The sequence below is a fragment of the Coccinella septempunctata genome, chromosome 5 (assembly GCF_907165205.1).
Source record: "Coccinella septempunctata chromosome 5, icCocSept1.1, whole genome shotgun sequence".
In the NCBI taxonomy this organism is placed as follows: Eukaryota; Metazoa; Arthropoda; class Insecta; order Coleoptera; family Coccinellidae; genus Coccinella; species Coccinella septempunctata.
Genome location: NC_058193.1, coordinates 28,123,880 through 29,260,182, shown reverse-complemented (window position 1 = coordinate 29,260,182; position 1,136,303 = coordinate 28,123,880). Strand labels below are relative to the sequence as shown.

Genomic DNA, 1,136,303 nt, shown 5'->3' with positions numbered 1-1,136,303 from the left:
AGTCAAGGTTTATTTATTGGGCAATAATGAACCAAAATAGATCCAGTCCTAAAATTTGCATAATTGATTATTGGAAATTGTTTATGTGCTGCTAAAATTTAATTATAATATTATTTTCGAACACTAAACCATTGAATTTCGAAGGAAGCAAGCACAATATTGAGTCCAAATCCAGAATAAAAAATCGTTTTGATCGTTTGAGAAAATACTACCTAATATTCTTTCAGCACCATGGAAATAAGACATGTTTGTTGTCTTCAAATAAAAATTCAATGATCGAATAAACATATAGATACTAGTGAATGATTGAAATTCCTCCAGAAATTAAGAGATATTGATTCTATTAACAACAAGTTTACACTGGTATAATCAAACGAGAAAAAAGCGTAATTCATTATTCATTTTGAAAACTGAAATACATAAGTAAAATATTTGTAATTAATGAATTTATGCATGGCTATTTCATGCCAATATACATAAAAAAAATTGTATATCCAAAAATATTAGGAAATTGCATTTCACTTCCAAGAAAAGTGAAATTTCTCTCAAAAATACATCCGTATTCACATTTTGATTTAATTGATTAAATTGCATAAAACAGTTGATGACCTTACCTATATAAAAGAGATGAAATCAAAATTGATAGAGTACAAAAACAGTCCACGAATACACAACAACCTTTTCAGAGTCTGTTCAAATTAACACTGCAGAAAATCATCCCTAACCCCCATTTATACCTTGGACTCTCATCAAACCGAAAATTTCAGATATGGCAAAATACATTGGAAATCCCAGGCAGGGTAAATTCAGAACGGAAATTGTAGCATTAGTGCCCCAACCGACAACGATTTTCAGAAACCAAGTTCGTGATACATATTGCAGATACCTCCGATTTTAAATTCAGATACGAGATCTGCACAAAAGAAATGTCGGAAATAACGGTCATTTGCACCACCTGTCAATAATATTGCTTGCAGATTGTGGCAAAGAGCGCTTGATTTTCGGAAACCAAAATTATTTCGTGAGACACATTGCTTAAAGCTGTGATTGTAAATTCCGATAGGAGATCTGCACAAAAGAGACGAATATTTGGGTATTGCCTTCATTTGCACCAGCTGCTATCAAAAATATTGCTTACAGGTGGTTGAACTGCCCAGATACAATATTTCTTGGAGGCATTTTTCAATGCCAAAATTCGCACCTGCTCCAAATCCAAGGTGATCTTTCGATATGAAAATCGAGAGAACACAATGACATCTACACATTTCGGAAAAGAATTAGGTATTTATGAATTACCATTGATTCCACAACTTTCAATACCTACGAAGGTTGAATTCAGAAACTATACAGGGTGACTCTTTGACTCGTACGAATATTTCAACAATAGATTCTTGAGGTCAAAAGAAACACTTTTCTCCTAGAATCTACTGTTAAAATATTTGTACGAGTCAAAGACTCACCCTGTATAGAGCTCTACCAGGTATTCCTGAAAACAAATCGTAAACAGGGAGAAATAGTTATTTGGCTTATTCCATGACTATAATTCATATCAAACTTTTGAAACTTCATTTACTTTTTCAATACAAATAACAGAAACCTTAAAATCAAAGGGACTAATCTGATTTATTTATTTATACAAAAAAAAACAAATCTAGTGTTTCAAAATAGACACTGGTTCTCAATTATGGGTTATGTTAAAGTTTCAAGATCACTTCACTCTTCTACAAAGCTTCTACGGTTTTCGTGTCAAGCTCAAGCAGCTTATAGATATTTGAATTATTGGCTACGTTGTATGGTTCACGAACGAATTTTAATAATATATTAAGAGTGAACAAACCTGTAAAGCCTCTAGAAAATATTGAACCTTATCAAGAATTCGATTATGAGGAACAATTCTTGCAGTTAATGTTGTTGTTATTCTTCATCCTTTGATTACAAGCCTACAGTGATACGAAATATTGATAAAACACATTCACATATACATTCTCATGGAAATATTCGAGCGGACTGTTTAATGTGGTCCACCTGTATAGGTAAACATTGAGAGTACCTATATTCATTACATAGGTAACTGAAACATAGTTCCTTTTTCAATACTAACAAATTCGTGAGAATTTTGTTTTCAATTTCAAAGTTCTGGAGCTAATGATATAAAGGGAATTTTCATGAGACGAATGGATTTCCTCAGGTATAGTTCATCCTATATCAGTGAGTATTCAACCCCAATAGTCAACGATCCTATTTAACTTTTTCGTAAGAATCATTAACTTTCAACCCCTCAACGATAGAACTCTAAAACGAGCCCTTTCAAACTCTTTCACAAGCATCTGGTGCATTACCAAGAATCATAAAATATAATAAACAAATTGTGTTCATGAGAACGAAGATAAAACTGGATAAACCAATGGAAAAAGTCGGTAGAGCTCATGAAATACTTTTATGAATCGGTAACATAAAAGGTACGTGTTATCAAGAAACGACAATGGACTTCTAGGATTTCCAGAACTTTGGCAATTTGTGCCTATTGCAGGTAAGTTCCAATGAATGATATCTTCATGCAAGGAGTATTGCCATTACTCACTTTATGAACGACAATAATGGTTGGCAAAGGGAATATTGCACTCAGTATATTGAAACTCCGGTCATCCACAGCAAAATCTTTAGGGGGAATATTCTTTTAAATGAATATCTTGATGATGATGAAAATCAAGGTGTCGTTTTACAGAAAATGAGACAGAGAACTGTTTGAAAGTTGCGAAACGGGACAGCTGGTTGTTTTTAGGGGTGAAAAATAATTTTTAGGATTTTCGTATCAAAAAAATTTATGGATCCCCTCTTGTGGTTGTGGATCTCAAAAATGAAATATCTTGAGATGAGCTCAAAACATTTTTGAAGTCTCTCATTCTATGATTTGCTTTGTATACTTATAACCATGAAACAAAAAATATTTAATTTCAGTTAGATACGGATGTTCATAATGAAAAGAAATAATTATACGATTTTCACTAAAATGAGTTTTTAAACCACCACAGGTGTAATTTATTGTTTTAAGTTCAATTATGAATTTTCATCAAGTATCGTCCACATCAATTTAATATGAAAAGAAACGTGTAAACGACAAGTATTTCGCATATTATGTCTATATGAATAACCGGAATATTAAACTTGCGGAAAAACTGCATATATCTGGTGGAAAATACGAGTACTAAATAATTTATTAGTTCCCTCTTGAAAGATATCAATACGAAGTCATATAAGCGTACTGAGCATGGAGTTTACATTCTGATAAGGGGATAATATAGTTGCATCATCGAATTTCCAAAAACTCATAAAATTTCCACGAATTGTGGAGATTCAGTTCAAAATGAAATCTGATAAAAGGATTGGAGGAATACAATGAAAGTGTTTGGGTCCAGATACGTCGTATAACTCACAGAAAGATCAAAAGTTCTATCCAAATTAATACTAAAACCGCCCTTCATGAAAACTCGACTTTCCTTCTAATTTGAAAGATTAATCTAGCATCTAGCCTTGCCATACTGGGTAATTTGCCATTTAAGCCATTTTTTCACAAAGTATCTTTACAACCTCCACCTAACTAATGTATTATATTTGATGTGACTTATCGGTAGATACATACTATTATACAGGGTGGACAAGATTCGTTGTCTACTGAGGGGATCTAGAGAACTATAGCAGCTGGAACTGCTAGAAGAAAACGGATGGTACATTCTCAAACTCTTCCTTCCTGACAAATCCAAATCTAAAAACATAACCGGCCTATCAATTCTAGATTTTGAGTTATAAACAAAAATTGAAATTTTGACGATTTCGTAAGATTCTCATAACTTTTTTGTCTCTGAAGTTACAGATCTGAAACTTGAACCTTCTTAGGCACTTTTAACGCAGAATCTACTGAAAAAAGGTTTTTTTCCAATTCAAAAATAATAAATTCAATAAAAGTTTGCATTCGAAATAAGAACGAAAGTTCGCCTAATGATTCGAAATGATTCTACGTAAAAAAGAGTTTGTAGAAGGTTCAAGTTTAGGATCCGTAACTTCAAAGACAAAAAAGTTATGAGAACTTTTGGAAATGGTCAAAATCTCTTTTTTTTTCGCTAATAACTAAAAAACGGAAAATCGTAGGAGGCTACGGTTTTCACCATTCTTTGTTTCTTTGAAAAAAGCTAGGAAATGTGTCATCCGCTTTCTTCTATCTGCTATAGTTCTCGAGATCCCCTCAGTAGACAACGAATTTTGCCCACCCTGTACACTCTAGTCAGGAGGTGGGAAAGTATTATTTTGCAACCACAATTCTAGAAAGATAATTAATAAGCATATTTTAAAAAATACCGACCCAGAGTTGAATCGAAATCCATCTGAGTTACATGCTGCTGATTGAGGACCGAAATGAAGACATCAAAACGTTGTTTTACATCCAAATACTAACTTTTAACAATTTACGTAATTGTTAAACATATTTTTCTGAAAGATAAGCAGCGTTGGGCTAGTTCAGTACTTGGATGGATGATCGCTCTATTTATGAATTTGAAGAATCGCGTAAATACTTCTAACTTCACGAGTTTTGTTCTCATTTTTCAATTTTTTTCGCAATACTCAACCTTCAAAATAGGTACCTACTCTCTGATATGAAATTTGGTACAAAGTCGAGTGACTTTTTGTGATTAATTTCATCAGGTTAGCTTTACTAGGTACATTTTTAGATAAAGCCTGAACGATGGTTGGATAGATTCGAAATGCTCATTGTTTAATCTTCGTATTTTTTTCCGTTGTCAATTCATTTTTGGCAACAATGAAACGAAACGTAGCAAATTTAACACAAAGAGTTATAAACAAAATGTAGCACTTAGGTGTATTATCTATCAATCTACAATAAGCCGAATACGTTGGAATTTCATAATAATCAATGATCCTATTACAGAATTACCAAAAAATATTTACGTAATACATGTATGTATATACAAAATTATCAAAAATACACATACCGACTAATACTATATTTATCCCTATTCGTCGAACTGCAGTGATATAAATCACTGTTCCACTTAATCAGAGATGGCACATTATCAACTGATTAACAGAAGAAAAATCCCTGTTTTCTAGGAAAGCGCGATACGCAAAAAATCCACAAACTTCGATACGAACGCTCAGAGTTGGATATTTTATTCGCTTAACTCCGTACAAAATCCCATACGATAGGATTTCAACAGCGGAATGAACTGAACACTCCAGCGAAGAACGTCGAAAACATAGGGTTTCCCTAATATTAAATTTCTTAGATACCGCTGTTGAAGGCGACAGACTACAAAGCCGGGTTTATACCGTTCAGAATTGGATTAATCGGTTAAACGATCGTGTGTTTTTCAATTCATCCTGTACGAAGGTTTTTCAGAGAGCGAATGTTAGATAAATACTTCGGAGGAACCTTTGGTTTTCCTAGTAAGCAAAAAAATGGCATTTCCACCAACACAATGCAGATTTTCACATGCCGTTATGAAGGGAAAGGAAAATCAGAAGTATACTACTACTTATTTATACGCTCTGAATAATGAAAAAATTATATACAATATACAAGGTGATTCGAAACGAATCCAGAAATTGGAGATACACTACACTTAACCCTTAATAACCTGAGTTATAATCACTATTCTAATTGAATAAATATTCTTTATAGAGTGTACAAAACAAAAACAACTCAATTTCTGTTTGAAAATTGTATAGTTTTTGTTTGAGAAAAATGGTGTTACATATATGTAACGCTAATAGCTACAGTTACTGAGAAATAAAATAAATTTGCCAGTGAAATTTGCGTTACATATGTGTAACACTAGGTTATTATGGGTTAATTATGTGATCAAGTAATCAAGTCAGATTTGCCTTGTAAAAATGTTGCCTGTTCACGAAATACATAGATACAAGGGGTAGGTTTTTTCCAGAATAAAAAAGTTTGATGTAGTGATGATAATAATAAAAACATCAAATAATATCATTTGGGAGAAGCTTAATGGTTATAAAAACAAATGCCATGTCGACCAACAAGTATTTCAAGAGGTGGATACCCAAAAGATGGGTTGTCTTCATTTTTATCGAGACATTTTGGGCGTAAACTTAGGGTTTTTTTCATGCCTGCAATGCTTCCAAAAAAAGGTAACTCACTGGGGTATCCATCAGATGAAAAAGTTCAGGACATGCCATTTGAAAAAATTGATTTATAGACAAATAGGTCATTTTCGACAAATTGCAGAAGAGTAGAAAACTCGAAAAATATTCGGCAATTCAATAATGAAATCATACATTTATCTCGAACGGTTCTAAAGATATTATCTCTAGTTGAAGTTAAAACCCTCACAACCATGAAAGTTTTCGAAAAAAGTGGCCTAAATCAAAAAGACACAGATACCTAAATGATAACAATTGGGGTATTTCGAAATCAGAATTTCATGTAGACTCGGAATATGATATGAAAATTGAGGCTATTCTCCTTTGAAAAAGCAGGAGGAGATAGCTTTTAACCGTTTTCTCAGCACCCTATAAAGTCCACAATATGATTTTAGCTTGAGTCAATTCCGCAAAACTTTAAATCTCTCATTTCTGAGAGTAATCGACCGGTCAAGAACTATTGACTCACCCTGTGGAACTGAAGAGCAAGCTGTATACGACGTAATGACTCTGATAGGGGGGCACCATATAGATCTTATCGCAGCAGTGAAATGCAACTTCCCTTGAAATCTACAATCCGAAAATTCCAAGTTTCTATCTCTTTTCTTTCGGAAGTTAGAGAATGATTTGACCGTCAATGACTTAAAACCAATCGTTTGAGCCCTGATTCGACTAAAACTCGAGAGTTACAGATCAGGCAAGATAAAAACGAAAGAAAATAATTTGAGTCTGACTAATAGGTAGTACATCATTTTGAAAATGCACAGATTGCAAAAACCTGCTTGCAGTTGAATACGAAGTTTGAGGGCTTATTCTGAGTCACCCTGTATATATGAGGATTTTCAAGACCAATCACCTTTACCGCAAACTGTGATGAAATCGTATGGATCATGCGGAGGTCTCGAGCAAGATACTGGGAATTTTCTGACCTGCATTGTGATATTCCAAAAATTAATAGCACACCGGAATCCCCACCTAGAAATACGCAGGTTGATGGTCCTGAAATTCGATAATGATTAATTGCAAGAGGTGAAACCATCTGGCAAAAAATTATTCGCGTTTGAAAAAGAAATAAGTCGCAAGACTACTTCAACAATCGAGGAATTTATAATGAGGAATGATTATATGTTCGTCACTATATAATTTGTTAACGAGTGATTTTTGATGAATTAATGACTCACTTTGAGATATATGTCTTATGTTGGTGTATGTGGTATTTAAATATTGAAATGATTTTCTGAATTGAATATATTATATTCGGATAAAAGGTCTATCTCAAGGAATTATAGCCCACATATAATATTCTTATATAGATTCTACATATCAAAACTCTCAGGAGACACGGAAAGCTTCAAGAATTCCAACAGAATTCTGCATAAAATTGATTGAAGTTTCCGAAAAAACATGAAGATGAATGTTCCACTTTTTTTTAAGACATACTTTAATCTATTCTCTCGATGATTTGACTATCTATTTTGATTTGTGTTTCATTAATGCATTCACGCACTAGTAAAGGCAGACTTTTCAGTTAAAAATATAAAAAGCTTACATCATACATGAGTGTGAAAGAGTCAGGTTTACTAATTTTGGACCTTTAGATTTCTTTAGGTTTTGATTCAGATGAAAATGAATAATTAGTTATTTTCGTAATCGTAACTTATGTGGTTTTCAAGAAAAAAATTATACGCCCATATAAGACTCATTGTATACAATGAGTCTTTGAATAGTCTGAATTCGTTATATTATGAAAAAATGATTTTTTGTGAAAATTTAAAAAAGTACCTCCATATATCGAGAGATCAGGTATAGTTTATCAAAATCAGTTGAACATCTTGTGGAAATTATTGAATTAACTTCTGAATAAGACGAATGTATCTTTGAAAGCATTTTGGAAAAAAGGATACTGAACCACTTAAATGTTTATAGGCATATACCTATTTGGGATTAAAAACCTAATATATGTCGAATAATGCCCTTTTATTTCAAATTTTCTGAAGGACTCATCTCATCCTCATTTTGTTATAACAATAATATTCTTCAAAAATTCTCGCATGTGAAATGACAATTGCTCTTTTTCTACCCAGACATTAAAACACGACAGGCTGACTAAATAACAGATAAACAGTTGCTTTTCCTTTGCAAAATCCTCAATGAAAATAATTCATGCGAAAGGGTTTAATCAATTCGAACTAATAAAGAATACATTTCTTGAATTCAACAGCGAAATTCAAATTCAATTGAACTCATTTCATCTGGGTTCGGATTGAATATTCATATATACAAAATGGCGAATGCCTCAGAAAATAAAAATGTGCTTTTAAAGGTGTAGAACAAAAAAAATGCTCCATTGAAAAATTTTCGGTAACAATTCATCTTCTTAATCTTGAATGCCGAATTACTTCGTGTGAACATGAAGAATGGCAATGAAAGCTTATATCTACCTACTTAATTCTTTCGATCTCATTTAAGAATTACAGTTTTTATGTTGGTAAATGTATGCGTAGTAATGGAAAGTAGTAAGGAAAAGGTTTTTCTAATCGAAATATCGCAAAGAATTATTTGTTGTTTATATTATTCAAATATCTGCTGCACTCAATATTTACAAAAATACCCAAAAGTTGTGGGGTATTCCAATTCACTGTACTTGAGTACTTGGCGCTTGTTCCTAAGAACGGAACCTATATCCATGTGTTAAGTCGTCTCACAGTAAATAAAATTCCGATGTATCTCAAACTTGTCTTTTTTTTTATAGTCACTTCACATTGACATTCAATTACAACTATTGTCATCAAGGGACCTACTATTATTTTTCAAACAAATTTCTAAGGGTGTGATAAATATATAAATTCAACAAAACATAACATTTCTCCCCGCCGTGGCAGAAGTATCATCTTTGTCCACTATCTTCGATATCCAATCTACATAACTTGGCAACAAGTCGTTTATAAGAACCATTCGCTGTTTTCACTTGAACGACTCTAATTTTTCCATCGGGGATGGGAAAAATCTTTTCAATTAATCCGAGTTTCCGGGATTTTCTAGGATCATCTATAAACGTTTGCAGAGGTTGTCCTCTTCTTGCTATCATTCGTCTCACTGCCATTAGCGTTGACTCCGTTGATAACGAGTGTGCTACTTCAAGATGTACAGCTCTTATCGATAAACAGGTGAAAATAACTCCCCATCTTTTCTCGCGTCGACGTCCAATTGTTACATACAGGGGTCCGAAATAATCAATTCCTGTGTATGTGAATGCATGAGCTGGTGGAGTCAATCTGAATGTCGGAAGTGGGCCCATTTGTGGAATTGCAGGTTTAGCTTTTAAAATTCGGCATTTTTTACATTCTGCAAATGTGGTCTTCACGGCTGATCTACCATCAATAATCCAAAATTTTTGTCTAGCAGTATTCAATACAGTTTCGATACCTTGATGAGCACATTGTTCATGGTAATGATGCAGTAGTAATTTAGTCAACCTATGTTTAGATGGCAATATTATGGGTCTTCTGGTTGTCATTTCCATTTGTGTGGCCAAGTCAGTCCGTCCACTCACTACCAAAACTCCATTTTTATCCATGACCGGTGAAAGTTGTTTTAGTCTACTCTGATTCTTCAAGCACATGCATTTCTTTAAGAAAGAGATTTCTTCTGGAAAAGTTTCCAGTTGACATTGCTTGATTAATCTGATTTCAGCTTCTTCAAGGTCTGAAGTGGTAATTTCTGCTATAATTTGACCATTTTTGGAACGAAGTTTTGAAATCAACAATTTAGCGACTACCAGCACCCAGGCCGTGGCTCTAATCAACCTCATCCATTTGGAAAAACGGTTTATATCCGGTAAACAGGAATCATTTTCTAGAATAGTGGCCAAAAATTCTATCGGTTGAATATCTTTTTCATCTTCAGAATTTTTCGAAATTCCCCCACAGTCGGTTTTCTTGATCGGCCATGTCATTTCATCGTGGAGTTGTAGAAATTTTGGTCCATTATGCCAACGATTGAAACCCAAATTATTTCCATCATCAAAATAGGTTCTTGTGGCATTGTCGGCAGCATTTGACTTGGATGGAACCCAATGCCAATCAGAACTGTCTGTTGACTCTTGAATTTCACCTACGCGATGAGATTCAAATTGTCCCAGTTTACTACCATCGTTTTTGATCCAGTGAAGTACTGTTGTTGAATCAGTCCATAGGTACGTTTTGTCAATTTTGATTTCTAACGTTTTGATCAGCATTTTCTTGAGTCTTGATCCCATTAAAGCGGCTTGAAGTTCGAGTCTCGGAATTGAAATCGGTTTGTTCGGTGCCACCCTAGCTCTAGCAAAAATTAAAGCTACATCGATTGATGTCTTGGCGATCATTCGTAGGTAAGCTACAGAAGCGTAAGCCCTTTTGCTCGCATCACAGAATATATGTAACTCTACTCTTTCAGCCTTAGGAATACTCGTTGAATAGCACCTAGGTATAGAAATATTTGTAATTTTTTGAAGATCCAAAAGCCATAATTTCCATGTCTTATATTGTTCATGTTCGACTGAATCATCCCAACCAATTCCGGATTTCCATATATCTTGAATGAGGATTCTTCCTCGTACTGTCAAATTAGCAATAAGTCCTAATGGGTCGAAAATGGACATCACTATTTTCAGAATTTGTCTTTTCGTTGTGCCATTTCTGGTTTCGACCTCAAAAATGTTGGATTTCAGTTTAAAACAGAAGCTATCTAGTTTTGAATCCCAGGAAAGTCCTAAAATTCGTTGTATCGACCTATCAGAGTCCAAATCAAGATCTTTGCATATAAAATCTTCTTGTGTAGAAAGAGCATCCATAACATCTTTAGAGTTTGATGTCCAGTCAACTAATTCAAATCCACCCAAATTTTGAATACGTTTCACTTCAAAAATCTTTTCTAAGGCTTCGTCTACAGTGTCGGTGCAGTCTAAATAATCATCGACATAGTGTTTCATCTCAATAGCGTCCAAAATATCTTGTCTTTGGGTTAGTTGTCGGGCATTCAAATTCTTAACGAATTGTGCGCAAGTCGGAGAACAGGTGCACCAAATGTCATGACCTGCATTTCGTAAACATCGTGTGGTTTTTCGGTATTTCCTTCTCTCCAGAGAAATCTTTGGGAGCATTGATCCGAAGTAATGATCTTGACTTGATGGAACATCTCACGAACATCACTGCAGAAGGCGATCTTTCGTTGTCTAAACTTTATCAATACTTCCACCAATGGTTGTAAGAGGTCTGGTCCAGCAAGTAAATTTTCATTTAGGGAAGTTCCACACGACTTTGAAGCAGCATCGAAAACAAGTCGTAGCTTGGCTGGTTTATTCGGATTTATTACTCCAAAATGAGGTAAGTACCAGCAACGAGGACCTTCTTCAGATGCTTCTTCAGCTGACAGCTTCCTGGCATATCCTTTCCTTAAGTAACTTTCAATTTTCTCACAGTATCTTCTCTTGAAATTTTCATCTTTGTGCATTTGTTTTTCCACACACATAAGTCTTCGAACGGCTACATTTTTACTTTCAGGCAAGTGAATATCGTTCTCCCTCCAGAGCAGTCCTATTTCAAATCGGTCACCGATTCGTTTTGCAGTTTTTTGCATTATATCAAGCGCCCTGCTGTCTTTTTTGTTGGATTTTATAGCTACTTGAACTCCAAAGGCTTCAGTACTAAAAGAGTGTTTCACCATCTTGTGGAGCTCGTCGTCAGCAACAGTTTCACAATGACAAATATGAAAGGAATGAAAAATTCTCTTATTGCCATGATGATTGTCCACATCACCGTGTAAAATCCAACCGAGATTGGTTTTTGTTGCAAGTGGAGAATTTTCTGGACCCTGAATAACTCTTCTGGCCACTGTGAGTCGGATGTTATCTTGGCCTAAAAGAATCATCGGACGTCCTTGAATTTCATTGAAAGGAATGCCCTGTAAGTGAGGATATTTCTTCCAGTCTGTTTCCTTAATGACTTGAACAGGTAAAGATAGATTTTCCACAGATCTCACATTTTTCATAGTGAATCTCTTGGCATTTTCATGGATTCCCGATATATCAAGGTCTAGGCGATGAGAATCTTCGTAGCACGATGTCATATTATTCGTCCATTGTATACAAAGAGATTCCACATTCCCTTCTATTTCCAGGTGGTCAACAATGGATTTGTCTATGAGAGTCACAGTCGAAGCTTCATCACAGAGTGCAATGGTTTCCAGAAAATCATTTTTTCCATACAATCTCACCTTGATCATCCGCAAAAGAATATTTGCCGCACCTTGTCCCACAGCAAGAACGTTTTCCTTTCTAAGATCTTCCGTCTGGGTAGACTGTGTGTAGTCGAAATTTTGTTGTGATTGATCTTTATGAAGGAGCTTATGATGAGATCGTTTGCAGTTATTGATACCACATTGACGTTTGGATCTGCATTTCATTGTCTGGTGATTGTTTTTCAGGCATGAGAAACATAATTTTCTTCTGGTCACAGTCTCCCATCTGGTCTCAACATCGTCTTGATTTATTTTTGAACAATCTTGGATATAATGTCCTTTTTCTCGACAATACGTACACAATTTATCAGTTTTTTTGCTATCAGCTGTCGTCAGAGTAGTCTCATATCGTTTTGTCGAAGAATATACGAATGGCTTCGATCTAGGCTCCGTTTTATTCATTGTTGAAGAACTCGGTCTACTCACGTAACATGCTGCTGCTGCTATGTCTGAAATCCAATCTGAGAGATCACTGAGGTCAACAGTACCATGTTTCTTCATAACTTCCTCCCCCCAGCGAAGTTTAATCATATCTGGAAGCTTTTGTACGATGTCTCGAACCAATGTAGGATTCTGAAGATGTTCGTTATAACCCAAGGATTTGATTGTTGCGACTAAACAAGATATATGATTTGAAAATTTGATCAAACTCTCTATATTATGTTCTCTGATCGGTGTCACAGCTTTAACCTTTGATATAAGTCCATCGATTATCAGATCAGGACGTCCGAACCTCATTTCTAATATCTTCAGCACTGAATCAACGTTATCAGGTGAAATCATCATGCCCGATACGGCTAGTTTGGCCTCACCTTTTAAACATTTTTGCAATTTTATCATCATTTCCTCAGAAGAATATTCACACAATGAGGCAATTTTTCTGAATTGTGTGATGAATACTGGCCACTCTTCAGGGTTACCGTCAAAGTGAAGAATGTCTTTCTCTACAACTTGGCGTGCAATAAATCGATCTCGTCTTGGAGCACTACCTACTGATTTCACCGCTTCACTTATGGTATGGCATAATCGTTCGATGGCGGATGGTTCTGGAGAACGCACGGGTCTCTTATCTGGTATTGTCAGTCTTGGAGCTTCCTCTACTACATCCATTTTCCGTCTGGGAGTATTGTCTGGAACATTTTGTCTTTGACTTCTTGAACTATGCAATGATCTACCCGAAGATCTTTCCATGTCATCTGAAACCTGGGTCTCAAACACTTTCTGCTCTAGCTCTAACAATTGTAATTTATCTTCTAGTTTCTTCATTTCTATGGCTTGTTTGATTTTTGCAACTTCAACAGCATGCTTTCGTCTTTGTAATTCAACACTACTTGAGTTCGATTGTCTAGAACATACTGAACGAACAGATGCAGTCTCTTGTTTGTCGTCCGCAGATAGAAGAACTTTTCGACGAATCGAGTGATTTTTGGTTGTGTTGTCCTCTTCATCTACTTCTAGAACTGCATCTTTTCCTTCCATTTGATTCAGTTTTGAATGACTTTCTTCTGAAATCTTTGACATTCCACTGACGGACTTCCTTTTTGACGAACCAAATTCTGGTGGCCATAGGTAACAATCGGCAAGTCTTGTGTTGATACCTGCATTACGTCTTGTTGTATTATTTTCTTCCGAATTTCTGTCCATAACTGTCTTTGGATCTATATCTATCCAAGAACTAATTCAAACGTCTCGAAGGACCAATGTTAAGTCGTCTCACAGTAAATAAAATTCCGATGTATCTCAAACTTGTCTTTTTTTTTATAGTCACTTCACATTGACATTCAATTACAACTATTGTCATCAAGGGACCTACTATTATTTTTCAAACAAATTTCTAAGGGTGTGATAAATATATAAATTCAACAAAACATAACACCATGGGCGCCCGCAGAAATTTTTCTCAGGGGGGACAAAATATCATCTACGATTAGTTTTACTGAAAGAAAAATTTCTCTAACGGTGTCTATCAGAATCTCAGGGGGAGCCGTGGCCCCCCCTGGCCCCCCCCTGCGGGCGCCCATGCCTATATCGTCTCATAATGTTTTAATTTTGAGACAAAAATGTTCTCCATCAATTGACCTGAAATAATTGTTATCATATTTAGAATATACATCAACGAATTAGGTACATGCCGAGTTATATATAATGAAATTCTCGAACATTGAATTCATCGTATGAGATATACAGGCTGTTGACTGTTCCTAATCTCAAATCAAAGGTAGAAATATACAATAACCTTCCTTCTTCTCAAAAAAATAGATGAAGACAAGTTCGAAATCAATTCAACGAGAGAATGGACTTTCAATAACACACATTTTTATACGATGTAAAAACGTCTAAATTGTTTAATTATCCATGACCAAAAGTGGTGGGAAATCCACAACCAATGTCGACGAATCATATCCCCCATACCTTCCAAGAACGAATTATCTTGGCAAATCCAAATAACCACTCTTTTAGACCGTTTTAGGTAGAATTTGTAACACCTGAATAAAGGTAGACATGTACCCGAATCATCCGTGGGAAACATCACGTTTAGAGGAAGGAGCATTGCCTTCGTGTTCGAATAATTTAGCAGAAACCGCAAGATAAATAAAGCAATCGAAAGAAGAATTTCCTGATTCTTTTCACAAAGATCGATATCCACACCTGTTGAAATATTTATCATCAAAACAGAATTCATCGACATATTATGTATTGTACAATTTTTTTAAATTAAAAAGAAGAAGTTCGAGTCATTTTCTTGAATCCGCACGATTTAATAAAACATAAGGGAATCCCTATCAAGAAATTATGGATAGGGGATATGGATATCAGCATAATTCCTCCATAGCTGAGAGAATTGGCAACTACGGTGACGTAGCCGAGGCCAGCAAACAGGTGAGTATTTAATTTCATGAAGGTATGTGAGGTCGACGAAAAAATGTGGTATGCACCACGGCAAAAACAGTCTATTGTCTCGCCTGCTTGCTTCAATTTGCAGGTTTAACTATATTTTAGAGTTTTTCCGCCCTTGGTACATAAATATAATTATTAGTTTAGATAAACAAAAATATGGGGCATACGCGCGTTATGTGTATTTGAAAGAAATATCTTTGAAACGAAAACAAAACAAAGTATAAATACTTTGTTCCATACTTCATCCATATAGGTATAAAAATCCAGTTAGCGTGTACGCAACTGTTGCGATACTTGCCAGAAAAATCTCTTTCTAGCACCAATGCGGAAAAGTGATACTTTCAAAACTAAAACGCGTGCAGGAAGATGGTGAGAATTTGAAAATTGATTGTGAGAACTTTTCAGAGCAGTTTTATTTCGATCTGGAGATTTTTGAACATTTTTTAAATTATCTGTTGAATTCAATACCTCTGAATCTTCCATCAAATTCAAGATAGATCCAGAAGGTTTTGTGAGTATTATTTTCACTGACCTCTTCGATGTTTTCGCTTCAGATTTTGAAGCATTTATTGGCCGATTATGTTTTCTTCCCTCATATTTTCTGAGTTTCTTCAAATCTGAAAAACACCTTATGAAGATTCAGAAGAATTTATTGTCATATGCACCAATAACTTTTCAGCACTTATAGGGCTATTTTTACTTGAATGGAAATTCAGAGTTTGTTGAGAGTTTTGAGACAATGAAAATGATGTTTTTCTTTCACTTATGACCCTCCTCTGTTTTCAAATTTTTTGTGATACCAACTTTGTCGTTTTTGACTTTTTCAGATCAAACTCATATTAAACAGTTTAATTGTTCAATAAACTCAATCGATATCACGATTACATACCTTTTATAAAAAGTTTAAGTTGTTTTGAATCTATATTTTTATAACCCAAAGCATTGAGAATACTGAGAACTTCTTTTGGATCAATTTTTTGGGACATTCCCAATGCAGAAAGATCAATTTTGATTTTCAATAGCTATAATAGATGAAACCTCTACAATATTTCTTCAGTTCAAATTCAACATGACAAACTTCATGACGACATAATTATGATACTCTGGAAAGTCAAGGTGTCGAATGAAATTGGGTTGAATTTTTAGACAATTTTGGGGAAGCAGTAGATTCAACTACTTATGCAGGATCAATGTTAATTGAGTAATTTAGTTAGCATCTAGTAAATGAAACAAATTTCTAACATAATTCTTTATTAAACAATCAACAAAACCTTATGCTAGCTTACTATTCACAAAAAATAAACCTCACATTTCTTGATTCTGAGATCAATCGTCAAATTATTTTTATATCAGATGGTACCATCTCCTAAACTCCAAATTTAGGCAGATATCGAAAACTCAAAACACCATATTCCTAAACAAACAAAAATAAATTTGTTGGATGATCTTAAAACGTAGTTAACTTGAAAACTTTGAAAATTGAGCAAGAGGAATTGGCGAAAATTATTTCCTGGCCTGAAATCAAAAATAATTGAAAAAAATTAAAATGCTATTTTTCGTATTTATATATTTTCAATTTATGGGTAAAACAATATCATACTTCTTCCTCAAAGGTTTCTTTAATCTTACCGGAGGTCCACAGCTGATTTTTTCTCTAAAGCACCATCGGAATCTTTGCTCTCTCGAGATATCTTCACCAGGGATTCTATTTATCTTCCACTGTCTCTGATAGTACTTATACAAATTAACAGGATCACATTTTGGGAAGGGTGGTTTACAATCTATGTTGCATTTAATTACTGAAAGAATTCAATATGGAAAAATGATATTTCAACCACAAACATTGCATCAGAGTTGAAGAGAAAAATGACAATTTCTCAATTGTTTATTTTTCCCAGATTCTCTTTTTCATAAAAATACATTCTAATAATTACCAATTATAAGAAGCTTAAAAAAAATCACTAACCTGCACTCCTAGGTTTCATAGAACCAGGACAATAGCAAGGATGTGTGAAATCATGGGTATAGTTCCTAGAAATAGTAGCTTTTTGGTTTTTCTTTCCAGTGGGACAATAACTTGAATAATAAGTTCTGTTATCACTATTAGGATAACTAGTAGTTGTATTGGTTTCATTTTTATTTTCTAGAGTAGAGCAAATTAGTTTCTTTCCTTTCTTATTTTTATTGTCCTTTATACATGAACTAGAAACTTGGGACTGTGCATCTATAGGGCATGTGCATGCTGAACCCACAGATTTCGACCTAGGAGCTTCAGGGCATCCAATTCCAGTAAAAAAATGAACTGGACATGCCACTGTGACTGTTGACTTACTGCTAGATTCTAAGGAGGTACTTCGTTTCTTTTTCTTCTTCACTAAGGAAGCTTGAGATGGATCTGTACCTGGACGTCTTACTGGATTATTGACCTTAGTAATGCATAATTCTACTGCAGTTGAGGACTGAGAAGTTGGTACTTTTATTTTTTTCACTTCAGAGAAATCAGTGTTTTCTTTTTCATTCAAATCCCTCACAATGTTCACTCTAATAATGTTACCTTCATTAGATTTGCGCTCCTCATATTTCATCAGTTTTTTGAGATCTATAAATAGCTATAATATTATAATGTTCATAAAATAACACAAATGGTACCTTTAGTAAACGCTTGTAATTGAGTTGCATCAATATTTTTGTATCCCAATTGGTTCAAACAGGATAGTACCTCACGAGGATCAATTTTAGATGACATAACTTAATTTATACTACACAAGCATTATTGAAATGATAATGAAAGGATAATTTAACTTTTAGCCTTATTTTTCAAATTTTGAGATGATAATTAAGAACTACTACGAAAAATCCGTTAATTCAAATTAGAAACGTCATACTTATAGACCTATTAGCATTGAATCTACGGTCAAATATAAATTTTAAATTTTTTTTAAATCTCATAGGAAATCATAACTTAATTGAAATCAATTCTCTTGATGAGGTTCGGTAGGAATTATTCTTGCTATAATATTTTACCTCCTCAGATCACTCTGAAATTGTTATGTATCCAGTTGGTAGTTCCATAGTTTTGTATTTTTGAACATGAGCAACTGACATTGATCAAACTTTGATGACTGAGTCATTGTTTTTAAAATATGTTGTTGATTAATCAAATGGGTGTGTTTTATATTCAATTGTATTTGAAAAGTAAAGAAATGCCCCATTCAAAATAATTGAGAAGGAATGATAAATCAGTGATTTTATAAGTTGTCCTTCAATCTGTCTGCCTTCACCTTAAAATGAGTATACTCTTATTTATTCTTCTGATTTTTTTCGAATACTCCCATGGAATTGAGAAAGGCACCTACATTGGTTGTTATAAATATGATGGAAGTCAAAATGTCATCTCAACTGTTCCAAATGTTCAAGACTGTGTCGAAAAATGTTACAAAAAGTCTTTCAAATATGCTGTTCTATCTAATAACATCAATTCATGCTTCTGCAGTAACTTCTTAGGAGATTCAGGCAATTCCAATGGACAAGAAAAATGTAATGAATACTCCGTTTATTCCTCAGAAGATTTGATTCCTGGTCCACCAAAAAATTTTATGGTGAAGTCTGTAACAGAAGTAGGAGTTGAAATATCTTGGGAAAAACCTGAAGGTTATGTTGAAATAACAAAGTATGAGATTACAGCGGGTGTACTACATACGTTCTCACAATATCCAATTCAAAATGCTACATGGGTGTATTCTAATACAACATTTCAAACAACATTGAGTCTACAATCAGCTTCAAGCTTTAATATAACTATTCAAGGAAGATCTGAAAATGGACTCGGCTTACCAGCAAGTAAAGTGGTGGAGACCCTGATTGGAGAGCCTGATAATAAACCTTATCCTCCTAAAATCTTATCTAGAAGTGGAAGTCAAATGCTTATTAAAATTTATCCAGTTATAAATAACAATGGTCCTATTAACTATTACCAAGTTATAGTATTGGATGAAACAGCTAAAGAAATTTTCCAACCAGAATACCTTAAAAACTACTATGAATCATTAGAGAAAGGTTTGAATTACTATATAGCAGCTGAACTGACACCAGAAGGAATAAATAAAAACTTCACAATTGGGGATAATCAACATTATGGTCCCTACCACAATGTGGAATTACTTTCAAGTCTAAGGTATAATATCATTGTAGGTATTGTGAGTACTTATAACAACATAACTAAAGTGTCTTATAGTGATCCAAGTAAGATTGATCAAAGCAGCTTTGAACATAATAATACTGAAAATAACAGTTCAGGTGCTTCAACATTATTGATTGTTGCAATTGTTATTCTTAGTTTTATACTCATTGTCATTATTCTTGGATTTATGATCTTGAGAAATCGTGTTCTAAGTAGACATCGACACAATAGGCTTTCTGAACAAGAATTAACATTACAAGGTCCTATGATTAGCATAGAAAATTCTGCATATCTTCCAGAAGATGAGCAAATTCTTGTGAATCACTACAAGAATTTGAGGAGAAATGTGAAAATATTCAATTTAAAGGATGAACTATCAGTAGATGCACATTCTATCATTGGGAAAGGTAGATTTGGAACAATATGTAATGCTAGTCTTAATGAGAATAATCATAGTACTTCCCTAGTAGCATATACAATTGCTGATAAAACTTTAGCTCCTGAAGAGAAGAAACAAATGTTAAAAAGTCTGGACATGCTGATAAAATGTAACAAACACATCAATTTAATTGAACTTGTGGGTACCAGTGAATCTTCCCATATGCTGTATGTTCTCTTAAAAGTATTTCCTATGAATCTGAAACAATTTTTAATTAACAGTAGAACAATGCTTCAAAATAAGTTTTCCAAAGTTTCTGAATCTCAAGTTTTAGATATTATTATTCAGATATCACAAGGTTTGCTGGAATTAGAAAAGTGCAAAATAATACACACCAAACTTTGTGCTAGAAATATAATGCTAAGTGACGACTTGGTTCCAAAAATTTTTGGCTTTGGTTTAGCTGATTATGTTATTGATCAAGAGCTAGACTGCACCAGATGGACTGCTGTTGAGGTTCTGAAAGGACAAGATTTCACTTCCAGAAGTCCTATATGGTCTTTTGGTGTTTTATTGTGGGAAATTTGTTCTGTGGGTGGTACTCCATTCAGTCATATATCAAACATTGCAGAACTCACAGATAAAGTGTCCCGAGGCACTAGGTTACCACAGTTGAAATATTTCAGTGATGAAGTCTACCAAATTATGTTGAACTGCTGGCAAATCGATATGGGTGAAAGGCCTAGTTGCGAAAGCCTCTGTATTAGTACAGAAGGCCTCAATGAGAACTTGATTATACCATTTATTTCATTCCAATTGTATCAAACATTCGAATATGAACAGTACAAACCTGAATTAGAATTTAAGCCTTTTCCTGTTTAATGGATTTCTGTTGTACATAGTTTTTATGTACTTAAGTAATAAATACGTCCATTTTTGTATACACTTTTATTTGTAATTATTTTATGATAATTTATTGTGACTTATAGCAGCTTTCAGAAAATATATATTTTTTTAGGTTATTGCTCTTTTTTGAACATTTACTGGGAATTCTCGAAGTGAATTTTCAAACATCGCTCAAATATTTTTCAAACAAGTATTCTAAAATGTTTATTCATCCTCAACATTAGGTTCCAGCAGTAAACGTCTTTTTAGACACCACCGGTACAGGACGGAAACATTTTTCATCAGCCCCTGTACAATATTTCGATGGACTCGCCATCTAAGTTTGGATAATGAAAAGTCAATCCACGGCGCATAGTTTACGCTCTGTTTCCGATAGCGATAAAATTTAGTTGAGTATAATATTGATAGAGGACGCCACCCGTTTTCCAGAGAGAAAGTTTGTCAAGTATAATCTATGGTTTCTTGTTACTCTTTAGTTGAGGAGAGCACGTGTTATTTTCGTTCAAAAATAGAACAAGTTTTATATTGCTGACCTAAAGTAAGATATAAATCTTTTTTGTGTGTAAATTAAGTAATCCATTCGTACTGCACGTGAACCCTTTACTTAATTGATTCCTCACTCCCCTTTTCAGAAAGTAACCAAGATGCCAAGAGAAATAACAGAGATCAAGGAGTTCCTCCTAACAGCTAGGAGAAAAGACGCTAAAAGTGTTAAGATAAAGAAAAATGTCTTGAACACAAAGTTTAAGGTGAGATGCAGCCGATTTCTGTACACCCTGGTGATTACAGATAAGGAAAAAGCAGAAAAATTGAAGCAGTCCCTCCCACCAGGACTCCAAGTTAAAGAAGTAAAGTGAATTAGTTATAAATACTTACTGAGGTAAATAAAATGTTTACAAAAGCATTTGTTTTATTTTTACTCTAATGCATTCTCTTACTCTTGTTTTTGCGAATTAATTTGGATAGATAGTAGCTTAGCCTTTTGCATATTTCTGGGTCCGTATATATGCAACATTTTTAAAAAGTCTACACTGTTAAACTTTGGAGTCTCTAAGTAGTGAGGACGATGTGTGAATGAAGTTACTCTTCATCAAAATTCTTAATGTATCTACCAGTATGACAAGCTAGTTATTGAAAATAGATTCCTTTCATTTCAACCCGACAAGGCAGTCTACAACATAACACATAACAAGTTTCAAAACTTTATTATCTAACAATTCATTATTTATAGAAATGTTATCAATTACTATAACTATCCTATTCGAATTAACAATCTATTGAAGTCAATGTATTTTCCATATTATGAATGCATCGAAATATAAGAAATAAACTCTTCAATAGTTGAGGGATAAATGTAATGGCTTTTGCTCAAATCTTTGGCAGCTCTTCCTTAAACTAATGTTTGATTGAATGTTGACTAGAATAATCTCATATTAAGAATTAGCATGAACTGTCTTTCAAGAAACTACTTGTGAATCGTGAGTGCAGAGCACTTTTTGAGATATGTGATGTGCTGCATATCTATCACAAATCACAAAAGCTCATTCAAATGTCTAGAAACTTTTCATTGTACAATCAATTAAAATGTACAACAAATATTCCAACATCGAATTTGAAATACAATATAACTCAGCAGTCGATAAAAAACCTACACTAATTGGCTTATAACAATTTCTGAAAGATTCTCAAAAAGTTGGAATTGAGCTAATATCGGAATTCTTATACAACTAATTCACCTCAAAAAACTATTTTTTGATATTCTAAGAGCCATTTCAGAACTGAAAAATGGTTAAAAAAATATTGATCGTACTAAGGGATACACAAATCAACACTTCTTCATTATGAATTGATTGGTGATTGCAAACAGAGGGTAGAAATCCTACAGAGATGGTTTCAAACAATTAAAGTATTCATAAAACATGTAATTTCCTAAGATAAGTAGGTATCCAAAATTTATAGTATAAAACTCATCAAAGAACTAATGAATTGTTCCTAAAAATTTTGAATCTCAACTCAGTTTTATGCTTACAAAATGAGCAATAACATTCCTGGACTAATTGGTGATAACAACAATCCATGCACCTCCACTTCGAACTCTAAGAATACCAAAAAAAATCTGATTTCATGTAGAAGAATAAAAAATACAAACTTAGAAAAAATTCTTGCAATAAATGAAAATCAAGGGCTTGTTACCAATTTCAGGAGAAAAGATGGGAGGCCATTCACTATGCATCTATGAGATTATTTGGAATCTACGCTTTGGAACTAGAATAAGACTGTTAATTCATCCCTAATAAAATATTTATTAGTGTTCCTTAAAAAATTTGTTGTGTATCATAGAAAATGGTCCCGAATTCATACATACATACAGACGATAAAGCACACACTGGATACATGTTTTTTTTGAATTCCATAAACACATATCAATTTACTTGGAATTAAATTTTTTTTAAGTTATGGCAATTGCGAAAGGAAGTATGGTTTGAGGTATATATAACTTTTTCTGCAGTCAACAGAACCACGATAGTAAAAGTTGTAACAAAATGTGAAAATAAATAATAACACAAAAATTATTTTTCAAGAAAATGTCTCCTCGAAGAAAATTTCTCAATTGAAAGACTTCACTACAATGTAGCATTTAAATCATTTTAAATATATGTACAATTATCGTTATGCAATTTAAATAAATATAAATAAATAACTTATACCATAAACACAGGCAGACTGATGCCAAAAGCAGTTTACAGCCTATTTATTGGGGAAATCTGGCCAATAGTTAAAATGATAACGACGGGTCAAACCTTCGAAAAGACGATCAAGCCAATTTGGCAGACCATCAAGCAGATTTCCTTCTAAAAGCACCTCCTCATCTGATTCAGAGCTGGAGTCGAAACCAATGAAGGCCCCACTTTCAGGATCTCCATGGCTACGAGGTGTCGACTTCGTGGACTTCAAATGTCCCTGAAAATATAAATGGTGATGACCATCAGATTGACAGCGTCTTTGTGCTTCAACTATGTTGGGAAAATTCTCACCTTTTTACCATTCCTTTCAGAATGTTTAGCATGGAACATACAGAAATATTTCCGATGGCCATTCAGAGCCAGCACCGTACCCACACAATTTCTGGGATTGATTGCCAGTTCAGAGTCTTCGGGCAGAGCCAACTGCAGCAGCTCTTTATACCAACTGAGACCCCTCTCAATGTACATGTAAGCGAACATCAATGACTTATTCCTGCAAATTTAAAACGTACCTCATAAGATTGAATAACTTCATTTATAATGTTGAATTCTATGTGAGAAAACGAGCAAACAAGAAAGATTCATTTGATAGGCAAACTCACTTTCTGTATGGCCACATAGCTTTGTGAAAAGGTGGTATCAATTGTTGTCGGGACTGCATATCTAAAATGAGGAGAATTGTTCGGCAACCTGGTTTGAGGAGACGAAGAAGGCCATTATATTTTTCAGCTCGCAACTCATGGAGCTTAAGCTCAGGCTGGTAATTCGACAGTTCATTATTATTATTTCCTGAGTTAGCATTACGCTTTTTCACATCTTCTTCCTCCAAGCGACTGTAAGAATTCAATAAATAGGAGAACGTGAGACATTCAGTGAAGATTCAGCAGTTTTACTTACACCAAATATGCCATAAGGTATCCCACCAATAGTATAAATAATACCGTTCCTATTACAGAAACTATAGGTAATATTTGTTCTTTTCCAATCCCATCGTAAAGAGAATCAATAAAAGCTATAACTCTTGTGAAAATTCGGCCCCATATGCCCTTCGCATGTTCATCAAATAATGCCTGTAAAGTGAACCAAAATGTTATTTCAACTTTCTCTGTACTTTACAAAACACAGCTGAATGAATTACCTTGATAAATCCTTCATAACTCAAAGCTTCGTTTGCTTTGAGTAACCGAGTAATTGAAGATTCTAACTTATGGAAACTATCATTAAAATCGTAGTTTGATTCCCATTTGTCATTCAGCCATTCATATTTCACATGAGAAACGTCCCTTCTCCATAAAATTACTATTCTTAGCATTGGTTCAACAAGTGATCCCTCTGAAAATAAACAATAAACTATAGTTCTAAGCACAGACAATAAGAGTATTAAATCTTTTTTATTTCAATTCAATTGATATTAAAACTTTACTTTCATTATTTACCTGGTATCAATGAGTTCACAAACTCCATCTGCTTTCCGTGATAAATATAAGCAAATCTAACTTTATCCAGTCCATAGGGAGAATTCTGAGCGAAGGTTCTCAAAGCTTCACGATGGGGATTATGTTTACTAGATTCCTCAGTTACCAAAATAACACATAGCTTTTTCCGCGGCCTATGCCATTCGCATGGACAGAGTCCCTCAAAAACCTCCTGTAACATGTATTCAATAGTAAATACGTCCTTGTATTTTAAGAGTCATATCTCTCATGTTACCTGTGATGACAATCTTGGAAGGGTTAAATACTGATTTGAAGAGATAATGTGATGGAGGGTAGAGGTAGGTATGTCTTTCATACTGACACTTGTCATTGGTCGAGAAGTATTTTCATTGAACAAAAGTACAGTGTCCATGTCATAAGGTACTTGGAATTTGGAACGGATTTCATCAGAATCTGCAAACCTGTAATTGCATTCAGTTAAAATTATACCATGATCAAAAAAACAACAATTATATTTACCCAAAAGAAACTCTATATCTGAAATGGTAGGCAGTCACTAAATATCTTAACCTCATACTTCCTCTAGGCTCAAAAATCAACCCCCTCACTTTGTTATCCTCCCATCCACTCAAAAATTCTTCTAAATCATCCTCCTTGATTTTAGGCACTAACTTATAAGGCATTTTTTGTCTGATAAACTCTTCAAGAGATACCAAAATCAAATTGATTGAATTGAACAAAAAGGAGTGAACTTACCAATAAGTCTACTCAGACTAATGACGCTATCTTTAAACACATATGAATTTCCATCTAGCAGCAACACTAAGCAAGGAAGGGTGTGAATACTAAGCTTCCTAGCTAGATTTAATTCACGTGCTGAATGGACAGTTACAAAATTGATTCCCAATGGCTCTAAATGATCAATCAACTTTCTGCAGTGTGGAACTGCCTGAAGGCATGGGAAGCACCAATCGGTATAAAAAAATATTAAATATGGGGTAATGGAACTTTTTGGTACTATCTGTTTTTCATACTGCCTGTAATGAATTTAGAATAATACATAATTCACATGTTAACAGACCTGAAATGGAATCAACTTCCTTACCTTGAATTGATAGACAACTTGTGAAAGAATGTAATATCATTTTCTTGATTGCTGAAATGGTTGTGATGGCTGAACATTTCTTCAAATGGATCACCAGGGTAAGGAGATCGTTCAGGTCGGGTATGAAAGTCATCTTCAGTTATTCCTTTTAGATCAAATCTTTTTCGTCTTTCTGGATCTGACAGCAATTCATAAGCTTGTTTTATCTGAACAAACTTTTCACTTGCTGATGGATCATTAGACTTATCTGGATGCCTAAGCAGAAAGGAAATTTAAAATAATATTTAACCTTCAAATTATCAAATCTTGTAGAGCTCCATATTTTGGCTAATATTGAATGCATGTTTTGGTCTGGATAGAAAGACCTTCATTTTCAGCCTAAAAATAGATTTCTTTTTGGGAAAGTGAATACAGTTACTCACCAAGACTTAACTAATTGTAAATAGGCTCTTCTTATATCTTGAGAAGAAGCTTTTCTGTGTATTCCTAAGATTTTGTATGGGTCCTGTAGTTCGCCCAAATAACTCCTGACTAAACAGAGAATTATTATACAACTTTGGAAAAACCAAAATTGGGGAACCCATTTCATTGTCACTTTGTATCAGACATATAATTTTATTATTGGGAATTAAACATTAGGACAATTATTATTGATTGATTTTCTTCCAGCGAACTACTTTGCTGCGCTAATGAGCTGCCGGAACTGTCAGTTGTCACATCATTTCCCTTTCCTTGACACCTTCCTTGAAAAGAGGAAAACCCTATTTTTCCTTTAAAAGCCTACATAAAAAATGCATGTGGAGGACATGACTAAGAATGAAAAATTAACGAACTAATAGATTTTGAATACATTTCTGATCTTTGAAAAACAGATAGTATTACCTTATCCATTAGGATTTAATCCTTTTACGCTTATTTACTATTTTACTATTCAGGAGTAACAAGTGAATCAAAAAGTTTCATATCATAACTTGAATAATGAATAATAAAAAAATAAAACCAATTCTTAATTTATAATCCAAAAAAAAACATCAAATCACAGATATGTGTCGTTTCTGTGATGTTTTCACTCTTCACCTGTCAAAAACCAAAACAGTAGTTTCTGTTGATATATTTCTCCAAATTTTTCGGAAAATACTTTCGATATGAATGCTGCTATTAATTTAGGCGTGGAAGACATGACTGCGACAGTTGTGCGCTACGGATTATATTTAGGAGCTATTTTTCAAATATTCTGTCTTTTGGCTTGCGTTTTCATGCCCGATTCTCCTGATGATTCCTGGCTTAATAAGGTGAGTTACGGAAGTTGAAAAAACATTCAATGATTCTGGACCTTGCTGTTTTCAACTTACCTAATTCGAAAGAAATTTGTGGAATAACCATGTTTTTTTCGAATTTTCAGGGAGATTCTGATGACGAAAGCTCAGAGCAAGAGACTCCCCTGAATAGTCCCAGAAGACCCATTCACAGAACGCGAAAGCAGGAAAAGAAAAAAAGGCGTTGAATGAAAACTCAATCAATGAAAATGCAATTTTTTTGATTTTATGAACGTTTCATTTGTTGAGTTTGAGATTTTTTCCTGAGATTTCTAACAATTAAGTAGAAAACCGTTTTGGAAAATGCTTATATTTGGTTCTCTTTATTTGAGAATATTATTTGGTTATAACATTTCATTATTGTTTGAGAAGGCTGTGGTTGTAATGATTTGTTATAAGTAAAGCAATGTGGAATTCTTAAGCATCAAATAAAAATGAAACTTTGGCAACTTACAAAGGTTCTTTGAAAATAAAATCACATGAACATATCCTTACCTTAGATTAGAAATTAAGCAGAAAAATCAAAGAATCCACTAAGTTGAGAATTTTTTAAAATTTACAGCAGTCAACCAAGATGCCATCTAGTGGTTTTCCTTGAAAGTTTTCAACAGTTTCCTATTTCGTTCAATCTCGACAGACATAACCTGACACGAGGAGTGTCGCCGACCGAATGTCATAATGGCTAATTTTTTCCATCAAAATTTTTGAACAAACTGGGCAATACTACAATTCAAAGCTCGTTTAATATATTAGAGCATAATTAAGATATTTGGAACTCGGACGGCGTTTGAGGTGAATACTATTATCACTTGTCATTGGAAGTAAAGGGTTAATTTGAATTGTATTTTTAGTTGGTGGGGTTTACATAATTTTCACAAAATGGGCATTCCAATATATGTTGAAGATGAGATCGGCAAGAAATGGGATAGATGTATAACAGATGGTTTACTTAAATTTTGTGAGTAGTTTATTTGTTATAGGCTCACTATGTTATGTCATCGATAGGTTAATTTGTTCTTATTTCACCTGTCTTTTCTAGTCATTAGTCATTCATCTTAAATATTAATTAATAACAACCGAGATAACAACACTGATTCAGAGCCCATTACCTTAATTTAACAATTTATTTTTCAGCGTCTGGCTTGCTAATAGGTGGGTTGTTCTCAGTACTCTTTTTTAAAAAGAAAAGGTGGCCACTTCTTATGGGTTCTGGATTTGGTGTTGGAATGGCTTACTCAAACTGTGAGAAAGATCTAAATGCCACTGTAACAGCCGCTGAGAAATGTCTATAGACCATTAAGTGTAGTGAAAAAGTAGTAAATAATTTATCATAAATTATTTAAATCCACCTGTAGCAGTGGTTTTGTTGAGTTCAGATAATAAACACTCTTTTTATCTATATTTTAATTTATGTGCAAGTACTATGTACTATGTAATATTTTATCATATTCATAAAATATTGGACTAACTTGTTCAAATACAGAAATTTTGTTTTCACTCTATTTCATATTGTTTGTTTGTATATATGTGAAAAAATATCGAAGGATCCTCCTTTTCATGAACATAGAATTTATGAAAAGTTGAAATATTTTAATTTTCAAAATCTGACAACTCTAGTTTTATAAAAGCTGAAGTTCAATATACAATTTCTCTGTTGGAAAAAAAATAGTGAACTTTTTCTAGTATGACAAAATTCAGAGAAGTTCTGGGAAATGCAAAAGTTTTTTATAGAATTTATCCATCTGAAAATCCAGACTGGGGGAATTTCAGATTTTTGGGCGATGGAAAAACAATTCAGTTGCACGTTATCAATTCAAGAATTAACGAAGCTGCAGGAGAAAAAATATTCAAGCAATTTGAAACTGATGGTTATTTCTATAACGTACCCCAAGGAACTATCTATTCTGTTGTTATGGAGGGAGTAATTGAAAGGTAGAAAGTGATTTAAACTTTTCGAAAAATCATTTCAAAGTCACTTTTCATTTAGTGTATTTCAAGGACAAAATGCAATAATAGCTGTATTCGGACAAACAGGTAGTGGGAAGAGTTTGACTATTGGTGGCTTTCACTACTTCTATAAGGTATTAAATTTTTTTACGTACATCATCGGACGTACTTATATAAATACCAGCAACTGATGTATGTACTGTGAGGCAATGAAGTTTTACTGATAAATTATTTCAGGATAGAGGGTTAATTCCCAGAATTATAGAGAATATTTTCAGTCTGAAAGAAAAACTTCCCAAAAATCTTGAAATGTTGATTCACATATCGTACATAGAAGTACTTTCCTCTTTTCAATGTCGTGACCTTTTGAAACCCTACCCATCCCCAATAGACAAAATTGATATCCATAAGGGTGTATGCAAGGTGGAAGTTAACAGTGATTTGCAAACGCTTCAATATGTTTACATGGGTATTCACAATGAAAATTAATTAGAGCAACATATTAGAATGGTATTTTCAGCTGAAGGAAGAAAAGAATATACCCCTGATACAAATCACCCTTCTCATGTTGGCAGTTCCATACTCACTTTTCAGTTTACAATAAGAGATTTCAATTTCACCGAACCTCATGAATTCATTTCTAAGGTAAAGTATATGTACCTAAAATTTTTGGTAATAATATCGGGCAAGTTTTTGCCTCAAAATTTTTCAATATTTTTCTTGCATAAAAGCCATCAAAGTTTCCAAAACATCAGGAATGTTTCCATTCATCATGCCATTCTGATCAATCAATCCAATATCTTTTTTGGTAGCTGCATATTATAGATTTAGCAGGTAATGATAATTTCGGAGATAGATCTTCAACATTCAAGAAGTACTGGCAAGTTGGATCTGCAAACTGCACTAAAAGTTTCATGGAGCATTTCATGTTGCTTTTATGTGGTAATGATCCAGTATTAGCTCGAGTGAAAAAAAGGACCAACGTTGTCTCTCAATACTTGGGTGAAACATTCAATAGAGGTAGTATTATAAGGTGAGAAGGATTTTCATTTATCCACATCAAAATATTCAGATGAAATGAAAAAAAATGCCACTGAATAAGTTTTGTAAAGACATTAAGATAATCAAATAGAAATTAATCTATTAACTCATATAGATTTATTGGTCATTTGAAGACTTCAAAAGATGACCACAACATTGCATTGTCTCTACTGAAATTTGGACAACTATTTAAAACAATGGGATCAGAATGCACTAGAGTAGTTTTGAAAGATAATGTTATGATGAAGATTGCCACAATGGAGGTAGGAATGAGAAATAAATGATTCTTTAGCTGATTTAAATTTTTTATTTTAGATATTTTTCTATATTAATATTGGAAGGATTTAGATATACATTTAAAATATGTACATTGAAATTGCATAAGCTTTCATATTGCAACATAGATCTTTTATAATTTTATATATGATATGGAGCAGGTGTAGGAACACTCATTAATGGGGAATTCAAATCGATATCCATTTCTTGCAGGGGAGGCTCTTCTGTAGTGGTTATCTTTTCTTTCAGTAACTTGAAAAGTGTGTGGACCTTCTCACTATGCTGATGTGTTGGTTGTAATGCTTTCAATAGTGTATCCAATCTGTTTATTGGTAACTTTTGATGGATATACCACAGTAATTTCAACACATGTCTATTCACATTGTCTTTAGATAAACCAGCAAAGAAGAATTCATCGAAAAGTGCAGTGCAAAAATCTTCTGCTTGGAACTCTTCCATGTTATGTATCAACAGGGACACCAAAGAATGCAAAAATGGATCATCGAAAGCTTTATCATCTTTACAGTTTGCTAATACTTGTAAAATTCTGAGTAAAGCAACCCTATCCTTACTTTTTGCCACATGGAGTGTGTAATACATTGCAAGTATACTTGCCACAGAACTGTCTTGCAGATATGCTTCTACAGCATCAGGAAGGGGACCAGCATGTTCAATAACAGTAATAGCAGCTTCACGTTCATCTGGCGGTAACTTACTGGATAAATTTCTGACTTGATCGTCAACCATTAATGACATCAATGCAGGGACAAATTTGGTGACAATTTGTGAATCAAGTTTTGGCTCCTTGAATTCTTGTGAATCTATCATTTGCCAAGCACTCAAACCAAGTGATAACATTCTGAGGATTAAAATTAAAACAGGGTTATCCCTAGGTAATCCTTCCACATGTATCAAGTGTTGAAAAATTTTGACAGCAGTAGTTGCCAAGAAATTCACCGCATAAGGATCACATAACGTCATTGACAAATCACCCAAAACTTGTTCCTGACCCCTTTTAACATTGTCCATGAATCCTTGAAGTTCTTTAGAACGTTTTGTGTCTATAGCTTTTTCACGAACACATGCATCTAAACACCAGGTGAATTTATGACATGGGTCCACCTTCACGATTTCTTGAATATCCATATCATGCAAGGCCATCAGCAATTCGGCTCGTAAGGTACAATAATGTACATTTCTTGTCCTAAGAAATAATGTTCTGAGAAACTGCAGGACCATATCATACAGCTTAACACTGTTTCCAATCATATGAGCTAGTTTTTGCACAACTTCTCCCTGACGTCGATTTTTTGGGGTTGGTCCAAAAAATTGTACACTGGTGTTAGAATGATCAAATAAAATGTTTTCTTTTTCACTGATATATTGGCTAAATAGTGGAGACACTTCATCTCCAAACAATGATTGATTGTCCTTCCAAATCTGTCGTTTTACTTCAGTATCAGCATCATTATATAAATCCCTGTCTCTAACCAAAACTTTCAAATACTGGTCTTCAATTTGCGGAGTATTTTTCAAAATGGCCATCACTATCGGTCTGAGGGCTTTGACTTTTATCACAGGGAAGGTTTTCACTAGAAGTTCTTTCAATTTTTGATCCCTTTTATCTCCTTCTGTTTTACCAATTTCATTTATATGTGATACCATCTTCTCCCTCAGTTCTTCCACAACAGACATGTGAAAGTCTAATCTTCTTACTCCGTGAAGATCAAGTAAGGGTAACATAGGCCTTAAAGATGGTAATAATATTCCATTTGTTACTTGAAACTGCTCAATGGCTTTCAAAGGATCTGTGCAGTTGGTCAAGGCATGTTTCAGATAATTAGGGCCGTTTATTCCAACTGATTCTAGTACGAATTCTTGTTTACTTGAAGACATTTTCGATCGCGTTCAAGAATTTTCACGAATAAGACACTTTTGGATATTATTACTGGAATAAGTTAACCATCAGGGGCTTGACACTTCCTTACCCCCACCCCAAATACGGTTTTTAGTTATGCAATCAATCGCTATGTGGCACTGCATACAAAAATATATATCATATTCTCCACAGATTACTGTATTCTGACATATTGGATTTGTGAACGCCAACATGTCAATGTCAATATGCTTTAATGCAAATTCTTGTTTACAAACGAGATCTTATACGAGAGTAAATTAAAAATACCCATTTATTGAACTCGACAGTTTTATCAGGAAATCAATTTTCTTGTAAGAAATATTTGATTCAAAGAACCACGTAATTATAACATTAATCGTTTATACTTAAACCAATCCAACCAAACCCTTTAAAAATTGAGTTAATGGAAATGAAAGTCAAACTGTGTAGTCAGTTATTAAGCCACTCCGTGGGGTCAATGATGAAGCTCATTTCTCAATGGGGTAAGTATTTTTTGAAACATAATAATACCAAAATTTACTATTTTCCTTTTTAGAAATCAAGCATCCGCTTCAGCTTCACAGAGAGGCTATCGACACTGCTGACGTTATAACTATTCTTGGATGAGTTATTTGATTCGTTGAATGTATCCAGAGCTTGGACATCCACTGCAAAACTCTTAAAGAAGACGGTTAGTATTCAAACAGAACACAATGTTGTTTGGGAGCAGGCGATACAAATTTTCAACAGTATTTCATTTTATTGCCCTCGAAAGAAAAGATCCATTGTGGTGCCCACTTTGAAGAATATAGTGACAACATTGAACGCATTCCTTTACCTTACTCAAAAACTGTTCAATGATTATCACTTTAAATATATTCTCACTGGGGCTTTCAATCAAGATTGTTTAGTAAACTTTTTTGGGTACATTAGAGCACATGGAGTAAGGAATACTAACCCAAATGTTGAACACTTTATTTCATCATTCAAAACTTTAGTTATTAATAATTTCATGTCGGTGCATTCCTGGTGATCTAACCGTGAGGAAGATAAAACAGGGAGTCGTTGTTTAGAGACTTTGAAATCTTTCCTGCAGGAAAATATAAAATCCACATAGGTCTTTGGGCAACTATTTTTTTTTTTCGAATTATTCATGCATTCTAAGCTTTGGCATGCTGTTTTTGATTTCTATTGCCGACTCCCAACAAACATTGTGTCCTTTTTGGATAATGTTGAAGATTTCTGAACATATAATAATTTCAACCTCATTTCCTATGAACAATATTATTACTGATGAGGATAAATTCAGATGCATACCACCCGACGATATGAATATCGACAAGTGTTACGATCTGAATTGAGCTAGCCAGCTTGTTGATATTCATATCGTCAGGTGGTATGCATCTGAATTTATCCTCATTATTTTATTCATTGCCTCCCTGTTTAGGCGTGATCATTCTTTATTAATATTATTACTGTTTATTATAATTATTGTCTTACGAAGATATGTGACCCTATTGACATTTCACCTCTGCTCATATATTCATTGCCATAATTATAGCTTATGTATTTCCATATTTTTTTTTCCTGTGCTGGGTATATCAATATATGTATATTTTTCATGACAAGTTTTATTTCTCCTTAAAATTCGCCCTAATAATCCATATTATACTATCGACGTCTAAAATACCAGTGAATGGGCTAATTTAAATTTCGCGCCATGCGATTGCAGTTTCCAGTTATACCGACATTTCTCCCGGTTAGTTGGGTGGCAGCCGCATGGGGGCGCTGAGGGCGGGATAAACTGTATTTTGCATCGTAGAACGTGAGTGTCAGATCTATTCTACTCTGTAATCTGTGGTTAACCATTTTCTCTAAATCCTAGCAAACTGGAAATATTTGTATTGATATTTAGTAAATAAAACCAAAGATTCCTCTTTGACCAAACATAACCTCAAAAGCGGATTGCCATCCATAGAAACGATTTTTCTTCAATAAGTTGCGAATACGAAAGATAACGCCAGGAATCTCAGAGGCGTACCATATGAATTTCCATAAGTTGCTTCAGTTTGTTTTCCTTTCCATGCTACCGTGTTTTTGATTTTTCCAATTGTTTCAAGGAAAAACTGAACAATCTGAATAAAGAAAAAATGATAATGCAAATGCTGCAGAATCAAGAACCCAAAAGCGTGTGCCCTCAAGAATTTGAATATATGAAAAGAATGGTTGGAGATTTTGTTCACAACCAAATTGATGGGGTAAGGCACAATAACTATTATTCTTCTGATTTAATGTTGAAACTGTCCTTGAACAGAGCCATCTCCTGAAAATGGGAGATATTTTCACCATATTGAAAATTATGAAAGAAAACATTATAGCTCATGAGGAAAACGAAATGATAAACAAGTCTGATATTGTAGAAAACGTTGAGACAAAAGTAGGAAAATTGGAAAATGGGAGCAGTCTGCAGGTAAGAATCACGGCATTGTAGAAGGATAACATGCTATGATTACTCAGTGATTATGCCGATTATATTATACTGAATAAGTCTTTCAACAGGCAGCTCCATTCAAATCATCTGAAATAGGACCGAGAGCGTCAAGTATGTCTCAACAATTGAGTGGGAGAGAATCTTTGAAAGGAGTAAATATGAAAAAAACTCCATCTCAGAGTAGATCAAAGAAACAATCAATGGGTATATTTCAAATTTCTCATTATTCGAAACAATTTGAACATCAATATGAAAGATGAGAAAACTAAGGCTTTTTTTGTTCGAAAACCTAAAAAGATCCTTCTAGCTTAACAACTTTATCGACAAGTGTCGAAATTCAGAACCAAAATGTGAAATAAATAAGTCAAAAATTTTTTTAAATGATGTTGAAATTTTATTACGTAGATTGTGGCTAAAATTCTTCACATTCGTTTGTTTTCGCGAAAAGATGCCAAACTGGACTGCTTCGACTATCAAAATCAATTCTCTTCAAATATAATCGACTAATATTGAGGCAATCATAATTTGCAGAAAATGACAATAGGTCTATTACTACAAAGAAGGGAAAAATAAGTACCGGCAGTCTGAACGGCATGAAACGTTCATCAACTATAGGCAAGAAAAAAGGTGGAGGTGCTGCAGAATCCTCAGGTTCAACGGAAAAAACCTCTAAAAAGGCAGAAGCCCAACAAAATAATTCTTTGCTGAGCGCAATCTATTTGGTTCTTCCAGAGGTTATCCCTGAGCAAAAGGAGGCACTGAAAGAATACGTTAATAGCCCCAAAACTAATTATAAAACATTGTTAGAAACCTTCAGAAAATATGATACTGAAGCAAAGGAAATATATCAAAATTACTTGAAAGAACTCAAGAAACTAGACTCATATTTCGAGATACTCGATCTCAGAAAAAACGAGGTGGTTCAAGTAAGTTATTGAATTGTTAGTAATCAATTCCCTGTTTAGAAAGTTATGGATAGCGTGGATTGAAACTCCACCATTTTTTCTTTCTTTGGTATTTGTAATGTGTGTTTGTAATTTGTGAAGCAAAAAACAGAACATTTTATCTCTTTCGTGATAAACAATTATTTTGGGCATGCATGGTCATTATTTTAAAAATTCAAATTATAAATTTTGCCAATAATCATATTTATTGTCTCAAAATCTTTTAACTATCTTTTCAAAACGAAGACCAAATTGGTGACGCAGTTCTCCAGAAAACAAGAAAAAGACTCTCGGGGCAATGTTATAAAATCAGAGTTGGAAGAAAGATGCAGTGAGAACTTAAGGAAAGCCGAAAGGGATGTCGCTATTCAACAAGAGGTGGTTTTAAATTTTCAAGCTGATTTCAAAATTGCCGTTTCGATGACTCATCAAATCAAGAATGACATCAAAGAAGAATTTGAAGCTTTTTGCAAAGAAAAATATGTTACGCCTGTTCAAAATTTAGAGGATCTAAGCGAATTTGTGAGTAATCATTACCCATTATACCTGACAGCTGCATATTTGCACAGTATATGACCATTTATTAACTCAAAGATTAAAATCGGTGTATTAACACTCCCAGGACAATTCCTGAACCCGCCACTGGTTGATTTAGCCATTGAAGAACTACATACAAAATACTCTTTTTCAAATCTGCGGCTTGAGATTTGTGTTATTTCATCAATTACCCATATTATTATCACCAAAAAAATGTGCCTCAGGGAATTATAACGATTATTTGTATTTAAGGCACATCGCGATCTTCGATCTTCATTGTTAATAAGACATCTTCAAATGCTGAGAGACTTCCGAGTGTATCAGAAAATAGAAATCAATGAATTATAACGAAAATTTAAATTATTCAAAAATTATAGATTATATTAAAATTTAAATTGATAAAATTAGAATGACAGAATTCCATTTTAATCGAGAAATCGTATCTAATATAAATTATTGTGAGATTTCATACTGAAAATTAATCTATATTGATTAATTTATTGTTTTTACCAATAAGGCTCTGGAAAATGAAATAAACATTGAAGAATTGATGGAGCAAGTCGAGGATGGTGATGTTAAAGAAGGATTTTCTCAGGAACAAGTGTACGAAGAAATTTATAAGAATTTGAAAGAAATCATGTACAGTGAAGCTAGAAAGAAGGCAAAATATTTGAAAAAGTCAATCAAGTGGTTAGACAACACTCGTTTCTTTGAAAAATTATAAAATATTTTTATCAAAATAAAAATTTCCATAATTCTTTGGTTTGAGCATCCTATCAAGTGCAATTTAATCCGAACTCAAAAAACTGAGCAATAACCACTTTGTAGTTTCTGTAAATTGTTATGGCAGTTGTTATTTAATTGAAAAAAGTTCATACCTATGTAGGTTCATAGAACATAGTAAATTTCAAATTTGGCGCCATCAAACTCAACAAAATCGCGCAGAAGGAAGTCAAAGTCATCCATTTTCTTTCCTACCGCACCGGCTAAAGATAAGCACATGTTCTCTTAGTTCGTGTGTGTTTCTAATTGACTTAAAACACTAAAGTTCGGAGTAAGTTAAGTTTTCTCGAATTAATCAGTAAACAAACATGAATACCGACAAGTTAAAAAATAAACCATCTCAAGTAAGAATTGGAGGTAAAGGTACACCAAGACGTAAGAAGAAGGTTGTCCGTCCCAATCAGGCTACAGACGATAAAAAATTACAATCATCCCTCAAGAAGCTATCAGTAAACACTATACCTGGAATCGAAGAGGTGAATATGATCAAAGAAGATGGAACAGTCATTCACTTCAACAACCCCAAAGTCCAAGCTTCTTTAGCTGCCAATACATTTGCCATAACTGGACATGGTGAAAACAAACAAATTACTGAAATGCTCCCAGGTATTCTTAGTCAGTTGGGCCCTGAAAGGTTCAACCAGCTCAAAAGATTAGCAACCTCTGGTGCTGCTGCTAACGTAGGAAAGATATCCCCTGAGGAAGAGGAAGATGTGCCAGACCTAGTAGAGAACTTCGATGAAGCATCTAAAGCTGAAGTGGCCAAGAAAGAAGTAGAAGAAAAGCCAAAAGAAAACTAGTCAACTTGTTTTATTACGTGGATAAGTTTTCTTTGTCTTCAATAAAACTTTGAAGATCCTTTCGCGAAATATTAATATTAACATTAATGTGTTTTACCGCGATTTAACTGATATACAGATGGAACCCCTTTTGTTATTAAAATTAGGACTGTATAGTGTATTTCTAAGGAAATATAACATTTATTCTTCATATGACTTTAATTGGTGCTTCCTGAAAGAGACTTGCTTTATCTCCACTACTTTTGGCAAAGCAATAAGAAATAATCATTTAAAAATTAATTTCACTTATTGGGATCGTGAAATAATTCAATTTTTAATTATTCTGTACAAGTCATATTTATGTTGAGGATTTTTTGTTCTCTAATTTGAATGGGAAATTAATAGTTTTTGTTTGCAAATGTTCAAGTGAAGGTCTTTCTCCATAAAATTGAATTGGTTGATACTCGATAGGTCCTGATATACTTATGGTAGATATATTCTAAAAATTTGTTCTTGCATTAATATTTTGAATGAATATATATTCTTGTAAGATGTAAAAAAATTGTTAAAATGTACTTGAACTTGGTCTAGTATTTCAAATAATAGTAGAAGAAACATTTTATAAGTAATGCCATAAAACTCAGTTTTCAAAAGAGTATCCTATCTGATCAACAGATTATCTTTGATCAGAATTGATTTCTGGGCATTGAAATCTCAAATGAAACAACTCTCAACATTCAACAGAGTTTAATTGTGCTCAGCTTCTGCCAAAAATATAAAATTCTTTCTTAAATGCGAAATACCCCTATTAAAGATTAAACAACATTATCACTTATAAACTATCCAAATTTCATTCTTATTCATTTTTATCGAGTTCTGTAATAGTAACTGAAGGATTGTCCCTTGCCACGCTATAATTCAACCATGTGGCGAGTCCCAGCCAAGCAACGTAAGGAATGAAGAGATAACCTGCCAAAGGTTTGATTTGGTAGAACATGTATCCTGTTGCAATAGCCGTAGCCGTTATGAGATTTATTTCATATAAGGCCTGAAAATCAATAGACAATATAGTATTGTTTCATAATTTTTTCCTAGATTTTGCTAATAAATTCAGACTACCAAACCAAGAAATGTGAAACACTTTCTGAATTGTCATGAATTAAATCCATTACCAAACATTAAAACTCTGCATTATACACTTCAGAGTAGTCTTAATGATCATCCTTAACGAATAACAATTTTCACCGATCAGATGGGGGCAAGTTAAAATTCTAGACTACTTTATTCTCGCCTTTCTATCATTTGGTAGAAAAATGTATGCTGTGTCTGAATGTGTGTACTACAAGGTATATTGGTTTTATCTTGAGACATTTCCACATATGAAATCATTATTGCGCTTTGGTTATTTAATATTAAGAAGCATTAATTAAACCAAGCATACCAATTTGAGCTGCTTAGCTCCAAAGAAAATGGGCGTCCAAGCCCAATTTGCTATGAGATTAGTTCCATACAGTATTAAAGGTAATTTTGCAGCACCTGGAATATTTGATAACAAAATTATTTGTTCAGTTTTTAAATGAATATATATATCATACTTACCTTCAAAACCACCTCCCTCTTTGTAGACGAGATAGGAAGCATATCCTATCCCTGAATATAAGGATGTCCATATAGGTCCAAAAGCCCAATTTGGAGGTCTCATTTCTGGTTTTTTAAGATTTTCATACCATGGCCTTATATTCCTTCTTGTTATGTATCCACCAGCAAAACCTCCCAAATTTGGGAGAAGAATCGCTCCAAATAAAGGCAAGTTGGAGGAAATAGACATGTTAAGCAAATATGTTCCAGTAGGTAGGTATGTTACTCAATACAATACAAAATATTCTGCTTTTAGATATGCAATGTTATCGCTGTTAGTAGATGATTCGGTATCAAAAATCGCGATTATCTATCAAACCGTTATTTTCATTATTTACAATTCGTCATCAATATTTTAGGGTATGCAAATCGACCATGATAAGTCATTTTCAACATTTAGGTTAATTTATCAGACGAGGAAGTTTTAGATCGAGTTTCAAATGTTGGGAACGTTGAATTAAAATTAAGTTTCTTCCAAACTATTTTTCAACCTACTTTTTTTGTGGTTAATATCAAACATTGAAATTTGGGATAGATTTCTGGTTTCAATGAACCTGTTTCATCAAGGGGTTTTGTAACAGACAACAAATGATGTTCAAGGAGGCAATAGAAAACAAGATATGTATTTACAACTCGAATATGATATTTAACAAATATTTGAGTATAAACAAGTAACAGTGGGATCGTAGATATCTACGAGTGGGATTCACTGGTGCCTTTTTCCTCTATTACTTGGTTTATTGCTTCGCTTAGTTCTGAATTTTGTTCTGATAGTTTTTCCTTCATTTACTTCACCAGCACCCCCTTGAAACTGCCTGAAATCAACTGATGAGTAATCAAAAGGTTCTATTTGTCTGTTGCATCTTTTATTCTGAGAAGTGTTATTTTTTTGAGGCGTACTGAATCTACTCTTTTTGGAATCAGAACTTGTCCCTTCTCCAGATTTCCTTTTATTACCCCTGTCCCTTGCCCAGTCAGGCGTACCATTATCTTTCCTCTGGAAAGTTTGTTTATTAAGTCTTTTTTTTTGTTTTTTACTCTTCTTCGGAGCTCCAGTATTTTCTGATTTAACCGGCGTGGGGCTTAAGAATTTTTGCTCTAAACCTTCGTTATCCGATACCTCTTCCTCACTTTCCTCTCTTCGTCTTTTTCTGCTTCCTCCAGTTTCTGCGAGACTTTCCACTCTTTCGGTTATCATAGAAGATGCTTTTTGATATAATCGTTCTTCAAGTCTTTTTTCTGTTTCTACATCTTCCTTTGTTTTATGCGAGAGCAAACTGAAGTGATTACTGAGCAGAGATAATCTTTCTTCCTCTGTTTTATTGTCTTCGGTGAGAAGATCCAAGTTTTCATATATTTTCTCAACATCCTCTTCAATTTCAATAATTTCAGGGATATTAGGCTTTGTATCAACTGTGTTCATTTCATTTTCCTCATTTTTCAGTTCTGCTGCTCTCTGTTTTTCCTCCTCTTCTAAGAATACTTTCACACAGCTGTATCTTTCAAATGGAATCAAGCTTCTATACTTCCTAGGTGGTTTTTCAATTGAGTAATTTCCTTCTTTGACTATAGAAAATATGGGCTCAGATTTCTCCAGGGATTCTTCATTATCGAGTATATTTGCTATATTATACTCTTCATCTTCTAGTAAAACAGGAATGCTTTCCACAGTGCATTTCTTAGATGAATCAAATGGAGAAAAGAATGGATTATCTAAATCAAATTTCTGTTTCTCTATCATTGTACCTCTTGCTCTTGTATCTTCTAATAATATAGGTTGATCAACAGAAATATCTCTTGCTTTAAGTATGTACTGATGAAGTTCTGACAAGTTCGATCTCACTAACGGAGGTACAGGATTGCAACAAGCTAAAATACCTTGTATTTCTCTTGGTAATGTTTCAGCTATTTGAAGTAACATATGATTAGGTAAAACATAACCCAAGCTTTCATCTTCCTTCCTAGCAATCTGATCTCTCCAATTATACAGCTCTTTGAGAGCATACATTTGTCTTTTATCAAACATTCTTTTACATGATCCATAAAAATCTAGATAACTATTTTCTGTGCATCTTGGTTTAAAGTACCTTTTTTTGCAAGTTTCTAAACTTCTATCGTAAACAATACACAAAAGTTTATTATTATTACCTGACTTTTTAAAAAGTTCAATTTTCATTACTTTATATATATAAATGAGATAGTGTGTGTCATCTCTTGCATATCTTTTTAAAGCTTCTGGTAGTGGTCGCATTCTCCAATCTGCCATTTGAAAGTGTTTATTGGGGGTGAAGTTACAGAATCTTTCTAGCAGATAAGCAAGGGAAAGACTTGAATAGCCCAATACTTTTGAGGCTTGATAAGTATCAAACATGTTTACTATGTAGAGGGATAAATCTCTTTGTAACCACAAAATATCCGAATCAGCACCATGAAATATTTTTAGGATACTGGGTTTAGTGAAAATTTCATTGAGAATATATAACTTGTTGCGTAAGATCAATGTATCAATTATGTAGTCTGTATCACCTGTAGAGATTTGCATTAAACATGTTATACCCATAAAGGTCCTGTATGAGTGATGTTCCAAATCAATAGCAATCATTTTATACTTTCTTAAATCTTCCAGGAGTTCATTGAGCTTTTCCTCTGTATCTACTTCAACAAAATTTGTTTCTTCTAATGGTTTAGGAAATACAGGTTCTTCTTCATCTACTGCAAGTTGTTCTTCAGGTACACAAAATTTTTCCAGTTCCACTTCATATGGATGTGAGAATTCTTCTCCTGCCTCTGTTTCTTCTAAAAATATAGCCAAAGGTTTGAGGGAGTTTGGCTTCTCTTTAATTCTAGGCTCCCAAGGATAATCATTACTATTATCAATTTTGTCAGTGAAAGATTCTTGTGGCTTTTTGATATCTTTCCCACTTAGTAGTTTCAATACAGAGCTCGGATTATCAACATGATTTGTAGCAGCCAAATTCGCTGAAAACTTTGGATTGTTCACTCTATTCCATGATCCGTTAATTGATATGGTAGATTTTTCAGCCTTCGTTGTATCAATGGCGAATTTTTTGATACCATTCATTTCATCGATACAGTCAGCTACTCTTTCCAAAATTGTGTCATTAGTTTCAACTAGAAGATCTGCCCTAAAATCTAAGCTGCTAGTTTTGAAGTTTCCTTTTACTCCATAAGTTTTGAGAATGCAATTCATCATTGTTAAAAGGCGGTTTGATTCAGCAGTCATGATGTTCTTGAATGGTTTTTGCAATTCAAAAAAGTCGAAATCACTCAATGGAAGTTCATTGGCACTTTTTATTGATTCCTTGATAATATTAAATCCTTCCTTGGTAAAATTTTCCATATTTGAAAAGCTAGGTACACCAAGCACTTCACCATCCTTCACACTGTCTTCTATGTTTGAGTCGGTATCTTTCACATCCATTTTGATTTCGAATCAATAGATTAGAGGATATATTGATATATAATTTTCTTTAAAAAATTTTTAAAAACACATTCTTGGACAGTTCTTGAATACTTAACCTCAAAATCACAGAAGCCTCATGTCGTGACAGCTGACAGAAAATTTTGTCTTTTTCTTTCTCTTCGGACCTCCTGTGGGTCAAAGAATCAGAGTTACTCTTTGCAAAGAATTAATTACCAAATTTGCAGGACAGATGGCGCACAAGTGACTTTATCTAACATAACATGTTTGATGAAGTCACTGTTTGAAGAAGTTCTAGCTAAAGGAATGTCAATTTTTTAACTATTCAAGCAAAGATTATAGAGTTATCTCTATAATCTTTGTATTCAAGGGTTAACGAAAATATCTCTTTGGTTAAAGGTCACATTTGGATTTGTTGCCTATGTTTATGCCTGCTCGTTAAAAAATACTCTGTACATATTTTTCCTTGATAAGCCTTGTTTCGCAGAAAAAATAGTAGAGCTCAAAGATTAGAGAGAATCTCTAATCTTCAGATGAGCTTACTCAATTGAACTCCATGAGTACTCGATTATTCGATTAGACATCGAGTCGGTATTTTCTGAAACGAAAAGTAGGTATACCTAAATTTAAATCGATGCAATGGCCTCCCATTGAAACGTTGCAAACAGGGGGGCGTGTGATTTGTTGTGTAAATTGTGCTAATAGTGCGGAAGCTCTACCTTTTCGCACACTCAGGAAGTCAACCCAATGCAAATTTATATGACCGTTTCACCACCCTTATTACGGCGTTTAATGGCGCTAAATGTCACACATTCATTAGATGTTCAATTCAACGAATAATTTCGTGAAAAATTAAATGAATGGAAATTTTTTGGAAGTTAGATTTTTTCGGTGAGGAAATAGTTCTTTGTGCAACCAGTTGAGATAACCATTATTTTTCGCTTCGCTTGTTGCGCAAAAGAACCCGAAGTACGAAAAATAGTGTCTCACAACGTGTTTCACACAATATTTTTTCTAACTTTGAATAGGATGTGAATTCAAAAAGTAGCAAAAACGTCTATACAAGTGATAGCTATGGAAATAGAGAAATTTTTCACTTAACAAACACATATTTTTCTTCAAAAACACAAGTAAAGGTTCATTTCTTTTGTGTTTCCATACAAATGCATCCTAAAAATAAAAAATGTTAGAAGAAATTATGTGTTAAGTGCCCTTTCGAACTTGTCATATCAGGGTGAATCCCAGGGGACAATCTACGAGAGATTTTCCCCCATCTCCACCATTCAGCATCGAAGGACGGGAAATTCTATCTAACACCATTTAACGTAACACTTAGAGAAGGCAAGTAGATCATTTTTCCTTGCGTTTTCTAGGCCATACTGGTTTATTTTACTCACGTTTCTCTCCGAGATTCTAGACTCTCACTCTTGGGAATTTCCATTTCTTTTGTCGGATAAATCCGGGAGTTTGACATGTTAGGGTTTATATGAAAGTGTATTGTCTCAAATATCCAATAACGAATTGGGGTTTTTTAGATGTTTCGGACCCTATATCGCCGATTTTTTTTTATCGGAAAATGAATTGAAAATCTTTGGAAGTAATCTCTGTCCAGCTTCTTACTCAGAAGTTTTCCTTGAGTTGTTTATAGTTCATTCAATCTCAGTAAATGAATAATGATGAAATGATTGAGTGTTGTGAATTCCAAGAATAAAATACAAGACTTATGAGAGCTTGATTCACGAAATTCATGATTAATTTCACCTCAATAATATTTAGGAGTTTGCTGGTACAAAGAAGCACACCCATCAAATTTTGTATAGGTAAGATATAGCATTTCCACAGAATACGGAAAGGGTATTTTCTATTGCATGATTTCTGTTCAATTATAAAGATTTTCAATAATAAAAGTTTTGAATCTCTTGTAACTGTATTTTCCACTGTGTCGCTTTTAGTGCAGGTCTGCATTACACCCAGTACGTAATTCTTTCAGTAATAACAAAATATGTGCATTGCGATTTTCAGGCCTTCAGCTGTGGAATATGCGAATTCCTTCACCAGGCGCATTCGCCATTTTGTATATGTGTAATGATATGAACTTTTTGAATTGAGCACGAAAAAAATCTTCGTTTCAAATTCTTCTCTAGGAAGCTCTGCAAACGCACGAAAGTAGGCACATTACTCTCAGAATAATCGAAATAATTCAAGTATTACCTTTTAAAATAAAATAAAACGAAAAGAAAACTCCATAGCTAAGATATTTTACATGCTGAAGTGCGTCTCCAACACTGTGAAAGCCTTTCTTCACCCACCTTCTAGCTTCGGGCTCATTTTAAGTTCCAAATTACATTATAACTTCGTGTTTTGATTCTTGGAATTTGCATCAACAGCGGAAATTTGTAAACCGTCTGTTCAACTATGTAGAGAGGAGGTACTGAAAGTTTTATGGAAAAAACGAAATGACACACCGCCGGCTTTAACTAATCCTTTTTTGTGGCAGGCCTCTCCTCTCGGAATGCAACTTCCAAACAAGATTCAGTTCCCCCCTGTTTCAGGAATGGAAGTTTGATATAAATACGCTCCTCCTGAAGTTCGTCTTCATATCCGAGATTGGATTTTGTCTCTTTGTTAGAATTTCTTATTTTTTGTTGATGAATTATATTAGGGAGCTTGGGAGGTGGCTTCCTTTGGAACCAATTCTATAGGGAATTAAATAGGTACATTCACATTGAATTACATTTATTTCCATCCTTCTTGTTGTTTCAGTGAATTACTTGCTGTAAAGTATCTTTCTCGTTTTTTCCTATTTTCTGATGAATATATCTATGGGACATGATTCCCCAACATAAGGGTACTGTACAGTTTCTCGAACAACTGAAGAATCATCATTTGGAAGACCGAACCTTGTCTAAAGATCCTCCTGGTCAAAAACAAGATTACTGAAGGGATTTCTAACGACAAGAGTGATCCTTGACCAAATCCAACAGAAAACAGAAGAGTTATGACGCAGAGATGATATTCTTCACAGTGCAAATGAAGAACAAGTTATGTACCTAAGATTAATAATTTTTTCTTTAGTATCATCAAGTATTCGAATCAGTTTGTTGAAGGCTGTATTATTTACTTCTTGTTTTTCGTTTTCTGCTCTGGTTTTTTGTTTCAGATATATTTTCGAGATAGAAAGGGAAGAAAGAAATTTTCAATTGTAATGATATTAAATTTGTTTATAAATATAATGTGCTCATATCCCTATTGAGACAGGGTTGTATAAATGAACAGATTGCTACTTCCACCTTTGCAAAATTTGGGAGTTTATCTGGACAATTATACAGGGTGAGTCTTTGACTCCTACAAATATTTCATCATTAGATACTTGAGGTCGAAAGAAACACTTTTTTCCTTTACCTTTTTTTTCGAATCGGCTCAGTTTGAAAGATACAGGCTGTAAAAAAACATAAAAAAATATTATTTTTAGTTCTACCTCACAAACGGTTTTATCGAACGAAATAAATTTCGGAATATGGTTTGTCATTGATTCGATGATTATCTTTCGAACACAAGATATCAACCATATTTTCTCATTTTGACCATTACGTACCATAAAAATACCTAAAATTCAAAAAACCCAACTCTTGAAACTATAAGTTGGATGGTATCTAATGAATATTCGAACACTTTGTAAAATAGAAGTATTCCTCATATTTTCTCATATAATGCGCCGTTTTCGAGTAATTTGATGTTCAAAAATTGAAAAGTAGATGTATGTGAAATTTGAAAAATTTTGGCTGAGTACAATTTTGTTCGAAAGATCCAAAGAAGTATAATGTCAGAGATTTAGCTAGTAATTCTGAAGGTAATTTTGTTTTTCCAGTGGTGGCACAGCTCATTATGAAAACTTAAAATGGCTATATCTTTTTATCAGGGTGGAATCGGAGAAAATGGTATAGGAAAAAGTGTTTTTTTTGACCTCAAGAATCTACTGTTAAAATATTTGAACGAGTCAAAGACTCTCCCTGTATATATATAAAGTTCTTATTTTCATGAATCTCCATCCAAACTATTTTGAGGATTAAAGAAATGTTAACACAATAACCAGAAAAAAGAACCTTTCTTTTATACATATCATACATTGAGAATAAAAGAAAAAACTCCTCTTTATTTTTGAATAAAATTAAGAAATGCTCTTCCTAACGTAGTAAAAGAAATGAAGGATTTAAAAGTTTTCAAGACAACTCTGTATGAGTTTGATATAAGGTTTGGACCATATTCATTGTAGGAATTTTTTCTTTTTGTAAGTGGACTCTGCTTGACGAATTTTAAATTTTTTGTAATTGTACAATAAAAAAATTGATAAAGATCAAAAATATTATCTTCCTACAAGATTTTTTTTGATCAGATACCGGAGTATGTTAAGTTGATATTCTTGTTTCTTTCAGAAACAACTAGTACTAGTGAAGCTAGTACTTCAACCGATCCCCATGAGCTAGTCCGAAGCATTCTACACTTCGAGGCATATTTTCGATCAAATTTATGAAATTTTCGGACAAATTGGTCCAAATATCCAATAAAGCCTTAGAAAGCTGCTCCAAATTGTTGATCGGTTGTTCTAAGAGGGGGATATGTTTAGACATCTCTGTCCAGACATGCTCGATGCAATTCATGTCTGGAGATCGAGCTGGCCAATACATGTATTGGCCAGCTCACAGATTACAGATCTCTGTAATCTGTGGGCCAGCTCCTCTAGTAGCATGAGCTTCCAGCCTTTCAAACCTGGCGAGTATGGTGAGGACTGGCATATTGTTGAACTTAGATTTTATTGAGTTTTGATTCAAGATGGATAGATAGTAGATTGCTTTTGGATAGAGTTTTGTAGAATATCAGAGTTAAATAGACGCTTCACAATTTTAAAAAGTTTTATTATTAATAGAAAGAAGCAAAATGTAGATTACAAAACAGGTATTATAGTCGATGAAAGTGAAATTTTTGCCGATATTGGTTAAGTTATCTGTCGGTGTCTTACAGTCTGCTTAGAAATTAGAACTTCTGTTGCAATCCTCAGCGATCTATTGACCCAGGATTATTTTTGCTCCAATTCGTTATTTCCCCCATCGATCATTGAAAATTCCCCTTGGAAAAAACTGTCAATTTTCTCCAGCCTACCCAGAAACACCCCATCGCAATAAATCATAATTTTTCCAATTCAAAAACCACAAAGAGGCACTTCAACACACACGAAAGCATATTTATTCCCTACGAACATCCGAAGCTCGCAGTGTCTCCAGACGCTACATCCAGATCCAATTGACCCAGTCGGCTGACTGAATAAGGAGTTCCCCCAGGAAACATGGTCGGAGTGAACGCTTTCCGAATATAATGGATTGAACACCCTCGGCTGTCAGAAATGCACAGTGGTAGGAAAATCTAGAGACATTAGTTTCCGCTCCTTTTGTTGCTAATTCATTGATCAAGTTCGCGTGAACATGGGCTCATTTCGAATTCAAACCGCCCCTACGCTTCCGTTACCCTCGTAGAAACGTTTCATTTTGGGAACATGCAACATGCCCTGTTCAATAATCGACACTTTAGCGGAAATGTTGCTAATGAAAGTGTTACGGAGGATTCTAGATTAGAAGACTCGATTTCTTGCGGCGCAATCTTCATTATATGGGTAGATATGAGGCTACTTTTCAATGGAGAATGGAATAAAAGTGGAACTGATAATTAATTATTTTGTGTTGTTTTCTATAAAAAAATAATTTTCCTTTGTAATACTTAGTTTTCAGGATTGAATACTAACATTTCAGAGGATTCGCACTAATAGAATTCAGAAAATTTGTGAATTTCATAGTTCTGTCCACCTTTAATACAGAGTATGACCTCCACGTGCATCAATGACTTTCTTTTACCCTCCCAGATACCTTAGTTAATGGGAGATTTGGAGCTGGAGTGCGAGCTGTAGATGACACAGTGATGAGAACTGGGAATAGCTCTGATGGGATATACTTTAAGGTCGTAAATAACTGTAAAACCCTTTTTAAACTATACATTGAACATTCTTTTCTGCATGCTTTCTACCAAATTATCGAGCAAATTCTGCTAAATTTGTTGTCAAAGTGAATGTTTTGTGAATAATAATGAAGGATCTCAGGGTTTGAGGTTTAGGGCTATGGTCTGTGGGCATAATAAAGGGCTATTTGTAATTGGTACCAAGCGTGTTTTGTAAAATGTAAGTCGAGGCATCTTCGAGGTTATACTAGATGTAGAATGCCCTACTTTTACCAGAAGTAATCACCTGGAAGGATGCACAGGGTGTCCGCGAGAAAAAGACCCTGCGATTCTATAAGAGCCACTGAAAAAATTTGTTCTGCATAAATCAGTCTTCAATAATTCGCTAATACAATATGACTCATTTGTGCATAGAGCGGCAATACAAAGTTATCTGTTTCTTAATGGAAAACCTTATATTTTATTCGATATTTGAACTTAAGAAGACGAAATCAAATACAGGGTGTCCCAAAACTAGTGAATCAAACGTCACACAACGATAGAGAAGACCGAATACTATTGAATGACACCAATATTAGTTCAGAGAAAATGTACCGTTTCCAAAATAATCATAATTTTATGAAAATACCTAAAGTTGCCGATTTCAGAACTGTTTTTTCAATCACAGGGCCAGTTTGTGACAAAGGATAGCGATTTTAAATCATATTAATCCTGTATATACAGGGTGAGTCTCTGGCTCCTACAAATATTTAAACAGTAGATTCTTGAGGTCGAAAGAAACACTTTTTGCTATAACATTTTTTCCGATTCGGCCCTGATAAAAAGATATAGCCATTTTAAGTTTTCATAATGAACTGTGCCACCCCTTGAAAATAACCTTGCTAAATCTGTGACACTACACATCTTTGGATCTTTCAAACATAGTTGTTTTCAGCCAAGGTACTCAATTTTTCAAATTTCACAGATACTTTTCAATTTTTGAACATCAAATTACTCGAAAACGGCGAAAATATGAAGAATACTTTTATTTTAAAAAACGTTCTGATATTCATCAGATAAGGTTCAACTTAGAACTAGAATTTCTGGTGTTTTTATGATATCTACGTACTGGTCGTAATGAGAAAACGTGAAATAAATGAGAAATTATATTTCGAAATTCATTTCATTCGATAAAACTGTTTGTGAGAACTAAAAATAACATTTTTTTATGGTTTTTCAACATCCTGTATCTTTTAAACCGAGCCGATTCGCAAAAAATGGTATGGGAAAAAAGCGTTTCTCTTGACCTCAAGAATCTACTGTTAAAACATTTGTATGAGTCAAAGACTCACCCTACATAATTTTATGGGTCTCTGATTTATTGATAATTTTCAGCAAAAATGGTCCATTACCATTATTCGAAATACTGTGTGTGGGTTATCTTTCTAGCTATCGAATTGGAGTTTTTGTCAAAAAAAAAAATAGGAATTCGGGATTCAAAGAGCATTGAAATGATGCCATTTCATTGGGGTGTCCGATTTGAATAAAATGGGAAAATGATGCATTTTTAAAATGTGGCAACACTTTTTTTGATTTCACAGAAATGATCTGTTTATAAAAAGAGCTCAAAGTTAGATATCCCTTTTTTTGGCTAAAACTCCAAATTTTGATGGCCTGTAGGCCTGTTATATCTAACGTTGATGTAATATTTCTTATCGAATATAAGTGATAAAAGTACGATAGGGATACGTTTCTTATTAATGGTTATAGTAACGAGTTGAAGCATAAAAGTATACCTTGATTATGAGTGAGATCAACGTATGGTTGAACTTAGGTAACGATATTTAACGTCCTAACCATATTTAAACATATACATATAACACAAGTGTACCTATGTGTTTATTGGGTCCTTAGTATTATTTCGAGAATTTTTCACTCGACACATAACGTACTGTATTTTCTTTCGGCTCAAAACCTTTTGTACCAGTCGTTATATCCATCCACCTGAAGAAAAATCGATGTAAACGCCCATAATCCAAAATTCGATTTCCAGGACGAATAATGGGATTTCACGGCCAGTGGCAATTCAAAAGAGCAGGGCCCCATAGAATTTGTTAAAATCGATGATTCAATTTGATTACAGTGGATCCAGTTTGATTATAGTAATTGTTCCACGGGGACTATTGAGCTGATTGGTAGAAATTAGTTTTCAGCCCTCTGACTGTTGGAAAGTGCCAATCGTAGAGGCGCGAGAAGTAATTATAACATCGATTGAACAACAATCGACTGATCTGTGTTAATACCTACCGAAGTTCGAAAACAAATCAGCAGGAGATGGATACTCGCTGCTGGAGTGATAAGAAGGTATTGGAATTCTTCTAATTTTAGAACACCCACCCACCAGAAGTCAAACGTGGTCGATTCGTTTACAAGCCAACCTTCTTCTTTACACTGCTGGTTCTCTATAGTCCTCAGGGATTCTTCCTGTTATAAGACGTTCAATCCGAAGCCACCAATTTCCTTTTGCTCCATATTTTAAGGGAGAAAACGCAGTTGAAAATGAAAAGTATTGCTTGGGAAAAACAGAAATATTTCCTTAATATTTAAGCCCTCATTATCATCAAATCGTTAACCTCGTATTCATATGCTGATAGCATATCCTTTGAGCCATATACTCGTAGCTATAACTTAGTTGAAGTACGAGGATATATTGAAAAATTCTTAGCCTACTATAGAACCAAACAAAATTTCAATGTCGAAATATTTTATTTTATTACTCAACATATTCTCCTCTCAATTGGATACATTCATTAAAATGAACCTGCAACGTCTCTAGACCTTTCAAAAAAAAATGTTTCTTCTTGCTCTGCAAACCAAACCTCCACAGCTTTTATTACCTCCTCGTTGGAAGAAAATTTACGACCTTTTAAACTTTTTTCAGTTGAGGAAAGAGATGATAGTCGGATGGAGCCAAATCTGGTGAATAAGGGGATTGTTCTAGTAATTCAAACCCTGAATCACGAATTTTTTGCATAACAACATGAGATTTGTCTGCAGGGACGTTGTCCTACAAAAACAAAACACTTTTGGATAGCTTTCACCGTCTTTTCTCTTTAATTTTTTCTCCTAGAGTGGTCAGTAATGTCGAATAGTAATCTCCGGTTATTGTTCCACCCTTATCCAAAAAATCAATTATGATTAGTCCACTGCAATCCCAAAAAACCGAAGCAAGAACTTTTCCAGCAGATTTTGGACACGAAGCTTCTTAGGTCTTGGAGAACCAGAGTGTCGCAATTCCATCGATTGTTGCTGTGTTTCTGGATCGTAGAAATGTACCCAAGTCTCATCCATAGTAATAATTCGGTTTAAGAAGTCTACATCGTTTTCAAATCGAGCACAGATCGAACGCGATACTTCTATCCTTGCACGCTTTTGGTCCACATTCAAACATTTGGGGATCCATTTTGCAGCAATTTTTCGTATTTATCTTCGTAAATCTGCTTACCTCTTAATCCTTTTAAATACAGGTAATTGATGATGGCTCGATACTCCAATTTTTTGATTTTCACAATTTCGGTGCAAATATTCCTTCTTTTAATTTATTGCGTAACTCTGGTTTACTTTTTTGACCTCCAACTTCACACTGACACTTCTAATGAGTTATTGTTCGTTGATATGGTAACGCAATATTTTTTTTATGCATGGAACTGGTCTAGGCTAACTAGATATCAATGCATCCTCGTATTGGATTCTTCTAATTTTAGAACACCTACTCACCATAAGTCAAAAGTGGTCGATTCATTTACATTAAGGCCAATCTTCTTCATTCCCTATAATCCTTAGGGATTCTTCCTGTTATAAGACGTTCAATCCGAAGCCATCTATTTCCTTTTGCTCCATATTTTAAGACGGAAAACGCAGTTGAAAATGACTGCGAAATGAAAAAAAGTATTGCTTGGGAAAAAATCGAAATATTTCCTGAATCTTTTAGCGAAGCGTTATCCTCGTATTCATATGTTGGTAGCTGTATCCTTTTAGCCATATCCTCGTAGCTATAACCTAGTTGAAGTACCTATTCTAGTAGCCGAAACCTAAGGCATATACTGGTAGCCATAGCGTTCGTAGCTGTAGAAGTATCCTTCGTACTCGTAGCAGTTCATAGTTTCAGTTGCGCTCATCAACATTGTAACCTTATCAGACTCTTCAGCAATTTTAGGAATCAAGGCGTGAAATGAAACTAAGCTGAATATTCTCCCATTCAATTCTCCCTTTTCAAGAACTCACGGAAAACGATGTTTCAACATTTCTGATCGGATCTAAAATTCAATTCAAATGAACACCTTTTCCACAATGTCGAAGTGATCATGCTTTGAAATGCGAATCTGATTTCAAAGCCGATTAGTTATTGCTGCAAGGTTCTTCAATTATGCCCAGGACTCTTTATACCAATTGAGATTCATTCCAGCATAGGAATTTAATAATCTTGTTGCATCGCCCATCATGAAAAGATGGAGGAGTAACTCCAAAACATCGAAGGCAGTTTTCTCATGTTGAACGATGATCATTTTCTGACCGTTGGTGACAGCATTTTAATCATGAAGAAATTTGTTTAACATGTAATGCTTTCAAAACTAAATAGTATAAAAACTAGTACCTACCAAAAATTATAACCGCATTTGACAATTTTCTTTGGGTATTACTTTATTATTGACTCCCCTGCCTCTGAGTTTTTTCGAGATAGGTAGGTATAAAACTTTTTGAAAGCATCAATGGGTATGTTATATTTAACCTGAAAAACAAAAAGCAAAAACTATTCGCATATCTAAATGTTTCTAGAAATATGTGGAATATAGAAAATGATAACAAAAATAAAAGGATTATATAAGTATCAGAATGGAACGTATTTTTTTGTTGAGTTGAGTCATATTTGAATAAAATAATATTCAATTTTTTTTTATCTCGATGCTGAAGATTCAAAGCTTTATCACACAAATTATTTGATTAATCATATCAATGTACAAAAATGCTTTTCCATTTTAATATCGGAACCAATCATTTAAAAATTTCATTGAAAAAATAGTTCATATGGAAGTGTGGATAAAAAACATTCTGTTTGGTGACACAATATGACAGTATAGTTTTCAGCAGAAAGCTTAACCTTGCTCAAGAATTTCTAGATTGTCCCTGGAAGGTTGATTGCAATATTTTGTTGTGTTAAACTTCACATTGTTTCATAACAGTTCTTAGTACAACATTCCTAAGTCTACACATGTCATGTTCGAAAATTTTCTTGAAATTACCCAGGATAAATTATGAAATTTTTTTAGATTCTCATATAAATTTCAGGCTTTTCACTTGGCATTCCATTTTTAAGCATATTTCAATGAGTTGAATCATGTAATTTTGTTTTTCGAAGATTTGTGCGTAGGATATGGAAAAGCATTGAGGATAAAACCACAGTTAAATACCCAAAGATAGAACTGTACCAGAGTACCAGTTTTATGATTGAAAAAAAAAACAATTCAAAGAGTATCGATAGAAACATTTTTATATCCGGAAATGAATTTTCTCATCTTCTGCGGATTATATATCCAGGAATTATTCTTGGGATGTTTTTTTTAGACCGATTCGGGTTTTTTACGATGCTTTTGTATAATACGCAATATAAACGCTGGATTTCCTCGTTCGAAATCGCCCTTCTTTGAGGTTCTTTTCAACCATTAAATAAATTTGATTCAACAAACGCTTTGAAGGAGGACAACATGCATGGCTTTACGTCCGATTTGCTGGGTATAGGATTCTGTTCAGAATTCAAACCACTTCGGATATTTCGTTTTTATGCTGAGGGCTATCGGTTTCACTAGTACATTGGAATGATCTCCTTTTTATCATTGGAATGGGGACATAGTCCACTGAACATCTTTCTGAAATCAGAGAATATGTGTATGAGTTCTAAGTTATTTCTCGATCTTTGGAATTAATAAAGATAAAAGTAAGAAAATGTTAATGAGGCCTAATAAAATGTCATCTGTCATTTGGGTTTTAAATGAGGAATTAAGAAGGTGGCCATCCTTCATAATTTTCAATTAGAATTATGAATTAAAAGTTGCACGGATTCTTAAATAGGGTGTCTGTAAACAAATGCGAAGGACTTAGGGAGATGATTCCTCGATTGAATAAGCAGGGGTAGTTCCAATAAACTTTTTTCGAAATCGACCTCCTTTCCAAGGTACGCCTTTTGGAGGCGATGACGAGTTGACAGTTTTTAATTTTTTTTCACGGGTTCTAAAAAATACTGAGTCATAAAACTATACATAATATGAAGCACTAAGTAGATGTTACACACACAATTTTTTTAGATTTCATAACTTTATTATTAGGGGTTGAAAATAACAACCCCTTATGATTTTCCTTCGAAAATTGTTTTCGTGTGAAAGATTTTCGAAAAATAAAATTCTCTTATGGTTTCCCATTCAATTCTGGAGAAAAAATTTCGATACAGTAGATACTTTTCTCGAAATAAATAAAAACATACAAGCAGAATAAGGTCTTCTAGGCAGAGTTGATGCATGTATTTTAGAGGGAGGTAGTCATTCTATGAAACACTTATACGATGAAATGGAATAATGAACAGTGATCAGAACTTCTCGTAAGTTTCTATTTTTTCCGAGAAAAGTATCGACTGTATCGAAATTTTGCAGGAGACTTTTTTTCTTCACAATTGAAGGGGAAACCATAAGAGTATTTTATTTTTCGAAAATCTATCCCACGAAAACAATTTTTGAAGGAAAACCATAAGGGGTTGTTATTTTCAATCCGTAATAATAAAGTTATGAAATCTAAAAAAATTGTGTGAGTAACATCTACTTAGTGCTTCATATTATGTATAGTTTTACGACTCACTGATTTTCAGAACCCGTAAAAAAAATTAAAAACTGTCAACTCGTCATCGCCTTCTGAAGCCTGTATCTTCGAAAGGAGGTCGATTTCGAAAAAAATTTATAGGAACTACCCCCGCTTATTTTCATCGAGGAATCATCTCCCTAAGTCCTTCGCATTTGTTTACAGACACCCTGTATAAGCCATTTACACTGCTAAATAATCCGATCTTCAATCAATTTCAGGAATATTGTCTTCAAGATGTTTATTTTGATCACATACCTCAGTATGTTCAGTTGATATTCTTGTTTTTTCAGAAAAGAATGAGAGAATTAACATTTTCATAGAAAATTAAATTTCAATTGAAAATTTGAAATCGAATCTTGTGTATTTGATTCGAACTGGCCAGAAGTTTTCATATAGGTATACTTTCTTTCATTTCGAAAAGAACATTAAGCATGATGCTCTTGTAATGAATGTTTCTGTTATTCCTCAAGTCCAAATTTTTTACAGAGATTTTATCGTCCAATCTTTTTTTCTGTACTATTTGTAGTAAGTAAAAATGAAGATGTTTTCTATTGTATTCTATTCTACCAACATAAGGTGCACGATTATGGTCTTTATATTGAGAATGCTGTAGCTGCTGCTATAAAATATCGTCTCTCCCTGACTCTTCCTGTATATTCACGAAGTGCCTAGTTATGAGCACCTGAAATCAGTCCAGTTAGTGGCTGTTGAATTTCCGCATGTTTTCCCTGTCGACTAACTAAATGTGCAAACCTAGAATTTCGAACCTTGAATGGCAAATAAATTACCGTTGTTGGTTGAGGTATACACATGAGTCACAACCCTAATGAGGGCAAATAAGCGAAGTTAATTCCACAAAGTTACGTCCTGTTTTCTATTCGCGATGTGCGCGGAACTCAAAGTAACCCAAACAAATGATAGTGGAGTTAAATTTTGCCTACCCAGATTTAATTAACACTGCGTAGACGTACTGCAGGAGCTGAAACAATACGATGAGGCTAACGAAATGGCAGGATGAAAATTGTTTCGATTGATATACAGCATTTTGAACCAGTGGATGGATTTCCTGTTGGATACCTGGAAATTTTAGAAAAACAAGGGTAATACCTGAGCTCCGACCAAATTTTCATAGGACATGAATCAATAAATGCTGACATGTTGAGTTTTCAGGACAAGATCCAGAGACGCCTCTTTTTTATGATATTTGTCTCAACCCATTTCAACCCCCTGTCAGGGATTGGTATCCCCCTCTACCCTTCTTCTAAATTATTCCTCGATTCAAATCTGACGAATTTCCAGTTGGAGACATACAATCTGTTCATGTTAACCGCATTCAAACCCCATGATGGAACCGAGGGATATATTCCACCCACTCTGGAATATTTTCTGCAATTCTGACGAAATTATGAGTACCCTCGTCTGCGTAAAATAATGAAGAACCCTTGTATTTTCCTTCGAATCGAACCCCCTCTTCCTCTCTAGAAAGAGAAAAGATAATTCTGGCCCTCATCACTGATAAGCATTGAGACGGGGAACAATGGAGCGGTTTTGGCAATTCTCTTGATAGCAAGCATAATCCTAGTCTTCCGCCATTTGAGTGAAAGTAGAGGCGAAGGCTTTTTGTTCAGGTTTTTCTTAGTTCGGATAAACGTCCCCGGGATGGGGCAAAAATATAAGGTGAGTCTGCATGTGCGGTATCTCTCGAGCAACAATTCACGGTTAATTGCATTGTTGGCTCCCTGTGTCTGAAAATATCCTTGTCCTCGAAAGGGAAACCAGATATTGACGTAGTTTTTGCCTTTCTCGAATACATTTTTTAAAACAAATCTCCCCATGATGATAAACCATTGATAAATATTCTAAGGTTCGATTAGGAATCTCATTCTTCATTCATCTCTTAGTTACGTAGTTCTACTCAAGTTTATGGATAACGAGAAGGGCGCCTGTGGGACTGAAACCACTATATCATTATTATTTCTCTACCGAATGAAGCATCATTCTTGCTCAGGAGTTAGGGTTAGAGGGGAAATTCATCATCTCGATCCTGTCACTGGAGGAAGTCTTGCGTATTTGATCATAGATTGTGCTTGTTCTGTCGATAGATAATTTGAGGTCATGTGTATAGGACCAATAGGACGATAACTTCTCTGTGTGAGTGTTAGCATGTGTGTGAGTGTATGTATGTGTGAGTGTATGTGTGTGTGGGTGATATCATGTGTGTGTGTGTGTGTGTGAGTGATAGCATGTGTGTGTGTGTGTGTGTGTGTGTGTGTGTGTGTGTGTATGTGTGTTTGTGTGTGTATGTTTGTGTGTATTTGATAACCGATTGTGCTTGTTCTGTCCATAGATAATTGGAGGTCATGTGTATAGGACCAATAGGACGATAACTTATCTGCTTGTGTGTGTGAGTGTTAGGATGTGTAAGTGTGTGTGAGTGATAGTGTGTGTGTGTGTGTGTGTGAGTGTTAGGATGTGTATGTGTGTGTGAGTGATAGTGTGTGTGAGTGATAGTGTGTGTGTGTGAATGATAGTGTGTGTGTGTGAGTGTTTGATGTGTGTATGTGTGTGAGTGATAGTGTGTGTGTGTGTGAGTGATAGTGTGTGTGTGTGTGAGTGATAGCATGTGTGTGTATGTGTGTGTATGTGTGTGTATGTGTGTGTATGTGTGTGTGTGTGTGTGTGTGTGTATGTGTGTGTATGTGTGTGTGTGTGTGTGTGTGTGTGTGTGTGTGTGTGTGTGTGTGTGTGTGTGTGTGTGTGTGTGTGTGTGTGTGTGTGTGTGTGTGTGTGCGTATTTGAGCACCGATTGTGCTTGTTCTGTCCATAGATAATTGGAAGTCATGTATATAGGACCAATAGGACGATAACTTCTCTGCTTGTGTGTGAGTGTGAGTGATAGTATGTGTGTGTTTGTGTGTGTGTGTGTGTGTGTGTGTGTGTGTGTGAGTGATAGGGTGTATGAAGTGTCAAACATAATATTTAAGTGTGAAAGTCTTGATGTATGTGTGTTGTGTTTGTGAGGGTATATGTGTGGTGTGAATGTGGGTATATGTGTGGTGTGAGTGAGGGTATATGTGTGGTGTCAGTGTGGGTATATGTGTGGTGTGACTGTGGGTATATGTGTTTGTTTACGCTAGCCTCTCGAATTTGGCAATACTATAGACCCAAGAACTTGTTGTATCGGATCTAGTGCCTGGCAATTAAGCAATCTGTTATTTGTACGTCTATCTATATGTGAAATATCCCCAGTTCTTCTTTCATTGTTTACTTTGTAGGTGTAAAATACTAATAAGTACAAGGTACTATTCATATTTCTCAGTTTTTGGTCATTGTGAATCCTGTTTTAAACTGATAGGCGTACTCTGGCGGAAAATGAACGAAAATGCGACATTTTTCAAATAGGTTACTCGATTTCTATTCAGTTTTCACTGGAATGAAAGATGATCGTCCACCAGAAAAAAGAGAGCGATTTTAGAGATTTTTTTCGATTTCATAATGAAATTTGTTCTTAACCTCTATAATTTACTCACTTTATGTGAGAAAAAAAACCTCTGAGGATTTACAGTGAATTGTTCTGTATTTACGTATCTCAAGTTCTTAGATGTGATCATGAAAAGTCAACGAATTTAATAAAATTATAATACATATTACTTTTAGCGTTCCGGACTGTTCACATATATTGAGAGTTGTAGTTGATGTATCGTTAAATTACTAAAGGGTCTTTATGGATGATTGAAACATTGTAGCTGGTTTCGAAATATGTATTTCCTGTTTGTCCTTTTTGAAGGTGTTTGAAATAATTATGATTTTACAATGATTTATGAAATTCCTGTATACGCACAATATTCTTTATGAATATAACCGACCTAGATTGTGGGTAGGCTGAATAAATACTAATCATTTTAGCTCGGCTGAAGCAAATATTACCGTTCCCCGGGAAAAATTATAAAAAAAAAACCGTAAAAGTGATTACGATCGCACTAATTCCTACCGAAAAAGCCTGTTAGAGGCCATAAATATTCAAAAACGCGCGGGGTAAGCCTCTCGTTATGTTTTTATTCGAACAGATATGGGTATTCCCATAGTTTTATGCTATGATTATTCTAGTTGCAACCGAGATAATTCACTATCGATCGAAAAAGGGTGGGGATTTGAATTTGGTATTTCATAGAATTATTTTACATTCGTTTTTAAGATGAAAAAATTTCTCTATATACTTAACAAATGGTATTTCACAGGTATATGCCTTCAAAACGAAAAATTTCTTTGATATAAAAGAGTTCTTTTAGTTCTTTTGAGAGTTGCGTAAATTTTGCTATGATCTCAAACTCAAAGGTGTCTACAAACTTAAATACAGGCATCCATTTATATTTGAATGCCTACAGCAAAATAACTTGTCACTCTTTATAGCAGTATACTATGAAAGCAAGAAATTGAAGTCCAAGTAGCAGTGTATATTTTTTGTATGGAACACAGTCGAAATGAAATAACACCAATCGAATGATTGGTATTCCACTTATTCCAGAGGAAATTTTAGCTTGAAAACAATCAAATCCAACCTTGAATCAATTATTAACGCTTCCTCTGCAGAGTTCCCAATTCAATAGGTCACAATTAGTGCACAATTAAATTACCATCAAGTCAAACTGTGGAGTGGCAAATAAGTTGTCGATTCCAGTGAATACGTTGCCCGGTAAACAGAATAACTCATTGTTTAATTCACCTTTTGATCGTTCCTATTCTCTGTGAAAAAAAGCTTATCTGACGCTTTCTGAACGTTTGGAATCGAGCTCAAAAAAGAGTATAGATACATCTTCTTCCGGCAATTAGAAAGCCTATATTTTGACCTCGATCGACTCCTTTTGAAGATAGAAAGATGAGGAATGGAATGTATAGATGTTTCCAATACAGGGGTGTTCTAAAAGCTCGATGACAAACTTTGACAGAGGGTAGATGTGCTTCTTTTGACCATTTTTTTTTTATGAACATAGGTCCTATTCGTTTTCGTTCAGGAGTGTTTTGATTGAGTAGGCCAACAGAAAATATCATATCATTTGACACTTACTTCACTGAGGATGGTATCAACAATAACCATGAACATGTATGGGCTTTGCAGAATCTATATGCCATTAGACAGAGACGACGTCAGCAACGTTTCAGTGTAACTGCCAATTCACAATGATGTTAATGGTAATGGTAATGTTAAAAGTGAGCTACGATGTTAACGCTTAAATAATAATAAATTTACGAAATATTTATCATTATCTTTAACATTACGCTTTACATTGATATTGATGTGAACAGTATCGTAGTAGCTCTATTATTTATTATTATTTAAGCGTTTACATTGTAGCTCACCGTTAACATTACCATAACCATTAACATCATTGTGAATTGGCAGTAAACGTTAAGGGTGGGATTTTCAACAACAATTTGATGACAGTTCATGTTATAAATGATCGTTTAAATGCAGATTTGTATCATTTTTTTTTTTGGTACACAACCTTTTTAACTTCATTGATGACTTGCATTCAAGCCAAATGTGGACATTTTGAAAAATTTTTATAGTCTCAAAATTTCCATTGAACACAAAATTTTTTATTTTTCAAATGCTTGTATCTTGTAAACAAACGAATCTGATATCAAGGAAGTTCATAGGAAAAAAAATGTTCAGAATAAGCACAGCTACCATCTGTCAAAGTTTGTCATAGAGCTTGTAGAACACCCTGTGTAAGTGAAGCCCGAATATAACACATACGGACAGAACTTTCATTATGATTTGAATCACATTGAGAAATGGATCAGAACAGTGTTAAGTTGAATATTTGGAAGGGATTGAAATGTAGAATTTACAGGATTTCTTCAAACCCCATGTTTTCGTCTTCTTAAATATTTTGAACTGCATTGTGAGGAATCAAATTTTGTGTTGTTTTCTACTCATGAATTAAATGAAATTCGTCTTAAATATTTTCTTAGCCTTCTGGTTTTTCCTTCTGACTTTTTTCCCAAAGCCCACATCATTCCAACATGCGAATAGACATAAACTGAATGGAATTCACAAAACTGGAGCAAATCGATAACTGAGTAATATTCGACTGTTGTACGACTATGAGTCTGTAGCAATAATTTTTAACGGCTATTTTCTATATCCAGAACATACGAAGGAGTGATAAATTTCAATGGACAATTTTTGTCAATTTCAAGGGGATTTAAGCGATAAAGGAGGATTTATAGTAATTGAAATTATGTATTTGAGAGGTGCTTCGGAATCTCATGAAAGCGGATGTTGGAGATACTCTTCAATACTTCAATATTGGCTTGATGCCTGACCCCATCTTACCTCAATATTCCTGTTTCGAATTCTTGTCATCGTCTTTCGATAGTTAAGCAGAAAGATCAAATATTTTTGAATTAAATTTCTTCCTCAATAATTGTAAATTCGGTAGGTATTCACACAAACGTTCGTTGATACCGAGGTTGATACTGAAGCTTCGAATTGCCAGTTTCATTCTGTTTCTGCCCTTGAATTGTTGAGAGAAACTAGACTATTCCTCTATTTAGGAAGGATATTATAGGTTAGGATCATCGATTATGTTAACTAACACTCCCAACTTGATAACATCACAGGTGTTATGTTAAGTTATGATGAAGTTCTCAGATGGTACATCGAGCATATAAAGAATGAACACGTAATTGAAGAAAGGTGCCACAAAAATATATATTTTCAGAAGAACTGGGCGTTTTCCTTCTTCAAAAAAAAAAACTGTTGCTGATATTGCGTAATAGAGTGTATAGGTTTTGGCGAGAAATATCTTTTCTCCCTCTGTGTCCTCACTGATGCGAGACATGAAATAAACATGAACCATATTTCAGCAATTTCAGGCCTACGTAGGCTCGGAGTTTGGCACACGTACCATCCTTCAAGTTCACTTACTATTATTAAGCCCCACAAATGACAGGATCTGGACATTAGTATGTGGAAAACGTGGGCGCTACACGTTCAAGTGTCTGTCATCCGAGATTTGCCTGTTCGAATTTCGGGATTTTCATGTCAAGGCGTCCCATATCAGAGCTAGGTGTGGATGTTCGGGGATTGCAACAACGTGTCATTAGGAATGATAAATCCACATGATATTTCCTATTGGTATAATGCCATTTTGTTTGTTTTCATTGAGGATATACAAGAATATATTGAAAAATTCTGAGCTTACTATAGAACCAAACAAAATTTCAATGTCAAAATATTTTATTACCTACTCAACATATTCTCCTCTTAATTGGATACATTTATTACAGCGAACCTGCAACCCTAAAGACCCTTAAAGAAAAAAGTTTCTTCTTGCTTTGCAAACCAGACCTCCACAGCTTTTATTACCTCCTCGTGGAAAGAAAATTCACGACCTTTTAAACTTTTTTTCAGTTGAGGAAAGAGATGATAGTCGGATGCAGCCGAATCTGGTGAATAAGGGGGCGTTCCGGTAATTCAAACCCTAAATCACGAGTTTCTGCGTTGTCCTGCAAGAACAAAACACCTTTGGACAGCTTTCCACGTCTTTTCTCTTCAATTTTTTCCCGTAGAGTGGTCAGTAATGTCGAATAGTTATCTCCGGTTATTGTTCTACCCTTATCCAAAAAATCAATCATGATTACTCCATGGCAATTCAAAAAAACTGAAGCAAAAACTTTTCCAGCAGATTTTTGGACACGAAACTTCTTAGGTATTGGAAAACCAGAGTGTCGCCATTCCATCGATTGTTGCTTTGTTTCTGGATCGTAGAAATGTACCCAAGTCTCATCCATAGTAACAATTCGGTTTAAGAAGTCTACATCGTTTTCAAATCGAGCACAGATCGAACGCGATGCTTATACCCTTGCACGCTTTTGGTCAACATTCAAACATTTTGCAGCAATTTTTCTCATGTCCAAATTGACATGAACTATATGATGAACGTGTTCGTATGAAATATTCAGTGTTTCAGATATCCGTTTTAGCCCCATTCGACGGTCTGATAAAACCATGTCATGAACTGCATCGTTATTTTCGTGGACTGACACAGAAACTGGCCTTCCCGATCGGTCATCATCTTCAATGGAAAATTTACCTCTTTTGAAGCTTGCAGTCCAATTTTTCACGGTCGCATACGAAGGACATTGATCACCAAGGGTATTAAGCATATCTTCGTAAATCTGCTTGCCTCTTAACCCTTTTAAATACAGGTACTTGATGATACTCCAATTTTCGATTTTCACAATTTCGGTGGACATATTCTTTCTTTCAATTCATTGCGTAATTCTGGTTAACTTTTTTGACCCAAAACTTCATAGTGACACTTCTAATGAGTTTGCTATGGTAACGCAATAATTTTTTCATGCACGGAACTGGACTAGGCTAACTAGATATTAATGCATCCTCCTACACTACTTTTGGTTATTATTTGCAATAATAAATAGGAATTAATATTATTTGAACAATGTCGATGAGTCGTGATGATACGTGTATGGATAGAAGTAAGCAGATGGACGCATGACTTATGGACGGTTGACGTATAGACTCATGACGTATGGACGAATGAAATATGGACCTGTGTCGAGTTTAGCTATTTTTTTTTTACAAAATGAACACAGTAGGTAACTTACGTTTTTTTTTCTGCAAAAAGCGGTTATTTTCAAAGGCCGCATTGCCAGAAAATTGAAATAAATCTTTGACTTAATCAGGATGATGCTCGAAAACCTATATCTCATCTTTTCAAGCAAAGTTCCCCGACATGACCAAGACGAGTGTTGATATCAACGTTGTTTAGTTTATGGCGGAATATTTAGCAACCTGCCCTTATTATCCTGAATAAATCTCAATGCATTCATGCCACGATTGCTTTCAGGCAGTTTGTTGACATGTGCACAGGTTCAACTTGTTATCATGTTGGTACGTGTCGCCATTCTCTATATGTGTACGGTTAAACGAAAAATGACATACTGAATCAACATTCATATTGACTGGGACCCAGGATTCAATTCCAATTCCCATTCATCCATTGCAAGGGAGTTTCATTAATCCTCTGGAGCTGATGTTACTATTCGGTTATGGGGTTAATGTCGAAGATACGGGTATGCACGATGGTGGGTGAAAAACGAAACAGGGTTATTTAGAGAATCTAGCCCATCTCCAGATTCTATATTTTGACGAGGGTTGCTTTGTACTTCGATCTTAAGATCTATTATGCCAGTAAAAGTACTCCCAACACTTGAAACCTTGCATTTGTGACATATAGGATATGACTCCCAAAATAGGAATGCCAGATTTCTAGAGCCGCGTATAATTTGTAGCGAATTTAAAACAAGTATTGCCAGGATTGTTATTCTAACGTGTGGCTAATATTGTTATTACATAGTCGTAAGATATGACACTTAGCCGACAGTATATGAGGAATTGAAAGATATTAATTAATTTCACAATTTTCTTGCCGGCCTTAGACTATATTATTCACTGTCTTTAGACTATACAGGGTGAATGTTTGACTCGTACAAATATTTTACCAGTAGATTCTTGAGTTAAAAAGAAAAACTTCTTTTTATACCATTATTTCCGATTCGACCCTGATAAAAAGATATAGCCATTTTAAGTTTTCATGATGAGCTATGCAACCCCTGGAGAAACAAAAGTCCCTTCAGGATAACAAGCTGAATCTATGACACTATAAATCTGTGAATCAAATTATTTTACAAAACTTTCAAATATTCACTAGATAGCGACCAACTTAGTTTTAAGAGTTGGGTTTTTTGAATTTATGGTATTTTTATGGTACGTAATAGTCGTAATGAGAAGAATGGAAGACTGGGTGATATCCTGTGTTCGAAAAAAATTCATCGAATGAATGAAAAACCATATTGAGAAATTCATTTCCGACTATAGTTTTTGATATAGAACTAAAAATGATTTTTTTTGTGGTTTTTCAAAGGCCTGTATTTTTTGAAGTGAGCCGATGCGGAAAAAGGAAAAAGTCTTTCTTTTGACCTCAAGAATCTACCGATAAAATATTTGTACGAGTCAAAAACTCACCCTGTATACTTCAACCCATTCACGCCCCCTCAGCCACCCGCAAAGCTCGCTTATTTTCTCTGGATCTTCTACTGCACACTTCAAAGTTTCAAACCTATTCAGATTGAAAAATGTTAGCATTTTCATATTTTTTTGAAAACACCTTGTGCTACCGAAAATGAGAGTAGGCAGAACGTTTCTTGCGTTGTTTTTCATCAGTGAATAGGTCTCCATGCTACGTTTGGACTATGGGTGACTGGACTTATAGGAATTTCATTTCAGTTTCAGAATACAAAACGAGTAATTTTCTTCACTTGATATTTTTGCTGTGCAGGGTGGGCAAAACTCGTTGTCTACTGGAGGAATCTTGTGAACTTAAGCAGCTAGAAGAAAACGGAGGTTCTTCTTTCTTCAGTAATTCAAATCTAAAATCAGAACCGACTTACCAGTTCTAGACTATGAGTTTCGACAAAAACTCTTACTTATTGTCTTTATTCAATATTAATAATATTAAACAGAAAGCAGAAAAAAGTACATATTTTTTCCAATGAAATATTTAGTTGACTTACATATGATAAATTTTTTCATTCAGCAGAAAATTTGCTGTTTTAGAGTTTTATCCTCCAGGCTGATATCTGTTTGAAGGCTTTCTGGTGGACTTACCAGTATTTTGGTTCTGTCGATATTGAGTCTAAGGCCTAAAGCTTCGTAGGTAAATATGTTTATAGGTGTCCAACATTATCTGTAGATCCTCTGAGCTGCTAGAGATAAGTGCCATTCGTCTGCATATTGAAGTCCCTTGATGAACTTTGAACGAGTTTTTGCTCCGAGCCAATTTCTCAATTTTTTTTCATAATTCAGAATCTAGAAATGATAGGTCGATTCTGTTCTCAGACTTGGATAAGCTCTTATAGTTCTCGAGATCCTTTCAGTAGATAACGAATTTTGCCCACCCTGTACATTTCTGTGAAAATGCCGGATGCTTGCTCAAGATTCCTGGCTTCTGAATTAACACCAAATGGAGTAAATGAAGGAAAATCATAAGATCGAATAACTGACAGGGCAATTCAAAACTGGACGCAGGCCCCCTAATTTCCTTCGACATCAAAGAAACGCGGAGCCCGAAGAACGTAATCGTGTGAGAAAATCTGATATAGTTAGCCCGAAGTGTCCGTGCTAATGGCTTTCTTTGAAGGCTCGCCCAAATTGAGTCTTGGGACTTTTCAAATAAACGCGGTTTTTCGTGCGATATCAGGTTTTTTAATGAATCACCACCGTCTCTGACCCTTTTCCCTATTCATTCACCACGATTTGCAGAATTTAATTTCAATTTCGGGTCCTGCCGCGTCGGGGCTCCGAGGAAATAAAAAAAATTATCTCGGATCCTTTGACGCCTGCAATCAACCCCTGAGGTCTCCTGAATATTCGAAATAAACGGTAATGAAGCGGATACATAATTCGGAACGAATATTTCAGCATAATCTTCTCGTAGGTTGATTCACGAATCTCCTATTTGTGTGGAAAATTTAGGGAAAAAAACTCAGACGGGAAAACAAAATTTCCCGACCGAATGAATATCTGTATCAGATAATATATAAATTGCGAGTCCTAAAGTAACAATGTACTCAAAGAATAATTGAGACAGATCATCAATTCAGTTTGGTTTAACACTAATTATGGCTTTCGAAAAAAAAGATTCATTTTTGAAAGTGAATATTTTTTACAGAAAGAAGAACTCATGCATCAATATTAATAAGGTCATCAAAAGTCACCTATACAGAGTGTGTGTTTGACTCGTACAAATATTTTAACAGTAGATTCTTGAGGTCAAAAGAAACACTTTTTTCAAGTACCATTTTTTGACACTCCTGAAAAAACCAAATTACCTTCAGAATAATCAGCTAAATCTGTGACACTACACTTCTGTGGATCGTTCAAACAGAGCTGTATTGAGCTAAGGTACCCAATTTTTCAAATTTCACAGATACTTTTTGAACATCAAATTACTCGAAAGCAGCGCATTAGATATACGAAAAAATATGAAGATTACTTTTATTTCACAAAATGTTCAAATATTCATTAGAAAGCGTCCAACTTAGTTTAGAGAGTTGGGTTCTTCGAATTTTTGGTATTTTTATGGTATGTAATGGTCATAATCAGAAAACTGGAAGACGTGGGTGATATCTTGTGTTCGAAAAAAAAAGGCACCAAATGAATGAAAAATTGTATTCCGAAATTCAATTCATTCCATAAAACCGTTTGTGAGATAGGACTAAATATAATTTTTTTTATGGTTTTTCAACAGCCTGTATCTTTGAAAACGAACCGATTCGGAAAAAATGGTAAGGGAAAAAAGTGTTTCCTTTGATGTAAAGAATCTACTATATGCTATAAGTACTAAAAAAACAAATGCTGACAATGAAGCGTACATAATTGTGAATGCATCTCTTCTTTGTGAAGCCTTTATCCAGAATCTTAAAAATATTATGAATGGGTTGTGATCGGGGTTTTCAAAAATGTCAATATTGAAATGGATCAAAAAACACATTGTATTATTCAACATGTTGTGAAAACACTAAAAACACAAAACAAACAACCATAACTCCGATAAGAAGGATAAGTAGATCCATATATATCATTTTTATTTTACGATCTCCATTCATTTGAATATTTTCTGCGAATATCCATATCAACATATGGATGAGTAACCAAAAAGAAAATTCATTAGTGGTTCATTCACCTCATGAAAAACAATAATTGATTGAAATCTTTTTTCAATCAATGTATGGAATACTGAATTATGTTTTCCTTCTCAATCGATCAAATTCTGTACCTACCTTCGAAATTTCCTTTTAGCTATGCAGATTGCATGACCCATATAGCTCAACATTCATCGATTTGGTAATTTGTGTGATTTCAGGTCAGTGAGTAATCAGTAGAACCTGGATTACCTATCGGAATAATCATTTCATTGACTTTCTCATTACATATATCTGTAATGTCATATCAGTCCAAGACGAGCTATTTACATTCCCCAAATGAAGAAAATTATTTTATTGTTGACTTGAAATTATTGGTTATGGGATTCATTGGGTTAGTTCCATCATTTACATGTACAGTGTTTCGACAAACAATAGCCAGACGTCTATTACTAGAAACTAAAAATCACCCTTCGAGCTTATGACTGTGTTTCACTCAGAGTAGTTACTTTTATTACGAGGATGCATTGATATAACATGATTTTATCAAACCGTCGAATTGGGCTAAAACGGATATCTGAAGCACTGAATATTTTATACGAACGCGTTCATCATATACTTCATATATCCCCAAATGTTTGAATGTTGACCAAAAGCGTGCAAGGGTAGAAGCATCGCGTTCGATCTGTGATTTGAAAACGATGTAGACTTCTTAAACCGAATTGTTACTATGTATGAGACTTGGGTACATTTCTACGATCCAGAAACAAAGCAGCAATCGATGGAATGGCGACACTCTGGTTTTCCAAGACCTAAGAAGTTTCGTGTCCAAAAATCTGATGGAAAAGTTCTTGCTTCAGTTTTTTGGGATTGTCATGATTGATATTTTGGGTAAGGGTAGAACAATAACCGGAGATTACTATTCGACATTACACGGAAAGCTATCCAAACGTGTTTTGTTTTTGCAGGACAACGCCCCTGCACACAAATCTCATGTTGCCTTGCAAAAAATTCGTGATTTAAAGTTTGAATTACTAGAACACCCCCCTTATTCACTAGATTTGGCTCGATCCGACTATCACCTGTTTCCTCAACTGAAAAAAAGTTTAAGAGGTCGTAAATTTTCTTCCAACGGGGAGGTAATAAGAGCTGTGGAGGTCTGGTTTGCAGAGCAAGAAGAAAAATTTTTTTGAAAGGTCTAGAGACGTTGCAGGTTCGCTGTAAGGAATGTATCCAAATAAAAGGAGAATATGTTGAGTAATAAAATATTTTGACACTGAAATTTTGTTTGGTTCTATAGTAGGCTAAGCATTTTTCAATATATCCTCGTATATTATTTTATATTTGTTTCATACAATTCATCAACGTTTGCAATAGAAATGAATTGTAATTCATAAAAATACTAGTTATTTCCGAAATTTCACTGAGCAATTCCGAACGATAAATGGTCTTCTGATCTATGCTGAACTGATTTACACTTTTCAATGTGAAAACCGTTGAATTCTATGACGAATTCACCTTGAAAAGCTCTATCAAAACATTCATTCATACATATGGACCACATAACTGATCCTGGAATAGCACCTTTCAGATTTGTCTCAAGTCCAATGCCAATATCACATCAGTGTTAAAACTGACCCTTCAGAAAAAATAAAAAATCCATTTGGCCGAAAAAGCATAGGAGCCAAAAATAATATTATCAATTTATAAATTGTCCATCATCGAACAACGTAAATAACTGGAAGGTAAGTCTGTTCTATATTTACATTTCCACACATAAACCATCAGTAAGTAGATGATATAGAACAAACGTTTCATGTCGCAGGCACAATGTTATTTTCTATAATTAGTGATTATTGTTTGACCTATTCATCAACAGCTTTCATCAACGGATAAATGAAATCATTATTCCCATGGAATCGAATGCTGCCAGATGGCCTAGCAGATTGTTCCCTCAAATAAGAACCGAATTGAATAAAAAAGTTTTAAATTTTTCAACACATATAGGTACGATAAATTTTGAATTCAAGGATGGTTTCTATGTGAAAATCATTTTATAAATAACAGCAATTTTTCTTTACCCTCAGGAGCTCAATGCTTGAATTTCAAGCACTTCATTTGACAGGATATTTTGTTATAGATTATCTTCTTTGATTCAAGACCTAGAATAATGGGTCCTTTCTAGTGGGACTTCCAAAAAACTTTTTTCATTCGCTATCATTTGAACACATGTTCAAGGAATTATTTCAGGTAGCAAACTTATAAAAATCAAACGTACTAAAACAGAAAAATCTAAGAGATTTTTTGTTTTAGAAGCTATATAGTATTCGAACTCTATCCTCAAATAAAAATCACCCTACGCCTTAAATGAATCTACAAACAATAAATGTATCGCAAACACTTCGAATCATTGTTGTTCGATTTGACCGATGATTGTGAAAATGAGAATTTTAATTGTGCAAATATTTTTCCGAAGTAGGTAGAGGTTCTTTCCTGCTAATGGATGATGAAAGTCGAATAGGCGTATTGGAATCCGAGTATATCATACTCGTGTGTATTTGCACGGTACGCCTGAAGGTACGAATCGATTATTTAGTTCTAAAATTAAAAAAAATACCGTTCGGAATAAATCAACAAGTTGGAGCATTGGACCTCTTCATTTAACAAGGTTTGAGTGGTTTTTGGAGGTAAACAAAAACGCAGTGAACTGTATCGATTGAAGGATAATTTGGGAGGTGTTTGTGTTTGTATTCTTCCTGAAACTTTTTATGAGTTTGTTTCCCAATATATGAAACACAAGGAACAATAATGAACATTTTTTTATGAAATCGAAAAATCGTAAGTTGTTATTGTATTATCTGACAGAAACCTTTTTTTGAAACAATCTTGCCTAACAATTGCGTTGTTTCAATACCTACTATTTTTTGGGAAAAATTGTTCCTAGAAAAATCCAGACAAAAATACGAAATTATGTTTTCTTTTATTATAAATTTTGTTTTTGTTCTGGAAGGTTTTAATGGAAAATACGGGTTGATTATAGTTATACTTTGTGAATATAAGTATCTGAGTGTTATTGCTATTCGAAACTTCATTCACAAGTGTCATCTGTCAAATTTCATCCTTCTAAGTTTCTCTGTAGCGAAAATTTATTTGTAACTTGGGGAACATTTTGAAAGATAAATGAATTTCTCTCCAATTTTAGCTGAAAATTTATCCTTCAAAATCTTCTGCATTAATTCATAAACACTCCTTACACTTCTCGAATTAATATTATTTGTAACTTTTGACCAATGACTCGAAAACATCTGAAGGATTTTTATGGTACAAGTAAACAAATAAGGTTCTTTTTGTTTTTTGTGGGAAGGTATCATGTACCAGAAAAATCATTAAATCAATGAAACCATTGACAGAATGAATGGGAAGTAGGTAATCCTGTGGGAGGAATGGACAAGGTCAAGTCTGACACTGAAAAACTACTGATGAAGTACTGATGAGTCAATCCCAAACCCAAATTTTAACCATAATCATCATCTCCAATCCTTCAAGTTATATTCATCATTTTTTAGGTTTATTGAGTGAACGAGAAAGGTCAGCAGGTGAACAACTTTAGTGTTCTATAATGATAATCTCTTGTTGGGAGTGTGTGAGAATCAGGAATAGTTCAAAATTAAATATTCAGCGATGGAATCGACCTTCTCACGAACCATTTTGTGATTTACTCTGTTCCAGGAGACCCGCTGAATATTCTACCTATAAAAACGTTATAACATCGGGAATTTTAACATTCAGCTTCGGGTTGACAATTTCTTTGAGCCATTGACAGCAGGTAGACGTACTCTTGATCTAAAGTAAACGCTGAATATTCAAGATTTTGAATTCGATCGAAGTTATGAATAAATTGATCGAGATGAAAGGTCTCTGGCATATATTCGATCTTAGGATTCCCACAATGGTTGAGAGCCTTTTAACATTTTTTTTTACCTAGGTCCTAGAGGGATCGGCAATAGATTGAATATTTTCTTGTTATAGCTTGAAAATACATGCCTGAATTCTTGAATTGGAAGGGTATTTTAATATATGGCTTATCATATACTATTCAGAATCTTTTGGGGTACCTAACTAATTTTCTAGAAGAATTAAATCTTAAATCCCTAATTTATTAGGGATTCATATTTAATGAATGGTGAAACCATTTCATCAAAGGAAAATTTGGAAAATTTTATTTCAACTGAACTTTTCACTATGTTTTTATTAGATATGTGTTGAGATGTAAACAAAGCCTTAAACTATCATTTCTACTAAGATTGCAGATAGCATTTTGACTCATTCATTCCAGTTCATTTGTGAGTTTATTTTTCTCTTATTAGAATTGTATTTTCATTATTCCATTTGAACTGTACAAAACAAGTTTTATTCTGTTATTATACAGGGTGTTCCTAAATTGAACGTACAAACGAAAAGGGGAGATTCCTTAAGTGAGTTTAAGAAAAAAAAGTCCCATGAACATGGGGTCGCAAACGTTTCGTTTTCGAGATACAGAGTGTTGAAGTTTGAATTTTTTTCTTGTTATGATTTTTATTTTTAGTTTTACGTTTCTTGTTGTAATACATTTTTTGTGTTGATTATACGAGTTTATCGAATCTTTATGAATCATCGCTACAGATCAGGAAAATTTCCATAAAAACTGACACTGAATTCATTCACCACAGCTTACAAAGTGGCCTTCCCATTATAATTTGGATTTTCACGAGGATTTCGAGAGAATCGTTCAAAATTTCTTTTCTCGAAATCGTGGGTAGATACGACAAAACTACAAGAGACCGAAAAGTTTAGTATAAGAACAAAGCTTCTTTTTACATTTTTTCAAATTAACAGTTGCTCACCAAAAAAAAGTTCTGAAGAAAAACAGGTGGCAGTGTTCCAGAAAAAATATCATCCTGTAGATCTTCTATCGAAATTGCCATGTCACGTGGTGAGAACTCTAAAATGTAATATCTATGCCAAATTTCAGTTGAATATCTTGTGAAGTGTAGATACTATGAGAAAAAAACTTGAAAAAAATTCAAACTTCAACACTCTGTATCTCGAAAACGAAACGTTTGCGACCCCATGTTTATGGGACTTTTTTTTCTTAAACTCACTTAAGGAATCTCCCCTTTTTGTTTGTACGTTCAATTTAGGAACACCCTGTATACTGAAATATTTCATAGTTGAAAGGTTTTCACAAGAGAAAAAACTTTGATAAATCGCCAATACTGTTTTCCATGTCTAGACAAAATAAAATCATTGTACCAACCTTTTGTCCATCAAACCCAATGGTTGATTATCAATTAAATAGATACAAAAAAAGAGTATTTTCATTTTTTGAAATATTCATAATAAAAAATAAGGTACTCCATGCGATATTTCACCAGGAATTTCAATAATTTGAAAAAATGATAAAAAAAATCAAAATTAGAATTTTTTAACGAATGGAAAAAAGGTGAGTATATAGTGAACACTTAGAAACAAATAAATTTGAGTCCAGCAAACGTCATTTGAACTGATATAAGTATGTACCTGAATGGTTTTTAGTAACAGTTATAGTCATAGTAAAATTCTCTACAAGATACTGAATATACCACCTTCGACAAAATTTTATTTTAGACAAAAACCCCCAAATTCTTCAGTCTAGGCTGATACCTAAGTTGAGTATAAACCGTGTTAAGTAAGTAAGTAGTAAGTATTTTCTGTGTTATAATCGAATCATAAAAATTTTCCTTTTATGATCAGCATAAATAGAAAATGAATTATAATCATCCTGAATTATTGTTTTTATTTATGTCCAGGAAATGATGCTCGGAAATGACGTTTCAATTCACAGGCGACAAATTTCAGACCAAATAGTTTATAGAGGAATGATATTTACAGTAAGTGTTTATCTTTTTCATCACCGAATGAATTATTCAAATTCGGCATCAATTTATGTAATCAATTAGAGTTACAGCGAACGATAATTGAGCATCTGATGGACTGACAGCTAAGGACAGAGGAAAACAACATCACAATTAATAATAAAATGTCGTGTAATGCAGGCTGATGTTATGCGAAAAGCGTTCAAATTGGAAAACTAACATATTTATTTGACCAACGATCTCTGAAACAATCGGAATGAAGTCAATGGTCCGTAAACATTATATAATCAATGATATTAGGACTTTTACACCCAGAATACATGACATGTGTTTCATCGAAAATGAAACTTTTGTATGGCTACCATTTACTTGAAATTTGACTACATAGTATAGATGTGTAATCTGAACAAATTGATAATATGTTCTCCTTGGAGTACCTTCTCCATGTAATTTTCTTCTCTCCATCAAATGCTTCTATTTCTTTCACCAAAACGAATACAACGAAAGAAATTGTCCCAAAATAATCATGACTCAGCCTCTAAAAACACCCTTTATAACGATATCGGAAATATAGAAGTGTAATGAAAAAATGTATTTAACAACATACATTTATGCACGAGATTTCAATCTTGTGCCATTCACCGTTTAGAAGTTATGCGGAGAATTTTTTTTTATTTTATCAACTTTGGAAGGATATACATATCTCTCTTAATATGAATTTTGGGCTATGCGTTTATTTACCAAACTATGCTTATTTTTCAATGTACAGGGTGGGGAAAATTCGTTGTCTACTGAGGGGATCTCGAGAACTATAGCATCTAGAAGAAAACGGATGACACATTTTAGAGCTCTTTTTTTGTGACTAATCCAAATCTGAAAACAGAATCGACCATCATTTTTAGATTTCGAGTTATAAACAAAAAATTGAGATTTTGACGATTCCGAAAAGTTCTCATAACTTTTTTGTCTTTGAAGTTACAGATCTGAAACTTAAACCTTTCTAGGCACTTTCATACGTAGAATCTACTGACGAAAGATTTTTTTCCAATTCAAAAATAACAAACTCAATAAAAGTTTGCATTTAAAAAAATGAAAGTTGACCTACCGATTCGAAATGAAAAAAAAAATTTTGAGCTCATCAGTGGATTCTACGTAAAAAAGTGCTTGTAGAAACTTCAAGTGTCAGATTTGTATATTCAAGGACAAAAAAGTTATGAGAACTTTACGAAATTGTCAAACTCAAAAACGAAGTATCGTAGGAGGCTACGGTTTTCACCATTCTTTGTTTCTCCGAAAATGAGCTCAGAAATGTATCATCCGTTTTCTTCTAGCTGCTATAGTTCTCGAGATCCTCTCAGTAGACAACGAATTTTGCCCACCCTGTACTATCACCCCCAGAAATCTTGGTACCGGTAGACTTGGGACAGTCCTGTAACTTGGAACAATTACCCTCATTGCAGATTTATTTGTTTCTTACCATTTATGAGTGAAGGGACAAACTTATAAGATTGTTTAGCGTCTTTTCGGTTAGTTTAACAATTAATTCCTGTTGAGTTTACCGTGACCAGAGCGTTTGAATTGACAGGTAAAATTAACGAATTCAGCAGAGTAAAAGCGCGTTTTTTATGGCCCTCTTATACTTTCTAGTGTCCTGTACATGTGTTTCACTTTATGCATAGGTAATTTTTTTTTTTCTGTATACGTGAGATATTGGTATATTAGATATGTCATGAAACAAGGTTTTTTACAAAGCAAACGGCAACTCGGATCACATTCATTTATTTTGTTGTTTCGTAGAGTGACTTGGGACAATGCCGAATAGATACAAGCGGCGCATTGCCAGCAGGAAATATGCCGATTTTTCGCAGGATATTATTATTTACGTTATTTCTACAAAGAAATCATCAAAGAATGAAAGAAATCAAAGTTTCCTTGTTTTGTTTAGTTTTTTTACATTTGAGTTGTAATATATTTACTTTCGCTGTAATTGGGGTTTATCATTAAATTTCCTTACCGAATTTCAACTATATAATCACGAATTCTACTTTTTCAAAACTATATACCGTCCCAATTCACCTATTTCATTTGAGAGTTGAGAAATCAATGGATTTTAACTTGTGTCCCAAGCCTCCCAACTCGGTGGGTGACTTGGGATAAGTATATTTTGTTTTTTTTAAATTTATATCCGAATTCTGAAGCATGGTATATATCCTAATCAATAGTCTGGGTCATTTAGCATATTTCAACCTCTTTTTCACATGAAAATAGTTAACGGTTTTTAAAATATGAAGTTGAATTTCAAAATCGTCCCAAGTCACCCGAATCTACGGTACACATTTTTGTGCCAGCCTGTAGAAGGGGCACGATCATTTCGATTAGGATCGTAATGAATGATAATGTTGTCGGCCGTAGTTTGTTTTCAGGAATTTTGCGCGAATCTTTCGGCCATTATAGTTGGAGAGATTTTTATAGAGTTGGTTAATCTCGGTGTTGTAGACTTGTAGACACATTAATCTGACAATAATCAGGAGGGGTTTTCTTAATCTGACACTTTGAAGATGATAAAAATGCTTTTTTTCGAATATTTTCCTGTCTGTACCTCTAATCGTTTTTGTATTCATTATAAAAGTTGTAGATAATAAAATTCTACACAGCTTTTGTCTGAAGCAATTTTACATACTCTAACAGTTCTCAAGTTAGAGTGCGATAAGGGCGAGGAGCTTAGCCACACATGCGAACGGGCAAGGTCAATGTAGAATCAAAGTCTAATTTACATTCATCCAATTGTCAAAATGACAAGGTATTTCTATGATGACAATGTCGAAATTAGTCACGAAAATTTTAGTGTTGTCTCTGACTGAACCTTAGAATGTACTATTTTCCAACGAGTGAATTTTCGTTTCAGCATGTATCGCTGAACAACTCGCATTAATCGCCATATATCTCAAAAACGTTTGAGCGTAGAAAAAATTGCTCAAAACAAAATTTGTAGAAAATGTTATGCTCTACAACTTTTATATTTGAAGCCCAGGGGAGAAGATAATTCAAAAAAACTGATTTTTGTGACCTTTATTGCCAATTTTTATTGTTTCGGCTTGCTAAAACTGTCAGATTATATTTTTTCCGTTATTCTTGAATCATTAGCTTCAAAATAAGAAAAAACGCCACTGCGCTCGAGAATGTACACGTGACGCTTTTTTTTCTGCAACTTTGGAGCCCTCCCACACATATTCGACACGCTCAAATTGTCAGATTAAGAGAATATATACTTTTAAACATGTAATTAACCACATATATCCTAATATGACACGCTCGAGTATGTACAATGATCGTTTTTTTTTTTTAATATTCTGACAGGCTGTCCTAGACAATTCCCCCTACATACAGGTCTAATTTTTGGTAGAGGTACTCTACAGGGTCCAAGGTATGTCCCCTTATATTAATCTGACACGCTCGAGTAAATCCTGAATTTCCCTCTTCGGCTCCCCAACTATTGGAGTTTTAATATTGTGAGGGTTTCGTTAAATGCTTATTAATTTTTGATGCTGATAATCAATTTTTATTTCTTTTCGATTTTTAGTAGTGAGGTTTGCTGATTTTCTGCTGATCCAGAAAATTATGCGAATCTGCGGGTTTAAGCTACGTAGTTCGTTATAATTCTGGCCCTAGGACCAGAACTGCGATCTCAGCGACGAAAATTCGCGGAAAAACGTCGCATCCTCCGCGGGAAAAATTAGTGCCCCTCCGGGCGATGTCCCGAAAATTGAATCGTAACAGCGTGTTGCATTTTTCATAATCCCCCCGTCTACCGTCAAAAATTTAATACGGGCAAAGGGCACCCGAGCAATAATTCCGATATTTTACCTAGAATCCGCCGAATTCCGGGCCAAAATTCGCGCAGGACGGATCGGAACGGAGCCTCGCAGTGGATGCATGAGCAGTCGACTGCTTGTTGCCGACGCGGTCTCATGACAAACCAGCAGACACAAACTTGACCGCGGATAATCGCGAAGTGTCAAAGGATACTCGTATCTCCGACACGCTGGTGCCAAGGAGCCCCGGAAAGGGTCGAAACTCAGGTGTTCGACCGAAGCCAGGTAACCCGAAATGGGGGAGTAAGGGAGAGGATAATACGGGAAAAGTTTTTCAGTGAGTTCCAGGAGCTATAGGTCGAACAAAGGGAAATTTCGGTTCATGTTGTGTTTCTAGTGACAATAGCCGAGTAATTTGTGGGTTCTGACTGAGTTAACACGAATGTGAGTTCCCAAATTGAATTTTTGATAACGATTTTCTTGTTGAAAAGTTTTCCTGGTTTAGCGCTTCAAAATCCTGGGAAATTCCGTGAGCAACTCTCGAGAACACTTATCATAAAAAGACCCCAATTGATTATGTGAATCTCGATATGAGAGTGATAAATATTTTCAGAATTTCTAGGAAACAAGAAATGAGAAACTGAAAGAGGAAAATATTGCAAAAGTTTTTCAGTGAGTTCCTGGATAGATAAAACAAAGGGACCATTAATTTTATTTCATGTTTCTACTGATAATTGTTGCTCAGAAAGATTTATGGATGTTAACTGAGTCAAGACAAAAGTTTATTTTATCCTTAAATCGATTTCTTCGTCCAGAAATTCCATAAAACTCCGACGATAATTTCAAGTATAACTTTCCCAAAGGAATTGGGAGGACCATTGATTGCTGGTGCTGAATTATTGCTTATTTTTGAATTCCTTCCAAATGCGGTTTCAGTGGGAGGGTAATGGGGACTCCACTGGAAACGCCACTGCTGCAAGCTTGATGAAATTTCGATATTTATTACTAGAAGAGTTGCTGTTTTAGAATATGTATCACATTTAGATCTACGACAATTTTTTTGGGAGATACTCGTGTTGAAAGTTCGAAAAATCCCGAAAAATATGAGGTCAGTTGAAAATTCGTCAAGCACCGAGCTCGATGACATTAATGGATTTATTACTAGAAGAGTTGCTCTTTGACAACTGAAATATTTTTTCGAATATCGAAAAATGATTTTGTATTTTCCCCTTCAAAAAAAAAATAAGTTTCAAATTAGTTTTCCTTCAAACATATAGCTTATATTACAATGAATATAAAAATATACTTATTTTATATCAACAAACACCTTACAGATTTTCAAATATAAATTTTTTTCATAATTTGAACCTGTCATGAGCAGTATCTGGAAATAGAAAAATTACAAGTTGAGAAAATTCAAATATTGAAACAGTACGACTTAAAATCTCGCTGAAAATATACAGGGTGTCTGTGAACAAATGCGAAGGGCTCGGGGAGATGATTCCTCGATGAAAATAAGCAGGAGTATTTCCTATAAATTTTTTTTGGAAATCAACTTCTCTTCCAAGATACAGCCTTTGGAAGGCGATGGCGAGTTGACAGTTTTTAATTTTTTTAACGGATTCTAAAAAACACTGAGCCCTAAAACTATACATAATATGAAGCACTAAGTAGATGTTACTCACTCAATTTTTTAAGATCTCATAAATTTATTATTTGGGATTGAAAATAACAACCCCTTTTGATTTTTCTTCAAAAATTGTTTTCGTGGGAGAGATTTTCGAAAAATAAAATTCTCTTATGGTTTCCCACCCAATTCTGGAGAAAAAAAGTCTCTTGCAAAATTTCGATACAGTCGATACTTTTCTCGGAATAAATCAAAACCTACAAGCAGTTCTGATCACTCTTCGAAAAAAAATTATGGGAACTACCCCTGCTTATTTTCATCGAGGAATCATCTCCTTAAGTCCTCCGCATTTGTTTAAAGACACCCTGTACATACCTGGGTGTCCCAAAATTCTTCGAAAATAAAATATTCAATTATGCTGAGATTGAAGTAGCGAAATATTTATTGTCAGGATATTACATAGGTATTTGTTAGGGGCGTTTTATATAGGGGGTAAATGACACTTCTCAATGTAGGTTTTTAATATCGAATGTTTTCTAGCAATCGATTTGTTTGAAATTCTGATGGGAATTTTGAGTGCATAATTTATGCTCATACACATGCATGGAAATTTGATGGGAAATTTTCATATCAGGAAATTATAAGGGCGTCTCAAGCAATAACTTCCTCAAATATTGATTAAGTACTTGAACGAATCATTGAATTTTAAATGTAAATTATTTAGTAGCAATCGAGTTTTTATGGGTGCAACTAGAAATGCACAGGAAATTATGAATAATAACGTTTTACGGCGTCTCAACCTACAACCTCATTTGAATTTCGTGTATCATTCTTGGCTCTGCTGTGATATAATATTTCCCTCTCGAATAATTTCGTTGATATTTTAATGAATCGAACTCTCTATGACGCATAAAATTTTGGAAATTTTTTTCTGGGAATAAATAAAAACTTACAAGCAGTTCTGATCACTGTTCATTTTCCATTTCATCGTATGAAATCCCGCTAAAATACATGCATCAACTCTCTGCCTCATAGACCAATACTGCTTGTAAGTTTTTATTTATTCCGAGGAAAGTATCGACTGTATCGAAATTTTGCAGGAGAGTTTTTTCTCCAGAATTGAATGTGAAACCATACGAGAATTTTATTTTTCGAATATCCATCCCACGAAAACAATTTTTGAAGGAAAATCATAAGGGGTTGTTATTTTCAACCCCTAAAAATAAAGTTATGAAATCTAAAAAAATTGTGTGAGTAACATCTACTTAGTGCTTCTTATTATGTATAGTTTTATGACTCAGTGTAAAAAAAATAAAAACTGTCAACTCGCCATTGCCTTCCAAAGGCTGTATCTTGGAAGTGAGGTCGATTTCGAAAAAAATTTATAGGAACTACCCCTGCTTATTTTCATCGAAGAATCATCTCCATAAGTCTTTCGCATTTGTTTACAGACACCCTATATAAAGTGAGTAAAAATTTTAATTGATATGAATGTCAGCCGGTGCTACCCTAGTTACCGTGTATCTCAGGGAAGATGTCCAAAATGAAGAATAATTCTGATTACTGAGCATATCCGGTCTCGTACTGACTTACAAACATCGCATATGAATTGATACGAAACGATTTCTTGTCTAACACAACCCAACGTTTCACGATACAGCGAATTTCGATTTTCCTTCAACGGATTTCTGACCCCAACTTCTGGACCTAATCTTATCTCATATAGTGCAGTTCTCAGACCCTAGTCCAGTTCACGTATTCCTATGAATGAATTATTCATGGAATAAACGATGCGAAAAAAGAGAGGAATAGGTTAAATCAGAGATGTCTTTTAGAGGACCCAGACCTATTATCAATAAAATATGATGTTTTTGGAGTCTGAAAGGGGTTGACAGAGTTGGTTATCAATGTTCCTAGAACGCAATAAAAATCTTTTAAATTTTGTATAAGGCTGACTATTGTAATTTCGATCAATATTTATTAGAAGTTCGAACACCCATGGTATACAGGGTGATTCAAAACTCGAGGCGAAAAATTAAGGGACATATAGGGACTGATATTCTTGATTGCACGTAAAAAAATTTTTTGCCCGATGAGGCTTCGTTTCCGAGTTTTTGCACAATAATGTTTCTGTATGCAACCAATTAAATTTCATAAATTACCACCGCATGTTGGATGAAATGTTGTCCCCTGGTTAAACCAAAATTTCAATGGTGGATGGATTGGTCGGCGTGGTCAGGTGCTATGGCCAGCGAGATCACCTGATTCGAATCCTTTGGATTATTTTGTATGGGGACATTTGAAACAACAAGTTTACGCAGTGGAAATTAATGATAAAGGACAATTAATGGAATGAATTATTAATGCAGTCGAATCCACTCAAAATAGGCAAAACATGCAATTGCCCTTATTCTGCGTGCCAAGCATGTCTCCATGCTAATGGAGGCATTTTTGAACATTTTATTTAATTTTTTCTGTATTTTTATCAGCTATTAAAGTTTAAAATTGATGACATGCAGAAATTTTGAACACTCATATCTCGGAAACAAGACAACATCCAAAAAATTTTTTTTACTTTTTTTTTTATCAAGAATAGCACCCTGTATACGTTCCTCAATTTTTCGCCTCGAGTTCTGAATTACCCTGTATAGGTTGAGGGGTTCTTTTTTCAATATTCGTTTGAATTCGAGAAATGAGATAATTGTTTATCAATTCTGAACGAACAACATAAAGGCTATTTCACCAGCGGTTGGCCATAGCCTAATGGAGAATGAGGGTCATCTAGGCTTTTCAGAAAAGTTTCTTTTTTTGTCCCCATGGGTCATTAGATTCGGAGATACAGGGTGATTTATGGATTGCCGTTTAAATTTTCGATATCCATAAATCACCCTGTAGCTTAAAAACTAATGGCCCAAATTTAAAAAAAAGCAAATTTTTTGAAAGGCCTTGATGAACTGCATTCAATACTACAGTCTATGGCCAACCACTCGTGAAACATCCTGTATAACCAGATTTTTTCAAAATGAAATTTTATTCCATTCAGAATTAAAATGTTCACGATTTCACGCATTAGTTGAAGTCTAGAAACTCCCTAATTTATTCAAGGAATTAGATTGAAGTATTAATTCGCCTATTCCAAATATGTTCCAATATTGAAATTTAATACTTCAGTTCAGACTACTAGCAACTGGGAACAGAATTCCCGGGAGATCCTCCACTTTATTGACACCTGTTTCATTTCGATGTGACACGCTGTATATCCAGGAATACGGTTACCTTCTTCACAGATGCTTGACCTGTGTATTATCAAACAATAACAGTTCATAACACAACTCCAATGAATCGGTTCATTACGTCCCAGAGATGACGTCAATAGGGAAAATGTTCCACGCAAACCAATCACTATTCTTCCCCAAGGTCCTTTTCAATTTGCTGGTGTTGGTAATTAGTTAGTTTCGGTTAAATCCTGTTCAACTCTATCTATTCGCGTGCTACATGGAAATCAGTTCGAAACCCCAACCGAGTGAATCGTTTAAATTGGATAAGAAAACTGTGTAGGAAAGATGAAAACAGGGTGTACCTAACTTCGAGGGTGTATTTTGACTCTAGAACGAAGGTGACTTGTATAACAAATAAGGTATAGTCATCACCGAGGTCATCACCATGACTAGCACCAGGTATACCATTGGAGAATCATCAAATCAAAAGATGAAGTGTTGACAAACAATAAAAAAAATGAATTTTTCCTCATTGAATAAATAGTGCTTTCACACTATTCAATTTCTCAATACTTTATTCAGTTAGTCTGAATGAATTTTCACACCGTAAAGAATTTCTTTCATTTAAGCGGCATATTATGTTCTTCACTAATAAACGCCCTGTATATGGATAAATATTTCCTCTCGTTTCTCTTTTACGGCCTTCTCTATTAATAGTCGAAGAAGAATGCAATAATAAACTCCTATTCGATTCTATTGTTTGGTCATTGACGTTAAGCTATTGAATTGAATTCAATTTACTTTCTGAATCTTTCCATATCGTTGCCTTTCATTTGCATGGTTTGATTCTTGAGTGTTCAATCACCGAAAATTGAAGAATTTGCTGTGGTCAATTTTTTTCTGACCTGCGTTCCATTAGTTCGACTTATATATGTATACCAAAAGTGCTATGCCAATGAATTATAGTGATGTATTTCTGGGAATACCTTCCACATGAACTAAAGAATATGAAGTATCCTTCTAACCCTTAAATTTAAGAATCAAAATAAACCAGCTTGCAAAAGAAGTATAATCTGTTTGTTAAGGAATATACAGGTGAATAATGCATGAAAGAAATGAATAATACAACACTCCTTCATATTCATCGAAAATTTGGATAATCATATGGGTGATTGCAAGCTACTATTCTAGGAAATGAATTAGCGAATATCTAGGTTTGGGAAAGACTGCGACATAAGAAGTCGTATTGAGCTTAGAAGCTTAGAAGTGCAAACAAAAAAGTTTCAGAAACAATTGTAGGACATCGATGTTAGCCATCGATCAGGATATTAAGAAAAATCTATTTCACTGAACTCAAGAATCAAATGGTCAACTATTTAAACGGATTAACAAAAATAAAGCCACAAAAATTCCTATTCCTCCGATGAGTCAGACGAAGAAGATGAAACCATGTATACAAATATGTACCTTAACATTTGCCACTCAACAACATAAAACTTCATCTTGTACTAACAGCTCGGAAGTTGAAAGCCATATCTATCTAGGTTTATCTATAGCTCGGATACAAAATCCTATCCACATGTGGAAAAAAAAGAGATCATTTTTCTCTAACCCCCGGTCTCATAAAGCTGATCGCGGAATCAACGCTTGATTGAACGATAAACGTCAATTTGTTTTCAATCGCTATTTCAGTCGAGAGCATTCAGAATATAATTATGATCTTCATACATCCATTCAATGATTCTTGATTCCTACTTCTTCAATATATTCAGAAATGAGTATCAGTGATTTCGTTTTGGAAATCGAGTGATGGTCGAATTGTTGATCGGACAATCAAACATTTGTGAAACCCGCAGTACCTAAGTATGCAATAAAATACTTACCGATTGCTGTAAGTGTCAGCATTCTTCCCTTGTTGTCAGGACAACATTGTTATAAAAATTGAAAATTCAAATTGGTTTTCATTTTTTTCCAGAAAAAACATAGATGATGAGGTACATTGATGTATGTTTTTATACTTAGATGTTTAAGTAACGGTACTATTATACTGATCAAAATCTAATCCTAATCTAATAATATATGTCTTGGAAATAGATCTGTCGGGGGCTCACAGAAACAAATCGTCAATTAGTATTCATCATTTACTTAGTGTCCAAAGGTTCATTTATCCCCTGACCTTTACACTGATAAAGTTCAAAACTGGATCAATGATTCAAACGACATGAGCCATGATTGGAAGCACAAGACGTTTTTGAATATTTAATAAACCGTGGGACAATCGAAGATTGTGATTTTTCAAGGTCGGTCAGAGGGACTCTCGGCATGGATCACTCAATAAAACATGGGTCAATTACAACTGTCCAATTAACAATCTGGAACCCGATTTCAGAAGGAATCGATAATGTGATGTATGAACCTCTATTTTTAGATTCTATATCGTGGGTGTTAATTCAACTTGGTACGTAAATAACGGAAGTTCATGGTGCTTGTAAGAGTGCTAACTACCATGGAACTTCGTTCAAAATAATTGAGTATCCAACGGAATTTTTTCGAAATTTGTTTTTGTGATGTACGCATCTCGCTGATAAATAAAACCGGATTCATTTGATGTAGTCGACTATTTTCAATTAAACTAGTTGGGGAGCCCAAGAGGACCCAAGAGGACCTTGGACCCTGTTGAGTACCTCTACCAAAAATTAGACCTGTATATAGGGGTAATTGTCTAGGACAGCCCTTCAGAATAAAAAACGATCATAGTAGATACATACTCGAGCGTGTCAGATTAAGATATAAGTGGTTAATTTGGTTAATTACATGTTTTGAATTAATCTGAGAATTTCAGCTTGACGAAAATGTGTGGGAGGGCGCCAAACTTGCAAAAACAAACGTCACGTGTACATTCTCGAGCGTGGTGGCTTTTTCCTTAAATTGAAGCTAATGATCCAAGAATTAAGGCAAAAATATAATCTGGAAGTTTCAGCCAGCCGAAACAATAAAAATTGGCCTTAAATGTCAGAAAATCAGTTTTTTTAAATTATTTCCTCTCCTGGGCTTCAGATTGTTTTCGCATTCATTATAAGAGTTGTAGAGCATAACAATTTCTACCAATTTTGCCTTTTTTGATATATATGCCTGGGATTCTACATTGACCTTGGCTTTTCGCATGTGAGGCTAAGCTCCTCGCCCTTATCATCCTCTAGCTCTAAAACGGTTAAGGGTATGAAAAATTGCTTCAGACAAAAGTTGTATAGAATTTTATTATCTACAACATTCATAATGAATACAGAAACGATAAGAGGTACAGGAAGGGAGATATTTGAAAAAAATGTCTATTCATCATCTTCAAACTGTCAGATTAAGAAAATACCCCCTGATTAATGTCAGATTAATGAGTCCACACGTCTGCAACATCGAGATTAACTATCTTTATTCTTATCATTTTCAACTCTTCCGTACGGCCAGCCCCACCACGCAAACTGGCAGATTAAAATGAATTTATTATCAGAGACACGTAAGCCATATACAATATCTGAATCTGACACGAGTATTTACACCTGACGATTTTTTTTCACGTCTTTGTAAACCTGCGGGCGCTTTCCCCATCGCTGAAAGTGCATACCTACATCATAGAACTTTGTTTTTTTTGTACCATCTAATCTTCAAAATCCACTAGGTCTCCACGACGCTCTAGTAAATCCCGATTTAGCATCGTCGGCTCCCCAACTATACGGAGCGACCCTTCATACCTCACTGCTCAAAAATTGAAGTAGATGTTCAAGAGTGAACTTACTTTTCGCACTTGAATCAAATTTTTAGTATTGCTGTATATACCGTGTGGGGAGGTGTATTACACACATAAAATATGGTCATCATGACACTTAATGGCATACCAAACACCAATATTTTTTTGGTCTGTTTATGTGGTGAGGGCTATTGCAAATCTGGTTACGTTGCATCAATTATTGATTAATTGTCATGAAGGTGTATGAGCAAAAGCTACGGCTGTCGCACAAGATCGGTTAATACGATTACCTCCACGACGAAATCCCTTCATCACCTAATCCCGAATTAACTGTTCATTCCGGTTAGCTGCCGGTAGAATAATTTCTGGCCAAACCGTCCAGAACAGGTTGCGTAGCTTCAATTCAGTGGCAAGAAGATCATTAAGCTCTTGCGATTAAGTAGAGAGCAAGGGCGTGTGAGATATCGTTGGGCTCTGTAATATGAGAACCGACAACTCTTATTTCCAAATCAGGATCCAAATTATCATTTGTCCTGTCGTTTTTTCCCTTTGTTCCTGAATATTTCTGCTCTTGTATATTCTTCGTTTTTCTATCATGTTTGATACCCATGTCCCCTGTTGTTCAATCTTGCTCTTCGGTATTCATTTTAGATCCTATTCCTTCTTTTTTCAATCAAGTTGAAGATTTTTTGTTGGAGCAACCATTTTTGCATCACAAGAATCAAAATATGATAATTTTCCGGAACAAAATATCCGGTAAATCTTTTCTTCAGATAACAAACATTCCCGATAGGTAGGATCACCGGTAGTGGATTGTTATCGTATCATGGCTAGGTTTATGAGCTACAAGGTAAACAAATATTGATAAAATGCAGGAAATGAAACTTGGAGATAAGACTCGTAGGCGGACTATATTTATATCTAGCGTCGAGTAATCACTCCCGACGATTGAAGTCTGCGTTGAAAGGGCAGATTCGATTATTTTTTCCTTCATGTATGTGCCCGAAGGCGCGCTCGGATTAAACTGCGATGGGGTCGCAAACTTTCGAAACGCTCCAAATGCTCCGTTCTCGAGAACTGGAGGTAATGCATATCGTTCCAGCTTGTGCTGAAATATTTATGGGATGAAAATTGCTACTCCAATGTGCGTCATTGCCACTCTGTAATGTTTGGTGGGGTGTACTTTAGCAGCTAACGAAGTTTCAGTTTTCCATGATGATTCCTTCGAAGTTGGCAGGGGTTCTTCGTACTGATGTGGAGTTGGTCAGGTTTTTTTGACTTCTGGAGTTGTGAAGATCCTGGTTTCTTCGAAAAATATTAAATGATTCAAGAGGGGTCTACACTGTTTCAGGTGTAGAGAAAATGCAATATCTTACGTCAGAAACCACTTATTTATATGGGGTTTTCATTATAATTCAATTCAATCAGTTGGTCACCTCGTAAAGTCAGAAATTAGTTTATTTGTCAAACGAAAACAAATATTCATTCATGTTATTAACTTTCCGAGGTGCAATTATCCCTTCTATGAATTTTCACAAGAAAAAATTTCTCGAAAAGTCTCTCCATTGGCTACAATTCGTATCCTGGTGAAATTGAAAAAAGACGTTCGTTAAGTGCTGCCTTCTTTTCAACGAAAGTGGAAACTATTGTAATATTCGTATCTTCTACTTATCGTTCAAGTGTTCCGGCAACACCATAAATTCTGTTAGTCTTTCCCCCTTTACGCCTTATACGGATGGCGAGAAAGTCCCATGGTGTGAACTCCTCTTAAGCTAATCGTTGATGGCTTGGCTTTCGGAAAAAGCAAAACATCTTCCAAATACATATGTCCAAAAATACAGATCAGATCAAATTGGAAACCATTATTTCGTTCTAAAAAACATTTTTAGTACAGTTTTTTCAGGCGCGACCAGTGCGCTATATAGTTGGGGAGCCCACGATGCTAAATCAGTATTTACTCGAGTATCGTGGACACCTAGTCGAATTTGAAGATTGGATGATAGAAAGAAGAAAAAGTTTCTTTGATGTATGCACTTTCAGAGGTGGGGAAAGCGTCCGAAAGTTTTCAAAGATGTAAAAAAAAATCGTCGTGTGTACATACTCGAGCGTGTCAGGTTGAGATACTCTCTGACAAAATTCGAACGTGTCAGGATATGTTGATTGAACCCAGAGGAAGTTGCTTTTCAAGAGACGTGATCAAAGGTCACAGCGGTCCTTTGAAAATGCAAAAAAAACGTTACTTGTACATACTCGAGCGTGTCAGATTTTCATACAGATGGTTAATCTCGGTGTTGCAGACGTGTTGATCCATTATTCTGACACTAATCAGTGGGGGTTTTCTTAATATGACAGTTTGAAGATGATAACAAGTCATTTTTGGTAAATATCTCCCTTTCTGTACCTCTAATCGTTTCTAAATTCATTATGGAAGTTGTAGATAATAAAATTCTATACAACTTTTGCCTTAAGCAATTTTTCATACCCTCAACCGTTTTCGAGCTAGAAGGTGATAACAGCGAGGAGCTTAGCCACACATGCGAAAAGCCAAGGTCAATGTACATTCATCGCCGTATATCTCATAAACGATTGAATGTAGAAAAAATTGCTTCAGACGGAATCTGTTGAAAATTGTATGCCTTAGAACCTTTATAATGAAATCGAAAATTTTTGAAGCCCAAAAGTGGAGATGATTCAAAAAAACTTATTGATGTCTTTTATGGCAAATTTAATTCAGCAAGCTGAAACCGACAGATCATATTTTATCCGTTATTCTTGAATCATGAGCTTTAAAATGAGAAAAAGGCCACCGCGCTCGAGAATGTACAAGTGTTTTTTCTGTAAGTTTAGCTTCCACCCACACTTTTACGCTGAAATAGTCAGATTAGGAGAATGTATATTTCATATTCATATTCAATATATGATTAACTACATATTCTTACAGGCTGTCCTAGTCAATTCCACCTATATACAGACCATTGAATAGAGATACTCTACAGGGTCTAAGGTATCTCCCCTTATATTAATCTGACACGCTTGAGTAAATCTCAAATTTCCCTTCTGGGCTCCCAACTACTATCGTGGCACACACAGCTCATAGAGCTATACGTCTTCCTCAACTCCCATTTTCTTGAGAAAGGATAAAATGTCAGCGGCGAAGTGATACCTGAGCAGCTCTAGACTCAGATTGAGAGGACCAAGGACTAAGGATTCCTGACTCCACAGATTACACAGATTATTACTATATGTCTGACTCTATCTGCCGCCCGACAGTCACAAAGGATAACCATAATAATTCGGATGAGCGTCCAGAGCGTTTCGTTGGCGATGCCAAGTTTGTGTGGGTGTGTAATGATTCTACAGTATCTGGTAAAGACAGCTATGATAGGTTAGTTCTAGAGAATGCTAGTAAATTCTTGATGTGTTTTATGGAAGGTCTAGAAATTGTCCTATGTGAGTAGAGCCGATTGGGTTGGCTGCGTCAATACTCAAGGACCCTTGGTTTCATCCAACTGTCATTATGATCCTTTCCGATGATTTTCCGATGGCTGGTTCCAGACAAGAAAGTGCTGCATTCGCGTCTTCTCTGGCTAGGACATCTTATATCTCGGATATTATACCCTGATATTCAAAATCAGTTGCAGTCTGTTGCACCCAATGCGAGAGGATAGATCTGCAGTTGTGTAGTTTTGAGTAATTGTATTTGTTCGCTGTGAGGCATCTCATGACAGCTTGACTATCCGTCAGGTTTTTATATCAACCTTCCAGCCACTATTCAGATGGTTAGTTGCGAAAATCCCCACTTGAGCTGTTGTCTCTAGCCTGCCCTGTCTGACAAATAGCTCAGTCAATGGCCTGCGACCCTTAAATTCCTGCTCTGGAGCCGTGTTTGGTTATGGAGCTGTATCCCCATCTTGTTGAAGGATCATCCAATGTTCATCCTTAGTTATTATCCAGCTCCTCTACGATTAACTGAGGTAAATCCTATTCAAAAATTTTAATGCGAGAAAAACGCAAGAAATTTTTCCCCTTTTGAATAATAAATCAACGGATACAAGTGTTTTTCCTACTTCAATTATAAAGCCAATAAATCGGCCTGTGAAATTTGATTTGAGCCACCCTGTACAATGATGTGTCGTTCTATTATTGGTCGTTTGACATTAGAGTTCATTGTGATTTCGTGATCATTGCGCAACTAATACTTAATCGATAGGTGAGAAGCTCGACAATAACCATACTAGTAGAGCTGTTCGCAGTCTGAGTATAACCAAGTGTCTCTATTCCAAATTCAATAGCGATTCCGCCATCAGAAATTAATCCTCGGAAATTTCGCAATTAGTCTTCGCCAGTAATTACCATCTTCCTCCTCGAGCAATTTTTTACCCCTTATAATAATAAAGTACGATTAGAAGGATCGTTACCCTTAGAAGTTAATAATACCTGCAGATGACATCCCTCCCCCAGAACCAACTTTGTGAAATATTAATCTCGCTTTGACGAAACGTATTCGCTAAGAAAACGGAAGATTGCGAATGACGAATGAAATATTACTGCTTTGATGGAGTCATGAATTCAGCTCGTAATTTGGGTTGTTTGTCCTGATGGTAGACTTTGTGTTCTTTGTGCGAAAACGTCCATATTTGAAGAATGAAAAAAAAATGTCATTATTCAACAATTGGAAGGGTTTAGATATACACAGTAGGTACCTATAGGTTTCTTGAGTTTCTCCTGCCGAAAAAAACCAGGCATCTTTTGCGACTACACACCACTTTCAAGGAATGATGGTAGGTTTACTCCATTCACTTTTATTTTAGCACTCGGTTGGCCATGGAAATTTGACACATTTCACTCTGTATAGTACGAAAATGTGGGGTTATGACGCTTGTCAAAACATTTTTGGGTTTTGAATCAACCCTATGTTGCCCGTTCTAGGTAAAAGTTTCTGTTATTACGTATTTTATCACAATGCCGAATCTCTTCGGAAAATATGTGACGAACATAATTGAAGTTTATACAAACTGATTGAAGGCATACCAAATCAAGTTATTTGCATGGAAAATACAAGAGATCAGTATAATATCATAATATGCACTAGCTTGAGGAGAGTTAATGTTCGTTATCTTCTTTGGCTAAAGTTTGAATACGTTACATCAGTTGTAGATTTCAAAAATATCAATACTGTGGTTGGGAATGGGTATCTCTCGAAGGAATTAACAGATAATTACAAGAATGTTAAATTTTTCAACAAAAAAAATCATCTTGCATCAATCTAAGTGAAAGGAATTAAAGGAAGTTTCAAGAAGTTAAGATGAACTTCACCGTTGAACAGAAATTTCACATGAATAAACAATTAACAGGAGAACTGGCGCGTATTTGTGGCAGTTCATCTCAATACATTGATATAATAAGAATAATAATTAGGTATATGTATAATGGTACCTTAAGATATTTACAATGTATAGGACAAGTCAAATGAAAAATAGAAAAATCAATTTTCGGGAACTTATTCGACGATGAAATTCATCTAAAATCCTGTAGTAAACTTTTCGCATTAATTCACTCAAACATAAAATTCTCAAATGCCACCACTTTTTTGGGTCTCCCAATAGAAGGAAATTCTTAGTCATCCTCTTCATTCACAATCTTTCTGATTGTGAAAATATTCAGCTGAAATATACGTCGTTTAGATTCAGAAGACCTATATAAATTCTCTTACATTGAATATGTTCGCTACCGTCTGACTTATTGTGAATTTTAGAATATCAGGGTATAACTATAATGAGCGGACCTGCATTCTAAATAGCACTTCCTGAAACCCTTCTCGTTTTTCAATCACTTTCGGCATTTTCGTAATAAAAATTGATATTAGTTGTGGCAACGGCGTTATGACATTAACGACATTTCATGAGTGCCAACCTTACTCCGTTCTAGTTACAAAAACTTGAGAAAATTATTGCATGATCAACCGACTACTAAAATAAATGTGAATGGAGTATATATGGTCTATGACATAATGAATGTGTCATGTTGACAGTCCAAATGACGTGTAATTCTTTGCGCTTCTATTGATTTACCATGTATATTATCAGAAAGTTGAACTTTCGTGGATCTTCATTCTTTGTGAGTTCACTACAGTTGTATTGCTCCTATACTGGATATGCTATTCACAAGGTTACCTGATTGTTTCAACAAATTGAGTTCTTAATTGAATGAGAGCGCCGCAGCTATAAAGATACATGATGAAACCGAGCAATTCGACAAATGAGTTCCATTAAAATGTTTGAAGAGGTTCAATGTAGCTCATTCATCTGAAGATATCCCAAGTTGCAGCAATTATCACCAGTATTCCCGGGAAATCCCGGGTTAAATCAGAATATAAATTTCACGTGAATTTGAAGCTGGGAAAAGCATATAAGTGTTAAATATAACGTTAAGGCGATTATTGAAAGCAGGGAAGTTAGCATCTCTCCTCATACTCTGACCTTTGGGAGCTAAAGAATGAATTATTGACGATAACCCTCGATCTTATTGAAAAAAGTTTGATCACGTTGAATAATGAATGAATCTGTTCCTACTTGATGAAAATCCATAAACAGGAATGCGGTTGTACATTTAAGGCATATTAACTGAAACAGTTCGAAAGGATTAATAGCAGCAACAAAACAAAATGGAGCTTTGGAGGAGAATAATAAGAGGAAGCGACAATTGAAGAATTTTTCTGGGAAAACCGGAAACTGGAATAAGAAAAATAATCAGAAGTCGTCTCTACGAGGATGTATTGATATCTAGTTAGCCTAGACCAGTTCCATGCATAAAAAAAATATTGCGTTACCATAGCGAAGAACAATGACTAATTAGAAGTGTAGTGTGAAGTTTGAGGTAAAAAAAAGTAAACCAAAGTTAAGCAATAAATTAAAAGAAAGAAGATATCCATCGAAATTGTGAAAATCGTAAAATTAGAGTATCGAGCCATCATCAAGTACCTGTATTTAAAAGGGTTAAGAGGTAAGCAGATTTACGAAGATATGCTTGATACTCTTGGTGATCAATGTCCTTCGTATGCGACCGTGAAAAATTGGACTGGAGGCTTCAAAAGAGGTAAATTTTCCATTGAAGATGATGACCGATCGGGAAGGCCAGTTTCTGGGTCAGTCCCCGAAAATATCGATGCTGTTCATGAAATGATTTTATCAGACCTTCGAATTGGGCTGAAACGGATATCTGAAGCACTGAATATTTCATACGAACGCGTTCATCATATAGTTCATGTCAATTTGGACATGAGAAATGCTGCAAAATGGTCAATGGATTCCCAAATGTTTGAATGTTGACAAAAAGCGTGCAAGGGTAGAAGTATCGCGTTCGATCTGTGCTCGATTTGAAAACGATGTAGACTTCTTAAACCGAATTATTACTATGGATGAGACTTGGGTAATTTCTACGATCCAGAAACAAAGCAACAATCGACGGAATGGCAACACTCTGGTTCTACAAGACCCAAGAAGTTTCGTGTCCAAAAATGTGCTGGAAAAGTTCTTGCTTCAGTTTTATGAGATTGCCATGGAGTAATCATTATTGATTTTTTGGATAAGGGTAGAAAAATAACCAGAGATTACTATTCGACATTACTGACCACTCTACGGAAACAAATTGAAGAGAAAAGTCACGGAAAGCTATCCAAAGGTATTTTGTGTTAGCAGGACAACACCCCTGCACACAAATCTCATGTTGCCATTCAAAAAATTCGTGATTTGGGGTTTGAATTACTAGAACATCCCCCTTATTCACCAGATTTGGCTCATCTCTTATCAAACTGAAAAAAAGTTTGAAAGGTCGTAAATTTTTTCCATTGAGGAGGTAATAAAAGCTGTAGAAGTCTGGTTCGCACAGCAAGAAAAAACATTTTTTTTGAAAGGTCCAGAGACGTTGCAAAATCGCTGTAATAAATGTATCCAATTAAGTGGAGAATTATGTTGAGTAATAAAATATTTTGATATTGAAATTTTGTTTGGTTCTATAGTAGGCTAAGAATTTTTCAATATATCCTGGTACACCATTTAATTGCGAAAATCAGTGGAATCTACAGAGCTCGATAGTTTTCAGAAACCATATTTTATATGCCTCTAGGATACCTTCTATGATTTCGAATTAGTCACAAAATACAGTAACCAAATACAATCGAAGGATCGGTAAGACAAGTTTCGAAAATTCTTTAGTTTTCGAAGACCAATATTTCGGAAATAAAATCAATTTCATTCTGCTGGGATTCTCGAGACTCAATACTCATCAAGAGGAGTTGATACCACCGGACATTTTCGAATTTTTCGAATATTCAGTAGGTTCCACTTTCGTCGAAAAGATGGCGGCACTTAACGAACGTCTTTTTTGAATTTCTTCAGGTTATGAATTTAAGCCAATAGCGAGACTTTTCGAGAAATGTTTTCATGTGGAAATTCAAAGAAGAGATATTTTCACCTCGGAAAGTTAAAAACATGAATGAATCTTACTTTCCTAGCTGACGAACTGACGAACCCCATATAAATTAGTGGTTTCTGACGTAAGACATTCATTTTCTCATTTTGAACTAACCACTAAAACGGTGTAGACCCCTCTTAATCTCGCACTTTTCCAGTTTAATCACCCTCCTGACCGTAAAAAGGCATCCAAATGAATTCTTGAGAGCCATAACGGCCTAAATTCTGAAGCCTTTTATTTACCACTCTGGAAAAACCAGTAGCCAACAATTTCAATTGGGGCTCTGGCCTTCGGAAGTGGAAGGATGAAACATCGAGAATAGCAAGCCACACAGCGACTACAATCGAAAAACCGATTCGTTCTCAATTTCCTTCAAAAGCCGCAGCACTCTCACCTAACGCAATAACCTCAGTTGATTGGTCTGACTAATCCGATTACGTCGTGAAAATCAAAGTTCTTTTCGCAGATAATTCAGCGGAATGCAGGAGACAGGACCTTTCTTTATCTTCGAGAGTATCCTCTTATAGCGTTGCCATGATTAGAGGAATTTTTTCGCGGGACTGATTCAGATCCAGGCGGAAATGAGGTTCTTCTGATCGAGAATTCGTTCCGGATTTAAATTCTTTCTGCAGGGGCTGTGGGGGTTCTTTGAAAACGGGGAGAAGACGAGGCACAAAAATTTCGCGTTGAATATTTTCAGGAATAGCCATACCTACAAAATAATTCCACGATGAATACCTATCTTTCTGAACCATCTCATCGTTCGCTCAAGCTTCACTTTTACATGTAGGTCTGCAAAAAAAAGAAGTTGTGTACAGAGTGTACCAAATTCCATGTTCACTGTATGCATCTCGAGTACTATATAACGATCAGAAAAAAATTCAAGAATCCTTGTTCTCTCTTTTCGAAATAATATATAAGATATCTTGAAACGTTCTTAAGTTACAGAGCGTTTCTGAAAAATGACTGTTACAAATATTTCGCCGTCTCTATAATTGCTGACATGAGTATTCCTGTAAGAGGTATTGGAATAAGATTCAGATTTGATGGAGGCCTTCTTAACCTGAAGTGCCTCAGAGCAAAAACCCGTACAAAGTTTATCACGGAACTACAATATGCAGCCGACTGCGCACTTATCGCTAGCAGCCCAGAGGATCTACAGATAATGCTGGTCACCTATAAACATATATACGAAGCTTTAGGCCTTAGATTTAATATCGACAAAACCAAAATCCTGGTAAGTCCGCCAGAAGGCCTTCAAATACATGTCAGCCTGGAGAATGAAACTCTAGAACAGGTCGAGCAGTTCAAATACTTGGGAAGCTTCATAAATACTAGGGCTAACCTAGACACGGAAATACACAACCGTTACAATTCGGCATCGCAGGCATTCTGGAAGCTGAAGATCCGAGTGTTTCAAAATCACGACCTTAATCTGAATACCAAGACAGCTGTTTACAAAGCAGTCGTCCTCCCAACGCTTCTTTACGTAAGCGAAAGCTGGACGCCCTACCGGCGACGTATTAAACAGCTTGAACAAACGCAACAATGTCATCTAAGACAGATAATAGACCTGTTTTGGTTCGCTTTTAGGATGGTTCCAGGACGGTTCAAAACAGTCGCACATTTATTTATTCAGCGTAAGCTCGCGCGTAGCATGCGTGTAGCTTGCCATAGCATTGCTGCCCCACTACTTTGAACCGATTCGGAACCGCCTCAAGTGCGAACCAAAACAAAGCTAATGCACATCAGTTTCGAATGCAGAGGTCTTGCAACGCGCGAGTTGTACAACAATTGAGACTCAAGTAACGAGGGCCCGACTCAGATGGAGCGGCCACATTCTGAGGATGCAAGACACAAGACTCCCCAAAATAGCTCTGTATGGCGAATTGACAGAGGGAGCCCGGAGACCAGGAGGCCAGTATAAGCGGTTTAAGGATATACTGCATCAATCCCTAAAATCACAGTTGTAATGGAGACTCGAGAAGAATACAGCGGCGGCCAGATCTGGTTGGTGACTATACATGCCCGGAGTGTGGAAGGATCTGTAGGTCACGGTTGGGTCTCTTCAGTCACAGGAGGGCACACAGTCGCAATCAGCCCTAAGAAATTATAAGTCTGTTCTTTTTTTTTGTAGATTTGTAGATTTATTCCCGGTAACGGGATACAGCAATGAATGAATGAATGCTATGGATATCTGGTTTTATGTTCGAGATATCAAAAAATTCTAAAACGTGCTCGGAAACTTCTGGCGTTATGGCACAGCCATAACGAGAGCTGTCGTCCACCTCAGAGACATCCTTCGCGTATATTACATGTAGTTTCTTGTTGGAATCACTTGATCCTCGATGGCAAGGATGAAGCCCGGTGCCTCGGGAAACAACTTTCCAGTAGTCGCCGATATGTCGACGTAGTCAGTGCTGACCTTGTTCTGGTATCTTCTTTGCAAAGGTTTGCCAATCAGCTCATCATTTTAATTTCTGCAGAATGTTCGACGACTGTTAAGTGATCTTGTTGCAGATTTAACGAAGAACAACTATCAGCATCATAAAGACTACTCGATGAAGTTTTGATAAAGTAGCCTTGTACATCAAATATTCTTCTTCAATTTCCTGAGACATATGGTTGGACAAATCAACAAATCCTCGATCCCCAGTAGGACTGCTAAATTGATGGTGGTCCAAGAGATAATACCGAATGAGTAGCTCAGCCTTGAGCTTTGATAAGATTCTTGGTGTTCTTGGTGGATAAATTTTCATAATTCTTCTTAATCTTCGAGTGAACTCCTTCGTCAATTCTCTCTTCATCTGGCTCTGGTTGATCCGTCTCTCCTGTTTGATCCCGAGATACTTGTATCTCCTTCCTTTAATTCTTAAATTTCTGCACCTTTTCTGAGTTTGAATGAACCATGTTCATTTTTGCCGCTTGTTGTATAGAGAAGACGACATTTTTTCCGTGTGAACTTCATTTCTACATATCTTCGTAGTGAGTAGAATTCAATCTTTGAGACAAAGGATTCAGGGCCTTGCAGTACCATAGTGGGCTGAGTTTGTCTGCTTGGAAAATTCCAGAAAATTGGGATAGGCTGTGATTGAGCCATCTGGTTCTTTTATTTATAGACTGGTGCACCAGGTTGATCAGGCGACAGGATCTCACAAACAGTGAGATCTACCTTGTAAATCTTCAAGATCATTAAGAGCCATTTGTGGAGCATGGAATGAACAGGCTACTTTTTCGTTCAGGGTACCAATTAGGGTGACATATTTTCCTCTTCCCAGACAGATATAAAAAATCAAAACTAATACCTACTCAATTGCACCTTGATGTTTGCATTAAGACTTCCAATATATCTGTGTACGTATACTGAAAGCTGTATCTGCAGCGATAAAAAAAAATGAACAAATAGCTGAAAAAAGGCAAGCACACGCTGAAAGGTTTTCCCGGAAGTTCGATCCGTAACTATGCCACGTATCCAACCCTAATGGGTTTCCCAAGTTTCCAATTTTTCGTCCACTTTGCGCCTTTGAACGTTTTGTTAGCCTGAAATAACCCACGCCACTGTCAGCAATACCTGCCTATTGAATGATAGCGTAAAATTTCCTCTAAGATAAATAGTTAATGTGTTTGGACACTTTAATTGATTGGGTGACCTTGTCGGTTCAATTTATTATTTAGTCACTTCCAGAAGGGGATTCTTAATGCATCCTCTACCGCTCTATTATGTGGCGAGAATAATACATTACTCGAAGGATATGTTCGAAGGAAAATACATACGGTTACTAGGTATTGATTTTCGAGTGTGGGTATTTCGAAGTTCACTGAACAGTTGACCATTGTTAATTTTTGTTTGTTTTTTGAATAGCTTGAATGGGACAAAATGAACAAAAAAGGGATTTCTCATTTTTGATGATAAGCTGTTCAACTACCAGTATGACAAAAATAGAAGCTTGATTTGAAGGAAAACCAGTGAATTTTCAACGGTTATTTCGGAAAATGTTCGAAAAGGGAACCATTCTAATCTTTTATTGATCTTTATTCGATGCTTCAGATTACTTGATCCACAAATAGAATAAAAATTATCTAGAAAACGAAAAAATTTCTTCTTCTCTCTTTCAAGGAAACTCATATAAGTTTCTCTGTTCTATTTATCTTTCTTGGGCTTAGTTTCCATTCTGTCTTCCTAATTCTTGATCGCTCAATTGCTATAGCTAAGAAATAATATATTCACCAAAAACGATTGAAATACCTTAGCTAATTCTGAGTGTCTTTATTTTAATGTGCCTTGAAAGTTTGAAAATCATAGGTATAAAAGTGAAATTTCAAAGTTTGATGGGGTACCACTTCCTATATATTATAATAAGCATCGAAATGGATATTGAAAAAATTTTACCTTCCACTAAATAATGGAAACAATATTTCACCATATTACATAGGGGTCATAAATCAATAATGATTTATGGCCAACATCCATCTATTCATTACGTGATTGGAAGCAGATAGTGATCGTTCAAATCTGCATTTATATGAGAAAATAATAAAATTCCACGAAATGCATCATAAAGAGAAAACATCCAAAATTTTTTCCCAGGTAACGTATGAAGTTTGGTTCTGCAGAGACTTTTTTTTGATTTTTCGAGTTCCAAGAAAATTGAGATAAAATTGGCATAAAATGACTTCGAACACTTTCAGAATTAAATCAACAGTTTTTTCAAAATATGCGAATAAAGTCGAGAAAATTTAATAATGAATTTTTTCGTCAGTCCCCATTTTTTGAATAAATTATAATTCTACTCATTATTCTCCATGAAAAAGAATGAAGTTTCGATTATAAATTTCTATGAACAACAATTAGAAATATAAATGAACATTTATTGGTACTTTCTTCATTAATTGTTCAAACTGGCCATCAATATCAACTCGACCATTGCTCCAATCTAAAATGAACACTCTGGGTGGACCTTTACAGAGTTTCTGGAGTTTTGTTTGCCTTATAAAGCACCATTTATGATCACAAAATTCTTTAAATTCACCACTTAGACTAAGGGTTGAATAATATGAAAAAGTTTCTAGACATTTTAAATAATATTCATTCTATTATTTAGTATTTTCGATGATACTTCAATATAGTATCAATCACTCCTCAAGTATAAGTCATTGACTTCAAAATATGTAAAAAGGTAAGAATTCGAATTCATCATGTCATTACTATAAAAGATAAGGTTGATAAAACCTTAAACCAATAAACAAATTATCCCTAGCAACATTAGTTATACATTTCTACAACAAGTTAGGGTTGCAATTTGAAAAAATCAACCCCCAAAAGAGAGTTATGAATCTTCAGCATAACTGTTTACTCACTCTGTATTATCTATAGTACAACTGAGTATTCTAATAAGTATAGATTTTATAATTTCGTTGAGTATACCTACTACTTTGATGAATCGCAGCAATTCAATTCCTAATCAGCTCGTCTGAAATTGCATTCGGTGAGATGAAATTGGATGCTCCAGCCTGGTCATCATTAAATCTTCGAAATGGAATCTAATTTCATTCCTGATGAAGAAGTGATGTTGTACGCCGATACATTTGGGTACATTGCAAAATGCACCTAGCCTAGAGTCTCTGGGGAGAGGTCGTAAAAGTAATAATACGTCTGATCCATCCTCACCATCCCATTTTATTGCCGTCGAGAGCACAAGCTCCACCGTCCCACTTTGAACCGTGGAATGAACATTTCACGACTGATTCCGAAATGACATGAAAGATAGAAACTTTTTTGTTTGACGAGCTTCATGCTAAAAATTGACGCTTTTTTCCGTTCTGTATTGTTGCAAACTTTAGAGGGGAAATGAAATTTTTCTGCCAGACAGACAGCCTTCCAACTATTTCCAGTTCCAGACAGCTGAAAACTTTATTGTCATCCAAGAAGATGAGAACGAACACAGATGAAAGATACTGAAGGCGATATATTAGAGGATTGCTGTGGGTTTTAGAGAAAAACTTTCGGCGCGTCCGACGATGATTTTGTTATTGTCGTGATTGACAGTCGGGCAGTTTTGTTTTCTGTCCGCGAGGCGTGGCCACCAACTGGGACAAAATCCGCCTGACAAACCCGAGTCAGGCAACCTAACATGTTCACGATGTAAAACACTCTGTGATGAATTGAATTTGATGTTGATTTATCTTTATTGGAATACGATTACTTAATAACATTCATATTCTAAAACTATATTCTAATTAGTAATGAATCAATTATTTGAATAAAGAATCCACCCAATAATTCCTCAGTTACTTTCTAAGGATTGATTCAAACATTCAAACTTATTTGAAACTCGACGATGTTTGTCTTCAATTAAGGATAATATATCTTATTTCATAGAACTGCCATTGGATTACCCTAATATTTGGGTTTTACCATATGCATCGTTCCGAAATTCGAAAACTCATTATTTCAATGCCCTTTCTGCTCCGAACATATCCCTCATAAACTCAGAGATAACTGCTTGAAAACTTGAATGCTCAGATTAATTAGGTTTTCTGGATATCACCCCTTGCTTGAATTTGTGGTGAATGAAGTTAGACATAAACCGTATATGTGTACCTATTCATGTCTGGTTTGAATTTATGAGTGAACTCCCATCATTTGCAGATCTAAATATTTACCCCAAACGGCTTTGAAAACTAACGAGTATTATCTAATACTCTCGTATGCCTTAGTCAGATTGGTAGGTATGCAAACTACTGAAAAACTATTCATTTAAACAGTTCCAGTTTCTAATGGTTTAAATTAAAGGGGTTATAAAAACAAAGACCTCAAAAATATTGTTACAGCGAGAGACAAAAACTTATCTCAGTGATAGCACTGTAATTAAGTTCACTTTTCTCTACTTTCTAACCTCACTTATGGAACTACCTCATGTTTCTTCTGAAAAATATTCAGTTTATATCTAATCCATTCCGATGAACTTATATAGTAATGGCCTCTTTCTCCTTCCTCTTTCGAAGTTTATTAGTTAAACACAAAAGAACTCCTGGGTTTAACTACATAGTTCCTATTACATGTGATTTATTGCTTGACATAAAAACTTTTAATGAAGATAAACAGTGGGATGTTTCGTCTCATTGCAAATATTGGGAAGATGTAGTGTTTTATTTTTCATCTCTCGAATTTGAGTTCATAACAAATATGACACTCATATTCAGTGCTGCAGAATGAAATGCAGTTGAGTAAATCCTATCAAGTTAACGATTAGGAGTCCTTTATTACTTATTCTTTATGTTGGTTGTTTGCCTCTGAAACTCCAGTAGTTATGATTGTATTTCATCAAGAACGCCTGCAAATTAATGGACTATAATCTCATAAAAATGCTATGATTCAGCAACGAGGCGACAAACGAATTTAAGTTTTCCCTTCCTAAACGAAGAAATTTCCTTATTTCAATATCCAAATACTTGGCAAATACCCCAGTTTCACGCAGGGGAGATAAAGTTTTAATTCTTGCGTAACAAACTTTCAATTTCAATCTTATGGGAATCCCTGTGATTACAATTTTAAGTTGGGGATACTGTGGGTACGGAATAATAAGGTTTAGATATTATTTAAAAAAAAATTCATGTATGGATGGATATAGGAAATTTTATGCAGCTATAGGAATTTTATGTAGCTTTAATCATCAGAGAAAATAAATTGAGATAAAAGATTAAAGGTATCGGAGAGAGGAGATAGTAGCGATAATTTTGAAGGAAAGATCACATGAATTTGAAACCTCCTTCGACGGTTAGAATTTTCATAAAAATTCGAAGTAAGATGTTCAGCAATCGCAAGTCAAATATAGCTATCATATCAAAGAGTGAATCTTTCCCAAACAATAATGATTGCAGATTTGTTGAGATCAACTTCTTTGGAGATTTTCTCACCTCATTCTTCAAGCATTCTCAGGGTGGATGAAATCATCATCATTACCCAATGAGTATTGCCAAGTCTATTGCTAGCTTCTAACAATAATTCTTGGAGAATTTTCCTCTGGAGATTTTTTTTCTGGAAACACAGTGTAAACAATCTGTTGTTTTGAATCTGATCTAACATTCTTTGAACGCTTATAGGCATGTACGATTTGATGAAAATATATCTGTATAACGGTATGTATTCAATCTGATTACTTTTTGTGCGAAATATACGTATATGTAAGTTGTAATATACCCATGATATCTTTCCGTGCTTTCTAAGTATTACCTCAGGGAAGCCATTTCAGTCTAATATACTCTCGTTTCCAACCATTCCAACAGCACTAAGCTTTTTCGCAACATTAAACCTGCTGTTATACTTTTAATCTACCGGGAAATTCGTGCCTATGAAAATTTCAAGTCTAACTTTAATCAGCTCAAGAATAATGAACGACTCTGGCAACTTCCAACTCAAACGACCGAATTTGGAGAGGGACTCCCTCTCTTTGAGTAATCATAATGAGTGAGGAACACCGGTATTATAAGTTTGGGTTATGATATCTCAACGGAGTGTTTCAGGTTGAAGAAGTATTAAGAACGAACAAGTTATGTACTATTGTAGATTAAATATATTCATGTGTTGAATTTTGAAACAGTTTCTGGGAAATTATATAAACGATGGCTAAATGATTAGGATCTGCTAATAATACTATATCTACTCATATAGGTAGTCTTGTTACTTCGAGCTAACTTAGGGCTTGAAAACTTAGGATCGCCATAACCATCATGCTGGATATTTCAAGCGGGTGGATATCAATTTATGGCATCAAAATGTTGCTGCTTGAGAGTTATTGATAGAGGTATCTTTGGGTGGTTACTTCGCAGTTGGCGTCAGTGGCAGGAAGGCAGAAATATGTATAAGGGTGAGTCTTCGACTTTTACAAATATTTTAACAGTAGATTCTTGAGGTCAAAAGGAATTTTTTTTCCATCGACCACATTTTGAATTGAATGTGAATTTTTGATTGCAAAAATTTTCTATCGATACCTAGTCAACCATATAAATTTTCTATGTTCATATCGGAATGTTGATTTTTATGCGGCTGATCGAACAATTCGAGAAGTCCATAGAGTGCATATTCGAGTTGTGACATTTTGAGTAAATCACATTGATATCATTCCCTATAATATCTGTTAAAGAAGCTGTGGAGCTGGTGAAAGTTGGAGTTGTAGTACATAGATATATTGATTACTCTCTAACCATTTTAATTTTTCTGCAACCTCCACAATTCATCTCTTCTCAGTTCACCCGCTAGGTACTACGAAAATCAATGCGACATACAAATAAAATAATTATTTGGGAAGCTGCTGAATACTTCTATGTTCGATTACCCATGACAATAATGCATTAATAGGAAATTAACCAATAAAAGTGTTCATTAACAGCTAATTTCATGTACGTTAAACAGTGCTATTATTAAGAGGTCGCCTGAAAAGGTTTTTAAAAATCTATGAAAAAATTTTATCACACAAACGGTTTTATCGAAGGAAATGAATTTCGGAATATAGTTTTTCATTTATTTGATCAATCTTTTTCGAACACAAGATATCATCCATGTCTTCCAGTTTTCTCATTATGACCATTACGTGCAATAAAATACCAAAAATTCAAAGAAACTCTTGAAACAAAGTTGGACGGTATCTAATGAATATTTGAACGTTTTGTAAAATAAAAGTAATTTCCATATGTTTTCGTATAATGCGCCGTTTCCGAGTAATTTGATTTTCAAAAATTGAAAAGTATCTGCGAAATTTGGAAATTTGGCTACTTTGGCTGAATACAACTCTGTTTGAAAGATTCATAGATGTGTATTGTCACAGATTCAGCTAGTTATTCTGAAGGTAATTTTGTTGTTATCAGGGTCGAATCGGAAAAAATTGTATAGAAAAAAATTATTTCTTTTGACCACAAGTATCTACTGTTAAAATATTTGTACGAGTCAAAGACCAAAGAAGAAATTTTCAGGCTAGATTGATAAGATATCGAAGAACCGATTGAAAAAGGATTTTGCTCATTCGGAATAAGATCATACCTCAAAAGGCGTATAACATGTGGGGACATTGTTCACATTTCTATTTTCCTGTTCTTTCGGGGTTGTTCAGATGTCTGTTTTCATCACTTTTCACGCCAAAACGGACGAAAAGTTCTGCTGCGGATCAAAGTAGATTCGAGACAGGCTTCATGATCGGCATTGTTCGGAAGTTTTCCACGTCAATCCCAACCAATTCCCTTAAAAACGTCTATGTGTAGGGTGGTTAAAATGCTATTTAGGGGATTTTGGCGAAAACTGGCTTTCCTTTTATGGAATCACTATTATTTTAAATTGATCTGAAATATAAATTTTTATTCTGTCTAGGTTATTGGAAATTGACTTTTTGATCTTTGATGTATAGCCGAGGTTTGAATTGATTATTAACTAAACGATCAGTTATACGGATAGCTTCTTCTATACATGATTTTTCGCAGATTCGAAAATTTGCGTACTCTTTTTTTTTAGTTGCAAAAAAACGGTTGTGAAATTCTATTGCTGTGAGAAAAGTAGTGTTTTTCACTCACAAATTGTTCATTTCCCAATCTTATGACTCTCAGTCCCATTTCGAAACGAACAGAATTATTAAGGATTATATTCTGTCCCATTTTGAGCAGCAATATTAGATTGCCAGTGTTTCCAATACGCTGAAAGGCTTTTCTCCGTGAGTTTGTGAAGAATGGAGAAAAATTGCCTTGGTCTGACTTACGAATAAACACAAACTTTTGCAATCGAAAGTGAATTTCTTCTCCATCCGCTTATGAAGTTTGTTTGTTTCGAATTTTAAATTTGAGTGGGACGGTGAAGCAAAAAGGAAGAATATGAGGACAGGAAAGGCCGTAAGCTAAAGGGAAGATGAACCAACGTCAAGTGAAATAGACTTTATGAAACCTGTGTAAATATTTATCAGCGGGATATAATTATAGAACGGAGTATTAAATGCTGCCAGGTTGGGATTAATTAAACTTGATAGATTCATATTTTTGAGGAAATTGTTCACGACTTGAACGGTTAAACTGGATTGGATTAGCGGAAGTTCAATTATTTTCAGTTCGCTCTGGGCGATCATAATGAAAACATTTGTTAGATGCCAAGCACAACATCTACAAAAATTCGTACATTGAAGGGAAAAATTGAAAAAACTCTTGAAAGGTTTGGAAATCATTAGATATCAAATTGAATGAAGATATCTTCAAACTCACTCAGATTGACCTCAATATCTTCCCAGCAATTCATTTATTTTGAGAATTTCAATAATCTTTTACATTCCACTTAATTCTGTCTTATTTGCTGAAGCCAACAGAAAAGGAAATCATTTAAAAGTACAGAAAAAATGGCATATGAAAAGGAAAATATTTATAATTCATAAAATCTGGCAATATTTTCTAGATTATGCAGACGAAAACTACTATTGTTACCGGCTGCTTAATTGTTTTAAAGTTGAAAACAATCTCTAGATAGGGATGAGAAGAGTTAATTGCTTGTTGTTACTATATTTTTGTTTTGTTCGTTTAATCACATAACTGCGCAAACCTGGAGAAGCTATTGTGATTAAATAACTTATCCTGGTGATGAAAATCATGAAATGTATTTTCTGATTCAATTATGGATCCTCATCAAGTGAAAATAACTGTGTTTGGACAAAAAACCCATTAAGAGTTCCAAGAAGATTCTATTCGTTGTCCAAATAAATTACACTGCGCAAAAAAATTAACGCACATTCTGAAAATCTCAATTTTAATGAAAGTTAACTCTACATTGACTTTATAACTTATTTTTTATGTTCTCTCGGGAAAGTTTTGAACGAAACAAGACACATTACATGGAAGAAAAATTCAGGATTTCACCGAACCTGATGTTAAAGAAGAGAAATGAACAATTTTCAAAATACTGAAATGCCGATAAGTGATTTAATACTTGGTATTTCCACCCCTTGCGTTAATTACAGCTCGGCAACGACTTTTCATACTCAAAATGAGTGATCTTAAAATGTTCTGATCTAATCCTTCCCAGATTTCTCCGAGTTGGATTCCCAAGTCATTAAGAGTAGCTGGATGATTTTCAGAACTTCTCAGCCTTCTATTGAGGTTGTCCAAACCTGCTCAATCGGATTGAGATCTGGGCTTCTTGCTGGCCATTCCATTAGAGAGACTTCAACCTCTTCATGGTACTCCTGAACGATGATGCGCGCACGATGGGGTCTGAATTAGAAGGAGGCGAGCGGTTGCAAACCGTTGTCTCAACGAAGAAACTCTCAAGTAACGTTCTTGAATGGCAGTTGTTACCCGTTGTCTACCCTGTCCTGGTCTTCAGACATTCTTACCTGTCTCCTTGAATCGCTGCAACATTCTGGATACACTTGTATGGGAAACTCCAAACCTTTCTGCAATTTTTGTGTATGTCCACCCTTCTTCTCGCAAAACTACCGCTTGGGCACATTCCTCTTAGGTCAAATTGCGTGTTTCGCGTTGCATAGCGATCGAGTGTAGAAAATCAAACGAAAGAAAAACTATTGATCACTAGAATTGATCGAGAACAACTGATTTTAGAATGGAGCCAATATATTCAAAATCTGATAATATCATCTTTTTTTATTCCTGCTGGGAAAAAACATCTGTATTGAAGAAAACCGTTGAAAGTGGATAACATATGCATGCATAATGCTGATAAAAATAATTATCATTGAGAACACCTTCAGTTGTAGAATAAATTTGAGATTTCCATAATGTGCGTTAATTTTTTTGCGCAGTGTATTATGGATCGAGTAAAAATTACTTTGTTTGGAGAAAAAACCCAGAGTTTCAAAGAGATTCTATTCGTAGTCCAAATAAATTAGTTTGTAACATTTGAATTTATCGAACCTACACATGGTTTGGGAAGCAAGCAACCCTTCTAGCAACCCATTCAGCTGAAAACTGAATAAAGAATAATATGTTGTTCATTGCCAGTGAAAACAAATCTCTAACGTTTGGCCAGGCTAAACGTATTTCCCGGAGAATACAAAGAACTATTTCATTTTGCAGCATTTTACGTACTCTTTTGGAATACATTATGTAGTTATATGCATGAAACAAGCCCTGCTCGTAGATATTCAGAGGAAAAATGTGGAATTCGAGAAGCTGCATTCGTTTTCTTCCTTGGATAACCGCGGCATTCACAACATGGAGCCTTTGAAATTAAAGTTCATGATATGCTCGGAATGCAACTACGAGTTGCATACCAGCAAGATCGTGAATTTTATGCTTCCTGATCTTACAACATGCCATACACTTAGATGAAAAAATCATTTTGGTGGTATAGCGGTATTTCTTGTTATGTTTTAGTATGTTGGAATCACTTACACAAGTTGTAGGTACACACTTACAACTGGTATTAAGAGGAAGTGACATTTCTATTTTCCTTTTTGAAAGCACACAACTATCTACGAGGATGTATTGATATCTAGTTAGCCTAGACCATTTCCATGCATAAAAAAAATATTGCGTTACCATAGCAACGAACAATAACTCATTAGAAGTGTCAGTGTCAAAAAAGTGAACCAGAGTTACGCAATAAATCAGAAGAAAGAAGATGTCCACCGAAATTGTGGAAATCGAAAAATTGGAGTATCGAGCTATCATCAAGTATCTGTATTTAAAAAAGTTAAGAGGTAAGCAGATTCAATCAATGTCCTTCATGTGCGAACGTGAAAAATTGGACTGCAAGCTTCAAAAGAGGTAAATTTTCCATTGAAGATGATGACTGCTTGGGAAGGCCAGTTTGTGTATCAGTCCCCGAATATATCGATGCAGTTCATGACATGATTTTATCAGACCGTCGAATTGGGCTAAAACGGATATCTGAAGCACTGAATATTTCATACGAACGCGTTCATCATGTAGTTCACGTCAATTTGGACATGAGAAAATTGCTGCAAAATGGATCCCCCAATGTTTTAATGTTGACCAAAAGCATGCAAGGGTAGAAGCATCGCGTTCGATCTGTGCTCGATTTGAAAACGATGTAGACTTCTTAAATCCGAAATGTTACTATGGATAAGACTTGGGTACATTTCAACGATCCAGAAGCAAAGCAACAATCGATTTGGCGACACTCTGTGTCCAAAAATCTGCAGGAAAAGTTGTTGCTTCAATTTTTTGGGATTGCCATGGAGTAATCATGATTGATTTTTTGGATAAGGGTAGAACAATAACTGGAGATTACTATTCGACATTATTGACCACTCTACGGGAAGAAATTAAAGAGAAAAGACGCGGAAAGCTATCCAAAGGTGTTTTGTTTTTGCAGAACAACTCCCCTGCACACAAATCTCATGTTGCCATGCAAAAAATTCGTGATTTGGGGTTTGAATTACTAGAACACTCCCCTTATTAACCAGATTTGGCTCCATCCGACTATCATCTCTCCTAAACCGAAAAAAAGTTTAAGGTCTAAAGCTGAATGAGTTCCGCTTGGAAACAGATCCGTAGGTACTCCAAATTTAATAGAATTGAAGGGATGATAATTTCGTCAAATTACTCCATTATCGACTAAACCATTTCAGAGATGTGACAGACGTGTGGATGCTAGGAAACTTTCCATTTATGAAATGACTCCAATCTCTCATGGAATTATCTCCCCATAAAACTTTCCCAAAAATATTCAATCCACTCAACCAACACTCTCCTATAAAAACAGATACTGGAGTTCATCCGAGAGTTTGTCCACTATCCTAGAAAAATAGAGAATTCGGTAATACATTAACGGATCAGCATCACACCTCTTGGCACAAATCTTCACCCGAAGTAATACCGTAACTCCTAGAGCTTTCCGACCGGAAGAATTTGGGTCCATTATCGATTGTTGTCTGTCAACATTGGGAACTCGATATGGTTCTGGACGGTTTCCGGATTCTGTTTACATAAATTCGGGTTCGACCGCCTCCAGGTTGGCGAGGGTCGGTATGGAGTCCGGGACGTGGATAAATGATCCTTCGAGGCGGATTGTCACGTCCTGGAATTTTTTGTTCGGAGCTGAAAACAGTTTTCAATGGAAAGTTCTGATGAAAAAAGGGTATTCATTACTTGTCCTTTATTAGGGGGGATTTATAACCGTGTAGCCAAGTAGCCATTTTGAATTGGGTTCGCGTAGGAATCCTGGAAATTAAGAGGAATGTTTCGAACGTTTCTGAATGGGGACGCTCCATACCCGGCGAATGTGAATGGATTAATTTCCTAGTTTCTGAAATGTACGCCATTAAACGCTCATGTATGTATTATATCTGCATGTGTATATTATTCATGTATTTCATGTTCCTGATTCGAGAAGTTTTTTTTTTCCATTCACATCGCTACATACACAGCGGGTTAATATGAAGATGAAGTAACAGAGAAGGCAGGGTTCATCCAAAGCCATCTATTGAAAAGAAGGAGCTTTCCAAGATTCGATAGTGTGGCATTCAGAAGGATAGTCCAATAACAATTAAAAAATGAAAAAAATTTTGAATTTGAGTATTGAGGGGGCGAACTTTTGTGAACTTCAACATCTTGTTGGTCCAATTCATAAGAGTAACCACCCCTAGGACAATTTGAATTGATGATGCGTCGTTCGACTTATTCTGGCTTTTCAAATTGTAGAAGTGGTTGTTGCTCCTCGGTAGGTCGAACCATCAAGATTGTGGATGTCAATTACATTCGTCGCTTAGATTCTAAAAATGTTGTCAGTTCATTTCTGTGATATTTGTTCTATTCTTCAATTATTGAGCATGCATCATTTTGAATGTTTTGAATGCCAAACTCTGTAAACAGGTTGAGTCTTGACTCGTACAAATATTTCAACAGTAGATTCTTGAGGTCAAAAGAAACACTTTTTTGTTTACCATTTTTTCCGAATCGGCTAGTTTTGAGAGATACAGGTTGTTGAAAAACAATAAGAAATGTTTAAGTTTTATCTCACTAACGGTTTTATCGAATGAAATGAATTTCGCAATATAGTTTTTCTTTCCGTTGATGAACCTTTTCCCAACACAAGATATTACCCACGTTTTGTAATATAAAAGTATTGGGAATTCCAAACTGGTGTTAATTTTTTAAATAAAAAGTTAATGCCCTTTGGGTTTTTTACATCGAGGAACGGTGAACATTCTGGTGTTTCAATAAGAGTTTTCATAAAAATTATAGACTTATCTGTTGAAAATGTCTTAATTTATCTCAGTGAAGTTGTCATAATTTGCATCCTTCGAGCAAATTTTCGATTACGACTTTCTTGTGAAGATGTCAGTTTTCCTATTTTCCACGATGAAATGAATGTTCAGTAAATGTTTAAGGACATATGTATCTCGTCCTTATAGTACCGTAAAGTTTTTGCACATTTCAAATTGGTTACGAAAAATAGAAGGTGAATTATCTAACCTGGATATATAACCTCTAAATGAAAGGATTTACACAAAAAACAAATCTGTTTCCCCCAGAGAGGACTTTTTCCACCTAGTAAGTTGATAAACATATGAATTTCGATAATATTCACACAAAATTCATTCAGAAAATCATTTCTCATTTTCAGTTCAACTTGGACAAGTTGCAGCATCAATGTTGCAATTTTAGCCATTCTATATAATGAAGAAGGCAAGCTATAAAATAGTTGTGGCTCCCAATATATTTAATTTCCTTCTATTATGATCGTGTTAGGAGCCAAGAAGTTCGGAATCAAAAAATATACTCTCTCTTTTATCAGCTAATTCAGAACATACATAGTCGGAATTTTTTTCATAAATACTTGCACTTCATGACATTTACCTATAGATCTAAGATTGATAATAATTGAATCCAGTTTCGACAGCGAATCTTCAAAATTGCGAAAAAACAACTATAAACTGAAAAAATGGATTCATTTGAAGAAAATCTGCAAATCCCCTTTAAAATGACTGCATTAACTTTTTACTTCGAACTCTCATCACCATGTCTCTGCAGTCTACATTTGAATTCCCAATTCTTCCTATTTTCTGGTAGGTATAATGCACCGTTTTCGGGTAATTTGATATTCAAAAATAAAAAATTTCTGCTATTTGGAAAATTGGGTACTTTGGCTAAATGCAACTCTTTAGCTGATTATTTTGTTTTTCCAGGAGTGGCATAGTTCATCATGAAAACTTTAAATGGCTATAACTTCTTATCAGGGCCGAATGGAAAAAATTATATAGGAAAAAGTGTTTTTTTTGAACTCAAAAATCTACTATTGAAATATTTGTACGAGTCAATAATGACTCCACCTTGTATCTCATAGACTGAATTTGATATGTTTAGGCTCCGACTTCCGGATACTTGAAGTGAATTGAAATTTAACAGAAAGATCAAATAATGAGGTTTTCACTTCCTGAATAGAGATATTGAGGAGTCGGGAAGAAAAAACTTGAAAACATTACTCTTTCGGATCTGAAATATGAAGAAAAATATTGCCAAGCCTCGAAATTTTTCAGGGTACCTATTTCAGATATCTATTATGCAAGCACTAAAGGATTCGCTCATGGAACTTCCATTCCATTTTTACCTATCTATCCCCTTCTTTTCCGACCGGAAGTAACCGAAAATAGGTATCCAGTTCCTCATCGATATCTGCATAGAAAGCGGGCCCGATTTCATAGTAACCTATCCGCCCCACACCACAAAAGAAATTTATATCCCGAGATTTTTCAGCATCTCAGATTGATTTTTCATCATCCCGACGTAAAAAAAAACCCAACACCGAATATACTTTTTCCATAACCGATAAAATGTTTGATGGAAGGCAGTCACTAAAACTTATAATAGGTATTTTATGTTTCTTATGCCTATAAATCGATTCAACTTGTTTCATGAAGAATCTAATGATGGATACACTGGCCTGTTTTGACCTTCATATTCTTTGAAGCGATACCAATGTACAGGGCTGCGATAAAAGTGTGGACGAAGTAAATATCATCTAAACGAAAATGGCGATAATTATAAAACTTTGCAGGCAAAACTTTGACCAAAAACGCATCTGAACTTATATTTCTTGTTGCTTCTCCATATTTGACTGGTGTTTACGCAACCAACGAGAGTGAAAATTTCGTAGTCAGATTGTTTTCTCATACTGAGTTGAAAATTTTGTAACATCTTGATCCTGAACAACATTAACAAATATACAGGGTGTTCCTAAATTGAACGTACAAACGAAAAGGGGAGATTCCTTAAGTGAGTTTAAGAAAAAAAAGTCCCATTAACATGGGGTCGCAAACGTTTCGTTTTCGAGATACAGAGTGTTGAAGTTTGAATTTTATTCAAGTTTTTTTCTCATAGTATCTACACTTCATAAGATATTCAACTGAAATTTGGCATAGATATTACATTTCAGAGTTCTCACCACGTGACATGGCAATTTCGATAGAAGATCTACAGGGTGATATTTTTTCTGGAACACTGCCACCTGTTCTTCTGCAGAACTTTTTTTTGGTGAGCAATTGTTAATTTGAAAAAATGTAAAAAGAAGCTTTGTTCTTATACTAAACTTTTCGGTCTCTTGTAGTTTTGTCGTATCTACCAACGATTTCGAGAAAAAAAATTTTGAACGATTCTCTCGAAATTCTCGTAACTATGATAGGAAGGCCAGTTTGTAATCTGTGGTGAATGTAGTTAGACTACTATTTTCATTACGATTTTTATGACTGTCACAACAATATTTGATCAGAAATTAGAACCTCTAAACAAAAAAGTATAAGAACAAAGCTTCTTTTTACATTTTTTCAAATTAACAGTTGCTCACCAAAAAAAAGTTCTGCAGAAGAACAGGTGTCAGTGTTCCAGAAAAAATATCACCCTGTAGATCTTCTATCGAAATTGCCATGTCACGTGGTGAGAACTCTAAAATGTAAGATCTATGCCACATTTCAGTTGAATATCTTGTGAAGTGTAGATACTATGAGAAAAAAACTTGAAAAAAATTCAAACTTCAACACTCTGTATCTCGAAAACGAAACGTTTGCGACCCCATGTTTATGGGACTTTTTTTTCTTAAACTCACTTAAGGAATCTCCCCTTTTCGTTTGTAAGTTCAATTTAGGAACACCCTGTATAAAAAACCATCGTCTACACTGTCTACAGGGTGAGTCTTTGATTCGTACAAATAATTTAACAGTAGATTCTTGAGGTCAAAAGAAACACTTTTTTCCTTACCATTTTTTTTGGAATCGGGTCGGTTTGAAAGATACAGGCTGTTGAAAAACTATAAAAAATGGTATTTTTAGTTCTATCTCACAGACGGTCTTATCGAATGAAATGAATTTCGGAATATAGCTTTTCATTTATTTGATGAATCTTTTTCGACTACAAGATATCACCCACGTCTTCCAGTTTTCTCATTATGACCATTACGTACCATAAAAATACCAAATCTTTAAAGAACCCAAATCTTGAAACTAAGTTGGACGATATCCAATGAATCCTTGAACGTTTTGTAAAATCAAAGTATTCTTCAAAATTTCTAGCATGATGATAGTTTTTGAGTGATTTGATGTTCAAAAATTGAAAAGAAGGTATCTGCGAAATTTAAAAAATTGTGTACTTTGGCTGAATACAACTCTCTTTCAAAGATTCACAGATGTGTAGTGTCCCAGATTTAGCTAGTTATTCTGAAAGTAATTTTATTTTTCCAGGGGTGGCACAGCTCATTATGAAAACTTGAAATGGCCATATCTTTTCATTAAGTTCGAATGTTAAAAGAAAAAATTGTTTTTTTTTTACCTCAAGTACCTACTGTTGAGATATTTGCTCGAGTCACAGACTGACCCTGTATATAAAAAACAATTTGTATCAAAGTTCATCTTCTTAGAATAATCTTTTTAGTAACTGAATTTGGAAATGGCAGTTTTAATGTGCGTTTCTCTATCCAAGGAGGTAGATTTTGAGCTTTTGTAGCTCTGTTGCCTATTGCACCTAGCTTCTTTGCAACTTTTCACTTTGCACTCTTCAAATATTATATTGCACGAGTAATATTTAGTATTGAAGAGAGTCAGGAGAAAACTGAAAAAAATATGTAGTTTTCAAGTCGAATTGAAAGGTTGCAGAGTAGTAAGGCCCCTGGTCTTAGAAAAAAGTGATGATCGAAAATTTGTTGGAAAAATTGTCCGCTGCTTCGAATTCTCGCAAAATAATTGATATTTCCGATGACACAAACAGAAAAATCATTTTTTCGGTAGAACGCCCTGTGGAATGAATTGATGTCCAAGTCCATAAATATTGCATCCATCCACAGGTGCCCCATTCAATTGATCATTTTTGTCCTAGCTTCGATGTCCGGGGGAATGAGTTGATTTATGACGAGCAATTTGAAAAATGGGAAAATCGAGAAGCTGGCCAATAAATCGAATTGACGTTCAAGCAATCCGAACGGTCGTTCATTGCTATATACAAAAAATGACCTGAAGTCGGCAAGTTTCGATTGAATTCGTGATATATGAAAATTGAAAATTCCCAGTCTCGCACTGTTCTCTTGCTTCGTTTAGGTCCTAAGCGATTTTCCTCGGAGAAAAGGTTGAATGGAGAAAAATGACTTATTTATAAAGGGTGTTTCAAATTACGCTGTTTTTTTTTTTAATAAATAAAACACATAATTCGTAATCGTTTTCTAAAATTGTTTATTGGTAATTGAAGTATCAGTTATGACATTTATGTACGAAAAATAATACCTGCCAGATAGCCTCCTCTTCCAGCTCTACAGACGTCTACTCTTTTGTTTAAATTTTCAATAAAATTTTGACATAATTAAGGCTCTAACTCACTTATGACACGAATAATTTCATTCTTTTGTTCAGGAATCGATTGTGGATTATTCTTATAGACCTGGCTTCTCACATAACCCCCAAAGAAAAAAGTCCAACGGTGTCAAATCACATGACGTTTCTGGTGTTCAAACCAAATGTCCTCTTTATCTATATTCTGGCCACAAAAATTCGATTATCACCTAACCGGTCTCTTGAAATTTGTTAATAATTCGACCAACAGTGCTTTCAGATGGACGATAATGTAAACCATAAAATTCACGTAACTTTCTTAAAACACTCTTCACAGAACGCTGATTTTCATGAAATAATTTAACAATTTGAACGCGTTGTTGTATCGTGTACGAAGCCATTTTTATAAATGTCGTACATCGTACTTTTTAAATGTCAAAATACCCAGACGAATTCGGTGCGCCATCTATATTTTATTTATTCTTAAAAAAAAACGCGCAATTTGAAACACCCTTTATGACTGAATTTTCGTTCTATCTTTGGGATCTTGGGGTACTGAAGTGTAATTAGATGAATCCAGGGACAACATCGACCAAATACCGCATACTTACTTTCGCCTCTGAGCGTTGGTAATCTTGAATCAACTACCTGTCTGCGAAGCCAAATATTTATCCTTGGGTTTACACAATATCCGAGTGATTGTTTACATCGATATTGTTTATGGTTTTAATACACCTCCAACTACATACCCGGTATGATAAAATATCAAATATTTCGAGGATGCCATTTTTCCAGATTGCTTTAAGCATCTGCATATTTCAGTAGATGTTTGGATGTTAGTAACAGACGCGTTTGCTGTGGATGTTTGCTTTGATGATGCATTTCAACGATCAGTGTAGATGTAGATGATGTAAAATATAAACTATGGCATCAAATTGAGATTTCAGAAACCAACACTGAGCTCCTCCTAATAATAATACATAATAATTATTATTTAATCATTGAATTAGTTTGGGAGATGGTGTAGTATTCATGTTTGTGTATACATACAAATCAGCTTATAAAATCAATTATATTCGGCTCTGTTACAGTAATAATAAATGAGGAATAAAATGGAAAGGTTCAGCTTTTAACCTCAATATTATAAATCGATAATTAATGGTAGTTTAACCATTGATATTGAAAAAATAAAATTTATGGATGAAACTAGACATCTATTTACAAGTTTGACTACTATATTTATTTTTTTCTCTCATTTCTCAAGGTATAGAATGATTTCCCCATTGCTTGGTTATTCTAACACCAATTCTCAAGACTGTGTTCTTCAACAGGTATGAATTATTATCAACAACTATGCAATAATGAGTTCATAAAAAAATCAAGTGAAAGCATATCATTTATTTATAAATAAATAAAAATAAATAAAAATAAATAAATAAATAAATAAAATAACAAGGTATATGAAACTCTCTCTTTTCTAACCAATACCCGTATTTCGTACAATATCACAATATCATCTTCAGATGGGTGAAGGTGTAGTGGTATCTACATCATCACTCAACTTCAACAGTGCCTAATGACCTAACCAAATATTCTAATCATGATGATAAATGAACAACAAAAACATTTAAATATATAAAGCACAAGTCAACACAATTGTTTGTTAACTATGATATCATATATCAGCAGAGTGATCGGTTATAGCCTAAATGTCAGATGCCTGCTGTGGAAGAAAAACAATAATATAAACCTACAAACAATTCTATATTATATTTTTAAAATGAAATGGATGCTTCAAGTCATATTTCACACTAATACCTACCCTGTAGTCGGTAATCCACGATGTCGGGAAAAATTGAAATATTTTTATGTTCGTCACTTCCGGTTATACCGTAGCTATCAACTTCGTTTTTCCGAATGACTTAATTAATATTTCAAATCTCTTCAGAGTTAATCGAGCTGATTTTCTTTTCGATATGATCGGCATAGCTAATTGCCCTTTAACGTTAGAATGAAGATGGAATGTTGTTCGTTTGTCATTCTGATGTAGACTGAAAAATTGTACAGGGTATTCAGAAAAACATGCCGAATTTCGATACCAGTATTTCAACGAAAAGAGCACAGTTTTTCTTCATTTCTTCATCTTAAAAAACTGGCTACATCTATATGCGACCAATCGAAACTTCTAAAGCTAGACCCACTCTTTCGGAAAATTCATAAAATACTGTCCTGCTTTCGAATACACACGTCAGAGTCCCATGAGCAAACACCTGGCAATTCGGGAAGCGTTTGTCGATTTATCGTAGCTTTACGAAAGCGTGGAGGCAGAATTGTTAGCAAATTTCCTGTCGAATTGACTGGGATCCCTATGAAATTCAATTATCCGTAAAGCCTACTCCTGGCATCCCTACAAAAATATGCCCAAAAACCTCTATACTATTTATTTCTCACATTTTTGGGAAGTTTTCAATTCGACCAGGGAATAAGGGATATCGTTTCTCATGCTGCCTGGTTTGTTTTTTCAATCAAATGTAACAGATCGATTTCCAATAAAAGAATGAATCGGATTGGATGTATTGGAGGATTCCTATTGAAGTTTTCCGTTGAACATTTAATTTAGTTTCCGTTTGTACAGGTAATGCTAATTTGTGATCTTTAATATGCTCCTTTGAACCCTTGGACTGAGCAATTGTGTAGATCTTTTTGTTCATATGTTATAATATGCAATTCAATTAATTTTTGACATGATATAAAGAGTAATGGAATGTACAGCTTAAAACATTTTCTCCAAGGAATAATATTAAAAATATTAATGGATATACAATGTCATAATGCGTGGCATATCAACTTTAGAATTGGGGGGTAAAATTCTGGTTACTTTCACCATCTTGCAAATAGATTCAATCTCTGGAGGGTAGAGACAGTTCTACCCTAGGGAAGACTAGTTATACCTACCATAAATTGAATAGGAAAAATGTTTAGAGTGCTTGTTTTGTTTGTTTTTTCGTTCAAAGTATTCTGTGAAACATTGTTAAAAAAATTAGATAGAGTATCACTATTCTGTATAATAAGAATTTGGATGTCATACTCGAAAAAATTCAACATTTCATTATTGGGGATAATAAGCCATGAAATTCTGTTATTATGAATGCATATGTATGGTATGAAATTCAATGAGCATGCTATTGTTTTGGGTACGCTGAAATACACATTTTCCATTCGAACACTACCTGCTTTTCATGATATTAGTTCAATACCTATTCAAACTTCAGTTATGAACGTAATTCAATGAAAATATTTATGTGATATTGTATAATGTCGGCGGAAATAGATATCGTTTATATTTTCAATTCAGAGGTCCGAACCGTTTTGAACACCTACTGGATAGACCACATTACAAAAAAGTAGGATTTTCAGGAAAAAATATTATCCACCTTGAAATATCACAGTTAAAAATTACAAAAATAATAATAAAAAAAAATGAACAATATACAAATACATATACATACAAACCAGAACCCTTTTGGTTCTTTTCCAATAATGGTAAGAACTTATAAGTTGGATTGAGTTAAATTAGTGGAAAACGTTGGAAAATAAATGAACCATTGCACCATCTTGCCTTAAAGCCCATTTTTAGATATGAGAATAGAATGGCAAAACACTGATGACGTCACAGTGATTAATTATTACTCAGAATCGTTCCCTATTCTCTCTATACGTCAAATATTAGTTACCTACTCCTGTTTTGCTAATCATCATAATCAATCAAAAATTTTGTTATCTATGGACCTACTCGAAATGTTATTCAATTGTCGAAGTGATAAGTTTATTTATAACATGCTTTCCACGTATCCAACAAAAGTGACATTCCAATATGTATGTATCGCGAAATATTTCAAGAGCTGTTTATTTTGTGGAAAAATATGCAATATTTCAGAGGAATCGAATTCCACTCAATTTTGGATAAAATCCGTTTTACCTATGTGAATTGAGTTATTGGTATATGTTTACGATTCCCGGTAAATTTTTCAGATTTTAATTGAAAACATTGAATCATCGAATTTTATTTCGATGATTTTCAAGCAAGATGTTTCGGCATCAAATAGAAATATTGAAGATTAAATAATTTATTTTTTCGAAGGGCATCTGATGATGAAGGCTTTATGAAGAAGATCTAAGGTGATTCAGGCTTATCCATTCATTCTGATTCACCCGGTATATTGAGATTTCTCGGAGCGCGAACTGTGAAATGCATTCATATTATTAATTCGACAATGTTTTAGAAGGATTAGGAGTACCTATATGAACTTTAAAACCTGTTATTACTATCTATTTGGACTTACGATAATTTACTCGTACAATAGAACCTAATGGATTATACATGTGTAGATACATCATATTGAACATCCTGATTACATATCCTGATAGGTTTCCGATGTAAGTAAAACATTGCGATATTATCTCACAACTTGTTGATTTCAGATTATAAGATTTCCCTTTTATCAGTATGGGAGTCTGTGTAATATTTTAAATTATTTATCGAGAAATTTCCTCGAAATTTTTTCTATGATTCTATTCATCTTGTAAAATTGCAATATGTTTTCATACGTATCTCATCAACGAACAGGTCGATTTTGAAGTGTTTCAAATATTGATTGATGTAGTTTTGATAGGGTGTGTGATCATTCATGAGGTTTGGACGTCTTCGATGCATATGTGAGTGGTGCCTTTATTTAATGCTGATTCCAATGTTTGAAGGTTCTGAAGATTCGAAATAAAATCGCGAAGCTCTGTACTGCGAATTATTTGAATAATAATGTTTCATCAAAAATTGTGAACTATTACAAAATATGCTCTAGGTACAATTCTATTAGATATATTATTTCACCGTTTATAATTCAAGTTTTAAAACACATGTCACCTGTCACTCATGGGTGTGGCTTGCACGCCACAACAATGAACTTGTGGAGTTGAAAAATGATCAGAAGATTCTATAGTATTCACGTCTAAGTTCGAAAATTTTAAGATTTCGTATTTCACTCGGGAAAACCTGTGTACACAGGGTATTTCATTGGTAAATGAACATACGGTAACCTGAGGTAGAGCTACCCTAGGCGAGTGCTTCATGTATTCACCTAAAATTTCAATTTCTCATAACTTTTGAACCAACCAGTATAGTCGGTTGATATTTGGAATATATGATTTACAGATCTTCGAATGATTTGTAGCAAAGAAAACTCACTTCGCTTTCCCTGGAGTTTCCTTTGAGCAAAATGACGTGCGGGACAATGAAATCTACTGAATCTCATTGAAAATTTTCTGCTCTTTTCAAATATCTCCATCAAATCCGAAAATTTTGATATACAGGGTGTGGAATCCCAGCTTGGAAGATGTCCCATATTTTTCAATAACGTACCTGGAATTTTTTGGAAATTTGAATGTGAATCTGTCCACCTGCGCAATTGAATTATTATATATATTCCAAATATCAACCGACTATACAGGTTGGTTCAAAAGTTATGAGAAATTGAAATTTCAGGTCAATACAAGAAGCACCCTGTATCTCGGTTATGGAATTGATTAGACCTATCATATATGGTTTTTTTTGGACTCGCCTAGGGTAGCTTTAGCTCAAGTTACTGTATGTTAATTTACCAATGAAACACCCTGTATAAGTGATCTCATTAAAGGGAAATATGTCGAATGTGATCGATATCATTTTATTACCCTCATACACTAGTTCAAATACATAATATTGTTATTTTGAACATCATAATTCAATTTCGATATTATGAAGTATGCCTATATTTTATGACTGATTGGGATCACCACATACCCTATGAATTTTAATATGAACGAGTGGGTCGATAATGCGAAACCAAGGGTTTAATTGCACTGTTATTGAAATGTAGCATATACAACGAGATTTAACACAATAAAATGTAGTTGTGGGTATTGCGTAGCAGTGAGTAGTTTTCGTCCTTTAAATTTTGTTCACGTGAAAACGAAATTTATATTGAATTACAAAAACTGAAGAACGAGTTGAACAAGAAAATCGAACACCATAAAAATTGATTTACTGATTTAGTCAATTGCCCTAGTTTTCTATCCAGGTTTAGAGAGCTAATTTCTAGGAACAAGCCCAAAAAAGTTCGTCCTTCCTATATATATCTACAGGAGCAATAATCTAGACTTTCAGTAAGTCGTTGGATGATCATCGGTGATAGATCATCGTTAGTAGATCATAGTTTTACGATCATCGTTGATCGATCATCGACAGACGAACATCGTTGAATAAGGATCATCGTTAGTCAATCATCGTTGTGGGTTCGACAATCATCGTTGAACCATTATCGTTAGATGATTATCATTAGACGATTATCGTTAGACGTTTCCGTTAGACGACTATCGTTAGACGATCATCGATGATGATTATCAGTAGCCGATGATCTAAGGATCATCGACTACTAAGGTAGTCGATCATATATCGTTGGCTGATAATCGTAGAGCGATTATCGCTGGATATCATCGTTGAAATATCATCGGTGATGGATCATGGATAATCGTTAGCGATCATCGCTGATCGATCACCGACAGACGAACATCGTTGAATGAGGATCATCGTTAGTTAATCATCGTTGGTTAATCAATGATGATCAACTGTGGGTTTGACAATTATCGTTAGACGGTTATCGTTAGTCGATTATCGTTAGACGATTATCGTTAGACGATTATCGTTAGACGATTATCGTTAGACGATTATCGTTAGACGATTATCGTTAGATGATTATCGTTAGACGATTTTCGTTAGACGATTATCGTTAGAAGATTATTGTTAGACGATTAACGTTAGACGATTTTCGTTAGACGATTATCGTTAGATGATTATTTATCGTTAGATCATCATCTGATGATTATCATTAGTCGAAGCTACTTAGTCGATCATATATTGTTGGACGATCATTGTTGAACCATCATCGGTGGTGGATCATGATAGACCACCGTTGATTGATCATCGATAGACGAACATCGTTGGTCGACGATTGTTGGTAGATCAGAATTGGAGGATAATCATGACAGTCGTCTCGAGAGAAACTATCTAGCTTCCTCTGACTTGTCTCCACTCGTCTAGATGCTGATTCTCGCAGCCCGATCGCTGACCACTTTCAATACCCTCCAATCATAGTCCGTTACCCTCTGACTCTGCCCGAACGAACCGAATTCGTCGTGCATGTAACATGAAACGAGCACCAACAAAAAAACCACTGATTGCATGTTAAATTCACATGCATATATTTGAAAAGGCAGCAGAAATTCGAACCCTATTGCTGAATATTCCCAGCTGTTGCAACTCGATTGGAATCTAATCGACCGGGATATGGAATTAGCATGACTGAAACGGATGTCTTGTCGTCGCTCATTTATTCCCTTCTTCCGTGTTGTGCACCACAATTTATAGACGGGGTCGAAGGTGCACTCAACCCAAGAGGTTGGCCACTACCCTTCGTGATGGTATTACACAGTGCAATACCCTGATTGCCTGTTGAATCATGATCCCAATTTCTCAAAAATAATAAACGAAATAGGTTCAAATACATCACACCTGCTGATATAAAATCAACAAATGTTAACATCTGAATCGGACAAGGAAAACACCATCACTGAAAGTATTAACAGAAACAGAGAGTAACTGCCAATTCACAATGATGTTAATGGTTATGGCAATGTTGACGGTGAGCTACAATATAAATGCTTAAATAATAATAAATAATAGAGCTACTACGATACTGTTCACATCAATGTTAATTTCAAGCGTAATGTTAATGATAATGATAAATATTTCTTGAATTTATTATTATTTGAGCGTTAACATCGTAGCTCACTTTTAACATTACCATTACCATTAACATCATTGTGAATTGGCAGTTAGGAATGTTGAATGTTGATGGTCTCCGTTTTCTGTCAGATGGCGCTAGGGCGTATTGCTTTACTGTACCGACTACTGACATCGAATAAATCGGCAATGAATTCGTCGGAGTAAGGATTGTGTTACTTAAGCGAGGTCAAATACGACCGAAATCATATTACTGTCATAATTCGAATGTTTTCAGCGCTGTCTCTTCTGCTTGTATTATCGTGAATTTCTTTGTGCGAAACTCCCATAAAAGACAAGCAATAATTCTAGAAAACTGGATTCGGAGATATACGTACAAAATACTTGATTTCTTGTAAAAACATCTTCATTGCACAGAAACGCTAAAGCTAATTCCCATAATTGGGATGAAGTCATAATTAAGTCAATCCACCAGTTTCCGATACTCCTGAGAAAGTCATCGATAGAAACTTCGGTAAGTTAGGGTAAACTCAGCTTCACCCACTATCGCAAACAAAGCTCAGCTGGGCAAACAGATTTCAGTTTACCAGGAGTTGGTAAATTAATATTGCAGGATGCCCATTAGCAACACCACAAGCTTGTGCGTATTGTAGAGTACAATATTTCTGCTCGTGAATAAATAATCTCCACTTCTAGTGGTATGTTCGGTGTAGGCTGCATTAGACTCCTAGATTTATCCCGTTTTATTTCTAGAGCCTATACATCCCACTGATGGAAATTAGGGATAGACAGAGCTTGTTGGAATTACCAGATCTATTGTGTTTCACGGATGATACATGTTCTTGAAGGATTAGCTTCAGTTATTCATTGAATATCTTATTCAGCTTGCTCTTGGATCTGGATATATTCACAGGATCAACCTTTTTCCTTGTCACAAAAATGTTTCCTCTCCTGTGGACAATTATCCACTAGATTTATTTATTCAGGTTCAAAAAAAACGTATACTAGACTAGGCGAGGAAGTTTATGAACTTGCCAGAAATTCAATCTGATGTTGTATAACCAATACTGTTATAACTGTAGCGTAGCGTAGCGAACGAAAAGTGTTTCAGGACGAAAACTGTATGAGGACGAAAAAACTTGCCTTCAAAAATAGTCGAATTCTCGTTCGTTTCTAAAATGTCTTTGTTTGTTTAGGTCGACGAAAAAATAATTTATGTGTCAGATTTTTTTGGGGCCCAATGTCATCCAAACTAGCCTGATCTTCCCTACCCTAATCATACCTTTTTTTTTGTGCCCAAGAGGTAGGGGGAAAGACTATGGCCCCTAATCAAACCTAACCAAGTCTAACCTAACCCAATAAAAACTTACCATATCTAATTTAACCTAACCTAACCTTGTGTAACCTATCCTAGTCTAGACGTTGCTCACTACCCAAGTGATTTATTGAAAGAATATGTATCATGTATGTGTAAATTCTTTTTCAACACCCAAATGATCTAATTCTCACGATTGGTGAAAATATTTTGGCACTCGAGAGGGAAAAGTTCAAACAGTAGCAACCTCAACCATCCATCTCCCCCCTAGAGTTCCAAAACAAAGTGAAAATGAAATTATGGTCCTTCTCCGTTTTCCAGTTCAAGGTGGCACCGATTATTCACTTAAGCAGCTATTAGTGTGTACGTAAATAGGGACACGTCCAGTAGGATTTTCCTGGTAATTTATACCGTAACTAAAAGTATTTACAGAATTTGTTAGTCGGACTAGAACGTGAAATAGGGTCCCAATTAGTCAGGATTGCTAACTGGGGTGGTAGACACGCGAATGGTGAAAATTAAAGGTTCGAAATGAAGGGGTAAAAGAGTAACGTCAATTTGGGTATAGTTAACGAACTAGCAAGAATTTTTCGATAGTGAATTTCCCCGAATTTTAGCTCTATTGAAAAGACATGGACTGTTGACCATGAAATTTAATTTTCCTTATAACAATGGCAACATTGGACAGTTTGAATTAAAGAAGTAAAATTTTGTGGAGGGATGCAGTATTCTTTGATCAATGATCTGATAAAGAAGTTCAAGAAACCATACTTAAATACACTGCTCAAGAGATTGAGTAAAGATTCGAGAGAAAAGTTACACTCTTATCAAATTTTCATTATTGCTTCAAATACCATGTGGACAGCTGTATCGGTATGTTTGCATATTACACCCACAAAATATGGCCCTCATGACCCTTAATGCCTTATGTAGAGTTCTGGTTCTGGTCAAACAATCTAGAATAGTTGCAAAATTCTTCAATTTTAGTACAAGAAGGCCTCTAGATCAACGGTATAATGAACATTTTATATCACCAACAACTTTTTTCGGTGGTGGCTCAGTGTGCGATAGAAGATACTCCTCAAACTAACAACATGCAATTATATTCTTGATGATCTATCGGATCTTATGGTTTGAGCATGCTGATACGATTTAGTGTTCAGAATTTTTTTTTTTTTTTAATGCACCATTGTTAATATGGCCCTATTTCATTTTTCACTGAAACGATCAACGCAGGTTGATTTTAGATACACGGATCAATAGGATTATGGAATATTAGGTACCATTTTATCAACGCTTCGAAGAGATATATATTCACTTTATAATAAGTTGAGAAGATTGAAGGAGTTGCATGCTGAAAACTTTCATCTCGACACGAGGGAAGCTGAAACTTCTTCAATATCAAGTTACTAGAGCCTCGGATAGAAAAATAACCAGGTGGTGCAGAATTTCCTCACTTCCGGAATACATAAGTAATTGATATTTTCTCCAGAATTGGATGCACCTACTCGTTATATGTATAATGATTGAACCTGTATTGATTTCAAAAACATTCCAAACGTTTCATAATTATTCTTTCGTCGTAGTATTAAAATTGTTTCAATTTTGGGCAGATTATAGTAAGTAAATTTCTTTCAATTGGCCTGAAAAAACTCACCTATGAGACATAATATGTCTTCAGGGAAACCATTAATTTTCTCTTTATGGAAATTTTCAATCTGTATCTATAATAAGAAGCATACAGTTGAAGGTCATAATTCTCAATCACTCATTCTACTAGTAGGTATACCTTTTGTAGTCATAAAAGGTTTTTTCATATGATTAATCGATTCTGTGGAAACTGTAGTCTTTTATCTTCGTATTGCTTGTTAGATAATTCTAAAAATACTTGTTTGTACATAAGTGAGATATTGAATATATTTTAAAAATTGCTCGAGCTTCATTAATTCTCTACGAGGATGTATTGATATCTAGTTAGCCTAAACCAGTTCCATGCATAAAAATTATTGCGTTACCATAGCAACGAACAATAACTCATTAGAAGTGTCAGTGTGAAGTTTGAGGTCAAAAAAGTAAACCAGAGTTCTGCAATAAATTAAAAGAAAGATGATGTCCACCGAAATTGTGAGAATCTAAAAATTGGAGTACCGAGCCATCATCAAGTACCTGTATTTAAGGGTTAAGGGGTAAGCAGATTTACGAAGATATGCTTAATACCCTTGGTGATCAATGTCCTTCGTATGCGATCGTGAAAAATTGGACTGCAAGCTTCAAAAGAGGTAAATTTTCCATTGAAGATGATGACCGATCAGGAAGGCCAGTTTCTGTGTCAGTCCTCGAAAATATCGATGCAGTTCATACATGATTTTATCAGACCGTCGAAATGGGCTAAAACGAATATCTGAAGCACTGAATATTGCTGCAAAATGGATCCTCAAATGTTTGCATGTTGATCAAAAGCGTGCATCGCATCGCATCGCGTTCGATCTGTGCACGATTTGATGATGTAGACTTCTTAAACCGAATTGTTACTATGGATGAAACTTGGGTACATTTTGACGATCTAGAAACAAAACAATAATCGATGGAATGGCGACACTCTGGTTCTCCAAGACCTAAGAAGTTTCGTGTCCAAAAATCTGCTTCAGTTTTTAGGGATTGCCATGGAGTAATCATGATTGATTTTTTGGATAAGGGTAGAATAACCAAAGATTACTATTTGACATTACTGACCACTCTACGGGAAAAAATTGAAGAGAAAAGACGAGGAAAGCTATCCAAAGGTGTTTTGTTTTTGCAGGACAACGCCCCTACACACAAATCTCATGTTGACATGCAAAAAATTCGTGAATTAGGGTTTGAATTACTAGAACACCCCCCTTATTCACCAGATTTGGCTCCATCCGACTATCATCTCTTTCCTCAACTGAAAAAAAGTTTAAAAGGTCGTAAATTTTTTTCCAACGAATAGGCAATGAAAGCTGTGGAGGTCTGGTTAGCAGAGCAAGAAGAAAATTATTTTTTGAAAGGTCTAGAGACGTTGCAGGTTCGCTGTAATAAATGTATCCAATCAAGAGGAGAATTTGTTGAATAATAAATTATTTTGAAATTGAAATATTGTTTGGTTCTATAGTAGGCTAAGAATTTTTCAATATATCCTCGTATATAACGTATCGTTTCCTAAAGATATGTTCAGATTATAACTACTTCGAGTTTTCTCTTAAAAATTTCTTACACCTTAAGCTCAAGCCGTTAATTGTATAATATAAAATATCGACCATGCTCTTAGGATGTAAACTATTATGGTACTCATAATTTGTTTAAAACTATGAATAGAAGGGAATCAAAATTGTTACAAAGGTAGCTGTGATCTAAAATATGAATATCGTTTTTCATCCTAAACGACTTTTGTCCATATATATGCTAGCTTTCAACTCAAGGATGGTTTTTGGGCATCTTTCATAAACATTTGTAGTATCCTTGACCTTTTAACTATCCAAATCAAACTCATTGAAGTGGTGGCATCATTAAAAACCTTTGCAGTTGAAACAGGGGTCGAGAAATCACACCCCATTGCGTGGCAGGACAAATTTGCGTTCTATTTTCGGATTTTATATATGGCAATGAGAATCTACGACTGTTTCTTTCAGCACGATATTCTATAGTTCTCTCGGTGTCGCGTGATGTTAACGTGAGGATATAATATCTATTTTTATATGAAAACACAGGGAATTTTTAGCACTCTATATAGGTCATCTCGAAAAATAATCCTGGAGATTTTCTACACTAAAAATCTGTGAAGGTCCTTGAGGGTGATTAGGGGACAGAGTGAATATCCTTGGGCTATATATTGTGGAATTTCAGTCAGGAAAAGGGAAATGAATATCTCTGTATTTCAAGCGAAAAATAAGTAATAATTGTTTGGTATATCCTTTGAATCACAGAGTGAAGTTATCAAATAGTACAAACCATGTGTTGGTGGAAATTTCCTCGTAGAAATCGTGTTTAATTCTCGATTCAATTCTGGATTTTCACCATATCGTCCATATCAAATAAAATTGAATAAAAACATGCAAGTTTGTCTTACTTTCTACGTACACAATGGGTATAGTAATGATAATGAGAGTAATATTTGATCATTATGGGAAAGCCTAATATTCTTATTTATTTCGCTCCAAAAATGTCTCCACGGAAACATTTTCAGCTCGGTTAACAGATATTGATTTTCATTCTTCATCAAATCGGACGCTTCACCCTTGGGGTGAAATTTTCTGCCATCAAACGTCTTAAATTGGAAATTTCACCAGGAAGCAGGCTTCCACTGTAATATTCCAGTGGTTAAAATGAAAGGTTTCTTTGTTCTCTGCTGAAGCTGAAGGCTTTGAGGAAAATGACACGACTATATTATACAGGGTGTTTCTAAATGAGGGGGAAAGATTTTAGGGGGTGATTGTCGAATAGCTGCTAGATCCTCTTTAATTTAGGCCAAGGAATCATCTCCTAAAAACATGATGATAAAATAAGTATTTCGGAATATAGATTTTATACTTGATAAATACTTATTATTTCGAAGCCAAACAATTTTGTAATGAGAATATTTTTTACAGATTCCAACGAAGGCTATTGTCCTGAAGGTATGTACAATGTTCTAAAATCATTATAATTTATGGTTCATCGTCCATACTTATGTTCAAATGTTATATGATTAGTATGTACCAACACTCGATTACATTCAGTGCACTGTAGCGTAATTACAAAATTTTCAATCAGTCAAATAGATTGTTTCACTCACTCTAACTAATTCCCATTTTCGAAATATTCAAAGCTACGGTGTCAGGATCAAAAAGTAACATACACGAATCCATCAATTATAAACCCCCTTTGAACTCCTAGCATTGATATATACCAAATCAATCACAAACGTTTGGACTCCATTATTGTCTGATTAAAATTCAATCAGCTTTGAATCCTTTAGAATTCGCTGGTTGTTTGAGCTGATAAAGACAGACTTGAATGATCATCGAACTGACCTGAATATTTTGTACGTTGGAATGCCAACAAACTGTTTGAGATGCTTACAGAGGGGAAATTCAGAACTTCAGTCCGCCAGAGTTTCCTTCCTAACAGAGTATTCGATATAGCTGAAAATTATTGTCTCTTGACGAGGTGGTTGCAACTGCCGATGGATGGACCAATTTTTTTGAAGTTTATGCCTGAACAGACAAGTTCCTATGAATAGATAGCTATTTTTTGTACCTTCCAAATGAGATATCTTTTGGCATAATGTTCCATTCAAAATTTTTGGTCTTACAGAATGTCACTGTAATAACCAAATATTATAGCGTAGAAAGATGAGAAACGAAGCGACTAATGTGATGTGAGCGCCACCTGTGTTTCAAATTTCTATCTTAGACCCTAAGACTTGTTAAAATATTAATTTCATGGAAATTTGCTGAAAAATATGAAATTTTGTAAGATTTCAGATGGCCATTTTGATCAAAGGAGTTTTGCATGTTTCTCGTACTGCCTTTTGTTTATCTAGTTCCTTCCAGTTGCGAATTATTGAATTTTGTTGTATAATTTCTTGGTGAAAACCTCAAAATATCGTTCGAAAATTATGGTATCGTGAAGAACAGTGGATTAAATAAAATAGCGAAAAATAAAATAATAAAATAGAAAAATAGTGAAATTAAGACGAATAAAATTGTCAGGTCGTAAAGAAAATGAATTTTCAGCAAACACTACTTACACCATATGCAGTGAACATATCACTGCAAGTCAATTGAAGACTGTTCGTCCAAGTAAATTGATGTATGTAGAAAGCATCTCTTGCATGAAGGGCCCATTTAGGAGAAATGATGACCTTTATACGTCCATTTTCGCAATTGCTACTACATATTTCAAAATATTCAGAAATGCAAAGGTCTTGATTTTGTTTTGGGAATCAATTGACTGTCAAATTTTTGATTGGACAGCAAAGTTTCATGAAACCTGCTGTGAGTGTTTCAGTAATGAAAAATTTGCCTAAGGTTCTCACAATTGTTCTCACCCACAAATATCGCCAACCGCAACTCCATATTTAAGTTTCTACCCTTATAATTCAAACCTGGAAACGAGAGCAATTCCGTGTTGTTTCCAAGCCGAAAATTTCGCACAAATATAAGGTGAATAATATTCCGCCAACTTTTATGGAGCATAAGCGAAATGTTTTGTCCATTGCTTCCGCACAAATTTGCATTCCCCGAGTCGCTCGGTTCATACAAATAACATGTATGGAATTTGAAACTTCCCCTTAGCTAAGTGGCGGTGGACCACAATGCATAAATTCGGTTTACTAGCGTCGTTCTTAGATATATGGAACATAGGGTCGATATTTCGTAGCTCTCAAATGACGGCGGAAATTCTTCAGAATGTGAGACTAGACTAGCGAGACACTTGAAGGATCAAAAAGGAATGTATAAATGTTACGATAGATTCGAAATATTTGTTTCGCTCTGTATAGCGAACTTTTGTTTTGGTTTTTGAGATTAATAAGGATCTTTTTAATTGTGTGGGGGTTTTTCAACCAGTCAGCTAAAGTTATGACCTAAATATCTTACATTCATCCTGGTTTGTTCATATAGGTAGGTAGGTATAGTAGTTTCCATGCTCATACTTTATTGTAAACTAGCTGACCCGGCAAACCTAGTTTTGCCATTTAAATTATTTCTAGGGTAGATAATAATGACTAACTCATCGTGATTGCTCGATTGGTCGTAAGAAAAAGGAATGCCTTTTTTTCTGTTCTGTACAATTTTTTTTGGGAATATTTTGTTATATAAACCTTGCCCTAACAATAATAAACACAACAAAAAAAGAATTGTCCAATTTGGTGCGATCGTTTGAACAATAAAGCATTTTGAAGTAAACCATAGATCCTCTTTTATTAATATAGATAGTTTTATCATATACTTTGATTATAGGTGGAATCAATGTCTGGTTGAATTTAGGTTACGAAGAACACATTTCGAAATTAAACGGGTACTTTCATTCAATTTTCCATGCCACATTTAAAAAATCATAATATACCTACGTGTAGATATGTGTTTATTGGGTTCAAACTGAAAAAAAGCAAAAAGATGAAGTATTGAAAGCTGAAGCCATAAAAATTTATATTTCAATAGCTCTTCGAATACTTAGAAGTTTAAAAACAAACTTAAGGATTTGTTAATGTAAACAAATAGTCAGAATAAGACATGGAGAACAGTTTGACTCGACAGACACAATTCAAACGTTTCAAGGGGATAACATTAATCAAGGATCTCGAACAAATGATAAATGGTTTTTCTCACCAACAAATTTTTTTTACTCTCAAACTGCATCTTCCATGGCTCTCCATTTTATTCGGTAATTTATACAGGGTGGCCATTTGAAAACGAAACAGACGAGATTACAGACGAAATAAATTTTTTCGATAGAAATGCTCGGACAGGTCGATTTCTGTTTCGAGGGAGACAACTTAAGATGTAGGTTACGGACGCATAGCGCTTCAACCCTTGCTACTACAACCCTCACCCCCAATTTTTGAATAGGGAAGATGGGGTGAGTGATACCTCATTTGAAAGGTATTTTTATACTGATTTCAGCACAGTAATTGTTTTTTCATTTTATGCATTAGTTCTCGAAATATTCTTAACTAAGTATTTGAAAATGAAGTGGTGTTTTCATGGCACTTGTAGTGTTTTTTTTGTGAAAAATCGACATTTTGAGCTTCAAAACAACCATGACTGTGGCTTCCTTCCCCCAATCCACTGACATAGAAATCTTTAATCAAGATGTCGAACAAACAAAGCGTATTGCGAAGGAGCTCAATCTTGCTGAAACTCAATCTAAATTATCTTCGATATAATTTGCAGTATTTCCAATAACATGCGGTAACACTTGATCGATAGAAATCTCCAAAAAGTCCAAATACGTACATATCTCTAATCAGATTACCAGGTAAGAAAATCAAATCATTAATGATGCCATAGAAATATTCCAGTTCCAATTCGTGAAACGATTTCCGACTTAATTATGAAGTTTTTTCTCAGTTGGCTTCAATAATGTTTTCATTTTGTTGATTATTGAATTCATATCTTTTTCAAAAAAATGAGAATCGATAATTTTTTATTTATTACGAACAGATCATTAAGTTGGCTTACTGGTTCTTTGACATGTGAATTATTTTTAGTTTTGAAACGAGAGTTTCAGCAAGATTGAGCTCCTTCGCAATACGCTTTGTTTGTTCGACATCTTGATTGAAGATTTTCGGGAAGGCTTTTGTTGTGGATAGAGTCATATTTATCGGATAGAAGTCAGTTTGTTGTTGTTGACGGTGTCCCGTCCACGGTCCGAAATGTAACATCGGGCGTGGTTCAGGGATCGCACATTGGTCCGGTTCTTTTCAATGTGTACATTGATGATGTAGTAAGTTGTTTTTTGAATGTAAGCTTTGAAATTTATGCGGACGATCTGAAAATGTATAGATCCATCAGAAGCTTGGATGACGTGGTTGGATTTCAGGAGGACCTTGATAGGTTCTCTGCCTTCTGCTCTGAACGATATTTATCATTGAGCGTAGATAAGTGCAAGCACATTAGGTTCACTAAAAATTTTCAAATAATAGAATTTCCTCTATTCATCGAGGGGGTAATGATACAGGAGGTTCAGTGTGTTAAGGATCTTGGCGTGTTTCTTGATTCAAAACTATCTTTTGAAATTCAGGTCGAAAACGTAGTTTCCAAGAGTTTTAAGATGCTTGGTTTTATTCTGAGGATATCTAAACTATTCAAAAATAAGGAATCTGTCAAAACCTTATACTTCAGCTTTGTACGTAGTAACTTAGAATATGTAACACCGATCTGGAGTCCTTTTTATTACAAATACATAGATAAGTTAGAAAGAGTCCAAAGAAAGTTCACCAAGGTCTTGCAATATCGTTTTGACCGTGGACAGGTAGACCGCCCCTATGATTCTAGGCTGAAATTATATAATATAATGAGCCTTGAGAATAGAAGGGTTTTTTATGACCAAATTTTTCTTTATAGAATTGTGAATAATTACTTTAGTTTTCCATTAATAGAATATGTTCATTTCAATACTCGTTTTTTTGGTGGTCGCAGAAGAGATTTATTTTTTGTACCTCAGGCAAGAACATATTTTAACTCGACCTGTTTGAGGATAAGTCGTTTTTATAATTGGCATATAGGTAGTATTGACCTTTTCAATTTGTCAATATCCGAATTTAAAAAAAAATTACTGACGTATCTGTCTCAAAATTATAATAAATAGTTTAGTTTTAGAACTTTGAAAACTCATTTTGTTTGTTTTTTTTGGTCACGATGTAATGAGATATTGTTTTTTTTTAATTGTAGTGAATCCCCATAATTGGGTTAATCCTGTCGGGGTTCCTGTTTATGTAAATAAATAAATAAATAAATAAATAAATAAATAAATTTCTATGTCAGTGGATTGGAGGAAGGAAGCCACAGTCATGGTTGTTTTGAAGCTCAAAATGTCGATTTTTCACAAAAAACACTACGAGTGCCATGAAAACACCACTTCATTTTTAAATACTTAGTTAAGAATATTTCGAGAACTAATGCATGAAATGAAAAAACAATTACTGTGTTGAAATCAGTATAAAAATACCTTTCAAATGAGGTATCACGTATCACTCACCCCATCTTCCCTATTCAAAAATTGGGGGTGAGGGTTGTAGTAGCAAGGGTTGAAGCGCTATGCGTCCGTAACCTACATCTTAAGTTGTCCCCCTCGAAACAGAAATCGACCTGTCCGAGCATTTCTATCGAAAAAATTTATTTCGTCTGTAATCTCGTCTGTTTCGTTTTCAAATGGCCACCCTGTATATGATTCAAGACCTGAGCTGAAGAACAGCGAAATATATGAATCGAAATTTACAGTAATTCTTTCCCCAGTTCGAATAGAACATTCAATTGGGAATAAGGCTGTGAATTTACGGGAAAGATACAGCGGAAATACATCAACTCGATGTTCCAAATTCGTCCTGGTAAATATAAAATAGATGAAGGCTTCTCGATATTTCATAGCTTCCAAATCCTGGCAATTTTTCAGATATGATATTTGTGGGACTGTGAAAGGATCAAATCGGAAGATATAAATATTACAAAAGATGCGAAATGTTCCCTTCATAGGGTATTGAATTTTTCGAGTATATCAAGGATACCTTCCAAGGTTTCTAGCGGCTTATTATGTCAGAAATTACGGATTCAACTTCAACATATCACAGGACTGCGTTTCAATCGGAAGAGATTATTTCTATATTGGGGTATTGGGAATCACTGCATTATGTTACTGAATAGAAGAGTGCAGTTTTCACTCAGAGGAAATGTTTGGTACCTAAGGCAAAATAAAATCAACAATTGCTTGTTTTCCATTTCATGATAAATCAATTCAACGAAGGTTAAAGGTTTTTCAATTCTTCAAAATGTTTGCGGAGTCATTTTCTTTGATGAAACTTTTAATGAGCTCACTCACACAAACATTATAAGTAATTCCATGAAAGAATTGCTATCCGAGAACAAAAAACAAGTCGAGGCCATATAAATTTAGAACTATAGGCTTATGGAGACTTCCATAGCCTGCATAAAGCGCTTGGCTACTGGTCGTCAATAATATGAAAATTAAATCAAAGCGGAGTGGTGGAAATAGACCAATGAAAGCCAGCTAGGTTAAGGGGGAGTAATACCTCAAGAATCTTCATTCAAAAACGGCATTCACTAGTTCCTAATTTACGCTTTCAATTTCTTACATGAAGCCTTGATTTTTTTTAATTGAATTTACAGGACGTCTTGATGTTACCCAGGCTTTTTTGTTTCCAATTTAGTTGTTTTTTATGAGAAAAAAAAACTTGAACTTTAGTGTCAATACATCTTGAGTTCACAATCATTTTTCAACGGTTTTTCGACATATTTCGATTAAAATGAAAACGGGGTGACATCACATCGGCGATTCAAATTCCTCATATATTGCAAAGATTTTCATAGCGATATATGGCAAAATTAAGCTGCAATTCGGGAATAACTGAAAATTATTCAATATTACCTCCCACGTGGCAAACTTTGAATAAACTTAGTAGTTATTGCTTCCTCCACGTGATTTAATATACATGATTCTATTGGGATTCCAACGAAAACATCTTCTGGGAAAAATTGGTTTCCATCGCAATTCAAGACGACAATTGAATCGTCTTGACGTCAAACCGGGCCTATCAAACCTAATCCAGATTAATCCGATCATTCTACTTTTCCAACAAAGATGATGGATGAATATTCCATTCCCATCAGTCTTCAATATGCTCTCCCCCCACCCCAAGGCTCTGGAATGATTTATCGTCACCCTCATTTTCGAATTCCGCTCATAATAATGGATCCACCTCCACTTGTATTCCCACACATACGGAATATCGTTAGAGGTGAATCCGATGATTCGACAAAACGGCATGATCTGTCTTCATCAGCGCAATCACCAGCAATTTTTGTAGGAATCGTCAGATTGGGACGCGTCAGCAACGATTGAATTTTAATGAGGAAATGATGGGGTCCAAACGTTGCCGAGCAGATCGATAGGGAGGGTTCAAAGAGGGATTAATAAGTTGGGGATTTATATGTGTACGTTAGTTTTTGATCCTGACATTGAAGCTTGGGATTTTATAGGTATATATATACCCTATCCCCCTTTAATCTTTTCATACTCATGATGATGACATTTAAGGGGGGAATTGAAGGTATGTTGGCTCATCACTTAGTCGTAACAGGTTACGTCATTGTCATTGATGATATTACCCAAGATAATAGGGTAGAAAGATAGGAAACGCCCTCATATCTCTACTACTAAAAACCGATCACATTTTGGCCAGTGTTTGCCACATTCGACAATGAGATGGAGTTGTGAAAACGTTCTGTCAATGTCAATACAGTTTTCTGTTTTATAATTGAAGGGCGCCAAATTCGAATTCTATTCCTTGTATTCAATTTCAACATCGACTTTGTTGAGACCAGAAATCAAACATCCTGAGTGACAAAACAAAAGTATGATTTTTTTGTGATCAGGATGTTAATTTTTCATCTGTCATTGTTTGGAATCAATTGAATCGTCAAGACTGAAAGGTTGCATCGAGCTAGATGAAAGCTCGAGATTTATTAGTAGAAAAGTAGCTCTTCTAGAATATGTATCAAATTTAGATCTACGATGATTTTTCTGGTAGATCCGCGTGTCAAAAGTTGACCGTCGAGAACTTCGAAAAAAGATGGGGTCAGTTAAAATAACGTCAATACCGAAAGGTTGCACCAAGCTCAATGAAATTTCGAGCTTTGTTACAAGAAGAGTTGCACTTTGAGAACTTGAGAGAAATATTTTTTCGAATACAGGAAAATGATTTCATTTCTTCTTCAAATAAGAATAAGTTTCAAAGTAGTTTCCTTTTCAAACATACAGCTTAGGTAACAATTATAAAGATATACCTATTTTATATCAACAAACACATCACAGAATTTCAAAAATATAAAATAAGCCCCTCCTCTCTCCAAAATCACAAATATCTTGTAGAATAACTATTTGGATCAAATTAGACAATATTGACATGGTTGATATTTATGTCCTACTGAATCTGTACATAAACACACCTAAGCTTATACAGTGCTTTCAGTAGTACCTAATACTGCTGAAATTTGAATTAACTAAAATACATAATTCATGTCAAAATAAACAAAGGGTTTCTCACTCGATCAATCTGTTGAAAAATCAAAAGGTGCAAGTGATACCTGAAATATTCTAGTCCATTTTTACTCCATAGTTGCTGATGCAAGTTATTTTCGATATTCCTCAAGGACTTGAATTGAGTAAGGGTAAAAGTTTCATAGAAAAGGATAGGTTTGTTCGAAAAATCCCGCAACCAATAAAATTTTTCGTTAAACGCAGGGAAACGGAAAATATGCACGGAAATCTGGATGAAATAAATTTCAAAAGACGCGTTCCATTCAGATCGTGTCTGTGATCCAATCATGCGGTTAACGCCATTGGGAAGTAACCAGATGATGATATCCGTTGGAAAACGAGATGTCTGTTAATGCTGGTGTTTATCTGATCGAAAGTGCTTAGAATTTATGGTTTTATCCAACATTGTTTTCGACTCAAGACATTTCCTTCGATTTTCTCACATGAGGATTACCTCCTGCTTCCCTCTTATTCTAATTTTGGTATTGTTAGGCAAAGGAGGATTCTCACTATACCTTCCATATCCTCCACATATATTTTCCATATACTTTCTGTCAAATTTTTATGTATTTACACTTTGCATTCCGTTTCCTTTCCATAACCATACATTCAGTCGTCGAGTAGATAAATAAGATACTGTCCGAGCGTGAATTGTGTTGCCTGACTCCCGTTCATCAGGCGTTTTTTGACCCAGTTGCGAGCGACACTTACGAGCAGGAAAAAAAAACTCTTCCTGTCAATCAACAATCATCGTCGGACGTGCTGGAATCTTTCTCTACAAAAACCCAAAGACATCTTATAATAATCTCTATATTAAGTGAACTAAATTGATATTGAGCAACCAATTAGATACCACAATATGTTCAGTTGATATTTTTGTTTTTTGAAATGGGTGAAGGGTTTCATAGAAAAAGAATATTTTTGATAAACAGAAAAAAACATTACACGAAGAAAAATTTGAAAGTCTCGGTGGATCTAGTGCTTGGTTGGTCCCCAGGTCGTCTCAAAAAATTCTACTCTTCGAGGAATACTTCCGATGAGACATGGAAGTTAAAAGATGAAAGGGAGCTACAATTGATTTCAAAGAATGACTACATTCTCAGTATTCAGAATCTTATTAGGAATAATTAAGGTTAAAATTAATTTTGACTTATATTGGCATCGTTTTCCATCACTGTGTATACTTCGCAGAGGGCAAAATATGTACTAACATCTAACGGAAAAAACTAGGACGTTGAAAAGCCTAGACCGTCAGTCTTCCATCATTCAATATGGAATAAGGCCGGCTTTCTGGAAAGAGTATATCACGTTTCGTGGAAACCGAACTCTCTGGAAACACCATCCATTTCCAGATGTTTTATTTACAACCCTCAAATGACGGTCTTGAAGTGCCCGTCGTCAAAATGTGGAACCTTAAAAAAATAAAACATGGAGAATGGCGCACACGATCCTTTTCATCTTGAATATTACGAAGAGAATATTCACATATTTTGGGGATATCTCTTAAATATTTATTGTTGCTGAGCGATTCAAGAAGGAAACCTCAGGCAGAACATTTCTACACCAAACAATTTCCCGGAAAAGAAAATAACAGAAACAATATGAATAAAAATATTTTTTCACGTTTTCTTTATAAAGGATCAGTTTTATGTATGGATTTGCATGAATCATCAATAAGAAACTTCTGCAAAGCTTTTGTCAAACGCATTGAAATGGACTCATTCTTCAAACGGTTACTGGGGATGGGAAATGAGTTACATACGACAATACTCTTCGAAAATGATAATGGTCAAAGCGCGGTAAAAATGATCATGGTCAAAGCGCGCAAAACATGGACTATGGTCAAAAACAAAATTAGTATCTCTACTGTCAACAGTTGGACCGTTTGAAGCTAGCGATTGACCAGAAATGATCAGAACAGCCAACAAAAGAGGTGGTTTGTTCCATCAGGACAACGCCACAGACTTCTATCATGATTCGCCAGAAACTCAGTAACTTTAAATGCATAGGTACACCATATAGTACGGATCTGGTATCAAGCGATTACCATCATTTTCTTCCTGAGTGTAAGGAAATTTGCATCAAGAGAAGAATTTGAAAATCGTGTAGTAAAGCTGTTATAAGAACCAAGACTCTTATGAGAGCGGCATTATGAAGATACCTTTAACATGAACCTTTAACAAATTATAGAACGAAACGGTGTACTAAGGATGAAAAACTTTCTATGATAGCCGAAGCGCAGCCGAAGATAGCAAGCAGGCGAGACAATATAGACCATTTTTTTTTGCCCATTTGGATATTATATTTTTTCGTCGATCTCACGACATACTTTAATGAAAGTAAGTAGTTTGATGGCCTCATCTATGTCGCCATAATTGCCAATTCCCTGAGCTCTGGAGAAGTGTTACTGATATCCATATCGCTATCACTATCCATTCTTGATTATACTGAACTAAGATTCAAATCACGTACGTAATACCTAGTGGATTTCATAAAGAATTAATTTGACAACATCAAATGACAGGCACTTATGTTAGTGTCAAATTCCGTATTCACAAAATATATTCAATCGCTCCTGGATCTGATATTGCTTAGTGACGAATAGCCGGACGAAAAGTGTTTGCGGTCGACAAGTGCCTTCGACTTTTTGTTCGGAAATTAGTACGTAAAATGTCATTTTTTGTTCAGGTAGAAGAAAAAACAACGGTTTTCTCTCTTTCTGGATTTCCCTCTTTTTTGAATCAACCTGTATGTCATGAATAAGCTCTGGTTTCAACAGAGCTATTACCTATTTTTGAACTGAAAACAAACAATTAAATATTCAGCAACCTGCTTTTCTCTTCTCTGCTCAAGTCGAGTGTTATTTCGAGGTTCATATTTCTTTTTCCCAATCAGGTAATCTGAGAGATGAATAAACCTTCGTACATCTCACTGCTTCTGTATTCCCGAGTGAAGATCTTCATTGCAACTAGACATATTCAGTAATTTCCACTGGATCCAAGGATTCCAAGGTGTTACTGCACGCACTGAACAAATGTTTGGATTTCAACGTTAGCATAATCAGGTCCCTAATAGGATATAATATACTCCCATGGATTAGAGGTGGGTAGTAAACATGAGGGCGGCTTGTGAAACTGACAGGATGATATTCACCTGTGAAGTCCTTGGTTAACGGACCTGTGTGAATAATTGATTTGTAATTAATGTCAATCAGACTGATTAATATGAACTCTTGCTGTGGATAATCATTACTGATAGATAATAGAAGACAGAAACTCATGGGAATCTGAGTTGCTGTCATCGATGGTGTACTAGAATATCTCGCTGAATGAACATTTCAGTGAAATGAGCTGTGCTAGAGGATTAACCTTCTGGAAACTGGGAGTGGAAAGTTTTCCTTTTAGTTTCGTAGTACTCAGAAGAAAAAATTGAATCAATAATTTTTCAACCAATAACTTGAAATAAATATTCACTTAACCACGAGACTGAAATAAAGACTATGGTAAGATTTGGTTTTCAACGTGTTTTAGCTTCTTAATTTTGAGTTATTGGTTCAACAACAATTAATTTTATTTTTTTTTTCAAGAAACTTCTTTGTTTTCTCTGATAACCACAAAAAAACAAAGAATATGGTCCATTTTCCCTGAGTTTCCACGCTTGGTATATATATTTCCATTTGAAAAATGGAAGTCGGATGGGGATGCGGCTGAAGAGTTAAAGAAAACTAATCAATTTTTTTGCCAGAAAGTGAGGGTGATTGAAAAATCAATTGAGGAGTTTCAGCCTCTTTATTTTGAGATATTGATTGGAAAAAGATCAATTTTATTCACCCCGGGTTTCATAAGGCTTGATCGGGGAATCAACGCTTGATCGACGAATAGACGTCAATTTGTTTTCAATCCATAATTCAGTCATGATCATTCAGAATATCATTATCCCATCAAATTATGATGTTCATACTTCCATTCTACTATTCTCAATTGCTACTTCTTCAATATATTCAGAAATGAAAAGGTTTCAATGATTCTGTTTTAGAAATCGAGTAACTATCAAATCGTTGATCGGGCGATCAAAGTTTTATGAAACCCGCTGTCAGACTTATACGCAACCATGTATAAATTATTTGAAACAATTTTAATTTCAATGGTTTGTACTTCAAGTAAGAAAAAAATATTAATCTACTAATTGTATAATTTCTTTTTGTGCAAAAACATTAAGAGACAGTGTGGCTGAAAGTTCTCTTTCAAACATTGTGACTGAACAGCGTATCTGCTAAGTCATAAGTCTATTGTGAGGCGTATACCATTTCGTAGCAATACGATACAAAATATACGGCGCACACTTTTGTGGTACATATAACCTCCATTTTATGACTCTCAGCATGTCGACAGGGAGATTGAAGATAATTGAATATGAGAATGTTCTTCAGCTATCACCCAGACCATAAATTTTTATATGATTCTACATTGTCGCCGAATAAAATTTATGGTGGAATTTGCTACATACTGAATAGAAAGATTTCGAGGAGGAGGATTCACGACACTCCTGAAAGCTTCTTCATCGAACTATTGAATTTCATTTCCGTTTACGTTTGAAAGCTTGATTTATTATGCTACCTTATGTACTATATCAGGAACTATCTTTATAACAGGAAGAGTATGACTGGGACTTGATGAATTTTACAAATTAAAGTCTACCCTGTAAATTATAATTATTAATTTTCATTTAAAAACTCACATCTCGCCTTTTTTGCCATGCAGTATACAGGGTGTCTGTAAACAAATGCGAAGGACTTAGGGAAATGATTCCTCGATGGAAATAAGGAGGGGCTGCTCTTATAATTTTTTTTCGGAATCGACCTCCCTTCCAAGATAAATCCTTAGGAAGGCGATGACGAGTTAACAGTTTTAATTTTTTTTTACGGGTTCTACAAAACACTATAGTCATAAAACTATACATAATATGAAGGACTAAGTAGATGTTACTCACCCAATTTTTTTAAATTTCAAAAGTTTATTATTAGGATTCGAAAATAACAACCCCTTATAATTTTTCTTAAAATATTGTTTTCGTGCGATAGATTTTCGAAAAAAAAAATTTTCTTATGGTTTCCCATTCAATTCTAGAGAAGAAAAGTCTACTGAAAAATTTCGATGCAGTCGATACTCTTCTCGGAATAAATTAAAACTTACAAGCAGTATACGAAGGTCTATGTGGCAGAGAGTGGATGCACGTATTTTAGCAGGAGGTAGTCATTCAATATCTTATACGATGAAATGATGAACAGAGATCAGAACTGCTTGTAAGTTTTTATTTATTCCGAGAAAAATATCGACTGTATCGAAATTTTGCAGAAGACTTTTTTCTCCAGAATTGACTGGGAAATGATAAAAAAAAATTATTTTTCGGAAATCTATTCCAGGAAAACAATTTTTGAAGGAAAATCATAAAGGGTTGTTATTTTCAACCCCTAATATTAAGTTATGAAATCTAAAAAAATTGTGTGAGTGATATCTGTTTAGTGCTTCATATTATGTATAGTTTAATGACTCAGTGTTTTTTAGAACCCGTAAAGAAAATATAAAAAACTGTGAACTAGTCATCGCCTTCCAAAGGCTGTATCTTGGAAGTTAGGTCACCGATTTCGAAAAAAATTTGTAGAACTACCCCTGCTTATTTTCATCTAGGAATCATCTCCCTAAGTCCTTCGCTTTTATTTAAGGATACCCTGTATAAATATACGTCGATATCGTCAAAATTTGAATTTTCTTCATCATTTTGTTAAGTATGCTCACCGTCTAAATAACATTCTAATAACTTCCAAAATATCGAGTGCACCTGCTGAGCAATTCGCAACGGAATAATTAATCTCGAAGTGAATATGGTTGAATTAATTTTCGGTAGGTGAAGGCGCGAGACTGAACGTTAAATTCATGAGTCGCCGACCAATTTCAGAATTTAATAATACTTGCTTGGAACATACCGATATCATAGAGGCTGGCTTTGACAAAGAAAATGGAACTCGTTGTTCAGTCGAATAAACTGATGAAAATCAGGCGGCGCAATATGAAATAACCATTTGTGACTGTCCTTTCGATATTATTCTGATTGACTGTACCTACCTAAAACCTGCCCCTCTGAATTTTTCGAACCAGAATTGAGATCCCGATTTTTCCTTATTTCTTTTCTTTGATCGATCAGTTTAGATCTTCTTAAGTTAGCTAGATGACTAGCTAAACGCTGAAATATTGCTTCTATATTTATTTCACTTTCTGCTAATTTGCCTTTGTTTATGAATTCACACAAAAACTTCAATTCTTTCTGAAATTCTTGACGATAAAACGGCTGAATGAACGAAGCTGAAATTACTGCAAAACCTTTTCGTTTCCACACACACACAAAGAGTTCGTATAAATGCGTTCATTTAACAACTTAATTAGTCTTTTACGAAGTCAGCGCTTGAAAAGTCACCTAATTAAGTATGAGTCTCCATTGTTTTCGATTCATCAGTTGGCGTCAAATGAACTGCTAGGTACATTCGCTGTTCAGTCTGGATGGCTTTTTACCAGAGAATCCACATGGTGAAAATAACAACTCTTTCTACTCATAGCACGACACAGAGAACTTAAATATTTACTGGAAAAGTGAAAACGCCTTAACTGGAGGCAATGAATAAAATAATAAGAATAAATTCAGATGCATACCCTCTTTATAAATATGAACAAGTAACGATCAATTTGTCATCGTCAGGGCCACTAAGGGAGAGCGTCCCATCGAAGAAGAGTAGATACAGACCATGGCTTCGGTCTAATTTAACCTCGCCAGAGCAACGTTACACCTGATTACATTGGAAAAATTTCGTTTATACTTATTTCTTGAGAATAAAAAAGGTTTTGTGGCCAATGTCCATCTATTTCATCGAATTCGGCTCACCCTGTACATAAAATCAGTTTTTTTGAGGTTTCTGAAAAGTTTTCAAAACATTAACAGTGTCTTTGAATTGAGTTCATTCAACATTGATAGTATGTATTCAATCTCAGAATTTCATGACTAGGGAGAGTCCGGAAGACTTGCTCAGGTAGGAGACTTGAACCACCTCAAATATTTCAATTCAAATTTCTCGCTACCGGTATCGCAAATAGCTTGCGACATACTCGTAACAAGGCACAGCTAGTGGCGGCTCCATTTTGGCCGCCATCAGAACAGTTCGGGAGTGAGAGGGTTGAACGTGATTTTGTTGTTAGGAAGTAAGAAATTGAATAATTTTTGTTTGTTACACTGTCTGAAAAGTTTAATAGGTGCGTGATGCTTTATTGCTTTCATTGCTACATATTGTTCTACAAACGATGAGCCTTTTAAATAATGGTTGTAAAAGTTTCAAGAAAACATATGTTTATTTATTTATTTATTTATTTAATGCTTACAAGGAATACAAACAGGCTTAGCCCACAGAACAGTATTCACCTATTAAAAACTACAAATACATCGCTTAAAACTATCACAAGTAAAAGGAACAATAGAGTTGTTTTTGCTTTATGAAAGAGTATTCCTGAGACTATGTTGATAGGCTAAAAGAGAGTGCGTAAGACTCCAGTCCAAGTTTTCCGCACTGAGCTCAGATAATAGTTTGCCTCAAAAAAAAAAGAAAACTGAATAATAGAAATGAATATTAAAAATATACAAAGGTTCAAAAAAGTAAAAATACATCTCGGAAATAAGAGAGAGTGACTCTGAAATAGACAATATGTATCATACGCTGATACATCTGATGATGAAAACCTCGACATATAGACAATGCTTGGTCATTATGCAGACGACTGTTCACTTATCGCTAGCAGCTCAGAGGAGCTACAGATAATGTTGGACACCTATAAACATATATACGAAGCTTTAGGCCTTAGACTCAATATCGACAAAACCAAAATCCTGGTTAGTCCGCCAGAAAGTCTTTAAACAGATATCAGCCTGGAGAATGAAACTCTAGAACAGGTCGAGCAGTTCAAATACTTGGGAAGCTTCATAAATACCAAGACAGCTGTTTACAAGGCAGTAGTCCTCCCAACGCTTCTTTACGGAAGCGAAAGCTGGACGCCCTACAGGCGACATATTAAACAGCTTGAACAAACGCAACAACGTCATCTAAGACAGATAATGCACATCAGATGGTTCCACAAAGTTTCGAATGCAGAAGTCTTGCAACGCGCGAGTTGTACAACAGTTGAGACTCTGGTAACGAGAGCCCGACTCAGATGGAGCGGCCACATTCTGAGGATGCAAGACACAAGACTCCCCAAAATAGCTCTATATGGCGAATTCACTGAGGGAGCCTGGAAACCAGGAGGCCAGTATAAGCGGTTTAAGGATATACTGCACCAATCCCTAAAATCAGTTAATGCCAATCATAACTGGGAACAACTAGCGTTAGATAGGTCACAGTGGAGGTCTTTGGTACACAGTTATAATGGAGACTCGAGAAGGATACAGCGGCGGCCAGATCTGGTTGGTGACTATCCATGCCCGGAGTGTGGTAGGATCTTTAGGTCACGGTTGGGTCTCTTCAGTCACAGTAGGACACACAATCGCAATTAGCCCTGAAAAATTATAAGTCTGTTCGCGGCCTTTTTGTTTTTTCTGTTTCCTTTTTTTGGTCTTTTTGTAGATTCATTCCCGGTAACGGTATCGTAATAAACAGGATACGGCAATGAATGAATGAACTTGGTCATTGGAAATTGTTTTCTTTCAATGTTTTTCCTGAAAAACAAAGTTATGGCCAAGTATCTCTTGCCAACTGTTCGACTCTCCCATGGGCAAGGAAGACATGAGCCATTGAGCCAATTTTCCGTTCCTAAAAAAAAGAATTGCTGTACTCGAAATGTTCATCTCACCATCACTCTACTATTATCTATCTTTACCCATTTGAGCATTATATCTTCACGATACCATTTACATATACAACTTAAGTGGCTTTAGAGTGAAAAGGGGTCCAACTCTCCCGGACTCCCCATACTTGGCAGGTATTTTTTCAAGTAGGATTCTCATCCTATGCTATCTTCCCAAACGCTCACTCGTTGAAATGATTCTTAGAATAGAAAATATTATGGTCATAGATATGTTCTTGATTGCGGTATTAAATACAGGTTAGGTTAGATGTGAGGAATGTGAATATACGCAAATTTCATGGTGATATCTTCGTTTCCACGGTTTTTTATTGAATATAATAATAGTCGTGAAGAAGGTCCAAGCAGGTTATGAGTGTTTGAACCTGCTCTGTAATAACCTGATTCTTCTTGTCGTTTTCTTGCTATGATTGAAACAATCGATGTCACACGAACGGATTGTCATCTCCACCAGGCACAACCGCAAAATGATGGATGGCGTTTGGGAATACGGAACGAACCTTGTATGGTATATAGGGCCATTAATTACATCTTTGTGTGCTGGGCTTACAGAGAGTAAAGGAAAATTCTGAAAGTGAGCACCTTATCGACTTACGTAGGTCGGTCGAAGCGAACATGATTCTGTTTAATTAGATTACTCGATTCAGTTGGGAAGGATCACATTTTATTGGGAAAATCGTTGTTCCAGCTACAGGATGTTTTAAAAGGTTATAGAATGGGATGGTTTATATTTTAAGGACGTTCGTGAATTTTTGGTGGCTTGCACTTGGAAGTCGTCTTATGAATTTGTTTCTGTATCCAACTTTCGTTCTGATACTAGTCAAGATTAGAAAGGCCCATTTGTACATACATGTATTCACCATTTACACAAATGAAACAGAAAATGGAATTTCTAGAAAAAAAAGCTTGAAAAAGCGTGGGAGCTTGGTTTCAGTATAACATCTTTAGTATAACCTGTCACGTATCTATCTCTGAATGAATAATTGAAGGTAAAACTGATATTGAACAAGAGATGATCTGAAAGTCTATTATGATCATTCTTTGAGAAACATAATTTTTGAAATGTAGTTCCTTCCATCTATAAAATAGAAAGGCCAAGCTAAGAAAAAACTCAATCAATCGTACTGTTTTACCTCCAACACTGCCATTAGGTTCTGTGGACCTCAATAAAAGTACAGGAGATCTCTATCTTAGAGACAAGCTTTCTTTTCAAGCCCTATATGTAGGGGGTTTTCTCTAAGCAGGAGCTTCTCAAAAAAAGCTGATGTATGCGATCAAGTTAAGCATCGGTCAGCGAAAGGGGGTACCATACAATTTGGCAAGAGCTTATGGAGAAGACTCCAGTTGAAAAACCCTTTCTGTTACTCGTGGAAGTTGATGGAAATTTCCATCTACCTAAAAAGAGGATACCCAACGAAAAAATGAAGATCAGCATCCATCCACCAAATTGACGAACTTTTCCACTCAAACAGAGATTCTCCCTGCAAAATGTTTTCATTAAGTACCGATCTATGGTTTTATGAAAAATCTCCGTTCGAATTACCAGAAATAAAACTGGATAATCATCAGAAATATGCTAACTTTGAAATTTCGATCATTCCGGGATCTGGGAAGAGAAAGAAAAATACTCACTATAATAGATTCCATATAGAACGAACGGACCATTAAAATTCACGATTCCCTCGGTCTGCCGTTTTCAAGTGCTGAAACTTTCGATAACAACCAAGAATAAAAATAGGAGAAATTCATGTTTGCGGAAACTAGTGCCATCATATCAGAGCGATGATGGTATTCCTTCTCTTAGAAACTTTTCATGCTTAGAAAGGAAATATAGAATTTCTTCAGCAACTGAAATGTGACTTTCAATAGGGGCATTTATGAAGGCAGAAATTCTATTCATCGAAAAAATTTTTAATCTACATAAAGCTAACAAATACAATTCGGATATCAATCAATCAGATCAAGATCAAGGTCCATTTACAAGTCCTGCATTTTATCTTCCTCTATTTTTACGTTTCTTTGCCCGAAAATATGAACACGATGTCATCTAGATGGTACAATAAATGGAGAGTGGCAGCCTGAATATTCTTGCTTTGCTCGAAATTATACTTCGATGGAAGCAGCTGATGAGCTGGAAGCATATTTCACAATTTTACAGTTCGTGAAGAAATTATTTTTGGTTAACATTTATTTCAGTTGTTCATTGAACAGTATCGACACTGATAATATCTATAAGAGAGGCACTAATGCTAAAAATAAAAATGCAACCATGATGTTCCGAAAATGTTTTCGGAGACAGTAGAGCTGTTTTAATCTATTCGTGTAGATCTCCAGGTTGCAGTATATTGTATAACTTTATAAGCAATTTATAATCTACCTTTTTGTTTTAGTTTTTCATTTGGAAAATGCTGGACTGTTAAAAATTTGTTCTTTAATTTCAGGAATCTTATCTATTATCTGTTATTTTCCAGTTCGTTTTACACCTTTATGTTTTCTTTAATTTTGACGATTATTCTATTGGGGTACATTTTATATAGTATATCGAATGACAACAAATCTCAGTCTGAAGAAATTTTATACAAAGCCTTATAGTCTTCTTCAAAAGTGCAGCATGTGGTAAATAATACTGCATTTACAATGAATGATTCACATTTTATTCTATATTATATTATGTTAGGTTTCTTATATTTATTTGAGGACACTTTCTTGAAACTATTCCTATTGAAAGTAACCTGATACTTATGCTAATTATATTGTCCAAATTCACCATAATCTTTAGTTAGTTGAATAATTTTAAGTGGACAAAACGATGAAAAATGGTGTCAAAATAGTTGGAAGTCGTTTAGCTTCAACATAAAAACTATCTCGCCGGATTCAGGAAAAATATGGAATAATTTATTGAGCAATAACTGAAATTTGATTACTACCTAATTTTCAGCCAGATTTTCGAATAATACTACTCAGTTATCATTGCATTAGACTATAAGTCCTGCATTGACCTTCATAGATTCATATCCGGTGGAGAAAAACTTTCATTTCATAAGAAAAACATCGTATGAAAAATTCAACTACCTTTCTCTAGCCTAGCAAACCCTTCACCGATGCTAATAAATCTGCTAATGGAGTAGCTGCAAATTTTTCATCTCTTAATTTACGAGTCGCCGGTTCTTGCAAAGGGATGCGAATTCGACTTGAAAACAAACTCTTCTACTGCTATCGAGTAACTCAATACCTCAGCATTCAGGTACACCAATCCCTCTGAAACTTCTGGAGCTGGGTAACTTACTCTTTGAAGCATTCGAATTGCTACATTAACTTCTGCAGAGTTGAGGTGGGCATTACAAATTACAACGTTATGTTATTGCTCGTCGGTTTGAAGGAAAAATTTCGTATTGGGCGTTCATTCAAGACATGAAAAGAGCGATGAACGCTTTGGGAAGGAAATGGTGGAAGAAATTCAATAGGTGGATACAAAAAACTTTCTAATACAAATAATTTCAGTAATTATTCGAGTCTCTAGAAGGAGCATGTAATTCTACAAAGTGTTTCTTCATTTTATCTTTCTTATCATTAAAACAAGATAAAAAATTCAGCCAAATATTACCTCGAGTATGTGTTTTGCCGAAAAATGCCTAGACTGCTCATTTTTTTGTCTCCAATCTTAAAAGAAAATAGGGTTTGATTGATCTTGAAGGTTTTGAAATAATTCTATTCAGGAATAAGCTGAAAATTGCATTGACCAATCGATTTTCTGAAAATAAGAAAAGCTTCAGTATCAAGATTCATGAAGGAATTATGTCCAGATTAGTGGGGTGGATGATATTTAAATAAACCCTAACTGAATTAAATGAAAAATAAAACTTATGGAACAGATCTTTGGGAATAATGGTGCTCTCTGCATCGAAAATATAAAACATTTTCCCTGAGAATTGTTCCACGTTTACCCCTCAAAATTATACCACTTTATAAATGGAAATGCGGAGATAATGCGCTGTAATTTATTACGCACTAGAATTGTAGGGGCATAAAGAAGACCTGGAGAATCTTGCAGTATTTATATTGTCCCTGAGGAGAATGAACTTCTTCGTCAAAGTGCAAAATATAAAACTCCATTTTTTTTTTCATTCATCCTTCGTTCTATTCTTTTCCTTTGGGTTCATTTGGTCAGGGCGTTAGAAATTTGTTCATCTCGTAATGGAAATCGTTTCTTATACTTTTGGAGAATGAAACATATGGAAACGACACCCTGTATTGCAGAGTGGACGAATATGACCATTTTCTTATGATATTCCTTTGTATATTCATTCAATTACTGTCAATTGATATCTCATTTGATAATTTCACAAATTCGAAATAGAAATTATAATTTTACTTCGACTGGGTAAGAGTTTCTTCAAAAATTAGCTCCTGAAATGAAAATAGAACTGTTTTACGGCGTGCGAAACAAAATTGATACTCGTGAAATTCGCTCTCGATTCACCGTGAAAAGAACAAGATTATAAAATCGGAGTTCGAGGTCTATTCCACCTCGTCAGAAATAGAAATGGTCTCCTGAAACGTTCTGTAACAGTTTGCGAGACTTTCAAGAGGTTCTGAGTTTGACAGGTACGAATAATGCCGGTTGATTGCTGCGAAAAATTGAATAGAAGGATTGAGCACGAGCCGCAAGCTGGAAATTTGCGATAGATTCACTGGAAATTGATAACAGACAACGGATCCAACCGGGAAAAGTCTTCCTTGGGGTGAATGTGAATAGACAGGTGACGTTCCTGATAGAAAACGTGTTGCAATCGTATATTTAACTCGTCGCACACAACCTGTGGGAACATCTGTTCCGCATCAGCTCTGAAGTATGATAATTTAGGGAGGGAAACGAAAAAATTCCAGGGAAATTCTAGGGTTCTGTTGGAAATATGGAAAGTAGGGAGAACATTAATTGGTGAAGAGAAATTGATGGGAAGCAAATTGGTAATTTATTCCATTTATTTGAAGTTTCTATTTTTTAGTAGTTTGAGTTATCACCTTCTTAAAGACCTCCGAATACTAACAGATATTGTATACAGGGTGTCCCAGAACTCAACGTCAAGCCGAAACGGGGTGACAGGATTGATTGTAACGATCATAAGAAAAATCAGAAAAAAAATCTATCCCATGCAGTTTGAAAATTGTGGGCATGTAAAAAAAAACTAAAAATTTGGTCGAAGTGTAACCATTTTTCGGTTATTGTGGTTAATTTTTATCATTTTTGTTCATTTAAGCTTTGAAACCGTAACCCTAAATAACATTTCTAGAATCACAGTCAAAAATAATGACACAATTGCCCCAAGTTTCTCAGAATTAATCCTATTTGTTGAACTATGAATTTAAAATTTTCAAAATTTGTCGACTTTGATAGGCCCTCCTTTGAAAAAAATGTACTAGAGTGCCTTGGCAAATGCCATTAAAAGTTGGCGCATTTAATCAGGATTGTAAAATGGTACAATACTTGTTAGTTTCATACTAAAAGAAAAGAAGAAAAAAATAAAAACCTCAAGTAACCCGATTTTTGCTAACCCATTCTACTCAGTCAAAATGTTTTTTATTCGCACAAGTTCTTGGTAGGTTCTTAATTTTACGGCAAAATGATGAGAGAGATGGATAGTGGACATGTTTGCCATGAGCGAGCGAGTCTGATTGTGACGCCACTTTTACCAAAGTCAACAAAAGTAAGTTAAATTAATAAAATAATGAAAAATCTTGAAATTGTTTAGTTTAGGTTTACTGGAATAAAAGTCAGTTAGGGAAAGAACATTTTTTATTACAACAAATGTTCAAATTGTTTACCATCTGCCTCAATACACGCCCTACATCTTCTTAAAAAAGATCTACTTATTAGCCGAGCATATCCGTCACTCTCTGTCTCGCTCGCTCTTAGCACTATCCATCTCTCTCATCATTTTGCCGTAAAATTAAGAACCTGCCAAGAACTTGTGTGAATAAAAAACATTTTGACTGAGTAGAATGGGTTAGCAAAAATCGGTTCACTTGAGGTTTTTATTTTTTTCTTCTTTTTTTTTAGTATGAAACTAACAAGTATTGTACCATTTGACAATCCTTATTAAATGCGCCAACTTTTAATGGCATTTGTCAAGGCACTCTAGTACATTTTTTTTAAGGAGGGCCTATCAAAGTCGACAAATTTAGAAAATTTCAAATTCATAGTTTAACAAATAATATTAATTCTGAGAAACTTGGGGCAATTGTGTCATTATTTTTGACTGTGATTCTAGAAATATTATTTAGGGTTTCGGTTCCAAAGCTTAAATGAACAAAAATAATAAAAATTAACCACAATAACCGAAGAACTTCGCACTTCGACCAAATTTTATGTTCTTTTTTAAATGCCCATAATTTTCAAACTGCATGGGATAGATTTTTTTTCTGATTTTTCTTATGATGGTTACAATCAATCCTGTCACCCCGTTTCGGCTCGACGTTGAGTTCTGGGACAGCCTGTATATGTAGTAGGAATTGAACAACTTGTCTTGTTCTACTCGTATTGCTTTTTTCTCCTTACTTACTCATAGTATGCATTGTATATGGAATTCTATCCATCTGATTTTAGAGTGAAGCACATATAAATGGGGAAGATTAGGATAACAATTTTCGTGCTGTATCCGGGAAACCTCTTGTCCGAGTGGAAACCGAGATTTCCTAGGATACTGATTCATTAATGGGAACATCAAAGGATTGTTCGTTAGGGTGTGAAATGAGTCGTTAATTGATATGCCAGACTGCTGTTGTTCACTTGGGTGGGTTCGTCTGCAATTTGAGAGAAATTATATCGGATTTGTGGTATTCATCTGATAAATGGATCGTTTTGGGACCGAGTAAATTTCCCTAATCGAAAAAGTAAACTTTCCGTCTGAGTTTAATGAATATAATTATGGCGTCCTCGGAGACAAACTAATCACTTTTTGTTCTATTGTTTTGGTAAACAGAACGAGTCTGAGATATCCCAACAGAAGACTCCTGATGCCAATTTATTAGAAATTTTTTTCGTCTTCCAATTTTTTGAATTGAGCTTTGTTATCGTTTCAAGATAAATATGTTGGAAAGACTGCTTGATACAGAATCCTAAAAACAACATTTCTAAAATGCTCGAGAATATTGAACAAAACTCCAACATGTTCAATATTAAAATGAAAAATGCTAAAACGAATTGCAAAAATTTCATTTGTATTCAGTGAGCTTCTACAATACTGAAGCATTCTTTCTCCTTTTTTCGTTCGAAGAAATGCATTCTTAGGTAAAAATTTTGTGGCTGAGAATAATTTGTTCAATGATATGTTTTTTATCTTTTTCGTACTACAGAGTGTCCCGAAATGAATGCACACAAATTTGGCCACAGATTCTCGATAAAAAATTAGGAGATTTTTTTTTATTTCTGGCCTTATCGAAATTACAGCTTTGCAAAGTCGTCAATAAAATTTAGAGAAAGAACATCCCATATTCTGTGCACATTCCCAAAATAAACTCTTAAAACTACTCCATAATATAAGAAGCTTTTCTCAATATTCAGGGTGTCTTTAAACAAATGCGAAGAACCTATGAAGATGAATCCTCGATAAAAATAAGCAGGGGTAGTTTCTATCAATTTTTTTCGAAATCGACCTACCTTCCAAGATACAGCCTTTGGAAGGCGATGACGAGTTGACAGTTTTTAATTTTTTTTACGGGTTCTTAAAAACACTGAGTCATAAAACTATACATACTATGAAGCATTAAGCAGTTGTTACTCACAAAATTCTTTTTAGATTTCATAACTTCATTATTAGGGGTTGAAAATAACAACTCCTTATAATTTTCCTTCAAAAATTGTTTTCGTGCTATAAATTTTCGAAAAATAAAATTCTCTTATGGTTTTCCATTCAATTCTGGAGAAAAAAAGTCAATTGCAAAATTTTGATACAGTCGATACTTTTCTCGGAATAAATAACAACTTACAAGCAGTATACGAAGGTCTATGAGGTAGAGAGTTGGTGCATGTATTTTAGAGGAAGGTAGTCATTCTATGGGACACTTACACGATGAAATGGAATGAACAGTGATCAGAACTGCTTGTAAGTTTTTATTTATTCCGAGAAAAGTATCGACTGTATCGAAATTTTGCAAGAGATTTTTTTTCTCCAGAATTGAGTGGGAAACCATAAGACAATTTTATTTTTCGAAAATCACTCCCACGAAAACAATTTTTTGAGGAAAATCATAAGGGGTTGTTATTTTCAACCCCTAATAATAAAGTTATGAGATCTAAAAAAAATGTTTGAGTAACATCTACTTAGTGTTATATAGTTATATAATAATTGATATACAGGATGTTCCAAAATTAGAGTTAAAACCCCGAAGAGGGCTGATTCCTACCAGAGTTCCGAAATATCATCTACAACTTACTTATTGTAGGATGGGAACGAAGAGAAGTATTTCGAGGGAAGACGATTTGAAAATGGAAGACGACAGGTTCAGAAATTTTAATAATAATCCTCATCAAGAAACCTGTCCGCTGTCTTCATGCACAGCCCCGAAAGAGGATTGCGAAAGAAGTGTCAAAATACTGACGTACATGTGGGGGGATTTCGAATTTCCTAATGAATTGTTAGTGTTCATTCATGAGCAACATCCTTGCCCTCTCCTCCGGGGGAAAACAACGAAACATTAGAGACGCACTTAAACCTCCCCGTTACAGATTTTGAAAGGGGATTTCTGAAACAAAGCACAAGCCGCTTACAGTAACTTCCGTCCCCAAATATTTGCAGAAGGTCTTGTTAATCTCGTTGCGTTGCAATCAACATGATTTTTGTTTCATGCGGTTTGTCCCCAAAACCTCCATCAGGGGATACACCACGAAAATTACTTTGGGGATGAACAGGGAGGAGATTCGTCTATAAGAGCCCTTCTGGGGTTGTTTTCAAATGGTTTTTCTTTGACGGCACGAGGTGACTGAATTGAATAAAAGATAAACAATTCACTGAACCATGGCTTCGTTTAATTAAAATATGGGATGCTAATATTTGAATGTCCAGGAAATGTAAATAGGGTGATAGATTAACCAAGTCTTAGTGACTTAGGGCCCAAAAAGCTTCATTTCCCTTATAGTTTATTCACTGACAATATATGGTATAATTTGGTTGGTTGCGATACTATTATTTTTTTTTTCTTCAAGTGACATCTGTGTTTCTTCTGATAAGCACTCGGATTTCTGAAACTTAATAACAGAAACCTTTTCATTTCTGAATATATTTTAGAAGTAGCAATAAAGAATCATTGAATGGATGTATATGGATCATAATTTGATGCAAGAATGATATTCAGAATGCTCATGACTGAATTATCGATTGAAAACAAATTGATGGTTATCGGTCAATCAAGTCTTGATTCCCCGATCAAGCTCTGTGAAACCGGGGGTAAAGGACATAGAAAGGACTTGAGGGTAATTAAATATTAATTGAAGAGCATCAGCGTTTTTGAGTTATTGGTTGAAAAAATATTAATTTTTTTCCAGACTAATGCCCTCCCCATATACAGGGTGTATTTGAAGGTGAGGCTTTTTTTCAACAGAAGGTAGAACTGGTAAAAATGAAGCGTTTCACCAAAAATCAACTATACAAAACTTTCAAAATGACAAAGTTGAAAAAAAAAATTGAAAATGATTACTGAAATAGATACTAATACTACCCTAGACCGTTTGTAAGACCGCAAAGCAGTGGGGAAAAACTTATCTCCTGATTCGACCATGTGCTTTCGTTTAGGATATTGGCTGGTTCGATATTTCCGTGGTAATGAAAATGGAAACTTAGGATTGCCGAATTGTTCTCATTATTTTTAAGTAACTTACACGATTTTATGAAATGGCTCATTTCGATACCAACCGACAGAAGAGACTTAGGACACAAGTGTAAAAAATAGAATAATACTTCAAAATCTCACCAATAAAATTCGTCTGCATTATTCACGAATTTTTTCACAATGGGCATCATAATCTTCTTGTTGAAACATTCCAACAATCGTCTTAAAAATGGGATGAAATGAGGAAACATTATAGCACTTTTTCAACAAAACTAACATAAGCACTTTCAAGAGAATGCCTCGATTTTCTACAATTGTTTTCATCCTGAATTGCACAATACAACAATTATGATTTTCTCAAAAGTGACCTGATGCATCTAATCCGATGAACTTTGTACTGAACCATTCATTGTCCAGCGATATGTTTATGTTTTCTTTCGTTCTTGCGATTCCGGGGTCACCTTCCACAGTCCCTTACTTGAAATTCCATGAAATTTTGTCAAACTTCTAGGGGTTGTATCTCAGCAATCTTGGATATTTTATATGGACAATTTTTGGTTGAGCGTCTTGTTTTGATGAGTTCTACCTTGTGTCAAAAAAGCCTCACCTTTGAAAACACCCTGTATATCGACTGGCGTAATAAGAAGTGGCAAAAAGTGGCTATCATGTCAATTCAGAACAGAAATATCGATTAAAATTTCCCGAAACCCTTGATATAAACTGATTAACCTGAAATCAGTGAGCAAACACGTTCCGAGTGAAAAGTACCAAAGGATTTAAGCGTTAATATAGATTATGGCCCATATTCCCGAAAATCTCCCTCCTATTCCATTTGAATTGAATTTACTCTGAAGTTAGTATTATACAGCCACCTACAATACCCTAAATCTCCATCCACGAATCGGGCGTTTTGTTTGCTCTGATATGTTTGAACATTTAATTAATGTTTCCGCAACAGGAACCAAAGCTAATGAATGTTATGTCCCTCCATTGATACGAAATGATGTATATTGTCATTTGATGCTGTTCTTCCTGTTTACACCCATGTCTCTCATAAATTGGATTTCTAATAGACAGACCACATGATATTCCATGGAGGCATGATCTTAGGTATGCCTGTGGACTCTGGCAGTTAAGGGTCTAAGTTCCGTCTGCATAAGAACATAATTCGCCTTCAGCGTCCTTGTTTTTAGGCTTCTTCAGAAAGGCAGAAAGAACCTAACCAAGAATCTTTTGGTTGTCATGACCCTTCTGGTTTTATTCGGAAGTGGCTGATCCAGGTTGCGGCAGAGATGAGTGATGAGTTTTAGGGTCGTTGCTGGGCTGTGGTAGATGTGGAAGGGCTCTTAGTATTCCTTAGGGTCTTCTTATTATATTATGCTATTGCCTTCTCAATTTTATCAAGAGTTGGGGAGCCGACGATGCTAAATCGGGATTTACTCGAGCGTCGTGGAGACCTAGTGGATTTTGAAGATAAGATGGTAGAAAGAAAAAAAGGTTCTATGATGTATGCACTTTCAGCGGTGGGGAAAGCGTCTGCAGAGTCTCAAAGATGTAAAAAAAATCATCAGTTGTACATACTCGAGCGTGTCAGATTAAGATACTGTTTATGCCCTACGTGTCTCTGATAATGAATTCATGCTTATCTGACAGTTGCGCGGTGGGACTGGCCGTACGGAAGAGTTGAAAATGGTAAAAAAAAAATTTCCAGCGTGTCAGATTTTTGGAGGATATCTTAATTGGACCCAAAGGAAGCTACTTTTCAAGGGACTGACAATTTGGACGTGACGCAAGGTCACAGCGGTCCTTTGAAAATAAAAAAAAAATCGTTACTTGTACATATTCGAGCGTGTCAGATTTTCATACAGATGGTTAATCTCGGTGTTGTAAACGTGTTGACCCATTAATCTGATACTAATCACGGGGGTTTTCTTAATCTGACACTTCAAAGATGATGAAAATTCTTTTTTTGCGAATGTTTCCTTTCCTGTACTTCTAATCGTTTTTGTATTCATTACAAAAGTTGTAGATAATGAAATTCCACACAACTTTTGTCTGAAGCAGTTTCACAGACTCATAACCTTTCTCGAGTTAGAGGGCGATAAGTGCGAGAAGCTTAGCCACACATGCGAAAGGGCAAGGTCAATGTAGAATCCCAGTCTAATCTACATTCATCCAATTGTCAAAATGACAAGGTATTTTTATGATGACAATTTCGAAAGTAGTCAGGAAAATTTTAGTGTTGTCTGTGACTGAACCTTAGAATGTACTATTTTCCAACGAGTGAATTTTCGCTTCAGCATGTATCGCTAAACACCTCGCACCAATCGCCATATATCTCATAAACGTTTGAACGTAGAAAAAATTGCTTGGAACAAAGTTTGTAGAAAATGTTATGCTCTACAACTTTTGTAATGAATGCGAAAAAGATTTGAAGCCCAGGGAAGGAGATAATTCAAAAAAATTGATTTTTGTGACCTTTAAGGCCAATTTTTATGGTTTCGGCGTGCTAAAACTGTCAGATTATATTTTTTCCGTTATTCTTGAATCATTAGCTTCGAAATAAGATAAAACGCCAATGCGCTCGAGAATGTACACGTGACGTTTTTTTTTGCAACTTGGGCGCCCTCCCACGCATTTTCGACACGCTTATATTGTCAGATTAAGAGAATATATACTTTTGATCATGTAATTAACCACATTTATCTCAATCTGACACGCTCGAGTATGTACAATGATCGTTTTTTTTTATTACTCTGACAGGCTGTCCTAGATAATTTCCCCTATATACAGGTCTAATTTTTGGTAGAGGTACTCTACAGGGTCCAAGGTATGTCTCCTTATGATGACACGCTCGAGTAAATCCCGAATTTCCCTCTTCGGCTCCCCAACTACAATGGAAGAATGAGAAAAAGTATTATTTTTGACAATCCATATCTCAGGATGGAAAATTTTAGTGATTTCAAGCTAGGAAGCATATATTTTCACCTCAAGGAAAAAAGAACAAAATGAAATTACCAGTCCACCCAACATTTGGAACGATTCTACGAATGCATTTTCTGAGTTGAATTCATTCCCTGTGTCATATTTCTCCGATTTAACGAGGGTCACACTCCATCTACAGAAAAATAATAGCCTTTTTCCAAGAAAACCGCCCCACTTGTTAAAATGCTTCCATCCCCCAACGTCAGCCATTAAAAACTCGATAATTTAATATCGGACATTTCGCTGCACGCAAAATTCTCGTTTTCCAATGGAACTATATCCGTTCCCCCAATTCGCTAAGAGGAAAATGACTATGAGAAATTTTCATGCTCTCCGTAAAAATCCTCCATATTTAATTCACGGACTGCAACGCTCAAACTATCGCGTTGTTTCAGCTCTGTACAAATGGGAAGTCATTCCATTCCGACGCCGGGTATCTAGGTTTATTGCGAGAGGTCGCTGAAATAATGAAAACTCTGGAAAGTGGAGGGAAAAATATGATTAGCTGGGTGGAGGATATAAGAGCTTGGAAGGTTGATGAAAATTTTATCCTTATGATTTTCAATCTCCCAGTTTTTCCCATGAAATGAAAACCGATTCCGAAATGATCTCACTAGTCCCACGGAGTAGATGACTACTTTCTTATCGTTCTGACATAATGGTCTTCAAGAGAGTTTTTAAATCTGATAAGGGAAGTTATGTGGAAAAATTCTGAGAGTGTTGAAATAGAGTTAGTTGCACTAGCTGAATACTTTATTTTTTACAGTGTAGCAATAAAAATTTGGAATTCACGTCAGTGCGTTTCTGATTTTTCTCTTAAATATACAGAAGGTGAAAACTCTGGATATCTAAATCTTGAAGATCAAACTAAGGACATTTTCGAATTATTGATGAACTCTGGAAGGGCATTATTCAGAGGAAGAATTCGTGAAGAAGTTGGTTGAGGTCAGGGATATATCAATTTGAAGGTCATTTAACTAATATTGTCATTGTAATATATTCTTACGTTTCCAAGAACGTGTCCCTTTGTTCTGAGACCCACGCAAGAGTTCATAGGTCAGAAGCTAATGTTATACGTATTTTTACTATGGTAATGGTACACTGAGTTATAAAACTATACATAATATGAAGCACTAAGTAGATGTTACTCACACAATTTTTTTAGATCTCATAACTTCATTATTAGGGGTTGAAATTAACAACTCCTTATGTTTTTCCTTGGAAAATTGTTTTCGTGGGATAGGAAAATGAAATTCTCTTATGGTTTCCCATTCAATTCTAGAGAAAAAAAATCTCTTGCAAATAAATAAAAACTTACGAGCCCTTCTGATTACTGTTCATTCCGTTTCATCGTATAAGTGTTCCATAGAATGACTACCTCCCGCTAAAATACATGCATAAACTCTCTGCCTCATAGTCCTTCGTATACTGCTTCTAAGTTTTTATTCATTCCGAGAAAAGTATCGACTGTATCGAAATTTTGCAAGAGACTTTTTTCTCCAGAATTGAATGAGAAACCATAAGAGAATTTTATTTTTCGAAAATCTATCCCACGAAAACAATTTTTTAGGGAAAATCATAAGGGGTTGTTATTTCCAACCCCTAATAATGAAGTTATAAAGTTTAAAAAAATTGTGTGAGTTACATCTACCAAGTGCCTCATATTATGTATAGTTTTATGACTCATTGTTTTTTAGAACCCGTAAAAAAAAATAAAAACTGTCAACTCGTCATCGCCTTCCAAAAGCTGTATCTTGGAAGAGAGGTCGATTTCGAAAAAAACTTATAGGAACTACCCCAGCTTATTTTCATCGAGGAATCATCTCCATGAGTCCTTCGCATTTGTTTCCAGACACCCATGTAATCTAAACACCCACAAACACCTTTCGGTGTTTGGGGAATTTTAATATTAATAAATTACGAGAAGTATCAATAAAAAATCAATGTTTATCATAGTTGATGAAACGATTGAGCATATTTCTCATAATAATAATAATACGAGTAGGTACACAATCATCCATGTTGAGTATTCCACATTGTTGAAGCTAAAATTCCTCAAATAATCTATTCAAATTCTTCTGGGACTATAAAGTGGTGCCAAAATTTGAAGAATGATGTTCAATATGTGTTAACTGTGGAGGACGTGTGAAACCGTGCCATATATTTTTTAAGGTTCTTCCAGAAATTGACTGCGAAACTTTCTACTCTAATAACTGAAAGTCCCTGGCTTAATTCGAAGTAGTGGCAGCTCGTGATAGCGCACATAAAGAACTTTCAGCTCCTGCTCTAACTGAAATTGCTGGAAAATTACCTGAGAAAATGTTCCAGAGATGAGCGTGAAAATCATGTTAACTTTCAGTTCGGTATACCGAGTCCTCGAAACTCATTAGGACTTATTAGTTTCATGTAAAACTATTAACAAATAAGCTGTGGGTTCTTATGTTATAATATAGTGGAACTCTCCTAAACAGCGGAGTTGCATCATTTGCCTATATGTCCATAATTCTTTTTGATTTCGTTCATAACCATATGATGAGGAATAACCAACAAAATATTTTTGGTTATTTAAATCTGTGGCCAGAATGTGGTACGAAAAGTAGGTTAAATTATTTGAAAATAGAGAAACAATAATTTAGCAAAATAAAAACTAGTCATGAACGAAAAGGTCTGCAGTTCACATTCTAATTAACACTAAAATTCTGCTTCATTCAACTGACTTAGTTGTAAAGTGTATTCATTAACTTAGCCTCCTCTGATGAGCCTCCACAACAATGATTTATATGTATTACAGGAATGAGCAGAGCCTACAGTATCCAAATCTTGAATTGAAAAGCATTCCTCTGGTGAGGTTGAATCTATCTTCAACCCATAACGTCAAGGGGTCACTATGTACACCTTCGTTCCTTAATTGGTTTCGAAACATGGGGAGCGTATCAAATTCTACATCTGGAAACATGAATTAGGTCAGATATCAAGGACGATATTGCAACCGCATATCTGATCTGAACTTGCAACTGCGTTTATTCCAGTTTCTCGGTACACGAACATCCAGCATCAGATATGACCCTCATATGAATAATAAACGGAAATCTGCGTTTCTCAACAATTGTAATGAATTATATCAGATCTGCAATTCTGGCTGTCCCATGATCTCATGCATGGATTATGGTAGGGGCTAATGGGGCCATTACTATCGTCTATGGAATGTTTCATTTTCGGGAATTATTAATATACGAGGATATATTGAAAAATTCTTAGCCTACTATAAAACCAAACAAAATTTCACTGTCAAAATATTTTATTACTCAACATATTCTCCTCTTATATTATTGGATAAATTTATTACAGCAAACCTGCAACGACTCTAGGACTTCCAAAAAACATGCTTCTTCTTGCTGTGCAAACCAGACCTCCACAGCTTTTATTACCTCCTCGTGGAAAGAGAATTTACGACCTTTCAAACTTGTTTTCAGTTGGGGAAAGAGATGATAGTTGGATGGAGCCAAATCTCACCAGATAAGGGTGGTGTTCTAGTAATTCAAACACTAAATCACAAATTTTTGCATGGCAACATGAGATTTACGTGCAAAACACTTTTGGATAAATTTCCGCGTCTTTTCTCTTTAATTTTTTCCCATAGAGTGATCAGTAATGTCGAATATTAATTTCCGGTTATTGTTCTACCCTTAGCCAAATAATGAATCTTGATTACTCCATAGAAATCCCAAAAAACTGAAGTAAGAACTTTTCCATCAGATTTTTGGACACGAAACTTCTTAGATCTTGGAGAACCAGAGTGTCGCCATTCCATCGGTTGTTGCTTTGTTTCTGGATCGTAAAAATGTCTCATCCATAGTAACAATTAGGTTTAAGAAGTCTACATCGGTTTCAAATCGAGCACAGATCGAACGCGATGCTTCTACCCTTGAACGCTTTTGTTCAACATTCAAACATTTGGGGATCCATTTTGCAGCAATTTTTCTGATGTCCAAACTGACGTGAACTATATGGTGAAAGCGTTCGTATGAAATATTCAGTGCTTCAGATATCCGTTTTAGCCCAATTCGACGGTCTGATAAAATCATGTCATGAACTGCATCGATATTTTCGAGGACTGACACAGAAACTGGCCTTTTCGATCGGTCATCATCTTCAATGAAAAATTTACCTCTTTTTTAAGCTTGCAGTCCAATTTTTCACGGTCGCATACGGAGGACATTGATCACCAAGGGTATTAAGCATATCTTAGTAAATCTGCTTACCTCTTAACCTTTTTAAATACCGGTACTTGATGATGTCTCGATGCTCCAATTTTTCGATCTTCACAATTTCGGTGGACGTCATCTTTCTTTCAATTTATAAACTAACTATATAACAAACAACCTTGTCTTTGGCCAGCAGCCACCAGGGTAGGCCTGCTCTTTTCCCTATTAAGAATACCTCTCTTTCGAGACCCCCAAGGAAAGGCCGTTACAACCCCCCTCCCTTAAAGGAACCTCATTTCCAATTTTGGCGATATTAGGGTAACATCCTTAGCTCCTCCATATACAGCGAGGTGAACAATCCCTTGTAAAGAGAGGCAAATACAAGGCCCAAGGCCTACTTTCAGTAATCTGAATTGACTGTGTGAACTTGCAAGGCTCCCTGCTGTGAAGCTTAATCAAGGTTTGGTCCTGAAGAAGCTACAAATTAAAGCTTAGTTCTCAAAGCACTCTTCTACAGTGCTCAGTATAGCTTTGATATAGACTGCCAAGAAAAGTGTTGAATTTGGAAGTCTTTCACAAATAATGTCCAAAGCTCAACTTTAAATTTGCCATCTTGATATGTAACTACTGACTGAAAAACAATTCTTGGTCAGGAATACGCTCAGAAAGTTAAAAATACCCACCTCGTATTCCCCAATTGAAACCGGGAGATCTGAAGCATATCCAATTCTTCATCAAGCTCAGAAATTAGGTCGGACAGCCCAACCCTATCGCAACCACACATCCTATCCGGAATTGCAACTGTGCTTATCCCGTTTTCTCGGTTCCAAACATTCGGCACCAGATATAACCCCCGTCTGAGTAATAAACCGAAGCTTCTGTTTAAATTCATGCCTAACGAATTTCATAAACGACAGTAGTCCGACTACGTCGAAATGACTAGGAATATTGGAGTCCCAGCGAGCTGCACTAAAGCCCGGTATCTTTTTTGATGTTACGGAAGATGAAACGAAAGATATGTTGACTTTGGGAGCTTGTTCTTTATTCCGGGCTGCATTTGATGAACGCCTTCACAGGGACGAGGAGAGTTTTATTTGGAAGTGCGCAATCTTCGTTATAAAAGAGGGTCCATATTGGATTGCGAGTCCGGTAAACAGGATGCCTTTTAAATTAGTGTCGGATAGCGGCTGTTCTTCAGGAAATTTGAAGAGGCTACCGTAATATAGGATGGAAGTTTCCACGTTCCACGTTCATCGTTTCACGACGTAAATAAAACTTTATCTACTCCTATTAATTTATATATTCATTATTCAGATGCTTTTGAGCAATTAATAGTATTTGTAAACAAACAACGTGAGTTATAATAACTCACTACTATAACTCACTATAATAAATCAGAAAGCAAGCCGGTTGGCCGAAAGGGAACAGTCCATTATTGATATTGAGGGGAGGAATGTCACTTGAATAATTTTGACGTTTTCAAATTAAGTTGATAACTAATTATTGTGAATATTTTGCTCGAAAGAATTAATTCAGATAAGGAAGATGAAGTATTATGTACACCTCCAGAAGTAAGACGAGCTGCTAATATTACCATACAGAATTTATCGCCCGAAAATTTAAACTAAAATTTTTATAGTACTGTTGTAGGTCACTATTGAGACTTGTCAATAAAGTTCTTTCTCTGTACTTGTATCTTAGTATTTATTGTTAAAGTCGTAGATAAAGTATAGTATTCAACTTGCGGTAATGGTCATAACTCACTTGATGAATTACAGCACTCGCCTACGGCTCGCGCTGCAAACTTCATCTGCGTGAGTTATGACCTACATTACCGCTCGTTAAATAATATACTATTAACTGTGTTCTAATAAATTGTCGATATTATGCTGGAATATTTATGTTCAAATTTGAGTCATTAGGTAAACGTTCCTTTATAGTTCAACGATGAAGGATTTAGATTCTTCTGAGAATACTTAGGGTGTATCAAATGGCACTCAGTTTGGTTGAGAGATTCGTGTATGGAGAGGCCTAAAAAACTTTCAGATTTCTGAAGTTGATGTTTGATGGTCTCGAAGCCTGCATGTGTGCTGTCTTGAATAGAATTCCTTTCGTCTTCGTTCTTCTCAGCTTTCATTTGTAGGTTAGCATTGCCTTTGAACCATTCACTGTCCTGTCACTTGTTGTTACCGAGTTTGTTCTTTCTGGGAAAGTCTCTGCTTTTATGGTCAAATTAGTTCCATCTGCGTAAAATATCACCTAAATATGAGGTTTAAAGTCAGTATAATGGACAGATTAGCAAGATGATAAATACTATGGGATCCAGTAAACATCCTTGTAGAATTTCTAGTTTAGTAGCTGCTTAGAATTAAACAAGTTCAGTTCTGTTCCTTTTATACCATATTGCTTTAGTTCTTCATGATGAGACTTTGGCAAATGCTTATAAATTCTTTCGATAGGTTCATCATCAAGATAATCATTATCTTTGAGTTTTCCAATTCATTCAAGACCTCTGTGATGAACGCAAGTGCAGTGTGACTTCTTTTCCACATACTCTTGTATAAAGTAATAGTATCTTCGAGAAGTTGGTCTATAGATCTCTGGTTTACTCAATTCAACTCTCTTGTATACTAACTGACAAAGAAACTGCAACATCCAGAAGGAGCTGTTTAAATTTCAGTTTTTTTTTTAGTAAAACAGATAGTATAGCAAGGAGTAAATTATTAAAATTTGGAGAAAAAAAAGGAAGATTTATAATTTTTGCATTAAATTTGTTAATATAATGTGTTTGTCCAACGCGGTTATTTATATACCCCTCAATACGTCTCCTTTTTGCATTGATGCAAGAAGATGGTCTATTTCGTCTTGAGGGACACTATCCCAAGCTACCTGTACTTCATGTGTCAGAACCACCAAAGTCCGTGGGGGCTGGGATAAATTTCCAAGCCTTCTACCCATGATGTCTCAAACAGGCTCTATGGGCGAAAGATCGGGGGATCTAGGCGGCTATGACAAAAGATTCACATAGATCGCTTCAAAAAAGTTTAAACTAACCCTGGCAACATGAGGTGGAGCATTATCTTGCTGAAATATTGTATTCTCAAGCGGGTTAAGGTAGGGAAGAACATATGGCTCCACTATTTCTTGAAGGTAACGCAGCGCTGTCATGATACCTCGTAAAAAACTAAAAGTGACCTCGGGCATTCTGGAAGCTAAAGGATAGAGTGTTTCAAAATCACGACCTCAATCAGAAGACCAAGACAGCTGTTTACAAGGCAGTGGTCCTCCCAACGCTTCTTTACGGAAGCGAAAGCTGGACGCCCTACAGGCGACATATTAAACAGCTTGAACAAACGCAACAACGTTGCGTCATCTAAGACAGATAATGCACATCAGATGGTTCCACAAAGTTTCGAATGCAGAAGTCGTGCAGCGCGCGAGTTGTACAACAATTGAGACTCAAGTAACGAGGGCCCGACTCAGATGGAGCGGCCACATTCTGAGGATGCAAGACACAAGACTCCCCAAAATAGCTCTATACGGCGAATTCACTGAGGGAGCCCGGAAACCAGGAGGCCAGTATAAGCGGTTTAAGGCTCCACTACATCAATCCCTAAAATCAATTAATGCCAATCATAAGTGGAAACAACTAGCGTTAGACAGGTCACAGTGGAGGTCTTCGGTACACAGTTATAATGGAGACTTGAGAAGGATACAGCGGCGCCAGATCTGGTTGGTGACTATCCATGACCTGAAAAGATTATAAGTCTGTTCGCACCTCCTTGTTTTTTTTTCTTTCGTCTTTTTGTAGATTCATTCCCGGCAACGGGATATAGCAATGAATGAATGAATGAAAAGTGACCTACTTCCATATGCAATAGCACCCCATAACATTACACCTACTGTCCAGTGTACATGACGCTCAACATCAAAATGAGGTTCACGTCTTACTCCTTGACGTCTTCTTAGCCTTCTTCGGCCATCATGTGCACCCAAGGAGAATCGAGATGAGAGACCTGATGCCATTCCATATTCCAATGTTTTCGTTCTCTGCACCACTGTAATCGTTGCCGTCTTTCCTGAACGGTAAGAGGTAACACAATATGAGGTCGATAAAGCAAAAGACTAGCGTTAGACAGATCACACTGGAGGACTTTGGTCCACAGCTATAATGGAGACTCGAGAGGAATACACCGGCGGCCAGATCTGGTTGGTCACCATCCATGCCCAGAGTGTGGAAGGATCTGTAGGTCAGGGTTGGGTCTCTTCAGTCACAAGAGGGCACACAGTTCCAAGTAGCCCTAAGAAATTATAAGTTTGATCGCACCGATAGTCCGGTTTATCAGTCTTTTTGTAGATTTATTCTCGGTAACGAGATTCAGCAATGAATGAGTGAATCTTGTTTACTTCGGTCTGCTACTAGGCATTCTGCACTACTCGAGAAAGGGGCACATAACAAAAACGAAGAAGAGTGAGGAATAATTTAGAGATGCTCCCTATATCTGAATAATTTTTCGAGGCACGAACATCTATGGTGCGGTTCATTCACCAGGAAAGTCAAGAAATTCGTAATTGAATCAAACGGCTCCTTTACACGCCAACTATTCCACGGTTACTACAAAAAGTAACGATTTCCACAATTCGAAACACGACCGGCATACTGAGCGATGCTGTTCGAAACAAGTCCAAACAGCTAATTATTTCCTTCTGTTCGCCATCCCCCCTCCATCCATCCATCCAGCGTCGTCGTAGCGAAATGGCTGTCGCAGTTTTCGCTAATCGTTATGAGGATAATAATTAATTTGCTAACTAACTTCACCGGAATAATGGAATGCCTGAATGGAAATCGTTCTGTTCGTAATTTAAACTTATGCCGAAGTTTGACTGCAAGAGCCGGGTAAAGGAAACGGGAATGAGATCAAAACAGGTATGAAATTCGACAACAAAGGAACTTTTACTCCGAGTTTGTTTTGTGTCGTGAATTAAATTTCGATACCTATCCGCTTGCAGCGTCAGAAGAAAATGCATTACAAGGAAAAATTAGAATTTGCTCTTGTTGTGGGGATTGTCTTCTCTTTGAAAGTGGAGAGGTGTACTTTTTTTCAGATATTCTCAAGTATCCCTGGAAAGGATTTTTCATCTAGTCTTGGAAAGTATCTTAGGTTCTGAGAAGATGGATGCCTCGACAAACAGGGTGTTTTAAAGGTGACTCCTTTTCGACTGAAGTTAGAACTTAGCCATATGCCACCAGAAATCAGAGATTTAAAATATTCAAAAGTCGGATCTATCTTCTCCTCCAATTCTGATATCGCTAGCAGCTCGGAAGATCTACAGATAATGTTGGACACCTATAAACATATATACGAAGCTTTAGGCCTTAGACTCAATATCGACAAAACCAAAATCCTGATAAGTCCGCCAGAAAGCCTTCAAACAGATATCAGCCTGGAGAATGAAACTCTAGAACAGGTCGTGCAGTTCAAATACTTGGGAAGCTTCATAAATACTAGGGCTAACCTTGACACGGAAATACACAACCGTATCAATTCGGCATCACGGGCATTCTGGAAGCTAAAGGATAGAGTGTTTCAAAATCACGACCTCAATCTGAAGACCAAGACAGCTGTTTACAAAGCAGTGGTCCTCCCAACGCTTCTTTACGGAAGCGAAAGCTGGACGCCCTACAGGCGATATATTAAACAGCTTGAACAAACGCAACAACGTCATCTAAGACAGATAATGCACATCAGATGGTTCCACAAAGTTTCGAATGCAACGCGCGAGTTGTACAACAATTGAGACTCAAGTAACGAGGGCCCCACTCAGATGGAGCGGCCACATTCTGAGGATGCAAGTTACAAGACTCCCCAAAATAGTTCTATATGGCGAATTCACTGAGGGAGCCCGGAAACCAGGAGGCCAGTATAAGCGGTTTAAGGATACACTACATCAATCCCTAAAATCAGTTAATGCCAATCATAACTGGGAACAACTAGCGTTAGACAGGTCACAGTGGAGGTCTTTAGTACACAGTTATAATGCAGACTCGAGAAGGATACAGCAGCGGCCAGATCTGGTTGGTGACTATCCATGCCCGGAGTGTGGTAGGATATGTAGGTCACGGTTGGGTCTCTACAGTCACAGGAGAGCACACAGTCGCAATTAGCCCTGAAAAATTATATATATTTTTTTTGCCTTTCTTTTTCTTTTCTTTTTGTTTTTTTCCCCTTTTTGCGTCTTTTTGTAGATTCATTCCCGGCAACGGGATACAGCAATGAATGAATGAATGAATGCGTAACACGCAGCCTTGTTATATTCCAGAGTTGGTTAAGAAATGGTCGGTTGTAGAGCCATTATACTGTATTCTAGCGGTGTTGTTGGGGGCTTTTACACACTGCTAAGAATTTTTCGGGTACTCCAAGACGTCCCATGATTTTCCATAGCGCTCTCCGATTCACCGAGTCGAAGGCCTTACTTAAAGCCATATAGGCTGTATAGATCCTTGATTGTTGTTGACGGGCCTTCGTTTGTAGCTGTGGCAGTGTAAAAATTACCTTGATTGGGTCGAAAGCCGCACTGGGAATTTTTCCGGCTACACTTAGCAACGATATGCCCCTGTAATTGTTGCAATTGGATGTATCGCTTTTGTTCTTATAAAGGTTGATAACTAAAGCGTCTCTGAAGTCTTGTGGCACATCTCCTTGTTCCCAGATCATGCGTATAATAGTGTTAAGAGACTATTGAGAATGTCTTAATCCACGGCTTTGAAAATCTTCGCTGGAACGCCCTTTAGACCTGATGACTTATTATTTTTCATATTTTTTATCGCACCTATGATTTCCGACATTGAGATTTCGTCATCAAGTGATGTCATCGGACTATAAGCGGAGAGCCGGTCTAAAATGGATAAATCCGAGTCGTTATTTTGATTCAACACCTGAAAGTAATGCTCCTTCCATCTTTCGAGAATTTTTCTATCATCAGATAGAGTAACTTCATGAGCATCTCTTATAGGGAAGTTAGCTTTTCTGCTTGGGCCATAAACATTTCTAATAGCTTCGAAAAATCGCCTGTTGTCATGGTTATCGCCGTAATCTTGTATTTCCCTAGCATTTTCTCTCCACCAGCTATCCTTGATTTTTCTTATTTCTTGATGGACCTCGCGTTTTATGTAAGCAAGAAAGCTTCAATTCGGCTGCAGTACACGAAATGGGCAGCATGGAAATGCTCGAATAAAGTGCATGCTTTTAAAAAAGTTAGTGAGAAAATCCTGCTAAATTTTTTGCCAACGTTGTGGCAAAAGATGTCGATGTTCTTGTGGCGTTAAGGGCTTTTCATAATTGGTCCCAATCGAGTTGAAGGGGATTTAGGTCAGGGGAAGCAATGCTTGATGTGGAATACTCTGGTTCTCTCCAGGAGTAATCACTAGAGGATATTTCTATTACATAGAACAACTGTATACCTGACTTTTTAGATGACTTATTTGATCGATATTTCTTTATTGGAATGTAATAATAATTTGTTCATGTCTTAACTCTTAAATATCTGTATCTGAGATAATAATTGTTATTTATATACAAAGGACAACGAAATGTCTAATTTAGTCGAGCCTGCAAATTGAGTGTTTCGTCGACCTACACCTTATGGAAGTAAGTTCTCACCTGTTTGCTGTGAATTCAATGTGGCCATAGTTATCCAATCGCTACCACTATCCATTCTTGGAAAGTTACTAGCTCCCCTATTTTGGAATTTGCTCTGTCTTCTGATGAACGAAGAGTAAGGGAGTGTAGCTAAATCAGTTTCGGTTCAGAATTCGAAAATTACAGACATTTGGGCAAAACGCTCTGGTTCCTAGGAATTGGGGAGCGAAAACGAATCCATCCAAGCCGACATTTCTATCAGATGTTGACGAGACTTATAACATTTGTCTCGTTTTGTGCCCCCGAAAAAACCAATCGCTACGACTCGGCTGGAACATCTCCATGTCCGATCAATCTATTCCGCCTGCCTACAGAATCATCTTGAGCGTGAGATGTATTCATGTCGCATAAAAATCCGGAAAAGATCCTCTGGGAACGACGAATAAAATTGCACGGTATTGGCGAATTTTGTCAACGTTTGCTTCCACGTTTTTATGGAGAAGAATGGAAACGATATTGGAAGTAGATTCTGAGGCAGCCCGGCACTGCAGAGCTGAATATGTGTTTTCCATATCACAAGAAGTTCAGCTGAAATCTGATATGTCGTTAGTTTTCCATTCAACACTGATTTCTGGATGAGCCTTTGTTGTGAGTTTCCACAGGGAACTGGCAATATTTCATGCTCGATGGACTCAGAAAAATAGACAATCTGAATACTCTGAATTAGGTACATCTTATTCACTATGATGAGCTTTTAACTACAATACGTGTTTCGCCATCCTGATAGCGTCTTCAGGTGAGTGAAGTTTATTATTAGGATTTGTAACGGTCATAACCCCAATATACTTTCGGTTGGAAATTTGTAGAACTGAAATGATGTATTTACAGGAAACGTAAATATGTTTATATACTCCATTCAAATTTATTTTAGCAGTCGGTTGGCCATGAAATAATTTTCTCAAGTTTTTGTAACTAGAACGGAGAAAGGTTGGCACTCATGAAATGTCGTTAATGTCATAACGCCGTTGCCACAACTAATATAAATTTTTATTAGGAAAATGCCGAAAGTGATTAAAAAAAGAGACAGGGTTTCAGGAAACGCTATTTAGAATTCAAGTCCGCTCATTCAAATAATTATACCCTGACATTCTAAAATCCACAATACCTCAGACAGTAGGGAACATATTCAATGTAAGAGAATTTATATAATGTTTCATCTGAATCTAAACGACTTATATTTTAGCTGAATATTTCCACAATCAGAAAGATTGTGAATGAAGAGATTGACAAAGAATTTCCTCCTATTGGGGGACCCAAAAAAGTGGTGGCATTTGTGAATTTTATGTTTGAGTGAATTATTATTATTATTATTATTATTAATTCCCAAAAAGTGTAGGGGTTATACCCATAAACTCAAAAATACAAAATAAAATGGAATGCTCCAATACATAAATTAGAAGAGACAATAACTCGCACGTATGTTCACAGTCACTTGAAAAATCACTTGAAAAGTCAATTCTGCTTCTGAATGAACAGATCGAGTCGGTTTTTGAACGTATTCACCGAGTTGGCACCAACCACACTATGTGAAAAACGATTCCATCCATCGAAAACTCTATTGGAGAGAAACACTTGACGCTGTGTAGTCCTAAAATTCTCCTTGGCCAGTTTGAAGGCATGGCCACGGAGTTGTGTGCTACTTCTTCTATAGATGTGATCGAGATTCACGCCAAAAAGCCCATGCAATGCTCGATACGTCACAATAAGATCTCCTCTATCTCGTCGATCTCCAAAGGTTTGGAGATTCATCAGTCTCAAACGAGCGTGATAGTCTGGCCTTATCTTCCCAAAAGGAATCCTTGTGTTCCAACGCTGCACAGACTCGAGAAGAAGTTGATCGCTTTTAAGAGAAGGACACCACACTGGTCCAGCATACTCCATCAAAGGGCGCACATAGCTGCAATAAAGTGTCCTACAAGTTTCCAAGCTGAAGCCCCTAAAAGATCTCTGAATCATGTAGGTCATCTGTCTGGCTTTTGCAAATGTGAAAAGTTTACTACAGGATTTTCGAGTAATGTCATCGTAGAATAAGTTCCCGGAAAATGATTTTTCATTTGACTTATCCTATACATTGTAAATGTCTTAAGGTACCAATAAATATCTAATTATTATTATTATTCTATCAATGCATTAAGATGAACAGCCACAAATACGCGACAGTTGTCCTGTGAATTGTTTATTCATGTGAAATGTTTGTTCAAAGGTGAAGTTAATCTTGACTTAGAACTTCCTTTGATTCCTTTTACTTATAATGATGCAAGATGATTTTTGTTGAAGAATTTAACATACTTGTAATTATCTGTTAATTCCTTCGGGAGATACCCATTCCCAACCGCTGCATCATATGCATTCCATCTGCGGGTTGATATTTTTGAAATCTACAACTGATGTAACGTATTCAAACTTTAGCCAAAGAAGATAACGAATATTAACTCTCCTCAAGCTAGTGCATATTATGATATTTTACTGATCTCTTGTATTTTCCAAGCAAATAACTGGATTTGGTATGCCTTCAATCAGTTTGTATGAACTTCAATTATGTTCGTCACATATTTTACGAAGAGATTCGACGTTGTGATAAAATACGTAATAACAGAAACTTTTACGTAAATCGGGCAACATAGCGTTGATTCAAAACCCAAAAATGTTTTGACAAGCGTCACACCCCACATTTTCGTACTATACAGAGTGGAATGTGTCAAATTTCCATGGCCCACCGAGTGCTGAAATAAAAGTGAATGGAGTAAAGATGGTATTTCTGGATGATCAAAAACAAAAACATACAGTTCATGTGCAATATGCTGACGTATTGAGACGTATACCGTAGATTCGGGTGACTTGGGACGATAGTTGAATTCAACTTGTCATATTTTCAAAGCGGTGACCTATTTTCTTCTGAAAAAGTGGTTCGAATATGCTTAATGACTCAGACTATTGATTAGATTATACACCATGCCTCAGAATTCGGATATACATTTTGAAAAAAATAAAATATACTTGTCTCAAATCCCCCACTGAGTTGGGAGGCTTGGGACACAAGTTAAAATCCATTGATTTTAACTATCAAATGAGATAGGTGACTTGGGACGGTGTATAGTTTAGAAAAATTAAAATTTGTGATTATATAGTTGAAATTCGGTAAGGAAATTAAATGATAAACTCCTATTACAGCGAAAGTAAATATATTGCAACTCAAATAAAAAAAAATAAACAAAACAAGGGAACTCTGATTTCTTTCATTCTTTGGCGAGTTCTTTGTGGAAATAACGTAAATAAAAATATCCTGCGAAAAATCGGCATATTTACTGCTGCCAATGCGCTCCTTGTATCTATTCGGCATTGTTCCAAGTCACCCTATGAAACAACAAAACAAATGAATGAGATCCATGTTGCCGTTTGTTTTGTAAACAACTATCCGAAACGACGCTTCACAATCTTATAAGTTTGTCCCTTCACGCATAAATGGTAAGAAACAAAGAATTCTGCTAGGGGCGGAAATTGTCCCAAGTTACAGGACTGTCCCAAGTCACCCGAATCTACAAGTAGAAGATTGAATGTAATCAGAAAACCTACTCATTGTTTATGAGAACTCAAAAGATGAAACAAAAAATAACCCAAAAAGTAGATACTCCAAAGAATGAAAAGCATCAGAAATATCAAGCTGATCGTTAAAACGGTAGTAGAACAATGCCCTCAATTCTGAAATTCATGAAAAGTCCTCTTCCAGCAATGGACCAACTTTAATCAGTATTCACCTTATCATTTTATGGACGAAAAAATTTGAATATGCTTTGCATTAAATCGTACCGTACCCACTAAATTATGAACCCAAATTGAATAATAAATAATGTAGACCGTAACAATCTGGGAAAGGAATATTTCAGACCACAATCTGAATGCAATTTCAGTTTCATGATGATAATTTCTCGTCGAATCATGTTGTTACCTCGTTTCCTAAAATTGCTTCAATAATCTGTGTTCCAATTATGTTTTCATAATTACTGATTCTCGGAGAAGTTCTTCTGGTCGTGACAATTCTCCACATGGATGGAAACATAGCGTTCCTTCGAGGCGGGGGTTAATAGAAAATTTTGTTGGATAGATTCACATCACAAATATTTTGATTTTTACCCGCGTGTATTGTATGTCACCGTTCAAGAATAATAAGTTAGAGGTCAGCCCTATATTTTAATCCTCATTATTCAAAAAACAAAAACAATTTTGTTCCCTTTATATCGACCAGATAATCAAGACACTGTAAGAACGTTTGTTTCAAGAATTTCTCAAAAATTTTGGGCATTTTCAAAAATAAAAAACAAAAAAGAATGTAAAACTGAACGATATCCATGCATATATGAACAGAAATTCCCAAAATAAGCGTCCTTTTTATAAACTCTCGATTGTTTGGTCCATATATCATTTGATTAATAATAAACATCTAATGTTAGATGTTAGATATAGAGTCATTCGGGGTAACTGAGCGCAGTGGGTAGGTGTGCGCAGTGCGTATATCTCGACTAGGCAATGTATGAAAGAGGGGTTCATTTGGGTGAGGCAAGGGCGCAGAATCCCCAAATTAGTTTTTCATAGGAGTGCGCCGTGCGACGTTTCGTTAACGTTTTATTTGCAATCAATGAAATTCACTAGTTTTCTTGTTAATTTTCAGCATCTCTGCAAATTCTGCCTGGTCCAAGTTCCGAGTCCGACAGTGTTAAACAATATTTTATTCGATCATGGGCATATTAATCTAAATATATCATAAAAAATTTTAGGTTCTCTTAGCTGCTCAACTCTATAAGAAAGTCAATTCAAATTTTGGCTTACTGGGGAAAGTGTGCGCGGGTAAGTGTGCGCATAGATTCATTATATGGGCATTAGTTCAGTGAGGAATAAATTATGACATTGTTGATTTTCTTGGTTAAGACTCGATCAATATTGTCCTATTTGTTCAAAAAAATGAAGAGTCACCAACAGGGGAATGTATCAAGTGTTGTGTTCACCAGGAATTGTGGCACGAACAATAATGCAGTGCTTATAAAAAGGCGCTTCTGTATTGACAATAAACAGCATTTCTCTAATATAGTAACATTTTGATGACATTATTTTGTAATTTGTTCTAATTGTGTGGTTCACTAAGCACTGCGTTCACTTACCCCGTAAGGGTACGCACACTTACCCGCAATACGAGGCATGTGAACGCACTCCGACTTCCACCATTAAATTTCTTTTTGCGGAAAGAAAACGTTTTTGATTTGTTGGCTTTCTGATGTGTTTTTATAGATTAGAAAATTCTCTATCTCATGAATATGTTTTAATTTTCCTAGCTTCAACATTTGAAACAGGGTATGGCTTGAAAGGTAAAAGTGCGCACAGTTGCCCCGAATGACTCTAATGATGGAGATAATAATAAGATATTACGACCATAAACCCACCAGCTGAATATAGTATATCTTTCCTCTGGTAATGGAGTCTGAATCTCTCCTCAACTTCAAACCAAGACTAACATTTCCAACATAACCAACATAAGTTTGAATGATTACTATTTATAGATATCAGATGTTGCAAATTGGCGAATGAACCGGTTATGGTGCACACAATCATAACTTCCAGTATCAATAACGTCGAGTATTCCTCTCAAGCCGTAAATTGAAATATTTCTGTCTATAATTTGAAATGAGGAATGTTTAGCGAAGTCTGCTGTGCTTTGCTTACTAGAGCTAAACTTGAATATTGGCTGACAATCACACTATTAATGATGTTTATAATATTCGTCAAAGGTTGGATCATTAGTTGCAAATGTTTAATTACTCAGAGCAAACACATTCTAAAATTCATTCTAACATTTATTGATATTGAGCCGGAAACAATTCAGTAAAGAGCAACACAGAGTTCTGCGATGTGAAAATGATTCATGAATTACTTGTATTTTTAATTGATTATTGTGAATTTTGCGGTATTAGAGGAAATAAAGCAACTCTATATATTATATATAGATAGAAAACTTCAATGCTTGTTTTTAATTTGAGTTGTAATATCTTGAAGGAACGAATTTCCAATACAGAACATTGAACATTTTACGGAATGATTAGCTTAAGACTCACCTCCAGATGTTCTTTCATGAAGGTATGAATACGGAGAAACTTTTACTCGCCCAATCTCATAAAAGCAGAATTTCTGAAAGAGACCCTCTAAATCCCTATAATAAAATGTCCGAATCTCCAATGCTCAAGAATGAAACGGAAATGGAAATTTCATTACACACCATTCGTACATCAGCGAAAACCAAAAAAGTTCGAGTGGCATCATTCGCAGATATGCTACAAATGTACCAGCAGTTGGCCGCTCTCTACCAAAATAAACACTCGATTTCCGAAATGCAATGTTATGGTTGTAACGCTGAGTATTCATACCTATTGGATTTTCGAATACCGAACAGGATCTGCGAATAGGGAGACCGTAGGAACTCCCGTGTTTTTTCATAACATCCCCATGAGTGACTTTGATTAAAACTTTTCATTTGGAAAGTTGGGGTTATGCGTTTTCTAGATGGCATGGAATATTTTAATTTGCTTGCGAGGACCAAAAACTTTTCCATATGGTGGACGTGGATAAATTGGGCAGAATTTTAATATGAAGTTCAGACTTCACATCACATGTGATGATAAAACATTTTGTCAGTGATATATTGTAATTAGCAGTATCTAGGGTTGGGATAAAGTATAGAACCAAGTGAATATACTTAAACAAAAAGGACGCATAAAGGGAGATTCTCATTATACCTTTCATATCCTTTCACATCCTCTGCTTTTAGTTTAATGTGAATTAATAGAAGTATACACACTATACCTGCCATTTTGGACGTCCAGGTATAGTCTTCTATCTCACATTCATATGATCGTATGACATCAAAACTGAACGACGCAATACTATACATTTGGGGCTGTTTCGTTGCACTGCGATCTTTTCATCTATTGTGTCTGCAGCTCTCCCTCCAGTTCTAGAGTTTTAATGAATTCCAGGATCTGAGATGACCTCAAAGAGGTTGCTTCCCCACCTCTACAAGGTTTTTTCGAAGTAGTTTCTGCGTTGGCTAGCAGTGGCGAGCCATTTCATCACCAGGTGATCTGAAGTCTCCTTTTCCTCCCCAAAGAATCAGCACTCGTCATTTTCTGCTAGATCTATCCTCATCAAGTGCTCCCTGAGGATAAGGAGTCCATTGAGGAGGTATAGCATATCCTTCCTCAGATCCAGATACTTTTTATTCTCGAAAAAACCTTTTTGAATGTCCCAACTCAGAAAGATTCCGACACAGAGTTTCTCTTTCCTTCTCCTGAAACTCCTCTCTGTATGTACATTCAACATAGCACATAAAGGTTCTGGGCCCATGAATGGAACTTGTGCTTTCCTGGCAAGTGTATTGGCCTCTTCCTTCGATTGCCCAGTACCCAGGGACCCAAACTAAGCAGATCTTGTTATTCTTACCTAATTCGTTGTGTTTTTTGGACAATCCCATACCCTGTGATTTTCTTTGAGTAGATGTTCAGCCACAACGACCAGTGGGCCTGAGTGAGGCCCTGCTGCACTGAATCCTAAATCGAATTTTCTTCTAACTATTAGTACCTACTATGTCGTCAGCATAACCTATAGAGTCATTCGGGGCAACTGTGCGCACTTTTGCCTTTCAAGCCATACCCTGTTTCAAATGTTGAAGCTAGGAAAATTAAAACATATTCATAAGATAGAGAATTTTCTAATCTATAAAAAAAACATCAAAAAGCAAACAAACAAAAACGTTTTCTTTCCGCAAAAAAGAATTTAATAGAGAAAGTCGGAGTGCGTTCACTTGCCCCGTATTGCGGGTAAGTGTGCGCACCCTTACGGGGTAAGTGAACGCAGTGCTTTGTGAACCACACAATCAAAACAAATTACAAAATAATGTCATCAAAATGTTACAATATTAGAGAAATGCTATTTATTGTCAATACAGGAGCGCCTTTTTACAAGCAGTGCATTATTGTTCGTGCCACAATTCTTGGTGAACACAACACTTGATACATTCCCCTGTTGGTGGCTCTTCATATTTTTTTGAACAAATAGGACAATATTGATCGAGTCTTAACCAAGAAAATCAACAATGTCATAAATTATTCCTTACTGAACTAATGCCCTTATAATGAATCTATGCGCACACTTACCCGCGCACACTTCCCCAGTAAGCCAAAATTTGAATTGACGTTCTTATAGAGTTAAGCAGCTAAGAGAACCTAAAATTTTTTATTATATATTTAGATTAATATGCCCATGATCGAATAAAATATTGTTTAACACTGAGGGACTCGGACCTTGGACATGGCAGAATTTGCAGAGATGCTAAAAATTAGCAAGAAAACTAGTGAATTTGATTGATTGCAAATAAAAAGTTATGGAAACGTGGCACGGCGCACTCCTATGAAAAACTAATATGGCGATTCTGCGCCCTTGCTTCACCCAAATGAACCCCTCTTTCATACATTGCATAGTCAAGATATACGCACTGCGCACACTTACCCACTGCGCTCAGTTACCCCGAATGACTCTACATTCGAAGCTAAGCTCTGTAAGTATGTGGACTCTCTCATTCACTACTAGACTCCCCATAGAAGCTGAGATAATTACCACCTTGAGATCTTCCGTGAGTGGTTTTACAGGACGTGATTTAGCTGTCAACCTGTGTTTCAGCTATTCTCGCTTTCAACATTTTCTACATACATTTTATAATGGTTTTTTGAAAGCCTTTTCAATCGACACGTGTGCTGTGTTGTATAGGAAGGCACACTTTGTTATTCAGAATACTCTGGATGACTTCAGACAGCTGATACAGAGCAGTCTTTATTGATCTGCCCAACCTGTAAGTAAGTATTCTTATATTTGTGGTTTTTCTCCAGAATATGCGTTCTTGTGTATCTAGTTATCCAGTACTTTCCACGCCGTTTTCAGTAAAAACGATGTTGAGCAGATGGGTCTGAAAGATCGGGTATTTGGTAGGCAGGTTCCTTTAGCCTTTCTCCATAATCTAGGTATATGACCAAGTGCTCAACGCTTCTTGTGATCTTCTGAAACTGGGGAAGAATCTACCCCAGTCTTTTCTTCAGGAGTACTGAGAATAACACATCTACTCTTGATGATTTTCACGGTTCAAAAGTGTTCATTGCCCATTCCATCCATTTTGCCTTGTAAATATTCGTTGAGCAATATCCAATGTACAGATGAGTAAGAATATTCAGAAATGATCGGGATTCGCTCAAATGATACCAATTTTTTTCTGTAACTGTTTCAAGAAGCCCTTCAATCGGATATTATTCTAACATAGCTTCTCTTTTCCAGTTTCAGCTTTCTCGACGCCTCAGCAATAAGAAAACCCCAATCATCCGAAACAAATCCATGTTCAACCGATAGAAAAGCAATAGCGTGAAGGAGGTAAAGGTGAGTAAGATCAGAAAAAACGTGACCACGTCCAATATTCACGCTCCGCTCCGCGACACGCTTCGATGGAAATCAATCTTCACGCGAATGAACTCCAGGCCACTTCTGAGGGCCCATCCTTCAGCACGCCCCTGTGAAACGATATGTCAGAAAGCAATAAGGCGAAATTCATGGAATATTCAATATTGAATAACAGGCGGCGGGCCCCCTTTTAGTTAATTCGAGGTGACGTGAAACGTAGGTCGAATATTCCGCAGAAGATGGCCCATTTTACGTATTGGCGAATTGGGGGCGTCATATACTTACCTTTATTGTGGAATCGAATTCAATTCGAAACCATCCGGACAGTTGGTGTTTCTAGCTGATAAGACAAAATCGTTACCGAATTCATTCGCTGAAATCCAATTTCGTTTTCACAAAGGTCGCGAGGTGTAGCCTCGACTTCCATTCGAGATAATGGAAAAAAATGAGCTTCAAAAGTTGAGGATACTGATGTCTTCCAAAGATGCATATTTTCTGTAATTCTGTATCATCTTAATTTTTTTTTTCTCCATAACACAGATTTCAGAAACCCTTCTTATTAATAGGGTAGTCTTTTTTTACAGAATTTCTGGGGTATACAGGGTGTCTACTTTTAAAGTGGCCAAACTTCAACGGAGTGATTTGCAACAAAAAATTCCATATAACATATAATCTAAATATGATAAAATTAAGTTAGTTTTTTTTATTATTTTGATTCAAGATAAACTGATAACTTCCATGAGAATTACATTAAGATTCAATCATGAAGAGCTTCCAAATAGAGCAAAATCAGGTTCGGAATTTTCGACCTTTTTCGTTGTTATCTTGTTAGCCACGATATTATGACAGAGGATAAGCAGCTAGCACAAAAGTTGATGTGTCATTCAAAAGTACACTAAATGAGATATGTTTTACTGAAAAGAAAACATGGCATAATTATTAATTTTTCATCGATAAAACCATTGATAAAATTTGACTAATTTTGTTCACTTCAGACTCGTGATATTCATCTTCTTGCCACTCCCGCAATAGGAGTTGTTTCTGCACACAGACTCTCTTATCTTGTAGCAAATTTATTGCCCTTTCCAAATATGTGTTCAAATTTTATGAGGCTGCAAGGAAAACTGAAAAATGATCGAGTTCATGAAAAAACTTGAAATACGTGAAATCAAGAAATGTTAAATTGAAGAATAACCGTCGACATTTCGACCATGTGTTATATGACATTTTTTGTTGCGAATCACTCGTATGATCTCCCCTCGAAGTTTGGCCACTTTAATTGTAGACACCCTGTATACACGGTGAGTCTTTGACTCGTACAAATATTTTACCAGTGCATTCTTGAGATCAAAAGAAACACTTTTTTTTATACCATTTTTTCCACATCGGCTCAGTTTAAAATATACAGACTGTTGAAAAACCATGAAAGAATGTTATTTTCAGTTCTATCACCCAAACAGTTTTATCGAATGAAATGAATTTCGGAATATAGTTATTCCTTTATTTGATTAATCTTTCCCGAACTCAAGACGTCTTCCAGTTTTCTCATTATGACCATGACCGGCCATGACGTACTATAAAAATAACAAAAATTCAGAGAACCCAACTCTTGAAACTAAGTTTAACTCTATCTTATGAATATTAGAATATTTGAACGTTTTGTAAAATAAAAGTGTTTTTTATATCTCCTCGTATAATGCGCTGTTTTCCAGTAATTTGGTGTTCAAAAATTGAAGAGTATCTGTGAAATTTGAAGAATTGGGTACTTTGGCTGAATACTACTCTATTTAAAAGATCCACTGAGGTGTAGTGTCACAGATTTAGCTAGTTATTCTGAGGGTAATTTTGTTTTTCTAGGGACGGCACAGCTTATTTTTGAAATTTAAATGGCTTTATCTTTTTATCAAGGCCGAATCAGAAAAAATGGTATCTATAGGAAAAAGGTGTTTCTTTTGACCTCAATAATCTACTGTTGAAATATTTGTACGAGTCAAAGACCCAATTTTCATTTTCATTTCAGCTTTGAAAAATGTTCGCTATGTGAACGAAACGTTGGTATGATGAGAGGAGTAACGAATAAAAATTGTCCACCAATTACCTGAAAGGTGTTGTCACTTATTCTGAAACATCCTTAATACAGTGTGGAAAAGCCAAAAGGAATGAATTCATTATCTTGGTTACTCTGCATATTTATGAAAAATCTCGAAATACGTCAAATTTTAATTTTAATTTATCATTCTCTTTCGTGAAAATGCGAACACTACTCTCAACCCCTTTCGAAAGACAGGTACAACCCCCCAAGTTTTAAAATAGGAAGTATGGGCTCGTCATTCTCTATTCATGTTATCATTTTCATATTTGTTACAGAAATCAGAATTTAAAAAAGTAAAATCAAATGATTAGCGAATCAAAAACTGAAATGTTATACCAAATTTAGCAAAAAATTATGAATATTAATTGAATAGATGATTGATTGAATAGCATAAAAATGATTTCAAACGGAGTATCACGAGCCAAACTTCCCTTAAAAAATTGAGGGTTGTACCTGAATTTTGAAAGGGGTTGTAGATAGAGTTCGCATTTTTACGAAAAAAAAAATGATACGTAAAAATTCGAGCTCGACGTTTAGGATATTCACAGTAACCGAGATAATGAATTTATTCCATTCGGCTCTGGTTCTTTGTGAAAAATTCGGATCATTCTTTATTTCAACACCAGCTGAATACGCAATAACTTTCACTAAAAGTTAAGGGAGCAGAAGATATCAGATAAACGGATTAATACCCCTCCCTTAATACCCTGCCTAACCTTCCTATTGTTTTTATTCGAGGTAATCCCTTCAAAATATGCTGCTCCAGCGCGAAAAAACTTCTAATGAAAAAGACATTTATATCATTCTCCACCCGCTTATAAGCTCGATGGCGGGATACCTGTTGCCCAGGGGCGTATTTCGCCCAGAGAACGGTTGTTAAAGTGACGTAATTAATTTTCAAGCCACATTATAAGTGAGGCTGATTCTTTATATTGATTCTTGAAGGGGAGGATGAAGCAAGAAGGAGAAATGGGAAAAGGTTATCAACAACTGGCCCTTCTACGATGTGAAGCCATTTGAAGTCAATAATAGTTTCAGGTGATCACAGCAAATGAAATTGAAAATTACGTAGGCTTTTATCCTTGTCCAGGAAATTATTTCGCTTTCTTCTTCCCTTTTTTCGCAGAGAAAAATCTACTGTTACCAACTCACAATTCCCATTTTTCCCAATCATGAATTTTTGGGGATGTTACCCCTTTCTCAATGACCAATGCGCTTCTAGCATTTATTAAACTATAGACCAACAAAGAACTCAAAACGATGTCTTGTTCGCAATATATTGTATTATTTTTTTATTTATACAATGTTGTTAAGTGTCCATAACGTCCATACATCTCGAAGCGTTTCTAAGTTATTCTATACCCTTGCAAGGGTTGGCGTGCCTCAATACATATACTTCATTCACTTTTATTTTAGCAGTCGGTTGGCCATGGAAATTTGACACATTTCACTCTGTATAGTACGTAAATGTGGGGTTATGAAGCTTGTCAAAATATTTTTGGGTTTTAAATCAACGCTATGTTGCCCGTTCTACGTAAAAGTTTCTGTTATTACGTATTTCATCACAATGTCGAATCTCTTCGGAAAATATGTGACGAACATAATTGAAGTTTATACAAACTGATTGAAGGCATACCAAATCCAGTTATTTGCATGGAAAATACAAGAGATCGGTATAATATCATAATATGCACCAGCTTGAGGAGAGTTAATGTTCGTTATCTTCTTTGGCTTACATCATTTGTAGATTTCAAAAATATTAACCCGAAGATGAAATGCATATGATGCAGTGGTTGGGAATGGGTATCTCCCGAAGGAATTAACAGATAATTATAAGAATGTTGAATTCTTCAACAAAAATCATCTTGCATCAATATAAGTAAAAGGAATTGAAGGAAGTTTCAAGTTAAGATGAACTTCACCTTTGAACAAAAATTTCACATGAATAAACAAATAACAGGGCAACTTGCGCATATTTGTGGCTATTCATCTTAATACATTGATATAATAATAATAATTAGGTATTTATTGGTACCTTAAGACATTTACAATATATAGGACAAGTCAAATGAAAAATAAAAATAGTTATTTTCCTATCAAGTGCGGAAAGTGATACTTGCCCGCACGAAACTGCCGTTGCCCGAACGATGCGAAGCAGAGTTCGGGTAAGCAGTTGAGTGCGGGCAAGACACTTTCCGCAAGAGTTAGGAACAATATTTTTTCTACGAGCGCTTGAAATATATAAATATATCAATTGCACGATACAGATCATACCTCATTTGATGAATTCATATAAAATGACAGACGTAATTCTGCATGTCGTTACCATGGGTTACTCATCGTTGACGTTCGGTGCATAGAAACATGATAGAATTTAATTTATTCTATAAGATTTGCGTGCGGGAAAAACCCCTGCTAATCCATTCCCGCACGCAAATGCGTGCGGGAAAGAAATAGCAGGCGTTTTTCCCGCACGTTTTGGAAAAGTGACTCTTTGCAATTTGAAATGCGTGCGGGAAAAAGGTTGAACGCGCACGCTTGTAGAAAAAATCTATTTTCGGGAACTTATTTTACGATGACATTCATCGAAAATCCTGTACTAATCTTTTCGCATTAATTCACTCAAACATAAAATTCTCAAATGCCACCACTTTTTTGGGTCTCCTAATAGAAGGGAATTCTTTGTCAAGATCTTCATTCACAATCTTGCTGATTGTGGAAATATTCAGCTGAAATATAAGTCGTTTAGATTCAGATGAAACATTATATTTATAAATTCTCTTACATTGAATATGTTCGCTACCGTCTGACGTATTGTGGCTTTTAGAATATCAGGGTATAAATATTTGAATGAGCGGACCTGAATTCTAAATAGCAGTTCCTGAAACCCTGTATCTTTTTTCAATCACTTTCGGCATTTTCGTAATAAAAATTGATATAGTTGTGGCAACGGCGTTATGACATTAACGATATTTCATGAGTGCCTACCTAACTTCGTTCTAGTTACAAAAACTTGAGAAAATTATTTCATGGCCAACCGACTGCTAAAATAAATTTGAATGAATGAAGTATACAAATCAACGTTCTAATCATACGTCATCTAAGATTTCAGAACTCCTTAGAAAAATTCTGTTCAATGAAGGAGCTGATGTTGATTAGCTGGTCCCTTTGCTGGAATAATTCATGGTAATTTTATTTTTTTTATAAATTTTTAAAGGTATTGCCTAAGACAAGATAAGATAATATGAATTTTCAACGGAAATATGAGCAAAATATCCTTTAGTCTAGTTCTATTATTCGTCATAAGTCTGACAATCTTTATTAAAACCATTCTTCCCCATGAAAGTTTAATAAAAAACCCACATGAACAAATTTTATTATAGAATATTGTCATCACCCCGGCTTCACGAAGCTTGATCGGAGAATCAACGCTTTATTGCCGGATTAACGTCACTTTGTTTTCATTTAGAATATCATTTGGCATCAAATTATGATCGATATCCCTCCATTCAATGATTGCCAATTGCTACTTCTTCAATATATTTAGAAGTGAAAAGGCTTCAGTGATTTAGTTTAGGAAATCGAGTGACCGTCAAATCGTTGATCGGGCAATCAAAGTTCTGTGAAACGCACTGTGACTGTTATAAATTGCAGGCATGATACATCGTTGTTCGCCAGCTAATTTACATTTTATGTAGGTTTCCTTAAAATGTAGAAAAATGATATGTTGCCTCCACTTCTTCATTTCACTGTGCAAATTTGTTAGCAATTATTTTGAAGATATTTATATAATTGATATTTTTTCAACTCCTCATATTCTACATATAAATGAAATGTTAGAACCTCCGAACAGGCCAAGAATCGATTCCAAAAATAAGGACCTTTCGGGCATCTGAGGCAATCAACCAGCTTGGTAATCGAATTGATATTTGAGTTTCAACCGAGGCTGACGGGTTCAAACAAACCGGATAAAATACGACGGCTCTAGAACCGAAAACGATGAGGTCCTTTCTAATTCACGTTCGAACGAATTAACGACGTTGTTAAACTCTCGATTATTCAGGATAAAATTGGGATGTAAGGGTTGAACTTCACCTAATGAAGCTCCACCACGATAAATAGCTGTTTCAAGTTTCGAACTACTTGAAACTTGACGAAAGGTGTTTGAAGTTGGTTCTTCAAGATAGATAGGGTTTCACTCAGGAAGCTATTCTGATCGAGGAAATATCGAGTTTTTCAACTTCCTGACTTATTACACTTTAAATTTACTAAAATTGTCTTGTCCGCCAATAGAAGAAGAAAGTTTGAACGAAAATCTTGTATGACTTCATTCTTTCTTCGGAAATTTGGCTTATTTTATGAAACATTCATTTAAATTGTTCACGTGTCGTTATTGTAGAACATTTCTCGGGTTTTTTCATCAACTAAAATTACTCAACATTTCAGCAAGCATACCCCAGCTTTTTTCAGTGAAGTGAATATGTTTAAAACTTCAAACTAAAACTCAATTTGTACGGATTCGAAACAACAAGGTCTTGGAAAATCAGTGGAAATATTAAGAGAAAATCGAAACGCAATAGAAACGAAAAATATGGCATCAAAAGCCTTATGCTTCATTATAGTTGCCTGCAAAATGTAATCAATATTATCATTTCGTTTTGAAGATATTTACTTTGTTCAGGGGATATTCACGGGTTTAGGACTGAATAATAACAACTTTCTTAAAACAAAGTCGACGTTTCGTCGATATATTTCGACTTTCTCAAGACTTTGAGTAAAGGTAGTTCACTTCTAATTCCTGCACATACTATGATTTTTATGTATATTTTAAACAACTAACAAAACTAGGTAAGATGCAGCTTTAATAATTTGTTTGTGTTCTTGTTTCTATTATTCCTGTCTCAATTTTTAGTCTTGAGAAAGTCGAAATATATCGACGAAACGTCGACTTTGTTTTAAGAAAGTTGTTATTATTCAGTCCTAAACCCGTGAATATCCCCTGAACATTATAATGGAAGGACGTGAAATACGAGTTGAAAGATATTTACTTTGTTACAAGTTCCATTATAAACACTTTATACCTACAAGTCCAATATCGACAAAACCAAAATCCTGGTAAGTCCGCCAGAAAGCATTCAAACACATATCAGCCTGGAGAATGAAACTCTAGAACAGGTCGAGCAGTTCAAATACTCGGGAAGCTTCATAAATACTAGGGCTAACCTAGACACGAAAATACACAACCGTATCAATTCGGCATCACGGGCATTCTGGAAGCTAAAGCTCAGAGTGATTCAAAATCACGACCTCAATCTGAAGACCAAGACAAAGCAGTCGTCCTCCCAACGCTACTTTACGGAAGCGAAAGCTGGACGCCCTACAGGCGACATATTAAACAGCTTGAACAAACGCAACAACGTCATCTAAGACAGATAATGCACATCAGATGGTTCCACAAAGTTTCGAATGCAGAAGTCTTGCAACGCGCGAGTTGTACAACAATTGAGACTCAAGTAACGAGGGCCCGACTCAGGTAGAGGGGCCACATTCTGAGGATGCAAGACACAAGACTCCCCAAAATAGCTCTGTATGGCGAATTCACAGAGGGAGCCCAAAAACCAGGAGGCCAGTATAAGCGGTTTAATGATATACTACATCAATCCCTGAAATCCGTTAATGACAATCATAACTGGGAACAACTGGCGTTGGACAGGTCACAGTGGAGGTCTTTGGTATACAGTTATAATGGAGACTCGAGAAGGATACAGCGGCGGCCAGATCTGGTTGGTGACTATCCATGCCCTGAGTGTGGAAGGATCTACAGGTCACAGTTGGGTCTCTTCAGTCACAGGAGGGCAGACAGTCGCAATTAGCCCTAAGAAATTATAAGTCTGTTCGCACCTTTTTTTTTGTCTTTTTTTGTCTTTTTGTAGATTTATTCCCGGTAACGGGATACAGCAATGAATGAATGGACATGTCCTGTTGTAGTTTGTTTTGAATTCGTAATTATTCAACTCAGATTCACCAGAACAGATAGCATTATCGAGCTTGTTAACCCCTTCAATATTATTCAAGAATATCTCGTCTCTGTTATACGCGAATTATGTCTCAAACCGAAAAATCCTTTCAAAGCACATCTGAACCATAAAAATCTTCCCGATTAAATCCGCCAGACAGTAAAATTCAGATGAAATTGCAATCCTCAGATGCCAGCCCATAAAATTGCATCCTTGGTGGTCTGGAATTATTCCTCATTTTAATGAAATTTGACTCAATGTCAGCACACAAAATATGGGCGCGTTTATGTCCTGAAATCTGCGAGGTTCTTCGCTGAAGACTCCACACAATGGAGTTAGGGTCTGTAAAAAAAACATCAGTTATCCGTCAGAGATTTTTCCATCACGAGACAAATTTTAAATGCAAAAGTCTGCATATTTACAACCATTTTTACTGTACAACGGATGGTATAAAAAGTTTTGTCATCCGTATCGGGAATAATGAAAATTGAAGAAGCTATAAAGAAAAATTTAACCTGAAGCTTCTTTTTTTAATTTATTTCCTTTTATGTTGACATCGTAACTTTTCATTGCTATATTAAATGGAATACATATTGGTTTTTGAGGAACTATTTGAATTAGAGGGTTTTATATGAAGGATGAATGGCCACTTATATTGAATCACTCCGATAAATATTTATGTCTATAATAAAGAATTTGAAAAACCATACACGGAGAGCAAATGATACAAAGAGGAGAAAGTTTGATGAAGTTCGTCAAAAGTCATTTAGCTTTATCAGATTTATCAAAAGTGGATTCGTACATTTGAATTGGATAGAATATTTCAGTTTCATATTCACAATCATTTAGAGAAATTTCCTCACATAGGAAAGAAACCGGCATTCCTGATATGCATACATATATTTGGGATAATCTGTTTAGTTTTACTTTTCAACCCTTTCAAATATCGTACTTGACTATGGCTTCGATTGACACAATTTCGATGGACCTTCAGTTTTAAAATTTTGTATCACAACTCTGTTTTTGCTTTCCGAGGTGAAACTCTACTAACCCAGTAAGTAATGTTTTTCTTATTACACTCATCTTATGTGGATGAGCGCGATACTCAAAACACAGGTTGATTCATAAAAAATTACTCACTCATAAATTCATATTTCATTGCACATTCGATTCAATTACTCTAGTGGAATATAAACGAGACAATATTTTCAATAAATAATCCAATTAAAATAGTGTTTCAACTTCCTATTCCACATAACTCCGGAACAACACATACAAATATGAATCTATTTGCGAATGAATTCGAACTATGTGAACAAATCAATGCTCCCATGAAAAGGGTGAGAATCCATTTAAATGCATTTTATTCTTTCAGCAAATTTCCCGCTGATTCAATTTATTTCTGATGTGAAGTTCAATTTGCATAAAAATACAACGGCAGTTTGTATTATACGCGTTGGAAAATTAATAAGGGAACTAAAGCAATTAATTTATTCCGAATGTAATGTAATCACAATTGAATATCAGAGTCAACCTTGTTTTGTCTAAGGATTCTAGAAATACAACAATTGATTGAAAGGTGTGGATCTTTCGAAACTGTTTGAGCGAAGACAAACTCAGAAATCATCCTATAGAATATATATTTGGCAAAACAACTCATTGTCTACTTAAGATTTTCTAAACATACGGTTTCACCCCAAACTGTTACTTTTTGCATGATATGACTGTTTTCCAGTAAATTGTCAGCGTGCATGTGAATAGTTCTTTCATATAATTTTGTTTTTTTGAGTAGCCATTGCTTAGAGGTCGCGGCTCCATGAAGATGGTACCTGAAAAGCAATTTTTTCCTGAGAAAAGTATGCAAGCATGAGAAAGTAAAAACTTTCTCTATACTTGCTTCCAAAGAGTAATTGTTTTATGCAAAAAGGCATTCACGAACAAAATCTTCAAAACAGAAATTATTTTGCCATGGTGAAAAATGTTCGACTACCTACCCTTATTCCTTCCTGTGAAATGCCAACCCTACACCCTTTCCGCTCGATCTGAAGTTCGCAGGGAATCCAATCCTGCATACCGCACACCTTGAGCAAATTTCCTGGACTAACATTGTTGTAATTATTCAATGATCCCTCAGCTCTGTAACAATTTCCGTTCCAATTTGGGACTGGCGTATCAACGGTTAACTTTGGGCTAAATTTTCTAGACATCCGCGTCTCGGGGGGTTGTTAATGAAATAAAAATTAGTTCTGTTAACGTTTAACCTCGAACCCTTGCCCGTCATCCTACTTTCACGAAGTTCCGGTGGTGTTTGGGGTGGGCGGTAAACTTCTTGAAATAATGAAAAGTTATTGTTCAATTGGAAATTTTCATTTTCGTCGTTTGTAATTGCTTCTTTTTTGAATGATGAAGATTAGGATGATGCCTTTCTAATTATAACTTTCCATCAATGCTGTATTCATTTCAAAATGAGATGAATTTTATCGAAATCATATACAGGTTGAGTCTTCGACTAGCACAAATATTTCAACAGTAGATTCTTCAGGTCAGAAGAAAAACTTTTTTCGATACAATTAAAAAGATACAGGCTGTTGAAAAACCATAAAAAAATTTTATTTTAAGTTCTATGTTCTATCTCTCAAATGGTTTTAACGAATGAAATTAATTTCGGAATGTACTTCTTCATTTATTTCATTAATCTTTCTCGAACACAAGATATTACTCACGCCTTCTAGTTTTCTCATTATGATCATTACGTACCATAAAAATACCAAAAATTTAATGAACCCAACTCTTGAAACTAAGTTTGGCGCTATCTCATTTGAACGTTTGTAAAATCAATGTATTCTTCATATTTTCTCGTATAATGCGCCGTTTTCGGGTAATTTGATGTTCAAAAATTAAAATCAAGTATCTGTGAAATTTGAAAAATCGATAACTTTAGCTCAATACTACTCTGTTAAAAAAATTCACAGATGTGTATATTGTCACAAATTCAGCTAGTTAATATGAAGGTAATTTTGTTTTTCCAGAGTTGAAAAGTTAAAATGTTCTTTTTCTCAGGGCCGTATCAGAAGAAATGGTAAAGGAAAAAGGTGCTCCTTTTAACCTCAAGAATCTACTGTTGAAATAATCTGCTCCACAAGAGTTAGGGATATCATATTCAATCGTTTTTAAAAGTATGTAATCTTCGAAAAAGTCGCTGTAAAATCATTTAAAACTCAATAACAACTTGAATCGATACATTAAAAATCAGTATGAGACATTTCGTCAATCTGGTCGTCTTTTTTTCTGTTTGGTTCTTTGCATATGCTTCATGAATGTTCTCATTTTGAAATGAAGTCAGTTTATCAACGGCTTCGATTTGAAACGAGTTTTCTGAAAATGCCAAGACGTAAATTAACAAACGCTGAGGCTAATAGGGCTATCGGAATGCTACAGTGTAGCCTAACTCAGGTTGTTGTAGCGGAAAGGCTCCAAGTCAGCCAAAGTGTGATATCTCGACTTTGGAATAGGTTCAGGGAGACAGATTCCGTGTTGAAAAGACAAAGGCTTGGTGGGCGACGAAAAACAATACCTGCTCAGGATCGTTTCGTCGCCGTTTCGGCGAGAAGAAACTCTACATCTACGTGTAGAATGCTAAGGAATACTCTTTTAAATACAGATGGGGACCAAGTTTCCATCGAAACCATCAGTCGACGTTTGAGAGAAGTGAGTCTAGGTTCTAGACTCTAGACGTCCATTAAGAGGAGTTCCGTTGACACGTGACCATAAGCGTCAAATACTGGAATGGGCAAGGCAACATATCAATTGGAACGATCAATGGCGTAGTGTCCTTTTCACTGATGAATCCAGATATGGACGATTTTCAGATTCTCGAAGAATAAGGGTATGGACAATCCCACGCATACCCCATAATCGTCGCTATATCCAAGAAGTCCATCCATTCCGAGGGGGTAGTGTTATGGTATGGGCCGGGATATATGTTTCATTGGTCGCACAGATCTACACATTTGTCCTGGGAATATGACCGCGTTACACTATAGGGAGCATGTCATTGACAATGTTGTGCCAAATTTTCACGCTGCTATTGGTGAAACTTTTCAATTTCTAGACCGCTGGACCGCACTGTGCAGCAACAGTTGAGAATGCGCGCGAGGAGCTTGGTATTCCACATTTACCAATACCTCCGCACTCACCAGATTTGAATTGCATAGAACATGCATGGGATATGCTCCAAAGAAGATAAGATTATCATCAACCTAGCCCAGAATCCTTAAATGATCTAAGAGAGCTTCTGCCCCGTTTATGGATTCAAATTCCTCAACAAATGTTCAACAACCTCGTGTGTAGTATGCAAGGAAGATGTCAAGCTGTTATTGATGCCCGTGGAGGCTATACATTGTATTGATAGTCTTAAAATGCTTGAATTCTCTGGGAATAAAATTTCGTTATTTTACTCGATTTTTCTTAACAACCCTGTATACGCTGCGGACCTACAGGCGAAATGAAATTGCAACTTGACATCATATTAATATGAATTTTCATCACAAAAATCTTATTTTAACTATATTTTTTTGCAATTTAAGTCAATATCCCTAACTCATGTGTAGCAGTTCATTTGTACAAGTTGAAGATTTCTTTTTACTATGGTGTTTTTAGGCAAATCGGTCCAAAAAATTGCATCTCCTGGCCTGCTAGTGTAATCTAATCTAGCTCTGTCGATCATATCGATTGGATGATCAAGCTCGTCGAAATTGATGATTCCAAAAACTGTTTGCTGGATGCTGATAATCACCTCGCATCTCATCCTTCACATATGATCAAATTCATTCCTCTCCAATATGCGATGCAGGAAAAAATCACAGAAGCATGCCACGCGTGAATTTACACACTTGAAACTCCGACAACTTCATGCAAATTCGGTCAATAGCAGAACGTGCGGTACGAGAAGATACCTACAAATTCCAGAGGCGCCAGCGTTACACATAACTCGAAAACTTTATGCCATTTCCTTCGGCCGGGATTTCCGGGTATCTGGGACGAATTGAAAGGAAGTTCTACTACATATTCATCTTGTTGGCAACAAGTTTCCGGGGTTCAATTAGGTGACTCCCGAACAAGTGAAAACATTCTTGTCAGGCACTTGAGAGAGGCGATGTTTACGTAGGGACATGGGACATTTCGCCAGTGTTTTCCGCTGATATGGAAATGAAACGGATTGTATGTAATTATGCGTCCCTGGAATTGAAAGTGGTCACGCCTGCCAATTTTAAGGGCGCTGCATGCGTCGAGTTTTCCTGGATAAGGGTGTGAGGGTATAACCAGTGGTATGGAAATCACAACGACAACGAACAAACTTGGCATAAATATGCGTATGTTAGGGGATTGCAATAAGATGAAAGGAAAATTATACAGGGTGAGTCTTTGACTCGTACAAATATTTCAACAGTAGATTCTTGAGGTCAAGAGAAACACTTTTTTCCTTTACCATTTTCTTCGAATCGGCTCGGTTTAAAAGATACAGGCTGTTGAAAAACCCTTACCCAAAAAATCAATCATGATTCTCCATGGCAATCCCAAAACTGAAGCAAGAACTTTTCCAGCAAATTTTTGAACACTAAAATTCTTAGGTCTTGAAGAACCAGAGTGTCGCCATTCCATCGATTGTTGCTTTGTTTCTGGATCGTAGAAATGTAACCAAGTCTCATCCATAGTAACAATTCGGTTCAAGAAGTATACATCGTTTTCAAATCGAGCACAGATCGAACGCGATGCTTCTACCCTTGCACGCTTTTGGTCAACATTCAAACATGTGGGGATCCATTTTTTTTCATGTCCAAATTGACATGAACTATAAGATGAACGCGTTCTTATGAAAGTGCTTCAGATATCCGTTTTAGCCCAATTCGACGGTCTGATACAATCATGTCATGAACTGCATCGATATTTTCGGGGACTGACACAGAAACTGGCCTACCCGAGTGGTCATCATCTTCAATGGGAAATTTACCTCTTTTGAAGCTTGTAGTCCACTTTTTCACGGTCGCATACGAAGGACATTGATCACCAAGGGTATTAAGCATATCTTCGTAAATCTGCTTACCTCTTAACCCTTTCAAGTACTTGATGATGGCTCGATACTCCAATTTTTCGATTTTCACAATTTCGGTGGACATCTTCTTTCTTTTAATTCATTGCGAAACTGAGGTTTACTTTTTTGAACTCAAACTTCACACTGACACTTCTAATGAGTTATCTTTCGTTGCTATAGTAACGCAATATTTTTTTTTATGCATGGAACTAGTCTAGTCTAACTAGATATCAATACATCCTCCTATATATAACATTGACATAGAGTTGACCTAACTCTATAATCTTTGGTCTGAAACTTATACATTGGCTTGAATTTGTCGCATTTTTGATTTATTGCTTAATTCGTTGCTAGAGTTCTTTGAGGCTACTCACAGGAGTATTTGAGATATATGTTCTCAAGTATCTCCAAAAGTATATTATTCAAATCAGGCCATGTTGCTGGTCATAAAACAGGTCCACATGTACGTATTCGTGTATCATATTCAAGTGAAGCTTGAATTAGCTGAAGATGCATTTTGATCCTTGCAAGAATGTCACTTACACTATTACAGTTTTTTATCTAATGAAAATCATTAAGTAATGACAAGCATCTCCTCGGTGAAATGTTGGTATCAGCTCGGACATAGGTGGAAATAAACATTTTTTGTGGGGGGGGGAACTCTTTAGTGAGGTTTGAGGTGACCGCCGCCGAGGTAAAGATGTTGGGTGGAGAGGATGTACAAAAATTCTATAAATGGCGAAAAACAACGAAAATGCTCCATAACAGCCGTTTTTTAATTCTATTTTCCTATTTTTCTTTTTTTCTGGGGGGCACCATGGACATCTGGGGGGGGGCATGGCTCCCCTGCCCTCCCTATTTCCGCCTATGAGCTCAGAGAGACGAAGATTGATATTATGTCTTTTGAATCCATGTAATTGTATGAAAAAAGCTTAAACTGTCATCTCTACTAGAGGTAATGGTAATATATTCTTCATCTATACTATAATTTTGTAACTTTTCAGAGCTTTGATGAGACCGCTATTTCACTCTGCCGAAAATCTAGTTTTAACCCACTCTTCATCAGTTCTAATATGCCTATATACGGCATAAGAATTACTTCAATCATAATATATTAATGGAGTTTTCGGGAATTCATAATACAGGTTCAATATTCACCGAATTAAATTCATGTGATGCATCGAATTTGCCAAGCGTTAAATGACATACAAAATCTAATAAATGATGTGACCGGTGAACTACTGATGTAGAAAATGGGATGGTGATGAATAGCTAATTCATTGAATTCAAGTGTACCTTCTGCAATCCACTCTAGCAAATGATGTCGACGCAACTATTACGCTGATGCAAAACCAGTTTTTGATGTTTACAATAGACTCAATAGAGCATTTGAGGTATCGATGGGAATAAAAAATTTACATGCTGTAGAAATATACCTAATACATAGAATAATACAAGAATTGAATGGATCGTGATGTTAGATTGATCTATTGATTATTGGTTTCGAAAGCTAAAATTAGAAGGCGTTTTGTGGGATGGCCGAAAAATATATATGATTTATACCTTTTTTGCCTTCTCTCATGCTGCTAACAAAAAGTTTTTAGGCAACAGTAGTTTCTATAAAGAACAAGAAATGAGTGATTGAATAGTCACATTTTAGGAAAAAAATTTCACTAACTGGCCAATATAGGCAGATTTCAATAACTCCTTTTTCACCTCATTAGTAGCAATTATTATTGTTATCATAAATCAACGAGTCGATCCTAAAATAATGATGAAACATGATTTCGAATCGAATTCTCCCTCAATAAAGTTTTAATTGGCGTTTCTCTCCCTGATATCGATCAAAGGAAAATCTATTTCAGCGGTGCTTTCGCCTAATGTACAAATAACTCTTCGAAATTTTCAACAGGTGCTACAATTCTTCGAACAACCCTGTTAGCGATTGGTCGAACTTAGCTTTTGGCTTTTCCAGATGAGAGCACTCCAACAAAAACTTTTTTATTTCGTTCTCAAGCCGTGCTGCTCTGATAGAAGTTTGTATTGCTTTATAGTAAAAAGACTGATTCGATGTAAAACTTCTAGAACTTCTGCGACCTATTTTCGTCCATATATTCGTGAAGGGAAATCGGCACAGATAAATCAGTTGGCATTTATGAATTTCTCATTGATGAGAAGACACTACCATGATTTTTTTTTCATTCGTCGAGTGCACTATTTGCGAAAAAAATTCAATTGAAGATTATAAAATGAAAACAGATGTTGGTGGATGAAAAAACATAGAAATACAACTTTCTTCATGAATTAAATACCAAAAATAACGACTATGTCTTCATTCCATCCATTTTCAAAAACGCCAATAAATAAATTCCGCATGAATTGAGTTCCATGGGTATACAAAGTCTCTTATTTGCTCTTTCGATCGTCAGAGAGAAAAATGGAAAGAGTATTTCGAATAAGCATACTACGAAACTTTTATAACTTTATATACCTACAACGCTGTTCCATTCAAATTTATGTACATGACGCGAACTTTTCTTTTTGCCATTTAACTTTCCATTTGATATGTGATATATCTCCTGTTCTAATACAAATTTACTCAGGCGGCTTCCGTTTTTTCCTGCATAAAAACAGGATGTAGAAAGCGTACTTTTCACATCGAATTCTTATTTTCGCTCATCTGGACATATCCTTTGTTCGTAAAAAATCTTGATAGCAGAACTGCTATCCAAAAGATGGAGAGGTATTCGTAACTGTTGCGATAAAACTTTATTTTTTTGGGATCAAGTGATTTCAGGTTTAGATTACCAAAATTTCAGGAACTCAAAATGGTCAATTTTGTATTTGGAAGATTATCAATAATTCTGAAGAAGTTCCAAATGGTCTTCACGCATGAGGAAAAACTAACTCTTTTGGTGGGAATATTTTGGAAAACCACAGCAGTGGAGTAGTAAGCGTCTTCCTCTGTAAAAAATAAAAACTTTATAATCAGAAAGCTTCCATAATTTGAATTTTTTGACCTAGTGGATTTTGAAGATTAGATGGTAGAAAGAAAAAAAGGTTCTATGATGTATGTACTTTCAGCAGTGGGGAAAGCGTCTGCAGGGTCTCAAAGATGTAAAAAAAAAGTCGTCAGGTGTACACACTCGAGCGTGTCAGATTGAGATACTGTTTATGCTCTACGTGTCTCTGATAATGAATTCATGCTTATCTGACAGTTTGCGCGGTGGGACTGGTCGTAAGAGTTGAAAATGGTAAAAAAAAATTTCCCGCGTGTCAGATTTTTGGAGGATATGTTAATTGGACCCAAAGGAAGCTACTTTTCAAGGGACTGACAATTTGGACGTGACGCAAGGTCACAGCGGTCCTTTGAAAATGTAAAAAAAAATCGTAACTTGTACATGCTCGAGCGTGTCAGATTTTCATACAGATGGTTAATCTGGGTGATGTAGACGTGTTGACCCATTAATCTGACACTAATCAGGGGGGGTTTTCTCAATCTTACACTTTGAAGATGATACAAATCCCTTTTTTTCGATTTTTTCCCTCCCTGTACCCTTTATCGTTTTTGTATTCATCACGAAAGTTGTAGATAATAAAATTTTACACAACTTTTGTGTGAAGCAATTTTACATACTCTTAACCATTCTCGAGTTAGAGGGCGATAAGGGCGAGAAGCTTAGCCACACATAGGAAAGGGCAAGGTCAATGTAGAGTCCCAGTCTAATCTACAATTGTCAAAATGACAAGATATTTCTATGATGACAATTTCGAAATTAGTCACGAAAATTTTAATGTTGTCTGTACCTGAACCTTAGAAGTACTATTTTCCAACGAGTGAGTTTCCGCTTCAGCATGTATCGCTAAACACCTCGCATTAATCGCCATATATCTCAAAAACGTTTGAACGTAGAAAAAATTGCTTGGGACAATATTTGTTGAAAATGTACGAAGGCGTAGAAGGGCCACATAATATTTTAAAAATATTTTTCCTTAAATTCCGACTTTGAAGTCGGAATTTAGTTAAATTCCGAGTTCAAAGTCGAAATTTAACAAAATTCCGAGTTCAAAGTCGAAATTTAACAAAATTCCGAGTTCAAAGTCGGAATTTAACTAAATTTAGTAATATTTATTTAGTATTTATTTAGTAAAATTCCGACTTTGAAGTCGGAATTTTATTTACTTCGAAACTGATACAGGCTCGATGCACAGGGTGTTGTTCTACGACGACATAGATTATTTCTCCATATGTATGTACTGAGGGGGGGCCTGGGAGCTCGATGTTATTTTATGGTTACTATTTCAGTACTGGGGAGGGGGGAGGTTGTGCCCAACCTTACCTCTACCTGTCTACGACCATAATTTCATAATTATTCAAAAACATGGACCTAATGACAATTTTCTCCAATAAAATACATCAAGTTCAATATTTATTAAAGAACAACGCGTGTTTATTTTGTGATATCTGAATCCTCTCGTGAATATCTCAGCATATTTGGAAATGAACCAATTCATCATAGAGCTGCCTATATGAGGTTTTCTCACCGTTGTAATGACCTCTTCATGTAAGAAACATCAAAGCACACCGGGTGTATACCTCGGGGTGTACTGATTTCTTGTCCATTGAGCCTCACGAGTATATATGAGAAGGAAATTTATTCATAAAATATCCGGAATATACCTAAAAACCAGTTATGTCTAAAAAAATTTTCATGTCATGTCATGTCATGTCTGTAAAAGGTTGTCATATCATTGTTATGACCTCTCATAGAAGAATACTCAAATAATAATGTACACCCTGTGTAGGTACATAATTATTCATTCATCATAAATGTGGGAACACCTTGTTATATGAATTTGACTATTTGTAGAAACGCAAACTGTAATTCAGGAACAAATCTACGTCATCGTAGAACACCCTGTATGAAGTGAATAAAATTCCGAGTTTGAAGTCGGAATTTAGTAAATTCCGACTTTGAACTCGGAATTTAACAAAATTCCGACTTTGAACTCGGAATTTAACTAAACTCCGACTTCAAAGTCGGAATTTAAGGAAAAATATTTTTAAAATATTATGTGGCCCTTCTACGCCTTCGTAAAAATGTTATGCTCTACAACTTTTATAATGAATGCGAAAAAGATTTGAAGCCCAGGACAGGAGATAATTCAAAAAAACTGATTTTTGTGACCTTTACGGCCAATTTTTATTGTTTCGGCTTGCTAAAACTGTCAGATTATATTTTTTTCGTTATTCTTGAATCATTAGCTTCAAAATGAGTAAACCGCAACCGCGCCATCCCACACATTTTCGACACTATTAAATTGTCAGATTAAGAGAATGTATACTTTTCAACATGTAATTAACCACATATATCTTAATCTGACACGCTCGAGTATGTACAATGATCGTTTTTTTTACTATTCTGACAGGCTGTCGTAGACAATTCCCCCTATATGCAGGTCTAATTTTTAGTAGAGGTACTCTACAGGGTCCAAGGTATGTCCCCTTATATTAATCTGACACGCTCGAGTAAATCACGAATTTCCCTCTTCAGCTTCCCAACTATTCTATCTACTGCATAGGTGCTAGTCTATGCCTTTCTGTTGAGTGAAACGAACTTCGGTTGATTTCACAGGCGGAAAATAATGCCGAACAAATAGGTGCGCTTCCAACGTCTTCTGATTCATGACCCCTGTCGCTGCTTCTGAAGCTGATCTCCGTAACTTATCCCCACTTATCCCAAGAGCATATTTTCGGGTAAATAAGCCCCAACAACAGCCTGAGTACAAGATTGGATTCGATCTTCGCGGGGCTTAAGCGTCCATGCCAGTGGAAATGTATCGGGATGAAGAAGACCTTAGATTTGACATATTTCATTTTCATAAAAATTCCCTATCGCCTTAAGCCACCCCGACATCAGGCTACACAGATAACGTCTCCTCGAGGGTATAACCGAATGAAAATACTACCGAATATGGAGTTCCCCCATACAAGGAACAATCTGCTTTTTGTATTGAGTTTCCGCAACGTTTACTGACAATCTCGGGGGAGAGACAAGGTCGATCAGTTTCCGATGATTTCAGTTCTGTGTTTCACGGTTCCGTTGTTCTTCGTATTCGGCAGGGGTAAGATATACATCTATATGAGCTACTGGTCAAATAATGATTTTTCAGAAGACCCCGACATCAATTTTTCAGCACAGTTCTGGACGTTCTCAGCAAAAGTAGCTTACATTCGAAATCATTGAAGTTACGAAAGAAATTTCCAAATAAAATTTGTTTTATACTGAGTGAGTCTTTGACTCGTACAAGTATATAAAGAGTAGATTCTTGAGGTAAAAAGAACTTCTTTTTTCCTTTACCATTTCTTTCGAATCGGCTCGGTTTAAGAGATACAGGCTGTTGAAAACCATGAAAAATGGTATTTTTAGTTCTATCCCACAAACGGTTTCCTCGAATGAAATGAATTCCATTCCATTTATTTGATGAATCTTTTTCGAACACAAGATATCACTCACTTCTTCCAGTTTTCTCATTTTGACCAAAAAAGATACAAAAAATTCGAAGAACTCAACTTTAGAAACTGAGTTGGATGCTATCTAATAATTATTTGAACGTTTTGTAAAATAAAAGTATATACAGGGTGTTCCTAAATTGAACGTACAAACGAAAAAAGAAAGATTCCTTAAGTGAGTTTAAGGAAAAAATTCCCATAAACATGGAAATTTCGTTTTCGAGATACAGAGTGTTGAAGTTTGAATTTTTTTCAAGTTTTTTTCTCATGGTATCTACACTTCACAAGATATTCAACTGAAATTTGGCATAGATATTACATTTTAGAGTTCTCACCACGTGACATGGCAATTTCGATAGAAGATCTACACTGCCACCTGTTCTTCTGCAGAACTTTTTTTTGGTGAGCAACTGTTGATTTGAAAAAATGTAAAAAGAAGCTTTGTTCTTATACTAAACTTTTTGGTCTCTTGTAGTTTTGTCGTATCTACCAACGATTTCGAGAAAAAAAAATTTGAACGATTCTCTCGAAATTCTCGTAACTATGATAGGAAGGCCAGTTTGTAATCTGTGGTAGATACGACAAAACTACAAGAGACCGAAAAGTTTAGTATAAGAACAAAGCTTCTTTTTACATTTTCTCAAATTAACAGTTGCTCACCAAAAAAAAATTCAAACTTCAACACTCTGTATCTCGAAAACGAAACGTTTGCGACCCCATGTTTATGGAACTTTTTTTTCTTAAACTCACTTAAGGAATCTCCCCTTTTCATTTGTACGTTCAATTTAGGAACACCCTGTATACAAGGTGTCTGTCAACAAATGCGAAGAACTCAGGGAGATGATTCCTCGATGAAAATATGCAGGGATAGTTCCTATAAATTTTTTTCGAAATAGACCTGCCTTCCAAGATACAGCCTTTGGAAGGCGATGGCGAGTTAACAGTTTTTATTTTTTTTACGGGTTCTGAAAAACACTGAGTTATAAACTATACGTAATATGAAGCACTATGTAGATGTTACGAACACAAAGTTTTTTAGATCTCATAACCTTATTATTAGAGGTTGAAAATAACAACCCCTTATGATTTTCCTTGAAAAATTGGTTTCGTGGGATAGATTTTCGAAAAATTAAATTCTCTTATGGTTTCCTATTCAATTCTGGAGAAAAAAAGTCTCTCGCATAATTTCGATACAGTCGATATTTTTCTCGGAATATATTGAAATTTACAAGCAGTTCTTATCACTGTTCATTCCATTTTATCGTATGTGATCCATAGAATGACTAGCTCCCGCTAAAATACATGCATCAACTCTCTGCCTCATGGACCTTCGTATACTGCTTGTAAGTTTTCATTTATTCTGAGAAAAGTATCGACTATATCGATTTTTTGGAAAAGACTTTTTTTCTCCAGAAGGGAATGGGAAACCATAAGAGAATTTTATTTTTCGAAAATCTATACCACGAAAACAATTTTTGAAGGAAAATCATAAGGGGTTATTTTCAACCCCTAATAATAAAGTTATGAAATCTAAAAAAAAAGTGTGAGTAAAATCTACTTAGTGCTTCATATTAAGTATAGTTGTCAACTAGTCATTGCCTTTCAAGGGCTGTATTTTGGAAGGGTGGTCGATTTCGAAAAAACTTCATAGGAACTACCCCTGCTTATTTTCATCGAGGAATCATCTCCCTAAGTCCTTCGCATTTGTTTACAGACACCCTGTATATTTTCTCTTGTAATGCGCCGTTTTCAAGTAATTTGATGTTCAAAAATATAAAATATCTGTGATTTCGGAAAATTGGATACTTTGGGTGAATGCAACTATGTTTAAAAGATCCGCAGATGTGTAGTGTCATAGATTTAGCTTGTTATTCTGAAGGGAATTTTCTCGAGGGAATGCCACTCGAGGGGTGGCATATAGCTCATTATGAAAACTTAAAATGGCTATATCTTTTTATCAGACACGAATCAGAAAAAATGGTACAAGAAAAAGTATTTCTTTTAACCTCAGGAATCTTGAAATATTCGTGCGATTCTGTAATGGGTTTTGTTTTGGGGTTAATTCTGTAGATATTTTAAACAGAGTTGCATTCTACAATTTCAAAATTGGCCATCCCTGCGATGTAACAATCATTTATAAAGACCCTGTATTTTGAGACCCCTTGTATTCGATCTATTTGGAGTGGATATAATAGGTCCAATATGGCTGAAACAAACCAATTAGTCCAGTACTATTTGTCTTCGTTTTATGTACTCAGGACCGATTGGTTACCATAACTACATTCTCAATTGATTATTCACAGCTGTTGGAACGGTCTAATTTCCTTCCAATTGAGTCCTTTATGAAGGACTCTGTCTATCTAATCTAGTTACCAATCACTGGACCTCAGGACATAAGCGTTATCACAACATAACGTACCGAAATGCAATTGTCATGAGAAATCTCTATCAATATTAGCTCTTGAGAACCTGAGAGCTCCCTTATCCTATTAAGTGATTTCTGGGCGGTCTGATCCCACAATGGAGGGATTGAGGAGTTCATTCTTCTCTGCCGGGAATTTTTTATGGTTTCTGGGAACGCAGAAAGAGGAAATACGAGAATTGATTCTGATACGACTCTCATTCGACGGGAACTATACATTGTGAAAAATGACTTGGGGGAATAGATGGCCAACTACGTATTGAATATAAAAATCGCAAATTGAGAAAGCGATATGTTTTTTCTCGGTCCAAGCTTGTGAGGAATACAAGAAGTTACCTACAAAGGTGTAGACGGCCACGGAATTATAATATTGAATTGATGTGGATGTGGCCCATACTCAAAGAAAACCCATCCATCCAATTAAAGTAAAAAACTGAATACCTTCAATGATTTTTACTAACATGAGTCATTAGCATCTTCAGGCGGGTGAAGAAAAAAGTAAAATTATTTGGTACCGAACAAAAAGATATACTTATAAACAAGCAATTAACTCTACCTCTGCTCATGAAATTTCTGTGCATTTAATTAATGAAATAATTCCTTGGGAATTAGAATCTGGAGGAAGATGATAGTTTTGCCTTTACAGAATATATTTTTCATTTTGAATGAACAGTCAGCCTTCTCAGTTAGTTTGCCGAGTTTGCTTCGATTTTAGCCTTCTCTTTCTGACAGATATGCTATCAATCTTCACCAGATTGAAGGTTTTCTATAAAAGGCTGTGCCCACTATCTGGAAACAGCAGGAATTCGACTTAGGTGAAAGTCTAATATTCTGAACAGTCTATCACCAGTTTCAGTATTATACAACGTTTCCGGACACCCTGTATGCATAGAATGTATGTTCGAATCGATCTTTAACAAGAAAAGTAAGATTTTGACTCAAATCATAAAGGCTCATTCGACAGGGATCACCTTTTTTTTTGTCAACAATTTCAGCTGGTGATGTTTTGAAGCTTTCTTCAAATTTTCAGTCCATCTGATGTTTCAAAGAAGTGATATCTATTCAGCGCCGATGTGGAGATCAAGGAAATTCGACAGGGGTTGTAGTTTGCGTGAAGGGTGTTCGTTCAGAGAAACTGCAGATCATCTTAACCGAAAGCAATCCAGAATCATGCGCTGATGACGCTAATATCTGACATGGACCACTAATTAGTAATCGATAAATTATTATACGGGGTGGGGCACCAAAGCCGTGCACCGGATTTTCCGGTTTCAAAACAAATATCTGCTTTTTAATGCCCAAATTTCACCCCTATCGGGCGGAAGTATGGGTTTTGAGAAGGGCCGGCAGTTATTGCAATACCCTACTCAATATCTGTCATCGAGCACTGCTCCATAATTTGGCATTGAATTTTCCATCGAAAACGGAATAGCTGCTGAAATAATAAAAGAAACACAATGGCTAAAATGACTAGGTGTTTCTTCTTTATAATACAATTTTCATTATCCAGTGATTCAGTCTAAGTAGCACAAATATTAGATTTTTGATTATCTCATAAAAAGTGTGGTATCACAAAAATCCAGACTTGAGTGACCACACAATATTCCTAACCTTTCAAACTAAGCTATGAAATGCAAGTACCTATACTCCATTCACATTTATTTTAGCAGTCGGTTGGCCATGAAATAATTTTCTCAAGTTTTTGTAACTAGAACGGAGTAGGGTTGGTACTTTGGTACTCATGAAATGTCGTTAATGTCATAATGCCGTTGCCACAACTAAAATCAATTTTTATTACGAAAATGCCGAAAGTGATTGAAAAAAAGAGACAGGGTTTCAGGAAGTGCTATTTAGAATTCAAGTCCGCTCATTAAAATACTTATACCCTGATATTCTAAAATCCACAATACGTCAGACGGTAGCGACATATTAAATGTAAGAGAATTTATATAATGTTTCATCTGAATCTAAACGACTTATATTTCAGCTGAATATTTCCACAATCAGAAAGATTGTGAATGAAGAGGATGACAAAGAATTTCCTTCTATTGGGAGACCCAAAAAAGTGGTGGCATTTGAGAATTTTATGTTTGAATGAATTAATGCGGAAAGTTTACTACAGGATTTTCGATGAATGTTATCGTAGAATAAGTTCCCGAAAATTGATTTTTCTATTTTTCATTTGACTTGTCTTATACATTGTGAATATCTTAAGGTTCCAATAAATGCATAATTATTATTATTATATCAATGTATCAACAGCCACAAATACGCGCCAGTTCTGTCCTGTTAATTGTTTATTCATGTGAAATTTTCCTTCAAAGTTGAAGTTCATCTTGACTTGAAACTTCCTTTAATTCCTTTCACTTATATTGATGCAAGATGATTTTTGTTGAAGAATTTAACATTCTTGTATTTATCTGGTAATTCCTTCGGGAGATACCCATTCCCAACCACTGCATTATATGCATTTCATCTTCGGATTCATATTTTTGAAATCTACAACTGAAATAACGTATTCAAACTTTAGCCAAAGAAGATAACGAACATTAACTCTCCTCAAGCTAGTACATATTATGATATTATACTGATCTCTTGTATTTTCCATGCAAATAACTGGATTTGGTATGCCTTCAATCAGTTTGAATAAACTTCAATTATGCTATATTTCAATATCGACTTCGCTACTTAACAAACTTTAGTATCGGGAGAATGAAGTCAACTATGGGTCTTCTCAGTATTATTCTTTATTGCTTCAATTATGTTCGTCACATATTTTCCGAAGAGATTCGACATTTTGATACATTACGTAATAACAGAAACTTTTACGTAGAACGGGCAACATAGCTTTAGGGATTTAAAACCCAAAAATGATTTGACAAGCTTCATAACACCACATTTTCGTACTAAACAGAGTGAAATGTGTCAAATTTCCATGGCCAACCGAGTGCTTAAATAAAAGTGAATGGAGTAGGTATATATAAGTAATTGCATTTCATTATTATTCATGACGACTGCAATCGTGTTGTTGGTAGGCTATCATTGAGATATTTCCTGATCCCTCTGTCTACATATTAGAGAAATTTTCAGAATGAAGAGAAAAAATTTTACTGTGTTTTAAATTATTGTGTTCAAGAAGTTTCCTCTCGAATAAACTCCCACAAATCGATAAACGTCGAATTTATATAATAGGTATGCAAGTAACAACAAAAATAAAACCCCAACCACAAATCACCCCTTGTATTGTTTGCAACGTGGAATTATATGGTATTGTGTGGGGAAAATTTGTAACGCATAAATAACACCTCTGATACAAATCTGAAAATCGTTATTAATGCGTTGCGAATTCAGAGGTTGAACTAATCTTCCTAATTTTCGTGATCTAAAAGCTTTGCCGTCGACCTCGAAAACGCCGCATTAAGCTCAGATTCATGTTTAATAGAGCAGAGCCTGAGCAAGCGACATCTTGTCTTTCTCTAATCGAAAACTGCTTTTATATAAAGGGTTTTCCGTTGGAATGCTCATATGTAGAAATCAAGTAGTGAGGGATATTCATTTTTATGATTGTACGAGGATGTATTGATGCGTTACCATAGTGTGAAGTTTGAGGTCAAAAAAGTAAACCATAGTTACGCAATGAATTATAAGAAAAAAGAACCACCGAAATTGTGAAAATCGAAAAATTGGAGTATCGAGCCATCATCAAGTACTTGTATTTTGAAGGGGTTAAGAAGTAATCAGATTTTTATATGCTTGATATCCTTGGTGATCAATGTCCTTCGTATGCGACCGTGAAAAATTGGACTGAAAGCTTCAAAAGAGGTAAATTTTCCATTGAAGATTATGACCGATCGGGAAGGCCAGTGTCTGTGTCAGTCCCCGAAAATATCGATGCAGTTCATGACATGATTGTATCAGACCGTCGAATTGGGCTAAAACGGATATCTGAAGCACTCAATATTTCATAAGAACGCGTTCATCATATAGTTCACGTCAATTTGAACATGAGAAAAATTGCTGCAAAATGGATCCCTAATCGCGTGTTGGATCTGTGCTCGATTTGAAAACGATGTTGACTTCTTAAACTGAATTGTTACTATGGATGAGACTTGGGTACATTTCTACGATCCAGAAAAAAAGCAACAACCGATTGAATGGCGACACTCTAGTTCTCTAAGGCCTAAGAAGTGTCGTGTCAAAAAATCTGCTAGAAAAGTTCTTACTTCAGTTTTTTGGGATTGATTGATTTTTTGAATAAAGGTAGAACAATAACTATTCGACATTACTGACTACTCTACGGGAAAAAAAGGAAGAGAAAAGACGCGGAAGGCTATCCAAAGGTGTTTTGTTTTTGCAGGACAACGCCCCTGCATACAAATCTCATGTTGCCATGCAAAAAATGCGTGATTTAGGGTTTGAATTACTAGAACACCCCCTTTTTCATCAGATTTGGCTCCATCCGACTATCATCTCTTTCTTCAACTGAAAAAAAGTTTAAAAAATGTTGTAAATTTTCTTCCAACGAGGAGGTAATAAAAGATGTGGAGTTCTGATTTGCAGAGTAAGAAGAAATTATTTTTTTTAAGTCTAGAAACGTTGCAGGTTCGCTGCAATAAATATATCCAATTGAGAGGAGAATATGCTGAGTAATAAAATATTTTGACATTGAAATTTTATTTGGTTCTATAGTAGGCTAAGAATTTTTCAATATATCCTCGTATATGGATTAATGTAGAGTCTCTGCATAGAATGTGATATGGGTAAAATGGTCTTCGAGGCTCTGTAGGGCCGCTGGTATTCTTTGATTTTCAGATAACTGGAATCATTAATTATTATTAGAATATAGAATCAAAATTTTAATCTAAATTGCGCTTTCATTTTGTAGGATATTTTCCTTCTATGATCACTAAATTTTCAACATGAAATACTGAAATTGTTTTTACACGTTAGTTATTACTGAGACCAAAATTGTAAAACTACTTTACCTCACCGAAGACGTTAAATTGAAATCTTGTCTGAATGTCAAGGCACTCCATATAAGTTGAAAAAATTCGAATTAAGTTCTAACATTCCTACATAAGTTCTGGAATGAATATGAATTCTTTATTAGAGCACATAAACCTCAACATTTCTTCAAATAACCTTTTTCCCTGTTTCTATTATTCAGCGAACGCGGCTTTCACACAACGTGTTCCAATTCAGAGAAATGAACGTAGAAAGTGCTAATGATAGTTTGATTCGAATTCGATAACAGTCCGTCTAGACGTTGAAAAAATATTGAATTTTCTCGTCACAAAAAAGGATCAATTATATTGTTGGAATCGCATCGATGTAGCTATAAATATCGGGAAGATTAGAGTCGAGAATGTTCAATGAAATCAATTAGTGGGTACCTACATAAAGAATTATGCTTTCGAAGCAGAAAATATTCAGCTATTCACACTGAAATACAAGATTCGTTCATTTTCCTTATTTACGAAAATGAATACCTAATTAATGATCTTATATTCTTGAAAAAACAAGAAAAAGTGTATTAGAAAGTATATTGAAAATTGAAAGAGTTGTACCTGAATCTGTAAAATCAAAACGAGGAATTGAAATTTCTACTACCCCACAAGTGTGCAATAAATTGGACAATTTGTTTGAATCGTTACTCAAGCAGTTCTCTGTCCAAAGGGATGATACTCTGCATATAACTTCTTTCATACAATGAGATAACTATCCTCCAATCCTCGGGGAGGATGATAATTGTATAATTTGAATTACTAAGTAAATATCCAATCCTATCGCGATTCAATATCGAAATAGGTTCGAGCTGTGCCAAGCATTATTGGTATTGAAGATCATATATGAACAATAGAACTAGGTAATAAGCAGGAAGCCAGGGTGGAATCTCCCCCATATGACAGGCCCAACCGGCTATATATTTAATCCAACTGTCAAGTCTCAGGTGGAGCAGACATTAAATCCAAGAGTGACATCGGCTTTGTGGAAATCAAGCTACCAAGCTACCACCAACCAATTTGTGAGTGGGATATCGCATGTATAACCGCTGCATAAATTCAAGATCTCCCAAGGGAGCGGTGCAGAAGTCAGGAGTAATCAAAGACGTAGGTTCGTGTTTGAATTCGTCCGTGAAGTGAGAAAATGATATTCCCCCTAACCGGAGGGTGTTAGAACAGAGGATGTAGGTTCTAACTGTGTTTACTCCAATTAAGTGTTGCTCTTACTGGTCTGAATTGCCCGAGAACAAACGCCCGATTGTGATTTTGCGTAGCAGGCAAATTGGATGATCGAAATTTGAACGTATAGGTATATCTCATCGTCTGAGATGTATCAGGTTTGCAGTAATTTATCGATTGGTCTAGTCCACATAGATAATGAAGGAAGATAGGACGCTGGTGGGCGGACTTAGTTTGATGGAAATTACACTGCCCTTTTCTTAGGACAGCTTGTTCATTCAACTCATTCGTAAAGTTACACGTAATTGGAAATTATCGGGAGATTGGGTCTAAACAAGCCGATCATTGCTCAACTTGGTAGTATAGTGCCTAGTATGTTTACAATCGATGTTTAATAGCGTAAACCATCTGTGGATGGATGTTCTTCACATCGTGGTTTCAGCCTTCGATCCAGAACCATACAATATGTAACTATCTCAATGAAGTGTGAACAAAATATCACCTAGTGATATGATTATCATTCAGCTTAAGTGAACAAATCTTTTTCATCTTCCTTGTGGAGTCTGTGTAGACAAGTTCAGCAGCAAACGTCTTTCAGGCAAAAATATTTGCAAGAGAAATGTGGCAACTACCCTTAAATTCTACAATCTACAATCGATGAGTCAATGTATGAAGAAACATATGAATGTTTTTTACATCGATGTTTCAAGGTTAATCCCCGATTTCACAAAGCTTGATCGGAGAATCAACGCTTAATTGGCGAATAAACGTCAATTTGTTTTCAATCGACAATTCATGCATTTAGAATATCATTCTCGCATCAAATTGTGATCTATGTATATATACGTCTATTCAATGATTCTCAATTCCTACTTCTTCAAAATGAAAAAGTTACATTGAATTCGTTTCGGAAATCGAGTGACTGTCATATCGTTGATCGAGCAATCAAAGTTTTGTGAAACTCGAAGTTAGTCAGAGATTTCTGTGGCAACATATGTGACAGCAAAATATTATCAAGAGGTGTCTCAATGAAAGTTCGAAACAAAACTTCAAAAATAAACAAATCTTCTTCTTGTTTTGGAAGGCCAGTCATGAACCCATTGAGACAGACAGTCATCATCATCATCATCATCATTGCTGTATCCCGTTACCGAGATTAAACCTACAAAAAGAATGAAAAAAAATCGGTGTTATCAAATCCTAGTTTCTTAGGGCTACTTGCGACTGTGTGTCTTCCTGTGACTGAAGAGACCCAGCCGTGATCTACAGATCCTTTCACACTCCGGGCATGGATAGTCACCAACCAGATCTGGCCGCCGCTGTATTCTTCCCGAGTCCCCATTATAACTGTGGATCAAAGACCTCCACTGTGATCTATCTAACGCTAGTTGTTCCCAGTTATGATTGGCATTAACCGATTTTAGGGATTGATGTAGTATATCCTCAAACCGCTTACACTGGCTTCCTGGTTTCCGAGCTCCCTCTGTGAATTCGCCGTAAAGAGCTATTTTGGAAAGTCTTGTGTCTTGCATCCTCAGAATGTGGCTGCTCCATCTGAGTCGGGCTCTCGTTACTTGAGTCTCAATTGTTGTACAACTCGCGCGCTGCAAGACTTCTGCGTTTGAAACTTTGTGGGACCATCTGGTGTGGATTATTTGTCTTAGATGACGTTGTTGCGTTTGTTCATGCTGTTTAATATGTCTCCTGTATGATGTCCAGCTTTCGCTTCCTTAAAGAAGTGTTGGGATGACCGATAGAAAAATCAGGCCTCCCTCAACTCCTACAGAGATCTGAACAGGCTTCTGCGTGCTGGATGATATTATTTTAACACAATTTCGTAGTTTTTCACTCTGTTCAGTCGTTCAGTCTCAGTCTCGGGTTGCTAAAGCTCATTTTCTGTCCTTGTGACAGAAGATATATCGGCTAAATACGATAAGTATTGCTTTAAGTCATAATTTTAGAGTTGATGTGAAGTATTCTTGCATATATAAATTGAAAATTCAAGCGAAATAACATGTTTTAGAACTGATTGACGTTATGATACCTCTTACTTTGTGTAATTAGTTGCAAAAAGTAAAATATTATGCACTTGGGACGAAAATTGGACTTTACAATTAGTGACAAAAAAATTCCATTTATTTAACTGTTATAACACATAATAAGAACATAAATTATGAATTAATTATTATAAATATTGATAACACAATTATTGCAATTGCACTGACTGTTAGTTGGCAAGTGGCACATACTGTATAAGATGTTTCACCAAGTATATCTTGAGCACTACGTAATTTATTCCCAATAGAAATCTCACCTAACCACCGTGCTATAGCTATTATCTTTTAGACTCAAACAAAAACAATTTTTGAAAGGTTTACATAGAAATTGGACCTTAAACGTAGACGGAAAATGATGCTGTCATTCGAAGAAATAATCCAGTCTTGACTTCCTAGTCCGAATGATAAAATGCAAACGTATTCAAAATGGGTTTCTTCAGTATACTAATTCCTTCCTTATTTCCAGTTACAACGCTGTGAGGATCCCGTTATCAAGCAGCTTCTGGAGAAAGGATCGCCAGGAATTTAATATCGACCTATGGAGAGATGGGATCAATGCTACAGCTAATTTCTTTTCCGGAAGGATGACTTCCGAGTGCAAGAAACGCGAAGCCATCAAGCTGGCTCCTACCTTAAAGATCGGGGAAGTATGTTCAAATTGAAATAAATGAAACCAACAAATTGCACTAGAGACTGAACCGAAATTGAAAAGGGAGAAATTCTGAAATGAAATCTCATTTGAATCTGAGAATGAAGGAACGAAGGAGATATTCGTCGTGAAGACGTCTTACCATCCCAGGAGGTACCAATTACGCATGTGCACATGAATGATATGGTCGCAACTTTTCGTATGGCTGCCAACAATCTGAACGAATCAGTGGTCAATATCTCTGTGTATGGATTTGTTGATGAAGGCTCCGGGTATACCCAAACTGAGACGATTCTGATCACGGTGATCATGAGTATAATAATGATCGGGACTATTGTCGGGAACATACTTGTTTGCGTGGCTGTGTGTCTTGTGAGAAAACTGCGACGTCCTTGCAACTACCTCCTAGTCAGTTTGGCTGTCAGTGACTTATGCGTCGCCATCTTGGTCATGCCGATGGCCATGATCTACGAGATCAAGGGGAAATGGTTGTTCGGTGAGATCGTGTGCAATCTATGGGTCAGTTTCGACGTGTTGAGTTGTACGGCCTCGATTCTTAACTTGTGTATGATAAGTGTGGATAGATATTATGCAATAACGAAACCTCTGGAATACGGCGTGAAACGGACGCCCAGAAGGATGATACTCTGGGTTATATTAGTGTGGTTCTTCGCCGCTTGTATATCCCTGCCACCCCTTCTAATAATCGGTAACGAACACACTGAAACAGATGAAGACGGACATCAGAACAATTTAGTGTGTTTGGTATCGCAAGACGTAGGGTATCAAATTTATGCCACGCTGTGTAGCTTTTATATACCTCTAACTGTGATGATGCTTGTTTACTATAAGATATTTCGAGCTGCCAGGAAGATTGTGATGGAGGAGAAGAGGGCCCAGAGCCATCTGGAGACCCATTGCTACTTCGAAGTCAATGTGAAGAATGGGGGAGGGCCACCAGAGCACCGAATTTCTAGTCAGAGCCCCTCTCCAGCCAACGCGATCAAAGTTAATCACAGATCTAGTACCGCCAGCACCAATACAGTGGTGAGTTCAAAATTCAGTTTTTGTAGGACCAAACAAAATAGCCTTATATTCATGTCATGAAGAATTTCAAACAATTATTTTAAAGTAGGTATAATTGAAAGTAATTGAAAGCTCTCAACATAAACTGCTCCACAAGAGTTAGGGATATCGTATTCAATCGTTTTTAAAGGTATGTAATCTTCGAGAAAATCGCTGTAAAATCATATAAAACTCAATAACAACTTGAATCGATCCAATAAAAATCAGAATGAGACATTTCGTCAATCTGGTCGCCTTTTTTCTAAAGTTTGGTTCTTTGCATATTCTTCATGAATGTTCTTATTTTGAAATGAAGTCAGTTTATCAACGGCTTCGATTTGAAACGAGATTTCGGAAAATGCCGTATGTAAATAAACAAACGCTGAGGCTAATAGGGCAACTCAGGTTGTTGTAGCGGAAAGGCTCCAAGTCAGCCAAAGTGTGATATCTCGACTTTGAAATCAAGGCTTGGTGGGCGACGAAAAACAACACCTGCTCAGGATCGTTTCATCACCGTTTCGGCGAGAAGAAACCCTACATCTACGTGTAGAATGCTACGAAATACTCTTCAAAATGCAGATGGGGTCCAAGTTTCCATTGATATAATCAGACGACGTATGAGAGAGGTGAATCTAGGTTCTAGACGTCCATTAAGAGGAGTTCCATTAACACGTGACCATAAGCGTCAAAGACTAGAATGGGCAAGGCAACATATCAATTGGAACGATGGCGTAGTGTTCTTTTCACTGATGAATCCAGTTATGAACGATTTTTAGATTGCCGAAGAATAAGGGTATGGACAATCACACGCATACCCCGTAATCGTTGCTATGTCCAAGTCCAAGTCCATCCATTCCGAGGGGGTAGTGTTATGGTATGGGCCGGGATATGTTTCAACGGTCGCACAGATCTACACATTTGTCCTGGGAATATGACCGCCTTACACTATAGGGAGCATGACATTGACAATGTTGTGCCAAATTTTCACGCTGCTATCGGTGAAACTTTTCAATTTCTAGACGATAACGCTAGACCGCACCGTGCAGCCATAGTTGAGAATGCACACGAGGAGCTTTGTATTCCACATTTACCAATTCCTCCGCACTCACCAGATTTGAATTGCATAGAACATGCATGGGGTATGCTCCAAAGAAGATCAGATAATCATCAACCTACCCCAGAATCCTTAAATGATCTGAGAGATGACTTGTGAATGAACATGAAACTTATTCATCAAATAAACAACCATTTCGCACAAAACCTTATTATTTTGATAAAGAATGATCACGCCTATTAACAGGGAGGCAATGAATACAATAAGAAGGATAAATTCAGATGCATACCACCCGACGATATGAATATCAACAAGTGTTACGATCTGAATTGAACTAGCCAATTTGCCATCGTCAAGGCCCCAAATGAAGTACGCTCCACCGAAGAAAAGCAGATGCTGACCATGGTTTCAGCCTCATTTGGCCTCATCAGAGCAACATAGCATTTTTCCACGGTGGAGAACGTTTGGAATTGATGGAACTTTATTCAATATTGGCATGTTCTACTGGGTATTATTTACCCAGAGCGCCACCCAATATGAAACGGTGTCCGATTCAATCCCATCCAGATAGAAACTAAGACGAAGACAATAGCATATGTCCCATATTTTCCCTAATTCAGTACGCCGATTCGCTTTGCGAACAACAGACGTATGACGAATCGAGAAGTCTGGGACGCGTTCAGATCACGGCAGAAATGATGCCAGCGGCATAATAATAAAGAATGATCACGCCTATTAAGGTACTGAATAGGGAAAATATGGGACATATGCTATTGTCTTCGTCTTGGTTTCTATCTGGAGGGGATTGAATCGGACACCGTTTCATATTGGGTTCACCACCGTGGATAAATGCTATGTTGCTCTGATGAGGCCAAATGAGGCTGAAACCATGGTCAGCATCTGCTTTTCTTCGGTGGAGCGTACTCCATTTGGGGCCTTGACGATGGCAAATTGGCTAGTTCAATTCAGATCGTAACACTTGTTGATATTCATATCGTCGGGTGGTATGCATCTGAATTTATCCTTTTTATTATTTTGAATTATCTTCTTTCCAACTTTACCAGTTTCTGTGCTACGCCACTGCTAGCGATACCGTATCTGTCAGTTTAGCTTATCATCTCCATCTACGTCATAACCTTTCCGACGAATTGCTGATTTGCACCTCCTTTCCATTTCTTAGTGGCTTCATCACAAAAATGAATTTTGCTCGAAATTTAATCACAAACTGTGATATATCCAGTCATGATCATGAGGAGCCTTCCACACTCCAGAAGTTTTGCCCTATCTGGAACGGAAAAACTCCATAACTGCTAATTCAATTAGTGGAGAAAATATAAGGAGGTTTTATGACATTATAAGACATTTGTGTTGCCCCGACTAAATGAGCTGGCAGGTAGTTCCTTTATTAAATAGTTATGTGAGGGAGTGCCTAGATTGTTAGTGGCGGATAAAGTACAAACTGGGAAATAAACCCTCCCTGGAAATTATATCACGCTAATGCATAAACTGTCACGTTTGAGGCTTCATTTCAAGAAGAATGACAAGGAAGATTTTCAGAAATACTATATGAATTGTTTTTTTGTATTTGAAAATATTCAAATTTATGTAAGTAATGTTAGATCTGGTTGTGACTTGAGCATCTACAAGATATGGAGATACAGATAAGTAGAAGAAGAAATACTCAAAAATGTTCTACCTTTGTCAGTATACAGGGTGAGTCTTTGACTCGTACAAATATTTTAACAGCATATCCTTGAAGTCAAAAGAAACACTTTTTTCCTATACCATTTTTGCCTATTCGGCCCTGATAAAAAGATAAAGCCATTTTAAATTTTCATAATGAGCTATGCCACATCTTGTGTTCGAAAAAGATTCATCAAATAAATGAAAAACTATATCCGAAATTCATTTCATTCGATAAAACTCTTCATGTTTCTTTCGATCTCAAGAATCTACTCTTGAAATATTCCTACGAGTCAAAGACTCACCCTGTATATGAAATATAAAAGTAATTGCATTGAGAATAATTAATACTAAAGAAACTTCGAAAAGGGAAAATGCAATAATTGAAAATTGTGTTTGGAAGAAAAAATTAAATAGCGAGAGATAGGAATTTATTATACGTATTCTTCCTTTATGAATATCAACATGTAATTTTTTCATATCAATTATTAATTCATCTGAGAAGCTCCTTTATGAGAGTTTCAAATTGGATATTCCTCGATTTTTTGAAAACTTAAGAGTCATATAAATTCTTTAGTTCATTTTGAAGGAAAATGCATTCAATGATGCATAAAATCGCTAAAATTACGGTGAACAAAAAGTAAACTTGCGATAGTTCATTTAACGTATCACATATCATGTGATAATATTTTTTGTCGACCTATCTTAATAGCATCTCAAAGATGAGACTCATTAAAAAGGCATTTTTATCTATCTTTTTCTGACCGAAAATTCCCAAACCTCCACAAAGGCTTGTGATTTTTGTAAATGATACAGATTATAGATTAAAATGATGAATAAATTGATTAGAGGTGAGGGGAAAATTGTCCTCCACTAAAGTAATAATTGAAGGGAATGTACTCACTGGCAAAGATACGTTAAGGAATCGTTTAATTTTCCATCATATTTCTCCTTAAAAATCCAATATTTCCATTTTATTCTCGCTTTTACTTTACTGACGATTAACATCCCATTAGATCAGCCAACGAATGTAAGCAAACCGAAGTGAATTTAGATGTTTACCCAATTTAATATGCTCTGCTGTTTTATAGACTACTTATCCTTAACAAGCAATATCCAACTTTTATTGTTATTTACATTTCAAATGCTTCCATTTTTATGGATATTTTGATTACAAACGATTACATTCGTAAACTGAATGTTATTAATGAAGGCGACAATCGACAGATTTAATAAAAATCATCGTTTTCTATTATTCCCTTCGAAGTGAAGCAGCATTTTCTACTTTGTCTTCATTTAATATTATCCCGCCATCAATGCTTTTAATCTTGATGGCTGCACTGTATACAAGCAATAATAAACAGTTTCACATTAAAGCTCAGAAGTAAATACACATGAAACTGGTAGATATGCCCAAAAAAAATACAGAGTAACTCAAAGAGCTATTAATCACATAAATACCTTTACTTCACGCCAGTGATTTTTTTCTCCCATTTCATCAAAGGACCCCGCACACTTACTTAGGAAAAGCGGGTCCAGTGAATTTTCCCCATTTTTACATATTATATTTATATCAACCTTAAGAACAATATATCAGATTTTCACGAAGGTCTTACATCCGGTTTGTTCTATAGGGCGTTCCAAAATTGCAGGTACGGAAAAATGAATCTTTGAATTTTGATGATGATTCTTCTAATTTTCGGAATTTCATCATGATGCCTTGGGTTCTGAATAACAAGATATCACAGATATCCAAAAACCGCCCACCACGTTAATTTTCGTTATACAGGCTGTTCCATGAAGCTGTATAAGTAACTGAAGGTAACTTTGTTAGTGACTTTGGGACCACCCTGAGTTTTTCAAAAATATGATACCATCATGTATGTCCACCTTTGTAGAAAGTTTCATTAATGTACAAAGAACAGTTGCAAAATTATTCAGGTTTAAATACGGATTTCATACAATTTTTCTTTAAAACTCATCTGTAGTTGAGATTACTATGTCAATTATTTGATTTTTTATGAATTCTGTAGGCTACTTAAACGTTTGGTTAGCTTTCCTTCTGATAAGTAGTTTTCAGTAAGATTATTTTTAAAATCGTTGCGACCATTATTGGTATAAAGTTATAGAAAGTTAATATGAAAAGACAGCAACGAATGCGCGAAATAGATATGCATGTTTCCTATGTGATCAAGAGTTTCCATTAAATAACCTCAGACGAATAGATAGAGAAGATGATGTCGATAAAAGAAATCTGGCTGTTTTGAAGCGTGAAGTAGGGCATACTGGGTAGGGTTGATACGTTTTTTGGAATTTTTATTTTGGAGACTGAATTATATGAAGAAACAGGACTTTTTTTATATTATATAATTCTTCAATTAATCGTTCAACAAAATAAATATAGAAGTCCCAAAACATTAACATCTTATTCTGTACAGAACGTTGAACACAAAAACATGCAAACTGTCTCAAGCCTCCCCACATATGGGAGGATTGATACGATGTACTGGGAGGCATGAGACACCAATTGAAAATATAAGTCCCATTGGCATCACTTGCAAATGCCGAATAAAACTGTAAATTGAGTAGTTTTATACCTATTTCCCAGTGAAATGTTTGTTTATGCCGAAGAATTAATGCATGACCATAAAACCCTTAGGTAACTTGAGTGAAAACTTACAATTTCTCACCTCGAAACACTCTTTGTTGAATATTTCACAAACAAACTACTGTTAGCCTTACAGATTAACGTCACGCAATGCCCTCTGCCAAAGAATAGTGTTCACTAGTATAATACTTTTGAAAACGGCTACATATCGCGGATATAAGCCTGTATCAAGCCTCCCCATGTATCAATGCTCCCTAGTCTCCCCTATTAGAATTACCGGTAGTTGAAGTAACCCAATTAACGAGATTGTGCATTAATTGTTTGAGAGAGATAACTGAAGAAATCAACGACATAAATGATGATTCTACTGTACCAGTTAAATTAATAAAAAATTTGCGTCAAACTCCACGTCATGCGTGCTTCATTTGCAATGAATACAGTGGTGATCTTTGCAGGTTAACACTGAAGTGCAGAATGAAAATTTTCATAGGACATGACATATATATTAGTGAGAATGCTAGAATGTGCAGACACCACATGAATGAGGATCTTTTATACCTCGTCCTCTCCTTGTTGGTTTATACGATACACCAAGAAAAACATTAAAATGAACGGAATTCAAATCTCTACATTTCTACAAAAAAATGCGCGAATGCCATGGAGAAGCCTTTAAATGGAGGTATCATGACGAGAAGGGTTTTACTGATGAGGAATTCAAAGCCCTTTGTCCAATTACAAAAGACGAATTTCTTGATTTGTTTAGACAGTGTTTGCCAGTTCCCGAAGATGAAACTAAATCAAGGCACATTTCTAAGAATTCCTTGACATCAATCTCAACTACAGATAAGTTTTAAAGAAAAATTGTATGAAATCCGAATTTAAACGTGAATAATTTTGCCACTGTGCTTTGTACATTAATGAAACTTTCTACAGAGGTGGACATACATTATGGTATCATATTTTGAAAAACTCAGGGTGGTCCCAAAGTCAAGTTACATTCAGTTACTTATACAGCTTCATGGAACAGCCTGTATAACGAAACTTAACGTAATGGGCGGTGTTTGGACATCTGTGATATCTTGTTATTCAGAACCCAAGGCATCATGATGAAATTCCGAGAATTAGAAGAATTATCATCAAAATTTAAAGATTCATTTTTCCGTAGCTGCAATTTTGGAGAGCCCTATAGAACAAACCGGATGTAAGACCTTCGTGAAAATCTGATATATTGTTCTTAAGGTTGATATAAATATAATATGTAAAAATGGGGAAAATTCACTGGACCCGCTTTTCTAACTAAGTGTGCGGGTTCCTTTCTGAATATTTCAATGAATAATTTACTGTCATTTTGATTCGACACAAAAAATCTTCAGGGATAATTCCGAACGAGATCCTCGTCCTGTGAACTTGGTTCAGTCTCTTAATATAAGTTTCTGGAATAACGACAAGATTACCAAACTTCTGAAATTGAAAAGCTTCTTTCCATCTTTCCTTAATTAACTGCCCTTGTTAGATGAAATGGTCCCTAATTTCTTTTCAGAAAGAAACCAGAATTAATTTGGGGTTGAAAGAATCCAAGATACATTTAAATTAATTCATATCGAATTCATCCTTTATCTGTATTGAATGGTTCGTTATTACTCGAGTAACGCGTAAGTAGAATATCAACATAATCAAGGTTGTCCAGCAGTTGTCACTCTCAGCTTTTACAACCATAAGAAAACATTTTGCAATACGTTATATTCCTGTAAAATTTCAGCTATAGGTTGTTCAAGGAGCTTCTGTGTTACCAGAAGATCATCATTTTTTCAGGAAAATTAATTTCAAGATGTTCATTTCGATGACAACCCAGAGTATGTTCAGTTGATGTTCTTGTTAGTTTTCTGAAAAGAATTACGAGTTTAATGGAATAAATTTAATTGAGAAAATGATGAAAGATATAATTCTAGGTTTGAATAACAGAGAAAAATGGTTAATGAAGAAAAATTCATCTCATTTGAAAGTCTCAGTGAAGCTAGTAGGTACTTGGTTAGTACGAACTCGTCTCAGGCATTCCTTTTTGAGTCTTTGGGAACAAATTGATGCAAATATCGTCTAAAGCTGCTCCAGATTGTTAATCAGTTGTTCTAGACTGGACACATCTTTGCCCAAACATGCTTGATCAAATTCATGTCTGGAGAGTGAGCTGGCCAGCTTTTCCTTCCTTCCAGCGCTTCATTAACCAGGCAACTACGTTGAGGACAGTCATTATCGTCAATTAAAATGAAATTTCCACTACAGGTGAAGAAATATTTCCACCTGAAGATAAATAACACAAACAAATCTATTCTTATTCCAGTAAAATTGAGAACGGATCCTTCCAGAATTTCGTATTCAATGCAAACCTTGAAGTTGCCTTCGAAATCACAAACTGATCCTGCCAGATTAGCGTACATGCATGAGGAATAATAAGTAATGGTGCTTAGTACAAAATTCTCGCCACATAAGCATCAGCAACATAGTTCTGCTCTCGAATATGCATATCCTGTTACGAACCTGGTGTTTCATAACAATACATCAACCAAGGAATTCACCCTATGTTCTATGTGATGAAGGGTATTCCAATAACAGAGCGACTGAGTGTTCAAAAAAAAACATTTTTTTTAGTGAAAGAGTCAATTTAGGCATTTGTGGTTCATGGACGTTTTGTAAAACCTTTGATTTTGTCAGAAAAAATTCATTATCTGACTAAGGAGTTATCGGAACTCAATTGTCTTAATCAATTCATTCACTAAGAAATAAGAACCCTTTTTTTCCTCAAATTTAATTTTTCCGGATTTACAAACAAGTACGTTTTCTAAGTTCTGTTCTGGCTTGCCTTGGCATGATTAACTACTGATTAAGTAGAGAGCCATTCGATAAGCTCGTGACTATAACAGAAACTAATTATGTTGCTGTATTACATAAATTTTCTCCGTTAGGTCTAGTGGTTTCATTTTTATGTATTTTTCCTTGATTTGCAACCAAGTAATGCTTGGTTATTTTCGAATAAAAACGTAGGTAGATATTGTATGGAGCATGACCTATCGATCATAATCACATTTCCCTCGAAATATTTTTATTCTTTTGTTGGTCGATAAAAAGTTCACTACTGAAAATCAAGAACGAAATGGTCCAAACAGACATCGCCTAATCTCATAGTACGAAGAACCCATCGAGAAGAGATATCAAGAATGATGTGACAGGAATGCCCCTCAAATTATGTTCTGAGTGAACTGAGTGCTGAAGAAAATTTGAAGGGAGCAGGTTGAATATTTCATTGGGCCACGATGAACTCGAGGACTCATTGAGAACGCAGTCTGCTACTGAATTAATATTTAATGTTGAATAGACTCGAGCAACGAACTATACAGAATCGAGAAATAGGTTTCAACAATCAGAGCAGGATCTGATGGAGATCCGAGGACGTAGAACGTTCATTTCGTATTGTTTGAGAGATTAAGTGAACCAATTTGTAATTTAGCCAACTCCTTTAGAATGATGGAGTTTGTATATTAGGGACTGAACTTGCTTCGCGCTCTAAAAAATTTAATTGCTCGCTCATCAGAATGAAGTCAACGTTCGTTTATCACTTTCCTACCAAATAACGTTGTAGTGCCTATATAATTCAGGTCTGTTAAGATTATTAGTTTCTTGCTACTCAAAAACAAGTATATTGCAATAGCAACAGTTATGGTAAAATGCTAATTCACAACATTTTTTAAATTTTTGTTGAGAACAATAATTAATACTGATGATGTGTCAGTCCCCGAAAATATCGATGCAGAGTTCATGACATGCTTTTATCAGACCGTCGAATTGGGCTAAAACGGATATCTGAAGCACTGAATATTTCATACGAACGCGATCATCATATATTTCACGTCAATTTGGACATGAGAGAAATTACTGCTAAATGGATGCCCAATGTTTGAATGTGCAAAGCGTGCAAGGGTAGAAGCATCGCGTTCGATCTGTGCTCGATTTGAAAACGATGTAGACTCCTTAAACCGAATTGTTACTATGGATGAGATTTGGGTACATTTCTACTATCCAGGAACAAAGCACCAATCGATGGAATGGTGACACTCTGGTTCTCCAAGATCTAAGAAGTTTCGTGTCCAAAATCTGCTAGAAAAGTTCTTGCTTCAGTTTTTTGGGATTGCCATGAAGTAATCATGATTGATTTTTTGGATAAGGGTAAAACAATAACCGGAGATTACTATTCAACATTACTGACCACTCTACGGAAAAAAATTGAAGAGAAAAGACGCGGAAAGCTATCCAAAGGTTTCGTTTTTACAGGATCACGCCCCCGCACACAAATCTCATGTTTCCATGCAAAAAATTCGTGATTTAGGGTTTGAATTACTAGAACACCCCCCTTATTCACCAGATTTGGCTCCATCTGACTATCATCTCATTCCTCAACTGAAAAAAAAGTTTAAAAGATCATAAATTATCTTCTAACGAGGAGGTAATAAAAGCTCTGGTTTGCAGAGCAAGAAGAAAATTTTATTTTGAAAGGTCTAGAGACGTAGCAGGTTCGCTGTAATAAATGTATCTAATTAAAAGTAGAGTATGTTGAGTAATGAAATATTTCGACATAGAAATTTTGTTTGGTTCTATAGCAGGCTAAGAATTTTTCAATATATTCTTGTATGTAGGCAAGTCAAAGGTTCACTCTCTGATCAAAACAAAATATTCATCCATTCATTATGAAATACACAGAATTGAAAAGAAGCTGGTTTCATTTTATAAATGTTACTATATTCTAGGGTTAGGTATATGAAAAAGGTCATATATTATTTATTTCATTTCTTAAATATGGCAATTAAATTTCCTCTCACCCTCTCAGGTTGAAGTTGCAAAATGGCGCATACGCCGGTTATAAATCTCACAAGAAATAGATTGATCCTGCGCATAGGTTATTTCTAAACTGATTTAACAATTGGTTCGAAAACTTTCTGATCGAAATCGAATGCCCGTCAACAAAAGAACATGTCTGAAATGAATAAATTATGGATGACTGTTGTTGTGTGATCAATCTAGTTTTTCTATTCTCGAATTATCGTACCCATTCCTATGCGATCCGTTGAAATCGTCCATCCTTCACAGATTTGTTGTTTTCCATCCCCGATATCAGTTGAACTCCACCATCAAAAAAAAGATAAATTGCCAGTCAGAAAGCAGCGAGAACAAATAACGAGGAGTTATCGTTGCAATCAGGGATTCATCAATGTCTGTGAGAAGGCGATAGAAGTTTGCGCTTCGCTTACAAGATAAAGTGTGCAAATGCCAATTCCACACGTCTGTTTACATCATCGCAAAAAAAATATATTCGAGCTTTGGTTGTAGGGCAGATGCTATCATCTGTATTATTCGGATAATCCTCCCCTTCAGGTTCTGATAGGGAGTTTTTCCATTGCCTCCCGTCAAGAATCTGCTAACGGTTTTCCAATGTTTTTTTATATCATAAAGTGTTGGATTCTGAAGGGAATTGAATGTTTCACCGTTACATCAATGTTGAAGGCCACTTCATTCATAGTAATTAGATTGTCTTTTGCCGCAGCTGTATCGAAATGCATTGTACGAGGATATGTTGAAAAATTTTTCTTAGCCTACTATAGAACGAAACAAAATTTCAATGTCAAAATATTTTATGACTCAACATATTGTCCTCTTAATTGGATACATTTATTACAGCGAACCTGCAACGTCTTTAGACCTTTCAAAAAAAATGTTTCTTCTTGCTCTGCAAACCAGAACTACACAGCTTTTATTACCTCCTCGTTGGAAAAAAATTTACGATCTTTCAAACTTTTTTTTCAGTTGAGGAAAGAGATGATAGTCGGATGGAGCCAAATCTGGTGAATAAGGGGGGTGTTCTAGTGATTCAAACACTAAATCTCGAATTTTTTGCAAGGGCCTTGTCCTGCAAAAACAAATCACCTTTGGATAGCTTTCCGTCTTTTCTCTTTAATTTTTTTTCATAGAGTAGTCAGTAATGTCGAATATCGATTGAAATTTATTCTGGGAGGCTACTGCATCTCTTCATAAACTTTTAGGGTTTTCACTCCCAATCTCTGAAAACCCTAAAAAGTTTATGAAGAAATGTCGAATAGTAATCTCCAGTTATTGTTCTACCCTTATCCAAAAAATCAATCATGATTACTCCTCCATGGCAATCCCAAAAAACTGAAGCAAGAACTTTTCCAGCAGATTTTTGGACACGAAACTTCTTGGTCTTGGAGAACCAGAGTGTCACCATTCCATCGATTGCTGCTTTTTTTCTGGATCGTAGAAATGTACCCAAGTCTCATCCATAGTAACAATTCGGTTTAAGAAGTCAACCTCGTTTTCAAATCGAGCACAGATCGAACGCGATGCTTCTAGCCTTGCACGCTTTTTGTCAACAATCAAACATTTGGGGATCCATTTTGCAGCAATTTTTTTTCTGTAGAAATTGACGTGAACTATATGATGAACGCGTCCGTATGAAATATTCAGTGCTTCAGATATCCGACGGTCTGATAAAATCATGTCATGAACTGCATCGATATTTTCGGGAACTGACACAGAAACTGGCTTTCCCGATCGGTCATCATCTTCAATGGAAAATTTACCTCTTTTGAAGCTTGCAGTCCAATTTTGCACGGTTGCATACGAAGGACATTGATCACCAAGGGTATTGAGCATATCTTCGTAAATCTGCTTACCTCATCATACTTTATGTTGGCTCGATACTCCAATTTTTCGATTTTCACAATTTCGGTGGACATCTTCTTTCTTATTTTAATTTATTGCGTAACTCAGATTCACTTTTGTGACCTCGAACTTTGAACTGACACTTCTAATGAGTTATTGTTCGTTGCTATGGCAACTGTTTTAGGCTAACTAGATATAAATACATACAATATCAATAACAATATCAATACAATTTATTCGCGATCATATCTCATACCAGAATGTTGATTTATACGTTTAGTTATTTGGTTTATCAGCAAAGTCTATCGATTTGTCCTCATCAGGGCCGTCGCTAGCCCGTCTTACTTCTTACGCAAACCCTGTGGAATGCAAAAATTAGATTGTGAAATCCAGTTTTCCTGGTTGAAGAAATTCAATGTATACTATAAAAAAGTATAAAAACAAGTGGAAACGAATCAGTATAAAAACAAACACAAAAATTCAGAATTGGAATTTTTTCATCATAACTTCTTTTAATTTTATTATTTGTCGATAGCCTTAAAAAAATTCTATGGATATATCAATGAAATTCATTGTAATTTCTGCAAATCATCAGCTTTTTTTCTCTTGTTACAGTGTAGCCTGGATAAAACAGCACTAGGTCGATGCTTCAAGTCTCGCCCCAGCAACGAGTCGCAATGCCCCATGCTCACGGCCAAGCTGCCCATCAAAACGCCCACCAAACCATCCAAACAACCCAGAACCAGTTTGCTCACATCAATCAGAACGTCGCCGAGCACGAACTCACACCAGAAGAAGCTCAGATTTCAGCTGGCAAAAGAGCGCAAAGCGAGCACAACGCTAGGTATAATAATGAGTGCGTTCACTTTCTGTTGGCTGCCGTTTTTTGTTTTGGCACTAGTGCGGCCCTTCCTGGAAACAACCAATACCCTAAAGACTGTAGGTAGTGTTTTCCTCTGGCTGGGCTATTCGAACAGCCTGTTCAATCCTGTCATATACGCAACTCTCAACCGGGACTTCCGTAAACCGTTCCAGGCCATCCTGTACTTCAGGTGCGGAAGTTTGAACAATATGATGAGGGAAGAGTTTTACCACAGCCAATACGGAGACCCAGATCAACACCCAACTAGGTGTCATATTGACTACGACGAAGGGGTGGAGTATATTGAGGCTGAAGGTGAAGAAATCAAAGCCCCAGAAGTGAATACAGCTCACGAGTCCTTCCTATGATTTCCCACATTAAATGAAGCCGTAGATGACTCGTCCGCATACTCCGTTTATGCGTAACCCTCTCGATGTTCCTTGGCATCGATTTGATCAGGATATGTTGTTCGATCTTGTCAAACGATGCACTGCTCGCGGCATGACTGACATGGAATTGGTCTTTTTGTACTTCTCATGACTCGTCTTTATGTGTTTAGGATTCTTCTGTCGATGCAATAAACTATGATATTTCAATACCTGACATTCTAAATGACATTTATATTTTTCCATTCTCAAATGCTGTACTTCCACTTGATTGTAGATGGATAAAGCAGTAAATACAAACTGAAAGATTAAATTATGTCTTGTTTGAATTCCCTAAGAGTGAAATTGTGAAAGTATCTCCAACTTCGGAATTATCACTTCCTCCTTTCATTCAAATCCTTATTAATCATTATTTTCTTCCTTGAGAAATATTTCCAGTAAAAGGAATTCTGTGGAGGCTCAAATCAGACAAAGAAAGGATCTGTTCTTTGGCAACGAGATTAATATAGCAATGAAAGATTTTCATATTTCCTGAAAAATTAACCAAACCGAAGTAAAAATCAATCGGTTCTCAAAATTTCAAAAATCTTTTTTTATCAAACTTGAACTTCTTTCGATCAAACTAGTTTCAATAATTAAAAGAATTCATCACACTACGCAAGTCTTATCTCTACTGTCCTACTGTCCTACCCTTAATCTGGTAAATGTAGAGTTACTGCCGCAACATCCTATACTTGTCAAAGGTAGAAGACCAGAAAATAAGTGTTTTTGGCCCGAAATTTTTTTTACTCTTATTGAACATTTCTGGGACGCAGTTTTAACTAGGTTTTATATAGATTTTCAATAGTTTCCTAAGACATACTCCCAAAAAAAAAATTTGGATGCTGACGACAATGTTTTTCCTACCTAACTCCTGAAATGGGTACAATGGTAATATATTCAACTGTTGGGCATTCTTTGAGAATACCAAGACCACCTATTTGCCCACGATTCTCGAATTTTTTGGTTCATCTAGGGCTGTGTTACACTTTTCTGGACTATTTTTTGTTTCCAGTTTCTTTGGGATGATACGTAACGAAACTTTATTCAACTTTTTCTCCAGAACAGTTACTCCTCTGATACCCAAAAATCAACCGCTTTCGAGTAACTCAAGTCTAGAAATATACAGGTATAGAACAATTTAGAGGGGGACTACAAGGATATCGAAAACAGTTGGAAAAACAGGGTGGCTTGAATTACAAAAAAATGCGTTTTTTATGGATGAGTGTGGGTGTAAACAGTTCCCAAATATCTGATGGTTCCTGATGAGATATCTCGAAAAAACTGAAAATCAAGATTTTTTTTTTCTTTACAACTCATTTGTTTTTGGAAATAACTACACGAAATTCGGTTTGCAGTCATAATCCTATAGAGCGATTATACTGGTGTACTATTTTTTCAAATTCAAGCCACACTGTATTTTTAACGGTTTTCAATATTCCTATAGTCCGCCTCTGAATAGTTCTAACCCTGTATATGTTTGTTTTCCGAGAGTGCTACTTCAGCAAGGTGAAACAAAATTGTCTGCTAGGTGGTACTAAATGGTGCTTAGGGTGACCGAGACTCAATATTTTTTTGTGTAGCAGGAGGAAAATCTTCAAAAAGTAGAACCACACCTCTTCTGTAGGGGATTCTTACTCTCCTGAGCTCGAGATCCACTAAAAACCCTTAACCGCTCCTTGATTGATACCGAGGGCTTTTGCCTATAAACCGTTTATCTCTTAATCGGTTTTCCTTTTGCACACTATCGTGCTATTGGATAACACTTAATAAAAATACCTAGTGGCAGATGAATGGAATCATTTATTAATAATCAGTTTGTTTTCCACATAACTTTCGAAAGGTGTGTCCAAATGAATTCAAATTCTGTATAAGATTTGAGGGTTAAGGTTAGCTATGGAAAGTTGGGATATCTCTATCGAACAAATCGAAGATTTGTAGTACCGCTCGGACATTCTTTTGTATATCGATTTTCTGAATCTTTTTAGGGTTTTCACTCCCAATCTCTGAAATATTGTTCCAATATCTGGAAAAGTATCAATTAAAAAATTGAAATAACCGTTTTGTTACAGAAATTGGGAGTGAAGAACCCTAAAAAGTTTCAGAAAATCCTTTTCTATGTTCGTCATCCCTAGAAATATTTGTGGACATTTCCGATTCATCTTGTCTATAACATATATCCGAAAATACTCGTGATCCTTCAATCTGAAATCTCTGAAGGATAAAACAAAGCAGGCAAAAGCATACACTCCCTACATAAATACAAATCTGGGGGCTTCCGAATTTCGATACATAGCATCATTCATCATCCCCCATGCACTCGACCGAACAGAGTGACGAGCACCATCCTGAAAGGGTATAAATACAAAGCCACACATGTTTCGAATAAATCGTAACAGGTGAAAAATGAGAGTGAGCTGGGACGTTTCCGTCGAATATACCGATAGCGAAATGAAAAAGATGGCGCGAAAAGTTCGCGTGATGTGTAAGGGGAGACATTATTCAGTGTCTCCGGGAAAGACCATTCTTCTGATTCGCGAAACGTAGGGAAGTCAATTCCATCTCCATTGATGTTAACGAAGAGTCTGTTTCCACAAACGCGTCGCTCTGAATGAATGAAAAATCTACGTCTGGAGGGAAAGGTTCTTGTGTTGAATGAAAAATGGTTTTTCGATAATGAGACTCTGGGAGATTATTTTTCTATTATATAGGGTGGAATTGAAAGGAAATTCCCCGAATTTTGGGAAGTTTCCTATAGTGGGGGAATTTCGCTCCAGCACAAAAACGTCCGTTATTTCCAATTGGAGAAAGCATCGGTGAAAACGGTTTATCAAAACTTGGCCGTTTGTTTGTTTGTTATTCTGAAGGTTCGAATATTGCCTGAACTCTCCCTTGGTTGTTCAGTTAGTAGAGCAGCTTGTGGACCGCATTTGTGAATTGGAATCTTATTTCGTTTGTTTGGATGGAAAAGAAAATGAGTAAAAAGTCTCTTACGTTCACTTGGAAAATTTATTAATATTGAATGAGTGCTGGGATTAAATGTCTAAAAGGGACATTGACTGATCAGATAGTTACACACAAGAATCATGGCTTCAATAATATGTTCGAGTATAAGATAGCCAAACATGTCTCAATATACCATAAGAAACTGATATTCTATAGTAGGTATGGTATAGTATAGTAGTATAGTGACACTACTCAGGGGGGTTTTCTAAATATTAAGTTTGTGTCTCCGTTCCTATATGGCTTAGCGTTTCTGTAGTCATTATTAGAGTTGTAGATAATGAAATTTTCGACATGTAGTTAACCACACATATGTTAATCTGACAGTTTTAGCAAGACGAAACAATAAAAATTGGCCATAAAGGTCACAAAAATCAGTTTTTTTGAATTATCTCCTTCCCTGGGCTTCAACTCTTTTTCGCATTCATTATAAAAGTTGTAGAGCATAACATTTTCTTCAAATTTTGTCCCAAGCAATTTTTTCTACGTTCAAACGTTTTTGAGATATATGGCGATTAATGCGAGGTGTTTAGCGATACATGCTGACGCGAAAATTCACGCGTTGGAGAATAATACATTCTAAGGTTCAGTCACAGACAACACTTAAATTTTCGTGACTAATTTCGAAATTGTCATCATAGAAATACCTTGTCATTTTGGCAATTAAAGATTAGACTGGGATTCTACATTGACCTTGCCCTTTCGCATGTGTGGCTAAGTTTCTCGTCCTCCAACTCGAGAACGGTTAAGAGTATGTAAAATTGCTTCAGACAAAAGTTGTGTAGAATTTTATTATCTACAACTTTCATGATGAATACAAAAACGATTAGAGGTACAGGGAGGGAAATATTCGAAAAAAAGAGATTTTTATCATATTCAAAGTGTCAGATTAAGAAAACCCCCCCTGTCAACACGTCTACAACACCCAGATTAACCATCTGTATGAAAATCTGACACGCTCGAGTATGTACAAGTAACGATTTTTTTATTAAAGGACCGCTGTGACCTTGCGTCACGTCCAAATTGTTAGTCCCTTGAAAAGTAGCTTCCTTTGGGTCCAATTAACATATCCTCCAAAAATCTGACACGCTCGAAATTTTTTTCTAACTATTTTCAACTCTTCCGTATCGCCAGTCCCACCGCGCAAACTGTCAGATAAGCATGATCGTACCAACTAGTACGATATCGATTTAACGCTCTGCTAACTACACTTTGAGAAACCCAGAGACGGTTAGCAACTTCATTGATGGTTAATTTCTAGAATACTAAAAATTCAACAGAAGAGGAAAGAATTGGAGAAAGATCTCCGAAACTGAGTAATACTCCTACGTGTGAAAAACTGATAAAAACAGGTCTCACCTGACGTCTCCTATTTTTCGTGAAAAGTAATAGAAAGGAGACCTAAATCGGATGAGTTCAACTCGTCCTTGGCCTTTTTTATGAGAAAAACGTTTTTGTCCGTCGAACGAAATAAAAAGCCTTCGGAAACCCTTTCATCTCGCAAACGTGAAGGAGTCACCGATAACATCGTACCAATCCTTCTGCGAACCAGTCCAGGATGATGCATTTTTCACATGACACCAGCGAAATAAAATAAAAGGACAAACTTGTTGTCATCTTCCCCTTTTCAACTTCTCGAGTACACCGTGAAATGTTTGAGTCTGCAAGAGACTTCCTCTGCCATCGAGTGAAACTTCGTTCTCGGAACTTGATAATGACATTGACCCTCGTATTTCCGATGAGGTTATAGCTCATTCTGAATAACCTTTTGGGAGGCGTCCAAATGCCATTAGATCCTTCTCGGGCCTTATCGTATATTTCGTCTGGTAGAAAAGGATGTGAATGGAATTGAATTATTTCACAGTTTGCGCCCCTCGCAAGATTTATATGTTTGTTTAACTGGCGGATTATTTTCCTCTTTGGGACGGACGTTTTTGGAATATTCAAACGGGAAGGAGGTCTTTAATCTCGCAGAAATGAAAAGTTGACCTTTGCTCGAAGAACCAGCGTTCTCCCCTCTTCATTTTACTGGTCGATATAAGACACTATACAGAAAGTAGCTTCTGAACTCAGAACTGAAACGCGTCTGGTTTTATTGGCATATATGTATATGAATGGTTCAGTACCAAGTTCAACGGATTAGATGCATCAGGTCACTTTTGAGATAATCATAATTGTTGTATCGTGAAAGGGTGAAAATCGATGCTTATGTTAGTTATGTTGGAGAAGTGCTATGATGTATCCCTATTTCAACCCATTTTTACGACGATTGTTGGAATGCTCGAACAAAAACATTTTGATGCCCATTGTGAACAAATTCGTGAATAATTTAGACGAATTTTATTGGTGAGATTTCGAAGTATTATTCTATTTTTCACACTTGTGTCCTAAGTCTCTTCTGTCAGTTGGTATCGAAATGAGCCATTTCATAAAATCGTGTAAGTTACTAAAAATAATGAGAACAATTCCGCAATTCTAAGTTTCCCTTTTCATTACCAAGTAAATATCAAACGAGCCAATATTCTAAACGAAACCACATGGTCGAATCAGGAGATGAGTTTTTTCCCACTGCTTTGCGATAATTCAGCTAACAAACGGTCTGGGATCATATTAGGATCTATTTCAGTAATCATTTTCAATTTTTTTTAACTTTGTCATTCTGAAAGTTTTGTATAGGTGATTCTTGGTGAAACGCTTCATTTTGACCAGTTCTACCTTCTGTTGAAACCCCCCCCCTTCAAATACACCCTGTATAATGGAGAACCAAATATTTGGTTCAGTCAAACACGAAGAAGAAAAATGCACCATGTTCTATAAAAATATTTCAATCCTCCAATCATTCCATCACAGTATCTGGATATTCTGTCGAACCAAGTCTTTCCATATGGATCTTAGGAGCCGAAGGTGTCTGGTAATACGTTTTAGCATTACCATGCTGCCTACACTGCAAAATCAGCAAACTAGAAGGAGGACTAAAATGATTTTCAGTCTGGCCACATGTCCAACACAAATCTTCTCTCTGCATATAGGGTTTTGGCACAAAATCCTATTCTTCGCCTTCTAGTTTCCAAATAGAAAAGGGTACATCAGTTGATGCATAATCAAACACTACAGCCACTAGAATACAGCAGAAGAGTTGCATATTTGTATACTGCACAAAATTCAAGACCAATCTTCATCAAGTGTTTTACGTTGCCACCGTGTAAGCTTTCATCTGCCCTCTATTCGAAGTTCATCATCGCTCAAGACAATCATGAAGTTGAGCAATTCAAGAAACCGCGTACATAATTCTTCTAATCGTCTTCTCTACTAGTTAACAGAAGTGGAACCAATCAAAATACGTATCAGGAAGCTGCACGAAAGATTCCGGAAAAGTCTAGAAGATGAAGCAGATGTTCTTGTACCATTTCCTAGTGATCCAGTAAATCATTTACACAGAATATTTCTAACCTGTTTCCAGGTTATCACCTGCTGGACATAAGCCTTTCTATGAGCTCGGAAAAGACCAATATAAGGCGATCCAACAATGGAAGTTGAACAACAGAATAACTCACAGGAGAAACACTCCTGGACTTACTCAGTTAAAGAAATTAGTGATGATTTCACCGACCTACACCAGAAAGCTGCTGAAGCTGTCACGAGTTGAGCTGGGGTGCTGATGAGACTGCTGGTAGAGTACTCGGTACAAATATCATTTGTACCGTATGGGAAAGTCATCAGCAGATGAGATTTGCAAGCTCTGTGGATCAGAAGCAGAAACATCTGAACATATGGTATGCAAGTGTCCAGAGCTGGCTGGCCTAAGAAACATTCATATGGGGAAACTGGTCCTAGATATGGTAACGGCATAGGCCCCTAAGGATGTTGTCGGTTTTATCTACACCATTAACGAAGGAGGTCGTCAATGGTGTAGATCCAGATGAATGAGTAGGATAGAGAACAAAAAGTCTACAAGGTATCAGTTCCTGGAAGGCTTACCGAGCCATAACGGCTTCGGTTCAAATAATAGTAATTATAATAATATACTGAAGAACGATTTCCTTCAATATTTATTTTCTTAATGCAAGGAGTTTGTAATCGGTGAGGAACTCTTTACACGTCATATTCTGATCTCTCCAACTTGAAATTTCCATTACATCAAAGTCAATATCACCACTTTTGGAAGCACTTCTCATTATGAATCCCAATATCTCCGTTTTTCGGCTTTGTGTATCCCCCTTTTATACCTTTCGCCTTATCTTCATTTTCACCGCCTCCCATCTATTTCGGTGGCGGAGTTATTCACCTCCTGTGTCGATGCGATACTGGGAGATCCCTCCCTTAAATGAGATTTTTCCTCAAACTCTGCAGTTTATAATTGGGGAATCTTTATTGAACCAATTTTGATTTCTTATTTTCAATAAAGACCCCGCATAGCAGGGGCGCTAAGAATACTCGAGAAATTTCAATTTTATACAACTCATGTTCAGATTTCTTATTGGATTGCATCTTCAACGATTTGTCGTGGGGTGGACGGAGAGAATGAAGAAAAACTTATTAAATTTAATGTTCTCATTCAGAATAATGCTGGGAATTAGGTCTCTGGCATGTGGTATCGAAAAAATTAGGTAACGACTATGTTCTGCAGAATGAGAAGAATATAAATATGTAGGTACTATAATAAACCTCTGCCTACAACCGGAGCAACATAACTTCAACAGATCCTGAGAGGACTCTGTTGGAGAGACTAAGTAATGGGAGGAATAGGGGAAGCAGTTGGAATCAAAGTATGTAATTCAACATTTTCAGTATAATTTCAGGTTTTTGTACAACAGCAGTTCATAATTGTATTATCAGCAATCAATTGCTGAAGGACCTCGGTCTTATAGCTGTTGAAAGATTTCTTAAAATAAATAACATCCTAATAATAATAACCAGAGGATTCAAACAACAAGCAAGAGTGAACTCAAATCATGGTTATATTGTGCCTTTAAAGGAGAATGTATCTATGAAAAATAATTCTTATTGATATTTCAAACATTCATCATCCTAAATTAAGGCCAAAAAAATTATCTTCGTTTGAACTTTTTCTACCGCTAATCCAGATAACCTCTTGCTTAAACAGCAAACGTTGCTGGCAGTAAAACAACCTGCTTACTCGAGTTGCAAATTGCAGAAATAACCCCAGATTCTAGCATCAAATTCATTGGATACAATGGCTACTTATTGTTAGTTTCTCTCAGCGAGTAACTCGTAATGTTAATTTCCAACAGAAACATGTTTTATTGTGGTCGTTTCTTTACGGATATAAAGACAAACAGAAGACCCGATGGGTGCTTAAGCTTAAGACTGCAGAAGGTCCTGAATCTAACCGTATATAACAATGAGGAAGCCCTAGGGGTTTGTAGATTGAGGTTCTCCCCATACACTCCCTTATACGTACCGAGATACAATGAAATTGAAATGTAGAAGGCATTCAGGGCTTCCCAGAGATTACAAGCAAGGAAGGCCTATTGTTACTGCCGAGGAAAATTATATAATATTTGGAAACGGAATGCGAGTACTGTTTTCTTTTCAATGGTCGATTCAGAGGGTTAAAAATACATAAGTTTGGATACTTTTATTCGGTTCACAAAAGTCTCATTTGATGAGAGCTGAATCATGCTATTTCATTCGTACCAGTATCACTCTCCAGCGACTGAATTCATATGAAAAGCCGATATTGGAAATTCTCCTTGTTAGGGTTACATATTCAGCTCTAACAATCGTTTCGTATTTCGAATTTTGTTCCGTGTTATGATGGATTGTAATGAATGCAGTATTTACTGAAAAACACCGATATTCAAGACATACAGAGTCCTCCAAAATTGGATAAACAATTTATTCTGTAGCTCAGAAAGGGTAACAGATATCAAATTGCGGTTTTCACTTTTCTACTTTTTGGCTACCTATGCTTCACACACAAGACTCTACAGTGTGAGTCTTTGACTCGTACAAATATTTTAACAGTAGATCCTTGAGTACAGAAACACTTTTTTCCTATACCATTTTTTCCGAATCGGCTCGGTTTTGAAGATTTTAAAGATACAGGCTGTTGAAAAACTATGGAAAAATATTATTTTCAGTTTCGGAATATAGTTTTTCATTTGTTTGATGAATCTTTTTCGAACACAAGATATCAACCACGTCTCCCAGTTTTTTCGATATGACCATTATACACCAAAAATACCAAAAACTCAAAGAATCCAACTCTTGAAACTAATTTGTATGCTGCCTGATGAATAATTGAACGTTTTGTAAAATAAAAGTATTCTCCATATTTTCTCGTATAATACGCCGTTTTCGAGTAATTTAATGTTCAAGAATGAAAAATATCTGTGGAATTCCAAAAAATGGGTACTTTGACCGAATGCATCTCTTTTCAAAAGATCCACAGATGTGTAGTGTCACAGATCTACCTAGTTATTCTGTAGGTTATTTTGTTTTTCCAGGGGTGGCACAGCTCATTATGAAAACTTAAAAGGGCTATATCTTTTTATCAGAGCCGAATCGGTAAAAATGGTATAGGAAAAAGTTTCTTTAGATCTCAAGAATCTACTGTGAAAAAACATAGTTGTATACGAATCAAACACACCATATATAGAAACCCCTCGAATATGTACAGGATGTACAAAATTCTCCAGTGTGGGGATCTCGGAAACTAGCAGAACCCTTTTCCAAAGAAACAAAGAATAGTAAAAACCATTGCCTCTCACGATCCTTCGTTTTTGAGATAGATATAAGTGGAAATTGAAATTTTGACTATTTCGGAAAGATCACATAACTTTTTTCTGCACGTGGCAAAAATTGTGTATAATTGAGTCAATCAATATCATCAAGTCCGCTCTGATTTCATAGATTATAGCGAGGTGAGCATAGATATGCCCAATAACTGCCAAATTGTTAGTTAATCTCTTCATTCTCTCTTCACTTATTGGAAAACTTTGAAAAATTGCGAATAATTATGAAAACTGAATTTTTTTTCAATTCAAGGATGATAAGCTCGATAACACTTTGCACAAGAAAAATACTACTAACAAATAATTAGAAATAAAAATGAGGAGATGCATAGAAGGCAAATTTCTAACTTCAAAGACAAAAAAGTTAGGTGAACTTTTCGAAATGGTCAGAAGCTCAATTTTTGCCAACAACTCAGAAATAAGGCATCATACAGGGTGCGAATTTGACCATTCTCTGTTTCTGGCAAATGTGTCATCTGTTTTGCTCTAGCTCTTCTAGTTTCCAAGATCCCTTCACTGGACATCGAATTTGGCACACCCTGTACATCACATCTATTGGTGTTGTATAGATTTCAATCCCTGCCTCTCCTCCGAAATTTTTTATTGCCTGCGAACCAAAAATCCCTCTTCATCCGAAAACCTTTATCCATTCATCCGTAATCTGAATACCGTGTTCTGGACGCATCACCCATAGCCGAAAACCGATGTATACAGGCAACAAAGGCAAACAGCACGATATGGTGGGTGTCATTAATCACAACGGTGACTAGCATTCTTGCCAGAACGTTCAGGGGGTCAAGAAACCACGGTTGCGGTAGTAACGAATGTACTTATGATTGATATTTTCCAGACTTCCTTCGTCTGAAAGCTATTGTGCCTCGGCTGTTCGTTAATCTGTTGTTGCGGCTTGAATAAAAGAGAGAGTATTCTGATGGAAATTGGAAAAGTTTTCGAGGAATAGAGTTAAATGCCCTCCGTGATGAAAGGCTGAAGAATACTAAGCTTTTGAGTACTCATCCGGGAATTAGGTTTCAGATTTTTCATCCGGTTATACGTTGAAGGAATAATTTAATTTGGAAAAGAATGATACTTTGTGAATCAGGGATTTTTTAGCTTTTTTTTCTCACGAATTCAGTATAAATTGACTTCCTCCATTTTCGCCACTTTTATCGGTTTACAAAAGAGACACACGAGGTGCTCACTTGTCTTTGTATTACTATTCTGTTCAAAAATTGAACCAAACCTAGAGATAATGTTGGACACTTATAAACATACATACGAAGCTTTGGGCCTTAGACTCAATATTGACAAAACCAAAATCCTGGTTAGTCCGCCAGAGAGCCTTCAAACAGATATCAGCCTGGAGGATGAACTCTAGAACAGGTCGAGCAGTTCAAATATTTGGGAAGCTTGTTAAACACTAAGGCTAACCTAGACACGGAAATACACAACCGTATCAATTCGGCATCACGGGCATTTTGAAAGCTACAGAGTATTTCAAAATCACGACCTCAATCTGAAGACCAAGACAGCTGTTTACAAAACAGTGGTCCTCCCAACTCTTCTTTACGGAAGCGAAAGCTGGACACCCTACAGGGAACATACTAAACAGATTGAACAAACGCAACAACGTCATCTAAGACAAATAATGCACATCAGATGGTTTCACAAAGCTTCAATTGCAGAAGTCTTGCAGCGCGCGAGTTGTACAACAATTGAGACTCAAGTAACGAGAGCCCGACTCAGATGGAGCGGCCACATTCTGAGGATGCAAGACACAAGACTTCCCAAAATAGCTCTGTATGGCGAATTCACAGAGGGAGCTCGGAAACCAGTAGGCCAGTATAAGCGGTTTAAGGATATACTGGGAACATATTTGCGTTAGACAGATCACAGTGGAGGTCTTTGGTCCACAGTTACAATGGAGACTCGAGAAGAATACAGCGGCGACCAGATCTGGTTGGTGACTATCCATCCCCGGAGTGTGGAAGGATCTGTAGATCGCGGCTGGGTCTCTTCAGTCACTGGAGGGCACACAATTTTTTTTTTAGTTTCTCGGAAAAAATTAATTTCCTCTTCTAAAATCGAAACTGTAGAATGGAAACATGATGAACCATCACTATGCCAAAAATCTTCAAAATCAATGAGGGCTCAATTAACTGTATATGTATTATTCAGTCATCATCTAGGAATGACCGCCACACTTGGGTGAAATAGGTTGAATGATAGGATATGTCTACAATGTGTCGCAAGCATAGATCCAGTAATTTCTTTGCCTGGGAAATTACCGACTCATCCCCATTTTATCTGGAACTAAGGGCCAAAATTTCCGATTTTTTATGGACCATAATTTGAAAACTAATCCTTTTAGCAAAATTCTATTCGTATATTCGTAATCTACGCCCTCGATTTAGTAAATACACCAATATTGGTGGAAATCGCAGAGATCGAAAATTTTTCAAATTTTCCAAACTGTATGGATTTTTTGAAACATATTTTTGGTCTCCGATCAAAACCAAATTCGTACTGTACACTAATACGAGGGCGTAGAACACGAATATGCAAAGAGATATTTTTTTTAAATTAAGTTTTCAAGTTATGGTCGATGGAAAATCGGAAATTTTGGAACTTCGCGGAAAAAATTATAAAATCTTAACTGTTAGCGGTAGATGGATGAAGTGTGGTTTTTTCCTTTCTCTTTCTTTTCTTTTTGTTTTTTCCCTTTTTTCGTCTTTTTGTAGATTCATTCCCGGCAACGGGATACAGCAATGAATGAATGAATCTATCACAAAAGAATCAGCATATGACTAGTGCTTTTTTTCTGGCTGCTACACCTCCTCAAAGTTGACCAATTTCTTCGAAATTTTGCACTAAAAGTGATTTATTTCTCAAAATACTGATCCTACAAAAAATCATCAATTGCATATTCGTGATCTACAACCTCGAATTAATAAGGAAAATGACCCGGGTCGATATATGATATATATGCTGAAAAAATTTTCGTTCGTAAAGCGCGGGTAAAAACGATAGGTGAGCGACGTTTGCAAACGACATTCTTGTAAAAACAAACTTTTTTATTTTTCGAACGATTTCAACCCTAGTCATTTTTTCTACTAATTCGTGGTCGAAGATTACGAATAAGCAATTAGATTTTTCCTAAGATGAGTACTTTGGGAAAAAAATAACTTTTAATGAAACAATGGGAAAAAAATAAGAGTGATTTTTTTCCTAAAGTACTCATTTTAGGAAAAATCTAATTGCATATTCGTAATCAACGACCTCGAATTAGTGAAAAAAATAACTCGGTTGAAATCGCGATGACGAATATGCAATTATATGTTTCCTAAGAACCTTAGAGGTCAGAAAAAATCGTAGATCCGGGCCTGCAGTCGCAAGTAGCCCTAAGAAAGCAGAGTTTGATAGCACCGATTTTTTTTTCAATCTTTTTGTAGGCTTATTCTCGGTAACGGGATACAGCAATGAATGAATGAATGGAGTATTGAAGGGAAAGAAAATGATGGACCCAGAAAAGAGCTGCATGACATTTCTTGGTCTGGTTTTCTCAGGTAAAATGTCACTTCCTGTAAGATATACGACCTATTTTCTAGGAGCTTGGTAGAATCGGTAATTCTTCGATTAGAAAATCAGTTCTGCTTTTAAGTTTCGTTACCATCGTGACAAAAATGTAACGGCTCCAACCTATTATATATATATTCCAACTTTATTGCATTAATAACGAATAAAATGGGATCAGAATTTATTCAGTTTTCCAGTTGTAATTCACTGGGTTCAGGTTTCCAGATATATTGTAAATTTTGCAATTCAAATCGTTGAGTATCATTCACCTAACTATTCCTTTTGTTGAGAACGTGTATTGTGAATTGGAGTTGCATGACTAACAACCGCATTGATAATGGTAGGAATGGAAGAAACAAAACAAGGGCACAGAAGTGGCTGGCTGGTACCCACACATTGATGGATTAATCGTGGAATCCAGAAAATATATTAATGCAGCCATGCGGTAATCGAAAATGGACGTTTTAGGTCGAATGGAAATGCAGAATGGAGCGAATTGTTCTGTGAGTGATAACAGTGTTCTAATTATGCAATACGCATAACTCGGACAATTTTTGATACAGGAATATTGGATGGCCTACTATTATAGTTTCCCATTTATTACGAGATTACTATTCAAGTAGCACGGAATGATACTAACTAGATATCAATGCATCCTCTATACATAGTATATACCAAATCTGTAGGTATATTTAAAAAAAATTTTCCCTACAACGAGTGTATTGATGGCCGTCATTAAAGGGTGATATATTTAATTGTGGAGATTGCAACGTTTTCTTTACGTCATTTAATTCTACTTTCATGAGAAACAACCGATCCACAAAGTACCCTTGAGGCCGTATGGGAAAATTTCAAAGTTTATCGAAGAAGGGAGGGAAAGTGTCTAGAACTCGTAACTCGATTACGAAATTTAAGATTTTCATGAAGAATTTCGGCGTTCGAAGGCAATCGAGTCCTCCCAATGGTGTTGTGTGAGGTCAACTTCAGGCTGGAGCACCACTTACTTGGGGCATTTTTTGTTAACTCTTCCATTTCTCGAACTTACCTGCCGAGTTCACTAAAATGAGTTATCGAACAACCGGTCCTCTTTGAAGTGGCAAGGGTCTATCGACTTCGACGTCCGCCAACACCAAATGAACAGGGTTTCTTCGGAAATCGACGACGTTTCGCTTTAGATTGAAGGAACATTCTGCCGAATAGAAACTGAGGTCTCTGATATATCCAATATCGTCAATATTGGGGATATCGCAAGGCGTAAATACAGGGAGCAGAGTGAATTCAATTATTTAATTAAATTTTGTCGAAAGTTTTCGAATTTGCTTGTTGTAACTCTTCTCCTCTCTTTCCAACAGATGTTGATAGATATACGAGGATGTATTGATATCTAGTTAGCCTAGACGAGTTCCATGCATAAAAAAAAATTGCGTTACCATAGCAACGAACAATAACTCGTTAGAAGTGTCAGTGTGAAGTTTGAGGTCAAAAAAGTATCGAGCCATCATCAAGTAGCTTGTATTTAAAAGGGTTCAGAATTAAGCAGATTTACGAAGATATGTTTAATACCCTTGGTGATCAATGTCCTTCGTATGCGACCGTGAAAAATTGGACTGCAAGCTTCAAAGAGTTCAAAGAAGGTAAATTTTCCATTGAAGATGATGACTGATCGGGAAGGTCAGTTTCTGTGTCAGTCCCCGAAAATATCGATGCAGTTCATGACATGATTTTATCAGACCGACGAATTGGGCTAAAACGGATATGAATATTTTATAAGAACGCGTCCATCATATAGTTCACGTCAATGAGAAAAATTACTGCAAAATGGATCCCCAAATGTTTGGATGTTGACCAAAAGCGTGCAAGGGTAGAAGCATCGCGTTCGATCTGTGTTCGATTTGAAAACGATGTAGACTTCTTAAACCAAATGGTTACTATGTATGAGACTTGGGTACATTTCTACGATCCAGAAACGAAGCAACAATCGATGGAATGGCGACACTCTGCTTCTCCAAGACCTAAGAAGTTCCGTGTCCAAAAATCTGCTGGAAAAGTTCTGGCTTCAGTTTTTTGGGATTGCTATGGAGTAATCATGATCGAGTTTTTGGATAAGGGTAAAACAATAACCGGAGGTTACTATTCGACATTACTGACCACTCTACGGGAAAAAATTAAAGAGAAAAGACGCCAAAGGTGTTTAGTTTTTTCAGGACAACGCCCCTGCACACAAATCTCATGTTGCCATGCAAGAAATTCGTGATTTAGGGTTTGAATTACTAGAACACCACCCTTATTCACCAGATTTGGCTCCTTCTGACTATATACTGTTTCCTCAACTGAAAAAAAATTCGTAAATTTTCTTCCAACGAGGAGCTAATAAAAGCTGTGGATGTCTGGTTTGCAGAGAAAGAAGAAACATTTTTTTTGAAATGTCTAGAGACGTTGCAGGTTCGATGTAATAAATGTATTCAATTAAGAGGATTAGAGGAAAATATGTTGAGTAATAAAATATTTTGACATTGAAATTTTGTTTTGTTCTGTAGGAGGCTAAGAATTTTTCAATATATCCTCGTACAGGATGAGTCTTTGACTCGTACAAATATTTTAACAGTAGATTTCTGAAGTCGAAAGAAAAACTCTTTTTCCCATTTCTTCCGAATCGGCTCGGTTTAAAAGATAAACGATTTTGAAAAAGTATTAAAAAATTTTATTTTTATTTTTATCCCACAAACGGTTCTATCGAATGAAATGAATTTCAGAATATAGTTTTTCATTTATTCAATTAATCTTCCAGTTTTTTCACTATAACCATTACGTACCATAAAAATAACAAAAATTCGAAGCATCCAACTCTTGAAACTAAGTTGGATAAAATGAATTGCAATTGCAACTTTAATTTTTTTCGTACAGAATCTTCATTTTCTTTAGCCTACTACAAAAGACGAATACTCGTACAGAATTAGCATTAACCTCAATCCCTGGTCTATTCGAATTGTTTTCTTCCAGATGTTATTCTTAATAATATGCATAATTTTAATAATAGTGATTTATCATCAGTACTTTTTTGGATTCAACAAGGTGAATGCCACAAAATTGCGGTCAAAAGATCCCAATCCAAATAAATATTATTTTCGGACAAATTTCCGACTGGACTGTCTTATGTTTGTATATTTATTTTCTCCAACTATCTGGAATGGATGATCCTCTGACTCTCAACGTGATTCCGATGAACAATGAGGAAATTCGAGGATAATTATGGTTCGATACACCCCCGTGCTGGGGTAGATTAATCGCATATCGAATATCAACCACCTGACCTTGCTCCGGAAGATATTGATATCGCAGAGGTGTTCCAAAACTTCGCTAATAATCCGGCGAGTTGTATGGAAGATTCTTGGCCATATTCTTGGTATATGAGACCTAATGCCGAACTTAACAATAGATCGAGAATATCGAAGTAATGAGGGAATAAGTCGATAGCATTTGAGGTGGGATCTACTCTCCACAAAGTCGATTTAATTGTTTTGTTGATTTGGTTGGAGTTTCTGATTATATTCCTGAAAGGATGAAGGTGATCACTTATAGTTGGCCAAACTTTCAAAGAAAAAACGTCGAGCGCGGTGGCTCTTTTTCAGCCATTGTTTTATCCATGAGAACAAAAAGATGCCACACTATCTATGGAAGAACTACTATACTCCATTCACTTTTATTTTAGCACTCGGTTGGCCATGGAAATTTGACACATTTCACTCTGTATAGTACGAAAATGTGGGGTTATGACGCTTGTCAAAACATTTTTGGATTTTAAATCAACACTATGTTGCCTGTTCTATGTGAAAGTTTCTGTTATTACGTATTTTAACACAATGTCGAATCTCTTCGGAAAATATGTGACGAACATAATTGAAGTTTATACAAAGTGATTGAAGGCATACCAAATCTAGTTATTTGCATGGAAAATACAAGAGATCAGTATAATATCATAATATGCACTAGCTTGAGGAGAGTTAATGTTCGTTATCTTCTTTGGCTAAAGTTTGAATACGTTACATCAGTTAGATTTCAAAAATATTAACCCGAAGATGAAATGCATATGGTGTGGTTGGGAATGGGCATCTCTCGAAGGAATTAGCAGATAATTACAAGAATGTTAAATTATTCAACAAAAATCATCTTGCATCAATATAAGTAGAAGGAAGTAAGTTTCAAGTCAAGATGAACTTCACCTTTGAACAAAAATTTCACATGAATAAACAATTAACAGGGCAACTGGCGCGTATTTATGGCTGTTCATCTTAAAACATTGATATAATAATAATTAGGTATTTATTGGTACCTTGAGACATTTATAATGAATAGGACAAGTCAAATGAATACTAGAAAAATCAATTTTCGGGAACTTATTCTACGATGACATTCATCGAAAATCCTGTAGTAAACTTTTCGCATTAATTTACTCAAACATAAAATTCTCAAATGCCACCACTTTTTAAGTCTGCCAATAGAATGAAATTCTTTGTCATCCTCTTCATTCACAATCTTTTCGATTGTGGAAATATTCAGCTGAATTATAAGTCGTTAAGATTTAGATGAAACATTATATAAATTCTCTTACATTGAATATTTTCGCTACCGTCTGACGTATTGTGGATTTTAGAATATCAGGGTGTTAATGTTTGTTGTTAATAAACTCTATTATTATTATTATTAACTATTTGAATGAGCGAACCTAAATTCTAAATAGCACTTCTTGAAACCCTGTCTCTTTTTCTCAAACACTTTCGGCATTTTCGTAAAAAAAATTGATATTAGTTGTAACAACGGCGTTATGAAATTAACGACATTTCATGAGTGCCAACCTTGCTCGGTTCTAGTTACAAAAACTTGAGAAAATTATTTCTTGGCCAACCGACTGCTAAAATGAATTTGAATGGAGTATATATATGAAGAACTCATTTCTGAACACTCTAATGATCGTCATGTCCTAAAGAACAAACTAAGTTTCCAGATTACAGACAGGAGAAGGTGTAAGATTAAGAAGAGTCCCAAAGTGATTCTATTATTCGTTGAAGTAGCGCCGCCAAATTCATCAAACTACCTTAATTTCCAGAGTAGAAGCTCTTCGATTTTCAATTACTTCAAGTCGAAGGCCTCACAGCTATCAAGGAACAATCCTATGTGGCATTTCTTCCTTTTCGCATTGTTCCTATACATCGTCTTCGCGATCTCTCTCAATATAATGCGATAAAGTTTCTCATTCTGATAATTTCTCCAACAGTTCCAATGGGAATTCCTTCCTTTGAGCAAATGTCATACTACCCCTTCACGAAGTAATTGAATAATCTTTCAACCTTATTCGTGATTATCGGGGATTAGTCGCTTTGTTATGAGATTCATGCCGATTGTCAAAATGAGACATTCGCTTCAACAAATTATTCTTGATTTCCGTCCTCCGAACATGAGTTATCTACTTTAATCGGTCTCTTTGATGTTTATTGTCATCCGAAAGTGGATTTCTCTAGTTTATGCGTTCTATAGGCATTTGAATTACACGAAGCATCCAGTTGAGATTGCTATTTCGGATGCTTAAACAGAAAATTAGAATTCAAAAAGTTTATAATTATCTCATCGCTTTAATAAAAAAACCCATCCATGACCAAACCATCGTCAGCAACTAAAGCCGGGTCCAGACTATGTAACAAAACATTTTATCAACAAAGTTATACAACAAATGTGTTATACAACTTTGTTATATGACTTGTTATAAAATAGCAGAGACATCCAGACTATGTAACAAAATAAAACTAAACAAAAGTGCTCATCTGGAAGCAGTGGCATCTGTTCTGTAGTATTGAAAATGTCTTCAAACGTAGAGGATGTCATTGTGGCAGCAGCAGCTTGCGTGATTTTATGTAGACGAGTGAAATCTCATCGTTGAGAGCTAGAGGAACATTATAGTGGAACAATTCTTTTGAAGGATCTAGCAATGGATAGACTCATTGACAGGGGACATTAAATGCGATGGTAGTTTTAACAATTTCCTAAGGATGACAAGTTCTGATTTCGAATACCTGATAAATCATAAATCAAACCGGCCATAAAATAGGCAAAGAAGACAAGACATTTCGAGATGCAATACCAGTAAAAGAAAGATTGGCGCTGGAGTAAATGTTTAATATTATAACACAAGTGTGGACAAGTTGCGGCGTGTTCTATAACAAAGTTATATTACTTTCTTTGATCTTTACCGACACCCAACGGATAACATAAAATTTGCTATATAGCAAGAAAAATGTTGTATAACATTGTGTTATTTAACTTTTTCACTTGAATTTCTCTAACAAGTTATATAACTTTGCTATATAACCTGTTTTGTTACATAGTCTGGACCCGGCTTAATGTTCATTTCAACTGTTCGAGCATTTTTCTACAAAAAAATAAATAACAAAGATATGATTTTGTTGTATAACTTTTGGTCCCTCTAAATATTCTCTCGTCGTTCATCGATCAATAGATCAGTGGGATTATTTTCTTCATTGGCGAATTTTTAACTGAACCCATCATTTTCGGGATTTTTTGTCAATTTTCCCAGAAAAATCATGGTAGATCTAAATGTGATACATGCATTTTCCATTGACAGTGTCTAACACTGTACGGTATGTTCAGCAGCATTCATATTTCAGACGATTATAGTAAATTGGAGGATACCCCCATTCTCTCTTATAATCCAATTTGATATTTTTCGCACAATTTCCTTGTGGAATTCGACATCCAACGGAGGAAACTGGAAAATGATAGGAAAATTTACTCAGCCATTCTTCAATCCATTGAAAAAGCATAAAATCAATATTTCAAGAAGACCGTGGGCAGAAAGCATAATAAATATTTTTCCTCCGAGCCATACCGAAACGTTCATTGAAACTTTCCCGCACTCCATTCCATCCTTCTATTCATTCAGGAAACAACATCCTCCGGATCCAACAGCTCCAAAATTAATGCGACTGAATAGTACACCAGCACAGAGCAACATATAGGACTCCTAAACTTTATAGATGGGGCGTTTTTAGTCCTTGCTCCGAATTCCAGCAACAACACTATACTCGGGAAACTTCGTTTATGGGATTCATAATTGATATAAATGGATCGAACTACCAGAAACTTTCTCTATCCGGAATTTATACCACCAGCTTGGCTGGCGGACTCGTAGTTATGGACTCTTGGGGAAAATTTTCGGAAATTCGAAATATTGATAAGAATGAATGCTTTCGGGAAACGATGCAGCAGAAGGGTAAGATTGAAGGATGTGCTATTTTATAGGGAATTCTGATGATGCAGCTGATTTATATCAGGCTGACATCAGGAGAAACTTTTGATGTAATTCACTTCGATATAATCGTAAGAGCTTCCCTTCGTTCTCTAGGTTGGGACATTACAATGTTATGCTCTATTAACGTCTTCGGCCACTGATTGAACTTTGACAAAAAGCTTTCCGATCAATAAAACTTTCGTGTGTTTGTTCTCAGGAACAGCAGCGGTATCGTAAGATAAGGCAACTGTGATATTTTAATTCCGAGGTAAAAATTTCGTAACAGTAATTTGAAATCACTTGATTTTAACTAGAAGAAGTTATTTTATCACTACATGAATTTAATGCAGTTAGTCTGGATAGGATTGCAGATATGGGGAAAACGTTTTTGAAATTTATCTATACCGGTAGATTCGGGTGACTTGGGACAGTCCTGTAACTTGGGACAATTATCCCCCTTGCAGATTTTTTTGTTTCTTATTATTTGGGAGTGAAGGGACAAACTTATAAGATTGTGTAGCGTCTTTTCGGTCAGTTTAACAGTTAATTTCTGTTAAGTTTTCCGTGACCAGAGCGTTTGAATTGACAGGAAAAATTAACGAATTTAGGAGAATAAAAGCGCGTTTTTTTATGGCCTTTATACTTTCTAGTGTCCTGTACATGTGTTTCACTTTGTGCATAAGTAATTTTTTTTCTGGATACGTGGGATATTAGATATGTCATGAAACAAGGTTGTTTACAAATCAAACGGCAACACGGATCTCATTCATTTATTCTGTTGTTTCATAGGGTGCCTTGGGACAATGTCGAATAGATACAAGCGGCTCATTGGCAGCAGGAAATATGCCAATTTTTCGCAGGATAGTATTATTTACGTTATTTCCACAAAGAAATCACTAAAGAATGAAAGAAATCGAAGTTCTGTTTAGTTTTTTACATTTGAGTTGCAATATATTTACTTTCGCTGTAATGGGGGTTTATCATTCAATTTCCTTACCGAATTTCAACTCTATAATCACAAATTCTAATTTTTCAAAACTGTACACCTTCCCAAGTCATCTATTTCATTTGAGAGTTGAGAAATTAATAGATTTTAACTTGTGTCCCAAGTCTCCCAAATCGGTGGATGACTTAAGACAAGTATATTTTATTTTTTTCAAAATTATATCCGAATTCTGAAGCATGTTAAAAATCCTAATCAATAGTCTGAGTCATTAAGCATATTCGAAACTCTTTTTCAGATAAAAATAGGTCACCGCTTTAAAAATATGACAAGTTGAATTCAACAGTACGGGCCAAAAAATTAATCAAATCCCAATGTCTTCAAAATTTTATAGGCCAAGAGGTAGGCTGAAATATTCAACACAGGGTCGTATTTAAGAAGGTTTGTAGATACAGAGCTACCCTCCAACCTTCACAAAAGCTCATCATAACAAACTTCCCTATTATACATAAAAAATTGTGAAATTTGAAATGAAAATTGAATTCGACCAACTATTTTCCTACAAAATAGTGAATACCGAAAACATTAATTCCGTGCGCTACTTTTATCATTCTATATATTCATGTTTTGTAGAAAATACCTCGTATTCATAGGAAACATTGGCCACAATTGAGAATTTCCACGACGTACATCATTAATCATTCTATAGAAAAGTCACCATCAATATGCAGCACTTCTCCAACTCCAATGTTTTCAACATTACTCACCCAAATATACGTGGAGTTCTGAATACCAAGTTGCAAGTCTCATTTCAACAGAGGTGATCATTCTTCTGCTCTCCGGAACTCTTGGAAATAATCCCACTTCGAAATGCTTAAAAGTTTGCGGGATAGTGCCGTTAAATAAGGTGCTGCATGACTTTCTTTCCAGACAAACTGATAGATTTCATATTTGGGTCGTTTTTGGGCACCACAATTTAGGAAAAATAGATAGATATACAGGATGTTTCCTAATTGGGGGTGATTTTTGGGCCCATTTTGGGAAGAAAGCTTCATATGAACGTCCTAAACGTCTTACTTTTTGAGATACAGGATGGTATTATTTAGACATTCAGTGGCACGCCACTGACTGTATTCAACTATGAGCAAATTTGATCTCTTGAAATGTTTTAGTCCGAATCACGGGTTTCACCTAAAAAATAAAATTTACTTATGTCCCTGCATGATGATATTGTCCTCGTTTTGTCATATGTATGTATATTGTTATGATCATGCAGAGAAACGGTTTTTATTTTTTTAAGCGGAAACCGTGAATCGGATTGAAAAAAATCAAGTGATCAATTTTGGTAATAAATGATTGGGAATTTCATAAATAATTTTTATTTCATTAAAAATCTGTAGCGTACCATCAATGTCTGCCAAAATAGTTAGGTCAAATTACGTACGAACGCCACTGGTGGAAATTAAGAAAAAAGTGATACATTAAAATATGCCTCTTGATTCATAGTATACATGTATGACAAATTTCATAGAAATATTTGAAGTGGTATTGTAGACATTGATAATAAATGATTCATTTTTGAAAACTTTGCCACCCTGTATCTCAAAAGATAAGACGTTTAGGACATATGTTCACATGAAGTTTTTTTCTTAAAATGTGCCCAAAAATCGCCCCCATAAATATTGGCATTCAATTAGAAAACACACCCTGTATGCCGTAGACCTATTAAACTGTATAATTTATCATAACGGTATAAAGCTAGACTATTTCTTCGTTTGTTTCGAAAAATCTTACATGGTTGAGTCTTGTTCATCAGTCTATGCATGTAGCTCTAGATTTAGTGTTCAAAGTTTCCTCGAGAACATGCAACTCGCATATGAATTCCTCATAAACTTCGTAACATATGTTGTTTCTCATACAGCTTATTCAGTCCTGTTTTCATTAGCAAGTGAAATATATTGCATATTACCTTCTCAGCTGGCGAGAACCTCCCAGTATGCACATTTTCCGAACAAGAACGAAAAACTTCTACATTAACGCCAGCAACCTGAAATTTGCATCGCAAATCTCAGTTTCGTCTGGGAATATTGAAACACGACATTTACTTTGGTGATGAATATGTGAAATTTGCATTTACAACATCCATTAAAATTTGGTAATGGAAACTTATTCAAATTTCATATCCATCAGACCGCCATGTCTTCTGTTGGATTAGGTGTTAATTGAAATGTTTCTTTATGCATTAAACTGTAGTTTTAAAGGTGGTGGTGTTAGTTTTGAGGAAAAATCCTACGTTGCTATAATCATTTGAGGGTTCTGTTGTAGAAATTTAAAGCTGGTGAAAACTCTTCTAACTTGAAATGGGAACCCTTGCTATTTCTCAAATTTAATCGTGGTTGAGGAGATATAAGGCTAATAAAATTGTCATATACTTTTCCTCACGAATCATTATTGGGACATAGTTTACATAAAAAAATACCTTAATTTTTGCCGAAGAATAAGCTTCAAAAACCTTCTTTTTTGCACAATTGTTCTAGCAATCAATGACTTCCACAAGTTGTTACACTCTTTCCATAAACGTTCAGTTTTTCTAGATTCCTTCAGATACCTCCTTCTTACATTACATCCCAGCCAAGCCTTCATTTGGGGTTAGCAGGAGTCGATACTAACCCGAATTCTAGTGGAAAACGAGACACTTGTACGCCAACGATCTTTATGCCTTTTAAACATCAGGTTGCCTCCTATATCGTGCGTTTAAAGGGGAAATGAGGTCCTGAAGATAAGAACGGGTTGGTGTTCGGGAACGTACGCTAGTTTGGCATCACCTTTGTTGATGGCACTTGCCTAGAATTTCATTAGTGACTTACAGCTCGCGTGCATGTTGAATCTACTCTCTTAGGAGGAAGTAAACGGTGTCTTGGATTCACGATGGGTTCGTTCATAGCAGACACAGAAATTATACCATATTGGAAGAGTAACTTAATTAGAATTAAGGAGCCATTTTGTTCTCTGATTACCGTTGAATCATATACTTTTTTATTTTTGGGACAGAAATAACATGCTTCGATTTTTAAAGGGGGTATAAGAGTTTAGGAGAGTCTAACCTTTTTTTTTCGACCTTTTTTTATTGGTATCCTCAAAAAAAGTTTTTGGACGCCCATCTATATGAAACAGTAGAGAATGATTGTTAAAAATCCGCAAATGTAAATTGAATCCAACAAATATAACAGGAGATATTGCAGATAGAAATCAGAGTTGTCACCAAAATACGTGTAGAATGTGACTCCAATCAACTTGATAATAATTCAAGAAAAAAAATTAGCAGAAAATCTCGGAGTTTCCCTCCACGTTATCACCTTAATCACCAAGCTCGCCTAATATATACAACCACCCCGAGACTAATATCTAATTAAAAAAAATGGCATTGCAACCTTCTCTCACTTATTTTCGCTCAAGCCTTCGAGCTTCTACAAGACCTCATCAGAAAATTCATCGTCCCCTCCGATTAGCTGAGCCCTCGGCCAATTAATCATAAATTGACAATCAGAGAGCTTTTTCAAGGAAGAGAGACTGGAACTTTCGCTGTGCAAGACGTCAATTCTCACGTCTTTGCTTGATTGATGACGAATAAAGTCCCAGAGATGAATTGGCCAGGCTGGTGTTCTGTGATCGATTGATGTAGAATTTGTCGACACGGTTGGGAGTTTTTGCAGAACTCTTTTAAGACTGTTGACATCTTGGTAGGCCGAACGCTAGGTTCTATCATTGAAGTTATTCAATACTCAGTCTTAGTGTACACTGCACAAAAATTGAAGTGGATAATTCACGTACATGTAAAGATGTACAAGGCGATTCATTGGTAAATGGTCGAAAGCTAAGGGTAGATTGGGGACACTGAGGTAAGTCAGAATAACCTATACAGGGTGAGTCTATGACTCATACAAATATGTTAAAGGTAGATTCTTGTTTGGAATCAATAAATATCAATGAAAAACGCTGTTAGATGTGCTATATTTTCATTTTCAATTTATAAACATTTACAAAAATTTGAAATTATGGACAACGAATAGAGCTTTGACTAGGACAACTCTTGTGATCTGCTACACGTCAAAGATGTTATTTCTTCGTAATACACAGTAAGTCACATATTATTTACAGAATTTTCGGAACCACAATTCAAAAACCTTACAGAGGTATAATACAAGACCTGTATGTTAGCCCGTCAGTATAGTTTCTTTATAATTTCATAATGATATGGTTTCCTTACAATATACAAATTGATTAATGAATGAACAAAACACTCACAGCAGGTTTCATAAAACTTTGACTTTCCAAACAACAATTTGAAAGAATCTTGATACCCAAATCGAAATCAATAAAACCTTTGCATTTCTGAATATGTATATTGAAGGATTAGCAATTGAGAATCTTTGAATGGACGTATTAAAGTCATAATTTCCCCCAAATAGGCACTTCATGTAAGGGATGCTTCGAAGATACAACAATTTAAGTGGATGAACAGTTCTCAATGCAGTTAAATGTTCATTGCACATGGTGTAGTAAGTAGTGTTTGCAGGCCTTTATGCACTGAAAATTTCATCCACTTCGCAGCACTGAAAATGAAAATCAATGAATGACCGAGTCACATGTTACCAGTTTTAATACCTACATTCCCATTTTTTTATTTGATCCACAGTTCTTCACGAAACAATAATTTTCCAACGATATTTTGTGGTTTTCACCAAAAAATTAGACACAATTTTCAATACTCACCAACTTGAACGAGCTGCACGAGAATCAAAAGATTCAAAACCTCTTTGATCAAAGTAGCCATCTGAAATCTCACAAAATTTCATATGTTTCTGCAAATCCCTCGAATTAATATTTTAACTAGTCTTAGGGCCTTAACACCACTTTTGAAACACAGATGGCACTTACATCACTTTAGTCGCTTTGTTTCCTATCTTTCTACTCTATAATCTTTGCACTTATTTGATGAAACTTTTTCGAAAACCAGATATCACCCATGTCTTCCAGTTTTCTCATTAAGACTATTAAATACCATAAAAATACCAAACATCAATTCAAAGAAAGTTCAACGCTATGTAATGAATATTTGAACGTTTTGTTAAATGAAAGTGTTCCTCATATTTTCTCGTATAAAGCGCTGTTTTCGAGTAATTCGATGTTCAAAAATAAAAAAATGTCTGTGATATTCGGAAAATTGGGTACTTTGGCTGAATGCAACTCTGTTTAAAAAATCCATCGATGAGTAGTGTCATAGATTCAGCTTGTAATTCTGAAAGAAATTCTGTTTCTCTAAGGGTGGCACAGCTCATTCTGAAAACTTAAAATGGCTATATATTTTTATCAGGGCTTAATCAGAAAAAATGGTATAAGAATAAAGTGTTTCTTTCAACATTAAGAATCAACTGTTGAAATATTTGTACGAGTCATAGACTCACCCTGTATTCATGGCCCTTTATTTACTTGCGACATACCCTATATATTTCGAGGCAAAATATTCGAACATTCCACATATTTCTTGATTTATATTATTAAAGATTTTTTGTTTTATAGAACGCTTAGAAAATAGTAAAACCCTTATATTATATTGGAGAATTTTACTAACATGGAAATCTTCCATGGAGAAATAATGAGCGTGGGTTGAATCGAGGGAAAAGAAGCAAATTCACCCTTCAATATTCAATCCTTTTTCCATTCAGAATTGGGGTAACAGATATATTCCATATTCAAAATAATGATCTTTTAGGTAAGACCTCGGAAAATAAAGGGAAAAAACTGGGGATAGCAGGGAAAAATTCTCGTCACGTATCTGGATATAATCTCGGGCAACATGGAACACAGCCTGGTCTGTTGAAGATATATTCCCCACACAATAGCAGATATTCAATACGGAATTTGAATGGGGAAACAGACTCAGCATGAAAATATGGAAGGATTATAATTAATTCGATGCACAAGAAAAAGTAGAAGGGTTTCTCCCCCAGAATAATCAATGTCGCTCTAGAGCCTTGGAGGGATTTGGATTGTTGATTGTCAGACAGGGAGTTGCACCCACAATATGGCAGCTTATATGGATGATAATTATTATCCAGTGAATATGTCTACCTACTGAGTATTTTTTGTTTTCATTTCTTTTTATGTAACTCCCTCAAGCTTGTCCTGAAAGGGGGTTAGTTTTTTGGAAAACAATAGCTATCTGCACTTCTTCTCTTCATCCATGAATACCTTCCTGGTAGGTATCCTGAATATTCATTGAAAATAGGAGGATAGAACAATTGAATTTTATCATAAATAATGTTTTTGTATGCTATAAGACCAAAAAAAGGATGCATTCGTATTAAAAAAAAGAAAAGTTGTAAAAAAAATTAAAGAAAATTAATATACGAGGATATTTCGAAAAATTCTCAACCTATTATAGAACCAAACAAAATTTCAATGTCAAAATATTTTATTACTTACCTAATATATTCTCCTCTTAATTGGATACATTTATTAGAGCGAACCGGCAACGTCTCTAGACCTTTCAAAAAAAATTTTATTCTTGCTCTGCAAACCAGACCTCCACAGCTTTTATTACCTCCTCATTGGAAGAAAATTCACGACCTTTTAAACTTTTTTTCAGTTGAGGAAAGAGATGATAGTCGGATGGAGTCAAATCTGGTGAATAAAGGGGTGTTCTAGTAATTCAAACCTTAAATTGCGAATTTTTTGCTTGGCAACTTGAGATTTGTTTGCAGGGGTGTTGTCCTGCAAAAACAAATCACTTTTTAGGATAGCTTTCCTCGTCTCTTCTCTTCAATTTTTTCCCGTAGAGTGGTCAGTAATGTCGAATAGTAATCTTTGGTTATTGTTCTACCCTTATCCAAAAATTCAATCATGATAACTTCATGATCCCAAAAAACTGAAGCAAGAACTTTTCCAGCAGATTTTTGGACACGAAACTTCTTAGGTTTTGGAGAACCAGAGTGTCGACATTCCATCGATTGTTGCTTTGTTTCTGGATCCTAGAAATGTACCCAAGTCTCATCATAGTAACAGTTCGGTTTAAGAAGTCTACATCGTTTTCAAATCGAGCACAGATCGAACGCGATGCTTCTACCCTTGCTCGCTTTTGGTCAACATTCAAACATTTGGGGATCCATTTTGCAGCAATTCTTCTCATGTCCACATTGACGTGAACTATATGATGAACGCGTTCGTATGAAATATTCAGTGCTTCAGATATCCGTTTCAACCCAATTCGACGGTCTGATATAATCATGTCATGAACTGCATCGATATTTTCGGGGACTGACACAGAAACTGGCCTTCCCGATCGGTCATCATCTTCAATGAAAAATTTACCTTTGTTGAAGTTTGCAGTCCAATTTTTCACGGTCGCATACGAAGGATATTGATGAGGAAGGGTATTGAGCATATCTTCGTAAATCTGCTTACCTCTTAACCCTTTTAAATACAGGTACTTGATGATGGCTCGATACTCCAATTTTTCGATTTCCTCAATTTCGGTGGACATCTTCTTTCTTTTAATTTATTGCGTAACTCTGGTTTACTATTTTGATTTTTTTATATTTTCAAGACAAATGAAGATATCGTGAAACGGTTTCCACTAATAGACTTTCCATAAAAATGAAGCCCAGGACACTTCTCAACGTTTATACCTATCTAGTCTAGAAATACCTACCAGAAACATCCAAAATCAAGCAATTTGGGATACCCTGTACAAGCGATATACAACGGTCTTGGATGGTGCTTGATGTATCATTCTTGAGTTAGACGATGTCGCAAGTGGTGATAAATCAGATCTCAAAATTTCTTGAGATTTAGCTCGATTTCTGGTAGCATAAATAAAATCAATAACTTTCGAAAAGCGTGGGATATTCATAAAATGAAACTTCTGAAAGCTCTTATCCCCTCGGACCTAATTCAATTAGGAAAAACTTCCCGAGCGCCTAAATAATAAATTATCCCCGAATCAATCTTTCACCCGTGGAATAATGCAACTCAGCTCTCAATTCGATTGAATTCGATCAAAAGTGATTACAGAGAAAGCTTCAGAATTCAGATGCTATAAGGAGATCTGAAAGCCTGATGCCATAGCGATTTCTAGAGAATCAAATAGTAGTGGTGCACTTATATGCAAATTCAGAAAAATTTTAGTCTTTGTTCCTATTTTGGCCAAAGTTGAAGGGTTATTCATGATTGATGAAAAATAATAAAAGATGCTCCAGCATATTTGATTCAAGTTAGAGAAATTAGACATGTGTGTGCAAGGATATTTTTCAGGTTAGACTAAAAATCATGTAATTCAGTTCTTATTTCAAATATGAAAATTTGCATCAAGTTTCGACCAGCTTTTTTTCTTATTTTGAAGCTAATGATTCGAGAATAACGAAAAAAATAAAATCTGACAGTTTCACCAAGCCGCAACAGTGAAAATTGGTCATGAAGGTCACAAAAATGAGTTTTTTTGAATTAGCTCCTCTCCTGTAGTTGTAGAGCATAATATTTCCTTCAAATTTCGTCCGAAGCAATTTTTTCTACGTCTAAACGTTTTTGAGATACATGCCGATGAATGTACATCAGACTGGGGTTCTACATTAACCTTGCCCTTTCGTACGTATGGCTAAGCTCCTCACCCTAACCCTATAACTCAAAAACGGTTGAGAGTATGTAAAATTGCTTCAGATGAAAGTTGTATATAATCTTATTATCCACAACTTTCATGATGGATACGAAACTAATTAGAAGTAAAAGAAGGGAGATATTTTAACAAATGCTTTGTTATCATCTTCAAACTGTCAATCTCTTAAAAACTAGCTTCCTTTGAGACCAATTAACATATCCTCTGAGAATCTGACATGTTCGAAAAGCTTTCTAATTTTAGCATTTTCAACTCTTACATACGGCCAGCCCCACTGCGCAAACTGTCAGATTAACATGAATTTGTTATCAGAGACACGTAGGACATAATATATATAGTATGAACTCGAGTATGAACACATGACAATTTTTTTACATCTTTGAAAACCTACAGACGCTTTCCTCACTGCTGAAAGCGCTTACATCATAGAACCTTTTTTGCTTTCCACCATCTAATCTTCAAAATCCACGACGCTCGAGTAAATCCTGATTTAGCATCGTGAGCTGCCAACTATAAGGACATCTCCAGTTTGTCCATTTTCTCGAAGCCCATACTGTATATCAGTAACGGGAGTTTAATGTATTCGGTATAACTCAATTTCAATACTATTGTCGAGATGAAAATTCAATTGAAGTTTCATGCAAATGGTTACGACAAACAACAATCGCCCCCATAAAAAGATGTAACTTGCTAGCTGAAGAGGCGAGCTGCGCACAAGTTTCAAGACTTTATCAATGAAGTTCTCGAAGTGCCTGTTTAATCTGTACTCAAACTGGAACTCCTGACAAACCTATTTCTCCTCGCTTCTTTTCGCATTATTCATGAAAAACTCCGCAAAGTATGTTCCGGATGTTACAACGTCGAATTAAATGCGAAAAGAGCAAAGTTTGAAATCCATAACTGGAAGAATAGGTTCACTTAAGTATGTTCATCGTTTATTCCAGCAGAACATGAGATGTTTGTGCCAAATGGAATAAATTCATTATCTCGGTTACTCTAAATTCTACGGGAAAATTCGAACCCTACCTGCAATCCCCTTCGAAAGACACAGGGTCAACTCCAAATTTTTCAAATAGGAAGTATGGGCTTGTGATACGTAGTTTGAAAGGTGGACTTAAGAAGATGATTCCTCGATGCAAATAAGCAGTGGTAGTTCCTATAATTTTTTTTTTAAATCGACCTCCCTTCCAAGATACAGCCTTTGGAAGGCGATGACGAGTTGACAGTTTTTGATTTTTTTTACGGGTTCTAAAAAATACTGAGTCATAAAAGTAAACATAATATGAAGCACTAAGTAGATGTTACTCACACAATTTTTTTAGATTTCTAGACTTTATTATTAGGGGTTGAAAATAACAACCCCTTATGATTTTCCTTCAAAAATTGTTTTCGTGGGATAGATTTTCGAAAAATAAAATTCTCTCATGGTTTCCCATTCAATTCTGAAGAAAAAAATTTGTTGCAAAATTTCGATACAGTCGATACTTTTCTCGGAATAAATAAAACTTACAAGCAGTATACGAAGGTCTATGAGGTAGAGAGTTGATGCATGTATTTTAGCGGGACGTAGCCATTCTATGGAACACTTATACGATGAAATGGAATGAACAGAACTGCTTGTAAGTTTTTATTCATTCCGAGAAAAGTATCGACTGTATCAAAATTTTGCAAGAGACTTTTTTCCCCAGAATTGAATGGGAAACCATAAGAGAATTTTATTTTTCGAAAATCAATCCCACGAAAACAATTTTTGAAGGAAAACCAAAAGGTGTTGTTATTTTCAACCACTAATAATAAAGTTATGAGATCTAAAAAATTGTGTAAGTAACATTTACTTAGTGCTTCATATTATGTATAGTTTTATGACTCAATGTTTTTTAGAATCCGTAAAAAAAATCAAAAACTGTCAACTCGTCATCGCTTTCCAAAGGCTGTATCTTGGTCGATTTCGAAGAAAATTTATAGGAACTACCCCTGCTTATTTTCATCGAGGAATCATCTCCCCAAGTCCTCCGCATTTATTTACAGACACCCTGTATAAGAGTTAGATGTTAAATACTGGCTCGTATGGTATTATTAAACAAATGTGAGTAATTTATCATTTTATTTCTACTATTTTTATAGTAGTAACGACTAGTATTTTTTATTTTCTTAATAAAAATATTTTATCCCCATTTTATTCGTCCATGAAAACTTCTCATTCGCGCCAATGTTTCTGATGCTAATAAAGCTTCCTCTCAAAAAGATTTCTCCGAGGGATTAATTTTTCCTCTGTTCCTAAAATTACCCGGTCCATACCTCCGGGCAATTGGAACGCTTTGGCGAGCGGTTTAATTTGAAACTTTCGAGCATGGATCTGGAACTTCGTTCCACTACAGAATGGGATGCAACAATTGCGAATATTCGTATATCTTTTTTGTTCCGATCCCTCTTTTTATTTGGCAGGATGTGCAAGATTCATGGCTCCCTTTTTCGCAGAAATTGGACTTATGCGGTCGAAAACCACGTGGAAGGTTTTCAGTTATCGTGCGGTTTTTGACAAAAAATTTAACTAGGTAACAGAACGGGTGTTCTGTTTTCTATATAACCCAGTATCTACGAGGATTTATTGAAAAATTCTTAGGCTACTATAGAACCAAACAAAATTTCGATGTCAAAATATTTCATTACTCAACATATTCTCCTCTTAATTGGATACATTTATTATAACTTTTTTTCAGTTGAGGAAAGAGATGATAGTAGGGTGGAGCCAAATCTGGTAAATAAGGGGGGTGTTCTAGTAATTCAATCCATAACATGTCCAAATTGACGTGAACTATATGATGAACGCGTTCGTATGAAATATTCAGTGCTTCAGATATGCGTTTTAGCCCAATTCGACGGTCTGATAAAATCATGTCATGAACTGCATCGATATTTTCAGGGATTGACACAGAAACTGGCCTTTCCCGATCGGTCATCGTCTTCAATGGAAATTTTACCTCTTTTTAAGCTTACAGTCCAATTTTTCACGGTCGCATACGAAGGACATTGATCACCAAGGGTATTAAGCATATCTTCGTAAATCTGCTTACCTCTTAATCCTTTTTGAATACAGGTACTTGATGATGGCTCGATACTCCAATTTTTCGATTTTTGCAATTTCGGTGGACATCTTCTTTCTTTTAATTTATTGCGCAACTCTGGTTTACTTTTTTGACCTCAAACTTCATACTGACATTTCTAATGAGTTATTGCTCTTTGCTATGGTAACGCAATATTTTTTTTATGCATGGAACTGCTCATCTAGGCTAACTATATATCAATATATAATAAATCGTAAGTAATGATCTGAAACAGAAAAGATGTGTTACTTTGATTGTGTTTAATACACTCTTTTATAATTCTATACTTATTTTCTAGTTTTTTAACATTTTTTTTTCATGATTTCAAAGAGAAGACTTTTGATAAGAATGGTCCGGGAAAGTTGAACCCCTTTTCACTCTGAAGCCACTTAAGTTGTATCTGTAAATGGCAGGAACTCATTTTTTGCGTGAAGATATCATGCCCAAATAGGTAACGATAGATAATAGTAGAGTGATGGTGAGATGAACATTTTGAGTACAGCAATTATTTTTTTAGGAACCGAAAATTTGCTCATGTTTCCCTAACCCAGGTGGCGAGAGACTTGACCATAAATTTGTTTATCAGGAAAACATTGAAAGAAAACAATTTCCAATGCCCAACGATTGTCTATGTCAAGGTTTTCATCATCAGATATATCAACGTACGAAATACATATTTTCTAGTTCAGAGTCACTCTCACTTATTTCCAAGATGTTTTGTACTTTTTTGAACCTTTGCATATTTTTTTATTCAATTTTTTTTGAAGTAAACTATTATCTAAGCTCAGTGCGGGAAACTTGGACTACTGATTATGTCTCCCGACCATAGCATGGGTCAAGTCTCTCGCACTCCCTTTGAGTCTATTCAACAGATGTTTTCTTGAAACTTTTACAACTATTATTGAAAAGGCTCATCGTTCGCAAAACAATATTAATCAATGAAAGCAATAAAACTAAATAAAACCGCGCACCTATTAAACTTTTCAGACAGTGTAACAAACAAAAATAATTCAATTTCTTACTTCCTAACAACAAAATCAGGTTCAACCCTCTCACTCCCGAACTGTTCTGATGGCGGCCAAAATGGAGCCGTCACTATAGTTATGCCTTGTTACGATTATGTCGCAAACTATTTACGATACCGGTAGCGCGAAATTTGAATTGAAATATTTGAGGTGGTTCAAGTCTCCTACCTAAGAAAGTCTCCCGGACTCCCCTACATGAAATTATGCAAATATTTGTGTAATTTTGCTCAACCGCTTCTATTCACCTCAAGGAGAAAGAACTGACGGTCCCCTTATAAAAAAACATAGGTTTCTCGACAAGCAAACATGATCCTCATCATTAGATCACTTCTGTTAATCAGATACTATCAGGGTCCTATTTAATCAAGCAACATTCTTTATCTCGAATGTTCGAATCTTATAATGGAGTGGTTTCTTGTCAGATATCCCGAGTTTTATATGTACTGACTGGGATAATCAGTGATTTAACTACCGGACAATCGTTTGGAAGACAGGGGGCGGTTTTCCCTGTGGGCATCTAATAAATGAGGTTAATTCAACTGAGAACTCTGCCACAACGGGAGTGCGTCCCCATGTCATGAAATCGTGGTCTAACCAGAATTGCAGTTCATTTATCAGATAGAGCACTATCGTGTTATTTCGTTTCATTTCAATGAAATCGAAGTCCTTGTGAATAAATGAGCTCAATTCTTCACTTCGAGAAATTCGTTTGGGTATTATACAGGGTGTGAATGTATTGTTGAAAAAAAATCTAAGGGGTGCACCTAAATACAATTGTTAATTTTCTCCTTAGAAACCTGAAAACTGACAGCAATGAATTTGAGCATTCTATGGAAGGGAGGATGCAATCCTGTTGATAAATTGTTTTTCTTCGCAGAAACCGTTAGTTTAACAAGAAATTTGTAACTCTATTTGCAGGTACCATTAGAGAGCTGTATATAAGCAGGGGTGCTCAAAAAAATTTTTACGAAAGACCCACACCATTTTTTATTGTACGTTTACGATTTGAGCTGAATTGTAGAATAGTTATTGTTTTTTTTTAATTATACCTTAATCAGGATGAAAACGAAGTTCATTGCAGTAAGGCACAGTCAAATCTTGTCGAGAAAATGCTGATACGAATAAATCGCAATGATTTCCATGAAAAAATCAAGTATCTCGAAATTACATCTATCAAAAACCCTCGCAATCTGAGAATTTTTGGCGGTTCGTAAATTACAACAATCATTATAATCCCCAGAAGCAATATTTCACCCATTCTTCCCTGGGGATCCAACAACCCTCATTCGAGTTTTTGTCATCAGATATTCCTTTGAAGATTTCGTCAATGCTCTCGCTGGATCAAGGATCCAAGAAAACGTCTTTTTATGTGGGATATTACAGCCGTTCCTTTTTTAGTGCTTTCCGAGGCAATGGACAGTAATTCGAAGGTAAGGTGAGCCTTGTAGGTCCCCTCGTAAAAATGAGTATTCGCAATACTCTAACGTTCCTTCTTTATGGTGATTGCTGGGCATTAAGGACAAAGTCTCATATTTTAATATCGAAAATGCTCTTGCCTGACGACTGATTTCGAGCCATAGCGTGATAACTCCAGGAAAAGGATAAATTCAGTTAATAATCCCGGCGGGCTCCTATTTTACGATCGAAATTCCCATTCTTGAGCCGCCATAAATCTGGGTTGAGTCGAGGAAAAATGGATTGTATGCCATATTAATCGAATTAACATGGGCGCGAACTGTGAGTTCGAAATGTCCTGGGCTACCCCTAGAGTCGAGCTTTATATTTTGTTTTCTTCGTGAATCAACGAACGAGATGTTGTTTTGAAAGATTTTACATTTAATATTTCATTTCAATTATGGCTATTGCTCACTCAGATGAACAAACTGAATTTATGATGAAAACAGTATCAAAATATAAATCTATGTTTTTATTTTGAACGTTTAAAGTTCATTCTTTAGTGTTCCAATTAGGTACAAACCTAGAGAAAGTGGTCCGAAGAGACCGAATCTGAGCCCTGCAGTTTTTATGCGTCCCCAATATATTTCCACTAAAGCATGCGCAACAGTTATGAATTCCATACTGGAACACTTCTATTAGGCTCTCAAACATTTTCGTGTACATGCGCGCAGCCTCGATTGTATCTCTGTAGAAACAGGTGGCGATAAGTTTATATGTGTACCTATTACCTTTTTTTATATACCATAGAAAAACCTCTGAGCTTGCAGTATGTCATTTATTGGATATTTATTCGTAAGATCCTAAGATTTAGTAAAGAAAAACGAAAGGGGGGCCTATATTGGGACCACTTCCTCTATACACGGTGTCCTAAAATCAATGCAAAAAAATTTGGTTACCGATTCCCTAAACGAAATTAGGTGACTATTTTTTTTAATGTTGTCAGATAGCCACCTGAATTTTGGCTCCAAAAATAGTCTTTTCTTTTTATCTCAAAAACCAGTCATAAGAAAGTTTCTGAATTTGGTACAAAGAAGTTTAATAATATGCGAATTCTCATAATATTACCTATTTTGGCGATGAACCATGAACCCCTTAAGACTCTTCCTAAAGCCCACAATGTTTTTGGAAGTACTGAGCATTAACTGTCTTTTCTCTTGTAGGTGGCTGACTGTCAATCAAGTTTTTGGATTTTTCTCAAAAATCTGGCGTTTCATGAAAGAATCAAGAATATCGAGATGCGAAATTCAATTTTTCTTTACTAAATCACTGGTAGGGCTTAACTCAATCTATGAAGAACTTTGTATTCAGTACTGTTGACACAATATACATTTCGAACCCTCTTTAACACATGACAAAATCTTCATTTCCTAGGAGTCATAGCCTTTAATGGTGCATATATCACACCCAGTTATTATTATCCTATCCAGTCACCCAATGGAATATCGGTTTTATAAAATACAGAATATTATTTGTATATTCATCTTTCCAAATTTCCCTGCTAATTGTCCTTCTGCTGATAATCAGAAGCCGAAACACAAAATTAGATTTCGCTCTAAACTTCGAATGTATTTTTGCGGGGACTATGAAGCTTTTGGTGAATTGAAAATTAATATTTTATATTGAAATGGGTTGACAGCTGAGGGTAAATGACCGTAACAACAACAACTTTGCGATTGTCCAGTTTTCTAATCAATCATTTTCTTTGTTGATCAAATAGTCAAATGTAAATTGAGTTCGAGTTGCGTAATCACCTCACAAATTGCATTTTGAAGTAATTGAAAGGACATTCTAGCCTTCCATATAAAGCAATCAGGCCCTAGCGCATTCGCCAGTTTGTATATGTTCGGAGAGAAAAAATGGTCCCCGGGTGAACTATTAGAAATTAACATCCGTTTTATGTTTATGACGATTGCTTTTATGCAAGGTGATTTACGAAGACCGTCCACTAGAATTCCTGGGAGAACTAGCATCAATATTGAGCTTAAAATTCTTACCTACTAATAAATTAAAATATTCTCATAGACATTTAGTACTTGTTGTATAGCTATAATGATAGTTGATATAAAACTTTCTATTGTATGTTTGTGTCAAGGCATAACATGCTTTGAATACAACTCCTTGTTGCTGCAGACAATCTGACAATTTTTTTTATTTTGATTTGCAGTATCTGCCTACCGAATGTGAGAATATTTCAACGATTTCGAAAATAATGACTCTTTTAGTCATTATATTCACACATCGAGTTTTTGGAACAATCCCATCAGAATTAATTTGTTTTACAAGATCAAGACACAGTATGATCGTCTCTGAGAGGATAAAATAATTCAGACTTTTCCAATTTCACGTTACCGCGACCATTCGATAAAATTCTCAATTAATTCTCTTTTAAACTCCCACAAAATTGCTTCAGGAACAAAATTGAATGCGAACGTTGCACTCTGCCTAAATTAAACGCCTAAAAAATCGAGCATGATGCAAATGAAAGCATCTGTTGAAGATCGATTAAAAAAACGAGTAGATCGGAGAGCAAAACTTGTGTACAAAACGTTCAGTCTATCTCTCTCTTGAATAAAACCTTGGCGAAATTGAATAAAAAAAAAGTATTCGATGGATGCATTAAACTGTCGACACCTGTGCTGGAAAGAGCCATTACGACCCTCCCTCGTCGTACAGAATGGGGTAAAAGCTTGCATTAATAGCTACGTAATCCACCTCATCGTATTCCACTCAAATTACTTATTGATCTTCACACTAATCTTTTTTTTTCCTCGAAATTCACCCTGGGAACTTCTGGCATCAAAAAAGATTTTTAAAATATTTAGAATTTCATATTATGTGATGCGGCAGGTGTCCAAACCAAAGAAGGGCTGCTCTAATAGTATAATCACCTAATTTATTGTCTCAACTTTTATTTGGTGAAAGAAGTTCAAGCGTCCAAGCTGCTTTTCAAGTTTTTGAACACTGGTATCACATTCCCTTTTCATATACCTCTACTTGAGGTCATAGTTCGAAAGCTAGGTTGATGACTTTGGGAATAAACCCTCATCGAAATTCTCCAAGCCCAACTTTACGGATCTGAAGGATTTCCGTTGAAATCAATTGAGTAACTTCCTATAAAAGGATGCTCTTCTCCAGATGTCAGTCTACGCTGCTGAAGACAACGACTAATTTCCAAATGGCCTTCAAGGAAATGAGAAAATTTGGTCGATGTTTTCCGCGACCCTAATGAATGATTAATTCGGCTTTTATGAGAAACTCGGGAAAACTTATTTAGTTAATGAATTTGTGGAAATAAGCGGAAAATTTTGTGTAATTACGGTGTTTTATTTTTTCTACAAAAGAGGGGGAGGAGAATAATTGTTGAATAATTTTCATCGTCAGTGACCCAGATTAAAATGGCCTACTGGAATACACTGTTTATTTGCTTATGCCTACAGCACATTAATTTAAAGTTCGCCATCAATATCATTACTGAGAGTCTTATCAAAAAATTATCGGAATATCGCAGTTATTCAAAATATTCTCATACTGGAGATTTTAATAAGGTCTACGATTTTATACGTTTATGAAATTTCATTTATAAAGAGTCATCAGTGTGTACTTTGTATCCCTATAACTACAGGAATATTACTATCTAATCTACTAAAACTAGTAGATAAGCCTCTCTGTTATTCCAAAAATGGTGAAAGACGAACGTTAATAAACTAATAAAATTTGATAACCATTGACAGAGATGAGATTGGTTTGTATTCTCTTTGGATAAATAAATAAAAATTCTGTACCTTGAAAGCGACATCGTAGTGTAACGTTTTCTTCGCTTTATTAAAACGTCCAACTGATTAACAATTATTTATTTACACTTAATACACTTATAACTCACTGACTAACTATGACACAACCATTTATTTCCACTAGTATTTATTTCCACTAGTCACTCGCACTGTGAACTATATCTGTACTTGTACTTACTTACCTGCTCCTCCGCTGGGCTTATATAGGCGCCGGAAACATTCAGGTACCTTCGCGAACCTTTCGCGATTCTTCCAGAAGGAAGCGACCGCCCTGGTTCTCGAAAGGTCCGACCGCAAGGGCAGGACTGGTTACAGTAGGATGTCGTATACACGTGTACCATATCTCTTACTGCCTTTTAGAATTTACTGGGTTATTCTTATCCTCAACAGGATCGATCGTTTTCCAACGATAGATCCATTATTACCCTCTATTATTCATATGTATACAGTAAATTGAACTTTGCTTCGGTTGTATGGAATCCCTTTTATAAAACCTACATAGAGCGACTTGAAAAAGTCCAAAAGAAATTTCTCCGCAGTATGGCGTTTAGGTGTGGTTTACGTTTGAATAGGGGTGATCCTGGAAATTATGATGTAAGGTTGAGACATTTCAATATGATAAGTTTGGAAAACCGCCGAAAGATGAGTGATGTATTATTTGCTCATAAGTTGCTTAGTAATCGGTTGGAATCGCCGGGGCTTATCTCGCAGTTTTGCTTTCATGCTCCATTAAGGAGGTTAAGACAGTTGGACACCTTCGTCCTGCCCTTGAGGAGTACTAACAACGCCAAAAATTCCCCTATTGTAAGGGTACTTGAGCGGTGCAACCATTTCAAAACTATGATTGATATCTTTCATCACGATGAAAATAAAGTAAAGAAATATTTAAGATGTTACTTCTTGAGATTTTCAAATGATTTGGGGGGTGAGGTTATGTAGTTGACAATGCAGTATATTTGTTTGTTACATCTTTTTATAATATTCAATTCATACTAGTTTAGTTTGATTAATTTTTATGTGCCTCTGTAATAGATTAATTTATTTGTGAACATTTTTTTGGGTATTTGTTTACCTGTGTTTGTTCCTCTGTTGAATAAATAAATAAATAAATAAATAAACAGGGGAAATACGAAAAAACACTTTCCCTTTCAATCGAATCCCCTGCAGTCAGATGCTTTTGTATAATATGATTATTGAATTTCATAAACAAAAAAGCAGTCTCCTACAGAGGTAGATATAGGTAGTATACTTAAGTCGAACAAAGCTGCTTGGCCTTCAGAAAACTTCTTTATTTGAATTTAGCCACTACTTCTTAATCAGTGAGTCGAACCCTATCATCTAAGACTATTTCTGGCTCACACTTTAAAAATAAAAGATATTTGTGAGAAACGACAAAGCTTTCGTTTCTAGGAAGAATAACAGGGCACACATAAAACAAATGCCAACAATCCCCTGTTTCGTAAAGCAATCCTGGATATGCTCCCCATCTTATTTTATCAAATTGATTCAATATTTCTTCCTTTCATTGATTTCAAATTATTGTGAATCCGCAAATAAGTCGTACAATTCCCGTTAGATGACGCGTATGTTCCACATAACGAAAAAGATGAACTCTTTATCTCTGATCTTTGCTTCTCTATGGAAGACGAATGACATAACTAATCATCACTAAAAGTAAGGTTAATAAACTGTCAAATATTGACCATTTTCAAAACTGTTACATAAGTTTCTTTGATTTTAGCCCATACAATTACCCTGAAACATGGTCAAAGCATCGGATACTGGAGGCGTACAGCCCATGACCATTCAAGGTCGGCTGATTAGAGAACGAGAACGTTTAGTAGGAATGACTGATGAGGAAAGGGCATTCCGAGCCAAGTTTGTCAAGGCCCAAATATTGTCACCTAATGAACCTCGAGTAGTACCTGAATTATACAAAGAGTACAACAACCCTATAAGAAGATTTTACAAATATCCTTTGAATCAATTTCAGAAATTCCTTGAACCTAAAGTTGGTCCAGTTCTATCATTGAATATTCGATATTTCACTGGAAAGGCCCTCCTTGGATTAGCTATAGTTTATTATTCAGCTTATTATTTCAAATATAACGGTCACGATTGGACAAGAAAAGGAGGTTGGAAAGTTACAGAATCGAAACAAGCTGTTTTACCTGGAGAGCCAGGATATCCCAAATTGTCTGATAAAACGAAGCCTTCCGACTTTGCTACTAAAGGTTTCGAAAAAGTCACACTGAATTTGTGAACAAAGCAGTCAAACTAGTGTAAAGAATTCGATCAATTACAATCGATAGTAAAGTAAAAAGTGGAGTTTATTTACCCTTTTGTTCTATTTCAAAAACTGTTTCAATCCAATGAATTGTATTTCTATATAATTTCTTATTTACCCATTATGAAATGAATGCTTTATTTAATCTGCCTCTAACTTTTACATCAAGGGAAGACTAAATATCTTGTCACGTGGGGTGTATTGATATTTGAGAATAAAACCAGAGTATAAAAGGAATAACAATTTATTTGCCAATGAACAGAAACATTAAATAAAATTTTGAATTAGAATATGAATATTTGATTAATTTTTATAAGGATACTGAAAAAAAATTATTTTCACCACATAGATATTTTATACATATAAACATATCCACAATATTTGTACCTAACTGAGACTTTATAACAATGAATTTCAAAAATTTATGACAAAATATTTGAGTTTTCTGGCTGATGCATGCCAACCTATACTGCTTTTAAACTATGAACATAAACAATAGGACATAACTCAAATTTTTGTGGCATTTATCTTTGTAAATTCACACTTTTCCATAAAGAACATTCTTAAATAAACATATTTCAGAGAAATAACACGTCTTTCAAGGTATGTCATAAGTAGATGTTACAGGAGTTATTTCATTTAAAAAAAATTGTCAAATATGCTACAACTGCCTGGTCTCATTTTGAAATAATGACTTTGCCTTGATCTTCATGTCCTTGATACTTTGGTTTTCCATGTGTGAAGGGCAAATATCTATACTTTATCATGTGCTGAAAGGAAATTATTTAATTATAAATAAATTTCACTCTTGAATTTTCTGACAAATACTTCTTCTCCTTTAAAAAACTTCAAAGAATCTAGATATTATAGCTACTCACCTTTATCTGTCTCTTCATAGTAATACAAAACAGGGTGATGAAGTACATAACCAAAATTGGCCAAAATACAGGAATGTTGAAACATTCAAAAAAGGTGCAAATAAATCCTATTACTGTACTTCTTGTTACAGAGTACCAGAATTTAAACTCTGGTAATCTTCTTATGAACGGTCGAAATTCTTCATTTGCTCTAGTTGGTAATTCTGGACCATTATCTTCAGCTGAAATGTAAGAAAAAATCATTCTCACCTGCTTTGGAAATTTAAAAATAGTCATCAATTTTAACAATTCTTAAAATCAAGTCGTGTAACCTGTTTTTCATAAGTAGCTCCAAAATGATATATTACAACAATTTTGTAGTTTTTCTTTCATTGAAGTTCACAGAAGTGCTAATATTATTGATTATTCACTCACCATCAAAGTCCATGGCAGGATCTATTTTTGGGGTTAAAAATGCTATGAATAAATTCAAATGATAGATTCCAAGGGCATATGTTACAATATACCATCCCTGAAAATTATAAATTCTCATCAACATGTAGAACCAGCTTGTACAGAATATTTCACATGCAATAAACAAACATAATTTGAATTACAAACAATATATTGAGACAGTGTTTTCAGAAAACATTATAAAAAAAGAAAGAATTAGTATCTAAGATAAGATTGATTTAATTTAGGTTTTCAAAACTTGCTTTTTGATCTTTTTCCACTTTCACAAAACATCTAAATACTCACTTTATTGAGCACAATAAAAAAACTGGAAGTGGTGGAAAGGAAAGAACAATTATTTTATGTTCTAATTGTAATATTAACCCTTTAAATCCAATTATATATGAATGCCTGGTATAGAATCTATGATTAACTGAATTATTTTCTTTCCCTTTAGGAAATGCAATATATAAACAATGGGGAATCACATATATACTCAAAATATTCAATGATATAAAAAATTTTTTAAATGCAAAGTAGAAGCCCCTTTTCAGAAAAAGTTGAGCAAATGTTCCTCAATGTTCATACATAAAAAGCACCCTTCACATAGATAATCCCAGATTTTAAGAAAAAAATATACCTGGGCAAATATAATTCTAGCCAAGAATCCCAGGATAAGAAAAAATGCAGCCAACCATCGGCACTTTTGCCAGGGTACTGTCCTGTCCACCACTCCTTGGTACCACTACAACATATAAGGATATAAGTATACCTGTTTTGCAAATATCCGCAGACCAAACAGGATTAGAAGGAAGCAAGTACTTCCCCACCTTAATCTAGCATGGGGTGTCCAGGAGTCCAAGGTAGATTGATAGATCTGAGTCAATAAAACCAAACACTAAATACTATGCATAGACAAACACAAAAACTAATAAATTTCTTAATTAACCTGAGTTACTGTCATTGGGTATCTGCTTCAATTTGGTAGGTATATAACGTTGGAATTCATGTTAATATTTTTTTATTTTTACCTGAGACAACCGAGTCCATGCTTGTGAAATTGCCCCTTTACTTTTGGTTCCCTGGCTTAACAAATCTTCATCCATTGTTGATTCAATTACAAATTACAACCTAAAACTCATGATAAAATTCATAACCCTACAGAATAAGAATTACAGAAAAGGAGTTTATTCTGAGCCTCACCTTTGGTGTATAATTTCCTAAAACTATACAAAATATAGTATAAAATGAGTTTTTCCGATTGATTTAGCTCTCAGTCATTTTGGACACGTATTTCCATACTTCAATTTATTTCAACAAACTAGTTAAACATGTCGTTAACCAAGTCCAAAAAGTCCAAAAAAGGTTGAGTCACTTCAGAAATGGCAGTTGATATTTCAGGGGTAGTTTGAATTCCAACGATTTTTATGGGATTTAGGATTGTTTAACTAAGCTATTTCTTGTTACTTATGATATCCCTCATATTAATTTTATAATTTTTCGAAATATATTGAAATTATTTTATGTTTGAAGGAAGGTTACGCACAGATATTTGTAAATTATTTCTATGAATTTCAGACATTTTCTATGACATATAAAGCATTCGGATATCGATAAAATAAAATAAACTGTTTTTCTTGAAGATAATTGTTGACAGTGAAAAATATTTACTATTGATTATTGCTTATTAGAATAGTCAAAATGGAAAATATACCAAGAACCCATGAAGGTAATTGAAGACTTAAATCTGAAGTTGGCACTTCTACTCATTATATTTTTCCAGATATTGAAGCCCAAATACGGGAGATTCAGTCGAAAAAGAAAGAAATACCAGTAGAAGATCCGGACAAGGGTGCAAAACTTGGAGAGAGTGGATACTTCGATAGTGAAATATATGATAATGGCATGGGCAAAGGAAAATATGAGGGCTATGTCACTAGTATCGCTGCTAATGATGAAGTTGATGATGACGAGGAGGACGTTGGATTTTCGCAAAAAAGAACTGGACTGGGCGCTCCAGCCGCTCTCCTCAATGATGTTGCTAGGGTAGGTATAATTCGACTTCCTAAAAGCTGTCTCTATTTCGCAATTACTTTTAGAGTGAAAAGGATTATGACCCCTTCGCTGATCGTCGCAGGCCTACAATTGCAGACAGGGAAGATGAATATAGACAAAAAAGAAGAAAAATGATCATTTCTCCTGAACGTGTAGACCCTTTTGCTGATGGTGAGTTGATCATGTTTTGAAAAATTCAGATATGCACCTTACTCTATATATATAATATATATTTGGTTGGAGGTTGAAGATGTCTTTATTAGTTGACAGTAAGAACTGTCCTCTTGGATTCTTGTGAAGCATGGAATAAATGGGTTCTTTACAAAAGCATCATATTTCTCAATGATACAAGATTTATTCTGAATATTTTACCGACTGAATAAAAATTTTGAACTTCTTTATTTCGATGAATGTTGAGAGAAGGAAATTCCTAAAAATAATCTTGCATGCAAAATATTAATTTCAAGCTTCTTTACACACTTAAAGAGCAATATATTGTGGATAAGTTGTGACATCTGTGGCAAGAACTTGCATTTGTATCACTACTGAATTCATATTCAGTTGGAATCATATTCAATGTTCTGCTTATGTTGAACTAACAATTGCAGACTCAAAGAAATTATCATAACTTAAATTTTCCTAATTGCTGAAGTGTCTCAGTTCAGAATCAGGGGAACTCATTCACCTGTTTTTTAGTTTAAAAATGCTGCTTCAAAAACTATCATTCCTCCTTTACAAGAAATCCATGAGAATATTCGATTTTCAATCTTCAACATGAATTTTTTTATTGGGGTATAAAAAGATTATGAACGAAATCACTTGAGTGAATGCTGTACGAATGAGGTTTTGTTTTGAAAAAAGTAGCATAAACTAAAAAAGTACAAAACCACACTAATGAAAGTAATTTTCTTCTGGATGGATAATGTCCTACAGGTCATCTTATTCAAGAAGTTTGTTGACTACTTAAAGACAACGGAACAACTCGTATTGAGTAAAAAGGTGATAAATTCAGCTCAGTGCGAAAGTGTGTGTGAGTTGCATAGAAAATTATTAATTACCCCAGGCTATTTCTAGGTTCGATTCACCAGTTGTTTTTTGAAGGAACTGCCAATATCGTTGGACCTTACCACGTACGTATCATGATTTGCCTGTCTTATTCAGTTGAGCTATTATAGAAGAGTCCGTTACGCTCAGCAGATCAGAACTATACTATTTTCATATTGTGAATATTCCATTTTAGGGAAATGGAATACCAAAAATTAATATCGTTGGAAAATATTTTCTACTATATTGCAGAAGAAATAGTTCAGGTTCTTAGGACCAGTTAACTTCTGATAAATTCAGTTGATTAGACATAGATCTTTGACTGATTAGATTCAGTGCGATTCCTGATTTCAATATCAGATTTTCTAGCTTTTCACCTTGATATATTGATTTGCCCATTGAATAAGACATTCAGATCAAGAAAATGTAAATCCAAGGGTACATACAACTCTTCACCCATCTGGTGAAGTATCGATTTTTGAAATAAAAGTGCTTCCTTTTACTAATATGCGTTTTTCAACGCATCTTATGTTTACAGGAGGAAAGACGCCAGACCTGAATGCTCGTGGATACTCTCAGATTATGAAAGAGCAGATTCTTAAGGGAGAAGAAAATGAAGTGAGTAATCGGAATCTTCCAAGATCATGTAAATTCTTCAGTTCATACACTTTCAATGTTTATATTTTTCAGATAAGAAAGAAAATTCTAGACAAAGCTAAAGACGGTTCACTGAAGGTAATCAACGGAGAATCGAAAGCGCCTAAAAAGAGGGGACGCTGGGATCAAACCATAGATGAAGTCTTCGTACCAAGCAAGAAGAAAATACTATCTGTTTCTACACCAAGTGGAGAGGCTGCAACACCTGTTTGGGGGGATGCAGATGTGAGTACAGTTGAATATTATCATCTAGAATACTACGAATGATGTTCGGTGCTGCTCCGCGGTCCTCTTGTAGACTTCTTTTTGTTGAGAAGGGTATCCTCACCTTGGCCTCCATTTTCATTTTGAAATGTCTCATATACATAAAGGAGAATGAGAGTTGTATTAACAAACTTTCTAGTTTTCACTCTCATAACACTAGAAACAAGGAAATAATATCCTATCCGAAACACAAAACTTCTAAGTTTGAGACGTCCCCGATGTATCAAAGTATTAAGCTCTTCAATCATCTTCCACTTAGTGTACAAACCTTAACTCTTAGTAAATATAAGAAAGTTGTCAAGACATTGTTATTAAAAAAAGGGTATTACACGATAAATGAGTACATGTATGATAGTTTAGAAAATTCATTGTAAAATTGATTATTTCATCTATGACGTGTCCTATACATAAAATTGTTATGTCTGGAAGGATCAATAAATTATACTATACTATACTATACTATACTGAAACGTCGGCATTTCAACAAGATAGTTTTTCCAAATTGAGACCTTTACCTGTTGACTATAAAGTGCAGAATATAAAGCAATATTTTCTTTCCAGAAAACGCCAGCAGATCATCGTTGGGATGAAACCCCTGGTCACAAAGGAAGTGAAACCCCCGGAGCTACCCCTGGACAGTCGACAAGACAGTGGGACGCCACGCCTGGAGCCGCTACACCTGGTCGCGAGACGCCAGGACACGATAAAAGCGTATCGAGGAGAAATCGTTGGGACGAGACCCCCAAAACTGAGAGAGAAACACCCGGGCATTCAAGCGGTTGGGCTGAGACTCCCAGAACTGATAGAACTGGGGCTGACCTGATCCAAGATACGCCAACCCCTGGGGCTTCGAAAAGAAGGTACAGGGATTTTTACCGTTATTTTGGGTTCGATAATGTTGTTGTTTTTATGAAATTACAGATCTCGATGGGACGAAACTCCTTCTGCGGCTACACCATCTCAAACGATGACCCCCGGTGCTATGACTCCTCAGACTCCACATGGAACACCTGGACATGCGACTCCTTTACTGACACCCGGAGGTTCGACACCGGTAGGTGTTAAGGCCATGGCTATGGCTACGCCCACTCCTGGACATTTGGCATCAATGACACCGGAGCAGCTTCAGGCGTACAGGTGGGAAAGGGAGATAGATGAAAGAAACAGACCTTATACAGACGATGAGTTGGATTCCATGTTCCCACCAGGTCAGTACATTATTAATTTCTTGCATTTTCACAATGGGGTAGTTTTCCTTAGCTCGCCTAGTGTTAGAGTTTGACAGGGGGCCCTTATTCTGCAGAGAAACCCAAACTGGTCATCAAAAATTAAGGATATTGGATTCATTATTGTTTTCTATTTCGATTTTTGCTTATAACGTAAGGGCCTCTGGAGGCCAGGGACCCTAAGGACCTCGGATTGAATGGCGGTAGCTGCACTGCTACATTTTTTCAATCCAAAATTTTTGTTTAGGTTATAAAATCCTACCACCTCCTGCTGGTTACATCCCAATCAGAACACCTGCTCGTAAGCTGACGGCCACCCCCACTCCATTGATCGGAGGTACCCCAACTGGTTTCTTCATACAACAGGAAGACAGAAGCGCAAAATATTTGGATAATCAACCGAAAGGTCAAAATCTGCCATTTATGAAACCGGAAGACGCGCAATACTTCGACAAGCTCCTGGTGGATGTGGATGAAGATGCCCTCAGTCCGGAAGAGCAGAAAGAAAGGAAAATTATGAAGTTGTTGCTCAAAATCAAGAACGGTGAGTTTTTATTTGAAGTTAATACGAGTTGATGAATGCTATTATTGTCCTAATTTTCAAGTGTTTTCAATGGGTCTTGAATTTCTTTAGGTACTCCACCAATGAGGAAAGCTGCCCTGAGACAGATCACGGATAAAGCGCGAGAATTCGGAGCAGGTCCATTGTTCAACCAGATTTTACCGCTTCTGATGAGTCCTACGCTTGAGGACCAAGAGCGTCATTTATTAGTGAAAGTCATCGACAGGATATTGTACAAACTCGATGATTTGGTTCGTCCTTACGTACACAAGATCCTAGTCGTTATCGAACCCCTGCTTATCGATGAAGATTACTATGCCAGAGTGGAAGGCAGAGAAATCATTTCCAACTTGGCCAAAGCTGCAGGTCTGGCCACCATGATTTCGACCATGAGACCGGATATTGACAACATTGATGAATACGTGAGGAACACCACCGCCAGGGCTTTTGCTGTCGTAGCTTCTGCTCTTGGTTAGTAGCTTTACAATGAGCCTTTTTCGAAAATTGCTAATTTTATTGACTTCTAGGTATCCCGTCTCTTTTGCCATTCTTGAAAGCTGTGTGCAGATCTAAAAAATCATGGCAAGCTAGGCACACCGGTATAAAAATCGTCCAACAAATCGCCATTTTGATGGGTTGCGCTATTTTACCCCATTTGAAATCGTTGGTGGAGATCATCGAGCACGGTCTGGTAGACGAACAGCAAAAAGTAAGAACCATCACCGCGTTAGGTATAGCTGCGTTAGCTGAAGCTGCAACTCCTTACGGTAAGTGTTCAGTATAATAACCTCAACCAAATGCAAAATTGTTCTTTGCAGAGGTCTCAATTTGAGAAAAATATCCTATTGAAATTTTTGGTTATGTTCAAAAATGCCTTAAAGATGTTCTATTTTTTAGTCGTTATTGATTGTTTTCTGTTTTTATATTGTATTGTTTCAGAGCACTGAAGAAGGTATTAGATATACCGAAACGTCGGTATTTCGATGAGATATTTTTCATAAATTGTTACCTCTACCTATTAACTGCAAAGTACTATCAATTCAAGAGTTTTCAAACATCCAAACTGTTAGATAAGTGAATTATAATTTTTTTTACAGGTATCGAAAGTTTCGACTCTGTACTGAAACCGTTGTGGAGAGGTATAAGAACTCACAGGGGAAAAGGTCTTGCCGCTTTCTTGAAGGCCATTGGATACTTGATCCCCCTTATGGACGCCGAATACGCTAACTACTATACCAGAGAAGTGATGCTGATCCTGATTCGTGAGTTTCAGTCTCCGGACGAAGAAATGAAGAAGATCGTATTGAAGGTAGTCAAGCAGTGTTGCTCGACAGATGGTGTGGAATCTCAGTACATAAAAGACGAGATCCTGCCTCAATTCTTCAAACACTTTTGGAATCACAGGATGGCTTTGGATCGAAGAAATTACAGACAATTGGTTGATACTACGGTTGAAATTGCGAACAAAGTAGGAGCTTCCGAAATAATCAACCGTATCGTGGACGATCTCAAAGACGAAAACGAACAGTACAGAAAAATGGTAATGGAGAGCATCGAGAAGATAATGGGAAATCTTGGGGCAGCAGACATAGATTCGCGTTTGGAAGAACAGCTTATCGATGGCATCCTCTATGCCTTCCAAGAACAAACTACCGAAGATGTAGTAATGTTAAATGGCTTCGGAACGATCGTGAATCAACTAGGAAAGAGAGTCAAGCCTTACTTACCCCAAATATGTGGTACCATTCTCTGGAGGTTAAATAACAAATCGGCTAAAGTTCGTCAACAGGCTGCCGATCTTATATCTCGAATCGCCGTCGTGATGAAAACATGTCAGGAGGAAAAATTGATGGGACATTTGGGTGTCGTACTTTATGAATGTTTGGGAGAAGAGTACCCCGAGGTGTTGGGTTCAATTTTGGGAGCATTGAAGGCCATCGTCAACGTGATCGGTATGACGAAAATGACCCCGCCTATAAAAGATTTACTGCCGCGTCTCACGCCGATCTTGAAGAATCGTCACGAGAAAGTCCAGGAAAATTGCATCGATTTAGTTGGTAGAATTGCCGACAGAGGTCCAGAATACGTTTCAGCCAGGGAGTGGATGAGAATTTGTTTCGAACTGTTGGAACTGCTGAAAGCACACAAGAAAGCAATCCGTCGAGCTACTGTTAATACGTTTGGATACATTGCCAAAGCCATAGGTCCCCATGATGTCTTAGCGACTTTGTTGAATAACTTGAAAGTTCAAGAGAGACAGAACAGAGTTTGTACAACAGTAGCTATCGCTATAGTTGCTGAAACTTGTTCTCCCTTCACTGTTTTGCCGGCACTTATGAATGAATATCGAGTACCGGAACTTAATGTACAGAACGGTGTTCTGAAATCACTTTCTTTCCTTTTCGAATATATAGGAGAGATGGGTAAAGATTATATTTACGCTGTGGCGCCCCTCCTGGAAGATGCGTTGATGGACAGAGATTTAGTACACAGGCAAACAGCTTGTGCAGCCATTAAGCATATGGCGTTGGGAGTGTACGGTTTCGGTTGTGAGGACGCCTTGATTCATTTGCTGAACTACGTCTGGCCTAATATTTTTGAAACTTCTCCTCATCTTGTACAAGCCTTCATGGACGCCATAGAAGGAATGCGAGTTGCTTTGGGACCCATTAAAATCCTTCAGTACACATTGCAGGTGAGAATATGACTATTTTTTATTTAAAAACGAACCAGTAACGAAAGAAATGGCAGGAAAATCATTCTCCATATTCTCTGGCACGATCCGTTATGAACTTTGGACCTTGTATATCGAAATGAGTTGTGAAATTTAGAAATTTTGAGATAATTTCGCTCCGATTACTCAAGTCAATAAGGTCCATTATCCTAAATCGCGATTGACCAATCAGAGACCATGATTTGGGGTTACAGTTACTTTTGCGTTTGTATTGAAGTGGTTAGAAATTAATGGATCTGAGATGATAGTTTTAATGAGATTCTTCCCAACATTTTCTCTGGATTACTCAATTATTAAATTTTTTCAGGGACTATTCCATCCTGCGAGAAAGGTGAGGGATGTTTATTGGAAAATATACAATTCTCTCTATATTGGTGGTCAAGATTCATTAGTAGCAGGTTACCCAAGAATAATGAATGATCCTAAAAACCAGTACATACGTTATGAATTAGATTATGTTCTGTAAATTAATTATTTTTTGTTTTATATTTTTTTTTTCTATCAAATTAAAAATTGATAAGAATTTATTGTACATCGATTACTCTTGTCAGCTTATCAGGAAATATAGGAGAGTAGATCTGCTAAATTCAGTTAGAAATGAAAAATTTTTGGTAGGTGACTTGATGTGCTCAACTTGTCGATTATATGTATACAAGAATGATATATTCCAAAATCATGACTACAATTTTGAAGTTGGTAGTTGAGATTAATTGTAAAAATTAAAGAGGTTTTATTTTCATTCATTTTCATCTTTGTTTGTAATATAGGAATCTGTCAAATATACCTAATATTGCAAAGTGTAATCTATTCTTCAACTTTTTCACCCAATTCGTCACAATTTCTTATTTTCAAATCAAATTGAAAACACAAGGCTGTTCAAAACTTTCAAAAAGCTGAATTATTTCAAACCTCAATATGAAGAGGTCTGGCCAAGTGTTTGAATTGTACTCAATTTTTTTACCATTTTTGATTGAGTTGCCTTCAGCATACATGGGGTTTAATTTCTTTCATCGTTAATTATCTCTTATTAATCTGGTAAAATAATAGGAAAAACTGAGGAAATACAAAAAGAAACCAAAGAGGTATGTTTGAACGAATGTATTTATCTGTGCAAGAATATCTGGTAACTTATTTGCTGAAATCAGTAAAACTTTCCTTAGTGGTAAAATTTCCGCGTCGTTACTTTTCCATTTTCCTCCTACAGCAATATCACAATCTTTAGCTACATCATATTCGAAACTACATTCAGCATTTGTTGAAAATATCATCTCCTCGTCATTGGCAAATGATGATTCACCTGAAAAATATGTTGAATAAAATCAATTTCTCAAATGTGTATCAAAGAGTACCTACCTTTTTCTTTTTTATATTTATAAGTTTTACATATCATTATAAACTTCTGGAAATCATATTCTGGGTTCTTTTTCTTTTTTCTATTTATCTCGTCTTGCACTGAAGAAAGCATGGGTACAGCGATGGCTGCTGGAATATTCAGGAATCTTTCATTGATCAAGAGTCCTACCTTTTCATTTCTGTTCAAGACTTCATTGAATATGTTCAGTGTCTCCTTGTCTGCATGCTTTTCAGCCTGTTTTCTCAAATAATCAATGACTTGGACAACACATGGGGTTTCCTACAAATTCATACATCAACAATTCAAATCTCTCAAACGTAAACCATTAATACTCACTCGATAAGCAGATAAATTCAATACTGTTGTTAAACCATACACATCATCATTAATGTCATCATCGGATTCTTCCTCATCTTCATCTTCTGGAGCTTGTTTGAGCACAGAGCCAACGCCTTGTTGATTAATTAATAAATCCGTTAATTGTGATATATCAACAGGGGCCCTAAGAAAAGATTGTAGTAGAAGTTGTCTTATTCCGTGAAAATCGAAATCCTCTAAGTTCCTTCCTTCAAATGTTGCATTCACTTCTTGATTTGCGTCCTCCATTGATTGATCACTGTCTTCACTGCCACTATGGTCACTTTCAGCATTTTCGTTCAGTTTGGCTTTTTTATTTTTCCCCATTTCGTACAGTAATTGTTTTAAATCGTTAAAAAATATAAGATTGTCAAACAAACATAACCCAACAAATATTGAAATTTTGCGAAATTCTGTGATTGAAACCTACCGCATGGGCGGTATCCACAGAGTGATCCTTCTTTTTTTTCCCAATTCCGAAGAAAATCTTTGGCCTAGCCCATTGGACATGACCTCCAGTAGTCAATTTGTAGGCATTGAACTCTATGGGAACCCATAGAGTTCAATGTTTGTAGGCATGTCTATGCTCAAAACCCTGGCACATAGCAGAAGAAGAAAATTCAAAACATAACCAAAGGTAAGTTGACATAACCTACAATACCAACGAATGAAGTTTTGGGCCTTTTGAGGAAATATCTGGAGGCTAGAAGGTATTAAAAAATGAATATTTTTGGACAAGTATCTAGACTCTTCCCTACTCCGTTGACAACACTTCAAGGTAATTTGAATACCTAGTAATTTGGAGTGTTTTTTAATCAAGAATTTCAGTGGCCATCAGGAATGCTTCGAAAAAAACTGGTGGTAGTACTAGAAATTCTAGCCCAAAGGTAAGGCCTAAACATAGGGGATGGAAAAGACAAGATGGACATGAGGTACAAGCAGGAGCTATATTGGTACTGCAGAGAAACCTTCGATTTCATCCTGGTTTGAATGTGAGCATTTTCAATATTCCCTTACGGTCTGTTTCATGTCGTTTTCTTTGATAGGTTGGTTTAGGTAGAAATGGAACTCTGTTCGCTATTACACCTGGTAAAGTCATGGTTACATGTGAGAAAGTAAACTTGAATTGGGACCATACATGGGTTCAACGTTGCCATGGGTTCAGGAAAGGTGTTGATTTCTACAAAAAATATTTCAATGTGGTGCCTAAAGAACAGCACAACAACTTCAAATTGATTGAACAAGTGTGATTGCAAATTGTGAAATAGAAAAAAATGTATAGTGAAAACTGTTAGGTTCTAAATGAAATGCAGCTTATTGAATGTGATTTGCATTCAGAAAGTGCACTATAATATATTATTATAGGATTAAAGTATTCATTATTCCAAATAATTAAATGAGACAGCATATAAAAATGATATTCTTGACATTGTGAAGTAGAATTTCTGCAATGAAGCTTATTGCTGATATTGTCAAGCCTATAAAGAGTAAGAGGAATACATATTTTGCTAGATCCATGCTGATAGGTGCTGGTTCATATACATCCACATCAGAATCTTCATCAGGATATAAATATCCATCTATAAGTCCCTTGAAAAGAAACCTTCGTTTGAAAAGGACTATGAATCCACCCTCGACCAGTTGTTTAATTTTTTTATCTATTATTGAAAATAATGGTGATCCAGCTGTGACATGAAAAGCTTGAAAGCATGGCATAAGGCTATGCTTCATTAGATGTAGATATGGTCTTCCTCCGCCTAAAAATAAATTTTTTATTTTATTTCTTAAAATTTAGGTAAATATATCGAATTCACTGACCATCTGCCCTATTCTTAATGTGTCTGGCATAGAATTTTGCTATATCATATTCTAGCATGATTGCCATTTTAAAAGTTGTGGGCTTTGGCATTTCCAAAAGCATTAATTCTCCCAGATTTTCATCCATGGGCACTTTCACCATTCCTGAAGTTGAAAACAAATCGGGAAATCGCAAATTGCAAAACTCCAGTAATAATATACATTGACGAAATAACAAAAATTCAGGTAATTTTTTCTTTTCCCATTCAAGTGGAGAATAGATCATTGTCTATTATTTATTTGAATGAGAAATGATCTGCTCTGGATTGAGCAATAATTAAAGATATTTTCTGAACATTACTGATGCATAGTGCAGTCCTTTTCTATTTCAGAAACTGAGCAATTATGGTACAGTCATCTGTTCCATCATGTCAAAACATCCTGAGATGATAAACCCTCATACATACATACCTTCAATGATATTCATGTACTTGGATCCTTCATACTTTTCTGCGATCTCATCGACATAAGAATTGAGTCCAAATATGATAAAGTCGAGTTTTTCCTTTCTGTATATATCCTCTAATGAGTCTAGTTCATTCTCATACAAATCTGTAGAGAGCATGCTTGTTATTTTCGCTTGGGCCATTATGGAGGCTAAAAAGCACCATATTATCCAAGCTAACAGAAGCAGTTCTTCTAGATTCGTCCCGAGAAAGCCATAGCTTGAGCACGTGAACATAATCCTTAACAGCTGCCTTGCTGTTCCGAAGATTCGAGTTGATCCTTTATACTTTCGGAAGAGCATAACAATAACTGATAAAACTGGAACAATGATGGCTAATGAAAATCACCTCTTGTACTGGAGGTATCGAACTGATCTATATATTTGATAATAATCTTTGTAGAAGATAGAAGTGGAAAATGTTATGCTCTAAATTGTGTGTATACATTATATATAACACATATGTATATATTTCAAAATTGAGGACCACTATATTAACATACCTACCAACTAACAGTGTGAAATGGAGGTACCATATAGGCTGCGTTACATAATCATATACCTCTTCAGGCTTCGTTATCTTCCTACACTTTGGCAGAAGTAGAGCAATCGCATTCTCAGTATGTGGATAAGTCACCTCAATAACACCGTCATTTTCCAGAATTCTCTGAGATTTGGTCAACATTGTTATATTCCACCTTTTCAAAATATCCCGCTGAATTTCGGATTTATTTTCCATGTCCAAATTGGTAAACCAAGGGTTTCCTGTCGGATCAGATATCGTGTCATCTATATCTATTACGCGAAAATCGGCGTTTAGATTTTCGAATATTGTCTTAATTATGTCGTAGTCTTTCCCTTCATACTTCTCCGTTTTACCCTCATAATCCTTCACTTTCCGTATTTTCGTGTGGTCATTGAATGTAAATAAAACGTTTATTTGATTCTGATTCAGATCTCCGGTTTTTTCGATTAGTCTTGTGCTGGAATAATCCGCGCTTTCGATTTTTTCGTAAAAGTTTTTAAAACCATTATATGTTAAGAGGTAGACGTGGCTTCCGTAGAAGGAAGTTGCAAACACCTTGTAGTAGTCGTATAGCCAAAGGAGTTGCAGATTTTTCTTGAGAAATATTTCGTCAAAATTGTCGATGAAAAGCAAATAGATTGTGGAACGGTTGTCGATTATTCGTTTTTGAAATACGTGGATACTCACATTTTCGGCTTCATTTGATGATGTGATAATGATATAGCATGGAGTCTTGCTAATCTGAAAATATTAAAGCCATAAGAACATAATTCCCAGTTTTTGAGAGCTAAAAGGCTTTTGCCTTGAACCCCTTAATAATCGAAATAATGATCTGACTATAAAATCCAGCTTTATTAACGACAAATATTTTACGTTAGTACCTATATGCCGAACAAACAAAACAAATCCTGTTCTATAATTCGTTTAGCTAATGTAGTTATTTTACAAATGTCTGAAATGCGGTGTTAGAATTTAAAAATCCCATCAGTTATACTCACGAAGGTAAGTAAGTACAAAAGAATGTGTATTAGGTAATCTAAATAAGAAAGATTAATCTTATTCTTCATAAATATATTACTATTTTTTCGATTAGGAAGCCAAACTCACATCATTGGAATTTTCGTCAAATAAGTAAATTCCATTTGTTGAAGACTTTCCGATGACGAAAAAAAATAAATTCAGTGCGTCATCTTTCGACGAGCCATAATTCAAAATTGTTATGCCAGTGTTGTCTCCCTCGTGCTGCTTCACGATATCGAATGTTAGTTCATTAATCGTTTCCTGCAATGGACTCACTAGGAGACTAATCAGTTTTCCCTGTTTTATAGACAGAAAAAGTAACAGTAAATTCGTACAAACGAAGAAATTTCTAGACATGGTTGTGGATTATCAGCTCAACACAATTCTTCCCAATCACTCTGATGTTATTTCTATATAAGTCTTGAAAAATGTGCGATATTTAAGGATACTTGGGGACGATAAATGAAGGTCATTTTCGGAAATTATTATGGAACATGGAACGATAATTTCATGTATTGTACTACTAGCAGTTCTTTAGATTCCTTTGTTTATTAAATTAGAATATTTTTACTACTACAATTTTTCATTTTTCAAAGTGGATGAAATATTAGAAGTAATAAATTGCTATAATTTGATATACTAACTTTCAATATAATCCATTAGCATCTGCACCGCATTGGGATTTCTTACCAAATTGCACCCTTTTCCATAAACAGGTAGTTTCATTGTAAAATTTTATAATTTTTTCACTCTTGAGCCCATAAAAATATTAATTATATTGAATATTAGCACAAATAATTACTCAATCGATTTCAGCAGAATGGGGGACTTACAGTTTATGAACTTTGCTGAAATTGATGTTTTTGCGGAAACTTATCACACAAAAATATCGAATTGTTCTTTTATGGAGAGTAAAGACCCTCCTCTTCATAAATAACAAGTGATTAAAGCATGTTTGATGGACAATCAGTGCATAATAAATCATTAATCACAAGTTATTCATGGTCACAACATTCAAAGACACTTACCAAAAAAATAAGAAAGAAGATATTAATAACATTGTTTATTCTCCCAGAATATACACATGCTGTCCTATATGATATAGTAAAAATTGATTAGATAAAAACCAATAGTAAAAGCTGATTTGATCCTAGAATAATTTTTATTTACATGCCTATTATTTTATAAGACAATTTTGGTTTGCAGTATACATTGAACAATGAGACTGACTTAAAAGAATAACCTGTAAGATGGAAGCTAGGACCCATCTTACTAACATATTATAATTAGAGAAAATTATAAGGTAATATAATAACAGTTTGCGACAAAGTAAACCAAAAGAATACAAGTTTATAATTTCTCATCATCTTACAACTCAGCTTCATTCTTCTTGCTCTTCTTTTTCTTCTTTTTGACAGGTTGTTCTTCATCTATTGTAGTTTCTGCTTCTATAACACTGCTTTCATCTAAATTTTCAGCACCCTTCTTCTTCTTCTTTTTCTTAGGAGGTTCTTCAGATCCATTCAAAGCATCATCATTCTGACTAATATCCATACTTTCATCAACATGCTTCTTCTTCTTTTTTTTAGGACTTTCTTCTGAACCATTCAAACCATCTTCAATCTGACTAGTTTCCATACTTTCATCAACATGCTTCCTCTTCTTCTTTTTCTTCTTCTTGGATCCATCATCAGCAATTCCATTATTGATTTCAGAAGTATCAGCTGTACCGTTGAATGTGCTTTCAGCCTCTTCCTTCATTGATTTGCTGAGGGTCACTTGTTCTTCAATGGCTTCTTGCATAACCTCAATATTTTTCTTGGGTATATCACCAGTCTCGTAAAATTTGAGTCTATCTTCCACCTGTTGCTTCAGCTTTTCGCCGAATACACTGGAGGGTTCATCAGAGAAGCAATCAATTCGGGATGCTATGGCACATTTATTTGCCAAATATCTTGAAATACGTCCTTTGTTTTTGGTACCAGCACGACCAATAAATGATGAGTGGAAAAGGAGTCCATACTTGGGAGTATTACCTGTAAAAGAAACGATAAATCAATTAAATATTCTATGAAGTATGAATTTGTAGTACACATAAATATATCAATTAAAAAAACTCACTTCTTGTTTTCAAGGCTCTGAATAAAGCCTTCTCAGCACCCAATATTTGGACTGTTGAAGCCGGACATTTGGCCAGTTTAGTCAATGATCCAGCATGGGATATCAGCCTAGCTCCTACTTGATCACCAATCAAAGCTGCTAAATTGGGGGCGACATCACTCATCCTAGATCTCAAGTATTGTGATAATTCTTGGCGAAGATTAGTTGAGGAAATAACTCTATCAGCCAACATTTCAATTTGACTCAGATCCACTGGACTTATATCCATACCCATACTTGATCTTGAGGCATCCAAGATAGCTTGAGCTTTACCCGAATCCATGGTAATCTTTTCAAGTTCTTCCAGTGAGTCATCTGTTAATTCTTTACGATTTTTGATGAATTTTATTAATCGCGCAAACATGAAATTTTCAGGAACAATTTTGATGAGCTCTGGAAAATTGTACGAAAACCATTCCCTGAGTCTCATTGTCATTGTATTGATGCTCTTGTCATATTGATCCAATAAAGCAATTGACTGAATAATCATGTTATCTACCCTGTGGACATTGAACTTTATTCTTCCTCTGGAGTAAGCATGTCCTAAACCCAATTGAGCTACCCCAGAACTTTTAAGAGTCAATTCTTTAATGAAATGGTGGAAGTGAAAACGAACTCCTGCAAAGAGATAAAGAAAATGTTACTGGCTAACAAGGATACCTTAGTGAAAGGGTTAATGTTACTCTTATCAGAATTCTGAAACTTTATTAGTTCATGGTTAGATTTGTTTGGAAAATATTACAAATTAAACGTTGAAAGTTGAGTTTTTTTAGGTTAGGAAGCTTAGCTAAAAAAATTTTTTCATTCCACTATGAATTAGAGTCAATTACTAAGTTCAAAAAATGCACTCAGTCGCTTTTCTCTACTTCTATCATTCTTCTGATCGAATCTTTCACAGTCCACTCAATTAAAAGAAAGATGAGATTAGAGAAAGGTGAGTGTATTTTGCCAACTTATTTAGGTAAGATAAGTTGACGATATAATAATGAAACACTAGTCATGAACTCACCTCTGAGTACTTCAGGCACTGCTCCAGCATGATCACAATCAATATCGAGAACTTCTGTGATAGCAGCACCAAGCTTAGGATCATTAACTCCTAGTTTCACTTTCTTCCTTTTTGCGGGAAGAGTTATATCTAAAAATTGTTTCAAATCTTCTGGTACGATTCCTTCAGATATAGCGTTGACATTTTCCAAAGCAGCAACTGCCGTTTTGAAAGGGGAAAAACTTTCGAGTTGAACAATACTATTGAATTTGCTCACGTCATAAACAGATGCCTCAAGTTGAGGCAACAAAACACCAATTTCTTCGAATTCCTTCACTTTGAAGACTGCGTACCCCGCAGCATGCTCAAACAACACGTAAAGTTTAGACTGAAAATATTCGAAGATGTTATATTGCACCAAAATTTTATGGAAAATAAACTTACCATTTTGTTCCGACTTCAATTACTGGAAATGATTCAAAGCTAAATTCATACAGAACATCAAATTTTCAACACTTATGATCACTAACAATCAATGCCAAGCTAACAAGGTTCAAAAATAACCTAAGTTTTCTAGAGCACATGTTGACTTAATGCGCAACCATAAAGAGTTCTTCTTATTCTTCTTCCTTCATTGTGCTTGGCAGCGGGCTATCTACACAGAGTTTATAGAATAAGCTTTTACCTTTTTCTTTATTTATGTATTAGAAATTCCAAACGAGCGATCCGCCACCTAGTGGCAAAATTTATAAGCACCATGGGTAGGTGGATTTGCTTCAAGATCCTACACTTGCGTATTTGCGAGAATTTAATACTCAAGTATTAAATGCAACTTTCAAAAGTTGTACAAAATGAGCATTCAAAATGATATTGTTCGGAGGTGGACATAAAAAATATTTAGAAATATTAAGACTATTCTCAAAATATTTGGTCAATGCCATTATTATCTCTACTAACACTGGTTTAATAGGAATATCGAGTCAGTATGAAAAAAGGGGTATTTGTTTAGTTCCCATGACTTATTGAGAAAAAAATGATGGTTGATGATCGAAATAAGTATTTAGATCCGAAAGCCACCTTTTTCCATACTGGTAACTTCCTCATAAGTTTGGTTCTGTGTGAACTTTTGGGAAATTTCTAGGAAGTACAAACCCAAAATATGCACTTACGGTTGGTTGGAAATTAACGAAAACCAGCATAAAGGATGCACATCGCAGACAGCTAACTGTGCCACCAAACCGCTTGTGACCGAATTTTCGCTGTGGGCATCGATTTCCTGAACTCATGTCGCTCTCAATAACAAATTCGAAACAACTATGTAAATATCAATAAGTTCCTTTTTATTATGCGGATCACTTTCCTCTGTTAACAGTAAATGGTGAAGCAGCATCGGTAATACCGACAGAACCAGAAGAAATTATCAGTATGAAGCAATGATCCACTGAATGATGTAAAATCGAGTATCTAGTAGTATAAACATTTTTATTCGGGGTATTTTTTTAATTGTTGAGGAAACGTCTTCACCGTGTAACGTTCTTGAATTCATTCTCTTTGATTTATTGATCTTCATTTTGATTTCTCCAGCTTTCTACTCATCTGCTTTATCTGTTTGAGTTTCATCGATTTGTATTTTATTCCTCTAAATATCGGGAAGTGTTTGGTTGTGCGAAATGAATTTCGGTTCAACTTTATTTTTAGTTTTTATTGGTAAGTGTCTTAGGGTTTTCTACATTGCTCTTTTTTTATTTAAATAACAGCAATAATAATGATCTAGTTCAAGTCGATCGGGAACATTTCCCTAATCATTAATGTTCACTGGATTCTGGGTGATCAATCTGCCAATTAGATATTGAATTGGACGTGTTGCATGATGAAAACCCATAATCTCAAAGTTTTACCTTACTCACCTACCTGAAGATGTTGTTGTGGTAGCGAAAGACGTGTGGTGGTTTAAAAATTCATTTTTGTGAAAATCTTATTTTAGCTGCCTTCACGAATTTTGTTTTATCATTTTACAAGAAACCTTTCAAATAGAGCACGATTACGTTTTGGAAATTCACGTCATTCACGATAAGCCTAGAATTTCATTCCAATATGAAATGCTTTTTGAAAACAATCGACATTTTTGTTTTCTTTTTCAATATCATCGTTTAAGTTTGGTTTAAAAGTTGACCTCAACAATCCTTCTCCAAATAGGTATTTGAAATGTGCATCTTATTCCACAAAGTTTTGATGCTGGAGTCCTGAAAATCGAAATGCTCATTGCTATGGTGATATTTCACCGAACATTTTATACCGTTTGAGTCTAGCTTCCGTAAGTTACAAGTTAAAAAATGTCAAAGGTATATATATTCTAGCAACCTGAACAAAAGATAACGATAACGCTGTATATTGCTGGCAGATTCGATTCCTAATCCGGTGTGATTTTTTCATTTCGATTTGAGAAGTTGATGAACTATAAGAACAATTTGCAGTCTTTTTAAAGGACCAAGTACATACTGTTGTTTTGACGAACAACCCAACAATGCAATTAAATATTTTCAGGTTGTCCCTTTCTTGGCATTTCTCTGATAAATTCCCAGTTCACCTTACCAAATCAACCGATAAAGGATGCTCTATATCTGCACAACACTTCAATATCCAATTTGACCCTCAAAGATTGCAGTTTCAGACCATCAAATAATCCTAATGTTTGTCCAGACCAAGATATTCGTTTCATTCTTTATACTCCTGGTGGTAAGAGAGAGATTTTCGATTATAGTCAGCACGATTGGTTGAGACAGAGTGGATGGGATCCAGATAAAGAGAATATAATACTAGTTCATGGATATGCAGGTGGAGATGATACTTTGCCTATGGTGGTACTAAGAGATGGTACGTATATCTGCTATGAAAGTAGATCGAACATTATGAAATTCCAAACACTATATTGTCTTGATTATGGATTTATTGAATTTTTTCAAAGTGGAATAGTGATAAAGAAATTAAATCTTTTGCTAGTATTTTTCAAATAGGCATCTAAAACACCATATATATCATCCAAGTTTCCAAACAAAATCGTCTTTTCAATGCACATTTTTTTAATGATAATCAAAGCCTGAATGAAAATTTATCGTGGAAAATAAAATGGGCTGTCGATTTCACCCCTCTGTAGCTATGGGCGATGAGTAAGAAAATGGATTCTAGGTGCATCTGTCTTTGAAAAATACCACTGTGAAATTTCATTTGTTTACGTATATCCCACTTTGAAAAATTGTCGTCATCTTTGAAGCAACTTTGAAGACGTAAGATGTGGAACGCTCAAATTGTGTTTCACATCAGAACTTTTTTTTTAAATCTATTTTGCCCTTGTTCAATCCTACAGATCTGGATAAGAATGATTCTTTGAGTATTTCTACGATATGAAAATTGTTCTGGAGATTCCTTTCTAAGGAATTCGAAGCCAAAAGATCAATGATGTTTTTTGATTGTGAATTCAGTAGAAAAATTCTTTAATCATGGATTATTTTTCAAGCTTATATTAGAAACGGATCTTACAACGTATGGTTCGTGGATTGGGGAGTTTTATGCCAACCACCCTGCTATAGAGCTGGGGTTCATAATACCAAAGCTGTTGCTATGTGTATAGGCCATTTGTTCACTCAACTCAGGAAAGATGGCTTGGACACTGATAAAGTTACTTGTGTGGGACACTCGTTAGGTGAGTTTTGGATTATTATCACCATTTCCAATGTATGTACTGAAGTGAGCACTAAGAAATTATATCAGGCTTTGGAATCGAAGAAACCAATATAAAAAATTGGAAATGATAAACTTTCGTCTAAAATTTTCAGATTTTTTTGCAAACAAAAATTAACTATGTACTTTGTTTTTCAGGTGCTCATGTTTGCGGCCAAATCTTCAAATTCGTTGTGTTCAGGGTACACAGGATTGTGGGTTTGGATCCTGCAAGACCACTGATAACTAACAGTATCAAATTGAACAGTGGAAGTGCTGGTGCTGTTCATGTCTTACATACAAACGCAGGCCACTACGGAGAGGGTGGAAGAGCAGGTCATGTGGACTTCTGCATCAACGGGGGAAAGGTTCAACCGTTCTGTGAAAATGTTCCAAGTAAGTTCGAATAATGGAGAGTTTACCTTAAGTACTTAACGTATCCAATGTTTGCAGTTGACGATCAGCTCTGCAGTCACGTCTGGGCAGTTTGCTATATGGCCGAGAGTATTTTCCCGCATTTGGCTAAAAAAGCTGAGCCCTGTTCAAGAAGGTGTCCTTCAGGGCCCCGTCCTGGTCACCGCATTGGAATACCGATTTACATGGGACAGCAGACACCCTTATCGTGAGTTGTTTTGTGTTGCAAGATTGAGGGGATGAACGTCATGACTATTATTCTTACTATTTTAGCTCATCTGGTTCGTACTGCATCAGAGATGAACGTCCACCATTTTGTCCAACGGAAGCTGGAGGATTTGGAGACCCTAGATGCTGTTTGAAAGCACCTGACTATAAACCACCTTCTACAACACCTATGAATGATGTAGATAGCATTCAAAATAAAATAAATTATTGAACTTTGTTTTTCATTTTCAAACCCTTTTTCTATGTTTTTCCTTGAAAGGAGGACCCAGTTAATCAGCTCATTATTCAATAATAGTTAGAGGAATATTCGAGAGCACCTTTTGCGACTTAATTTAACAGGAGTTTAGAATTATCGGGCAACAGGGCTGGTCACTGGGGCTAAACATCAACCCAATCAAGACCACAGTAAACTTCCAGCCAAGAAATCCCTCTTCCTTAATGGAGATATCATAGGAGTGGAAGTCTGGAGTAATCCTCGATGGGCAACTAGCATATTGATGCTACTACCTACTCTTTAGCAAGAGTAGGTAATTATCAGTTGCCCTTCGAACCTCCCAACAATTTTTTCTGGTATCGATTAAAGATAGTTCAAAGATATCGGTCATTGAAAACATACATATAATGTATGTTGAACGAAAAAATAGTTAATGCAATATTTAAATCATCCTTTCTGCAAACAATCATTATCTTTTAAATTCTTCACGAACTAAGTCGAATCAATTAAATTAATTATTCATAATTCCATTCATATTAACCTATGACATAGTACACACTGCAATCCTTGCGAAATGTTTTGAGGAATCGAACAGATGTATATGGTTCTGTACTTGACACAGAAATCGCGTTTATAATGGGAGTTTTGTTAACCAATATTGAAGGTGCTAATTACTAACATTCAATTTGATCCTGTATCCCAAGGATGATTATTCATTGCAGTTTGAATATCATACAGTTATGAGTTGTTTTCTTGGATGAGCTATATGTTTTTAATCAAATTATAAATGGTCGGCTTGGAAAATTTCGGGCGTTTTTTGAGACACACTGATTTTCCATCATCACTTCGTCTTCCATGTTAACTGAAATAAATTATGCATACCTATACGATTCCAAGGACCAACTAGTAAAGACAAAATTATTGTTATGAGGAAAATAATGACTGTTATTCATTTTATGAGGTCTGAAATGGGATATGAATAAAAAACAGCGTATAAAGAGATTAAATGGAGAAAGAATAATCGTCAGTATAACTACGCCTGAACCATAGGTTGAAGATAGGATCTGCCGATTTGTTTCGATTTCGATAGGGGTAAGTAGCAGAAATTCATTTTTGTTTAATTTTTTTAGTAAATGCTCATAATTTCTTCATAGGTGAATTCTCAAGTCAACTGATCTTTATAGACAGATCAGTAGAAGACGTGGTTGATCTAAACAGCTTACTGGATTTATGAATGAATATGAATTGTCCGAAGAATGTTTATCATTATACAGGGACTTTAAAAATGATTGTAACATCGTAGTTAGCTTTGATTTTTTCTTATTCCGTTGAGAATTATAATGAAACTTCGAAATTAACTGCCATTCTTATTACAGTATCCCAAATTTTCATTGAAATATCCTGAATCTTCTGTTTCCAAAACCGCGAAAATGATTGAAATCTGAAATATTTCGACCACTGCGATGTTACAAAAGACTAATGAAATTGAAATTTTTGGTCTTTTTATCAAGTGAATCCCAGAGATATGTCAAATAAAGAAATGTCATGCAGGCTGACAATTTATTTTTAATGTGCATATACATGCTGATGCTGATCAGAAATGACATAAATTATATAAATTATTGATTCATTATTTCCTTCAAACTGAGCGACTAAAAAATAAAATAAGTGGGTACAGTAATTCGCATATCAATAATTGTTATGGTATAAAAAAGGTTTTTCATTTTCAATGGTATAGTTTGTCTAACGAAAAAAGTTTCTTCCAAACCAAAGGGGTGGCTTTTTCTACCCCTTGCAATTGTTGGGAAACAGGGAGTTTAGAATGTCTGTGTCGGCTCAATTTCATGGTTGTTGAGAAAATATTGAAAATTGCTTTGCTATGCTGAAAAAACTCTATGAAAGATCCGCACCATGTTTTAAGAAGGAATAATCCCTTCAAGTTAAGCGCAATTATTCATTTACACCATGTATATCAACTGAGGAGATATCCAGCTTGAAATATATATTTTCTATACACAGGGTGTTTCACCATAAATACAGTCCAGTTTCGGAGCTTAACTGAGATACTGGGTGTTAAGGTAATTTCTCAGCAATGTTTTGTTGAGTTTTTGTTGAGAAATTATGGTTTCTGGTCATATATCAGTAGTCGAATCACCAAAATTGTTTATCCCTATGAACTTTAATAACGCTTATAGTTTTATAGGTTCTGTGCAATTAGTTTTTGATCTGGATATCGATATTCGCAATGGAATTATAAAATGTCGATGCTAGGTACCGTCTACTAATTTCACGCCTTTATCTTCTGGAGAATCAGAGAGAATATTTGAAGGAAAAAAAAATTCAAAAGTTGTTTTGTTGTCCGATACAGTACCCAATTTTTATGTATACTGCTACAGTAGATCAAAATGTTTTGACACGAAGTGAGCACACATCTATTATATCAATCAATATTATGCATAGTGGTTCAGTACATGAACGATTATCATGAAAATAGTATTTATGTGCAGGTCTCCTCTGAGTTGATACTGTAAATTAGTTAACAGTTCTACATCCTTCTTGCAATGTACATCAGAATATCGTTTTTAAAAACCCTAATCTCCATATTGGTGGTGATGCAGTTGAAAAATCGTTCGAACAATGCAAACCAATGACAACACCTTGATCTTACAAACACATATGATCAATAATTCAAAAGGAGGTAGGTGCTTCGCACTATTTAATAATTTTATTTCTCATTCATTCTTTGCCTTGTCACTATTTAGTCTTATGTAACCAATACGATTTGTAAAATTACACAATATTCGGACGAGACTTCAATGGTCGACAATTACTACAATTTCGTCCTTTGAATACTTATTCAAAAGTTGCCTAAAATCGCTTTCTATTGATACGTATCGTATTGGCCTGTCTGAATTATTGTTTTCATTCCCCGCTGAATTCTCTAGCGTGGAAAGTCTAAACCCGGTAAAATTTTTTTTCGGTCGCATCTATGGCTTTCGTTCCGACTTATCCTTTCTTCAAAAGCTACTTAATTATGTGTGATCCGTTATAATTGTTGTTCTACGAACAGGTTCACGGTTTTCCTCTGTCGTTCCGAACAGGATGAGATCCAAATATTGGACATTATTGAGTCGGCGGTGATTTTTAGTGATCATTATGTGCGAGCGAATCATATTTCTTTTATTGGGTGAGTACACTTTTTACACTGACGCTCTTGCTTTATTCTCTTCTCTTCGCAGCACATACACTGCAAGTCTTGGAATAAATTCAGTAAATAAAAGACAGTTTTTTGTTATAAATATGCTCGGATAGGTCCATTAGTATTTTAAATTTCGCTCTTTTGATGTTTCCCAAATTTGAGATATGTCATCAATAATTTTTCTAAGGACGATCCTAAATCTTCTTAAGAGTATAGTCTTCAAAGGCATATCAAGTTACAAGTGCTTGCCAAATATCAAATTCTTATATTATTTGTCGTTCAAAAGGTATTTAAAAAATAAGCTAATTCGAAAACGAAGGGATCTAATTCAATTAAATAATTTAGACAGCTGAGAAATGGAATATCTAGAGGTATTTGCTTACCATTTTTCCAAACAAAAAAATGTAACAAGTAAGAAAAGTGACATCGTACAAAACTAAACTGAAACATACAATATGGATATGAATATTTAGAATTCTTGGAGGAAGTACTAGATCCGAGTGTGGCTGTTGTATTTCCTGATAAAACCGATGACTTATAGGGATATTAGATCAGATCTTAATTATAATGGGGACATCTGGTTTCAACAAGAAAGAGCCTCCCCATTTTGCCACACCTATCCGTGCATCTCTCCATGACGATAGATTGGTACAGGAAAACCTTTTGAATAGCCTCCTAGAACTACAGATTTAACACCTATGGATAATTTCTTATGGTGGCATATGAAAAGCTTTGAAAGTTCTTGAGGACAAACCGGGAAACATTAAGCAGTTAAAGGAACTTGTTAGACAGAAGTGAAGGCTAAGTAATAATTAGAAATGTCCAAAACAAGTTTCGATTCCGTTTAGGAGGATATTGCCAGTTAGTTGAGGGACAACTTTTGAGCATTTCTAGAAGAAACATATTTGAGTTGAAATCAGATACCTAGATCAGTTGTTAATATTTCTTCATCTCTCAACTGAATAAAAATTTCATACGCATGTGTTACTTAAGATACACTACAGGAATAGCCATAAAATATTAGGATTTCCATTCAAAAAAATTATGAAAAAAGTCATATCTCAAACTCAGAAATCAATAAAAACATTTGAAGAAGATTTTTCGGGGATTATATCAAAAGGGAATAAATAAAAGAGAGGTTTGAAATAATCACATGTAAAATACAAAAACTGCAATAATTCCTATTTTTTTGACAGTGGCGAACTCCATCATTGACGTAACCTCATTGGATATAACCTTTGGTGATTGCCCACTTATTTTCAAGGAACCCTGCAGTTCCAAGTACATAAAGTTCATACTTTCTCACACAGTAAATGGTGAAATTCATCGACAGTTATTGGATAATTTTCATCCAAAATTGCCCGATGATTTCAGAGAGGGGGATGATGTCAAAATTGTCATACATGGGTATGGAGGGTTATCTGTGGACACAGGTACAACGAATGTTACAGCAGCCTACGAAAGGAAGAAATATAACATCATAACAGGTAAAATTTCACATGTATTATTACAACAACAAATTATTTAACACTGTCGCCCTAGAAGTACCTACCTTCTTTTGGTTCGGGAATTACGCAAAATTACGAGTTTGGATAGGTAATGATGATTTATAGTATCAGTACACTCAAAATTAGCATTAATTTCATTTCTTCTTATTCCCATACTTAAGGTTTAAAATATTCCTATGAAATTTGTAGTATTTCAATGATAAAGTTTTTAAGCTGTTCACAAATTATCTTTATTTCTTGTTTCTCATTGGAAATTTTAAGGAAAATCCACACTTTGAGTTTGGTTTTCCTGGCATTCAAAAACAGCGTTCCATGATGATTTATTTGATGTTTAGCAAAAAATTAATGAACAATAAAGCCCGAAACTACATGCACTTTGATTTTTTTTCAAAGAATACATCCAGCTGACTGTTATATAGAATCCAGGATAAAATAACAAGGGGGGTTTTAAATTTTGTTGCATGATCGAACAAGGGCAAGACCAATATAATTTTTTTTCAGTGGATTGGGGAGCCCTGACACATCTCCCATGCTACCCAACAGCCTTCTTGAATACCTGGCATGTAGCACAGTGCACTTCTATACTTATAGTTGGTCTGCTATCCAATGGAATACAGCTGAAAAAAATTCACGTCGTTGGTTTCAGTTTGGGAGCACACATAGCTGGATTTACAGGGACGCAGCTAAAAGAAACGGCAGGATTAAAACTGACCAGGATAACAGGTAACTACGCAACTAAGCCAATAGGTGAGATATTCCATAGTAATATCAATTGAATTGTTTTCCAAGGATTGGATCCTGCTTTACCATTTTTCGCTACTTTGGATAACCATTGGAAGTTGGACCCAGGAGATGCAGATTTTGTAGATGTTATCCACACCAGTGCCTTGACTTTTGGTAAATTTGAAGCGAGTGGACACGTTGATTTTTATGTGAATGGTGGTTCTCTGCAACCGTTTTGCAAGACAAGGCCATGTAAGTTTATCTTGTACACCAGAAATTGTTATTTTGAAAGAAAAGCAACAAAAGTATATGTTCTTCTTTGTATTTCAATATTATTAGGCGTATCCATTGTTTCTGATAGATTAACTCAATTTATTAATTTTTGCAGATCCTCCTTTGTGCAGCCATATTTTAGCTGGATTATACTTCGCAGAATCGATCATGGACGAGAAAAAGTTTATTGGAACCAAGTGTGATTATCTAACACCGAATTTTATTTTAGGAATCTGTTCGTCGAACAAAACAGCAGTTATGGGTGAACATGTAAACAGGAAGTGAGTACCTAGTTGCAAAATTCAACGGAATAATTAAACGAAAAATTGTGTTGGTTGATTTCCCACTGAAATGCTGTATGATGGATATTCTGGATTTTAGCAAAAGCCTATACGGAATAAAACCCCATTATGAAAATATTTAATACAAGCTGACCCAGCAGAGGTTGTCCTGCCTTAGATCTGTCTCATTTACAATCAGTCAATGGAAGTAAATGAGAGATACAAAAATAAGTAGGAATGTTATGAGCAGACTCAAAATGATAACCATATTGAACTTTGAGAATCGATTCAGATCAATTGCTCATTTGTCAACTGTCAACAGTAACAGTCAGCAAATTTCAATCACTTTTCCGTGGAGGGTAGACTACCCAGCATACTTTCGTTCGCGAAATCGAAATTTCATTTGGTTTTTTTGATTTGCCTAGCCAATATTTCCTAATTTTTCTTCCGTTATAACCTTTCACGAAGTATGAGGAAGGTTTAAAATGAAATTGAATAAAATCGCTTTAGCCGTTTTTACGTGCTGTGATGACAACGCAAAATAGGGATCTATTTTTATTCATAAAGATGAATTTTCAAAATTCGCCAGCTTTGTGAACACCAAAGATATGAATTTTATACGTTGTTTATTGTTATATGAATTGTGGATAATTTATGTATTTTTTTCTTGTCAAATATGATGTTTATATTTGGTTATTTTTCAGTTCTAGGGGCATTTATTACGTGGAAACAGCAGAGCAGCCCCCTTTCGCTTTGGGTGATATAGATTATACTTATTTATTTTATAAATAAAACTATTTACAAAAAAATTTCTATTATTGACAATTTTTTACATAAGTACTCGATGAAGATGGACATCAATCAGTGTGAAACATGTTGTAAATGAATGATATTCCTGTTATTCGAAACAATAAGGACTCCTACACCACATTTTATTGAATTCCCCCATCCTACATCGACCTTCCTAAAACATTTATATTTACTGATAGAGTTCTATAGAGGGAAATTTGTAGATCATCTTCATACATGTTCAAAAAGTTAAACATTGTTTGGTAATCAAATTCTAGCTACCTTGTTGTTAATTCTTTGTTCCATAAAAAAGTGAAGGTTACAATATAAACATGCGGAAGGGGAAACAATAGAGCTTAAGGTCTGATATAGATCCTAACAAAATGAAGATAGAATTATTAACTTCGAAACGATTCAAATCAAATGATGAAACTTCTTCACTTCATCTCTAAACAGAATCATGATGCACTGCTAGAAGTTGGGAAATCAACCATAAAATCTTTCTAATAACCTGATTAGGGGCAAAATACGGCTTCCTATAAAAAACGTACCCTGCTCGTAATTTCCTTGGAAGAATATGTTCCTGCCACTTGACTTATTTTATAATAACTACATATTGTCGGCAGTAAGCGCTTACCATTAATCCATCAAAGAACTGCGCACGTGCACGCAAGTTTGGTTTATGGCAGTTATCTAAACGACATGCGTCAACAGAAATTAATTGGATGTGAAATACGAATCAGGAAACAGTGTTTGTTGATGTTTTGTATGTTCAGTAGTAAAAACAGAAACGACTTTTTTCTTCACTGATCTCTCATCAACATATAATTAGGAGGAAAAGGTTCGGCTTTCTAGTCAAGTGGTATAAAACGTGCCGAAAGATATGTTCCTGCCACTTTCAATTTATCTTTTATTAGTGTCTACAGTGTAAGCACCCATCGTAAATAATTCCAAGAAATATTTGCACGTGCACATAGATTTGGTTTATGAATATCATTTAATGGACATGAAATTAGTTCTACGTGAAATACGTGTTGTACCTATTGAATGTTTCATTGGAGAAAAATGATCAAAAGAGTAATAAACATCTGAGTGATTTTTTTTTTTTCAATCCTATACTTATCTCTCTTTCACATAACTAGGACTAAAAAAAATTTGGTTTCGGAGTCAAGTAGTACAAAACGGTGATACCCACGGTCCATGCTATCAAAAGACATTCTCCTGCCACTTTATTCAATTTATTACTGGTAGTAATTGTCGGCAATAGGTGCCTAGCGTGAATACGAATAGGAAATGTGTACACATTCTAAAGGACATGCGTAGACAGAAATTCCTTCGATGTGAAATACTTACGACGCAATGTTTTTGTTGTACCATTAGTAAAGGTTTTGTCACTATTCAACCAATTACGATCAACTCTGGGTAATGACTCTGAATAAAGACGATTATTTAGATGCGTATGAACCTATTAAGCATTTTTTCAAGTGGCTGAAAATTATTCGATTTTTCCTTTGTTACTGTGTTGTCGTATCTGGACAGATAACGAGTTGAAAATAATGCAAAGTTGATCGATGTTTTTATTTTGTTGAGAGGTTTGAGTACCTGTTTATTAAAAAAGATGGATCAATGATTGATAAGTGGACAAATAAACAACAACATGCTTTTTATGAAATTAATAGTGAAAAAAGTTTCACTTTTCAAATCTTTTGTTAAATTTTTTAACCTGTCCTCATGCGTAGCAAAAAATTAGCTAAAATTAGTAGAGAAGAACTATTTCTGCAAAAAGTCATTATAGGAAAAGGTTTTGCACCATTTCAGAACAAACATAGTCCGGAAGAATTCAAATTTAATAAGGGTTCTTTCAAAATAATTGTTTTACTGGCTTCGATTCACTGAATTCATTGCAAGTTATAGGGACTCGCACTGTACAGTGCATCCCATTTTGGGTGAGACAGCTAGGTTTCTCGCTTGAAATTTGATAGACCTCCTGTCCTACTTTTTTGTGAAACTCAAGTTGTCCTAATCAGATTTTACATAACTGCTTCCGTTTATGAGATACAGGGCGATTTTGGAAATTGATACTTTTCGGGCCCTTCCTTTATCTCCGAAGTTATTAGAAATAATGCTGAGCTAAAAACTACGTCTGATACAGAATTCTGCGTAGAATCCAGGGGCGTAGTCAATATTTTTTTCGAAGTATGATTCTGAAGATACGACACAAACCTATATTTTGTTCAATGTAACACACTGTATTTTATTACTTCGTTGAATTCGTTATTTTTTTCCCTTCAAAATGATGTATAATATTGTATGGGTAGGATGTTCTAAAAACACTAAAATATCACATATTTCCAATAACTTCGGAGATAAAGGAAGGGTACGAAAAGTATCAATTTCCAAAATCGCCCTGTATCTCATAAACGGAAACAGTTATGCAAAATCTGATTAGGCCAACTTGGGTTTCACAAAAAAGTAGGACAGGACTGTGGAAACCTGGCTGTCTCACCCAAAATGGGATGCACTGTACAGTTGGAAGTAATGTTCATAAAATCAGAAATAGTGAACCCAGTTGTCTCAACACCGGAAGCACTTGACGACTTCGTACGTGGAAATTGCTCAGTGGGTCATCTTCGAGGCCAATGTCAGCGTAGTTACGAGATCAAGATCTCAATGAATTTTCGACATGCCAGGTGAAATGGTAGTGCTTCAAACGGCTTCAGCTCGTTTTACAGGTTCCTTCATATTCATTTAAAATGCAGCAAGTGTTGTAACAGGTATCATCATTATTCCTTCACCATTTACGTCTTTACAGTTAAAATTGATACAGGTCCTATATAAATATACTACAAGACACATTTGAGGGCGAAGGATAGCTCTCAAATCTGGGATATACCATTTTTGTATAGTGTGCACAAGATTTATCGCATCTATGGAGAGAAATTTTCTAGAAAGGTCTGGTTAGTTTACTGCTGACAGACTGTACAGTTTTTCAATTCAATAGAAAGTATGGCAATAAAAGTCTAATGTAAAGGCATTAGACTTTATTAGGAACTATAAAATTTGAATTAATTGAAGAACGATGAAATTCAAACTCAATAGGGAAATGATATATCCCATAAAAAAATCACACTCATATATTAATATTAAAAACATTAAATAACATCTGAATAAATGAAAATAAAATCATAGATGCCCACAAATTTTGAGTGTGAACTAAGGATTGAGTACCTACAATCGAGAAGCCCGGTATACTACCTCTAAATTAGTATTGTGGTGAAATTGTGAATTGTTTTTATGATTTATTATAGTTTTTCCACTCCTGACCTCGAACAGTTTGTGTGATGCAGTGATTTAGCGATCAGAATACAAATGGGGGTTAAAAAAATTCTCATTTCCATTGAGAAAGTGGAAATTGTAAAATATTTTGACGATTTCGGAAATTATAAACTTCCGCCTTGAATTTCCAGCTTTTTTGTCAGCCACAAAAAGTCTAATCGCGGTTAAATCGAAGCTTTTCGAATGTTGCGCAGTGTATGTTAATTTATCCTATCAAGCGGTAACTTTCTTCCTCATCTAGTCTGGTTTATCAGATTCAAACGAAATATTTCGAGTTGATAATCGAGAAAATCAGCTTGATCCATAGATACTATTTCCAAGTTGATAAAACTTACCCCGTTGCATACACCAGTATAAATATACGGAAATTGCATGAGCGGCATTAGAATCTTCTATAAGTGGTTCATTACGTGAAAACACTGACAATATTCGCCTCAAAAATGTGCATTCAGTATTCAGTCCATCATCAATGAAGGATGATCCACTTAGCAACTTTGTCAATTGAGCCGTAGATTTTATTTTGACAGTGACTATGTGATGTGAATTGTGGGAAAATGGATAAAATCGTAACAGTTTTTGTTATTCTGTTGTGGCAGTGTAAGTGGAAACATTTCAGTCGTTGGGTAAACATATTTCATTCTTTCCAACCAATTCGTTTCCTTATATTTCTGTTTTTGGAATGTTTGAAGTCCCATCACAGCCCACCTCACGTCTGTGTTGTCTTCTCTTTTGATTTACAACTGAATTAGAGCATTTTTACCTAGAAGACAGAATGACAATAACTAAGAATTGCAATAACTGAATAACTAAAGTTTGATTGATATAGGTAAAATAGGTAATTCATTGAGATTTTATGAATGATTTTTTTGTAGCATCAACGAATGAATTATTTGTTTCCATATACCATCATTTCAAATTAAACTTCTAACGATGCATTTTCATTCAATTAAAATAGTATTTTCGTCCTAGTTACTAAATCGTTGTTTTGAAGTAATTCGTTACATGAATTCCCAGTTCATTTAATCTAATACCAACACCACATTGAAAATTATTGAATATTCAGATAAAAACGTGAATTAAGATGCCAAGATCAAGGTCACTTCAAACATACTTCAATTCGTATTCAACAGTAGTGAAAATCTTTTCTAATCTTCAAATTACTAATTTTTCCATTGCGATCGAAGTTTTGGTCTTCAATATCGGTGTTCCATGAAAAGTCGTCACTCCCTATACTGATAACTTATGAAAAATAATGAACCCACTATGATGACTGACCATTGTTCTTATAAAGCGACGCGGCAATATTAAAATAATCGAATATTTCAAAGCGTAATCCATCTATGAGGTCCTTGAAACCAATTTATTAGATAATTAATTGACTATAGTACAATTGTGATGGAAACAAGAGACACGTGGTGTGTGTTTTCAAAAGATACAAAGATCTTTACAGGGACATGATGCTCTTCCAAGAAAAGTGTAGGAATAGGTTGGTAATAGACTCGGATAAAACAATTGTTCTCAGTTCCTGATGTAATTCTATATTAATCAACTCTATTTCAACGTAATAGTGAATGAGCTCAAAGCAAATTAATCGCATGCTCCATTTATTCTTTAAGTCCGATTTATGGAGAGAAAGTTAGTTAAATATCGTTTTGTCCAAACTGGTTACATCATGAATTTTCTCCGGCTGGGCTTCCAATTTTTCTCTTTCTTTGTGAGTATGTATCTCTCAAATTTCATTAGAATCATTAGTAACACCATCATTGCTTCGTGTTTTCAGTATTTATATGTGCATGAATATCAATGTTATTAAGTTATGAAAATCAATTAACACATTTTTTTTCCATCAGTTGTGGATTGTCAAACACCAACCATTAGTATAAATGTGCCTAATTACATGGTTCCATTACCAGAAGGAATGAACAGTCTGAGGAATGAAGGATTAGTAGTAGGAAATTGTAAAATAGTCATCAATGAGTAAGTATAACTATTGGTGTTGAATCCTCAAAGACTTTATTCACTATTTTGTGGAAAAATTCCCGAACAGTTCAGGTTTGTCATGAAGTGAAGGGTTTGTCACATATACCTTCTATGAGGGGTGAAATGTAGTTGAGTTTTTTAAAGTACAACCCTAACTTTGTTTACCAGAAATATACAGGGTGTCTGTGAACAAATGCGAAGGACTTAAGGGGATGATTCCTCGATGAAAATAGTCAGGGGTAGTTCTTATGATTTTTTTTCGAAATCGACCTCCCTTTCAAGATACAGCCTCTGGAAGTCGATGACGAGTTGACAGTTTTTAATTTTTTTTACGGATTCTAAAAACACTGAGTCATAAAACTATACATAATATGAAGCACACAAGTTTTTTAGATCTCAATGAAAATAACAACCCCTTATGATTTTCCTTCGAAAATTATTTCGTGGGATAGATTTTTCGAAAAATAAAATTCTCTTATGGTTTTCCATTCAATTCTGGAGAAAAAAAGTCTCTTGCAAAATTTCGATACAGTCGATACTTTTCTCGGAATAAATAAAACTTACAAGCAGTATACGAAGGTATATGAGGCGGAGAGTTCATGCATGTATTTTAGTGGGAGGTAGTCATTCTATGGAACACTTATGTATACGATAAAATGGAATGAACAGAACTGCTTGTAAGTTTTTATTTATTCCGAGAAAAGTATCCACTGTATCGAAATTTTGCAAGAGACTTTTTTCCCCAGAATTGAATGGGAAACCATAAGAGAATTTTATTTTTCGAAAATCTATCCCACGAAATAATTTTTGAAGGAAAATCATAAGGGGTGGTTATTTCCAACCCCTAACAATAAAGTTATGAGATCTAAAAAACTTTTGTGAGTAACATCTACTTAGTGCCTCATATTATGTATAGTTTTATGACTCAGTTCTTTTTAGAATCCGTAAAAAAAAATAAAAAACTGTCAACTCGTCATTGCCTTCCAAAGGCTGTATCTTGGAAGGGAGGTCTATTTCGAAAAAAATTTATAGGAACTATCCCTGCATATTTTCATCGAGGAATCATCTCCCTGAGTTCTTCGCATTTGTTTACAGACTCCCTGTAAAGACCTTTTATTGCTGAAGATGATCTAATCTTTGATGGGGTTATTTTCATCCACCCTTTCTTTTCATACAGATGAACTGGATCTCATTTGGAGCTTAATCCTTTTTCATACCATTTTCCATCAATTTTACTTTATGCGGGTGAATAATGTGACTTGCTTTTTTCAAGCCTTTGCCCTGACCCAGACATAAAATTCTTCCTCTACACCAAGAGTCATCCAGACGTGCCTGAACCAGTTAGAATAGGCTCCGATCCACATGTTTCAAACTTATCTTTGACATCGTTCGATCCTAAGAAGCCTGTGAAAATAATCATACATGGGTACAATTCCGATATGTTTTTGGCTGTTTTGGTGGAAGTTAAGAACCGTGAGTACTCTTTTTTCCCTGAACCACATTCTATAGGATAAAGCATACAAACTCCATTACTGGATTATGAGTTTTGAACCAAATTCTGCTGATGCTGAGGTTTCTTAGCTCCTATAAATTGCTCTGAAGAGTTTCTCTCGTAAACTGTTTGAAGCAGCAAGCAATGGTTTGAAAAACGGCTTCAGAGCACAGTTTTTTCGAGTATTAGAGAAAATGCCTAGAAGTTGCTCTGTCCTTGATTTATTCGGAAATGTGAAGGCATCCGTTAGTAAATAATATTTTTTTCAGAGTACTTGAAAACCAATGATGTCAACGTGTTTGCTGTAGATTGGTCTCCTCTTGGTCAGTCTCCATGCTACATAGCTGCTTTGTGGAATTTGAAACATGTGGGAGTATGTACTAGCCATTTAGTGGAAAGAATAAGAGAATTGGGTACTGAAGACATCCATGTTATTGGCTTCAGTTTAGGTAAGTTCAGTAATGAATATTACTGTTCCCAGAGAAGTCGAAACATCCAAGAGCAACTGTAGACTGGTTTCGGGATCATTTTCCCTCGTTAGAACAGAATAGTACTGAATCTTCCGAACGGAGGATGGAAGTCTTAAGCGATCTCGGGGCGTCGTTTTGAGATATCTCATCACGATGCGCCACCTGTCACGCAAAGACTGAACCAAACTTCACTTTCTCTGCAGACTCCTATAATTCAGTAATTTAAGATTATTTCCAAATTGATTATGATTGCATCTGCCTTTTCATCTTGAGTGTTCTTCGTTTTTCCTTCATTTGACAGTATATGTTCTGTTAGTGAAGAAGGATTCTTCTCTTTCTCTAAATCTTGATGGAGTCGAATTTCATCTCCACAGATATCAACCATGTGTAGGACGTTCCAAATGGACTTAAAACTTGAATGATCTTATTTCTCACTCTTACAGGAGCTCACGTCCCTTCTCACGTGGCGAACGCTCTCCTGCCTTACAAGTTACCAAGGGTAACGGGCTTGGACCCAGCTGGACCAGGATTCATAACTGCCAGCAAGGAGAATAAGCTGGACAAGGAAGATGGAAAGTTTGTGGACGTGATCCACACCAACTGTTTCATGCAGGGTCTTGTGGAGGAGCTGGGACATGTTGATTTCTACTTGAATGGTGGAATTGTTCAGCCTGGGTGTTGGGCAGAATCCAGTAAGCACGAATTCTTTCGATATTATGAATATTTTATTTCCAAATTCATATATTTGTTTATGAATACTCCATTCACTTTCATTATGGTACTCGGTTGGCCATGGAAATTTGCACTTTTCACTCCGTATAATACGAAAATGTGGGGTTATGACGCTTGTCAAAACATTTTTGGGTTTTAAATCAACGCTATGTTGCCCGTTCTACGTGAAAGTTTCTGTTATTACGTATTTTATCACAATGTCGAATCTCTTCGGAAAATATGTGACGAACATAATTGAAGTTTATACAAACTGATTGAAGGCATACCAAATCCAGATATTTGCATGGAAAATACAAGAGATCAGTATAATATCATTATATGCACTAGCTCGAGGAGAGTTAATGTTCGTTACCTTCTTTGGCTTAAGTTTGAATACGTTACATCGGTGTAGATTTCAAAAATATCAACCCGAAGATGAAATGCATATGATGCAGTGGTTGGGAATGAGTATCTCCCGAAGGAATTAACAGATAATTACAAGAATGTTAAATTCTTCAACAAAAATCATCTTGCATCAATATAAGTAAAAGGAATTAATGGAAGTTTCAAGTCAAGATGAACTTCACCTTTGAACAATAATTTCACATGAATAAACAATTAACAGGACAACTGGCGCGTATTTGTGGCTGTTCATCTTAATACATTGATATAATAATAATAATACTTAGGTATTTATTATGGTACCTTAAAATATTTAGAATGTATAGGACAAGTCAAATGAAAAATAGAAAAATCAATTTTCGTGAACTTATTCTACGATGACATTCATCGAAAATCCTATAGTAAACTTTCCGCATTAATTCACTCAAATACAAATTTCCTAAATGCCACCACTTTTTTGGGTCTTCCAATAGAAGGAAATTCTTTTTCATCCCCTACATTCACAATCTTTCTGATTGTGGAAATATTCAGCTGAAATATAAGTCGTTCAGATTCAGATGAAACATTATATAAATATAACTATTTGAATGAGCGGACCTGAATTCTAAAAAGCACTTCCTGAAACCCTGCCTCTTTTTTTTCAATCACTTTCGGCATTTTCGTAATAAAAATTGATATTAGTTGTGGCAACGGCGTTATGACATTAACGACATTTCATGAGTGCCAACCTTACTCCGATCTAGTTACAAAGACTTGAGAAAATTATTTCATGGCCAACCGACTGCTAAAAAAATGTGAATGGAGTTATACATGCTTTAGAAATTTGCGATGAGATCAGAATGAGTAAGGTGGTACATTGTGTTTCAAAATTGATATCAGACATTTTTCAGAAGTGATTTTGGGGGGGGGGTCATAATTTTATATTGGAAATTCTGTAAAGTCTGTATTTCAGATGTTGGAAGGGAAATCCCAGAATAATTTTGTAAGAAACATAACTTGCAGCCCTTTGAAGTCATTTTTTTTCCAGGATTTTTCGCCTGCAACCACCACCGAGCCCCTTTATACTTCGCTGAATCCATAAATACCCAACTCGGATTCTGGGGATGGCCATGCCCCTCCTATTTTCAATACATCATCGGTAACTGTCCACCCAAAGATCCTCAGATAATCATGGGAGAACACATCGCCAGAAATTCAACCGGAGTCCATCTGGTCATAACCGAGTCGGTTTCACCATTCGCTATAGGAAAGTATACAGGTCCAGCCATCGAAATATACCTCAGGTCCAATAGGCAACGAATGGACGTTTTGAAGAAATACAAGAGAACGATCGAGGATTTCCTCTACGAGGAAACTTTTGCAGATATTGTGTACAACAGAACGTATTTGAAGGAACAATTGTATGACAAATTGGCTGAAGAAATCGTGCCGGAAGTTTTTTCGGTTTAAACATTTAGCGGATAAAACTTCATGACAGAGTGCGACTGAGTGAATGTGATAAGTGATATCTAACTATTCATCTGAATAAGGACCAATTATTCTATATTTATCATGAATAAGCTATAGCTTATTAGTTTTAAGAATAAATGATCTAGATCGTTTTATTGCTATTGATAAGCTCATTCCAATTTCCACCACAAACGAGAAGCGTTCAGCGCAAAATGTTTCCTGGAAGATTCAAGCAAGCAAAGTTCACCATTGTAAAGTTGATTTTATAGCGTCATTTTGTTAAAATTACTCAATAAAATAGCATCACTTGAACTAAATATGATTATTCCTTTCGTTCATACGTTGGATTTCTTGGATGGTTGAGGATATCTTGAATGAGATGAAAAGTGACGCTGTTGGGGTGGATGAAGTATCACTGCGGATGATTCAATTGTGTAGACCATTTATTATTTATTATTATTTTCTTAATCTCTGGAAGATTGCCCTTGGAAAGCCAATTCAGAAAGTTAAGAACCCCTCGTCGTTTTCTGATCTCAGAATTATAAGTATATTGCCATTCTTGTCGAAGATTCTAGAGAAAATACTTCATAATCAGATCATCAATTATCTGAGATCAAACAATTTACTGCCAGATAAACAGTGTGGATTCAGAAAAAAACTATAGCACTGCGACGGCACTTGCGACTGTGACCAGTGATATCATAGAGGCTTATGATGCAGGATTGGCCACTATTCTCATATATTGCTTGATTATTCGAAGGCCTTCGATACCATTAATCATGAAATGTTGATTGCTAAAATGAAATATTATGGTTTTGACTTTTCTTCACTGCAATTGATAAGATCCTACTTAAGTGATAGAATTCAGTATATATCCGTCAATAATGTGTTATCGTCTCCGATTGAGATTCTTGCTGGTGTACTCCAAGGTTCTGTACTAGGGCCATTGCTATTTATTATTTATACAGCTGATATAATAACGTCTATAACACATTGTAAATTGCTAGGGTACGCAGATGATTTTCAACTATATTATCATTTTCCCAAGGAATCTTATGAGGAGGCATCTCGTACTATAAACAATGTCTTAAAACTTGTTCATGAGTTGTCGATTGATCATAACTTGGTCATTAATCCTGAGAAGTCGAAGGAAATGTGTTTTGCCAGCAAAAATTCTGCTACTTTCTTAAAATCTAATATGACCATCAAACTGAATAATGTTAGCCTAGTATTCACAGATGTTGCTAGAGATTTGGATTTGGATACTGATTTTCGCTTCTCCGAACATCTAAAAACATTGATTTCAAGGGCATATTCCAACCTGAGACTTATTTCCCCCAACCGGCATATACTTGATGTGAAGACCAAGAAAACTCTTTGCGAATTTCTTGTCTTATACCAATTTACATATTGTGATTTCATCTATGGGCCGTATTTGACTAAGATTAATCAGGAAAGGATTCAGAAAGTGCAGGAAGCATGTTATAGGTTCGTACATGGTACATTCCTGTCACTTATAAGATCAGGGAGGATGGGGTCCCCTTTATGGAGTCGAGGAGAAATTATCATTTGGGTTCTTTCATGCATAAACTTTTCAATGCTGATGCTCCACCATTCTTTAAAAAGAAATTCGTTCGACATAGTAACATTACTCGAGACTTACAAGATAGATTCGTGCTTCCAAGGCATAGAACAGCCTTATTGGTTGTTTCATTCTTCGATCCATCAAATTTTATAATTCCCTTCCAAGTGACCTCAAGTTGTTGAACGTATGTGGGCAGTAATGTTTGTGATCCCAATATTTAGAAGCTATATGCTACATGTTGTGAGATTCGGGTGCTAATCGGGTATATTTCATTTGATGTGCTGACTTGGTGTCATTTTAGATACATTGTTTTATATTAGCTCATTGCTGGTCAGTGGGAGTTTGAATAGCAGTATGTTAGACTTCGCCTTTGCTGACTTGGTCATGAGAGTATGTTTTTTTTTGTACAGGTTTCTATATAATAAAGAAGTCATTTATTTTATTTATTTTATTTATTTCCTTTTATATTTGGTATAAATAACAAATTGTTGGTATTTTCGTGATCGTCTTTTATTTAATAGTACTTACACGATATATACTGTTTGCCATCGTGAGGACCGAATTGATCACGAAATTATACTCATTTCATTTCATTACTGTCATTCCCATCTCTGTTGAACACGAAACACAATGATAAAATGGTCCGTGTCATTCAATTTTTTCACATTTTAGTCGTGTTTTGGATTATGAAGACTGTATCTGAAACACAAAAATGAGACTGTTTTTCGCGATTAGCCAAATATTCATGGTAGCTTTAGGTACTCACCCAGTTGAACTGAACCCAGAAACTGATGGAACTGAAGGCTTAACATTCAACCCAAATGATGTTTCCCGGACTCTTGAAGTAGGAGGTAAGGTCCACTTTAGTTTGGTTAAAGAAGGAGGGTTGTGAAAAAACCAGGTAAGTTTTTAGTATCAAGATATTTGGCACTGAATAGTGGTTTCATAGGGAGGCAACGAAAAACGACCCTAAAATTTTCTACCTAAAACGGGATATATTACTTGCCGTTTTAACACACGTTACTTAAACCTCGTTGGGAGGGGATGAATAAGTATAATCCCATATCAAGTAGGGGTAGTTGATTTTTGTATTTGTATTTTTATTCGTACCATGAAATCCCAACGAAATAACATCACTCAAATTTCGGTAAGGATACAATTCCCTTTTATCATCATAAGCCATTATAATTTTGACAATTTCCAACTTGAAAACCGTTCCAGAAACTATGTTGAAATATGTATAATTCAACGACAATTACAGAATTTAATAATTCAGGTGAAAAATTGTCGTTCTTGCATATATGTATGTGAAAATTGTATCCAAGATATTTGAAATTAATAATTTATGAGGCACTGCTTTCTTCTGATAAAGGAACAATATTTATATCTGACCGAAAATGGCTTAGTGGATTAGTTCAATTAGGAGAGACATTAGTGGAAATGGAAACCATTTTGGTTGCATTAATTTTCCAAGTATTTTTTGGTCGAGGTGAGTTGATGATCTTAATAAGGTTTGATGTTTTCATTTGAATGGCTGAAGAGTTGACACAGCAAAATTCTGATATACATATATACGGAACAGAATACACGGAAATCAAGGTTCTCTTCGAGATTTGAAAATATTATAAATTCTCCAAAAAATTTATTCAATTTAAAGAAATATAAAACGAGTTAAAAAAAAACAACTTTAGAGAGATTAAAATTATAATTATAGTACATCTGATCAGTCTATTCGAGTCAAGCTGAATATTTTTTAATAACATTCGATCTCAATTAATTGTTCGGGAAAAAAGAAAGATTTATTATTTTTAACTTGAAGAATGACCTCCTTTCTAATTGAAAACAGTGGAAAATTATTTTTTCCAAATATAATTAAATCTCTACTTATAGTAGAGCTTCTAATTCTCTGAAAGCTCCGTCAGTTATCTTAACTATCTCAATAATATCTTAAGTGATATGATGATTTTTTATATTCAACTTTGGGGAGACTTGGATCAAAAACATGAAAAATTAACGTCTGTTATATTTAATATTCGATATCTTTATTCTAATTCTTCCCCAACTTCCCCTACTGTAGCTTCATAACAGTCGAGAGATACTTTGTTTCATCCATTGATTCATATTAGCAATAAATCATACATTGAGATCTTGATTATCTTCAATGGAGATAACTCAATGATCTGTCTCCAATGTGACACTTTTCTGTTGCTCACAATGGTTATCCCTGTTGTTTTTGAGTAGTTGAAGTGCTTCCTCTGCAGGTTTTTCCGCATCATTATTCGATCTTAGCAAAATTTTCCAACGGTTACGTATCCTTTCCACTACATTCCCTCCTGAGTCACATTCACCACAACCTGTAAAAAAATGTCATCACAATGTCGAAAACAACAACAATAACTTCCTTCAATATGTAATAAAATTTAGTCTCATTTCGGTTGATTTTCCTTGGCATCGAAAACCGCATGATGATAATAATTTGGTATAGGATAAATGAGTGATTTACTATTTACTACAATGTTGAGCACTCAGCAAGGAAATAGATAATGAAATCATGCACTTGCTGATATCATATAACCTTCATTAGACGAAAATCAAGAGATGAAAAAACCTATTTTATTTGGGAATTAATTTTTTTTTGATCATTCCTGGTACAGTACGATTAAAACAGTATAACGCAAAAACATCGTTTCTTCAAATTAACCTCAATTCAGTTTTTGAATGGATGCATAAGATATCAAAATCGATATTTGTAGACTTTCTAACGAGTATATAACGAAAAAAATTCAACCAACGCTCAAAGCACTCAGAAGTTATATTGTACCAAGGAATATGTTTCATAAATAAATGGATTTAAGTTAGAGAAAAATATTCTTTCAGGAGAAAGTGCAGAAATTGAGGAACAATCTCTATTTCCATATCTGAATATGTCATCGATAACAATGATTGACGATGAGGGTCGCCCCGTGATTGGATATTTTACAAAGCCTCCTGAGGGGGGTAGATCAGCTGCAGATCTAGAGAGGAAAATGAGTGGCATTAGGTATATTTTATATACAAGGTGAGTGGGTAAATTTTAAATTACAAATGTTTCTTCAAGTATGATTTTTAAAGAAAAGGTATCTATTCATGGTTGCGATTCCTTGTCAAAAAATTGTTTCGGTCTTTTATATAAAATTTCTTTTTTTGAGCAGACCCTGATTATGTGCAGCCTCTAAAAATTGTACCTGGGCTGTATCTAAGCAGGCACTGTTCGAATAAAAATTTATGTGAAAGATCCACACTATTTTTGACAAGGAATTAATCCCTTAATGTTTTCGCAACTATTCATTTACACCCTGTATGAAACTTTCTACTTTTTAGGCATGTGAATCCTTTTATCATCGGCAATACGTAGTTATGATGATGATTTTTCTCTTCAGGAAAGACCCAAAAGGTGTCACCGTTAAAGATGCAGATGAATTGAAAAAAACATCCTTCGATCCTAAAAAAAATGTCAAGCTGATAACCCACGGATGGTTGTCCAGTGGATCTGAAAAGACCTGCATCGAAATAAAGGACGGTTATTTGGAGAACTGGGATGTTAATGTCATCATTATGGACTGGAGTCAAATAACAAAGAATTGGTATTACGTGAACCCTATGTTTTCCGTTCCTAAGGTGGCACATCATTACGCCATTTTGATCAATGACATCATCAACAATATGACCGTAGACCCGAGAAATATTCACCTGATTGGACACAGCCTGGGGGCCCAAGTCTCTGGTTTGGTATGGAAGGATATGGAAGGAAAAAAGCCAGGAAGGGTTACTGGTAAGGAGGTTCAGAATTTTTTTTGGTGCTTTCGAATGCTCAGGTTGGGCTAAATCCGGTATTCATGTGTGGGAAAATTCACACTTCAAAACGTGTACAAAATATCAGGTTCAAATGAGTCGTCTGTCTATAAACAAACTTCAAACAAGTATGGGCAGTGTGATGGCCATTCAATATTCGTGAGCTCACAGATCAATTCTAAGAGGAATGGATTGGTAGAATGGCCACCACGTTCAGCAGACTTGACACCGGGACACTATTCTACGCTTATTTTAATCAATGAGAGATAACGCATATAACAGGGAGGCAATGAATAAAATATTAAGAATTTATTCAGACCACACCTCCCACTGATATGAATATTATGAATATAAACAGTTGTTACGATCTGAATCGAACTAATCATTTAAGTCAGTTGACTTAAATAAATTGCTTATTCTATAAAGATACTCACAGAATCGGACGATCAGTTTGACGAGGTAAAATGACAGTAGTATGACCACTATCAGAAATATGCATGGTGGTAGAACTATGAGAGGTAAGACATCCAGTAGCATATATTGATACCATGGAATGTCCAAAGATGACACTCGTAAATGTGGCGCTCCCCGAAATTTAATAACATATTCCGTCCAAAATATTAATGTTTCTCTGGGACTTCTAGGTTTCAAATTCATAATGTACGACCTCCATTCTGCATTCTGTTTGTACCTACGAAAATATTCAGTAGTTTTTGTTACGTGTATTATATATAAATTTTGTTTACCTTGGTATCTCCAGTAACTCTTTTATTGCTAGGGTAAGAGTGGATTCTGAAATTTCAAGAAAATCGATCGATTTTGCATAGCCACCTCGTTCAGCTCTTGCAGAATTTAAGAACTGGTCTGCTTTAATCGGGATGGTTAGCATGGGTATGCCACTATTCAAAGATTCCATCATACTGAAGAGACCCCCATGTGTAATGAACATTTTTACATTTTTATGTCCTGAAATGAGAAGGATGTGAGATCACCGGTTGAGATAAAACTTTTCAAAAAATTCGATAGACTTGACTAATTGCATCAGAATTTTCATACCAACTGCTCCAATGAAAAAAAAAATCGGTACGACATAGGTTACGCAAATCTCCTTTTTTCTTAGAAACTGAAATCCAATTTCTTAAACTTTTTCTGTAATTATACCTTTCGATAGTTTTTAAAATTGATCTTGAATAATTTTTTCGTTCTTTCTTTAATTTTTCCAGCAATTATTTTTATGTAACACATTTGACAATATATTTATTATTCAACACACCTTAACCAAAAGTAATGGTCTTAAATTTATAATGAATATGGACTTCTCCAGCGAAGGTGGACATGAGAAAGTACAATAGAGTAGTACATATGTAACTTTAACTTAATTGTAATCAATTTTATTTAACTCTTGTTGGATCCTTTCTGAAAGTCAGAATACTATGAGCAATCAAAAATTTTTTCAAAATAGGAGAAACAAACTTCATTATCAAGATAATCAGATATCTTAGAGAGTTACGTCATTATCTGGAGCATTATCATTTGAAATGAAATTGAACCTAGTCAACTCACTCTGTGTTGAAAACCCTATAGTGAAAATCGTCAAAGAGTTATTATACCTACGCAGTATATCCTGTTGAGGAAACCATTTCCTCGTTATAACATTTTTGAGATTTCTAGGCAAGCTCTCATTCTCCCATTTCCACAAAACAGTTTCTTTTAGTTTCGAAAATACCTCCATGAATGCATTCAACTGCTCTTCTGGCATATCCTTGCTTCTGACTGAAGTACCCATGCTGAAATATATAACCCCATTTGTCGAATTGTCCAGTACTTCCTGAAGGTCTTGTGGTAGGGCTTTTGGAGGATTTATATGGAACCCTCCGATGTCTATCATACTGGGAACTTTGGGGATGGAATTATGAAAACTCAGATCAGCATTGAGGAAAGTCAAGGATATATTGTACATAAAATCCTCCAGTCTAGGAGCTGCTGGAAAGTTGTCTTCCAGAATCTGCTGTTGGGCTGGAATCCTCTGATAATGAAACAAAACTTCTTGCAGCAAATAGATCAATGTATTCTGCATCCGTTGCCAATAAGTCATCTTATCGAAAGGGAGCAATATATCAGGGATATAGGCAGGAAAAGTGGGATTGCCGACGTATCTGTTAGTCCACTGACTAGCGTCAATTGTGCTGAAACCTATCAGGGGAGCTTTGAAGTGCGTGCCCAGGTAGAACAGTGCCTCGCAGGCAAACTGTTCCACGATTACCAAGTCGAATGTTCGATTTCCATTGATGAGTTCTTGAAATTTCGGATGCGACATGAATTTAGTCAAAAAAGGAGCGGAAAGCTTGTTCGCTATCAAGGCTAGGAGGAATGGGTTCTGTCGCTTTTTGAACAAACTTGCGGATCGACCTGAAAGGAATTGGTATTCATTTATTATATCCGATTGTGAACCTTGGGAAACATGCATATTAAGAAATCTTAACAAGCTCCTTGAAGCTTCTTACAGTTGACGATTCAGTTCAGATGAAGGCATGAAATTGATTTGGTTATCTAATAAGTTTATTAATTATTAACGAGATCGAAAGTTTCGGCAAAGCCAATAAACTCAGATATTGAATATTGAAGAAGCCATGCATTAACAATTCACCTATAGATGAACATTACAGAAGAAAAAATGCAAAAAAGAGATGAAAAAGAAAAAAATACAAAGAATAAAATCACGAGTGACACTATTGCACGTCAGTTACAACAGTTGTGAAGAATAACAAGAAGTAGTTCCAACACAGAACCTTGAGGAACTTCACGCAAACTCCACTTATTTAGTTAATTATGGATTTGCGCCAAATATCGTCCATTCAGTTCGATATTTTCTCTATAACGGTCTCTCCCGACAACTCTTGAAATAAAATTGAATATTTGAAAACATATGCACACAACATGTATAACTATAAATAATTTTCAAATTTTGAACTTATTGGCTTATCTACCAACAAAATTCTGAGGGACACTTTTTCCTAAATGACATTGTAAAAAATTTTAGACTCGAAGCTTTTTATGGATGACACAATGAAGATATGTGCAGATTATGAGGTTTCCGTGAAAATCATCAAAATTTTAGATATCGTAAATGGGTATTTAGATTAGTTTAATAACTCTTGCTATACTTCGTGATTTTTTTCATCACAATTTTCGAGTGCCTTTTATTCAGTTTTTTTTTTGTGAGAATAAGTACACATTTGAAGTTTGAATACATCATATTTTCGAAGTGATTCTCGTGAAATTTCAAGCACCTATGAAGACTTTTATTTACTGTCGACGATATTGAAAAAGAGGTTTTATCTTTGGGGTTAAAGCACAATTTTTTCAGGAAAAAAGTATAAAAATTTTATGGCTGAATTCAATTTTTTCATATTCTGAAAAACTGATTGATAAAGTATGGAATAGTATACTTTCTTATAGTTTCATTTTGCGCGGATTCCAATACAAGTGAATTGTATTTGTTGAGAAAAATGTTAGAGTTAGAAAGATATTTTTGTCTTTGTATGAAAAAACTTGAGCTATTTCAAGGGTTTTAATTATGTATCTTCTTACTGGAAGATTGGTTTTTCGTTCATCATTCATCGTTTCATATATGAAACGTAAAATGGCTTTGAAGTTTGTATTTATATTCTACAGAGTTAGAAAGAGTGATAATGGAATAAACTAATCAAGAAAAAACTGTAGAATTTTTTTTCTTTAATGAAAAACAATATTCGTAACAGCGAATCACATTTCGGAATTATTTCTTTAATTATTCATTGATAAATATATGAACACGAAATTCAAATGGGATTAATTGCGAACAACTAATTATTTTTAATTATGAGTTAATGACCTCAATCTTCTGTTCAAATGAAACTATACATACAGGACGTCCAGTAATCCGTGCAAAACTATTGATAGATCCTGTCAGTACAAATATGAGGATTCTACCCTAGTAAATATAGTAATAAGTCTCACGTTTCTGGTATGATGAGCATTTTTTGAATTTCTGAACAATGGCTTTACCTCGATCTTTTGAGTGCTAAGTGTCATGTCTACAAATTAATATAAATTAAAATGACTTTACTACTGAATATTATACTGATACTGAAATTGATACAATTGGGGTTAATATTTGATTTCTACAAATTTTTTATTAACAATTTTGACATCATGACTGTCTTGAGAAGTATAATCATATGTAGGAGAAAATTAATATTTTGGCTAGACTCTTGAACGTTCATGACCTGGTCTTTCACTAATTTCCAATATTGTACAAGGTTTACCTGACACTCAATATTCAGAAATTGATTGAACCTAAAAACTTTCCCTACCAACCATACTTCTGACCTAGAAATACAAGTTTTTGTCAGTAACTGAGCCACTGAATAATATCATTAGCATGCCAACGATAATATGTCCTTATCGTTTTTTTAACGGCAAAAATGCTGTTCAATTGAGGTAATCGAAGATCTTAAGTCATTTAAAATATGTTTTCATTTTCTAATGAAAGAGAAAGTATGACCGGTTTGGTTGTAGTATCCATTTGGATATTGGTAAACTTTGAATTTAATCAGGGTCTAACACACAGAATTAGCCAACTACCCTTAGATTTGCCGCCCCATCTACGAATTGCATTTCATTGAAGAATTCAAAAAAATTCTCACGAAAGTTTCCAGGTTTAAGCTCTTGTGCACTTATTTTGTAAGTAGGAAAGCTTCTGGTTGAGGTACAAGTTTCCTGGCATCGAAAATTCATATTTCCTGATATGATTATACTCAAACGCACTGGATTATCAGCAACCGGTTAAAATTAAAACATTCATTAAGCGTCACTATGTAAACAAATGGCTGAATGGTCATTCGAAATGGGAAATGTTATCTTCAGTAGGAGACTAATCAAAATGAGTTAACGAGTTCAAGGGCAGGCTCTGATTCTGATATACATTGGTATAGTACACTTTCTTCTTCAATTTTTTAGTATTGAGTAGATGTTATACAACACAGAATTCTAAGTGAAGATTTGATATGGATACATTTCAATTCATGGCTATGTATTATGGTTAGCTGTATAACTTACTCCAAGATTTGTTGAAAAGTCCGTCCAAATAAATTTCCTCATAGTTTTCCGAACTTGCTTCTCTTGAAAATGGACTTACAACTGTTACATTATGTCCTCTCTCAGCCAGTACACTCATCAGCGTACTCCCAGCTATAAAATGGCTGAATCCAGGGGAATAAAACACCCCTAAAATTCTGGCACTGTTAACGATTCCGAAAAACACGCACAACGCCAAACTTCGATGTACGTATAACATATCCACTTCGTACTGTCCACTAAATTCGAACTATGAGAAAACAGAACCGTATTCGATTGTGGTATCGTAACAGTTGGAATGATTTTTCCTCTTTTCCTCAACGATAAGAGGATGGGTGGTTATCGACGCATATTTTCAGTTGACCATTTTTGCATTCCTCGGAAAAAATGAGTAATGGCGGTGGAGATTTCTCATCCTGTTTATTGTCATTTGTACGTCAGTAATTATTATTCGAGCAATATCATGTAAATAAGGACTCGAGCTATGTGAGTACACAAGTTTCCGTCCTTTATATTCAGAATATATATGGGTTGGACGAGTTCGATGATCCTTATGATCAAAACATTTTCGATGAGGTAATCCTCCTGTAGCCAAAGGTTTCCTTGCTGATTGTTCGTTTTGGAAGGGGAAGGGGTAATGACGTGAATCCATAACGGACTGATTTGTTACTTGTTTTGGATAGATCAGAGTGTACCTTTTAAGTCGTCCACATCCATAATACTGTTTCAAAGGACAGACAACCCAAACTAAATCGAATGCATAAGTAATGATGAACGTGAGGTAAATTCAACATTCTCCTATATCTCCTTGTATACAGGGTCCTGCAATAGTGCGCTAAGCTTCCATAGCTGCCGAACCAGACGTTTTAGAAATTTAGTTGAAAAGCATTAACTTTGTACTTTCAATTCTGCATCTCAGGAAATCATTTTCTAATATACAGGGTTTTCCCAAATAAAATTATTCAACAAATGAGTGAATTTTCAAAAGGAACACCCCTTATATTTTTGCATATTTTCAATGCTCTTCAATACCTCTACCAATATGCAAAATATTAGGGATATTTTTCCAACGGTACGGATCTTATTCAGAAAAAACTGCAAAATTTCGACGAAACAGTAGTTCGGTAAAAGCCCTTTACTGATTTCCAAAAGCGATAGAAACATGAATTCGATCAGGATTTCTTTTAACTCAAGAATAGTCTAGTCATCGTTCCTAAACGATCAACCTCTCTTATACAGGGTGATCAAAATGAATGACCAATTTTTGAAAAACTTTTAAACCCTTCCAAATCATAATCCTTGAAGTTCAACATGAAAATGATTATGTATGTCCGAATAAGTAACACATACATAGTTAACATAGGTATTATTGGTAACTTGTGTATTCTAACGATTACAGAGTTTTATCGGCATCCAAAAAAATTTTGATATTATGTGGATTTGGAAAATGTGCCATAATTTTTGAAAATATCTTAAAACTTTCACTGGGAATACGACACGACACGAAATAGAAATAGACAAAATCAAGCAATTTGGAATAACCTGTACATAATATATTAATACTTTTTTCATTCAACTTTTGCATAGATAAGTATAATAAAATTGTATATTCAGAGGAGTTAATGATAATAAGCCAGAAATAGTGCCTAGAATATACGATCTTTCTGCCTATTCAACTTTATGATCCTTAAAAATTACCTTGAGGTAATGCTAATTGCATTCATTTACCATTGCATCGCAGTTACATAATATACAAATATTATATTTTTCTCTCGTTACGCAATGAATCAATATTACACTGCGCAAAAAAATTAACGCACATTCTGAAAATCTCAATTTTAATGAAAGTTAACTCTACATTGACTTTATAACTTATTCTCTCGGGAAGGTTTTGAACGAAACAAGAAAAAATGGAAGAAAAATTCAGGATTTCACCGAATCTTATGTGAAAGAAGAGAAATGAACAATTTTCAAAATATTGAAACGCTGATAAGTGATTTCATACTTGGTATTTCCACCCCTTGCGTTAATTACAGCTCGGCAACGACGGTTCATACTCACAATGAGTGATCTTGAAATGTTCTAATCTAATCCTTCCCAGATTCCTCTGAGTTGGATTCCTAAGTCATTAAGAGTAGCTGGATGATTTTCTGAACTTCTCAGCCTTCTATTGAGGTTTTCCCAAACCTCAATCGGATTGAGATCTGAACTTCTTGCTGGCCATTCCATTCGAGAGACTTCAACCTCTTCAAGGTACTCCTGAACGATGCGCGCACGATGGGGTCTGGCATTATCGTCCATAAAAATGAAATTTTCAAAAATGTATGGGGAAAATGGCACTACATGCTCTTCAAGAATGTTCCTTATATACTTATCAGCATTCATAGCTCCGTTATCAACGACCACTAGGTCTGTGCGAGCAGTCAAAGATATTCCACCCCATACCATAATCGATTCTCCCCCGAAACCAGTAGTATTCAGGAAATTGCACTGAGCATATCTTTCATGTCGACGTCTGTATACAAGGGAACGTCGATCACAATGGTAGAGGCAGAATCTAGACTCATCTGTGGAGAGAACTCTTTCCCAATCGGCCTCTTCCCAATGGATATGCTCTCTCGCAAAATCTAAACGCGCCCTTCGATGGGCTGGGGTAAGAGCTGGGCCTCTTGCCGCGACACGAGGCCTTAAATTATATTCTCTGAGGCGATTTCTTATTGTCTGAGTGCAAATTTGCACCTCATGAGTTTGCTCAAGCTGAATTTGAAGGAGGCGAGCGGTTGCAAACCGTTGTCTCAACGAAGAAACTTTCAAGTAACGTTCTTGAATGGCAGTTGTTACCCGTGGTCTACCCTGTCCTGGTTTTCGGACATTCATACCTGTCTCCCTGAATCGCTGCAACATTCTGGACACACTTGTATGGGAAACTCCAAACCTTTCTGCAATTCTTGTGTATGTCCACCCTTCTTCTCGCAAAATTACCGCTTGGGCACATTCCTCTTGGGTCAAATTGCGTGTTTCGCGTTGCATAGCGATCGAGTGTAGAAAATCAAACGAAAGAAAAACTATTGATCACTAGAATTTTGATCGAGAACAACTGATTTTGGAATGGAGCCAATACATTCAAAATCTGATAATATCATCTATTTTTATTCTTGCTGGGAATAAACATCTGTATTGAAGAAAACCGCTGAAAGTGGATAACATATGCATGCATAATTCTGATAAAAATAATTATCATTGAGAACACCTTCAGTTGTAGAATAAATTTGAGATTTCCATAATGTGCGTTAATTTTTTTGCGCAGTGTATTTTCACACTTTGTTGTAGGACTGGATCCGGCCTCTCCAGGATTTGACCGCTTCAAATTGTTAAACGATAGAATTTCCAACGAAAGTGCACACTTTGTCGATGTTATACACACATGCGGAGGTATCCTCGGCATTTTGAACCCCCTGGGACATGCAGATTTTTATCCCAACGGTGGTACAGCAGCACAGCCCGGATGCACTGATGTAGGTATTTGTTGGCCGCCTTCTTGAGAGCCCTAAAACTTCAATATCCGACATAATACAAAATTTGAAGAAAAACTGAGTAAAATAGATATTTCATATTTCTAAAAATCACTTGATGTTTTCATTTGTATCGTGTATCTTCATTGTAATTTTGTTATTTGTTTTTATGATTCAGTCTGAACTTTGTAGATCCTCAAAATCGCATCATGCAGCCATGGTAGGAGTTGGAATTTTTTTGCAGAAAGTGTACGCTATCCACAGAGGATCTTCCGTGCAACAAAATGTGATAGTTGGGAAGAATTTATTACTAATAAATGCTATGAAAATGAAAAGATAATAATGGGGGAAAAAGCGCCACCAACAGCACGAGGAAAATACTTTCTCATGACCAAACCAGCAAGTCCTTTCTCGCTTTTTGTGGAGGAATGAATTAATAGATGAAGAACTATTCATATCCATGTTTTCAGTATTGATTTCTACACGTTATTGTCCATTTTGTTACAGAGCACCCTATTGGTTATATAAATAAATATGAATCATTCAATAAATAGAATGGTGTTTGAGTTAAAAATATCTTTTTCAGTAATAGCAGATGTATATAGTGTGATACCGTTACCAAATAAGTGTGTGTGTTTAGGGGATGATTCCTTGGCGAAAATTGAAGAGTGTATTTCACCACAGACAGAGAGTCTGAAAATTGTATCATTACCGGTAGATTCGGGTGATTTGGGACAGTCCTGTATCTTGGGACAATTACCCCCCTTGCAGAATTCTTGTTTCTTACCATTTATGAGTGCAGGGACAAACTAATAAGATTGTGTAGCGTTTTTGCGGTTAGTTTAACAATTAATTCCTGTTGAGTTTGCCGTGACCAGAGCATTTGAATTGACAGGAAAAATGAACGAATTCAGGAGAATAAAGCGCGTTTTTTTTATGACCCTTATACTTTCTAATGTCCTGTACACGTGTTTCACTTTGTGCATGTGTAATTTTTTTGCTGGATACGTGGGATATTGGAATATTAGATATGTCATGAAACAAGGTTGTTTACAAATCAAACGGCGACACGGATCTCATTCATTTATTTTGTTGTTTCATGGGGTGACTTGGAACAATGCCGAATAGATACAAGCGGAACATTGGAAGAAGCAGGAAATATGCCGATTTTCCGCAGGATATTATTATTTACGTTATTTCCACAAAGAATTCACCAAAGAATGAAAGAAATCAAAGTTTCCTTGTTTTGTTTAGTTTTTTACATTTGAGTTGCAGATAGGGGCTTATCATTTAATTTCCTTACCGAATTTCAACTATATAATCACAAATTCAAATTTTTCAAAACTATACACCGTCCCCTATTTCATTTAAGAATTGAAAAATCAATTTTAACTTGTGTCCCAAGCCTCCCAATCGGTGGGTGACTTGGGACAAGTATATTTTATTTTTTTCAAAATTTTATCTGAATTCTGAAGCATGGTATATATCCTAATCAATAGTCTGAGTCATTAAGCATATTTGAACCTCTTTTTCAGATAAAAATAAGTCACCGTTTCGAAAATATGACAAGTTGAATCAAACAATCGTCCCAAGTCACCCGAATCTACGGTATTGGAAAATATACCCCCAAAATCTTTGGAATCTTTGAATGCTTATCTTCTGTAATACTTGTCAGTGGCAGAAAGTACACTAGTCTGTATTTTATCGGCAGAAGAATTGTATATTTCAAATGAATGGATTAGGAATAACAGTCTCTTTGCTTTTAGTCTTGGTGCTATTGCCTATTTTCCAAACTGTAGATAACATTCAAACTTGTTACGTATATAACTTAATTGTTCAGTAAAACAAATACTCAAAAACCGAATAGGAACAATTCCAGATATATCACCCGCTGTCATGTAGACATTGATAAATGTTGAATTTCCTTTCGAGCGAACCAAGAAAATATGAATATCGATGTGAAAATCCGAATAGAATGATCAGAAATAAACTGTTATCGTCATTCTTAATTTTCTTCATCGGTTCTCAGATGTGCGGTGAAACATCCGGTGAGTTTTGGGCGAAAGTATTCATCCGCAATCTGAAGAGAAATTTTCAATTTGAAGGGCAAACAGTGAAGGTACTGCAGCTGTCTAGAACTCTGACGAATCTGATTTCCTCGATTTCTGTTTATGACACCATAAATGATAGCGAGCCAGCAAAATCGGGAAATTCTTCGGATGGCATAGTTATAAAGAAAATTGAAGAGAAAGTGCGTTTTCAACTATTCAATGAGTAAGTACAAAGTTCAAGATCTCTTTGGCTACAAGCACAGTTGAAAAAAGGGAATGATTACATTTGAATCTGTCGAGTGCACTTGGGCAGGATTATGCGAATCTACGTTGCCATGGAGCATATTGATTTTGGCGAGAATTGGAAAAACGGTTCTTGAGTTATCAAAATTTTCCAAAAAAAAAAGTTATGGTTACGCTACAGTTTGTAATTTCGAATCTATCGATATGGAATTTTGCGCGTTGGTTCTTATCTGAATCGCGACAGATCGTATTGAGTTTGGTAAGAATCGATCAAGCTGAAGCTGTTCCTGAGTTTTTTGAAATTAAGTGGAATTTCGACTCCCGTTTTGGAATATTTTTCTCGTCAGCTATGGGGATTTTCAAAACGAATTTAATTATAGAGTAAGATAGAGGAAATGTTCTTTATTGAAGAAAGCGTGATGAAGCCACAAGCTTTATGTAAAACGATTTTTTGGGTGTTTATCCTCAATCAAAAACTCTACATTTCTCAAGAAGATTTCTTCATTTCCGAAGATGCTCAAATTGGTAGATTTCCTTCATTCAGATCAAACTACTGATGTCAATTTTTGGTAACTAGAGTTGGTACCTACTTATGGCATCTATACTCCATTCACATTTATTTTAGCAGTCATGAAAAGTCGTTAATGTCACAACGCCCTTGCCACAACTAATATCAATTTTTATTAAGAAAATGCCGAAAGTGATTGAAAAAAGAGACAGGGTTTCAGGAAGTGCTATTTAGAATTCAGGTCCGCTCATTCAAATAGTTATACCCTGATATTCTAAAATCCACAATACGTCAGACAGTAGCGAACATATTCAATGTAAGAGAATTTATATACCTAATATTTCATCTGAATCTGAACGACTTATATTACAGATGAATATTTCCACAATCAGAAAGATTGTGAATGAAGGGGATGAAAAAGAATTTCCTTCTATTGGGAGATCCAAAAAAGTGGTGACATTTGAGAATTTTATGTTTGAGTGAATTAATGCGAAAAGTTTACTACAGGATTTTCGATGAATGTCAACGTAGAATAAGTTTCCGTAAATTGATTTTTCTATTTTTCATTTGATGACTTATCCTATACATTGTAAATGTCTTAAGGTACCACTAAATACCTAATTATTAATATTATATCAATGTATTAAGATGAACAGCAACAAGTGCGAGCTAGTTGTCCTGTTGATTGTTTATTCATGTGAAATTTTTGTTCAAAGGTGAAGTTCATCTTGACTTGAAACTTCCTTTAATTCCTTTGACTTATATTGATGCAAGATGATTTTTGTTGAAGAATGAAATATTCTTGTAATTATCTGTTAATTCTTTCGGGAGATACCCATATTCCCAACCACTGCATCATATGCATTTCATTTACTGGTTAATATTTTTGAAATCTACAACCGATGTAACGTATTCAAACTTTAGCCAAAGAATATAACGACCATTAACTCTCCTCAAGCTAGTGGATATTATGATATTATACTGATCTCTTGTATTTTTCACGCAAATAACTGGATTTGTTATGATTTCAATTAGTTTGTATAAACTTCAATTATGTTCGTCACATATTTTCTGAAGAGATCCGACATTGGGATAAAATACGAAATAACAGAAACTTTTACGTAGAACGGGCAACATAGCGTTGATTCAAAACCCAAAAATGTTTTGACAAGCGTCATAACCCCACATTTTCGTACTATACAGAGTGAAATGTGTCAAATTTCCATGGCCAACCGAGTGCTAAAATAAAAGTGAACGGAGGATACATGGTAGATTTAAATGAATTGAAGCATCTTCGAGCATTGTTGTTATAGTGGTATTGATTGATTTGAATAATATCACTTCACGTTTGTCCAATAGATTAGTCCCCAATGGAGTTTACATCAGGAACGCCAGAGAAACAAACTCCACAAACTTCCTTGACGATGCTCCGATAAAATTCATAACCCATGGTTGGTTATCAGGAGGAAACGCTGATATGTGTCAAACCATAAAGGACCAATACTTGAGCACTGCAAAAGTCAACGTTGTCATCGTTCATTGGGACTACATCGCTTTGAGTTACTTGTATATTTTTGTGGTTCGGAAATTGAAACTGGTAGCTGCGTATTATGCTGATTTTCTGGAGAGACTGATTGAACTGAAACTTCTAGATCCTGAACAAATTCACTTGATAGGGCACAGCCTTGGGCCCCATTTGTCAGGCCAGGTTGGAAAGAGATTACTGTCTAAAAACATGAAGATTGGGAGGATAACTGGTGAGTTATGATATGACTAAATTGATGGTTGATAACCCTAGCTGACAAGACCAAAAACATTTTTATTTCATTTCATTTCATTTGCTATATCTCGTTGCCGGGAATGAGTCTACAAAGAGACGAAAAAAGGAGATGCGAACAGACTTATAATTTTTCAGGGCTAATTTCGAAGTGAATCTGCTTTTGGTTTCAAAGACAATACGTTGATACGTGTAAAAAACCTAGGATTAACGTGAGAAGGTATATACGGGGATGTATTGATATCTAGTCAGCCTAGACCAGTTCCATACATAAAAAAAATATTGCGTTATCATAGCAACGAACAATAACTCATTAGAAGTGTCAGTGTGAAGTTTGAGGTCAAAAAAGTAAACCAGAGTTATGAAATAAATTAAAATAAAGAAGATGTCCACCGAATTCGTGGAAATCGAAAAATTGGAGTATCGAGCCATCATCAAGTACCTGTATTTGAAAGGGTTAAGAGGTAAGCAGATTTACGAAGATATGCTTAACACCCTTGATGATCAATGTCTTTCGTATGCGACCGTGAAAAATGCGACTGCAAGCTTCAAGAGAGGTAAATTTTCCATTGAAGATGATGACCGATCGGGAAGGCCAGTTTCTGTGTCAGTACCCGAAAATATCGATGCAGTTCATGACATGATTTTACCAGACCGTCGAATTGGGCTACAACGGATATTTGAAGCACTGAATATTTCATACGAACGCGTTCAACTTATAGTTCAAGTCAATTTGGACATGAGAAAAATTGCTGCAAAATGGATCCCCAAATGTTTGAATGTTGACAAAAAGCGTGCAAGGGTAGAAGAGGAGGTATTAAAAGCTGTGGAGGTCTGGTTTGCAGAGCAAGAAGAAACATTATTTTTGGAAAGGTCTAGGGACGTTGCAGGCTCGTTGTAATAAATGTATCCAATTAAGAGGAGAATATATTGAGTAATAAAATATTTTGACATTGAAATTTTGTTTGGTTCTATAGTAAGCTAAGAATTTTTCAATATATCCTCGTAGTTGTGAGGTACATAATCGATTTTCTACTTATCCCAATAGAATTCTGGATACAGCAAATTCGCTTGATTTTTCCAGAGCTCTTAATGGATATTCTCAAAATTTTGACAATGATAAAAAAACTGATATAATATAGAGATACATGAACATGATGGTTTATTCTTCTAAACAAATGGTATTGAAAAATGAAATATCATCTTTTTTCAACCACTTTGTGTTTTATGAGCATGCATACTGATGTGAAATGATTCCAGGATTGGACCCAGCTTTTCCTGGATATCAGAAGGCTTTTGGCTTCGAAAAATTGTCCAGAGAAGATGCTACATTTGTAGATGTTATCCATACGTGTGGTGGAGCACTAGGAATCTTGAATCCTATCGGGCACGTAGATTTTTATCCAAACGGTGGGTCCTATCCAATGCCAGGATGTCATGGCTTCTGGGTAAGTTTCCAAATGGCATATTCCACCTGATTTTTTGAAAAAACCTCTCATTTTTTCCTGTACGTTGGTTATTAAGATTTCTTATGGTATTTTCGCAGTCACAAAAACAATGTAGCCACAGCAGGAGTTGGCAATATTTCGCCGAAAGCATCATCCACCCATTCATTGCAGTTAAATGCGAATCTTTCGGTTCTTTTCGTGATGGAAAATGTTTAAAGGAGTTCGTTGCACTTGAGAGGAATATTTCGACGCGAGCTAGGGGTTCGTACTATTTCAGCACCAGTGATGCTTTTCCGTATACCCTTGGAACTAATGGAACTGTGTACATCCCTTCCGTAGAGGATGATGAAATATCAGTGGGAAGAGAAAAGTCAACGGAGAAAATGTTTTCTTTTGAGCAACAATGTGATTGGAAACATGCGAGAAACAATAAAAATTTCTAAATGGTTTCGAATTTCTTAATTCCTAGTTGAATCTTTATCCGTTTAACTCTCCTCAAAAATATACAGGGCGTAAATGAATAGTTCAGAAAAAACTTCAGACGCGATTTCTTGTCGAAAAATAGTGTGGACCATAATTTTTTTTATGCCCCCTGCTTAGGGACAGCTCCAGGATGGAAATTGAGGAATCATTATGAATGTTTCTCTTAGAAAACAGAAAACTTACAGAAATTGAATTGAGCAGACGATATATGGGAATATGGCAATAAGGACGCAAATTTTGGGAAGGAAGAATTTGGCTCTTTCTAAGAAATGTTTTTTGCAAAAACGATCATCTTAAACCTGAATACGAGGAGTACAATAGATCAATGGGGTGCAAAAAAAAAGAAAACGACCAGTCGAAAAACAGGTCGCTCAAGTCGTGTTAAAAATTCTGAGCAGGCGATTTCATCACCTCCTCATCTCTAACTTACTATATCCTGAAACCTATTCGTTTAATTTTTTTGGGCTCATGTACAATTTTGCCAGGGATGATAGAGTCTTCGGGAAATTAAATCAAAAGCATCCGTAAGGATGGTGCCAGGTTCTTTCTATCATCAGTGAACTCATCCAAGGAATGCATGTTAGTCATTCAATCTATTCATGTGGAACATGAAGATATGCGAATTCGAAATTATTCCATTCCCTGATACACCTATTGAATAATTGAACAAATATACTGCTCCAACAAAATTAAAACACTGTTCGAAAGTTTTAATTTTTTCACAAATTTTTTGAATATGACTTTCAATGTTTACTCACTCATAAAATTCATTATTTTGACCGCCTGTGCATAAATTTCAGGAGAGACTATTTTTAGGATTCGTAGTACAAAATCAGTTCCATCGAAAAATTTAAATGATTTTTGATATTTCACTTTTCATTTTCGAGTTGACTTCGCAGAGCTCTCTAGAGTGCAATTTTCCATTGAATCATCAATTGTTTGATTTTCTAGAATTTTCAAAACAATTTCTATGCTTTCCATATCCTAAAACAGTATAAGAACATCCTGATAATCAGACAAAGTAGCAGATAGTTCATTTTAGGGGGGTGTAACCACTTGCTCATTTTTGACCAAAAAATCGAGATTTTCGAAATCGAGTTTTTGTGCTAGGGTCAAAGCCTAGGCAAAGCTGGTTATATAACCGGAAATCCCAATTGGATCAGACGAATATAACAGGAGATATCGCAGATTGAAAATTGCAATTTTTGAAAAAATGCCATTTCCGAGATGAAAATATAAACGAAGGGAGATAGGCTTCTGAAAATGCTCACAATAGATTCAGCGTCTTCGAAAACCTATATTTTCATACCAAAATTTCAAATATCTGGCCCTGTTTGGGAAAAAATAATTTTTTTGTTTTACCACTTTTCATTTTCGAGTTGACTTCGAAGAGCTCTCTGGAGTGAAATTCTCCATTGAATCATCAACTGGTTGGTTTTATAGAATCTTCAAAACAAATTCCATGCACTCCATATCCTAAGACAATATAAAAACATCAAAATTTTCAGACAGAGTAGCAAATAGGTCATTTTAGGGGGGGTCTAACCCCTTGCTCATTTTTGACCCAAAAAATCGAAATTTTCGAAATCGAGTTTTTGTGCTAGGGTGGAAGCCTAGGCAACGCTGATTACAAAACCGGAAATCCCAATTCGATCAGACGAATATAACAGGAGATATCGCAGATTGAAAATTGCAATTTTTGAAAAAATGCCATTTCTAGGATGAAAATCTAAACGAAGTGAGATAGGCTTCTGAAAATGCTCGCAATAGATTCAGCATGTTCGAAAACCTATATTTCCATACCAAAATTTCAAATATCTGGCCCTGTTTAGGAGAAAATAATCTTTTTTGTTTTACCACTTTTCATTTTCGAGTTGACTTCGAAGAGCTCTCTGGAGTGCAATTCTCCATTGAATCATCAACTGGTTGGTTTTATAGAATCTTCAAAACAAATTCCATGCACTCCATATCCTAAGACAATATAAGAACATCAAAATTTTCAGACAGAGTAGCTTATAGGTCATTTTAGGGGGGTCTAACCCCTTGCTCATTTTTGACCCAAAAAATCGAAATTTTCGAAATCGAGTTTTTATGCTAGGGTGAAAGCCTAGGCAACGCTGATTATAAAACCGGAAATCCCAATTCGATCAGACGAATATAACAGGAGATATCGCAGATTTAAAATTGCAATTTTTGAAAAAATGCCATTTCTGAGATGAAAATCTAAACGAAGAAAGATAGGCTTCTGAAAATGCTCGCAATAGATTCAGCGTGTTCGAAAACCTATATTTCCATAACAAAATTTCAAATATCTGGCCCTGTTTAGGAAAAAATAATTTTTTTTGTTTTACCACTTTTCATTTTCGAGTTGACTTCGAAGAGCTCTCTGGATTGCAATTCTCCATTGAATCATCAACTGGTTGGTTTTATAGAATCTTCAAAACAAATTCCATGCACTCCATATCCTAAGACAATATAAGAACATCAAAATTTTCAGACAGAGTAGCTTATAGGTCATTTTAGGGGGGTCTAACCCCTTGCTCATTTTTGACCCAAAAAAATCGAAATTTTCGGGATCGAGTTTTTGTGCTAGGGTGGAAACCTAGGCAACGCTGATTAAAACACCGGAAATCTCAATTCGATCAGACGAATATATCAGGAGATATCGCAGATTGAAAATTGCAATTTTTGAAAAAATGCCATTTCTAGGATGAAAATCTAAACGAAGGGAGATAGGCTTCTGAAAATGCTCGCAATAGATGCAGCGTGTTCGAAAACCTATATTTCCATACCAAAATTTCAAATATCTGGCCCTGTTTAGGAGAAAATAATTTTTTTTTTTTACCACTTTTCATTTTCGAGTTGATTTCGAAGAGCTCTCTGGAGTGCAATTCTCCATTGAATCATCAACTGGTTGGTTTTATAGAATCTTCAAAACAAATTCCATGCACTCCATATCCTAAGACAATATAAGAACATCAAAATTTTCAGACAAAGTAGCAAATAGGTCATTTTAGGGGGGTCTAACCCCTTGCTCATTTTTGACCCAAAAAATCGAAATTTTCGAAATCGAGTTTTTGTGCTAGGGTGGAAGCCTAGGCAACGCTGATTATAAAACCGGAAATCCCAATTCGATCAGACGAATATAACAGGAGATATCGCAGATTGAAAATTGCAATTTTTGAAAAAATGCCATTTCTAGGATGAAAATCTAAACGAAGTGAGATAGGCTTCTGAAAATGCTCGCAATAGGTTTAGCATGTTCGAAAACCTATATTTCCCTACCAAAATTTCAAATATCTGGCCCTGTTAAGAAGAAAATAATTTTTTTTGTTTTACCACTTTTCATTTTCGAGTTGACTTCGAAGAGCTCTCTGGAGTGCAATTCTCCATTGAATCATCAACTGGTTGGTTTTATAGAATCTTCAAAACAAATTCCATGCACTCCATATCCTAAGACAATATAAGAACATCAAAATTTTCAGACAGAGTAGCTTATAGGTCATTTTAGGGGGGTCTAACCCCTTGCTCATTTTTGACCCAAAAAATCGAAATTTTCGGGATCGAGTTTTTGTGCTAGGGTGGAAACCTAGGCAACGCTGATTAAAAAACCGGAAATCTCAATTCGATCAGACGAATATATCAGGAGATATCGCAGATTGAAAATTGCAATTTTTGAAAAAATGCCATTTCTAAGATGAAAATCTAAACGAAGGGAGATAGGCTTCTGAAAATGCTCGCAATAGATTCAGCGTGTTCGAATACCTATATTTCCATACTAAAATTTCAAATATCTGGCCCTGTTTAGGAGAAAATAATTTTTCTTGTTTTACCACTTTTCATTTTCGAGTTGACTTCGAAGAGCTCTCTGGAGTGCAATTCTCTATTGAATCATCAACTGGTTGGTTTTATAGAATCTTCAAAACAAAATCTATGCACTCCATATCCTGAGACAATATAAGAACATCCTAATTTTCAGACAGAGTAGCAAATAGGTCATTTTAGGGGGGTCTAACCCCTTGCTCATTTTTGACCCAAAAAATCGAAATTTTCGAAATCGAGTTTTTGTGCTAGGGTGGAAGCCTAGGCAACGCTGATTATAAAACCGGAAATCCCAATTCGATCAGACGAATATAACAGGAGATATCGCAGATTGAAAATTGCAATTTTTGAAAAAATGCCATTTCTAAGATGAAAATCTAAACGAAGGGAGATAGGCTTCTGAAAATGCTCGCAATAGATTCAGCGTGTTCGAAAACCTATATTTCCCTACCAAAATTTCAAATATCTGGCCCTGTTTAGGAGAAAATAATTTTTTTTGTTTTACCACTTTTCATTTTCGAGTTGACTTCGAAAAGCTCTCTGGAGTGCAATTCTCCATTGAATCATCAACTGGTTGGTTTTATAGAATCTTCAAAACAAATTCCATGCACTCCATATTCTAAGACAATATAAGAACATCAAAATTTTCAGACAGTGTAGCTTATAGGTCATTTTAGGGGGGTCTAACCCCTTGCTCATTTTTGACCCAAAAAATCGAAATTTTCGGGATCGAGTTTTTGTGCTAGGGTGGAAACCTAGGCAACGCTGATTAAAAAACCGGAAATCTCAATTCGATCAGACGAATATATCAGGAGATATCGCAGATTGAAAATTGCAATTTTTGAAAAAATGCCATTTCTAAGATGAAAATCTAAACGAAGGGAGATAGGCTTCTGAAAATGCTCGCAATAGATTCAGCGTGTTCGAAAACCTATGTTTCCATACTAAAATTTCAAATATCTGGCCCTGTTTAGGAGAAAATAATTTTTCTTGTTTTACCACTTTTCATTTTCGAGTTGACTTCGAAGAGCTCTCTGGAGTGCAATTCTCCATTGAATCATCAACTGGTTGGTTTTATAGAATCTTCAAAACAAATTCTATGCACTCCATATCCTGAGACAATATAAGAACATCCTAATTTTCAGATAGAGTAGCTTATAGGTCATTTTAGGGGGGTCTAACCCCTGGCTCATTTTTGACCCAAAAAATCGAAATTTTCGAAATCGAGTTTTTGTGCTAGGGTGGAAACCTAGGCAACGCTGATTATAAAACCGGAAATCCCAATTCGATCAGACGAATATAACAGGAGATATCGCAGATTGAAAATTGCAATTTTTGAAAAAATGCCATTTCTAGGATGAAAATCTAAACGAAGTGAGATAGGCTTCTGAAAATGCTCGCAATAGGTTCAGCATGTTCGAAAACCTATATTTCCCTACCAAAATTTCAAATATCTGGCCCTGTTTAGGAGAAAATGATTTTTTTTGTTTTACCACTTTTCATTTTCGAGTTGACTTCGAAGAGCTCTCTGGAGTGCAATTCTCCATTGAATCATCAACTGGTTGGTTTTATAGAATCTTCAAAACAAATTCCATGCACTCCATATCCTAAGACAATATAAGAACATCAAAATTTTCAGACAGAGTAGCTTATAGGTCATTTTAGGGGGGTCTAACCCCTTGCTCATTTTTGACCCAAAAAATCGAAATTTTCGGAATCGAGTTTTTGTGCTAGGGTGGAAACCTAGGCAACGCTGATTGAAAAACCGGAAATCTCAATTCGATCAGACGAATATATCAGGAGATATCGCAGATTGAAAATTGCAATTTTTGAAAAAATGCCATTTCTAAGATGAAAATCTAAACGAAGGGAGATAGGCTTCTGAAAATGCTCGCAATAGATTCAGCGTGTTCGAAAACCTATATTTCCATACTAAAATTTCAAATATCTGGCCCTGTTTAGGAGAAAATAATTTTTCTTGTTTTACCACTTTTCATTTTCGAGTTGACTTCGAAGAGCTCTCTGGAGTGCAATTCTCCATTGAATCATCAACTGGTTGGTTTTATAGAATCTTCAAAACAAATTCTATGCACTCCATATCCTGAGACAATATAAGAACATCCTAATTTTCAGACAGAGTAGCAAATAGGTCATTTTAGGGGGGTCTAACCCCTTGCTCATTTTTGACCCAAAAAATCGAAATTTTCGAAATCGAGTTTTTGTGCTAGGGTGGAAGCCTAGGCAACGCTGATTATAAAACCGGAAATCCCAATTCGATCAGACGAATATAACAGGAGATATCGCAGATTGAAAATTGCAATTTTTGAAAAAATGCCATTTCTAAGATGAAAATCTAAACGAAGGGAGATAGGCTTCTGAAAATGCTCGCAATAGATTCAGCGTGTTCGAAAACCTATATTTCCCTACCAAAATTTCAAATATCTGGCCCTGTTTAGGAGAAAATAATTTTTTTTGTTTTACCACTTTTCATTTTCGAGTTGACTTCGAAAAGCTCTCTGGAGTGCAATTCTCCATTGAATCATCAACTGGTTGGTTTTATAGAATCTTCAAAACAAATTCCATGCACTCCATATCCTAAGACAATATAAGAACATCAAAATTTTCAGACAGTGTAGCTTATAGGTCATTTTAGGGGGGTCAACCCCTTGCTCATTTTTGACCCAAAAAATCGAAATTTTCGGGATCGAGTTTTTGTGCTAGGGTGGAAACCTAGGCAACGCTGATTAAAAAACCGGAAATCTCAATTCGATCAGACGAATATATCAGGAGATATCGCAGATTGAAAATTGCAATTTTTGAAAAAATGCCATTTCTAAGATGAAAATCTAAACGAAGGGAGATAGGCTTCTGAAAATGCTCGCAATAGATTCAGCGTGTTCGAAAACCTATATTTCCATACTAAAATTTCAAATATCTGGCCCTGTTTAGGAGAAAATAATTTTTCTTGTTTTACCACTTTTCATTTTCGAGTTGACTTCGAAGAGCTCTCTGGAGTGCAATTCTCCATTGAATCATCAACTGGTTGGTTTTATAGAATCTTCAAAACAAATTCTATGCACTCCATATCCTGAGACAATATAAGAACATCCTAATTTTCAGATAGAGTAGCTTATAGGTCATTTTAGGGGGGTCTAACCCCTTGCTCATTTTTGACCCAAAAAATCGAAATTTTCGAAATCGAGTTTTTGTGCTAGGGTGGAAACCTAGGCAACGCTGATTATAAAACCGGAAATCCCAATTCGATCAGACGAATATAACAGGAGATATCGCAGATTGAAAATTGCAATTTTTGAAAAAATGCCATTTCTAGGATGAAAATCTAAACGAAGTGAGATAGGCTTCTGAAAATGCTCGCAATAGGTTCAGCATGTTCGAAAACCTATATTTCCCTACCAAAATTTCAAATATCTGGCCCTGTTTAGGAGAAAATGATTTTTTTTGTTTTACCACTTTTCATTTTCGAGTTGACTTCGAAGAGCTCTCTGGAGTGCAATTCTCCATTGAATCATCAACTGGTTGGTTTTATAGAATCTTCAAAACAAATTCCATGCACTCCATATCCTAAGACAATATAAGAACATCAAAATTTTCAGACAGAGTAGCTTATAGGTCATTTTAGGGGGGTCTAACCCCTTGCTCATTTTTGACCCAAAAAATCGAAATTTTCGGAATCGAGTTTTTGTGCTAGGGTGGAAACCTAGGCAACGCTGATTGAAAAACCGGAAATCTCAATTCGATCAGACGAATATATCAGGAGATATCGCAGATTGAAAATTGCAATTTTTGAAAAAATGCCATTTCTAAGATGAAAATCTAAACGAAGGGAGATAGGCTTCTGAAAATGCTCGCAATAGATTCAGCGTGTTCGAAAACCTATATTTCCATACTAAAATTTCAAATATCTGGCCCTGTTTAGGAGAAAATAATTTTTCTTGTTTTACCACTTTTCATTTTCGAGTTGACTTCGAAGAGCTCTCTGGAGTGCAATTCTCCATTGAATCATCAACTGGTTGGTTTTATAGAATCTTCAAAACAAATTCTATGCACTCCATATCCTGAGACAATATAAGAACATCCTAATTTTCAGATAGAGTAGCAAATAGGTCATTTTAGGGGGGTCTAACCCCTTGCTCATTTTTGACCCAAAAAATCGAAATTTTCGAAATCGAGTTTTTGTGCTAGGGTGGAAGCCTAGGCAACGCTGATTATAAAACCGGAAATCCCAATTCGTTCAGACGAATATAACAGGAGATATCGCAGATTGAAAATTGCAATTTTTGAAAAAATGCCATTTCTAAGATGAAAATCTAAACGAAGGGAGATAGGCTTCTGAAAATGCTCGCAACAGCGTGTTCGAAAACCTATATTTCCATACGAAAATTTCAAATATCTGGCCCAGATTTCAGATTTTGGATCAAAGTTGAATGTAAGGAGATAAACCAAGACAAGAACTTGCCTGAAACTGAAAAAGTTATAAAACGTATAGCAAAAACCATTAAGATATTATGTATAAGAGACAAAACATTTGATTTATTATAAATGAACATTTGGTGGACAAAAATCGACCAATTTGAAACGGACACAAAGTTTCGGAACTTTAACTTTGTGGAGTAGTATATTCACGTGGTAATATTCGTGTTCATTCTCCTCAGATGCACTCCGTTATCGAAACGTTTTGATTCAAATATAGCTCTTGCAATTTTGCTAACAATTTATCTTCCCAACACCGTTCAAGACCAATCATTTATACAAATCTAATTAGAATATTTCGATATCTGTATGGGTATTTTGTGAAAAAAATAATTTCCGATCATGTGTTCATCTTGTGATGATCACGATGATGAACAATTAACTTATTTCCCTAATCAGCCGGAAGAATTTCCACTAGCAGGAGACTCCAAAATTTGTTATTGTGGATGAATAATCACAAGATTCTCATAATTGGGAATCTGATCTTTAGTTTGATATTATTCTTTTCCTATCTAATGTAACGTTTGAGTCGCAGTTTTGCACTCAATTGTGGAAGAGCTCTAGTGATATCATGAATACAAGTGAGTTCAGAAAAAATACTATAAACAGTACACCTTGCCAATCATTATTTCTTGTTTGAAATTTACAGTTTTTTCAATTCAAGGTTATAAATAATTAGGTATTCTTTATATTTGAGGATTCAAAAAAAAATGTAGGCAATTTGATATAACTCTTGGTTCTCAAGAGCTCAAACTACTTCTGTAAACATACTAACTTGATGATGATAAGTTCTCAAATACTCAAGATTTTCTCTAAAACGGCGCATCCGATAGAAAAGAGGAATAAGTAACTTTTTGGGTGTAGACTGCGGGTTTTTTGAAATTCGTAAAAATTATCGATGGGTCATAATTTTCAGATTATACCAAGGAAGTTATTCAGGCAGCACCCCCTATCAATTTTTCCTTGGCCAACATTTCGAAGTCTGACGTTTCTTTCAACCTTCATCAAGACAACAACATCGTTGGAATACCAGTAAATGAGCAAAATATTGCAAGTTCCATTCATAAACCCGAACTACCTGCTATAGTTTTGATTCACGGGTGGTCGCAGTACATCACCAATCCTTGGTACGAGAATTTTATTAGGAAATACTTTGAATTGGAAGCGTGCAATGTAATTTGTGTGTATTGGTCTCCTGCTTCATCTAAAAGTTTCCTAGTTTCCTCTGCTAACACCAAATCGGTAGGAAAATATGTTGCTGATTTTTTGGTGGCTTCTACTATACCAACTGGAAATATACATATCATAAGTGAGTATATTATTCCAATTTTATATTCATAGAGATTTTAGGTTTTATTTTAATATCAATTTTCTTACACTGCTACCAGTGCTACCAGTTTTTTGAAGGTCAACTTTCGACCTTCGTATATCCCAGAAAAATTATCGCAGATCTAAATCTGATACATATTCTGAAAGAGCAGCTTACATTTCATAGAGCTCGGTGCTAGGTGCTACCGTTTGGTCTTAATAAATTTCAAATGAAAAAAAAATTTTTTTTTCATCTTTTTCCATTTTGTTTTGCAGGTCATTCGCTGGGAGCTCATGTGGCAGGCTTTGCAGGAAAAATGTTGATCAAGCAGGGCAAAGGCCGATTTAGGAGGATAACAGGCCTGGATCCAGCAGCCCCTACAATAGATAACAAATTCGTCTCAGAAGCTTTCAGGCTATCATCAGGGGATGCTGATTTTGTTGACGTGTACCACACAGATGCTGGGTTTTTCGGATTCACGAAACCCATTGGTCATGTCGATTTTTATCCGAATTATGGAAGGGAACAACCTGGATGTCCCATCCACAAAATCGATGGTAACCTCATTTTCTCATATTCTAGAATATTTTTGAAACTTCTGAAAAGAGGATGTTAGTCATCTGGCTTTTATCATTATTATGTTGTTTTCAGTCTTTGAAATTAAAAAATAATCGTAACTGATACATAAAGATGCTGACGAAACACGTGATTCCAATGGTAAATTTTTTTAGCAAAAACAAGAAAGGTCACTCAAAAGGTTCTTGTGCAGCATTGTTTTCATTCACTTAAACCGAATTTGCCATTCAACAGTTTCTAACGGTATATTTAACCCTTGAATTTTATGAGATGAAGGATGAAAATTAACGTCTATAATATTTTTCATCCGAAGTTTTAAAAGCGAATAAGAAATTTTTAAATAAAATATAAAGCAAATGAACAATTCAAATTCATCACCTTGAGTTTTGATATCCTTGGGCTGATAGTCTGACCCTAGGTATATACATGGTGTAAGTGAATAGTTGCGAGAATATTTAAGGGTTGACTTCTTGTCAGAAAATAGTGTGATTGTTTCATATAACCTCTGCTTAGGTACTGTTTTGGAGAATTTTAATGGACTGTAAATATGAGCGAAGAAAAAAAAGGTGGAAACTGCTGGATTTCAACTTACCAAATCCTAAACCTTTGACTTTGTTAAGTCGGTGTACCCTTCGTAAACCACATGATAAAGGTTGGGCTGCAGGGTAAAAATAGATTGAAAGGCTTCACCAAGCATCCTCTACTCCATTTTGGTTCTTGTCTTCCACACAAAAACAGAAGAGACTAGCGGCACTAGTTTTGATATAGCGGGTGTTTCTATTCTAATATTAGCGGAAATTTTTTGAATTTAGCGGAATTTCAAGAACAGGTTCAGAACACAACGCAGTCTTGTGAAGATGATATCGACAGATGTTCATTTTATGTAATGACTCAGAGGAAAAATGAGAAAATAAGCGTAGACAGGTACATTTCCTGAAGGTTGCTCCTGTAACGCAATTTTTAATTTTATTCTCAGAAACCAAAAAACTGACAGAAATAAAAGCGAACAGACTTTCTAAGAGAGCCAGGAGTCAATAAAGAATAAATGTTTTATGGCGTTCTGCTTGTCACCAAATTGGTCTATCAAGTTTCATATTCTTGATCTTCACAGAATCTGCTCATCACTTACGTGCCATAAGCTATTTCGAAGAAACCATAAACTGTCCAGATTATAAGGCCTATCCAGCCAACATAAGTCTGAATGGATACGAGTACCAGCTAGATGTGAATTTTCAGGGAGAAAGAGTGGTGATTGGTGAACACGTCTCGTCAAAAACAAGAGGAATTTTTTACTTCAAAACAAACGATAAATCACCATTCCTCATAAAGAATTAATGGATTGATCTCCATCCGAGCCATTCCGAATTTATTTAAGGTCACAAAAGATTATGTATGTTGACATTGTTAGCCAAATGAAAATGTATTTGGCAAAAATATATTATGTGTAATTTGAGACGATTATTTAAAATGCGAAAATATACGGTATAATGATGATTATAGTAATTTTATTTTATAATTTCCAATAGAGTTTGGGATTTATCTGTCTGGATCATGATATAGGACATTAGATCCAATGATTTAACAGAGACACGATTTGATCGTTGGTTTTTATAGAAGAATATGAGAGAATATTCGAATTTTTGCATAATTTTATCCAGCTTCATCGCAGGTAAGGCCCTTTTTTCAAAATATCTACAACAATTACAGGTATATTTCAGAAATGGTCAATTTATTTCCAAAAAATTTGTACTTAGAGTAAGTCCACTCTATTCCAGAAAACATCAAAATAATGTAATTTAGAATAGTCAATTTATTCAATTCAGAAATGGCCATTTGAGATGACATTTATTTCAGAAAGAGTCAATTCCAATTCAAATAATGAAATTTTTCAAATAATATCCATAGTTTTTTTTTAAATAAATGTGACTAATCAATGAATTACAATTATATTGACCTTTTCTTCAATAAATGTGATCAAGCTGAATTTCAAATGATCATTTTTTAAATTATATTGACTTATCCGAATTTCAATCTATTATTTTTGAATAACACTTGGAAATAGCGTAGAATATTTTTAATGGAGAAAGTACTTTGTGAATTTCTCATGATATCAAATCATTCACTATTTTTTACTAGAGAGGTTTTTTTGAATAATTCATTAATTTCAGTTATTGATTCAGTAAGTGTGTGTTTAGTGTAGTCAGACATTTTTCTCAATAGTGTTGAGAAAATAGGTATGGAATGGACAGAAATATTATGGAATGAATGTTATCACAGTTTGAATAGTTTTACATATTTGTAGTTTATTTAACAATCCATATAATTGCAATTAATTGTTCTCCATTTGTTTTTTATTCTTATTCGAAAAAAAATTTTCACAAATTAAAATTGAAAGACAAAATAGAATCAGTATAAGCACCGAACTGTCTTATGCCTTATGCTCTTTGCACCACCGTTCAAATAGTTGCCACGTTGCCAGAACTATCGATTGAAATCAGGCAGTTTGATTTGATTGAAAGTTGGAAGGGAACTCTATTCAAAGAATTAATTATTAAATATTTCAAATTAAAAAGTGTCCTTACCTATAGTATCTCAATTTTTTTTAAATCTTTTTATAATCAGTTGTCGTTTATACCCAAGACGTTTACAATATGAGTGGAGTACAATTAATCCAATTACTTGGGGAGGTCATACAAGTTAGGGAAGGAGATGTAAGAGACGCAGATGTAAGCTTTTATTTATCAACAAGAAAAAACTCGAAAGCACCAAAACTGATCGAGAGGGAAAACAATAAGGAAATAGACGTGAGAAAACCCACGAAATTCATCATACATGGGTGGATCGAAAATTACAAAGTTGGTTGGTATGAAGATATGAAAAATGAATTATTGAAATACGAAGATGTCAACGTCATATATGTGGATTGGGAAAGAGTCGCGAAATCTTATTACATTTCATCTGCGAAAAATACGAAGTTAGTAGGTGAGTAAAGACATAAAACATATACTGCATTCACTTTTATTTTAGCACTCGGTTGGCCATGGAAATTTGACACATTTCACTCTGTATAGTACGAAAATGTGGGGTTTTGACGCTTGTCAAAACATTTTTGGGTTTTAAATCAACGCTATGTTGCCCGCTTTACTTAAAAGTTTCTGTTATTACGTATTTTATCGCAATGTTGAATCTCTTCGGACGAACATAATTGAAGTTTATACAAACTGATTGAAAGCATACCAAATCCAGTTCTTTATATGGAAAATACAAGAGATCAGTATAATATCATAATATGCACTAGCTTGAGGAGAGTTAATGTTCGTTATCTTCTTTGGCTAAAGTTTGAATACGTTAAATCAGTTGTAGATTTCAAAAATATTAACCCGAAGATGAAATGCATATGATGCAGTGGTTGGGAATGGGTACCTTCCGAAGGAATTAACAGATAATTACTAGAATGTTAAATTCTTCAACAAAAATCATCTTGCATCAATATCGGTAAAAGGAATTAAAGGAAGTTTCAAGTCAAGATGAACTTCACCTTTGAACAAAAATTTCACATGAATGAACAATTAACAGGACAACTGGCGCGTATTTGTGGCTGTTCATCTTAATATATTGATATAATAATAATAATTAGGTATTTATTGGTACCTTAAGACATTTACAATGTATAGGACAAGTCAAATGAAAAATAGAAAAATCAATTTTCGGGAACTTATTCTACGATGACATTCATCGAAAGTCCTGTAGTAAACTTTTCGCATTAATCCACTCAAACATAAAATTCTCAAATGCTATCACTTTTTTGGGTCTCCCAATAGAAGAAAATTCTTTGTCATCCTCTTCATTCACAATCTTTCTGATTGTGAAAATATTCAGCTGAAATATAAGTCGTTTGGATTCAGATGAAACATTATATAAATTTTTTTATATTGAATATGTTCGCTACCGTCTGACGTATTGTGGATTTTAGAATATCAGGGTATAACTATTTGAATGAGCGGACCTGAATTCTAAATAGCACTTCCTGAATCCATGTCCATCACTATCGGCATTTTCGAAATAAAAATTGATATTAGTTGTGGCAACGGCGTTATGACATTTACGACATTTCATGAGTGCTGACCTTACTCCGTTTTAGTTACAAAAACTTGAAAAAATTATTTCATGGCCAACCGACTGCTAAAATAAATGTGAATGAAGTATAGAGTCGTAGATTTTATTATAGTGGAAATACAATTGCAGGAGATCTCATCGGCCGTTTCACGGTGGAAAATAGATTTCCACCAGAGAATGTCCATCTCATCGGCCATTCTCTGGGATCACATGTAGCAGGATTCGCCTCTAAATATTTCAAAAGGTCTACAGGTTCGCGGATCAAAAGAATTAGTGCGTTAGATGCTGCAGGTCCATACTTCAGACTTCCCGATATCAGTGAGAACGAAAAACTGAGCAGAGATGATGCAGAAATTGTGGATGCAATGCACACCGATGCCAGGTTCTTAGGAATGGAAAGTCCTGTTGGAACTCTAGATATTTACGTTAATGGCGGAAGTAGGAGACAACCAGGTTGTAACGATGGAGGTTTGAGTTTGGAACTGCACGAGGTACTGAAAAACAGTAAGTTGAATCGTTGAAGTTCTATTTTGAGATTTTTCTTCTACTCGAACTCCTGTTGTTCAGCTGTTATTAGCTGTGTTTCAAGCTATATCTTCCTTTGGTGCAAGCATTTCATGAATACAGGAGTAAAATTGCATGAGACAAAAACTGGTCCTAAAACATTGAATTTTTTAAGAACTATAGGCCGTACTGAGCCCAGGGGATGTGAATAATAGGAACTATTCTCATTTTTTGTTGGTTAAATTGAAAAGATTATAATTTTTCGATATTTCAATAGTCACTTATTATACAGGGTGTCTGTAAACAATTGCGAAGGACATAGGGAGATGATTTCTTGATGAAAATAGGCAAGGGTTGTCCTATAAATTTTTATCGAAATCGACCTCCCCTCCAAGATACAGATTTTGGAGGGCGATGACGAGTTGACACTTTTAAAATTTTTTTTTACGGGTTTTAAAAAACACTGAGTCATAAAGCTATACATAATATGAGGCACTAAATAGATGTTACTCAAACATTTTTTTTAGATTTCTTAATTTGATTATTAGAGATTGACAATAACAACATGTATTTTAGCGGGAGGTAGTCTTTTTATGAAACACTTATACGTTGAAATGGAATGAATAGTGATCAGAACTACTTGTAAGTTTTTATTTATTCCGAGAAAAGTATCTACTGCATCGAAATTTGGCAAGTGAATTTTTTTTCTCTAGAATTGAATGGGAAACCATAAGAGAATTTTATTTTTCGAAAATCTATGCCACGAAAACAATTTTTGAAAGAAAATCATAAGGGGTTGTTATTTTCAACCCCTAATAATGAAGTTATGAGATCTGAAAAATTTGTGTGAGTAACATCTACTTAGTGCATCATATTATGTATAGTCTTATGACTCATTGTTTTAAACCGTAAAAAAAAATAAGAACTGTCTCTCTAACTCCTTCGCATTTGTTTGCAGACACCCTGTATAAAGTGTTAGCCTTGTTTGTGGCGTACTATACTACGATTATCAAAATATTATGAGAATATTTCAAAATGTGCCACTATTTTCATAATTTTTCATACCGTTTTTCTTGAAAATTTGGGTTTTGAGACCAGAGGAATCTTTTTTTTTTGAAAAACACTCCAATGTGCTACATACTGCTAAATACTTCACTGCACTTGCCCATTGATGGTTTTCATGAAGGAAAACGTTCTTCTATGACTTGGACTTGAGCGTTTTATTAATTATTGTTCAAATGATTAGTTTTACACATTAGGGAGGTATCATAGTTTCAACTTTTGACTAAAGTTATTCCGCAAATGGAATTTAGCTCAATATTTTCTTTCAGATCTATGCAGTCATGCGAGAAGTCATCAATATTTCATCCAGTCAATAAACAATGCTGACATAGTCTGTAAAAAATGCAGTTCTTATGAGGGCCTCAAGAATAACGATTGTAGTGAAAGTGATGTATATAGGATAGTCCATCAGAATATTACCAGCGATATGAAAGGGATATGTGCTGCATTTACTAGTACTTCACCTCCATACTTCGTTTGAGGGACTCACAGGGAGAAAAATGGAAAAAAACATTCTGAACAAAAATATATTCACCATCAAGTGAATTCAGTCTATAATTGTTAATCTACAAAGTTATTGTTTTCCTATTAAAATGTACAAAATCTCGATATCAATATTAAATTTGAGAAATCTACTTGTATAATAAACTTGCTTTTCAGAATGATTATCAACAATAAAGAATGATCATTTACATCAACCTCTCATTTTCCCTGCATCCATATATAATTTCTTTGGGAACGGCATGAAAACGGAAGAGCAGCTGATTAAATTCAGCCATCTTTCCAAAAATTTGCCCCAATAGTTTCTCTTCAATCGAGTTATTCGACTGGAGAATCAAAATACTGCATTTCACGAAACCGAGTTTCTTCTCATGTCTGCCCTGAAGGACCCACATTATTCGCTATAATAACTTCGTTATCACTATCTTCTTCATCTTCATTCTCGCTCGTATGTTCTTTGACTTCGTCTATGTGACCAACGAGAGCCCTGTACCTCTTGGCGATCGCTTCCCAATCGGTGACATGTTCTATTCGGGTTGTGGTGACGTTAAGACTCAACTGAGAGCCGAATGGACTCATATGAGCAACAGAGAGGGCCACAGATTCCTTAGGAGCAACTTGACCCTTCTTGACTTTGGACAGCCATTTGGCACCGGCTTTGGAACGGGGACTCATGTGTTGAGGTTTCTTGAACGAATCCATCAAGTGTACGAGACTTTGCCGCTTCTGTCTTCTCACTAAAACAAGAAAATTATGCATGTATCTTTTCTACAGAAGACAACAGGTCTTTCAGCAGTACAACGTTTAGAGTAAGATGCGCCTCTTTCTCTAAAATTGCTTATCCACAAGAGAGAACCAGTTTATTTGGCAGATATGGATTCAATTGTTCGAATTCCATACTTTAATTATTGAATTCTTTTTGCTCTGTACGAATTGAAGAAAATAAAAAGAAATAAAAAATTATAAAAATGAAAAAAATAAAGAAAAAATAATAAAAAAAAATAATTATTTTTCAAACCAGCGCTCAAAGTGAATAATTTTCTGAGACATTTATCGAAGAAAAGAACTCAAAAGTTTGGGAAGAGAACCATGGGTTGATCGTATATGTGATGCTTACTTCGCTGCTTGCATATATCCACTAGGTAGAACAGCCATGTAGTGATGAGATTTATAGGACTAGGAGCAGTGGTAGTTCTGTGCATTGAACGGATCAATTTGCTCAGTCCAAATTTCCATTCAATATCGGATTGAGCCTATAAATATTCAGTAGGTTGAGTAATTAATCATAAATCATTTATCATCAAATAACACAATACCTGACAATCAAGGACATTGGTTCATAGGCTGATGAAGAGATCCGTGTCAGAAGCAATTGTTCTGTATAATTAATAAAAAGGTATAGTTCAACAATCTGTCATCTTCCGATTTTCTACTAAATCCTCCAATAAGGAATTTTGCATTTTCTTTGAAAGACGGATTTAAACAATCTACTTTTGATTTCTACATGAAAACCAGAAAAAAATTGACGATTTCTGTCTGTGAGGAAATTTTAGATTACTGATTTGAATTCAGCGTTATCAGGTATTTTTTTTTTCATCAGCCTGTGAATAGCCAGGAACAAATCTACTGCAACAATTCAAATAACATTTCCTGGATGCATGCAATTATTTTTAACCATTCATTGTGCTAAAGTGTGCTTATATTGTTTCCATTTGTATCAGGAATTGTAATGTTTAATAGTGTTCAAGAGTCAATTGTCATGTAAAGAAAATTGAATTTTGGAGAACAATGTCAAACCTTCACACAAGTGTTAAGACATTTTTCCACCTAGGGTATTAATTGGAAAACATGAATAAATTGTGTGAAACTTTTATGAAGGTGGAGATGTTTGCTTTCGTTTGAAATGAAAACCAATTGTGATGACTTAACTAATCTAAAATTACCCTTCTATCAATTCTCTTCAACTGTCCTGAAACTTGGAAACGAAAATATATAAAAGAAACATTTTTGAGGAGGAGAGAAAAAGGACTCCATAAGATCATCAAGATACCTGAATAATAAAAAAAGGTTCATATTTCGTTGCAATACCTAGTACTTCACGTGGTATAATTATCTATCCGCATTATTGCTATTTTATTTTCACTTTGAAAGGTGAAATATGAAGGTTGTTCAGTTAACCAGAGGCTCTTTGTTGTGATTTTCTATCGTTTGCATTTATATATAAATAAATAAATCCTTCCTATAATTTCTAGGGTTTGGGATATTGTGCGAAGGTGTAAAATGATGTTGCTTTTTGTGTAAAACATTAATAATATATTTTTCGTGTCCTTCTGTGAATTCATTGAATCTAGGAAAGTGAAGATGTCTAGTATTCACATTATTAGAGTCGAAATTAAAATGACAAATCGAATTCTCAATGAGATGTGCAAAAATTTCAAATACATCTGTGGAAAAAGAACTAGGAGATATTGCTGAGATAAAAAAAAATTGCCTAACGTTTATCTAACACGAAATATTTAAATGGATTTATTTTTCGGGTGATTTTATGTGTACTCATTGCTGTGACTATACTGTACTGTACTTTCATCAAAATTATTTATTATCAATAAGGATTCAACTGTTCTTGCAATATGTTGACTATTTAAGGTTGCTTGAAAAAAAATTATATGAAATTTGAGTTTTCAAGAATCCTTTTCTAATGCGATTGCCTAAATCACAGACTCATATACCCTAGATTGATACGCTTGATTCTATCCTTATTTACCTGAATCCTCTGGTAAGTATCGGACATCATAGCGATCAGTAGATTAATCAGGACTACCACTGATACCAACATGTAGATCCCAAATACAATTTTGAAAAGGTTATCTGTCCACAGTGGTCTGAACGGAGGTAAGTTAGGTGGTGCCCTTCTTATTAATTCGTCGTAGGTCGTTTGGCCGAAGACAGCAAAAAATAAACGCTCGAAGACGATGAGTGGGTTCATTATCACTGAGAATGTCAAATTGAAGATCAAGTAGTTCATTTAGAGATTTTTCGAAGAAGGCATCGTTTTTTTACGAATATTTCGCATAAATGCCAAGTCACTTTGAAATGAGTTGAGAACACCCAGTATAGTTGGAATATATTGACTCTTTTTATTATAATCGTTCATTGGGTAAGATGAGTGAATTGCAATTATATCAGTGTGTTAATTTTATTGTTATCAGGAAATTTTCTGTCAAATCATGAGAGGAATTCGAACTAATGTATCACTTTCCACACTTGTTAGAACAATAACTATTTCAGATTTTTTTTTGGGATCATACTTATCTCAGCGTAAAAAGTATAATCAACAAAACCTTTGAAATGTTCCAACTATTGCTGTGTATTTTCATCATCTCATCCTAATGTTTCTCAGTATATTCATAGGAAGTTTTCTATGTTTTGAGTGGAAATCCATATCTGCATGGAATTTTGAAAAGACAGAGCGGAAAGTTAATTTTGACTCATTTCAACGGGTTGTAGACATTCAAAAATATTTAACACACTTCAGTTGAAAATCATCAAAGAGTCGACAGTTAATATATATTATGAATTTCAAGAAATAAACGGAGTATTCGTTGAAAAACCGAATCACAAAGTTTATTAACAACTTTAAGAGAAAAAGGAACGAAGTTCAATAAAATCTTTTCTTGGCATTCCAAAATAAATAAACGAAAAACGCTGTATTGAAAATTAAAAAAGTTCTTGTTGGGCATATATTGTAACCTTCGTTCCTTGGTAATAAAACAAAATTCCTTGTAAAAGAATTTGAGAACATGGTTCTCAATAGTAAAAACGAGGGGTGAACCGGTCGTGAATTGTGGTGTACAAATTGCAGGAATTGTCATGAATTGAATTGAATTGCCAAGAATTGTTGAGAATTGTCATGAATTGCCAGGAATTGTGGTGAATTGTCAAGAATTGTTGTGAATTGCCAAGAATTGTGTGAATTGTCAGTAATTGTTGAGAATTGTCGTGAATTGTGGAGAATGGACTATTTTTTTGAATTTCAAAATCTAAGAATTTATATAACTCAAATACATATATGGAAATTTATTTTTTTAGAATTTTAACACATTGCATTCGGTCGGAAATTGTGATTTCAGAAGAGCTCTCTTATAGAACATGGATATGTTCTAAGGTATAGAATTCAGAAATTTTTTTTTGTAATATGTGGATATTTCGGTGGATATGGAATTCTATATTTTCTTGATCAGTTTCACTGGTGTCGAATTGACAAAAATTACTAGACTGTAGTAAGGGCATTCTACGTTACACGCTTTTACACAATCGAATGTTTATTAAGTTTCGAAGGGTGTATATCTGAATTTTGAAGCGAATCTCTTACGTGTTGGATAACTAATGGAAATGGGTTTCCATAAATAATTTGAATTCGATTTTGGAGTTTTAGGAAACTTGCCCATCGTCGTAAATTATAAAGAATTGTTCTGAACTATTAATTTCCGTGAATTGTTCGAAAATTCTCATGAATTGTCTGGAATTGTTATGAACTGCAATGCATTTTCTAATTGTTGGGCGATTCGCTGTCTTGCAATTCACAGGTGTCCAACCTGTCCAACTACACATGTATATGGACATGTATATAGTCATATTCATGTAGACATGTATATAGTCGCATGCCGGCGCAATAGTGCAAACTCCGAGTTTAATTTCTGTATTCTGTGATTTGAATTGAAGTGATATAAGATTGAGCAGGTAAGAATTATACAACATCATTTTTTCATTATTTCTTATTGATACACAATAATTTCCTACGGGTGTGAAGCCAGTTTTCTTTCATCCACAGTTACAATCTGTCAACGCCGCGCTCTAAGGATAACTGTATTGTTCAGTATACAATTCTTACAGTTCTGAAATAGTTATTTTCCTATCAAGTGCGGAAAGTGATACTTGCCCGCACGAAACTGCCGTTGCCCGAACGATGCGAAGCAGAGTTCGGGTAAGCAGTTGAGTGCGGGCAAGACACTTTCCGCAAGAGTTAGGAACAATATTTTTTCTACAAGCGCTTGAAATATAGAAATGTATCCATTTCACGAAACAGATCATATCTCATTTGATTAATTCATATATAATGACAGACGTAATTCTGCATGTCATTACTATGGGTTTCTCATCGTTGACGTTCTGTGCATAGAAACATGATAGAATTTAATTTACTCTATAATATTTGCGTGCGGGAAAAACCCCTGCTAATCCATTCCCGCACGCAAATGCGTGCGGGAAAGAAATAGCAGGCGTTTTTCCCGCACCTTTCGGGAAAGTGACTCTTTGCAACTCGGAATGCGTGCGGGAAAAGGGTTGAACGCGCACGCTTGTAGAAAAAAGATATTAATGCTCGTTTTAGGATTTGAGATTCTCTTGGAAAAAAAATGAGATATGGTGCAATCGGATATTATTCATACCTTGATTTATACCAATGAAAATCATCAAAGCTCATTGTCAGCCCGTACGGGGGGCCTGGAGGGATTCAAAGTTAAAAATTTCAAATTTTCTCGAGGCATGTGCATTCTTGAGAATAGAGTAAATTGGTTCGATATAACATTTTACATCATGAACAGTCATCAAAACACATTGTTAACCTGTACAAGGTCTATTCACCAACAATATTGGTGAATATTGGTCCCGATCTCTTTGCGTTCAATAGCAGGTACCTGAAACGATTCCTTTGGTTGAAACCGTTTTATTACTCTGTTGGGAATAACCCATTAAAATCATTGTTAAGAACGGCGTTCTTTCTTCAATGCATATCATATATTTTTGGTTATTCCAACCTCATTTTTAACACTTGTATAATTTCTGAGAAGATGTTAATTCGAAATGTCGGTCTATATCGGTATATCGATTGCAATAATGTCAATTATATATTCACAGCTTCTTCCCTTTCAACCTGACAAAGATCATTCGGAGGTTCATCTAAGACTTGGAGACTCGCTTGGAGATGTCTCTCCAAGTCTAAAATAAAAATTATTTGAAACATTTGTCTAATGTTTGTAATCAATAGAGCTTTAGTAATGTAATAATAAAGGTTCGCGTTGAATGAATTCCTAGATATGTAAGTACACACTAAGGATCACCGAATTGGGCAATTCGGAGAGTGAGATATTTTTAGTTGATTAATCAGTGAAGATGAATTAATAATATTAATAATTGTTTTCAGCACTCAAAAAGTAGACATAGATATTTCAGCACGTGTGTCGAATCTCTTGATGGTTATTCTGTAAGCTCTTTGTTATTCCATATAATTTGAACGAACAACTTTCATGAGAACACAATCTTGATTTCAACGCACCATGTTTCTGAAACCTGGTAAGTTGTGTTATTATTTTTTAGTACTTCACATACTTTCATAAAATTCCATAAAATAACTCGACATGTTGATGTATGATTTAAAATTAATAGCTTGCACAGTAACCATTTTTTTCAACTACTCGATCAATTTGCGTTTGATAGAAGGTACTGATTCAAAAGATTCCACCTAGAAGTATTTCTTCGCTTCATAAAATTTTATAACTTAATTTGGAAAAACCTACAAAAATTGTCGTTACGAACGGGTACGCTCTGTTGTATTCAATATTAGGGTTGCCCATTTTGACCGAAAAGATTTTATGCACAGAATAACTCTAGAGCCATTTCCTGACGGAATTTTAAAAAATTGACCTGAATGTATTTTTTCGGATCATACAATTTTATACCTCAATTTGGAAAAATCCAAAATTGTCGTTATGGAAGGGAATGCTCTTATCCTATATTAGGTCGTTTTCACAACATTTTATTCAGTTGAATTTCAAAGTTGTTTGAATCAGCCTATATAACTATATAACTATGTTGATGAGGGGAGGTTAATAGTACATCAAACAATGAAGTATAGGATATCCATGGATAGAAGCAATTTCTGTAAGCTAGCCTCAGTTAGCCTTAACTACTATCTAGCTATATCTATAACACATATTAATGAGTGGTTTCAGACCTCTCATAGTGTGATGTGAAGAAAATTCCCAAAATATATATATTCAAAAAAAAATACATAACTATGAATTGTATTGAATTGTCATGAATTGTATTGAATTGTCATGAATTGTATTGAATTGTCATGAATTGTATTGAATTGTCATGAATTGTATTGAATTGCCATGAATTGTATTGAATTGTCCGTGAATTGCCATGAATTTTCTTGAATTGTGTGAATTGTTGAATTGTCTGAATTGTTTTATATGCTATTTTAGGAATTGCGTGAATTGTCTGAATTGTGGTGTACAACATTTTCATGACCGGTTCACCCCTCGAGTAAAAATAAGGCCCCAATGATAGAGACCACAATGAATGATGGTTCAAAATTGGATATTTATTGATGGAAAATAAGACAAACAGTTAATTTTTGTGAGATCCTTGAGAATTCTTTCAGGAGTATGATAGTTTTAACAATAAGCCATATTGAGTCGTAAATATCATGGATATCTCTATATATCCATATGAACGTTTGTGGTCAACTAATTTTTATGAAATATATTGAATTTCAAAAAGTTTTCTCCCTTCGAGAAACTATTTTCTCAGCCAATTCTCAGAAAATTTCATTTCTGATAAAAATTGCCCTTATTTATCAGAAAAGTTCACTGTATCAAAAACATCTTTTGAACTCAAAACAATATATTGATTCGAATTCACAGAAAGCTGTACAACAACTTCATTATTGTTTCTCCTAGATTTAGCCCCACAGGATCTTTCATATACTCGTACACCTGAAAGGCCTTATTCAATGCTTAATTGAGTATAAATGGTTCATTTTTTATCTCAAAACTGAAATGATCACGAGGGTAAAAGTTTCCTTGACAAGCTGAAAAAGATACCATCCTTATTGAAATGAGTCAAAATATTCATCAATAACAGATAAAAAACAAGAAAAACATCAAAATAATACAGGGTGGGACTCGCCCATTTCTCTAACGAAGTTTCGCCAATTTCATCTAGAACTAAATTCGTCGAATGGTCCTTTTGCGTATTTCAATAAAAAATTTCTCAATTACCGGTCCTTCGGTCCTACCCTGCATGAAACACGTATAGAAAGACGTTATCCACAGACACACATAAGCTAAACATCAGTATGCCAACAAGGACATTTCACAAGTCACAAGAAACACAGAAAAAAACGGACAATACGTTCAACACGTCAGACTCACTGCCTGCATCTCCACCCTCTGTGGTGGGTCTTTTTTTACGCAGGGCACCTTTGCTCCTCAGAAAAGTCCTTGGAGTGGTGAAATTGATCCACTCAGTATCAGACGGGGACCCCATAACTGCTTCGAATCAAATGGAATGCATATAAAGTTTTCTGTAGCCGTCATGTATTCAATATATACTGGTGGTTAAGTTTAAATAATATCTGTCTTGGTAAATAGGAATTTGGATTACCAAATTCCAACCAATTCCGAACCATTCGAGAACCGTTCGTGAACCGTTACCCACACAAACAAACTAGTATAGAATCTTCAAGTCTTTCACTGATAGTTTACGATAAAATCCTAACTGCATCGTATATTTTATTTGCGAAGATTGAGAGAAGTGGATTGGGAACGTAACAAATTTTGTTCCAATTTTCAATTGTTGCAATTCGATAAAATCAAGTCCTGTGTGCATTTTTTGACACAATTACTAATTAGGTATCCTCGAATCATTATGCTCCATATTGAGGTTTCACACATTTACTAATTATTTTTGGAAGCCACACGCACAACAAATGCTTCTTTAGTGATCATCATCTGCCAAAAGCTGTGGTGCTTTGTTGGGTTTTGAAAGCCTACGTTGTTTCTAATCTATGTTTTGCACAATTCCAGCCCAAGAGAACTGGTGCAACGCGGTAGCTTCAGCGTGAAGACATACAACAATCTAACATCTTGACCTTTGGACACTCTTGTGATATTGAGGAATTGATTCGCTAATGAAAATGTTCAACAACTCGGTACATCGGTGGTTTATGAGCAATTATTATTCAAATAATTTCGAATTTTCCTGAAACTTCTCGATATTTCTTCGGAATTGCCAGTTGAGGAACATCATCGAAATTTACTGGATATTTTGCACGCAATTTCTGAGAGTTATCGACCAATCGAACACTGTTGTCTCGCCCTGTATAATTTAATTCTGGACGCATTTTTTAAAAAGTTTCGCTGAATCATGTCCATGACTGAGTGAATACCATAGGAGCATACCATACTTATACAGGGTCTTCGACTCGTACAAATATTTCAGTAGTAGGTAGATTCTTGAGGTCAAAAGAAACATTTTTTTCAAATCGGCTTGTTGGAAAGATACAGGCTGTTGTAAAACCATAAAAAAATGCTTTATCGAATGAAATTAATTTCGGAATATAGTTTTACATTTATTTGATGAATCTTTATCGAACACAAGATATCACCAACATCTTCCAGTTTTCTCATTATGACCATTACTCTGTTTTAAAGATCCGCACAGATGTGTAGTGTCGTAGATTAAGCTCTTTATTCTGAAGGAAATTTTGTTTTTCCAGGGGTGGCATAGCTCATTATGAAAACTCAAAATGGCTATGTATATCTTTTTATCAGGGCCAAATCGGAAAAAATGGTAAAGTACGGGGATATATTGAGAAATTCTTGATTCTTAGCCTACTATAGAACCAAAGAAAATTTCAATGTCAAAATATTATATTATTCAACAAATTCTCCTCTTAATTGGATACATTTATTACAGCGAAGCTGCAACGTCTCTAGATCTTTCAAAAAAAATGTTTCTTCTTGCTCTGGAAACCAGACCTCCACAGCTTTTATTACCTTCTCGTTGGAAAAAAATTTACGACCTTTTAAACTTTTTTTCAGTTGAGGAAAGAGATGATAGTCGGATGGAGCTAAATCTGGTGAATAGTAGGGGTGTTCTAGTAATTCAAACCCTAAATCACGAATATTTTGCAAGGCAACATGAGATTTGTGTGCAGGGGCGTTGTCCTGCAAAAACAAAACACCTTTGGATAGCTTTCCGCGTCTCTTCTCTTTAATTTTCCCGTAGGGTGGTCAGTAATGTCGAATAGTAATCTCCAGTTATTGTTCGACCCTTATCCAAAAAATCAATCATGATTACTCCATGACAATCCCAAAAAACTGAAGCAAGAACTCTTCCAGCAGATTTATGGACACGAAAATTCTTAGGTCTTGGAGAACCAGAGTGTCGCCATTCCATCGATTATTGCTTTGTTTCTGGATCGTAGAAATGTACCCAAGTCTTATCCATAGTAACAGTTCGGTCTAAGAAGTCTACATCGTTTTCAAATCGAGCACAGATCGAACGCGATGCTTCTAACCTTGCACGCTTATGGTCATAGCTTTTGAAGCTTGCAGTCAAATTTTTCACGGTCGCATACGAAGGACATTGATCACCAAGGGTATCAAGCATATCTTCGTGAATGTGCTCACCTCTTCACCCTTTTAAATACAGGTACTTGATGATGGCTCGAGACCCCAATTTTTCGATTGTCACAATTTCGGTGGACATCTTCTTTCTTTTAATTCATTGCGTAACTCTGGTTTACTTTTTTGACCTCAAACTTCATACTGACACTTCTAATGAGTTATTGTTCGTTGCTATGGCAGTTTATGCTTGGAACTGGTCTAGGCTAACTAGATATCAATACATCCTCGTAAAAAAGTGTTTCCTTTGATCTCAAGAATCTAATGTTAAAATATTTGTACGAATCAAGCACTCAACCTGTATAATAAGTAATATTTGTACGAATGTGAGCCAAAAAAGTTCAAGTATACTAGAGCGATGTTAAAACCGAAGAAATAAAGAACTGTTTCAACATTGAAGCCTCAATATTTCAATTCCGCGAGTGTCCCTGAGGTCATTCTTATTACTTTACCTGTATTCGTTGGTAAGTATCGGTCATCATGGCAATGAGGAGTTTGATCAGAACAACTACAGATACCAGCATATAAGCTCCAAATACCGCCTTGAACAGAAACTCGGTCCAATACGGTTGATTGTTATGATTCGTGTAAAAATCGTAACCAGCGATTTTCAAGTCCTCGATACGGGCTTGGCCGAAAATAGCAAAGCACAAATGTTCGAACGATTTGATCGGGTTCTTTTGGACTGGAATCAGAAATAAGCGAGAATTACCTGGATGCGCTGATAGGTATCGGACATCATGGCAATAAGGAGATTGATCAGTACGACCACCGACACCAACATGTAGATCCCGAATACGATTTTGAAGAGATTGTCGGTCCATAGGGGTCGCAGGGGAGGCTGTGCGTTCGGTCTTCCCCTGACGATCAGTTCGTCGTATTGGGTTTGGCCGAACACCGCAAAAAAAAGCTTCTCGAACACAAGCAGGGGGTTTATTATCACTGGGGAGATTAAGGATTATTATGACCTTTTCCGAAGGGCTGTAACTTTTATCGTTTTATCGTCTTTATGATGAGCAAAAGATGATTTCTTTGAGGTTCTCATAAATAAACTAAGCCGGGAAAATGGAGTACACCATACTCCTCCAAATGCCAACCGGTTACGTCGGAAATACAGGGTGTATTTGAAGGTGAGGCTTTTTTTAAACAGAAGGTAGAACTGGTCAAAATGAAGCGTTTCACCAAAAATCATCTATACATAACTTTCAAAATGACAAAATTGAAAAAAAATTGTAATGATAGTTTTAGTGTCTGGAAATATAATGTAAGGAAGGTTTAAGTGGCATGCAGACAGGAATTGTATTCTGAAAAAAGTACCACCCAGAGCTGTAGTACCACCCGGGTAGCTCAGTTGGGAGAGTACCTGACCGGTGATCGGGGGGTCGTGGGTTCGAATCCTGCTCTGGGTGGTACTTTTTTCAGAATTCAATTCCTGTCTGCATGCCGCTAAAACCTTCCTTACATTGAAAAAAAAATTGAAAGTGATTACTGAAATAGATCCTTATATGACCCTGGATCGTTTGTTAGCAAAGCATAGAAAAAACTTATCTCCTGATTTGACCATGTGGTTTCGTTTAGGATATGATATTGGCTCGTTCGATATTCACGTGGTAATGAAAATGGAAAGTTAGAATTGCCGAATTGTTCTCATTATTTTTTAGTAACACGATTTTATGAAATGGCTCATTTCGATACCAACTGACAAAGGAGACTTAGGACATAAGGGTAAAAAATATAATAATACTTCAAAATCCCACCAATAAAATTCGTCGAAATTATTCACGAATTTTTCCACAATGGGCATTACAATCTTCTTGTTTGATCATTCCAACAATCGTCGTAAAAATGGGATGAAATAGGGAAACATCTTAGCACTTTTTCAACATAACTAACATCAGCACTTTCAAGAAACTGCCTCGATTTTGTGAATTTTTTCTTCACCCTAAATTGCACGATACAACAATAAATTATGATTCTCTCAAAAGTGACCTGATGCATCTAATCCGATGAACTTGGTACTGAACCATTCATTGTCCAACCATATGTTTATGTTTTGTTTCGTTTTTACGATGCCGGAGTCACCTTCCACAGCCCCGTACTTGAAATTCAATGAAATTTTGTCGAACTTCTAGGGGTTTTATTTCAGTCATCTTGGATATTTTATATAGACAATTTTTGATTAAACGATTTATTCTGATGAGTTTTACCTTCCTTAAAAAAAATCCTCGCCTCTAAAAATACCCTGTATATCAAAACTGGAGACAACAAATCCATATTCCATAAAGTTGTCATTCATTAGTCATGAATATGCGTAGGTAATCCCAGAGAAGTCGAAATATCTAAACGCAACTGTAGACCGGTTTCGAGATCTTGATGGGGTCTTGAACGAAACCGGGGTGTCGTTTTGAGAAATTAATACAATTCTCACCACAGTGCGCCACCTATCCCGCAAAGACTGAACCAAAACCTCTCACCCTGCAGACATCTACACCAATTAAGATTTAAGTGCATTCAACGAATGTCGACACTTGAATAATTTTTTATTTCCTACGCTTCTTCATGACTAGCTAGCATTATTGAAATGAAAACTGAATTGTTGTCTCCAGTTTTAATAAACTAAACAGCAAGTGGAGTGAGAAAGCTGAAAAAGTGTGAATTTTTGGTGGAATTATTGCCTAATTGATACTTCATTCAACTCATAATCGATTCTGAAATAATTCTGAATGAATGACACCAAATATTTCCAGAATCTTCCGCACTGACATTAGATACAAGGGAGAATAATCAACTGGTGATATTTCATTATCGTTATAAACTGAGAGCGAAAAAACAAACATTTTTTCTCTAATAAGTTGGTCAAGTCTGCGATGTCCTCCATAATTATACATACAACAATCTATCATAAGGAATAAATAACCTAAAATAAATTTGCATTAAAAAATGCACACCTGACATGATAACATCCGGATATCCAAAAATTCATAATAAGCACCATCATACTCACCATCACTGAATAAAATTAGCTTTCTCGGTCTGGCCAGGCTCCTCACTTGGTTCGGACTCAAATTATAAAACGACTGATTTAAGGCCACGAACTGCATCGAGAACCCGAAAACGAAAATTGCCAGAACGGCCAGAAATCTGGCCAAGTCCTTCATCAAATTTCCAATAATGATGGCCCAGGGTCCAAAGAGATGATGAAACGATAAAAAATCTAGAATCTGCACGCACGCCAGTACGAATGAAAGGGCGAAAAGCTGGTTCCTGCAGTACATAAGGGTAGGCCAGTTGGCTTTTTCTACGAAGAGGATGCCAATTACATGAGTTGCGACACCGAATATACTCAAAAGGAGTACAGATAGCTTGATCCAACCCAATCCAGATTTGTCACTGGGGTTGGTTAATTCGAATAAGAGAAGGCCACTAAGCCAAACAAGTAGAATCCACTCGTACCAATAAGGTATCAAATTATTTCGTACAACTGGATAGGGTGGGAGGATAGCAACTATCAGAAGAAGAAACATGAGATAAATATGCGAAGTTAGGTACGACATGAACTTAATGATTGGTACTTTATTATATTTGTGACCTAGAGGAAGAGTGAAAGCTATCCACACTGGTGGGCAGAAAATAAAAACCACGAAGAGTAATAGAGTTCTCCAGGCCCTCCAGTTCAGTGCTCCTCTCCAGAGTTCCTGTAAGTGAAAAATTATAAGTTTTCCCCACCACTTTTTAAATATTAATAGGTTTCCACTCGATGTTAATACACACATGGTCTCTTTACCTGAAGATATCGCTGCACCACTGTATGAGCAATAACTTCCTTCTGCTCGTTTTCAATGAGAACATCAAGAAATTCAACGTTTCTCCTATCAGTTGAAGTTAATATTTTTCCAGCCGAATCAGCACCTGCTGCAAGAGCTAGGAGCTCTGTAGCCATATATTCGCAGAATTTTCCGGCAGCAATGAGATCCTTAGCTCTCTCTTTCTCTTTGTTGGACAGAACGATCAGGATATTGGACAATTTCGCAGCTGTGTCCACTGGTGCTGGCGAAACAAGAATAAATTCTTCAATCGGTTTATTGTTATGATTCTTCGAGCACACCATGAGGTTATACACGAATTTCTTATCGTCCATTAGCACATACGTATCATGTTCTTTAGTCATGAGGTACTCTAGGACGCTATGGTGGCCCTCGGAAGCGGCGAACCATATAGGAACGGCACCTTGGTTAGTTTCAGATTTTGGGGATGCTCCTGACTCAACTAGGAGCACGACAACATCAGTACATCCTGCCTTCGAGGCACAATGTAAGGGGGTCCATCCATTCTTGTCTGCTGCGTCAATTTCTGCACCTTGACCTGTTGAAGCATTGAAATTAAAGTTGTGAATTTATTCTGTTATTCTGTTATACGATCTAGTTGGACAACTCACCGAGTAAAACCTCTACCATCTGATAATGTCCTTGGGTAGCAGCGATATGAAGCCCTGTTTTTCCATGCCTATCCACGCTCTGGAGCAATTCAGCAGATCTACTCAACAACAGACCGACAACAGTCACATGTCCCCCATAACAAGCGAGATGCATTGGGTTGTAACCCTAAAAACTTTCTTCAGTTATTCGAGGAAAATAATCTACTTGATCTCTTACATTCTCTCGACTTGAGGCATCGACTTGTACTCCAGCAGAATTCAGTAACAGTCTCACAACGTTTTCATTTCCCGAGAAAGCGGCTAAGTGTAGAGGAGTCATTCCCGACTCATTTCCAAGGATAGGAACCAAAGAAGCCCCACTTGGAACTTCAGACTTGACAGTACCAGGTACGTGTGTGAGGAGTTCTCTAACCGTATCAGCTTGGCCGAAATAGGCAGCGACATGTAAAGGAGTTACCCCCAATTTTTTACTAGTAAGCTTCAGAGTATTGGATGAACGTAACACTTCCAACACTTGCCCGTGGCCATTTCTAGCAGCCAGATGAGCAGCGGTGAATCCAGCTTTATTCTCGTCATTTACTGACGCATTCGCTCTCACTAAAGCTTTCACAACTTCAGCATGACCACCTTCTGCAGCTATTTGGAGGGGTGTTGCGTCAGTCAGTTTATTCCTCGCATTAATAACTCCCTGCCTGTCGAATTTCATGAGTTCTTCTATCACAGTCACACTACCCTGAGCAGCAGCAATATGCGCGCAAGTATTGCCATCTCTTGTCATTGCCATAACCAAGCTTGGATGCTGCTGAAGAAATAATTTAGCAACTTCTGAATGATTATTACGACACGCCGTATGTATTGGTTTCTGTCCTTGTTCATCTGTAGCGTCAATATCCGCGCCTAGTTCTAACAAAAGCTTGCAGACTTCTATTTGACCAGCTGCTGCAGCTAAATGAAGGGGGGTTTGTTTCTTCAACGTTAAAATATCAATAACAGCGTGATGATCTTTGATGAGGAACTTCACGAGGTGTACATGGCCGTTCATAGCTGCCAGATGGAGGGCAGTACGACCATTTCGTGATTTGGAGTTTATGAAAGCCTTATGAGTTAGTAATGAGTCACAGATTGGGAGAAAACCACGTTCAGCTGCTAAATGCAGAGCGGATCTACCTTCGATGTCGAAAACATCAACTCTGGCGTGGTTTGCTAACAGGTTATTGACCATATGATCATGGCCTTTGTGGGAAGCGATAAGCAAAGGTGTCCAGCCACTGTTATTCTGTTTGTTTAAAGCTTTCTGGATATCGGTATTGGACATATGACCAATTATCTCCATAAGTACGTTGTTGTTGCCAGCTATTGCAACGTAATGGAAAGAAGTCTCTTGGTGGGGAGTCTCAAGGTTTACATCTGCACCACTTTCCAACAGGGCTTTGCATGTTAGTCTGTCAGTATCGGGAATTTCAACCTCTTCGGAATTAACGGTCGATACATAATGAAGGGCGCTTTCGAATTTTTCGTTTACTTCGTTCACGTAATTTGTTGCAGCATCATCGTCCTTGCTGTCTTTGACATATTGTATCAAATGCTCGACCACATCTGAACGACAACCTCTAGACGCAAGGTGAAGTGGGGTCTCTCCTAGCTGAAAGAAACGATTGGCTCCAATCAAAAGGAAAATTATCCGCGAGTGCTTGATACCTTGTTTTTGAACTGAGGGTCTCCACCGTCTTCGAGTAGCAGCAGTAAAGTTTGTAAGTTTCCGTATTGCGCTGCAACATGAACCGGTGTTTGACCGTCATCGGTCACGAGGTTGGGACCTGCTCCAGATTTGAGGAGCATAAGAGCACATCTCTCGCCGTCTTTCACTCGAGCAGCTATGTGAAGAGCAGTTTCTCTGAGTTTTCCCCCTAAAATTTCAATTAACCGCAGGTGATTCAGAGATGGAGAATTTATAAGGGGTTAAACATGTTTTATAGCTACGAACCTCGTATGTGAACATCAGCACCATATCCTAATAGAGTTTCTACGACTATGGGTTTACACGACTCAACAGCTATGTGAAGTGCTGTATAATTTTCCTAAAAAATAATTTTGTCATTTACCAAAGGTTAGTCCAAAGTTCCCATCAAAATTACCTTAGTGGTAACGTCAACCTTTTCTCCTTTCTGTAGGAGTGTGTTTATTATTCCTACATGTCCATACCTGGCAGCAGTATGAATACTTCTTGCACCATCCTGAAAACCCATGCAATCTCAAGCCTATATTAATTTAATGAAATTTACTTTTCTGAAAAAGTTTCGATCCATTGTACCAAGTGTTTGAAATGGTATAATCATTGCTTGGGACAAACTACTCCAAGACCATATGCAAACAGAAGGAATGAAGGTGTCACCAATGATCTTTATCAATATTAGGAATTGTTTATTTTCTTTGAAGAAGACGTAAAAAGACAATTCTTCATTCAAGCAACCTTAATGACTGCACGTCAAAACGAAATGAGATCTTCAGATAGTCTACTGACCTCTATCTCATTCTCATTCATTTTCCCCTTCATTTGAAATGCACAAGTCCGCCATAACCTTGCTGAAACTAATTTGCCCTGCTCCGGCTTATCATGCGATAAGAATGTAAATGTTGGTTAGTAACAGCTTCGAAATGGTAATTCAATGTGATTATTTTCAGGATGGAACTCGGGAAATAGTGTAGGTGTGTTAATTCCATTTTCTCAGAAAAAAGGAGACGACGGGCGTCCGGAATATTGCTAGTACCTTATTTGCATTTAGCTGGAAGAAAATGGAATGTCTGCGAGACGAATATCTTGTCTAATTTCCATATTTTTTCGTCGAATACGTGAGCGAAGGGGCGATAAGTAGACGGTTTCTTGAAGTGGATTCACTATACCCATGAAGTGATTTATTGCTGTCGTAATCTTGTTAATCTGCTTATTCTTTTTCTGCACTTACCTTATTTGGCATGTGAAGAAAAACACCTTTCTTGAAAAGCATCATAGCGCAGTCTGCATGCCCGTTCAAGGACGCAATATGCATCAGCGTAGATCCATCTTTGGTTCTCTCCAAAATACTCGCTTTGAATTTGTCAGCTAAAAGCTCTATGATGTTGGCGTGACCATATTCGGCAGCCAAATGCATAGGGGTCCTGTCTAGGTTATCTGCAATGCTTGCTGAAGCTCTCACTCCGTAGAAATACTTGACCATTGTCTCGTCACCTTCTGCTGCTGCAATATGCAGAGGAGTCTGCCCCTCGCCGTTTCTTATATCGACTGAGGTACCGTAATCGACCAAAATACGAACCTGTGAATGGCAGTTTAAGAGATTACTGTTCAGTTCCAAAGGCAATTCATCAACAAAGGCTCACCATATCGATGTCCTTCTTTCTGACTGCCAGATGGAGGGCAGTGTCTCCATTGGCAGATGTAGCCTTCAGTTGGTCCGAGGTTTGGGCACTGAGCAGTTCACGGCACATTGACTGATTTCCGGCTTCAACTGCTAATAAAAGTGGAATTTTTCCTTTCTGAAAATGGGTCTTTCTTTAATGAAAAACAATTGATTTACTTGTGGTATTAGGGAAACTGCTTTGAAAGCAATGGAAGAAATACTTCTCTGGACATATAAATATAGATAGATTTCCATATGATGGAGAAAGAGATTTACACTTCTTTGATGGTTCATTCTTAATTGTGCTAGAATAAGAGATAAAGTTTCCTGGCCAGTTGTTATACAATATAGCAAATGAAAATACCGAATTGAAATTTTGTGTTTCTATGGGCATTTACAAAAAAATTATGGGTGCATAAAGTATGGGTCCCAGAAGTCTAAAAAATAACTACACATATCAACCTGAATGCTCCCAAAGAATTCGAACCAAACTAGCGGAAAAATACCTATCCATCAAACCCTAAAAGGATATTTTCATAACAGTATTCGCTCCCCTATATCGGGTCGATACGAAACTAGGAAGAATGTAAATCTAAGATAAAAAAAACATCCAGGTGGAACCTCCCTACCAAAATCGAACGTACCATTAGCAAATTATTTTCATCATTTGCATCAGAATTTGTGGTCATTGTGGGTGGGGTGCATTTTGAGTTGCGTGTGTAAATACTTGGAGACTGGTACCGAACATCCCTGTTCAGGACATCAAGTAATAAAAAAATAGGGAACAAATCGAACTGAATGACTCCAATCGGACTTCTGTCTGGGTCCATATATTTCATCGGATTTGGAATAAATGTTTTCTGGAGAAAGAGAATCATAATTTTTTCGATCTTTTTCTTACCTGCAGTAAACTACTGTTTTTCAATCAAGACTAGAATAATGTTTCATTTCATTATATTCGATATTTTTATTCGTTTCAATATTTCTAGTCGAAGTGAAAGCAGATGGACGACCTAAATTGAAAAGACGCCTAAAATGTACAGGCTGGGCAAAATTCGTTGTCTACTGAGAGGATCTCAAGAACTATAACAGCTAGAAGAAAACGGATGACACATTCTCTAGCTCTTCTTTCATGACTTATCCGAATATGAAAACAGAATCGGCCTATCATTCCTAGATTTCCAGTTTAAAAAAAAAAATCAGATTTTGACGATTCAGAAAAGTTCTCATAACTTTTTTGTCTTTGAAGTTACAGATCTGAAACTCGAACCTTCTTAGGCACTTTCATACGTAGAATTTACTGAAAAAAGATTCCTTTCCAATTCAAAAATGAGAAATTCAATAAAAGTTTGCATTTAAAAAAAGGAAAGTTCACCTAATGGTTCGAAATGAAAAATTATTTTGTGCTTGTGAGTGAATGCTACGTAAAAAAGTGCCAGTAGAGGTTCAAGTTTCAAATTTGTAGCTTCAAAGGCAAAAAAGTAATGAGAACTTTACGGTATTGTCAAACTCAAAAACGAAGCATCGTAGAAGGCTGCGGTTTTCAGCATTCTCTGTTTCTCCGAAAAAGAGCTCGGAAATGTGCCATCCGTTTTCTTCTAGCTACTAGAGATCCTCTCAGTAGACAACGAATTTTGCCCACCCTGTACTAATGCCACACGAACCACAACGCTTGGTGGATGAAGTAGGCGAAGTGAAATCCTCATCAGAACACGTGTTCCTATATACAAAATGGACAGTTCCAGTGATTCTGAAGAAATCAATTTTATAACACTATTTTCTTCCAAAATATTGCAGATTTTTTTTTTCGAAACTGAATTATTTCCACGTGATTTAACGCATTGAAGAAGCAAAATATTTTTTTTCTAAGTGTAAAAATACCAGCACAACATACTTCTATACAGGGTGTTCCCAAATTGGAGGTACAAACGAGGAGTGGAGATTTCTTAATTAATTAATTAATTGATTTTAAGAAAAAAAGTTGCATACACATGAGAAGTTCTCGAATTCGGTAGAAGATACGACAAAACTACAAGAGACCATAAAGTTTAGTACAACAACAAATGGTTCTTTTTACATTTTTTCAAATTAACAGTGGCTCACCAAAAAAAGTTCTGGAGAGTGGACAGTGTTCTAGAAAAAACACCACCCTGCTGATAAGCTATCGAAATTGGCATGTCACATGATGTCAACTATCAATTATAACATTTAGGCCAAATTTCAGTTGAATTTCTCATGAAGTGTAGATACTGTAAGAGAAAAACTTTAACATCCTGTATCTCGAAAACGAATGGTTTGCGGTCACATGTTTAATAGACATTTTTTCTTCTCTTTTCGTTTGTACGAACACCCTGTATATACCTATTTATATGCCCACGTTCAATTTGTTTCCAAATCATTTTGTTTTTTCCATATCAATCTCGACTCACCGCGTCAGGTTTCAATCTTATATCCTTTCCAGCAGCTGCCAAAAGAGCCCTCAAAATAGCTGTGGCAGTCCCAGTTTGCCTGGATGCAACCAAATGAACAGCAGTCTGATTCCGACTCTGTGGGAAAAAATTGTGAAAGATGAGTGTGTTGCTTTCATGCTAACGCTGTGCATGCATGCCAAAGTTTAAAACTCACGGAAAGCGTGGGCATCAATTCTGTTCAACTAATAGTTTGTTCCAGAGTAAGAAATCAGAATATATGATGGAAACTTCATTATTGAGATTTATGGGTGATAAAAAAAATGTTGGGATCGAATGAAGAATTGTGATTTTTGAAATATTTCTGCAGAATTATGATTCCATAATTCCACACATAATAAATGAAAATTTGAATTGGTGTTTTTATTTTTCTTTTCTCATTTTCCTGGTTATACGTTCAAACTGTCATACTCGCTTTTGGTCATTCATGTCATGAAAAACTTTTGAAAAATTGAGAAAATCAATTCCAAGTGGTTCCTGAATATTTTTATTTCAATTTATTATAATCCCAAATAGGGAAATTTGAATAGATCATGATTGTAATTACTATTTCAAGTTTTCATTTTCAAAACGATTGTTTTATGATTTAAAATTCTTCTTTTCTCCAATTTGAAGGAGATTCATTTTGGAATCTAACCAAATTTGCCAATTAAATATAACATCATTATTTTGCGATTTGCTTCAATTCTAATTCACTGCTAATTTTCGAAGATATTTAGTCATGCGAATCGGAGAGAATGTCATGATGTTTTCATTTATTTCCATCGGAAATTGCAGTCCATTCTCAGGACAATGTGAACTTGAACACTGAAATGAGTATAAAGCAGGCGATAATGTAATAAAATGAAGGAAATTAAGCACCAGGACTCATTGCAGATAAATTGGGAAAATATTTCACTTTATCGAGAAGTTTCGGAGTTCGCTGAAATATTTCACTGTTGGTTGTTGTTTTAAAAACCTCTTTCACACAATACAATTTCATGAAGTTTCTTACGGTGATTAGGTACAGAGAACATGTAACTGCTGTTTGAAATTTTGTAAGGTGTTGTTAATTTAAAATAGGTCTACCATCATACTTGTAATATAAGCTATATATTCGGAAGAAAACTACTTCGAAAAATATTATTATTTGAAGAGGAAAATAAAATCATTTTTCTATATTCGAAAAAATATTTCTCTCAAGTTCTCAAGAAAAGCGGCATAATTTTAGTGAGACATCCTTCTGTTATTGTTGTACTTTTTGTCAGATAGGTATTGAAAGAGAAAATTCAAAAAAATTTTCAAGAACAACTGAAAACTACTCACTTACCCCTCCTGTGGAATATGGATCCACACCTTTTTTGGTTAGAAGAAGTTTTACCACATCTTCACGAGAATGCATGGATGCTACATGAAGAACATTATAATTATCCTGAAATAGAAAGTTATTTTCAAAGTCAATAATTTCGAAATATATCAAGAATAAATGAAATAAGAATGTAGAAGAAGTTTTCTGGAGATTACCATATATATTTCTATATTTTATACGGCTCTATTACATGAAAAAACCGTTGAAGATTACGTTTGACCCATAATGTTGGACACCTATAAATATATATACGAAGCTTAAGGCCTTAGACTCAATATCGACAAAACCAAAATCATGGTGAGTCCGCCAGAAAGTCTTCAAACAGATATCAGTCTGAAGAACGATACTCTAGAACAGGTCGAGCAGTTCAAATACTTGGCAGGCTTCATGAATACTAGGGCTAACCCAGACACGGAATACACGACCTCAATCTGAAGACCAAGACAGCTGTTTACAAAGTAGTAGTCCTCCCAACGCTTCTTTACGGAAGCGAAAGCTGGACGCCCTATAGGCGACATATTAAACAGCTTGAACAAACGCAACAACGTCATCTCAGACAAATAATGCACATCAGACGGTTCCACAAAGTTTCGAACGCAGAAAGTCTTGCAACGCGCGAGTTGTACAACAGTTGAGACTCAAGTAACGAGGGCCCGACTCAGATGGAGCGGCCACATCCTGAGGGTGCAAGACACAAGACTCCCCAAAATAGCTCTGTACGGCAAATTCACAAAGGGAGCCCGGAAACCAGGAGGCCAGAATTAGCGCTTTAAGAATATACTACATCAATCCCTAAAATCAGTTAATGCCAATCATAACTGGGAACAACTAGCGTTAGACAGGTCACAGTGGAGGTCTTTGGTACCCAGTTAAAATGAAAACTCGAGAAGGATACAGAGGCGGCCAGATCTGGTTGGTGACTATCCATGCCCGGAGTGTGGAAGCAAAAAGTACCTATCAACAAAAAGTATCAAACAGTTGATACTCTTTGGTGGAAGGATCTGTAGGTCACGGTTGGGTCTCTTTAGTCACAGGAGGGCACACAGTCGCAATTATCCCCAAGAAGTTATAAGTCTGTTCGCACCGTTTTTTTTCTTTTTTTTTGTAGATTTATTCCCGATAACGGGATACAGCAATGAATGAATTGAAAAAATCACCATCTTCTTCGATCAAAAGGATAGAATCAATGTATTCATGAGTTTTTTTATCGTTTTCTTGACACCAAGGGACATATTATTTTTTCAACTCAATTCGTTTTTGACACGAAATTCTCTTCCAGTGAAGTACATAGTGAGTTTTGTACTTGTGTAATTCTGCATATAAAAAAAATAATCATTGTATTCTGAAAAATATACAACTCGACAATAAAGACGTCAGTGAATTGCTGAATACGCAAATAAGCGATCTACATAATTATACTTAGTTTATTCAACATATTACCCCATAAAAAGGATAGGATGCATTAAAGGCAAATACGATTTATATTCGAGATAAAAGAGAACTATGGTGGACATGAGGAGCCGTTGGAGAAAATTTTTCATTCCTGTAATCACTGTAATTTCCTGCATATGGGATATTCGAGGCTCGTTTCTAGATTTTATCGTGAAGAATCGCCTTTTCATCATGAAATTGCGAATATGCCTCGAATAGAGTTGGTTCGAAGGGGAGTTGGAAAATTAGAATAAATAGTATAATGGTCAACAATTCCATTCCATAACGGCTTAGGGTACACACCAACTACCGCATTTTTATGATCATTTCAACCGTTACGTGAATGTAGAAACTGGAGGATTATCGGAGATCGAAATCCTCAGCACCAATGTCAAGTCGGTGATGTAATAATCATAAACACGCCAATCTTGGAAAGATCCTTTAGCCGACAGTGGTTATTTCTGCATGACCTCACGGTATATTGAAGGTTTTTCCTTTTTCTCCATTTTTTCCCAAAGATACTCTGTCTGTTAAACTGACAGAAAACAGGCAAAGCTCATTTGCTCGATCATGACCAGGAAAAAAAAAACTCATTTACACTTCATGGAGGAAAGGTTAGTTTATTCCGAATGATTTTATTTTATTTTATTGCTCGGCACTTTTATCATCTCATTTACGATATTTTTCTTTTCATACTTATTTTTAACTCAAACATCTTGGAAAAGATGTTCTCCCCTTGAGTAGTTTCATATTTGAAATTGGCAAAATTTTTGGTCGCCACACATGGGAAAGGCCAAGTTCAAACCCAGTCTAATGTAATGTACAGGGTGGGCAAATTTCGATGTTTTAGCACTACAGCTTTTAAACCAGTGGAGATGGACAAAATCTGATACCCCATTCTCGTTCTCTTTTTCTGAGAAACTAACAAGAGTAGTAGTCATTTTTGGCCACCTTCTTTTGTTTTCGAGTTATAAGCGAAAATTGGAAAAATAGCGATTTCGAAATAAATTTATTTCTCCGCTAATATTGATGATAGAGCTCTGGATTTGAAACATTATAAAGGCACTTTTTTAAGGAAAATCCAGTGGCGTGCTTGCCTTTTTAGCAGGATTTTTAATAACGAAGCTATGACCCAAAGTTGGGTTTTTTTAAATGGGAACACTAGATTTCTGTGCAATTTTTTGAATGCTTAATTTTTACTGATTTCAAAAATATATAACATCATATGGTTTGTATTAATATAAATAATAAAAAATGGTCAAAAACCCTTTTTCTCAATATTTCTATGGTTTCAACTTTTGATGAGAATAGAAAAATGTAGCATCTTATCATTACCACAGTCTCCTTCTATTAGTCCTTTCATTTCTATGCTTCTTACTCAATTTCTCCAAGATTCTAATTTTGTGAAAATTGGTAAAAAGTATAGAAAGAATGACATTGCATGAAGGAGACTGCTCTTGTTATAGGAAGCTCTATTTTTCTGTGCTCGTCAAAAGTTGAAACCATAGAAATATCGAGAAAAAAAGGTTTTTGACCATTTTCTATTGTTTATATTGATACAAATAATATGATGTTATAAATATATTTTTGAAATCATTAAGAATTAAGCTTTCAGAAAATTGCACAGAAATCTGGTGTTCCCATTTAAAAAAACCTAACTTTGGGTCATAGCTTCGTTATTAAAAATCCTGCTAAAGAGGCAAGCACGCCACTGGATTCTCCTTAAAAAAGTGCCTGTATAATGTTTCAAATCCAGAGCTCTATCATCAATATTAGCGGAGAAATAAATTTATTTCGAAATCGCTATTTTTCCAATTTTCGCTTATAACTCGAAAACAAAAGAAGGTGGACAAAAATGACAACTACTCTTGTTAGTTGCTCAGAAAAAAAATACCGAGAATGGGGTATCAGATTTTGTCTATCCCCACTGGTTTAAAAGCTGTAGTGCTAAAACATCGAAATTTGCCCACCCTGTACATTCATCGTCATATATCTCAAAAACGTTCAAACTTAAAAAAAATTGCTTCGGATAAAATTTGTAGAAAATGTTATTCTCTACAACTTTTTCAACGAATGCGAAAACAATTTGAAGCCCAGGAGAGGAGATAATTAAAAAAAAAACAATTTTTGTGACCTTTGTGGCCAATTTCTATTGTTTCGGCTCGCTGAAACTGTCAGATTATATTTTTTCCGTTATCCTTGAATCATCAGCTTCAAATTAAGAAAAAAAGCCACCGCGCCCGAGAATGTACATGTGACTTTTTTTTGCAACTTTGGCGCCCTCACACACATTTTCGTTAAGTTAAATTATCAGATTAAGAGAATATATACTTTTCCACATGTGTCCTAGACAATTCCCCCTTTATACAGGTCTAATTTTTGGTAGAGGTACTCTACAGGGTCAAAAGTATATCCCCTTGTATTAATCTGACACGCTCGACTAACTACCGAATTTCCCTCTTGGGCTCCCCAACTATAGTAACAAGAATGAATAGTGCAGAATGACAAGTTCAAATTCGCGTTTTCATACCAAATAAAATTCACAATACTCGACGATGTTCTCCCATAAAATAAGAATAATTTCATTCTAGCTATTTATGATCAATATTTATGTATTTTCAAGACCCCTACTTCCGTCTCATTTCCATAAAATATCCATTCCCAAGAAGAATACCTTCCGATAACCGAAATAGGTAGGATGTATACAATAACCTTATGTTCAAAGATATTTATGATCAACTAGATTTATGCGAAATGGCAACCCAAAATGCTCGGCGGAGTTGGATAAATTGGACACAATAGGTGAAGGATTGTTTGCGTGACGCATTGTCCTAGATTTCCTGGAGAAATCTTGAACGTTCCTCAATGTAACACCCCATTGGGTGTGTTTGATGAAGCATCACGATTGTAAATTACAATATTTGATGTTGAAATTGCACTCTGGTGTGATTGAAAATTAAGTTTTCATGCCTCTACTATGATTAATATCATTAGGCTCTGCTCACCCTGGTAGTCTGTACCCTCGTGTTTATGATCGCATTAAAGTTATTAGGGGTGAAATGGGTTAGGAGATGGTAAAATGATGGGAATCAGATACTGTAGCTGCTTAAGGAGTAGTTTAACAAGTTTACCCTAAAACAGGATAATAAATAAAAAATCCTACAGTTCATCCTGATGAACCACCAAAAGTTCTTATAACTGAAATAGGAGGTCTTCTTGAAAATTCCGAGGCAGATCTTTATACAGAGTGGGACATCGAAAACATCTGTAGGTCGGCAGAGCCGAATTACATAAAAATTCAATAATTAATTCTATGGTTTCGAAGATTATCGTTGACTTTCATACACCAGACATCAAAATATCACTCTTTGTTTCTTTTATTAACAATAAAGGTAAAAATGGTTGATTCATTGGCAGAAAGAATAGAAATAATTTCTTTGTTTTCCAAAAATAACCAGTAGAGGAATCATATAGCTGATTTATCATCGAAATTACAGAATGAACGAGTGAAAATTCTATTGATTTATAAAGCATGCATGGAAAACCATCGTTGTTTAAAATTCAAATGTGAATATTTCGAAAATGAATGGAATGAATGAAAAAAATTGAAAATGTTGAACTCAGAAACAGAAAGGCCTTTCAAATGAGGTATATTATTGATCCCATCTTCCCTATTCAAAATATAGGGGTTGGGGTTGTAACACTAAGGGTTGAAGCGATAAGGTTCGGAATTTGATCTTATAAGTTGTCCCCTTGCGTTTTTATACAGGGTGTCGCAAAACTAGTTAATCAAACGTCACACCACGATAGAGTAGATCAAATACTATCGAATGACACCAACATTAGTTGAGCGAAAATGTACCGTTTCTGAAAAAGCCTAACCTAAAGTTGCCGATTTTCGAACTATTTTTTCAATCACAAGGCCAATTTGTGATTAATGATAGCGTTTTTCTCCCATATTATCACCCCTATAGAGGAGGTTTATTCTGAGTAATAAAAATCATGTAGGTAGAGAAAAAAATTGTTTCAATTTACATTTACTTAGGTTATCGATTAACTACTTAAAATAATTTCAATTAGGGGAGATAAAACAATAATCTTAGTTCAATACAATTTAAAATCGATATCCTTTTTCACAAACTGGCCCTGTGATTAAGAAAAATAGTTCGAAAATCGGCAACTTTAGGTATTTTAATAAAATTCTGATTATTTTGGAAACGGTACATTTTCGTTGAATTAATGTTGGTGTCATTCGATAATATTTCTATCGTGGTGTGACGTTTGATTCACTACTTTTGGGACACCCTGTATAATTCGGTTTTGCTGATTTACATAGCCACTGTCACCATCAGGATCTACCTGACTGCAGAGAGAATGAAAATTGTCATGAGAAAATTAAAAGATTAGATTGAAAGCGAATTGATGATAATTAAATGACGTCCTTCCTAGGCACAAAGTACTAATGATCACTTCTGGAAGAGCTGCTATACCTCTTCATATAGAAACTGGATATTGATGAATAACTTTTAATATTCTTATTTTAATATTATTCCGACGAAACTTCAACAACAGTAGAAGCCTTCGTGAAAAATAGTATATGTATGTCAATAAAAAGGGGTTGCTATAAAAACTGCCAATAAAAGCCCAACTCACGTTATTCCTTGCAGAGACATCGGATCCTAATTCGATCATCCTGTCGACAAGGGAGGTCCTATTGTCTTTCACGGCATACATCAAAGGTGTCATACCCGTTACCTGGAAACAAATTATTTCAGTGTTTGCTCAATATCCTCAGAAGCGTTTTGTCATATTATTGTCGAATTTAGTCCATCCAATTTAATTTGATAGCGTTAACAGTGGATTTCTAAATAATAACTGTGTTCGCATAATTTTGTATATCATCCATCTCATAAAAGAGTAACACAACTCAGAGTTGTCCCTCTGATCACTGATCAGGACAAATCCATTCCGCAACCATTCTGAGAATCTACGATTCTTTGAAAGACTTCCATACTTATAATAATTGCTTCTAACAGTGTTTTCTTGAATGGTATCGTTTTCTTCTTCAAATTTCGTAAATATGTTTTCTTGGGGATTATATATTAACTTTCTTTCTTTTACAATAAGAAGATCAGGGACAAATAGATCGTTGAATTCAGTAAATGAAGAAAAATCTTAAAATTATCTTTTCGTATTCCTCTTTTTGGCAAATCGATATTATTGTAGGCTTTTTTTCTCCTTATCTACAACATTATACAGGGTAAGTCTTTGACTCGTCCAAATTTATGGAATGAAATGAATTTCGGAATAGTTTCTATTGATCTCAAGAGTCAACTGTTGAAATATGTTTACGAGTCAAAGACTCACTCTGTGTGAGTCCTTATGCAAGGTCTGAGATATGACTTTGTTACTGGATGTAATAGACAATATTCCTACATTTAACTTCTTTTTATTGGTGAATTAAACTCGAAATATATAATCCAGAGAAAGTTCTTCGTTTCCACTACAGGTGAAAACTATAATTGCTCAAATAAAATTACAATTCTTCCATTTAATTTCAGATTCATTATCAAGCTGAATTATCCCAGTTCCTTACCATTTCTTATAAGTGGGGTTACAGTATACATAACGTTTAATAGACTTTTATTGCACCCCATATAACATGTTCAAGAATGGTCGCTCGTTTGGCTTATTTATGGCAATTGATTTAATTGATCTTATTTCACGATTCATGCTGCTATAAAATGAAACGGCGCACTATTCGAATATAATAAATGGAAATGGACTTCAATACAGTTGTGTAGAATTAAGTAAAGTAGAGAAGAGTAGAGAGAGAGGACTAGAGTAAAGTAGAATAGAGTATAGCAGAGTATAGTAAAGTAGTGTAGAATAGAAGAGTGAAGTAGAGTAGATTAAGGTGGAGATATTTATTAGGATACCAAATTGAGAACTCACCAGATCGATAACTCCAGAAAGTGGTACCGTATTCACTTCTTCACCAGCATTCGCTATGGCCTTTTCCATAGATTTGAGCACTTGCTCCACCGGTCCCCATTCTCCTTTCTGGCACAGATTGAGAACTTTCTGGGCAGCATCTCGTATGCTTGCTCCAGCACTTTGAGGTTTTGGAGCTGGTACATCGTCTGCTTCGACAGGAGAGCTGCTGATAACGTCATCCTTTTCTTTTTCCTTCGGATCCTTGTTACTACCTGAAAGGGAGTAAATGGTTTAACTTACTTCCATCAGAGGCGTGTTGCATTCATTTATTATATATTGACCAAATTAGATTCTCTCGAGATATTCTGAGGGAGGGTATAGTTTTATTCCTTACTTTATCCACACACTGTATAGTTCTAGTGAGGAAGCAAATCTTTATAAAATAAGGGAAACTCGATATCAACTTAAAAATATCGTAAAATAATTTCCTCAACGCTATTAAATGCTCATTAGTCGAATCCAGTTTTCTCTGTATATTCAGGACCTACGAATATTCTGAGAAAAAAAAAACGGTAGCAAATAAAATACAACTTGTTGATGACTGCAAATTGCCTAGTGGTTCTTATACAGTGTGAGTCACTATAACTACCATAGACATATTAATGTCTATAGAAGTAATAAGTCTATCTTCTTTTGTTTTCGAGTTATAAGTGAAAGCCCATTTTTTGGCTCTTCGTACTGGTGCCTTTATTTCGTAAAGTATCAGTGATATCGAAAAACAAATGTTCCATTCTACAAACACTTTTTCATGTAGAATGCATTTGCGTAGTCGAAGATTTTTTTCAGTGGGCCACTTCAGCGATATAGTGGTAACTTTCATTTTTTTAAATATAAACTCTATGTTATTTTTATATATATTTCAGTCCCATATTTTTTTCTGATTCAGAATATACCGGGTGGCCCACCCCAGACGCGGCGCTCATTTTGAGGGAGTAAATGAAGATATTTTGAAAATATTTTCTTGTGGTATGTGTAGGATGTCCCAAAGCACAATCTGAAATTATTGTCATATATACAGGGTGTTCGAAAACAAAGATATAGACCAAAGTTACCCTTTTTCAACACCCTATATTCGACCTCAAAATGGAATGGCAAGCACAAGTTATGATGAGTTTCTTCAGATTACTTCATAGCTCAGAAGCACCATTTACGACTTAATGGCAAAAATCGAAAATATGGAGTTTTTTAAAAGCCAATTAATGAAGAAACTAGTTACGCCAGCGATACAGACAGAATTTTTTCGAGTAGATAAGTTGGCTACTCTTACATATAAAAGAAAATTTCAACTGTGGAATATACAGAGTGATCATAATTCATTGTCAAATATCAACTACAAATAATCTTATTTCAAATGGCACACCCGTTATTTTTATATCTCGTTGAACGTAAAAATTAATTTAGAAATTATTTTCATAAAATTTTCCTACAACTAAACCTGATAGTTTCTGAGCAATTTTCCATTCAAAGCTAGTAAGCCATATTCGCCATTATCTCGTAAATGGTCATTCTGAGGTATAAAGTGATCTGAAGAAAATCATCATAATTTGAGCTTGCCATTCCATTTTTGAGGTCGAATATAAAAGTGTAACTTTGGTCTATATTCTGACCCTGTATATATGACAATAATTTTAAATTGTGCTTTTGAACACCCTACACACATCACTAGAAAAGATTTTCAAAATATCTTTGTTCTTCCAATAAAAAGCTCAAAAACTGGTTCGGTCAAGTTGGCAGGTCATTTTCATTGATAATATATAATGAACTTTATTCTCTTATGCTCTGTCAGGTTATGAGAGATTTTGGAGATCACTTTCATTCAATGAGGAAATTATGAGAATTTCCATGACTTCTTCATATTTACCAATTAACCTCAACTAGTAGTGGCACAGCCTTATTTGTGAAGATTTTTGAAGAGGCTGTGGTACTGGTTTTCAAATTATCTACTAGTTGAAAAGGTTTCGGAACATATTCAGTTGAATCCAGGTTTATAAAATTTCCTGAAAGTGATTCATTCCTTATTGGAAAATTTTTCATCAAATATCCGGAATGAAATAAGTGATCTTCAAAGTCTCTCATGTTAGTAATAATATTAAGGTTTATTCTTTGAAATCAACAAGGTTGTTACAGTTTTAATACTGAATAATAAACCTGAGAAAATTCACTGTGTCATTTAATAACCTGACACAATTAGGAGCATAAGGTTCATTATTTATCATATCATCAATGAAATGACCTGCCAACTAGACCAATCTAGTTTTTGAGTTTTTTGTTCTTGGAAGAACAATCAGAGACAAGACGTGTATGTTATATATTCTGAATCAGAAAAAAATATGGGACTGGAATATGTAAAAATAACGCAGAGTTTATATTCGAAAAAATAAAAGTTATCACTATATCACTGAAGTGGCAGACTGAAAAAAATCTTTGACTACGGCCAAGGGCGGATCCAGGATTTTTTTCTGGGGGCGGCACAACGGGCAGATAAGCAAAAAAATCAACAGTAAATGTGAGAAATGAACTTCAAGTTAATTTTTAAGAGTTCAACTATGTATAGAAAGATCCGTCCGTCTGGGGGGGGGCCCGTGACCCCCCCCCCCTAAATCCACCCTTGACTACGGCACTGAATTTTACATGAAAAAGTGTCTGTAGAATGAAACATTTGTTTTTAGATATCGCTGATACTTTACGAAATGGAGGCACCAGTACGAAGAGCCGAAAAATGAGTTTTCACTTATAACTTAAAAACAAAAGAAGATAGAGGGATGCGATTTTGGCCATTAACAATCTTTTGAAAATCGAGGTCGGAAACGTGCCATCCATGTTTCCCTAGCTCTTGCGGTTACAGAGCTGCCATTCAAACAAATCGAATTTGCCCACTCTGTACAGGATGGGCAAAATTGGTGATACCTGAATTACATCTTTTTCAACCCAATGATATAGAGGAAAATGCATGGCACATTACGGTCGTCTTTTTTCGAGAAAATAATGCCATCAACTGCGTCACTCTATCTTCTTTTGTTTTCGAGTCATAGGTCAAAATTAAAATTTCAACTTTGGTCATTATCATCCTTGCTCAAACGAGCTAGGATGTTGAAATGAAAACATTATAAAGACACTTTGATGATAGCAATCCAGTGGCGTACTATGATTTTTTACAACAGGTATATTTGCTGAGCTTTGACATAGAGATGTATTTTTCTTATGAAAACAGTTGTTTAAAATGACTTAGAAAGACTAAAGGCTATGTATGATATAATTCTGAAACGGTAACAAAATTGCGATTCTTTCAAGTCATTTTAAACTACTGTCATAAGAAGAACACAACTTTATGTTATAGCTCAGCAAATAAACCTGTAGAAAAAAATCAGAGTACGCCACTGGATTGCTATCAAAAAAGTGTCTGTATAATGTCTTCATTTTCCTAGCACAAACAGAAACGGAGATAATGGCCAAAGTTGAAATCGCCCAAATTTAAATTTAGGCTTATAACTCAAAAACAAAAGAAAATAGAGGAATGCAGTTGATGGCATTATAAGTTTCTCAAAAAAAGACGACATTAATTGTACATTCATTTTCCTCTCGTTGGGTTAAAAAATTGTAGTTCAGGTAGCACCAATTTTGCCCACCCTGTACACTGAACGAACTGATTGAGAATAAAATTCGGTTAAAACTTCAATGTTTGAACTAGGAAAAAAATTGAATTTTTGATATCTTTGGGGGGCTGCAGCCTCAAAGCTCCCACACATTTTCATACCTGTGTCATTGGAGTCCTTCTTATCATTGCCTAGTTTAGGAGGTCCTTTCCCTCCCTTTTTACCCGTAGACATAATTCAAGTTATTTCATCTACCATTTGATCGAGATGCCGAATATAAAAACGCGAAGCGGTCCAGAACACGCGCGTTCTGAAATCTCCGACCCTTTAAACATCTACCACTACACTCAAGTTCATCGCGGATGGAAACCGCTCAAAAAGGTACAGGATACAGTCCACGAGGTCGGTCTGAGACTTCAGCGCACAAACTCGGCTTTCAGACTGACTATTTCAGCGAATCTCCGCCGTTTCAGGAATTCAGAGTTACCGGAGAGTTACCATAGAACCGATCCACCCCCCAGGTCGTCGATTTGCCTAGAAGAAGCTGAAATTCCCCGTGTGACAAACGGCCCCAGGAGACGCACGCGAATACATAATCTCGTTCGATGGTTGAATCAATTTCCCCATTTAACATGCCGATTTTTTATGTCAGTGCCCGTTCGAACCTCAGCGAAAGGTTGTTAAAATCGTCGTTCCACTTCTGTGGGATTTTTTTCGCGATGAGAAACGTAGATTGCGGATTTTGCTTCGGTTTGACGGTGGATTTTACGAGCCGAATCGAATAGTTGGAAAACTATTTTTCGAGTTAATCTAGATGTTCGCTAGTGGAGAAATGTAGAGTCATTCGGAGCAACTGTGCGCACTTTTGCCTTTCAAGCCATATCCTGTTCCAAATGTTGAAGCTAGGAAAATTAACACATATTCATAAGATAGAGAATTTTCTAAAATATGAAAAAACATCATAAAGCCAACTAACAAAAACGTTTTCTTTCCGCAAAAAAGAATTTGATAGAGAAAGTCGGAGTGCGTTCACATGCCCCGTATTGGGGGTAAGTGTGCGCACCCTCACGGGGTAAGTGAACGCAGTGCTTAGTGAACCACACAATCAAAACAAATTTCAAAATAATGTCATAAAAATGTTACAATATTAGAGAAATGCTGTTTATTGTCAATACAGAAGCGCCTTTTTACAAGCAGTGCATTATTGTTCGTGCCACAATTCTTGGTGAACATAACACTTGATACATTCCCCTGTTGGTGGCTCTTCATATTTTTCTGAACAAATAGGACAATATTGATCGAGTCTTCACCAAGAAAATCAACAATGTCATAATTTATTCCTCACTGAACTAATGCCCATATAATGAATCTATGCGCACACTTTTCCCAGTAAGCCAAAATTTGAATTGACGTTCTTATAGAGTTGAGCAGCTAAGAGAACATAAAATTTTTTATTATATATTTAGATTAATATGCCCATGATCTAATAAAATATTGTTTAACACTGAGGGACTCGAAACTTGGACCTGGCAGAATGTGTAGAGATGCTAAAAATTAACAAGAAAACTAGTGAATTTGATTGATTGCAAATAGAAAGTTAAAGAAACGTGGCACGGCGCACTCCTATGAAAAACTAATATGGCGATTCTGCGCCCTTGCTTCACCGAAATGAACCCCTCTTTCATACATTGCATAGTCGAGATATACGCACTGCGCACACTTACCCACTGCGCTCAGTTACCCCGAATGACTCTATAGTTGTAATAGGATTCGAATATTTCAGTTTACTCTTCCTAAACAGAAATCGTTTTAATGGATCACTAGTAAGCCCGTAGATCTACCTATATTGGTAGATTCACCTTTTCGGGCAGATACGCCTCGGCTGTGCCTCGGGCTTGCGGCCCTCCTGGTTCCCCTCGGATGTGGCTCGCGACTTCAGCCCTCGTTTTCAAGTAAATATAGATGTTCGCTAGTGAAAAAATTTTATCGTTGTAATATGATTCAAATATTTCAGTTTATTCTTCCTGAACATACAGGGTGACAATTTGGAAACTTGCCAGTCCGATTATGTCACATCAAGGATGATTTCAGAAAAAATGCCGGACCAGGTCAATTTGTATTCGTAATGGGACATATTTTGAGCATATTTGCAAGCCGAAATCTCCCCAACCCTAGGTGTAGGAGCTATCACCCCTAAATTCTCAATAGGGAATAGGAGGTGAGCTATACCTCAATTGAAAGATCACTTGACCCTCTACATGAATACTATGGTTTGCAAATTTTTATTGAGTTCTTGAAGTAGTTACAGGGGTTGACAATTTGAAAATTTGCCAGGCCAATTATGTCTCGACAAGGATGTTTTCAAAGAAAATGACGGAACAGGTCAATTTTTATTCGGAGGGGGCGGACATGTTTCTAGCAGTATTGTAAGCCAAAATCTCCTCAATCTTAGATGTAGGGGTTCTCACCCCTAAATTCTTAATAGGGAATAGAGGGTGAGCTATACCTCGATTGGAGGACAACTATAGTATTATGTAGAGGGACATATTGTCTTCCAATTGAGGTTTAGCTCACCCTCTATTCCCTATGAAGAATTTAGGGGGGATAGCCCCTACAACAAGGTTTGAGGAGATTTCGGCTTACACTTTTGCTCAAAATATTTTCCCTCCCTTTAAAAATTCACCTGTTTCGGGTTTTTCTTTGAAAACATCCTTGTCGCAACATAATTGGCATGGCAAGTTTTCAAATTGTCACCTCCTGTAACTCCTTAAGGAATCAATAAAAATTTGCAAACCATAGTATTCATGTAGAAGGACAAGTGATCTTGCAATTGCGGTTAATCTCACCCCTTATTCCCTATTAAGAATTTAGGGGTGATAGCCCCTATACCTAGGGTTGAAAAGATTTCGGCTCACAATTCTGCTCAAAATATGCCCCCCTCCGAATAAAAATTGACCTGTTCTGGCATCTTCTCTGAAAACATCCTTGTCGCGACATAATTGACCTGGCAAGGTCTTAAATTGTCACCCTGTATATCGTTCTAATGAATCGTGAGATCATGAGGAGAACCCTTTTGAAATGTTCACAGTTATCGATAAACGAATTATATTTTGATATCACTTGGTCTTCGTTTTATTTTTATTTTCACAAATCCAAATTTTGAAAAATAAAAATATCAATAATTTCAGCGAGCCAGAGGCGTATGTAGGAAAGGGGGGCATCAGAGGCCTAGCTCGCACAGACACAATTGCATCCTCACAAATCATCGTTTCAGATTTTGCATCAAAACTCTCATTAACAAATTAGTGCGAAGTGAGTTTATGCTCTGGCAAAAATGGTGGAAACAGAAAAAACTTGTTTTTCAAAAAAAGGCAGAGTTTTTTATAAAAATGTGACAAAAGTTCATTACGCTTTCTCAAGTACAAGCCTACCGTTGAAAGGACTATCTCTAGCTAAAGACTTATCTGAGGAAGAACACATATTAATGGCCTCGCTATACTTTCTATTCACACAGAGGGAGTTCTTGAAAAATTTGCTAGTGTACCGAGAAGCATAACACATTTCATAAAGGTTGGCATACTTCTTCTGAGCTTCTGTAAAACGAGTTGGTCACCAGAGATCAAAATACACATAAATAGAAACTCTTTTGGAGTTTTCAATTGCATTTCCCATGAATGAAAAAAATGTAATTGAAATTTGCGAGTAGTCAAAAGAAATGGTTGCTGGAAATGATAGGAGTTTATTTGGTCAATCCCCATGAATTTTCATGGTAAAGACTCGGAAAGTAGAATAGGGTGATTGGTTATAAATGGCTTCTTACCAATTTTATAAACGGGTATTTAATTCTAGTTTCATGATATCTACAATCTCCTGAAAATTTTTATTTTTTTTTCATCTGGCATTTGGCATACATCTAGGCCTGACGTAAAAAAAGATATATGAATAAGAAATATTGGCTCTAAAGGTTGTTTATCGCTTATGTTGAATTTATGAATGCTTCCTTCCAGTTCTAAAATGGCGATAATTTTACGTACTAATTCCCGAACGAAAAGTGGACTATTTTTGATGGCCAGTATTTTTCGTCCGCATCAGATACTTTTCGTTCTAAAACACTTTGCATCTGCTATGTTGAATAATCACTCGTATATAATACGCTACATAGTTCATACATATATCAGGCCGTTGAATTTGTGACAGATCATTTCGAGGCATAAGTTTTATATTCAACTGGAACATTATTTAATTATAACACTACAGGAAAAATATATTTTGATGAACAGCAGCAGAAGAATGTTACTTATCCCTAATTAGAATTGAGGAATACATTGCCTGAAAATTTCAAGAATAAATCAAGGCACTCAATCAACAATTAGAACATTTCTGATTGATACAGCTCGATATAGAGTAGGTGATTTCTTAGATGGGAGAAATTGAGAAGATTTATGTTGATTTATAGCATAGCATTGACACCATCTACACAAAGTATGGTACTTTGATCCAGTAAATTCAATCCATCTGTCTATATCGTTAAAATGGCAAAAATTGCAAATGTTGCGCTGAAAACCAAGTTCAAGAATCACCAGGTGGTCAAAAACTAGATCAGATTACCTCCAGGTGATCTCCAACATTTTGTAAAAAATGTTCTATAGGCTCTTATTCGAGTTGGCCTGCGATGTACTTCATTCTCTATATACATTCCTAAATATTTCTGTATTGGATCTTGATTTCGAAGAATGACTGTACGCGGAAAGTTGAAGGCCTCAACCTTATCGCCGAAATGTAATTTTGGGTCACTACCTATTCATTTTCCAGTGCATAATCAACCATCGCCTTGGATGCTATTAAGGTAGGTATTCAATCAAGAGTGACTTGATGTAAATAAAGGCGCCGATTTTAGTAAGCGGGGAGACTGCGTGTCCGAACACAGCACGCCACATCCGTTTTGGCACATCCGGTCGCGTATCACGGCCCCGGCCGTCCTGATTTAGTTTGTTACCTGGAAACCTACTAATTCAGCAGAGGAGACGACACAGAGCTTTTCGATTGCGATTCGGATAAAGAAATTTCCAATGCATAGGGCCGATAAGAGGATAGAATACATTAATGAGATAAAATCTCAAATAAATGGTTTTATCAAAATTTCACCCCCTGAAAAATGTCTTCTGTATCATTTCAAGGTCAAGAAAGCTGACCATACGTGCTCAAATATCATCCTGACTGCTCCTACACAACTCTTTTTTGATTTTGGCTTGATGTCATCTCAAAAATTATTGTAGTTGGATGATAGGTTGAAATAGTTCCTCATACGCTAAATTAGACAATTTATGTTCAATCGAATATAAACTTATGAAACACTCCAAGACAGTAGACAGGAAATGAAGAAGGGTATTGGGGTTAAAACTCTGGACCTGAACCATTTCATGGGATTGACAAAACTGGAACTGCAATTCTAGAAGTAGAAGAAATTTTTCCAGTTTTAGGTATGGCATGCAGAAAACAATCAATTGAGGGGTTCAGAGCTGAAGTGAACCAAGTCCATTCAGCCTAGTTTTGAGATGAATGGCTTCTTCAGATTTTAAAAGGTTAGAATGTAAGCGTATGCTTACATAAGTATAATAATAAGTAAAGAAGTCACTTTTGAATTAATTGGTGATCAACAACTTCTAAACCATTCATCTCAAAACTAGGCTGAATGGACTTGGTTCACTTCAGCTCTGAACCCTTCAATTATTGAATTAACTTAAACCCATGGATATCTTGATATACATAGTCACCTAATCGATTCGAAATAAGTAGGTCTTGTCATTATATATCATATCATTATCAAATAATGTTCCCATCTCAGCCATTCTTTTTGCCTAAGAACCTTTGTCATTAAAACCCTCGTTTGATTTCGTCTCCCCTGTACCTACAGTCTACACAAAACAAATTTCAGCTCTGAAAATTCTACAGAATATTTCAGCTGATATGAATTCATGAATAATTTTCGATGGAGTTTTAATTTTTCTCTAGTTCAACTAAACTGAATAAATATGTCATTCAATATGAGTATTAATTCAGTGTAAATGTAACATTTTGAAAAGCTCCAAGCTCCAATATCATGGACCTGCAACAACAATGGTTAACGATGATAACTCATATGCTCGTATGTATAGAAGAAGTTTCAGCCTTCATGGCTGCTACAAGTCGGGAATTGGAAATCGAAGAAAAAGACCTCGACAGATTCAATAAATTTCGCAATGTTCTCAACAAACTAAGATGCCAAATATCTTCACTAGGTCATAATTTTTTGAGGAAAGCATGTTATGCATCCACGGAAACGAATAAAGAAAAGGGAAGATGGAATAAGATTAGGGCACAAGCAAATCATCCTGTTATAAAAGGATGTATTTGTAGCACCTTCAGAAGAAGAAAAATTGTGAAGAAACGAAAAATTGCAATTTGCTCAACTTTGAGAAGATCTGCTTTTAAGAGTCTCAGATGTTCCCCTCAAAGACAGGGTAATTTTGGTAGAAACAATTCGGGATTGAAAGGTGCGTATTTAACTTATGCATCTTATTGAATATGTAGGTATCGAGATGTAAATACTTTAGAAGATGCACATTTGAATCTCATTTGGGAAAAAAATTAATTTTATGGTTTAGGGACTCGCTTATTGACATTTGTTAGACTTCTTTCTGGAGCTTTCCAGTATGCTGTAAGACTCCTCCTGTGTCACAGTTCGTTACACTATTTCAAATATTATATTATTCTTCAACAAAAACGTTATTTCTTCGTTCATGGAAACATATAACATGGTCTGTCCAGAATTTTTCTGTCTACAGTATCTTTTTTGACCGCACTTCAATAACAAACGTTTGAAACCAAGCTGTGGCCAATGACGATAATCATCCGAACATCATTAAAGATCCAAGAGGCTTAAAACTTGCAGACAATGGTTTTGGATACGAACTATTTCACGCCATGCATAGGCACAGGAATAGAATAGCACAAGTAGGCAACAAAATATTGTTGAAACATATATACTGTTGATTTCCTTCTGAATTTCAGATTATTGAGAAAACCGAAGAAAAACAAACTTTCGAAGAGTTACTCAACATGTCAATATGCACCGCTTTGAAGCTTAAAGATAGAGGGCTAGATCAGAATGATATAGCATGTGTTTGTCTCTCTAATGGAAAATATACCTCTGTGCCATATCTAGCAGGACTTTTTCTGGGTTTTACAATGAGCGCCATCGATGTCACTTTCAACGTAAAAGATATTGCATTTTTCCTTAAACTGGCAAAGCCCTCTATCATATTCGTTGACACAGAAAAACTGGCGGATATCGAAGAAGCACTTCTGGAAGTAGGAAAATCTATAAAAATAATAGTTGTTGGTGACAGTATTGAAGGTTTGGAGAATATCCAAGATTATTTGGTCAGTTCTATTGATGAGAGTCGAAAATTCACGCCTTATCAAGTCAAATCGATGAGGGAAAACTGTGCGATATTTTTCAGTAGTGGCACATCTGGTTACCCCAAAGCTATATGCTTGAGTCATTTCAATTTATTGTACCAAATCGTGTATGCTTCGTAAGTAGTAAAGAATATCTTTATTAATTGGCTACCCCAATGATATTTTTCCCCTCATCTCTCTCTGTCTTCAAATATTTGGTATTTTTAGGGTTACTTGCAATTTGAACGATGTGCTATTGTCCTATACATCTTTCTATTGGATATCAGGAGTTATACTTCTAGGGTATTGTATATTAACCGGAAGTCCAAGGATTCTACCAATGCCTTTCGATGTTTCTAGATTTTACAAACTCCTGGATAAACACAAAGTAAGTTAATTCATTTATCTGCTGGGAGGACTCTTTCTATTTCTATTTCAAGGTTTTTGTTGTCGAGTATTTCACTAGAAAGTAATTTATATATCAATTTTTTCCATATTTCATAACCTTCGATCAGAATTCATCCGTATATGAATAATTCCTCAAGTTGAGGTTCATTTTCAGGTGCAGATAGCCTTTCTTGGCCCCCACGAATGTATAGCTCTAATCAAATCAAATAAACCAGAAAAAATAGTAACCTCCTCCTTAAAATGGATAGTTGCTGGAGGTGCGGCATTGAAAGAAGATGCAGTCTCGTCCTTGAAATGTTCATTTCAGAGCTGTAATGTAATTCAGAGCTATGGTCAGACTGAAACTGCTGGACCTATGTTCAGATGGGACATAACAAAACCAGAAGATTTTGAATTATGTATTGCGAAGCCTGCATCTATAGGAAGGCCTTGCGGTGGTATTTGGTATAAGGTATGCCCGATACTATATATTGGGTGTCCCAACAAGTGACAAGATTGCTTTTCCCAAAAGAGTTTCCACCCACTCACAATTATTGACGCAGCAAAATATGTTCCTATAGACCCAATCATTGTTTCCAGGTAACTGATGAGAATACTGGCAGTATTCTTGGTCCGTATAAGACAGGAGAGATTTGTATCAAATCGGACACCCTTATAATGAATGGTTACTACAGAAGGGATGCTTCTGAATGTTTTGATTCGAATGGTTGGCTCAAAACAGGAGACCTGGGATATTACGATGAATATCATTGTTTTTACATTATGGATAGAATAAAGGAGCTCATCAAATACAAAGGATGGCATGTACCACCACTTATTTTGGAGAATTTGCTCTTGAAACATCCTGTGGTTGCAAATGCAGTTGTGATCGGTAGGTGTATTTCTGTTTTCATGCAGTGATATTGTTTTTTCTTCCATTCATAGAAATAATAATTGATGGGAAAGTCTTGTGAATATAAAAGAACATTCCAGGTATACCTCATCCAGAAGATGGTGAGCATCCAACGGGTTTCATCATTTTAGAGCATGGAGTAGATCCGGCTAGTGTGAATTTGCAAGATATTTCTGAGTTTGTTAATCGACAAGTTGATGAAAAGAAACATTTGAGAGGTGGAGTCGTGATAGTGGAGTCATTTCCACTGACAGTAACTGGAAAAGTTAATAGGAGGATTCTTAGAGACTCATTGTTACGAATGAATGTGATTCAGAAAACTAAATAAATTTCTGATATGAATTTTTTCGTTTATTTATTGTTGATATGCGAGTATTCATCAATTAGCATACCTATCTATGGGTTGAATGTTTTATACTTCGTTTATGTATAGGTAGATACATTATACAGGGTGTCCCGGTACTAGGTGATCTTTCTCAGGTTGTTATAGGGTATATAAAAGCGAGCCAGGACTGCTTAATTTTTTTTTCAAAAACTGAATTTTATGAGTACTATTTGGAAGTACACATATTCTCAGGATGAAGTCGCAGGAAAAAATTGATCATTCCTGACTTGTCCTTATATATGTACTTTATTCACACCTGAGAAAGAGTCACATAGTCACTGGTATTGACCAGTGGTCAAATTTTGATGTGAAATGTTATTCGAAGAAAACTAGAATAGCAGTTTTTAGAAAAATATTGAACTCAAACTTTTCAGTTTTTAACGAATTTGAAAGATAGCCAAAAGCATAATTCTAATGAAAACTCATCTCCTTCATTGATCAATTTAAAAAAATCCCTGGATACAGTCGTTTTGTCAAATTTCAGATGACAAAATTATACCATAATGAATCTTATCATCTTAAAATTCTCTGTATAAATGAATTTTTCCAAAGAAAGCGATGATACATCTTCACAAAATATTCCATTCCCAGTATCCAATGAATCCAGAAAATGGCTGATCATGATGAAATACATGCTAGACTGCGCCGAAAAATCTATGGAATTTCTGGACCAAGTGAAAGCAGACCTAGACTTCAACGATGAAGATTTGGAGAGATTCACTGTACTATGTATAGCTCTAGAACAAGCCCGCCATCAGATGGCTTTGCTAGGGAAGAAATTTTTCGAAGATTCATCAACGACAGATTTTCTCGATGATTTTTCGGTTTTCAGTGAAACCAAAGAGATGAAAAGAACGAAAAAGAGCGGGTTCACGCAAACTGGTCATGAAGATGAAGTCTATCCGACTGAAACAGATACAACTAAGGATAAAACTACGAAAAAAGAACCCACCAAAAAAGATGCTTGTTTATGTAGTGTTTTTAAACCCAGTGTGGTCAGGAAAAGCAATAGAAGGAAGATCGTAGTATGTTCACAACTTGGAAGGTCTTCATTAGCCAATGAAAAATGCAACCAAGGTGGATCGCCAAGTTCAAGACCCATTAGACCTGAAGGTGGGTTTTCTCTTATGAATATTAGAAGTAGGGGAAGTGTTGTTTTCAGAATAGTCTGAATGTGTGGAAACCTACACATTCTTCGATTCCTATTTTACTGCTACTGGCAGTAAACAAATTGAAAATAGCTGTGTGGTACTCGACCAACATCAACAACTCATAAACTTAGGAGGCTTAGGAAGCAGAAGGAAAAATCAACTTCCTTTGCAATTTCAGATTTTCCAAATAATGATGATAATCCGTTTATCATAAAGGATCCAGGAGGTATGGCAATGCCAGAAACTGCTTTCGGATACGAATTATTCTATGCAATGCATAGACAAAGAAATAAAGTTGCACAGGTGAGTTATTTTTCCATTTTACTCTTCTGGAAAAACGCGGTAGGTACTAGGGCTGTGTCGATCACGATCGATCGAATCGTTTGGATTCGATCGTAACCCGTGCGGGAGTGATCGAGTCACCGATCTCGAAATGACCCAATCATTTCGATCATTCGGTCATATTCGAGTTCGACCCGCCTTCGCCTTCTGGACACGAGCATTACTACAGAATTCGACTGACTGAAGTGACTATTTTCTCAATAGATTGTTTATTTGACAAAAGATGGCAACTTTCAGTTTCCCCCTATAGATGGATTGGTTGTTTTGGCATTGGTTGTAGGGTGTATCGCGTATCGCTGGTTGTCTATTCAATAATAGGTATTGTAGCCTGATCGAGACGAGATCGAAAGATCGAATGAGAGGCGCGATGGAAAAGATCGAAATGATCGAATGATTGAATTGTATCTTAAAGAACCCATAAGGATCGATTGTGAATTATGGAGTTGGAAGCGATAGATTAATTGAACAAGTACATATAAAAGCTAGGAAATTTATCATTAAGCGGAATTGAAGAGAAATTAAATTCTACCAATTCAATGATAACAAAAACTTCTTGATTTAGGACGACGCAATTTTTGGGCACATTCAGGCTGAAAATGCTGGACCATTTAATTACGATCTTCTACCACAAAAATACATCTTTAATTAGAAGAATTCATTTCCTGAGTCGATCTTTAAACTTGAAACTCAATAAAATTTTAACAGGCTCGAAAGTCGGTGAATGAGTCAATGCGATATAACAAAATCGGGTTTTATGATCGAATGATCGAAATGATCAAATTAGGTGTATGATAATTGATAAAACATCAATTGTAAATACATTTCATATATAAAAAACCCGTTAAAATCATTTCTGACCACAATCTAGAACCCACTCTTTTCATTTCTGAGCCCGATCACATTTTAACAGGCTTGATACTCGATAAATGAGTTAATTTAGCATATTCGGGTTCTGTGATCGAAGTGATCGAAATGATCGAATCTTTTGACCCGATCCCTGAGCCGGTGGGTCGCGATCGACCCGGGTTACGAAAATACCCTGATCGACACAGCCCTAGTAGGTACCAAAAAGACGGTGAATTTTTATTTTGCGTCATAATACACTTTCTTTAATCGTTAACCGCAGAGATTTATTATCTCTTATTATTCTGGTAAATTCATCATTAGTTAGACTGAAAGTTTAGTGTCCTGAAAGAAGGACGAGTTGACGAGTACTATTAATCATGAACTGCAGAACTTATATTCCATGCCAGATGGAATATCTGAGATATAACAAACAGATGTGACATCTGGCGGAGAAATGTCTACCTTTCATACCAATAGTTAGAGTTCAATGCAAATGCATGCAGTTCACTTCTCAATTTAGATTTCCTACTAGTCCATTTTTATTATTAGTTCTTGATACCTTAACGCACCTTAAATACTTATTTGAACTTTGAGGAATATTTGGCAATTTCAATAAGTATCGGTCAACTTGTGAATTGTGTTAAAGAATTTATTTTTCCAGTATACATAATAATCATTCATCAATGTCTGCTGTTTTAAAATAGTCCTCAAAATTATTTTTGCAGATAGTGGAAGCAACTGGCGACATTCAAACTTTCGATGAACTACTCAGGGATTCAATAAGTACAGCCCTGAATTTGAAGAAGAAGGGACTAGACGAGGACAGCGTGATAACCCTTTGTGTAACGAACAACAAATACTCTTGCCTGACCTATTTAGGGGGTCTTTTTCTGGGTTGTAAGATGAATGCTGTGGATATGTCGTTTGCCAAGGAAGATCTTGTTTATCTGTTGAGGCTAGCCTCACCGGATTTCCTATTCGTTCAGAAGGAAAAAGTTGAAGGGATAGTAGAGGCTCTACAAGAACTAGAGATGAAAGTACCGATAGTGGTGGTAGGTGGCGAGGTTGAGGGGCACGAGCCTTTTCAGGAATATTTGATAGCTTCCAATGAGGACATAAAGAAATTCCGGCCTTACAAAGCCGATTCAATGAGGAGGAATTGCATCATTCTATTCAGCAGTGGAACTTCTGGTCTTCCTAAGGCTATTTGTCTGAGTCATTACAATCTCATGGGACAGGTTTATTTTTCAACGTAAGCTGGATATGAACTCTCTTCTTTGTTCGTACTCCTCATATTATCTTGTATACAGGGTGTTCCTAAATTGAACGTACCAACGAAAAGGGGAGATTCCTTAAGTGAGTTTGAGAAAAAAAAGTCCCATAAACATGGGGTCGCAAACGTTTCGTTTTCGAGATACAGAGTGTTGAAATTTGAATTCAAGTTTTTCTCATAGTATCTACTCTTCACAAGATATTCAACCGAAATTTGGCATAGATATTACATTTTAGAGTTCTCACCACGTGACATGGCAATTTCGATAGAAGATCTACAGGGTGATATTTTTTCTGGAACACTGCCATCTGTTCTTCTGCAGAACTTTTTTTTGGTGCGAGCAACTGTTAATTTGAAAGAATGTAAAAAGAAGCTTTGTTCTTATACTAAACTTTTCGTTCTCTTGTAATTTTGTCGTATCTACCAACTATTTCGAGAAAGAAAATTTTGAACGATTCTCTCGAAATCTCGTAACTGTGATAGGAAGGCCAGTTTGTAATTTGTGGTGAATGAATCGTTCAAATTTTTTTTTTCTCGAAATCGTTGGTAGATACGACAAAACTACAAGAGATCGAAAAGTTTAGTATAAGAACAAAGCTTCTTTTTAAATTTTTTTCGAATTAACAGTTGCTCACCAAAAAAAAGTTCTGCAGAAGAAGAGGTGGCAGTGTTCCAGAAGAAATATCACCCGGTAGATCTTCTATCGAAATTGTCACGTGGTGAGAACTCTAAAATGTAATATCTATGCCAAATTTCAGTTGAATATCTTGTGAAGTGTAGATACTATGAGAAAAAAACTTGAAAAAAATTCAAACTTCAACCCTCTGTATCTCGAAAACGAAACGTTTGCGACCCCATGTTTATGGGACTTTTTTTTCTTAAACTCACTTAAGGAATCTCCCCTTTTCGTTTGTACGTTCAATTTAGGAACACCCTGTAGAATATGTATATAATTTTATCAAAATCACCATTTGTACTGACAAAACAGCAGTTCTACGTCTTTGTTGTGAAAAGCTGAATTGAAGTTTGTAAATCCCATTTGATTTTTTCTACCCTTTGCAATTGAAGGGGAACACCACTAAACGTTTTCTTTTCACTCCTTAATTTTTTTCGCAACAATTCATTTTGACCCAGTGGACATCATATGGAAAATCGAATCTGGACTGATTCGTGATAATTTTTCGTTTCATATTTCAGAATCACTGATAATCTGCAGAAAATGTTTATGAGTTACACTTCTTATTATTGGATATCTGCAGTTATATTGCTCGCCTACACTATCCTAGCTGGAGTAACAAGGGTAGTACCACTACCTTTCGAACCGATCAGGTTTTATCAACTCATAGACAAATACAAGGTATGTCAAATATGAGCTACAATCTGAATCTTGCACCAACAGAATGATAAAGCTACTTTAGACATGATTTTCCATAGTTTTCACATTTTGTCCAAGTAGAAGTGTGAAATGTACTAAATTTAAGATCTTTCTGTATTATACATATACCCATCCCTTTACTTTTATTTTAGCACTCGGTTGGCCATGGAAATTTGATACATTTCACTCTGTATAGTACGAAAATGTGGGGTTATGAAGCTTGTCAAAACATTTTTGGGTTTTATATCAACGCTATGTTGCCTGTTCTATGTAAAAGTTTCTGTTATTACGTATTTTATCACAATGTTGAATCTCTTGGGAAAATATGTGACGAACATAATTGAAGTTTATACAAACTGATTGAAGGCACACCAAATCCAGTTATTTGCATGGAAAATACAAGAGATCAGTATAATATCATTATATGCACTAGCTTGAGGAGAGTTTATCTTCGTTATCTTCTTTGGCTAAAATTTAAATACGTTAAATCAGTTGTAGATTTCAAAAATATTAATTCGAAGATGAAATGCATATGATGCAGTGGTTGGGAATGGGTACCTCCCGAAGGAATTAACAGATAATTACAAGAATGTTAAATTCTTCAACAAAAATCATATTGCATCAATATAAGTAAAAGGAATTAAAGGAAGTTTCAAGTCAAGATGAACTTCACCTTTGAACAAAAATTTCACAAGAATAAACAATTAACAGGACAACTGGAGCTTATTTGTGGCTGTTCATCTTAATACATTGATATAATAATAATAGTTAGGTATTTATTGGCACCTTAAGACATTTACAATATATAGGACAAGTCAAATGAAACATAGAAAAATCAATTTTCGGGAACTTATTCTACGATGACATTCATCGAAAATCCTGTAGTAAACTTTTCGCATTAATTCACTCAAACATAAAATTCTCAAATGCCATCACTTTTTTGGGTCTCCCAATAGAAGGAAATTCTTTGTCATCCTCTTCATTCACAATCTTTCTGATTGTGGAAATATTCAGCTGAAATATAAGTCGTTTAGTTTCAAATGAAACATTATATACATTCCCTTACATTGAATATGTTCGCTACCGTCTGAAATATTGTGGATTTTAGAATATCAGGGTATAACTATTTGAATGAGCGGACCTGAATTCTTAATAGCACTCCCTGAAACCCTGTCTCTTTTTTCAATCACTTTCGGTATTTTCGTAATAAAAATTGATATACCTAATAAGTTGTGACTAAGATGTTTTTAGACATCTTAGTTGTGGCAACGGCGTTATGACATCAACGACATTTCATGAGTGCCAACCTTACTCCGTTCTAGGAACAAACACTTGAGAAAATTATTTCATGGCCAACCGACTGATAAAATAAATGTGAATGGAATATATCATTAATTTATTTCGCACTGTCTCATAGATCGAATCGGTTTTCTTGGGGCCCTACGAATGCATCAGACTAATCAGGACACCGAAGCCTCCAGATGTGGATACCTCAAGTTTGCAAGTTTGCTGTACGGGAGGAGCTTCCTTGAAAGAAATTGTGTTTTTTGCCTTGCGAAAAGTTTTTCCAGGTTGCTTGGTATTTCAGACTTACGGACAAACAGAGACGGGTGGCGTTTTGGTGAAATGGACCACGAAAAATCCAGAAGACTTGGCGTTGCTCACTACAAAGCCGACTTCTTCTGGAAGGCCCTTTGGAGGGTATTGGTATAAGGTTAGTCTGGAATTGATCTAAGCGATAACGGGTGCCAAGTTCAATCAACTCAAGAGACATGTCAGCTTTCAGCTATTGCTAAATTATTACTTGAATCTTGTGGAGCAATATATTTTTTATCGCAAAACTATTGTATTGAAAAAAAAGAGGTGCAGTGATATGAAGTTCTTTAAGTGCAATTAAAAGGTAGAAAGTTTGCGATCTTCTATGATTCTAGATTATTTCCTGATATCTGAAATGATATGAAATGAAATAGCGAACTCTGTCGAAAATTTCTCTTTTTCGCAGATAGTTGACGAAGATACGAATCAAATAGTCGGTCCTTACAAAGCTGGAGAACTTTGTATCAAATCAGATACCATGATGATGAATGGTTATTACAGAAGGGACTCTTCCGAGTGTTTCGACAGGTCAGGGTGGCTCAAAACTGGCGACATGGCTTACTTTGACGAGTATCACTGTCTTTTCATTGTGGATAGGTTGAAAGAGGTGATCAAATTCAGAATATGGCAGGTGCCTCCAATCATATTGGAGAATATTCTGATGTCACATCCAGTGGTTGCCAGAGCAGTTGTCGTGGGTGAGTTGAATAGAACATGTGTTGAAAAAGATTGCAGTATATGATCCTCTATAACATATGCTGAAGCCAGTGGTTTTCATGTTATGTCATTCATTTTATTCTGTTTTCCATAATGTAGTTTTTCTTTACCATGCCGGGTATATGCCATCGACGAATATTCTTCTAAATGAACGCCCTTTGACAGATATATATTTCAGGGATTCCTGACGCAACAGATGGTGAGCATCCAATGGGCCTCATACTTTTGAAGGAAGATGTGGATCCAAACACCGTAAACTTGGAAGAAATAGTTCAGTTCGTGAACCGTCAAGTAGAGGACGAAAGAAAACACTTGAGAGCTGGAGTGAAAATAATACACTCCATACCACTGACCGCTACTGGAAAAGTCAGACGCAGATCTCTTAGGGACAATGTTTTACATGGCGATATTTTGTAGAATATCTGTTTAGCATCACATTAATCTCTCAGTTCTTTAATGGAAATCATGATTATATAGATTCAGACATTCAATGCAATAAAAATAAAATGAGAAATTCCTATCCACTATGAGAATGGCAGATATGCCATCAAAAAATAATTGACGTTGTTCTGAAGAATTTGCGCATTTGGAATTGTCGACGAGATCAACAAAGTAACTTGATGTTTGGCTTGGCTTGCTCAGATTGCCAACCAGGAACTATATATGTGGATGTCAGTGTCGTGTGTTCTTTCAGTACGTAATCATTTTTAATTTTTTCACTTTGTTGTTTTGAATGTTTTGTATAAACGATTTTTGATGAAGCGCTTTATTTTGACCAGTTCTTCCTTCTTTAAAAGAAAGCCTCACCTTTAATTACTCCCTGTATATTTGGTCAAGGCATCACATTCTTCATTTTTGCTTAAGCATCGGTAAAAACATTTTTGCCAAATCAACTCTTCATGGCAAAAGGACATTTAAAATAAATAATAACACTGGCGTCACCATCTGACACCGTATTGGAAATATTCATTTCAAGAACGGATAGAAGCATTTACAGAAGCTTTTGTTCTGAATGAAAATCATTGCACGATATTTCGAGGAAGTTTTCGATGTGCTGAAAATTGAAACTGCCATATTTGAAGTAATTCATTGTCGGTATAGAGATGTCGCTATCTTGCGTATATGTGTGTAAAAAATATTCAAGGTGAAAGAACATGTTATACGTTGGCTTCAAACCAGACAAGAGTGATACCATCTGTATATTTCTATGCACATTCGATAAAATGTACCTAAAAAGTTTTGTCAAAGTTCGAATGACAATTTTTCGATTAACTCGAAATTTGCAGTGCAGTAAATGAATAGAAGCGAAGAAAGCGACGAAACAACAACAGAAAATAGCCCATTCCCGATATCCACTGAATCGAAACAATGGCTCCTCATGATGAAGCATATGCTGGACTGCGCTGAAAAATCTATGACATTTTTGGATCACGTCAAGGCAGAACTTGATTTCAATGATGAGGATTTGGAAAGATTCAGCTTATTGGGCACTGCCCTTGGTCAGGCACGCCATCAGATGGCCTTGTTGGGAAAAAAATTTTTTGAAGACCTATCCACTATAGATTTTCTGGATAACATTTCGATTTTCAGCGAACCAGAAAAAATTGAAAGGACTACAAGGAGCGGATTTACACAAACTGGTTACCAAGATCAATATTCTTCAATTGAAATAGAGAAGAAAAATACTGACAAAATAGTAGAAAAAAGAAAACCCACAAAAAAGGATGCTTGTCTTTGTAGTGTATTCAAACAGAGAATAATAAAAAAAGGTAATAGAAACAAACTGGTCGTTTGTTCACCACTACGGATATCTTCATTGCTTAATGAAAAATGCCTGAAAGATGGATCGATATCCAAGAAGACTGTTTTGAGACCAGAAGGTAGGTTTTTGATCAACACAACGTATCTGATGAGAATTTGTATTATTAAATATATAAACAGGGTGAGTCTTTGACTCGTATAAATAGTACATTCTTGAGGTCGAAAGAAACACTTTTTTCCTATTTCATTTTTTCCGTATCGGCTCTGTTTAAAAGATACAGGCTGTTGAAAACCCATAAACTTATACACTTTTGCACTTTCCGTAACTATTCTGATTTTCTGGTATTCTATTAGATTCACAAGTAATTCTCATCCATAGCCTGATATTCATATCTCATTTATTGATGTATATCAATAATAATAACAGTAAACTTTTCAATTCTGAACCAAATTGTTATCTCTCAGGCAGTTTTGATTGTTCTTCAATGCACCATAGAACTAGAGCATCATACATGAGAATGAGAGAAGAGAAAATAATTTGAATTGGCGTTCCAGATCTTCCACACGATGACAACCATCCTTACATCATCAAAGATGAGGGAGGGGTAACACTTCCAGAAAATGGTTTTGGATACGAACTGTTTTACGCGATGCATAGGCACAGAAACAAAATTGCACAAGTAAGATTATGTGTATATTCAAAAAATCATTACCCAAAGAGAGTGGAATTCATTCAACACAAAAATTACCTGAAAAAATATAAGGCGCTTCAAAATTTCAACAGATTGTATCTATCAAATTCGTTAAGGAAGACTGTAGGATATTCAATTATGATATTTACAACACCCAGTATGACAACAACAATTTATCAGTATAGATGTGTCTGGAGGTTGTAGGTAATTGAGCAAACTTTGAGGAAAATTCAAGTGTAGAAATATGGGGAAAATTAATAATCTGTTAATTCACTAACACTGGGTGTTTTGTTTTTTTTTCACTAAGTAGGTATTTGAAAATATATTGTCATTATCATTCTGTATATACATATATTGTAATAAAAATTAATTGCGAATAACTTTCGAGGCTTATTTGCAATAAGAAGATGGTTACTTTCAATCTAAATGCGAAATCATAACCAAGACAAGAATGCAAGGCAATATAAACAGGATTCTCAATGAACGAGCGTACCCATTCACTATTCACTTATTACAATTTTTTTAGATCGACGAAGCTTCCGATTATAGTCAACCCTTCAGTGAATTACTCAGGGATGTAATAGCAACAGCCCTGAATTTGCGGAAAAAAGGAATGGATGAAGACAGCTTAATAACACTTTGCGTGGCCAACACTAGGTATTCTTGCATACCCTACATGGCCGGTCTATTCCTAGGCTGCGTGATGAACGCAATTGATATAACTTTCAACCAAGCAGACATTGCCTTTTTATTAAAACTTGCCCCACCGGACATCTTGTTCGTTCAAAAGGAGAAGGTTGAATTGATAGAGGCAGCTCTGAAAGAAATCGAAATAGAAGTCCCTATGGTAGTGGTCGGAGGTGAGGTCTTAGGTCACGAACCATTTCAGGAATATCTGATATCGTCCAATGAGGAAATTAAAAAGTTCAAGCCGTACAGGACAGATTCCATGAGGAGGAACTGCATCATCCTTTTCAGCAGTGGAACGTCAGGTCTTCCGAAGGGTATTTGCTTGAGCCACATCACTCTTCTGGGACAAGTGTTCTTCGCTACGTGAGTAAGATGTATGCAACGATAGGTAATATACTGTGTGGAATTAGAAAAGATTAATTTCTCGTATGATACAAATTTGCTGCAGAAAACCTAGTTCTCCGAAACATTGGAGAGTTTTCCAAAAGAAAAAGAGTTCATTTGGAACCTGCTGCACCAAACTACTCTGCAACATTTCACTTTGCAGTTTCTGATTCTCAAGTGAAGTACATTGCACCATAAATGATCCAAATGGAAGGAAAAAATGAAAACTGAAAAGCAATTTTACTTATAAACCCTCTAAATTCCAGATCAATTCAAATTTGACAAAATGCAGAGTAAAAACCCCAGGCAGCAAGCGTATGTCTAAATGACGTTATAAAGACGTTCTTCACGCGACTGCGGCCGAAACGTAGACGAAGAATAAAAAAGGAGAGTAAAATCTAGCCTTTCGTCTGACATGACCTTCAAGGTACGTCATTATGATGTACGCTTGCTGCCTGGGACTGTAGAAAGTTGCAAAGTAGTTCGGTGCAATAGACCCCTAGTCAAATTATCTGAAATGTCTCAACCAAATTGTTTACAAGAAAAGGGTCTGAAGAGATAGAAAACACTGACGCATTTTTCAATTTATTCAAACACTAGGCAGAAGACTTTATATTTCTAGGACTTGCCATTCCAATTTCTTCCTGACAACCAGACTCTTGTCTGTGATGGCGTATTTTGTGTTTCTCAAATAACTTGATATGCTCGAAAATGGTTGGAGATCAAAAAGAATAATGATTAATAAATTAGATTGAAAAGCACAATGCTTATTGGTACTGTTGGGCGGGAATTATTGTAATTTGTATTTATTGATGATTTTTCTCCCCAGAATGACTGACAACATTCAGCGATCATTCTTGAGTTACACGTCCTTCTACTGGATTTCTGCTGTTATATTCCTGGGATATTGCACCTTGGCTGGAGTTACGAGAATAGTGCCAGAACCGTTCCAGGTTCTGAAATTTTATAATCTCCTCGATAAATACAGAGTTAGTGATTTTTCTTTCTGTCCTCGATGGTCCTTCATCTATCTTTTTACAGATAGAATCTGCCTTTCTTGGTCCTCACGAATGCGTAACGGTGATGATGACGCCGATACCTTCTGACTTGGACACTTCCAGTCTGAAATTTTTGTGCACCGGTGGCGCCGCTTTGAGGGAGATGGTATTCTTGGCCTTGAGGAAGGTGTTCCCTGACTGTTTGGTGTTTCAGTTTTACGGACAAACCGAGACTGCTGGACTCCTCGTCAAATGGTCAACGAGAAATCCCGAAGATGTGGCCCTGATCACCGCTAAGCCAACATCTTGCGGTAGACCTTTTGGTGGATTCTGGTACAAGGTGAGCCTGAGGAATTGAGAAATGCTCCAAATCTTACAGATTGACTACTGCAACTACACTGCGCAAAAAAATTAACGCACATTATGGAAACCTCAAATTTATTCTACAACTGAAGGTGTTCTCGATGATAATTATTTTCATCAGAATTATGCATGCATATGTTATCCACTTTCAACGGTTTTCTTCAATACAGATGTTTTTTCCCAGCAGGAATAAAAATAGATGATATGATCAGATTTTGAATGTATTGGCTCCACTTTAAAATCAGTTGTTCTCGATCAATTCTAGTGATCAATAGTTTTTCTTTCGTTTGATTTTCTACACTCGATCGCTATGCAACGCGAAACACGCAATTTGACCCAAGAGGAATGTGCCCAAGCGGTAGTTTTGCGAGAAGAAGGGTGGACATACACAAGAATTGCAGAAAGGTTTGGAGTTTCCCATACAAGTGTGTCCAGAATGTTGCAGCGATTCAGGGAGACAGGTATGAATGTCCGAAGACCAGGACAAGGTAGACCACGGGTAACAACTGCCATTCAAGAACGTTACTCGAGAGTTTCTTCGTTGAGACAACGGTTTGCAACCGCTCGCCTCCTTCAAATTCAGCTTGAGCAAACTCATGAGGTGCAAATTAGCACTCAAACAATAAGAAATCGCCTCAGAGAATATGATTTAAGGCCTCGTGTCGCGGCAAGAGGCCCAGCTCTTACCCCAGCCCATCGAAGGGCGCGTTTGGATTTTGCGAGAGAGCATATCCATTGGGAAGAGGCCGATTGGGAAAGAGTTCTCTTCACAGATGAGTCTATATTCTGCCTCTACCATTGTGATCGACATTCCCTTGTATACCGACGTCCACATGAAAGATATGCTCAGTGCAATTTCCTGAATACTACTGGTTTCGGGGGAGGATCGATGATGGTATGGGGTGGAATATCTTTGACTGCTCGCACAGACCTAGTGGTCATTGATAATGGAGCTATGAATGCTGATAAGTATATAAGGAATTTCTTGAAGAGAATGTAGTGCCATTTGCCCTCGCATTTGCCCAATACATTGGTGAAAATTTCATTTTTATGGACGATAATGCCAGACCCCATCGTGCGCGCATCGTTCAGGAGTAGGTACCTTTAAGAGGATGAAGTCTTTCGAATGGAATGGCCAGCAAGAAGTCTAGATCTCAATCCGATTGAGCAGGTTTAGGACAACTTCAATAGAAGGCTGAGAAGTTCAGAAAATCATCCAGCTACTCTTAATGACTTAGAAATCCAACTCGGAGAAATCTGGGAAGGATTAGATCGGAACATTTTAATATCACTCATTTTGAGTATGAACCGTTGTTGCCGAGCTGTAATTAACGCAAGGGGTGGAAATACTAAGTATTAAATCACTTATCACCATTTCAGTATTTTGAAAATTGTTCATTTCTCTTCTTTCACATAAGATTCGGTGAAATCCTGAATTTTTCTCCCATTTAATGTGTCTTGTCTCTTTCAAAGCCTTCCCGAGAGAACATAAAAAATAAGTTATAAAGTCAAATTCATTAAAATTGAGATTTTCAGAATGTGCGTTAATTTTTTTGCGCAGTGTATTTGCACTATAATTCTGTCAGCTCTTCATTAACTTTCTTGTGGTAATATTTCACGCAATACTTTTCGCAGATTGTTGACGAAAAAACCGATAAAATTGTGGGTCCTTATAAAACAGGAGAACTTTGTGTGAAGTCGGATACGTTGATGATGAACGGCTATTACAGAAGAGATTCTTCAGAATGTTTTGACCGATGCGGTTGGCTTAAAACTGGGGACTTGGCCTACTACGATGAATATCACTGTATCTACCTGAAGGACAGAGTCAAAGAACTCATCAAATTCAGGGGTTGGCATGTGCAGCCAGCAGCACTGGAGCAAATTTTGATGACACATCCAGTGGTCGCCAAAGCTATTGTCATAGGTAATATAACATGTAAACAAGCAGAAGTTGGTTTCTTCGATGAGTCTCCATGCATTTCGTTTGGCAATAAATATTTGTTTGTCTGAATATTTCCTCAGGAATTCCCCACCCTGACGATGGTGAACATCCAATGGGACTCATCACTCTGAAGGACGGAATAAATCCAGAGGATGTCGACTTAAAACAGATAGCCGACTACGTGAATCGTCAAACGGATGAACGGAAACATTTGAGAGCTGGAGTGAGAATAATAGATACAATTCCAGTCACATCTACTGGAAAGGTCAGAAGAAGGACACTGAGGGATAACGTTTTACATGGATATTCGATATCAAACTAGTTATTTCTGATGCCCTATGTGACAAAAATAATAAATCTTATTAGATACTTGGATCAGTAGTTGAATAAAACAGATCATCAAGACGCAATAAATCCTACAGAATGCGATGTTGTGAGCAAGAATCCACCTCCTTGTTCCTCTGCCAGTCTTCGATTGCCCTACCAATAAACTTGACAACAATAATAAAACACATTTATGGTATAAGAATATTTATTTTCAGATAATACTTCAATATCCGTAGAATAACAGTGGAACCTAACATGTGAAAAATGGAAGTTTGGTATTGAAGAAAGGGTACGTACTAATATTATGATCTAGCCGGCTTGGTTTTCGTATTGAACATTGTCCTCGTCTTCATTTTCTTCTTCGTTCTCAGTGGTAGTATCTTTCACCTCATCCATGTGCCCAATCAGTGCCCTGTACCTCTTTGCGATAACTTCCCAATCAACAACATTCTCAATCCTTGTGGTTGTTAAACTGAAGCTCAACTGGGATCCGATACTAGCCCTACCAACTGATACTGTCAGAGATCTCTTAGGAGCTACCTGGGCCTTATTGATTTTGGACAGCCATTTCTGACCAGCTTTAGATCTTGGACTCAGTTTTGGTTCTGGGCGCTTGAAACTTTGAACCAAATGGACCATAGTTTGTTTCTTCTTCTTTTTGACTGAAATTCGAAAATTTTCAGTCAGTTTGTGTTTAATGGCCGTTTGCACCGTTTCTCTAAACAACGATTATATTCTTAAACAACGTTTAATTCCTTAACCGGGTTGCACCGTTCCTAAACGTTGATTATAAGGCCCTCAAACGTTGTTTAAACTAATCGCAGAAATTTGCTCGATTAAAGCTCGATTAAAACGTTGATTGAAGTAATACTTCAAATTCGATTGACAACTGTGTTTTCTATTTGTGTCGATATAAAATTCGATTTAATAATGGATGATTTGGAAGATGAGATATTACTTGATGATGATCTTGATGCACTTGGCAATATCGAATTTGAATTCCCCAGATGTTTTCCCCGTAGAAGAAATTATTTCGAAAGAATGGACCTCACTTTTTTCAGAAGATTTCGTTTAACGAAAGAAACCGTGTTATTTTTTTTGCCATATATGGAGAATGATTTGGAATTTCCCAGATGTTTTCCCTGTAGAAGAAATTATTTCGAAAGAATGGACCTCACTTTTTTCAAAAGATTTCGTTTAACGAAAGAAACCGTGTTATTTTTTTTGCCATATATGGAGAATGATTTGGAATTTCCCAGATGTTTTCCCTGTAGAAGAAATTATTTCGAAGGAATGGAGCCCAATTTTTTCAGAAGATTTCGTTTAACGAAAGAAACCGTGTTTTTTTCGTGTTTTGCCATATATGGAGAATGATTTGGAATTTAATAATTAGTTATATTATAGAAATATAGATATTTCAGGAATAATAGTGTGGCAACAATAAATCAATTGATAGCTACATTGAGGTTTTATGCTAGTGCTGGTTACTTGGCTTCTGTTGCCAATTTCATAAATGTAGATGTATCGACAGCATCAAGAATTATTGCTAAATTTTCATTAGCAATTGGTAAATTATATTCCGAATTCATTAAAATGCCAAAGATGAGGAAATAGTGCAAATCCAACAGTCCTTTCACAAGAAGGCTTCTTTTCCTAGACTAATAGAATGTGTGCATGCTACTCAGAGTACTCATGTTCGCACTTCAAATTCGAAGCACAACACCGAAACTCCAAAAGAAATGTTCGAATTTTCCACCTTGACAACAGAACTTTAGTCACAAAACCTTGAATTCTTTTTCTTTTTAATTTATCTTCTATGATGTGCTTGGCTGAAATTTTGAATTTTCTATGCTGTAAGTGGTGTTGCCAAACCTATCGATGATTAAAGTAAACAGCGATTATGATTCCACGGTGCAAACCGACAACCGCTAAGCAACGTTTAAATATTAAACATCGATTAGTTTAACCATGGTTACCAGCGAAACGGTGCAAACGGGCATAAGTCTTCCAATATTCACTCACTTTTCGCTTTGCACATATCCACTAAGTAGAATAACCAAGTTGTTATCAGGTTTATTGGACTTGGAGCAGTTGTGGTCCTATGCATTGATCTAATCAACTTACTCAATCCAAATTTCCATTCAATATCGGATTGTGCCTAAAACGTGAGATCTATGAATATCTGAGCATGGAAAGTTTTCAAATTACACCTGAAAATGAACTTCAACGTGATTCCATTCATGAAAACAATTCTAAAACCTGATGGTCTCGAAAACAGTTCATTTTCAAGATCAAAATTCAAAAGTTCTTGCAAAACACTAGCAAAACTTCGACACAAACACGAAAAAAGTCAAAATTCAAACCATGCTGAGCAAAAAATCTCAAAGTTCGTGAAAAAATTGTAAAAAATGGTCCTCTTCAAAAAGGATAGAGGAATGGTTTCAAGGTTCAATGAAAAAAATCGCATACGCAAGGCGGGGTAAGCTCTAGGTGGGATCTTCTAGTTGCCATAAGCTTGCTTCTATCTATTTTGAACCATCCAGTCCAAAGGAACGTGAGCGTATCAGCAATAGCTCAGTGCGTCAATAACCCTGGGATATATGCGTTGAACAAGCTTCATATATCTGCTCTTGATTTGAATTTATAGCAGTACCTGAAGATATCCATGAAAAATCAACAGTTTAGTAACTAAAAAACCCTTTGGCATATGTGAAAGTTGTCACAAGAAGGTTTGAGATCAATGATTCGAAAGTCGACATATGTTTATGTATATCCAGAATCGTTAAGGACAAAGACTATCAAAAAAACTCTGGATAGTTTGGAAAGTTCCAAACTGAGGATACTAAGCAGGATGACTGCAAAACTGCGTTATTTTACAGGATTTTTCCAGAAATGATAGCTGTGGATGTTGGTAGGAAAAACATCACAAATCTCTTTGTCTGTGCAAATCCAGTCATGTTCCTTCTGAGGAGTGTTCTATTGTTCACCTCCCATTGTTGGACAGCCTTATATTGGTCTTTCCCAAGCCTGCAAAAGGGTTCCGGTCTAGCAGATATTCATAACATTGATGCCTTTTTCTCAGGTTCATTGATTTTTTTTTAATTTCCCCATTTCCCACTACCTCTGCCGTGGCACCCAAAAAGAGTAACCTCTTTTCCTATAGCCAGGTGCTGAATGGTTCAGATATTCCCATGTCAGCAGCAAAACCTGACTGTGTGGTTCAGCCAGTTTCTGAGCTTTAAGAAACCATTTCTGAATCTGCTTGTACTTCAAAATTCAGGATTTCACCGAATCTTATGTGAAAAAAGAGAAATGAACAATTTTCAAAATACTGAAATGCTGATAAGTGATTTAATAATTGGTATTTCCACCCCTTTTGTTAATTACAGCTCGGCAACGACAGTTCATACTCAAAATGAATGATCTTAAAATGTTCTGATCTAATCCTTCCCAGATTTCTCCGAGTTGGATTCCTAGGTCATTAAGAGGTTGTCCCAAACCTGCTCAATCGGATTGAGATCTGGACTTCTTGCTGGCCATTCCATTCGAGAGACTTCAACCTCTTCAAGGTACTCCTGAACGGTGCGCGCACGATGGGGTGTGGCATTATCGTCCATAAAAATAAAATTTTCACCAATGTATGGGGCAAATGGCATTACATGCTCTTCAAGAATGTTCCTTATATACTTATCAGCATTCATAGCTCCATTATCAACGACCACTAGGTATGTGCGAGCAGTCAAAGATATTCCACCCCATACCATAATCGATCCTCCTCCGAAACCAGTAGTATTCAGGAAATTGCACTGAGCATATCTTTCATGTGGACGTCTGTATACAAGGGAACGTCGATCACAATGGTAGAGGCAGAATCTAGACTCATCTGGAAAGAGAACTCCTTCCCAATCGGCCTCTTCCCAATGGATATGCTCTCTCGCAAAATCCAAACGCGCCCTTCGATGGGCTGGGGTAAGAGCTGGGCCTCTTGCCGCGACACGAGGCCTTAAATCATATTTTCTGAGGCGATTTCTTATTGTCTGAGTGCTAATTTGCACCTCATGAGTTTGCTCAAGCTGAATTTGAAGGAGGCGAGCGGTTGCAAACCGTTGTCTCAACGAAGAAACTCTCAAGTAACGTTCTTGAATGGCAGTTGTTACCCGTGGTCTACCCTGTCCTGGTCTTCGGACATTCATACCTGTCTCCCTGAATCGCTGCAACATTCTGGACACACTTGTATGGGAAACTCCAAACCTTTCTGCAATTCTTGTGTATGTCCACCCTTTTTCTCGCAAAACTACCGCTTGGGCACATTCCTCTTGGGTCAAATTGCGTGTTTCGCGTTGCATAGCGATCGAGTGTAGAAAATCAAACGACAGTAAAACTATTGATCACTAGAATTGATCGAGAACAACTGATTTTAGAATGGAGCCAATACATTCAAAATCTGATAATATCATCTTTTTTTATTCCTGCTGGAAAAAAACATCTGTATTGAAGAAAACCGTTGAAAGTGGATAACATATGCATGCATAATTCTGATAAAAATAATTATCATTGAGAACACCTTCAGTTGTAGAATAAATTTGAGATTTCCATAATGTGCGTTAATTTTTTTGCGCAGTGTATTTCCATTCATTGGTCAAATTCACCTTCTGACGCCAAATATCAACCCTCGTAATCATAGTCTGTTTCCTTCGACTGACAACTAGATGTACATAAATTAAAAAAATAGCTAAATGAAACATTGAAGCTCAATGGTCAGATAAATTCAGGATGTTCCATTCCTTTCATCCCAGGGCTAAGACGCTCAAAAACATGTTACCTGGATACGTTGATATGTATCAGTCATCATAGCTATTAGAAGATTAATCAGAACAACTACCGAAACCAACATATAGATACCAAAAACACACTTGAACAGATTCTCTGCCCATATCGGTTGGAAGTTGTGGTTCGCTGCTGTGAAACTGTCGATTTTAAGGTGTGTTATGCTAGTCTGCCCAAAAACGGCGAAAAACAGCTTTTCGAAAGCGGAAACTGGGTTCTTTTGGACTGGAATGACAGAATCGAATTAATTACCTGAATTCGCTGATACGTATCGGACATCATAGCAATGAGAAGATTGATCAAGACGACAACTGACACCAACATATAAATCCCAAACACAATTTTGAATAGATTTTCTGTCCATTCTGGTCGAGGTGGGGAAGTTCTCGATCTCACGATCACGTCTTCCCACGTTGTCTGTCCGAATACGGCGAAAAATAATCTTTCGAAGGCCAGAAGAGGACTCATTACCACTGGACACAGTTTCGAAAATAATCAATTAATCAATCGTGATTTGTATATCGGAAAAAATTTCAGTGGAATCGTTCGCATTGCATCAGCGAAATTGAATACGGACGTGGGAGCCATAGTAGTCTACTTATTTTAACAATGGCATGACGTCATGGGTGGCAGTTCAATATTGAAAAATGTATCTGCCTTAAAAATTTGCACGAAAGTGAGTTTTCTAACGCTAGTGTTGTGACTACTTTGATTTCCAATTCCAAGCGATCTCTGACGTCATGCCATTGCTAAAATGAATAGACTATTTATCAACACGTGCTACAGAGAATAACGTTGATCTTTTGCTTGATCCATGAGCTTGAGCAATTTACAAAGCAAAAGTTACTTCACTCGAAATGAGCGCAAACGTTTGATTATTATTATATAGATTTCAAATTAAGCATGTGGTCCAGACCATGATAGGTAATATATTCCTTGAATGATGTGCTAAAACATTTCTGAAAGTTTTTCATTGGTGGGAATGAATTAATAATTTCTAGAAAAATTGTATAATTTTTTGAGATATTCGGTGTATCAAGGCCAATATTATTTTAGAGAAGTTAAATTCCCAATGCTGCTCACCTTCATCGAAATAATGAATCTTCTTCTTCCTACTCAGTCTCACGATTTCTTCTTCTGTTAGCTTCTCTTGGAACTTCTGATTCAAGGCCACGAACTGCATCGAAAAACCAAAGACAAAAATTGCCAGCACCGCCAAGAACCTGGCCAAGTCCTTCATCAAGTTTCCTATGATTATAGCCCAAGGGCCGAAGAGGTGATGGAAGGAAAGGAAGTCCAGAATTTGAACGCAAGCAGCGACGAAAGACAGTGCGAATAGTTGGTTTCTACAGTACATAAGGGTAGGCCAATGGGCCTTCTGAACAAAAAGTATCCCGAAAAGATGTACAGCCACCGCGAAAATACTCAAGAGTAACACAGATAATTTTATCCAGCCCAAACCAGATTTATCGCTTGGGTTGGTCAATTCGAATAGAAGAAGGCCACTGAGCCAAATGAGGAGTATCCATTCGTACCAGTACGGTAGCAAATTATTCCTCACGATAGGATAGGGGGGTATTATAGCTACGAGAAGTAAAAATACTAGAAGATATACATGGGACGTTAAATAGGACATGAATTTTATTATTGGAACTTTGTAGTACTTATGACCTAAGGGTAGAGTGAAAGCAATCCATACAGGTGGGCAGATTATGAAGAGAAGAAACAGTAGGAGAGTCCTCCATGCCGCCCAATTATGGCCTCCTTTCCAGAGTTCCTAAAAAACAAATTCTCTCAAAGTTAAATCACTTGTAACTCATGAAGCAGCTGTCAACAGTTCTACACTCAACCAATTGGATGAATTACCTGCAAGTACCTTTGGACTACAGTATGTGCTATCACTTCTTTTTGCTCATTTTCAATCAGTACATCCAGAAATTCTACACTCCTTCTATCTACAGACGTCAAAATCTTTCCAGCTGAGTCTGCCCCTGCAGCAAGTGCTAGCAATTCCGTGGCCATATACTCACAATATTTCCCGGCAGCAATTAGGTCTTTAGCTCTCTCTTTCTCTTTGTTTGACAACACAATCAAAATATTCGACAGTTTGGCCGCCGTATCAACTGGTGCTGGTGACACCAAAACAAATTCTTCTAAAGGTTTGTTGTCGTGATTCTTCGAGCAAACCATAAGATTATACACAAATCTTCTATCTTCCATAAGATCATAGGTATCGTGTTCTTTCGTCATTAGATATTCTAGAACATCGTGATGTCCTTCCGAAGCGGCAAACCAGATTGGAACCGCCCCTAGATGAGTTTCGGATTTTGGAGATGCTCCAGACTCTGTGAGCAGTTTGACTACATCGAAACAACCAGCTTTGGAAGCGCAATGAAGTGGAGTCCATCCGTTTTTATCTGGTGCGTTTATTTCAGCACCCTGACCTACGAAAACCAATTGAGTTAAATATTTCTTGTGAAGCTACAAATGACTAATTACCAAGCAACACTTCGACCATTTGATAATGCCCTTGAGTGGCAGCGATATGTAAACCAGTTTTTCCATGCTTATCCTGACTTTGTAGCAAATCTGCTTGTCTACTTAAAAGAAGTCCAACCACAGTAACATGCCCTCCAAAACAAGCTAAATGCATTGGGTTGTATCCCTACAACAGTTTCAATAAAATAGAAGAATGTTTTTCTTCTTATCTGTGTCGAATGAGGGTATTTTAATCTAATTACTCACATTTTCTTGTGTGGCAGCTTCTACTTGAACCCCTGCGGAGTTGAGCAAAAGTCTAACAACGTTCTCATTCCCAGAAAAAGAGGCAAAATGTAATGGTGTCATCCCAGATTCATTTCCAAGAATTGGTACTAATGAAGCTCCACTTGGAGGTTCTGATTTCACAGTTCCAGGGCTGTGGGACAACAATTCTCTCACAGTATCCGCTTGACCATAATATGCAGCAACGTGCAAAGGTGTCACGCCCAGTTTCTTGCTCACTATTCGGAGAGTGTTCGAAGGTCTGAACACCTCTAGAACACTCATATGGCCATTTTGAGCTGCTAGATGAACAGCGGTGAATCCTGCCTTATTTTCATCTGTAATGTTAGCACCAGCTCTGACCAAAGCTTTCACTACTTCAGCATGTCCCCCTTCTGCGGCAATCTGTAAGGGTGTGGCGTCAGTCATCTTGTTCCTCGAATTGATAACACCTTGTTTGTCGAACTTCATGAGTTCCTCTATCACCGTAACGCTTCCTTGAGAAGCTGCGATATGAGCACACGTGTTTCCATCCTTTGTCATCGCCATCACCAAACTAGGATGTTCCTGAAGGAATAACTTTGCCACCTCAGAGTGATTATTACTACAAGCTGCATGGATAGGTTTTTGTCCTTGTTCATCTGTGGCATCGATGTCAGCTCCCAGTTCTAACAACAATTTACACACTTCAATCTGCCCTGCTGCCGCAGCTAAGTGAAGGGGTGTTTGCTTCTTCAGCGTCAATATGTCAACAACAGCATTATGTTCTTTTATCAGAAAACGAACAAGGTTGATGAAGCCGTATTTCGCAGCTAAATGCAAAGCGGTTTGTCCGTTTCTTGATTTCGAATTTATGAATGCTTTGTGGTCTAGGAGAGACCCACAAACTTGAAGATAGCCATGCTCTGCCGCAAGATGAAGAGCTGATCTTCCGTCACTATCAAAAACATCAACTCTTGCGGAGTTTGTGAGTAAATTATTGACCATCTTAGTGTGTCCCTTGTTAGACGCTATCATAAGAGGTGTCCATCCATTGGAGTTCTGTCTATTCAAAGCTTTCTGGGCGTCCTGCGGATCCATGTGAGATATCATCTCCATAAGGACGGTGTTATTCCCAACTGTGGCAACGTAATGGAATGCAGAATCATGTTGCTTGGTTTGAAGTTTGACGTCTGCTCCGTTTTCAAGTAAAAGTTTGACTACCTCTTTATCCGCATTTGGAGTTGGGACTTTTTCACTAGATACTGAACAAACACAGTGTAGGGCAGCCTCATCGTTCTCGTTTGTAGCATTGACGTAGTGAGTGGCCTTATCTTCGCCCTTCTTATCTTTCACATATTTTATCAACTGCTTTACGACCTCAGGTTGACATGCTTTTGACGCAAGGTGGAGAGGTGTTTCTCCATGCTGTATTGAAGGAGAGCAAATTCATTAAAGTTTCATGGAATCGCTAGTTTATTTCACCTTATTCTTGAATTCTGGATCTCCACCGTCTTCGAGAAGTAGGAGAAGGGTTTGTAGGTTACCGTATTTTGCTGCTATATGCACCGGAGTCTGACCGTCATCATCGAGCAAATTGGGACCAGCTCCTGATTTGAGTAACATTAAGGCACATCGTTCACCGTCCTTCACTCTGGCTGCGATGTGGAGTGCTGTTTCTTTCAGCTTTCCTCCTGTAAGGTTGACAGGTTTCAAAAGTTGGTTTTGAAATTTTCTGTATCATTTACCTCGTATATGAACATCTGCCCCATATCCCAAAAGGGTTTCCACTACGATAGGCTTGCATGACTCCACTGCAATATGAAGAGCAGTAAAATTTTCCTGAAAATGATTAACTTCAATCACTTTCTTATTGTTCATTCGATTGACGGAAAATTCTTGATACGATCAAATCAGTAGCATTGGCAGTTAACTATCATAATTATATTCTACTTACGTTCGTTGTTACGTCTACTTTTTCTCCTCTCTGCAAGAGGGTGTTAATGATACCAACATGACCATATCTTGCAGCCGTGTGAATACTTCTTGCTCCATCCTGAAAAATACACAGCTTTATTTTAGTGTATAGAGTATTCTCTTGAATACCAATAACCAATACCAAACGAATGTTTGTTTAAGAAGGGTATTTAGGTACTAAGTTTTCATTTATTAATGAACCATAAGTAATGTTTGAATAGAACTGAATTTAAATAACTATCATTCATCAAAATGCTGCAGGTCTGAAATCTCTTCTTGAGTATTGTCTTCCTATTCCAGATAACAATAAATATTGTCAAATTATTTTGGAATCTTCTTCAATAAAGAGTATGGAAAAGTGGAATTGAAAAATTGAAATAGAAATTTCAGTAAAATATAAGTAGGTGGCTGTTTTGGTTGGTCAAATGTGAGAAAAATGTAATTTGAGTAACTAGTACCTATATGTATATTTCTGCTATAGTGAAACAGTAACTAATTGAATAAACAAACCTTGTTCGGCATATGTACGTAGACTCCTTTTTTGAAAAGCATCATAGCACAATCAGCATGTCCATTGAGAGAAGCAATGTGCATCAAAGTTGATCCATCTTTGGTTCTCTCCAATATACTTGCTTTGAACTTATCACAGAGTAGCTCTATTATATTCGCATGACCATTCTCCGCTGCAAGATGCATAGGAGTCCGGTCCTGATTGTCTGATATGTGAGCAGAGGCGCGGACACCATAAAAATACTTTACAAGGATCTCATCACCTTCTGCTGCTGCTATATGAAGAGGTGTTTGTCCCTCTATATTCTGAATATCTACAGGTGTCCCATAATCTACCAAAATTCTAACCTGAAAATCCATTCAGACTTCAGTCATCAGAATTGTGCAGAAAAAAACAATAAACTCCCCATAATCATTTGTTACAACACAAAAAACCTCACCATGTCTATATCTTTTTTTCGCACAGCAATATGTAGAGCAGCATCCCCACTTAGCGAAACAGCTTTGAGTTGTTCCAGAGGCATGACATGAAGCAGTTCTCTCACCATCGATTGGTTTCCTGCTGCCACTGCTAGATGAAGAGGTATCTTACCTTTCTGTGGAAGGAATTCATAAAATTCAAAGTCTAACAGAAAAAAACTGAGGAGTCTTAAATCTTCGGTAGTTATGTGTGGATCCTTAAATTCTCACAAATTCTACCTCGATCTATAAAGTACGTTTTGAGTAGGCAAGGAAATATCATAATCATTATAACTTGACATACAACGCAATCGATTTTTCAAAAACTCATTTGGCACATCAATTTTTTTGTATGTTTTTTAGGATTACTCTTCATTGATCAACTCTGAATTATTGGGCTACTGGGCTACGAAATTCACCAAAATTGAAGGCCCTTAAGCTTATCAAAATTAACAGTATGTCTTGTTGTTGTTACGACACTCCATATATCATTTAATTACGCAACATCATGAGTGGAGCTCTGTAGAATAATGCTAATGCATGAAGGTATATGAATTCTTCGCTGAATGAAGAATTGTTCGAAGAAAAATTGATTCAAACTCTCATGAGCACATGAGTGAAACCAAAATTATTCGTATATCGATTTAAAGTAAAACATCCAAAGTTTGTCCTTATGGCTTCGATCAGCTTTATAGTTTCGCACTCTAATGTAGAACAAATTATGGCCCTCTTATCTTGAGATCAGTTTTTATGGTCATGCGAAATTTCCATTCCTCTGAAAAAATCATTTCAAGGGAAAACATCCCTCACATACCTACCCAGCGCAACCCTTCATTGTATGTGCTTGGATTAAATCAGCTAGAACAACCATTGAAAATTTTTATTACATCAATTCAACTCACGTCTACGGGAGGGTAGGTACCTATGTGTTAATTGTGATTTATTTTCTGTTCAATTTAAATGAACTTTTTTGCAACAATGTGAGCTAGACCTTTCAAAATTTATGACTGAGATCGTCTAATAAAGGCAAATTTATGGATATTTTAAGGACAATTTTTTTAGTTCGAAATAGCCAAACTAACGCTAGCAGGTTGATGTGTTGTTTTATGGACGACTCACTGCAGGAAAAACACCTAGTTTAAATACGTCTGCTTTCTGGAAAAAAAATTTATACCACATAAAATTGCTATTCAGAAGTTTTTCTCGACGTAGAAGGTTGAAGACCATTTCCAGCAAAACTCGTTACTTTACAATCATTTTTCGACGATTACCATCTTCTAAATATAAATTTATCGCCATTGATTTCATATCAAAGTGTATAAATTAACATGCAAGCTCAAATTTACTATTCCACTGTTCCACTATTCCATAATGTTAATCCTCAGAAGAAATGAAATTCGACTTACGAACTAATTTGAAGCAAAAAACGTCCAAATCACCCTTTCATGGAAACGATGATTTGTATAAGCAGAACACGAGCAGTGTGACGCAATGTAATTGTCCAGTTTAGCCAATTCAGTTCCTCGAACACGGTGAGAATTTTCTTTCGACCAAATCACAAGGGTATCAATCATAATTTTGCTATACATACCCCGTCAGGTTTCAAACGAATTTCTTTTCCAGCAGCGTTGAGCAAAACCCTCAATAATGCAGTAGCTGTCCCCGTTTGTCTCGAGGCCACCATATGGACTGCAGTTTGGTTTTTCGTCTAAAAATTTTCAATATTATACGAGTTTTCAACGAGATCATTGTGAATACTCACCCCACCTGTAGAATATGGATCGCATCCTTTTTTACCCAGAAGGAGTTTGACAATATCCTCTCTTGAATGCATGGCCGCCAAATGTAAGACGTTGAAGTTCTCCTACAATGGTTTTAAGGGCAGTTATGTGCATTTTATTGAAAATCCTATCAATAGTGTAGTATGACTGCAACACGGTATTATCTAGGCTAGAGTTATTCATTTATCGAAGCTTATAACTTTTTGAGCATTAAAAACCGTTTATCTAGTATATTGGTGCGAGTAACTCATTAATTACTCTAAACTTGGTCCCTCCACAATGAGATTTCTCAAAAAGGCAATATCAGATCTCATCTAGAGTAATTCATTTATCAAAGCTTATATCTCATTGAGCAGTAAAAACCGTTTCTGCAGTATATTGGTGTGAGCAGCTCATTAATTACTCTCAATTTGGTCCCTCCACAATGAGATTTTGCAAAAAGGCAATAGCAGATCTGAGAAGGCAGAAGCCACCTTGTCAATTGTAATTTTTCGATCCACTCATTAAGCGATTCTTATTATTTTTCAATCTACCTTATACTCATCAGACCTTCATTGCGAGGAACAAAAATCCTGGGATACTACATCTCGAGAAGGAGGATTATGCCAAAAATAGACTTGTGGATAAGCGAGGGTCCAATAATGAAGAATAGAACTTGGAATAATTTAAGAGCCTACCCAGAAACATATAAATCAAAAATTATCGAAATATCCTTCAATCTTAAACAAGTAGGTATAATTTTCACCCTTTCTGCTTTTATATAGTTTTCTGAATATATTGTCTTATATTCCTCTTGTGTCTATCATTCTAAACTGAAAATCGTCCTTACATCTCTTCATGTGGAAATGAGAATATTTGTTCTTGATATAATTGATTTTGAACACAAATTCTTGATCAATGATTCCAACCCAATCATGTGAGGCTATTTTCGGCTCAAAATTTAAAATTTACATGCATTTCCTTAAGGAATTTCATTCAGTTATCAATAATTATAGATAAAAAATTTGGAAGATGAATGAGGATAGAATTTTTATCAATCTATCGTCCAGTTGCAGGAAAGTCCATCAAAATTTAATACTTCATTAAAATCTTAATCCTCCATTTTCCCCTTCAAAAATGACAGTTTTAAATTTTGATAGGGCATCAAATCTTAATGGACTTTCCTGCAACTGGACCTATATGCCTTCAGGGGGAGCTTTAGATCTCTCATTGACGATTTCAAAGGTTTATTATCGGAAATAATAAAACAAAAACGGGTTATATGGGTCAGTGAATTCGTGAATGAATCCAATAACGAAATAGCAAATTTTCCATTTCCCAGCTCTCCATATTTATAACTTTCGACATGAAGATCTCTGCTGATATTTATAACGAAAGCCCCCATTAGTCACAAACCATTAACTCTTTTCTCTGAATACCAATATTTTAAGGGCTTCGTGTAATTGATAACCATCTGCTTGGAACAGGTCAAGATTCGTGTGTCGAAAAAAATGGGACCACATGACGTATTTTGCTTGAGATTTGGCAATGAATTCTTATCCTTGAAACACGAATTGAAAACTATGGCTGGCTTTTAACGATGTTTGTGTATTTTCAAGGTAATCAGGGAAATGTGGGTTACTTTAAGAGATTGTGGATCGAAAACAATCAGGTTCCGATGATGAATTACATCCCATCTATCCATTATAGGGGGCGCACCCTTAATAGTGCTAAAAGCTCTTCAATAATTCTGATTTATTATAACTGGAATTCATGTGATATACAAATTTCGTTCAAGAGCTGATAATTCAATACCCTTTGAGACTGCTGCTAATTTTATCGATATGATAAATTATCCATCCTTATAAGCATTCCACTGTGATAGTAAAAATATTCTTATAATAATGAGGGGTTCATTTTTGGTGAGATACAGCCAACTGTGAAACAGATCTAGCTAATCTCAAATTGCTTAAATTGCTCTCTATCTGCAGATATTTGTTCTCTGAAGACCAGCACCGGTTACTTCAATGAAAACCATTCACGTGGTGTTCATTAAAGATGGAGCAAAAAATGCAGAGGTGATTCCTTGACCAGAAACATTGATATTTCATCGTGAAGAAGCACGGGGTCGAAAATGCACCACCCCTGAGATCTGGGTGTCAAATAGTAGGAGTATTCTTAACAAAATTGAAAGTTCAAAAAAATATTCCACCATGTAGTGGCAAAGAGGACAGGGGAAAATAAAAATCCTTAATGAGATGCCGACGTTTCGACCTTTATTTCTGGTCTTTTTCAAGGCTATTCATACCAGAAATAAAGGTCGAAACGTCGGCATCTCATTAAGGATTTTTATTTTCCCCTGTCCTCTTTGCCACTACATGGTTGATTATATTTAAAAAGTCAGGACACGAATACCAGTGATGAAAAAATATTCCGTTGGGTAGACTTCTATTATTCTGAAAAAAAATGGGACAATCGTCGTATTGTATATTTTGGATATAATTTTAGGGGTTACCACCTCTTCAGACCTCAAAACTCATGGATTATCCGGTATGTTTAAAAAATAAAATGTAAACAATTACTAACATTCGATACAGATATGAGGATGTATTGATATCTAGTTAGCCTAGACCAGTTCTATGCATGAAAATAATATTGCATTACCATCGCAACGAACAATAACTCATTAGAAGTGTCAGTGTGAAGTTTGAGGTCAAAAAACCAAAATAACGCAATAAATTAAATGAAAGAAGATGTCCACCGAAATTGTGAATATCGAAAAATTGGAGTATCGAGCCATCATCAAGTACCTGTATTTGAAAGGGTTAAGAGGTAAGCAGATTTACGAAGATATGCTTAATAACCTTGGTGATCAATGTCCTTCGTATGCGATGAAAGATTGGACTGCAATCTTGAAAAGAGGTAAATTGTCCATTGAAGATGATGACCGATCGATAAGGCCATTTTCTGTGTCAGTCCCCGAAAATATCGATGCAGTTCATGACATGATTTTATCAGACCGTCGAATTGGGCTAAAACGGATATCTGAAGCACCGAATATTTCATACGAACGCGTTCATCATATACTTCACGTCAATTTGGACAGGAGAAAAATTGCTGCAAAATGGATCCCCAAATGTTTGAATGTTGACCAAAAGTCAAGGTTGAAGGAGGATGAAGGATGAAGTGCAAGGGTAGAAGCAACGCGTTCGATCTGTGCTCGATTTGAAAACGATGTAGACTCCTTAAACCGAATTGTTACTATGGATGAGACTTGGGTACATTTTTACGATCCAGAAACAAAGCAACAATCGATGGAATGGCGACACTCTGGTTCTCCAAGACCTAAGAAGTTTCGTGTCCAAAAATCTGCTGGTAAAGTTCTTTTTTCAGTTTTTTGGGATTGCCTTGGAATAATTATGATTGATTTTTTGGATAAGGGTTGAACAATAACCAGAGATTACTATTCGACATTACTGACCACTCTACGGGAAAAAAATTAAAGAGAAAACACGCGGAAAGCTATCCAAAGGTGTTTTGTTTATGCAGGATGACGCCCCTGCACACAAATCTCATGTTGCCATGCAAAAAATTCGTGATTTAGGGTTTGAATTACTAGAATACCCCCCTTATTCACCAGATTTGGCTCCATCCGACTATTATCTCTTTCCTCAACTGAAAAAAATGTTTAAAAGGTCGTAAATTCTCTTCCAACGAGGAGGTAATAAAAGATGTGGAGGTCTGGTTTGCAGAGCAAGAAGAAACATTTTTTTTTGTTAGGTCTAGAGACGTTGCAGGTTCGCTGTAATAAATGTATCCAATTAAAAGGAGAATAGGTTGAGAAATAAAATATTTTGACATTGAAATTTTGTTTGGTTCTATAGTAGGCTGAAAATTTTTCAATATATTCTGGTATATCCCACAGGTGCTTTTCGAGAAAATCTCGTAGGTAAAAATATATTTATGTTTAGGTTTCCTTAGTCTGTGTGAATATCGCTCTAAGTAGAATATGCTGAATTATTCCTTGTGGCATGTTCTTCCTCAAAACAGTAATTTCTACCTTCAGTTATTTCTGAACTCCCGCAATTCTCCTTAAATAGAACTCGAATTATTCCTCGGCTAATAACTATGTTGATTTATTCCATTCATCATTATTAAGAACATGTAATAATACCAGACGTATGGAGAAATCTAATGACCCCGTTGTTTCAACGAAGTTGACAAATTAAGTTCACGAATATTCTGACAGGATCCTCGAGTTTTTTTGCTAAACGGCAATGTTATATTTGATGATAAGTGCCATTATTCCTTCTGATAAGATCTATATTTGTTGAAATTGTATTCAGTCATAATCTAACCTGTTATATTAAGTACTTCATTTTCGCAAGACTCAATTGGAAATATAAATATCACAATTGTTTGATAAGATGATAAAACTCAGGTGTGGTCCTCATATCCATTCCGAATGTATATAAAGGTGAGAGATAATAAAGATTGTATTTGAACAACATTATTTTCTCTGCAAATTCAGAAAATGGTTCTGCGAAATGAGTTTTATACGAGTATTCACTCACACTGAAAGTGTAAACAGAATGAACCTTTCTTTGTTCGAGAATGAAAAAAATGGTATTATAGTTTCAACACTTTCAGCTTTTTTTTATATAAATGAATTCATAAATAAAATAAATTCTACTGCAAATTTTCGTGAAAATGGTCCTTAGAGTTTTAAAGATATTTCACTTGTTTCCCAACCCTGTATAGAACCAACTATATAGACTATGATGGTTAGAGAGGAGAAAAAACTTGAAATAGGCCAGATGGCGCTGTGAAGCAATAAAAAACGAGGATTGAAGATATATTGACAGAGATGCATTGTGTTGGCGCCTTTTTCAAATGGAAGATATATATGGAATGGAATAACTTTATGAATATTATCCATATTTCACTGATTAATTCAAGGTGAATTAATTGGCTTCAATAATTTTGAATAAATTACTTGATTCACTTCCTCAGATTTTCATGAATGCTGATTTTGGTTAGGACAACCCTGTTGAAATGATGATGGTTCTTTTTAATTCTGCAACCAAGCATAACTATATCAGCTCGACCTTGTATTTTGGATTTTCTTATAACCCCCACACAGGAAATGCACACTTCAAATAGGATTCTAACAGTTTTGTGAACATTCAGTGATAGAAAACCAGTGAGATTCCTGGGTAGAAAAATATTCCCACCTGCTTTTCAGCAAGTTCATTCGACATGTGGTCTCCGAGCGAAAAGTGAGTTAAGATACTGACAGTTATCACTTTTTGGTTATCGATAGTAGAGTCAACACAATCTTAAACTGAAAACTCCGTTTTTTTGTGGATTTTAAGCGCATTTCATTCGGCGTAAACCATCCCAAAGCATCCAATAAAGCAACATAATACATATCCTTAGCATGTTGAATTGCCGAGTAATTCAGTAAAGAGAAAAGGGCCGATAACGGATCCTTGATGCACTCCTGTTGACCCGAATGGGTTGGAACAATTCAGAGTTTCAGCGATTTGCCAAGAACTATTCGGATACAATTCAACTATTTAATTATTCATTAATTCATTTCACAATGCCAATATGCCATAGAAAAAAGCCCTTAGAAATATTTCGATGCAATTTTGTTTTTTAATATTTCGCTTCAGTTTAATGGCTTAACATTGCGGGTAAATTCTCAATACTAAGAATGATAATATCATAAAATATACGAGTAGAGGCAATGAAGCTTTGAATCACATCGACAATATTCATTATTTATTGATATTGAAGATAAAAACTTACATTATTTCTGGCAGTTACATCAGATCCCAGCTCAAGCATTCTTTCTACTAAAGAAGTCCTATTATCTTTAACTGCATACATGAGCGGAGTCATTCCATTCGTCTAGAAAGAAAATTAGTACAAGCATGGAAATGAAGCAAAATCGCTCATGTTACGGAAATTAAATTTCGGAGAAAAATTACCAAAAAAAATAGGAAAACAGAAGAAAGAAATAATTTGTCCTGAAAATATTCTGGTCAATACTAAATGAGCAAGATCTAGATTATGCAGGACCATAAAGGTGGATTATGTAGATGGTAAGGTGTCCCTTGCTCAGCTCTTTATTGCTTTTCGAATATCAAAATTTGACCCCCTGCATGACAGGTTCTGATTCTACTGTTGGAGCAACATCAAAAGAATCTTTTCAGTCCCCCATTTCATGAAACAAGTTGTGCACAGCATTCTTAAGATATAAACAGAGCCTAGCAAACCCTCATCTATGAAGAAGGAAGAGGTACGGTTTTCAGGATCAAGCCCCTAATTTTTCTTTATTAACCCTTATAATTGATTTTTTTTAAAACGGCAAATGATAATCACTGTAAAAATTGAAGATGCATTCAAAAATGTTGGAATATGCAGGGTGTCATTCGAAAACCATAGTTGATATCAATTTTTGGTAGAAGTGACTATGTAACCAAATTCCCAAAAATCGTTTATCTTCTATAAAATCAATTTTTTTCTTACCGTATCCAGAACCCCAGCTAATGGGGCCACATGTACATCTTCTCCGGCGCCTGCAACACTCCTCTCTATTGACTTCAATATTTGGTCTACCGGTGCCCATTCTCCTTTCTGGCAGAGCATAAGTATCCTATTCGCAGCATCCCTCACGTTAGCTCCGGCGCTTTGCGGTTTTGAAGGGGTTGTATGTACCTCCTCGGTTTCAGTGGTAGTCTCTTCGGTTTCAGTAGGTAAAGTTTCTTTCTTCTCTTCTTCCTCCTTGATTGGATCTTTTCCATCTGTAAAAGGAAATGGAAAGCACATTTAGTAATAAAAATTTCGGCAGTAGGAAACTGATTTCAAACTGCTCGTCAAAAGTTAAGGACATTTATGTTTTCCTGAGATGTTTTGTATCATCTGTCATTAGTTTATTTACATAAAAAAAGTATAACTATTATAGAAACGTATTCTGTATTTAGTTTTCAGTTTTTAGTTATTAAAAATCAATTGACTGGTTTCGGCTATTTCATTTTGAGTTGTTATTGATTGGTTATTAATTTACTTCCAGGCATTTGCCCAAGCCTGTATATAAAAGAAGACAATTATCAGATATAAAGTCATTTTTTCGTTTCTTTCCAAAGTTGCTGCAATACATACTGTGAAACTTTTTTCATTATAACCTATAACCTAGATCGTGAATAAACGTGTCGTGTAGGACCGTTTTTGGTTTCAATGAATGGTTGTTACTGAAAATTAAAGTACTTTGATATTGTCGTTAGACATGAAATGCAAACTGATTTGAAAGTGGGTCTGTTATTGCCGAGAATAAATTTTCAATTACGCTGGGAATTGGTTTAAATGAGTGTGTAACATCGCAAATGGCTTTGAACTATTCTATACTGCTCCTAGTGAGGAAATATTATATATCCATGTATTTTCAAAATTGAGGCACACTAGACCCATTGCAATTTATGAATACCCTGTTGTAGTACTGGTTTATTAGGAAAAATTATAACCTGTTGTTTCATGATTAAATAAGGATCGTTCTGAATTATCATATTATCCTTTATATTATTCTTAATTAAAGCAGTATCAACGCTTTCATTTAAACACATATTGGATCTGTTTATTATTCAATCAAAGCAAATTAGTCAAGATAATGAATACATATTTCGTAATAACTATCAATAAAAGTAAGTTATCTGCCAATTCGATGCATTCAAAAATATTTTTCAGATAATGAAAATTCAATAGCACGTGGTTTCATGATCTGATTCAATTTCTGTTTCAATTGAATACTTATTGTGATTTAATATGAGAACGATATGATGGAAAACATTTTTATAAAAAATAAAAGACACCTAGAGACTCACGCTATATGTAGTACATATCTATGAATACTAAATTATTATGTGTAATGGCTCTTTTTTTACATATTTTGAGAGGAAATGGAAACCACCATATCTCCTCAATGAAGTCACTGATATAGTTGATATTTCGAATGAAGATGGCCCTCGTCAGGAAGCAATAAAATACCTGTAGATTTGCAGTATCTCGTTCCAAAAATTTTGAGGTTCGCGAAATCACCTTGTATATTTATTTTGGCGATTCCTTAGATATTTGCGTAAACTATAGGATTTATTCATTCAATTATTGAAATGCATGACTATCAAGGTTGTCATGCATTTGGGAGTAATGAACTTTTTTTCTCTGCAGGGAATATAACTTTTTCTTTTCAAAACGATATTTATCATCCGATATTCATCTCATAATGAAGTAAAATATGCATATATAAATATAATTATGGTTTTTTTATTTAGAGCAAAATCATTCTGTAGAAACAAATGTGAAATCGTTTTTCGGAAGATTTATATCCATATAATTATACGAGTAGGTACCTACCTATTTATATGATCGAATTGAGACTCGAATGAGAAAATATGACAACAATTTTTCAAATTATTTCATGCAAAAAAAAATTGCCTTTCTAGGAAGATCGAAAGTTCAAATGAAAAACAAGTCGGAAGGTCAGAAGTCTCTATACCATTTAATATCGAACACTCGAATCTTTGAATTTTTTCGAAAAATGATTTATGTTGCGATACCTCATTTGAAAGGCCTTTTTTTCTGAGCTCAACATATTCATTTTTTTTTTCATTCAATCTATTCGGTTTTGAAATATAGGTAGAAATTTGAATTTAAAACAAAGTTTTTTTTTCTTACTATAAATCAATCGAATGTTTACTAAATTATTATGCAATTTCGATGATAAATCGGCTGTACGGTTATCGCACTGGTCATTTTTGAAAAATAAAGAAGTCATTTCAACTCTTTCGGCCAATAAATAAGCTATTCTTGCCTTTATTATAAATAAACGAAACAAACAGTAATATTTTTATGCCTGGTGTAATACAGTTAACGATTATCGTCGAAACAATAAATTAGTGAGAATTTGATTGATTCACACAGAATGTTTAAGAAAATGATCAATTCTGTACAAAATTCGAATGTGAATATCTCGAAAACGAATATATTGGATGAAGAAAAAAAATATGCTAAAGACAGAATATAAAAGCCTTCAAATTTGGTACCTTTCACCCCATTATCTATATTTAAAATATAGGGGTTGAGGCTGAAGCAATACGGTTTTGAATTTGATCTCAAAAGTTGTCTCATGAAATCAAAATTCGACGATTCCGAGCGTTTTTTATATAATCCGGTTCTTACGACCTATATAGTCGCTGTTTGGTTTTCAACGGTCCACTCTGTATATAATATACAGGATGAGTCTTTGACTCGTACAAATATTTCAACAGTAGATTCTTGAGGTCCTAGGAAACACTTTTTTCCTTTATCATTTCATCTGACCAACGGTTTTTTCGAATGAAATGAATTTCGGAATATAGTTTGTCATTTATTTGATTAATCTTTTTTGAACACAAGATATCTTGTCCACCAAAATGTGTGGTGTTACAGATTTAGCTAGATATTCTGGAGGTAATTTTGTTCTTCAAGCTCATTATGGAAACTTAAAATGACTATATCTTTTTATCAGGGCCAAATCGGAAGAAATGATATAGGAAAAAAGTGTTTCTTTGACCACTATAATCTACTGTTAAAATATTCGTACAAGTCAAAGACTGATCCTGGATATTCTTTTAAAAGAGGGCAAAACAGACTTTTACAATATCCAAACAAAAAAGCAGCTGTTAAAAAATGGTGATCTCAGTGAAGGCAGAAAAAAATGCTAACGGGGTACCATACATTTCTTCGTATGATACATCAAAAGAGAGAAAAAATCTCTGTGTGCCAGTATAATTATTGACAATGAAATTGCCCTAATAATGAGCATATATATGTATATAATTTGATATACCTACCCTAGAATAGTTAGGTAGGTATAATAAATTATGATAACCATATCTCAAATTTGTGACACTAGCATTTCTTTACATGAAAGAACACAATTTGAAATACTTATCGATCTGTTAAAGCATATTACAAAAAAAAATGTCTTGGATTTACTCAGTTTATTCGTAGTTGAAGACTTGCGCTGTATTTGATTAATTTTGTCGTTCCTGGAAGAAGTAAAAGTTCAAATGGAAAAAAAAGGTCAGAAATTGTCTTACTTTCGAAAACCAGCCGAATATGCAGATTTTTTTTTAAGTAACCGTTTATCCGCATTTATTCGATAGTTTTTCGATAGTATATTAAGGTAACATCATACTGATGTTTCATTTTAAAATGTTGTTCAGTAATCAGTTACAGTCGCCCGCCTACGTGGAACACACTGTACGTAGAAAACGACAAATCTTTGAAATGGGTGCAGAGTGCAGTGCATCTATATGCAGCCATATCCGGCTATATTCTATAATATTTTAAATTTACAAAAACAGTTACAATGTGACAATAGTACAATTATCGAATGGACAAAAACGAGAAAAAAATTACTTTTAACTGGCTCCTTATCCTTCTCTTCATTCTTCTTCATCGGCGTCCCCTTTCCTCCTCCTTTCTTACCACCAGCACCGCCACTCTGCTGACTCATTTTCAAACCCTCAACTTAAAAGAAAATCACCAGGGGCACTTCCGTTCACCTGAACCTCATGATCGAACGTCCAAAATTCGAGGAAAATCTTCCAGCAACTCTCTCACAAGTTTCGCATGTTCGCCAGCAGTAACAACCCGACCGGACGGTGGCGTCAAAGAGTTTGCTGTAAGTAAACATTCGAGAAATCTTGTTGGCGGTTTCCCCAATTCACCACCCCACGTTCCCTTTTCTGCGGAAAATTTCGAATCAACGCGCCGTTATAGGCGAACAGGCGACACGTTTACCGGCCGCAAGTCACGCAACTCATTTTCCTACTGCCCTGAATAATGTGAGAGCCGACTTGTTGATTTCTTCTCAATGAAAATGAGGAAATCGCCCATTAGTCGAGTGCAGCAGATTTGTGGAAACATCACACACTCGAATCTTAATAGAGAGTCAGTTTCCTTAGAATTGAGATTCGCAATTGTGTGAGTTCAAAACATTATCTTTTCTTTCTTTAGTACTCAGTAGTCGCTGTGTTACTGGATATTACTCAGTAGCGCTTGCCAGTATTGAATAAGGGTCCACCAATTCCAAACGTTCTCCGTCGGAGAAAAAAGCTATGTTGCTCTGATGAGATCAAATGAGACCTAAACCATGGTCAGCATCTGCTTTTCTTCGAAGGGGTGTACTCCATTTGGGGCCTGACGATGGCAAATTGGCTAGTTCAATTCAGATCGTAACACTGGTTGATATTCATATCAGCGGGTGTGGTATTCATCTGAAATTATCCTTATTATTATCTTTTCCAACACATTTTTTCTATATTTTCTTTCGAACAGTATCAGCCTGGAGGATGAAACTCTAGAACAGGTCGAGCAGTTCAAAGTTCAAATACTTGGGAAGCTTCATAAATACTAGGGCTAACCTAGAAACGGGAATACATAACCGTATTAATTCGGCATCACGGGCATTCTGGAAGCTAAAGGACAGATTGTTTCAAAATCACGACCTCAATCTGAAGACCAAGACAGCTGTTCACAAAGCAGTGGTCCTCCCAACGCTTCTTTACGGAAGCGAAAGCTGGACATAAAACAGCTTGAACAAACGCAACAACGTCATCTAAGACAAATAATGCACATCAGATGGTTCCACAAAGTTTCAAATGCAGAAGTCTTGCAACGCGCGAGTTGTTGAACAATTGAGACTCAAGTAACGAGGGCCCGACTCAGATGGAGCGGCCCTTTCTAAGGATGCAAGACACAAGACTCCCCAAAATAGCTCTGTATGGCCAATTCACAGAGGGAGATCCTAAACCAGGAGGCCAGTAAAAACGGTTTAAGTACTGCATCAATCCCTAAAATCACTCAATGACAATCATAACTGGGAACAACCAGCGTTAGATAGATCACAGTGGTCACAGAGGTCTTTTGTCCACAGTTATAATGGAGACTCGAGAAGAATACAGCGGCTGACAGATCTGGTTGGTGCTTATCCATGCCCGGAATGTGGATGGATCTGTAGGCCACGGTTGGGTCTCTTCAGTCACAGGATAATTAGTCCTAAGAAATCGTAAGTTTGATCGCACCGGTAGTTTTGTTTTTGAGTAGATTTATTCTCGCTAACGGGATACAGCAATGAATGAATGAATGAATATTTTCCTTCACTAATTTCATTTTCTAACATGACCTTAGCGCAAATGCGGAAAAGTGATATCTACTCAGGGAGCTAAAATAAGTGCGGCAAAGTAGATGAAAACGCACTGGAGTAGACCAATTTAATTCAATCTATTTAGTACATTAGGCATGGATCCAAATCAGAAAAAGGCACCGGCATTATGTTGTTCACCTTCCGAGGTGAATTGACTCTTTCAATAAATTTCCACATAACAAAATTTCTCGAAAAGTATCGCCATTGGCTACAATTCGAAACCTGCTGAAATTGAAAAAAGACGTTCGTAAAGTGCTGGCTTCTTTTTGACGAAAGTGGAATCTATTGTAATAGTCGCAACTTCTACTGATCATTTAAGTGTTCTGGCAACACCCTCTTACGGCTTATACGGTTGGTGAGAAAGCCCCGTGGTATAAATTCCGCTTAAAGAATTTTTTCAGTACATTCTTTAGTAGTGAAATTTACTATTCCATATACATCAATACCATGAATATTGAATTTTTATTGCTATTTGTTATTATTCAATTGCCTATCTATTTATGATTCATAAAGTTTGGTTTGTACGAAAATGAACAGGTTAACATCGATATTCGCTCAAAAAGTATTCAAAATAATATACATTGTTTAAAGAGTGAATTGATGGGGCCTATAATCGATTGAAATGCATAATTGAACTAAAAACCGAATTATATATGTTTTTTATTAATGTGGGTTATTTAAATGTGACCATTATAGCATATTCAGGTGGGGGAAGGTATATAAACTCTTTTTACCTTCAAGACAAATCAGAGTGAAATTGTATTTCTATTCACTATACAGTCATATTTTAAAAAACGTATCTCCACTGAGGGTTCTACTACTTCCTTAATAATTGATTTTTACTGCGTAAAGAGTGTTCAATGTATTAATTTTCTTTTAAAGAAAAGAAAATTGAATTAAAGAATTCATCTCTATACAGATGGTACCCATGCAGATAAACCTTTCTGGAGTGATTTCATAAAACATGAAATGTTGAAATTGATAGTTCAAATATATGAAACGAAGAGAAATATGGTACCTTCAGGAATTAATTAATGAAAAAGAAAATTATGGACTGAAATTAATATTTACCGCTGTTACCCCTTCTTACGCAGTAAAAACATACTGAAGGTATGTAGTAATTTTTACTCAAGGTAAGTAACAGTGTTTACTTAAAGTAGATGCTGTTGTGTACCTAACCTACTTATGACAAGTAAAACTGTACCAATTGTCAAACACCCAATTTTGGTAGTTATACGAATGACAATATTTTTTTTTGTGTTTGGACCATCATAAGGTTTTATTAGCCAAAACAATGAAATTTTTTGTACTAGTGGGTGAAACAAATATTTCAGATCATTTTCAAGCATGATAAAATATGGGGTGTTCCATTAAAAAAAAATCATTTTATGAAATGTTTTGGAAACGCGACTGTCAATTTGTTTTTTGTTTTCGGCATCGAGAAGGCCATCAAAAATACTGCTAGTTTGCCCATTTAACCTAATCCATAGCATCAATAATAACGGAGTTGGCAACGGTGCCGACTTAATTTGGGACACCCTGTATACATCTGGACACTTATGCCTTTCAGCAGCTGCCTTGGAAATGTATATATCATGATAATCACAAACTGCATTGCCCGATGATCCGCAATCTAAATTATGGTGTCAGTGGCTGTTGGGTTGACATCTAAAATTAATGTGGACGCAGTACTGGTTTACGACAACAAAACTACGACACTAGAAATAATCTACTGACGCAGATTTCAGACTCAAAACCGTTTCCTTGTGGATGAATATTTTTCTCGATAGAGAACGCATGTGTTTAGGTTAGGTCATCCTGTATACAGATGAAAATATTTTTAGGATAGGCTTATATTGCTCATTATTGGGCCCATTGTTTGAAGAAAAATCAAACCGATGGTTCCAGTAGAAACAAAGTTATGGACCATGCAAGTCTCTCTGTTTATGTCTATTTCGTAGGACTATTCCAACTCATCCAACTATGAGATCTCTTCAATATATGCTCCTTCAACAAACGAAATTACCACAGAAAATTCATGATTCAGCTTCTTGTCCAATTTTACGTGAATATCTTTGAACTGAAAACATAAAAAAGCCCTCATATATGAGGACCCTAAAAATCCTTCTTCTTTCGGCGATACCCTAGAAAGGATATTTCACTCAAGAGCTCCTTTACGTTCAAGATCACGAAAAATATCTCATCGATTATCGATAACAATAAAAAAATAACTTAAACAACCTGAGGTATTCAGATTCTTATAATTAAAGGGTTCATTTGGGTCTGGCCGATATACAACATAATTTGGAGCTTCCGGGATTGAAATCCTTATACGTGGAGCTGTCTCGACCATATTCTTTATGAACGCCTTCCCCTTAACAAAGTAGAGTAGGTATGCGGCAACTTCGTTTTTGATTAGATCTATATTTCCAGTGAAAGTAGGTGGTCATAGTAAGCTGAAATAAATCTCACCGTCCTACAACAGGCCGGATGTATCAGGGGAAATAGCGTGCCCTTACCGGACACGCAGAAGGAAATCCCAAGACGCTATTGGTCGAGAAAAACCGAATTTCGATTACATCGAGTCAGCAGTAATTTCAAGGACCAGAATCGTACTGGAAATTTTACATTTCGATATTGAAATACTGGTTCACGTGAAAATGAGGTAACCAAAAAAATATATAAAATATTGAAAAGGAAAAATACGATGATTAATAAACTTTACAGGCAGGAAGCATGACGCATAACCCAATTGATGCAGAATTTTTTGCTAGTGCACTTCTGGTTTCAACGGAATTACCCTAAAAGCTTTGAATTTACATTGGCGTCTGTATATTTTTGCAGACCTTGAATATTTCCCCTTCGTAAATACTTATTAGTTAAGTGGAAACAATTTGAAAAAAAAGGGAAATAAATCACTTCACAATACCCTATAGAACTTCCAAACGAAACGTGGTTTACTGACAAAGTTATAAAGGTTAAAGTTATTTTTCCTTGGTCCACCAGTTTGCAGGAACCTCAATTTCCTCCAAAAATGCTCTGCGCGAACAACAGCGGCTTTATTTAACTAACGACATGCTGGAAAAAATCCGCAGTTCACGTTGTGAAACTGAAACTGAAAAATTTGACGCTACTGGTTCAGTCGAAAACAAAAAGAAGGTACATGAAAAAGACGAAGCAAGGGACGTGGCTGTCTAAGGTCATGTAGCAATAGATCCGACCTTTAGTACTAGGAAATTGTCCGATGTATCTGGTGTTTCACTCACAACAATATCAGTTCGAGTGATTTTCCACATTTTTATTTCAAAGCAGGAAAATCAAGGTGTTAAATTTTCGTTGGACCACACAGTATGTTTCATTGTACTTGGCAGCAATGTTTCATAAATATCGTTCCATTTTCTTTCAAGGTAGTTACTTAGTTCTGTAATTCATACTAACCCTGAATAATTTATGAAAAATTATTGAACTGTAATTTCTCCGTTTCTATGAAAGGGTAACGTAGTGGAATAAGACGCCATATATTTCAACTAAAGAGGGTCCTTTCAGGGATATACAAACCCGTGCGCCACCTATTGCTTGGTAGGCGAAAATGATACCTAGGTTTTACGTGGCATCTGTAGGTCTCTGTCAAAGTGTCATATGATAGGAGATAATAGGGAATTACCACACGTTCTTTGACGAACTTTATCGTTTCAGGTAAAATATAAATTAAAACGTTTTCATGCGAAAAAATTTGAGTACCGCCAATATTTTCGAAATACGGATGGAGTATCTTTCGTTGAGTCAACTCAACCTCTCCTCTATGTTCTCTGAATGTAATTATGGCGTCACTGTTGCAAGGTCCCGTATAAAATACAAAAATATATTCGGGACACTCACGTTGAATGAGATTGAACAATTCCTTGTTTTAAAAATAGTCCCAAAATTATATAGAGGACATCGGGAGAATGCAGAGCTCTAAAGAAAGGAAAATCAAGTTTATTTTTAAATTACACTTTCAATACCAGATACAAAGTCATAAGAGTCTTCATACGAACAGAGTTCCGGAGAAAGATAGAATATGATTGTGAGTATTGTTATGTTATGATATACTGATACTGGAGATAGAGACGGAAGTATTTATCTATTATCATTATGTCATATCAAGAAACTATTAAATTAATCGGAAAATATTATATTTCTCGGAATAATTCGATAAAGACTCTAATGTTTATAGAATGGAATATTTGTTTGATTTCAAATGCTCCTCTCTGATAAATGATTGGAGTGGAGTATGAATTTTATCAGTAGGTTCGTCAGTGGCGAATACGCTTTTGTTTCTGCCGCATCTAGTGCTCCCAGATAATGGCTTAAACGGTTCAGTGCGAGAAAAGAAGGATCAAAAATTTTATTATTAGCGCAAAATAATAACAAAGTACTAATACATATTATTCGAAAATGTTCGGATCGAATATAGTGCAAGTTTTTAGAATAAGGTGAGTGGAAGTTTGTGCTAATGAAAGAAGTGCTTTTATTGGAAGTTCCATCAAGGACGTTTGGTGTCAAAGAACGTATTCAATAATGTTAGAATAGATTGAGGAATGAGATTAGCATATTATGTTATGATCGTCTATTTCAAGCATTTTTTTCACACGTGCAATAGCAAGGTCATATTTTCGTTTAGGTGACGACAGGATACTCAACTCCTCTGCCTGTAACAGTTAGTTTACACTTTAGAAAGGCTATTGAAACGTCTTTTTCGTTAAATGAAATATCATCCAACGTTTTTAATGTTGAAAATTGAAACTACATAGTATATTATACGAAAAGGAAAGTATGTATTTGTATTTTGATAGCTCATCAATTAATTATTTATCCTAACGACCCTAAATTTTTCGACTTATTTTCATTTTTATTTTATAGTAATTTTTCTAAGTACTGTCATGAAATTTGTGGAGTTAAAAGTGGGTACTTTATATAGTTTACATTAGTCTTCAATGTATAGCCTTTCGCTACACTAACTTTCATTTTCATTGTCGTTAGTTATACTGAACTCATTCACCAATTATAAATAGACGAGTAGCTGATGGACGTCTCAGCGAAAAACCTATGAATTTAATAAATTTTGAAAAATTTGCAACCTTTCCTGGAACGCTGTTCGTACCTTCTGTGTATTGCAATCATTGTCATGTCTTACTTCGATATTTGAAAATAGCAAGTCTGGCTATCATGCATTTTTATCATAATTTCATTATCTTTGACCTCTCTAAGTAGTTGTTTTTTTTGTACAGGGTGTTCGCGCCATTGGGCAGTAGAGCATCTCCTGAAATTATTTAGAACTTTACAAAGTGTTTCGTTTCTCCTGCACAGCTATCAACTTCTTTATTTTAAATGGAACAACCTATATATTTTTACATTTTTGAATTCCTTGTTAAATTTGAATATGAGTTTAATGACACAACTATGTCTGAATTCTCAACGGTTTTCGAGAAATTTGACTTTTTATTAATATTTTGGCAGTTTGAGGAACTTACATAAAGGACTATAGCTCCGTACCTATTCTATGTAATTGATTCAAATTTGGACTGTGTCTAGTCAATAAATTATACACTATAAATTTCCTTTGTAAATAACCATATTATATACAGGGTCCACGAAAACGTAGATTCATCATCAAAACAAAAATTCATCGAAATATTCATGTTTTCAAATGGCAACCCATATTCAATTTCTGTTCATTATTTGAAACAACTAAAAGAAAAAAAAAATTTTTAATAATGAACAAAAAAAATATATGGGTTGCCATTTGAAATAATGAAGATAATGATGAATTTCTGTTTTGATAATGGATCTAGGTTTTCGTGGACCCTGTATATAATATGGTTATTTAGAAAGAAAATTTTTAGTGTATTGACTAGAGACAGTCCAAGTTTGAATCAATTTGATAGAATAGGGACGGAGCTATAGTCCTTTATGTAAGTACCTCAAACTGTTAAAATATTAATAAAAAGTCAAATTTCTCGAAAACTGTTGAGAATTCAGACATACTTATGCCATCAAACTTATATTCAAATTCAACAAGGAATTCAAAAATGTAAAAATATATAGGGTGTTCTATTCAAAATAACGAAGTTTACAGCTGTGCAGAAGAAACGAATAACTTTGTATAGTTCTAAATATTTTTAGGAGATGCTCTTCTCAAAAAGAGGAAAGTTTTATTCAAACTCTTTTTTGTAAAGTTAATAGAATTAGAGTAATCTACCGCTGACCAATGGCACGGACAGCCTGTATAATAGTGATTTATAGAGTGACTATGTCAACCACTTTATTTCCCTAATGAATGTTACTGAGAAAGATTGAGGCCAATCATCTTACTTGCACTGCGATCACATGATCACATAATTTTTGAAGAAATTATATAATATTCATGCAATAATTTAATTTCTAGTTCGAGATGTCTGAGCTACCTCCACCAAGTAGGGAAGGAACCTCTACAATATATGACTCTCGGTCAGCTGTTGGAGAAGTCAGCCCTAACTTACGGAGACAGGGACCTGATGAAATCCCTGCACCAAAAAAAGAAACTCACATACGCGACAGCCCTAGAAGAGTGTGACCGTTTAGCTGCAGGATTATTGAAAATTGGCCTGAAGAAAGGAGACAGGATCGGACTCTGGTGTCCGAGCCTCATTGAGTGGTTCACTGTCCAATACGCTTGTGCCAGGGCTGGTTTTATACTGGTGAGATGGAAAAATCAAAGACTACAAAATCTACGGAATTTTATTTCAGGTAGCTTTAAACCCCAGTTATCAAGTGCCTGAAATAGAGTATTCAATCAACAAAGTTGGTGTCAAATGTATCATATGCCCTGACAAAGTGAGAAAAACGGATTATTACGACATGCTTTGTACGCTTATTCCTGAACTGCAGACGAGTGAAGTGGGAAAATTAGATTCCCCAAAAGTACCATCTTTAAGAAGTATAGTATCCATTTCAGAAGATAGCCACAAGTGAGTATTTCTTCTTAGGGTCGGAGATTTTGGTGAAACGGCGATTTCAATCGCCATTTTGTTAGGGGCGACTTGTCGGCAGTCACCTTTTTATATTACACCCTTCAATATAGAATGAAAAACGTCCTAGTGGTAATGTTTTGAAGTAACGAAAGGTGTTGAAAATTGACAACTTCAAAATATTGAACGAAAGAAATGTTTCTTTTGACCTTAAGAATTTAGAATTGAACTAGTACAAATAATAGACTCACCCTGTATATTTCGCAAATTTTTCTTGAGAGTTTGATTAAGTTTGAAATGGAAATGAAAATTAATTATATCCGCAAAAAAAATGTTTTCATCTACATAATATAATATAAAAGGTGTATTTGAAGATGGGGCCTTTTTCTCATCAGAAGGAAGAACTGGTCAAAATGAAGCGTTTCAGCAAAAATCACCTACAAAAAACTTTCAAAATGAGGAGGTTGAAAAAAAAATTTAAATGATTACTGAAATTGATCCTAATATGACCCTAGACCGTTTGTTAGCTGAATTATCGCAAAGCAGTGAAAAAAAAATTATCTACTGATTCGACCAAGTGGTTTCGTTTAGGATATTGGCTCGTTCGATATTTACGTGGTAATGAAAATGGAAACTTAGGATTGCCGAATTATTCTCATTATTTTTTAGTAACTTACACGATTTTATCAAATGGCTCATTTCGATATCAGCTGACAGAAAGACTTAGGACACAAGTTTAAAAAATATAATAATACTTCAAAATCCCACCAATAAAATTCGTCTAAATTATTCACGAATTTTTTCACAATAGGCATCACAATCTTCTTGTTCGAACATTCCAACAATCGTCGTAAAAATGGGATGAAATGGGGAAACATCCATAGCACTTTTTCAACATAACTAACATAAGCACTCTCCCAACAGTGACGTGATGCATTTAATCCGATGAACTTGGTACTGAACCATTAATTGTCCAGCCATATGTTTATGTTTTGTTTCGTTTTTGCGATGCCGGAGTCACCTTCCACAGTCCCGTACTTGAAATTCAATGAAATTTTGTCGAATAGGGGTTGTATCTCAGCCATCTTGGATATTTTATAAAGACAATTTTTGGTTGAACGACTTATTTTGATAAGTTTTACCTTCTGTCGAAAAAAAAACTTCACCTTTGAAAACATCCCGTATAATAATAATTATTTCTTGGAAAATCTTGTAATGAAAAAGAAATGAATGAAATATAAATTGGTTCACAAAACAATTCCAGAGGCACCTATAATTATTACGATATAGCCAGCTGTTCAGACCAAAGCATCATCAACAGTATTAAGAAAAATCAGAACTCAATATCGCCAGATTCAGCGTATTCAGTTCTGTTTAGTTCGGTAAGTTAATGTCCCCATCAAGTTATTCCAGGTGGTATATGTTGATATTTTAGGGAACCACGGGTAAGCCGAAAGCAGCAGTGGTTTCACATTTTTCCCATGTAAATAATGCAATCGTTATTGGGAGACGCATGGAATTAGATCGAAAACAACATAAGATTTGCATGATGGTTCCTTTCTTTCACTCCTTCGGCATAAACATAACTGTGGGATCTTGTGTGACTTATGGTTCAACGGTTGTTCTTCCCTCGCCGACTTATAACCCTGAAGCTAATTTGGCAGCCATAAGTGAAGAGAAGTGAGTACAATTTTTTTATCTCAAAATCCCTTTCCTAATTGAGAGCACCCAGTTTATTTAACTTGTAGGTATAAACTCACCTTCACTTTTTAGGATAGCTTTGAAGTTTTTCTTTTCATATAACCCATGTTGAAAATAACACAAAATTTATTCTGGTTTTATAATTTGATCCACACTAGTGCCTACAAATCCCTACGTTTTTGGAAAAGAATTGATAATTCAAATTTTAGGTGTACAATTGTCCATGGTACTCCGACTATGCATTTGGATCTCATAACAGAACAGAGGAAGAAAAACAGAGATATTTCACCAGAAATTGCTGTTACAGGGGGTGCTCCTGTTTCCCCTCACCAATTCAATACTATGTTAGATGTGCTGAAATTAAAATCAGTCAAGGTGAAACTATACCTATTCTAAATTGATAAAAATGAATTGGACTGGCAAAAATCGTTCAGAGATCACTCTTATTTGCGTCATCAGTACCGCATAAATCAGCCAACGATGCCGATCAAATGAAACAGGGGACGTTTTGTTGAAAGCCAGTAACTTCAACCAAGTAATGAATGAACCGATGCGACACCTTACGTTCAATGTTGAATGTGAATTTCTGCCAGTCCAACTGCTTTTCATTATCGTTCATAATTATGTCGGCGTTAAGCATATACATCCTCTATTTTAATTATCACTAATTGGAAACTCCAAGCGAGCGTAGACCTACATAGGAGATTTTTTACATTTTTGTATGGAAATTTCAGCATTACAGAAATATTCTGTCCTATGATTATCAACAATGGATGCCTTCGAAGTATTTTTCAGAGAAAAATTGTTGAATTTCGCATTCAAATTGAAATTGGGCCCCCAAACATCATCTTTTCATTACGATTTTTTTTTTGCAGAGTATTTATGGCTTGACCGAAACAACATGTATGGTATTCACGTCCAATCCTGGCGACGATTTGGAAAAATCCACAGCCACAGTAGGATTGCTTGGAGATCATACTGAAGTTAAAGTGGTGGATGCTGAAGGCAATATAGTGCCCTTCGGTACCCCTGGTGAATTATATGTGAGAGGTTACACCATTATGAAAGAATATTGGGGAGAAAAAGAAAAAACAGCTGAAACTATTGATAAAGATGGCTGGCTGAAAACTGGGTAAAAGCACTTTTAATTTTCGTTTGAAATAATGGAAGATTAGATGATCAGATTATAATCTTTTTCTCCTATTCCAGAGATCAGTTCGTAATAAGTAAAGACGGTTATGGAAGAATAGTTGGACGACTAAAAGACATGATAATTAGAGGAGGTGAAAACATATTTCCCAAAGAAATCGAAGATATTCTCATTAAACATCCCGACGTTATCGAAGTTCATGTAAGAATCCAAAAAAATCTCAATCCCCTAATATTTCTTAATCCGTTTCTATATTTCAGGTGATTGGTTTGCCTGACGAAAGGCTAGGCGAAGAAGTTTGTGCTTGTATCAAATTGAAGCAGAATTCTGGAGTATCTAAAACGGACATAATTGAATTCTGTAAGGATAAAATGGCCCACTTTAAGATCCCGAAATATTTGCATTTCGTTAACGAGTTTCCGAAAACCGCTTCTGGAAAAGTGCAGAAATATATTTTGGTGAAGCAGTATTCGAAAGAATGATTCTTCATAGAGTTCTTTTTTCGTCTGACTGCAGGCCTTATGATATATCCAGATTTCATAACGTTGAGATTTTTGGAGGAAAACTTGTACATAACTATACAGGGTGATTTTTTTAAGTGTTTCATTAGAAGTTTTCGAGGAAGGAATTGTAATACAGATTCAAGATTTTGGATTTTCGTTTTAGAGAACATAAACTTTAATTGCAAAATATTTTCAAGCGGAATCTACTTCCGGTTTCACCGGAAACGAATGTAACTTCGTTATTTCAAATGCAACACCTTGTACATTTTTACATATTCGAATTCTTCGTTTAATTTTACACTGATTTGATGTATGATATGTGTAACCATTCAAGCGGTTTTTGAATTATAACCTGATTATCAAATTTTTTGAAAAAAAGGTTGTCACAGATTAGTGTTCATATCTTCAAAATCCCTCATTATAAGAATTTCTTTTTGCGAAAGTAGAACAAAAGAAAGTACGCTGATACTGTTTCTTGTATAGCTTATGAGGAAATATTATACAGGGTGTCTGAAAAAGGGCCCCAAATTGAGCCTCAATAAAACTATGAAATCTCACTTTTTTCAAATGGCAACCCTATAATTTTGTAATTCCAATCGATTGCCCGTCAAAAACTACTTAGAGTGTCCCCAACATTCCATGCCTTTAAAATCAGTAATTTCGCCGTAATTGAATAAAATTCGAGTTTCGGGAATAAATCAAGGTTTCTTAGTCTAACCATAGATTTATTAGGATAGAAATTTTCAAGAAGGCTATGTCTGTTCATTTATAATGCATTTTTGAGAACTGTCACTTATACTTGTTTGATTAATCGGGCACTATGCAAAATCAGAATTACAGTAACAGTGATGTATTAAATATTTTTTACGGTGAATGTAACAAAATATTAGAAAGGGCAGTCAGAACTTTCAACGAAAGAAACCCACATTCACCACCTTTAATAAAATCAAAGTTCAGGAGGTATCAAAACAATTTTCTCCGTAGTGGAAGCATTAGCCCAAAACGGAATCGTGTGAAAACAGTAACAGGTAATGAAGAAAATCAAATAAATATTCTAGGACATATTCACGGAAATCCAAGAGGTTCCATCAGACAGGTAGCACAGGAATTAGAAGTTTCATATTCGTCGTGTCAAAAAGTGCTCAAAAATGCCAATATTATTATTATTTATTATTATTATTTAATATTGATAAGAGAAGAGGCAGGGGCCTATACATCTCAGATACATACAGATAAAAAAACACACTGACAGCGCAAGACGTACAAGAGTTCAAAAAGAATTATAACGATACAACCAAAAAGAGAAGGCAAGAAAAAAGAGAATGAGAATTACGATACAGTCAAGTGCCGATCAAGACGGTTTTTGAAAGCGTTCACTGACGGGGCGCATACCACTTCACTAGGCAGTGCGTTCCAAGCTCGGAATACACGATTGGAGAAAAAATGCTCACGAACGGTACACTTGAAATGAATATGCATAATTATAAATTCCATAAAGGTCAGGCACTGGTAAATGGAGATCATCAGAGAAGAACTGTATTTTGCGAGAACCTTACTGGAATGCTGAACGCTGATCCCCAAATTTTGAAAAAAATTATCTCGACAGTTCTCAAAAATGCATTATAAATGAACAGACATAGCCTTCTTGAAAATTTCTATCCTAATAAATCTATGGTTAGACTAAGAAACCTTGATTTATTCCCGAAATTCGAATTTTATTCAATTATGGCGAAATTACTGATTTTAGAGGCATGGAATGTTGGGGACACTCTAAGTAGTTTTTGACGGGCAATCGATTGAAATCACAAAATTATAGGGTTGCCATTTGAAAAAAGTGAGATTTCATAGTTTTATTGAGGCTCAATTTGGGGCCCTTTTTCAGACACCCTGTATAATATTTCCTCATAAGCCATACAAGAAACAGTATCAGCGTACTTTCTTTTGTTCTACTTTCGCAAAAAGAAATTCTTATAATGAGGGATTTTGAAGATATGTACACTAATCTGTGACAACTTTTTTTTCAAAAAATTTGATAATCAGGTTATAATTCAAAAACCGCTTGAGTGGTTGCACATATCATACATCAAATCAGTGTAAAATTAAACGAAGAATTCGAATATGTAAAAATATACAGGGTGTTGCATTTGAAATAACGAAGTTACATTCGTTTCCGGTGAAACCGGAAGTAGATTCCGCTTGAAAATATTTTGCAATTAAAGTTCATGTTCTCTAAAACGAAAATCCAAAATCTTGAATCTGTATTACAATTCCTTCCTCGAAAACTTCTAATGAAACACTTAAAAAAATCACCCTGTATAGAGGAATGAAATATTCGACCATGTATATAATTAATGCTATGTAAGAAAATAAATTTTTTTCATAAGAGGATAGATCTGAATGGAGCAAAATCCTTCTCCTTATATAAGGTAAAAACAAGAAATTTTCAGAATGACTATAGTCTTATTCCTTGGTAGCTGGACTGGAGTCTAATGATAAATAATAAAAACAGAGATACAGGGTGTGACACTAAGGTTTAATATACTGAATGAAAAGATTTGTCATTGATAATTTTTTATTGATTGAATGTAAAGAAGTATACAGTATACAGTTCCTATACGACATCCACTAGCTTACAAATTTTAGAAACATATAAAAGTAATACTCGTGAATAATATCAATAATTTCCAATAATCTAACTACACAAATTGATGCATATATCCATCGAATGAATTTATTTGAAACATAAAATGTTTTAGATGGTTGGTAAAAAATCATTTATCACAATGTTATAGGACTAAATCCCTGAATATCACTAGTAATATTTTTTGGTTTTCTTCTTTATGTTGTTCTGGAGATGAGATTTCTTCGTTCTGGTTCCAAGAATTCTTGAACAACTGCATTCACTTGTTCCGTCATAGTTGCAACTATTTTCTCTCTATCTCTATATTGAAATAAATAATTTTTTTGTTAATATGATTATACTTTTGCAAAATCTCGTATCAGTTTGAAGATAGACACTTTTCCCTGCGAGCATTTAAATCTTTTTGACATTTGATGAAAAGAAAAGTACTTTTGTGTTACTGCAGATTCTTGTTGATAGAACTGGAGGAAAAACCTGATAATATCTCAAAATTGACCAACGCACAATAAAAGTGAAAATAGAATCCAATAGAAATATTGGAATAACGATAAAGAGGTAATAAAAGGGTTCTCACATTTCATATAATAGTTGGAAGCTAGGTACTTATAAATATATAAATAAATATAAATTTTTCCTATCACTGTGATTTTTGAGAAACTGAGACATGGACTGCGGAAAAATACTATTTTACCCACGATCGTCGGAAATTGTTATTTTCCTAACAAGTGCACAAAGTATTTTTTTTTGCACGGATTAGTGGTCGGGAAATATATTATTTTTCGTACACCCGTCGGAAAAAGTATTTTTGTTGAGCGAAAACTTAATAACTTGGAATAAGGGTACAAGCTATTGTACATCCCTGCTTAGAAGAAAGTTTGTCGTATTCATGTCGATGTTCATTATATCCGTGCGGAAACTATGAGAAACAATTTTACAATTTCTCTCATAGAAACATCTTAATAGTTCGAAAAGTCAATAGTAGTATCTCATCTGTATAAATCCTTTCTCAAGCAAAGAGATGATGATGATTTTGAAGCTGTGGCTACCAAGAGATGGAGTGTCACCTCAAAATTCACTAAAAAAATTCATAAACTCACGTTTGTTCTGGTGATGCACACATTTCCGTATAATATTTGATTTTTGGTTCAGTGCCACTCGTCCTCAGGGTAACAACCAAACCATTCGTGAAGTAAAAAGTTATCATCTGACTGGAAGGATCAACAGGGAGCGTTGCCTTATTATCAGGTTGCGAATCGTCATATCCTGTTGTTAAGTCCCTGATATTCTTGATTGTATACTTTCCATTCATGACACTCTTGGGATACTGTAAAAAAATTATTAGACAGCACACCTCATCAACAAAATATCGAGGTTCTGAAAGAAATCAAGATTGTTTCAAGCGAAAGTAGTGCTGGAATTTGATATTTATAAGTTAACTTCGAGATTTAGGTGTGATTTCAACTCAGATTTCTTAAAAAATGATTATCAATAAGAAATTATTACGAATAAGAAATGGTCCTCAATGGAGTTTTCGTTGAGGAAAAATGATAAGTAGATAGTTTTTCTTGCTTGAATGTATCAGATTATCAGAACATTAGAAGAACCCATTTTCGAGTTTGCTACCAATTCTCATAACCTTACCATATTTGGTCCTACATAATTCCTTATCCTGTCGAATATTGATTTTATGACGTGGGAATAGTAGCAGATGTAGTAAGAATTCAAGGACACATGGTATCCGTAAGTGGTGTAGATTTCGTCTAGTTGATCATGCAGGGTTTTTTTCTGACTCTTCAGAAAAGTTCCCAGGGTGGTCATATGGCATGCGGCGCTAACGCCATCTTTGTCGACCACTTGTAAACCACACATATAACCAATAGCTTCTTCGAATCCAAATATGACATACTTCCCTTGTTTCGTTAGTTCCAGTGCCTTATTTCCTGAAAGAAAAACGATTTTCATCTCCCAATCCGATTTTAGGAAAAATCGTTAAAAATCTTACCTATCCACTTGAAACCAGTTAGGGTATCAACAAAATTGAACCCTTCTCTTGCTGCCATAGACTTCAGTATCATCGAGCTCACGGTGCTCGATACCATGTAGACATCTTTCATTGGAACTTTGGGGTTGTTAGATTTGAAACATTGCAACAGCCACCAGCCAAGTAGAGCACCGAGCTCATTTCCAGTGAATACTTTCCATTTTCCAGTTTTACTAAATGGAGAAGAGAATCGAAATTAACATAGTAGGAGAGCCTTGAAATTGTTCAAATACGAACCTGTCCTTTTCGGCACAGGCCATCCTATCAGCATCTGGATCATTGGCTATTATAATTGTGCTATCAATTTTTTCGGCTAGTTTGAAGGAGAGATCAAGGCAACTGGCCCCTTCCTCTGGATTGGGATACCTTAAAAATTTTAAATACAGCATATACTATGGATATAGGGTGAATAAGCTAAATAATAAATAAATAAACTCACTACAGAGACACACTCAAGAAAACATAAAAATTTCCCATTGCTCATAGACAAACTTACTTACACCACCGTTGGAAAGTCTGGATGAGGATCTTTTTGTTCTGGCGTAGCCTTGAACTGGATGTTGATGGCATCGAGAGCCTTCTTGACATAGTTGTAACCGACTCCATGCATTGGGGTGTAGGTGTACATAAGCTTGAATTTCTTATTCAGCTCCAGATGTTCTGGCAAAATACTAGCCTTTACACGTTGGGTGTAATCATGCATGACTTCCTCCAAAGGGTCGTCGATCAAGTCGTTATTTTGAATGATGTGCGTCTCCCAGGAATTTGGCCAGGGTTCCAGGGACTGTTTGATGTGCTCCTGTATGTATTTATCGTTTGGGCTCAAGATTTGGGCACCATTGGATGCGTACACCTAGAAAGAAAACACAAATGTTTTTCATGTCAATGTTTTTGACACGAGCAGCACAGGATAATTGATTCTTATGAAGGTACTCTGGGACCTTGAGGTCTACTGTGCTCCACAACAAAGCTGTTTGCACACCACTGCGCCATCTACAACCTTCTAGTTCCAGAGTTCTAATGAACTCTAGTATCTGGAAAGGTTTCAAATAGTAAAAGGTTTAAAGTCCTCACTCCTAAGAATTTCTTGTGCGAAGCATTCTTTCTGTTGGCTTGTAATGGTGGTGGATGGCGTATTTTCCAAACAACGGTTGTCAGACACTTTTCATTCAAACGGTCTTGAACTCCGATTCATTTTTAAATCAGGTCTGTTTCATGCACCCAGAAAATGGAATAGTCGATCCATTTGGATGCTATAAAGCATGAGGCAACAAGGCCCAGTTATAAGTATTTACCTAAAGATGCTTAAAGATATAGATAGGAGTGGAAGAGTTCGTTATGATATTGTCAATGATTGTCTTCCTTTTGATAGCCAAACGTCATTATCCAAGGACAATAACATGTAGCCTATACAATGAGTACATCGTATAAAGCAAAGCGATGAACGAAAATCAAAAATTGACATGTTGCAATTCAATTCAAAATACTTTCCCTACGGTCTTTCTCATTACCTTATAACCATTATCTTCCTTTGGGTTATGGGAAGCAGTGATCATGACACCAATAGCACAATTGTATTTTCTCACTGAAAATGGAACATAAGGCGTTGGTACAAGACTGCCAAATAATTTGGCTTTGTATCCAGCTTGTACGAAAATTGTGGCTGTAATTTCTGCCCATCTGTAACAGAATGTTTATTTAAAAGGTTTATTACACACAAGACCTTTCCCAATCAATGGAATTGATTGATTTGATTATCAAATTTAATCACAAGATAAGCGCTCTCGAACATATAGTATATCTTGATAATATTTGTATAATTTGAAACCTGAATTATCGAATACAAAATAGGAGTTCTCAACGATGCACTTCCTTCGGGGACTAAATTCAATCAAACAGTGAACTCCTACAACTACACCCTCATGCGGAATGCACTGATTAATTTGATGAGGTAGTTTCTTCTCAAACAGATTTCATTCTGTTGATATCTCTTTTAATTGACTCTAGAAGAATTTTGAGAACAATAATAGGCAGCTCAAAAAAAGACTCTACAGTTGTCCAAAAATTAATGCAATAAAGATGGATCACAGATTCTTGAGACAAACAGGGAGATCTCACTTTTTTATTTTTGTCCCTTTGGGATTTACAGCCCACAAAATTTCGCCATTAAAAAGAGTTTTTTTTCTTATATCTCTGAATCCGATCAAACGAAAATCATTGAATTTGTTACTCGGGAGTTATATGTTATATGAGAACGAGTTATTTAGAGCTCCTTGAAACACCTTGTACATACAGGTGATATAACCTAACCTAACTAAAAGATTTCTCTTTTTCATACAGGGTGTGAGTATTTTACTTGTACATATATTGTAACAGAAGATTCCTGGGATCAAAAAAAACATTTTTTTTCAACATTTCTTCGGTTCAGTTGAAAAAATACAGGCTGTTGAGAATCCATAAAAAAAACACAAAATTCCACCATCTTCCAGTTTCTTCATTATGACCATTGCCATGACCATATCATAAAAATACCAGAAAATCAAAGAGAATCCAACTCACTATCACTATGTTGACCATTTTGAAAAATAAGATTAAGTATACTCCATATTTAAGCCGTTTTCGGGTATTTCGATATTCAAAAATAAAAAATATCTGTGAAATTCGGAAAATTGGCTAAATGCAACTCTGTGTAAAAGACCCACAGATATGTGGTGTCAGAGCTTATTCTGAAGACAATTTTGTTTTTAGAGAGGTGGCAAGCTGATTATGGAAAATCTTAAAATGACTATATCTATTTATCTAGGCTGAATCCGAAAAAATGGTCAAGAAAAAACTTGTTGTGTTTTTTTTTACCTCAAGAGTATACTGTTAAAATATATGTACCTAGTAGTCGAATTCTCTCAGTGTTTATTTATTAATAATAGTACCATAGAATCGAAAATTCTTTCACTGAATTGGTTAGCTTCGTCCACGACCCTATCGTTTTCTTTATCGATTCAGGTACAAACCCAGAGAACTTGCTACTTTATCTTGACGTGAAGTCATCTACCAGTTAATGATCAGACACCCTGTCAAGCTCTTATCTAAACTAATTCAATAAAAAGGCCAAGAGATAACGAAAACATTTCTACCTTTTACTGTTGTGCCTTCCATCATAGCCTATGACTATTCCGTTCTTCTCGAGCAGGTTTTTCTCGTTCTTCTCCAAATGTTTCAACAACCCTTGACCTGTTTGTATAATTACTAGGTCGTTCATACCAGCATATCCCGCCTGCATTTTTCCTCTTAGCCCAGCAGTTCCAAATTTTAGTCTGTTCAAGAGCAACTTGGACAATTTTTCGTGATCATTTTCGGAGATCAAGTTCTTGATCTCTTCCAGAGTATTTTCGTTCTTATCCCACAACAGCCACTCGGCGATTTTCACTTTAAGGTCCGGATTATCCATTATTCTCTGCCTGAAACAGAAGAGAAATACTTAATTTCGAATTTTTATTTCTCGCGGCATGGCATTCACAAAATTCACCTTCACAACGGATGAGCGTATTAAATGATTTGAATCGATTCTCTAATCGCCACTAGTTGGTACTGAATTATTATCGAAACGATAATAGGATTAACATTATGAAACTTCATATCAGTTGAAAGATGTTTTCGAGGATTGTGAAATCTGAATTTATATCATATGATGAATAAGGTGTCCAGTCCAAACATGAAGAAACTAGAGAAAGACATCCATTGTTTCTGTTTGCCTTCAAAATATCAAAAACAAAAATTCATTTTTATCGCACCCCGTTGTGTCATACCTTAGTTAACAATTCGTACTATCTACTAGTATGACATACTATCTCGTTTGTTTGAATTAGGAATTCACTTTTTATAACTTATTTCACGATACAAATTATCATATGAAAATGAAATTAAGCACTAGAAAATAGATGGGCTTGTCACTAACTTGTCACAGATTTCACGAGGACATTCTCATGTAAAAAGTTTTTAAACCTTGGAATTTTTTGCTACCTCCCTGAATGATACATATATGGGTTTGAAGTAGAACCATAAAATTACATTCAAACTGATGCTATCATTTAATTACTCTAACTATCTCTTTATTTTTTTGATGGTTTGTGAAAACTGATTATTTTCGTTTTGGAAAACATTCTGAGATTAAAAATTCTCTTGTATCGCTCCGTTTGGCTTAAAACAAGTAATTTTCTGAAATATCTTATCTTATCTTGTATCGAAATATAAATATCTGAATGAAAATTGAGCCAGTTTGTTATGAAAACAGTTTGATTAATGAAATATCTACTTCACTAGGTACTAGAAATTTAAATTCCATAATCCGATTCTAATACGTCTACTTTCGTAATATAATATGAATTATCAGAACATAATTTCCAAATGCAATGAGGAAGATGTAAGTAAATAGCAGTCCCAAACTTCCCTGTGGTTACCTAACAGATAAATATTTAAACTGTTATTTTCCCATCGATTCAAAAGAAATTTCTAGCAAATTAGGGATTTCCCAAAATTATCATTTATTATTTCTTAATTACTAGCCGGTGGTGTACAGATTAATTTTGTTTCCAATCATTGTTCATGTGATGTTCTCATTGAAGAAGATAACACTAATGTATCAGTAACTGAAAAATCTGGTGCCCAAAAGTCTGATTTCAGCTTTTGTAAAATATTCAATAGATGGTGCCATGATTTGGACCATGATCTTTTCCACGAGTATTAATTGACTTTTGTAATCATATTTCAAGTTGAAGTTGTTTATTTCAAATTTTAATATCGAAAAACCTTCGTTCCAAGATGGAACTGATTTGAATTACACTCTGAGAATTCTACAGCATTTCGCAGATATCAGCATCTCAAGTGTTATTGTAGATTATCGTACTCTATTTGATTGATCAATAAAAATAACAACACTTTCGCTCACTGTAATTTTGAGATAAATCCATTTCTATTTCACTCTGAAAATTTCTTCACCCTCCCTCAGATATCAAACTCTCAAAACAAGTAATAGATAGTCATACTCTCTCTACTCTATTTGTGTCAACTTTATATTTCAACATTACTGCGAGTAAACATATTACTCTTGTTTATCACAACAATTTTGTGTCTGTTGTCATTTTAGTTTCATCAGAAGAATTCAAAATAGATTACACGTTGAACAACGAAAGAGTGATGCTTTGTTTCTGGCTATTTCTCCGATTTAAACAAAAAACAAGCATAAAAGAAATTTTATTCCAGGACTTGGCTAGACTTACAGCCATGAGAAGCACACCTCTAAGCAGATTTTCATGAAATTGAAGGAAAATTCTCCCAGATCACTCTTATTTCATTAAATGCGAACTTCATCGATTTATTTCACCCCTATCTACAGGTATCAAACCAGTTCCATACTCAACTTGTTATAGAAAAGGGCTTCATGAAAAATGTACCGTTATCAATAGTTTTTACAGATTTCATTTACGTGAGCTTTTCGTGATTCACTATCCTGTTCATTTTTTAATTTATGCACCTACCCTTATATCGAGTAACCGGTTGCTTTGAAGCGGAATGAAGGAAACATCATCAGGGTTTTCCTGTGGATTCAGGTGTCACAAATGTTAATTGTTCAAAGAGTGTAATCTAGTGATGGAACGCTAGCTCTTAAATAGTCTCAAATGGTCTTTTTTACAAGAGACTGTTCCCTTGGTAAACGAAGTTTCTCTTCTAGATCCCTGCAGATACTATGAACCCAATAATTCCTAAAAGATTTGTACAAGTCTTCTGGTGAATTAATGACGAAAAATATTTCTTTTAGGTAGAAAAGTTCTGATCAATAATGAGCCCAAATCAATGACTATAATTGATCTATCTGCGGAGACTGGTTATTAATCAATGCCTGGGGTTTAATAACTGCTTTGTTTATCCTGCCATATTTGTTTTGGGAGCCTTATCAGAACAGAAATAATCGCATTCATTTACTGCCGCACCAGGTAATTAATTCAACGTAAAATCTCTCTCACCTCTGCCCATCTATCCAATACTTTATGGACCTTCCAATCTCGGAATTCAAATAGAGGACCGCAGTCTTATAAAAGGACATTTTCACAGCCGATTTTACCCCATCAAATTTCGTCCATTTCCGACGGTTTATTGCCGATCTGATCGAGGCCAATCAATCTGTCAATTGACGTCGATACGTCATTTTCGATCTGATGTTCGATTCGTAAAAGTTCACTTACGGGAGTCGGTCTGGTTCTCTTTCAGTGAAATTCAGAGGTTCCGAGGTGGTGGTCTGGTAATGGCAACGCTCAGATGCGTTGCTTTCAGTACGAGCGACAAGACACGACTCAATCTTATCGGCGTTTTTTAAACTGATTTTGTGCGCGCAACTTTTCGAAAATTCATCGCATAAACGCGGACCAGGTTGGGAAATCGAAACGAGAAAGTCTCTGTGAAATTGTGGCGGAATTTTGTTGTTAATTCGTTAGCACTGGCCTGTTGACTTATGTGAGTATTTTTCTATTTGATTCTGCGATGTATTTCTTATCGTCGTTATGAACTGATGGAAATTACAACGAAAATTTTGGTCGAGCAAGGTTCGAACCTGCGAGCTCTGCGTTATAACGTGACGTAAACCAATCATAACATGTGCAAGTGAGGTATGCACATGCTTTAAAAATTTTATTGCTGGAAAATTGATTGGTCTGAAGTCGTGCAATGAAAATTCACCCATTAACTAGTATTCTACAAACGTATATCGAAATACCAAAGCTACAGCTGCAAAATATGATTTCAATCCTTCAAAATCAGACTAGCTGGGAGGATTGTTGTAGTGTAGTGAAGTTTCGGAAGAAAATTGTTTTTCTTGCCTATTCGATAGTTCATTATTGAATTCTAAAAACCAAAAACATTTTCCTAAAAGATTCCAACTTTTCATTCAATATTCACAACATCTAAAGATAGACAGTGAATGTATGTCTGATTTTCTGAATGACGGTCATGCTTGTTTCGTTATCGAAAATTATTGAAGATTGTCGTCATTTTTGTTGCACTATCGCTGAATGGGAGTGGAGAAAATATTTCAAGAGTTGTTTGATTTGAAATGCAGTTTTATTTGGGACATATTTCGATTCGTATGTGTCTAAAATGTTTTTTTACGTTTCATTCTTCAATTTTCAACGTTTAAAATAAGTTAGTCTGAACACAAAAACTCTAAAGTATCCGCGGAGATGATAAGCCAAATCTTAATTGGCTTTACCGGTCACTACGTAGTTTTTCCTTGTCTCAAATGAAAATGCTTCACCTAAAATAATCTGGGAATGTGCTATCGTGCTTTCTCCATATTTGAGAAGTAATTGTCGAACGATTTTATCATTTTACACTCAATATCCTCTCGAGCACCTCTAGAAAGTAAGACTACGAGGATATCTAATTAAAAAAATTTGGAAAATGTTGCTTTTCTTAATGAACACTTAACAGTTATTACTCCACTAAGTTTTCAACTCTCTAAATATTCATCGAGATCGTAATTTTTCCAGGAAATAACTAGTGAAGCATAAGTTCTATTCAATTTCATCGGACAGAAAGTGTGAAGAAAAATTCGCGCTTCTATGTGGCAACCATTATTTCCTGGGTTAATCTAAGAATCGTTTCGTGTCGGAAAAGTTGGAATTCTCAGACACAATCGAAACTCGATTACACATGTTGAATTATCTGTCTATTTCGCTTGGTCGGTCATGTAATACATTTGTAATAATTCTAGACTTAGGGTCAACGGCTTGAACTGATAAAATAATCGTAAAATGGTAAACCTAATTTTCATTTGTCTTGTACTTTATAAATAAACGTCGATTCAAAAGGTTTTTGTACAAGATGATTGATTACTTATGAATGTAGCTGGTACTAACTGCATTCTGGAATGCTTGAGAATTATTTATAGATACCCCTCATAATTTTCTCGAGTGGTTCAGATTTTACCTATTCATTCTGGATCAACAGCATTGAATCTTTATTGGTATATAGCTTCCAATATACTCAGTCTTTATTCTCTTTTTTGGGAGAATGCTTCAGTTTTAAGAATTCCTAACATACCTTTCCAATTTCAGGTAGTAATATAGGACGGTACCTGTATTCAGGATCATGGCATAAATAAGTATCATTCGACTTTTCAACACAATGCCGAGATAATTCTCAACTTTTTTCCCTCTTTCCTAATTAATGAAATGTGAATCCTTGAAGAGCTCTAAAGAGCGCTGAAGAATATTCCTGCTTGATTTTCCGTGAAAATAAATTCATTAGGGGACTAAAGAATTACGTATTCAAATAGGTCTAGAACATTTATCATTTTGAAAATAAACAACTCATTTTATGGATGAAGCAGCTTTATTATTGATCGCAAAAAATGTCTTCTCGTATATAAAATCTATTTTTATTGATTTTTTTTGCAGATTAACCTGACTATTCATATTGAGGACAATTTTTTTCATTGACAAAAAATTTATTCTTTCAGTCTCCAACTCGAAAATACATCTGAAACAGAAAAAGGAGAAAGAATAGTCAAATATTATTATAGTTCTTATTGAATTGATCTGAAAATTATTTCTTAACATGGAAAACTAGACCATAAATAGGTAATCATTTTATACATAACATCCTCTTCTGATGCAGTGTAAGGAACATCACTATCACTACCTTTTGCCGATTCAAAAATCACTCTTGTCGGTGTAAATTCCCGCAATGATGAAATTCATAATGTTCAAAAGCTTGCTCACAGATTAGAGAATGTTAGTGAATCTAACTTACAGCGGGTTTCATAAAACTTTGATTGTCCGATCAACGATTTGACAGTCGCCCGATTTCTTAAACCAAATCACTGAAACCTTTTCATTTCTGAATATATTGAAGAAGCAGCAATTGAGAATAATTAATAGATGTATAAACATCATAATTTGATGGGAGAATGATATTCTGAATGATCATGACTGAATTATCGATTGAAAACAATTTGACGTCTATTCGTCAATCAAGCGTTGATTCCTTGATCAAGCTTCATGAAACGTGGGGTTAGTCTATTAGAAATAATAGACCTTGTAGTCCTAGTAGAAAACAGAGTTTCTCTAAGGAATATCTAGATAATTTGCCCTGGTTTTATCAATCAAGCGAATTTTTGATTAGATTTCATTCCCATCCCCTCATTGGTTGATGCACATTCAGTTTTTTAACTTTTAAAGTTTCAAGCTATCAAAGAAAATATCGCAGTTTCAAAGAAATATTCCACAAAGTAATATACACCTACTCAACGGAATATTTCGCCATGCCATTCATTAGAAAATGCAACATAAAATCATTAATTACCTACACTGATAACGTTGAAGCTGACTGTTTTACTCAAATTCAGTAGGTATTTCAATATTTCAATTTATCGATATGAATGATGGGTGAACTTTCAGAATCGAAAAACAATTCATCACCCCTCATAAAGTTCATGAACTTATGGAGTAGTAGAAAAAATGGAGCTAGAATACGCTTTTATAGCTGGAATTTTCATTACCGAATACATGAGCAGTGAAGCAAATATTCCATGCAGTAAAAATGCATTGAATGCGTCTACTCTTTCAACATCTGAAACACAAGGAATGAAAATAAATCGCTCGTAGAAATTGCTTCTTCGTTAGTTTTACACTATTCGTCAGTAACGATTTTTCAAACACTGCAAGAGAAATTAACTCTACGAATGAGTGAAACACCTTCCTCAAACAATACATTAAAAACTTCAAAGTTATTCTTTCGAAAGCCTCTAATTCTACATACTCTGGATTTTCACAAGATATGGCAATATGGAAAGTGTGGAAAACATTTCAGCTTTGGTCGCGTTGTTGAAGTTGTTATTTGTCTTCAGTCAATTTTAAATTTGATCTCTTTTTACATGTGTGGTTGAAACAAACTCTATCTCAGTGGTAGCCAGCCCTGCACAAGTGGAAATACATGACCGAAACGTTAGCATTAGTTGAACTTAGTTTTTTGACAAACCACTGCCTTGTATTCAGTGAGATGTGATCCAGATGTCTATTCGGAAAAATGACAAAAAAATTTCCGAATAAAAAGCTTCCGAGAAAATACTTTTGAAGATTTATTGTCTGATGACGGATCAATAAAGGCTCTGAAACGTTGCAGTCATCATATTATTCTCTAGACAATATTGTATCGAAAAAAATGCGTATGACACAGAGTGTATGTACAGGGTGCCCGCTCCATGTAGCAGCGGTCGATTCCTCTAATTCTATTAACTTAACAAAAAAGAGTTTCAAATAAAACTTTCCTCTTTTTAAGTACAGCATCTCCTTGAATTATTTAGAACTATACAGAGTGTTTCGTTTCTTCTGCACAGCTATCAACTTCGTTATTTTAAATGGATCACCCTATATATTTCTACAGTTTTAAATTCCATGTTAAATTTGAATATAAGTTTGAAAACACAACTGTGTCTGAATTCCTAACGGTTTTCGAGAAATTTATCTTTTTATTAATATTTTGACAATTTGAGGTACTTACGTAAAGGACTATAGCTCCGTCCCTATTCTATGTATTTGATTCAAATTTGAACTGTATCTAGTCAATAAATAATACACAAAAAAATTTTTTTTTAATAACCATATTATATAGAGGGTTCACGAAAACGTAGATCCATTATCAAAACAGAAATTCATCAGAATCTTAATTTTTTTGAATGGCAACCCATATTTTTTTCTGTTTGCTATTTAAATATTTGTCGTTCTCTTTAAGTTGTTTCAAATAACAACAGTAAAAAAATATGGGTTGCCATTTGAAAAAATGAAGATTTTGCTGAATTTCTGTTTTGATAATGGTTCTACGTTTTCGTGAACCCTGTATACAATATGGTTTTTATAAAAAGAATTTTTAGTTCACCATTTATTGACTAGACACAGTCCAAATTTGAATCAATTACATAAAATTGGGACGGAGCTATAGTCCTTTATGTAAGTACCTCAAACTATCAAAATATTAATAAAAAGTCAAATTTCTCGAAAACCGTTAGAATTCAGACATAGTTGTTTCATCAAACTTATATTGAAATTTAATAAGGAATTCAAAAATGTAAAAATATATAGGGTGTTCCATTTGAAATAACGAAGTTGATAGCCGTGCAAAAAAAACGAAACACTTTGTATAGTTCTAAATAATTTTAGGAGATGCTCTACTCGAAAAGAGGAAAGTTTTATTTGAAACTCTCTTTTGTAAAGTTGATAGAATTAGAGTAATCGACCGCTGCCCCATGGCGCGGACACCCTGTATAACTTTGAAGGTGGAAACATCTTCTATAGGTAATTTAAAAGGCAAACATTAAAGAGTACTCGATGCCAAAGGATCATTTTCAGACATAATGAACCAACCATAAGATTCAAAATAAAAGTTACATGCAGTATGCATGATACGATTTTCTGGATTTCTGGGAAAAGGTACATAATTCCCAACACCCACCACTAGTAAATTCCATTTCCTGAACATTGGTTCACTTGGAAGAAAAACTTGGTGAACACCTCTTCATTTACAACATGCGACTGAACAGACCAAACAATTTTCCTCGAAAAACCATCGCGCATCCAAACCGAGGAACCCCAACCGCCTCCATTCATAAATCGATAGCGATATCCTGGTGTGATATAAACACAACAGCACATCGCAGTGACCCAATAATCGTATACAATGATAGCGAAGTCATTTACGATTGAAAAATGAGGGAGGACATTGTTTCGTCGCCCCAATATCACTCCCTCGCCCCCAAGACCATACCGCTGCCTATCTACCATGAATTCTCACCATACCTTTCAGGAAATGAAGATCGGGGAGGTTAAAATTGCGGAGGACAGCGACTTCCTGATCCTGAAGAGCCTAATAGACGACCATTCGAACTGGAAACTGGCTTACGAGAAGGCGAATCACACTAAGGTAATCGTTACTGTTTTCTTTTAATGTTTTAGGTTAGGGAACAGGATAGGTTAGGTCTTGGTTGTCGTGGATAGTGCGATCGAACGAACATCTTCGGGCAATTCCGGGTGTGGCAAGCAGATTGAGGTTATATCAGCCTTTGCCATCAACATAAAAGTCCACCATTGGCGGTGCACGAGAGAGGCAATATATGTTCAATGATCGAAGCTGTACCATGTAATTCTATCTTATTTTTTCCAAAATTATGAAATAATTCAATCAAGGGTAGGATCTTCCACACCATACCTACATTAAAACTGGCTGAACCCCTCGATTTCAAGTGTACAACATAATTTACCCTTAGCTTAGAGCTTCTAAAAATACACAACCTTCAACTTGATTAAAATAGTTGCAGAAAATGTTTGCAACAAGGAAATATTTCTTATAGCATCCACCACTGATTGGAGCAATGAATGCGTAACAAGCAATTTTTCCTTCTGTAGTAAAATTGGGGTGATAGAGCTCCACCACTGGTTGCCCCATGCCCCCATGCCCACCAAACCAGCCTTCTCGAACCACCCTTGATATAAATAGAACTTCCATTATAATTTGTCGAATAAATTCAGTGTTCCCACACTGGAAATTTTCCCTCTACACCCCTGAGTAACATGGACAGAATTTTCCCATTTGACTTTCATAAATATTCATTAGATCTATAAACAACACACTTCGTACACAAACTATTATTCAAATGCAATTATATAGGATAAGTCTCTGACTCGTACAAATTTTTAACAATAAATTCTCGAGGTCAAAAGAAACATCACCTTTACCATTTTTTCCGAATCGGCTTGAAAGTTACAGGTTGTTGAAACACCATGAAAAAATATTATTTTTAGTTCTACAAAAACGTTAATCAGATGAGATTAATTCGGGAATATAGTTTGTCATTTATTTCATGAATCTTTTTCGAACCGAGATATCACCCACGTTTTCCAGTTTCCTCATTATAAACATTACGTACCATCAAAATACCAAAAATTCAAAGAACCCAACTCCTCAAACTTTGTTGGACGCTGTCTGATGAATATTTGAATGTTTTGTAAAATAAGAGTATTTTCCATATTTTCTCGTATGATGCGCTGTTTTCGAGTAATTTGATGTTTAAAAATTGAAAAGTATCTGTGAAATTCGAAAAATTTGGTTCTTTGGCTGAATACAACTCTGTTTAAAAGATCCACAGATGTGTACTGTCACAGACTCAGCTTAAATAGTTATTCTGAAGGTAACTTTGTTTTCCACACAGTTCATTATGAAAAAATTATATGAGAAAAAAATGTTTCTTCTGTCCCCAAGATTCTTCTGTTGAAATATTTGTACGAGGCAAAGTCTCTCCCTGTATACAGGGTTATAAACAAGAACATTTATTTATAGGTATGGACTCAACAAACGGAAAATTGTAATTTCAAAATGGTTAAAATTCACACAATTTTCGAACACATTTCTGCGAACACAATGTTCGATGTGCTCCATGATCCAGATTACAGAAGAGAATGGGACGAACACATGATATCATCTGAAGAAATTGGATATCTAAATCCCAACAATGATGTGGGCTATTATGCACGTAAGAAAGATCCCTTTTTCATAATGCAATCTTCTAGTTAAGCACGAAATAAAATAGCTACCAAACGAATGGAGATGAAATTCTTATATGCATATTCAGAAAAATATGCACTGAGAGAAAAATGAAAATTTTTCTGAATTAAAAAAATTTAACTTTCGCTCGAAATACTGTTGTGGATTTTGGACATCGTGAATCATAGTAGAAAAACATTGAAGCAAGCAAAGCCTCAAATAAAAAAGCCGAAAACAAATTTGATTTTTGACCAAATCACTGAAGAAGAGTTAAATATTCTCCATATCAAAATGATCATCAGATTCTATCATTAATTAAAATAGTGATATTTCATTTCTATTCTTCTTATTTCCTTCTCACTCATTTATGGAAGAAAGAGTTGAAGAAAACTTGAATTTACAAATAATATGCGTTAAATTTTCATGGAAATTGAAATTCATTCAAATGGTCAACGAAAAAAAATGCTAAGAAAAATTTAATGATAAATTCTTCCATGTTTGAAAAGTTTCATTTATTTTCCAACATGAATCTAGAGTATTTCTGTAACGAATGCACCTCGTTTTTATTTCAGTTTCTTGTCCAACTCCAGTAAAAAACAGGGATTTTGTTCTGCAGAGGTCGTGGTTGGATATGGGCAATGAGAAACTTATGTTCAACCATTCAGTAGAACACAAAGATTTCCCTCCTAGGAAAGGATTTATTAGGTAGGTGAATTCCTCATCGTTATTCTGACCATAATTGGTTCATGTGCTTCATTCGAGAAAAGTTTTCTATTGTATTTTTCATAATAATATTGACTTATTGAAATAAAAAAAGATCTCGCTTGAAATCATGATATTGAAACTAAAAACGTAAAAAATTAAACAATTTCGTCAACACCTTAATCCGTGTGAGATATTTCTCGATATAATCCAAAAGTTTTGAGGGAGAATTTGTAAAATGGAGCTGAAAACTATACTGAGTGATGAGTGACCTCTTTAATCCATCCAAATAATTGTATTTCGAGATGACGATGTAGATTTTCTCTGTCGAATTATGTATTGTTTTTTTTTTCATTTTCAATCCGAATATTTCATGATCGAAATCAAATTTGGTTAATTTTTTGAAATACAGTTTGTTGAGAGTTTATTATTAGACCAATTCGATTATACTACCACTGTTGCCCAAAAAATATCACCCGAAAACATTGTCTACTCATTTTGCTACGAAAGGGATAAATTTTATGACAATTTTTTTTAGGGCTACTTCACACCTCACCGGTTTCGTGATACGGACCATGGACAACGGCTGCTCTTTCGGCTATGTCACACAAACAGATCCCCGAGGAAAGCTACCCCCTTGGTTGGTCGACAAAATCACGAAAAAATTCGCACCAAAAATGATAACCAAACTGAAGAAGGCCGCTGAGAATTACGAACAATGGAAATTGAACCAGAAGAACCCGGATTTCAAGCCTTGGGTGTACCCAGAATTGACTGTCGAATATAAGAAGAGGGTCCAAGTAGAAGATGTAAGTTTCGCGAGATTACAACGGGGAGATTATTGTTTTTTTTTGTCCTTTCGATTTTGATTCGAGTGGGATTAAATCAGGGGGAAAAGCATTGAAAAGTCAATAATTAGGATCCGTATAGTTAAGCACCCTGTATATGTACTGAAAATTCAATTACTTCATTGTGATCTCTGTATATCTTTTCAAAATATTCACATATTCTTTTACATCTTTTAGAAGTCTTTAAAGAGACACAAGATATATACGTTCATTGACTCAGAAGTGTTGCTGTTTCAAAATTAATTGCCTGTTTTTAACGTAAGTAATGACACACATTCCAGAATCGTTTTACCTCCAGATATTTTATTTTTTGTGTATTTTTTCGCGAAAATAGAAAGGATGAAATTTTTAATTATGTTTCAATTTTGTTCCAGTGCCATTTGAAATGCAACCAAATAATAAGCGAAGAACCTGAAGACGACTGAAAACTTGGATTACCATTCACGGTTAAAACTCACAGCTCAAAAGGCCAAGACAAATTTCCCGCATAAGAACACCAACAACGTATTTTCTAGTATTCGAATTACATTTCTAGTCTCTTATTGTAATATATAAAGTATTATCACGAGAAAGTATTGTAAGTGTTGTGAATTTTTTATGAAAAAATCTTTACGAATGCAAGAAAAATGATAGAATACTCAACAAAGGGTGTGTTCACTTTTTCAACAAGGAACCATGTATACATTCATTGAGAGATCGTCAAAACTATTTCATAATTGTTTCATTTTGCTGGAATTATAAATATCGAAATTATCGATAATACCAAAAGTATATGCATTCTTCAATTCTTATCTTTGCTTACATTATAAAATTCCCCAAATGTCAAAAAGAAAAGTCTACTGGATCATCTTCTGGAATAAGTAGTTGGTGATGCACTCAAATACCTAATTTATTTCTGTAAAAAAAGAAATAATGCAGAACCCAGGCTGTGTTGTAGGTGAAGATTCATTGGATGGCAATGTTCAATCTACAGGCTGTCCCGTAATCAATGGATAATCCTGAAACACCTTCTAGAGTAGCTTCTTCTTCTCTAGAAACTAGAAGAGCTAGAGCAAAACCGATGACTCTCTTACGATCCTTCGTTTTTGAGTTACTAGCAAAAATTTTGATTTTAACAATCTTCAAAAGTTCTCATAAGTTGTTTGTCCTTGAAGTTACAGACCCGAAACATGAACATTCTACAGGCACTTCTTACCTGGAATCCACCGACTAGCGCTAAAAGAAATTTTCTGTTCCAGATTTCGAATTAATAGGCAAACTTTTGTTTTTGTAAGTGCATTTTATTGAATTTTTTCAGTTTTGAATTGGAAACAAAGTTAGAATATAGAATAACAGGAAGGAGCATATTGCTCATTTATATTTGACCGGAATAGAGGAGAAATATGGCCGACTTATATTTCCGTTTCAACAGTGGCGTAGGACAATGAAGTTTCCAAAAAATAACTTCAAAAGTCAGTTGATTCTGATTAATCAAAAAAATTAGGAAAGCACTGACGTAAAGTCAGAAGCTTTTTCAAGCTCGTTCAAATTGATAATCAAAGCGGAAATTCACCCCGCCTAATACTGCTTGGCTAAATTCTTAATGGTATTATTATAAGGTCTATGACTTAACATCACCTACGCCCATGGAGCGTTATTGTCATAGGGTAACCTTGTTATGAAATTCAGAAACTTACAATTTATACCTGATATTCAGCTTAAAAAATCACCTACCTATGAAGTGTAACACTGGAATTTTCATTTTTTAATGTTGAGCAATAGCCACAAGCAGCACAAGTAACCATGTTTTCCGATTTTGTAATATGATGTAGGAATACTAAAAAGGATTATAATATAACTTCACTAGATTAAATACCAAAAATTCACGATAAAATATCCAAAATCCTTATTTCCAGCAAATTTCAAGAATCCAATTACCAAAATTAAGTTGAAACATCACTTTGTTCATTTGACTTCCAAGTCTGCCACTTTTCAAATCAAAACTTGGAAGACCAATATGGCCGTTTCCGTCGCACAATTCCCTTCACATTTATTCGAAAAAAGTCCTTCCTGTTATTCTATGTTCTAAGGAAACAAATCGTAGTCAGTAGATTCTACGTAGAAGGTTGAAGTTCCAGATCTGTCGTAGCTTTATTATTAGCATATTAACAATGAAAATAACCTGCCAACTTGATCGAACTAGTGTTTGAGTTCTTTTTTCGGAAGAGCAATTAAAAGACACGACGTATATTATATATTCTGAATAAGAAAAAATATGGGACTGGAATATGTAAAAAACATTTTGGTTTATATTAAAAAAAATGAAACTTACTATTATATCACTGAAGTGGAGGACTGAGAAGAATCTTTGACTACGCCACTGCATTCTACATTCTACAACAAGTGTCTGTAGAATGTTACATTCGTGTTTCAATATCAGTGAAACTTTATGAAATAAGAGAGCACCAATTCAAAGAGCTGAAAAATTTGTTTTCACTCATTACTTGAAACCAAAAGAAGATAGAGGGATGCCGTTTGGGCCATTATCAATCTTTTGAAAAGTCGGAAATCTGTCATCCATTTTTTCCCAGCTCTTACGATTGCAGAGGTGCCATTTAATCCCATCGAAATTTGCACACCCTATACATCCTTCTTGTGTATCCTGGGAAAGATTGGCAGTTCTACAGTGCTTTGCTATTGTGAAGCTGTCCATCGGAAAAGTTTACAAAACATTGGTTGGAGGTTGTTGAAACCAGACCAAGTGATGGATGTAGCACCATTGGGAGGGGTTGAATACTCAATGGACCACCAAGGGAGGTAGTGAAATTTACTGAGACTGCTGTCCGACTATTATAAACATCGCGGGGTTGTACAATAAATAATTAGGTCAAGGTGTTTTCGAAGTCTGCTTGGCCCTTTATCTCCTCCTATAATCTAAAATCTGATCTTAATCTAAAGTTCTTCTTGTAGTCTTCTTTGAATAATATGAATTTTGATGGTTTAGTTCAGTTAATAAACGATAATAATCATATGGAATCATGGATAGGATAGGTGGAAAAATTGACCCCTTTTTATCCCCCTTCATTGATTATATTATATATTTTCGCAGTTGGGGTTTTTGTTCCCAAGAAATGACAATAGCATTCATCATTGCCTAAAATAATGATAAGTTTCCTCAACTCGTGGATCATTTAAGCATAGAAAAAAGGTGAGTACCAATTAATTCTTCATAACAAGCTCATTCTGTCACGACACATCTATCTTGGAAAATGTCATATATGTAAAAAATTGCCAAGGACGCAGATATCTTGGAAAAATTCAATGGCTCCCGCAGTACATGGATTTAGTTACAATTAGAGTACAAAGGAAATAACAATGTTTAATTCGCTAATCAAGCAGTATTTTGTGATGTACTGAAGTATTGAGATAATTCTATTCATGTGGACATGTCATTATCTAACAAGGTTGAACTATTATCTAATTTTCGACTAATTGAGAGTTCCAATATAGTGATTCCAAGATAAACTGGACTCGCATTTCCTTCCACTGTCTAGGAATAGGGAAAGAAATAAGAACTGATTATGTTTTGATTTATTCCAGTATGATGATTTTCATTTTGCTTTCAGCGGAAGTTCATCCTTATAAGAAGTGAAATTGTTCCATGATTGAGAGGAGAATTAATAACATATATGGTTATGACTAGGGTACAAACTAGTATAGGTGATATAGAGCTCCCATCTTGGCGAATAATTCTCTAAAAAGAAGCACTTGGGAGATATCGCAGATTGAAAATTGACCCTATCTTTTTGGGAATTTTTCGAAGGTCAACTTGCGAGTAGTTTTTCTTCCAGGAAAATTATCGTAGAACTAAATTTGATACATATTCTGAAAGAGCAACTCTTCTAGTCATGAATCTGAGAATTACAACCATTTCAGCGCGACCGTTCGATCTTGGGGAATTTTTAACTGATCCCATCTTTTTGGGAATTTTTCAAAGGTCAACTTGCGAGTAGTTTTTCTTCCAGGAAAATTATCGTAGATATAAATGTGGTACATATTCTGAAAAAGCAACTTTTCTAGTAATAAATCTGTAGACTTTATCCATTTCGGTACGACCGTTCGGTCTTGACGAATTCTCAAGTGAAATTTTCAATTTTTGAAAAATGCCATTTCCAACATGAAAATCTAAACGAAGGGAGATAGGCTTTCGAAATTGCTCGCAATAGATTCAGCGTGTTCGAAAACCTATACTTTCATACCAAAATTGCAAATATCTTGTCCTGTTGAGGAGGAAATAATTTTTTTTTTCACTTTTTAATTTCGAGTTGACTTCGAAGAGCTTTCTGGAATGCAATTCTTTATTGAGTAATGAACTGTTTTGAATTCTAGAATCTTCAAAACAAATTCTATGCACTCCATATCCTAAAACAGTACTAGAACACCCTGATTTTTGGACAGAGTAGCAAATAAGTCATTTCATGGGGGTAGGACTAGGACATGAAATGACCGGAATTCTTTGCTGATCGAGGATCAATAATTTTAAGAATAATAATCCTTTATTTTCTCAGTGACCATTTAACAATTGTATAAGGAGGATTCGAGAAATTTCTGCATATAATAGAGCCATCTAAACCGAAGATAATCTTCCATACCTTTTTTAAATAAAGAGCTAAAAGTTGTGTTGCTAGAGAAAAGCGTAGCATTCTTTAAATTTTTCGTCTGTTATTCACTCCGTGATACTACAGATGGCTTTTGTATAAATAAAAGTATTCATGTTGATGAAAGTGTACTTAAGAATTAATGCCTCAAATTTTCATTTTGCTGTACAGAAAAAAAAGAATTTGATGATCAAGTAAAGAGCGATACTGCATTTGGTGTTTTTTTTCTTGATGAATTTTTTAAAAGGCCTGCAGGAACTCAGAAGTTTTTTCAGTAGATTGCAGCTGCTCACAGAGTTATATTTCAATGATTTTAATATCATTTTCATCCTCACTCTTCTCCATCACAAATTTGCATCAACTGTCAATCAAAAAGTAGGTATAAATCATCTTTCACGGAATTTACAAGTAATATTGTTTCTATTGAACTTGTTCTAACTACCCAGCTCTTAAAAAATTCTGGGGGGGGATTATTCCAGTCTATCCTGTCTGTTAAGCGTACTGAAAGATTCTGGAAAAAGATTGAATTTGATGATCATATTATTGCTCCTTGCTGCCATCTCACTGTTAGCCATCATTCTACCAATAACACTAAATTGTCCCTGATACTGAGGGTTCGACATCATCATCTTGTCTTGATCAGTCATTGGAAATATGTTCAGAGTCACAACCAGTGGCTTATTCCTATTTCTCAGTACATCCCGCATATGTAAATGCTCGGACATGTCTGGCTGATGATTGGGGTATATTGGTTTCGATTTAGAATGCATGTTCTTCCATGGGGGTGGAGCGAATCTTACACTGGCTGTAGCCATAAGATTAATATCACTCGGATCTTCAGGCTTGAAGGCATAAAATGGGTCATGGTTTGAGGCTAACTGGTTGTAACCATACCTCTGGTTCTGCAGCTGGTATTGGTTCTGAACCATCGGATATTGGTTGAAATTCGTAGAACTATACTGGTTCAGATACGGTGGTATGGGCATTCTATCGTAACTCTTCTGTCTTCTGATCAGCGGATCTGTATATCGCAGGATATCCTGAATATTCCTTGGCTGGTAACTGTGTCGGTATCTACCTAGCTGGGGATAACTGATCGTTGTAATTTTTTCAGTGGTTGAACTTAATCCGAAAGCTGCAGGGACTGGTTCTTTGAAATCGACGCCGAAGGGCCGTGGGGCTTCTTTTTCCCCTTCAGACTCTGGCAGGGGTCTGACAAGTTTTTCTGGATGCAATTCCTCGAATGCTGCTGATTCGGAGGTTGAGATATCGTCTGAGTATGCTCGAAATGTACTCAGAAGGCACTGAAAATAATTGAGAATGAAAAAAGTATGTGATTTTTATACAGGTTGACCGAAAACAAAAAAGTATGATTAAAATACAGAACTACTTCACTTTTTACTTCGTCAAATTTGTCTTATTTGGAATTTGAGTTAAAATATTTATATTCTGTTTTCAAACAATGCTCTTTCTTCTTTCAATCCTGAATATTTTTCGAACAATGCATTGGAAAAGTGAATAATAGTTTGTTGAACTAGTTCCAGTACGAAAATTTCAGGCAATTGCCAAGTATTTTCTACTTTTCAACTATACATTAAACCCCTAAAAAATTCTATGAACATGCTTAACTTGAACTACATGATAGTAACTGATAATGGATTGTTTTAATTATATTAGCAACATTCCCAATCCTATAATTTGATGGGCAAAGCGTTCAAATATTGTTCAAGGCATTGGAGATACCCCTGTCGAAAGTTGTCCATCGAAAAATCCCGAAAAAAATGAGGTCAGTTAAAAATTCGTCAAGACCGAAGGGATGCATCGAGCTCGATAAAATATCGAGATTTTTCAGTAGAAGAATTGCTCAGTTTTCACTCCTCAATATTTTTGTTGAAAGAGTGATTCCAGATTCAGATTATGTAAAACTTTTTCCATTCACACAAATACCCAAAAAAATTAATAGTAAATGAAAGTACATTTCTGGATTCTATTATAGAGTAGAAGAATATCGTGTGAACTGTTGAACTACGATCGCAAGCTCAGCTCAAGATTGTAGGTACGTAAAATATCCTATTATCCAACTCACCAGGAATAAGAGAATCAGTGTTCCGCAACCAATGAATAATTTAATCCATGATTTTCCCTCATCTTTTCTCCATTCCGAAGAATACAGTCCAAAATCTGAAGAGGTCTTACACGACATGTCAACTTATTCTTGAGAACTATCACTTCAAACTCCTAACGATCACAGCTATAATCAGCAATGATTATTCAGAAGAAAGCACGCTACTCTTGACATGTTGTGTGAAATATACCGTGAACAATTAGCCTTCATGACCGATTTCAAATTTCGAACAAACGTTGACAATTATACTCCACTTGCAGACTAATCTTCAGAGCATTAAGACAAAGGCGGTTAAAATGAAAAGTTGTGTTTGATGCTCATGATTTTCTGCCATTATTGTTATCATGTGGATAATTAAAAATGGAATTTCTCTGGTGATGTCTCCGGATAATCGGCAGATAAAATTATATAGAAAGAGGCCTTATTTTTAGAATTTTTTAACATGAGTGATAGCAGCCTTAGTATATCTCCATATACTAGTAACTAAGAGTCACATACTAGGATGTTTTGATATCTAGTTAGCCTAGACCAGTTCCATGCATAAAAAAATATTGCGTTACCGTAGCAACGAACAATGACTCATTAGAAGTGTCAGTGTGAAGTTTGAGGTCAAAAAAGTAGACCTGAGTTACGCAGTAAATTAAACGAAAGAAGATGTCCACCGAAATTGTGAAAATCGAAAAATTGGAGTATCGAGCCATCATCAAGTACCTGTATTTAAAAGGGTTAAGAGGTAAGCATATTTATGAAGATATGTTAATACCCTTGGTGATCAAAATCCTTCGTATGCGACCGTGAAAAATTGGACTGCAAGCTTTAAAAGAGGTTAATTTTCCATTGAAGATGATGACCGATCGGGAAGGCAAGTTTCTGTGTCAGTCCCCAAAAATATCGATGCGGTTCATGACATGATTTTATCAGACCGTTGAATTGGGCTAAAACGAATATCTGAAGCAATGAATATTTCATACGAACGCGTTCATCATATAGTTCACGTCAATTTGGACATGAGAAAAATTGCCTCGAAATGGATCCCAAAATGTTTGAATATTGACCAAAAGCGTGCAAGGGTATAGAACCATGTGCTCGATTTAAAAACAATGTAGACTTCTTAAACCGAATTGTTACTATGGATGAGACCATTAACATTTCTACGATCCAGAAACAAAGCAACAATCTATGGAATGGCGACACTCTGGTTCTCCAAAACTTAAGTGTCGTGTCCAAAAATCTGCTGGAAAAGTTCTTGCTTCAGTTTTTGGGATTGCCATGGAGTAATCATGATTGATACATTACTGACCACAGTGACCACTCTACGGAAAAAAATTAAAGAGAAAAGACGCGGAAAGCTATCAAAAGGTGTTTGTTTTTGCAGGACAACCCAAATCTCATGTTGCTGTGCAAAAAATTCGTGATTTAGAGTATGAATTAGTAGATCACACCCCTTACTCACCAGATTTGGCCCCATCCGACTATCATCTCTTTCCTCAACTGAAAAGAAGTTTAAAAGGTCTTAAATTTTCTTCCAACGAGGAGGTAATCCAATCTGTGGGGGTCTGGTTTGCAGAGCAAGAAGAAACATTTTTTTTAAAGGTCTAGAGACGTTGCAGGTTCACTGTAATAAATGTATCCAATTAAGAAGAGAATATGTTGAGTAATAAAATATTTTGACATTGAAATTTTGTTTGGCTCTATAGTAGGCTAAGAATTTTTCAATATATCCTCTTATTTCCCACGTTTTTGTTCATAAGCTTGAGAGAAAATCAGGTCGAAATGTAAATAGTTCTTGAATATTCCAAATCCTACTGTTTGTTTCAGTGCTTTTTTTCTACTGCTTTTATTCTTACTTTTCACAATAATGAAAATCGATTTATATATCGAAAAATTCACCGTTATATTTGAGAAGGGGTGCGTCTTTCATCCATTTTTCTTCATATTTTTGGACAAGAAGACACCTCCTGCATTTCTACCGCATTTTCAATTAACACCCTGTAGATTCAAAAACTTGTGAGTGTAGATATCTTTAGATGCTTCAGATCTGAGGTAGAAGAAATGGAAAAGGTAAAATCTTTCTATCAAAGAAAAATAGGAGGATGGAGGATCTGGAAGTTTTCTTGAGTAATAATTATGGCCTGTTTTAGTTGGGATACTCTGTATGAACTATTAAGTGTGTAGTCTATTCGGGTGCCTGATCTTGCTATTTTGGAAGTTTTGAATCATTGCCATTTTTCATATGAAAAATAATGTTAAAAATCTTTTTCCCTTTTGAATCCAGTAAGTTTTTCAGGCTCCCATGAATTTTCTTCATCACAGACTATTCCACGATCATTCATATGTGAAAAACTTTTCGATGGACACCTAGTTCATCAATCAATGATTAATATCATCGGATAATCTCTCAATGGCAAACCATAATCATCTTCTTCCTGAAAGTTGCTTTTCACACAGAAGATCTTATCGAAGGAATTTGTCAACGTTGGAGTAAAATGAGCTGCACTACAACAATAGGTAACTCTTCATCGTACACCAGGTCCAATTGACCGAGAAGTTCCTATCACGTGGGGCCCCCTCCAAAAGATATTGGGGGAATTTAATAGACATATGAAATAAACCATGTAGTACAAAGTGACTCAACCTGAGGCATGCAGAAAATCCATTTCAAACAATGTGGAACTCCTCCAGGGTTCCCATCCTAACAAATCAAACGGTTTGAAAGATATGGCAGATGAAGAACGACCGACGAAAATGAGGGGTAGCATAGTGGAAGCGACCCAAGTGTTCCAAGAAAAAGACAAGATATACGAGTTCTTTCTGGCAGTGTTGGATTTCCTCTTTTCGACCTTAGTGATCACCCCTTGTGTTGTGGGATGCTGGAGGAGCCAGTGGGAGCTCATGGACTTTTTCTGTTACCCCGACGACCAGGCTCTGAGTGCGTCTATTTCGACTGGAATTGGATTATGTGGGAACTTGTTCTTGAATTTCATTCAGAGGTCGATGGATGAAACTTTTCATCCAGATAATAATAGAGTCTTGTATTATATTGTGTCGAGAACATACTCGATATTTTACGCATTCGTTTGTGTGAATTGGTTCAGGGGGGTTTGGCAGTTGCTAGATTTGTTCACACCTGGTGACCTCATCTCTGTTTCTGCCACCACAGCGGGTGCCATGGTCGTTTTGGCATTGTTCAGGAGTTTGAGGAACATTTCCTCGCCACCTCTTGTGGTTGCTACAGATGAACGGCAGGGATATTTCCAAGTGTTGACCATATTCAGAACCGTTGTAAGTAAACCTTATATTTCTCTATAATTTCTTGAACCCAATGAAGAGAAACAATCTTTTTAAGACAATTTCAGTGGTACAGTCATTTCCAGGTACCCAAATAATGATTAGCACCTTTAATATTATCGTCATTATGAATCACATTGAGCATAATTCTATAATTTTCCCATTATCGATTCACTGAATTAGCTGCATTTAAATTTACTGCCTTAAAATTTATGCTGACTTTAATATCTAATCGTTTCACACTCCTGAATTTTATGAGTAATAAAACCCTAATTTTCGATCATACATTTGCGAATTGGGTATAGACAAAAGTAAAGCTCTCGGTGGTAAAATAAATTTTATTTTTCTTTTTGAGTCGAGTGAGAAAAGGGAACTTTATATCTTGGATTGCTTATTTTCTACTGCTGGTATTGGAACACTGGTAGTTACAGCTTGGAGAGGAGGATTTCAACTACTAGATCTTCTGGTTTTTCCTGAAAATAGGCTTCTCTCCTATTGGGTAACACTGGTAAGCGTCTGCTTTCAGAATCAACCAAAATTGGATTTATCTAAAACTTGAAGGAATAAGATGCTTCCGATCTTCTCATATTCATCCAATTTCCGCTCATATTCCTACAGTAAGAAATACATCTGCATGCCCAGATGAGAATCACCAAGAGGCAGCTTAGAACTGTTAAATCTACAGAGTGAATAAAAAGCAACGCACAAAATGCATGTCTTCAGTCTATGCCAGTATCCTATTTTGTAGAAAAATGATCGAACAAGTAAACTACCCTCACTCTTTTTAGAGGATGCATGACAAACTCTTCAATTGTACATGAAAAGTTGCTTAATTTTGAATGAAAATTGACCTGTTTGAGCATTTTTCTACAAAATAGAAGATATGAATTCTTTGAGTTACTTTTTATTCGCTGTGTATTTTGACTGTTGGTAAATGCATCTGCATGTCTAGAGGGAAATCAATGATATGCAGTCTTTAAGTGTAAAATCTATATTTTCATTAATCAAATTTTATGATTATCTTGATTTCAAATTCCGAAATATTAATCAAATGCTTTATTTTTAGTGCTTAGGTTACATAATAGTCACCATCGCATTCTCGCTGCAAAATGGTGTTCGATGGATCTGTAAACATTTGAAGATACTGCCCAGGATAATATTTGGAGATATTTTCATCGTTTTTGCAGCCTTTGGTACCATTAATATCTGGAGAGGAATGTGGGATCTATTAGATCATTATTTCCTACCAGGCAAGTATATATTGTGATTTAATTATCAGTTACTGCAACCAATTGCATATTAACGTTCATTAATTCCCCACCAATAATAAAATTTGAAGAATCTCAACCTAAGAAGCATTTCCATTTGTTCTCTTACATTTTAGAATGGAGGAAAATTTTTGTATAGGTCTAGAAAAGATATTGTTCCATTCGAAAGGTAATTCCAAATAATTTTTTCGATTGTTCACTATCTATTGCTGATAATGCTTGCAAATATTGTTGAATAACAACTACTTTCAAGTAGAAACAAATGGCAAGTTGTTCCCGTAAATTACTCACCTGTAATGAATTTGAATTGAAATAATTTCTACTTCGTAGTACAGAACAGGATCAATAGTTATTGAGTATTTATGACTTCTACGAAAATCTGACACAGCACACTGCAATGGCTTATGCAACGTTCGAGGTCCTCATAAAATTCCCAGAATAAAACTGAGTTTTTTTCCCAAGAGAATATTCTGTCAAATAAAAACCAGCAACATTTCGTAGGACTGAATTTTTTAGTGGAAAGATCACCAAATTCAGCTTTCAATTAACGATGCAATTCCTTTCACAATCGGTGAATAATCGATCATTAATCACTTTTAGCTTTTAAGAAGTCAGCAACACTCAGAATCATTTTCAAACATTGAAAAGGTCAACAGAAATGCTCCAACATATTGCAGAATTTGAAAAATGTTGTAAACATTTCGAATGCTTCAAAATGTGTCATTATTTTCGGACTTCCTCTAGGAGGGCCTCTGTTTTTTCGACAAAAAACTTCTCGAAATTTTGGGTATATTGTAAGGTTAGGTCTCCATATTTTTCCCTGATATTTCACATTTCACAAAGCCTCATTCAAAATTATTCTAGATCAACGTGAACTGAGCAATTGGTTGGTATACTGGGTGAGTCTCATTCTCCTCATACTGTTAGGATGTTCCAACTCATTGCTAGTTAGAGGAGTTTTCATCGATGCCGAAGAACCAGGAGGAGACAGCATGATTTTTCCATGCCACTTCATTAGAAATAAGCTATCTAAGCAGAGGACCAAGAAGAATTTGGCTGCATTACATCAAGCTGCTGCCAGGACGAATGCAGAGGTGGACGATAAGGCAAATAAGGAAAACCACAATTTCAGTTATGCTCACAGTGTTCAAATAAAAGAATATAGTGCTTAGTGGCCACAAAAGTATTTCAGTGTTTTGCCGGAGAATTCTAGTCATTATTTAAAGAGTATTAAAATCTGACCGTTATGTCTTCGTGTTATTACATTGAAATGATATGAGTATTATAAATGTATAAATTATGTAAGACAACAAAATAAAATCTTAAAGCCCAAGGGGAAAAAGATTGAAATTTAGATCCCACAGCCAAAAACATTCATGAGGATTATCGTTTTTCTTCATATTTACAGGAATTTCATTTAAGTTAAATTAAAGAAAGTTTTGGTCATTATGATCAAAAAATTCCCTCTGAGACTATGTAGATAACGAACAATACAGAAACGAAGAAAAAGATAACTCCCAATATAGAACATATTTTCGACCAGTTTAGTCATAACAAAAATAATAATTTATACCGTCAAAATGAAATTTTCAATACAAATAAGAAATACACAACCAATTAAATATGAATAACCACAAAAGCTGGAGTTCAACAAACAAAACAAAAATTAATGAAAAGAATAAAATTTCAAACTCAAACTTAGTCACATGATTTTCACTCATAATGTTATTCAATTTCTAGTAATGAAAATCCATATTTTCATTAATTATCGACCACATGAATTCAATATTTGAATACAATCCTTTTGCACGTATCAATCATCTATTATCGCCTATTATTTTGTGATTGTATTGCAATATTTAAAGAATATAGGTACATACGTTCTGTTGATTATGGATCAATATCATGAAACAATAAATCTTCAAAGAAATGCATAGAAAAAATTGAATTAATTTCCTTTTCCCCTTTCCTCCAATTGGTTGATCTGGTATTAGTGCTTCCACCAAATTTTTGGAAGTTGATATCTTTTATTGTATCGAATGTGAAATTTGAGATTCCATTTTGGAAGTTCCTTAAGACTAAAGACTAGATAAGAAATGAGGATGGCTAGGACAAGGGACTCCAAAGGATTAATCATCTTCAATGATGGTACCTTTGTTACTCTTTCTTCATATCCTTCATCTTGATGCAAGCCTCAACAGCTGCTACTGACGAAGGAAACGATTATTTTCCGAAAGTTTGACCTGAAAGTTTCATCAGATCGCAATCAAAGTTATCGACTTTAGGTACTTTAGTAATCAGCTGGTATTTTCTGGTTACATTGAGTGAGAAAGTTATTGGCCAACTCTTTGAGAATGAGCCATGAAGGACCAGTATCTCTGATCTTCTTGAGGTTAACGGTTTTGATGATTCACTCGTTTGAAGACTTCCACATCTCACGTAGTTGGTAGATCAAAAAATGAAAAAGCACGTGACATGACATGAATTACACTACATTGGTGGTTTTGGTTTCATTGCTCGTTCAATTTGTTTGTTTTGAATAGTCCCTTTCACCTGTATTTATGTCTTGACAATACAGGAACAACTGTTTCTAAGATACAAAATGCTCACCCTCCAATTCGGAAATCTACAGTGAATTTCACTATCCGACACTACCTGGTGCGGAAAAAAATCACTTTTTGACATTGTGCGGAAAAACTCACCTGCTTCTTCCTTTGTAGGAAATACTTTCGAAAATTAAATGAATGAGGAAAGAGGGTAAAGAATGAGAATAGAAAAATTTTCGTACCGGCCCAGAATAGTGCATTTCTCTGCCTCGGAAAATGATTTTTTCTAGTACTTGTACAGAAACTGAAATGAGTAGATGAAAATGGAGAAAAAATGGTTGAAGACTGCTTGGTCGAGCTGCATTTCGCATCGTTCGATCAAGGGCAGTTGAGAAAATTATCGCTTTCCGCACTTGTTAGACAACTGACAAATAACTAGTAAGCAATTTCAAAAATTTATTGTAAGTCCCAGGACAGGAAATCAGAAACCAGAATTTTCAATCGTTTAGTAAGTACTTAAGACAGGTAATACCAGATCAATGGAACAAAAAAAATGGTATCATTTCATTTGGTCTAGCGAAAAGCGGAAGGATTTGAATAATAAATTGACCACATGTTTGTTCCAAATTGACATAATGTAATCAAATTAACTTATTAGCCAAAATATCCTGACCTAAAGAGGAACAGAGAACGGATGCGCGTTTTTGTTAATACTAATTCGCTAATTGTTAAATTTCATTAAGCAAATCAAATGAATTATTAAATTAGATACTCTATTGAAAACTGCATCGTTGGAGGAAGCTCACTGGGACATAAGTTAATAATTGCATGGATTTGCATATATATTGATAATGCATATTTTCACAATTATTCCTCGAATAACAATGAATTATTTTCCATTATGGTTAATATGTTTTCGACATATTTGATTTTTTGATGAGCGAATTCAGCATTCTGAATGCGAGTGTGCAAAAATCATCATTTTCTGTTCTTTGTATTCTTCGAAGGTAAATGTATTCAAAAACTTTCAGCGTATGTATTGTGAGGATGAAAACTTTGAAACTTATAATTGGGGTTTCAAATTTCGATGAAATATATGAAAAATTCAATATTAGTCTGATTTATATTGAATTGCTGTCAATTCAATAATAAATTAAATGTTCCATACTAATTAAGATATTCTCAAGCAAGTAAAATAGGGAAAATAAATAAATGAATGAATTTTTTGTTTCCACCTAAAACATTCAAGATAATGTCTGGTACGCCAAAGTTTCTATTCTCTTTATTCCTTCAGTTATTCAAGTCACCTGCAGTCATCCACATATTGAAGAAGCATAAAAATATTCATAACATCTATTGAAAATTTGAGTCTGCCATAAAAAAATGTTAAAATAAGAAAAATATAATAATTTCAATGAGCAACATCAGTTCTAAGAATAAATATAAATGATATTCATTGCAGTTTTGATATATTATTGGTACCTTTGAGTTATAATCAGTCGTGATTAGATGTCAAATTGCATAAACAAATTCAGCAGTAGAAGTTGTTTACTTTTCGTGACGAACATTTCTCGTAGGATTTTTTTTTATTAACAGTAAGGGTTCCCATAGTAATCCCAATTTTTGTTGCAGCTAATCGGTATATATTCTACTCCTTATTTCTCTTTTTCATCAGTTAACTTCAAGTCCTGATTGCCATTCAGTGACGCTCAAAATTAGACCTACGTAACTGCCGCTCGTGACTGTGGTTTGACTATGTCTTAATTTTTTAATTATAATGAATAGATGAAGTATAGTTGTTGTGAATATTGTGTAATGATTGCATTATCGCCTGAAATATCTGATGATTAAATAATTTTTATTCAATTTCATCACATTATCCATGAAAATGAAATTTTTCACCAATAACTATGGCACGAGGAACAACAGCTTGGGTACTCATAATGAGAATCCTTTTATGGGTTAAATTATGGGTGAGAGAAGGAAATCATGAATCTTCATGTCACTGAAAACCAGAAGTTTTTCGAATGAGCGAGTTCCTTTGTATTCAAATAGGTGATATTATAATTATAATAACAAGCAATAAATATAAATCAGAGAGAAGATTCAAATCTCTTCTTGATCAAAATCCTTGGCAGCTTTTCAGTCGGAAAACCCTACCGGAAATTCGTGATTTTTTTCGTTTTTACACGTACATGGTCTGGAGGATCAGCAGATAAGAATCTACGAATGACTTTTCCGATCTATAATGAGGTTTTTCGGTGCTTCCGAATCGGATTCCTGAAATGAGATGCGAAAAACGTAGCAGATTATTCAAGATCAACAAGCAAATCCTAAATTTTCCATTACGTTTGTTTTATTGAAATGAGGTATTAATTAATTATTCTTCTGTACCTGTTTAATCATCAGAGTCTTCTCTGGCGCCTCTGTTAGATGTTCACCCACGTCGTGACTAAGTCGAAAACCTATGGTTTTTCCGAAGAACAACGGGGAATGACATAATAGTAAAAAATATGAATTGTACTTATTTAAAGTAATCGGTGGTAAATTATGTACGTTAACTTAAAGTGTACGGTTCAGTCAAGGTGAAGTTATCATTTTTATTTCAGATATTTTAAGACCGACTTCCTGGAGGTGCGATTCCAATAGCGGTACTTGAGATACCTACCCATTCCATGTTGTGCTCCTTGTTGTGGTACTTGTGAATTTCTTCGAGATTGATATGAACATTACCTCATCATGTGAGTAATTTAATATTAAGAAGGTTTGGGATATGCATCAATATCTTCCATTGTAAACAATTTATGATGTCACATTGTTTTTTATCGCGCATTTTTCATCAATCAAAAAAATATTTGTTTTTTTTTGTCGTATACCCAGTTTTTACACAGAAAATACTGCATATAGCTGCTCAGAATAATCACAGTTACCATAGATACCAAGACTTTTTGGAATTGTGTATTTTGATATTGATTCCTTGCTCATTGGAATATTGTTTCAATAATAATTATTTTTTTATGCAGTTTTGACAATGATTATCAAAACAGAATAAAATGTAAGGTGTATTTGTGTGTCTTTATGCATTTCATTCAGTTTTGATAGTGGGATGAAACCCAAAACATGCATATAAGCGAACTTTCAACTGAAACTGTGAAACCTATAGTCAAGTGTTTGATTTCTTTTAATAGTATTATGTATTCGGTTATGAAAAAGGATTTTTTGCAGGGGAGTTTGGGAATGCAATTCTCATTAACTTCTGATGCATCTCATATTTCCGGAAAGTTATTAACATCTAATAATTAGCAGCTTCCGACAGGTCTCCAAGAAAATTGAATAAGCATTTTGTTTCTATACTCGCTGTTGACACTTGACGCAATCTTATATGCATCCAAAATAATTTCTTTTGTACTAATGTTATTTTGCAATAGAAAAGAGTAAAGAGTTATATATGGGTACATAGCTCCATCAAAAGTTGCATTAACTCATTCTAACTTCATTAAAAATGAAAGCAGCATTGATTTTTTTTTCAGAGAACGAAGATATTTTGAGTAGCTCATCCCACAGTCAACTTTAATTTTCAGCTTGTTAATTCATATATTTTTCAATTTACTTAGTGGAATCTATTTTATGGGTGGAACTACCTTGTAGTCCATCATATATAGAGTAGAGGACAGTAATTGGAAGTTCAATGAAGTTAAAATGTTACATCAATATTTTCAAACCAAATATTGAAATTTAATCTATTTAATTCGGGATATTTTTCCTATATTTTTCATGGAATAGGGTTTGTCAACCTATAATTTGTGGGAACAAAGTCCATACTGAAAAAATCTCAGTTTGATATTATTTTTATTGAATCTCTAGCAAAGTGTAGACTAATAAATCTCTAAGCAATTCACTATACTTGCCTACTCTCAAATTTTTCTCAAATTAGCTCAATAAACCAATTTAAGTACGGAAATATTTAAATTCTTCATTAATCTTTGAGGGAATCCTAACATACTCTAAGATTTTTTGGGTAATCTAATAGATATGCTCCTTGAATTCTATTTTTTGCTCTAGAAACCGTATGTCAAAACCTTCACAATTACCTACTGTGCAAATCTTTAATTCCGTTTTGCCCAATGTGCGTGGGTATTATCATGTTTAATAATGTAGCTTGCATGTGTTCTGAAGAAGTAGCATTATGACACATTAATCCATATTGAACTGCATTTCATTATCTTTGTACCACTTCAAAATATGGTTTGGATCTTGCAGTAATGAGGGAGCGAACAAAAATATTCTATAGATCCATAATATATCACTCGAATAGCTGCCATTTCACTTCAATCATGTAAACGTATCAACCTTATCATTCTGATTATACAGGGTACTCATTAATGGGCGCCAATTTCGAAATTCAATCACATTAGTTCGAAACCATAAATTTGACAGCCTACTAAGATGTTTCAATACTTTATAAAGACTTATTATAGAAAATATCGAAAAAAGTTAAAAAAAATTTAAAATGATACATGAAAATTCAAAACGGCCAATAGGTTTGTTATTTGGAATTTTCCAAATATAGGAATAGGAAGAATGTCTTCATGGGAAACAAAATTTTCTAAGTCGATGTGTATTTTCCTGTAAATAATGTCTATAAGTGGTTTAACTATTAAAAGGCGTTCAAGCAATCATGAAGAGAGAAAAATTACAGTAAGGTAGATGTGAATTTCCCGGTATTGTTGAAAACCTGCCTAATTGATTGCCTGAATCAAAATTTAATTAAACCATACTATAGGTTTCCGTATTCTAAGCTATAGCCATTAGGTTTTACCTGTGTTATTGAACAGAGCAATATACCAATATACGGGATGAGCAATTATTTCACAATTCTAGAAGTAATTATTTATCGACATTGAACCTTTATTTCGAAGCCAACGCCGAAGTTTCATTGTGGAAGTCAATGAATTCATCAATATTCATTGGGCACCTTGGAATGAACTCCATCATAACCATAAAACACCACTATGAGGAAAAATTTCCAATATCATTGCGCAGACTAACTCCAAACTGCCAAGAATGAACGAGCATCCTGATATTCAGTCGTAAAACTGATAAACTAATGAACATTTTGACTGATTCGTCATTGGATTTATCTGAATTTTCTCAAAACTTTTATCAATACATTCGAATATCAATAATATGGTTACTAAAAATTCTTATAACTTTTCAGGATTTTGTCTGTCAAGATGTCTAAAGTTACAGTATGCTGGAGCTTTTTCTTCCTTTTCGATTTGGTACTGTGCCAAGATATATCCTTTCCATTTGACAGTGAATATTCGAATTCAGCGATAAATCCCCGATTCAAAACATCCACCTACACACCTTCAACAACAGTTTTAACGGTTAGTGCTTTCAATTTATCATCAATACTATCAACTTCATAGATGAAGAGAGTAATAATAAAAACTCATCATCATTATTCTTTCATTATCATTCAAGAATTATGAAATGTTATACATAAAATCTTGAACGTATGAAAAATTCATCAACCTTGATTGAACGACAGTCAGTACATTCTCATGAAGAAAGAAACCAGTATTTCATAATACAGTTTTTTCAGAGACGACCAACTGAGCGATTGAAACCTGTTGTAAATCGAGAAAAATGTCCTGGAAATCAGCTCTATTACCCTGGAGAGCCGTGGTTTTGCGATTGTGGACCGAGTAAGTATATCATCTTCATTTCAAAACGAGTTTAGATGCTATATACAGCGGAGTTCCAAAAGGTTCATACGATATGGAAAACTTCATTATCAATATCCCAAAAAATTGTGAGAAGTAGGTATTGAGAAAATTTGATTAGAAATCACAACGATCTGGATAGCAAGGGTGCCATCATAGGGTGGGCTATAGGTGGGGGAAAATTGAAACTCTTAACAGTGTCTTAGGATTTTGGTGTTTTATGACAAATTTACATTTAATGGCATATGATTGAGCTAATTATCTCATGAATCTTGTGCAATTTTTGTCATTTCAGTCTTCAGTTATTTTTTGAACTCACATTTCGTATTATTTCAGAGTACATTTACTACAAACCAACGGATCAGTGTTACAGGGTGTATATGAAAGGTCCTTGTTCTGAAGGACAGCATCTGATCGTGAAAAACAGAGAAGTGCAGTGCGTTAGGAACCCATGCTCTGAGGGATATGTGAGGTGAGTGAAGCAAATTACTTGCTTGTTTTTCCATAAATAACATCAAATAGGCTATGGAATTTTGAAGGTCTCCATTCTGTGTTTAAACGTTATTCTTAGCTTCTGCTGTGCCATTTTTCAGTTAGTCCTAGTTTCAAGTTAGCGTTCTGAAATGATGTATTAAAATTGTCAGCAAATTGTAAAGATGGTTTTGATAAACGTGCAAAATGCATTTTTTGAGTCCATCTTCTGTAATGAGAAGAAACAAGCCGAGTGGAAATATTCCATTGGTACATGTTTCACCGAGTACCCAATATGTAGCAGCTGTAGATTATCAATCTTTCCAAAGTAATTTTTTGCCATGTGTTAGCGTCTTCAGTGAAACAGAAAGAGTGGTCGATCAAAGAGGAGAACCCAGAGTTAATCAACAACTCAACTCTCAAAATATTTGAATGTGAAAAAAAACATGAAATTGTGGGACCTACTTTCCTAGATAGAATTTTAACAGCAGAACGTTATTGAGAAGAAATTATCGTGAATTTCATAGCTCAACTGAATTTTGATGAATGGTTCAATAGTTACTTTCAACAAGATGAAGCCAGAGCATACGCAGCTTCAAAAATCTCAGCTCCTCTGATGAATGTTTTTCAGTATCGATTCATTAGCTTCAATAACAATTATATATAAGAACTCCAAATCATGTGAGCTAACACTATATTTTGTCCTTTAGCCACATTTGAAATTTTTTAAATACATATTTCTGATTTTGACCAACTGAAGACATTGAAAAATTTCATAAAATCAACAACGGTTCTTTCATTACAAATTATATTTTCAAATCTGTAAGAAAAAGATGTAAGAAATGTTTGGATCAAGGAGGAGGACAATAGGACAAGTTGTCAGCAACTATTTCAATTATAGAGAACTCCAAAACCTGAAGCTCATTCAAATGAAATCAGAATATGTGATTCAGTTTCATTAGTTAAATTATACTTATACATCAATGTTTACATTATGGGAATATGAAGTGATTCAGATAAAAAAGTATGTACTTACAGATACAGAACAACAACCTTCAAAATTCCATAGCCTACTTGACGACGAATTTTTTTGAACGCATGATTTGGAAACTCGATAGATGTATAATAAGCGCGGGAATCACTTTGATCAGGATATTTCACGAATTATCAAATCTAACCATTATCATGCTGAGTCAGATTCAATAGCTTATCAATTTTTCTATCGATTTTGAAGGATATATTATTATTATTATAGTGATTTCATATTTTTATGCCATATCAGTGAGGATAGTCTTCAAGATTTATTTCAAATAATTCCGGAACTCGATCAATTGTTTCCGATAAGGGACACTTAGGAGAGTCAAATGATTTTTCATCATTCAGGTTGGTGAAGGAAATACACCATATCATAAAATCACTGTTTTCCATGTTGTTTTTCAATTCTTTTTTGTAACTAATAAATGATCATCACATTTTTCCTTTCCATCTATGTTTTCTCTTCAAGAATAGAGATATCGGTATAAAAAAAGAAATCGTTCAGAAAATATATGGCTTGGAAATGGCCTACTAAGAAATATCATTCAGTTCTCCAATTTTTCTACAGGATGTTCAGAAGTTGAGCGTAAAATGCATTTCTTGTGCTACCTTTTGTATGTCAACGTATTTATTCATCCTGTTGGCATCAACAACACGTCAAAAAATTATAGAACTTGGTCAAAAAAATTGGAATGCAGAATTGAATTCCTGGAATTGTTTTCCTCTGATTATTTTTGCGGTCAAGTGTTCATTCAACAGAGCGACTCCAATTTCTCAGTTCCCATTGTACCTCTTATTTTATGCAGTCCAATACGTCCCTTTGAAGTAACCGCCCGTCAAAAAGGGGCCATAAATAAATATAATTTATTATCTTCCATAATATTTTTATTAGGGGATAGAGTTAAGTAAATACAGCATACAGCTAGTGAATGAATGATTTAGGGTATGTTGCGCCAAACAAATGGAGAATGGGAAATGCCATTATTACTTCTTTGTACTATCTTTTGAGTATTCAATATTCTATGTTACTATTAAATTCAAGCTTGAATGTTTGATGATGAACTGAGAAAAAATTCGAACTGTAGGTATTTTTTTTTTTGAGAGGACTAGAGCTCCCTTCATCTGCGCCAGTGAAAGGTTCGAAAAAAAATGGTAGGAAACGAAGAATATCCTTGCATGATGTCTTGGCAAAACACGAAATCTTAATTAATGATCATATATCTTTTCTCTTTTGGTGAAAAACTATTTTCTACATTACTTTCCAGATACAATGGTAAATGTTACGAGTTAGAAAAGTCAGATGGACCTTGTGGCGAAATAAATGGCGCCGCTGCATTACTGAAGATAAATGCCAACACCTTGAATGTGGAATGCACAGAAGCGGGTGCGGATACCCTGACATTGTTCAGTTTTCCAGAAAGGTGTCCACCCGGTAGTAAGAGAGATGCGCAGAATAAATGCAGAGAAAATTGGAATGTCGACTGAAGGCTCTTTTGTCTCCCATAATTATTTATTGGCTCAAAGATTATACCCGTAAATTTTATAACGACTTCATAAATTAAATATTTTTAGATAGATAGAAGTTTATATTTCACGTTACCTCATGCAACTGAGATTTGAAAAAAAATTGAACAATAATTCAAATGTAATTATCTCACTGACTGACTCTAAGCTCTTGAGAAATTCCCATTAATTATACACTCATGATAATATATTTTAATTCATTATGTACTTTTTTATTGGGAATATGTTCTGAATGACGGTGATGTAACTTAACACATTTCAATGGCGAGGTATGATTGTCTGATTTATTGCTGAATGTGTCCTCTAGCATATAATCACGAGTGATTTGATTTAAGCTCTCAATTCACTCAACCCGAATTCATTTTCACAGGTCCCTTTATTGATAATAAATTCTAGAGAAATATCCAATAAATAACATTTATTTAAAAAACTATAAAAAATTACAAAACATAACAACTTGAATTAGGAATCAAATATTCTGAGAATTTCATATAATTTCATACACAAATCATACAAAGCTTTTTAAGTCAGATCATGCTCTATAATATGTTTCAAGGTTGTTATCCTCGTAAAACTTTCTGAGCTTTTCAACACAGCCATCAATCTTGTCAGTGAGAACCCTCATGTCTCTTATAACATGCTCAACTTTGTTGTGTTTGTCTAAAGCAAGGGTGTAATAAAGGCAGTGAATTGTTGGGGCAAATCTTGACATCACCTGGGGAAAATTAGGGTAATTTTTGGTTTAACCTATCCTACAATATTAGAAGAACATAATCGAAATATTTCCAATTTGACAGAATATTTGAAATTATTTAATAATAATTTGTGTTTGTTTGTTTATATTATTATTCTGAACTTACATTGAATAATTGAGTACCTAACCATCCGTGGTATGGTTCTAATGTTTCAGAATATGCCCTTTTCAGCATTGGTGTTAAGTCCGAAGTAATTGAACCATTGTCATGGTTGTCCAAGATATGATGGAACAACCTTGATACGAAATGCAAGGCACTTAAACAGAATAGATTCACATGATTGCCTCTGATACCTATGAAGGTATATCTCACCGTCTCAACCACTGTAAAGCATCAGTAACAACCACACCATCATTCTCCTTTTCTGATAACACCATATCTTCTATAAATTCGAAATTCGTCTCATCTGTTCTGTATTTAGAATTTATTTTCTGCAAATTTAACTGAACAGTACTGAAATTTTAACTGATTTCAAACTTACGTCGATATTTCTATTCATGTCAAATACAACCGGTGCAAATACTTTCCCGAAACGCTCTGAAAAAAGTACGAGTTCAATTTTTATTACAAAATTGGATAACGACAACGATAAATCCAACTTTCACCTATAACTTTCACAACTCCCTGCGAACCTTCCATCAGCTCTACAGTTCTTAATTTTTCGGTATCGTACAAAGGAAATGTTTCCTTCAATTCAGTGAAAACAGTAGAGCTGTCCTCAGATGGTAAAAACCCATTTGAAACAGACATTACTTCGAGATTTTTCCAGAAAACTCACACTCAACGAACCCTACCTCAAGACTCTGTTGTTGAAATTAAAACTTTGACAGGTTTACAAACATAACCTAGAATATGTCAACGTGACACTTCACGCAATGGCTCACACATGTTTCCAATTATGGATCCCGAGGTAACCTTGACTCGAATGTTTATTTTGTACCGATCACAATAAATTTTATCGTTTAGTTCCAGATCCGGTATCCCGTTGAAGAATCCCTTCACCAGGGATTTGTTTTTACCTGAGTTTTGTGACAAAAGGACCCATTCTTTCATTTTATTTTCGTAGTGAGACGGAAAGCGTTACACAAGTTTGAAACGCGTGGGACCCCTTCGAGATCTACCGTTGACTGAGTTTATAGATAGTCAAACTTTTTATCTTCTGTTATGATTGTGCAAATATATTGAGTATCATTCTAAAAAGTATGACCAAACAGAAATTATTTCTTAAATGTGGGGGAAGCAGTGAAACACGCTCATTTTTCTCTCGAAACAGTAAACTAGGCCATTCGATCATCAATAGTTCCTACAAACTGATAAGCAGATATTCATTTAGTTGAGGCCTTAACGTTAAATAAACAAACATATTTTGAAATGGAGATCTTAGTTGGAGGCTTAGCGGCAGCATCTGCTGGGATATTAACGAATCCTCTAGAAGTTTTAAAAATTCGAATGCAACTGCAAGGAGAACTACAAAAGAAGGGACAGCATGCCATTCATTATAAGAATATTTTCCATGCCAGTTATATGATTGTTAAGAATGAGGGAGTTCTTTCCCTTCAAAAAGGGTTGGTACCAGCTCTGTGGGTGCAGTTCATCATGAATGGATTCAGATTTGGTATGTAAAAACAAAGTTACTTATTTATTATAGTTGTGACCGTTAATTGTGATTAAAATTGAAAGAAACAACTACATAATTAATTGACTATTATCGGTTCCTGTTCATAGATACGATAGCCGACGATACGATGATCCGAAAATGCTCCTATTGGTCGGATTAAATTTCGTCGATTATTTCAAAATTTAACGTAAAACATAATATTCCAATAAGAGCATTGTCGAATATCGTATCTATATACAGAAGGCTTTAAATACGAACTATTTTAATGAAATTCATTAAATGAAGCTGAAAACTAAAAATTTCATCTTTATCCACCAGAATATCTTCTGTATCAAGGGGAGGGGGTTGATAACTCCCATTTCCCAGCGCCGCAAAAATCACATTTTATCTTGGGGTATATGAAGTCTAGTGGTTGGTCCATCAGATAACCTATTTTATTGGGGGAAACCCGTGAATTTGTTTTGACTATATTTCTTAGTTTCTTATTTAAAATATAGCTGAAAATAATCAGGAAAGTCAAGTTTTGATATGATATCAGCTGTCTAGTGTTGAATTTCACTTCACCTCTGGTTTCAACATTCGGATGTGGCTGTGGGTGTTAGAAAATATATCAATTCTCCAATAAAAGACGGTTTTCATTAATCTAAGATGCTTCTTGTGATAATTTTATGTTTTGAAAAGCTATTCGGAAAGAAAATATAATGTAAAATACAGTAATCACAACGATATGTGAATTATAGTATTTATTAAGTAGTAAAAATTGTCTACACATAGATGAAATCATAAAAACGAAAATAAAATTGTATACTGAATATAATAATGTATATTTCCTATGATCGGTAATTACTATTTTGAAGATAATGCTCGATAAAGTGAAATTTAATTTCAAATTACTCAACTTTTCATGTTTTCAAGGGGTTTTTCATACTGCCTGAATGAAGGGTGCAGGGTAGTTGATTTTTTTTTAAAGCAACTAAGTTTTTATGTCATTGCGCTATCGGAACCGTGCTTTTTTGTAGTGTAGTAATTGATGAAAGATGAAATATTTATCAAATACATGTTTATTTATTTTTGTAACTGTGATTTTTATTTCAGATAATCCATCAATTACTACCCTCCGATATATTCGATAACGCTCCGAAATCATTACCTCTTAAGTGTATGTCAACATTAACCTCAAAATACAGTAATGTAGGTATATAAAAAAGTGAAAATTCGAATTCAATAAGTTTACCCATTTCATACACCTACACTAAAAAGGGTTCTGATAAAAAATTCATAAATGACTTAATCATCCTTAGCACAAAAAGCAAGGGTTGCCATTTAAACTACCCTCCACCCTTCGCAGACCCTGCACTATAAAGTCCTAAATAATATGGTGCGTAGATGAAAAGTTGAGTAATTTTAAATAAAACTTGAACTGTTCCAGCATTTTTCCACAAAATATTAGGTAAATATCGAAGATAAGAATATTGTGCGTTACTTCTAATTCACTCAGTATATTTCAAACTGGTTGTTACAGGTACATACCATTACGCCGACAAAAACGGATATTTGAGAGATGAAAAAGGTAATTTAGTTCTGTACAAAAATATTTTCATCAGTGGAATGGGTGGGGTCGTCGGACATTACTTATCAAACCCCTTCTTCATGGTAAAAACGCGTATGCAATCCAAAGCAGCGGAATCTATAGCTGTAGGTTACCAACATCAACAAAAGGGATCATTACTTGCTTTGAGAGACATCTTTAAAGAATATGGGGTGAGGAGAACTTTTGCATTAATTAATCCATAAACTCAGTTAAGGTTCTATATTTAATTTAATTTTTCAGTTGAAGGGATTCTTTAGAGGAGGCGTGGCTGTTTTCCCGAGAGCTTTCGTAGCTTCTGTATCACAGTTGACAACTTTCACATATACAAAACGCTATTTAGGCAAATATGAGTATCTCCAGGATAAAAAAATACTCACCTCTTTTATTGCTAGTATGATAGGAGGTATTGCAATCAGTGTTCTGGTGACGCCTTTCGATTTAATTTTGACCAGACTCTATAATCAACGTAGGTATTCTCACTAATAGATACAAATACCGGATTCAAGTTGTTTTTATTCATGTTCCAACTTTTTTGCAGCTGTCGATAATTTGGGACGTGGGTTGTTGTACAATAATTACCTGGACTGTGTTTCGAGGATTTATAGAATAGAAGGAATATCGGCATTTTACAAAGGGGTCGGACCCATGTACTTCAGATTAGGACCCCATTCTGTTTTATCCCTGATGTTTTGGGATAAGTTTAGAGAGTGGTATGACTATTTGAGAGTAATGAGAGAATCCAGATGAGAGATAGAAAATTTTGAGACAATATTCAATTTTTGTAAATACGACTGACTAGAATGATTAGAACGTGTATTCGTGGGCATTATTTCATTGAATATAGGTTATGATCAAATTCGACATGACTTAAGAAATCTTATCCATGTTTCACTTAATTTTAACTTTTTTCTTGTTCCTTTTTCGTTTTGTTAGCGGAATAATTAGAAAATTCGAATAAGCAGATTACTGTATCGACTTTTGATGACGAAAACTTGATTTTTCACCATTATGTAAATAATAATATAATTCAAAAAATATAAATATAAAGCGATATAAATCAACTGCTATTCAAAATCGTTAAGTGAGAAGTGAGTCACCACAGATGGATAATAAACAAATGTTTAATCATTCATCTGTCGTTCTCATATTTTTATGTATATTTTCTTAGTGAATTTTTAACGCCTTAACACTAGCCTTTTGAGATATAAAAATTGTTTATAGTCTCAGGGATTAGAATAGTTAAAGTTTGCTTCATTGAATTTATTTAAAGAATCGTTTTATGAAATTTTTGTTGTTGCTGTCTCATGTTTAGTAAAAAAGTAAGTATCTGTTCCCTCGTTATCCTACGTTTTATGTATCCTCATGTATATTCTTCGAATAGACTTTTTTATTACCTCATTGATTTCATTATACCCTTACCTGTTAGTGTATGGAGGCAGGAAATTAGTAATGAAGTAAGTAAACTCTTCAATATTTGATTTTTATATTTAATAGTCATTTTCAGAAACAATTAATGCATACAGTCCCCTCGATTCTAAAAACAACCACAAATCAGCCTGTGTATATTCATCATAAATAACCTATTTTTGTACTAATTATATGAGTACCTATATAAAAATACATTCTACACACATAGACATCCTATATGATGCTTTCTATTAAGTTTTACTGTGATGGTGATATATGGATGATTTCCATGAACAAACAATTCGATTTTATAACTCCATAATGAAAAAAATGATGGCGTAGACTCGTCAGAAGGTTACAAGGTGGTAGGTATGATTAATTATTAGGAAGGTCGAAGTTTGGGAACATCCAACAAATAAATGATATACTATTGATACACTGACACAGAATTGTGATATTGAAACAACTAAGCCTTACAACATTCAGTATTTATTGTATAATTTAGAGAACGAGTCCACCCTGTAATTTCAAAACATGATATACTTCACGAACTTCCTTAGAATATGTACCCAATCTCCACAAGAACATCACCAGTAAAATTTCAAGATACAACAGACACATCAAGATCTTTCTTTTCAAAATTTACAATATATCACAAAGTACAAATAATATGTACTACACATAATTCGTTTGAGTTATCTAGATAAAAAGTTATCCCCGAAAATTGGGAAAAATCTTAATAAAAATAATATATATTTACAGCCTTAAATACTAAGCTCGTTCTAATAATATATGTTTTATTTTATTTGTCTCATATCAATATAGACTCGAAAATAAATAATACGAACCTAAACATAAAAAAATGTACATATGGACAATAAATAAATATGTAGGTAGTCATTATTAGAAGAATACTTATTTCGTATTTATCGAGATAGTGAGTACTGAAAATGTTGTGATATAAATAATTGTAGAATGAACTTAATGATGTATTCGAAGATGACCCATAGAAATCGAATGAACCGTTGAAATATTGTGAAAAAAATTGTCTGAAAACATTCCTGGATCATTCAGAGATTTTTTCAACTAATCGAGAACGATTTTCTGAAAATTTCAAATGAAAAGGAAAGGATTATATTTGTCTCGAAACTTTAATCCAGGATATATTATTCCATCATGAAATAAGGAAGATATGACAATTCTCACTCAAAAATTAGATGATGATTAGTCTGAATTATGGTGGCAATGGCATAAAAAATTTATGTTGGGTTTTGCATCTTTTATTGATGAGTGATTTCTTCATCCATAAAGTGCTTTTAGCGGATGTCTCGAATTATGTTGGAATAAATTAAACCTGCGTTATTTGAAACTGCATCATGATGTCTCCGCAGCCTTTTATGTCCTCATCCTCCAACGAGCAACTCACAGAGCTCCCACTGGTGCTCAAGTTGTCCAAAAAATCGAAGCTTGCAACCGCCTCTTTCTCTTTCTCCCCATACCTAACGAAAAAGTCCGTTCTTCCGATGATGGTAGGCCTAGACACGGCCTGTGAGGCTCTGACCACCGCCATTTCTGGCCTTATCGCGTTGGCTGCAAGAAGATTGGATTCAAACTGCCGTCTCGGTGATTGGAGTACACGGTGCCGATGCAGAAGCTTGAAATCCCCAACATTTTACAGATCGCTCAGCCAAGTCTTTCAGGAGAGCTTGTTTACTGATTTCAGGTGAGCGGGAAAGCAAGCGAAGCGTTTGTTCGTTGTGTTGGCAAGAAATATATAGATTACAAACTTTGAAGCTTTCAATACAGATTTCCACAATGGAGTATCTTTCGTTTGGAAATCAGCAGATATCAAGAAAATTTCGAAGAAATTCAGTAGATTCTTGAGGTCAAAAGAAACACTTTTTTCCTATACCATTTTTTCCGATTCAGCCCTGGTAAAAAGATATAGCCAATTTAAGTTTCCATAATGAGCTGGAAAAACAAAATTACCTCAACAATAACTAGCTAAATCTGTGACACTACACATCTGTGGATCTTTTAAACAGAGTTGTATTCAGCCAAAGTACCCAATTTTCTCACATTTCACAGATACTTTTTAATTTTTGAACATCAAATTACTCGAAAATCGCGCATTATACGAGAAAATATGAAGAATACTTTTATTTTACAAAACGTTCAAATATTCATAAGGTAGCGTCCAACTTAGTTTCAAGAGTTGGATTCTTTTAGTATTTTTATGGTACGTAATGGTCATAATGGGAAAACTGGAAGACGTGGGTGATAATAAAAACTATACTCCGAAATTATTATCATTCGATAAAACCGTTTGTGAGATATAACCAAAAATAACTTTTTTTTTATAGTTTTGCAAGATGAAAAAACTGCTTCTTTGGACCTCAAGATAGACTCTGTTCGAGTCAGAGATTCGACCTGTATAATATCATCTTGTCCATAATTCTCAATTCAAAGAGCTTTTTGATCCGTTTCTCTGAGATAAAATGGCTTATTTCACTGTTACATACACGGTGAATGGCTTATTTATTATTGCCAATGCTATCCAGAATATGAAACGAATTACATATTTCCTGACCAACATCAAACGTCGGTAAGTGCAGAAGCAAAAACGATCAGTAAACAAACGAACGAAGAAGAAATATTTGCACCAACAAAAATGGATTTGAAGAATACACATATTGAATAAAAACATCGTCTACTAAGATGCCAGAAGAAAAGTGAAAAAGTGTAGAGTAACAAACTGAAGCTCATTTTTGAACAGCTGAACGTTGCTGTAGAATGTTCGAGAAATTTCAATGAATTGACAACTAATTTTGAAAACTAAATGAGTAAAAGTGCTCTTTCAGAAGCGATGATCTAGGTACGTCATGCAAAGAAAGAGTACCATTTTTTGGTGCAATATGACAATGAATGAAAGCAATTCGAATATTCATGTTTTGACGATTATATTTTTTTATTATTATTAATCGCAAAATGTTTGATGAAACAATGAATACTCAAATTTAATCTTCCATGATAAATTGATTGCATGAATGAGGAAACATGATTTACGTACCTTTTTTCTGCCTGTGACACCGATGGATTCTGTGCAGATGTCCATAGTCAGGGGGATCTTCGGTCGTTTCACTTGTGACACTTCCACCACAGGATGATGTCGGTGAGGAATCACTTGAAACGGAAGCCATCATGACATCCAAGAGGTTAGCTCTAGCCTGACGATAAATAATTATTTTTACAACATAAATTTGAGTTTCATTTTCTAGAATGAATCTAATCTTGAATTCTTATTCATTACGCACCCATATGATAGGACAAAAACTTCAGAATAAACACCAGAAATACACCTAATTTCTGTTGAAAGTTTAGGAATATTGTATTTGTTTATCGCATCATTTATGCATATACAACTGATAAAATCAATTGTTTGAAAATAGTACAATTCTACTGCTTGTTATAATTACGTTTTCTTGTGAGGGTTTATCTCTTTTGTGTTTAAATAGTTCTTAATGACCGAATAATATCATTTGCGGATTACCGAGAATAACGATAATTTCGGAATATTTACTGAACCGTTTATCAAGAGAAAAGTTTTCATATTATGTGTTTCTCAATACATCCCAATAAGAAGAACTGAATCAAAAAGAACGATTTGTTTAGCGTCATGCCAATTCATAAACACTTCGAAAAACAGATTACTTTGAACGTTTGTTGTGACTATATTTTTTATTCATAATTTGCGAAATATTTTAAATCAAAATCTTCGTTATGATAATATCTCAATGAAATTGAAACTTCTGAGGAAATAGTTCAATATTTGTATTGAAGTGAGGACTTTGAACGTAGGCGTTACCGGAACCAAATGAAGATAGCCTCCTCTGATATGCCAGACGAAACACTCGTAGCAGTATGGCGCCACAATCGCTAGATGTCATGCTGGATTTTGAGAGGGAATTGCACCCCATTCAAATTTAAATGAGATTTTTCTCTCGCTTCAGACCTATTGATATGTGGTTTTCAAGGCTATTTCATGAAAAATGTAGTTTATTGGTTCAAACTAACCATTTTACATTTAAAAACGAAAAGGAATATTTTTCCGGAAAAAAATTTATTAGACTTTGCACCGTTACCTCATCTATTTCAAGAATTTCCTACGTATATAATGAAACAAAAATGAACAGTAAAACCAGCAGAACGAATCTTCGAAATTGAAATTCTCCATTCTCTTTTTGTGTATTGTGTGTATTGTAGTATACCTCTTGATTATTTCTTTAATCAGTGAAAATTTATATGTTCCTCTTAGGTGTTTGAGGTGGAGGATTTCCATCGGCCCAGGAGTTTCATCCAAATAAATTATTTCAATTATGTTAGGTCATGTATTTAACCTCCATTGCCTCCTCAGACAAGCCTCCCTTGGATGGAGTTAAGATAAAGAAAAGATTCATATAAAGAACCATATACCCTAAAGATCTACGAATTAAGCAACCTACCTTGGGATCTGTCAAATCTATGTCTCTTTCAACGTGTATCCACCCTGTTGGTTTGCAGCTCTGATCCAACCTGACATTCACCGCCTGCTCTACTTGCTCTTGCTGAATGACATTTTCCTCCCCGTTCTTGATCATCCTGTTCAGTTCGTCGATAACGTCTTTCGACGTGGCCCTTTCGTGGAAACTGACAGCCCTGTGGGGCGGTCCGTTGATGATGTTGCTGATGGTGCCTGCGGTACTTTGCGGAAGCCTTTCCGACGTGATCAGATGCGTGGTAGGCTCTTTAGGTTGAACGTGAAGGATTTTTTGCTTTTGCGACGGCGGTCTCAATTTCGGCGATTTATGCGGTACTTTAATCTTTGGTATCTTAGTTTCGTTATTATTGTAAGCAGTCTTCGACGGGCTGAGCGGCAGCTTTGACGACGTCAACTTTCTACGAGGTATCTTAGAGATTATTGTTTCCGGAGTACTAACACTTGAAGTTAAAGATTCACTGCCATTATTTACAGATATATCACTTGACGTAGTATCACTAGATTTGGTCAAATCACTTTCCAATGATTCATTTATCTTATTATTGTCTTGATTCGATTTCGTTTCACTCTCATTTATCGAATCTGGGTTCGGAAAATCGGAAGTTAGTTCTATGTTAACACTACAAATATCTACAGGTTGATCACAAATGTTTGAACAGTTCTCACTTTCGACGTCTAAGGGCGTTACAAGGCATACTTCGTGGGCGTAAGCTATGTTCTGTTTGATGTCCAGTAGGATTTCCTCGCTTTCCCTCTTCTCCTTCAGGTTCATCTCGTTCATGGAAGCCTCCTCGCATAGCTGTTTGAGGGTGACGTAATTCTCGTCTCTGAAATCGTTCTTGAGATGACTCTCGGAATTTTTCGAATCGTCGCAAGTCAATACTGGACATTCGACGAAATCTTTGGTTATTAACTCGTTAGCGGAGCGAGGACGGGGTTCTTTATCTTTGGAGTGGGCGTATTTCTGTTGCTCAGCTAGGAAAGTGAGGACATTTTGGAGCGTCATCTCACGATCGGCATTCTCGCCTTGAACACTTCTGGAAGACGTAGACGCAAGGCTTTTCGTACTCTCGAATTTGACCAGTCTGAAAAAAAACCAGATAGATGATTCTCGCCCCTTTGAAGAAATAAGTCTTACTAACCTATAAAAATCTCTAGTGAAATCAGTACCAATGGCAGGAATTTCTCCAGTATCATCGCTACAGCCGCTCAGTGCTGCCGATGACCTCTTTGAACACGTTTCAGGTTCGTAAGAATGGCAATCTGATCCTCCGCTGGACCAGCTATTGTCAGGGGAAGCTTGTGGATTCATAGGACTAGCTAGGGCGTAGGGCCATGATTTTCCGTTCTGCGAATGAGAAGTATCCATGAGGAATGTCACCAGTTCTCTACCTTCTCTGTCCATCATATAGCTGGAGTTGTTCCACAGGCATTCATTTGCATCTTCTTCAAGCTCCAAAGCGTTGTTTTCTTGAATGCTCGGCAGAGTTGATATGGAGATTTGTCCTGGGGTTGTTGCCTCTGTAAAAAGTAAACAGTAAACATTCGGATCAAGCAATCATGGTGGATGGCGTTCTCACCTGATTTTTTCCAAGATTCTCTAAGGTCGTCATTGGACAAGCTCAGACTCCAGTCTTCTAATTCCGTTCTATCATACTCCAACTCGAAGAGATCCCTATGTTGTTGAAGCGCAGTTCTGGTTTCATCTAATCTCAACCAGTGTTGAATATACTCCGTATCCCAAGAAGCGCATTCTAACCTATCGTCTATGGCACTCGACCATGAAACTTGGGATGATTTTTCATCGAAAGCTTCAACATTACTGTTGCCTGTAACGGAAAACACTACCATATAGGTAACTAAGTAATGTTCTTGAGGATGAAAGGCAGGAAATTAAGCTCAATGCAGTTCATCAGCTCTAAAGTATCGAACTATGTCTTACCCCAAAGCGTACTCGTTCCCCTTGCTCTTCTCAAGGCGTTTTTCTTCTTCTCCGTGATGTCCACCAGAAATATAGATGGACTACTCGAGATCGGAGAGCTGAATGTGTAGCAGGGACTAGGAGCTGTTGTTATTTTGATGCATAGATGCGAATCTGAGAAACTTCGCATGATGTGCTGAAACGGGAGCATGTCTCTACCAGGGGGAAAACTGTTTCTGAAAAAAAACCAACACATCATTATTCTCAGTTGTATGAAGGGCTTTTTTGAACTAACCGTATCATAATACACATGAGAGTTTAATAAGTTCAATTGAGTATGTATGAAACCCTAGATTAGATAGAGTTGGTACCAACCTCGACTTCAAGTTCAGCAAGTTCAATGGTATATACAAAATATCCGGATCTTTGCTATCGGTGACCAACAATCTTGTATCTACGGATTCAGCGGCCTCGTCCGTTGCTTCCTTCAGATCTTCTAGTCCTCTTCCACTTCCGTTATGCACGGATGGACCGTCGTTAGAGCTCCTCGTGACATCTGTTTGAACATCTGAAGACATGGTCGAGTACCCCTCATCCCTGTTCCCGCTTTCAGGTGACTCGTTTCCGGTAGTCTCTTCCTCGCTCTTCGAACTTGACTGCGCTGCGAACAAAGACAACAAAAATATCACCAATGAACTCACCATCCTGAAAACTAAGGGAGTGCCTTGAGAATCCTTATAGTCGAGAACGAAAAGGAGCATTGAAAACCTCAAGAGAGGTTGGGGAAGACTGAAAGTTCATTTGCCACTGACATTACTTTTCCCATTCTTGATTAGTTGTCAAGTGCACTAGTCAATTTTTTTCGTAACACAGATTTACCTAAAATGGGCCTCGCTCTTCTGTATTTCGTCGATGTAATGATGGGCAATTGCAAATTGAGAGAGACCGGTCTTTGGGGTGGCACCCAAAGGGCAGAATCAACAGCGCTTAGAGCTTCCAGAAGCCTCTTCGGTGTTACTTCCGCACCTTTGAGCTCAGTCCACAACTGCGTCAGAACTTGATGACGTTTTTTATCCTCTAGCGAAAATTTTGTATCTGGAAAAACCACCGAGACTTAATTGCACAACCAAGGCTTACGGAAATCATGCAAAAACACTTTTAAATCAATCAAATCTGACTGAGATCTGAGATCGAATTAACTAATACACCTGCAACAAAACCAAACGCTTATAACTCACCAAAGTTTGAGGTCTGGTGGACACTCGTATGCTTATCGGTGGTTTTAATTTCAACACTTTCACTAGGACTTTCATCCAGGACAGCAGAGTTGAAGGAATTGTAGTGCTTGATTGGGATAGCGTTGACGATATTAACAGGGGAGTTATCTGAGGAACTGTTGTTGTCTTGAAGGGCTAACTGCAAACTGCAGTTAGACTCGTAGCTGTCGCTTTTCAACTGGTGAACCAACATCGAGGTTAACGCTCTATTTTGGTTCTCCAGCTCTTGGATCCTGACGTTCAAAGTACCCACTTCTTCACGCAAGTTCTGGAAATATTTGGATTCGGATACAACGTTTCCTACGGAAGTTGAAGGTCTCACCTTTTGCGCCAAGAGAGCTTTGACCACCTGGTTAGCTACGTCGTCCAGACATTTCTCGTACTGCTTTCTGGATTCTTCGGCGTGTCGTTGTAAAGCTACAGTGTGCGCCTCTAGCAAACTTTCGGGGTCGTGATCATAACCAACCTGTTCCAGTTGATGTCGGAGGGTTTCAACTTCTTGGCTCAGTCTTGAGATGGTGTTTTGGTACTGGTGACAACGGTTCTGGAAGGAATGAAGAGAATTTATTTAGTCGATGGCACAGAGCTGGTTAGTACAGAAAGGTTGGAAGATTTGCTTGGGGGTGCTATCAGGATTGGGTTCTCTTGATGTGACAGTTTTTGTACGTACCATAAGGGAAACTTTGACACTTTAAATGAACATTTCTGGAATATAATTCTCTGACTGTGAAAGGGGAAAAAGAAATTCCCTGAATATATTGAGAAAACGTTTCAGAAAAAGAAATTTAGGTAATATGACTGAAATAAAATAATATTTTTCCATACATCGTGAAAGTTCCTGCAATACGAAACTCAGATTGGGAAGGCATTTGTAACATATTACGATATACGATTCTAAAAAATAAATTACATGACTACTTTGGAAAGATGTCGTGTTTCAGTTGGGACACTCGGTGTATCTCGAATGATCGGGGAATTGGTGTTGAATAATTCAAATCGAGAAGGAGCATTCAGAATGTGAATAATCCAATTCTATTTCCGTCATTGATTGTCCCTAATCGAATAGCAAATCGGCCATGAAAATAACTGAAAATGCTAATATAAGTTCATTATTTTAATCAGCCAGCTGTAATTGGCAACCCCGCTCGCTACAGTTCGAGTTAGGAAGTGCTAATTTTCCTGAATATTCAATAGGACGAGGACCCCTTTGCAAAGTTGCTTTACCACCGATCCTAATCCGAGTTTAAATAGTGAAGGGCCCCAGAACTGGCAAAACAGTGATAATATCGCACCTCCTATGTAGGTATGAAGGAAGTTACCAGTATTTCCGTGGAGTGTTGCGGTAGAATTCCACAAATTCGCAGAAGAAAATGGTAATTCAATTATGTAGGAATCCAACTTAGATCTCTGGTATTTCCTGGAGTGACAAATTAGGGTCGTAGTGGGAAAGAATTTCAGAAACTTCATTGGAGTGAATAGATACAATTCGATAACGACAAAATTTTTCGAACACGCTGAATCTATTGCAAGCAGTTTCGAAAGCCTATCTCCCTTCGTTGAGATTTTCACCTTGAAATAGCATTTTTCAAAAATTGTGAATTTCTCTTTGGGAATTCGTCAAGATCGGTTACGCCGAGATGCATGAAATTCTCAGATTTGTTACCAGAAGAGTTGCTCTTTCAGAATATGTATGATGTTTAGATCTACGATATGTATCTTGAATTTTCCTGGAAAAAATCTACTAGAAAGCTGACCTTCGAAAAATTCCCAAAAAATTGGGTTCAGTTTAAAATTCCTCAAGACCGAACGGTTGCGCCGACATGAGTGAACTTCTCAGATTTTCTACTAGAAGAATTACTCTATCAGAATATGTATCACATTTTGACCTACGAAATGTATCTTGAAAGAAAAATTACTCGAAAGCTGACCTTCAAAAACTTCCCAGAAAGTTGGGTTCAGTTAAAACTTCCTCAAGACCGAACAGTTGTGCCGAGGTTGGTCAACTTCTCAGATTTTCAACTAGAAGAATTGCTCTATCAGAATATGTATCCAATTTAGATCTACGATAATTATTCTGAAAGAACAACTACTCGAAAGCTGCCCTTCGAAAAATTCCCAAGGGTTCAGTTAAAACTTCCTTACATGTTGAAAGGTATAAGTACTTACATTCCCTTAATCTGACAATTTGGGAGTGACGAAGATGTGTGGGAGGACTCCAAACTTAAAAAAAAAGGTTCTCGAACGTGGTGGCTTTTGAAAGCTAATGATTCAAGAATAACGAAAAAAAAATATAAGTTTCAGCAAGATGAAACAATAGAAATTGGCCATATCCTGACTTCAAATCGTTATCGCATTCATTATAAAGGCTGTAGGTGTAGAGCATAACATTTTCTACAAATTTCGTCCAAATGTTTTGAGATCTATGGAGATGAATATACATTAGTTTGGGATTCTACATCGACCTAGCCCTTTCGCATGTATGGCGAAGCTCCTAGACCTCAGAGTGCAGAGACAACCTCTTGTTGACTTTGGTTGAGTGTATGTAAAACTGATTCAGGCTGAAGTTGTATAAAATTTTATTTTCTACAACTTTCATAATGAATACAAAAACGATTCGAGGTACTGAAAGGGAGATATTAAAAAAAAATACCTTGTTATCATCTTCAAACTGTCAGATTAAGAAAACCCCACCACCTGATTAGTGTCAGATTAATGGGTCAATACGTTTGCAATACCGAGATCAGCCATTTGTATGGACATCTGACACGCTCGAGTATGTACAAGAAACGATTTTTTTTGCATTTTCAAAGGACAGCCGTTGTTACCTTGCATCACGTCCGAATTGTCAGACTCTTGTTGTAGACATTTTTGTAGCGTCCAAAATTCGTATCTCAAAATCGTAATTCCGAAACGGATTTGCATCGTTATTTCATAATAGTAACATTATTCGAAAACTAAAAACGTTTTTCCACGTATCTGTCTTTATTGAGAGGCTGCTTGAGGGTAGATTTTCCAACTGTTGGCCGAATCATTAATTATTCACGTAATATCCATAGATTGTTCGAAATTGAAATATTAAATGTTTGCTTTGAAGTTCTCCGACGCGGAATTATTAAATATTAAATGAACTTATATTCCTTCCCCACTCGACCTTTATTTCGATTTGTTTGCCTTATTTTCGATTCGCTCGGAGCGAAGCAAAACCCAATTAACTGAACCCAACACATATCTGCGCTGATTGTATCTAATGACGGACATATTAGCCATTGTTTGAGTTTGTTCCCTCATTAATTACCAAAATTCGAGTTAACAACTATGGTTATATCTTTTCGAGCTGAGCTCAACAACGCTTTAGGTATAAGTCAACTCGAGTGTTTAATTTTGCGATCCAACTTTAATGGCGGCCGAACCAGCGTCAAATAATCACAAGCAATTATCATTAGCTCAATCTACGTAGACTGTTTTGTATAATCGCTACTGCGGTCCTCACGTTATAAACGAAATTGAGCAAATTCTATAATGTGACTTTTAACGCGTACGGAAAGTTTCATTATGACCATTTCACCAAATCCGAAATGAATCCGGCGACTAGAATAGTACCAACATAATAATTTTCAATGTCGAATTTAGTATGAATGGAATGCATTCATATTAACAGAATAACTGTAATAACACTGAATTAATTTATCTGTAATAAACTCTTAGTATATCCTATGCCAATAAGCTGCGTCAGATATCATTTTCAGGGAGATTTAGTTGAATAAAAAGCGACTATTATTTGAAAATAGAAAAGTTTCGATGACTAACACATCAAGCATTTGAAAAAGAATACCCTTGAAATGACGCCAATAAAAATTTATCTCAAAGAATCATCTGTAAAATGTTACCTTCATTTTGGAATCTAGATCAAATAAGCCATATTTTATAGTCAAAATCTGTGGAAGTTTCTTAATGTTGTAATTTTGTTTACCTACTATTGCATTTTATCTTCTATTTTAGAAAGTGTTTTCAGGATTACATCCTGAATAGAATAAAAGTATCATATTTTTTGAAGAATTATCACAGGGTATTTTTACTCAAATGATATTACCTGAAGCCACCTGTCTATTTCGTGATTTTCGGTGGACAGTTGAAGCATTTCTACAATTATTTCCAAAACACTTTGAGAATATTCCAAAACAGAATATAACTATTGAATTTCACACAGTATGGGTTTGATATTGAATAAGTTGGGTAAAATTGAAGATATTTTTGTTGAAATCTGCCTCCGTATTCGGTTCTCTGAAATGGATTCATCTCGTGAATTGTGCTGTTTCAATGGGTGTTATGTACCTATGCGAAATTCATCTCAGACTTTCCAAAACCTCTCAGAGCAGAACAAACTTTCACAACTCATGAAATTCCTCCCATAATTAATTTATCCATGTAGAATGTAGCGTGAATAATGCAGAGCCTTCAGGGAATTGCCGCAAGTTTTTGTAAATTGCTCAATTTGAGCCCCCCTTGATAAGCCAAGCACCTTCCATTGGGATTATTCCCGAGTTTTGACGGAAAATTAGTCCGAAGGGTGGTCGCTTGTCAAAGGTAAATTGAGGCGATATAATTCCATTTCACTCGTACCTCAAAGTAATGTTATCCAAAAACGAAAAATAAAACCAAAAACTCGGTTCAGTTTAGAAGTTTTGAAAAGTCTATGATCCTTTTTAGTATTATACAGAGTTATTTATTGTGAGCATAATTCATAGAAAAAGTAGGTATTTCCCGGAGGTCCAATTTGGCTTTACTATATTGATTATACAGGGTAGTCTTCATTTTTATTTTAGTGCTTTTCTCGGGAATATACAGGGTGAGTCTGACTCCTACAAATATTTCAACAGGGGATTCTTGTGGTCGAAAGAAACACTTTTTTCCTTTATTTTTTTTTGCGAATCGGCTCAATTTAAAAGATACAGGCTGTTGAAAAACCATAAAAAATGTTATTTTCAGTTCTGTCCCACAAACCGTTTTATCGAATGAAATGAATTTCGGAATATAGTTTACATTTATTTGATGAATCTTTTTCGAACACGAGATATCACCAACGTCTTCCAGTTTTCTCAGTATGACCATTAGAGTCATTCGGGGTAACTGAGCGCAGTGGGTAAGTGTGCGCAGTGCGTGTATCTCGACTATGCAATGTATGAAAGAAAGGTTCATTTGGGTGAAGCAAGGGCGCAGAATCGCCAAATCAGTTTTTCATAGGAGTACGCCGTGAGACGTGTCGTTAACTTTTTATTTGCAATCAATCAAATTCACGAGTTTTCTTGTTAATTTTCAGCATCTCTGCAAATTCTGCCAGGTCCAAGTTCCGAGTCCCTCAGTGTTTAACAATATTTTATTCGATCATGGGCATATTAATCTAAATATATAATAAAAAATTTTAGGTTCTCTTAGCTGCTCAACTCTATAAGAACGTCAATTCAAATTTTGGCTTACTGGGGAAAGTGTGCGCGGGTAAGTGTGCGCATAGATTTTTTATATGGGCATTAGTTCAGTGAGGAATGAATTATGACATTGTCCATTTTCTTGGTTAAGACTCGATCACTATTGTCCTATTTGTTCAGAAAAATATGAAGAGCCACCAACAGGGGAATGTATCAAGTGTTGTGTTCACCAAGAATTGTGGCACGAACAATAATGCACTGCTTGTAAAAAGCGCTTCTGTATTGACAATAAACAGCATTTCTCTAATATTGTAACATTTTGATGACATTATTTTGTAATTTGTTTTGATTGTGTGGTTCACTAAGCACTGCGTTCACTTACCCTGTGAGGGTGCGCACACTTACCCGCAATACGGGGCATGTGAACGCACTCCGACTTTCTCTATTAAATTCTTTTTTGCGGAAAGAAAACGTTTTTGTTTGTTTGCTTCTTGATGTTTTCTTTCAGTTTAGAAAATTCCCTATCTTATTAATATGTTGTCATTTTCCTAGCTTGAAGATTTGAAACAGGGTATGGTTTGAAAGGCAAAAGTGCGCACAGTTGCCCCGAATGACTCTACGTACCATAAAAATACCCAATATTCAAAGAAACCAACTCTTGATACTACGTAGGACCCCGCATACAAATCTGTCTGAAAGATCCACAGATGTGTAGTGTCACAGATATAGCTAGTTATTCTGAGGGTAATTTTGTTTTTCCAGGGGTGGCACAGCTCATTATGAAAAATTGACATGGCTATATCTTTTTATCAAAGCCGAATCGGAAAAAATGTTATAAGAAAAAAATGATTCTTTTCACCTCAAGAATCTACTGCTAAAATATTTGTACGAGTCAAAGACTCACCCAGTATATTTGTAATTTTCGTCAAAAAAAAAGTTATATGCATAAAAACAAGTGAGAAGAGCGAAGATGTTTGTTGCAAATAGAAAAAAATTAATAATTTCATTCAGTCGAATCAGATCATTTCATTTTCGAATCAGTGGATGTTTGTTTAATATCTTCTTTTAAAGACGAGGAATATTCAAGTAAACTATCGATGATTTCTATCTCAAATTATAACATTTCCTCACATGAAAAAGAACACAATTCAAAATACTAATCGACCTGTCCTAGCACATTCAGAGCAAAAAACTCTGTATTTGATTCACTGAATTTACTCCCACTGTATATGTCGTAGTCCTATAGTTTAGCAGAGATCGTATCAGCCGGGATATCTCAAGACTTCCATCCCATTGGCGAATTCGACCTTAATTTTATCGCTCACTTTTCATCACATACACCAACATCAGCCCGTATATCGCAGAATTTATGGAGTCCCTTACACATATCAGCGTAAACTACCAACCCTTGAATGTCTCTGAATAATTCAGTGAATCTTTCAGGGATTTGCTATTCCATGGGCATTCGCAGTCACCGATAAAGCTCGAATCATGGCGTCGGATTCAATGGTGAATTACGCTGATAAGCTACCGCGGATAAATATTGCTCATTCATCTGGATCGCGCTGTTTTCACAGCAGCAGTTTTGTTTTGCCACGGAGCGTAGGAATCTGTATTGAAATGTAAGGGGTGACTGGGGAATTGACAGGTGGGTGGAGGGATCAAGGAAAATATACTATACATACAGGGGTCTCAAAGCGTATAGCATTGATATGGTATAAAACAGAACACTCAGTTATGTCGAGTTTAGGATTTAGGATACAAGTGCATTCACCCAGTATTGATGAACTTATTGAAATCTTTTAAACGCAGTACACAAAAAACTGTTGTAATAAATTCATTACTGTTTTTTTCACTATATCACTTATAATACATACTTATCTTATTTTTTTTCCATCAACGAAAACATTAGAAATGTTCCCGTTTTTGAAGACCCATAGTGCAGAAGGGTACATATTCCATTCACTATTTTTTCCGAAATATTCATGTTTTCAGACGAGTAAAAACCTCCTGCATCATTTGCAATGGTCATTTTTCTTCTTGCTCAATCTACATGGAACGATTTTTACTTATCACTTATCACGTGTTGTTTTTAAAAACACGTGTCGTGACTTGAAAAAAAACTCATTTTTGTGATAATCATATAATCTGTTTTTAGTTGTAATCTCTTCAAACTGAGATCAGAATAAATGGATAAAACGAAGCACTTCTGCTATTTGTCGCTCTGAATTAAATAAGGAAAAATAACATTCTAGAAATGTAATGTAAGGTTATTTCTGACACTACATACCATTTCTGGTAGCATAATTACAAATGAATCAATTCAATTGTTTTTTCCGTGGTTGGTATGGATAAGGTATAATATTTTGCATGGAAAACACCAACAGATATGCAGCAAATCATATGATTTGTTACAATTTTTAAAATTTCAACTCACTTTCAAAATGACAAAGTTGAAAAAAAAAATTGAATGATTACTGAAATAGATCCTAATACGACAATAGACCGTTTGTTAGCTGAATTATCGCAAAGCAGTGGAACAAAACTTATCCCCTGATTCGACCATGTGGTTTCGTTTAGGATATTGGCTCGTTTGATATATATGTTACGGGCAATGTAAAAAATTGGGCATTGTTTATAATGCCCGGGCAATTTAAAAAGTGCCCAAAAGGATATGACAAAATGATAAATTTTGTTGCAAATATTACATTGCCCGGTTATTATGTATAATGCTAAAAATCGGGTGGGCAATTTGAAAATTATATATTATTCATATTTCTTATAAAAAATAACAAATTTTTGCATACCTGACTGACAAAGTAACAAACAAAACATAACAAATAAAATTTCATATGCTGACAAACAAACCGGTGGTATGAAAGTACAAACAAAACGTAAGTCCAAATAAAACTAAAGTATTAGATATGTACGTACTTTCAAATTTATATTCACACAAAATGTCAATACGTAGCAATACAGGCCAATACAGGCTCTATTCATCAGAGCAGCTTCCACTTTGGTGACATTTCGAGTTACATAGCTTTTTTTCTTTACGACACTTGCGCTCGTCGGATTTACAGCTACCTTTACAGCCACATCGACTATAGCCTGTCTTGGATGACAATCTTGCACATTCTCTTAGTTAAATCTCTATCTATGGAATATCTTCGCCATTCTTTTCACATATGTTGTCCCTTTGGTGTCAATTAATCAAAGTGCCCAAAGAAATAATAGCGGTATTTATAATGACCGGGCAATGTGAGAAATTATTGTAAAGTAATTCAAATTTATCAAATTGCCCGATTTTAATGGTCATTATTCGTAATAACCAAGCATTATGAATACTGACCTAAATAATTACATTGCCCGTAACATATACATACATGGTAATGAAAATGGAAACTTAGGATTGCCGAATTGTTCTCATTATTTTTTAGTAGCTCACACGATTTTATGAAATGGCTCATTTCGATATCAACTGACAGAAGAGACTTAGGACACAAGTGTAAAAAATAGAATAATACTTCAAAATCACACCAATAAAATTCGTCTAAATTATTCACGAATTTTTTCACAATGGGCATCACAATCTTCTTGTTCGAACATTTCAACAATCTTCGTAAAAATGGGATGAAATGGGGAAACATCACAGCACTTTTTCAACATAACTAACATGAGCACTGTCAAGAAACTGCCTCGATTTTCTACATTTTTTATCACCCTAAACTGCACGATACAAAAATTATGATTCTTTCAAAAGTGACCTGATGCATCTAATCCGATGAACTTGGTACTAAACCATTCATTGTTCAGCTATATGTTTATGTTTTGTTTCGTTTTTGCGATGCCGGAGTCACCTTCGACAGTCCCGTACTTGAAATTCAATGATATTTTGTCGAACTTCTAGGCGTTGTATCTCAGCCATCTTGGATATTTTATATAGGCGATTTTTGGTTAAACGACTTCTGTCAAAAAAAAGTCTCGCCTTTGAAAACACCCTGTATATCATCAGCGTTTTTGTGGCACTCTCTCAGTGAATTCCCGCATTGTAGTTGATCCTTATTGAGTAGGAAAAAAATAATCCCCTTTGAAACTTTCATAGTTTTTGAGGAACATGTATGTTTGGAAAAACGAATGAAAATATTGGACGTCAAAACCTTTTTCTCTAAAGTACTGGAGGTAATTTTGGTACGGAAATAGAGAACCAGTAGAATCTTAGCGATTTGCCCCGACTGACTCATTTTTCAGAACGCCCAAGAAAATAAAGATTTAAGCAAGCATTGATGCCGCTAAGAATAGACTCTGAACAATCTATAACTTCGAAGGAGTCTGTAAAACTGTCCTTACACGGAGTTTCGGTCCAATATCGGAATATATAGATCACATAAGCCCTATACTGGGTGAATAATATTGAAGATGCAATTTTCCCTTAGGACTTAATCAAAATTGGTCGGTTAGTTACATTGTAACTGAGGAAATTGTAATGTGTAAACTGCATAGGAGAACCGGTTTCTATCCACCCATTCTCTAGGGCTAAAACTCATGCCTCACAGCCTAGACATCAACATGCTCATCAAATCTATCTGCCTCCATCAATTAATTAAATTAATTCGGCTCTTAGTCCCAAATTTCCCTTGAAGGCAGTAACATCGACAAATCTCCAAACTTGTATCGGTAATAACGTAATCCGGACAGTCTTAACCTTGTGTGTCTTCCCTGCCTCCCCTGTTTCCCCTTGCGGTTTCATGCAAACAAGGGGAGACGTCGCCCCCTGCACCCCCTATCAAGGGGCCTTGCTTTTTTATTAATGCCTATTACTGCTCTGTGCAGTGGCGGCGAAAAATTAGGATCGTTCAAAGTATCAACGGAATTAGAGAGAAATGCAAAACTGCGATGAATGTACGTTACAGTAAGAGAAGGATTCATCAGGAAAGCTTCTGCTTGAGGAAGAGAGAAGACCTTGATTGATCGAATTCAATATCACCGAAATTATTACAGCGAGACTTAAGAAAAATGAATTACTAATTTTATGACCCCAATATCACTCAGAAGAATACTTAGGTCGATCGGTTTTTGAGTAAATTTGCAAGAATTGGGCACAAAAGTTACAGCTTTCAAACTAGACGCGACTAAAAAAATTTTAATCGAATATTAAGAATTGATTCCGCAAATAATGAATAAGTATGTTGATATTTCTGTATTCCATCCATCGATGAGAATTTACCCATTTTTAATTTTTTCCCTTGAACCAACCCGCCACTGACTTATTACCCCTAGCACACAACCTTGTTACTGCTAACTCGGTTTAGCCGCTTCATTTGACTTTCTCAAGCAGATTCACCACCGTAGGAAGTCCAACTTCCGCAGTTCAATCCCCCGGCAGGATTTTCGGCAGCAGGAGTCAGATAAAGTAGATTCCATTCATTATTTTCCGTTTTTACCCCTCTCCTAGTCGAAGAGGGTGCTGAATCGTTCCTCCGCATATTCATCCTTATTATGGGCTGATTTTTCCCGTTTTTTATTTGTAGGTATTTGTTCGCGGGGCTTTGTGAGAGGAGAGAACCCGGTAAAGATAACATAAGGGGTGGGATAAATGATAGTTACAATGAGTTTTCTTTGCTTTCATAAATGTTCTTTCTGGAAATAGTAGAAGAATTTTTGAGCGGACATAATTTATCTCAAGAATATTTTACATTTAGATTGACTTTTCTGTATTTCTCATGAGTTTATACATCAAGCAGAAGAAAACGAATTGAGTTTATACTGCAAATAAAATAAAATAAGGATTGAATTCAAACAGAATGAGAATAAAAATGAAGAAAGCTTCATTAGAAGATGATAAAACTAAACATCTTTTGGTTGTCTTCTTGGTTTTTTTCTGGTCGAAAGGCCCCATTTTGTGAGCAGGATAAACATCCACTATGCGACACCCTGTGTAGGGTGAGTCATTGACTCGTACAAATATTTCGACATTAGATTCTTGAGGTAAAAAAAAACACTTTTTTCTGAACCATTTTTTCAAATTCGGCCCTGATAAAAAGATATAGCCTTTTTAATTTCATAATGAGCTGTGCCACCCCTGGAAAAACAAAATTACCTTCAGAATAACTAGCTAAATCTATGACTCTACACATCTGTCGATCTTTGCAACAGAGTTGTTTTCAGCCAAAGTACCAAATTTTTCTAATTTTACAGATACTTTTTATTTTTGAACATCAAATTCCTCGAAAACGGTGCATTATAAGAGAAAATATGAAAAATACTTTTATTATTTTAAATGTTCAAATATTCATTAGATAGTGTCCAACTTAGGTTCAAGAGTTGGGTTCCTTGAATTTTTAGTATTTTTATGGCGCATAACGCTCATAATGAGAAAACTGGAAGACGTGAGTGATATCTTGTGTTCGAAAAATATTCATCAAATAAATGAAAAACTATATTTCGAAATTCATTTCATTCGATAAAACCGTTTGTGAGATAGAACTAAACATAACATTTTTTATGGTTTTTCAACAGCCTGTTACTTTTGAACCGAGCCATTTAAAAAGAAATGGTTAAGGAAAAAAGTGTTTCTGTAGACCTCAAGAATCTGCTGCTAAAATATTGGACGAGTCAAAGACTAACCCTGTATATTTTATATAGGGTGTTTCCAAATTAGACGTGAACCTTGGAGGAGGTGTTAGTATCACTCAATTGCTGTCGTTTGACCCATATTTATTGGTAACCAAAAATCAACAGTTTCCGAGATATTTGAGTTCTTGTGATTTTCAAAAAATGTCTCACCGTACTTCATTTTTCGTCAATTTTTTATACTTTGACCAAGTTTGATTATAATTTTGGATTATTTTTATCAGAAAAAGATATTATGATTCAAAAGTTGGTATATGAGAAGAAAAATCAATTTCTAATATCAATTTGCCTGCAATTTTCAAATTCCAAAATTTATGTATTAAAAAATTTATATCAGGAATTGATTTTCCTTTTCTTCATATACCAACTTTCAAATCATACTAATTCTTTTTCAACATCTAACACAGGACAGTTATTCTTTTTTCATAAGTATCATACCTTTTTCTGATGAAAATAATCCAAAATTATAATCAAACTTGATCGTTTGTAGAAAAAATTGACGAAAAGTGAAGTAAGGTGGGAAATTTTTTGAAAAACACAAGAACTCGAATATCTCGGAAACTGTTGATTTTTGGATATCAATAAATATGGCTCAAACAACAGCAAATGAGTGATAATAACACCTCCTTCAAGGTTCACGTCTAATTTGGAAACACCCTGTATATTTATGTCTTTTCGAGAGGTTTGGTGAGGGCACCGATTTGCTTCGTTTTCCTCAGAAATATTTAATATCTCCCATTAGAATAAGGCATAATTTTATAACACACTGAACATTGCTCAGAGGGATTTCCACAGGCCAAAACCGGAAAATCCTCGGCTTATAAATCAACTCTCAGCCCCTTCCGATTTCCCTAAAATTTCTGACCATAACTCTATGAACGGCCGAGTTAGGTAACTAACGACAGGCCATGTGTGCATGATTTCCCGCTTTTTGGAGGGGAACAAGTGAATCGATAGCCCCAAAGAGGGAAAGACAGGGGGAATTGGCCGACTGTAAAGTAGTAAATTCCTCCCTTTCACTGTTTGTGTACGGGGTTTTCTAATCTGCCCGGTGTAAAGCCGTGTCGCTGGAAGCTATTTTGTTAGACTCGATCCGAGCGAACTTGGGGGTGATGTCATTGTGTCAATACGGCGATTTCGAACGGGAAATGATTCGCCGGTTTTGGACGTTTTTTAAGGGTATAATGAGAGATCTGATGGGATCATTTGATGTAGACGTAGAGTGGAGACTGACCATTAATCAGGAAGAATTGAGCCCCCTCTAGATAAACATGGATTTTCTCGCTCATCTGTCTTGGTTGTGTGAAGTCACTACTTGAAACTCAATTATCTGGAGTCAGTTCGATTTTTTCATCCCTACATAAGATCGAGAAGAAGAACAAAGCATTTCCAGCGTTTTTCCAATGTAATGTTGAGTTAATGTCAGATAAGTTGCATATCGCTAAAATAACTCACTTTTTATGTTGTTATCTGCAATATAATTTTCCATTGTACTTTTACTGGTAAATGACACTCATGAAATGTCGATAATGTCAACAGGACGTTGCCACAGCAATGATATAATTGATATAACAAAATTCGAAAGTGATTAAAAAAGGGAGAAGACAGAGAGTATCAGTGCTATTTATAACTGAGGGCTGCTCATTCTAATAGTTACCCTGATACTCTGAATACTAAAATATATCAGACGGTATCGAACCTATATTCAATGTACATAAATAAATTATACTGTTTCATTTAAATCTGAGCGACTTCTCTATATTTGGGCTCAATGTTTCCACAATAAGATAGATCGTGAATGAAGAGGATGACAAAGAATTTCCTGTAATTGGGATACCCAAAAAGGTGGTGGCTCAATCGATTTTTAAAAAAGATCTGCAATGGCAAATTTGTGAAATAAACACTTCAGTATTGTAGTCAGTACTTAATTATGCTGATGAATGTGGAATTATATGCACATGAAACTATTCCTTATATACCACTGCATCAGATGAATTTCATTTTTGGGACTTTTAACCAACATTAACTCTTTTCAAGCAACTGCACATTATGTGTCACTAATTCAAATTTCTTCCAAAGCAAAAATGAATATAGGTACTTAAAAACTGATCTCTTGTCCTTTCCATGCAAATAACTAGCTATATATTCTTTTGAATGTCAGCAAATACATTTTTAGTAATCAAGCAATAAAGCATATGTATGAGTTTTAACAGAGTTCAGTGTAACGTTGTACTATACAATTAGGCGTGTGATATAAGAGCATAGGGAAAAACTTCTGTTAATTATGTTCATCAGAGATTTTCAAATTCATGAAAGTACTTTCTGACTCCAATTCAGATTGCGACAAATGCGTAATTACTGAGACTTTTACTTTATGTTTTGACCAGCGTCATAACCCCTGTGTCAAATTTCCATGGTGAACCGAGTGCTTTTATAAAAGTGGAAGAAGTGTATGGATGCATATTTTGAGTTGTATAAGATGTTTTGTGAGCTTTTAGGCATTGCCTAAAGTTTTATCTTATTTGTAATAATACTATGCCATATTGGTTTACTCCAATATGAAAATTTTATTGAGAGATTTCCCTCATGTCCTAGTTTCCACCTGACAACTTCCAGTTGTCTCTTCCCTACATTCTTTCATCTCTGAGCCTAACCGACCCGAATATTTATTTTCATTTCGATGATTCTGAAAAAGCGCTTTTGTGTGCTGGCCGCCTTTACACCGAGAAAATATTTACATGATTTTCACCGCCACAAAATCGGCAGTTATCAACACAGTGCGAACTTCCAAAACTTCTAGTCCCAATTCTAGGCTCACTCCCCCAAAATGCAAATTGCCTATTGGAGCTCTACAACAGCATGTTACAGGGGTAACACGAGTAGAATAAGAAAGTTTCGTGAAGTTCTCATTATACCTTTCGCTCGAATATCATTCTCCCATTTCATTCCAACCCTCGCGAAGCCTATGCTGATTGCCCCCCATCTAAATTTTACGACTTCACGTTTTTGGCGGAGAAAATGTCAATTAAAGGTATAATTGTGATTAATGCCTTTGGCGATCGATATAATTTAGTTATCAAATTATTGTTACCGCTAATGGTTTTGTTTCATTTTCATTAGGTTGCGTTTTGAAGATGGGGTGGGGAGGGCCGAGAGGGCAGTAGCCATTCATTAATCTTATCTTCACGCCAACGGTCGATGATGTGTTTGATTTATGGTCTTGAAGATTTAACACAGGGTACATGGATTGTAGTTCGGTTCAAAGTTGATACATCATGATGATGATGATGTTCCTTCTCTAGTAATCTAATTATGTTGAATGCTACGAAGGAAAGCAGCAGGTTGTTTTGAGGCAGATAAAATATTGGATATTATACAAGGTGTCCCGGTTTAACGTTGATTTATTATACGACGTGAATATAGAGGTAAAAAGAATCAAGAATATTATCCTACTACAATGCCCCCCTTGAAGATAAAGATTTATTTGCCCTAAAATTAGTTTTTTTGCGATTATTTATTTATAATTAGGTAGAAAAATCAAATTCAGTATGTCAAGGTTTTTGAAACGAAAAATCGTACGCTTTATTTTAATAACCTCTGAAATGTTCTTGTATTGTTTCACTTACTACTTATCTATAATTCTACCGAATACAACGGGAACTCAAAGGAAAAATAAGAGAAATTTTAGCTTTGGCTCGCTACACTATAAATTTCACTCCTTGTATATACAGGGTGTAATTAAAGTTGGGACTTTTTTTTAACAGAAGGTAGAACTGGTCAAAATGAAGCGTTTCACGAAAAAGCACCTATACGAAACTTTCAAGAGGACAAAGTTGAAAAAAAATTGAAAATGATTACTGAAATAGATCCCAATACGACCCTAGCCCGTTTGTTAGCTGAATTATCGCAAAGCAATGGAAGAAACTTATCAGATTCAACCATGTGGTTTCGTTTAGGATATTGGCACGTTCGATATTTACCGAGATATTTACAGTGTAATGAAAATGGAAACTCAGGATTGCCGAATTTTTCTCATTATTTTTTAGTAACTCACACGACTTTATGAAATGACTCATTTCGATACCAACTGAGGACACAAGTGTGAAAAAAAATATATCAGAATCTTCCCAATAAAATAGGTCTAAATTATTCAAGAAATTTTTCACCATGGGCATCACAATCTTCTTGTTCGAACATTCCAACAATCAAGTGACCTGATGCATCTAATCCGATGAACTTGGTACTGAAATATTGTCCAGCCATATGTTTATGTTTTGTTTCGTTTTTGCGATGCCGAAGTCAGTCCCGTACTTGCAATTCAATGAAATTTTGTCGAATTTCTAGGGGTTGTATCTCAGCCACCTCGGATATTTTATATAGACAATTTTTGGTAAAACGACTTATTTTGATGAGTTCTACGTTCTGTCGAAAAAAAGCCTCACCTTTGAAAACACCCTGTATGTAACAAAGTATACCTGAGACATAGTTCGTGCCACAAAACAGAGATTTCAATCGTATTTTATAGTTTGAATGCCAATGTGTGTTTTTGAAAGAAAATAGTGGTACACCACTGATTCCTGTTCAACTTGAAAAGAAAAAAAAATCAGTATTATTTACCAAAATACATAAATCGAGAGCTGTGAATACACAATTCAGCCACTGATTTTGAGCTACTGCGCGCTAGATTTTCCAACATCCATCTATTGGAGCAACCCCCTTTTTGTCGGAATGTAATCAAGGGCACTCTTACAAGTACTGTAATTAACTCCTTATAAATAGTGGAGGGATGGAGAGAAGGGGGGAAACGCAGGGAACAACTCTCGACTACATATCTATTAAGTCTCCAAATGGATATCCCGTAACAGTTGAGCATTAAACCGCTATTGCTAGGTATTTAGAGAGCCCACATCTTTTCTCCCTTCACCCCCCTGGCACGCAAGCCCATGTCGTTAGGGGGCTCAGCTTAGATTACCGTAGGGGGTGGATTAATGATGTCGATGCGTGCCAGCGCACCTAAATTTCGCATTCGAGTTGGCGATCCTGTTGTTTCATCTAACTCGGGGAACTCTGAATAGGTATAGTCGGTGATGATAGTAATTTGATTCACTCATTCGGCAATTCGATAAGATGATGAATTCCGAAGGATATCTTGCATTCAGAGACTTCGAGATAGATATTTCACGAGAAGAAGATATTTTAGAAAAAAAAGCATAATTATACACGACCAGCGCATGCACCATTTTGCAACTCACTAATTGTTTCAGACAGATGAAACTAGACTATCTACTGAAATTAAAATGATGCAGAGTAACGGAAACACTGCATTCGCGAATTCTACACGTTTCTCAACTAGAAATAAAACTCTTCAGCAACAAATCACCATAAGACATTAGAATAAGATAAAGATAACAAAATGAAACAGAAAAAAATCATTACAAAACACCGAATTTGGAGAATGATAATGAGAAACAACCCCCTAAGGAAAAAACCTCATCCCAATATCCTCCTCGACTTTCTTTTCATTCGAATTCAAATTTCATCTGCTAGAGCCCCATCACCCTTTTCCCTTAACGAGGATCACAGTTTCTTTTACGGTGGATTAGCGAATTTAATTACGTATTTTATGGAGTCCGGAATTCTTCCTGTTCCCGCTGAAACTCTCCCAAACCCGAAGACAAAGACACGGAGGATTATAGGGAGCGATTTTAATTATCAGGGCCGACGAGGAATCGGAGCAGGCCTAGAATTATCTTTAAAAATCGTTGGAGTATGCGGAATTGTGATTATTCTTCAGGTCTTGCTTCGTTTCAAACGTTGAAGGATTTTTGTTTACGGAACCCAAGGGGGTTTTGGATAGAAGAGTGAAAATTACGTGTTTTTTGTAGGAAGCAAGTCAAGTAACTGTTAAAGTCTTTTCCTGGAATCTCTTTCACAGTATGTGATATGTAATTCATAATTGGTTATTCTGTAAAATATGAATATTCCACAAATTTAACTTTCGAGTACAATAATACAAAAAAAGTGTCAATTCGAGAGTCTACTAGATGTTTTTCAGAAATATAAAGATTAGAGTCATTCGGGGTAACTGAGCGCAGTGGGTAAGTGTGCGCAGTGCGTATATCTCGACTATATGCAATGTATGAAAGAAGGGTTCATTTGGGTGAAGCAAGGGCGCAGAATCCCCAGATTAGTTCTTCATGGGAGTGCGCCGTGCGACGTTTCGTTAACTTTTTATTTGCAATCAATCAAATTCACTAGTTTTCTTGTTAATTTTTAGCATCTCTGCACATTCTGCCAGGTCAAAGTTCCGAGTCCCTCAGCGTTAAACGATATTTTAATCGATCATGGGCATAATAATCTGAATATATAATAAAAAATTTTAGGTTCTCTTAGCTGCTCAACTCTATAAGAACGTAAATTCAAATTTTGGCTTACTGGGGAAAGTGTGCGCGGGTAAGTGTGCGCATAGATTCATTATATGGGCATTAGTTCAGTGAGGAATAAATTATGACATTGTTGATTTTCTCGGTTAAGACTCGATCAATATTGTCCTATTTGTTCGGAAAAATATGAAGAGCCACCAACAGGGGAATGTATCAAGTGTTGTGTTCACCAGGAATTGTGGCACGAACAATAATGCAGTGCTTATAAAAAGGCGCTTCTGTATTGATAATAAACAGTATTTCTTTAATATTGTAACATTTTGATGACATTATTTTGTAATTTGTTTTGATTGTGTGGTTCACTAAGAACTGCGTTCACTTACCCCGTGAGGGTGCGCACACTTACCCACAATACGGGGCATGTGAACGCACTCCGACTTTCACCATTAAATTTCTTTTTGCGGAAAGAAAACGTTTTTGTTTGTTGGCTTTTTGATGTTTTTTTATAGATTAGAAAATTCTCTATCTTATGAATATGTTTTAATTTTCCTAGCTTCAACATTTGAAACAGGGTATGGCTTGAAAGGCAAAAGTGCGTACAGTTGCCCCGAATGACTCTATATGTAGTAAAATTCCAAATAAAATAATTAAGAGTTGAAAAAATATTGCTGCGTGTGGAAAATTTTTTGAAATAATCGATTCAAACAACTGAATATAACTATTTAATTTTAATAAATGAATTTATATCGTCTGGCTGCATTTATATTGATTTGATGCGAGCCTGAAAATCAGATGAAGGAGACTGAAAAAATGCATGACAGCACAAAGAATACCTGCCCAAATATCACGAATATTTTCATCCGTACGAAACATGTTTGCAGAGCGAGATCCTAATGGAAAACAAATATTTGCAAGCGTCTTCCTCTTCTACTTTCCGCATACCAAATAAAGCAATTTTTAATATAGACGGAAAGTCATACGGAAAAACAAATATATCCAAATGTTAATACGGGACGAGTTAATATTAGTATAACGTCGAAGAAACGTTTCAATATAATCCTATGATCAAGCATTTCCAATTCTATTCCCAATTGGTATATCTGATATTATTTGCGGTATCAATATTCCAACCGACTGAAAAAACAGAATTATACACTGCGTAGGATAGGAATATGCCGGTATGGAAATCGATGTAGATTCACTGTCAATAGGAGAGGCTGCTGGATATGTTATTCAATCTGTGTTTACTCACCTCAAAAGCTAGAGTGAGTGTTGTTTTTTCTTGTCTAAGTTGCTCAGCTTGTTTTTTGTAGACTAGCATGGATCTGACGGTCTCCTCCATTCTGGAAAAAAGAGATCGTATTATTTTTCCAGGAAAAATACTCTGAAAGTCACATATGGCTGGTAGTTTATTTCAACATAATATAATGGTGTTTTTTCAGCTGTTCGAAACGCTGTCTAGTGCTGAGAAGTGTATTCTGCAATGCTCGAGTGAAGGGTGATAAATGAGACGAGTATTGTGAAGGCATATTTATCGTGTTATGTATTTCGTACTCTTTCTGAAGCTTACACTCTAAGTTGAGTCTTGACTTTCTTCGACTCTTCCAAAGAAAATGAATGAATTGTTTCATTTTTGCCCATTCAGTAAAACTTGTTTCAATTTCGAGCAGTGCATAAATAACTGGAAACACGCCTCAGAAATAGTGTATTTCCAAAGCTGGGTGACAAGTTTTATGAAAAAAAATATTAAGTAAGGGGACCACTTGAATTGGGATTTAAATGGATAAATCATTTGTTTCTGTATCATTGAATAGTAACGTCTGACGTTACTGTTTCGCTAGAATGAATTGCATATGATGATGTGTTCAACTTATACAGGAGACTCGTACAAATATTTCAACAGTAGATTCTTGAGGTCTGCTCCACATGAGTTAGGGATATTGACTTAAATTGCAAAAAAATATATTTAAAATAAGATTCCTGTGATGAAAATTCAAATTAATATGATTTCAAGTTGCAAATTAATTTTGACCTGTAGGTCTTCAGCGTATACAGGGTGTTTAAGAAAACTCGAGTAAAATAACGAAATTTTATTCCCAGAGAATTCAAGCATTTTAAGACTATCAATACAATGTATTGATAGCTTGACATCTTCTTTACATACTACACACGAGGTTGTTGAACATTTCGTGAGGAATTTGATTCCATAAACGGGGCAGAAGCTCTCTCAGATCATTTGAGGATTCTGGGGTCGGTTGATGATTATCTAATCTTCTTTGGAGCATATCCCATGCATGTTCTATGCAATTCAAAACTGGTGAGTGCGGAGATATTGATAAATGTGGAATACCAAGCTCCTCGCGATTATTCTCAACTATGGCTGCACGGCGCGGTCTAGCGTTATCGTCTAGAAATTGAAAAGTTTCACCAATAGCAGCGTGAAAATTTGCACTACATTGTCAATCACATGCTCCCTATAGTGTAAGGCGGTCATATTCCCAGGACAAATGTGTAGATCTGTGCGCCCGTTGAAACATATCCCGGCCCATACCATAACACTACCCCCTTGGAATGGATGGACTTCTTGGACATAGCGATGATTATGGGGTATGCGTGGGATTGTCCATACCCTTATTCTTCGAGAATCTGAAAATCGTCTATTTCTGGATTCATCAGTGAAAAGGACACTACGCTATTGATCGTTCCAATTGATATGTTGCCTTGCCCATTCCAGTCTTTGACGCTTATGGTCACGTGTTAATGGAACTCCTCTTAATGGACGTCTAGAACCTAGATTCACCTCTCTCAAACGTCGTCTGATGGTTTCGATGGAAACTTGGACCCCATTTGCATTTTGAAGAGTATTCCGTAGCATTCTACACAGATGTAGGGTTTCTTCTCGCCGAAACGGTGATGAAACAATCCTGAGCAGGCCCACCAAGCCTTGGTCTTTCCAACACGGAACCTGTCTCCCTGGGCCTATTCCAAAGTCGAGATATCACACTTTGGCTGACTTGGAGCCTTTCCGCTACAACAACTTGAGTTAGGCCACCGTGTAGCATTCCGATAGCCCTATTAGCCTCAGCGTTTGTTAATTTACGTCTTGGCATTTTCAGAAAACTCGTTTCAAATCGAAGCCGTTGATAAACTGACTGATATTTCAAAATATGAACATTCATGAAGCATATGCAAAGAACCAAACTTCAGAAAGAAGGCGACCAGACTGACGAAATGTCTCATACTGATTTTTGTTGGATCGATTCAAGTTGTTATTGAGTTTTAAATGATTTTACAGCGATTTTCTCGAAGATTAGATAACTTTTAAAAACGATTGAATACGATATCTCAAACTCTTGTGGGGCAGTATATTTGCACGAGTCAAAGACTCCTCTGTATATTTCCGAAGAAAACATCAAATAAATGAATATGATGAAACCTCGTAATCTAATACACATCGAGCACGAGATATTCATAAAGAAGATCTATTATTGGCTCAGGTTCTCGTTCCATTCATAAAGAAATCATCCCTCATTCCTCATAATGGATATTGAAATTGTATAACATTCAAAAGACGCGCGCCTACTGAGAAATCACGATGCGAACTCTCCTCCATTTCATAACCAAATCAATATCTCCCTTCCTTTCTGCATTTCCTCGATAACAAAGAAATCTCAAGTCGCCACACTTGGCTCGTTCTTATTAAATACAATATTCCTCCATCGATGTGAGAAGTGCACCGGAGTAACATCGGTGCTTCTCCCTTTTTTTCCCTCTCCCAACTTCCACTTTTCACTCCTCAACAACGTCTTATTAAGTTCGCAAATCTTCGACAACGGGGGAGATGACGGCCATGATGAATCTTTCCACGGGACCGTTTTGACGGGGGATGAATTTTAGATTAGCACGGAAAAGATCAAATTCCGGTTCAGTTTGCCCCCTCCTTTCAGTGCGTAATTCGATTGCGTTATTAACGGGGCAATGGGCGTATTGTTAACAAGTTCGAAGAAATATGGGTGATGGCATCGGAGGAGGCGATGCAGAAGATGAGATTGGATTGGTCCGGTTCCCTTATAATATCAAAAATTTTTATCAATGAAAGAATAACAGTAACTTAGACGTATTTCGAAGGGTGGTCCCTTCTTCTTCAAAGGCTAAAAACGGCTACATGTCGAAGAAAACACAAGAATATCATACAGAAAAAGCATAACTATGATGGAGATTTTAAGTAACCTAAAACGTTACAGCCGTGCATGAGATAAGTAGTATGCGGAAGTACAGACTCTGGGAAAACTTCTCTCTCTGAAAATGTAGGATTCACCAACGCTGAAAATCTTCAAATAAGAACTTCAAAAGCCTATTGATAATTGTCATTTACTTTTTCAACGACGTGACGATTAAAAAGAGTTGGGATATTGTCGACCATATGGAGTGGTGGGAGACGTCATTCAAACTTTAGCCAAAGAAGATAACGAACGTTAACTCTCAAAAATGTTCGTCACATAATAACAGAAACTTTTACGTAGAACGGACAACATAGCGTTGATTTAAAACCCAAAAATGTTTTGACGAACTCCATAACCCCACATTTTCGTACTATACAGAGTGAAATGTGTCAAATTTCCATGGCCAACCGAGTGCTAAAATAAAAGTGAATGGAGTATAGTTCCTGTTATTCTTTAATTGATGATACTATGGATGCTACACCAGTTTACAAAATTTTTTTAGGTCAAAAGAAACATTCTTTTCTTATACCATTTTTTCCGATTCGGTCCAGATAAATAGAAAAAGCCAACTTAAGTTTTCATAATGAGCTGTGCCACCCCTGGAAAAACAAAATTACCTTCAGAATAACTAGCCTCAGATATGCTCAATACCCTTGGTAACCAATGTTCTTCGTATGCGACCGTCAAAAATTGGTATGCAAGCTTCAAAAGAGGTAAATTTTCCATACAAGATGATGACCTATCGGGAAGGCTAGTTTCTGTGTCAGTCCCCGAAAAGTTCGATGCAGTTCATGTCATGATTTTATCAGACCGTCGAATTGGGCTAAAACGGATATCTGAAGCACTGAATACTTCTTATAGTTCACGTCAATTTGGACATGAGAAAAATTGCTGCAAAATGGATGCCCAAATGTTTGAATGTTGACCAAAAGCGTTGAAGCGTAGCGTTCGATCTGTGCTCGATTTGAAAACGATGTAGACTTCTTAAACCGAATTGTTACTATGGATGAGACTTGGGTACATTTCTACGATCCAGAAACAAAGCAACAATCGATGGAATGGCGACACTCTGGTTCTCCAAGACCTAAGAAGTTTCGTGTCCAAAAATCTGATGGAAAAGTCCTTGCTTCAGTTTTTTGGGATTGCCATGGAGTAATCATATTTGATTTTCTGAATAAGGGTAGAATAATAACCGGAGATTTCTATTCGACATTACAGACCACTCTACGGGAAAAAATTAAAGAGAAAAGACATGGAAAGCTATCCAACGGTGTTTTGTTTTTGCAGGACAACGCCCCTGCTCACAAATCTCATGTTGGCATGCAAAAAATTTGTGATTTAGGGTTTGAATTACTAAAACACCCCCGTATTCACCAGATCTGGCTTCATCCGACTATCATCTCTTTCCTCAATTGAAAAAAAGTTTAAAAGGTTGTAAATTTTCTTCTAACGAGGAGGTAATAAAAGCTGTGGAGATCTGGTTTACAGAGCAAGAAGAAACATTTTTTTTGAAAAGTCTAGAGACGTTGCAGGTTCTCTGTGATAAATATATACAATTGAGTGTTTGGTTCTATAGTAGGCCAAGAATTTTTCAATATATCCTCGTATGTCCCGAAACGTGGTGAAAAACAGTCCTAAAGTAACCGAGAAGGCGTAGAGATTGTCGAAAAATCAGCATCAGCATGGAAACTATCTCACACACGACAGATTTCTCCAACCCCCACGCTCATCCTATCTCCATTCTCGGATGAACCCGCCCCAGAAACACCTCAATTTCGTACATTTACATTCACCGCAGTCAGTGTTTGCCAAAAATTCGAATTCCTGAAGAGATTATTAAGGATCGAATTCCCCAGCGAGCGCTCGGAAGAATTTCGAGGCAGAAATCAATATGGGACGGCCCTCCGATGCCGTGGAAATCTGAAAACCGAGCGGAGCAGTTTTCCTACCGTTTTCCCGAATATTATGGCGACGGATATTGGGGAAATAACCGGCTCGTGGAGTGTGACTGCGGCGTCTCTTTGCCGGACCCAGTCAGCGTTTTATCGCCTCAGAAATCTGTCGTTTATTAGAAAGTGACAGATTCGGTTTATGGCATTCAATTTCTGCTGCGAATTTCTCGGCTGTAAGGGAGGCGAACTTCAGGAAGCCATGCATCAGCGGCAATCCATAAAGAAGGTCCTTTTCGTTACCATTTGGAAATGTTGAATATTTTCACTTTTCAGATAGGTTTTTTCTACTTTCTTTAGTATAAAATGAATCGTCATTCATAAAATTGTACCTATAGGTTGGGAAATTGAAACAACCCAGCATTTAAAAGTAGGTTGAACGCTCACTGTCCTGGAGATTTGCTCAGGTAGGAGACTTGAACCACCTCAAATATTTCAATTCAAATTTCGTGCTACCGGTATCGTAAATAGCTTGTGACATACTCGTTACAAGGCACAACTAGTGGCGACTCCATTTTGGCCGACACCAGAACAGTTCTGGAGAGGGTTGAACGTGATGTTGTTGTTAAGAAGTAAGAAATTGAATAATTATTGTTTGTTACACTGTCTGAAAAGTTTAATAGGTGCGTGGTGTTATCTTGTTTTATTATTTTCATTGATTAATGTTGTTTTACAAACGATGAGTCTTTTTAACAATAGTTGTAAAAGTTTCAAGGAAACATCTGTTGAATAGGCTAAAAGGGAGTGCGGAAGACTTGATCCATGCTATGGTCGAAAGACATTATCAGTGGTCAAGTTTCCCGCACTGATCCTAGATAATAGTTTGCTTCAAGAAAAGAAAGCTAAATAATGAAAATAAATATAGAATAATATACAAAGGTTCAAAGAAGTGAAAAACATCTCGGAAATGAGTGAGTTGGTCATTGGGAATTGTTATCTTTCAATGTTTTTCCTGATAAACAAACTTATGGTCAAATCTCTCTCGCCTCCTGTTAAACTCTCCCATGGGTTAGAGAGGCATGAGCCAATTTTCGTTAAAAAAAAAAAGAATTGTTGTACTCAAAATGTGAGTTGCTACCATTTAAAGATACAACTTAAGTTGCTTCAGAGTGAAAAGGGGTTCAACTATCCCGGACTCCCCACATTCTTTATATTTTCTCCTATAATGTGCCATTTTCGGGTAATTTGATATTCGAGAATTGAAAATTTCTGTAAAATTCGAAAAAATGAGTAATTTTGGCTCTATTTGAAAGATCCACATATGTGTAGTGCTATAGATTTCGCTTGTTACTCTAATGGAAATTTCGTTTTTCCACATGTGGCATAGCTCAATATGATATATTTGGATCTTTTTGTCTAGGCCGAATCAGAAGAAATGGTAAAGAAAAAAAGTGTTCCCTTCTCCCTCAAGAATTTACTGTTAAGTTACGTGTAAGTCAGCCTGTATATCTATCTTTCAAAATCAACACAAAAACACAAAGATAATAAAACCCTACAAAATCACACTAGCATTATGAAGTGGGTGAAGTTAAAGTGTGTCTATGATAATCTAATCTTCCTTGCCTTCGGAGCGGAATTAGATAATAGAGTCATTCGGGGTAACTGAGCGCAGTGGGTAAGTGTGCGCAGTGCGTATATCTCGACTATGCAATGTATGAAAGAGTGGTTCATTTGGGTGAAGCAAGGGCGCAGAATCGCCATATTAGTTTTTCATAGGAGTGCGCCGTGCCACATTTCTTTAACTTTTTATTTGCAATCAATAAAATTTACTAGTTTTTTTGTTAATTTTTAGCATCTCTGCACATTCTGCCAGATCCAAGTTCCGAGTCCCTCAGTGTTAAACAATATTTTATTCGATCATGGGCATATTAATCTAAATATATAATAAAAAATTTCAGGTTCTCTTAGCTGCTCAACTCTATAAGAACGTCAATTCAAATTTTGGCTTACTGGGGAAAGTGTGCGCGGGTAAGTGTGCGCATAGATTCATTATATGGGCATTTGTTCAGTGAAGAATAAATTATGACATTGTAGATTTTCTTGGTTAAGACTCGATCAATATTGTCCTATTTGTTCAGAAAAATATGAAGAGCCACCAACAGGGGAATGTATCAAGTGTTGTGTTCACCAAGAATTGTGGCACGAACAATAATGCACTGCTTGTAAAAAGGCGCTTCTGTATTGACAATAAACAGCATTTCTCTAATATTGTAACATTTTGAGGACATTATTTTGTAATTTGTTTTGATTGTGTAGTTCACTAAGCACTACGTTCACTTACCCCGTGAGGGTGCGCACACTTACCCGCATTACGGGGCAAGTGAACGCACTCCGACTTTCTCTATAAAAAATTTTTTTGCGGAAAGAAAACAATTTTGTTTGTCTGCTTTTTGATGTTTTCTTATAGATTAGAAAATTCTCTATCCTATGAATATGTTTTAATTTTCCTAGCCTAGCTTCAACATTTGAAACAGGGTATGGCTTGAAAGGCAAAAGTGCGCACAGTTGCCCCGAATGACTCTATATGATCTCAATAAAAAAAGGCATCAGGAATCACCAAACACGAAAGTATAAGAAATAGTCGAATGAAACATCAACAACAAATTGAAACTATTGATGAATAATAAACATTTCTTTGGTTCACACAGTAGAGAAGCTGCGCTCTTATATGTCGCCCTGAAACTGGTGTTTTTGAAAGGTTATATCTCATCCAACAATTCTCCTTCGACAAAAACGACCCATAAATCAGACCAGTCCCCATTCCAACCGATAAAAAATCAATGTCCATCGCGAAATGAAGGAGCATCCCTCAGGAACCTCATAAACGACAGGACGTGGATTCCCATAAATCGGGAACGTAAGTCCCTGGCAACAGACGACGTCTCCTTGCACTTCAGATGTCTCATCGGAGTAAATGGCTGACAGGAATATTTCAAGAGCACTAGACGTTCATGGAGTCAGCTACTCGACTCGCATCTTTCGGTAGGGATCCAGAAACACCGGAGAGTGTGCTAGAGATGACAGTAGCTCTCCACTTTAATACATAGGTCCAATTTATGAGTTTAACAAAGAGAGGACCAGATGCAAAGGAAAGAACAATAAGGGATGGACTGCTTTGAACGGGGAACCTCCGACTGGGGGTTGAAATTCGGGCAATTTCATTAATTTTATGCCTCCGTACAATGTTCGAATGTTGATATGAATAATGAAAAATGCTTCAGTTTAATTCCGAAACTTTCATAATGAAAGGAAGGGAAATGCGTACCGGATGAGTCAAAGATTTGGTTTTTGAGTTTTCTAACCACAGTGAGTAAAGAATTCAAATTCATATATTTTCTTTTTGTTGGAAAAAACTCGAAGAGGTAAATTCTTATTTTTGATTATTTTTCATGTGCGTGAGGAGTTATAATTTCAGTTGTGGGATGGAAGGTGCGCATTGAGATAGACGAAGTTTAATTATTGCCAACAATATTGAATAATCTTATCTTACTAGATTTTTCCCAGGAATATTTATGAATAAATTCTTTTTATTTCAATTTAGATGAGTCGTTTGGGGAAGTCTGTAACTGTTAAATATCAGAAGTACCTACTTCAATAAAATTCATACGCAATGATTTGTTGAAATACATAGTGCCTGTAGACAAATGCGAAGGACTTGAGGAGAAGCTTCCTGCATGAAAATAAGCAGGGGTACTTCATATATTTTTTTCGAAATCGACCTCCCTTCCAGATTACAGCCTTTGGAAGGCGATGACGAGTTGAAAGTTTTTAATTTTTTTTACGGGTTCTAAAAAACACTGAGTCATAAAACTATACAGAATATGAAGCACTAAGAAGGTGTAATTTTTTTTTCAAATCTCATAACTTTATTATTAGGGGTTGAAAATAACAACATGTAGACTTTTTTCCTCCAGAATTGTATGGGAACCATAAGAGAATTTTATTTTTCGAAAATCTATCCCACGAAAACAATTTTTGAAGGAAAATCATAATGGGTTGTTATTTTCAACCCCTAATAATGAAGTTATGAGATCTAAAAAAATCGTGTGAGTAACATCTACTCAGTGCTTTGTATTATGTATAGTTTTATGACTCAGTGTTTTTTAGAACTCGTAAAAAAAATTAAAATCTGTCAACTCGTCATCGCCTTCCAAAGGCTGTATCTTGGAAGGGAGGTCGATTTCGAAAGAAATTTATAGGAACTACCCCTGCTTATTCTCATCGAGGAATCATCTACCTAAGTCCTTCGCATTTGTTTACATATACCCTGTATATTGAGTTCTAAAAATTAGTAGTAGAAACAAAATATTCGCTGGATACACAGCTGATGCTACATGCATATTAGTTTCCAGAATAAGTTGATGGGTATCTAGAATATTAATAAACTTGAAAATTCAAGAATGAGCACTCAAGATATTCACTATCTCTTGATTATTTATTCCTAACACTATAAAAGTGTATAGAAGACCCTTCTTTAAGCTACAATTATCATGTTTCTGCTGATTTTTATGGAGAATACGAGTAGTTTTTCTATCCCCAATAATCTAGTATATCTTCAAGTCTTATTGCAACAAATAATCGGAGGCGTCATCCAGAAGACGAACATGTCTCATAATCCGTTCTTCTGATCCATTAAACGGGGCATCAGCGCTAATCTCAATCCAATCCATCAGGATATCCCATTTAGAGACATTAAAGTTGCCTGCAACTGACGGATCCACCCCAAATTTTCTTTTTTTTTTCCTCGGTACGTCCGTTCCATTTCTGCGGAGCTCGTTACGAATATGGCGGTCCTAATGAGTTCTGCCCCTTCTTAGTCCCCCGCCGATCTTGCATTTGTCATTAAGGAGAGCCTTGAGCCTCTCCCGAAGGAAGTCGGTTGCAAACCGTTTAAAGAATTCGTGCGTTAAAATGGTCCAGGGGTCTGCCTGATAGTGGCCGTAAGGACTGGCAGGGTTTCTGGGGATCATAGTAGTCGGGAAATTCGGTAGTGACTAGTAGAAACGGGCAATTCTTTGATATAAAGCTGTCGTTGGGACTAATGAGTTCCGGGAAATTCAATTATGTAGATGACCCCTTGGCAATTTGTCAGGAGGTCTTGCTATTTTTGTTGAATTTTATGTGTGTGGAAAATACTTCGAGAATTTGGCAGCTTTCGTCAAATAAGCAGAATAAAACTGAGGCAATAATACCCATTCAAGAACTAGCCTAAATCCTATATTCATTGTTTCTTCCATGCAATTTTGATGTGGCTGCAATAAAAAAAGAGAGGAAGTCGTATTTTGAAATCTAGAAGGCTGATTTGCAAAAATTATAATTAGTTTACCCAATGACTATAACATTGAACGATGTCGAAATTTCATGAAAATCGTTCTTAAAGAAGGAAGAAGAAGATTAGCCATTTTGGAGTATCATATACAGGGTGAGTCTTTGACTCGTACAAATATTTTAACAGTAGATTCTGGAGGTCAAAAGAAACACTTTTTTCTAATACCATTTTTTCCGATTCGGCCCTGATTAAAATATATGGCTATTTTTAGTTTTCCTAATGAGCTGTGCCACCTTTTGAAAAACAAAATCACCCTCAGAATAACCAGCTAAATCTGAAACACTACACATCTGTGGATCATTTAAACAAAGTTGTATTCAGCCAAAGTACCCAATATTTCAAAACTCACAGATAGTACTTTTTAATTTATGATTATGAAATTACTCAAAAACGGCGCATTATACGAGAAACTTTTATTTTAGAAAACTTTCAGATACCTACTCATTAAATAGCATCCAACTTAGTTTCAAGAGTTAGGTTCTTTGAATCTTTATGGTACTTAATGGTCATAATAAGAGAACTGGAAGACTTGGATGATATTTCGTGTTCTGAAAAGATTAATCAAATAAATGAAAAACTATGTGCCGAAATTTATTTCATTCGATAAAACCGTTTATGAGAACTAAAAATAATAAATTCTTATGGTCCTTAACACCCTCTACTTTTTAAACCGAGCCGATTCGGTATTAAAAAATCAACTGGACCATTTTCTCAGCAATTGATGAATATTCATGATTTACATTTTAATTCACATTGTAGAAACAAATCTGCAGATATTTCAACACTGTCGAAGGAGTACCTCCTCTTCTTTTTCAAGATAAATTCTTTTGACAAATTGAATTCAAGAGGACCATAGCTGGTATTAGTTCCTCTTTGAAGATAAGTAAACTACGCAAAAAAATTAACGCACATTCTGAAAATCTCAATTTTAATGAAAGTTAACTCTACATTGACTTTATAACTTATTTTTTATGTTCTCTCGGATAGGTTTTGAACGAAACAAGACACATTAAATGGAAGAAAAATTCAGGCTTTCACCGAATCTAATGTGGAAGAAGAGAAATGAACAATTTTCAAAATACTGAAATGCTGATAAGTGATTTAATACTTGGTATTTCCACCCCTTGCGTTAATTACAGCTCGGCAACGACGGTTCATACACAAAATTAGTGATCTTAAAATGTTCTGATCTAATCCTTCTTAGATTTTCCCGAGTTGGATTCCTAAGTCATTAAGAGTAGCTGGATTAACTTCTCAGCCTTCTACTGAGGTTGTCCCAAACCTGCTCAATCGGATTGAGATCTGTAGTTCTTGCTGGCTATTCCATTCGAGAGACTTCAACCTCTTCAAGGTACTACTGAACGATGCGCGCACGATGGGGTCTGGAATTATCGTCCATAAAAATGAAATTTTCACCAATGTATGGGGCAAATGGCACTACATGTTCTTCAAGAATGTTCCTTATATACTTATCCGCATTCATAGCTCCATTATCAACGACCACTAGGTCTGTGCGAGCAGTCAAAGATATTCCACCCCATACCATAATCGATCCTCCCCCGAAACCAGTAGTACTCAGGAAATTGCACTGAGCATATCTTTCATGTGAACGTCTGTATATAAGGGAACGTCGATCACAATGGTAGAGGCAGAATCTAGACTCATCTGTGAAGAGAACTCTTTCCCAATCGGCTTCTTTCCAATAGATATGCTCTCTCGCAAAATCCAAACGCGCCCTTCCACGGGATAGGGTAAGAGCTGGGCCTCTTGCCGCGACACGAGGCCTTAAATCATATTCTCTGGGTCGATTTCTTATTGTCTGAGTGCTAATTTGCACCTCATGAGTTTGCTCAAACTGAATTTGAAGGAGGCGAGCGGTTGCAAACCGTTGTCTCAACGAAGAAACTTTCAAGTAACGTTCTTGAATGGCAGTTGTTACCCGTGGTCTACCCTGTCCTGGTCTTCGGACATTCATACCTGTCTCCCTGAATCGCTGCAACATTCTGGACACACTTGTATGGGAAACTCCAAACCTTTCTGCAATTCTTTTGTATGTCCACCCTTCTTCTCGCAAAACTACCGCTTGGGCACATTCCTCTTGGGTCAAATTGCGTGTTTCGCGTTGCATAGCGATCGAGTGTAGAAAATCAAACGAAAGAAAAACTATTGATTACTAGGATTGATCGAGAACAACTGATTTTAGAATGGAGCCAATACATTCAAAATCTGATAATATCATCTTTTTTTACTCCTGCTGGGAAAAAACATCTGTTGAAGAAAACCGTTGAAAGTGGATAACATATGCATGCATAATTCTGATAAAAATAAAATTATCATTGAGAACACCTTCAGTTGTAGAATAAATTTGAGATTTCCATAATGTGCGTTAGTTTTTTTGCGCAGTGTAGTTTTTAACTTGTACCTTTACACAATTAGATATAACCTCCATCACTAGTCAGTAGTTTGTATCGAATTTAGATAAAAATTACCAGAGATGATTGCATCTATCAGAAGCAACCAAGAAATATATATTATCCTTCAGAATTTCACCGTCTAGTTGACGAGGATCGATGTCATGTTTTGATCTTAGTCTGTTCAATGTATTATGGCGCAAGCCCTAAGGAAATCCAGCTCTATACTCCTTCAGGTTTCAACAGAATTTCCCCTTAATACGTTGCCCAAATTGGAGGGATACATATGGTACAGTCTCAAGCAATTGGCTCTTAATCCTGACATTTTGTTTTATTATTGAGGGACTTGTTATGACCTTCAATTAAGTTGTAACTTACGCAATGGCTGAGGTGCTTACTTGGTAAGAGCAGAGGGGGGTTGGAAGTTTATATGCATCTGGGTCCTTTGTTATAGCAGGGGATCGTAAATGAACCTTCACCATAAATATTTTGTGATAGGCGTATTCAATGAGAATATTTGAAGTATTTATGGCATTTTTAAGGCAGCATATGAGCTTCCTGCTGAATAAGAAATGGTTTCGGGAATGTCTTAAGGATGGAGTTTTAGGGGAGCGTTATGAGATTATATGGAATGGCCGACATATTAAAAAATAACCCTTGAATGTATATTCCTCAAAAATAATGTTGTAATCTGATTCGATAAACAGAGCTATAAAAATGTAATACTGCCATAGTTAAATTTTTATTATCACATGAACTTTCCCAGAAATTTCATATTTCGGTTCAACAAACATTCAGATTTATACCACTATATTCTAAAAAGCTTTCAACTATGCTCGTAACAGAGTGGACATTAAACTAAGTGAATATATGTCTTCAAGAAAACCTCTAAGGACCGTATACCTACGTATAGATCGGCAAAATAATAAAATCTAAATCAGAACCCTCCTCCTATAACTGCACAAAATTTTTTTTACCACGAAAACATGCCGATGCGTGCTACATCTCATTGATTTTAAGGAGAGGCCGTTATTCTGAGCAAGTTGATTAATGATTTTCTCCCCAATTCGGTTTTTTGTTCGTACGAACAACGCCTACCATCAGCTCATCTGCGAAAGCACGAAAACTTGATTATAAACAGAGATAAGCGTCTGTATTTAATGAATTTGATGAAAAAAATCCAGTTGGTGAGATCAATAATGTGGAAAAACTGAAATTTTTCATGAAAAATATTTCCCCGGCTAATTTCGGTGTCTCCAAATTAATGCAACGAAATCTGGTCACCAATTCTAGACACTAAATTTTGATTTTTGCATAAAGAAGCCCCGTCTCACCCTTGAAAATAGACTTTTCTTTTTAACTCAGAATTCGATCATAAGAAAACCCCTGATATTTGGTTTAATAAAAAATTGAATAACGAAAAAAATTGAATTTCGAAAAAAGTTCTGAACACAATTTTCATAGCATAAGTTGATAACTATTATTTATTCAGGGATTTGAGTTTGGGTCTTTTCAACAGTACCTTGCTAGGTATCGATGAAATTCGTTTCCCTATACATTAAGAAATGAGGAAAATGAAGGAATTCAATGATTTTTACCCCCATGCAATGCTTTTTCAGCTATCTCGAATAATACAGGGTGAGTTTTTGACTCATACAAATATTTCAACAGTATATTCCATACAATTTTTTTCCGATACAGCCCTGATAAAAAATATAGCCATTTTAAGTTGACTTGTGCCACTCCTGGAAAAACAAAATTACCTTCAGAATAACTAGCTAAATCTGTGACAGTATACATCTGTGGATCTTTGAAAGAGAGTAGTATACAGACAAAGTACCCAATTTTTAAAATTTCAAAGATACTTTTTGATTTTTGAACATCAAATTATTCGAAAACGGCGCATTATACGAGAAAATATGAAGAATAATTTTATTTTACAAAAAGTTTAATTTTTGGCATTTCTATGGTAGGTAATGGTCATAATGAGAAAACTGGGAGACGTGGGCGATATCTTGTGTTCGATAAATATTAATCGAATAAATGAAAAACTAGATATATCTACCTATTCTGAAATTCATTTCATTCGATAGAACCGTTTGTGAAATAGAACTGAAAATATATCCTGTATCTTTTAAACTGTGCCGATTCGGAAAAAATGATACGGGAAAAAAATGTTTAATGTTTCTTTTGACCCCAAGAATCTACTGTTAAAATATATGTATGAGTCAAAGTAGTTGGTTTAAAGCTTGAGTAATAGGCCATTTCATAGTTGTTGTATGAAACCAAATATTCTTCAATGGAAATGAGTGACGGTAATTGGCTACTGAATAAAGGAAACAGAAAGGAATAAAAATATTCAAGCTTCACCACCAACTCCAGTATCAATTTACCAGGTCTTGCCCTGAAAGTGTAAGCAGATAGTATTGTTTGCACGGTAATTTCGCCAACTTTACACAATCTTATGGCAGGATTAAATTCCCCACATCCTCCACCCCCTAGTGACAGACCTACACCTTAAATCTCGAGTTTAGTTGACGCAGAAAAGTAAATAAATTTAGCCCTACGCCATCGTTAGATGGAAAGGCAAACAGAACTGGAGAACGTATACAAATTTCCGGACCTTCCTGAAAACTCCACTACCAGATCGTATACAAACATCCCTAATAAGATAAGAAAGAATTTAAATGTCGGATTTAAATATTTGCCATTCTACTTTGTGCGTAACAGAAGAAGGAAGGGCTCACCGCCCTTGTAAATATTCAACAATACGGTCAAATCAATGAGGAAAAGCTTTAGTAGACTTGATGGTCTCCGAGGGGGTGGGTTTGTGACTTGCAATGAGCGGAAAATAAATTGACTCATGCCGGATCGATAATTCGTTCACGTGCGGAGTTTTTGAGGATGTTAGGGTTGTTATACTTAACATGTTTCATTCAGTACTTAAGGGGAAGTAATACCTCAAGAATCTCCATTCAAAAACGGCATTCACTAGTACCTAATTTAAGCTTTCAATTTCCAACGTGAAGCTTTGATTTTGTTTTTAAATTGAAGCTAAAGGACGTCTTGATGTCACCTCGTCTCTTTTTTCCAATTTAGTAATTTTTTTATGAGAAAAAAAAACTTGAACTTTAGTGTCGATAAAACTTGTTTTCACAATCATTTTTCTACGGTTTTTCGACATATTTAGATAAAAATAACGACGGAGTGACATCTGCGATTCAATTCTTTATTATTATTGCAAAGATTTTCATAGCCATATATGCCGAAATTACGCTGAAATACAGGAATAACTGAAAATTATTCAATATTCCTAATATTACCTCTCACGTGGTAATTTCTACTTTTCAACTGACTCAGTACGTAATTCAGGCTATAGCTCAAAGATGTGACACATTTTCCGTATTTGGGGTAGCATCCGTAAAGCAACCAATGTCGATCGTCTTGATCTCGAATCGTATGTACTTCTTCCCCTTAAAGCACTTTTGAACTGATTAGAAATCAAGGAATTTACAAAATATAGTGTGACATTCATTTGAGGAATTCTATTTATAAATACCTTTTTCTAATTTAGACAAACTGAAGACTAGAATCATTGGAAAAAACCATCCAATTAACGATGATCGTTTCATTTTAAATAGCGTTTTCGAATCTCTCAGAAGATTTGAGAAGTGCTTGGAGCAAAGAGGAGGACATTTCCAGCAATGATTGCAATTAAAGAGAACTCTGAAACCTGCAACTCATTCTTTGTTTCAGGTTCAGATTTCATTCAAGTATTGGCCACAAAAGTCAATATTTGTGGAGAATTAAGCATATTGAGATTCATTCAAGATTCATGTCTTTGAGGTTGGAAAATTCGGTTAAAATTTTCAACCAGGATTTTTCCGATTACCTCAGATGGTTTGGATTCTTGTAACCTACTTCAATTGAAGAAATTGATATTGAATCTGTTTGTAACTTGTTCTGTCCATATGAAATTACGTTATACAGTTTCACAAAGCGTTGATGTCATCAATAGGTACCTACATATTTTGATTTTGGGAACATAAACAATTCAAGGAAGAAATTACGTTCAGTTACATCAACCCCCGCCAACAATTCACATCTGATTAAATCAGCGTCGCAATCCCAACAACCACGCCACTAACTGCCTCTCATTTAATTAAACCTCCACAAAACCAGAAAAACTAAAGTTATCGCAATTTGGTGAAGTTCCCACACTAATTACCTAAATTTGCATTAAGTTCTACGCCATTTTGAATAATCGAATGGGGTTGGTATCTACCGCTTCAGCCATCGAGGGATGCTGACATGGGGTTGCCATTAACACAAGCGTATAGAGACATTCTATTTTCATATTCATACGTTCGTGGTACTGCAAAGTTTCAAACTTGTGCGTTCTAAGGTATCGGGTCGAATTATAGGGAAACTTCTGAAAGCTAAGTAGGGGGGGAAACTGTTATGGTAACATCAAGAAGAAAGCCTTAACGAACGAGGACGAGCACCGTGAATATTCATCTCAGTGTTTCAGAATTTCCTAACTGAAATATAGGTACCGATTGAATAATGACATAAATTATTATAACTGATTATATTTGTCGAATTCCATCTTAGGTGGAAGAAATAACATTGATTGGTTCTAGAACTGATCAAAGCGACAACATCTTACTTCAACTACCAAAATATGCCATTTTTAGACTATAGCTTGAGTTACGAACTTAGTTAGTCAGTCAGTTAAAAAGTAAAAATGACCATTGGATAGGTAAGAAACTACTCTGAATGCAAATCGGGTATTTTTTGAAAAATTCATAATTTTCAGTGTTATTTTAGTGCACATTACTCAGAATTTTTACAGTACATATATAGAAATTGCTGTTCACCCGAATTTACCAAAATATTATGAAAAGCTGTCGATAATCGATTATGAAGTCAAGTTTTTAGTTGGGGAGCCCAAGAGAGAAATTCGGAATTTACACGAGCATGTCAGAGTAATATAAGGGGACATATCTTGGACACTGTATATAGGGGAAACTGTCTAGGACAGTCTGTCATAATAGTAAAGAAAATATCATTGTACATACCGAGCGTGTCAAATTGAAATATATGTGTTTGAATACATGTTGAAAAGAATGAATTTTCTTAATCTGACAATTTAAGCCTGACGAAAATGTGTGGGAGGACCTCAAACTTGCAAAGAAAAACGTCACTTGTACATTCGCGAGCGCAGTGGCTTTTCTTCTTATTTTGATGCTCATGGTTCAATAATAAGGAAGAAAACATAATCTGATAGTTTCAGCAAGGCGAAACAATAAAAATTTGCCATGAAGTTCACAAAAATCAGTTTTTTTTAATTATCTCCTCTCCTGGGCTTCAAATCGTTTTCGCATTCGTTATAAAAGTTGTAGGGCATGCATAAAATTTTCTACAAATTTCGTCCGAAAATTTTTTCTTTATTTTCACACGTTTTTGAGATAGATGACGATGAACGTACATCAGACTGGGAAACTACAATGACCTTGCCCTTTCACATGTATGGCGAAGCTCCTCGCTGTTATCACCTTCTAGCTCGAAAACGGTTGACTGTATTTAAAATTGCTTCAGACAAAAGTTGTATAGAATTTTATTATCTACAACTTTCATGATGAATACAAAAACGATCAGAGGTTCAGGAAGGGAGATATTTCGAAAAAATGCATTTTCAGCATCTTCAAACTATCAGATTGAGAAGACCCAACTGGTAAGTGTCAGATTAATGATTCAACACGTCTGCAACACCGAGATTAATCATTTCTATAAAAATCTGACACGCTCGAGTAGGTATGTACGAGTAGATACATGACTAATTTTTTTTCGCATTTTCAAATGATCACTGTGACCTTACGTTACGTCTGAATTGTCAGTCTCTTGAAGAGTAGCTTTCTTTGGGTCCAATTAACATATCCTCTGAAAATCGGGTACGTTCGAAAAAAAAAATTTAAATCTTCCGTACGTGTATATGACCGTAGGGTCATTCCACCGACTTTCCTCAACTAGTTTCGGAAAAAATTCAAAATAACCTGGCTGGAGCAGTGACTGGAGCATTCACTTCAACAGCCTCTATCTAAAAAACGGAGCCTTCTCGGATATAGGTTCATAAAAAGTTTTCATCCCATTTTTCCACGTGCAATATACAATGAACCAAAGAGTTATAAAAAAATTATGTAACATCAAATACATATATATGTATATGTTTCATCCACCTTTTCCCAGATATCAAACGCTGGTAGAGCCAACATAATTCAAACGATAGAATAAAATAGAAATAACTTAGTTTCACGAACATTCAATTCGACCAACTGATATCCGACAAAATTCAATTTTCTCCACCGAATTCCAATTTTCCGAACCGATTGTAAACCATAACTATTGGGAGTGGTAGATCTCCCAGATAATAACAAAATATATTCGGGCCCGTGGAGGCGGGCAGGATTTCCAACTGAAAAGAGCGGCGGTATGATGCTAAACTGTCGAACCTACTCCCCCCGATGTTATTTTATGATAGGTATACGACGTAAATCATACCAATATTGGCTGGATAAGAACGTTTTACGCCGGTCTCGATACTCTGGCGCATAAATTTTTAACAATTTCCTGCTGGCGATGAGCTGAAATATATCGAGTCCGTATATCGCGGCTGCTGGATTATGAAGTGCCCGACCATCTGCCATTGGCAGTTTATCAACCCCTTTTTCTTCGATAAATCCGCAGTGTGAGTCATCCCAACACTCAGTTTTTAGAAGGGAATCTATATTTTACGATATAGCATCGACTATAATGGGCAATGATAAAAAAGATTAGTGATGGAACACCGTAATGAATAAGAATAACTAAAATACTATGAATTACATACAGAGGGTCCCTTGAATCTTCGTCAAGCTTGAAGAACTACCTTACAAATAATTTGCGCATTCGCCATTTTGCAACTCAATACTTTGGAAGCTCGAAAAAGAAAATTCGCAGTTCACTTTTTGAGACGAGTAAATTTCAAGAAAAAGATGAAACCAACCAAATTCTCTAGGTTTTTTTAAAAACTACTATATGAAAATATGATACAAAGACTGAGTAAAATCCGCAAAATCTCCTTTCAAATCTTTTCCTCGGTTTATTCATTTCGAAGGTAAAAAATTGATGAAAGAAAAATACAAAAATCACATCTTCGACTATGTTCTTGATAGTTTTTCGAAATCTGAATCTTATTCTGCTATAATGAATTTACATAAATACAATATTTTTGCATGACCATAGCAGTTTGGAAGTTATAATTTCGAGTTTTTTGTTACTTAAATTACAAACCACTAACTTGCGTTGCAGAAAGGAAACGTTAAACTGTTCACGAGGGATTATAAAGTATTTGACCGATTCTTGGCTAGCCAGGGTCTAATTTTTTTATTCTATTTGAAAAGTAAAAACTGCATAGTGACTTATTTCCCAAAATACTGATCCTAGAAACAATCTACTTGCATATTCGTGATCTACGACCTCGAATTAGTCAGTAAAATGACCCTGGTCAAAAAGCTGAATAAATGATTTTTTTTTCGGATCACGATTTTTCCTAGTATCAGTATTTTAGGAAATAAATAAATTTTAGGGAAAATTTTCAAAAAAATTGGTCAACTTTGAAGAGCTATTATAGCACTTATAGCAGCCAGAAGAAAGTCACTGGACATATGCTGGGACATTTTTTTTTATGACAGATTGATCCTTTGCTAATAGAAAAATCCAACTTTCATTCACCTACCGCGAGCAGTTTAGATTTTATGATTTTTCCGGGAAGGCCCAAAATTTCAAATTTTCCATCGACCATAACTTGAGAACTAATCCTTTCAGCAAAATTCTGTTTGTATCTTTGTGATGTACGCTTTCGATTTAGTAAATACTCCAATTTTGGTGGAAATTGGCAAAATCGAAAATTTTTCAAATTCTCCATATAAGAAAAATTTGCGATTTTTTGAAAAATATTTTTGGTCTCCGATCGAAACCAAAGATATACTGTCGACTAATTCGAGGGCTTAGATAAGGAATATGCAAACAGATATTTTTTTAAAAATTTATTTTTCAAGTTATGATCGATGTAATGTTAGAAATTTTGGACATTCGCGGAAAAAAATCGAAAAATCGAAAGTATTCGCGGTAGATGAATGAAAATTAAAATTTTCCATTCGCAAAGGATCAATCTTTCTTTGGAAAATCAGTATTTGTCTAATTCTCATTTTCTGGCTGCTGCAGCTGCTCAAATTTGACCAATTTTTCGAAATTTCACACTAAAAATGATTTATTTCCTAAAATACTGATCCGACAAAAAATATAATCGCAATATCCCTTTTGACAGAGACGCTGATGTTTCACGGAATGATTCTGGGTCATTACTTGAGATCAGAGGAGCTGGTGAAGTCTTAAGCCCCATGTAGGTACACGAGATGCAAGTACAGATTCAACACTTGGTTATTTTTAGCCACAAACATTCTCAGTGGTCATCATTTTCTGTCAGTTGCACTTCGCACAGGCACAATTTCGATTGTATTCGTTACGATCTCTCATTCTCTCAGTTCAAAAGAGGGCCCTATTTGTGTTGAAACAAAAGGGGTAGAATTTCCGCTAAATTATCCGTCACCTGTCAGGCGTCTGGTTCCACAGTTAGATCCTAATCATTAATTAGAATGTACCGTCTACAGACAGCAAGGTATGGGGTGTTTTCCCGAACAATGGCCGCTGATACTCCGCGCTGTGCTCATTTCACCCTCCAAGAATGCCGGTTTCCACTGTTTCTCCGTATGTATCAAATGTCAACGTGACATGGACGGAAATTAACAAGTATTCCAGGGTTCAGGAGCTGGATAGAAACAGATGGAGAAGAAGAAATGAGAGAGAAGCGCGTGAACTTCCAAAACGATTACAGAGGGATGTTTCTCTAGAGATTTTTTTCATTATTTTTGTGAAAATCGGTTCTCTAATTCTGTAGCATAGTCGCTCAATTGCACAATTAATAAGACAACATGTTGGAGAGTCTCTCATTCTTGGACGAATTTCATTAGTACCATTTCAAATGTTTATGTTGCAGATTGTTATTAAGACAAAAGTAATATCAATCGATATATACAGGGTGAGTCTTTGACTCGTACGAATATTTTAACAGTAGATTGAGGTCAAAAGAAACACTTTTCTCCTATACCATTTTTACCGATTCGGTCCTGGTAAAAATATATAGCCATTTTAAGTTTTCATTATGAGCTGTGCCACCCCTGGAAAAACAAAATTACCTTCAGAATAACTAGCTGAATCTGTGACATTACACATCTGTGGATCTCTCAAACAGACTGTATTCAGCCAAAGTACCCAATTTTTCAAATTTCACAGATTCTTTTTAATTTTTGAACATCAAAATACTCGAAAAAGGCGCATTTTACGAGAAAATAAGGAGAATACTTTTATGGTACAAAACGTTCAAATATTCATTAGGTAGCTTTCTAGTTTCAAGAATTGGGTTCTTTGAATTTTTGGTATTTTTATGGAAAGTAATAGTCATAACGAGAAAACTGGAAGACGTGGGTGATATTTTGTGTTCGAAAAAGATTCATCAAATAAATGAAAAACTATATTCCGAAATTCATTTCATTCCATAAAACTGTATGTGAGATAGAACCAAAATATAACTATATCGGCACAACAAACCAAATGAAAAACTTACTATCCTTTCAGCGACGTTTCCAAAACTTTTATTTTCCTCTTCAGGCTACCAAAAATTGGAAAACAAAATCACTCACAGGCATTCAGGAAGAGTCATAAGTAATACAAACTTCGACAATAAAAGAAAAAATATTGTCATAAAAACAAGTATTTTCATGCAAGGAGAAAATGATAAAAGCCTCAACATAATGAGGAAATGATAAAATTTGACATAAAACTATCACAACAAAATATGCAATATAGCAAAAACGACAACTCACCACAACAGAATATTAACTACAAATATGAAAAATACATTAGCTACATAGAGAATAAGGCTCAAAAAAACTGAGAAAGCACATCGAAATTTTAACAACAACAAGAGAAAATCTTGAGGCGAATAACAATGAGCGAAAGATACACATATATATCACAGTCTAATTTTCCAATTTTTGTAGCCTGAAGGAAATGAAAATTTCCGAAACGTCGCTGAAAGGATAATAAGTTTTTCAGCCTGGAGGATGAAACTCTAGAACAGGTCGAGCAGTTCGAATACTTGGGAATCTTTATAAACACTAGAGTTGACCTAGACACGGAAATACACAACCGTATCAATTCGGAATCACGGGCATTCTGGAAGCTAAAAGACAGAGTATTTCAAAATCACGACATAAATCTGAAGACCAAGATAGCTGTTTAAAAAGCAGTGGTCCTCCCAATGCTTCTTTGCGGAAGCGAAAGCTGGACACCCTACAGGTGACACATTAAACAGCTTGAACAAACGCAACGTCATTTAAGACGAATAATGCACAACAGATGGTTCCACAACGTTTCAAATGCAGAAGTCTTGCAGCGCGCGAGTTGTATAAGAATTGAGACTCAAGTAACGAGGGCCCGACTCAGATAGAGCGGCCACATTCTGAGGATGCAAGATACAAGCCCAAAATAGCTTCACAGAGGTAGCTCGGAAACCAGGAGGCCAGTATAAGCTGTTTAAGGATATAGAATCATTCGGGGTAACTGAGCGCTGTGGGTAAGTGTGCGCAGGGCGTATATCTCGACTATGCAATGTATGAAAGAGGGGTTCATTTGGGTGAAGCAAGGGCGCAGAATCCCCAGATTAGTTTTTCATAGGAGTGCGCCGTGCGACGTTTCGTTAACTTTTTATTTGCAATCAATCAAATTCACTAGTTTTCTTGTTAATTTTCAGCATCTCTGCAAATTCTGCCAGGTCCAAGTTCCGAGTCCGACAGTGTTAAACAATATTTTTTTCGATCATGGGCATATTAATCTAAATATATAATAAAAAATTTTAGGTTCTCTTAGCTGCTCAACTCTATAAGAACGTAAATTCAAATTTTGGCTTACTGGGGAAAGTGTGCGCGGGTAAGTGTGCGCATAGATTCATTATATGGGCATTAGTTCAGTGAGTAATAAATTATAACATTGTTGATTTTCTTGGTTAAGACTCGATCAATATTGTCCTATTTCTTCGGAAAAATATGAAGAGCCACCAACAGGGGAATGTATCAAGTGTTGTGTTCACCAGGAATTGTGGCACGAACAATAATGCAGTGCTTATAAAAGGCGCTTTTGTATTGACAATAAACAGCATTTCTTTAATATTGTAACATTTTGATGACATATTTTGTAATTTGTTTTGATGGTGTGGTTCACTGAGCACTGCGTTCATTTACCCCGTGAGGGTGCGCACACTTACCCGCAATACGGGGCATTTAAATTTCTTTTGGCGGAAAGAAAACGTTTTTGTTTGTTGGCTTTTTGATGTTTTTTTATAGATTAGAAAATTCTCTTTCTTATGAATATGTTTTAATCTTCCTAGCTTCAACATTTGAAACAGGGTATGGCTTGAAAGGCAAAAGTGCGCACAGTTGCCCCGAATGACTCTACTGCATCAATCCCTAAAATCAGTTAATGCCAATCATAACTGGGAACGATTAGCGTTAGACAGATCACAGTGGAGGTCTTTGGTCCACACTTATAACAGAGACTCGAGAAGAATAAAGCGGAATAAAGTTTGATCGCACGAGGTAGTTTTGTTGTTAGTCTTTTTGTAGATTTATTCTCGGTAACGGGATATAGCAGTGAATGAATGAATTAATAAGTTTTTCATTTGGTTCCTTGTGTCGATATATTGGATTTGTTTCTTTTGGCCTCAATAATCTACTGTTAAACCCTGTATACTGCTTCAGTGTCACTTTACATGTCAAAATTAACAAAATGATTGATTTGGAATGGAGGGCCAATTTCTATACTTATACTCGTATTTTTTTTTGCAGTTTCATAGTGTGTTGAATCATCGCACAGTGGTCCGAAATCCCGAAAAGCTGGCCAAAAGTCCAAAAAAAATGTTTTTTTCTAGGGACTTTCACTGATTGGAATAGTTTTGGTAGTATCCCTAGTATGTATTATAACCATTAAGAAAGCGAAAACGTCCCTATCTGGCTTGGAATCGCTTACCATTCAAGAGAGTTAAGCATGTAAATCGTTCGCTCATCGCGCGTCTAAAATAGGACAAAGTTTAGACACGTGTAGAATAGCGAAAAGTGAACGGATTTTGATCCTGTAAAATGGATTGTTCTCTGTAAAAAAGGTAGATTTTGAATGTTTTGCTCGAAATTATTGTAACAGATGTATGAAGTGTAAAATCATCAATGAAAGTAGTGGTATTTTTTTTTTTACTTTCTGAAAAGTCGTGTTAGAAAAAGCCATAAGTCAAAACCCCCAACGAACCCCACTCTGAAACTGAATGTAAACTGTTGCTTAGATATCTCATCAAAACATATCCAAAAATTGGCTGCTTCTGACTGCAACTTTGATTTTGGGGATAGTGTTTACGCGATGATGTGTGCCTAGGTTGGTTCTTATTTGGGATATGTTTTTTTTTTCTTTTGAATAAGACGACTAATCGATTCCAAATAAATAAACGAAAATTCGTGTCAGGTGTTACTTCGATATTTTAATTCTATCCTCACCACCCCACACACCCCCCAACCCCGTAAATAAAAAAAATGGCGATTGTAAATTTTTTTTTATTTTTTGATTTTGTTCACATTTTGATTTCGAATTCTTAATCAGCGTCCCGGAAAACCCCTGAGTACAAACTTTTACCCGAATTGAATACGATTCCGAAAAGACTTTCCGCCATATTGGATCCACCATTTTTTTTCTACATTTCGAGTTCGAATTCGTAATTAGCGACCTCAAAAACCCCCGAGTACAGACCTTTATCCGAATTGAGTAAGTTTTCGTTAAAACTTCCGCCATTTTGGATCCGCCATTTTGTGTTTCCACTTTTTGTCTTCAAATTCGTAATCAGCGACACCGAAAATCCCTAAATATAGACTTCCACCCGAATCGAAAACGTTTTTGACTTTTGGCCAGCTTTTCGGGATTTCGGACCACTGTGCATCGGTTTAATACTGTATTTCGGAAGTTTTCTAAATGAGCCTTCGAAGAAACTATCCAACATTAGCATGAGAGGAAAAACCGTTTTTCCTACGACAAGAACCGACACGATATGAATCAGAAACAGGATCGAGATCCCTCTCTAACTTCGTTCGGGATCAAATCAAACTTTCGTGCCTCTCCCGATCCTTCTAATTCCCGACTACGAAACCAATTCCGTCACGGAAAAATTTCAAATATTAAATCAGCAACAAGAGCGCCGGCGAAAATGAGACAGAGCGCGGACGTACCCAATGATTCCGAATTTGTTTTACGGGTGTCCTTTCGCAGAAATTTCCATTTTCGACGTGCAGATCGCTCGTTTTATTGTCACAATCAGGACGGAATGGCATCGTTGTCCGGTAACTCGATTCCGTTTAGGCGACGTTCCCGGAATCGCGTTACGGGTCCGGAAAGAGAGAACCAAGTCCGGCATTGTGGAGCGGAGGTGAATTGGCATAAAAACTGACGATAGGATCGAAATGGGGCATTGTACCTGAAAGATAATTCTGAAACGCAGATTTTTCGATTTGTTTAATGAATAGAAGTGAATTGATTCTCGTCGAGTTGATTGAAACTGGTGGAACAGAATCGAATCGATCGTCATACCGGAGGATTCGAGTCAGTGTCTCTTCCTTGTTAATTGAACAATTTTTTCATGACCAAATTTGATGCAGCGTTCGCACTAAAGACAACAGAGTCATTCGGGGCAACTGTGCGCCCTTTTGCCTTTCAAGCCTTACCCTGTTTCAAATGTTGAAGCTAGGAAAATTAAAACATATTCATAAGATAGGGAATTTTTTAATCTATAAGAAAACATCAAAAAGCAAACAAACAAAAACGTTTTCTTTCCGCAAAAAAGAATTTAATAGAGAAAGTCGGAGTGCGTTCACATGCCCCGTATTGCGGGTAAGTGTGCGCACCCTCACGGGGTGGTTAAGTGAACGCAGTGCTTAGTGAACCACACAATCAAAACGAATTACAAAATAATGTCATCAAAATGTTACACTATTAGAGAAATGCTGTTTATTGTCAATACAAAAGCGCCTTCTTACAAGCAGTGTATTATTGTTCGTGCCACAATTCTTGGTGAACACAACACTTGATACATTCCCCTGTTGGTGGCTCTTCATATTTTTCTGAACAAATAGGACAATATTGATCGAGTCTTAACCAAGAAAATCAACAATGTCATAATTTATTCCTCACTGAACTAATGCCCATATAATGAATCTATGCGCACACTTACTCGCGCACACTTTCCCCAGTAAGCCCAAATTTGAATTGACGTTCTTATAGAGTTGAGCAGCTAAGAGAACCTAAAATTTTTCATTATATATTTAGATTAATATGCCCATGATCGAATAAAATATTGTTTAACACTGAGAGACTCGGAACTTGGACCTGGAAGAATGTGCAGAGATGCTAAAAATTAACAAGAAAACTAGTAAATTTGATTGATTGAAAATAAAAAGTTAAAGAAACGTGGCACGGCGCACTCCTATGAAAAACTAATATGGCGATTCTGCGCCCTTGCTTCACCCAAATGAACCCCTCTTTCATACATTGCATAGTCGAGATATACGCACTTCGCACACTTACCCACTGCGCTCAGTTACCCCGAATGACTCTAAATATAAAAAAACGAAGAAGTGTTCTGTTGTCAGAAGGTGCCGAGAAGTTAAAGGAGGAACTTTGATGTAGCAACATAGAAGAATGCTTGTGGAGAATTTGAAATATGAAAAATAATTTACAGCAGACCGGCTGTTTAGCCGACACTGGTATACTGGATGTTTAAGTGAAAATAAGATGTTATTGACAAAAATATTGTGAAGCGACCCACACAATTTCATCTTGTTATGATTTCCTTCATAGCTTCCAATTTCCAGAACGAAATAGTAAAATCGCTGAGCCCCAAAGTAACAGTGTTGAAAATTGAGCGATGCCCCTACCGAGCTTGCTCTTGTCTACGCTACTGCCTAGTTGCAAATGTCAACTTAACTTAACTATAGGCTAACTCTATGGTATCGATTGAAATTTATTTTGGGAGGATTTTGCATCTCTTCACAAACCTTTTAGGGCTTTCACTCCCAATCTCTGAAACAAAATCAATTAAAAATGAAATCAACGATTTGCTCCTGCGTAAATTCTTGCACTAATTTGTCAGGAGCAAATTAACTAGAAAAAATTGTTGCCTGACAATGAACTCAAAATAAATAACGTTGAAATTATAATTCTTCGTAACGTTTCGGAGTCTATATCAGACTCCTTCATCAGACGAAAAAATCTACTTTTGAAAATCTTCTGGAATTGTCGCTTTTTGTCTGACATTAATTGTCAACACACAGAAACAGAGACTGCACAGAAACGTTGATTCATTTAATTTTGAAATTACCGGATGACAGTTCCTTCTTTAATAAATTGATCCAAATATGATCTATTCCTACCGAACAATTTGCCAAATTATTATCCTGATCTAATAGAATACACGTAGACTCTTTAATTTTTCGTTTATAATGGTCTGGTTCTGTCATTAAAATTTTTGTGTTGTCCCAATCCATCATGTGGTCTCCCGTATTAGAACAAATGTGATCTGCGATTTGCGATCGATTAATTTCTCTATTTTTAAAATTATTTTTATGTTCGCGTTTTCTTATTTCTAAAGGTCTGGACGTTTCACCTGTATAAGTTTTACCACAAATACAGGGTATGTTGTAAATACAATTTTTTGATTTTTGTTTTTCGTTCAAAGGTTTAGTTTTTGTTAATATAGATCTTAAATCATTTTGCGTTTTAAAAACAGTTCGTATGTTGAACTTCGAACCGATTCTTCTTATTTTTTCTGAAAGGCCATTAACATAAGGAATTACATTCAACAAATTTGGTTGTTCTTGACGGTTTGTTGGTTGTTCCTGATCATTATTACGATTTTGGTTAGTCATTTTTCTCTCTAAATTTAATATTGTTTTCTCAATAAAATTTTTTGGGTATTGATTATCCCTAAGAAAATGTTTAATGAAGTCAACTTCATTATTTCTAATTTCGGGTGTAGATGAAATTAAATTAGCTCTATCATAAAGTGTTTTAATTATACCTCTATGGTACTTCGAAAACAGCTGATTGACCGACTCAGAAGCCCCACTCTAGAACTTTCAGAGTTTTCTGAACCTCTTCTCATATTCTCTCTGTTGAGGTTGATGAATTAACTTCTCATTGTATTAACTTCGATTATTGTAATATTTCTCAATCAGATTATCTCATTTAAGTAATTCTCTCTAAAGCCTTCTCATTCAATCCTGGTGCTAACTAGTTCTACGCAGAAGGTAATGTACTCTCAGTCTTCTGAGAATTATTAATTACTCCAATTTCATTTTCTTTTCATGCTTTCGTTTTGTATTAAATGTGTCCACGTGTGAATTATAAAGAATCTTCAAAAAGATTTATAATCCCTAATAGTATTGCTCAATTGCTATGTTCACTCGAGTCAACTCATTTATGTACCCCAACTAGATTTTCTGATCTCTCGCGGTTTCTGACATAGTAACGGGTATATTACACCAGAATTGAACTTTCTCATGCCTTTTTCATTAATAATGAAAACTGTATGATTTTCACTAAAACGAGTTCATCCTCATTCAATTTAAGATGCAATTGTGATAGCAAACATGTGTCGTGGTTAAACAACTCATATTAGTGAGAATCATATACATAATTCTGTTTCAGTTCAAGTTGCAATCTTGCAAATATTTCAAGTCCATCTACTCTAGAAAGTTGGTGTGATACTGAGTTGATCGGTCTATCGGAAAAATTGACCAATTTTATTCTTCTAACCTTTCGGGCTCTCTCCTCCAAAATATGGTTTAAATTAGGCACATATTCAGCGTCATAAATAATTGATGCAAAACTTTGAATGTACGACTTGGCAAGTTTATCCTTTGAAAATACAGCCGCAAGGACAGATTAGAGAAATATTATTTCTTTATTTGCCTATCAGAAGAGTTCAATTTTCCATTTGACCTGCTCTAAATATACAGGGTGTTTCCCAATTGAATGTCAATATTTATGATACAGAGTTGTATTATTTAGACAGTGAGTGGCACGCCACTGACTGTATTAAACTAGGAGCAAATTTGATCTCTTGAATTTGTTTAGTCCGACGCACGGGTTTCATCTAAAAAAATTGAATCTACGTATGTCTCTGCATGATGATATTGTCATATGTATGTATTAAGGATATTGTTATAATCATGCAGAGAAACGGTTTCTATTTTTTAAGCGGAAACCGTGAATCGGATTGTAAAAAGTCAAGTGATCAACTTTGGTAAGAAATGATTGGGAATTTCAAAAATAATTTTTATTTCAGGAGAAATCTGTGGCGTACCATCAATGTCTGCCAAAATAGGTAGGTCGAAATACGTACGAACGCCACTGGTGGAAATTAAGAAGAAAGTGATACATTAAAAAATGCCTTTTGATTCATAGTATACATGTATGATAAGTTTCATTAAAATATTTGAAGTGGTTTTGCAAAGTCTGTGATTAAACTTTCATTCAATTATTGACACCAAAACGACCCTAAATCGATATATGAATCAGCTGATAACTAAGGATCATCACATGTCAAGTCGAGCACCAACCAGAAATACAAGAACAACATTTTCAAAATGCCATATTACAATGAAAAATCTTCCCATACTTCAATCACTCCGAACGTTGGAACCTTCTGAAATATAACCCGATAAACACAGCATTTCGTTCTAGAAAAGTTCGAAAGATACGACCGCAAGCGGTAAAAAAATAATTTGTGTAAAAACCAAACCACGCATAATTTCGCCTCGTTCTGACACTGCGTAAAGTCATCTTTTCCATCTTGTGAACCGGCAGATCCACATCAATTTCGCTTAGAACGTAGCACCCGACGAAATGCGAAGCGCCGAATAAAGCTGCGAGCCTCGACCATAAAAAAGCAGCTAAAAACTCTTTATGAACGGCGTAAAGAACGTTATAAAACAAAATAAAGGCAAATCTCGCAATAGATAAAAGTGAAAAGTGTAATAATACCCCTGAGGGGGTTTTACATCATACCCGAGTCGAGGATCAGGCAATGTTTATCTTTCTGCGTGTCCTGCCAAGTTTTGGGGGGTTCGTCTTAGCTAATAGGATTAAGGAAAGGGTGCTTCTCTGGATTGGGGCTTTATCTTGACGCAGGATTGGATTTTTCGGTCCGGTTATCGGGGTCTCGTTTTTCTAATTGGAAAATTCTGATTGTGTTCTTTCTTCCGCTGTCATCTGTCAGCTAATTGTCGTTTGTTAGAAGCCATACACTCCAAATATCTAGAGTGTCTCAAGAAAACAAATCAGAATGCCTATAGAAGTGAGTCTTTTGGCAGAAGATAGAAGCCATAAAAAAACAAATTAGCCATAAATCACCTTCATGAAATTTTCAAGATGGCGGAGCTATCAACTCCAGAAATCCATTTCTAAAGGTGCCTACAGATTACTCTGACGTGACGTGGGTCCACGTCATAATGTGCATGATTAAAAAATGTAACATGGGAATTTGCGCGGAAGCGTTCAAACTGGTCTGACGTGACGCTGGACGTGCAATCCCACGTCACGTGAGAACAATTTGAACGCTTCCGCGCAAAGTCCTTCGTTGGATTTTGGAATCATGCGCATTATGACGTGGGCCCACGTCACGTCAGAGTAATCTGTAGGCACCTTAATACAGGTTTGAGTAAACTGAAAACAGATCGACCACAAGTTCATTTTACAACCAGAAAGGATTAACGCACATCTTGTTGATATTTGTAGAAGAATCAACAACTGTTTTGCCTAAACAGTGAGGCAATGATTACAATAATAAGAATCGGGTATCGTTTCATATTGGGTGGCGCTCTGTGTAATTGTATAGTACTCAGTAGCGCTTGCCAGTATTGAATAAGGGTCCATCAAATCCAAACGTTCCCCATCGGAGAAAAAACTATGTTGCTTTGACGAGGTCAAATGAGACCGAAACCATGGTCAGCATCTGCTTTTCTTCGATGGAGCGTACTCCATTTGTGGCCCTGACGATGGCAAATTGGCTAGTTCAATTCATATCGTAGCACTTTTTGTTATTCATATCAGCGGCAGCGGTTGGTATGCATCTGAATTAATTCTTATTGTTGGCATTTGTGATTTATTTTACTTTTTGAAAGTTGAAATGAAAAGTTCAAAGCTCACTAACCAGGTTTAGTGAGCGTTCAACTTACTTTCAAGAGTTGGGTTCTTTGGATTTCTAATATTTTTTTGGTATGTAATGGCCATAAAGAAACTGGAAGATTTGGGAATAATTTTGTGTTCGTAGAAAATTCTTGACATCAATAAAAAACTATTCTGAAAATCAGTCCATTCGATGAATTCCTCTGAAGAAATATAACTGATGATCATATTTTTCGAGGATTTTCAAAAGTGTGTATATCTTTTAAACCGAGCCGAATTGGAAAAAAATGCTGAAAAGTTATTCTCCTGTTAAAATATATGTACAACTCAAAGACTCACCCTGTATGAATATTTCAACTTGAAACACCTCGTACTCAATAAAACCAATACCAACTTCCCTCCCCCTAAATCCCTGGATGATCAACTTCTCATTTGGACAGGATCTTAAATGAATTATTTATCTGTTTCCCATAACCGCCGACTGAGGGATGTCTACAAGGGCGGGACAAAATACAATTTCCGGTAAACACAATGTGAGAGGGGGGGCATGATTGTGTATTGAACATTATACGCCGGTAGTGGCAGGGGTATCATCTGAAGTATAGACAGAAGAGTATGATTGAATAAAACCCTCCGTTTTAAATACTGACAAGCTGTTTATCTTTCACATGAGCCGTTACGTTTCTCGACCGAGATAAAAGTTTGTTCAACAGTCCGTTATAAATAATGCATATTCGGTCTGCGTTTCGCGAAAGAAGGGTTGTAATGTATGGCCAGTTGGTAACAGAATATCGGACATCACAGAAGATAGGGGAGATATTATAAATATTCAGGGGACAACGGCTGGAATAATGATGACCATTTTCACAAGGTTGGTGTGATCGGAATCATTATGCTGTTTTTGAATGTTACAAACAACGAAGGGCTGATTATATATCACGTAGAGAAACAAATGGGTAGTTCCCAAGGAAAGTTTTGAAATGAAATTATGTTTTATTCAACGTCTGAGTGGAGCAAAAAATCCTTTCTGACCTGTATTGGTTTCGTACAAGAAGTTACAGGCATAAGCAGACAAAGGGGACCTGAGTTAGATGGTCTAAAAAAATTGGAGGATTGAAGATTTCTGCTTGAACAAACAGGTGACTCTGTAGAGAGAATATCTCTGAGCTGATTGTAGATATAAGGGGAGATTCATTGCATTATGACCTTTAGGTCTATTGTCTCCCCATTAGAAATGTTCTAGCCATCACTTAGTGAAGAGTTCGCCCTCCTGACACTTCTATACCATCTTAGAATCGATGATATAAGGGTTAAGTGCTGCCTGACTGTCAGAATGTCTCTGAGCTGAACTGTTCATCGAAACTAAGTAGCAACTGAAGTGATTTTTCAGAATTATCTAGTACCTAGATATCAAAACGTACAATATTAAACCTTATTTCACTCTTATCTCAACATCTTACTATGCAATACATAAATAACCCCTTTTCAAATGGAATCATTCGAATGCATTTCTATACAGATTTCCTAGTATTTATTTCATAAACATCATCATCTCACACTACAAGCTCTTTTTGGGGGAGGGATAGATGGTCTACTTTTCACGAATCAAATGTTTTTTCATCCCACGTCATTTATCATGGAAACTTTCCGCTTTTTTCCACTGGAAGAATAATGATTGTCGTTGTATAGCAACAGAGACCCTAGCGGAAAAACAGGAAGAGATAGGAATTGGGGATCGCATTTGACTTGTTATCTCGATATATTGTTAAATTAAATCTTTTGTGTCGGGCAAATCCACAAGGGATGGATATTTGTTTTGTTCTGAAGCCTCAGGTGCTTTCCTGTCGAACTTTAGGCATTGTTACTTCTCCAAATATCTTCCGAACAGATTGAGGAGGGAAAATTGATTCGATAGAACTTTCTGTTTCGTCAACTTTCTGATCAAATGCTCAGAACAGCAGTATGATTGAAGCATGATCTGGTTCTGTCCATCAAACTTTTTCATTTGTAGTTGAAAAGGTAACCGAAGAAAGAATTGGAAGCGAGATTGGAAGACTTACTTTGCGAATTCAGTGGTGAGCAGCTTGAGTCTAGATCTGCACCTTGTGGCTTCTTGGATGGCCTGTTTGGCCCGGGTTTCGCTTTCAATGCGAAGCCTTCGCTCACGATCTGCATCCCTGTGAGCTGATTCCCTCTGAAAAAAAAAATTGTTTTAGGCAAGTTGGATATCAAAAAAAATTTTCACTGATGGGTGGGAGGCAGACATTTACAACATTTATGCATCCCGTACTCTACTTATCATGACTGGGACAAGTCTATGGACAAATAAATGAGAAGAAAATGAGTGAATTCAATTCACAATGATTTTTCATCTCCCTATCATTTTAGTAACCAAAAGATTTTTGACTGCTCTACGAAAACTTGATCTGTTCAACTTTCTTATAAATGTGGCCAATTAAACAATGTGTACTTTTCAAACCAAACTTATGAACACATAATTAAATGATTTTTCTAAGAATTTATTTTTTAACCTTTGCAGGTCTCACTTAGGACTAGGTAAACAGGCTCACCAAACTCCTTGTAAAGACATAATATTCAAATGGCAAAATGATAAATGGTCTAGATTCAAATATTTCATCCAGTCGCAATTTATCTTCCCAAAAAATGAATACACGAAATACCTTTATCAGTAAAAGTTACGAATATAAATTTCAGACCAAAACAATAAATTCTTCAGTTGAATAAACTTTGAAATATGAACTTAAAAACTTTCTAGCGTGCGTAGAAAACAAAATCATCAAATATTTCTTTCGGGCAAGGATGAGGTGTGGATATTTTATTCAGTTCCACTCCATTCCTCATTCTGTCAGAGTTTTACCTCTCTATCGGAATAACTCCTTTCGTAAAAGTCACGCTTAGACCTCCCCCACAAGGCCATCGGTTATCATATTGTTGTTACAGAATTTCTTGGATAGAAACTTTATCAATTTGACCGCATCACTTTCACCATGTTTCGTAAACACAATCAATACAAGATGCACTCCAACGAAATTGGATTCTGGATATCGAGGCACTTGTGAGATGGTTGGATAAACACTGGTCATCAAATTGTTTATGATGTGGAGCAGAACGGCGAATCAATTAAAACAATTAAGAGATTGATGCTGCGAATGGAGGAACACAAGAAGACTTATCTACATGAGATTTCTAATGGCATATATTCAACGAGAAAAACTTTTTATTTTCCTGTAATTGGTCATGAAGTGTGGAAGTTAGTAACTTGATTTTTTTCGTTAGTAAAACTTTACCCTATTCTCTTTGTCACTGGAAATTGGGTTTCCACTGACTGGATTTATGGAAAATAAATATTAAGAATCTCCACGTTATCACTGTGACGTAGTTCTATTCAAGGGGCAAGGAACGTGATTTCTTAAAAAATTGAATTGATATGGCCGATACTTAATGAGAATCCACATTTAACCTAGAAACTGAATTAGATACATGGTTTGAGGTCAGTCTTTCAAATCATCTCGTAGAGTTCTTCTTCGAGAAGTCTGGAGATTCAGTAGAGCATTAAATATCAATTCCTAATTCCAACATTCTTTGAAAAATTCTGTTCCAAAACTTCCTACGCCTACATGATATCAAATTATTCATTCCATCCAGTTTGTTCCTATGGGACTTCATGCCCATTCCTCTTCGAATGAAACAAACAGGGGGATCAACCAAAATCACGGGTCCAGTATAATATTATAGCACATCAAGTAAAATTTGCAAAAATGCCGCTGATACCAGCTTTTGCCATTTGCCTAATGTCCCTTGGAGAGGAAACCGGCAATGATGGTACATTATTTAAGTATGATTGATATAAGGAAGACATTAGTAACGCATAATATCAAAGGGGGAGCTTCTTTTGAAAGTTATGTTTTGTAATGGGGGAAATCCACCATGCTTAATGATACCGATATTATTCGCCCTAAGAGGTGTAGATATGCATAGAGGGTGGTGAGGATTAGGGTCAGAATGGAAAAGCATAAAAGAGTGTTCGAAAATTCCGAGTTTGGTCAATTTTTTTCAAGAGTTTCGAATTACAGCGAACCTGCAACGTCTCTAGGCCTTTAAAAAAAATGTTTCTTTTTGCTCTGCAAATCAGACCCCCACATGTTTTATTACCTACTCGTTGAAAGAAAATTTACGACCTTTTAGACTTTTTCTCAGTTGAGGAAAGATATGATAGTCGGATGGAACCAAATCTGGTGAATAAAGGGGCTATTAGAGTAATTCAAAATCTAAATCACGAATTTTTGCATGGCAACATGAGATTTGTGTGCAGGGGAGTTGTCCTGCAAAAACAAAACACGTTTGGATAGCTTTCCGCATCTTATCTCTTTAATTTTTTCCCGTAGAGTGGTCAGTATTGTCGAATAGTAATCTCCAGTTATTGTTCTATTCTTATCCAAAAAATCAATCATGATTACTCCATAGCAATCCCAAAAAACTGAAGCAAGAACTATTCCAGCAGATTTTTTGAAACGAAACTCCTGAGGTCTTGAAGAACCAGAGTGTCGCCATTCCATCGATTGTTGCTTAGGTTTCTGGATAGTAGAAATGTACTCAAGTCTCGTCCATAGTAACAATTTGGTTTAAGAAGTCTACATCGTTTTCAAATGGGGCACAGATCGAACGCGATGCTTCTACCCTTGCATGCTTTTATAATAATAATAATAAAATAATAAACAAAATTTTATTTCAAGGAACATCACACATTACATACATATATAAGCGACATTAACTGAAACAATAGTCGAGACAGAAACAGGAAACATAAGAACCCTACACCAGGAACTCATCACATGAGTAAGGTTCGATTTCCAAGAGAAGATCATGTATTTGTTTTTTAAACGATTGTAGAGAATTGAGTATTTTGATAGGTTGTGGTAATCTGTTGAAGAATTTTATGCAGTTGTAATAGGCACTCTTTTCTGTGGATGACAGTCTATGCTGTGGAAAGTTATAGCAGAGATTTCTTGTGGAATAGTTTGATTGCGGTTTTAGATGTTCGAACTGTTGTTTATTTTTGAAGAAATACAAGAGACACTCTTGAATAAAGATTGCAGGGAAAGTAAGAATTTTGTTCGACCTGAATTTGCCTCTACAGGACTCCCGCGTATTTAGTTTTAGCTTTTGGTCAACACTCAAACATTTGGGGATCCATTTTGCAGCAATTTTTCTCATGTCCAAATTGACGTGAACTTTATGATGAACGCGTTCGTATGAAATATTCAGTGCTTCAGTTATCCATTTCAGCCCAATTCGACGGTCTGATAAAATCATGACATGAACTGCATCGATATTTTCGGGGACTGATACAGAAACTGGCCTTCCCAATCCGTCATCATCTTCAATGGAAAATTTACCTCTTTTGAAGCTTGCAGTCCAATTTTTCACGGTCGCATACGAAGGACATTGATTACCAAATATATTAAGGATATCTTCGTAAATCTGCTTACCTCTTAACCCTTTTAAATACAGGTACTTCACGATGACTCGATACTCCAATTTTTCGATTTTCACAATTTCGGTGGACAACTTCTTTCTTTTAAGTGTCACAGTGACACTTCTAATGAGTTATTGTTCGTTGCTATGGTAACGCAATATATTTTTATGCATTGAACTGGTTTAAACTAACTAGATATCAATACGTCCTCGTAACTCGTATGGCTTGAGAGCCAAGAGACAAGCGCTCGAGCCTTACGAACATATGGCTTGAATGACTCAGCTTGTTGTCGGTACATCAAAGGAGAGCATCGCTTTGCTCATCGAGTGGCTCGAGTCATGTGACTCAAAGCTCGACAAGCAACTGAGATAATGTGGACAATGATGGAACGAACACGACCACCAGTCAGACGAGCCACACGAGCCTATTACTCAAGCCCAAGATGGGCGAGCACAATCACGAGCACCTGTAGTGTGGACCAACCTTCACTGGTCAGATGCGCCGAATCTGTTGACTGAACACGAGGGATTCTAACTGATTCTACCCAGATCGTACTCGATATTATGCATAATCGCATTGGACTTCAGGGGGTGATAGCTCCGCCATCTTGAACGTTTTATATAGGGATTTTCGGTGAAGTTATTCATGAATGTTTTCGCCTTATATCTTTCATAGTCATCTCATCGCCAAATCTCATCAATTTGTTTCATCTCTTTTACTCCACGAAAATTCTCACGATCCCACATGGCAGATCGCAACCACGGAGAAAACCCAATTCCAACATGTCGCAACGATCGTTTTCGACAAATTCCCCCCCAAATTGACGTGGGAAAAAGAGATACAATTTCATTCTGCACTGACACCGGCCAACAGGAGTCGATGGAGTAGTACGTCGGTGACGTAATCTATTGTCGTAGGCCTCCGAAATTGAATTTGTCAATCGGGGGCGGCTGTGGGCACGTGACCAGTTTTCCAGCCGCCGTCGACGAACGTGGCGGGAATGACGAGAGGTGCATCGGCAGCACGTCCCAGCAAGACCTTGACTTTTTTTATTGTTTTTTTCCTTCATGAGTCTGCGACTGTTGGCGAAGAAATCGCACTCAGTTTGAACGGGGGATGTCGGTGCAGTATTTGGGTTTTGGATGGAAATGCAGATTTGGTAGGACGTCAAGAAAACGTGGAAAAGGGTGTAGTCGATGTTATGAATGAATTGAAAGAAAAAGTAGAAGGTTTTCCTTGGTTTACAACCCATGTTAGTGAAAATCAGATCATTTTGTTTCTAGTTGAATTTCGTCCTGCTTTTCACCGTATTAGCCGATCTTGTGCGACGATTGTAGCTCTTGCTCTTGGACCCTCACGGTTATATACAGCACTTCCACTAGTACGATAGAGATTCCAGGCTCTACTAACTATACTCTGCGAAACCTGGAGACGAATAGTATCTTCTTGTCGATTTGAACCTTCGTTTAACCAAGACACTTATTGTTCAAGTTGAACAGCATGTTAAATTCGTGACACTTAAGCCATAATTGATACTAAACAATACCAAATGAGTTGCAATAGTCTATTATCGCAAAAACACCTACAAGAAGAGAGCTCCTTGTAATTTTTTCAAATCAACTTATTAACGTCCAGTTTCATAATCAAATTTAAAGGAAGTTTAATCTTAAAGCTTACATTTTCAGAAGTGTTGAAGAAAGTTTCAAGATTGAAGGAACTCTTAGTTTTATTATGAAACTGGCCGGTATTGTCATAAGGACCATATTTTGTGAGAAGACTGAATACTCTTTATTGAAAAATTCCCAAGCTTTCGCTACCATTTTGTGCAGATTCATCAGAGTTCTAAAAACAGAACCTGGTCATGAGTTATACTTATTTGAATTTAGAAAAATAAGTGTGACACCACTATGACGTGCTAATTTGTTTTTCCTTTTATTCATTAATTATATTATAAGGATTCTTCCGCCGGCAATTTACGAGTATTTAAGTGTGACGTACGTGTCATTGTATATAGGTTAAGCCCACTGAGCGGAAGGAAATATAACAGAACAGTGTGGAAAGCTTAGTCTGGTAAACAGAACAAAAATACTTGAACTTAAGATTTCTATACCCAATAAAACCATCCACTATTTTTAATCCATGAGTCGATAACCAATCAAACACAAGATTTATCCTAGATCCTCAGTCGATATTCTGATTTCCTGGAAAGATAACACCGGAAAAATCACAAGAACACTAATTCGAAGAGCACATTTTCGGATACCGAAAGTTCAGAAAGAAAACCTATCTTTTCTATGAATTTCCACATGAAGAAATTTCTCGAAAAGCCTCGCCATTGTCTACAATTCGTATCCTGGTGGAATTAGAAAAAACGTTCGTTAAGTGCTGCCATCTTTTCTACGAAAGTGGAAACTATGGTAATATTCGTAACTTCTGATCAGCGTTCAAGTGTTCCAGCAACACCCCATATTCTGGTGGTATTTTCCCCTTCACGCGTTACACGGATGGTGAGAAAGTCCCGTGGTATAAACTCCTCTTAAATACAATGAAAACTTTCGTGGAATCCCAATTTTACTGAATTTGTGACGAGCATCGTTTTTTCCGCAGACAAAACGCTGGTTCCTCCTACTGTGATCATTTTCCAACGAAAAATGGGATGATAAATGAACCACCAAACACGTTCAACAGAAACCTGAAATATACATTCATATTGTAAATTGTAAAAGCAGTTAAGCCCAAACTCTTGCCATATGAAATCGTCAACAAATAGATCGAAATCCATTTGTTATCAATTACTACATACATAGTTGCTCGTCAGATACCTCTGTAAACTGTCGCAACATCCATTGCTGGAGGAACAAGCTGCTGGGAATTGTATCATCGCATCAAGAGCGAAATCATATTACAACGCCGACACTTCGCACTTCGACGTCGCAGTATCGCCAACCCCACGAACAACCCTCGCGTTTCCCCTACACTAATTTATATCCACTTTGAAATTTCCAATTACACGTCCAAACTGGCCAGCCAGACGGGCGATGTTTATACAGTTTAACAGAACAGTCAGGTTAAAACGTTTGTGTATACCTGATATTATAGTACAATAATATTGTATCGAAAATTCGTTATTTTCCCGATTGTCAGGTTTAATTGGAAATTATACGTAGCAGTTTACAGGATGACTTTTTTGACTATGGAAACCCGATCCAAATATAGGAGTTGATATGACCAAATAGCAATACATGTAGGAACCAGTGTGATGGGCATCATGTCAAATTCCAGATAAGTGTCAGAAGTTTTTTGAATATTTTTCTCGTTTTTTCCTATCTTCCAATGAATAACCACTGATATTACCATGGGAGATATTCTCTTTTTAATTGGATACATTTATTAGACCGAACCTGCAACGTCTCTAGACCCTGCAAAAAAATGTTTCTTCTTACTCTGCAAACCAGACCTCCACAGCTCTTATTACCTCCTCGTTGGAGGAACATTTACGACCTTTTAAATTTTTTTCAGTTGAGGAAAGAGATGATGGTCGGATGGAGCCAAATCTGGTGAATAAGGGAGGTGTTCTAGTGATTCAAACCCTAAATCACGAATTTTTTTTTTGCATGGCAACATGAGATTTGTGAGCAGGGGCTTTGTCCTGCAAAAACAAAACACCTTTGGATAGCTTTCCGCGTCTTTTCTCTCTAATTTTTTCCCGTAGAGTGGTCAGTAATGTCGAATAGTAATCTCCGGTTGTTGTTCTACCCTTATCCAAAAAATCAATCATTAGCCTATGGCAATCCCAAAAAACTGAAGCAAGAACTTTTCCAGCAAATTTTTGGACACGAAACTTCTTAGGTCTTGGAGAACCAAAGTGTCGCCATTCCATCGATTGTTGCTTTGTTTCTGGATCGTAGAAATGTACCCAAGTCTCATTCATAGTAACAATTCGGTTAAAGAAGTCTACATCATTTTAAAATCGAGCACAGATCGAACGAGGTGCTTCTACCCTTGCACGCTTTTGGTCCACATTCAAACATTTGGGGATCCATTTTGCAACTATTTTTCTTATGTCCAAATTGACGTGAACTATATGATGAACGCGTTCGTATGAAATATTCAGTCTTAGCCCAATTCGACGGTCTGATAAAATCATGTCATGAACTGCATCGATATTTTCGGGGACTAACACAGAAACTGGCCTTCCCGATCGGTCATCATCTCCAATGGAAAATTTACCTCTTTTGAAGCTTGCAGTCCAATTTTTCACGGTCGCATACGAAGGACATTGATCACCAAGGGTATTAAGCATATTTTCGTAAATCTGCTTACCTCTTAACCCTTTCAAATAGAGATACTTGAAGATGGCTCGATACTCCAATTTTTCTATTTTCACAATTTCCGTGGACATCTTCTTTCTTTTAGTTTATTGCGTCACTTGCTTCTATGCCAACTAGATATCAATACATCCTCGTACATTCTATACCAGCATGACTACTTCATCCACATAACATACAAAATCTATCCCTCGTTATATCTGTCAGACGTCAAATGTACAAATGGGGGACGCCCAAAATACCTGCTGGGGAAAATTAGCTGAGGACCGTTTGGCAGCTACATGAACATGCCTTATCTGAATCTTGTTCGTGCTGTCAAACTTGGGGAAATTGAGAAGGGGGGGATCTGTTACATCAAAGATGATTCATCGTTTATGTATCGCGAAAAATGTTCCGCCCTTATCCTTGTAATTGAAAAAGCAGCAAGATACGGCTTTGGCTCATTTTTGTCAAGTGACAAGTATTTCTCGGTTCTCAGACCAGAAGGAATTGAGGTTAGGGAGATATTAAACATGGGTAAAAAAAAGCTTTTTGACGACATGGAAATAGGGTACTCTAACGATTTGTCAAAATCAGCTGATTGATCGTTACCGTGGGGCACACAAATCTTTTCATTATCACTATAAAGAGGCATTTCTGAGAAAGTTATAGTATTATCACTCTAATCTAACGTCGGGAAGAACATTTTTTCCAAAAACATGCACAAAACACAATACTCGACCAAAACAGCACGCGAATCAATGAAGGGAAAAGCTTGTGTGCCCCACGACAGCGAATGCTTAGCTGATTTTGACAAATCGTTAGAGTTCCGTATGAAATGATATTAAATTAATCAAATTCATTTTAAACAGTTAAGTTAATCAAATATGTTATTTTCATAGTATACAGGGTGTACTTAATGGTGAGGTTTATTTAACACAAGATAGAACTAGTCAAAATAAAGCGTTTCACCAAAAATCACCCATTTACTATTTACTTTCAAATTGAGAAAGTTGAAAAAAAAATAATGAAAATATTTACTGAAATAGATCGTGATACAACGCTAGACCATAAAAATTTGATAACAATTTGTTATTTCACAAATTTTTTATAGAGATTCTATGGAAAAAAACCTTGTTCAAATCCCCTCGATCTACACTTCATCAAAAGGAAATCAATCAAATCCAAATCAAAAATTCGTAGTCACTCCTCACCCTATCTCTTAAACGATGATAAATCTACCCTCTATATAAACTAATTGCCTAAAATATAGCACCCCGATGCATGCATCTGACATGCTCGTTTATAATAATATCATCGACCCCCTATCATGAACGCCGCTGAATAATATGAGTTTCTTCAATATTAATGAGCGCATTTGTTTGAGAAATCTGTTCAGATGTGTGAAAGGGCCTAAATCCATCAAGTCTGCTTGGATTCAAAAGAGAACTTATAACCTCATCAGGGTTGGAAATAGATACTCCGGTCGGCTGAACAAGACTATGCTCATTTCACTTCAATATAACCATAAACGGCAGAATTTTCCAGTTGGTCTTTGCGTTTTGAGATATCTGAATGTTTATTCAATCTATTCATTCTTACCACACTATACAGCGACATAAATCTCAACGGAATAAGGGTGGGATCTTTTCCATTTGAAGCAACAATTTATTCGAAAGCTTTTAGCGGTTCTTAGAGCGTTCCTCGAAACATTTAACCATTGTAACGTCGGAAAATATAGATCGACCTGTGCATTCGGCAGAAAATTTAGTGGAGCCCCGACCGAACCCGAGTTTTGGTCCAGGAAGCTGTCTTTGTACGTTTTTCTCCGTGAATGATTTTATGGCGAAATAAAATACGATGTTATCTTGGGAGTGATTCCTTGGGGAACGCTTTGGTTGCAATTGTATGACCTAAACGGTGGTTTATGGGTAAGGCTGATGAATATTCAGTAGAACGCCAAAAGGAAATTAAAACTCTTCGGTTTGATGGAAAAATATCAAATTGTGAGCTTATTTTTCGGAAAATTGCAAACTAAAAATTTAAATCTGAGAACTGGAGGTTTCTGATTCAGAAATTCACTCACATATTGAAGTTTTTCAAGCTCAGATTCATTCTGCATTGAATATCAAATATGAGATGTTGATGACAGAATAATGTTCTGTACCGGATGAAATATACTCCATTCAGATTTATTTTAGCAGTCGGTTGGCCATGAAATAATTTTCTCAAGTTTTTGCCACAAGAACGGAGTAAGGTTGGCACTCATGAAATGTCGTTAATGTCATAACGCCGTTGCCACAACTAATATCAATTTTTTATTACGAAAATGACGAAAGTGATTGAAAAAAGGGACAGGGTTTCAGGTCCACTCATGCAGATAGTTATACCCTGATATTTTAAAATCCACAATACGTCAGACGGTAGCTAACATATTCAATGTAAGAGAATTTATATAATGTTTCATCTGAATCTAAACGACCTGTATTTCAGCTGAATATTTTCACAATCAGAATGATTGTGAATGAAGAGGACGACAAAGAATTTCCTTCAATTGGTAGACCCAAAAAAGTGGGAGATACCCATTCCCAACCACTGCATCATATGCATTTCATCTTCGGGTTAATATTTTTGAAATCTACAACTGATGTATAGTATTCAAACTTTAGCCAAAGAAGATAATGAACATTAACTCTCCTCGAGCTAGTGCATATTATGATATTATACTGATCTCTTGTATTTTCCATTCAAATAACTGGATTTGGTATGCCTTCAATCAGTTTGTATGAACTTAAATTATGTTCGTCACATATTTTCCGAAGAGATTCGACATTGTAATAAAATACGTAATAACAGAAACTTTTACGTAGACGGGCAACATGGCGTTGATTCAAAACCCAAAAATGTTTTGACAAGTTTCATAACCCCACATTTTCGTACTATACAGAGTGAAATGTGTCAAATTTCCATGGCCAACCGACTGCTAAAATAAAAGTGAATGCAGTATACATGTTTATATTTACTGAATAAATTCAGTACATCGGAGACAGTTTTTTTCGTCATGACTACGATGGGATTAGTATTCTGAATTGCACTCTATTTGATGAACGAGAGTGTTATACAGCATGTTTCAAAAATAACATACGACGTCATCAATAATTTTGTTCTTTATGACTCTTCTTAAAGGGTACACCAAGTTTTACTCTCGGTTTTACATGTGTAACAAATATCAAATTCCTATTTATATATTTAACATGAACTAATTCGAAAATGAAGGAACCTGATTCAACTCATTTAATTAATTCAAGCCATTAAAAAAATGAAAAATAATATTTGATTTCAATTTTCAAGAATATTTCTCTGTCATACCGAGATGGCCATGGATAAATAATGAGTACCTTCGTCAATTTGATGAAAATATTCATGGCTTCTGAGTACAATATTAAATACAAAATATAAGAAGATATGAAAACAATTTTAGAATAGAATATCTCAGAATGTTTTCCAAAGAAGTTTGGTCTCAGTTGGTTGACATCTTAGATCATTCTGACTTTTGAAGAGTGTTTCTGTGTTTAAATAAGAAGCAAAATCGTCAAACAATTTTTATTTTTATGCCTTGTGAGGAATTTCGGATGTTGGGAGGGAAAACCAGAAGCGTCAGTAACAAAATCGTTTTCCATGTTTGGAATTACCAATCTCTCATGAACTTACCCACATAGGTGGCCAAGGCAAGGCGGTGTACGGTATTTATGACGCTAAATATACCGTGTAAAGCCTGTACGTGATCTTTGCCGAATGTGAAAACAAACTTCGCCTCTAGTATTTGTGTACGAGATACGTGAGCGCAACCCGAAATATTCGCTAAATCTGTAGCGCTCTAGGGTGTCCACAATTATCATCCTTGTCTCCTCTAGGTATCCTCCTGCGAGTTGAAATTACACCGCCAGATGGAGCGTTGACATCTCCGAAAATATGCATTCCTGCGAGATTTGCGGAAGTCCCTGCATTCTGTACCTGTTTTCTTTGGCTCGAAATTCAGTTTTATTTATAGCGACCAAGTTCTCTCGCATAAAACTGCGAGATTTATTTCCTGAAGTATTCGAATAGGAATTGCATAATGGGCAGATCGATAAATCGGCCGAGATACAGGCATTCAGGACTGACTCCAGTACGATGTATGGATTCTTATTCATTTCAATGAACTTACTGACATAATACTGCACATTTTTCACATAGGTCGATTATTTCTTAGGTTTCTTCCATATAACATACCTAGATTTATGCATCGACAATTTTATTTTCGGAACTCTTGCACGTTTGTCTTTTTGTTATCAAGCAGAAACTGCTTTACACAATGTTACAGCGTGAACATATTAGGTTGTCTGACTCGGGTTTGTCCTAGTTGGTGGCGATCCCTTGCGGACAGAAAACAAACTGTCTGACTGTCATGAGAACTATACAAATGTCTCTAGCATCAATAACATTTTTAACCCTATTTTCTATCTCGAATACTGCTTTATCAAAAAAAATATTAAAAGCTAACATGGAGGTTTGACTTGGACTTCTTCTTTTCAATTGTTTATTTCCACAATGTATTTATTTCATCTTTATGTCTTTCATTAACTATGAGTTTAAATATTCAATCGGAACGAAATGAATTGATATCTTTCAGTTTTTCATCTTGAGGTCTTCTAGGTAATGCGATTCCCATGTTCCCAAAACAATGCTATCGTTGCTAATTCTCATCACCTTATGAAATTTTCAACGTCAAATTCGATTCGCCTGCGCTGCTAACTTCCTCCACCAAAAGCCTGAAAAGACGAGACAAAACTCCCAAACTGATGAACTTCCACTCAATTGAATTAATTTCAACTAACAAATAAAAAGTGAAGATTAAGCAAACGGCAGAGCGGAGGCTAACAGATAATGGAGAAAGTGAGGGGGGCCTTCATTCTCTCATCTGGGGGAAAGTTAGGAGGAGTTCATAAGCTTCCGAAATACCTTCTTCCGAACGGGACCTTCAAATTAAACTTGAGAACAATGGTCTTAGGGAAAACTGATGAATGTAATTGTCGAGGAAACAAAGCAATTATGGGGTGTGTATGATTTCGGAGAGAGGCACCACTAGGAAGTTGAGATTCTTGACGAAGAGGTGTATCGTGAACTTTCGAGATGTTTTAGAGCACTCTGTTGAAGAGGACCCATTACGGAATGCCGTCTGCATTCCGATAATGCTTGCTGTTTCACCTTTCAGTCACTAACTCTTCAAGATATTTAATCGATATATCCTCGAGGAAATTCACCCCCGTAAAGCCAGTAAGACAACCTCGGAGTTTTGGATTTTGGAAACTAATTATAATTACTTCAGACTCCGATTTTTCTATGTAATAACTTTATGCCCACCTTTAGAAATTTATTAATAAATAGCTTACAAACTTTGATTTCTGAAATTAATTTTTATTCTTCGCCCCACTTTCTTCAATTTTGTTTATTGAACAAGTTCTCTTGGCTTCGTGTTTGTATTAACAGGAGTTCTTTCGTTTTGAATTTATGCTCTAACTCATATCTCAACCCCAGGGAGTGTAGTATACAGGGTGAGTCGTCGATTAGTACAAATATTCTAACAGTATATTCTTGAGATCAAAAGAAACACTTTTTTCCTTTACCATTTTTTCCAATTCGGTCCTGATGAAAAGATATAACCATTTTAAGTTTTCATAATGAGCTGGAAAAAATAATTACCTTTGGAATAACTAGTTAAATCACTAAAATAGTGACACTATACATCTGCAGATCTTTTAAACTGAGTTGTATTCGGCCAAAGTACCCAACTTTTCAAATTTTACAGATACTTCTCAATTTTTGAACAACAAATTACTCGAAAACGGCGCATTATACGAGAAAATATGAAGAATACTTTCATTTTAAAAAACACTCAAATATTCATATAGTGTCCAACTTAGTTTCAAGAGTTGGGTTCTTTGAATTTTTTGTATTTTTTTGGTACATATTGAGAAAATTGGAAAACGTGGGTGATATCTTGTATTAGAAAAAGATTCATCAAATAAATGAAAAACTATATTCCGAAATTCATTTCATTCGATAAAACCGTTTGTGAGATGAGATTTGAGGTCTGAAAATAACTTTTTTCTAAATCAGCCTGTATCTGTTAACCCGAGGTGATTCGGAAAAAATGGTAAAGGAAAAAAGTGTTTCTTTCGACCTCAATAATCTTTTGTTAAAATATTCGTACGAGTCAAAGACCACCCTGTAGATTAAGCGAATTCAATAAGTTCTTTTTCACGAACTTCTGCCTTCGATCCATTCCAAACAGATGGAATTTCCAATTTAACAGAAATTTCCACGCCACTGATTCCGAATTGTTCAGCTGTCAGCCTGCGAATAACGGCAATGTGATACATCATCCCTTAAGAGTCCGTTTACGTCGCACTGCTCGGGGATCTATGCGGGGTCGGGTGTGCGGAGGGGAATGAGCAGGCGGTTACCGAAGCATCCCTATTTTTATGATTTTATGACCTAAACATCTTGAATGTACTCAGGCTGGAAGCCCTTCTTCAATATCATTCCCCTTTATGAAATTTTCTATTTCTTGAGAGCATATAGCCATTACCACGCATTTGCAGAACAGTTGAAGTGCCGATTTTTGGGCATCAAGATAATAAACTAAAACAATTTGCTCGTCATTATGCTAAGATTCTGTTATATGTTGGGATAATTATTTTTAATTGCATTGATTAAAAATACTGCAATGTACGAAAGCAACGGAAAATTTTCGAAATCACTGATTAATTATAAAATACTACTTGTGGATGGGTAAATTAAAAATAGTGTGATTATAATGGGAATGAATATATTCAAAATACAAATCGCAGACAGTTGCAGTCATATATTATATTAGTAATAAAAGTAAAAGATGCTACCGAAACTTCAAAGAAAAGTTCTACCCACTAATCATTTTCCACACTAGTTTTTTGTTTTTTTTTCTGTTGAAGTTTTTCTATATATTCTGGATCCCTAATTTGTAAACCCCTAGTGTGTCTTGGGTCTATTAATTCCGGAAGAAGGCAGTTTAGATAGAATCTCTCTAGTTTCGGTAACATCTCCTCTTCAAAAAATTTTTTTTCCATATTAATTTCAATATGTAAAATATCTTTCAAGGTCCACACGGTGAAAAAACACTTTTGGCGTCGAGTGATGTTGAGTTGCCCTTGTACCTGATAAAAATAATCATGATTTTTTTTGAGTGAATACGTTTCACCATTTATTTCCAAATATGTGATCATTTTTTTGGAAATAGCTTCCCTTATGGTCTCATTTCTTGCCGTATAAGGGCATTTTATTTCCACAATTGCATCATTTAGGATGCCATCTGGAGATGCGCCAAGGAAAGGCCACTGTCCATTTATGAATAGACCACAGCTTCTAATGGTCGAATTAAGTTTTTCTTCCAGAAGTCCTCTCACTCTATCCTCATTGCTTTTTCCCCAAAAAGTAGCTTTTGTCGAAAATTGTTTGTATAATATTCCTTCCACAGTTGAACTACAACTTGTAGAAGGACGCATTTTACAAATTTTCCCGAAGAAAGAGGACGTCAGCAGTTTCCTTCTTTGCTGATGCCATTCAGCGGAATCTGATTGAAGTCGAGTTTTCTCTTCAATTTCCCTGTACTCTTCTTCCGTTTTCTTCAAATTCTCCAAGAATTCTCGTCTATTCATTTCGAAGGTTTCCTTATCGATGTCTGGCTTTTCACATCTCTCTCCGTAATTATGGTCTTGACCAGAATGGAACTGCAATTTTCTGCCCTTTATTTTTTTTCTAACTAATAGATTTCTTCTTTCCAATTTTTCCACATTTTTTCCTGGACTGCAGCCAGTTAAATATTTATGAATGGCGTAAAGAGGTCTTTTAGTGTTTTTGGATACAACGGCTGAAAAACATCGACTCTGGTAGCATCTTTTCAAGGCATAGTTGATCCTCTTTCCACCAACTTTCTGAGCAATTTGGGCGTTGAATTGCTCCACAATATTCGTTGTCACATTTTCAATTAGACTACAGGCATGTTGGGCTAAATATCTAACCGCTTCCATCATTCTTCTTTCTATATCGAATTGACGGAAATCCGCCATAAAATTTGTAGTGTCAGGTTCTTTTTTATCGCAGAAATACTCCAGTGTTGCGCAATTTTTATGCTCGCCGAAAATGTGGCTGACGCTATTTATTATATCCATTTTCAGGAGTCTAATTTTCTCTTCATGGTTTTTTTCCGACTGTGATTTTCTAAAAGTCACTGCCTTAGTGACAGCAGTTCTACATCGGAGAATATTTTTTGCTATTACGCTTTTTAAAGTTCCTGGAACTCCGCGAGCGTTCGAAAGTTCTCGTAATTTGTTGCAATAGTTTCGCAACAGATGGTTGGTGCATTCGATTTTTTGCACAGTGCAATGTTCGTAGGGTCTACTGTCCAAAATTTTCTTGTAGCAACTACTGTCCCCATCGGCAATCATTTTATTATAAATGAGGTTGTACATTGCAACACTGGAGCAGAAACCTTCAGCAATTATACTGGCCTCCATGGCTGTCGATGAGGATGTCCAATTTTTATAACAGGTATGTGCTGCTGCTACCTCTCCCCTGTTCTCCGCTCTTTGACACAATGTGCAATACTTATTTTTTACTCCTAAGTAGAGTACTTTTCCGGTTTTGAAGCCAACAATAGTTGCCGCCCCGGAAAGAGAATTATAATTTCCTCCACCACGATAAGACCTTTTAGCCCAACTGCCATCACAGACGACGGTAATCATAGGCGTTCCATTTTCATCCACGTTACCACATTCCAAAGCTAATTTTGCCTCTTCTGCTGCAGCTTCTGCCATGGATGTCCAAGCTATACTTTCCCAGGCATTGCACACCTCATTATGCACTCTCTTATATAAGGTGAATGAAAAACATGGAATATCCACACCTTCTATAATTTTTCTGAGCTGTGTATAGCCACCTCCCGAGTTCATAACACTACTTACAGCGGATGCATTTATATCAAGCTTCTCTGGAGTTTCCGGGCATGTCGATATTATTTTTGAAAACCCACACATATTGCATACAAACTTTAGTTTTGATTGCAAACCAATTTTTGTTTCTTTCACCAGACGCATGTTGGACAAATTGCATGCAAATATTTCTGAGTGACTTGAAAGTTCCTTCATAGCATCGATGAATTGCTGAATGTAAACTATCCGGGCTCCCTCTAAAGATATTTCACTGTAAAAGAGTTGGTGGAATATAAGAAGGTGTAACAGAGTAATAAATATTTTGAATAAAATAATGACAATATTTCCAGAGCGAAATGACGAAGCCGTGTAATTCGAGGTGATAAATGGTTGAAGTAAACATTAATTCAATATTTACAAAAAGAATGACAAGTAGTTCTCCAAAGATGATGATTGATGATAGATATGAAAGAAAAGATGAAAAGTTGGACTGAAACATTTCAAATGGTACTTTCCGAACAACCGCAGTGTCTTACTGATCACCTGAGATTGTTATAAAAACTGCAAAAAACTTGGAGACCCTTTGGTTATTCAATAAAAAATCATACATTTATTTCGAACGGTTTTCAAAATACGATCTCTACTTGAAACAATCATAACAATGAAATCGTGGGAAAAAGTGACCTACGTCAAAAAGTTACTATTATTATTTCTTAGTAAATTTGAAAAAGTTCTAGATTTCACTACTTACTCAACAACTTCAAAAAAATTGTGATTTAAAAATATAATCGACGCCAACTTCAAATGATGGTATCTATAATTTTTCTGTGTAACATGCAATGGATACTAACCTCAGTTCTGTAGATTCTTGAGATGCGATAATGTCAGATGCAGCTACTGGTACTGGTTGTTCGTTGCTAGAAAAATCAAAAATCACCTAAATTATAAATAGAAGCTGAAACGGGATTGAATAACTAACCTTATTTCTCCAATTCCAGTTGTTCCAGAGCCTTCAATTTTTCTTGTAGATACGAAAGCTACTCCAGCATTACGGGCACTAAAAGCATATAAAAATTGGTTGTACAAATAATATCATTGATGTCAAAATAACTTACCTCGTATATTTGAATAAATTATTATTTCTTTTTCGTTTAGCGGATAGACGCAATTTGGTTTTATTCCCCTTTCTAGGATCCATATCACAAAGGTGCACTAACTCGTTCAACACAAACACAGCAAAATAAAACTGAATGATAGGTATTCTGTTTCTTGAGCGAAATCTCTACGGAATGAAATGAGAAGACTGCGTACAACTGCGTAAGAAGAAATTCATTCTTCTTCTTTCGTTAGGGTCAAAAGCAAATGGGTCTATTCAGCTATAAAAACAATTTACTCAAGAAGAAGAAAAAAGATTTATAACCTCTATCGAGATGAAATAGTGTTGACGCTTACCCAGCTAATCCAAATTTACGAAGCAATATACATTATTTCAGTTGGAAGATAAGTTTGTGAATTCCGAGAAATGCATTAGAATAACTGACTAACAACTCTTTGACGATAGCCGCTCGCTTCTAAAAGCAATTAAGGTCAGGTACTACTAATATAACGTCCTGTACCAATTTTCATAGAACGATAGGTACATAAATTTCAATACTCTGATAAGTTTGTATTCAAAACTTATGGAATTGTAAGAGTATTATTATTTTATTATTATATTATAGTATGTGCCAGTAAGACTTATACCGATAAAAGAAAAAGGCAGTAATCAAAAGAGCCAGAATTATTTTTGAAAACACACACAGAGCCTACAACCCATTCATTAGTTGATAAGAATTTTTTCCTCTGATATATATTAATATTTCATGGAAGCCAATAGCTCCAAAAAATATATTATGGGAATTCACGGCAGTTGGGAAAGTACGGTCCTGACTACTCTCAAGCTCCGCCCATTCCCATCAATGCCTCGAGGAATGAATCATTCGGGGTTACCTCCAATATAATTCACAAGGGTTTAGAATTTTACTAAGAATTTCGACTAAATATGATTTGATACAGTCAAGATTGATATCGTCATAAAGGGAAGGAAATTATCTAGGTCCGTCTAAAGTTAGATTTTCGATTAAACGATTCTTATTCTAGATAATGATCATTGAAATTAATGGTACTATAAACCAAATTCAACCTGGATTATCTCAAAAACTAAGTCAAAAATCGGAAATCCGTTCTTAGAGGTCCCTCGTGATGACGAAAATCTTGAATAAACTTTTTGAATCATATCGATACGACAAACCGTTTTCGAGTAAATCGTTGAGACATTAGTGAGAAAAACGCTCTGTTTTGCCTCGCGTAAACGGACTCTTAATGAGACGCCATATTGCTATTTCAGAAAGCGGCAGTCTTGGCTGACAAAGGAGCGCAAAATGGATGGAATTCATACGGAACTCTGACGTCCTTTTTATGTGGCATATTTAGAAGCAGTAAGGTCGCTGAAAATGTTTCATTTCCCTCCACTCTGAAAAATACCAGACGTTTTTTACGAGTTTCAACAGCGTCTGTGACAAGCGAGTGTGGGGATCCTGGCGTATGAAAATACGTGTCTGTGTGGATTGTTGAAGGGAGTTCGACGTGCGAGGTATTCGCCTGATTAATAAGCAGTAATTAGGAAGGTCTCATTGGAATGTGGCACGTGTTTTCGTTTTTTTGCATCAGCATTCACGTCATATTTGTTGGCGCGGAGTTGACTCGTTTTGGCTAGACTCTAGAAAGGAATGCCGATTTTTCAGTCTGCGTAATTTTTTCATTAATTAAATGAAAATTTTTATACAGCCTTTGGTACTGTAGATTCGGGTGACTTGGGACGATTGTTGAATTCAACTTGTCATATTTTCAAAACGGTGACATATTTTATCTGAAAAAGTTTTTCGAATATGCTTAATGATTCAGACTATTGATTAGGTATATACCATGCTTCAGAATTCGGATATAAATTTTGAAAAAAATAAAATATACTTGTCCCAAGTCACCCACCGATATGGGAAGCTTGGGATACAAGTTAAAATCTATTAATTTCTCAACTCTCGAATGAAATAGATGACTTGGGACGGTATTTAGTTTTGAATAATTAGAATTCGTGATTAGGGGAGACTAGGGAGCATTGATACATGGGGAGGCTTGATACAGGCTTATATCCGCGATCTGTAGCCGTTTTCAAAAGTATTATACTAGTGAACACTATTCTTTGGCAGAGGGCATTGCGTGACGTTAATCTGTAAGGCTAACAGTAGTTTGTTTGTGAAATATTCAACGAAGAGTGTTTCGAGGTGAAAAATTGTAAGTTTTTACTCAAGTTACCTAAGGGTTTTATGATCATGCATTAATTCTTCGGCATAAACAAACATTTCACTGGGAAATATGCATAAAACTACTCAATTTGCAGTTTTATTCGCTTTTCAAAATATATGGGTATAAGATGAAAACATAAATCACTTTAAAAATTGCTTTCAGGGAGGTTTGAGACATTTGTCGTGGGGAGGCCTGATACATGTATAATCTTCAAAAAATATTCCGTAGCTAGTTGGATAGGCCTACATGAAGGCGTCTTCACCATCCAACATATCAAAGGGATTTTTAAAAACCGTACAATCCCCATACATTTAACGAGGCCGACTTTTCTTGTGTGGAAGTGACTAACTGACAATTTCCTGATTTTTCTACACCTATAGGACCAAAGCAAGCCAGTATGATTGCTGACCTACCTACTGAGCTGAATAATCCTCTCGATTACTCTCCCAGTACATCGTATCAATCCTCCCATATGTGGGGAGGCTTGAGACAGTTTGCATGTTTTTGTGTTCAACGTTCTGTACAGAATAAGATGTTTATGTTTTGCGACTTCTATATTTATTTTGTTGAACGATTAATTGAAGAATTATATAATATAAGAAAAGTCCTGCTTCTTCATATAATTCAGTTTCCAGAATAAAAATTCCAAAAAACGTATCAACCCTCCCCAGTCTCCCCTATATAGTTGAAATTCGGTAAGGAAATTAAATAATAAACCCCTACTACAGCGAAAGTAAATATATTGCAACTCAAATGTGAATAAACTAAACAAAACAAGGGAACTTTGATTTCTTTCATTCTTTGGTGAATTCTTTGTGGAAATAACGTAAATAATAATATCCTGCGAAAAATAGGCATATTTCCTGCTGGCAATGCGCCGCTTGTATCTATTCGGTATTGTCCCAGGTTACCCTATGAAACAACAAAATAAATGAATGAGATCCGTGTTGCCGTTTGATTTGAAAACAATCTTGTTTCATGACATATCTAATATCCCAATATCCCACGTATCCAGAAAAAAAAATACACATGCACAAAGTGTACACATGTACAGGACATTAGAAAGTATAAGGGCCTTAAAAAGTGCTCTTTACTCTACTGAATTCGGTAATTTTTTCTGTCAATTCAAACGCTCTGGTCACGGAAAACTCAACAAGAATTAATTGTTAAACTAACCGTGTAGCGAAAAGACGCTACACAATCTTATAAGTTTGTCCCCTCACTCATATATGGTAAGAAACAACAAACACTTGCAGAAATCTGCAAGGGGGTAATATTACCCCCTTCATTATTACTTTGGCATGATCAGAGAATTGCTACATTTCTAGATGCCCTATAGAATCTAAATGTGACTTTGATCAGATGAATTCACTAATATGCCTAAGCTTTGCAGAGTTTTTGAGTTCATTCTCTGAGGTGATCAGAAAGATGGTCATAATTACTTGCTTCTGAACATCAGAAGGTTAACATTTTTGTTCTGTTCTGTTATTTTTGCAACAGCATAAACTCCTGACTAAAGGCAGAGCTTATCCCATTCATCTTTGAAGCTCCTTTATTCAAATAATCATTGTTGAAACTTGAATAATTGGGACTGAATTTCATTCATCACCATATAGGTACTCCATAACAATAATATTGGTATTTCTCGATGAAATCTCTTAAAGGTAGTGTAAAAAATCATCTATCGAATGTACGATGGAATCTTTTGAAAATGAATTGTATGCTTTTGAATTTTCTACAAAAATTTTTTTCTGAAAGGCTGATCTTTTGTTGCTGAGGATGAAGTCGTCTTTTATCTATTTTTTTTTGAAGGGTTTGTGTGATTGAACTCATTCTCACGTATTTTGCCAACAGCATTACATATTTATTGAAAAAATTTGGTATATGTGAGTTTATCTCAGATGATTAATCAATTACTACACCACAAATTACTAGACTTGGCGCATGCAGCATTTTGCAACTGTTTCTTACCACTCCATCCAAATAACGTGCTTGGATACTGACATTTTATTGCAAATTATCATTTTGAGAAATTCTTTGCTGGTATTGGAGTAAGTTGATAAACCTTCAAGAAAAAGTAGTTTTTGGCCATTTTCATCACTAATTTTTGTTTCGTAATATAAATAGAAAGTGCCATAAATGTCCATTCAGAATAACGTTGTTGGTAAACATTTACTGATATTTCTTTTCTTGATTTCAATCCGAAAATCAAGTTCCTGATAGACTCGGAAAAATTCCATAAAAATATAGGTATTTGTCTGAATTTCGATCAAAATCCAATTCGACATTCGATTAACTTCTCAACTCGTACAAATCTGTTTCCATGTCGTGCAAACATTTTCCGGAATTTGTCCCTTTTTCAACGTTCCATCCGGGCAAGTATTCAAATTACCTTTCTTTGATCCTTGCCGGGACGTTTTCTCATTACTCAAGAAAAAAGTTTTTTGTCCCTTTCAACAAACCACCAGACCCCGTGGTGCATATCCGCCCTTGACATTTGAAACAGCCAGCGTGGGGGTATATGAATAGGTTTTCCGAATTCAAAGGGTGGTATGAATAGCTCTGGAGAGCTGAAAAGCCGAAGACATGTGGGTAAGATGGCGGAAGTAGGAGCTTGATGTTTATGGATTTGGGAGTTGTTTTATTGGGGTGGCTATTTGATTTGAGATTCAATATCAATGTGAGAATTTTACAATCTTCTACGCTCTACAGGATCGAATTGGGGAGTTTTTGGACCTTCATTGAAACATTGTAAACATCAGAAATAAACTACTATTGAGCCGCCGAGATTCGCTATTTAGAAGCCAGATTCAATGCCCCATTAAAATTTAAAACAGTCATTTCGAGAGGGAATAGTGGAGGATTAAAATTTTAATGGAGCATTTAGTTTTAAGGTCTGCTCTTTGAGATATGTTTTTTTTTTAATGTTATCAGCTATATCTGCCATGAGTTACATTGAACATATTCTGATTTCTGTCCAAAGAAAATAGGTACTCGTATATCAACTTGCATGTTGCTCCTACAACGTAGAGATATCACCTGTATCTTGTGGACAAGTAAGATTTTTATGAGGCTTATGGTTGTATTCTGCTTTTCATCTGTAAGTTACAAATCTGTAGCGTACGATCAATCTGTCTGTGTCCGGTTGACAGATTCGTAAATAATGCAATTCTGGAAATGTTCCTGTAACTTCTTCTATACAGTGTTAGTTTTGAACTACTTATCGTGAATAGATACGGATTCCTGTAAGCCACAGATCACTAAAAAAAGTCCAGAAATGCATAATTTTCCAGTAAGCTTATGAAAAGTTACAGATTGGCTTACAGATGAAAGCAGAATACCACCATTAGTCACCATATAATTAACGAAAATATTTCCAGTTTCTGGACTTTTTGTTTTCAATCACTTGTAATTAATCTTACATTTTAATGTAGTACCTAGCAATATAGAATGTTCGCCCTCTTCCAACCCACAGACGAACTTACTAACAATTTGTCGGTTTGTTTCGGTTTCTATCACTATTCGTACCCTTCATAATTCGGAATTTGCGAATACCCTAATTGCCATCGTTTATCGAACGTAAACGCATGGATGAATAGGACCAAAGGCTTATCGGTATACGACAAATGCACATAGTGACCAGCCATGTAGAAAACGGCTACAAAGGGACCCCAATCTATGGAACATTAGGAAAATTGCGTGACTACAATCAGGGAGAAATTCATTTAATATGGTTGGAGCCAGATTCAGACTAATTTCGAAGATGAAAAAGAAATATTGCGTAGGATGGGGAATGAAAAAGAAAACGTTTGCGTTCGTATAATGAGCTTGTGATTGGTTACAGGAATGGGAATTTGAAAAATTATTTATAAATACCCATATAACATTGACGTGTGCTATTTTTTGCATGCTAGAGATTATTCAATATTTTGGTCTTTATTAATGATGGATGACATCGAGCACGAAATGAAAATTTATGCTGAAATACAGAAAGCGAAATTTTCAAAAGTGTAAAAGTGATATTTTGTTTTTTCACTATTACTGAGGATGGACCCTCTATGAGTACCTATATCTTTATACTCTTAGAAATTTTGGGCTAGGGGAATGAATAAAACTTAGACTTAGACTTAGAAGGATCGATTCTACTTAGCGCATTAGCTGAAAGTATTTTTGACTATATAGGTTGGTACGAAAGTGAAACACGATACCACTCTGATTTTTCAAAATAGAATACCCAATTTTCAAATCATATTCTGAATCTACATGGAATTCTGATTTAGAAATTTTAAACCCTAATTGTCATGATTTATTTGTGTGTCTTTTGGGCGTAGGCTATTTTTGCATGGTGCTGATAGTTTAAACCAGAGATCATATTTTGAAAACCCTTCGAGATAAAGGTATGATTTTTTTAATCAAATTATCGGAATGTTTTCAAGTGTTCTTCAGTTTTCCGGATCACTCTACAAGAGTGAAAGACTGCGATTTTTCGAAAATTGCCTAAAAAAATATCAAGGAGTGTTTTTTTTTAATGGCATTTCCTGAAATTTTCTGCCTTTGGATGTCTAGTGAGTAATCTTCACTTTTAAGGAAAGATTTAAGTTTCTTCTTGAAATTAATTTATGACATTAAATGTTTGCATATAAGAATGAAGGCTACCCACTAGAGACAGCACTGTGTAATAGGTGAACATATCTCTTGTAAAAACCACTGCAAATTGAGGTAGTATCTTCATACACTTTGTTGAACTCAAGATATACAACACCAGTAATAACATAGGTATACAGTGTATATACAGGCTCTCCATAGTTTCCATAAACGATTGTAACAACATGCTGGCTTTCAATTATTCTTCGCTGCTTCATAGATGGCTCTAGACTCTAGAACAAATATCAGGGTCGCAGTCAACACAATAATTATTCAGAATTCTTATTGAAATTTCGTGAACCTTCTGTTTCCAAATGATGAAACTTATTGAAATATGTTGAATGAGAATATTTCGAAGCCCATTGCGATGTTACAATGATTTATAAAGACAGTGTACAATGGAAGATTTTCAGTCCCAATCACTTTTAGGATATCCATTATTTCCAGGATAATTTTAATCAAGCCCTTGGCGTCGCCTCCAGCATATCACACTTCGATTAAAATACCAACCCTTGCCAGGCTTCATTCGCACCAGCACAGACCCGTCTCTGTGCTTTCAGTTCATTGAAACCTTAAAAACAATGCGTCGGTCGAGAGCATGAAATGCTGTCTGCTTGGAATTTTCCTCAATGAGGGGTCACTCCCCTGGGAATTCATCTAGGGATGGTATGTGCTTTCGACCCCAGTCGGCTATCAGCTAAAATAATGTCCGAAACACCAAAGTTCAAAGGCAAATTCAGTTAATAGGTTCACAGGTGCACGACTTGAAGGAGAAAAAAGTTGTACTTAATAAAAGTCAAAGATTATAGAGTATAAAGATAGGAAACGAAGCGACCAAAGTGATGTGAGTGCCATCTGTGTTTTAAATGTGTTTTTAAGGCCTTAGGACTGGTTAAAATTTTAATTCGAGGGACATATGAAATTTTGCGAGATGTCAGAGTCATATGGCCATTTTTATCAAACAGGTTTTGAATGTTTTGATTCTCGTATCCATAGACAACCTCATATCGCCCTTTGTTTTTCAAGCCCATTCTAGTTGCTGATTATTGAAATTTTTGTCTAATTTCTTGGCGAAAACCTCAGAATATCGTTCGAAAATCATTGTATGCTGAAGAACTGTGGATAAAAAAAAGAATTTTACTAAGGAAAATGGGAATGTAAGTATTAAAACTGGTATCATTGATTTTTATTTTCAGTGCTACGAAGTGGATAAAATTTTCAGGGCGTATGACTTTTATACGTCCATTCAAAGATTCTCAATTGCCTTCAATATATTCAGAACTGCAAAAGTTTTATGTATTTCGATTTGAGAATCGGGTGACTGTCAAATTGTTGTTTGGAAAGTCAAAGTTTTATGAAACCTTCTGTGAGTGTTTTGTTCATTGGTCAATCAATTTGTATATTGTGTCATAAAGAGATCATACCATGAAGAAATCATGAAAAAGCATGAAGAAACTTTACTGACGGGCTTGAATACAGGTCTTGTATACCTCTGTAAGGTTTTCTCAATTGTGGTTCTGAAAATTTTGTAAATAATATGTAAGTAGCGGAAATGAATATGACGGTAAATTGAATATTGTTTCATATCAATTTCTGATATAAATTGTACAAATTCAACTCAATTTATTAAGTCGAAACGTTTTCACAGAAAAAACACCTTTTACGTACCTATAGCAGATAACCATGTACTCTTTTATCCTAGTCAAAGCTCTATTCGTTGTCCATAACTTCAAATTTTTGTAAATTCTTTATAGATTGCAAATAAAAATTTATCACATCCAACACAGCGTATTTCAGTGATACCAATCGATTCCAAACAATGTTCAGACATCCTGGTCACAAAACAAAACCATCCTTTTGTTTTGTCTCTCAGGATGTTTGTTTTCTGGTCTCAACAAGGTCAATATTGAAATTTAATACAAGGAATAGAATTCGAATCTCGCGCCTCTCAATTATAAAACAGAAAACTGTTATCAAACAGTTTTTCGGTATTGATGATACGTTTTCATCGCCATCTCATTGTCAAATGTGTTTTCACTGGCCAAAATGTAGTCGGTTTTTAGTACTAGCGATATGAGGGCGTTTCCTATCTTTCTACTCTATAATCTTTGATAAAAGCATTATTCATTTTGGCAGTTATTTTTTTAGTGTGTTTAATTATGAGAAAGATGCAATGTCGATGCTCGTCTTGCGTTTTTCGAAAATCACAGATCTAAACCTACGATCTCATCCCCCCAAACTCGCAAGATAAATAATCTCCAATCTCCCGCATTAGGCCCTGATATTGGATTCATTTTTTATCCCCCACGGTATCGCTAATAGCTTTTAATCTTCTCGAAGGCCGGTGGGACATTGTCCAGCTCATAGGGGCTGAAATTCCATCCGTTGCGACCGTCCTTTGTCCTGTCAGAACCAACCAGCGCTATCTGAAGTGTTATAGTTGTCGCAATAAAGCGGTTATTAGCGGCAAGGACTCGCAGATCCCGTCCACATCAGTCCGGGACCGTTAAATTGGATGACTGATGTGACATGTATCGAGTGGCCGGCTATTTTTCCAGAGATAAGGACCGCAAATTGGAAATTTATTGTTTCTGATACGGCCGTTGTCGTTTCCTAGGAAACGGCGGATTTATGATGCGGCGGTCACCTGGATGTGGCTCTTAATTGGATGCTTATGTCATTTTGGGGGATTTAGTGCAGCGTGGGGAAGGACGATGCCGGAAAGTGTTATGGTACACTGTGCAGAACATTTCAGTGATGAATGATAGTCTCATGGAACCACCAACTGATCGAAATTACTTATTGAAGTCCACGAGAATACAAACCTTTCAAGGTTTTCTCTTTCCTCATACTTGTCGCAAAATAAATGAATGTTATAAGAAATAAACAATCTAATAAAATTTCATGAAATCCATCTCATTTCGATCAAGAAAATCTTGATATTTTATACATAAATTTAAATATATCGAAACAAATATGAAATAGATAACTCAGAATTTAAGTCTAGCAATATTATAAGAATAAGTACAGAATGAATATTATGATGTATGTGAAAATTAACGATATTTTTTTATATAATCTGATGAAGCTGCTAGAAGAATGCAAAACTTTTCTCCTCCATCTGTTAATACGAGAATACCAATGAGAATTATCTTGAATATACATGGTGTGTTTTCGAAAACCTGTCATTGACATATCTTTGAAGTTATAAGAGATATGAAAAAACATTCAGGAATGTTTCAATAGTTTAGGGGTGAAAGAAAGCAAGAAATTCTTATGGTAGCCCCCTCCTTCTGAAACATCATTTGAGAGCTCGAGTTTCATCAACAAAATCAAAAATGGCGGGGGTTTGAAAGGAAATATAATATCAGATCTTATAGTTACAGAATGGTGAATGCATCGGACCATATTTATGTGTCTATTCATTCAATAGGAGAAACTATTCATCAATAATCGTTTTATTCTGAGCTTCCATTTCCAATCAACTGATTGATAACTCATAGTTTCAGAAAAAAAAAGTTATTTCGGAAAAATTAGGTAGAGTTTTCAATTTTAATCACACTTTTTGAAATTCGATGTTTTTGATGAGAATTGTTTTTTTTCGTTCATTTTTCAAAAATACATATTAATATACTCATATCACTAATTCCTCGAAAAAAGTTTTCTTTAAGAATTGAATAAATTAGGGCATTAGTAAAAAAATTGGGGTGAATCTTTGACTCGTACAAATATTTCAACATTAGATTCTTGAGGTCAAAAAAAAACGTTTTTCCTATACCATTTTTTTCGATTCAGCCCTGATAAAAAAATAGAGCCATTTTCAATTTTCATAATGAGTTTTGACACCCCTGGAAAAACAAAATTACCTTCAGAATAACTAGCTAAATCTGTGACACTACAAATCGGTGAATCTTTCAAACAGAGTTTTCAGCCAAAGTAGCCAGTTTTTCGAATTTCACATATACCTACTTTTTAATTTTTGAACATCAAATTAATCGAAAACGGCGCATTATAAGAGAAAATATGAAGAATACTTTTATTTTACAAAACGTTCAAATGTTCATTATATAGCGTCCAACTTAGTTTCAAGAGTTGGGTTCTTTGAATTATTGGTATTTTTATGGTACGTAAGGGTCATAATGAGAAAACTGAAGGACATGGGTGATACCTTGGAACATGGATACAAGGAATGGAAAATAAATATTGTTGTTGTCCAAAGATAGTTGCTTAGTGTCGCCAATCACAGTTGAATCTGACATCATTGTCACGTCAATTTTCCGTACAAAAAAGTAGGAGCTATATAAATTTATTTATTTTACGCCACTGCCTTAGTGTCACTCTATACAGAGAAGCATCGAATGTTTGTACCACAACAAATACCTACATTCTAGCACGTCAATGTCCATTCCTTGTATTTATGTTCTAAGGGTGATATCTTGTGTTCGAAAAAGATTAATCAAATAAATGAACAACTATACCCCGAAATACATTCCATTCGATAAAACCGTTTGTGAGATAGAACTAAAAAATTTTGTATGGTAGTTCAAAAGCCTGTATCTTTTGAACCCTGCCGATTCGAAAAAAAAATTATGTAGGAAAAAAAAGTTTCTTTTGACCTCAAGAATCTACTGCTTAAATATTTGTTAGAGTCAAAGACTCACCCGTATAGTGCTACCTATTTTGGCGATACAAACCCAAGACATTTTTTACTGGATCACAATTGCTTTGGAACCACTAAACATCAACCGCGTATTTGAATTCCTTGAAAATTGTTGAACCGTTAGAAAGTCCATTCGATTGAAAAACATTCTTGTCCCCAAATCCACTGATTTTCTCATGACCAGTGAAAGAAGGACCACTTTCAGTGGCGAAATTCAGGGAGCAATAAACTTGTTACCTTCACCTAAATGTTGTTACCTTCCCTTGGGACACCATGTATATTCAATATAGGTTGTCATCATTGTAAAACGAATGCCCCACCAACAAACTGCACATTATTTATGATTCACAGAAACAGTTTTCAACAGAGACAGTCCTTCCAGTCTGTCACACAGATACATTTTCAATTAAATGAGCTATCAATAAATTGCTCAAATATCCGAACGACTGGGACAATTCAATGAAGCCCCACAATTTATACCCTTTCGCTGTCGGCATAAAACGATGCTCTATGAATTTAAGCGGTTTTATTCCCCCATTTACACTTTTCGAAAATACAGACGCGGCTTTCGAAATCGGATCGGTTCATTTGGGATGAAACATTTTCATTGGGAACAAAGGCCGGAGGAACTCCGCGCAGTTGGATGAAATATGTAATGGGCATTCTATGCTAAGCCAGTCGGATTTAACGTTTCGCATTCAATGTCCTCTGCAGCGACTATTTTAATCCTCTTTGATACGGGCGTGCTGGAAATATTATCCATTGTGAAGGTAGCAGATAGAGATATGAATGATAGTGAGGTTAAGTGGTGTGTATGTTTCAGTTCTTTATATTAGATGGACAGTCCATAGTTTTTATAACAGCATAGTTGTTGCTCAATTTTCGATCGAGAAGCGATAAATTACTGTTTTACCGAGGAGAAAACAACCTTTTAAAATGTTGTTTTTCTTTCAATTTGAATTGGAGAATCGATGACGTTTCGTACATCGTAAGATAGCTCATAGGGAACTCTAACGATTTGTCAAAATCAGCTAAGGGTTCGTTGCCATGGGGCACACAAGCTTTTCCCTCCATTGATTCGCTTGCTGTTTTGGTCGAGTATTGTGTTTTGTGCATGTTTTTGGAAAAAATGTTCTTCCGGACGTTAGATTAGAGTGATAAAACTATAACTTTCTCAGAAATGCCTCTTTATCGTAATAAAAAAAAGCTTTGTGTGCCCCACGATAACGAACAATCAGCCGATTTTGACAAATCGTTAGAGTACCCTATTAAAATTAGGTTCTTTCGTCTGTTTCTCAGTGTAGTGTAATCTACACTGCACTTTAAATCAGCTGATTTTCGGTATAATTGAGCAAACGAATGAAAAAAACACTGACGTTAGGTTGTCACGCTCATAGACTAATAATTCGAATTCGAAATATGGTTACGTTTCTCAGAAGATGTGTTATTTTTTCATCCTCTTGTAAAGTTATGAACTTATCGCAAATTTTGAATTTAATCGTATCCATTTTGAAGTAGATTACTAAGACGTTCGAGACATTAATATTAAATTTTTTATTTCACACCACAGAACACTAATATTACACCTCCTCTTTCCTAGATGTAGATAAAGTACACTTCCCCTACACTGGTGTAAATCTAATCAGCAAACGAATACTAAAATCGAGTGTAAATTACACCGAGTGTAGAAAAGTGCTACACTTTCTATGCAAACGAAAGGACCTATTGTTAACCAAATTCTCATTTTCCTAACAGTGCAAAATTTATGACATCGGAATAGGGCATTTCGATTGAATTCACAGCAATCTGATAATTTCATAGGAAATTCCGTTTTCAGATACCTACGGATCAAAATATCCTGAAATAAATACAATAAAATTCAGGGTGCTAGTCTAGTGAATAAGTGCAACTAAAAAATAATGAAAGTTGGCTAAATAACTTTGGTCCACATTATGCTTGTTCTCGAGATTGCCACAGTTTCTCTTAAAGATTGACGAGTCATTTATAGCTCTGAAAACGGTAGAAATAAGCAAATGAAATTTGGCAGATTTAAAAAGGTATACTTCATTCACTTTTATTTTAGCAGTCGGTTGGCCATGGAAATTTGACACATTTCACTCTGTATACAACGAAAATGTGGGGTTATGAAGCTTGTCAAAACATTTTTGGGTTTTAAATCAACGCTATGTTGCCCGTTCTACGTAAAAGTTTCTGTTATTACATATTTTATCACAATGTCGAATCTCTTCGGAAAATATGTGACGAACATAATTTAAGTTTATACAAACTGATTGAAGGCATACCAAATCTAGTTATTTGCATGGAAAATACAAGAGATCAGTATAATATCATAATATGCACTAGCTTGAGGAGAGTTAATGTTCGTTATCTTCTTTGGCTTACATCATTTGTAGATTTCAAAAATATTAACCCGAAGATGAAATGCATATGATGCAGTTGTTGGGAATGGGTATCTCCCGAAGGAATTAACAGATAAATACAAAATGTTAAATTCTTCAACAAAAATCATCTTGCATCAATATATAAGTAAAAGGAATTAAAGGCAGTTCCAAGTTAAGATGCAAAAATTCACCGTTAAACAAAAATTTCACATGAATAAACAAGTAACAGGGCAACTTGCGCGTATTTGTGGCTATTCATCTTAATACATTGATGTAATAATAATAATTAGGTATTTATTAGTACCTTAAGACATTTAGGTACATTGTATAGGACAAGTCAAATGAAAAATAGAATAATCAATTTTAGGGAACTTATTCTCCGATGATATTTATCGAAAATCCTATAGTAAATTTTTCGCATTACTTCTCAAATAAAAAATTCTCAAATGCCACCACTTTTTTGGGTCTCCCAATAGAAGGAAATTCTTTATCATCCTCTTCATTCACAATCTTTCTGATTGTGGAAATACTCAGCTGAAATATAAGTCGTTTAGATTCAGATGAAACATTATATAAATTCTCTTACATTGAATATGTTCGCTACCGTCTGACGTATTGTGGATTTTAGAATATCAGGGTATAACTATTTGAATGAGCGGACCTGAATTCTAAATAGCACTTCCTGAAACCCTGTCTCTTTTTTTCAATCACTTTCGGCATTTTCGTGATAAAAAGAGATATTAGTTGTGGCAACGGCGTTATGACATTAACGACATTTCATGAGTGCCAACCTAACTTCGTTCTAGTTACAGAAACTTGAGAAAATTATTTCATGGCCAACCGACTGCTAAAATAAATTTGAATGAAGTATAGTTGTTGCTCAATTTTTGATCGAGAAGCGATAAATTACTGTATTAGCGAGGGGAAAAAAAAACCTTTTTAGATGTTGTTTTTCCTTCGAATTGAATTGGAGAATGGATGAGGTTTCGTACATCGTAAGAAAGCTCATTAAATTTTTTAACCAAATACTCATTTTCCTAACAGTGCAAAATTTATGACATCGGAATAGGGCATTTCGATTGAATTCACGGCAAATCTGATAATTTCATAGGAAGTTCCGTTTTCAGATACCTACGGATCAAAATATCCTGAAATAAATACAATAAATACAGCGTGCTAGTGAATAAGTGCAACTTAATTCAGGCAGTGGTTCTGCATGCAGAAATAATGAAAGTTGGTTAAATAACTTTTGTCATTTATAGCTCTGAAATCGGTAGAAATAAGCAAATGATATTTTGCGGATTTTAAAAGTTAGTTATTATGGGTCCTTTCGTTTGCATAAAAAGTGTAGCACTTTTCTACACACGATTTTATTTACACCAGTGTAGAGGAAGTGTAGTTTATCTACACATAGTCAAAAGGAGATGTAGATAGACTACACCTCCTCTACACTGGTGTAAATCAAATCGAGTGTAGAAAAGTGCCACACTTTTTATGCAAACGACAGGACCTTATGTATTTTGTGACTTACAATTCAAAATTTTATGTTCATCAATGACGTGTAAACTAATTTAAAACAAATTGTACGCCATAGTGACAATTCAAATAAGAAATCATTTTTTAATTTCTCGTCCAATTCGTGACGAATGATCTCCCATGCCTTTTTTCGTGTGGGGTGCTGTTTTTAAATAAAAAAAATTGAACATCTCAATGTATCAAAGGAATGAAAAATAAGCGTCAGGTTTGATTTTTTGCTTAGAAACGGCGACATACGCATAAAAAGGTATGGAAAATTTTTTGTCACAAATGGATCAGGAAATCCAAAAATTATTTTCTGTTTGAAATAACTCAGTGGCGTGCCAATTTTTTTTTCGAAAATCTCGAAATACAGGGTGTATTTGAAGGTGAGGCTCTTTTATCAACAAAAGGTAGAACTGGTCAAAATGAAGCGTTTCACCAAAAATCATAAAACTTTCAAAATGACAAAGTTGAAAAAAAAATGAAAATGATTACTGAAATAGATCCTAATACGACCCTAGACCGTTTGTTAGCTGAATTATCGCAAAGCACTGGGAAAAAACTTATCTCCTGATTCGACCATGTGATTTCGTTTAGGATATTGGCTCGTTAGATATTTACGTGGTAATGAAAATGGATTGTCGAATTTTTCTCATTATTTTTTAGTAACTTACACGATTTCATGAAATCGCTCATTTCGATACCAACTGACAGAAGAGACTTAGGACACAAGTTTAAAAAATAGAATAATAGTTCAAAATCTCACCAATAAAATTCGCCTAAATTATTCACGAATTTTTTCACAATAGGCATAACAATCTTCTTGTTCGAACAATCCAACAATCGTCGTAAAAATGAGATGAAATGGGGAAACATCATAGCACTTTTTAAACATGACTAACCTCAGCACTTTCAAGAAACTGCCTCGATTTTCTACATTTTTTTTTCACCCTAAATTGCACGATACGGCAATTATGATTCTCTCAAAAGTGACCTGATGAATCTAATTCAATGAACTTGGTACTGAACCATTAATTTTTCATGTTTTGTTTCGTTTTTGCGATACCGGAGTCACCTTTCACAGTCCCGTACTTGAAATTCAATAAAATTTTGTCGAAATTCTAGGGGTTGTATCTCAGCCATGTCGGATATTTCATATGGACAATTATTGGTTGAACGACTTATTTTGATGAGTTCTACATTTTGTCAGAAAAAGCCTCACCTTTGAAATCACCCTGTATAATAATCTACCGTATAATGAACACATAATTCTTGAATGCATGTCAAAAAATACGCAATAACTACCTTTCAAAACCCACCAAATTTCAATTGCATATCTCAGCGAGGGTTTCATAGCAATAAATAAATAGCTAGTCAATATAAAAAAACTTCCACAATCTCGGAAACCGTTTTATACAAAGTGTCCTTATTTTTCGATGCAGAATCACCCACTGTAGTTTGTCGCACTTACTCACTAACACCCTGTATAATTCAAGTATTCCTGAAATTCCCAATTTCGTCCCACTTCTCCACATAAGCATCGATCCTCCGTACACGTGCAAAATTTTTATTTATATCCTCAGGCGATCCAGCTTGTACATAGCGTAATTTGGGTCAATTGCTTCGCCCCCAAGACGTGTCAAAACGTTCGCCCCCGCAGAGTCGTCCTCGTAAAGGGCGAAATATAAGGTGTAGAGCAAGTCCTCGGCCCCCAGGTGACAGAAATAAACGTCCGAGCGTTATATCAACAAAATCACACAGAGAATTACCCCGGGATATTCACGTACGTCGTTTCCACATCGTTTATTCTGCGGCATCACGGCGTAGAATTACGCTGGATGTTCTACGAACGGGGCGTCATGAACCTCAGTTAATTAAATTCAGTGGCGTACGTCACATAAATAAGGCGTTTACTGCGGCAGTACGTACGCGCTTTCGTCAAAATATAAATGTGAGGTCACGTAGGAAGTTGCACGGTCATAACATGAACGTAACGTGCTTTTGAATATGGAAAAATTGTCAACATTTGCAAGGCTGCCGTTTAAGTCCGCTGTGAGTATTCACATGGAGATTGCAGTTTTAAAATGTACAAAAGCCTTCTACCATTCTTGGCTCCATGAATTACGAAGAGCGTCATTTGTACACTTCCCAAGACATATATAGTGTATAATTTGGCATCATTTTTGCAATCTGCCTTCATTGACTCCTCCAACTGTCAGATGAATGATCTGACTGATTACCCATTAAGCTCAAACTGTGACTATTCCTGAAATACCTGAAGAAGCAGTGCTCCAGTCTCAAAAAATGCAAGGCAAAAATGACTGCTGGTTCAGCTGGTGCCAGTATGAAGTTTGAGGTCAAAAAAGTAAACCAGAGTTACGCAATAAATTAAAAGAAAGAAGATGTCCACCGAAATTGTGAAAAGGGAAAAATTGGAGTATCGAGCAATCATCCTGTATTTAAAAGAGTTAAGAGGTAAGCAGATTTACGAAGATATGCTTAATACCCTTGATGATCAATGTCCTTCGTATGCGACCGTGAAAAATTGGACTGCAAGCTTCAAAAGAGGTGAATTTTCCATTGAAGATGACCGATCGGAAAGGCCAGTTTCTGTGTCAGTCTCCGAAAATATCGATGCAGTTCATGACATGATTTTATCAAACCGTCGAATTGGACTAAAACGGATATCTGAAGCACTGTAAGGTGCTAGGGTAGAAGCATCGCGTTCGATCTGTGCTCGATTTGAAAACGATGTAGACTTCTTAAACCGAATTGTTACTATGGATGAGACTTGGATACATTTAAACGATTCAGAAACAAAGCAACAATCGATGAAATGGCGACACTCTGGTTCTCCAAGACCTAAGAAGTTTCGTGTCCAAAAATCTGCTGGAAAGGTTATTGGTTCAGTTTTTTGGGATTGCCATGGAGTAATTATGATTGATTTTTTGGATAAGGGTAGAACAATAACCGGAGACTACTATTCGACATTACTGACCACTCTACTCTAAGAGAAAAGTTGCGGAAATCTATCAATCATCTCTTTCCCCAACTGAAAAAAACTTTAAAAGGTCGTAATTTTTTTTGCAACGAGGAGGTAATAAAAGCTGTGGAAGTCTGGTTTGAAGAGCAAGAAGAAACATTTTTTTGAAAGGTCTAGAGACGTTGCAGGTTCGTTGTAATAAATGTATCCAATTAAGAGGAAAATATGTTTAGTAATAAAATATAGACATTGAAATTTTATTTGGTTCTATAGTAGGTTAAGAATAGGTTGTCCCTTTCTAAAATTTATCTACCCACCACCTGAAAAGAGGATAGAGTATGTCCTGTTATCGAAAAGGGTATCCGTAGTAACATCGAAAATTACAGACCAATTATTGTCATCTTCAGTGATTTTAGTAAGTTTTTCAAAAAAGTGGTGTTATTATGTTATTTAGAAACATGTTCGATGTGAGATCTCAGATAATCAACATGGATTCATTAAGGTCGATCAACCATGACCTATTGGCTCTGAGTTTACGTCTTATTGCAGAACAACTTTTCAGATATTCAATCAAAATTTATTGCAAGAACGTGAAACAATAACTGACCCGAAATTCTTCGAAACCCTAAGTTATCAAACGAGTAGCATAAAACCATTCAGGTTGAGAGAGTAAACATTTCATTTATCCTGAATGAACCGTTGGTGCACAAAAATCGGCAGCAGTTGAAGCTGTCTCAAAATTTCTTAACTTTGTGAAGCAGTTTATATCCAGTTTAAGGACTTCAATTTTGTTTTGAATCATCCTGTATATACCAAGCTGGTAATTCAAGAAAAAGTAATCATTTTGTAGATGCTAGATTTCCCTCTTCAATAATGTTAGGATATACCTAGAATGTTGAATGTATAGGCTCAAGCAAGCTAATGCTACATTAATTCGCCATTTAGTCCAGCCGGTGGACAAGGCACACGTAAATATTCATCTCGTGCATAACTAAAACACGTAAAGACAAATCCACATCCATATACAGAACCGCATGCTGCTGAATATCCGCCATTACCACCATTCCACGTGACTCTACGTATTCCTTTGAGATTAGGGATTAAACGGGATTCCCATGGAATAATTGATAGTGTTAGAACCCAGCTAATTCCCTATAATCCCTGAATACGCCCTCCTTTTTGCAATATTTATATGTTCCCCCATTTCGGCAATCGATTAAATCCGTTAAAATGTGTAGGTGAGGGCCAAACCACCGTAATTTCCTGTTAGTCATAATGCGTACAGCCACCATTTTGTGTGGAATTGATTGAATTGAAGGGACAACGTGGTTTGCGAACAAAAATACAGAATTTGTTGAACGTTTGCCAAACCATCAATCATCGCCTTTTGTGACTGGATTTTTGATCAATGGGAGTTTGTTTGAGCGTGGGTGATTGTTTAATCGCGTTGTTACAGGTTTACCTAACAAAAGCTTGCTGTTTCTGATATTTTCAGTACGCTGATTGAATAAGCAACACTGATTAAACTTTCAAACCACCAATTCGATGGAGAGTATAACTCATGAAATATATTCACCACATTAGATTAGAGATATTTTGTAGATGGAAAAATCATTATCGCTTTCCGAATTTTCCTTTTAGCAGATTCAAAAAGACTAATTCTAGAAATGGGTGAAAATTCGATAGATTTACACAGCATGCTTCAAGGGAAACCCAACAAGTGAGGTATAAATTGCTCCATCTCACTTATTCAAAATACAGGAGTCTTCGACTCGTACGAGTATTTAAACAGTAGATTCTTGGGGTCAAAAGAAACACTTTATTCCTTTACCTTTTTTTCCGAATCAGTTCCGTTTAAAAAATACAGGGTGTTGAAAAACCATAAAAAAATTATTTTTAGTTCTGTCTCACAAGTGGTTTTATTCTACAACTGAAGGTGTTCTCAATGATAATTATTTTTATCAGAATTATGCATGCATATGTTATCCACTTTCAACGGTTTTCTTCAATACAGATGTTTTTTCCCAGCAGGAATAAATAAAGATGATATCAGATTTTGAATGTATTGGCTCCATTCTGAAATCAGTTCTTCTCGATCAATTCTAGTGATCAATAGTTTTTCTTTCGTTTGATTTTCTACACTCGATCGCTATGCAACGCAAAACACGGAATTTGACCCAAGGGTAATGTGCCCAAGCGGTAGTTTTGCGAGAAGAATGGTGGACATACACAAGAATTGCAGAAAGGTTTGGAGTTTCCCATACAAGTGTGTCCAGAATGTTGCAGCGATTCAGGGAGACAGGTATGAATGTCCGAAGACCAGGATAGGGTAGACCACGGGTAACAACTGCCATTCAAGAACGTTACTTGGGAGTTTCTTCGTTGAGACAACGGTTTGCAACCGCTCGCCTCCTTCAAATTCAACTTGAGCAAACTCATGAGGTGCAAATTAGCACTCAGACAATAAAAAATCGCCTCAGAGAATATGATTTAAGGCCTCGTGTCACGGCAAGAGGCCCAGCTCTTACCCCAGCCCATCGAAGGGCACGTTTGGATTTTGCGAGAGAGCATATCCATTGGGAAGAGGCCGATTGGGAAAGAGTTCTCTTCACAGATGAGTCTAGATTCTGCCTCTACCATTGCGATCGACGTTCCCTTGTATACAGACGTCCACATGAAAGATATGCTCAGTGTAATTTCCTGAATACTATTGTTTTCGGAGGAGGATCGATTATGGTATGGGGTGGAATATCTTCGACTGCTCGCACAGACCTAGTGGTCGTTGATAATGGAGCTATGAATGCTGATAAGTATATAAGGAACATTCTTGAAGAGCATGTAGTGCCATTTGCCCCATACATTGGTGAAAATTTCATTTTTATGGGCGATAATGCCAGACCCCATCGTCCGCGCATCGTTCAGGAGTACCTTGAAGAGGTTGAAGTCTCTCGAATGGAATGGCCAGCAAGAAGTCCAGATCTCAATCCGATTGAGCAGGTTCGGGACAACCTTAATAGAAGGCTGAGAATTTCAGAAAATCATCCAGCTAGTCTTAATGACTTAGGAATCCAACTCGGAGAAATCTGGGAAGGATTAGATCAGAACATTTTAAGATCACTCATTTTGAGTATGAACCGTCGTTGCCGAGCTGTAATTAACGCAAGGGGTGGAAATACCAAGTATTAAATCACTTATCAGCATTTCAGAATTTTGAAAATTGTTCATTTCTCTTCTTCCACATAAGATTCGGTGAAATCCTGAATTTTTCTTCCATTTAATGTGTCTTGTTTCGTTCAAAACCTTCCCGAGAGAACATAAAAAATAAGTTATAAAGTCAATGTAGAGTTGACTTTCATTCATTAAAATTGAGATTTTCAGAATGTGCGTTATTTTTTTGCGCAGTGTAAGTTGAACGCTATCTAACGAATGTTTGACCGTTTCGTAAAATACAAGTACTCCTCATATTTTCTCGTATAATGCATCGTTTTCGAGTAATCTGATGTTAGAAAATAAAAAATATCTGTGAAATTAGAAAAATTGGGCACTTCGAACAAATGTAACTGTTTTTAAAAGAACCACAGATGTGTAATGCCACAGAATCAGCTAGTTATTCTGAAGGTAATTTTGTTTTTCTAGGAGTGGCACAGCTCATTATGAAAACTTAAAATGGTTATATTTTTTATCAGGGCCGAATCGGAAAAAATGGTATGAAAAAAAAGTGTTTCTTTTCACCTCAAGAATCTACTGTTGAAACAGACGACGTTTATTTGATCTTATAAATCGTCTCCTTGGAATAAAAAATCGACGTGTACGAGCATTTCTTTGAAATAAATTCATTTCGCCTGTTTCATTTTCAATGGACCACTCTGTACTTCCTGCTTCATCTTTCTCTAGAAAATAGAATAACATTAACGAGATCCTGGTCACATAATGCGATATCGATCAAAATGCAACTACAAAGGGAATCCAATACTTCACAGTACGGTACAGTTAAAAATAAAACGATAAAACTAAACTCCTTTTTCCATCACAATATCCGAGTATCCTTCGTCGGTGAATTTTTAACAAGATTCAACCGCAGACCTCTCGGGATCGATATTGGCAGCCGTCGTATAGCGTTCTTGAAAGGCGATAAAAGAGAAGATCTTCAGACGGATTTATTGTCGAGGTGCACTTGCTTCTGTGCTATTCGATGGAAATAAACGTTGCTCCGATCGAGCTATCGCATTAAGGTCTACGAGGATAAGACTTTGGTTCCATTATAGGGTGAAACGCATCGAGTACGATAAGTGTGAGGATTGATTTCCGGGAGGTTCGAGATCATTGAGGGATACGTATTCATCTGGATTCCTTGTTGATTTCTGATAGGAAGAAATGTATAATCCGTTAAAAACTTAATCTGCAGTGGTGAAAAAACCATTAAGAGAGGTCCTACACCGTTTATGTGGTCAGTTCAAAAAGAGAAAATGAATATCTCACATCAGAAACCACTAATTTATATGGGGTTTTCATTATAATTCAATTCAATCAGTTGGTCCCCTCGGAAAGTCAGAAATTTTTTTATTCGTCAAACGGACAAAAAGAAAAAAAAAATTTCGTTGAAGAACAAATATTCATTATTTCTTCTATGAATTTCCACAGGAAGAAATTTCTCGAAAAGTCTCGCCATTGGCTACAATTCGTATCCTGGTGGAACTGAAAAAAGACATTCGTTAAGTGCTGCCATCTTCTCGACGAAAGTGGAAAATAATTGTCCGCTGCGAGATATTTGATGGCAGTTTGACTATCCATTTGGATTTTTATTGACCGTTTATTTAACCGTCCAACCCATGTCAAGCAGATGGTTGGCGCATAAGTTTATGGCGAAAATTTCCGCCTAAAATGCTTTCGCCAATCTGCCTAAACTAACAGTTCGGTCAGCGGTCTACGACTCCAGAGCCTTGTTTGGTTCTGGAGCAACAAGGTCCTTGTAAATACAGTTCCTTGGAGTCTCTGGTTGGTCTGTGCTGGTTCTTGTGATTGTCTGGTCAGCTCTCATGCCCATCTAACCTATTTCGCCTTCAGTGGGCTAAGAGCCAATTGGGCCCAAAAAAAAATTTTTCATTCGGGGGGGACATATTTTGAGCAAAATTGTAAGCCCAAATCTCCTCAAACCTAGTTGTAGGGGCTATCACCCCTAAATTCTTCATAGGGAATAGAGGGTGAACTAAACCTCAATAGGAAAACAATATGTCCCTCTACATAATACTATTGTCTTCCAATTGAGGTATTCCCTCAATTGGAATTGAGGGAATTCCCTATTAAGAATTTAGGGGTGACAACCTCACCTAAGATTGAGGAGATTTTGGCTCACAATTCTACTAGAAACATGTCCCCCTCCGAATAAAAATTGACCTGTTCCCGCATTTTCTCTGAAAACATCCTTGTCGAGACATAATTGGCCTGGCAAGTTTTCAAATTGTCAGCCCCTGTAACTACTTCAAGGACTCAATAAAAATTTGCAAACCATAGTATGCATGTAGAGGCTCAAGTGATCTTTCAATTGAGGTAAAAAAGGGCTCACCCCCTATTCCCCAGCAAGCATGTGTGGTCAATGTATCGATCTTCCTGTACAAAGAAATTGCGTTTTGAATAGTTTTTCTACATATCAGTTAGATATGCATGGTCTAGTTAATTCATAGAATGTGAATACATCATGTTAACATGTAGTAGCCGATAACTGATTTTAAAAACGCATAATTTTAAAACCTCAGCAAATATGCACGCAATAATTATTCAAATGATGTTTTTGCAGTGTACCACTTCTATAAAAAGGACGAAAAAGTACAAAATATCGTAGTACCAATGTCAGAATTCTATTTCCATGAAGCTTTTCCCAAAAGTTCTGGATTTTTAATAGTAGGAGAGAGTTCCTTTGAATTGGACAGCCAATGAACCGGACGCTACAGTTTTCTACTTCACTCGATAGTAATTTAGCATCCTTTACGTAAATCCCATTTTCGCAACATCGATCGAGATCTCTTAGAAAATGGCTGACCCAGTAGCTCGCGTCTTGTTTCGAAAATGGGATTTACGTAAAGGATGCTAAATTACTATCGAGTGAAGTAGAAAACTGTAGCGTCCGGTTCATTGGCTGTCCAATTCAAAGGAACTCTCCCCTAGATATACTAACAACATTAAATCGAAAATAGTCGTGTAGTCTTGAGAGAGAAGAGATGGATATTTTTATTGATAAATCCCATCAAAATGTGTTCACACATTTTCAGTTTGGGAACAGGCACTTCTAAATCTGTACATCAAACTTCAAAATTATTTTGAAAGCTCCTTGTAACGCTTTCAGATAAAGACGATTATATCTAGCATACAATTAGACGAAGCACCAATCCCAAAATCCCCTAAAATCTGCGCAAAAGTTGTCTCCGGCTCTTCACCCTCTTTAAAACAAACAGGATTCATTCGAAAAACCATTATTACGCTGAACGGAACCAATATAGAGTTGTATTCCTTTCTCCGACTTCTCTGAAGTCTGGAGTGTCTGAAACGGAGTTTTTCCTTCTTGCCCGGGCAGTGATCGATGAGAAACGAAATTGGAAGTTTGTAATGCGAACCTTTCTTTTTCCATGGGCACAGAAGTGTCTCTTTTCGTCGGATTGAGCGATATATTCCTACGAACGAGAAGGGTGGTTTGGAATTAGCTTCGCAATCGTTCCTATTGGATTAATGGATGGAGGCCAATCTTGGTGAGAAGAAGAAAAAGGCGATCATTTGTAATCAGAACTATTGTTTTACCCTTCATTGCTGGCAGTTTCAATAAGTTAGCTCCAGCAATGTAAACAAAGTTTTGAGGGAGTATCTTTTGGAAACAGGAAAGAAGTTGATTATGGCAGAGAAATTTTAAACTAGGTGAAGGAACTCTGTAATTTTGAAAATTTCCCCAGGAATATTTTTCTCCTCTTCTGGAGGAAATTGAAATAATAAAATCTTTCTGGTCATTTGTTTTTTCGATTTTTTTCCAACTATACATAAGGATATTGATTTTCCCTCCTTGTATTTGCCCCCATAAGTCTTCAAGGAATGGAGAATGTGGAAAATGTTCAAAAAATTATTGACATTAATAATGAATGTGTTAGGATCCACTGCATTTGAATTCGTAATACATATTTTGAAGCTGCGTAATGGTGATAACTAGGGTGATATATGGCGATAACAATAAGTTATCTTTATAACCATATTAATAATATAAAACAGAGAAAATCGTATCAAAATATCTCAGGCATTCAGTGATAGCAAGAACCTAACCGGTGTGAACCTAGCAGACCGTTTCCAGCAGACCGTTCGACGGAAACACCCGAACGCGGTGACCAGTGGCGTACAGCCAAAATTTTATCACACGGAAACTATTTGCCGGAGCATAACCATATTTGGAATGTAGGATCCTTATATCGATGTGATTAACCACACAAAAAATCAGCGACTCGCATAGGGATCCAGGGGGTGATTCGTCATCCCCTAAATTTCAAAATTCGATAACACGGAAACTATTCGCCGGAGCATAACCATATTTGGAATATAGGATCTTTATATCGACGTGATTAACCACAAAAAAAATCAGTGACTCGCATAGGGATCCAGGGGGTGATTCGTCATCCCCCAAATTTCAAAATTTTATAACACTGAAACTATTTGCCGGAGCATAACCATATTTGGAATGTAGGATCTTTATATCGATGTGATTAACCACACAAAAAATCAGCGACTCGCAAAGGGATCCAGGGGGTGATTCGTCATCCCCTAAATTTCAAAATTCGATAACACGGAAACTATTCGCCGGAGCATAACCATATTTGGAATGTAGGATCTTTATATCGATGTGATTAACCACACAAAAAATCAGCGACTCGCAAAGGGATCCAGGGGGTGATTCGTCATCCCCTAAATTTCAAAATTCGATAACACGGAAACTATTCGCCGGAGCATAACCATATTTGGAATATAGAATCTTTATATCGATGTGATTAACCACACAAAAAATCAGCGACTCGCATAGGGATCCAGGGGGTGATTCGTCATCCCCCAAATTTCAAAATTTGATAACACGGAAACTATTTGCCGGAGCATAACCATATTTGGAATGTAGGATCCTTATATCGATGTGATTAACCACAAAAAAAATCAGCGACTCGCATAGGGATCCAGGGGGTGATTCGTCATCCCCCAAATTTCAAAATTTTATAACACGGAAACTATTTGCCGGAGCATAACCATATTTGGAATGTAGGATCCTTATATCGATGTGATTAACCACAAAAAAAATCAGCGACTCGCATAGGGATCCAGGGGGTGATTCGTCATCCCCTAAATTTCAAAATTCGATAACACGGAAACTATTCGCCGGAGCATAACCATATTTGGAATATAGGATCTCTATATCGATGTGATTAACCACACAAAATATCAGCGACTCGCATAGGGATCCATGCGAATAGTTTCCGTGTTATCGAATTTCGAAATATAAGGAAAGACAAATCACCCCCTGGATCCCTATGCGAGTCGCTGATTTTTTGTGTGGTTAATCACATCGATATAAGGATCCTACATTCCAAATATGGTTATGCTCCGGCGAATAGTTTCCGTGTTATCGAATTTTGAAATTTAGGGGATGACGAATCACCCCCTGGATCCCTATGCGAGTCGCTGATATTTTGTGTGGTTAATCACATCGATATAAGGATCCTACATTCCAAATATGGTTATGCTCCGGCGAATAGTTTCCGTGTTATCGAATTTCGAATTATAAGGGATGACGAATCACCCCCTGGATCCCTATGCGAGTCGCTGATTTTTTTTGTGGTTAATCACATCGATATAAGGATCCTACATTCCAAATATGGTTATGCTCCGGCGAATAGTTCACGTGTTATAAAATTTTGAAATTTAGGGGATGACGAATCACCCCCTGGATCCCTATGCGTGTCGCTGATTTTTTGTGTGGTTAATCACATCGATATAAAGATCCTACATTCCAAATATGGTTATGCTCCGGCAAATAGTTTCCGTGTTATAAAATTTTGAAATTTAGGGGATGACGAATCACCCCCTGGATCCCTATGCGAGTCGCTGATTTTTTTTTGTGGTTAATCACATCGATATAAAGATCCTACATTCCAAATATGGTTATGCTCCGGCGAATAGTTTCCGTGTTATAAAATTTTGAAATTTAGGGGATGACAAAACACCCCCTGGATCCCTATGCGAGTCGCTGATTTTTTTTGTGGGTAATCACATCGATATAAAGATCCTACATTTCAAATATGGTTATGCTCCGGCGAATAGTTTCCGCGTTATAAAATTTTGAAATTTAGGGGATGACGAATCACCCCCTGGATCCCTATGCGAGTCGCTGATTTTTTTTGTGGTTAATCACATCGATATAAAGATCCTACATTCCAAATATGGTTATGCTCCGGCGAATAGTTTCCGTGTTATAAAATTTTGAAATTTAGGGGATGACCAAACACCCCCTGGATCCCTATGCGAGTCGCTGATTTTTTTTGTGGGTAATCACATCGATATAAAGATCCTACATTTCAAATATGGTTATGCTCCGGCGAATAGTTTCCGCGTTATAAAATTTTGAAATTTAAGGGATGACGAATCACCCCCTGGATCCCTATGCGAGTCGCTGATTTTTTTTGGGGGTAATCACATCGATATAAAGATACTACATTCCAAATATGGTTATGCTCCGGCGAATAGTTTCCGTGTTAAAAAATTTTGAAGTTTAGGGGATGACGAATCACCCCCTGGATCCCTATGCGAGTCGCTGATTTTTTTTGTGGTTAATCACATTTATTTTATTTATTTATTTATTTATGAAAAACAGGAATACTAACAGGTTACCCCAGAAACAGTATTCGCTAAAGTAAAATATCTACATCCATGCAATAAGCTCACAACCAAAATAACAGCAAAAGCAAAACAGAACATACATATACTTCAATTAACAATCCATGATTCATTAAAAAATACAATACATCAGCAATTCTATGAGAGTTCTTTCTTCAGCATTTTCTTGAAAGACAAAAAGTTTGAATTAAAGAGATCAAAATTATCAAAAAATATCCCATAAGTATCCATCATACGATTGAGTGGAGAGTTCCGTGAACAATTTGTACGTCTGTACGGGGTGTAAAACAAATTATTATGACGAAGTCTAATGTCAGGAATTCTGAAGGGAATACTTTCCAATGTCTTTGGAATCGAGACCATATTATTTACAATTTTAAAGAGCAACAGAACGTCCGTGATTTTCCTTCTATCTGAGAGCAACATGAGTCCAAAATCCTTCCTTATCTGTGAATAATCGTGATTGACTATGGTACAATTATTTTTATATGCCAAAAATCTGAGGAATCTTTTCTGTACTTCTTCCAATCTATTAATGTAACATTTATATTGTGGATTCCATATACAGGATGCGAAATTCAATTTACTATGAACAAAGGAATAGAATAAGGTCAAAAAAGTTTTATTATTTCCAAAGAGTCGGCTTTGGCGAAGGATGAAGCCCAACATCCGATTACTATCACTAATTATTTTTTCGATGTGCAAATCAAACAAGAGCTTTTTATCAAAAAGAACACCCAAATCTTTAGTAAAATTCTGCTCGTGAAGAATCTCGCCATTAATACTGTAATTGAACTCAATGGGTTCTCGATTTCGAGTAAAAGTTATTTTATGACACTTTGAAAAATTCAGAAACAGGTGTTGCTCCCCACAGTAACGTAGAACTCTATTCAAATCACCCTGAATCATGTAACAATCGTCGACACTAGATACCCTCCTGAAAAATTTAAGATCATCAGCGTACAGCAGGAATTCACAATATCTGAAACATCCCTTCAAGCCGTTGATATATATTATGAAAAGTAATGGTCCCAGATGTGAACCCTGCGGCACACCAGAAGTACAGTAAAAAGTATCGGAGCACTCTCCGTTAATTACAACATATTGAGATCGATTCCTTATATACGAAGATAGCCACCTGAGAAGGTTTCCGGTCACTCCCACCTCCGCCAGTCTCCTACTCAACAACAAGTGGCTCACCTTGTCAAAAGCCTTTTCGAAATCTGTGTATATCACATCAACCTGACTTCGATCATCCAAACTCCCACAGAGATACTCAGTAAACTGTAACAAATTTGTTTCCAAACTCCTCCCCCTAATGAATCCGTGCTGTTCCTCGACTATAGAATGTTTTATATGGCTAGCAATATACTTGTAGACAAGAGATTCAAACAACTTTGGAATAGAGGACATAATGGTAATAGGTCTGTAATTTCGAATCAAATTGCTCTGTCCGCTCTTAAATATAGGTGTTACAGATGACAACTTCCATTCTTGCGGAAAAACTGCCTTTTTGAGAGAGTAATTGAATATTATACTTAATGGTCTGATTAAGTTTTCAGCACAATTCTTCAAGAATGAAGGTGGAATACCGTCCGGTCCTGAACCTTTCGATATATTGATAGTACGTAACGCCTCTCCTATTTCCTCATCACTCAAAAAAATATCCGACAAGTACACCACGTTATGGAGAGCCTGTATCTGGTCATCCAAATCACCGCACGCATTGCCAGGCTCGTAAACAGTCGCAAAAAACTTTGCAAATAAATCAGCCACTTGCTTACAATTGACACCCTTTTGATTTTCATCCAAATACATTTCATTGGGAAAGCTACTAGTTTTTCTCTTCTGCTTAACGAACCTAAATAGATCCCTGGGATTCTCCACCAAATTTTGCTCAGCTTTTTCCAAATGATTTCTAAAATCCGAAAGAACAAGTTTCTTCGATCTCGACCTCAGTTCTTTAAACCGTACAAAGTCATAATAATTGTTATATCGTTTCCATTTTCTATGAAATTTATTTTTTTCTTTAATGACCCGGATCGTATTTCTCGAGAAATAACGAGGAAACCTTGTGTTGATTCTACACTTCGGAACATTCTCATGAATCAAATCATTTATGACCGCGTTAAATTTATTAACTCGCATGTTAACATCATCATCGTTCAACAACAAGTCCCAGTCAACCGAAGAAAGTCTCTCATTCACAACGTCATAATTAGCCTTTCCAAAATTAAACCTAAATTCAGCACGTTCTCTCAGAAATAGCCGTGTATCAACACTATATAAAAATTCTACTGAAGGATGATAACTGTCCTCTTCCACAAATGGATGTTCGTTTCGTTTCAAGAAATCAATTTTATCATTATTACAAAGTATAAGGTCTAATATTCTATTTCTCTCATTTTGTACGTAGTTGAACTGAATTAATTCGGAAAAACTGAACAAATCTATCAGATTCGAATATTTGTTTTCAATATTTATTGGCTCCAAAAACTTCTCATCATTTCTACTCACCCACTGAACAGTAGGACAATTAAAATCCCCACACAGCAAAATAGTGTTATCCCCAATAATTTGTCTATTCGCCTCAAATTTGCTTATGAAAGACATTGAGGCAGAAACGTAATCATCACCTGGAGGCAGATAAACACAACAAAGAAAAATTGTCACATTATTAATCCCGATTCGCACCCATAAGTCCTCAGCTCCACTATTAAATTCTACCAGTGGCGTCGCACTGATATTGTTTCTGACACCAATTAAGACACCTCCGCCATTCTTCTTTGATGAGTCGCTGGTATTACGATCTCTTCGAAATATCACGTATTCATCCGGTACCAGCTCACTATCCACTATAGAATCATTCAACCATGATTCGGTTATGAACATTATGTCACATGACTGGCACTGAATATTTTGCTTGAAATTGGCTAACTTCGTTCTCAGTCCTCTGACGTTTTGGTAAGCAACGTGTAGAGATGTATGACCCATGAACAAACAAAAAAATTTTCCAATACACAAAAATGTGAGATGACCAGCTGTGTGGTAATCCCATGAAAAATCACCTTATGAGTTGAAGGTCAGCATTACTTCTGACATGCAAAATTCTTGAAGTTTCATTCTTACGAACAAGAATGTGGCCATTTTGCGTCCACACGAACTTATACCCGTTTTCTCGAGCCAAATTTCTGGCCTCTCTGAAAATGGCTTTATTAATGGTTGTCAAGTGTTCGTTGATATACAGCCTCGAAGATACATTTTCTATTTTAAATCCAGATCTACCACCATCAGCAGAACGCTTGGCACGAACTGCCGCGAATATATATAAAGATATATATATAAAGATCCTACATTCCAAATATGGTTATGCTCCGGCGAATAGTTTCCGTGTTATAAAATTTTGAAATTTAGGGGATGACAAAACACCCCCTGGATCCCTATGCGAGTCGCTGATTTTTTTTGTGGGTAATCACATCGATATAAAGATCCTACATTTCAAATATGGTTATGCTCCGGCGAATAGTTTCCGTGTTAAAAATTTTTGAAGTTTAGGGGATGACGAATCACCCCCTGGATCCCTATGCGAGTCGCTGATTTTTTTTGTGGTTAATCACATCGATATAAAGATCCTACATTCCAAATATGGTTATGCTCCGGCGAATAGTTTCCGTATTATAAAATTTTGAAATTTAGGGGATGACGAATCACCCCTTGGATCCCTATGCGAGTCGCTGATTTTTTTTGTGGGTAATCACATCGATATAAAGATCCTACATTCCAAATATGGTTATGCTCCGGCGAATAGTTTCCGTGTTATAAAATTTTGGCTGTACGCCACTGGTCACCGCGTTCGGGTGTTTCCGTCGAACGGTCTGCTGGAAACGGTCTGCTAGGTTCACACCGGTAAGAACCTATACCTTTTCAGCCGAGTTTTCAGCCTTCCCCAAGGAAATATATGATATAATAATAACCATTTCCCACAAGTATGCTCGACCCTCCAATATATAAAGCCTAGATAAAGTAATTACTTTCTATTATATGGATTAGATAAAAACAAAAGCATTCACAAGTGCTTCATAAGCTTTAGTAACAGCTCCCTGCTGTCATTACTTTCATCGTTAGTGAAAGATTGATCTTTCATTTACTACAACTGAATTCATTCAAAAAAGGCTTTGGAAAAAGTGATAAAAATTCAGTTTTCTAATATTTGATTCCTGATATTGCATGACCATTTATTTTAATGTAGCAATATAGTGATTAAGCTGAAAGCCATTCGTGAAAATTCGTTCATTTTGGAAATTTAAAACATGTATTCGTATTCCACATGGATCAGGACATCATGTAATTGAAATATTTTTAGGCTCCAATGAAAATTATTCTTTAGGGTCTATTTATGCATCAACGTCACTGTCACAGTTTTTATCATTGTCTGAAACTGTTTCTTTATCCTGGATCATTTATGAATCGTTAAACAAACAATTAGGTATACTCCATTCACATTTATTTTAGCAATCGGTTGGCCATGAAATAATTTTCTCAAGTTGTTGTAACTAGAACGGAGTAAGGTTGGCACTCATGAAATGTCGTTAATGTATTAACGCCGTTGCCACAACTAATATCAATTTTTATTACGAAAATGCCGATAGTGATTGAAAAAAAGAGACAGGATTTCAGGAAGTGCTATATAAAGTTCAGGTCCGCTCATTCGAATAGTTATACCTACCCTGATATTCTAAAATCCACAATACGTCAGACGGTAGCGAACATATTCAATGTAAGAGAATTTATATAATGTTTCATCTGAATCTAAACGACTTATATTTCAGCTAAATATTTCCACAATCAGCCATATTGTGAATGAAGGGGATGACAAAGAATTTCCTTCTATTGGAAGACCCAAAAAAGTTGAGGCATTTGAGAATTTTATATTTGAGTGAATTAATGCGAAAAGTTTAGTACAGGTTTTTCGATGAATGTCATCGTAGAATTGTTGAAAAATTGATTTTTCTATTTTTCATTTGACTTGTCCAATACATTGAAAATGTCTTAAGGTACCAATAAATACCTAATTATTATTATTATATTAATGTATTAGGATGAATTGCCACAAATACGCGCCAGTTGTCCTGTTAATTGTTTAATCATGTGAAATTTCTGTTCAACGGTGAAGTTCATCTTGACTTCTTGAAACTTCCTTTAATTCCTTCTACTTAGATTGATGCAAGATGATTTTATTGTTGAAGAATTTAACATTCTTGTAATTATCTGTCTATTTTTGAAATCTACAACTGATGTAACGTATTCAAACTTTAGCCAAAGAACATAACGAACATTAACTCTCCTCAAGCTAGTGCATATTACGATATTATACTGATCTCTTGCTTTTTCCATGCAAATAATTGGATTTGGTATTCCTTCAATCAGTTTGTATAAACTTCAATTATGTTCGTCACATATTTCCCGAAAATATTCAACATTGTGATAAAATACGTAATAACAAAAACTTTCACGTAGAACGGGCAACATAGCGTTGATTTAAAACCCAAAAAAGTTTTGACAAGCGTCATAACCCCACATTTTCGTACTATACAGAGTGAAATGTGTCAAATTTCCATGGCCAACCGAGAGCTAAAATAAAAGTGAATGGAGTATACTAAGCCTATTCTGATATCATGCTAAGACTGCGACACTGACAAGCATGCAGAAATAGATCCTTACTATTGGTTATCTCATTGCATAACATAACTAATACTGAAAGAACTGATAGCAGTATTACTCATCATATCTTAGAGCGACAATAAAAAAAAGGAAGCTTTTCAGATCATTTTGATATTTCCAAGGATATGTCCACAAGTATGTGCTTCAAACATTATATCATTTCTTATATCCCTGTGGCTATAACACAAAAGTGTTCTTGTTTCACGCCTAGAGATTTGAAAATACTACATGAAAAAAAGTGTAAAAATTAGGGAGATCATCAATAAGGTTTGAAAATTCATGATTGATCGAGATTATGGTGTGTTTCGTGATCAGCATCGTGTGAAAGTAATATCATTCCATGCTCGCTAAGCAATACACCATTCTGATGGTGTAATCAATTCCTAAAAGCGAAAAATAAATGGACAAGCTGATAATCACTTCTGAAGCACCCCCCCCACTAGACCCAACATAAAACTTACACGACTAGTCTTGGTCAAATTGGATCCCATTCATTCCAGATTCCAGCTCTACCAGAGCCTCCTTCCCATCAGAACAGACGTAACCTTGCGATAAAACAGAACAACACCGAGGCTAACAAGCGATAGAGGTGGATATTTTTAACCTCCAGTCCTGAACGTGAGCAAACCGGCGTTATCACACCGCAATTTACAACCCCCAAAAGGCACAGTTCTCTCATTAAAATGTATCGCACATAAATATAATACAGCACTAGAGAAATGTCACCCCCTTGCACGATACAAAAACGGTCTCTTTCGTTATGAATTGGGGGTGTTTGGTTAATTTAGAGCACAATGCAATTAGTCCACTTTCACTCGATTATTAATTGATTTTTCGATAAAACTATCAGACGTATTTGAATGAATTTCAGTCAGCTCGAAGAAATATTGTAAAATGTTAAGTTGTGTAGCTTTATTTGCACTGTAATATCGTTCACCTTCACCCTTGCCTCTCAATACAACCTTGATCTCTCGCACCCTCATTCAAGGCCTGCTCGAAGGCAACAGACGATGCGAACGTTGTGGGGTGTTCAACCCCTTTTGGAGAGGCGCCAGCTGAGCGTGCGCGCATGGCCTTTGGTTACATATCATAGTGCCTCGATGCAAATAGTTTTTCACGTTTATTTTTTGCCGTTTCGTTATTCGCTAGTGTTTGAATTATATCGAAATGGAATTTTTTTCACGTCTGCATTTCTTGTCTTCCGAACATGCTCGGTTCACCGGAGTGTGTAATTAAAATAGCGGTGTTCATAGCTGCGTCTCTTCCTCTTATGCGAGCACAGCTGTTCTGGATGTTTACGGTTGAATTGGAGCCTTATCCGAAGAATTGAGGAAGTACGCCGGGGACATATTTCATGGCGTTTTGAAACGTTAGGGATACAGATAGACCTTTCGGTGAACACATGTCATAATTTGTCAATCTCCCCGGGGTTTTTGGAACCGCTTAACCCTTCGCGGTAATTGATCTGAAAAAAAATTCATGGGTGATTTATCTCTTCAGGATGACTGCAGAAGGAGCAACTAATTTTCCATGTGTCAACACAGGAATGTGAAGCTTTGGCGCCACGTGAACCTCTAAATTTATTGACGAAAATAAAAAAATCTCTCACTGGATATTATAAGGAGTTTCTATGGATATTATTATTTCATTTGAAGCACTGGGAATGCATTCGAATCCATACAGAAATGTCCAGAATATTTTTACGTTTATCTGCATGAAGTAAAAATGTCGCTGTGTTTCCAAAGAATTTTTAATTATTGCAGCAGAGTCCTCAACTAGCATACTGCGGCAAGTTGCACAAGCCCTGTTGACTAGCACTGATATACTTGCTAGCCTTTCTTTTTAAAGGACTATGTTCGTTTTTGTCTCGAAAACCAGTTATGGTTCAGAAGCTTGATGCATGTTTCAGGGGAAAATTTCTAGGATATAAAAACACATTTTCATGTATCAGCTTCCAAAACTTCCGAAAGTTTCCAAAAATTCGTACAGAATTTCATTACAATGTTGACAATTGTTTCGGCAAAATCGTGAAGAATGTGAATAGTTCACGCCCTCATCTTGAATGAGGATGGCGTTACGAGAATTTTTTGCTAAGCAAACCCCAATTATTTTTCAGTTTTCTACAATTCGAAAAATTGGGTAGTTTGACCGAATACAACTCTTTAAAAGATCCACATATGTGTGGTGTCACAGATTTAACTAGTTATTCTGAAGAAAATTTTGTTCTTCCAGGAGTGGCACAGCTCATTATAAAAACTTAAAATGGCTATATCTTTTTATCAGGGCTGAATCGGAATAAATTAGAAAAAAGTGTTTCTTTTGACCTCAAGAATCTACTGTTGAAATATTTGTACGAGTCACTCTGTAGAAGTCTATTGTTACCAGAATCTTTGAAATATTCAATATTCAACCATTCCTTATGGAAATTGAGAAAAACACCTCTATTATAAATCTAAATCAAAGTGCGAATTTTTGACAAAAGAGTACCTCAATCCTTAAACTAACTCCTAAGCTCATGATAGCTCTATGAGCTGAGACAAGAAAACAGATGTGCAAAGAGGATATTTTTGATCATGATTATTGCACTATTAATTGAGCTATACCCATCATTTCAGATTAGAATAGAATAGAATATATATTTATTTTCGATAATTATTGCGATATCCCAAGCTACAACAATAAAAATGAAAAAAGTCAAAATCACATTAGAAATTGCTATGTGTGATAATCGTTACATAAAGTTTCAAATTCATGTAGACTGTACCTACATATGGTTCACACTGCAGTATCAGATCATATAATGTTTTCTTGAAAAGCCTGTAGTGTATGATCTTCTGAATCACCCTTGGTAGTTTATTAAATTACTTTATACCTGCATAATGCGTATTCTTTTCCCGTAAAGTAGAGCAATGAAGTGGATATATATATATATATATATATATATATATATATATATATATATATATATATCTCTATATTGTATATATATATATAATATACAGAGTGTCTCAAAACTAGTGAATCAAACGTCACACCACGATAGAGTAGACCAAATACTATTGAATGATACCAATATCAGTTCAGCGAAAATGCACCGTTTCCAAAATATTCAGAATTTTATGGAAATACCTAAAGTTGCCGATTTTCGAACTATTTAACCATTTTTTTCAATCACAGGGCCAGTTTGTGAAGAAGAATAGCGATTTTAAATCATATAAACCCTAGATTATTGTTTTATTACACCTCATTAATATTATTTTAAGTAGTTATTCGAAAACCCAAGTAAATGTAAATTTAAACTATTGTTGTTAGTTTTGGGACAACCTGTATATAAAGATTCATTTGTCTGCTATTGTTTCGGTTTTTGCACTCGTCAAAATAATGGTTTTGTTTTCGGAAAAAGAGGAGAAATCTGAATATGTAAAGGTCATATATAGTTAAGATGTTATTATTTTTGAAAAGGCCCCTACATGATTATTGCATATGTAGTGGATAGCAAAATAAATCCAAAGGAAAAAAACTAGCAGGACATGAATCAGTGCAGTCCTTTATCTTATCAAGGGCACAGTGGTTAGGATTTTCCCATCTCTGCAGAAATATGTGCGAAATCCTGACGTAAAAACAATCTGCTGAAACACGAGAAAATGAATGCAATCGCGAGGATTTGGCAGGATTCCCGCGGACGATTACGGGTATAACGCGTAGCGAGCTCCCCAGTGAATATTTGGTGACCTATTTCGGGAACGCCAGGAAGAAAAACAGCAGAGTTTGGCGAACGCCCCGATAAATTCGAAACTATTCTTGTTGTGCCGTTTTTCGACGTCCGTCGAAATGGATTTGTCAGGAAAATGTTGTTTTGCAGATTTGTTCCCGGAAACTGAGAGAGGAAACATGCGGAAAAACTGTTACGCAACTGGAAATTTCCCCGAGTGGGGAACGCAGAGGTTTTCCCCAATGTTGTTGAAATGAAGTTCCGAATGAAGTTTCGGATTGGCCTATAAAACCAAAAGAGGAGCGTAAAATTGTCAACTTCCTTCGTATACAGGGTGCGTCTATTTCAACAGTAGATTCTTCAGGTCAAAAGAAATACTTTTTTCCTATACCATTTTTTCCAATTCGACCCTGTTAAGAAGATAAAGCCATTTTAAGTTTTCATAATGAGCTGTGCCACCCCTGTGACACTACACGGTTGTGGATCTTTAAAACAGAGTTTTATTCAGCCGAAGTACCAAATTTTCCAAATTTCACACATACTTTTTAATTTTTGAACATCGAATTAATCGAAAATGGCGCATTATTCGAGGAAATACGAGGACATATTGAAAAGTTCTTAGCCTACTATAGAACCAAACAAAATTTCAATGTCAAAATATTTTATTACTCAACATATACTCCTCTTAATTCGATACATTTATTACAGCGAACCTGCAACGTCTCTAGAACTTTCAAAAAAAATGTTTCTTTTTGCTCTGCAAACCAGACCAGACCAGCTTTTATAACCTCTTCGTTGGAAGAAAATTTACGACCTTTTAAACTTTTTTTCAATTGAAAAAAGAGATGATAGTCGGGTGGAGCCAAATCTGGTGAATAAGGTAGGTGTTCTAGTGATTCAAACCCTAAATCACGAATTTTTTGTATGGCAACATGAGATTTGTGTGCAGGGGCGCTATTCTGCAAAAACAAAACACCTTTGGATAGCTTTCCGCGTCTTTTCTTTTTAATTTTTTTCCGTACAGTGGTCAGTAATGTCGAATAGTAAGCTCCTGTTATTGTTCTACCCTTATCCAAAAAATCAATCATGATTACTCCATGGCAATCCCTAAAAACTGAAGCAAGAACTTTTCCAGCAGGAATTTCTTATGCCTTGGAGAACCAGAGTGTCGCCAATTCATCGATTGTTGCTTTGTTTCTGGATACTATAAATCTACCCAAGTCTCAACCATAGTAACAATTCGGTAAGAAGTCTACATTCTTTTCAAATCGAGCACAGATCGAACGGGATGCTTCTACCCTTACACGCTTTTGGTCAACATTCAAACATTCGGGGATTTATTTTGCAGCAATTTTTCTCATGTCCAAATTGACGTGAACTATATGATGAACGCGTTCGTATGAAATATTCAGATATTCGTTTTAGCCCAATTCGACGGACTGATAAACCATTTCATAAACTGCATCGATATTTTCGGGGACTGACACAGAAACTGGCCTTCCCGATCGGTCATCATCTTCAATAGAAAATTTACCTCTTTTGAAGGTTGCAGTCCAAAACATTCAAATATTCATCAGATAGCGTCCAAATTAGTTTCAAGATTTGGGTTCTTTGAATTTTTGTTATTTTTATGGTACATAAGGGTCATAATGAGAAAGGTGATATCTGTGTTCAAAAAAGATTAATCAAATAAATAAAAAACTATCTTCCAAAATTCATTTAATCATGAAAACGTTTGTGGGATTAAATGAAAAATCATTTTTCATGGTTTTTCAACAGCCTGTATCTTTTAAACACGTACAGTCGATTCGGAAAAAATGGTAACGAAAAAAGTGTTTCTTTTGACCTCAAGAATCTACTGTTAAAATATTTGTACGAGTCAAAGACTCACCCTGTATTGAATTAAGATGATACTTGATGTAAATACATAATTCAACTAAAAACTGAATATAAAGATTTTTTAACACGACCCATTCAACCAGGACACGTTTTCCGCTATCACAGCGTGTGTGAAGGTAAACTGAATTGTTTTGATACCAAACGGAAAAAAATACAATCAAGAAATTAACACTACTATTATTTTCTATAATTATCTAGAGGGGTTGATGATAGTTTCAGAGCATTTAAAGCAAATGTAGAGCAGATACCAATCAGAGGGAGGGTCAGCAAAAGAAAGCTAGCTATTCATGCATAGGTATACTGAAATAGTTATTTGAGCGACCAGTTGGAAAAAGCTTGATTTTTTGTTATGAATGCAGAAAAACACGGGTTTCACACAATATTTTTAAATTTGAATAGGATGTAACTATTTCAATTAAAATTTCTGAAAACGTCTATACAAGCGTCCCTGGCAAATTCTGAAAACATCCCTGAACTGATCTTCCCTGTGTAGCAAACAAACCACGACGGTTCTCTGACAAATGTTGGGGACCCTTTCCTTCAGTGGAACTTTTCCAACCGTGAATACCCGTCATTTTGCAAGCAAACATATCCTTGCAGACAACAAAAGTGTATAAAATAAGTATCTATCTCGAGGAAATATCTGCAACTTCTTCACGATGGAAATGAGAAAACCCGACACAATCAGCAGAACGGGCGTTCTGGCATGCAGCGCATAAATTTGTCGTTCGTCTCCGTACAAGATTTTGGCATCCTCCGAATTCAAGACCAGACAGTGAAGTCTGCCTCAAATAGATAATGAAACATTAGACTTTCTCGTTAAACATTTAACGTTCAGACAGCTTTGCTCCGCTGATAAGCGTGGTGCAGGGACACTCAACTTTTTATGAGAGTCGTCGTAAAGTGAGACAATTATTTTCTGGGTATTCATAAAACTGGAAATGGAGGAAGTAATTTCTTGAAGGAAGTTCTGGGACAATAGAAGTTTGCTCGATACGCTTCACGGGTGTAGATGGGGTTTGAATTCCTGGTTAGATGAGAAGTTGAATGACATTGAGAGTGATGGAGGATCGATAGCTGTAGGAAGTTGTCACGTATTTTGCAGTTTTCCTGCTTCTTTCAGGATGAGTTTTTGTTATATTATGACACCGATAGTGCGATATGAAGAGTGTAGTATAATCCGATGCCAAAAAGATCGGAAATTAGTGGAGTCATTCTAGGCCACAAAAATTGAATGTGAACAATTTACCTCGGATGAGATACCTCAAGGAGAAAAGGACCATCTTAGTAGGAGTATTCCTCGACGTGTCCAACACCCTTGGACTTGCTCAAACTTTGATCGGTTACTTACCTAACCCAACTACACATGTATGTTGAAAGATGGAATTGTGACAATTATCGAAACAACTTCAAACGAAAAACAACGAGTTGGCATGTACAGGATGGGCAAAATTCGTTGTCTACTGAGGGGATCTCGAGAACTATAAGAGCTAAAAGAAAACGGATGACACATTTCTTAGCTCTTTTTCAGACAAAAAAAGAATGGTGAAAACCGTAGCCTCCTACGATTCTTCGGGTTTGACTTTTAAAAAATGAGATTTTGACGATTTCGAAAAGTTCTCATAACTTTTTTGTCTTTGATATTACAGATCTGAAACTTGAACCTTCTTAGGCTCTTTTATACGTAGAATCTACAGACAAAAGATTTTATCCAATTCAAAAACAACAAATGATATAAAAGTTTGCATTTAAAAAGGCGAAAGTTCTCCTGATGATTCGAAATGAACAAATATAGGGTGTTCCTAAATTGAACGTACAAACGAAAAGGGGAGATTCCTTAAGTGAGTTTAAGAAAAAAAAGTCCCATAAACATGGGGTCGCAAACGTTTCGTTTTCGAGATACAGAGTGTTGAAGTTTGAATTTTTTTCAAGTTTTTCCCTCATAGTATCTACACTTCACAAGATATTCAACTGGAATTTGGCATAGATTTTACATTTTTATTACACCACGTGACATGGCAATTTCGATAGAAGATCTACAGGGTGATATTTTTTCTGGAACACTGCCACCTGTTCTTCAGCAGAACTTTTTTTTGGTGAGCAACAGTTAATTTGAAAAAATGTAAAAAGAAGCTTTGTTCTTATACTAAACTTTTCGGTCTCTTGTAGTTTTGTCGTATCTACCAACGATTTCGAGAAAAAAGCCTGAAAAAAACCTGAAAAAAAATCAAACTTCAACACTCTGTATCTCGAAAACGAAACGTTTGCGACCCCATGTTTATGGGACTTTTTTTTCTTAAATTCACTTAAGTAATCTCCCCTTTTCGTTTGTACGTTCAATTTAGGAACACCCTGTATATTGAGCTCGTCAGTGAATTTTACGTAAAAAAGTGCCTGTAGAAGGTTCAAGTTTCAAAACTGTAACTTCAAAGACAAAAAAGTAATGAGAACTTATCGAAATCGTCAAATCTCAATTTTTGAAAAAAACTCGAAAACGAAGTATCGTAGAGAGCTACGATTTTCACCAATCTTTGTTTCTCTGAAGAAGAGCTTGGAAAGTGTCTACGCTTTTCTTCTAGCTCTTATAGTTCTCGGGATCCCCTCAGTAAAAAACGAATTTTGACCACCATGTACACAAAAAATTGTTGTACTGAATTCATTAATACATTTATAATGGTTGTTTGTTCTATATGTCACTTAGTATACACTGCTTCACGATAGTTGAGGAACAAGGAATTTTTTAATCGTTTCAAAAGTTTCAAGATTTCTGACCACAATGAAAGGGGGTTTTCATAATTAGCTACGACTTCTCTGGAAACCTGATTACGGTTTATTTTTATTATATGTTTAAATATGCCATTTTTATCTTGCAAATAAGCAAATATATCAAGAAAAAATCATAAATACCCTTTTTTCATTCAATTTGGTCAACGAAGAAGTATTAATAATACAATAAATGAGTTACCGCAATATCGTTGGCAACGAATCTCTCGATTGGTATTTCATTTTCTATAATAATAACTAATTCAGCTACCAACTACCCATAATAGTTCTGTTATTCATCTTCAATATTCAATATACAGGGTTTCCCAAAACTAGTGAATCAAACGTCACACCACGATAGAGTAGACCAAATATTATCGAATGACACCAACATTAGTTCAACGAAAATGTACCGTTTCCAAAATAATCAGAATTTTATTGAAAGACCTAAAGTTGCCGATTTTCGAACTATTTTTCTTAATCACAGGGCCAGTTTGTGAAAAAGAATATCGATTTCAAATTATATTGAACTAAGATTATTGTTTTATCTCCCCTAATTGAAATTGTTTTAAGTAGGTAATCGATAACCTAAGTATGTAAATGTAAATTGAAACAATTGTTTTTTCTACTTGATTTTTATTACTCAGAATGAACCCCCTCTATAGGGGTGATAATATGGGAGAAAAACGCTATCCTTAATCATAAATTGGCCTTGTGATTGAAAAAATAGTTCGAAAATCGGCAACTTTAGGTTAGCTTTTTTCAGAAACGGTCCATTTTAGCTCAACTAATGTTGGTGTCATTCGATAGTATTTGATCCACTCTATCGTGGTGTGACGTTTGATTCACTAGTTTTGGGACACCCTTTAACCTTCCTTTCGCATAAATAAATGCAAATGTTCAAACGTTTTTCTTTGCCAAGAACTTATAATAACCACAAAAATTACCTTCAGAATAACAATAAGCTCAAATCTATGACCAGAAAGAGCCTAAAAATTTTTTTCAAAGCCGAACCACCTTCTACCCTTCCCTGCAGAAATTGAATAGCCAAGAATTCCGTAAAACAAGGAAACAATCAACCATTCAAACTGACCCATGAGCCCTCAGTCCGCATAATTTCAGTTCAAATCTTCCTGAAACAATCCCACGCAAACTGCGTCCCATCTGCAGCATTATACTTCTCCGACATTTTCATTCACGTTGCCTACTGGCGCATTTCGGCTTTATTTATGTCCGAGACAGGCATTGTAAATATTCATACCGGGGGGCTGGATTAATGGCAATTAGCGATGACCACAGTGTGTGTCCTGCTGCATGGCGAAGGGTCGCACCCTTTATGTCGATGCCGAGACAACCGAACGCACCCCTACGCATCCAGGATTTCGAGTTTCTGCAGACCGGACGTGCAGTTGGGTGTTTTTCGGTTTATATCCTTATCTGCGACAAGCGATCTGCATAGGGGAGGAATTTTACCATGGGAACATGGATCCGACTTCATCTGCCCCATCAGCAACAAGTGGTCATAGATTTCGTGCTTATTTTGGGGCGTCACCAAGCGCAATAGTTGACTATTTGAATGATTAACCCTACCGCAACATACAGTACCAAACAGAGACAAGAAAGTTAGGTTCGAAAAAGGTATCAATGACTTTATTTAAAAAAATAGGAACATAATATCAAATTGGTGACGAACCCCAAAAAAATTTTTGAAAACGGTAAAGAACTGGATGCAAAAAAATCCGAGGCAGAGATAAGCAGTGGAAGTTACAGTTTATGGAATATCTACCCTCATATATCACCAAATTGTATTTTTTATTAACTATTATTTTCATGAACTATTGATAATTCATTATTAGTCTATGCATATTTAAAATACAGGATGGGTCTTTGACTCGTACAAATATTTTAACAGTAGATTCTAGAGGTCAAAAGAAACCCTTTTTCCTTTACCATTTTTTCGAATCGGCTCAGTTTAAAAGATACAGGCTGTTGAAAAACTTGTAAAACCTTAAAAAAATGTTATTGTTAGTTCTCTCACGAAGGGTTTTATCGAATGAAATAAATTTGATATCTCGAAATTCATTTCATTTTTCAGTTTTTCAATTATTTGATGAATCTTTGTCGAACACAAGATATCACCCACGTCTCCCAGTTTTCTCCATTACGTACCATAAAAATACCAAAAATTCAAAGAACCCTACTCTTGAAACCAAGTTGGACTCTATCTAATGAATATTTGAACGTTTTGCAAAATAAAACTTCATATTCTTCATATTTTCTTGTATAACGCGCAGTTTTCGAGTAATTTGATGTTCAAAAATAAAAAAAGGATCTGTGGAATTTGAAAAATTGGGTATTTTGGCTTAATACAACTCTGTCAAAAAAATCTACAGATGTGTAGTAGGTATCACAGATGTAGCGACTTATTCTGAAGGTAGTTTTGTTTTTCCAGGGTTGGCATAGCTCACAATGAAAAATTAAAATGACTCTACCTTTTCATCAGAGCTGAATCGGAAAAAATGGTATTGAAAAATAGGGTTTCTTTTGACTTCAATAAAATATAATTTGAAAAAATTATGAAATCTAATAATTTTTCTCAACTGTTTAAAACATTAAAATGTCTGTGGGCAAAGTAAGAATAAAACACAAAAGTCAAATGTAGTAGTATCATAGCTTGCAAAGAATATGAAGCAGATCGGTATTAGAAGAAGAAATTTAAGAAAAAACAACACATCCATGAAATTGTTATATAGAGAATCTCAACTCACCCAGAGCCATGGAATCATTCTCACCTGCAAAAAAAAATATTATAAAATAGACGGTAACTGAAATTAAAAGCGAAAGAACAATCTTCAGAAAAGCACTGATATGAACTTCCAAAGAACTGCTTGACTCCCAGAAAATAATTGTCCAATATTTCAAAAAATACAGACCGATCTAGTTTGAACTTGTACTTGGCTTCCAAGTACAACGCAAAATTTAGATTTTCTTGTATTTTCTATATTCTTTAGGTCCTTTCGTTCGCATAAAAAGTGTAGCACTTTTCTACAATTTGATTTATACCAATGTAGAGGAAGTGTAGTTTATCTACACATAGTCAAAAGGAGAAGTAGATAAACTACACCTCCTCTACATTGGTGTAAATTCAATCAGCAAACGAATACTAAAATCGAGTGTAGAAAAGTGCTACACTTTTTATGCAAACGGAAGGACCTTTTGTGTAATTACTTTATAATTAGTTTCAATTCAATCATTTTGGATGGTATTTTTTTAAAAGAAAATGTTGGAAGCCTATAACTCCAAAACCATAGAACAGATATCATTAAAGAATTGAACCGGAGCGTTGGATCTAAAAGCCAACTCTGAGTTTTCAAGACCGTAGCTCTTTTCTTTTGAAAATTACAGTTTTTACAAGAGGTAGGGCAGAATTAAATTTGCTGGATCCATTCAATGAGATTTATTTTCATGATTATCATCCATGGTGGAACTGAAATTGACCTAGTTTCAGCAATGGCGAAAAATAGTGGATTTCTGTTCAAATTCAATGCAAAAATCAACTAGCTAACCTTCCCCATTACAGCAGAAAAATACAATAGAGCGCCACGAGCTCATATGGGGCAATTAGCGAACAATCCGATTAATAAAAGCTGCCCTCTGTTACGCGCAGTACGTCCAATTAAATGAAAATTGGGAAAATATATAACGCCCGTAAACAAAACACAACCATGCAAGAAAAAACTTAATGGAGATTTTATTGCGAACTCGTGCGGCGTTACACGCCACTGAACTCCGGTAATTTTGGAATCATTACGTTTTTGCCATGGAATTGGTGGGGCTGATGGTGAGTATTTCAATTTAACCGAACGCATTTTTTTATTTATGCGACATTTAATGAAGTTTTCGAAGAACTAGCTCAATTTGCCTCAAAAACATACCACATTCATAACTGCTCACATAAGTGATTTCCAGAAAACGCTCGTCGAATGTGTTTTAAAGGGGATTTAACTTTCCCAACTTCATCTCCCAAACTTCCAACGCTACCTTCCCATGTTTTCTGATAGAGAATGTAGATCCAGTAACTCATAAATTCGAAAGTCTTCAAAGACTCAAGAACTTCAAGACTTATTGAAAAAATCAAAGGAAAATCGCTTTATACTCATGTACCTAATATTCATATCACATTCAGATAATATCAATATGAGGATGTATTGATATCTAGTTAGCCTAGACCAGTTCCAGGCATGAAAAAGAGTTAAGAGGTAAGCAGATATACGAAGATATGCTTGATACCCTTGGTGATCAATGTCCTTCGTATGCGACCGTGAAACATTGGACTGCAAGCTTCAAAAGAGGTAAATTTTCCTTGAAGATGATGACCGATCGGGAAGGCCAGTTTCTGTGACAGTCCCCGAAAATATCGATGAAGTTCATGACATGATTTTATCAGACTGACGAATTGGGCTAAAATGGATATCTGAAGCACTGACTATTTCATACGAACGCGTTCATCATATACCTAGTTCACGTCAATTTGGACATGACAAAAATTGCTGCAAAATGGATCCCCAAATGTTTGACCAAAAGCGTGCATGGGTAAAAGCATCGCGTTCGATCTGTGCTCGATTTGAAAGCGATGTAGACTTCTTAAACCGAATTGTAACTATAGATGAGGCTTGGGTACATTTCTACGATCCAGAAACAAAGCAACAATCGATGGAATGGCGACACTCTGTTTTTCCAAGACCTAAGAAATTTTTTGTCCAAAAATCTGCTGGAAAAGTTCTTGCTTCAGTTTTTTGGGATTGCCATGGAGTAATCATGATTGATTTTTTGGATAAGGGTAGAACAATAACCGGAGATTACTATTCGACATTATTGACCACTCTGCGGAAAAAAATTAAAGAGAAAAGACGTGGAAAGCTATCCAAAGGTGTTTTGTTTTTGCAGGACAACGCCCTTGCACACAAATCTCATGTTACCAAGAAAAAAACTATGATCGATAGTTCTAATACCCGTATGGATCTCATTTACTCACTGAAATTTAAATTCGAAAGTTGTAAGATTTTTAAATTTCAACCTACGACATAACCCTTGAAGGTTGTTCCCTAACTAAGCTAACTATTATGCTTCCCCTTCTATCTTCAAGTACCTAACCCAAAATTTGCGTGTGAAATTATTTAAGTTTCCAGATCTTTTTAAGTATTTTCAGTTATTCATGTTGAAATCTAATGTTTCTATAGACGCATTTCTTATCTTATTCAAATACAAGCAAGCCAGGTGGTTCGACTGTGACAGATCTACTTTGCCGGTGGATTAACCGAATCGATCTAAGAAAACCCTATAAAAATTTCGTTAAATCCCGGTTCGAAACTATAGTGATTTTATGACCATCACCCCAAGACGCCTATAGCAAAAATCAGGTGTAAGAAAAGAGTTGGCATTCGGTTCAAAGCCGTGATGACGTAGAAGGTAGCAGGGACAAGCTAACTGGAAGATCTCGATTCATTAGCAGCGGCGTCATCGAAAGTGCTTAAGACAATTTAAAGAGATACTCGAGTAAGTAGATGAGAAGTAAACTTATAGCGCGGCGCCAACTAATTTTATGATAGCTACGCCAATGCGCAACATTGTGACGTGGCGTGTGACCGTGTACCGAAGGGTTCCGTGTACTTCCGATATCCATTTGCGCCTCCTTTGCTTTACCTATATCGTTGGTACAAACGACTAAGACCTTTGAAAGTCTGTGAGAGTTTTCAAAGTCTCGGAAGACGACAAGACGTTCACGTTTTTTTCGAGAATTTTCCTGGTATTTCACTTCTGATTCGGCGTTCAAGTACAAAGGTTTTTCTCAACATTCAGATGGCTATACTATACTTTTTACTCTATTGAATATTTTATTTACCTCCAGATGGAGGATTTTGTGTCTAGTTTCCGATTCCGCCGAAGTAAATTCCAACCTTATGCACCGATGAAAACCCAAACTTCCTCCTATACTGCACCGAACACACCCAGTTGAAAAATTACCCTCATAAATCCACCAACGTGCTGACTGCAAGTCCCAGCCGACGAAATAAGGGTGTACGTTAAATGGTCTTGAAACCTTGAAATATAACAAAGTAAATTCTGGTAGCGGACCACGACAAGCCCGTATAAATCTGATTGTAGTGGCCGAAAGTTCAGTTCCACGACCGAGCCGCAGAGCTGAAGGGTAAATCGAGTGGAAGGCTCCCAGGAAGGGCAAGATAGGGCGAAGCAGCCATGTAGCAAGGGGTATGGCTTTTTGCGGTGCCGGTCGTGGCCGCCAAATTGGACTATCTGTTAAATGACACTAACTGAATTCGGTAGATGACCAATATCGGCTATCTTATTTATGTCGTGTCACGTTCGTGGGGAAATTCATTCATCATCTGTCCTAACCAGAAAAAGGGCCACTCGATAAGGGCAGTAAAACTCTCAGAAATAGTATGAAACATATAGAACTGCACTCAATGTCAAGACTTCAACACCATCATGAGGATAATTTGAGATGTTTTCAAGAAACTAATCGGAAATAGTAGACTAGATTAAATGAAATAGATATTCAAGATAACAGGGCTATCATCTCCCCAAGTTCAATGCAATTTCATTAAATTTTGAGTGGGGAGCGCTCTGACCGAGTAAGCGGAAAATCGAGAATATATTGAAAAAATCTTATCCTACTATAGAACCAAACAAAATTTCAATTTCAAAGAATTTTATCACACAGCATATTCTTCTCTCAATTGGATACATTTATTACAGCGAATCTGCAACGTCTCTAGACCTTTCAAAAAAAAAGTTTCTTCTTGATCTGTAAACTAGACCTCCACAGCTCTTATTATCTCCTCGTTGGAAGAAAATTTACGATCTTTTAAACTTTTTTTCTGTTGAGGAAAGAGATGATAGTCGGATGGAGCCAAATCTGGTGAATAAGGAGGGTGTTCTAGTAATTCAAACCCTAAATCACGAATTTTTTGCTTGGCAACAAGATTTGTGTGCAGGGGCGTTGTCCTGCAAAAACAAAACACCTTCAGATAACTTTCCGCGTCTTTTCTCTTTAATTTTTTAACGTAGAGTGGCCAGTAATGTCAAATAGTAATCTGAGGTTTTTGTACTACCCTTATCCAAAAAATCAATAAAGATTACTCCATGGCAATACCAAAAAACTGGAGAAAGAACTTTTCCAGCAGATTTTTGGACACGAAACTTCTTGGGTCTTGGAGAACCAGAGTGTCGCCATTCCATCGATTGTTGCTTTGTTTCTGGATCGTAGAAATGTACCCAAGTCTCATCCATGGTAACAATTTGGTTTAAGAAGTCTACATCGTTTTCAAATAGAGCACAGATCGAACGCGATGCTTCTACCCTTACACGCTTGGTCAACATTCAAGCATTTGGGGATCCATTTTGAAGCAATTTTTCTCATCTCCAAATTGACGTGAACTATATGATGAACGCGTTCGTATGAAATATTCAGTGCTTCAGATATTCGTTTTAGCATAATTCGACGGTCTGATAAAATCATGTCATGAACTGCATTGATATTTTCGGGGACTGACACAGAAACTGGCCTACCCAATCGGTCATCATCTTCAATGGAAAATTTACTTCTTTTGAAGCTTGCAATCCCATTGATCACCAAAGGTATTAAGCATATCTTTGTAAATCTAATTACCCCTTAACCCTTTTAAATACAGGTACTTGATGATGGCTCGATACTCCAATTTTTCGATTTTCACATTTTCGGTGGACATCTTCTTTCCTTTAATTTATTGCGTAACTCTGGTTTACTTTTTTGTAATCAAACTTCACAATGACACTTCTAATGAGTTATTGTTCGTTGCTATGGTAACGCAATATTTTTTTTATGGATATAATTGGTCTAGGCATCTGTTTCGCTTTTAAAAAAATTATATAAGGAGAAGTGAAAATAGTGTGGATGAATTGAGAAACAAGATTGAAAATGCTATTGCATTTTCACATCGGCTATGGATGAATGGACTTCAACAATAGGTGATGACAATTTGTGAAGAGTTTTTTCACACAGGTGGGGTGGTGGTAAAAAATCTTCCAAGTTGCAAGATGATGAGGAAAATAAAAACATTTTCAGTTTCCACTTTCATTCCCACTCAAAAACCGAACCCAAAAAAGAACCGACATCATCACGAGAAGAAGTTTTTCTCAATGCTTTCTGATAATAATGAGTTTGAAAGTTTGATGTAGGTGATTATTGGCGATATTCTTCATTTTTGCCAGTTCTATATTCTGGTAAGAAAGAAGACTGAAGAAGTACTTGTTCTGAGGGATTTTTCATTGGAACCTCACTTCCTACAATACAGGACTGTTTATCAACAAATGCATATCAGTTAACTAATAGGTATTGAGCCTTTTCCTGGAAATAACGTATCATCGCTTGACAAAAAAATACCAACTGCTTTAACAAAAGTGGATGTACTATTCAGACTATTGTATAATAGTTGAAATTTTTCGTAACATTAAGGCAATACAGAGTGTAATATGTTCTGATTTGAGTTTCAGATTTAAACCATACAAGAAATGAGATTTATATGTGAAACTTCATCGAATTAAACGCAAAACTTCCAGCTGAGAAGATTCAGTTAACTCATACAAACCAGGGTTGAAAGTATCGCTACTCTAGGTATGTGGGTATATCTATAAGCAAATACGGCAGAATGCCTATCTGAACCTCCGATCTACATTCTGACCTAATTCAGGCGTTTTATCTCTGTTTTCCAGTATATGCTATACCTCCATCCAAATTTTCCGGAAAGTGCGTTGTCACGAACTAATTTTCCATTTTCCTAATTAAATTCCCTATCAGGCTATACTTGTGCGTGATCCTCCTGATTTACGGGGTCACATTTCATGGGTCACACAGGATGTATGGAAGATGAGCGCAGATCCCAATTACCAGTCCTAGTGAAACAAATAATTCAGGAGAAATTCTATAATGGTTGGTGCCAAACATGAACAGGTATAAGTTGACGTGAAATTATTGATAGTTTTGTACAATGTATTCTCTTATTAAACATTTGAGCAAGCAGTTGCTCAACTCCAGTTTCAACTGAAAAGTTCCGATGAAAAAGTCTTTCAGATTTGACAGAGTCATGTTTATCGAATCATGAATAATTCTGTCTCACTTTTGTAGTTAATTTACACCAGGATTCTAATTTTAGTGTTTCTGATACGATTCAGGTTAAAACTGGATATTCAGACTCAATTTGTAAGAGAATCATTTTTGAGAAGCTGAGAGAGCTCTTGACAAGACCAGATTCCCAACTGTCAACATGGTTTCTCACCTAGCCAGTCCATTATAACAAACCTCCTGAGCTTCCTCAATATCTGGACAAGTATGTCGATCAGGATGTTCTCCTGGACATCATTCATATCGATTTATCCAAGATATCTAAACGTCTACTACTCAAATTGAAACACGTGGCATTGCGAAGTTAACTTATGTCATCCAACAAATCATAACTTTCCAACAAAGGTTGCCAGTTGGTTGTTGGTGAATCTCTTTCGGAAGTGGAGGGGTGTTCCCCAAGAGTCAGTGCTGGGACCCCTTTTGTTTTTTGCTGCTGTCTGATCTGCCGAAATGCGGTGGATTCCAGTTGGCATGGTTCATGGATGATACGAAATCTTTCCATGATACTTTCAAATCCAGAGAGACCTCAATGACCTCATTCGCCCAATAAGTAGATATTCCCGCTTAATTTCCCACAATGTGTGAGCTTCTTGAAAATGTCCAACGACGAGCAACCCGTATTTCCTGTAGCGTTAGCCGACCCTCATATGAAGAAAGATTATCAATACTTTATCTCAGCAAGTTTTCAGCCAGGCAAACCTGTAAGGACTTGATGCCCACGTTAAGAGCATTCAGTGGTCTCTTTGGTGCTGCTATGTACCAGTTATTTTGAGAGAATCTGGGCTTTAAATTGCGGTTGAAAAAGGACATTTTTAACATAAATGCCGGCAGAATTCCTCATCCAATGTAATCTTTGAGAATTAAAATTGTTTGCAAGGGGATGTTGTGAGTTTGCCATTCTAGTTGGGGAGCCGACGATGTTAAATCGGGATTTATTAGAGCGGCGTGGAGACCTAGTGGATTTTGAAGATTAGATAGTAGAAAGAAAAAAAGGTTCTATAATGTATGCACTTTCAGCGGTGGGGAATACGTCTGCAGGGTCTCAAAGATGTAAAAAAAAAATCTTCAGGTGTCAGATTAAAGATACTATATATGTCCTACGTTTCTCTGATACTGAATTCATGCTCATCTGACAGTTTGATCGGTGGGACTGGCCGTACAGAAGAGTTGAAAATGATAAAAAAAAATTCGCAGCGTGTCAGATTTTTGGAGGATATGTTAATTGGACCAAGAGGGAGCTACTTTTCAAGGGACTGACAATTTGGACGTGACGCAAGGTCACAGCGGTCCTTTGAAAATGTAAAAAAAAATCGTTACTTGTACATACTCGAGCGTGTCAGATTTTTATACAGATCGTAAATCTCGGTGTTGTAGACGTGTTGACCCATCAATCTGACACTAATCAGGGGGGGGTTTTCTTAATCTGACACTTTGAAGATGATGAAATTGCTTTTTTTTCGAATATTTCCCTGTCTGTAGCTCTAATCGTTTTTGTATTCATTATGAAAGTTGTAGATTTTAAATTCTACACATCTTTTGTCTGAAGCAATTTCACATACTCTCAACTGTTCTCGAGTTAGAGGGCGATAAAGGCGACACATAAAGGTCACACATGCGAAAGGGCAAGGTCAATATAGAATCCCAGTCTAATCTACATTCATCCAATTTTCAGTATTTCTATGATGACAATTTCGAAATTAGTCACGAAAATTTTAGTGTTGTCTCTGACTGAACATTAGAATGTACTATTTTCCAACGAGTGAATTTTCTCTTCAACATGTATCGCTGACCGCCTCGCATTAATCGCCATATATCTCAAAAACGTTTGAACGTAGAAAAAATTGCTTGGAACAAAATTTGTAGGAAATGTTATGGTCTACAACTTTTATAATGAATGCGAAAAAGATTTGAAGCCCAGTGGGGGAGATAATTTAAAACAACTGATTTTTGTGACTTTGATAGCCAATTATTATTGTTTCGGCTAGCTTAAACTGTCAGATTATATTTTCCCGTTATTCTTGAATCATTAGCTTCAAAATAAGAAAAAACGCCAACGCGTTGGAGAATGTACACGTGACTTTTTTTTTTGCAACTTTGGCGCCCTCCCAAACATTTTCGACACGCTTAAATTGTCAGATTAAGAGAATGTATACTTTTCAACATGTAATTAACCACATATATCTTAATCTGAAGCGCTCGAGTATGTACAATGATAGTTTTTTTTTACTATTCTGACAGGCTGTCCTAGACAATTCCCCCTATATACAGGTCTAATTTTTGGTAGAGGTACTCTACTCCCCAACTATTCGTAAGCTCCTCCAAAATTAGGCTTGACAAGTTTGTTGTACGCCGTGAGATGTGCTCATGACACGGTTATCTATTTTTTCTTGTATTACAGTTAGATTTTTCGTTTCATATTTAATTCCGAGAGTTTCTCAACCAAAATCGAACGACAAAAGCCTTGATTCATCCCAAATAACCTTAAAACCCTGATTATTTCAGACTTCACACTTCAGACGATCTGAAGCATCCCCAGAAAATAAATCTGGCACCTTTCCCGGACAGAATCCCGCTCCCAGACTAGAAAACCGCACTCATTTCGGCGTGCGAGGACCTCCGAAACACTGGAACCCGCCCTGCGTCGTTTATTTGGGCGCCGAACGTCTCGGCGTGACTTGGCGCCGAAGTTCATCGTCGTCGACGGGTCCTGAATACATATCATAATTCAGCGCCCTCCGCAGGGTCGGCTGATACCTCTAATTGATTTGTAGAGGATCACCAGCGCCGATTGATTCCAGATCTGAGCGTCTTAGTGCGTCGTGACGCCTATAATGACTGCGGAGGTGCTTTATCGCTTTCCTGTTGTTTGTTTTCGATCTTGGGAATGAAGGCCTCTTGTTTATGTTAGGTTTGTTCATGAATAAATTATGAGAACGCTGGTTGGTATCTTCGAACGTTATTCCTGATAAGAGAAGATTTGACAACCGAGTTTTGCTCAGTGTAATATTCCGTTTTTATGATAGGTTATATCTTCTATATCGGCCAAAACTTGCAGATATGCAGGGTGTGTCTTTGACTCGTACAAATATTTGGACAGTAGATTTATGCCGATTCGGTCCTGATAAAAAGATATAGCCATTTTAGGTTTTCATAAGGAGCTATGCCATTCCTGGAGAGATAAAATGCTATCCAGAATAACTAGCTAAACCTATGACACTACAAATCTGTGGATCTTTTGAAAGAGTTGCATTCGGTCAAAGCACTGAATTTTTCGAATTTCACAGATATTTTTTATTTTTGAACATCAAATTACTCGAAAACGGCGCATCTTACGAAAAAATATGAGGAATACTTTTATTTTACAAAACGTTCAAATATTCATTGGAAAGCGTCCAACTTAGTTTCAAGAGTTGGGTTCTTCAAATTTTTGGTAAATTTATGGCACGTAATGGTCATAATGGGAAAACTAGAAGACGTGGGTGATATTTTGTGTTCGAAAAAGAATCATCAAATAAATGAAAACCTATATTCCGAAATTCAATTCATTCGATAAAACCATTTGTAAGATAGAACTGAAAATATCATTTTTTTATGGTTTTTCAACAGCCTTTATCTTTTAAACGGAGCCGATTAAGAAAAAATGGTAAAGGAAAACGTTTTTTTTTCACCTCGAGAATCTACTGTTTTAAATATTTCTACAAGTCAAAGACTTACCCTGTATACCTACACAACTAAACTGTTACCAAATCGTCCAGTTTTCATAGTTCACAAAAATTGGAATTGATAAATTGAGTAAATGTACCAAACAGGTTGCGCTTTGGAAAACCAAACAGAAGGTAACAAAGGTGTGTAATATCTTGAGTTCAATATATCTAACTTTTTATCACTTAATCTATTCGTTTTCGAAATATTCACATTTAAATTTTGAACAAATTTGGTTTTCCATTCAAGCAAGCTGTGTATGTCGATCGAATTTTCACTGATTTATTCTGCAATTTCGATGATAAATCTTCTTTATGATCGACCCACTGGTTATTTTTGGAAAATAATGCGATTCTTTCCGCCAATGAATAAATTATTTTTACCTTAACTGTTAAGAAAAGAAACAAATAGTAATATTTTGAATTCTGGTCTGTGATAGTCAACGATTATCTTGGGAACCATAGAATAAATTAGAGAAAATTTGATTGATTCACAAAGCATTTTTAAGGAAATGATTAATTCTGTTCAAACTTTAAATTTGAATATCTCAAAAAGGAATGGAAAGAATGAAAAAAAAATCAATATACTGAAATCAGAATTGAAAGGTCTTTCAAATGTGGTATTACTTACCCGATTTCCCGATTAAAAATATAGGGTTTGGGGTTATAAAACTAAGGGTTGAAGCGATATGATTGTGATTTTAACCTTGAAAGTTGTCCCCCTTGAATCAAAAATTTGACATATCGAAGCAATTTCTCGAAAAAAATTCATTCCATTTGTTATTTCGTCTGTTTTGTTTCGAAAGCTCACCCTGTATAAAAGGAAATAAAAGAACGAATTTGTATATGCAATTTGGTATTAAGGTGTTTGTATACGGTCAACCAGCCTGAAAAGGCAACAGTAAGCAAGGCTGCTTTAGAGCGACAACATAGTAGTAAAATGAAGAAAATGAACATTATACCTGGTGAAGTTTGCACGATTGAGAAAGGTCAATTCTGTTACAAACACTTTGAAATCAAGGTGACGCCTCCTCTAGGTCTTCCTAGTGCTATCACTCTATTCAACATTGTGTCCATGAGGTTATCAATGAATCTTTGAGGAATTTTTTTTCGTGATTTCATGAGTATGTCACATTTTAGTTTCGTGTTAGACTTTAAATTGGGGAAATGATCCACGTACGTCGTAGTGTACTCCCGAAGAAGTTCGGGAAATCGAGAACATGTCTCGTATCAAACTTTTCAATACTATCTTGCCGTATCAGGAAATGCTTTCCACGTCTTCCCGATAAAACAGTTCGAAATGAGACCGGTGGTTTCCATATGAACCCCGGTATGTAATGGGAACGTGCTAGTCCTCCTGTTTTACGACCAACTATAAACTAGATAAGCGGTTCTTAGCGAAGATAACCCCGGTATCGATTTAGGAAATGGTTTGCTATCCTGTTGGGACTCCAAGATCGATACCGATTATGAGTTTTAGAGGAAATTGTTGGCCATTCAATTGGACAATTGAGGTACGTGACGCAAGGGTGGAATTGTCGAAAGAGGATCGGTTAAGGGTGGCAATTGAGGTCAGTGTCGAATACAATTGAAAGCCTCAACTATATCTACACTATACGAAAGAGTTTTCATTTAAAAAGCCTCTTGCTGACACTTATGTACGAAAGTTTACTTCACACTCACATTTTCGTGAATTAAAGCTTCAATTTTGTGACATCATGTGTCTATTTACGTTTGTCTATCATAGGCCTAGTTACAGAAACGCCCATTAAGATTTAATGCCCCATTAAAATTGAGAACTGTCATTTTTGAGGGGATATAATGGATTGAAATTTGAAGGGTGATAGGTTATAGTAAAGAAACTATAAATGACTTAAACATCCTCAGCAACGAAAGGTTTATTTCTGGAAAAACCCCCCACATCCCATAGAGGGTGCATGACAAACCCTTCAAATTATACGTGAAGAGTTCTTTGAAATAGAAATTGGCCTATCCGAGCGCGTTTTTCTGCAAAATAGTGATTATCGAAGATATTAAATGTGTGTTACTTTACACTAAGTATTGTAAAAAATATTCAAGAGAATACACACCAATTGAGGCTCGAATATTTAAAAATAATTAAAACATTCGCGAAATATCCAACTGCCGAAAACGTTAAGTTCTTTGAGATTTTTTTCACCGACGTAGTATCTAAATTAGTTTAGCAACTCCATCAGTCATAATTAGCGTCCAAACTCTGAAACTATTTCAATCAAGTAGGTATTCCACCTGGTCCAGGGGAGCTACAGACTTCGCATCCCCGCTCTCAAACTCCAGCTTCAAATTTAATTTGTTTGCCGGTAGGATATTTCCACTGATCTTGGCGTTGAAGATTAATTAATTTCCGCGTGAAAAAGTGCTGAAATATTCGATTGTTTTCATCTTCGGCTATTTTTCCTTGTTATGTTCTGACGTGGACGTGATGATTGATGAAGCAGATTATAAGAGCGCGATGAGAATATCCGTAGTCCTGAGAAAAAAAGACTGCACAATATCGGATGTTCGGAGAAAATTATTGTGTTATTTCTGTAGTGATCATGTACAGTATTAAGGGAAGCTGTGACTAACTAAAGGGATAATTTTCCAAGAGATCTTATGTTATTTCAAACATCGGCTTAAAGTGATAAAAATTTACTCAGTGTTAAAGCGTGAATGCTGTTGTGGAACTAGCCGAAATGAACAAAGTACTCTGGAATAGTCCACTTGAGATTTGTGAGTTTTTCAAGAACTTTTTTGAAATACTATGCTCGGTTTTGTAATGAAAATATATTCGCACTTTTTTTTGGGTGGAGTAGTCCCAAAATCCTTTCCCCAAAATCACCTATGAAAAACTCTAAAAAATTACAAACTTAAAATCATTGAAACAATTGAACTTAAATAGTGTACCATCTGCATTATTGGGAGCTACACACTGACTTGAGACACCAGTGTGAAAACATTTGAAATGAATTTCAAAAACTCATCAATGAAATTGGTTATCACCATTTTTTTAATATCCGCACAGCCTCACTCACTTTGCGAAAAAATGGGATGTAATGTGGGAGAAATACTTTTTTTACACTGCTTCTAGCTAACCTGTCGTTCATGATCTACCAAGTTTCTCAAATGTCAAAATAAAGCGTTTCACCAAAAATCACCAATACAAAACTGTCAAAACGACATAGTTGAAAAACAAATTGAAAGTGATTACTGAAATAGATCCTTATACGACCGTAGACCGTTTGTTGCAGAATTATCGCAAAGCAGTGGGAAAAAAGTTATCTCGATTATATCGACCATGCGGTTTCGTTTAGGATATTGGCTCATTTGATGAGCTGACAGAAGAGACTTAGGACACAGGTGTAAAAAATAGGATAATACTTCAAAATCTCATCAATAAAATTCGTCTAAATTATCCACGAATTTTTTCACAACGGGCATCACAATTTTCTTGTTCGAACATTCAAACAATCATCGTAAAAATGGATGAAACGGGGAACATCATAGCACTATTTCAACATAACTAACATAAACGCTTTGGAAACTGCCTTGATTTTCTACATTTTTTTTTTCACCCTAAATTGCACGATATAACAATTGTGATCCTCTCAAAAGTGACCTGATGCATCTATTCCGATGAACTTGGTACTGAACCATTCCTTGTCCAGCCCTATGTTTATGTTTTGTTTCGTTTTTGCGATGCCAGAGTCACCTTCCACAGTACCGTACTTGAAATTCAATGAAATTTGTCGAACTTCTAGGGATTGTATCTCAGCCATATTGGATATGTAGACAATTTTCAGTTGAACGACTTATTTTGACGAGTTCTACCTTCTGTCAAAAAAAAAAGCCTCACCTTTGAAAACACCCTATATATGAGTTTAGTGACGGAAAAACTGTTCAGTTCATTTCGGAATACATACTAACCAAGACGCCAGACTCTAACACAAATAGCATTTCTCGATACTACGGTTTCTCCGCAAAAAAATTCGAGGAAGCCAGATGAAATAGGAGACAGAAGTGGCGGAAATGTTTTCATACCCAAGCAGAACTTCAAATCGTTCAGATCACACCGAGGTCGACCTTTTGATGTTCTATATTCGTAGTGTTCTAACGTGTGAGAAAACTGGATGATAAATACCCATACGTTCGGAAAGGATGATTGATTGTGTTTGTGGTAAAACGGTAATCATATTCAGACCGCAGTACACAAAGGAGCGACTACCTTAATAATTGCGATCATTTGTTCGGACGTCGGGAAGGTCCTTTGATCCCGATGCACTGGCATGCGATGAAGATATCTGATACGTTTCGTGAAAACGGTTAATGAAGCGGAATTATCGGGATATTTTCAGCGTGCGAAGGTTTCACTTTAGATCGATAGCTGTGGTGTTGCCATTTATCTATGCCCAGTTGGACTGGGTTGACCAGCTCTTGATTCATTGCTATTTCATATCGGAAACGAAGGAACCGAACGAATGATATAACTATTAGATACAGGGTGTTTTCAAAGGTGAGGTTTTTTTTTTAACAGAAGGTAGAACTCATCAAAATAAGTCGTTCAACCAAAAATTGTCTATATAAAATATCCATGATGGCTGACATACAACCCCTAAAAGTTCGACAAAATTTCATTGAATTTCAAGTAAGGGACTCTGGAAGGTGACCCCGGCATTGCAAAAACGAAACAAAACATAAACATATGACTGGACAATGATTCAGTACCAAGTTCGTCGGATTAGATGCATCAGGTCACTTTTGAGAGAAGTATAATTGTTGTATCGTGCAATTTAGGATGAAAAAAATGTAGAAAATAGAGGCAGTCTTGAAAGTGCTTATGTTAGTTATGTTCAAAAAGTTTCCCCATTCCATCCCATTTTTACGACGCTTGTTGGAATGTTAGAACAAGAAGATTGTGATGCCCATTGTGAAAAAATTCGTGAATAATGTAGACGAATTTTATTGGTGCGATTTTGAAGTATTATTCTATTTTTCACACTTGTGGCCTAAGTCTCTTCTGTCAGTTGGTATCGAAATGAGCCATTTCATAAAATCGTCTTCTTCTTCTTCGCGTACCATCTCCTAACGGAGGTTGGCTACCAACATAGCTATGCGCACTTTATTTGCAGCTGCACGGAACAGTTCGTTGGAAGTCATTGAAAACCATTCTCTGAGATTTCTCAACCATGATGTTCTTCTTCTACCCTGACAACGCCTTCCCTGAATTTTTCCTCCCATAATATTCTGCAGCAATTGATATTTGGGACCTCTTATTATGTGTGCAAAATATTCTAGTTTTCTTCTCTTTAGAGTTTTATAAATCTCCTCCTCCTTGTTCATACGACGCAGCACTTCGACATTTGTAACTCTGTCGACCCACGAAATCCGCAACATGCGACGATAGCACCATCTCTCAAAAGCTACCAGTTTGTTTATTTCAGCTGTTTTTAATGTCCATGCCTCGGCACCATACAACAGAGTTGAAAATACATAGCATCGAAGTATTCTCATCCTCAATTTTAAGTTAATGTCCTTGCTGCAAAGAAACTTCTTGAGTTTGATGAAAGATTTTCTGGCTATCTCAATTCTAGTTTTAATTTCTTGCAACTGTTCAGCATTCTCATTTATTATTGTACCTAAATATCTATAGTGTTGAACTCTTTCAATTGGAGTGTTATCAATTGTTAAGTTTACGTCTATATTTTGTTGTTTTGTGATAACCATATACTTCGTTTTCTTCAAATTCATGTTTAGTCCAAATTGTGTGCAAGAGTCATTTATTCTTTGTAGCAGATTTTGCAGATCTTCAATGCTGTCTGTTGTTATCACCGTATCGTCGGCATATCTAAGGTTGTTGAGTTGTTGACCGTTTATTTTTATTCCCTCATCTCCCTCTGCAAGAGCTTCCTCGAAGATTGCTTCACTGTAGATATTGAAAAGGAGAGGAGACAAAATGCACCCCTGCCGAACACCACGCTGTATCTCTACACTTTCAGATAAACTACAATCCACTCTTACACTAGCCGTTTGTCCCCAGTACAGGTTTGCTATCAGCCTTATGTCTCGAGCATCAATATTCTTTCTTTGTAATATCCCTATCAGTTTTTCATGTTGAACTCTATCAAATGCTTTTTCAAAGTCTATAAAACAAACATATATATCCTGATTTACGTCCAGACATCTCTGCATTAGAACATTCAATCCAAATAGTGCCTCCCTTGTACCCATTCCCTTCCTGAAACCTAGCTGGTTATCACTTATTTCCACATCTATTTTTGAATAAATTCTATTGTGAACGATACGCAATAAAACTTTAAGTGTGTGGCTCATCAGTGAAATTGTTCGGTACTCCGAACAATATTTGGCATTTGGTTTTTTGGGCAGCGTTATAAATGTAGATTTGAGCCACTCTTTAGGAATTATGCCCGTCGCATATACAGCGTTAAAGAGATCAACCATGATGTCGATGGAGTCATTGTCAATTAACTTAAGGAATTCGATGGGAATTTCATCGGGACCACTTGCTTTTCCACTTTTGGTCTGTTGGATGGCATGAATCACTTCTTCTTTAAGAATTTCTGGTCCTGTGTTCTCGACAAAATCAAGAGTTAATTCCGGTCTATTGTCGTGAAAAATGGTTTTGATGTAATTGGTCCATTCTGCAAGTTGTTCGTTGATATCTGTTAAGAGCTTCCCTTCCTTATTTTTCAGTACGGTGGATACTTTATGCCTTTTCAGACCTGTCATTTCTTTGATTTTCCTATGCATGTTGAAACTATCATACTTCCTTTCATATTCCTCCACCTCCTCACAGCTTCTCTTCAACCACTCTTCTTTTGCATGTTTGATTTTAATTTTAATTTCCAAGTTTAGTCTAGCATATTCACTAATGTTATTCTTATTTTGTCTTCTCTCGTCCATAAGTTTTAAAATTTCTTCGTTCATCCACAATTGTTTTGCTTCGCGTTTTTTTGGTAGATTTAAACTTGCCTTTTCCATGGTATTCCGAATGCAGTTCCATTTAAGATTGACATCTGTGTGATTAAAACTGGTTTGTGTTAAGTTTTTCAAATTTTTGTTAATTTCTTCTTCTGCTTTTTGTTGTACTACTGGGTCTTTCAAAGAAGAGACATTAATGGATTTCTTTGTAGTTTTAGGTTTTATTTTCTTAAAATCGTCTAAGTTACTAAAAATAATGGGAACAATTCGGCCTTCCTAAGTTTCCATTTTCATTATCACGTAAATATCGAACGAGCCAATATCCTAAACGAAACCACATGGTCGAATCAGGATATAAGTTTTTCCCACTGCTTTTCGATAATTCAGCTAACAAACTGTCTAGGGTCGTATTAGGATCTATTTCAGTAATCATTCTCAATTTTTTTAGCATTGTCATTATTAGGTGATTGTTGGTGAAACGCTTCATTTTGACCAGTTCTATCATATGTTGAAAAAAAGCCTCACCTTCAAATATACTCTGTATATACGATGTCTTTGAGTAGCACTGGAATAAATAAGTAAACCAGTCAATGTAAATTAGCTGATGAGTTGAAATATCTGTACTTTGTTTCAGTTATTATAAAACCAAGTGTTTCAGTCGATTTGATAGAGCAAACTCGTCATGAAAATTATGGCAATAGCAGCCAATATTAGCAATACTATAGCATCAAATTTGTTTATGTGAGGTTTTTATTGATCGTATGGTTTTGATAAACACTACCGGACGATTGAAGCCAGACGATATACAGGCTCCTCCCAAATTGAAGGTACAAACGAAGAGGGGAGATTGCTTAAGTAATTTTAAGAAAAAAAAGTCCCAGAAACATGGCATCGCAAACGTTTCGTTTTCGAGAAAAAAATTTCAATTGAATATCTTGTGAAGCGTAGGTACTATAAGAGAAAAACATTAAGAAAATTCTTACCTTAACACCCCATATCTCGGAAACGAATCGTTTGCCGATCATATATTTATGAGACTTTTTTTCTTAAAATTACTCCAGGAATCTTCTCTTTTCGTTTGTAACTCCAATTTAGGAACACCCTGTGTATTAGCCCTTCCATTATAGACACAATGTTTTCTAAGTGGTTGAATATTATTAGGTTCGAAACCTTTGGATTCAACAGAAAATTCATTTGAAAAGGGAGATATAAATTGCAATACATTATTTATGATTTAGGTAGGTAGGTTTTCAATTCTAATTCAGATGATAAAACCCCTATAATGGCTTAGGATAGTAACAAATTCCCTTATGCGTTTAAGCTATCATTAAAATAACCAGATACTCTACGGGTTTCTCTCGATATATACAACCAGATGAAATTAGGAAAAAGACTAACTAGTAACCATAATAAAGTCAAAATTAATGAACATATGAATAATGATTTAAGTAATGAATTACTTCCGCATACTCAACATGAATAATAAGAAAAATTCTATTGATAATTGCAATTGGATACAATAGAATACCAAGTTTCACAGAGACTGCATTGTTTCTTATCATCCTTATGAACATAATATTCCAATGTGGATAAGATTAGTATGAAAATAACTTCATACTTAATTTTCACACTAACCGTACTCGAATTATTCAATTCCCACAAGGAAAACTTTTCCCTCCAGATAAAATTGAAAAAACAAACTTCGCTTCAATTTATCCATAACTTTTTTCGCGAAAGTTTGAGACTATAATGAAAATTCCCAAATTGATACTAATAAGCGCATTTCCAAGAAATATGTCCCAGAGGAACTCTCCAATTTACGAAACAATTCCTACAAAGTGAGCATAGAAAAGATAACTGAACTATACTTGGAAAAAGTTCTTTCCGAACAGAATATAATTGATGTTCGGGAACTTTGCCTTCAGCTAGGCACCAAAGCGTCGTTAAAAACTGAGTACAAAGTAACTTTCCCGCCTTTGTTAAAACTAGGAAAATGACTGTGAACTATTGCCAAAATCTAGACGGTTTTACTTTCTTGAGAAAACAAGGTCGCAGAAAAACCTTCTGGACATTTTTCAAGGATTATTCATGCAATTCCGACTAAAGAAATCTTAGTTCTTAGTGTTTTATTAACATCGATATTTATTAAGTTTGAATTATCGTAAAATTTCACAAAACTTCCTTCCTTCGCATTGATTTGATTCATATATTCTAAATCCCAGAAAGCCTTGCCGAACATACGAAAACTGTCAAATCACCATTTTCAACTGTGAATTGGCAGTTTATCCTTACCACGAAAATCCAAAATGAATTCTTTCCCTAATGATCGCAAAAACTTTACAGCGAAAACGTTTCTACCTCATCTTCGTTATCATTTCGTTAAGGGTTCCAAAAGGGTAATCTGATTCGAAACTGATTTCTTCTCCCCAAATTCCATCAAAGTGAGGGCCATCTTTTTGTTCGCTTCATGAAAAATGAGTGGGAACTGGATCAGCATTTTTGTTTGGAAATCTTTTCTGATGGGAAAACACTGAAGAGAATGTCTGCAAGATTTTGCTTGAAAAATTATCATTTCATTCCTCAAAGATTGTTGAATTTGAAAATCGGAACAAAAACATTTATCAAAAATTTTCGCTGACATAATATTGGCCAGAACTTTTAATTCAGTTTCTAGTTTGATAACAGAAGAAAGAATTTTGAAGAGAGTTGGAAAAACACCCTGTACATTAATAGCAATAGTGTGCAACTGAAAATCAGGATATTTCTCATTTATGGAGAAAACTTGCATCCATATGGAGTTCTTTATCTTCCTCATAATTCTCAAAAACATGTATTTGTTCCATTATCTTATCAACATATTCCAAAGTGAAGTCGAATTCATTATGGAGGTATTTTCGAATAAGCGGAACCATTTGGAATTAAATCAATTTGGGTTATCACAGCATATGCAAGTTTAAACTGAATAATTATGAGTTTCATTCATGAATTTCTCAAATGCACCGCGGAATCTATTCGAAATCATTCTTCAAATATGAGGTTTTAAAATTTAAATCGCTTCGTTTCTAGTTTACGATTTGGCAACAGCTCCTGCTAGAAAATAAAAAGAACAATGGCGTGTTTATAAAATAACAGCTGTTGATTTACAGCCATCATAAGATGCCTACTCACTGGCGAGCCTCAAGAGCAACAGGCCTTAAAAATCCCATAAAATTTTACGACCTTTCTCGTTCGTCGCAGACTTCATAGACAGCCATCATTGTCTATCTAATCAAGATAGTGTACTTGTTGTCCTTTATTATCAACGCATATTTCAGTCGATGTTGCCAACTTGTGCAATAGAAACGAAACGCTTTAAATTCTTCCCTATTATCGATACATTTTTATCATTGTTACGAAATGGATGAAATTTGAGTCTCGGTCGAAAAAAGAAGAGTTTTGCCCCTGTCCAACATAGCAGTTGAACTTGATCAATGTTGACACGTCTTTTGTGCATGGCTTTTCATATTGGACGTTATGGAAATGACTCCTATCTATTTTCCGGGAAGAAAAATTACAGGACGTTGGTACAGTTGATGAATTCGCCGAATCGCCGCAATATAAGTTCCAAACGTTTTGGGCATTCATTCTACACGTGTTCATTTTCATTTGGCATTCAATTCCGAGCTTCCGCTTTGGCGTACAGTTCATATCACGAGTTTCGGAGTCGTTCGTTAAGAATTATGTCGGGAAATATTCCGGTCTGGTTGAATTTTCCTAGGACAATCACTGCAGGCAGCATCCAGTCTAGACTGCGTCTCGTTTTCCTGAAATTGCGGCTGGACCTTCACCAGCATTGTACCGGTTTATTTCCTGGTGGTTGTGGTTAGTATGTCGGTTAATTAGAGGACCTCGTTATTTTGCTACAACGGAGTGATGGATGCTTCGGAATCGAATCATCTGTGGACCACAACAACCACAGCTTGTTCCACCCGTTATGATTCACATTGTGCATTACAGGGTGTACGGTGTATACGAGGATGTATTGATATGTAGTTAGCCTAGACCAGTTCCATGCATAAAATAATATTACGTTACCATAGCAACGAACAATAACTCATTAGAAGTGTCAGTGTGGAGTTTGAGGTCAAAAAAGTAAACCAGAGTTACGCAATGAATCAAAAGAAAGAAGATGTCCATCGAAATTGTGAAAATCGAAAAATTGGAGTATCGAGCCATCATCAAGTACCTGTATTTAAAAGGGTTGAGAGGTATGCAGATTTACGATGATATGCTTAATACCCTTGGTGATCAATGTCCTTCGTATGCGACCGTGAAAAATTGGACTCCAAGCTTCAAAAGAGGTAAATTTTCCATTGAAGATGATGACCGATCGGGAAGGCCAGTTTCTGTGTCAGTCCCCGAAATTATCGATGCAGTTCATGACATGATTTTATCAGACCGTCGAATTGGGCTAAAACTGAATATTTCATACGAACACGTTCATCATATAGTTCACGTCAATTTGAACATGAGAAAAATTGCTACAAAATGGATCCCCAAATGTTTAAATGTTGACCAAAAGCGTGGAAGGGTAGAAGCATCGCGTTCGATCTGTGCTCGATTTGAAAACGATGTAGACTTCTTAAACCGAATTGTTACTATGGATGAGACTTGGGTACATTTCTGCGATCCAGAAACAAAGCAACAATCGATGGAATTACGACAGTCTGGTTCTCCAAGACCTAAGAAATTTCGTGTCTAAAAATCTGCTGGAAAAGTTCTTGCTTCAGTTTTTTGGGATTGACATGGAGTAATCAGGATTCATTTTTTGGATAAGGGTAAAACAATAACCGGAGATTACTATTCGACAATACTGACCACTCTACGGGAAAAAATTGAAGAGAAAAGACGCGGAAAGCCATCCAAAGATGTTTTGTTTTTTCAAGACAACGCTCCTGCACACAAATCTCATGTTGCCTTGCAAGAAATTCGTGATTTAGGGTTTGAATTACTAGAACACCCCCCTTATTCACCAGATTTGGCTCCATCCTACTATCATCTCGTTCCTCAACTGTAAAAAAGTTCAAAAGGTCGTAAATTTTCTTTAACCGAGGAGGTAATAAAAGCTGTGGAGGTCTGGTTTGCAGAGCAAGAAGAAACATTTTTTGGAAAGGTCTAGAGACGTTGCAGGTTTGCTGTCATAAATGTATCCAATTAAAAGAAGAATATGTTGACTAATAAAATATTTCGACATTGAAATTTTGTTTGGTTCTACAGTATGCTAAGAATTTTTCAATATATCCTCGTAGTATGATTCTGAGAAGATGGAGTTTTCAGATAAAATAATACCCAATGCATATATGGGATGAAATGGGGGAATATCATTGCACTTTTTCAACATAACTAACATAAGCACTTTCAAGAAGCTGCCTCTATTTGCATTTTTTTTTTGTCAGCCTAAATTGCACGATGATTCTGTCAAAAGTGACCTGATGCATCTAATCCGATGAACCTGGTACTGAATCATTCATTGTCCAGCCATATGTTTATGTTTTGTTTCGTTTTTGCGATGCCGGAGTCACCTTCCACAGGCCTGTACTTGGAATTCAATGAAATTTTGTCGAATTTCTGAGGGTTGTACTCAGCCATCTTTTTGGATATTTTATAGACAATTTTTGGTTAAACGACTTATTCTGAAGAGTTCATCCTTCTGTCAAAAAAAAAGCCTCCCTTTTGAAAACACCCTGTATAAAAGAATAAAAAAAATTGAATCAGTACCTTCAACCATTTCATCCCTAAAATAAGAAAACTTCATCAATGACCGAATCATCTGCAGCTTTCATCGAATGACGGCGGTAAATGTCAAATTGAAACTCAATGTCGCTACAAAATTACACTGATTTACCTCCAGGGTGGGAGGCAAGACGAGACCAAATCGGTAGGATTTTTTTTATAGATCATAACAACCGGCGAACTACTTGGGAAGATCCCCGAATACTCAGTTTAGAGACAATTCTGCAGATACAATCTGAGAGAGTAATTTTCATACCCGATATTCCAGGCTTTAGTGGAAACGCAAACTTCACAACTCCAGGTAAAATACTCCCAACTTGAAAGATGTAGCCGATAGTATTTCCACTTAATTCCAGGAGAGAGAGAGAGTGAGATAAGGATCATTTGAATGCATAAATAATGTAAAAATACTTTAGAAAGTAGTTTTTTGTCAATAATGGAAACCATAAGTATCGATCGATGAGATAATTTTGTGATTCTACAAATATTCCATTATTTACCTTCATTATAGAAGAACCTACAAATGCTGTCAAAGAAACTCATAATGAGGAAGAGCTCAAAGTAATCACAAACGATACGTCTGCCGATGAAAATTCAAAGTTGCCAAATGCAAACGAAGAAAATTTAAATCTCGAGAGCCATCGTAAATCGGTGGAGGAGAAAATACTTCCAATAGTAGAAAATGATACCAGTTCTCCAGAACAAGAGATTGAAAAGGTTTCAGAAGCTATACAAGAGACAATGCAAAGCACTTATCGAAGAAAAACATTGGCGCTAGGACCCAATCCTGACTTGAGGCGAGGACCACAAAAAGGTCTTGCCAAGGGACCAAATCCTGATTTCAGGTTGAAATGAAAGTTTCGGGAAAATGTCATAAAAAACACAAGTTAAAGGGGAAGTTCTCATTCAAAGAAATTTGGTCAGTGGAAGCATTGTTAGATTGAAGTGAATTTTACCGTCCTAATAATTGATTCGAGTCATTACTGCATATTTATCGACACTTTTACCTGCATTTTACACAAAGCTGCTTTATTAGAAAGGTTTTCTTTTTTGGTTGCCAGAATATTCTCATAACCTTGGAATTATGCCAACTATTTAATCCAAGTGATATGATAGAAAATTTATATTGCGTTTTCCAGGTAAGTTTTTTGACATTATTTGCACTGTGTTTTGTGCGTAACATTGATGATTTCGTCACAGGACCACTACTAAAGTATCCAAGATAGTTATTGCAACTTCACATAGAGTTGATATAAAGCTTTAATACTACCACAGAACACATAAGTAGTTCAGAGTTCTATGACAAAATCATAAATGTAACAGAACCAAGAAAAAATATCTTTCCTTGAAAATAAAATATGAATTTCACTTTTCCCAAGATTTGCTGATGATTAAAACAAATGAGGGGCACAAAAAAAGAATAAGTATTGTAGATATTTTCGTTTCGGCTTTTCAAACTCGACCGATGAAGGACTAGAACATAGAAAAAGAAGAAATTTTTGAATCTATAACAACGTTCAAAATTCCATAATCTACTTATCGACTAATTTTGATTAATGCTAGAATGCTCGATATCTTTCCACCAACCAAGCATAAACTACGAACCTAGGAACCGTTGGATTTATTCTTATTATGAAATCATTAGTATGCATCCACCTCCTGAGTTTATATGCTTACGTAATGAATATAATCAAGAATATCACAAGAACCTATGAACTAAAAAATTTTATTCATCGCATTAGCAATGTGAGTAAGATTAGAAAGTGGGTAAACCTGACCTATATCAACTAGAAATAGACTTTATGCCCACAAGTCACGAAAATAATTCGGATATAAAACTCCTTCCCAGATTTCAACTATTAACCGAGATTCCAAAGAATAAATGAAATTTTCCTGGCTGACGCAGCCATCTAATTTACGATGATAACCCAATCAGGCCAATGTAAACTCGTATAATCCGAAAAGTAAAAGAAAATAGCGAAGACGGAATGAAACACGTCAAACTCGTGTGCGTGACCGTTCAATATAATATATACCGGTGTCGGAGAGATTTTTTAAACGACTACATGCGTTCATAAATAATTCCGATGAAAAACACCGACTTGATACTGGAAAAAATCCTGTATTTTATGGGGTTAGTCGGGGATGGCGTGCGAGGAACGTGAAACTTGTGAGAATCCGAAAAGATTCTTTGCCGATTCGGTATTCGTACCCAATTCTCTACGGCCTGAATAATTTTACGACTATTTCTGATTTCTCGGGAAGTGAATCCAGGTATCTACATCTCAATCTACTTTGAAATAGTGAGTATGAGGGTGGCATTCCTCAGAAATATGTTTAACGGTTGGCAACATTGTAATTTATATTGAAAATCGATGTACTAATTGTAAATTGAACAGTGGTCATAAAAAAAAACAACTGTCAACTTTCCAAAACTTTTCTCATCTAGGACATTTTTCAATTTGTCCTCGTTTAATAATCATAATTGACAAGGCTAACCGTCCATTTATCCGAAGATTGAACATGAGCAACGAAAAAAAGAAACAAAACATGAACATATGGCATATGGTTCAGTACATCTGAGTCTATCTGCTTAGTTCCATCAGGTCACTGTGTGTTGACAATTAATGTCAAACAAAAGCCACAATTCAGAAGATCTTCAAAAATAGATTTTTCGTCTGATGAAGGAGTCTGATATAGACTCCGAAACGTTACAACTTAGAATTATAATTTCAACGTTATTTATTTTGAGTTCATTGTCAGGCAACAATTTTTTCTAGTTAATTTGCTCCTGACAAATTAGTGCAAGAATTTACGCAGTAGCAAATCGTTGATTTCATTTTTAATTGATTTTGTTTCAGAGATTGGGAGTGAAAACCCTAAAAAGTTTATGAAGGCACTCAAAAAAAAGTTGTATCGTGCGATTTTGGTTGAAAACAGTGTAGAAAATTGAGACAGTTTAGTGAAAGTGCTTATGTAGACAAAGTGCTTTTATTGTTAGCTTATTTCACCCCATTTTTACGACCATTGTTAGACATTAATGAATAATTTAGGAGAATTTTATTGGTTAGATTTTTCCGTCAGTTAGTATCAAAATGAACCATTTCATAAATTCGTAAGTTACTAAATACGAGGATGTATTGATATCTTGTTAACCTAGTCCAATTCAATGCATAAAAAAAAATATTGCGTTATCATAGCAACGAACAATAACTCATTAGAATTGTCAGTCTAAAGTTTGAGGTCAAAAAAGTAAATCAGAGTTAACCAAAAGAAAGAAGATGTCCATCAAAATTTCGAAAATCGAAAAATTGGAGTATCGAGCCATCATCAAGTATCTGTATTTAAAAGGGTTAAGAGGTAAATAGATTTACGAAGATATGCTTAATATCCTTGGTGATCAATGTCCTTCGCATGCGACCGTGAAAAATTGGACTGCAAGCTTCAAAAAAAAAATTTTCCATTGAAGATGATGACCGATCGGGAAGGCCGGTTTCTGTGTGAGTCCCCGAAAATATCGATGCAGTTCATGACATGATTTTATCAGATCGTCGAATTGGGCTAAAACGGATATCTGAAGCACTGAATATTTCATACGAACGCGTTCATTATATAGTTCACGTCAATTTGGACATGAGAAAAATTGCTGCAAAATGGATCCCCAAATGTTTGAATGTTGAACGAAAGCGTGCAAGGGTAGAAGCATCGCGTTCGATATGTGCTCGATTTGAAAACGATTTAGACTTCTTACCCGAATCTTAAACCGAATTGTTACTATGGATGAGACTTAAGAAGTTTCGTGTCCAAAAATCTGCTGGAAAAGTTCTTGCTTCAGTTTTTTGGGATTGCCATGGAGTAATCATGATTGATTTTTTGGATGAGGGTAGAACAATAACCGGAGATTACTATTAGGCATTACTGACCCCTCTACGGAAGAAAATTAAAGAGATAAGATGCGGAAAGCTATCCAAATGTGTTTTGTTCTCACATGACAACGCCGTTGCACACAAATCACATGTTGCCATGCAAAAAATTCGTCGTCCATACGACTATCATCTCTTCCTCAACTGAAAAAAAGTTTAAAAGGTCGTAAATTTCACCTATGTGAGATTATGATATTCTGAATGATGAAAACCTGGTCTATCGCCAATTTCAATATTGTACGAGTATTTTCAGATTCTCTGTATGCTGCCCACTGATCTATTTGAAGAAAAAATATCTTGAATTGTGACCTGAATTGTTGCTTAGGTGCAAGATGAAATAATATAGTAAATATCCTTTCATAAGATTGGATCAATATAGGTTACCAAACTAGGCATAACTCCTTCCCTGAAATATCAACACAATGAAGGTTACGACCCTGTCCCACATTCCAGAGGAGTATAAAGTAAACTTTTATGATAGAAAGACACAATAGTTCATCCCCTGAATTTCATCAAACCCCGCCTCACATTTTTATGATCCAGAAATATACGGGACACAACAGAATATAGTTGTTTACCCCAAAACAACCGAGTATCCATCCATTTTATGGTCTTATCTATTTAGGAGATTGCAGCGGGGGAGATCGTATGAATAAGAAAAAGGATTTAATGACCATCAAACCGACGAAACCGCAGTAGGATTTCGAGTTCTCTTACGTCTGGAATATACTGCTTGAGGGGTAATACGTCGCCTTTCTTTCCCTATATCGATTCGTTGAATATCACTGAAGTTTCCGTTCGATGGCTACTATTTCACGGAGTCTCGCTCATGGCAGGGGCGAGGGAGAATAGTTTTATAAATATTCATCGACTTTTCAGAAAGTTTTTCCGCAACATTTAGCCGGTTCGGGATGCTAGGGGGTTTGTTGCCGGATTTAGGGGGTGTGACAGATTTCGGGCACAATCGAGCATATGTAATTTCGATAACGTAATTCTAAAATACATAAGGGTTAGTGGAGAGAATGAAAAACGACATGAAGGGTCATCTCTTATAAGTTTGTCTCAATGTAAAAAAAATTGATCAATCAATGATAGATTGAATGAGCAGAGAGAAGAAGGTAGAAACAAATAGGAATTCGTGACGGATACTAAATGGCGGATGCATTGGGTTTATTGAAAATATTTCATGTCAATGCATTATACAGTTTTCCAATTAGATTCTTCTTCAAAGAAAATCTTAAGATGAAGGCTTACTTATTTCCCTAATTTCTATAGCAGGTTACCCCACTGAAATAAGTAGGACTTAACGTTAAGCCGGCATTCGGTGCGAACAGGCATCAGATTCTTATGAAAAGCGAATTCCTTTTGTGAAAAATTATGTGATTGAACCTTAGATAACGAAACGTTTGCCATTGATAATAAAGAACAATATCATCCAATATTGCGCAGGAACTTGCTTTTCTGAAGCATAACCTTTTTGCAAGTTCAAATTTTCTGCTGAACTGTAAGACATAAATTAAACAATACTGATAATAACTCACCTTAGCATTTTGTTTCTGCAGTTTACTTATAATCAGTCTATCTCTCTGCTCGTGATTCTTGGCTAACTCTAATGAAGCTTCAAGTTCGGAGATTCGTTCTTCGAATAATTTCTGAAACAAAAATAAAAAGATCTATGTCACTTGAATGTTTTCTTCGGAAATCAAATCCATATGAATCACTCTGTGATACCAAAAATTGTTCGGATTTACTGAAATTTATAATAATAATAATCTTCAATTCACAATGAATATCTATACAGGGTATGGGGTATTGAATGGATAATATGGTGCCTGCGGGTACAGGAAGTTAGGGAGGTTTAGAACAATATGTTTTATGTTTAGTGAAAGTTTTTGTGCTAGGGTGGAAACCTTGGTAATGCTGATTATTTAACCGGAAATTCCAATTCGATCAGACAAATATAAAAGGAGATATCGCAGATTGAAATTTGCAAGACATTAATGGAACATCCTTATTTTCAGACAGAGTAGCAAATAGGTCATTTTAGGGGGTCTAACCCCTTGCTCATTTTTGACCCAAAATATCGAAATTTTCGAAATCGAGTTTTTGTGCTAGGGTGGAAGCCTAGGCAACGCTGATTATGGAATCGAAAATCCCAATTGGATCAGGCGAATATAACAGGAGATATCGCAGATTGAAATTTGCAATTTTTGAAAAATGCCATTTCCAAGATGAAAATCTAAACGAAGGGAGATAGGCTTTCGAAATTGCTCCCAATAGTTTCAGCGAGTTCGAAAACCTATATTTTAATACCAAAATTACAAATATCTGGCCTAGTTTAGGAGAAAATAATTTTTTTTGTTTTTCCACTTTTCATTTTCGAGTTGACTTCGAAGAGCTCTCTGGAGTGCAATTCTCTATTGAATCATCAACAGTTTGGTTTTCCAGAATCTTCAAAACAAATTCTATGCACTCCATATCCTAAGACAGTAATAGAACATCCTGAATTTAAGACAGAGTAGCAAATAGGTCATTTTAGGGGGGTCTAACCCCTTGCTCATTTTTGACCCAAAAAATCGAAATTTTCGAAATCGAGTTTTCGTGCTAGGGTGAAAGCCTAGGCAACGCTGATTATGGAATCGAAAATCCCAATTGGATCAGGCGAGTATAACAGGAGATATCGCAGATTGAAATTTGCAATTTTTGAAAAATGCCATTTCCAAGATGAAAATCTAAACGAAGGGAGATAGGCTTTCGGAATTGCTCCCAATAGATTCAGCGAGTTCGAAAACCTATATTTTAGTACCAAAATTTCAAATATCTGGCCCAGTTTAGGAGAAAATAATTTTTTTTGTTTTTCCACTTTTCATTTTCGAGTTGACTTCGAAGAGCTCTCTGGAGTGCAATACTCTATTGAATCATCAACTGTTTGGTTTTCCAGAATCTTCAAAACAAATTCTATGCACTCCATATCCTAAAACAGTAATAGAACATTCTGATTTCAAGACAGAGTAGCAAATAGGTCATTTTAGAGGGGTCTAACCCCTTGCTCATTTTTGACCCTAAAAATGGAAATTTTCGAAATCGAGTTTTTGTGCTAGGGTGAAAGCCTAGGCAACGCTGATTATGGAATCGAAAATCCCAATTAGATCAGGCGGATATAACAGGAGATATCGCAGATTGAAATTTGCAATTTTTGAAAAATGCCATTTCCAAGATGAAAATCTAAACGAAGCGAGATAGGCTTTCCAAATTGCTCGCAATAGATTCAGCGTGTTCAAAAACCTATATTTTAATACCAAATTTTTCAATATCTGACACTGTTTATGGGAAAATAATTTTTTTTGTTTTTCCAGTTTTCATCTTCGAGTTGACTTCGACGTGCTCTCTGGAGTGCAATTCTCTATTGAATCATCAACTGTTTGGTTTTCCAGAATCTTCAAAACAAATTATATGCACTCCATATCCTAAGACAGTATTAGAACATCCTGATTTTAAGACAGAGTAGCAAATAGGTCATTTTAGGGGGGTCTAACCCCTTGCTCATTTTTGACCCAAAAAATGGAAATTTTCGAAATCGAGTTTTTGTGCTAGGGTGGAAGCCTAGGCAACGCTGATTATAAAACCGGAAATCCCAATTCGATCAGACGAATATAACAGGAGATATCGCAGATTGAATTTTGCAATTTTTGAAAAAATGCCATTTCTGAGATGAAAATCTAAACGAAGGGAGTTAGGCTTTCCAAATTGCTCGCAATAGATTCAGCGTGTTCAAAAACCTATATTTTAATACCAAATTTTTCAATATCTGACACTGTTTATGGGAAAATAATTTTTTTTGTTTTTCCAGTTTTCATCTTCGAGTTGACTTCGACGTGCTCTCTGGAGTGCAATTCTCTATTGAATCATCAACTGTTTGGTTTTCCAGAATCTTCAAAACAAATTATATGCACTCCATATCCTAAGACAGTAATAGAACATCCTGATTTTAAGACAGAGTGGCAAATAGGTCATTTTTGGGGGGTCTAACCCCTTGCTCATTTTTGACCCAAAAAATCGAAATTTTCGAAATCGAATTTTTGTGCTAGGGTGAAAGCCTAGGCAACGCTGATTATGGAATCGAAAATCCCAATTGGATCAGGCGAGTATAACAGGAGATATCGCAGATTGAAATTTGCAATTTTTGAAAAATGCCATTTCCAAGATGAAAATCTAAACGAAGGGAGATAGGCTTTCGAAATTGCTCCCAATAGATTCAGCGAGTTCGAAAACCTATATTTTAATACCAAAATTACAAATATCTGGCCCAGTTCAGGAGAAAATAATTTTTTTTGTTTTTCCACTTTTCATTTTCGAGTTGACTTCGAAGAGCTCTCTGGAGTGCAATTCTCTATTGAATCATCAACTGATTGGTTTTCCAGAATCTTCAAAACAAATTCCATGCACTCCATATCCTAAGACAGTAAAAGAACATCCTGATTTTAAGACAGAGTAGCAAATAGGTCATTTTAGGGGGGTCTAACCCCTTGCTCATTTTTGACCCAAAAAATCGAAATTTTCGAAATCAAGTTTTTGTGCTAGGGAGGAAGCCTAGGCAACGCTGATTATGGAATCGAAAATCTCAATTGGATCAGGCGAATATAACAGGAGATATCGCAGATTGAAATTTGCAATTTTTGAAAAATGCCATTTCCAAGATGAAAATCTAAACGAAGGGAGATAGGCTTTCGAAATTGCTCCCAATAGATTCAGCGTGTTCGAAAACCTATATTTTAATACCAAAATTTCAAATATCTGGCCCAGTTTAGGAAAAAATATTTTTTTTTGTTTTTCCACTTTTCATTTTCAAGTTGACTTCGACGTGCTCTCTGGAGTGCAATTCTCTATTGAATCATCAACTGTTTGGTTTTCTGGAATGTTCAAAACAAATGCTATGCACGCCATATCCTAAGACAGTAAGAGAACATGCTGATTTTCAGACAAATAATTAATATTAGGGGGGTTTAACCCCTTGCTAATTTTTGACCGAAAAATATCGAGATTTTCAAATCGATTATTTGTACTAGGATGGAAGCCTTGGCAATGCTGATTATATAACCGGAAATCCCAATTCGATCAGACGAATATAACAGGAGATATCGAAGATTGAAAATTGCAATTTTTGAAAAATTCCATTTCCAAGTTTAAAATCTATATTTGCTCACAAAACGGATATCTAATACTGTTTACCAGTAAATAATTTTTTTTTTTTTATTTTGATGTGGTACCTATGTAGGAAGTTAGAATTTGTCAATGGTTTGCGTAATCTTCATGAAGCAATGATTTTTTTCAGGTTCGATAGTGAAATATTCATCTTATCAAGTCGCAGGAGAAAATCCCACAGAAATCCTCTAACCCTCATAATTAGTGGACCATTTTCGAGAGAATCGTCACCCACAACCCACCAGTTCAACTCCAATCTCCACCACTAAGACTCTTTCAAATTATCCATTCCGAATTTTCGTCAGAACCGATTCATTTACGCAGGCTTTTAGAGTCCTGCCGCTACGGTAATTGGAGGAAAAATTTCGTTAAATCTTATAATTAATACGCTTCGGTTTCTGCAAGTCGTGCAGTTAAGACCCGGCCTTCAAGTTCGATGGAAACCCCCCGCGAAGAATCGGATGGGGAAGTTGCAAATGGGGGACATAAATATTTAAATACTCACAAATGGATGCTAAGACTTTGAATTGGATCCGTCCGTTCTTTGTGTAGCGTTTCGGATGGTTGAATTTCTCTGAATGAAAATGAGAGTGAATTGAAAAATGCAGCATGAGAAGCTGTAGGAAACGTGTACCGTATTATTCTCTAAAGCTCTCAGATGCCACACCGATATCCTGAAGGTATGCCGAATGTACAGGGAGTTTCCAAAGGTGAGGCTTTTTTTGACAGAAGGTAGAACTCATCAAAGTCATTTAACCAAAAATTGTCTATATAAAATATGCAAGATGGCTGAGATACAACCCCTAGAAGTTCGACAAAATTTCATTGAATTTCAAGTACGGTACTGTGGAAGATGAATCCGGCATCGCAAAAACGAAACAAAGCATAAACATATGGCTGGACAATGAATGGTTCAGTACCAAGTTCATCGGTTTAGATGCATCAGGTGACTTTTGAGAGAATGATGATTGTTGTATCGTGCAATTTAAGGTGAAAAAAAATTTAGAGAATCGAGGCAGTTTCTTGAATGTGCTTCTGTTAGTTATGTTGAAAAAGTGCTATGATGTTTCCCCATTTCATCCCATTTTTACGATGATTGTTCGAATGTTCGAACAAGAAGATTGTGATGCCCATTGTGAAAAAATTCGTGAATAGTTTAGACGAATTTTATTGGTGAGATTTTGAAGTATTATTCTATTTTTTACACTTGTGTCGTAAGTCTCTTCTGTCAGTTGGTATCGAAACGAGCCATTTCATAAAATTGTGTAAGTTACTAAAAAATAATGAGAACAATTCGGCAATCCTGAGTTTCCATTTTCATTACCACGTAAATATCGAACGAGCCAATATCCTAAACGAAATCACATGGTTTTTTCACACTGCTTTGCGATAATTCAGCTAACAAACGGTCTAGGGTCGTATTAGGATCTATTTCAGTAATCATTTTCAATTTTTTTCAAACTTTGTCATTTTGAACGTTTTGTAGTAGTGATTTTTGGTGAAACGCTCCAATTTTACCACCTTCTGTTGAAAAAAAACCTCAACTTCAAATACACCCTGTATTTATGACTTTCCTGGTCCATTAGGGGGGATGGAAAATATCACGATACCAAAAATTTTTGAAGAATCCAGAGAATATTGAATTGGGAGTCTGCACCGTTTCTCAAAATTTTTGTATTCGTGAATATATGTACGTACCATTATATTGGCGAGCTCCTTGGATAAAATGGGACATACAACTCCTCCAAATATCTGATTCTTATGCGAAAATTGCAAAAGTTATAACCCCCATATCATACATGGTAGAGATTTGAGCATGTGGCATTGGAAATGAATCTCCATGTAAGACTCAAAACAGTTTATTTTTAATTCATTCATATCATCGAATAACAGCTTTCCTCTTTTGAATTACAAAGTAGTGGAGAAGATCAGAATATCAATTCCACAGAATTCTGCGTAAAGATTATTTATCTTAAATGTCTACGTTACACATATTACTGTTTCAACTTTGCTAAATGTTTGCATCGAAAGCCATCAGCGAAAATTCAAAGCACTTCCATCTAATGGCGTACTGAAGTAACTTCCAACCAATCTCCAAGCAATTTCAATCATGTCATCAGAAGTTCGCTGATTGCTTTCCATATTGCAGTTTCCTAAAATACACGACACTGGAATAATACCCCTGGCAGAGTCTACAGGAAAACTACTTCCTTCCTATGTCAATTCGATATTTTCCCAAGAAAAACATCGTTAATAATACTTCGTGTATTTGGGATCGATCGTTAATTATCATTTTTTGTCTTATCAAACAGAAATTAACAAAACATCTCCCCTGAAAATTGCAAAACATAAAATCCATCAAAGCAGATATGAATTAGTACGTTGGGATGATCAAATAAATCAGAACACTTCAAGAAACAAATAAAATATATACCTATAAAATTTTCCTGCGTGAATTGCATTAAGAAAAAATACATCTAGATATCTTTATTGAGAAGGAAAGCACCCAGAACGCCTCAAAATAATACAAGGAGAAGGAATGTATGGGTTCTGTCAGGGTATCAAATCTAAAAAGAGCGTGAAATCGATAATTGTAAAGCGGTTTTACATTACCACACGCGACATCAAGATCGGAATTATGAAACTACATGGTAGGTAGATACAATCGATTGTGAAGAAATAAAACAGGTACGTGGTTTGTAAGTCCACCTATTAGATGACAATTTAACCGGAAAATACCTTGTTTAGTAAAATATTTGCATTGATTAAGGTAAAATATTGCATTTGTTTTAATTATATTTATCGATGGTTTATGAGATGAAAATTGGACTGACGCAATATAGATGCTTTTATCATTAAATAAAGTGTCTTAAGAAATCTGGAGCTGAGACGAACCGTTTGAAAGTTATTCCATTCTTCCAAAACGTAATCATCCAAAACTATTTAACCTTCTTTTTTGTTAATATTTCAAACTAGTTGACAAGATTCTTCAGAGTATTTTCAGCAAGGTATTTCATTAATTCTAGTCTATTAGATCCACGAACAGGCTGAAACACTATTTATACATATCCAGGCTCTTGGAAATATCTCAATTATAAGGAGACTCTAATCCAGAAATTACACACTAGCAAATAATGCTGATGCAGTAGCTTATCCTAGTTTCAGATGAGCTGAAGGTAGTGTGTTTTTTTATATCAGCAAAAGATGCTACAAAATCATAGACTAACTGGAAACCTAATCCCACATTGTCTACCTATGCAAATCATAAATTGCGAAATTAGGTATTCAGCTCTGAAATTGTTACCTACTACTTTTATGGAAATTGTCGTAAGTGAGGCTTATTTTTATTTGCTTTGTTGGGATAGTGATCAAACCTATTGTTATTTTCTTTTGATCCTTACTTCAAAAATTCTCTTAACTACTTAGCTTAACACTTAAGTGACATCATTGGAGTTACTGCGAATTTACAAATAATCCCCAGTCATTCTAACCATTTTCTAAATCTATGTAACATTGGCTTCGACTTTTTTTGATTCCTCAATGGAATTACCATAAATCAGTTAAACTGCATTGACGTATTGAAAAGCAAAAAATTGACCCTGTAGGTTTGATAATTCGAAGCTCTTGCCATCATAATAGCAATGGATTTAATGGAGATCATAAATATAATATTACGAGAACTTACAAGAGTTTTGAGCCTCTCTCCACTCTTGTTTATGGTGTAGCAAAAATATCATTCTTTTTTCAAGAGAAACGAGAAAAATTCATGATTACCGGGCGTTTTATTCATTCCGGCAATCTTAAAATGCTTCTTGTGCGTCCCAGTTTACATCAACCGTTTATTTTTCAATTCGCGAATTCCCTTTGTTTATTTTGATTTAATAATTCGGCCACCGAAAACGTCTCCAGATGGAATTCAACGTTTATTTTCATAACGGTTAGAGTTAATGCATTTAGGCCAGCGAAAAGACTAGCGTACCGAAGGGAGAAAAATTTCAGACGAATAATTAAATTTTTAATAAAAAAGAAGCATGCCTGAAAGGATGTTTTCGGTTTTTCCATTATTGTGGAGTGGGACGGATTAGAATGGAGGATTTCGAATGGGGCAGGAAGTGGGGGAGAATTTAAAACTTCATTATTTACAATCCTGCTACCATTAATGGAAGTGATGATTTGGAGGATGGCAGTGATGAAATGAGGATGAATATTTGCGTTATGTGTTTTTTTTTATGAAACATTTCCTTGATGGATGTAGATATCTGAATCTCTCATTTGGGGATGACTTTCCAGAATATTTTAGGTGTAATTTCTATGCTTCTGTAGGTGGACAAATGAAATTATTGGCTGGACAGGAATGGACAAATTATCTATGACATGAAAAATACTATTTCGCAATTAGGGGGCTTTGCTGAGAACATGCAAGGAACAAATTTCCTTGTTGATATCTGTCAAACGGTGCTCAGACAAATAACAAAAACTGGGTGGACAAATATTGACCTGGGATTGACAATAAATTTTGTGTTTTAAAATTTTCATGGATCACACGAGATCTTCAGAGAAGAAGAAGGTGGAAATGTATGAAATTGGAACAATATACCCACCTAACAATGAAACAGTTTACACTGGAAAATTGAGGCATTGGGTTATGAATTATTGTATATACTGGGTGTTTTCAAAGGTGAGGTAGAACTCATCAAAATAAATCGTTCAACCAAAAATTGTTTGTATAAAATATTCAAGATGGCTGAGATACAACCCCTAGAAGTTCGACAAAATTTTATTGAATTCCAAGTACGGGACTGTGGAAGGTGACTCTGGCATCGCAAAAACGAAACAAAACATAAACATATAGCTGGACAATGAATGGTTCAGTACCAAGTTCATGGGATTAGATGCATCAGGTCACTTTTTGAGAAAATCGAGGCAGTTTCTTGAAAGTGCTTATGTTAGTTATGTTGAAAAAGTGCTATAATGTTTTCCCATTTCATCCCATTTTTACGACGATTGTTGGAATGTTCGAACAAGAAGATTGTGATGCTCATTGTGGAAAAATTCGTCAATAATTTAGACGAATTTTATTGGTGACATTTTGAAGTATTATTCTATTTTTTACACTCGTATCCTAAATCTTTTCTGTAAGTTGGTATTTAAATGAGCCATTTTATAAAATCGTGTAAGTTACTAAAAAATAATGAGAACAATTCGGCAATCCTAAGTTTCCATTTTCATTACCACGTAAATATCGAACGAGCCCATATCCTAAACGAAACCACATGGTAGAATCAGGAGATAAGTTTTTTCTTTTATCTGCTTTGCGATAATTCAGCTAACAAACGGTCTAGGGTCGTATTAGGATCTTTTTCAGTGATTATTTCAATTTTTTTTCAACCTTGTCATTTTGAAAGTTTTTTATAGGTGATTTTTGGTGAAACGCTTCATTTTGACCAGTTCTACCTTCTGTTAAAAAAAAGCCTCACCTTCAAATACACCCTGTACATAATGGTTAGGTTAGGTGTCCTTCGAAAAACTTGTAAAAGCGACCACATTTCTTCACGAATGTTGAACTTCATATTCCAAGATCTCAATCTTAGATCTTAAAGACTGAAAAGGCTGATACCACAAAATTTTCAGCTTCGAGGAAATTTCAAATGAGCATCTTGTTCAAGAAATTGGGAAGATAACGAGGAAGCGATAAAAAAACACCAAGATACCTTCAACCCTTTTTGAATTTCAAATCGTTCCTACTCGGCATTTCTTTCACTTCGTATTAACGTTTGCGACAACGACCAATAAAAGAAGGTACCTCGACCCATTATGACATTTCACCTACAATACCCAGCATCCACCAGCCGGAGATTTCATAATTGCCGCCAGCGAACTTGTCGCTAAGTGCATTCTGAATATCTCGAATGCCTCTATAATTGCTTTTTCAGCTGTAAGAAGGCGAGCAATGTGAGACGTCGCAAGATATTGCCCACAAATCACTTGACGAAGAATTTAGCAAATTTCAGCTTGTGCGTTTTTGTTGCCAGCATCCTTTGTTTCTGCAGAAATAGTTGGGGTATGTCTGAACGTTCGAGGCGGGTTTCAGACGATATTTATTATCGGCATAAATATACACAGAAAAAAATTAATCACCACATCTTACAGCACCAGTCTTCGCTGATAAATTGTAATGAAACTATTTCCCTAGAAACATGGACATGATTTAGATTTTATTCTATTTCATCGCGTTTACATCAACTCGCATTTGTGAATCTGTTTGTCCGCCCGTTTCTGCTGAATTAAGGTTTAATTAATGAAGAAGAACATGCAAGCATTTAAGCCATTCACATTGGTAGAAACAGTCGGTTGGCCTTGGAAATTTTACACACTCCACATTGTATAGTGAGCAAATGTGAGGTTATGACATGGTCAAAACATCCTATGTTGTCCGTTCTACATGAAGGTCTTAGTAATTACGTATTTTTCAGAATATGAATTTAATTCGGGAAATGAATGAATTCGAAAATACACGGCGCAAAAAAATTAACGCACATTCTGAAAACCTCAATTTTAATGAAAGTTAACTCTACATTGTCTTATCCTTTCCAGATTTCTCCGAGTTGGATTCCTAAGTCATTAAGAGTAGCTGGATGATTTTCTGAACTTCTCAGCCTTCTATTGAGGTTGTCACAAACCTGCTCAATCGGATTGAGATCTGGACTTCTTGCTGGCCATTCCATTCGAGAGACATCAACCTCTTCAAGGTACTCCTGAACGATGCGCGCACGGTGAGGTCTGGCATTATCGTCCATAAAAATGAAATTTTCACCAATGTATGGGGCAAATGGCACTACATGTTATTCAAGAATGTTCCTTATATACTTATCAGCATTCATAGCTCCATTATCAACGACCACTAGGTCTGTGCGAGCAGTCAAGGATATTCCACCCCATACCATAATCGATCCTCCCCCGAAACCAGTAGTATTCAGGAAATTGCACTGAGCATATCTTTCATGTGGACGTCTGTATACAAGGGAACGTCGATCACAATGGTAGAGGCAGAATCTAGACTCATCTGTGAAGAGAACTCTTTCCCAATCGGCCTCTTCCCAATGGATATGCTCTCTCGCAAAATCCAAACGCGCCCTTCGATGGGCTGGGGTGATGAGCTGGGCCTCTTGCCGCGACACGAGGCCTTAGATCATATTCTCTGAGGCGATTTCTTATTGTCTGAGTGCTAATTTGCACCTCATGAGTTTGCTCAAGCTGAATTTGAAGGAGGCGAGCGGTTGCAAACCGTTGTCTCAACGAAGAAACTCTCAGGTAACGTTCTTGAATGGCAGTTGTCACCCGTGGTATACCCTGTCTTGGTCTTCGGACATTCATACCTGTCTCCCTGAATCGCTGCAACATTCTGGACACACTTGTATGGGAAACTCCAAACCTTTCTGCAATTCTTGTGTATGTCCACCCTTCTTCTCGCAAAACTACCGCTTGGGCACATTCCTCTTGGGTCAAATTGCGTGTTTCGCGTTGCATAGCGATCGAGTGTAGAAAATCAAAGGAAAGAAAAACTATTGATCACTAGAATTGATCGAGAACAACTGATTTTAGAACGGAGCCAATACATTCAAAATCTGATAATATCATCATTTTTTATTCCTGCTGGGAAAAAACATCTGTATTGAGGAAACCGGTGAATGTGGATAACATATGCATGCATAATTCTGATAAAAATAATTATCATTGAGAACACCTTCAGTTGTAGAATAAATTTGAGATTTCCATAATGTGCTCTAATTTTTTTGCGCAGTGTATGTGATAATTCACGTTTTTGCAAATATATAAAAATGTCTATTCGATGCTATAATTCACTGATGAAGTGAAGAGGTGAGCCGTCCCAAACGCAAGATAGAAACCTATCGAAAAAGGGCAAATCTCAGGAAGTGGGATATCAATCTCCCCTGTACGACATATTTTGATGTACGACTCCTGTTTTCACATGGGGAGGGGCGAAGTAATCTATAAATCGACGAAGGAAACTCCAATAGAAGATAATGGGGGAAATATATTTTTTGCCTGTATTTTTCATATGACAAGGGATGATCTATTGCAGGGAAGTTTCCATATTCGAGTGTTCGAAGTGATTTTCGGAATCGAAGTAACAGATTTTTTTTTAATAAGCAGATAACGAAGTGTTATTTTGAAGTGTTCAAATCCTCCGCTCTTTCAAGGGGTGTAAACCCCTTTCTACGAGAAAAACCGTCAATATGCGAATGTATACTTTTTCTCCAACCCCTTTATCCGTCTTAATTGAAATTAAATTAAGCTTTCCCCCAGCCCCATGTGGAAGGAAGCTCAGCGTCCCATGTGACGTTGATTGGCCAATGAAATCCTCGATAACGCATACTTGATTCTGACGTAAAATTGCAAACAGTCTTCCTATTAATCAGGAAGGCGACAAAAGACTGCCGAATTGGCTAGGGTCCAATTTACCATGCAAATTCATTCTCATAAAGTGTCTCAATTGAAATTGCTTTGCGGCCTCTGCGCTGAAACTCTTCCTGACTACAGAACCGTACTCTTTTTTGTTTCAAGAGAGAATGTGTTAGATGTGTCTGGCAAAAGCGAATGGTCGTTTGGAAAAACGATGTTTTTTTTTCTGGTCGATTTACTTCCAGCGAAGATCTTGACTTGCATGGAGTGCAAGTTCCTGAACATTCTCCAAAAAACACAAATGAACTTATTTATTACAACATAGCTGAATGGATTTGTTATCCATTGATCGATATCAAAATTTATCGGTCTCGGAATAACATAAAGTTGAAATAATAAACGAAAAATTCACATCTTCTCACAATTTTAACAATTCCTGAGAGATTCAACAAGGCTCGTTTAACATCACCGCGAAATTTCTACAGAGGAAATGAAACACGCCGAATTTTACAGCGAATTAATTCAAGACTCAATTTCCTTTCATGGCGGTCGCCTAATTCTCGAGTTCGCTAACGTTAATTTCCTTTGATATTACCGTGATTAATAAATAAATAATTTTAAGGACAAGGAGGGGTTGTAGTGATATTTCAGCTGGTTCTAATGAGCATTCGCAGGAATCTTGATCTTCATTTACTAATTTGAAGAGTTGCTCCACATTCAGTTAGAACTTCTACCTCACTCCACTAAATTGAGCTTTCAAGAATAGAACAAAAAAAAGCTTTTCACGCGAAAAATTTATTCATTCATACATACATATTAGTTTTTTAATTTTACAATTTTTTATACTGGTTATTTGTTCCTGTCAGTTGGCGTCTCTTTCCAAAATGAAACTTTACAGGAAAACACTTAAGTTACAACATAATGAAAAAATTACAGAAATAAGGTTGCATTTTCAGTCAAAAACCGATCCATTCAATATGGTTGATCACGACGAGATGAATTTTCGAGTTTTCATAGTGGCTTTCCGATGTTTTAGTAAATTTCAAGATTTCTGGTGTTTTTATATTTCTCTTTTTCTATTTATTACAAGTATGTGTTTGTTCGATTGTATGAATTAGTTTGCACTTCTATGTATTAGGAACTTGAACTACTGTCTTATCATATGTTTCATCATATGTTTTATCAATAATTTGAATGAATTGTGAAAGCATAAGCGATATGCAATTCATCAATAAAGCTCTCTCTCTACAGTGGTGTCCCAAATTCAATGCTCACTGAGAGCATCTCGAGAATTATAAAACTTGGAGAAAAAATCTTCAAGAACCATCGATCTCTTTTTTCGAAATGATTAGATGTCAGAGAGCAAATCATAGATATCTTGATTCGTTCTTGCGTTACAGGCCGATTCTGAAAATTCACTGTTTTAAATGTTTTCGCTTGGTTAATGTTCGCGATATTCGAGAAAATCTAAAACATTCGTTTCGGCAAATTTTATGTGAAAGGTACTCGTAACGAATCATATATATTAATTACCATTTCAGAGATATGGAAAAGAGTTGGTGTTTATTGAATGGGACACACTATATTTTTCAAAATAGTTTTTTAAGTCGCAGATTTTTCGAAAAGCATCCCGTTAAGGGTTTTTCAAAAGTTCATTGTGTATTTTGTTTGTCTTTGGGCCAGAATATTAAAGCCTTACACTGAATGAATTTGTTACCGAAGTTTGTTTGTTGGTCGAAATACACTGATGAAGTGTGTATACAGGGTGAGTCTTCGACTGGTACGAATATTTTATCAGTAGATTCTTGAGGTAAAAAGAAATACTTTTCTCCTTTACCATTTTTTCCAATCGGCTCGAATAAAATAAACAGTCTGTGGAAAAACCGGGAAAAACCATAAAAAAATGTTATTTATTCTTAACTCACAAAGGGTTTTTTTCGAATGAAATGAATTTCGGCATATAGTTTTTCATTTATTTGATTAATCTTCTTCGAACACAGGATATCACCCACGTCTTTCAGCTCACGTACCTCAAAAATACCAAAAATTCGAAGAACCCAACTCTTGAAACTGTGTTGGACGCTACCTAATGAATATTTGAACGTTTTTTCAAATAAAAGTATTCTTCGTTTTTTCTCGTATAATGCGCCGTTTTCGAGTAATTTGATGTTCAAAAATAAAAAATATTTATAAAAGTCGAAAAATTGGATAGTTTGATCGAATGCAACTTTTTTTAAGATATCCACAGATGTGTAGTGTCACAGATTTAGCTAGTTATTCTGAAGGTAGTTTTGTTTTTCCAGAGGTGGCACAGCTCATCATGAAAACTTAAAATGACTTCATCTTTTTATCAGGGCCGAATCGGAAAAATGGCATAGGAAAAATTGTTCCTTTCGACTTCCAGAATCTAATGTTAAAATATTTGTACGAGTCGAAGACTATTTCCAAACGGTAGATACTTATATCAAGTTACATATTCGTTGCAAATATAAAATTATCATTTCTTGTCGTCAAAAAGATATTCAACAAACAATAACTGAATCAAAAATGTAGGAATCTGATTCAACTCAATGAAATAAAAGGTAGTAAAACTGAAATGTCAAGAAATATTTGTTTATCATTTTTTGTCGAACAAAAGAGTCGAATGAAAATTAGTTCCTATGGAGATTAGCATCGTAACAAAAAAAAAACTGTCTTTGAATTTGTGAATCCATTCCAAGTTACTGTATGAATATAGCAACGCTTTAATTCAGAAAATTATTTTCTAATGTACTTTTGATTCTTATTTTAACACCCAGGGATGTAAAAAGAGTAATTTGGGACTATTCCCCAAATATAATTCTTGTAGTCGTGGAAAAACATCGGCTGACCCCGTCTACATTAATTCCTATAAAGGAATCAGAGAAACTACATAGCTGGCAGTTCTTTTTCCGCTATAATTTTATCGAATTGAATGAAAGTAATTAACAAGAACCTGACGGGACATCACAATCGGCGTTGAATCTTTATTTGGCCAACAAACTACACAGAATGTCCTTTATACGACGATTCGGAGGATTTCTCTCCAAAAACCAACGCTCGTATGGAACTATGTCGCTCGGAAAGTTTCGATTCATAAAATCGAAGTACACGGTTTTCCACCTAATGGCGATTCATCCGATATCGTTCAATACGGTATGGCGATGTTCCCATTTTGCAAGCCGCAATTCCCATAATTATTGGGAAATGGTCGAATTCGGTTCGCAATTGGATGATATATGACCAATTTCAGAGGTAATGCCGCTGTTCTTCCAGTCTATACCGGAACATTCATGCCTGATTTGAATTTTTGGGCGATCCGGTATTTTCCGATTGAATCTATTCGGTCGCGATTCGATCGTAACATTTGATTGCGATATCTCTGCGAAATCGATGGTGATTTGATGGAAAATGTTTCTTTCGATAGTAGATATACAGGGGGGGCAAAATTCGTTGTCTACTGAGAGGATTTCGAGAACTATAGGAGCTAGAAGAAAAACAAAGAATAGTGAAACCGCAGCATCCTACAATATTTCCGTTTTTGGGTTTGACAATTTCGTAAAGTTCTCATAACTTTTTTGTCCTTGAATCTACAAATCTGAAACTTGAACCTTCTATAGGAACTTTTTTACGTAGAATCCACTAATGAGCTCAAAATAATTTTTCATTTCGAATCATTAGGTGAACTTTCATTTCTTCAAATGCAATTTTTTATTGAATTTGTTATTTTTTAATTGTAAAAAATCTTGTGTCAGTAGATTCTACGTATGAAAATGCCTTAAAAGGTTCATGTTTCAGATCTGTAACTTCAGAGACAAAAAAGTTAAGAGAACTTTTCGGAATCGTCAAGATCTCAATTTTTGTTTGTTACTCGAAATCCATAAATGATAGGCCGATTCTGTTTTCAGATTTGGATTAGTCATGGAAAAAGAGCTCGAGAATATGTCATCCGTTTTCTTCTTGCTACTATAGTTCTTGAGATCTCCTCAGTAGACAACGAATTTTGCCACCCTGTGCAAACTCGTTATTTTTCGTTTGAAGTTGTTTCGATAATTGTCGCAATGGGGAATTTTCCTCAATTTGGGTTATCACTGCATATGCAAGTTCAAACTGAATAATTATGAGTTTCATTCATGATTTTTTCAAATTCACCGCGGAAACTATTCAAAATGATCCTTCAAATATGGGGCTTTGAAACTTAAATCGCTTTGTGCGGCGTTTACGATTTGGCAACAGCGCATACAAGACAATAAAAAGAACAATGTCGGATCAGCTTGTTCAGAAAATAACAGCTGTTGATCTACAGTCACGTACTTACTGGCGAGCTTCAACTGCAACCGGCCATAAAAATCCCATAAAATTTTACGACCTTCCTCGTTCGTCGCAGACTTCATAGGCAGCCATCTTTGTCTATCTCATCAAGATAATGCATTTGTTGTCCTTTATTATCAAGGCATATTTCAGTCGATGTTGCCAGCTTGTGCAATTCTCATAAAACGCTTTAAACTTTAAATACCCATTCTTATTTTTCATACTTAAGTGCTCAAAATATTTTTTTTTTTGGGAAACGGTTGAAATGGTTATTTCAAAATGTGACGTTCATCATTTTCTTCAGAAGGAGTATCCTCTATTCCATCTTTCAAGCGTCCATAACAACTTCTTCACGTTTTTGAATAGTTAATCTTCACAATCGAACATGACAAAACAAGTAGGGGTGGGCAAGACAAAAATACTTGTCTTGATGACAAACTACTTGTCTCGTCTTAGGAAAAAGTCAACACATTTGAAAAAAACTTGTCTGGCTTTTTTTTTTCTGAACATGAGGTGGAAGGCCTTATTTTCAGTTCAAAAGAATGATGGCTATTATAATTTCGAAAATTTGCACGAACTAGCTCTTTATCTTTAAACTTTTTCAACGAAAATCTGTGAAAATTTCCACTTGTTGACTTCAGATATCCAGAATGCATCCTACGGATATAAGGCTCATCTTTTTTGTGTGAAAATGTACCTTCTACTTGATTTTATAACTTCAAAATGCTGAAAATCTTCCAAGAAAAAAATTAGAGGCATTTTGCCTACGGCTCTGACTTAACCTAGGTCATTCATTGCATTTCATTCCAAAGAGGCTGAAAAACCTCAGGACTGTATAAATTTTCACCTACTTTCCCATAGGCCCTAGGAGATTCCACATACAGGCTCTATTTCCAAAACGGAGCTTTCCCGTATATAGGTTGACATAAAGTTTTCTTCCTATTTTCCCAAGTAGAATACACCATTGAAATTTTTCAACCTCATTTCGGGACACCTGTATATTTTTTCCATTCGATTCCAAAGTTTCATCTCTGTTGAGGTGATAATGGACAAAAAAGAAAAGAATCATCTTCTAAGAACTTTTCGTCGATTCTACTAATCGAAAAATATACAATTTCCAGTTATTCACCCACTACGCGTTTCAATCTCTGCAGAACCCGAACAGATGCTAGCTAAATCGTTGTTTCTTTCCCCGTACGGCCTCATTAGGAACAAAACCGTGGCAATCCTTCTTGATTTTCCGGTTTACCACGGCCCATAGTTCATTTGGGCTTTAGTTGTGCGGTTGACGGCGAAAAAGGATTGCCGCAATATCAGCTGAATTTCCAACAGAATTGACCTATCCAGTTCCCGAAAGTGTTATAATAAACCTAATCGAGGTCCGGCAAGCCTCGTTAAGCAGTTATAACTACTGGGCATTCTGGTTGGGGAGCCGATGGCAAAAAGTTCTATATCATTTCATCGTATGACGTGACAATCTAGGAGAGAGAAGGCAGAAAAAGTTCTTCCAATTTTGACATATAAAGTGACACTATAAAACTGATTGAAGTTTTGAAACGTCACGTTGATAATGCAACGCATAGACATAGAGACATGGACTGAGCAATATCAGCATGAAATTGGCTTTTTTATAGAAAGAGAGAAATGATCGTCAGCATTTACCTGCCTCTTTTTTGTTCACATATGGGAGAGTGTGGACCAATCCAAATTCTAGAAAAAGACAACTGCATGCCCGATGTTCAGTTTCTCTCTGTCACTTTTTTTATCGTATTTCATGCATAAATAGGAAGGGAAGGCACAGTCCATGTCTATACTCCATTCACATTTATTTTAGCAGTCGGTTGGCCATGGAAATTTGACACATTTTACTCTGTATAGTACGAAAATGTGTGAAATATGAAATGCATATGATGCAGTGGTTGGGAATGCGTATCTGCCAAAGGAATTAACAGATAATTACAAGAATGTTAAATTCTTTAACAAAAATCATCTTGCATCAATATAAGTGAAAGGAATTGAAGGAAGTTTCAAGTCAAGATGAACTTCACCTTTGAACAGAAATTTCACATGAATAAACAATTAACAGGACAACTGGCGCATATTTGTGGCTGATCATCATACATTGATATAATAATAATAATTAGGTATTCATTGGTAGGTACCTTGAGACAAAATCAATTTTCGGGAACTTATTCTACGATGACATTCATCGAAAATCCTGTAGTAAACTTTTTCGCATTATTCACTCAAACATAAAATTCTCAAATGCCACCACTTTTTTGGGTCTCCCAATAGAAGGAAATTCTTTGTCATCCTCTTCATTCACAATCTTTCTGATTGTGGAAATATTCAGCTGAAATATAAGTCGTTCAGATTCAGATGAAACATTATATAAATTCTCTTATATTGAATATGTTCGCTACCGTCTGACGTATTGTGGATTTTAGAATATCAGGGTATAACTATTTGAATTAACGGACCTGAATTCTAAATAGCAATTCCTGAAACCCTGTCTTTTTTTTCAAATCACTTTCAGCATTTTCGTAATAAAAATTGATATTAGTTGTGGCAACGGCGTTATAACATTAACGACATTTCATGAGCTAACCTTACTCCGTTCTAGACGGAAAAACTTGAGAAAATTATTTCATGGCCAATCGACTGCTAAAATAAATGTGAATGGAGTATATATGACTATGATAGCAACGGAGTGAAAAATTGAATAATTTCCGTCACTAGACGGACTGAGCCCAAGTAAATACTGAAGGTATGAAATTTGGGCGTTAATTTTTACCCACTATGTATTTTCTATGTAGAATTGTTCATAACAAATTAATAGAATGTTTCTTGCCTCTGGGGAATTGGAAAAATGATTTTTCACCCGAAAATCCCGCTTGTTCTTGTCAGAACACATCAAGGAAGGCCCTTTCATATCGGCAACATCTGACGATAATGCCATTACGAAAAAAACGTTCGATTCCAGTGATGAAATCGTCGAATTACACCCAGCTGAAATTAGCTCTTGACACCCCCTCTTTTTAATTAAGGTGCATTCTTCAGTTATTGATTCAATTGGCGACTGGAACAGGGGACGTCAATATTAACATCTTGTTTCGTTTGTTCCCAACGCGCTTTTCGTTATATGAATTTTCACCCCCCACGATTTTTTCACACAGAAAATTGGTTGATTTGGAGCATCCCAAATTGGATGTAATTTCGTTTAGAATGTTGAAAACATGAAAGCCAATCAATAGATTCAAAGGAAATTTACTACAGAGAATTTGAACCGAAAAAAAAATGATATTCATGCTGGGTTTACACAGGGTAACCGACTTGCCAAAATATTTGGTGAAATCTTTCTTCTGAGACAGATAAATGCTTTTGAAGCCATAGTTCATGATTAATTCTCTATCAGTGTATTGTCAAGTCATTGTAACTGTATGTGAGGAAACTGAAGAATAAGAATAAACTGCTACACATGAGTTAGGGATATTGACTTAAATTGCAAAAAATATAGTTGAAATAAGATTTTTGAGATGAAAATTCATATTAATATGATTTCAAGTTGCAAATTAATTTTAGCCTGTAGGTCTGCAGCGTATAAAGGCTGGTTACGAAAAATCGAGTAAAATAACGAAATTTTATTTCCAGAGAATTCAAGCATTTCAAGACTATCAATACAATGTATGGTCTCCACGGGCATGAATAACAGCTTGAAATCTTCTTTGCATACTACACACGAGGTTGTTGAACATTTCTTGAAGAATTTGGTTCTATAAACGGGGCAGAAGCTCTCTCAGATCATTTAAGGATTCTGGGGTAGGTTGATGATTATCTAATCTTCTTTGGAGCATATCCTATGCATTTTCTATGCAATTCGAATCTGGTGAGTGCAGAAGTATTGGTAAATGTGGATTACCAAACTCCTCGCGCGCATTCTCAACTATTGCTGCACGGTGCGGTCTAGCGTTATCGTCTAGAAATTGAAAAGTTTCACCAATAGCAGCGTGAAAATTTGGCACAACATTTTCAATGACATGCTCCCTATAGTGTGAGGCGGTCATATTCCCAGGACAAATGTGTAGATCTGTGCGCCCGTTGAAACATATCCCGGCCCATACCATAACACTACCCCCTCGGAATGGATAGACTTCTTGGACATAACGACGATTACGGGGTATGCGTGGGATTGTCCATACCCTTATTTCTTCGAGAATCTGAAAATTTTCCATATCTGGATTCATCAGTGAAAAGGACACTACGCCATTGATCGTTCGTTGATATGTTGCCTTGCCCATTTGACGCTTATGGTCACATGTTAATGAGTTAATGGAACTCCTCTTAATGGACGTCTAGAACCTAGACCCCTCTCAAACGTCGTCTGATGGTTTCGATGGAAACTTAGACCCCATCTGCATTTTGAAGAGTATTCCGTAGCATTCTACACGTAGATGTAGGGTTTCTTCTCGCCGAAACGGTGATGAAACGATCCTGAGCAGGTGTTGTTTTCGTCGCCCACCAAGCCTTGGTCTGTCCAACACGGAACCCATCTCCTTGAACCTATCCTAAAGTCGAGATATCACACTTTGGCTGACTTGGAGCCTTTCCGCTACAACAACCTGAGTTAGGCCACCCTGTAGCATTCCGATAGCCCTATTATCCTCAGCGTTTGTTAATTTACATCTTGGCAATTTCAGAAAACTCGTTTCAAATCGAAGCCGTTGATAAACTGACTTCATTTCAAAATGAGAACATTCATGAAGCATATGCAAAGAACCAAACTTCAGAAAAAAGGCGACCAGATTGACGAAATGTCTCATACTGATTTTTATTGGATCGATTCAAGTTGTTATTGAGTTTTAAATGATTTTACAGCGATATTCTCGAAGATTACATACTTTTAAAAACGATTGAATACGATATCCCTAACCCTTGTAGAGCAGTTTATTCCACTTGTCTGAGAATTGTTCTTATAATTGTGATGACTTTTCTTCACTCTAGCGTTTACTATTTGGGAGTCGAGAATGAATTGAAGAATAAATCAAGAATGAATGACAAAAGAAGATTCTCTTTTATATCCCACCTGTGGGGAGAGGGAAAGGAACGTCTCCCATGTGCTAAAAATGGTAAAATTCGCGCCGGAAAAAAGTCACTGAAACTAAAACGGAAAAAATCGCCGACTCATCCCGAAATGAAGACGGATTTCAGCAGCAAGTTAACTTTGGTAACACACTGTAGACTGTAGAGTCATAATCGTATCCAGACATTCAAGCAGACACACACGAGTTGAAAAACGGTTGTAACTTCTTTGTGGGGACGATGAAGTCCCCTCTAGCTCGAGAAAAACACTTCTCCCTCGAAATCGAAGGGATAAGCCATGAATACAGGTAGTTAGTGAATCCGGAGGAGTTTCAGTAATCCCAGGAACTGTGCTGAGGGGTAGAGAATGGCACTAAGCTGACCGGGAAGAACTAAATCCAGATCGATGCATTTCGGACATAAAGCTAAGTGTTATGGAATTCTGGATCGTGAGGTGGAGCCGCAAAAACGTCCCCAAAGGCGGGGGCGACGTTTTTCTTGCGACCCTAAGGCCTTTACGTTTATGACGTATACGTACGTGTATTATGGGGAATGAGATAATTTGGACATACGTCAAATGTCCCTTTTTTACGGCTCATTTATGGACCTTTTCTTATTTATATGGAAAGGGCAACATGTTTTTCACCTTTGAAGGATGGGCGTATATGTGTGAGGGTGGTGAGGTTGAATTTTTATTCTTCTGTATCAAGTAAAAGAGGTGAATGGAATTTTCTTGATTATATTAAGAACGTAGTGATTTCTAAAATCTTCACAGGCTCATCCATAAAACTCATTCATTTATTCATTCATTGCTGTATCCCGTTACCGAGAATAAACCTACAAAAAGATTGTAAAATCGGTGCTATCAAACCCTAATTTCCTAGGGCTACTTACGACTGTGTGCCCTCCTGTGACTGAAGAGACCCAGCTGCGATCTACAGATCCCTCCACACTCCGGAAGTTCAATAAAACTATATCTATCACGAAGTGAATAAATTTACCTATCATAAAAACAGGGTATTTAAAAAAATGAACAAACATGATTGGTGAATGTGGGAGCTTAATTCAAAAACACCCCATATGGGGTAGAAGGAATATACCCTGAGTGAAGCGTGGGTGTTTGACAACCACATATACCTATATCATTTGAAATGGGGAGAGTAGCTATAAAATCAAGTCACTCATACAGAGCCTAATTTTTTTTGTTATTCGCCATTTATTTTTCATTTAGTTTCGAAGAATAGAGAAGTGCACAAGTATATGAAATTAAGGTCTCAACAGTGAAGTATCTGATGTGTTTCTTTCGTCATTTTGCTAAGAATAAACCAGCAAAAGTTACTCTGTTTTAAATTAAGCGTAGAAAAGCTACGCTAGCGCATTCGCCATTCTGCAACCTGATAAATCTAAATAAGTTCGTTTCAGATTGGTCTGCTATGATAAATATATGGAATTCACAAATTGCGATTTTTTATGTGTTACGATGAACGACTAAGGAAATTTATTTTCGAAAATATTAGTCCAAAAGGAGACCTTTTCTTTACCAGGTTTGAAAAACCTGAAAGTGATCTATATTTATAATTGTTTTACTGTTTCATGATATTTTACTTCATAACCTATGCCCCCAAGTGAAAATATATGTTTTGTAAACATAAAGATAAGCGATTTCAAAAACTGCAACTGGAATTTCCCTCTTCATCGGTTTAAGGGGTGTTTGAAACATATTCCGCCACCTACCTTCGCTTCGGCAAACTGATCAACATCCCCGTCGGTTTGCAGACCCCTAGTGACGGTGATTCTAGCCTCGACCGTCCGCGGCAGCACTGGGGAGGCAGGGGGTGTGGAATCCTGCGTTGTCGTGTCGGAACTGTCATGGCGGATAAACTGTATCCTGCCAGCCTCGACGCAAATGTTTGGCGTTAGAGGGTAGCACTGGGGGCTGAAAATAATGTAAGATTTCCGATGAATCAGAGTGGAAGCATGTGGTTTTAGAATTTTTAGTTATTGCGAAATATTATGGGAAATTAATTAATGAAAATTAAATCTTTTCTCTCGATAGTATTTGGATAAATGGTGCCTTTTAGTTCTAACAGCTTGGTTGAAAATTTATTATCCTTTTTTTGCAAATTTTTTGATCTCAGAGCCCACAATGGAATTGCACTAAAAATTAATTTTCAAAAACCACAAAAGAAATAGATATGTAAGTAAATTTCATGTGTGAAGGGCATATATTTCCATTTCGAATAGCTCACCTTTTAGGGTCGCAATCGAATGCCCCCCAACATTGCGTGGGGCTAGTGTTGGAGTCCAAACTGGCCCTTTTTGGGTATGGTGGGGGGCTGGATTCGATATCACCACATAAGGGATGTGCCTTCTCGTCAAGCAAAGGATGCACTTGTCTCACTGAAGGCACCAGACGGGATCCCTTCTCACAGATTGAGTTGTCCAGGTTGGAGTCTGTGTTTATTCGGGGTGTGCTGGACCTGAAACAAGAGAGAAATGGATAATTTGGTTATGACGGGGCAGAAGGAACTTCATGATGTAATTTTTTTTTTGAATTATGTCTATTTATAGACGCTTCAAATGAAGCAATGTCTATTTTATGGTGGGCTGATGCTGCCTTCCTAAGATCTAAGACCAAAGATTATTAAAAACTAACGGAGATTCGAAGATGCTTTTAACTCCGAAACTACCGGTCGGATTTCACACATCAATGCCAAGAAAAACCTTTCAATTCAGCATATGGAATGAACAAAATAAAAAGTGATTCTTTGCCAAGTAAAGTGTGGGTGTTTCACGAAAAAAATTCTTTAGCAACCCCTTTTTTGATACAGCTTTGTAAAGATGATAACTGAAAAGCAATTTTTAATTCTTTTCTTAGAAAAGGAGTGAGATTGGGCAAACATTCTAAGGGATCGAGAAGACAATCAAAAAGAATTTTGGCGACTAGTGCAATCGTTCTTTCTATGTTGAACTATGCATGTACTTTCGGAGCTGTCCGAGAGATTTTTTCAATTTTTGTTTCAAGAACAGAGAGGAGTTGCTCACGAATAAATCCTATACTTCTTTTGAAGAACTAAAGGGAAGAACAAATGTCAGCAAAAGTTCCGTAAATGAATTATTCATTCTCTCGTGCATTTCACTATTCATCATCAACCTTAAATCCAATTAAAACTGAAATACAGCTTCATACACCAATTAGGAAAGCAGGTCAGCTTTACATCGCGTGCTGGCTTATTCCTCGTGAAAAATATAGGGTAATTCCAGGTTAAAACTTGCAAAAGCTTCTCTTATATCGATTATTTAGTCCGGTGAGAAGCGTATTACAAAAACTGGAACTATGTCAACGTTACTGTGGATAACCTGAACTTTTCCGAGCTCCGCGTTTAATTCCTTGCGATCCCACACACAAAAAAAATTGGAGCGAAAACTCCACATGTAGACATCTTCATTGTTCGACAAGAATCCCACTCTTCCTCTTGGAATCCATATCAACATCTGAGGAAAATTCCTACTTTTCATCCTCGCATTTCTATTCAACGTGTTTTTTAATCTCACCGAAGTAGGTAGTATTGCGAAAAGCGGATTTTCGTTTTTCCGTATGAAAAGGAACTCCGAAATAGGATCTCGGATTTGTTGAATTGAAAGCGGTATTGTGCTGATATGCCATGAATGGATGGATGTTGAGTTGGAATTCTTGTAATTCCCTGTATTTGAATTCGATGTACAATTCTGATGGTTTCAGACATTCTTGTTTTACATAGAGAAAAACGAAGAGTAAAATTGTTGTCAACAATCGAGTTTTGTTTGGAATACACTGCTCTAGAATTGATAGGGATCACGGATAAATTTCTCTTTATTCGTGGCTTTTGCTAAGGTATCTATCATACATGTGATTTTTTAGTAAAAACTGGAATATTAATATCCTTTTTTACTTCACCAATCTCTTACCCTTCGGAATAGATTAATTGTAATAAGCTGCAGATGATAGCATAAGAAACCAAGTGCTATAGTTGCTAAACTTATAAATTTCAACATGAATTGCAGTGAACATGTCTGGGCATAAACAAAACAATATAAATTTCATGTAATCAAGAATTCGACAGCCAGCGTTTTTCTAGGATTGTTAAAAGATAAAGGCAACCGAAAGGCACAAGAAAATCTAAAAATATACGTTGGGGAAGTGAAAATGTTGGCGGCCTCAAATTGACACCCTGTAGAACAAGAAATACCCTGTTACATACAAGCAAAGGATAATATTTTGCATTTATGGATGTAAATCCAACAACGACAAACCAATGTCGAAGTTATACCTTGTCAATTCTTTTGGTGCTCAGTTCTTGTATATGTATCCAAAACTCCTGAAAATTCCGTCACTCCTTTTTGGTAGGCTGATCCCTTGATACGAATGATTAATAATATTCAAATTCAAAACATCTGAGGTGCATCGGGTTTTTAGAAAAAAATATTTTTTCCGATTACCTGACCTTATCGCAATTGCAAATTGGTGAAGGAGCTTTACCAACTAATACACTGGGTTGATATTCATTTGTTAAGATCAGTTTTGAAACGTATTTTTTGTCTGTTTTTTCCCCACTTCTTCATTGAATGAATACATTTTTCTTTACCACCCATTCTCAGCCAACATCTCACAAATTGTAAAAGACACTGAGGATTTTTTCAAAGTGAAATTATCATTCCATACAATATTCGCATATAATATACGCATTTTATTATTTATACCTACTGATACATTAATTCCCTTCGTGGTAATTCTTTATAATTCCTGAAGTTTTTTTATTCAAATTGATAGGTACTCAAGACCAGTTGCAGAAATCGGATTAATCCGGCATGAATACTCATTCATTCTACATAATTCAAGTTGAAATACTTCAGGAAATTCACACCAATACCAGCGATAAATATACAATTATTTGCATAGACGTGCAATAAAATGGCATGACGTCCATTATAATTTTTAAATTGGCGAGTTACCATTACAACCGTAAAAGGAAATTCTGTTCGTATTTTTACCACCGCAAAATAATCACCTCTTGAAAAATGAACAAAACCCAACTGACCTTCTTCTCGCTCCCGTCAAGATTATTTGCATCAATAATGACTTCCTTGAGAGACAGCATTACAGACGCCTTGTTTTCTCAACTCAATCGCCTTCTATATGCAGTGCACCCACAAGTTTATTATATCCTTATGTACGCTAACTTCGATAACGCAAAACGTACTTCATTAAGAATCGATTTGTATCGTTGGAAAAAATTGGAGAAAGCTTTTGAGCGCTTGTTCCAATTTATAACCAGAGCGGTTACCCATCCATTTTCTGAACTTGCTCGTCTCTGCTTGGTTTAACGAAGAAAGCATTTATTTTTCCAATATTTCCAGAATATCGACTGAAGGATGGTTTGGAAAGTTCTTGCATTCTTCCTGGAACTTATTGAAGGTTTTGATGCTCAATATCTTGAATAATAATAATGTTCGGTATAAACGGTTCTGCTCTTAATAATATTTGTTAGGTTACATTGTCTGGAACAAAATTGCATCGGTATTTCCTTGTAAAAATTGCAGATGCCAAAAACTTTGACAATGGATTTTTTCGAATAACGAACGCAGGGTTTTCACAAATCCATCGTTTAAGGCCGTTTTTGGTTTACTCTTTTCATTTTTCAAGCTCACAAAAATTGCTTAAGTGGTATTTTGTTCACGGTCTTGAGATTTTCTCGAAAAAAAAATCACCAAAATGTATCAGTCATTTTCCACTATCTCTTAGTAAAATTGATTTTTCTACTTTTTATTTGACTTGTCCTATACATTGTAAATGTCTTAAGGTACCAATAAATATCTAATCATTATTATTATATCAATGTATTAAGATGAACAGCCACAAATACGCGCCAGTTTTCCTGTTAATTGTTTATTCATGTGAAATTTTCGCTCAAAGGTGAAATTCATCTGGACTTGAAACTTCCTTAAATTCCTTTTACTTATATTGATGCAAGATGATTTTTATTGAAGAATTTAACATTCTCGTAATTATCTGTTAATTCCTTCGGGAGATACCCATTCCCAACCACTGCATCATATGCATTTCATCTTCGGGTTGATATTTTTGAAATCTACAACTGATGTAACGTATTCAAACTTTAGCCAAAGAAGATAACGAACATTAACTCTCCTCAAGCTAGTGCATATTATGATATTATACTGATCTCTTGTATTTTCCATGCAAATAACTGGATTTGGTATGCCTTCAATCAGTTTGTATAAACTTCAATTATGTTCGTCACATATTTTCCGAAGAGATTCGACATTGTGATAAAATATGTAATAACAGAAACTTTTACGTAGAACGGGCAACATAGCGTTGATTTAAAACACAAAAATGTTTTGACAAGCTTCATAACCCCACATTTTCGTACTATACAAAGTGAAATGTGTCAAATTTCCATGGCCAACCGAGTGCTAAAATAAAAGTTAATAGAGTATAGTAAAAAGACATCCGAGTTGGTCAGAATTTGACTTAGTTATATCGTTTATCTTTTGAATTCCTAGGAACCAACTTTGGGTTTTTTCTGGAGATGATATTTCTACGTTTTGGAAATAGTTAGAAATCATCATCTGGTATATCAAAAGGTGAGGCTTTTTTTTTGACAGAAGGTAGAACTCATTAAAATAAGGCGTTTAACCAAAAATTATCTATATAAAATATCCAAGATGGCTGAGATACAACCCCAGGAAGTTCGACAAAACTTCATTGAATTTCAAGTACGGGTTTTTTTTTAAGTTTGTCATTTTGAAAGTTTTGTACTCGGTTTTGAATATGTGATTTTCGGTGCAACGCTTAATTTTGACCAGTTCTACCTTCTGTTGAAAAAAAAAAAAGCCTCACCTTCAAATATACCTTGTATATCCTTATAACTTTTCACAAGCAGTTTATTTCGCTACTCATTAAGAACATCGATTCGTCTTGGCTCAACTCACACCTCAGTCGTTCACGTTCTTTCGGTTTTTTCTTCCAATTAAGTTTTTCCGGCACCGTTTCTACTTTTTTCGAAGGCTTAGCAGGAAATCGCTATTAACGAGGTGCACAGAAAATCCGTGCGCTTGCCAAAGGATCACTCGACAACAAGGTCGGCCACAAATCAATATAGCCTCGCTTCGGCTGACACTCAGCCAGCAGGAAAGGTCGTTATGTATAAAAAGGAGAAAAATGGACGAAACGAAAATTAAGCGTCGGATCTATGGGCAAAGACGGATGGTGGAGTTCAAGGTGGATGGGAAACATGGGAGCGATAGCGGACCGGTGAAAATTCATGAGGCATTTTAATTTTCGTTTCGAGACTGATGCTGTCCATTGATGTATAGCTGATGGGGAATTTGAACTTTGGATCTCATTGAGTTGAATTTCTTATGTACAGGGTGGGCAAAACTCGTTGTCTACTGAGAGGATCTCAAGAACTATAGCAGCTAGAAGAAAACGGATCACACATTCTCGAGCTTGAACCTTCTACAGGCACTTCTACATATACGTAGTCTACGATGACATTAATCGAAAATCCTGTAGTAAACTTTTCGCATTAATTCACTCAAACATAAAATTCTCAAATGCCATCACTTTTTTGGGTCTCCCAATAGAAGGAAATTCTTTGTCATACTCTTCATTCACAATCTTTCTGATTGTGGAAATATTCAGCTGAAATATAACTCGTTTAGATTCAGATGAAACATTATATAAATTCTCTTACATTGAATATGTTCGCTACCGTCCGACGTATTGTGGATTTTAGAATATCAGGGTATAACTATTTGAATGAGCGGATCTGAATTCTAAATAGCACTTCCTGTCTCTTTTTTCAATCACTTTCGACATTTTTGTAATAAAAATTGATATGAGTTGTGGCAACGGCGTTATGACATTAACGACATTTAATGAGTGCCAACCTCACTCCGTTCTATACTTCATTCACTTTTATTTTAGCAGTCGGTTGGCCATGGAAATTTGACACATTTCACTCTGTATAGTACGAAAATGTGGGGTTATGAAGCTTGCCAAAACATTTTTGGGTTTTGAATCAACGCTATGTTGCCCGTTCTACATAAAAGTTTCTGTTATTACGTACTTTATCACAATGTCGAATCTCTTCGGAAAATATGTGACGAACATAATTGCAGTTTATACAAACTGATTGAAGGCATACCAAATCCAGTTATTTGCATGGAAAATACAAGAGAACAGTATAATATCATAATATGCACTAGCTTGAGGAGAGTTAATGTTCGTTATCTTCTTTGGCTTACATCATTTGTAGATTTCAAAAATATTAACCCGAAGATGAAATGCATATGATGCACTGGTTGGGAATGGGTATCTCCCGAAGGAATTAAAAGATAATTACGAGAAGGTTAAATTCTTCAACAAAAATCATCTTGCATCAATATAAGTAAAAGGAATTGAAGGAAGTTTCAAGTTAAGATGAACTTCACCTTTGAACAAAAATTTCACATGAATAAACAAGTAACAGGGCAACTTGCGCGTATTTGTGGCTTTTCATCTTAATACATCGATGTAATAATAATAATTAGGTATTTATTAGTACCTTAAGACATTTACATTGTATAGGACAAGTCAAATGAAAAATAGAAAAATCCATTTTAGGGAACTTATTCTTCGATGACATTTATCGAAAATCCTGTAGTAAACTTTTCGCATTAATTCACTCAAACATAAAATTCTCAAATGCCACCACCTTTTTGGGTCTCTCCCAATAGAAGGAAATTCTTTGTCATCCTCTTCATTCACAATCTTTTCGATTGTGGAAATATTCAGCTGAAATATAAGTCGTTAAGATTTAGATGAAACATTATATAAATTTTCTTACATTGAATATTTTCGCTACCGTCTGACGTATTGTGGATTTAAGAATATCAGGGTGTAACTATTTGTATGAGCGGACCTAAATTCTAAATAGCACTTCTTGAAACCCTGTCTCTTTTTTTCAATCACTTTCGGCATGTTCGTATTAAAAATTGATATTAGTTGTGGCAACGGCGTTATGACATTAACGACATTTCACGAGTGCCAACATTACTCCGTTCTAGTTACAAAAACTTGAGAAAATTATTTCATGGCCAACCGACTGCTAAAATAAATGTGAATGGAGTATACCACATCTTCTCTTCATTAAGATCAACCACACTCGACCCCCTGAAAAGTCACATCCTTCAAAACCTCACATAGGCTTACAAACACCATCTAGACATGATCCTTATCATTACGACGTCAAAACGAGAAAAAAGAATGTTGATGTTACGTGAGCCAACCCACCCCACTGTAACTCTAGGCCGGTATAATGACCCATCTGGGCGCATATTCTGGCATGACGAACAGTAATTGACCGCCCGTGGGATTCAATTGTCGTAGAAGAAAAAATATGGTAGGCCAGAAGCGAGCCGCCAGAGAACGTATAATTTCTGGAATTATTTGAATTAGAGATGATTGGTGCTTGCCAGCATGGATGGCAGTGATGTACTTGGTCGGGTCTCAGGATCGGATTCTGTCTTTGGTAACCTATGATATCTCAGGGACATGCACGGATGATTTATTATGAATTGATACAATATATTGAAATATTCAAGAACATTCCAGTGAGAACATGAGAAAAATATTTTTTCGAATATCAAAAAATTAAACTGCTCCACAAGAGTTAGGGATATCGTATTTTAAAAGTATGTCATCTTCGGGAAAATCGGTGTAATTTCATTTAAAACTCGATAACAACTTGAATCGATCCAATAAAAATCAGTATGAGACATTTCGTCAATCTGGTCGCCTTTTTCTTGAAGTTTGTTACATTGCATATGCTTCATGAATGTTCTTATTCTTAAATGAAGTCAGTTTATCAACGGCTTCGATTTGAAACGAGTTTTCTGAAAATGCTAAGACGTAAATTAACAAACGCTGAGGCTAATAGGGCTATCGGAATACAGGGTGGCCTAACTCAGGTTGTTGTAGCGGAAAGGCTCCAAGTCAGCCAAAGTGTGATATATCGACTTTGGAATAGGTTCAGGGAGACAGGTTCCGTGTTGGAAAGACCAAGGCTTGGTGGGCGACGAAAACCAACACCTGCTCAGGATCGTTTCATCACCGTTTCGGAGAAGTAACCCTATCTATGTGTAGAATGCTACGGAATACTCTTCAAAATGTAGATGGGGTCCAAGTTTGCATCGAAACCATCAGACGACGTTTGAGAGAGGTAAATCTAGGTTCTAGACGTCCATTAAGAGGAGTTCCATCAACACGTGACCATAAGCGTCAAATGGGCAAGGCAACATATCAATTGGAACGATCAATGGCGTAGTGTCCTTTTCACTGATGAATCCAGAAATGGACGATTTTCAGATTCTCGAAGAATGAGGGTATGGACAATCCCACGCATACCCCGTAATCTACACATTTGTCCTGGGAATATGACCGCCTTACACTATAGGGAGCATGTCATTGACAATGTTGTGCCAAATTTTCACGCTGCTATTGGTGAAACTTTTCAATTTCTAGACGATAACGCTAGACCGCACCGTGCAGCCATAGTTGAGAATGCGCGCGAGGAGCTTGGTATTCCATATTTACCAATACTTCCGCACTCACAAGATTTAAATTGCATAGAACATGCATGGGATATGCTCCAAAGAAGATTAGATAATCATCAACCTTCCCCAGAATCCCTAAATGATCTGAGAGAGCTTCTGCTCCGTTTATGGAACCAAATTCCCCAAGAAATGTTCAACAAACTCGTGTGTAGTATGCAAAGAAGATGTCAAACTGTTATTGATGCCCGTGGAGGCCATACATTGTATTGATAGTCCTTAAATGCTTGAATTCTCTGGGAATAAAATTTCGTTATTTTACTCGATTTTTCTTAACCACCCTGTATACGCTGCAGACCTACAGGCTAAAATTAATTTGCAACTTGAAATCATATTAATATGAATTTTCATCACAAAAATCTTATTTTAACTATATTTCGTTGCTTGATTTTGGTTGTTTCTGGTACTAGACTATAGATAGGAAAAAACGTTGAGAGGAGTCCGGGGCTCGATATGGAAGATATAAGCAAATTTTGATATGAAGCTGATTTAGAAAATGTGCCATAATTTCTTTATTCCCGACAATATCTGAAAACGAGAAGATATTCACATTCTCACTGGGAATAAAATACTATATTCAATTTTTCTCTTGTACTAAGGGTAGAGAAAAACAACTTCGTTATTTTAAATACCAATGCATTCTTTTTTTTTTGATCTCATACCATAAAAAAATTCTAGGCTCCAGGAAAAATCAACGTTTTCTACTAATCCGACGCATTATGTAGTCATTCACACGTAAACTGTTTTAAGTCAGATGAAAACGCATGCATGATTCGTTCACATGAACAGGTACATAATTTGCGATTCAGCAAATCAAAACATTATACTTTGTTTTGCATGCATCCGTGACAAACTTGGAACAAAACAATATGGACGTGATAGAGAAAGGGATGCCATTAAAGACCTGCAGTAGAAGTAATGCGTGTGGTCCCTTCAAAGATGACTAGACACATTCAACTGTGATATATTCTAATCAGCCTATCTGAAAGAAACTCTAGTAATGGCTCTACTCCACGTTTTCAATCTAGTAATTCAATTATAAATTTTCTTCATACCATTGCACAAGAACGAACGAAGCTATCGCCTTGACGTAATGAAGAAAGTTGATAGTCAATCTGATCAACGATGAATAGAGGAATAATGGTATTATAGGTCCCGTCAAATTTGCTCTGATAAATTCGTGTGAAAGCTAGACGAATACGAAGTGTAACATGTGATATGCATAGGGTTTACAATGGGTTCTTTGTGCACTATTCGATTCATGAAATGAACACAGTACTTTTATGGCTTTGCTAGTTGAACGCATCGTGAATCAATCAATCCTGAACTCGATCGTGATTTGGGGACTGAAAGGAAATCCTTTATTTCTGCGATTTTTTTATTTCATTTTGTGGGAACCAAATGGACGGTCATTCTTTATGCACTTTTGTAATGTATCTTTTTCAGTGAATTTGTTCGTCACTCGTGTAATAACTTTTTATCATGCTAATCATGCTTATCAAGCTTATCATGACACTTTAGTGCCTCTATTCATAAGTGTGGGAGATGATAAGAATAAAAAGTGGAATAGACTTTACAATCTTTACATACAAGCGGTTTCTGGTTATACGAGGGTATATTGAAAAATTCTTAGCCTACTATAGAACCAAATAAAATTTCAATCTTTTATCACTCAACATATTCTCCTCTTAATATGATACATGTATTACAGCAAACCTGCATCGTCTCTAGACCTTTCAAAAAAATGTTTCTTCTTGCTCTGCAAACCAGACCTCCACATCTTTTATTACCTCCTCGTTGGAAAAAAATTTACGACCTTTTAAACTTTTTTTCAGTTGAAAAAAGAGATGATAGTCGGATGCAGCCGAATCTGGTGAATACAGGGGGTGTTCTAGTAATTCAAACCCTAAATCACGAATTTTTTGGAAGGCAACATGAGATTTGTGTGCAGAAGCGTTGTCCTCCAATAAAAAAACACCTTTGGATAGCTTTCCGCGTCTTTTCTCTGAAATTTTTCCCGTAGAGTGGTCAGTAATGTCGAATAGTAATCTCCGGTTATTGTGCCACCCTTATCCATGATTACTCCATGGCAATCCCAAAAAACTGAAGCAACTATTCAGAGGTCAGTAATATCGAATAGTAATTTCCGGCAATTGTTCTATCCTTATCCAAAAAATCATGATTACTCCATGGCAATCCCAAAATCCTGAAGCAAGAACTTTCCCAGCAGATTTTTGGACACGAAACTTCTTAGGTCTTTGAGAACCAGAGTGTCGCCATTCCATCGATTTCTGCTTTGTTTCTGGATCGTAGAAATGTACCCAAGTCTCATCCATGGTAACAATTCGGTTTAAGGAGTCTACATCGTTTTCAAATCGAGCACAGATCGAACGCGATGCTTCTACCCTTGCACGCTTTTGGTCAACATTCAAACATTTGGGGATCCATTCTGCAGCAATTTTTCTCATGTCCAAATTGACGTGAACTTTATGATGAACGCGTTCGTATGAAATATTCAGTGCTTCAGATATCCGTTTTAGCCCAATTCGACGATCTGATAAAATCATGTCATGAACTGCATCGATATTTTCGGGGACTGACACAGAAACTGGCCTTCCCGATCGGTCATCATCTCCAATGGAAAATTTACCTCTTTTGAAGCTTGCAATCCAATCTGGTTCACTTTTTCGACCTCAAACTTTACACTGACACTTCTAATAAGTTATTGTTCGTTGCTATGGTAACCCAATTTTTTTTTATTCATGGAACTGGTCTAGGCTAACTAGATATCAATACATCTACGTATTAAGGAGTTGATAGTGAATAAAATGCTGTAATCGTTAAAGGAGAAATAGGTTAGGCGTAAACAATGTCAGAATATAAATGGACTGAATGATCATGCAGATGCAAATGCAAAATTTGGTCTGGTTCTGCTACCCAGCAACCTTTTGAGCACGGTATATTTTAATCTACAGATTTCGTTCGCCATAAGGATAGTAAAACTAAAACATATGATGCAGGAATGTTAAAAGTTCTTTTTGTATTCTGATCATCTTGAAAATACTACTCTTTCAAACTGAATACTTCATAAAGTTGTGGAATATAAAACGCAGGTTTACACCCATATGCCAACCGATGAAGATTTCATCTTCCATCCTTTCGTTCCTGCATCTAGCATAAGTATCAGACAATTGTCAGGAACACTAACGACTCTATAATCAGCAGGCAAAGGGTCTTAAGTACCATCTCCAGTCTTCCGACAAACGTGTACCATGATCGGTTACTCCCAAGGCAAGACGTTGTTGAAGTGATTGAGTAACAAAAGGAATGGGTGGTATTTTCACGTGAACATCTACCTCGCCCAAGGGTAACATGAACAAACTTTTAACGATGAAAACGTAAATGAAATCGTTACACATAACGGTGTTAATGGGTTTTTAATAGAAACAACATATGCCTGTTGATTTGTTACGTCTCCATTTGTTGATTGGTTTCAACTCAACGAGATGAATGATGATCCTGAGAGTAATGAGCGAAAAATATACTACTCAAAACAAAAGTAGAATACACATTGAATGAATGCACTGAACATGTGTTCAGGTGCAAAAAAAGTCGGTAACTTCACTTTTTCAAAGGCCATTCCCTGAACTTTTTTTTGTTGTGTTCCTTTTAAATTCGTTGAGAACAAACGGTTGCACTGAGGTCGATGAAATTTGGAGAAGAGAAGAGTTACTCTTCCTGAATGTGTATCACATTCAACTCTACGAAAATTTTTCTGAGAGATACGAGTATCGAAAATACCTACAACCCACAGGAGTCGAGGTTTAGGAAGTTATCTTCCTATGATTTTATGGAAACTCAGATTCGCAGGAAATGAAAACATAATATGAAAGATATCCAGGGCGATTCTTTGAGTCGTACAAATATATCAACAGTAGATTCTTCAGGTCAAAAGAAACTCTTTTTTCCTTCACCATTTTTTCCGAATCCGTTCAGTTTGAAAAATACAGGCTGTTGAACAACCATAAAAAAAAATTATTTTGTGTTCTCACAAACGGTTTTATCGAATCAAATATATTTCGGAATATAGATTTTCATTTATTTGATGAATCCTTTTCAAACACAAGATATCATCAACGTCTTCCAGTTTTCTAATTATAACCATTACGTAACATAAAAATACCAAAAATTCGAAGAACCCAACTCTTGAAACTAAGTTGGACGCTAGCTAATGAATATTTGAACATTTTGTAAAATAAAAGTATCCTTCTTATTTCCTCGTATAATGCATCATTTTCGAGTAAATTGATGATCAAAAATTCCTTTATTGGAAGGCCCAAAAAAGTGATGGCATTTGAAAATTTTATGTTTGAGTGAATTAATGCGAAAAGTTTACTACAGGATTTTCGATGAATGTCATTGTAGAATAAGTTCCCGAAAATTGATTTTTCTATTTTTCATTGGACTTGTCCTATACATTGTAAATGTCTTAAGGTACCAATAAATACCTAATTATTATTATTATATCAATGTATTAAGATGAACAGCCACAAATACGCGCCAGTTGTCTTGTTAATTGTTTATTCATGTGAAATTTTTGTTCAAAGGTGAAGTTCATCTTCGATACATTTTGCTTTTGTTTTTCCGGTACCTCTTGTCTACATTCCGTGTCGTCAATTTCCCACGCATGCGTTTTTCGTTAGTTCTCCGTGTTTTGTTCTTGTGTTTTGACATTTTTAAACTGCTTTTAACAGTGAATGTGAATGTTAACCATCCCACAGGATGGCTTTTATGGAGAACTGTTTTTAATATGAATTAGGACTCACTGTGAGTTACTCCTCATTTTACATCCTTTTGTTTTTCTAGGTTCGGTGTGTGTTTGTCATTGTGAGGGTATTCCTAACTAAATTTACGTATGATAACTTTTGACCCAGTCTTGAAAAACTACCCACAACGTACTCATTTTTCCATAATAGAAGCCTTCCTTGACAGCACACCGGTTTCCTTGATAAGCTGTTAGTAATTCATTTCTCCATCTCAACATTTATTTCAACATGTACTGATCGTTGAATTTTTTAGATTGTGTTCTGATGATGGCCATGGGCCGAAACATGTAGACACATTAAAATTGAGTCCAAACAAACTGAAATAAGACCCCCTTCCCCCCGTGATTATATCCAGTAGGATGAATTTCAGAGAATCTTTGAAGTTCATCTTGACTTGAAAATTCCTTTAATTCCTTTTACTAATATTGATGCAAGATGATTTTTGTTGAAGAATTCAACATTCTTGTGATTATCTCTTAATTCCTTTGGGAGATACCCATTCCCAACCACTGCATCATATGCATTTCGTCTTCGGGTTGATATTTTTGAAATCTACAACTGATGTAACGTTTTCAAACTTAAGCCAATGAAGATAACGAAAATTAACTCTCCTCAAGGTAGTTCATATTATGATATTAAACTGATCCCTTGTATTTTCCATGCAAATAACTGGATTTGGTATGCCTTCAATCAGTTTGTATAAACAACAATTATGTTCGTCACATATTTTCCGAAGAGATTCGACATTGTGATAAAATACGTAATAACAGAAACTTTTACGTAGAATGGGCAACATAGCGTTGATTTAAAACCCAAAAATGTTTTGACAAGCGTCATAACCCCACATTTTCGTACTATACAGAGTGAAATGTGTCAAATTTCCATGGCCAACCGACTGCTAAAATAAAAGTGAATGGAGTAGGTATATTTACATATTTTTGAAACATTAGATCACAACTTCGTGTTAGACGGCGCGAATTTCAAATTCAGGTCAAACGTCAGTTTCTTGATTTTCACATCAGATCGTAAATGCTAAATTGATTTATTTTCCATTTCAGACATGAATGCTCGCAAAGCGAAATTGCGAATTAGATAACGAGAAAGTTGTTCCGTCCGAAGCGATTCTAAAATATACGATCGACTATTTTACAAAACTGGAATTTCTCCCACGCAGTCATTAATCGTTAATTTCTCGAACTTAATCCGAACGTTGCGCAGGTCGTTGGAAAAACAATAAATTTTCTTGAATGATGATCCATTGTTTCCTAACTGGAGCCCCGTAACCTGCAGCACACATTGCTAACAATACTTTCCACCTCTGATGAGTTCCATAATTAATAATAATTCGTTGAGGTCAAGGCACGAAGTAAGTCAATGGGTGCTATAAATAAACCTTTTCACCTCATCTTGTGAGGTAAATACAACCTTTTACAGTTCTGAAGAACCATTGTGCGATGCTAATACTGCTGAAAGGCTTCATTTCCTGCTAGATGAAGTGGAAAACCTAGCATTTCTGTATGGAAAATTCTGACGTTTTGCAAAATTTTGGATGGAGGATATTTCATAATTGACTGCGCGCTATTGTTCGATCGCTACAATCATATAAGCAATTTTTCGTGAACTTTCCAACGAGCCTGCATATGGTGGGTATATTTTTCCACTAAGGGGGTTGGTGAAAAGCACTCATTTTTATTTTCGTGTAAGGATTCAAGAAAAAACTAGGACAAACGAACTTATTTAAATAAAATATTCAACTGACAGGAAGCATTCGCAAAGTAGAGAAGATATGCTCTTCCTAATTCAATTATGATACTTGTTTTTCAATTTTCTGCAGGAAGAAGTCAGTTTTCAATATTCGTTCACCTAATGCGCATTCGCCATTTTGTATTTATATCTATTATCACATATTATGTAAAGTACCATAATTAACCCATGAATCTTGTTTCTTGTCATGCCCTTAATCGAAGATTTTATTTCATGTTTTCAGTCTATAATAAACAATATTGATATAAGAACTGCTCAATCCAGGTGTTCTCAAAAAACGAAAGACCAAACAGTGTGGATTATTCCATTACCAAGAAATTCATATAGAATCATGAGGAACACATTTAATTCTTAAAAATCCATACAGGATTACTCAGTTTTCTCTTCATTTACGAATCTTTTTTGGTGTGATCTAAACAATGCTTTTTATGCTGTCAACTTCACATAGGCTAGAGAATAGAACAGAATAACATCAAAATCTTTTCTTCTAGTATGCTGAGAACTCTTCTTACAGTTTATTATTCAATGATGTTGATATCTAATGTCAAAGACTGATATGATGAAAAGCAATTTGTTGGTAACAACAAATTTCAGCAATCCCACAAAATAGAGTCGAACCTAAAGGAAAATTCTACACAACTCCACAAACTTTGGAAATCTAATTAATTACCTTAAGGCAATTCAACTGTACAGTCAGATTTGAAATTTCGCATTGTACACATATTTTTAAAAACTATACTGTAACCGTGTCTATAACCTTTGCAGTCGAGACGCTTAACCTAAATAAATAAATAAATAATTTCAGCAGAATATGGAAAATAGACTCAAAATTGAAATGTCAATTATTGAAAGAGAAAAACTACATTTTCTCGATACAAATGTGGCAATTTATGGGAAATCAAAAACGATGATCTAATTAAACTTCTTCTACCCTCCCAGAGATATGCGATTTTTTTCAAAATCAGATATGGCGACGCACAACGGCAATGCATACACCTAAACAGTTCTATTAGCGTCTCGTTCATTAACTACAAGAATAAACTCGTTGAACTTCAATTACTGATCAACTGCGACCATCTACTATCACTTAATTGGTATAGACATGATTGCAGATATTTCCTCTGTAAATGAATTGATTTAATTGATGCATTTAAGGCAGTCTCTTATGATGCTGTTCGCTGATTCGGAACCTGATTTTGAATATGAAAATTTCCTGTAACGATAACAGACATACAAGTATTGAAAGAGGAAACTTTCCTGAAAATATATAATTTAGACATTCGTCAAGACCTAACAGTTGGACTGAGGTAGATGAATTTTGGAGATTCATCACTAGAAGAGTTGCTCTTTCAGGATATGTATCATTTCTAACTCTGCGATGATTTTTCTCGAAGATAAGAGTTTCGAAAAATGACCTTCGAAAAATTTCGAGAAAGATGGTATCACTTGAAAATTCGTCAAGACCACACGGTTGCACTGAGGAGCAGGAGTTGCTCTTTCAAAACCTGTGACCCATTCAACTCTACGATGATTTTTGTGGGAGATACTAGTGTCGAAATTTGAACTTCGAAAATTCCGAAATAGATATTTTTCATTGGATGACCAAAGTCTACATATTTAAAGAATTAACTGTGAAAATATTAAGTGGTCTTCAAATTCCTTCTCGTTACTCAAAATCAAGAACTATAAGGCCTCATGAATGTAGGTCTACGGAGTTCAATAACATCCACAATTCCACTGAATAAAATGATTCACCTTCGGATTTTTTTTTTTGGAAATTTGTATGCAAGAATGCTCCGATCTGATGTCTGCCTCGAAAGCAGGCTGCGTGAAGTCACTGATCGATGTTATGTATAATAGGCTTCTGTCACGATATCATCGGCATTTCAACCACTGTGTCAACAGCATAATTCTGGCGTTTTATTGTCGAACAATGTTAGTCTTTATGGTTGACAAATATACCTTCTGACATGCACTGATAAGTGGTTTCACTCCCTACGAATCTCGCAGATAAGTTGAAGTATTTTTCAAACAGTTTACCTAGGTGAGAGCAGCAGAAGAAATGAAGTGTTAGCGGAGGTATTAAATAGTTCTTTCCGACAGATTTGTTACCCATACACGATGTGTGGGAACATTTAACGCTTTCCTTATCTTCTCTCACTTAACGTGAAAATAAGGCCTCGTTTCAACAAAAAGAACAGATCAGCACAAAGATTTGCTAGCTCGGAGATATGTACCTACTTTAAACGCTGAAAATTCTACTCATATTTTCTTTATTTCCAAAAACTAAACTACTTCGAATTATTCCAATTCACGCAATTCCAAATTGAAATCACTGAGACAAGATTTCACAATGTTTATTATTGAAAATAGTGAACCAAGATCAATGCAACTGTTGTTGTAATTGTGGATCTTAAAAATTCTTTCTCTCGAACAACACACAACACAAAACTTGTACTATACCATTTATAACATCTCATAAAATATTTTCCCACCATACAACATGCGGTATTTCTTAGCTGAAATGAATAATTATTATGCTCCCCTTATTGAGATGCAAATAGGTAACAACCACATTTGAATAATGAATCATGGCTAGTATAGAGTTTCTGTCTATCTTGAATAATGTTCTTAATCCGAACTCAAATAATTCCTTTCATTTCTTTCAATTCAAACGGTTGTCTTCGAGAACAATTAATAATTTTTGTGCAAAACGTGGGGTCACATGAACACAACTTCAGAGATATGATGTGTCAAAAATGTAAACTATTCTCGAGTTCTCTTTGATAAAATTGTAAGGTTTAGCCCCTAGATTACTCCAAAAATACCACAAAAGCTAACACTAGGCAAATGACCCTTTTTTGTTTACAATAATGAAGACTTTTGACATATAAAAACTTTCGAAATATCTCTTGCTGTATTTCATCTATGAACACGAGAGAGAATTCCCATTGTTGATACTCCATTTCCTTCAAGAAATATTTCTGACAAGGAATCATCTTCTGCCTTCTGCTTACACTGAGATCTGGAAAGAGAAACAGGTTCTAGGATCTGTCACTTGTCACTTCTTTAAACCCGCTTCATTTTTTTTAGATCGTAAAAGTTTGTATCACTCTATTTCGAAAAAATATATGAATATACTCCAACTAAAAAACAACTAAATATAATAGAATCAAGATCCATCACAGTAAATCTCAATTTACCTCGGTGAAATTTAAAGAGGTATGTCGTATGGAATTTTGAAGAGTTTAATGGAAATATAACAATGGCAGAAGACAATTTATGGCATGACGTGAAGACATTTATGGATATTACATGTCTCTTTCTGATGAGTTCGTTTATTTTCATGGTTTTAGTTTGAGTCAGACCATAATGTCAAGTATAATGGAAGTGTTCAAACAATTGTCGAGATGGATGTAATAATTCAAAAGTAGATTTCACGAAAGTTGTCCATCTTTAATTTCTGTGAGACTTTCGGAATGGTACCTTATTTGTTCTGGGCAAAATGAAATAATGGTTCTTGATGATTATCTGAATTTTTCTTTTGTGCTAATTGGTACAATCTCAAATGAGTTAATGGTTGCACTAAAGTGCAACATTTTTTAATATTTTTGATAGGTGGGTATCATTTCTGCGGTGGAGTTTGATATCAAATAAATGTTTATATCTTTATGTTAAAATGTTGAAGATACAGGTATTGAAATGAAATAAACGACATCAAAATGAAGAATCACCCTTTAGGAATTGGAATATTTGCATAATATTCTGTGTTCATGTTTAAAGGATTAGTATTTGCGCTTTACTGGAACGTTATTCTTTTTTTTCGCTATCACGCTTTTATAACTCACTAGAAAAGTGTGCAAAACTAATATTTTGCCTGCAAAAGATAGGTTTTGTTGCGATGTGCTTTGTTAATAAATTTGAAGACGAGTCCTGCGAAAGAGCCACTATTTCTTCCAAATGTAACAGACAACTAAAACAAAATCAGGGAGAACTGAGGCAGTGGTATAACTTGATTTCACAACCTGTATTTAAAAAGCAGAACATGGTTGAGAAATTATATAGGTACCCTACTTAGGGGGAACCCTTTATAAGTATAGTGCTTCAAGGAATTTTCTATATTCATATGTATAGAATTGTTGACAGTAAATGGTACCAATTGCCTTTTGAACAACAGACTAACGTGTCCCCATCGTGTGATTGAATTTTCAATTATCGAATCAGCGTTTCTGACATTATTAGAAGAGGATGTTTACGATTTTTTCATGGTGATGAATCAGGTGTCGGCTTCAGATACAAAATTAACGGTTTATATCCACGGTTGTGAAGGTTCAGTGAAGAATGCACCGCTCAGACAGTTACAGAGGCAGGTGAAGACGCCAAAACAAGAACACAGTTGGAGGAAACAAGATGACGGATGTCTCCCCTCCAGGAAGTTCGTTAATTGACCAGTGCTTCTTTGCATTTCGATGCAATGAAACTGATAAGATGAGCATCGTTTGGAAGTATCCATGTGTTTTATTTCCTCGTGAAAAAATTTCAGCTGTACGGAACATCTCCTCACAATTCCCAATGATTGAATCGAGTTCGAAAAAAAGAAGCCTCAGTAATTTGAGTTTGTAACATCGTAGTTGGCTATGAATTACTCTGTCCTGCTTCCTACTAGAGCATTTTGAGCTAAAGGTATATCATAGAATTTCAAAATCGACTGCGATGTTACAATGATTTATGTAGATCATGTATCTGAGTAAGAAATTGTATGCATTCTTTGAGAACAATAAGATCATCTTATTGAATCATTGATTTTGTATCTTATTATAATCAATCATCAACAGTACTAGATTTGTAACATTATGTTTGTTCCTAGAGATCTGGATAGAAGGGCGCAAAAATACAGTTTTTGAGAGAGAAATTGATGAAGGCTTCATTTCTGGCAATAATTATTAACTGAAAATTTCACACCACGTAACACTACAATACCTCGAAATAGACTTTGGAAAAAAGCATTCAAGTTCTAGCTAGAGTGACATCACAGAAACTGTCCATTGAAAAAACCAAATCGAATGTTTTAATTGGATAGGATTTTAATGAGACTTGATCCACAATACAGTGAAATGCTCTATACAGTCATTTCCATGTAAATTGGTTCGATACTGAATAGCGGATCCTATTTAAACGGTCGGCAGTCATTGATTTTGAGGTTCAGTGAATATAGCTCTCATAAAACCTCAGGTCATTCTTCTATTCCAACAATTCAATGAACAGGTGATATAATGGCTATCAGAAACCTAGGGCACTCACCTGAATCCCATTTTTTTTATTACCTACTTCTCGGTATCATTCGGTAGCAATATTGAGTGTTTCGCGGAAATATTTGGTCATGTATAAATAAATTTTTTCCGTCGTATAATATATGGTGCATTCAAGAATGATCGACATCTCAGGTGGCTATGGAAAGACGAATTTAAGTTGGTGATAGCGCATAATTTAAGATTTTGTGTTGGGGAATTCAGGTTGGTATTGTGAATAAACAGTGATCTATAGACGTATTTTATGTGAAACTATGCCCTGGCCGAAGATAATTTGAATTTTGTACTGCTGTTTATGTTCTTGATTCAATAGAACACATTGGAAACGTAATTGTATCAATTTTGAATGCTGATTATGAGCATATTATTAGAATTTGAATATTTTTTCTTCTTTTAAAATATCTTTTAGGTTATATTCATAAATTCCAGTTCTGTGATTGAAACTACAGAAATTATTGATCTTATATAATAATTATAAGATCTTTTATGGACATATATTAATCTGCGTCTGGACTTTCATGGCCTACTAGGATGTCAGTCATTCTTGAATGGACTATAATAGGTACATGATGAATAATGTGTTTGTTTGGGTATACTATGAAATTTAGTCCATTCAAGAATGATTGACATCCCTGCAGACATTGAAAGTTCAGACGCAGCTTAATATCTTGTCATAAAAGATCTTCAATAATTTCTGTGGTTGGAATATTCAAATACATCCTAGAAAAGTATTTCAAAAGAATGTCTTTCTAACACCATTTTCTACAACAACCGCTTTATTGAAAAATGACTCAAATTATCATTTGAAGATCAAGACTTTCGAATAGCATCTCGAAGAGAATGAGTAATAAAAATACCATTATGGGTTCAGAAATCATTCAAACTAATGCAACAAAGCACGACGATGTCACTGCATACGACAAATCCAAATAAATGAGGTCTCATCCCCATTAAAACAGAAATTCACTGCACGAGCGAAGCCAGCTCTGCTCAAATCCGCTATTTTATCGTTCCCTAAGAGATTATCGAAAGTTAAAATCTGATTTCAATCCTATAAATAGTTTTTAATAAACAGTAGGTGTCGCACGGTAGCCTCCTCAATAAAACCAGTCGGTGTCTCTAAACATTCAAACGTTTTACATTGATATTTACGACACAGACTACTACTGGCTTTGTGACGGTCGAGAAGGTTCAGTTCTTGCGTTAAACCATAACTCATTTCTTATTAGTCGTGTTATTTGGTTGTAAGGCCGAAGGATGAAGTTTTAAATTGTCCACGGATCGTTCTTGCGAGGGAGGCATTGTGAGGGCATTGAAGCATGGCACCGTTTCCTTTTTCGATGCTTCCTGAGGGGGAACTTGACAGCCTGAGAAGGTGGGCCTTCGTTTTGAAGACAATCGAATGTAATTATGGTCTGCCAAGTTCATAATTCGAAGAGGAGGGCATTTTTGAACATTCTAGGGAGTATTCGTTTAAGAAATGGGTCGAGAAATAGGTGAAATTCAGCAGAATAGATCAATCGTTTTTCTTTAATGGTTCAGTATTCGGATCAATGAGTCTTTGGAGATAAGCACCAGAAAAATATCCCTTCTATTAAGGAAAAACAAAATGTTGGTAAAAATTGGAGAGATGAATAACAAACCTCACTTTTAATATTATTGGTCAACAGAAATTGCATCTCGATATTGAACTGGTATAACAATTGAATGACGACAGATGAAATCTTTCTTTTTCCCTTCCTCTTTCTTCACTAACTGATGAAAGCTCATAAACACCAAATAACAACTTTCCACATTAATCTTTTTTTATTCTTCCAATTCCAACTGAAAGAATACAGCTCCGTACATAAATGGTGATTCATTGGTATATGCGCGGAAGCTAAGGGTAGATAGAGGACAAGGAGTTGAGTCAGAATAACCCTATTTGAAGGATCTATCTTTCTTTATAATCCAGATACAGAGTGTTTTACTTAATTTGTTGATTTCTTCAATTCTTTTAACCCAAAAAAAAACACCCTCTATATCAAAATTCCTCAAATTTGATGGGATATTCCAATAAAGGAGAAATCTCCAGGGAACAAGGTATTTCTCGTACTTCTGCATGCGATTTTAATACTCAATTTCTAGTCAAGTATGACTGTTGAATTCAACTTGTCATGTTTTAAAAACGGTGACCTAGTTTTATCTGAAAAAAGGTTTGAATGTGCTTAATGAATCAGACTATTGATTGGGATATATACCATGCTTCAGAATTCGGATATAAATTTAAAAAAAAAATAAAATATACTTGTCTCAAGTCACCCACCGATTTGGGAAGCTTGGGACACAAGTTAAAATCTATTGATTTCTCAACTCTCAAATGAAGTAGGTGACTTGGGACGGTGTATAGTTTTGAAAAATTAGAATTTGTGATTATATAGTTGACATTCGGTAAGGAAATTAAATAATAAACCCCTATTACAGCGAAAGTAAATATATTGCAACTCGAATGTAAAAAAAAATAAACAAAACAAGGGAACTTTGATTTCTTTCATTCTTTGGTGATTTCTTTGTGTAAATAACGTAAATAATAATGTTCTGCGGAAAATCGGCATATTTCCTGCTGCCAATGCGCCGCTTGTATCTATTCGGCATTGTCCCAAGTCACCCTATGAAAGAACAAAATACATGAATGAGTTCCGTGTTGCTGTTTGATTTGTAAACAACCTCGTTTCATGACATATCTAATATCCCAATATCCAACGTATCCAGAAAAAAAATTACACATGCATAAAGTGAAACACATGTACAGGACACTAGAAAGTATAAGGGCCTTAAAAAATTCGTTAATTATTCTGTCAATTCAAACCCTCTGGTCACGGCAAACTCAACAGAAATTATGTGTTAAACTAACCGAAAAGACGCTACACAATCGTATAAGTTTGTACCTTCAGAAATCTGCAAGTGGGGCAATTGTCCAAGTCACCCGAATCTACCGGTAACCAAAATTTAAAAAAAAATTTATTTCATTCAGCATTTATTAAATTTACCAATTTTCAGTGCTCAAATTACTTGAAATCTTCTTTTGTAACTTCCGGAAATGAAAACAGCAATTTTGAACTGATTGATTAGAGTATAATTAGCAGATAACTTTCGGAAACCACAGAAGGAAACTGAAGATATGGGCTTCATTTAGGTAACCCCGCTTTTTTACGAAGAATCTTAGGAAACAATAAAAAATATCGGCTGTAATTTGAAGATTTGTCCAACTCGATGATCTTCACATGAACGCCCTGTACATTTTGGGTCCAAACAGTGAAATGTGTTATAATACTACATAATGAAAAAGTTTGAAAAAACCTCTCCAGAAGAAATATTCATTAGAATTCATCACTGTAGTTTGTACCCAAGGTACTGTTGAAATCACCATCAACTCATCTTATAATGCGAGGATATACTAGGTGTGCATTTGAAATAATTAAGAATAGTCTGTTACAGGTATGGCAGTTGCAGAAAAAATATTTCAGGGATAATGTTAATTGTCGAAAACCACAAGCTGCAAATTTTCAGCAGAAAATAGTGATTAGTTCTCCATAATAGGCCATCGCGGAGAATCACCCTGTATACAAAGGCTGCATTTCGAGCTTATCATAAGTTTTTCAGCCAAAAAGAATACATTTCAATACACCGAATGGCCAATCGCAAGTCTCAGTTTTCAATTACGACAGCTCATTTGCAATAGCATTATACGTCGATTTATGGCTTTATAAATAGGAGTATAATTCAATACTTTGAACTATGGCCAACAACGAACGGACATATTTATAGAATGCAATGCGGCTTGAGAATGTTGTAGAAACGGAGGCAGATAACGAAATTTATGTGTGAGGCTCAAATGAACCTCGGATTATTCGTACTGCAGAGGAATGTGAAATCCTTTCCAATTATACCGGGATGTAACGCGAAAAAGACACCATGTTGAATATGATGGTTGAAATAGCTTACGAATAGGCAGATCTATATATCTTTACTGTCAACAAATGAAACAATAACATTCTCTAGAAAAATTATCGTGAGGTCAATAAGTTATCTACTTCATTAATTTGCAGGGACATCCTGTATAATACGTGTATAAGGAATTTTCAGAAGCAACGAAAAATTGAGTCCAATTAGTGGGTGGTAGTTTCAAGTAAATCAATTTCCAGAAAAAGGTCATAAAAATGAATAAAAAGATTCGACTATGAAGTGAAATCCAACTCAGATAACAAATAACTCAAAAATGTTGAAAGAGAAAGGTCTGGAGTGAATCAAACGAAACTCCTTTTTGTGATAATTTAACGACTACCTACAGTTTCACTTATATGTAGATTGATTAAGCATGAATAACCGTAGACGTTGAGATTTGTTGAAGTAATGGTTATTGTTGATTTTCAAAGGTGACAGGCAGTGTTCAATGAGAGTGAAGTGGATAACAGGACAGTAATTTAATATGGCGATTAAAGAGTTAGAATCGGCTCTTACTCTGTTATTAGCAAGTAGTTTTCGCTAATTTAATACTGATTTTCATCTCTCGCTTTCAGGATTTATAACCATGAAATGGTTGCGACAATGCAAAATTCAAAAATGAGGCATTCGGTTCGGTCCTATAATATTCCCATTATCTATTAGATTCGGGAATTATCGACAGGCAATTACCATGGAATATAAAATTGGAAAAAATATTTCTGCTCTCCATACAAGGACACATTCAGAGGATATCGAACACAATTTGAAAAATATTGACGACTCACTTGTTCTTCAAGAATATGCCACTGTTGGATCACAGAAGCCAACTCAGATACTAACCTGAAAGGAAAAAAGGAAAATAAGTATAGAAGAGCAATAATACGCTTTGCAAAACAAATTGAAGATCTTGTAGCAACAACCAGTCAGCTTTATTTTATAAAAATACGCACATAAACTGGTTTTATAATAAAATAAGAATTAATAATTGTATTGATACCACAATTCACTGATAAAACACTTTATTCATTCAGAACTTACTCATCATCATAAGTTTTATGATAATTTGCTGAGGCAGAATCAGATTTCAACTATCTGTGAGATGGTACATATTTATTTTTGGCTATGCTATCGAGAACTGCCTCTTGACGAAATTGATTCTAACAAAAAGTTTATTACTTGCGAAAAAATTTTTATTCCTTGTGCCTCAGATCTTCAGCAGAGAAAATTGATGATAATTTTCAAAAGAAATGCAAGCACATTTTTCAGTGAATACTATAAATTGGTTACTTTCTTGGGTCTTAGTTTGTAAGAATGCTGCTGCATAAATCACCAAAAGCATGGGTAACATAAATTTCTGGCTATATTTCTTGTCTAGGCTAAACGCTATAATTGCTTCACTAATAATGTATTGCTGACATTCAAAAGAATATACATACAAGGTGTCCGGGGAGTAACTGTACATACTCATACCAGAGATAGAGTTGGACTAGCTGATTACGGATTGACTATAAAAAATTAATTTCTGGATTTCCCTAAAAAGCTACAGGGTGATTTTCCAACTTCATGGAAATACTTAGACCATCATAAAATCCAAACTTATTGACGGATATTATTGAAACTTAGGAGGTTCTTGACACATGCTAAGGTTGAGTCAGAAAGATATCAATTATTCCATTATTCTAGGGCCGGACTCATTAATCTCCATTTAAAGTATTCAGGGTAAAAAAAACCCTTTGTATTTCGAATTACAAATGATTGATTAGCTTTTCAGAAAGAAGCTGAATTATGCTTCAATTTTTGGTACCGCTCAAAGTTGTCACATCAACAATTATTTTTTTATGAATTTTTTAATTTGGATAAAGTTCGAAAATTGCAATTTATTTACCTGAACAGGACATAGTCATCTTGTGCAGGTCGAAAATAAATAATAAATTTTCTTAAAAAAGTCACTGAAGGTGAAGAAGTCTATAATAATTTGTTGATATACTGGGTGGCCACCCCAGACGCGGATTTCACTTTGAGGGAGTAAATGAAGGTATTTTGAAAAAAAAATTGGTGCTTTGTATAGGGTATACAGAAGCATATTTCAAAATTATTCTTATGCATACTGGGTGTTCGACAACAATGATATAGACCAAAGTTACACTTCTTCCAGTGAAGAGAACAGCTGATGAACAGAATAATCAACTGTTGCGATATTTTAAGAAATAATGGCGATATGATTCAAAAGGCTGTATCCAATTTGAAAATTCGGCAAGAGAAATGTATACAAGCTGATGGTTTTCATTTCGAACCACTTTTGAAATATCGTTGACTCAGCAATTCATTCGTTCCTATTTTTATTTTTATTAGGTACTCTTTACTGTATTTTAGTTTTTTTCATTTGTTATTGTTTCGTTATTGAAGTGCTTATTAAAGCTATGAACTTTTTTGTAAATTTTCTACTAATACAGTCGCATTTTATATTCAAACATGAGATTTTCACTTCTCTTCATGGTGAAAAATTCAAATTTTCGAACTTTATTCAAATTCAGAAATTCATAAAAAAATAATTCTTGATGTGACAACTTTGAGTGATACCGAGAAGTGAAGCATAATTTAGCTTCTTCCTAAAAAACGAATCAATTATTTGTAATTCGAAATACAAAGTGTTTTTTTTGCCCTGAACACTTTAAATGAATATTAATGAGTCCGGCCCTGGAATAATGAAATAATTGATATCTTTCTGACTTGACCTTAGCATGTGTCAATAACCTCCCAAGTTTCAATAATATCCGCCAATAAGTTTGGATTTAATGATGATCTAAGTATTTCCATGAAGTTGGAAAATCACCCTGTAGCTTTCTAGGGAAATCCAGAAATGGATTTTTTATAGTCAATCCGTAACCAGCTAGTTCAACTCTATCTCTGGTAAGAGTATGTACAGTTATTCCCCGGACACCCTGTATACTAATAATGAACACTGAATTCTTATGTAGAATTCCTAAGAACTGAAAATTAAGAAAGAACCCAATCCGATTGGTAGATGCATGACGATCAGGTCATCCTTTTTAAGATCTTCTTCTTCTTCTACGTATGGTGCCTCCACCAGGAGGCTTGTAGGCCCATTGTTCATCCGCTTGTAGTTGTAGACTCACATCCTGACACACCCTGTCAAGAATAATGGGTGTTTTGTTTCCTAGGTGTGTTGTCCTCAACTCTCTAAGGTTACCAGAGGTAGGCAGATTATGTCTAACAGTTTCAATTGTGCTCCTGCACCAGTAGCACAATAAACATCCAGTAATTCCCATTTTCTTTAAATGATTATTGGAGGCCAATCATTACATGAGACACAGCTGTCTCCTCTCATGCCAAAGCTGTTTCCGGACACCAAATAATATTCTTAGTTGAAGGCTGAAATTGAAGCTTATCCCGTGCTCCAATCAGAGGAAATTTTCTGTCTAGCCATCTAATGAAGAAGTTCCTTCTAGACTTACAACAGCCACAATGTCTGCCTTCTCGTTTCCAGGAACCCTGGATACCAAACAACTTTCTTGGTTCATGAAGCTGCATGAACCCACTCTTAGTTCTCATGAATTTTGCAGCGTTACTAAGAACTGAGACCCTAGAAAGGGGCCATTCCAATGGTGAGTTTATGTGGAGTTTCTAAGTCTTAAGACCCAATTAAAAAACCATTGAAATGGCTATGTCCCAGAGATTGGGTCTTAATTGTTAGGAATGCTGTAGAATTGGCATCAGTCTCAGGCTCAAGTTCCTAGTCTTCGGTCTTAGTTCTTGAGATGGTTTCAAGCACATGAGCGTACCATTACACACTGGATATTCCAAGAAAGCTTGTTATCCATTCTCAGGCTTCGTTGACCTCGAAACCTCCGAAACCACTCAGCCAAAAATGGCGTCTAAATGGAGACGGGCGATAAAAAACAGTCCGGACTGAATGGAACATCCATGCTTATATTCTTGAGGAGATAAACGAAATCATCGATCAAGAAAGAAAGTGGTGCGGAGGTAGAGCAATCGCTCATCTGCCAAAGTCATTCCATCCGATTGAACCGGTTTTTTGCATAATATCGGATTCAACGCGTGTTCGAAATCAACGCTGCTCTCTGTCTGTGAAAAGCTAACGAACCCACGTTGTCTCATGAATCACAACTTTATGAATGGAGGGAAGAACAAGAAGTCTTTCATGAATTATTCAATGCTTTCATTCAGCGAAAGAAATAGGCTGAAAGTATGAAAAGTCCAATGTTATGTCTCCGCATTCGCGTGTCTTCTTCTAACAGTTCTCCTAAAATTCAAGCAGGATTCGAAGTTGGCGCCATTTGTGCGGGAAATGTTGCCAACCAAAAAAAATTGACAGCTGAGAGTTTAGAGTTGATATCGCGTTTACACTGTTGAACAATATTCGAATATTGCCAAAATAATGAAAGTTTTAGCAGGTCAAAAATGTTATGGAAAGATGTGGTGAAGATTCCACCTGTTGCAAATATTTTTTCTACTGTCATAATATTGTATACTTCTTCATGAAAATTGCTACATCTCTACAATTTTGAAACAATATCAATATTTTTGCCAGAGTAAATGCCTATATCAAATTGGTCTTTTCCTTTTTCAAGCTATTGAGTCCGTTGAATACAAGGTGTTTTCGAAGGTGAGGCTCCTTTTTTGGCATATGGCTGGACAATGAATGGTTCAGTACCAAGTTCATCGGATTAGATGCATCAGGTCACTTTTAAGAGAATCATAAGTGTTGTATCGTGCAATTTGGGGTGATAAAAAATGTTGAAAATCTAGACAGCTTATGCTTATGTTAGTTATGTTGAAAAAGTGCTTTGATGTTTCCCCATTTCATCCCATTTTAACGACGATTTCTGGAATGTTCGAACAAGAAGATTGTGATGCCCATTGTGAAAAAATTCGTGAATAATTCAGACGAATTTAATCGGTGAGAATTTTACAGTATTATTCTATTTTTTACACATGTATCCTAAGTCTCTTCTGTCAGTTGGTATCGAAATGAGCCATATCATAAAATCGTGTAAGTAACTAAAAAATAATGAGGAAAATTCGGCAATCCTAAGTTTCCATTTTCATTACCACGTAAATATCGAACGAGCCAATATCCTAAACGAAACCACATGGTCGAATTAGGAGAAAAGTTTTTTCCCACTGCTTAGCGATAATTCAGCTAACAAACGGTCTTGGGTCGTATTAGAATCTATTTCCGTAATCATTTTCAATTTGTTTTTAACTTTGTCATTTTGAAAGTTTTGTATATAACTGATTTCACTTCAGGAAAAAATAAAAACTTTCAAGCCCCAATAATAAGTTGGAACGTTCCTGAGAGTTGTTCATATGAAGTTTTTTCTTAAAGAAGGTCCAAGATGATCCTGATGATTAGAACGTGAGCAGAAAAAGTTTGAGAAATGAAGAATTGTATCAAGATTTTTTTAATAAGTTATACTTTTTCTCGTTTTAATTCGATTAGTAAAGCTTTAGAAAAATTATTAAACTTTTAGCATGTTTTTGTTGAAATGTATCTGCTACTGCAAAAATTGAGAGTTAGGGGAGACTAGGGAGCATTGATACATGGGGAGGCTTGATACAGGCTTATATCTGCGGTATGAAGCCGTTTTTAAAAGAGATATACTGGTGAACACTATTCTCTGGCAGAAGGCACTACGTGACCTTAACCTCTAAGGCTAACAGTAGTTTGTTCGTGAAATATTCAACAAAGAGTGTTTCGAGGTGAGAAATTGTAAGTATTTACTCACGTTACCTAAGGGTTTTAATGATCATGCATTGATTTTTCGGCATAAACAAACATCTGACTGGGAAATATGCATAAAACTACTTAATTTACTGTTTCATTAGGCTGCCAAAATGTATGGGTATAAAATGAAAACATAAATTACTTTAAAACTTGCTTTCAGGGAGGTTTGAGACATTTAGGGTGGGGAGGCCTGATACATGTATCATCTTTAAAAAATATTCCGGAGCTGGTTGGACAGGCCTACATAAAGGCGTTTTTGCCATCCAACCTACCTTCTGAACATGTTTCTGCACCTACGGGACCAAAGCAAAGCAGTATCATTGCTGACCTACCTACTGATCTACTAATTCTGGATCAGGCGTCAGGTGTGCTCGCAATGGTGCCACGAAGAATGTGACCGTGTTAGAAATGGCACCAAAATGTTTATATATGACATTTGCAAGTGATAACAATGGGGCTTATATTTTCAGTTTATGTGTCTCATGCCTCCCAGTACACCGTATCAATCCTCCCATATGTGGGGAGGCTTGAGACAGTTTGCATGTTTTTGTGTTCAACGTTTTGTACAGAATATGACGTTTATGTTTTGAGAATTCTATATTTATTTAGTTGAACGATTAATCGAAGAATTATATAATGTTATAAAAATCGTGTGTCTTCATATAATTCATTTAACAAAAGTAAATATTCCAAAAACGTATCAACCCTCCCCAGTCTCCCCTATACTTCAGGTAACACAATGTACAATAATTGACTAAATGGAGGTAAGAACATAAAAGAGACGGCTGATTAATTATCCTCACAGAATCATGGGATATATGATCATAGGAGAATAACAATATCAAAGTAAGGAATACGAAGAAATGAACGACGCCTTGTTATAGCTGGGTTATTGTATTTATCTTCTTTCTACGGCCTGCCTAGAAGGCGTACTACCAGATAAACATGCAGACGAAATACCATGTACATAAGTTAAGTGTTGTCATATAAAGATATCCGATAACAGGGGCGGTTGAGGAGTTGGAATCGGATTTCTCGAAGTTTCAACAGAAAACTAATGGGACTACAAGAAAGACGGAATTTAAGACTGATCTAGTGATTCCCCTTCACAGGAATTGAAGCTATACGTTCAATAGACTACTGACTTTCCGGAGTTCTACTGAAGCTGAAAAGACAACAAATTTGTTCTTTCGCTGTGACTTGGGACAATCCTGTAACTTGGGACAATTCCCCCTTTTCAGAGATTTCTTTGTTTCTTACCATTTATGAGTGATGGGACAAACTTATAAGATTGTGTAAAGTCTTTTCGGTTAGTTTAACAATTAATTCCTGTTGAGGTTGCCATGACCAGAGCGTTTGAATTGACAGGAAAAATTAACGAATTCAGGAAAGAAAAAGCGCGTTTTTTTATGGCATTTATACTTTCTAGTGTCCTGTACATGTGTTTCACTTTGTGCATGTGTAATTTTTTTTCTGGATACGTGGGATATTGGGTTATTAGATATGTCATGAAACAAGGTTGTTTACAAATCAAACAGCAACATGGATCTCATTCATTTATTCTGTTGCTTCATAGGGTGACTTGGGACAATGCCGAATAGATACAAGCGGCGCATTGGCAGCAGGAAATATGCCGATTTTTCGAAGGATATTATTATTTACGTTATTTCTACAATGAAATCACCAAAGAATGAAAGAAATCAAAGTTCCCTTGCTTTGTTTAGTTTTTTTACATTTGAGTTGCAATATACATATTTACTTTCGCTGTAATAGGGATTTATCATTTAATTTTCTAACCGATTTTCAACTATATAATCACAAATTCTAATTTTTCAAAACTATACACCGTCCCAAATCACCTATTTCATTTGAGAGTTGAGAAATCAATAGATTTTAACTTGTGTCCCAAGTCTCCCAAATCGGTGGGTGACTTGGGACAAGTATTTTTGTTTTTCAAAATTTATATCTGAATTCTGAAGCATGGTATATATATCCTAATCAATAGTCTGACTCATTAAGGATATTCGAACTTCTTTTTCAGATGAAAATAGGTCACCTTTTTGGAAATATGACAAGTTGAAATCAACAATCGTCCCTAGTCACCCGAATCTACGGTATTAGTAAACGTTTTAACAGTAGGTAATTTACGAAAAGACGAGAAGATCCATTAGGCATTGTACAGGGTATTCAATGAGGAGAGAAGAAAATTCATTCTGATGGATCTGAAAATCCACGAACTGTCATGCGCCAAAATGGCGAACCGGAAATTGTGAGCAAATCGAGCTGGAACTCAAAATCCGCAACTCAATGCGTCGTAAATAGTTGTTTGATGTTAACGCAAGACTTAGCGGCTGTGCCGTTCTGTAATTGATCCGTATAATCAGCTAGAGATAAAAGATCGCTCCCATTTCACAATCGAGATGCTGAATCCAAGTGGATAGGCCAACACCTGCCGAACCAATCCGATACGGATGGTTAGAGCACGCGGTATAAACAAAGAACCCAGGATTTCCTGAACATTTGTCCCAGAATGTGAAGAAACTTGGAATTTACGTAATGGACCATTAACGAAAACGAACCGTACACTCAGATGAATGAACATGTCTTTTGCATTATTTCAAACGTACATTGAGTAAACTCGGCCAATCTGGTCAAATCAATCCTATATTCTGATGTAGCCGACTGAAAAGGCACATGGTTACGCGGTTTATTCTAAGAAAATTCAACGATAAACAAGTGTGTTTTATTAAAAATGAATTTCTTCATAGCTGTTGAACTAAACTAAACTTCTCCACATGAGTTAGGGATATTGACTTAAATTGCAAAAAATTAAGTTAAAATAAGATTTTTGTGATGAAAATTCATATTAATATGATTTCAAGTTGCAAATTAATTTTAGCCTGTCTGTCTGCAGCGTATACAGGGTGGTTAAGAAAAATCGAGTAAAATAACGAAATTTTATTCCCAGAGAATTCAAGTATTTTAAGACTATCAATAGAATGTATGGCCTCCACGGGCATCAATAACAGCTTGACATCTTCTTTGCATACTACACACGAGGTTGTTGAACATTTCTTGAGGAATTTGGTTCCATAAACGGGGCAGAAGCACTCTCAGATCATTTAAGGATTCTGGGGTAGGTTGATGATTATCTTATCTTCTTTGGAGCATATCCCATGCATGTTCTATGCAATTCAAATCTGGTGAGTGCGGAGGTATGGGTAAATGTGGAATACCAAGCTCCTCGAGCGCATTCTCAACTATGGCTGTACGGTGCGATCTAGCGTTATCGTCTAGAAATTGAAAAGTTTCACCAAGAGCAGCGAGAAAATTTTGCACAACATTGTCAATGACATGCTCCCTATAGTGTAGGGCGGTCATATTCCCAGGACAAATGTGTAGATCTGTGCTGCCGTTGAAACATATCCCGGCCTATACCATAACACTACCCTCTCGGAATGGATGGACTTCTTGGACATAGCGACGATTACGGGATATGCGTGGGATTGTCCATACCCTTATTCTTCGAGAATCTGAAAATCGTCCATATCTGGATTCATCAGTGAAAAGGACACTACGCCATTGATCGTTCCAATTGATATGTTGCCTTGCCCATTCCAGTCTTTGACGCTTATGGTCACGTGTCACGTGTTAATGGAACTCCTCTTAATGGACGTCTAGAACCTAGATTCACCTCTCTCAAACGTCGTCTGATGGTTTCGATGGAAACTTGGACCCCATCTGCATTTTGAAGGGTATTCCGTAGCATTCTACACGTAGATGTGGGGTTTCTTCTCGCCGAAAGGGTGATGAAACGATCCTGAGCAGGTGTTGTTTTTCGTCGCCCACCAAGCCTTGGTCTTTCCAACACGGAACCTTTCTTCCTGAACCTATTCCAAAGTCGAGATATCACACTTTGACTGACTTGGAGCCTTTCCGCTACAACAACCTGAATCAGGCCACCCTGTAGCATTTCGATAGCCCCATTAGCTTCAGCGTTTGTTAATTTACGTCTTGGCATTTTCAGAAAACTCGTTTCAAATCGAAGCCGTTGATAAACTGACTTCATTTCAAAATAAGAACATTCATGAAGCATATGCAAAGAACCATACTTCAGAAAAAAGGCGACCAGATTGACGAAATGTCTCATAGTGATTTTTATTGGATCGATTCAAGTTGTTGTAGAGTTTTAAATGATTTTACAGCGATTTTCTCGAAGATTAAATACTTTTAAAAATGATTGAATACGATATCCCGAACTCTTGTGAAGCAGTGTAGTTTCAGTAAGACTAACAATCTTGAGCAAAAAAAAAGAAATAACAGAAACATGAAAAACATAATATAGGTTATTACTGAGAAGCACTAAATTGAATGATGATAAATAAAAAAACGTGTAAGCTTACTGGTAAGCCTCTTTTTGATTTAGTTGATTTTTAACAATATGTACGCGACTTCAGAATGATAAGTATAAATTCTTTATTCCCCCAGTAAAAGCAGGGTCAATAACCAACAATTCAAGATAAGCACACACAGTTAACTCAGGAGGAAGTAATTAAAAATTCAAATTTCGTCTTATCCATGTAATAACCATCATGAGGAAACGGAGATAAAAAATGTATATTTTTCACCTACTTCGTGAGTTTGATCTACGGGCAGGGTGTTTCATGTTAGACACGAAAAATCCGTTTATCCATTGAATTTTCCTCATTATTTGGTCTCTCGCGTCCATTCAGGAACTGCATCACTGCAATAGTAGCTATTGTGTTGCTCGAACAATACATTTTATGATAATTTCATTGTATTCGTTCCACTTAAAAAGTTATAAATATAGCGAGCGCAAATATAATGAGAGTGGATTCCACATCAATTCGAGTTTAATGAATAAGAAGATATTCATCTAGAATCGGTGAAAAATCAGTTTTTCTCTAATTGAATGTACCTACTTCTAAATTTCATGAAATAGAAAAGATGGAAACTTCTACATACTTAACTGTACAAGAAATATTTATCTCTGTCAGTCAATAAACATTCTTCACTGTGATTTATGTAACGAATAAATTTGAGACACGCTCAGAACAAGCTTATTCTCGACACCGTCTAGTTTTATCCCTGATTCAACTTCCCGATAAATATTTCACCTAATTTAAACTTGTCTAAGATAAACTTAATCCGCCTTAACCTAAGTTCACGCTGAACAACCTATCTTCATATTCAGGAAAATATTAGACCTTGCATCTTGCATTTTAAGCAGCTGTAGCAACTTCAGTATGCTGGTTATAGATGCGGTTATTGTAATAGGAAATATCAGATGTAAATTAATTGGTCGACGGAGAATAATTAATCGATAGTGAGGATGTTTGTATATACAATTTTAATGAAGCATTCAGCACGTATTGCTCAACTCTTAGATGATTTATTGAAATTATAGAGATGATGTTTCGGTTCGTTTTGCTTGGGAAACTTGGGAAACTCTAGGATTATTTTTACCCCCTACCAGCATTAATTCGTTCAAATGTCAGATAGAGAATGTACAAATTTCCAAATTCTCATTATAGGCGGTTTGGGAGATGCTGGTTCAAAAACATTTTTGAGACCTTTACTTGAAGGGCTGAATTTTTCTTTGTAGACCATTTATACAGAGTGACAATTTGAAAACTTGCCAGTCCAATTATGTCACGACAAGGGTGATTTCAGAGAAAATGCCGAAACAGGTCAAGTTCTATTCGTAGGGGGACATATTTTGGGCAGAATTGTAAGCCGAAATCTCCTCAACCCTAGGTGTAGGAGCTATCCTAAAATTCTCAATATTTGCTACCCCTAAATTCTCAATAGGGAATAGGGGGTGAGCTATATATACCCCAATTGAAAGATCACTTGACCCTCTACATAAATAGTAGGGTTTGCAAATTTTTATTGAGTCCTTGAAGTAGTTACAGGGGCTGACAATTTGAAAACTTACCAGGCCAATTATGTCTCGACAAGGATGTTTTCAGAGAAAATGTAGGAACAGCTCAATTTTTATTAGGAGAGGGACATGTTTCTAGCAGAATTGTAAGCCGAAATCTCCTCAATGTTAGGTGTAGGGGTTGTCACCCCTAAATTCTTAATAGGGAATAGAGGGTGAGCTATACCTCAATTGGAAGACAACTATAGTATTATTTAGAGGGACATATTGTCTTCCAATTGAGGTTTTGCTCACGCTCTATTCCCTATGAAGAATTTAGGGGTAGGGCTCCTACACCTAGGTTTGAAGGAGATATCGGCTTACAATTTCGCTCAAAATATGTCCCCCTTCCTTTAAAAATTGACCTTTTCTTTTTCTTTCTTTGAAAACATCCTCATCGAGACATAATTGGCCTGGCAAGTTTTCAAATTGTCACCTCCTGTAACTACTTCAAGGAATCAAAAATTTGCAAACCATACTATTCATGTAGAGGGACAAGTGATCTTTCAGTTCACGTAAATCTCACCCCTATTCCCTATCAAGAATTTAGGGGCCATTATTATTGAGAGTACCAAGTATTTTGGTCGGTTTACAAAAAAATTCTTTTGACTGCTAATAATGTCTCTTATTTTGGTGGTTTCAGAGATGTTAGACATCAGTCCATTCCTATAAATGTTAAATACATATCGCTTCGAATTTCATTAAAAAAAATTGTTTCTTAATGAGTTGATTATGTTAGATTAACAGCGGGTTTCATGAAACTTTGATTGTCCGATCAACGAATTGACAGTCACTCGATTTCTAAAACGAAATCGCTGAAATCTTTTCATTTCTGAATATATTGATGAAGTAGCAATTGAGAATAATCCAATGATGGTATGAACATCATGATTTGATGCCAGAATGGTATTCTGAATGACCACGACTGAACTATCGATTGAAAACAAATTGACGTCTATTCGTCACTCAAGCGTTGATTCTCCGATCAAGCTTCATGAAACCCTGGGTAGGTGTTCTAAACCTCATTGCAGGAAAAATGCAGCTGAAATGCATCGAATTTTTGTAGGAGTTTATTTTGACAATGCTCCAACTGATAAATCATGTAGAGAATGCTTTGGACGTTTCAAGAATGATGCTTTCAGCGTTGAAGATAAGCATCTCCCTGGACAGTCAAAAAAACTCGATACATTTTTATTCGTTCCTTGAAATCTACAGGTCTACCAACGAAAGGTTCTTTATTAGGAATTCAACAAATAATGATGATAAGAAGAAAAATAAGAAATTTGGAATAATCGAAAGAATCCAATCCCCTATCAAGTAAGTATGAATTTCCTCTCGCATAACATCTAGAGAACTTCTGGACGCCACTGCCTCATCCTATTTCATTTCCCAGGAATCGCGATAGGAAACGGCTAGTTAGATAGGTCGACGTCCCCAGGCTGAGTCTGACTGACGCACCTGTCCTATATAACCTGGTGTAGCATCACCGAGGAATAATCCATTACCTTCCTTCTAGTTGCACAGATGCACCAAGTGTCGACTTCTGCCCGCATTCTCCGATATAAATTGCATCAAATGACTTCCCCTGGTTCTCAAATTACCCTTGCTGGTTCAATTTAGAAGATTTACTCCTGAAGAAGTCGGAAATGCTTATGGGGCAGCAATAATAGCTAGAAAGTTAACTGCAACATTTATCTAGTGAATTTTCGGACTGGATTCACATTTGAGCCAAAGGAAAGAGAATTATGAAGGAAAACCCTTCTAATATAATTAACGAAAGCTCGAACAATTAGTTCTATGATGAGGTGTTACAAGAAGATCACCCTTAAGTTTACCTTCGCCCATCTTAAGATGCCATAATTATAGCGGAACACGTGTAGGGATTAAATAATTCATCCTCATGAAACATCCAGTACTTCAGTTTTTGGTTTAATTATGGATTTTCATCATGTATCGGCCACATCAAGTCAATATCTGCAGGAATCTACAGACGGAATGCGAGGCATAGGTAGTACATCGATCTACTTGGCGATAGGTGGTGTCCAAATTTTATATAATATATTTATAATATATAATAATATATAATCTTTGGTGGTGTCTTTATATCTCTTGCTGGAGCTTCTCCATTTGTAGTGCTTTGAGCGTTCTGCTTCGTCAGATTTGTGTACGAGGTAAAAACAGGCTAATAATTCCTCAAGTCAGTTACGGGATGAAACACATCTAGTCCCAAGACCGTATTAGAGTCATTCGGGGCAACTGTGCGCACTTTTGCCTTTCAAGCCATACCCTGTTTCAAATGTTGAAGCTAGGAAAATTAAAACATATTCATAAGATAGAGAATTTTCTAATCTGTAAAAAAAACATCAAAGGAAAACGTTTTTTTTCTGCAAAAAAAATTTAATAGTGAAAGTCGGAGTGCCTTTAAATGCCCCGTATTGCGGGTAAGTGTGCGCACCCCCACGGGGTAAGTGAATGCAGTGCCTAGTGAACCACACAATCAAAACAAATTACAAAATAATGTCATCAAAATGTTACAATATTAGAGAAATGCTGTTTATTGTCAATACAGAGGCACCTTTTTACAAGCACTGCATTATTGTACGTGCAACCATTCCTGGTGAACACAACACTTGATACATTTCCCTGTTGGTGGCTCTTCATATTTTCCTGAACAAATAGGACAATATTGATCGAGTCTTAACCAAGAAAATCAACAATGTCATAATTTATTCCTCATTGAACTAATGCCCATATAATGAATCTATTCGCACACTTTCCCCAGTAAGCCAAAATTTGAATTGACGTTTTTATAGAGTTGAGCAGCTAAGAAAACCTAAAATTTTGTATTACATATTTAGATTAATATGCGCATAATGGAATAAAATATTGTTCAACACTGTCGGACTCGGAACTTGGACCTGGCAGAATTTGCAGAGATGCTAAAAATTAAAAGGAAAACTAGTGAATTTGATTGATTGCAAATAAAAAGTTAACGAAACGTCGCACAGCGCACTCCTATGAAAAACTAATTTGGAGATTCTGCGCCCTTGCTTCACCCAAATTAACCCCTCTTTCATACACTGCATAGTCGAGATACACGCACTGCGCACACTTACCCTCTGCGCTCAGTTACCCCGAATGACTTATGACTCTATTTTTAAAATGACCCAGAACAGACAAAGAAAATATTTTTATATCCCTTATGTCCAAACGAGTTCTACGCCCCTGTTGAATTCATAGCTTTTATGAACAACAATAACATGAATTATGAATTGTTCATTGTTCGTAGAGAATCGTAATTGCTTTTCGTTTTTCAGGAAGTCAATTCAGTAATTGCATAAAAGGATAGAAACTATTGATAAACAGACTTTTTCAATCTGGACACAGCCATTAGATTTTCACAGCCCTTTGACGAATGCTATAAGTATGATTTATGATATTATCAAGATTCGTTGTGACCTGGAATAAAATATAAAAAATGTTTTGAAAAGCTGGTACATTTTTTAATTTGTCAGAAGATGTGAGTAGTATTCGAAACAAAGACGACATTACTAGCAACCTACGTCGATTTATAGATTACTCTGAAACTTGAAGCTCATTCTAATGAATATTAGGTGATTCATTTTCTTTAGTTTAGTTATATATTTTCAACAACTATTATGAACATCAATTCACTATTTGTAGAGAATTTGAGATTATAGTACCTATCTCGATGCATTCAAGATTCATGACTTTGAGTTATGAAAATTATGTACTTCAGTTGAAATTATTACAAGAATTTCTAATCGCCCAAAATTGCTTAGGTTAACTAACAATCCAGAAAAAAAATGGGTAATAAATAAGCCATAAATTGTGAGCAGAAAAAAATCTAAAATCCCAAGTTGGTTCTGCTAGATTTTACGGGGGTCATATAATAATTACCCACGCTATAAGTTGCGCCATCTCAAAATGGGAATATTTCCGTTTCTCCAGCAAATACCATCAATCTAATGAATTCTAACATAAAGACTCTAGTTAAACACAGGTTTGTCTAAGCTCCGTTTAGAAAATCTCAATTCCGAGAGCGATTTTCGATAGCATTTCTCCACCTAACTTATAATTTGTGTGAATAATTACCGTGTTCTGTCCATATCTAATCATCGTCATTCTGCTCCTAATTATTCACTATGTGGATGTTTGATACCACCGACTGTTTCCCATACGCAGATAACAGCGTGGAGTCGAAGATACGCTGAAATATCCGATCCTGTTGGCAGGAGAAATTAACATAATTTGTGATTCCGACACATGGTAACCCAAATATTACAACATACCAACTGCCACATGCTGAGTTTTGACTTGTTGAAATATTCGTAATGAAGAAGGTGCTATTTTTGGGTCTGAAGCATCAGTTATAAACGGAAAATATCGCTTAGTTGCTTAGTTCTTTGTTGTACGATCCGGGATCACTCCCAATTATGAAATATGTATACGGTGTGTTTCACAAACATCGCGAACAAATCCAGGATATTAATCTCTGAGTTATTATTTGTAGTCGAAAAAGTCCTGTAGGCCTCTGTCCATAATCTATACTTTTCTTATATAATCAAAAACGGGAAATTAACCAGAAAATATTTTAATGAAGGACAAGGAATTTCGTCGAAATCATTTAAGGTCAAAAACCAAAAAGGGGGAGGTTACTCCACAATTACATTTTGTCTGCCTCAACTTCTTTATTCGCCTGAGGAAACACATCTTGAACATTTTTTTCTCACGAATCGTTAATATAAACATCGTTTGAAAATTCCGTTTGGGGAAAATAAACCTCTAAAACAAACTGCGTAATACCCAAAGGCGGATACGTAGTGCACTTCAAAGAGCCCAAATTGAATTTATGGTCTGTTGATTGTAACTTCTTCAATTCTTTTGATGTAATAGGCGAAGCTTATTATTTTTCTACAGGCCGAGGAGTTGTTTGTTGTGTTATTCCCGAGTATATTCTTGAGATTACTGATTAGTTGGAGAGACCATAACGACGTGGAGTTAAGTGATTCATTTCTTCATTTTCTGCCTTCTTTGGAGACGAAATGATTTGTTTCTTGAATTATTTTCGTCTGCGTAGCTGTTAATGGAATAGGGAAAATACTCTTTTAATAGTTGGAACCTATTGTTGATATGAACGAATCGGAGAATTAACTAATACAATTTTATATCAACAATATTCTTGCACTCGAAGTTTTCTTTTGAATTGATAAATAAAAAAAACCTTTAAAATGAGCATTATTGAAGGATATTCAGTTCTTGAGTTGAACTTACTGCACAACACCACAGGAATTGCAATAGTCCCATATTGCACATACATAATATCTACACTGCGCAAAAAAATTAACGCACATTATGGAAATCTCAAATTTATTCTACAACTGAAGGTGCTCTCATTGATAATTATTTTTATCAGAATTATGCATGCATATGTTATCCACTTTCAACGGTTTTCTTCAATACAGATGTTTTTTCCCAGCAGGAATAAAAAAAGATGATATTATCAGATTTTGAATGTATTGGCTCCATTCTAAAATCAGTTGTTCTCGATCAATTCTATAGTAATCAATAGTTTTTCTTTCGTTGGATTTTCTACACTCGATCGCTATGCAACGCGAAACACGCAATTTCACCCAAGAGGAATGTGCCCAAACGGTAGTTTTGTGAGAAGAAGGGTGGACATACAAATTGCAGAAAGGTTTGGAGTTTCCCATACAAGTGTGTCCAGAATGTTGCAACGATTCAGAGAGACAGGTATGAATGTCCGAAGACCAGGACAGGGTAGACCACGGGTAACAACTGCCATTCAAGAACGTTACTTGAGAGTTTCTTCGTTGAGACAACGGTTTGCAACCGCTCGCCTCCTTCAAATTCAGCTTGAGCAAACTCTTGAGATGCAAATTAGCACTCAGACAATAAGAAATCGCCTCAGAGAATATGATTTAAGGCCTCGTGTCGCGGCAAGTGGCCCAGCTCTTACCCCAGCCCATCGAAGGGCGCGTTTGGATTTTGCGAGAGAGCATATCCATTGGGAAGAGGCCGATTGGGAAAGAGTTATCTTCACAGATGAGTCTAGATTCTGCCTCTACCATTGTGATCGACGTTCCCTTGTATACAGACGTCCACATGAAAGATATGCTCAGTGCAATTTCCTGAATACTACTGGTTTCGGGGGAGGATCGATTATGGTATGGGGTGGAATATCTTTGACTGCTCGCACAGACCTAGTGGTCGTTGATAATGGAACTATGAATGCTGATAAGTATATAAGGAACATTCATGAAGAGCATATAGTGCCATTTGCCCCATACATTGGTGAAAATTTCATTTTAATGGAAGATAATGCCAGACCTCATCGTGCGCGCATCTTTCAGGAGTACCTTGAAGAGGTTGAAGTATTTCGAATGGAATGGCCAGCAAGAAGTCCAGATCTCAGTCCGATTGAGCAGGTTTGGGACAACCTCAATAGAAGGCTGAGAAGTTCAGAAAATCATCCAACTACTCTTAATGACATAGGAATCCAACTCGGAGAAATCTGGGAAGGATTAGATCAGAACATTTTAAGATCACTCATTTTGAGTATGAACCGTCGTTGCCGAGCTGTAATTAACGCAAGGGGTGGAAATACCAAGTATTAAATCACTTATCAGCATTTCAGTATTTTGAAAATTGTTCATTCCTCTTCTTTCACATAAGATTCGGTGAAATCCCGAATTTTTCTTCCATTTAATGTTTCTTGTTTCGTTCAAAACCTTCCCGAGAGAACATAAAAAATAAGTTATAAAGTCAATGTAGAGTTAACTTTCATTAAAATTGAGATTTTCAGAATGTGCGTTAATTTTTTTGCGCAGTGTATCTATATAAGGACTCGCTTCAAATTCTGAGCAGTGTCTGTATAACGATAATATGTTTTGGATTCAAATGCAACATTGTATTCAGGAGAATTTGGAAACTAAAGATCTTAAAACGATCCTCTATAATTCTTTTTATAAAAATGTGTATCCTCTATTTCACATCTAATATATACTTTTGAAAGAACTGCTGATTGAAGTAAGAAATCTTTGGACTGCATAACCTCAAAATTCAGAATAAATGGAATAACTTTCACGAATCTTATACATATATCGTTTTGGTTAAACATTGCAGCAGTCAACCATAAATCAATTTTATTTTCCCAAATCGGAACAGAAAGATCCCTCTTCATCGAAAAGTCTAATCCCCTTGATCCACCATGGCTCAAACTACGGAAAAGTAATTTCAAGAAGTTGTTTTCACAGGTGATTTTAATACTGCGGAAACGTCAGCGTGGCAACGCACCCTAAAATTGCCGGCATTCACTTTATTCTCTTTTACTTCCAAACCCCTGAGGTGTAGTTGAATATTTCATCTGCATGCACCCTTATTCTGTCGTACTCAGTTTTCAAGGAGGATTTAACATAGGAGAATATAGCTGGGGAAGTAAGGGTTGGAGATAACATTTTTTTTATGGTTTACAACAGCCTGTATCTTTTAAACAGAGCCAATTCGGAAAAAATAGAAAAGAAAAAAAGTGTTTCTTTTGACCTCAAGAATCTACTATTAAAATATTCGTACGAGTCAAAAGCTCACCTTGAATATTAATATGAAATACACGGGGAAATGCATAAATTCCTGTGTTTCACCCCATTAAACTTTATTTCATTATTAATGAAATGATTTATGAATTTTTGCTTCAGATGTGAAACTATTCAATTATTATATCACAGGTATTTTTCTCATTTCAACCCTGAGCTTTTCACCCAATCTCCGATGATTCATCCATCTTTGCCGTCACATTTTGGGGACGTGTCATTTGCCATACATGTCAGCATTGTGTTTCAGTCAACCATACGCTGAAGTTTCTTTGATGTCCGAATATTCCAACGAATGACTCATTCCAAAGCTTCGAACATAATGTATGGACTTTCCTCCGACGTATGTAGCTTTTATGGATTAAAAGGGGGTGGTTGCAACAGAATGGTGTGATTTTGGGCCTTGGAAGATAAATACGAAGCCAACAGACAAATTGTATAATGCTGGGAAAGGTCCCCAGATAGTCAATTAATTTTTATGTGTCACCCAATTCATATAGGACCTGGTATAGGCTATAAAGTTAGGCTTTATTCTTCTGTTGGTGCTGTGGATTCAAAACGGGTTCATTATTCCTTTATTTCTGTGGCATAATCGATCGATTTCTCGAATTTCTATGGCTAGATGTGTGGGAATCTCATTTTGACACTAATTTGTTAGTTCCATTTCAAACTTATATGTTGTGACTAGCGTTTATCTATGTATATCTGCCAATTATAAGGACGCCAATAAAAAAGTATTGCCAACCAACATATTTTAACGCGAAAATCACTACACATTTCATGTCAATTTGCAATATGTAATAACTGCGTGGAACTTTTCCGTTCTGTACCATCTCACCAACTGGCAGAATTACACGAAAATGCTATGACAGGCCAAGGACAATTTCTCATTTCCACGAACCAATAAAAAATCTGTTGGTATTCTACAAATTTGGAGAGACGCCCAATTACCGTCGTTGAAAAATTATCGACCTCAGGAGTTTTGGATTGGTGTCAAAAATTCGTAATAACGGAAAATCAGAACAACACATTCGGAAAAATACCTTTGTACACAAACATCTTTCACCGGTCGAATTTTGTTTAAAACACTACGTGAAGGTCGAATTTTATTTTAGTTTTTAATTCGTGTTGTTTTCTTTCATTTGAGAACAGCACCTGAAAATTATGAACAGTTGCCAGATGAACTTCTAGAACAATCACGTTGAAAGTAAGTGCTTATTTCATGGGGGGCAAATTGAGATTGAGTTGTAGAAAAACTGGATAAAATCAATAGCAGTTCAGTTCTATAGGCGGCTAGATCCCACCTTAATACTAACAGAGGTAATAGATCGAAATTTAAAATTCGAGAGAGTCTGTTGCATGCAGAAATCTATTACTGTTTGCACAAACCAATTTTGTGAAATTTTGATGTTTATCATTTGAATAAGATGATTAAGGGAACTCTGAATCACGAAGCAAATGAAATATAAAATGTGCAACATTTAAAATTTTCAACAGTTCAACCAACTCTACACTTCCGTAAATGGATTCCGTTTTGAAGCCAATTACACAATTCTTGATTAGCAGATCACCTAGAAGCACGATATTAGTTATAAATCCATAGAGAAAGAGGCTAGTTTGACCAACTACTTCAGGATCATGCATGAATTATATGAATTCGCAGCAAACATATATCTATATAAATCACTACGCTGCTGTAGATTAATGAAGGATTAAAATATAAGCTGAATGATTTATATGAAGTTCTTTGTCACATTACATTGAATTGAATATTAGAAAGATTTACTTCTGCAAAGCTACCGAGTTCGAGAGGCTTAACATAGAAGAGGTTATAGAAACTTGTTCTTATTGTGGAAGACAAGGTTCAGAATGAAAATACCAAAGTATTGCGAGTGTATCTACTTTATTCTACTTTATTGAATCCATTTAAGGTGGAATATTAAAAATTAGAATTGAGGAATCAAAAAAAGCCTCATCACTGCAGCTCCCACGACTGAAAAAAAGAGGAACAATAAATATATGAAGATTTTTCCTAGGTGACGTCCGTAAAAGCACGACTTTCATTGAACTTTATACAATAAAAGCTGAACAACATTGACTGCTTTTTTTATATCAACGTTATACAGGGAGAGTGTTTGACTGATACAAATATTTTAACAGTAGATTCTTGAGGTTAAAAAAAAACACTTTTCACCTCCACTATTTTTTTCCGAATCAGCTCGACTTGAAAGATACAGACTGTTGAAAAACCATAGAAAAATGTTATTTTTAGTTCTACCTCACAAACGGTTTTATCGAATGTAATGAATTTTGGAATATAGTTTTCATTTATTTGATGAATCTTTTGCGAACACAAGATATCACTTGCAGTTTTCTCGTTATGACCATTACGTACCATAAAAATATAAAAAATTCAAAGAACCCAGAAACTAAGTTGGACGCTATCTAATGAGTATTTGAACTTTATGTAATATAAATAAAAGTATTTTTCATATTTTCTCGATTAATGAGCCGTTTTCGAGTAATTTGGTGTTCAACAATCAAAAAGTATGTGTGAAATTTTAAAAATTGAGTACTTTGGCTGAATACAACTCTGTTTAAAAAGTCCACAGATATGTTATGTCACAAATTTAGGTATTCTGAAGGTAATTTTGTTTTTCCAGGGGTGGCACAGCTCATTATAAAAATTTAAATTGGCTATATCTTTTTATCAGGGCCGCATCGGAAAAAATGATACGGGAAAAAATTGTTTCTTTTGACCTCAAGAATCTATTGTTGAAATATTTGGACGAGTCAAAGACTCACCCTGTATAGTATCTATACAAGTGTACCAGAATTGATGCAACAAAATTTTGTCATAGATCCTCTAGTTAGGAGACCCCTATTTTTTATTTTTGCCAGGAGACACCCTCTTTCGACCCCCTGAATTTAGTCCCTGGGAATAATGATTTCTATTTATCTCAGAAGCAGCCCATTCATTCGAAAAAAAATTTTTTCATGAAAAGCAAGATATTGGAGATAAATCTACAAATGTGATTAACAAGTAGAATTCAAGTAGAATGCGCTCAATCGCATTTTAAGATTCGTCTCAAAAATCATGCGTGTCAAGAAAACACTGCGAAAATTTAACAATATTCAAGGAATTCAAATACGCGGTTGATGTCAAGTGGTTCCAAAGACATTGAGGTTCAGTAAAAAGTGTCCATCGTCAAAATTTATAGAAATATGGGATTACACATATCATAAAACACCTGTACAAAATTCAGTGATTTTCGTATGACCGGATTCTGAGATAAAAAGAAAAGACTATTTTTAGGTGCCTCCGGACATAAGTCAAAAATAGGGGTCTATTTTGTCTCGAGAACCTTTGACCAAATTTTGTTCCATTAATTTTAGGACAGCCTATAGATTGACTTTATTTTAGTGCGATCCTTCATATTTTATTAACCTAATGAATTCATGAAATGCGTTTAACGATATTCTGTTGATTGAATTCCACAAGGAGCCTGCCTATATAATTAACTTTCTCTTAATTGAAATTCACAGAAAGACAATAATTATAAATAACTGTGTGAAGCCACATTGTCATTTATACTACCAAAATTTCGATATTTTCCCATAATGAAATCGATAGTCAGCTTATACGGGAATCAAGAATTAAGATGAATCTCATCAATTTCAATTGAAAGATGCACAAAGGAGTTGTACTATCATATCCAAGATGTTGAGAGAATTTCTTTCAATTTCAAATTATGGGAGGTAGTAACTACGAAAAGGATATTAAAAATTATGGAATGTTAAAAGGAAAACCTTAATATTCATCGCTAATTTTAACATAACATTTTACGTTACATACAATACTGATTTACAGGAGTGTGGTCACATCACAGAAATCCTCAGACGAATAGTTCACATTCTTCTTGTATCTTTTCGCACAATTTTGATGATTGAACATACCCAGGTCTCCATTCAGAGTGTAATTGGATTTTTCTATCCTTTTATACAAATTCTAAACGCGGTTAATGAAACTGGTTATTTCATTCATCTCATAAGGAAAACATTTAAGACCACATGTGTTTTACTGTTCTTCGATGGCATTTTATGACCAAGAATAATGGAGTGGCTAGTTCTATTCAGACATATCATTTTCTAATAACAAAAATATCATTTAGAGTTCACCTAATCTTCCGCAGGACTTTCACAATTTGCCTTCATAAATGGGGTTTGATTGTGGACAACACGCATCCAATTCCCTCCCAAATTGGCTCAATATTGGCAATATGTTCGGGCATTGCGGGGTTAACCAATGTGCGAGATTCGATAATCATGATGTGTTGATTACCGTTGATCAGCGTCTGTCGCTAGCAGCAGGTGAAATGCGGCAAGCAACATACAGGTAAATGTGGTAGAACATCTGGTGCGGATACAATCAATTTGGGATACTTGCTAATAAGCTCTGCAACACGTGCCATAACGGGGTCTTCTTTTTCGGTACTGATTAATGTTAATTTGTGCTCATTTCGATTGTACCATGCGGTTACTTTCGGAATTGAAGATGCTTGCTTTCTCAACTTGCTTTCGCGTTGAAGAAAACTTCATTTACGATATTTTCATTGATTCAATAATGGGGAATTCTCCTCAATTTGGGTTATCATAGCATATGCAAGTTCAAAGTGAATAATTATGAGTTTCATTCATGAACCTATTCAAAATCATTCTTCAAATATGAGGTTTTAAAATTTAAATCGCTTCGATTCTAGTTTACAATTTGTCAACAGGGCCTACTAGAAAATAAGAACAATGGCTTGTTTTTAAAATAACAGCTGTTGTACTCACTGACAAGCCTCAACAGCAACCGGCCATAAAAATCCCATAAAATTTTACGATCTTCCTCGTTCGTCGCAGACTTCATAGACAGCCATCTTTGTCTATCTCATCAAGATAGTGTATTTGTTGTTCCCTAATTATCAACGCATATTTCAGTCGATGTTGCCAACTTGTGCAATAGAAACGAAACGATTGAAATTTTAAATACCCAGTTTTATTTTTCATTTTTAAGTACTTACAATAATTTTTTTGGGCAAAGATATTTCATAAAAAATACATCATTTTCGTAGGAAGGACTCTTCCTTATTGAGTGCCTGAATCTGAGATAGGGCAGTAAATACAACGTTTGTTCGATTTTTCGAAAATTATTACCGAATTGGATTCGTGCTCGGATGTTTTTTCAAACTAAGGTTCTGCTAGCTTCACTGTAAAGCATAGAACATTTTAGAAATCTACATTTCTCAAAACGAAAACAAGTCAGTCAAAACTTTGTGTAAAATAGTGATATTTATTTCATAAAAATTGATTTCGACATTGTTTGAAATACGATTCAATAAAACTAACGCCAATGCTACTGGTGCATCTAAAAGGCAGAACAAAATGAAATCGAAAAAACGTCCCTGCTTAAGAACTACATCCTACATCGAACCATGAACTTTCACGAATAGATATCGAATGAAACCATAAATAAGGCTCTGAAAGACCTAATTCATCTGCAAGAATCATTAACTCATGCAGTAATAAAACAATAACTCATTCCATTCACAACATAGTACCACACACGATCTGGCATTACATTCGTGCTTCTATTTCTATATAACTAACAACAATGCACGTTTCCATTCTTCTAGAGTCTTTCTGTTTCGCTGACGGCTGATCCAAGAGTTCATTTAGCAAGAAGAGCATCATTAAGTATATTATACGAGCGAAAATCTGCTCTAATTCTTGCTGATGATATCTACTAGTAAGTAGTGTAGAGCTTTGACATGAATAAACCTCAATTCAGTTTAATATTTCAAGGTACGTTTCATGAACGAATTCGATGAGTTGGGACTCAATACATGAACAATTATATAAAAGGAATTCAATCTCGATTCAAACTTACCTACTACATCTGTTATTTAAACCAAGATTTAGAAACTATTCAATTTTTTTTTGGGAAAAAGAAGAATATCAACTAAACATATCTGATATCTGAAGCGAATATTCCTGAAATAAACGCTTTGAAGGTCAGTGATCCTTATTAATTGTTGAATAGTGTATTTGACTATCGTCTAGTGTGACAAGACTTGTGATTTTGATATCTGTAGTCATCCCAGTTGGCTTATACATCAAATTACTCAGAAGTGAGAAATAAGCAAGAGATTCTTCATCGATAAAAAGTTAGTATGCAATGATGAAAATCTGACTTCTTCGGAGTTTTATTTTCTCGGTAATTACAGGAAGTTTACATCTGCCAATCTTTTCCGTTTCCACTTTGAATTTAATGTGGCAATTTATGTCTCCTGTTATTTTACGGCCTTCTGCTTCAGTTCAGATGGTAAGTTGCGCACAAGAACCACCATTCATTTTTTCTCCAAATCATATAATCCTCCATTTCAAGATTTTTTCTAACTTTGCCTAAATCTAAGCCCAATTTATGACAGTACCTCCCAATTTGAAAAAGCATAAGTAAAAAAAACCATACAACTTTCCTCAGTTCAAATTTATTCACGTTTGTATGAGCTTAGATCCTAGTTCGTGATCTTACACGCCAACAAAACAAGTTAGTTCGTGTAACTTGGTGTGCCTTATTGCTGCACAATCATGTAACAGTCGAACCTGATCAATCAAGTATCGATTGCAGTGGTACAAATTACTTCGTATTGTTGAGGCCAAACGTGATTCCCAACAGTCGTGGGAAGATATCAGATGCCCAAGTGCATTTCTTCGAAGTGACTGGTGGTGCAAACACTCTTAAGTTCAACTAGGTCAGCGCATAAACCAGAATGGAAACATTTTTGATCGATGGGTTAGTATGTGTAGCAAACCTTACGAATGGGTGGTGCAACGCCTTCTAGGATGGAGTTTTACCTGAAAAAATAATTAGTGTTAGAGTTGGAGTATTAGATATTTCCGATTCAGAGGGTTAGGAAATACGCTAACTTGATATAACATAAAGAGAAAAATCTGTGAAGATAGGGTGAAGAGTAATAAATGAGAGAAGAGCACATATTGTATGGGTAGAAGTAGAAATGTTTAAGGATAACAAAGAGAAATTCATGTCATTCTCGAATGAAAATGTTATCATTCGTATTTCCATAATGACTTTCAGTAGTGACCGACAAACAAGTGACTCAAACTTGAGATTACATTATGAATTGCATGAATGATACGTCATTTTTTCAGTTTATCCTAAAACCGATTAGTTAAGACAAAGTCGGTCATAATACAACAATGAAAATACGAAATAATTCAGTTGGAATAAAAACAGGAATTTTATGAATCCCTTTGTGAATATATTGAGCGATACAAAAAGAATTTGAGGAAATTTTACCAAAACTTCACTAAGCGGTAAAAATATTATATTCGATGAACCTAAGTTTCAAGTATGAAAGGGACAAAATTGAACAATCGAATAAAAAGGTAGTTACCAACATTCTGAATTCAGATCAAATTAAGTTTTTTCTACCAATTTTTGTTCCCACATAAAAATAAAAATTGACTCAATGATATTGCAAAAAAATTCAGGATATTGTTCTCTCAGTTACTTGGAGTCGTTAAGGTCGTTCAAGAATTTGTCCAGAAATACTTCGATTCCAAGATTCAGGGCGTTGAATTTTTCCAAATAAATAAAGAGTTTTTCGATATTTTCGAAACAACTTTATAGATATTTGAACGAAAGGCCCTAGGGGTGTAAGCATGGTGAATTGGCCCTTGAAAGTTATTTGATATTTTAGATATTGATACGAGGATATATTGAAAAATTCTTAACCTACTATAGAACCAAACAAAATTTCAATGTCAAAATATTTCATTACTCAACATATTCTTCTCTTATTTGGATACATTTATTACAGCGAACCTGCAACATCTCTAGACCTTTCAAAAAAAATGTTGCAAACCAGACCTCCACAGCTTATATTACCTCCTCGTTGGAAGAAAATTTACGACCTTTTGAACTAAAAAACTAAAAAGATGATAGTCGGATGGAGCTAAATCTGGTGAATTCTTTGCATGGCAACATAAGATTTGTGTGCAGAAGCGTTGTTCTGCAAAAACAAAACACCTTTGGATAGCTTTCCACGTCTTTTCTCTTTAATTTTTTTCCCGTTGAATGGTCAGTAATATCGAATAGTAATCTCCGGTGTTGTTCTACCCTTATCCAAGAAATCAATCATAACTACTCCATAGCAATCCCAAAAAACTGAAGCAAGAACTTTTCCAGCAGATTTTTGGACACGAAACTTAGGTCTTGGAGAACCAGAGTGTCGCCAATCGCCATTCCATCGATTGTTGCTTTGTTTATGGATCGTAGAAATATACCCAAGTTTCAGATCTCTAATTCACTTATTTTTTGAGAAAAAGCAAGATATGTTAGAATGAAAAAACATCAGGAACTCGTGCACCGATTGTTCCAAATTTTGGATATGTTTTCAGCTCTTAATATTTTTTTTAAGTCCATTTGTCACGCTGTCAAAATCTTAACGGTCAAGTTACTAAGAAACGAAAGCTTTCAAACGAAAAGCTTGTACATCAAAGCAACCTATGTAGAGACAAATTGCTTCTTTTACCTTCCAGTTCGTCGGATGACTGATTTAACACGTCCTCCAATTCACATCGAAAGGAAGAGAGAGTGTCAGTCATGTCCAATCAAGTGTTCATTCGAGAGCGTCCCCATGATTATGAATCAACAGAAAGGCTATAAATAAATATAAATATTCATGGTCGATTACCATCGACTTCCGATAAAACTGGTCAGTTTCCACGCCTTCCAGAAGAAAAAAGACACGCAGCTCGTTGAGGAGACGCAGCCGTTTCCTCCGACATCAATCAATAGCGTTAATATGCCAAAAAAAAACATTTGCATCTTTGTATCCCAAGGAGAGGCTTTGCACTGAATTATTTCAAATTTTAATCTCATAGATTTCGAGAATCGAGACAGAAGCAATAAAATTTCATTAACTTCAATTTTATCTGTACGAAAGTTTGTTTTTGCCAAATTGGAACCATTAGTGAAGAGTTTGCGGATTAATAAGTTAAGAAAATCTAAAAAAAACAATCTAAGAGAGCCGCATACGAGAATATATTGAAAAATTCTTAGCCCAGTATACAACCAAACAAAATTTCGATGTCAAAATATTTTATTAGTCAACATAAACTCCTCTGCAACGTCTCAGAAAAAAATATTTCTTCTTGCTCTGCAAACCAGACCTCCACAGCTTCTATAACTTGCTCGTTGAAAGAAGATTCACGGTCTTTTAAACTTTTTTTCACTTGAGGAAAGAGATGATAGTCGGGTGGAGCCAAATCTGATGAAAAGGCGGGGTGTTCTAGTAATTCAAACCTTAAATCACGAGTTTTTTATATGGCAACATGAGATTTGTGTGCAGGAGCGTTATCCTGCAAAAACAAAACACCTTTGGAAAGCTTTCCGCTTCTTTTCTCTTTAATTTTTTCCCGTAGAGTGGTCAGTAATATCGAATAGTAATTTCCGGTTATTGTTCTATCCTTATCCTAAAAATCAATCATGATTACTCCATGGCAATCCCAAAAAACTGAAACAAGAACTTTTCCAGCAGATTTTTGGACACGAAACTTCTTAGGTCTTGGAGAACCAGAGTGTCGCCATTCCATCGATTGTTGCTTTGTTTCTGGATCGTATAAATGTACCCAAGTCTCATACATAGTAACAATTGCGTTTAAGAAGTCTGCATCGTTTTCAAATCGAGCACAGATCGAACGCGATGCTTCTACCCTTGCACGTTTTTGGTCAACATTCAAACATTTGGGGATCCATTTTGCAGCAATTTTTCTCATGTACAAATTGACGTGAACTTTATGATGAACGCGTTCGTATGAAATATTCAGTGCTTCAGATATCCGTTTTAACCCAATTCGACGGTCTGATAAAATCCTGTCATGAACTGCATCGATATTTTCGGGGACTAACACAGAAACTGGCCTTCCTGATCGGTCATCATCTTCAATGGAAAATTTACCTCTTTTGAAGCTTGAAGTCCAATTTTTCATGGTCGCATACGAAGGATATTAATCACCAAGGGTATTAAGCATATCTTCGTAAATCTGCTTACTTCTTAACGCATATAAATACTGAGGTACTTGATGATGGCTCGATACTCCAATTATTTGATTTTCACAATTTCGGTGGACATCTTCTTTCTTTTAATTTATTGCGTAACTCTGGTTTACTTTTTTGACCTCAAACTTCACACTGACACTTTTAGTGAGTTATTTATTGTTCGTTACTATGGTAACGCAATATTTTTTTTGCATGGAACTGGTCCAGGCTAACTAGATATCAATACATCCTCGAATACAAACCCATGCAATAAGAACCTATACTTCATCAAGAATCATTATCACCAAAAAAAAAGAAGATTAAACCAGTCGAAAACTCACATCAATGCCCAGAAAAAGGGTTACAATCAGTTCCTCCTTTATTCACCAAGCGCTATATGTCACCAGAAGAATTTCAATAGCTTCGGAGATGAAAAAGAAACCGAGCAAGGCGTAACCATCTCGGCATTCATGTGTATTCTTAATTCTTATTGTTACATACGATCATCCATCATCTATACCTCACCACAAGAGAGCATTATTTCGAAGGATCGCCGACTTCGATTGCGTGGGCGTCAAATTCGCCCACCGACGGACATTTCTGTCAAAATGCATTATCTGTATCCGAACCCTTCCCACGTACAGAGAACTATCCCATTTGACCTTATTTCGAGCGAAATGCGAGTTTGACTCCGTTGAGAGTTCAGTGGATAAATCGGAAATTCTAAATAAGAACGGAATATCATCAATAAATGGAGGACTGCCAACAATTTACTCCTGGAATTCAGAAATAGCGAAGAACAAAACACGAAAATTCAATCACTCTTATTTGACGTTGAAATTATTATTGGAAGGACAATTCTAGGTGATAGTCGTCTCCAGTACTATGTACGAGGATTTATTGATATCTAGTTAGCCTAGACCAGTTCCATGCATAAAAAAAATATTGCGTTACCATAGCAACGAACAAATACTCATTAGAAGTGTCAGTGTTAAGTTCGAGGTGGAAAAAGTAAACCAGAGTATCGAGCCATCATCAAGTACCTGGATTCAACAGGGTTGAGAGGTAAGCAGATTTACGAAGATACGCTTGATACCCTTGGTGATCAATGTCCTTCGTATGCGACCGTGAAAAATTGGACTGCAATCTTCAAAAGAGTTTAATTTTCCATTGAAGATGATGACCGATCGGGAAGGCCAGTTTCTGTGTCAGTCCCCGAAAATATGCAATTCATGACATGATTTTATAAGACCGTCGAATTGGGCGAAAACGGATATCTGAAGCACTGAATATTTCATACGAACGCGTTCATCATACAGTTCAATTTGGACATGAGAAAAATTGCTGCAAAATGGATCCCCCAAATCTTTGAATGTTGACCAAAAGCGTGCAAGGGTAGAAGCATCGCGTTCGATCTGTGCTCGATTTGAAAACGATGTAGACTTCTTAAACCGAATTGTTACTATGGATGATACTTGGGTACATTTCTACGATCCAGAAACAAAGCAACAATCGATGGAATGGCGACACTCTGGTTCTCCAAGACCTAAGAAGTTTCGTGTCCAAAAATCTGCTGGAAAAGTTCTTACTTCAGTTTTTCTGGATTGCCATGGAGTAATCATGATTGATTTTTTGGATAAGGGTAGAAGAATAACCGGAGATTACTATTCGACATTACTGACCACTCTAGGGGAAAAATGAACGAGAAATGACGCGGAAAGCTATCCAAAGGTGTTTTGATTTTACAGGACAACGTCACTGCACACAAATCTCATGTTGACATGCAAAAAATTCTTGATTTAGGGTTTGAATTACTAGAACACCCTCCTTATTCACCAGATTTGGCTCCATCCGACTATCATATCTCTTTCCTCAACTAAAAAAAAAGTTTTAAAAGGCGTAAATTTTCTTTCAACGAAGAGGTAATAAAAGCTGTGGAGGTCTGGTTTGCAGAGCAAGAAGAAACATTTTTTTTCAAGTCCTAGAATAAATATATCCAATTAAGAGGAGAATCTGTTGAGTAATAAAATATTTTCACATTGAAATTTTGTTTAATTCTATAGTAGGCTAAGAATTTTTCAATGCAAGGATAGACCTTGTGTTAATGAGGGTTTATACTACCATAAGAACATTTCACTTCATCATGAATCTGATATTGTCAACGATCATTTTTAGTCAAACTTTTCCACCTAACTTACATTACATTCCTCGAATTTTTGGGAGGCACCTCGAGTCGAAGCCCATTACTACTAATCCATCGGAATAAATTATAGTCGAGTACCTAATTTATGAGATGTTTCATAATTTTATTCCATGAGCGTTGATCTTAATTGAACACAAAAAAATTTCTCCACAAGAAATATTACCGAGTTTCTCCACCAGGTGAATGAATTCTTCCTCAATCATTTTATTAGGTCAAATTGGACCATTATGTATCGTACCAATTATCTAAAATTTATTCAGATGCCTCCTGATAAAGTATATCGCCTTCCACCCGTCTCAATGATATCAACTGCTAGAATTTTTTACGCCTTCGAAAAACAAACATCCATTTGACTTTTATCTCTTTACAAATCGAGGTTCGTCTTGTACCATCATCGATTAACGGCTTCCATCTAACGCTACGTTGGTTTAATGAAAACTTTTAACACTATACTTAAGAGAATCGAAATGGGCATGTTATTCATAATGACTATATTGGAAGGAGTCACGAAACGTGTCTACACATCTCGGAAGCATTTCTCTCATGAGTCCTTTTTAACGTATGAAAAGTTATTGTTCATACCGAGTCGAGTTCTTTTAGATCTGAATGATATTCTTCTTATATGTACAGGGTGGGCAAAATTCGTGATACCTGAACTACAAATTTTTAACACAACGAGATAGAGGAAAATGAATGTACCATTCATGTCGTCTTTTTTCGGGAAACTAATAATGCAATCAACTGCATCTTTTGTTTTCGAGTTATACGCCAAAATTGAAATTTGGGCGATTTCAACTTTGGTCATTATCTCCGTTCCTGTTTGATCTAGGATGTTGAAATGAAAACATTATACAGACACTTTGTTGATAGCAATCCAGTGGCGTACTATGATTTTTTCCTACAGGTTTATTCGCTGAGCTATAACATAAAGTTGTGTTTTTTCTTATGAAAACAGTAGTTTAAAATGACAATTTTTATTACGAAAATGCCGAAAGTGATTGAAAAAAGAGACAGGTTTTCAGGAAGTGCTATTTAGAATTCAGGTCCGCTCATTCAAATAGTTATACCCTGATATTCTAAAATCCACAATACGTCAGAAGGTAGCGAACATATTCAATATAAGAGAATTCTTATAATGTTCCATGTGAATCTAAACGACTTATATTTCAGCCTCGATATCAGCTGAATATTTCCACAATCAGAAAGATTGTGAATGAAGAGGATGACGAAGAATTTTCTTCTATTGGGAGACCCAAAAAAGTGGTGGTATTTGAGAATTTTATGTTGGAGTGAATAAATGCGAAAAGTTTACTACAGGATTTTCGATGAATGTCGTAGAATAAGTTCCCGAAAATTGATTTTTCTATTTTTCATTTGACTTGTCCTATATACATTATAAATGTCTTAAGGTACCAATAAATACCTAATTATTATTATTATATCGATGTATTAAGATGAACAGCCACAAATAAGCGCCAGTTGTCCTGTTAATTGTTTATTCATGTGAAATTTTTGTTCAAAGGTGAAGTTCATCTTGACTTGAAACTTCCTTCAATTCCTTTTACTTGTATTGATGCAGGATGATTTTTGTTGAAGAATTTAACATTCTTGTAATTATCTGTTAATTCCTTTCTGGAGATACCCATTCCCAACCACTGCATCATATGCATTTCATCTTCGGGTTGATATTTTTGAAATCTACAACTGATGTAACGTGTTCAAACTTCAGCCAAAGAAGAACATTAACTCTCCTCAAGCTAGTGCATATTATGATATTATACTGATCTCTTGTATTTTCCATGCAAATAACTGGATTTGGTATGCCTTCAATCAGTTTGTATAAACTTCAATTACGTTCGTCACATATTTTCCGAAGAGATTCGACATTGTGATAAAATACGTAATAATAGAAACTTTTACGTAGAAAGGGCAACATAGCGTTGATTTAAAACCCAAAAATGTTTTGACAAGCGTCATAACCCCACATTTTCGTACTATACAGAGTGAAATGTGTCAAATTTCCATGGCCAACCGACTGCTAAAATAAAAGTGAATGGAGTAAACCAATGAAAGTCTTTCCCTGTACGTAGTACCCATACGCAACTTGATCATAACAACCCGTAGTCAACCACCACATTCGTCGAATATATTAAAATCACTCCTATGATGGTTTATTGCCTTCATAACATCAAGTGGGTACATCGTGTACGATTATTATTCTCAAAGCACATTATGCTGTGGTGTTCACGAATAACAAATGCAAGAACACGTTCCTGAAACTGTAAACATGGCTGAAACGTTGTCGGTTATGTTTTGTTTTGCGTGCCACAACAAGTCTTTGTTCAAGCTGAATAACTGATTGCTTATCCTGGATCCTATTCTCGAAATAGTCGGAAATTCGTAGAACTTCCTATTTTGGGAAAACTGCTGTTATGCCAAAATATTCCAACTTCGCGTATCCGCCTTGGAACAAGCAGAAAAGGAAACAATATATAATTGTTTAAAACAAATTCACTTGACTTTGAACTTGAATAATAATGTTAATACTCAAAACTAAAAGGAGAAATTTTTTGGGACGCCACTGTATTAGCTCTAAAAGCATGTAGGTAAAGCGCAGTTTGGCTTATTAAAAAGCTTGTATGCAGGGATTGTCAAAATACAATAAACATGTTCTACTTTTTTAGATAAATATAACATATATTATGTATTTTCAATATTTTGTGTTTTGTGATTTTTGCACAATTATATTATTTATATTTCCGCATTCTCAGAGATCCTTCATGTTGGCAACATTCCTACCTTTCCCATCGAATTGATAAATCGCAGAAAATTATGAGAAATGTCCGTACAACTCGTTTATTCCTTATACAGCTTAATCATATTATCAAGTGCAATCATGCTGAGAGTTTGACAAATAATAAAGCACGTTCTTTCTTCGACTCCTTATTCAACCTTTCGCAGAATTTACAACACGATCTGAACCCCGACCCTACGAAATGATTTTCTGCTAATAAGATCTCGGAACAGAATAAAAATATTATATCAAGGTGAACAGTTACTTGGTTTTTTAACAATCGTTATTTTCACACGATGGAAGCTACTCGAATGAAGTTTATGAAACTGTGTCTGTATAAAATCTTCCATCAGTCTTCATCAGATCAGAATAAGTCGATTAAACTCAAGTTAGTCGTGGAATTATCAGAATGAAAATGTTCTAAACTGTTTTACCTCATTCTAGCCAAAATGAAAACAAAATAGCTACTCGCTATTCAACATTTATACTTTTTTATTTCGAATGAACCCAAAATCGCAATCGCATATTTTTTAAAATATGCGATATCATTAAGTCGAAATCTCACTGGAGAAAAAAATTGGGATTAAATGGATTTTGAAATCTTCCTATTTATATCAAACATATAACTGAGAGTTCTGTTATATCAGCATATAAGATGATTCTTACTTCTCGTATAATCCAAATTGTTACTGTGATGAAACAGTAACTTCTGCCATTGAGATACTGGAAACGTAAACACAAATATTCATTATGGGGAGTCCGGGAGAGTTGAACCCCTTTTCACTCTGAAGCCACTTAAGTTGTATCTGTAAATGGTAGCAACTCATTTTTTGCGAGAAGATATAATGTCCAAATAGGTAACGATAGATTATAGTAGATTGATGGTGAGATGAACATTTTGAGTACAGCAATTCTTTTTTTAGGAACCGTAAATTGGCTCATGTCTCCCTAACCCATGGAAGAGTTGAACAGGGGGCGAGAGAGACTTGACCATAAGTTTGTTCATCAGGAAAAACATTCAAAGAAAACAATTTCCAATGACCAACGATTGTCTATGTCAAGGTTTTCATCATCAGATGTAGCAGCCTATGAAATACATATTTTTTCTATTTCAGAGTCACTCTCACTTATTTCCGAGATGTTTTTTAGTCTTTTGAACCTTTGTATAGTATTTAATATTCATTTCTATAATTAATTTTTTTTTTGAAGCAAACTATTATCTAAGCTCAGTGCGGGAAACTTGGACCACTGATTATGTCTCCCGACCATAGCATGGGTCAAGTCTCCCGCACTCCTTTTTAGCCTATTCAACAGATATTTTCTTGAAACTTTTACAACTATTATTGAGAAGGCTCATCGTTTGTAAAACAATATTAATCAATGAAAGCAATAAAACTAAATAACACAGCACACCTATTAAACTTTCCAGACAGTGTAACAAACAAAAATGATTCAATTTCTTACTTCCTAACAACAAAATCACGTTCAACCCTCTCACTCCCGAACTGTTCTGATGGCGGCCAAAATGGAGCCGCCACTAGTTGTGCCTTTTTACGAGTATGTCGCAAACTATTTACGATACCGATAGCGCGAAATTTGAATTGAAATATTTGAGGTGGTTCAAGTCTCCTACCTGAGAAAGAGGAAAAGGGTAGTTTTGGCAGTCTGGCAACGATGTCTCAGCAATGCCTGACGTCATGCCCTTGCTGAAATGAACAGACTCTACCACAGCTTCACACGAGTCTTGAACATATTAGGGGAAATGAACGAACTGAGAATAAATCACTTCGAGTGTCAAAATTTCGTATTTTCAAGGGAGATATCTTCACGGAAGAAAATTAATCGAGATATTACCAATGAATTATAATGAGCGGGATATTTTTAGAACCAAAACAATGCGACCTCGGTGGCAACGGGTCCAGAAACATCAAATGACTCATATTTTCCCTGACCTGCTGAAGGTGAATGGGACACCTGGTAAGCGCCCACATATTAAATTCACGCAAACCGGCATTTTACCTAATATCCCACATGCGGCGGCATCTAGATGCCATTTCAACCGCCCAACATGACGAGGACAACGCCGGCAGGTGCTTTTCGTTAAGGTAAAATTCCTGCTTTGGGGTGAGGGATGGGAAATGTCGAGAGAGCCAAGATATTGCTGGCTGTTGTCAAGGACGGCGACATGAGACGTCCTCGACGGCAGCCGCTGACGGAAAAAAGAAGGATGGCAGATTCCGTCCGCCAATTTCGAGTGTGTCTGGAGTCAGCTTGGAAAATAATGAAATAGGTGGCTTTCGAGGCCCATAATTCAGGCAGGTTGTCCGAATAGTTTGGGTGTCATTTGATAGCCTTCTAAAATTGAATGTCTGGCCTATCCTCGGGCCTATCTCTGGTATCCATCAGAACCGTCTATTGGCTCTTGTATTATCTATCTCATCACGAGAATCTTCAATAGTGACAACGTTTTGGGTCAACAAATGAGTTGAGTGCAAACAATGTATCATATGAATTCATTTCTAGTATGTTATCCAGAAGGTCAAGAAAATCTAAAATATTTTCATGTTTTTTACCATTTCCGGTTATACCGGAATTCGCTATTAACTTTATTTTTGTATATAATCATTATCCCAAAGTACCTTTCGGTGTATGGGTTATCTTTGCATTACAATTTCACATTGGGTATATGTAATTTCAATTTTTTTAAATTAGATAAATTATAACATTTTTAAATCCTCCATCCACTTTTTTTTGTAATTTCAATCATATGTTATCAATAATATTTCGAACTCATTCGACCATAGAATATAAAATACTCAAAAGCATTCGACCACATAGACATAGAGACATGGACTGAGCAATGTCAGCATGAAATTGACTTTTTTGTAGAAAGAGAGAAATGATCGTCGGGCATTTACCTGTCTCTTTTTTGTTCACATAGATTTGAGTGTGGACCAATCAAAATTCTAGAAAAAGACAACTGCATGCCCGACGTGCGTTTCTCTCTGTCACTTTTTTGGCCGTATTTCATGCATAGATATAAAGGGAAGGCACAGTCCATGGCTCTATGTCTATGTTCGATCATTAAAAACGAAAAAGCCTCTCTATTTTCTAAAATCAAATTCAAAACCGTATCGATTCAGTGTAACAACCCCAATTCAATATTTTGAGTAGGGAAGATGAATTGAGCATATTTATATTTTTCCCATAATTCATTCGTTTTTGGTATGATCAAATTCAAATTTTTTACAAAATTGGTCATTTCCTAAAACATGCTGTGTGAATCTATGAAATTTTCACTAATTTATTCTATGATTTCGACGATAATCGTCAACTGCCTTACACCATCAAAATATCACCGTTTGTTTCTTTAATTCAAAATGGAGGTGGAAATAGATTGTTCAAAGTATTTCCTTATTTTTCGAAAATAACCAATGCGGGAACCTTGCAGCAGATTTATCATCAAAATTGCTGAATAAATGAGATTCAATTGATTTACACCATTGAGTGATTTACGTTGTTTGAAATTTGAATTTTTCGGAAACGAATGGATTATATGAAAAAAATTTATTCGATTCCATATTTTGTCGGGGGGTCACCTACCAAAATAGAAATGTTGACGAGAGTGAAAGCTCTTTCCAAACAATTTTTACTATAGTTACTCTAGGAAATTCGAGTTGGGACTTCGTTTGCGATTAGAGGAATCGGTACTACCCACCCCTGTTTGTGATCGGTGCAACCATAGAAATATCAAACGAGTTGCCATAGACATATAGACATAGACATAAAGACATAGTCATAGAGACATAGACATAGATCTATGCGAGGTGCAACCTCACTTTTGTCAGTTGTGTCGAATTGACAACTGACGTTTGATATTTCTATGGACGTAGATTTGTTTACTTTTGCGTCAGAAATCTCGAGTCTCTGAACCTTTTTTTCTTATTCCCGATTTGACTTCTGGGTCGGGGTTATTTCCTGGGCACGCTCGGGTTTTTCGTCTTTCGTCTGAAAATTTTCGTGGCGCTGCACATGCAGCAGTTCGCCCACAAAGGACGATTTCCCAATCCTCCGAGTCAGCTAATTTTCCCCTCTTACCTCTACCACTCTGTGCTCACGAAATTAGAATATACCGATAAGCCATTCTTTTCTTTTACCTAATCGATTATTAGCAATTCCCCACGATGTACTCGAGAAGTTTCGCATAATGAATAATATTGTAGATCTCCTCGGCAATCCTCCATAAAATTAACTTGGCGGAACGCGTGCACCACTGGTTCTGCTGTAGTTCAACGCGAGCGACTATATGAGTCACACTATTTCGATCGAGTAGGCCGCGACCAGTAAAATCGCAAGCATGGGTCTTTGAACTCCAGACCTGGATATCAGACTGCACGACGCCTTTCCTTCTAGACCCAGCACCTTCATCCAAGCAGACTGCTCATGGCTGACCCTACTCCCTTCAATGACTTTTTTCGTTGACCCAATGACTGAATTTGAATTCATTCGAGTTTGTATGAAGCGCTTCCGTTCGATCAGTGCGGAATGGAGTTCACACAATGCACCGATATAAAAAAGGTTGTTGGATTAATGCAAAGCTGGTTAGTAAAAAGATACCTAGCTGAGAATAGACGACATTTTTTCCTTGGGATTTTAAGAGTGTGTTACCTGATTTAGCGGATATTTTTCTTCTGTAGAGAGTGTTGCAATTAAAAGAATGTATGTCCAATAACTAGAAAATATTACGCCAATTTTATAATAAGAATCAAGGGGGACAAATGTTGGATACGTTAACCAAAGGCAAAGGACCGAATATTCTCCAGTTTAGGCTCTCATCCCCAATAACGACTCCAAAATACCTCAAAAATGCCTAAGAAAAAGGTGAAAATTTTGACGTTTCTTTCCTGTCAGGCATCGATGATCAGAGAAAATTACAGATTTCTGAGTACAGACAGTCTGTGGTTTTGAACAAAGAACACAAATAATTGTGTGACAACATAGACATAGAAACTCTTATGTCTCTATGTCTATGTGTGACAATCACCTCACGAAAGTGAGGTTGGCAGCGATCACAGAGCGGGGTGTTTCACATCGATCGGACTCATAGAGTACTTGGATCCCCTGGACGTACTTTTCTATATCTATACTAATAAATAAAATTGGTGTGTATAACTGTCTCTTAGTCCGGAGTAATCTCCTGATTGGCCCAACCAATTTTCACAGGACTTGACAGTTGGAAAGTTTCAGTAGAAATTAGGAGCAAAAGATCGAAATATCGCAAAACTACTGCAAACACTCGAGCCTTTCATTTTACCGGTGAAATTTCAAACCTCGGATGTTCGTCGAAAGTTCATTCCTATGTAATCGAATATTCGTCCGAGTACAGGGAAATGACGACTCCGAATAGAATCGGATGACGGGCAAGCTTCAAACTCGCCGAATCGTATTAAATTGAATTCAAGACCCTTGAGAATCGAACTTGATATCGAAAAGTGGAGCAGTTCCGTTGTGTGCGTTCCGGCAAATCACGGAGATCAAGATACCCGGGAAAATGGCACTGCATTAACGGTTTCCACACACACTCTTCTCGTTTCTTCGCGACTAGTCTCAGATGAAAAACCGGCTTCATTATTATTTTAAACCTTTGGCAGTCAAGAACGGAGAATCCCTCATGTTGGCTTAGTCTCATCATCTAACAGAGGATCCACAGTAATTAGGAGTCAAAACAAGAAAGCGATGAAAAATAGTTTATTTTCAGCTGCCGAATGACCCAAGCCCTATAATGGATTGTGTCTCTTCCAACGAGGTTATTTCTCTTGAGCACTTCCGATATATCTTGGCAAGCACAAACTATTCTTCTATTTTTTCGCTCATTCAGTTTGTTTCGAGAGCTCCATTTTGTCAAATCATCTCAAGTATGTTTGGTGGTTTTTTTTTTCTAGTGGGTCAAATGATTCTTCTTTTCTGGTAGATGTTTGCGGACTCAATCCCCAAATCGAAACGAAAAAAGTGTTTCGATACAGTATCAAAAAACTTCTGGCCTCCACCCTCCCACGACAACAGCGGAAATCTGGTGCAAACGACTTGCTCCCTATTTATCAAACACGATGAATTCTATGGTCTCCGAGAGTTGTCAAAGTTCTAGAAAGACGTCAAATATTCATCCCTTTCTGGCATTGAACTCAATAAATTCTCAAATTCAATGTTTTTTGGCGTATTTTTAGTGTATTTCGGGGAAGAAAATATGTGTTCCTTAGTACGTAGATTCTCAAATGAAGGCCTGGGCGGAGATAGTTCGGTCTGCATACTTTGAAGGCGGTACAGCAGATTCGGATGAATAATATTTCATGTTCCATTGGCAGATTCCCGGTACACAGTAGTATTTCATGGAAAATATATAGAACCTGTGTGAATTGGACCGACTGACAAAAACTACAGTAATCGACAATAAAATCTAAATTGAGCCCTCAAGGAAATGCAATAAATTTCTAGAACTAAATAACAGACACACCTGCAAACGCATGAGGCAATACAGCCATCATAAACCCGTCGATTAAATGATACGGAATGGAACAAATCAAATAGTCATGAAAAAGGTCTAAATAGGGCGTTTTTGTCTGGCGGTAGTTTCAGTTTCATTCCCGCTGTATCGCGTCAATTCTAGCAGTGAACAGGTTCTGATCAATCCATTGGTTCTTTGTCAGCATCCTTTCTATAAAAACTATTCACCGTTTCCTGCCGATTGTGTTTCACGGCTATAAAAGGATAAATATGTGAAAACTGAACCGGACGAGAGACAGAAAACGAATTCGGATATTGATTTTTATTTTCAACAGCTAGTGTGAGCCAGCAGATTCGCATTTCAGATCGAAATACAGAAGTAAAAAACCGAGTCACTGGGTACATCATAGAAACGATCAGAACTAAAGCATCGATATGATCCCTTCGCTGATTGTCACCTCTAAGTTTTTCTCTGTGTATTTTACATTCCATAGAGTTTTCAGAGTAATCTATGGAGTAATTCGCAAACATAGATTAGAGAAATCAGTGTCTGTGTTCTGTGTTTCCAAGTTTCTATGCGTTTCAAACATAGACAGAGTGTCTCTATGTCTATGGTTTCAAACAATGAAAACCATAGATTAGTATTGGCGAATCCAAAAATCTAGACGCCCTCTGCCGACTGAATTACGAAACTACTTTGTCAGTACTGCAAAGTCAAAACAAGTTTAGTTCCTTATGTTTTTTCTTATCTCACGTTGTCCAACAAAGTATTATAATTATTATTTGTAGAAGTTATATCGGGATTAATGTCTGGGTTTCTGAATAGAAATATTGATTCCGAAAAAAAATTGGAAAAGGTATTTATACCAGTCCTTTCAACTGGCAGGAGTTAGGTTAAACGATTTTTCTTTCCGAGAGTTTTCTGCTAAAAGTGCTAAATTCAATTGATGATTTAGAAATACAATTTCATAATTTTCATACTTCTAAATGAATGCTTTTTCTCATCTGTAGAACTTGTTCCATGAGCTGAATCATATTTATGTCTCTTGAGATTTCAGTATGAGAAATACCTATATCATAACATGGAATTAAAATACTTTAAATAGAAACTTCACAAACTCAGAATATGCTGCCTCAACATTATTAGCTAGGTTTAATTCAAGAGAGAATCTGTGAAATAATAGGATTTTCCAGGTACAGTGGATCACCAATATCATCGCTCGATTTTATTCCACAATTCATCCTTTTCAAATGAAATATTTCCAAAGAATGTTGATCTTTCTTTACGAAACTAAATCAATCAATTCGCTTCCCATAATTCCGATAAATATCTTGATTTTCTAGAAAAACTCTGTTAGTCCGTACAAATCTCGAAAAGAGTACTGACAAACGTCAAAGTTTGTTTTCATTTCGCAGCGCCCTCAACGGTAATTGGATTCGCGAATACAACACACAGTGATTTTTTCCTTCCTCGGCTTGCGAACTACAAATTACAGAAACAATTTAGAGTAGTCTGTGTTGCGAACATCAGTTCTAGTACTATTACACTAGACGAGATCACGTTTGATACCAAAACTAATTAATTTTCCCATCGCAAATTTGCCTAAAGTTCTTAAAACAGCACTTACAAATCATTTATGTTCCTAGTGCGGTAGTTCATGTATTTCCTCCATCCAGCACCAACTAAATATTCGAATAAAAAAATATTTACAGGTTATAACAGTAAACCGGGCTATAATAACCGAAGGTTGAATGTTGAATATCAGATGTATGCTCCTCTACGTTCCAAATAAAAATTTCGATCTATAAATAGTCGTTATTTATACAACACGGGCACAACGTTTTCGACTTTACAGAAGAGCTCAATCTCTCATCTTTATCGGCTATGTTTCAAAACAAGGAAAATGAAAAAGTGATCTGATAAAACGGGGGTATGGTGGGTCCTCGAAGCCTATTTGCATTTTTAAACAACTTCCGGCTGCGTTCAAATATACGTGTGGTCCACGCTAGAAGGGTTTTATTATGGTCTTTTGTTTTACGAAGATGACATCCTGTAACCTCATCTCCTTCTGGAGATCTCCGAGTGAATGGGAAAATATGCTGAGAATAAGTGGGTGGTGGAAATGGACCAGGTGTTTTTTATCGCCCTGAACCCGCGAAGAGTCGTGCTACCAACAAACTGTAGCCGAAAATACATTAATGCGAGACTACATTTCTGAATATGTGAAAACATAGAATAAAACACCCAAAATTAGATAAAAATAATGAAAATGTTAGAAATAACATAAGAGCTCGTACTCAACATCTCTTGCATAACACATAAATCAGTTATACACCCGCATTTTATATATATACCTACCATGATCACAAGGTTTCGAGTATTCATTGTTGAAAACAATCTCTCAGATGTGCACCTGAGTGAGTACTCAATATTATAGTATAAATTCGAGTATCGGAGTAATTTCGAAGAATAAAGGTGATTTTTATGAAAATTAACTTGTAACTGCATAATGACGGTTCGTTGTTGAACTGTTTAATAATTCTATAAATGCAACAGGTAGTGAAAAACGAGGTGAAAAATAAAATTCCAGATTGATTTCATCAGTTAAATTTTGGCTGATATAAGGCAACCAAATATGGAAGATTTTTCAATTACTGCTTCCTAATTTATTGCGGCCTCAAACAAAAGTCCCATGAAAAGCTGGAGTCGGTACTTATCTTGTGGGCTGAAGTTATGGTCACATTGATACATTATGTAAGATGCAATCAGAGAACAAACGTGGACTTGAGATTACACAAACCCACATATTTCGAGAGTAAACACCTTTTATTAGCTTCCTAATAGGCAGAATGATGGTTGAAGTGGAGGTTCTTGATATTTCCTCCTTGGGAAAAGTAACATTCGCATTTTGAAATGTATTGATCAATGGAACTTCTGAAAATTTTCCTATTAATAAGCTTGCAACCATTTTATGATGGAATAATGTTTAATACAACCGGTGCAGCCCGAGTCATTAGTCTCAAAATCAGCCAAATATATAATAAAAATATTAAACCTTTGAACTTTCTAAAAGAAGGTTTAATGTTGATTCATTTAAAAAAATCGAAAATAACTCAATTGCTTCGCAAATCACGACTTCATAAAATATATTCCAACCCCTGCTCACTGGTTCACAGATAAATCGATAAACAATCGTGTCACCCGTTGTCAGTATCAGCTGGTTGCTCAATATTCGCTTCAGAATAAATATCGATTCCAGAATGGAAAATAAAATACTAGTATTCAATTTTATGTTTAAGTATTTTCAGGATACTCAACAAAACCTTCGTTTCCATCATATATACCTAACGATAAGAAAATAATCAATTTAATGCAAAAAATGAATTATTTATTGAACTGAATGAAATCACATTGCAAAGAAGAATAAAAAGGTAGCAGTCCAAGAAAATCTAACAGCAGGCTAGCAGGCATACCTTTTAGGTTTCCAACGTCTTTTCAAGACACCCAACATCTGGACAGGTTATTCAAAAACAGAAATCATTAAAATCCAAAAAACCTGGTTCGAACATTGGGATCACTTTTTAATAATTTCTGAAGGGGATAAATTCTTTACATCGTCACTGCACGAAAAATCACACAACACGGGCGAATTTGAGAAACTTTTATTATGATTTGTGGAGAAATTATCTGTAGAAGCCGCAGTGTTTATTTCACTTTTGATGCGAAACGACAACGAACACAAGAATCATCGGAATACCGTTTATTTCCAATTGTATTTTGCGCCGAAAGGTTGGAATCCAACAGCGATCTGAGTACAACACCGCTCTTGCAGCCAGCGGCCTGGTTGGCAAGGTAAAGCTGGTAAGTTGACGTGATGAGAAAGAGAAGGAACAAAAATAAACAACGAAATATCCCGGTCACGTGATCGATCCATTGATGCGTGTGAGAGGATGTGCGTTGCCGATGTGAACAAAATTTTCTGTTCGCCAGGAAATTGTATCAGCTGAGAGATATCCCGTTGATTTTATACCGTGAGAAAACTCCCGCAGTAGTCGCAGTATAAAATATCCATTCGGATACGGGGGGTACTCTTCCCATCTCTACCCTATACTCGCTACAAGCAAGGAGTATCCCTTTGCTTCAAGTACACAAGTCTACCTTGAATAGCTTCACTTTTTACTTGTAATGTGGACAATGTGGTAAATCGTTGGGATTATGAAAGGATGAACTTGAGATTACACTTTTAAATTCGATAATGATACAAAATCGATATAACTAATTTGGTCATCCCTTGAATTGAGGAATCCAATGAATGATATATTCCTTATATCAAGAACATCTGGGATGGTCACTCGTTTTTACTGGGTGTGATAAATATATTGTATCCCAAGTATAATAAAACATCCAAAATAAAAAAATTTGGATATCCAGGTAAAGGTACTGCTTTGATTTTAATCAAAAAAAATAAAAAAGTTTGCTGGAGGACCAGCATATAGTGAATGTTATCTATTATATAGATCAATATAGATCCAATATAAAGGCACTAAATATATACCTCATATCCCTATGTCTATACATACGATGAATAAACGGAGATTATAGCTCATTTTCAATACACAAAGAATCTTGAGTGATATCTGTGTGCTGTGTGAGAAAAAATAACTTTGTGAGAAGATTCTCCTTTGGGTATGCTGAGTAATCGAAGTTCGAAAGAGGCGATCTGGCAACATGGGTTCTATTGTACATCCCTAAGTTTGGCATCGCTAACCTCAATCTTTAGAATCGAACATTTTCAAACACGTTTATTTCATTAATAAAAAAAAAATTATTTCCTGCAATAATTCAGAAACAGTTGGAGAAAAAAAAATAACTAAATAATGCAAAGATATTTACTGACCTTTTCCTACATAGGCACAGCTTTTAGGTATACTTGAAATTTTCCATAGCTAATAAATATAATGAACACATTTCTCATTCAAGGGGTTTACAAAGGCAAGTTACTGGTGCTCTTCCTAGGCAAGATGATCCATCCACAGTTCAGGGATGTCTGGAAATGGCTATCCAGAGGATGCAAGCAAAAAATATGCCATACATAGTATCATCGAGTAGGTATGTGCTTCAGCCCGTTTAACCAACAATTCTGCATAATATATAATTTTTTAGGACTGACGCAGGAGTTCATGCATTAAGCAATACATGTCATGTTGATCTTGAGAGCCCAGATAATGAGCCGTATGAACCAAGATATGTCACTTCTTCTATAAATAAATTTCTCTGCAAATCTAATATTCCTATCAAAATCACTAGTGCTTTTGCAGTTCCTGAAACATTCCATTGTAGGCATAACGCAGTTAAACGCACATATTTGTATAAATTGATAGTAATAAACCCGGACGTTCTCACAACCCATCCTTTATTACAACATGTACCTATAGAACTTAATGAGAGAGCTTGGTTCCCAACGTAAGGTTACCAAATATCTGAAGTATTACTATTTTCAAAACCTAATTTTCAGTTTTACTGAATTCGATGAGGAATCGATGATGGAAGCAGCTAAGCTATTTCTTGGTTACCATGACTTCAAAACATTCTCAGCTAAAGATACTAGTTATTTCAAATACCATGGAAAACAAAGGTTGACCAGAAGAACTATAACTAAATTATCCATCGAAAAATCGCCCATGAACTTATACAGTTCCTATAGTATGCCCACATATTATGGATTCAATAGAAAAGTGTCATACAAAAGTTACGATATCTACATAGAATCAGCCGGATTTCTTCACAATCAGGTTAGTATATTCAAACTTACCCGCCAAATTACCCGGAAACAAAACGGTTGGAGAGCGCTTGCGTCGTATGCTTTGCAGGTTCTGTAATATGAGGTGAAAAAAAACTGAAATAAAATCAGTACAATCTATTTATATTTCAAAATGCCTCATTGGAATGACATGTTCTCATCAATTTTTCTCAAAATTTCATCCGAAACAACTTGTGCGTAACGAAAGAATCATAAAAATGCGTTGAATAGTTGGAGATTTGGTTCGATATGTTGGCAGTACTGCCAGGAAAGCGTCAGTATTTAACGATCATTTCTAGATGCTTCCTTTATCAATCCCACTGAACGAAGTAGCTGTATTCACGTTTATTCGTGCTATTGCAATCCTAAGTTTGGATTAGAAGTTGTGTTTTCCCTGTGTTATTGTTGCAGATTGATTATAAGACAAGTACGTATTATTTAGATTTTGGTTTTTCTTTTATTTTGGTCGATTAGTTATTAGTCGTCGAGGACAAGGAGATTTCTTAACCTCAAAGCGTCCGGCGGGAACCACTCTAAAATGGCTTCCTATCACGCACAAGGTATTTATTGTTTTATTTGTTCACACAGGTCCGGCGAACAGTTGGATGTTTAGTTGCTGCAGCACAAGGTAAAATTTCTGTTAGAGATATAAAATTTATGCTAGAAATTCCATCTCGTCATTCTTGGGATCCGAGGATAAGAACAGCACCAGCTTACGGATTATATTTGTGCCAAGTGCATTATAATCAAAACGATATAGAAACTTTTAAAGAGTTTTTACAGGATCAAAATGGTAGGGTCTAGAGTTTATGTTGGGGGCTTACCTTATGGCACTTCTGAGCGAGACCTTGAGCGTTTCTTCCGAGGCTATGGCAGAATGCGGGATGTTCTCATCAAAAACGGCTACGGGTTTGTTGAGTTTGATGATCATCGTGATGCCGATGATGCAGTGTATGAACTAAACGGTAAAAAACTTTTAGGGGAGCGTGTGACTGTCGAGCGAGCCAGGGGCACCCCCAGAGGCCGAGATCAATGGTCTGGTGGCGGCCGCAGTAGTGACAGCCGATCATTCGAGCGATATGGTCCTCCCACCCGCACTAACTATCGAGTGATTGTTGAAAATCTATCCTCCCGAGTGTCTTGGCAAGACCTCAAAGATTTTATGCGTCAAGCGGGAGAAGTTACCTATGCCGATGCCCATAAACAACATCGCAATGAGGGTGTAGTTGAGTTTGCTAGTTATTCTGACATGAAAAATGCCATCGAGAAACTTGATGATACTGATTTAAATGGCAGAAGAATCCGCTTAATTGAAGATAAAGTGACCAAAAGACGTCGTTCAGCTTCATACAGCAGTAGATCTAGATCAAGAAGCCGCTCCAGGCGTTCTCGTTCCAAATCCAAGTCCAGATCTCGATCAAGGAGCAAATCCCGGTCCAAATCTAAATCTGCTGAGCCGAAAGACGGTGGAAGATCAAAATCGAGATCCCGTTCTCGTTCCAATTCACGTAAAAGAGACAACAGGTCAAGGTCCACCTCTCGTCGCAAGTCAGTTGACAGATCCAAATCTAGATCAGCATCTCCAAAACGTTCCAAGTCCAGGGACAGGTCTAAGGAAAGATCACATTCCAGGTCAAGATCTGCCAGTAAAGAAAGAAGTAGAAGCCGATCACGCTCAGCTGATAACTAGACATCGTAGATGAGGATGCGGTTTAAAGTCATTTTAATCTTATAATATTTAGTACTTATTAGCCAGTAAATCAGATTCATCAATTTGAATGCAATATAATGATGGTTAATTATTTCAATCGCAATTTGCTCTTATAAATTCTTCTTTCTTTTTATCAGAACTTGTATGTTCGTACATTTCACTTGACTGTTTTCGGTTTGAAATTATTTGATAGAGAAATATCCCCTGAGCCACTTCGAAAATGAGTTTTCTAGCGGACCTAGTAGAAAGAAAAAATAATTTGAAGCCTACTGAAACTGTTATCACCTTCGCCAATGGACAATGCCTCAAAGAATCTAGAGCCATGACCCTACCTGTACAAATAGAGAAAAAGCCCTTTGGATTTATAGTTGACAACAAACCCGATGATAAGCCGGCCAAAATATTAGAATATTTATATTTGGGATCCCAAGATTGTTGCTCGAAAGAAGTTTTACAAGCCTACGACATCTCCAACATCCTAAGCATTGGAATAGAGGCTCCACTACAAGACGATAATATCAAGAACCAGTTCTTGGAGTGCCTGGACCTACCTGAAACAAACATCTGGAATACCATCAAGACAAGTGTTGAAGTGATTAGAAAATCAGTGAACAATTGTGAATCGATTTTGGTGCATTGTAATGCTGGAATTAGTCGTTCAGCTTCTGTTGTGATAGGTTACTTAATGTTAGAATATAATTACAGCTTTGATAATGCTTATGAACATGTACGTTCTGCTCGTCCTGTTATAAGGCCCAATGATGGGTTCATGAAACAATTGAAAAATTACCATCTTTATATTTAGATTTTACTGGCGAATATGTTGACTAAATTGGATTATAAAAATGACTACACCATAAGTGTAAGTTCCATGTTTTAAATATAACATTATTTTGAGTTTTGATGAAAATCATTTTTTCATTTAATATATTTAATACCTGACTGACACTGTTCTAATTCTTGAAATTTCATTTGGAAGTGATTCATGATACCATAATTCCCCTTTGTGATTTCATAGGAATATCAAAAATACCAATTCAAGAATTTTACCTGATAAAAATAGTGTTAGAATCAAATTGACTCCAATTCTCTCCTTGAATGCAGAAATTGTGTATTTTCAATTGCTAATTGCATTTGTTTAAATGCAGTTATGGTTTCAGATAGTGAACTGCGTAGAAATAAATTGTCATTTTTTGTCAATTTTTTGTTTCTTCATTGCCCATCATGTATTCGAGTTTGTTTTGTTGACTTTTCCAAGTTACTTCCATGTATAAATATATTTTGTAACAATAATTCCAATCGGAAGTTATTCTAGGGTGTCACAAAAAATTTTTGTAAATTTTAATTGGTTTCAACACTTGATTTTCATTATTCATTTACTATAATAGTTATAAATATGTATGCGTTAGATATATTTTTAGATTCAAATAATTGAAACATTTTCCAGAATCAGATTTTTTTTTTTTTTTTCAATATTTTCGACCCGATTTCACTACCAACCGCTACTTTTGAAAATTAATATTATGAATTTGACGGTGTTTTATAGGTTTTTGGTGGGGTTAAAATAAGTAGTATCTCAAATTGTGCCTAGTTTTAAATGAAAATTGATGGGATCAATTCACAAAGGAATTATGAGTAAAGTCATGAACAGTTTTTTCCACTAGAATTAAGTAAATTTATTCTACTGCTATTGTTCAGAAAGGACTGCAGTTTAATTTTTCATTCTGTTTATAGGAAGGCCCACTTAAAGATTGACTTTCTAATGATAAATCAACCGCCCTGGATATAACTGGTTGTGGCTTCCTCTCGATGGAATGATACTTCCAGAATTTAGCGTTGCGAGGTCCCCAACACTTTTGAGAATTGACGACCCCATTGTTTTAAATTGGCTATCCTTCACGATGCAATCATAAAGAACTAGGTGCCAACTCCACCCAGGCTTTAAAATTGGATTTGGTATTGATCGAAATCGAAACCATATCCACTAACCCGAAGAAAATGAGGAAACTAACGCATTTCTTGAATCCGCTCGAGTTTTAGGTGAAATTGTTCAAATTTCACTTAGAATGGTTTCTGACGCCTCGGATAATATGTCGGTTCAATTCCAATGTCAAAGCATCACCGTTTAGTTAGTATCGCGAATAATTTTTATCGTTACTATCTTTTTTTTTTTCTGAAGGGCCGATACATCTAATCCGTTCGAAAAACATAAGACTAATTTTATTTACTCACGAATTACGAGATTTTGTGCTTATAGTGATAGCTTGGAGGAAGCATATATGAGGTTGGGTTTTCAAAAACTTTAGATTTGCATATCTCCGAATAGGTATGGAAAAAACTTTTAAAAATGATGAATGCGGAAACCTAACGGCGAACTTCGACACTCACCCCCAATCAATCAACCTTCGCGCATGTAAAGTAGTTTCTGAGGACAATGATGTATCACTTGTAGTACTAATGAAACATCAAATACTTTTTCATGTCAATGGCAAGTTTTTGAAAACCCACCCTGTATGTCGAATGAAGCAAAAAGCTGAGAGGCCCATCGTCGCATGTTTTAATTAATGGGCCGAAGTTTGAGTTACCTCCATTATTTTACGGGGTAGGGACTGAACAGATGTTCATCTTTTAAAACCTTGCGTCAACGAAAGGGGGTAAAATTTCAGGGGTCGTGATGGCTATGTCTGCTGATTAGATTTGTTTCTTTCTTAGTCCTCGGTTTTTAAGAACTGCATGAAAACTGTATTGGTTTGAAGTTGTATCGTTTTTAATTTTCAAAGTGAAACGAATCTACTCTGAAAACATGTGAGGAGCTTCGGAAATACTCATCTCATTTTCCTACACTGACAAAAAAGTACAATAGGGGCGTAGGTACTGTTCGTTTAAAATGATACTAAATGAAAAGCATTCTTGAACATATAGGTAAACTCAGAGCTTGTTAGAGTTCGTTTTATTGGAAAGTCCTCCCATCAAAGCCCCTACTCATTTCAAATGATTTTTACTTTTATATCGGACAACTTCGGTTATGTACATGACAAATTTTCATTTAAATTAATCTTCCTGCGATGCCATTTTGTTTTGATATTCAAACCAAAACAACTTGTGGTCAATTAAAAATGCAATTTTGATTATGTTTTTTAATCTGTATTCGCAACTTATCATCGGGAAAACTCCTGGGGGGGGGGGAAATAACAGATATCTAGAAAAAGATAATGTATATTTCCTGTATAACAATAATAAAATATATAAATCTTCAATATGATTCGTAAATTAAGTAAACAAGTCCAACAAATATTGTTCAAGTTTTCGCATTGAAACTCGACGTAGTCTAAGTGATGTTAATTCTGAAAAATCACTTGGTCCAAAACATTTATATCAACAAGCAGTTATATAGAATTTTGACTTAGGTATAAGTATCGAGTTTTTTCAAATTTTAAAGCTTATCAAAAAACTGCCATAGAAGGATTTCAATTAGTCTTTTTTTGTGATCAATATGAAAATTGGGCGATATTAACAAAAGGGAATCGCCTCAATTCCGATGGAACTAAGATTAAATTATAGTAATGAAGTACAACAATTTCATAATCTAATGTAGTGATGTCTGTATCTGGAAGATTTGTTATATTTGAGGAGGAATGTGATAGCATATGTATTCCAAGTTGAACATTCATCTCTGTAAAGAGGGTATTCAACATTTCCGTGTAAAAGTAGGATATTAACGAAATGTTTCACCAATTTATTCCCACTTAAGAAATGAATCGGTTTGTCTAGTTGAGTGTTTCTGAAAGATATTGGAAATGTGCAAACCTCAATACTTGATCAGATTGAGAAATGCGGTGTTAAATAGCCGTCCGGCTAGCACCAATACCCCTTGCTGGCAGAGAGTTGCTTTTTCCAGGCAATTCTTTAGCATGTGAATGGGCTACTACAATATTAAGACATTGTACCCATTCCTCAGCGTTCCTGCCATCTTTTGGCTTCAAAATCAATGTCTGATTGCCAGTGAAAATTTCAAATGCTTTAGGAATATTTCTTGAACTTCTAGAAACCTTGACAGATCTTATTTGATTGACATCTATCGATTCCCCTCCACTCTGGAACCAAGTACATATAAAACGTCAAATAAAACGACAAATTGAATTCCACTTACAGATCCTTTTACTGACAAGTGTGCTCCCGATAATGTAAAATATCTCGTCTTCCACCTCCTGAAAAGTCTCCATTTACCTTTCTTCTCCTTTAACTGACCTTCGATCACAGGCTGGGCATCACCTACATAAATTTTTTTATATTAATAAATTGATTTCAAACTGAAACTCAACAAACAATACCTCTCAAAAAGCCCACAGCTCTTTCCGGATGAGCACATAGAAAACAACCCCACTTCAAGTTTTCGGACTGCTCAGATGAACCTTCACCTGTAGATTGACAAATTTGGAAGACGTCAAAATATCCAGAATGCCTTAATTCATTTATTAGTGCATCCTGTTCCTTATCGCAGGGAAATGCACTGGTTACCACTGTCAGAAAGGTTTTATTCTCACACTTCAACATATCCCAGCAATGTTTTAAGCTAGCTACTTGAGCATCTCTTGAACTTAGGGCGTGACTATGTCTTGCCTGGAAGGACACATTGGAGTAATATCCATTCGAATTCAGCCTAAGTGTGAAAATAAAACTTACCTGCAAAGATATGAACATCAGATGTATCCAAGTTCTTGGGTTTCTAGTTCTCATCGTGAAGTATGTTTTGGCATATAAGCAATGCTCCCCTTTAGCTTGGCATGCAAAGTGTAACTTAGCCGACTTCTTCTGCCTTTTCTCCTCTATGGTACATTTAGCAGGTGAGGGTATCCTCAAGGATACTTTATCCATATAAATTTTTATTTTGTCTAGATGTTTCTCACAGAAATGCTGGATTGTGTCTCTCATTGGATAGGGCTCGAAAACGCTCATTCGTTGATTGGCAACTGAATTCTGATTGGCATTTAGCAGAGTTACAGTTGTGTTATTAGCTCTTCGTGATGTTATTGTGGTTGGACCTGAGATGTTAACATTTCCTAGAACCGGATAAAAAGTAGTACGAGTTCCTACATGAACTTGCAGAAAATTTTTCTGTGTGAATGAAAAACACCTTCAAACCACTCACCACTAGCTAAAGATTGAGAACCAGTGGATGGCTCTGGAAGATTCATGGTACTTGATCCTATGGGAATAGTTTGTGTGATTGCATTAACTGATACTAAGCCACTGGAAACAGCTCCAGTATATACTGAGCTAACGGTGACCGAATTGCTGGGAGTTTGTGATGTGACAGGATTATTTATCATAATCTAGAAATAACAAAATTCTAGTTAATCCAGATCAAAACAGGGTTTCACAAAACTTTGATTGCACGATTACCAATTGAAAACAAAATTGGATCTGTCTATCAAGCTTTGTGAAACTGGGCATTTCATCGTTTGCAAGAAAAATATTTGGGAATCAAATGATAAATATTTGGATAAGCAGTTGATTAACCTGATTGCTGTGATTTGTGATGAGAGAAAGAGGTCCTTGACTCTGAGGCCTTTGTATCCTTGGTGTGGTGGTGGTTACTGTAACTCCACCGCTAGATACTCTAGGACTATTCCACCGTTGCTCTCTAGCAATAGCGCTATTTGAAAGTGGGGGAACAGGAACAGGTGTTCCTTGGCCAGGTACTGCATTAATTTGTTGGGAGGAACTCAGACGTGTCATGCTTTTGTGAAGACCTCCTACAGATCCACCTAAAACATATCATCAAGAAAATATGAAAACTAAAATAGTCTTTTTTTTTACCTGCTATATTGAGTCTGGTCATGCTTCTATGGGTATTGGCAGTTTGTGAAGTATGCAACCTTCCTGTACTTCTAGAATCTCCAAGTTTTGCTCTCCGAGTGTAACCTACTTGAGATGTAGGAGTAGAAACTGGCGCGCCACCCACCTTTACTATTGTAACTCCACCAGAAGTTACATTATTGAGAACATTGGATGAAGTCTGGCTTATCTGGTTTGTACTTGAAAAAAATTCGAAATTAAAGAAAAAAGCATGAAGTTATACCTCAGAATAACTGAAACTTATAAAGAAAATAGAGTAACCCATTACCTTGTTCGGTGTCTTTGTCTTATTCCTGTTAGAACTTTGTCAGTGAACAAAACTGGGTAAGAACTACAGAGAAGAGTAGCTTCTCTCATCAAAGTACTTTGAGATCCTCTATCAGCCTTAGGTAGATATTCTAACACAAAATTCAAAGCGTCTTGAGCTTTGTCCTAAAATTTTGAGCTATTTAAGTGTACATCACAAATTACAAAACTTTTATCACCTTGCTAAGTTTACCAACAGCACTCATTACTTGAGCTGTCAAACAAATGATTTGAGGATGTTTTTGAGCTGCTAATTTCATAACGCTGACATGATCTGCTAATAACGCAGGTTTTTTCTGAGCCATATGAAGAAAAATCTGAAGAGTAGCCGCTGCTGTTACTGGATTGCTGAGATACTCACATAATTGAGGCACACTTGCTTCTAAAAGCTGAAGATATTAAATTAAAAAAGAACCTCAAGTTATTTCCAGATTGTTTTACCAGCGGTGTATCCCTTGCCATCAAAGCAAATAACTGAAGTAATGCTAATTTTTCTTGATTATCGCAGTGAGACAATAGTGAAACTAAAGCCATAGCATGTCCTTGAAAAGGATCGGGTGATACCTCATATATGTTGGGTAACACCCTGCATAATGGATAATTTCCTGGAAAATTGCTTATGAAGATTGTATCATTTTGAATTCATTCATGCATACCAGATATAATCGAGTCCATAATTGGTTGAACATGGGGTGTAAGCAAGGAAGCATGTTCGAGAGCTGCTAAAGTTAAGTACGATGCCATATTCCTAGACAATTCCTTATTTCCTTTGTGAAGAAACTTCACAGCAACTGGTAAAGCACGTTGCATCACAGACCTTTTACTATAATTCTGAAGATAAAAATGTACTACAAATTAATACACATAAAATCTTTATGACTTACTAAAAATATTGCAGATATGATATCACTTGAGATTTTTGCATGTGGTGGATCTTCCAATTTATTTGATACTTTCAAGTTATGATGTAAACATGATTCGAGAAGATTAACCAAAGCTTCACAGTGTTGTTCCACACTTGCAGTTTCCCGAATGCAAGTGGTAACTCTTGTGATACAAATTTCAACAACGCTCTGGTCATTATCGTTACTGATATAGTCCGGTAAGGAAGCTATTGCTGTAATTTCTTTTAACTAAAAATATTTGGATGAATTACTAAATACATATGAATATTTGTTGAATATACTCACAACATTGGTTACATCATTTACTATGACAGCATCTGGAATTGAAAAAAGGTCCCCAGCCTTTGAGAGATCTCTATTTTTCAAAACTTGCATAAAAAGTTCGTGCATTTTTCTATCGCTTTTCTGTTCTGTTGAATTCATTTGCTTTCATAACTTAATTCTATTTCAAATGTAGGATGTAACAGATTGCATTCCAATCCCGCAATCAAATTCTCTAATGAACAGTGTCTGAAACAAAATTATTCTCAAAAACTCTTTTTATTAGAAACTTTACAAAAAAATTAAAGAACATCTGTTTACTTAGGACTTAGGGAGCGCGGAATTCCTTAGAAAAACTGTAAACGATCTATGCAGCTCTCATAGTTCATTGACATCACCGCAAGGTAAGTGAAAACGAAGTTTTTAAGTTTTTGAGCCACAGGTGGTTAGCGTGGAGTGAGCATGCGCAAGTCAGGTGAAAAACTCAAATTCCAATTATCCATATTTTATAATAAATATATATAATCTGTATCCCACACCGTCCGGTAGTTGAATAATACCGAAATCATTCAGTTTTTCCATCAAGAAAAATAAGGAGATTGAAAAAATCTTACAATATTACAATGTTATTTATCTTTTTACGTTTTTAGGTTAGGCTACCGGTTTCAAATTCTGAAAGAATGTTCAGCAAATGTATTGTAAGAAAATATATTTAAAAAAAAAATGACAGAGGTACTGAAAAATCGAAATTTATTGGCGTTGATGCTGAAAGTTTTGGATTCGAAGAAAAAAATCGACAACGCAGTTAATAAAAGTGTCGCAAGATGGCGACCGAAACGTCGGACATTTTCTTTCCGTTCGTATTTAGGCGCGAATTTGGCGGCTCCTTCAACAGGATCACATGAAGAGCCGCAGGTCTTCAGGAATTCTCATGGTCGTTCAAGTTGCCTTCATTGTCCACGGGATCGAAATCTTTCGCACGTTCTTGAGAGTTAGTGTATGTTGTTTATTAGGATTACATGAAGGACAGCAGGTTTTGAGGAATTTCAGCGGAGAACTGCATAGTTTTGTCGCCCATGACGTTTCAGTTGGCCACCTCCATGTTATTCTCTCCTGGTGGATGGAGCTCTCATTTGATAACTTGATGGCTACAATAGACAGACGACAGGTCCAATCCTAATCAAATGATAATCAATTAATTAAATTCAATTGAAATTCACGTAACTCATTAAGCTGAGCAAGCAATTTGATCTCTTCTCAACTTAATTAATTGAGAAGAAAGTGGTTGATGGGATCATGGGTTCGTTCTTCGTCCCTTTCTATAAAAATAATTTGGGAAAATTTTGAATAATTATAATAATAACATCAAGCAATAAATATATCATTAAAATTACGATTTTAAAAACTGGAAATCGGGTAGGTAGAGTTCCTTTGGTTCAGAAGCAGGATAGCCGAGAAATCTCGATCAACAATGGACCGGATAAGTTTTAAACAGTTTCATTAAATTAGTTACTTATTTTAAATTATTTTGGAGTGACGTTAAACAAGATTTTGATTATAACGTGGTTGATTAAGATTTTAATTTAAGATAGATTGGATAATCAAAAATACCACATAAATTCATAACTAACAGGTTTTCAGCATCAGGAGAACATAAGAATAGAATGGTTGTGCGCCTTGAAAAGGTGATGTTATGATGTTGGTTTATTTCCAATCCAACTCTAGGCGGAAAAGAATTGCTTATGATCAAAGATTATCCCTAGTATAAATTTCAGTAAATAATATACAAATCATTACATTTAATTGCGCTAATTGAAGTCAACACCATTTTTCCACATCTATCTATACTATAGAGACTTTAGGATGCTATGGTTCATCCTTCAATTTTGTTTATAGCTTAATATTAAAACATTGTTTTTCAGCTTTACGAATGAAAATGAAATTACTCTTACCAGTTATCGAAATTTACACACGATTGGAGCGAAAACGCCTTTTTATCGATATTATTGGCCCCATTTTAGTTTCTTTTTCTTTTTATCACTCAACAATAGCACGAATCTTTAATTTAAGGTAATCTCAAATCGATTGTGAATGGACCTCGCTTTCCACTACAATAGAAAATTGTACAACTGTGTCAAATCCCACACACCCACGGGATTTATTGGATTTATTGGCCAGGATCTTGGAGGTTGAAGTCCTCCACCATTTCGTGCAGCTTATGCTCAATTCTTGCTTCTTGCATAATTGATTAACCCCCAAAGTAATTAACCCTCAAAGATTCTATCCAGTCTACATTCAGTTAAATCTGACAGGGAGATCTACTTTTCAACAAATCCAAATTTAGGAATGGTTCCATCAAAATCAGGCTGTCTTGATGATTGCCATTGGTCAGACGGATTCAAAAGCCCTGATTTCCCCATCTCTTTCTGCAGCTTTTGTCCACCAGTCCAATAAAAAGCGACAGCAAACGGCTACTACTGCGGTCAGCTGAAAATATTTACTGGATGGGTAAAAACCAGTTTTAGAGTGAGAAAACATCGAAGTCACAAGATTAGAAACAAGGATGGAGGTGGGTGGATCTTTAAGTGGTTCCGTGGCCTCAGCGGACTTTCAAATTCCCCCAATCCATCAAGAGAACAGAAAAAACAGGAGGTCTACGAAACTGAGAGCAGTTCCCAATCACTCCGCAACACATTATACGCGCTTCCGTATTGTTGTTTCCAAACCCCATAGGGGAATAACTCTAGCCTAGTTCACTTTTTGAGATTCCAAAAAAACGCGTTAAAAAATCCGTTCATTAGTTTATTTACTGTACATTTCGGCGATGCAGAATGCCTGACCCTTGAAGTGAGACTTTCTGGTTCAAAGATGGCTTGATATATAAAGGTTTCTCGTTTTTCTTTCAACTAAATTCAAATTATTTCACTAATCTTCGGTTTTTACTACTACATACGTGTTTCGCTATAACAATAGCTAGCTAGAATATGTATTTCAAAAACTCTGGAAGTAAGAATCCATAGTGTTAATTCATAATTTATAGCTACAAAAATGTTGAATGCAATTGCAATGCAACTCTTCTTTTCAGGCATGGGATAGGAGATCCATGAAGGTTCTTTCGAATAGATAACACATTCCTTATAATGTGAAAGAAACTCATGAAATAACAAGAATTATTGGAAATAGCCAACTCTGTATTACTTACAAATGCTTTTTTTTTTCGGAGATTCAAGTGAGTTGATATAATAAAACTCGGGGCACTCGGGCTAAGTTTTGTTTGCTAATTTCATTAAATTTTCAACTCTAACGGTACTTCAAAAACATTGGTTGTACATTCAGATTGAATTTTAACGTGTCAGTCTGTAATAAGTCAATAAAAAAATGAAAAGAATTCAAGTATAAAATTTATTGCATAAAAACAACATCAATCGGAGTAACAATAATCACAAGTTAGAATTCTGGGTATATAAAAATCAAAACTTCCAGTGGTTGAAGGTACGCCATTAAATCTGGCGTAAAATTCCAAACCATACCCCGTTATGATAAGTCCAGAACCGAGGGCCAGTGACAGCCAAAACATCATGTTGAAAAATGCGTTTTGTGGAAACTTTATGTAAGTCAAGATGGTTCCCACGCCGAAGAACTGAATGAACATTATCGGCATAAAATATCCCAACATATTCGATAAAATCCATTCGTGCACCACTGAAGACACAAAAAATGTTACATATTTCGCGATATTCTTACTACCAGGTAACAAATTTTCGCAACAGTCTTTATAAATGTAGGCGTAAAGCCAGTCGTGTACAACCACGTTCCATTTTCTGTAATAGGTGGGAAAATCCGTGGCAGTCCACCAGTCCTTGTAGAACATCCTGTCTCCGAAACGCAGCAATTCGGCGAAAAGGTTCTGTACCAGATGTAGGATTAGGTAGAAAGTTACCACTAGGAACATGATGCCCGGAAAAACTGTTTCCAAGTAAACCAGCAACAACTTGGAACGGGAAAAACTCTTTATGCCGAAATCCTGGAACAGTGGAATCGCAAATCTTTCCAGGTAAAACGAATAGAAGAGCACCACAGCCAGAATTTCTGATGCATATTCCGCCGCCTTTTTCCAATTTGTTGTGGCAGTTCTGAAAAGTAATTGAACATTATTTTTGTTGAAATTTTGAAGGGGATCGCATGCTTTTCTATGTTAAACTTATATAATCTAGTTCTGTGATTAAACTACAAAAATTGTTGAAGCTCTTTTGTGACCAGATTTCAAGCTACGTCTGGACTTTCAAGACCTACTGGGATTTCAATCATTCTTGAATAGACTATATAGGTATCAATTTCTCTCAAAAAATTGCATTACGTACTCACCTAGGATATGCATCCCTATAAACTAATGTTGGTATCCATGTAAAGAAGACATAATGTCGAAAAGTTGGCAAAACCAATATTTGATCGGATTTTTCCTTGAATTGTAAAACTTTCGGTGCGTTACTTCTCACAAAAGCATGCACTTTCATCAGTAATCTTGTCTTGAAATAACAGAGATAAATTATTATAAATAACATATCTATAAAAATTCATAAGAACAAAGAGTGATGAATTTCTTTACAAAATATGAAGATTTCCGTCTGCCATTCAGATTGGTTCCTTTCTAAGGTCTTAGTTATTAGGAACTCTGCCTAAACCAACCATAAGAAATAGGCATTTTCATATTACTCATTCAAATATTATTTTTCTCCAAAACATTCGATTTAGCAAGGAAATAATTATAACGTACTCTTTTTGATGAAAAACAAAGAAATGCTCAGCTCATAATCTTCAAAATAATATGACAAAACTTTATATGTATTCCAATTTTGTGCCCAATTATAACACAATGGTTCTTTATATTAGGTACTCACTTGTTCAACTAAAATAATGGCAGCCGATCCAGTGGGTAAGTCGAAAAAATATACAACTCTGCTGGCAAATACGAAAGAGAAGACATAATAACCGAAAAGTGAGATCGTTGTTGATATATCACATATTTTCCTGGCAGTAGCTGCAATCAGATTTTTTTTCCTATCAAATGTTTTATTTTCATTACAAATTGAAATGTTTAGATATTGAATGAATGAAGCGGATAAATATATTGTATATGTGATATAAATCCACTTTCTATCCAATGATAGTTCATTATTACAAATAATTATAAAAAATTACTAAAAAAAATAAAGAGGTTTTGAAACCGACAATGCATTTTGTGATGTCATAAATCATGAATATGTAGATATCTGAAAATTCAATCCAACAATTAGAAGAATGAGTAAAGTTAAGGAGGAGGGAAATTCAATTCACACGAAATTATTTTTTGTAGAAAGCATTCTTGAATTATGGTAATTTCCTATACTCTACGCAGAGTATTTAATAATTATTGTATTCAAATGAAATAATATATGAGAAAACTTTTCCCATACAAAGGTTGTTAATTATTTTCGAATAAGATTTCACTTGGCGATGAATGATAAACGGCTTCACTAGAATAACATATTAAATTTCACAAAATTTTTCCACTATATGGTAGGTATATGAAGATATACCTATATGTATAAAGATAATTTTGGGGAAGTATGTAACTATCACAGTGTACAACTAATATTTTTTCAGGATGATATTTTATTTCCTTGCAGGATTTCTGTTGAGATGAAAACACACATTTTTCATATTCTCCTCTGCACAGCAAACATTATCCTTGAAATTTCAGTAGGAAAGGACGAAGAACATATTGGTTACAAAACTCTTGATTAATGAGAAATTTAGGAATATTTCGTGGAATTTTGAAAACTGTACTTCAAAAGAAATTCCATTCGAGAACAGTATTCTCTTGAACTAGCAACCAGCCACTTTATGAATTGGGTATCTTAGCTAATGAAATCCACAATTGCATTGTCAGTTTATTTAATCTACCTATAGATGCGTACGATTTCGACTGATATCATCATTAATGGTGAGTTTATGAAGAGTACCTAAGTAAGAATCTAAGAACTAATACCTAAGAAAGGGACCACCTACCAATTGATTGGTCCCTTTCTTAAGTATTAGTCAGTAACTCTGCATGAACTCACCATAAATTTGACAGAGTTTCTTGAGAAAAATAATTTTCAGTTACATTACTTACAATTGGGTGAAAAAACTGCCCGTAACTTAACCCATGTCAAGAAACAAAAATATATACAGCACACTAATAAATAAATGAATAACCATAAAAGTATCGATATGTGGAATCCTCTGAAGCCTGCGGATATCAAACGGAAACCAGAAGTAACTCTGAAACATTCGTCAATGAAAATTAGTCCTGAAAAGACCACAGTTAACTCACTCATTATTCTCCAAGTAGTGTCTAAGAAAAGTGATGAAGCACATCCCTAAGAAAAGAACTATTGCTATATGATGAATCGTTTTCACGTGGGGATTTTCGAAGAGAAATGTTAAAACAGATTCTCTGTGGGAAAAGATTTTTTCAGGGAGCCCATGCTTTTGTTCTTTCCTGTAATAGATGTAAAAGTAAAATTATTTTCCGTGGAAAACGTAAATGAATCCTGAATATGTTTCAATAATTCAAAAATGTAATAAATGGAATATTCAATGTGAGTGCTTTTATAGTACCTACGTTACTTCTAAATTAAAACATAACCATATAACAATTCTCTATTTCTAATTTGTACCTACTCAGTAAAATAAAGGAATAGGTATTATAATAATTAATAATTATCAAATATTGTTATTGATTACATTACCTATACATCAGTTCAGTCATCTTGAAGAAAGTTGATGAGAAATAATTTTATGATTTTCTACATTAGTGGCTTTAAGACTTCAGTCATGCAGCCATTTACGAGCCAAAATAATTTATAATTTTCGAATACATTTTTGAAAAACATGTCAAAGTAAGTTTCACTCACCCTTTGTCCTCATAATCGTACCCAAGAGAAGAAGATGCGGCCCCATTTTTTTTCTCTCTTGGAGCCATTTCGAAAGAAATATAAAAAAAATATCACAGAACACAAATCACTAAAAGTTGCAACCTAACTATCAGCAAATATTGAAAAAAACTGGAGATGAAGACTATCCAATTGAATTTAAAAACATTTCGAAGTTTACTGTTCACTCGAAATAATACAAATACTCAAATTGTTGATAACATGTCTGTTTATAACTAGATCGCGTATAAAAATAAAGACAATGATCAAATCGTTTCTACTCCCGTCCTCATCAGATATTCAAAACAATTTCGAGAGATTGCGAATTGCGAATACGATGTGGGAAATCTTGAATGTCAAGTTTTTCGATGTATCGATGAGGTACAATTCAAGCAATAAAAATATTAATTTTTGCCATACATATACTGAATACCGCAGAAAAAATCAAGACATATAAATAACACCAATTTTCGTTTTTTCAAAGGGTAGACCTATATATTATTTTGAAAATTAATTTTTTATAAAAATTCTGTGTTGTTTGAAAGTGAAGTTATCGAATTTTCGATAATATACAAAATGGATTTCATTGGGTTTTCACCTTCTAGAGATTGCCAACTTTGACAACGGTTTTGTGACCTCCTGTATCATGATTTGTAATTTTGACAATTGCGACAAACACATTATTTTAATTTTTCATGGAAGCCCAAAAATGCTCTTTTCTTTTTCATTAATGTGTCAGCTCAGCAGAGCTCCATTTTTAGATTTTTCGTAATTTTACGTTGAAAAACAAGTAATCTTGCCTCTAGTAAAAAGAGGAGATTCTTTGAGTAATTTCCGGTGGAACCGGAAGTCCACGAATCTCAAAAAATTAACAAGAAATCATGCCTCTACACCTTTTCCAGTTGTAATTCAGAAAATCAAAGTTCAATTTCAGAAAAGCAAACATGTATTTCAGATTAGCAACATTTAATTCAGAAAAGAGAAATTGAATTTCAGAATAGTTAATTTAATTTCAGAATATAGAAATTGAATTTCAGATTAGGAAGTTGAAATTCAGAAAAACAAAGTTGTAATTCAGAATAGTGAATTGAAATTCAGAAATAGCATATTGTAATTCAGAAAACGAAAATTGTATTTCAGAAAACATCAATTCAATTTCAGAAAATGTAATATGTAATTCAGAAAAGTATCAAGTGATATGTATGACAATATGTCAAACTTCTCATGAAACTTAAGTCATTATCGAGAAAAAAATCAAAAATGGAATTGAAAGATAATTGTGCAATATGCAGAATATCCATGAGTAGAAACAAAGTAGTTAAATTATTGCCATGCAGCCATCTTTTACATGACAAATGTGCGGAGCCTTTGAGGGATCAGACTTGTCCTATTTGCAGAACTGTATTTGTGGAAAAAATAGAAGTTACCAGGACCATATATAAAAAAAACACAAGTCAAGACAGGCAGCGTATAACAGCATGCGCAAATAAAGGGGACGATTGGGTGTCTTTATCAGAAACTTTGGGTGTGAAATACAAAACTGCCTATCAGTGGGTAAGATCAGGAAGGGACAGTATGTTTGGAAAGGGTGGGAAAAAACCAAAAATTTTGAACAGTGAACAAATAGATATAATGATCTCATGGGTTGAGGAAACTTGCGACCTAACTATTAAACAGTTAAAAGCCAAGGTGTTAGCAGAGTTTGGAAAATCAATATCGAGCACAACGATAACAAACTATTTGGAAGGAAGAATATTCACATTAAAAAAGGTTCATACAGCACCAGCTACTATGAACACCGAAGAAAATAAATTGAAACGTGCCGATTATGTAAGGTCCCTTAACAATTTCATCCGTCAAGGAAAACAAATCGTTTGGATAGACGAGACAAATTTCAATTTATTTTGCCGAAGATCTCGAGGGCGTTCCAAAGCCGGTACTCGTGCAATTCAACAGCTCCCGGCAGCAAGAGGTCCGAATATACATGTGATTGGTGCTATTTCTGCCGCTGGTGTGATTGCAATGGAAAATAGAAGAGGATCTTACACGGCGCTTCTAGCTAACGAGTGGATTCAAAGACTTATGAATACATGGGAAGACTTGGGCAATCGATTGTCAGATTTGGTTATTGTGTGTGATAACGCTCCCTGTCACTCTAGGCTAGAAGAAGTTGTCAATGCAACGGAAGCTAATTTGTTGAGATTAGCTCCGTATTCCCCGATGCTAAACCCGATCGAATCAATTTGGGCTAAATTGAAAATGGGGGTGAAAACAAGACTTAGAGTCCCTGAGGTGACGGCCCCAGGGGTTCAAGAGCAAAGGTTGCAATATTTGGAGCAAATTATAGATAGAAGTAAAGACACAATTATGGGAGGCGACTGTGCTCGTGCCGCTCAGCACACAACAACATTTCACGACGCAGTGCTAGATTTAGAAGATTTACCAGTTGGTTGTTAGTTTTGTTATGTTAGCTTTATAATCTTATGTTAATTTTGTTAATTGTGTTACTTTTGATATTACTATTAATACTCTTCCTGAAGACCAGGATATCCCAATATAAGCTTCCATCAATTATTCATTCACGATCAAGAAATACCTCACCTGTACTCATTGTTATTATTTCTATGTAGAGTACATTCTGAATTACAATTTCCTATTTCTGAATTACAATTTCCATTTTCTGAATTTCAAATCACGTAATCTGAATTCCAATTTACACTTTCTGAAATGCATATTACTATTCTGAAATTCAAATTACCGTTTCTGAATTTAAATTTCTTATTCTGAAATTCAAATTCCCTTTTCTGAATATAAACTTACTATTCTGAATTACAATTTTCATTTTCTGAAATTCAATTGTCTTTTCTGAATTACATTTTACGTTTTCTGAATTACAATTGGAAAAGGTGTAGTGAAAAGAGGACATTCCTTGAATAATTTCAACAAAAAAGTCTCATGAACATGGGACTGCAGAATTTTTTTCAAGTTTTTCTCTTTTAGTATCTACACTCAAAATATTCAACAGAAATTTGGCATGAACATTAAAATTGATAGTTCACACCATGTGACTTGCCAATTCTGATAGCAAATCTACAGGGTGTTATTTTGTATTTCATCTATCCTTTCCAGTACTTTTTCTGACACAGAAGTAATTCAAGAATAATTTTAATTTCAGTTATGTTGTATGAAGCCCCTGAAATAATAAAATGAGAAATATATAATAATAAAAACATATTATTCATGGTATGATAAAAATATAAACATCACTTTAACAAACAATAATCACAAGTAAGAATTCTAGGTATGATAAAATCGTAACTCCCAGCAGTTGAAGGGACCCCATTTGATCTGGCATAAAATTCCAAGCTATACAAGGTTATCAAAAACGCAGAACCCATTCCATGAAATAACCAATACAATAAGTTGAGAAGGGCTCTTTGCGGAAATTTTATGAGAGTTAGGTTAGCTGCTAAAAAGAAATGCATAACGGACATTATGGGCATGAAATAACCAAGCATATTCCAAACTACCCATTCGTGTACAATGGAAGACAAAAAAAATGTTACAAGATTCGCCATGTTCTTATTGCCCGGAAACAAAGTTTCGTAACAGTCTTTATAAACGTAGGCGTAAAGCCAGTCATGTACGATCAGGTTCCATTTTCTGAAATAAGTGGCGACATCTGTGGCAGTCCACCAATCCTTGTAGAACATCCTGTCTCCAAAAAGGGACAGCTCTGCGGATAGGTTCGGTATCAGATGCTGAACTAGATAGAAAGAAACCACCAGAAAGGCGCCTGCTGGTAGGATTGTTTGCAAGAAGATCAAGAACAATTCAGAACGTGAAAAACTCCTTTTACCGAAGTCCTGGAACAGGGGCATCGAGAATCCTTCCAGGAAGAAGGAATAGAAGTAAAACGCAGCCAGAATCTCCAAGACATATCCCGTTACCCTTTTCCAATCGATTCTTGTAGATCTGAAAGAATAATTAACAAGAATTGGTTTCAGTATTTCGTGTTAGTTCACGAATAAAAATATTCCATTTAAATATCTGATTCAATATGTGAGAGTTCTTAAAAAGTCTTTTCTTCAATGTAGAGAATAATTTCTGCTTCAAATTGAACATTTTTATCTTTTATTTAAATAAAGCTCAAGAATCAAAGAAAACTCAATGGAGCTTATTAATAAAATAATTGGGATTCATCAAGGAAATTATCCCTATTCAAGTTCAGGATGATATTTATTTCATAAATATCATATATTCTTAGATATTGGACTAACGTAAAGATACAATTTAGTGTTGGTTTAGGCAAGAGTTCCTAACAACGAAAATCTTAGAAAGGAAGCATAAGTTCTTGGGTTTATTGCATAAACCCACCATTACCCACCTAGGATATTCATCTCTATAAACCAAAGTTGGTATCCATGTAAAAAACACGAAGTATCGAAATGTTGGCAGAACTAGCATTTCATTGGGTATTTTGTTACATTGTAGAACCTTTGGTGCATTACTCCTGACAAAGGCATGTACTTTCATCAATAATCTAATCTAAAAGTAGTAAAAACATTAATTTTAGTGGAAAAATATAAAAAACATGAAACGATTAAGTTTAATTTCCTATGCATCGCGAACAACAAGAATTCTCATGAGTTTTTAATTATTTTATTGCCTATATACGATGTCATAAACTCCTTATATTCCACGTGGCACAATATTTCCATTTTTGACCATCTCAGAAGGGGTGCTTACTTGACTTCACGTAATATTCATATTTTCGAACAAGATACTACTTGCTGCATTTTTGCCACATCTTCAGTAAACACCCTATATGATATATCGAAAACAAAGTATGAAATTACTCACCTGTTCTGCTATAATTATCAAAGATGTACCCATTGGTATGTTGAAAATCGTCAAAACTTGACGGATAAATGTAAACGAGGAAATGTAAAAACAAATAAGTAAAATAATCCCTGATACATCACACATTTTTTTGGTATTAGCTGAAATTAAAATATAAACACTACTGATTTTCATAACAGAATATTATAATTCCTAGTATAAATCAAGGGCAATACTAACATTCAAGTCTTCGTAGCCTAGCCCAAGCCAGAAAACAGAAATAAGTGGAGCAGGTTAAGGAATAAATGAAAACCCATGAAATTATAACTATGTGGAATGCTCTAGTGTTATTGATTATATATTGGAAATCAGCTGTAATTCTGCAAAAAACCTAAGTGAAAGATTTTCTTTGAATCGAATTGTTTTAAAATAAACTTACCCTTCATTCCCTAAGTAACGTTTCATCAAACTGTTGAAACACGTCACTAAGTAGACAACTATTGCTATATGACGAATTACTTTGATATGAGGATTTTCGAACAGAAATGTTAACACAGACTCTCTGTGGAAAAATACTTTTGTGACAGTACCAGTTCCTTCTTTTCTGTAACAAATTTTAAACTAAAATGTTAATATCCCTGAAGAAGGACGTCCTTCCTTTCAAAAAGTTGATTATTCAATTATTTCTCATTATTTCAGAAGATCAGAGCAGGCTGAATAAATGTGAATCGAATAACATCTTTCATGTAACATGGGCATTTGTCCTGGAGCAATACAACGTTAAAATAACGAATGATAATATAATTAGTGTGATGCTAAGAATGTAATAGTCTAGTCTTTAGGTAGATTCAGCTTTTCTGGCTGATTCGCCTCTGTTGTGGCTCGTCTTATACAGGGTGAGTCTTGGACTCGTACAAATATTCCAACCGTCAATTCTTGAGGTAAAACAAAAAAAACAAATTCCTATAAAATTTTTGCTGATTCGACCCTGAAAAAGATATAGCCTTTTTAAGTTTTTATAATGAGCTGTGCCACTAGTGGAAAAACAAAATAACCTTCAGAATAACTAGCTAAAACTGTGACATTACACATCTATGGATCTTTTAAAAAAAGTTGCATTGGGTCAAAGTACCCAGTTTTTCGAATTTCACAGATATTTTTTATTTTTGAACACCAAGTTACTCTGAAACGGCGCATTATACGAGAAAATATAAAGAATACTTTTATTGTACAAATCGTTCAAATATTCATTAGATAGCGTACAACTTAGTTTCAAGAGTTGGATTCATTGAATTTTTTTTTTATGGAACAGAATGGTCATACTGAGAAAACTGGAACACCTGGGTGATATCTTGTCTTCGAAAAAGATTCATCAAATAAATGGAAAACTGTATTCCAAAATTCATTTCATTCGATAAAACCGTTTGTGAGATAGAACTGAAAATAACATTTTTATGGTTATTCAACAGCCTATATCTTTTAAACCGAGCTGACTCGGAAAAAATGGTAATGGAAAAAAGTGTTTCTTTTGACCTCAATAATCTACTGTTGAAATATTTGTACAATATTTTATATGGTGCTAAGATATGCCAATGCCAATCATTCATAAATAGACTTTAACTCTCGCTGATGCACCTTCATGAAATACACTGAGAATACCATACCTGTATTTACTAAATAAAAAAATATTTTTTCGACATTTTTCTTTACCCTATAATAAATTTTTTGAAATGTGGCAGAGCTGATACAAAAAATTCAAGGAGAAATACCTTTGAGAGTTGATTTTGAGTATAATAATTAAGTACTAATTATATTTTTTTCTAACACACACCATATAATGCTTCAATATTTTGTTCCTACGAATACCAGCAAAAAAGGACTGAAAATATCTAAATAAGTAATAATTCACTTACAATTTATCATCATAATTATATGTAAGTGTATTCGAAGCATATTGAGTATTTTCCTTCTGTTCGGTCATATTTCGAAAAAGAAATTACAATATACAGACCACTGCGAATTCGAGTATGAAACGAATCCATGAAATTCAATAATCACACACTATAAAATCTGTATGTCTACACAAGGTTCCAAAGCCATAAATTGATAGATTTACTTTTTTTAAACTTTTAATGTGGGGTCTATTGAAGCCTGTGAACATTTCATATCCTTTAGGGGATTTTCAAGGTAATTCATGAATAATTTATGGACTACTTACTATAACAACCTACGCATCTACGCTCATTCGTTTTTTTCGGATGAACTCCAGTGAAAATTCTGTAGGATATACGTAAGCAGAAAAAGAGTTTTTAATTGGTAGAGCTTATTTTCTAATTGATCCAAATAAATGGGTCTGTATAGTGTGTAATCCCTTACGAGTTAGTCACAAGAATTTGCTGAAAAAATACCAATTCCTCTTTCTTAATAAACATATTTTCTGCGCATTGAAGTGATAATAAATCAATTATTAATATCTAATATCCACGGGAAACATAGCTTTAAGAAGCTTGCATATGCAGAGTTTCATTTCAAAAGGTAAAATACTTTAAATAATTTGTGATTAAATATTTGTGTGTAAAAGAAACAGTAAAAAAATAATAAATAATTATGATAATTTAGAAGTAGTGAGGTTCATAATTTCTTTCAAATTACAAGTTAGCAGATCATTTTATAGCACTTCTGAAATGGCAATAAAAAATAAGAATTTATAAGAATTGGAAATAAATTTATTTCGAATAATTCTGTCTACAACTTATTGATATATTGATAGCTGAGCATTTGACATAACCAAAACCAAAACACTTACTTATATTTTGCCTCATTAACATTGAGAAATAATTGGAGTTCGAAAGTCCCATGAGAAAGATAAGTCAAATAAAAATATCAGTTATGAGTTCACTGTATCGATTCCAGTGCATGTGTACGCAAAGTACCCAGCGCAAGTACATTTGTACTCTGAGAAGTGGCAAGACTTGTATTTAAAAAAAAATATTTGTATAATAGTACAGTACTAGTATAGAAAGGAATGAAAATGGAATTGGACTTCATTCTAACTACCCTACACGGGGGGTATACATTTTGACAGAGTGATCCGAATAAAGAATTTCTTTATCGAGTTCATTGTTTTACCATTGTAACATACAAAGACCGTTGAATATTGAATGATTTGATAATGGAGCACATTCTCTGTTTCCATTAAATATTATTATTCATCAGGCCCGGATCTACGATTTTTTCTGACCGGGGCAAAAATTCATGATGACGCCCCCCCCCCCTTCTAAGGTTCGTAGGAAAAATCTAATTGCATATTTCGTCATCGCTTCCAACCCGAGTTATTTTTTTCACTAATTTGAGGTCGTATAGATTACGAATATGCAATTAGATTTTTCTTAAGATGTGTACTTTGGGAAAAAAATCACTCTTATTTTTGTCCCATTGTTCCATCAAAAGTTATTTTTTCCCATTGTTCCATTAAGGCCCGGTACTTTCACGTGCGAATAACTAAATTTATTCGATAGATAAGTCTTATTCTTAGGATAAGTAAAAATGCAGTCCTTTCACTTTCATGGAATAAAAATGTCATTGAAACTTAATAATAAGAGTTTATTGTCATAGATCGAATGTCCGTACGTCATTATTGGTTGAATTTTTTAGATTCTTGATGTATGGTTATTCTTTGTGTGATTTTCACGAAATATCTGCTTTCTAGATGAAATTATGACAATTTCTACAATGGGGTGTCTTATTTTACATTAATCAGTGAAAAGTAGTATACCGTGTTTTCATAGAATTGTTATTCGTCAAATAAAATCATCTGAAAGCACCGTAATAAGGCATCCTTCAGATAGGAAATCATTTGACAGATACTTATTCACATTGAATAAAATTTATTTTCGAAGGTGAAAGTAACGGACCTAATTTTGTCAAATGGCACACCCTGTATATTCCTCAATATTTGGCTAGCTCCTTTTCCCCTGATTTCGAATATACAGGGTGTAATAAGTTCGAAGGCCTATTAGACGTTTCTGGAGAACTGGACCTATTTGTAATCTGAAAATTGGGATTATGATATTGTTCGACATTATCTACTTCAATTTCAAATAGGTCTAGTTTTCCAGAAACGTCTAATAGGCCCTAGAACTTAGTACACCTTGTATAACATATGTATGCTCTGTCTCTTTTAATCTGAGTACCACAGATTCAAATTGTAAAAACCACCTGGCAAGCTCAGTAATCAGTTTTCAAGTGGTAGGCTGCGATAATTCGAAATGCCTTTTTTCTACTATAGTTTCGAAAGTATTACTTTCCACACGCATTGACGTTTGGAATGTTGTACTTTTCCAAAATCGTGCTGAAAAAAGACCTGCTATTCACTTTCAGCACGCCTACCACTTGAAAACTGATTACTGAGCTTGCCTCTGTGGTACTCAGAATAAAAGAAAGAGACCATGCATATGTTATATATTAGAAATCAGGGGAAAACGATCTAGCCAAATATAGAGAAATATACAGGGTGTGCCATTTAAGAAAATTAAGCTGCAATCAATATGTTGCCCACTCTGTATATATTTCACTGTGTGAAAACATTTTGAAAAGTTTCAGTCAATTTGGTGAAACTTTTGTATAAAACATTTTTTTGTACTTCTTTTAGTAACAAAGTTAAAGGGAGGCTCAAATTATGGTGAAAAACTCGGGACATCTTTGAAAAATTATCGATCTTACCGATTTCCACCAAAATTGGTGTTTTTACTAAATCGTGGACATAGATTACGAATATGCAAACAGAATTATGCTGAGTGGATTAATTTTTAAGTAATGGTCTATAGAAAATCGGAAATTTTGGCCCTTAGTTCCAGATGAGATGGGGATGAGTCGGTAATTCCCCAGGCAAAGAAATTAATGCTTTCGACGCAGTGTAGACATATCAGATCTTTCAACCTATTTCATCCAAGTGTGGCGGTCATTCGTAGATGACTGAATAATATGCAGTTAATTGATCCCTCATTGATTTTAGGCATAGTGATGGTTTATCATGTTTCCATTCTACAGTTTCCATTTTAGCACTAGGAAATTAATTTTTTCCGAGAAAATAAAAAATAAAAATTTTTTAACCTCTGGTATTTTGGCGCCCCCTTAAGCTGGCGCCCGGGGCAAGCGCCCCGCTTGCCCCCCCCTAGATCCGGGCCTGTTATTCATGTAGAATAATACAAGATTGAAGCAGGTCATATATTCTGGTTGAAAATGGTTTCCAAATTCAAAAATAATGATGAGCAGTGAAAAACGTGAAATTTGATTTTTTGCGTGATTTGCAGGTAGGTATATTGTGAACATTGAATTCTAAAACACTTTTAGAGTTCAATGATTGTGAAACTCCCACAGAATATTAGTTTCCCACGAGGAAATATACTATTAGCAATATGAGCATGTCTACCGGAAATCATTTAAATATTACAACTATTTATTGGTGTTTCTGCCTGAATGTCATCTAGTATATGATAATTGAATGAAATAAAAATATATAGTCGTTAATGAACACAATTTCCAAGGTTATAATATTTTTTCGATTTCGCATTTTCCTGATTAATTATTGCATGAACGTGTCAAATATGACCAAAAAAAAGTTTAATGTACATGATTCCACATTATTAAACCGAATGTTAACTGTTGAATTCATTGCTGCAATGCATATCTATAGCATTCGGTACACTGGAGTTTCATATATAATGTGAAATTTCATAGGGCTATCTAGGTGCAACCGTTCAGTCTTGACGAATTTTTGATCGATCTCATCTTTATATTTTCGAAGGCCGATTTTCGACACGCGTAACTGCCAGATAAATCATCGTAGAGCTTAATGTGATACACATTTTGAGAGATATATCTCTGAATCTCATCGAGCTTGGTGCAACCGTGAATTACTATTTCCCCCCTCCCTCTCACCGAGTATAATTTCTTCATGAAGTCAAAATCATAAACCAGTCATAAATAATTATTTACATATTCTTTATTCCACAATTCTTCCATTGAGCTTATTCTTCCGATGTGAAAATCATATGAATACAATATTTTGTAGTAATAACAACTTCCTCTAACATTTATTAATATTTCAACTTTCAAACAACAAGATGCGACACATCGCATGGAAGGTACCGAGGTCCAAGTTGCAATGCACCAAGGTCCTCGATTCTACGATGTCTGATGTCCGAATCACCAGGCCAAGCTCTTTCTGGTCCATACCGTGTGTATTTATCAACAGCTAAAGAAATGGTTGCAGTATCGTTGACACCATTTGACTTGATCCTTCTCTGAGCAGCTATTGATGTTCTCAACGTCTTACGTTTCTGAAAAGAAAATTAATTGATGCCGAAATTAGTTCGACGTTGCATAGAAATCTAATTAATAATTTAGTTGTGGAATCTACCTCAACTGTGCCTCTCCACTTGTCTGCAGCATGCCTCGCTAATTCCATCCTCTTCTGCTTCTTTATCTGATGCTTCTTGTATGCCATCTCGATTACTATCAATCCTATACCACCCACAATACCAGCTGCAACAAGTATAAACACTCCCGCCATGTTTTTCAACCCCAGAGTATTTGGTGTCTTCTCGAACTGTTCACAGAGCTGTATATTACCTTGGAGTATCCATTTATTGTCCAAACTTTCCATGAAACCACCTTAAAATTGATCGATCAAATACAATTTTTCAAATAATTCTATGTTTTACTTTCATGGAAGTCAAGAATGGCTAGAGTCACTTCATCGGCCCATGGTGAACCTTTCTGAAGACCTATACCATAACCTGAGCGTCCGAATAGTTCTCCAGCAGTGACAAGTTCGCAGTCCTGCGCTGCTTCGAATTCTAAACGTGAACTATCCCATATGAAGGCCATCAATTTCCTGGAAAAAATTCACCTAGCAATTTGAAGTGTTCAGTCCACGGTTACTTGAAAATTACCCAGTTTTCACATCATTTATAGCATCTTCTGCTGTGTCGTAGTTATTGGCCTCCATTGTTCTATACATATTTGATAATTCTACCTGTCTCCTGAAGTACATGTCTACAGACGACCCTTTCACTGTAGCACAAGTTAAATTTTCCATTGTGTTCCTCAACTGAAAAATAAATTGTTAAGCTTCATGAAATTCGTTGAGGACCTCATTACCCTGGCATCGTTTATTCCAGTGAGTTTAGTTTTGGGCCTTTCCAACACCAGGAAAGCAGCCAAGTTAGCAGTATATGAGGCTACAATTATCATAGCAAATCCAGCCCACACCATACCTAATACTCTGGCGGAAAAACTTCGAGGGGTTCCTAAACATTAATCATTATTAGTATAATATTCTGTTACTTATTCTATCACTATACCTTCACCTATTCCACTATTCAAAAGAACCCCCCATGCGAACCAGATAGCACTAGATAGATTAAGAGCATCTTCTTCAGTACCATCTGTGTTAGCTAACTTGAACCTTCCAAAAGGCGAAAATCTATCCAAAAGATAGAGTACCAGAGCTACCACATGAACTGAGACCATCACCAATATCCAAAGGGTATTACTGAATGGTTGCAAAAACGATACCAACGTAGAGCTTCTGGAAGGCTGAAAAATAAACATAAGAGCTTTTATCCACCTAAAACATATAAAGAATTTAGGGCAAATCATATAAATGAGATAAAATAGTATAGTTGTTGGAGAAAATATAAATATAATTCAGAAGGAGAAACCAGTTATGGACAACCTAAAGAAGAAGAAACATACCTTCTTTTCTAATATGGTTATTCCTTGATATTTGAACGGCTTACTGAATTCAATGAATTCTGCTCTTTCTGGATTTATGGTCAGAGGTGCTACAATCATGTCTGCTCTTTCAGAAACCAGTTCTCCAATCAAACCGGTCCATTCCTTCTTTCCTATTCCCGAATGATTGCGAATTATGTAGTTGCCGAATTGACCGTCGGGAGAAAGAGCCAGACTGTATGTAAAATTTATTTTTTTGGAGAGTTCTTTCAGTAAGTCCATGCAGTAACCCCTGCAGCAAAACTTAGCGTCCACTGAAAAATGAATCGATTGCATATCGAACTGGAAATCTCATCGGTTTTGATTTTTATTTATTATTATTTGTATCAATCCCTTCTTATTTTCGGAAACATTCATAGAACTCATCCAATCAATACTCTTGGAGAATTTGATCTTGAACCCATGAGAAGATAAATAGTAAGAATACTAGGTGAAAATCATAGATTAATAAAACATCATAATCTATGGTGAAAATCTAGCTTTATTTTAGATCAAGTTCTATAACGACATTTCCTCAGGTCAGATTTTCTTAATCGTATTTCTTATTCATCAAGATCTGAACGGAAAGGGTTAATACTCGATTTTGTTGAAATGTTATTTGTAGAAATGACCAGTTGAAAAACACTGCCATTCTACTACTCACATTCTCTTGTAGAATTGAAATGCGGACAGAATATCTCATCGGGTGTGCATCCTTCTCCCTCATTCAATTTCCTTACATAAACGAAAGGTTTCTCTTCAATGGTCAAAACTTTCAAATGTGTCGGTATCATGAAACCTTCCGGTTTAACAGTTTGTCTTCCTGGCCAGATGATTTTTTTCTCGTCAACTGAGAGCATCATTTTGCTCAATGTCTGCAATACAACAGGTTCAATATTTCTGCATAAAGTGGCTCAGTTTCTGTACTCACTCTGTTGAAGAAATGTTGTCCCACTATAACTTCTGCAACAGATTTCTTCTTTCTCTGTATGTTGACCACATTATATTCTGCGTTTATTCGATCTCCTTGGTCATCGAAGGCAAGCTTTCCCGTTTCACCATTGAGGAGTACTTGTTTTCTGATGAACTGGAAGAGTTCTTTGCCAGTTTCCCAGATAGATCCAGAGTTATCACAGTCTTTGGGTGCTTCTGTGATTTGGATTGTTTTGTTCATGTTCATATCTCGAAGTGCCGATGCAAGAACATAACTATGGGGAGAGGATTAATATAGAGGGTAACTTGTTGAATCTTTACACAATTATAAAGCGAGAGGTGATGGCAAAATGAAGCCAGTGAAGGAGTTACAATTAGTGGAAGTTTTTCTGAAATGTTTTTCATTTTATCACCTGTCCCAAATCATAAATTATTGAAATTTCAAGGGGCTATATATTTATTTCATTCTGATCTATAATTGGAAGATTCATTATCAGAAATATTACCTAATTTAGAAAGCATCAAGAGCGATCTCAATCAAAATTATACTGATCATCATATCTGCGAAAACTTACATACTATCTCTTATATGCGCTTTTTCATTGGTGGCATTAACAAGTTTCAATCCTAAAATTCCTTCGGGGACATTTTCTGCCTCTAGAGCTTGCTCCGTTGTTATCCAAGCATATCCCGCATCTGTCATGTTCATGTTGGACGCATCTCGGAAAATTACTTGAGCATCTTTCTTCCTGCATGAAAAATTTAAGATATTTTCGATTTTATTTGATCGTAAAATTTTATTGATTTACCCTGCGTATAGAAGATAAACACGTGCTTGTGCATTCTTCATTTCTTGAAGTTGATGTTCGAAACTTTCCAAGCCAGCTTCAAATTCTATAACTGACTCTACCTGAAAAATTCTACGATAAAGGTCCTGAAGGGATGCCAAATATGTTAATAGAAGGCATAGGTACCGGTAGATTCGGGTGACTTGGAACAGTCCTGTAACTTGGGACAATTACCCCCCTTGCATATTTCTTTGTTTCTTACCATTTATGAGTGGAGGGTCAAATTTATAAGATTGTGTAGTATGTGTAGCGTCTTTTCGGTTAGTTTAACAATTAATTGAGATGAGTTTGCCTTGACTAGAGCATTTGAATTGACAGGAAAAATTAACGAATTCAGGAGAGTAAAAGGGCGTTTTTTTTATGGCCCTTATACTTTCTAGTGTACTGCACATGTATTTCACATTGTGCATGTGTAATTTTTTTTTCTGGATACGTGGGATATTGGGATATTAGATATGTCATGAAACAAGTTGTTTACGAATCAAACGGCAACACGGATATCATTAATTTATTTTGTTATATATCATAGGGTGACTTGGGACAATGCCGAATAGATACAATTGTAGCGGCGCATTGGCAGCAGGAAATATGCCTATTTTTCGCAGGAATAGGGATTTGAACCATACTGCGAATGGTACGAATCACTCACCTGGATTTTTATTTCAACGTCATCTTCAAGGATTTGTGATGTTGTCTGGAATCTTCCTAAAATGGCTCTTCCATCTGTATCAGAACTATGAATGAATATGACTTTTTTATAGTTGAAATATTTCAATAGTTCAACCCAAACGTCCGCTTGGTGAGAATAGGGTGGAACGGTCCTCAAAAAAGATACATGGATATTCTGAAAGGTAATCAACATGATCGTACCAAATAAAGAAACAAAAATGCTGCAAATAACACACATTCTGCGTAGCTAAGTGTAAAAATGTTCTGGTGGGTCGGTTGCATTCTTATTATGCATAGATTCTGCTAGATGTTGGAAACAATAAACCAGAACCGATTTAGTGAAACAGGTATTACAATAACACATACTTTATCGGAAAACGCAGAGTCTCTGGAAGATATTCCAATCACAGGTATATGATAAAATCCGCTGGTGTAAGATACAGCTGCCGGTGATAAATCTCCTGTTAAGGGGTGGGAAACTACCACAGCATATACCTAAAAAATCCTTTTTTTTATCCATCGTACATTCGTTGAAAATAGCTGCGATCTTACCCTACTAGAAATCAGGTATCTGCATACATTCAGAGCCGTTTTTATAGGATTTGGATCCATAAGAATAGCTATGTCGTAGTAAGTGATACCTTTTGGAACATACTGTGAATCGAAATTCAAATGCTGAAAAAAAGCAGACGTTGAAGTTGTTTGTCAATTTTCTTTTTCCTACGAATTTTCACATCCAAATTACATCTACTTTTTTCTAAAAAACTTTTTTTTTCTTCAGATCTTTAATAAGTTTCTAATTCGTTCTGGAATCGATATTTTTAATTATTTTAAAGTGGAAACTTTAATTAAACCTCTTCATATCACGAATATTCATGAAATTCGAGAAAGCGAGAAACGAGATTATTCCTTCGTTTATTTCATTACAACAAATCCATATTAAACTTAAGTCTGCAAACGCAAACGTAAGCAGTAACTAAACATGATTGTTCAAAATCAGAAAATTTTTCAGTTTTTCTTGTAGCTCTTGCGGTTTTTGAGATCATATCTCATCAATGGGCTAAGCCAAGTAGGTTTAGTCTCTATAGAGAGATTTCTTTAAAAATCATGTCTCCTATAATAGATAGCCTTTTTTTTGAGTGCACCTAGTAAGTACCTATAAGTTGTGAAATACGAATTGAGGTCTGCATTTTTTCAGAATGTTTTTTGTAAGATTGTACTGACTTCTAGATTTTCGGATAAACACTTGTTCACATTGAATTGATTAAATTAACAGAGTAGACAGAGTAGACAATGGGTGATGAAGATTTTGTGGACTATACTTGCATTGCATATCAATTTTTTTGGCGCGAATCAACAACCCGAAGAATTTTCTCCTTCCCTATGTTCATGAAATTCAGTTCAGGGTATGGTATAAACTGCTATGTAAACTAATTGAAATAGAAAATTTAACGTTTTCAAAATATTCAATATGAAAAATTTTAATTTGAATAATTTTTCGTTCAATTGGAAATTTTACGAAATATCTCTACCTATTACTTTTATACATATGAAACTTTCCCAAACTATAAACAAGGTAATTGAAAAATGGTAAAAAATTTCAGAAATTCCAAAAGAGAAAAAACTTACCGCGATCGTATTCTTGAAATATGCACTGCTATCATTTGTACTCAAGACACCCCCAATATTAAACACACTTGGATTAGCTTCCGCATATAAAAAAATAAACAAGATTATCACCGCCGATTTCATTTCTAAAGGATGCAGAATTGTCCTTCCATCACTTCTAAAACAGCAGAACTGAGAACAGAACCCCTCCCAGTTGTCAAGGATACGCTCCAGATGGAATCGATTTTTGAAGGATACAGTATTTTGTATTGTTTTGGACGTTTTTGACCTAGGGCAAGGAAGAGTTCGTTGAGCAGAAACATTTAAAATATAGAAAAAAGTAAAGAAAGACCTATGCCAGAAAATAAATCCTGCATATTCCGAAAAAAGGATCTGACGATCTTACTGCTTGTTCGATATGTAATTTTATACAGGATCTCTATAAATGTAGCAATGTTGCATATGTTTCCATCAAAAAAATACGAATTAACCAACAAAAACTGAAAAATGCAAGGTCAAGGTATGCCACCCAAATAATGTAGGCAGAAACAATTGAACCGCCAAAATACCACGTTTCAGTCTACAAACCACCAAAAGAGACAAAAAAGTTACTGAACGTGCTACGGTGAAAGAAGGAGCGAATGAAGAATGATAATCTGTACTTCTAGCCTAGTTATTTGCCTCGCCAGATCTTGAACCTTTCTTTGAGATCGAATTGGATTGCATTTCATTTCTATTCAATTTATTGCTCTGCTGGACAGGAGGATACGCTCGTAAAATTGCAATTCGGAAAAATATTTTTCGAAAGGAGATCAAGGAAGAAGGGAGTTATGATGAGATCTTCAGTATTTACTATTTTGTAGAAAAATGCTTGAACACGGCAGTTTTAGCTGAAGAGATTGTTTTGCGTCCTCTACGAGCAGTGGAAGGTACAGAGTTGGGTTTGTTTGAATGGTAACTCTAATTTCTAGGCCAGAAAATGATAGACATTTTGTTGTTGATGATGATCTGGTCATTGGCAGTTTTTTTATCAAGCCTTTCCATTATGGGGATCAAATGGTTAATATCTACTTATTGAATTCGGGAGGAAACATTATTTTTTTGTAAGCTAGCAGAATTAGCTGGAATGAACAAACTACAAAAATAAATGAACAAGTAATTGATACTTTTTATCATTTTTCATCAATTACTACCCTACAAAAAAACACTTCAAAAACATCAAAAACTCCAAACCCAGAAACAATTGTTTATCATCTCTGAATGAGTAAATAAAAAAAATAAAAATTCGAATTCAATAAATTCAACCACTTCATACCTACAAGAAAAAAAGGATTGATAAAAACCTCATAAATAACCAAATACCAAATCATGCTCAAACACATAATGCCTATCCATTTCTGGCACGAAAAGTTATAGGGTTGTCATGTAAAAAAAACAGGATAAGTCTGCTAAACTTTGTCAGAATATAAAAATACCTACATATTGGGGGCTCTTTTCCCTTAGCTGTGAATTAAAGTCCTGAAATTTAAACGATAAATCCGGAAATGTTTGAATATGCTGAAAATAAACCTTCAGAAACAAAATATGCGGTTTCCTTGCTCTTGAATATGAGAGAGTTCTAATTTTCCTTTCTACTATTTAATTTCCATAGGGAAAATACCAAAAAACAAAGTGTAATAGGAAAATGATTATATTCATTCGATTCTACACTAAATCATATGAAGGGAAAGGCGTTTGTTAGTAATATATTTTTAAGTCTGAAGCTAAGAATGATCTACATCTCCGAATAGGCCAATCCAATAATGATATATTAAAATTCATCCGATGATGAAAGTACAACTGAAGTTCGTGAGATGTTGTCTCGTAAAGAAGCTGAATTATTTCAATCCATGTACGGATATAATAATTTGTCTTGTACTCACTAGTCACTTGTCCCTTAATAACAGTAATATTGTTGGATATCAGATTTTTCAGAAATTTCATTTTGTATAAATAGGATGGTACTGGTAGTGATAATCAGTGCACTGCAAGACAAACTAGTAACAAGATGTACTTCCAGCAGGTAAGGAAACAAATCGAACTCGGACTGAATTATACCTTCGAAATAACTGATATCGTGAAATCTTATTAATCTTTAAAAATGCCTCAATATGTCATACAAGTTTGTACTGGGTCTTTAGAAATGATCGTAGCATTACAGAAGGAGTAAATTCTGTAATTTCATGAAATATAGTCCGAGACCTTTTGGCTATATAGGAAATTCGAAGCCAACTCTTCGTGTAGCGATGTTTCAATCATTTATAAAAACTCTGTAGTTATCCTACTGTTTCCAGGCTTTTCCAATCCTCTTCGCAATGAACGCTGTTTTCGGAGCAGAAACAGTGGTTAAAAGAGGCTTACTAGAACCAGCATTCATAGGAGGACATTTCAATCCCTTTGAAAATCATGGATATAACGGGATACCATCAGCATTCCCAGTTTTGCCACCTCCTCACGCTGCTTTCGGAAAACCTTATCAGGTAAGAATTATCCCCCCATACATAGAAGTGAACTAATTGTTTGTATTTCTCAGTCGAAACAAGGAGTCTCACCAGGGGAAATTGCATCTGCAATCCAGGCAGCTAAAGAAGCTTCTGATCTCGTCATGGAATCGCAACGACGAGTCCAAGAAGCCAAGGAAGCGGTCCTTCATCAGCAACACGTAGCAAGCCAGAAGCAAGCTCAAGCTGCGCTAGCTCTGCAAAAAACTGAGGCAGCTGCTGCAGTCCAACAGCAGGAGGCCAAAGCGGCCGCTACAGGCTTGGTACTGGCCCAACAAAGACTTGCACAGGCCAAATCTGAGGTTGCCGAGCATCAGAAACTTGCAGCGATCAAAGAAGCTAACGCAGCTGCTATTATACAGAAATCTGCCAACCTAGCCGCTGCAAACATACAGAAATCAGGTATGACTTTTATCATACCCTAACTATTCAGGTAGTGATTACTATAAGTACTTCTCACTATGTGAGGATACATTTCCGTAAATTGATGATGGTTATTATTTGCTCATTCTCATTTTTATGTCAAGGAATAATGCATAATGCACGATTTTTTCAGACGATGCCGCTAGAAAGCTCAATGCTATTCATTATTCTGGAAATGAAGCTTTAAGACAATCCGCAGCTAGTAAGGATGGCTCTCTCTCTGCAACATCTGCTGCTGTTGCAGCAACAGGAAATGGTGATAAGTATTATGGTGAGCACGCTTTCATCGGTGCCCCTAAATTCTTTGCCCTGCAACCATGGAGTTAATTTCTCTTCTACATGTATCGATAATTAAGGTCTATTCAATCGTTTGTATTATTATTTTTTAAATTGGGTTTATATTTAAATGATTTTATTTGCTCACATTTTTTTCTCTTGTTATATTATTCATATTACATAATTGTTTTAATGGTTTAATTTGTGTTGACAATAAAAAACGTGAAAACTAATCTCGATTTTTTTCATCAAAAAAATATTTTATTTTTCAATTTCTACATATTCTACAAAAATAAGATTTATTCATAAACAACGCTAGAATTAATAACGGTTTCTATCAGACCAGCATGCGAAAAGTGCTCAAGGGCCTTCTCGAAAATTTTCCCATGGATTTTTCTGGCATCATTTAACCTAATACATAACAATCAGACTTCAACTCGAAAATTATGAAGATTACTTATCACAATCGATGAATTGATCTTCATAAACTATATCACGCTTTAATTGTTGGGAAGGTATCACTCTTCCCTTCAATGCTTCCTATCATTTTTCGATTTCGATAAATACCATTTTTCTCTGAATATATTATGTTCATGAATTACTGGTATGTTATGGCTGAATCTGCCTTCGATTTTTTCATTTCCTTTCCTCGGTTTGTTCCTGTTTTTCTTGCCAGCCTTTTTCGTTGTATCATATTTCTTGCTCTCTTTGCTCTTGTCGGATTTTTTCTTGCCATTTTCATATTTGCTGCTATGGCTGTAAGACTCGCTCCAGGCGTAGTTGTTCTTGTCGTTATGGCGCTTTTTGGTAGGGGTATTCTTTTTATTTCTACTTGGGGACTTGTGGACTTTCACTACTCTTGAGGCTTTCCTGTCGCTATCGTCTTCCTCGTCTTCTTCCTGTTCTTCCCTGTAATTTCCACGGTCTTCCTCTTCGTCTTCGAAATATTTTCCGTATTGATCTTCGTTTTCTTCGTCTTCTTCTTCGTAGTTAGATTTATCATCGTCCTCTTCTTCGCTGCTCTCTCTCTCTCGATTTCTTTCATCTTCTTTCTGTACTGAAGAATTTTCTTCTTCCTCATCTACTTCTTCACGCACTTTTGGAGGGGAAGACTGCACTGGTTTCGTGATTGGTTGAATGTCTTGTTTTTGAGGTGGCATGAATTTGTTATAGTTCATCGGTGAACCAGTTGGTGGGGGTGTTAATTTTTGTTTGGGAAGGTTAAGGGTATTTCCGTATGTTATATAACTAACTGGTTTGTTGACCTGGTTGGGAGCATTATTACTGCTTTGGTATTGATTTTGGCTTTGAGCAGGATGGTGTGGCTGCGCTGGTAGAGGTGGATAGATGTACTTTCCGTTCACATAGAAGTACCTGCCAGGAACATAATGATGGGTCTGGTAATGCTGAGGATAATATGGTTGAATTTGCACATGTGCGTAGTTTTGACCGTGATTAACCAAGGAACTATGTTGTACGGGATTAACAACAGTTTCTGACGTATGTGCGTTCTGATTATTCTGCTGTTGGGTCTGTTGTTGTGCCATGGGATTATTCTGGTTAAATTGCGGAGTATTATTCGCTTCGCTGGTTTCCAGGGGCTGAAATAGCTGTTTGACATGCACATTGGAAACGGCGTTAGTTGGTGTTTGTTGGTACTCATACAAAACTTGCTGAGCAGCTACTTGCTTTGGCACTTCGGGGTCAAAAACAGCAGGATATGGAGATTTTGCCAAGGCGAATGTTTTTGTGGTTGCGAAAAAGTCTGGCCTTGTTCCATCAGGAATTGCGTAGAATAGTGGTGCCGGTTTTTCCCCATAAGTTGCGGTATCTGCCAGTGTCCTTTTTGTTTTGTTGAGCACAACCGTTGGTTCTGTCACAGATGCGGAAATGGTGCCCCATTCCAGCAAGGAAACTAAAAGGATCGCCTGAAAAAGTAGCATTAAATATATCTTTTAGTAATATCGTGAAAGTGATAAAATAATAAACAATTACAATAAAAAGCTATTGAATGTAGATAAGGATTTAATATTGATGTTTCATTTTATACTTATGTGCTTCAGTATTATCATTATTGAGAAATATGAGAAACTATGTAAAAAATAACTACTGACATAATATGGAAAAAAGGATTTTGAAACGAACTTATATTTATAAAAATCGAGACAATTTGAAAATTCTCTATAGTTCTCTAAACTAAATTTTTCTTGTTATTTTATATTTGCTTTGTATAGGATATCAAATCAGAATAGATATTAAAAATCTCTACTGTGGGAGCCAATATCTCGAATTTATATTTCGCATAAAAAAAATGTCGAAAATTTGAAGATGTTAATTTTAGGAGGAAGCCACTATGAATTTCGCCCAAAAATACAGAGATTCAGAAGCTTTTGTACTCTTTTACAGTTTCCAGGGGAAAAAGAAAGGAAGTCTCATTAATTACAAAGACTAAAAAATATTCTCTACTCACGATTCGTTTCATACTTCTTCCACATACAAAGTTACTGCAACTGACTTCATGGTCTCGATCAGAATTCTTATTTATACGGATTGTGAAACGGATAAGATTGCCCAAAAAAAAAATAACCACAAAATAATGAAGCGATTCAAATAGAATACAATCTTGTGGTGTACGGTGAAAATTCCGGTGTAAGTGAGGAGAAAGACTTTTAACAATCACCATCAGATATTTCGTTTCTTGCACGAACGGATACTCCTTAATACCAATCAGAACAAATTACACTGAAAATAAACCACCCACATTCGTAGTATATTCACGCTTGGGTTACTCCAATTTTATATCGCATACTTTTTTTTTTAAATGCCTTCTTCTATATTCGAGTGATCCAAATTGATTATTTCTGTGAGTTTGTTCTATACATGAACGGGAGCGTTACCATTTTGAACAAAAGTCTGTAAATTTAGAATTTTGTGCCGAAAATGCTGTTCTCTACTTCCGAAAGAAAGGATCTGTGTAGGGATTTGAAATCATTTTTTTAGGTTGTAGGTTGAATATCCGCTAGATATTAAAACTAGTTCTGATAGAAAATTTTGTCCCAGAACCCAGTGTCGTACTCAGTTTTTTCCCAAATTGTTTTGTTCTTTAGTTACCAAGCAAACATGTTTTTTTGATGGAACACCCTGTATATTATTTTCTATATTCATTAGGCATAAGTGAGTTTTCCAAAAATATATAATTGTATTCAATTATTTTCAAAAGCAAGCTCAGAATTTAAGATTCTCTAACATTTTCTGTAAAAATATCTGAATATTTTCTCTTTGGCTATTAGAATGACTCATGAACACATAACTTCATGTGCACCATGATTATTAACACATTTTCTTATCATTTTTTTTTATTCAGCTACATAATTTTGTAACTAACGGGTTGGTTTGAAAAAAAGACACGAATAACAATAAAAATTCTTTATTATATAACTTCATATTATATCCTTTCAAACTGGTGTTACAAGGAAAGTATAAAATATCAGAGTTGATTTTTAAGGCAGTCTGCTTTCCTCTAAATGTTGGTACATTGTTCAGAATGTTTCCTCTAAGTATTCCACTTTTATCGATAATGAAAGATACTCCAATTCAATTCTTCAGAGGATTTCTTCTTGATAATGAATGTCCCCGAGAGACGCATTACAACTTAACCATTCTTGAAGTGAATTTAACAATTTCATCTATTATCAATTCCATAAGACTGAGTTATAGGACAATTAGGATAAGTAAATGTCCGTTTAGAATTGAAAGGAACCTAAAACAGTAATAGTTTAGCCTTTTATGTTACATAATCTGTGAATTCTTCGTTCAGAATGTGATGCAGTATAGAATAACCAAATTATCCGCAAGCAAAAAAAAACTGCTTGTCAAGGATTAAAAATATTTAATAATGTTTTTCGAAGATACATATTCAAACATACTCACAGAACTGTTTGGGTAATGCCTATGAGAGCCTTGGTCCTTAGTTTGATTCTGGGAATAAACATCTGGCATGGAACTCTGATAACAAATCAATGATTTTATAACATTTCAAGCATTTTGATCATTTCAAACATTTCTGATGAAACTTACCTTGTTAATTTCCGGAAATATTGTGCTCAAATTAAAATTAGTCAATGAAGAAGTCCCAGCAGAATTCAAAGAAGGGGATATTTCTGGATGTTGTATTCCTGACCTTGAAACAGGAGGTATAGGGGGTAGAGGCAGTAGTGGCGCAGTTGATGTAATAGTACTCTGTTTTGAAGGATACAATGTATTCTTACAAGGGTAAAGTTGTGGCTGTGTTGGAGGTGGTGGTAAATAAGTTGAATGTGTATGGAAGTCCTCAGGGAGTAAAGGCGAATTTATATTTCCTGGTACTGATAAGAAAGGAAAATCAACTAAACTGGAAGTGACATTGATTTCATTTGATGGTTTCCTCTTTATTTTCTTTGTGGCAATATTTGTACATGGATTGATTTTTTCTTCTCTTTGCCCGGAGCTGTTCTTAGCTATCATTTTGGTCTTGTTTATTGGAGTAGTGGGGAATAGACTCATGTTTTCTGATGAAAAATCATTCACAACGCCAATATCTGATACAAAAGTACTAGAACTTATGTATGGAGTTGTTATTGTGCTTGAAGGTATGAAAGTATTTGTTGAATAGGTATTATTTGAGAATGTGCTGAAGTTTGGAAAATTCTGATAATTCTGATTTTGTTGTATCAAATTGTCCTGCTGTAGATCAACAGAAGGAAAGTATGGCATAATATTATCAGGTATGTATGGAGGAACAGGAATGTTCTTCATAGTATTCCCTGAAAATGTTTGATCTTTCTTAATATTATTCTCAGAATGACCATGATGGGAAATCAGAGCTTCAGCAGAATAAATACTGGATGACACTTTTAAAGAACTCCTCTTATCACAAAAAGAATTACTATTACTCTGCCTGCAGTTAAAGGTCTTATTCTCAATCTTAGCTTGGTTCTGGCTACCCGGGGATTTGTTGAAGCACTGTGAAACATCCTTCTGTTCTTCGTTACTTTTACCAATTTTTTTATTTTTCATCTGGTTAGATTTTGATGCACTTCCGCTATTTCTACGTCGCATAGGCTTGGCTGCCACAGTTTTATCATTTTGGTGCACCAGCTGACTAACAGAAAACAAATTATTTTGATTTTCAAAAGTCATTTTTGGTGCCGCCTTATTTTTTGACTCTTTTGAACATTTATTTGTGAATTGGTACTTTTGATCAGTGAAATTCGATGAACCCAAGGCAAGATCTCCAACAAGGGTTGGTAAGGTGGAGGATACAAAGCTGGGTATAGGATCTAAGAACTGTGGCATTTTTGTTGGAGACCAGGAAAACTGATTTTGGCCATCTTCTGTTTCAACTTTTTGATAATTCACGTTCACAAGCGGTAAATCAAAGGTCTTCTTAGATGTCTGGCTCAAGTTAGAATTGAGTTCAGTTGGATAAACTGATGAAGTGAAATAATTGGTTTGGTTGCCACTAATAAGGTTTGAATTAGAATAAACTATATCATCCTTAGGAAAACTGGATACAACATTATCAGATGTAGATTTTGTGGGCGTGGTCATCCAGTTATATGTTGATTTTTCTTGGATATTCTCAGTTTTTGAGGAAGTTATGTTCCTTTTCAGATTGTCAGGATAATATGCATTACTGAAATCAGGTTTTTTATAAGTTGCATCACTTTTTACGTTTTTATAGTATGTTTCCCCCATATAAGTCTCACTGTTTGAGTAGTAGTTATAAGTATTACTGTTACTGTTTGTATAAACAGGTTCTGAAGTTGGTTTATTTGAACCATAGGCACATGTACATACTTTTGTTATATTGTTTATATCATAAATTGAGTTGGAGTATGGCATACTATAGCCAGGAGTTATTTCCTTAGACTCAATAATTTTTGGAACTGGTGCTATTTTGTTTTCCAAATTGAAATCAAAGTTCATCTCATGATTTTTGTTAGGCTTTTTCATCTCAGAGCTGAAATTATTATAATTGAAATATTTATGTGCTTCTGTATTTCTGCTCTCCTCAGTCAAAGTTTTTGTATTGCTTTGGTTAGAAATTCTCTGATAATTTTTATTATCTGGGATAAAATAGGGCTGTATTATTGCCTTATCTGTACAACTAATTTGTTGATTTGGTATATTGAAGTTTGAGTCTTTGTTCAAATTCTTATTATTTTCTATACCGAATGAATTGGGATTGGAATGAATTGGGGCTACAGCAAAATTCTTATTCGACATGAAGTCCATTTGTGCATTATGAATATTTTCTTGGAATAATGGTTGAATGTTATTATTTTTCATGGTTGAATTCCCTGGAGTGAAATTGCCAGAAGTCATTGATTTCTGTTTCTCAGGATAGAAATTTATAACTTGATCTATATTTTGATGTACATTCGACATATTATTATTTATATCATCAATGTTGAAAATATTATCACATGCTCCCCTTTTCATAAAACTATTGTTAGTTTGCTTGACGTTTTTAAGGGAAGAAGAATCGCCCTTTGATGCAGTATTCTTTGGGAATTCAACATTTGATTGAATATTTTGATCTATCTGAAGTGGATTAGGAGCTTTCTCTACTACTTCTCTATTTTTTTCTGTAGGGACATCATGATTATCCTTTGTTGTTGTTGTTTCTTTAACTGAATCACTATGTCTGATGGATTTGTGAGAATATGTTATAGAGGGAACTTGGTCCTTGATTTCTGCACCTGATTCAGATTGTTTTCCTGCAAAATTGAAGCTTGGCTGACAATTAATATTGGAAGACAAAAAATCTCTATTATTATGAAGGTTGGTATTTCTTGATGAAGAAATTTGTTCGTTCATTGAAGTCTGCTTGGATACATTGGGTTCATGAATATTATCAATGTTATTCATGGGTTTGCAATTATCACCAGATTTAGAATTGTTTGTGCTTTTTTCTGTATGTTTTAAATCACTCAGGTTACTAGATGTAAGCATTGTTAAACTACTCAGATGTTGTTCAAAAGAATTGTAAAATCCATTGTAGATATCTTTAGAAGAAAAAAAGTCCAAATTCAACAGATTAGAGTTGAAAGTTTCAGATTGTACCGACTTAGTTGTGTTCATAGTGCCTATTTGTAAAAGAGTGGGTGTTTCTCTTTGACTGTCCGGATTATCCTCATCCATGACCTCAGTAACTTTGACACCTGTTAAAGATGACACTAAAGGAAATGAAAGAAGAAAAGCTGCAGTTGGTGAAGTAGACTCGGGATTTTGACAACCAGGGGGAACTTGAAGTGAAGCAAAAATATCATTGGACAACTCTGAATGGCCAAGATGAATATCTAAGCTTTTCAGTTGCTGATTTATATTGCACTCATTATGTAATACTGAACTACTTTCAGGCCTTAAATTTTGATCACTGTTTTGGACAGTCAGTATATTCATATTTTCTGATTCATTATCGTTCTTATGGACTTTTTCTGAAGACTCAACCTTTCCAATGTCCTCTTCATTTCCGAGATGTTCATCAGGAACATCTGAAGGATTATTAGCAAGTTGAGAAGGTTCTGCATGTGTCTCAATTATACTTTGATCACAGTTTTTCTCCAATGAATGTTTTTCAACATAATTCAAATCTTTTTGATCAGTTTCTGAAATCTTTCTGTCTGCATTGGATATCGACATATCATTATCACGAATTGCAGTAGATTGGCTAGTCTGTGCAGCACTATTAGATATCGTTTCTGAATCACCTTGAAAAACTGATGTAACATTTTGATTTGGTGCTGTTATTATATCATCAGAAATAATGGAAATGGTTTTTTGACAATCGATATTTTGAGAGTTTAAATTTTCTTCAGAGTTATCTGCGTTTTCTATTCTGACAGCATTGATTTCATCACCTCTTGTAATTTTCAAATTTTCCATATTGGAGGGAAGTTTATCAGAAATTTTTCCTTGTGTTTTTCCAACAACATCTGATGAAAAGTTCGCTTCTTTCAATTTCTGCATCATTTTTTCTTTTTCTTCTGTCTCCTTTTTCCTTGCCAGTTTACCAATTCTTTTCAGTGCTTGTCTACTTACAGGTTTATCCCTTATCCTCTTTCCTACTATCCTTCTTTTGTGCATTCCTGTCAATATTGTCTTAGGCTTAAGATTATTGGCAGAATTAGGAATTAGTACCCTACTCATTTGAGAGGGCAATAAACAAGTATTTTTACTCAACACAAGACTTGGTCCATAAGGCAAAATATTAGGTGGAAGTTTTGATTTCACACATACTTGTGGAATCAAATTCTTATTGCTTGTGTTGCATGTATTTTTAGCAAGAATATTAGATTGTTTAACTGTTTTTTTAATAGTTCCTTTGGATTTTTTTGGAGTGTTCGGATCCATATTTCTATTTTTATTATAAGCTTCTGATTCTGACTTGATTACATTTGAATTGTTAGTAACCTGAACTAGCATAGGAGTGGGCAAAACAGGCTGAGATTGAGGTAATATTGGATAAATACTTCCATTAGTTAATATTAGAGTTCCTGCACCTAATGATTGCACTTTTGAATTGGATTGTATTGCAGATTTTTTATTCTCCTTCACATTTGTAGTCATAACAGGATTAGATGCCCCTACAGAATCTGTAATAACTAAAACAAAACACAGAATAGGAGAAAGGTTCTCATTACTTTTGAATAGGACAATATACAGGGTGTTTCACACAAAATGTCAATTAGAAGCATCTGAAGAACTAAATGAGATTTTTTCTGACAATTTGTGGATCATCATGAATGCTGGGATCCATTAAAATAAAATATTCGTCTCAATGATACTTCCAGTTATATTAGAAGTTGAGCCAAACTTTGTTTTTTCATTTTTGGATCCTGCACAAAATTCTACCTGCGGTTTATTCGAACTTCCCCCTACCCAAATCATGGGGTTCTCAAGATATTAAGTCATTTGTCTAACTCAAAATTGACGAAGAGACGGTCTTGAATAAGTTGTTTTAACTTTAACCTTTTGAGAAAAGTTAAACAGATTCTATTTGTTGCTTATATTGATCCTAATGTTTCTCCAGGAAGTTAAGAATTGACTCTAACACGAGGACTGGAACTTTTTCATTTGTGAATATATTGAACAAGTTTCAATTTTATATTATTAATTTGGAATTATATAGTTTATAATGCAGAACCACGAAGAATGCTCATGACTGAAGTATCTATCAAAAACAAATGTACGTTGGTGTTCTATCTGAAATAACAAAGATTGGCTCAACTTCTGGTATAACTGTACCACCAAGATGAGAATATTTATTCGAATACAATATTCTCAGAAAAATCTTATTCCATTCTCTAGATACTTGATGTGAAACACCCTGTATGAAATACACAACAGCTACAAAAAAACGAAGATATAGTATTATTAGAACTGAAAATTCCAAGTTTTACATCCTACCTGTTTGCGAACATCCTGGAAGATTACTAGAAGGTGCACTAGTGACCAAGTAACAAGATGATGTGTTATATGCTTGTGTATAAATTATAAGACAGTTTGAATTAGCTGGTTGTAATGGTTTTTGCTTTAGAGTTGTTTTAGACTTTAGTCTATTAACAATATTCTTACGATGTTTTGGTACTAAGCTAGAAGCATTCAATTTACTCTCTGTACCTTTATTAACTGTTCTCAGCTTATTATCCTCATCTTCTGCAATTACATAGAAAATATAAAAATTTTGGCATGTTAAAGATCACTCACCATTGATCCCATTCTTTTTTTCCATCTTTGGGTTGTTGACTAAAACTTTTCCATCATTTATTTTGCCACTCCATTTATATTTCTTATTTTTGAACTCCTTCCAACTATGTGCATTTGGTATAGGGATATTAGCTTCTCTCAACAGTCTACTCAATATTTCCATTCTATTCACTAATCTTTTGATTCTATCTTGAAGATTTTTCAACTTCAGTACTGTAATAAGGGAAACTTTAGTTTAATATGAGGAATTAAAGTATATTTACATTACCTTTAGGGTTTATTTCAGATTGAGGTTTCGAAAGTTCTTCAATAACATTTTTCATTTCCTGAATATATTCAATACTTTTCGTCAAAACATCTATCCTTGAAGCAGAGTTTGATGGGTCATAAGAAGGAAGCAGTTTTTCCAGCTTCAGAAAAGCTTCTTTTAAATGGTCTCTCCTTTCTTTCTCCCAAATTTTTTTCCTTAAAGATAAGTTTTCAAGATTCAGTGAAAGTAAAATATTTATAAAAAAAACTAACTTATTATCCTTCGGCATTCTAGTTGTCTATGCTAGTTGTATCAACTGAGACAATTTCTGGAAGCTGATTTGAAATTAAATATTTTGAGTTGTTTCCTGCTGTTGTTTCTCGATCGACCTCATACCTCATAACCTCAAACTTTTTAACACAAACAAGCTTTGACGTTTTTAGATTTTTGATACTTTAGACCTACCACCCCAAGACCTTTCATCAACTCATGAAATTATATTTGTTGTCATTTCTTGTCCTCACAACTCAAAACTACTCAGGTCATATGAGAATTTAAATAGTTCATGAAGTTGTCCTCTTGAATTCCTTGTATTTATCTTAAACTTATTTTATTATTTAAAGAAGTCCACACAAACTATGCGATATTTTGAATCTATGGCGATATTTTGAACTACTCTGTTACTCTTTGTTCTTTGCTTCAAATTTAAATCCGTCGAATTTGAAAGATAATGAGTAAAAGATAATGGGTAAAAAACAGGAATTACAAATGTATAAAAAATTGTTGAGAAGAATCTGGTCGAAGAAGTGCAAATTCAAAATAATTATTTAAAATCGAAATGCCTACGATACGACTCCCAGATAAACAATGTAGTAGTGTTCGTTTCTCGCCAGATAATGATTCCCTATTAGCAGTTACTGCTTGTGAGAGTCCTGATCCTAGGGGTTTGAGATTCGGCGGTAGTTTACATCTATTAGAAATAACACCACAAGATACTTTGAAAGAAATCCTTAAGTTTGAACATAACTATAATCTCTTTGATGTTGAATGGTGTGAAAGTAATCCCAATCCATCACTTATTTTAACCGCTTCAGGCGATAGGAATTTACAACTTTGGAATGTGTTTGCTCCAAAGCGTATGCCTACTGTTTTAACTGGTCATATGAATGAAGTTTTATCCATTAATTGGTGTAAAATCACAAACTGTATTCTAAGTGCCTCAAGTGACCATACAATACGATTCTGGGATCTAAATACAAAGAATGCCGTTCACCAGTATTTACAACATAAAAGTATAGTTTATGAGGCAGAATTCCATCCGAAATTTCCAAATATTTTTGCCTCAGTTTCTGCAGACACATGTTTAAAAATTTGGGACACTCGTTCTCCTATATCATCATCAACAATTCTAGCTCATTATGGTAGTTCTCTTTCTTGTACTTGGTCAAAATGTGAAGAAAATACAATAGCAACTGGAGGTGGTGATAGTATGATAAGAGGTTGGGATCTGAGAAAATTTCCAAATCCAATTTTTGAATTAGGACCAGTTATGTCTCCCCTGAAGAAAGTTTTGTTTTCGCCTTTCAGTTATGGTACCCTGGCTTCAGTCAGTGATGACGGGATCACAAGAATTTGGAAATGTTTTGAACATAAGAAACCAATAAATATCATTCAAAATCATAGTTCATTTGTCAGTGGCCTAGACTGGAATTCTTCAGAAACAACTACACATTTAGGACAGCTTGCAGATTGTGGTTGTGATGGCTTTGTTCATATTTTTAATTCCTCCTCAAACTGATATATTCTCATATAGTTCTTGGGAATTCTTTTAGGAATTCCATATACTTCTTTATGTAACATACATGCCCTTCAAAAAAAGACTAATTTTTAAATTCATTGCCTGCTTGAACTTGAATATGTTTTAAAGTATTTGTTTTATCCATATATTTTTATAAATTATTAATATTTCTTATGAATCACACAAGTTATTAATATTATTATTGCTAATGTTTGATAATGATCATGTCTGTGAAATGTAGTTATTCATTTTTTACATGAATTTTCATTTATCCTAGTCAATTCATAAACATGCAATCTGCAAAAGCTGTCCTAAGGAATAATAAAATGAATGTGAACTTTTACTACTAATATACAAAAATATTGTTTAGTAATTAAATTCATAATTTATTTGAGAAATCATCAAACATAATTGACCATAAAAATTATATAAACTTTTGTAAATGTATATTTCGAATTATTTTTTTACTTGGCGTTTTTTTAATTAAATCTTTTTCAATGATTTGTTTTATCTAATTCCAGTTTATTGGGAGCTGATGAAAATGAAATATGGACATCCATTTTTTTAATTTAAGAATAGTGCGCAATTTTGAACGCTACAATTTTCGTGAATAATTATAATCTCCATAAATGTGGCGCTTTCATAGATGAAATCTTTATTGGAACCATACATACATTGTTCAAATTCTCTTTAAAGGAAAAAGCAGTAGGGACTATATAATTAATTGAAGAAAATTTGAATCAATTTTGGTTACAATTCGATCTGAAAGCAAAAACTAATATATTCAGCCAACAATCTGGCACTCTTTCAGAATGGAAAAATTTCGTGTATTCTTAGCTCCGCTGTATATTCAACATTTGAAATCTTGTGATGATAAAAAATTTACCTCTCAACATATAGTTCGCATTGAAGTCGAAATAAAGCAACTTACAAATCCGAATTTTCAGAAAGGAAAAAGTATGTTTGAGTGAATAGTTGAACCGAATTTTGCTCTCCTTTCGGTTGGACAAGCATAAGATAAGATAAGGATTTAATAATGAATATTCTTCGTAAAATCCCGCATCTTGATGAGGCTTTGAATAAACCCCAGTCTAAAACGAAAAGGCATGCACGCCACTGAGTTTAAGTTTATAGTAACCGTGGAAATCACTAACAGAAATAATTCATTTGAAGTTCATATTGATAAATCAGTCTCATAGATCAGTCTTTAGAAAGTCTTTTTGTAGGTTACATTTTCTATTTTTTAACATGTCTCTGGTAGGTCTCAAAAGTGCATCCATTGTTCCCGGATCAAATCCCCCCTCTAGGTTTGTTAATTCTTTTCAACATACAATTATTCATTTATTTTTACGCAAAAAACACATTTTTCCGAAAGAAGTAGGAGCAAGAAATGTGTTTAATCTAGCCAATTGATTCGAAATAAATGGTTTCATATCCACTCAATATTCTATAAAACGTTTTCTTTCAAATATTGCTAATACCTCAAAATATTTAATTTTTTCATTTGAATTTTCAATTTTAACATTGTATGTTTGTCATAATAGTATATATACTGAAAGTGGTGAACCCAGTATAATCGAAATCATCAGTCGGTTTCGAGATTTTTGTTTTCTTCATTAGAGCAGCATACAGGTAACTCCCAATTTCAAAAAATTTTACACCGATATATAATTTTGTACTCCCCCAACATCGACATTGCAATGGGAGTTTCCCATAAGAATTTCCTGAATTTTCCCAAGTTTTTCATTTACATTTGCCATTCAATAAAACCTATTAGTTCACATTTCCAAGCTGTAGGTAAATACAAATTAGAATTTTTTCTTGAATGCATAAGGTACAAACAGAAATTTATAGATATTCTTTAAGTGTCTTTAAACGTTCTTGAAAATATTTCTAAAATTGCTATTTAATTCATTCAATCCCTTGAAGCTTGGATTAACTGAAATCTCTGTAGATACTCCTTGGAGGAATGGCATTTATCCAACAGAACAAGTGTAAGATGCTGCCTTACTCAGCAAACGATTGCTGATCAAGTACTAGCGGAATGTGGTAGGGTAAGAATAGATTGAACGAAAAAAATTCATCTTTTCTTCATTCCTTTTCAAATAACGTAATAGGTGAAAGATTTGACTGAGGAGGTAGTTAGAACCAACAAACAGGAAACAAACCATAAAATAGAAGAGAAAATCAAAGATATCGATTTTCTTCGAGGAGAAATACGTAGACAAAGGAAAGAGGTGGTATTGGAGTTGGACAATCTAACCACATTTTATGAAAGAATTTATGATGCTCTTAACAACATAAAAGCCGGTCCGGAAATGGTCAACAACAAATGTCTCATGTTGAGAGAAGCGCGTATCGGAATAGATTTGGTAAGTGGAAACGGTGCCCAGGACTTCCTTCTGTAGCAATAAGTAATAGTAGGAAAAGAGAAAAAGATAAATGTTGAGCACAAATTGCGTAACCAAAAATAAAGTAGCATTTGTCAAGTACCTATATGAAAGTTTGGAGAAACCTTTAAGAAACCCCACAGTTGTATGTAGTGCTTACACTTCGAAGAGTGTAATCGAATTTCATGTCGATGAGTTTTCAACGAATCGTTATAAATAACGAGTCTTTTGAAAGGATTCGTTATTTTTCGCGATTCGCAATAAAGTAAGTGTATGTGAACAGCTTTTCTGCCTATTGACTGACAAACGAGTCGTTAGGATGCGACATTTTCTCCTTCATGACGTATCGTGATTTGTAATGAATCGTTGAAAATGACGAATCCGTCCGAATGCATTCTTATAAATCACGATTCGCCGAAATCTTATCCATTTCAGTGTCGTGACGACGTAGAAAGAGAGCTTCTGAAGGAACATCATATAATAGAGCAAGTCGTAGCTCTGTTGACGAGAACTGCCGAACAAGCCCAGGAGCAAATAAGACGTCTAAGGTCAACCACTTACCTCATGGATCGTGATCTAGAGGCGAAAGAAAATGCCAAAAAAATTGACGAACATAACCTGTCCTTGCGAGAAACAAGCATGAACTTGAGCATGTACCATGGGTACAGCCAACTTGATTGCTCGTGAGTAATTGCTGTTCATGCAAAGAGTATGCCCTAGGATGAGTGAAGAATGAGTGAAGATGACAGAATTCTAATTCATTGCCTTTTCAGGAACATTACGAAGGAAGAATGGGACGTTTTTACCGAGAAGAGTATTGAGGATGCCTCAAAAGAAATTAACTCTGCCAGACAACTTCGTAGCTACGTTGATACCATACTCAACCAAGCTTCAAAGGACCTCTTGGCTCAGTACAATCTCGTGCAAGCAGCCTTCGTACGGAGAATTTCCGAAACTAAAGATGTCAAAACAAAGCTGGAAATTCAACACGCTGAGGTAACTATAGAATCAGCGCAGTTTATCAAAGTTTTTCCATATATTCATCTTCATTTCCAGATCGTCAGACAGTCCAATGAAATGGTAATGAATATCACGGAACTTGAGAAGTCGATATCTAATAAGGAAGGGTTTATGGCTTTGGCACATACCAGACTTGGAAACAGGGCTCAGAGAGGAGGGGCAGAGCTATGTAGAGATCTTGTTGAAACTCAATTGGTGGATGAGGCAAGACAGATAAGGATCAACACTTCTATCCTTCAGCAAACTTTGGCGGAGGTACCAATCCTGATTGTGGTTTTCAACACATTCATCTGATCAATTTTTGCGCGGTTGTTCCTGAGAACCATATTGCTTGAACGTTCTTGCAATTTTTAGGATCTGAGTTTAATAACAAGAGAAAAGCACTCTCGATGTGCGAACTCATTATTTGGATGAGTGATCGATCTGCTATGGATTGGAACAAGTGCGCAAAAAAACTTCAATTTTCACGTCAATGTTTTTACTGTTTTTACAGGCGCAAGCTACCCTGCGGTATCTGCTCAAGACTCAGATTCAGTTAGAGACTGATATTAATATAAAAAATAATACTCTGCAAATAGATGAGGTGGATTGCATGTCTATGAGGGAAACAATGGACTATCATTTCTATTGAGAATTCAAATTCCTGGAATCTACACCTTCACACTGTATTTCATATTTTATGTAGCTCAGTTAGCGTTGAATAAAATTACGAGTGATTTTGCACCATGCATAATTTTTATGTTTTTATTATGACCAATTCTAAAAGATGAGCCTTTATTAAATGAACTACGGAAAAAGTATAAGGATCCAAATTAGGGGCTGCAATTTCAAGAATTTATCTGGAGAAACAAAATAAATCCGGTATACCAAGCCAAGGCATGTCTGAACAGTGGGAGGAGAGCCACCGACAGAATACAAAGGTTAGCATGTGTTTTTATCACTAGAGCTTTAAGAACGTGGCCAATTAGGGTGATCTCCTTAGCAAGAATATGCTACACCTCCTCAATGGACTCCGCAGTCAACGCAGAAATTGCTTTGACCAAGAAGCTTCTAGAAGAGAGGAGGCAGAGACAACCTCTGGAGGAGGTAATTTCCTTGAAGCCATCCCAGATACTGGGCTTCATTTGAACTCTAGAACTGGAGGGCGAGCTGCATTGGCGCACACAAGGGTGGGTGGCAATCTTCGAGCAACTAAATGATTGTGCTATGTTTAGACCTTGAAAAACACCTTCGGTGCTACTTTCATCTGGCACGCAGCTATGTGTACACCTCAAAAATAGAATTCTGTGTGCGCCACTGGCGAGCAGTAGACTTCGTGGTGGCCAGAACAGCTCTGATGGGGCTACAATAGACCTTAACGTCGCAGTGCAATGAAAACGCCCTTAAATCTACATGTGGTTCATAGACTCATTAATATTAAGTCTATGATGTGATGGACACGTTGTCTACCAAGCCCCTAGGCACCATCTTTGAATAACCATCCTTCGGCTTCAAAGTTGAAGTTGCTCGAGGTCGTCCGCAACTATGACGACGGTTATCGACCCGTCTTTCATGTCACCTGGAAGAACGTTGACACTGTACGATCTATGCACGCGGTCAAAAAATTGTCTGATCTAAGAACAGGTTTCCCCGAAGGACCAAAGTAAAACAACTGACATTATGGTTATTCCTTGTAAACAACACCATTAGTCGAACATAAATAGTTAAAATTACAGCTTAACTAGAAACAAAAACGTGATAAAAGCTACTTAGAGGGTTTTTATAAATGACTGTAACAACCCAGTGGGGCGTCAGTTTTGAAATTCTATGATATTTAGATCAAAATCCTTTACTGAGGAGCAGCACAGGATGATTCAAAGCTTGCTGAGATGTTACAATTTATGAAGAAACGTACTTCCTCAAAACAAAATTGGAAAACGCAAGTTCGATAGCGAATTTTATTGCAGTTAGTCGATTCTTTTCTGTTCCAACAGAAACTTGTTGATATATTTTCTGGATTCAAGACTCTAGATTGGATTTGAGCCCACGGAATATAATGTTACAAAATAGTTGATGACTTTTTTCCTCTTGCGTTTTTTTTTGCGTCAGTGTTAAGAAGATACTAAATGAAGATATGGACGACTTCAGCAGTGTTTGGTTATTCTGAGAACAGAAGCTTTGTTTGTAATAGCCAATGTCTCTGGAAAAGAACTTTTTGTTAACCTCAAAACTTAAAAGACTTTATTCAGCACTCGCATTCGTTTACAGAAAAATGAAGATTATTTTTAGTTGTGAGGATTTCTTCAGAAAATAGTTTCTGCCAAACTGTAAAATATTTCATTCTTGACATAACATGAATAATAAAAAGTCCAAAAAATTCGTTAAAAGTGATAGACATTCTGATTCTCAAAAAATAATATCCTGGCGATTCAGTTGTGGAAAATTTTTAATTCGTTGAACAAATGTTGACTGAAAGCACATAACACCTTAGGATTCAAATCAATCTTTGATAAAATTAGCAGGATTTTCATTCCTCTTTCCTTCATACCGAAGGTTGAAAATGTTCCGGAAATTTGAGGAAAAACTCTATCTACGCATTGGAAACAATTCAATTCAGATAAAATTATCTCGTATAATAAATTTAAATTGGATAATATGTACTCTGCGGCTATCTATACCAGGTCGTCATTCCCTTTTGGAGTCGACGCTTTATAAAGAAAGGGAACGGCTCTCGGTAAATTTAGACACCCAGTTAGTTGCGGCCTTGCAAGTCCTTTGCATTTTCCACGGAAGATGTCTGTATCATCACGGGAAGAACAGAAAAGGTTGGATACTTTAGCTGTAAACAATTTCGTCGAATATTTGAGAATACCGTCAGTTCATCCGAATGTCGACTATGGTGAGCTTTTTGAACATTTTCGTATTTTTAGAATTTGAAATGTCGAATTCTATAACCTATATGCCCGGTCAAACTGACAAGACACTGACAGTGAATTCAGTTTCAATGCTAAATTCAAATCCATAGCTCCTTCTATTTAAATTACTAACATTGTTTTCTTTTAAGAATCAAACGTTCAGAAATGTAATATTGATAGGTAATCCGCCGAAAGTAGGTCATGAATTTCAGAAATTGATTTTCTTGCATCTGACCTTATGTATGCAATGCAGTGTTCAATAAGGGTGGGCCGGGGATTCAACTAAATTTAGGGAAATCCCCTGTTGTTGATAATTTTTTTATTGCATCAACGGTTTTCTATGCCTACCTTAATATCTATGAAATAAACTAGAAAATCGACAAGGCGGTCATTTTTTTAATCTGGTAATAATTGTATGGAAAATTTTGGATCAATAACCGCGGAATTGAAGTTTTATTTTTTATAAGATGTTTATAAAGAATTAAAATATATTTTATTCGTGGAATTATTCTTCTTTACAAAAATGTAATTATCATTGATCAAATCTTTCTCAACAATGAAGTAATCATTGTTCAAATAATAAATTATAATCAGTAACTGATTATACACTTCTCTTCAAACTTTCAATCTGAGAAATGTTTATCAGGATAGCTGTACTTATTTATATACATCAGTATTTTGTCCATCTAAGAAGTAGTACAAATACAAATTTAAGTGATTTTCAAACAAATCATTTCATTCATATAAAATAATTGGATATACCTACACTAGTTTTTAAAAATAAACATTATAAGGCTGCTTTCATTGAAATTTTTGCAGGTGATTGCATTAAATTTCTACAGAAGCAGGCAAAAGAGTTAGATTTACCAATTCAGGTGATCAATGTAAGACCGAAAAAACCAATTGTTATTTTAACATGGGTTGGCAAAAAACCAGAATTACCTAGTATATTACTCAACAGTCATATGGATGTTGTTCCTGTATATGAAGTAAGTGGAGATTACAAATCCATTCAGTGGTGTAGTGACAAATTTTCGAGTGTGGGAAAGCAACAAAAAAAAATTATAAATCAATTGTTTTTTTTTTTGTGTTTCCGCTCCACTACACCATGCTCCCATTTAAATTGACTATATGTAAGCAGAATTTTTATCTTTTTGATATAGGAAAACTGGAAACATAAACCATTCGCTGCAGACATTGAAAATGGTAACATTTTCGCGAGGGGCACTCAAGACATGAAATCAGTGGGTTTGCAATATTTGGAAGCCATCAGAAGGTTGAAGTTGAATGGCATAACTTTCATGAGAACTATACATATATCATTCGTACCAGGTAGTTCCGAGTATTTTATGATACCATAATGAATCATAGCATGATAATACACAAAAGAATGGAATTAATGTTCCATTAAAATACAGCAGCATGGAATGCATTGTGCAAAAAAAAATTGAGCATTATTTTGATTTATAGATGAGGAAATAGGAGGATTAGAGGGCATGAAATTGTTTGTTGACACAAAAGAATTTGAAAAATTGAGAGTTGGTGTGTCTCTGGATGAAGGCATAGCAAGTAACACTGATGAGTTCGCTCTGTTTTACGGGGAACGGTGTATTTGGCGTAAGTGGAATCTGATGAATGTTGAATCAACTTTTAATTTTGAATTATACTTCAGATGTTCACATTCATTGTCCTGGACAATCTGGTCATGGCTCCCTTTTGATGGAAAATACACCAGGAGAGAAGGTCACGCATATTTTGAAGAGATTTTATGAGTTTAGAAAGACTCAACAGAAACTTCTGAAAGACAACCCTACATGGACCATAGGAGATGTCACCACAGTTAACTGCACAATGATGAGCGTATGTATGAATCATATAAGAGCAGAATTTTGGAATGCGTGTGAGCAAAAAAAAAACAAGCAGAATCAAATAAATTTGGAGCTTCAAGCATAGTCACGGATTGATAACTATCTGCAACCCACCTCTTCATTCGTCCCTTACTTTTACAAAGTAGAGTAGAGATTTGTTCAATTCAACCTAACCTAACTTTCAGAGAGTTCAAAAGAGTCGGTTACATAAACAGCTTGTGTTCATCACATTGGAAAAGGGACATAAGTAGAAGTAGAATTATCAAAAATGGCTTGCCAATTTTGGAAAACCAAAATAGCTTATTTTTAGATTTTCTACAAATCAGTTGAATTACCTACCTATTCCACCAAATTTCAAGGGTTGGCGTTGGTGCGCCTATAGTTCAAAATTATATCAAGATAGTTTTAATTTTAGACGATATTTCCCTCGAAAAAATATCTGTATGATTTTTCCTTCTGGCACATACCTGCCTTTTCACTAGATTATTCTGTTTCAAGGAATGGGCCGTAGGGGGCATCTAATTTTATAACTTATGGGCACAATAATTCCCATCAATATTGGTCAGAAATTGAATTATCAGTGCTTGAAGCCTGCTCATTCCAATATTGAAACCTTCAATAGAAATTTTCTTGCTTCCTTGTTTCATACATGGAAAAACATTCATTCCGCCTGTTTTTTCGAACAGGGTGGTGTTCAAAGTAACGTCGTCCCGCCTGAGATGATTATTGTGATTGACTGTAGAATCCCAGTAACAGTGGACATTCAGAAGTGGGAAGAAACCATACATAACTGGTGTGCAGAGGCAGGTTCTGACATTTACATCACATACAGCCAGAAGCAACCACAAGTTCCTGTAACTAAATTAGATGATTCAAATCCCTACTGGATCGCTTTCAAAGCTGCCACAGACGAGCTGTGAGTCAAATTCAATTTTTTTCAATTGTTGATTTTCATTGCTTCATAATTGTTTCCAGTGGTCTGAAGCTTAAGCCGCAAATATTTCCTGGGGGAACAGATAGCCGATACCTCAGAGAAATCGGGATTCCAGCAATTGGCTTTTCTCCCATAAACAATACTCCAGTATTATTACACGATAACGATGAGTTTCTAGGCGTTGATACCTTCCTTAAAGGAATCGAAATTTACTGTACCATCATCAGCAAACTTGCGAATATGGAGGATCTCACTGGATAGTATTCGCCAAGAATCAAGAAACGTCGTCTGTACTGATTGTCGGTCAAAAATTCTGAAGTCTGCAACCACTGGAAAAGTTTTACTTCTTTCTCCGTGGTAAATATCTAGTTTAAAAAGCTGCAACAGCAGGAATGTTGACGAAGCAGACTTCAGAATAAAATTGATTGATTCTCAATACATATGAATTTCTTGATTCAGGAAGGTACCTAATAATTGGAATGGAAAAAGGAAATACAAAGATTTCTGCATTTATCGTGGATTGATATATTACTAATAATGCGAATATTATTATTGTTGGCCTATATTTTTATATAATATAATGTGATATTATTAATCATATAATCTGCTTCTTTCAATAATACCCTGTCCCTTCAATTTCTCATTCCCCAATCATTTGAAATTCCTTTGGAACAATGCGACCAATATCAAACTCCTGCAATTCAAATTTGATTATACCATAAAACATCTTGTAAATCCAAGGACCATGACCTTATGCTTTTCAGCGACTTCTTCAAATTGAATTAATAGACTAATATTGGATGAATCTACCCACGCTATTCCTAAATTAAAGTTTGACGTCATAAATTGGTGTTATTCATGAAAATTTGCATACTATCAGCGCTTCCCAAACGTATCAATGAGTCACGTGACGCATGGGGAAATGCGTCTATTCATATCTTGGAATGAATGAGTGACCTTGCTTTCTCTGATATAGTGCAGATGTCGCTGAACAAAAGCAGTGCAGTTATGCTCATCGCTTATAGCTGCACCTGAGATCTATTCGGAATGGGAAGATTTTCAGTTAAACGGTAATTCTTATCGCTGTTTTGCAATTTTCAATAACAGATCGTTATTATTTGATCAAGATATAGTTCGTCACTGAGATATCTCATGATTCAATAAAATTGGAATTGAGCTTCGGGATATTAGGAGCTTTGGTTGCAGAGCATGTCATTCGCAGGGGTGCATAGCATAGCGCAAGGGGCAAGGATATAATCGAAGTGAATTGCCGCCACCTACGTGCAATAGATGGCTCTCATTCACCTATAATAAAAGATCAATACCCTTGTATGTGCCATGACGTCACCGACATAAGTAAATAACTCCATTTCATTAAAAAAAAAATTAAATTCGCCGACAAATAGTCCATATTCGAACCAAGTGCACCTTCGTCCTTGTAAACAACATCGAAATGCATCGATTCTGCTTATATTTCATGGAAAAAGACGTAATTATATAACCTAGAGGCTTCTTGAAACCATTACCGATACCTAGAAACGAAAACTTTTCGAAAAATTATGCCGGAACAAAGCAACGACTATCGTGTGGTAGTGTTCGGGGCTGGAGGAGTTGGAAAAAGTTCCTTGGTGCTGAGATTCGTAAAGGGAACGTTTAGGGAGAGCTACATACCCACAATAGAGGACACATACCGACAAGTATGCTCAGATATTTTGTACCCCCTTTATCAGTATCCATCAATCCTAGAAGGTGCTATTTTCATGTAACCCGATTTTATTTCTTGGAGGCTTTTCTTTTTTGAATTTTGTTGTCCTATGGTGAGTTACCGTATTTTAATGAGTTTTCTGCATTTTTCCTTATCAGTAATCATACCTTCGTATAAAATTTCAATTGACATCACTATTTAATTTGAAAGAACCCACACCCTTGATGTTTATACATAAAACTAATTTTTTGAAATATTATGGCTATTTTTCATAAGATCTTATACAAATCGTGATTCACATATATTTGTCTCGCTTTTCCAGGTTATCAGTTGCAATAAAAACATTTGTACCTTGCAAATCACCGATACAACTGGTTCACATCAATTTCCGGCTATGCAAAGGCTCTCAATAAGCAAAGGACACGCATTCATACTTGTCTTCTCAGTATGTAGTCGACAAAGTTTAGAAGAATTGAGACCCATAATGGAGGTGATTCGAGAGGTTAAGGGCCCTGACCTATCCCAGATTCCAATCATGGTCGTTGGGAATAAATGCGATGAGAGTGCTGAGTTGAGGGAGGTAAGATGTCACATGTCACAGAATGATTAAGAGGAAATTACACCCCATTCAAATGAATTACATTTTTCTCCCGCTGCGGACCTCCTATTGATAGGAGTATAGGAGGATATATATTTCATGAAAAATGTAGTCCTTTGGGCAAAAGCCAGACAAAAAAGAAAAAAAAAATGAATTGGACGTAAATTCCCTGTAACCACATCTTAAAATTCACGTGGTATAATTCCTTTCCCCCAGAAGAAACAAACTTCTGTGAATAATATTCAACCAAATGGTAATTTAGTCCCAATACCAAAAAAGTGAGGTTAGGGTGAAGCGCTCCGAGTTTTCATAAATTAACTTTTTTTACTCTAATGAGTTTTTAAATTGTGGAAAATTGACACATTCAAAAACAATGAATAATAAATGAGCGTATCGGCAACCTCTAGAGTAGTTTGCCAAAGAATTTGGCTGGTCTGAATTTCAATGTTAGTGCACCTAATTCATATATTATATGAGGGGTTCAGAGCTGAAGTGAACCAAGTCCATTCAGCCTAGTTTCGAGACGAATGGTTTAGAAGCTGTTTATCACCAATTAATTCAAAAGTGACTTCTTTAGATTTTAAAACGTTAGAATGTAAGCATATGCTAACATAAGAATAATAATAAATAAAGAAGTCACTTTTGAATTAATTGGAGATAAACAACTCCTAAGCCATTCATCTCAAAACTAGGCTGAATGGACTTGGATCACTTCAGCTCTGAACCACTCATATTCATACTTTATTAAGATGAGTTTTAGGTATGGAGGGTAAACCTACCCTCCATAGTTTTAGGTTGAATCTCTGCTGAAAGAAACAGACGGTTACACGACAATTTATGAGAAAACAAATAAAAAAAATCTTTTGTAAATCTAGAATTACTTTGATGGTAGAGAGATAAGTCATTTTTTTTGACAGGAGGTAGAAATAATCAATTAATCATTTCACCAAAAATCGCCTAGGTGAAATACCTATTGAATATGGCGTTATCATCATCAGCTCAAGTTCAAGTATGGGAATGAGGAAAGCGAAGTCAGTCAAGGGAAAATGTCGTTTTTGTTAACAAAGGTTGAGTACAGCTGAGAATAATTGTTTGGGGTCATTAAAAAAAAAATTTGTGTATCGTGGGACGTAAGGTGAAAACATTATAGAAAAATAGAGACAATGTATTTAAAGAGCTTGTGACATTGTTCGTTGACAAAGTGTTATTAATGCTAGCTCATTTTCACGCCTTTTTATGTATTGTGAGACTGTGCGGACAATTTGGAACAAGAAGATGACTTTGGTATTAGATACTATTTCATCATTAATTTTGCCAGCTTGTATAGGTGATTTTTGGTGAAACGCTCTATTTTGACCAGTTAAACATCATATTATGGAAAAAGACCCTTTTTAATGAACTACTATAAAGTAGTTCATTGAAAATTACAGGTTTAACCGATTAACCTTTGTTCATATTATATAAACAAAGTTCCCAAATTATTTGTAACAGGTGAGTACAAGTGAAGGGCAGGCTCAAGCTCAAGAGTGGGGAGTTAGTTTCATGGAAACGTCTGCCAAAACTAACCACAATGTGAAACAGCTGTTTCAGGAGCTACTAAATCTGGAAAAATCGAGGAATGTGAGCCTGCAAATAGGTGGTAAGGCAAGCAGTCGAGTTGCTAAAGATAAATGCGAAGTTATGTAATTTGTAATGTTGAGGATAATTGTTACATTTTCATGATTTGAGAGGAAGACGACCCAATTGTAAGAAAGTTTAATGTTTTTAATTCGAAGACCTTAGGGATGATTGTTAATTCTTAATTACCTAAGCATCTCTATTATAAATGAAAATTGTTGCTCATTCGTGATCACTATCATATTTTAGTAGTTTTACTAAGAAAAAAATGAATTGTTCGTATTTTCGAGAAATTTTTAAAAGGCTCATTAGTTTTGAAGCACTCCAGACTTCAAAAAGAATAATTAATTTTGACTCAAAACTCACGTAAGGCTATTTGAGTATTTGAAATACGATTTCTAGTAAAACTCATTGCACCTCAATTTTTTTCATAACATTCATGAAAATAGAAACTTCGGCTACCAAAAGGCGATGTAGGATGTAGACATGAACAGTCGCAAAGACTAGCGAGTCATGCTATGTACCTCTCATCCAACCAAACACCACCTGTCTGCACCAGCAAGAGCCACATGACACTTTTATACTGGTCATCAAATCGACTGTCCCTCTTTTTGATTCAGGTGGACGTGAAACGTAACCCCCTTATAAACTAAACTAAACTAACGTTACTATCGAAAAGTTTCCGAAAATGAAAACAGATTTTCAGCTTACGTACAGGGTTTTATCATTGTTCAAAAAAATTTCGAAAATCTTCCTTTCAACCAACATTTTGAACTGACACCAGACAATAAGATTTCTTGTTCTTATTAGAATATGAATAGTATTTCTATGTGGTATTTTAGGAGTAACCGTTTTTGAATAGAAATATCCTCATTTGCATAGTTTGTTTTCTCTAGAATCTGCATTGAATTAAAGTGCTAAAAGGTACACCGATTTTATTACGTCAGTCATTATAGATTCTTATATTATGAATATACCTAAGTAATAGAAATTAAAGAATGAATGAAAATATATCTGCCATAATTCAAACTATAATATAATAATTATGCTTTTCATTCATCAGCGGAAAAATTCATGTTTGTCTGGTCGCTCCCCTACTTTGTCAGTGTACATAACCTCCACTATGACTAATCTAGAAGAAAAAATAATCTACAGCACTTCTTGTTTCCTAATTGAAATTATACTCATGGCAGAAGGTCCAGAATAGAAAAACAATTAAAAGACATACATATACAGAAGAATCATGCTGAATATAGGTATAATTCAATAAATTTTCTACAATTGGGTTTTCCATTGATAATAATTGTTACCTAGTCACCTAACTTTGAGTATTCTCAATGTTTTTTGAACGATTCTCGAAAAATATTTTTGCTGTTATTTTTTACTGAATATTGTTGTTGAAAATTGATATTCAAGAGCAATATAAATGTTCTTTCCATTACTGATTGTTACACCTATACGACAAAATCAAAGCACGGATCTTCTTTATAGTGTTAAAATAATTGTAATGGCATTTTTTCTCAACTTCTCTAAAGTGCTAAAAAAGCCGTCGGTTGCGATACGACTTAAGGAAGTTTCAGGGGATTTATTTAAAGTCTTTAATACATAATATAATGATGAATAAGTCGGAAAATGTTTGATTAGATGTACCTATATCATCCGGCATCTGATAAAAAACAGTCAATAAAAATAATACAATGGTCTATGTTCAATATTAACATATCACGTTTCTAAAATTTTTCTGAATGAATATACCCCTGAAAATTCTTCAGCTCAATATAGGTTTCGGTAGATTGAGAAAGATTTTTTTATAAATTTGAAATATATAACTTTTATCATCGAGTATTAACAGAAGATTAATTCTCAATGCTTTCATATACTTGGAACATAAATATGCTTAATTTTGCACTGAAAATTCTGTTTTTCTGGCTAAACGAGCCATCGTGACACGCAAAATGAAATACCCAAAGGGCTATTTGACAGTCGCAACAAAATACTATTAAAGAAAGTAAAAATACTTCAATTTACTGAGTATTCATGCATATTATTATTCTCATATCACTCGAAAATAGAAGAAATGTTATAGAGTCGCTATGTAATACAGAAATAGTTGAATATTTAAGGCTGAATCCTTTTTAAGCGTTTCAACAATGATTTCTTTTTCTAAAAAATCCATTATTCAAATACAGTATGCTTAATTCTATATGTAAAGTTGGAACTGATAGGTATCAATTTGAATTCGTCTCATTCCTGATTGTTTTCATGTAAGAAGAAATGACATGTAAACAAGTATTGAGCATGCTGTATAGAATCAGTAACGCAGTGGACCATTGCAGGCATTAGACTGTCTGACATGTTTTTGTTGGAAGGCTTGAAAAGTGAAATATTGAAATTTAGACTGGGTGCTATCTATCCAATATTAAAATTGTTGGTGTTATTTACCATTTGTTATGTAGGGGTTGTGTTAATTCGAGAAATTTATTATCATGAAGAATTCAAATTTCATCATGCACCATTTATGATTAAAAGCAATGTGATAAAATTGGAATATCTTTCAGTCATGATGTCCAGAAAAAATTGGAATATCTTTCAGTAATGATGATCAGAAAAAATTGGAACCCGAAAGGAAAAAAGTAAATGATTAAATTCCTTCAGCGTATAATTGAAAAAGAAATATAGTTTTATTGACTTTTAACGACTGAAATAATGTCACGAATATAATGTTCTCACAATTCCATTCGAATGCATGCAGCCCCATTGAAAATATGCTTTATAGTGTTCACTATATGAACTGCAATTGTGATCAAACTATTTTTAAGCGTATTTATGCAACGAAATATCTCATATTTGAATATTTAATGATTAGACTAGTCGGGAATAGATTGAATTTTCGATCGGTAGTTAAAAATTTCAAAGTTTTAATTTAGAGAAATATAATAAATTGGCTTCGAACTAGAAAAGCTTTAAGTCCTATACGAACGACACATTTTGGCATAGATTATATTCTTCAGAACGTTTTAGCTGAGCGTTAAATTTCAGTATATTTTCGCTTATGGAAGTTTATTATCCCTCTGTTCAATACAAACTTATATCATTTTGTTTTTGTATTGCACAACTTTGTATATAGTTTTTTTAATAATAATTGATTATAAATGAAGATTGTTTTGTAATCAAGATTCCTATTAAATACCTTCAATATATGGTTTTATTATTATCTCCCATCGCAAATGTAAATTTTATTATCGGCGCCATGTTGGAATTTTAACCTTGTAATTACTGGTTTAAAGGGTCCACCCTTCATAACCATGAGTCCACAACACAATTGAAACTTCCAAGACGTTTTATATCCGTTAACTTTTATCCAGAGTAAAAGTTTTTGAATAAGGAATAACCTTGACATTATAAGTGTCGTGTGACACATCATTTCAGAGGTTTTTTTCAATCATCCTAATGATTTACGAGATTAGAAGCATCACTTTTTCTTTCACGTAAATTTGATTTCATATTTGTCTTTTTGATTGGGAAACTGTTATCTAAAACATACGAACGAATTGTGATGGATAAATATTATAAATGTGGACTAAACAGAATTAAGTTTAAATGAATTCATAAGGAGTTTGGCGAGTACGCCTATGCTAATCAACTATTTGTTCGGAAAATATTTGGAAAGATGAATAAATAAAGGGAAGAGAGATTACTGAAAACTCAACATTTGAAATGAAACATTCAGATTTTTTTTCGATTTTCTGATTAGATTGCAGGATAATAATCACCGTTTATTATAAGTTCAAATTTAATAAAAAATGGGATGATGAACGTAATTTTACAGGGAGGATCAATTAAAATTTTCCTTTCGAGATTGCTCCCGAGAAGTTCATTCAAATAACGAATCATTTAAAAAATGTCATAATCATTGATCTTTTGGGAGGAATACATAAAATAATGAACTGCCCGTAAAAAGTTAAGGGTGTTTTTCGAATATGCATTTTTTCCATATCATCCTTATATTTTTTCTACAATTACATAAACTCATACTCATGGCGATTCTGGTTCATCGTCAAGCAGTTTTTATCAGGTTCAATCATTTTTTGTCCAAGTGAGTCAGAAATGTCCATCTCAATGATTTACCCTTCAGTCTCTATTTCGTCTTCAATAACCTTATTGAGGACGTTTCACCTGAAACGGTTCTAATCCAAGCAAAAAATCGAATTTTTATTATACCAAGGCAAGGTCAATGACGATACCAACAGAGCACTTGGATTGCTTCAGGTTGCAGGCTGGTCGAACACAAGTGTAAGTAGCAAATTCATTCCATGTTAGCTAAAGTGTGATATCACGTTTACTACAGTATTTGGGAACTGGAATTGCTCGTCAAAGACCCAGAAGTGTTAGACTACATGCTACTAAGATTTTTATCTTTTTAGTGAGAAGACAGCCGCTCAGCACCTGCAGACTCAGACTGGCAAGTCAACGTCTTCGACATGCCTTAGGTACTTCATTTTCCCAAAGTACAGTCAGCAGAGTCTCTTGACTCTTGTTGATGTGTTCCACTGACTCGCGAACACAATCGCCAAGAAATATCGTGGGCAATGGAGCTATAACTTTGGGAACAAATTGAGGATTTTCTAAATAACTTTGTAGAAAGCATGCAGAGATTATGTCAAGCTGTTATTGATTTATTGGCACTATTAGCAGGTGATACTTTGTATTAAGAATGTATAGTATATCGGAAATTTTCAGAATCACGGATTTTCGTAAAATTTCATACTTTTCTTTGATATTTTCATCACTATGAACAGATAATTTTTTTTTAAAACAGAACACAAATTTATTCCATATCCTTAATTTTTGTCGAGCAGTATAAATTTGTCTTCGAACCGGTTTACAATGCGTACACATTCCAAACTACCGCAAATCAGATGTTATACCATTCCATTCTTCAATGGATTAGAACTTGATGGGTAGGTAGCTTGATACAGGTACAGGGATACCTGCTCTAAAGGTCCTATGTTTAACAGTTCCACAAAAAAGATCAACATCTGCCGATGCCCCATAAGACTCTAATCTGGTGATGCTGCGTTTCTTATGAATGAAGAAACAAATAAATATCTTCTCTGACGCAGTTATTTATCGGCTATGGATCGGTCTAGACAAATTTCCCAGCTATAATCAATAACAAGAAATTGGCTATAACGAGGTGAATACTTGAAGATGTGCCCTCATCGTGACCTTTAGACTTTGTGTCTTTTGATAACGGTTGACTTTCATACTTGCTTTTCTCTCAATTTCCGGACATTGTTTAACTGAATATCGCGACAAGTACACACGGGTGCATCAAGAAATTTCGTAAATATGGTGAACAACAGTTCGATTTTTTTGCAAACGATCATGTTCATCATGAACCAGAGCAATTTTCAAGACACCACTTCTTACAACTATTATTATTTGGATATTGGTAAGGGTAAGTTTTTGGTTTTTGCAGAATTTCATTCAGCTTTACGAATACGTTCAGTATGCAGATTGAAAAGTAAATATCAGAAAAACCACTCGCATAGATTTTAAAAAAGTTTCTATCTTTGAAAATAAAATAACTCTCATTCGTTTCATAAATGGGACAACCATTTTTGAATTTTTTTAATTTTATTCTCATTACAAATGAGAAGAAAACATTGAATTTTTTCTCCAAAAATGTTTCGAATTGAAATTCAAAATTTATTTTGATCCCTCAAGATAACATAATTGTTTATCGAGTAGAATCAACAATTTTTCAATAACTAGATGTTGTGCTCATGCTAATCTAATCGAAACTCAATTGCGTAATTTTTTCTTTTCATACAAACACTAATCTTATATGATTTTCATAATAATCGCATGATGGTGTCCTCTTAACATAACACTTTTTTTGGGTTCGTCATTTTCAATAATAAATTCTTTGCACGTCCAATGAGCTAGTCCAAAGTTTCTTCTGGGAGAATGTAAAACAAAGGAGAGAAGAGGAAAAAGAAATTTCAATAAAAAATTTTAAGAGAGAAAATTATAAACCTCTTGTAGCATTCACAGTTTATACTTCGAAATATTCAAACACTTGCTTTCGAAAATAATGTTTGAATCCGCGAATTGTAACCCTCTGCAAATTTCACAGTATTTACATTCATCAGTTTGTCCGCTTAGGTTATAAGGGATAAATATTGCTTCAATCAAACTGATATTGGTAGGAGATTTTAAAGCATAAATTAAATCAATTACAAGGCCAACCCCACATTGGTTATCCTGTAATTTAATGATCTTTCTGCTAAAAATTCCCTTCGGCTATTATAGAACTCTCTCAAGAACATTTATTCCATTATTTTGAATTATATGAATACATAATAGCTTGAAGCAAGAATATTTCGCTCAAATATCGATTTAGATAAAGTGAAATTCGAATATTGTTCAGGTGATGAGAATTAAATTACCCAAATTTGATTGGATCATCTTATCTGCTATTATAAACAGTATATGAACTGACAATTCATAACATGAATATGGCAATATAAACAAATCAGCTTAATTACAAGTGTCCGGTAATCTTCAATATAAATATGTAATTGAATTATTTATTATAATTTATGTTAATAAGTAAAAGTTTTTTGAAAATTTGCGTTCCTATACAAATATGAGCATGCACGTATTTATCCGAAAATTAGATACTTCGTGAGATATCTTTCTGCAAATCAACCCACACAGTATAGTGTAGGGGTGGGATAAGGCTTCTATTGTAATTTTATATTTAAATGCACTATTTCTTCATTCACTGTTGAATTTCAAATATAGATTTTGAAAAATAAAATGCTTATAAGAATATTTTTCCAATAGCACCAAATGCTACAAAATGTTATGGCATGTATGGATGCTTCGAATTAGGTGAACCCTGGACTACCATTCACAGGCCTGTTTCTTATTTTCCCAACGATTTAGAACAGGTAATTATATTTTTCTCAAAAGTCCCCTCTTGTTGCCAAACAAAAATTACCAGGCAAATACTGAGATTTTTGTTGCAGATAGAACCGAAATTTCTATTATACACAAGGCATAGACCTACTAGGCCGTATCTGCTTGATCTAAATGAAGATGATATAATAGGTTCAGCACCTATGAACCCTAAGAAACCCTTATATGTCATATGTCATGGATTCCTAGAGGGAGGAGGCCAATCATGGGTAAGATATGTTTCTTTTAAAGCAGTCGCTGGAGTGATTTGACACTCAATGGTTATAAATAAATAGCCACATGAAATTTCCTGATTTTTACAGATCAAAGAAATGACGAAGGAACTTTTACGCATGGAAGATTGTTCCGTTATTGTGGTAGATTGGCACGGAGGTTCCAGTCCGCCTTACACACAGGCAGTAGCCAATATTCGACTACTTGGGGCCATAACAGCACATTTGGTGGCAGAAGTAGCTAGCTACACCAAAGGACTGAATCATGTGCATTGCATCGGTCACTCCCTTGGTGCACATTTATGTGGTTATGTGGGATATACTTTGCAGAAGGTGGGTAAACACCATAGACTAATAAAATCTATGGTAAACACATAGTAATGGGCTTTATTTCCAGCTCAAGATAGTCATATCCTGGTATATACAATAATTGAGTACTATAACAAATTTTTTCAGGAATTCAATTTGGTTTTGGAGAGGATAACAGGCTTAGATCCTGCAGAGCCTCATTTCGCAAAATCCCAACCTCCAGTTAGACTGGACAAAACGGCTGCAAGATATGTAGATATAGTTCACAGTGATGCCAGCAGATTCCTCCTAGGAGGCTTTGGGATTGTTGAACCAATTGGGCATGTTGATTATTACCCTAATGGAGGTAGTGACCAACCAGGGTGTAATATGAAGGCTTATCAACATTTGTTGTACCAAGATGAAAGTATTTTCAAAGGTGTCAGAAAATACATAGGATGCAATCATATTAAAAGTTATGAATTCTTCATAGAAAGCATAAATCCTAAGTGTTCATGGTATACCATGTCTTGTTCTTCTTTCGAAGTGAGTATTGATAAATTACATAAAATATAGTATTTACTTATTGGGACTTGAATATAAAATAGGAGTTTCAAGATGGCAAATGTTTTGAATGTGGCGAGCTTAAGAAAAACTGTTTGAAGTTTGGTTATCATGGAAGAAGACACTACACCCAACTTGTAGCAAAGGGTGTTATCAAACAAAATGATAACTTGACACAATACCTCATGACTGGTTCTGATAGACCCTACTGTCGTAAGTAAAATGGTATATTATTCAAATAGCATATGGGTATCATTAACGCTGAAGGAAATGGATAGATTATGACCACTTTATTAATCAATTATGGATAAAAATATTATATCCAAACTTCCTGACTGAGAATTTGTTGTACAATTTTTTTTGTTATTATAGGAGCTCACTATAAAATAATGGTGACCATATCAGATTCCGAAAAAAGTAAATTACACAGAGGTGAAGTAGGCCAGCTCATTTTCACAATGCATAGCACTACAGATGGCAAAGGATACAAATCAGAACCAGCTGCTTTAAAGGGAGGTTATCATGAGCCTGGACATACATATACTGGGGTTATTGCAACTAATGAAGTAGACAATTTGAAAGCTGTTGAAGTTGAATGGAAATATAATAGCAGTTTATTCAACCCTCTCACTTGGAGAATTCTAGCATCCCCCAGAATATACTTGAAGAATGTTACAGTGGAATCCTTGGAAATAGGGAGAAAGTGAGTAATTTCTTTTTCTCTTCGCAACCAAATTAATGTAAAATATATGTTTCAGGATTACAGTATGTCCCAAGTCAGATGTTCCATTAATTAGTGGTTTCCCCCAATTGTTGATTCCGTCCTACTGTTGAAATAACTTTCATCATTTGATTCTTAATCAATGCAACTGTAATTTTCAACGCCTGTGATATTATTTGTAGTTAATTATAAGTTATTTATTAATAAAGCTTAAATATTCCGTTTTGCTTCTTGATCGATTTATTCCTATCATTTCAATAAAGAAATGCAAGTTATGGTTCAATAAGTTTTACTGTAAAAATCCAAGTTACAGTAGGTTTAAGAAGATATGTATCAGTTACAATGAGAGGTATGCCTATTCAAAAAAAGGAGAATAAAGATATTTCACAATAATTGAGGTCAGTAACATTTATGTTCACATTAATTTTTGAAGACACTTTATAAGTTGAACAGTTCCTAAGTTAACATCGATGAAATTAAAATATATCGAATACCAAATAAATATCACAGTTTTTGAAATATACTATAAATGAATATTTCCACGATAAATAAAGAACTTTTTTCATTATTATTTATTTATCAATAAATATTGATGAATAAATTTCAAAAGATAAAAATATCAAAGCAGGTCTTTATCTACTCAATTTATATTTTGCAAAAATTCAAATTGAACAAGTTATATGAGTATGATTGATGAAAGCAGATCAATCCAATCCACAATAAATGCTTTCATTCGCTTACGGTTATTGTTAGTTGTTTTGTTTTATAGTTATCAAATTTATCCATAGTTTTGATATCCCAAAGAGCTACTAGTGAAAGTAACAATACGAAAATCAACAGGCTGGATACAAATATTCCAGACCAAATAGGTACGGTGGTGAAGGAAATACAATCATAAGAATCCCCAAAACTTTCTTTAGAGGAATCAATTTGAACTTGCATATTAGTTAAATATAAATACACGTCATTAACAGTGTCTGAAAATACTGTTTCTCCAGAGCAGTGATAAGAAAATTGTTCTGGGGCATAAACTTCCTTGTCAATAGCTAACGTATAGGTAGTATTATAACTTGTACCGCTTATTCTCACTGATGTGAGGTACCAGTAGGAATCTGCCCACAAGAAAATGAATCTTAGCATAATTTTGCGCTTGTCTGCTAGAAGTATATTAACATTTAACCTAGTGATAGATTCCCTTGGTACAGTGTCTACTGAGGTCAAATCATTTTCTCTACCGTTTAAATATAAGTCTGTTTTATTGATTCTCAAGAGTAAAGGAGTTGAAGAATATATTATACCATACTTTTCATCTGTTATAGATTTACCAATGTAGGCAACTGGACCCTTTGATTCCGGAGAAGTTGTGATTAGTTCATCTTCTTCTATTTCTCTCTTTGATCTGAATTCGGTTGGTGATATGATAAAAAACAAGGTGTCTTGATTTTTGTACTTTGCTTCCTCCACATCTTTCTCAATTCTCTTCAAATCTGAGGTTTCATCACCTGATAAAGCTGTAAACATAAAAATTCTAAATTCTAACATCTTCTTAGATCCGGATAATTATCAAGTAATCATGTGTGATTTTACATTTTTAATACCTACCTATGGTATCTACATCCAAGAGATCATCATTGGCAGTGTAAGCCGAAAAACTATCATTCACTAAACTTTTGAGATTCAAAGGCAAATTTTGGTTAGGATTCGAATAAGCCATCACTTTAGGGTTATCCATCATTCCAACGAGTTGGGCTAGATCATCGTCAGTGAATTTTTGTAAAGGGAATATATCGACTTCTTTATTACTCCATAAAAATATTGCACAATTTACATAAAAAAATTGTAGAATTGTTAAAAATAACAAATTAATCGGCTTCATCTTCCCCTATCTGTACACTCAGAACACTATCGGAGTTTACTTCAACAAGAAAATCGATATTTTCATATGAGTGGAATACATTTCCCGCTATGTTTTTTTAGTTATACTTTTTATCTTTCTAAACTTATAATAATAATTATTCTGTATAATGAATATTTCAATCGGAAATTATTATATATGGAAACAGAAAAGACATTTAATCATGTTATACATTGAAGCAAACAAGAGTATATAGGTATATTATTATTTGTGGATAATAAGACATATATATTTTATGTAATAATTCTAAGATTTCCTCCAATTTTCATCGTCCATATACAAAGAGGAAGTTCCTCTTTCATTAGGTAGGCATATGAACCCATTGAACAATTTATTGAGTATAGTAGTAGTAGGACAAAAGTAGGTAAACGGTCAATGAAATTATAGGTATTATATTTTGTGTTGGACTCCTAAGGAATAATAATTTGTTAAGTAAAGTAAATCAAAATGAAAGTGGGAAAATATAGCGCAAAAAACCGGATATTAAAATATCACAAAAATATCTGTCCTCTTTTGTTACTACTTGAGAACTAAAATATCTGAAAAAAGTTTTCACCATTATACAATTGATTTGAGGTACTTAAATCGAAAACGACTAGCGAAAAAGGTTCATCAGAAGTGGTCAGACAGAGACTGTCTCCGTGCTCAGATCTTCAGGAGTCAGAATCAAGTGTGAAATAGGCTTTAACTCGAGTCAGGACCTGACTCAGCGAATTTACCCCCTCTGTCTTAATTTCTTTTCTAAAGATTTTTTGTTCAATGATTTTGAACGTAAGGAGAATCATATTAAATTTGAAAGGTTAACATTATGATTTTTAGTTTGTACCAAGAAGGAATAGAAGATGATATATATTACACATATATTTCCTTGGATATATACTATACCTATACTCTTATACATAAGCGAATTGAAAATGTACAGACTGGTGGGGTTTTCATAATTGTATATTAGTTAAATTGCAGTTGACTTTGAATTACCAGATCTGGAAGCTCCTTACTAAAAGTGTTTTGAATGAAATATATCAAATAGATCAGTATCAATATAAATGTTCGTTACGCGTTATTGGAATAATAAGACTAAGATCAATGAATCTCATCATATTTTTCCATATAAATGAGCTTCTAAAGAAAAACTACGATCAATTTTCGCAAAACTCGCAAAATTCTGAAACATATACCTATCCTGCATATCCTAAAAACTGCATGAATTGCAGAAGCTAAGTATGTACTATACGTTTAAGCACAAAATATTGTCCTTCTTATTAATTCCATAGCTTTATATTTGACGACGAATTATTTTATTAGGTACTTTTTTGTGCTGACATTACGAATATCTGAGTCCATAAAACTTATAATCATGAGATCCAACATCCAAATGATGAAACAATTACCTATATATTTAATTCTTAGATATAATATCACAATCACCGTGCGAGTACTTTCAAACCACACGAACTAGAATGATGGATATTCAACTGTTCAATAATTGAATTCAATAAAAGTTTACTTTATATTGAGTTCATTTTCAATGGAAGCAATTTTTGGACCACATTTCAAGAATTTGCATCCTTTATTTTTTATCGTTTATAGAAATCTAGAACACCAAAATTTTCAATTGGAGTTTTTGTCCATAATTCCCAGATTTCATTAATCTAAGGTTGAAGTTAAGTTGAGTTTAAGTTTAGTTCACCGAAACTCCAGTTTGGAGATGAGAAATATTCATCAAAACAAGTCCTACCCTTAGAATATCCGGGTATGTGACTTTTTCCAAAGAGCTTTGCTTTTTCATATATTGTTGTTTTATTGTATTTCATTATATATTGTTGTATTATGGTTATGTTATGATGTTATATGTATATATTATATTTGCTATATATTATATATGTTTTTCAAGCCCCTTACCTCTCTTAACACCATATTCGAATTGAAAGAAAAATGAGATTTCAAAGCAAAAAATTTATAATATTCGAAAATCAGTTTTGTTTTCCTCGATTCTTCACAATTCGTCGTCAAAATAATATAGTTTTCCAAAAATAAGTGGAGTTTACCATTTCTGCATATAGGTGGTACACGTGTTCAACGGTATTTTGAATTACTGTCCTCGATCGTCAGATGTCTATGCGATCAGCTGATTGAGCGTCCAGCCAGCAACGCTTGGAAACGCCAAACTGTCAAGCAATGCATTCGGACGCTGTATTTGAGTACAAATTCATTGTTCCAATGATGTTCGCAAAAGAGGATTATTCTGGTAAGTTATGTAAAGAATAATTTACTAGTTATTCAATTATTTCTTCAAATAGCAGTTTCTATAATTCAGTAGTTTATTGTGTCATTTGTTTCTTAATATGATGAATTTTATACAATCTTGGTGACATGGTAGCTTGGGTTATTGGGTGGGTTGCTCTTTTTACATTGTTTCAATCGCGTTGTTATATCTTAAAACTGCCCTTTTAAGTATTATTTTTGTTTCCTTGGCATTATTTGAGAGTGTACTCAAAAATATTGCTACTAATTACGACGAAGAAATGGCGTTGCTGAAATTTCAAGTTTCTTTCTTACGACGCGACGTGGGAGATTATCCTCATAAAAATGGTTTGATTGTTGTTGTCTATTCGATTGAAAGTTATGAAACCTTGAGTACGTGTGGCGAAAGCTTCTTTTTGGAATTTTCAACCATTTTTACCGAATACTTTCACCTAAAATGAGGTTTCAAGTCTGCCATATTTGATTTCAAAACTTCATTTGTTTATTGCGATTTTGCAAAACATTTGGTGTCCTCAACATGTGTACTCTCATCAGGGTTTTCTTCACAGGTCGTAGAAGTGCAGAGAAGATGTATGGACTTTCAAAGTTCATTAGACTCTGGAGCATTCTTCAAGAAAGTAAGTTGCACATTTTGAGGAATCAGTTTGGTCGTGTCCTCACTGTTTTTTTTTAGTAAACTATTTACTACAGTAGTAAAAGTTTTTCTTTTTCATTGTGTTACAAAAGCCATGGGATCAAATTCTGATATCCATGAAGGCAAGAAATTTTAGCTCTGCAACTTCGGTTGTGCTCCAGTTTAATACTGACTACTTTTTAATATAGATATCTAATGCTCATTATTGAAAACCAGCAAAACTTTGTTTAGTATTCATTATTGAAATTACAATAATGAGATTCAATTAATTCAAAATGTTACAGCAGAAAATTATTCATTTCTTTTTGGAATGAATGTTCAAGGTGAATGCAAAATTTTTCTCGAGGGATACCTACAGAGGTATATTTGTTGGATTCAGAATACATTTTCAGATATAAGATGTGAGTGAAAGTTAATCAAGAAAAATGCAGAAATATTTAATTTGGGTTGAGCAGAATAGAATTATTCACATTATCGCAGTCTCACATTTGTAACAGTAATATATTATGTCTAATGACCTAGTGTTTTTAAAATATACTGATATTTCATCTTTTTCGGAAGGAGACCATGGTTCACGTTGAATACTTTCCAGAATTGTGTATTGATTGAAATTATGCCAAAAGAATATTGTTCTGAAGAAAAGCTTCTTCAGGGAATTGAAAGAATAAGTGAATAAGAAACAATTTGAAGAAAGATTGTACACTTAGGTACATCTGAACTTCTTGTTAGACTAAAACGAAGCAAATGTTGTGGCTTTTTAATTCTTACAGGGCTATTAAATTCATTTATTGAAAAGCAATTTTGAACGTTGACCTATTTTAGTTTTTGATATGATTGGATATTATTCTCTGTTGTGAAGAATTACATTAAGTTAAGAAATAACTTACTGAATACTTCATTCAATGGGTAGATCTACATCGTGTCAGAGAAATCTAGATGAATTGCCATGAATTTTAATACCCAGTCTTGAACCTGTTGTTAAAATGAGTAGGATTGAAGACATCTAGGTTGCAATATTTTGAACAAGATCAAAGGTACCTATTATGTTTTAACTTAATTGATGTGATTAATCAATTCATGTCTGTTTTAAATTTTTTCTTTTATTTCAGAAACGTGACTGCATGGATTGAATTCACAGATGAGTATGAATGAAAAAATGTTCCACCAAAAATCATTGATTTCGATCAGAAATCAAAATGAAGATTAAATGAATAGTACATATTTCTATTCATAGCTGTGGAATTCCTTCTTTGGGTTCTTGAAAATGGAGATATATGAAGTTATGAAAAATAATTAAGAACACATTTATACCTAGTTACAATTGATAAGGACCTACAAAATGTTCAACAAATGGAATAAAAAGTATGTGAATAAAATGTTGGAATCAGATCTATTCTGGGAAATTGGAAATGAATTATTTAGTCTTTTACACATCCAGTATGCAGCAATGGATTGGGCTCATGATTTTTGATATGGATAGAATATTCTCAATAGCATATATCCTTTAAACTGGAATCCAAATGTTAATTGATTTTCATTACTTGCTAATATTCCCCTCGTAATTCCATATCGATTTTTACGTTGAAACTTTTTGAGCGTCCTCCCCTTTGTCGTATAATGGAATCGTCCGATTTATCCATTACGAAATATTTTATTGGCATGTCGCACAAAAATGTTTCTATTAATAAACTATTGCCTGAAAGTTTAATCGCAAAAATTCAACCGAATTTTTTTCTTTACCGGTATTTTAATTGTATCATTTGTCTAACGAAATATTCCAATCTGCCGACAAGCTGCCATGATGGATCGGATAATACCGACCGGCAAAATGAAATTGAACAACTTTGCATCGTTCGATTGAAGTGTCGACTAACTTGGCTTGTTTGTGTAATGTACCAAAAAAATCCTCATTTTTTCTATAAGAATTTGTTCACATCTAATTTCCGTTTACTCTCAAAGTTTAACAGAAAATATAGGTTAAATTAAAAGTCAACGGCCAACCATGTGCAAGGTTATAGAGAACCCGCTGTGGAAGTTTTTTACCGTTCACATGTCGGCCAATAGCGCGAAGGCGGGAAGCACACGTGACTTGCGCTATCCAATCAAGAGCGCGCTATTTGAATTCCCTCTTCGTTCTTTGTGGTTAACTGCGAGTTTGTGTACATTCGTAGGGTGTTGTGTGCTGTCAGTGTCGAATTTTATATTAATGCACAATTTTCGTGGAAATACGACTGGACATTAATTATTGACAGTAGATAATTAGTTGGTAAGTATTGCAGATATTATATGATTGTTCTTTAGTGACATTTCTGTTAAAAATCTATGAAAACAGAGAAACACAGTTTTCATAACATGTATTGGTAATAATGGACTAGTCCCGCCATTGATATCCCGCTCTTTTACTTTGTATCTCGTAAGAATCTTTTGATATTAAGATTGAATTTTCTGGTGACTTCGATATTCAACCCTTTAAATTGACTTCAATTTTCGGTCTAGCCATTATAATGTGAAAATTTGTCAAAAAAAAATTATCTATAGGGTACACCCACTTAAAATTAATCGAAAATTTAATTATCTAATCATATCGAAATAATAATTTTCATGAAAATTTGTGCTGAAAAAAAATGTCATCAAATTTTCTTTTATTTTTACAAGTTCTAGGCGGGAATATTATCGGAAAAAACTCAAGGTCAATTGGAAAGTAGTTTTGATATGTAGAAGATTTCGTTATTACGACGATACCGCGAGATTTTACTTCCTTTTTCCATGAGCCACCTCTATCTGCTCATCTATTCTAGCATTAGTATTTAGCTATTTCCTTCTTTTTCTAATAATACCTGACTAGACTTCCACAAGTTCGTTGCCTGCAAATTAGTTGATTGAACTTGAACTGTAAAAGTTCATATCGAAAATTAAATGATAAAGAATAAACGGATCAATTAACATTTATTTTGAGATGTCTGATAATTTTCAAGGTGTGAAAAGGTACCTGTAAGATTAGTAGCAATTTCTTCGGGTTTTGTCAACAAAAGTGATTCTTTTCATTCATTCAACAAAGCCCATTGAACTGAAAGTCAATATTTGTTGGTTACCCTATTGTGTTTCTTCTTGTGTTCACTTCTTTTGAATTTGTAACACTTACTGAAATCTTACGACTTCAAATTATCTTGTTACTTTCCATTTCGCAATTGTTGCGGATGCTCGTATTGATTTTTCAGAATATCCTATTAAATATTCGAAGAGGGGCTTTGCAATCCTGTTTTCTCACCCTATTGTAATGGGTCCCCTCTTTTAACAATCGCATGAAGGATGGATGTATAGTTTGTTCTTTCTTTAGTGGTTAATACGTCCCTCATCCTTAACCATCTGCCACAATATACAGGCTGATGTATGAAATATATCTTGAATCTCGTTTTTTGCGTTACTTTAGATTCCAGGTATAAATCTGGATATAATAAGACTGACATGATCATTCGCGTCGAAAATTTGAAAATAATATTTCGGACATCTTCAAACGTTTATGTGAAAAACGTTCGGTTTGAACGGAAGCTTAAATTTTTATTCTATTTTGAACTAATTTCCGCAGAAAATGAAAAAGGAGGGAAACCTATCGGGATAGCGATGAAAAGATGTTTTTGAGTATGATTGATCCATTTTAATGGTGAATTTATTATTTTTTTAGTGTATATCCAGATTTCGACTGTGAAAACATTCCGAAGACTAATGATTTAATTAAAAAAAAAGTCAAAAACTATCAGCTCACAATCATTATTAAGAAGAAATTTCTTTTATATTTCTTCCAGTTTTATAGTCTCATATTGATGGCTGATTTTCGATAATTTTTCCAGAAAACGAGATTTCAAATATATTAGTCATTTTTGATATGGAATTATTTTCCAACGGGTTTTAAGTTTGGTTTAGAATTTGTTTTGCGTCGATTTAGCTGTCTATCTCTCCCGATTTTAGGTCCCCACCATATATGAACTCAAGAAGTCACAGGAATTTCTAAAGATTTGTTGAGAATTGGTGAACTGTATGACTAAATAGTTTTTCATTTTATTGTACCCCGTTTTCAGTACCTGTTCATTATGCGTTAGTCATTATCTTTTACAAATTTAGGTTATTAAAACTACATTATGGTAATTTTAAAATTTTTTCCAATTTCACACATATTTTTTAACTATTCTTATGTGAAGAATAAATCGTAAGCCTACAATAGGGTATTTGACAACATACATGGAGAGCTATATTGTACCTTGAAGATTATTCTAATTTGATTACTCAAAATATTTTACGAATCCCTTACGTATTTGTTGTAGCTTTCAATTATCGGAAATTCGAAAATATTTAGTTTGAAGAGTAGTCAGTTAGAGATTCTTGGTATTTCATCAAAGATTCACGATAGCTCATTTGGTCAAATTCAATTTTACATTAATGTTTTGTTTGTTCCTTCTTTCGAAACATTAATTGATGGTGGTAATTACGAAAATGAGTAAACAATTTTCTTCTTAGATTTTATATTTCCCATTGAAAGAGTTGATTTTGGGGTAGGTATCTGTGATGCGATAGGGGTGATTGCATTGGAGGTGGCCAAATAACGGACGGATATTTAATAATTTTTCTGCGTGCCGTTAACCCTCCTTGTAATATGTAGATTGGTTTTAGTATTTGCCACTCGTCAAATAGTCATTTAAAAAATTTGGTACTCAAAATTATCTTCAAGTAAAATATACATACATATGTTCATTATAATGATATACTAATTGATGTTTTTATTAATTCATTCTTTTTTCCAGAAAAAAAATACAATGTCGACAATGGATCTTTATTGGAGTGCAACAGATTCAATTTCCTTTCAAGATATGTTAGACATTGATATTAAATCTGAAATAGAAACTTTGGTCGGAGGACATAGCGATTTTCCAAGTTTCAATTTCTCTGATTTACCTCCGCTAGAATTCGAGGAAGTGCAAGACATAAAATGGTTTTCATCCAGTTCAGACCTCTCTAATTCAAGCCTCAACTTGGACTTCAGTTGTGATGACAGAACCACAATGGTGAATCCTAATGCTGTGATGCCCCTTGTTAGTCTTTCACAGAATGTTAGATCTCCTTCACCCTCCCTGAAAGAGAGTCACTTGACATTTTCACCATCAATATTGAAAATATCAGCCATTAAACAAGAAGCTACTACTGTTGTTAAGAAAGATTTGATCAGAAGTTTGAATGATGTAGAGGAAAAACCAATACTGAAAACTATAACCAAAGTTACTCCTATTCTTGCAAAGCCAGCAATAAAACCAGTAACTAAAACTCCTACAGTGTTGACATTCAGGAATACTGTTACTAAACCAATTAACATCACCCAAGTAAATAATATAACTACAGTGAGAACAGTAGTTCCTGCTCACACAAACAAAAAAAATTTCAACAATAATAATAGGATTATTATTGATGATGATGAAAGAGCATACCCTAAGCCAGCATACAGTTATAGTTGTTTGATAGCTATGGCTTTGAAAAATAGTCATAGTGGAAGCTTACCTGTCTCAGAAATATATAACTTTATGTGTAAGCATTTCCCATATTTCAAAACTGCCCCTAGTGGATGGAAAAACTCTGTTAGGCATAATTTATCCCTAAATAAATGTTTTGAGAAAATCGAAAAGCCTGCACTTAATGGGGCTCAGAGAAAAGGATGTTTATGGGCTATGAATCCTGCTAAAATCAGTAAAATGGATGAGGAAGTACAGAAGTGGTCTAAGAAAGACCCCACAGCTATCAAAAAGGCTATGGTATATCCAGGTAAGTTTGAGATACACTAGTTTATCTCAGAAATCCTTGAAATATTCTCTTATTCAATAATGAATTTTACAGAACATTTGGAAGCCCTAGAGAGAGGGGAAATGAAATTCTCATGCAGCTATGATGAAAGTGATACCTATGTTGACTCTTGCGGAAGTGCTGAAAGTGAACAGTCAGACTCTGAACAAGAAGTAGAAGCAGAAGTGGATAATAATATCAATGCTGAATATGAATATGTAGATATACAAGTCAAAAATGAAGAAGATGATGAATATGACATTCAGGTAGGTCTAACTATTCGAGAAAATAAAAAACCTTGATTGAAGCAATCTAACTCGTAATTATTCACTTATAGGTAGCTGAAGATGGATTCGAAGATATGGAAGATCATCACGAGATGCTTCGAGTGGAAGTGGCGCTGGCACAAAAAGAGCTCCTAGAATATGAAAGAACAATGAACAACAAACGAAGAAAGACCTACATCATACAAAATTGAATCAATGTAAGTAGAGTTGGCAATCAAGATGCCCATTTCCGAGTCACATGACACCTCTATTGAAAAGTGAAGCTGTGTAACATTGGTGATACTTGTACATAATTGTATTTTCTCTCCTGCCCATGTATCTCATAATAATATAGTATTAGGTCAGAGTTAGGTAAAGACTGTTTTTTTTTTATGAAATGATCGTATTTGCTGGTAAAATCTTATGAAAGTTAACAATTGCCAGCCGTGCAATATTTTTTGAACAGTTGTCCAATTTAATGGGGATTCCAAGAAATTTGAAAACTGTTTGAATTAAATTTTTATCATCCCGTTTTTGTGGGTAACATCAGTTTACAGATTCTTCTGTTGAATACAATTAAAAGTGATTTAGAAATTTCTCACTGTTTTATTTCTAAGAAAGATATAACTGAATGAGAAAAAAATTTGTCCAGAAATGTTCCTTATTTTTCATTTATATTTTTTTTTAGCACGAATTTTAATGTATGTATTTATTTTTATATTCAATCTATATATTGTTTTTCATTCCATACAGAAAGTTTATTTAAATTCCAATTCAATTATCTAGGTCTCAATCGGGATATTCATGCAGCTGTAAATGAACTAGTTGATATTTAAAATCAATATACCAGTGACTCTTACATGAATGAGTAAAAAAAATCTGAATCATTCATACTTTTTCTTGTGATTATCTCAGGTGCTAGGCATTTGATGATAAGTGAAATACTGAATTAGGGTTAAGCTTTTGAATTTGAATAGGGCTACATCTAAATCATCACTATTGAATTTTTAGCAGTAGTTTTGATCCAAAGATTTTATGGTTATATAAACAAATAATTGACACAATTATTATTTTAAATTAAAATTTTTTCATAGTGTTATTAATGATTAATACATACTCTGCTGTATTAAAAAAAAATAACATTGTACTGTGTCGCCACAAACAGCTGGGGATAAAAAATAAATGATATATCAGATGAAAAACTTATTAAATTTGCCATCTAATTGAAAAAGTTTTGCTGAAAATCATACTGAGATGATAAATTTTCAATTTTTATTATAAATCATAATATTTATGATTCAATATTATTTGAGATGGTAAAACATGGTGAGTGAAAAAGTTGTTTTCTTCCACTGGCCACTTAAAATATAAGACCAAACAGTTTTATTTTATTTTTGGTGAAAATTAGCAAACATTTTGATGATATAACAAACAGAACCATAAAATGTAGTCTTCTTTAATATTCACTGTTTTTCCCGAACATTCCACGTTTAGGATTGGTCAGGCTAGCTGACAGTTTTGAGCTGCAATTTAGATTATGAATTGCATATTGCATTGATTTTGACTAACATATACACATTTATATTCTATTTTTCTTTTAAATCCGCGAAATTTAGAGTACTCAACAGAAGAATTTTTTGTACTATCAGGCAGAAATGAAATTGGACCATTCAAAAATTTAGAATAGATATTGTATTGGGACAATCTCATGTAGAACATCATTATTTTTGTTCCAAAATAAATAATACATTCTGAAACTATGGAATACATTTTTGAAAATGGTGTATGAATTTTCTGATTATCAAGATGATGTTTCTTCCATTAGAGTGTATTTTTGTATTCAAACCTTATAGCTGAAGTAATATTGGAAAATTTCTATACCTCTAACAAAATTATACCGAGAGCAATAATAAATTTTTCCAAAATGTATTTTATATTCAGGAAATAAAATACTTTGTGTTTTACATCCGGGGTTTTAATTTCTGATGGTTCATTGTATTTTATGAAATTTTAGTGTGAAAAATGTTTTATCTTCCATTTTAATTTCTATCTTTGTTTTCCTCTACTAGAGAATATTTTTGCTGTCTACTTTTTGAATGAATTCTTTTTATATTTTCTGCAAGGTACTTATCATATTGTGATAAACCTATTCTTCTTCCACTATGAATTTGGTATATTAAGTTCGTTCAATCAGAAATTGTTTCTGATGTATGTATTAAATTATACTTGTGTACTTTTAAGGTTTTCCGTGATATATTCATGAATATCTATAGACCATATTGGTTTCTAATGGGGTATTTCTGAGGGAAAGTGGAAATTGTTCTGATTCACTTTCAGATTAAGAAATACCTTCTATTACTTTTCTTGTAGAAATTATATTTTTGATATGTTTCTTGAAGAATGAATTTATTTTGAAATTCCCATTTTGTATGATTTTCACATTTTTCTACAAAATGGGTTTTCAATAGTGTCAATTGTGTAAAATAATTTTATAATTTTATATTAACATATTGTAGAATTCATGTACAAATTTTGTTAGTTTGTAAGGAATTAACATAATGATAAAAACAAAATAAAAAGCCGTGATTTTCAACCTGTTTTTTTTTTCACCCGACTTTTGATTTTTTCTTTATTTTGTTTCTCGACTCATTGATGATTTTAATCATATGGTAAAATCTTAGGTCGATAAAAATAAATTTGTTCATTCTCTTCTTCATCACTTGAGTTTGAAAAAAAAATGATAATATTACATTATTCTATGCCTAAAGTGCAATGCGCAATCGCAAAAGTCACAATTTGAAGTCGCGTCATTTGGAAGAGAAGAGCAGCATACGGCAACGAATCTATGATAAAATGGCGTCCTGTTTATAGGAGTGGTCAGCACTAAACTATAATCTTCAATTATTAGATGCAATATGCTTCATCCCGAATTCTAAAATAATAAAAATAATCCATACAAATCTCTCTTATATTATTTTTTATATATCTGAGCGAAGAAAGCTCCAAAAGAGAGAATTCCTCTCAGAAATTAAGAGCTTCAGAGAACCAAACATATAAGATAACTAAGTTAGTGAATGTATAAAACCATGTTGAGTGTGATTATGGACTGGTGTGAAGTGGGAATTTAGGTGAGTCCTAGATATAATTCTATTAACTAGCAGTAGCTTTTTTTCCTCTTTTTAACTTATTCTAACCATTTTAGACCCACCCTTGAGTAATCGCCATAGCTTTTCAATCAAGGTCATTCATGTCAAAATAAAAAAAATTGTTCTTCACTGAATTATTCAATTGAAAAAATTTCATTATCAGTTATTACTGATCATCCTAATATTATTCTAAATATATTTTCTTGCTTTTGGATTCCACGATTCACTCTTTTAGGCATATTCGCCGTTGTTGTCAATTGTACTCTTGAAAGCCTATAGCTCATTCCAGCGGTGATTTTTTTCCCGTAAATCGTTGGATTTTATTGACCCTTTTTTCCTCAGCTTCATATCTCTCTATTTTATCTTGATAATTACCAAGCATTGAATGATATTGGCGAAGTTTATTGGATCAGAGTGAATTTATTGAAAACACATATAATTCTTTCTAATTTAAACGTATAGTACCCATAAGATCTGATGAATGAAAAATATTCTGGAAATTCTTCTCCCACATACTTCATGAGCCCAGAAATGTTCAAAAATTTCTTAGCCATTATGATTTTTTTGGGATTTTTTAAAATTGATCAGTTTAGTTTTTTATATCCTAGGGGGATATACGTAGATATTTGTTTTTTCTTCAGTCTACTAATAATAATGGGAGTGTGTCCAGTGTGTAGAGTGGAACTTGATTTGTCTTGGAAGTTTTTGTCCTAAAATTCCAGAATTAATTGTTGATTTGGCAACATTGGCGCGAGTCATCATTTATGTCAACATAACCTAACCTAAATGATACGAATGCAATTTGAGTGAAATATTTGAATATGGTAAATTTGTAGGAACGTTTTGCCTACAAGGCAAAACAGCACAAATTACTATGTGCAATTATAAAATAAGTTCGTCATAAAATGGAAAAAAATAGACATGGTAAGCATGCCAAAGACAAACCTAAAAAAACTAAAAAACGTAAAACTAGAGATGAACAAAGTAAATCTCCCGATAGCTCTGCAGTGAAACCTCTAGTTGAATATTCAGATGTAAGTTCGGAAGACTTATCAGCACCAGAAGCCGGTGAAATACAAAGTGGAGAAGGTAGTTTATCACAGAGTGATGAAGGAGAAATAATGAATAGAAGTAGTCGTTATAACCGTTATCCAGTCATAGATGAAGGATATCTTTATCGAAGACAATCTCTGATAGATTCACCAACAGGTAAGTTTGTGTACATTTTATTAGAGATGGGAGTATGATTTCTTTTCAACTTGACTTTAGCCTCCAAACTTAGGAAAGATCAGTATTCTGATATTTTATATCAATTTTACACACCCTACAGAAATTGTTTCTATTTTCTCTCAATCACTTACCCATATACTTCCCTTGATGAAGTGAGAGACTTGAATTATTGTTGTGTCAATGTACTTATGCCAGTTATTATATTTGCAGCGAGAAGGTCTCATAGGTTGGATCCATCTATGGTTCCTAGATCTCCTTCACCGTCTCTACTGCTTTCACGAGAAAGAAAACTTTCTGTCTCATCTAAATCATCTTCAAATGAGTTGAGGCACAAGAAATTACTAGAAAGTTCTCCAAATAACTACAGAGTAATGAGGTCTCCACCTTATATAGATTATGATACTGATCGGAAAAAGAGAAAGAAAAAAGATAAGAAACACAAAAAGGATAAAAAGGGGAAAAAAAAGAAAAAAAAGTCAAAGCATAGGTCAAGGAGTTCTAGCGTTTCCAGCAAAGACAGTGGATCTGTAGATGACCGACCATCACCAAAGTAAGTCATATAAGTGTTTGAGTACTTGTAACCTATGCATCAAAAGTATGTTTTTTCTTATCTTAGTTATTTTTCGGCTAGAAGTTTAGTTTTATTGTATACTAACTGCATTTTGTTCATTCCTAATAGAAGAAAATTGTTGATTAGAGCACTGAAGAAGATCAATTCGAGCTTAGATCCCGAGCCTTTGTCAGACTGGGAACCACAGGATGTTCTCAAGAAGGAGAAAGAAAATACGTCTTTCATGGACAATAAGATTGATGAATGCTCCCCTGTGTCAAATGATAGTCACATAGCTTCTCCTGAGCCTATTGAAGAGAGATCTCCAACACCCCGATCGGCGACCCCTCCTCCTAAGCCTACATATAAAAGTTATCATGTTCGAGATTCGCCACATACACCTCCTATTCATCACAAACACAATAATATGGCTAGGTCTAATTCTCCAATTATTGTTGATGATCACATTTCATTACCTAGCGTTTCACCACGTGCAAACCCCTACAGGTAAGCAATATCTCTTCAATATTCATTCATATTTAGCAGAAACTTATAATCGAATCATAAAATTAAATAATTTATTATCTCATATGTCACAAATGAAGCATATTGATGCTTTCACAATAAGGACATACAGGATGTTTTCAAAGGTGGAACTGTTTGAAATGAATCATTTCATTCAAAATCCATCCAGTTCAACCTGACAGAATTGAATAGAACTGTTAAAATTCATCTATGATCAACTCAAATCTTCACTTAAACCTGAACTGTTCAACCTGGCCTTAAATGCCCAAATAAAGCTTAGATAAGCCTTCGAGTAAAATTTTCGAATAAAATAAATGTATTAGTTGAAAGCACATTCAGTTGAAAAATACTTTTAGGAATAGATAAATCATATTTTTGTCTCACATGATTGCATCTGCTGTAATTTGTTTGTTTTGGTGAGTATCATGGTAACCCCCTAAAGCTTCTGATCTATTGTGTGATCAATATCCTCCATTGTAAGTTAATATCTTTGTACCTATCTGTTTGACTTCATTAAAGAATCTGAACTTGTGCAATGCCCTCATTGAGTTTTAAGTGCAGTAGTTTATTCTCTAGAGAGTTTTCTAGAAACCCCAATGGAATGTAAGGCAGATGTGAAAAAATATTTAGATTACAAATAAATTTTTATCAACAACTTGCAATCGTTTTAGAGTATTCAAAATATTTGGTATAGCAAAATGTAAATAAATATACAGGGTGTCTCACGCAAAGTCTCCATTAGACGTATCTAGGAAATTGCATGAGATTTTTTAACGAAAATTTGTGGACGTAATGAATGACAGGGATATTTGTTCAATTCATTAATTTTCTTTTTGACAAATATTTTCTTTTTCAGTCCTGATTTAATCTTACGCCATCATGCCCCTAGTAGTAGACGATCAGTGACACCAACCAAACGAAGAAGATCCGATAGGGACAGTCACAGAAAACACAGGCGAGAGAGAGAAAGGAGTAGGAGGGATTCAAGAAGTAGAAGTCCGATACCTAGAAGACGATCTAGGTCGCCAAGTTATAAGAGGCATTATACAAGGTCCCCTAGTCGTAGTAGTCGAAAGAAGAGGTCAAGAACCCCTAGGAGGGATAGAGAAAGAACGCCTACCAGGTAACTTTTGTGTTATATTTGGCAGATTTATTCGTGGATATTGCATTTCAAGTCGATAAATCAGCTTCAACAGAGCTTACAATTTTTAAACTTATTGCTTTACTTTTCATAAATCATCATTTTTTCTTGCTTAGGAACAAATACAGGAGCCCCTCCCCACACTCCATCAAGAGTTCTAAGCTTAAAAATAAAATAACAGACGCTAGTTTATTCGCCGAAATGGTGAAAGACAGGCATAAGAGAGAATTGGAACTCAAGAAGCTGGAAAAAGAATTAGAAAGTAAATCTGAAAAAAAACCAGAACAAGAAATTGTAACTGATCTAACAACAAATAACGATGGTGCTCATGCTGTGAATAATAATGGCAATACTGTGATTCCTATGGACATTGACGATATTCCTATACCCTCTGAAGTAGGTGACATTTCATTACCGTTGGAGCAACAGACTGACTCTTCGACTCCTTCGAATGTGCAACAACCCTCAGAGAAGCCCGTCTCTGTTACGCCCCCAAATAATGTCAGTAAGGTAAGGAAACATGTTTTCTAAGTGTGAATTTATTTCTAATTGTATATAGGATGCTCAAAAGTTTAAGTGGAGAGAAAACCTACTTTTTACACTTTAATCAAATTTTCAGTACTGGTGTACAGGGTGGGCAAAATTCGTTGTCTACTGAGGGGATCTCAATAACTATAAGAGCTAGAGGAGAGTGGATGGCACCTTAGAATTCTTTTTCAGAGAAAAAAAAGATGGTGAAAACCGTAGCTTCCTACGATTCTTCGTTTTTGAGTTATTAGCAAGAAATGAGATTTTGACGATTTTGAAAAGTTCTCATAACTTTTTTGTCTTTTAAGTTACAGATCTGAACCTGAACCTTCTACACGCACTTTTCTACGTGGAATCTACCGACGACCTCAAAATATTTTTTTCATTTCGAATCATTAGGCGAACTTTTGTTTTTTTAAAGGTAAAATTTTATTGAATTTGTTATTTTTGAATTCGAATAAAATCTTTTGTCAGTAGATTCTACCTATAAAAGTGCCTAAGAAGGTTCAATTTTCAGATCTGTAACTTCAAAGACAAAAAAGTTATGAGAACTTTTTGAAATCGTCAAAATCTAATTTTTCGCTAATAACTCGAAAACGAAAAATTGTAGAAGGTTACGGTTTTCACCATTCTTTGTTTCTCTGAAAAATACCTCGGAAATGTGTCATCCGTTTTCCTCTTCTTCTAGCTTTTATAGTTCTGGAGATCCCCTCAATAGACAACAAATTTTGCCTACCCTGTACATACCATGTGGAGAGGAATATGTTTCCGTATTAAACACACTCAAAGGGCCTGTTCCGATATTGCTGTTAGTACTGGCCCGCAATCGAATAACAATAGAACTCGAACGACTGGGCCAATAGGCATCGTTTCTGAAATACTGACAGTACTGTTCAGGAATATCGGAACAGACGGAAAATATGATCCTAATGATACTCAATGGTTTAATTTGAAAAAATCACTAGTCTTTTAGGTGTATGTTATTTTTGTTGTTGTCTGTATGTGCGATAATGGACTATTGCAACTCATCTGGTGTTGTGTATTAACAATTGTGTTGCATTTGTCAAAAAAGTATGAACAGGTGTTTTCACAAATGAAAAATATCTACCGATATGGTGGATCCACCGCCTAACTAGTATTTCACTAACATCCATTTCAGATCGTTGAGGATAGTAATTCTGCCGCAGATGTTTCCACTAATAATAAACCAAAGAGCGTTACAAATCTACCGTTGCCGCCTGGTATCGACCATACGGAGCTCGAAACGATCGAGTCGCCTCCTAGTAGGTCGCCCAGTCCGGTCAAAGCTGCTCCTCCTCCACTACCACCTACTAAACCGAGGACTCCTCCCAGAAAGAGTATAATGAATTTACCCATGCCCCCAGGTAAGATGCACGAAAAATTCGAAAAACATTGAATTAATCCTCGTGGCAGTTGTTCCAGGAACCGAGGATCTGAGTGGGGACGAACTCGTAACCACACCCCCTAGGAATGATTCGAAAGCCAACGAGAAGAAAATAGCGCCTAAACCAGAGTTGAAGAGACCGAAGATTCTCAAACGAAGGGGATCCAGAAATAACGTGACCACTATGTGCGGCAAAGATTGGGGCGAAAGATGCGTCGATATGTTCGAAGTTATTGCACAGATTGGAGAAGGTAAGTGTTGAAGATGTCCTAGGCCATCTTATATATTGAACGAGACAAGACACACATTTAAATTCTGTTTTGCAGGTACTTACGGTCAAGTGTACAAAGCCAAAGACAAAGCCGCCAAGGAACTGGTAGCTTTGAAAAAAGTAAGATTAGAAAACGAGAAAGAGGGTTTCCCCATAACCGCAGTTCGAGAAATAAAAATCCTGAGACAGCTGAATCACAAGAACATAGTGAATCTTAGGGAAATTGTGACTGATAAACAAGATGCACTCGATTTTAGGAAGGTTGGTGTAGACGTGTGGAGTGTCCCTATGATTTTTATTAACGATCCGTTTTTAGGATAAAGGATCATTTTATCTGGTCTTCGAATATATGGACCACGACCTGATGGGGCTTCTAGAATCAGGATTGGTTGACTTCAATGAACTGAATAACGCGTGCATAATGAAACAACTTCTGGATGGATTGAATTATTGCCATAAAAAGAATTTTCTGCACAGGGATATCAAGTGCAGCAATATATTGATGAATAACAAGTAGGTGTTGGGTTTTGAATGATTCAAATTGTTGTTTATTCACACGTTTCTTTTCAGAGGTGAAGTCAAACTTGCAGATTTTGGGCTGGCTAGACTGTACAATGCTGAGGACAGGCAGCGTCCTTACACCAATAAAGTTATCACTTTGTGGTATAGGCCACCTGAGTTATTGCTAGGAGAGGAACGATATGGCCCAGCGATTGACGTTTGGAGTTGCGGGTGTATTTTAGGAGAGCTATTCCTGAAGAAACCCTTATTTCAGGTAACTATTTTAATTGGTTTTCGTAATTTGGCACAATTGTTTTTTTTTTTTCAACTTTTTATTGGATTTGTGAACTTTTCAGGCCAACGCAGAGGTTATGCAGCTCGAAATGATTTCCAAACTTTGTGGAACTCCCACTCCGGCAGTCTGGCCTTCGGTAATAAAATTGCCCCTTTTCCACACGTTGAAACCCAAGAAGTTGCATCGCAGAAGAATAAGAGAAGATTTCGTTTTTATGCCCGCTTCTGCATTAGAACTTTTAGATAAGATGCTGGAACTTGACCCTGACAAAAGGATAACGGCTGAAGATGCTCTAAAGTCCCCTTGGCTCAAGAATATTAATCCCGAGCAGTAAGTGGTTGAGAATTTCGAGTTTGTTGAGCTGAAAATAGACTATCGGATATAGATTTCTATTCTAAAATGGTCACATTTGGGTTTAAAGTGGGAGATAAGGAATTTTTTAATGCTTTGATATAATGTTTTTTTCTAAAAGTGTTGATTATGTTTAGATAACATACAAAAAACTTTTAAAAATTCAGATATTTGAAAATTACAGACATTCCAATTTTATTAATTACTATAGATAGGATATACAGGGTGGTCAAAATTGGTTGTCTACTGAAGGGATCTGGAGTAATATAGCAGCTAGAAGAAGACGGATGACACATTTCCAAACTCTTTTTCAGGGAAACAAAGAATGGTGAAAACTGTAGCCTTGTACGATTCTTCGTTTTTGAGTTATTAGCAAAAAGTGAGATTTTATCGATTTCGAAAAGTTCTCATAGATTTTTTGTCTTTGAAGTTACAGATCTGAAATTTGAACCTTCTACAGGCACTTTTTTACGTAGAATATTATGTCAATTCGAATCATTAGGCGAACTTCCGTTTTTTTAAATGCAAACTTTTATTGAATTTGTTATTTTTGAATTGGAAAAAAAACTTTTGTCAGTAGATTCTACCTATAAAAGTGCCTAAGAAGGTTCAAGTTTCAGATTTGTAACTTGAAAGAAAAAAAGTTAAGGAGACTTTTGGAAATCCCCAAAATCTCAATTTTTTTTATAACTCAAAATCTAGAAATGATAGGCCGGTTTTGTTTTCAGATTTAGATTACTCAGGAAAAAAGAGCTAAATAATGAGTCTAGCTGCTATAGTTCTCGAGATCCCCTCAGTAGACAACAAATTTTGCTCACCCTGTACATAGATTTATTTGCTTGTGTCAGTAAACCGTAGGATCTCGTGAAAAAAGTTGCGATTACTTGACTTGTAGTAGTAATGCATTATTTCAAATGTTAAGTGTTTTCCATCGATTTAAATTCATGAGCTGTTTCTCTCCTTCAGGATAAGCGCCCCTGAGCTACCAACTTGGCAAGACTGTCACGAATTGTGGAGTAAGAAACGGAAACGTCAACAGCGAGAGCAGCACGACGCTATGTTGAATTTGCCCCCTGGTAAACCACTGATGGGACCAAGAGATCCAAAGATGATGCTGAAACCTGAAGATTCATCTGAAATTGGGGGGTGAGTGAGGTTATTGAATAATCTGTGTTTCAGTTCTGAGTTGTTAGTCGCCGAATCAATTTGAACTGGAGTGATTGCATGGATTGCATCATTCGAAACATTTAAACTAATTTCGAGACTAGGATAACAAAGAAAACTAGCAGCTCAGATATAATTGTGGACTATAGTGCATCGTGGACTTTTGCAAGGTTATATTTTGAGTTGTATTAGGTTTTCGGTTATCTTGTACAATGATTTACCTTTTTGTTTCTCTCTGATTATGGTAATTGTTTCAAAAAACCATTTCAGACATGAGTAACTGAAGTAATTTTATATATATATTCAAACATCAAATCGAGAAATTTTACAGTGAAATGAAAGCTTATCTCATCAGAATATTTTTAATGATTTATCAATTTATATGAACCTCCCCATTATGTTTAGGAAGGATAGAAGGAAAACAGGGTATTCCTTTTTATTGAAATGGTTTTTGATTTGGAGAAAAATGTGATGTAATGAATCAAAAAAGCGAAGTTTGAATATTAGTTTTTCTTCAATTCAGTCAGTATGATGAGATAGATTTCGCATTTATGATCAAATTATTTTGTAAGTTGATTTAATTAAAAAGTAACATAATCTGATGTGAATCAATCCAATTTTTCAATTGTTCTTTCTGATAACTGTTATTTTCATAGCTGTTATAGGAGTATGCTTTCATATTGATCACTGTGAATATTGTATATTTTGTAACTATCAGATAAATAACAAGAATTAATTTATTGTAAATATTCGAAACAAATCATCTAGTTGATTGAATTTGTTTAAATCATGTTTGTAAATATATTTTAAATAGAAATAAATGGGAATTATTTGTTTTTGTTTTCTTTTATTTTCTCTGCATGTTGTATGCATGACCTTGAGGAGTTGTTCTTATTGTCCAAGAAAAGTTATTGGCTATTAGTTGACTCATTGGTACATAGTTACTTAAAAATAATAAATTATCTTCCCTCATGTACCTCCACTCAATTAGTTGAAATAAATTTCAATGGGGAATTCTCCTCAATTTGGATTATCACAGCATAAGCAAGTTTAAACTGAATAATTATGAGTTTCATTAATGAATTTTTCAAATGCACCGCAGAAACTATTCAAAATCATTCTTCAAATATAAGGTTTTAAAATTTAAATCGCTTAGTTTCTGGTATACGATTTGGCAACAGCGCCTACTAGAAAATAAAAAGGACAATGGCTTGTTTATAGAATAACAGCCATCATAAGGCGCGTACTCACTGGCGAGCCTCAACAGCAACCGGCCATAAAAATCCCATAATATTTTACGACCTTCCTCGTTCGTCGCAGACTTCATAGACAGCCATCTATGTCTTATCATCAAGATTGTGTATTTGTTGTCCTTTATTATCAACGCATATTTCAGTCGATGTTGCCAACTTGTGCAATAGAAACGAAACGCTTTAAATTTTAAATACCCATTTTTATTTTTCATTTTTAAGTACTTAAAATAATTTTTTTGGGAAACGGTTGAAATGGTTATTTCAAAATGTGACGTTTCAAAGATATTTCATAAAAAATACATCATTTTCGTCAGAAGGAGTAATCCCTATTTCTGATAAGTTGATTCTCAATTCATATTGGTCACAGTGGTTGGGAGATTAGACGCATTTCAGGGATGAGGTGACGCAATGATCATAATTTTTTCCTCATTCTCAGAATAATAAAGAATATATTTAAAAATATTGCGTAAAAATCACTACAGAGATAATTCTGCGTTGAGCGGACATTCATATAAAATATTCTTGCCGGTCTGAACTTGCAATTGAATCGGTCAGTTGAAGAACAATACAGGTCCAAAAATTGCCATCGTGATCTGAGAATGCCATGATACTCATATTCTATAGCTCTATCGACTCAGAGAAAGAACAGTATCATTAAGACAAACACTATACAGTCTATAGCTGTTTGACCCCACAATTCCCATTGCTCAAACAATGTTCATGTCTATACTGTGATGAAACACTGTATATTGGTCTATTTGAACTCATACATAATCGTCAGTTCAAACCAGCTATTTTATACACAATTGCAAGTTCAAACCAGCAATTATACACAATTACCAATTCAAACTGGCAATTATTTATGGATAATTGTCAGTTGAAACTAGTGATTAGTCACTTCATAAACTTTTTAGGGTTTTCACTCCCAATCTCTGAAATAAAATCAATTAAAAATGAAATCAACGATTTGCTCCTGCGTAAATTCTTGCACTAATTTGTCAGGAGCAAATTAACCAGAAAAAATTGTTGCCTGACAATGAACTCAAAATAAATAACGTTGAAATTATAATTCTGTAACGTTTCGGAGTCTATATCAGACTCCTTCATCTAAAAAATAGATTTTTCGTCTGATGAAGGAGTCTGATATAGACTCCGAAACGTTACAGAATTATAATTTCAACGTTATTTATTTTGAGTTCATTGTCAGGCAACAATTTTTTCTGGTTAATTTGCTCCTGACAAATTAGTGCAAGAATTTACGGAGGAGCAAATCGTTGATTTCATTTTTAATTGATTTTGTTTCAGAGATTGGGAGTGAAAACCCTAAAAAGTTTATGAAGAGATGCAGAATCCTCCCAGAATAAATTTCAATCGATATCTAGTGATTAGTCAGTTCAAACTAGTGTTTATAATATTTTTTCTGCATGTCCGATTAGCGCTTTTGTAGAAAAAAGCACTTCACTTGAAATAATAAATTGTTCATAGTTTATAGATTACATTAAAATACAAGATTTTTACTACAGAGAGTTATGAACAACTGCACGTGTTTCCCTAGATTAAACAGTTTTACCAAAGAGTCCTTTTTGGTTTTAGATTCACTTACCTGAATATGTGTGATATATAATTATTTATTTAAAAACTCTCATTGATTTGGAAAACTTAAGAGAAAGTTAAAAAGTTATTTTCAGAATCTTAAACACGTTTCAGCTCCTCCAAAGTTCTCAAAATGGAGGCTTATGACGCGGCAGTTCTCTCGTATGCACTTGCTACAGCTAAGATCAAACCACCGTTTATGGTTTCCTCATCGAAATTGAATGATATGGATTCTTTAACACCACCTTCTAGGCAGGAATGCGATATCGATGGAAAAACCTTCCTTTATCAGGCACTAAGTACTATTGAACAGCAAATAATTAGCAAAAGTGGGATTCATATACAGCAACTTTTGGAGATATGTTCTACGAAGCAGATACAGGTGAGAAAATCGCATTACTGTTCCATTTTTAATTATACTATCAATATATTGGCGAGCAAATGTTTGTGTTGTGTTTTGTATGTTTGTATTGAAATTAACTATACTTTCACATAAAAAAAACGATAATTAAAGAAAAATTCGGTCGGAAATTCGGTCAATAACTGTGACTGTTTGTCAGTAGCAACTACTTATTTCTGAAGAAATCGCCTCAAAATGTCGATATTCATTTTCAGTCGGATCAGACAGTCATTGAGAGTTTGGAATCAATGCAGCAAGAACTGAGACATTTTTGTAAATCTAATCCAGGACAGACTCCTGTGTTGCAGTTATGTTTCGACGGAGAAAGTAAGCAAGCCAATAAATTTTGCGTTTTCTTGAAAGAGTCAGAAATTCATTAATTTTCAGACTATTCTATACAAGGACCTCTAAAGAATGAAATCATCTCCAAGAGTTTGGCGGAACTTTTGACACAATTCGGCCTGAATATTGGATCTAACATATTGAAAAAATGTATCTGATGGATAATGCTATAGCCTTATAATTTGTACATACGAAATCATATTGAGCTACATTTCAATCAATCATAAATAATAAACTTTCAGTTCATAACAATTACGTACTGTTTATGTTATTTTTCATTGGTATGTTTAAAAGTAATTTGATTTGTAAATAGAATATATATTTATAAATATAAGAAAATAAAATTGTGGTTCTTCTGAAAACTATTCATTTGACTTTTTTTATTCCATATGAAATTACGCATATACCTCGTTGTGTCAGTACACATATTCTTGCAAATATTTAGAAAATACAACAACTGCCAACTCCGAAGCTATGGTGGGCAGCGAGTGCTAATTTGAACTGGCAATTGTACATAATTGCCATCAGTTCAATCTGGCAATTACTTATATTATTGTTTATCATTTCCCGTTGAAACCGGTAATCATAACATTCTATTCTTTAAGTCCGTTCGGTTCCTCCGCATCAGAAACCTTCGGCAGGATTTTGCCCATTGAGGAACTTAAAAGGTGACGAATATTAAAAGCCTCTGCTTATCTTCTTTCGTCATTACAATATATTGATTTAGTTTTTACATTTCCAAAGAAAGCAATGATTCAGGTTCGTGAAGACTAATTATTGAACGTATACAGCAATATGCTGCACGCAATTTACTTCAGAAATAATTTTGGTCCAGTCAAGCTTATACACTCTTACGAGCAGCCAAGTCTCGCACTTTTTTCAGGACAGTCAGGACACTTAACTGATACTCTTCACTTTCATCTTGAGCTTCGAACCAACGCAAGGCAGTATTCAAGCACCTGAACAACCCTTCAGAAGCAGCAGGAATGTTTTCATCTTTTTCTGATGCACTGAAGTCGTCAAGTCTAAAATTTCACTTTCCTGCTTGATTTGACGGCCTGGATCTGCACCAGCTTCATTAGTCGCTAAGCCTAAGATTTCACATTCTTGCTTGATTTGAGGCGTAGGATCTGCATCCTGCATCCATTCATGAAGTTGCCAATTGAGTGCTGCTTCTTCAGAGTTGTAGGCTTTTTCTAGAGCATTTTTTTTCTTTCATACACCCGTTAGTTTTAATTTGCAAGAATCAGTGGACAGTTTTTCTGTTTGTATTTGAAGTTGACGAATACCATGTCTTGATTTGAACCGTTTCAACCAGCCGGTGCTGGTTGTCAGTGAAGATTAATCTTCGATCATAGAAATAAAAGTTTTGATGTTGTTGTTCTATGTCGAAGATCCAATGACAGTAGACTTAAAAATATTTAGGTCTAAGGTCAATGTCAAACAAAATGTTAGGTTAGGTAACCTAACCTAACTCTAAAATCTTTGATGTCAAACTGATAATAAAAATAATCTATAGAGAAGGAATAGAAGTCTTCTAGAAGGAATGGAAAACGTTAATTTTTAGTTTCATTGCTTTATTATTTTATTCATTCATTTGTCATAGTTTATTTCGATATTCTCCTAAAATGGGTAGTTTACTGAATGACTGGATACAGTTATTCGACGAGAAGAACTTTGAGAACCTCAAGGAGGAATCTCAACCACTCAGAGCAATTACAATGCTCTATATTACGATTAAGAAGGAATTTCAAAGTATGTGATTAATTTTTCAAAGAAAATTTTTTAGGCTGACTTGTTTTTTCAGAAGTAGAGATTGCTTTAGGAAATGAATTGCAAACATATAAGCAATCCCTAGAAGCTAAACATTGTAAAGATGTCAAAAAAGAACAAGTTGAGGATGATATAATTTCAGTTCCAAGTTCTCCAGAAAAATGTTTCAAAAATTCTAGCAGTAATATCAGCAAGAATACTAAAATATTGTTGAAGAGTCCTACGTTTGATAGACACAGAAAGGCTAATTTCAAGAAAATGAGAAAACCTTTATGTGCATCAAATATTTCGGGTGTATTTCCATTAAAAAATAATGACATGTTTACTTCTGGCAAAAAAAATCTGTCCAGTAAAGTGATTGTGAATGCATCTGATGATGATGATATGTTTGATTCTTCTGTGATTGGAGCAACTCCTGAAGTTGATATTTCTAAAAGAACTAAAAATACGATTCATACACAGAGGAAAAAAATTCATTTAAAACGTAATCTAAGTGGTACTAGTAGTACAACACTTACTCAGATATTTAGTGGAATGATCTCAAAGGATAATGATGAAAAGTATAATATTTTATATATAAAAGTATATTGAGTTAAAGCAATTAATTTTTAGAGATGATACAACAATGATGGATATTGATGAGATACTAGAAAAGGTTGAAAATGCTGAAAACATTGATGAATCAGTAAATAAATTCAAAAATATTTCTGCTTCCAAAAACCTAAAAGTTCATGATTCCTTCGTTGAAGATTATGATAAGTAAGTTTAATTATTTCATTTTAGCTTGTTTTATACGTGAAATATGTTATTGTGCCACTTTATTGTAGGATTCCTGAACCTAAAGCAGAACCTTCAAATCCATTTGTTTATAAAGAAACTGTAAGGGGAAATGAGAAAAAAAAATTGAAGGGTTGGTCTTGCAAAGATTGTGAGCATGTAAGTAAAATTAGGTCCTTTTTATATACTCTAGAAATCATTTGGACATTTTCAGTTTTACAAAGGTATGAACTTATCAGATAAAGAATTGGAGAAGAAAATGAATGAGTGTTCAAAGCACAAAAGTAAATTCAAGCCAGATGAAGATACCATACCTGGTAGGTGATAATCAAGCACTTGAGTGTAATCTGCAAAAAATTTCTTGAAAAAAAAAGAGAATCTTTTACTTAATAATTTTTTATGTTAGGATACTGGGATTTATCCATTCCTTCCACTCCAGAAGATGAAAAGTCTACGCCTCCAGACTCTCCACAAGGAAGTCAAAATTTGAATGAGTCAACAATATTTTGTTTTTACAAGAAGTAATACAAGATGATGCAATATAGAACAAAACATACTTTATTGAGTTGGTTATGTATATAAAAATAATCACAATAATATTTACAGTATAAAAAAAATGTATAAGTTTATAAATTACCACGCTTAGCTTGCTCAATTTCTATAGCTGTGAAAAGTGCCTTAAAGTTGCCTGCTCCAAAACCCTGAAATATATATATTTTTTTATATTTGTACTTTTCAAATACATGGTATTTTATTACATTGTGGTTTCTTCTCTGGATAACTTCGATGAACAGGGTTGGCCTGTCTTGAAGATTTTTTGTGAATATCTGAAGTAAATATCCATCTTCATCATAGTCAATTAAAATTTTTAACTCCTATAAAATAATGCAATAATAACTGAACATAGGATTGAAGGGTGTTTCTCTTTGTACCTGTAATATTTTCAAGTCTTCTAAAATTTGCACACCACTGGTGCTTAATCTTTTTCTAAGAATATTATAATATTCATCTGGAATATCTAAAAACTCAATTCCTCTTGCTTTTAAATTTTTCACCTACAAAATGAGGAGTCTGTATAATAATCATGTGACATTTGAAAAAATAGACTTACTGAAGTGATTATATCTTGGGTATTCAAAGCGATATGTTGTACTCCAGCTCCGCCATAATAATCGACGTATTCCTCAATTTGACTCTTTTTCTTACCAGGAGCTGGTTCATTGATTGGAAGCTGAAAAAGGTGGTTATTAAAAAACTTTTTCGAGCTGAAAGAGTTTCCTCACCTTAATGTTCTCTTCCCAATTACTCATAACTATGGACCTCAATGCTGAGTACTCGGTGTGTAGTTGAGTATCATCAACTGACCAAAACCGATGAAACTGAAGGACTTCTTCGTACCATTTGGCAGCCGATTCCATGGAGTCTTCTGGCTGGTTTCCCACAACGTGGTCAATAAAGTCTAGGTTGGCTGGGGGCCTGTATAGAAATTGAAATATAAAATAATCGTATAAACTGAACTTACGAAAATGTGAATATGGATTGTACTCATTTTATTCGATTTGCTTTTGTTACTGCATGAATCTCGATAACTTGGTTATTAAGTAATGAAAAGCTTATCATTCATTACGGCATTACACGGTATATATTTCGTAATGCATAAGCCACAACCTGGACGCTAGTTCGAAATTCTGACTGGTCAGAAAACTTTTTATATAATTTGTAGGTATAAAATAATAAGATAGTTAACGCTGGCTGTAAGTTAGATAACTTACAGCAAGCGCTTTTAACAGTCTTCTATACCTGTAAGAAATAATGATGTGCTTTTTAAAGATGAGCCTATTTCACTTTTTCTTGACCCAAAATATTAAGAAAACTACCAATACAAAAATATGAAAATTACCGAAATTACGAAGTCATACATGGCCGGCGCGGACAATTTTTGGCGCTTGAATCGAAGATTCTTTTTGGCGCCCCATCATAAAAAAGTCTTCTTATACTCAAACTACCCCTCCTTTTTAGTCCTTATTGGTGTAAGAAGAAGCTCAAACCATCAATTTTGAAAAAGAACGTTGTTCTCCGCTTAGCTATATAGATACCTACTGTTACCTCCAGTATTGTAATAATTTTTTCGTTGTAACATGTATAAGGTACTTACAAGGCCTTTGTCATCAAATCAGTAGGAGAAGCTACATATCCCGGTAAAAAGTGACCCCTATATAGACTTCTATCGACAAATGTGTGGGTTGTGTCGCCATACTGCAAAATACAAATTTTTAGTTCCATTGAATTACTCTTCTGCTATCATCGTACCGTTTGGACTGTTGCAAATCGTACAATACCATTGAGGTCAGCTTCCTGCCAAATATCTTTTACTATTGTAGCACCTCTTTGCTTAGCTCTCTGTGAAACACACATATTTTATAACTGTTTATACACACAGTATAAGATCTAAATGTGATACATAGGTATTCTAAAAGAACAGCTCTTCTAGTGATAAATTTTGAAATGTATGGTCATAATTAGTCGTATCCTTCGAAAATTGTTCCTTAACACTTACCAGAACAATACTATCCAAATCATCCACTGCGAAAGCTACGTCTTTCACTCCATCCCCATGTTTAGCAACATGTTGATTTACTTCTTCCTCGTTTGGACTGTAAGCCGATTGAAACACGAATATAATCTGAAACATTCATTAGTGTTGATTTTGAAAGTAATCTCTAAGAAATATCAGACTATCAGAGCTTACATCGTTCTGCCTAACAGCATGATTTGCATATTCTCTTTCCCCAGTTTCCAATCCTCGGTATCCAGCATATTCAAAACCTAGTCTCGACACATAATAACTTGCCGCCTGTTTTGCGTTTCCTACGTAGAATTTGATGTGGTCAAAACGTAAGAATTTTCCTCCTTCAGGTTTTTCTCCCTTGTCTGTATATGTTGTCTATAAAAAATATAATCGAATGAATACACATCAAGGTACAAATAATCGATGGTTTATGGAATCTTGATATGAATAGTCTATAGAAGGCCTCGCAATATACAGGGTGAGTCTTTGACTCGTACAAATATTTCAGCAGTGCAGTAGATTCTTGAGTTCAAAAGAAACACTTTTTTTACCGTTTTTTCCGAATCGGTTTGGTTTAAAAGATACAGGCTGTTGAAAAACCATAAAAAAATGTTAGTTTAGTTCTCTCACAAATGGTTTTTATCGAATGAAATGAATTTTCGAAATATAGTTTTTCATTTATTTGATGAATCCTTTTCGAACACAAGATATCACCCACGACTTCCAGTTTTCTCATTATGACCACCATTACGTACCATAAAAATCAATAAAAGAATAAAAAAATAAAAAAATCGAAAATGAGAGGATCACAGTTTCCATAACAACTCTGGTTTCACCCTTAAAGACTTGAAACATTTTACGAAAGAAATGTCTGATGCAATAATAGCGTACACATTGCATCATTCACTTTTTGGTACTATATCGAGCTTGCGAATAAAATGAAAGCTTCTGCTTCATGAATCCTGAAAACGCTCTTCTATATCGAATACTATGGATTACTCAAGATTCAACCCCAATTGGATTATTTTTCTGAATCGGTGCATTTCGTACTCACCATGCTCACACAAGAACACCTTCGATAACTTATTATTCTGTTCAGTCGTCTCTCCTCTCTCTTTTATAACCTCGATTGCTATCCAGAAAACTACGTATGTAATTGATTACGAAAGCCCTATGCGGACTATTCCGTAGATATGAAAATAAAAACAATTTTTGTTTTCAGTATTTTAGGAAGTTTCCCCACAAAATCAATATTTCCAGGACATTTAGTTATTATATGATTTGACATCGGAGGATTTTTTTTTATCGGGCTCTCATTGATATCTGGAAATTTTTTGTTGATCGTGAAATTTTCGAAGAAAATTTGGAATTGAATTAAAAACATATTCATGTGAGTGTGAGAATGCATGACTGTACGAAACTATAATATAATTTTCATTTTCCGTAGTTCTGGCACATAGGTACATCAGATTCTGCCAAAATATTCTGTATTGCAATTCCATCAATTCCTGGAATAATTGTTTCCCACCCCTTATTCTGTACCTACATTCAATTTCTCATATAATATATATGACTTGACTCTAGCATCAAATGTACACATTTAGCGAAACGTTTTCTTGGAATTCCAGGGAAGAGTTTCATATCTTTTATTTTTAGAATGAAAAACTTGTTACTGGGAAGAATAGATTTCAAAAAATGTTTCTGTTGCATCATCCTACAAGGAAATGGCCAACCCATGATATCCATGGTTGAAATTTCCTTTGTACTATTCTCTATGATTTCCATCATTTCTTAAAAAAGTGGTCGACTTGGGACTAAGGAGGAACATTATCTACCATTAATTTCCAAAAATTCATTATAGAAAACTATATAGGTTCTACTGCAGTATTTGGCATGATTAAGAATAAAATGAATTTACTTTTATTTAAACAAAAAAATGTCAATTTGAATTTTTAGGTAAACAATGTTTTTTTTCGAAATGAGACAAATTGTATTTGAGAAAAATAAACTGTGTAAAATTCGATAATTCAGCAAAAAACTTTCTGACGTTCTTTTTTTTCGATTTTCCTAATAATAATAAATTCCTGAGATAGTTCCCACTCAAGATTCACGATTTTAAGTTTTCCAATTTTCATACATAACCATTTCAAGCAGTTTAGTAGTTCAGATATTGTAAGAAATATATCTTTATATACCTACATAATTTAGGTAAGTATACATAATATATTTTTGGAAGGAATATGCATTTACTTTGTTCAGAGTTTGTACGTTAACATTTTATGCTTTTACAATCCTCAAAATTTCGAATATTTTGTTATTTACTGGTTCATAATTTGTTGCTAGGTGCTCAGTTTCCTGTATTTCATTTGATCATATAACTATTCCACTGCTTGGTATCACGTGATGAGATAAAGAGTGTTAAATAGCGTATATTCTTGCGTTAATCCGCATCTTATGTTGTTTATCTCATGAAGTTAACATATTCGAGGAAAATAGATGTCCTAATCTAGCACAAGATGATCTTTCGACATCGTCCGATGGAATATTTTATGATTCACTGCTATTGAAATCAATAATTCCTATAATTTAATGAAAAGGGATCACCGATTTGAGAATAATTTGAACGACACTCCATCTTCTATTGAATTGATGAACTGAACGGATGATATCCTTTGGAAAAAATTGATACACCATGGGGCCAGAGGTACGGTAACGGATACTCAAAGTATCCTTGAGTATTCGTGATGTACGGTAAGGTGCTTCACGAGTGACTGGAGTAATGATATTTCTAGAATGTACTTTAGATCTAGGAGGAATAAAAGGACTGATTCTCCTCTCAGAATCATCTTTGAATTTCCCCCACTGTCCTAGTCTCAAAATGATGATGCAAGGTCCATAAGTTTCTGGGTAAGTATTGCATCAGCCAATTTGTCGTATTCCAAAATTCAAGAAGCCTCGACATCAGCTCTAGGCGTCTCAAGTTACGCTGTATATTTTTTGTTCAATCCCATCTTGTTGTAAAGGGTACGGATGTAAAGCAGCAAAAAATTTCATTTTTTTGGCGAAAGATTTGAGAATAGTAAAGTAGAGAGCTGCACAAAGCTTTTTTTGATGCTGGGTGGATTGTTAGATTATCACCTTGGCACGTCTTTGCCACTTTTTCGGATATACAATGCATTGCTAGGGAAATTTCGTCATTTTATTGAATTGAACCACAGAACCATAGAAATCCATCTATGCAAATTTTGGAAACCCATCTTTTTCAGAATTTTTCCAAGGTCAGCTTTCGAGTCGTTCATCTCTCAATAAAAGTAACCGTAGATGGAAATGTGATACATATTCTAGATGAGCGGCTCTTCAAGTAATAAATCTGAGAATTTCATGCATTTCGGCGAAACCGTTCGGTCTTGACGAATTTTCAACTGAACCCATATTTTTCAGGATTTTTCGACGGTCAGCTTTCGAGTCGTTCATCTCTCAATAAAAGTATCCGTAGATTTAAATGTGATACCTATTCTGAAAGAGCAACTCTTCTAGGAATAAATCTGAGAATTTCATCCATTTCGGCGAAACCGTTCGGTCTTGACGAATTTTCAACTGAACCCATATTTTTCAGGATTTTTCGAAGGTTAGCTTTCCAGTCGTTTATCTCTCGATAAAAGTAACCGTAGATGGAAATGTGATACATATTCTAGAAGAGCAGCTCTTCTAGTAATAAATCTGAGAATTTCATCCATCTCGGCGAAACCGTTCGGTCTTGACGAATTTTCAACTGAACCCATATTTTTCAGGATTTTTCGAAGGTTAGCTTTCCAGTCGTTTATCTCTCGATAAAAGTAACCGTAGATGTAAATGTGATACATATTCTAGAAGAGCAGCTCTTCTAGTAATAAATCTGAGAATTTCATGCATCTCGGCGCAACCGTTCGGTCTTGACGAATTTTCAACTGAACCCATATTTTTCAGGATTTTTCGAAGGTCAGCTGTCGAGTCGTTTATCTCTCGATGAAAGTAACCGTAGATGGAAATGTGATACATATTCTAGAAGACCAGCTCTTCTAGTAATAAATCTGAGAATTTCATGCATCTCGGCGCAACCGTTCGGTCTTAACGAATTTTCAACTGAACCCATATTTTTCAGGATTTTTCGAAGGTCAGCTTTCGAGTAATTTATCTTTCAAAAGTAACCGTAGATGGAAATGTGATTCATATTCTGGAAGAGCAGTTCTTCTAGTAATAAATCTCAGAATTTCATGCATCTCGGCGCAACCGTTCGGTCTTGACGAATTTTCAACTGAACCCATATTTTTCAGGATTTTTCGAAGGTCAGCTTTCGAGTAATTTATCTTTCAAAAGTAACCGTAGATGGAAATGTGATACATATTCTGGAAGAGCAGTTCTTCTAGTAAAAAATCTTAGAATTTCATGCATCTCGGCGCAACCGTTCGGTCTTGACGAATTTTCAACTGAACCCATATTTTTCAGGATTTTTTGAGGGTCAGCTTTCGAGTCGTTGATCTCTCAAAAGTAACCATAGATGGAAATGTGATACATATTCTGAAAGAGCAACTCTTCTAGTGATAAATCTGAGAATTTAATGCATCTCGGCGCAACCATTCGGTCTTGACGAAGTTTTAACTGAACCCAGATTTTTCAGGATTTTTCGAAGGTCAGCTTTCGAGTCGTTTATCTCTCAAAAGTAACCGTAGATAGAAATGTGATACATATTCTGAAAGAGCAACTCTTCTAGTAATAAATCTGAGAATTTCATGCACCTCAGGGCAACCGTTCGGTCTTGACGAATTTTTAACTGAACCCAACTTTTTCAGGATTTTTCGAAGTTCAGCTTCCGAGTCATCGTTTATCTCTCAATAAAAGTATCCGTAGATGAATGAACAAAAGTGGACTAACGTTGGACAAACGATGTTTGCCGTCGTTTTCGCTTGGGTGACCTGCTCGGAAAATGCACCGAAAAAACTCATTTAACTAACTCATTACAGAGTTAGGTAACTCTATAATATTTGCTTTGAAGTAATAAATCTCGAAATTTCATCGAGCTCGCTGCAGTGGCGATTCCAGGAGTCGTTTGAATGAAGCGAACCAAGTAAACCAAGTTCTCTAATGCCATGCAAACGAATATCGATTAGAACGATAATTTGGTGTTACTGAACTCTCACATTAATCTCGCAATTTCGATTCCAATTAAACCCACATCCCAAAATATTGCACCTGCATCCGAAAAGCTCGAAACTTTTGTCGCCGACGATGTGGGTGTCGCAGGACAAGGATTCATTGATCCTGCCCGCAGTCGACCCCGTAGGAGGGAGGACCGAGGCAACATGGCGTTCATCTATTTTGCAGAAATTGTGCCTCGTCTTGTCGCATCAGAAAATGATAAGGCGTCGATTTTTTTTTCATCAGTCATCGTGGGACACGATTAATGTGAGATCCGTCTGCGCAAGTCTGCTATAAATTCGTTTAACGGACCCGAGTGGTTTTTGTGACATATGGACGTGGTGTGCTCGTTTTTAAATGGATTTGATGGCAGGTAAGGATCAGACTGAAATATTACAGTTGTAAGTTTCGAACGGAAGGAAGAAAAAATCCGGTTGTCTACGAACAGATATATCAACAGGTTTAACCACTTTGCCTGCTCGTTTTTTTATCGTTTCTTGAGCTTGAACTTTTCTCAAAAAAGCAACGGTATCATTATTTACATCTCGAAGAGCTAGGTTATAATTCGGATTAATTTATCCTGATGAAGGAAGGGTTTGATACTCGTCTTTGATTTCGAATAAGGGTGTATGTTTTTTTTGTTGAATCTTCAAGAAATTAATTAATTGACAGAATCAGACATTAATTTTATTGTAGCCCTAGGCTCTATAGACTAATTTCTCACTTCTCTATTGATATTACCTATCTCACAACATGGGAAAGATTTTAACTCAATAATGAGAGGGTTGTCTATCATTAGTTAAGATGGAAATATTTCAATATACATATCAACAAATATAATACATACAGGGTAAAAACTTTGACTCGTACAAATATTTTAACAGTAGATTCTTGAGGTCAAAAGAAACACTTTTTTCCTATACAATTTTTCCGATTTGGCCCTGATAAAAAGATATAGCCATTTAAAATTTTCATAATGAGCTATGCAACCCCCGGAAAAACAAAATTAACTTTAGAATACTGGCTAAATCTATGACACTACACATCTGTGGATCTTAAACAGAATTGTATTCAGCCAAAGTATCAAATTTTTCGAATATCACAGACATTTTTTATTTTTGAACATAAAATTACTGGACAACGGCGCATTATATATACGAGAACATATAAAGAATACTTTTATTTTATAAAACATTCAAATATTCATTAAAGAGCGTCCAACTGAGTTACAAGAGTTGGGTTCTTTAAATTTTTGGTATTTTCATGGTACGTGATGGTCATCAAAAGAACCTCTAAGACGTGAGTTATATCTTGTGTTCGAAAAAGATTAATTAAATAAATGAAAAACTATATTCCGAAATTCATTACATTCGATAAAACCGTTTGTGAGATAAAACTAAAAATAACATATTTTTATGGTTTTTCAACAGCCTGTATCTTTCAAACCGAGCCGATTCTGGAAAAATAGTGAAGAAAAAAGTGTTTCTTTTGACCTCAAGAATCCACTGTTGAAATATTTGTACGAGTCAAAGACTCACCCTGTATAAATATGAAAATAGATGACAAAGTAATTTCACTAATTTCATAATAGACTTTTTTGTATGTTCCAATCCCCATTCTTAATTCATAAATTCAGGAATAAAAATTACGAGAAGAAAATATAAAGTACAATTAAGCAATACTAATATTTTATCGACATTCATCAAATAAATAATTTTACAACATACATTACATTCATTACGCCCTGGTCTCAACATGATGAAGGATTGCTAGAGAAAAAGGGGAAGGATTTACTCACAAGAAAAAGCAATTACATATTTTCTATAGAGGATCACTGTTGATCACTCTAAAAAGATATGAAAAAAATCAGTATTCCCATCATCTTTTGGAATTCTTTCAAAATAACAGATAGGCATTCGCTGAAAGTTTGCAATGAACCAACTGAGCTCATATTGAAAGTTTTTTTTTCTAAAAATGAAAATCATTTAGATACCTACTGCCAAACTGTTTCTGATGTCCAATGATGATATCCAGATTTACAACGATATAATCCCTTATCCTATTGTTGTTGGCACCAATGTCGAATATCACAAAGATCCAAGAAAATAACGTAACATTACCTAAAAACTTAAATGAAGCACTCTGTATACAGGAATGCTCATCATCAATTCACCTCACATATTCCTGGCAACAAAGATAGCATCTAATGCTGCATTAGTAATGCAGCTGATTCGTAAGTCGAATAGGAATTGAAATCGATCGTTGGCGAAACCAACGCATCCAAAAATCGACATAACACGACTTGGAACCCTCAAACCAAAAGCAGAATCTGAATTCATTAGGGTACTCCTTTCGGCAGTTATGTGAAAAAAATTATTATCCATTTCTGAGGGTTTTGAAACCCTCTCAATAAAATATTTCGATCAAAAGTCCCTTTGAAAAACGTTTTCCCTTATTTTCTATCACTTCCAGCACTATTCAGAAGCAATGCTAGCTGAAACGTTGAATAGAATGAGCCAAAATGTTGAAAATAGCCAAATAAATTTGTTAGAAATTTTCCATCATCAAACCAATTTACTTCGTTCCCGACCCATCACAAAATCGAAGTTTTTCTGACCAATAAGAGGCTTCGTTATGGAAGTGAACGAAACATACAGAAAGGAAATCTCCTCAAGAACTCACTCGATAAATTTTCTCGACACCCCACACATTTCCTTCTCGAGTAGTCCGAATGTCGGAGGAAATTTCAACGCTACAGGTTGTTTTCCCACACGGCCTTGCTTCTATCATTACCATGTCGAATTTCATAGCGAAATCGAGCATTTTCGACCGGTTTATAGAGCGGTCGGTAATATCGTATTTCGAAACAAGGTATATCTTATATTCTTCCGCATTTCGAACCACATATTATCGACTTAATATACTGTGTCTCCGATAAGCTTTACCCGTTCAAACCTCCTACCTTAATCAATCGATTGTATGAGTAGCAACAAGTTCAGATGCTATTTTTATTGGCAGTATCTTTTCGCGAAGCCAAGTCTAGAATAAGGAAAACGTGTTCAAATGGCAGCCACTGATGACAGCATGGACGACGATGTCTTCGAAACAGAAACCGATGCGAAGGATAAGCTTCGTACTGGAGAAAGGAAGCTGCCAAAGACCCCCTCCCCTACTGGATATAGGGGCTACAAACCGCCTCCAGAAGTAATCAAATTGGCACAAAATGATATCTTCGAGGACACCGAGCAGATAACCCACAAGGTAATTCCTCATATTGCCACACTATGCACTGATAACAATTTTAAGTAGCTGAAAGTTTGGGTTCTGGGTCAGATTATGTAGAATTCTTAAAACTTCTTCTACGATTGCACAGGTTTGATGTTCAAACTAGATGTATGGCACAGTTTAGAGATGGCTGCTATCGTAAAATGAATACCTACCAGGGAGCTAATTTAAATTATCATAATTGCAGTGTTTCAATAATTTTATACTTACGCCTACATTTTCCGTATTTAAAGTATCAAAACATGAACAGTATCTCCTAAAAATGTTGTTAAAATGTTTTTTCATATACAGTATGTAAATTTGAAGAGGGATCACCTTCAATATCTCAGTCCCATGCAAAATCATCAAAAATGCAAAAAGTAGTGGTAAACTTTGGTTGGCAGCGGGATGTTTTATAAGGGTGTTTCGAATCAATTTGTATCAATCCTGTGAATGTGATGCAACCACTAAAATCTTAAACATAAAGGGGGGATGTGTGACACCCAACGCCTTTCTTAAATTGTTACAAACTTGAGCTGTTTTGTTAATAGTTTGGAACTTAATAATATTCAAAAATTTTGAATTGCATACTTTTTCGAATTGACACACTGTATATGGTGCGCTTCATTGCAGAAAACCTTCTAATTTCAAATGGCAATCCTACTTTCATTTGATTTTTTTCAATCTCTTGAAAATTCGAAATCTCTTTTATCTCCTCACCTTATACTTAGGCTAGACGTATTTTTATACGTCATCATGTCAATATCTTTTTAGATATTGACATGAGAATAAGCAAAAAGCATTTTTATGGAATAAATTAAAACTGTAATGATAAATAAATCGAGAAAATTTAGAAGGATTAACGATTCAATAAGATATCAACTACAAAACATCTTAACTCGCTACCTGTTTGAAAGAATAATCAACCAGCAATATGCTAATACATTTTCTATAAATTTTCTCTTGTCTTTTCAATTGCTGCCAGAACTATACTCATTGTAGGCGTTGAATATATTCATTTCTTCTATCAGTTAATTAACTCAATTTTTTTTAAAGCTTAGTTATAAAGAATGTGAAATAAAAAGATTTACCCCCAGTTTCATAAAACTTTGATTGGGCGATCAATGATTTGACAGTCAATAGATTTCCAAAACGAAATCACTGTTACCTTTTCATTTCTGAATATATTGAAAGATTAGCAATAGAGAATTATTGAATGGGTGTATATGGATCATAATTTGAGGCGAGAATGATATTCTGAATGACTATGACTGAATTATCGATTGAATGCAAATCGAAGTTTATTCCTAAATCAAGCGTTGATTCCCCGATCAAGCTTAGTGAAACTGGGAGTTAGAATTTAAAGGGGAATGAGAACATCAAATGTAAAATCAGGTACCAATTTGAAATAAGAAAGTAGGATAATTTACAGGATTCCTGAAATGTTCTGAAGTATGAAACTTTCTACACAGTGACACAAAAAAATTAAGAGGAGGGCATTTATAATCAACCACCTTTCACTAAAAAATTATCAAAGATTATGTCTATGGAGGAATAACTATAATAATATGTAGACATACTTTAGTACTTTTCGAATATCTCAGAAGTCTCTGTTTTTGGGCAGATGAAATTTCGATTAGGTTTAAATTAGCTAAATATTCAAAATTGACTTGACAATTTTGCAAGCATAATGAGAAGAAAACATCGGGAGATTACGATTTTGAATACGTCCCACCTTTGATAATATATCAAACACGAAAAAAATTATTCAATATTGTTTCAAATGGACCATCTATTTCGGAATGTTTTCGCTACTGTTCCTAAACGTTTGCTTGTCTTTATAACTTTGGTGAAATGTACTTTTTTCGATCTGTACAGACAATTCTATTGGGAGACAGCGGGGTCGGTAAAACATCCCTTCTCGTGAAGTTCGACACAGGAAAGTTTCAGGGAGGAAGTTTTTCAGCTACAGTCGGAATTGGATTCACTGTAAGTAGAGGTAATTCATATAGGTATTTGTGGTTGATTTGTTTCTCACTGCGTAATAAAAAATTTCATCTGCAACATGTCTGACATCGGAAATCGAAGAATGATGTTTAATTGATGAAAATCGTGGTTCATCAATTTTTGGACTGAGCAACATTAATCATACGAAATTAGAAAATAGATTATACTCCATTGAAATTATGTGATGTGATGAAAAATAGAAAAATACTACCGCATACCGTGATAAAAAGCCCATTAAAGGTTTTATTGCATTGAAATAATTAGAAGCAAAGAAATTCGAACTAAAATGGTTTTACTAGGCAGAAATATTCGATGGAAATCCACTCTCTTTTTGATTTAGCAGTACAATAAGAAGTCTAAATGAATGGTAATATTTTAAATTTCTCGAATATAAGTACCTAAATTATAATTATTTCAGTAAAAATGATTATTCAACTCCTTTCGAGTATATAAATAGGAAAGTGCAACATTAGTCAGAAGTCTATTTTCAAAATAATTGTAGGTACTTATGGAAGTATATTTTTTAAACTGGTCTGAGAAAATAATTTTGTCGCAAAATTGAATACTCATATACAAGGTGATTCATCGGTAAATGGGCGAAAACTGAGGGCAGATAGAGGACACAGAGGTGAGTCAGGAATAACCTATTCAAGGGGTTTCACTAAGTTTGCCAATTTCTTCAATTAACCATAATTTTAGAACCTTATCCTAAATATGTGTATTCTCCGCAATCATATCAAATTTTAGGAATTTTGATATAAAGGGTGTTTTTTGGGTTGAACCTTATTTATGAATTCTTTCTAGGCCGGTCCTGAAAAAAGTTCAGTTACTATGCCAGTATAAATTAGTTGTTGCACTACTGAATATCATCAAAATATGTATGTGGGGTGGTTCGAAACTTATGGGTAATCGAAGAAATAGACACAATCAATATAACACTCTGTATCTTGATAACAAAGAGGCAGACCCTTTCAATATGGGTTATTCTGACTCACCTCAGTGACTTCGCTCATTTACCAATAAATCACCTTTGTATACTTTTGAAGTAGATATATGGTATAAATCGTTAATTGAGCTAACAGATCCGACAAATTTCACTTATTAGTAGTGAAAAGAGAAAAGTAGTTTGAATGAAAATCTTACTCATTTTATGGAAAGCCTTGGATTTTCTGATTTTTGTAGAATCATTTTTATGCAATATTCTTTGCTAACTTCAGAATTTCGGATGAAATTTGAAACAATCGGATAAACCGTCAGGTAAGCTTGAAAATTGCTATATTCATGTCAAGAAGATGTGACATCAGATGTCCATTACATACCTGGTTAACTGTATTTGAATATCAGGAACATTAACCAGTTCTGCAAATCATTTGCAGCAATGGCATTGAAGTTATGATGAAAAAAATAGAGTATGATACACGTGCCTATGTGCCTTTAATGGCGAGTTTATGCAGAGTCACTAAGAACTAGCACCTAAGGAAGGGATCACTCTGATTGGAAGATGACGTGCAAGTGTTTGCCATCTGCCATGAGATATGTCCCTTTCCAGGTATTAGTTCTCAGTAACTCTGCATAAACTCACCATAAAGCACGCAGAACGAGTTTGGACCAACTGATTCAAAGCTTAACTTTGTAATGTATACTTGAAATATACAGGGGAGTCTTTGACTCGTACAAATATTTTGATAGTTGATTCTAGAAGTCAAAAGAAACCATTTTGTCCGTATCGGCTTGGTTTAAAAGACACAGGCTGTTGAAAAACAGCCTCAGCCTATCTCAAAAACGGTTTTATCAAATGAAATGAATTTCGGAATATAGTTTTTCATTTATTTGATGAATTTTTTTCGAGCACAAAATATCTTCCACGTGTTCCAATTTTCTCCTTATGACCATAACGTACCATAAAAATACCAAAAAGTCAAATAATCCAACTCTTGAAACTGAGTTGGATGCTATCTAATGAATATTTGAACGTTTTGCAAAATTAAAGTATTCCTCATATTTTCTCGTATAATGCGCCGTTTTCAAGTAATTTGATGTTAAAAATGGAAAATCCGAAAAATTGGGTACTTTGACCGAATGCAAGTCTTTTTGGAAGATATGTAGTGTCACAAATTTAGCTATAGTTATTCTGAAGGTAATTTTGTGTTTCAAGGGGGGGCATTATAAAAGTTTAAAATGGCCATATCTTTTTATCAGGGCCGAATCGGAGAAAATGGTATAGAAAAAATTTGTTTCTTTTGACCTCAAGAATCTACTGTTAAAATATTTGTACGAGTCAAATAATCACCCTGTATACAGGGTGTTCCTAAATTGAACATACAAACGAAAAGGGGAGATTCCTTAAGTGAGTTTAAGAAAAAAAAGTCCCATACACATGGGGTCCCAAACGTTTCGTTTTCGAGATACAGAGTGTTGAAGTTTGAATTTTTTTCAAGTTTTTTTCTCATAGTATCTACACTTCACAAGATATTCAACTGAAATTTGGCATAGATATTACATTTTAGAGTTCTCACCACGTGACATGGCAATTTCGATAGAAGATCTACACTGAATTCATTCACCATATATTACAAACTGGCCTTACTATCATAGTTACGAGAATTTCGAGAGAATCGTTCAAAATTTTTTTTCTCGAAATCGTTGGTAGATACGACAAAACTACAAGAGACCGAAAAGTTTAGTATAAGAACAAAGCTTCTTTTTACATTTTTTAAAATTAACTGTTGCTCACCAAAAAAAAGTTCTGCAGAAGAACAGGTGGCAGTGTTCCAGAAAAAATATCACGCTGTAGATCTTCTATCGAAATTGCCATGTCACGTGGTGAGAACTCCAAAATGTAATATCTATGCCAAATTTCAGTTGAATATCTTGTGAAGTGTAGATACTATGAGAAAAAAACTCATTCAAAAATTCAAACTTCAACACTCTTTATCTCGAAAACGAAACTTTTGCGACCCCATGTTTATGGGACTTTTTCTTCTTTAACTCACTTAAGGAATCTCCCCTTTTCGTTTGTACGTTCAATTTAGGAACATCCTGTATAGGTTGAAAAAGATTCAAGCAAGGATTTTGAGTATAATAATAATGAAATTGGTATTCAATTCGTTATTCATCGTACATACCTCGAAAGACAAATTAAAAATTTGACGAGAACGGGGATTTTCCTTTTTCACCGAATGAGGGGACTAATGGCATCGAAAGTGCGAAGTAAAAGGTGTTCCTATCGTGACAGTTTGACAGCTCTGAAATATACATATTCCCCCATTAATGATATGCCGCTTTCAAATTGTGTATCCATGTGTCGTCGCACCATTAACCTTGCACCGATATCGGCTTTATAGCTGAAATTTGGTATTTCATTTGTGGGTAGTTAAATGTAGGACATAAAAATTGCTTCGAATCCATAGTACTCTAGGAATTCCTCGGCGTGTATGACTTTACCTTCGTTCTTATCACATTTTGCGGTTGCACCGACTCCTTCGATAAAATAAGCACTTGGGGCAAACGACATGGAATAGTTTATTTACAGTTTGGTCTGTTGCGATCATGTTCAAATTAACAGACGGCAACGAATTGAGAGTGATAAAGGTGACGAAGCCGTGTTCTTTATCTGATACTGAAGATGCGTACGAAAGTTTGACTAGTATTGAGAGCAGGGAAACGAAAAGTCTGGATCTGGACTTGGATTTTAACTATGAGTACTGGGATCCTCTCTATATGAGAAAGCAGTGGTTTGCTAATACCGATTACGATTATGATATTTTTTCGAAGGTGAGTAGATTAAAAATTTGACAAAAGCCTCATTATGATTAGGATATATATTCACCTAGATCCTCACAGGTTCAATTTGAAACGAATGAAATCACCGATAATGCGACATATTGCTAAACTGGAAATTCAGAAAAACGATTTTTCTCTGTCTAGTACAACCTACATTTAAATTCCATTTCTGTCAAACCTATAGCTTCATTTCGATATTGGAATAAATATGTGCCAATTATGCTAAGATGCTCTGCCTATCAGAAGACCAAATGAGATAATGCAAGCCCGGATTTGCAGCAAAGCATTCAGGCTTTGAATCATACCCCTCTCAGCCATATTGATCGTTTACTCGATAGATATTGGTTCAGCTATTTCACAGGTGGTGTTTTTTTTAGCCGACCATTAAAGTTTTTTCAACCTTAATAAATACTCATATAAGTTATACCTACATCCCTTTAAATAAACTAAGCAACAAATGATTTGGGACGTCTAAAAAATTGCTTAAGATTGACTATTATAGTGATAGGTTCGACGTTACTATGATGATGTTGCCACTGGCACAGCGCAATTTTTTTTCAATCTGCTCTTGTTGTACAGGGTGTAAATGTAAGGCTGGCAAAAATTTGGGAGTAGTACAGTTAGGATTGTTAGGTTGAAACTTCTGGACATCTTGGACACTTTTCAGATACAATGCGTTGCTATGGAAATATCGCAACGTATTTTATCCCAAAAGTGGCTAAGACGTCCCGAGGTGTTGACTTAAACAATCTACCCAGCATCAAAGGAAACTTTGTAAAGACCTCTAATACTCCCAAATTCTTCGTCAAAATTTTTTTAATGCTCTACATTCACACCCTGTATAACAAGAAGAGATTCAAAGAAAATTACCCTGTGCCAGGGGCGTATAGGTGAAGGATAAGGCTCAAACTCTATATACAGGGTGTGGCGTAATGAATGGATAATATTGAGCCAGGGGGTAGAGGACTCTATGGCGGTTCAGAAAAATATATTTTACGTTTAGTAAAAGTGCCTTAGTTTTCGAGATATTGGAGATTTTCGAAAATTCAAGAGAATTACACCCTTCGCCACTCTTTTTGCAGGCAAGACACCAAATGAAGGAATTTTTTCAAACTGTTTTTTGGACAGTATTCCTGGATAGATGATCTATCGAATGTAATTCATTATTTTTGAGGGGCATGAATAGTTCTTCATGAAAAAAAGATCTAACTCAACTTTTCCGTTTTGCTAATTTTTTTTCATAAGTTCAAACTAGCGCGGTGTAAAAAATAATATGGTTACCTAAGAGCCAATGCAAGAAAAAACATGCCAGTTTCATTGAGATTCCGAAATGGTATAACTCTCTGTATTCTCAGCATTTAATACAAAATAAATTCCTATTGCAATCAGTTGAGGCCTAGTTTAATGTAAACAGTGTTTCTAAAATTTTTAGCATCTAAAATGAGAAATGCAAGCTGAATGAAGCAATCGTCTATAAGAAGGTATAGAGCATTTACTGAAGCTCATAATGGCCTCTTAGAGATTCTTTTGTGATATTTAATTCAATGAAACGATACTCATTTCGAAATTGTTGATATCTATGCAATAAAGCTATGATTTATTTTATTTAGAAAGTGTAGACTATAGAGTATGTATCAGAACTCATGGTGGTCAATTTAAGCATCATTCGTGATTTGTGAAACTTTATTCAATGAAACGATATTTTAAATTTGTTATTTTTTTCTCGTTTTCTTTTATTATTGAACCCCAACTTTGTGAAATCAATATTTTCAAGTTATGCATTAAATTTCAGCATTTTTGTAACAACGGTCTTGATTCAATGTAATAAAAATTGATTAATTTTCAGCTTTTTTTCTTAATTACAAAAGTGCTAAAATTCACTTCGTTACTTGAAATTCGCTTAACAAATATTAACTTTATAAGTATAGGGCTTAATAATGAAAGAATACGAGGGAAAAAAACAATTTTAAAATATTGTTTAATTGAATCGAGTTTTACAAAAAGTGTTCAAAGTGTGCATCAGGAGCTGTACTAGATGCTCTACAACTTCTTATGAATAATTGCTTTATTCTGCTTGCAAGTCTCATTTCAGTTGCTAAAAATTACAGAAAAAGGCTTACGTCAAACTCTGCCTTGACTCATTGTAATAGAAATTTATTTTGTATTTAATGCTGAAAATAGAATGAGTTATACCATTTCAGAATCTCAGTGAAACAGACATGTTTTCTCTCGCTTTGGCACTCAAGTAACCATATTATTTTTCACACCACGCTGGGTTGAACTTAGGAAAAAAAATAAGCAAAACGAAAAATTTGAGTTAATTCTTTTATTTATGAAAAACTATTCATGCGCCTCAAAAATAATAATTTACATTCGATAGCACATCTATCCAGGAATACTATCCAAAAAACAGTTTGAAAACATCCCTTCATTTGGAGTCTTGCCTGCAAAAGGAGTGGCTAAGGGTGTGATTTTCTTGAATTTTCGAAAATCTCGAATATTTCGAAAACCAAGGCACTTTTACTAAACGTAAAATATATTTTTCTGAACCGCCATAGAGTCCTCTACCTGCAGGCTCCATATTATCCATTCATTACGCCACACCCTGTATAGTCAAACTTACGCAATTTTTTAGCTAAGTTTAGTTCCATTAAAAAGACAAATTACAAGTCGACACGTTGTGAAGAACCTTACTATATGCAAAAAGAAGACACTTAAGACGTAATATGTGCTAATGATAATATTATGACTTATAATTTCATTTTGGCTTTTCATCTTTCTTTATTCATCAATTTTTAATGACTAGATAATGCTATTAGGCGACTCAGGTGTTGGAAAAACTTGTTTATTGACTCAGTTCAGGGATGGACATTTTTTATCTGGAAACTACATAGCCACGATTGGAGTAGATTTTAGGGTAAGTGAAGTTTTTCAGACAATGAACATTTCACAGACAATAGATAATAGGAATTATCCCAGAGCAGTGTTTTACTCATAATTCTACAACCTGAATAGTTGGAAAAAATATGGCCTTCTTTCCATACTCATACTATTGGCATCTCCAAAAATTCATTTTGAAACCTCGGCTTCTTATTCGAAAATATTGAGATTGAAAATTAAAGCACAGGACACGAGAGATAAGGTTTTTGAAGACATATCTATATATGTACATATGTAGATATTATGAAAATAGAGGCGTTTAAAAATGTGGAAATATAGCTTCAGTTTTCAAGAAGATCTTTTTTTTCTAATTTATTTGTTCTTGTATCATTTAATGTTCACGAGATGCCAATAGTGATAAAAAATATACATTTTCTCTTCATGCTCAAAGTTAAGAGACACTTTATTTCAACCACGGAAATAATCCACTGTATTTCATCAATATATTCATATCTTGTTCCGATGTCAGATATCAGAAAAAAAACTAGGTAATTGGTTCACTTTACGCTATGACTTTTTCATAATGCGCAGTGGAAAACAACCAATGCTAAAAATAAATGCAGAAATACATATGTTTATACATCATTCATGAAACGCAGAGAACGAATTTATGCGAAAAATGAAAGCAGAAATTTGCACATTTCGAATATTTATATGATTCAAGTGTTGGGTGGTCAAGTTTTGAAAAAAATGAAATTTTCTTTTCGATCTCTTCCAGAATAAAATTGTTACAGTCGATCAAACTAGAATTAAATTACAAATATGGGACACAGCAGGACAGGAGAGGTTCAGAAGTATAACACATGCCTATTACCGTGATGCACATGGTAAGTCTTGGAAATGAAAGACGACAATTTCGAAAAGGACCTGAAAAAAAAACGAATTTTCAACGTCTATTGCGATGATATTGAAGGGTACATTTTTTTTAGCACTTCTGTTACTGTATGATGTTACGAACAAAACAAGTTTTGATAATATAAGGGCATGGCTAGGAGAAATTAAAGAATATGCACAAGAAGATGTCGTCATTATGTTACTTGGTAGGTAAGAACCAGAGACAAATCTTAATTTGCGTTAATATTAAGAACATATACCTACAAGTTTACTTCTTATGTAGGCTCTCCCAAACATGATATGTATTTTCAAGTTTTGTACCGAAACCTATAATGTCAAGTGATAATTTTGAAAGATTAAGGAATGAAATTTTTTATTTCCGATGAATTCAATGAAAATTTTTAGTACAATTTGATCCCCCATGATCCCAGGGCTAATTATCTTGTGTCGAAGCAATACCAGTTGCTAGAAGAAGAAACATTTGTTGAAGATAATAGTTCATACAAAGAACGTTCGTTTAAACCTAGATATTATGAAATTCAATAATAAATCATTGTTTTCTATATGAAGGCAATAAAGCGGACTGTGGGACACAACGAGCTGTTCGTAGAGAGGATGGCGAAAGGTTAGCTAGAGAATACAACGTATCTTTCATGGAAACATCTGCCAAAAGTGGGCAAAACGTCGATTTGGCCTTTTTAGCCGTTGCGAGGTAAGAATCAATTGAAATTTATATCACGATCGAATCAATACTATTTAACTACTGTAACAACACCAAATTTTTATCCATGAATGTAAAAAAACAAGAAATGGTACTCTAATTCAAACGGATATTTTGTCCATCTATGTATTTCTTTCTTGCCAGCTCTCTCCTCACTTTTCTTCATTTTCCGTGTTGTTGTTAACAATATATTCAATTTTTCATTTTCACAATTCTTGTCTTGTATTCTGGCAAATTATTTCTTTCTCTTTGCTTGGAATATTTCATTCAAATTTACTGACTTTTCGATATTCTTTTATCTGCATCCTCTTATAATATTGCTTCACCTTTTTTTAAACGTTATCTTTCCTTAATCGTATCCGGAGGACTTTTCTTCATTTTATCTGAACCTTGTACAAACTGTATATAGAATTTTTGAACATCTACACATTTGGGTGCTTGTGACGTTGCTACCACACGTATTGAAAAATCCTGATTCTATTTTTATTTTGCAGGGAACTTAAATGTCGCCAAACGGGAGAGAATGACCAAAATAAATTCAGTGTTCAAAATATTCACAAAGAACAAACTCAGAAATCTCAGTGTCCGCCTTGTAGCAGTTAATTCAAACATTATACTCGTACTTAAAATACATAAAATTGAAGAGTATCGAAATAATATAGTAATCTGAATACAATAATATAAACACCAAGCTTAGTTGGAGCGTTTGTCGCATCCATTTGAACGAATACAGATTAATTTTATAGAGGATGTTAAACCTTCACAAGTTGAAGAGGTAGAAGGAAAGATATTCATCTTTGCCAATAATTTTTTTACTTTTAGTTGAATTTTCATATTCTCGAAAGAGGAATATTAAGTTCCATATTAATAATTTGATTGTTTCGCGTGTTTGAAACTGATGATGTTATTAAAACTAAATGCCTTCAAAGATTGAGGCTGATAAATAATATTAAATGTGATACAGATACATAACATTCAGTAATAGAATACTAACAAATATTACTATCTAAATCCCATTAACTGGTTCGAATTAGATCGTTTAATTTGTTGCTTTTTATATCAATGGATGTTTTGTTTCTCAATTAATTTGTTTACTGTATAATATTGTTGAAAGTTTTTCCCACAAATTCAAAATGATGTTGTATTGTCTGAAAATGAAAGAAGAATTTATAAGGAAGACTGCATAACGCATTCAGATGATATTCTATTTAAACATAATTACCATTAGAAAATGATATATTTCAACCGTTTTCAGAACATAAAGAATGTTTTCATATCGATAAATTAGCTTGGATCAGATACAATATCTTTGTATTAACCTACATATCGCAATATACAAATATAAATTTTATACCTATAATTCAACAATTGGTCTTCGAAACTCTGCAAATGCTTACCTATTTAATTATGTAATTTAGAATTTAACGCATAGGTATGTATCTATTTTTCTGAAAGATATTGTATTTTCTTCCCTGAAAACATTAGCGATATTCTGAAATGACTTCTTATAATAACATATCTGACAAGAGTTGATATATTTTTTTTGTGAATTAAAATTGTGTTTTTGTAGCTGAACTGTACTTTAAGATATTTAGAAATTAATAAAATATCACAGATTATATATTAGTTTTTTTACACCTTTGTTTCACTTGGGTGTGAATACATTGTCAGAAAGATTCAACATTTTTAGTCCCGTAAAGTGAACACTATCCTTGTGCATTTTGGGAATCATGTTAGATTATATAACTTATATCCTTAAAAACTGAAAAACAGAGTTCAAACTACTTAAGAGAACAGGAATGGACACAAATAATTGATTTTTTGAGGATTAGGTGTAAGTATTGATGATTTTACTTTTTTAAATTCACTATCTCAAACGAAAAATGTAGATCAGGTTATATATTATTCCAGAAATTTTCAGTTCAAGAAATTGGCAGAGGAGCTAGTGTTCATAACTTTTACAAGTATTTTATCCAGATAAAATACTCCCAGGAGAAATAAACTCTCTCATCCCAACTGTATTTCACAAAACTTATCAATTATCATTTTTCAATCTCTTCTTTCAGAAATATTTGAGTATATTTGAGTTAATGAATATGGTGACATCATTAGTGGCCTTTGTGACAGTTTGAAAAAGATCCACGTCAATATGATAAGTCACAACCAGTCAAATTGGATGATGATTTATCTGAAGATAATAATTTTTTCCACATTAGCTACAGATTCTACATGTTCTTGGTGGAACTCAAAACTTGAAGACCATATTGCAGAAGATGAAAATTTCAATCAAAAATTTTTACGTCATGCTCGTTGCAAGTTGTATAATTTGAAGCTAGTAAATTGGTAAGATTACGACGGGAATCAATCAAAATTTCTTCGATGGGGGGATACATATTAACATATGTGGAAGATATCGAAAAAATATTGAATTTTTCAGTGATATTACCATTTCTCGTCTTGAAAACGAAAAAATATCAGTTACGTTCGATAAGACATGTCAAATTAAAGATATCATGTTCGTATTTTCCTTTGGAAGGGGTAAGTGTTAGAAATAAATGTGGATACCCATCCTTTATCTATCTATATCAGAGGGTGGATATCTTATCGATTTCGAAACCAAGAACCAGTTCATAAATGTCGACGACATAAAGAAGGCTCTAAAGGGTACCTATCTTGAAATAGGAACGCACTTTATATGGGTTAAAATGAAAGCATCAACTATAAAAAATGACGCACTTGTTGCGGCTAGTGACCAAGTGAGTAGTTGAACTTTATTTGCATGAATTTTTTATTTCACCCTCTGCAGTTCGCGAAAACAACTGTTTCTCCCCACTATATTTTCCAGTGTTATTTTTACGTAAGGCCGGAAAATGCTACAGCAACATTGGGTCGTATGAACAAAAACGTGCGAAAAGGAACAGTTATAATAGTTGATGCTTCAAAGAGCAAAAACAACGATATAGATAAGAAAACAGTTGGATTGTTCTTCAGATGGAATTGTACTGATAACATGAATTTTTGTAAGGGTAGAAATCTAGGAACAGGTACGTACTTTTTATATTCGTTTCTTTCGAATCAAAATGGGTAAAAAGTACCGGACAAATTTCTAATCTTCGGTGTTCAACATTGGGTAGAAATATGCTTCAATTCATCTGTGTTGAATCCTTTACGAGTTCACAGTATGGTTGGATCAGAATTGAAAAGAACCAATTGAATTTATTTTGTGAATGAATTGTAATGATGATATTGATAACCAGGAAAAATTAAAATATTCTTATTATTAGTTGCAAAATGGCGAAGGCGACGGTTGATAAGTAAACAATTTACATGATGCTGCAAAAATGCAAGCATTGTTCGAAAACATCAATATGTCGAGGAGATACATATGCTCAAAGATGCACCCCTTTTGAGATAAGTGTTATAAAAATGGCAAATTTTCTCATTGATAAAGTTGAAAGAGAAGGAAATCTGTATTTCATAAAAAATTCAACTTTGAATATTCTTTCATTATTCCCAACAAAAATTATTTTATATACAAAGCATTTCAAAATGACAAAGTTGAAAAAAATTACAACTGAAATAGATCCTTATATGACCTCAGACCATTTGTTAGCTGAATTATCGCAAAACAGTGGAAAAAAACTTATTTTCTGATTCGACCATGTGGTTTCGTTTAGGATATTGGCTAGTTCGATATTTACCTAGTGATGAAAATGGAAACTTCGGATTTCCAAATTGTTCTCATTATTTTTTAGTCACTTACGAGATTTTATGAAATGGCTCATTTCGATACCAACTGAGAGAAGATACTTGGGATACAAGTGTAAAAAATAGAATAATCTCACCAATAAAATTCGTCTAAATTATTCACGGAATTTTTTCACAATGGGCATCACAATATTCTTGTTCGAACATTCCAACAATCGGCGTAAAAATGGGATGAAATAGGGAAACTTAATAGCATTTCTTAATATAAGCACTTTCAAGAAACTGCCTTGATTTTCTATATTTTTTTCCACCTAAATTGAACAATACAACAATTATGATTCTCTCAAAAACGACCTGATGCATCTAATCCGACGAACTTATTTTTCAGTTTTCTTTTTCTACCTATCCTAGACACAGTGTCTCTCTTTTTTTAACACCATATGTTTGTTATGTATGATCATAATTTACGCCCATTGATCAGATTATCAATTCGTCGAGAGTAGCAAATAAAGTATTCGCAATAAGTTTTTGACAATTATTGTTCAATAACATTACCATATTCAATACACGTCGAATTTTATATGTACGTAGTACCAATAAGATTTTACGCTTTTTTTTTCCGTCGATTATAGTTTTGCAACATAAAATGAATAAAAAAATTAATGGTGGCATCATATTCTGAGTGAACATATCTGGTTCTGATTCAAAAAAATAGCTGGAGCTTTTTATCTTCTTCATATTCACGCATTACTTTTTTGTCAGATTCTAAGGTCAAAATCGAAAAGAAATTTGCTAAGGAAGGAGCTCGATTCACTTTTACAGTTGAGGTTAGAACTGAGCAGACTTTGTGGCAGAAAGCTACTCAATTGATTTTGGTGAATTCCGACAGGCCATATGCTGTCAAGTGAGTGTCTAGTAATGCATTTTTGATTTTAACATGGCAATTTCTTCATGTATGAGAATGTGTTTTATTTTTTTAACCGGAAACGGTGCCTTGTACAGCAAAAAGTCTAGAGACCGAATTTGCTCCAAATTGAATGAGGATTCAAATAATAATTTTTATTGTCGGAAAAACCAGTGGCGTATCATTTTTTTATCTGAAAATATTCAGTCTCGCTGCAGTACGGACGCCACTGGTAGAATAGAAAAGAAATGATATTATGCAAAAAGTGCTCCTTGACGCTCAAAACCTATGTCTCCTATTTCATGAAAATATTTCAAGCTGCGTGAAAGTTATTAATAAAAAACATTTTTTTTCTATAATTTTAACACCCCGTATCTCGGAGAGGAAACATTTCTCGACATATGTTCATATGACAAACCAGGGTTAATTTTTGATATTGGTTAAAATTTCTTGGTTACGATCTGGACCATCCTGTATTTGAATGAAATGAATTTTTGCCAAGAATGCTAATAACCTACTAGCATTGTTGTCGCCTCTGGTAATTAGAATTGATTTGATTCAACAGTTGAGATTTGACTGTATGATGAAATATTTTTTCGTCTATCTGATGTATCTTGATCAATTTGCAAATTCAGCTGCATAAAAAATTGCGGTAAAGAACCCAACACATGGAACCCAAGATTGAAACCGTGGATCTACTCAGAGTGCCAGTTTTTCTGCAATAAATATCGACGCCAAAAAATCAAGGGAAAGCTATTCGATGATAAGGGGAAACTGTTGGCTTCTTATCCTAATATTGCTAGCAGTCCGGTTGGAATTGGCACTGTGAAAAAACCTGGAAAAAAATTCAAGATAAAAGTGTATCACGAAGAAAACAAAAAAGGTAATATACGTCTTAACTTCATGTGGTGAAATGAACAAATTTTTCATTTGGTATTCAAATTTACAGTGACCCTTGTGGGAGAAACTGAGTTCTATACCTATCCCATACCTAAATTATCGAACTGCAAATCCATTCCACCAAGAGGAAGTCCAATGACGAAGTTCAAAATTTCGTGCTCCTATGACAAGAAGAAGACTAGCATGTTCAAACTCCAAATAAAAACGAATAACACAGGTTTGTTATGGTCGATATATAACGTTGAGGAATTCGACATTCCCTTTTCAATTTCATTCTGTTGACGACAATATATAGGTTCTTCTTCCAGTTGTCTATTCCACGAATGCTCCTACTGTGGAAGAGATCGAGTTTTTTGTTTCCAGTGAATCAGAAGTCTCTATCATAATTGAAGATATCAACGGTGTTACTAAGACTCAAACTGTTTCTATCGCGGTAAGATCATTCTAGAGATATAAGAACACCATTGAATAAATGTTCTGGGTTCAATGAACTTATGTTCGAAAACGCTTATTAGGGGTTCTAAAACCATCAAAAAGATCTGACGATAATCGGTTTTCCTACAGAACTTCCAAAATGGATACAATATTATACTCAAATTTTCGATAATATTTGAGGATGAAAAGAAGCGTTATTTGCCTATTCTATGGATTTACTAAGGGTAGTTATTAAGGGGTGAGTAATATGGCGGCTACTCTCAGTACAACCGAAGAATCAAAGATGCATAGCCTTTTTATTGTCAAGTTTTTGAGAACTATGACCTGAGAGTCGTTAGACCTAATCATATCGTTTAACTTCTTAGGTCTTCGGTTTTAAGAACTGGGCATGAGCTCAATGCTACATTCTCCTGAACTTATAGTACTTGCCTTCAATTTTTCCAAATTTATTCGGATCAAAATAGTATTCTTTGAGGCTTTTCGTTGAAATATCATAGTATATAAACAAAAATCGACCGTTTTAGAGTAATTTGAGTTCGTAGTTTTAGACTGTAAAATTTGAAGGGTATAATGTCGACAAGATGATCCAAAATTATCGACCTGTTGGTATAACGCAAGTGCTGGGTGTGACAGAATACCAGGAAATATATAGTGTTTTTATAATAAAATTACATGATCGAAAATTGCTTAAAAATGTTACAAATCCCAGAAGTCAGGGTTTCATCTGTCAATAAAATTTTCTTTTATGTTTAAGGTGGATCCAATTACCGTATCGAACAATGTAACTAATGCAACTGGATCTTTGCTGGATATCTATAAGGGCACTGATGAAATGAATTCGGTAACCTTTTTGATCAAGGAGGGAGATTATGAGACAGCGCTTCAAATAATCGGCATTATAGCTAGTGCAATAGGTGATTTGAATGTCACTAACGATGCAGAGAAAGAAATGGTCAAGACACTCAAAATGGAACTACTGAAAGATTTGCAAGACGTAAGTGGATTCCAGACGTAACATTACCACGAGCTAGACATCAAGTAGAATAGGTTTCACAGGGTGGTCATCTTGAGAACGACATTTAGTTGGGGAGCCAACGATGCTAAATCGGGATTTACTCGAGCGTCGTGGAGAACTAGTGGATTTTGAAGATTGGATGGTAGAAAGAAAAAAGGTTCTATGATGTATGCACTTTCAGCGGTGGGGAAAACGTCTGCAGGGTCTCAAGGATATAAAAAAAATCGTCAAGTGTACATACTCGAGCTTGTCAGATTAAGATACAGATGGTTAATCTCGGTGTTGTAGACGTGTTGACCCGTTAATCTGACACTATTCAGGGGGGTTTTCTTAATCCGACACTTTGAAGATGATAAAAATGCTTTTTTTTTCGAATATTCCCCTGCCTGTACCTCTAATCGTTTTTGTATTCATTATGAAAGTTGTAGATAATAAAATTCAACACAACTTTTGTCTGAAGCAATTTTACATACTCTCAACTGTTCTCGAGTTAGAGGGCGATAAAGGCGAGGAGCTTAGCCACACATGCAAAAGGGCAAGGTCAATGTAGAAACCCTGTCTAATGTACCTTCATCGCTATATATCTCGAAAAGGTTTAACCGTAGAAAAAATTGCTTCGGACAAAATTTGTAGAGAATGTTATGCCCTACAATTTTGATAATGAATGCAAAAAATATTTGAAGTCCAAGGGAGGAGATAATTCAGAAAAACTGATTTTTGTGACCTTCATGGCCAATTTTTATTGTTTCGGCTTGCTGAAACTGTCAGATTATATTTTTTCCGATATTCTTGAATCATTAGCTTCAAAATAAGAAAAAACGCTACCGCGCTCGAGAATGTACACGTGACGATTTTTTTTGCAACTTTGGCGCCCTCCCACACATTTTCGACACGCTTAAATTGTCAGATTAAGAGAACTTTTCAACATGTAATTAACCACATATATCACAATCTCACGCTCGAGTATGTTCAATGATCTTTTTTTTTTTGACTATTCTGACAGACTGTCCAAGACAATTCCCCCTATATACAGGTCTAATTTTTAGTAGAAGTACTCTATAGGGTCCAAGGTAAGTCCCCTTATATTAATCTGACACGCTCGAGTAAATCCCGAATTTCTCTCTTCGGATCCCCAACTAATTCTTCAATTAACTAAAGAAGCATCTGATGTTTTCTATTTCTTCGTACATTAGGATGAAAATATATGTGTTTTGACTTGAAATCCCTATCATTTAACCATAGATACTGCTTTAAGTGTCGAATAGCAATAGGGAGGTGGGCCGAGAGCATAGGTAACGGAAATTCTGATTACAAAATTAATGGAGTCTTCCTCAGATCAAAATCAACAACATCGATTTGGCGAAATCGGTGAGTGGCATAGTGAACGTGCTGTCGAGGACAAATCCCGGAGATTCAGACCCAGAAATGGCGAAATTGTTGGCAGCAATATGTAGCGAATTGTCCATATCACATCTCTACTTAATGGAGAATGATAGCGACAAAAAAATTAGTGATCAAGATGCTGAAATCATCACTAAGTAAGACCCTCAGTTATTTTCCAATTTTAATTTAGGGCATAGCAGTAAAGAGTAAATGCCGAATTCTTTTTTTCTTACGTGAGTTTTCGAGATCTGTTTATCTTTTCATCAGGAGAACTACAATATAAAAACAAGTTAGGAGGAGCACACACCAAAGTAGCGTAGCACTGACAAGGCACATACATGACAAAGGCAATGCATAAATTTCAGACATCGCACAACTGTATGTGCCATGTCAGTGCTACGCTACTTTGGTGTGCCAATTATAATAGTAAAATAATATAAATGAACATTGCCAATTACTTATTGAGAATAAGTAGTAAGGCACAGAGTTCTGTCGCACTTGATGACACAACCTTATAATTTGAATCTTGACTTCGTGCTATCCTTGTGTTGACCATGTGGCCTCCATAATATCGGTCCCAGAAATTTTAGAGAAGGTGTCTCTGGGGGTTCTTGAGGATTATTAGATTGATTTAAGTAAGGCATTCGATTCGGTGAATCGGAGAGCGCTATGGAAAATCATGGCACGTCTTGGAGTACCCGAAAATTTTTTAGCAGTGTGTAAAAGCCTCCATACCAACAACACCGCTAGAATACAGCATAATGGTTCTAAAACCGACCATTTCTCAACTAACTCTGGAATAAAACAAGGCTGCGTGTAAGCGCCTTTACTGTTCAATATTTTCGCCATAGCTGTATCGATAATTGCTGACATGAGTATGCCCGTAAGAGGTGTCGGGATTAGATTCAGATTTGATGGAGTTTAACCCGCAACAAGTTTATCACTGAACTTCAATATGCAGACGGCTGTTCACTTATTGCTAGCAGCTCGGAGGATTTACAGATAATGTTGGACACCTATAAACATATATACGAAGCTTTAGGCCTTAGACTCAATATCGACAAAACCAAAATCCTGGTAAGTCCGCCAGAAAGCCTTCAAACAGATATCAGCCTGGAGAATGAAACTCTAGAACAGGTCGAGCAGTTCAAATACTTGAGAAGCTTCATAAATACTAGGGCTAACCTTGACACGGAAATACAAAAACGTATCAATTCGGCATCACGGGCATTCTGGAAGCTAAAGGACAGAGTGTTTCAAAATCACGACCTCAATCTGAAGACCAAGACAGCTGTTTACAAGGCAGTGGTCCTCCCAACGCTTCTTTACGGATTTGCTGGATGCCCTACAGGCGACATATTAAACAGCTTGAATAAACGCAACAACGTCATCTAAGACAGATAATGCACATCAGATGGTTCCACAAAGTTTCGAATGCAGAAGTCTTGCAGCGCGCGAGTTGTACAACAATTGAGACTCGAGTAACGAGGGCCCGACTCAGATGGAGAGGCCACATTCTGAGGATGCAAGACACAAGACTCCCCAAAATAGCTCTATATGGCGAATTCACTGAGGGAGCCCGGAAACCAGGAGGCCAATATAAGCGGTTTAAGGATACACTACATCAATCCCTAAAATCAGTTAATGCCAATCATAACTGGGAACAACTAGCGTTAGACAGGTCACAGTGGAGGTCTTTGGTACACAGTTATAATGGAGAATCGAGAAGGATACAGCAGCGGCCAGATCTGATTGGTGACTATCCATGCCCTGAGTTTGGAAGGGTCTGCAGGTCACGGTTGGGTCTCTTTAGTCACAGGAGGGCACACAGTCGCAACTAGCCCTAAGAAATTACAAGTCTGTTCGCAGTTTTTTTTCTTCTTTTTGTAGATTTATTCCTGGTAACGGGATACAGCAATGAAAATGAGGATTATTAGATTTGGGGGGCTCAATCTCATAATTGCAATAATGAATTTGAGCTCAGTTTTGTGTTTACCTATGTCGGTGTTCTTTAAAGAGCCTCCAGCATTCCAGAATTCTTCCCTCGTGAATTTTTATTTCGACGAACGTAATACGTGTGGCGGCCTGTACCAATATATTCCAATATATACCAATATATATTTCGTATATCTACCAGAAACTTGTTGAGCTGTGCCGAAAGCGAAACATTACCCTCTCATGGTATCTTCAACCAATCGGAGTTAGATTTCGAGAACACAACGAAATATCCAATCAGACCAGAATTGTCCGTACAAACTTTTGAAGATTACCCACAATATGTTTCGGACGATATCATCCAAGATAAAGTGCAGGATGTGAGTATATACTAGAGTTTTGAAGCTTGATTTTCCCGTCAGTCGTTTCTATTACCGAGATAACAAACTGGAAAAAAAAAATGCGTGCAACGCCGATTGCACAGGTTTTTGAAAATTGCATATTTGGTTTTGATGATATTTTATTTCGAAGCAAAATGAACGAAATTTTTCTCGGAAAATTGATTAATATTAATTTAATTAAAATTACTTTCGACCACTTTTGGCAGGCTGCGGTGTTATCAGTGTATTTTCCTATCCATAAACGTATGTAAAAATGCGTGTTTTATTCACTACGTAATGAACGAAGTGATTCTGCAGACTAATACATAGGTACAGGGTGACAATTTGAAATCTTGCCAGTCCAATTATAGGGGGACATATTTTGAGTAGAATTGTAAGCCGAAATCTCCTCAACCATGGATGTAGGCGCTATCACCCCTGAATTGTCAATAGGGAATAGGGGGTGAACTCAATTGAAAGATCACTTGACCCTCTACATGAATACTATGGTTTGCAAATTTTTATTGAGTCCTTGAAGTAGTAACAGGTGCTGAAATTTGAAAACTTGCCAGGCCAATTATTTCTCGACAAGAAGGTTTTCAGAGAAAATGCCGGAACAGGTCCAGTTTTATTCGGAGGGGGACATGGACAGCAGAATTGTAAGCCAAAATCTTGTCAATCTTAGGTGTAGGGGTTGTCACCCCTAAATTCTTGATAGGGAATAGAGGGTGAGCTATATACATCCATTAGAAGACAATAGTATTATGTATAGGTACATATTGTCTTCCAGTTGAGGTTTAGCTCACCCTCTATTCTCTATGAAGAGTTTAGGGGTGATATTCCCTTTGCTCAAAATATGTACCCCTCCCTTTAAAAATTGAATTGTTCCGGCTTTTTGTTTGAAAACATCCTTGTCGAGACATAATTGGCCTGGCAATTTTTCAAATTGTCACCTCCTGTAACTACTTCAAGGAATCAATAAAAATTTGCTAAGGGCGAGCTAAACCTTAATTGGAAGACAATATGTCCTTCTACATAATACTATTGTCTTACAATTAAGGTATTGCTCATCCTCTATTCCCTATTGAGAATTTAGGGATGAGAACCCCTACACCTACTGATTACTGATTACTGATTGCTGGGTGTGTTGGACGGATAAACCCAAACCTGCCTCTGCGACCAAGCGGTCTATTGTAGCACACAGACAAGCTCATAGAGCTAGATCTCTCCCTCCAGTCCCATCCTGCCCAAAAAGGAGATGATGTCGGAGGGGGAGTGATTCTTGAGTTCCTCTAGGATCATCTTCGGAGAGGCAAAAACTCCATGTCTGACCCTGTCTGCCGCCGGGCAGTCACAGAGGATATGCTCAATTGTTTCGTCCTCCTCTAAGCAGAGCGGGTCATTGACGATGCTAAGTTTTTTGAGGTGGGCTCTGAGTCTACAGTGTCCTGTGAAAACCGCCATTATAGATCTCAGATTAGTTCTAGAAAATCCTAGCCAACGACTGGTGTATGGGCTGGCAGGCACTGAAATAGCCCTGTGCGAGTGACGCAGTCCAGGACGGTTGCGCCAGTGCTCCAGGACCTTTTGCCTTATCCAGCTGTTGTTTCGGTTCCTGATTACGGAATTGGAAATTCCTATACTGGGTTCCGGGCCAATAAGCGTTGATGTTGCGCCTTCTCTGGCTAGAGCATCCGATGCATCGTTGCCACTGAAGCCAGAGTGTCCAGGTACCCAAATCAGTTGCAGTCCGTTTGAACTTCCCAATTTGGTGAGTTTAGATCTGCATTCAAATACCTGTGCCGAGTTGCATTTGTCTGCCGCGAGATATTTAATCGCAGCTTGACTATCCGTTAGGATTTTTATTGATCTGCCCGCCCAACCACTGTCAAGTAAATGGATTGCGCACAGATCAATGGCGAAGGTTTCTTCCTGAAAAGCTGTCACCGACTTTCCCAGACTGGCACTGAGTTCAGTCAGCGGTCTACGACTGTAGACTCCGGCTCCAGATCCCTGACTGGTTCTGGAGCCATCAGTAAACCAGCAAGGTCCTTGTAGATAGAATTCCTTGTGACGGAGCCATTCGTCTCTGCTTGGAATCAGAGAACTGAAGGCTCCATCAGTGCTGGTTCTAGTGATTATTTGATCAGTTCTCATGCCCATCACCTCGTCAATCTCCAGTTGGACTGACAGACGACTGGGCACGAAAGTGAGTTTGTCAGGTTCATTTACGGTAAGGTGGTGGAGCCTGTGGGTTGCTACTCTTGCCTCTCCCTGGACAAAAATGTGAAGGGGAGGGAGGTCTAATAGCATCTCCATGGACGCAGCCCCCCTACACCTAAGATTGAGGAGATTTTGGCTTACAATTCTGCTAGAAACATGTCCACCTCCGAATAAAAATTGACCTGTTACTGCATTCTCTCTGGAAACAGCCTTGTCGTGACATAATTGGCCTGGCAAGTTTTCAAATTGTCACCCTGTATTAGAATTCCATACGTTCGAGGAGTCATGGAAAGAAGTTGTTTTCAGTGACCATATTTGATTGTGGATCTAGTTTAATATCCGTTGATGACCAATTTTTTAACATTTCAGTTTATCCACGCCGCCGAAAGCGTTCTAGAAATTTGTCGGGGCTCTTCGTATTCAATGATGATTCCTTTATCTCCTGAAATGACGTCTCCCATATACGTCCGTGGAAGACAGAGCATCATCGCTTTGATGAAATCGACTGGATTCGCATTATCGAACGCAAAGTTCGAGCAACATGGTGTAACCATAGTTCCCAGCATTTCTTTTAGGAAAATGCTTTCTATTGTGGCAATGCGGGTAAGGACTCTTGTAGGGAACCATAAGATTGTTTGGTGTCTACCATATTCCTCTGTCAGGAGAAATACACTGGGCAAAAAAATTAACGCACATTCTGAAAATCTCAATTTTAGTGAAAGTTAACTCTACATTGACTTTATAACTTATTTTTTATGTTCTCTCGGGAAGGTTTTGAACGAAACAAGACACATTAAATGGGAGAAAAATTCAGGATTTCACCGAATCTTATGTGAAAGAAGAGAAATGAACAATTTTCAAAATACTGAAATGCTGATAAGTGATTTAATACTTGGTATTTCCACCCCTTGCGTTAATTACAGCTCGGCAACGACGGTTCATACTCAAAATGAGTGATCTTAAAATGTTCTAATCTAATCCTTCCCAGATTTCTTCGAGTTGGATTCCTAAGTCATTAAGAGTAGCTGGATGATTTTCTGAACTTCTCAGCCTTCTATTGAGGTTGTCCTAAACCTTCTCAATCGGATTGAGATCTGGACTTGTTGCTGGCCATTCCATTCGAGAGACATCAACCTCTTCAAGGTACTCCTGAACGATGCGCGCACGATGGGGTCTGGCATTATCGTCCATAAAAATGAAATTTTCACCAACGTATGGGGCAAATCGCACTACATGCTCTTCAAGAATGTTCCTTATATACTTATCAGCATTCATAGCTCCATTATCAACGACCATTAGGTCTGTGCGAGCAGTCAAAGATATTCCACCCCATACCATAATAATCGATCCTCCCCCGAAACCAGTAGTATTCAGGAAATTGCACTGAGCATATCTTTCATGTGGACGTCTGTATACAAGGGAACGTCGATCACAATGGTAGAGGCAGGATCTAAACTTATCTGTGAAGAGAACTCTTTCCCAATCGGCCTCTTCCCAATGGATATGCTCTCTCGCAAAATCCAAACGCGCCCTTCGATGGGCTGGGGTAAGAGCTGGGCCTCTTGTCGCGACAGGAGGCCTTAAATCATATTCTCTGAGGCGATTTCTTATTGTCTGAGTGCTAATTTGCACCTCATGAATTTGCTCAAGCTGAATTTGAAGGAGGCGAGCGGTTGCAAACCGTTGTCTCAACGAAGAAACTCTCAAGTAACGTTCTTGAATGGCAGTTGTTACCTGTGGTCTACCCTGTCCTGGTCTTCGGACATTCATACCTGTCTCCCTGAATCGCTGCAACATTCTGGACACACTTGTATGGGAAACTCCAAACCTTTCTTCAATTCTTGGGTATGTCCACCCTTCTTCTCGCAAAACTACCGCTTGGGCACATTCCTCTTGGGTCAAATTTCGTGTTTCGCGTTGCATAGCGATCGAGTGTAGAAAATCAAACGAAAGAAAAACTATTGATCACTAGAATTGATCGAGAACAACTGATTTTAGAATGGAGCCAATACATTCAAAATTTGATAATATCATCTTTTTTTATTCCTGCTTGGAAAACACCGTTGAAAGTGGATAACATATAATTCTGATAAAACTAATTATCATTGAGAACACCTTCAGTTGTAGAATAAATTTGAGATTTCCATAATGTGCGTCATTTTTTTTGCGCAGTGTATATGGTCTATGCTTCGAGCCTTTACTATGAGAATCGGTATGATTTATTTCGATCACTCTGCATTTTCCTTCTAGGTTTGTAGCTACTCATACAACCCGTTTTGGTCAGCATCACTGGATTTCCAAATACCTACCAGCGTGTTGGACGTGAATATCATGAAGATGCCGGAGAAAAAGGAGCTAACTAACTTTGGTACTTCGCCGATGAACATTTCGTTTGGGCTGTTGAAAAACTCGAAAGTGGAGAAGAAAATTACCAACTGCACCATTTTCGATCCAGACTGGACGTCTAAGTTCAAAGAAGATGATTTCACGATATTCCTCGTGGAAGTCAAAAAAAAGGAATCGTTCTTTATAGAGTTTTATAATCTCACGAATGATCATGATATAGAAGTGAGTTATTTGAGGATTTGACAATATCAAATCCTCCAATGAGAATTTCCATCATTTTGGCTTATTTTGTTCAACTTTTCGGCAAGGGTTTCATTTTTTTTTAATTCGATTTAAAAAATGTATTCCATGTTAGAGACTCGCACTGTATATGTTTCTTCCTATAGCTTGTTGTAGCAGACATGGAGAGACCAACTTTAGCGCATTTTGCTAACGCTGAACATATCGATGTGAAAAAGAATAAATTATTCATCGAAGTTAATGGAGAAGATCATGATAAATGGTATTTGCTTGGAATGAAGCCAGGTAGAGCAATGGTAATCAAACTCCTCTCAATTTTTTTAGTAATGCCATGCCTACGTACGCTTGAAGACTGATATTTCAAGTTGATTCTAGGTTCGAAGGCTCGGATGAGTTCCAAATTGAAGTTTAAATTGAAAACATAAAAAAAACACTCTTTTTTTTGGAATTCCGAATGAGATATTTGTTAATTCAGGTTCTGAAAAACTAATGAAACAAAATACCCTCCGAGATCCATAATTTTTCTCTGAAACGATGCGACATCACTATCAGCTTATGATCAATCAAGTGGCATTCGATTTCTCAGCTCTGGAAAACAAATTTCAAATCGGAAATTGAGAAAAATTTATAAGAGAATATTAAAATGAAATTGTGTTTATTTGATCAGAATTTCGTTGAATTTATTTTCCAGAGAATTAATCTGTTTCTCATCTCTATTATTCGATAATTTTTGTTGGATATACTCTCTGTTCTTTAGTACGTACTAAAACATTTTTGCATTACTCTTGACAGAGAACTGATTCAATAGATGTCTGGTTCAGTGTCTACACTCCTAGATGTATTCAATGGGATTCTCGCAAAAAAACTTGGAAATTTGCATGTTCGGTGAGTAAATTCGGAATTATCATGTTTGCTCTGATATACATAAATTGTTTTATTGTTTTCTTTAAAAATGGCCATATAAAAGAGAGAGATATTTGGTAGTTGCAGCAACTACTAACTACTAGCAATGTAAAAATTAAAGTGTCAAATATCGGCATTTACATTGGTATAATACATTCAGCACAGTGGAAAACATTGATCAAAAGTAGCTTTTGAAAATAGCTGGATAGGTACTAGTACAAAAGTTTTAATTTCAGGTCTATGTCACTACTACTCATCATAAGATACATTGTCGTTGCTTACATTTATCAACGTTGGCAGGATCTATAGATTACAACAATTTAAAAGAGCATCCGAAACTGCTGAGAATCGAGTTTTATTTGGAAGCAACTGGAAGTTTGTACATAATTTTGCTTGTGATTTTCTTCTATTTTATGTATTTTTTTCTGCTCATGTACTCAGCCAAAATGAATGAGGTAAGTTATGAACATTATAGGGTTTTGACAAATGTATTTATCTTTGTTTCTTATGAACGAAACTTCATTGAAAAAGGGGTCCTTTCATAGTTTCATATGATATATCAGTACCTTGTCAACGGAAGCAGTAATCGGTAGATTTCATTGGTTCGTTTTAAAGTGTCGCTTACTACACTTATCCAATAGACATTTGAGAAGTTCATTTATATGAATTCAAAATGTTGCTCACGATTTCGTTAAAAAAACAGTCATTTCCAGACCCTCGAAGATGCTGTTTTCTTCTTGGCCGATGTGCCCGCACACTGCAGATATGCATACCTTGTAGTGGTGAAAACTGGCGATAAAATAAGTTCTGGCACGACTTCTGACATAATAATTGAAGTAGTAGGACAAAATGGTAGTTCACTGGTAATAATTCCAAAATTATTTTTTAATCTACACGCAAGATAATAAGTATATAAGGACGAGAAACAGAAATGCTTCAATTTTTCTCCTACGATGTTTTGTAATAACTTCCGAACGACTCAACCGATTTTTTGAATTTGAGTAAACATTATGTATCTATAGGAGTTTAGATAATCACATAGGTAGTTCGTAACAAAAGGTGATGATTTTTTTTTTTTTAATTACAGAGTCATGTGCTAAATTTTCCGGATCCATTTTTGGAACTTCTGCGTCGCTCCAGTGAGGATTATTTTGTTTTCGCATCGAAATTCCATCTTGGATCCTTGCTCAGAATCCACCTCTGGTTCGATTGTTCTGGAAACTCTCCGGATTGGTGAAGAAACCAGTATATGCAGACGGATATTTAATAACATTGCCTCTAATTTTTAGGTACTGCAATTCGGTGAAGATATGCGACTTACAGACCAAGAAATGGTATAAGTTCAAGGTGAAGAAGTGGTTGAGAATAGACGGCACTCCTCGACTGTTTATGAGCATACCACTTGCCGAAAAGGATGCTGTTGGTTCGAGTTCACTGATGACACACTTTCTGAAAGGTTTTCTGAAATTCGGAAATTTGAATCACACCATGTGGCAATTGATGAAAACGTCAGTTCGATGCTGTTAAATAAACTGCGCAAAATAATTAACGCACATTAAGGAAATCTCAAATTTATTCTACAAATGAAGGTGTTCTCAATAATAATTGTTTTTATCAGAATTATGCATGCATATGTTATCCACTTTCAACGGTCAACGCGAAACACGCAATTTGACCCAAGAGGAATGTGCCCAAGCGGTAGTTTTGCGAGAAGAATGGTGGACATACACAAGAATTGCAGAAAGGTTTTGGAGTTTCCCATACAAGTGTGTCCAGAATGTTGCAGCGATTCAGGGAGACAGGTATGAATGTCCGAAGACCAGGACAGGGTAGACCACGGGTAACAACTGCCATTCAAGAACGTTACTTGAGAGTTTCTTCGTTGAGACAACGGTTTGCAACCGCTCGCCTCCTTCAAATTCAGCTTGAGCAAACTCTTGAAGTGCAAATTAGTACTCAGACAATAAGAAATCGCCTCAGAGAATATGATTTAAGGCCTCGTGACGCGGCAAGAGGCCCAGCTCTTACCCCAGCCCATCGAAGGGCGCGTTTGGATTTTGCGAGAGAGCATATCCATTGGGAAGAGGCCCATTGGGAAAGACTTCTCTTCACAGATGAGTGTGGATTCTGCCTCTACCATTGTTATCGACGTTCCCTTGTATACAGACGTCTACATGAAAGATATGCTCAGTGCAATTTCCTGAATACTACTGGTTTCGGGGGAGGATCGATTATAGTATGGGGTGGAATATCTTTGACTGCTCGCACAGACCTAGTGGTCGTTGATAATGGAGCTATGAATGCTGATAAGTATATAAGGAACATTTTCGAAGAGCATGTAGTGCCATTTGCCCCATACATTGGTGAAAATTTCATTTTTATGGACGATAATGCCAGACCCCATCGTGCGCGCATCGTTCAGGTGTACCTTGAAGAGGTTGGTCTCTCTCTCGAATGGAATGGCCAGCAAGAAGTCCAGATCTCAATCCGATTGAGCAGGTTTGGGACAACCTCAATAGAAGGCTAAGAATTTCAGAAAATCATCCAGCTACTCTTAATGACTTAGGAATCCAACTCGGAGAAATCTGGAAAGGATTAGATCAGAAAATTTTAAGATCACTCATTTTGAGTATGAACCGTCGTTGCCGAGCTGTAATTAACGCAAGGGGTGGAAATACCAAGTATAAAATCGCTCCTCAGCATTTCAGTATTTTGAAAATTGTTCATTTCTCTTCTTTCACATAAGATTCGGTGAAATCCTGAATTTTTCTTCCATTTAATGTGTCTTGTTTCGTTCAAAACCTTCCCGAGAGAACATAAAGAATAGGTTATAAAGTGAATGTAGAGTTAACTTTCATTAAAATTCAGATTTTCAGAATTTGCGTTAATTTTTTTGCGCAGTGTAGATATTTTGGACGAAGAAATGTCTATTCTAGTCGGGCCTGCAAATTAAGCAGCTGATGCTAGAAAATAGACAGTTTTTTGCCGACGTGCATATTACATTTTTTCGTCCATCTCTACGTACCTTTATGGCAGTTCTTAGTTCACATCTACACAAGAAATTCAAAGTGGTAGGTAATATTCTTTTCTATTCCTTGTTACAGATCTAATGAGCCAAACTTCTCTACAACTAAAAGATTAACCTTGATGCTATCGGTTATTTTGAGTGTGATGTCTATCTCGTTGAAATTTCATGCCAGCCCAGAGTTCTTGCCCAGAGATTCTATAACGAAGCAGTGTTTTTATGGTTTCGGCATTAATGATGTGTTCATAGGACTCTATAGTGCCGCAATTGCATTCTTTCCTCATTTGGGGGTTATGACAGGATTCAAGTATCTGGAATTATACTGTATGAAATTTTTCAGTTATTTCGAGCCTGTTTTTCAGGAAATCTAAACTGCAGTACCAAAAGAGGACCCAGAAGAATTTATTTATGTTACCTACGGCCTTTACCTATATATTCTGGTGAGTAGCCAGGTGTCCCATAAATATTGGTTACAGAATAATCAAACGAATAAAAAACCTTCGTAACGTTGTTGATTTTAATATCAGTAGTAGTCTTGAAATGTTTGGCCATTCAATAATTGGTAAAGAAACGCCTCTTATTTTCAGGGTTGCAGTCACCCTCAACATCCTCATACATACCCACGTTTTGTTGATTTTGGGCTACTGGGTCATATCTCCCGTCATTTGGGCATGGACCATCTCTTGCTTGATCGCTATGTTTTTCTACATTTTCTTCATGGACTTCTTTTTCAATCTGTTATTGGATATGCTGATGAGGAAGAAGGAATCGAGAACGTTGGATTTCGGTAGGATTCTGAAGAATGTTGAAGTGCAGAGGAAAAACTTGTATAAGTTATTCGGGCGTTACATTTATAGACCTATCTTGGATCCGGTCTATAATTTTTTGACAGGGGCTAAGTATATGGTGAGTTATATCAAATTTTGTTTGTAGTATCAATTTCTCGATTCCTTTTTTACGTTAATCCAAAGTATTCCAAAGTTAAATGACGAAATCATTTCTCACTAGTTTGGACGTTTGGATGATCATGATTAAAATGCGAAGTCATGAGAGTTGGTTCCGAAAATTTTTCCATCACTTGGAACATATTGGTGGATAATATATTAATTATCAATTAATAATTAATTATATAATAATAATTAATTAGTAATTAATTAATAAATGTTTTCATGTAAAAATCACAAACACAAAAACTGATTAGTGTGATAGTCGTGACAAATGCTAGTGAATTTATTGCAATATTTGCATATGATTAGTCGACCAGGAGCATTTTTGAGTTAATATGGGATGCGATATTTTTATCGTTGATCTTCCAACCAGAACCATATTATCGTATTGTTTCGGGAAATACGAGGATATATTGAAAAATTCTTAGCCTACTATAGAACCAAACAAAATTTCAATGTCAAAATATTTTATTACTCAACATATTCTCCTCTTAATTGGATAGGTACATTTATTACAGCGAACCTGCAACGTCTCTAGACCTTTCAAAAAAAATGTTTCTTCTTGCTCTGCAAACCAGCTTTTATTACTTCCTCGTTAGAAGAAAATTTACGACCTTTTAAGCTTTTTTTCAGTTGAGGATAGAGATGATAGTCGGCCGGAGCCAAATCTGGTGAAAAAGGGGTGTAGTAATTCAAACCCTAAATCACGAATTTTTTGCATGGCAACATGAGATTTGTGTGCAGGGGCGTTGTCCTGCAAAAACAAAACACCTTCGGATAGCTTTCCGTGTCTTTTCTCATTGATTTTTTTTCCGTAGAGTGGTCAGTAATGTCGAATCCCTGGTTATTGTTCTACCCTTATCCAAAAAATCAATCATGATTGCTCCATGGCAATACCTAAAAACTGAAGCAAGAACTTTTCCAGCATAGTTTTGGACACGAAACTTCTTAGGTCTTGGAGAACCAGAGTATCGCCATTCCATCGATTGTTGCTTTGTTTCTAGATCGTAGAAATGTACTCAAGTACATCTGTAGTAACAATTTGGTTTAAGAAGTCTACATCGTTTTCGAATCGAGCACAGATCGAACGCGATGCTTCTACCCTTGCACGCTTTTGGTCAACATTCAAACATTTGGGGATCCATTTTGCAGCAATTTTTCTGATGTCTAAATTGACGTGAACTTATATGATGAACGCGTTCGTATGAAATATTCAGTGCTTCAGATATCCGTTTTAGTCCAATTCGACGGTCTGATAAAATCATGTCATGAACTGCATCGATATTAATTTCGGGGACTGACACAGAAACTGGCCTTACCTCGTTTGAAGCTTGCAGACCAATTTTTCACAGACGCATACGAAGGATATTGATCACCAAGGGTATTAAGCATATCTTCGTACATCTGCTTATCTCTTAACCCTCAAATACTGGTATTTGATGATGGCTCGATACTCCAATTTTTCGATTTTCCCAATTTCGGTGGACATCTTCCTTCTTTCAATTCATTGCGGAACTCTGGTTTACTCTTTTGATCTCAAACTTCACACTGACACTTCTAATATAAGTTATTATTCGTTGCTATGGTAACGCAATATTTTTTTATGCATGGAACTGGTCTAGGCTAACTAGATATCAATACATCCTCGTGCTTTGAAATTTGAAATATAGCCAACTCATCTTCAAGAATTTTCAATTCATACATGTTTTTTTTTCCAGGCAAAAGTAACAATCTTTGCGCTATCCTATACATGACATCCCAAATATACCAAGTTTTCAGGCGAGGAGAATTTACTTTCGTCAAAAACGAGAAGTTACATGGCAGATTCAAGATTTGTTCATGACGATAACCCTGATGATATTTTTTTATCTCATTATTTTGGGCGAGAGAGATGATGTTTACGACATTACTGGTCACGAGGAAGTTTTGAGATTGATTAACGGGACCAGGGATAGGCATGTACAATTGAAAGAAGTCACCCATCCAACTGAGTACGTATAATCAAAGAATATCAAGTTGATACTATTTGGTATAATGCCACGTCTAGACCAAATTTCGAGCGCTAACGATCGCAAACTCTATCGAATGTGCCAACTAGCCGGATTCGGATTCGGTTGTCCTCTGCATTGGTCTCAGTTTTGAGTTGGAAATTTTTGGTGGTACATTCGAAGCTAGGAAGAGATTATCTACGACTGAAAATATTCTAATGCCATCCACATCAAAACAAACATCCCCTTGATGTACCGCCTTGATCAAACCAACGCCATCGAACCGTTGGAAAGCGTTGGTATGGATCTGACAATGTCAGATTTGTTACCAAAGGGTATCAACTTGATACTCTTTGGTCTTACATACCGAATTCAACGTATTCATACCTCATCCGTTTCATAATCAGTTTTAATGTCCCTTCACATTTAAAACTCCTGCTGAAGGAAGAAGTAGAGAAAGCTTCGAATTTAAGGGACTTTAAAATTGATTATGGAACTAGTTGTTTGTTATATGTTGTATTACGTTTCTAATATGGATGTACATAATATCAAAGGTTTAGGGTGAGAAGCCTTACTCTTGACATTCTGCAACGACAAAATTCTGAATACAATGTAGTTTTCATTGAATCATTAAATCATCTTTGCACGACAAGTGGCTAATCTCAACGATAACAAATAACAAGAATACTTTCTATTGGTTAGATACCAATTGCCGAAAATGGTTTAAAACTTTAATTAATTATTTAATCCAAGAGTGGAAATCAGTGTTCTTTCCAGGATAATTTCAGGGATAGTTCATTCTTTAATACCAAGTCAGAACTGGACAGTAGTGCGTATATCGTTTGAATCTTAGAACACAGATACATGAATGGAAAATAAACATTCCAAAGATTGGAGTGAGATAGTTGCTTAGTGTCGCCAATCACAATTGAGACATTTGTTTCGGAGATCAGTGTCAAATCAATTTTCACTAAAGATAGATCGGAATTATATAAATTTTTCAATAAAACGCCACTGCCTTAGCTAGATGTGTCGCGCTAGATAGAGAAATGTGTGAAATGTGTGTACTACAAATATTCATTTGTAGTACTGAATGTCCATTCCATGTATCTATGTTCTAAGGTTTGAATTCCGAACTAGTAAACGAAGTGTTTCAACGTACAGGAGATTGGGATAGCTGTGTTATCTTTATTCTGCTGATCTAACATCCAAAACATAGTCTTCTACGCTCTCATTTCAACACGATTACTGTAACCACGTTGATAATCTGGACTCTCGACGAATTGAACTGTTTTTCTACAATCAGTTAAGGATCAGCACAGATATGTGGAACTGATTCCGTTCTGAATTAGTTAGAGATAAAAATAAGAATGATTTCAACAAACAGAATAGAAACTCATCGTGTTTTTCTGTAGGTTTATCTTGTAATAAGGAAAATTACTCTGAGACACGCATTACCTGGTGATTTTTCGTTTAGTTTAGCAGAATACATGGAGAAGACATTCATACCAGCAACCCAATCCAATCAATGGTATGGTCGTTACGTCTTTAACAATCCTGGTATGACCTCGGACAACTGTAACAAATATTTGGGAGTGGTGAGATTGAGGCAGCATAGAGTGGAGACCGAAAGTTGCATAGTGGCTGAACCGATGCAGTTCTTGAATGTAACATGTTATTCGTCATTGTATTTTTTTCAGTACGACTCTCAGAATTACACGCCCCAATGGAATATCACAATTCCCAAATACCACCAGTCTAGATTAGGCTTTGTTTGGGGATACCAGCCAAAAACAGGAAGTTCTCGCCTCAGTAAGTTAAATTCATGAACATAACCAATACCTGCAATTCGAAAACTGAGAAATGCTAACACGAATTTTTCAACTTGAACTGCAGTTTCAAAATTTTAAATCAGTATATGATTTATATATTATAGTATGTATGAAATATGGTCCGGGTCTTAAATCTACTAATTATTTACATACGAGGATATATATTGAGAAATTCTTAGCCTACCATAGAACCACACAAAATTTCAATGTCAAAATATTTTATTACTCAACATATTCTCCTCTTAATTGGATTTATTCATTACAGTAAACCTGCAACATCTCCAGACCTTTCAAAAAAAATGTTTCTTCTTGCTCTGCAAACCAGACCTCCACAGCTTTTATTACCTCCTCGTTGGAAGAAAATTGACGACCTTTTAAACTTTTTTTCAGTTGAGGAAAGAGATGATAGTCGGATGGAGCCAAATCTGTTTAATAAGGGGGATGCTCTAGTAATTCAAACCCTAAATCACGAATTTTCTACATGGCAACATGAGATTTGTGTGCAGGGGCATTGTCCTGCAAAAACAAAACACCTTTGGATAGCTTTCCGCGTCTTTCCTCTTTAATTTGTGGTCAGTAACATCGAATAGTGATCTCAGACTATTGTTATACCCTTATCCAAGAAATCAATCATGAGTACTCCATGGCAATCCCTGAAGCAAGAACATTTCTAGCAGATTTTTGGACACGAAACTTCTTAGGTCTTGGAGAACCAGAGTGTCGCCATTCCATCGATTGTTGCTTTGTTTCTAGATCGTAGAAATGTACCCAAGTCTCATCCATAGTAAAAATTCGGACTAAGAAGTCTACATCGTTTTCAAATCGAGCACAGATCGAACACGATGCTTCTACCCTTACACGCTTTTGCTCAATATTCAAACATTTGGGTATCCATTTTGCAGCAATTTTTCTGATGTCCAAATTGACGTGAACTATATGATGAACGCGTTCGTATGAAATATTCAGTGCTTCAGATATCCGTTTCAGCCCAATTCGACGGTCTGATAAAATCATGTCATTAACTGCATCGATATTTTCGGGGACTGACACAGAAACTGGAAAATTTACCTCTTTTTAAGCTTGCAGTCCAATTTTTCACGGTCGCATACGAAGGACATTGATCACCAAGGGTATTAAGCATATCTTCGTAAAACTGCTTACTTCTTAACCCTTTTAAATACAGGTACTTGATGATGGCAACTGAATCATTTTAAACAATGACTGTTCATTAATATGTACCTTTCCTCTCAGTCCCATATATCAAATTTAATGTCATCGCAATGAGCTTAGGGGGATCTAACTTCGCCATCTTGAAGATTTGGAATGGATTATTTGGTTATTTCGATGAGTTTTGCCTTCTGTAAAAAAAATCACCTTCAAAAATACCCTGTATGAAAATTGCTTCAAGGGTAAAAGGACCAGAAGGAAAAATTACATAGGAACTACCATGTTTTGAAAGCTTTCACAGTACGCAGCATTCCACAAAGGTTCATCTGAATGTGTCGTTAATTTTTTTCCAGGTAGAATCGCTTATTACCCATCGGGAGGATATATAGCATACCTGGGTAGAACATTGAAAAACTCTTTAATGAATTTGAGTTATCTCAAAAGAATGAACTGGATAGATCGTCGAACGAGAGCAGTTGTCATAGAATTCGCTATTTACAATGTGAACTCGAATCTCTTCCATTTCGTTGAAATTCTCATAGAGAGGACTGTCACAGGTTATATGGACACAAATCTTCGGGTAAATATTGTGTTCTGTAGTGATGTTAATTTATCTTGTGCTTTCCATGCGAGTAACTAGATAAGTAATCCCTCTTCAATCAGTTTATGTTAACGTTAATTATACTCATTACGTCGTTTCGAATTCTTTTATTCTGTAGAATGGACAGTATAGCGCAGATTTGAAATCTAAAACTGTTTTGACAATCATCATAACCTCGCATTTCTGTCCTATACAGTGTGGAACGTATCAAAGTCAAATTTCAAATTTTCAACGCCAACCGACTGCTTTTATGAAAGTGAATGGACGATATTTTTCATACTTACTCTGTTAGAGATAAATTTTAGGTCGATAGGAAGTTAATGTTTCGTGCATTATTTCCAAAAATACTTATGGAATACAGCGAAAAGGACAACACTGCCCTGAAATTTTTCTGTGACACAAAGATTTAAAGAAATGATAAAAAAATACAAGCTGCAAATTTCTCAAGAAGTTCATTCTTTCCAAAGTTGCAGAAATATTCTAACTTGAACTTCTCCAAAGTGGTACTTCAGTTAGTCGTGCTTATTATCAAACTTTCATATTCATATTGCAGGTAACGACAGAACGCATCTTGAAATATGGCGGGAAGGGCAACACCATATCCCTGGCCTGTGCAATCCTGTTCATCATATTCGTAATAATCATATCATTTCGGGTTGTCATGAGAATAATCCTGACGAGAACGTGGGAAAAAAGAGATCTATGGCACGTGCTAGACGTAGGAATAGTTGTTTTGAGCATAGCATGGGTGTCGATGCACTTCAAGAAACTCAGCGTTTTACAAAAATTCACCAAACAACTCGAAGAAAATCGAAGAAACGCCTTCATAGATTTCTTCGAAATGCTCAATATTATAAATACACTGAGCTTTCTGACCAGCTTTCTGGTTTGTTTAACCATCCTAAGGATATGGAAGTTATTGCGGTTTGCCATCGTCTTTCGCATAGTCGAAAGGACTTTGGTCCTCTCGTTCGAAACACTGGTTTTTATGTCTTTTGGGCTCATAATATCCTTGATTGCTTTCGGATATATGGGCTACGTATTTCTCGGCTCGAAGACGAAGGAATTCAAAGACTGGTACGTCGTACTGAGGACTCTACTCGGTCTACTCTCCACAGTGGAGAAAACATCACCTTCCAATTTGGGTCAGAATGAACGAGGTCTTGGATATACTTTTTTCGTACTTTACGGCATATTCTGCGTTATAATCAGAATAATGTTCTGTGCAATTATCGTATATAACTACAAGAAAGCGCAGCAATTCGCCTTTGATGAAAGAATAGAGTATAATATGAAAGACTATGTAATCGACAAATCCCGCCATTTGAAACGTTTAGCGGCCATGTGGATGGATAAATTTCGACTTAAAGCAGGTGGAGAGGGTGAGCATTACTTAGTTAATCCAAAAGAAATCTGCGTGAGATACATGAACTTCGTGGAAACGGACTCTAATAGGATGAAGGCTATGGCTAGCGTCGCGAAAAGCGTACTCACTAAGAAGATGAAAGGGTTAAGGGTGGACGAAGAAGACCACGCTATGATGATGAGGACTGTCAAGAACTTACAAGACAGAAGTCCCGGGAAGAGGGAGATATTCTTCATCCAAGGAAACAAACTGGCCGGTTTCCGTTTTGTGGATGACAGGAAAATGTTGAAGATGGAACGGATTGTCAAGTCGCTTTTAGAGTCACCGCAGGAAAGGGCTACAAGGAGGAAGACAACTGATTTAAATGAGGCTCTTAGGGCGGATAATCTGGCCCGGATGATGCAGATGAATTATAGGTTGAAGCTTATGCTAAAGACTGTTAAAAACATTGAAGTTCAAATTATTGGTCTGGAAACATAGTTTTTTGTTATTTCAAGTCGATGTTTTGTACTTTGGTTCATTTCTTGTTGTACCTATTTCATTAAAAAGCTATACCAATTATATTTCTAACGGAATATCGAATTGACTTGTGTGGTGGTCTTGACCGCCCTAGGTCCTTGGCCATGTAAAATGTTGAAATTTAGTCAAATAATTTTCAATCACTCGGTATAGGTACAATTTCCTATTGAATCTGCAAAACAACTTCTATGCACTATGGACAGTAATAAGATTTATAGATAGACGGGCCTAAATAGGTCATTTTATAAGGAGGGTGTAAATTATGGTCAAATTAATATAACAAGAAATATCGAAGATTGAGATCTGAAATTATAGAAAAATGCCATTTCAACGAAGAAAATCGAAACGAGGGGAAAAAGGCTTTCGAAAATGCTCGCAATAGACTCAGCATGTTCGAAAACCTATATTTTTCATACCAAACTTTCTGACACTGTTCGCGTGAAAATAAGTTTTTTTGTTTTACAAATTTTCATTTTCGAGTTCACTTTGAAGGGCTCTATGGAGCGCAATTCTCTATCGAATCTATGTTTGCTTTTCTCGTACCTACAAAATAACTTCTACGTACTCCATTTCCTGGGACAATAATAGGATACCCTGATTTTTAGACAGAGCAGCGAATATTTCATTTTAGGAGGGTAATCACTTGCTTATTTTTTACCCGAAAAATCGAGTATTCGTGTTATGGTGGGAGCTTTGGAGACTTGGGAGTATTCAACAATTCATGTGTTTTCATCCCCTATCCAAATCCCAAATCACATTTCATGTTATTCATCATTATTGGGTACTTCTATAAGTTGAAGAGTAATTGATGATTGACCACCATGATCTTTTGTAAATTTGTCCAAATCAATCAAAAATTCACAAATGAAAATATGATCCCATTCTTAAAAATCTGATACTTTTTATCTGAGTTACTTCCTGTCTTAACTCAAAGTGACATTTAAGTATTTCTGTCGTGACGCGTGAAGTAGTTTAAAGATTCTTATAACTCAATGCTACCCTACTTAATTTTCTTTCTACTGATAGAACATTTCGAAGGTATTGAAGCACATTCATTGGGAAGCCAAGAATTAGAACGCTCTATAAGATCCGCGGATTGTTCAATTTATGGCTTGAAAATGACGACTTGGTAGGTTCATGCAGAATTGATGACAATTACAAAATTAAGCACCAGGGAAGTAGAGAAGAATTCATTATTGAGAATATCTCAATTGGTTTCAGCGATTTACAGGTGTCCCGCTTTGGTAATGAAAGATTCATGGCTAAATACGAAAAAACTTGTAATCTAAAGGATGTGAATTTCTATTTCCATTTTGGGAAAGGTGAGATATTGAATTTAATAATGAATCGTCCTTATCTTTGATGACTTGATGTCCAGGAATTCGTTTGTGCCAAAAAGAAAGGTCGCACTGGGATCCAAAAGTCAACAATTTTTTCATAATTTTGTTGTTGTTGGCTTACTAGATCTGTTTTCAATAACATTTTGTATATTGTTGTATGCAAAAAATCCCATTATTGTTACTAACCCAAAAGTTCGCAGCAGGAATACGACAATATATGCCTTATTCATTCGATGCTGAACTAATTCGATACCTCATGAATACGAATACTGAAGTAGGAAGAAAGTTGCGATAAAATACATTTAATTTTTTTCAAAAATAGAAATATTCGAATGATTTTTTTTGACAACAATGGAATCATAAGAATCCAATGATGTTCTGAGAAATTCACAGCGGTAATCATGCAGCACGTGATATATTTCTCCCGAATAGAGTTGAATTGAAATTTTTATATGAATCAACCGCTTAATGTTTCATTGTGCTCTTTTCATCTTTACAGAGGGAAAATATGCTTTTTCTTTGTCATCTAAAAAGCCTGTTACCAATTTATCTTCCATGAAGAAGAGACTCGAGGCTAACAAAAAAGTTTTTCAACCAGGAACTCACTTCATCTACGTCGCAATGAAAGCCAAGAGCTTGAAGAATGATGAAATGAGTACATCTAGCGATAAGGTACAAAATTTATATATTGTAGAAGGATGGGTTATTGATCTACTGCAGAGGTTCCCAAACTTTTTTCTCTCATGGACCACTTTCAAAATTTTGCTAGTTTCGGTGGACCCCCTGCGTACATTTCTACCATATTCCCAAAATTCAAAACAAAAAATGTGAAGATTAAATCAAACAAAAAAAATTTGCGTTGAAGCTGCGTTCCAATCACGAATTTCGAAAAAAATTTGAGAATAATTGGTTAATTAATTGATTTATTGTGATGTGAATGGTTGTAAGAAAAGAAAAGTTGGCCAATCAAAGAAGTGATTCCATCCAACTTTTCTTTTTCGTCATCCACTGGCAGCACAAGAAATCAATCAATTTTCTTTTATTTTATTCAGAAAACTCCCCATTCGCAGATGGTAGGGATAAAAAAAATAGTATATTTGCTTTAATATTCAAATATGTAATTATTACAAATAATATTATAATGTAATATGATAACAATATAAATAAAATCAAACATTAATAACGTAATATAACTATAATGACAAAAAACTCATAATTTTAATGGGAGGGATGTACTTGATGGATTGACAGCAAATTATCAATATTTGGCTTCAGTTTTGTTAGGAATAACCGCAAATCTCCTCGTTCTGTGATATTTAATCTGCTCCGTTTTTTTGTTAAAAGATTTGTGACGACACTGAAGCTTTTTTCGACAAGATATGACGAGGGAAAGGCTATCAGAAGCTTTCTCGCAATTCCCCACAGTCCAGGATATTTTTCGGGTATTTCTGACTGCAGCCAAAATGCTTGATATCCTCTTTTAAATTTAACCTTCAGTTCCTCATTAGTGCTAAGTTCAAGTAGCTCCTCTTGTAATATTACAATCCCCACTTCCGTTTCATCAAATGGATTTATGATCCATGGTGGTATTTCCATTGTCAAGATATCTTCAAATCTGATTTTAAAGTCATCATGCAGGGCAATTAAATGTTGAACGTATGTCTGAATATCCTCATCAAGGCATTCTACCTGTGACAGGTTTGAGAACTGAGAAAATTCTCGCCGACTAATATTTTGCTTCATAAATTTCAATTTTCCAAGAAAAGCTGAGACTGCACCCTTTGTTTTTATTAAATTGAGGCTATCCCCTTGTAATTGTAAGTTGAGGTCATTGAATTTTTTGAACAAATCTGTCAAATACGCGATGTCTGCTTTCGAATTGATCAGGTTTTTTTTCAAATCTGAATCTCTACTATCCAAAAACTGTAGAACAGATTCAAAAAGTGAGTAAAATCTTGTTAAACATGCACCTTTCGATAACCAGCGTACTTCAGTATGTAAGAGCAATCGTCGAAAATCTTCATCATTTTCATCGCACAATTGCGCAAATAAACGCGTATTCAATGCATTGCTTCTTATTTTGTTAACTGCATTAATCACAAATTGAAGCGATTGGTGCAATCTGCCACACAAATTTTTTGCTACGAGGTGTTGTCGGTGGATGACACAGTGAATTGCAATTACCTCTGGTACAATTCTTTTAAGATGGCTTATAAACCCACGATATCGCCCGACCATGGCAGGAGCTCCATCTGTTGCCACCGAAATAACGTTTGTGAATGGTATCGATTTTTCCCTGAAAAAATCACTCAGGATATTGAATATTGATTCACCTTTAGTGTCCGTGTCCAATGTTTTCGCGAAGAGTAGCTCTTCATGCATTTCTTCGTCCATAACAAATCGAACATAAGCCAATAGTAATGCTTCATTACCAGGTAGAGTTGACTCGTCCAATTGTATAGAAAAATGAGTTGTTTGCAGATAATTACACAAGAAACTTTCAATATCAGAGCTCATTTCATCAATACGTCTTTGTACAGTGTTGTTACTCAAAGGAATTCTTTTGAGTATGTCAAATGGAGATTTGTGCAGAACAGTTTTCAAAACCTCTTCAACAGCGGGTAAAATTAATTGTTCTCCAATGGTGTGCGGTTTTCCAGATTTCGCTATAAGCAATGAAATATTGTAAGATGCCCGCAAGCCATCCTCGTTACTTTCAGACGTTGAAGCGAACATGCTTTGCACAGTGGGTCTCTTTTCATATTTTTCCTTCAATGTTTGAAAATATTTCAAATCTTTACCTACTTTATCGGGATGACACCTTCTTAGATGATCTTCGAGCTTCGATGGTTTCATAGAGTCATTGCTCAAAAGTTTGTTGCATAAAAGGCATATGGGCAATCGCTTATCTGCCTTTGATGGAAGAAAACCAAATTTTAAATAATCAACACTGTACTGTCGACATTTTTTCTTAGATTCAGCCATGTTGCGTATCAGTTACGTACCTGTAAATAAAAAGGCTCTGTTTTAGTCTTCTTTAAGACGGTTTTCTTCAACAGAATATGATTATTTCAACAGAATTTGATTGAATAATTATTGCAATGAAATAAAAAAAGTACCGGCAGCAAACTGATTCTAATAATTGATAGCAATAAATTGCTAAGATCCATAATAAACTTTTAAGAAAACAGCTGAACCGATTAATGTAAAGTGGAATATCCATTGATTCTATTTGGATTTATGTATTTCGGTAAATTGTATACCCATAACAAATAGCCAAATTAGTATGTAGGTACTTACTTTTTCCGACACTGGCAAACACTAAAATCGATTCACTTAACTTTTCTGTTCGAAATTCCGGAAACAAATGAGTAACGTTGATTCTTGGCATTCGTATTTATATTAGTGAAGAATCCAACAAGTCCGTGCAAGATTGAAAGCTTGCACACCACAAGTCGTATTTCGTATTTGCATTTCCAACCAAGCGCTGCAGACGGCAGAGGCGGCCCTTTTCAAGTCTCGACACGTTGTACTGAATATGGAATATGAAAGATTTACAAGTAACAGTCGGTGAACTTCTCAAAATATTATCTGCCTACGTTGATAGGTGAAATAAAACCAACATTTTAGTTCTTCACTATCGAAACCAGATAAATTTTCGTGGACCCCCGCTTGCGAACTGCTAACCCCCATTTTTTTGTCACGCCAACGTGGACCCCCATCGAGTCTTCCATGGACCCCTGGGGGTCCACCAGGACCACTTTGGGAATCAGGGATCTACTGCATTATTGAACTAACCACAGATTACAGAGAAATCTCTGTGAATCTCTGTAATCTGTGTCATTTTAGTTCAATATTGCTATCACTTCTTTCAAAACTTCTTGTGGATAGTTTACGTCAAGCACACTGTATAATTTTCCTCCCATTCATTCTTCAAACCACGAAGGGACGTGAACAGTTAACTTGAGTTCTAATTTCTCATTCAATTCCAGTGTAAATTCTACATAAGACATGAAAATGCAACAGCAAATCTAGGAAGATTGAACAGAAACGTAAGAGTTGGACAGAAATTTTTCTTTGACGGATCTAGATGTTTGAATAATGACTTAGAAGACAGGAACATAGACTTGGAGTTTAGATGGAAGTGTACTAGTTCGAATAGTTACTGTGAAGATTTTGCACTCCCAGGAAGTAAGAAATTATTCTCATTCATCTACGAGTATATTTTTTTTTATTCTGAGCTTCTAAGAATGAATAGTTTAAAAATATTCAAAATGTAACATCTTCATTTTTCATTCGTAGATTATTATTGATCTACGTGATTTCTTCAAAAGAAACTAGAGAGTGAGAATTAGGGACGCGAACAACTCATTCATATGTTGTATCTACTCTAGTTTGTCTTACTCCACTCCACTTCACTTCACTGTTTATTACTCTACTATATTCTCCTTTGTTCTGCTCTTCTCTACCTGAATCCACTCTATTTTTCTATAGGGACATATTCTATACTTCTAATCAATTGAACATGAAATGGTGCGCGTTTGTTCCACTCTTTTATACTCATGTTTTTAATTGGAAGTTTTGATATGATGGTTCCTTCTGCATAAATGTGAAATTATTGAAATAAGCTGTGTACTTGGTAGGTAATGTATCAATGAAGTGGAAAATACACAAAATACCACCATACCTTTAGAAACACTGCATATACCACTTATGTAACAGATTATTATTGAGAAAGCAATAACCCACCTGAAAAATAGATAATATTTTTAGACTATAGGGTGAAAGTGCCAAGGGAATATGCGACCCAAGGGGCACGTTTCAATATCACTGTGGAAGTAAGATCATTGCCAACCTCTTGGCAGTCCGCTAAGCAGTTCATATTGGTGGATGACACTAGACCTTTTGCAGTGAAGTAAGTTCCTATAGAGATTTTTAATTTGTTCAGAAACGGTAGATTAATGCTCTGGTAACAATATTTACGGACGGGGTTAATATGCGTCAGCAAAAGGGCGATGAGTACAAAGAATATAGGTACTTATACAACAAACAGATCCACAGAAGAGAAAGAACAGTGCAGTTTTTCTGAAGTACGATGATGTTGCCAAAATACGGTTCGTGGTTGTGACGAAAACACCCCTGATGGTTTTCCAGGAGAAGTTATTTTTTGTTTTTACTTTTCAATTAGCTTGGCGTGGTGGAGAAGGCCACAAGTGCTTAATTTCGTACTTTAAAGAAGAAAATAACGTAGATGAAAAACAGAAAGAATTATTTAGGATCCTGTGTTTACTAAGACGAGAGAGGTAGAATTCTATATCTTGCAAAAAGTGGTCTACAGGAAACGAATTGGGAGACACCAGCAATCACTCGCAGTATCCTCTTCTGCGCGATTAACAGACTCGGAGCCAAAGATGAATTGTCCCAAAATAGTAGGCCATACCTCAAACGTGACTCCACCTGCGCATGTACATTAATGCCAGCTGATCTGGAGCCAACACAATTTTTAAATTACGAAATAGAAAACACTGCGAGCTTAATTTCATTAAGAGAGACTCACAATGATCTCTGAAGCAAAGGGTGTCATCCAAAATCATTTCCAAAAATTTAAGAGAAGCAGTCTGAGGCAACGGCTCATCATGGTCATTTAACTTTACCTCAAGCGGTGGAACATGCTTCTGTCTATTGTGAAATCGAACAATTTGAGTCTTATTTTTTATACACCAATTCAATGTGTGCTTCATTATTTCCGAACAAACATCATTGAGTCCTCCATCACTCCCGTCACTGACAACAAAAAAGTGGCAATTGATCTAGATTAGATTAATGTAGATGATAAATAGAATAGGCCCCAACATTGAACCTTGGGGAACCCCGATATTTACCTCTCTATTTTGGGAAGAATGATTTTTAAGAACATTTAAGAGATCTCCATGCGCAGGGTGTGGAAGGATCTGTAGATTACGGTTGGGTTTCTTCAGTCACCTCAGGAGGGCATACAGTCACAAGTAGCCCTAAGAAATTATAAGTTTGATCGTTTTATCTTTTTGTAGATTTATTCTCGGTAACGGGATACGGCAATGGCAATGATGATAAATGAAATAGTTTCATTATATTTTCATAATATAGCTGTATAACAATACAGTTGCGCAATTTAAAATAATATCCGACCTATCCAAGCATGAATTCATTCATTTTCAAGCTGCGTCCAATTTTGTGGAAAATATCCCAACACGCTGGATCCGAATGAGGAAGGTGTTATCTTAGCGGAATGCCAATTTGGTTTTCCTTGTAACAAATATAAGAAAGAAGAAGTACGTGGTGCTCTATTTGATGATAAAGGAATGTTGCTTGCTACCTTTAACAATTTCGCAGAACCGTATGGCTTAACTATGAAATTGGAGCCAGGAGCGAAATACCTGGTCAAAGCTATCTATGGTGATATCAAAGATGGTGAGTGGGAGCAGTTATTTATTGGATGGAATTAACTTTGTGGTGTCGGTAATCGAATAGAAAATGATTTTTTGAATGGTGGAATTCAGTGTTCTTCTATTCATTCCGGCACAACTAGAAAACTGAATTGTATGATTTTCACTGACATGAGTTATTTAACCATTTTTTACACGTGTTTCGCTATCACCGTAGTATCTTCAGGTGGCTAAAGATATACTGAATTATTTGGCAACGAATGAGAATATAAAATTTGTTTTCAAATGTGAGGCTTTTTTTGACCGAAGGTAGAACTCATCAAAATAAGTCGTTTAACCAAAAATTTTCCATATAAAATATCCAAGATGGCTGAGATACAACCCCTGGAAGTTCGACAAAATTTCATTGAATTTCAAGTACGATACTGTGAAAGGTGACTCCGGCATCGCAAAAACGAAACAAAACATAAACATATGGCTGGACAATGAATGGTTCAGTACAAAGCTCATCGGATTAGATGCATCAGGTCACTTTTGAGAGAATCATAATTGTTGTATCGTGCAATTGAGGGTGAAAAAAAAATGTAGAAAATCGAGGCAGTTTTTTGAAAGCGATGTTTCTCAAATTCATATACCTACATATACTTACATAGGATGTAGGTACCTATGTATGTATTGATATGAGGGTACTTTTATTATTGTGAATACAATTTTCTTTCTTCTTTTATTCTACTAGTTGAAAACAAATACCAGGGACTTATCGAGGTCAAGCTGATCGTTGATTGAGTCAAAGACAAAGGTTGTAAAATAACTCAAGTTGGTACAAATCATTTAATTCACTTTTTCAGTTTAATAATGGATTTTCATCAAGTATCGACAATCATTTCGACTCTCAAAAAAAGCCTTGTTATAGGATATCGACTCACAGATCATTTTTCGTTTTAGAAGTGTTTTTGGGCCAAACGTCCTTCACAGTACTGGGTGTTCCCAGATTAGAAAATTGTAAGGCTGTCCCCCCAAAAGGAACACCTCTAACCAAGTTTAAAGTTGTATGTGATTACGATAAAGAGACCCGGAAGAATTTCGAGATACAAGTTAAGAGCGGTGAAACTGGTGAGTTCCACATATTTTGATACCTAGCAGTAGTGAAAGGTTGAGGAAACTCGAAAAATCAAATAGCTCAGATATTCACAGTTTACGTTCAGGAGATTTTTCTTGTACTTTTTTCTTCTCTCGGCAGAACTCAGAATTGAATAATCCTTCATATGAGAAACGTAAAAATAAAAAAAAAAAATTGAACCACTTATTTCCACTCCCTTTATAACCGAAATCTCCAAAATTATTTTAGTTCAATAGAGAATTTAGAAAAATATTATTAACCCAATATTCAGATTTCAAATATGTCCAGTTCTCCATAAACTACTCATAGGCACTCCAACTGTATATATATGTTTTGTTTTTAATTATGATTTTTTCCTTTTTTAATTTAATTCAATTTTTTTTGGGTTGAGCAAGAGTTCACCTCATTGCCATAATTTAATGAAAAATCCATTAACTTTCGATCGGAAATGGAAGGTGGTTTGAAAGATGATGTTGTTTCCTTACAATATATGAAGATTATTTCAATCTATTCGATCTATTGGCCAATAATCAGTTGGTGCGAATTACACGATATTCAATTTTCTAGTTGTCTTCTCGGCCAGTGCAACGAATCTGGAAGATATAGAATTCTTAGTGTCTAGTAAGAATGCAACAGTCTTCGCCAAATTAGAAGATATTCACGATGTTTATTTTCAGCAACAGGTCCAGGTCAAAGTAAGTTGTGTTTATGTCCCATTCAAATATTTATTAACGAAAATGTTAGTGTTAGATCATGCATTATGCGTTTGACGAGGTATGCTAGTTAGCATTGAATATTGACTTCCATAGGCCAATATTCAACTTTATAATGTAACCGATAGTTCAATATCGATTGACTTTGTTCCTGTCTTCATTATTCCTCCGTACTTTCTAAATCTTTAACTCAGAAAGAATACTGATCTGAGTACAATGTTTGGGGGTTTCATTCTGACTTATCTTATACAGGGTGTCTGTAAACAAATGTGAAGGAGTAAGGGAGATATAAGCAGGGGTAATTCCTAAAAATTTCTTTCGAAATCGACCTCCCTTCCAAGATACAGCCTCTCAGCCTCTGGAAGGCGATGACGAGTTGACAGTTTTTAATTTTTTCACGAAGCACTAAGTAGATGTTACTCAGAATTTTTTTAGATCTCATAACTTTATTATTAGGGGTTGAAAATAACAACCCTTCATGATTTTCCGTGTAAAATTGATTTCATGGGTTAGATTTACGAAAAATAAAATTCTCATATGGTTTTCCATTCAAATATGGAGAAAAAAGTCTGTTGCAAAATTTCGATACAGTCGATACTTTTCTCGGAACAAATAAAAACTTACAGCAGTGTACGAGGTCTATGAGGCAGAGAGTTAATGCATGTATTTTAGCGGGAGGAAGTCATTTTATGGATGAAATGGAATGAACAGTGATCAGAACTGCTTGTAAGTTTTTATTTATTCTGAGAAAAGTATCGACTCTATCGAAATTTTGCAACAGACTTTTTTCTCCAGAATTTGATGGGAACCCATAAGAGAATTTTATTTTTCGAAAATCTATCCCACGAAAACAATTTTTGAAGGAAATCATGAGGGGCTGTAATTTTCAACCCCTAATAATAAAGTTATGAGATCTAAAAAAATTGTGTGAGTAGCATCTACTAAGTGCTTCGTATTATGTATAGTTTTATAACTTAGTGTTTTTTAGAAACCGTAAAAAAAAATTAAAAACTGTCAACTCGTCATCGCCTTCCAAAGGCTGTATCTCGGAAGGGAGGTCGATTTTGAAAAAAAAATTATAGAAACTACCCCTGTTTATTTTCATCGAGAAATCATCTCCCTAAGTCCTTCGCATTTGTTTACAGACAGCCTGTATAAACTGTAACAGGATATCTGATTTTCCATAACCGGAAAATGAAAAACCTCTAATTTGGCATGGAATGTAGGTATTCATTTCTCACGTCGAGAATTACGTATTCCAAATTTCAATTCAATAAACCTTGATTACATGAATTCGGGAAAATATGCGAATTTTAATTATTTTCTGGATTGCTTGCGAGGAAAAATACGAAAAAAATTCAATTGAATTTTTCCAGATAGTACCATTGATAAAAGATGTTAAGAATATGAGTTCGGCAGCAGAAAACTTGAATAATATTTATGAGGGTAGGACGAATCATACTGTATCAGTAAGCGATCTGATCAAGAAAGGTGACCATCAAGCCGCTGTTCAAATAATTGATGTCGTTGCGCGAGAAATGGCTAAACTCCACATCAAGACCGAGGAAGATAAAAAAATTGTTAAAGATGTGAAAAAGAAAATGTTGGCTGATCTGGCAGGAGTAAGGATATACCTCTTCGGCTGCATTCAGACGATCTCTACGCAATATACAACACAAAATTCATTTCCTTTTTTGTAGAATAATGATCGAAAACGTCAATTTTTTTTTAATTAACGCAACTTTCCTCGAATAATCGACGAGTTTTTCAGGCATCCTCTGCAAGGGGAAGGGGGTACTTGAGTTTTTTCAAATAGAACCTCTTACTTTTTGTGCCATATATGTTGTTGTTGAGGACTATTTGTTGTTATAGGGATGAAATAGTTGCAATTATCGAATTCGATTTTTTTTATACATATACACATTTTGAGGCAACATGCCCTTTCCATATACCTCCAGGTGACAGTGACATGTAACCCCCTTATCAAACTATAAACTAAACCTAATGGATGAAATATCTGAAATAAAAATCGAAGAGAATTGAATTATTTTATTTTTCATAAATTGCTCATCTACGAAAAAGGCATGTGTTCTATAATACTTCAGAAATATCAGTATTTTATTTGTGGCACAAAAAGTTAGAGTTGCCTTTGAAAAAACCCTACCACCCTCCACCACTCTTCTCAAAAGTTGAAAGGTTGTGAATTTGAAATACCAATTTACCCGTTAGAGCATTTTTTTATAAAGTAGTAAATACAGAAGATTTTGTTCATCATTTTCAACTCACACCCAAATCCAGAGTTCTGAATGATTATTATTTTGTTCTGTGGAATCTACATCTTCCAAAGCTTGAAATATTAATATTTCATTTCAATTTTGTTGTAGGATTCGATTATTTTTAATCAATAATACTCTGAGCGGATAAACCCATTATAGATGAATCCTATTCCATCTGAGAAACTTTGCAACACTTCAAATAATTGAATTTTTTTAGATACACATTGAAGACATCGATTTATCGAAATCTATCAGTGGGGTACTGTCGATGATTGCACAAGATAAAAGGGACCACGCATCTGATCCAGATATGGCCAAAATGCTTTCTCAAACATGCAGTACCGTGTCGAAACAGCAACTTTATTTGGTAGAAAACGATCAGTACGACTCGATCAGTAAGAGAGAAATTTCAGACATAACGAAGTGAGAAACGTACTAGTTAAGGAGCCTACAGATTACTCTGACGTGACGTGGGCCCACGTCATAATGCGCATGATTAAAAAATGTAACATGGGATTTTGCGCGGAAGCGTTCAAACTGGTCTGACGTGACGCTGGACGTGCAATACCACGTCACGTCAGAACAATTTGAACGCTTCCGCGCAAAGTCCTTCGTTGGATTTTGTAATCATGCGCATTATGACGTGGGCTCACGTCACGTCAGAGTAATCTGTAGGCACCTTTATTCATTTCCATTTAGATCTTGATATTTGTATACATTTTTCAGCAACCTCATGACTTGTAGCGAGGCCGAAATACCTCCGTATTATGAAATGTTCAACGAAACTGCTATCGAAATACAGATTACTACTCCATTCCCAATAAATCTGAATCTATCGGAGAAAACCTTTGAGGATTACCCTCAATATGTTGCAGATGATCTGATAGAAATGAAAGTGAACGATGTGAGTACTCTTGGATTACCTATATGAGATGAGACGAGGGCATTGGATATTATCGCCAATCTACTTCTCTTTTTACGGCATTCCTTAAAAAATGTTAGTGTTTCATTGCCTAATTTTCCTATTATTTAGTAACTTGAACGATTTTATGCGGTGGTTTATTTCGATACAAATAGACAGAAAAGGAGCAGGTGTAAAAACATAGTATGTTCAAAATCTCACCAATAATATTCGTCCAATTATTCACCAATTTTTTCCCATTGCTCATCACAATCTTCTTCTTGTTCGAACCTTCCAACAATCGTCGAAAAATTGGGGTGAAAACGAGTAACAATAACAGCACTTTGTTAACATAAGCACTTTCGATAAACTCTCTCAATTTCTACACTGTTTTCACCCCAAATCGGACGATACATAAATTTTTTCAAGTGAACTCATGCAACTAATCAGTTAGACTCGGTTTGTTTTGTTTCGTTTTTCAGATGCCGGAGACACCTTCCACAGTGCCTTACTTGAAATTTTATGAAATTTTGTCGAATTCCTAGGTGTTGTAGCCCAGCCATCTTGAATATTTTAAAAAGACAATTCTTGGTGAAATGACCTTTACGAGGACTTCAACCTTCTGTCAAAAAAAGCCTCACCTTTCAAAACACCCTGGATATCTCTCACCTCCGTAATAAAAATTGGGTATAGTCAACATCATAATTTTTTTTCCAGTTCTTGTCTTCTGCTGAGAATATCATGGAAATTTGTGATGATATGGGTGCAGCTTTGATACATTCGTTCAAAACAGATATGGATAAACCATGGGTAGTCCTCAGAGACAGAAGCATACTCTCGGTGATTAAAACAACCGGAGCCAAATTGGTGAAGGTCCTGTTCCATCAACATAAAGTTACTATAAATCCTACCCCCTTTCTGGAGAAATTTCGCTCAACTTTGTCAATGCGGGTAATATTTTTTCTAATTTTTACAAATACAGTGACACCTTTTAAAACTCATCGAAGTTCTGAAACGTTTGCACCACACACATTAGTGTTAAGTGTCCCTTAAAATGAGCACTTAACTTAAATTACGTTGCACCAGCTGTTAACTGACAATTAAATGGCTAAAGCTAACCTTAAATTTAAGTGCTCCTGTAATGACCACTTAAATATTTGAGGGCGGGATTCTAACCTAAAATAATTTGTTGAACTTTTGAACTTTTCTTTTGATGGACTTTGAAAATTGAATGAATTCATTACTGAAAACCAATTCTTTTGCCTTCATTGCAATGCCATCAGTCTTTTTATTTTCAATTTTGTGTCACAAATCTTACTATAGTTAGCAACAAACTCTTTTCATCTGTTGAGAAGTTGAGTGCTCTTTGTAGATTACCACCACCTGCTTGGCAATTATTCACCGTAGTCCTACTAACAACGACAATAAGGACATTTTCCTGTTCAACATTAATAAAACAAATTCACATAAGACCTTATTACAAAGAAAGTGTTGTACTTATATAAACTTAGGTACCTTTTATTTGACAATCCATTTTATTATCAATAATAATGCTAATTCAACAACAAAAAGTTGTTACTCTTTTATAATGATATAATAATTTACTTGAAACTGACTGACAGGACAATAAAGTTAAGGTTAATGAAATGACAACGATCATCGGCAACCGGCCAACCAATGAAATGGCTTTATTGGACTAGGATGAAGTTGCACCAAAATAAAAAACTGAAGTATCACTGGATATAAAAACTTAAGGGCCCCATTAATTAAGATTCTGTTAAGCTACAGTCATGCAACTGGGAATAAAATTAAGCATCCATTAACTTTAAACGACGCTTAGTTAAGTACCTCTTTTAAGGGTTATTGGTGCAAACGGGCCTCAGAATCCCGCGAAGTGACACCCATTGTCAATATGTGCTCATTGTGTACCATATAGAAATTAGGTCAAAAAATTAATAAGAGACAATACCCTCTTAACTCTTTTTAAGTACAAGGATCGGTTTAACATTATTTGCAATAGGTGCTAGGATGTTAAGAAGTTTAATATCTGATAATTCCGTGTAAAAATCACAACTGATGTCCTTTCCAGGTGTGCAGCTACTGGAAAGATCCTTTCTGGTCAGCATCACAGGATTACAAGATACCCACGAATGTTATCGAAGTGAGTATAAGAGATGAGGCAGAGGATAAGGATATAACGAAGTTTCAAGACCAGCCGATGAACGTTACTTTTCAAGTGTTCGAACACTTAGTGAAGAAGAAAATATCCAGAGGCATTGTTAGGCCGACAGACGAAACCTCGGATTCACAAGAAGACGACTTTTCCATTTTTATGATAAAAGTGAGGGCGGAGGAATCGTTCTTTGTAGATTTTCTGAATGTAGGGGAGAGCGACAACTTCGAAGTGAGTCTAAATTTATTCGTTCGTATAATGGACAAAATTAAATACGAAGTATACGAGATAAAATAATTGTCATGTATACGAAAAATTATCTATTATAGTCGAGCCTGCCAAATTGTTGATATTCGTTAATGTCAACAATTTTGAATTTCCCCTTTACTCCAGGTTATAATCGTTAGTATGGAAAGACCCCAACTGAGTCACTTCGACGACCCATTACGTTTGAATGCCGAAGACAAGAAATTTTTCGTCGAACATTCGCAGAATACGGACGAATGGTTTATGCTAGCCATCAGGCCAGATGAAGAACAGGAGGTAAGCTGAAAGAAAAATTTTGGTGAATACGAGTTGCAATGAACAGCATAGGGATGTCTACCAAGTGCTGGAACTGGCACCATTTCCTAAAGCTGACGTTTCAACGACTGTAAACTTGCTGCAAAAGTTGGACTGGCAATCAGCGTTCGTAGCTTGGTGGTTAGAGCGTCGGCTCAGTATATTGCAACCGCATGGTACTGAGTTCGATCCCGGGCTAGGGAAGAAACATTCTAGACGATACGGGTTCGGGCTACCATGCACTGTTGGGTTAAAATTAACAGTGCTGTGCCTACGGTGGCGTAAGTACACAGTAACAAAGCCTACACAGAACTCAACTGGTTCTCCGAACTCGTACAAGCTCACGAACTTCTGAGGATCTGACAGGTATTTCGGTACCTACAGAAAATCAGGATAATATGGTATAGTAATCAGGTTGTACTGCTCTCCTCTGGAGGGATTCTGCGTTATTAGAGATAGAATGACTGTCTGGGTGCTGCGCTCCAAACATGGGAGTAGTATTTATGGTCTGATCTAATTTAGGTCATGTAATATGGTCTCTCTAGAGAAGCCCAGGAACTGTTTCCTCAGCGAAAGAGTTACAAAACAGTCTTCTAGGGGCTCTGTAGAACGCGTTCTGACACAGATAATTCAATCGTTTGTAATAAATAGCACAATATGTTCTTTTATAGCCATTAGAAGGTGAAGTAGTCCTGGAATTTTCCGTATACACACCGAAGTGCGTGTCTTGGGATCCGAATAAGAGGGAATGGAAGTTTGCTTGTTCGGTGAGTGATGAAACTCTGATGTTCCTATCTGAATAAACCCTTTCAAGATATACATAACCACGACACAAGAAACCATCAATTGCCGCTGCACCCACCTGTCCATTTTAGCTGGAGCTTTCGAGTATAACGAACTCAAGGTACATCCCAAGTTTTTACGTCTAGACTTCGAACTAGAGGAAGCAAGAAGTTACCACGTCATCATAGCAGTTTGTATTGTTCTGGGAATCTACTTCTTTCTGTTGGTGTATGCGGTGCAGAAAAATGAGGTGAGATATTTTAATTGAATTGCTCTTTCGTTATGAATTAGTCATAACCGAAACCGCTCATTACAACCCTTGAGAAAGGCCTGAATATAATCGGTTTTTCCCTTCAAATTTGGAATTTATTATGTTTGAAAGCTGGCTCATTGATCGGGAGGGTCTTTCAATAGATGATTTTTCCGTGTTGGTGGACACTGGACGCTCATGTTGGGAAATCATCCATATACAGGGTGTATTTGAATCTTAAAAAAATATTCTGAATGTGAATTTCTCGGATATATCCTTTCTTTATCTTTCTCCAGACTATTGAGGATGCTGTGTATCTCATGTCTGATGTACCTGCTGACAATAGATTCGCCTACCTGGTTATCATAAAGACAGGAGGAAGGATCGACGCTGGAACTTCGTCAGACGTCGTTATACAACTTTTTGGTACAGGAAAACGATCACAGGTCATTATTCAATACATCGACCAAGTCAATTTCCGTGGTTGTGTCTCAATGGGCGAGTTCATCGGTTCTTGCCAACCTTGTTAATACACAAAAAAAACTCTCCCACTTTAGTGGGACACCTAATTTTTTAGATCTTACTCTACCTTTCGATGGATAGATAGGTTTATTGAAAACGGCCGTAAGTAGTTTAACACAACCTTGAATTTTCCGGGCTCAGTATCAAATCGAAATCAAATTGTAAATTTCCAGACGGAATAAATTTTACTCTATCCAAGAACTGGGTGTTTTCACAAAGAGATGGATGTCTACACATCATATATTTTCACAGGAACATGTGATAAACTTTCCCGATCCACTGATGGAGTTGCTTCAACGCAAGCAAAAAGATTATTTCGTTTTGGCTTCGCCAGTTCATCTTGGAAGATTGAATAGGCTGCATCTCTGGTTTGATTGCTCTGGAAGCTCACCGACATGGTAAAGTGGAACTTCTCGATGTTATATCTCACCTTCGTGAAAAGAACTTTACAGATTACGGTGTTTCGTTTCTTCTGCACAGTTATCAAGTTCGTTATTTTAAATGGAACACGGAACACCCTGTATATTTTTACATTTTTGAATTCCTTGTTAAATTTGAATATAAGTTTGATAACTCAACTATGTCTGAATTCTCAACGGTTTTCGAGAAATTTGACTTTTTATTAATATTTTGACAGTTTGAAGTACATACTTACATAAAGGACTATAGCTCCCTCCCCATTCTATTTAATTGATTCAAATTTGGACTGTGTCTAGTCAAAAAATGAAACACTAAAAATTTTCTTTGTAAATTACCATATTATATACAGGGTCCACGAAAACGTGGATCCATTATCAAAACAGAAATTCATCAAAATCTTAATTTATAATTAATCATTTATAAACTAGCCACAGTCCAAATTTGAATCAATTACATAGATTAGGGACGGAGCTATAGTCCTTCACGTGAGTACCTCAAACTGTCAAAATATTAATAAAAAATCAAATTTCTCGAAAACCGTTGAGAATTCAGACATAGTTGTGTTATCAAACTTCTATTCAAATCCAACAAGAAATTCAAAAATGTAAATATATATAGAGTGTTCCATTTAAAATAACGTTGATAGCAGTTTGTATAGTTCTAAATTTTCAGATCAAGATATACTCTATTCACTTTTATAAGAGCACTCGGTTGGCCATGAAGAAATTTCCTTGAAAATGAAATGTCTTTAATGTCATAAAGACGTTGCCACAACTAATATCGATTAATATTACAAAAGTTCAGGTGACGAATAAAAAAAAATTCTGTTTTAATCAAATAATTGTTGTGTGCAGGAAAAAATGCAATCCGGGTTCAGATGAATTTGATATGTATAAACGTGTTCTTGTTTTTGTACAGAACATAGTTGTGTGAAAGAATCGATTTTTCACAATAAATAATTTTCGTACTACACGTATACAGTATGGAATGTGTCAAATTTCCATGGCCAAGCGAGTGGTTTCATGAAAGTGAATGGAGTAAATTTCGTAATTCGTTTTCCAAAGGCTGAGTTCGGCTTGAAGTTCTACAGACCGAACGGAGAGAGCACGGGGAACGTGACGTCATTATAAGATCTCGTTCCCGGTCATTTTCAAACCCGAACGTACTGGGAGCTCCCTGTCGACATCACCTAGGAGTTTCGAATGGTTGTCAAGACGAGTTGACAACTTTTTGCCGCGTCCTATTTTGGCACTCCGAAAATAATTTTATAGAAATATTGATGAAAACCAACGACGTAATATGCATAATATGCATTCGATAAGTGCAATTTGTAAAAAAAATTAGTGATCATTTCGAAATATGGTAGAACACGAGATATGTAAGAATGAGAAGATTTGAAAATTGTTTTGGGTGCTTTCAAGATTCCCGCAGTTCCTCGGAGCTCAAGAAAACAACGACCAACGTTTAACAGAAATTTGGTACCGGGTGCTGGCCTCATTGTGCTGAGCTCAGTTTGCCGTCACCATTGACTAGAGGTGCTGCTAGCTTGTGTGATTTAATTATGTACCAAGAAATAAATAGTAATATCCTTGTCATTTATTTATATGGTATTATTTGTTCTATTTGATTTTTGTTAGTTTGAAAGCTTATCTGATATTTGAAAGTGCGAAATGAATTTGAACCATGCTATTATAAGATTTGGTGTTGAATTCTTTTTGGATTATGAGGAAGAGGAAAGTAAAGGCACCTGAAATGGTATCAACTTTCTTCAATATCAGATTGAATTCTACATTGCTTCAATGATTCCGCAGAAAATTTTTCTGAAATCTGAAAAACATCTTCCAATTTTCTCAAATAGGGCATCATTCCAATATCAATAACTTCGAGATTTTTGCTTCATATTCGTTGAACCGTCCGAAAAAATCATTTTGTTTTCCATTACTGCGGCAGAGGCAGTTTTTCAAAGAGGTACTCGTTAGTTTTTGTCACTGACGGCAGTCACAACTTCACACTTGACAGATCCCCATCGTTCTCTATCAGCAAACTCGGGGAAGTGCGAGCGTGATCGGAGAACATGCTCCGTCTCGACCCGAACAGAAAAGGGAATACTCAGAGATCGAAGTCGAACGCGATTGAAATACACTTGACATGCTCAGAGTCGAAAAGTCGCTAAGCCGAACTCAACCAAAATGAAAGTACTGAAACATTTTCATTCATGAGAAGCAATTCTAGCTCAGATTCCCTGATGGATCTAACAATATAGTTGTCAATAAATTTAGTAAGCAGTTTATTTCTGGTAGCTCTTAATTGTTCATTCCATCTTACAGGTACTGCGAATATATTCGCATATGCGACCTGCAGACGAAACAATGGTACATGTTTACGGTCAAAAATTGGTTCAAAATAGAAGGTGAACCGAAAGTCTTCATTAGTGTTCCTGCTCTTAGCGATAAAGAAATTAAGTACCAGAAAAAAAAGTATCAATTGCTCAGAAGTTTGCTCAGCTTCGGAAGATTCGACAAAACTATGTGGCATCTGTCGACGAGGTTAATTATTTTGTTTGAATCCGTATCTGTGAATTGCCTCTTTTCCTTGTTTTCAGATCAAACGATCCGAATTTCGGCTTTCCCAAACGTTTAACCCTAATTCTCTCAGTTATCATCTCTTTGATGATGATAACCATGGTACTTTATGGTAGACCCGAATTCAAACCAAGAGATACTATAACGCCCAATTGCTATTTCAAATTACGTCCAAGTATTTGGTTCAAGGGCTTATACAGTGCCCTGCTAACTTTTTTTCCACATATTGCTATCATGGAAGGATTCAAGTGAGTAAGAGATAGCCTTTATAATCCAAACAAAAACAAAGATGTCAAATAATAATGTAAGAACTAATGAATAGTGAATTTTTTCATGGAACGCTAAAAATTTTTTAAAAATTCCAAGGGACAGGAAATATTGGGTCCATTGTACATTGCCAAAATAGCTGTAATAATATACAGGGTGATTCATAACTATTGGGACATAGGCTAAGGGCAGATTGTTTGGACCAAAATATGGCGATAGGACCAAATATACCTCAATGAAATATTGCTGTGGAAAAAGATAGAGGGGCCTTAAACTTGAGGTTTTTATAAGGAGACAGAATAATATTTTCTTCGAAGTTCGAAAGTCCTTTATTGAAAGAATTAGAAAAGACATAGAAGTCGGAGTAGGCCACGTAGAACATTTAATTTGAGTTTATTCTTTTTATGTTACATTGTTTTCAAGTATGCTTTATCGTCGAAATGAATAAATAAAATAAATAAATCGTTACTTCAAATCCTCTTCCGATGCCCTGAAATGTTCAATTGTTTTTCTGTTAAAAACTGATGAAAAAATATACAGTGAAATTATTCAGTGAAATTATTAGCAAAAAACGAAAAAAAAATTCAACTTCAACGCCCTCTATCTTTTGCCACAGCAATATTTTTTTGAGGTATATTTGATCCTATCGCCATATTTTGGTCCAAACAATCTGCCCTTAGCCTATGTCCCAATAGTTATGAATCACCGGATACTGAATCATAATTGCGTTTACAGAAACTCAAGATTGCAGTTTCAGTCGAAAACTTCAAAAGATTCGAAAGCACTTTCACCGGCTTCCATGATACTTTTATGGTGAGAAATTCAGGTAGAACACGGTTTCATCCAACACTCAATTTTTCATCGGTTTCAGGTTCATCTTGATTTCCAACATAGCCATTCAATTGCACGTACTTATGATATTCGGCTACAAAATGGTTAAACCGACAACACTGGAATGGACAGTGTCAACTGGATTCGGTTTATTTCTATGCGTTTTCGTCCTGGATTACCTGTATAATTTTTTCCTCGTCCTTGTTGGGGGCGTTGCGAAACCTCTGAAAACGAACTACGATAAAATCATCAGGAATATAGAGAAGCAACGGAAAATTTTGTATCAGTTTATCGGACGATACATTTATAGGCCCATACTAACCCCCCTTTACGAGGTCATGTCCAGAGCTGACTATGCGGTATGAAAATTTCGAAGACATTATATGAGGTTCAAAATGCAAACAAATTATCTTGCTGCTTTTCACCTTTAGCGAAAAAGGGTAGAAAAAGCCTCTCTATTTGCCTAGTAGGCGGATATATTGTAGGGGATTAATTAACAACAAAATTTCGTTTATTGCCTTCTCGCTTAGGTCTGTCTGCTCTATTTTGTGACGAGGAATCACCGCGTCAATTTTTTTACAACGATTCATTGACACCCTCTGTATATCCATCGGGTTTTCAAAACGCCAAAATTTCCAGAGAAAACTAATTCACTTCAGACAAAGGAGAGAAATGGTCTGGCAAGTAAATGACTTCTTCATGATGATAACGTTCATTCTGCTGTTGTACGTCATAATATTGGCAGAGAAGGATACAGTTTACGATGTCAGAGGCCACGAAGAAGCTCTGAAACTGATAAACGGAGCGAAAAGCACTAAGCACAAACTGCAGAATGTACATCATATAAAAGAGTAAGACATTTCAATAGGTGTGCAAATTTGAAATTTCTCAGGAAGCTAAATTGCCTCTTATTTAATCCTAGATATAGATAGTGTCTACTCTAATAGAACATTGAAGTTGTATATCCGTAGGTCTACCTTTACTGGCAGATTTATCTTTTAGGTAGATTCCTCGCCTCGGGCGTGGCTCGTACGAGGCATTTCTTTGAGATATTTCATTAACGTGACTTTTAGTCAAATTTGAATAAAAAATTGAGGAATTCCAATTCCGCGTTGTTTTCTAGTTTCGAGTCTTTTATGGAAAAAGGCCTGATACCAGCCATCCAATCGTACCAATGGTACGGAAGGTACATTACCGAAAGTCCGGGTATGACAACAGACGCCTGCAATAAGTATCTTGGCGTCATTCGGCTTAGGCAGCACAGGGTGGAAGAGGAATCTTGCAACGTTACGATTCCGATGAAATTCCTCAACACCACCTGCAGGTCACCGGATTATTTCTTCCGCTATGATTTCCTCAACTACACCCCAGCCTGGAACAACACAATTCCCGAGTTTCACAGGTCGAGGCTTGGCTATGTTTGGGGGCATCAGGCTGGAATTGGACAAATGTTTTTCGGTGAGTATAACGATTAATTATAAATAAGTGACATTAAGATTAATACAATGACCAAAGATTATAGGGTAGAAAGCTCGGTAGAAAGTTAGGAAACGCCCTCATATCTCTAGTACTGAAAACCGACTACATTTTGGCCAGTGCAAACAAATTTGACAATGAGATGGCGCTGAAAACGCTATTTAATTACAGTGACTCTAACCAGACAGTGGTCACGTTTTCTATCCTTTTAGCAAGAATATGGCGGATTTGGTCACGTGACGTAACGTGAGCCAATCCGCATTCCGAATTAGAGATCATATCATTGAAATCTGTGCTCCATATTCTTGCTAAATTTCCAATTGTCGCCACTGTCTCGTTAGAGTCACTGTATTTAGTCGCTTCGTTTTCTATCTTTCTACTCTACCATCTTTGACAATGACAAAACAGTGACATGCAAATGTTTTTTTGAAATAAGCTTGTTTATGAGATGTAATTCAGATTTGAAGAAATAATCAAGCCACAATCAAAAAAGACTGTTGATAAACAGAATTTGCCATAATAATGTACACGTTATCATTTTTCATTTGAAAAATAAAGTTTCATCAAGTAGGCCCGAGAGTTTTTAAACATTATGTTCTAGGTCTTGCTGGATTTTATGATAGCGGAGGTTATGTTGCTTATCTCGGAAGAACGATTGAGAATTCCTATGTGAATTTCAACTATCTCAAACGTTACAATTGGTTGGACCCCCTCACAAGAGCTATAATAATAGAATTCTGCCTATATAACGTTAACAAAAACCATTTCCACTTTGCCGAAGTAGTTTTGGAAAAAACCCCTGCTGGATTTATCAATAAGGACGTAACAGTAAGAAATATTTTTTTCACCTAAAGCCCGTTTGCAACAGCCGAGAATTCTCTAGAGAATTTACTCGAAAATTCATGCGCCGTGAATTATTTACCGTTGCATACGCACTTTCGGTAGAATTCTCTGTTCACTTGCATACAAAATAATCTCTGCCGTTTTCTTGCGAGAATTTTGTTGAGAATTCTCCAGAGAATTCTCGGCTGTTGCAAACGGGCTTATGAATATAAAACTGAGATCAATGCCGATAAGTATGCAGCTTTGTGCGCTTGTTCAAAGTCATGTCAAAAAAATATGCATAATAATTAAATGAATCACCAATATATTGCTCTCTCATCTTGCTTTCAGATCAAATAATTTTTCCACTCATCTTCAATAATTATGAAACATCGAATCCTTCAATAGTTTTCGATATTTCGAGGTTTTCACCAAGAAATTAGATAATTTTTAGATAATTTAATTATCAGCAACAAGAAGGAGCTAGATAAACAGCGCCAACAGCGGTACGAGAATCGAAATTTCATATGTTTCAGTGAATGGCCCTTAAATTTATATTTTTACCAGTCCTAAGGTCTTAGTAGCACATTTGAAACACAGATGACGCTCACATCACTTTAGTCGCTTGGTTTCCCATCTTTCTAGTTATAATTTTTGGAGTAGCCTTTTAGCAACCGGCAGATCTTGAATACAGCTTCTCATTTTCGCAGGTTAAAACTGAGAGGGTGGTTAAGTACAGCACCAAAAGTCAAGAAATCGCTCTGGTATTCAGCATCGTTTTCATGGGATTAGTTCTAGGACTCTGCATCCGGACAGTAATAAGAATAATCAAAACCAAAGTTTGGTACAGGAGCGACCTTTGGCACATAGTAGATGTGCTGATAATCACCTTGAGTTTAACTTGGTTGGGACTATATTTCAAAAGATTGGATACACTGCGAGAATTCGTAAGACGCTTGGAGGAAAACCCGAGCAATAATTTTGTCGACTACTTCCCTATACTTGGCGTTGAGTCGTGGATGCGAATACTGGCTGCTGTCTTGATATGCATAGCTACAATCAGAATCTGGAGAATCGTTAGATTCGGCGTGATATTTCGTACAGTTGAGAGAACACTGATGCTCTCTACCCGTTCTCTGTGCATCATGCTTATGTACTATATAATCTTCCTCGTTGCCTTCGGCGTAACCATGTTCGTTTTATTAGGTTCAAAGGTGGGAAAGTTTCGGAATGAATACTACCTTCTGAAGTCACTCGTGTTGATATCGTTAGGTTTCGATGAAATCGAAAATGACGAAGTATCGCTCAACGAAAGGGGATTGGGCTATGTATTCTCCGTCCTGTATTCAGTCTTCTCCCAGTTTCTCACAACTTTATTCATAGCGGTTATCCTGGTTGGATACATGGAGGCACGTATATTCGCGTTTGAAGAAAAACTAGAATACAACCTCAAGGATTACACGATAGAGAGATACGACTTGTTGAAGAGAATGGGGCGTATACTTGCCCAAAAATTTCGCCTGACGGCTGGCGCACAACAGGCGATGCGAGAAGAAACAGTGACGCCCAAGGACGATGTGCTAAGGTACAAGAACTGCGTGCAAACCGACTCGATCAGAATGAAAGCTATGGCTAGCGTCGCGAAATGTGTGCTTCTGAAACGGCAGAAGGGTCTCAGGGTGGACGAATCGGATCACAGGTTGATGATGAGGACCGTGAGGAATCTGTGCAATAAAGAAGAGGGCCAGAAACAGTTGTTTTTCATGGAAGGCACGCCAGATTCCGGGTTCACCATGATCGACAATAGGAGACTCTTGATGATGGAGAGGCTCGTGAATGGTATTCTTGAAACTCCGGAAAGTAAAGCTAGAAGGATGGACATGGTTAATCAGGAGGAAGCTCTACTAGCGGATAATCTAGCGAGAATGATGAAGATGAATTATGAGTTAAAGTTGATACGTGACGTTGTTAAGAATATTGAAGTGACCCAAAAAGTAGATTGATATTCGATAAGAATAAACGTTGTTACTTGTTTTCGCTCATGTTATTATGATGACAAAGATTCAATTTAAAAGTCTTTTATCCAAAATCTTCTTATAATTGAAGTTTTATCCACACTTGGGAATCGTATAAAATACCACTTTATCCACTTGTCAAATTACTTTTTTCTACTACAGTACCTATTTTCATTTTAGTGTGATTTATTTCCTGCTCTGGGAGGTAGGAGATGTTTTCCTGCATTAGTGCGGGAAAGTGATGCAAAAACTGAAATGGGTCATCATATCTCCCAGGAGCATCTTCGTAGATCTAAATGTGACACATAGATATTCTAAGAAATCAATTCTTCTAGTAATAAATGTCCAAATTTTATCAATCTCGGTGCAATCATTCGGTCATGACGATTTTTTAACTGACCTGATCTTTTTGGGAATTTTTGAAGGTCAATCTTCGACACGCGTATATCATCGTAGATCTAAATGCGATACATATTCTGAAAGAGCCAATCTTCTAGTACTATATCTCGAAATTTCATTGACCTTGGTGCAACCTTTAGGTCTGGACGAATGTTTAACTGACCCCATCTTCTTGGCAAGTATACGAAAAAAAAAAAATTGTAGATCTGAATATGATACATATTCTAAAAGAGCAACTCTTCTAGTAACGAATCTCGAAATTTTATCGAGCTCGATGCAGTGGCATAGTTTTATATATTTGAAATTCTATAAGGTTTTTAATGATATTTGTAATATAAGCTATATGTTTGAAATAAGAATACTTCGAATTTGATTTTTATTTGAAAAGGGAGATAAAATGATTTTTCGATATTCAAATAAATATTTCTCTCTAGTTCTGAGGGAGGGGAGGGAGGCATGCCACCCTACTGGAACAGCCCTTGTAAATCACCCTGTTCTTTCAGCAAATCGGAAAGAAAGAAAGACCTATTTGATTGAATTGAAAATATGGAACAAGATTGTTTTTCAAATCACAATTTGTGGGTGACTAAACAATAACCAATGCAAAATAATAAATTATTTCAAAAAAGGCTATTTCAACATTGGTAAAGTGTAAACAGTACTTTTAGTCTTCCATAAAAAGGTCCAATCAACATGAATTAATTTATTGACTATTCAATTTCTCAGTAAACTGCAGCTCAGCCTTTGTTTCTTTATGAACCTATTTATCAATGATTGGTTGCTACCTACCTAATGCGAATATACTTAGTAAATTCAACCTTGACTTCACTAGTTCAATTATTTCGGTGTGTGCAAATCGAAAGAAGAATTCAGCCTCTTTCACATCTCTATTTATAGAGACACGTCTTCTTAATTCCGTCGAAATGAAAACAGCTAGGTTCCAACAAATTGCGAATAATGTGCACGATTATCGAGACATATAATTTTATCGGCTATCAAGTTCAAAAAATAAAGAATGACATCATCGAGCTGAATACACTGGCAATTCGTGGATCTACCAGGGTTTTCCAAAAAAAATAAGATTGAAAAAAAATCGGCTATGCCATTTCTTTCATTTCTTTATAGCCTTATGATTCTATAAATATAGGTAATGAATTCCTATCAATGAAGAGTGAGGAATCTATACCTATACTAATGAATAAAGTTGAAGTGACTTTTAGTATCTTGACCTTTTTGAGTTTTTTGGGTTGTTTGCTCGTTATCTAAACTCTGCTTTTTCGAGGTAATCTTCGAATTGCCAAGCAAGATTTTGACTGTTATTGATTTAAATACTGAAAGGATTTCTAATCATACACCAAAATTAGCAAAAGATTTCGATGAAGAGTTGATATTCCTCACAGTGCCATTGGAGAACCAGTGATGTATTGAATTATTATTTGTTTCTTCTCAACTGATCACCAAATCTTCCAGTCAGTTTGATGAAAGCTCATTTATTTACCTATTCTTTCTCGTCTTCTCTGTACTTTTTGTTTTGTTCCAGATATAATTTCGGGATATGTGAAGGAAAATATTTTGAACATTGGTACAATTAATGGCTATTGCAGTGCTACTAATGCATTTTTTGTGGTGCATATATTTGATATTTCTCTATATTGAAAAAGCTTGAGGTCACCTCAAACTATACCTTGGAACTTCATAAACATTGGATCCTTTGATTGGGCAGTACTTCATTCATACTGAATTTGTCTTTTCTTTATGCATGCAGCATAATGTCTCAAATATTTAGCAGCTAGATAGTTTGTAGATTTCTATAGTTTAGCCAAAGCAGTATCTGCAGACGGCTGTGATTTGTTAAGGCGTCATCTGGCTTTGTTACTGCTAATTTTCCAACTGAGTAGCAGATGTAAAATTTATACGAGGATGTATTGATATCTAGTTAGCCTAGACCAGTTCCATGCATAAAAAAAATATTGCATTACTATATCAACGAACAATCACTCATTTGAAGTGTCAGTGTGAAGTTTGAGGTCAAAAAAGTAAACCAGAGTTACGCAATAAATTAAAAGAAATAAGATATACACCGAAATTGTGGAAATCGAAAAATTGGAGTATCGAGCCATCATCAAGTACCTGTATTAAGGGTTAAAAGGTGAGCTGATTTACGAAGATATGCTTAGTGATCAATGTCCTTCGTATGCGACTGTGAAAAATTGGTCTGCAAGCTTCAAAAGAGATAAATTTGCCATTGAAGATGATGACGAATAACTCAAATACGGCGGTCAATATCTTGTACAGCAGTTAACATCACTCATTCAAAAAATCATTTACCATCATAGAATCCCTGATGAATGGCGAACAAGCAACACAATCCTGATGTTTAAAAAGGGAGATAAGAAAGTGCCCTCAAACTACAGAGGTATAAATCTTCTAAGCACCACACTAAAACTTACCACTAAGGTTATTGCAAACAAAATTGACAACTTGACATCCCTAGCCGACGAACAGCAGGGATTCAGATCGGGCAGGTCATGCACGGATGCGGTGTTTGTTTTAAGACAGATAAGGGAAAAATCGATAGAATACAACAGGCCAGCATACATGTGCTTTGTTGATTTGGAAAAAGCGTTCGATCGTGTGCAACTGAAAGACGTTTTACACCTACTTTACAATAGGCAGATACCGCATAACCTCATTAAAACCATCCAGAACGTGTATGAGGAAAATTGGATTCAGGCGAAAATAAACGGGGTCTTGACTGAGCCAATAGCTGTGGGCCGTGGCATTAGACAGGGGGATTCGCTGAGCCCTCTCCTTTTTAACATTATTATGGACGAGGTGATAAGGAGTGTACGTGCACTGAAGGGTTACAGAATGGGCAATCGTGAAATAGCAATTCTGTGCTATGCCGACGACGCTGTACTGGTGGCAGAGAGTGAAGACGACCTGCAGCGGTTATTACATCGATTCAACTGTATTGCCAAATCCTTCAATATGATAATATCAACCCAGAAAACGAAGTGTATGACAACATCAAAAACTCCACTGAGGTGCAAACTGGAAGTTGAAGGCAAAGTTATCCAACAAGAAATGAAGTTCAAGTACTTGGGAATAGACATCTCTGGCTGTGGTGATGTTGAAGAGGAGGTGAGGGAGCAAACTACGAGGGCAACAAGAGTAGCGGGATGTTTGAATGACACAGTATGGCGAAATAAAAACATAACCATACAAACAAAATCCAGAATATACAAGGCAGTAGTAAGACCAACTATGACATACACCGCTGAAACTCGACCTGACACAGCGAGGACTAGACAACTACTGGAGACCACCGAAATGAGAGTACTTCGCAGGATAGCTGGAAAAACACTACTGGATAGGGAGAGAAGTGAGGACATAAGAAAAACTTGCAGAGTGGAAAATGTTAATCAGTGGGTACTAGGCCGAAAAAGGGAATGGAACGCGCACATCGGTAGAATGGACGAGAGTAGAATGGTCCGAATTGCACGCGACAAATCTCCACTAGGTCGCAGGAGTTTAGGACGTCCTCGAAAACGATGGAGCGACAATTTGACAGTATAGGCGGAGAATCGACGAAAGGAAACAGGCGAATCGCCTAAACGATAGAAGGAAGAAGAAGAAGAAGAAGAAGATGATGACCGATCAGGAAGGCTAGTTTCTGTGTCAGTCCCCGAAAATATCGATGCAGTTCATGACATGATTTGATCAGACCGTCGAATTGGGCTAAAACGGACATCTGAAGCACTGAATATTTCATACGAACGCGTTCACGTCAATTTGGACATGAGAAAAATTGCTGCAAAATGGATCCCCAAATGTTTGAATGTTGACCAAAAGCGTGCAAGGGTAGAAGCATCGCGTTCGATCTGTGCTCGATTTGAAAACGATGTAGACTTCTTAAAGCGAATTGTTACTATACGTGAGACTTACGTTCATTTCTACGATCCAGAAACAAAGCAACAATAGATGGAATGGCGACACTCTGGTTCTCCAAGAACTAAGAAGTTCTTGTGTCCAAAAATCAGCTGGAAAAGTTCTTGCTTCAGTTTTTTGGGATTGTCATGGAGTAATCATGATTGATTTCTTGGATAAGGGTAGAACAATAGCCTGAGATTACTATTCGACATTACTGACTACTATACGGAAAAAAATTGAAGAGAAAAGACGCGGAAAGCTATCCAAAGGTGTTTGTTTTTTGCAGAATAACGCCCCTGCACACAAATCATGTTGCCATGCAAAAAATTCGTGATTTGGGGTTTGATTGGTTTGAATTCCTAGAACACCCTCCTTATTCACCAGATTTGGCTCCATTCGACTATCATCTCTTTAATCAACTGAAAAAAGTTTAAAAGATCGTAAATTTTCTTCCAACGAAGAGGTAATAAAAGGTGTGGAGGTCTAGTTTGCAGAGCAAGACGAAACTTTTTTTTGAAAGGTCTTGACACGTTGCAGATTCGCTGTAATAAATGTATCCAATCGGGAGGAGAATATGAGTATTAAAATATTTTGACATTGAAATTTTGTGTGGTTCTATAGTAGGCTAAGAATTTTTCAATACATCCTCGTACTACTGAAAAGAATGCAAAAAATGAAAAACTTCAATGATTTCCTTATTTGTATAGGTTCATATCTTTTTTTTTTAATATAAAATACTTTTGTTCTGTAATTTGCGCCTTTAAGGCCTGGGATGGCCTAGTGGTTGAAATGCCACTGACCGAAGATATATGAATATTGCACGTAACTTTTTACTCAGTCTGTATATGGATTAACAAGGCAGAATTTTTCAATAAATTGTTGTTCTCGTTACCTCATCACCTCAATAAAACACGCAATCGTTCTATGTGATCCCAAATTGAAAGGTAAGCATCCTCACCTCCCCTGTACAATCATCAGATTTGTTATCCATATAAATACTTCACCTCGTTCCGGTTTTGAATGCAAATGTCCTCCATGTACGAGAATTTATGACCAATCCATGACATCACTCCGCGAGCAAAACATAAACGAAGGAAATAAGTGATCGCTGAGAAAATAGATTTCATTTCAATAGCGAGCCTCCTTGTGTACCAATTAATGTTCCGCATCGTTGTGAGCGAACTCTCTGTGCGAAACAAGTGTGAGTGAAGGTGCATCTTCGTCTTCAAACTCGTATTTTGCGTTTCTTGTGTCAAACTGAACGGTGATAGTGACAAAATGCGTTCCAAGGAAAAAGTGCCTACTCGTAACGAGATACTGAAGAATTTCACGCGTGAATTTTTACTCGAAGAGAAGAGACGGTGTGAAATCGATAGATACGTGACCGATTTTCGCATCTTGATCCATAAAAGCCCTCACGAGAACCACAACTATTTGAATCGTCTTCTCCAGGACTACACTACGATGTTCCTGTCTCACGAGAGGATTTCTGCTAACAAAATGAACCAGGAGGGAGTGAAATACCAGCTGAAATCCCAATTGGCCTCCAGGAAGAAAGACTCACCGAAACAAAGGTACGTGAAATCTAAATTATCGGAGAAAAACGACAGTAATTCTGAACATCAAAGCTATTTAGTTCTGAGAGCTAAAACCGAGGATTTCGTGAAGAAGCTAAGGCAATACGAAGAACTCGAACAAATCGCCTACGAAATTTTCATCCAGAATTTAAACTCCGAAATCAAAACAAACCAATATGAAATCAAAGAAGTCATCGAACCAAACAATGTTTTGAAATTGAAGAGTACCGATGTGCCTATCGAAAAACCCCATAAAAAACACCACAAAAACGTTTATGTTGTCAACAGTCCTGAAGGCCATGGAGAACACTCAGGGAAACACAGCACCAACAGAACAGTAACGAACAGCGAAAAACAAAATTATGAACATTTAAAAAGGGAAACCGAAAAGTTCTTGGCGAACAACAGAGATTACAATGATGCGGAACAAAAAATGTTATCCGAGCAATATAAGAAGAACGCTTACATAAAGAAATATGTCGACAATTTGACTTCTTCTGAAAAATCTAAGAAAGGCCCACAAACTCCCAAAAGAGGAATATATTCCAAAATAAAAAGTATGATCGGGATCTCCCCTGAAAATCCGACAAAATTCTACAAAAATGTCGAGGATAATTCTGAAACTCTTGTTGATAGCACGAAAGCATTCTTGAGAAATGAGAAAAAATACAACAATTTCGAATTCGAAGCTTACAAACTATTCTATATCAAAAACGGCGATTTTCAAAATCCACTCCTTGAAAAAATTAAACTCATCGCATACGACTCCGCTAGGGACACATCAGAAAATGGCAATAAAAGCAAAATTAAACATTTAGTTGGTTTGAAGAGTGCAAATTCGAATCAACGGTCTTCGGTGAAAGAGGAATTTGAGGATTTCAATACAGTGAAATGCTCCCCAACTGAGAAAAATGAACCAGATTCAAAAATGAAGGAATTACAGATTTTAACTACTGAAAATCATCCGAATGTACCATCAAAATCATCTAACGAAGAAGAAAAACGTTTACGAGAAAATACGAATCATTTCTTGAACAAAATGAAGGTGTATGAAGATCAACAGAGATACTTTTTCGTGATTCATTTGAGAAAACATCATATTAACCCCGTGAAAGAAAAAAAAGAGACATTATTCATCAAAATAAAACACTTGTTCTTCGGAAGACATGAAAAATCTAAAGAAAAATCGAATTACTTCAAAGAAATTACCCAAGAGTTCCTGAGAAATGAACAATACTATTATAGTTTACAGACACAAGCGTTCCGTATTTTTTCAAAAGATGAGAGTTATTACCAACCAATTACCCTGAGAAATCCTGAAAAAATCATGAAAAACGAAAGGAGTATTTCTTTGGATGCTGGAAAATCATTCAAAGTACATGAGTCAAGACAAGAAGCTGTGAAAGAAATAGAAAAGTCGATGAAAAAAGAAACTGCTGAAAAAAGCGCCACGCTGAAAAAACGGCAAAAACCGAACAAAACGCAATCTTCGTTGCATCAAAGAAGTAAATCTGAAGACCTTCTCATGCTCAAAACTCGAAGCAAGAGTTTAGATAGCAAAAAATCGCCCACAGGTCATAAAACCTTTTCTGATCGCCTCAAAAGTATGGTAGGCATAGGCAACAGACGCAAAACTAGATCTCGCGAAAATATTTCACGTCTTACTGATCCAGTGCATTATTTTTTGGAACACGAACGATTTTATTATAATGGGACACCAATAACCGATGGGAAATATAGTAGAAGTTTTTCTGCATTAGAAAACACAACTAAGGATGGTACCATAAAGACTAGAACAAAAAAGTTCATATCCACTGAAAACGTTCTTTATCAGGACAGTAATAACAGTTTAGCTGGTAAACCACCCAGTGGTAGAAGGAGAAAGCAGGAGAGAAACAGAGACGACAAAGAGAAAAGGAGAAGTAGAACTCTCTCACCAGCGCAAAAACTAGTTTCGAAAATCAGAAACTTTGTACAGAAAAGCAGCCCAGATAAAACCAAGACGGATCTCAAAGGTGATAATCATGGCTTACAGGAACCTTCAGCTGATATCCACCAAAATGTACTCGAAATACCTAACAGCCAACGGGATAATGCAATAGTAAATATTGAAATGGATTCACCACAATCTCCAACTTCAGTCAAATCCATAGAAATTGAAGAAGATGGCGTAAAAGCTTCGAAACAAATGGATAAGAAGAAACAAAAAACGTCGATACCGAATGAAAAGTATAACATCAACACAGAGAAATCCAAGAAACCTAAAGATCTAAACAATATATTGGATGATCCCGAACACATCAAAAACCAAACGAGACTATTTTTACACGATATTAAAAGATATCATGACATAGATAAAGAACCAAACGCCATAGACAAAACACTGATTTTCATCAATAACAAAAGTGATGATAATTATCCGAAAGATAAAGAAATGAAATCCAAACAAGGAAGTTCCTCAGAAGTTCTGAAAACTGTTCAGTTGAAATCAATAAATAAAGATGGCAAAAATGAGGCAGTACTTGAAACTTTTTCCGAAAACTATAGGGAGAACCAGAAAAGGGTAGAAAATTCAACTAACATAGACACAACTGAAAATTCTTCTCGAAAAATCATCCATAATAGTTTTGTGAAGGAAACAAAAATAATTCAGAAAGTAACGACACACAGAGTACATCAAAAATCCACCAATAAAATAATCTCCCATGAATCGAAGACCACTAGAACTAAGGAAGATAAACCACTTGCGAAAGAACATATTTACGAAAATATATCCATTTCTGGAACGAATCAAATCAGTGGTGGGTCACTTACTTCCAATCAAGAATCGATAAAACATACTACCACTGAAGCTATTCCAAACCAGTATCATATTCATGAAGTACCCCTAAGCCTCGGTATGGATCTTACTCAGGTAGAAGTGAAACAATCTTCTGCACCAACGGAGACAGAAAAGTCAACAATGAAAGAAACAAGACCAAAAACGACAACATTACCAAAATCTAGTCCTGAAATGAATAAACCGATGGCTGTTAGTAGACCACAGTCTTCTGTACAAAAAACTGGCCACAAAGCAGACGAAGCCGACAACGAAAAAAATAAAGTTGGAAGACCGTCGAAGACGGCAACAGGACAAAACATCGAACTCCTTCGCCAGTCCCCTAGTAAATTATCTGGTGATAAAGGAAAACATCAAGAAAAACATAAGGAGTCTTCAGAAAAGTACACAGCGGTGAAGCTAGGTGAAGAGAACTTCAAGCCAACGACAACTCGAAAATCTCAATCTGAAATGATAAAACCAGTTGTTCTAAGTGAAGAAGAACAGATGAGATTGAACAAGCGAAACACTGACATTTTCCTCAAAGAACATCAGGATTATCATAATAAACAAAGGAATGAAGATAATTTCTTCTTGAAAAAAGTTGCAAAACCAGAAAACCTCATTTGGCTCTCCTCTAGACCTACGAAGAAGACCGAATACACAACTACTGAAGTGAAAACTTCCATACCATCACAACTGACGAACAGGAAATTACCTACTGATGATTTATCTTCCATAAAAAAACAAACCCATGAATTTCTGGAGAAACATCAATACCTCATTCATACAGAGGAGGTTGACTTCACTGAAAGAATTGATCGATCAAATGTCGACAAAGGGAAGATCACTGTTGAAACTACGGAACAACAAACCTCCGCGCCGAAGAGGATCGAAAAATCGCCTAAAAAAGAAGAAAAATCTAAAAAGAATACTTTCTCCAAATTAAGATCTTTTGTTAGTGGATCATCTAAAAAACAAGCAGAAGATGAAAGTAATGCACTCCTTCGAAAACAAACTTCTGAGTTCCTTGATGACATGAGAAAACATCACGATAAACACAAAGAAGTCTCGGATAAATTCAAAGTGGTATGGCTAAGTCAACAAAATCTCAAACCAACGATTTCTCAAAAATCTAAATCTGATATGATAAAACCAATTGTTCTAACTGAACAACAGAAAGAACAGTTGAGATTGATCAGGCAAAATACAGACATTTTCCTCAAGGACCATCAAGATTACCATAATAAACAAAGAAATGAAGATAATGTCTTCTTTGAAAACATGGGAAAACCTGAAAACATGATTTGGCTCTCATCCAGACCTGCCAAGAAAAAGGAAAACATAATTACCAAAGTGAAGAATTTAATGTCACCACAACAGCCGAAGAAAACAATACCTCCATCTGAAACAATTAATAACAAAATGATTAGGGAACAATCCGATGAATTTTTGAAAAAACATCAATATCTCATTCATAGAGAGGAGGTTGACTTCACTAAAAAAATTGTCCCCTTTGATGTCGAAAAGCAGAAAATCACTGTTGAAACTACGGAACAACAAACTTCTGCACCAAAGAGGATCGAAAAATCACCTGAAAAAGAAGAAAAATCTAAAAAGAATACTTTCTCCAAATTAAGATCTTTTGTTAGTGGATCATCTAAAAAACAAGCAGAAGATGAAAGTAATGCACTCCTTCGAAAACAAACTTCTGAGTTCCTTGATGACATGAGAAAACATCACGATAAACACAAAGAAGTCTCGGATAAATTCAAAGTGGTATGGCTAAGTCAACAAAATCTCAAACCAACGATTTCTCAAAAATCTAAATCTGATATGATAAAACCAATTGTTCTAACTGAACAACAGAAAGAACAGTTGAGATTGATCAGGCAAAATACAGACATTTTCCTCAAGGACCATCAAGATTACCATAATAAACAAAGAAATGAAGATAATGTCTTCTTTGAAAACATGGGAAAACCTGAAAACATGATTTGGCTCTCATCCAGACCTGCCAAGAAAAAGGAAAACATAATTACCAAAGTGAAGAATTTAATGTCACCACAACAGCCGAAGAAAACAATACCTCCATCTGAAACAATTAATAACAAAATGATTAGGGAACAATCCGATGAATTTTTGAAAAAACATCAATATCTCATTCATAGAGAGGAGGTTGACTTCACTAAAAAAATTGTCCCCTTTGATGTCGAAAAGCAGAAAATCACTGTTGAAACTACGGAACAACAAACTTCTGCACCAAAGAGGATCGAAAAATCACCTGAAAAATCGAAAAAGAATACTTTCTCCAAACTGAGATCATTTGTTAGTGGATCATCTAAAAAACAAGCAGAAGATGAAAGTAATGCACTCCTTCGAAAACAAACTTCTGAGTTCCTTGATGACATGAGAAAACATCACGATAAACACAAAGAAGTCTCGGATAAATTCAAAGTGGTATGGCTAAGTCAACAAAATCTCAAACCAACGATTTCTCAAAAATCTAAATCTGATATGATAAAGCCAATTGTTCTAACTGAACAACAGAAAGAACAGTTGAGATTGATCAGGCAAAATACAGACATTTTCCTCAAGGACCATCAAGATTACCATAATAAACAAAGAAATGAAGATAATGTCTTCTTTGAAAACATGGGAAAACCTGAAAACATGATTTGGCTCTCATCCAGACCTGCCAAGAAGAAGGAAAACATAATTACCAAAGTGAAAAATTTAATGTCACCACAACAGCCGAAGAAAACAATACCTCCATCTGAAACAATTAATAACAAAATGATTAGGGAACAATCCGATGAATTTTTGAAAAAACATCAATATCTCATTCATAGAGAGGAGGTTGACTTCACTAAAAAAATTGTCCCCTTTGATGTCGAAAAGCAGAAAATCACTGTTGAAACTACGGAACAACAAACTTCTGCACCAAAGAGGATCGAAAAATCACCTGAAAAAGAAGAAAAATCGAAAAAGAATACTTTCTCCAAACTGAGATCATTTGTTAGTGGATCATCTAAAAAACAAGCAGAAGATGAAAGTAATGCACTCCTTCGAAAACAAACTTCTGAGTTCCTTGATGACATGAGAAAACATCACGATAAACACAAAGAAGTCTCGGATAAATTCAAAGTGGTATGGCTAAGTCAACAAAATCTCAAACCAACGATTTCTCAAAAATCTAAATCTGATATGATAAAGCCAATTGTTCTAACTGAACAACAGAAAGAACAGTTGAGATTGATCAGGAAAAATACAGACATTTTCCTTAAGGACCATCAAGATTACCATAATAAACAAAGAAATGAAGATAATGTCTTCTTTGAAAACATGGGAAAACCTGAAAACATGATTTGGCTCTCATCCAGACCTGCCAAGAAGAAGGAAAACATAATTACCAAAGTGAAAAATTTAATGTCACCACAACAGCCGAAGAAAACAATACCTCCATCTGAAACAATTAATAACAAAATGATTAGGGAACAATCCGATGAATTTTTGAAAAAACATCAATATCTCATTCATAGAGAGGAGGTTGACTTCACTAAAAAAATTGTCCCCTTTGATGTCGAAAAGCAGAAAATCACTGTTGAAACTACGGAACAACAAACTTCTGCACCAAAGAGGATCGAAAAATCACCTGAAAAAGAAGAAAAATCGAAAAAGAATACTTTCTCCAAACTAAGATCATTTGTTAGTGGATCATCTAAAAAACAAGCCGAAGATGAAAGTAATGCACTCCTTCGAAAACAAACTTCTGAGTTCCTTGATGACATGAGAAAACATCACGATAAACACAAAGAAGTTTCGGATAAATTCAAAGTGGTATGGCTAAGTCAACAAAATCTCAAACCAACGATTTCCCAAAAATCCAAATCTGATGTGGTGAAACCAATTGTTCTAACTGAACAACAGAAAGAAGAGATGAGATTGCTCAGGCAAAATACGGACATTTTCCTTAAGGACCATCAAGATTACCATAATAAACAAAGAAATGAAGATAATGTCTTCTTTGAAAACATGGGAAAACCTGAAAACATGATTTGGCTCTCATCCAGACCTGCCAAGAAGAAGGAAAACATAATTACCAAAGTGAAAAATTTAATGTCACCACAACAGCCGAAGAAAACAATACCTCCATCTGAAACAATTAATAACAAAATGATTAGGGAACAATCCGATGAATTTTTGAAAAAACATCAATATCTCATTCATAGAGAGGAGGTTGACTTCACTAAAAAAATTGTCCCCTTTGATGTCGAAAAGCAGAAAATCACTGTTGAAACTACGGAACAACAAACTTCTGCACCAAAGAGGATCGAAAAATCACCTGAAAAAGAAGAAAAATCGAAAAAGAATACTTTCTCCAAACTAAGATCATTTGTTAGTGGATCATCTAAAAAACAAGCCGAAGATGAAAGTAATGCACTCCTTCGAAAACAAACTTCTGAGTTCCTTGATGACATGAGAAAACATCACGATAAACACAAAGAAGTCTCGGATAAATTCAAAGTGGTATGGCTAAGTCAACAAAATCTCAAACCAACGATTTCCCAAAAATCTAAATCTGATATGGTAAAACCAATTGTTCTAACTGAACAACAGAAAGAAGAGATGAGATTGCTCAGGAAAAATACGGACATTTTCCTTAAGGACCATCAAGATTACCATAATAAACAAAGAAATGAAGATAATGTCTTCTTTGAAATCATGGGAAAACCTGAACACATGATTTGGCTCTCATCCAGACCTGCCAAGAAGAAGGAAAACATAATTACCAAAGTGAAGAATTTAATGTCACCACAACAGCCGAAGAAAACAATACCTCCATCTGAAACAATTAATAACAAAATGATCAGGGAACAATCCGATGAATTTTTGAAGAAACATCAATATCTCATTCATAAAGAGGAGGTTGACTTCACTAAAACAATTGTCCCATTCGATGTCGAAAAGCAGAAAATCACTGTTGAAACTACGGAACAACAAACTTCTGCACCAAAGAGGATCGAAAAATCACCTGAAAAAGAAGAAAAATCGAGAAAGAATACTTTCTCCAAACTAAGATCATTTGTTAGTGGATCATCTAAAAAACAAGCCGAAGATGAAAGTAATGCACTCCTTCGAAAACGAACTTCTGAGTTCCTTGATGACATGAGAAAACATCACGATAAACACAAAGAAGTTTCGGATAAATTCAAAGTGGTATGGCTAAGTCAACAAAATCTCAAACCAACGATTTCCCAAAAATCCAAATCTGATGTGGTGAAACCAATTGTTCTAACTGAACAACAGAAAGAAGAGATGAGATTGCTCAGGCAAAATACGGACATTTTCCTTAAGGACCATCAAGATTACCATAATAAACAAAGAAATGAAGATAATGTCTTCTTTGAAAACATGGGAAAACCTGAAAACATGATTTGGCTCTCATCCAGACCTGCCAAGAAGAAGGAAAACATAATTACCAAAGTGAAAAATTTAATGTCACCACAACAGCCGAAGAAAACAATACCTCCATCTGAAACAATTAATAACAAAATGATTAGGGAACAATCCGATGAATTTTTGAAAAAACATCAATATCTCATTCATAGAGAGGAGGTTGACTTCACTAAAAAAATTGTCCCCTTTGATGTCGAAAAGCAGAAAATCACTGTTGAAACTACGGAACAACAAACTTCTGCACCAAAGAGGATCGAAAAATCACCTGAAAAAGAAGAAAAATCGAAAAAGAATACTTTCTCCAAACTAAGATCATTTGTTAGTGGATCATCTAAAAAACAAGCCGAAGATGAAAGTAATGCACTCCTTCGAAAACAAACTTCTGAGTTCCTTGATGACATGAGAAAACATCACGATAAACACAAAGAAGTCTCGGATAAATTCAAAGTGGTATGGCTAAGTCAACAAAATCTCAAACCAACGATTTCCCAAAAATCTAAATCTGATATGGTAAAACCAATTGTTCTAACTGAACAACAGAAAGAAGAGATGAGATTGCTCAGGAAAAATACGGACATTTTCCTTAAGGACCATCAAGATTACCATAATAAACAAAGAAATGAAGATAATGTCTTCTTTGAAATCATGGGAAAACCTGAACACATGATTTGGCTCTCATCCAGACCTGCCAAGAAGAAGGAAAACATAATTACCAAAGTGAAGAATTTAATGTCACCACAACAGCCGAAGAAAACAATACCTTCATCTGAAACAATTAATAACAAAATGATTAGGGAACAATCCGATGAATTTTTGAAGAAACATCAATATCTCATTCATAAAGAGGAGGTTGACTTCACTAAAACAATTGTCCCATTCGATGTCGAAAAGCAGAAAATCACTGTTGAAACTACGGAACAACAAACTTCTGCACCAAAGAGGATCGAAAAATCACCTGAAAAAGAAGAAAAATCGAAAAAGAATACTTTCTCCAAACTAAGATCATTTGTTAGTGGATCATCTAAAAAACAAGCCGAAGATGAAAGTAATGCACTCCTTCGAAAACAAACTTCTGAGTTCCTTCATGACATGAGAAAACATCACGATAAACACAAAGAAGTTTCGGATAAATTCAAAGTGGTATGGCTAAGTCAACAAAATCTCAAACCAACGATTTCCCAAAAATCCAAATCTGATGTGGTGAAACCAATTGTTCTAACTGAACAACAGAAAGAAGAAATGAGGTTGCTCAGGCAAAATACGGACATTTTCCTTAAGGACCATCAAGATTACCATAATAAACAAAGAAATGAAGATAATGTCTTCTTTGAAATCATGGGAAAACCTGAACACATGATTTGGCTCTCATCCAGACCTGCCAAGAAGAAGGAAAACATAATTACCAAAGTGAAGAATTTAATGTCACCACAACAGCCGAAGAAAACAATACCTCCATCTGAAACAATTAATAACAAAATGATTAGGGAACAATCCGATGAATTTTTGAAGAAACATCAATATCTCATTCATAAAGAGGAGGTTGACTTCACTAAAACAATTGTCCCATTCGATGTCGAAAAGCAGAAAATCACTGTTGAAACTACGGAACAACAAACTTCTGCACCAAAGAGGATCGAAAAATCACCTGAAAAAGAAGAAAAATCGAAAAAGAATACTTTCTCCAAACTAAGATCATTTGTTAGTGGATCATCTAAAAAACAAGCCGAAGATGAAAGTAATGCACTCCTTCGAAAACAAACTTCTGAGTTCCTTGATGACATGAGAAAACATCACGATAAACACAAAGAAGTTTCGGATAAATTCAAAGTGGTATGGCTAAGTCAACAAAATCTCAAACCAACGATTTCCCAAAAATCCAAATATGATGTGGTGAAACCAATTGTTCTAACTGAACAACAGAAAGAAGAAATGAGGTTGCTCAGGCAAAATACGGACATTTTCCTTAAGGACCATCAAGATTACCATAATAAACAAAGAAATGAAGATAATGTCTTCTTTGAAATCATGGGAAAACCTGAACACATGATTTGGCTCTCATCCAGACCTGCCAAGAAGAAGGAAAACATAATTACCAAAGTGAAGAATTTAATGTCACCACAACAGCCGAAGAAAACAATACCTCCATCTGAAACAATTAATAACAAAATGATTAGGGAACAATCCGATGAATTTTTGAAGAAACATCAATATCTCATTCATAAAGAGGAGGTTGACTTCACTAAAACAATTGTCCCATTCGATGTCGAAAAGCAGAAAATCACTGTTGAAACTACGGAACAACAAACTTCTGCACCAAAGAGGATCGAAAAATCACCTGAAAAAGAAGAAAAATCGAAAAAGAATACTTTCTCCAAACTAAGATCATTTGTTAGTGGATCATCTAAAAAACAAGCCGAAGATGAAAGTAATGCACTCCTTCGAAAACAAACTTCTGAGTTCCTTGATGACATGAGAAAACATCACGATAAACACAAAGAAGTCTCGGATAAATTCAAAGTGGTATGGCTAAGTCAACAAAATCTCAAACCAACGATTTCTCAAAAATCTAAATCTGATATGATAAAACCAATTGTTCTAACTGAACAACAGAAAGAACAGTTGAGATTGATCAGGCAAAATACAGACATTTTCCTCAAGGACCATCAAGATTACCATAATAAACAAAGAAATGAAGATAATGTCTTCTTTGAAAACATGGGAAAACCTGAAAACATGATTTGGCTCTCATCCAGACCTGCCAAGAAGAAGGAAAACATAATTACCAAAGTGAAAAATTTAATGTCACCACAACAGCCGAAGAAAACAATACCTCCATCTGAAACAATTAATAACAAAATGATTAGGGAACAATCCGATGAATTTTTGAAAAAACATCAATATCTCATTCATAGAGAGGAGGTTGACTTCACTAAAAAAATTGTCCCCTTTGATGTCGAAAAGCAGAAAATCACTGTTGAAACTACGGAACAACAAACTTCTGCACCAAAGAGGATCGAAAAATCACCTGAAAAAGAAGAAAAATCGAAAAAGAATACTTTCTCCAAACTGAGATCATTTGTTAGTGGATCATCTAAAAAACAAGCAGAAGATGAAAGTAATGCACTCCTTCGAAAACAAACTTCTGAGTTCCTTGATGACATGAGAAAACATCACGATAAACACAAAGAAGTCTCGGATAAATTCAAAGTGGTATGGCTAAGTCAACAAAATCTCAAACCAACGATTTCTCAAAAATCTAAATCTGATGTGATAAAGCCAATTGTTCTAACTGAACAACAGAAAGAACAGTTGAGATTGATCAGGAAAAATACAGACATTTTCCTTAAGGACCATCAAGATTACCATAATAAACAAAGAAATGAAGATAATGTCTTCTTTGAAAACATGGGAAAACCTGAAAACATGATTTGGCTCTCATCCAGACCTGCCAAGAAGAAGGAAAACATAATTACCAAAGTGAAAAATTTAATGTCACCACAACAGCCGAAGAAAACAATACCTCCATCTGAAACAATTAATAACAAAATGATTAGGGAACAATCCGATGAATTTTTGAAAAAACATCAATATCTCATTCATAGAGAGGAGGTTGACTTCACTAAAAAAATTGTCCCCTTTGATGTCGAAAAGCAGAAAATCACTGTTGAAACTACGGAACAACAAACTTCTGCACCAAAGAGGATCGAAAAATCACCTGAAAAATCGAAAAAGAATACTTTCTCCAAACTGAGATCATTTGTTAGTGGATCATCTAAAAAACAAGCAGAAGATGAAAGTAATGCACTCCTTCGAAAACAAACTTCTGAGTTCCTTGATGACATGAGAAAACATCACGATAAACACAAAGAAGTCTCGGATAAATTCAAAGTGGTATGGCTAAGTCAACAAAATCTCAAACCAACGATTTCTCAAAAATCTAAATCTGATATGATAAAGCCAATTGTTCTAACTGAACAACAGAAAGAACAGTTGAGATTGATCAGGCAAAATACAGACATTTTCCTCAAGGACCATCAAGATTACCATAATAAACAAAGAAATGAAGATAATGTCTTCTTTGAAAACATGGGAAAACCTGAAAACATGATTTGGCTCTCATCCAGACCTGCCAAGAAGAAGGAAAACATAATTACCAAAGTGAAAAATTTAATGTCACCACAACAGCCGAAGAAAACAATACCTCCATCTGAAACAATTAATAACAAAATGATTAGGGAACAATCCGATGAATTTTTGAAAAAACATCAATATCTCATTCATAGAGAGGAGGTTGACTTCACTAAAAAAATTGTCCCCTTTGATGTCGAAAAGCAGAAAATCACTGTTGAAACTACGGAACAACAAACTTCTGCACCAAAGAGGATCGAAAAATCACCTGAAAAAGAAGAAAAATCGAAAAAGAATACTTTCTCCAAACTGAGATCATTTGTTAGTGGATCATCTAAAAAACAAGCAGAAGATGAAAGTAATGCACTCCTTCGAAAACAAACTTCTGAGTTCCTTGATGACATGAGAAAACATCACGATAAACACAAAGAAGTCTCGGATAAATTCAAAGTGGTATGGCTAAGTCAACAAAATCTCAAACCAACGATTTCTCAAAAATCTAAATCTGATATGATAAAGCCAATTGTTCTAACTGAACAACAGAAAGAACAGTTGAGATTGATCAGGAAAAATACAGACATTTTCCTTAAGGACCATCAAGATTACCATAATAAACAAAGAAATGAAGATAATGTCTTCTTTGAAAACATGGGAAAACCTGAAAACATGATTTGGCTCTCATCCAGACCTGCCAAGAAGAAGGAAAACATAATTACCAAAGTGAAAAATTTAATGTCACCACAACAGCCGAAGAAAACAATACCTCCATCTGAAACAATTAATAACAAAATGATTAGGGAACAATCCGATGAATTTTTGAAAAAACATCAATATCTCATTCATAGAGAGGAGGTTGACTTCACTAAAAAAATTGTCCCCTTTGATGTCGAAAAGCAGAAAATCACTGTTGAAACTACGGAACAACAAACTTCTGCACCAAAGAGGATCGAAAAATCACCTGAAAAAGAAGAAAAATCGAAAAAGAATACTTTCTCCAAACTAAGATCATTTGTTAGTGGATCATCTAAAAAACAAGCCGAAGATGAAAGTAATGCACTCCTTCGAAAACAAACTTCTGAGTTCCTTGATGACATGAGAAAACATCACGATAAACACAAAGAAGTTTCGGATAAATTCAAAGTGGTATGGCTAAGTCAACAAAATCTCAAACCAACGATTTCCCAAAAATCCAAATCTGATGTGGTGAAACCAATTGTTCTAACTGAACAACAGAAAGAAGAGATGAGATTGCTCAGGCAAAATACGGACATTTTCCTTAAGGACCATCAAGATTACCATAATAAACAAAGAAATGAAGATAATGTCTTCTTTGAAAACATGGGAAAACCTGAAAACATGATTTGGCTCTCATCCAGACCTGCCAAGAAGAAGGAAAACATAATTACCAAAGTGAAAAATTTAATGTCACCACAACAGCCGAAGAAAACAATACCTCCATCTGAAACAATTAATAACAAAATGATTAGGGAACAATCCGATGAATTTTTGAAAAAACATCAATATCTCATTCATAGAGAGGAGGTTGACTTCACTAAAAAAATTGTCCCCTTTGATGTCGAAAAGCAGAAAATCACTGTTGAAACTACGGAACAACAAACTTCTGCACCAAAGAGGATCGAAAAATCACCTGAAAAAGAAGAAAAATCGAAAAAGAATACTTTCTCCAAACTAAGATCATTTGTTAGTGGATCATCTAAAAAACAAGCCGAAGATGAAAGTAATGCACTCCTTCGAAAACAAACTTCTGAGTTCCTTGATGACATGAGAAAACATCACGATAAACACAAAGAAGTCTCGGATAAATTCAAAGTGGTATGGCTAAGTCAACAAAATCTCAAACCAACGATTTCCCAAAAATCTAAATCTGATATGGTAAAACCAATTGTTCTAACTGAACAACAGAAAGAAGAGATGAGATTGCTCAGGAAAAATACGGACATTTTCCTTAAGGACCATCAAGATTACCATAATAAACAAAGAAATGAAGATAATGTCTTCTTTGAAATCATGGGAAAACCTGAACACATGATTTGGCTCTCATCCAGACCTGCCAAGAAGAAGGAAAACATAATTACCAAAGTGAAGAATTTAATGTCACCACAACAGCCGAAGAAAACAATACCTCCATCTGAAACAATTAATAACAAAATGATCAGGGAACAATCCGATGAATTTTTGAAGAAACATCAATATCTCATTCATAAAGAGGAGGTTGACTTCACTAAAACAATTGTCCCATTCGATGTCGAAAAGCAGAAAATCACTGTTGAAACTACGGAACAACAAACTTCTGCACCAAAGAGGATCGAAAAATCACCTGAAAAAGAAGAAAAATCGAGAAAGAATACTTTCTCCAAACTAAGATCATTTGTTAGTGGATCATCTAAAAAACAAGCCGAAGATGAAAGTAATGCACTCCTTCGAAAACGAACTTCTGAGTTCCTTGATGACATGAGAAAACATCACGATAAACACAAAGAAGTTTCGGATAAATTCAAAGTGGTATGGCTAAGTCAACAAAATCTCAAACCAACGATTTCCCAAAAATCCAAATCTGATGTGGTGAAACCAATTGTTCTAACTGAACAACAGAAAGAAGAGATGAGATTGCTCAGGCAAAATACGGACATTTTCCTTAAGGACCATCAAGATTACCATAATAAACAAAGAAATGAAGATAATGTCTTCTTTGAAAACATGGGAAAACCTGAAAACATGATTTGGCTCTCATCCAGACCTGCCAAGAAGAAGGAAAACATAATTACCAAAGTGAAAAATTTAATGTCACCACAACAGCCGAAGAAAACAATACCTCCATCTGAAACAATTAATAACAAAATGATTAGGGAACAATCCGATGAATTTTTGAAAAAACATCAATATCTCATTCATAGAGAGGAGGTTGACTTCACTAAAAAAATTGTCCCCTTTGATGTCGAAAAGCAGAAAATCACTGTTGAAACTACGGAACAACAAACTTCTGCACCAAAGAGGATCGAAAAATCACCTGAAAAAGAAGAAAAATCGAAAAAGAATACTTTCTCCAAACTAAGATCATTTGTTAGTGGATCATCTAAAAAACAAGCCGAAGATGAAAGTAATGCACTCCTTCGAAAACAAACTTCTGAGTTCCTTGATGACATGAGAAAACATCACGATAAACACAAAGAAGTCTCGGATAAATTCAAAGTGGTATGGCTAAGTCAACAAAATCTCAAACCAACGATTTCCCAAAAATCTAAATCTGATATGGTAAAACCAATTGTTCTAACTGAACAACAGAAAGAAGAGATGAGATTGCTCAGGAAAAATACGGACATTTTCCTTAAGGACCATCAAGATTACCATAATAAACAAAGAAATGAAGATAATGTCTTCTTTGAAATCATGGGAAAACCTGAACACATGATTTGGCTCTCATCCAGACCTGCCAAGAAGAAGGAAAACATAATTACCAAAGTGAAAAATTTAATGTCACCACAACAGCCGAAGAAAACAATACCTCCATCTGAAACAATTAATAACAAAATGATTAGGGAACAATCCGATGAATTTTTGAAAAAACATCAATATCTCATTCATAGAGAGGAGGTTGACTTCACTAAAAAAATTGTCCCCTTTGATGTCGAAAAGCAGAAAATCACTGTTGAAACTACGGAACAACAAACTTCTGCACCAAAGAGGATCGAAAAATCACCTGAAAAAGAAGAAAAATCGAAAAAGAATACTTTCTCCAAACTAAGATCATTTGTTAGTGGATCATCTAAAAAACAAGCCGAAGATGAAAGTAATGCACTCCTTCGAAAACAAACTTCTGAGTTCCTTGATGACATGAGAAAACATCACGATAAACACAAAGAAGTCTCGGATAAATTCAAAGTGGTATGGCTAAGTCAACAAAATCTCAAACCAACGATTTCCCAAAAATCTAAATCTGATATGGTAAAACCAATTGTTCTAACTGAACAACAGAAAGAAGAGATGAGATTGCTCAGGAAAAATACGGACATTTTCCTTAAGGACCATCAAGATTACCATAATAAACAAAGAAATGAAGATAATGTCTTCTTTGAAATCATGGGAAAACCTGAACACATGATTTGGCTCTCATCCAGACCTGCCAAGAAGAAGGAAAACATAATTACCAAAGTGAAGAATTTAATGTCACCACAACAGCCGAAGAAAACAATACCTCCATCTGAAACAATTAATAACAAAATGATCAGGGAACAATCCGATGAATTTTTGAAGAAACATCAATATCTCATTCATAAAGAGGAGGTTGACTTCACTAAAACAATTGTCCCATTCGATGTCGAAAAGCAGAAAATCACTGTTGAAACTACGGAACAACAAACTTCTGCACCAAAGAGGATCGAAAAATCACCTGAAAAAGAAGAAAAATCGAGAAAGAATACTTTCTCCAAACTAAGATCATTTGTTAGTGGATCATCTAAAAAACAAGCCGAAGATGAAAGTAATGCACTCCTTCGAAAACGAACTTCTGAGTTCCTTGATGACATGAGAAAACATCACGATAAACACAAAGAAGTTTCGGATAAATTCAAAGTGGTATGGCTAAGTCAACAAAATCTCAAACCAACGATTTCCCAAAAATCCAAATCTGATGTGGTGAAACCAATTGTTCTAACTGAACAACAGAAAGAAGAGATGAGATTGCTCAGGCAAAATACGGACATTTTCCTTAAGGACCATCAAGATTACCATAATAAACAAAGAAATGAAGATAATGTCTTCTTTGAAAACATGGGAAAACCTGAAAACATGATTTGGCTCTCATCCAGACCTGCCAAGAAGAAGGAAAACATAATTACCAAAGTGAAAAATTTAATGTCACCACAACAGCCGAAGAAAACAATACCTCCATCTGAAACAATTAATAACAAAATGATTAGGGAACAATCCGATGAATTTTTGAAAAAACATCAATATCTCATTCATAGAGAGGAGGTTGACTTCACTAAAAAAATTGTCCCCTTTGATGTCGAAAAGCAGAAAATCACTGTTGAAACTACGGAACAACAAACTTCTGCACCAAAGAGGATCGAAAAATCACCTGAAAAAGAAGAAAAATCGAAAAAGAATACTTTCTCCAAACTAAGATCATTTGTTAGTGGATCATCTAAAAAACAAGCCGAAGATGAAAGTAATGCACTCCTTCGAAAACAAACTTCTGAGTTCCTTGATGACATGAGAAAACATCACGATAAACACAAAGAAGTCTCGGATAAATTCAAAGTGGTATGGCTAAGTCAACAAAATCTCAAACCAACGATTTCCCAAAAATCTAAATCTGATATGGTAAAACCAATTGTTCTAACTGAACAACAGAAAGAAGAGATGAGATTGCTCAGGAAAAATACGGACATTTTCCTTAAGGACCATCAAGATTACCATAATAAACAAAGAAATGAAGATAATGTCTTCTTTGAAATCATGGGAAAACCTGAACACATGATTTGGCTCTCATCCAGACCTGCCAAGAAGAAGGAAAACATAATTACCAAAGTGAAGAATTTAATGTCACCACAACAGCCGAAGAAAACAATACCTTCATCTGAAACAATTAATAACAAAATGATTAGGGAACAATCCGATGAATTTTTGAAGAAACATCAATATCTCATTCATAAAGAGGAGGTTGACTTCACTAAAACAATTGTCCCATTCGATGTCGAAAAGCAGAAAATCACTGTTGAAACTACGGAACAACAAACTTCTGCACCAAAGAGGATCGAAAAATCACCTGAAAAAGAAGAAAAATCGAAAAAGAATACTTTCTCCAAACTAAGATCATTTGTTAGTGGATCATCTAAAAAACAAGCCGAAGATGAAAGTAATGCACTCCTTCGAAAACAAACTTCTGAGTTCCTTCATGACATGAGAAAACATCACGATAAACACAAAGAAGTTTCGGATAAATTCATAGTGGTATGGCTAAGTCAACAAAATCTCAAACCAACGATTTCCCAAAAATCCAAATCTGATGTGGTGAAACCAATTGTTCTAACTGAACAACAGAAAGAAGAAATGAGGTTGCTCAGGCAAAATACGGACATTTTCCTTAAGGACCATCAAGATTACCATAATAAACAAAGAAATGAAGATAATGTCTTCTTTGAAATCATGGGAAAACCTGAACACATGATTTGGCTCTCATCCAGACCTGCCAAGAAGAAGGAAAACATAATTACCAAAGTGAAGAATTTAATGTCACCACAACAGCCGAAGAAAACAATACCTCCATCTGAAACAATTAATAACAAAATGATTAGGGAACAATCCGATGAATTTTTGAAGAAACATCAATATCTCATTCATAAAGAGGAGGTTGACTTCACTAAAACAATTGTCCCATTCGATGTCGAAAAGCAGAAAATCACTGTTGAAACTACGGAACAACAAACTTCTGCACCAAAGAGGATCGAAAAATCACCTGAAAAAGAAGAAAAATCGAAAAAGAATACTTTCTCCAAACTAAGATCATTTGTTAGTGGATCATCTAAAAAACAAGCCGAAGATGAAAGTAATGCACTCCTTCGAAAACAAACTTCTGAGTTCCTTGATGACATGAGAAAACATCACGATAAACACAAAGAAGTTTCGGATAAATTCAAAGTGGTATGGCTAAGTCAACAAAATCTCAAACCAACGATTTCCCAAAAATCCAAATATGATGTGGTGAAACCAATTGTTCTAACTGAACAACAGAAAGAAGAAATGAGGTTGCTCAGGCAAAATACGGACATTTTCCTTAAGGACCATCAAGATTACCATAATAAACAAAGAAATGAAGATAATGTCTTCTTTGAAATCATGGGAAAACCTGAACACATGATTTGGCTCTCATCCAGACCTGCCAAGAAGAAGGAAAACATAATTACCAAAGTGAAGAATTTAATGTCACCACAACAGCCGAAGAAAACAATACCTCCATCTGAAACAATTAATAACAAAATGATTAGGGAACAATCCGATGAATTTTTGAAGAAACATCAATATCTCATTCATAAAGAGGAGGTTGACTTCACTAAAACAATTGTCCCATTCGATGTCGAAAAGCAGAAAATCACTGTTGAAACTACGGAACAACAAACTTCTGCACCAAAGAGGATCGAAAAATCACCTGAAAAAGAAGAAAAATCGAGAAAGAATACTTTCTCCAAACTAAGATCATTTGTTAGTGGATCATCTAAAAAACAAGCCGAAGATGAAAGTAATGCACTCCTTCGAAAACGAACTTCTGAGTTCCTTGATGACATGAGAAAACATCACGATAAACACAAAGAAGTTTCGGATAAATTCAAAGTGGTATGGCTAAGTCAACAAAATCTCAAACCAACGATTTCCCAAAAATCCAAATCTGATGTGGTGAAACCAATTGTTCTAACTGAACAACAGAAAGAAGAGATGAGATTGCTCAGGCAAAATACGGACATTTTCCTTAAGGACCATCAAGATTATCATAATAAACAAAGAAATGAAGATAATGTCTTCTTTGAAATCATGGCAAAACCTGAACACATGATTTGGCTCTCATCCAGACCTGCCAAGAAGAAGGAAAACATAATTACCAAAGTGAAGAATTTAATGTCACCACAACAGCCCAAGAAAACAATACCTCCATCTGAAACAATTAATAACAAAATGATTAGGGAACAATCCGATGAATTTTTGAAGAAACATCAATATCTTATTCATAAAGAGGAGGTTGACTTCACTAAAACAATTGTCCCATTCGATGTCGAAAAGCAGAAAATCACTGTTGAAACTACGGAACAACAAACTTCTGCACCAAAGAGGATCGAAAAATCACCTGAAAAAGAAGAAAAATCGAAAAAGAATACTTTCTCCAAACTAAGATCATTTGTTAGTGGATCATCTAAAAAACAAGCCGAAGATGAAAGTAATGCATTCCTTCGAAAACAAACTTCTGAATTCCTTGATGACATTAGAAAACATCACGATTTTAGTGAAGAATCCATGGATGTAGTGTGGCTCAGTGATCAAAACATCAAATCAACCAAATCTCTCTCATCAAAGTCTAAGCCAACAAAACCAATTAGTCAAAACACTGATATTCTATTCAGAGATCATCAAGAAGGTCCCAACAAACAAATAAATAAAAATACAACTCCTTCAATGGCAGAAAGTCCATGTGATGAAGAGGCAGATTCATTCAAAAATTTGAAATCTGCAGATAATGAACATCCTTCACAACCACGCAAAAACATCATATCCAAAATCAAAGATGTCATTTCACCTAATAAATCTGATCAAACTGCAATATTCTACTACGATATCGATTGTGAAACGAAAGAAGCCGGCCATCTAAAGGAAAAACCTATTCAGAGCTCGAATTCAGAAGAGCTCTTTCATATAGAGCCTCCTGAATACCAGGAAGGTAATCCATTATCAGCAGATTTAAATCCAGCTCCCCGGCTGAAAAAGAAGGTGACATTTTCGTATACTGATCACCCAGAAACACTGAGTATCGTGGAACACCAAAAAGATCCCAGCGATACTTGCCACCATATCGAAACACCCTCTGTTCCTGAGGTACCAATTGAAGCCGGTAAACCACGAGCTGCCCCTCGTAAACAAGTTGCGAAAAAAGTTAAAGCCATATACATTGATTCCGCTGAAATATTCAAGCAGAACAAAGAACGTTTCCTCATCGAAGAAACTGAAAAATTTATCGAAGATCACAAAATCCATCAAAAACAACAATGGAGTAAAATCCAAAATTTCGCCAACGATAAGGAAACGCAAGGTGCTCTTAGCGAGCCAAAAACAATTCAGAGAACAAAAGAAAATGTCACCAAGTCACCGGTAATATCCCAACAAACCCCCTCTGCTAGGAAAGCATTCATTGAAGAGCGAAGAAATTTGATGTTATTCCTAGACGATCATCAAGCTTACCACAACAAGGAGAGGAGTAACCACATCAATTACATTTCCAAACAGAATAAGCCATACACGAATGATCTGAAATCTTCGACGAAAGAGGCTAAAATGAAAACGAAGCTCATGTCAAAACTGAAATCTCTAGTTGGGCAATCACAGGAAATTATTGCATCTGATAGAAAACATGAAATCGAAAATGCAAATCTCAGAAAACAAACCTCGGAATTTCTGATAAGTCAAAAATGTTACAACGACTTGGAAGGGGTCGCCTGTAAAAAATTCGACATGAAACAATTGGAAAAAGAAGAGCTATCAAGAAATCACCTCAAAGGCGAAGATTCTGTTGAAGCGTCTTCGGACCAGGTTGCATCTCATTCATATTCAACACTAAAAAAGGACTCCACTTTCTGCTATCCAGGAAAGTTGTCTGTAGATGGATGTCCCGAATCATCAACGAAGAGTCAGAAACCTCTGAGATCTTCTCCTGCTAAGAAGATATCTAAGACGGAAAATATTACATTGAAGGAGACTGATTCTCACATTAATCATAAACAAGGAGGCAGCAATGAAGATTCATCTACTAATCATTTGATCACGATAGAACAAACTAAGAACTTCTTGAATATCCAAAGGAATCACATAAATTCAGAAAATGAAATATGGAAACATTACCTCAAATTCAAACCTGTTCCGGACCCCGGTAAAAGTCATATAGTTCAAAAAAAAATTGGGAAATCTCACAGTAAAGTTCAACACAGAATGCAGAAACCAGAATCTTCTGCAAGAAAATTATCTTCTCAACTTGAAAATGAAAAAATAGATCATGAAGTCATCTTGCATAAAACTCAACTGTTTTTGGAAGACCAAAAAAGTTTCCATGACAATTTGCAGAAGGAATCATCCAAATACATCACGAAAAATGCGACACAAAATATTATTGAAGAAAAATTCCAAAGGGAAGAAGGTAGTGCTTCATCGAAAATTGAGCCTTCACCGGTGTTAAGATCAACAAGTTATCACTCAAGCAATGTACGAAAACCAGAAATATCTGTCGAAAAGCATGAGGAAAATGTGAAAATTCCAAAAAGCAACAATTCGAATGATGAGTACCTGAAAATGCCATCAACAATGAAAGAAGGAGAGATCAAAGAAATAACAAAGAACTTCTTGAAAGATCATCAAGATTACCACAACTCAGAAAGAGTGCAGTCAGATAATACATGTAAAGAAATTCAGAAACAAAAAAAATCTAAAAGAGGAGTAATTTCGAAAATTAAATCTCTAGTTACCGGAGATTCTCACAAAAAACATTCTTCTAAACCAACAATGTTGCCATCCACCAAGCCTCAAGATGAAATGGGGACTCCAACTAAAAAGGAAGATATCATAATCAGGGAGTTAGAATCCAGTCCTGCAACTTACAGAAAGCACAAACCCCACTCGTCAGTGAATGAAGAAACACTGAAAAATACAGGTGATGATTCGAGAAAAATTTCAGATCAAAAAGACAGTGAATCCAGCAAATCCAGTGATTTAGTCTCTCAAAATGATAATCTTGACAAGGGGTCTTCTGAAAAATTAACAGTAGCAACACATGGAGAGGTTATTGGTGCAGTTGGAAGAGAGGATATCTTATCAAGAAACTTGTACTATAATCAAGTGAAAGGTTTACCAGAGGAAGAAAGGAAAAAGTATGCTTTCGCTAAACTGAAAACACAAGAGTTTCTGTTGAACCAGAAAGAATTTTCGAATATATTAAAAAGCGAACAAGAACAGGAAATTAGTCCTAAATCAGGGGAGATTATTCCGCAATCCGAGAACAAATACAACAGCCAACCAAATGTGGCATTAGAACAACAACTCGTAACAAGAAAAATTGGGAGTGAAGATTTCATTAAAGAAGGAATTGGCCTTCTACCATCGGCTCCTACTTTGGAGCAAATGGACCAGAGAGAGGTCGAAAATACGGAAACTGTGATACATAGAGTTGTGAAACCTTTATCGCCGACTAAAACCATTTTCCAAGAAATCAGGAAGCGTGAAGAAAGTCCTGATAGACAAGTTTACATAATGAAAGAAGGGTACATGATAACAAAAGAAAATAAAGAAAATGTTAAATTGGACAAGAATGAACGAATGGAGAACCTTGAAAGGAGGAGAATGTTTACTTCCATCGAAGAACGATCTCAGAAGGAAGAATATCAAGACCATTCTTCGAAAAATCCCGTATTCGAAGAGATTTCAAAAGAAGGGAGTGGAAAAGTATCCAGTGTACACAGCGATGGCTCGCCTCCAGTCCAAACGACAGATTCCACTGGTAAGTGAAAATTATAAATGATTTGTTTTTTATTTCAAGGTCGTTGAAAAATCGGAAATCGGAAATCAACAATAATTACACTGGGTTCATCCTAATTTTCGTGTGAACTCAGCTTTTTCGAAAATAAAAAAAACAAATAGTCGCACAAATATTTTTTTGTTGGATTTCAATCCTGAATCTCAGAAATTAAGCAGTAGCAGACCTATGCTCATATGCGGAATTTCTTTTTAAAATCCGAAGCAAATATCCCTCCAGGATTAGCATTCCACTCAGTGGCGCAACTAGAATGATTTTATGGGGGCGTATAATAATAATCAAGTCAACATTTCCAAACTCTTCGATATAATTAAACTGAACAATTGAAACAAAATTCACAGCAATCACCAAACCTGTTTCATCACATTTTTTGAAATATGTAATAATATGCTGTTTCCGAAGAATTAAATTCGAAAGATTCCTTGAACCTTGTGAACTTCCTCTCAATGTGGAGTTGAAGGTAACGAATATCCTCATATTCACAAAGGAAATTCTGAACGTGGGACGCTGCAAAAATTTGATTCGCAACAACTATCTGCCTCCTGTGAGGATTGAACTCACGACCCCTGGTTTACAAGACCAGTGCTCTGCCACTGAGCTAAAGAGGCTTCGTGTGGAAAATTTTGAAAACCCAAAGGCGAGAATTTAGATTTACGATATGAACGAATTTGCTAAAATTTCTCATCTGAATGGAAATTGTGATTGAATTTAATCTATACAAATACGATATTATGTTTGAATGTATGGCTAATGCAAATTGACAATCGTTATAGAAACTGCAACTTTTTGTGTCACACTCTGTAGTCGAGAACTCGAGAATGAAGAGTAAAAAGTAGCGCACAAAATTCCTATCCCACTATTTTGTAGGAAAATTTTTCACAACCTCTACAAGACTTGGAGGTGCGGTGGTGGTTGATACTTTTAAATTTTTATCGATAACATGCATGCCTTTTTCGTAGTGATGAAAGATGAAATAAGGATAATTTATTTCTGTAAGGCCTGGTTTCAGGTTCAAGCCAAGTTTCAAGTTGATCCTAGATCAATTTTAACAGTTTAGTTGATTCGACATTTTATCATGTTGAATCGGGATTAACGTTGAGATGGGCTTAATCTTGGACTATACAATCGGACCTAATTGTGACTTTTATTTAAGATACTTCTTAAATTACTCCCCAACCATAACATTTTTCAAAAACATCAATCAATTCTAAAATATATGCCATTGACCACAAAATACAAAAAGAGTAATTAGAATTCAATAAGTTCAACCATTTCATCCCAATCAATGACCATATCAAAAGGTCTTTCCATTTCTGGTACAAAAAGTTATTGCTGCCATTTTTAAAAACTCAACTACCCTTCACTCCTCCTAAAGGGTGCATGACACACTCCTCAATCATAAATTAAAAGTTGGGTAATTCAAAATGAAAATTCACCTGTTCGTTAATTTTTCCACAATATATGAATTTTGTGCGTTACTTAATACTCTCTCTGGGGCGGTTGTTTTTGAACATTCCATCTGTAGAATTGATTTAAGCGACAAGAAAAACAACTCCCCATATTCATTTCAGATAGGTTTTTTGCATTTTGTATTGACTGCAGTGAAAAATTGTTTTCCTCCTTATTAAAATAATCGAAAGATAAGATAACATATTCCTATGTTAAACCCAAAGATATGATAGGATTGTGAACACTGTGAACAGTCACATGTAGGTAGACAATTTGCAACTCGGATGAACCTTTTCAGAATAAATAATTACGTCATCTCTTAAACTATCAGCGCGTCGCACAGCGGTTCTACAACAAGGAATTAGTCATGAAGTTGATACTACAAACCATTGCTTCACCATTATCAACCGCATCTTTATTCATTCCTAAAAATTCAACAGTTTGAAACTGCGCCCATTTTAGGTTAGTTCGGATAAGACTGATGGTATTGAGAAACGCTATTCGGTGTTTACATTGTATTCTGCAATATGATAATATTTGAATGTATTCTGATTCAACTGAAATTATTTTAGAAGGTCAAGATTACGTGGATAGAAGCATCGATTCACCTTCTCGCTCAGTACCACCACAAGGCGACTTAGAGGTTAGAAGATACCGCACCAAAAAGTGAGTAGCATAAATTATAACTCTGTTCTCTATATACTAGAATTTAAGAATGTGTACCTTGACATACCATCCCGAAATTAACTTTCGAATGTCCATAGTAGGTAAAACTCAATGAAAGATAGCCAACTTAGAAAGACTCGACGTTTATTTATTTATTCATTGCAATACAAACAAGCCTAAGTATGAACGAACGTTAAATATAATTTCTTGCAAATATTTTTTTGATGTCCTATGAGCATTATTTCTCGAACAAATTCAATAGAGATTATCTAATTACAATATCAAGTAATGAATTTCACTACCATTTCTGTAGAATGAACATAATTAACTATATAGGCCCCATTGGGGATACGCCCCTGCTCTGATACAATTCCTAGTCATTCATTGATTTCACAGATGACAGATGATCAAAAATGTTCATTTGAAGTTCAACCTTCGATTAGTTTGGTTTAGACATCAACAGAAGTATCGAAAGATTTTATCCAGGCAATTCGGAAGTTTGCCAATTGGAAAAAACCCTACTTGAATGAAAGATTTATCAAACAGGATTAATGTTTTGAATCGAAGTTGATATCGACCGCTCTGAATCTGAAAGTAAACAACAATGCGAAAATATACATCTTATAAACAAAGGGTATTTTGAGAAAACCAATCAATTAATCACAGGTCAAAGAAGACTGATACGTTAGTAATATTTTAGGATTTGTTTTCTGGACTTTGGTAAAAAACAATTTTGTTTTGATTTGACCCTGTTCTTGCGTCATGAAAATAAGCACCATCTTTTACGAGGGTGAAGTATTTCTCTTTAATTTCATTATACTTAATGAAAAATATTAAAATTTTTCAAGATGTTGAGAATTTGATTACCTCATTCCAACTCGGTCAGATTATTTAAAAATTATTCGCTCATAATGATATATACAATGCGTCTCATAAACATTGCGAACAAATTCAGGATTTTATCCTCATTGTTAGGTATTTTGAATCGGAAAGGTCCTTTATCTGGAAATGCATCGTTTCCAACATACTGAATGAAATAAATAACGTATTACAATTACGAAACGACTTGAATGAGATTCATTAAAAATGGATACCATATTAAGGTGATTATTTCATCGTGAATATCTCTTCTTCAGCAACCATGCACAGTGGCGTGCGCATTGATTCTTAAGAAAAATTGTAGGGCAGTGCCTTTTAAAGAACTAAATTCATTTCTTCATCTCTTTACCTCATTATACATCTCCTGTATATTCAAAAACAATTTTAGAATGAAGCCTCAAATGAGCTTTGATTCTGCGTTAAAAAAAATCAGAAAAATCACCCTGTAGATATTCCCGAACAAAAAGACCTATAAAAGAATACTATCAATATATTAATTGTGGGAAAAGATTAACCTGATAATTATAATTTCATTAAGTTAAGCGTCATAGGAATGCTCCAAACCGGTTAGTTTTTACGAGTTAGCTGTCTTGAATGGGAAGAGGTTTCGCTGATGACAATAACTTCTATTTAAAGATATGATTTGAGAATGATGTAGGTAGAAGTTTACTAACTACGTGACCATTTAAATCTCCTCAAAAACTATTATTGGAGAAATTATCACTGCGCCCTCATATTGAGAAAAAGATACACAGATTAAACTGTACTTTTATTTATGAATTGTGCATACCTCCGTGCCAAATGAATTGTTCATTTATGAGCACAAGAAAAAGAATTGCTGATATGAGTATTTTAATTGTACAGGAACATATACCGAAGAAAAATACACAATTCACTAAACTTTTTTTTTATTACAGTTGTTACTTCATATTTCTTGTCGTCTTAGTGGTTGCGATTGCCATCCATTTATTTCGAGAAGACAATGACGAAAATTAACGATCGTTTCGAAGGAATATAATATAAAATAAATATTTATCACTATATATTTTATTATTAACTTAATTATTGTTGGTGGCTTTGTAATAATTTGTTAAGTTTTCTAATAAATTGTTGGAATTGTTTGGAGTATTATCTTTCATACCTTCACCAATATTCTCCTCATCGTTCGTCAATGACAAGATGAAACTGGATTAGCGTAAAAGGTAGGAAAAATAATGCTCTAGAAAAATTTCTTGATGAGAAAATATTTATTCAATTGAATCTACCACTTCAGTGAAAAGTACGCACAAATTTCATATCATCGGTATTTACCATTTTGTTGAAGGATGAATTTTCATTATTTTCATTATATAAGAATGAAGTAGGTAGTTGAACTCAGCAAACTCAAATTTTCAATTTTATCACATATTGTGGAGTGGAACATGATTTAGCACCATTAGATTTTTTATGGGGATACATAAAGAATGAAGTTTTCGCATTACGTTGGAATAATAGAAGCTTTTAGCTTCCTATAAGGCAGAAGTATACCCCTCGAATCTCTTCAAAAGTTCACTCAGAGTATTTATTTTAGGTTGAGACAATGTCAAGTCGCTAATGGCCCTCAATTGGAATTGAATTCACTGAATGATTGACCTGCTAACCTAATCATAATTACATGTTAATTATGTTATGTTCAATATATTTTCCATAAATTTCAGAAAAGTCAATCATCCCTAAAGTGTTTCTACATCCATGATCTCAAATAAATAAAAAAAGTAAAGATTCGAATTTAATAGGTTTAACCATCTCCATTCTCCAACCCCATAGTAAAAAAAGGATTCATATACGAACCCCATAAATGACAAAATCAACCGTAGCAAGAAAAGTTCCATCCATTCATAGTACAAAAAGTTTGTGTTTTGGAAAAAAACTCGTATATAGGTTGCATGATCGTGAGATTCGTCAGACCTCATTACATATAAAAAGTTGCGTAAAATTGCTGTTATATGTTTCAATATTCCTCTACAAAATAGAGAATGAAATAAATAATGAAAAATTGTAGAGCGTTGCTTTTTACTTACTTTATATGATCTGTATGTATTCGATAGGCGTATAATCAAAAAACAGCAACCGCTGTTTGTAATTTCATGGGGTGGAAAATTATTTGTCTTCCATACATTAGAATATTCTTCTTATTTCCATTACACGTCTACTGGATTCTCTATCTTCACAATAAACAGGAACAAGGTAGAGTGGGGATCTCAAAAATACTGAGAACACAATGTGTGCATAATTATAATAACACTCAAAAGACACTTAGCAAAGTACCTAACCAAATTATGATAAAACGAAACACTTCAAAACAGATTTGTCATTCATTCCCGAATTCATAAATAGTCTGCTTCGTTTATTACCTGAAGAACAAGCGAGTAAGCAAGTATAGTGAACACAACAAGTTGAACACTCTCACGTGCATAAAATTTTATAAATTTTTTTGAAAACAACGTAAACCTAAACATCACAATGACCAAGACATTTCAATCGGGAAAAGTGATTGAAAATAGGATGAAATTGATACCGGCAGCAATTCAGCCGATACCTGAACAAAACACTTTTAAAGTTAAAGTTTTCGATAAGCCGGTTAAAGTGTAAGGGTACATATTTTTTTCGAAACAAGTGAAATAATCGACTTTGTTTTTCACAGGAGGACACTTGCAGACATGGAACAAGGACCTGCTACCATTGTTACAGAGACTAGGATAGAAAGGGGAAGTAATGGTGAAAAAAAGTGAGTACAATATGTTTTTGAATTATATCGATGTGTTTACAAGAAAGGTCTATCAGAAATGAATAATATTCGTCAAAACATCAGTGATGATGGTAAACACAATGTTTTTCATTCACTATTAGGCAGAATATTGGGAATAATTTTCTTTTTTGTTTTCCTTTTAAGGTTGTAGGAAATTTATGTTTAGGTTTCACCTAAAAAACGAAAGAATTTGGATACGGTAAAATAGTGATGAACGATTTAAATTTCTTGATAATCTTCCAAAATAACTTTTATATAAGCTGGAAATTGTGTTCAAACTAGAAATTACCATAAAATGGGTACCTATATCCAAGGATTGACACCTTTGTCATGAAAATTTCAGTTATAATGAATGCTCATTATAAATTTGATTTAGATTGGCTATATGCACAAGCAAGAGTGAGTGCCTGAAAAAAATATTTCATTTCATTTTACAGGTATATTACTTCCTGTTTCCTCAACAAAGTGTCTACCCCGGTTTGGTATACAGAATCACTTCTTTTGGATTTGGAAGAAAAAACCAAGAAAACTGACGTCAAGGTCTTTTATGATGTGAGTAACTGAAAAAGTTTGAAACTATTGTGTTAGAGTGTAGGCTGTAGATTGTTCAGAAGATAACCTTTGAGAATGATAAATCATTGGTAAACATACTTATACATTTATACCTGTTTGCATCTAGATTTATCAAGAATGATTCTTTTAATTCGTTATTCATGTGATAATGAACAAATTAAAAAATAAGAAGAAAATAAATCATGCAGATTCTAACTGTAGAAGATGAACAATATTTTTGTTGTCATTTACCAACTTAGTGATAATAACTAGTTTTACTAGGTATTTCATATTTATTAATAGTGGAATATCCTTTGGCTTAATTTCAGGACCTTTATGAACCATACCGATGGCAAGAATCTTTCAATACCGACCTGACTTCGAAAAACACTTACGTAACAGAAGTCCATATTCCAGTCAATGAACAAAGTGATGGAATTCACTATATCTCGTTGGAAAATCAACAGCTGAAGGGGCAAGATATGGATCAAGAGAACTGAATGGAATATGTTCGGAATAAACCTTATACCGATTTATTTGAATTTCATCTCGCAATGTAAACATTCCTAGGTATTATTATTAAAAATTGCAACTGAAATTCAATATTCTATATCTACGTCAAATGTATTTTATTGTATTTTATTTATGTACCTTTGTTTAAATAAATTTTACTCATAAATATTGATGTTTTACAGATGTATTAATAATTCGTTCATCCTTAAACCTCTGAACTATCGTAAGACGGATTGAATAGCAATAAATTCGTTTGAAACAAATATTCTAACCTTAATTATTCCAAAACCGGAATTTAAAACTAATAAATAGTAGGTAAGACTACAACTTCGCTTCCGCCTTTTTCCACAAAATTCAAAGCTTTTATTGTAAAAACTGATTTACTAGGAAACTAGTGCTTTTACGGCAGTGGCGGCTGGTCTGTGAGGGCTATAGGGCTACAGCCCCCCATACAAGAAATCAGTCCTTTTATGCTATTTACCTTTCCATACGATTTTCAATGAAAATATTACTTTCCACGGTTATTTATATAATTTATTAATGTAAAACTTTCATGCGACTCCTGCAGTTTTGTTTATTTCAATCATAATCTAGCAGTTCGTCCCTGCATGGGCGATGAATCGTGTAGCCCCGAATTCTTGCATTCGGACAGTCATTCGGCTCCAGCCGCAACTCTTCGTGTCGGTCGTTTTAAGGAGTAAAAGGGCTACGATAAAAGTCGCCCCTATCCGCTTCAGTCTAGCCACTCTAGCCGCTGCCGGCTAGCGTATAAACAACCTAGTGTGCGTTCGTATTTGTTTACGTTTTCAAATCACGGCGGACAATAGTGTTCAAAATATTTTAAAAACTGATTTCGCGAGGCTTTCGCTGGCGGAAAAAAGCCGTATTCAACTGCTGGGTAAACCGACTCCCGATTTAAATTTAACCCAGGCAGATAAAACTCCAAAAACTTCTCAAGACAAGTGTATAACAATTGATAACGTATGGGCAAGGGCAGGATTTAGAGATTTGAAGCACCTTAATGAAAAAATTAAGAAGCATGAGCTATCTGCCAAGCATGTAAATTGTTCGACAGAATTAGCTGTTCTGGTTACGACTAATATCGCAGCTCAATTAGAATACCGGAATAATATTATTAAGCACAACGAGCAAGTAGATAAGAACAGGTATGTTTCAAAAAGAATTATAAATTGCGGAAAACTGTTTTTAAAATTTCATATTTTTATTATTATTCTAAAAGTAGCCCCCTAGTGAACTAGATCACGAGCCGCCACTGTTTTACGGGCATAATACAAGTCTTGGGTTGCGTTCACAAACTTACTCAGAGCAAGCTCTGAGTAAGCTCTGATTACCCGAAGCGTTCACAAACGTACTTTTAGTTCCTCAGAGTATGCTCTCTGAGCATGACCATACTCATACTCTACTTTCGGAGTAAGTTTATGAACACACCCATAAAAGAATTGCAATGAATGGTTCTTTTCGGCTTTCGGACAGCAATCTGGATCCAATTTTGTACTTGTTCATAAAGCTACACCCAGCGGCCTTATGCTGATCGGCAAAATACTATCGCCAAAGCGATGCAACAATATGCAACGATTTTGAGAATGATTCATGCGAGTCACCAATATTTTCATCTTATTCATAAGATGAGAAAATAAGTATATACCGGGTGTCCCAGAGCTTTTAGGCCAGCAAATATCTCAGTTACCTGCGGAAAAAAAAATTGAAAAAAATACTTGTCGTAGGAGACCATACGCTCTTTCATGCAGCATAGCAAAATCCACCCCCTGACAAACAACCCCCGAGAAACCACCCCTAACTTTTGTTTTTCATATGGCACCCCCATGTTTGTTTGGCTTCAACTGACAGCTCTTTTTAATTCTCAATCAATGATATATCATAATATGTAGTTGTGAAGATAGTCACTCGATAAAATTGAATTCGTTAGTGGGTACTGTTAATTGGACTGATCGAATTAGTCCACATTGTAGAGACAAGAAAAAGTGGATGTTGAGAAAAAAAAGTTCTAACATTTTATTGACTCTTTTTTTTCAACATCCACTTTTTCTTGTCTCTACCATGTGGACTAATTCTATCAGTCCAATTAACAGTACCCACTAACGAATTCAATTTTATCGAGTGACTATCTTTACAACTACATATTATGATATATCATTGATTGAGAATTAAAAAGAGCTGTCACTTGAAGCCAAACAAACATGGGGGTGCCATTTGAAAAACAAAAGTTAGGGGTGGTTTCTCGGGGGTTGTTTGTCAGGGGGTGGATTTTGCTATGCTGCATGAAAGAGCGTACCATACGCTCCTACGACAAGTATTTTTTCAATTTTTTTTTTCCGCAGGTAACTGAGATATTTGCTGGATTAAAAGCTCTGGGACACCCGGTATAGAAGGTTTTTGATTCTCTATATATAGATTGAAAAGATATCTTTGGTTTTTGTGAAGGATCCTTGCCGCTTGCGAGTCACCAATATTTTCGAACTTATTATTATCATACAAATTCATTAAACCTACTCATTTTTTTCTCAACTTCAATTCTTGAAATGGGGAAGTAGAACTTGAAAGAAAACAATTATGTACCCAAGAGGACATTTTATTATTTCATAAATTAATAAATTTCAACAAAACTAATTAAATTGTAAAATATACTATACCATTGAACTCAATAAAGGGATTTTATTGAGTTCAATGACTTGAACATAATCATTTTCGTATTTTTTTCGTAAACATAGTACATTATTAACAACTTTCAATCATACAAATGTGACAAAATAACTTCTCTTTGTTCAGACTGTTCAAACACGGCTCTAAAAACCTTTTTCACATCAAATGCTTTGAAATTAGATTTTAGGAGTTCATGATATTTATTTATTTCTATTTCTACTAGATCAGATTGTAAAATATATGAAAGGGCTTCAAACTGAGCCCAAACGTCAATGAATTTTCTCAAATCGGCGTCCTCTGAGAAATATTTCTTGCAAAGTTTCAAAATATCAATGAAGGCCACTGAAATTTTTTCAATCAAATTTATATGAATGCTTTCAAATTTAAGTACAAATTTTATCATAAAACTGCATAGCACATTCAAATAATCTCCTATATATTTACTGAAAACATTATGTGATAATGAATCATACCATGATTCTATAAGCAACAATACCTCTCTGAGATTATTTCTCAGAGCAACTTCAAAAAAGTCACTTGATATCTCTTTATTTTCATCAAGCAGTTCGAACAGCTGACTATTCAAATTTTGCTTTCTTTTAAACAAAAAGCTTTCCAGCACTTCTTCACCTACAGTTTGAAATAGAAATGCTTCATCCTTAAATAATGGAATTGTAGCATCTTCTAATGTGATATGACTGTAGAATATATTCCATTCTCTCAATTCATGAGCAATGTAGATATAATTATTATATAATAATGCAACTTCTTCAGGTGTCTTTCCATGAATGTCTTTTGAAGTATATTTTCTGAAGTAATGGAATACATCTAAGAGAACATCAACAAGGAGGTTATTTTTCTTTGCCTCCAACAGAATTTTTTCTGACAACTGATGAAGTTCTTGCACCACACTTGAAATAGACATTGATGGTATGTCAGATGAAAGATCTCCACCTTTATCAGCAAAGGGTGAACCTACTCTAACTATGTCATAATTTTTTTGAGACATAATTGTTTTCATATGACTGAAAAATATATCATGGCTTCTAACGACATGTATATGTTGAAGGTCTTTTGCATACCTTAGCAATGAGTCATCTGTTACTAATTTCACCCTATTTAAATCGATTTGAAGGGCTTCAACTTGCTTAACGATACCCTCATAATCAAAAGATTCATCGACACCAAAATTTTTTTGAATATTTTGAAAACAGTTGGAGATAATGAGTAATGAAATTCTATCTTGGAGTTGGAATCCAATATAATCTAGAAGCGTTTTCCCTTTTATACTATCGATACAAATATTAAAATAGGAGGTTAGGAAGCTGTTCACCTTGTTTAATCTGCTGAAAACATCTTTATAATGTGGTTTCTTTTTTCTCATTATCTTGAGCTTGATCTCTGTATTATCTGAAGTCATCACTACACCACAAGTAACTATTGGTACAATAATAAATTCCCATAAGAAATCTATCAAATCCTCCAGTTGTTTAATATGATCAAAATGTAGAAGAAGTAACTCAATTGAATTCCCCATATCAATACTTTCATTCACTCTGATATAACTAATAGTGTTGTCTTCTCTTACTTCAAAGTGGTATTTATTGGTTATCATCTTACCAAAATGAAAATGCATAGCCGATTCCACCAACTTGAAATGCTTTTTGAAGTACTTCACCAATATCTGAGAATTTCCATTGTTTAAGGTATCTCTGATTTGCTTCATTATTTCTAATGATTTTTCACAATTGTTTTTATATGATCGTAAATCTACAAACTTCTCATGTATATAATAACAATTATGGACTTCAGAACAGATCTGAACTGTGTTCTTGGCTTGATCTAGAAATGTTTTATAATCATTGTATTTCTGTGGGGGTTGAATTTCTCTTGTCATTGCTTGTTCACAATTTACAATGAGAGCTTCTAATTCCTGTTGGAAGAGCAATAATTTATCAGCCAAATTGGGTATTTTAACAGGCTTTTGAATGAATTCAACATATAACTCGTCCAAATTCTTGAACACTTCGGTTTTACATAAATGTACTTCTCTTATAAGAATAGGAAGACGTTCGTTCAAATTGCTCCATTCTATTTCCTCTACGGATTTCATAACTTCACGAAGAATACTCATTTTTTCAAAATTTTACATTCAAAAGTTCAAAACAAAAACGTTGTTAGAGGAACATAGAGAACACTCATATCGGTCAAAAAAACTACTACTAGGTCAAACTACTCAGCGACGGCGCAGCCACAGAACACACCGACTTACTTTATGGGCGCAGCACAAATGAACAAAAGATTAATGCGCCCTCTGGCGAATTTCCTCATGAATCCCCGATGAACTCTATTTCAAAGATTTCCGAAACGAACTCACAGAAACTTTTTTATTTTTTTATATATATTAGGGGTAGCAATTAAAAATCATTAGATGAACGTATGTAGATCATTATATGATGAAAGAACGGTATTCTGAATGCACATGGCTGAATTATCGATATTACAAATCACAATATTTTGAAAATTTGTATTAATTTATTTTCACATTATATCATTATAATATTGAAATAATTTTTTTTTACATATTCACGTATATAGTCTTGACATTGTATTATTACCTTCTACTAGTTAGTAGTATTTACATACAATACGTTCTGGAAGAATATTTTAATTTCTATCGCAGGTACAATCCGCCTGATATAAGTGAGTATAAAAATATATATTCAAAGATTATAGATAACTCTATAATCTTTGCATATATTATTTGGGAACAGAAAAAGAGACCAAACCATTTTATTGCGAATATCACAATCAGTTTCTTCCTGGGCTAATTATTTCTTTTTAAATACGTTGATATTATCAATCGGAAGTGTCAGAAAATTTGTTTCATTGTTTCGTACAAAAGTTGTTGGCGATTTTGCAATTCTTCGAAAAGTAGAAAATATTTCGGAAATATTGAATGTTAACGTTACTTCTTTGCAAAAAAATTGTAAAATGTGATTCACGAATTAATTTCAAAATCCTATATAGCAGCGAATAATATCATCATCATTATATTGTGAGGTTTTTCGTACACCTTCCTTCAAAATAAGTAATTTTCTATCTTGAAAAACAATTAGGGAGTGACCAAAAAAATAATTAGGAGTACAAGAAACCATATAAATATGAAACAAAACATAAAATGTTACTTTTATACCATTATACCCTTTCAACAAAGAATAGATATTCAACCGGCAACCCGAACTGCAGAATTTAAGTGAAAAATAATAGCCTATGATTTGTTGTTTGTATTAAGCGATTGTTATCTCAACAGAAAATTCTCGAACCATTTGGTTACTTGAAAATAATGATATTCCCTACGAAATATTTTTCAAATAAACATTTTTCTATTATTTTCAACGAAAATCAATTAACGCCATTAAGGCCACTTATTTTTCGATTTAGGAACCTATATAGGGAGAAAAAAAATTATTCACTTCATTTATGTAGTGTGTTCCATATCTCAACTATCTTTTTTTTCAAGAATCTCTACCATAATGAGAGTTCTGGTGAGCATATATTTATAAGAAATATAATAATACTAGAATGGTAGCCATGCATATTGATCAGAAATTTTTTGACTCAATTCATTAAATCGTGTAAGCATAATTTGAAATATTAATGTTTTTTTATGTATTTCAGCGAACTGTTTTAAGTTACATAACTTTCCGCTGTGTTCAAGATCAAGAGGTAAGCTAATTTTCAATTCTTGAAGTAGCTTTATATTATAAACTATATATTATTTTTCATAATTTCGAGATCATGCTCAGGAAAGAATTATTTTGAATTCAAAAGATCATATTTATTGAAAAAATAATAATGTAACTGGACAAATAATTAATAGTGGAGCGGCCTCAGGTACGTGGCATTGAAAAAAATAAAGTTCATTGAGGGTACTAATGGAACCCAAAACCCACCCACAGTAAACAAGAGGAAGGAGGTTGATCTTTGTAGTAAAACTGGATTAGTTCATATACAACAGTTTTTTCTGCACTTCTGTCTCTGGTTCGATTTTGACGTCTCCCCTAACCTAACATTCCATCTGACAGTTCTAATGTTTACAGATTGATTTTATAAACATGAGTTTTAGTTCAAGAGTGCATTAATTACTGTTTCGTCAGTTGAATATTAGGTAAAGTTGAAATACCGTGGTTCATAATATTAGATATTTGATTACAAACGCATCAACAACAAAATACTGATATTGATCCTTCAAATGACGCTGTCCTTTTAATAAATTTATTCAATATAGGTACAGTTCTTCGTGTGTTTAAAGTTTTTATCTCATACGAACTTGTGTGATGGATAACTTGAATAAGTTACATTGTATCAACTAGTTTTCAATTAGAAACAAAATATGTTATTGATTACTAGTTGATACATAATAACATGTAATATTCACTTTCGACCATGGTTCAAGATGTGAATTTTCTGGAATTTTTTCACCCCTCGATCTAGAACAATCTGAAGGAAATGAATTAATCAAACATTCAAAATAAAAGTGTTCGCTTGCATTTTTTTCGTATCGATTTCATTTTTCTTAAAAATACATATGATTTTGTTGTAAGAAAATACTGTAGTTGATTACATCTCAGAAATATTTTTATTGTTATTCAATCAACTCTACCTATACGTTTCGGCAAAATTTCCGAGATAAAAGATAAGATAGAAATACAAATTAATATTAGTCATAGGTATTCCATGATTATGTTGTAGAATCCCAAAATTAAAAAAAAATTGCTTTGGCGAAACAGTGTTCTTTATGAGATTGAGGAAGTTTAAGTTTGTCTATGAGCAAATTTGGATCCTAAAAGATCTCCTTCAAAATACGAGTTCTTATCTCTCCTCTGAAATTTAGTTTCACAGATTTTCCTAAACCAACATAAATACAATGATACCAATGATGTATTCATACAAAATTTGAATGGATGATTATAATTCGAAATTTTCGTAAAAAATCAATTTTTTCTCATATGGAAAAATAAGTGTTGCAGTAACAATGATGAAAATTTGTAGGTACTGTATGATTTTAGATAAAGGTTCGCAAAACCCTGATTACATTATTGGTGGTCCTAAATTATAAATTTGCAATTAATTTGTTAGATGTGATATTTTTCGTGGAATATATTATCGTCAAACCTTTTGAAGTGAAAAAATGAATTACAGGATTTCGCCACCCATATTACTTCTTCAGGTTGGTTATATGGATATATACTGGTATACTGTATACTAGGTTATTACCTTTACCCACCTGAAGCGAAACACACGTATACTGGTAAAAAACAGAGTGGGAAACTCATTCTAGCAAAAATCATGTAATTCTTTAGTTTGATTATAGATTTTCGTCAAGTATCGGACACATCAATTGAATATGTGAATTATTCTTAGAGATTCGGATTCGAAGGTTTGTTTTGCGAGTTTATTTTCTTTTGCGCCATAATATGCCGCAAACCAGTTAAAATATCATATTTTCCATATGACATTGATTGTAATGGACCTTTGAACTGTCGTCATTAAAATTATGAATCCAGAATTTCCTACTATCCAACTGGTCATTTGAAATTTCAAAATATCCACTTGAGTATAAAATTGCTTTCGAACAATCTCATGAGGCCAGCAAAAAATACACTGAAAATTTTAATCTTTTTATAACCCGAAAAGCAAACACAACGTATCCTTTGTCCTGTCGTTCATATATTATCAGAGATAACTTGAATAAGTACTAGATTGACTAAGATGACTACGAACTGATAGCGAAAAATAATAAATGACACACTTCAGCTGGAACGACTTCAGTTCTCAGCTAGCAAGCTATTCATTTGCTCCAGTTTTACTTTATATTGCTGCTCCTTATTTGATTGCGTGAAATCGTGAAATTATTTGTTGTCGAAGAAAGTGTCCAAAAAATCGTTTTGATTTTTGTATTGTTTTCATTCAAAGTGAATTCCAAAGTTGTCGTTATACTCGATGGCCGATCCAGGGGAAGGTTTTAGTTGTCATAGGTGTGAAATTTCTGCTGCAAAGTTCGATATTCTGGACCCCCAACACGCATCCTTGAAATACCCCCAATTGTGCTTGGCAAACGAATTGATGAAAGAACTTAACCTTTGTGCACACGACCACAGCTTTGTGCCACCTTGGTAAAGAGGCATATAAAACGTTTTTGGTTCAACCTATTTGGAAATTTGCTGGTTTAAAGGGTTTACTTCTCGTGAACTCCGTCGTACAAGACATGGGATAAAATTAACGATTCTCGTTAGGCCAAGAATTTATCTTGACCACCAAAAGACAGTTAAAGACATTTCAATTGTAGTAGTGTAGTTTTAAGTGAAACAAAATGTCCATTTGTGTTTTGAATTTGCAGAAGTCGTACAAGTACATGATGTACGCGACAAAACAGCCATCATTAAGGATCAATCAGTCCGATCTGAAATGCAAGAATGGATGTGGGTTCTATGGCAATGCTGATTGGGAAGGTAAGAACAAGTTTTAAATTTTCCTCTTTCTTCTTTTAAACTTTTATATTAGACTGAAATAAACACAAATCAGTGAAAATTTATAAGTAGGTTTCCTCCTCATAATGGATAGGGAAGAAGTCTAAGCTTGGCTACCTAAATATTGATTGAAGTATATTTCGTAAGGGGCTTGCATTTCTCTCTACTCATATTATGGCTGAACCAGCAAATACAACTAAAAACAGTTTGAAAACTTCCACTGAAATCAAATTCTCTGTGTGTTTCACCATTCATAATCAACGAAGATTCAACTCAACAAAAATTGCTAAGTGCAGTCTGAAAAGCGTGAAATCTGGCTTAGCTATCTCCCATAGAAGTAAAAGCGCAAGAGCTACAGCCGTCGCACAAGATCGGATAATACGGTTAACTGTACGACGAAATCCCTTCTTCACAGCATTCCGATTTAATAGCTCACTCCGTCAAGCTACCAGTAGGATAGTTTTTGGTTAAACAATCGCATTACTTCGATTTGAAGGCAAAAAGATACGCCAGGTGATCGCGATTGACTAGGGAGCAGCGGCGTATGAGATATAGTTGGGTTCTCGAACATGAATACTTCTGTTCCTGCCTGTTCTCGGATGACTCCAGATTTCGTCTGTTTAGGAGTCTTATGTGTATTTCTAATTTTATTATGCCCCTAGATTCTTTGTGGAACAATTGAAATATTCACCACAGGTGTTCATCAAAAGATAAATAAGGCTTTCAAGAGCAGATTATATTTTCGTAATGAACTCGTGTAAAGTTTTCGATTTTCATCAAATATGCCCCACTTATGTATTTGTTTAGTCAGCAGTAATTATCAAAATCAAGGTTTCATTCGCATAATTACAAGGTGCACTTCAAATATTGATTGTTTCATTATCTTTATTCAAGATGAATGCTTCGATTTCTTTCCAGATTTATCTTTGAAAAAATGAATTTTTATGGTCCATTAACTCAAATGAAAGAATGTAAATAATACACAATAATCCCTTGGCATATTTGATTTATCTATCATGAAAAAGTTTGGTACCAGTACACAATAGGTAATTCAAATTCAAAAGGGGCTTAACCAAAGGCTATTGGCTTTTAATATTCCGAAAGATAATGATGATTGTTTTTCATAATTTTGAATATGGCATGCCTGTTTGCGTCATGATTTCACAGGCTTATAGAAAGTTCTGTTCTAGCTTTGTAGGGCCCCTTTTTTTACGATCTTATAACAGAGAAATCTAACTCGAACACACTCTATAATCTCTAAGCATACTTGGTGATTGAGAATGCAGAAAAAGATATGTCAATGATTTCAAAAATTTTCACAAATAAGTGAAAAATTAATATTGTAAGATTACCAGCGTTATCTGTTCCGAATTTCGTCAAATCAGATAAAAAAGAAGAGTTTTTGAACGGGGGAAAATTTCGATAAATCGTTTTCGAATAATTGGATGTTGATTACGCTAATTAAAACATGCAAACAATTTATTCGTCTGATTTTGAATTCAGTCTGTTTTCGATATGTCTGGATTTCGTGATAATCTTGCTTGGATACACAAAAATTTGTGTCCACTGAATTTTTATCAATATAAGTTCTTGTTTTCATAATTCTTTCGGAGTTCATATGTGATACATATACCTTATAATCGTAACGTATAGTATGGTTATTGTATCTGGGTATAAAAAACGAATTTAGTTTATTATCCTTTCAGGCTATTGTTCGAAATGCCACAGAAATCACATGGAACAAAAAAAACAGGGACAGTCCAGCAAACAGAAGACAAACGTCTTCACCAAGTTCGAAGAAAAAAAACGACAGCAATCTGATAAGAAAACCAAGTTTTTACCCCTCTTTAGAAAACCTAATACTAAAGGTAAAACTTTCGAAGGGTGTCTTTTCAAAATGCATCACATTTATTCTCGTTCCTTGTAGATGCTGAAAAGCAGCGTTCTTCCGAAGTAAAACACAACAATCCAGATGCAGAAAAACTTATGACAGAATTTATGGTTACATTCAATGAGTATGGAGCATCCTTAAGGAACGATTTCTTCAAACTAACACAGCTCTTCATCAAGAAGACCAAAGCTGATGTTGATGTGAACAAACCTATCGACGATATTTCAGACGTTGTGCAAAAGTTCTATAGTTCTTTCAATGATCATCTGAATACCTCAAAGGTATATAAAGATTTGCAGCCTGAAATCAAAGAGCAACTGCTGAATTTCTTCGAGAAATATGTCATGACACTACTCTACAGGTAAGTGACGGAGGCCACACCGATGATATAAGAATAACAAAAATCTTAATTTTATTTGTAGTGCCCTGTTTTGTCCACAAACAACTAACGATGAAGAAAAGGACTTGGCCATTCAAGAACGTATCCGCCAACTGAGTTGGGTAAATGCACATCATTTGGATAGCTGCATCAATGAAACAAGCATAGAAGTTCGAGATCTAGTGTATACGGCCATCGCGGACCTTTTAGGGATGGATTCAATGAAATCGCCTCTTGAAAAACTCACCTGTGTAGTGAAATGCTGCAGAAATGTTGTAGAGGTGTTAAGGCATTGTCGAGGGGGACCAGTAAGCGCTGACGAATTTTTACCTGCCTTAATCTTCGTGGTTCTGAAGGCAAATCCTGCGAGGTTGAAGAGCAACATTCTGTATTGCACCAGATTCTGTAATGATGCTAGACTAATGAAGGGTGAAGCTGGCTATTATTTCACGAATTTGGTAAGAAGACAATTGGAATTATGATTTGCTGAATAAAAAATAACGTCCCATTTCATTTGCAGTGTTGCGCCGTATCGTTCATAGAAAATCTCACTGCTGAATCATTCAACATGCCAGAACAAGAGTTTGAGAGCTATATGTCAGGGGAAATAACCTGCATCAGTGCATGGGAATCTGCTCTTGTGGCATGTGAAGGCATGCACCAACTTCGCGAACATCTTAACATCATAAAAGACCTTTCAGTCAGAACGTCGGCAGTACAAGAAAGCACCAAGGCTTTGCGAGACGAGATAGAGAATTTCAAGGTAAATTGCCCCTAGCAAAAAATTTACTGTCTTGTTATGTGTGTGTTGATCCAGCACTTTTCGATAATAGATTTTTTCGTGCTGAATTGTGCTAGGTCTGTGCTTTTTTGTCCCGTTGATTTTTTTATCCATACGGTTCTCAAAATCGAAAACGAAGAAAAACGTTAGCTCAGCATTTTTGGTTTTCACATTCTGAAATGAGTAGAAAAATTGGTGCCTACTTGTCCCGTGAATATTTTAACAAAAATTGGCATATTTTCCAAAAAATCGCAAAAACAAATCAAAATTTAGACAAACACTTTCGTTTTTCTTAATGAAAAATTCTAACACTTGTGTTAACTTGTGCCGTTGCAAGTTTCACCTAATATAAGGATTCCTGAAAAAAGTTAGCCGAGTACTGTCGTTTTTCTTTGTCGAAAATTGATTTATATAGTTGTGTTACATTTGTGTTGACTTTGTGTTTGCCGTTGAATACGAAATTTTTACTTTGCTCCCGTTAATTTTTTGAAATTTTTTCTGTATGGAATAAAGAAAGCATTTCAACGATACAATGCACTACAAACCTAGCACAACATTTTTTTTTTTCGAAAATCGAAAAGTACTGGGCCAATTTCCCGTATATCTCCATGTGAAAACTTAAAACAACAAAGTTTTTAGGACATTCCTCGAAGCCTGTAAAATCCTAGGCAAATTCTTTGAAAATAAAGTTTTTTTGGTGGTAAGTTAGCGTCTTTGCAGGTTGAGCTGGACGAAACTGTAGCTGAAGTACTGGATAGAACGCCATTGGTAATTAAACCTAGGAAAGTAATAATATCTTTGGATTCTCAAGCAACAAGCATTTCCAGTGTTAACCCTGCAGCTATTCCTCTGGATTTGGAAGCTTCTGAAGGATCTGGGGCTAGTTTCTATCAGCAGAATATAGAGATTGGACAGCTCAATACCTACAACAAATCCGCACTACAGCTGGATATAACGCCTTGCGTGAGAGTAGAATCTAACGATAACATTGCTAGTGTAGATGATACTCCCGATGACCACAGTCAAAACTCTTTAGGTCTTTCCAAAATCAACTACGACATTGATTTTTCTGATCTGAGCGGTGACAATAGCCTTGGCGAAGATATAACACCTGATAGAAAGTCGTTAAATATTACCCCGGATCCCTTTAGTCCCATTGAGGGTGCTTGTGCAATTACACAAGAGCCCCTAGTTCCATCTATGGCATATTCTGGTACTTCTATACAGAAGGAGGAAAACGATTTTGTGCCACCTTTCCAAGAGAGTAATGATTCTATTACTACTTTACTGGATGAAGATAAAGTAATATCACAAAAACTACCGCCTCCTCTGAAACCCTTGAATACCTACTCTGGATTTTCGAAGCAAGGACTACAAATCCCCAGCATTCCATGTAACACAGGTGATTTGAGTACATTGAATGTTCCATCAAGTTCTGGAAATGCTAATAAAAAAGGTGCATAAATTATCAAAATAGTGAATACATAAATTCAATGATAAGAAATAGTATTTGTTTTTATTCAATATTTTATTATTTGTTTTACTTGGTTTTAACGACTTAAATTTTATCTAGTGAAAGCGGTCCTTTTGAAATGTCTTTTACGTATGAAGAAATCAAGCGTGTTGTTTATGAAATTAGATTTTTTTATAGTTATTGTTGAGATTTTCGTAGTTGTTGATATCCAGAAATTAAGAATTGAAGTAAAACTTTAAATCTAGCAATGTAATTGGTGGAATTGTGAAACACATTAATAAATTCCAGTAATTCAAATTTGTTTTTATTAGATTTATTCCACTCTCCTAAGGTTCTTTATAAACAGCCAAAATTAAAGCGTGACATTCAGTACATAAATCTCCATCATTTCTTTCTTGTTTTCTCTTGAATTTCCCCTAAGTTTATCTTTTAATGATATTTCTTATGTCGCTTATAAAACAGCGATTTTTTGACTCTGACAAAAAATGATTTTCGACCAGGAAAAAAAATTCAGAACACCGAGATTAAATATTTTTCGACCCTTAAAAAAATAATTTTTCGTCGACCTCAACAAGAAAATGCCATTTTACGTACTAATTTCCGAACGAAAGGCCGACTGTTTAGAAGGCAAGTATTTATCGTCCATTGACACTTTTCGTCCGCTATAAAAATGTAATATGCACCTCGGCCCTCGGCAAAAAGTGTCTATTGTCTCACCTGTTTGCTAGCCTCCGCTATCAATTTGCGCTCGACTATAATCGATCCTGACAAAAATAGTTAGTAGACATAAAGATGAGCTGAAACTTGGTCAGGCGATATATCATGCTTTTAGTGCCTTTTTAGCGTGATCATGTTATATCGTTCAGTGTTTCGACAGCATAAACTTGATGAAACCAGAATTGGTTTTTCTTTCTGCTACTCCATTTATGACTTGAGTTACGCCACTGCAGGTACTGTGGTGATTTATGGAGCTTTCGTTCCTCAAGGCACAATTATTGTTAATTTTCTAACAGACTCAATCATCGAACCATCTGTCCAAAATGGATTTCCTATCGACCAGCAGAAGCTTCAATAACCCCTCGGCTTTTAGGTCGGAGTTACGGCCTTACCATGAGGAGGACCTCAAAGAATGTAAATGTAATTCAAAATATTATTTGGATATTGTTTCGTTTTCGATATCGCAAAATTGAATGAAAGACAATGTGTATTGGGCATCAAAGCCTTTATTGGCTCAGTAGGCAGTAGAAGTGTATAACTAGTTTCCTATTTTCTCGCCAATTACGTAGACAAGTCAACGGTAGTGAATAAAAAAGGAGTTTCAACGATATTTACTTATCGGTGTTACAGAAATGAGAAAACAACCTCCTAACCAGCTGAAGTCTACATTGATTCGTCATTTTCAGATTCTCGATGTTGCCTTGTGTTCTACATTATCATTTTGTGCGTGATTATAAATGCGCCAACAAAAACCACAATGATGAACATTTTAACATGAAAAAAAAATTTTTCGCTGACATTTCTATATATATACAGAGAACAGAACAAATTTCCTAAAGTTAAACATTCCAGCAGAGTTTCAACTCTTTGCTTCCAGTAGAAACAACAAAAGAAAATTCAAACATAGATCAGAAAATAAAGAAGATATACACCAATATACGAAGACGAAGTCATTTAAAAAAATACTCTATCAAACCTCACTTCTCGATAAGAGTTTAAAATTCTCCATAGCACCTAAACAAAAACAAATTATTGTGATGATGTTAGCAGCAGAAGAAACAGCGCTCTGATAAGCTGAAAAACTGAAGAGTATTGATGGAAAATTGGTCCTCATAGCCTCATATTGCTCTCATAGTCCTCAAGAAGGATTTGATTCATATTTCTAAGGAACAATTTTAGTGGTGGTTCAATAAGTGACCCAATAATTATTGGAATAGAAAGCTTTGGTCGCATTCGACGCAGAATTTAGCCACCTACAATTTTATGATAGAAGGATTTGTTGAAAAAACTAGGATAGTCTGTGTAAGGAATGCCATTAAAGAAATAAAGCCTTTTGTAGGAATTAAATCCTTATTGGTTGATTTTTATCCTTAGGTGATTGGAGAGTAGTTATAAATATATCTCATTTGGATGATTAGATGTGCATAAACATCTCCAGATACAATAGAATCGATAATAATGCATAGTTAATAAGTCGTGATTCCTCAATGAACTCATCGCCAAGAAGCCAGGACAATATCCTTTTCACAGATTGGCAACGTCGTTCGCGAAAGTTATACACCTCGTATTCACCATTCTCGTACGAACGAAACAGCTCAATCCGTGCTAGCAATCACCGCAAAAAATAAACATCGGTCGGTACATCGAAAATTTTGAATCCCACTCAGCCCCTCATTGAGAATGTTGAGCAGAAACGGGCGACGACGCCAAAAATTCCGCGTATTTCAAACGAATGACTCGCGAAACCATCGAGGCTGTGCGATATCGTTCGGATAAGTCCTTCTCCCCAATAAACGGACTCGAGAATACGATGTGAACATTTCCCAGAAAATCTGGATTATGGGGAACATTCAGCAGTGCTTCATGAGCCGAAAAGAGATCAAGTCGATCAAGGTAAGATAGTTAACAGTTGTTGTCTTCGAGATTGGCGTGAAAACGTTGGATTCACAGAATTCACTTCAAGGATTCGTGTATATATCTTTTTGCTTCGTCGCTATCGTTCATTATGTAAATGAGCAGGATTCGGTCATCAGAGATTTCGAATAAATTCGCTGGTTTATTTTAGGATGGTTACTCATTAGTGAAAGCGTGTAAAGGTAATCTATAATAACCAATAAATTTATCTATCGAATTCACTTATACACAATTTCATACATCTAATAATAAGGAAACATGATTACCGGAATTGTCATATTTTCTTAAATCAAAAGTGATTTGACTTTACTACGTAGGTGAAAACGGTCCAGGATAAAAAACTCCATCAGTTCCCATTATAAACTACCCCTAATACATACTTTAGAATTCCAATTTTCCTTGGAAAAATATGTATTATATACATTATACATATATTTCAGGTCAGAATACTATGATTTCAAGGCAATGATGTATTCATGCACAGTAACAAAAATACAATATTTGAAAATATAGGTATATAAACCATAATTCCGAAAATTTCACAAATTCATAGTTCTGATTGACCTAGATACAAAGTATAACCACCACGTGCATAAATAATTGCTTGGCATCTTCTCTGCATGCTTTCCACAAAGTTATAAAGAAAATCCTCAATTTCTTTCCAAAGTTGAGGTGACAGATTTCGGAGTTGTTGAACTGTGATTTGTGGGAATCAAAGGGCTCTTTATTATTGGTCCAAAAGCATGCTCGATCGGATTTAGATCAGAGGAACTAGAAGTAATGTTATTAGATATGTGGAATACCCTGTTATTACTACTCTGTTTATTCTTCGATAAATACATTATGTCTGAGAGTTCTCTTGGTTTTGAATGTATCAATAAATTAGGTTTGCCATCGAAAAAAACTCCACCCCAAACCACCCCTCCTCGATAATGGACCATTTGCAGTTGTAATCAAAAAATGATCAATTGGAATTCGTACTAGTCAAGTTATTATTCCAGAAACGGTCAATTGTATTTCAGATTAGTTAATTTGATTGCAGAAATGAGCATTTAGAATTCAGTTTTGTCATATTAATTTCAGAAACCACCAATAGTAAATCAGATCGATCATTTGTAACTCAGAAACCGTCATTTGTAATTCAGAAAGTAGGAATCTTATTCAAGGTTATGCACGTGTTAACTGCCTACAAGATTTATTTGATAGTTGAGTACAAATTTATTGATTATAAATGCCCCCCTTCTCTTTAACTTTTTCAGCCCCTTAATTTTATGGTTCAAAATTTCTCTACACATATATAGGGTGTTGCAGAAAGTCTGAAGGCGATCTTATGTCTTAATTTCAAATGAGCACCTTATACGTATTTTATCCAATATTTTCATTCTTCTGAAAATTTTTCCATCGTCAGTATTATCTGTTAACGCTTCCTCATATTCAATTGGTTTCTTTCTGAATTACAATTGATATTTTGTAAATTATACAATTGATATTTTCTAAAATACAAATGAAGATTTCTTAAATGACTGGAAGTGCAATTGAGGATTTCTGAAATAAATGTCACTAAACTGAATTTTAAATCACCATCTCTGAAATTGAATTGACTATTCTTAAATGCATTTGATGTTTTCTGAAATAAACTTGACTAATCTGAAATACAAGTGATGTTTCCTGAATTTCAATTGATTACTTCTGAATAACAACTGGAAATGGTGTAAAACAGAAAGGTGGTTCCTTCGTATAATGATTGAGTATAAAATTTATACACTCAATGGTGTAATGATTAGATTATGCAGATTTACTAAGAACTAAGAACTAATACCAATTTCCAATGAGCAGATGGCAAAAACTTGCAGGTATTAGTTCTTTAGTTACTCTGCATAAACTCACCATAACAGGACGTGTCCACACTAGTAATACTATCAGAAAAACGGCCATATCTAGACTCGTTAGTACAGAGCATCCAGTCATTAAAGAGAGGAGATTGCTCCTCTCTTCATCTCGCCAGTGTTCCAACTCCATGGACCACTCTAATCTACGTCATGAAGACGGTCTTCTATAGGCGCAAAGATTATAGAGAATTACTCTATAATCTTTGTATAGGCGTTGTTGCAGCACGTGGTGTACTTTCATGAACAGTGTCATAGTGGCAAAGTACCGTGTGAGAAAACGTGATATCTCAATTTATTTATTTAATCAGGATCCCCAACAGAAATACATCCAATTACAGGGGATCACAACAATTTGGCTAACATTGAAAGAAATGGCAACTTGCATCTGTGTGTTCGACTAGCGTTCAGTCACCCACGAGCTCTATTGGCATTTTGATCGGATAAAACTTGTTTGTCGTAATGAAAAATCGATTTTCAATTGCGTACAACCGTTTGATTTGAAGAGAGAATACTAAATGAAGAGAAAAATCATTAAAATGTGCATTTCTGATAGACATGGCCAAAAAATCATTGAACTTGATAAAAACTACTTCACGATGCATCAGCAGATCTTTCTGTAATCGATATAAGTGCATGTAATTGAAAAAAAAATTAAGATGATTCGGACATGGAAAACCGAAGGCTCAGTATTGATCAATTTATTATAAAGAAAGGATTTCTAGGAATATCTAGAAAGAAAATTGTATCTAGAAAGAGTTTTCTAGATACAATTCTTCCTTCTTCGAACAATACATTGGGAAGAGCCGCTTCCTCCATCATGGCCTTTCATTTGACAATTTAATATGTATTTTTCACAAAGATATTACACACCGTGTGTAATATCTTTGATTTTTCATCATTGGACAGGGTAGGCATAATCTTTTTTATGTTTCAAGCAAACAGAAACAGAAACGACATTTTCTGTCATGAGTACAGAGTATAAGTTTTCAGTTTTCTGGATACATACCTAAAATTTGTAATTATGATGAGCTGAATATAAATTACCATCGAAGATTTCAGTTCGAGGTGATTAATAAAACAATAATATTTTCCTGAGGAAGTAATAAGATACCTATAAGTAAATATTATTCATGCCGTGCCAAAACAAACCTTGGCCGAAATAAGTAGAGAATTTTTCCTTTTCAAATAATGTAGCCTTTCAGCAGTACAATTGAATTTTAATGTATAGCTGCACCGTGGGGAACCCATGTCAATAAAATAATAAATCATTTGGGGGGACACGTAGACAGTGATTCGAATATTTTATATATTCTCGGTTGAATGATGAAATTTGATGGATAAGTATGTTAAAATCTTCTAGAATCCCTGAATGAGAACTTTTACGGCCTCCACATCTTGGGTAGATACTTGAACTTATTCAACAAACGATGTGTGAATGCATCTTTCTGATTAATGGACATACAATTTGCCGTCTTGAATTCTAAATAACCCCCATATATGCTTCCCTATAAAACTAGGTTACTTTATTCAAATATTCCTCGATAAAATGTTTCTTTTGATGTCCAGATTTCGTCTGAATGAGTCTAGTTGGCGAATGCTGGTGTGGCGAGAACGGTGTCAACGGTATAATGAGGCCAACAACTCTTTTCGATGGTGGTTCGGTGTGTGTTTTGGGAGGCATTTGTTTGAAACGAATTAATTTAATTTATTTTCATTAACCCAACCATGACATCGGTAAAGTATTGTTATTTGATTCTTTTTGGATTCAAATTCAAAAAGGACTCAATTTTTAACCCAAATTCAAAGGGAATAAATTATTTGAAGAGGAAGAAGCTTGGCATCAATTCAGAAACTCGCAGTACAGAATGGGAAAAATCATTCTTATTTTGCGGAAAATTTATTGAATTAATCAATTGTTCATTACATTATTTTATATCACATTTCGATCTACATTTCTATTCTAGAGCTTTTTCTTGTTTTCTACAAGGTAGCTTTTGTTATATTCATATTTAGGGTTTCACGTTTTTTCCTCGATCAAAATGGTTTCCATTTTATCTCCTGCCATGCATCAATTGCCTTCAATGAGACCGGAGGCAATAAAATCTCAAATGTTGTCCTCCTAAGGATGTTCAAATATTACGATTTAATTGAAAAATTAGCGAGTGCGCGTGCTGAAGAAATTCGTCAAGTCGAAATTAAAGCAGCAGACATCCACGTCCGGTGCACCAACGCCTACAACCCATTAAGACCATTCAGAGAATTGTTTGGGGAGAAAATAGGTCGAGCGAAAAGATACCTATCTGACCTACCGACCAAGGAGATTTATAGTCTGGCCAATTAGGTTGTAATTGAATTGTTATAGCTAAACAATGGATCGATTGAGAAGAAACTCGACATCAGTCTGGAAGTAAAAACTTGAAGGACGCGTCCAGTTTCCGTAGATCTTGTTCGATGGGGTGAATCGAGATGAGAAAGAGCAGAAGACTATTGTAACTAATAATTTTCAAGGAATTTAAATACGCGGATTATGTTTAGTGGTGCAAAAGACATTGTGGCCCAGCAAAAAGGTTCTTAAGGGGGTCCAAATTTCGTTGCATTTAATTTCCAGACACTCTGTATATAAGATCAGGGGTAAGTTCTAAAACTGTAGACTGGCTGATGTTACAGTTGAGAAATATTTCGAGAAAGAGTAGTTCTTTGCATAGAATTGTACCAGATATTCATTCAGCTCCAAGTCCCAATAGTTTGATTTGATAACATCTATACAGGTGACGTACAGGACTGAGCCTTGTGGAAGTCCAATATTCCTCATCTTGGAGGTAAACCACCAAAGCTTATTCAATAGAGACTGATGTAGACAGGCTTGAAATTCTTGGTTATGTCCAGAAACACTGATCTCAATTTTAATATGGCTTCATTGTCCTTATCCACACAGGAGTTTCAAAGCTGAGTAGCTCTCCTCTGAATAGCTCTCCTGTTGCCTGTTGATGAAAGTGAAAGCCACGTACATTATCACTATTGGGAGGTATAATTCAATAGAAAATACTTTTTCCCGTACTTTGGTATGAGCTGTACTCGTATGTTCTTCCAAGAACCAGGAAAAACTCCTTTCTATACCTTTGACTCAGAATAATCCAGTACTTCGTGCAGCGTGCAAAAGATCTCTGTATATCTGAATTTTCTTTAGTACGAACATAAAATTATAGATGCCTCTACCTCATTCATATTCGAAAGGAACATCAACATGCGAACAAACACTCATTATGTGATCTCCTGATCCTGGGAAACCTATCCAGAGGATCTATTTGTGAAACAATTTATATGAATTTCATAAATTACTGTAATAAACAATATGCATCTTCAGTTCATATGCTGAACTTTGTTTAGGTAATTCCATTAATCACGTACGAAACCAAGTTCTCCTTGAATCGTTAAAGTTATTTATAAATTCCACCTTCAGCTCGGGATCCCTCAGGTGAAACCTATTTTTCACGTAAAAATGTTGTAAAAGTGTATGCGACAGTGGTGGGACCGTTGAAGACATGGACCTTCCTAAAATGATCGAATCTAATACCATCCAAGAGGTAGGATCAGCACGTTGTGCAACAATTTAATGATTTATTATGTTTCTTTTTGTTGCTACTTGTGAGTGTGTATTAGTGGGTGTTTGTTTATCTTTGCGCAATATAACTTTCAACTTTCATGCATTAAACATTAAACAATATGAAATATTAGCCGGCGAATTTCTTTGATATTCAATTTGAGAAGTGAATTTAAATTCACATCTGATAACTCTCAAGGTAGACCTATAATTTCCAACTAACATTCGATATGAGCATATCAATGATATGCTGGTCATGAAAGGCTGGGTCGCTGGTAAAGGATAATTAAAAAAAATCTTTCACGTGGGTGGACACGAATACTCGATTGCTCAGTGAAATCGAAAAATAAATTTTCAATAAAAGAGTGGTTCCGCCCGGGATCGAACCGGGGACCTTCTGCGTGTAAAGCAGACGTGATAACCGCTACACTACGGAACCTTGATATCAGAATTTCTCAACTTAAAACTAAAATAAGGGTTATCCCGAAAAGCTTCTGACAACGAAATCAAAAACATATTTTAATAGATCATCAACTACAAGACAAAACAAGAGAAGCGCGCTTTTTCGAATTAATTACCAGAGCGGTCACTTATCCAGATACGGAACTAGTCAAACTAACTTTTCCAATACTTTACAACGATACATTACATATTTCCAAAAATAAAAATCTAGTTGAAAAATACAAGTTGACTGTGAAATAACGAATTTGAAGGAGCTGGCGAAATTTGAGTGTCATCTGAAAAAATTGTCTGTACCTCTTCAAATTTTATCATCGATATTCAACAACTACAGTTAGGTACTGGATTTAAATTCAATTGTATCAGAACTTTTTCGGAGATTGATAAAAATTCCAGATGCTTATAACTCCGAAACCATCGAGATTTGGACCATTCCTGAATGGTCCTATTCGTAATCTTGACTTAATAACCAAGCACCTTTACTTCGTAAGATATAAGTTGTTTTGACCACGAATTCTTCATCAATGAGTCCCACCCTATCGTTCAAGACTATTTTCGGATATAACAATTACAGATATTTGGGCAAAATGATAATAACGTGTTCCCGTTCTCAGAAACAAGCGTTTTAAAGTGAATACAATACATGTGCATTGAATTCGAGTGGCTATTTTAACAATCAAAAAGATATGTTATTCATGAACCTTGAACAAAGTTCACATTATGGAATTATTCCAAGAAAATCAGCGCACTGCAGAAAACAGAAAATATTAACCGATTCTTATGAATCACAAGTCACACAGGGTGGTTTTTAACTGATGCAAAATAAAGAGTGAATTTGAGGTCCTTAATTAATGATAGAGGCAATTGGAAAATGGATTTGTATTCAGTTCTCTACAATGGAATAATTAAGAAAAATTAAATTTTGACACCATGAAATAATTGGGTAAAAATCAACCCTCATAAAAACCTATTGATACGAATTTATTTCTCTATCAAAAAGGTGCTTTTGCATGTTCATGAATAAACGCACTTTTCCAAATGAACAGATATGAAGGCTTCCGAATAAACAATTGGATTATAACCAATAAAAGAGTCTCCCACACCATCTGAAAATAAGGTTGGAATAATAATTTTCAACCTTATACTGTACGGTGTGTACTGCAAAATCTCTCTCATGTTGATGATTGCCATTTATTAAGAAGATAAGGGAATTTTATTAGCAAAAGCAAGCAATACAATCCTGCATCTTTCTTCCCATTCCGCAATGCCGATTTGGTATCTTGTAAATGGGTTCGATAAAGAGAATCGACCAATGTGGGTGATTACTGGTAATACACACAAATTACTAGCAACTTTTTATTGTCTTGGTGTTGTGCATACGACTAAAAAGGAATGTTAATAACAAAGATAAGGTAGGTATAAAACGTTTTGCTGTATGAAGTATTTCCATAGTTGAATTTTCTATCCATCCTGTATTTGTGATTTGATTTCTCAAAAGTGAAATTTCCGGATTTGGGTACAGATTTTAGTTGCTTAACACACCTTACTATCTTTTTATTTTCGTAGCAAGCTTGTTTATCTCTGAAACAATTCAGAAAAATATTCAGTTTTCGAATTTAGCATTTTTTAATTTTGAGTTCCTTTTGGAAGGCTCTCTGGAGTGCAATTGACCATTGTTTCGTTTTACTGGTACTTCGAAACTCCTTCTATCCTTTTCTAATGCTAAGACAGTTAACAATAGAATGCCATAATTCTTGAAGAGAAAATTTGATAGGCCATTTCAGGAGTTCTAATCTATTGCTCAGTTTTTAATAAAAAATTCGGAATTTTCAAATTTGCTTTCATGTTCCACTGTTGAAGTAACAAAGTCTAATCAATGCTGATAACGAATTTGAAGCTTACAATCGGATTGACCATAGATTGGGATATCACATGTTGAAATTTTTGCAATTTTTGAAGGAAGCCATTTTGACTATGAAAATCTGAAAGAAATGAAAATAGACAGTCTTCGATTTTATTTGCAATGAATTCCGATTATTCGAAAATCTAAACATATTTCCATTCAGAACATCTCTAGGTATATCTCGTAATGAATACAATTCTGGATAAAAAAATGTATTTTCCATGTTTCGTTTCTCAGTTCAATTTGTGAGACTCTCTGGAGCGTCATTGGAATACTTATACATTTTTCAAATTTAGGGGAAAATTTAGAAAATTTATAAAATATCGACATATCGTTTGTCACGTTCTTGAACGAGACAACTGACATGTATGATGATTCTCACCTCCAGTCCTAGTTTCTCGCGTTATGTAATCACCTCATTAAAGTTCATACATTTCGAAGATTTCATTATTATTGCACGTGGATCATGTCGTTGGCCTTTCCATGTGAACCACAAACGCGATCAAATCCTAAGCCAACCGTCAGCCGATTTTCGAATTTCTATGGAAGCGAACGTGATGTATATGTATAAATAAAAATGAAGAAGATGCAGAATATATATTTCGAGAGATAATGCGAGATATTTTACTTATATTCATTTATCAATAAGTAGTGTATGATATAAAAACTACAGATTAAGTGACCGTTATTAAGTATGCTATGTAGTTTGAAAAATTAATGTTCTTTGGGCCTAGCATCTATTGAGCACCCTCCATTTTTGCACCATAGGGTTTCTTTAGATCAAAAATTGGTGAATAAATACAATTTTTGGGCATAGGGGAGACTGGGGAGGGTTGATACGTTTTTTGGAATTTTTATTCTGGAAACGGAATTATATGAAGAAGCAGGACTTTTCTTATATTATATAATTCTTCAATTAATCGTTCAACAAAATAAATATAGAAGTCGCAAAACATAAACATCTTATTCTGTACAGAACGTTGAACACAAAAACATGCAAACTGTCTCAAGCCTCCCCACATATGGGAGGATTGATACGATGTACTGGGAGAGTAATCGAGAGGATTATTCAGCTCAGTAGGTAGGTCAGCAATGATACTGGCTTGCTTTGGTCCTATAGGTGTAGAAAAATCAGGAAATTGTCAGTTAGTCACTTCCACACAAGAAAAGTTGGCCTCGTTAAATACATGGGGATTGTACGGTTTTTAAAAATCCCTTTGATATGTTGGAGGGTGAAGACGCCTTCATGTAGGCTTATCCAACTAGCTACGGAATATTTTTTGAAAATTATACATGTATCAGGCCTCCCCACGACAAATGTCTCAAACCTCCCTGAAAGCAATTTTTAAAGTGATTTATGTTTTCATCTTATACCCATATATTTTGAAAAGCGAATAAAACTGTAAATTGAGTAGTTTTATGCATATTTCCCAGTGAAATGTTTGTTTATGCCGAAGAATTAATGCATGATCATAAAACCCTTAGCTAACTTGAGTAAAAACATACAATTTCTCACCTCGAAACACTCTTCGTTGAATATTTCACAAACAAACTACTGTTAGCCTTACATATTAACGTCACGCAATGCCCTCTGCCAAAGAATAGTGTTCATTAGTATAATACTTTTGAAAACGGCTACAGATCGCGGATATAAGCCTGTATCAAGCCTCCCCATGTATCAATGCTCCCTAGTCTCCCCTAAATGTTGAAAGATATTATTTTTTGAGGAAATTTTCTTCATTGAGTTAGACCCATTGGTTTTCAATGTGTAGATATATATTACCTACCCAAATTGAGTAAATTTCAATGATCACTACAACACGGAGCAAATAACAACAAAGTGGAATTGCGAAATTGAATGAACACAATTTCTGGAATAAATTCATTTAATTTGATTTCAAAACTTGTTAATGGCTTATGTGCTGCTTGATCCCATACTATATTCAGTATACATGGTGTCCCGAAATCAATGGGAAAAAATTTGGTCTCAGATTCTCCAAGCAAAATTAGGCCCCCTCTTTCGTAGTTATACGAAAATTACTGACTTTGGTAGGTACACAGGACATTTTTGAAACGGTTGAAAGTCAATCAATTGAGAATTTTTTAACAAATTTTTGGATTCTTATCAAAAATCTTGGGTTTCATAAAAAAATTTACAGTTTTTCAATTTGAATGGGCTTTCTAACGGTTTAACAAAATATTGTTAAAGGAATTCTAATACGCGGTTAATTCAGTCACTCTGAAGACATTGTATGGCCCAGTATCTTCAAGCAAAAATACGTAGCACTAAAAGATTTGTCATATCATAAAACTGCTGTATACCAAATTCTTATGACCAGATCTGAAATAAAAAGAAAAGTCTATTTTTTGGGGTGAAATTTAGGGGGCTGCATCTCCGAAAGGGGGAGCATCCTGGATAAATCAAAAAATAATTGCATTCATTTCGAAACACTCGGTATAGACTACCTTGGTAACTTAATTTCCAATGGAAAGGGTGTCATAAACAGTCTTTGACAAAAATAATTTTTATATAGATTAAACTAAAAATGTTCAACTAATATTTATATTCATAATTCCCAAAAAATATGTTGCATTTTATATTTGGGAGATCAGATTTGCATTGTTTATGTCTCAACAGAAAATACTTCGAATAACTTCCATGAATGTTATTCGATGTTAAGATGATTTATTGCTAGATGAATCAGACTATCATGTTATGAAATATTCAAATTATTCGGGAAATTAACGAAAAAGTTTATGTAGAATAACAATAAATATCAAATTCCTGAAGATCAAAGATGTTTCACCGAATACATCAATAAATATAGCAATAAACTATTTGCATCCGTAAAATGCGATTATGTACACTATTTTTCAAATTTTAATACAAAACAGAAAATTCTTGCTGGTAATATTGTACTTATTTTGTAGATAATTTTGCAAATCAACACAAGATATTTCCTAAGCTGATTTCACCTAAAAATTTCTCAAGTCAAGAAAGTTGACATCCACTCAAATTGCCTTCCACAAACAGCCACTTTCAAGATCAATTTCAAAGGTTTTTTAAATTTTAAAACTGTCTTCAGTCATTTTTGTCGAACTGAAAGTAGTTTCGAAATTAAAGAGACTTTAAAATTGCAATGCATTTGAATTATTGCTATTATTATTGTAGCAGATAATGGAATCTACTGGAATAAATGGTTGAGTATGTTGAACGGTTATGAAGTTATGAATTGATCTATTCATTCAAGATGCTATTTCAACACATACATTCTATGAAACTGGAGTGCGTTATTTCGACAATTTAGTGGTATATACAAAAATGCAAAAAAATAAGGGGTCGCCATCTGAAAAACCAGAACCTATGTGTCTATTTTATTATCGCTCATCCTGTATATAGATGAAAATATTTTTAGGATGTGCTCATTGTCGAACCCATAGTTTCAAAAAAATATTCAGTCGATAGTTTGGATAGAAACAAAGTTGTGGATCATGCAAGCTGTGTCACCCTGTATAAGCATTCTCAAACACAAATTCAGGATAGAACTTATCAAGGCAGACTAACAAGATAATTTGTGTCATTCGGTTTCAAAGAATTAGATTTTTTTTTCTCAGTTAATGTTTTCATCAATCATTAGACTAAAATGATGGTAATTTATCGTAAAATTCATTTTTCACGAAATTTTTCAGAGTCAATTTCAAATCCAAGTAGATTGGTGAGGCCTGAGGTGCATCTAAAATTACCTACCGCATTACTTAACCTGCAATAGGTGGCAATTTCATTCCAAATGCAAATCAATACAAGTTTTTATTCAATCGCTGTCCAGCTGGATATTTCTCAATGATAAATCGTATAAAGTTTATATTATTAACGTAAATTCAAAACGAACCAAGACTATTGATACATATTGCCAGTTGAATAAATATTGTACAATTTATTCTTAATATTTTATGAATGAATTTCGCAAGTCAATTGCAAAATGTTGCATATACAGCTCAATATACCTATGAAGTAGGTCAATTTGTTCAAGTTATTTTTCTTTTAGGCGACCTTTGTACTTATCTCTCAGAGCAGGATTTTCTTTGGGAGGTTCATCTGAGGATACCACCTTTGAATGAGATATTTTCATAAAAATTTTCCTGGCTTTCTAGGAAAATCAATTATTGGTCACGAAATTTAGAAGAGAATGTTTCATTATTTCAAACTAGCTAATAGTACTGACCAAATAATTTTTAGTTGGAGTTGCAAGATTATCATTACGAGGTTAAGAATTATCGTGCATTTTCATTTAAATTTATGGATCGACAATGGTCCTACATATATGAAGAATTTGGATTTGAAGAGTTTGATAGTTTGAACTAGCGGATATCGCAGACTCTTAGAAACAAATCGGGTTTTCCGAATACTTGAGTAATTTATAAGATTTCTAAGTATATAGGTCTATTTCAAAATTGTCAGCTCATTATCCAAATAAATAATTAACCGTAGATAACGTTCTAACACTCAATCAATCTATTCCACAGAAATGTATTCACATTTCGAAACCAAGGTGTGTTTTCCTAAAACGAAAATAAGCGCGAGATAGGTGGATACTTTCCACATAACAACACGACAACTGACACACTTAATTTGAGTATCTACTCCTCAAATTACGAAACCCTCCCTACATGGCGTTAAATGAATGAAATCAATCATCCTTAGTATTGCACGATAAATCACATCGCATTGAAAAATGCCCACGCTTAATGGAACAAAGAGCTTTTTGTTGAGCTCAATATTCAACACGAAAATATTTTGAACGCTCATAATAGCATTCCCCAGAATTCGAGAGTGCTCGATAATGTAACGGATAATTTATGATATTTTATATCGAATTTCCGTATGCTTCATAGCATTCCATCCGAATTAAATGGAGACATTAGATGAACCTCAGAGTTTAGTTCATAATATTCAACGATAAATTTTAAGAATTCGTAACTTGAAGATGGGGCCAATTTTACACAAGGGCACATGAAGTTCTCAAAATATTCTAATAAAATATGTGTTTAAGGCCCGTTTGCACCAATACCCCTTAAAACGAGTACTTAACTGAGTGTCGTGTAAAGTTAATGGACGCTTAATTTTATTCCCAGTTGCATGACTGTGGCTTAACAGAATCTTAAGAAAGGGGTCCTTAAGTTTTTATATCTAGTGATATTTCTGTTTTTTATTTCGGTGCAACTTCATCCTACTCCAGTAAAGCTATTTCATTGGTTGGCCGGTTGCCGATGATCGTAGTCATTTACCTAACTTTATTGTCCTAACAGTCAGTTTCAAGTAAATTAATATATATCAAAGAGTGACAACTTTTTGTTTTTGAATTAGCATTATTATTGATAATGATATGGATTGTCAAATAAAAGGTACCTGAGTTTATATGAGTACAATACATACTTTCTTTGTAAGGTCTTGTGTGAATTTGTTTCATTAATGTTGAAGAGTAAAGGGAAGAAAATGTCCTTATTGTACTTGTTAGTAAGAATAGGTGAATAATTGTCAAGCAGCAATCTACAAAGAGCACTCAACTTCTCAACAGAAGAAAATAGTTTGTTGCTAACTATAGTATGATTTGTGACACAAAATTGAAAATAAAAAGACTGATGGCATTACAATAAAAGAAAAGGCATGGTATTCAGTAATGAATTCATTCAATTTTCAAAATCTATAAAAAATGGGTTCAGTAGCCAGTTTAACAAATTATTTTAGGTTAGAATCCCGCCCTCTAATATTTAAGTGGTCATTACAGGAGCACTTAAATTAAAGGTTAGCTTTAGCCATTTAAATGTCAGTTAACAGCTGGTGCAACGTAATTTAAGTTAAGGGTTCATTTTAAGGGACACTTAACATTAAGTGCGTTTGGTGCAAACGGGTCTTAAAGAGTGGTATGTAGTTGCCTTGGCACCAATCTCTGAAAAGGCTTGATGTTTCTGACAGTAATGTGATTTCGAATTCTGAAAATTTCCCCAAACGATTAGAATGGAACAAGAATTCATTGTCCTAATCAATTCTATCGTTTATCCTATTATTGAAGTCTGTGTCCGGGTGAGATTCTCAGAAATATCCGTCCCTATACAGGTGAGTCTTTGACTCGTACAATTATTTCCACACTAGATTCTTGGGGTCAAAAGAAAAAATTTCTTCCTTTTCCATTTTTTCTGAATAGGCTCGGTTTAAAAGATACAGGCTGTTGAAAAACCATTAAAAATGTTATTTTTAGTTCTATCTCACATACGGTTCTATCGAATAAAATGAATTTCGGAAAATAGTTTGTTATTTATTTGATGAATCTTTTTCGAACACATTTCACCCACGTCTTCCAGTTTTCTCATCAAGATCATTACATACTATGAAAATAGCAAAAATTCAGAGAACCCAACTCTTGAAACTAAGTTAGACGCTATCTAATGAATATTCCGACGTTTTGTAAAATAAAAGGATTCTTCATATTTTCTCGTATAATGCGCAGTTTTCGAGAAATTTGATGTTCAAAAATTAAATAGTATCTGTGAAATTGGGTACTTTGACTGAATACAACTCTGTTTGAAAGATCCACAGATGTGTAGTGTCACAGATTTAGCTAGTTATTCTGAAGGTAATTTGGTTTTTCCAGGGGTGGAACAGCTCATTATGAAAGCTTAAACTGGCTATATCTTTTTATCAGGACCGAATCAGAAAGGAAAAAAGTGTTTTTTTTACCTCAAAATGTCAAAATATTTGTACGAGTCAAAGACTCACCCTGTATACGGATAATTCCAAGTATTATTTTCTGAGTATTGGTAACGTTCATTGATCGGCTCATATTAAACACAATGTTTTCATTGTAAATTGAAATGAAAACACACCGCAGGAGTTTTCTGTTTTGTACAGAAAAAATTCAGTGAAACATCTTTGAAAATTCGGGAATTCAATCCTACTCCTGACCAATAACAGTCACCATAATAATTTGGTATTATAAATAGCTGTTTGAAGGAAACCAGTCCAATATTTTCGAGCTAAAATAAGAGGGACTTCTCACTTTTCAAATCAATTATTGCACTGCACGAAAAATTGCATTCTATTACACCACACAATATGAAATTTTCGAATCAAATTTGACAAAATTCAAAGTTAACAGTTGTAAAGTAGTTTGGTGCAAGGGGTTACAGATATTATCAGTACCTATTATTATGCAGATTAGAGATAAGTTTACTGAATCATATTTGACATTCTATAAAAATCTTGTATTCAAATATCACTCAAATGAATGATCTAGATACTACTCGAAGAAGAATTTCCGAGTGCAAAAAGGACAACAGACTGACTGGTACATAATATATGGATTTTTATAAAAGGCTCAATATCTCAAATAGATTAGAGCCTCATCAAGTTTAAATGTTTCTCACAACTTAATACAGCGTACTCTTGCATAAAAATCTAACATTTCATTTTTAACATGTTAGGACTTCAACAAAGTCGCCAACTCCGCGGTTACTAAAAACATAACTGAAATTGCGTTCCTCGAGAGCTGATCCTGTTTTCCAACTGAAGATAACCGTACTGAGTCATCGACTGCGCTATTTACCTTACAGTAAGTTATAGCTCCACTTTTACCCCGATTTTTTCCAATCCCACTTGCCTCAATGTATCAATACGCGAAACCAGTAGATTTTTTCGTGTGTACAGCAACTTGGACGACCCACACGCCATTTTGCAACCCGAAACGAGGTAAACATTTCCGCCGCCCACGCGATCCAGGCCCGCGAAACAATCCGAGAGTATATTGGCCACTTCCATAAGTGAAATAAAATAATACGTCCTCCTACAAAGAACAGTCGACCGTCCGGGCGTACAACTAAAGATGATGGATCGTTGTTTTAGAGATAAAGAGGGCCCTCTCATTGAGATGGCACACTCGATGGTTTGCGGCAGCCTTGAAATTCGGCAAATCACTACATCGTATCATTATTGTTATTCATCTTCCGTAGGTTGTTCATTACAGCTAATCATATGTTTGACTCGAGATATGCGAAGTTGGATTGTTGGCATTTATTGGCGATTCTTCTGGTTCGAGGGTCGGTATACCCTTGATAATGGAGAATTACATCGATAGAAGTTGTAATGATCCGACTTATAACCTCTTAAAATAACCAATCCTCGTCCAGATCTGTTAATGATGCAATATGTATAGAATTGATCCAAATTGTCTTCACAGCACTCATTCAAAGAAACGATGCTATGAGTAGAAGAAAAGATTGTGAAAGCCCCTTGGGAACATGGTATATGTTCCCAAGGGGCACTGCTTTTTAAGGGAAAAGACATGAAGGGACTTCCACAGGCCCGGGAACCTACTTTGAACTTTCTCTAGGCAATGCCGCACTGAGAAATTCATAGGTTTATTCAGAATTCCTAAGAACTAAGACCTAAGAAAGGACCAATCTCATTAGCGTAGCATCTTAGTAGCTATGCAGCGGTTCCAGTGTAGGGCCATGGGAGTCATGCTCTCCCCCACTTTGAGAACTTGAGAGAGAATGATCTAAGATATACGAAAAATGTATCTATACTTTTACAGCCCCTATAAATCTATAACCATTCACTATATTACAGTTATGCTCGACACCATTGTTGTTTGCAATTGAGTGCAGAAACAAAATTATCGGTGCGATCAAACTTATTGGGAGCGCCCATCAAAGTAGCATAGCACTGACATGGCACGTACATGACAAAATGTCCTTTCGTTTGCATAAAAAGTGTAGCACTTTTCTACGCTCAATTTTAGTATTCGTTTGCTGATTGAATTTACACCAGTGTAGAGGAGGTCTAGTTTATCTACATCTCCTTTTGACTATGTGTAGATAAACTACACTTTCTCTACACTGGTGTAAATCAAATCGAGTGTAGAAAAGTGCTACACTTTTTATGCAAACGAAAGGACCTAAAGGCAATGCATAAATTTCAGATTTGAACTGAGAACGACATATTTCGAGCAACTGACACTTCACCCAGATGTGCGATATCTCAAACTTATGCATTGCCTTCGTCAAGTATGTGCCATGTCAGTGCTACGCTACTTTGGTGGGCGCTCCCTCTTATAATTTGTTAGGGCTACTCGCGACTGTGTGTCCTCCTGTGATTGAAAAGACCCAATCGAGACCTACAGATCCTTCTACTACTCCGGGCATGGATAGTAACCAATCAGATCTGGCCGCCGCTTTGTTCTTCTCGAGTTTCCATTATAACTGTGAACCAAAGACCTCCACTGTGATCTGTCTAACGCTAATCGTTTCCAGTTATGATTGGCATTAACTGATTTTAGGGATTGATGCCCGCTTATACTGGCCTCCTGGTTTCCGAGCTCCCTCTGTGAATTCACCATACATCTTGGGGAGTCTTGTGTTTTGCATCCTCGGAATGTGGCCACTCCATCTGAGTCGGGCCCTCGTTAATGTTTCAATGTCTCAATTGTTATACAACTCGCGCGCTGCAAGACTTATGCATATGAAACTTTGTGGAACCATCTGATGTGCATTATTTGTCTTAGATGACGTTGTTGCGATTGTTTAAGCTGTTTAATATGGTAAACAGCTGTTTTGGTCTTCAGATTGAGGTTGTGATTTTGAAACACTCTGTCCTTTGGCTTCCAGAATGCCCCTGATGCCGAATTGATACGGTTGTGTATTTCCGTGTCTAGGTTAGGTTAGGTTAGGTTAGGTTAGGAATTGATACGGTTGTGTATTTCCGTGTCTAGGTTAGCCCTAGTATTTATGAAGCTTCCCAAGTATTTGAACTGCTCGACCTGTTCTAGAGTTTCATCCTCCAGGCTGATGTCTGTTTGAAGGCTTTCTGGCGGACTTATCAGGATTTTGGTTTTGTCGATATTGAGTCTAAGGCCTAAAGCTTCGTATAGGTATATGTTTATAGGTGGCCAACATTACCTGTAGATCCTCTAAGCTGCTAGCGATAAGTGCGCAGTCGTCTGCATATTGAAGTTCCGTGATAAACTTTGTACTGGCTTTTGCTCTGAGGCGCTTCAGGTTAAACAGGCCTCCAACAAATCTGAATCTTAATCCAATACCTCTTACAGGCATGCTTATGTCAGCAATTATCGAGACAGCTATGGCGGAAATATTGAACAGTGAAGGCGCTAACACGCAGCCTTGTTTTATTCCAGAGTTGGTTAAGAAATGGTCGGTTGTAGAGCCATTATGCTGTATTCTAGCGGTGTTGTTAGTATGAAGGCTTTCACACACTGCTAAGAATTTTTCGGGTACTCCAAGGCGTCCCATGATTTTCCATAGCGCTCTCCGATTCACCGAGTCGAAGGCCTTACTTAAATTACACCCAATAATATATGGACTATGAAGAATAATTTGGAGTTGAAGAAAAACTCTGGATGTTAGGATTCTTGTCTTATTGCACTGTACTATCAAGCATTTCCATGAATCAACTACTGGGATTTTATTTTCCCATGCTTTTATCATGCCTCGTAGTAGATCTAACGATGATTAAAATTCAACAAACAGTGCTCTCACAAGTCTAGCCCATAAAATTCATCAAACATTGATCATCCAGGTCTACCGTTTCATAGAACGAAACCGGTGTAGAACACACCTGAACTGAGTCATGCGGTGGTCAATGGGTAATCGAACTCGCGGCTCGTTTCCAACGAACTTTTCGAAATCCGTTTCCGAGAATCCGCCTTTCTCGCAAAACTCACACGCGAAATTCTCACTTGGGACCGGTCACTTATTTCTTCGGCAAGACGGTGAATAAATTTCGCGGATCTGTCGCCGCAACGGCTTAAACTTAATTTTCCGCCATATGTTCGAGATTATAGGCGCCAAAAAGGTGTATTTTTCATGCTCGCGTCGGCTGCTTACCAGAATACGCTCTTTCAGAGAGGTTGAAAAGGGTAGGTCGCATTTTATTTCCACCAAAATTAACGGCTTCCTTGAAGTCAATGACACTGATTCAGGCTGGGATTATGACCCTAATCTAATAATATTTATATGAATTGAAAAAAATATACAGGGTGAGTCTTTGACTCTTACAAATATTTCAACAGTAGTTTCTTGAGGTCAAAAGAAACACTTTTTCTCTTTAAACTTTTTTTCGAATCGGCTCGGTTTAAAAGATACAGGCTGTTGAAGAACCATAAGAAAATGTTAATTTTAGTTCTATCTCACAAGCCGTTTTATCGAATGAAATGAATTTCGGAATATAGTTTTTCATTTATTTGTTGAATCTTTTTCGTACACAAAATGTCACCCACGTCTTTCAGTTCTCTCATTATGACCATTAAGTACCATCAAAATTCCAAAAATTCAAAGAATCCAACTGTTGTACGTTTTGTAAAATAAAAGTATTCTTCATATTTTCTCGTATAATGCGCCGTTTTCGGGTAATTTGATGTTTAAGAAATAAACAGTATCTGTGAAATTTGAAACATTGAGTGCTTTGGCTTAATACAAATACAACTCTACTTAATATAAGAGATATGTTTTCAGATATTTTCGTTCTTCTCCATAACTCTTGTAATTTCCGAGATTGAAATGGATAGTTCAAACTGTCTATATCCAATATGGCAGAGGTATCAAATATTCGTAATTAACTTAATTTTATTGTTGATTACTATTCAGGTAGGCACCTTTAGAATGAATGAACCTTATTCATTCTAGAATATACCTTCATGCCGAGCATACATAAAGTAATTATGCAGGGTGTACCTATATGAAAGTGAGACTTTTTTTCATCAGAAGGTAGAACTGGTCAAAATGAAGCGTTTCACCAAAAATCACCTAGGTATACAAAACTTTCAAAATGTTTTTGTTAGCTGAATTATCGCAGAGCAGTGGGAAAAAACTCTCCTTCGACCATGTGGTTTCGTTTAGGTTATTGGCTCGTTCGATATTTACGTGTTGATGAAAATGGAAACTTAGGATTGCCGAATTGCTGTCGTTATTTTTTAGTAACTTACACGATTTTATGAAATGGCTCATTTCGATTCCAACTGACTGAAGAGACTTAGGACACAAGTGTAAAAATAGAATAATACTTCAAAATCTCACTAATAAAATTCGTCTAAATTATTCACGATTTTTTTCACAATGGGCATCAAAATCTTCTTGTTCGAACATTCCAACAATCGTCGTAAAAATGGGATGAAATGGGGAAACATCATAGCATTTTTTCAACATAACTAACGTAAGCACTTATAAGAAACTGCCTCGATTTTCTACATTTTTTGTTCACCCTAAATTGCTAGATACAACAATTATGATTCTCTCAAAAGTGACCTGATGCATCTAATCCGATGAACTTGCTACTGAACCATTCATTATCACCTTCCACTGTCCCGTACTTGAAATTCAATGAAATTTCGTCGAACTTCTAGGGGTTGTATCTCAGCCATCTTGGATATTTTATATAGACAATTTTTGGTTAAACGACTTATTGAAACTGCCATCGTTGCACCAGTGAGTAAAAGTGGAACAGTATGGTATAAAATACCTGTCATTACGCACCTGTTACTTAGGCCAACTATCGTGGGGATGTAGCTCAGTGGTAGAGCGTTCGCTTTGCATGTGAAAGGCCCCGGGTTCGATCCCCGGCATCTCCAAAATGTTTTGATATTTTTATATCGATAATCGTCGAAGAAGATACTCCAAGTACACTGCTCCAAAATTAACGTGGGTAATTCGCGTATACCTATGTAATGAGGCTTCTAAAATGGAATTTCTCTGTACAGTTCTCAATCGTTGAGAACCACTCTACGAACAAACCTGTAAAATAAAAAGGAAAATAAGAAACGATTTTGAATATACAGGGTGTGGCGTAACGAATGGATAATATAACACCTGCGGGTAGGGGACGTTAGGGCGGTTCAGAAATATATGTTTTATGCCTAGTAAAAGTTTCTCGATTTTCGAGACATAACCTACAAGAAATGAGTTTCTTGTAAACTTTTCAATTCAGCCATTAAATGTTACGAGGACCATATTTTGTGCGTAGGTAATACGCAAACATGAGCCTTTCCATATGGTATCTACATCAATACTGAAAATTGGATTCAAACGCTGAATGAATAAGAAATCCATGTAATTGATAATTACGCCCAAGCCTCATAATTTTACTCGATATGAAAGATTCTAACCCCCGCAGTAGAATTGCATACATAAGGTAGGTACCTATCATTTGGTTATTAGTTCCGACATACCATTGCTTGATAAAGTCATACATAAAACCAACAAATCCAAATTATTCACCATGATGATATGTTTACCTTCCGGCTATACCTTGAAATCACTTCGAGTTCGAAGGTATAAGAAACCAGAGGAGTAAAAACAACGTAATGAATAGCAATTCTTAGTAATGTTGTCTAATGGTTGTAATTGAAAATCATTACAATAATTTGCCTAATGGCGTAAAACTTATGGTTGGTAAAAATTCCAGTAGATGTTGAATTGGGTCAAAAGCCAGAGGGGGTTTACAGAAATCCAATGTGGTGTCAATTAAAACCATTATTGAAGTTTAGGAATTGATCTCAAATTCAATATCGATAGATTATTGACGAATTTAATTCGATAATTACAGACGAGATAATGGTAATGGGTTGTTTTGGACAAACCATGAAGCAATTAAGTTTTAATTTATTCTAAGAACGAAATAACATGTTACAACTTAAGGTTTCGATAGGTATGACCACCTCTTGATGAAATAATGCATTGAATTGAAGTTTTCGATATTAGAGGTAAAAATATTCAACTCGCCAAAAAACCTGCAACATTTTAGACAGATTTGATTTCAAAGTTTTCGGAATTTTCTCTCTCAACTCAACTTTGACTATTTTAATTTAGATTGTCATTATTGCAGCATATATGAGGAACGTCGACTATGCTCGATAAGTTTTAGAAATTTTGAAGAGAAAATGTAAAAATTTTAAAGCTTATGTGCTAAGTAAAGTCAATTCCCCCAAAGTTTGAATCATTCAAACATTTTACGAGTTATCAAACGATCGAGGACTGTATATTGTAATATTTGGCAAGGAGTTGGTCCAAAATAAAATAATAGCTCTATTTCACTTTCGTTTCGTCAAGGTGTATTCCATTTGAGAACTGTCATTCAAATGTTGACCGTCTGTCAACATCAAATTGAATTTTTTATTGGATAATATCATTAGATGTGTCTAATTTTTTCCCCCTAAACATTTCCTTTTCCGTCCAGATAGTACTATTTAATATGTTTACATAAGACTCCAACCAGTTATAGCATATTTACCTGATCGTTTATTTCGTATCATCGAATTATCCACATTTATGCTCTTTTAAGGCAGATTGAAAAGTCTACACCTACTCGTGCTCTTAGCTTTCAAGAAAACTACATTGTAAGATGAAATTCTTGAAAATGGAAATAAGCTACCTGGTTATGCATTTCTGGAAACATGTTTAACTGATGTAACGTGGGATTACATGGCGTTCGTTCAGATATTTATAAAACTCGAATAAGAAAATTTGTCGATTCAGTCGAATTTCATAAGAATTGCAAAATACTTCATGCTTTTTCACTTCAATCTAGTTGCCTCAAGTTTATACAGTGACAGCTGTCATTTAATGATTTGTAAAAGTTAGGTACATAACTATAAGGTTATGGGTAACGGATAACAAAACGTTTTGAGGATATCAATCGAATACTTGGTGACAATTCGAACCATTTATTTCAAACTGGACTACTTTGCTCTTAAGCCACAACCCACAGCAGTCACAAAAAATGTATGCCCTCAAAAATAAAATAAACGAATACGTTTATACATATATTCTTCTGATATGCATTGGCCTTCGAAAATTTATAAATAAAAATATTTTTTAATAAACTGTTAAATTTTATTGGACTCAGCGAATAAAACAAGTAGAATAACCTGATGTCTTTTTCAAGAACTTTCTGTATTTGAAGTGTAAGTATGTCGAAGGTATGAAGATCGAATAAGTGGGTATTTTTGTTACCACCACCACTTCTTCATTTTTCATTTAACATGAAATCTACTCGAAGTAGCATTTTGAAAATTTGGGAATAAAAATTATATTTCCCAGCATGTTGAGGCATGTATTAAATTCAAAAACATAAAGTAGAATTGTAGAAAACATTCTAAAAACCAATTCCAAGCCAGCTTTACTGAATGAAGGCATGTCAGAGCTATAAATTATCTTCGAAGGTGGATAATAAAAAAAAATGAAAGGCAGTTCTCACCCAAACCTTGAAATAAAAATTTTATAGCTCAACCAAAGTGGACTCAGATTTTAATCGATCTGTGATATAGGTAAAATCGCACAAGTATAACTGTATTTGTTCTTCGTTCCCACATTTATTTAAAGCTACAAAAATCTCAGTGTAGGTGCTTAAAAATTAGTTGGTATTCAATTTTTTATTGCACATAGCTATCCATCAACATTAACTCTACACAATCAGGTAAAAAAAAATTTCTTTCAAAAATTTTTGAACTCGAGTTACCCTGTCAACGGATCATAATTTTTATGTAATTGCCAATCCGAGCGAAATTCGAAAAAACTCATTCATAGGCTGAATTTGATTCAAAAAATGTGGATTCAGTTTTTTGTCATCTGGTATGGGTTGTTATTTTCATCCGAAAAAGGTATCAATGTATTGATGATTCAAAACAAATTTTTTCGTACGAAACTAAATAATAATAATAATCAGTGTCATGATGATAAAGCTACGGAGAAAATCAATTCGATGCACAAAATATTCAAATAAGGCGAAAGAATACTACCGAATCATCAGTGTACGTGTTTACTCAGTGAATAATTAATTAATTTCCCGTAATTGAAATGTTCTGCAATATATTCGCCTCCATATTTTACCCGTACATTATGAATTCGTGACGGAATAGAAATATTGATAAGTTATCTACACTAACTGTCCAAATAAAGGTTGTGCACATATTTGGTATTTTCCAGATGAGCAAGTCGTGAAATTCGTATAATAGAGTAAACAGGATATCCGAAAAAGGTGAAAACTGATCAGAGTGACGCAAAACATAACAACGGAGATTGTAATGATAATAATTATTGCTTTGATTTTCTGAATTATGTTATATCCATACCCTATCATGTGGAAGACAGACAGAACGCGAAATAAACACCAATTCAATATTAAATCCGATAATATCCTATTAGGTTGCAGCTTTTCTCTCAGGTAAAACGTGGGACTCTTGGTCATAAACCAATGACATTAGGTTTAGGTGTACCCTAGGGGTCGGTTTGGGGGCCAATCCACTTTTTATTTCATGTTTATCATCCACCGTTGTCTGCGTTTAGAGGATGACACCAAGCTGCAAAGCACACTTAAGGCTCTTCAGGAAGACTTGTACTTCTTGCAGTAATCAGAAAAGGTGAATTATTAAATAAACATAAGCAAGCATCGTATTCAGCGGAGATTAGCTAGGATATGTTTTTATTGTTCCGTGAGAAAATTAAAAGACTGTCTTTGATTTACTGAATTTATTTCAAGCTATAAACTCGCACTGTGTATACAATTATATACATGCATGAAAAAAATAATCGGATTGGAAGGTCAGTATCGGAGTTAATTGAATGGTTTGATGCATTTTGTTTCCAGGAAGAAGATATGAACTTTAAACAAATAATAATAGAGAGATATGGTATTCAAAATTAAAAAAAAACTATCTGAAATAGTACCTACCTAACTCGTTTCACTTCTTCGTTATATTTGTGTTCAACGTGGCTACAAATGAATGAAATCATAATATTCTCCTTGAACTGTTTCAATGGGTTTGCAGTGAAAATATTCAACGTTTTGAGATTGAATTCTCAGTGATGAATTTGATCACTTAAAAACTAAATTAATGTTAAAAATATGATGAAATGATGTCTCGTTTAATGTTTGAAAGGGAGAATACAGCATTTTCTAATAATTTTCTTAAGAAGAATGATTTTTTTTTCATCATTATTAAGTCTGGTACAAGAAATCATACAGGGTGCCTCTTTGGCTTGTACATATATTCTACTTTTATTCTGAGCTCTCTCCTTCCCCTTTTTTTTTCAATTCGTCTTGGTTGAAAAAAAAACGGGCCGTTGAAATTCCTTAAAAAATGTAATTTTTAGTTACATATCTTGAAAGATTTTATCGAATGGAATGATTTTCGGAATATTGATGTGATGAATCTTCTCAGAATACAAAATTCCACATCTTTCAGTTTCTTCATTTTGACTATTACCATGTAAATATCAGAAATTCACTCTTTAAAATAAATTGAAAGCTCACTCATGATCATTTGACCATTTTGAAAAATAAAAGTTTTACGCATATTTTTCGTATAATGCGCCGTTTTCGGGTAATTTGATATTCAAAAATTTACTTTATTTATTTCTCAAATAGGGTAACCCCAATATACATACAGCAATCTGAAGTATGCAGTTATACACTCGAAATATTATCATGAAAAAGTTTAAAGGCTCCTAATGTAACAAAGTTTAACAAAAAAAAAAGAAATCATCAACCACACTTCCATAAACAGCAAAAAATGAAAATGAAAATTCCATTTAGTCTAATAATCCTTCCCAACTGTGTCCACTTCTGAGGTGACGGGATAAATTTACTCTGAACGAAGAAATAGAGCAAGCGGTCTTAATATCCACTGGCAATCTATTGAACAAATCAAATCCCCTAAATTAAAAATCTATATTTCAATACAAAAAAAATTGGATACTATAGTTGAATGCTACTCAGTTTAAAAGATCTACAGATATGTAATGTTCTAGATTTAGCTTGTTATTCTGAAGAGAATTCTGTTTTTCCAGGAGCGGCATAGCTCATAATGATAACTCAAAAAAGCTATATGTTTTTATCTAGGCCGAATCGGAAAAATTGGTGAGGATCAAAGACTTTACTTCAGCCCAATTTGTGCCTTATGCATTTTAAAAGTCATAACCCCATCTTTATATAAAATTTATACTTAGGTTCCCATACTTTTTTCCTTATTTTTGCGAAAAAAACATAACACAACGAAAATTAGTTAATTTTCTTTTGCACAAAATTGCAACAGCTATTCACATTTGTTACTGCATTCCTATTGCTGTAGTTAAAGCAGAATATTATGAGGCAAAAATGCAAAAAACCTTTTTAAATAATTTGTGTTGACACATATATAAATAAAGGTCGAATTTTTTGACATTTCGAGGCAGCTTTTTTGTATTTGTTGAGTACCTAATCTGTCTTTTAGGCCTTTTAAGTTTCTTCCCAGTGAAATAAGGTAATTCCTGTTTAAAGCATAGGCCACATAAATTCAGTTGAATAACTGTAGATTCAAATACGTTAATATTCAAATTCAATCGATAAATATGAGTTGGCAGGTTGATACAACTTCTTCATTTTCAAGTGCTTTTACCTCATCAACCGAATTAATTTGATAAACTGACAACTTCATCAGATTGTTTCTTCCGGAAAGTCTAAAAATTAGGAGCTGATTGGAGTTCCGAAAAACCAAGTCTCTATGCTCACTCACACTGATATTTCGGAGACTACGCTTTCCCAGAATACGAGTTAAGCCGGCTAAAGTTAGCCGCATCGAGTATAAAGACGGAGATATTGGGGAGGGGAACGTATATACTCAGTCAAACTTACTTTACTCAACAGTTTCATTCGGCTAAGCACGATCGTTGATCTTTCAAATTCACATGTCGGACAACCAGTCTGGTGCATGATAAGTGGCTTCTGAATTTCGGACAATATCCGGATATTTCGCAATTTTTTCGGTATGTCCAAACTGGCCGCGTCTACGTCCTGAAGTGAGCAACAGTTCGTTCCCAAATATTTCGATTTTGTGGTTGAGTGAAACCGTGATCGTTAATAATGGTTGTGAATAAAGTTACCATGTCAGCTCAGCCTAATTTGCCGAACCTCAATATGAGGAGCATATTCCTCAATAGAAAGGTAATTTTTTATTGTTCACACGACAGGAACTTTGGCGTTGTGCCCCGCACGAAAAATGTCGTATTTCTACGTCCCCAGATGCAAAGGTGAAAGTTTCGAAATTGTTTTCGAACACGATGTTTTTTTGGCACACACAATCACTTTGAGTAATGGGGCTACATATTCTGCGATTCATTCACTTAATCGCTTGCCCTTCAACTTATTTTTTCATAATTTTCTAATCAACTTACAAATTTCATTTTGTACTAATGTTTCCTATATCCGGTAGTAATTGTCGCGTGCTTCACGCATTTTTAAAGCTCATATAAAATGAAATAATAAGACAGAAATTTACCCATTCCGAAGAAAAATGTACTTCCCATGGCAGCTAAATCATATTAAATACATATTCTGCGGTAATAAGTTTGTAGTTGAAGTATTAGAGGTATCCAGATAGAATTTCAATTTCGATCATTGAAATGCAGATTCATAACTGAAATTACTTTTGAGGAATTTCTCTTACTTTTGAGGAATTTCTCAACCCAATACAAGAAATAAATATGTGAAGGCTATTCGCATGATTTATTTGATGTAGAGGACAATATTATTTTACTCAGCAATGAAATTTTCACATTATGTGAGAGAAGTTGAGAAAATCCTAAATATACGGAAATAGAACTATCAACGAATAATTATTGTAATCTGAACATTCTGAACCAAGACAAAAAGGCCATAGTAATTTGAAGAAACATGACATGAATGCATGACAAACACCCTGTATTGATCTATTGAATTTAATGCATGAAATTCAATATACACACATTTTTTCATTCAAGAATTGAATATTAGGTATATTTTGAGGTGAATTGAATTAAAACTGATATTGCCGAGTCTGCAGAATCGATTCATTTGTTTTTTGGATACTACACACTACACAGAAGAGGAAACAACTAGAGTCAAATATTCCAAAGAAAAAACAAACATTTCTTCGGAATGAACAAAATGAAAGTCAACCTTGACCATTTTATCTGCATGTACAAATTAATTCAGCAAAAATCCTGCTGAAACGAATATCCATAGTTATCTAGGGACCAATGCATATTAAGGCATTCCATCACATTTTGCATGCATATTTCGATATAGTTCTCACGATAAAGAATTTCCAGAATTAATTCTTGAATAATGTTATGTGGGAAGAGAACACACCAGTGATTAGTTATTTTTTTTTATGAAATCGTTCATTTGAACACAATCTCGATGTTTCATCTGCAAGAAACTGAGGGGCAGAGTACAACTCAAATAACCATCACTATTTAAGCAAGCTTTTCAGCTGTATTTTGCCTAAGACAGCTTAAAGCTGATATGGAAACTGTAGGAATTTCCTACTCAGATTGAATACATTGAGTTGAACTGGTCAAGCATTCGATGTTTATTGTAACATGTTCTAAGTATCAAGATAAAACGAAAAACTCACTGAGATTCATGGAGAATATTTTAGGTCTAGAATGAATTTCAAAACTATTGAAAAATTCTCCAATAAAAATGCCATTTGAAAAAATTGACTTATTGTTTCAAACGATGGAGGGCATCTCAAATATCACTAAAGTGAAGTTTGTGACAATTTTTTGCCTGGGTCAACTTTTGAGGAGCAAGAACCTTCGAAATTGTTGGCCTTTTTTTTGCTTTTTTTGCAATTTCCACGCAGAAGAGAGCATATGACAAAAATGTGTTTCTTACTTCTTTTGTAGAAGAGGAAACAGCTTTACAAATGACATCAAAATGATTCAAATCTTTTAAGTGGTTCAGCAACAATCGATCGCCAAAATTAGGTTATTTTTTATAACTCAGCTTGAAAGAAGGAAAAATTGATAGTGACGTCCTTAGCATTTTTATTCAACGATATATATTTTTTTATACTTATTAAACGATTTTTGGAGAATGTCATCGAGCTTCTCGTATATCAAATTCTTTTGTTTGTTCTCTTATTTTGCCGAATACACACCTGATGAAAACAAATCTGTACGGTCAATGCAATAGGTTTTTGGTGATGCCCATCTGACAATGGATCGAATGCAAATTCCGCTGTTCACTCACCTAGTGAATTATCCCTGGTGTACCCGCCTGAGTTGACATCGTTCGTTGCACGTCAACATAACCATCTTCGAAGATAACCTTGGTCACTTTACATTCGGCACATCCGCCCAGATTTTCCCACATTATCGCGAGGGGAAACACAACCGATGTCGAACAATTCCTTTTTTATCGAGCTATTTCTCAACGTGTTCCTCTATTGAAGAGCTGAACTGCCAGTCGGCGAAAGGTTACAATGAGAAATTACGATCTTTTGTCAACCGTCTCAAGGTCCACCGTTCGTTAAAAATTGAGGAAACTTGGGGAACAAGTGTAATAATTATGACATCTAGTAGTGAACATCTGTTAGTGGATTGTTATGATTGGCATGTTGTGTAATAGGTTAGTGGTGAATTTGTGTCGAACGGAATTCAGGTCTTCCTTTGGATTTGGTGGCAAGAATTATTGTGTTTATTATACATTCTGTTCATTTGACAGGGGCCAACGATATAAAATCTGATGAGTCTATTTCAATTTTGCATCAATCTCAGTATTCTGATATTGTTCCCAGTTATGGTTGGCATTAACTGATTTTAGGGATTGATGTAGTCATTGAACTCTAAAAGAAGTTCTTTTAGAGTTCAATGGATGTAGTACATATATCCTTAAACTGCTTATACTGGGCTCCTGTTTTCCGGGCTCCCTCTGTGAATTCGCCATACAGAGCTATTTTGGGAAGTCTTGTGTCTTGCATCCTCAGAATGTGGCCGCTCTATCTGAGTCGGGCCCTCGTTACTTGAGCCTCAATTGTTGTACAACTCGCACGTTGCAAGACTTCTGCATTCGAAACTTTGTGGAACCATCTGATGTGCATTATTTGTCTTAGATGACGTTGTTGCGTTTGTTCAAGCTGTTTTATGTCGCCTGTAGGGCGTCCAGCTCTAGCTTCCGTAAAGAAGCGTTAGAAGGACCACTGCTTTGTAAACAGCTGTCTTGGTCTTCAGATTGAGGTCGTGATTTTGAAACACTCTCTCCTTCAGCTTCCAGAATGCCCGTTATGCCGAATTGATACGGTTGTGTATTTCCGTGTCCAGGTTAACCCCAGTATATATGAAGCTTCCCAAGTATTGGAACTGCTCGACCTGTTCTAGAGTTTCATTCTCCAGGCTGATATCTGTTTGAAGGCTTTCTGGCGGACTTACCAGGATTTTGCTTTTGTCAATATTGAGTCTGAGGCCTAAAGCTTCGTATATATGTTTATAGGTGTCCAACATTATCTGTAGATCCTCTGAGCAGCTAGCGTCTTCTGCATATTGAAGTTCCGTGATTAGCTTTATACGGGTTCTTGCTCTGAGGCACATCAGGTTAAATAGGCCTCCAACAAATCTGAATCTTATTTCAAAACCTCTTACATATTCATATCAGCAATTATCGAGACAGCTATGGCGAAAATATTGAACAGTAAAGGCGCTAACACACAGCCTTGTTTTATTCCAGAGTTGGTTGAGAAATGGTCGGTTGTACAGCCATTATGCTGTATTCTAGCGGTGTTGTTCGTATGAAGGCTTTTACAGACTGCTAAGAATTTTTCGGGTATTCCAAGGCGTCCCATGATTTTCCATAGCGCTCTCCGATTTACCGAGTCGAAAGCCTTACTTGAATCGATGTAGGCTGTATAGATCTTTCATTGTTGTTCACGGGCCATCTCTTGCAGTTGTCGCAGTATAAAAATTAGGACCACCGTACCTCGGTTTGGTCGAAAGCCGCACTGGGATTCAGGTAATAGCTTCTCTAAGAGTGGATTCACTATTAGTCATAATCTTCGAGAGAATTTTACCGGCCACAGTGAGCAACAAGTCAAATACTCACCCTGTACTATGTTATTTGAAGTTTTGACCCCTACATCTATTGAATTTCTCTAGGAGTAATGGTCAGCCCAAATAGATTTTTCAACAACGTACCTGCTTTTGTGAATAAAACGTTCATTTCACCTTCTGTTATTATTTTGTAGGAGAGATCATGTTCTTAAAATCTCGAACTGGAACAAAAAAACAGAAACAGATCAAATTCACATCTGATGGTTTTCCCAATAGAACGAATGCTAACATATCTTATCATACGAATAAAAAAATACTCTTATCTTCTATTGGTGAGCCTTCCCTTTCAATCTCTCGTGATTATTCCGATAATATTTGGCACCACTTGTTCTGTTGATTCTTCTCTAGAGGATAGTTCAACATAATCTAAGTTGGTTCTTCGAATTCCAATACGGCTGAAAACGATAAAGACGTGATAAACCAAACAGAGGCTCGATTCACATCACACAGAACGTAGTGCCAGAACCCGTGTCCAGAGCGTGCAATAATCTAAAATAATTTACCGCCTTCGATACATTCAAAAACAATGAACCGTTTCCCACAGAATTTCAATACAAGCCTTTTTATCAGCAAATATCGATATCGAATTATTATACGAGGAACGACCTTATCTTGTTGCTAGAAAGAATACAAACATAAAGCGTCGATAATCCTTGGAAGTAAGATTGGTGCGATTCAAACAGTCGGAGGAACGAAGATAATAGCGAAGTAATTCATACCAATTGTTAACAACAATAGTTCAAACGACGTGAGAGAAATTATCGGATAACCATTTGATAACCTTCGAAAATATTGCGTTGTTGGAACAATTTCTAATAATGACGATTAAAGCGCTTCGACAAAATTGGAAATGGTGTCTTGATGAAGTAGGAAGCAATTCGAGAAATGGTACCACGAAAAAACGAAATAATTATGATACTTTTTATGGTTACATTCGGGGTTGTTCAATCTTGCAGATATTAATGCAAGTTTGTTCGTTAAAAATTCAATCTTTTTGGCTGGTATCCTAATTACCTCTCTGTTCCAAATATTCGGTTAATTTATGATAATGAACGATTAATATTCTTGTTCAACATAAAAATCTCTTTTATCATTGAATATGTGAACCATAAGGTACTGCGAAAAGATGCTTATCCATCAATTCCATTATGTTCTACCACATTTATGTCATTCCATTTATGAATTTTTATATTCAGTCAGATACGTAGGCAGACTTCTTTGGTAATAAATTTTTTCTGCTTTCATCAATTCATGTCGGTGCGAGAATGGGCTAATGCAACTCATTTGGTATTGATGGGTAGAATCAATTGTGTAATAATCTTCACGAGTTTAGCAAGCGTGCACAAGCTCTTCAACTCGAACAATTAGAAGTCGAAATCGAACATGAGAACTGGAACAAGCATAGATGAGTCTTATGGGCGAATGCTGGTGTGGCGAGTACGGGGTCTACGGTATAATAGACATTTCATGACGCAAACAGCTCTCCGGTGGTGGCTCAGTGTGCGTTTGATGAGGTATTTGCTCTTATGGGCGCACAGATCTTGCAGCGGTAAAGTATCGTGTTTTAATGTTTCCTTTATGCAGCTATCGGCCATAATTGTCAACGACTACTTATGAATTAATGTCATGGTATTGACCGCATGTACTTATTGGCTTGCCGTCCCTTCAGACAAAAATTTTATTGAATATATATGGTCCGCATTGACACAGCAATTACACCGCTTATCTGACCCACCTCAGACATAACCACAAGTCGCCAAGACTTTGACGGACACTCGGCGAAACATTCCTCGAACTTTCATTGATAATCTCATTGACACAATGCCTAACACAGTAAGAGCACGTAGAGGAGCTTGAGGAGGTCCATATTAAACTATAATTTTGAAGTGTTCGTGACAAAAGGAACCTTATTTTATTTCCCTTTATACAGGGTGTCTGTAAACAAATGCGAAGGACTTAGGGAGATGATTCCTCGATGAAAATAAGCTAAAAATTTTTTTCAAAATCTACCTCCCTTCCAAGATACAGCGTTTGGAAGCCGATGGCGAGTTGACAGTTTTTGATTTTTTTACGGGTTCTAAAAAACGCTGTGTCATAAAACTATACATAATATGAAGCACTCAGTAGATGTTACTCATACAATTTTTTTAGATCTCATAACTTTATTATTAAGGGTTGATAATAACAACCCCTTATGATTTTCCTACAAAAATTGTTTTCGTGGGATAGATTTCTGAAAAATAAAATTCGCTTATGGTTTCTCATTCAATTCTGGAAAAAAAGTCTCTTGCAAAATTTCGATACAGTCGATACTTTTGTCGGAAAAAGTAAAAACTTACAAGCAGTACACGAAGGTCTATGAGGCAGAGAGTTGATGCGGGAGGTGGTCATTCTATGGAACACTTATACGATGAAATGGAATGAACAGTGATCAGAACTGCTTGTAAGTTCTTATTTATTCCGGGAAAAGTATCGACTGTATCGAAATTTTGCAGGAGACTGTTTTTCTCCAGAATTGAATGGGAAACCATAAGAGAATTTCGAAAATCTTTCTCTCAGAAACAATTTTCGAAGCAAAAACATAAGGTGTTGTTATTTTCAACCCCTAATAACAAAGTCATGAGATCTAAAAAAATTGTGTGAGTAACATCTACTTAGTGCTTCATATAATGTAGGTGTATAGTTTTATGACTCAGTGTTTTTTAGAACCCGTAAAAAAAAATCAAAAACTGTCAACTCGCCATCGCCTTCCAGAGGCTGAAAGGGAGGTCGATTTCGAAAAAAAATTATTGGAACTACCCCTGCTTGTTTTCATCGAGGAATCATCCCCCTAAGTCTTTCGCATTTATTTACAGACCCCATGTATACATTTTATTAGGATTATAAAATTTCATTACTTTTGGCGAAGGAACTCGTCGATTCTCATTGGGTATGTTGAGACAAGAACTCTACTTTGTTGTAGAAAAAATGAGACTTTCGTAACATTCTCAAGTTCTCTTTTACTTCTTGTATTTATTGCATGCAGGTCTCGGAGTGATGCTAAAAATATCACCTCGAATGTTCAATTATTTGGCTTTCCTACTACAAATACTATAAATATTTCACATCTATCATCTCTCAACTACTTTTCAAGTAGGGCTTATCTATGGTTACATCATATGATCGGTTTTGCAGTCTGAAGGAAGCAGATTTGGTGCCGCGTGAAATCTATCCAATCTGCGATATGATCAAGTTGTAAAAAATTCCAATTCTCGAATTCACCGTTGCAGAAGATCAAAGGAGCCGAAATGTGCGAAAAGGCGTCGAAACGAAATCCCTCAGACGTATCGAATTCGAGAAAGAACTAGTTGTTAGCCAGCAACTCGACAACAGTTTCGTGTTGCAAACATGAAAACCGATAGTCATTAAACCCTACTGCTGATACAGCACACCGTCTATTTGGGCTAATCCATGTTCGATGACAATCGGACGACACGGATTGACTCACCGTAGACGCCGTGCCAGTTCATCTACCCAATCCAGAAATACGCCGTTTGAATGCGAAAGATTCTTTGACCCTCGTCATCCAGCTGCCGCGCAATCTCGTATTACAGCGTTTTTCGCTGCGATTGCTTCGAAACTATTGTGCCGATTAAGCTTTTCTCTGGCAGTTTTCGCGCTTAGCGGTGCATGGCACAAGCCAAAGGTAGGCAGGTAATGTAACTCAATTCTTGATAATTCTAACTGACTTATCTCCAGGTTTTGATAACTGGGTGGGATCGTATTACCAACTGTTACGATTTACGTATATAGAGTCATTCGGGGCAACTGTGCGCACTTTTGCCTTTCAGGCCATACCCTGTTTCAAATGTTGAAGCTAGGAAAATTAAAACATATTGATAAGATAGAGAATTTTCTAATCTATAAAAAACATCAAAAAGTCGGAGTGCGTTCACATGCCCCGTATTGCGGGAAAGTGTGCGCACCCTCACGGGGTAAGTGAACGCAGTGCTTTAGTGAACCACACAATCAAAACAAATTACAAAATGATGTCATCAAAATGCTACAATATTAGAGAAATGCTGTTTATTGTCAATACAGAAGCGCCCTTTTACAAGCAGTGCATTATTTTTCGTGCCACAATTCTTGGTGAACACAACACTTGATACATTCCCCTGTTGGTGGCTTTTCATATTTTTCTGAACAAATAGGACAATATTGATCGAGTCTCAACCAAGAAAATCAACAATGTCATAATTTATTCCTCACTGAACTAATGCCCATATAATGAATCTATGCGCACACTTACCCGCGCACACTTTCCCTAGTAAGCCAAAATTTGAATTGACGTTCTTATAGAGTTGAGCAGCTAAGAGAACCTAAAATTTTTTATTATATATTCAGATCAATATGCCCATAAACGAATAAAATATTGTTTAACACTGAGGGACTCGGAACTTGGACCTGGCAGAATTTGCAGAGATGCAAAAAATTAACAAGAAAACTAGTGAATTTGGTTGATTGCAAATAAAAAGTTAAAGAAACGTGGCACGGCGCACTTCTATGAAAAACTAATATGGCGATTCTGCGCCCTTGCTTCACCCAAATGAACCCCCGTTTCATACATTGCATAGTCGAGATATACGCACTGCGCACACTTACCCACTGCGCTCAGTTACCCCGAATGACTCTACTCGCCGACAGAGATTTACTGTACCACTTTGTGATTTTCTTCCATATCCGATACATAATCTGTCCAGTGAACGTTTCAAATTGTGCAAGAATCTACTAGTACTTTCATCTAAAAAGTTCTCCATCCATAGATATAAAAATCAACAAATGTAATGATCTAACTCGAACTGGCCAACCACTACCCCTCGGTGTATCAACAGATAGACCAGTACTTCGAAGAAGAGTGAGATCAACACAATTCCCACGGTTTGAAAGGCTTCCTTGAGAGATATACACAAGACTGCGTCACCTATGGCGGATGTTATACTTAGGCCGAAAGTGCCTTCTACAGATTTCTGTCGAATATATATGAAAAACACGAAAAATTATTATGAAGAGTCGCCACACTTACATATACGAGGATGTATTGATATCTAGTTAGCCTAGACCAGTTCCATGCGTAAAAAAATATTGCGTTACCATAGCAACGAACAATAATTCATTTGAAGTGTCAGTGTGAAGTTTGAGGTCAAAAAAGTAAACCAGAGTTACGCAATAAATTAAAAGAAAGAAGATGTCCACCGAAATTGTGAAAATCGAAAAATTGGAGTATCCAGCCATCATCAAGTACCTGTATTTTAAAAGGTTAAGAGGTGAGCAGATTTACGAAGATATGCTTAATACCCTTGGTGATCAATGTTCTTCGTATGCGACCGTGAAAAATTGGACTGCAAGCTTCAAAAAAGGTGAATTTTCCATTGAAGATGATGACCGATCGAGAAGGCCAGTTTCTGTGTCAGTCCCCGAAAATATCGATGCAGTTCATGACATGATTTTATCAGACCGTCGAATTGGGCTAAAACGGATATCTGAAGCACTGGATATTTCATACGAACGCGTTCATCATACAGTTCACGTCAATTTGGACATGAGAAAAATTGCTGCAAAATGGATCCCCAATGGTTGAATGTTAACCAAAAGCGTGCAAGGGTAGAAGCATCGCGTTCGATCTGTGCTCGATTTTAAAACGATGTGGACTTCTTAAACCGAATTGTTACTATGAATGAGACTTGGGTACATTTTTACGATCCAGAAACAAAACAACACAATCGATGGAATGGCGACACCCTGGTTCTCCAAGACCTAAGAAGTTTCGTGTCCAAAAATCGGCTGGAAAAGTTCTTGCTTCAGTTTTTTGGGATTGCCATGTAGTAATCATGACTGATTTATTGGATAAGGGTAGAACAATAACCGGAGATTACTATTCGACATTACTATCCAAATGTTTTGTTTTAGTAGGACAACGTCCCTGCACTCAAATCTCATGTTGCCATGCAAAAAATTCGTGATTTAGGGTTTGCATTACTAGGACACCCCCCTTATTCACCAGATTTGGCTCCATCCGACTATCACCTTTTTCCTCAACTGAAAAAAAGTTTAAAAGGTCGTAAATTTTCTTCCAACGAGGAGGTAATAAAAGCTGTGGAGGTCTGGTTTGCAGAGCAACAAGAAACATTTTTTTTGAAAGGTCCAATACTTGAAATCGCAGTCAGAACAAATTGTTGAGTTTGATTCAGATATAAAGTGATACAGAAGCAGTTGGGAGAATAGTAAACGTGGAAATCAGAAAGAAAATGAAAAAATTACAAATCTTCAGCTACAGTAATTCTCCATTATGAAATTCCCTTTTTTACGTCAGCTAGTGTATGTCATTTATTGACGAAGCTGTCGAACTGGCGTATGTGAGATTTCAAAGCTTCTCGAATGTTGATCTTCTACTCCTTCACTCGATAATGTTGATTTAACGGTTATAATGCAATTCAAGCATTATCGCACTAAATCTGATCTCATTAGTTTCTCAGCAGGAATTTCTCATTGGCGACATTCGAAGTAAACAACCTGTTTTTCAATTCATACTGAGAAAAGGCTCGCGACTATTGAGTTCAACGATTCCCCCCGTCTGTGGAGCATCTAAATATTTGAATGGAATAATAATGAGATGATATATTTACGAATATATTATGATAACGAATAGTTGTATGTCGTTCATTAGAAAATTCTGTAGACGTTGGATGACTATTATTGTCTGCAGAATATAATTTCAAAGAATTCTAATGCTGTTCATAAAGGTATAATTTAATATAACTTCATATTATGTAACTACCTATGTAGAATTTTTGCATAACGTTTGTAATTATTTCAGTTCCAAATGTTCTTCATTGCTGACAACAAAATGGGAAGAATAAAATTATGCATTTCAAGTAATTCACAAGAACAGAAAGAATTTGGAGATATTGATAATATAATTCGTAAATTTTGATATTTTTGATGACCTTGGTATCGATGTGTATTAGTGATTAGAGGTTTCTTTTCGGTCGAAATTTCAGAGATTCAATTAGACAAAATGCCGACGTTTCGATTTTATTTCAAAATCATCTTCAGGGCTCTAAAATAAATGACAAACTTTATAGTTAAAACAAGTAAAAATTCAAAGGAATAGAGAAGTCCCGAAACAGGAACATATAACAATTATTGAATAAGAACATTAATCAGACTAACAAAGTAATAAATATGATCAAAAATATCTTTGAAATTATCATATATGTATATACAAATAACAATTAGAAGCTACTCACATTGCCTGTTGGTCTCTATTGTCAATTCGAAAATTAAAAACAACGAGGATGAAATAATAAAAGACATTATATACGGTTGACTAACTTGTACGAAATAAAATACGTCAAAGGAAAATGAACTGGACGGATGACATTCAGTGTTAATCATCTGATAATTATCAAATGAGAAAAACGAAATAATATGTAGGTAAATTCAAGCGAACACGAACAATACAAATCTGTGGATGTTATAAATCTTGTATTCTCTGTATGAGATCAAAATAGGCCGTGTTCATATACGACCACAGCTTTGTATTGTTCGTGTTCGCTTGAGTTTACCTACATATTATTTCGTTTTTCTTATTTGATAATTATCAGATGATTAACACTGAATGTCATCCGGTACTTCATCACTCTTAAATGAAAAACACTGCTTAAAAGAGTCGTAGGTATTTCAATATAAATTCGGGGAGATTGCTCTTGCTGAGGGAACTTGCGGAAGTAGATTGATCCTACACAAAACAAGGAACCACATGGACTGTCGCCAAAGTTCGAAAACGAAAAATAAAAACATTGGCATTCTGGATGTTTCCCAAACAGTAACGATGAAATTGATCAGATAACAATCTTGTTGCTGCTATGTAATTATGGCAATGAAGGAATTTATCATATTTCACTGTAATCTACTGAAATATTACACTAAAACTATTTTTTTTATTATTGAGTGTCGCTTTAGTGAATTAATAATACTATTAATTGTTGAATCTTAAGTATTCTCAATTAGATTTATATTGCTTCCATGCAATTCTTGAAGTAGAGAAAATTAACAAGATAATGAATATCGTCGTTTAATTGCTATTTCAAAATAGCATAGATGATTTGATGATGAGAATAGTAATGTTAGAAGAGATATGAAAAAATAATAGTGTTCTTTTATTCACCTTCATGTTTATTGAGAGTTCACGCAGCAATTCCTTAATATCCTTAGTAGTAATTAGGTACATAATTTTTGATTCGAACATAAAAATGAATAATGCACTAATGACACCCTCTCTGCATTATTATGAACAAACTTCTACCCAGAATAAATGCATTCCTTTTACACAGTTGAATAAATTCCATACAATGGCGCAACTTCCTCCGTGAAGCATTGAGACAGATTATGTCTCACGTCTCGAAGAAACACAATAATTATCGCTTTTATGTGGGAAGATTCCATAGCAGCTACTTTTTTATGTCTCACCTTGGATATATTATATGCTATAAATTCCTCGACTACATCGATCACGAGGATAGTTATAGGTGGGCATTACTTGTGGTTATTCAAATGGACCAAGATGATAAAATCACTTCCTCTAGAAGTCTAGAAGCTAGAATGGAAGCTCATTAAGATGTTATGATGCCGATTTCCACGTGTGGAAAGGTAATAAACGATAATCGATAATAAGAAAAGGCGTCTATAGGGCGGAAGGAGTCATAAAATCGACTGCAGTGGCCTCAGAAGTTGGAGAAAAAGATAGTTTCAAAATATCCTGAAGAAGGATGATGAAGCTAAGACGCTTATTGTTGAAAACAAACAAATTCATAATGGAATGATTTATTACAACTTATCCTTTCTAAATTGCCCCAAATCAGAAACAAAAATCCACACATTTCTCATTCCTTTGGAATGCCTAGGCCATAATCAACTCGGGAAATGATGATTTTTATCATTAAATCTTTGTAGAACATCAGAAACTTCTCAATTATAGACGATGAGTCTTAGAAACGTGTTTAATTTGTGGAATTAAGAGAGGTCGTGATTTCATGAATTTAGGTGAAGGATGATCAATTATTGAAGATGAGAAGGTCGTGGTTTTCTTCTCATAATTGATTGGGTTTTGCAGGCGTTGTTGCAACAGTACGAATCATACCAAAAACATAGTGTCGGAGAAAGCTTTTTTCTTGGGAGTATGCCTGTCTTTTCTTCAAGCTGGAAAAATAAAATACAGGAACACGTAGCCTTTAAAAATACCTGACAGAAAATCTTTTATTGATCCATATAACTTTCTATACCATTTAGGACTTTACCTGGTTCCCTGATTCTAGCCCATCATATAGGTATCTAGTAGGTTATCTTCTCCAAAAGGTTTTGGTGAGATACTGTTGTTACCCCAGCCAGACCTACTTTTCCCTGAAAGAAAAACCTTCATTTGACCAAAATGTATCTCTTCAGCTTTCAGAATCAGTTCGCCAAATCTCAATTGTTTTTATTTTCGATAAAGAAACTTTTTATACTGAAATATTTTCTGAATTTGTACAGTAGTTTCCGTTGGTTTTGTTTCTTTCAACTGTCCGATATGAGTTGTCAATCTGAATATTATTAAACAATGTGTTTCACTTTCTTATTTTCACATTTAATCTTCAACTCACTCAACAAAGACTTTTAGTTGGGAAGCCCAAGAGTGTCAGATTAATATAAATGGAGATACCTTGGAACCTGTAGAGTACCTCTACCAAAAATTAGACCTGTATATAGGGGGAATTGTCTAGGACAGCCTGTCCTCCAGTGTACCAGATTAAGGATATAGATATGTGGTTAATTACATGTTGAAAAGTATACATTCTCTTAATCTGACAATTTAAGCTTGACAAAAATGTGTGTGAGGGCGCCAAACTTGCAAAAAAAAACGTCACGTGTACATTCTCGAGCACGTTGTGTTTTTTTCTTATTTTAAAGATAATGGTTCAAGAATAATGGGAAACATTGAAGAAAAAATATAATTTGACAGTTTCAGCAAGCCGAAATAATAAAAATTGGCCATAATGCTCACGAAAATCTGTTTTTTCTAATTATCGCCTCTCCTGGGCTTCAAATTGTTTTCACATTCATTATAAAAGTTGTAGAGCATAAGTAACATCTTCTACAAATTTTGTCTGAAACAGTTTTTTCTACATTGAACTTTGCCTTTCGCATGTGTGGCTAAGCTCCTCACTCTTATCGCCCTCTAACTCGAAAACGGTTGGGAGTATGTAAAATTACTTCAGGAAAAAGTTGTAAAGAATTATATAATCTACAACTTTCATAATGAATACAGAAACGATTAGATGTACAGGAAGGGAGAAATTTCGAAAAAATTCCTTGTTATCAACTCCAAACTGCCAGATTAAGAAAACCCCCCTGATTAGTGTCAGATTTCAAAGGTTCTTGCGTCACCTCCGAATTGTCAGCATCTTGGAAAGTAGCTTCCTTTGGGTCCAATTAACAAATCCTCTAAAAATCTGACACGCCGGAATTTTTTTTTTACCATTTTCAACTCTTCTGTACGGCCAGCCCCACCACGCAAACTGTCCGATTAACATGAATTTATTATCAGAGACACGAAGGGCATGTACAGTATCTTAATCTGACACGCTCTAGTATGTACACCTGACGATTTTTTTTTACATCTTTGAGGACCTGCAGACGCTTTCCCCACCGCTGAAAGTGCATACATCATAGAACCTTTTTTTAATTCTACCATCTAACCTTCAAAATCTACTAGGTCTCCACGACGCTCGAGTAAATCCCGATTCAGCATCGTCGGCTCCCCAACTATCCAAGAGAGTTGAAAACTCTACCATCGGCACTGCTAATATCAGCGTGTTTCAACTGTATAACACTCACTCATTTTTGACTTGTTTCAATTGTTCAGTTGTTTGGATTGTCCAATGAAAACACAGTGAGCTACCTTGGAAACAAAATTTTAATTAGACATCATCTGACCTTGTTATTTTTCAACTGGGTATAACAGATGAAGAAACGTTCCAGATATTGAATAATTGCTATAGGTTCATGATCTTTAAAAGTGTTTTCTTTATTTATAGAAAATTCTTCTCGTCGTTTTCCAAAAATTTGCCGCCTGGTTTGGCCTAGAGGTTAATGTGACACTGCGAAGTTGGCTGCTTTTACTATTTCTACACTCCTCAAATTGCACGATGAAGTCGACCGAAAAATCCCCAGAAAAATACACCCGTGATTAAAAAATTCCACCACTGACTCACGCACATTTTGTTTTCAACAATCCACAATCCCACTTCCCACAGCATACTTTTTTTTTAGTGAATTCACATCGGTCCATCTCCGTACCTGACCGACCTATGACTCACTCACTCTTTTTTTTTTTCATTCATCAAGATTCGACGACCGACCGTTCGGCTGGTGAGATCCGGGTGATTCCGCGGATCCCTAGGTGGATTCCCGGAATTCCAGTGATTCACGGCCAGGTCAGCTGACGTGAATCATTCATTGATAACGAGAAGATTATGTGTGTGTAGTATGACTTAACGAATTGAGCGTGACACCGTGACGTTCGCGAACACGGGGTATTACGTAATTATTCTGATTCCCGACGGATCGTCGAATGGAAAAACGGAAACGGAGAGCAGCGGTGTTCTTATTTTTAGAAGCGTGAATCAGAAGAGCCGAGTCCGTTTGGGTTATTCGGATTTCGGTTACGGAATGTAAACAGTAAACAATTTTGAAAATTGATCGATCACAATATGACATCTTTGTCCTTCTTTTCCTCATTTAGAGAACGGGATCAATTCGCGAAAACGACGAAAAATATGCGCTGGAAGAAATTTTTTGCCGGTCGTAAAATAAAACTGAAAAAAATCATATTTTAATAACAAAAAAAAACTTCAGGTATCGTAGATTCGGATGACTTGGGACGATTGTAGAATTCAACTTGTCCTATTTTCAAATGGTGACCTATTTTCATCTGAAAAAGAGGTTCGAATATGCTTAATAACCCAGACTATTGATTAGGATATATGCCATGCCTCAGAATTCGGATATAAATTTTGAAAAAAATGAAATATACTTGTCCCAAGTCACCCACCTACTTGGGAGGCTTGCGACACAAGTTAAAATCTATTGATTTCTCAACTCACAAATAAAATAGGTGACTTGAGACGGCGTATAGTTTTGAAAAATTATAATTCGTGATTATATAGTTCGGTAAGGAAATTAAATGATAGACCCCTATTACAACGAAAGTAAATATATTACAACTCAAATGTAAAAAAAAAAACTGAACAAAACAAGGGAACTTTGATTTCTTTCATTCTTTGGGGACTTCTTTGTGGAAATAACGTAAATAATAAAATCCTTCGAAAAATCGGCATATTTCCTGCTGCCAATGCGCCGCTAGTATCTATTCGGCATTGTCCCAAGTCACCCTATGAAACAACAAAATAAATGAATGAGATCCGTGTTGCCGTTTGATTTGTAAACAACCTTGTTTCATAACATATCTAATACCCCTATATCCCACGTATCCAGACAAAAAAATTACACATGCACAAAGTGAAACACATGTACAGGACACTAGAAAGTATAAGGGCCATAAAAAACACGCTTTTACTCTCCTGAATTCGTTAATTTTTCCTGTCAATTCAGACGCTCTGGTCATGGCAAACTCAACAGGAATCAATTGTTAAACTAACCGAAAAAAAACTACACAATCTTATAAGTTGGTCCCTTCACTCATAAATGGTAAGAAACAAAGAAATCTGCGAGGGAGGTAATTGTCCCAAGTTACAGGACTGTCCTAAGTCACCCGAATCTACCGATAATAGTAATTTAAACCAAAAATCAAAAATAATTTTCAGTGCATTCACTTAAACGTAAGAAAGCATGGCTCTCTTGACCTATATTTTTATAGCTACTGCTAATTCCACTTCAGAATACTTTGCTTTGAAGACAGCAGGATAACCAATGTTGTGCACTAACACAAATTTGTCCAGTGACCTGGTACAACTAATCAGATAGACTTGGAAGTATTGAACCATTCATGGTACAGCAATATGTTTATGTTTTGTTTTGTTTTTCTTATGCCCGAGTTACGTTCGACAGTACTTGTCGAACTACTAGGGGTTGTAGCTCAGCCATCTTGAATATTTTATACAAACAATTCTTTGCGAAATGACTTAGCGCACCTCCCCTCCCCTTTGAAAATACGCTGTATTTAAAATTTGCAGTTAGGGCGATGATATTTCATAGAGTTCTCAAGATTTCATAACGTTTGTTGATATTAACCAAGTGTTAATACGTGCTTGAACAATATTCGTTAAAAAACTATGATGTAAGACGCATTTTTCATCAGTTATAAATGACGTAGATAAGGGTCACCTTCATTTTCATATTTATTCATTCCATGCCAGTCAGAAGCCTTTGCAATTGGAACATTATTTTGGATTTATTTGAAAATGTTAAAATTTGTTATAGTAGGTTATCTGCACTTTTCTTCTACGAACGGGTTTGTACGCCAGCCAGAAATCGTACTTCCAGCGAAGAGGAACTGAAAAGGATAAGTGAAAAGAAACACTCTAGTTTCTGCTCCCAACGGGTTTGCACGCCGGCCAGAAAATCGTACTACCAGCGGTGGTAGACCTAGGTAGGAAAGGGGGTTGAAACCTAGGTTTCCAGTTAAAAGTCGGAGTGATGTCTTATCTCTGGATTCAGTGTACGGATTTTATCTCTAGCGGTTGCTGTGGCACTCTGCGGGCAGTGAAAATCACGGGGTGGCATAAATCAAAATCCCAGCTACAAGCCTATCTTTACACGTAGGTACTTCAGACCGAAGTAAGCTACAACAAACACTCAAACTCAAAGAGAAAAAGGAAAATCTCGAACTACCACTTATAACAGCCTCGGTACTCAATACAGAGTTCATATTTAATGAAAACGGCGTGAACAGAATAATACAGAATGAATACTAACGACAGAATTACCCAGAATCGCTACTAAATACAGAATAATCGACCAGTAGGGGGACATCTACTTTTGTACCCACTGGTGGGGTGTGGAAACGGTATGTCGCTCATGTGCCGAAAATCGTTTTTCAGAACTGAAAAAAGGGATAAAAACTATCCGGAATGTTTACGGTTTCCAACGATGTCGGAATCCTGAATTGAAATTGAAAGCATATTAATTAAAACTAGAACGGAACAAAAGATTTTCGAATTACTCTGTGGGTGAGCATTACAACGCTTTCTGTCGAATATTTCACTGAGGGAAAAAAAGCACCCTAATCTCAAAGTGAATAATTAATAGGAAGAAAGATTGTATTTCTTCCGCTTGTTTAGGTTTGTCGATGTCTCAATAATTATCCCCAATGTTTTTGCTTGTCATTTGCATTGTTGGATAAATCAAATCATTATCAAAGCCTTACGACGAGGTTCAGATCTACGGTCCTCTGTATTCTCGATGATCTCTTACTATATAGCTTAGAGCATAAATAATTCCTTCTCCATTTTAAAATAAATATATTCAGTGTTTACATGAGCAACGAAGCAATCTATCCTCACGAAGAATGTATTTACTGAATCGTCACCTTTTCAACACGTGTTCGTTGTCCACAATCGGATTATTCTTGCCAATATATGTATATCCCCATCACAACCATCTAGTTACAAAAACCGCGGACACATCTTTCAATATAATAAGAGACATTTAAATTGCACTCAAGTTGGGGTAACAAATTTCGAGGCGCATTCGCCATTTTGCAACCGAACGATGTTTCTGAAATCGTAGCGATTTTAAGGGGATCTATGGAAGTTCGATGCAACCAGGCTCCAGATTAGGTTAGGTGGCTGCTTTAAAGCTGCAAAAGGCAATGAAACAATAAGATACATTTCTTCAAAACACGGAAAACATCATGAATCGTGGGAATATGCAATGCAGTGAATACGAGTTGAATTCTCAAGTTCATTCGTGGCATTTCGTAGAAAAAGTAGTTGTCCCACCAGGTTGACACCGTGCGAACCTATTAAATCCCAGCCAATCTCCAGAGAATAGCTCACACAAATGAATCATCCTCAATAAATCTCCACAAGACAAGTCGACAAACAACCATGTCGATGATACGGACATTTCCCACCATAACTCTCGCGAAAAGAGAGACCACTCGAATTTTACGACGTGCGTGACATTCGTGACGTAAAACCCATTAACCCGTCCTGTCCATTGTTGCCTTGATTTTGAACAGGCGCGACCCGACTCTATCGTTTCTGACGTTCGCACGAAATTCTTCCGATATCTGCTAGAGTCCAACCTATTTTGATCGGGATCGTTATCGGCGACAAGTTTCGCCGTAACAGTATGCAGTGGCCGACTTGATTATGTTCGCTCTTCGCCGTTCGATTCAATCAACGTGGGTGCTCGCTGGCCACGGCCTTGTATAAACACAACACTTGATTGTCTGATTCCAGTCAGTCATGGCACGCTCGTTCGGTACATAATCAATGTGGACGGGGCCCAGTAAAACGGCTGTTTCCATGTTAATACGCAAAGTTAGGCACAGATCCAAACTGAAACGTGCTTCTGATTAAAGGTTCATAGAGTTCGTACATGTGCGATCTGTACCGGATGCCGAGGTTCAGAGGAAAGCTAGAAATGATCAGCGAGGTGAGTGCACACACTTGTAATAGGCTACTTCCGATATCGAACTCCTGGCAACTATCATTGTTATTAGAATACGATTTTGCATTGTCGCAAACAACGTAGACAAAACGCCGAGCCAAAGCTTCAAATTCATCTGGTTCCTTAAAAACCGCCGAAAGATATTATGCAATCAGTCGATCATGTTTGGCATCTATCCAACGAATGGACAGATGTTTCCTAGATAGGAAGCGTGAGTAGGTCTCTGACTTGTACATATATTTTAACAGAAGATTTTTGAGGACAAAGGAAACAATTTTTTCCCCCGCCATTTCTTCCGATTCGGCCTAGATAGAAAGATTTAGGCATTTTACGTTTTCATAATGAGCTATGCCACCTGAGCAGGCACTAAATTTTAACCTTCTAAATAAGCTTCTACATATACGGAATATATTGTCAATTGTCAATATTTCTTCTTGCTCTACAAACCAGACCTCCACAGCTTTTATTACCTCCTCTATGGAAGAAAATTTACGACCTTTTAAACTTTTTTTCAGTTGAGGAAAGAGATGATAGTCGGATGTAACAAATCTAGTGAATAAGGGGGGTGTTCTAGTAATTCAAACCCTAAATCACGAAATATTTGCATGGCAACATTAGATTTGTGTGCAAAAACATAAAATCTCTGGATAGCTTTCCGAGGTTTTTCTCTTTAATTTTTTCCCGTAGAGTGGTCAGTAATGTTGAATAGTAATCTCCGGTTATTGTTCTACCCTTATCCAAAAAATCACTCATGATTATTCGATGGCAATCTCAAAAAACTGAAGCAAGAACTTTTCCAGCAGATTTTTTGACACGAAACTTCTTAGGTCTTGGAGAACCAGAGTGTCGCCATTCCATCGATTGTTGCTTTGTTTCTGGATCATAGAAATGTATCGAAGTCTCATCCATAGTAACAATTCGCTTGAAAAAGTCTACATCGTTTTTAAATCGAGCACAGATCGAACGCGATGCTTCTACCCTTGCATGCTTTTGGTCAACATTCAAACATTTGGGTATCCATTTTGCAGCAATATTTTTCATGTTCAAATTGACGTGAAATATATGATAAACGCATTCGAATGAAAATTCAGTGCTTCAGATATCCGTTTCAGCCCAATTCGACGGTCTGATAAAATTATGTCATGAACTGCATCGATATTTTCGGGGACTGACACAGAAACTGACCTTCCCAACGCTTGCTGTCCAATTTTTCACGGTCGCATACGAAGGACATTGATCTCCAAGGGTATTAAGCATATCTTCGTAAATCTGCTTACCTCTTAACCCTCATAAATACAGGTACTAGATAATGGCTCGCTACTACAATTTTTCGATTTTCACAATTTCGGTGGACATTTTCTTTCTTTTGATTTATTGCGTAACTCTTGTTTACTTTTTTCCCTCGAACTTCACACTGACACTTTTAATGAGTTATTGTTGGTTGCTATGGTAACGCAATATCGTTTTTATGCATGAGACTGGTCTAGGCTAACTAGATATCAATACACCCTCGTATGTTTTAGAAAAACAAGGATTAACTCACTTCTTCCATTCCATTTCGTCTGGGAAGTAGTATTTATTATAACACAATAAGCTCAACAATAAATGAGTTACCGCAGTTTCTTCGGGGATGAATAGTGAATATTCTTTCCTTGATTCGTATTTCATTTTCGATAATAATAAGGACTTCAGCTTGCAACTACCCATATCAGTTCTATATTCAGTTCCAATATGGAATCATTTATTACCGTTGTTTATTTCACATCGTACAAGAGATACCAGTTTTTTTATTCGTCGAACGGAAAAAAATTTTTTCATTGAAGAACAAATATTCATTCAAGTCATTCACTTTCCGAGGTGAAATTATTTCTTCTATGAATTCCCACATGAGAAAATTCTTCGAATAGTCTCGCCATTGGCTACAATTCGTATCCTTCTCCGTATCGTTCAAGTGTTCTGGCAAAATCCCACATTCTGGTAGTCTTTGCCCCTTTACGCCTTATAAGGATGGCCAGAAAATCCCGTGGTATATACTCCTCTAAACTCTCCTCTCCTCTAAATAGAGTTGCATTCAGCAAAAGTACCAAGTTTTCCAAAAAGATCAAATATTCATCAGTGAGCAAATCACTTTTAGGGGATGGGTGTTCTGAATTTCTTTTATTTTGATGGTATGTATGTATTGGCCATAATGAAAACACTGGTAGACTTGGGAGAATTTTGTGATCGTAGATGATTCATCACATCAATGAAAAACTATATATATGTCTTCTTTTCTTTTTTCTTCTATTAGCATATTCAAGATTTTGGTCAGTACCTACATACCTCATGAGGGTTATGAAAAGGACATCAAAATGCCTTTTCTTCAACGAAACGAGTAGGGACACATTTACGAAGTGACATTATTGATATGAATGGGGATATGACAAATTGGTTTGTATACAGTACCAGATGAACTTGAAAGTATAGTTTTTTGTGTTTCCTATTATTTAGATTGCCGTTGAAATACTATATTTCTTTATTTTCAGAGTATAGCTACCACTTATAATGTTTGTTAATATTTGTGTTTGATAGTCACTAAAATCGTATTATCATAATTCCTTTCTTATTTAGTTCTCTCTTTGTGTCACCTTAATTTGAAGCAATTTGAAGCAGATGATTCATTGAATATTTTAGGTTGATCTGAAATTTTGGAATCGAGCAAAAAACAAAAGCAAAACCTCCCTGAAATTTTGGCACTTGTTGTCTTACAGATCCTGAATTTTCCAAATTGTTCTTCTTCAGACCCTCATTTGATCGATGAATTATGCTCCTAGTTTTTGACTTCCACTTGAAGAAGAAACAATAAAAAATTACCTATTGATGCTTGACTCTCAATTTTCAGAATTCCCAAATTTTCAGACAATTCGTTTTTGCGTGAAGAAATTCAATTTTTTCGGAAGAATATTATGTTTATTTTATGTAGACGGAATGTGTGGATGTATGCTTTCCAAAACTTTTTTCTAAATATTAGAAAACATATACCGGATGAAGCTTTTGCGGAAATGATACCAATTTCCATTATGTGCAGCCATGTCATCGTCCCTTTCACAGTACTCAAAATCACTTTTACGACATCTCCTACTTGGCCGTCAATTTCCTGTTCTCTTCCCGAAAGTCGAAATACAATAACCGAAGTCGAGAGCTTTCAAGATCTGTCGTAGCATCATAAAACAATCCTTTTCACTTTTATCTCTGACATTTCGACTTGTCCAAATACGACCATCAGACTGATAAGGTATCTTTACGATACCTCCGGCTTGCAGTGCGGATTTTAAAGTAGAAGTTTGAGCAGGTAAATAGCAGTACCGGTGTGGTTCCAATGACGGAAACATCTCGCTTGCACTTGTTTGACCGAACCTACCAGTGTCAAATTCGAACGGTTTGAAATCGGTATCGGTGGTTGTGCAAAATCTTATGGACTTTGTTTGTAGTTATGCATTCCTGGAGGCATACGGTTAAGGAGACCACAATTGATGGGGATACCTTCCGCAAGAGGAAAAGCGTTTTCATGGTAAATGACCTTTCGGCATCTCGTTATTAATTCATTATCTGATTATAAATAGTGCAGATATTTTTTTATTCATAAATCATTGTTTTGTTACCAAGTAGCGATAAGCTTTTTGATGCTCCATTGTATAAATGGTATCTAAGGTCTGAATTTCCTCAAATACGTGAAATTTCATTGTGGACGTATTTTTATGGATTTTCATATGGATATTATTCAGCGAAAACTTGATTCTGAATGTGGAGATTAAATCAATAGACACTGTCGGAAGCTGTATTTCTATTTCTAGTAAAGTATTTCTAATAGTATTTCTATCGAAATTAATGAAGAAATATGGAATGGGCAATGAAACAACTTTGCATGAACTATCTACATATAATGTGTTCTCTCAATTCCATAGCATACTATACGTAAATTGCCATCCTTCTTCTAGAGTATAAACTACACTCACCCCAGAGATCAATATATCATATTTTCTCTATATTAAATTCCTGTTTATCGACGTGTTTCAAAGAAATATTGACTCATATTAAACGAATTGCTCGAAATCGATAAGAAGCTTATATCAATATTAATGAAATTCCGAGAAATACTGGCATTCTGGCATTTTCCTCCTTGTATTCGGATCATTTCATGTAATAAAACATCTTCCTATACACAGAATGTTTACTGGGAGGCGACAAAGATGGAGTAGGGATTTCTCGTTCGAAAATGTGAAGAAACATGTGGTCAAATCCCCCGCTGGAATATGGGGTGTGAAAAATGATTAAATTGAGATGCCATCTGATATCGTCGGTTAATAGTTTTTCATGTTTCTGAAAAATAGCGAATCATACTGAGCCCAAATAATTACGAAAACATTTAAAAATCCATTTTCTACCCTTTCAACCTGTTCAGCTTGGAAAAGATTGAGTTTAAAGCATAACAAACACTCTAAGGTTCAAGGGAAAGAGGTTTTCAGCTAGATATTAGTAGCTTGGAAGAATAAGGGTGGTTTTGAGTAGTGGAAACCCCTAAAAACATCAGTAAAACAAACAGTAGGCGGATGACCTTATTTTTCTTCGAAATAATAAATTTAATGCATTAACATATTAATTTTATCAAAGGATACGTGAGATAAGTTTCCATTTTGACACCCCATATATCAAAAGGGATAAGGAATCCCCTACTGTATTTTTGCAGCATCTTGAGTAAATACCCTATATACAAGAGTTCAGAATTACGTAAACCATTCGAGCTATATTTATATTTGAAAGATAAGATATAAATTTGAATTGGGGGTTTTTTGTTGAGTGTATGATTAATTGGAGATGTGAGTAAACTCACTCATAAATTTTATGAGACAACCATCTAGAACGTTCTTGGTGCAGCTTGTGATCGAATCACTTAGAAAACCGAAAAGTAATTGCTAATGAAAACTCGCTTAACTACAGCGAAGGAATTCGATAGAAATAGATATCAACCAAATTTGAACAATATCTTGAAACGTAACTTTGTGTAGAGTCAGGGAGAGAAATAAAATCTTATACAATAGATTTCTACCTGTTCTTCGGAGGTTAGAAATGTAGTCAAGCAATAGTTATTTCTACCTGAATATTTTATGAAAAGAATTATTCAAAAGAATTCATATTTTCAGATTCCACGTAACTCAACTATGTGATATTTTCTACATACTTGAAATCGAGCTTGAAACTAATCATTGACCAAAACTTTACGTCGTCAAGATTCTAGCAATTTCAGTTTGTTTCAGCGACGTAAACATGCGGTGCTAGCTGGTGTAAACCTTGACTACCAAAGTCTGTATTGAACTAGATAAAAAGATCAAGAAAAAAATTATTTTCAATTCAATTTTTCTTGTAAACATTGATATGCAAATCAATGTTTTATTATTTTACTAAATACGTAAATAAACCTTTCGACTTTGTTTCATTACCGAATAACAACTGAAGGGTTAGGCAATCACTAACCTCATACATGCAGTTAGTGGCATTGATGTGCTCTTCTGTGCAATATGAAGTGTTGATGAAGTAGCTTTGCACCTTAGTATTATTTACCTATAACATATAGGTCTTATTATCCTACTGTAGCATAATAAAACCAACTGACATGGTTTTTGAAAATGTTCAACTTTATTTATTTTTTGTTATTATTTGAGAGTATTTGATGATTGAGTTTAATTAACAATGAAATTTGGCGATTGGAGCTCATAGTTTTCGTATTCCAAATCATACCTAGCTAGACCTTATTACCAGCACCTACCACACAAATTATTCAGATAGCTCTAGTACAACACGAATGTTAGAGCTATTTCGATGGCATTATAAAAATTCATCCATATGCAGACTAAAACATTCAGTATTTTGTGAATTGGAAGGCTTTGCTAGGTAATTCCGTGTTTTTAAAGATCGTTTCTATGTAACTCGTCTATACATAATATGTATATCACAATCTGACATGTCAGTAATTTTGGGAAAGACGTTTTTCTTGTGGCTTCATGGCTACCTGCGACAATTCAATATTGCTTGATAAAAAAACAAAAGAGGATTATTTTCTGCAGACCCTCCAAACTGCGATGTCGAATTCCACTGCTACATAACAAGGGTAATAAACTAAATGTTACGGAGCCAAAAACAAATTGTTCAGCAGATAAGACACACCGAACGAGCCAAGATAACACCATAAAGATGTGCATGCTCCAATTGTACCAGGCAATAAAATACATAATAACAATCAATGTTTCTTATCTTGCACTGCTGTTAATTACACCGATCTTCGCTAGGCAGATAGCTGTCGTTCCTCAAAAATAAACCAGTTCGGAATGACCTCGGATCACAGAACCGATTCCGACTATTATTAAACTTGTGATGTCACATAGTGTTCCATTCATCAATTACGTATTTCGAAACGTAATGGATTACGCGATGGCGATGTCACATTGTTGAGGATCCTCCAGATTTAACACCATACGTCATTATTTCGTCCGTTACGTCACTTTTTATATTGGAAAGCCCAGGGATGCAGACCATATTATAGAAACATGGATATTTCAGTTGTGAATCATCGATGTCGACTATTGAAAGTTGTCACCAATTTAAACGGATTGTAAAGACACAAAAAACAGATTCTTTCGAAGGATAAGAAGAAGAAGAAGAAGATGAAACCACTTTTGATCTAGGAATGCTATGCTAATAAATGCCCGTCTAAGTTTTGACTAGCTGTTGTAATGTCTGTGGTGGGTCAGGTAAACGGTGTTATTGTTGTGTCATTTCAGACCAGACATGTTCAACGCAATTTTGGTCTAGAAAGGCAGCAGTCCATTCAGTTTGATTCAAGCGCAAAAATTGAATAACCACTTCAATTTTTGAGCAGTGTACTTACGGATACTAGCAACATCATTTCTGTTTCGCAGGCGGTATTCTCATGCATCTTTTTTATGCATTGATGTATCAATATATGGCCGACAAAAACTTGAATGGCTTCAAAAGTACACAAAACTCAACTTATTCGAAGTATCCCTGTATTTGTTCATTAAAATATTGACTTGCATATGAAAGAATGTTGTCTTTACCGATAAGAATTGTTTGTTTTGTGCAAAATAAATCCATAATCCGCCGTGGTGTTGAATTTATGATTTAGGAATTAAGATTCACATTATTTCCCAAGAATTCCAAGAAAGTGCCTTATATGGGTTTACACAACGGTCTCTTTGTGATGGTTTTTGATACATTTCTTTTACTAAATTTCTGACTTCAGCCTATTTTTGAGTTTTTATATTCTTTTCTGAATATAATGCTCTGATTATTGATTTTTCTGAAGAATGAAGAGAAGAAACCAGTGAACTTAAAAAGCTATTTAGATTGAGTTTTCGTAAGAAATTACTGTTATATTTTCCTAGTGTTTTTTCCTAAATAATCTTTGTTTTTACTTCTCAGTTCTCTGATGACTAATACTATACATTGTAAAGGCCCATAAAGGATAAATTCATTATTAAAAGTAAACTGTGAAGCAATAATAAGAATTAATTCAGATGCATATTACCTTCTTGAATGAGACCAAAACCATGGTCAGCATATTCTCTTCTTCGATGGGACTTTCTTCGTCTTCCGCAAGATGTTAAGTTGACTAGTTCGATTCAGACCGTTACTTGTTGATGCATATCAGAGATCAGAGGGTGATATGCATCTGAATAATTCTTCATATAACTATGAGACATCATCCTATTATCAAATCCGCTTCTGGTCAAACAAATGAATCTTGAAACAGAACAGTTCGCAGCTAGTACCTGTTCAGAACAATTCTAATTAAGTGAACAGAGGAAGGTGGGCGTGCTTCGCGACTACTGGAAGCGGATATTGTAGCATGTTGACCACTTGACGATGACTCAAAGTTCGTTCTACAGTCTATGAAGGATGTAGGATGCATCTTGGAATTCATACTGCCGCTCTGAGTTCCGCTAGAGACGGAAATGCTTTGAAATATTATATTTTTTACAAGCCTAATCGCTTCTCCATCAAATTTGTTAATTTCGACGTCATCTTTTTTAAAATATCAACACTTAGGTACTTAATTCCTCGAGTATCAAAATTCGGAAGGTATTTTCCAACTGAAACAACAATGTTCATTTTGCATCTTCGAATTTGGTGGTCTGAAAACTTATTCCAGATAAATTCTAGAAATTCCGTCAATCTTTGGGCAAAATCTATTCTTGAAATACCGAATTATCGATAGATAAAGCTGAGATAAAGAGGATTCCATCAATAAAAACTTTCATCACAGGAATTCCCCGCTACTTATCTTTATGATCTTCAATCGGTTACTTAATAACAGAATAAATATCAAATTCTCGAGTTTTCCATGATTTTAAATCGATATTATATTTCGCACATTGGGAAAATAATAATTCACATAAAGATAATACTTCCCATTATGTTTGAATTCACCGTTGAAGCTGATACATACATGAAAGTTCTTGATAGTGTAACAAAAAATACACTTGCATAATTTCCAAAGACTAACGGCCAATAATTTTGAAATTCCTTCAACCAAGAAGTTTTAAAATTGATTTTGAGACAAACTGCTATCCTTGGGCAAATTCCGCTATATAGAGGGTGCTTCTAAATTGATGCGAAAGATTTTATAAGTTGGTTTTTCAACGAAAACTAAGAAAGGTTATAGTTTCTTTCACTTCGAGTTACCACCATCGACAGTTTTGACAATAAATTGCTGATAAAGTGCATAAATGTGGGTAGGTATATTGACTGATGTCAAGAACAATGAAGTCAAAAATAATGTCATAATCACACTAATATTTAATGTTAAAATTTTTTATAACTGAAATATATAAGTCTGATGACTTATTCAAGGCAGACTTATTTCAGTGATTATTATGGTAACTGCTATGAAAATAAGTAAATCTTAACGTTAAACCTGTCAGTAGTAATAACATTTTTTTTAAAGAACTGAAAATTTGAATTGGTAAAATCAAAACACAAAAAATGGCATATTCAATTCGTCTTCTCGAATCAATTTTCTAATTCGAAAAATTTTAGGGCATCAAAAACTTCAGGTGACATTTGTTGGGTGCTTATTTTTCAACCTCTTCGTGATAACATTTTGGGATGATGAAAAATGTTAAAAAGTCATACTCAGATAACAGTCAAATATCCTTCTTCTGAAAAGTTCTATATATGAGATAAATAAAAATAAAATCAATAAAAACGAAGAAAAGTATCTTTCTCGAACTCGAAACAGCAGTAATTTGATAGGAGAGGACTTAGAATGAACATTAGCCGAAAGATCTTGCCTCTTGAAATATCTTGCATTAATTTACTCTTGATTGGCCTTCAATCGGCCAATTTGTTTAATAATTTTGTCATATTTTTGACTGGTTGAATGACTGATAAGTGTTTCCTTTTTTATTCATTGATTCAATATTATTTTCCGGCATACAATCAGAGTGATATTTTATAGCATTATTCTGGGATATTTTGGACTAGCCGACTGGCCCACAAGCGCTCTCTGCATGAATACTATGTTTCCAATATTATTTTTCTGCATATCTCCAGAGTGCTACTCATCGCACGAGTCTGCCTCATGCTTGGGTTCAAATCTCGCCTATTTCATAACTTTTTTCTTACAAATCTGTCGGTCCACCGGACTGAAATGAACCAACTCCTGTAGGCGAAGAGTGTCCCTCTCGAAGGGCAATTACCACAACGAACTGAGCGCCGTAATAAAACCCACAAAACATAAAAACCGACAAACGGATATCCGCCTCCAGATTCGCAGCCAACCGTTGAAGAATTCAGAATTAACGCCATCAATTGATACGGAACAGGATTCTTCAATTATCATCAACGCTCCATGGAATCTGCCTGAAATATTTCCTCACTTTTATTCATTGAAGGCTCCGTGAGAGTGAGATAACTAATAAAGCAATTAGATTGCGTAAGTTAAATTACGCTGGGAAGATAATCGAATCTTTATTTTCTTACGAGCTCTTTGAGCTTTTCACAATACATGCATCTCCATTCATCAATATTTATTATACCTACGTGATATATTGGAGATGCCTCTCTTGATGGATTTTCAAAAGGGCAAAGGAATCTAGTAGTTTCCATTCGAAGTAAGAAGATGTAAAAAGTAAAACGAAAAATTTTGAAAAATTGTTTGTTTCTCACCGAAATTCCATTTCTGCTCTCAAATGGACACGATTATCCTCATAGAAAAACAATTATGAAATATTATTCCATACTATTCTACTGAAGAGTTTGTTATCGTTCAGTAAATATGGCTGGTTTCTTCTTGAAGAAAATCCATAATTGAAAAATTATCTGTAGACGAATTTACAAGATTTTCACTGCAATTTCCTACACAAGCTTACCTTCATCTACCTGAGAATGTTAAAAGTTAAAAATCAGGAAATTTGGTTTAATAAATTTATCATTATTAAATGACGCTGAATTTCAAACCATTAAAAAAATGGTTCCCTCGATTCAATAATCATCTTTTAGGTTCACTTCAGTGCGAAAAAAGATTGCATATTTCATTTTTTATATTCATCTCGAATTCCCAAATGTACCTGATTTACTGAACAATTTGATTTTTTACAGATGGCTGACTCTATTGATAATACAAATGGAAATAACACCCATTCCACCATGATGAACATCAAACCAGTTAGAACTTGTGCATCCCAGGTAAAAGCTTTTCTATTACATTATTTGCACCTTTTCATAGAAGTATAGAAACATCTACATCAAATTTTTGCATATTTTGAATTGATGTAATATCTTGATTAAAATACAATTCAAATCTACGATAGTCACATGTAGAAAAAAAGATAATAATTCAAAGTTGAAAAGATTTCTCCAGCTACTACTTCACATCTTAGAACTATGTACCAATATTGCACTGATATATTTATAAAATTTGAATGAAACCGAAGCTGCATTTGAAATAATGCATTGAAAAAAACACAGTACGTAGCCTCGTGAGATTCAACTTCAGAAAAATAAATAAAGGGGAATTATTTCTATTGTGGTACTTTTTCTTAGGCCACAGGTCGAACAAAAGTGAACATTTTCAACCTTCTACGCATTCGCCTACACAATCTGTCGGGCGATACGGATATTTACACAATTGGAGCTTGTATATGAATGAGAACCCATTCATAAAACTAGCGAAATGCTCCAGTTTCGAATTATCAGACGGGTATTATAGAATATTTTGTCTCTGGTGCCGTAGGCGATAAAACAATCGAGGTGTCGACATAGCCTATAGATTATAAAAATTAATCAATTTGATCCCGAGTGAGTGTAATGTAAATAACTGGAAGTAGTGTGTGTATTTTACACTCCAGAATTCAAGGTGCCCTTTGATCTATTCCACACATGGGAGACTGAATGTTTAGAACTGATACTGCTTTTACGTCGAATATATCGAACTTGTTATTCCGATCATGAAAAGGTTCAATCGCATTTTTTTTTCTTCACAGAAATATTGATCATTCAGATACCAAATATTTTTTCAGAAAAATATAAACAGCTAATTCCAATTTCAATGAAGGCTCTCAAATTTTGAAGCTTCTTTTAGTTCTACTCTGAAAATAAAAGAAACTTCAAATCATGGGACAGAATAAAAACAATTTGATGACTTTTTTTCAAAGAATTTGTTCACATCGAATATTCCACAGTAACCACATAAAAAATGTTTCGCCGAAATGCTCGGTTACCTCTCACATCATCAGGTAATCCAGAAGTGAATTTACTATAAGAATATCTATTGTTTCATCTTGTCAGAATCACGATAATATTAAATGGAATTTCCAGTTAAACATAAATGACTAAGAGTCGTGAAGCTTCTATGAATTCAGACGTGCCAAAATCTAAAAATAAATTTTGGGATTACAAACACTGGAAAAGTATATTGAATCAGTCGAAAATGTCTAGAAAACGTCTGGGATATATAAAAATAATTGAGTATGAATTATAGTTCAAACATCAAACAGCAAATTTCATCAAAAACTCTTTTTTTTTCTTCGAAATGCTTCCTTTCGTAATTCGCAATATGAACCTCGAGTATATCCTGATTTAGCATCGGGGACTCCCCAACTACATATTCATCTCGTTATAAAAACTTAAAATGGCAGATGGTAGAAGTCAAAATGTTTCTTTTGACCTCGAGAATCTACTATTGAAATATATGAACAAGTCAAAGACTCACCCTGTAGTTACGAATAAATTCGATAGATTACTCAAAATTCCAATAAGTAAAATGAACATTAAATAAATATTACTATACGTTGACGAAATACGCGAACCACACTTTTCAATAAACCATACATTATCCCATCGGAAATTATTACAACTACTAAATTCAGCAAATTACCCAGTTACCCTCCTTCAACCTGCTGAAAGAGTAAACAGGAATAGCATTCCTCGAAAAATCGACTGATGTAAGAATGACCTGGATCCAATCCAAGGATGCCACGACCACCGTTTAACAAGAACTAATGAATAAAAGTTTCTACAAACAAAACAGTAGCAAATTTCCGAAAACCAAAACATCATCCACGTGTCAGAAGGGTCCGAATTTCCCGAAACGCTTTGGAGCACCTCCAGATTTCTGATAACATGAATGTTCCTCTAAAAATACGAGCTTAACACGACTCACCGCTCCAAAAATACCTGAGTGATGCTACATTTTGTCTCCTTTAAAAACAGTTACAGACCAATTCGCAGTCCAGTACGACAACGACCCGATTAACGACTGCTTCGAGCTCTTCGAGCACCCGGAGACAGCTGACGACCTCTTCATCCGACCTGAAGGCATCTAACATGAAAACAGACTTGGTGGAGCTGAACAACAACATGAACGACATGAGGAGTACTTTCCCATCCCTTGACACATACGACCTCAAGCAGAAGATCAAGAGCTCCTTGGAGAACCTGGTAGACGTAGATAATGACGTGGACATGTCTGGTCAGCCCTTGGTTACGTTTCCAGAAGATACGCCTGTACCCTCCGAGGTCAGTTCTCCGACTACTACCATGGATACAGTGAAATTCGAGCAGAAGACAATGAACAACTTCAAGAAAACAAAAGTGAGTAGAATGCTCAGTATTCTCCAACAATGAATACATTTTATCCTCACCTAACCTACCTGCACCTATGGTCTGACGAAATAATTCCTGTATACTACAAAGAAAATACCTAGTATTCATCAAAAAATTCTTTCAACCTTGTCTCCATAATCAAACTTCCCTTCAATTTGAAAGCTTCTTTGCCTTCTTTTAGCTCTACTAAAAATGACACTTAAGGAAGCTTTAAGCTCAAAACAGCTTCAACTTTGATGATGAAATGCTCCCAGAAGCATTTGGGTAACATTTGATGAATCATTCCTCGTCTTCGAGAATTTTTACTTTCAATTATACTCACAAAAATGATTGAAATGAAATCTAAGGTTCAAAACGATTTTTGATTCATGAAGAATCGACCTCTTACATTTTATGACTTTTACTGATGACTTTGATTGACATTTGTAACTCAAGTCTTTCCTGGAAGTTCAAGTTACAAGTTCAAACACGTGTAATCTTCAAGATAGTCGTATGGATAGTAAGACTCAACATGTATAAGAAAGAATTCTGCCAGTTCAACTCTTTAAACTCTTCCCACCTACAAACTTCACTTATCAGAGGAATCCTTCGCATATTTTCAACCTATTTTTAGAAACAACATCAGCACAAATGTTCAATGGTACGCTGACATCTTTTTTATCTTCTTCAGGTGATAACGGACGGCTATAGCGCCGAGAAAGAAAGTGCCAATTGTGCTGAAATGAAGAAGCTTCAAGCAGGTGATGTTTCTTACGAAGAAAACAGTGCAGCTGCAGCTACACGTGCCAGGCTGGAAGTGGACGGTGTTTCTGCGGAAAAAAGTTTGCTGACCTCTAAGGTAAAGCTTGTTCGAGCACTCTCATTATCTCCATGTGACATGATTCCATCGTCTTCCCTTCCTAAGTGTTTGCTTTCTGCTGGACGCATCAGATAACAACAGTTAGGTGATTACGTATCGCAAGGAAACCGTGAATTTGATGTGGCAATTCCAATGGAAAAAGCAATAACTCGTATCCTAGAACTTCTTTCACTCCTCATGTATTCTAGTAGATGGATTGATTGATTTTCTATCAAATTATTGTGTCTCAAGCCCATTATTGTCTTCATAACGCTTCATAATGCTCGATGGGCGAACGATTGAGACTACACACACAGAAATTGAAGTGGATATTCGAGAAGAAACTCACTTTTTGCACTAGAATTAATTTTCCATTTACCATCGAAGGAAAACCATCGAACATGAGTTGAACCACAAGTATCACTTGTGAGACGAAACACAAATGTAATGTATGTGCGAAGCATAAGTATCACTAATGTGACGATCGATAATAATCAGACAAAATTCACACCACTCACAGAACAGGGTGTTTTACACAAGTGTCATCTGTGTGTGAAGTATAGTGTCACCTAACAGCGAGGGCAAATGCCCGAGCCTCGTATGAGGCGAATCAGCTCGAGCAGGTTATTCTACCTAAATGGTGAATCTACCAGAAAAGGTAGATCTACGGACTTACTAGTTCAATATACTAATGGGGGTGGAAGAGCAAAGGCTGCAACCGTCGCACAAGATCGGCAACTGCAAGATCTCCTAAACCCTAAGCCATCACCCCGAAATTCTCAATAGGGAATAGGGGGTGACCTATACCTCAATTGAAAGAACACTTGATCACTTGACCCTCCACATGAATACTATGGTTTGCAAATTTTCATTAAGTCCTTGAAGTAGTTACAGGCGCTGACAATTTGAAAACTTGCCAGGCCAATTATGTCTCGACAAGGATGTTCTCAGAGAAAATGCCGGAACAGATCAATTTTTATTCGGAGGTGGACATGTTTCCAGCAGAATTGTAAGCCAAACTCTTCTCAATCTTACGTGTAGGGTTTATCACCCCTAAATTCTTAATTGGGAATAGAGGGTGAGCCATACCTCAATTGGAAGACAATAGTATTATGTAGAGGGACATATTGTCTTCCAATTGAGGTTTTGCTCACCCCCTATTCCCTATGAAGAATTTAGGGGTGATAGCCCCTACACCTATGTTTGAGGAGATTTCGGCTTACAATTTTGCTCAAAATATGTCCACCTCCCTGTTCCGGCATTTTCTCTGAAAACATCCTTGTCAAGACATAATTGGCCTGGCAAGTTTTCAAATTGTCACCTCCTGTAACTACTTCAAGGAATCAATAAAAATTTGCAAACCATAGTATGTAGAGGGACAAGTAATCTTTCAATTGAGGTAAATCTCACCCCCTATTCCCTATTAAGAATTTGGGGGTGATAGCTCCTACACCTAGGGTTGAGGAGATTTTGGCTTACAGTTCTGCTCATAATATGTCCCCCTCCGAATAAAAATTGACCTGTTCGGGCATTTTCTCTGAAAACATCCTTATCGCGACATAATTGGCCTGGCAAGTTTTTAAATTGTCACCCTATATTATTACATGCACGCAAATTATCCACTTCAATTTCTGAGCATTGAATAAGTTGACAGGTATTATCCTGCTATTAAATTGAGTCTTTCAGCAGACCTGGATAAGGGTGTTATCATTGGTTCGAATGAATACCAATATGAACGAAACATGCGTCCATGTGATAACACATTTTACAAAATTGTTGGCAAGTAAGATCGATAAATCTTGATGTCTACTAGCCATGGGTATTCCCATATCGCCGAGTGTATTTTTAACGTCAAACGCAAATAGAATAACTGCTTGCACCAATGCTAATCAAACGCATAAATTGACATATCTATTGTGACCGAATAAGGCAGCGAACACATTAGGCCAACCCGATTCTCCGACACTTTTACCGTCCTTGCATTTGCATTAGTAGCAATAATTCACGACATGTGCGAAATGCATCTATTTCGCAATAGCTAAAACCACAACTATGGGACGCACTATAACGGAGGACTTCTTCACGTGTTGCCCGTTTGTCGATCCCATAAATTCGTCGCATCTCTAGGTGGTTCGTTATCATTTTATTTACATTCATAATACGACACGCCTGGAAAGGAGTGCTCTTCATGCACATGACCTGGATAGAGTTAAGAGATGAGAATTTCACGAGAGTCGCGTACGGTCAAGGTTTATCGCCCTGTTATGTCGGATTATACATATTTCTGTCTGTCAAATTACCGCCCCCTTTTTTATGGGGGATCGTCCCTTTGTTTCGAAAGGCTACCAATTTTTTTGGTTTGCTCGTCAGGCATTTCTTTTCATTTTTCAAAAAATAACCATTGTTTTGAAGGGCTGTTTCCATTGACCTCAAGAATCTTCTGTTAAAATACACTGCGCAAAAAAATTAACGCACATTTTGAAAATCTCAATTTTAATGAAAGTTAACTCTACATTGACTTTATAACTTATTTTTTATGTTCTCTCGGGAAGGTTTTGAACGAAACAAGACACATTAAATGGAAGAAAAATTCAGGATTTCACCGAATCTTATGTGAAAGAAGAGAAATGAACAATTTTCAAAATACTGAAATGCTGATAAGTGATTTAATACTTGGTATTTCCACCCCTTGCGTTAATTACAGCTCGGCAACGACGGTTCATACTCAAAATGAGTGATCTCAGAATGTTCTGATCTAATCCTTACCAGATTTCTCCGAGTTGGATTCCTAAGTCATTAAGAATAGTTGGATGATTTTCTTAACTTCTCAGCCTTCTATTGAGGTTGTCCCAAACCTGCTCAATCGGATTGAGATCTGGACTTCTTGCTGGCCATTCCATTCGAGAGACTTCAACCTCTTCAAGGTACTCCTGAACGATGCGCGCACGATGGGGTCTGGCATTATCATCCATAAAATTGCACTGAGCATATCTTTCATGTGGACGTCTGTATACAAGGGAACGTCGACCACAATGGTAGAGGCAGAATCTAGACTCATCTGTGAAGAGAACTCTTTCCCAATCGGCCTCTTCCCAATGGATATGCTCTCTCGCGAAATCCAAACGCATCCTTCGATGGGCTGGGGTAAGAGCTAAGCCTCTTGCCGCGACACGAGGCCTTAAATCATATTCTCTGAGGCGATTTCTTATTGTCTGAGTGCTAATTTGCACCTCATGAGTTTGCTCAAGCTGAATTTGAAGAAGGCGAGCGATTGCAAACCGTTGTCTCAACGAAGAAACTCTCAAGTAACGTTCTTGAATGGCAGTTGTTACCCGTGGTCTACCCTGTCCTGGTCTTCGGAGATTCATACCTGTCTCCCTGAATTGCTGCAACATTCTGGACACACTTGTATGGGAAACTCCAAACCTTTCTGCAATTCTTGTGTATGTCCACCCTTCTTCTCGCAAAACTACCGCTTGGGCACATTCCCCTTGGGTCAAATTTCGTGTTTCGCGTTGCATAGCGATCGAGTGTAGAAAATCAAACGAAAGAAAAACTATTGATCACTAGAATTGATCGAGAACTACTGATTTTAGAATGGAGCCAATACATTCAAAATCTGATAATATCATCTTTTTTTATTCCTGCTGGGAAAAAAACATCTGTATTGAAGAAAACCGTTGAACGTGGATAACATATGCAGGCATAATTCTGATAAAAATAATTATCATTGAGAACCCCTTCAGTTGTAGAATAAATTTGAGATTTCCATAATGTGCGTTAATTTTTTTGCGCAGTGTATATGTACAAGTCAAAGACTCACCTTGTATATAATTTGTGAAAAGGCTTATTTTCCTGGAGTTAGGATCAACTAAATGGAGAACATTCCACCGAAAAAGAGCAGATGCTGACAATGGTTTCGGTCTCACTTGACCTCGTCAGAGCAACACAGCTCCTTCTCCGATGGAAAAACCATTGTCTTCGTCTGGGTTTCGTTTTGGGGGGAATTGAACCGGATCTCGTTTCATACTAAATGGCGCTCGAGTACTACTCCATAATACTCAGAAGGTACTACCAGTATTTAATTAGGTCCATCAATTCCAAGCGTTTTTCTATGGGAAAAGGAGCTACGTTACTCTGACGAGGTCGAATGAGACCTAAACCATGGTCAGCATCTACTCTTCTTCAGTGGAACGTTCTCCATTTAGTTGTCCTGTCGATAGCAAATTGGCTAGTATGATTAAGATAGTAACACTTGCTGATATTCATATTGGTGGGTGGTATGCATCTGAATGAATTCTTATTATTGTATTTATTGCCTTCCTGTTGAGGCGTAATCATTCCCTCATTATTATACTGAATAAATTTTCTGTAAGAGTTGCATGTTACGCTTGGTTGTTTTCATTTTGAAGGACTTGATCATTAATATGTTACCGCTACTATAGTTCTGTGTCTAGCTCTATGTAATCAAACAAGATCTTTCAACAACTTTCATAGTGTCATTTAGCTTCTACCATTGAGTATTAATAATTTTAGTTTAATATTTTATCATTATTATAATTTTTTTAGTTTAATACTCAATGCTTCTACATTCGTTATAAATTCTTTGAAACAGCCTTTTATTGTGATGACCGAAATATTTCTCAGTAGATAATCTCGTTAATTTCAGAAATGTGTTAAACCTCCTTTCCCTCAACCAGCCCCTCACAGCTACCCTTGTTAGTCTAAAGGGGGACTAACAAGTCCGGAAAATGATGAAAATGACCTCGTCCATTAATTCAATCGCGGGCAAATCTCAGATAAACCGTCAATTATCCCCTATAAAAAACCAATTTTACCAATCTGTCGACATCCCCTGGGACACATTCACAAACCCCAAATTTGTGAAATCGGCATCGAATTAACGGAAAATCGATAGAGTCGCGTGAGTACGTCTGGGGCAGGCGTTCTGAACGAAAATTGCGGCTCCTACAGTTGTTCACAGCGATGCGGAGCGTAACGAAACTATTTTCTCGTTCAGTTTTACCTTATCCACTTTCGAAATTGGGAAATTCGGGTGAAAAAGGGACGGTTCATTTCGATTCTGGTGGCCAAAGCTCGGCAGGATATTCGTGGGTTACCAATATTGTCAAGGTGAGCCATGACTGTCAAAATATGCACAATAAATTGTTGCTCATGGCATCCTCGGTTCAGGGGGTTGGCTTAACCATATAAACCATACTTTAAAGTTCATTCGATAACATATGCTATAGAAAAAATAGGAAAAACTATCCTAGGCATAGAAATTTATCAAGAAAAACGTCTAAAAAAAAATAAATTCTGCTGATTCGACTGGTTTCCAAGTTATATTATATGAAGACGATTTCTGAATATATTTTTTTATATCAACTTCTGGTTTTTCCTAAAACGCTGGACTTTGATCCATTAATTCTCAATTAGAGTATATGTATAAGTGCCTATAATGGCAGTTTCATATTTATTTCAGTTCAGCCAAAATAAAACTGAGGAAGTTAAATCAATATTCTGAAAATACAGGGTCAGGATTGACTCGTAGAAATCTTTTAACAGTAGATTCTTGAGGTCAAAAGAAACACTCTTTTTGCTCCACCATTTTTACCGAATCGGCTCGGTTTACGAGATACAGGCTGCTGAAAAACCATGAAAAATGTTATTTGCGCTATACCACTAACGGTTATATCGAATGAAATTAATTTCGGAATATACTTTTTCATTTATTTGATTAATCTTTTTCGAATACAAGAAATCACTCATTATGACCATTACGTACCATAAAAATATCAAAAATTCGAAGAACCTAACTCTTGAAACGAAGTTGTTTGGTATCTAATGAATATTTGAACGTTTCGTAAAATAAAAGTATTCCTCATATTTTCTCGTATAATGCGCCGTTTTCGAGTAATTTGATGTTCAAAAATTAAAAAATATCTGTGAAATTTGAAACATTGGGTACTTTGGCTGAATACAACTCTGAAAGATCCACAGATGTGTAGTGTCACAGATTTAGCTAGTTATTTTGAAGGTCATTTTTTTTCTCCAGGGGTGGCTCAACTGATTATGAAAGCTTAAAATGGCTAAATCTCTTTATCAGGATCGAATCAGAAAAAGTGGTGAAGGAAAAAAGTGTTTCTTTTGAGCTCAAGAACCTACTGTTGAAATATTTGTAAGACTCATCCTGCATATGTATCTATTTTGTAACATTTTTCATAAAGTATTCAATCGAACCTAGACTAGATAACATAGATTTAACTTTCGGATTTCGAGTTTCAATTTCCCCTGGGTTTTTTCAAATGAATCTGTTTGAAATAAAGTTGAAACCACCATTAAATTCATATATTCGAATTGGGCAAAACAAATTTTCTAAGTATATTGTGCAAGAAAAATTTTGCAGTTTGAGGAAAAACCCTTGAAATTTAAAAAGAAAGGTCAGAAGTTGTTTTTGTTCCATTCCATTTTGAAAACAATGGATCTTGAATTGATGTGGCCGATACAGTCTATAATTGATCAAAAAACTGAATCACATGACTTTCACACATCAGTTTCACTACCAATAACTCATATTAGTGAAAACCGTTTAATTCAGTTTTTAGTTTGATCTAATCTGCAAAAAATATTCTTAGGGCAGGGGTCCATTCACATTAAACAAACTGTACAAAATAAAAAACCATCGGCCTCAGAAAAAAACTGGAGATACTAAATTAATTTTCTGTTAGAGTTGATCACCATGCATTTTTCGCTTTCACAATATCACAACAGCTTCTTTAGGTGTCTTAAAGGAATACTTAGCTTTTGAAGACTTTGGTGGGAGTAAGAAATTCATTTTCAAAGATTGATTTTTTCAAAGACTTCGAGGAATATTTGAGTTTCAATTGTCAAATTATAATCCAAAAACGCCGTCCGTTGTAATGAAAATTCTGATAAATTAGATTCGAGAATGAAACCAGTTGTAAATTCATTCTAACGCTTCCGAATAGTGAATTCAGAAATAGCTCTGGTGTACATGATCATGCACGCCCACGTATCATTATGTGAATTTTCCAGAATCACTGCGGAAAATTCAAATTCCTTTTCGGCACCATAAAATGTTTAATCTTGTGATTCATCTGTGCAAACCGAAACAAACATCTAAAAACAACTAGCCGTTGACGCGATAGCTACTTGATATGGAATAGATGATGGATATTTACACTTCGCTCAGGAGTAGAGTAGACAAGTCGGTACGAAAAAATTTAAACTAGTTATGCCGGTCATTAGAATGAGTGATAATAATGATGAGCAGCGATATTAAGTTGTGTTAGTTCGTTTCCAACGGCATTATGTGGCAATGGTGTTTGTGAAGTGTAACAGAAAAAATCGCTCCTTGAGGAAATGTGAGGTGAGAGTCGAACAGAGGAAAACATTTCAGAATTGGATTTCAAGGTTCATTTATAAATAAGTTCGTTCAACATTTAAACGCCCATTAAATAGGTATTACTCCGTATTCGGCTAGTTTGTATTCCGCGAAAAAATGCTGTTTGCTAATTAACATCAACGAAATTTCGGATTTTTCATTTTCATTTCGAACGCGTTGATGCAAATGAAGTTTTGCATAAAAGAAACAGAAGTCGTATTTAAAAAATTTATACACATGTGATCCGCCATTTTGTGACCTGATCAGGTGGGTTTTGTTTTTCATGTTGCAATTCTAACTTTGTGTGACAGCAATTGATATCCATTGAGTACTGACTCAAATACACTTAGAGTTATGAAGGAAGGAATGAATAATCAATCATGATATAATTCAAAGCAACAACTGCTCATCAAAAAAGGGGGATTCTTTGCATGGAGACGCCATATTACGTCAAACAAGATGCGGATGTTGTTGAAATAGATTCACCAGCCTATTTATATCATCGGTATGAACGAGAATATACAACTGAAAAATCGCATTTATAACATGTAGCGTCAATCATTAACGTCACTTGCAATACACACAGGTCTCTCATGTACGCAAGGGTTGCTATCCTCACAAGAAAGCATGTCGCCTTGTATTTTTCAACATGCACTAAGATCAGGTCTTCAACATTATTTTTTCGGAAAAGAAATTGGAATTTTTCAGCTCTTGCAATTTGATTGACAAACAGAATAAAACAAATTTTCAGAGAAGAAAAATTGTCAAATAACATTGAAAGATCTGTACTTTAAGGAGCTAACTCACACAAGCATACATCAAAATATGTTATGCCAAAAAATGAGGGTAAACTTCTGAACATTGCAATATATTTTCGAAAACAATCATAAATTGAGTTTACTTGATTTGGGGAATACAATAACTTTTTACGATGAGACTTAGGATATCTGGATTGCTTTACTCATGAGAAACTACTAGAAGTGAATCCCAGTTTATGTAGGGCTTCAACCCTTCGTGTTATGACCCCAACCCCTCCTATATTTTGAATAGGAAAGATGGAGTAAGTGATACCTCATTTGAAAGGTCTGAGTTCAGCATATTTAATTTTTCTCATTCAACCCAGTCGTTTTCGAGATATTCAAATTTGAATTTTGTACAGGGTGGGCAAAATTCGTTGTCTACTGAGGGGATCTCGAGAACTATATCAGCTAAAAGAAAATGGATGACACATTCTCGAGCTCTTTTTTCATGACTTATCCAAATCTGAAAACAGAATCAGCCTATCATTTCTAGTTTTCGAGTTATAAACAAAAATTGAGATTTTGACGATTCCGAAAAGTTCTCATAACTTTTTTGTTTTTGAAGTTACAGATCTGCAACTTCAACCTTCTTAGGCACTTTCACACGTAGAATCTACAGACAAAGATTTTTTTCCAATTCAAAAAAACAAATTCAATAAAAGTTTGCATTTAAAAAATGAAAGTTCACCTAATGATTAGAAATGAAAAAATATTTTGGGCTCATCAGTGGATTCTACGTAAAAAAGTGCCTGTAGAAGGTTCAAGTTTCAGATTTGTAACTTCAAAGACAAAAAAGTTATGAGAACTTTACGAAATTGTCAAACTCAAAAACGAAGTATCGTAGGAGGCTGCGGTTTTCACCATTCTTTGTTACTCCGAAAAAGAGGTCGGAAATGTGTTTTCTTCTAGCTGCTATAGTTTTTGAGATCCTCTCAGTAGAATTTTGCCCACCCTGTACAGAATTGGTAATTTCGAAACATGCTGTGTGAATGAATAAAATGTTCACTTATTTATTATATGTTTTCGACGACAATATTTTACTGCCCTACGCCAATCTTTTACTGCCCTACGCCAGACATCCAAATATTATTGTTTGTTTATTTTATCAATAATAAAGGTAAAAATAGTTTATTCATTTACTTTATTTTCAAAAATAACCAGTGCGGAAACCGTAAAACAGGTTTATCATTGAATTTGCCGAATGAATTAGTGAAAATTCGATTGATTTACACATCATGCTTGAAGGGAAAACCAACATTGTTTAAAATACAAATGTGAATATCTCGATAACGAATTATATCGAAAAATATGCAAAACCCAAGTGAATAACAAAGCTACATATTTCTACGACCACTTATTCGATAAGAATTTAGATCAAATTGTTTCATTATAACTGTTAAATTCCATTCAGATCCTGAACCCGAAACAATCCCTCGTAACTCTTGAATCCATCACACTTATCCAAAGCACTTCACCATATGACTTTATCTCCAACGAACCGATTCGAATTCAATTAAAATCGCTCCTTCAATCGCAACACAAAGCAGCAGTTCAAACGTTGGATGGGGTCCAGAGATGATTCTCGATCTTTTTATAGTTGGCCGGCATCTATCACTGTTAAAAAACAGTCCGACCAACGTCACGGAAGAAAACACCGAACGAAAACTGCGAAAATTCTCAGTGCGAACGGAATTTGTGCTTTTGTGTAGTTTTTTCTCACCTACGAAATGACAGCGCCCTGGCCGGTCAGAAAGGTAGTTCTCAAGAGTATACGGTGCACAAACGATGGTTTCCAATTCGTGAAAACACTTCCCGAACCGACCAGATTGAAGGCGGACTTGAGTCTGAACGTAAATCGAATCAATATGTCTTCTTTGGTAGTAACTAACAAATCTTCTTCAGCAAACTTCAAGCTTTCTTTCTCGAAAACCGATATTTGCAAATCTCACAAGCCGTGGCAGCTGAATGAGATTTTAAAAGAAGCGATATTTCGTTCAGTGTTACATTTTTTTAGCGTCCGAGTGTCTGACTTGCTTTCAAAATATATTTCACAGAGGAAATAGCTCTCAATCGTGGCTTTCTACAGTTCTTCTTCGTGTAAGCTCCTTTTTTTTTGTATTCGAATAGCTTGAAGCTTTTTTTGGCTTTTGTTAGCCTAATTTACTATCATTCTTCATCTAGAAATATTTATCTACTTTTTAACCTTCACATATTAAAACATCATGAAAAATAGCACTGCCACCTAGCTGCTTTTTCAGAGTGCCCTGATCAAATATAATTGGATGCATGCGTGTGAAACCATACAGGGAACAGGAAAAACTATAGAATAAATCTTTTTTCATGCTCGCAGTACACGCTTTTTAAATATTGAAATTAATAAAAGTAATTATAAGCAGATCTAAATCGTCATCAAACATATTTCATGAGTCTCTTACTTATTTTCTGGTATTTATAAATTACAATGCGCCATGTAGTAAATTGAAATTGTTACAAGACATATGCCATTGTCTTCTTTCCAGTTCCGATCTTCTGTGGAATTGAGTTGGATCTCGTTACTACTAGATGGCGCTCGAGTACTTGATAATACTCAGAAGCGCCTACCAGTATTTAATCAGAGACCGTCAATTCTAAACGTTTTCCATCGAAAAGGGAGCTGCATTGCTCTGACGAGGTCAAATGAGACCGAAACAATACTCAGCATCTACTCTTCTTCGATGGGACGTTCTTTTGGAACGATTGCAACTGGCAAACTGCCTAATTCGATTCGGATTCAGCCACTTGTTGATATTCATATCAGCGGTTGATGTGCGACTGAATTAATTCTTATTATTATTGTTAACAAGAATCAAAAACCTGTGAAAAAGATGAACTTGTTACATATGACATATTCTCACGTGTAATGTTTTTAAAGGAGGCCAGATCTCTCATTGCCGGCGAAGTAAGCGCACAAGAAAGCAAGAACATGGCACACAGTAACATGAAAGTAACAACAGGACAGTTCAGCGCCGAACAAACAGCCCTATCCACTGCTCAACAGCGTCAAACCATAACAAACAGTGGGTTCTTCAACCAGGAGAAACACAGCTCAACTACTCACTCTGTTTACACTACAACCACAAAGGGAATAACCACTTCTTCCACTATGCAAACGAAACAGGTAAGGAAAAATGAAGGTTACAATTAGAAGAATGTTTATGTTACATTCCACTTTTACAGATTCAACTTGGAGGTACTATAGAGGAGGACAAACTTCTAAACATGTCTTTGGACGACCTGGAGACTCTGACTACCGACTCCAACCAACAAGACGTTGAACTTGCCATAAAAAAATATTCTCAATATTTGGACCAGTCTATTAAATGCCTCCAGAGAGTAGGGGAGGGTGTAAAGGCCCCTATGATACTGAACAAAGTTTACGATGTTATGCAAAAAGCATGGGCAGTACCTACGCACGGCCACGAGCTTGGCTACACGCTATGCAATACTTTACGCAGCTGTGGGGGTCTAGATCTGCTCATTTCCTACTGTACCAAACCAGACATAGACTTGAAATACCATACAGCAAGATTACTAGAACAGTGTTTAACGACGGAAAACAGAGCTTACGTGGTTCAAAACGGTTTGGAGAAAGTTGTGAATGTGGCTTGCGCTTGTACTAACAGTAGGAACACAAACTCGGTAGAACACTCGAGAGTTGGCACCGGCATCTTGGAACATTTATTCAAGCACAGCGAAGAAACCTGTAGCGACGTAGTACGACTAGGTGGTTTAGATGCTCTACTGTTCGAATGTAGAAAGAGTGATATTGAAATTTTGAGGCATTGCGCTGGAGCCCTCGCAAACCTCAGTTTATACGGTGGCACTGAAAACCAGGAGAAGATGATAAAACGAAAAGTACCGATGTGGTTGTTCCCTCTAGCGTTCCATGCGGACGATAACATAAAATACTACGCCTGCTTAGCTATCTCGGTACTGGTAGCCAACGCAGAAATCGAAGCCGACGTGCTCAGATCTGGTACTCTGGGACTGGTAGAACCCTTCGTGACCTCTCACAACCCTTCGGATTTTGCCAAATCTAATCTAGCACACGCGCACGGCCAGAATAAGACCTGGCTGCAACATTTGGTACCTGTCCTGAACTCAAAACGTGAGGAGGCTAGGAATTTGGCCGCTTTCCACTTCTGCATGGAAGCCGGGATAAAGAAAGAACAAGGAAAAACGAATATATTCGGAGAAATAGGAGCGATAGAATCTTTGAAGATGGTAGCTAGTTGCCCTAACGCAGTAGCCTCAAAATATGCGGCCCAAGCATTAAGACTTATCGGCGAAGTGGTACCACACAAGCTCAGTCAACAGGTACCCCTTTGGTCGTTCGAAGATGTTGCGGAATGGGTGAAGCAGATTGGTTTCGAAGAAGATGCAACCAAGTTTTTCGAATGTAAAGTTGACGGCGACTTGTTATTGCAGCTGACAGAAGACAATCTAATAAACGACATAGAATTAACCAACGGAATAAAGAGAAAAAGGTGAGTAATTATCACATGATGAAACAACTGGATCAGTTATTTATGAAGGAACAAACTTCAGTGCTCTGTCCTATAATCTATCAATATTCAACTCCAAAGTTCGATTCATCCAAGTTGGGATAAATGGGATTGATGCTCATTCTAGTGTTTCTCATTTCCAATCAATAATGTCACTAATAACGTTCAAATTCTTCTCAGATTCACTCGAGAACTACAGAAACTCAAAAAGATGGCCGATTACTCCTCTAAAGATACAACGAACATCAACAATTTCCTACAGAATTTGAGTCCCGAACTGAGTATATACACTTACAATTTCCTGAATGCCGGAGTAGAAAAGAAAGACTCTTTGATACACCTATCAGAGGATCAGCTTCTAGAAGAATGTAGGATAACCAATTCAATCCATCGGTTTAGGATAATGGAAGGGATCAGGCAACTAGAGAAGGGAATGGAAAATCCGAGCGAAGACAATCTTGACAAAACTCTGGATGTCTTCGTTAGTTATAGGAGATCTAATGGGTCGCAATTGGCCAGTTTATTGAAGGTCCATCTCCAGCTGAGGGGTTTCAGTGTATTCATAGACGTCGAGAGGTTAGAGGCTGGAAAATTCGATAATAATCTCCTGCAGAGTATACAGAAGGCTAAGCATTTCCTTCTTGTTTTAACACCGTCAGCCCTGGACAGGTGCAAAGGGGACTGTGAGAGGAAAGACTGGGTGCATAGGGTATGTATAACTTTACCCCAGAGCACTTTCAATGCAGTTTCTCAATTTTACTACACTGTTCACTTCTCTTTCACGATACACCAAGTCAGTAAAATCCGAACATTCATGAATTTGTGCTGCAAATCCCTTCTTTTACTGCTTGGGGGTTTTGGTGGGCTGAATATGGAAATTATGCTTTGTGAGGTTCTCTTTATCCAAGAACCGTAATGCTGGAACCCTTTGATAATGGGGGGATGACATTGGGTGTGTGTGTGTGTGTGTTAATTTTTCAAATATACTTCTTTTCTGTTGAACGTCATTGTTTTTATGTATTCCATAGTATCCTCTTCTGCTTCATTTTCATTCTACTGAATGATTTTTTCGTCAATTGTCTTCTCAACTATCTGTTTTACTACTATCATGATTTCTCGTCATTATACTAAACCATAGTTTTTTTTTTCGTAGGAAATTGTAGCTGCTCTACAGGCACAATGTAATATCATTCCCATTACTGACAATGCCTTCGCTTGGCCCGAACCCGATGAATTACCTGAAGATATGAGACAAGTTTGTCATTTCAACGGAGTGAGGTGGATTCATGATTACCAAGATGCTTGCGTGGACAAACTAGAAAGGTAGGTCCGAGTAGTTCACTAAACTATCCAGGAGCTTCTGATGTTCGGTCGCCATTTGCATAAGGAGAAATTCCTATGCCTCACATATCACTGTTCTCGATGTTTCTCTTTATGTACATTGCAAACTAAGCAATTCCGACGAATTACAAATTACAAGTATTTTGACTGGTTTTGATGTGTGTTTCAGAATGATTGTGAAATATCGGAGGTAACTTAGGAGTTACTCCAGATTCCGGTATGTGTAAATACCTATAATCGAAACAATTGAATGTTAAATGATTCATTTCGTTCTGTTTTTCATCGGTTGTTTGGCTTTTTTGGGCGATATTTTTGCATCTTTGCGTTAATTTTTTTTATTCCTTTCAGAATGAAACTGTTTTGTCTGCTATAGTTCAATAAGACCATGCTTATTGTCATGTCAACACCTTGTTTACTTTCTAGTTTTTGGCCTTTTATGCATTTTTCATACCATCTTTTTCGTTAGTTGTTTTTTACAGTGAAGGTTCGATCATCTTTGTATATAAGACGCTATACATAATGTTTTCAATTCAAAGGCATAACTTACCTTACTTTTCAATTTCAATGAATGTTGAAGATAATGCCATACTTACATAAGCTTTCTAAAACCTTCAATGATAATGATTCCTCATAAAATTTTTGAACTCCACCTTGAGTCATACATATATATAGAATATTTTGATTTTTCTTCGCTTTGAAGAAGTACACTAGGGCACTATGTGAAAAAAATAGGATAAAAATAATATTACACTATGAATTGTACCGGTGTAAACTTTTCAAATTATTCTCTGGAAAAAACGATAAATCGTTAATAATAGACAGAAACTCACTGAAACATACAACAACAAAATTTTCATCTGGTGGATTCGAAAATTCATCCATGATCATTTTCCAGGTTCATGCGCGGTGAGATGAGTGTCAGAGACTTCAACAGATGTATGGGTAAAGGGGACATAACTCCAGGAACCCCCTCGAATTTAGGGATTGGAAGGAATCCACCCAACTACCAGAGAATGCATAGTAACGACTCTGGTAACGGCAAATCAGACAAAGATGTGAACGGGAATTCAGGTCTGGGTCGGGGGGACTGACTAGATGGTCCCCTAGCCTCGGGAATACCTTCATCTTTACCAAGGTGAGTGAAAAAAAACATAAATATGCACTTGTTTTTGCTTCGATTCGATTATGTCAAAGCTATTGAAAGAATTCCATTTTGAATAATTCAACCGCATGCTGTGTTAAGGATTCTTTTGCATCCATTTCGCATTTAATAAACAGGGTGTCCGAAAAAAAGCGAGTGCTTACACCAACGGAAATTCATTTTTAGTTGATAACTATGCAGACTTTTTTCATTGTAGAGAAATATCATAAGATATGCAAGATTAACCTGGCAGGTATCGTTTTAATGGTTACCCTATCTTTCTTTTTTTGGTTAGCTTCTCAACTTCACCTAACCAGTGTCAGCTTAACAGAGGTGGGGGATGAAAATCTTCTAACTTTTTTCAAAGCCAACAAGACATCTTACCCTACCAAAGAAGCAAAAAAACTTTGGACAGCTTTTCGCGTCTTTTCTGTTTAATTTTTTGCCGTAGAGTGGTCAGTAATGTCGAATAGTAATCTCCGGATATTGTTCTACCCTTACCCAAAAAATCAATCATGATTACTTCATGGCCATCCTAAAAAACTGAAGCAAGAACTTTTCCAGCAGATTTTTGGACACGAAACTTCTTAGGCCTGGGAGAACCAGAGTGTCGCCATTCCATCGATTGTTGCTTTGTTTCTGGATCGTAGAAATATACCCAAGTCTCATCCATAGTAACAATTCGGTTTAAGAAATCTACATCGTTTTCAAATCGAGCACAGATCGAACGCGATGCTTCTACCCCTGCGCGCTTTTGGTCAACATTCAAACATTTGGGGATCCATTTTGCAGCAATTTTTGTCATGTCCAAATTGACGTAAACTATATGAACGCGTTCGTATGAAATATTCAGTGCTTCAGATATCCGTTTCAGCCCAATTCGACGGTCTGATAAAATCATGTCATGAACTGCACCGATATTTTCGGGGACTGACACAGAAACTTCATCATCTTCAATGGAAAATTTACCACTTTTGAAGCTTGCAGTCCAATTTTTCACGGTCGCTTACGAAGGACATTGATCACCAAGGGTATTAAGCATATCTTCATAAATCTGCTTACCTCTTAACCCTTTTAAATACAGGTACTTGATGATGGCTCCAATTTTTCGATTTTCACAATTTCGGTGGACATCTTCTTTCTTTTAATTTATTGCGTAACTCTGGTTTACTTTTTTAACCTCAAACTTCACACTGACACTTCTAATGATTCATTGTTCGTTGCCATGGTAACGCAATATTTTTTTTATGCATGAAACTGGTCTAGGCTAACTAGATATCGATACATCCTCGTAGTATGCATATTTCGAAAGAATTTCCTGAACGAAAGCACTCGAAATTTTCGAATACCTCGTGGATACCTATCACCACTAAAAGCTTTGGCAGAATTCGCAATGGAATGTCACTCTAATGCTTTATTTTGGATTTGAATTAACAAGCACGCCCCTTGACTAATATAAATTTTCAGGCTATAATTTCAGATTCTACAAATCAGCAGCTCCTACTCGTAATTGGATCATAAACGGGAACAAGCGTAACGCGAACAGAGACTTGCCCCCTCTGTCTCCGTACTCCAGAAGGGGATCGAATACTCGAATACCAACAGTCGCTTCCAGTGGTCCCCTAGTTGCCCCAAATAGATCTCGTAGTTTAGACGGACTCTTAGATGCCGAACCAGAGAAGTCTAAAATAGATGTTACTAATAATGAAACCACTCCGTCCCAAACAACCAGAAGCTGTGACGAGCTAGACAAGGATTTGGCTGAAATGAGCCATGAAGAAACAGAGAAGAAATCGAACTCCGTGAGTTTAGACACTACCGACGTTGACGATGATAAAACGTCGATGTACAGTTCATCAAGTGATTCCAAACGGAAAAGAAATTTTATGGACAGATGTGTCAATAAAGTTAAGAATTTAATAATTAAGAAATGAGGACTTCGTAGTTCTTAAGTGAAATTTTATAAAATTTTTGTTTCTTCGACAAATGATGTATTTTATGCCCATGATTCAAAATAATTATATTAATTATTATCTCGGCAAAACTTTAAATGTTAAATAGTTTCTTGTTCTAATGGAAATACCTTTTTTAAACTACGAATTTCTAGTGTGGAATTCGTTGAACGAATTGTTTTGGTGATATTTATGTAAGTTATTCTTTGATGTAAACACGGCAACTACTCTTTCGGAGTATCAGTTCCAAAACGACGTTGTATCTAATCCGAAGAGAACCACCTGCATACCCACAGTTAGCCTAAAGCGATGCCTTTATTGCAAATGCAAATTGTCCTTTGTGGAATCCCGTGTCATTTTGATTATAAAAATATATATTACTCAAACCATAAATTATATATGATGTAATAGCGTTTGCAAGCTTGCTCATTTAAAAAAGCTGGAATTCTCCAGAATGAGCTGTTATATCTTTTTGGATGTACCATGGCTTTAACATACATTTAGTATTTTATATCTAGCAATCGAAATATTTTTTTATCTGTTATAATATTGAAAATATATTTTATTAAGAACATACTTGATTCTTTTTTTATGAACTAGATCTGCTAACCACCATTCCGAGAGGCAGCTTCACAATACTTCAAAGGAGTGAAGCATAAAGGAATTGTACTACTCGAAAATGGGGCGAAAATACAATTCCAGTAGAAGCACTTTTCAACCAACAATGTCACAAGCACTTTCATTACATTGTCTCAATTTTACTGTTTTTATCATACCTCGGACGTATTTTTCGGATATTTTCGGATATTTTTTCAAATGGCCCAATACAATTATTCAGATAGTCTGGAATATACTGAACCATTGTAAAAATGAGTATTTAAAATGTTCAATTTGAATAAGTTCTCCCACTCACAGAGAACGACTTACTGAGGAAAACAAAAAAATTAAAATTAGTTCGAAAACTTCCCAATAAAATCGGTCTCCATTATTCACAAAAATTGTTCGAAGTTGTCTCAATTAGTTTGATGCACGTACTCAGTATTTTCCGACAAAAAATGGAATAAAATACGGTAGCTATATATCAGTTTGAATAATCTTGCTATTCTTCTAAATTTTCCATCTTAATTTTAATGATCAAGACTCACCATAGACTTATTACATTAATATGTCTATGAGACTCACCAAAATCACACAAACTACCACATTTTCGTTGCACTCACCATTACCTACCAATTATGTCAAGTGAAGATGATTTCAATAAATGCATTTATCAACAAATTCATGAAAGACAAAAAAACAACAACAATAACAAAGTGGAATGTACTGTCATCGGATCACAATGAGATGGCAAGCCGCGTCTAATACTTTGGTAGAGGAAGGCAGTCCAAAATCAACAGTCAACTTTGACTGACTTTTAGGGATGATATCTCAACCATCTCGATAATTTTATATAGTCGATTTTCGGTGAAATCATTTATTTTGATGAGTACTGCAATCGTTCGAGAAAAAACTCACCTTTGAAAGCACCCTGTATATATATATATATATATATATATATATATATATATATATATATATATATATATATATATATATATATATATATATATATATCAGTCCACTCAATCTCAACAACAGAGACGCGACAGTTCGCGGGCTGACGACGGAGTTACTCTTGGAGGAGTGGCACAGTAAAGCTCTCCATGGAAGGTATCCTGGCAGTCTACAAAAAAATAACATTAATAAGAAGGAGTCACTTACCTACCTCCGGGCCGGATACCTCTACCCAGAAACAGAGGGAAGACTCGTTGCCATTCAGGACCAGGTCGTACCAACGAGATCATATATAAAAAATATTACAATGAGGAACATACCAACTGATAAGTGTCGGAGATGCTTACAGGCAACGGAGTCAATACAGCACATCACCTCATCGTGTCCCATTCTAGCGCCTCTAGAATATATGGAGAGGCACAATGCCATGGCGAGAATATACCATCAGGCCCTAGCAGAGAAAACAGGTTTGGTAACGGAGGTGGGAGATCCGTATAAATACCGACCCAGCCCAGTCCTGGAAAATGATACGTACAAACTTTATTGGGATATGGTGTTTTCAACAGAGAGGCCAATACCGCATAATAGACCTGACCTGGTGCTGTTCAACAAGAGGGACAAAACCGCCATTATCATGGATATCACAATACCGGCAGACGACAACATCTCTAAGGCGTTCACCGAGAAGCTCAATAAATACCAAGACCTAGCCTTCGAACTGAAAACCATGCATGCCCTGAGATCGACGACGATTCTGCCACTCATAATTTCCACCAATGGTTTGGTCGAGGAGCACCTGGAAGAAAATACGATAAGACTGGGTCTGCAAAAAACATTGATAAGTACCGCACAGAAACAAGTTATTCTTGGTACAGCAAGAATAGTGCGAAGATTCCTGACTACCTCATGAGCGCACCTTGCCCGCAGAGCGGACCGGTGTTCTCAGAGAGCCGACCCCGTAAATGGTGATATTGAAAAAAAAAAAAAAAAAAAAAAAAATATATATATATATATATATATATTCATTTTTCCGCAATCTACCTTGTATGAACACGCCTTATTTAGAAAACATTACGCATAAACAATGTGATCATACCAGGACGAGAGAGCGAAAACTTCCAGGAGAATTTTTGAACGAGGAACTATGCAATATACCTATTTCGAGAGAACTTCTATTTATTCTTAAGAAAATAACTGTTTTGGGTTATGCAATTGTGAGATTTCACTTCCTCGTTAAAGAAATATCCGAAATATGGAACGCATGCACATAACGTCAAGTTTATTGATTGTTTATTTTGTCATTGTCAAAAATGACAACAATATTCTAACCTAAAATTTATAAAAAAAATTGAATATTCATATTTTTCAAATAATTTCTTGTAAATAGAAAAGGAACTCAAATACGTTATGACTCATAGTGCAATACAGAATAATTTTGATTTGCCAAATGAATTATGCGTCAAACCATTAGCTCTCATAGGTGTATCTGGCTTAGATACTGTGAACAATGCAATTCACAAGGATATTTGGGAGGCCCTTACGGGAAACAGAAGGGTGGAAAGAGCTCCTATATTATTCAAACTCATAAGCAACTCCTATGAATTTCCTGTCATCAAACCAAAAAGAAATTCTTATGAGTGGTACATACCCAAGGGTATACTAAAAAAAAATTGGATGAATAAGCACTTATACGAGATACCTGCAGTGATTGTGATATTTTATGAATTAGATTGGAAAGATTCACAATGGAATGAAAAGATGATCGAATGTGCGTCTAGAGTGCAGTCAATGAGAGCAGCGTTAGAAGGCAGAAATACAAAAATTTGTGTAGTATTGATACAGTGTATTCCAACTCTGCCTACAGGGGAAGATATTCTGGCATCAGAAAGAGCAGTTTCTCTTTGTGCAAGTTGCGAATTAAATTCCCAATCATTATTTATTTTACCTATTGGTGATCATCTACAAGGATATATAATAAGATTGGAAGGAGCATTTTTCGATTTTGCTCAGACTTACTACCATAATGAAGCAAAAATAATTCGTTCTCACAAAGATCACCTCAATAAAACAAATCATCAATTTCTGTATGTTAGGCACCAATTCAAAATGGCATTTCTTTACGAGCTCAAACAGGATAATATGACAGCTCACAAGCATTATTCTCTTGCTTACAACAATTTACTAGAAATAAGAATCGTTGATACTAATGCCTTAGAAATAAGAATGATAGCAGGTTTCATCAGTTTCAAACTGTGCAAATTACAATTTGCCCTCAATTTACCTAGAGATGCAATATCTCATTTCAAGAATCATATAGAGCATTTCAAACACCGTATTGGTTTCCAGGAATTGGCTTTTGAACATTATGCATGGTTATCTAAGCAATTTCAGGTATTTGGTGATGTGTTCGATGAAACTGTAAAATTGGGACTTCCTCCTGTTCAAACACAGCACCCTGGCATTTATTATCAACAAGCAGCTCAATATGCTATAGTTCGTAAAAATATTAGTAGAGAGTTATGTGCTAATGTGACAAATTACCCACAACCTGATCCTCTGGAGAACTTTGCACATATGGAATACTATGGTCAAAGACCTTGGAGGCCAGGAAAGCTTACTCAAGATGTACCTGATCCACAAACTGAGCTGAATGGTATTCATGCTCTCCAATTTTTGGAAAAACAAATTAACCATTCAAATATCATCATAACTTTGTATGGCTTAGCTATTTCTCAATTCAAGACATATAAGTGTCCTAGAACAAGGAAACATCTTGTTCTGCAAATGGCTGATGAATATTACGATTCTCAGGACTTCAGTAAAGCACTAACTTTACTAACTCATATGCTGTGGGATTTCCGACTGGAGAAATGGTGGCTGATCATGTCACATGTGATGATTAAAGCTTTTAAATGCGCATTTTTGATTGCTAGTGCACAGGACTACATGCTTCTAGCACTAGAATTGCTGGGAAAATCTACTGATATCAGTTTGGATTATAAAAAAAGGATTTATGAGAATTTCAATAGGGTGCTGAAGGTATGTGAAATTATAGTTCAAAGGGTGAATTTCATATTCAGATGCTACAACTTTCTGTCTATCAATATTGAATTCATTCGGAAAAGTTATGAAGTACTCTTCAAAATTATGGAATTCAGTGAAAATACTTATTTCAGTTTTCAAAATTTTAATGTCTGCTAATACATATTTTCATATCAATGCAGAAGTTTAGAACTCTCAAGTACTTACAAGTGACTTAGATGTCACTACCAGTTAGTATATCCTACAGTGACTAACTTGCAAGAGTTGTTAGAGCTATTGTAGTATGTAGGATATCAAAAAGTCCTACTGTGTGGAATGAATATAATTCATGCATTTTTGCAGAAAGAAATACCATTTGGTGATCCTGACATACCTCATGATTTGCTCCAAAAAGCTATTATAAATTGGCAGCCAGTTTTCAATACTTCTGAGTTCAACATTGTATTAGATATGGCAAACGTAACTAGCTGTTTAGAAACTAAGGCACGATTCCTAAGAAAGCATTATGAAGTTGATCAGAAAGTATCTATTGGAGTTTATTTAAGGAACACAAGTCCGTTTACTTTAACACTACTTCAAGTATCAGTGTGTGTCAATACCTCCATCATTACATCAGAATATACTGTTAATACTATGTCGAAAACTATAGAAATTGGAAGTAATGAAGTAAAAATGTTCGAAATTGAATTCTACCCTGATCCAAGTGATATCTCGAAAGATATACAGGTGAGCTTCTATTCACATTGAAGCAGAAGGTTTAAATAATATTTTCAGATTGGTAATATAATAGTTCAAATGGGAAATCCTGGGTGTAAATTAGAACTCAGATTTGGAAGTCATAATGAAACTAACCAAGTCCATCCTGAATTGCTCCATTTTAAACTCACAAAAGAAGCCCTAGACTTCGATAATATAAGGCCACAGATGACTGCTACAATAGTGCCCAGAAGATCAAAGCTGGAAATAAACTTTGCTCATAAACAACCCGCCTTATTGGGCGAATGGTATGAGGTTTGCGTGCATATGGATAATAAGGAAAACAATTCTATAGGGAACCTGGAAGTAACTCTCTTCCTTATTGGAGAAGAAAACCCCTCTTCAAGTAGGTGTAGCAAATCTGAATTCCAAGTGCCGTTGAGATTGATTTTTGACAATATGCCATTATTACCCAATTTTTACATTATGAAAGATTATGTGGACAATTTTGTGACAGCTTTGAAAAAATGTTATGTTGATATGTTTATTTTTGTTTTTAAGCTGACGTAACAAATGATGAGCATGGGATACCTCAAAAAACGCCACTGAGTTTAAATGTTAAACAACACATGGAACCTGGGGAGAAAACTACATCGTTCTTCTATTTGAGAGTCCACAAAGTTGGAGTGAAGAATGTTCAGATACAATTAACATACTTACTGAATAGCAATAACACTCCCGTTATTAGCACAAACACCGAATCCCTTCTTATTTCTGTAGTCCAGCCTTTTGACATTTCCACAACCTTTTTATCGACTCTCATGATGGATATTGATACTTTTTATGTGGATGAACATTTTGGAATAATGCCTTCTATAAGTAGTCTCTCGCCATGGCCACTTCTTGTCGAAGAAACGTCTTTTGAGTTTGTATGTAAATCAGATGATATTTGAAATTGATCTCAAAGATTTTTTTCAGAGTCCTATGGTGAGAAGTGTTGAAGATAACATTTCAAGTCCTTTACATGGAATCCAGTTGAATGAGGGTGAAGTAGGAACTGAATTATTTTTGGCTTCTTGTGACAGGCCTTCTGAGCAAAATGTTAACTTGGGGCAATACGTTATCAAGTGGAAGAGGTATTCGTGATATTCAATTTTTTTATTAACAATGGTCTATTTAAAGTCATCATTTTTCTTATTTGCAGATCGGATGGAAAACATTCGGCCATCAGTAAAATAATGATTGTTGGATGCCCTGTACAGAAAGTACCACTGAAAATTGAGGTTGCTCTTCCAGCTCATGGCACAGTGAGAACTCCTACAGTGGTGAAGTACACTTTGGAAAACAAATCTAATCAGTTGATACAATTGGATGTAGCTATAGATTCAAGTGATGGCTTTATGTTTGCTGGATTTAAGAAGGTAATACAAAATTTTTTTTCCTTGTATTCTTGCTGAAGATGCTCAACTTCCTCTATCAATTTTACTTTTTTCTTTTGTTTCAGTATATGATAAGCATTCTTCCACATAGTAAACAAATAGTGAAATATAATCTGTATCCTTTACATGCGGGAAGTGTCGCTCTACCTAAATTCAACCTAAATCTGCCAGTCACGGGTTTGGTCTCTCCACTATTGAGACAGGATGATTTGATTGCCCTCATTCAAAGATCCTTACCTACTCATCTGTTCATTATGGTAAGTGCACTGTCATTATTTTTTTATAATAACAAGGATAATCAGTGCCAGGACCTTGATTTTAGAAAATATAAAAATATTCCTGAATATTGAATAAAATGAAAATTCAAATGTGGGCTTGAGTATTTCGATTCAAACATAACATGTTGATATCAATAAGAACGAATGGGACGCTCATTTAATATTATTATAAATGACAATATTGACCAACTAATTTTGTCCTAATCCAATAATTTTTCAGCCAGAGCCAAAAGGGTCAGTTAAGCCACCAGACTGTGTTACTCCTCAAAATATTAGTGTTAGATAGTATGTTATTTATATTCAATTATATTTTTATCTTTGATAATTGTTATTGTATTTTTATGAAATAAATATAAAATCTAAAATTTTCTCGTGGGTTCTTCATTTAACGTAGACTAATATGAGCCGTCCGCTTATATAAACCTAAAACTAGTTCGGGTGAACTTGACATGATTCCGTTTTTGATCACTTTTGGCTGACGGTACAAAGCGATAATTGATATTCAGAAAATCGTTTAATTAATGTCGGCCATAACTCTGGTCTTCTTTCAATTCGTGTTCTATATTTCATGCAGGTGTTAGATGTGGGCATCGATGTAAGGTCAATCGTAAATTGCCTCCATGAAGTTGCCATCAATTTATTTTGTTAATCGAATGAGGTCCTCTGAAATATGGCCAGGAATTTGATGAAAAGCAGCAATGTGGACGTGTCCCGTGAATAAAAATTTATCGATCAAAAACACCCCAATGCACTCTAAGCTCTAATTGAAGATATTTGTTCTATATTTTAATCCATCGAAATATTTTTTCACATTCAATCAACTTATGTTCCAGGCACTTATTTTTTCGAGTAAAATCGTAATGGTTAAAGTATGGGTTTCCATTTGAATATATTTTTCGCTAGCTTCAATTTGTTGAAATCGACGACCTCCAAAATCATGAACTCCTCCCTGTTCAAAAATGACCCAAACAAAAACCCTTTTCCATTCAGCCTGCCAATTTTTCGTCCGATAGTCTACTGATTACCATAGTTAGAAATCCTCCAATGCTTTTTTCGCAAATATTCGTTAATAAAGACGTACACTGTTGAAGCCACAAGGCTGAATAGTCATAAATTTTATTTGTAGAAATGATAGTTTTACACCTTCAATTAATTTCTGAAACTAGAGTTAATACTTTGTTATTCTTTTCCATCCAGAAACGAAAAATATTTTTGGTGTTTCAAAAGAGTTTTCATGAACTCGTGGAGCGCCTTGCTTCTGACGCTTGTGAAACTTCTGGGTCTAAGCCAGTGTATCAAATCTTCTGATCCACTTTGAAGGTAGATCTACTTATGATCTTGTTCTCTACTTCTATTGTCGACAGTCTACGTCAATCACCCTGTATAAAGATCTTATTTCCGTTATTGCTAGGACGCAGAACGAAAATTGTACGCGATTCAAAATAACCGCTTAGATGTTATTCAAGATTAATCAATAATAGATGTGTAACACACAACGCTCGTGATATAATTCAGTAGGTATACCCACATCCCGTAACAAAGAGAAAATTAACTGCGTTAATAAATTAAAATTTCGAAATAGATCGTCTTTCCTCGGAGCACTTACTCTAATTATTTAGTTGCAAATGATTATTTTTTAGCGAGGTATCCCGGGTACGGTTCTGGACGAAAATAACTTTGGCTAAGGTTAAATAACGAAAATTCCCACATACATTTTTGAGTCCTGTAAAACTCCCAAATGATTTATCTCAACCCGCAGTGTCAATTCCATTTTATCAAATGGGTTATTTTGAACTTGGCTCCGAATTCGCTTTTGGATAATTTTACTGCACCGATAGTGTGGTGACGAATCATTGATGGATTACGGATTTCAATGTCTGTTTTCGAGAAAATGACTCTTTTCTCTATTCTCTATAAATGAAAAGTTTACATGGTGACTGGTGACAACGGCTCAGTGGAGATAGATGACCTCAAAATGAAGGAGAATTTGGGGCTTAAATTCCCCACAAGGATATTATAGGCGATATTCTTTTATAAAAAATTGCTGAAATTATCTCTGTTAATAGTTAATGTTATTTTTTCATTGATCACCAATATCCTTATGGGTCCACTGTCCACTGAGCTGACTGAGCCATTGTCCCTCACACGTCATCAGTCATCGATCCTCCTTATCGTTTATAAGAAAAACTTTTAAGAAGAAATAAGGGAAAAGATATAGAAAACTGTAATTCAAAACCAATTTTTATTCAACTATGCTGGGAAAATATAATAATTAGGTAATATCATTATTTTTATCATCTATTAGTAACTATTCGCATAAGCAGTAATAGAGTTATTCCAGATAATGTGACGCTTCCCCTGAAAATAAAATCCATTGAAAGAATAACCCCCGAAATAGTGTTTCTTCTCTTGATATTTCTCAGAGTGGAAATTTTATTTTGCTTATTTAAAATTCTATAAAAAATCCATCGATCTGTTTTTTTGATGGTCAGATGACAATACCCGAACTTGTCGACAGGGTGTGTTCACTAAAGATACGGTAATAATGCAGGTGATTCCTGCCCGAAAACATTAATTTTCGTGAAGAAACATAGGGTCAAATTTGTACCTTTGGTGATATGGGGTTTACTGTTTGTTTTAGTGGTATTTTTGGGTTTACCACCACTTAAAACCGCCCAACTTCTCGCCAGGTGCAAATTTGCAACTGAAAACATCACTGTCTTACACCGTGGAGTGTTTGCCATAAAATTATACTTGGTCTGATACTCTAAATCCAATCGATTCTACGAAAAAATGTCCTGGAGATTACCAAACGAAACCAAGACTCATCCGTAAAGAAACATCGAGTCTACACTTCAACTGTCCAACTTGTGGGACTTCCCAGTATTGATGATTAAAAGGAGATCATCGGCAGCTATTGGATGGACCTATTCCAAGCCCGGCTAACACTTCGCTAACATTCAACCGCAGGAAACTTGCTGGGAAGACCCTTCATGTGTCAACCGTATGACTTGATCAGGTTGCATAGGAATCAAACGTGTTTTCGGCAATTTCAGTGTATTTTATTAGTCGTACCTACTCTAATACGCATAATAATTTTTAGTTCAGAAAATTTTGAGGAAATATCTCATTTGTTTAGATTTTATCAAAGAACGTGAGAAGGGGTGTTTCTCCATGTATCTTCATGAAGTATTAATACTTTCGAACAAGGAGTCAACTCCTTTTTTTTAGCACATCTTCAGTAAACACCCTGCAGATTATTCGACTAAAACTGATCATAATCTTTTCCAATTCATACACGACCGCTCTCCACTGAAACGGAAGTTGAGCTGATCTGAGCGACTTTAAGTCAGCTTTCAAGACCCCAGTCAGCTCAACTATACTTTCGGTAGCTTGCTAGCCTTATTTTCTTCCATGGAAAATATCTCAACATTCTTCCTTATACGATTACACTTTGCATTCTTATTTCAATAAATATTCTGATGTAATTTCTCTCATGGAACAATTTTTGATGGTTGAAACACCTTAACTGATTCAATCTATACCGGAGCATTTCTTTTATTCCACTGACTGACGCAACCTGCGCAGTGTGCATGCTACTTTTGTTAATTCATTGTCAAATTAAACCGCAATTTCATCGACTTACCAAATAGCAGCACGAACCACTGGAGAATGCCTCATTGAACTATACTGATGTACTTTAAATCTTTCGCTTTTCTTGAATTCTCTTATCATCGCTTTAGCACTGTAACAAACAAGAAATTCATATAAAAAAATGATTTTATAGATTCTCCTTTGACCAAGGGTGGTAAGGATTCCTTGACCTCTTCCTAATTCAAGAAAATAACAAATAAGGAATAGAATAGAGGCACAAATCACCGGCTATTTTAACCCAATCGAAGCTAAAAAAAATTGCCCACTTTTTTTATGAAAATTTGATTTGATAAATTTAAATGAAAGGAATTCTTGTTAGTGAACCATTAAAATCAACAATAGTAATTAATGTATGCCATATTCTTATATACACTTGACCAAAACTTTTGAAGAAGCCGAATAGGCTAAACTAGTAGAATGGTTTGTGATATAGAATATAAGTATTTGCACTTGTATTGTTAATTAATGTAAATATTTCAAAAAATTAATGCAGGACGTTCATAACAGTGTTGGTATGTTATATGAGAAAAAAATTCTTAAAAAAATATCGTTTTGCTGAAAATGTGGTGAAATTTTGTGCTAAATGATCAAAATTCATGAGCTTATCTTTCGCCAATCAGGGGGTACCTACTTTCTGCCGGAGAGAGATGCTTTCAGCGCCTTCGCGAATCGAGCTGATGTGTGAAATACCCACCGTGCTTTGTTTTTCTATTTCCTAGGATAAATATAGCTCCCTTTGATCGGCGTTGCTATTCATTTCAACATTTGACAGCTTTTTAAACAGACTGCTAGAAATTGGACGAATAAAAATTTGCGGTTTCTGTTTGGAACAGCGCGAAAGTTTCTGGGAAGCCAAAAAATACGTCTTCAATCGATCTCCACCGATATAAACAGATATTTGTTGTCTTTGACTAATGTGATTGCGAACATTTCGGTCACGAAGAAAAGGTCTAAAATTAGAGATGTTCTACAACAATCTAGGGATAGACACGTACAAGATGTTCCCTCGAAGCGAACCATTCTATTTTGTGGCAAGATACTTTCTGTGCAGATAACTGAAACACCCACAGATCTAAAAAAAAATTATTTATCTCCTGCATTACGTCTGAAAGTGCCAGTAGATGTCGATCCCTGGTGGATAAAAAGAATTATCCAGCATTAAACTAACTAATTTTCACAAAAAAGGTTCACTGTCAGATGAATTTAAATATTCCAGAGGTAATGCACCCTGCAAATGCCAATTCAAGGAAAAACTAAAACCTACCGCAAATGCTGCTCATATTCAACATCAACTGCATTTTTTACTGAACTTTAATGAAATTCAAGACGAATATGTATTAAGGACTCACGTCTGATCTCTGTGAAACCAGCAAGATCAGCTGACACTGAACCGAACCAGTCTCTGGACCAAACTACTTTCTACTCGGAATACATAGTTGAACCTATTATGTCTTTAAAGATTTCTAGATAGAATAATTTCGATAAACTATTATTTAGGTTTAGGTACCATATTCTTGCGAATGACCCCGTGTTCAACACATAAGTAACTAAAGTTGAGTCGTAAGAATAGCTAAAATTTACCTAATAGCAACTGAAGTCAGCTCAGTGTGCGAACACTAGCGAGCGAAGTTTTTTCAGGTGGACTAATGAAAAATAAGGAGAATGGGATTTTATTTTTGGGCATAGACACAATGTTTCCTTCAAATGTGTCAGCTAATTTTTTAATAGCCATTAATAGTCCAGCCAGTAGTAGAAATAAGTAAAGTTAATCAGGCAATTCAAATTCTAAAAATAACATGAAACGTTTTTGACCTTCCTACAGTTTCGTAATCTATCGTTAATTTTTTATATCTTTATTTCGAGAAAACTCCCGAAAGAATGATATAGATATCAATATCATTCCAGCGAGCAAGCGAAGCATCTTTTATAATTTAGTTATCACTATCATATTTGAGCTCATATCCACGATTTCAAAAATTTGTATGACTGATAAGGTTGTAGTCTACCTAATTTTCGTACCAGGAGTCCTTCAGTTCAGATCGCGCAGCCTAAAATCTAAAAATAACGCGAAACTGAACGTTACCGACCTTAGTGCCACTACGTAATATATCGTCAATTTTTTATATCGAAGGTTGCCACTTTATTTCGAGGAAACCTCGGATAGTTTGAAGAGAATAATACAGACGTTTCCCGTTCGGGATTATCAGAACGCGCTCATTAAAGTGCACCTGCCCCTTATTAATATTATTTTTGCGAGCATGTGCCAATAGTCATTTTTGCAGTTTCAACCGGTCCAGTACACCGCCTAAATTTAGATTAGAGCAAGTCGGTTAATTCCTAAGCCACTTATTCAGTAAACACGCGATAAATATAAATTTTGCAGGGACAAGGAAAATCGAAGTGCTCGATTTTCAATTTTTCGGGTGCCTAGTCAAGGATAATATATCATCCGTCTTCCTTCGCATATGTCAAACTTTCACAAGCACGCTGTTTATCATCTCGGTGAAAATTGGTCAAGTGCCGGATTTAATGTTTTGATTAATTTTTCATTGAATTACCGTCCGGTACTGCAGTAAATCATTTGGAATTACTGCAACAGAATTTGGTGACCAGAGGGGTATTCATCGCACGATAATCAAATCACTACTGGTTCCCCAACATCCATTTTGTTCTACAAATTACATGGAAGAGTTAACAGCCAGTTTCACCATCAATTTTAAACTCCCTTCAATTCAAAAGATTACATAAGTCTTTAATTTTAGTAAGACTGAAAGAAACTTTGAAATTGAAAAAATTTTAACTCTCATAATGGAATTGGCTATAATATAGATTAATTTCAGTTTCATTTCATGTCAGAATAGCAGCTGATATATAAACCCATACCACTGCCACCTTCCAAATTGTGACCTCTTTCGTACCTGAATAGAGTTTTTGCTTCAAAATGTCGAGTGAGGAATCTGAGCATTAAAGTAGTTAACATATCCCAAGACTCTTTTTGGAAACTGATCAGAGCGGCAAATCAAAATCCGCTGTTGCCTGAATCATGGGCATGCCTCCATTACAAAAGACTCATGCATAATAAGGTGTACAGGTGCAGAATGGGTAAAAAGTAACGAAAAAAAAAATTAATATCAGATAAAGCACTTCTACCAATGGCGAATTCCATTGGTTGAAACATATATGGACATTTTGTCATTATTGTAGTGCGTTCAAAATATAAACTCTCTATGATCCTTGTATTGACAGAACAAGTATCTGTAGCATCAAGTGAATTCACTGTTTTTTTTTTACTAAAACTCAAGGATAAATGGAGGGGGAGTTCATTACTACGGCACTTTAAGTTCTGCAGATCAAAATTCTCCGAGAAAGCGTCTGGTTGCAGAGAATTCATAAGTCTAGACGTTCTAGATGCCTATAGAAGTGCGGTCGTAACTAACCCTTCAAGATGCCTGAAGTTAAGACTGTGTACCGGTAGGATTCATCTGCTCGGATGGTTCTTCTGACAAGTTTCTCAAGCCCTGGCATAATAGAAGTCAGCTCCAAAGCACATAGGCCATGGAAGTATCTATATAACAGTTGAAGATGATGCGATAGAGAACCAAACCTTCGGTAATATTGAGGTCATCTATCAGATTAACAACCCTCTTCTGGACCAAATCAAGTTAAAGCGAAGTTGGTGCTAAAATATCCAAAATACGGCCGTGTTTGGTGATGTATTTCCAAGTTGGAGGGGTGAAATCTACTTTTTTTGAGAGCTCTGAACAAACATCAGATTCTTTCCAACATCAACTGCCTTGTATAAGTTGGTTCCAACAGGCATAAATGGCGCAACTGTGTTTTACATCAATTGCAGTTGAGATCTCTGCCAAGTAGCCAAGTGCTGCTGCCATACATTGTGTCTTGATGTTCAGGGCTAAATGGATGTCGGCTCATCAAACTGCTGGAGCGAAGTGTCTTGCTGTTTGCAAAGGAGTGGATTGGGTTGTTTGTTGAGTATAAAAGGTCATTGGTGTGAATCAAAAAAATTGTTGGGGCAACTTCCGAGCCCTGTGACACATCAGCGTTTATTCTGTGATAATCAGAAGGCTGTCTGTTGACAGCAACAGTTTGAGATCCATTTGCAGAGTCCGGGAGGGGTGACACTACATTCAAGGCAGCAGGCCACACCTAGTCGAAGACTAAGGTCTTCGACATTCAGTACAACTATTAGGGACTTACCATAAGAATGTGTAGATCACAGGTTGGTAATGTCAGGTCATTTCTTAAGCTTACACTCCTTGTGGCAAACCTTCCAAACAAGGATATCCCATAATCTAGTCTCTAGTCGATCGAAGAAACTGGTGGATCTTTTATTAAGTTCGAAAAATACACCCCGTCGCCACTCTTTACTATTATCATTCTTTTAATCGAACCTTCTTCACTCGACTTTATTAAAAGAACAATAGGAGTAGAGAGAGACGACGGGGTGTATTTTTCTATCTCAGTATTTGAAGTATACCACTGGCGAAAATATTTATATACAATATATACAAGAAACAAAAATTAATCCCACATTATTACATATCGCCAGCAAGGTCTCCAAAGCATCATAACCGCGAGTATTTTTGAGTTTAAATTTATTCACTCCAACGTATTCCCATTCGAAGTCATTTATCATGAGTTATTTTCGCGAAAGATATTATTACGTAAAAATAGTGTCTCTTTGAACGTCTCGAGGACGACCTCCTCTTCCCAAAATCGAGTCCTCCAAACCAACCGGATTTCTTTTTCGGTGGCGGTCGATTTCGGGATCGATTTTCGGGGCTCTATCCAGAGTTCTTCAGCCGGCGAAAATCGTCGACCGGAAAATTCCTAATTTATTTCGATCACTTATGACGGCCATTCCAACTCTCGCTCCCGCAAAATTATGCGTGCAATAATATTATTTTTGAGTTTGCGACGTAAACAGATGCGCACAAACTTTTCGTCTATATTTATTGGGACAATAAAAGCTGAAATCAGAATTCGAATTCGCATTCGATGCCAAAAAATTCGGAGAGCTATTCGGGTTTTTTTTTCGAATCGCGAAAGTGAGTCGTTTGCACATCACTATTTCGGTTTGAGCTATTCGCTGGCTTCATCTAACCCAGTATTCGTCATCGAACAACGACTGTTTCATAATGCATTTTATCCATCATAGATGCATAAAGTGATTATAATCTATCTGCCTTCAGCATTATAACATTCATAAATCACTTGTGATTAAGGAACTATTTTATCAAACATTCATTAATCACTTGTGGATGGATCATTTTTCACTGGTCGATCTGGTAGATCGAATTAATCAAAACTGATTTTCAAATTACAATAATCTATATGTTTTATTTTTTCTCTCGATTCTGCGTAAAGGAGGCAGGGTTACTTGAATAAACCCTATACATAAAATAAAAACCTTCAGAGTTATCAAGGAGCTATGGGCAGATAGGGATCATGTAAAAGCCATCTGCCAATTGAGGGGTTCAGAGCTGAAGTGAACCAAGTCCATGCAGTCTAGTTTTGAGATGAATGGCTTAGAAATTGTTTATCACCAATTAATTCTTTAACTTCTTTGACTTCTTTATTTATTATTATTCTTATCTAAGCATATGCTTACATTCTAACCTTTTAAAATCAAAACAAGTCACTTTTGAATTAATTGGTGACAAACAACTTCTAAGCCATTCATCTCAAAACTAGGCTGCATGGACTTGGTTCACTTCAGCTCTGAACCCCTCAATTATTGACCCTTATTTTTAAATCTTGGTTCTTAGTAACGCCGCACAATGCTTTGGCACAGCTCAGTCAGTTGGATTGCATTAAAACCTAACAGATTATCTGACAAATGCTTCGATCCATATCTGAAAGTATATCAAAACCGAATCCTAGTTACATAACTAGGATTCGACTTTGATAAACTTTTTACATAACACAGGTCAAAGGTACGGAAATACTGAAATACCCATTCATCTTCTTGGATATTAAAATTTCAGCGAAGTGAATCAATTTTACGGTCTACAATAAAAACCGATTTGTGGCAGATTTTATTGGGCTGTAACTGGAAATTTTCATTGCTGTAAACGCGGATTCGCTCTATTTGAACGGCAAATGATCAGTACCAGAAATAAGAACGGGTAGATTCTTTTGGCCAGAGGTTTGTCCCAATTTAAATACAGCCAACTCGAACGAGATTCGAATATTGTTTCATAAATCAAATGATATGGATATAAAGAAACAACCAATCAATTTTTTTTTCGATTCACGAATCTCACCTTGAATAATTGTCTACAGCTACTAACGCTTTGTTATTCCTCCAAGAAATTGGTTTTACTTCTATACTTCCAAATGCACTCAAGGCTGTAGTCAACTGAAAAAAAAGGGAACATTAAAATTAACAGATGATTACTATAAAACATTGTTTGGATCTAAGAGTATTTCTGATCCATACGTGTGTATATTTCAGGATATGTATGTTCGATTTTTTTCTGAGGGGATGCATTTCATATTCCTACGTTATTATTATGGTAATGAGAAGTAACAGAGAAAAATATAGTACAATCATCGACGATTCATCATCTTAAATTTGTCCTGAAAGTTGAAAATATGAATCTTTGTGTGAACGGTTTTGAACTCGTTGCACCGCTTGCTACGTTGCCACGTAAAATTTCATGTGTTGCGACACAATAACAGAGCAATTCCCTTGCGCAGGTCTCACAACTAATTATCAAAGGTAACAAAAGTTCTAATAATAAAACATAAACTGTAGATAATTAGTTAAACCCGATGACTTCGAAAACGATCGTTACAGCAATTATGTTACGCCATTCGTCAAATGCACGACTTGTGCGTTTTCTAGCAGTTATAACATTAACATCCAGGGCTGACGAAATGAAAGGTTTTCCATTGGATTTCGGTAGGAAGAAATAACACTTAAATGAAGGGAAAAGCAGGATCATAAGTAATTGATTAAAAAAAAATTTTATTGTAAGTTTTCCTCATTCCTCATGGTAAATTTATCTCTCATTTTTTAATTTCAAAATTGAATTATTCATTGCTCTGTAGCAATGATTGCGTGTCAATTCTTTACAGTTGATGAACAAAAAGATTTGATTATTCTCTACAGGGTGTCACGAAATCAATGCAACGAAATGTGGTCACAGATTTTCGGAACAAAATTAGGAGACCCCTATTTTTTTCCAGGAGCCCCCCTCTTTCGGAGTTACAACCCCCCGAATTTCGCCCTGTTTATGATAGGCGAAATCTGATAGTGCTACCTATTTTGACGAAGGACCTCCTTATTAAGACAATTTATACGGGACCAAAATGTCTTTGGAACCACTAAATAATATTGACCGCGTATTCGAATTCCTTGCAAATTGTTAAACCGTTAGAAAGCCCACTCAATTGGCAAACTTTCTTGTCTCTTGCAATTTTTTCATGAAACGCATCTTACTTCCATTTGTTTTTTTCACAGTCAACATTAAAAATCTTTGCTGCGTGTGCAAGCAAGTCTCTAAAACAAACCGTATGCGAGAAAAATTGCTGGATTTCATCCAGCTTTTCTTGAAAAGAAAAAACTGAAAACTTCGAGCATTATTGACGTCTTAATTATTACAGTTGACCATGTCTTTGAAATCAAAATTAGAAACGTCCTCATCTATTCATGACGTAGAAACCGACGGAACAGAAAAAAAAAGCGAAAGAAGCGTGTACATAATGTATTATCTAGTTATTGTGTCTTCCAAATAACGCAACTATAAATACAAAATTTAGAGGTCCCTCCTGGCGGATATTTTTAGAAAACAATTCTCCGCAATATAAATATAGTCCAGTAAAACGTACCGTAAATAATTTACATTTTGGAAAGACGGGCAAGTCTGAAAGTCTGACATGCGACACATGCGTTCCTTACGTGTCTGTGAAATGCTCCGTAGCGGAGATCGTGCAGCAGATTTGTTACCCAACTGTATTAACGATGATTACATGACGAAAGGATTGAAACACAAAGCTATAGGTGTTGCGGATTATGATAAGTAGCTGGGAAAAGTTACTATGAACATAGTTTTGGATATTTGTTATGGCTCAGACGTCTGACGGTGGACTAGAGTTCGACAGGAAGTCGTTTTAAAACTTTTCAAATCGAAAACACTTTGATCTTGTGGTTGTTTGTTACTGAATATACCGGTAAAAGGAGCATAATACGGAAATGTTGAGCCACCATTAACAATTGGGAAAGTACCGATCTGAGTCAGGAGCCGTATTGTGCATTTGCATGAATGCTTCATCATTCGAACTCAATCGTTTGAGACCATTTTCGGCTTAAAATTAAAGAATTTCAGACAGTTGGGTAATATCAAAAAGCTCTCGTTCCTGGAAACAGGCACGAGTGCAACACAAGGCAATTCATCTCGGCTATCAAACAATTTCAGTGAAAAAGGATTGAGTATTCATGATCACGTAGGTATCTCCTAAAAGAGTAGGATATCTGAAAACCTCAAGATTTATCCATAAATGATTAAGCTACTTCATATACATTTCTTCATGCTATTAATTCAATAAACGTTTTGGAAAAATCATCGGTGTAAGTGCATAGTTACAAATGATGGCATGTTCAATTTGGGATACCCTGTGAATTGAAAATCTAAAACTTTGATAATGGTGACTGTCTCATATAGTGTTGAATATTAAATCTATAGCAGTTCAAACATATGGAAAAGTTATTTTCTGAATGCTCCTGTTCGATGAAACCAATAAAATCATTTAACATCTCAATTCATAAAATAGGAAAATTCATGAAGCGATGAAATATTCACAAGGTCATATTTTCAGCATTCATGATGTAACAGATGTGCTTATTTAATTCTATAAACATAATATTTTGCTATTATATGTTCTATACATATATATTTATTCTCCTTTAAATCAATTGAATTGCGAGAATAATCCTGAAGCATGAGAATTATTATTTCCAACTGCACAACTTTTGATGAAAATTTCAAAGTTATTACGTCATTCGAGTGAAGATGGCTACCCCGATATAAAAAAATCCAGGAAATTTCTAATATTCATATAGAATCTGAACATGGATATACCAATACATCAAAACCTTCTTTTTGGTTTCCATAGCCAACAGAGAACACCGTAATATTGAACAAACAACAGAATTTTCAGATTTTCACTAACATGAGTTATATCATCATTATAGCATCGTCAGGTGGAAATATATAATTCTGTTTTTAGTTCAATTATGGATTTTCATCAAGTATCCTCTGAAAATTATATAATCCTTGGTATCAGCCAAATTAATTCAATCAAAATATTCACAACAATGCGAATGAAGCATCCAGCAACATTTTTCATCAATTTTTATATCACAAGGACATAAAACTTCATCAATGAAAATAGTTCTATTTGGGGACATTCAGCGCATTCACCATTTAGTTGATTTATGGAAAAAAATTAAAATCATATAATATGTATGCCTAGAATGGATAAAAAAGATTTTTTAAGCAGTATCTTTTGAATTACCTCCATATAATCAAGTTTCCTGCTACCACAAGCTTCTATAACATACAAAGGGGGCCTCTTGCAAGCAGGATCAGCACCATTTAAGTTCTGAAATAATCCTGAATCAAACAGAATTTGAAAAATTATGCACATGGTATCGATTGGTAAAAACTCACAACGTAATTGATAGAAGCTCTGATCACATTCAGACAGTTTTTGTACTGGAACATTCCTCTTAAATACTCTGTAGGCATAAAAACTTTACCCAAAGGATGTTTTCCATGGATTTCAAGATATGCCAATCGGATAAAAATATAACCAGCACAGAAGGAGTCCCACCCAGCATCGTGAAACTTGCCAATTGCCACTTTATCACCCTCAACTTCTATACCAGGAGAAAGCATAGCAATATGTCTGCCAACTCCATCTCGAAAGTAATGGAATAAAGTTTTCAGATCTGAATTACTAGGTTGTTTATTTTCTGGAATTTTTGATCGCATCTCATAATATATGTGCTTTGTATCAAATACAATGGGAAATAATTCCATTGTTAATTTTTTGAAATCCTCATATCTACTCGGCAAGTTTCCTTCAAAATTAGTGATAAGTATGAGTATATCCATCAAAGCATTATGGGCTATGATGGGTTTTTTCAGTGAAACCAAGAGCTTATAGACTTTTGTGAATCCAAGAAGTGAATCAAGGATCTCCTCATTCAGATCATTATACCCGTTCATCTGAGCAATCTCCTGTGTTGCAACTTTCTTCAATGTCAACAGTTGCTCTTCATTTAGATGCACCATCACATCCCCAAAATTTCTTCTTATATATTTATGAAAAAAAAATTTGAACTCAATGTCACGTACATATCGATTTGTGAGATCATTCAGGGGCAGTATTTCCCCGATCTTTGCCTCTTCATACCATTCATTAGCTTCTTTCAGCACCTTATCGAGAATAGGTTGCATGTTGGAACAAAAATTCATATTTGTTTCATAGACATCATCATTCTTGAGCTTTCTGAGTAAACCCTCTTCCTGAATCTTACTGATATAAGGTATACCGGTGTAGAAAAACTGAAAAAAAAAATTATGCAAATAAAATAAATTAGAATAATTAATTCAAACGCAGTCATTACCTTATTGAAGTCGAAATTATGTAAAGCTAAAAACTCAATGGCACTAGTCTCAAAAAGAAAATACCTGTTGATGTGGGAAAATAGACCAGGTTTCACATAGAACGTATAGGCACTTCCTTCGAAACTATTTCTATCTGCATCAAATTTGAAGGCAGTTAACCCAATTTGTACTGGGATTGTATTTTCCACATTTTTTCTCAATTTAATATATCTTTCTTTCGGGTTATCGAATAAACTAAAAAATACATAATGGGTAAGTATGATGTTTTTTCAAATTTGGAATACATATTTCATACCTTGGAGTGTAATTAGTGAAGGGATTCAAAGCACTAAATTCCAAGTCGATACCAATGAACTTTGCCGCTTCAATATTCTTCTTGATGTCCGGAAATTTTTGTTTAAAATTGTTTATATTAATTTCGGTCATCTTCACTCACACAACGAAAATTTTTTGATGTTTACATCGTTCATTCACAAGGTGAGGTTATCTTTTATTTTATAGATTTGTTGTACTGGTTTAACAAGTGTTTGTTGTAATTTTAACGTTTTCCTTTATAAAATAAAATAGAAATTCAAGAGAATAATTTATTTGATTATAAAAAATTTCTTCTGAATATAAGATGTAAACTGAAACGGGGCTTATCACAACTGTGTTTTACGCAATAACGTGTACTGGGGATGTAGCTCAGTGGTAGAGCGTTCGCTTTGCATGTGAAAGGCCCCGGGTTCAATCCCCGGCATCTCCACGATACTTTTTAAAAATTTCTTTGCCGAAGGTTCTTCAGCGAAGGGTCGGTCTTTTTGGAAAATTGTCTACTATCAGATCTGCGAAAAAAGTCAATTTTTTTGCAATCTGAACCGTCAAGATGTCCAGGACATAACTCGACGATGTATGTTCAGGGGCGTCCAGAGAGTCCCAGTTTTGGCCTGTTGCCCAGCGTCCCCGACAGGTAGCTACCGAGCTTATAAAAGCATCACCACACTACAATCGTTGCCCGTTCGTTCAGTAACTCAGTCCATACGCCGCCAATTAACTTATGGGGGCCTAACAATCGTTATTGTTGTGTTATTACGTTTTCTTCTTTTTTTCTTTCAACGGTTACTGTTAACATCGTGTGACTAACTGGGACAACAATTTTGTGATATCGGTAAGTGTGAAGTGAAGTGCATCAATTGGATTATTACTCTTGAGAAAAAGTGGCTGCCAACTTGGGGATGTTGTGGTATCAAGCCTTGCACAAAAAGTGCAAAAGTGCTTCCTCAATTCGACCAAGTGATTGTGTGGTCTCATTTGTTTACGTAAGCTCTTGGTTGATGTTAACCCAAACTAAACCATTGGTACCTATACGGCAGAAACCGGTAGAGTTGGTGTAAGTGCCAAATTTGAGAAACATCCTGATGATAGAACCTTGGAGCTTGTATGAGAAACAACACGATAAAATCAATCCTATATACCTTTAGGCTGAAGCCTGAAGGAGGATTTTCTGAGAATGGATCATAACGATGAATCCTTAAATGTTATGATCTGAAGCAGCATAGCGGTTTTATTCCATTCGCAAGACGTTTCTGACTTTGTTATAGATTTGAACAGCTCATTGATGAGGTACAGATTCTCCACAATAATACTTTAACGACAACAAACTATCGGCAATGTTTGTTTTCATTGGAGATGCATTTTCGACATGTACCAACAAAGTTATAATTTCAGCAGTTTCTTGCCTCGTGATGGACATCGATACATTTTGATCCATCACCAATGAGGCGATTGCAATTTGAATTGAAGTTGAGTTACTGCTCGCTAATAAAAGTAACACTTACTTCTTTCTCAAAGTAACGAAATAAGATGATAAAATTGATATAAAAGTACTGAATATGTGTAACACTATGCTCTTTGGCTGATCGATCAGCCATGTTCCATTTTTTTGATACATCCTCTCCCCATGGTATATTCACTGATCATTTTGAATTGAGGGATGATAAACCACAACAGATTATGCTGCGGGTAAACTTCCTATGAAGCAATAAAGAATGATGGAAATTTTGCAGATCTATTGATATGACAGAGCTTTTAGCTGTGCGTTGCATGACGGACTGACGTAGGAGAGCTTGAAAGCCTGCGGAAAATCTTTACGTAACACCATGCCGATGTTGAAATTTAAGCTGCTGAAATTTTATCCTAATTTTTTTTTCATTTCGCGATGTCGCCAATCATTTCACGCTGAATTTGGCTGCCAAAACAATTAAAAAATACGGTCGCTGAGAGTCCCATGTGCTAAAATCGTCCGTTGGTGAATTGGCACCTTGCCCAAAAACCCGGGATATTTGGATACTACAAGTTATTTGCAGGTTCTAAAATAAAACAACTTTTGCACTAATGACGCATTTACATATTTCGTTTTCTTTAATGTTTTATCTGAGGGGGTAATATATTCATATATATTTTCTACTTTCTGCCCACATTTATGTTCGGGTCTCTTCGTTATGTACTATCGGATAAAAATAACCAGGAGTAAGAGATCACGGTTGATATAAAAGTCAAACAATTTTATTGCAGTGTTTTGGGTTCAACGCGTTTTTCACCGATTTATTTACTAGCAACAAAAAAACTATATTTGAACGAACCAACGTAACACTTTATCAAGTAAACCTTGGGAAATCTAACATTCAGATCTATAATTTATCAATTTCACTGAAATAATTTAAAACAATGCCCCTCAGGCTCATTTTAAAACTTTTCATACAAATTCGCCAATGTTTTAAAACGGAAAAAGAAATATGACTCGTCCAATAGCACCATACTTGAACCTAAAGTATGAATTTTCACTTTTCCGGTGCGACTAGGTATTTTCCATTTCTCATAATTCACCAATCAGAAAAGAACACATAGATCTAATCAATTAACCTCTACTGGTTCAAAATTCTCTCACTTACTAAACCTGCAAAATATATTCAGAATTCTGGAACTCAGCGAACGTATGCTGTTAAATCGAATTATGTAACGTTGAAAATATTTTAATTACGGAATTTTCAGTTTTCTCCGGAAAAAGATGGAAAATTGTTGGAATTAGATAGCCAACCTAGGGAGTACACACAGAATTGCCTGTCATCATGATTCGTTGAGTGTTGCCAATGTCGATTTTTTTTCCATCGTCTAGGTAAAACTGAGGAAATATTTTTTTCAACTCATTGTTAGCTTGGATATTATCATGAAGAAAGCGTTGTTTTTATCGCTCCTGAACTATCTCATAAGCAATATGTAAATGAAAAAATAATATCTGCAATTTCCAAAAATTGTTTTTACCACCAAAAGCCAAATATGAACGAAAATTCGAAGTTAATGCAAAATGTTTCTTAGAAATAACTTTCCTCATTACTAATTTCCGAAATATTATCTAATTATCATGAGAAATGGGTTTTAAATGTCTGAAATTCTGGAAAAAATTCAACTTTTTGGGAACACTCATATACTCATAGCATGAACTCAAATAAGTTGGGGTGCATGGAAAGAATTGGGTGGTGCATATAAAAAAGATATCTTCCATATTTCGAATACTGAAAATTGATAAATTGAAACGATTTGGAATATTTGTATATGACAACAGCTTGGCAACGTAGCTCAAACTCAAGTCTAACGTGGCTTGTTCTCGATGGCCCGTCGTTCACAAGACAGGCAAGTTCCGTTGTTTGACATGAAAGTTAGGTTTTAATGACTAGGTGTATAGTGCGGAATTGAAACGTTGAAAAAGCTCAATAAATACATAATTTCCCTTGTAAAAAATGTTAAGATCTTGTCCTTTCGTTCGGTAATAAAACCACTTCGTACAGTTGTGATAGCCAATCTATATACGTGATTTTTCCTCGGTGTGATATTGGAAAGTTTGAGGTTATACTGAGTTAACAAAGTTTTTGTAACACGTTTATGCCAATTTACTTTTTGCTTCGGTAAGTATGATCTATAGGAATGGATCAGATACCCAAATTTAGACACCAATTCGGTTATAATAATTTCGATATTGTGGTGGAAAAATATTGTTCGCGAAATGAAGCAATGAAGTACAATTTTTGCTGCAGAAGACTGGAATGGGATGGATCAGAAAAATAGGAATTTTCATTATTCATTATTACATCGCTTTGATTTAAGAAAAAAAAATGCGGTAGTAGTAGCACTAAATAGAAAAAAAAAGTTCCTTTAGGGTACGATCGAGGGTACGATGATATTCTTCACTAATATTCACAAAATCAAAAACCTAGTGGTCTAATATAAATTATTAACTTCCCCATTGGTGTGTTATATTTAATTCTTTCTATTCAACACAGGCAGGTGTGAGAACTGGTTATTTAGGAATTCAGTTCTAATCTTTCCCAATTTGTTACTAGTAATTTTGTATTTCCTAGTATCATCTGTTTTAGTATCACCATAATCAAATTCTCATCTACCTAATTTAACTACATACAAACTACAACATTGTTTCTTCAGTTAAGAAAATATTTAATTATTTAATGGTTCTGAAACCATTATATTATATTGATAACAATTGGAGAATGTTCAGTATCAGTTTGTTCATAATATCTTGTTCTTCATATTATGAATGTTGAAAATACAATGTTTTGAGGGGGCTTCCATAGATGATTAGGTAAATTTAAAATTTTTATTGAATGATAACTTTTTGTTTTCAGTTCGAATATTCTTGCAGAATTGAAATTTTCGAATGAAGAGTGAATATTCATTTATTTCACTATCTGGGAAATTGTCTACAGACGCCATTTGAATTCGGAACGAGAATCGATTTGTTTAAATTTGAATGAGAAATCATTCATGGGTTCCGGAGTGGTTTATGAATTACTTTATATTTACTGTTAACTTATCAACTGAGCTTTAACTAAACAATGGAGACCACAGATTACCTGATGCATACTGTATATACCACATATTCCCTGAAATGCGGCTTTTCAGTAATTCAAAATACTTTTTTTTTTCACAGGGTTGATTAACCAACACCATGGAGGACGCGCACACTAAATCAGTAGATGAAGTGTTAAATTACTTCAATGCTGATCCTGAACGGGGACTAACATTAGACCAAGTAAAAAGGAACCAAGAAAAATACGGCCCTAATGGTAAGCTTCAGTGCAAATATAATATTAAGTAATGAATGTTATACAGCTAGGATCCAGATTCTCACTTTCATTCACCAAGTCGATAATTCTATGATTAATTTGAGGAAAAGAGAATGATCAACTTGCTCAAACAGCTAAAGAAAACGTGTTTACCAGTATCCACAATTTCTGTTCTGAAATGAAGTTCTGATGAAACATAAGCCACTGAGTAATTGATATAAAAAACCACATTAAGCTGGATAATTCCATACAAGAGTGTTTGGATTTGAGAATTAATGTTCTGAGGATTGGAAATATGTATTTTTATTCATGTTGTTGAACTGTCGAGCATTCCATTCAGTGCTACTATTTGATCAGGGTTATTATCTGGATATTGTCTGTTTGAAATCCCAGAGTGGAAATTGTGGAGTAGACCCTGGTAATAGTCTGATAAGTATAATCCTCTATAGACAATGCCGATATTAACGTCATTCGGTAAACAAATGCTGTGCTTCTGGGCAATTTTGGGGGTAAACTGATAGATTGTTGCTATTTTATGTAGGTGTACCAGGCGTCTCAATTTTTGTCAGCTAGATTATGCTATTATGTAGTTATTCTGATTTTTTGTGATTTTCACACTGTGGGACCCATTTGATTTTCGTATTTCTGACTGATTTTTGAGAGAGTCTAGCTTCTAAGGGGACCCCTCTTCCTCCTTTTGCGACTGCTATAAAAAGGGGTCCATAGTTCTCATGTTTCTTTACAAAATATAACTTTTTTTGGACAAGGAATCGCTACCTGCATTTTTGGCGTATCTTTTGTAGAAAGAAGCCTTGTGTATCCTTTTCCACCTTGAACCATTGTTTTGATATTTCAATGTAGTTTGCTGTGAAGCATATTTTTGTTTAGCGGGAAATGGAGAATGTGATAGATGTCTTTAAATTTTTGAATCTAGGGGAATTAAGTCTATATGTAGATGCAAAAGTGTCCCAAATTGTTCTGTGTATTGTGTTTGTGAAGGTGTCGGTGGATCACGTAGTTTGGGAACGGGTACATCGATAAGTACTATAAATATATCGATAAATATTGATGCCCGTATAGAAAATAGATCTGCGAACTATACAACACCGCTCGTTAAATGCTATACGACCACGGTTGGGCACTTAAAATTCTTACACGTTGATGGTATTCGGATTTGGCAGTGAACGCTGTCTAGGAGAGGGTTTCCACCTTTCTTCCATCCAAATGCGTAAACTGTGGCCGTGACTTCGAGATCAATTTTTTTGGGTGGTTCGTGTATTGATGCCGATCGAAAGGAAACTGCATGTAATTGAGTAATTAAGAGGAGGCAGCCTGAATTAACGAGATAGGTTTCGGTGAAAAAAACAGGTGCTTTATGAATGCTTCTAACTTCGTGGTGGAGGCAATTATGAAATTCAATGATATTTAGTTAGAACACTTTGGTAAGGAGCAGCACAAAATAGTGCAACATTCCATCTGGTCTTGAATTGTTTGTTCGTAGTTTGCAACGGTTGTGAACTGTACGGAGCAAGCGCAATTCTTTTTTAGGGTAACGAAAATCCATTTGCGCTTCCTCTGTACAGTTCACAACCGTTCTAAACCACTCTACGAACCAACCTAATAATTCAAAACCAGATGGAATGTTGCACTATTTATTGTTTACCATATTCGAATTCCTTTCAAATCAAATCAAATTTTCCATTTGATTATCATTAGCAGCGGGTAAAGTATTTGTACTCTTTTATTAAACGTTTTTCCTTTATTAATTCCTCAAAACATTTGCTGTGGGTATTGAATTGTATGTGCTCCAAAAGAAAAATTAATAAATATAGTTGAGCAAACTCCTCTTTGCACTGAGTCTAGAAGAGAAGAAAATATTTTATTCACAAAAATATTCATTTATACTTTCTGAAAGAATGTCCCTCTACAGTCTATGGATTTTTATCATTCGAGTAAATCGTTCTTCAAAACATTCTTTCTAATTTTAACATCGCAGTTGTTCATTTGATTTTTTAAGGCATGAACCACTTCTTATTTTTTTTGAGCAGATACATATTCCTGAAGATCGCACCTGAAAAGCTACACATTTTTATTTCTGGAAACCAAGAAACTGACAGAAATGAAATTGCAGATATTCTATGAGAGCGGAAAGGCAATAAAAATGTTGGTGGCAACAAGTAGAAAAAGCCACAATTTTTTTTACAAGAAACTTTCCTCTTTATTCATATTATACCATTGAACAATTAGTTTTTGATAAATTCAAACAAATAAGTCCCTTATGGTTCTTGCTAACAGGTTTTGAGAAAAAAAAATATCAACAGGTATTCAGCGTGAGTCGTATAGACTTGAATTTGCCTAGTTGTTTGTAGTAGCAAGTCAAGCTCAAAACGCAATATTTATATGAATAACCCCACACTATTCTTGACAAGGAATCACTTCTCGAATATTATTAATTTTTTATGTCCCAAATCGTATACTTATATTGTTTTATAATCTTTCATCCACTAGCGTATGTATCTTGTAGAGTTTGAGGAATTACAGTGTTCGGAAAACTATCTTATCTCCTTTATTTCTTTGATAAGATCCATAATGCTGGTTACGCGTATCATCAAGGAATCAACCTCCTTATTTTTTCAAGTTCGTATATTCACATTCCTTCCCATTGGGTTTCGTTTGTGAACTTTGTTTGGTTCAAATATGTTTACTGGTGTTTGGAAAATTACCCATTTGAAGATACATATCTGTATCATGGTACGACTTTCTTTTTTCGTAATGGATGTGTTTGCACTGAAACGAGCAATGTTTCTTTATTCCCACTTTACTGATTATTTTATACGCTTTCCTGTAAATTGTAAATGAATGTGACACGAAAATATACTATCCCTCCCCAAGATTTCACAGTTTTCGTTTTGGCATTCGTACCTTCAGAATGGCAACAAATTTTAAAACAAAACTTCTTTCTTTCATCCAAATCGCACAATCCAAAACGTGTCGAATGAAGTCAACGAAAAATAATGGATTTCTCTTTCCCCAACCTGGAAAAACTAGGAGGATGGTGCCCAAAGGTTTTATCAGGCTGAGGCTTTGGCTAGGATTTAACCAGGATACCTCTGCAATTGGAAAAACTTGTATAAGAGTTGCTTATAAAAATTGTCCATACAAAGGCGTCGTTCGGATTCGAAACGTCGAATTTTCCTTTTTCCGCCTGTCGAAACTAATTATGGGCTTTTTAATTTGTACGAAGGTCTTATGTTGATTATTTGAGTCGTAAACTATTGTTATTGCGAATCATTCGCTATAAAAATGGTCGGAAAATAATCGTTTTTCTCCACGGTTCATTTCTGTTGACGCAAGTTCTTGATACAGACAGTATCTTGGAGAGTGATGTTGCGAAACTTTGTTCTATGCGGAAGTAAACCTTAAAGTTCGCAACGAACCGCATGTCGATTAGAATTTTCCTGTGCAGTCCCTTCGTCAAAGGTTGGAACGGAAATAGATCCATACTTTACGTCATTATAATTCGATGCGATTGAAAACGTGCCTATATAATTTGCTTTTGATATGGAGGGAATCCCGGGAAATGCAGTTATGCTTGCAGTAATAGAAGTAGCGATGAAGGGTTTTTACTCTTTTAACGAAGTTATTCCAGCTGGATACTCGATATCGAAGGAGTAATTCGATATCGGCAATCGAAAGGGGAAATATCAGCGCTTGTCGGAATACATAAGTAGCGTAATACATTTTTCTCATATAGTACGAAATTCGTCTTGGAAAATATTTTTACAGGACTTTCTACCATTGTCATGTTACCTTAGTTCAAGCAGATTTACTCAGATAAATCACTCGGCAAAAGTAGAAGCTCCTCCGTATTTTTTTTCTATTACATAAACTTATAACTGAGTGCTACAGAAACGTCTTCTGGTTCATCGTGAAGTGTTTATCAAGTTTAATCAATTTTTGTCTATATGTGTGTCAGAAATGCTCATACATCATTGGGAATCGCTACCAACTCACTGCGCTTCGTGATAAGATTGGCTAAAACATAATCTTGAATGCTCTCAAATGGAAGTCCCACCCCTAAGGAAATTACTTCTTCCGATTAGAACTTGTTTCGTTCAAATGACTCATGGCTTGTCTGAGTAGGACTTTACTTCCTATGAAGATTGAAGAAAATTGGATTTAATCTACAGCCCCAGCAAAAGATTAGATTCCATCGACAGCAAAAAATATTTTTTCATGAAGAAACTTCACGATCTATGTCAAAATCCCAGAAATTAAGTTTAATAGGCATTTGAAGAAATAATATATAAATACTAGAGGTCATTGAGAGGACTCAAGACAGAAAGAGCTACCTTCGCACTAGTAAATAATACTGGTTTTTTTTTGGATAGTATTCATGGTGTAATGAAAGATTTAAATATTCAAAACATATGAAGGACCCTGCAAACTCGGAACGAAATATAATTGAATTTAATTAACATTATTTCAACAAAACCCAAGTCATCAGTCATTATTTCATTGTATTAATGGTTTGAGGCAACTGAAATAAAAACAGAAATGATTGGGATTTATATAATTTTAAATGCATCGACAGTCATTTTATATTTTGTTGTCCTGATTTTCCTTTCTTTGGACGTAGTCAGATAGTGTTATATTCAAGAATTCAATTATAATTATATTTCCATTATTGATACAATGGGGAATTCTCCCCAATTTGGGTTATCACAGCATATGCAAGTTTAAACTGAATAATTATGAGTTTCATTCATGAATTTTTCGAATGCAACTATTCAAAATCATTCTTCAAATATGAGAGTTTTAAAATTTAAATCGCTTCGTTTCTAGTTTACGATTTAGCAACAGTGCTCATTAGAAAATAAAAAGAACAATGGCTTGTTTATAAAATAACAGCTGTTGATTTACAGCCTTCATAAGGCGCGTACTCCCTGGCGAGCCTCAACAGCAACCGACAGACTTCATAGACAGCCATCTTTGTATATCTCATCTAGATAGTGTATTTGAGGTCCTTTATTATCAACGCATATTTCAGTCGATGTTGCCAACTTGTGCAGTAGAAATGAAACGCTTTAAATTTTAAATACTCATTTTTATTTTTCATTTTTAAGTATGTACTTAAAATAATTTTTTTGGAAAACGGTTGAAATGGTTATTTCAAATTGTGACGTTTCAAAGATATTTTCGTCAGAACGAGTGTTCCCTATTGAAGTCTTCACTAGCCTCCCCAGGAACTGTCACATACAGTCATAAAACACAATTGTATCACACAATTTCATATTTTTTTAGAGAACCGTACAATGAATCTAAATTTTGAGTATATATCTGAATCGCTGGATGTGGAAAATGAGCTTTCGTTAAAAACAATCGATTTTCAGTTCCTTTTCAAGCAGTTTTTGAGTTCCTCCCATTTTTGAAATGATTTGGTTGACCCAATAATTTTGCAGTGTGTATTCAGAATGATTTTGGAATCTTACCAATGAAGTGCATCTCACACAAGAAAATCAACACTCTTCAAATCAATCATCTATAATGAATTAATCGATTGCAACAAGGTCGTACGTCAAACTTCATTTACCTCTACGATTTCACTCAATGAAATCGATCTGAAAGTGTGACGTTACTTTCAGAAAAAATAGGTGGGTACGTCGCAATAATAGGTGGATGACGTTCCTATACTGCTAAGATGTGACGTCAAGCGTCAAGGTTGCGTCTGTACGTGTGTTGACAAAATATTATTTATCGTATTAATAATAATGTGAGAATCTGGTTTCAAGTACGGTACGCACTCGCCTACAATTAATTCAGACTACCTTTGTTTTGATGGTGTCACTAATGTTTTGTTTTTGTTTCAGAACTTCCCGCGGAAGAAGGTGAGTAGTCCTGGAAGAATTTGGTCGTTGTAACGCCCATTTGAGGTGTGATGTACATCGGACACATTCGATTCAAGATTCTGGATCGAATCACAATTATTGAGTGTATTATCCATCAATTGATAGAGAAGACATTTTCTAGTAAAAACTGTGTGGGCCACCATTCACTATTGGTTGAAAATTAACAGTACAGTGCCCAATTTGTCTTAAGGTCACACTAATCAAGTCTTAATAATGAGCAGCGTCAATAAAATTTAGTGATCAGTATCATAAACAAACTTACAGCTCCTTCAATTTTAGAGCTCCCATTAATCCTACTAAAAATGATACTTAAGGAAGCTTTAAGTTTAAAGGGCCTTCAAATTTGATTATGAAACTGGACCTTAGAAAGAAACCAATGGAAGTGGCAGATTCTTAGGTCTTAGTTCTTAGGAACGGTCGATAACACCCCATACTTATCAATTCTTAGGAGGCCTGCATGAACCAACCATGAGAGCCTTGAAAACAAGGAGTGAGTAAAAAGTATCGCACAAAATCTTCGGTAATTACCATTCTTTTTACTGACTCTGTATATCTGTAGCGTGATCAGGTTGATCAGCGTACAGAATCCGGAGAAAGTAATGTCCGTGACTCTGATTTAAAGCTGTTCAGGGATTTACCTAATGCAGGGTCTGACTTGTTTTCCCTTCGAATGGCCAGTTCCATGGGGGATGTGGTTTTTTAGGAAATTTCTTGTGGGTGGGATGATTTAGGTTTATCCCTTGAAAGGGTGCGGCCACTTACTTGGAAAATGGTAATTAGGCACCAGAATACCGCACACGTGTGTTTAAATCATAGTTTCAATTCAAAATTTCGAATTAGCAGCTGTATTTCTTTTTATAGCGGTATATAAGGTATTCTTTTTTATATGAGCAATACCTTTCTAGACATCAAACAATATAGCATGTGTAGGGGACGAAAAAGTTTTTGCAGAGGTTAGTGTAAGGCTCCTTTCACACCTAGTGCTTTAACCGTGGGGTTTTTGCCTAAAAACAATCTGTACCTAATGGCGAAAACAGCTCTGATGGAGACACAATAGACCTCAAGGTCGTCGTATAATGAAACCCCCTTAATTTACAATCTATAGTCCGTACGGTATGAACATCGAACTCGGAACATCTCATAGAGAAAGAAAATTTTCATACGAATTTAATTTTCAGTTTTGATTGTGAGGTACGTAATTTAGGGGACCAAGGTTGAGTAAATTGATCTCTTTCAATTCTCCTATCTAACTCGGTTCAAGATAAGCCGAAACTCTGTTAAATCAGTCCCAATATTTGCAATATTCGGACGGATTATATGAGAACGTGTAAAAGGGAACATGAAAAGCTCGTTAGTTCAGTGGCCTTCGAAACTTACGATTTATGTGAGAAATAATGAAGTATTAGATGAAAAGTAACATCAACCTTTCGGATGCCACGTGATCGGGGAAATAACCTAGATGATCAACCCCATTCATAATCTGTACTGTAAACCTTCGAAATTTATTATGTTCGTTGATTAGAGTTCAATCGAACGAAAGTACTAAGACCCCGATCTGGGCTGGTGCAGATTTTCCGACGTGGAATTCAATATCAAACATATGGAGCGAAAAATTTGTACGCTGACGTCACCCGTTGAAAGATAAATTGAACGTCGGCGATTACGACGTCAATGTTTCTGCGGTGAATCGATTACTTGTACCGTTTACGAATTTTATGAATGACACCTTTCAATTTCGTCATATATATTTGGTAACGTGTGGAAGCGCACTGCACCAGGCATAAACTCTCGATTTAGCTTCCTGAAGTTGTTTTTCAAAAATACCTATCTGGTTTTTAACATTGCGTCATATGCTAGGAAATCCAATAATAAGTTGGGGAATGTGGAAGATGCTTAGGCGTGTCCACCAACCAATATTTCCTCGTTGAAAGTGAAAAGGGGATACTTTTTGTACAGATCAAAATCGATTGATTTCAAAGATTCACAGACTGTTTCAATTTAGTAACAATTAAATGTTATATATGAGGTATTTCGTAATTTTCAAGGGGAAAGATTTTGGGGAAATTATCAAGGCCAGAACTCATGCACAAGCCCTAGCATATTAATCATTAAAAAAATTGATGGATCATACATTCAGTATCGTATGAGTTTGTTCCATCGCTTATCTGTTTGTTGAACACACTGTATTTCTACTAATGAATGTTTCTATCTTTTATAGGAAAGTCGATATGGCAATTAGTTTTAGAGCAATTCGATGATCTTCTAGTCAAGATTTTACTGTTAGCCGCTATTATTTCATTTGTGAGTATAACATGATATAAAAAATATATTCCTTACTTCCTCGAACGAAACAGGACATTATTAATTCATTCTCCTCGAATAGAGACTGTCCGACATCTGGACACTTTTCTGATCTATGAATTATGGATGTTTCCTGTTCCCCTCAACCTCTCAATTAATTAATGAGCTGTTGTTCTCAATTGTAACAATTCGCTTCCGACTCAATTTCCCTTATATCGTAGATTTCGAAGATCGTAAAAATCTTTTCTTTATTCTATTTCCACTTTTGAAAGATATAATTGAATCCACAACTATGAGTAATTAAGGAAGGATTATTGTCGATCTATTTTCGAAATAGAAAGTTAAAAATAACGATGTTCAGGAACTATAATCCAGCTTTCATTTTTTTCATCGTATATTTCTAAAAATATGTTCGCTCCCTTGAATTTTCTAAACCAATTTATCTTGAATGTACCGCGTCTCTTGATGTTTGACAGTTGGAATTGTGTTTTTCAAACCGCTTAATCTATTATTAACGTATGTCAAACGTAACACGAAAATATATGCTGCGTAACTTGAACCCTTGTATACACGTATAAATAAACATAATACTTCCTTTCGTTTGCATAAAAAGTGTAGCTCTTTTCTACACTTTGTTTTAGTATTCGTTTGCTGATTTTTTTACAATTCACACCAGTGTAGAGGAGGTGTAATTCATTTACATCTCCTTTTGACTATGTGTAGATTTTTTATGCAAACGAAAGGACCTAATGTTGACTGTAGTCGTACAGATATTAGAAAGAAAAAATTCTTTCTTTCAATTATAAAGCTCTCAGTTGATCTTCAGTCAATATTACCGTCAAAATGTTTCTTTCGTAAATTAAACTTTCAACAATTTTTATATCATATTTTTATTTCAGGTCCTCGCTTTATTTGAGGAACATGAAGGTGCATTCACAGCTTTCGTAGAACCTTTCGTTATTCTTCTTATTCTTATCGCGAACGCCGTCGTAGGAGTCTGGCAGGTAAGTTCGTGGTTGAGACCGATCTCAAGGCATAGTTCATTATAATCTCATCTTTCTGCAGGAACGAAATGCCGAATCTGCCATCGAAGCCCTCAAGGAATACGAGCCCGAGATGGGTAAGGTTCTCAGGGCAGACAAGTCAGGTATACAAAAGATCAGGGCGAGGGAAATCGTCCCAGGTGATATCGTTGAGGTATCCGTTGGTGACAAAATTCCCGCCGACATCCGTTTGATCAAAATCTTCTCGACCACCCTACGTATCGATCAGTCCATCTTGACCGGTGAATCCGTATCTGTGATCAAACATACCGACGCCATCCCAGACCCTAGGGCCGTGAACCAAGACAAGAAGAACATCCTGTTCTCCGGTACCAACGTAGCTGCCGGTAAAGCTAGAGGTATCGTGATGGGAACCGGATTGAACACAGCCATCGGTAAGATCCGTACCGAAATGTCCGAGACTGAAGAAATCAAGACACCTCTCCAACAAAAACTCGACGAATTCGGTGAACAATTATCGAAAGTCATCTCTGTGATTTGCGTTGCCGTATGGGCGATCAACATTGGACACTTCAACGATCCAGCTCACGGTGGATCATGGATCAAAGGAGCAGTATACTACTTCAAAATTGCCGTAGCTTTGGCCGTAGCCGCTATCCCTGAAGGTCTACCGGCTGTAATCACAACTTGCTTGGCTCTGGGTACCCGTCGTATGGCCAAAAAGAACGCCATCGTCAGATCCTTACCTTCCGTCGAAACCTTGGGTTGTACTTCCGTCATCTGCTCCGATAAAACTGGAACCTTGACCACCAACCAGATGTCCGTCTCCCGCATGTTCATCTTCGATAAGGTCGAAGGAAACGACAGCAGCTTCCACGAATTCGAAATCACCGGATCCACCTACGAGCCTATCGGAGAAGTTTTCCTCAAGGGACAGAAGGTTAAATGCTCAGAATACGACGCGCTTCAAGAATTGGGAACCATCTGTATCATGTGCAACGACTCTTCCATCGATTTCAACGAATTCAAACAGGCCTTCGAGAAAGTCGGTGAAGCTACCGAAACCGCCCTTATCGTGCTCGCAGAGAAGATGAACCCATTCAGCGTATCCAAGGGCGGAGACCGTCGCCAGAAAGCCATCTGCGTCAGGCAAGACATCGAGACCAAATGGAAGAAGGAGTTCACCTTGGAATTCTCCAGAGATCGCAAATCTATGTCGTCTTACTGCGTGCCATTGAAACCATCCAGGCTTGGAAACGGACCCAAACTTTTCGTCAAAGGTGCCCCAGAAGGTGTATTGGACAGGTGCACCCATGCCCGTGTCGGTACTCAGAAAGTTCCTCTTACCACTGCCCTCAAGAACAGGATTTTGGAAACTACCAAGTCCTACGGTACAGGACGCGACACCTTGCGTTGTCTCGCTTTGGCTACCTGTGATAACCCAATGAAACCAGATGAAATGGATCTTGGCGACTCTAACAAATTCTACACCTACGAAGTTAACCTCACCTTCGTCGGAGTCGTCGGTATGTTGGACCCTCCACGTAAGGAAGTATTCGATTCCATCGTCAGATGTCGTGCCGCTGGTATCCGTGTCATTGTAATCACCGGTGACAACAAGGCCACCGCTGAGGCTATCTGCAGAAGGATTGGTGTTTTCACCGAAGACGAAGATACGACTGGAAAGTCTTACTCTGGACGTGAATTCGACGATCTCCCAATTTCTGAACAAAGAGCAGCATGCGCCCGCGCTAGGCTTTTCTCCCGTGTGGAGCCAGCACACAAGTCCAAGATCGTTGAGTACTTGCAGAGCATGAACGAAATTTCCGCTATGGTGAGTTTCGCTACTCTCTAGGTTAATTAGGTTTTTATACCCCCTGTCTTCATGGTGCAATACGACAACGATTTTTTTAATTCATGTGTGGAATCGGATATCAAAACATTGGGGATAAAATTTTAAAACATCCAATGATCACTGGACAAATATTTCAAACATTGCACTGCACAATCTGATCAAGCTCCTTTCATGTTTTATTCTTGCGTGTCTTTTGAAAATTTTGTTGATTAGCTCTTCAAAACCATTTAAATTCTTCACTGAAACCCTCAGAAATATCGAAATTTCTATGTCATCCCTTCATAAGGGCATACTAATTCGCTTTCGTTGATTCTCATGAAAATTTGTTTCCCCACTTTCCGTTGTTTGTTTGAAACAGACGAGAGTGAAGGAAATTTAGGCATGTTTTTATCAACTGACATATTTTCAGACTGGTGATGGTGTAAATGATGCCCCCGCTTTGAAGAAGGCCGAAATTGGTATTGCCATGGGTTCGGGAACTGCCGTAGCCAAATCCGCATCTGAGATGGTGCTCGCCGACGATAACTTCTCCTCCATCGTAGCCGCAGTAGAGGAAGGACGTGCCATCTACAACAACATGAAACAATTCATCCGTTACTTGATTTCATCGAACATTGGTGAGGTCGTCTCCATTTTCTTGACTGCCGCTCTTGGTCTTCCAGAAGCTTTGATCCCCGTCCAACTGTTGTGGGTCAACTTGGTAACTGACGGTCTACCAGCTACTGCCCTCGGTTTCAACCCACCAGATCTTGACATCATGTCCAAACCCCCAAGGAAGGCCGACGAATCTCTTATCTCCGGTTGGTTATTCTTCAGGTACATGGCTATTGGAGGTTATGTAGGTGCCGCTACCGTTGGTGCTGCCGCCTGGTGGTTCATGTACTCACCGTATGGTCCTCAAATTACCTACTACCAATTGGTGAGTTATTGAAGAAAAAATATGACCTATAAAATCTACTTATTTTGCAACTCCATAGACCCACCATCTCCAATGCATCAGTGGTGGTCCTGAATTCAAAGGAGTTGATTGCAAGGTCTTCAACGATCCACACCCAATGACCATGGCTCTGTCTGTACTAGTAACAATTGAAATGTTGAACGCTATGAACAGGTAATTTGAATGGATATCATTTTTGTTCCTGTACCTGTTTCTACTATAATTTTCTTTTCTGTATTATTTTTTTTTGCAGTTTGTCTGAAAATCAATCTCTTATTGCTATGCCCCCATGGTCTAATTGGTGGTTAGTTGGCTCAATGGCTCTTTCCTTCACACTCCACTTCGTTATTCTATATGTTGATGTCCTCTCAGTAAGTCATATTTTTTTTTTCTCCTGTTAATTTGATTATTAAGTATATCATTAACACTTCTCTTTATATTTAGGCTGTATTCCAAGTGACCCCATTGACTGTTGAAGAATGGGTAACAGTAATGAAATTTTCGATTCCAGTAGTGTTACTTGATGAGACACTCAAGTTCATTGCAAGAAAGATCACTGACGGTGAGAACCCAATTTACACTGTTCATGGAATTATACTAATGTGGGCTGTGTTCTTTGGTTTGTTGCTTGTGAGCCCCATATAAGTGTGATCTGACTTTAATTTTAAAATACGCCTCATTCAACGAGGGTACGCGTTTTTGCGCTGTGTGTCTGTGTTAAATTATCCAGCCGGATTAAGGAATTTACTCAGGTCATCTTTCAACATCGAGGATTCGTTTTGTAGGTCCATTTTTTCTCCATTTAAATAGTGCCTTCGCAAAGGAAACCTGTATTCAGTACAATAACGTCGTTTTAATATTTTTGTTCCCCAATTTTATATTCTTATTTTTTGTTGGGTACTTCATTTCAATCCGTTCTGCCAAAAAATTGTTTTCCTCTTCGATGTTCAAAAATGACTACCATTGATTATTCTAATATTGAATTGTATTTGAACTTGAGACAACAACTGCATTTGTTAATTTGTGAGAACAATTCGTACTGATACAGTGAAAAATCTTAAATTCATTCAGGCAGGTTTAATAGTTGTTTAAATAACGGCATTAATTTATGATGAATCATTCGCATGGAAATTCCAAAAAAAAATCTGAAAGACTGACTTAAAAACCCTTAAAATTATTTTATATTATTCAACTCGATAAATCCAATGGAGAGATTCCCGTAGAACGAAAGGACGTTTTCAAGTTTGCACAAGACATACACAGAAAATGTTTTGGCCCGTTTAATGCTTTCATCTAAACATTATCGTTTCTTAATTTTTTGAAATTTTGCTCCCTCCTTTGTACTTATTTAAAGTAAGTAAAATTGAAATCAAAATGCCTGTTTTTCCTTTGTTGCCAATCATGTCTTGTTTTGTCTTCGTGAAATAAATAGTCAGTGTGTGTCCATTCACTCGCATCAGTTTCATAACTAATCAGCATCTGCCAGTATAAGTTGAACTCAAGAGAACTAAATAAAATTTTTAAATTAGTGAACTTAGCTTTGAAGTCAAGAAATTTGGACATAGGAGAAAATATCATATTTTTTCGTAGTTTTTTATTAACCCTGAAAGATTTTTTTTTCGATATAAAGGGAATAATTCGCAGCAGATACATTGATGTACATTTGCCTAAATGAGTTTTATGAGGATGGCTGTACATTTGATAATAATATTGTCTTGAATTTAATATTTATTTATGGCAGGTTTTTTCTTTTTTGTATATTATATATTAGAATTTGAGGTTTTTACAGTTTACTGAAATTAGATCATTTTAGTGATCGGAAATATTAGTGAACCATTAGTTTTCTATTCAAGTAAACTGTAACAGATAATAATGATAAATAATGATTTGGATACAAGTTACTCGTTCGTACTTCAGTGATGGTCCCCACAAAACTCCTGATGAATATGTTCAACACATGTCATATTCAATTTGTTGTGAACATAATCTAAAAGGAAATCCGTCATTGAAGTATGTGTGGTCGATTTCGTTTTTGGCTATGTGCCAAAATTTAAGGTTAGGATCTTTTTCTATCTATTCCAACTATTTATGAAAATGATTTTATTGTAGGTAATTTAGTAATTGATATATTTGATGTAGAACATACCTCCATATTACTACTTTGTAAAATTTTACTGCGAAAAAATGTAAATATTTGTATTGGGCCGTGTTGAGAAAACAATAAAGTTGAAAACCTTTTGAAGTTTGTTGAGCATTCGTTTTCTTTTGTGAGAATTTCTGAAGCAATATTTAACGATTTAACCACAATTTCAGTCCAGTTATTTTAATTTAATGATGAAGTTAATTAGCCTGTGATCTTTAATGTTTTATTCTCATGAATCCGTAAATATCTCATAATATTTTGAAACTTTTTGTCGAGAATATATCAAATGAATAGAGTTTGATGTTCAGAAATGGTTAAATTCTTAGAAATTGCTTCATGAATAAGATGCCACTATTTGATGAGTGGTAGAACATTAACAAATCGCCTTGAAAAACACACAGCTTAACTAATCTACATGCAGAGTGGAGCTTCTAGTGTTCGCCTTATTGTAAGTATAACCTGTTTTTTTTTGTTATGACCCTGATGTTTTGATTTTCATGTTTCATCTTTTCTCCTACAGTTTCCGAAGTAGCAGCACCAAGGATGTAAGGAGCTCACCTGAAAGACATGAGCTCAAGTAATACACCCCTTTCATCAGTTAACAAGTAATGTGGATGTTTGTCATTGGAATGAGTGTCTTCTTTCAGACCCTAGTATTTATTTCATTAAGGTTTTGCAAAAGATAACAAAGTTTGTATAAAGTCATAAAAACCCTCAATTTCAAACTTAGGCAACCTAAGTTTCAAAGCAAAATTTATTCTGGTAACTGAACGTTTTTATGCCTTTATAGAAATTCTCAAGTGATTAAGCTGATCAAATTCTTTGTTTCAGTTGGTGAGGTTGTAGTAGATAAATGGCAGTAATATCAACATCTTCGATATTGATGCTTTTCGTATTGTTATAAGTAAGATAACTTCTAAAAGACTTTGCAGCTTTTATTTTTCACCTAATGTTATCACAAATTTCTAGTTACTGTTACTTAGATATGCAAGTGAATGTAATTTACCTATGTTCATTTTGCACTTCCGTTATTCAATACCCCAACTTCATTGTTTTTGTTAATATTTTTGTGTTGACATCTATCTCACCAGTCTTTCCCACCTGATGATTGACACAAAATGTATATAGAAAATATTTTAAGTTTTATTAAATACGTTTGTTATTTTAAAAGACTACATTTTAATCTCATCTAGAGATTCAAATGTAATTTTATTTTCATCGATTGCAGTTTCACAAGTCGGAATCAGCACTGAACAGGCACTTATAAGAAAAAAAGAGGAGGAATATCCTCTTCAGCTATCTCTGAGTGTTGTTGGTCCTTTAATACTAGTTCTTTCAATATAGCAGAGGTGTTTGTTGCCATATTCATTGTTTGGTCGGTACGTCTTATCATTGTCTCCTAAAGTGTGTTTGTTTTGTTCATTCTCAGTTTTTTTTTTAATTTAGCGGGCAGTTCGAGCTGGTTTCGACTGATGTGGCTGTGCTGGATTTTACAGCTGACACGCCCAATGTATAGTTAAATAATTGAATTTTCATCAGTTTTGTAAATGATGACATTTCTGTAAATAAATTGGCGCCCTTGAAGCCGACTAAGATGGTCACTATTTCATTATTTATCCCACTCTCTTTCAATTTTTTCTTACGTGAACAAGAAAGATGAATAATTCCTCAAGAGAGGTAAGAAAAACATAGCAAAGGAGGTTGAGCCATTGTCTTCATACCAAAGATATTACATACTGTGTAACAATGGTTCTACGAATGTTTAGTTTATATATCTGAAGCTATTCTGCATTTGGTTGCGCTGACAGCGTACCTTACGCGCCGAATGTAACTTCGAATATATGAGGCCAACGGAGGCAGAGTTCCGCTGATTCCTGGTTAGCTGGCCAATTCTCTTGTGCCGACTGCGACTATATTCGTTTGATCTTCCCTAGGTCCTAGACCTAGGATGAGATGATTTTCACAAGAAGTCTCGTTTCAAACGACTACAAGCCGTCACTGAAATCGACCAATATTGATATCCATTAAAAGATTAGAATTTTGAATGATTAAAGTTGACACTTTGAAACGAATCATTTATGAAAGCTTATTACAACTTTTTTGGTATATTCTCACAATCGATGCAAACTTTTTATTTTGGTCTTCGAGTTTTTTTATTGTATCTTCATTTTCTTTGATCTGCTTTTTGAAATCTAATAATGGATTGCCTTGTATGTCACTGTGTTGCGTTTTGTCATTTTCTTTTGCATACGTTAGTGTACCTATAATGATCTTAATTTGAATGGTGATGAAAGTACCGCTTTTACTGTAGATACTTACTTTATGTAATTTATAGAAAGTATCGGTGTATATCTTTTCCTCATCGTACTTCTTTCTGAGCAATTTGATTTTTTCTTCCAACAAGGTGCTTCTATCTGTAGTATTTCTCACAAATATTCCTGTCCTTTCCACCAGAATATCGATATCTTTGATCGAATCGGTTATATTTTCTAAATTCTTCTCGAATTTTTGGTTAATTTGGCACATTTTCGAATATTTGCAGTATAATTCTCCATATTTGCTCTTCAACCCATTCATATCCATTTTGAGTGCATTATTAGTTACCTGAGAAGCAGCTACTTGTTCATTGTAATTCCTCACTTTTTCTTCATAGTCCTTCACTTTATATTCGACATTCATTCTATTTTCAGAAAGTTCCTTCTGCAACTTTTTTACTTCATTTGTTAAATCATCGCGTATGGTAATAACTGAAATTACATAATTATTTTTATGTTTAAATCGACATATATCGTGTATATGGTCTTACAAGAGTTGCAACTCTTTTGCAATCGTTTCTCCTCTTCTTTCATATTTTTTATTTTACCATTTTGTGTTTCTATTAGTTTTTTTGCATCTGTTAAATTTTCATTCAGTTTATGTATAATTTTGTCTAATTGCGCTATCTCTTGTTGTTCTTCATAACTATTCTTCTTAAGTTTCTTCAGGTCCTCCTCCAGTTGATTGTTTTCTTGGCATTTGTTATTCAGCGCATTTACCAAATTTTTGTAATCTAGTTTTATCGAATCTGTTAATTTCAATGTTGCACCGAATTTTGTTGTTGAAAAAATATTCGCGTTCATGTTGCTCCTATAAATTCACCGATCTGATGTTGAGAGTCTTTGGGTGTTGCTCGTCGAGATACTTACAATAGAATTTTGGTAGCGGAATTTTCGAAGTTTTCAGACAAAAATTTGATGATGTCCTTTATGAAAAGGTCCATTTCTGAACAGCTATCGCACTTATGCGGGTTTCTTTCTTCTGTTTGACATCCTTTATTGATGGTGAAAATTGTCGATGTATTTACCGTCGGAATAGGTGTATCATCCTACAAAGAGTAATTTTTGTGTAATAAAAATACTGATACTGAAATTACTGATATAATATGGAGTCTCCATGTGTTTTGTCAATCGTTCAAAGAACCTGTACAACATTTACTCACTTCTTTTGATTGAGCTGATTCCCAAAACATTTGAACGCATCTTCCAAGAGTCATTCTCGGTGGATAATGGATATTCCTCTTCCTTTCACTATTCGCCTTTTGTTTATTCAAAAAGTTGAACATTATGTATAATCTGGAATCTTATGAGATGTTTAGCTCCAAAGCTATAATTATTCAATACATTCATTCGAAAATCAAGTGTACTATGGCAACGAATAAATGAATTTTCTGAGTATGGTAGGCCGAAAACCAAGTCTGTTGCGTCTGATGAGGCGATACACAAAATAAAACAGAGAAGTAAATTCCATTTGATCAAACAGACAAATTTTATACCCATATTTTCGAAAAAGAGACTGGAACGAAAAAATATACTAATATTTTCAGAAATGGGTACAATTCGTGTGATGCATTTCATTATATACCTGGGTGGTCCACACCATCCCTTGGGTTCAGATTCACCTCATTGACCACTATTCCTTCAATTCAATTATCTACTTCAAGAAGGAAAACAGTTTATGGAAAATACAGAAAATCGATCGAAAATGGAATATTTCCTTGTGAAAATTCAATAGTGTGGACTCATTGATAAATTAACTTACTTTTCAATTATCATTTCCAAGATTCCAACGTATGAAACCTGTTTGGTTTGATTAGATGCATAATAATCTTTGCAATCACCTATGTTTTTTTGAGGGTAAAGCCAGGATTTCAGTCCCAGGTTTTCTGCACTGGGTAAAATGTGTTCTAGGATCTGATCCAAACATTTTACATCCTGTGATAGGGAAATTAGAAGAAAGTCGTGACTCTCAATCATTTGTGTCATTGCAAGCATAAGTATTTTACAATTATGACACTTTTAGAAATGTCATTATTGAATTTTCTTCAAGTAATTTATTGATGTTATATGAATGAATATTTAATGGGTATAAAGTATTCAAAGTACAAAAAAGACCGCCCGAGCAGGGACTTGAACCCTGGACCCTTGGATTAAAAGTCCAATGCTCTACCGACTGAGCTACCCGGGCTCTTACAGAAACGGATGGATCAAGGGGTATCCAAACAAAATTTTCTCAAAAACCTTTCCTCGCACTACCTTGTATTATTATCACAACCAGTCTTAACACAGTTTGGGTGGAGAAAAATCACTTTTTGAAAGCAAAATTTACTGTCTTATGGCAAATAGTCCATATTATTCGAGTTACATCAGTCCATGCAGCGTTATTATTAATACTGTATTTGAAAAATATGATTTTTTTTTAATTTTTAACTTTGAAAATGAATACAATAGCGCCAAAATTTTGGAGAACCGATGTCAAATGTTACTTGATTTTTCTATGGTATAAAGTTCAAACACCAGTTATTTTTTAAGTAATTTTGGTATCAACAGTATAGGTACCCATTACTACAACTCATTTCTTTCTGCAATTAACAATAACTGCGGCGCCATGGTAAACCTTCGGCAACAGTAGTAACGCTCCCCAAAAAATTAAATATTTTTTCCATTAAATGTATTTATATTTCACACTTTATTTGGATGTTGCATATACTATTTTGAACACGGGATAAATACAAAAAATGGCTAATACACCTTATTAAAACCTGACAATCTAAGTATATTTAGGTATTTCACTTGGTGAACATGGGACTCTTCGTGTGATTCTCTAATAACCTTTGAATTAAACTTGGGTAAGCAAACATGGGCAGATGAATCCTGTTCTTCTGGATGTATTCGAGTACTTTTTCTTCGATCTCATTTATGACCGTACTGTCTCTAAGTATGCAGCTTATTTCATAGTTTTGCCGTTCAGTTAGCTGAAAATAACGGAAAAGGAAGATATTTAATTAGGTTGTTCTTGTTTGCAACTTAATTATCTGCAGTTCAGTAATGAAATTCCACTGCAGTACTGCTCATATGTATCTGCCACATATCAATAATTATTAATAACACCACTATTTACTAGATTGATTGAAAAAATAGGTACTCACAATGCCCCATTTATTTGTCTCGAAGTACTCAGTCACTATTTCAACCATAGTTTTGTCATCTTCAACCTGAAATTAAAAAAAAAAAATGTTTTTTATATCATCATATATCACGTTCAGTGTGCTAGTGTGCTTTTCAAAGAAACATTTCGGTTTTGTTCGTGAAAGTGATATTTGGAAAATTAAACTAATTTCATACCTCTTCATTCAGGAACAACTCCCTGACCTCATCCAAAAGCTGAGGGAACTTATCGTAAACGATACCGCAGAGCCAGGGCTCCTTGAAGAACTCGAAGAAATCGTTTATAACGCCCATTTCGAATCTTACCAACAGATCATTCAACACAGTAACGTTTTTACCCCATAAACTCACCAAATTTTCGACATCCAAAGGCTGCAATAAAAGGAATTGAGAGTTTTTGCACGTTTTCAATTATGTAGCTTTCGAATCTGAAGGGTAAAAAAGTTTTAACATCCTTTGAACACTTCACATTTTGAGTCGGTTTACTGAATCACCTGAGAATAAATTGCGGAAATATTGAGAAGTTTCAAGATCATAATATTCATGATTTACGAGGAGTCTACACCGTTTTAGTGGTCAGTTCAAAAAGAGAGAATGAATATCTTACGTCAGAAACCACTAATTTATATGGGGTTTTCATTATAATTAAAGTCAATCAGTTCGTCATCTCGGAAAGTCAGAAATTTTTTTATTCGTTAACGAAAAAAAAATTTTATAATTTTTTTCATTGAAGAACAAATATTAATTCATGTCATTGACTTTCCGAGGTGAAATTATCCCTTATATGAATTTTCACATGGAAAGATTTCTCGAAAAGTCTCGCCATTGGCTACAATTCGTACCCTGGTGAAATTGAAAAAAGACGTTCGTAAAGTGCTGCCATCTGTGGAAACTATTGTAAAATTCTACTTATCGTCCGAGTGTTCTGGCAGCACCCCACATTCTGATAGTATTTCCCCCTTTACGCCTTATACGGATGGCGAGAAAGTTCCGTGGTATAAACTCATCTTAAAACATCAAAATCCTATCTTCCTATCGATACTTTACAACTAGTGATTTTCCAATCAATTGAATCTGTATTTTTTTAAATATTGAAAAAAAATTCAGATGATTCAACCATCAAGCGAATTTTAACCATTGAAACTATATCGACCTTTAGAAGTTTTCGAGTAATAAACCGAAGAAGCGTATACATTTTATTCGTTTTTCGGCCTAAATATGACCAAAGAATAAAATTTTCAGTTTTTATAAGAACATATGCTCTGCTTCTTGATAGCTTACCTGTTTACTGAGGCAACTTATAGTTTCTACAGTGTTCAGTCGATTGATGTGAAGTCTGAAGTACCCTTGCCTCTCCAAGTGTTCGTAATCACCAGTCACAAGAAGTTGGCCCTGAAGATATCAGAAATTTAATTGATGAAATTGATTTTCATCGGAACTATTAAAATATATATTATCGTATTTTTTCAACCTAGTCCAAGTACAGGAATACACAACATTAACCGTGGGTTTCATAAAACTTTCATTGTCCGATCAACGTCGTGACAATCACTCGATTTCCAAAACGAAATCACTGAGACCTTTGTATTTCTGAATATTTTGAAGGAGAATCAATTGAGAATCATTGAATGGACGTATGTAGATCATAATTCGATGCGAAAATGATATCCTGAATGCTCATGACTGAATAATCTATTGAAAACCAATTGACGTTTATTCGTCAATCAAGCGTTGATTCCCCGATCAAGCTTTATGGAACCGGAAATAACTCTGTTCAGCCAAAGTCAGTCAGTTTTTATCAACTCATTTTATTATGTTCGGTGAGGGCCCTAGGTTCGAGACCAATAAAAGGGTCAACCGCGTGGGCAGCAGGTCCTAACCGGTCAAAAGTTGAATCAACGCCTAACAGGATCCACCCAAAAGGCAAATCCGGCCTAGGTTCGTTACAATATGCTTTGTATTTCTCCTTTTCACGACGAATCAAGTCGGAAGGGATCCAGAAGAAACGAAGTGTTAAAGTTATTTCTCACATAATCATCCGATGTCATCTCTATCTCTACAGGGATGTGCCTTCCAGGTGCCGTGACGTTCAAGTAGAAAACACCTCCGGGCAAGAGACAATGCTCGACTATCGGCTCGTGGAACCGCGGCAAGGAACCGATCTGTTTCGGCAGATGTCTCGACGATCCCCTTTCGAATTTTCTGAGGCTCTCTGGGATGAGCATGTTGCGAAACTGACGTCCTATAGTCGATCCAACTTCGTGGGCGTTGTAGTATCTGTGACTCATGTGGTCGGCGTGGTACTTTTTCGAATATTGGGTCAAGGAACCGGCCGCGAAGATGTAGGGGTCATTCGTGCAGAAGTTGGAGTCTATCACCAGTTTACCTATGAGAACAGAACAAGATTAGATGTTGACAAAAGCCACTAATAGAAAGAAATTTAAAAGTGATCTTTATCAATTGTTGTACAGTGTAGGTATATGATTTTTAACTTGGTTGTACCCCCGAGTACAACTAACTGTTTTGGTTGTACTCTGGCTAGCCTATCGTTATTGTAATGAAAAAAAAATGGTGTTTCTTTTGACCTCAAGAATCTACTGTTAAAATATTTGTGCTGGTCAAAGACTCAACCTGCATATGAACATTTCACTTACCGTCGAACACCAATCCAGCCTTATAAATGGCCTGATAGGTCTTGTAGCTTATGCTCTTCTCAGCGTACAAGAAGACGAATTTACACTTCAGTTTCCGGGACGTCGATTTCGAGTAGATCTCGATGTGGGTTATTTTATTATCGTCGCTGATTACCCAGTCGCGCAGCTTGTATCCCCTGTACAGTTTCACGCCCAGCTTCATGATGAGCCTGTCGATCGCCTCGGATATTTCTGGATCGGGAAAATCGAAATTGGGATTTTTCGCATATTCGCTGGTGATGTGTTCGCCGACGGTCGGTTCAACGAGTACCAGGAGGGACGATGGTATTCCGTATTCCACAAGAGCTCCCAGACAAGCGATGGCTCTCATGTCTTTGCCGTATATGATGATTCGCTCTGAGGAGGAGAGATGTATGTTCGTTGAAAGTTCTCATGATGGTTGTTGGTTTTGCATAATTACTGCTGGGGAGTTTGCTATTCATAACACCATTGAAACGTGTAGAAAATAATGGATTTCTCAACTAAGCTCTATCCACATTATGCCGCTGTGTGCCGAGCGGCAAGGCCACTCGGCAAAACCGCTGTGCATATGGATGCATCGTCGGCTTGTGCCAACATGCCGCTGTGTGCCGATGGAAAATCGCTGAACTGTCGATTTCCATCAGAGGAAGCCAACGGAAATTTATAGTGAGGATGTGCCAACCGCTGGCCTAAGTGGCCTCGTGTGACTTGAGTTGCAATTTAGACTGTGTACACCCATGTTAATGTGGATGCGTCTTCTCTCGTTGGCTTTGCCGATGAGCCGATGACATAGCGGCATGGTGGCATAAGCCGACAATGCCTCCACATACGCAGCGGCTTTGCCAAGCGGCCTTGCCAAGTGGCACACAGCGGCATAATGTGGATGCAGCTTAAAGCTGCAAAATCTTATCGGAAAAGCCAACGAGAGAAGGCGCATCAACACCAACATGGGTGTACACAGTCCAAATAGCCACGAGGCCACTTAGGCCAGCGGTTGGCAAATCCTCACTATGAATTTCCGTTGGCTTCCTTTGATGGAGACCGACAGTTCAGCAATTTTTCAGCGGCACAGCAGAAAATTGGAGTTTAGTGAAAATAGCATTTTCTCTTCATTTTTATAATCTCAGCCTGATTGACGTTACTTTAGGAAAAAATCCAATTTTATCAAATAGGTTTGCTGTCTGGAGACTTACGAAGAATGGCGAAGACTTCCAGAATTGTTGACCTAACAAACCACCCAGCTTAAAAACATTGTAAAAACCTCTGCTACTCCCAAATTATTCGTTAAGAAACAAAAATTTTTGGCTGCCTTACATTGACATCCTGTACAACAAGAAGAGATTGGAAACATTGCTCTCTGCCATTGGCATATAGGCTTAAAGTCCAACATCATCATAGTAATGTCGAAGTTATAGCTTGTCATACTTGGAAAATATTTTAAGAGTCACACTTCATTTGCTGCTTATTTTATTTCAAAATTTCACTGTCCTACAATGAGACTCTTTCATAGTAGTCAGTGAATTCTGGCGGAATTCAACATAACTTCTTCATAAATACTCTTGTATCTTATGATATCAGTGGCAATCGAATGTTTCAAACAATAAGGTAAAAATTGAATATCCCTCAGATTGACGTTGACCATCCACTTTGTGATGGGAGAACTAACAGCGAGACATCGCAGTTTTACACAAAACAGCTATACTTACCATCCCCCATCCTACGCCAGTCCATAAAATCCCTCTTTTGCCTTCGAATCTTGTTGAACACCTGAACAATGTCGTTGTCGGTATTGATCATGAACGCGTTGTCCGGAAAATCGGAGAATTTCTTCCGAGCTTTGAATTCCAGTTTGGGCACCTTGTATTGTTCCCCGCAAAATAAAACTAGGTAGTCGTAGTACAGACTCGTCATGTCGTTGACGATGATCATTTTCTTTTTCCTCTTGATCCTGTTTACCACGCCATGCACCGTGTTCACATATATTCGTAGGTTCATGTTCAGGATTAGACGGTAGACTGTATTTCCCCTGTTTATTTGGAAAAGGGTTCTTCCCTTGGAGACTTCCTTGTAGAAGGGCAAACCATGTGGAGATACAACGGTTATATTGTTGAATATCACCTTTAAATCGGGAAATACTTATATTATTGTTTTTTTTCCTTACTTCTTTTGAATTTTGAAATTCGTTGAAAATGTGTGCATCTATTTCTCGAACATACAGTTGTACATAATTGAAGGATGGAATCTGAGAATCATAATCACAGGTCAAGATGGATATGACACGAATTTTTTGAGGTAAAATGATGGTATAATTGCTTGTACTGGAAGTATTCCATCGTTTTCGTACTTTTATTTGATTCATATTCTACAATCTAGAGAAATGCCCAAGAAGAAGCCTCAACTCAAGGCAATGAAAAGAAAAATAACGGAAATGATAAAAACATAATACTTACAGTTACTTACCAGCAAGTCGGGGTCAGAACCAAAGACCAGCGTTTCCAAAAAGGCCAAGGCGGTATCCCCACTGCCAACGACCACTATCCGAGTATTAATTTCCACCCTCTTGACTCCTGACAATCGGGTGGAGGCGATGAAGAGCGAAAGGACTGTACCAGGATCCGTGACGTAGGTTGGGGGAAGACATGCCTCTTCTATGTAATCGGGATCGTAGACGGGCATACGTCTCGGCGCCACTGGCACGAGGTACTGGAGGCAGTTGAGCAGGGGACGGTCTTTGATCACTTCGTCCAGGTCCTCGGGCGTCACCAGATAGACCAGGAGTGAGAAATCGGCCAGTCTCAGTATCTCGTTGAGGAAGTACCTGCAGTATTTTTGGAACACCGGGTAGATCAGGAAGTTTTCTAGCATGGCTAGGGTGCCGGGTCCGTGTTTGGCTTCGTCCGTCCATTTGTACAGGGTGAAATGAGCGTAGAGGTAGTTCGTGTCCACCTTTTGACTTATTACTGAAAGACAAGGAGCCTTCTGTGACACAATAGTTAATGCAGAACTACTTTTATTTTGCACACAGTGCAGAGGGTGAGTAAGTTTCATGTCTAGTGAACGGATCTTGGAAATTAGAAGGCTAGTGCAGAGCAGATGGTACGTTTTCCAGCTTCAGTGAAAACCGTAGCTTATTATTATTATTATTTGAACCGGGGTCGTTGTGGAACTATTAGCCTTTCAGGAACTGCGACCATGTAGATCTTTTGTTCTCTACCCTACTCATTCATAGGAACCCAAGGAGGTCGCCAATGGTGTTGATAAAACTGACAAGATCCTTAGGGGCCTTAGCCGTTACCTCGTGAGTATCCAGGACCAGTTTTCCTATATGAATACGAATTTCTTTGACTGAGTAAGTCCAGGAGTGTTTCTCCAGAGGGTTAGACTGTTGTTCAACTCCCATTGTTGGACCGCTGCCTTGTATTAGTACTTTCCAAGCCTAGAGAAAGGCTCAGGTCCAGCAGGTATTAACCTCAATGTTTTTTGTGCAAGTTCATCGGCTTTCTCGTTTCCTTCAACACCACAGTGCCCTGGTACCCATAGTAGAGTCACTTTGTTGTCTCTGGCCAGTTGCTTTATGGTATTAAGGCACTCCCATGTCAGCAGAGATCTCTGGCAGTGTGATTCCAGGGGCCTGAGCTTGGCCTGGCTGTCCGTGGTGATATAGATATGCGCACCTCTGAGGTTCATTTTAAGACACTCCTGAGCACATACGTAAAGAGCCAGTGCGAACCAGGAGGGCTGAAGGCCCGAGCCACGTCCAAGGCGAAGATATCTCGAAGGTTAAACTACCAAAAAACGGAGATTTTCCGGCTAACCAATTATTTACATTAACAGAATTTGGGTGAGTTTTCGAAATCTGTAAGTTCTGAAGCGGTAACTGAATGAAATGAATTCATAATTCATATGAGTTCGAGAACCTACTTCAATGAGTTTCCAAACCATATCATGGGGCATGGTGGCCATGCCTTGATCAGAAAATCGAACATCACAGAAAAACTTGACACTGACGTGAAAAAAATCATTATATTTTGCAGAAAACTTACTGGCTAATCCTACGATTTGTTTTTCACAGGTCATGATCAGGGATACGTATCTGCTATCCTCCTCTATAACAGATTCTTCGTATTGCTCGAAAACACCTTCAGTTTTGAGCATCTGATTCAGAAATTCCTCCACGTAAGGGGTATCTTCCGCAACGCAAAGTCTGACGTACATAGCACAATCCATGGTGTTCCTATTGAATGAAGAAATATCATGCTGATATACAAGGCGTCTCAGGAAAGAGGGCCAAGCAGTCTTCTAGGGTCCATTTAAATGTATGATCGATCACATAGTTGAAGTTTATGAATTAATATACAGGTTTATTTGAAGGTGAGGTTTTTTTCTCAACAGAAGGTAGAACTGGTCAAAATAAAGCGTTTCACCGAAAATTATCTATACAAAACTTTCAAAATGACAAAATTGAAAAAAAAAATTGAAAATGATTACTGAAATAGATCCTAATACGACCCTAGACCCTTTGTTAGCTGAATTATCACAAAGCAGTAGGAAAAAACTTATCTCCTGATTCGACCATGTGGTTTCGTTTAGGATATTGGCTCGTTCGACATTTACGTGGTAATGAAAATGGAAACTTAGAGTTGCCGAATTGTTTTCATAATTTTTAGTAACTTACACGTTTATATGAAATGGCTCATTTCGATAATAACTGACAGAAGACACTAAGGACACAAGTGTAAAAAATAGAATAGTACTTCAAAATCTCACCAATAAAATTCGTCTAAATTATTCACGAATTTTTTCACAATGGGCATCACAATCTTCTTGTTCGAACATTCCAACAATCGTCGTAAAAATGGGATGAAAGGGGGAAACATCATAGCACTTTTTCAACATCACTAACATTAGCAAGAAACTGCTTCGATTTTCTACATTTGTTTCTCACCCTAAATTGCACGATACAAAAATTATGATTCTCTCAAAAGTGACCTGATGCATCTAATCCGATGAACTTGGTACTGAACCATTCATTGTCCAGCCATATGTTTATGTTTTGTTTCGTTTTTGCAATGCCGGAGTCACCTTCTACAGTCCCGTACTTGAAATTCATTGAAATTTTGTCGAATTTGTATAGGGGTTGTATCTTAGCCATCTTGGATATTTTGTATAGACAATTTTTGGTTAAACGACTTAGTTTGAGTTCTACCTCCTGTAAAAAACCTTTGAAAACACCCTGTAAATTACATATAATAATACGTAATATGCCCCATCTTTTCTGAACATTTCTTTTTCTTCGACTATTTTTTGGATACTGTTGAGGTTCGCTCGGTTCAATATTGGACCACCACCTGACTCTCTTTCCTGGGACGCCCTGTAAAATAAAAATGTGGAACTATTCATACCGATGTCGCACGAAAAGCTCATGAGGAAAGGTGCTGATGCTTCTTGGTGTTACCCTGACAAATTCTTTGAGAAAATCGACCGGTGGTTCTATCGACGGCAGGCACATCAAACAGTAGCTCCTGTCAGGAAAACATTCGAAAGCCGACTCCAGTAAGATTTCCTTCGATGATTCGTAGTCTGGATGAGCTGCGAGGACTTCTAGAGCGAACGCGTCTTCTCTACCGTAGAATCCGGGAATGTTCATGGTTTTTCTTAACATGTCTGTGGAGAAAGGGCTCATTTTAGAATTGGATATACAGGATGAACTATTATGATTGTGAGATGAGAAATTCCTTCGTAACAGACTTAGATTTCCCAATCTTCTGACACAAACTGTGAATTCGCCATATAGAGCTTTTTTGGGAAGTCTTGTGTCTTGCATCCTCAGAATGTGGCCGTTCCATCTGAGTCGGGCCTTCGTTACTTGAGTCTCAATTGTAATACAACTCGCGCGCTGCAAGACTCCTACATTTGAAACTTTGTGGAACCATCTGATGTGCATTATTTGTCTTAAATGACGTTGTTGCGTTTGTTCAAGCTGTTTAATGTGTCGCCTGTAGGGAGTCCAGCTTTCGCTTCCGTGAAGAAGCGTTGGGAGGATCACTGCTTTGTAAACAGCAGTCTTTGTCTTCATATTGGGGTCGTGATTTTGAAAAACTCTGTCCTTTAGCTTCCAGAATGCCCGTGATGCCGAATTGATACGGTTTTGTTTTTCCGTGTCCAGGTTAGCTCTACTATTTATGGAGCTTCCCAAGTATTTGAACTGCTCGACCTGTTCTAGAGTTTCATTCTCCAGGCTGATATCTGATTGAAGGTTTTCTGGCGGACTTACCAGGATTTTGGTTTTGTCAATATTGAGTCTAAGGCCTAAGCTTCGTATATACAGTCCCTGACCAGTTTATTAGACGCACTGAGGTTTTTTTTTATATTTACTGGTATTGCTCGAGGAAAAAGCAGAATATTTGAATTTCATTTCCACAGAATGTTAGTTTCATCTACGACTCTCATTAAATTGTTCTATTTGGCATTTATTTTTGATGTTGTAGTATTAGTACTTAAGTATGAATCAGTACTATGTCTTCCAGTGGACCTCTTGCATTCTGCATTTCGGACGTTATTTCGATAATCCACATATGAAATCATTATCTTCGAATGCAGCAAACCGAACAATTCTGCATTGATAGTATGAAGCTCTCATAGCTACACAGGGTGGCTCAGCAAAATATTAGAATTTCATGTTTAATCATCAATAAATCAATATTTTTTATTGAATATGATATATTATATGTGAAAACCATTTACAGATGAAGTATATGTAACATATACATTCAATTTAATAATTCAATATTGAGATTTTGCATCGAATCAATGCGTCTAATAATATGGCCAGGGACTGTATGTTCGTAGGTGTCCAACAGTATCTGTAGATCCTCTGGGCTGCTAGCGATAAGTGCGCAGTCGTCTGTATATTGCTATGGCATAGCTATGGCGGAATTATTGGTGAGTAAAGGAGCTGATACGCAGCCTTCTTTTATTGCAGAGTTGGTTAAGAAATGATCGGTTGTAGAGCCATTATTATTATAAGTTCTAGCAAGAGTAATGGAAAATGCCATGAATCTGGCCCATATGGCCATCAAGCACTCACCTTGAACCGCGGGTTTGAACTCTGTGGACGAGGAACCCTTGGACCTTCTTCCTTGCTGTTGACTGGGCCTCGCGTAGTCATCCGTATTCAACAAACAGGTGGAAAGTAGACTGGTGTGGCTCTGTATCGTGTAGTAATCGTTGAAATCGAACACGGAATCTTCCCTGTGGATCAGCATCAGAGACAGATCGATCGAAGGATCTATCGTCCACGATTCTTCGCTACTTTCCGAACTGGAGTAAAAATCACCGATGGAGCCGCTTTCAGACCGCGGCGGCTCGTATTCTGGCTCTTCGGAAGATACGGAAGCCCGATCGCTATCAAAACGAAAGAAAATTAAAATGGAAATGAAAATTGAATTAACGAACCAAACTAAAATTCAGAGTAATCAACGCAACGACCATTCTGATCGGAAAATAATAGGTATTTGTCATGGTTTCGGTCTCATTTGACCTCATCAGAGCAGCACAATCGCCATCTCGATGAGAACAGATATGTAGTTGTCTGACTCTAGCCATGTTGATAGTTAGGCCAGGCGCCTGGCAAGTTTCTGTCACGCTTCATTTGCGTGGCCTTGTTCTTTTCTATGTTTTACGAAAATTCAGGCTGCGTCACCTCACTAACCTGCTTTTCTATTTGAGTCTGGTCTTACAGTTAGTTTTAGGTCTATTGTAACCCCCATCAGAGCTGTTCTCACCACTGCCTCATCTAGAGATTGCCCTCCCTCCAGTTATAAAGATATAATAAACTCCAGTATTTAAGGTTTCAAGGAGGTTACCACACTACTTCAAGTTTCTCGACCGAATCGTTCTTTATGTGATGTTAGATTGCAATGGCTAGGTTTATACATCTGTCAGTTTTTGATAAACCTTTTCTAGTCAGATGTTTCCTGAGTAGATAGTGTCATGTAAAATAGCCAGGGAAGAGATGTAAGTCATTTTGTTACTGAGATACAATGCCTTTTTATTCTCCATTGAAAAAAGAACAGAAATGGCATAGTTCTAGGTTTAACTTACAATGGATGCAGCACCATACTGGACTCTTCCATGAAATCTACAAAGGACCTATACGTTTCCGTTGGCAGCATGTACTCGTCGTCCTCATGGGGTGTTTTGAAGGAATGAAACGGTCCAACCTCGAAGGATTCGTTAAGAACGTTGTAATTGACGGTCTTATTCAGTATCATAACTGCCACCGCGTAACCGTTGAATTCAGCAACTATTATCTGAAATGAATATAGAGGGGTGATTGGAGGTTGCTAAGGCAGAAGGAGATATCAGTTGGACGTCAAGTTTTGGGCATAAAACGTCGGAATGGACGTCAGTAAATGAGCAGAATGCATACTAGATTAAAAAAAAATGTTTCATTCCAGAAGGACTTCATTTCTGATAGAACACTTCATTACTGTGTGGATAAGAACAATAGTATATGAAGAAGTAGACTTAGTTTGTGAATTTACATATTACATATTACAAATTACTAGTAATACTATCTCAGGAGTGAGGCATCGCCTTCTATAGAACTAGAATCACCCTAAGATTCAGAATATCAAGAGGGATACGAGGATGTATTGATATCTAGTTAGCATAGACCAGTTTTATGCATAAAAAAAATATTGCGTTACCATAGCAACGAACAATAACTCATTAGAAGTGTCAGAGTAAAGCTTGAGGTCAAAAAAGAGTTACGCAATAAATTAAAAGAAAGAAGATGTCCACCGAAATCGTGAAACCTGTATTTAAAAGGGTTAAGAGCTAAGCAGATTTACTAAGATATGCTTAATACCCTTGGATTGGACTGCAAGCTTCAAAAGAGGTAAATTTTCCATTGAAGATGATGACCGATCGGGAAGGCCAGTTTCTGTATCAGTCCCCGAAAATATCGATGCAGTTCCTGACATGATTTTATCAGACCGTCGAATTGGGCTAAAACGGATATCTGAAGTACTGAATATTTCATACGAACGAGTTCATCATATAGTTCACGTCAATTTGGACATGAGAAAACTTGCTGCAAAATGGATCCCAAATGTTTGAATGTTGACCAAAAGCGTGCAAGGGCAGAAGCATCGCGTTCGATCTGTGCTCGATTTGAAAACGATGTAGACTTCTTAAACCGAATTGTTACTATGGATGATCCAGAAACAAAGCAACAATCGATGGGATGGCGACACTCTGGTTCTCCAAGACCTAAGAAGTTTCGTGTCCAAAAATCTGTTGGAAAAGTTCTTGCCTCAGTTTTTTGGGATTGCCGTGGAGTAATCATGATTGATTTTTTGGATAAGGGTAGAACAATAACCGGAGATTACTATTCGACATAACCGACCACTCCACCGGAAAAAATTAAAGATAAAAGACGCGGAAAGCTATCCAAAGGTGTTTAGTTTTTGCAGGACAACGCCCCTGCACACAAATCTCATGTTGCCATGCAAAAAAATCGTGATTTAGGGTGTGAATTACTAGAACACCCGCCTTATTAACTAGATTTGTAGATTTATATTTCTCAATTCTATGATTTCTTACATGTCTAGAGGTACCTTCAACCCTCGTCAGCAGTTCAGAAATGAAGTATTCCCCGTATAATTTTTTAAATGTGCTTGAGTATCTATGTAGGATTTCAGTTATGTCGTCGTTATCTTCTTCCACAGCTCTTCGTATTCTATACTGCTTGAAGAAGTCTTTCTTCACCAGTAGACCCAATGATGTTGTTGATTGAAGGGCAAAACAATCTACGGAAAAATAAATGAATGATTTTTTGACATATTTCTGAAATATTCTTGCCTAGTACCCCTTTCATATATGCCATAAAATTCCACCCTACAAGAAAGTTGAGATTTGATTCAATGAATAGAAGGAAAACGGTATAGTTTTAAAATCAATAAACGGAATCTCAATAGATAATATCTATTGATAAAAGGACTAACAAATATCGAGATCTAAATCGAACTATCCAACTACTACCACTCAGAGTATCAACAGAAAGACCATGTGGTTCCTGCAAACTTAGAGTTTGAAGCAACAATATTCACAAAATAGTGCCACGATTTGGCGAACGAAGTGTGACTCATAATTTATGATATAACCCTCCATATATGGTACCTATCGATATATCATGACATGATCAATATTTCATTTTGACAACAAAAATTGCGCGTAATCGAATCTTTCGCTCTAAAAGCGAAATGCACTTAATAAACATGCTTGTTTTTTATACACTTCTTATTTCTGAAATTATAGTGAAGCAGATGAAAAAAATTCACCTTTTGGTGGTATCCTTGTCGAATGTTCGGTCAGGTAGGTGGTCATCGGTATGCCAGGCGGTATGGCAAGAGCAACATATCTTATTTTTCTGTGTTCTAAAAATAGTACCTCCATTAAGGGCGTCAAAAAGCTCGCCATATAACTGACGTCGAATAGTAATAGCTGAATCCATTTCGAATTTACAGTCGTCATCGTTTCTATACTAAACATGCTTTTCAGCCATCCGTCCCAAGACCACCTAGGCAGTGACTTCACATTTGGATAATCGTTCAAACATACTGCTCCTACTAATTTACCATCATCTTCTACTCCGAGAGACAAACAAGAATTGTACCTGAAAATGGGACATTTTTCATTAGCCTCTAAGTTTACGTTCAAGCATCTCAGTTCTTGCTGGTACAGAAACATCGATTCTATATTTGCAAAGCAATTTGAGCTTCAAAAATGAACTGATTCTTTCACGACGATAGAGAAATTTAAAGACAATTCTTTTACTCAAATACTATGTTGGGATAATGAAGCTGACTTCTCTAATATTTATCATTCGAGCCCTGTTTGATTCACTCTAAAAATGGCTGATTATGATGAATAAACCATTATATTTTAGTCAGATTTCTTTTAGACTATGGTAGACCAAACTGGAACTTTTCATTAACCCATAATTTCGTGCATTGAAAATTTTGAATCCGCTCAAACCGTGTAAATTACTAGATTTGGAAAAAAATTAAGTAACCCATAATTTTTCAGTCAGTCCATTTCCTTTCTTGGATTCACATCGGGTAAGGATGGTACAACCTATATACAAAAATAACAGGACGAATTAAAAGTGAAAGCGCAACATATCTGAAATAGAAACTGATGTTGATGAGAGTTCAAAACTTGTATCAATATGTCGAATGACTGAAAATTTATGGGCAAAATTTGGTATGGCCATCCTTTTGCCGCTGAGACCAAGAAAGTTGACGTCATCGAAAAATTATGGGTGAATCAAAAACTCCCTTTTTGGCTTACCAATCAGGATTTCTTCGTTCCCTTACACTATGTCATAAATATCAGCATCACCGAACAGCTTATCAGTTATAGAATTCCTCAGAGAATACAATCGTGGTACATCTCTAACGCCAATTCTTCTCACGTTTTTCCTACTGAGTGGTTTTCCTTTGGGGGGATTGTAACAGGCAAGTGAGGCTTTTTGATTCGAAAATAGGGGTTTCACAACGGACATTTTTCAGCAGTTTTTGACAGGGTTTCGAAAATAAGAAGCATAAAACGGAAATTACTCTTGTGAATAATACAAACTGAACTGGAACTGAGTTTGAATGGATTTATGTCACTAACATTTCGGTAGTGTCAATTTGAAATCTGGAATTGTATCAAATACTGGACCAAAGAAAATCCTTGAAAACTTCAAAAATCTAACCATAAAACCGAATGGTTTTGAAGGAGGGGTAAAAATAATTCTGTATTCCGAAGGTAACGCGATAGGGGTGTCTTGTTATGGAGAATGTAGAGTATTTATCAAATTCACGTATTATTGTAGATTTAAGAAGGGTTTCATTGCACTGCGTTCTTAAGGTTTATTGTGTCCCCCATGGGAGTTGTTTTCTAGATCACATAGTTTACAGCCTACCCTTTAATTCTGAAGTTTCAAAAACCTCCACTATCTGGGATGACTTCTACAAGTTTGTTATCCAGCCATTTTTTACTACCTGCTACTGAGTTAATCCAATAGGGTCGATACTCTTTCCAAAAGTGCCTTGGTAACTCTGAGACCATAGGATAGGTTTTGCCAATTAAATTAACCCTTAATTAGAACTTAGCTATTCTTTCTTGTTGGAAGTTGCAGTGTAAACTCAGAACAGACGGACAGAAGAATTGAATTCAACCACGAATCTTCATTTTTGGCTCAATATTCGAAAATTACACACATTTGCTCAAAGTGATAACACTTTTGTTCCTTGGAACGAGGATTTAAATGTCCCTACTTCATTTCCTCAACTTCAAATATACACTCTGTCAAAAACCTCCTATACATTATCTCGTTTCAAATTGGAAGATTCATTTCACTTCCCTGTTCGTAATAGAATAATAACTCTGGGAGGGCCCTATAGGACGGTAACTAGGACATTCATTCCATACACGTCGAAAGATGATTGAATATAATACTTAGATTGTTGAAGATGGCTCCTTACGTTAATCTACATTACATTCTGATATTCTTTTTGATCTCGATAGTTTACGTGTTCAGTTTGGAATTCAGGTACCATAGTCAAGATGAATTAGAACGATTGATGTATGAATTTAGCGAAAACGTGAGGGAACCACTTGAAGCCAGGGTGTATTCGATTGGAAAGTCTAAAGGGGGTGAGTCTAAATTGTTATATTGTGAAATCTGCACTTTCAATAAACTCTTGAAAAACTATTTTCGACAATTTTTTATCAATCTGTGAAAAATTGCACAATATACCACAATATAATATAATTATTTCGCTCACAAATGATTCAGATACATATTTTTCCATGTATAAATTGAGGGCTCAATGAAGTGCGTTTCAGTGCATTCGTATTCATTATCCTGATGAGTTCTCTTTAGAATTAATTAGAATTGGAGAGTACCAAAAGACTACTTCACAAGAATGTTCCTTACTAGCTTTGGTTCAAGAAGTTTTATAGAATAACATAGAGAATTCACATTTATCTGTTTCCTGAGATAATTCATGATCTTCGCAGGTCGTGATCTTCTAGTTTTTGAGCTGACTGCAGCCAAGAATAATTCGGAAACAGTTCCAAACATCCAATTGACAGGGAATATTCACGGAAATGAAACACCTGGCAGGGAAATCCTTCTCCATTTGATTGAGGTAAAGCTCTTTCAATAGCTCCTATGATAATCATTAGGTTTCTGTCACAATAGTGATTGCTATCATCTAAACTCAGAATGAACCTTCGTGATATAAAATAGGTGCAGTATTTCGCTTTCTACAGTATCAAAATCTAAATAGGAATGTAATTTCTCTTAGAGAAGTATGTTCTTTCCCTTTATCAAGAAAAAACATTTTACATTCTTCTCCTCCTGCACCAATGGGTTCCTAGCAGTACCAGTATTCGAAGGTAGTACTTAACCTCTCCTTGGATTATGCAGATATTAAAACGAGGCCTCGACGTTATATTTTCAGTAAAATGTTCTTTCTTCCTTAACCTTAGCCCCTCATCAATATCACCACTTTTCATGCAGATGTTTACCGAACAAAATACGATCGGTTTGTTGCACACCAGATTATCACCAAAACTTTTGAATTTTCTCATTCTAAATGCAATTTTAGGCTTCCAACTGAACTAACTGTGAGATATAGAACTCCGAAACCTTCATTTCAGTATTTGATATCAAACTATGACGAAAACGACAGGATTCGCTGGCTGCTTGATAATACCAGGATTCATATTTTACCGTGCTTAAATCCGGATGGTTGGGAGGTTGCCGAAATTGGTGATTGTGCGGGACTTGAGGGGAGGAACAATCTGGATGATTACGATCTGAACAGAAACTTTCCTAATTTTGTACCAGGAGAAGAGGAAGTAGAACAGGTCGAAACAAAAGCCATAAAAGAGTGGAATAGGAATGTTTCATTCGTTTTAGCCGGGGACTTACATGCTGGGGCTGTGGTTACTATTTATCCTTTCCATAAAATGACGAAGACCAAATATGGGTACGAGAGTGAGTATGAAATTTTACTTTCATATTTAGTAGATGATAAAAATTTCAGTGAAGTGCAGATGCTTCAGAAAGTGCAGAAATTTTTTTGGTATACATACAGTATCAGCCTACCTCGATGTTGCTCAATTGATCTTCAGTTTAGACTATTGTTAAGGGTCTTGGTTGTTCGAAAAATCAACACCTAATTGATAAATAAGCACCTCTCTAGGATACTGCAAAATCAACCCTTAATATTTAAATTTTACAAAAGAAATAATTCTTTACTTCAGTAATAATCGGCGTTTCTTGCATTCTCTGTTTTAGGTCAATCGAGTATTACTCCTGATGACAAAATATTCGAGCATATTGCAAACGTTTATGCAAGGAACAATGTTGTCATGTACCAGCAAACGATTTTCTGTGATAATGAAACTTTTCCAGGTGGTATCACAAGAGGAGCATCATGGTATTACTTTTTGGGTAGGATTATTATTCTTTCTTTTATGTAGCCATATTGAATAATGAAGATTCCAGACTTCAATTATTGTTCTTAAGTTACATCAATAAATCTGTCTTGGGTGTTTGGCCAAAAGAAGGTACTCTTAATCGAATACTCTAAACTCAACCGTTTTCAAGAAAAACTTTTCAGAATAACGAAAGATTAATTCATAAATTTCACGATCTATCTCTTGCATTTTCAATTCATTAAGTAAAACTTGGATAATGTTTCCATATTTGACACCCTATTTCTCAGAAATGGTGAATATTTATCTCATATTTCCTCATGAAATATTACAATATTTTCGGCAAGGAATCAGCTCCTGCATTTTGCTGTATCTTCCGTAATCACTACGTATATATTGTATAATTTTGAAAGTTTTTGTCGACCAGAAGTTGCTGTTTTTCTCATTAATTATAGCTAGATAGATTTTCATGATATATCCTCATTCTTTCGGAAGGAGCTATTAAATATTTACAAAAATTTGCAGGTGGTATGCAAGATTATAATTATATTGAGCATGGAACCATGGCTTTAACTTTTGAAATATCCTGTTGCAAATACCCACCCGAGGAAAACCTTACAGAAATTTGGGAACAGAACAAGAAGGTGATGAATTTATTTATATATTATTTTCTCAATTATTTTCAATATTTCTTCAATCACTCTTTTATATTGTGAACAGGAAAATATTATTCATTTCAAGTTCATATCTTAATTACTACTGTAAGACACAATTTTTTTTTTAATTTTTTTTCCAGTCTCTCATCATGTTTTGTTGTGAAGCAAACCGAGGTGTCACAGCTAATGTCAGAGAGTCAAATACCGGAAAACCAATAACAAATGCAAATGTAACTATTTTGGGCATAGACAAGGTTATTCACACCAACGAAGATGGTAGATTATGGAAAATTCTTTTACCAGGAAAATATTACTTGAGGGTAAGACTGATTGATAAGAAACAATAATTCGTGTGAAAATCAAACGAGGAAAAATATTCTCTGAAGTTGAATGAGAAGAAGAAATCCATTCACACCCAAAATAATTCAGGATATTCCCGAAAATGCGGTGGACTACGAAGTTTTCCTCGAAGATAAAGCATTTTTTCCTCTTTATATGTTAAAAATTCTCAATGGAACCAAGGTTATTTGGTTACATTTTTGAATGGTACAAACACACACATAAAAACGTTATTTCAGTAATTCATTTCCAATAAGATTATACTAACACCTTCGGTTAGATAAAAATGATTGAAAGGGCTGAAATAATTGCTGAATAAAAACAGGTTGATGATATTATCGAAGAACATATCAATCTGGACAGTTCGACTAAGGGTTTTCATCTCTATTGAACTCTTATTTTGTTCTGATTGCAGGTTGACGCAGATGGCTATGAAACCGTTGAGAACACATTCATTGTAGAATATGAAGACGAAGAATTTCCCAAACTAACCAAATTGGAAATAGTAATGAATCGATCCTAGTTAAACACAACAGAACTCCGTGTGTCCTGAATTTATATTGCTCATGAACTGCGATAAGATATGTACATAATTACTGTTTCTATAAATGTTGGTACGATAAGGCACCTAGGATAACACAGCTGACAGGTTTTCCTAGCCAGAAGGCAGATTTTATTTCAATGATTCAAAGGGAATCTAATTCGAGCTTAGTGCGCAGTACAGATAATTTTATATCCCTGAAATAAATGGAATCTCGCGTATTATTTCCACATTTTTTCTTAACTGATTTTATTGATTGAAATATATTATAGAAGAAACGATTTAATTTTTAATTTCTTGAATTTCATCATTCTTCATTAGAAAAAAATACAAAATCGAGAAAATGAATAATAAACTAGTCTGAAAGTCTGTTTGTTTTCTTCCTTTGTGTAACAATGCAAAAAAAATTAAGATTCGGTTATTAAAAAATAAGTAGGTATTATCATCGCAATAATTTTGAATTTTTCAATGAATATGCGGAAGGATTCATGGTGCTTAATTCTGGTACTGAATTCAATCGACATAATAATATCTATGATAGTTCTTTGGAAACTCTTAAACTTATGCAAGGCAATTATGAAACTTTGCTAGAATGAAATGAATAAAATTGAAAAAAAAAATTGTGGGTACCTAACTAGTACCAATAGTGTCTATTTCAAGTGAGCACTATAAAATTTTACGAAGTAAGAATCTTTCTGCTACCAAGTCATGAAAGCTAAACCTTCAATTAGATTGTCCGGATCTACAAAATACATATATGTATGTTTAAAGGTCATTTGTCGAAGTTTAATTAACAAATAAGAACCCACAATTCCGATTAATGAGGATCTATCTACCGGATTGAAAACCACAACGGATGTTCAACTTCAAAGCTTGATAACGTTTAATTTTCACCTTTAATTTGAATATATGAAGCGATAGGTTGAATACTTCATAATGGCTCACGTTTTATTTGAACCAAAAAGAATCGAAAGTAAGATAATAATTTTTTCTGCTTAGGAATTTTATTTGTCTTCTCTGTGATGGATATGTAGATATGAAAAATAGGAAATATAAATATCTTCTCCAAACCTCCAGTATCCAACAATTGGTATTTCATGGGAATATTCATTCCGAAAATGATCATTTAAATTATAGGAAACCACCTACACAAATCTTGCAATCATCTAACGATTTCTCCGTTATTATTACCTAGGATACGTAATGATGCAGTGACCCATCAATCTGTGCTATTGAATTGTTGATTTCAAGGTTCACACATGGGATATTGTTTACTGGTTTATAGAATTTGCTTTTATGGGAGTTTTCATATGACCTATATCGTTAGTCATGCATTGTTATTCAAAACTTCATTCCAGGAAGGTACTTCTATTTGTGTACGTTACTAGAGATGATAATTTTTTGCATACTTGCATCTACTCCTTTATCCAAGAAGGCATACTCAGAAAATAAAAAAAAGGATTTTCCATGCTGACTACAGTTTTATTCTTTCAAGAAAGTTATACAGTGATGGCAAAATGGATAATCTTACAGTTTAATTTCATGTCAGTGCTTTTGGATTGTACCTGTTACCGACAACAGTGATACGCAAGATATTATCTGTTATAATGCCAGATTTAAACTCGGTCAGTTATTGAGTAATTATAATTAGAATTCCCATGAAATAATAGAGGGTGTCAATAAAGCGTAGCGAAAAAATTTGAGCGGTGATTATAAAAACTGGTGTGGGTCTTTCATATAATTTTTTTTCCAGTAGTAGAGTAGATTACCTAAGCTTCTCTGAAGTGATAATTCTTCAAGCGAAATTTGCAATGCTTTTTTGAAAAATCACAATCCCATTCATCCGTAAACAATCTCATTCTGTTTCTTGTATGGATAGGTCCAATGTACACTTTGCGTGAAAGACCATGATACAGGGTGATTCACGAAGACCGTTCGTTAGAATATTTCAAAGGAAGACTTAATATATAAACACTTGAAATTTTAGTTTAGTTGAGCTTTGTTAGAAGAGATGAATTCAGAAACGTTCGACTGATAATCAGATTACCCATTGAATTCTACATTATTTTAAGGTGTCACTTGCATATTTTTCTTAGGAAATTAAAAAACCCTTAAAATTTTCAATGTAAATCTTTGCATGAAAATTCATAATTTTCTAGCTAGTACCTTCTATAACAAAACATACCAATGCTTCTCCTTCATTAATTAAAAATTCCGTTGAACATACAGGATGTTTCTATTTCAATGTCAAAGTCAGTCACGATTAAAACCTCAAAACTAATTTTTTTATTGGTCAGCTGGTATTATGTACGTTAAAAAATAGTGTATATACCACTGCTTTTAAATGCTTATTTTCCAAGATAAAGGATAAAATCTCATGGTCTGGTTCTCGTTTACATTATTAAAGAGTCATCCATTCTTCAGAAGTCATGGTGAAGAAAAAAATACGAATTTTCTGAGAATAATATGTCAGTGACTCATTAAAACAATGTTCAAAATAAAGATTAAAAAAAGTTTTGTTATATGAAGTCGAAGGAATCTTAATTATTTTCCTGGAATACATCTCTCCTAACAAGGCTTAATTATAAAATTTTAAGTGTTTATCTCGAGTCTTTGATTGAAATACGAACGGTCTTCGTGAATCACCCAGTATAGTGGATAATGCAGTAGGTAACTGAGTAATCATTATAGAATTCAAGCCCACGTTGTTGTTGTACTCGTAGGTACAGGTCTATTGGTCGCTGAGAGTGGAAGCAGATTCAATTTCCAATCTGCTGCTAAAGGTAGCTTTGAGTTTTCCGAACATATTTGCGCATTTCTGTTTCATACACGCAGCGCTAACCTTGCATTACCACCAGTCGGCACCGATAGAGTTTTCACCAATGAACTTATTAATCGCTTTCCGACCTAATTATAGTAGGAATAGGTGTATATCTGATTCAATAATATCTAATTCATACTGAGTCTGGTTTCCTGACAACACGATAAATAAAGTACACAGCAGGCGAAGTTGATATGGTTTGACGCTACTATTCCTCAGCTGGATCGCTGGCTTGGTACGGGGTTCCTGGACTAATTTCCCGAAATTGAGATGTGGTGCGAGCGGCTTCATGAACTGTGTTTAACACTTCTCGTCTTTTTTTGTATTGTGCTAGAATGTTCGTGTTTAACTTTTAAGTATCATAACAATAGTGAACTAGAGCAGGTTTTGAAAAATTTTACCAATTCCACCACTAACATCAGGACTAGATTGGAGAAGATCGGAAGTTCTTTGAATAGTAAGTAAAAACGCGATTATTTCGGAAGAAATTTCACAGACATTTCCAGAATCCCCAACAGAGGGAGAAGAACTGATTTGATGAAAATACAGATGGAGTTTCAGTGGGAAATATTTTTGGATATAAGTACTTGAATGTAATTTTAGGTTTCATGAAATCTCAAGTGCTACATTTTCGGCATATATAACAGCATATTATCACAAAAAAGAAAAATGTTTTCATGAAGTTGAAATATTTTGGATAGCAGAAAAGTAGGATGTTTTTGTTCTGCCGTTCTCCACAAATTTTGACTCAATGAACAAGTAATGAACAGTTACTTTTGTTCCATATTCATATATGATATTGTTTTGTTTTTCTAGATAGAAAAATTTGTAAAAAAAGAGTATATTTATTCAGTAAAGACAATTCGCCAACTTATTATAGAAATTTTAGTATAGAATTCTGGTACTCAAGATCAGTTTTTCGTCATAAATTCCTTTGACCATTAATAAAAGTTATTTGAATACAAAAAATATTTCAATTGGTTTAGGCTGAAGGACCTCAGGTCGATGGCCAATTGCTTATATGCTTATATTTGCAATAAACGACTGTTACTACTACTTTCAATTGGTGCTTCACAAACTTATTTATTCTTTTCTTTGCGGTAGTTCATACACCGAAAGTTAATATGGGATTATGATCATAAACAGGGTGTAAATGTGCACCTAAATAAAGTTGAGAAAAAATTCAAAGAATGATTCCTTGTCAAGAAATAATTTGTCATATTCATAAAAATTTCTTTTTTGAGGATCTCCTGCTTATAAAATACAGCTTTCTTGAGATGACACCTGAAAAATAATTATACTTTCATTCCTAGAAATTGAGTAGACATTCTATGGGAGTAAGGAGGCAATAAAAAAATCCTAAGTCGATTTTCAATCGAGAATTTATTGTTGTTGGAGAGTTTGTTTCACTGCAACCTGTAACATAAAATTATTATCCATAAACGTGAATGAAACGATTTTAAAATGCAATATTTTCAAATGATCTTTATAATCCATAAAATATTAATTAAAAAAAAATGTACTTCGAACATGCACAACCTCTCACAACATTGAAAATTATGTTTCGCGAGCTGAAATGGATATTTCGAATTGATGACCATCATTTAAATACAATAATACTCTTTTTCCATGTAGTATAGTTACAATATAATTCATATTTCAATGTCAGTTACAACGAACCTTCACACATTTTATGAATTTTTATTGATGAACAAAAACGTTACCTATGTTAATTATAGAGATCTCTGAATGCTCCAGGAATTATTACCTTATAGATTGCATCTATTTGGTTCTTAAAGTAATTAACCATGCTGTGATTTATGTTGCATCTTTTTAATACTGATGATGAAAATTTATGTCAAAATATAACTACAATAATCAGCAAGTGGAGTCAACTTGATATTGGACTGAAAAATTTCAGCTATTTGGTTATAATATTTATTGTATTTCCTTATATAAAATTTCATAAGATTCGAATGAAACAAAAAACGTGCAACTCTTCTACCAATGAATCTCGAAATTTTATCGAGTTTAGTTTATTCGTTCGGTCTTGACGAATTTTTAACTGGGAATTTTGCGGAGGTCTCATCTCCTAGAAAAATCATTTCAGATCTGAGAGTAATACATATTGTAAAAAAGGTACTCATTTAGTGATAAATCTCTAATTTTCATCGAGCTAGGTGCCACCTTTCGGTCTTTTTAACCGACCCAATCTTTATGGGAATTTTTCAAAGGTCAAAACAAGCGCATCTCCCAAACAAATCATCGTAGATCTAAATTTGATACATATCTGAATGTAGATTATGACATGAAACAGAAGTTTGCTTTCAATTTTATAGTTTGCTTAGATATGAGTTCCACTATAAATAAAGCTATTTTTATAATTACACGGGCATTATTAATAGAATTGGATACTCAAATCTTTTAAACATCAAAACGTTGAAAGGTAGGAATAGTAACTAGCCATTGAAGACGTGGCATATCATGATGGTGATCGAAAATTGAAGTTGTCGATTATAAATTCGATTATTGGTTGATCATTTTCAATTTTCAGTAATAATATTTTGAAAAACATCACGAGAGAAACAGTTCACGCCTCCATTTTTAACGAAACCTCTTGAAATAAAAAATTGGGTGGATCTGTGAATGCTTGAATTTTAGCTCATGTTCTGTACTTGAACCCATTGTTTAATTTTAACCACCTCAAGGTTCCCAAGTTCGATAAAAATGCACTGTTTAAGGAAAATTTCAGTAGTTTGAATATTTTAGGTGACTGGAAAATTTTATTTTAACCTCTGAGTTGATAATAATTGAAAACGCCTATCTTGATCTTACATTAAAAGCGAAAAAATTCCGTAAATTTTTTATAGTTTTTATTATACTTTATCTTTCCCTGACTTGAACTGGTGTAAATAATGCATTTGGCCGAAGAAAATTTCAACAAATTTTTTCCAATCCTTTGTTCGATAAGGCTGCAGTTCTTTACTTCTCCTCAAATACGCTTCAAGTTATTGGAAATAACTTGTTGATGAATTTATGAACTAACACTTGGAACCGAAAGATCTAATGTATAAATAGAACAGCTATTTTTAATGTTATCTATCCTTTTTCTACGATTTTCTGTTATTTGAGTTATGGTATTATCATGGGTATAACGACCTCAACACTTCCTTGCACTATTTCATTGCAATCGGAAATGAATTTGGCTGGAAGTCAGTGAATGTCTGCTTTTTGTCGTTAAGATAAAAAAGTTATCCATAAATTGCATTTTGCGGATTCCTCTAACCACATAATATCGTCGACCTGTGATGAAAGATATCTCTGTGAATTATTCGACGTCGAATGTTTCGATAAATAATTTGTGTGGTATGCACATCTGTTTTTCTGCTATTAACGAGATGGAAATAATGTAATTTGATTTGCAACGTAATGAATTTTTATAGAGATGATAATATGCTGTACTACCTTAATGAGCCTATCGTCGTATCGTCGAATATCTAAAGTCCAGTTCTGATAATTAGGGAACCATTTTTCCGTAGTTTTATGTCCGTACCTACACCGTAGCTATACAGGATTGGGACAAATTACTAAGAACTAAGTGAATAAGAAAAAAAAACGATATTTTCGGATCTTTTCAGATAAGTTCAATGTTAGTACTGTATTTGCGGTTCCACCGGCAATAGCCTTAAATTTTTTAATTCAAATGGGGCACCCTGCATATCTTCATTCATATCTTTCAAATACGTTAGAATTTCTACAAAACCTTGAATTCTACCTTGGTTTATTGGCAAAGTTATACAATTTTAATTACATTTAGTTTAGACAATTCAATTTTATAAAGGCAGTTGGTTGGTCATGAAGAAACGCCCTTCACGTAAAGGTATAGAACGTCAAGATAGGGGCCCTGGAAGTCACTTAAAACAATTTCCGAAAAAGTTCAATTTCGGCGATTTTTGCCGTTGACGGCAAAACGTTAGGAGCTTGGGAGCTCGCACGAAATCCTTTCGGCGATCCCTGACCGGCTATGTTTTTTCACGGAGGACCAAATTGTGCTCAGTTGACAATTTTGCCCACTTAAACGACCCCCAAATACCCGAAGAAAGCCTAAGAAAAACGTCGAATTTTTTACATTTCTCAATTTCATTTTTTCATTTACCATCGAAGGAAAACCATCGAATATGAGTTGAATCACAAGTGTCACCTGTGAGACGAAACACAAGTGTCATCTGTGTGCGAAGCATAAGTGCCACTTATGTGACACTAAGCAAAGAAACTGGCCGATTTATGCCGATGACGCTTTTCAACCCGAGTTAAAATGGGGTGTATCTGTGTTGTGTGGTCTCTCTACCCTCCCTATTTCACTTCATAGACAAAGTAGGTGTTAGAAAGAGCTTGTTGGAATTTTAACCTGAGTTAAATTAAGAGGAGTTAAATCACCCTTTGGTGAAATTGGCCCTAAAACAGACTAAGGTTTGCACTCATGAATCACGTTGTTTAAGTCAAATCGAAGTTGCCATAGCTTCGCATTTGCTGAGAGTAAAAACCGAAAGCATAGTGGCTAAATATGAAATATTGCATCAGATGCTTTTGAGTCATTTTACTTGCCTGCAAAGTTTCATAAATATTTTTTCGTTTCAAAGAAATTCCCTTGGATCTATGCTTTATCGCAACCCTGTAAAATAATTCACTGATTATGATTGATCTTCAGGATTTATCTATAATTTTAATGTGGAAAGTTAATAGTTAAAGTTTCGTTTTCCAGAAATACCACTTTGGGCTATTGAACTCACTGCAGCAGAAAAAGATGCATTAGGAGTGCCAAATATAAAACTAATTGGAAATATCCATGGCAATGAAGCAGTAGGCAGAGAAATCATCTTGAATTTTATGGAGGTAGGCTAATCCACTTATTTCGAACGATTTCATTCACATGATGTCATATTGTTCTGTAGAATTCATGAAGTTATTCATTAACATTACCGTAATGACAATTTTAACTGGCGCATACACCATTCTGCAACTCCCACCTAATACTTCTCAGGTGATCAGAATTCTATTTCAGTTATTTCACTGTTACTGTATAGTGGCGCAGTAAAAAGTCTCTCAAAAGTCCGAAGAGAAAATGAGAATTCTGACTCACTTCAGTGACTTACAGCTTCATATATCCTAGAAAACTTAAGTAATTCTAATGAGTTTTAGTTAATTTCAAGATTTAGGTATATTGTGGTCGATATTTTGAGTCTTTTTTATTGGATCTTTTTTATTTGGTGTTATTAATTCATCAGCAAATATCGCCATATATCCACTCATCAATATCACGTAAACAAATCACAAATAATTATCATGAATTATTTCCTCAGTACCTACGAACAGAATACGACAGGAACACCACAATCCAGTGGCTCCTCAACAACACTCGGATCCATTTTCTACCGACGATGAATCCGGATGGTTTCGCGGTGTCCCATGAAGGAATGTGCGCTGGGGAATATGGAAGAAAGAACGGAAAACAGGGCGATGTGGAAGATCTCAACAGGAACTTCCCGGATTTCTTCCACGACAACAAGATTCCAAGACAACCCGAAACTGTTGCTGTGATGAATTGGATGAAACGGATTCCTTTCATATTATCCGCTGGTCTTCATGGAGGAGCCGTGGTGGCAAACTATCCTTTCGACACCGTCAAGGAAGAAAGTGAGTCGATAATTTTCTTCTAAAAATTTTTTCCGCGTCTCATTTTGTTAAATAAATAATTTCTTTGACGTTGTTTAGATTTGTATTGTTGTTCAAAATGTATTGTTCAGATCGGGAAGAAAGGATAGGATCAACGTTGCTCAGAATGATTCATAATTCGCAAATTGAAATCGTAACATTTTTGTCGTTTTTTCCTTCCGCGTATTTTGTTGCCAGTTGACCTTTCCAGATAATGAATTGTAGGCAATTTTTGTAGGATGGAAGACACTTCTGAGAAGAATAGAGACAGTTACAGATTCTCAGGTGGAATACGAAATGAGGATCCAATATTTGGGTATGGATAATTGTAGATTTGGTGGTGGAAAATCATGTTAGAGAAAGACTTGTTCAAACTCCTTATTTTTTGATGTAGTGTATTCAGTTTTTTTTATTGGCTATTTCGATAAATTCTCCATGTGTCACAAAAAAAAGATTAACCATAGCATGATAACCTTTGTCATTCACTGTTTGGTACCTAAATCTTCGAAGACTGTACCTACTACCCAACAATTACTCCACTGACACCAAAGAATTTTACGTTTTAATTGCTTTTTATCTCCTGAATCGTTTCGATGATTCTGTTCAACAATCATAAAATGTTGTCCCATTTTTAGACACTCTATGTTTGCCAACTACAATAGGGTGATACACCACAACGACTTATTAGATGTTTATAACAAATGAATTACAATTTCGACAATGAATTTTCTTAAGCTGAAAACGATGCAGAGATATACTGGATGTGCCATTTGAAAAAGGAAAGAAGTAGTCTGTTTCCGGTATGAGTTAAACTCCAGAGGTCTAAAAATATTTTAAAAGAGAAAGTCCCTTGTCGTAAACCCCAACAATGCAAATTTTTAACACGCGGTGAATCATCCTTTAAAACTAACCCTTATTTCGAAAACCAAAATGGCACACCTCTAATTTTTTTCGACTTTATAGCTTCCATACCTATAAATCCACCATCTTTGACTCCGGATGATGACGTATTCCGACATTTAGCTACTGTATATTCCCAAAATCATCTCACAATGCACAAGGGGGTGATTTGCGATGATGGAAAAAAATTCCAAGGTGGCATAACCAATGGTGCTGCATGGTACCCATTTTCTGGTGAGGAAAACTTGTTTTTATTCATTTCAGGTTATGCCAAAGACACCATTTCAGTTTTTGTATCATTATTATTCTTTCGATTGATAGCTTTTATAATTTTAAGCTCAAAAATATGGATTGCATTGGAATTTTTGAATTTCAGGGGGAATGCAAGATTACAATTACGCCAAACATGGTTGTATGGAATTGACGTTGGAAATATCATGTTGTAAATTTCCTAGAGCCAGCGAGCTGCCCCACTTATGGGACGAAAATAAAATGGTAGTAATAACCGACAAAATAAGATGTACAAAGTGAATTCATTTTTAATTTTTCAGGCTCTGTTACGATACGTTATGGAGGCACATAGAGGTGTTACAGGCCAATTGTTGGATTCTGTCACTAATGAGCCAGTTTCTAGAGCAGACCTGAAAATTGTTGGGAGAAATATAACATTCCATCCTTCAAATAAGGGCGAGTTCTGGAGACTACTTCTACCGGGAAATTATCAGATTCAGGTAAAATTTAATGGTTCTACATTATCGATGTTTCGATTTTGAAACATAAATGAGTATTGAGCATATAGTTTCTATCACTCTAAATTACTCCATAGGGAATATTAGAAATAGCAAACTAGTTATCGAAGAGTTCATTTGGTTAATTTCAAATTGATAGAATATTCCAATAAATACCAAATTTTCTTAGCAACAATTGTATTCCATTTTTTTGCAGGTATTCATTTGTAATTCTTCGTAACATATTCCATTAATCGCAGTTTCTCTCTCAAAACCTATATCCCTCATTTTTTCGAAGAGTAAATTGTAGTTTTCTAAACGATTGTTGATGACGTTGGAGAAATGTTGTGTTGTTCATTCATTTCATAAATTCAGGTAACTTGACCCGCAAAACAGATAACCTAGACATCTGGGATGATATAGATGACGTCAGATATCGGTTTCGGTTCATTATTTAGAATACTGATCCTTTGGAATTGTACACGGAAAAGAAATCATAATTTCCAGTGCAATTTCACAGTTTAGTTAAGTTTGATGATAAGTACATTCGAATAACGAAAGAAAAATGGACAGAGAAAAATAGAATAGACAACGAAATCAAAAAAAGTCCCTATGAAGACTGAATAAAGTAATTAAATCCTGACCTACTACCTATAAATTTTTCTGTGTATATCTACATCTACATCATTATAATAACACGATAAAATTTAGCTACAATCGGCATATTTTGAGGATAAAGCATTGAAGAATGAAACACATCATATTACTAAGAGGTCTAGCGTAATGTACTCCACTCTTGATATGGGTACTTCAATTTTGAATAAGAGAAAAGCTCGAAGACTTAAATTCTGAAGTTCTATTGCAACACATTCCTCCTAATTGGAAAATTTTTGTTGTACCTTTATAACATCAACATTTATTACACATTTTCTGTTGTACTTTTGAAAAATTCAATTAGTTTCAAAACTCTCCTTTTCCAGGTGGATGCGCCAGGTTATTATCCAATAATTCAGGAATTCTCAGTAAAGAATTTCTCCGCTGCAGAGCTTCCTTCATTGACCAAAATGAAAATACTCCTTTTAAATGACACCATACCTACAACTGCGAAGCCAGTAACATCCTCGTCGTCATCAACGGCCGTCAAGTGGGATTTCAAGGAAACCAGGATCGAAGAAGAAGAAGAAACGACAATATTGGAAATGAATCATTTCCTCAGACACTTTCAGTACACAGCCGATCCAAATTCCGAATACAACAATGGGTTGAAACCAAATTTCTTTTCCTGTTTCTTGTCTATGCTCGTGATCGAAGTGTTTGTTTTTACTATTTTGTAGTATTTTATCTTCATGCGACATTCCTCTAATTATAAGTTTTTTATCTGTGATGTATATTAAGTATTATACGTATAAGTATTTTCGGGAATAAACATTTTATACCGTATGATTATGTTTAATATTGATTCCTAATTATCATCGCAATTACTACGCTACGAAAAAATCCAGGTTTCTGATAACACTTCAAAAACATTTATCACTCCTAAAATGGGCTTCGAAATGCATAAAAGGAGTTCAACCATTTCATTCGTATAATCAAAAAGCGCTGAGTGAAAAAATATATCAATTAAAAGATAATTATCCTCAGCAAGAATAGGCCCATCCATTTTTGGCACATAAACTTAGAGTTGTTATGCAAAAAACTCAACTACCCCTTTTAGAGAGTGCACAACCTTAGATTAGAACATAGAACAACAGGAAGGAGCATATTGTTCATTTTGGTGTGACCGAATTTGGTGCACATATGGCGGAATCCATATTTCCGGTTTAGCAGTGGCGTAGGGCATAAATAATCTCAATTACTGTCCAACGTAATTTTGGCTAATTTCCGATCGCATTTTTTATTTTTCGAAAGCTTTCTATTATTGAGTGGAAAGAAAAAAAATATTTTGGGAATACTATTGTGAAACATAGGAATTAAAATCTCGAAAGATGTGAGTAGGAAAAATGTATTTGTTTTTCTCTTTGTACTTGTGAATACTGAGAAATAAATAAATTTTGTATATTTATCTATTTAAAAAGAATATATAGAACGTCACTTTTAATGTTTATTGGTTTTTAAAGAGAATCAATCTATTATACAAATTCCTTATTCTATCTTCATTTACAGTATTTTTACAAATATAATTCAACCTCTTGTTTAAATAACAATTTGAAATACTTTTAATTAAAAGAGTTTCATGACTCTCTAATGGGGAAAAATCATGAAAAATCATTTCATCAAACACACTTTTTCCAATAAAATGTTTCATTACTTTAAGTGAAACTTCTTCACGGTTAATTTTTTTATTTGAATATGATTGGCTTCTTAAAAATTTTTCTGCAGTCTGGCATATTGCAATGACTCCATTACTTGGGTAACTCAAACCACCCTTTGATTTTGTTGCAATCAAGGAGTTTAGGAAATCCTCCTTAACTCCAAATAACTGTGCAACACACTGTTCACATTTCAGTTTCTGTCCAATTTTAAAAGAAACAAAACCAGCAATATAAACAATCACATATTATGTAAGTGTACAGAACTGGCTGGGCTAAGAACCATTCATATGGGAAAACCAGCTCTGGTTACCCAAGAGGTAACGGCCAAGGCCCCTAAGAAAGTCTTCGGTTTTATATTAACACCATTCTAAAGACCTCCTTACGTTTCCATGAATGAGTAGGGTAGTGAACCAAAGATCTATGTGGTCGCAGTTCCCGGAAGGCCAAAACTGAGCCATAACGACCCCAGTTCAAGAAATAATAACAGTCCTTACCAACAATTCATCACTTACATATTTCACACGGGGAGCTTCTATAGTTGGAAATGCATTGGGAAATAATCTAATAACAGATTGTGAAGATCTGTTGAAACATTCTTCCTTGAAGTGCTTGGAGCACAATAAGCTCCTGTTGTTAGGAGTAAACCCAGGCTTATTAACAAAACTCACCCATCTAAATCTACGTCTTTCATCCTTAGGAAATCTGAAACAATAATATTGAGACTAATTAATTTCAGAAATCATAACAGTTTGTCATTCCTGCTTTCAAAATATTCTTGAAAATTGAATCTACCAAACCCAGTTTGTTCAATTGAAATCCTTATTATCTAATGTCAACTACGCCCATGGTTTGTTCACGATAACGTCAAAATACATAAACAGGAATACCATTTTAATATTCAAAAAAAGACGTTAATACAGTATGAATAAAACCTACCTGTGAAATGTTACACCGGAATTGTTTTTCTTTGGTGTTTTTGAATAGCCACAAGCTACACAACTGACCATTTTCTGGAAAAAGTTCCTTACCACAAAATAGTTATTTTCCTATCAAGTGCGGCAAGTATCACTTTCCGCACTTGATAGGAAAATAACTATATTTTAATAATTTCTTTAGGTAAAATAGTTCAGAATTCACTTCACAACTTAATTTCACTCAACTCTACAAAATCCAACACAGTTTAACTCGAAAAATATCCTAAAAATAACAATTTGATATGAATTTGATAAAAGCTTCACGTTTGACACCTATATCAAAACAAAACAATGAGTCATAATTTGGTGCACTTCGGTCTCACTTCCTGTCCTTGTATTCGCGTGGAAAGGCTCCTTCCTGTTGTTCTATGTTCTAAGTGCACAACAAACTCCACAATGATACATGAAAAGTAATTTAAAATAGAGACAGACCTTCTCCAGAAATTTTCTAAATAATAATAAGTACCGAAGATATGAATTTTCGCAAGTTTCTACAAATAAATATAGTGGTTTTGTACAACTTGATCAGAATAAATATTATTATGAAAACCATTCAAATTTCATTTGTTCAAAAATTTCGTGAAAAATAGGTCCAAAACTTGTTTATGAATGAGTTGAAACACCTGTACAAATACGAATATAATTTTATTGAACTTTTAAAATAAAGTAGAGCGTGAAAACACGAAACAATATGAGTTTAATGAGCAGCCAAACCAATCAGAAAACCACCCAAAAATCCACTAGAAAAAGGGGTAGAATTTTCCGCAATACTGGCTATCCTTTTCACCACTGCCGTTTTTTCCTCTTGCTTCTGTGCCAGTTCTGCTTTGGCGAAATTATCATGCACATTTTTCCAATCGATCTTGATGAGTTCGTTCTCATCGGCAATCTGCAGTAACATCAATGCTCCCCCAAGGGCCATCATCGTAGTTCTGCCTACTTTTAGTGCCAAGAACCCACTGATCCAACCCATACATGTCCCTATTATCATCTGATTGGAAGGAGTTGTACCACTGATTTTGCTGAAAAATTTCTCGAATATACCCAATTCTTGATCTTGTCCTTTCAAACTACGAATGATTTCTTCAATTCTTTCTTCATTTTCGTTCCTTCGTTCAGCCATATTTCTCTATTTGTTTCTGCAAGGAAATATTAGGAGAATTAGAAATGTCACTATTTGAATGATAGTCACAGATAATATGCCTGTTCTGATTCGATTTTTCGATGGATCCAGATCGGTTCAAAAACTTCTAAAGAGTGGCACATTTATTTATTCAGAGTGAGCTATGTAGCTTCTAACACTATTGCTGTTCAACTATTTTGAACCGATTCTCTCACAATAGTCTTCCCAGAGCCTTTTCATAGCGATGACCTCTTTCCTATTCATGAGAGAACTCTCAAAAAGTTTAAATAGTGGTTTTATAAAGAATATCCATTCAATTCTTCAACATCCCGTCACAGAAGTCCTGCATAGATATCCATTTTTTTCATTCAATCCATTATTTTTCGAGATATTCAATTTCAAATTTTATATAGAATTCGTCATTTCGTCAAACATGCTGTATGAATTAGATTTTTACAAATTTATTCATTGACACTATCGTAACTTAAGAAAAGGAATCAAGTTCTTTCTCTGCGAGGATGATATGGAAGGATTGAGTCATTCATTTGATCGAGAACAAAGCTACTCATTCAATTTCGAAGAACCGATAACGTTATTATAATTTCTTCGGTATCCTCCTCACGATTAACAATTCAGTGCAAATTTTCAGTTTCATCCAATAATTTATCACGTATTTCAGGACATATCACCGCACTATGACGTAAGATGACCACTATTTAGGTGGGATTTCCGAATGATAAAAGAACTTCAATGCAATCTGTAGGACATATCAACCTTCAGTTTTCAGTTCTCAACGAGTTTTCCAAGCTGAAGTTATGATAGGATTTTAATCAAGATGCACGCGCTCAGTTCTCTATCTATAGTTTTAGTTCTACTTTTAATTTGTGTCTACTTTTATCCTTCGGATGCTCTCGAGTTTAGGTATCATAGTAATGAGGAACTCGAGCAGGTTATGAGGAATTTCTCTGAAAGTACAAGGAATATTCATCCGAATCTATATACAATCGGCAAATCATCAAATGGTGAGTGAAACTGGATGATGAATTATTAAAATTCCTGCATTGACTGTCGCTCCTCGCATTCTAGAGACGGTCCTGCTTGATACAGCTTTGCTCTGATGAAACATGCTAAAATATACTTGAATTTATTAGAATTTCACTTCAAAAAATTTAACCAGAAAACTGAAAATTCCTTTAATAAGAAAGGAAAAGCATGTTAAATATACTTTTTTGTCGCAGTCTTACTAGGAGCAAAAATCCAGTGAAAATGAGAGAATGATTAGAATTAATAGGTTAATAGGTTTTGTTAATCTATGGTTATACATATATTTACCATGTTATAATATTTCAATGCATTTTGATGCCCTCATAAGAATTTTACGAAGCTTTCTCCTCAAAATACACCGTGTAAACTATGATTTCACCCAATGAATTGAGGGAGAAGCGTTACGCAGCATCTACTGAAATGAGGTTTAGAAAATATTCTACAATTCAGAATTTTCAAACTTAAAAATCATTTGATTCAAGACATGAATTAAGAGAATATAGTCGGGCAGCTTTGAAAATTTCATTTATTTCCTACTCAGATTCTTGATGCTGCATAGTTTTTTTATCATGTTTCAGAAAATGTGTATCTCTCATTTTCTAGATATAATATCTATGTGGATTTCCCTGGATATTTCAATCAATATTTACCTTTTTCTGCGTATTCATAAGATATTACAAAAATTAAAACATAGTACAATAACAAACATTAAACATAAAAATTAATTCCACACCTGCTATGAAACCTTCAATCTTGTTTAAACCTTTGTAGGAAATGATCTGTGGGTAATGGAGCTTAGTGGTTTCAGAAAAGATTTACCAGATCTTCCAAACATCAAATTCGTTGCCAATATTCATGGCAATGAAGCAGTTGGAAGGGAATTACTTCTACACTTTATGGAGGTGAGCTGACTAAAGCTGCATTCACAATCAATTCGCGGGCCGAAGTGCACTTCGGCACGAAATTTACCATTCGCAATAATCTTGGAACCAAATACTCAAATGAATCAAAAATGTAACTGATCAAAACATGAGCATCAGCATCATCTATAGCCGGCACAAAATTCCTTGCCGAAGTGATAGTTTGCTACTTGCAAGAAATTTTTTCTTGAATTTCATTGTGAATGGTAACAGAGAACGCATCTGCTAAGCTTCCGTGCCGAAGTGCACTTCGGCCCGTGAATTGATTGTGAATGTAGCTTAATGTTAACAACAACTTAATTTGTAAATTTGTTGATGAATTTCTGTACTTTTATTTGACTCACATACTTTGTTAAAATGTTGTTAATACTTACAGTATTTGCGAGATAATTACGAGAAAGATCCTTACGTGAAATGTCTCCTTGACAATACTCGTATTCATCTTTTGCCTAGTATGAATCCTGATGGATTTGCTGTGGCTAGTCAAGGTCGTTGCAATGGAGAGCTTGGCAGGAATAATGGAATCGACGGAAGAAAAGAAGACCTAAACAGGAATTTTCCTGATTTTTATCATGTTAATATGAATCCTAGGCAACCTGAAAGTGATGCAGTTATGAGGTGGATGGACAGAGTGCCATTCACACTTTCTGCTGGATTGCATGGTGGAGCTATGGTAGCAAATTATCCATTTGACACTGAACGAAAAACAAGTAGGTATAGCAAGAAAATGAAGGTCATACTGGTAGTTGCTCCAGTAAACAGGTGAAAATTCGGACTAAGCACTTGACGAGTGTTAAATAAAATCATTAGAATCTCTCTTCATTGATTCCGATCACTGATAAAAAACTTTTCAGTTGCAATGTAAATCAATGAACATCAGGTCCTACATTATAAGCTGAAATTGTTAATTGGATGGTTCTTTTAGTTTAGAGATCATATTAGGTTCACAACATGTTCAAATGGAAACTGAACAAGCAAGCGACATTTTTTCTGGAAGCTTTACAGTACCTATGGAAACTATGTAATAAAGTTTTTTGAAAAGTATTTCGTTTTTTGAGTGATATTTACAGTGCTGGCTTCCTTCAAAGAATTGATTCACATAATCTCTCCAACTAGTGTAGTTTTCTTCGGAAATATAATTGGTTTTACTAGTCTTACGTTGTCAGTAATTTATTTTTGAATTTTCTCTTAATCGAATGAAAATTTCAGTGTCCTCACCAAAAAGACTTCCTTCTTTGACTCCGGATAATGACGTTTTTGAATATCTGGCTTCTACTTATGCCCAGAACCATCCCACAATGAAAAATGGACTATGTGAAGATGGTAGAAATCCTAGATTATTCGAGAATGGTATAACCAATGGAGCTTCATGGTATTCTTTCGCAGGTAAGACCAAAATCAGTCAATATTTTCGTGAGAGGAGTAAGCACCAATAGTGGAGTAATCGATCTTTGAGTAGATATTCAAAAAGAAAGATTTGGTTTTGATCCTTTTGATTTAGACGTTTGAATCGACATTTCTTTCAGGTGGTATGCAAGATTACAACTATTTCAAGAAAGGATGTATGGAAGTAACACTGGAGATATCTTGTTGTAAATATCCACGACCTGAAGAATTGAAAAAATTGTGGGAACAAAATAAACAGGTAAAACAAGCAGTCGATTTTATACTATGAGCAAATTAAATAATGATTTTGATATTTTCAGTCACTTCTGAAGTATTCTTTGAGGGCGCTGGAAGGTATTTCTGGCCAAATAATTGATAATACGACTGGGTTGCCAATCAAAAACGCTAGTTTGGAAATTATAGGAAGAAATATGACTTTTTTCTCTACCTCATATGGATATTTTTGGAGAATACTCCTCCCAGGAAGATACAAGCTCAGGGTAAGCTTTTTGTAGTCGTTAAAGATCAGTGGATGCATTTTTTTTTTGGAAATTATCACCCAGTTTCAGCCTCACTGAAAACACATGCAAACTGAAAGAACCCTTAAAACTGCCAGATTCCAACTGACAAACTGGCTTTAAGCTTTACAAACAGTGTATACTATCATTGAGTATATTAGGGATATTGGTATGAGGGATATTTATATCTACTATCCTTGTTTGTATAACCCTTGTCTATAAACAAGGATACTATGGAACATCTACAAGGTGAGACATTCTTTATCTTCAATCGTTTTATAGGTTAATGCTCCTGGATATTCAACTAGGATAATTGAATTCGAAGTCAATAATCAAACAACAGAATTCTGCCCGAGAAAGAAGAAATTCCGTATAAAGATTAACGTTACCCAGTCAAGTACTCCAGCTCCAAAGCTCGAGCTCAATGATAGATCCAATTCCGAACAGAATGTTTCAAAAACTAGAGAGCCTAAGAGCATCAGTGCCCAGGTAATGAATAACTACTATTATAAAGATAAAATCGATATACAGGGTGTGAATGGAAACTTGCGAAAAAATTCAAGACGTTAAAAAAGTGTGGGTCTTTCATATATTCTTTTTTTCTTGAGCATTTTCTGCTTGGATACAGCTCCCTGAAGATTACATGATATAAAAAGCAATTTCGAACCAGAAAACTGACAGAAGTCAAATTGAGCAGACGTTGTATGGGAACGAGAGTTAAGGCTGATTCATGCTAGACCGTGTCGGGTCCGGGCCGGGACCCGGACGGGACACGGTAAAAGAATTATATGAGCAATTTCAATTGACCCATCCACACTACACCGGTTGGGACACGTGCCGTGCCCGTGTTTTCAGAGTGGCGATCCATTGCAACGGCCCGGAATCGGTCCCGGCCCGGCTCCGACACGGTCTAGCATGAATCATCCTTTAACCCTTTACCGCATACGAAACCATAAATGGTTTGACATGTTCACAGTTTATTTATTCTAAAAAAATTAAAAATTAACGTATGGATCCTAACGGAGTGTATTGGTTATATCATTAGCAATAACAAAACACATCCATTTTGTCCATGATCACATGCCACTTGGATATAATCTCACTTTTCCAGACATTGTGAGTAAATGTTAACATGCAGGTGCGATTCTCAACTTTGCAAAAAGAAATAAAAATGAAAAGATGAGTTTTCCAAGCAACAAAAAATGTTTTGTTTTTTGTCATAACCTCTAGTTCGTATGTACTATACTAAATTTTCACTTTCTTTCAAATTTCACCCATTTTCAACAACAATTGTTTCGGAACCATATCTGGGTTAGTATGCATTCTTCGCTTCTTCGCTTAGACATATATGGTTTCGTATGCACACAAGCATGATTATCAATTACGCACGCGAATATGGTTTTTCTTCAATTTGCTTCACGTTTTCTTCATGCTAGGCTGTCTTTTTCTTTCTTAGTGGTGTAGTAGACCCTGCGTGGATTTTGTGGCAAAAAAAAAACTCTTATTTATCTCTGTTCGCCTTCAAACAAGCCGTTTCGGAACACCTGCGCAAAGCAAAAGGCTCTTCCTCGTAAACGAGGTCGTCCATTGGCTAATTCAGTGACCAGTTCACCATCAACATAGACATAGAGACATGGACTGAGCAATGTCATCATGAAATTGGTTTCTTTATAGAAAGAGAGAAATGATCGTCGGGCATTCACCTGTCTCTTTTTTTTCACATAGAGGGGAGTGTGGACCAATAAAAATTCTGGAAAAAGACAACTGCATGCCTGATGTTCAGTTTCTTTCTGTCAGTTTTTTTGACCGTATTTCATGCATAGATAGAAAGGGAAGGCACACTCCATGTCTATATGTCTATGACCATCAACGAGCCGCCATGGAAGTCCATCAGTTTGTTCAAGCCCTAGGACAGCAACTCAGAGGAAGAAAATGAGAAAAGCTCCAGAAAAGCATCAGGACCTAACCTTGACCTCTGTGAGGACTGACAATATTGGACACTTGCCAAAGTGACAGAAAAATCGTCAAATTTGTAAAGTTTGTTCAATGAAAACTTATACTAAATGTCCCAAATATAGAGTATTTTTATGTTATAATGACAAGAGGAATTGTTTGATAAAGTTTCATCAATAATTTTGTATAACATTCTTCAATACTTAATTTTCGTCAAATATATTAAGCTTTTGATATCACTTATCATTTGGCTTTGTGTGCATACGAAACCATATATGTCCAAGGGGTTTGAAGCTTCAATGCATACGAAACCATATATGGTTTTTGAAAAAAAAATTTTAAATAGGTACTTTTTGATGATAAAAAAATATTATAATTAATTTTGAACCCTTAATAAAACCATATATTTCGAAAAAAAAATTTTTTTTCACTTATTTAATATATCATGCAGTAAAGGGTTAAATAAAATAAAATTTGGTAGAGTTCCTTTATAATTGCAAGGTCTAGAAAATATCAACCCAAAAATTTGTTTCGCCAGAAACTTTTATCGTTTGTTTCTAGCTCTATGCTGCTCTAACGAGCTACAGAGTAGTTGACTTGATACCGCGAAGATAATATAACGAAAAAAGTGCACTTGGGTTTCTACCATAGAGCTTCAGAGCTAACGAATTTTATTTCCCTTTTTCCGAATTTGAAGTCGTCATGAATCAATTCGGAATTTCATACTTTACGTCAAAAAAGTGAAAACATTCCATCGAAGAAGACAAGATGCTGTCCAATGTTTCGGTCTCATTTGTCCTCGTCAGTGCAACACAACTCCTTCTCAGATGAAAACGCTTGAAATTGACGGATCATAATACTAGTAGTAGCTTCTGAGTATTATCAAGTAGGTACTCGAGCGCCATCTAGTATTCAACGAGATCCAATTCAATTACCTCCAGACGAAGTGGACATACGTCCACTGTTCCTTTACCTTCAATCTTTTATATCTGGATAGCCCTCAAACGCTTTGAAGCTTACCTAACATTTTCAGAATTAATTTTTTCAGGCACTAACTGAAGGACGCATATTGAACAATTCCGGAAATAAGGTTACCTCCCTCAAAGACGCGTTTCCTCTACCCCCTGAAGAGGAAAGTAAAATATTCCGAATGATTTTCGGGGATCCAGACAAGTTCAACATATCGGAAGGTGATATACGAACGTTCATGATGCACGAAATGAACATAACAGACACGACTAACTTCGATGATATCTTGCAAGATTTCGACAAGAAAAATGATTCAGAGAAAGCCAAGGTACTCTCGAAACTGGCAGAAATTTTCAAGGGGGTACTCCATACCTTCACTTCAGAATACACAGTGAGATTGTACATGAGGGAAAAACTTCACATAACAGATTTTTCACCTTACGAAGGGACGTTGAAGGATTTTGACAAGAAATCTGCTACCGAGAAGGAAAAGGCTTTGGATGAACTATTAAAAATTTATTTGAATGATAAACCCACAAAAAATAACGGTGTTTCGGTAACTCACAACATTTTCGTTAATGTTTATATTTTTACATTTATTATAATCTTCGTCCGAAATTGACGGTATCAATATCAATATGACTATTGTCTAAGTGTTTCGTGTGATTGTTACAAAGTACAATGTTCGTTTATTTAATAATTGTAGTAACAATTTTATCTACGGAATTCAGAATATTTTATTTTATTTTTGTATTTATATTTCATAATAAAAAATTTCGAATTCCAATTGTGCATTCATGATTTATGGCGAGTTTGATCGAGGTATAGGATCACATCTTCTGGTTTTAAACCTTGGAAAAAAGCAGAAATATCCTTAAAATGGGTTTACAAGAACTTATCACAAATTGAGATATGATAATGCAATCATTAGGGGGCTGTATCTAAACAAAAAAAATATATGACAGTCCCACAGTAATTTTTCTTAGGGAATCATCCCCTTGAAGTTTTTTCACATTGTTACCTGAAATAGTGAAACTTTGAGGTTGAGCATGAATAAAATTTCAACAGCGTATTTTTCAAAATATAAAGATATTCATATTTCGTGAACCTCACATTTGAGATGAAAATTTCAGAGTCCGCGAAAGTTTTTTATATCTGTGGTAGGTAGCTATTGGAACTTATAAACTGATTAAGATTCTGTTGTACTGAATAAATAATCACTTCACAGACATCCTACAATGAAGATATCGTCCCTAAATCAGAAGAAATTCTACAAACCTTACCCAAGTCGACGAATCCATTGGTTTCATTATCTCAGAACAAATCAAAACTGGACGATGAAAGGGAAGGAGAGGAATTTATTCGGTTTTTACTACAAGATCCTCTCCTGGACGTCTCCAAGCTGAAAGTGGAGAACGTCAAGAAATTCCTGAGGAACAGACTTCAAATATCCAAAGAGGACATTAAGGATTCTTTCGATAAAATTCTTGAAAACTTCAATAATATGTCTAATAGCGAAAAAGTTCGCACCTTCGTCAAAATCTTCAGTGTTTTAGTGGAGAAGCCTCTGGAACAAACCGATTCTAAGTGGTTAGAGGAATATCTGAGAGGACGATATGTTGTAAACGATTTGACAAAACTAGAATATAGTATTCAGAAGTATGATAAGGCAACAGTTTTCGAGAAGATAGATATATTGTTGGATTTTGACTCCATTTTAGCTGTTTCCAACGCTGGTTTTCAGGTCTCATATTCTTACTTTATCTCATATACAACTTTGTTGATGTTGATGTTTAACCTGAAATGAAAATTATTAACTTCAATCAAATGTTAGAATCTGTACCTACCAGATACCTTATAGAAAATCATTGAATAAAAAATGTTAGATATCTTTATTTTATTTCGAAATCTACAAACAATTCCTGAGCTGATGACAGCTTATCAAAAATTATCAAATCAGCAATCAGGTACTCCTCAAAATATTGAATTGATGTGGCTGATACTTGATGAAAATCCATGATTGCAAGAAACTCAATAACACAATTTTCATTAGAAATAATCATTTAACCACTACAACACATCTTTGGTTATCACAATATTATCCTCAAGTGGGTAGATCATTAGATCTTCTTGTACATCTAACGACTTTTCTAATTTTTCAGAAAAAAGATCCAACAGGTCAATTTTTATTTCAAATCACGAAACTTTTCATGTACCTATAGGTAATTGAGGAGTAGAAGGTAGAGTTGAGTTTGAGAGTAACTCCTTAACTTTTTTATGCCAAAAATGTCATAAAACTAACTTTTGTGGCTGAGGATGATTTAACTATTGATGGGTTTTGTTATCAACATTTTTTTTATTATAGGGATGATATGGTCAAAGTTATTGAGTTTGAAATTTTCATTTTCTCATGTATTTTAAGGCCAATGACATAATAACTTTAGGAGTAATTGGTGCTTTTGAGGTGTTTCCGAAAACATCCTTCTTTGTTATTGTAGTAAATGATCCATTATCTGAAATAAAATTACTGAAAGATTACCGAAAAATCTTAGGATGTTCTGATAAAATTCATCGAGGTGAACGTTGTGTGGTTCTGAAATAAGACTGAAATGTTATCGAGGAGCTTTTTTTTTTTCGATTCAATCTTTCCGTTGGCGTGCTGAATGATTAGGTGTGGATAGTATGGTTGGGATCGTAATATTGTTGATATTGGCGTGAATTATATGAATCTGAGTTTATTCTGATTATAGTTGGGAAGCCGACGATGCTGAATCGGGATTTACTCGAGCGTCGTGGAAACCTAGTGGATTTTGAAGATTAGATGGTAGAAAGAAAAAAGGTTCTATGATGTAGGTATGCACTTTCAGCGGTGGGGAAAGCGTCTGAAGGGTCTCAAAGATGTAAAAAAAAATCGTCAAGTGTATATACTCGAGCGTGTCAGATTAAGATAGTGTATATGCCCTACGTGACTCTGATAATGAATTCATTCTTATCTGACAGTTTGCGAGGTGGGACTGACCATACGGAAGAGTTGAAAATGGTAAAAAAAAATTTCCAGCGTGTCAGATTTTTTGAGGTTATGTTAATTAGACCCAAAAGAAGCTACTTTTCAAGGGACTGACAATTTGGACCTTACGCAAGATCACAGCGGTCCTTTGAAAATGTAAAAAAAATCGTTACTTGTACATATTCGAGCGTGTCAGATTTTCATACAGATGGTTAATCTCGGTGTTGTAAACGTGTTGACCCATTAATCTGACAATAATCACAAGTGGTTTTCTTAATCTGACACTTTCAAGATGATTAAATTTTTTTTTTCGAAAATTTTCCTGCCTGTACCTCTTATCGTTTTTGTATTCATTAAGGAAGTTGTAGATAATAAAATTCTACACAATTTTTGTCTCAAGCAATTTACTCTCAACCGTTCTCGTGTTAGAGGGTGATAAGGACAAGGAGCTTAGCCACACATGCGAAAGGGCAAGGTCAATGTAGAATCCCAGTCTAACCTACATTCATTCAATTGTCAAAATGACAAGGTATTTCTATGAAGACAATTTCGAAATAAGTTACGAAAATTTTAGTGTTGTCTCTGACTGAATCTCAGAATGTACTATTTTCCAACGAGTGAATTTTCGCTTCAGCATGTATCGCTAAACACCTTGCATTAATCGCCATATATCTCAAAAACGTTTGAACGTAGAAAAAATTGCTTGGGACAAAATTTGTAGAAAATGTTATGCTTTACAACTTTCATAATGAATGCGAAAAAGATTCGAAGCCAAGGGAAGGAGATAGTTCGAAAAAACTGATTTTTGTGACCTTTACGGCCAATTTTTATTGTTTCGGCTTGCTAAAACTGTCAGATTATATTTTTTCCGTTATTCTTGAATTATTAGCTTCAAAATAAGAAAAAACGCTACCGCACTCGAGAATGTACACGTTATGGTTTTGTTTGCAACTTTGGGCCCTTCCACACATTTTCGACACTCTTAAATTGTCAGATTAAGAGATTATATACTTTTCAACATGTAATTAACCACATATATCGTTTTTTTTTACTATTCTGACAGTCTGTCCTAGACTATTCCCCCTTTATACAGGTCTAGTTTTTGGTAGAGGTACTCTCCAGGGTCCAAGGTATGTCCCCTTATATTAATCTGACACGCTCGAGTAAATCCCGAATTTCCCTCTTCGGCTCCCCAACTATTATCCTTTTATGCGATAGACTATTGTTCACGTCATTATAAACCATAAACTCACTACAACGATAAGCCTTTTTTTCTTGAATTCATTTTTCCTCTCTCTACCTCGTGGATTATTCATAATTTCTCAATTATCCACATCAAAGATTGATTAGAGTCGATTAAAGTTGAAGGAAAAGGGGCATTTTGTTTCTATTACACTAATCTGCAATGAAAGTACAGTCAACGTCGATAAAATCGAGTAATGCCGTTACCTCCAATCAAAAGAAGTGGATAAGAGCTGTTAGACGAATGATTTATTATAACTTCAAAAAACAATCAGATTATATGATTTTAGCACCAAAACGACCGTATTCCACTTTTTTTTCGTTGGTATGAATTAATCTCACTGTTACTTCGATCTGAGATGTACATCATGGTTTTCCAACGGTTTTCCTTTTTGTTATTCCTGATATCCAACATTGCTGATTCGGGAGAGTGTAAATACCACAGCAACGATGAGATTTTCAGTTTCATGAGGAATTTTTCTCGGGAAACCTCACTGAGAACCCGCGTTTTTTCAATCGGATATTCGGTTGCAGGTAAGTTTGCTTCATCAGTGAATATGGGTAGCATAGTTAGAACTCTGATTTTCCTCAGGCATTCCACTGAAGGTTCTGGAATTCAATCAACCAGGAGATAGGATTGGAGTACCAAACATTAAGTTCATCGCAAACATTCATGGCAATGAAGTTGTGGGAAGAGAAATACTTATTCATTTCATAAAGGTGAAGTATAGAAGTATCTAATTCATTCAAAAATTTATATTGACTTCTTTGAACGTCCCTTCAATTTTGAAGCTTTCTTTAGTGACACTAAAAAAAGTTTAAAGCTTGAATTTTATTATGAAACTGACCGTTAATCTAATGAACTGTCAGTTATAGTAAGACGTAAAACGAGAATTAATTTACTTAATAACTAACTGAGATACAATCAAGCAAATCAAAAAGTTATAATCAGCGACACATGTTCTGCATCTGCGCTCATTTTACTTGTATATTATTTCAAGTTAAAGGTTAAACCGTCTCAAAATTGCAGATTTGTTGTCGTCACGATCAGAAGACTTTAATCCTTCAGGGTATATTTTGATTTGGTGAAGTCTTTTTTATTTTTTGCCCCTTGTAATACACCAGCCATTAAGTCCAGACAATCTGCGTTTTGCCAACTTCCCTTAGAGTTTTTCGATTGGTTGCAATTCTTGAGTTTTGCAGCCTCACTGAACATGGACACAAATTGATCATAAAATATATTTCAGTTTCTCGATCATCATTACGAAACAGACCAAGACGTGAAATGTTTGCTTGATAACGCTAGAGTCTACATTCTTCCAACAATGAACCCTGACGGCTTCAACGTGGCTACGAAAGGTTGCATGGTTGGGAAGGGTCGTCATAACAAAAATGACTATGATCTCAACCGGAATTTTCCAGATTATTTCAACGGTAATTACTACGGGGTCAGTGAAGAGGAATACAGAAAGAAGATTCAGCCTGAAACGGCTGCCATAATGAACTGGATGAAACATGAAACGTTTGTTCTATCGGCCAGCTTACACGGTGGCGCAATGGTGGCAAATTACCCTTTCGACAGTATTGGCAGCACAGGTAAATACTCGAAAGGGATAGAAATTATTCGACTTAATCTAGTTGAAACGTTCAGCGAATGAGAAATTGCAATTATTGGTTGAAATTCAGAAAAATAATTCGAAATGGTTTTAATTAGAAAGAGCCTACTATAGAATCAAACAAAATTTCAATGTCAAAATATTTTATCACCTTTCAAAAAGTTTCTTCTTGCTCCCCAGCTTATATTACCTCCTTATTGGAAGAAAATTTACGACCTTTTAAAATTTTTTTCAGTTGAGGAAAGAGATGATAGTCGAATTGTGAATAAGGGGGGTTCAAACCTTAAATCACGAATTTTTTGCATGGCAACATGAGATTTGTGTGAAGGGGCGTTGTCCTGCAAAAACAAAACACCTTTGGATAGCTTTCCGCGTCTTTTCTCTTTAATTTTTCTCGTAATATGGTCAGTAATGTCGAATAGTAATCTCCGGTTATTGTTCTACCTTTATCCAAAAATCAATCATAATTACTTTATGGCAATCCCAAAAAACTGAAGCAAGAACTTTTCCTGCAGATTTTTGGACATCAAACTTCTTAGGTCTTGGAGAACCAGAGTGTTGCCATTCCATCGATTGTTGCTTTGTTTCTGGATCGTAGAAATGTACCCAAGTCTCATCCGTAGTAACAATTCGGTTTAAGAAGTCTACCTCGTTTTCAAATCGCGCACAGATCGAACGCGATGGTTCTACCCTTGCAAGTTTCTGGTCAACATTCAAACATTTGGGGATCCATTTTGCAGCAATTTTTCATATGTCCAAATTGACGTGAACTATATGATGAACGCGTTGGTATGAAATATTCAGTGCTTCGGATATCTCTTTCCCCAATTCGACGGTCTGATAAAATCATGTCATGAACTGCATCGATATTTTCGGGGACTGACACAGAAACTGGCCTTCCCGATCGGTCATCATCTTCAATGGAAAATTGACCTCTTTTGAAGCTTGCAGTCCAATTTTTCACGGTCGCATACGAAGGACATCGATCACCAAGGGTATTAAGCATATCTTCGTAAATCTGCTTATCTCTTAACCCTTTTAAATACAGGTACTTGATGATGGCCTGATACTCCAATTTTTCGATTTTCACAATTTCGGTGGACATCTTCTTTCTTTTAATTTATTGCGTAACTCTGGTTTCCTTTTTTGACATCAAACTTCACACTGACATTTCTAATGAGATATTGTTCGTTGCTATGGTAGTGCAATATTTTTTTTATGCTTGGAACTGGTCTGGGCTAATTAGATATATCAATACATCCTCGTACATCTACCAAACTTCATATTTTTCCTCAGAATTTGAAATGCTTCGTATTAAATATGATCCTATTAAACAAGTGTATTTTTCTTAGATGACCAGAATAATAAAGGAGAAGCACTGACACCAGACCATGACGTCGTTTACAGTATAGCAAAAGCATATGTCGATGCACATGAAAGAATCTCCAAAGGCATTCAGTGTCCTCAAGATATTCTCGGTGTTTCTTATTTCGAAGATGGATTAACGAATGGTGCACATTGGTACATTCTCAAAGGTAGGTTATCGCAGTTCAATTCATGCAGGAACTCATTTCAATCTTCAGTTGATAATTGCCAAAATATAGGTACAGGATATTAAGTGATGGAGTGGGGCAAATAAATTTAGTAAAATACCTCATTGAAAGTCCCAATATCAGTCTTTTAATAAGCCTTTTAACCAATTTAATTTTGTTGCAATTCAGCTATGATCTACTGAGTGACATAGCTGGCTACCTACAACTGGAGGTAGAGTTGTTTTTTGAAGAAACAAAACCAAACGAATTCAATATTATTTATTTTGATATGATCAGGATTAATGTGATAATTTTCAAGGGGGAATGCAAGACTACAATTATGCATTTGAAGGTTGCATTGAAATAACTTTGGAAGTATCTTGTTGCAAGTATCCAGAGCCGGAGAAGATTCCTCTATTTCTGGAGGAGAACATGCAAGTGAGTACCTTTAAAAAAATTAGTAAGTTTTGAAACTATATTGATCGTTCGGTCAATCATTGGAGCTTATGTTTCCTTTCAAACTAATTGTTCGCTGCACTAGAGCTTTTCAAGTTTTTTCCACTCTCGTGCACTCCACTCTAATCTTCTCCAATTTGCTCTACTCCTCTTTACTTTTCTGTGGTATGAAGTCTTCCTTTCTAACTGTTGAAATCCCGTGAAAATCGGTTTTTCAATCCGGAAATTACCCTTATGAATTAGATAGACAGACAGGCAAAAAAATTTCAAAAAAGTTGACTAGGTTAAAATATCAAGTTGATACTCTTTGGTTGTACGAACGATAGAAGTAGTTGTTAGTTGTGGTCGTAAATCTGTCATTTCGAACTCCAATATTCTAGCCACTCCTGCAATATGGACTTCAAGCCTTGCGAGGAATAAAAGGAAGAGTTATAGATTGCCAAACGAGAGAACCCATAGAAGGGGCAACCTTGCACATTGTTGGACGTAAAATTCCTTTCAAAACTAGTAGAAAAGGGGAGTTTTGGCGTATTTTGAAACCCGGAGAATACAGTCTTCACGTGAGTACCAAAGAACTAAGCTAGCTTCAGTTATGTAGTCCATTCATATTAGAATAATATATCGCACAATGAGGATTTAACTATTTCCAAAAATTTCGAAGATTTGTTCGGAAAACCTATGTTGTAACGAATATTCGGATAATCGAAACAAATGAGCACTTGGTCTTATTCGAATCAAAATTCAGCTTTCTACATCTCCTATAATAGATGTCTAGTCGATATTCCGATATCCTGGGTGAACATAATAGAAAAACCATAGAAACACTGCTTCTAAAAACCCAATTAACTTAAGGTCACCTCCCTTGAAGGGTAGTGTTATTGGATCACCAATGAAGCCATCAAAACAATAAAATCCTTTCTTCGACTGGGATTTTTCAAATTGTAGGTGTCAGCTGATGGTTACGTGTCCGTTGAAATACCAATATCTGTGGAAGAATATGCAAATGATGAATGCCCAAGAATTCCCATGAAAATTATCCCTCTGCAGGCTGAAAATTGAACACCCCTCTCTACTCACTAGTATACATTATAAATAACCATTGTGTATAACACCATATAAAGAAGGTCTACCTACACTGACAGAAAAACTCCCAATAAAAGAGTTCATGAAGGTTTGTCCTAAATAATATTGTGATGTTTTTGGAGATAATAAATTGATATTCTCCTACATCAAATCTTGATTGGAATTTCTTGGAACCTTGCGTTTTTCTACCTATTACCTATTTCTGCGGTACAGAACAGAGAGAGTACGAATAAAATAACCAACATTTAGCTGTACTACAGAAAGAAATCACTTCTGCTATCTGCACCAACTTGTGAGAGCGGATAACTTCAAAAAAACGACAATATTTTCCAACTAGGGGTGAAAATCCAGCATTACCAAAGTGATGTCGAAGTTATAGCTAATCAACACTTATTGTTAGGTGTTCCACTTCATTTGCTTATTAGTTTATTCCATGAATAGGTTTAATCCTTACAACTCAGGGGAAGGCTCTCATCAATGCCTGTTACACATTTTTTTAGATTTCTGCAGGAGCTGAATTATTAAGGTTGGTATACGAGGTTGTATTGATATCTAGCTAGCCTAGAGCTAAATAATGAATAAAAAAAATATTACGTTACCACAAAAACGAACCATAACTCATAAGAAGTATCGGTGTGAAGTTTGAAGTCAAACAAGTAAACCAGAGTTACGCAATAAATTTAAAAAAAAAGATTGTGAAAATTGAAAAATTGGAGTATCTAGACATCATCAAGTACCTGTATTTTAAAGGGTTAAGAGGTAAGCAGATTTACGAAGATATGCTTAATACCCTTGGTGATCAATGTCCTTCGTAAGCGACCGTGAAAAATTGGACTGCAAGCTTTAAAAGAGGTAAATTCATTGAACATGATGACCGATCGGGAAGGCCAGTTTCTGTGTCAGTCCCCGAAAATATCGATGCAGTTCATGACCTGATTTTATCAGACCGTCGAATTGGGCTAAAACGGATATCTGAAGCACTGAATATTTCATACGAACGCGTTCATCATATAGTTCACGTCAATTTGGACATGAGGAAAATTACTGCAAAATGGATCCCCAAATGTTTGAATGTTAACCAAAAGCGTGCAAGGGTAGAAGCATCGCGTTCGATCTGTGCTCGATTTGAAAATGATGTAGACTTCTTGAACAGAATTGTTACTATGGATGAGACTTGGGTACATTTCTACGATCCAGAAACAAAGCAACAATCGATAGAATGGCGACACTCTGGTTCTCCAAGACCTAAGAAGTTCCGTGTCCAAAAATCTGCTAGAAAAGTTCTTGCTTCAGTTTTTTGGGATTGCCATGAAGTAATCATGATTTATTTTTTGGATAAGGATAGAACAATAACCGGAGATTACTATTCGACATTACTGACCACTCTACGGAAAAAAATTAAGGAGAAAGACGCGGAAAGCTATCCAAAGGTGTTTTGTTTTTGCAGGACAACGCCTCTGCACACAAACCTCAGGTTTCCGTGTAAAATATTCGTGATTTAGGGTTTCAATTACTAGAACACCCCCCTTATTCACCAGATTTGGCTCCATCCGACTATTATCTCGTTCGTAAGGTCGTAAATTTTCTTCCAACGAGGAGGTAATAAAAGCTGTGGAGCTTTTTTTTTTGAAAGATTTAGACACGTTGCAGGTTCACTGTAATAAATGTATACAATTAAGAGGAGAATACGTTGAGAAATAAAATATTTTAATATTGAAATTTTGTTTGGTTCTATAGTAGGCTAAGAATTTTTCAATATATCCTCGTATATTGAAATTGCGTTGAGGGTATATTATCAATGGTTTGAATAGTTTCCACAAACATTTTGAGCTGAGCCATCTACAAACCTGTAAAAAGACTTCGTGGTAACTTGTTCGAAAATAACATAGCATTTCACTAGAATTCATTTACCATTTCCTTATTGGTTGGTAAATTTGTGCTAATCAGCATTCATTTTTTAGCGAGATTCCGCGAAGAGCATAGTGAAATTGCATAGTACCGGCAACTTAGCTTCGTCGCAGAGAATGAGCAAAGACTGTACTTAAAACCGGATCTTCTCATTAAATCCACAGTCCCTAATTAACGATATATACCTATCGGATAACCCAGCAGCCGATACTCTTTTCTAGCGTCCTGCATTTCTGCCGTACTTGGACACCCGACGAATTCCGATATTGTATTATATAAATCTTTGTTTTTCAGCTAATTACATTACTCTAAGGACATTGAGGCATTCAGGCGTTCAATTAAAAGTGTTAATTAGTGCCTTTCTTAGGCCCATTTTGCCGGAATCGCGATTAACGAATGGCAGGAAAAGCGGCCATGAATAAAAATCGCCTGTAATTGATCTTGTAGATGGTGTCCGCTGTAATGAATTCGATGTAATTTCAAGGATTTTTTAATGCTCATTCCGAGCAGGAATACGCCGACAGGATCTTCCTCCAGAGGATTCATTTTCTTTTACTGTTCCGAGAACTTCTGGCGTTTTAAGTATCAATTTGTTAATTCATTATATTTTTTCACTTTTTCATTATAAATGAAGAATGTTCTGATAGGGATCTGATGCGAAGGGTATTTTCTCGGAAATATATTTTCAAGGTAAGAAAATTGTTCGAACCCCATAGAGAAATACAAAGTGAGGAAAAATTAATGCATGAACTTCTTCGATATTTGCAATTTTGTCGAAAAATGCACTAAGATGCCAGTTTATTTTGAACTAGCTGACTTAGACGTCGTTCTGTAATAGTGAGGAAATATTTAGTAATTGGAAGTAAAATAACACAAAAAAAACTAATGAAAAAAAAACATGAGAAATTGAAGAAGTTTTATGACCACCTTTTTTTGAAAAATTAAATAATCTGATCACCAAGAGTTAGGGATATCGTAATCAGTCGTTTTTGAAAGTATGTAATCTTCGAGAAAATCGCCGTAAAATCATTTAAAACTCAATAACAACTTGAATCGATGCAATAAAAATCAGTATGAGACATTTCGTCAATCTGGTGGCTTCGATTTGAAACGAGTTTTCTGAAAATGCCAAGATGAAAATTAACAAACGCTGAAGCTAATAGGGTTATCGGTATGCTACAGGGTGGCCTACCTCAGGTGGTTTTAGCGGAAAGGCTCCAAGTCAGCCAAAGTGTGAAACCTCGACTTTGGAATAGGTTCAGGGAGACAGGTTTCGTATTTGAAAGACCAAGGCTTTGTGGGGGACGAAAAGCAACACCTGCTCAGGATCGTTTCATCACCGTTTCTGCGAGAAGAAACCCTATATCTACTTGTAGAATGCCACGGAATACTCTTCAGAATGCAAATGGGGTCCAAGTTTCCATCGAAACCATCACACGACGTTTGAGAGAGGTGAATCTGGGTTCTAGGCGTCCATTGAGAGGAGTCAAAGACTGAAATGGGCAAGGCAACATATCAATTGGAACAATCAGTGGCGTAATGTCCTTTTCACTGATGAATCCAGATATGGACGATTTTCAGATTCTCGAAGAATAAGAGGGTATGGACAATCCCACGCATACTCCGTAATCGTCGCTATGTCCAAGAAGTCCATCCATACCGAGGGAGTAGTGTTATGGTAAGGGCCGGGATATGTTTCAACGGGCGCACAGATCTACACATTTGTCCTGGGAATATGACCGCCTTACATTCTAGGGAGCGTGTCATTGACAATGTTGTGCCAAATTTTCACGCTGCTATTGGTGAAACTTTTCAATTTCTAGACGATAACGCTAGACCGCAGAATGCAGCCATAGTTGAGAATGGGCGCGAGGAGCTTGGTATTCCACATTTACCAATACCTCCGCACTCACCAGATTTGAATTGCATAGAACATGCATGGGATATGCTCCAAAGAAGATTAGATAATCATCAACCTACCCTAGAATCCTTAAATGATCTGAGAGAGCTTCTGCCCCGTTTATGGAACCAAATTCCTCAAGAAATGTTCAACAACCTCGTGTGTAGTATGCAAAGAAGATATCAAGCCGTTATTGATGCCCGTGTAGGCCATACATTGTAAAGATAGTCTTAAAATGCATGAATTCTCTGGGAATAAAATTTCGTTATTTTACTCGATTTTTCTTAACCACCCTGTATACGCTGTAGACCTACAGGCTAAAATCAATTTGCAACTTGAAATCATATTAATATGAATTTTCATAACAAAAATCTTCTTTTAATTATATTTTTTTGCAATGTAAGTCAATATTCTTAACTCATGTGGAGCAGTTTATTTTGTTTACTATTCATTCGAATTGAACATCGACTATTGCATTTGTGTGTAATCATCTGTTTTCAGTTTATTTCCTTCAGTTAAAATTGGCAGAATTGATGTGAGAGGTAACAGGTTACAGCTACTGCCACCATAGGTGTATTATTTGTTGAACTATTACTCAACAGCTTCGGACAAGAATACCTGTTATATTCAATCATGATTCAATTTGTTCCAATCACCATTAACGATCTGTTGGATTCTCATGAATGTGCTGATTTCGCGTTATCTCACTAAACCGCCACACCTTTTACCGCACCAGAACATAAACTATTTCTATGAAACGTAATCGGAAACAGCCATTGATACCACCTTGAGGTTATTAATTATAACATCGGGATCAGCTATCAATTCATGTGTGATAAGTCATCGGTTAACCAGGGCTGGAGCGCCGAGCTGTACGAAATGACATTCACCTAATTGTCCAATGGATGAAATGAGGATTAAATCTTTGGAAAATTCCAACAGATTAAGGAGAGCGAAACTGCTTTATGTGCGATGATTACATGGAGCCACAAGTTGAAAAAAAAAACTGCAATCAGGACACGGCACATAATTATGGCTGGACTAGAAGACATAACAATCATAACATACTCCACAGCCATCCAGACAAAACAAAATCTATCGATTAGATTTTTATCGAATTTGAATGGATGTGGACGTTACTGATGAAAATCTGTAATCAAACTAGAAACTGAATT

At 35.5% G+C, this 1,136,303-nt stretch overlaps 77 protein-coding genes, 1 long non-coding RNA gene and 5 other non-coding genes across 142 annotated transcripts; 49 read left to right on the top strand and 34 right to left on the bottom strand.

The window, feature by feature from the left end:
• Positions 1-9,067: 9,067 nt before the first annotated feature.
• On the bottom strand, positions 9,068-14,100 carry LOC123314105. Its single transcript, XM_044899221.1, has 2 exons — positions 11,361-14,100; positions 9,068-11,253 (listed from the first exon to the last, which is right to left on the bottom strand). Exons 1-2 carry the CDS (start codon positions 14,098-14,100, stop codon positions 9,068-9,070), a joined length of 4,926 nt encoding a protein of 1,641 aa, XP_044755156.1.
• A 1,521-nt stretch (positions 14,101-15,621) lies between these two features.
• LOC123314104 lies at positions 15,622-16,499 on the bottom strand. Its single transcript, XM_044899220.1, has 2 exons — positions 16,244-16,499; positions 15,622-15,971 (listed from the first exon to the last, which is right to left on the bottom strand). Exons 1-2 carry the CDS (start codon positions 16,338-16,340, stop codon positions 15,622-15,624), a joined length of 447 nt encoding a protein of 148 aa, XP_044755155.1. The 5' UTR covers positions 16,341-16,499.
• Positions 16,500-16,588: 89 nt separating this feature from the next.
• Positions 16,589-18,237, bottom strand: LOC123313382. Of its 2 annotated transcripts, none has more exons than XM_044898245.1 (4): positions 18,004-18,237; positions 17,321-17,953; positions 16,984-17,153; positions 16,589-16,869 (listed from the first exon to the last, which is right to left on the bottom strand). In XM_044898245.1, the coding sequence occupies exons 1-4, from the start codon at positions 18,098-18,100 to the stop codon at positions 16,858-16,860; spliced, it is 912 nt and encodes a 303-aa protein (XP_044754180.1). In that variant the 5' UTR covers positions 18,101-18,237; the 3' UTR covers positions 16,589-16,857. The 2 variants fall into 2 exon arrangements, with proteins under 2 accessions (XP_044754180.1, XP_044754179.1); XM_044898244.1 differs by having other exon boundaries at positions 16,589-16,768.
• A 226-nt stretch (positions 18,238-18,463) lies between these two features.
• On the top strand, positions 18,464-20,935 carry LOC123313381 (putative tyrosine-protein kinase Wsck). The gene has a single exon (XM_044898242.1). It carries the CDS (start codon positions 18,642-18,644, stop codon positions 20,793-20,795), a length of 2,154 nt encoding a protein of 717 aa, XP_044754177.1. The 5' UTR covers positions 18,464-18,641; the 3' UTR covers positions 20,796-20,935.
• Positions 20,936-21,218: 283 nt separating this feature from the next.
• On the top strand, positions 21,219-21,723 carry LOC123313665 (60S ribosomal protein L38). Of its 2 annotated transcripts, none has more exons than XM_044898633.1 (2): positions 21,219-21,357; positions 21,452-21,723. In XM_044898633.1, the coding sequence occupies exon 2, from the start codon at positions 21,464-21,466 to the stop codon at positions 21,674-21,676; it is 213 nt and encodes a 70-aa protein (XP_044754568.1). In that variant the 5' UTR covers positions 21,219-21,357; positions 21,452-21,463; the 3' UTR covers positions 21,677-21,723. The 2 variants fall into 2 exon arrangements, with proteins under 2 accessions (XP_044754568.1, XP_044754567.1); XM_044898632.1 differs by having other exon boundaries at positions 21,264-21,336.
• Positions 21,724-22,008: 285 nt separating this feature from the next.
• Positions 22,009-26,823, bottom strand: LOC123313661 (dnaJ homolog subfamily C member 16). Its single transcript, XM_044898627.1, has 11 exons — positions 26,527-26,823; positions 26,105-26,359; positions 25,756-26,036; positions 25,519-25,699; positions 25,274-25,460; positions 25,000-25,210; positions 24,702-24,895; positions 24,461-24,633; positions 24,166-24,396; positions 23,855-24,056; positions 22,009-23,780 (listed from the first exon to the last, which is right to left on the bottom strand). The coding sequence occupies exons 1-11, from the start codon at positions 26,691-26,693 to the stop codon at positions 23,568-23,570; spliced, it is 2,295 nt and encodes a 764-aa protein (XP_044754562.1). The 5' UTR covers positions 26,694-26,823; the 3' UTR covers positions 22,009-23,567.
• A 337-nt stretch (positions 26,824-27,160) lies between these two features.
• LOC123313666 (protein anon-73B1) lies at positions 27,161-27,873 on the top strand. Its single transcript, XM_044898634.1, has 2 exons — positions 27,161-27,396; positions 27,507-27,873. The coding sequence occupies exons 1-2, from the start codon at positions 27,250-27,252 to the stop codon at positions 27,606-27,608; spliced, it is 249 nt and encodes an 82-aa protein (XP_044754569.1). The 5' UTR covers positions 27,161-27,249; the 3' UTR covers positions 27,609-27,873.
• Positions 27,874-28,051: 178 nt separating this feature from the next.
• Positions 28,052-28,819, top strand: LOC123313667 (MICOS complex subunit Mic10-like). The gene is made up of 3 exons (XM_044898635.1): positions 28,052-28,212; positions 28,272-28,378; positions 28,555-28,819. Exons 2-3 carry the CDS (start codon positions 28,300-28,302, stop codon positions 28,710-28,712), a joined length of 237 nt encoding a protein of 78 aa, XP_044754570.1. The 5' UTR covers positions 28,052-28,212; positions 28,272-28,299; the 3' UTR covers positions 28,713-28,819.
• A 146-nt stretch (positions 28,820-28,965) lies between these two features.
• Positions 28,966-37,702, top strand: LOC123313659 (kinesin-like protein KIF9). Its single transcript, XM_044898626.1, has 12 exons — positions 28,966-29,352; positions 29,408-29,501; positions 29,605-29,836; positions 29,888-30,012; positions 30,180-30,400; positions 30,524-30,671; positions 34,702-34,839; positions 34,896-35,051; positions 35,141-35,276; positions 35,604-35,998; positions 36,263-36,538; positions 37,071-37,702. The coding sequence occupies exons 1-12, from the start codon at positions 29,105-29,107 to the stop codon at positions 37,275-37,277; spliced, it is 2,376 nt and encodes a 791-aa protein (XP_044754561.1). The 5' UTR covers positions 28,966-29,104; the 3' UTR covers positions 37,278-37,702.
• LOC123313662 (negative elongation factor B) lies at positions 30,702-34,597 on the bottom strand. The gene is made up of 2 exons (XM_044898628.1): positions 34,448-34,597; positions 30,702-32,647 (listed from the first exon to the last, which is right to left on the bottom strand). The coding sequence occupies exon 2, from the start codon at positions 32,578-32,580 to the stop codon at positions 30,826-30,828; it is 1,755 nt and encodes a 584-aa protein (XP_044754563.1). The 5' UTR covers positions 32,581-32,647; positions 34,448-34,597; the 3' UTR covers positions 30,702-30,825.
• On the top strand, positions 37,644-38,324 carry LOC123313664 (transcription factor BTF3 homolog 4). Its single transcript, XM_044898631.1, has one exon. The coding sequence runs from the start codon at positions 37,645-37,647 to the stop codon at positions 38,134-38,136; it is 492 nt and encodes a 163-aa protein (XP_044754566.1). The 5' UTR covers position 37,644; the 3' UTR covers positions 38,137-38,324.
• Positions 38,325-38,847: 523 nt separating this feature from the next.
• On the bottom strand, positions 38,848-40,156 carry LOC123313663 (translocator protein). Its single transcript, XM_044898629.1, has 3 exons — positions 39,715-40,156; positions 39,557-39,651; positions 38,848-39,163 (listed from the first exon to the last, which is right to left on the bottom strand). Exons 1-3 carry the CDS (start codon positions 39,941-39,943, stop codon positions 38,972-38,974), a joined length of 516 nt encoding a protein of 171 aa, XP_044754564.1. The 5' UTR covers positions 39,944-40,156; the 3' UTR covers positions 38,848-38,971.
• Positions 40,157-40,347: 191 nt separating this feature from the next.
• On the bottom strand, positions 40,348-43,305 carry LOC123313658 (exosome component 10). Its single transcript, XM_044898625.1, has one exon. The coding sequence runs from the start codon at positions 43,193-43,195 to the stop codon at positions 40,460-40,462; it is 2,736 nt and encodes a 911-aa protein (XP_044754560.1). The 5' UTR covers positions 43,196-43,305; the 3' UTR covers positions 40,348-40,459.
• Positions 43,306-78,649: 35,344 nt separating this feature from the next.
• LOC123313542 (5-hydroxytryptamine receptor 1-like) lies at positions 78,650-228,084 on the top strand. 3 transcript variants are annotated; one of them, XM_044898470.1, is made up of 5 exons: positions 78,650-78,968; positions 130,096-130,122; positions 181,241-181,339; positions 213,202-214,431; positions 227,136-228,084. In XM_044898470.1, the coding sequence occupies exons 4-5, from the start codon at positions 213,559-213,561 to the stop codon at positions 227,748-227,750; spliced, it is 1,488 nt and encodes a 495-aa protein (XP_044754405.1). In that variant the 5' UTR covers positions 78,650-78,968; positions 130,096-130,122; positions 181,241-181,339; positions 213,202-213,558; the 3' UTR covers positions 227,751-228,084. The 3 variants fall into 3 exon arrangements, with proteins under 3 accessions (XP_044754405.1, XP_044754406.1, XP_044754403.1); XM_044898471.1 differs by having other exon boundaries at positions 78,653-78,809; XM_044898468.1 differs by lacking the exon at positions 78,650-78,968 and adding an exon at positions 120,904-121,055.
• A 41,015-nt stretch (positions 228,085-269,099) lies between these two features.
• Positions 269,100-269,759, top strand: LOC123314547. Its single transcript, XM_044899892.1, has one exon. It carries the CDS (start codon positions 269,199-269,201, stop codon positions 269,697-269,699), a length of 501 nt encoding a protein of 166 aa, XP_044755827.1. The 5' UTR covers positions 269,100-269,198; the 3' UTR covers positions 269,700-269,759.
• Positions 269,760-269,951: 192 nt separating this feature from the next.
• On the bottom strand, positions 269,952-272,398 carry LOC123314546 (protein RER1). Of its 7 annotated transcripts, none has more exons than XM_044899884.1 (6): positions 272,237-272,398; positions 272,065-272,164; positions 271,806-271,910; positions 271,016-271,112; positions 270,602-270,822; positions 269,952-270,493 (listed from the first exon to the last, which is right to left on the bottom strand). In XM_044899884.1, the coding sequence occupies exons 2-6, from the start codon at positions 272,137-272,139 to the stop codon at positions 270,401-270,403; spliced, it is 591 nt and encodes a 196-aa protein (XP_044755819.1). In that variant the 5' UTR covers positions 272,140-272,164; positions 272,237-272,398; the 3' UTR covers positions 269,952-270,400. The 7 variants fall into 7 exon arrangements, with proteins under 7 accessions (XP_044755819.1, XP_044755821.1, XP_044755822.1 ...); XM_044899886.1 differs by lacking the exon at positions 271,806-271,910 and adding an exon at positions 271,674-271,778; XM_044899887.1 differs by having other exon boundaries at positions 272,065-272,191; positions 272,237-272,389.
• A 206-nt stretch (positions 272,399-272,604) lies between these two features.
• Positions 272,605-280,378, top strand: LOC123314545 (splicing factor 3B subunit 1). Of its 2 annotated transcripts, XM_044899882.1 has the most exons (12): positions 272,605-272,762; positions 272,817-273,079; positions 273,133-273,259; positions 274,671-274,750; positions 274,823-275,014; positions 275,615-275,913; positions 275,975-276,261; positions 276,527-276,823; positions 276,914-277,312; positions 277,369-277,608; positions 277,939-279,536; positions 279,883-280,378. In XM_044899882.1, the coding sequence occupies exons 1-12, from the start codon at positions 272,735-272,737 to the stop codon at positions 280,039-280,041; spliced, it is 3,969 nt and encodes a 1,322-aa protein (XP_044755817.1). In that variant the 5' UTR covers positions 272,605-272,734; the 3' UTR covers positions 280,042-280,378. The 2 variants fall into 2 exon arrangements, with proteins under 2 accessions (XP_044755817.1, XP_044755818.1); XM_044899883.1 differs by lacking the exons at positions 272,605-272,762; positions 272,817-273,079; positions 273,133-273,259 and adding an exon at positions 273,277-274,218.
• Positions 280,379-280,573: 195 nt separating this feature from the next.
• Positions 280,574-281,702, bottom strand: LOC123313272 (protein BCCIP homolog). The gene is made up of 3 exons (XM_044898092.1): positions 281,266-281,702; positions 280,929-281,208; positions 280,574-280,872 (listed from the first exon to the last, which is right to left on the bottom strand). Exons 1-3 carry the CDS (start codon positions 281,611-281,613, stop codon positions 280,589-280,591), a joined length of 912 nt encoding a protein of 303 aa, XP_044754027.1. The 5' UTR covers positions 281,614-281,702; the 3' UTR covers positions 280,574-280,588.
• A 196-nt stretch (positions 281,703-281,898) lies between these two features.
• LOC123313410 (50S ribosomal protein L27) lies at positions 281,899-282,658 on the top strand. Its single transcript, XM_044898283.1, has 3 exons — positions 281,899-282,064; positions 282,115-282,278; positions 282,333-282,658. The coding sequence occupies exons 1-3, from the start codon at positions 282,007-282,009 to the stop codon at positions 282,534-282,536; spliced, it is 426 nt and encodes a 141-aa protein (XP_044754218.1). The 5' UTR covers positions 281,899-282,006; the 3' UTR covers positions 282,537-282,658.
• LOC123314102 lies at positions 282,467-285,860 on the bottom strand. The gene is made up of 5 exons (XM_044899218.1): positions 285,825-285,860; positions 284,096-284,708; positions 283,555-283,740; positions 283,105-283,248; positions 282,467-283,043 (listed from the first exon to the last, which is right to left on the bottom strand). Exons 1-5 carry the CDS (start codon positions 285,858-285,860, stop codon positions 282,679-282,681), a joined length of 1,344 nt encoding a protein of 447 aa, XP_044755153.1. The 3' UTR covers positions 282,467-282,678.
• A 322-nt stretch (positions 285,861-286,182) lies between these two features.
• Positions 286,183-288,881, bottom strand: LOC123313755 (nucleolar protein 56). Its single transcript, XM_044898753.1, has 4 exons — positions 288,727-288,881; positions 288,304-288,670; positions 287,256-287,912; positions 286,183-287,170 (listed from the first exon to the last, which is right to left on the bottom strand). The coding sequence occupies exons 1-4, from the start codon at positions 288,727-288,729 to the stop codon at positions 286,503-286,505; spliced, it is 1,695 nt and encodes a 564-aa protein (XP_044754688.1). The 5' UTR covers positions 288,730-288,881; the 3' UTR covers positions 286,183-286,502.
• A 705-nt stretch (positions 288,882-289,586) lies between these two features.
• Positions 289,587-292,853, top strand: LOC123314183 (phospholipase A1 VesT1.02-like). Its single transcript, XM_044899306.1, has 6 exons — positions 289,587-289,989; positions 290,827-291,156; positions 291,797-291,982; positions 292,159-292,395; positions 292,453-292,621; positions 292,687-292,853. Exons 1-6 carry the CDS (start codon positions 289,953-289,955, stop codon positions 292,850-292,852), a joined length of 1,125 nt encoding a protein of 374 aa, XP_044755241.1. The 5' UTR covers positions 289,587-289,952; the 3' UTR covers position 292,853.
• Positions 292,854-293,761: 908 nt separating this feature from the next.
• Positions 293,762-309,621, top strand: LOC123314101. Its single transcript, XM_044899217.1, has 14 exons — positions 293,762-293,947; positions 295,363-295,553; positions 295,926-296,042; positions 297,251-297,541; positions 298,064-298,285; positions 298,352-298,537; positions 298,674-298,839; positions 299,544-299,596; positions 303,538-303,561; positions 304,815-304,941; positions 306,218-306,417; positions 306,706-306,885; positions 307,350-307,598; positions 309,047-309,621. The coding sequence occupies exons 3-14, from the start codon at positions 296,012-296,014 to the stop codon at positions 309,466-309,468; spliced, it is 2,151 nt and encodes a 716-aa protein (XP_044755152.1). The 5' UTR covers positions 293,762-293,947; positions 295,363-295,553; positions 295,926-296,011; the 3' UTR covers positions 309,469-309,621.
• Positions 309,622-311,701: 2,080 nt separating this feature from the next.
• LOC123314182 (phospholipase A1-like) lies at positions 311,702-324,070 on the top strand. Its single transcript, XM_044899304.1, has 5 exons — positions 311,702-311,904; positions 313,931-314,111; positions 314,473-314,864; positions 323,333-323,517; positions 323,707-324,070. Exons 1-5 carry the CDS (start codon positions 311,766-311,768, stop codon positions 323,944-323,946), a joined length of 1,137 nt encoding a protein of 378 aa, XP_044755239.1. The 5' UTR covers positions 311,702-311,765; the 3' UTR covers positions 323,947-324,070.
• On the bottom strand, positions 312,744-320,930 carry LOC123314181 (UDP-glycosyltransferase UGT5-like). The gene is made up of 5 exons (XM_044899303.1): positions 319,985-320,930; positions 316,499-317,293; positions 315,631-315,850; positions 315,319-315,575; positions 312,744-313,407 (listed from the first exon to the last, which is right to left on the bottom strand). The coding sequence occupies exons 1-5, from the start codon at positions 320,220-320,222 to the stop codon at positions 313,226-313,228; spliced, it is 1,692 nt and encodes a 563-aa protein (XP_044755238.1). The 5' UTR covers positions 320,223-320,930; the 3' UTR covers positions 312,744-313,225.
• A 1,206-nt stretch (positions 324,071-325,276) lies between the features above and the next one.
• LOC123314100 lies at positions 325,277-341,716 on the top strand. The gene is made up of 7 exons (XM_044899216.1): positions 325,277-325,788; positions 327,676-328,073; positions 329,354-329,541; positions 329,640-329,982; positions 339,254-339,646; positions 339,922-340,203; positions 341,334-341,716. The coding sequence occupies exons 1-7, from the start codon at positions 325,427-325,429 to the stop codon at positions 341,555-341,557; spliced, it is 2,190 nt and encodes a 729-aa protein (XP_044755151.1). The 5' UTR covers positions 325,277-325,426; the 3' UTR covers positions 341,558-341,716.
• Positions 341,717-341,810: 94 nt separating this feature from the next.
• On the top strand, positions 341,811-346,394 carry LOC123314099 (pancreatic lipase-related protein 2-like). Its single transcript, XM_044899215.1, has 4 exons — positions 341,811-341,891; positions 342,845-343,204; positions 344,468-344,842; positions 346,174-346,394. Exons 1-4 carry the CDS (start codon positions 341,843-341,845, stop codon positions 346,383-346,385), a joined length of 996 nt encoding a protein of 331 aa, XP_044755150.1. The 5' UTR covers positions 341,811-341,842; the 3' UTR covers positions 346,386-346,394.
• Positions 346,395-346,774: 380 nt separating this feature from the next.
• Positions 346,775-379,861, bottom strand: LOC123314180 (serine/threonine-protein phosphatase 6 regulatory ankyrin repeat subunit A). The gene is made up of 17 exons (XM_044899302.1): positions 379,709-379,861; positions 375,913-376,166; positions 374,611-374,712; positions 368,488-368,589; positions 367,140-367,256; positions 364,691-364,846; positions 364,279-364,626; positions 363,451-363,549; positions 363,300-363,393; positions 363,014-363,222; positions 361,533-362,957; positions 361,316-361,481; positions 360,665-361,242; positions 359,885-360,575; positions 357,333-357,565; positions 347,523-347,658; positions 346,775-347,142 (listed from the first exon to the last, which is right to left on the bottom strand). Exons 1-17 carry the CDS (start codon positions 379,779-379,781, stop codon positions 346,775-346,777), a joined length of 5,151 nt encoding a protein of 1,716 aa, XP_044755237.1. The 5' UTR covers positions 379,782-379,861.
• A 5,691-nt stretch (positions 379,862-385,552) lies between these two features.
• LOC123314098 (4-coumarate--CoA ligase 1-like) lies at positions 385,553-388,624 on the top strand. Its single transcript, XM_044899214.1, has 7 exons — positions 385,553-386,080; positions 386,372-386,540; positions 386,598-387,124; positions 387,216-387,379; positions 387,533-387,846; positions 387,975-388,266; positions 388,368-388,624. Exons 2-7 carry the CDS (start codon positions 386,511-386,513, stop codon positions 388,613-388,615), a joined length of 1,575 nt encoding a protein of 524 aa, XP_044755149.1. The 5' UTR covers positions 385,553-386,080; positions 386,372-386,510; the 3' UTR covers positions 388,616-388,624.
• A 521-nt stretch (positions 388,625-389,145) lies between these two features.
• On the top strand, positions 389,146-403,180 carry LOC123314097. The gene is made up of 14 exons (XM_044899213.1): positions 389,146-389,785; positions 390,002-390,126; positions 391,737-392,263; positions 393,482-393,641; positions 395,077-395,373; positions 395,662-395,953; positions 396,151-396,385; positions 397,272-397,852; positions 398,289-398,413; positions 398,952-399,478; positions 400,329-400,488; positions 400,541-400,837; positions 402,496-402,787; positions 402,886-403,180. The coding sequence occupies exons 1-14, from the start codon at positions 389,209-389,211 to the stop codon at positions 403,125-403,127; spliced, it is 4,437 nt and encodes a 1,478-aa protein (XP_044755148.1). The 5' UTR covers positions 389,146-389,208; the 3' UTR covers positions 403,128-403,180.
• A 143-nt stretch (positions 403,181-403,323) lies between these two features.
• On the bottom strand, positions 403,324-426,521 carry LOC123314217 (serine/threonine-protein phosphatase 6 regulatory ankyrin repeat subunit A-like). The gene is made up of 17 exons (XM_044899357.1): positions 425,872-426,521; positions 421,945-422,219; positions 421,222-421,323; positions 415,410-415,511; positions 415,239-415,355; positions 413,629-413,784; positions 413,189-413,536; positions 412,659-412,757; positions 412,450-412,543; positions 412,187-412,395; positions 410,705-412,129; positions 410,459-410,624; positions 409,826-410,403; positions 409,043-409,736; positions 408,212-408,432; positions 405,155-405,290; positions 403,324-403,794 (listed from the first exon to the last, which is right to left on the bottom strand). The coding sequence occupies exons 1-17, from the start codon at positions 425,966-425,968 to the stop codon at positions 403,442-403,444; spliced, it is 5,172 nt and encodes a 1,723-aa protein (XP_044755292.1). The 5' UTR covers positions 425,969-426,521; the 3' UTR covers positions 403,324-403,441.
• Positions 426,522-428,673: 2,152 nt separating this feature from the next.
• On the top strand, positions 428,674-430,667 carry LOC123314218. The gene is made up of 3 exons (XR_006537790.1): positions 428,674-428,770; positions 430,094-430,325; positions 430,388-430,667. It is a non-coding gene; the product is annotated as an uncharacterized LOC123314218 (long non-coding RNA).
• Positions 430,668-431,925: 1,258 nt separating this feature from the next.
• Positions 431,926-440,389, top strand: LOC123312881 (medium-chain acyl-CoA ligase ACSF2, mitochondrial). The gene is made up of 10 exons (XM_044897444.1): positions 431,926-432,135; positions 434,088-434,379; positions 434,429-434,649; positions 435,914-436,031; positions 436,085-436,329; positions 436,560-436,725; positions 437,226-437,482; positions 437,560-437,701; positions 437,761-438,081; positions 440,320-440,389. Exons 1-9 carry the CDS (start codon positions 432,098-432,100, stop codon positions 437,980-437,982), a joined length of 1,701 nt encoding a protein of 566 aa, XP_044753379.1. The 5' UTR covers positions 431,926-432,097; the 3' UTR covers positions 437,983-438,081; positions 440,320-440,389.
• A 172-nt stretch (positions 440,390-440,561) lies between these two features.
• On the bottom strand, positions 440,562-454,667 carry LOC123312880 (phosphoglucomutase-2). Of its 5 annotated transcripts, none has more exons than XM_044897440.1 (9): positions 454,526-454,667; positions 445,817-446,140; positions 444,197-444,365; positions 443,186-443,538; positions 442,923-443,051; positions 442,647-442,858; positions 442,286-442,584; positions 441,742-441,968; positions 440,562-440,944 (listed from the first exon to the last, which is right to left on the bottom strand). In XM_044897440.1, exons 2-9 carry the CDS (start codon positions 446,128-446,130, stop codon positions 440,842-440,844), a joined length of 1,806 nt encoding a protein of 601 aa, XP_044753375.1. In that variant the 5' UTR covers positions 446,131-446,140; positions 454,526-454,667; the 3' UTR covers positions 440,562-440,841. The 5 variants fall into 5 exon arrangements, with proteins under 5 accessions (XP_044753375.1, XP_044753378.1, XP_044753373.1 ...); XM_044897443.1 differs by lacking the exon at positions 454,526-454,667 and adding an exon at positions 448,922-449,052; XM_044897438.1 differs by lacking the exon at positions 454,526-454,667 and adding an exon at positions 448,703-448,857.
• LOC123312882 (START domain-containing protein 10-like) lies at positions 447,046-458,462 on the top strand. Of its 3 annotated transcripts, none has more exons than XM_044897445.1 (7): positions 447,046-447,102; positions 454,533-454,649; positions 456,063-456,255; positions 456,839-456,971; positions 457,507-457,777; positions 457,994-458,074; positions 458,191-458,462. In XM_044897445.1, exons 1-6 carry the CDS (start codon positions 447,061-447,063, stop codon positions 458,057-458,059), a joined length of 822 nt encoding a protein of 273 aa, XP_044753380.1. In that variant the 5' UTR covers positions 447,046-447,060; the 3' UTR covers positions 458,060-458,074; positions 458,191-458,462. The 3 variants fall into 3 exon arrangements, with proteins under 3 accessions (XP_044753380.1, XP_044753381.1, XP_044753382.1); XM_044897447.1 differs by lacking the exon at positions 447,046-447,102 and adding an exon at positions 449,070-449,189; XM_044897446.1 differs by lacking the exon at positions 457,994-458,074.
• A 4,446-nt stretch (positions 458,463-462,908) lies between these two features.
• LOC123313880 lies at positions 462,909-474,190 on the bottom strand. Of its 2 annotated transcripts, none has more exons than XM_044898972.1 (2): positions 474,075-474,190; positions 462,909-463,757 (listed from the first exon to the last, which is right to left on the bottom strand). In XM_044898972.1, exons 1-2 carry the CDS (start codon positions 474,084-474,086, stop codon positions 462,924-462,926), a joined length of 846 nt encoding a protein of 281 aa, XP_044754907.1. In that variant the 5' UTR covers positions 474,087-474,190; the 3' UTR covers positions 462,909-462,923. The 2 variants fall into 2 exon arrangements, with proteins under 2 accessions (XP_044754907.1, XP_044754906.1); XM_044898971.1 differs by lacking the exon at positions 474,075-474,190 and adding an exon at positions 464,540-464,916.
• Positions 467,203-470,470, top strand: LOC123313879. Of its 2 annotated transcripts, XM_044898969.1 has the most exons (4): positions 467,203-467,860; positions 468,222-468,374; positions 468,933-469,116; positions 469,999-470,470. In XM_044898969.1, the coding sequence occupies exons 1-4, from the start codon at positions 467,297-467,299 to the stop codon at positions 470,304-470,306; spliced, it is 1,209 nt and encodes a 402-aa protein (XP_044754904.1). In that variant the 5' UTR covers positions 467,203-467,296; the 3' UTR covers positions 470,307-470,470. The 2 variants fall into 2 exon arrangements, with proteins under 2 accessions (XP_044754904.1, XP_044754905.1); XM_044898970.1 differs by lacking the exon at positions 468,222-468,374.
• LOC123313881 lies at positions 474,097-480,490 on the top strand. Its single transcript, XM_044898973.1, has 6 exons — positions 474,097-474,232; positions 474,290-474,421; positions 476,899-477,070; positions 477,289-477,391; positions 477,746-477,881; positions 480,181-480,490. Coding segments are annotated over exons 2-6 (633 nt in total). The 5' UTR covers positions 474,097-474,232; positions 474,290-474,419; the 3' UTR covers positions 480,401-480,490.
• A 350-nt stretch (positions 480,491-480,840) lies between these two features.
• LOC123313899 (pleckstrin homology domain-containing family A member 8) lies at positions 480,841-481,982 on the bottom strand. Its single transcript, XM_044899001.1, has 5 exons — positions 481,800-481,982; positions 481,676-481,731; positions 481,507-481,625; positions 481,300-481,450; positions 480,841-481,154 (listed from the first exon to the last, which is right to left on the bottom strand). The coding sequence occupies exons 1-5, from the start codon at positions 481,942-481,944 to the stop codon at positions 480,972-480,974; spliced, it is 654 nt and encodes a 217-aa protein (XP_044754936.1). The 5' UTR covers positions 481,945-481,982; the 3' UTR covers positions 480,841-480,971.
• A 42-nt stretch (positions 481,983-482,024) lies between these two features.
• On the top strand, positions 482,025-485,414 carry LOC123313898 (solute carrier family 25 member 35-like). The gene is made up of 4 exons (XM_044899000.1): positions 482,025-482,809; positions 484,335-484,573; positions 484,644-484,869; positions 484,942-485,414. The coding sequence occupies exons 1-4, from the start codon at positions 482,566-482,568 to the stop codon at positions 485,148-485,150; spliced, it is 918 nt and encodes a 305-aa protein (XP_044754935.1). The 5' UTR covers positions 482,025-482,565; the 3' UTR covers positions 485,151-485,414.
• A 458-nt stretch (positions 485,415-485,872) lies between these two features.
• LOC123313336 lies at positions 485,873-731,562 on the bottom strand. Of its 4 annotated transcripts, none has more exons than XM_044898185.1 (16): positions 731,165-731,562; positions 662,450-662,680; positions 661,935-662,136; positions 638,708-638,818; positions 547,328-547,461; positions 513,234-513,324; positions 493,868-494,089; positions 493,507-493,813; positions 493,148-493,363; positions 492,644-492,929; positions 492,290-492,504; positions 491,928-492,191; positions 491,490-491,868; positions 490,313-491,432; positions 488,881-489,037; positions 485,873-487,400 (listed from the first exon to the last, which is right to left on the bottom strand). In XM_044898185.1, exons 1-16 carry the CDS (start codon positions 731,200-731,202, stop codon positions 487,159-487,161), a joined length of 4,215 nt encoding a protein of 1,404 aa, XP_044754120.1. In that variant the 5' UTR covers positions 731,203-731,562; the 3' UTR covers positions 485,873-487,158. The 4 variants fall into 4 exon arrangements, with proteins under 4 accessions (XP_044754120.1, XP_044754121.1, XP_044754123.1 ...); XM_044898186.1 differs by having other exon boundaries at positions 491,928-492,176; XM_044898187.1 differs by having other exon boundaries at positions 487,263-487,464.
• LOC123313341 (E3 ubiquitin-protein ligase pub1-like) lies at positions 633,315-634,377 on the top strand. Its single transcript, XM_044898196.1, has 2 exons — positions 633,315-633,544; positions 633,755-634,377. The coding sequence occupies exons 1-2, from the start codon at positions 633,328-633,330 to the stop codon at positions 634,096-634,098; spliced, it is 561 nt and encodes a 186-aa protein (XP_044754131.1). The 5' UTR covers positions 633,315-633,327; the 3' UTR covers positions 634,099-634,377.
• Positions 731,563-732,444: 882 nt separating the features above from the next.
• LOC123313339 (tRNA pseudouridine synthase-like 1) lies at positions 732,445-738,459 on the top strand. Of its 2 annotated transcripts, none has more exons than XM_044898192.1 (5): positions 732,445-732,615; positions 732,672-732,800; positions 732,855-733,154; positions 733,207-733,483; positions 736,937-738,459. In XM_044898192.1, the coding sequence occupies exons 1-5, from the start codon at positions 732,569-732,571 to the stop codon at positions 736,955-736,957; spliced, it is 774 nt and encodes a 257-aa protein (XP_044754127.1). In that variant the 5' UTR covers positions 732,445-732,568; the 3' UTR covers positions 736,958-738,459. The 2 variants fall into 2 exon arrangements, with proteins under 2 accessions (XP_044754127.1, XP_044754129.1); XM_044898194.1 differs by having other exon boundaries at positions 732,472-732,615; positions 732,672-732,796.
• On the top strand, positions 734,152-735,188 carry LOC123313338 (serine-arginine protein 55). The gene has a single exon (XM_044898191.1). It carries the CDS (start codon positions 734,282-734,284, stop codon positions 735,179-735,181), a length of 900 nt encoding a protein of 299 aa, XP_044754126.1. The 5' UTR covers positions 734,152-734,281; the 3' UTR covers positions 735,182-735,188.
• On the top strand, positions 735,412-736,112 carry LOC123313340 (dual specificity protein phosphatase 19-like). Its single transcript, XM_044898195.1, has one exon. It carries the CDS (start codon positions 735,423-735,425, stop codon positions 736,005-736,007), a length of 585 nt encoding a protein of 194 aa, XP_044754130.1. The 5' UTR covers positions 735,412-735,422; the 3' UTR covers positions 736,008-736,112.
• On the bottom strand, positions 738,403-743,016 carry LOC123313337 (protein melted). Of its 2 annotated transcripts, XM_044898189.1 has the most exons (14): positions 742,855-743,016; positions 742,558-742,782; positions 742,252-742,500; positions 742,024-742,198; positions 741,809-741,972; positions 741,547-741,756; positions 741,330-741,493; positions 741,023-741,240; positions 740,723-740,970; positions 740,352-740,535; positions 739,886-740,262; positions 739,534-739,822; positions 739,353-739,474; positions 738,403-739,296 (listed from the first exon to the last, which is right to left on the bottom strand). In XM_044898189.1, exons 2-14 carry the CDS (start codon positions 742,693-742,695, stop codon positions 739,042-739,044), a joined length of 2,793 nt encoding a protein of 930 aa, XP_044754124.1. In that variant the 5' UTR covers positions 742,696-742,782; positions 742,855-743,016; the 3' UTR covers positions 738,403-739,041. The 2 variants fall into 2 exon arrangements, with proteins under 2 accessions (XP_044754124.1, XP_044754125.1); XM_044898190.1 differs by lacking the exons at positions 742,252-742,500; positions 742,558-742,782; positions 742,855-743,016 and adding an exon at positions 742,502-742,505.
• A 2,905-nt stretch (positions 743,017-745,921) lies between these two features.
• Positions 745,922-749,816, bottom strand: LOC123314184 (sterol O-acyltransferase 1-like). The gene is made up of 6 exons (XM_044899307.1): positions 749,472-749,816; positions 748,889-749,056; positions 748,688-748,836; positions 747,432-747,571; positions 746,899-747,059; positions 745,922-746,666 (listed from the first exon to the last, which is right to left on the bottom strand). Exons 1-6 carry the CDS (start codon positions 749,537-749,539, stop codon positions 745,955-745,957), a joined length of 1,398 nt encoding a protein of 465 aa, XP_044755242.1. The 5' UTR covers positions 749,540-749,816; the 3' UTR covers positions 745,922-745,954.
• Positions 749,817-752,709: 2,893 nt separating this feature from the next.
• LOC123313911 (sterol O-acyltransferase 1-like) lies at positions 752,710-756,383 on the bottom strand. The gene is made up of 6 exons (XM_044899017.1): positions 756,245-756,383; positions 754,771-754,935; positions 754,572-754,711; positions 754,353-754,492; positions 753,877-754,037; positions 752,710-753,464 (listed from the first exon to the last, which is right to left on the bottom strand). The coding sequence occupies exons 1-6, from the start codon at positions 756,310-756,312 to the stop codon at positions 752,753-752,755; spliced, it is 1,386 nt and encodes a 461-aa protein (XP_044754952.1). The 5' UTR covers positions 756,313-756,383; the 3' UTR covers positions 752,710-752,752.
• A 58-nt stretch (positions 756,384-756,441) lies between these two features.
• LOC123313913 lies at positions 756,442-769,478 on the top strand. 3 transcript variants are annotated; one of them, XM_044899020.1, is made up of 4 exons: positions 756,442-756,518; positions 768,502-768,687; positions 768,741-769,110; positions 769,265-769,478. In XM_044899020.1, exons 2-4 carry the CDS (start codon positions 768,523-768,525, stop codon positions 769,456-769,458), a joined length of 729 nt encoding a protein of 242 aa, XP_044754955.1. In that variant the 5' UTR covers positions 756,442-756,518; positions 768,502-768,522; the 3' UTR covers positions 769,459-769,478. The 3 variants fall into 3 exon arrangements, with proteins under 3 accessions (XP_044754955.1, XP_044754954.1, XP_044754953.1); XM_044899019.1 differs by lacking the exon at positions 756,442-756,518 and adding an exon at positions 756,709-756,866; XM_044899018.1 differs by lacking the exon at positions 756,442-756,518 and adding an exon at positions 768,181-768,230.
• On the bottom strand, positions 760,318-766,373 carry LOC123313914 (glutamate [NMDA] receptor subunit 1). Its single transcript, XM_044899022.1, has 15 exons — positions 766,190-766,373; positions 765,113-765,235; positions 764,927-765,055; positions 764,541-764,735; positions 763,853-763,953; positions 763,619-763,792; positions 763,042-763,318; positions 762,775-762,985; positions 762,093-762,385; positions 761,699-761,933; positions 761,496-761,644; positions 761,288-761,445; positions 761,057-761,229; positions 760,753-761,006; positions 760,318-760,672 (listed from the first exon to the last, which is right to left on the bottom strand). The coding sequence occupies exons 1-15, from the start codon at positions 766,310-766,312 to the stop codon at positions 760,445-760,447; spliced, it is 2,823 nt and encodes a 940-aa protein (XP_044754957.1). The 5' UTR covers positions 766,313-766,373; the 3' UTR covers positions 760,318-760,444.
• A 169-nt stretch (positions 769,479-769,647) lies between the features above and the next one.
• Positions 769,648-772,188, bottom strand: LOC123313586 (probable serine/threonine-protein kinase DDB_G0280133). Its single transcript, XM_044898528.1, has 2 exons — positions 771,878-772,188; positions 769,648-771,335 (listed from the first exon to the last, which is right to left on the bottom strand). The coding sequence occupies exons 1-2, from the start codon at positions 772,088-772,090 to the stop codon at positions 769,938-769,940; spliced, it is 1,611 nt and encodes a 536-aa protein (XP_044754463.1). The 5' UTR covers positions 772,091-772,188; the 3' UTR covers positions 769,648-769,937.
• A 630-nt stretch (positions 772,189-772,818) lies between these two features.
• Positions 772,819-779,702, bottom strand: LOC123314562 (putative uncharacterized protein DDB_G0282133). Its single transcript, XM_044899912.1, has 7 exons — positions 779,683-779,702; positions 779,429-779,625; positions 779,161-779,373; positions 778,861-779,109; positions 773,485-778,055; positions 773,338-773,412; positions 772,819-773,167 (listed from the first exon to the last, which is right to left on the bottom strand). Exons 1-7 carry the CDS (start codon positions 779,697-779,699, stop codon positions 773,090-773,092), a joined length of 5,400 nt encoding a protein of 1,799 aa, XP_044755847.1. The 5' UTR covers positions 779,700-779,702; the 3' UTR covers positions 772,819-773,089.
• Positions 779,703-780,109: 407 nt separating this feature from the next.
• Positions 780,110-781,709, top strand: LOC123314561 (peroxisomal targeting signal 2 receptor). Its single transcript, XM_044899911.1, has one exon. It carries the CDS (start codon positions 780,249-780,251, stop codon positions 781,206-781,208), a length of 960 nt encoding a protein of 319 aa, XP_044755846.1. The 5' UTR covers positions 780,110-780,248; the 3' UTR covers positions 781,209-781,709.
• Positions 781,710-782,357: 648 nt separating this feature from the next.
• On the top strand, positions 782,358-785,351 carry LOC123314560 (tektin-1-like). The gene is made up of 7 exons (XM_044899910.1): positions 782,358-782,515; positions 783,163-783,262; positions 783,326-783,580; positions 784,034-784,281; positions 784,372-784,594; positions 784,655-784,873; positions 785,112-785,351. Exons 1-7 carry the CDS (start codon positions 782,457-782,459, stop codon positions 785,247-785,249), a joined length of 1,242 nt encoding a protein of 413 aa, XP_044755845.1. The 5' UTR covers positions 782,358-782,456; the 3' UTR covers positions 785,250-785,351.
• A 1,919-nt stretch (positions 785,352-787,270) lies between these two features.
• LOC123313320 (aminoacylase-1) lies at positions 787,271-790,917 on the top strand. Its single transcript, XM_044898158.1, has 7 exons — positions 787,271-787,496; positions 788,332-788,501; positions 788,676-788,844; positions 788,983-789,129; positions 789,185-789,372; positions 790,067-790,296; positions 790,356-790,917. Exons 1-7 carry the CDS (start codon positions 787,391-787,393, stop codon positions 790,573-790,575), a joined length of 1,230 nt encoding a protein of 409 aa, XP_044754093.1. The 5' UTR covers positions 787,271-787,390; the 3' UTR covers positions 790,576-790,917.
• Positions 790,918-791,401: 484 nt separating this feature from the next.
• Positions 791,402-797,434, top strand: LOC123313322 (GTP-binding protein Di-Ras2). Its single transcript, XM_044898159.1, has 3 exons — positions 791,402-792,011; positions 792,342-792,599; positions 794,109-797,434. Exons 1-3 carry the CDS (start codon positions 791,874-791,876, stop codon positions 794,301-794,303), a joined length of 591 nt encoding a protein of 196 aa, XP_044754094.1. The 5' UTR covers positions 791,402-791,873; the 3' UTR covers positions 794,304-797,434.
• A 1,901-nt stretch (positions 797,435-799,335) lies between these two features.
• On the top strand, positions 799,336-803,229 carry LOC123313437 (pancreatic lipase-related protein 2). Of its 2 annotated transcripts, none has more exons than XM_044898323.1 (8): positions 799,336-799,689; positions 801,090-801,196; positions 801,275-801,433; positions 801,527-801,769; positions 801,893-802,270; positions 802,333-802,501; positions 802,661-802,991; positions 803,047-803,229. In XM_044898323.1, exons 1-8 carry the CDS (start codon positions 799,587-799,589, stop codon positions 803,120-803,122), a joined length of 1,566 nt encoding a protein of 521 aa, XP_044754258.1. In that variant the 5' UTR covers positions 799,336-799,586; the 3' UTR covers positions 803,123-803,229. The 2 variants fall into 2 exon arrangements, with proteins under 2 accessions (XP_044754258.1, XP_044754257.1); XM_044898322.1 differs by having other exon boundaries at positions 799,337-799,695.
• Positions 803,230-803,281: 52 nt separating this feature from the next.
• On the bottom strand, positions 803,282-804,948 carry LOC123313439. The gene is made up of 2 exons (XM_044898324.1): positions 804,612-804,948; positions 803,282-804,520 (listed from the first exon to the last, which is right to left on the bottom strand). Exons 1-2 carry the CDS (start codon positions 804,883-804,885, stop codon positions 803,739-803,741), a joined length of 1,056 nt encoding a protein of 351 aa, XP_044754259.1. The 5' UTR covers positions 804,886-804,948; the 3' UTR covers positions 803,282-803,738.
• A 2,069-nt stretch (positions 804,949-807,017) lies between these two features.
• LOC123312955 lies at positions 807,018-816,505 on the top strand. 5 transcript variants are annotated; one of them, XM_044897582.1, is made up of 7 exons: positions 807,058-807,172; positions 807,738-807,806; positions 808,734-808,857; positions 808,933-809,185; positions 812,620-813,628; positions 813,701-813,912; positions 813,984-816,505. In XM_044897582.1, exons 5-7 carry the CDS (start codon positions 812,632-812,634, stop codon positions 814,122-814,124), a joined length of 1,350 nt encoding a protein of 449 aa, XP_044753517.1. In that variant the 5' UTR covers positions 807,058-807,172; positions 807,738-807,806; positions 808,734-808,857; positions 808,933-809,185; positions 812,620-812,631; the 3' UTR covers positions 814,125-816,505. The 5 variants fall into 5 exon arrangements, with proteins under 5 accessions (XP_044753513.1, XP_044753517.1, XP_044753514.1 ...); XM_044897579.1 differs by having other exon boundaries at positions 807,059-807,172; positions 808,933-810,089; XM_044897581.1 differs by having other exon boundaries at positions 807,059-807,172; positions 808,646-808,857; positions 808,933-810,089.
• Positions 816,506-816,727: 222 nt separating this feature from the next.
• LOC123313250 (cyclin-dependent kinase 12) lies at positions 816,728-828,804 on the top strand. 4 transcript variants are annotated; one of them, XM_044898045.1, is made up of 16 exons: positions 816,728-817,040; positions 817,895-818,267; positions 818,499-818,838; positions 818,968-819,345; positions 820,220-820,486; positions 820,621-821,014; positions 822,192-822,417; positions 822,467-822,688; positions 822,764-822,969; positions 823,025-823,221; positions 823,279-823,483; positions 823,566-823,834; positions 824,822-825,001; positions 827,980-828,247; positions 828,481-828,592; positions 828,653-828,804. In XM_044898045.1, the coding sequence occupies exons 2-16, from the start codon at positions 817,964-817,966 to the stop codon at positions 828,763-828,765; spliced, it is 3,681 nt and encodes a 1,226-aa protein (XP_044753980.1). In that variant the 5' UTR covers positions 816,728-817,040; positions 817,895-817,963; the 3' UTR covers positions 828,766-828,804. The 4 variants fall into 4 exon arrangements, with proteins under 4 accessions (XP_044753980.1, XP_044753978.1, XP_044753979.1 ...); XM_044898043.1 differs by lacking the exons at positions 827,980-828,247; positions 828,481-828,592; positions 828,653-828,804 and having other exon boundaries at positions 816,732-817,040; positions 817,895-817,982; positions 818,059-818,267; positions 824,822-825,855; XM_044898044.1 differs by lacking the exons at positions 827,980-828,247; positions 828,481-828,592; positions 828,653-828,804 and having other exon boundaries at positions 816,732-817,040; positions 818,059-818,267; positions 824,822-825,855.
• A 1,328-nt stretch (positions 828,805-830,132) lies between these two features.
• LOC123313813 lies at positions 830,133-831,914 on the top strand. Its single transcript, XM_044898842.1, has 6 exons — positions 830,133-830,362; positions 830,415-830,940; positions 830,993-831,139; positions 831,208-831,316; positions 831,372-831,474; positions 831,564-831,914. The coding sequence occupies exons 1-6, from the start codon at positions 830,236-830,238 to the stop codon at positions 831,680-831,682; spliced, it is 1,131 nt and encodes a 376-aa protein (XP_044754777.1). The 5' UTR covers positions 830,133-830,235; the 3' UTR covers positions 831,683-831,914.
• Positions 831,693-834,934, bottom strand: LOC123313812 (4-hydroxyphenylpyruvate dioxygenase). The gene is made up of 10 exons (XM_044898841.1): positions 834,781-834,934; positions 833,907-834,101; positions 833,715-833,840; positions 833,468-833,557; positions 833,313-833,413; positions 832,441-832,633; positions 832,269-832,388; positions 832,090-832,212; positions 831,916-832,032; positions 831,693-831,858 (listed from the first exon to the last, which is right to left on the bottom strand). The coding sequence occupies exons 1-10, from the start codon at positions 834,781-834,783 to the stop codon at positions 831,784-831,786; spliced, it is 1,143 nt and encodes a 380-aa protein (XP_044754776.1). The 5' UTR covers positions 834,784-834,934; the 3' UTR covers positions 831,693-831,783.
• A 1,509-nt stretch (positions 834,935-836,443) lies between these two features.
• Positions 836,444-853,146, top strand: LOC123313846 (ras-related protein Rab-37-like). Of its 5 annotated transcripts, none has more exons than XM_044898909.1 (8): positions 836,444-836,633; positions 841,920-842,162; positions 844,044-844,154; positions 850,762-850,872; positions 851,614-851,722; positions 851,825-851,935; positions 852,300-852,441; positions 852,945-853,146. In XM_044898909.1, the coding sequence occupies exons 2-8, from the start codon at positions 841,965-841,967 to the stop codon at positions 853,051-853,053; spliced, it is 891 nt and encodes a 296-aa protein (XP_044754844.1). In that variant the 5' UTR covers positions 836,444-836,633; positions 841,920-841,964; the 3' UTR covers positions 853,054-853,146. The 5 variants fall into 5 exon arrangements, with proteins under 5 accessions (XP_044754844.1, XP_044754843.1, XP_044754841.1 ...); XM_044898908.1 differs by lacking the exon at positions 836,444-836,633 and adding an exon at positions 839,025-839,274; XM_044898906.1 differs by lacking the exon at positions 836,444-836,633 and having other exon boundaries at positions 841,799-842,162.
• Positions 853,147-854,648: 1,502 nt separating this feature from the next.
• On the top strand, positions 854,649-880,295 carry LOC123313714. The gene is made up of 27 exons (XM_044898697.1): positions 854,649-854,793; positions 854,888-854,988; positions 855,040-855,206; positions 855,296-855,494; positions 856,921-857,062; positions 857,698-857,945; positions 858,012-858,179; positions 858,271-858,395; positions 859,152-859,391; positions 860,748-860,950; positions 862,933-863,110; positions 865,703-865,936; positions 867,584-867,901; positions 868,066-868,215; positions 868,712-868,804; positions 869,059-869,277; positions 869,536-869,685; positions 869,910-870,055; positions 870,112-870,330; positions 871,927-872,154; positions 872,210-872,287; positions 872,435-872,753; positions 874,513-874,518; positions 874,574-874,785; positions 876,260-876,594; positions 878,135-878,361; positions 878,936-880,295. Exons 2-27 carry the CDS (start codon positions 854,964-854,966, stop codon positions 880,226-880,228), a joined length of 5,922 nt encoding a protein of 1,973 aa, XP_044754632.1. The 5' UTR covers positions 854,649-854,793; positions 854,888-854,963; the 3' UTR covers positions 880,229-880,295.
• A 930-nt stretch (positions 880,296-881,225) lies between these two features.
• On the top strand, positions 881,226-905,943 carry LOC123313712. Of its 2 annotated transcripts, XM_044898695.1 has the most exons (26): positions 881,226-881,396; positions 881,489-881,589; positions 882,107-882,279; positions 885,600-885,798; positions 886,381-886,522; positions 887,807-888,057; positions 888,978-889,145; positions 889,720-889,847; positions 891,242-891,487; positions 892,359-892,564; positions 892,868-893,045; positions 893,760-893,993; positions 895,132-895,446; positions 895,609-895,758; positions 896,448-896,543; positions 896,591-896,809; positions 897,106-897,255; positions 897,584-897,729; positions 900,079-900,297; positions 900,354-900,581; positions 901,336-901,413; positions 901,472-901,790; positions 902,071-902,282; positions 902,555-902,889; positions 903,509-903,735; positions 904,440-905,943. In XM_044898695.1, the coding sequence occupies exons 1-26, from the start codon at positions 881,260-881,262 to the stop codon at positions 905,730-905,732; spliced, it is 6,150 nt and encodes a 2,049-aa protein (XP_044754630.1). In that variant the 5' UTR covers positions 881,226-881,259; the 3' UTR covers positions 905,733-905,943. The 2 variants fall into 2 exon arrangements, with proteins under 2 accessions (XP_044754630.1, XP_044754631.1); XM_044898696.1 differs by lacking the exon at positions 891,242-891,487 and having other exon boundaries at positions 881,227-881,396; positions 904,440-905,942.
• Positions 905,944-911,189: 5,246 nt separating this feature from the next.
• LOC123312761 lies at positions 911,190-942,374 on the top strand. 4 transcript variants are annotated; one of them, XM_044897232.1, is made up of 6 exons: positions 911,191-916,081; positions 916,763-935,325; positions 937,383-937,476; positions 941,039-941,122; positions 941,581-941,695; positions 942,025-942,374. In XM_044897232.1, exons 1-6 carry the CDS (start codon positions 911,355-911,357, stop codon positions 942,193-942,195), a joined length of 23,754 nt encoding a protein of 7,917 aa, XP_044753167.1. In that variant the 5' UTR covers positions 911,191-911,354; the 3' UTR covers positions 942,196-942,374. The 4 variants fall into 4 exon arrangements, 3 of the variants coding, with proteins under 3 accessions (XP_044753166.1, XP_044753167.1, XP_044753165.1); XR_006537676.1 differs by having other exon boundaries at positions 911,190-935,325; positions 941,039-941,214; positions 942,025-942,043; XM_044897230.1 differs by having other exon boundaries at positions 911,191-935,325.
• Positions 935,898-935,969, bottom strand: Trnat-ugu. Its single transcript has one exon. It is a non-coding gene; the product is annotated as a tRNA-Thr (tRNA).
• Positions 942,375-948,931: 6,557 nt separating the features above from the next.
• Positions 948,932-956,245, top strand: LOC123313308 (rab5 GDP/GTP exchange factor). Of its 2 annotated transcripts, XM_044898139.1 has the most exons (7): positions 948,932-949,061; positions 951,294-951,405; positions 953,130-953,291; positions 953,351-953,675; positions 953,737-954,151; positions 954,214-954,456; positions 955,195-956,245. In XM_044898139.1, the coding sequence occupies exons 2-7, from the start codon at positions 951,309-951,311 to the stop codon at positions 955,936-955,938; spliced, it is 1,986 nt and encodes a 661-aa protein (XP_044754074.1). In that variant the 5' UTR covers positions 948,932-949,061; positions 951,294-951,308; the 3' UTR covers positions 955,939-956,245. The 2 variants fall into 2 exon arrangements, with proteins under 2 accessions (XP_044754074.1, XP_044754073.1); XM_044898138.1 differs by lacking the exon at positions 948,932-949,061 and having other exon boundaries at positions 950,718-951,405.
• A 2,130-nt stretch (positions 956,246-958,375) lies between these two features.
• LOC123314588 (NAD(+) hydrolase sarm1) lies at positions 958,376-1,036,809 on the top strand. Of its 7 annotated transcripts, none has more exons than XM_044899954.1 (10): positions 958,376-958,558; positions 1,015,707-1,015,793; positions 1,017,819-1,018,199; positions 1,018,882-1,019,049; positions 1,030,169-1,030,414; positions 1,030,474-1,031,783; positions 1,031,982-1,032,510; positions 1,032,955-1,033,124; positions 1,034,038-1,034,277; positions 1,035,764-1,036,809. In XM_044899954.1, exons 1-9 carry the CDS (start codon positions 958,505-958,507, stop codon positions 1,034,231-1,034,233), a joined length of 3,141 nt encoding a protein of 1,046 aa, XP_044755889.1. In that variant the 5' UTR covers positions 958,376-958,504; the 3' UTR covers positions 1,034,234-1,034,277; positions 1,035,764-1,036,809. The 7 variants fall into 7 exon arrangements, with proteins under 7 accessions (XP_044755889.1, XP_044755890.1, XP_044755886.1 ...); XM_044899955.1 differs by lacking the exon at positions 958,376-958,558 and adding an exon at positions 963,996-964,052; XM_044899951.1 differs by lacking the exon at positions 958,376-958,558 and adding an exon at positions 985,118-985,413 and having other exon boundaries at positions 1,035,751-1,036,809.
• Positions 964,436-964,508, bottom strand: Trnav-uac. Its single transcript has one exon. It is a non-coding gene; the product is annotated as a tRNA-Val (tRNA).
• Trnaa-ugc lies at positions 978,995-979,066 on the top strand. The gene has a single exon. It is a non-coding gene; the product is annotated as a tRNA-Ala (tRNA).
• Positions 1,036,810-1,039,088: 2,279 nt separating the features above from the next.
• Positions 1,039,089-1,043,613, top strand: LOC123313657 (trafficking protein particle complex subunit 11). The gene is made up of 8 exons (XM_044898624.1): positions 1,039,089-1,040,828; positions 1,041,174-1,041,557; positions 1,041,606-1,041,933; positions 1,042,089-1,042,456; positions 1,042,506-1,042,663; positions 1,042,732-1,042,948; positions 1,043,032-1,043,223; positions 1,043,465-1,043,613. The coding sequence occupies exons 1-8, from the start codon at positions 1,039,197-1,039,199 to the stop codon at positions 1,043,528-1,043,530; spliced, it is 3,345 nt and encodes a 1,114-aa protein (XP_044754559.1). The 5' UTR covers positions 1,039,089-1,039,196; the 3' UTR covers positions 1,043,531-1,043,613.
• A 1,854-nt stretch (positions 1,043,614-1,045,467) lies between these two features.
• Positions 1,045,468-1,058,173, bottom strand: LOC123313843 (pre-piRNA 3'-exonuclease trimmer-like). The gene is made up of 7 exons (XM_044898901.1): positions 1,057,855-1,058,173; positions 1,057,559-1,057,793; positions 1,056,597-1,057,496; positions 1,056,442-1,056,528; positions 1,053,186-1,053,280; positions 1,046,891-1,046,989; positions 1,045,468-1,045,602 (listed from the first exon to the last, which is right to left on the bottom strand). Exons 1-7 carry the CDS (start codon positions 1,057,983-1,057,985, stop codon positions 1,045,539-1,045,541), a joined length of 1,611 nt encoding a protein of 536 aa, XP_044754836.1. The 5' UTR covers positions 1,057,986-1,058,173; the 3' UTR covers positions 1,045,468-1,045,538.
• Positions 1,058,174-1,058,232: 59 nt separating this feature from the next.
• On the top strand, positions 1,058,233-1,058,304 carry Trnaa-ugc. Its single transcript has one exon. It is a non-coding gene; the product is annotated as a tRNA-Ala (tRNA).
• Positions 1,058,305-1,058,541: 237 nt separating this feature from the next.
• LOC123313842 (calcium-transporting ATPase sarcoplasmic/endoplasmic reticulum type) lies at positions 1,058,542-1,078,426 on the top strand. 6 transcript variants are annotated; one of them, XM_044898900.1, is made up of 12 exons: positions 1,058,542-1,058,706; positions 1,062,541-1,062,676; positions 1,068,547-1,068,564; positions 1,070,804-1,070,886; positions 1,071,786-1,071,890; positions 1,071,952-1,073,724; positions 1,074,155-1,074,664; positions 1,074,723-1,074,856; positions 1,074,936-1,075,053; positions 1,075,127-1,075,244; positions 1,077,346-1,077,402; positions 1,077,657-1,078,426. In XM_044898900.1, the coding sequence occupies exons 2-11, from the start codon at positions 1,062,559-1,062,561 to the stop codon at positions 1,077,372-1,077,374; spliced, it is 3,006 nt and encodes a 1,001-aa protein (XP_044754835.1). In that variant the 5' UTR covers positions 1,058,542-1,058,706; positions 1,062,541-1,062,558; the 3' UTR covers positions 1,077,375-1,077,402; positions 1,077,657-1,078,426. The 6 variants fall into 6 exon arrangements, 5 of the variants coding, with proteins under 5 accessions (XP_044754835.1, XP_044754832.1, XP_044754834.1 ...); XR_006537781.1 differs by having other exon boundaries at positions 1,077,346-1,077,430; XM_044898897.1 differs by lacking the exon at positions 1,077,346-1,077,402.
• LOC123313844 (uncharacterized protein PFB0765w-like) lies at positions 1,078,194-1,081,155 on the bottom strand. Of its 3 annotated transcripts, none has more exons than XM_044898902.1 (6): positions 1,080,903-1,081,154; positions 1,080,304-1,080,436; positions 1,080,011-1,080,189; positions 1,079,632-1,079,951; positions 1,079,145-1,079,572; positions 1,078,194-1,079,096 (listed from the first exon to the last, which is right to left on the bottom strand). In XM_044898902.1, exons 1-6 carry the CDS (start codon positions 1,081,133-1,081,135, stop codon positions 1,078,902-1,078,904), a joined length of 1,488 nt encoding a protein of 495 aa, XP_044754837.1. In that variant the 5' UTR covers positions 1,081,136-1,081,154; the 3' UTR covers positions 1,078,194-1,078,901. The 3 variants fall into 3 exon arrangements, with proteins under 3 accessions (XP_044754837.1, XP_044754839.1, XP_044754838.1); XM_044898904.1 differs by having other exon boundaries at positions 1,080,304-1,080,443; positions 1,080,903-1,081,152; XM_044898903.1 differs by having other exon boundaries at positions 1,078,887-1,079,086; positions 1,080,903-1,081,155.
• Positions 1,081,156-1,081,255: 100 nt separating this feature from the next.
• Trnak-uuu lies at positions 1,081,256-1,081,328 on the bottom strand. Its single transcript has one exon. It is a non-coding gene; the product is annotated as a tRNA-Lys (tRNA).
• Positions 1,081,329-1,081,802: 474 nt separating this feature from the next.
• Positions 1,081,803-1,096,710, bottom strand: LOC123312783 (cilia- and flagella-associated protein 61-like). Of its 3 annotated transcripts, none has more exons than XM_044897271.1 (15): positions 1,096,368-1,096,710; positions 1,095,330-1,095,664; positions 1,094,593-1,094,798; positions 1,093,087-1,093,295; positions 1,092,071-1,092,387; positions 1,090,386-1,090,647; positions 1,089,027-1,089,217; positions 1,087,444-1,087,943; positions 1,086,690-1,087,101; positions 1,084,963-1,085,358; positions 1,084,339-1,084,694; positions 1,083,590-1,083,700; positions 1,082,486-1,082,680; positions 1,082,290-1,082,355; positions 1,081,803-1,082,115 (listed from the first exon to the last, which is right to left on the bottom strand). In XM_044897271.1, exons 1-15 carry the CDS (start codon positions 1,096,553-1,096,555, stop codon positions 1,081,930-1,081,932), a joined length of 3,930 nt encoding a protein of 1,309 aa, XP_044753206.1. In that variant the 5' UTR covers positions 1,096,556-1,096,710; the 3' UTR covers positions 1,081,803-1,081,929. The 3 variants fall into 3 exon arrangements, with proteins under 3 accessions (XP_044753206.1, XP_044753207.1, XP_044753208.1); XM_044897272.1 differs by having other exon boundaries at positions 1,081,804-1,082,115; positions 1,096,342-1,096,484; XM_044897273.1 differs by lacking the exons at positions 1,095,330-1,095,664; positions 1,096,368-1,096,710 and having other exon boundaries at positions 1,081,805-1,082,115; positions 1,094,607-1,094,728.
• A 629-nt stretch (positions 1,096,711-1,097,339) lies between these two features.
• LOC123312785 (carboxypeptidase D-like) lies at positions 1,097,340-1,101,129 on the top strand. Its single transcript, XM_044897276.1, has 7 exons — positions 1,097,340-1,097,694; positions 1,098,061-1,098,191; positions 1,098,706-1,099,045; positions 1,099,349-1,099,504; positions 1,100,014-1,100,132; positions 1,100,285-1,100,464; positions 1,100,899-1,101,129. Exons 1-7 carry the CDS (start codon positions 1,097,511-1,097,513, stop codon positions 1,101,004-1,101,006), a joined length of 1,218 nt encoding a protein of 405 aa, XP_044753211.1. The 5' UTR covers positions 1,097,340-1,097,510; the 3' UTR covers positions 1,101,007-1,101,129.
• A 2,645-nt stretch (positions 1,101,130-1,103,774) lies between these two features.
• Positions 1,103,775-1,112,625, top strand: LOC123312784 (carboxypeptidase D-like). Of its 2 annotated transcripts, XM_044897274.1 has the most exons (8): positions 1,103,775-1,104,302; positions 1,108,608-1,108,738; positions 1,109,206-1,109,539; positions 1,109,796-1,109,873; positions 1,110,521-1,110,691; positions 1,110,834-1,110,952; positions 1,111,009-1,111,188; positions 1,112,166-1,112,625. In XM_044897274.1, the coding sequence occupies exons 1-8, from the start codon at positions 1,104,116-1,104,118 to the stop codon at positions 1,112,517-1,112,519; spliced, it is 1,554 nt and encodes a 517-aa protein (XP_044753209.1). In that variant the 5' UTR covers positions 1,103,775-1,104,115; the 3' UTR covers positions 1,112,520-1,112,625. The 2 variants fall into 2 exon arrangements, with proteins under 2 accessions (XP_044753209.1, XP_044753210.1); XM_044897275.1 differs by lacking the exon at positions 1,109,796-1,109,873 and having other exon boundaries at positions 1,103,780-1,104,302.
• A 1,326-nt stretch (positions 1,112,626-1,113,951) lies between these two features.
• On the bottom strand, positions 1,113,952-1,114,526 carry LOC123312788 (THAP domain-containing protein 2-like). The gene is made up of 2 exons (XM_044897278.1): positions 1,114,434-1,114,526; positions 1,113,952-1,114,199 (listed from the first exon to the last, which is right to left on the bottom strand). Exons 1-2 carry the CDS (start codon positions 1,114,502-1,114,504, stop codon positions 1,113,968-1,113,970), a joined length of 303 nt encoding a protein of 100 aa, XP_044753213.1. The 5' UTR covers positions 1,114,505-1,114,526; the 3' UTR covers positions 1,113,952-1,113,967.
• Positions 1,114,527-1,115,097: 571 nt separating this feature from the next.
• LOC123312786 (FUN14 domain-containing protein 1-like) lies at positions 1,115,098-1,135,836 on the bottom strand. The gene is made up of 2 exons (XM_044897277.1): positions 1,135,747-1,135,836; positions 1,115,098-1,115,610 (listed from the first exon to the last, which is right to left on the bottom strand). The coding sequence occupies exon 2, from the start codon at positions 1,115,592-1,115,594 to the stop codon at positions 1,115,169-1,115,171; it is 426 nt and encodes a 141-aa protein (XP_044753212.1). The 5' UTR covers positions 1,115,595-1,115,610; positions 1,135,747-1,135,836; the 3' UTR covers positions 1,115,098-1,115,168.
• On the top strand, positions 1,116,346-1,131,403 carry LOC123314096 (carboxypeptidase D-like). The gene is made up of 15 exons (XM_044899211.1): positions 1,116,346-1,116,616; positions 1,117,410-1,117,540; positions 1,117,935-1,118,268; positions 1,118,768-1,118,944; positions 1,119,085-1,119,203; positions 1,119,265-1,119,444; positions 1,119,745-1,119,951; positions 1,123,613-1,124,179; positions 1,126,924-1,127,167; positions 1,127,226-1,127,353; positions 1,127,881-1,128,229; positions 1,129,602-1,129,784; positions 1,130,101-1,130,219; positions 1,130,618-1,130,797; positions 1,131,183-1,131,403. The coding sequence occupies exons 1-15, from the start codon at positions 1,116,430-1,116,432 to the stop codon at positions 1,131,294-1,131,296; spliced, it is 3,219 nt and encodes a 1,072-aa protein (XP_044755146.1). The 5' UTR covers positions 1,116,346-1,116,429; the 3' UTR covers positions 1,131,297-1,131,403.
• Positions 1,135,837-1,136,303: the final 467 nt, after the last annotated feature.

Bases quoted from the DNA above. Each gene is read 5' to 3' on its own strand.
- LOC123314097 (XM_044899213.1), top strand. From the start codon at position 389,209: ATGAATTTTTCCAAAGAAAGCGATGATACATCTTCACAAAATATTCCA. The intron at 390,127-391,736 runs GTGAGTTATTTT...TTATTTTTGCAG, and splicing joins AAAGAAATAAAGTTGCACAG to ATAGTGGAAGCAACTGGCGA. The intron at 398,414-398,951 runs GTAAGATTATGT...CAATTTTTTTAG, and splicing joins ACAGAAACAAAATTGCACAA to ATCGACGAAGCTTCCGATTA.
- LOC123314183 (XM_044899306.1), top strand. From the start codon at position 289,953: ATGAATTTCGGTTCAACTTTATTTTTAGTTTTTATTG. The intron at 291,157-291,796 runs GTACGTATATCT...TTATTTTTCAAG, and splicing joins TATGGTGGTACTAAGAGATG to CTTATATTAGAAACGGATCT. The intron at 292,622-292,686 runs GTGAGTTGTTTT...TTACTATTTTAG, and splicing joins GGACAGCAGACACCCTTATC to CTCATCTGGTTCGTACTGCA.
- LOC123313663 (XM_044898629.1), bottom strand. From the start codon at position 39,943: ATGTCTATTTCCTCCAACTTGCCTTTATTTGGAGCGATTCTTCTCCCA. The intron at 39,652-39,714 runs GTAAGTATGATA...CAAATATTCCAG, and splicing joins AGAGGGAGGTGGTTTTGAAG to GTGCTGCAAAATTACCTTTA. The intron at 39,164-39,556 runs GTATGCTTGGTT...ATTGATTTTCAG, and splicing joins GAGCTAAGCAGCTCAAATTG to GCCTTATATGAAATAAATCT.
- LOC123313382 (XM_044898244.1), bottom strand. From the start codon at position 18,100: ATGTCATCTAAAATTGATCCTCGTGAGGTACTATCCTGTTTGAACCAA. The intron at 17,954-18,003 runs GTACCATTTGTG...AGCTATTTATAG, and splicing joins ATTACAAGCGTTTACTAAAG to ATCTCAAAAAACTGATGAAA. The intron at 17,154-17,320 runs GTTAGTGATTTT...GAATTCTTTCAG, and splicing joins TATGAAACCTAGGAGTGCAG to TAATTAAATGCAACATAGAT.
- LOC123313250 (XM_044898045.1), top strand. From the start codon at position 817,964: ATGGAAAAAAATAGACATGGTAAGCATGCCAAAGACAAACCTAAAAAA. The intron at 822,418-822,466 runs GTAAGATGCACG...TCCTCGTGGCAG, and splicing joins GAATTTACCCATGCCCCCAG to TTGTTCCAGGAACCGAGGAT. The intron at 822,970-823,024 runs GTTGGTGTAGAC...ATCCGTTTTTAG, and splicing joins ATGCACTCGATTTTAGGAAG to GATAAAGGATCATTTTATCT.
- LOC123312882 (XM_044897445.1), top strand. From the start codon at position 447,061: ATGAATTATCAGAACATAATTTCCAAATGCAATGAGGAAGAT. The intron at 456,256-456,838 runs GTAAGAAAGATC...TTTTTATTTCAG, and splicing joins TGATGTGGGCTATTATGCAC to TTTCTTGTCCAACTCCAGTA. The intron at 456,972-457,506 runs GTAGGTGAATTC...AATTTTTTTTAG, and splicing joins CCTAGGAAAGGATTTATTAG to GGCTACTTCACACCTCACCG.
- LOC123314184 (XM_044899307.1), bottom strand. From the start codon at position 749,539: ATGGCTCCAAGAGAGAAAAAAAATGGGGCCGCATCTTCTTCTCTTGGG. The intron at 747,060-747,431 runs GTGAGTACCTAA...TGTTATTTCAAG, and splicing joins CCATTATTTTAGTTGAACAA to ACAAGATTACTGATGAAAGT. The intron at 746,667-746,898 runs GTGAGTACGTAA...ATTACTTTTCAG, and splicing joins TATAGGGATGCATATCCTAG to AACTGCCACAACAAATTGGA.
- LOC123313843 (XM_044898901.1), bottom strand. From the start codon at position 1,057,985: ATGACCGAAATTAATATAAACAATTTTAAACAAAAATTTCCGGACATC. The intron at 1,057,497-1,057,558 runs GTAATGACTGCG...TTTTTTTTTCAG, and splicing joins ATAATTTCGACTTCAATAAG to TTTTTCTACACCGGTATACC. The intron at 1,056,529-1,056,596 runs GTGAGTTTTTAC...GGATTATTTCAG, and splicing joins GAGCTTCTATCAATTACGTT to AACTTAAATGGTGCTGATCC.
- LOC123313755 (XM_044898753.1), bottom strand. The intron at 287,913-288,303 runs GTGAGTTCATGA...ATCTCTTTGCAG, and splicing joins AGTGCCTGAAGTACTCAGAG to GAGTTCGTTTTCACTTCCAC. The intron at 287,171-287,255 runs GTGAGTTTTTTT...TTTCTTTTACAG, and splicing joins CAGAGCCTTGAAAACAAGAA to GTAATACTCCCAAGTATGGA.
- LOC123313666 (XM_044898634.1), top strand. From the start codon at position 27,250: ATGAATGCTGCTATTAATTTAGGCGTGGAAGACATGACTGCGACAGTT. The intron at 27,397-27,506 runs GTGAGTTACGGA...TCGAATTTTCAG, and splicing joins ATGATTCCTGGCTTAATAAG to GGAGATTCTGATGACGAAAG.
- LOC123313659 (XM_044898626.1), top strand. From the start codon at position 29,105: ATGACAAAATTCAGAGAAGTTCTGGGAAATGCAAAAGTTTTTTATAGA. The intron at 29,502-29,604 runs GTATTAAATTTT...AAATTATTTCAG, and splicing joins GCTTTCACTACTTCTATAAG to GATAGAGGGTTAATTCCCAG. The intron at 35,277-35,603 runs GTATATTTCAAA...CATAATTTGCAG, and splicing joins ATCAAAGAAACAATCAATGG to AAAATGACAATAGGTCTATT.
- LOC123314182 (XM_044899304.1), top strand. From the start codon at position 311,766: ATGAGACTGTTTTTCGCGATTAGCCAAATATTCATGGTAGCTTTAGGT. The intron at 311,905-313,930 runs GTAAGGTCCACT...ATATTCTTTCAG, and splicing joins CCGGACTCTTGAAGTAGGAG to GAGAAAGTGCAGAAATTGAG. The intron at 314,112-314,472 runs GTGAGTGGGTAA...TTTTCTCTTCAG, and splicing joins AGGTATATTTTATATACAAG to GAAAGACCCAAAAGGTGTCA.
- LOC123313322 (XM_044898159.1), top strand. From the start codon at position 791,874: ATGCCGGAACAAAGCAACGACTATCGTGTGGTAGTGTTCGGGGCTGGA. The intron at 792,012-792,341 runs GTATGCTCAGAT...TCGCTTTTCCAG, and splicing joins TAGAGGACACATACCGACAA to GTTATCAGTTGCAATAAAAA. The intron at 792,600-794,108 runs GTAAGATGTCAC...TATTTGTAACAG, and splicing joins AGAGTGCTGAGTTGAGGGAG to GTGAGTACAAGTGAAGGGCA.
- LOC123312788 (XM_044897278.1), bottom strand. From the start codon at position 1,114,504: ATGGTCAGTTGTGTAGCTTGTGGCTATTCAAAAACACCAAAGAAAAAC. The intron at 1,114,200-1,114,433 runs GTAGGTTTTATT...TTATTGTTTCAG, and splicing joins TCCGGTGTAACATTTCACAG to ATTTCCTAAGGATGAAAGAC.
- LOC123314096 (XM_044899211.1), top strand. From the start codon at position 1,116,430: ATGCACGCGCTCAGTTCTCTATCTATAGTTTTAGTTCTACTTTTAATT. The intron at 1,129,785-1,130,100 runs GTAGGTTATCGC...ATAATTTTCAAG, and splicing joins ACATTGGTACATTCTCAAAG to GGGGAATGCAAGACTACAAT. The intron at 1,130,798-1,131,182 runs GTGAGTACCAAA...TTCAAATTGTAG, and splicing joins CCGGAGAATACAGTCTTCAC to GTGTCAGCTGATGGTTACGT.
- LOC123313661 (XM_044898627.1), bottom strand. From the start codon at position 26,693: ATGAAATGGGTTCCCCAATTTTGGTTTTTCCAAAGTTGTATAATAATT. The intron at 26,360-26,526 runs GTGAGTAACTGT...CTTTCTGCTTAG, and splicing joins TTACAATTAGTTAAGTCTTG to GCATCCAGATAAGTCTAATG. The intron at 24,057-24,165 runs GTGAGTTTGCCT...TTAAATTTGCAG, and splicing joins GCTATGTGGCCATACAGAAA to GAATAAGTCATTGATGTTCG.
- LOC123313842 (XM_044898895.1), top strand. From the start codon at position 1,062,559: ATGGAGGACGCGCACACTAAATCAGTAGATGAAGTGTTAAATTACTTC. The intron at 1,070,887-1,071,785 runs GTGAGTATAACA...TTTTTATTTCAG, and splicing joins TAGCCGCTATTATTTCATTT to GTCCTCGCTTTATTTGAGGA. The intron at 1,073,725-1,074,154 runs GTGAGTTTCGCT...ACATATTTTCAG, and splicing joins TGAACGAAATTTCCGCTATG to ACTGGTGATGGTGTAAATGA.
- LOC123314562 (XM_044899912.1), bottom strand. The intron at 773,413-773,484 runs GTAAGTTTCATC...ATTTGTTATCAG, and splicing joins TATTTCCGGAAATTAACAAG to AGTTCCATGCCAGATGTTTA. The intron at 773,168-773,337 runs GTGAGTATGTTT...TTACTGTTTTAG, and splicing joins GGCATTACCCAAACAGTTCT to GTTCCTTTCAATTCTAAACG.
- LOC123312761 (XM_044897230.1), top strand. From the start codon at position 911,355: ATGCGTTCCAAGGAAAAAGTGCCTACTCGTAACGAGATACTGAAGAAT. The intron at 937,477-941,038 runs GTGAGTAGCATA...TGTTTTTCACAG, and splicing joins AGAAGATACCGCACCAAAAA to GAGGACACTTGCAGACATGG. The intron at 941,696-942,024 runs GTGAGTAACTGA...GCTTAATTTCAG, and splicing joins ACGTCAAGGTCTTTTATGAT to GACCTTTATGAACCATACCG.
- LOC123314104 (XM_044899220.1), bottom strand. From the start codon at position 16,340: ATGTCCCAAAAAATTGATCCAAAAGAAGTTCTCAGTATTCTCAATGCT. The intron at 15,972-16,243 runs GTATGTAATCGT...GGTGTTTTTCAG, and splicing joins ACTTAAACTTTTTATAAAAG to ATTTGAAGAAACTCAGAAAA.
- LOC123313665 (XM_044898632.1), top strand. From the start codon at position 21,274: ATGGTTTCTTGTTACTCTTTAGTTGAGGAGAGCACGTGTTATTTTCGT. The intron at 21,337-21,451 runs GTTTTATATTGC...TCCCCTTTTCAG, and splicing joins TTCGTTCAAAAATAGAACAA to AAAGTAACCAAGATGCCAAG.
- LOC123312786 (XM_044897277.1), bottom strand. From the start codon at position 1,115,594: ATGGCTGAACGAAGGAACGAAAATGAAGAAAGAATTGAAGAAATCATT.
- LOC123313846 (XM_044898909.1), top strand. From the start codon at position 841,965: ATGGCAGCCACTGATGACAGCATGGACGACGATGTCTTCGAAACAGAA. The intron at 851,723-851,824 runs GTAAGTCTTGGA...CATTTTTTTTAG, and splicing joins CTATTACCGTGATGCACATG to CACTTCTGTTACTGTATGAT. The intron at 852,442-852,944 runs GTAAGAATCAAT...TTTATTTTGCAG, and splicing joins GCCTTTTTAGCCGTTGCGAG to GGAACTTAAATGTCGCCAAA.
- LOC123313308 (XM_044898138.1), top strand. From the start codon at position 951,267: ATGTCCATTTGTGTTTTGAATTTGCAGAAGTCGTACAAGTACATGATG. The intron at 951,406-953,129 runs GTAAGAACAAGT...TTATCCTTTCAG, and splicing joins TGGCAATGCTGATTGGGAAG to GCTATTGTTCGAAATGCCAC. The intron at 953,292-953,350 runs GTAAAACTTTCG...CGTTCCTTGTAG, and splicing joins TAGAAAACCTAATACTAAAG to ATGCTGAAAAGCAGCGTTCT.
- LOC123313662 (XM_044898628.1), bottom strand. From the start codon at position 32,580: ATGTCTTCAAGTAAACAAGAATTCGTACTAGAATCAGTTGGAATAAAC.
- LOC123312955 (XM_044897578.1), top strand. From the start codon at position 807,762: ATGGACTTTCAAAGTTCATTAGACTCTGGAGCATTCTTCAAGAAA. The intron at 807,807-812,619 runs GTAAGTTGCACA...TCTTTTTTCCAG, and splicing joins CTGGAGCATTCTTCAAGAAA to AAAAAAAATACAATGTCGAC. The intron at 813,629-813,700 runs GTAAGTTTGAGA...TGAATTTTACAG, and splicing joins AAAGGCTATGGTATATCCAG to AACATTTGGAAGCCCTAGAG.
- LOC123314217 (XM_044899357.1), bottom strand. From the start codon at position 425,968: ATGAGTCAGCAGAGTGGCGGTGCTGGTGGTAAGAAAGGAGGAGGAAAG. The intron at 410,625-410,704 runs GTGAGTAATTAG...AAACTGTTGTAG, and splicing joins AAGCTGCCACACAAGAAAAT to GGATACAACCCAATGCATTT. The intron at 408,433-409,042 runs GTGAGCAGCATT...AACTGTGTCCAG, and splicing joins GATTCATTATTTCGATGAAG to TGGTAATGAGTCCTCTTCTG.
- LOC123313844 (XM_044898902.1), bottom strand. From the start codon at position 1,081,135: ATGCTTGCAATGACACAAATGATTGAGAGTCACGACTTTCTTCTAATT. The intron at 1,079,952-1,080,010 runs GTAAGTATCTCG...GTGAATTTATAG, and splicing joins TCCGCTACCAAAATTCTATT to GAGCAACATGAACGCGAATA. The intron at 1,079,097-1,079,144 runs GTAAGTATCTAC...ATTCAAATTAAG, and splicing joins CTTTCTATAAATTACATAAA to ATCATTATAGGTACACTAAC.
- LOC123313911 (XM_044899017.1), bottom strand. From the start codon at position 756,312: ATGACCGAACAGAAGGAAAATACTCAATATGCTTCGAATACACTTACA. The intron at 754,936-756,244 runs GTAAGTGAATTA...AATTTGTTACAG, and splicing joins TATAATTATGATGATAAATT to AAAAGAAGGAACTGGTACTG. The intron at 753,465-753,876 runs GTGGGTAATGGT...TTATTCTTTCAG, and splicing joins TATAGAGATGAATATCCTAG to ATCTACAAGAATCGATTGGA.
- LOC123312783 (XM_044897271.1), bottom strand. From the start codon at position 1,096,555: ATGTCCGTTGTGAAACCCCTATTTTCGAATCAAAAAGCCTCACTTGCC. The intron at 1,093,296-1,094,592 runs GTAAGAAATCAT...TATTCATTTCAG, and splicing joins TTGAAGGTACCTCTAGACAT to ATAATAGTTGCTGAATTCAA. The intron at 1,084,695-1,084,962 runs GTAAGTGAAATG...CTGTTCTCATAG, and splicing joins GGCTGGATTGGTGTTCGACG to GTAAACTGGTGATAGACTCC.
- LOC123313667 (XM_044898635.1), top strand. From the start codon at position 28,300: ATGGGCATTCCAATATATGTTGAAGATGAGATCGGCAAGAAATGGGAT. The intron at 28,379-28,554 runs GTGAGTAGTTTA...TTTATTTTTCAG, and splicing joins AGATGGTTTACTTAAATTTT to CGTCTGGCTTGCTAATAGGT.
- LOC123314105 (XM_044899221.1), bottom strand. From the start codon at position 14,100: ATGGACAGAAATTCGGAAGAAAATAATACAACAAGACGTAATGCAGGT. The intron at 11,254-11,360 runs GTGAGATGTTCC...TACGAAATGCAG, and splicing joins CGCCTTCTGCAGTGATGTTC to GTCATGACATTTGGTGCACC.
- LOC123313586 (XM_044898528.1), bottom strand. From the start codon at position 772,090: ATGGTGATTGTTAAAAGTCTTTCTCCTCACTTACACCGGAATTTTCAC. The intron at 771,336-771,877 runs GTGAGTAGAGAA...CTACTTTTTCAG, and splicing joins GAAGAAGTATGAAACGAATC to GCGATCCTTTTAGTTTCCTT.
- LOC123313336 (XM_044898185.1), bottom strand. From the start codon at position 731,202: ATGTTGGGTGTCTTGAAAAGACGTTGGAAACCTAAAAG. The intron at 494,090-513,233 runs GTGAGTAAACAC...CATTCCTTCCAG, and splicing joins CACTCACTCTAGCTTTTGAG to AACCGTTGTCACCAGTACCA. The intron at 491,869-491,927 runs GTGAGAACGCCA...TACTTTTTACAG, and splicing joins AGAATCTTGGAAAAAATCAG to AGGCAACAACCCCAGGACAA.
- LOC123313381 (XM_044898242.1), top strand. From the start codon at position 18,642: ATGAGTATACTCTTATTTATTCTTCTGATTTTTTTCGAATACTCCCAT.
- LOC123313880 (XM_044898971.1), bottom strand. From the start codon at position 464,656: ATGTCGTGTAAGACCTCTTCAGATTTTGGACTGTATTCTTCGGAATGG. The intron at 463,758-464,539 runs GTGAGTTGGATA...AATTATTTTCAG, and splicing joins CACTGATTCTCTTATTCCTG to TGCCTTCTGAGTACATTTCG.
- LOC123312784 (XM_044897274.1), top strand. From the start codon at position 1,104,116: ATGTGGTGCGAGCGGCTTCATGAACTGTGTTTAACACTTCTCGTCTTT. The intron at 1,108,739-1,109,205 runs GTAGGCTAATCC...TTATTTCCTCAG, and splicing joins TCATCTTGAATTTTATGGAG to TACCTACGAACAGAATACGA. The intron at 1,109,874-1,110,520 runs GTATGGATAATT...TCGACTTTATAG, and splicing joins AATGAGGATCCAATATTTGG to CTTCCATACCTATAAATCCA.
- LOC123313657 (XM_044898624.1), top strand. From the start codon at position 1,039,197: ATGACTCATAGTGCAATACAGAATAATTTTGATTTGCCAAATGAATTA. The intron at 1,041,934-1,042,088 runs GTAGGTGTAGCA...TTTGTTTTTAAG, and splicing joins AGAAGAAAACCCCTCTTCAA to CTGACGTAACAAATGATGAG. The intron at 1,042,949-1,043,031 runs GTAATACAAAAT...CTTTTGTTTCAG, and splicing joins TGTTTGCTGGATTTAAGAAG to TATATGATAAGCATTCTTCC.
- LOC123313341 (XM_044898196.1), top strand. From the start codon at position 633,328: ATGTCGCTACAAAATTACACTGATTTACCTCCAGGGTGGGAGGCAAGA. The intron at 633,545-633,754 runs GTAAAATACTCC...CCTTCATTATAG, and splicing joins CGCAAACTTCACAACTCCAG to AAGAACCTACAAATGCTGTC.
- LOC123313664 (XM_044898631.1), top strand. From the start codon at position 37,645: ATGAATACCGACAAGTTAAAAAATAAACCATCTCAAGTAAGAATTGGA.
- LOC123314545 (XM_044899882.1), top strand. From the start codon at position 272,735: ATGGAAAATATACCAAGAACCCATGAAG. The intron at 273,260-274,670 runs GTGAGTTGATCA...TTATGTTTACAG, and splicing joins TGTAGACCCTTTTGCTGATG to GAGGAAAGACGCCAGACCTG. The intron at 275,914-275,974 runs GTACAGGGATTT...ATGAAATTACAG, and splicing joins CCTGGGGCTTCGAAAAGAAG to ATCTCGATGGGACGAAACTC.
- LOC123313898 (XM_044899000.1), top strand. From the start codon at position 482,566: ATGGAGATCTTAGTTGGAGGCTTAGCGGCAGCATCTGCTGGGATATTA. The intron at 482,810-484,334 runs GTATGTAAAAAC...TGGTTGTTACAG, and splicing joins CATGAATGGATTCAGATTTG to GTACATACCATTACGCCGAC. The intron at 484,870-484,941 runs GTAGGTATTCTC...ACTTTTTTGCAG, and splicing joins GACCAGACTCTATAATCAAC to CTGTCGATAATTTGGGACGT.
- LOC123313338 (XM_044898191.1), top strand. From the start codon at position 734,282: ATGGTAGGGTCTAGAGTTTATGTTGGGGGCTTACCTTATGGCACTTCT.
- LOC123312880 (XM_044897438.1), bottom strand. From the start codon at position 448,782: ATGTCCTTTTATAAGACTGCGGTCCTCTATTTGAATTCCGAGATTGGA. The intron at 442,585-442,646 runs GTAAGATTTTTA...TTTTTCTTTCAG, and splicing joins AACTGGTTTCAAGTGGATAG to GAAATAAGGCACTGGAACTA. The intron at 440,945-441,741 runs GTGAGTTTATGA...ATTTCAATATAG, and splicing joins TGTGCATCACCAGAACAAAC to AGATAGAGAGAAAATAGTTG.
- LOC123314099 (XM_044899215.1), top strand. From the start codon at position 341,843: ATGAGAGAATATTCGAATTTTTGCATAATTTTATCCAGCTTCATCGCA. The intron at 341,892-342,844 runs GTAAGGCCCTTT...TTTTATAATCAG, and splicing joins TTTATCCAGCTTCATCGCAG to TTGTCGTTTATACCCAAGAC. The intron at 343,205-344,467 runs GTGAGTAAAGAC...ATACAATTGCAG, and splicing joins GAAAAATACGAAGTTAGTAG to GAGATCTCATCGGCCGTTTC.
- LOC123313340 (XM_044898195.1), top strand. From the start codon at position 735,423: ATGAGTTTTCTAGCGGACCTAGTAGAAAGAAAAAATAATTTGAAGCCT.
- LOC123313714 (XM_044898697.1), top strand. From the start codon at position 854,964: ATGTTCGTATTTTCCTTTGGAAGGG. The intron at 868,216-868,711 runs GTAATCAAACTC...TACTCTTGACAG, and splicing joins TGAAGCCAGGTAGAGCAATG to AGAACTGATTCAATAGATGT. The intron at 870,331-871,926 runs GTCAGTTCGATG...TCCTTGTTACAG, and splicing joins ATGTGGCAATTGATGAAAAC to ATCTAATGAGCCAAACTTCT.
- LOC123313320 (XM_044898158.1), top strand. From the start codon at position 787,391: ATGTCTGTATCATCACGGGAAGAACAGAAAAGGTTGGATACTTTAGCT. The intron at 787,497-788,331 runs GTGAGCTTTTTG...AAATTTTTGCAG, and splicing joins TCATCCGAATGTCGACTATG to GTGATTGCATTAAATTTCTA. The intron at 788,845-788,982 runs GTAGTTCCGAGT...TTTGATTTATAG, and splicing joins ACATATATCATTCGTACCAG to ATGAGGAAATAGGAGGATTA.
- LOC123313658 (XM_044898625.1), bottom strand. From the start codon at position 43,195: ATGGATGTGAAAGATACCGACTCAAACATAGAAGACAGTGTGAAGGAT.
- LOC123313812 (XM_044898841.1), bottom strand. The intron at 832,389-832,440 runs GTGAGGAAACTC...CACCTTTTTCAG, and splicing joins ATTGGGAAGAGAACATTAAG to CTTCCAATCAATGAACCAGC. The intron at 832,033-832,089 runs GTACAAAGAGAA...ATTATTTTATAG, and splicing joins AAGACTTGAAAATATTACAG to GAGTTAAAAATTTTAATTGA.
- LOC123313439 (XM_044898324.1), bottom strand. From the start codon at position 804,885: ATGAAGCCGATTAATTTGTTATTTTTAACAATTCTACAATTTTTTTAT. The intron at 804,521-804,611 runs GTAGGTATTAAA...TTATGTTTACAG, and splicing joins CTTGGATGTAGATACCATAG to CTTTATCAGGTGATGAAACC.
- LOC123313881 (XM_044898973.1), top strand. The intron at 477,392-477,745 runs GTAAGTATATCA...GTATTATTTCAG, and splicing joins GTTTTGCGATTGTGGACCGA to AGTACATTTACTACAAACCA. The intron at 477,882-480,180 runs GTGAGTGAAGCA...ATTACTTTCCAG, and splicing joins TGCTCTGAGGGATATGTGAG to ATACAATGGTAAATGTTACG.
- LOC123314181 (XM_044899303.1), bottom strand. From the start codon at position 320,222: ATGTTATACGTACATCGAAGTTTGGCGTTGTGCGTGTTTTTCGGAATC. The intron at 315,851-316,498 runs GTAGGTATAATA...TTCTCATTTCAG, and splicing joins TCCTCAACAGGATATACTGC to GACATAAAAATGTAAAAATG. The intron at 315,576-315,630 runs GTAAACAAAATT...ATATTTTCGTAG, and splicing joins GAGTTACTGGAGATACCAAG to GTACAAACAGAATGCAGAAT.
- LOC123314101 (XM_044899217.1), top strand. From the start codon at position 296,012: ATGTGCGAGCGAATCATATTTCTTTTATTGG. The intron at 298,840-299,543 runs GTGAGTACCTAG...GTTATTTTTCAG, and splicing joins GGTGAACATGTAAACAGGAA to TTCTAGGGGCATTTATTACG. The intron at 307,599-309,046 runs GTAAGCACGAAT...TTTTTTTTCCAG, and splicing joins TGGGTGTTGGGCAGAATCCA to GATTTTTCGCCTGCAACCAC.
- LOC123313339 (XM_044898192.1), top strand. From the start codon at position 732,569: ATGCAAAGATATTTACTGACCTTTTCCTACATAGGCACAGCTTTTAG. The intron at 732,616-732,671 runs GTATACTTGAAA...TTCTCATTCAAG, and splicing joins TACATAGGCACAGCTTTTAG to GGGTTTACAAAGGCAAGTTA. The intron at 733,484-736,936 runs GTTAGTATATTC...TTCTGTTTATAG, and splicing joins CCGGATTTCTTCACAATCAG to GAAGGCCCACTTAAAGATTG.
- LOC123313879 (XM_044898969.1), top strand. From the start codon at position 467,297: ATGGCAGATGAAGAACGACCGACGAAAATGAGGGGTAGCATAGTGGAA. The intron at 467,861-468,221 runs GTAAGTAAACCT...TTTCTTTTTGAG, and splicing joins TGACCATATTCAGAACCGTT to TCGAGTGAGAAAAGGGAACT. The intron at 468,375-468,932 runs GTAAGCGTCTGC...CTTTATTTTTAG, and splicing joins TCTCCTATTGGGTAACACTG to TGCTTAGGTTACATAATAGT.
- LOC123313913 (XM_044899018.1), top strand. The intron at 768,688-768,740 runs GTAAGAATTATC...TGTATTTCTCAG, and splicing joins CTTTCGGAAAACCTTATCAG to TCGAAACAAGGAGTCTCACC. The intron at 769,111-769,264 runs GTATGACTTTTA...CGATTTTTTCAG, and splicing joins TGCAAACATACAGAAATCAG to ACGATGCCGCTAGAAAGCTC.
- LOC123314098 (XM_044899214.1), top strand. From the start codon at position 386,511: ATGCATAGGCACAGGAATAGAATAGCACAA. The intron at 386,541-386,597 runs GTAGGCAACAAA...TCTGAATTTCAG, and splicing joins ACAGGAATAGAATAGCACAA to ATTATTGAGAAAACCGAAGA. The intron at 387,380-387,532 runs GTTAATTCATTT...TAATTCCTCAAG, and splicing joins CCTGGATAAACACAAAGTAA to TTGAGGTTCATTTTCAGGTG.
- LOC123314100 (XM_044899216.1), top strand. From the start codon at position 325,427: ATGTTGAATTTCCTTTCGAGCGAACCAAGAAAATATGAATATCGATGT. The intron at 328,074-329,353 runs GTGAGTTATGAT...AAATGATTCCAG, and splicing joins GAAGATTGGGAGGATAACTG to GATTGGACCCAGCTTTTCCT. The intron at 329,542-329,639 runs GTAAGTTTCCAA...GTATTTTCGCAG, and splicing joins CAGGATGTCATGGCTTCTGG to TCACAAAAACAATGTAGCCA.
- LOC123314102 (XM_044899218.1), bottom strand. From the start codon at position 285,860: ATGAAACTACCTGTTTATGGAAAAGGGTGCAATTTG. The intron at 284,709-285,824 runs GTAAGAAATCCC...ATATTTCTCAAG, and splicing joins ATGGAAAAGGGTGCAATTTG to AAAAATCTGCAACTCCTTTG. The intron at 283,044-283,104 runs GTCAGTGAATTC...ATTTATTTTTAG, and splicing joins CATTAAGAATAGGGCAGATG to GCGGAGGAAGACCATATCTA.
- LOC123314546 (XM_044899884.1), bottom strand. From the start codon at position 272,139: ATGGATGAAGATTTGTTAAGCCAGGGAACCAAAAGTAAAGGGGCAATT. The intron at 270,823-271,015 runs GTGAGTGAATAA...CTTACATTTCAG, and splicing joins TCCTGCCATGGACTTTGATG to CTGAAGATAATGGTCCAGAA. The intron at 270,494-270,601 runs GTGAGTAGCTAT...ATTTCCTTTCAG, and splicing joins CTATGAAGAGACAGATAAAG to CACATGATAAAGTATAGATA.
- LOC123314561 (XM_044899911.1), top strand. From the start codon at position 780,249: ATGCCTACGATACGACTCCCAGATAAACAATGTAGTAGTGTTCGTTTC.
- LOC123314547 (XM_044899892.1), top strand. From the start codon at position 269,199: ATGGTCAAAGCATCGGATACTGGAGGCGTACAGCCCATGACCATTCAA.
- LOC123313899 (XM_044899001.1), bottom strand. From the start codon at position 481,944: ATGTCTGTTTCAAATGGGTTTTTACCATCTGAGGACAGCTCTACTGTT. The intron at 481,732-481,799 runs GTGAAAGTTGGA...TACTTTTTTCAG, and splicing joins GGGAGTTGTGAAAGTTATAG to AGCGTTTCGGGAAAGTATTT. The intron at 481,155-481,299 runs GTAAGTTCAGAA...AATTTTCCCCAG, and splicing joins TAGGTACTCAATTATTCAAT to GTGATGTCAAGATTTGCCCC.
- LOC123314560 (XM_044899910.1), top strand. From the start codon at position 782,457: ATGTCTCTGGTAGGTCTCAAAAGTGCATCCATTGTTCCCGGATCAAAT. The intron at 783,263-783,325 runs GTAAGAATAGAT...ATAACGTAATAG, and splicing joins TACTAGCGGAATGTGGTAGG to GTGAAAGATTTGACTGAGGA. The intron at 784,874-785,111 runs GTACCAATCCTG...CTGTTTTTACAG, and splicing joins TTCAGCAAACTTTGGCGGAG to GCGCAAGCTACCCTGCGGTA.
- LOC123313542 (XM_044898470.1), top strand. From the start codon at position 213,559: ATGAATGATATGGTCGCAACTTTTCGTATGGCTGCCAACAATCTGAAC. The intron at 214,432-227,135 runs GTGAGTTCAAAA...CTCTTGTTACAG, and splicing joins CCGCCAGCACCAATACAGTG to TGTAGCCTGGATAAAACAGC.
- LOC123313437 (XM_044898322.1), top strand. From the start codon at position 799,587: ATGGTGAACAACAGTTCGATTTTTTTGCAAACGATCATGTTCATCATG. The intron at 801,197-801,274 runs GTAATTATATTT...TTTTTGTTGCAG, and splicing joins TTCCCAACGATTTAGAACAG to ATAGAACCGAAATTTCTATT. The intron at 801,434-801,526 runs GTAAGATATGTT...TGATTTTTACAG, and splicing joins AGGGAGGAGGCCAATCATGG to ATCAAAGAAATGACGAAGGA.
- LOC123312785 (XM_044897276.1), top strand. From the start codon at position 1,097,511: ATGGCTCCTTACGTTAATCTACATTACATTCTGATATTCTTTTTGATC. The intron at 1,097,695-1,098,060 runs GTGAGTCTAAAT...TGATCTTCGCAG, and splicing joins GATTGGAAAGTCTAAAGGGG to GTCGTGATCTTCTAGTTTTT. The intron at 1,098,192-1,098,705 runs GTAAAGCTCTTT...CCTTCATTTCAG, and splicing joins TCCTTCTCCATTTGATTGAG to TATTTGATATCAAACTATGA.
- LOC123313410 (XM_044898283.1), top strand. From the start codon at position 282,007: ATGAATATTTTTGGACAAGTATCTAGACTCTTCCCTACTCCGTTGACA. The intron at 282,065-282,114 runs GTAATTTGAATA...CAAGAATTTCAG, and splicing joins TCCGTTGACAACACTTCAAG to TGGCCATCAGGAATGCTTCG. The intron at 282,279-282,332 runs GTGAGCATTTTC...TTTCTTTGATAG, and splicing joins GATTTCATCCTGGTTTGAAT to GTTGGTTTAGGTAGAAATGG.
- LOC123313272 (XM_044898092.1), bottom strand. From the start codon at position 281,613: ATGGGGAAAAATAAAAAAGCCAAACTGAACGAAAATGCTGAAAGTGAC. The intron at 281,209-281,265 runs GTGAGTATTAAT...ATGAATTTGTAG, and splicing joins TGAATTTATCTGCTTATCGA to GAAACCCCATGTGTTGTCCA. The intron at 280,873-280,928 runs GTAGGTACTCTT...CATATTTTTCAG, and splicing joins TAAATATAAAAAAGAAAAAG to GTGAATCATCATTTGCCAAT.
- LOC123313813 (XM_044898842.1), top strand. From the start codon at position 830,236: ATGGGTAGTTTACTGAATGACTGGATACAGTTATTCGACGAGAAGAAC. The intron at 831,140-831,207 runs GTAAGTTTAATT...ACTTTATTGTAG, and splicing joins TTCGTTGAAGATTATGATAA to GATTCCTGAACCTAAAGCAG. The intron at 831,475-831,563 runs GTAGGTGATAAT...TTTTTATGTTAG, and splicing joins AGATGAAGATACCATACCTG to GATACTGGGATTTATCCATT.
- LOC123313337 (XM_044898189.1), bottom strand. From the start codon at position 742,695: ATGAATTCAACAGAACAGAAAAGCGATAGAAAAATGCACGAACTTTTT. The intron at 741,757-741,808 runs GTAAAACAATCT...TAATATCTTCAG, and splicing joins TGGCAAGGGATACACCGCTG to CTTTTAGAAGCAAGTGTGCC. The intron at 739,297-739,352 runs GTAAGTGGAATT...ACTTGGTTCCAG, and splicing joins ACTTGTCAGTAAAAGGATCT to AGTGGAGGGGAATCGATAGA.
- LOC123314180 (XM_044899302.1), bottom strand. From the start codon at position 379,781: ATGTCTACGGGTAAAAAGGGAGGGAAAGGACCTCCTAAACTAGGCAAT. The intron at 374,713-375,912 runs GTGAGTTCTCAA...ATTTGTTTCCAG, and splicing joins TTTCTGGAGTTATCGATCTG to GTAACGGGTATGACACCTTT. The intron at 368,590-374,610 runs GTGAGTTGGGCT...TTTCTATTTCAG, and splicing joins ATGTCTCTGCAAGGAATAAC to GATAATTATAATGTTCTTCA.
- LOC123313712 (XM_044898695.1), top strand. From the start codon at position 881,260: ATGCTACCCTACTTAATTTTCTTTCTACTGATAGAACATTTCGAAGGT. The intron at 889,146-889,719 runs GTGAGTTCCACA...TCAATTTTCTAG, and splicing joins AGTTAAGAGCGGTGAAACTG to TTGTCTTCTCGGCCAGTGCA. The intron at 901,791-902,070 runs GTATGAAAATTT...CAAAATTTCCAG, and splicing joins TGTCCAGAGCTGACTATGCG to AGAAAACTAATTCACTTCAG.
- LOC123312881 (XM_044897444.1), top strand. From the start codon at position 432,098: ATGTTCGGATCGAATATAGTGCAAGTTTTTAGAATAAG. The intron at 432,136-434,087 runs GTGAGTGGAAGT...TTTAATTTCTAG, and splicing joins GTGCAAGTTTTTAGAATAAG to TTCGAGATGTCTGAGCTACC. The intron at 436,726-437,225 runs GTGAAACTATAC...TTTTTTTTGCAG, and splicing joins TGAAATTAAAATCAGTCAAG to AGTATTTATGGCTTGACCGA.
- LOC123314588 (XM_044899951.1), top strand. From the start codon at position 985,333: ATGGTTGTGAATAAAGTTACCATGTCAGCTCAGCCTAATTTGCCGAAC. The intron at 1,032,511-1,032,954 runs GTATGTATAACT...TTTTTTTCGTAG, and splicing joins GGAAAGACTGGGTGCATAGG to GAAATTGTAGCTGCTCTACA. The intron at 1,033,125-1,034,037 runs GTAGGTCCGAGT...ATCATTTTCCAG, and splicing joins TGCGTGGACAAACTAGAAAG to GTTCATGCGCGGTGAGATGA.
- LOC123313914 (XM_044899022.1), bottom strand. From the start codon at position 766,312: ATGAAATCGGCGGTGATAATCTTGTTTATTTTTTTATATGCGGAAGCT. The intron at 763,793-763,852 runs GTAAATCAATAA...TTTTTCATGCAG, and splicing joins GTTTATCTTCTATACGCAGG to GAAGAAAGATGCTCAAGTAA. The intron at 762,386-762,774 runs GTGAGTAGTAGA...TTCATTTTTCAG, and splicing joins TTTCAATTCTACAAGAGAAT to TGGACGCTAAGTTTTGCTGC.